The following is a 1,140,935-nucleotide window of genomic DNA, read 5'->3' as shown; positions in this document are numbered from 1 at the left end:
ATTTGACCCCCTCACTAGACATTTTAATGATAAAAACCAGTGTTGTCAAGTTGAGAGTTCATGAGAGACATCCAAAGGGGGGGGGGCCCTGCATCCCCCATGTATAGAAATTAAGGCATTAATTAAAAATAATTACAAAAATTAATGGAATACAAAAATATACCTATTTGTTTACATATGCCTGCTTTTGTATTACAGCGGCAGTGATGTACTTAAACCTGGAAAGTTTCAAATAATTTCTTGGCCTATCACAGGAAGTTATCTTGGATCTAAACCAGTCACTTGACTCAGTCAGTTGAATGTGTTAAGCTAGAGTACTTCATTCATTATGCTTATTTTACATAAGGATCTCACATCACAAACTTGAGCAGTTTTAGCATCATTCATGGGCTGCTATTAGATTAATCTTGATCCTGTAATAGGTTTAGTGTTTAGACAGGTGTAATTGGTAGAAAGTAGGAAGCCATTGTCTTCAGATTTGATTTTATTTTGTTAATTTTGAAAGTCATACTCCTGAACTGTCTAAATCTTTCTCCAAAGAATTACAGAAAAATAATCTGTTTTTTTCGTGTTTATTTTTTTTCCATTAAATCACAGAATTCTATTCTCAGACCCATTTTAGGTATTAGGAATTCACCTAGACATTTTTCTGGCTGCTGGCCACTGATTTATGTATTAAACTTTTGTTGTGATTTATGTAAATCTTAATTGTCAGCTTTGTTTTTCTCATTTTACATCTTCAGTCTTGGCTAGTTGCTTTCCGGAATTCTCCTTGTCTCTCAATTAGGTCCTTTATTTTCCTAAATTGTTTGCTTGTCTTGGCTTGCATGTCTTCCCACAGCGCTGAGACCTTGGTGTCTTTAACACTGGAGTTCATTCCTAGTTAGGCTGGATAGAGAGGTTTGCTGAGAGTTTGTTGGTCATTTGAATCTAGGTCTTAGATGAAGTCTTTTAAGTAGGGTTTATCCTGTCCCTAAACTTTCCAGTCTCAGCAGCAGTGGCTTCTGTTGCCCAGACTTACTCTTCAGTTCTGGGAAATGGGAGTGAACTATAAAGAACTTCTTGGGATGTATGTGGTCCCCTGGGTCTTCGTTGTTGGGTCATGAGCCCTGGGCAACTTTTTTCCTAATTTCCACTTTATACAATTTAAATGAAAAACAATTCATCTTGGAATTTCTCCGATGCTCTTCTCCAACCTGTTCTAATTAAACTTACCTGTGCCCTTCCATCTTTTTTCCTCCTCTAAGGCTTTACTGACAGGATAATCCTGTAATCTCAATCGTGGGAAGGCTGAAGTGGATCACTTGAGCCCATTTCAAGGCTGACCTGGGCATTCAAAAAAAAACTCAGCCTAAAGACAGAACACTTTACAAGGCACTTTACATTACATCCTGTTGCTTGGACTTCTTCCTGTTCAGAAATTTCATCGGACGCCAAGTGATCCTTGGCTCACACTTTAAAAAATGAACTATTCTTTATTCTCTGGTCAGGCTTGCTGGAGTTTTCCACTCTGCCTGAAGGATAAAATCCCGAGTTGCAGTGTTCTCATCTCAAAGAGGGAAGAAGGCACATGGATGTGTCCAGAGAACCACCGCAGCTGCTTCAGAGACACTAGTTTCTTGCCAGGATGGGAGAGTCCATTGCCTGCTGGGAGATCTGGCCGTCTTACATTGACCTCAGACTTGAAACCAGTCCTGTGTTCTCTACCCGTAGGTCCACAAGTTACGTAGGCTACCACATCGTAGGTCATTGGGAGCTCTGGAGGGGTATTTTGAAATCCCTCCATGCTCACAGAAGACTCGTTTTCTTAACATTTGCTCATAAACTCATAAACTTATTTCCTCTTATTTTATGCCCCCCACCACCTGCATTAAAATCCCTGGTATTTAGTCGAATTTCAGGAAAGTAAATGGGTGTGTGTGTGCATGCGTGCGTGTGTTTGTAGGTGTGGGGTGGTTAATGGTGAAAAGCTTGAGGGAAATAAAACAGATAATTTAAAATGTTGACAACTTATTACTCTTTTAGAGTTGTAGTTCAGTTACAGGAATGCTTTCTTGGTCGACTGTTAGGTAGCTTTGATTTTAGTTCTGGGTAGATGTGTTAGTACTGCCAATCCCCACCTCAAGCAGTGAGCTTTTTGGCTACCCTGTCCTGAGTCAATTTTGTTATCTTGGTTTACTAGGTGTCCACTATCAGATGAGTTGATTTCTCTTGCTGGGCTTGGTTCTGTTTATCCTTTTTAACTTAGTATGTATTCCAGAGTCAGGCCGTGCTGCTGTATTTCCTCTGCACAGGGATGACAGTTGCTTCATTGTATGCTGCTCCCAAGTTAGAATTCAGTGTGTTGTGGAGAAGGCAGCTCATCCTGAGTAAGTTTGTTAAGTTTTACACTACAGTAAAGTTCTATGTTAGAAACTTGCTTAGTTTGTGTGATTTTATGCTTGGAATATTTCTTTAGTTAAGATTGCCTTGTGCTTTTTGTATTCTGTCTTTAGGATGTTGAGGTATTAGGAATCTTGGCAACCAAAAGGATTGAACCCAGTATCTAACACAGTATTGGTGTTGATCTATAAACATAATGCCTTTTTTGATGTGGGGGTGGTTTTAACCTCATTTGTTAAGCTCTAGGTCCATGCTTAACACAGTAATAATGAAGTTAATTTATTTTGGAGTGATTTCCTAATAGTGTGATGGATTTATTTTTCTTTTTTTTAAACCAATTTTTTTTGGCAAGGCTGAAAAAGAAGGGTACATCTTTTATTTATTCACTGCTGGCCACATTAAAGCTGTTAACAGTTTAGCATAGTTTAGAACTCTTATCTGACAATTTCCTTGGGTAAAATGATTCTAACCAGCTAAATACACAATTGTGCAAATTCAATTTATTGTTGAAATTTGCTCTCAATTGCCTATAATCTAGTAATTGGAAGAAAGTTGATTATAATGTACTTCATAGAGGTGTGTAGGCCATGTACATCTGTGTGAATTGTAACGCAGTTTTGCCTGGGATTCTTTATTTCACATAAACTCCCATTAGCTATGCTAATGTATTAAAGACCTTTGCTCAAAGATAGAATAAACATGCTGTTCCATGAGGTGTTGTAGTTTTTGCTCATATCTCCTATAAAGACAAAGATATATATTTTATAAAGTAATCCTACATCTAGCATGGAAGAAAAATACTCAAGATTGTCAGCATTCTAGTGAGTATACAAGACAAGAGCAGCAGTGAGTGGCCGTAGTGGGGAATACACTGACTTCGGTTTTTAAATCCTCTACAGGCAATATACACCCCTACTGTTTGTACCTTGACCCTCTTAGCAGTGATGTGAGTTATCCATTGCATTATGAATTGATTAACCACTGGCTGTCTGAAATTGTCTTGCTGTTGAACTCTTGAGTTGGCCTGGTTGTGTATTGACCCTGTTCTGAGTACCTTCAAGTCTTAAGGATGTCTGGTTGTGGCAGCTTTATTGTAGATGGCCTTAGGTAGAGAGTCATGGGATCCAGGGAGCTATGTGATTTAGGGAAGATGAAGGATGTACTTGTAAGGGCATGGGAAGACCTTAGGAAATTGCATTAGGGCTGGGTTTGTGCTGAAGGAAGCCCTGAGTTCATTCCCCAGTTTAAGAAAGAGTACATAACAGTGTAGATTCTGTGTAAAGTGAAGGTGTTAGAGCAGTCCAAATTTGTTATTTTAAACTTAAAATGGGAGGGATTTTCATTAATTATACTGAAAAGGTTTTAGAATTCTATTTTGGGAAACTTTTTTTTTTTTTTTTTTTTTTGGTTTTTCAAGACAGGGTTTCTCTGTGTAGCTTTGCGCCTTTCCTGGAACTCACTTGGTAGCCCAGGCTGGCCTCGAACTCACAGAGATCCGCCTGGCTCTGCCTCCCGAGTGCTGGGATTAAAGGCGTGCGCCACCACCGCCCAGCTATTTTGGGAAACTTGATGTTGGCAGCATCACTTCAAAAGTTAATTTGTATCTATTTGTAATTGGATTGGTTGTATTTTGTTTGCACTCTAGAATTTGAAGGCAAGGCTACTTCCTTGGCTTTAATTTCTTTTAGGAGAAAAATACTGGAAGAGATCTGTTAATGCCAGTACTTGAATGTGACATTAACATGTCATGGAAACTGCTTTAAATAAATACTTGAGAAAAGGAATTACATAATTGCCTTTTTTGTTGTTGTATGAATGGACGTGATTATATTGAGTTTAATTACATTTTTTATACAACTGGTATAAGACTGAAATGGAATCCTTATTAAAAATTTTGGAAGGTGGCCTTTTGAATATTAGAGATGGCTAAATCAATAAATAAAACTTGGAAACAGAAACTTGTAAATTACTTCTACAATCACTGATTTATAAAGCATGCTACTGCCAATCAGGTTTATGTATTAAGACCTATCAGCATGTCTTTTTTAGTACTTGGTTGACTTCATTTTAAATTATAAGATGTTCTCTGTACCGTTTACCATTTTCAGAACTTACTCTTCCCAGACCAATTCCATTGGGACTGTTTCCATTGTAGAGGCTTCCTTACACTCTTCAGATGAAGCTTACAGTGGGCTTTCATGGGGTTTTAATTTGCACTAAATTTTATTTTCTGAAAGATCACTTAATGTTTATAATGTAGTGCTTTTGTCTTACAATTAAACTTTTATAGCACTCATGCATGTTTTGCACTGTCTTTTTTACCCCCCCAGTTTAGGCTATTCTGGATGAATGTCTTTAAATAAAGACCTTATTTTTAGTTGAGAAGGTAAGAGAACTGTAATGGTTAAACGTCACAAAAAACTTTAAATAATGGATCATTTGAAAATTAGTGTTTATATGCAGGTGGTCAGAAACTAAGTTGAAGAATCAGATAGAAAAAGGCTGTTCCAGTTTTTCCCCAGATCACTCATGAGGGTGGTGAGATTATGTATGAAAGAGTTTGCTCTTCGGCTGTGTGTTGCCAGATGTGATGAGACCACTATTATTTTTAGAAAAGAGCCAATTGGATTAGATGTTTAATGGCAGCAGCATTGAAGAAGGTCTTCCCAGTAGTGTAAATACAGGAAACAGAAGGGCACTTGCATTTCTCTCTGTCTTGTTTTCAGTTTTGTCTTTGATATTGGGTGTGGTATGTCATTCCTAGTCGGCTGCCCTGAGCTTGAGCCTGTCCTGCCTCAACCTCTCCCAAGCATCGGGATTGCAGGCTTGTACCAACTTGTTCTTTTAGAGCAGCGGTTCTCAGCGTGTGGGCTGCCACCTCTTGGGATGGGGTGGGTGGCAGTGGTGGTAGAGATAATCAACTGCCCTGTAACAGGAAGGTTGTAAGACCGTCGGGAAGCAGATGTTTATGATTCACAGCTAGCAAAATTAGTTAGGAAGTAGCAATGAGAATTTTGTGGTTGGGGGTCACCACAACATGAACTGTATGAAAGGGTCAAAGCGTTAGGAATGTTGAGAACCACTGTTAGAGGAATGTGGGTTATGATTAGTGTTGATCTTGCCAGGTCACGTTGTTGGTTTAACAAATAACCTGTTTGAAACTAGTCTATTCTTCAAAACGAAAAAAAGTAGAATTAAATGGGTTTTGCCATAATTCACACAAAATGAATTTTTCAAGAGTCTTAGGAGTTCTGAACGTGTTGCATTGAATGGTGCTTTCTGTTTAGCAGATTGTCAAGTTTGCAGTTTAATACATTGAATGGGACAGATGATTGCAAACAAATCCTGTGCTAATCTTGCTGTTTGCCTACTGATGCTGGGCAAACTTCTCCAAACATCCATTTTTCCATCTATAAAATTATAGTAACTTCCTTGCCTGTGGGCATAATTGAGGCATGTTTAAATACTTTGAAGTTAGCACTTTTTTGCCTCATGAAGCTATAAACATACAGAGGGTCTTATCCCAGATTGACAGTATTTTCAGAGGTAGAGACGAGGTGCCTGGTAAGATTTCTGAATCTAGACTGGAGGTGGCATATTCCTTTAATCCCATCTTGGATAACCTGAGTTCAAGGCCTGCCAGGGCAGCATAGCGAAACCCTGTCTTAAGATTTCTGATTCTAATGCTGACGCTTGGGAACCAAGCTTCATATCTGCTGTGTGTATCTCTTTAGTTTATAAATGAGGAAGTAGCTGATAAATGCTGGGCACAGAAGAGAGGGATATGTAGCGGGGCCCTCTGGAAGGATCTCTTGTTTCTGTCGGTCTGGGGTTCCCTGAGTTATGAAACTTAGACGTCTAACTTTGACAAAGGAGTCTTGTAGTTTTGCTGATAAATTGGAAGAGTTCAAGATTGTTATGGTTGCAGATTACTGAAACTAGAAATACAGTAAAATTGAGCTTTGTGAAGAAAGGAAGGTAGGGTTGAGTTAGGGAATGCAAAATTTGAAGTGCTTATATAGTATCCAATGGCTGTAGTAACTGAGAGTTGGAGAACTGGTATTTAGAGGGTAGAGGTGGAGAGGGCAATAGGGAGTTAGAAATAAAGAGAACCAAAAGCTAGGGCTGTGTTGTAGACCGAGCGACTGCATGATTGTGTTCAACAAAGCCTGCTACACCTCCAGCAGCCTTTAGTGTTGATTTCCTTCCTTTTACTAGCTCAAGGGACTCAACATGACAACTTGGGCTTCAGTCGTCTTGGGTGTACAATGGAAATGATCTCAGTTGTTGGGAAGATGAAGAATCTAATTACCAGCATGTTGTGTGCTGAACTTGGCTGCTTCTGACTGTTGATACAAATGGAACTTGGAGGATTCAAATCCTAACTCCCTTGTAACTCATCTAGTGACTTATGCCTGTCTTGGCCATTTCTTGAATTTATTCTTTGCTGTGCAGTATGCTTCATGTGTAGATACTGTTGGAGCTGTTATTTCTCTGACTTCCTTTAACTTCTGTAGCATTACTGCTACTTGTGTGTACAGACGTCATTCTGTTTCTGACACAATTCCTCTGTGGTAACTCATGTGAGCTGTGTGGTACAGCGCTGGGTTATAGCCAGTTGGAAAACCTAAATGAACGAGAGATGCCTGTGATTCCACTGTACTTCCTCAGCCTAAGTGCAGAGACCAGGGAGTCATTTCTGAACAACTGCTCTCCTCCCTCCAGGAAGCTTTCTTCAACTTGTGCATTCACAATCTCTGAAAAACCCTTCAGTTCGTCTCAAGACTAGGAAGGACGGAAGCATGGAGACTCCTTCAGCCTGGAGCCAAGAGCAACAGCCTGTGCTTTCACTGTGCTATTCAATGGCAATGCGCTCAAAATTCAAGACTGGGCCTCTGTAGCTGGGGGATAGCATTTGCCTTAGTATGTGTGAGGTCCTGGGTTTGATCCCTACCCCCTACCTCCCAAAGGACTCAGGATTCTTTGAGGCTTTTGGTTCTTGGCTTTCTGTTATGTAAGATGAGGGAGCTAGGTTAGGTGATGTTATAGTGCTTAACTTTTTAGTAATTATGCTAATATGTACTCTTAGAATACATGTGTTTTATATATAGAATTATAACCACCAAGTTGTTAGGCCAGTTTTATATGGATTAAAAAATAGTATCAGTGAGATGTGACAATTTTCCTTACTATTCAAATTCTTTTGCCTAAAAATGATTATCCTGTCTGCTCCACAATTAAGGGATCAGACAAAACACTCATAATTCAATGGACTATATTATCAGTGAGTATCTGATTCAGTAAATATAACTTTGAAGCTCTGTGATACTGTCTTTAGGTTGGCCTTTTTTTCTAATCTAAAAATGTTGACGACTGTTCATTACCACAGCTCTTTCAAGCATCAGCTGGTGTGGTTTCCGATCAGTCCATTTTAATTTGTATTTTTTTTTTTTTTTTTTTTTTGTCTCTATGTGGCCCTGGCTGGCCTCTAGCTCAGAGATCACCTGCCTCTGCCTCCTAAGTGCTGGGACTAAGGGCATGTACCACCATGCCCTGGTTTATTTTCTATTTTCTTTTTCTTTGAGACACTATGTAGCCTAGGCTGGCCTCAAAGAACAAATCTGCCCCAGGCTTCCAAGAGATGTACTTATAGGCAGTTAGTTAACTGATTTTTAAAACTTCTAAGAACTTGAGTTGGTGAGACAGCTCAGAGCTGTCCCTTGACCTTCATAGGCACACTGGCATATGCACACAAACAGATACACGGGAATAAATGTTAAAGGAAGAAGACCTTGGTTCCCACTGCTGTTAGTCACTGCAGCGCAGTGCTGGGTACTCTGTCAGAAGTCTTGGTGACAAAGGGCTGTCCGGTGCTAAGACAGGGCGCAGCCTGTGACTTGATAGAATATGGCTTACCAGTTGGTTTGGTCCCTACACAAGGAATTGCCTCCTATAAAACTGGTTTGAACTTGCATTTCAAATGAAACATGGAAGACAAGGCTGTATGCTTATGTTAAAATTCTTATTTCTGCCGGGCAGTGGTGGTGCACACCTTTAATCCCAGCACTCGGGAGGCAGAGGCAGGTGGATCTCTGTGAGTTCGAGGCCAGCCTGGTCTCCAAAGTGAGTTCCAGGAAAGGCGCAAAGCTACACAGAGAAACACTTGTCTCGAAAAACCAGAAAAAAAAATCTTATTTCTAATGGCATTAGTTCAGTAACCACTATTAATAGATAAGACTTTGATTACTCTGTGGGAAATGTGTATTCAGTCAGTACCAAGTACCAGATGAGGAACAGGACATGGTGTAACTTGTCCCTGAGACACATAAGTGATAGTGGCAGAGCTGAGCTGAGCTTCAGGAGTATAATTACAGAATTTGTGCTTTTTAAAACAAGTTCTCACCACTGTACCTGGACCACACTGTAATTTAGGGTAGCCTTGAACTCACAGCAGTCCTGCTTCAGCCTTCTGAGTGTTGTCTCTTGTTTGAGCTAGACTCTTGGTATAGGCCTGGACCTCAGATCTGCCCACCTGAGCCTCCTGAGTGCTAGGGTTAAAGGTGTGCAGGTCACTCAGTCTGCAAGGTGAGGGAACCCAAGGAAGGAGGGCAACAGCAGAGAAGCTGTGTTGGTGAAATGGAGGTGCAGAGACAGAACAGAGTCGGAAGATGCCAGAGGTCAGGAAACGGTCATCCTTTCCTCCAGTTCTGTAGTGCAAGGGGACTTCAGAATTACTGGATGCAGAACTCTAATTCCATGTAACAATTCATTGCTGGATGCAGAACTCTAATTCCATATAACAATTTATTACTGGATGCAGAACTCTAATTCCATGTAACAATTTATTGCTGGATGCAGAACTCTAATTCCATGTAACAATTTATTGGTACTTTGGGGGGAGGAAGGGTCAGGTGGGTATTATGTGTGTTCTTAAAAGAATGATAATGATTGAAAGGAGAATTGTAAGGGTGGTAATTACAATCTTGAAGCATTTCCAACATATCCTCTTGGGAATCTTCCTTGTTTTTTCAAATTCTTCAGCCTGAAATAAAAATAAATACAAACTTAGACTTCTTTTTCTGTCTATTTCTGAACTTAATGGCACACTCAAATACTTACGAAGGCTATTTGATAGTTTAGTTTGAACTAATTCCAGAAGCAGTCCTTAGGACCCAGCGGATTTGTAAAGTGAAGCACCTCCGTTCTAGGTGCCTGTGCCGAGCTGGGACTTAACATTGGGACCTTGAGCGAGTTTTCTCATTTTCCTTTTCCTTGTGGTTTTACTGAAAGGATTCCTTATAACCAAGTTTAAAGTTCTACCACATTTTTGTTCTAGACACCTTGCTCTCAATTATTTTTAAAGATTTATTTGTGTGTGGCATTGAATTGCCTGGAGCTGAAGTTACAGGTGCTGGAACCCTCTGGAAGAGCTGCAAGCACTGTTAACTGCTGAGCCATCTCTCCAGCCCCCATGTTCTCAATTCTTTATTTCTAGTTAATAAGTAAATGTCATATGATGTTAGATAGGAGAAGGCATTATGGCATGCATTCTTGGGACAATGCATGGCATACAGTAGGCTAAATGTTTACCAGATTCATGACAATTTAAATGGAGAAAATGAGGTCTGCTGTGCAGTGCCCCAGACTGTGAGGATTTACTGAGGAAGGGAACATGGCACATCTAAGATGACTACCCTGTGAGAATTTGTTACTTACTAGCCATTTTCATAATTGGAGATTGTTAGGATTTGAATCTGCAATGTCCTCTATATTAGTCTTTTGAACAGTTGTTCCTCAGCTAGTGAGCTATTTTGGAAGCCTGGAGGTGTCTTTGGAAGGTGGCACTAGCTATTGAAAGGTCGTTAAAGGTGAGCCATTTGAAGATTAGACTTGGTCTCTGCTGCTGATGGTTGAAAGCTGTCATGGGAGGTGCTGAGAATTGAACTCTGGGTCCTTCTGAAGAGCAGCCATGTTCTTAACTACTGAGCCATAGCCCTGGTCTCACATTGCTTTTCAGTTATTGTTTAAATTTTTTTCTTTCAGATTTATTTTATGCATGTGCATGCTTTGTTGGCACGTGTGCCTGGAGTCCTCAGTGGTCAGAAGAAGATGGCATAACTAGAACTGGTTGGATTGGAACTCACTCTGTAGACCAGGCTGGCCTTGAATTCAGAGATCTGCCTGCCTCTGCCTCCCAAGTGCTGAGATTATAAGGCGCGTGTCACCACACCCGGCTCAAAGTTATTTTTATTTAAAGACCATTCAGTGGAATCTATAGAAAGACAAGAAGAGACAATCCTTGTATAGGCAGCAAAGCAGAACTTTGTGAGAATGAGTCTGCTATCCAGGTGGTATGATAAAGCATGGCAGCCTAATTTCATCTTTTGCCTGGACAAGATGTGCATGCCTGTAATATCTGTCCTTGGGAGGCCGAGGCAGAGTGAGTGCAAAATCAGACTGGGTCTGTAGTGAGTTCTTGTCTTTCAACAGCCATGGCAATGAAATTCTCCATTTTTCTGGACAACCTTTTCTATTTAACTTCAGAAAGAGGATGTTTTTTTCCTTGCAGCGGAGATGTGTACATGAAGTCGGCATTGTAAGGTAAGACAGCAAGGTAAAAGGAAATCTCGGGGGAAATGCTTTTGTGCCCATGTTTTCTGGGTCAGGTGCCACCTCGTTTGCCATAGGAGAGCCCCGTGGGTATGATGGGTTAAGTATTCCTGTAATCTTTCCAAGTACTATCACCTAGAAATGCTAGATATAACAGTCAATTTAATTATATGGCTGGATTTGAAAGGAAGAAAGCATAAGAGCTGGAGCCTGGGAACAGTGAAAGCTCACTCCATGCTGCTCCTTGACTCAGGAGGAGAGCAGTTTCCAGCCCTTGTGTGAACAAGGGCCAAAGCACCCAGATTCCCTGGGCTTGCTTTCTCACCTCATCTTCAGGATTTTAGCAGTTTTAACACTAGGTTTTAACACCTTACAGATGTATCCAGAATCCAACTACTTCTCACCAACAATGCTGCACTCAATATTTACTTCAAGTGACTGCCTTCAAGTAACCAAAAAAGTGGTCACTTTAGAAAAAGCATCTATTCCTGAAACTTGGGCTTTTCATCTGCTCTCATGTTCCATCTACTTGGACTATTTTCTTCAGGGTTTCTTTGGTTGTAGATGTCAAGAGCTGGCCTGACAGTTCCTGTCCACAGTGCAGGTTCCATCACACACAGCTGTGGCTGCCAAGAGACCTCCAGTCCCAGACTCCATCTCAGGCTCCTCTCTCTGACACATGCTGCATATCTACAGAGAGACAGGAAAGTAGGTCTTACCAGTCAGAGATGAATAAAGCCATGCTCCCACTTTTGGGCTGAAGTGGCTAATAAGCAAAGATGTCTTCACTCACTGTTGAACAAATTGCCCCATGAAAGTGAAAGATTCCCACGCTCAAGGCACTGACAGTCACAGCAGATAGAGAGCCTGGACTGCCAAGGCTGTTCACAGAAAGCTCACCTTAGACTTTCATACAACGAAAAGCAAATCTCTGTGGAGTTAAAACTCTCCAAGTTCTGAGGCATGTAGCTACATCAGCTACTAGTCCTCTTAAACCCTGAGTGGTACAAGATGAGACAGCATGGGCTGGACTGATGGCTCAGTGGTTAAGAGCACTCCTTGCAGAGGGCCCAAATTTGGATCCCAGCACCCATATGAGGCAGCACACAACTGGTTGTGACTCCAGGGTTATCTGACCCCTCTTCTGGCTGCCTTGGGTGCTTGTACTCGTGCATAGACACCACACATAACATAATTAACAACAGGCCATTTAAAAAAATAGGAGCTGTAGTCATTATACAAAACTATAAAAGCACGTGGACATAATGTACAGATGATATGAAGACCCATGTAGGGCAAGTATTCCCTAAAATCATCTGTGACAGCTTTGAACACCAAGTGCCTACTGAACCTGTCCCCGTAGAAGGAAAGGATGGAATACAGAACGGCAGTCGTGCTTTGTGGGTACTGGTTGCAGTCAGCAGGCAACTGTTGGCAGGTTTGCAAGTAGAGATAGAAGGACGGCCCATCCAGCCTCCTCTTCAGGTCTCGGATTCCCACCTCCATTACTCTAGGCTGAACTCCTTCCACCTAGACCGTGGGCCCTTTCTGTTTCATCAGCTACCTTCTATGCTGGTATTTTCATTCTTCTTTTAAAAGTAAATCTGCACTCATTTGGGATACATCTCTTTGGGGAGCATTGAAAGATTGGATACGATGTTGACTTTTGGGCCCAAACAATAGAAAAGAAGATTGAAGGCCAATGAATTAAAAATGTACATTAAAAGTCTACCCTGCCTCAAAAACAATGTGATTCCAAACAAAGAACTTGAACAATGATTTATGTAATCTTGACACACAGAATGGTAGCAAGCCTATAAAAAGGCACTTAACACTGTTGTCATTAAGGAAATTTGAAATAACACAAGGCATCATAGTCACTACAGTAGCAACACCAGTAGTAATAATAGGAAGCAAATGTTGAAGTGATACGGCAGGAGGCTGAGATGATTCAGTTACTGTAGAAAATGGTTGGGCAGTTCTTTAGGTAGTTAAGCAATTACCACATGATCTAGCAATTTGATTCCCATGTATATGGAAAATTGAATTGGCAGCCAAGTATAGTGGTGCATGCCTTTAATCCCAGCACTCTGGAAACAGGCAGGCAGGCAAGCAGATCTCTGTGAGTTTGTGGCCAGCCTGGCCTACACAGTGGGTTTCATTCAAGACAACTAGGGCTACATAGAGAGACCATGCCTTAAAAAGACAATTTGAAAAATGTTTTTAATTTTGAAAAAAGTTTTATTGAAAAGAAAATGAACCTGTGGGGCCAGCTAGATGGTTCAGAAGGTGAAGGTGCTTGCCCCCAAGTCTGACAACATGAATTTGATCCCCATACCCCTATGCTAGAAGGAAAGAACCAGCTTCCACGAGTTGTACTCTGACTTCTACACAGGTATGGCGGTGTTACGCATGCATACACAATATACAGTAAATGTATTAAAAAATGAGCCTGTACATAAATTTAGTAGTTACATTATTCACAATAGAGGATGTGATGTCATATGACTATAATCCTAGCAATTGGGAGGCTGAGTCAGAAAGATTGTTGAGCATGAGGCTAGCCTATGCTACATGGTAAGATTGTCTTGAAAAACCAAGAATTGCATATATAGTACAGTGGTGCAGCACTTGCCTAGCATGTGGATTTGATTTGAAGTGGATTTGACTCCAGCACCACAAAACAAAACAACACATACAAAGCCCCAAATGTTTATCAGTTTCATTAATGGACAAGCAAATGGGGTATATGGAATGTTAAGGAATATATTTCCATAGGAGTAAAGAAGTTACTCATGCTTCAGCATCAATAAAATTTAAGTCTACAACACTCCGGTGACAGAAGACAAATAGGAAAGTTTGTGTATGATTCAGGTTCTATGGAATGTGCTCTACAGGTAAGCCACTAGAGACAGAACGCAATCTCCTGTGGTCTGGGGCGGGACTATTTGGTGAGGTCTCCTTTTGGGGGAGGTGAGAACGTTTTGGAACTAGACACAGGTGATGGGTGTACAGCACTGTCAATGTACTGTCATTCCCGTGTACTTCAGAGTGCTGACTTTATACTAAGGCATTTGCCTCCACTTGAGAATGCTCTGGAGGTGGGAGAGACGACCCCGTGCTGAAAAGCACTTGCTGCGCAGTCCTGACTCCCACCCCACTGTCCAGCGTGCCCTGTAACTCCAGCTCTGAGGGCGGGGGGTGGGGATAGGATGCCTGGGGCTTGCTGGCTTCCAATCCAGCTGAGAAAAAGGGAGCCTCAGATTCTGGGAGAGACCCTGCCTCAAAGGACTAGGAGGAGAGTGACAGAGGAGGACAGCTGGTGGTCCCTTCTGGCTTCTCTGCACAGGTGCACAAACGTGCACACACACAAATAATAAATTAAATATTATGGCCTGTGGTAGATATCTGATTAAGTATATAAGCCTCAAGTAGGGAGTATTCAAGCCATTTGCTTCCAGCTAGTTACAGTCATAAAAGGGTAGGAATGAAAAATAAACCTACCCATGGGAATAACACAGACCAAATAATATGGAAATATTTGTAGTTTGTATCAATGGTTAGATACAATCTTTGGAGACAATAACCACACAATTACAAAATATTGAGTCTTAGAAGACATCCAACCAAACACACTGAATCCAAATAGTATTTTATGATATTATTAGATTAAAGAAGAAAAATCATTATCAATGTAGAAAAGGTATTTGATAACATTTAACATTGATAAAATTTCTAGCAAATGAATAGCACAGAGTAGCTATCATAAACTGGTAAATGGATTGAACCAAAATCTGAATATAAAATCAACAGCTGATTGGGAAACAATTGAGTATTCATTCCACTAGAATGAAATGAGTATTTCAAATATCACCATTCCTGTCGAGGTCCTGATTAATATAGGTAAGAAAGAATATAGACAAATACAATACGAGAATATATGCATATATGCTTCTGTTCTGAGTACACGATCTGCTTATTTGGATGTAAAAACAGTAATATTTAACTTGCTATAATATTAATCACATTATCAAATACATTATTTTTTATGAGTAAAAGTTTTTATTTTCTTAAAATTTATTTAATTTCATTTTATCATGTTTTAACTTTTGTCTCTGTATATTTTATTATATATGTGATATTCTAAGATAATATATAATTTATGCATATATTTAAATGTATTCTCAGAAATATTTTGTTCATTCATTTACTTATTTAATTATTTTTGGATTTTTGAGACAAGGTCTCTCTACAGAGCTTTGTCCTTGAATTCACAGAGATCTGCCTACCTCTACCTCCTGAAGGCTGAGATCACAGGCATGCACCACCATGCCCAGCTTTCAGGAACATTTTATAAAGTTAACATGATGAAAACAATCTATAGATCACTGTCCCAGAAAAATTTTGTCAGAAGGTCTAAGGGATATATTTATAATATATAATATATATTAACATAGTACTGCTCAGAATACAGAAAACTCAGAATGAGGAAGGGCAAAAGATCAGGGTGACAGGAAAATGGAAGGAAGTTAATAAAAAGAATCCCAGCATTGGGGAGGCAGAGCCAGGTGAATCTCTGTGAGTTTGAGCCCAGCCTGGTCTACAGAGTGAGATCCAGGACAGGCTCCAAAACTACACAGAGAAACCCTGTCTCGAAAGACAAAAAACAAACAAACAAACAAACAAAAAAAGATAGAATCAGTGTTAATGTTGATCAAGATGACAAAGGTCAAGAAGATTGTGCTTAGGAAAAGTAATGGCATTTCTTAAGACGGTAAATGGATCCGTCTGTTTCAGAAAGAGGATCGAACTACAAGACCAGGTTGGAGAAGAACAGGTAAAGATCTCATCAGTATAAAATAAAAAATGCTGGGGCCTATGAGACGGCTCTCAGGTGAGGGCCTTGCTGCCAAGCCTGAAGACAGAGTTCAGAACTGTGGGAGCACAGAACTGACGTGTGGTTCCCCGGGGCCAGGGTTGGGAGTGCATGAGAAGACCCGGCAGGAAGGCCCTTTCACATCTTGATTGAGGTTACAAACTAGTTCATCAAAGGAACTTCAAGTGGAACACTGCTACATGTAAATGCTGTCATGAGGAAGGGTCAAGCCACATGGCCTCTGTTGTGACTTCTCAAGCTGCCATTTTAGTATGAATGCAGCCAGAAACCACACTCAGAGGCTAGGCTGTCTATGTGGCCAAAGAGGAGATCCCAGCGTGCTTAGCTGAGAAGGTGCTTGGTGGCAAGTCCCTGGAGTCTACAGGGTAGAGGGAGACTCAGGAAAGTTGTTACCTGATCACTACACATCTCTGTACTTCGAGTACCCACCCGCACCCCCAACCAATAAATAAAAGTTAAAAAAGTTCTAATTGAAAAAAATGAGATGAAGGGAAAAAATGAGTTAATCAGCAGAGCTCAGTGTGTGTGTGTGTGTGTGTGTGTGTGTGAACTTTGCTTTTTCATGGTGGCCACGTTCCAGAAAAGATGACTAAAGATTAGTTGAAGATGCTGGAAGGGAACTGTCCAGATTAGTTGCTAAACTATTACAAAATTTGGGAGACATGCAAAAGTTGACAGAATGGCGTGATGAGGCCCTACCTACTCAGCACCAGAGATGATAGTTGTCCGTGCAGGGTAAGTCTGCCTCACTTGCAGCCCTTTCTCCAATTAGCCTGAAGCCAATGCTCAGAGAGTATGTCTTTATGTCTTTTTTTTTTTTTTTTTTTTTTTTTTTTTGAGACAGGGTTTCTCTGTGCTTTTTGGTGCCTGTCCTGGATCTCGCTCTGAAGACCAGGCTGGCCTCGAACTCACAGAGATCCGCCTGGCTCTGCCTCCCGAGTGCTGGGATTAAAGGCTTGTGCCTTTAATATTATGTAATTTTAGCCACAACATTTTAGTATGAATTTTTCTAAATGATTTTTAAAACCATAAATACATGATTATCACACCTAAAAGTTAAAAATAATCCCCGAATGTCATTTACTATCCAATTATTGTTTTTAAAAGGTTACTTAGTGTATGTGCATGTACATGTATATGTGCACCTGCATGGCACAGGCCAGTTTGGGGGTCAGGACAGTTTGTTTCACTCTTTTCCTTCACTCTTTTTGTTGTGGAGACAGAACTCAAGTGGTCAGGCTTGGCAGCAAGTGCCTTTACCTGTGAGCCGGCTTGCAGCCCTGAAATTATTCTTCAGTATTTCTATTGCACTCCATTATCTTTCTTTTTGGTTACAGAGTGTTGTCTCCCACCAGCCCTGTGTGTCTTTGCTTTGAGCAGGCTGTCTCCAGGGTAGTGACATTGTGGTTTTGCACACTGGAGGTCAACGTACATGCAAATTGCCTACCGTTGCCTGGGGGTCCTCTGCTCCTTCAGTGACGATGCTCACTGTTTCTATTTCTCTTTCTAAAACTGTATCGATGTTTCTCAACAGAATGTTCTTTACATCAGTCACTTGACTTTTCACTGTGGACACTGTGTTGCTGTCTCTTTGACTTGTATTGTATTCCATCTGCACAGAAGTGAAGTAGAACAAAAACATAACTTGTGTTAGTGAAACACATTGTTGTCAAGGGCACATCTCATTTTTATAAGGAATCAACTACACCACAAATCGACCTGTTCTAATCCTGCAAAATAGAAAAACACACACACAAAGAAGGGAGGGGGAGACCAATGCATCCAACAAGGAATGGGTGATTTCTTTAAATGGTTTATTTAATCACTTTGCTTTTAGAGACATTTCATGTTCACTGTAAAATACAGCTTCCTGATTCCTCCCTTGCTGCTACAGGGCACAGCCTCGTTTACTACCAACATCCTCCACGGAGGGGAACATTTGTTACAGCTGACAGCCAGAGAGTCCAGTTTGGAGGTAGAGAGTGTCGGGCAGTTTTATGCACAGGGACCTCACTCCTTGTCCATGGACAGAAGCTGGAATGTCTTCTGATCTGGCTGGAGGACAGAAATGCCCTAAGTGCTATGGACTTTAGCTCCTCATCTGGCTTCTTGTTCTCTCTCTCCTTATGCCCAGCTGCCTGGAAGGTGCAAATGAAGGAATGATCGAAACTCCACTTCAGTTACCTGGGATGGAGAGGTACACGGACACCTTGTGGGGGGGTCAGCTAGACTGACCAGCTCACCCCACACCTCAATCACAACAAACAAACAAACAAATAAACAAATGAATGGCTTATTAATCTATAGCCAGCCACGGTGGCAGTCCATTTTTTGGGCCCAACCCCTGGTGCCCAGGAACACTGCTTGCTTCCTTCTCTTGACCTCACCTTTTCCTTCTCTCACTATCGACTTCTAACAAACTCCTTTCTAAAACTTACCCTCCCATTAAAGTCATTCTTCAAGTTTGGGAGACAAGGGACCAGAAAGATATTGGCCTGGAGTGGCTCTGGTGGCCTTTGGTCACCTCAGACCCTGGTATCCCAAGTTCTGTTCCTCTGAGGCAAGAAAGCCTCTGGTGCTCTCAGTGACACCCACTTTCATCCAGGTCAGGCAGTCCATCCTCAGTGGTGTCCACCTCATGGGTTTGGACAAACATAACCATTATTTAAAACGTTAATTATTGCATTTGTCTGCATTGATGTGTGTTCTCTCTCTCTCTCTCTCTCTCTCTCTCTCTCTCCTCTCTCTCTCTCTCTCTCTCTCTCTCTCTCTCTCTCTCTCTCTCTCTCTCTCTCTCTCTCTCTCTCTCTCTCTCTGTGTGTGTTTTCCTGGTACTCTTGGAGACCAGAAGAGGGCACTGGAACCCTGAACTAGAGTTAGGGACAGGTGTGAGCTGCCATGTGGGTGCTGGGAACTGAACCTGAGTCCTCTCCTAGGGCATCAAGTGCTCCTAACTGTTGAGCAATCTCTCCAGTCCCAATACATCTATTATTAAAGGTCATACAGATTAGTTTTATGGCCAGGAAAACCCTCTGACCTCCTATTGTTTTTACTGTTTAGTCTCCACAGCCCTGGAAACGACAGATACTCATGTGCAGTGGGATGACTTCTGGAGCATCACATAATCTGAACAGTAGAGAATGTAGCCTTTTCTTTTCTTTCTTTTTTTGTTTTTCGAGACAGGGTTTTTCTGTGTAGCTTTGCACCTTTCCTTTCTCTGTAGACCTGGCTGGCCTCGAACTCACAAAGATCCGCCTGCCTCTGCCTCCCGAGTGCTGGGATTAAAGGTGTGCGCCACTACTGCCCAGCTTGCCTTTTCATTGACTTCTTTCACTTATTAATATGTATTTTAAGTTCTTCCATGTCATTTCTTTTCTCTTACTTCCATCAAAAATAACTTATGCGTTTTTTACCCGATGATTTCAAATAACTATGGCAACATGAACTATTCCGAAACAAGACTTCGGAAAATCATTACTGACTTTGCATAGAAAAGAGTTTTGAGCAGACAAGTCTGTAACTGTCATTTCATAGCTCAGAGTACCGCTTGCTTCCTCTCCTCCGCTGTGTTGGCTGTCTCCCTTTGCCCTCCGCAGACAGGTCCCCAGGCAGAGTGGCTCCTGTCCCCACAGAGATGTCACTGCTGCCAGCATTACCTGACCTGGTGATGAGGCTGACTCACCACATTTATAAACTGAGGAATAGCTTGTTTCCCTTCTGCCTTTGTTTTGAATTTTATTTTTTAGTCACTGTTTTGGGTTCCCAGCATCCAAAGTTGGGCTTCATCATCACATCTTCACACATGCGGCATTATACTCTCGTCTCCCCTTCCCCGCCTCCGCTGCTTCTCTTTCTCCTCCTGCCCTCCAGAGTCCCCCTTTCTGACTTGCTTTCCTATCATTTAATTACCCTTTCCATTAAGATATTTTCCTCTTTCCTTACAGCCCTTTCTAGTGTCATGACCTACAAACACATGTGTGTAAATTGGTCATTTATTTGAAATCATTTTTCAAGTTTTAGACTATTTTTTTTTTTCGTATGAGAGCATGCACCATGGCACACATGTGGAGGTCGAAGGAGACTTGAAGGAGTAGGTTTTCTCCTTCCACTGTGGAAGTTCTGGGGATTGAACGTGGGGTTATCAGACTTGCGGGCACGTGCCTTTCTCTGCCGAGCCTTCTCACTGAGATGTGATTTTTCAATGTAAGCACCCAGAGCTATAAGTGTTCTTCTTCGAATTGCCTTAGAGTTTGGTTCACTGGTCAAGTACTTGCCTAGCATGCATAAGACCCAACACTAATAAATAAACAAAATTTAAAAATATTAAAAAGTTGTCTTAGCTATATCCCACAGATTCTGGTAATTGTGCTTTCATTTTGATTTTTTTCTAGGAACTTGAAGATTTTCTTTATGATTTCTTCACTGATTATTCAAGAGTATATTGTTCAATATCCATGTCTTTGTGTTGTTTCTGTAGTTTTTTTGTCACAGTGTGATCTGGAAAGATGTGAGAGATTACTTGCTTTGTATTTGTTAAGAGTTGATGTGTGGTCTAGAAAATGGTGTGTTTTAGAGAAGGTTCCATGTGTTGAATGTGTGCTCTGTTTGTCGGATGGAAATGTTCTATACATTTCTATTAAGTCTATTTGATCTATGGTGCAGTTACATCTGAGGTTTGTCAATTTTTAGTTTAGATGACATATTTAGAGACAAAAGTGGGTAACAAAGTCACTATTATTATATTATGTCTATTAGTATTTACTTTATAAAATTGGGACTCCTAACATTTGGTGCATATATAATTCTTCTATCTTCTGATGATGAATTGGTCTCTTTATTAATATGCAGTGGTCTTATCTCTTCTGGCCAATTTGGTCTGAAGTTGCTTTATCAGACTAGCTATGCCAGCTTGTTTCCAATTTCCAATTGCTTGACAGATTGCTTCCCATCCATTGCCTCTGTCTATGAGTGTCTTTACCAGTGGGCTCTATTTCCTGGACAGCACAGGGAGTTGGACCTAGTTTTTAAATCTAGTCCGGCTGTCTAAGCAGAGGCAATTTACATGTAAGGTTGTTACTGAGAGATGGTTACTAATTCCTGTGGTAACTATTAGTTGCTCCTCCTCCTCCTTCCCCTCTTCTTTCTTCTTCTCTTCTTCTTCTTCTTCATCCCCCTTTCCTTCCTCCTCCTCTCCTTTCCTTCTTCTACTCTGTAATGATTTCAGGTGTGCGGTTTGGTGGCATTGCTACATTTACTGTTAGGTGATGGGCATCATCATTCACCTGTAGCTTCTCGTTTTTCCTGAACTGAACATGCGAACATAGACATCAACTGCCCTCCCTCTCTTCTCTACTTTGCAGTTGTACTTCACTTCCTAGCTCAAGCAATTTAATTATTCTTGGCATCTTATGTAAATGGAATTTTAGAATACTTGCCCTTTAATGACATCTCACAAATAAGGAGAAGTTTTAAAACTTTAATTTAATAGTATTTTGTTGTTGTTGTTTTTCGAGACAGGGTTTCTCTGTGTAGCTTTGGTGCCTTTCCTGGAACTCACTCTGTAGACCAGGCTGGCCTTGAACTCACAGAGATCTGCCTGGCAATTAAAATATTCACATGGTTAAAAAAGTCAAGTTTTGGGGGGCTGGAGAGATGGCTCAGAGGTTAAAGACACTGGCTGTTCTTCCAGAGGTCCTGAGTTCAATTCCCAGCACCCACATGGTGGCTCACAACCATCTGTAATGAGATCTGGTGCCCTCTTCTGTGTACATAATAAATAAATAAATCTTTAAAAAAAAAGTCAAGTTTTTGACACAGGTTTTATTTTATTTTTAAAACAGATTTATTTATTTTATATATATGAGTGCTCTATCTACATGATAACGTTATGTCAGAAGAGGGCATCAGATCCCATTAGAGATGATTGTGAGCCACCATGTGGTTGCTGGGAATAGAACTCAGGACCTCTGGAAGAGCAGCCAGTGCTCTTAACCTCTGAGCCATCTCTCCAGCCCTGGACACAGGTTTTCTACCGAGAGGCCTAGTTTCCCTCCCTGACAGCTCAACCCTTCTCTCCCTAATTCCATCCAGGCAACCATCTAAGCCTTTCTGGTTTATCCTTTTACTTTTAAACTAAAATAAGCAAATATATACGTTTGTATTTATTCCCTCTTTCTGAAATGGCTGTGTATAAGAATGGTGAATGACTGGTAGCATGAGCTGTGTTTTCTGCTGCTCTGCAGACACCCCAAGCGTGAACCTTTGCACCCTACAACAGTTCTCCCCCTTCCCTCCCACTCTTACGACCAACTGGTCAGTAGCATCGATGAGCTCAGGATGTAAGTTGAGGTACATACCATGTGCTGTGCTAGTATTCGTTGAAAATCTGTAGCAAGTGCGTTTGAAGGGAAAAAATGTTCTTGTGACATCAAAGGATTTCTTGTAAAAATATCACTAACCTGGGGAAATTAATGGAAATATGTAACCTGTATGGCTAATTCCAAGTGGAGAACAACAGAGTAAATGTTCATTCGAAGCAAAACATGGCAGAAACTTGGGAAACGTTGGGGGCTTTCTGGTGTCAGGGCATCTTTTCTACTTTAAGACATGGCAGTTATGAATACTGTGTGTGGCACAGGCTTATCTAGAGTTTTGGACAAACCAGAGATTCATAGAGTCTGACTGCAGGTATTCCCTTCTTCCATTGGGGTATCCAAGGACATGCAAAGGGGAGACCTGTGACATTTTCCAAATTGTGCTATCATTTTCTCTCCTGCCCTTGACTTCAAAATCAACTCAGAAATCACAAAACCATGCTAAGTGCCATGCCTTTCTATCAAATGTTAGTCATAAACAGTTTCAACACCTCGAAAAAGAATCTTGACAATTGTCTGTACTTTTTTTTTTTTTTTTTTTTTTTTTTGGTTTTTCGAGACAGGGTTTCTCTGTGTAGCTTTGCGCCTTTCCTGGGACTCACTTGGTAGCCCAGGCTGGCCTCGAACTCACAGAGATCTGCCTGGCTCTGCCTCCCGAGTGCTGGGATTAAAGGCGTGCGCCACCACTGCCCGGCAATTGTCTGTACTTAATAATACACCTCTCAGAAATATTGGTAGACATGACCTGGTTAGCAGTTTTGAGTCACCTGGTTTTCAGAAGGGTGGTAAAGTTGGGATGTTTTGTTGTAAAGGGCAGAGAGAAAAGAATTCGGGTACATGCTTTCCTCTCTGGCCATTGTCAGTGCAGAGAGAACTACCCTCCAGCTTTCTACACAGTAACAATGGGGGCCGTGCCAATGTACTCTGTGCTGAAGAGATGAAATATGTGCATGATTCATAAATGTGATGGGACAAGAACTACTAGTAGCTCTGGTAGAACTAGTGGAGTCAACGTTCTTATTAAAATATTTATCTTGTTTATATACTTGGTAATATATAAATTTGAAGATTAGGAACATTTACGTTCAAAAATGAGAAAGAGGGATTAGAGAGATGGTTCAGTGTTTATGAACACTTGCTGCTGTTGCAGAGGACCATCTAGTTCCTAGCACCCACATGGTGGCTCACAACCATCTGTAATTACAGTTCCAGCAGATCTGTACCTCTTCTGACCTCCATGGGGATGGCACACATGTGGTGCACTTATGTACAAGCAGGCAAAAGACTGACACACATAAAATGAACATAAAAAGAAATAAAAAATAAAAATAAGAAGCTCCCATAGAAACCCCCAGGACAGTGGTTAGCGTCTGTCTTTAGACTGCCTTTTCTGAAGTCTCCTATTGGCTGAGCTCAGACATGGAGTGACAGGTGGGATCTACTGCAGTTATAGCCCCTCTGAAATGCGTGACATCTCACTCTGCCATAGTGCATATTTGCTGGCCATTCTGTTCACATTTTCCCTAGAGATAATATATCTTAATTTAAAAACACTGTGCAGTGGTGGCACACGCCTTTAATCTCAGCACTCGGGAGGCAGAGCCAGGCGGATCTCTGTGAGTTCGAGGCTAGCCTGGTCTACAGACTGAGTTCCAGGAAAGGCGCAAAGCTACACAGGGAAACCCTGTCTCGAAAAAACAAAAACAAACAAACAAACAAATAAACACTGTTTCTTGTGTGTAATGTGCTGGGGGATCTAGCAGTGGCTGGGGAGGGTAGGAACTGAATATGATTGAAATACACTGCATGCATGTATGAAATTCCCAAAGAATAAAAAACCTCCAAATTAATATTTATTTTCATTTAGCTCCAATAATTGATTTATATACTATAACAGGAGTATCTCTAGAATATTGTTCTAAAATTTTTTGGTCACTGACATCCCTATGCATATTTATGAATTATATGTGTTATTGTATTTAATTTCTTTCTTAAGTTTAAAAAGAAAATGAATATAAAAGGAGAGGTTCTTGGGTTTTTTATTTTCTTTTTTTGCTTTTTGAGACAGGGTTTCTCTGTGTAGCTTTGTGCCTTTCCTGCAACTCACACTGCAGCCCAGGTTGGCCTCGAATCCACAGAGATCCATCCGCCTGCTTCTGCCTCCCGAGTGCTGGGATTAAAGGCGTGTGCCACCACCGCTTGGCAAAAGGAGAGGTTCTAATAGATCTCAGTGGAAGGTCTTTGTAGACTGTATTTTTGAGGTGGGGGCTTTAAGGAACCAGGAGACAGACAAAGAATGGGGCTAAGTCCCTGAGGTCAGTAAGGGCTCTGCAAACAGGCAGGAGATGAGCAACCCGTTTTTGGTTAGTGACACTATTACTAATGACCCGTAGGACAGAGACCTCCTAACTTCAGCAGCTTAGAATGTCAGCACAGCAGCAGAGACAGTTACTTACTTTTTTAAGAAATGCAGATGGTGCCATAGAATCCAAGCCATTGTCTGTAGCACATAAATAAGTGATTCCGTCAATAAAGAGAGTATGGTAGACGTAGCTTTGAAAAGAATGTATCTGTTTATAATACTGGAGAAATTGAGTACAACACACTGAGTTACTTGTTTTTCATTTACAAGCAGTCTCTGTGGTATAAAAATATATACATAATTTATATGTCATTTTTTATTTTTGAGATAGGACTTCACTATGTAGCCCAGGCTGACCTTCCACTTCACTATGTAGCCCAGGCTGACCTTCCACTTGCTGTGCAGCCTATGTTGGCCTCAAACTTTTGACAGTAATGCTTCCCAAGTGCTTAGTTACAGGCATGTACTATTACACCTGAAAAAACAGGTAACTTTTTGGTTTCTCAAGGCAGGGCATTGCTGGTCAATGTGGTTCAGGCTGGCCTTGAACTCACAGCAGTATCTTGGCATCCCAGGTACTGTGATTACAGATGTGCTGCACAGCACATATATCTAGGAGAGCTTTTGTGTATTTGAAAAACTATGTTAAATCAAAAGTGTATACAATTTAAATATATATTTAAAATTACACCAATGCAAAGAGATTATATTAAAGAGGAAATGTGATGATCTGATTATCACATTGTTAAATAATCTGACCAAGTAGAATACTGTGTGCACTGACTTTTCCTCTCCATACATTTTTAGGTAGACATAGTTAATTGTGCACTTCTTGGCTTTCCATTCTGATGGGTTAGAATTTGAAGCTGTGAACTGTCAATGCCAAGTGTCTAGAGGGCAGGACAAGCTGGGGAGAGGAGCATCAAACTTGTCACAGTTTGCTAAAGTATGCTTTATCCTGACAATGCCAACTTCTTGGCAGGTTCTTGGGGAGCGCCTCCATCATTCACTGCTTGGTGCCTAGACTCCAGTCTTTTGGAATAAAGCATCTCCAGATGGTTAATGGGCAGCAGATATGGACAAATATTAAATTGGATGTACGTGAGATAAGAAATTCACGAAAGAGATCATATGAGTAAATGTGCCACCCAGGGTAGCCCTAGCTCTCCACGCTCCTGCCCTTGTCTTCCAGGGCTGGGATTTCAGGCCTAAGCGCCCATATCTGGTTTATGTTTAATGGTCCTGGAAGAAGCTGATGGAAAGGAATGGCTGCTTCCACTATCCACTGCAGCCTGTGTGCTTTAGCTATCGGATTGGGACACCCGGCATGAAAAGGAGAGCTATCTTAAATTCATGCTTAGAAGGTTAGGAGGAACATCTGGAGGCTATTTTTAATATTCACAATGCAAACACTTGGTATCTAGGATATATGGGAACTGACAGAGCACGTTAAAGTCTCCTACTCACACATGCTACAGGGAGAGAAGTATGAATGCCTGGACTCGTTACATAACACATTCCTAAAGGAGCATTCCTAGTGGGAAAGGAAGAGAAAACAAAAGGAAATCTCAAACCCAAGTCTTGTTCAAGGAGCTTATCCTGCCTAGAGGCAGGAGGAGAGCAGTGTGTAGGAAACAGGAATGAGATTAGACTCTGGAAGGAAACTTGTTTTGTGGGTTTCACTTTGGAAGCCCCCCTTGTTTTGTGTAAGTACAGATGTTATTCAGTGAAGGCTTTTAAAAGTACAGTCATTAGAAATAAAACAAGATGAGGAAAATGACTTCGCTTTGCACAGCCCAGACAAAGATGACGGTGGGTTGTTACTATTAGGAAGGGAAAAGCACAAGATTTGCTGATAGACTGGATTTGGATACAGAAGAGAGAAAAATCAAAGATACGGGAGGTTTTAGGCACTGGGAGTTGAGTGTGGTCGGCTGCTAACATCTCAAATGGAAATGTAGTAAGATATGAAACACCGTCAAACACCAACAGTCTTGCTGAGGACCGAGCCTCTGACCCCAGCTGTTTGGAGCATGGGATCTGTGTGTGAGCAGTCAGCCAACCCAGACTACGGAAACTATCAATTCCTTAGCATTAATCTGTAAGGAAAGAGATGGAGGAGCTTAAACGAAATGAAACTGGAAAAAGGCAGGACTGGCCTGTCACTGAGGATGCATTTTGGGGGTACAGAGGCAATGAAGAAACTGTGACCCCCGAGGAAGCAGAAATGATGACTGATATTCAGAAAGGGAGGAAGTAGTGAATGGGACCAAACACACGATGGGGAGATTTTGGGTGGCTGGCAGGGTACTGCTTTTTAGGCACAGTTATTTCAAAATCTATATGCTTTTTTTTGTTTGTTTTTATTTTGTTGGACATAGATTTTTGCTACAATTCCCATATTGGTCTGGAACTCCTGGACTCAGGTCAGGAACTCTTGCCTCAGCCTCCTGAGTAGCTGACACCACAAGTGCACTTGGCCTGAATTTATTCTTTGTAACTAATTTTTTTGACAGCTTAAAAAACTCATTTTTTAAAAAGCTGAAATACTAGCCAGGTGACGGTGGTGCACGCCTTTAATCCCAGTACTTGGGAGGCAGAGCCAGGCAGATCTCTGTGAGTTTGAGGTCAGCCTGGTCTACAGAGCGAGTTCCAGGACAGGAACCAAAACTACACAGAGAAACTCGGTCTCAAAAACCAAAAAAGCCCAAACAACAACAACAACAAAACCAAAAGCAAAACAAAAAAGAACATGAAAGACTGGCCAAACATGGTGACCCACACCAGTACTTCTAGCACTGGGGAGGCTGAGGCATGACAATTGCCATGAGTTCAAGGCTAGCCTGGGCTACCCTGTCTCAAACACCACCACCACCAACAACCAACCTAAAATAACAAATGCTCTCGATTCACCCACCTGTTTCTGAACTAGGGTTTCAAGACTGGTGTAGAATATATGTAATATTCAAGTAAAATTTAACTACAGTGGCCATTCTTCTTGATAAGACTAAATATATTTTAAAGTAGTTTCTTTTTTCTGACGAATAACAGGACCCTCTTTCAGCCCCACTGTCCAGTTAGGACGCTGCTGATACACTGATGTCACTACACACCATCTGCATTGCAGGCTCCTCCCTTCTGCCTGCACAGGTAGCCATGACCCTGAATTCAGTAGCTATCATTCCCATTCATCGCGCTATCCTTTCCTCCCTCTGGTGAGGCCAGACACTGGTGTGCACAGTGACTGTTCTTCTCCTCATGTCGTCATTGGAATTGTTAGCCGGAACCTCAGTGAAGAGGAGACCCACGAGAGCGCTCCCTTACCTTCCTATTTGAATTATGGTCGCTGGCTCGGCTTTCAGAAGCACTTGCCTGAGTACCTTTGCCGCTGCTTCCTGGGGAAAAAGTCAGCGTTTATTTTGCAGAAGATTGTCATGTCTCTTCAGTATTTTCCTCCTAAAATTACCAATGTTCTGATTGGTTTATTAAGAAAAACCCCTTTTCTAAGAGAACTAACTGGTATGACTCATGAGTGATCAGAGGCAAGATGCCATAAAATATTTGCATGAAGCTGGGCGGTGGTGGCGTACGCCTTTAATCCCAGCACTTGGGAGGCACAGCCAGGCGGATCTCTGTGAGTTCGAGGCCAGCCTGGTCTACAGAGTGAGTTCCAGGAACCAAAACTACACAGAGAAACCCTGTCTTGAAAAACCAAAAAAAAAAAAAAAAAAAAAAAATTGCATGAATTAAAGGAAACTACGTTACATAAAATATGTAAGCACATGAATATAGCCTGCACTAGATAGCCTTATCTTTATATGGAGATCTTATGTTTGGCTTTAAGGCTGGGAAGCAGAGCCAATCAACTAGCTTGTCTTTCTCCCGCATCCCCACCCCACAGAGCTGAGGACCGAACCCAGGGCCTAGGCAAGTGCTCTATCATTGAGTTAAATCCCCAACCCCTCAAGTATCTTTCTAATGTCAGTCAGCTGAGAAAAACTGTATGTAAAATGTTTTGGGGCTGCAGAGATGGTTCACTTGTCATGAGCCCTTGTGCAAACATGAGGACCCCAATTCAGATCCCGGTATTCCTGTTGGAAGCCAGGAATGACCCCAGGTGTGCCCATAAAGGTGCTGGGGTGCAAAGAGGAAGAAAGGGGGACTCCTATGGCTTGCTGGCTGCCAACCTGGCTGAAAAAAACTCGAACTCCAAGTTTAGGGAGAGACCCTGCCTCAAAAAGAATAAGGTGTGGTGATAGGACTCCTGATGCCTTCCTCTGGCCTCTGAACACATACATGTGAGCACACACCTCTCATACATACAGGTGTACACACACACACAAGTTGTACGTGTATGTGAATACCGCAGCAGGTGTGTCAGAGACACACACGAGCTTCTGGGCATTCTGCTTCTGTCTCCCATCTCTGCACAGGAGCACTGTGATTACAGATGTTCTCAAGCTGTGTGTCTGGTTTTACCTGAGTCCTGGGGATTTGAACTTGGGTTTCTGCACTTACATAGCAAGTGCTTTTATCCACCGAGCCACCCCTTGGTCCCAGACTATAAACAAACTGTTAATAGATTAAGAACATTCATCTCTTATTCTCTGAGTACATCCAGCAAACCCTTATTCATAACTGTTCCATCAATACTTAAAATTCATTTATTATCTGTATGTGTCTGTGGGGTGCATCCTGTGACTCTGAGTGGCTCTCAGGCGGAGTTCAGAGGCAACTTCTGGGAGTCGGCTCTCACCTTCTACCTTTAGGTGGGTCCCCGGGATCTCACTCAGGTCAAGTGCCGTCACCCACCAGGCCACCTCACCAGTCCACTCTCTCTCTTTACAAAGTAACATTTGCCAAGAACACTTGTGCCTGCCTACTCCTTGTAAGGGTGAGTCCTGGGGGAGAAATTTAAGGTACTATAATTATGCAGAACACCTTGTAGTCCATTAGTGGAATCCCATTATTTTAATTTAGAAGCATGAAAGGAATCTGAGAGTTACCTAAAAAAGTCCCAGATAGTCACACTCCTAATTAACATTCATTTTTCACAAACTAACACTTCAAAGAGAAACTTTTATGGGCACGTAAAGCCTATTAGTGGTAGAAAGTAATTGCCACAGCCTGCCACGTCAAGGAGACATTCTCTGGGACAGAATTTCCTAAGACACTTGAAAAATTATTTTCTGTTGCTTTCCTATAAGTAATGAAACACACTTCTGTAGCTTCCCCCAAGGGCCTCTTTTGCATAATATAAACTATGCTATCACAGCCAGACTGAAAACAAATGACAACATGGGACCCCGCATGTGACAACGTGGGCTCTTGTGTTTGGACAGTCCTATGCTGCGGAGCCGCTGACCTGCCTGGGCCTGTGTCCTTTGGGGAAGAATGAAGATTGTGAGCATGGGACTCCCAGAGTCCAGTCTAACCCAGAACCTGTAACAGTGGCTGGCTCCTGTGATGTGAATGTGTGTGAGAGAGAGGGGCGGGGGGTTGGGAGGGAGAATATCTTAGGCACCGAGGGAAGCCATGATACATTTCTTTCCTTCTCGTCCTAACCGTCTCTTAAAGCTCCAGGCTGTATTTTCCCTTCTCTGGTTAGCCTTTCATACAGCAGGCATCCTGCACCTGTAATTTACTCCTGGATTGCAGACTGCTCCCTCTCCTGTGTTCTTACCACCAGTGTGCTTCCAAAGGGAGGCCATTTGACTTCTGCTGACCTCTGACTGCTCCCTCCTCTTAATAAGGCGTGCTGAGAACTCACTGTGTGTTAGGCTTTGTATTCGACTGGGGAGAGACAGAGATGACGCATCCCCCGTCCTGAAATCTGACAGCAGAGACAGCAAGGCAAGGAAGACTCCAGTTCAGCTTGGTCAAGGTGTCTGGCAGAGAGATGCCAGTCAGTGTAGGCACAGAGTGGAGGAAAAAGCGAGAAAACTTTCAAAGGACAGATAGATGAGAGTGCCTCAAAGTGGAGAAAAGCGGTCTCCAGGTAGAGGGGTAAGGAAGAGAGACAACCTTGGGGGTCGTGGTGTGAGAGCAGCATGAACTTTGGGACAGCAGGGGACAGGGAGGGGCCGACTGCCCAGGGGAGGAGTGCTCGCTTTATTCTGAATGTAATCAGAGGCCACCAAACGCGGTGTGTGGGAGAGCGGCACCATTGCAGGTATTTTGGGGGAATGATCACGTGAGCAGCCTTTGAGGTAGACAAGTCACTTCAGTTAGCTTGGTGGGAAGTAATTAGGGCTGGGAGGAAAACATGGTTCGGAAAGAGAGAACATACAGGTGAGAGACGAACAGATGGAAGGTGAAAAGGAGAAATGATGGCGGGTGACTCCTAGTCCGCACCCCGAATGTCTCAATAGGGAAACCCAACGAGATAGGAAGCACATGAGGAAAAACCTGTGGGAAGGAAACTTAGTTTTGTCTGTTATGAGGCCACCCAATTCTGAAAGCGGACGGATGTCACAGGTGTGAATGTCTATGTGAAGCTAAGAAGGAATCCCAGTGTGTAAGGGATTGGCCAGGAGAAGGACTTCAGGAGGCTGAAGGGATGCCCCACACCCACACCCCCTCTTTCTCCTCAGGGCAAGAGGCTGTTCCCTGACCAAGGCTCAGGCCTCTCTTGCTGGCCCTTTGTGCCCTTCAGGCCTTGCTCCGCTAACAGCCCCCACCTGTCCCACACATATCCCTTCCACAAGGGTAACCCATGTGGGGATGTCTCTGTCCATCAACGAACGAGGACCCTTCCCGCTTCCACTCTTCCTCATTTCCTACCTAGATTTCAGACAGAGTGGTCTCATCTCCCGCTCAGCCGGCCCGAGGCCATCTGGCTGCTGCCTCTACTGTTTCTTCTAAAGGCCTGGCAGGACGGCGGACAGTCACCTGCCTGCTGTCTGACCCAGTGACCCCAACCCACCGCTTCACCCTCTCCTTTCCCTCCGTTCACTGTACACTTCCTGGGCGGCCTTACACACTTCTCTTATTTCATCTGCCAGACCCAGCCTTTTGGGTCCCAGACAAACACTCAGGACCTCCTGGGCCGATTCTGGCTGTCAGAAATAAGGCAGAAAAGTAAACATGTACAATGTATTGAATTTTTTTTCTTTCTCTTTTTGTTTTTTCAAGACAGGGTTTCTCTGTATAGTTTTGGTGCCTGTCCTGGATCTCGCCCTGTAGACCAGGCTGGCCTTGAGCTCACAGAGATCCGCCTGCCTCTGCCTCCCGAGTGCTGGGATTAAAGGCGTGCGCCACCACCGTCCGGCAATCCAGCATGTTCTAAACTGTAATGTAGCCTTCCTTCTGCATTGCCTCGAGTCCCCTAAATCCTATCCTTCTCTCTATATATATTCTCCCTGTTTAATGCCACCAAAGAAAAACATTGTGAGAATCTCCCCTCACTCCACATAGTCTACCAGGTGCCAACGCTAGAGGGCATTTACCAAGCTTCTTCTAGGGCTGCCGCTCCTGGACACCTGTACCACGACTGCCTTAGCTCAGAGCCTTGAGTCTGTTTATAAACTACAACCATATCCTCTTAATGGGTTCTTTCTTTTCCAACCCGCCCTGTATGTAGTAAGCAAGTCATCTTTGCCTGTGCTTTCATTTGTACATCTTTAATTGCTCCCCAGTTTCTCTAGGATGGACACACACACACACACACACACCCTTTATTATTATCTGCCAGTTTTCTAGCCACTGCAAAGAGACTCTGTGCCCTAGCCACCACGAGGTTCTTGGAAATCTCCAGCTACCACGCTGTTTTCTCTGTGGCTTCTTCATTCCCCTTTCCTGTGTTAGGTTAGTAGCTCTCTGTACAGGGAGGGGCATTACAGCCTATCTATCTGCAGTGAAACACATTTTACCCTCTGGGACAACTGTAGGGTTCTAAGGTCCAGACACAATATTAGATGACATCTGACAAGTTTTAGGGGAGGTGTGTGTGTGTGTGTGTGTGTGTGTGTGTGTGTGCGTGTGTGTGCGCGCTGGGGACTGAACTCGGGGCCTCACATGTTCTAGGCAAGTGCTCTAACGTTGCCCTACGCTCCCCGCTCTCCCTTTTTTTGGGAGCAGGTCTGTGTAGTCCATGCTGACCTCAAATCCATGGCCCTCCCACCCTGAGCACTGGGACGCCAAGCAGCGCTGTCAGGGTGGCCCTCCCTCGCTTTCCTCACTCGGGGGTTCTGCAACCACTGCGTGTTCACGAAGCATGTGCGGAGCTGCAGGTTACTCCGCGGTCAAGCTGGAGAGCCGGCTCTACATCCCCGCCGGTTGCCGCCCGCCTGCAGTACCAGGCCGAACCCCTGGGCGGCGCACGCGCGGGGCCTCCCGACCCCAGAGTCCTCCGAGGTCGCCTCGCGTCCCGAGGGGAGGCCCCGCGGGCGCCAGCCTCGAGGAGCCGAACCCTCCGACGCCGAGGTACCTGATAGGAGCCGCCGGTCAGGGCCAGCTCCGCCAGGACCGCTCGGCCATGAGCCACGCAGCTGTAGGTGATCGTCATAGCCCGCAGGCCCGGGCGAGCACGGCTCCCCGTTCTAACCGCTCGCCCGCCGCAGCCCGGGCGCCGCTCCGCGCAGGCGCGAGGAACGGCTGATTGGCAGGGGAGGAGGCGGGACCACCCGTGGGTACCCCCCGCCCCCCGCCCAGGGCCTGGGAGCTGGCGAGGTGCAGTCTCTGAAAATGCTGCGGCTTGGTGAGGTCTCTGTCCTCCAGGGCGTCCGTAAAACCATTGAAGAGCTGTGTAACAGCCCGGGTCTTCCCCACGTAGGATGCAGTCACAATCTAGGGCACGGGGGAATGAAGACTTGGTTTTGGAATACACTTAACTCTGGCTGCCGAGATGGGAGTAGGTAAAAATATCCCCCACGGAAATCGGAGTTCGGATCCCCAGAACCTACGTTAAAAAAAAAATTAAAAAAATTAAAAAAAGAAGAGAAAAACAAAAAGAAAAGAAAAAGGAAAAGGCATAGTGGCTGGGGCGTGTATCCCCCTGTAGGAGTGGGAGTGGTGGAGACAGGTGAATCCTTGAAACTCATTGGCCTACATGAATTGATAAGCTTTAGGCCCAGTGAGTGAGTCTTGGTCTCAAAAAATGTAGAGAACAACCTTGGAAGATTCCTCAAATCTCACACAAATCACACACACACACACACACACACACACACACACACACACACACACACACACACACACACACTCATGCGCGCGCCTCACACTAATAAATTTAGCAAGCATCAGTGGAACGTTTTGTGCACGGCCTGCCTTTGGTTGGCGACGGCGGGGTGGGGTGGGGATGAAGGTCATCTCTGAGTTGTTCTAGAACTGTAAACAGAAAAGCACACGCTGGACAGATGCTAGTCTCCAGTGATCTGTGAGATCTGTGCGTGATGTGACACAAATGTTCATAGCATCCAAGGGAACGCTCCCACACAGTGCTTATCAACCTGTGGGTCTCAACCCCTCTAAAAATCCATACCTCCAAAAATATTGACATTACGATTCTTTTTTTTTTTTTAAAGATTTATTTATTTATTATGTATACAGCATGTATGACTGCAGGCCAGAAGAGGGCACCAGATCTGATTACAGATGGTTGTGAGCCACCATGTGGTTGCTGGGAATTGAACTCAGGACCTCTGGAAGAGCAGGCAGTGCTCTTAACCTCTAAGCCATCTCTCCAGCCCAACATTACAATTCTTAACAAAAGCAAACTTACAGTTAGGAAGTAGCAACGAAAATCATTTTATGGTTGGGGATCCTCACAACCTGAGGAACTGTATTAAAGGGTTGAAGCATTCGGAAGGTTGAGAAGCACTGGTTTAGAGACTATTGGCTTTCCCCAGGTGTGGGGAAAGAAAGGATGTTTAAGTGGATGGAATCTGTAAAAGATGGGTGGGAATGAATATAAGTCAGATGGCAGAGAAAAAGGAAATTAAATCCAAGAGAAAAGGTGAGTGGGAGTACTCTTTGCCTTTACTGTGTAGAACTTTTTGGAGACTCAGTATCCTGATCTATATTAATGGAGATGAGTTTAAATGAAGCAGTTTTGCAAAATACTAGTGTACACTGGATATTGTATTGCACCATTCTGGTTTGTGATATGTACATTAATGAGAGTTCCTTTTTGGTTTTTGAGAATTTCACATATGTGTACTATTTTATGAAATCTAAAATGGTCTTTTAATAAAAACGGGGAACAGGTATTGGGGTAAATGCTGAAAGATCAGAAAGACAAAGGAACAAGCCACTGCCACATCTTACCTCTAGGACTCCTCAGCCTGAAAAGACTTCTAGTTCCTGTGTCCTCACGCCTTATATACCTTTCTCCGCCCAGCCATTAAAGGTGTGTGTGCTTCCCAAGTACTGGAATTAAAGGTGTGTGCCACCACTGCCTGGCTCTGTTTCTCTCCTAGACTGAGTCAATCTTATGTAGTTCAGGGTGGCTTTGAACTCACAGAGAGCCAGACGGATCTCTACCTCCCGAGTGCTATGATTAACAGTGTGCACCACCACTGCCTGGCCTCTAGGTTTAATCTAGTTTAATCTCTGATCTTCAGGCAAGCTTTATTGGGGTACACAATGTATCACCACAGTGTACAATGAAATGTGACCACATATAACTTCACTTTCCTCACTCCAGCTCTCCCTGGACCTCCCTCAATACATCTCCCTTCCAACTTCATTTTTTAGAAATCACCCACTCCCAAGTGTGCATGGGTGTGGGGCCATAAACTGGCATATTTGAATCCTACCAGAGGCTACATCCTTAAAATGAATGAACCGCTCCACCGCCATCAGCTCCCTGGTAAAGGGGGAAGGGAGGTCTTGAGGCATCTATCTATCCAGTCTCTTGCGCAGCCAACACTATCCGCTCTGAGTCCATGAGTGTAATAGCCATGGCGTGTCCGGAAGACGGCACGCTCCACAGCACTCCTCCTCGTCTTTCGGCTCTTACATTCTTTTTTCCCCCTTCTCTCTTCTGCGATGTTCTTGGTTTGGGGGGAGGTTGATATAGATGTCTGGTTTAGGACTGAACACACTCAGTCTCTTATTCTCAGTTATGTATCTCTCCATTGATTCCTGCCTATTGCAAAAAGAACATTCTCTGACCAAGGTTAAGAGCAGCCCAGGTCAACGGGTATGAACTCAAGTATCTAGAAGGCATTTTGAGAGCATGACCATTTAGCAAAGTAACAAAAGTTTCTACTCTAGAGCCCATGACTTCCCTAGCTATGGGATTTTGACCGGATTACAATACTAGACATAAAATTGGAATTGTAGCATTGGCTCAATGGTTTAGAGTACTTGTTGCTTTTTCCACATAGGTGGTTCACAATGATCTGATCCAGGGGATCTGATGCCTCTTCTGATCACCAGATTTTAGACAGACGCTGCTTGAGTCTCTGTGCAGGGGTAAGCAGGGGACCCAAAGTGAAGGAAATGAAGGCAGAAACCCAGGCTGGATCCTGCTTTTGGTTACCTGGTAGGCTCAAGTGTGGAATGCTTTAAAAAGGCATTTTATGCCAGGCAGTGGTGGCACACGGCTTTAATCCCAGCACTTGGGAGGCAGAGCCAGGTGGATCTCTGTGAGTTCAAGGCTAGCCTGGTCCACAGAGCGAGTTCCCAGGACAAGCACCAAAACTACACAGAGAAACCCTGTCTCACCCCCCCCCCCAAAAAAAAAGGCATTTTATTTCCTTACGTTTTATTTTATTTTCTTTGGTGTATGTGTGCCCATGTGCTGGGTGTTCATGTGGAGGTCAAAGGGCAACTTTGGGAGGTGATTCTCTCTTCCATCTTGTTTAGTCAGGGTCTCTCTTGTTTTTTTGCTCTGCATACTCCAGGCTAGCTGGCCATGGAGCTTCCGGTGATTTTTCCTGTTTCTATCTTCCATCTCACTGGAGGACTGCTGGGATTACCCAGTTGGGTTTGGAGAATGAAACCTGGGTCCTTTGGGTCCTCTGCAAGATCAATAAGTGCTCTGAACCACTGAGCCATCTCTCTAGCCCATAGAGTCTTTAAAATAATTACATTTATTTAAAATAATTACATTCATTTAGTTATTTGTTTATTTAGTGGTGCATGTGTATGATTCTTTGTGTGTGTGTGTGTGTGAGAGAGAGAGAGAGGGAGAGGGAGAGGGAGAGGGAGAGGGAGAGGGAGAGGGAGAGGGAGAGGGAGAGGGAGAGGGAGAGGGAGAGGGAGAGGTGTGGAGGCCAGAGGATGACTTTTGGAACTTGGTTCCCTTCCTCCTTCATGTGGGTCCCTGGGATCAAACTCAGGTTGTTAGACTTGGTGACTAGACCTTGCCTGAACATCTCACTGGTCCTTTTAAGGTCAGTTAGACCCTAGGAATGATCCTACCCAACTCCTTAGTTTATAGATAGAGAAAAGACCCAGAGAGAGAAGGCACTGGCAACCTGAGAGCTGGCCCTGGCTTGAAGCTAGGTTTCCTGCTCCTCCTCCTTGACACTGGATTTCAGGGCAGCATCGGAAGAAGTGGGCTCTGACTTTGTATCCTGACTTTGCTACTTTCTAGCTGTGTGGCCTTGACTTCTCCAAATGTCATCCCTGACTAGTTCATAAAACAGACTGGAGTGTCTGTGACTGCTCCTGTAGGCATCAGAATGGGTAGCTGCTAATGTTAGGATTTTACACAGCCCTGCAACCAATCTGCCCAAAGAGATGACTGTTGCCTGAAGCCTGTCCTGGCCTATGTGAGTTACTTCTTCACACTTGCAGTGATCATATCTGCCCATCACTTAAGGTACATGTAATAGAAATTACCTATTTTTTTTTTTTTTTTAGAATATGTCAGCCTCTCCCTTTTAACTAGTAAGTTTCTAAGAGTAGAAGCAAGGATCCCAATCTTTTTAATGCCTAGGACACTACACCATGGTGGGTACAATTTAGGTGGCTGCATGTCACAGAGTGAAGTACCGTGATTTATCAACCATCCTCCTCTAACGCCATTTAAAAAACAATAGAGGAAAAGTTGAGTCCCCATCCTTGCTGGAAAGGATAGCCAAATCTCAGAGAGGTGGCGAACATTCTTGAGGGCCACCGGGGGCTGGCATTTCACTGGAGTTGTTTTAAAGCTGGCCGCTACGTCAGAGCCAGCAGGGGGAGCACAGAGCACAGTTTTGGAGCAAACTGTAGCCCTGCGGAGGAAAACCCAAGACTAAGGCTTCTACCCGGGAAGGATGAGCTCTGGGAGGAAGGTCCTTCCTTCCTTCCCTCCTTACCCTGTGTTCTCGTCTGTTTCTCATCCAGGATAGAGAACATTGCTCTCATCTTTTTCCTTACCTCTTTTCCCCTCTTCTCTGTAGGTTGCGCAGCTCTTCCCTTTCCCCTGACCTTGCCTCTCAGCTGCTTTCTCTTTTGTCTAGGTGAGTGACTTGGCTTAGATTTAGGGGATGAATGCTGTGAGTTCAAATATGGCATAACCCAGGAGGCTTGCTTCGCTGTCCCTACTTGTAAAGCCATTTGAGTGTCCTGAAGGGAGGCATAGAGGCTGAGGCTGTTCTCTGGCACCTTAGGAGCAGAAGAGACAGTTGAACTTCACAGCTATGCAGGCGTGGGGACAGGATCCGCAGCAGGAGTGGGCTGGGAGTGCAGGAATGCTCCTTCCTGCTTCACTGTCTTCCACAGACACAGCTCTGTGGTGAGGAGATGCCTCCAAACACGCAGATGCTAAAACGGACCAGGGTTCCTGACTTAATTTGTGTGACACTAGGATGTCAATTGGATCAGGTGGGGAGAGGGTAGGGTTGAGGGAGAGAATGCAGGAGAGACAGCTAGAATTGAGGGGCATTTGGGGATAAATTTGTTACCAGATAAATGTGTAGAAATTATGGAGCAGATTTCTTTCTTTCTTCTTCCTTCTTTTTTTCTTTTTTTGAGACAGGGTCTCTCCACATAGCCCTGGCTGTCCTAGGACTCAGTATGTAAACCAGGCTGGTCTCAAACTCAGACTCAGGGCGATCTGCCTGCCTCTGCCTCCTGAGTGCTAGGATTAAAGGTGTGCATGATTGTACCAGGCAAGAGCAGATTTCTTAACTGTGGTAATTCTTAGGTCTTTAATAAATGAACATGGTATGTGGATCTCAGAAAGGGATGCAGACTGGTGGCTCTGAGCCTTTTTAATAGATGGGAAGTAGCTTGGAGGACGAGGAGTTATGTTGTTGGAAAGTGTTGTCTAGTTTGGAAGTTAGACAGCTCATCCATGAAGTGCAGCCGTGAAGGGCAGTATTTCCTAAGCTCCAGTTTGGCTTCCTACTCCCATTGGAGGAAGTAGAAAAGGTATCTGGAGCAGTGAAGGAAGGTATTTCACAGCCTTGAGTGGAGCTTTTCCAAAATCCCTCCTATCCTTCCCTAAGTCTGGATCTTGATAACAGTCTTATTGAGTAATGAGCCTCTCCTACTACAGGAATGAACTCATCTTTCATGTGTAGAGGAGCCACACCAGTTGTTAGCCAGCCTCCTGTGGGGTGGGATTAACATCTGCAAGTTACTCAGTCTTCTTTGCCTTTCCCAACTCTCTATCTTTCTAACTTTACTCTGTATATTAACTATTTTGATAACCAGTTACATCTGGTGACCTAGCTGAGATCATTTTATGCTAAGCACAAGATGGAAATTCGGATGTGTAATCTTTCCCACATTCTCCTGACCCCTCTTCTGTCCAGTTTAAATGCCACTTCCTTTAGCCGTCTACACAGTCCACCAGGCTAGCTACTTCCTTCCTGTGATTGGTTTCAGCCATTAACTGTGTTCAACCAACCCTTTGTTGATTTCGTTGGCTTTCAAAGTTTATGAATTGATGGTTTGAAATGTAAAACCCTTCTCTCTGAAGAAAATATTGTAGTTGAGTCACGGTATATTTGCAGTAAAAAATAGTTGGAAACCACCTTTCGTGGTTAAATAAGTAACTGCTGTGAGTAAATAGAGCAGGGAAGGAATCAATGAGGCTGAATTAGCCTCCTTTCATTTATCTTGGTGCTGGTGTTGAAGGAAGAGGAGGTTTAATTAAGGAGGGTGGGGGGGGTGTTGGGCATTGGTCCCCATTCTGAATGGGCCTGAGGGGCCAGTTTTGCAGGAGACACAGGCTCTCTATTATGCTGGCCGTACTTCACAACGCCTACATTTCCATTTCTGTGATAACGGTGATTAGCTACTTTCTAGTGCTTTTGTTTCTAGCCATACATTTAGATGATTTTTAGCTTAAATTCTGCAAGAATGCCAGCAAAGTGACAGACTGAGGAGGCACAGAAAAACTTCCCTCTATAAGAACAGTAAAAAACCTCGCAAAACATTTTCAAAACCAACATTTTTAGTGCTCTAGAAAATTAACCAATGGCTTTTAGTATCTCGGGGGTATTTTATTCAAGAGAAATGACTGTGTCTCTGTGAATAGTGAACTCTGTTATGTTCTAGTCTCTCCCACTACTTTCCAGCCATTATTAGGAGCAATAGTCCATATTTCAGGGAAGCTTGCCAGCTTCAACGGAGAATGAATGAACAACGGATCTGACACTCTTTCTCCCTGCACACACTGTCACATGTATGTAACTCCAGTACACAGGAGGCTGAGGCAGGAAGACTGCGAGTTTGAGGTCAATCCAGGTGACATAAGAAGAGCCTATCTCAAAACCAAACTGAACACAGTGTAACCGAGCCAAACCATGCTTTATCAGCTCGATCCATCTCTCATCTGATGCTAGAAACCTATGCCTCGCCAAGGGGGAGGAGACCATTGTCAAAGTGGCTATAGGTAAGTATTTGTTCAAGCCTGAGTTAATCACTGTGACAAACACCAGATTAACCAAAAATTAAAGAGGAAAGCTGTAGAATGACCTCTCCATAAGGGCCTTGAAAAGTTCTGACATGTTTCTGTATCTGCAGCTGCTCATGTGGATGGAAGGGCAGTGAGTCCGCTGAGCAAAGTACCGAGTCGATCCTAAGTTCTCACCCCCGGGTTTTCTTGAGACTCTGCACAAACCAGAAGGGAAGGTTAAGTTTCAAACTGTTGAATTTTAAAGGCCCCCACCCACACCTATACAAAATCATTCAGCAAGGCGGAGGGGCTCATTAGTTCTAGGAAATCTCTGTCTCGTCGTTGGCTGGCCACTAAGCTAACCAAGCAGAGATGTGAACATGACAAACAACACAGGTTCTACAGAATTACTTCACGGACGGCACTGAGCAGACTGTAAGAAATCCTGCACAATGGAGCTGGGCATCTGATTGCAACCTTTTCACATTATTTTCATTTTACCTTTTAAGTGTGTGTGTGTGTGTGTGTGTGTGTGTGTGTGTGTGTGTGTGTGTGTTACTTCAGATTCCCTGGAGTCACCTGCTATGGATGCTGGGAACTGAACTCAGGTCCTCTGCCAGAGCAGTGTGTTCTCTTAACCTCTGAGCCATCTCTCCAGCCCCACATTATTTTATCTTTAATGTCTAGTTTTTGAAAACAAAAAAATGAAGCTCTCACATAGAAACAAGGGAGTATTATCCAGTTAAAGAAAGAAAAACAACCAATAGGGACTGTTCTTATAGCACCACAGATGTTGGGTTTCCTAGGCAAACACTTCACGTATTTAAAACATATCTAGCAAAACCAAGTCACATGCAGAGGGTTAATATGCTATAACATCTCACCGATAGAGGACATAGACAAATTTCTGTGTGTTTTCTTTTTATAATTTTGGATCAGCCAGTAACTGAGAATGTGACCACTGTGACATTGGCAGGACATTAATTTTGTCTTTTGATTCTTTGTCAGGAATATTGAGTTGGTTGGGCAGGCTCTCTGTTTTTCAGGTTTTGGAAATACACTATGCTGTCAGTCTAGGCATGGCTAGTCCTCTGCTGGGGACACCAGTTGCCCTGCACCCATCTTCAGGCTGGCATGTGTTTTGAGTGGTGCTAGTGCATACCAGTTGTTAAATTGTTTAAATATCTTTATCAAGTGATGGCTGTAGGGAAGCTAAGTATTACCAACTGTTAAGAGTGTTAACAATGTGGATTCCAGAAGACTTTCTTGCCACAAACTCAGATACATGTAATTAAGTATGAACCTGAGATGTAAGGACATGTATGGGCAGGGGTGGAGAGTATATGGTCTTTAGCATTAAATAGTCTTGGTTTTGTGTGCTAGATCTGTGGAATGTTCTACTGTGTGAATATATGTCACTGTGACTGGTTTAATAAAGAAGCCCACTGGCCTATAATTAGACAGGATAAGGCGGGAGAACCAGACTAAGAGAGTGCTGGGAAGAAGGAGGGCAGAGTCTGAGGAGAGACATCGAGAGAAGCAAGATGAATGTGCCATGTTGAAAGAAGTTACCACCATGTGGCAGAGAGTAGATAAGAAATATGGGTTAATTTTTTTTTTTCAAGACAGGGTTTCTCTGTGTAGTTTTGGTGCCTGTCCTGGATCTCGCTCTGTAGACCAGGCTGGCCTCGAACTCACAGAGATCCGCCTGGCTCTGCTTCCTGAGTGCTGGGATTAAAGGTGTGCACCACCATGGCCTGGCATAGGTTAATTTAAAATATAAGAGTTAGCTAGTAACAAGCTTGAGCTATCAGCTGGATTTATAATTAATAATAAGTCTCTGAGTGGTTTTTTTTGGGGGGGGGAGCGGCTGCTGAGACACAGAGAAACTCTGCCTACATGGAACTATTTGAATGTATTACCTAAATTTACCTGGTACTATTTTCCTATTTACCTGAAAATGAGGTAATAATAATAATAATAATAATAATAATAATATAATAATAAATGTATCTCAGTGTAACTGTGGAGAATGAATAGGATAATTTATGTGGAGTCTGATCAATAATAGATAATAAATATATATTTACTTTTCACTTGCATATTCAAAATAACCTGTATCTGGGCATTTGCTCGTGTAAACTTCTATAGCAGAGCACATGAGCAGAAGCACTGTGTGTCTTAGTATTGCTTTTGTTACTAATATTAACAGTAACTCTCAGGGCGCTTCTGACTGGGGAGGGTTGTGCGCACAACTGAGGCTTTTGCCAAAGCCACATGACTTTGTCCTTTAGGTCAGCGATCCCCAAACATTTTTGCTTGAATGCCCTCTCCAAGTATTTGGAAACCAACAATCAAGCCCTGTAACCCTATGTTAGGTTAACATTAAACTTTTTATATCATTAATTTAAATAGTTGTGAAGAATATAGTTACTGTAATATTTAAATATTGTCATTTGACAACAAAGCTATTATTTATTTTAGATTAGTGTATTTCAAATAAGTGAACTGGAAAATACCAGCCTCTAAGGTGGAACAGCATGTGCTTTGGTCTGATAGCGGGATGTGGTGTGGTCAGGGACTTGTTCTCCCCCGTTTCATGCCTGACTATGTCTTTGGCTTCTAATCAAGGAAAGCCAAAGTGAGGGCTTCAAGTCTATTTATGACAGTTGGACATTGCACCTCTGAATTAAAGCTGTGTTGGCAAACTTCTTCTAAAGGGTCAGAAAGAACCTACTGTAGGTTTTGAATAATGTAGCTTGTTGTGAGTACTCAGCCCTGTCTTGTAGTAGACAATCCATTAATAAATGGCCAAGGCTTTGTTCCAGTAAAATTGTTCAATCTGTAAACAGTCCCTCTACCTCCCTGGTGTCCCTTCTACCATGGACAACCACTTCTCTGGCTGTAGACTTACTAGGTGCAGGAGTTTGGAAGCCCACTGAGAGCTTGCTCCAGTGACTCCAGTAAGATCGCAATTCTCATATTAAATCTTTTCCTGCTGAAGATTCCTTGACTAGTTGCCTGCTTGAAACCCTGAGTGGTTCAGTCAGAGTTACAGGAGAAAAATGAATGATGTAGACTTTTAAGTAAGACTAAACGTTATTATTTGAAGTTTCCATTGTGCATAGTCATTGTACATGTTATCTAAGGACAGTTACATAAAAACAGGTATTTATGGTAGGCATATTCCACCCCTACTTTCCATTCCTGCCTTTCCTCTCTCTCACTGTCTCCTTAGTTCTCCTACCAGGCAGGTCCAACCTGTGTGCCATGGGTCATCTGTGGCTGCATATGACTGAAGAAAGCTGGAAATAAAATTACAAACGTACTTAAAGCATGCAACTTTTTGTGCTTTTCTTTTGGAACTCCATTGCTTGAGCATGAATTCTGTAGACGACAAGGCCCTGTTGCAGGTTGACATGCTTGATTGGCTTCTATTTTCCTGCCATGTGTATAAGTTTATATATAATGTAGAAACCAGAAATGAGGGAAAACACCTAGTATTTGTCTTTTTCAAGATTGACTCAATTCACTTAATATGATTCCCTCATGTGAATGGAAGGTTTTCTGTCTTGCCCAGCCCCACAGTCACTTTTTATTTATTTGTTTATTTTTTTTATTGAGAGTTTTTTTTCATTCATTTTACACACCTATCAAAGATCCCCCTCTTCCCTCCTCCTGCCCCCCTCAACCTCTCCTTCCCAACCCGCCCTCCACCTCCCCCCCCACAAGAAGGCAAGGCCTCCCACGGGGAGGCACATCCAGTAGAGGCAAGTCCAAGCCCTTCCCCCTGCCTCAAGGCTGCACATGGCATCCCATCACAGGTAGTGGGCTCCAAAAAGCCTGCTCATGTACCAGGGATGGATTCTGATTCTACTGCAGTCCCCCCACCCCCAAGCAAATCAAGCTACACAATTATCTTGCCATGCTGAGGGCCTAGTCCAGTCCCATGCAGGCTCTACAGCCATTGATCCAACTTTCATGAGTTCCTATTAGTTTGGTTTGGTCATCTCTTAGTTTCCTTAGTTCAAACAAAGTGACTTCATCTCTTCTGACTAATATTAGTTTGAAACTATTTAGTTAGGTGTCAGGAAAGTGGCACCTGCTTGTGTCCTGGTCCCATTTGCTTGGAATACTTTTTTTCCACTCCATCACCCTAAGGTTGCATTTGCATTTGATGGTGAGGTACATTCTGTGGAGGTAGAAAATAGATGGTGTGTGTGTGTGTGTGTGTGTGTGTGTGTGTGTGTGTGTGTGTGTGTATGATGTCCTTGCATTCGCATGTGGAGGCCAGATGTCAACATTTGGAGTCTATCACTCTCGGTCTTACTTTTTAAGACAGGGCCTCTCACTGAACTCACTTTTGGCTAGACTGACTTGTCAACGAGCCCCGGAATCTTCTTTATCCTGCCCCACTCCCTAACACTGGAATTGCACACACATAGTCAGCGTTTACATGGCTGCCGGGGGAGTCAGAGCCCTGCCCCGCATGCTCGCATGGCAAGCACTTGACCCACTGAACTACCCACCCAGCCCGGATCCATCATTTCATTGAATCTGCTAGTCTGTGCCTTTTGACCAGGGAGGGGAGACCTTTAAGATTCAGAGTTGTTGGAAAGCATGTATTAATTTTGTCATCTTGTCGATGGTGTGCTGTTTGGAATTCCTGTTCTCCTGTCTTGACTTCAGTTCTGTCTTGGTTTATTCTTTTCTCAGCATCTTGATATGTTTATTCCCTTCAGTCTGAATGATGTTTTTCAAGTGCCTGCTGCAGCGTGGGCTTAGGGGCCATGAGTTCCTTTAGCCTGTTTTTACCTTGGAAACATCTTCTTTCTCTTTCAATGATGACAGGTTTGCTGGTTTCGTGGTCTGAATTGATGGCTTCTGATACAGCTTGAGACGCATCCTTCCGAGTGCTCCTGGCTCATAAGGTTGCTGTTGAGCAATCTGGCACTCTTCTGATGGATCTGCCATTATAGGTGATTTTTCCTTTTTCTGTATCAGGTTTTAATTATGACGTGGGGCTCTTCTCTGGTCTTGCCTGTTGGTGTTCTAAATGCCTCCTGTATCGGAATGGCCATTTCTGTCCCTACATTGGGGCACTTTCTGTCTTGACCTTAGATGAAAATGTTTTTATGCATTTAGGATGAAAAATTTTTTTCTTTAGTCCGTGCTCAGGCTTCATAGTTTGACATCTTCATAATATCACATAGAGCTTGAATGTTCTTCCTATACTTTCATATTAACTTAACTTTATTATTGTCTGAATGCTCCAGTCCCCCTACCCTGTCTTTAAGCCTATTCTATTCCACTTTGATTTATTCTGTTGGTGAGACTTTTCACAGAGAGTTTTACTTGACATAATGGACTTTTCATTCTCAGTATTTTAGTTTGGTTTTTCTTTAGCATTTATTTCTCTCTTTGCTGAATTCCACTTCAGTATCAGGTATTTTCTCTGGGAATCATTCAAGGGTTTACTTCTGTTTTCTTCGATGGTTTTGAACATACTAAACTGTGATTGTTTTTTCAGATCCTGCTCTACAGTAGTAGGGATTGAGTGTACACCAACCAGGGAAAGAAAAATGACACTTCAGTCACACTACAACCTAGGGCAGTGGGAGCATGTTAATATGTCCACTGAAAGAACAAGCTGATTTGGAAAAAAGTTCAACCAATCATCTAATTTCAGATGTACAAGCCCCAGTGCAAAAAACACAAGAAACACGAAAACTTAAGGCAACGTAACTCCAAAAATTACTATTCCTACAGTAATGGACTCCAGTGATTATTAATTAGATGAAATTCCAGACAAATAATTCAAAAGAACGATTTTAAGTATGTTTAAAATCATCCCCCGCCAACATAATTTAGTCTGGCCTCAGTTTACTGTTCTCTTTTCATTCTCTGATAGCCAAAATTGCCTAACCCCTCCCATTCCTACCATTCTCCCCTTACATTTCCTTCTACCAAGCCAACACCAACTACCCGGACGACTCTGCCTGTCTTCCCAATGCCAACCACCCAATGACTCTGCCTGTCTTCCCCATGCCAACCACCCAGATGACTCTGCCTGTCTTCCCAATGCCAACCACCGGATGACTCTGCCTGTCTTCCCAATGCTAACCACCGGACGACTCTGCCTGTCTTCCCAATGCCAACCACCCAATGACTCTGCCTGTCTTCCCCATGCCAACCACCCAGATGACTCTGCCTGTCTTCTCAATGCCAACCACCCAATGACTCTGCCTGTCTTCCCAATGCCAACCACCCAATGACTCTGCCTGTCTTCCCAATGCCAACCACCCAATGACTCTGCCTGTCTTCCCCATGCCAACCACCCAGATGACTCTGCCTGTCTTCCCAATGCCAACCACCGGATGACTCTGCCTGTCTTCCCAATGCCAACCACCGGACGACTCTGCCTGTCTTCCCAATGCCAACCACCCAATGACTCTGCCTGTCTTCCCCATGCCAACCACCCAGATGACTCTGCCTGTCTTCTCAATGCCAACCACGGGATGACTCTGCCTGTCTTCCCAATGCCAACCACCCGATGACTCTGCCTGTCTTCCCAATGCCAACCACGGGATGACTCTGCCTGTCTTCCCTTCCACTCATTAAGTAGCAGTCAAACAAACCCAGTCACACCTTACATGCCAGTTGTTCTAGGAAGTAAAGGAAGCACCATGTGTTCTAGGATTTCAGCCAATGTGGGATGGGTGGAAGGGAGACACAAATGAAAGCATAGAGAAAAAAGAAGAAATCTGAGAGGACAAGAGGTGAGAAGGACAGAGTAAATCAGGGAGGAAGAAGCAGGAGCGGGGAAAGCTGGGTGAAGTGTAGCGTGTGAATGCAGCCTGACCTGTTTTCTGCTTTCAGTCTCAAGTCTCTCGCCGTTCATCTGGACTCTCAGATGCCTGTCACATCCCTGCATAGTCCTTTGTGAGCTCGATCACAGATACTGGTCATTCCTTTGGTGTTAGGCTGGGACTGCTAGTCCCCCTTCTGTACAATTCTTGGGGAATTTGGGTCATGATGGTAGTCCTGTCAGTACATTGGTTCTTCACATGTTGGGGTGAGGTGCTAGCCCTACCCTGGGGTACTCCTTCATGAGGCTGGGTTGTTGACACTGGTCCTTCATGGATGAGGTCACAAATGTTGGCCCTGCGTCTGAGAAGTCTTTTCTGATGTTGAGCACATTGCTTGGAGTCCAAGTCTGCTTCCTTGTAGGCTATGGCTCCAACTAGATTTCCATCTTTCTTAATACTGCATGGTTCTGATTCACAGTTTCTTTTTGCAGTATAGATGTATTCTTTTGGCTAGGTTTCAGATCCACAGTCCCATAATACTTGTTTGCATTTCCCAGGAGCTGATATTACTTGCACAACACCGTGACCAAGACAACTTATGGAAGGAAGGGTTTATTCTGGGCCTCTAGTTCCAGAGGCCTGGATTCTGTCACCATACTAACTTGGAGGAGTGGCAGCAGCGACTGGAGCAGTAGCTAAGAGCTCACACCTAGAGCCACGAGCAGGAAACAGAGAGCTAACTTGAAATGGCTCAAGTCTTCTAATTCTCCTCAAACAGCCACCGACTGGGGACCAAAGAGTCAATTGCTAAGATGTACAGAAGACATCTCATTCAAATCACCACAGATGTCTTCTCTGAAATCGAAATGTAACGGAAAAGTAGTCTTTATATTATATGACTCTTTGAGGTATTTCCTAGGATCTAAGATGAAAATTTAAATTCAGTGTGTTTTATTGACTTTCTGAATGCCTAGTAGTATGGTGATATTTTATTTGTACTGAAATATGATTTTAATTGTATGTCAGTAAATAAAGTTGCCCTGGGGTCAGAGCTATTAGAGCCATAGCAAGAGCGTGGTGGTTAGAAGAGCTAGGTAGATTTCTGTGTGTTCAGGGATACAGCCAGTATTGGAGACATACACCTTTAAGACCTGGAGGGCGGTAGTTACAGGTACTGATGAGGCAGTCATGTGGTTGGGTTTACAACCAATGAGAAGGCAGAACAGAAAGACTATTTAAACACAGACAAACAGGAAGAAGCTCTCTCTCGGGGAAGCTAGGAGCACTGCAGGAGGTAAGATTTTTAGCTCTAAGCTCTGACCTCTCGGCTTTCTCTTTTACATTGGCTCTGTGTTTCTTATTTTAATAAGACGATTGGTTACATCTACATAGTAGTGCCCTTCCTGTGATTCTTAATGAATCTTTGTTGATATAATTGATCAATCTAATTGATAAAAACTTTGATAAGGAGCTTGCTGTGGTTTGGATAAGTATCCTTCAAAGGTGTTAAAGGCTTAGATGACAGCTGAAGGCATCACTGGGAGGTGGTGGTATGTGTTGAAAAATTAGGACTACCCCAATATTGAAGATACCATATTCTTTGGACACAGAACTTGGAGGATCTGAGCTGGATCTGACCTGAAAACCTCCTCTCTGAGGTCTGGCTCTCATGGCCAGAAGATACCAGTTACTTGGTGTTGCTGGAGTTTTCCTGCCTTGCCCATAGTCAGGACAAATCTTTGTCACCCTCCAGTCCCACAGCCGCTCAGACACAACCAAGTAAACACAGAGACTTATATTGCTTACAAACTGTATGGCCGTGGCAGGCTTCTTGCTAACTGTTCTTTTATCTTAAATTAACCATTTCCATAAATCTATGCCTTGCCACGTGGGTGGTGGCTTACCGGCGTCTTCACATGCTGCTGGTCATGGCGGCGGCTGCAGTGTCTCTCCGCCTCAGCCTTCTGCTTCCCAGGATTCTCCTCTCTCCTTGTCCCACCTACTTCCTGCCTGGCCACTGGCCAATCAGTGTTTTATTTATTGACCAATCAGAGCAATTTGACATACAGACCGTCCCACAGCAACTTGGCAACAGCCAACAGCTTTCTAATTGTATTTAAAGCTTGCTTGGTGTGGTGGTTTGAATATGAATGCCCCCATAGGTGTATGTTTGAATGCTTACTTCCTAGTTGGCAGAACTGTTTTGGAAGGATTAGGAGATGTGGCCTTGTTGCAGTAGACATGGCCTTGCTGGAGGAGGTATATTACTCGGGGTGGGCTTTGAGGTTTCAAAAACCCATGCTGGACCTAGTCTCTGCCTGAAAATTTCAGATCAAATGTGGGCTCTTGGCTACTGCTCCAGTGCCGTTCGTGCCCCCCCCCCCTGCATGCTCCCTGCCCTGATGTGCATGAACTCACCCCCTAAAACTGTGAGCAAGCTCCCAGCTAAATGCTTTCTTCTAAAAGTTGCCTTGGTCATGGTGCTTTGTCACAGCAATAGAACTATAACCGAGATACTCAACAAGAGGAAAATCATGCCAGGTACCAGAAATGTAGCCAACTATCCAGGGATCGTGAAGTCATGGATCTTGGAGGAGAACCCACAACAGCTGCTTTCCTAAACCAGCTTAATTCCTAACTACATTGTACATATTCATTCTTATACCCACATAGAAATACAGGTCTTCTCATCAAAGAAATGTTTTCTTGCAACAGATGGAAACTATGACAGAAAGCCACAGCTCATCACAATACAGAGGAAAAATGACTGTGTGGGGACTAGCTACAACTGATGGATCTGTAACTCCTACACCCTAAGCTCAGGGGTCAGAGATCAAGAGGGGACAGAAAAATCGTAAGATCCAAAGGAACAAGAAGTTTACTGTCTCCTACAAATGTCCGAGAAGCTACCCTCATGAAGTCTTATCAGCATGGCTGCCTAAGCAAGACCTGGACCAAGAGGACACCAGCTGACTTGGGGGAAATACCATGGGGCCTCACGACAAAGAGCTACAGGCCAGTAAGGGATGTTGAAAACTGGGAGAGATACTCTTCCCCAAGGAAGATCCCCCAGTTGACCATCCAATACCAAATGGTCAACCCTTAAATCATATACATACAAGTAATATAATATGGATGGGACAAGCTGAATTTACATATTTAGGAAAAAGCATATGTAACAATAACTAAAGAAATAGAGGCCATGAATTTGAGTGAGAGCAAGGAAGGGAGCATGGGAAAGGTTGGAGGGAGGAAATGGATGGGGAAATGATATAATTATATTTTAATTTAAAAAAGTGGGGTCCTATTGGGAGGAAGTTAAGACCCTTGAAGCAGACACTGGGATCTTGGTCCTCTTCTCTTTTTCGTGGTCACCATGAAGTGAACAGGTTTTCTTCAGTGTATATACCTTGCCTTGATGTGCTACGTTATGGTAAACCTAAAGGTATTGGGGCCATGAGGCCATGAACTGGAACCTCTGAAACTACGAACCAAAGAAAACATTTTCCCTTCCTCTGGCCTCAGGCATTTGTCACAGTAGTGGAAACTGACTACCACAGAGCTGAAATATTGATCGTCCGATACATAAGTTGGAAATACACATCTTTACGAATAGCAAAGTCCTTTGCAAAACAGTGTTCTTTTTCATATTTAGAGGTTTTACTGGCTTTTAAAAAGTGTGGGGCTGGGGACACAGCTTGGTTGGTAGAGTGCTTGCCTCGTGTGCCTAAGACTTGGGCTTGATAAACAGTGCATGCCTATGGCTTCAGCACCCCGGAGGTGGAGACACAAGAATCACAAGTTAATCCTTGACTCAGTAGTGTGTCTGAAGCCTGCCTGGGACAAATGAGATTTGTCTCATAAAATAAAGAACCATGAAGCTTGTTGTTATTTGTTGCGTCAACCATCTCCTTCACAGTCTGAGCAAAATGAAGCAATTCTTTGTCATCTCACAATATTTACAATACATGATGACTGCTTTATATTTTACCCTAAAGCACTTTACAATGATTTGAGGGGCCAGCAAAATGGCTCAGTGGGTAAAGGCACCTGCTGCCAAGCCTGATGATCTGAACTCAGTTCCCAGGACCCACACGGTGGAAGAAGAGAACCAACTCCCACAGATTTTCTCTGTTCCCCACATGGACACTGTGGCATGGATGCAACCATCCCCACTAAATAAGATGGAATAAAAAGTGAATTTTAAAGTGGTCTGATTCTGGAAAGGGAGACTCACAAAAGCTCATCCAATCTTAAAATGAGTAAAAAGAGGCTAAAAGATGTGTTCAAGATCAGATATGGAGTTTAAATGGAACTTTAAAAAAAACTTTAGTATTTTCTCTGCCTTCACATAAAACATTGCCCAACATTTGCCTTCATTAAATGATAATTTGGGTAATATGGCTTTGTTGGTAAGTTTTGGAAAGATGGCATATATTTCTGCAATTGTTGCTTATTATTGCCTAACTTTCTAATTGTGGAAGCCAGGGAAGAGTTAGAACTGCTAATCTGACAACATATTAGCTGTGGCCTGATGAGGGTGCTCTTACTCAATGCATGGTTTGAAAATTGAAGTTCAATCTAGTTAACGTCACAATTGTTAAAATAGACGAGTATGTGAATGTGCTGCTTTCATACCTCATAGGAGATTTCAGATCAGTCTCATTTTAAAAACAACAGCCGTAGAAAGAACTGTAACTGTAACATTCCCCTGGGTTTGAAGACGCCACTGTGCATACTTAAAATAGTAAGGAATCTTCCAAGGTTAGCATGGGCTGCATTCTGGTGCTGGAGGGAAGAGGTGGGAGGGGGTGGCGAGGCTGGCTCTGTCCAGTACTGAGGAGGTGAACAGGAGCAAAAAGAACTCCTTTCTGTGTGGCTCTCTCTCCAGAACTGGACCTAGCTGTGTGTGCATCAGATTAGTGGGACTTCCTTGAGCATACACTCAGTTCTGAGGTTAGCTTGTTGAAACTTTTGTCTGATTCCCCAAATTGAACTTCACCTCCCGCCCCTTCCCCCTGACTTGCAGATGGAAAAGTTATCCCTAGGTTCTGCTTTTGTATTTCAACTGCACATTTATAGGCTGTCATGAGTAATACCTTCTTAGTTATTTAAGCACCGAATGCATTCATTTACTCACTCCTTAGATGCCAGATAGCTGTGACTCTCTGCCAATTCCTAACCTGGAATGGAGTAAATGATCTGCTTCCTCAGATTTCAGTTTCCTCACAGAATGGGGCATTTAGACATGCCGTAAGACAGCCACATAGCATATGGCCTGACCATTTTTTTTTTTTCTAGAATGTCCTTTGTTACTAGGACTTAGATTAATCCTCTTTGACGTTAATTGTTAAAAAACTGAACACTTACAAAGAATTTTCATTTGCATTTATTATATGATTGTTCATAATTATTCAGTAATATCAACAATAGTCAGTTGATTATAAGATCCAACTTTAGGGATTCGATTTTTTTTTTTGGCATGGGCTGTGGAAGGTGAGATGAGGAAGCAACATGACTAGAAAAAACAGTGGACTTAAGTAGAAACCACAGAACAATTCCTATAAATGGACTTAAGAACAGGAACTTACCGTAAGAATTTAGTGAGAAGAGATCACAAGTCTGCATGAATTAGTGGTCATGTGGGGATAATGCATCCTGGTCACGAGTGTTGTAAGCAGAGTCTCGGTTACCCTGGGGTCCAGCACCCGCTCACTAGGCTGGCTAGCAGGGAGAAGGTCTGCAGGTTCAGTGAGGCTGATTCCTGTTAGCCTACGAATTATGCCTAGGAGGACAGGTGGGCAAATGGACATGATGGCACCTGAAATGAGAGAAGTCATGTGTCTCTCCTTTTCCCCTTCATGTTTCAGTCTGTCATACTTTATCTTAGGTAACTAGGATTTTGCTAGTAAAAATTATGTTAATTTAAAGATTTTGGATAGTTTTTTTTAATTTGCCCTACTTCTTTTGTGTCATTGGATTATGGGATCATCAGCAGAGCATTGGCAGTGATCTGATAAACATGTTGAATCTTAGTACTGAATAGAGCACCCACCCAACATGTATGAGCCTTCTGGGAAGGCTTTTCTTTTCTTTTCCTCTCTCTCTCTCTCTCTCTCTCTCTCTCTCTCTCTCTCTCGCTCTCGCTCTCGCTCTCGCTCTCGCTCTCGCTCTCGCTCTCGCTCTCTTTCTCTCCCCCTTCCTCCTCCTCTCTTTCTCTTCCTTTTTTCCTCCCTCCCCTTCCTTCCTTCCTTCCTTCCTTCCTTCCTTCCTTCCTTCCTTCCTTCCTTCCTTCCTTCCTTCCTTCCTTTTCTTTTTTTGAGATAGGGTTACTTTTTTTGAGATAGGGTTTCTCTGTGTAGCTCTGGCTATTCTGGAACTCACTCTGAAGACCAGGCTGGCCTCGAACTCAGAGAGATCCACCTGCCTCTGTCTCCCAAGGGCTGGGAATAAAGGCATGCACCAACACTGCCTGGCTCAGGGAAGCATTTTCTTACTGTTATTTAAACTTTTGTTTTCATGTGTTCCTTCTCTGTTTTTAGCTTTCTAAGTACTAAAGAGAAAGGACTGAAATAGAATCAATATGAATAAGAGTTTCTGAGAAAGGCTATCTATTAGATAAGATGCCTAGTAGACTCAAGGAAAGATTCCCAACAGTAATGTGTATTTCTGTCAAAGCTTAGGAGATGAATGGAGCATAAGTATGTTAAAGGATGTGTCCAACTTATAAGAATCAAACTGTAGTCACCTGTTGTCTTCTTAGAGTTTCTGTTGCCATGAAGAGACACCATGACCATGGCAACTCTTATAAAGGAAAACATTTAATTAGGTGGCTTACAGTTCAGAGTTTCAGTCCATTATCGTCATGGTGGGACATGGTGGGGTGCAGACAGACATGGTGCTGGAGAAGGAGCTGAGAATTCTACATCATAATAGGCAGGCAATAGGAAGTGAACTGAGACACTGGGCATATCTTGAGCACAGGAGACCTCAAAGCCCACCCCCACAGTGACACACTTCCTCCAACAAGGCCACACCTACTCCCACAAAGCCACACCTCCTAATAGTGCCACTCTCAGTGAGCTTATGGGGGCCAGTTACATTTAAACTACCACACCTGTCTTCTTTGGATGATACCCTTGATTTAACAGTCTTAGCAGAGTCTAAGTCCTCATTGGAGACTGTAGTAGTCCAGCTAGTCTGAGGTGTACTGTGAAGCAAAGAAACTGAAAGTTACAATGGTTTAATACAACAAATACTCCTTTTCTAATGTCACAGCATGAGGTGGGATGGGTGGATATCTTGTTTGGCTTTTCACCAGCTGATGACTCATATCCAAATAACTTCTTCCTTGCAACTCTACCCATTCTTTCCAGGTGTTTGGGCAGAGGAGAGAAAGTGTGGAGATAGGGCATCCTCCTGGCTCAAAAGTAATGCACCATCTAGCCTGCATTTCATTGTTAAGAATTAATGATAGGATCCCCCAGGGGTGCACAGGGGCTGGGCATGGTAGGAGCACATGCGGCCTGCCTTCCTTCCTTCCTTCCTTCCTTCCTCCCTCCCTCCCTCCCTCCCTCCCTCCCTCCCCCCCTCCCTCCCTCCCTCCCTCCCTCCTTCCTTCCTTCCTTCCTTCCTTCCTTCCTTCCTTCCTTCCTTCCTTCCTTCCTTCCTTCCTTCCTTCCTTTTTGGCTTCAATGGCTTAACTAATATTGGTTTAAGTAAGAGGGCTTTGTTGTCTGATATAACTAGTCTAGAAGTTCTAGAATTGGTTAATTCTGCAGTATAATAGCGCAGAGGATGTATACATTTTTATATACTATAAACCTCAGAATTTGTCAGTACTATCTCTCTTTTCTATTATAAGTACCTTAGATCTAGATATCTTAAGCTATGATAGACTTCAAGCCTGGGCCCTATAACAGAATATGGATTAAGTATACAGACTGGTCATTATGTCAATGAGTATTATTATTAGATCCAGTAAATAGTGGGGAAATGTCACAAAACCACGCTGGTGGCGAGGTGTATATTAGGTAGATTTCTGTCACAATAATAAATATGTGAGACAACCAACTTATAAGGAGAAAATATCTGTTTTGGCTCATAGTTGCCGAGTTGCAGTCTGTGACTACACAGCCCCCCTGCTTTGGTTCTTTGGTAGATGTACTGGAGGGCAACGCTGTGGCGTGCATGGTAAACAAGTTCTTCACTTCACAATCAGCCTGCCTCCTCCTCCTGAGTTCTGGGTGTGCATCACCATTCCCTGTCTGGATTTCTGACTTTTTAATACTGTGAACTATTTGTTTATTTAAAAATATGAGATTTACAAAAACTTTCAAAAGAAAAACAAAGAAAACAAATCAGAGCCTGTGATTGGGAGCTGGAGATAAGAGTGTGGACTACATAGTAAGATCCTGTCTCAAGTAATAAACAAACAAACCCAAAAAGCAGCAGCAACAGCAATACAACTAGTAAAAGAAAGAACAAATCCATCATCTCACTACATGAAAAGCATACTTACTCCTAAACACACTTTGATATTTAATAAAAGACAAATATAGCTCATTTTTTCTATCCTTGATCCCAAAGTGGCTGAGTTATTCTTCCAGAATTTCTTCATGCATGTTATATCTATATTATTATCTATATATCTACATATTTATATCATCTATTTGGGCCCTTTATACAGATCAGTTCTTAATTCATGTAGCATGAATGGTTTGGAGACTCCATGTTCTGTTATGAAAAGACTAGACCTGATTTATCTGTCATATCACTGATGGCCATACCATGCATATATGTGTGTATGTTTATATATATATTCACTTCTTGTTTATCTTGGAAAGCTCCCAAAGCAGTAGTTAAAACTATGACCTTAGATACTATTGGTAAACTTATTTTTTTGAGAGAAGCAATAATCATAATACAGAGGAATTACATTGTGGATAATATTGAGTCTCACTTAGTTAATCTGAGTATGAAAAATAACCACAAGGGAATTAGTTGCTTTGTTCACACCAAGGCACTTTAAAATTACAATCCCCCTGTAGGCAAATTTGTAATTGGAAAAGAAGGAGTTGGGGTCTTTCATATTTATTAGATTGACATTTGGGAAAATGAATTTTTACTTCATCTGCAACAAATGAGTCCTAATCAGTTAAGTGGCTTTGGGCTACTGTGACTCCTTTTTCTCATTTTCTTTCTATTTTTGAAAAGGCCTTTTTGATTTATATGACACTTCCCCACCCCCTGAAGTGAGTCACATTTGGTTTTCAGGGATATTTGGTAGCAGAATTTTTTTTTTTTTTTTTTGGTTAAGAGTCCCAGCTTGTACGGCTTTCCCCTCTCCACCCTATTCTCAGGCATGTAAAATTACCTCTAGCCTAAGCGACCCAAGCAGAACTGATCTAAACCTAAGCCATGGTTCTTCAATTTCAACAGACATTAGAAGGCCCCAGAGCATCTGATCCAACAGGTCCAAATTGGTTAATACAGTGATGATTGCAGAATAAGTGGAAAGCTAGAGAGGATCCTAGTTCATGAAGATGTCATGTCATCGCTCCGCAAAGGAACCAGCTCTGGAACACGTTTAGCCCTAAGCATCTTTGTAGAGATATCATGAACGGTTTCTAAAGACGGTTTGTATTGTATAGCCCAGTGTTTGTAAACTAGAGAGAATAACTGGGACCACTCAATCCCGCAGAGCTCAGCATAAGAACTTGTGACCCTTACATTCGGGTTCCTGAGGAGAAGACTGGGAGTTGGAGGTAGCGTAGGTAACAAGGCTGTCTTATTCATCTCACCCCCTCTTCCCAGCCAAAGTTCTTCCCCCTGAATGCTGTGTATGTTGTTCCATGACTTTTATTATGGATGTCACAATGAACTAGCAGCTCACCAATTTGGCTAGACTAGTTGTCTGGCTAGCTCCAGCATCTTCCTGCCTCCGCTTCTCCAGTGCTGGGATTACCAGCACATGCTGCTGTGCCTCCGTTCTGTGTGGATGCTAAGGATGCAATGTCAGGTCTTCATGCTTCCATGACAGGCCCTCTACTAACTGAACCATCTCCCTAGACCTCACTGATTAAATATTTCCTGTCTATTTGTTGATAGTTAATGGAAATGCAGCAGATTCTTATGCCTTGATCGTATATTATTAAGCCTTGCTAAAAATCTCTTACCCATCAAATGGTTTACTTAATTTTATTAATTCATTTGTTTTTGAGATAGAATCTTGTCATACAGTCCTGGCAGGCCTGGAACTCACTATATAGACCATGTTGGCCTTGGACTCAGTGATATCTGTCTGCCTCTGCCTCCTGAGTGCTGGGATTAAAGGTGTGTACCATAGCACTCATGTCAAATTTTTATTCTTAATGTAGTCATATCATCTTTGAATAGACTGTTTGTTCCTTTTAATTCTTAAGCATTTGATCTATATCTATCTATCTATCTATCTATCTATCTATCTATCTATCTATCTATCTATCTATATTGATGATCATTTATCATCTATCTAGCAATTTTACTGTACTAATTAGGATATCTAACCAATGATGAGTAAGAGTACCAATGGCAGAACTCCTGTCTTAATATGATTCTTTTAGTGTTTTATTTTTTTATAAATAAAATAAAATAATGCTGGCTATCGGGCGGTGGTGGCGCATGCCTTTAATCCCAGCACTCGGAGGCAGAGCCAGGAGGATCTCTGTGAGTTCGAGGCCAGCCTGGTCTACAGAGAGAGATCCAGGATAGCCAGGGCTACACAGAAAAACCCTGTCTCGAAAAACCAAAAAAAATAAAAATAAATAAAAATAAAAAAAATAATGCTGGCTAGACTAAGGATTTCTGGCCTCTTAAACCTGTCAGAATGGCTAAGATCAAAAACACTGATGACAGCTTATGTTGGAGAGGATGTGAAGCAAGTGGAGCACTCCTCCACTGCTGGTAGGAGTACAACCTTGTACAGGCACTTTGGAAATCAATATGGTGGTTTCTCAGAAAATTGGGTATTAGTCTACCTCAAGACCCAACTATACCACTCCTGGGCATATACCCAAAGGATACTCAATCATACCACGAGGACACTTGCTTGATTATGTTCATAGCAGTTTTATTCACAACAGCCAGAAACTAGAAACAACCTAGATATCCCTCAACTGAAGAATGGATAAAGAAAATGTGGTACAGTTACACAATGGAGTATTAAGAATTATACTATGAAACTTGCAGACAAATGACTAGAAGTAGAAAAAGATCATCTTGAGTGAAGTAATCCAGACTCAGAAAGACAGTAAGTGGTTATTAGCTGTAAAGTAAAGGATAACCATGCTACAATTTACAGATCCAGAGAGACACATGGATCTCTCTAGGAAGGGGAAATAGAATAGATTTCATGGGTAGACTAGGGCCCAGTGGGGATGGGAACAGGAGGCATCATGTGGAAGGGGGATAGAATATTGGAAGAGACAGCTTGGATTATGAGCATTTCAGGGATGAGGTAGAAATCTAGTACCATGGAAACTCCCTGAAATCAATGAGTGACCCTGGTGAAGACTCTTAGTAATTGGGGGATATAGATCCTGAACTTCTGTAACCAGGCAAGGCTTCTAGTAGAGGGACTGGGACACCAACCCAGTCCCCAAACCTTCGACCCACAATTTGTCCTGCCTACAAGATGTGCTGGGGTAGAGGTGGTACAGAACTCGTAGGAGTGGCCAAGATGACTAGTCCAATTTGAGACCTATGCCAAGAGAGGGAGCCCATGTCTGATACAGCCAGGAGGGCCAGGAACCAGAGGCTGGATAGTCAGAGACCTAGGATAGAACCAAACACAGTGGGCAAAAAAAAGTAAATGTAATGATCCCTAATGATATTCTTCTATGCATAGATTGATGCCTAACTAAATTGTCATCAGAGAGGCTTCATCCAGCAACTGATGGAAACAGATGTAGACCCACAGCCAAATATCAGGCAGAGCTGGGAATCCTGTGGAATAGAGGGAAGAAGGGTTGTAGGAGCCAGAGGGGTCAAGGACACCACAAGAAAACCCACAGAATCAACTAACCTGGACTCACAGGAGCTCACAGAGACAGAACCGACAATGTGGAGCCTGCATGGGACTGACCTAGGCCCTCTGCATATATATTATGGTTGTATAGCTTGGTCTTCTTGTGGCACTCCTAACAGTGGAAGTGGGGGTGTCTCTGACTCTTTTGTTGGCTTTTAGGACCCTTTTCCTTCTACTAGGTTGCCTCATCCAGCCTTGATATGAGGGGATGTGCCTAGTCTTATTGTAACTTGTTATGCTATGTTTGGTTGATATCCCTGGGAGGCCTGTTCTTTTCTGAAGGGAAATAGAGGAGGAGTGGATCTGGCGGAAGGGGTTAGGAGGACAAGAGGGAGGGGAAACTGCAGTCAGGATGTACTATATCAGAGAAGAATAAATAAATTAGTAAAAAAAGAATTTCTAGCTTACTAAGAGTCGTTACCATAAGCTTTATTGTGGTGATATTTTATCTGTGTACCCCAATAAAATTTGTCTGAGGATCAGAGGGAAAAGCCAGCCACTATAATAAATAGAGGTCAGGCAGTGGTAGCACACGCCTTTAATCCTATTACTCGGGAGGCAGGGATCCATCTGGATCTCTGTGAGTTCAAGGCCACACTGGGAATAGAGCCAGGCATGGTGGTACATACCTTTAATCCCAGCATTAACCATAAAGGTCTGGAGGTCTGTGCAGACAGACAGGAAGTGACAGAGCTGGGCAGGGAGAGGAAATGAGATGGCAGAACAGAAAGGCATATAGGCGTGGGTATAGAGGAAGTAGCTCTCTTTGGCTGAGGATCTCCAAGTGATGAGAACGTGGCTGGCTTCATTCTGCTTTTCTGATCTCTCAGCTTTCACCCCAATATCTGGCTCTGGGTTTTTTTTTTAAATTAATAAGACCATTTAGCACTTCATCTTATACTTTATCAAATACTTATCATTGGTTCTATTGAGATGTTTATATAATTCTGTTAGTCTCTAATGTGCTGAGTCATTTTTTTAATTTTCTAATGTTAAGCCAATGCTTCATTGTTGGGGTTAATCCAACCTGATGATGTTTTCTTTTTGATCTGCATTGTTTTAGTGTTTGGTAGTAATTTCTTTGGGACATTTGCATCTGTGGTACAAACACTGGGCTATGATTTATTTTCTCTTCTGACAGTTGTTAGAACTGGGTTTTGTTGGACTAATAATAAAATGAGTTGATTTATAGATGTACCACTCCAGGCTCTGCCTCTGTAGTCAAATGGCATTTTTTGGGTATTAAGATGGATTGTGGTCCATCCTGATTCAATATGGTCTCATCTTAACTTAATTATATTTACAATGACTCAAATATTGTACATTTCGTTATCTTCCTCAGTGCTATGAACCTCCCCTAAGAACCTACAGACCTCCTACAAGAGGGAATGTTTTAATTGGGAGGAAAGAGCTATACAGCACTCTGCCCTTTCTGCTGATTCTGACGCTCATTCCAGCCTCTCTTCCCTGACGTTCCTTGAGCTTTGGCAGTCATGACATCGATGTATGACAATTTTCTTCCACTAAGGCTGAGGATTGGGCCACTGTGCCATAACAATTGTCACTTTTTAGTTTCTCGAGCAGTTATGAGTCTCTGCTGTAACCATCACCCAGTGAAAAGAGGAAACTTATGTCCATGACCAAGGTTGATAGTAGGAATACACCATAAGCATAAATACAAATGTTCAGAAGGCAATTTGACAGTCACACTGCATATATTTAGGAAAAAAAACAAAAACAAAAACCAACAGCAGTTTGTTTTTCCCTGGGTCTCATGACCTCCCAAGCCACGAGATTTTGCACTGGCTGATAGAATCAGACAGGAGTTTGTCCTGGGGTCGTAAATCCAGTCCCCGAGCAGCGGTTGTCCCTGTAGAGGTTGTACCATGGCTTCCCGTGAGCACATCTTGCCCGGCATGTTGACAGTATGGCACACAGAGTCACAACCGAGCAGATGCTGGCGACAGTTCTTTTCCGGCGGCCTACATTGCATGTTCCACCACTTTGAAAGCCACTCAGGAGGGAATACCCAGCTCAGGCCCAAATCATGATCCTATTTAATCTTAACAATAAAAACCCAGAATCAGTTATTGAGGGTGGAAGCTGAAAGATCCGAGAAGCAGAGCAGCCGCCACTAGACTTCTTATCTCTACAAATCCTCTGACCACATGGTGGTCTTGAGATCCTGTCTCCACCTGCCTTATATTTTTGTCTCTACCTCCCTAGTGCTGGGATTAAAGGTATGTGCCACCACCTCCCAGCTCTGTTTCTTTATTAGACTGGATCAATTTGATGTAGTCTAGGGTGTCTTTGAACTCCTGATCTTCCTGCTTCTTCCTCCCAAGTGCTGGGATTAAAGGTGTGTGCCACCACTGCCTGGCCTCGATGGTTAACTAGTGGCTAGCTCTGCCCTCTGATCTCCAAGCAAGCTTTATTTGTCAGAACACAAACGAAATATCATACAACACAACCCCAGCTTGAGCTTCCTGTGTCCAGCAACAAAGTGTAACATCACTGTCCAGACTAAACCAGGGGCTTTTTTTGGCCAGTAATTCAGGGGGTAGCCCACCCGTGGCACTGGAATTCTCATTCAATAACCTTACATCTTCTAGAAGTAGTGCCTTTCCCACCAATACAAGGTGCCTTTGTTCAAACTCTGATTACCATTTTTATTATTCTTCCAGATGATTTTCCAAATCTCCAAGACACTCAAAGGTTAATATTATATAATGAAATGCTTTTTCAGATGGGGAGCAGGCTCTCCAAAGGCTCACCTCCATCTGTTCTGAGCAAGTACTTTAACTGGGCTTAGGGAACTGAGGGAATATGAAGGGGATTAGCGGAGTCTAATACACCATGGAAAGATCCCTCCCTCCCATCAATGGTTTCGTCCAAAGGGCGATGCTGAGAAGACTGGTGCTGATGGAGACACCATCCTGTCTAGTCCTGGGTAGCACACAGTCATTTTCCGTGAGATGCCCACCCTCTTTATCTGGGACACTGCCGTCACCACTGGGCCTCTGTATCTCTCCACCCCAATGGTGTTGGTGGGTTTGGCTTGCACTGCTCAGGCAAGGTCAGGACCAAGCAGGAGGAGGGCCACCTTCTAGCCTAACATGACTGCTGCCGGGGCAGGCTTCCCACACCCTACAAGTCTGAAGCCAGCACCGGGGTCCTTGCTTGCCATTGTTCACACCAGGCTGCTGAAAGGATCCCAGGCTGGGCAAGCAATCTTCACCCTAATATACTTCTTCCAGGGGAGAAATGTACACAGTGTGCCCGGGGGAACAGCTCCCTAGGATAAGCTTAATCCTTTTTTACTTTACAGTTCTATCATATAGGTCTTCTGTGAATGATTGCTCAGGTTTTGAAAGCTTCTGTTAATTTTCCCCTGGTAACCCTGACTCAACACAAATCTTGCCTGCAAGTTTCCTAGACAGATTTATTTCTCTATGTTGCATCTCTTCTTGATTGCTCTATCACTTAAAAACCCAATTTACCTGATGCTCTCTCATCAGCATCTCATTCCACCACAGGACTCAGCAAAGTGACCAAGGCTTCACGACGTCCTGAGGACCCTGTGTGTAGCTAGAGTTTTCCTGCCTTGCCCACAGTCAGGACAAATCTTTGTCACCCGCCAGTCCCACAGCCACTCAGACCCAACCAAGTAAACACAGAGACTTATATTGCTTACAAACTGTATGGCCATGGCAGGCTTCTTGCTAACTGTTCTTATAGCTTAAAGAAATCCATTTCCATAAATCTATACCTTGCCAAGTGGCTGGTGGCTTACCAGTGTTTTCACATACTGCTTGTCATGGCGGCAGCTGGCAGTCTCCTTCCACCTTCCTATTCTTTCTTTTCTCCTCTCTGTTAGTCCCGCCTATACTTCCTGCCTAGCCACTGGCCAATCAGTGTTTTATTTATTGACCAATCAGAGTAATTTGACATACAGACCATCCCACAGCACTTCCCCTCTTCTTCTTCTTCTTCTTCTTTTTTTTTTTAAAGGAAGGTTTTAACCTTAACACAGTAAAATTCTATCATCCCACAGCACCTGTGTGTTAACTTCCTCTTACCTGTCCTGTGGGCACAGGCCTGTCTGTCCAGTGAGCCGGTTAACAAACACCCTTTTCATGTCCGGTTTCCTCCTTAGTTGGTGCTGTAGTGGTCTTCCATTCCCTGATATTCATGGGGACATTGGCCTATGGCAACCAAGTGCCCCTAATGGCTCATGGGAACTAGTCAATCCGGGATTGATTTTCCTTGTGTTCCCTCGTATCACAAAACCTTTGTCGAAGGGAGTGGGGAGTGGTTATGTTACTGAGTTTCTCTGCTTCCATAGCACTCAGACTGGTCCCCTCTGCCCAGGCATCTAAAGCGCACACAGTCTAAAGCAATGGTTTTCAACCTTCCTATGGCTGCGACTTTTTAGTATTGTTCCTCATGTTGTGGTGACTACCAACCATAAAATTAATTTTTTTTTTTTTTTTTTTTTTGTTTTTTCAAGACAGGGTTTCTCTGTGTAGCTTTGGTGCCTTTCCTGGAATTCACTCTGTAGCCCAGGCTGGCCTTGAACTCACAGAGATCTGCCTGGTTCTGCCTATCGAATGCTGGGATTAAAGGCGTGTGCCACCACTGCTCGGCTCATAAAATTTATTTTGTTGCTGCTTCATAACTGTAATTTGCTACTGTTATGAATTGTCATGCAAACATTTTTGGAGATAGAGATTTGCCAAAGGGGTTGTGACCCACAGGTTGAGAACCACTGATCTAATGAATCAGGCTATGAGAATCGTTTCATTATTTGCTAAGTCAAATGTAGATTTTTCCCTGACTCTCATAGTTTTCCCATCTCTTCTCTTTTCTACCTTTCCTGTCGAGTTGGAAATCAGTGCAGAGGACATGTATTCACATGCATTTGCAATTCCTTCCTTAGGTGGGCAAATCGTTTCTGGGCAGACATCGGATCCTCAGCTATATATTCTGTTTCCCATAGCGGAGATCATTCAACAGCTGCCACAGCCCACTCACGATCCCACCCCATAATTTTATCTTTATGGTTGTAGTGCATTTTCTGCTCCATTGGCCATTTGGGAGTGCCCACGTATATCCGAGCTGGACTCCATTCATCAAAGTCGCGCTCTGTACCATGAGATGGCATCTTTGAGATCCCACCGAGAGATGTTTCCCTTTCAGATGGATTGGCCTTGGTTGCATGTCTGTAGTCAGACATACAGGGAGCATGTAGGTGTCACTATAGCCAAGAGGCACGCCATCTTGTACCACAAGGGGAGATGTAGCTCTATTGGATTATCCCCAAGACACTCCCTCACATAGATTCACCTCAGGTGTGTCTCGTCACCTACTGCCGTGGCCGTGCAACGGTGACTCTCCAAAGCCATGCGTTGAACAGGAGTATTTATAGGCGTGTGAGAGGTCACTTCCAGGAGCAGGGGTGCTGCAAAGGCAGCCGCATCACCAAAAAGCTCACGCCAGCCTGGGTGACAACTCACAAAGGTGGCCTGGCCAGAGCCGCCTGCCTAACCTCCAGGCAGTGCACAGGAGAGTGCCTCTCTGTCCCGTGCCTACACAGCTCTAGGGAGGAGGAGACTTGTGACTCCTGTAACTTTCTGAGTTTGAACCCTGTGAGCTTCCTTAACTCCTGGAGTCCGCTGCCCCCACGGGAAGGAATGTCTTAATGAAGAGGAAACACTTGTCCAACACGCCTCTTTTCCAGGATGGTGTGTTGTTTCCACGTGTATTTGGTGTGTTTTGTCCTCATCAGGAATGCTTGCTGGAATCTGACAACTCTTGGTAGCTTAGGCTGAAGGCAGATTCCTTCACATTATCTGCCGTTGTGTCGGGCGGCTGCAGTTACGACCAGCTTGATCTATTTTAAGTCTCAGGGATGATGAATATTTTAAACCAGGCATTAAAAATTTAGGTGACTCCAGGGCCAAGTAGAGGACACAAAAATTTCAGGTTCGTATTTTCTTCTGTCATTTAGCACAGAATTGGAACAGGTCATTTTCATTTTAGAGGTTTGTTATACCTCACTGGACATTCTTCAGGGTGCAGAGTATTTTCTAATGGAGAGGGCGATCATACTTCATGTGGAGCCATCCATGGTTTTCATCTCTTGGGAATGCTTTCATCTTGTTTCCTGTGACCTGTGAAGCCTCAGAAATTCCCTGGCTCCCGTTTACACAGTTCCAGTGACTCCCCCAGAGTAAGGAGCGACATCAGCGCCTCCTCCATTCTTGATGTCACTTTCACACAGTGTGATTCTCCGAATGTTCATTGCCAACTGGGGTTCTCAGCCTTTCATTTAAAGGACCAACCATATTTTATTGAAAAATTGTTTACAGTAGGAGGATTGGCCATAGCATTTAGTATAACACCTTAGTATAACTGGCTCTTACATTAGTTGCCTACATTAAGTTGGTATATATTAAGTGCGGAAGAAAACCAGTACAAGTAGATTTTCAGTCACTCATATACTATGACTTACATGCTATATAACTAAGTGGCATGTAAGCCATTTAATATACCAGTCATTTAGCATACTAAATAGCTTACATGCTGCTTAGTATTTTTATTTAATTCTTCTGTGAATTTAATTTTTTTGTGCGAAAATATTGTACAAACAGGGACTTGATCTTCTAGTTATTAAAACACATACTATGTTCTGTAGAATGAGTTAAAAGTTTAATTGTTTTCACTGTAGTGTAATGAGGTACATAAAGATTTCCAATATGCTGTGGGATGGTTAATTTTGATTCTCAACTTGACTGGACCTGGAACCAACTAAGAGATGCCTCTGGGGGCCCTTGTGAAGGCATTTCTAGGAAGGATTAGCTGGGGGAATGGAGGGAACGGCCCTCCTCCAGACTGGGCAGTGCCATCAGGCAGTGACCCAGGCAGAGACCTTAGGGAAAATCAATGCTGCCTTTGCCTGCCCTCCTTTTGCTCCTCGGTGTAAGTGCATCCACTGTGTGGCAGCTACTACCGCCACTCCCCTCCACTGACCATGGAATTCAGCTTCTGGGGACATCTGTGATGACTGAAGGCTGTAATTCTCTATAAGTCATTTAGGCCTTCAGCATGAGATTGAGATTATTGAGGCATCCAGCCTTGTGGACTGGACAGCGATAGGTTCACAGTCTTTCCAACCTATTGAGTACCATGCTCCATGGCATAAAATAGCAGATGACAATTAAAATTCAGATGTCAACCCACCAGATGAGTAATCTCTGATGGAAGAACCTTGTTTCAAGCAAGGCTTACAGGACCACAGACTCTGAATGTTGTTTGCCTCTACCTGTAATTTCATATGTGTAAAAACAGCTCTGGAATCTTCCCACCAGCTCCACTGCAATGTGTCTAGCTCATGATTACATCTCAATCTTACGGGCCTTCATTCTGTGGACTGTCTAAAAGATGACTACTCATTAAACTACATTCATTGTTCATTTAATATCTATAATGTTAGCATACACAGAATTTGATGAATAAATATGTATACAAAGTAATACTACATAAGTCAGGAATTATAAATCCCCAAGAACTGTTTTAGATCATAGCTCAGGCTGACACAGGAAAATAACAATATTCTCAGCAACAAAGATAGGCTTTACACAGTTAGCTGATTTAAAGCCTCAAAGTAACCTCAGATTAGACCAGGTGCCTAATAATAATGCATTATAAAATAAACCTTTCCAGAGGAAGAGGATAGAACTTAAAATGGAACTTGAGAGAATTTCGATTGGAGAGGATTAAAGCTAATGACCATCATCAGTACATGTGTGACTCTCATTCCCTCAGATAGATAAAAATTATTCCTAAACCCCTGCTACTCCGAGGCATTCTTTTTATAACCCTGGAGCGGTCCTGGGAGCTGGTTCTCTCAGCCTTCGTTATCTTTGAGCTGCCTGCAGGCTGTGCAGCGTGCTCCAGGTTCCCAGCTTTGTGAGCTCTCACCCGTGCTGGGGTGGGCTTTGGTGATGCAGCTGTCTCTGTAACCAAGTCTTCACCCATCTTCCCGTAAGTAACGCCAATAAAATTCGTGGTTCACCAAGCTGGGCTTTGGGGGTATCCGTACTTGTGTTTCCTCTCGGCTGCTTCCCAGGAAATGGTTGTCACATAGTAACCGTGTAAATGGAGTGTAGTTGGAATTTTCTTTGGGCTGCCAACCAGCTCCCAAATAAAGACACAGAGACTTTTTACTAATTATGAATGGTTGGCCTTAGCTTAGGCTTGTCCCACTAGCTCTTTTGACTTAATTTAGCCTGTTTCCATTCCTCTGCATTTTGCCTCGGGTCTTTTTTTACCTTCCTCTCCTTCTGTTTGTCCTATTTTCCTGCTTCCCCCATGTCTGCCTGTCTGGCCCCTGTCGTCTCCTTTTCTTTCTTTTCTGAGCCTGAATTCCTCCTCCTCCTTATACTCCTTGCCTGGAAGTTCTACCTATACCTCCTCCCTTGCTATTGGCCTTTTGGCTTTTTATTAGAGCAGTCAGGTGCCTTAGGCAGGCAAGGTAAAACAGCAACACATCTTTACATAGTTAAACAAATATTCCACCACATAAGCAAATGCAACACATCTTTACATCGTTAAACAAATATGCCACAACAATGTAGCCAACATTTTATATGATTTCTATGTGTTTCAAAGCCTGCACATGTAACAGGGACCCAAGTACCTAACTAAGCAGTATGTAAAGGATATAGAAAGATGTGTTTCCAGTCCCATAGTTCAGGCTACCTGGGTGTGTGCAGCTTGGCTGACAACTTGGCCTGAGTCTGGACTCTGCTTTTTCTGCACTGTACTAGCTACGTTGTACTTGGGCATGTGACTTAATTTCTTGACACCTGGTTTTCTCTTGTAAGGTGGGGTCGATCATTCTGATGTTATGGAGTTATTGGAAATATAAACAGTGATATCCACAGGTAACTTTTATATGGCAGGTAAGCGAGACAAGGTGATAATTATTATTATTGGCTACTTTTGCTGTTTCCCAAGACTGCTAAGCTGGCTGACACTTAGGTTTTAGGTTTCAAAGCCATGTCATTAGGTTCTGAGACAGTGTGCTTCCCGGGTTCACCAGTGATTTCTATGACCCCGACCCTGCGTGGGCACCAGCTTCCTCACTGGAAGTTGGGAACACAATGAGAAGACAGCAGGCACAGCTTCACCCTCCACTCTGTTCCTCTGTGCCCTGTAACTGTCACTGCTGGTGGTGGTGAAGAATTACTGTCACCAAGTGGCCGAAAAATCCCTGGTTTCTTCTTAGCTGACCAAAGGAAGGGCCAGCTTGACTAACTCATTGAGGACAAGTCATTCAATGTTACTTCCAGTCACTTTGAAATTTATTGAAGGGGATAGGGATATGTTGCCTACGGGTGGCTTTCGTGAGTTTATCTTTGTTTCTCGGTACAGAGTGGAGGAAAAGCTCTGAGAATATCCTGGAAGCCCAAGGCTATGGAACGTCATACTGTTATTCTTTACCATAACCAAATACAAAGAAGAGTGAAAATTCAAAACAGGCCTTGAGAGTCACCATTTCCCCCATTTTACTTATAAATTTGGTACTTATAGTCAGTAATATTTGACAAAATTAAGTCTGCATCTCAGACACTTTGTGGGCTATTTATCTAAAATCTATAGGAAAAAGGTTTACTCTTGTTTATTTTTGTGAAAATTCCGACCCCAAACACTGCTAGAACTTTCCAGATGCGGATTTCTGTAGCTCTGGTCCTCATGTGGCAGGTGGCTTACAGAGGTGTCTCCATTGGTGCTGTGGAAATCTGCAGGCTGTGCATAGGTCTCATCGTTATAAACGGGAACAGCTCCCTTATTTTAGTATTCTTTAACAAAACTTGAAAGGATTTGGAAAATGCTTTAAAAGAGGAGAAACAACCTAGTCATTTTTCTATATTGGGTAGATGAATTTTTTTTTTTTTTATCTTTTAACATGTGTCTCAAATTGCTGACCAGTTTAAAAAAAAAAACACTCTTAAAGGAGACAGTAATATAGAATGTAAAAATTGAGCTTTGTTCCAAGTTTTCTAAGTATAGTTTTTTAGTCCATTTAGATGACTAGAAGCCACACATTTTAAGGCAGTTTTCTGTGATTATCACTTAACTTATTTACTAATTAGTTTTCTAAATAGCAAGATAAATCTCCACCCAGTCTTCCCCCTCTGATGGTCCCGTAAGAAATCATTTTGCTATTAGCCTGGAAATGTTCCAAAAATACAACAGTGTAGCGGCAATCTGCGGCATGGCCTCGAGGGAGACATCAGACACCAGCTCAAATGTGACTTTTGTGCTTTTGGTCCCATGTCTGAAAGTGAGGATGCAGTGTGTATCTGAAAGGGAGGTGCTGACTGGGGGTGCTCTGTCTCTGTCAGCTCCTCAGCCTCCGGGGAAGCTCAATCTAAAAGCCATCAGTGGGGTCCCGGGCATTGCCTTTAATCTAGGTCTTTTTGGGGGGTCTTGAAATATGGTGGGAATAACCAACGCGAGGCAAGCGAATGCTAATCGCGCGGCAGCCAGCTGTATGAGCAGCTCTCAAGCGGGAATTTAAAAACACTTTTCAAAACCTAGGTCATTAATCTTCACTATGGCCCTCCGGCGTCATAAACATCCATCACCACTCATCTTTGCCACTGGGAAATCAGGGCTGCACCCAGAGCCCCCGTGGATCCTGTAATCCAAACTGGGGGCAGAGCACCAAGCTTTGAAACCGATGCAGTCAAAAGAAACCGCGAACTGGGTCGTGTTCAGGTCTGTGGAAGTGCGGGTACTCTCTGGACCAAAATCAGAAGTTCTGTGTGACCTGAAGGATGTTGGTGGGAAATGGGCTGTTATTTATGGTTCTGGCCATTTCTTTCTCTGATTACCCTCTCGATTACAGATCTCTCTTTTCCTGTAATTAGTTTTTCTTTTGGGGTCTGACTATGTAGTACAGGGTGGTTTAGAATTCAGTCACTGTGTAGCCTAGGCTGACCTCATGGCTGTCCTGCCTTAACCTTCCTGAATGTTGGGATTACAGGTGTGTGTTACCACACCCAGCTTATAATTACAATTAATTTGATTTCCTGAGCTTAGAACCCAGAAACATGCCGCCTTAAGTCTCTCCATAAAAATTTGCTAACCTGGCCAGCGAGAGCTTGCTCACAGTGAAGACAGGCAGTTAAGGAGGACTTTGTTTCTTGGTCTGTTTTATCCTGAAAACTCCTGGCTCCAAAGTATTTCCTGAGTGAATACAAGAGCAAAGAAAACTGTTGAGGGTAAGACAGGAGAAGAAGGAACCACAGCGATGCTAGTTCTTCCTGTACGATTTGGGAAAGGTTCCGAGATGACTAGGCTGTCCGTGATCTGATGCTCCATCAGTTTCTGGGCACCTTTGAACTACTATGCTATGTATTTCACAGAACAAAATACTAAGGGTCATGATGAATTTAAGTAACATTCGTGCAGGTTTGTGATTCTTAAAAGTGCAATCCCATAATAAGATATGACAAACACTGGTTCCTTCTTCCTCACACACAGCCTAAATTGGTACAATGCCACTTGATAAGTGGGTCAAACTCCTGGTCTGTCACTTATTGTCTCTCACTGGCCAATGCCACTTAATATTAATTATTAATACCGTTATAAATGTTTTTAATTTGTAAGATACTAATGATGGTACTAACCATAAGGATTAAATAAGACAATGAATATGCATGTGGTTGGCTCATGGTGGAACACTGTTAGTCAGCAGGCGTTTTATACTTCTTTTAGTAAATATGAGGCTCCCGTTGGAATTTTTTTTTTTTTTTTTTTTTTGGTTTTTCGAGACAGGGTTTCTCTGTGTAGCTTTGCGCCTTTGCTGGAGCTCACTTGGTAGCCCAGGCTAGCCTCGAACTCACAGAGATCCGCCTGGCTCTGCCTCCCGAGTGCTGGGATTAAAGGCGTGCGCCACCAACGCCCGGCGGAATTTTTTTTATTGAGTCATATATAGCAACTTATCCATAGTGAGATCCCCAGATCTGAGCAAAAATGAAATTCTGTAAATGTGTCCGGGTAACGGCAGCCACTTCAAGCAGAGAACAATTAGGCATCGCATTGATAGTGCTCAAACACATATGTTAGGAAATCGACTGCAGGAAGATTCTAGGAAGCTTCCTGCATGTAAGAGAAGTGAGGAGCCGGGGGTGAGGGGCACTGGGGTGATGGTTAGTCAGTGAAGTAGACCTATGTTTCAGGAACTGAGTCTGACCTCCCAGAACCCACATGAAAAAGCTGGGAATGGCCGCTTATTCCAGTGCCAGAGGGTCAGAGGATCTTGAGGCTTACAGGCCAGCCAGTAGAGTTGAATTAATGCACTTTAGGTTCAGGGAGCAACTCTGTTTTAAAAGATAAATAGAGTGATTGAGGAGATATCTAATGTTGACCTCAGGTCTACACACACACACACACACACACACACACACACACACACAGATATACACACACAGAGATATATACACACATACAGATATACACACACACTTGCACACATGCACGCATGCACAGACACACACACAGACACAGACACACACATAGACATAGACACACACATACACAGCACACATACACACAGCACACATATACACAGACACATACACAGACAGACACAGACACATGCATACATAGACAGACACATACACACATAGACACACACACACATACACATACACACACAAACACAGACACACACATACAGACATGAGGGAAGCGGGGAGGAAGAAGAAAGGATGTGTTTGTTAAGAGTCTTGTGGATACATATTTGACAGACATCTTAAATGCAAACATTTGGGTGTAGACTTGGAAAAGAACATTAATTTAGTGTGTATGTACCCATGTGTCTGCTTGTCTTTAACCTCATCCTCCATCTTGTACCACACTTGGTTGTTGACTCAGTTCACATTAGATGCTTCCTCTTCCATCTGGAAACTCATTTTTCTAACTGAAAGGTAGTTTCTTATTTTCTTTTCAATAGATTTATTTGTGTGTGTATATGTCTGTGTGTGTATATGCACGTGTGTGTGTATGTGTGCGTATGCCTGTGTGTAGAGGCTATAAGACACAACTTGGATCCTCCTTTGTCATTCTCTACCTTTTCCCTTGCAGCAGGGATGTCTCTAACCTGGGGTTCTCAGTTCTCAGCTGAACTAGAACCCAGCAAGCCCCTGTGATCCTCCCGTCTCCAGGAGCTGGGGTTCCAGGCGTTTGTTGGGATGCCTGGCTTGTTATGTGGGTGCTGAGACCCAGACTCTGATCTTCACGATTTCTGAGCAAGCACTCTTACCCACTGAGGCGTCTCTTCAGTGTGCCTCTCAGTGTGTTTACAGTCAGTGGTATTCGAGGATAGCTCAGTTTTGGACATTGAGATGTAAAATAACCAACTCCATGGTTTTTTTTTTTGGGGATTTTCTGTGTTAAAGAGGTTTATAAAGGGCATTTTCTTCTATTTTTATGCACTGTGGCATCAAGAATAACTGAAGTAATTGCAGTTGTCCTATGACTGTGAAGGAACCAGTTAGAGATGAAAATCCAGGGTGGTGAGTAGACCAGAGCAAGAAGGTGAAGACAGCCAGGGTCCTGGGTGACGGCGCTGATGGCTGGAGAACCATTCAACTGCAGAACCTCAGACTTGCTAGTAGTTGAAATATTGAATGTCTTTATTATTGAAACCATTCTAGGTTGGATATTCTGCCTATTTCTGTCAACTATATAAAAGCACTCTTAATCCCGTTCTTCATTGTCTCAGAAAGGGCTTAAGGCACCTTGCAGTATGAGTAAGGAAACAGGAAATAGGTGAATCATGAGACAATGAGGGGAAAAAGAAGAAAGGAACACAGAATGAAGGTTGCCGTGATTACATAAAGCAGTCATAAAAACCCTATATGCTTTTTAGAAGAAAGTAAACTCTTTCCTTGTGAGAAAAGAGAGGCCGCTGGCACAGTGCCAGGAGTCCCCGCAAAAGCTTGTTGGATGGACAGGAAACAGGAGGCCCTGGGAAGGAGGTCCCCCTTTCTTCCCTCTCTAAAGTAGGGGGTTTTTAACGAGGCACTGTTAATGAGGCTGGGACACCATGGTGACACCCTGTCTGAGTTTGTGATGGCGCTGAAGCTTTGTGTTGGCCTTTGTGCCAGGAAGAAAGAGGCCATGGAGATTGAAAACCAGTCCTCAGATTCCAAGTAAATGAAACTTTTTTTTGTTGTTTAATCTTCTTTTCTGTTTTGGAGACAGGGTCTTACCACATAGCCCAAGCTGGCCCAGCACACATAATCTTCCCACACCTACCTCCTGAGTACTGGGATCCTGGGTGTGTACCACCATATCCAGCCCTATTCTACAAATCTATTACAAATTACAAGACACAGAGTATGTTGTCATCATTTGTGACAATAAGCACTGGAAATGATTTAAATGCCAACCTGAAAGGATTGTCCCATATTATCCAGCTCTATGATCTACAGCACATTGTGGGTTGTGTGCTTGATGGAATAGTATATACTTGGCATCTAAAGACTTCTACCCATATTTAAACTTTCATAGCTACAGCAACATGTCCCTGCCTCAGCATCTGTAGTGGTTTAAAAAATAAAAAGGCCCCCAAAGGAAGTGGCACTATTAGGAGATGTGGCTTTGTTGGACTAGGTATGGCCTTGTTGGAGGAAGTGTGTTACTGCGGAGGCAGGCTTTGAGGTCTCATATATGTTCAAGCCACTCCCAGCGACTCAGACCACTTGCTGTTGCCTGCATATCAAGATGTAAAATACTCTCAGCTCCTTCTCCAGCACCATGTCTGGCTGCAGGCTGCCATGTTCCACTATGACGACAATGGACTGAGCCTCTGAACTGTAAGTTACCCAATTAAATGTTTTGCATTATAAGAGTTCACAGCAGTGTAAACCCTAGCTGAGACAGCATCCGAATCTGTGTCCAGGGAAACACTTTCTCCCCGGAAACAGAAACCTGTGGTCTGATCAGTCAGTGATTTGCCTGTGGGGGATGGGTTAGTCAGTCACTCTGGGACCAGGCTTCCTGTGCCGTGATCGTCACTTCCTTGGTCCAGGACTGACCCCCATCTTTGCTTCTGAGAGAGAATCTTTTGTTTAGGTAGAACTTCAGCCTGATACCCAGCAACATAAAAACTATGTTTGAAAGCTAACCGTGTCTCCATCCTATATAAGTCAGAAAAGGGTAGACAGAGAAAGGTATGCATCAAAAACCAGGAAGAACTTCTCCTTATTTACCCAGCTGGCCCGAAGATGCCAGTCGGGATTTCTGACTTCCAGCTAACGCCCAGTCCATCTTCCTTGTCCCTGCCAGCCCCTCAGCAGTATGGCCTTTTACCCTCTGGGCAACTGAAACCTCCCTTTGAGCTGAGTCTGTAGTTGTGCTGAAAGTATTGAGCAGCTTAGTTTTCCATTTTCTTTTTAACCAAGGGAGATGGAGCTATTAGTAAATTGGTTTCCAAAATTATTGCGTCATCTTATGTACAGTCACAGATCAGCAGGATCTGAGGGCACTGCCTTCTAACGCCGGGTTGTTTTCCTAAAGGAGTCTTGTTAATTTGACAGGCAAATGGTGTTGTTTTTCCTTTTAAACATTTATCTCTACACTAATACATGGAAATATTTTTCACTTATTATCTTCTCCTTCTCTGTGTATGAAATATCATGTCCCTTGTCTATTTCTTGGCGTGTTTAATTTTCCTGTATTGTAAAAATGCAGATATTTCTTCCCGTTTTTTTTTTTTTTTGTTTGTTTGCCTTTCAGTGTTGTTCATAGAATTTTTAAATGTATGTGGTCAGATTTACTAATGTCAGACTTGGTAATAGTTTCTGTTATGCTCGGGAAGGCCTTTCCTACCCCAGGGAGGAGCTTTGCTGGGGGCGAGGTCACCTGTGGGGAGACGAAGGGAGCAGGCAGGGGAGGGCCGAGGAGGGAGGGGTGCAGCTAATTCCGGAACCCTGGCACCCTGGGATTGCATCTCCCATCCCCTTCATTTTACAGTTGAGGGAGCAGTGGTCCAGGGAGACTAAGAAACGAGATTGAAGCCGCAGATGACAAAGTCTCCCGATGACAGCGCTCTCTGTGAGGGGGCATATTGTATTTTTATAAGGAAACAATTAATTTAGTGGTGGTGAAAGGGAGAAAATTCCTCTTCTATTCTTATGCTTGCTACAACATTGAAATAAGGAATTAAACATGCCCCCGAATGCTGATTACATCTTTACACCCAGAATTGATGGCTCTAATTTCTTTTTATTGATTGTGTAGCATTTTATAAAAGCTATATGGATGTCATGGTGCTTACCCAAAACAAACCCACCGCAGCCACCAGCATCCATCTATAATTGTTAATGGCATCCACAAATTAACTAGAGGCCCTTGCAACTGAAGACGAAGACTAGGCTGTGCAGTCTGCACAATGTGGTACTTGGTTTATTGGCTCAAGGACAGAAACAAACAGCAGATACCTGAATATTCAGAAGGGGGGAGGGCCCTTGCATCTCTGAGGCAGGATATACTATTGCCAAATTTAAGAAGTAAAAATGTGGGATCTAGTTAAATTTGAGTTTCAGACCAATAGTGACTAATTTTTAATGTAATTATATCCTATGCATCATTTGAGACATATTTGCATTAAAAATTATTCATTTATCTGAAATTCAAATTTAACAAGGCAGTCTGTGTTTGATCTGGCAACCCAGCAAGAGAGACCATTTGTAACCCATGTTAAATATAAATCCGCTCATTGCGTCTATTGTACAAGGCTGCTCCTTTTTCTCTCTGAATGAACGAACAAGATACTTTGAAAGCAAAGCTACCAAGAATCTCATGGAGATGTGGAAGTTACCAACCCCACACAGCAGTATTTTATTAGGGGGCTGGGAGACGGCTCAGTGGGCAAGAACACTTGCTCTGCAAACGTTAGGATCTGAATTTGAATTCCTGGATTTGTGGAAAAAGTTGTGCATGCCTTCAAGTATCTGTCATTCCAGCACTGAGGGGCAGAGATGGAGGAATCCTTAGAGCTCACTCACGGGACAGCCGGCTGGCCTATACTGGTAGGCTTCTGGTTACTGATTACGAGACCCTTGTCTCTAGGCAATACAGTGGCAGCAGTAGGGGAATGTATCTGATGTCCTGCTCTGGCCTCTACACAGGCAGACACATGCTCATAGGCATGCACCACACACCCATGTGTACACACACACACATACACTACACATACACCCCTACTCTCCCACCCCCCAATACCACACACACCACACCATACACATACACGCCACAGCCCCACAGCCCCCCACCACACCCCCACACCCCCCACCACACACACCATACCCCCCAACACCACACACCACACACCCAACATCAAACATACTACACACACCACACCACAGACATACATACACACACATACATATCATACCCCACACCACACACATACCACATCACACCACACACATACCACACCACTCACACACACACCACACACACACCCCCACACGCACACACATACATATGCACCACACACACCCCCACCACACACACAGACACACACATATACTCACACTGCACACACACCACACCTTCCTCGGCCCACATTACAAACAGAAATGTTGCATTACTTTCCCAGCACTGCTATAACAAGCCAGCTCATCTGAGTGCCTCAAGCCCACAGATAATTATCATTACAGTTTTGGAGGTTAGAAGTCTGAAGTTAAGATGCCCATCACACCTGGCTCCTTCTGATGCTGGGAGCGGAATCCTCCCTTTTCTGCAGACAGCTCTTCCTGGTCCAGAGCTTAGCAGTTCATCATCTGCCTCTGTCTTCAAAGTTTCGAAGTTTCTTCTTCTTCTCTAAGGACGCCTGTCACATTAAGTCAGGACCCTTGCCCCCTGACCTCATTTTAACTTGATTCCATCTGCAAAGAACCTGTTTCCTAGAAGGTCACTTTTATGGCTAACAGTGGGTAGGATGTCAATGTATCTTTCTTGGGAGCACAAGTTTATGGAACAGATGTGATTGCCTAACATCCTTAATTTTATATTTAAAATAGAACAGGTTTTTACTGCAGTCATTTTGTTATTTCCATCTACAAGTACAAATTCTGCCAAATCGGCTCCCATCGGACTGTTCTCAGATGGTTTTTGTTTTCAAAAGAGCAAATAGAAAATTATGTGTGGGATTCCGGAGTTTAAGCTTACATCTTCGCCCTGCAGCCACAGCTTCCTGTGGGAAGGATCTCTGGGGACTGTTGCTAATCAAGCAGGATTTGCGTTTCCTGAGCCTGAGGCAGGCTGTTCTCTTCATGCCCACACCTGGTACCCACTAGAGCCACAGCTCTTGGAAAGTCCAGCCTCTTGCTCTAGGTCCCTTCCGGTCAGGGGTGTCAGACCAAGGTGAGAAAGGGACTGGCAGGCCTCAGGGCTGTGTGAGGGTCGACCTCACGGTTGTCAGACACAAACAGAAGATCGTAATTATTGTTCATCACCGACCCAACTTGTGCTAGTCAGTCATGGGTTCTCAGGTGAGATGGTCAGCTTAAGGTTCCCTCTGCAGGTCAAGAGGGGTCCCTCATCGTTCTTTGAATGATTTCTTACTATAATTGTCGACAAGGGTGAGGGAGAGGCAACGCCTTCCGGAACTGTGACTCTAAAGAACTACACAGCACTCATATTTGGAAGCGCTCTGAGGGAACTTCAGATTTCTTAGTGGTAGACCACTTGCAGAAGTGAGCCCGGGTCTGAAGAGGTGACTTAGCGGGTCACACACACCTGCACCTGTTGCTCTTCCAGACGACCTGAGTTTGGCTCTCAGCATCTATGTTAAGAGATGCACAGCTGTCTGTAACTACAGGGATTCTGAAGATTGCTTCTGGCATCTGTGGGCACCCACAAACATGTGGCATAAACTCACACAGACTCATACAAGGTGAATTAAAAAAAAAAGAAATAGCCCATTTAAGGAGGGTATTAAAATATCTTTCTGTCTGTCTATCTATCTCTATCTATCTACCTACCTACCTATCATCTATCTATCTATCTATCTATCTATCTATCTATCTATCTATCTATCTATCTATCTATCTACCTACCTATCATCTATCTATCTATCTATCTATCTATCTATCTATCATCTATCTATCTATCATCTATCTATCTATCTATCTATCTATCTATCTATCTATCATCTATCTATCTATCTATCTATCTATCTATCTATCTATCTATCTATCTATCTATCATCTACATCTCCAGTCTATTATTTCTCAATCTTTTTAATTTTCCCCTTCCCTCTCTTTATCTATAATCCATCTATTCATCCTTAAAAAGATGATGTAATAGCATTAAAGAAAAACTTGGCTTTCTGCTCTAATCCCTGAAATTGCATACAAACCTGTTCATCTCTGCATACCACAGTTACAATGTGGGATTTGAGGTTTAATTATTTCTTTATGAAAGTAAAACATTTTTGTAGCTTAAACACACTTCCTTTGAAAAATACAGACTAGCCAACTTTAGAAGACAATTTTGACTCGGGTCTGTCAGGAAAAAAGATACCAAAAAACATTAGGAAACTGATGAGGTAAACCAGGTTGGCTTATCACGATGGAGGGCACTGTTGGTTGGGGCAGGGCTGTGCTAGAATCTCCTAAAATGCCCTTCAGACTCACGCTTATGCATGCTTCGCAAAGTTGTTTAGTGTAGATATGATGAATCTTTTACCTCTCACATTTTTTTTTGGTACAAATTATAAGTACAATTGCTTCTTGAAGTAGGTTTATTGTCAATACATTGGTCTCCCTGGGTAATGTCTGTTTGTCTCTAGCAGAGGTCTCTGAAAGCTATAGACAGTAAACCCTGGCTCCACAGGCCTTTTGTTCTTGGACAGTTGCACTGGGAGGCAGACCAGCAGGAGATGGAGTGCCTCCCACCGTCCTGTCAGGAGATGGAGTGCCTCCCACCGTCCTGTCAGGAGACGGAGTGCCTCCCACCGTCCTGTCAGGAGATGGAGTGTCTCCCACCGTCCTGTCGGACTCTGAAGTCAGCTCGGGCACCTGTAAGTTGCTGTACTATTTGCAAACCTTCCTCTGTGGGGCTGCCTCTGCTTTCCAGCTTGGTCACAGAGGCTCTGTTATCCACTGGATGTATATTATCATGCCACTCTCGAGTACTTTAGGAAATGCTAGGCATTTACTTTGTTTAGTGCCACAAGCAATCAACATAAGTACCAAGGAATCAGTTTTTCACTCTCAAGTCCTTCTTGTACAGCTCTAGTTCCTTCTGCCCATGTGCTGAGTACCTTCCTCATCCTTGGACTCATGTACTGCTCTTTGTTTTGACAGCTGGTGCTGTTTCCCTTGTACCCAGACCATGTTCCTGTGCTGGCTGGGTCTGACGTCATATGACGGTCTGGCCCTGATTCTTATCCAGTCTGCTACAACCTCAAGTCCCTGGCCACTCTGCTGGGATGCTGTCACATCCCCATTTGTTCTATAGCGTTCTTGGACGTACAGTGGACTAGTTCTAAACCATAGAGTCTTCTCTTCCTATTTTATAAAGGACTCTGACAGAGCGGCAATGTCGAGAAGTACTTGTACACACTTTAATGTGTACATGAGTAAAATAAAGGCACAGCCCCCCTACGGTTGGTTAGGGGGAAAAAAACCCAAGGTTCTGGAGTGCTTTCTTTCTGAGGTTACCCACGGTGGAAGGCTGAAGAGCCAGAAGGGAGAATCTTTAGTCTGACTTCAGCGTCCAGAGGACAATACCACAGTATTTATACAGTAGAAGAAATACAAATTTCTCTCCAGCCAGGGACTTTTTCAACAGTTAAAGAGAAAGCACCGAGAGTTCTAACCTTTATCATAGATTTGCTGTCATTGATTGTGTCTTAGAAGGCAGACTGTGACCTAGTGCATTGCCGCCACAGAGCCTGTGATTCTGTTGGAAGAATGGGAACTTTGTGTGCGACCCAGGCAGTGTGTGAGATCCTGCGCACCCTGAGAGCAGGGGGTGGAAAGGAAAAGTCCTGAGTGGAGAGCTGAGGCTTGATTCATCACAGACTTGTGTTGGGTATGGGCAAACACAATGTTTGCCAAAGGGTCTGATGATTTGTGGTTGGATGCCAGGGCAGGCCCAGGACACCAGGGTCTTCCTCCATGATCTCGAAGCCCTCCTCCTCGGAGGCCCCTTTAGATTCCTTAGTACTTAGATACTCGGTGCAGAAATTCTAAATCCATTTTTGTTGTTGATTTTGTGCCATGAATCCCCTTTAGCCACCAGAATAATGTTTCTGAATATATAAGATGAGATATACAGAATTATGAAGAAAACCGATTTCATCAAAATATAGTCATCACAACACAGTGAACCTGGTAGCTGCTGCAATTAGGAATTACGATGTGTACATAATTCAGCAAGGAATCGGTAGCAATATGGTAGGTATGGAAACGCCACGGTTCACAAATACCCAATTGGAGGCAAATTTGTAAGTGCTGCCAATGCTCTGTGTTTTGTATCCTGCATTTAAAAGGAAAAAAAAAAACAGGCTGGGATTTTGTGAAAGAAAGCTAATTTTTTTCCCCCATCCAAGTTCATAGTGCCCTACAAGAGGAACCTTTGTGTGTGTGTGTGTGTGTGTTTGTGTGTGTGTGTGATGTGTGTGCATGTGTGTGTATGTGTGTGTGTGTGTATGTGTGTGTGTATGTGTGTGTGTGTATATGTGTGTGTGTGTATGTCTGTGTGTGTATGTGTGTGTGTATGTGTGTGTGTATGTGTGTGTGTGTATATGTGTGTGTGTATGTGTGTATGTGTGTGTGTGTATGTCTGTGTGTGTATATGTGTGTGTGTGTATGTGTGTGTGTATGTGTGTGTGTATGTGTGTGTTTGTGTTTGTGTTTATGTGTGTGTGTATGTGTGTGTGTGATGTGTGTGTGTGTGTGTGTGTGTGTATGTGTGTGTGTGTGATGTGTGTGTGTGTGTATGTGTGTGTGTGTGTATGTGTGTGTGTGTATGTGTGTGTGTGTATGTGTGTGTGTATGTGTGTGTGTATGTGTGTGTGTATGTCTGTGTGTATGTGTGTGTGTATGTGTGTGTATGTGTGTGTATGTGTGTGTGTGTGTGTGTATGTGTGTGTGTATGTGTGTGTGTATGTGTGTGTGTATGTGTGTGTGTATGTGTGTGTGTATGTGTGTGTGTGTGTGTATGTCTGTGTGTATGTGTGTGTGTGTGTGTGTGTGTGTGTGTGTGTGTGTAAGTATGAACTGACTGTAGAGCAGCCACTGCAGCTCATCAGCCAGGCCTCCCCCTAGGTGGCAGAGGGATCTACAAGGCTCGTGAGCTTCCATCCATCACTTCTCCTCGTTCAGCACTGCTTTCTTCTGTGTCACTGAGTGAGATGTGCTGGCTTCATCCTTATCTGAAGGTTAAATGTAGTGATCTATGCCAAATAAAATATGTCACATGCCTCCAGGCCTTAGAAGTAAAGTCAATATTTAGTAGGTGTAATTTCGTCTAGACAGATGTAGGGAAAATTAAATGGGAGAGATTAGTTTTCATTATTCATGATTTTTTTTAATTTAGTTTTTTCCACTTTAATTCTCTTCCTAATAAATATTGCCGCATGATGGTAATTTGTAGGATTATAATAAAAAATACTTAGATCGGTCCCGTTTCTTCCCTTAATATGATTTGACTTATTAATAATTTCTCTGGGCCTAGAGAGATGGCTCAGTAGTTAGGAGCATGGGCTTTCTACTCGTTTAGAGCACCTGAGTGCGGTTCCCAGCACCTGTGTCAGCGGCTTAACACGGCCTGCAACTCCAGCTCCAGCGTATCTGATGACTTTGGCCGCTGGAGGGTACCTGAACACACATGCATGCCCTACTCCCACATAATTAACTAATACCATGCATCTTAAAAATAACTTTTTAGTTGAAAGACCCAAAACTAAAAGTGAACAACTGAAACAGGAAGGTGGTACCCCCTGACGCTGCCTAACTACTTTTGGGAGTGAAGAGATGAAAGCGATCCTGTTCTCTGTACCACTGACTGATGGAAGAGACAGGTTCATAAAAAACAGGTTTTTCTGAAAGAATTTTCAACTTTTCTCAACCTGGCATATGTGTGTATGCGTGAGTGAGTATGTGTGTTTGTGTGTATATATGTGTGCTTGTGTATATGCATGTGTGTGTCTGTGTGTATATTTTGACCTTTGTCATCAAGTGTGACAATTGTAATGTTTCTGTAGTAGGGTGCCTTTTCATCCTTTCTTGGTCGTGATTTGTGCTTTGGGCATGGCACGTCCATTATGTGGTCCTTGGACCCATCACAGAGGACTGCTCTTTCCAGACACAGGGCTGAAACATCAGGAAGTAATCCTGGCCGGTTGTGGTGAGTTGTTGCTCAGGAACAGGAATTGGAAGTGTATGACCTAGGTTGGCTCACCTAACAATCTCGTCACATTCGCTTCTTTTGCTGTGTAGCCGGGCTGCCAAATTTTCCAAGATCCACTTGCTGTGGGAAAGCTTTATGAGACTATTTGCAATAAAAAGTGAATAGAGAAAACCACAGCGGGTTAAATTGCATAGAACTAATTATGAGGTGTCCAGCCCCAATAGATACAACTATAACCCCACAACCCTAGCATCTAAGGCTCAGAGAATATCCAGGAAGAGAGGTAGAAAGATTGCAAGGGCCAGAGGACCAGGAGGTCAGCTGTAAGACTGTCTCCCAGAAGTGACAGAGGAGCTGCCATGATAACAATGTGGCTGCCCAAGTAATATCTGAACAATGACAGCAGAAATAGACACGCTGGTGTGGAAACCTCACAGGGCCGCATCCTTGGACAGAGAACTACAGACAGCAAATAACTGCTGAGAGAGCGAGAATTAGTCTTTCTTAGAAATGAGCCCCTAATTGGTTATCCGGCACCAAGTGGCCATCCCTGAAATTACATACAGACAAGCCAAGCTAAATGGACTAATCAGATCGAATGTATATGTTTACATATATATGAGACCACCATTTTGAGATGGAGTGTAGGGGGGACACGGAAAAGGTTAGGAGGAGGAAAGAGAAGGAAGAAAACGATGTATTCTATTTTAATTAAATTAAGATTAAATAAAAATAAACTAAATTAAAAGATATATTTTAAAAAGTGAATAGGATCCTTCTAAGAGTTCTTCCTACTGTTGTAGAATATTATTTTAAGATGTGTAACATTTGTTTGTGCTGTGGAATGTTTGTTTAATGATGCAAAGTTGTGCTGCATTCTTTTATGTTGCATTTGTTTAACTCTGTTCACAGGCTGTTACTGCGCCTGCCTAAAACACCTGATGGTCTAGTAAAGAGCTGAATGGCCAATATCCAGGCAGAAGAAAGGATAGGTGGGGCTGGCAGGTAGAGAGAATAAATAGAAGGAAGAAGAAAGAGCAAGAGAACAAGGAGAGGAGGACACCAGGGGCCAGCCACCCAGCCACCCAGCCACCCAGCCATCCAGCCACCCAGCCACCCAGCCACCCAGCCACCCAGCTACCCAGCCACCCAGCCACCCAGCCACCCAGCCAGCCTCGGAGTAAGAGTTAAAGTAAGATTTACAGAAGTAAGAGAGAGGTAAGAGCCCAGAGGCAAAAGGTAGATGGGATAAATTAAGAAAAGCTGGCGAGCAACAAGCCAAGCTAAGGCTGGACACTTATAATTAAGACTAAACCTCTGTGTGTGATTTATTGGGAGCTGGGTGGTGGGCCCCCCAAAAGAACAAAGAGCCAAAAGAGCAAAAGCAACCAACAACATCCTGCTATAATAAGTCCCTTCTTTTAGTTTTTAGCCAAAACTTTATGATACAAACTGAGCGTTGATACATATGATACAAATGGGAATCCCTAGAGGCATTCCAGACTACCATTTTTACCTCTTAAACAGGGACTCCATGACCTGGAGCTAATCATTTCTAAAAGCTATTCTACTGTCTTTCTTTCTTGAACTGTGATTGTAAACTGAATATGGTCAGGGAAACACTCCTTCCCTGAGAATGTTCTGGAATGTGTCCACTCCTAAGGTGCTGTCCCGTATGAGTGTGCATGAGATCCAACCCCCCGCGGGTCCTTTGTTGAGGACATTGCTTTGGAAATGACTCCCACGTTCTCGTTTCCTTTCTCCACCCTTGCACAGCCTGGCTGTTGGTTTTACACTTACTGATGTGTGGACTCACCGCTACTGTGCTGTGCTCCTTAGCATTCCAGTGCCTTCGTGACTCTCCATCTCTCCCTGTGACGATGTTTGTGTGTTTTTGCTTCAGTCTCATGGAGATGCAGAAAAGCTCCAGGTGTCTATCAACCTACCATCCTAACTGTTCTTTTCCACACACATGCACGTGCACACACACAAACAGAGGCACAGGCACACACTCACGCACACTTTTTAAACAGCACTTCATTATGTTTAGATTTAACATGTAAAGATATAGCTCATTAAGAGATACATATCTTTTCATGGGATGGTTTCAGAAAGTTATTTAATCAACTTCTCATCTCTCTCTCTCTCTCTCTCTCTCTCTCTCTCTCTCTCTAATGATGACAGCTAGATAATTTTCTTATTTCTCTGACTACCAACGTTACAATGAACCCATTTGTAAGAAATCTTTTCACAAATATCCAAATATTTCTGTACAGTGATTTCTATGTGCGGAACTGAAGGCCTCAGCAATTTTCACTTTTAAAAAAGTAATAGGCATCGCTTGATTTACTGGCATTGTGTTAACGTTCACCCCCACTGATCCACAAGGATGGGCAGTTGAGTGGCTGGTGCTGCCAAAGCGACACAAAGTCTCATCCTCACCGAGCACATGTCATTCCATGTAGACACGTTCTCAGATAAATTGATTTTTAAAGTTTAGTTAAGTTGACAGAAAAACATTCCTATCTCATTATTATTTTAATTAGTGTGTTTGACTATTGATGGAATTGGGTTTGTTTAATTTTTTTTTTCTGATTATTGCTGTTTTGTGGAATTCCAGCCTCCTGAGCAGGTTCTCAGAGGCTATATGGTCAGTTCCAAGTTGACCTTGATCAAGTGACACCGGAAACAGCAGAAACCAGGCAAGTGGACCTTCTCCTTTCCCTTCAGAAACCAGGCAAGTGGACCTTCTCCTTTCCCTTCAGAAACCAGGCAAGTGGACCTTCTCCTTTCCCTTCAGAAACCAGGCAAGTGGACCTTCTCCTCTCCCTTCAGAAACCAGGCAGGTGGACCTTCTCCTCTCCCTTCAGAAACCAGGCAAGTGGACCTTCTCCTCTCCCTTCAGAAACCAGGCAGGTGGACCTTCTCCTCTCCCTTCCGCAGACGGCTCCAAGGTGGTTACTGCTTCTAGCAGTCACAAAGTCCCCATGTCAGATGAACACACCTGCCGAGTGAGCTGCTGTAGATTATTGTATGGTAGTTGGTGCTTATGCACATGACACCAGCTTCATTTCGCTTCAGATCCTTCCTTTTCACCTGAACCACTGTGAGCTTGCAAATGAAGTATCAGCACCTCAAACCTCACCTCACGCTCTGTCTGCTGAGGAGTCGGATAAGATACTGCTCAATGTATATTTTGTGATAGACTGGACGTCCTCATAGGTATGGAGGATTGTAAGACAGTGACTTATGATGCTCCCAAGATTTGTCTTTTTATTCATTTTGATCATATGTATTTCCTTCCCCAACTTCTCCCAGATCCTCCTCCCCCTACCTCCTTACCTACCCAACTTCATGTCCTCTCTCTTACCTAAAAAGTGGACAAACAAATATGGAGTCCAGTTTGTACTGGCCAACTCCTGGTGTAGGATCTGCCCTGGAATGTGGTTGATACACCTACTGTGCCAGTCGCTCCATTGAGATAGCTAACCTTCCCTCCACTCAGCAGAAATCAAATGCTGGTAGCCCTTTGACTAGAGGTGGGACTTTGTTCCCACCCCTCCTCCAAGATTATCTTAAAAAAAGAAGTTTATATTGAAGGTCTGTTTTCCCTTGGTATTCAGCTTGGTTGTTGAGACGCACCGAAACCGCTTTTGTAAAATCATGAAGTCCGTGGGACATGGTGGCTCATTCCTATCAGCCTAACACCCAGGAGGCAGAGGCGGGAAGTTGAGAGTTCAAGGCCAGCCTAGGTTACAGAGTGAGATCCCGCCTCAAAAAACCAAATCAACAATGAAAGCCGGGCTCTGCGGTGCACAGGTACACACCTATCGTCCCAGGGTGAAGAGGAGGCTCCCACCCGGGAGGTCAGAGACAGTCTGAGCAGCGGAACGAGCTCCCATCTCTCGGAAAAACGATGACCCCCTTTCTCATCAGACAGTAAGCATGCTCATTGTAGGCAGCCCGGAAAACAAAGACGGGGAGTGGTCATGAGTAGTCGCCAGCAGCCACTTTTCCATGGATATGGGTATGTGTGTTATCTTTCTACAACAAATGAGACCGAAGGAATTGGAGAGATGGCTCACAGCTCAGAGTGAGTGCTGAGGACCCGAACTCAGTTCCCACATGGCTGGGTGGCTCAGAGCTGCCTGTGATTCCCGCTATCTTCTGGCCTTTTTGGGTACTGCACTCACAAGCACATATATGCTCCTAATCCCTGCATGCACACACACACACACACACACACACACACACACACACACACACACACACACGCTGTGGATATCGCTCTGTATAAATAAACACTGATTGGCCAGTAGCCAGACAGGAAGTATAGGCGGGACTAACAGAGAGGAGAATTGAGGGAACAGAAAGGCAGAGGGGGAGACTGCCTGCAGCTGCTACCAGGACAAGCAAGATGTAAGGTACCGGTAAGCCATGAGCCACGTGGCAAAGTATAGATTGATAGAAATGGGCTGAATATAAGAGTAAGAGCTAGACAATGATAGGCCTGAGCTAATGGCCAAGCAGTTTAAATAATGTAAGCGTCTGTGTGTTTATTTTATAAGTGGGCTGAGGGACTGCTGGGGCTTGGCGGGACCCAGGATAGAAAACTCTCCAGCTACACACACACACACACACACACACACACACACACACACACACACACACACACACACAGAGTTAAAAATGTTTAAAGAAAAATGAGACTGAGCAGTCAAGTGTGTTTTGAAAGCAGCATTTTGTACTCAATATGTTATGACTATATTGTCATGCGCAACATTCTACAGTCACTCATTTACCCAGATGCATGACATTTAATAATTGGAATAGTATAATCTAATATTAAGTATGACATTGTGGAGATCAAATGCAGAGTAACACATTTAGTATTTTTAGTTAGTTGTAAAACTCGACACATAAATTATAATTATTTTTACTTGTTGAACAGAAATTTGAAGTCTTAGGCTAATTCTCCTGTGTAATCTATTATTTTAATTTCTTTTTTTTGAGTAATCTCTTCAGAAAAGGTTAAGATAGTAGCAATTTAAATTAGGGAACCCTTTTCTGCTTCAGTGCATGAATTTTGAATTCTGCTGCCATGAATAAAGCACACAAATGATAGTGTGTGAGTTAAGAAGCCCTCTTGTCTCTTTGGAGAACTGGTAAGGGTGGTTATGGAATAAGCTTCATTTGGGAAACTTACATATGCATGCTCATCTTTACACCCTGACAGCAAATGCCTGGCTGCTAGATGCTCCTAGGGAACCAGTGTGCAGTGTAATTTCAGAACGAGGGTGCTCTCTGACACTGCCTAGTGATTCTGCTGCATAAAGAATGATGTCACCTGGAGGGGTCATATTAATGAGCAATTTCTTTATTAATAATAGATAATAATAATAGATAGAACTCATCAGTGTCAGCCTTCAAATTTATAAGTAAATTGAGCACAAGTCCCTCGTGGTCACTGTTTTTGTTTTTTTTTTCCCCTCTAGGACTGTTAGGAAAGAGTTTAGAGTTTTCCTTACTACGTGGCCAGAAACCAGGGTGGGCTCCTTGTGCGAAATGTCTGAGGGGTAGACTTTGCCTCACTGTAGCAAGTGCCCAGATTTGGGCAGGAAGCAGAAGTCTTTACACGTTGGAATCTTTAAGAACTTATTAAAATATGCATCTGCATGTCACTAGGATGTAGCTAATAGTACATAGCATACATATACATGCACATTCATAAACTTACATACACAGGCACAAATACACACACACACACACACACACACACACACACACACACACACACCAAAAAAAAAAAAACCTCCCAAAAAACAACCCCCACACATAAACTCACATGAACAAGCGCCCCCCTCTCCCCCAGAGCTAGATAGCACAAGACGTTACTCTGTTTGGCAGCTTAACAGCTGGTTTCATTTTACTCAAATATTTGACTATGATTTTCATGATAGTTGAGGCATTTTAACTTTGAAGATCCTCTGAGGGTTTCGACTGAGTGAGAGAAGTCTCAGTGAAGGGAGGAAAGCGCTTTCCTCAGAAGTAAGCTCTTCAGAATTTGACTCAGAACGGCGGCGTGGATCTGTCTGTAACAGTATAGCCTTTTTCTTTCTTTAAAAGGCAGGGTTAATGATGATCTCTGTTTTATTCATAATGTTAGCTAGAGGAAATGCAAGGAGGCTCTTGTTTCAGAACTCCGCCCGAGGAATCGAAGAGAGCGAGTGGTTCCTTTGCTCATCCAGCACCGATACTGTCCTTGCTGCAGCTGATGAAGGCGTCGGGCATCCCTCACGTTCCAAGCTGCTTGTGGAGAGTTGCTGTGGCAAACACCTGCTCTGCCCCAGCCTCGCCAGATGATATGACCGGGAGAAGCAGGCAGTAAACTGAGATTCCTGAAAGTCTGCTGGTGTCAGGAGCCTGTGTAGACCCCTCGGCAGCATGCCGTGCAGTCATGCGGCATGGAGGCACCAAGCCAAGGGGACTGTTGAGGCTTTTCTACGGCAGTGTTTAGACTTTGGTCTGCAAACCTGTCAAAATACGAATCTGCCTCCCGTGGTGCCGATTAGAGTTTATGTTTTAATTCATCAGCTAAGTGCGTTTGTATTTACCTCATAGAAGAGTAGATTTTTAGGGGGTGGGGGAAAGAACGGGGGTAGATGTTGCTGGAGAGCTTCTCTCCAGGTTCCACTAAACCCCGCAGTCCCACAATCCATGTATAAAATAATCACTCAGACACTTATATTACTTATAAACTGTATGGCCGTGGCAGGCTTCTTGCTAACTGTTCTTATATCTTAAATTAACCCGTTTCTATAAATCTATATCTTGCCACATGGCTGGTGGCTTACCGGTGTCTTTACATGCTGCTTGTCCTGGCGGTGGCTGCAATGTCTCCCTCCTCAGCCTTCCACTTCCCAGCATTCTCCTCTCTCCTTGTCCCACCTACTTCCTGCCTGGCAACCTACTTCCTGCCTGGTCACTGGCCATCAGTGTTTTATTTATATAGAGTGATATCCACAGCAGGTAGACTTTAAATCCTGGTAGCTAGGATGTTGAATCTGACTCTGGAATGACATCTTCCCAGAAGTGGAGTCTGACTAGGATTTGTGCTCATTCCTGTGTGACATTCGATGTCGTTTTCATTAGCAAAGCGGCCATTTGTTCTGTGTAGCTTTTAAAGTGATCCTTCACACTCCCTTTCTTCTGTGACTCTCGGAGAATGCCGTGCCCCTCCTGTGAGCTGTCACTCTGCCACTAGCATGTGTCAGTGAGGTCCTTAGGAGGTCAATAGGTGACTTAAGGGATGTCTGTGAAGACACACTATTAACTGTCATTGCACCCCCATATTTCAGTTGGTGTGACTCCCCATATCATTTCTAAGAGCGTTGCCATTCTTGTTACCCCCCTGGCTTTTACATTTCTGTTTCTTGCCTGTACCATGTTCCTACTGTGACCAATTACTAACCCCACTGAGGTTCTGTTCTTTTCTGTAGACACAAAGGGAACATTATTTCTCTGTTCTCTTCAATGGTAAGCTGCTGCGTCTATTTGTTATTGATTATGGAGATTTGATGTGAGCCCTGGAGCATGCTAAAACAAAAAAAAGAACAGTTCATTTTAATTTTATGTTTTGGAGACAGTGCTGCAGCTTTGCCTTGGCTGGCCTCGAATGCTCAAGTGACCCTCTTGCCTTAGCCTGCTGGGTATCTGAGGCTACAGGTGTGTGTCTCCATACCTAGCCTCTTCAGCTTTAGTGAACAGTGTAGCATCATAGGCCAGGCACATAGTAGTTGCTGAGAAATGTTTGGTAAGTCGTTCAAAAATAATACGGAGCATTCAAAAATAATACGGAGCTTTGTGTGGCACTTTGACATGCTGGGTACTTCAGTGCTGTATGTTTTCTTAATACTGCAAACTCACTTAACTAAAGAAAAAGGTAAGAAATTATCTCTCAGTGCCGAGTCATTATTCTGGTCTAGACACTCACTTCTTTTTGAAGTTAATAGAGAATATTTACTAAATGTATCTTCCTATCACTGAAAAAAAATTCATTGTCACAATCTTTGCCATCTAAAGATCTAAGGGAACAAAGACATTTCTCTCTTTTTCTTGTATTTGATGTTTGGAAGTTGTTATTGTAACCTGAAATCATTGACTGGTACTGGCGTTTGCTTACTCAGGTTTGAAAATGGGTTTTACAAACAAAAATATGCACAATGGTGAACTTTTGGCAGAAAGGTTTGTGATGTATCCTATGGTTCTCCCTGAGAACTCTTCCAGGCAGAAAATGACCATTTAGAATATTATAAAAAGAACTGGAGAGGAGAACAGTAGAGACTTTGATGGGAAAGGTGGTTCTCACACACACTGGACCTCCAGGACCATGACGGAGTGCAAGAATCTGAGGGAAGCACCAGGAAAAAGCCTCTTCTACCCCCGTGCCGGAACTCCGCAGACACTGAGGCTGCTGCGACCAAGGCTCCGCCCTCCTCTCCTCCCTCAGTACCACACGCAACCTGCTACAGCCAGAGGGATCTGAGGACTTCATCTTTTTTTCTTTGCATTTTTTAATTTTATAATTTAATTTAATTTTACACATCAGCCACGGATTCCCTTGTAACCCCGCCTTCCCCCCAGCCCACCCCCCATTCCCATCTCCTCCAGGGCAAAGAACAACCAAAGTGCTAGAGAGGCCCACAGAAATCCACAAAGATACCCCCACAATAGATTGCTGGCAATGGTCGAGAGACAGTCCGAACTGACCTACTCTGGTGATAGGATGGCCAAACACCCTAACTGTCGTGCTAGAAACCTCATCCAATGACTGAGGGAACCGGATGCAGAGATCCATGGCCAGGCCCCAGGTGGAGGAGCTCCAGGAGTCCAATTGGTGAGAAAGAGGAGGGCTTGTATGAGTGAGAATTGTTGAGACCAAGGTTGGATAAAGCACAGGGACAAATAGTCAAACGAAAGGAAACACATGAACTATGGACTTCATCTTTTAATTCCGTGCAACTGTACCAGCAGTTTAGTCCATCAGTGTGTCATGATCCCAACCCTGGTCAGGAGAGCTGCTTTCACAGGGTCATTGGTTAATGCAGAGACTCAAAACTGGTCAGAGGTCAGGGTTCATAAGGGAAGATGGAGTAGAAAGAATGTCGGAGCCAGAGGATGGGGAGAGGGCTGCGTACTACCATCTTCTGGAGCTAATGTGGCTGTTTGCACTCATGGATTCACAGCAGCCATGCTTCCCTGCGCATGATCAAGTCAATCAGCTTTCCAGCATGGATGAGGGAAGGGCTCGCAAAGGCTCACCCACACTTGAGGGGAATATTGGCAGTCGATGTCTGCTAGGAGAGGTAGATTGTCTGTGATCCAATGGATAGTCCTTCATCCATATGCATACGGGCAGCACTAATTCATTTCAGTGGATTTTTTTTAAGCAGAGGACATGATGTTGGGGATGTGTTCTGGGGCAGCTGGAAGTGAAGTACAGATATGATCAAATACATTGAATACATGTATGGAGTTCTCAGAGAATAAATACAAAGTGTTATATAAAAGTATATTCATACACATTGATGAATACCGTGATAGCTCCTTTTACCTCTTGGTCCTAATTCAGGAACTTTAGGATCTGGATGAATGTTTGCTGAGTTCAATAAAAGTGGTTTCCCCAAAGAACAGAAAGCCACCCACAGTCTCTATGCACATACCCACTGTTGCTGTCTAGGGTTATTTCTCTGCAGGTATTTCCCCCTCAAGGATAACTGGCTCATTGTCCCATTAGCATAAGCCTCATAACCATGATTTCAATTTGTTTTCCAAAATGGAAATACTTTTTAAAATCTTCTTTCTCATTACAATAGTAAAGGCAGCAGCACATTCAACCCTTTTGAAGTTCATTAAGTACATAATGAAAGTTCTTTATATATTTTTACTTCCCAGAAATTAATGTGTTTAACTCTTTTGTCTATCGCTCTAAACATCTACCGCTATTCCATTCACTTGGCACAGCCATAGCTTATTCTGAGGTTTTCCATTACTACTGAACATTTAAGAACTTTCTTCCAGTTTTGCGTATCATCCCACACGAAGCTTTGCCTGTATGTACGTCTTGAGAAGTCTCTCAGAGTGGGACCATTGGATCAGAGTCTCTGAATGAAGTCAAAGCACTTTAGAATGTATTAAAATTGCTTTGATTTTCAGCAGTTGCATATGGATGTGCCCAGCTCACAACATTGGGGATGGGATGTCGTCATTCAGCAAGGCACTTGGTCAGGCCCATCGCCACAGTGGTACCCTACTTACTGTGTTTTATGCTGCATTTCTTTAATTTCCATGGGAACATGTTCCAGTGTTTGTTGGCTGTATTTTCTTTGGTGGGTTAGGCTGTAATAACATAATTGATAACAATTGGCATAAATGTTATAACTCCCCAATTGTATGTATGAACACTGTAAGTTACAGAGTACTCATTTATTTGCTATATAACTAAATGTTAACAGTTTTCAAATTTTATTTTTTTAAATTTGGAGAAATTTCCAACTTATAATAAACTATTGCTATTTTATTTTATTGGTTTTTAACTTGGTGACTCCTTCTTTCCATAAAGGCTTTATAGTTTTCCTACACAATGGATTTGTGTGTGTGCACATATGTGTGGAGGCCAAGAGACAACCTTGACTCTTTTCCTCAGGCACTATCAAGTTTTTGTTGAGATGATGTCTCTCACTGACTTGGAACTTGCCCAAAACACCGGGGAGCTTCTTGTCTCTGCTTCCTTGGTTCTAAGATTGCATATCCAGCTTTAAACAGTTTTTAAAAAATATTTTTATTAATTCTCTGAAGATTTCATACATGCATAAAATGTATTTTGATCATATCCACTCCACTCCTCCCCTAACTCCTTCCAGATCCATCCCTTGCCCCCATCTTCTCCCAACTTCATCTCCTCGACTAAAAAAAAATCACCAATGCAATTCATGTTGCTCATCACTCATACATAAACCCAAAATATTAAATTAAAAAGGGACTTGTACACATTTACGAACACTATGACAGTGCCTTTTATTTCTTTGTCTTAGTTCGGGATCTTTGATTCAGATCTTAATAAGCCCTCCTTGGCCCGGGGTGGGGGCTTGTGAGCCCCTCCCCACCTCCTTCTGGAACGTTGATGGGCTTGGTCTGTGCAGGTCTCACACAGGCAGCTATGGCTGCTGTGAGTTCATGAGGGCAGCAGTTCTGTCGTGTCCAGGAGACAACTTCACTACAGTCCTTCACAACTTCTGGCTCGTATAATCTGTCTGCTCACTCTCCTGAGATGGTTCCTGAGCCTTGGGGTAGGTGCTGTGTCCTCCTCCAAGGTAGGTGTATATGTCCCATTTGTGGCTGAGTGCTCTGCAGACACATATTCTCTGCAACTTTGGCCAATTGTGAATTTCTTTATTCAGTTTCTTTATTTACTTCCATCCACTGGATAAAGAAGCTTTTCAGATGATGCCTGGGAGATAACTGATCTATAGTACAGAGATAAGAATTTAGAGAACAATTTGACTCTATGTCCATTTAGCCAATTAACAGTAGCATATTCACCCTGGGGCCTATGAACTCTCCAACCATAGGCTCTTGGTCAGATTTATAACACCAGACACATGTTTCCTTTTGCAGAGTGAGTCTTAAATCCAAGCAGAAGGTGTTTTTTTGCCCCCATGACATTCATGATACTTCTATGGGCATATCTTGCCATGGTGTGTGTGTGTGTGTGTGTGTGTGTGTGTATACATGATGGGATGCTTATAGAGATCAGAGGACAACTTTTGGGAATTATTCTTCTACTTTGGGAACTGATCTTCTACTATGTGTGTTTCAGGTATTGAACTTAGGTCATTAGGCTTAGTGGCAAGCGCTTAATTTTTTTCTTTGAGAAAATCATAAATGCATACAATGTATTTTTATCATATTCACCCTCTCCTCCCCAACTTCTTCTTTCCCTCCCTCTCTCTTTCACCCACCAAGTCCAATTTGGGCTGGTTAGATACTCATAGGTATGGGGTCAACTGCTGGAGCATGGTTAACCTACCCTTAAAGAATACTAATTCCAGCCGGGCGGTGGTGGCGCACGCCTTTAATCCCAGCACTCGGGAGGCAGAGGCAGGCGGCGGATCTCTGTGAGTTCGAGGCCAGCCTGGGATAACGAGCGAGATCCAGGAAAGGCGCAAAGCTACACAGAGAAACCCTGTCTCAAAAAACCAAAAAAAAAAAAAAGAATACTAATTCCTTTTGAAAAAGCTATATGGAGCACCGACAGCCCCACCCCCTTTCTCTGCGGAATCACCATGGCGGCTGGGACCCTGTACACATATCCTGAAAACTGGAGAGCCTTCAAGGCTCTCATTGCTGCTCAGTACAGTGGGGCCCAGGTCCGCGTGCTCTCCGCACCACCCCACTTCCACTTTGGCCAAACCAACCGCATCCCTGAATTTCTCAGAAAATTCCCAGCTGGCAAGGTTCCAGCATTTGAGGGTGATGACGGATTCTGTGTGTTTGAGAGCAATGCCATCGCCTATTACGTAAGCAACGAGGACCTGCGGGGGAAGTACTCCGGAGGCAGCAGCTCAGGTGGTGCAGTGGGTGAGCTTTGCCGACAGTGACATTGTTCCTCCAGCCAGCACCTGGGTGTTCCCCACCTTGGGCATCATGCACCACAACAAACAGGCCACCGAAAATGCAAAAGAGGAGGTGAGGCGGATCCTGGGGCTGCTGGACACTCATCTGAAGACAAGGACTTTCTTGGTGGGTGAGCGAGTGACGCTGGCTGATATCACAGTCGTCTGCACCCTTCTGTGGCTCTACAAACAGGTCTTAGAGCCTTCTTTTCGCCAGGCCTCCCCCAATACCAACCGATGGTTCCTCACCTGCATTAACCAGCCCCAGTTCAGGGCAGTCTTGGGGGAAGTGAAGCTGTGTGAGAAGATGGCCCAGTTTGATGCTAAGAAGTTTGCAGAGAGCCAGCCTAAAAAAGATATTCCAAGGAAAGAAAAGGGCTCACGAGAAGAGAAACAGAAGCCCCCCGCTCCCAGGCTGAGCGGAAAGAGGAAAAAAAGGCTGCTGCCTCAGCTCCTGAGGAGGAGATGGATGAGTGTGAGCAGGCACTGGCTGCTGAGCCCAAGGCCAAGGACCCCTTCGCTCATCTGCCCAAGAGTACCTTTGTGTTGGATGAGTTTAAGCGTAAGTACTCCAATGAGGACACCCTCTCTGTGGCGCTGCCATATTTTTGGGAGCACTTTGATAAGGATGGCTGGTCCCTCTGGTATGCCGAGTACCGCTTCCCTGAAGAGCTCACCCAGACCTTTATGAGTTGCAACCTCATCACTGGGATGTTCCAGCGATTGGACAAACTGAGGAAGAATGCCTTTGCTAGTGTCATCCTCTTTGGAACCAACAACAGCAGCTCCATTTCTGGCGTTTGGGTCTTCTCAGGCCAAGAGCTTGCTTTTCCGCTGAGTCCAGATTGGCAGGTGGACTACGAGTCATATACATGGCGGAAACTGGATCCTGGTAGTGAGGAGACCAAGACCCTGGTTCGAGAGTACTTTGCCTGGGAGGGGGCCTTCCAGCATGTGGGCAAAGCCGTCAATCAAGGCAAGATCTTCAAGTGAACATGCCTTGCCGTCACCTAGCTGCCTGCACCTACCCTTCAAGGGAGATGGGGGTCATTAAAGGAAACTGAACATTGGAAAAAAAAAAGAAAAAAAATAAAGAAAAAGCTATATGAAATCCTACTATAGAAGCTTCATAAAATGTACATATATGTATATAAAAAAAGGTTTTATGGAGTTAGTCTACAAATAAGAGCGATACCTCAAAGAGATACTCTATGCTAGCAAATAAAAACCCAAGAACTGGGAACAGGTTACCTCTCTGCTGGGGCTTTAACTTAGGACTTTATAAATTCTAGACAAGTGCTTTACCACGGAGCTATACCTCTAGTCCAGTGGTTCTCAGCCTGTGGGTCACGACCCCTTCGCAGGGAGGTCAAATGATCCTTTCACAAGGGTCACCTAAGACCATTGGAAAACACAGATATTTACATTATGATTTGTAATAGTAGCAAAATTACTGTTACAAAGTAGCAACAAAAATAATTTCATGGTTGGGGGCCACCACAACCTGAGGAACTGTATTAAAGGGTCATAGCATTAGGAAGGTTGAGAACCACTGATCTAGTCTATCTTTGTTTAATCCTACTTGCTAGCCTTATATGATATTTTGTTGAGTTACATTTACTAATATGTTATTTGTAATTTAATTGTTTTATTCTTAGATGAGATTTTCTACAACACCTTCTCTGTGTCTTTCCCACTTACAAGTTGTTTTTTTTTTTTTTTTTTTTAATTTGTACTGTCTTTGTTAACTTTTCATATTTTGGCTGTATTTGCTTTCCTGGAATTAATTAGGTTGCTTCCATTTCTTTGTGCTCTGGAGCTGAATCCACTCACTCAATATGAGATTGAATATGTGAAGAATTCACTTGTAAAACGCTGGCAGAGAACACAGGCATTGTAGTAAATAAGACAAGTGTAAGAAGAAACACAGCATGGATTTCCTTCGCTCTCTGCCAGTGCCTGATCTTCTTTGTAAGTTAATTTCCCTTCTCAAGTGAATAATAACAAGGACCTTTGTATCTTTGAGATTAATCAGTATCTTAAACTGGAATTGTCCTGGTTCAATAATTACATTTGCTGCTCCATCGGTTCAGATTTGATGGTCTGTTGACATTAGTGGTTCCTGAAAAGCCTGATGATTTATTATCATGTTCCTATTCTGCCCAAGTGACAAATCCACTTATTTCTCCCTTTGTTGGCATCTCGTTAGGAGTGTTTCATTGTATTAGAGGCACAATGCCTTCCTCCGTCTGTCGGAGAAAGCACGCTGCAGCGCTGAGAGCCTCGGCTAGTTTGAAGACAGTAGGTCTGACTTTTTAAGCCAGTTATGCTACATATTAACTGTCCAAACTTCCAAGTCTCCATTTCCTCATCTGTGAAGTGGGGCTAGGGATTATGCTTCAGCTATTGGCTTTGTGAGTAAACGAAATGAGAAAGTTCTTTTAAAATGCTGAGTATAGATTCTAGCACACAATAAATAATACACAGTAACTTTCAGTGATTCATAGTCATTGCTTCTTTATTGTATCAGTGGTGCCACAATATAGTTAGATATGTCAATGGTCAACATTTACCAAAAAAATTCATCGTTTAACCAACTAACTGCTGGGGTATGTTTTTCTGTACACTGTGAATATGTGTTGCTATGACTGGTTAATAATGAAGCTGCTCTGGCCAATGGCTAGTCAGGTGATAGCCAGGTGGGAAATCCAGGAGACAGGAAGAAGAAAAGCAGAGAGGGGAGAGACACAAGCCAGCCGCCCAAGGAGCAACATGTAATGGGACGCAGGTAAAGTCACAGAATGTGTGTCGAGACATAGATTAAGAATTAGGGGTTAATTTAAGTGTAAGAGCTAGTCAGTTGTTGGGCCCCACAAGGCCCAGGTGTGGGGCCCAGTGTAGCTTCCTGAGCCTAGCTTGAGTTTGGTGACCTGTCTTCAGACATGACTTCCACATATGAGTGACTAGATTCACCTCTGCCTAGTAACTGCTGAGATGGCATCATCTCATTGGCCCACTATCCTCACCCCATCCCTCATCACCCCAACCTATATAAGTCCACTCCTGATGCAATAAAATGAGTTACTGTAGCTAGAGTTTTCCTGCCTTGCCCACAGTCAGGACAAATCTCTGTCACCCGCCAGTCCCACAGCCGCTCAGACCCAACCAAGTAAACACAGAGACTTATATTGCTTACAAACTGTATGGCCATGGCAGGCTTCTTGCTAACTGTTCTTATAGCTTAAATTAATCCATTTCCATAAATCTATACCTTGCCACGTGGCTGGTGGCTTACCGGCATCTTTACATGCTGCTTGTCATGGCGGTGGCTGGCAGTGACTCCTTCTGCCTTCCTGTTCTTTCTTTTCTCCTGTTAGTCCCACCTATACTTCCTGCCTAGCCACTGGCCAATCAGTGTTTTATTTATTGACCAATCAGAGCAATTTGACATACAGACCATCCCATAGCAAGTTCCTGCTCTGACAAGACTCCTGGCTCAGTGTGCTTCTCTCCGGTGGACAGGGGAGGTCTGGGCCGTGGACACTCAACATCCTGCTCAGTCCCAGGGAGAGACCGGCTGGACCAGTCCTCCATCAGCCCTACCTATTGGTCAGCCCAACAGTCAGTAATAAGCCTGAGCTAATGGCTGAGCAGTTATAATTAATATAAACCTCTGTGTGTTTACTTGGGGCCAAACAACTGTGGGATGTGGGTAGGAGAGATTAGTCCCGACCACAGGGCTGGGCAGGATGGAGAAACATCCAACTACAACTAACCAACAATAGCATGTTTCCATGAATTTTGACACATGTATTCACAATGGAAACAGCATAAAGACATGGGATATGCCCTCCCCCAACCCACCCCCCCATAAATAAAGTTATTGATCAAGGAGGGCCCAGAGATCTCCAGGACACAGGCTGTTTGTTGCTCTTGCCCTTTATTACCCACTGTAATTACACGGTAGGACCCTATTGTTGAAGATACCACATGCTTTGGCTGAAGAACATAGAGAAACCAATCTCCAGCTGACTGGAAACTTCCTCCCTCCTGGCTGGATTTCACAGTGCTTGAGAAAAGACATCAGTGGTCTCATCCAGTAATAAACTCTGTATGCTGCAAAAATGACCTGCCAGGAAAGATATACTCATTGGTGTAATAGTGGCATGACTATTATGGGGTAGCTAACTGCTTTCTGATTGGATTTGAGTCCTGTTCCACAGAGGGAATTTTGTGTCTGGTACTGTAACCCTGGTCAAAAGCCCATGGATGGGAAGCCATTGTAATTTTTGCTAAAAAGTCATGCACTGGTCTATTCTCAGCCTTGGTTAGAGAAACCATTTATTTATTTATTTATTTATTTATTTATTTATTTATTTATTTATTTATTTATTTATTTATTTTTCAATGAATGGCAGTCATTGTAGAGATGCATAATTGGTCGAAGTACTGAGGAGAGATTGAGTGAGCAGCCCTAAGTGGGGCATCTTTATCCCGTTAACAAGGCTCAGGGAATATACTGCAGAAGAGGAGTCAGAAAGAGAGTAAGAGCTGGAAGATGACTTCTGGAAATGACATGGGCAACACTGATTGGATGTGTAATGGGTTATCAAAAAATGAGGAAAACAGACAAGAACCCATGGAATTAGGTCAGGGCACATTGGGGGATATGGGCAGAGTTGGAGGGGAGAAATGGGGGTGAATATGATCGTATTTTATTGTATATATGTATGAAATTCTCAAAATAAAGAAAAATTATAAAATAGAAAACATAGCATATCTTTGTCCTCTCGAATCCGAATGTATTCCTTCTTATCAGGCCTCCTCCCAAGCCCATTCCTAGGCAACTGTTGGTCTGGTTTCCATCATCACAGATTAACTTTGTCTTTCCTACGTTTCATATGAATGGGACTAGGCAGCCTTTGGTGCAGGGCCCTTTCCCTAAATGTAATGTTTCAGTCTGTGTTATTGTGTAGACCCATAGGGTTTTTTGTTTGTTTGCTTGTTTTGCCTGCATGCGTGCGTGTGTGCGTGCATGTATGCGTGTGTGCGTGCATGTGTGTGTGTGTGTATGTGTGTGTGTGTAGCTAATGTGTATTTGTGAGCATATGTGTATGTGCAGGTGCATATGAACATGTTGTTTTCATGCGGAGGCCAGAGACTGATGTAAGTCTTACACTATTGCTTTCCACCTTATCTTCTGAGACGGGTCTCTCTCTCTCACGGAACAGAAAGCTCATTGACTGGCTAGTTTGGCTGCCAGTAGCCTCTGGAAATCCACAAACGCCACCTGCACAGCTCTGTGGTGAGAGTGTGTGATCATACCCGGCTTTTATGTGGTTGCCAGAGATCAGGACTCAAGCTCGTTTTGCTGGCGAGTTGCCTTTACGGGCGCAGTTGGCTTTACTGAATGAGCCGCCTCCCTAGCCTGGACACCATAGTTAAAAAAAAAATTGAATGTGTGTTGTTTTCAGTTTGAAGCTGTTGTCATGAATGAAGTTACTAGAAACATCTGTACAAAGTACTTTAAAAGTTGTTGATAAGCCTGGGGTGGTGGTGCACACTGTTAACCCCAGCAACCCGGAGGCAGGAGCAGATGGGTCTCTGTGAGCCGAGGCCAGCCTGTTCTACACAGCGAGTTCCAGGTCAGATAGAACTATATAGTGGGACCCTATGTCAGCAACAACAGCAGCAACAACACCAAAAACCAAAGATCAAATCAACAGGAATTGGAGATGAAAGTGTGTGTGTGTTTCCTCGTGGAGGCATTCAGGAACGGATTCCTGAGTCGTGTGGGAAGTGGATGCTGGACTCTGTAAGCCACCATCCAACAGCTTATCTAAATGTCTGTTTACTGTCATGTTTAGATTTTCGCCCACATTTGAAACTGCCAGCCTTTAATTTTAGCCATTTGAGTAGAGATGTAATGGTGTTCCACTGTGCATGACTGCATTTTTTAAAATGACAATTGCCCATTTTAACTGGATTTTTGATCACCTTCTTCATGAGAAGAAGAGTTATTTCAACAGGCATGCTGTTGATGTCTGTAATGCCAACACCTGGGAGGTGAGTGGGAGGACCAGGGTTCAAGGTCACTTTCAGTTCTACAGGGAGTTTGAGGCCAGTCTAGAGTGGTAAGACCCTTCCCCAAAGCAAGCAAACCAAGATACTTTATGTATTGCAGACATGCCCTGTGTTTATAGGTATTTCCTCTGAATCATTGAAACATTCCTTCCTGGGAAGAAAAGCAGGGGTTGGGGGCATCAGGGTGGGGTGGGGTGTGAGGGGGTGCGGGTGGTTCCCAAGACTCAGAAAGCTCAGAGGCCCTCCTGGAAGCTGCATTTTCATCTTCACTCTTTCTTTTCTCGTCTGTATGCGTTTTCTTTTTCCTTTTCCTTTTCCTAGTCACAGCTTCTAGCAAGATGTTGAAAAAGAATGGTGAGAGAAGACACCGTTATTTGTGATTTTAGGGGCGAAATCAATTTTTATTATGAAAGAGGGAGGAGGTATAATTGATTTTGATTTTAGAAGAGTGATAATAACTGTAGTTTTTGAAAAATACCAGTTGAAACCCCGTTCTAATCATAGTTTGCTAATAGTTTTTTAAATGCATGGATGGATTTTGATTTTCTTATCAAATAATTTTTCTGTATTTGCTGAGGTGACTATACTGTATTGTTCCTTATCTGTCAAAATAGTGAATTGCATTGATTGATTTTTCTCATGTTCAACCTTTTATCTCTGAAACACACACAGTTGGCTCATGACATTTTTGTTTGGTTTTACATACTGTCGGGTTTAATTCTTCCTAAAACGACCAATTGTTCGTTGGGTGGAGGCCACCTATTCTTGCTGGCTGGGATAGTTCTGCTGAAATAGAGTGTGATGCAGGGTAACGGTGTGATGCAGGGTAACGATGTGATGCGGGGTAACGGTGTGATGCAGGGTAACAGTGCCTTTTCTGCAGGTGAGATTGGAGCCGCAGGACATGGGTGACTATTGCCCTAGTGTTGAGTGACACCAAACCCAGGCGTCCTGTTTTTTAGGACATCTTCTGTAAGTGTGGGAAGTTCATACTGAATATTGATGCCGGGAGAATTTTCCTCCGTCAGCTGCTGTTGCCGCTGCTGGGCTGTGGGAGCTTTATAAATGGACTTCAATTACTCTGCCTTCCTTGAGCGCTGACAAATCCAATAGCCCAGATATTTTATGTGAGATCTACAATCTAACATCAAGGCCTTTCTTCCCAATAGAGTTTAAGTAATAAAAACAAAACAGGGGATGGGGGACATGAAAATGTGCAGAGCCAAGTCCTTAGGAGTAAATCGGTTTTGAGCGACGATCCAAGGGTTATGCTTATGACACCACTGAGAATTGTTCCGGGTTGTGTTGCCTGCTGCGTAACTGTAAAGTGGCCTTTATGACTGTCATTTGATTTCGCACAGTAGAGTTTCTCTCAGGTTCTGGTAAATGATAAAGTTCTAGCCGCAGCCTCCAGGACAAATGTGTCAGGAACAACTATCAATATACAGAACAAACCTCTTAGCTCAGTGTGGCATGCTTGCCTAGAGTTCTGGCACCCTGGGGAGGTGAGGCAGGATTGCTATGACTTTGAGGCCATGTGGTGTGCTTGTCTAGAGTCCTGGCACCCAGGGGAGGTGATACAGGATTGCTATGACTTTGAGGCCAGTATGAGCCACACAGTGAGACTCTGTTCCAAATCGCTCTCCAATCTCTTATATCCACACTAAAATGTGTGTAGTCTTTTTAGAGTATCATGGTGCTTTCCCAAACACCGTCAGCTTCTAGTGCTCTGTGCTGTGTATGGAAAGTGCTAACAATTCCAACCAAGGAAGAGTTCTGTAGACGTCCTATGATCAGAGATTAGCAGTAACAGTCCCTGTACGTGTCTCTGCCAACTACCACTGTCTGAGCCCTTGGAAGGAGCTGTGAATGCAGCTCAGCATCTGATACACTTCAGAGGCTCAGCTCAGGTTTCTGATGCACGAATAGTTATTCACTCTTTATTTTGACTTTAAAAGTATTATCATTTATTTACCTTCTCAGTATTTTTTTGAGATTATAATATTATTATATAATTTCTGCCTTGCATTTCCTCCTCTAGACCTTCCCAACCTTACTTTCTTTCAAATTCATGACCTCTTTCTCTTTTATTGTTGTTACAAATATGTTTGTGTATGCATGATGATTTATTTTTTTAAATGAAATATTTTATTTACTATTCATACACATGTGCAGTGTGTTTGGATCCATTCCACCCCCTGCTCTCACTTCTCCAATTCCTCTCTTATCCTTTCTCTCCCATTTCCCTCTCAACTTCATGTGTGTGCTCTCTCCCCTCCCCCACCCTCTCTCTCTCCCCCTCTCAACATTTAGTACCCACTGAATCCGTGTAATGTTGCCTGTATGTCCATGGCTATAGGACCGCCTCCTAGAGCACGGGCCACTCTGAGGATTACACCCCTGAAGAAAAGTTCCTCAGATCGGGGTGGGGCTTTGTGAGCTTTTTCCCATCCATGCTGCATGAATATTTAAACAACAGAATGTTTGACCAGCACCATCTGTGTGTCATAACGGTAGCTAGAGTCCAGTCATTCCTGGATTATAGATTTTAAATGTGGGAGAATCATTAACTCTTATTGGCAGGGGCCTAAAGAACAGAGAGCTAAATGCCACCAATTTAGCCTCACAAGGAAGCCGACAAAGGCAGTGCTTCTCAAAACATGGCTTGTGTTCTATTGTTTAACAGCATTGACTGACATGCCCCCAGATGCAGAAGTACAGACCCAGACCCACTGAGGAGCCCAGTCACTGGTGCCTTAGCCAGGGGTCCTTGTGAAATAGGGCCTTCACTCTCAGCTCTGGCGAAAAGGGACATATTCACCTGGGGGAACTTTTCAAATGCAGATGGTCCCTGATATACAGTGGTTCTGGTTAGAATTTTTGGCTTTATGGTGGTGTGAAAGCAATATGCATTCTGTAGAGTCTTTTTTTTTTTTTGTTTTTTTGTTTTTTGAGACAGGGTTGACCTGTGTAGCTTTGCACCTGTCCTGGAACTCACTTGGTAGCCCAGGCTGGCCTCGAACTCACAGAGATCCACCCGCCTCTGCCTCCCGAGTGCTGGGATTAAAGGGGTGCGCCACCACCGCCCGGCGAGCCTTTTATGCTAGATTCTGATTTTGACTGTTTCCTAAGCTACAGTAGGACACTCTTTCTTGGTGCTGAGAAGTAGCAGAATGCCACAGTTCGCAGTTGGTCTTGCCATCACTAGGAGAACAGATACAGTGTATTGTGTTGTGAGTATTTTTTTAGGGGAAGAATACATGTGCTGTAGTTTGCTTTCCTGTTGCTGGGATAAAATGGACTGAAACCCACTTTTGGAGGAAAGAGTTTATTTGGCTTACAGGGTCCAGTCCATCACAGTTCATTGCAAGAATTCAAGGCAGGAGCCTGGAGGCAGAAACTGAAGTGGAGAGCAAGGAAGAATGCTGCTTGTGGGTTTCTTTGCTTGCTCGCCTACCTTTCTGTTACCGCTCAGGCCCCGAGTGGGCTGGGCTCTCCCACACTGATTAGCAGTCAGGAAGATTCGGCACAGGCATGCCCAAGGACAAATCAGATGGGGCTAGTCCTCAATAGAAGTTCCCTATTCCCAGCTTTGTCAAACCGATGACTGAAGCTAAAAACAGGTAGTCAATAAATTAGATGAGTTTGTCAATCCTTTATGACGAACCAGGCTCTCTGGTAGATGATTTTGCTCAACTGTTGGCTGATGTAAGCGTTAGAAGAACGCATAGATAAGTGAGGTACTTACTCAGTTGTGTGAGCTCTATGGCACACTCCATTTCTGGTATGCAGCGTAAGACATGTCCACTGGTGGAGGACTGGCATGGCTCTTTAGGGAGTAATTAACCACTGTCTTCTTGGATGTGAGGCCTGATGCATAGGAGGGAATACATATCTAATACTGTAAATGTGGCTGAGGAGTTCACAGTGTGGGAGGAAGGTATGGCCATTTATTGATAAATTGACATAATGTGCCTATAAAATTACCTTCTAAATATTCTATTTATGCTCCTAAGTGAGTGCTGTGCCAGCTTTGGTTAGAAAAGCTCCCTTCTGCAGTGGGCTGTGTTCACTGCAGAGAGCATAACCGGCCAACATGGTAAGATAAGCGACTATTGAACGTCCAGCCCTAAATGGGACATCTCTACCATCCCCTCCAAAGCTCAGGTAACATCATGGAGGAGACAGTGTAAAGTATGGAAAAGCCAGGGGCAGGGTAGGGTTGTGGACTTCTGTCCTCTAGGCATGGCATGGCCATGACATTCTTGGCTAGCAGTACTTCACCACGGAGGCAGGGAGAAGACCACAGGGTCCCACCTTGCTCTGAGATTTTATTGGCAGTGAATAACCACCGTGTGGGGGAGGCTTATGAGGCCCCATCCTTTCCTGAGGATCCATCTGTAAGCAGTTAGTGGTTTCTGGGAAAGGGAAGATATTTTATCTAGTGGTATAACTACTGATGAGTTGCCTATACTCCTATAAATAACCCTTCATCCATACTTCTGTAAGCAGCCCTCATTAAGTTCATTGGGCTTAAAAAAAGACGTAGTAGTTGGGAAGAGAAAGGGGATCAGTAGGGGTGTGAGGGGACAAGAGAGGACCGTGGTGGGCAGTGTGTCAAAATAGGTACCTCATGAGAAGTTTGATGTGAAAGCTATTATCATATAGAATTGTGATATGCTAATAAAAACTTAGAAAAGACAAGTAGAGAGAATAAAAGTTAACTTATACAAAACAGGTAGAATAAGTTATACTGTGTTGTTTGGCATGGTAAATATATATATTTTTGAGACAGGATCTCACTATGTAGACCAAGCTGGCCTTGAACTCACAATCCTTGCCTCAGCTTCCATTTTGTTGATAATATGGATGTGTGACACTCACCTGCCTTAAATATCTTTTGACTTACGATATTTTCAGTGAGCATCTAGTCACTGATGGGTAGGTCCCCGTCCAAACCAATGAAATCAGCGTTTGTGAGATCTGGGCCTGGACCAAGATGTTAATTAACTATTCTTTAAGCTAATTTAATATTCTGTCAGGGATGAGAACCACTAACGGGAACTTTTATTTTGTTGTCCACTCTGGCACCAGTTCTGGAACTTTACTTTTTAATAGAAGTTTAAAGAAAAAAAAAATCTCATTCAGTTAAGCTCATAAATCACAAGTATGTATCTTGATAAATGATAGCATGATGAACATATTCAGGTACCGACACCTGGGCGAAGACACAGAGCATTCCCTTGTGGTCTCTTGGGACACCCTCCTCAAAGCTACCCTGACGTTCTCTCCTGTAACAACCGCTCCAGCCTCTAACCCCGTTGATCTATTCTCTAGGGCATTGTGTTTCAAAATGTGGTTTGACTGACACCCAAATCACCAGGCATTTCTGTTTATGTGCATCTTGTTGGTCCTACTGGAGACCTTCTGAGTCAAAATCTCCAGGAATGGAAGTAGGAATTTCAAACAAAATTTACGTTTGTTCTTTTGCATTAAAAACCCTGCACAATTGTTGAAACAGTTATTGCTAACTCTTCCTGAGACTGTTCCAGGTGCCAAGACACAGTCCTAAGTGTTATCGATGTCAGTATCTAATTGAGTTCTTATGACACCCTGGGACAATGGAGACATAGTTTGCATTTGAGGGTCACCGAGGGTAAACAACTCGCCAGGTCATCTCCTGGGGAGACTTAGTTTAGGGCTCTGGCAACTACATGCTTCACAGGGTTTTAGTCCGTTTTTAGCAGTGAATAGGGGAAACACAGATTCATCACTTTTCCATCTCCGCCCCCCCCCCCCAATCACCCTGGAATTAGGAAACATTGGACATTTCTGCAGAGAACAGCCCTGGTTTACTTTCCCCTCTTAGGGTGTTCTTTTCTTTTTTATGTATTGTTTATGATTCCCATGGGAACAAAGAGTCACTTGAGAATACAGATTGTTATCACAATGTTAGTGACTTCATGTATTGCTCCCCTAGATGGAACAGGTCTATGTAGTACAAAGGGTGAAGTGTGAAGGGGGGGGTCTGCACAACAGGGGGGTCGTTTCTGATGACAGTGGGGTATGGTGTAGGCCTGGGGGCCATCCCAGGATTCGCAGACCTTCTGTGTGTGAGTGCTTGCGGTCAGACATCTCCTCATCTGGTTAGTGGGGATTTCTGGGTTGAAAGATGCATTTTTTTTTTTTTAAAGACCAGGAGTTGGCAGCCAAGTACAGGCTCTGGGGCCAAACCTAATTGTGAAGCTAGGAAAAGTTTTCACATTTCAGAATGTAAAACTTAAAAAAAAAAACAAAAACAAAAAACAAAAACACGGTTAGCTTTTCTGTTAGAACACTGAAGAATTAAGTACATTTGGTTTTTGGTGTGTCTGTGTGGTGCACATGTTCAATGCATGTGTGGCTATGAGTACCTGTGTGTCTGCTCATATGTGCACATAGCGAGTCCTCCTCTATTGCGCTCTACCTCATTTCTTGAGGCAGGGTTCCTTCCTGAACCTGGAGCTTGCTAGCAGGAGTGGGGGCCGGTGAGCTCCCAGTGTCCCCTGCCCCCCAAGCCTGGCTATGCATGGCTTTTGCACAGGCTCTGGGGGATAGAACCCTGTTCCTCTTGCTTGCATAGCGGGTGCTCTTACTCAGTGAGCCACCTCCCCAGCCCCGGGGACGGCGCTTCTCGAGTAGCAAAGCCTGAAATGTCCATCGTCTAGTGCTTCTCTGACGCTTTGTTTAGCAGGTAATTGCAAGGCTGCACAGCTCCCTTTACAATTAGGCTGTTAGGGTGGCTTCTTCCCATGCAGCATGCGTGTGTTTTCAAGGGCCTACTTACTTCCTCCTGAAGAGATCTCACAGGCATTGATAACTATTCATAACCATTCATGTGAAATGCAGCAGCAGCCTTTATTGCCACCTCTCCGAAACGCCTGGGGCTGGTTGGGAGAAATAAACTTTCCGAATTCCTTATGCTATCCATTATCTTACTTAATCCTCTCAGCTTCCCTGTGAGGTGTTGTTACCTTCCTTGTGTGGATGAAGCAAACGTAAGGCACAGAGTCTTTCCACACAGAGCTTGCCTTGGGTTCCCGGACACGTGATGCAGGGATAAGGGAGCCAAACAGGTGTAAGCAGAAATGGAGGCCATCTCCATACTGAATAATGAGCCAAGAGAGCATTATTACCAGAACGCTGGATTAATCTATAAGTAGGAAACCTTTTTTTTTTTTTTTTTTTTTTTTTTTGCTTCTTGGAATGTGCAAGCAAATTAAAAACCATCCTTTATGCACAGCAGGATTTCAGGAGCACATGCTCACACTGGTGCTTGCTGCTCGTGTTCAGTTTGTTCTGCAGGCCGTGGCCACAGGCCAGCACTGTGTGGAGGTGGAGGAAGAAAGCGCCCGAATGCCTCAAGTCTCTGCAGCTCCAATGTGTGATTTAAGGGTCTGGGGGCCAGGACGCTTCCTTCCATTCTCCAGTCCCGTCTACCTACTCACTGATGCTTGAAATATGTTGAACAAGGCGCAAAGGCTTTCATTCACTAATTGAAGATCTGCTTCCCTGTAGTAAATCCCCAAGCTTCCTTACTGTGCTGTATGTCTTAATCGTGACACTTAGGACATCTTACAGACAGGGGCGGAGTTCTATTTCTGTGTCCCCACATCTGCACAGTGACAGGCTTAAAGCAAGCCACTCACTAGGCATTTGCCAAGGGAACGAAAATGTGCATTTTTATTAGTGGCAGTTTCTTCAAGATTGAAACATTCCGCCCTACAGGGAAGCTCTTAAATCAGGAAGGTAAATAACTCAAAATAGCTTCAGGAAGTCCCTGAAACTGACCAGATTCACTAGGCCCCAGCTTACCAGAGTGAGCAATAAAAGCTGTGAGTTCCTCACAGACAAAGCAAAACGGGCTACCAAGAAGACTCTGAGGCGAGCTAAGCTGCAAAGGAGACTTTTGAGACCAGACCAGCTTCCTGGAAGAAGCAGAAGCCAGCCGAGCTGCTGGGAAGAGGTGTAGACCAAATGGGGCACCTGGAGGGACACTCCTCAATCTACTGAGCTGCCTGCAGGCTGTGCAGTGTGCTCCAGGTTCCCAGTTCTGTGAGCCGTCTTGTCAGAATGTCTTTGAGTTATTTCTTCTCCTGTAAGTAACTCCTCACCTGTATTCCTGTAAGTAAGCCCAATAAAAACCATTGGTTTACTAAACTGGACTTTGGTGGCGTCCACACTTTGGTCTGTTATGAGTTCCCTATCTGGGGTGAGTAGATGTGTGTCTCGGTTCTTCAGGGACAGTTTTTGTCACACAACAGTGGCAAATGACCAGTGTCAGAGAGTTCTCTGAAGGGCCTGTCTGGTGCCGAATTGGTGAGGAGTTCCAGGAGGGGAGGAGGTCCAGAGTGCTCACAGAGGAAACAAACCACATCTCCTTCACAGCCTTCCGTGAAGTCAGCCTCTGATTTGGTTAGCTGAAAACGGAGCTTTTGACTCACACGGGAACCATACTTTCACAGTTACTCCTCGACAAAATGAGGGCAGGTGGGTATGGTTCTTCCAGTGTCCAGAGTGCAGGGGATGCTGTGTAGGACTACAGTATCACCACCATAGCAAGTGGGGCCACCTCTGTTGGACAATGAGTCCTAACACAGTTGTGTGTGTGTGTGTGTGTGTGTGTTTACAGCTTCCCTTCTTCCCATGGTTTGATTTTAGGACTGGAAGTCAGTGGCTTTCTACTTTGCTAACTTATATATCTACTTTGCTAACTTATATAAAGTGTTTAGGGAGAATGGTATACTATACACAGTAACCCTCAAGAACTGACTGGTCCAAACAGGTTAGAAGTGCTGGGCAGAATCATAGAGAAATCAGTGCCTCTATGGGGCGGTCCTGAACCAGTGATGGATGGACTCTCATAACAGATAACCTAGCCCCCGGACTGTCTGGTAGGGTTCTAGGGAGATGAGTATTTTCTACTGTGTCCCGGAGTTTGCCACAGGATTGAGGTCTAGTGACCCCGCCCCCCAACTGGTAGCTGGCTCGATATTGTCCCCCTGTCCTTGGGCAGTGTCTATACTTCCTTTGTCCTTACTCCCTGGACAGTCACCTACTGGAGAGAGTGCCTTCGTCAGAGGGTGTGGCGGTGCATTGTGATAAAGATATCTCTTACATTGTAAGAGACTGGATCATTTGCCGGACCATACAGAGTTCATAGCACCCTGAGGTCACTCAAGACTTAACTTGCTATCCTACCATGTGCTCAGCCTGTTTGTTGAACTGGCCTTGGATTTCCCAGGTAATCAACTTTGCAACCTAAGCCAATGCATAGCTGTAATCTTAAGCCATGGACTCTTCCATGCCTCTGCCCCAGAGTAGTGTGTATGTGTGCTCTGATGATCGTTTGCAAAAGTAGAGGCTGAAAGCACTCTTATAAAAAGAATATCCACACAGAATGTTGGACACAACATGTGACTATTGCTTGATAAATGATGCCACTTGTGGTATCATTTGTTATCTGAGTCAGTTTAGAGCCTGTGATTTAATCCCTGGAAAACACTGTTGAAGATATCTATAAAGTGTCCCTCATTCCTTCCCCATGTGATGCCTTCTGTGCTGTTGAGTACATACCAAGCAAAGTGCTCTGTTAGGGACAGGCACACACGGTCACATGACAGACAGACACAGACACAAGAATAGATACATAAGGCAGTCTCTAGGCAGGCACGGATTCAGACTCATGCAACAGAAGACAGAGGACATGAGGACAGAGGGACATGAGCTAGACGGGACTCACTTCTGGTTAGATGACTCCAAGCGGATGTGCCTTGGTTTCTTTCCTTAATGCAGCACCAACTCATTATTGGTGACTCTGAGTTTATTATTAATGCTTTCTTTCTTTCTTAAAGATTTATCTATCTATCTATCTATCTATCTATCTATCTATCTATCTATCTATCTATCTATCATCTATCTATCTATCTATCTATCTATCTATCTATCTATCTATCTATCTATCTATCTATCTATCTATTATGTTTACAGTGTTCTGCCTGCATGTGTCCCTGCAGGCCAGAAGAGGGCACCAGATCTCATTACAGATGGTTGTGAGCCACCATGTGGTTGCTGGGAATTGAACTCCGGACCTCTGGAAGAATAGTCAGTGCTCTTAACCTCTGAGCCATCTCTCCAGCCCTATTAATGCTTTCAAACTGACCACACTAAGATCTGTGGTGAGAATGCATGACAAGGGAGCCCAACAGGAAACCTAAGCAGAGATAGTGGCTTTCACATTTGGTCTTTTGTGGTCATCATTTAACATTTGCTCTGTGTGTGTGTGTGTGTGTGTGCATGCCTGTGTGTACAGGCACACACATGTGGCAGCAAGCGGTGGGGAGAAAGGAAGAGAGTATGTGGGTTTCTCGTGACACTTGACTCCGGCTCACCTTGGGCTATTAATTCTTTGGTGTTTAGGGCTGAGAGTCATTCATGTCTTTAAGTGATTGCATCATTCGGGAAAATGTCCCTGGCTTCAAATAGAGTCCTTTATGAGCAGCCCATTCATCAGTCCGGATCCTGTTGATGCTGGTAGCACTGGCTGAAAGCGCCTCCTCAGAAGAGGCCAGGGGTGAGAGCACCCATTCAGCTTCCCTTTCAGCCGGGGGCCAGCCCCTTTATGCCTGCGTGCATTTCCTTTGCTTTACAGGGACGTTGTTTATTCAGTAGAAACAGCATGTGGTAGAGCGGAGGCTTAGGTAGGTGAGGCTGCTTCTCTCCGCGCCATATGTCTCCTGGAGGTACCCAGCCTAAGCTGCAACCCTGTAGTGAGAGACGTAATCAGACAACAGTGTTGGAGCATTATGAACGTGTCAGGATGATGAATTTACTGTAACAATGTCACCATTGGCAGCACGCGCAATGCGCTGTGTCTCAATCAGTCATTTCTCACGGTTTTGTATTGTGTACAATCAGGCTCCACCCCCCCCCCCCCCCCCCGCACCCCTCTAAGTCTGAGGGATGCTTATAATGGTGGCAGTCAGAGAAGCGGGAGTGCAGGGTGATTTTGGCTGGGCTAATTTGAGTTAACTCTTGGCAGGCGGTAAGGGGCTATAGCATATGTGTGTAAGATAAAAAATGGAATCCTTCATAACGAAGTAGTCATAGCAGGCCGAGTAATGCTTGTCTGAACATGTCAGATCCCAGTTTCTAGAATCCATAAATGCCACCTTATAAGTAGAAAAACAGCAGCCACATGCAGATGTAGTTATGCTAAGGAGTTGTGCTGGAGAGCAGCGTGGCCCACGAGCTAGTAGTGTTCTGCGACTGAGCCGCTGCGGAGCCTGCTGCCTAAGGATATTGACTGGCATGTGGGGATTGTCTTGACACACCCAGGAGGGCTCTGAACATACTCACAGTGTCCTGAGAGAGAGACAGGGGAGACTGCACCAGAGGAGAAGTGACAGGTCACAGTGTCCTGAGAGAGAGACAGGGGAGACTGTGCACCAGAGGAGAAGGGATGGGAAGGTGGAAGGAGAGAGAGTCATGGGGGTGGTACATGGGGTTTTAATTTTAGTGTAGTGTAGTTGAATTGGTTAATCTTTCTTAAGACTTACCTTTTGTATCTTATTTAAGAGATGTTCTCTACTCTTAAATCCTAATGGTACGATCTATATTTCCCTTCAAAATATTTAGTTTTTCATATTTAAGTTGATTATATGGATATTAGATTTTAAATATAGAATGAGTGGACATCTTAATTGTATATACTATGTTATACATAAATTATAAATTTCCATTTGGAGTTCATTGTTTTAATGTTATTTAATAGTATTTTGTTTGTTTACATACATGAAGTATACATGTATATATGGGTATATAATCATATTGTATCATACGTGTAGTATCTATTCTAGTCCACTGGTCTGTCTGCCTCGGCCCTTGCTCACACATTAAAAGTTAAATAGCAGTAAGATGATACACAAAAAGAGTACAATCCTCTTCCTTCTTTACTATTTCCAAAATTGTTTTGGCTATCTTTGGCCAGTGTGCTGGTTAGTTTTTGTTAAATTTACATAAATTGGAGACATCTGGGAAGAGAGAACATCCATCAAGGAGTTGTTCCTATCAGATTTGCCTGTGGGCATGTGAGTAGGGTATTGACTTGATTTATTATTGGCAGTGGGGGGGCTCATCCGACTGTGTGCGGTACCCCCCTTGGACAGGGGGTCCTTGGCTGTGTAAGAAAGCTGGTCGAGTACCCGCAGGAAGCAAGCCAGTAAGCAGTGCTCCTCTGTCTCTGCTTTAGTTCTTGCTCCAGGTTCTGTCTTGAGTTCCTGCTCTGGCTGTTCGATACGACTGAGCCACGAGCTGAAATGAAGCCTTTCCTCCCTTAAGTCATTTTTGGTCATTGTCTTTAGCATAGCAACAACAATAACAACAACAACAACAACAACAACAAAACAAATGAGGAGAGCTGGGACTATATTTTTGCAAGTTTGAACATAATTGAGAATGTATTATGCACATAATTTTATAATCTGCTAATTTCCTTTAACTTGATGACGTAAGTTTTTCAGTGTTAGGGGCCCAGCACCGGGCATCACAAACGCTAGGTGATTTAGCACTGAGCCACATCTCCACTCAACCTAAGACTCTTCAAACACGCTTAATGCTCTTGACATTTAAGACAGTTCATAGTATTTCCTTGTGTCCTGTATCAGGTTTTTTTTTTTTTTTTTTTTTTTTAAAAAAAACAAACTATACCCATATTGAATGGTATTTATTTTCCCCCCAGGTTTCCTAATTATAATAAACAGTGGCATAATTCTGTTTTTTAGGATTATTGCACTAGACCGTATTCTCAGAAATGGAAGGTAACTGATGGTATTTGCAATAGAACTTCACATACTCTTTCGAATTTTTGAGAGTGCACATAAATTTAACGAGGCCTTCATTAGCAGTGGCTCCTCCCAATGAGGACAAGCTCATTATATTTGATAATTTTGCCCGGGGAGTGTTTTTAGTATTGAGGAAGGAGAGGGCTCCCAGAGGCATCCAGGGAGATGTTTGAGGGGGGGAAGCGGAGGGGCGAAGCTCTTCTGGTTTGGTGTCGGGATCGAGGGTATTTCTGTCGACTTCACTTACTATGCCCTTGTTTCTCCTCATCTCCCCTGATCCCAAATGCAGATTTTAGGACATGGTGGCGTTTTGACGGATTATTTAAATGCCAGTGAGGCGGGACCACATTCGCATTGTTTATAATGACTATCATCAGAGGCAAATTCGTTTAGTCTGTCTCAGTTTATTCTTTTTTGACAGCTTCATGTTTATTTCACATCGCAGAGGCTGAAAAGGGAAACACGTATAAAAGGGAACTTGTTTTGTTATCACTCAGTCATGTTAATAGCAAGCATGGCCAGGAATATGTTCAGGAACCTGTTCTCTTTGCAAAAGAAAGCTGAGCACAAAAAACAAAGCTAATTACAGTATTTTTTTTTTTTTAGAAGTTTTGCTTTACTATTTTTATTTCCCACGTGCTTGTTCCTTCTTATTATTGATTACTGTTTATTATATTTGTATAGAAAGGAAGATGAAGAAAAAGATAAGTCCTGGTTATTGCAGACCGTTCATATTGCTTGGCGCTTAGATTCTACTGTCTGCAATCCCTTGAGCTCCAACAGTGGGCTTTGATAACTGACAAGTCTTTACCTATTACTTCCTGCAATTTCAAGGTTAAGAATACTTTTAGTGTGGGCTGAAAAGATGGCTCTTCAGTTAAAACCACTCTTTGCTCTTGCTGAGGATCCATGTTCGATTTCCTGTATCTACATGGTGACTCACGACCATCTGTAACTCCACTATGAAGGGATCCAACACCCTCTTCTAATCTCTGAGGACACTAGGCATGCACATGATATATAGACATAGATGTAGTCAAAACACCGATGACCTTTTCTGTTCTATCCTATTATATGTTTAGTTCAGGCTCTGTCTCACTGGCTTTTAGCCAGCATTTCTAGGTAATGCACAGAAATGTTGGTAGTATAAACTGAACACAGCAAGTAAGAGGGGAATCTGCTCATAGGAAACATGTTATAATTCTATCCCAATTATCTAGCCCCACCAAGGGAATGTGAGTGCCTGCCTAGGCACTGACATTGACTAACACAGGAACACAGCCATCATTGAACCTATATCAACAGGAAGCAGTGGGGAAATGGAACCAAGACCATTTACTCCAAAGTCTGCCTGCCCTTGTATCCTGGCACTACTCTATGCTAGCTGCTTCCTCGTCTATATATTGAATTCGAAAGATTGACTCAATGTATCAATTTTTTTTGGCACAGGTAAATACTCAGTAATAGGTAATGATGATTAGTTTGTCTCTAGAACTTTGAACAAAGCTGAAAGGCAGTGACCACACTGAGTATCATGGAGATGTCCCGGGCCTGTCGATATTGAAAGAATTCTATGCACATATTACAGGTTGGGTTCTCTGGGAAGCAATTTCTAAGGGGGAAGTCAGAACACAGGAACAGTTATGAGATGAGCACTGTGAGGGATGTGGTTGTGAACTTGGCTGGACACACCTGTAAGGAATTTTCTTGATCAAGTTATATGAAGTGGAAGGTCTGCCCTAACGTGGGTGCTGCTGTTCAGTAGCACCAAGTAGGTCCAAGGAAATGGAGGTAAATTATGCAATTGTATTTTTTGAAAAAGATTTGCTTTTTAGCTGCTTGTCCTTACATTATGCTGGCAAGTTCATATATCCTGTTCATGTCTTGCTGCTGGGATCATTTACCCTGTTCATGTCTTGCTCTTGAGTTCATCTACTCTGCTCATGTCTTGTTGTTGAGTTGATCTGCCCTGTTCATGTCTTGCTGCTGGGATCATTTACCCTGTTCATGTCTTGCTGTTGAGTTCACGTACTCTATTTATATCTTGCTGTTGAGTTCATCTACTCTGTTCATGTCTTGCTGTTGAGTTAATCTACCTGATTCATGTCTTGCTGTTGAGTTCATCTGCTTCATTCATGTCTTGCTGAAATCATCTACCCTGTTCATGTCTTATTATTGAGTTCATCTACCCTGCTCATGTCTTACTGTTGAGTTCATCTACCCTGTTCATGTCTTACTGTTGAGTTTATCTACCCTGTTCATGTCTTACTGTTGAGTTCATCTACCCTGTTCATGTCTTACTGTTGAGTTCATCTACCCTGTTCATGTCTTACTGTTGAGTTCATCTACCCTGTTCATGTCTTACTGTTGAGTTCATCTACCCTGTTCATGTCTTGCTGCTGAATTCATCTACCCTGTTCATGTCTTACTGTTGAGTTCATCTACCCTGTTCATGTCTTACTGTTGAGTTCATCTACCCTGTTGCTGCTGCTTACCTTCTCTCCTGACTTCAGAAGCAGCTATTTCAGTCTTCCAATATGGACTGAAGACAAGTCCTCCTCCGGAATCCTCTGGGCCATCAGTACTAGCCTGGGACTGTTTTCTGTGGTCACACATGTGAGTCTCACCATGCCTTGTTCTTGTCACTTTTGCTCAGGAAGTATTCAAGTCACTTCCAGGCTCATCTAGCCTCCTTTTCCTCTCCATTCTTCTCTGTCTTCCTTTGTGATATTTGTCTTTCTGAGTTTGACTCATTTGGCTTAACAAGACAATCTGAAGTTCTATTTCCCTGCAAGTGACACAATCTAATTCTTCCTTATGGCTGGATAAAACTGCATTGTGTATAGACCCCACACTGTCCCCACTCACTCATGACTTGATAAGCTTGTAGACTTGTTCCAGATTGAGAATAAAGTTCCATGTTATAAATGCTGCTTCAACAAACATGGATAATCTGTGACATGTTGACTTAGACTCTTAAGAGTATATTCCAAACTAACATGGCAGAATCTTTTGATAACTCTGGACTTTAGTTTTTGAGGAAACTCTAGACTGATTTTTTTATAGTGGTTGCACTGATTTCCATCTCTCCAACAGTTTATAAGAATTCCCTTAGCATCTTCACAAAAATTTACTGTTCATTGTTTGATGATGGGCATTCAAATTAGAGTATGATGGAATCTCAAGGTAGTTTTGATATTTATTTCTGTGATGGCTAAGGACACTGAACATTTTAATATCTTTTTTTCAATACTTGAACTTGTTTGCTGCTTTATTGGCTGGATAGTTGTTATTTTGGTATTGAAGTTTTTGCACTCTTTATAGATTCTAGACACTCTCTAAGATGTATAGTTGGCAAGGCTTTGTCTCTCATCCTGTAGGCTGTCTTTTCACTCTACACATTGTTTCCTTTGCTTTTGACTTTGTGCCACCCAGCTTGTCAATTCTTGGAATTGTTTCTGGAGCTATTGTTCAGAAAATTCTTGCCTATACCTGTGTCTTAAAATGTGTTGCCTCTGCTTTCTCCTAGAAATTTCAGGGATTCGGGGACCATTTGTTGAAGAGACTGTCTTCTTTAATGTGTATTTTTCACATTTGTCAGAAATTAGGGGCTATAGTTGCATGGGTTATTTCTGCATCTATTCTGTTTCATTGGTCTGTATAGACATGTATAGATGACGCTTTTGTGCGGTCTCATATTTTTGTTACTATGACTCTGCAGTGTAATTTGGAATCGGGCACTATGGTTCCCATAGCACCCCTCCTTCTGCTCAGATACTTTGGCTATCTGGGGTCCTTTGTGATTACATTTGTATTTTTATTCTATTTTGGTGAAGAATGGAGTTTTGACGAGGATCACATTGAGTCTGAGCACGATTCTGGTAATATGGCCATTTTTCATATTTCTAATTCTAGGATTCATGAGCATGGGAAATCTTTACATATTCTTGTATCTCTTTTATGTGTTTTCTTCAGTGTTGTGTAGTTTTCACAGTAGAGGTCTTTGTTCTCTTTGTTTAAGCTTATTTCTGAGTATTTTAGTTTCCTGGGGGCTTTTGCAAATGGGATTATTTTACTGAAATCTTTCTCAGCATGCTCATTATCAATTTCTAAAAAACTTACTTGCTATTGTATGTTGATTTTTTAAATTTAATTTAATGGTCATTGGTGTTTTGTCTGCATGTCTGTGTGAGGGTGTCAGGTCCCCTGGAACTGGAGTTACAGACAAGTGTGAGCTGCCATGTGGGTGCTGGAAGAGAAGCCAGGTCCTCTGCTGAGCCATCTCTCCAGCCCCCCATAGGTTGATATTTTGATGGAAATATTTATCAGATGTAAAGGTTTTCTGGCCTTTCTCTAGTCTTTTAATATATCACAGATAGGATTTTAGATGAGACAGGACAGTGAAACCAAATGTATAGTTTAGCTGGGGTTGAGAAATTATGCTTCATAATATTAAGTCTTTGTATCTTTTCATCATGTATTTGTTGAGGTTTTCCTCATTATGATCATATAGCTGAAGAAATGATTTAATGAAGTAAGTATTTATTCTAACTCACAATTCAGCGATACAGTCAGTCATTGCGGGAAAGTCATGGCTGTTCCCAGTGACCTACTTCCTGCTGTATCTACCTCCCAAAACAGTATCATCAGTTGGATATGACTTGTTTAAACACATGTACTCATGGGAGTCATTTCCCATTCAAACTGTAACATTTCTGCCCTCATCCTCATAGGCTAATATCCACCTCTAGATACAGATGCCTTCAGTTCAACACTGTTCAAAAGTTCAGTATTTCTTCTTGAGACTCAAAGCAATAGCTTAACTGTGAATCTTTAAACAAAACAAAACAAAAAACAGTTGCATACTTCCCATGGCCAATGATACAGGATAAACATTCCTACAACAAAAGGGAAGAACAGGGAGGGGAGGACCCTGACCGTGGTAGTCCTCTATAGTTCCTGCCTGGATCAGATGGCACTGTATGCTCTTGTGGAGTGTGCCAAGTACAGAGAACTCTGCTTCAAACACCTTCCTCCAAGGAGTAGGGTAGCAAAAAAAAAAAAAAAAAAAAAAAAAAAAAAAAAAAAAAAGACAACTGCCAGAATGCATTCTAATGGAGCTAGGTTGTGAAGCCAGGTCGGGTCCTCCAGACAGGAAAGCAGCCCGGGAAGGGCTGGAGCTGCAACTTCCTAAACCGGAGCCCACCACAACCCCGCCTCCAGGACTCCCAGCCAACGGCAAAAGGAAGCGAAGGCTGAGGTTGTTAGTATTTCAGCAGGACGTGAACCAGGGGTTGCCTCTCACCCAATGCCATGTGGGAATGCCGATGTTTCGCCCTTGACCGGCTCCTCCCACCTCAGCTTTGTCCCATCTCTTCAGCCCGTCAGTGGGGAGACCTGGTCTGGCTCGCAGATGTCCCACACACGGACCTGTGGGTATAGGTACTCTTTTGCTGGATCTGGAGGATGATCCCTTGGCCTCAGCTCTTCCAAGTGATGACCGTGGCACCCCTGTTGCTACCCTGCCAGCAGATGTAGTGTTGGAAGACACCCAGTCTTTCTCACAGCCCTTGGTTGACTGTTCGCTTAGTGTGTATCACTCTCTGCCCAACCCTTCTCACACTGGGGTTGAAGTGCCTTTGAAAGCGTTGTGGGCCACAGGACACGGAGCCCTGGGTCGGGGCTACAGAACCCAGAAGCAGAACTAGCTTTGGTACCGCTCTTTACCCTTCTCTGACTACAGCCTCAGCTTCCAGAACCAAGAGAAGCGGCGGGACCCCAGGAGGCTGCTGAGGCCAAGGAACGAGAAGGAGCTTCAGGGCGTGAGGATATTTCTGGCAGGCCAGCAAGTCCAGAATTAGCTTCCAGGACCTGTGACTTACTCCAGGCTGAGCAGCCACATCCGTTTCTTGAGCTGCCCTCTCACGACCTGGAGTTGCGGTCTTACCTTCAGAGCCCCTGGGGAGTCTGCGCCAGCCAGGCTTCCATCTAGGACCCGAACTCAGGTCCTAGGCACCACTCCAAGACCTCTGCAGGGCTGGATGGAGCCACTACATGAAGCTCCTTAGCTTCTGCACTAAGAGCTTGTGGAGAACACTCTTGAGGCAGAGAAGTGCCTAGACGAATGCCTTCGGTGTCTTTGCAATGACCTGGAGGTATTTGCCGCTCACACTGGCAGCAAGACCGTGAAGCCAGAGGACTTGGAGTTGCTGATGTGACGGCAGGAACTAGTCACGGATCAAGTCTCATTGCACGTGCTTGTGGAGGGGTTCCTGCCCTTGGAGCACCGGCAGTTACTCGTCCCGGTGCATTGGGTGGCAATTCTGTCTTCCCTGGCCGACCGTGGCCAGGCCTTAACACTTGCTCTTTCTCTACCTTGGATACATTAGACCCACACAGTCATCAAAGTCCCCTTCTCCTAGCACCAATAAAGTTTCACAAATGGGTAAAAACAAACCAAACATCAAACAGAAAACAAAAAGGAAGAACATGAGGGTAACATGGGAAGGCCAGACCAACACGAGATCAAACCCCAGCGAGGCCAACACCAAACTATAGCTCGGTGTCTGGCATCTGGAGCGTCTGACGGCACCAACTGTGATACAGCGGGCTGGGGTAAGCCTGCTCCATCAGCTCTCTGAGCTGCAGCATTTGAAGCCTCTCTCACGGGCCAGCTCAATTTACTGTCTTCAGCTTTCCTCGGCAAATGTGCCGTGGCTTTGGAATAGCTAATACTCAGGGGTCTCCGTTACAATCTAGGCACTGTCTTCATAGCTTTATGCATAGCCCGCTCTAGGAATCAATCCAGGGAACCCGATTTAGCTTCAGAAGCTTTCTTGAAACTTGGTGCAAGCCTCTAAGACCCACCTCCCCTTACTCTTGCATGTTTCATGACCACAAAACTAGTACCATAGGGATGATGCCAAGTTCTACTGCTCAGCCCCCTCTGACTACAGATATCCTAGCCTCTACGCTCCTTTTAGTTGAACCTTTGAAAATATTCTCATCAGTGTCCTTACTGGAGGAGGGCACCATGGAGGCCCCCTGTTTAAGCAATCACTTTTCAAATGAATTTGCAGGCAGAGTCTTGTCCTCAGGGTACTTCTTCATCGCCCCACTGTGAAGTCTGAGTGTTCTCCTTGATGATGCTAATCTTACCAACAGTTATAGCCACCATATTTGCCTGTTCTCAACATTGGCTGGCTGTAACCTCCCCTTCTCTCCAAACTTTGTTTTTTTTTTTTTTTTTTTTTTTTTGTATCTTTTGGATCTTGCTTTCTGCAACTCTGGATGGAAGTAATAATCACCATAGAACCTGGGTATTATTCTGTCTTGAAATTTTCTCTTCCAAACAGCTTGGTGGATTTAGCTCAGCTCACGTTCTCAGGACATGGGCAGACACAGCTACATTCTTTGCCAGTCAATTACACAAATGGCCTCTAGCCCTGCTCCCAGGAGGCCTTACCTGGCTCCGAAACCTCATGATCACAGTCTCTCCTGTAAACGTTTGTGTTGGCATTCTGGTCTTTTAATATCATTTTAGGACCTCTCTAGATCACAGCTCCGAACCTCAACACTTTTCCTGCAGACCAGTTCTGTCACCAGCTTTCTGTGTTATTTACTTTTCTTGTGGCTGTGACCAAATACCTGGTGGGAAAAAATGTAAGGAAGGAAAGATTTTGTCAGGCTTACAAATTGGGATCACAGTCCACTGGGGTAAGAAAGTCACGGTGGCTGGAAGCTCCGTGGTGACAGGAGTATGTGGCATCCTATCGACTGTCAGGAAGCAGAGACCAAACGGGAGTGGAACTGGGCTGTAGACCTCCATTCCTGTCCCGTCAACCTACTTCCTCCGTCTAATCTCCACTTCCCAAAATGGTGTCAGTGTCTGGGGACCAATGTTCAGACAGACGAGTCTATGGGGAAATCGCACACTGAGACTGTGCAACACCCCACTTGGAAATTAGTCCTGGTCTGGGGTTGGATGACATTGATTTTAGTTGTGTCCGCATTTGAACCAAATGTTAGAATTGTAAGTGTTTCTCTGAGTGTCAGGGGGCTTGATATGCAATCAGGCTTCCTGCATTTTTTTCTTCTTCATCCTAGAAAAATGTCATTCCAGAGCTTACTTTCTATTCCAATATTGTGAAGACACTATTTTCATGAAGCTCTTTTACTTAGTAGGCAGAGCCCATTGTGGATTATATCACCATTGTCTTTATCATCTTATTGTTTTTACAGTTATTGTCATCTGTATCATATCATATTATGTTATATTACCTGTCAATTGCTCTGTCCTTGCCAAGTGCTGTCATACAGTATACCACTAAATCATCAAGATGATTTATTCTTCCTGCCTTACCAAACCTAGAAAATTTAGGGTGTGATATTTTTGGAGATAAAGTAATTTGGAAACAAGCAAAATGTTTAGAAAGCAAAGGAATTTGGAAACAAGCAAAATGTATTGAAAGCAAGCCATGTTGGGTGGTTCACATTTGCGTGCTCAGCACTGGGAAGGCTGAGGTAGGAAGAATGCCACAAATCCAAGACCAGACTAGGCAAAGGACCGAGATGCTGTCTAAAGCAAAGTAGAAATGTAAAGACTGACTAGATGTTTAATAAATTATTTAGAAGTAATTATATGTACAAGTCCTATTCTTTAGAGAAATGCTGGAATATATGTAGATGGAATACATGTCTTGGTTACCCCTCAAAACAACAGAGAGAGGAGTATAGGGTTGTAAATACGACAACACTGGCCACAGGTTGTCAGTTGTGGGAGCCAGTATGTAGGAGAGAGATTCTTGCCTGTGTTTCTACTGGCTTAAAATGCTTCATATAAAATGTTTAAAAAACACAGAAAGTATTCATTCTCCTTTAAAAAAACAGTTGTACTAAACTGAAAATGGCAGAGGAGTGAAATGAAATTTTTTGAAGCAGACTCCAACAAAAGACCTCTAGCGACCACTGTAGGTATGTTGTCAGCATTTGGACTTATATAGTTAAGAGCAAGAGAGGAGAGAGAGAGAGAGAGAGAGAGAGAGAGAGAGAGAGAGAGAGAGAGAGAGAGAGAGAGAGAGAGAGAGATATATGATATTTTGTTCTGTGTGACAAAAAAATGTAGCATGTTTTCAGTCTTTTCACTTTGTAATATTAGTGTTCTGTTTCCTGAGAAGTTGAGAAGTGTCTCCAGGATTCTGTGATGTGTGTGCATGCATCTAGATGTACACACAGCTTCTGATTGCACTGGTTCCTAATGATGCTTTGTATGTGAGCTGTTTTCATTTTGTAGTTTATGCATGCGCATTGTGTCGAGTATTTCTTTAGCGCCGATGAGACAATAACTCATCGCTATTATGTGATGTTCCTCTGGAATTATTCAACCTTCCACAAGGAAATGAGCGAGGTTATAGGATTACACCAAATCCTATATCCCTTTTCTTCTTTGCCTGTATACATTCATTATACTTGAGAGACAGATGAATGAAGCTGTGGGTACCTTAGTCTTTAAAGCTTTATTACAATTTAGAAGCATTAAAAAAGAAAAGAAAATGGAAAAATCTTATCAAAGACTAGAAACGATCATCATATTGAATAGCTGAATTTTCCATTTAATGACAATGAAGTGTAAAGATAGGCATTGTAGAGATATGAATTCATTACTGGTATCAGAATCCTCAACTCCAAAGCATCGAACAGAGCTTTTAAAGACTCTGTCAGAGTACAGAATTGACAGTTGAGCATATTCCTGGAGAAGATGAAATGGGTCCAAGGCTTTCCAATTCTATTTAAACTACATAGGCCAGGTCCACAGCCTAGTGCTCACTCCCAATTTCAAGGCTGCCCTTGTTGCTGTGATTACTGCCTTTTTTTCTGGCCTTCAAAATATGGATGGACCAAAGATAAGGCCAGAGAGCACAGAGCTGCTGTGGGAAATTCAGACACTGCCATTTTCCCTCAAATCCTATCCGCTCCTTCCCTGGAAGCATCACCTTTCAAGATGTAGGATTCAACATTTGTGACACAGCCTTTGAGCTCCAGGGAAAGATAAGCCCCCTCTCCCCCGACCCCTCTTTCACTGTGCTTCTGAGAAACACAGCGGTGACCCAGTCCCCTTTAGACCAGTTGCTGGAAGGACAGTTATGGGTCATTTTCACAGATGCTTGCTGGGAACTTGGGGCAGAATCATTGCTTTGACTCTAAGAGATCCACAGGATAGATGCCTGCTCTCCATGATAGGTTTATGACGTTAGATCTGAAACTGCCCCTGCTTGCATAGAGTAGACACATGGACAGAGATGAAGAGAGATGAGCCTGAACTCCATCACTGCTTTTCGAGAGGTGAGCTAATAAATTTTCTAAGTTGTTCTGCTAAATAAGGCAGGCTGCTTCTTGTAGCAAAAGTTTGTCCTTCCTGACAGAGAAATGAGGTCCCCTTCCAGCCCAAGTGGCTCCTAACTGTGTGGACTCTCCACAGAGTCTGGTTTAGGTCCCTTGGTCTATTTGACCTTATAGAGAGCTACAGAGATGCCCCTTCAGCGTTAGAACTGCTTTCAAACTGTGGTTGTGTTCCTCAGGCCACGATTTATAAGCTGTAAGCACTCCTCTGAAGGCTGCCCCTGATTGAATGGGTCCTCTGGGAGCAGTTTGATCAGACTTTTGCCCCTGGGTCCAGAAAGAATCTGTCCTGGTCTCTCTGATGGTGTAGAATGCAAATGCAGAAGTGTTTCTCTCATACCCAAGACAATGTTTACTGAGAAGTCTGTCTCTCCATTTGGGGATGCTATGAGCCTCAGGAATGTAGTAAGAATTCAGCTGAATATGGTAAAGCTATACCTGGAAAAATCAAGGCATTCTTCCAGAGGAACCCAAATCTCAAAGAGTATTTGGTGTTATTTGGCTTTTAATATATCAGCTGTTTCCTGCTATGAATTTCTTGTGTGCTCTCATACCTTCCCCAAGAACTTCTAACAGTGTGTTTTATCTGATATAGTTCTCTAGCATTCAAAGTCAAAAGGTAGACAGGACAAAGCATTTCAAACCAACCACTGAGTCTCTTGAATTAAGGTAAACACCCTTATGGAGACACTACCTGTCTCCTAGGCTTAGGAGACAGGTGAACTTAGGTGCATAGCTTTGTTTCTTGTGCAAATGAAGCTCAGAGCCTCCTTTCTCTCACAGCCCAAATGGTATTCCAGAGCAATTGACTCAGAACAAAAGGGTTTTTTGCATACCAGGTGCAATGTAGCTTTGAGGCAGGTTTCCTAGCTCTGAGCAGAGTTACCCCGCCCTGCCAGAATTTGGTGGCACAGGAAAAGAGAGGCAGTTTTGTTTTAGTGACTTATAGACTCTTTTACCTAACCACCTGTAAGACTGTAGTTTGAGCACATTTATGATAAACTCACAACATTTCACCTAACCACTTATAAGAATATATTTTGAGCACATAAATTCCCTTTCTGACTTATTCCAGGCCTTATCTGACCCCACCTCCTCTATTCACTCCCCTTTTGGGTTGCAAATGAAGCTGGCTATCACTGCTCTTGTGGGGACCTTGGGAGCCTGGCATGATATGGTAAGGCTCAGGTTTCTGGTAGGGCTGAGACCAATTCTGGGAGAGGAAGGGGAAGGAACCAAGATAGAGAAGAATGAAGATGAAGCTGAGGACAGAGACGGAAAGAAACTTAGAGTTATGAGAGGACAGGAGGAGAAGGGCAGAGAGGAGCAGAACGTGAGAACAGAACTGAAGCCGTGTAGAGAGAGATCTGACTCAGAAAAATAAAGCAAGTGAACTGAAGAATTTCATGTACATAGATTCATTTAATATCATCAAAGATTAGATTATCAGCCGGTTGTAGATTCTTCCTGAACCCTGGGAGAGGGCGATCAAGGGGCTGGACCCCAATAGTCCTTGTTATGGGGAGGCCTGCTGGGCCTTTGTCAGATGAAGGTGGAAGCTGTTGTGACAGAGGAAACTCGGAATGCCTCGGTCAGGCATGGTAGTAAAGCTTGCATCCTGAGTGATTTCCAGGTAGGGCCGGTGAGAGAGGCTGAGATGCACGCTGAGGGTAAGATAGCTAACACAGGTTCCAGTGTATAACAGAAGAACGTTTATAGTAAAGGGAACCGAGGCACAACTTACATCACATGGACAATGTAAGCTGGAACTCAGAGTGTTTTCTTTAAATTGTATTGTCAAGATGTAAACAGTGATTTTTTCCCCTTTGGAACAGGACACTTGGAAGTCATACTTTAGCTATGACAACTTAAAGAAATGGTATTTTAAAAAGCATTCTAAATACTAAGTGGGTTTGTAGGCATGTACACACACACACACACATACACACACACACACACACACACACACAAACACACACAATCATATTTCCCTGGTGGTCTTAGACTTCTTTGTTCTAAACTTAGCATCTTCCCCTCCTTGATTTTCTATCAGTCTGACATATAAAATATTTGAAACACATTTAACATTTGTACTGTAGTCTCTTGGACGGTGTCAATAAAGATGGCATTTATTCCGCTGCAACAGCTGTGGCAGCCCTGTTGCCCGTCTATCTTCCAGCCTGCAGTCAGCATCTGTCTCTGCTTGCACCTGTCCTCCTGAACTTCTTCAGAACTTCAAACACCGCTTTTCTCGGCTTTAGTCTCTAGACTCTGTTATCCTTCCTTCCGGCTTTGGTTTCTTTCTATAGAGTAGATTTTGGATTTTTTTTTTCTAGAAAAATCAACCAGGCCAGTACCGGACTCTCTCATCTTTCTGTTACACACATTGACACACGGTGAGGTCCAGGGGCTGTGCTTGCATTTTGGTGAACTTGTTCTAGGAAGGCACGCACACCGGGTGTGTTAGGGGTGACATCAGAGCCCCAGCAAGCACTGTCAGCCGACAGGGGGACAAAGGAAACCCGAGAGAAAACCAAGGAAAAAAGGGACAGAATCTAAGAACTATTGGGTTAGAATCCTAGAGATTTAATTATTGATCAGGCCACTGGAGAAAAAAAAAGATTCTCATGTTTAAACATCATGTTTAAAATAATTTTTATTCATTCATTCATTCATTCATTCATTCATTCATTCATTCATTTATTCATTTATTTACTTCAGATGAGGTCTGCCTGAAAATCCCTGTCCCTCACCCTTAGCTTCTTTATGCCTGGAATGTAAGGGTGTGCCCCCAGGCTTCATATTTAGTTTTTAGGACAATTCTTGAAGTGACCACCATCTGCTCCCTCAACGTCAATTCCCTCTGCACAATTCTGCCACTGAAGACCTTGAGCAGAGGACTGGGCTCTCCACTCTGCACCCTAGGACCATCACTGCTGTCAGAGGAATGAATCGGGATCTTTTCAGAATAGGCTGGAGGACAAATAGCAGAGAAATCAATCAAAGAATGGTAGGATTTACGTCCTAGACAAGAGCTGTTGAACCTTAGGGCTAGGGCTGTAGTAGAAGTGGAGAGCCTTGAAGTGTATTCTAGTGATTTCCAGGTAGGGAAGAAAGGGAGTTGCTTTCCCGAGTGGGGCCTAGACAGAAGGCAGAATATATGGGGTGAAATGTTGACATTTATTTTGGACATGTTGAATTTGATGAGCCCAAGGGATATTTACTCAGAGAGTTTTTCAGTGTTTGACTTAGGCAAGTCTAGGAGGCAAAGAGGGAGGGGTAGTTAAGGGAGTTGTTGGTGTGTACACAGTGTAGAACACACTCTTGAGTATGAGCTCCTTCTAGGAAAGCACACACCCCTGAGGGTATCAGCCGGTGATGGCAGAACCCTGGGCAGTGTGGTCAGGTGACAGACAAACAAGGAAATGAGAGAAAACTAAGCCTGGGGTGGGGGTTCGGGGGTGGGAGGAGAGAACCAGAAAACTGTTGGTTTAGAATCCTGATGATTTAGTTATTTATCAGACCAAATGTAGTTCTTAGTTGGGAATACCATCCTTTAACAAGGACAGTGACATCCACAGTGTGTCAGAAGAAGGAAGGCTTCCCTGTGGAACAGGAGTGTAATTTTAGTTCCACAAGGAATAAAGAGGTTGAGTCAATATAAACAATAATTTGACAAGCGTTTGAAAATGGAATAGGTTATCTTGTCTGGAGCAAGCACCCCTTAATAGAAAATGTTTCTGCAGAAGGGGATACGTCTAGTGAGGTGTAGTGAGACAATGTACCCTGTCTGAGGAAGAGACTGAATCACTCAAACAGCAAGAAGTCAGCGGTGCTGAGAGTTTGTCGCCATTCTCTCTCTGACCTCATATATAGGGCATGTCTTTTCTGGAACAAATATGCTTATATAGATTCGTGATCAAGTCCTTCATGAGCTTCAGCTGGACAGAAGGTTGCAGGACACCAGAGGACGTCTGTCTGGGTGGCCACAGAAAGGACAACAGTGATGTTCAGGCGCGAGCTTGAGTGCAGGTTTTTTTTTTTCAGAAGTAGGGAAATAGGAGGGGGAAGGAGGGAGGGAGGGAGAGAAGGAGAGAGGGAGGGAGGGAGGAATGGGAGAGGTAAAGAGAGATTAGATTGTCCTCAAGTAGAAGAAGGAATATACTTTTTGCATATTCTGGAGGTCTAAGGTCAGTTAATTTTCTTGTCATCAAGATGGCATTTAAAAATTTTTGAAATTTATTCTTTGACAATTTCATATGTGCATACAGCCCCCTACCCCCTTTAACTGCTCCAAGAGGCTCTCTGATACTGCATTTGCCTCCAACTCCATGTCACGCACACGCACATGCACGCACGCACACGCACGCACGCACGCACTCACACTGAGTCTAATTAGTGTTAGACGAGAGCATGGACAGTTACCAGGGGCCACAGCCCTAAAAAAATCCTGCCTCTCCCTTTCCCAGCAGCCAACTGCCAGTAGCTCTTCAAGGAGGTCAGCAGTTTAAAAAGCCTCATATCATGTTTCAAGAAGGTTTTTGTTTGCTTTCTCTCCCTCCTAGAGGACACAGTTTAGTGGCTGGTTGGTCTTCCGGGTCATCCTGACATTCCCCTGCCTCTGGTGGATTTTCCCCTCCAATGAGAGTAGGAGAGGCGGCAAAGACAAGGAAGGACATGCTCTGCACTTGTTGACGGAGAACATTGTTACTTTTACAGAGCATGAGTTAAGGGTCTGGATGTGTTTTTGTCCCCGTGAGAGTCCCTATTCTGCTTTAGAAGGAGTGACATTTTATTCTGTAGCGGCTCTAAGTGAATGTGACATGAATCCCCGCCAGGTTTATGAAATTTTATTGATAATCCCTCTGGGAGACAGTGTCTCAGTATCAAGTCAGTTTTGTGGCCTTGAACTGAGGCAGTTGACATAGCACCTCATGGTGAGAATAGGAAGGCACCAAGTCCCACGGGTGTCACCAACATTCATATGGAAAGGCTGTGATGGAAAATCAGTGCTTTGCTTCGGCATTGAAAGTCCAGACCACACCAGATGATTAGGGACGAACATTTTGTTTTCCAACACTAGAAACAGGACATGCCCTCCTCCCCTCCCCCACTCCCTCCCCCTTACAGTCTGGACTGGTGGTCTACCATGTTTCTGGTGTTGAAAGCCTAACAGTGACTGCTTAAAATCAGAAGTAACCTCTTCATTCAAAGTCATGTCTCCCAATGCGTCAGTGAATCCTTTCCCGACCATTTGCTGTAATAAAGTTCCACACATGTGACACTTCATCTCCCCCTTCCCTGGAACACAAGTATTCCTCAGAGACAAAATCTTGGAGAAGGTTTTATGTGTGAGTCTAAATATGGGAGGTGTTCTCAAGAAGTCCAGTAAGGATATGGGAGAGTGAACTGGGGATGCATATTGGACAGGGTCTCCAGAGGAAATGAACCAATAGTGTGTGTGTGTGTGTGTGTGTGTGTGTGTGTGTATTTTATATGTGTTTGAATTAGAGATATATGGTTTATTGACTGGCTAGTTATGCACTGGCTACCTGAATGCTGAAAAGGAAGAGAACCCAGTAACTGCTTAGCCCTGGAGGTGAAGGCCTCTGCCCTGGAGGTGAATGCTCTGCTGTCCCAAATAGGCGCTGGAGCAGCCTGGAGAGCTGCTGGTTGGTGTTCAGCTCAGGCTTGGAGTCTGAAGAAGCAGGAGTCTGACAGTAGTCGTGCAAGAGGGAGCAGTGGCTTCAGACTCACGTGCTCAGACGGAAGAGCAGGCAGGCACCCAGTTCACATTACTCCTTTCTCCATCAGTTGGAAGATGCTGGGTACCTTGAGGGCACATCTTTCCCGCCAGTTAATCTTTGAAAACGACATGCCCAAGCCAGTCTCCTAGCTTGCTTCTACATCCCATCAAGTTGCCATTTAAGACTAAGCATTACAGGAAGGGAAGTCAGCTCAGAGAGTGTCATCTAGCAGGTCACAGGCATCTGGGACCAAGTCCTGATGGGGACCTCAGGAGGTCTACCTTTGACATACCTCTTGGTCTATCTGATGCATAAGGAAACTGAGCTGTTCACCCATGGGCTCTCAGTCTGGGGGGAGGGCTGCTGCGTGTGGTTGAGGTTTTAATTTCTCAGCACTTCATTATCTGTGCATGGACAAGCATGTCCTAGCAGCCAGAGGAATATCTCTGGGCTGCCTCCCAGCTAAACCCCTGAGGCAGTGGATGAGTCGGGAATACTGTGGGATTTTGAGGAGGCCTTGAGGTTACCTTCGAGAGCCAGGTTGTTGAACTCTGAGCCATGTAATGGAATGTGGGTGCTTGAAAAATTTAGTAACAAGAAAAGGTTTCTGAGTGTGCAGTGCCCCCGGATTAACTCAAAATCAAGCACAACCCAGCCAAGATGTATTTGTCTTTGTTTAATCGAAGCTACTGCTAAAGTACATTGCACCTTCCTCAATTTTTTTCTTGCCCCTCACTGTTTTTCCAACTTAAGATTGGAATATCATTTTAATTAAAATAGTCTAGCTCCCTTGAGTCTAAGTTTGAATCCTTCAACTCCTTATTCTTTTTTTTTTCCAAGACAGAGTTTCTCTGTATGGTGATATTTTATTTGTACTGAAATGTGATTTTAATTGTATGTTAATAAATAAAGTTGCCTGGGGGTCAGAGCTATTAAAACCATAGCAAGAGCATGGTGGTGGTGGCACACACCTTTAATCCTAGCACTTGGTAGAAGAGTTAGGTAGATCTCTGTGTGTTCAGGGATACAGCCAGCTTTGGAGACATACACCTTTAAGACCTGGAGGGTGGTACTTACAGGCAGTGACGAGGCAGTCATGTGTTTGGGTTTACAACCAATGAGAAGGCAGAACAGAAAGACTATTTAAAGACAGACACACAGGAAGTAGCTCTCTTTCGGGGAGGTAGGAGCACTGCAGGAGGTAAGATTTTAGCTCTGAGCTCTGACCTCTCTACTTTCTCTTTTACATTGGTTCTGTGTTTCTTAATTTAATAAGACGGTTGGTTACATCTACATCTCTGTGTAGTTTTGATGCCTGTCCTGGATCTTGCTCTGTTGACCAGGCTGGCCTTGAACTCACAGAGATCTGCCTGACTCTGCCTCCTGAGTGCTGGAACTAAAGGCATGCGCCACCACTGCCTGGCTCAACTCTTTATTCTTAATGTTTTCCTTTCATTTGTTTTTCTGTTTTCTATGGATATTGCTCTGTAAAATAAAATGCTGATTGGCCAGTGGCCAGGCAGGAAGTATAGGCAGGACAGAGAAGAGAATTTTGGAAAGTGGAAGACTGAGGCAGAGAGATGCTGCCAGCAGTCGCCATGAGAAGATGTTAAGATACCAGTAAGCCATGAGCCACATGGCAACTTATAGATGAATAGAAATGGGTTGATTTAAGATATAATAATAGTTAGTAAGAAGCCTGCTACAGCCATACAGTTTATAAATAATATAAGCGTCTATGTGTTTATTTTATAAGTGGGCTGTGGGACTGCAGGGGCTTGGTGGGACCTGGAGAGAAACTCTAGCTACGTCTATTCCTTGATCCTGATCTACCAGTCCTCTCCCACCTCATACCTGTCTTCTTTGCCTCCTGCATTTTAAAACTTCAATCAATAGGCAGCTATAAATGAATTTTGTTGGTACATGGTTTGTGTGTAGCTCCAAGTCTTTTTCCTTCTATTCATGGTATTAATGAAGGGTTGACCAGATGGGACATTTTCAAGTTCATTTCTAAAATTTCTACCTTTGAATTTTTTCTCTGAAGTTCATGACTCAACTCATTTTTGTTGACAGCCTTGCTCATGACTCTAATCATTCTGGCTGACAGGTTTTAGTTTGGCTTCTAACTGGAGACGTCTCAGTTCACGTCACAGAACTACATCCTGTTTTAAAAACTAGTGATGGGACAGCTGGAGTGACTCCTCAAAGTAGAGGGGAAAGGGGTGGGAATGAAAGACATCTTCCGAGTGCAGCAACAAGGAGGAAAATTGAGATGTTTGTTTGTTTACTTACTTACTTACTTCTGAGCCAGGCATATCTGGTTCAGAACTTAAAAAGCTTTTAAGAAAAGGTGGTAGCTCATACCTTTAATCCCAGCACTCTGGAGGTAGAGGCAGGTGGAACTCTATGAGTTCAAGGCCAGCCTGGTCTACAGAGCAAGTTCCAGGACAGCCAGGGCTACACAGAGAAACCATCTCGAAAACAAAAACAAAATCAACAACACCAAAAATCAATGCCCTCCCCCCCAAAAAAAAAGAAAAAAGAAAAAAAAAAAGAAAGAAAAGACAACCCAGGGGCTTTTGGCAAACTGGGTGAGCATCATCAGATAACAGTTCCAGCAAACACTTCCTCTTATTTTGTGGGCTGCCTCTTCACTTGACTAACAGTACCCTGCACTGCACAGACAGCTCTGAACTCCACGAGGCTCCATTCATCAGTTAGTGGCCTTATTGCCCGAGCGACTGGCACACTATTTAGGAAGCTCTTACCTGTGCCTGTACTTTGGCGTTCACTCCCTGCTTTTTCTTTGGAAGTTTCAGGTTTTGTGTTGCAATCCTTGACCCAGTTGGAGTTCCTTTTTGTGCATAGAGGGAGAGAAGGCTCTAGATCCTTTCCTTTACACATGGAGAATCAGTTTCCCCCGTACCGTTTGTGGAAAAGGCTGCCTTTTGGCCCTCTTGTCAAATGTCAGGTGGCTCTGTTCTACCCCAGTGACTTACATGTCTGTTTTTGTGCCAGACCCTGCTCTTTTTATCATCACGGTTCTGTAGGATTACTTGACGCCAAGAAGGATGATCCTTTTGCACAGTGGTTCTCAATCTGCGGATCACGACCCTTTTTGGGGTTGCATGTCAGATATCCTGCATATCAGATATTTATATTATGATTCATAACAGTAGCAAAATGACAGTTATGAAGCAGCAATGAAGTAATTTTATGGTTGGGGTCACCACAACATGAGGAACTGTAGTAAAGGGTCACAGCATTAGGAAGGTTGAGAACCACTAGGCTAACAGTATTATTATTATTATTATTATTATTATTATTATTATTATTATTTATTTGCTTTGGCTATGTGGTGTCTTTTGTTTTTCCATATTTTGGTTTCCATTTTTGGTTTCTAAGATGTTTGTGTGAAGGATGAAGTTGCGATTTTGATTGGGATTGTTTCAAGTCTGTAGACTGCTTTTGGTAGATTGGCCATTTTTACAAAGTTAATTTTGCCCATCCAGGATCATGGGGAGGTCTTTGCATCTTCATCTTTTTATTTCCTGTATTTCTTTCTTCAGTGCTTTAAAGTTTTATTTTACAGGTCTTTGACTTCCTTGGTTAAATTTGTTCGACGGTATTTTGCTTCTGAGGCTAGTGTGACTGGGATTGATTCCCTGGTTTCTTTCTCATTGTGTCATTGGCATCTAGGAAGGCCGTTCATTTTCATGTTGTTGTTGTTGTAGCCTGCCACTTTGCATCAGTTCTAGGAGTGTTCTGCTGTAGCCATTAGGGTATTTGATGCATAGAAATAAGGATATTTCATTTCTTTTCCTATTTGTTCCTTTTTCTTTTGTCTTCTTGTTGAGTTGCTCTAGCCAAGCCTTCAAACACTATGGCCAAGAGTATTCCACGTTTTCCAAATGATACAGGGTATTGCCATTCCCCTTGGCTGCCTAGAGGATGAGGCCCCATTGCTAGAGACACCACACCCCTTGGTTGCAGATGCGCTGGAGCTGACATGGAGCTTCTTGCCTTCACAGGCCTGGGAGGTGCTCTGTTATCCACAGTGTTACCCAGATGTGAACCCTGCAAACGATAATGCCGCCCTGCCAGGCAACATGTGCCCACTGTCACAGTGGTGGCACATCTGTTAAATTCCATTTAACTTCTGAATAACTTTGGGGATGCCTATAGTCTGCTGGTCATTCTTGTATAGTAACTGGGTAAACTAAGGTTGGTTTTCTAATAACCTTGGGCCTCCCCTCTTCAGTTTCATCATGCAGTGGTGTGATAGGTCCTTGTTTAAATTCCTCTGTCTGTGTCTGAATATTTTTCTTATTTTCATTAGTAGGTTTTTCTGAGGCTTGTATCTTCTCAGTAAATTTTTCATATTTGGCACAGTTATCAAACTGCTTTTTAAGGGATAAAATATGAATGACCAAACAGAGTAATTCTAGGCAGCATTATGTCAAGCTCAGCTAACTTGGTTATCCCTTCATTTATTTTTTCCATGTCCAGGCCATCCGTTGTGGCCCTAACTCCCTGCGTTGTGATTTTTCCCATTCTTAATGTGGGAAAGATTTTTCTCTGGAATTCCCAGGTATCTTACCAAATCTGTTGCGGTGTTTGCGGCAGTGGGGTTGAGGCACTCAGGATGTGTGGCAGCAGAAGCCTGAGTGGGTGCTGGAGGAGCACAAGCAGGTTTGGTGTAGGGCTGTGAGGCACTTGGGGCCAGAGGGGCAGATGCTCAGGAACTGCTGTGGGAAAAGCCGCCTCAGGAGCGGCTGTGGCAGCGAGGGGAAGTGGCAGCTCTGGAATCAGTCATGTGATCTCATGCCACGCTTTGGATGCCACAGGTGGTTTTTAATCTCAGTTGTTGTAGTTACCAATAAGAACTCAGGAGTCAGATATTGTGGTGAAAATCTGCTAGACCAGAGAAGCCGAGAAGCAGCCAGCCAGCTGATCTTCCTTTTTGGTCAAGGACCCAGCAAGAGAGCGTCTCTCCTTCTGTCCCAAACCAAAAAGGCCCAAGAATCTCTTAAGTCAGTCCCTACGCTCTCCTGTGCATCTCTCTATCCATCTTCCTAGGCTCTCCATATTCTCTGTGGCTAATTCTTGTCAACTAGTTGACTGGTTCTGCCCTGCGATCCAAGGTTAATTTTATCACCACAGTCTCAGAGTTTCACAGTGTGATCAAATATCCCACAACCTCTCTATCTTCCTCTCCCCCTCCCTCCCTCCTCCTCTCCCTCCTCCTCTCCCTCCTCCTCTCCCTCCTCTGTGGAATGATGGTATAAGAAGGCCTCACACAGCATGTTGATATCTGAACACTGAGCTATGAGTAGATTTCTTTTCATTATACATTATCCATTCTACTCTATTCTGTTACAGTACACAAAATGGACTAAGACAGGAAGTTTGACAAGATTTTAATTGTTATAGGGGAAGGGAGACATCTCAGTGGATAAAGCACTTGCCATATAAGCATGACAGACAGCCCATCTGTAATCCTAGTGTGCCTGAATCAGTCCCATCTGTAATCCCAACACGTGGGGGCGGCAGAGACAAGGGACCCTCCAGGGCGAGTTGAATAGCTAGACTAGCTGAATTGAAATTATCTGGGTTCATTCAGAGACTCCACCTTAGTAAGTAATATGGAGAATGATTGAGAAAGAAACCCAGTGTGCTGGATAGTTTTATATCAACTTGACCCAGCCCATTGTGGGTGGGACCACTCTGGGCTGGTGGTCCTGGGCTTTACAAGAAGGCTGAGCAAGCCATGGGGAGCAAGCCAGTAATCAGCACCCCGCCCCCCATGGTCTCTGCATCAGCTCCTGCCTCTAGGTTCCTGCCCTGACTTCCTTTGATGATGAACTGTGATGTGGAAGCTTGAGCCGAATAAACCCTTTCCTCTCCAAGTTGCTTTGGTCTGGTGTTTCGTCGCAGCAACAGTAACCCTAACTAAGACACTCTTTTACTTTATTTTATTATTCATTACTCTATTTCACTTAATGGCGTATTTTGGGTTGCGAGGAACTATGTAGCAAAATCATGTGCAGTGGAGAACCACTGATCTGACAATCCTGAGTGCTTTTCTGCTTCCATGCATGGAACATTTCACTCCATGTAGTGAAAAGCACGGAGTTTACTTGCACTGGACCCTGCTGGCAGCCGCAGGGTCCTGTCTGTTCTTCTGCTGTTACAAAAAGTGCTACAGCAAATGTCCTTATACCACTGAGAAAGTTTCCACTGGGCCTTTGAGAGCATTCCTAGAAGGGGACTATTTGGGCCAATGCGGAAAGTACAAAGCTCATTCTAGAGCTAACCCAAGGCCCACTTCTTAGGACTATGTGAACTTGAGTTTCCCACCTGTTTTCCTGAGCCTTAACATAGGGCACACTGCTACACATTTGTAATTTTGTCTGTTTTTACAAGACATTTTCTTTTCTCTGTAAATAGTATCATTTGGTCACTTTTCTACTTTATTTTCATACTCTTTGAGAGTCTTCTACTTATTAGGGATGGGGACATGTTACAAGTGGCTTAATTGGTAGACCTCCTACTACCATCCCTGTTTATTATTTGATTTTTCTAATGCTAATTTTTATGTGAATATTTTTATTTTTATGTGGTCAAATTGATCTCGTTTCCTTGATGACTTCTGGATTTTAAGGCACTGGAAGGAAAAGAGTCACTGACTGTTCCCTGATATTTATGCAGCTTGTTGATTTCACGTTCAGACCCATTTGGAATTAATTCAGGTGTGCCGTGTGGGAAGTGGCTTTAGTGTGAGTCTCTCTCTGCAAAGCTAACCAGCTGTCTGTCAGTCCGTTTTTCCTCTTCTGATCTGAGATATGCAGCCTTTATGGCATCCTAAACTGCCATGCTCAGTCTGGTGTATTTTGGGGCTTCATTTTTCTATCTCTTGGTCCATCTGTTAGCCAGACTGCTCAGAGTGAAGGCTTCATAACACACTTTAATATCCAGAGGGGGATAGTCTCCCTTCCTTACTGTTTTATTGTTTCCATGGTTACTCTTATTTGTTCTTTTAAATACAATATATAATTAACTTGTCTTGCTTTGAGAAAAATGATATATATATATATTATTGAAATTATGCAAAACTCATGAAATCTCTTAGGAAGAACTGACAATTTCCCAATTATTTTCTCCTTCAAAATACGATGTGCTGCTGTATCTGCTCAAGACCATTTCTTTGCCCGAGTGTTTCACTGTGTCTAGGCATTTTGTGCATCTCTGTAAAGAGTAATGCTGCCCTCTCATTCTATAGGTACCCCATGTTTGAAGACTCGCCATTTTACTTTCATAACCATCGTTAGTTAAACGTGTTCCCCCTTTCTGAAAATCGGGGAGGAAGTGAGAAGCGCATGCAGCTTGGTAATAGTGTGGGCTTTGGACGAAACCTCTGACTTGGATCTGGTGTTCACATTTTCTAGCTCCGTGCATGACCAGGAGGGAGTTCTCACTTTCAAAAACAAAACAAAACAATCAAAAACCTCCCCCAAACAAACACAAAACCCAAACCCTGTACTTTCACCTCAGCAGAAATAAGGATTGGGTTGCACAACATAGGAAAGGCAGCTAAGGACCAGCCTGGCATTTGCCAGGACGTGGTCTAAGTAGTGGCTGACCCTGGGCTTAGGCACTGAGTTTTCCCAGTTACTATTCTGATAGTGTGTATTTGCTGGTGTGAATTTAAAATCATTCCCCAGGCCTTAAAATGAGTTTGTAATATGAACATTTTTCTATACTACGTATGCTTTGTTTTCAAAAGCAGATCTATCCATCTTCCACCCGCATTAATCTCACCGGCACCTGGCAGCACCGTACTCTATGGAGCTTTTTCTTTATTTCCCATGAGTTGGCATTTTTTTAGACTTCATATTTTGTCTCACTTTTACAAAATGCTGGAATGACCTACACGTCCCGGCAGAAGCTTTGCTCATCCGAGCAGTGATGGATCATCTTCTTCTGGAAGCCATCAATCAACTGAAGCTAACGAGAGTGTGGAACGGGACAGGAGTGGGAGGGGTGTGAAGGTCACTTTCCTTGGTTCGGTGACTACTGGCTGCGAACCCTTTTGATTGATGCGGTAGAGATTTCTGCTGATTGCAGGACTATTTCAGGACAGGGCTGACTTCCTGTTGCCCAGCCAATTTCTGATTTCAGCTGAGAATCGGTGTTCTCGACATTTAAGATTTCATACAGACATCGGCAGGAATTGAACCCCCACTGTCCATGACTCGCTATGTAACAGGATTAAAATTAAGGGCTAGCCTAGTCCATTTGGTTATGTGTGGTGATATTTTATCTGTGCACCCCAATAAAGCTTATCTGAGGATCAGAAGAAAAAGCCAGCCACTATATTAAACATAGAGGTCAGGCAGTGGTAGCACACGCCTTTAATCCTAGCATTAAGGAGGCAGAGATTCATCTGGATCTCTGTGAGTTCAAGGCCACACTGGGAACAGAGCCAGGCATGGTGGCACATGCCTTTAATCCTAGCACTAACAATGGAGGTCTGGAGTTCTGTACAGACAGACTGGAAGTGATAGAGCTGGGAAGAAAGAGGAAGTGATGTAGCTGGGCAGAGAGAGGAAATGAGATGGCAGGGACAGAAAGGCATATAGGCGTGAGTGTACAGGAAGTAGGTGTCTCTGGAGGCTGAGGAGTTGGTAAGGTGAGGTTGGCTGTGACTTGTCCTGTTCCTCTGATCTCTCAGTTTTAACCCTCTGGTTTTTTATTTTATTTTATTTTTTATTAATAAGACAGTTTAGCAATTCGTCTTACAGTTATGTTCTGGGGATAGGGGCTCAGCTGACTTCTCAGTTTAGAGATTCAAAGAAGGTAGATTTCAAAACACTCAGCTGCAATGCCAGCGTGAGGTTTACTACGGGGGAACTGAGGCAGGGAGGAAGCATGAAGTAAGGTGGGAGAGCAGGGGATGAAGTTTGCTGTTGTGGGCAGCAGGGCAAAGCGAGGCAGAAGTCACGCAGGCGGAGGCCTTTACAGGCTGTGGGAGCGGAACAGCGGCAGGGCTGAGTTTCCGCCAAGGTCAGAGGTAGGATATGCTAACAGGATGCGCAGTCCAGGACCACCGTGCTGTTGGGCAGAGCAGGACACCTAACAAGCAGAATCTTAGAGACCCCCTGCCTGTGGTGGGGGTGGGGCTGCGAAGCTGGAACTGAGGGCAAGGCCTCACAGGATGGACAGCACTTCAGGTCACCACAGTGTTCTCTCCTCCACCCCCACACACCACCCCAGTGGCTGCTGCTCTTCCCTGCAACGGGTGTGTGTGTGTGTGTGTGGTGTGTGTGTGTGGTGTGTGTGTGTGTGTGTGGTGTGTGTGTGTGTGGTGTGTGTGTGTGTGTGTGTGTGGTGTGTGTGTGTGTGTGTGGTGTGTGTGTGTGGTGTGTGTGTGTGTGTGTGTGTGGTGTGTGTGGTGTGTGTGTGTGTGTGGTGTGTTTGTGTGTGGTGTGTGTGTGTGTGTGTGTGGTGTGTGTGTGTGTGTGTGTGTGTGTGGTGTGTTTGTGTGTGTGGTGTGTGTGTGTGTGTGTGTGTGTGTGTGGTGTGTGTGTGTGTGTGGTGTGTGTGTGTGTGTGTGTGGTGTGTGTGTGTGTGTGTGTGGTGTGTGTGTGTGTGTGTGTGTGTGTGTGTGGTGTGTGTGTGTGGTGTGTGTGTGTGTGTGTGTGTGTGTGTGTGTGTGGTGTGTGTGTGTGTGTGTGTGCTCGCGCATTGGCATCCCGTCAGCCCTTGGCACCGCTTTCCAAGAAGTGTTTATAGACTTAGGCCTTGACACGAGAGCAACACTGCACTTTCTACTAACATATGTGCAGCTCTGTGAGACACACAGCCCCATTAGTCAGCTGAACTTCTGTACTTCACTGGGTAACTGGCACCACTTTGAGGCTACAGATTATAGGTTCATAAATGTTCCCCCTGCCCTCCACTTTCTTCCCCTCCCCTCCCCTTCCCCTCCTCTCCTCTCCCCTCCTTTTCCTTTTCCAAGACAGGGTCTCATATAGTTGAGGCTGGGCCTTGAGTTCAAACTCACAGTAGCAGAGAAAGGATTTAATTCCTGATCCTCTTGCCTCTGGAGCATTGGGATTGTAATATGCGCCACCAAGCCTTGTGAATCAGAAGTACAAATATTTTTGTATAAAAGACACATTTTTATCCTATAAAACCACCTTGTGCAGAGGTCAGACTGGGAGCACCCTCGCTTGTTCGGAACACAAGTTGGCAAAAGACAAAGAGATGCCCGATGGGGCCCTGCTCAGAACTTCGTTCTGCTGGGAAGAAGGAATCGGCCTCAGGCAGTTGCTCAGAACTGCGTGTAACAGAGCAGACAGAGCAGAGGGACCTCCGCCTCAGTGAGAAACGACAGCTGGCTGTGGGGGAGAGCTGATGGGAGCTGGGGTGGCTGGGACTGACAGCCGGGGAGAGGCTGATGGGGGGGTTGGGGAAGCTCTGACAGTGGAGGGAGAAGCTGACAGAGGGGGAGAAGCTGACAGAGGGGGAGAAGCTGACAGAGGGGGAGAAGCTGACAGAGGGGGAGAAGCTGACAGGGGGAAGAGGCTGACAATGGAGGAAGAGACTGACAGTGTGTGTGTGTGTGTGTGTGTGTGTGTGTGTGCGTGCGTGTGCGTGCGTGTGTGCATGCTCTGACAGTGGAGGGAGAAGCTGACAGAGAGGGAGAAGCTGACAGAGGGGGAAGAGGCTGATAATGGAGGAAGAGACTGACAGTGTGTGTGTGTGTGTGTGTGTGTGTGTGTGTGTGTGTGTGCTCTGACAGTGGAGGGAGAAGCTGACAGAGGGGGAGAAGCTGACAGGGGGAAGAGGCTCACAATGGAGGAAGAGACTGACAGTGTGTGTGTGTGTGTGTGTGTGTGTGTGTGTGTGTGCGTGCGCGCTCTCTCTCTCTCTCTCTCTGACAGTGGAGGGAGAAGCTGACAGAGGGGGAGAAGCTGACAGTGGAGGGAGAAGCTGACAGGGGGGGAGAAGCTGACAGAGGGGGAAGAGACTGACAGTGTGTGTGTGTGTGTGTGTGTGTGTGTGTGTGTGTGTGTGTGCTCTGACAGTGGAGGGAGAAGCTGACAGAGGGGGAGAAGCTGACAGAGGGGGAGAGGCTGACAGTGGAGGGGAGGTTCTGACTGGAGGGAGGGGACAGAACTTTGGGATTCTCCTTTCAGTCCCTCCTACTTTGGTGGTCTAATGATTTAGTTTAGAAGTTAATAGCCACAGGGCAGCTGTAAGTTTTGTATTGAACAGCAGAGCCTTGGCGTTCAGATGCTGCTGCTGTCCCCTCTGCTCCCTAACACAGCTCTTTACAGTGCATAAGCTCCCGATGGCAGCCTCCCCCAGGATCCCTGCAGGACTACAGCGGGCTGCTTCCCTGCCTTTTGAGTTTCTGGTTGGACAGGGTTCCATCCTTCCCTTCTTATGCATTCATATCAGCTGCTGCTTGCCCTGCTGGGTGTGTGTGTGACCTATTGTATTACTGCTGTCTGTAGTTTTCATAGGGTTTTGGAGAAACTGATTTACTTAGCCAATTTCACAGAGCAGGCAGGTTTCAAACTCAAATGAGGCCTTCTGGGAGTCGGTCACCTGCGGTTGCAATCACACACTGCTGTCTTAGAGGAAACAGGGGTTATGTCTCACTGGGCAAAGTGCCTGCTGCCCAAGCCTGATGGTGAGTTTGGATCCCCAGAACCAATAGAAAAGCCTGGAGGGACACAGGAGCACAGGCATCTGTAATCCTAGCATATGCTCTGAGAGATGGAAACAGGAGGGTCATAGGAAGTGCATGGGCCAGCTAGGCCGGAGTACACGGTAGTGAACAGTCAGAACTCCAGCTAGTCTGGAGTACACAGGACACACAGATACACACACATTCATATGCACACACACGCACATGCACATACACACACATCAACACATATATGCACATGTAAGTCACCTCCCCTCCACACATACACATGAAAATTAAGAGAGGCTTAATATAGTTTCTGGCTGGAATTTAAAACACATTTTTCCTGGTTCTTTAGAAAATTGAAATATGTAGCACATAGTCTCTCTACAAGGCTGGATGGGTTTTTGGTTATGTTCAATCCCTGTAGCATTTACATTTAAGTTAACGCAAAGAGACTGGAGTGACTGGGTAGAAAAGGAACACACAGAAAAGGCAAGGTTTCAAGTGACTGAGCAGGTGCAAGTTTGGGAAATACCCATGAGGCAGAGGAAGTGTGTGAGGCCAACATCAGCAGGCTGTGAGGGGTGTTAGCCTGGAAAGGATGCACTCACTCTGACTTCATGTTACTTTTTGGACTCTTTAAGGGCCTCTTCCAAGCAAGCAAGCATCCAGTGTGCATGCATGAAGTGGCTGAAAAAAATCAGTTCTGTCCATGCTCGTGTGCCTCTGTCCTTCCCAGTAAGTGCTTTCCTAAGAGCATCCTTGTTCCAGATCCTCTCTGAGTCAACAAGAGAAACATGAAGAAGCCCCTTTACAAAGATTTCTACAGAAGCTTTAAGGAAAATCCCAGGACCTTCCATATCTTTGCCTTCTAAGATTATAGTAGTTGCAGAGCTGAGATCCACGCCCAGCTCAGTCAGGAGAGCAAGTCACGGGGGGGGGGGGGGGGGGGGGGGGCATCTTAAATTTGAGATTTACCATGTGGATTGGGGTGCTTTAAAAACCATGAGAAAGATGACCAGGAATATGAAAAGCACAGAGACCATACCAGCTTCAGGTTCACTGTGATCGGAAGGCCTATGACCACAGCCATGAAGACTCAGTAACCTGTAGAGAACGTGGCCAGTGCCTGCAAAGCTCTTCCCACCCCGGGGCTGAAATGTTAGGGAAACCCTTTGGTCACTGCATCAGGGAAATTCCCACATTCTGGACTCTCAGAGGCAGGGGAGGTAGGCAGTCTGTCTCCTCTCTGTAAACCTTGCGAGGGTGCAGTCACACTGTGAGACATAAACCGTTCCCGGGTCAGCAGGATGCAACATTGCTGGGCAGGTGTGGCTGTGGCTTCTCAGTGGAATCCCCAGCCTAGGGGGGACTCATGGGTTCTTGGGGGAAGCAGAGGTCTCCGCAGCTCATTTACTGAGCCCCCTGAGCTGCGAAGTCCCAATCATGTTTGCAGTTTCTGTCTTTGATTTTGCTTGACAGATATTAATGACTTATCGATTGTATCTTTATTTATTGTAAAGCCTTAGTTCACAAGAGCCTTGCTAAAGCAGAAACTTCCAGTAATTAGATTCTCTTCCCGCTTTAAGCCTTATTTGGAAAGGAATTTTACCACTAGACAAATAGACTTAATGAAGTTTTGAATTTTAGTTCCACAAATTAAAACACATACCCAACTAATACGTGTACAGGGTGTAAAGATGGGAAAAGGATACTGCTGTGTGGATTTCCCTGGGGAGATGTGAGCAAGCACCCAGATAAGGCATCAGTGACAGGTCAAAGACAACAACTCCACCCAACTCTAGTGACTTGGCGAGGTCACTGGAGCCACTGAGAGCAGTGTTGGTGTCTTGATCAGTGTGTTCTGTGCTACAAAGAGACACCACGACCATGACAACTCTTACAAAGGAAAACATTTCACTGGGGCTGGCTTACAGCTGAGAGGTTCAGTCCATTGTCATCATGGCGGGGAGCATGGTGGCACTCAGGCAGACATGGTGCTGGAGGAGCTAAGAGTTCTACATCTGGATCTGCAGGCAGCAGGAAGAGAAAGAGAGAATGGGCCTGGCTTGGACTTCTGAAACTCCAAAGCCCCACCCCCAGTGACACTCTTCCTCCAACGAGGCCACATGTCCTCATCCTTTCAAATGGAGCCATTCCCTATGGGCCTATGGGGGCCATTGTCATTCATTCAAACCACCACAGTAAGTGACTCAAAAAGCTTCAGCTCGGGGGCAGCTCTTGAAAGCTGCCACTCTGGAGCTCCCTGTGAGACCTGCAAGTTGGTTATCCATTGTGAATGCCGACATTTCATGAGCCTCATCAGCTCTGTGAGTTTTATTTACTTCCTTGATCTTATCAACCTCTTACTTCCCCCACAGGAGAGAATGTTTCAGTTCAGAGGACAGATTGACTTGTATATATATTCATATAAGTAAATATATATTTCTTTAATGTGCTCTTTACTGTTTTTAGTTGGTTACAGTTTTTTATTTTGGCGTTAACTGACAATGCTGATATGAAAACAATCATGCATGGTGCCCATGGGAGAGATTGCTTCTTGGACCTCTTAAGTATAAAATGATGTTCCAGTCTCATATAAAAGGGTGCATTGGGCAGTGTGTGGAACTTAAGTTCATCTTTCTCTGTACTTTAGTCATTGTTATGTTACCTCTAATATCTAACAAAATGTCTGTGTTGGAATAGTAAGGGGAAAGAAGTCTGCATATTCAGTACAGGTGCAATTTTGGTGGATTGAGTTATTTTCCACCTACAGTTGGTTGAGTCTGTGAAGGTAGGACCTGTCAGATACAGAGAGCTGGCTGTGCTTTAGCATAGGCATTCTATAGTAAGCAATATCCTTGAGTAAATTCCTAGAAGTGGATGTTCAGTGCCTAAAATGTACTTTTAGAGGATTTAAAAAGCACATACCTATTAATTGATTTCTGTGAGAATTAGGAAGTTTTTAATATCCTGGCAGCTATGAATGGTTCTGAACTCTTACCAACACTGAATCTTACTCTACTTAAGAAACTTGCTATCTTCAACAAATGGTGTTGGTCAAATTGGATGGTAAAAGAGCACAAATAGTTTCATATCTATCTCCCAGGACAACACTCAACTCCAGATGGATCAAAGACCCCAACATAAGGTCAACTATTCTGAATCTGACAGAAGAGAAAGTGGGGCATAGGCTTGAACTCACGGCACAGGAATAGGCTTTCAGACTAGAACACTGGTAGTGCAGGAACTAAATCTAACAGTTTATAAATGGGACCTCGTGAAACTGGAAAGCCCCTGCATGGCAAAGGACACCATCATTTGGACAGTACAACAGGCTTCAGAGTGGAAAAAGATCTTTACCAATTACACATCTGATAGAGGGCTAGTGTTCAAAATATATGAGGAACTACCTCAAGACCCAGCCATCCCACTCTTGGGCATATACCCAAGGAATGCTGATTCATACCATAAAGATACATGCTCAGCTATGTTCATAGCAGCACTATTTGTAATAGCCAGAACCTGGAAACAACCTAGATGCCCATCAACGGAAGAATGGATGAAAAAAATGTTGTACATATACACAATGGAGTACTACTCAGCAGAGAAAAACAATGAAAGCATGAAATTTGCAGGCAAATGGATGGAACTAGAAAAAATCATCCTGAGTGAGGTAACCCAAACCCAGAAAGACAGTTATGGTATGTACTCACTCATTGGTGGATTCTAGATATAAAATAAAGAACAATCAGACCACAACCCATAGAACCATAGAGGCTATATATATAGCATGGAGGTCCCTAGGACGACTGTGGCATATATTAAATTTCAGTTTTACTCAATTATTAAAAAAAAATAGCCAAATGAATGGAAACACATGAACTATGAACCAAAGGCTGAGGGGCTCCCAGCTGGATCAGGCCCTCTGAATAGGTGAGACAGAGCTGCTGTGGGATGTTCTGTAGGTCCTGTGGGAGCCCATTCTCAGGTTCTTTGTGGCGTTACCCAGCAGGTCCGTATAGAGGATGATTAGGACCATGGGCCTGAGTGCAGGTGTTTGAGATGGTCTGCACTTGGCTGTGCTGGGGGATGGTCTGTATGTCAAGTTGCTCTGATTGGTTAATAAATAAAACCTGATCGGCCGTGGCTAGGCAGGAAAGATAGGTGGGACTAACAGAGAGGAGATATAAAAGGACAGAAAGGCAGAAGGAGACGCTGCAGCCGCCGCAATGACCAGAGAGGCTGCAGCCGCTGCCATGACCAGCAGCATGTGAAGACGCCAGTAAGCCACCAGCCACATGGCAAGGTATAGATGTATGGAAATGGATCAATTTAAGATAAAAGCACAGTTAGCAAGATAAGGACAGTTGGCAAGAAGCCTGCCACGGCCATACAGTTTGCAAGCAATATAAGTGTCTGTGTTTATTTGGTTGGGTCTGAGCGGCTGTGGGACTGGCGGGTGACAGAGATTTGTCCTGACTGTGGGCAAGGCGGAAAAGTCAAGCTACACAGAGCCCCAACTGGACATCTCTCATCACCAAATGAAGCTTCCAGACTGGGAATGGGTTGTACCTAATCAAGTTGTTGGCCATGGGAAACCCCAGATCACCCAGGCTCTTGCCAGAGCCTTAGCTGCTCTCCACAAATGGATGTTGAGGCCCTTTTGCTGAAGATAACACCCACACAATTCACCAAACACTGTGAAGTCAAGCTGGTGACTACCTAGAACCTTCACCCCTATGGCCTAGTGTTCGTGGTTTTGGAGGGTACTATGCCTGCTACCAAAATAGAAAGGTAAACACCAACCCTGCTACAGTGATGACCTGCCTGGAAGATCTGCTTCTGCAGTAGTGGCACAAAGCTTGTGGGAGCAACCAACCACTATATGATTGGATAGAAGGCCCGCTCCATAAGATGGAACCCATCCCTGACACAGCTTGGGTGGTCGAGAACCTGAGACTAGATAGACCATGGGCCTAGGAGAAAACCAAATTACTGTTCTTCTAAAGGAACATAGCGACAACATGACTCCTAACACTGTTCTGCTCTACTCATAGATCAGTTCCTTGCTCAGCCATCATCACAGAAGCTTCCTCCTGCAGCAGATGGGAACAAATGCAGAGACCCACAGCCAGACAATGGGCAGAGAGTGAGAGACCTTGGAACCCTCAGTCCTAAATGGTCCTCTCAAAGCTCAGGGAACTTTGGAGAAGATTGTAAATGCCAGAGAGGATGGAGGATACCAATGGAACAGTGTCTTCCAGATACAATAAGGAATCACGCACATATGAACTCAGAGACCGTGGCAGTGTGCATGGGGCCTGCACACATATGTTCCAGGTGGAGTCCTAGAGCTGAGAGAAGAAGTGGACACATGCCCCCATCTGAGAAGCTACCTCCAACTGATAATCTCATGCAAACAAAAAATTAGTTTTCTCCAAGGGAGTGTCACTGGGGAAACAAACCACTCTTAGGGTAGGTAGGCTGCACACTCAGCAGCGGACAGAAAACGAACTCAACAGCATTTTTTGAGGTTCCTTGTTTCATAATGCCATGTCAGGGCTTCTTTTTAACCTTACAGGTCCTTTGCAGGTCCGGTTTTGCGTTTCTATGAAATGCCTGGGTGTGCGAACATACGTGTTCTGTGTTCTTATGTATTTTTTGGGCATTTTTGTTGCCTATTTTTCTTCTGTTTGTTTTGTTCTAGTCCAACTTATTTGTCTTTGTTGTATGTCATTTTGCTTTGTTGTTATCCCTTATACGGCCATTTGTTTTCTAGGGAGAGACAGGAAGGGAGTGGATCTGGATGGGAGGGGAGGTGGAAGGAACTGGGAAGAGTTGAGGGAGGGAAAACTGTAACCAGCATATACTGTATGGAAAAAAGGTGTATTTTCAATAAAAGTAAAAAATTAGAAGAACCTCACACTGTTCTGTTTAAAACTAAATAGAATTTAAAACACAAAGTCCTTCTTAGCAGTGCTCAGAAACCTGTGACAGGAGAGATGGGAAGGAGGCATGGGTTGTGAGATGCCAGTTCACAATTTACACACTGGCTCTTCACTCCACTCTTGAATGATTTTAGCAAAAATAATTTTATGCTCTCCATTCTTTTTGCGAGTGGGTTATTTGAGCAAGTGGACATTTCTAGTTTTAAACATTTATAATCTTGTATATAAAAACCAAAATGAGAGTGGCGTATTGGGAGTTTCCATGTTTTTCGGGCCAGGGCCCATGGAGTCTGAAGTGGGTCCAGGCAGCCTCTGTTTGAGGTGGCTGTGACCCAGTGCTGCAGGCCAACTCTTTTTCTCCCAGCCTAAGGTGTTACTGTTCGTCCGTCCCCTCTCCTGTCTGCACGGTCTGTTCGTCCGTCCCCTCTCCTGTCTGCAGGGTCTGTTCGTCCGTCCCCTCTCCTGTCTGCAGGGTCTGTTCGTTCGTCCTCTCTCCTGTCTGCAGGGTCTGTTCGTCCGTCCCCTCTCCTGTCTGCACGGTCTATTCATCCGTCCCCTCTCCTGTCTGCAGGGTCTGTTCGTCCGTCCCCTCTCCTGTCTGCACGGTCTGTTCGTCCGTCCCCTCTCCTGTCTGCAGGGTCTTCCAAGCTCCTGTGTCTGTGTCCATGCTTCCTCTAAGTTCTTTCCTTTTGGAGCAATTCTGGGAACCCAGGGCCTCGTGTAGGCTAAGCACGGCTCTGTTGCTAAGCTATTTTTTCTTTTCTTTTTTTTCCTTTGTATTTTCAGGTAGGGTCCCACTAAGCTTCCCCAGCTTGCAAGAATTTGTGATGCTTCTGCCTTAGCCTCCTGAAGAGCTGAGCCCCCACGCTTGTGCCACTGAGTCTGTCCCAAATTTCCTTTCCTTATAAACTATGCTGGATTAGGGGGATACCCTAATGACCTTTAGTTTTACAGGCCTGACAGTTAGGAATTCAACACACGAGACTGCATGGCTGGGATCATACAATTCGTCCCATGAGGGCATCTGCTAAGATTTCCTTTCTGTGGATCTGTAAGGACACAGTGACTCTCAGAGAATGGTATTTCCCTTCTTTTGAATGAGAGATACCTTTGTGAATGAACAGTAGTGGTCCTCTACCCAGGGAAACACACATGTACACTAAATTTCACATCCTGGAGTTTACAGACACACACTTGATCTTTTCCATGCTATGGTTCCATTCCCAGGAACCCTGGTGCAATTGCTATTAAGACAGAGAAATCAGTGATAAACTCTATCCAGTAGTTATTGTAAGTCACATGAAACAACAAGACTCATACATACTAAAATACAGTTTTGGTTTCCCCCAAATGTGCCCAGTCTATCGACCTCCTACCCCAATGTATCTCATCCATTGACCGTGCACTTGACAATTTGCAGAATTAAAGCAGCCCTGAGAAACTTATTCTTGCTCCACCAAAATGAAAATCCCAGCACATGCCAGCAGCTCTCCTGTGTGACTAAGACAGTTGTTTCTAGAGACATTTCCTGATACTGAACTTCAAGCCCGGAAACAATTAGGCAGGCTGCCTTGCTTTAGCACAGCCTCTGAATTCAGGCCCTTTGTAATGAGATGTGGGTGTTGTTCCTGCTGTGAAATGATTGGCTCCTGGAGCTTTGGGTCATGGTGTGCCAGGAGACAGCGGCTGCTCGGGTTCACTTTCTGCACGGAGCTCCCTCCCTACTGATACTAAGTTCCTTCAGTGTTTGAAAGTCAAAATAAACTTGGTGTTACTTGAAGCTCAGTCAGATTTTTGGGGTGTTCTCTAAATCAGTTCCAGAAAGTGAACTGGATCGACACCCATAGCCTGATCATTGCTTGGCAATAAACAGTACAGGAAAAATCAAAGCGAGCGTTTGTAGAAATGGGACCCAATGGGCCTCATACAGCATCAATAGAACACTCTGTAGAGTGCGTCTTTACTTCAAGTACTTTTTCTTTTTTTAAATTCTATAATTTGGAAGAAGGTGGTAATTAATTTCCAAACTCAAGTACTATTGAGACCCCATCCAAAGTCTATTTTGATGAGTCTGTTTTCTTCTAGTACACCATGGAAACATGTCAGTCTGAGGCTCGTTGTTGTTGGGTTCTTTTTTGTTCATTTGTTAGTATATTCTTTGACAGGGTTTGTGTGGCCGGCAAAAATTAATCTGTAGGTTCGTTCTATTTCAGTGTTCTGAAACGCTACATGTTTCTTCCTTTTATTTCACAGTTCATTTAAGTTTGATTTGAGTCCATTGTCAAAACAAAATTAACAATGCTTATTCAAGGATACAGCGTGAGTGGAAGTCACTTAAGGATTTTCACTAGATAGCTATATGAAAATTCTGACCAGAAATTCAGTAAAGGAAAGAGAAAAATGCTTATTAATGTGTCAGAAATTCTTTAACTATAATTTTTAATGGATTTGTAGTTTTACATGATTGCATCTTATTTTGTTGTCTATTTTTCATTTGAAAAATTGAAAAATTGCAGGGTGGTGGTAGTGGTGGTGCACGCCTTTAATCCCAGGCAGATCTCTGTGAGTTCAAGGCCAGCCTGCTCTACAGAGCTAGTTCCAAGACATCCAGGGCTACACAGAGAAACCCTGTCTCAAAAAACAAAACAAGAGACAGGCCCGGCGGCAGAGACAAGCAGACGCAGGTAGGCCTGCGGCGGCGGCCCGCGGAGGTAGACGGGCCCAGCAGCAGCCCGCTGAGGTAGACGTGCCCAGCGGCGGCAGCCGACAGGGATATTCAGGCCCGGCGGCAGCCGGCAGAGACATTCAGGCCCAGTGGCGGCCCACAGAGGTAGACAGGCCCGGCGGCAGAGACAAGCAGACGCAGGTAGGCCTGTGGCGGCGGCCCGTGGAGGTAGACGGGCCCAGCGGCGGCAGCCGACAGGGATATTCAGGCCCGGTGGCAGCCGGCAGAGACATTCAGGCCCAGCGGCGGCCCGCTGAGGTAAACGGGCCGGCGGCAGCGACCGACAGGGACATTCAGTCCCAGCAGCAGCAGCCGACAGGGACATTCAGGCCCGGCTGCAGCTGGCAGAGACATTCAGGCCCGGTGGCGGCCCCCAGAGGCAGACAGACCCAGCGGCAGTTGACAGGGACATACAGGCCCAGCGGCGGACTGCAGAGGTAGACAGGCCCAGGGACGGAGACAAGCAGACACAGCTTGGAACAGGGACGCCCCTAACCCCAACATCTGGGGAAGAAGCTATCTCCGTGGGTCAGAACCAGAACGAATCTGAACACTCCGTCTGAGGACAACCCAGGGCCCAGCTACTGATCCTGTGAAACCCAACAACTTGGAGGTGTTGGTGAGACTACCCTGCTCAGCTGAAACCCATCTGGGAGAGGATTCAGATGCCTACAGTTTAAAGTCTGAAGAAACAAGATCAGCTGAGGAGTTGACAAATGAACAAAATGTGACCTGGGAACACAGAAGAAGGCGCTACCCAGACACCAAACCAGATCACCAGAATCATAAGTATATAATTCACTGATCGAAATCAGCTGCCCCTGAAGAAATAGCCCAATAGCACCAATTTAACCAAGAACCCCTACTAAACCAAGACTAAAAATTAGAACAAGAGAGGCACTCTCAGACACAGACACCACCTGCACCGCACAGAGGAAGAGATGAGTAGACGCCAGTGCAAAAATACAGGCAACAACATAAAGACCTATATGGCAACATCAGAACCTAGTGATTCTACACCTGCAAGACCTAAAAATAACATGACAGAAGAAACAGAAGAAATCAACCCTAAAAATGACTTTAAGAAGATGATAGAGGCCCTTAAAGAAGAAATAAAACATTCCCTCAATGAGGAAATAAAAACTTTCCTTAAAGAGGAAATGAAAAACTACCTTAAAGAGGAAATAAAAACTTTCCTTAAAGAGGAAATGAAAAACTCCATTAAAGAGGAAATAAAAAACTCCCTTAAAGAAATGGAAGAAAAAACGAACAAAAAATGGGAAGAAATCAAATCAAGCCAATAAAAAGCAATTAAACAGATGAAAGAAACATTCCAAGATCTGAAAAATGAATTTGAGACAATAAAGAAAACACATGCTGAGGGAATGCTGGAAATAGAAATCCTGACTAAACGAACAGGAACTACAGAAACAAGCATAACCAACCGATTGCAAGAGATGGAACAGAGAATCTCTGACACTGAAGACACGATAGAGAAAATAGATTCGTCAGTCAAAGAAAACAATAAAGACAAAAAAGTCCTAACACAAAACGTCCAGGAAATTTGGGACACCATGAAAAGACCAAACCTAAGAATAATAGGGATAGAAGAAGGAGAAGAATACCAACTCAAAGGCACAGAAAATATATTCAACAAAATCATAGAAGAAAACTTTCCTAACCTAAAGAAAGAAATACCTATGAAGATACAAGAAGCTTACAGAACACCGAATAGGCTGGATCCAAAAAAAAAGTCCCCTCGCCACATAATAATCAAAACACTAAACACACAGAACAAAGAAAAAATATTAAGAGCTGCAAAGGAAAAGGACCAAGTAACATATAAAGGCAAACCCATCAGAATAACACCAGACTACTCAATAGAGACTATGAAAGCTAGAAGATCATGGACAAACCTCATGCAGGCACTAAGAGACCACGGATGCCAACCCAGACTATTATACCCAGCAAAACTCTCAATCACCATAGGCGGAGTAAACAAAATATTCCAGGATAAAACCAGATTTAATCAATACCTGTCCACAAACCCAGCCCTACAGAAAGCACTAGAAGGGAAAATTCAACCCAAAGAAGTTAAACACATCCATGAAAAATCAAGCAATAGATAATCCTATACCAACATACACCACAGAAGGACAACACAACACAACCAAAAAAAAAAAAATAACAGGAATTAACAATCACTGGTCATTAATATCCATCAATATCAATGGTCTCAACTCACCTATAAAAAGACACAGGCTAACAGAATGGATAAGAAAACAGGACCCATCCATATGCTGCATACAAGAAACACACCTTAACTCCAAAGACAGACACTACCTCCGAGTAAAGGGCTGGGAAAAGGTTTTCCAAGCAAATGGACCTAAGAAACAAGCTGGTGTAGCTATCCTAATATCTAATAAAATAGACTTCAAACTAAAATCAATCAAAAGAGACCAGGATGGACATTACATATTCATCACGGGAAAAATCCACCAAGATGAAGTCTCGATTCTAAACATTTATGCTCCAAATACAAAAGCACCCACATTCATAAAAGAAACACTACTAAAGTTTAAAACGCACATCAAACCCCACACATTAGTAGTGGGAGATTTTAACACACCACTCTCACCAAAAGATAGATCTACCAGACTGAAACTTAACAAAGAAATAAAGGACCTAACAGATGTTATGACTCAAATGGACCTAATAGATATCTACAGAATATTCCATCCTAACACAAAAGAATATACCTTCTTCTCAGCACCCCATGGAACCTTCTCAAAAATTGACCACATGCTTGGACACAAAACAAATCTCAACAGATACAAAAAAATTGGAATAACCTCATGTATCTTATCAGACCACCATGCCTTAAAGTTAGAACTCAATAACAACAAAAATTATAGAAAACCCACAAACTCATGGAAACTGAATAATGCCCACCTGAAACATCAATGGGTCAAGGAAGAAATAAAGACAGAAATTAAAGAGTTCCTAGAATTTAATGAAAATGAAAGTACAACATACCCAAACTTATGGGACACTATGAAAGCAGTGCTAAGAGGAAAATTCATAGCTCTAAATGCACACATAAAGAAGATGGAGCAATCCCATACCAATGAATTAACAGCACAACTGAAAGCTCTAGAACAAAAAGAAACAAACTCACCCAGGAGAAATAGACACCAGGAAATAATCAAATTGAGGGCTGAAATCAACGAAATAGAAAACAAGAGAACAATACAAAAAATCAATGAAACAAAGAGTTGGTTCTTTGAAAAAATCAACAAGATAGACAAACCACTAGCCAAATTAACCAAAAGGCAAAGAGAGAGCACCCAAATTCACAAAATCAGAAATGAAAAGGGAGACATAACAACAGACAATGAGGAAATCCAGAGAATCATCAGATCATACTTCAAAAACCTGTACTCCACAAAAATGGAAAACCAGGAAGAAATGGACAATTTTCTGGATAAATACCACATACCAAAATTAAATCAAGACCAGATAAACCATTTAAATAGACCAATAACCCCTAAAGAAATAGAAACAGTCATCAAAAGTCTCCCAACCAAAAAAAGCCCAGGACCAGATGGTTTCAGTGCAGAATTCTACCAGACTTTCAAAGAAGAACTAATACCAATCCTCTTCAAAGTGTTCCACACAATAGAAACAGAAGGAACACTACCAAACTCTTTTTATGAGGCTACAATTACCCTGATACCCAAACCACACAAAGATGCAACAAAGAAAGAGAACTACAGACCAATCTCCCTCATGAACATTTGCTGTGGGATGTTCTGTATGTCCTGTGGGAGCCCTTCTTGGGTTCTTTGTGGCGTTACCCAGCAGGTCCGCATAGAGGATGATTAGGACCATGGGCCTGAGTGCAGGTGTCTGAGATGGTCTGCACTTGGCTGTGCTGGGGGATGGTCTGTATGTCAAGTTGCTCTGATTGGTCAATAAATAAAACCTGATTGGTCGTGGTTAGGCAGGAAGTATAGGCGGGACAAGGCCGGAAAACTCTAGCTACAAATGGCGCCCAATGTGTTGGCAAGAGTTTCCACCTAAAACCTGAGAAAAAAGATTCTAAAACGGAGCTAAAAACAGTTCCTAATTGTCTCTCTCAAATGAGCAGCAGCTGCCGGTTTGAGTTACTGGCGAGTTCCTGGCGTGTGCGCTTGACCTGCAGTATGGCGGGAATGAGGCCTCTGCAAATGGAACATTAAGCTGCGTGGCAGATTTAGCCTTTGCTAGTACAAAACAAAAAAAGAGGTTTCTGGGCTACACGCTGCTTGGATAAAAGTGTAGACCCACTATTTCTGAGACTTGATGGCTCCCAGAGCTGGTGGAAAACGTACCACTGCCAAGTTGGGAAATTGAAGGGGGCGGAGCCAGCAGCCATAGTGCTGTTTCAGTCTTACAAATGCTGCAGTTTAAAGCAATAGATTCACAATAAGACAGATTCAGATGGAACAAGACTTTAAATGCTTTACAATGTGTGTAAAAATGTACATAGGCTTGGAAGAGAGAGGAAAAGGAACATAGACAGTTATATAAAGAAATAGAAAGTTTTAAAATAATAAAGTCTTTAAAGAGAAAGTAAAAGTAATATAAAAAATAAGCCATGTAAAGATGGATACCACACAGAGAGTCTGGATTATATTGTCTTTGGGATTTTTAACTGCAGAAAGACATTTGATTGTAAAGACTGCTCAGTTAAATCAAAATGTATATTTTAAAGGTACCTTGACTTCAAAATTTAGATGTAAGGATATGTTGCTTTGGAAAAGAGGCTCTGTTTTTGTCTCTACAGAAAGCCAGAGGCTATGGATTTGTTCCAGATTAAGATACATCAGGTTTGACCAGCCAAGACCCCCTGAAAGGTCTCCGATGACACCATGGCCCAGATGATCCAACATCCAGAATCGTTTCAAGGCAACTGGCTCAGACGATACAGTCTCACGGACTGCTCCATGAACCTAAAGTTTTCTTTGTATCCCCATAAGATACTGCGCCCCCCTCCAGCAGGAAGTAGTAAGAGAAGCTACGCCCAAATTCCCAAATATACCAAGCTGGCTTTAAAGATGTGTAAAAGTTAAAACCTTCCTTTTTAAAAAAAAAGAAAAGGGGAAGTGCTGTGGGATGTTCTGTATGTCCTGTGGGAGCCCTTCTTGGGTTCTTTGTGGCGTTACCCAGCAGGTCCGCATAGAGGATGATTAGGACCATGGGCCTGAGTGCAGGTGTCTGAGATGGTCTGCACTTGGCTGTGCTGGGGGATGGTCTGTATGTCAAGTTGCTCTGATTGGTCAATAAATAAAACCTGATTGGTCGTGGTTAGGCAGGAAGTATAGGCGGGACTAACAGAGGAGAAATAAAAGAACAGGAAGGCAGAAGGAGACACTGCCAGCCACTGCCAGGACAAGCAGCATGTGAAGATGCTGGTAAGCCACGAGCCACGTGGCAAGGTATAAATTTATGGAAATGGTTAATTTAAGATATAAGAACAGTTAACAAGAAGCCTGCCACTGCCATACAGTTTGTAAGCAATATAAGTCTCTGTGTTTACTTGGTTGGGTCTGAGCGGCTGTGGGACTGGCGGGTGACAGAGATTTGTCCTGACTGTGGGCAAGGCCGGAAAACTCTAGCTACAAACATTGATGCAAAAATACTCAACAAAATATTGGCAAACTGAATCCAAGAATACATCAAAACAATCATCCATCATGACCAAGTAGGATTCATCCCAGGGATGCAAGGATGGTTCAACATACGGAAATCAGTCAATGTAATACACCATATAAACAAACTGAAAGAAAAAAACCACATGATCATCTCCTTAGATGCTGAAAAAGCCTTTGACAAAATCCAACACCCCTTCATGATAAAGGTCTTAGAAAGATTAGGAATACAAGGAACATTTCTAAACATAATAAAAGCAATTTATAGCAAGCCAACAGCATCAAATTAAATGGAGAGAAACTCAAAGCAATACCACTAAATTCAGGAACAAGACAAGGCTGTCCACTCTCCCCATATTTATTCAATATAGTACTAGAAGTTCTAGCTAGAGCAATAAGACAACAAAAGGAGATCAAAGGGATACAAATTGGCAAGGAAGAAGTCAAACTTTCACTATTTGCAGATGATATGATAGTATACATAAGTGACCCCAAAAACTCTACCAGGGAACTTCTACAGCTGATAAACTCCTTCAGTAAAGTGGCAGGATACAAGATCAACTCAAAAAAATCAGTAGCCCTCCTATACACAAATGATAAAAGGGCTGAGAAAGAAGTCAGAGAAACATCACCCTTTACAATAGCCACAAATAATATAAAATACCTTGGGATAACACTAACTAAACAAGTGAAAGACCTTTTTGATAAGAACTTTAAATCTCTAAAGAAAGAAATTGAAGAAGATATCAGAAAATGGAAGGATCTCCCATGCTCATGGATAGGTAGGATTAACATAGTAAAAATGGCAATCTTACCAAAAGCAATCTACAGATTCAGTGCAATCCCCATCAAAATCCCAACACAATTCTTCACAGACTTGGAGAGAAAAATACTCAATTTTATATGGAAAAACAAAAGACCCAGGATAGCTAAAAGAATCCTATACGATAAAGCAACCCTTGGAGGCATCACCATCCCGGACCTCAAACTCTACTATAGAGTCATAGTAATAAAAACAGCTTGGTACTGGTATAAAAACAGACATACGGACCAATGGAATCGAATTGAAGACCCTGACATTAATCCATGCACATATGAACACCTGGTTTTTGACAAAGGAGCCAAAACTATACAATGGAACAAAGAAAGTATCTTCAACAAATGGTGCTGGCATAACTGGATGTCAATATGTAAAAGATTACAAATAGATCCATATCTGTCACCATGCACAAAACTCAAGTCCAAGTGGATCAAAGACCTAAACATAAATCCAGTTACACTAAACTTAATAGAAAAGAAAATAGGAAGCACTCTTGAACGCATTGGCACCGGAGACCATTTCCTAAACAAAACACCGACAGCACAGACCCTGAGCACAACCATTAATAAATGGGACCTCTCGAAACTGAGAAGCTTTTGCAGGGCAAAAGACACAGTCAATAAGACAAAAAGACAGCCAACAGATTGGGAAAAGATCTTCACCAACCCCACATCTGACAGAGGATTGATCTCCACAATATATAAAGAACTCAAGAAACTAGACATCAAAGCACTGAACAGTCCAATTAAAAAATGGGCTAAAGAGCTAAACAGAGAATTCACAAAACAAGAACTACAAATGGCTGAAAGACATTTAAAGAAATGCTCAACATCCTTAATCATCAGAGAAATGCAAATCAAAACGACTCTGAGATACCAACTTACACCTGTTAGAATGGCTACGATCAAAAACACCAATGACAACCAATGTTGGAGAGGATGTGGAGCAAAGGGAACACTCCTCCACTGTTGGTGAAAATGCAAACTTATACAACCACTGTGGAAGTCAGTATGGCGGTTTCTCAGAAAATTAGGAATCGAACTACCTCAAGACCCAGCCATCCCACTCTTGGGCATATACCCAAGGAATGCTGATTCATACCATAAAGATACATGCTCAGCTATGTTCATAGCAGCACTATTTGTAATAGCCAGAACCTGGAAACAACCTAGATGCCCATCAACGGAAGAATGGATGAAAAAAATGTTGTACATATACACAATGGAGTACTACTCAGCAGAGAAAAACAATGAAAGCATGAAATTTGCAGGCAAATGGATGGAACTAGAAAAAATCATCCTGAGTGAGGTAACCCAAACCCAGAAAGACAGTTATGGTATGTACTCACTCATTGGTGGATTCTAGATATAAAATAAAGAACAATCAGACCACAACCCATAGAACCATAGAGGCTATATATATAGCATGGAGGTCCCTAGGACGACTGTGGCATATATTAAATTTCAGTTTTACTCAATTATTAAAAAAAAATAGCCAAATGAATGGAAACACATGAACTATGAACCAAAGGCTGAGGGGCTCCCAGCTGGATCAGGCCCTCTGAATAGGTGAGACAGTTGATTGTCTTGATCAGTTTGGGAGGCACCTAAGCAGTGGGACCAAGTCCTGTGCTCATTGCATGAGTTGGCTGTTTGAAACCTGGAACTTATGCAGGGACACTTGGCTTAGTCTGGGAGGAAGGGACTGGACCTCCCTGGACTGAGTCTACCAAGTTGATCACAGTCCTCGGGGGAGGACTTGTCCTGGAGGAGGTGGGAATGGAGGGTGGGCTGGGGGTAAGGGGAAGGCGTGGGAGGGGGGAGAATAGGGGAACCCATGGCTGATATGTAGAACTGAATGGTATTGTAAAATAAAAAATATATATCACAAAAAAAAACAAAAACAAAATAATTGAAAAAGTATGTAGCCTTGAACGCATGTCATTATAATTTTTTTTACTACTAAAAAAATTAATAAAAGCTAATTTTAGTTGAAACATATTTGTTCAATAATATTTAAAAATCGGTCCAATATATTAAATTTGATTAAAGAAGATAGAGATCCAATACTTGATAAGTTAAAACAGTTTTAAATTATTATTTTAATTTTTTATCCTAAGTATGAAAATTCATTGTACAAGTTGATTATTATTTGTTGCTTAATGAACTCTTATCTGTGAAAATACACAAAAATCAATTTTTCCCCATGAACACTATCAAGAAAAGGTTTGTGTGGCTGGCGAGATGGATCAGTGGGTAAAGGCACTTCCTACTTAGTCAGACAACCTGACACACAATAAATAAATAAATGTAATTTAAGTAATTTTTAAAAGAAAAGTTCTGTGAATTAGGTGTCACATGAAATAAACACCAATATTTGTATGTTATCTAAATATTTTTCTAACTTTTAAGGTAAACGTTAATTGACTTTCAGCAAACTTCAGTTAGCCATTCAAATCTATTTTTTATTTAAATTTTATCAAATTTTGCAAAAAACATTGCCAACTTTTCAACGTAGAAATGCAGTAGTAGTCACCATTCTGGAACTTTTTGGACGTGGTGATCTTTTTCTGTCATGTGTTTCCCATGGATGACTCTTTTTCTGTCTGGGAGCCAGCCTGCACACTGACCACATTTTATCAGGCAGTTTCTGTTGCTCCTGTGTCTTATGGTGACTGCTAAACAGCACACATCCTGGCTGTTTGCCTGTGGAGAGAGACGAATACCTGCCTCTGTCTTCCCAGGCAGGCCAGAAACGGTAATCTCAAGGGGCTTGGAGTCAATGTGATGTGAATTGTAATCCCAATTTTGCTACTTAATGTTGGGCCACTGATCCGGTCACCCAAGTGCTCTAAACTCCAGTTTCTTCACCTTCAGAATAGAAATAGTGACTCAAACAGTGACCTCAGTGTGTTGCGAGCTTAAATGTGAGCGCAGATGCAGTGAATTATAGACGTGGTCCCGGGCAGGGCTGTCCCTTGTCTAAGGACACTGCGGAAAAGATAATAATTCAGACAGTGGATGCGAAAGGATGGATCTTTAAAACAAGGGCAGGGAACGGTTCAGAGAAGCCACAGCCTTAAATAAGCCAGCTCTGAAACACCAGGAAGCAATTCTCAGTATAAAACCGACATGCTTTATCTTGCCAGCTTATTGTCTCGGAGTGTGATGGGGAGGGAGCCGTTTTGTTACTTGGCATATTTCTGGCCATTTGTAAAGAAAATACTCAGCAGCTGCTGCTGCTCGGGGAGGCAGATGGACGGATGACATTTACAAATTATGTTTGCCTGGTGGAGAAACTGAGGCACTAAGTGGTTATTTGTTTCCCCTGACCTTCTGAAACCATGAAACATCCACTCTGAGACTACAGTTCACACTTATCCACCATCTCCAGCCGCGTGTCACAGAAAGGAATTGCCAGCGGATGAGACTGCGAATGTGGGAGGCTTTCTGGAAGGGAGGCCAGCTGAGGAGCCATGCTTTTGTGTGTGCTACAGATGGCCAACTGGTGGTGCTTCCCAGGGCTTCCCTCTCCACAGCCACCCACCCTCAAGTGACAGCTTTCCGCATCCTCTTGTCTAATTAAACCACAAACAGAGAATGCCAGCTCCCTGCTTGCATGGCACCTCTGAATATTAAGTATCTTTTATAATTAATTATTTTTGAAAGGCTTGATCCTTCATAATTAAATAAATCTTTGAGAATTAGCAGTAGATTACCATGGTGAATGGACTGAAAAACATCACGTACATCAACTTGGCTGGGAGGGAACACCTTTGCAGCCAATGGAGCCACTGTGTATCTCTCCTCAGTGATCTTCAGGCTCCAATATTAACACCACAATGTGTTCCTTCTTCTCTCCGTATTCTTGCGTACCCAAGTGGAACCAATTGTTTTTGTACAGGGTAGGATATAAAAATGCAGATTTGCTTAAATAAGTTACTGCCCAAACGAGGCCGTCTGTGTAGCACACGAGAATATGCAGACAGCAGCTGTCCGGCAATGCTGACTGTGACGCCGCCGTTCAGGAACTTTTGTGCCTTTCTGTGCTGGCTGTGGCATTGAGACCAGATAACGAATGCCAGCAAGACGGGAAAGCCAAAGCCATGGAAAGAGCACCTCAAATCCGACAGCCGTGTTCTTGGGAGAGCTTGGGGGAAGTGTACAGAGCCGCCTCCTCAAACCCTAGGGAATTGTCCTGTATGTCCACAGGAATCTGCGCGTTCTGCTCTGCTGGGGTCCTGAGACTGGAGAAGCAGGCTAGAGCTGCCTCTGTGTGCTGTGGACCCACAGATCCAAAGCGTGCGCTTTGGCACGCTGGGCAGAGGCGGTTTAATATTATATTAGCCTATTCGGGTCCAGGTTGTTTCTGTTTAAACTGAGTAGTGCAGGTTTAGCCACATAAAACAGTTTGAGGGGAGGGACTACGGATGTGTTTTGTGGGAACAAAGGGAAACGGGGGTCGCACTTACGCTTGGAGTTAGGCGTACTCCCCGTCCTGCTCTTTCCCTGGCTCCGTCCTGATCTTTCCCTGTGTTTATGTCTTTGAGTTGGAATTCTCACGTGGTCGCGTTAGTGTTGTTTTCCTTAAACTCCAGCTTTGAGAGCAGTGGAATCATACTATAAGAACTCTCAACTAAGCATTACAGAATGCTGGATCTGGGCAGTGCCTTGGGAATTCTGAAACAGCCATGGGGAGTCTCAGATCTTAAAGACTTGGGCAAGAATCAATGGTTTCTCTCAAGGCCCTGACTTTTTAAGGAGTGTTGACTGGCTTGGTCACTCAGGGGTGAGGCTGACGGCTGTAGAGATTTATCACCACTGACAATTGTTCCACGCTGAATGACGCGTACTCTGTACGTTGTCTTTGGACGTAGTGGTTGCGGATATTAGTAGATACCGTATGTGTATGGTTTAAAAGTTATAAACATTATGAAAGAGACTGACTAAAGTTCCCTTTTCCCCATCACTGCTACCGTCCCCCAAAGGAACAGCCACTGTCACTCATGTTTATCAATCCTCTCGGGGGGGGGGGGGGGGGCTTCCAACATGCATAAACATGTCAGCATCCCTCAAACATTTCCCCCATTTCACAGCACAATTTTAACATCACATCGCGCATTGTCTTGCGTTTTGTGCCTTGTCTTCACTGAACCCCTGTATTGCTGCAGTGTAGAATAGCCGTTATTACCTCATTTTACAATTAGGATGCAGTTCTAGCCGAGTAACTTGCTCAGGGCTATGTGGATGGATGGTGGGGCTGGGATCATCGCGACTGTCTAACCCTATCAGCTAAGATCTTCATCACCAGGCTTACTGCCTGGCTCCAGCTGGCAGCAGCTCCCCTGGCGTCCTGCTGATTTGTACATGTTCTCTGGAGGCTGAATGTCATACCGACTCTCATCCACTGACTCCAGGAGAAATGAGGCGAAACTTAGCCAGCTCCTCGTCAGCTGACGCTTCTTTCTTCCTGTAGAAATCACTTTAAAATTTGTGGCCAAATACATATAACCTAGAATTTCCCATGTTATCCATTTTTTTTTAATTGTTATTGTTACTTTCTGTGCATGGATGTTTTCCCCTTCCTGGATGTCTGGTGCTCCCGAAGGCCAGAAGAGGGTGTTGAATCTCCCAGAACTAGAGTTACAGTGACTGAGCTGCCGTGGGGGGTACTGGGAATTGAACCCAGGTCCTCTGCAAGAGTAGAAAGTGCTCTTAACCACTGAGCCACCTCTCCAGCTCTGTGTCACCCATTTTAAGTATAAAGTTTAGTGTTACTTTTATATTCTGGAAATAAACAAATCCCAAACCTCAAAACTGTTTTTATCTCAGACTGTGAATTTCTTTTCACATTCTTTTTCATTCGTTGACAGTCTCAGATATGTATATAATCAACTCTTATCTTTTCTCATCCTCCTGCTGAAACCTTTCGTCTTCCCCAAACGTCCCCTCCCACTCCGTATCTCTCTCGTGTGTGTCCCACTGAGTTTAGACAGGCTTGCCTGCATGAGCATGGGTTCGAGGCTATTTATTAGATCACGGGCAGCTTACCAGTGGGCTACACACTGACAGAGGCGATGCCCCTTCCGGGCCACTGTTGGTACCTGCTTTATTCCAGGTGATCCTGACAGGGATGTGAGTTAGTGAGACAGAGAGGGATTGCTGCTCAAGCGACAGGGGTAAGTGCATTCTCCTCCGGTGGTTCCAGATGATGCCCCTCCAGTGCCACCTCCCGAGAGCCCTGATGCACTGCAACCTCCCTATCACTGCTGTCACCTTAACCCCCACGGTTCTGGGACAATCACGCTGTCTTTCTCCCTCTCTGCTGTTCATGTCCTTGGCTAGCAGAAAACCTGGAGATGTCTCTGGCCTTCCGGCCCAGCAGCCACGCCCTCTCCGTGGAGATCTCTGCCATCGACCGTCAGTTTTATGACAGCCTGGCTGATCTTAGCTGTCCTTTCCTGAAGTCGCCTACGGATCTGGGCTTGAGGTGCTTCTTTACTTCTCATCCTGAGAAGGGACATCGTGTCATGTTATTCCAGGTGCGTCCTCTCTGCTGCTGAAGTACTACAGTCATGCCCTGTTCCTCCTGCCCATACAACATATTCCTAATGACTGTGTCTTCAGCCAACTTAAAATATATATGTTCCAATAATACCACAGTTGAAAATCTGCATATTCCCTCCAATTGATTTAGAATAAATCCTAAGTTTGGTAAATTAATGCCATCAAAATGAAGACATACCTTTCTATCACTTTCCCAAGTGTTTCTTACAGTGCAGAGCCCTTCATAGTTCTGTTGGTCCAGGTGGTATAATGTGAACATGATGTTTGGCAAAGTTTGGCTTATTCAAAGGTCTCCAAATGTACATAGAAAATGTTAACTGAGATCCCAACTTTAGGTCAGGTGTCTAACACTTGCTTAGCATGTACAGGGTCCTGGATTTGGTCTCCAGCATATACCCCAGCACACAAAGCCACCAGCCCCACACAGCCACACAGCCACACACATAGGAAACATAAAGGGAGACTATAAAATCCCACTTATATAGTGTAATAAATTTGGGTCACATCTAGACTTAAAAAAGGGATTCATTAGCTCAGCATGGTGGCACATGCCTTTAATCCCAGTACTCAGGAGGCAGAGGCAGGCAGATTTCTGTGAGTTCAAGGCCAGCCTGGTCTACATCGAGTTCTAGGACAGCCAAGAGCTATGCAGAGAAATCCTAAACTCCCCACCCCAAGAAAAGATTCATTTATCTTTATTTTATGTGTATGAGTAATTTGTTTACATGTATGTTTGTGTGTCATGTGTGTGCTTGGATGCCTATGGCACCAGAAGAAAGTGTCAGATCCCCAGGAACTGGAGTTACAGGTGATTTGTGAGCCACCAGGTGAATGCTAGAAAGCAAACCCATGTCCTTACAAGAGTGGTAAGTACTCTTCACCATGGAACCATCTCTTCATCCCACATACAGACTTGCAAGACTGGAGACAGCTGAGAACTATGTGTCTTGCCCCGTTTGACAGATGAGGACCTTGAGCCCATGGTGTTAAGGTCTCTGCGTTTTCGTTGATTTAGACAAACTTATTGGCAGCTTTTGCTCCCTTTCCTCAACCTTACAAGCGGGGCTTGGTGTGCGGTGTGTGTCAGAACCCTGTCTTTAGGGCAGGTAGCCGTTACCTTGACTCCAGGACTGCTGGCCGCACATAACACCCAATCGATCCCCTCTTCAGGCACTTGTCCTTGGCTGCCAACTCTTGCTATACTTGTTGGCTCTTTATCCAAGGCCCTCTTCCCATTCTGGGATCAGTTTATACTGAAGCCCAAAAGGTCTTTACAATCGGCTGAAGTCTGCTGTCACTACACTGTGGTCCAGCCTTCCCCTATCCACCGACGTTTCCTACCTTCTCTCCAGATATGGATACAGAGAGTTCTTCCTAACCAGTGTCTTGTGTGCAAATTCCGTCCCAGTCTGTTCTCCAGGAGCTGAACTGGGCACAGACAGAACTTCAGGGGATCAGTTAGGGCTTTCAAAAAAGATTACATCAGGAATTTTGAACTGGCATGCTCTTCTTTCCTGCTCTTTCTCTTCTTAGTGTAGATAGGTATTTAAAGTGTTTCTGTTAGCTCAAGTTTGAATACCCTCCCAAATATGCATGTGCTATTTACAGTGTCTATTGTGTACAACCATGCAATGCACACTTACATATGTTTCTGGTTATGCTGCAGGACTTTAATTAGGGTAATTTGAAAAGATCATCAGTTTATTAGCTTTTTTGATTTCTTTCCTCATCTAATGAATTCAGTCATTATTAAGGAGGAAGAGAATTCTTGGGTTTTGTGTTTGGTAAGAGAGAGGGATAATTGGTAGGAATAAGGTGATGGAATGCATGGTTCTTTAGAAATTAAATTTAAGGGTTGAAAATAAAATGAAGTCTAGGGAACAATAAACATCCATTCACCTCCTACTTGGAAGTATTATTTGTTAACAAGTAATCATATTTTATTTTTCCAAAATACAAAACAAGCTCCTGTAGGCTTGGTTCTTAAGATTTTTCTCCTGACGACATCACAGAACCCTCTCCATTCAGTGCCTGTTTGAGCCACTGGGACGATCTGGCAGCAGATCTCTAACACTAGAGGCATTAACGGGGTGGCACTAAAGGGGTGTATGGACCAACACTGAGTGCGGCGTTACTATGTCTCTTTCCAGTAGAGTGCAAGCTAAGTGCAGGAAGGAAACAGCTTGTTTATGTATTAGGACACTCACCATAACGGAGTCGGGAAAGAACAAATTGAACTCACCATAACAGAGTCAGGAAAGAACAAATTGAACTCACCATAACGGAGTCGGGAAAGAGCAAATTCAACTCACCATAACGGAGTCGGGAAAGAGCAAATTGAACTCACCATAACGGAGTCGGGAAAGAGCAAATTCAACTCACCATAACGGAGTCGGGAAAGAGCAAATTGAACTCACCATAACGGAGTCGGGAAAGAGCAAATTGAATTGTAGACAGAGAAACTTCCGCGAACAAGCCCTTCAGGGAAAGTGGTTCTTTATGGTACAGTAAGTAACATCTTAAGTCTTCAGCCTTTAAGCAGAGTTCTCGTCTTAGGAACAGGGGGTTGGGATTCATGATGACTTCCAGCTCAGGTTTTCCTTTCCTCCAGCTTTGGTAAAATGATTGCTGTGTCACGAAGCTGGGAGGAGCTCTAAGCTTTCCCCCATCAGACCCACCTGATTGGTAGAGTCCTTTCAGCAATGATTCCACCGACGCTTCCTCATGGTCACTTCTGACCTTACTGGAGCATCGTCGTGTTTGGACTTGACAACTGCAGACGCCTCGTAACTGTTCTTGACACCTCCAACCCTGCCCTGCTCACCCCACACCAGTCGTCCTTACTTTGACCCAGGAGGTTCAAAATATGCAAATCTAGTCGGAGATACAACTCAGCTCTGGGGCGCTTGCCTAGCATGTGCCTAGCATGCCCTGGTACTAAGATAACAATGGAAGTAATAAACAAAGAAACAAACACAAATTGGCCTGGCTTTCTGTTAAAAACTGTCCTTGGCAGCTCCCCACTCACAAAATCAATCTACACCCTTTACACCTTGGCCTCTGCATGGCCTCCAGCTTCATCCAGCCCCTCTCCAGGTTTACACTGTGTAGTCCAGCAATGCTGACTGCCAACTGCCCTTGCCCCAGATCCCAGCCATGCTACCTTTGATCATGCTTCTTGGTCATCTCCTTCTCTGTTTCATCATTCAGTGGGGGAAACCCTGCTCACCCTTCAAGACTCTACTGGTGACTTTTCCTTCAGAAAAATCTTCCATCAGATCTTCTGAATGGACCGTTTTTTTCTGTCTGCCCCATCTACTCCACTGTTAATTCCCTGTTCTCCTGGGCTCTGTGTTCCAGCATCACTAGTACATCAGTCAGTACTACTTACAATGTTCCCAGCTGCCGAGCTGAGGCAGCTAGAAAAGACACTGAACTACTACTAGTCCTTCGCCCAGTGGGGTGGGGTGGGGCGGGGTGATGAAACCAGAGCTCAGCAGTGACATGGGCTAGGGTGGCCCCAGTGAGGGGTAGCGGGCCTCTCTTCTCCTGTAGTGGTCTCCTCTCTGAGGAGGTGGAGGGCTGACTGCCATGTGTGCTTGGGAGCCCTAGCTGGGTCCCTGGGAGATGAGTTCCTTTCTTCCAGTTCCTCTCATCCTGATCCCTGGGGTTGGGAGGACCCCTGTGGACGTCATGTCATTGGACAAGTGAAAGGAAAAGGTGGGCCTGGTGGATGGAAGAAGATGCAGCTGAATGATGCACAAGAGCAGTAAGTAGCAAAGTCCTTCCTGGAAGAGACGGCGAGGAGAGCGGTGTCCCGTTGCTTAGCGCATGCCACCCCTTTTTTCACTCACTTCTCCACCTTCTTATCTGTTTGCATTTTGCCTTTAGTTTTTGCAGGGAGACTCCATTTTTTGTTCCAGATAACCTCGTAATAGTCACGCTGTGGAGGAGAAAAGTAGAAAACATCTGTAGGTGTGCAAAAATAAACTTGGGCCCCAAAGAGGGATTGAAGTCGCAGACATGGCAGGGGTGGCTCGTGCCTTAAGTTTCACCAACTTTAAAATCAAGTGTACATCAAGCATTGCATTACACAAGGCATATTGCCTTGGCGCATGAATCTAGCGCATGTGTGCTGCTCAAATAAAGGGCATGTTTAAGAAGATGAGGTGTAAACCCCAACGGGGTGACATTTAGGGGTAGGCATAACACAATCCTTGTCAGTCATGCATAAGATGTCGAGTTCATTCTGTCATTTGCGAATCAGAATTCACATAAAACATTTAGAGCTTCTTGTGGCTAATTTGAGAAGTTCAAGGTGAATACCAAACTGAAGGGCGTTTATAGCATAGGCCGTCCAACCAGGGCTAGCACAAGCTCGCATTGGTGTTTTCCATGGTTTTGAATCTATACTGTTTTTTTTTTTTTTTTGGCATTTTCCGTGCTTTGTAAATGTCAGGCACCAGCATTTCACTCCAGACTCTCTATTCACTGGTGTTAACAGAAGAATTTTGCACCTGAGGTGGGGAGATCTTAGGTACTTGTTGTGTACGGAGGCCTGGGCTCTACGTCTTGTCTCCAAGGTTGGGAACGCCAGGCTCTGCAGTGCACATTATCTGAGATAAGCCCACTCCGACCCCTCTGAGCAAGCATTATGACAGCAGTAGCTAGACTCAGAATACTGTGGACGGAAGGGACAAAGCATCCCTTAACTGTGATGGTGAACGGAAGGCGTGGTTTGCTATCAGAAGTTGTCAGTTTGTTACCATTCATGTCAGAAAGATGGTGAGCTTCAATGAGAGCGGGTGAGGACCCCTCGGTTCGTGGGAGCATCTCACTTGGGAAGGAAATGAAAGTGGCTGAAGCAGCGGAGGGTCTCTCACAAGGGAATTGTCTTCCTGACTCTTCTCTGGGAGGGCCTTTAGAGTGTAATATTGACCTTGAACAAGGCTGTACAGGGAAGCTGGCTGTTTTATAGACAGTGGACTATGAACTCCAGCCAGACTCATCTGCTGTTCTGTAGGGCTCCTGAGCTCTCAACGAGCCAGCCCTTCTGCCAGTGTGGCAGCGCAGGCCTTCTGTAGAACGGTGGTGCCAAATGCACATGCAGCTGCCCCCCGAATCTCAGTGCACCAAGTGAAACCTCGTACCTTGACCCCCCCTTCATGCCTTCCCACCCACATGGTGGCATTCTAAGAAGTATCTAAGCATGTTTCCCTGCTCTGATGGATTCGCTCTCCCCACAACCAAGAAGAGGAGTACATAACTATGTTATTACCATCCCTAGCAAGTGGCTGCTGATAAAGCACAGTGCTGAAAATGCATCCTCCACTTTATTTAGTAGCGGCTTAACTGTCTGTGATATACTTACAGGACATCTTGAAAAACACAGTGGATTCATCCCAGGAATTTTTAATGTTGCTCTGGCATTGGGGATATGTGAGCATCCTTCATTCCAAGAGCTGTTGTTCTGTCGTACTGCCCGTGGTCCTCATGAGCAGACCCAGGGGCTTGTGGCTCATTTGTTCCCACTTCAAGGTTTTCCTGTCTGACTACAAGGCCCAGAGGACTTGAACACCTGCCATCCTGACCTCACAGAGAGCCCAGCAGCTCTGCCCTGCATCTGGCTGGATCTTCCTGCAGACCTCAGGACTGAGGTGCTCTTACACATCTCCACGGGCTCTGGCGGGACCGTTCAGACTTAACTGGGCGAAGGAGAGGAGCAGGGAGCTGAGGAACTCCGAGGGCACTGTCTGTTGATTCCTGAATATTTTTCTGAGTCTCTCTGATAACTCTGGACTGTGCATCATGTCTGTCTAGAGTTGTCAGACCTAACAGGTCGCCCCCCGCCCCCTGCCCCCCAGCCTTATCTGACCTCTCTGGGGTGCACCTTTCAGAAGACTGTCGGCTTCATGCAGCCTTGCTCACTAGTCTTCACCTCAGTTGCTGGAATTATCTTGTCAGAGGCCTGCATCTTCAGAATCTGCATCTACCAGAATCTAGAACTTACTCAGACTTAGCCCTGAGTGGGGAGGCAATACACAGATTTGCTCACACCTGTGTTTCTTATGAAATAGGTGTCCAGCAAAATCCTGGTTAAACAAGGAAATGAAGCTGCTTTCACTGAAAAAGATGTATACATTTTCAGTTTGAACCTAGAGGGAAAATGTTTAGAATAAAAACATGAAATCTGTGTCTGTTCTTTCTTAGTTCACAGTAATTCCCGTAATTACCAAGAAGTATTGCCTATGGTTATGGCTTATGTATGAAATGTCTCACAAAGACCATGTCTTAAGGCTTATGGTACTCTGGGGAGGCCTGCAGCATTTGGGAGCTGGAATCTAGTGACAGGGAGTGAGGCAACAGAAGAAGTTCTTTTGCAAGAGACACTGGGATCCTTTTCCTCTGTCTCTACTTCCTGGCCACCATGAAATGAGCAGCGTCACTTAGCCACAGTGTTCTCACTGAAGACCCAAAGCAATAAAACCACGTGAACATGGACTGAAGCCTTTGAAACCACGAACCGAAATAAATCATCCTCTTTAAAAAAAAGTCTTTTATCTTGGGGGTTTAAAAAGAACAGAATGTGCCTTGATATGGGAAAAGCCCAGTGAACTTTTGAAGCGGTCTCTGTATGTCCACGTGGAGGAAAGACAGGTGGAAAAGGAGCGGCCGTATCAGAAGTGCTAACACCTGTGCACAGCTCTGAGCATGGAAGGGTTTTCTTACATGAGTCTCAGCGATTTCATGATGCAGATGTAAGATTGCTAGCCAACTCACATGGAAGAGATGAATGCCCTTTGTTGCTAGATCTCACACAACAAGCATGTGGCAGAGAGGACAGTGATATCCAGGTCTTTTGACCACAACAGATACTCCTTTTCACAACCCCTTCCTGGAACAGTGACTGCCACAGTCCTTCTGAAGTTTAGAACTTCAAACAGTTTTCTTGCTTTGGATTGCCGGGTAGCAGGGGTTGGCGCAATGTATTTACTTTTCAGGCAATTTTGTCTTGTTTTGATATTTGTTCAAGATTATTTCTCTAGCATGTCGGGTTTTATTTGTCCAAACTCCTGAATGCATATTGAAATTTTAGTTACCTAGAGATTATTGAAATGAACAATCATCTTTAATGTAAATATAGGTCAAAGCTACAATGTGGAGAGATCTGAAGCATGTTCAAATTTGGTTTGATTTCCTCCCCACTTTTCCCAGTTTTTGATGCTTTATACTGGGCGGTTGAGTTTAAATTTTGATATAATTTTATGTACATGGCAAGAAGTAGAGGGAACGTTTAATGGATCTGCTGAACATGTTACTTTATTTTTTAAGGTTCTCTGTATTTTGAGTTTTGTTTCATTTCTGCTAGAAGGGACTTGAAAGTGGATTTCCTTAATAGCTAACTCTCCAAAATATTTACAACTCCAGTTTAAAACAGCTCTGGAAAATCCTTATTATTTTTCATAAGCATGATGCAAATTTGTTTAGTGGAAATACTAGTCCTAAACCGAGGTGAGGCAATTTCCATTTTTATCTCATTTCATCTGGCTATTTATGTTTTGCTACAGAAGTGTTTAATACAGGTGCTACCCAGATCTCATGTAGATGATTACCTAATGTGTGGTGATGGACTTGAGAATTCTCAAATGCATCTAGCTCAAGGGGTTCAGTGGTGGATTGTGGGCCAGTGCTCAGGAAGCAAAGGGAGAAGCTGTGTGAAGAGAGCAATGGACTGGGAAAGCACAGTGTGGCTGGCTGCCTCTTTTTCTACTCACACTGGAACCTTCCGGGATGGAAGACAGCACACACTGCTGAGTGCAGACACACTCACACAGCACACACTGCTGAGTGCAGACACACTCACACAGCACACACTGCTGAGTGCAGACACACTCACACACACACTGCTGAGTGCAGACACACTCTCACACACACTGCTGAGTGCAGACACACTCACACAGCACACACTGCTGAGTGCAGACACACTCACATAGCACACTGCTGAGTGCACACACACTCACATAGGACACACTGCTGAGTGCACACACACTCACACAGCACACACTGCTGAGTGCACACACACTCACACAGCACACACTGCTGAGTGCACACACACTCACACAGCACACACTGCTGAGTGCAGACACACTCACACACACACTGCTGAGTGCAGACACACTCACACAGCACACTGCTGAGTGCAGACACACTCACACAGCACACACTGCTGAGTGCAGACACACTCACACAGCACACTGCTGAGTGCACACACACACACACACTGCTGAGTGCACACACACTCACACAGCACACACTGCTGAGTGCACACACACTCACACAGCACACACTGCTGAGTGCACACACACTCACATAGCACACACTGCTGAGTGCAGACACACTCACATAGCACACTGCTGAGTGCAGACACACTCACATAGCACACTGCTGAGTGCACACACACTCACACAGCACACACTGCTGAGTGCAGACACACTCACACACACACTGCTGAGTGCAGACACACTCACACAGCACACACTGCTGAGTGCACACACACTCACACAGCACACACTGCTGAGTGCACACACACTCACACAGCACACACTGCTGAGTGCACACACACTCACACAGCACACACTGCTGAGTGCACACACACTCACATAGCACACACTGCTGAGTGCAGACACACTCACACAGCACACACTGCTGAGTGCACACACACTCACACAGCACACACTGCTGAGTGCACACACACTCACACACACACTGCTGAGTGCAGACACACTCACACACACACTGCTGAGTGCAGACACACTCACATAGCACACTGCTGAGTGCAGACACACTCACACACACACTGCTGAGTGCAGACACACTCACACAGCACACACTGCTGAGTGCACACACACTCACACACACACTGCTGAGTGCACACACACTCACATAACACACACTGCTGAGTGCACACACACTCACATAGCACACACTGCTGAGTGCACACACACACACACTGCTGAGTGCACACACACTCACATAGCACACACTGCTGAGTGCAGACACACTCACACAGCACACACTGCTGAGTGCACACACACTCACACAGCACACACTGCTGAGTGCACACACACTCACACAGCACACACTGCTGAGTGCACACACACTCACACACACACTGCTGAGTGCAGACACACTCACACAGCACACTGCTGAGTGCAGACACACTCACACAGCACACACTGCTGAGTGCAGACACACTCACACAGCACACTGCTGAGTGCACACACACACACACACTGCTGAGTGCACACACACTCACACAGCACACACTGCTGAGTGCACACACACTCACACAGCACACACTGCTGAGTGCACACACACTCACACACACACTGCTGAGTGCAGACACACTCACACACACACTGCTGAGTGCACACACACTCTCACACACACTGCTGAGTGCAGACACACTCACATACACACTGCTGAGTGCAGACACACTCACACACACACTGCTGAGTGCAGACACACTCTCACACACACTGCTGAGTGCAGACACACTCACACAGCACACACTGCTGAGTGCAGACACACTCACACAGCACACTGCTGAGTGCACACACACTCACACAGCACACACTGCTGAGTGCACACACACTCACATGCCTGTCTCTGGTAAAGGAATGTGATCAGAAGAGACGAGCCAGACAACCTAACAGCCGACACGGAGCTCTCCACTCTCTTTCCCCCTGCCATGAGTTCAGCTCTGTTCCAGATGGAGGTTGGGGCCCTTCCCCCTGGGTCCTCCACGGGGTCCAGCATGGAGCTGTGCTGATCTATACTGGAGCTACAGTGTGAAGGGGAAGGACAATTCCATTGCTTAAGTCTTTGCCATATGATCAGTCCTCACTGACACACCAGAAGCACATGCCTTTGGGGACAGAATCATCCATTAACGAATCATCTGTGACCACCAACACAGCTGAAGTTCCCCACACAGCCAGTGTTCTCTAGGAGCTGGCAGTCTAGAGTCAAAGGGCAGGTGGGAAGGAGGTACCTAGTCACGCCCAGCCTCCAACAGCCTTTCTTTCTTCCCAACCCTGTTCTGGTTCCCATTGCCAGGTCCAAGGCTCGGCAGCTCCGGCTTTAAACAGTCACATGTTCAGGTCCCACCACACATGCTTATTTTCTCTTCTGTTTCACTTCTCCGGCTGAACCCATCCCTAAGAAACTAGTGGTAAAAAGTTGCTGTGTGTCTTTGTACATCATCATCATCATCATCATCATCATCATCATCATCATCCTAGGCAAGTATGTATAAGTACATAGAATTAGGATTCACGGGGTTACTTTTTCATATTATCCTACTTTGAGCATGACTTTGCCAAGGACACGCATCCAATCAGTTATTGGACCTAAGCAGACTTAATTGAATTATTTAATTATTAACAGTGTCCTTTGTTGAGTGAATGGTTAGTATGTTCAAATCATTCTTATAAAGGCTTGACTTGTTTACGTTGTGTAACCCCTTCATCAGCTCTGTGAAGTAGTCACTGGTGTTATCAGCATGTCTGAAACTGAGCATTTGAGAAAATGGAGGCCCAGATGAACCAGTGATTTGTGAGCGTCTCCCAGCTTAGGAAGAGGTAGAGTCAGGAACCCTGGGCAGTCTGGCTGTACACACCATGAAACATGCTCCATGAGCAAATGCACGAAAAATTACTCAACCATTTCCAAACTAATTAGTGATTGGAGTGTTTGCCCTGCCCCTTTTTTCCTGTGATTGCCAAAAAGATGGAAACAACCACACGGATGCCTTTGTTTCTGTTGAAAAGAATCTCACCTTAATTTCCCACCATGTCTGATTTGGGAGACACCCCCCCCACACACACACTGACTTTGAACATCCTGTTTAGGCAAAGGATCACTGTTACTGAAATTCTTATTTCCAGGAAGAAAACATGACTTCACTAGATCCTCTGAAATGCCCAGTGTCTTTCTACTTATGGTAGAGAGGAGGCTCTGGCTTCAGGCCGCCCAGCCCCCATTTGGAACAGGAAGAAGTGAACTGTAAGGGATTACCTTCCCCAAATGTGTCAGATGCAATCACACGGCATGGCTTTATGAAGAGAAGTGAAATATTTGTTTTGATTGCTCACTGATTAAGAGTACACTCTGATGCACAATCTTGACAGACATCTAGGGCAGCTACTCTACTGTATGAATCTGGGTCAGGGTTGCCTATCTTCCTAACACAGCAGTTTCATTTCATTATGCAAAGCGACCCTCACTCGGTCTGTATGATTGGCTGCTTGGTCTTCGGCGGCTAATATCGTAGGAGGGCCCCAGCAGTTGTCAATGTTATTGCCCAGTGATTTGTAATGTCTTCTTCCTCGTGGCTCAGTATGGAGTTTCGAAATGCAATTAACTAGAGACTTTATGAAAAATGGACATACTGTCTCAATAGTAAATATGCTATACTAAAAATAATTCATGGAGGTATGTGAGGTAGAGTATCGGACAAAACCCCTCCTGTTGTTTAAAATGGGGGCTTTTATAAAACTTAAAAAGGATTTAAGTGGAAATAATTTTTTAAAAAAATCCCAGGAGACAGTTATCTTTTGAAAATATAATGTAGAAGCACTACGGGGTGTGTATTTATCGTCAGAGTTTTTCTGCAAGCTACCACATGAAAACTACCGTGAGATAGACCTGGTCGTTTAAGGTGAATTACTCCAGTGCAGTGCCGAGGACAGAGCAGCGGGACACACGAGAGACATCTGGTGCTGAGGCCGGGCATGCTGATGTCATGTTGAGGAGAAATGGGCTGATCATCATGCACCTCCCTTTAAACTGTTACTTTTAGAATGCTGTAAGCTTTATGGTAAACAATGGCCACTTGATGTAACATTTCAAGACCTTAAAAATTGACAATTCCATATGCTAATTCTCCAGATTTACCTATATTATAATGGATATACATATATTTTAAGATACCATGTTTCACGTGATAGTTTTTATTACCAAGTAAATGAATGAATAAATTTAAAAAATTAACAGTGATACGTGCAAGAACTTCTACTTTCCGGAGGAAATCAGCATGTCTTCTCTGTGCTGCAGTGAATCTGCCTGTCCCCATCAGTTCCCTCCCTTGTTCTGCTTGCATTCTGTTCATGAAGGGGAAAGGCACGCTGGTGTGAGCCTCATCCTTACGCATATCGGCTTTCGTAAGTGCTACTGTGTTCACGTGAACTTAAGGGATGTGAGAATGGTTTTGATCAAGGCGTGATCTCTAGAGTACATTGTTTTCACCAGCAAGAGCCCATTTATGCATTCCAAGTGCTCAATAAGATACTTTTATTTCATGTACACAGACGACGTGGTACGGCCCCACGTCGGGCCTGCGTCGGCCTTGCGTCAGCCTTGCGTCGGCCCTGCGTCAGCGCTTCCTGCTTCAGTCTGTGAGTGCATCTGTGCCTGGCTTAGAGAGTCAGACGACCTTGTTCTCCTGGTGTCCTCTCCCGACTCTGGCTCTGAGGGGAGGGATTTGATGGAGACATCCCATTTAGACTCTCTCTCTCCGCACATTGTCTGGCTGTGGGTCTCTGCATCCTATCTGCTGCTGGAGGAAGCTTCTCTGATGATGACTGGATACGGCACTGTTCTATGAGTAGAGCAGAATATCAGTAAGGGTCATTTTATTGATACTTTTTTTTTTTTTTAGACCACTAAGTTTTAGTTTTACTCCAGGTCTCTGAGCCAACTAGTCTCTGGTTCTTGGTTACCTAAACAGTGTCAGGAATGGGTTCCATCTTGTGGACTGAGCCTTAAGTCAAATCAGACATGGGTTGGCCACTCCTACAAGTTCTGTTCTGTGCTACCACTGCCCTAGCATATTTTGTAGGCAGGGAACGTTGTAGGTCAGAGGTTTTATGGCTGAGTTGGTGTTTACATTTCTCTTTTGGGAGCCTGAAGAGTACCTTCCTGCACCAAAGACATTAGAATGTGGGGGTAAAAGCTCCATGTGGGCACGTGTGGGTGTTTTTGTCAGCCAGGTCCCCTGTGTATATATTATAGCTTTTTGCTTAGTATTTTTTTTATGGGACTCTTGAGTATGAAAATGAGTGGATCTCTGATTCTTGTACCTACTCTTGGGATTCTTTTCTTCCCGTTGGATTGCCTTATCCAACTTTGATATGACGGTGTTTGCTCTATCTTGTATTTTATTGTGTCATGTTTGGTTGTTGTCTCTTAGAAGCCTGTTCTTTTCTAATGAGAGACAGAAAGGGAGTGGATCTGGAGGGGAGGGGAGGTGGGGAAGAACTGGAGTAGAGGGAGGGGAAGCTGTAATCAGGATGTATCATATGGGAAAACCTATTTTTAACAAAAGGAAGAAAAGATACTTTTTTTTTTTAATATATGAAAGGGTTTTTTTTTTGAGACTTTCCTACCAAGTACTGTATCTACATCATTTACATGCTTCCTCTGCCCCCTCCAAGTCCTCCTATGTCTTCTGTCTCCCTCTTAAATTCATGACCTCCTCTGTAATTATTATTGGTACACACACACACACACACACACACACACACACACACACACACACGAGTCCAAGTAGTGTTACTTGTATGTACCTGTGTTGACTACTTGGGTAGTCATAGAGTATGCTACTAGGGAGCTCATCATTGGAGAAAGCTGGTTCTCCTGTCTCTGCAGCTGTTGATTGCCTGTAACTCTTCATTAAACATGGAACCTTACCTTGTCCATGATGGCATGTCCGTTAGTGTTTTCATTATGTCAGTCATGTTTAGGCAACTGTAGAGGTTTGAATAGTAATGGCTTCCATAGGCTCATAAGTTTGAATGTTTGATCCCCAGTTAATGGAACTATTTGGGAAGGATTAGGAGGTGTGGCCTTGTGGGAGAAGGTGTGTCACTGAGGGTGGGCTTTGAGGTTTCAAAGCCAGACCCAATCTCTCCCTGTCTGCCTGCTGCTTGCAGTTTATGATGTAAAGTTCTTAACTACTGCTCCAGTGCCATGCCTGTCTGCTTCCCACCATGAGGTCATGAACAAACCCTCTAAAACTGTAAGCAAGCCCCTAGTTAAATGCTTTACTTTATGAATTGCCTTGGTTATGCTGTCCTTTAAAAAAAAAAATAATCCCAATTTGTGTTGCCCACAACTTCCTGAATATGGGCCATCCACAGGAGTGCCATTTGCTACAAGAAGTAAGTTTTGGCCTAAAAGGTTTAAAACTCTGCTGAAAAAGAAAAGCAACCCCCTCCCCCTCCCCACACCCCCACCACCTCTTCCTTCGTCTCTGGACCACCACACTCGTTGCCCTGTAGTGGGAAGTATCTGGGCCAGAGCAATGCTTCCTTCCTTGTAGCTCTGGTTAGCTGAGATGGTCTCTGTTGCCCCAGCATTACCTTAAGCTCAGCCTATAGCCAACCATGAGACAAAACTCTGGAACAGCCTGTGGACTTGGCCGTGGGCTTTGTTCTTCTGTATGGTCAATCGCAGCTCTAGCCATCACTACTTGCTGATCAGTTAGCTCCGTTCCTACCGTGATGTGTATGGTGAGAATGTCAAGACCCGGCTATAGCTCAGACATTCTTTAGCCAAGTTCACCCGTGACGGCAATCTAGGGGATTCAGTTACTTTCTCTGAGTTTTTAATGTAGTCATCGATCAGAACAATGACAAAGAATAATGGGGGAACATGTCCCCACCATGGTGTGCAGCACACCATCATCTTTTTACCTTTAAACTGAGTTGTGCTCTCTCAGCAGGATGCACACTTTGTTCAAGGCAGCAAAAGCTCTTTGAATAGCGAGGGTTGTTTTAGGGGAGGAATGGGGCTGCCGCTGATGTCTGCACTTCATCTTAATTTCAGTATTGTTTCATAATAGGCTTTCCTTTCAATGTCCACTTAGTCTTTAATGGTACAGTCACTCCTCGTTGCACAGAGATTTAGCAGAGTGAAAGTTGGAAGAACTGATAGGTGTAGCTGTTTGTTCTCTGCGCAGTAGCTGTCGACTAAACTCAGGGGATGGGTAGATCCCCGGGCTGATGGTCTGATGCAAACAATCCCTTCTTTGTCCATAGTTTGATGTGTTGTGCTTGTTTTTCTCTCCTCTAGTTCTTGTTACTGTGCTCCTTTCTAACAGGGGTTAGGTAGACCCTCTGTTGTCAACCTTTAAGTCACTAAGAAACATGAGAAGCTGCCTTCTAAGTCTCGTCCTCCATGCTCCCACCCCCAGCGACACAGTTCAGCTCTGTGCCCTATCACTGTAGAGAAACCCTTGATACAGTTGCCCTTCAGTGACTCAGGTGCATTCGCTAGCTGTTTCTTTCAGGGCTCTGGCAGAGAAAGCTCACCCCATGCATTCTTGTCTTACAGGGCAGGTTAGCCCAGTGATCATCTTCCATTTGGAAGAGGACTCATCTAGGTTTGAACACAGGGTTGTCGCTTGTTAAGTGGGAGCAGAGATCATTTAACCAACCCGGGCATCAGGGCTCTCAGATTTAGAATGGGGATGATACCGCCCACCCTGTTGCCCAATACTATGCTATTGTCGCGAGAACATGTGTGAGTTTCCCATTCACACTGAGTGCCTCACTCACTCGTCAGTGCTGAGCAGTTCCAAAGTAGCCGTCTTTAGCTCCTCTACCTTTCGTGGTGCTGTCCCTAGTGTTTCAACTTTGGGGGATCCTCCCGTACCCCACAAACATCTTAAATGATATTTTATTTCCGTGAGTGGCTGGTCACAGTTGCTCTGGAAATCTAACATTAATTCTGGAGTTTTCAGATGAATCTTCTTCGAATAGTGAGTGATAGAAGCAGGAGTCCCCGGTGGAGGAGAACTCTTTTGTTTGTATCTTAAGCCTCAGCTTCGGCTGCGGGCTGCTCAGGTGTCCTGCATCACTGGGTAAGCCAGCTGCTTCTCAGGCTCACCATTCTTTTTTCTGTCTTTTTAAAATTTATCTCTAAAATGTTATGAGACCATTTGCTAAACCCTTTGAGGTATTTCAGGGATTAGCTAATTGATTCTTTGAAACGCTTTGAAAGTGGCAGGATGTTTAGTAAGAAAGGCAGGCTAAATAACTTCAGCAGGTTCCACGGGAGCACAGGCTATTGCAAATGATTCTTCTAATTTGCTTTGGTTTCTAATAGAACTTGCTTATTGTGTAACCTGCCCCATTAAGATGAGTTATACCTGTGATTATATTTAAAACATGACCTGGGAAAATGCTCTAAGTCAAAAGGAGTGTTTGGAAAAGGAGAAAGCTTTCATCCAGTGGAGCTGCAGACCCTGGAGCCACTTGGGTTTTTCTGGCTTAGGAAAAGCTCTATAAAGTACAATTGTTTGAAGAGTCTATTTTGTGTCGGGGCCTAGGCACCGTCACCGTGGTTCCCAGTTCAAGACCCACAGATGAAAAAGAGGCAGCTATCCTTTAATGGGGGTTTGTTGTCAGATCTTCCCTAGATGCATTCACAAGGTGCAGTGTGATAAACTTAAGTTGCACACTTACAATCCCAGCACTTAGATGGCAGAGGCAGGAGGCTTGCTGAAAGTGTGAGGCCAACCTGGTTTACACAAGTTCCAGAAAAGGGTTGAGCCAACCCTTCAGGATATACATTTGTCACATGATAAAGGGGCTGTCTGTAGAACATGCCAGACACAGAACCAGTGTATGAGAGATATTCTCTCTCTCTGTCTCTGTCTCTCTTCTATTCTACCCTGTTCCCTGTTTCATTTTAATATCTTAGACAGTTTCTACTTCCTCTACATCCAGATCAGATGTGATTCTGTCTACACAGTAGATATTCAGTTATTACTTCAGCTAGTAGCAGGTAGTACGATAACACCCAGTGATGTTCATCATTCACCAGGCCTGTCTCTGTTTTCTAACAATGCATATGTCTTTCTTCTAAATTTACAATTTTAGAGCCATTCAGGAGGGGACTGTGTGAAGGAATTTCTAAATGGTCTTATTAAATAAAAAACACAGGGCCGAATATAGGGGAAACAGGGAAAGCCACCAGCCAGCCTCACCAACTCCGCAACTTCCAAATGGAGTTACTTCCTCTTACCCACGCCTTTATTGCCTTGCTGTTCTGCCTTCTCGTTGGCTCTCTTAGTCCAGCTACCTCACTTCCTCTTTCTGAACTCTGCCACTGTCTGTCTGTTTGTACAGACCTCCAGGGCTCTATGGTTGGTACTGGGATTAAAGGTGTATGTCACCACACTTGGCTCTGTTCCCTTAGGGTGGCTTTGAACACACAGAGATCCTGCCTGCTAAGGGATTAAGGGTGAGTGCCTGACTTCTTGTTTACTAAAAATGGCTGGCCTTTCCCCTCTGATCTCCAGACAAGCTTTGTTTATTAACGCACAAATAAAATGTCACATTTCAGCACAAATAAAATATCACCACATGACTGTCAAGCCTGACTGCCTTGGAGGGGAAGGTTCTAGTAGTTGGAGAGCTTAGTGGTTAGCAGCTTTGCTGGGGACAAAGATGGGGTGCAGGCTTGTGATAATGCGGGCTCCTGCTTGAAATGAAGCTGAGGTTATGGGTTGGGTTCACATTTCTGGACTTTATGTTGTATATTATGGAAAAACCCACTGACACTATGAGGGAGAGGCTGATGAGGCCCCCAGCAACACCTTGAAGTATAAATTGGCTGTGGGAGAGATCGGAAGAAGGGCCAATGTGTCATGTTCATAACCGAGGAGGGAAGTCCTAGAAATCTTCCATGTTTGGATTCGGTGGGATAATGTGCAGGCCAAAGGTCAATTTTCAATATCTTCTTAATAATTTTTAAAATGATTACTTTTGTGTGTGTGTGTGTTTCTGCATATATATGTACACATGTTTGCCACAGTGTGTGTGAGTGTGTGTGTGTGTGTGTGTGTGTGTGTGTGTGTGTGTGTGTGTGTTTGTGAAAGTTAGAGGAAAAATTGCTGAAGTTGGTTATTTCCTTCCACCATGTGAGTTCTGGAATCAAACTCAGGCCATCAGGTATGGAAACAGTTTTACCCACTGAGCCATCCTTTGCTTGGCCCCCTGACCTGCTTTAGAGACAGGGTCCCTCACTGAACCTGGAGCCTGTGGATTCAGCTAGGCTGTGTGGTCAGTGAGTTTTAGAGGTCCTCCTGTTTGTACCCTTCCCCAAGTTCTAGGGTTACTGCTGTACCTGGCTTTTATGTGGGTGCTGGAGATCTGAACTCTGGTTTTCACATTTACCCAGCAGCAGGAACTTTACTGACAACCCTCTGTGTAGCATCCAGTCCGCTGGCTTTGATAGGCTTAAACCCTGCATCATTAAATAGAGGATAAACCCAGGTACTCTGGATGGATCTCTCCCTCCAGCTTTGAGGACTGACTAACATAGAAGTCTTTGAAAACATGGCTGGTTCCCCCTTTAAATGATTCAAGGTTGGCTGGCTGTTCACATCTTTACACTCCTGCTGGACCTTCTGTTCCAACTCCTTACCTCATCCTCACAGACAGATGACTTTCCTGAGCAGAGAGCCAGCAAAATGGGTCATTTCTGTTAAATTCAACACTGGATAATGTTGGATACCTTACCCTCCACCAGGACCCGCATGGTGGAAGGAAAGAACTGATTCCTACAAATTGTCCTCTGACTTGGACATGGTCACTGTGGCATGAGACCTTCCTACCCTGACAAGGTCACTGTGGCATGAGACCTTCCTACCCCTGCCCAAATAAATAATACTAATCTTTTACAAATGAAGACCATGCAAGTACCTTGACCTATTTCAAGATTATGCCCATATCTGGCTTTTCTCCACATATTTTAATATGGGAGAAATAGGTTGCTACAACTGTTTGAAAGGAGGAAAGCATTAAGGAAACACCTGAAGAGGCAACAGGTAGTCTTGGATGTGCAGATGGACTTGGTACTCTGGCTGGGTCGCTATGGAAGGAAGAGCTGTGGGGATAATAGATAAGCATCTTGGGTCTCCTTATCGGCCCAGGCTGACACTAGCCTTTTGTCTTGTATTCTATATTCTTTTCGCTGTTGTGAAAAGACAGCTGGCAGAAGCAATGGAGGGGAGGAGGGGTTGATTCTGGCTCGTGGGTACAGAGGGAGTTCAGTTCACTGTGGAGGAGAAGGCGTGGTAGAGAGGCTTCACGGATGCAGGGGGGCATAGAGGATGAAGGGTGAAATTAGAGCGAGGGTAACTTTCAAGACCCACCCAACATGACCTTCTTCTGTCACCTAGGCTTCATGTCCCAAAGGTTCCATCGCTTTCTAAAACAGGCCCACTAACCGAGAGCCAGATGTTCAGACAGATGAGCATGTGGCGGCCATTTCAGACACAAACCACAGCATCTTTCTCCCTCTGCTCCCCCGAGCCACGATGAATCCACAGTGGCCGTTCTGAGAGCTAACCAAGGTTTGCAGGGCAAGGTTTCTTGTGCCTGTGTGTACAGCACAGCTTTAAGTTGTAGCATGTTTTGCTATAGATAAGCACAGAGAGACTGTCCTAATTGTATAACTCAGCCTAGCACTTGCCTTTTTTTCTTGGAAAGAAGCTACCGGTGAAAGATTCTGTCTTCACATGAACAGTGAACTTGCACACGCTGGTTTTCTAGGCAGTGTTCAAGAAAGATACCCGAGTCTTGACTTTTGAATGTTTAAAACCAAAGACTTCAAGAGGCGGAACCTCTGCTGAGGGTGAGCACCCTGGTTATTCTCCTTATTGATGTTTACCGAGAGTGGGAAGTGGAGTCAACGGCTAGTCAGTTCTGACATTGCAGATTCCAAATGCCTGGCTGGGAACCTTTGGTTGGCTTTACTACACCTTTAGAACAACTGCAGCAGCAACAGCCAAACTAGTCAGTCCAGGAGGAACCTGCCTTCTGTGCCCGACTGTGGTGGTTTGAATGAGAAGGGCCCCCACGGGCCCCATGTTTGAATGATGGGTCCCCTGTTGGTGGCATTGTTTGGGAAGGATTGGGAGGCATGGCCTTGTTGGAGGTGTGTCACTGGTGGTGGGCTCTGAGGTTTCAAAAAGCTCACACCATTCCCAGTTATCTCTCTCTGCCTCTTCCCGTTGGATCAGGATGTAAGTTCTCAGCTACTGCTCCAGCACTGTTCCTGCCTGCCTGCCTCCACGCTCCCATTTTAATGTTCGTGGACTCTAACCCTCTAGTACCATCAGCCCCAAATTAAACACTTTGCTTTATAAGTAACCTTGGTCATGTATTTTTTCACAGCTGTTGAAAAGTAACTAATACAGTAACTAGTAGAAATACTCAAGAGCTTTGAGCCTGCTCCATCAGGTAAATGGATATTCCTAATAACATATTCTTCTACGGAAGTGTTCTTCCTCCCTTCAATAATTCAATAAAACTAAAAATTCAAAAACATGAGGCATAACCTTCTACAGGCCTCTTCACATAGATCAGTTAAAAGACACATGTCTTTGGAAGGCCTGGAGGAAGGATGAGGTTGAGGGTTAGGACTGAGGATTAGGTCCACTAAAGTTCATGTCTATTTTGGATCAGCTGACCACCCATGTAACTGAGGTGCTTTTGAATCTGCCAGCCCACCTTGGCCAGCCACTTCCTTTACTGGCTTCTCCTTGAAAAAAAAAATTAAGGAAACTGCTTTCAGAATATTTTTTTTTTTTTAGATAGTTTTATAATTCCTGCCTAAATGTTATTTGGCAGTCAAATTCTGAATGTCAAGGCTTTCTGAGATAACTGGATCCTTGGTATCATTGAGGATTGGTGGGCCCCTCTGTGGCATATAATTACTGCACACAGTGGACATTTTCCCTGTTGTCTGAAGTGAACCCTGAGCTAGTTTTAGAGTTTTCTGTACTGTTTTAGTACAGAGTACATAGAGGATATATTCAGTCCTAGGTCCATATCCAATGCCAAATCTGACACTCTACCCCAAATTGTACCTGGAATTCTAGTGGGAAGCAAGGTAGATTTCAATTTGAAATCCCCCTGGACTCCTTAAAACACACCAGTACTAGGTTTCTTTCTTTTGTCTCATGGCATTTTCTAGGCTGCTGCTCCATGGCACTGTGAGCATCTCCATGGTGGCAACCGTATTCTGGTTGCTTGTTCTGAGTGTGGCTCTTACCTGCCCACTGGGAGCTCTACCAAACCTGAACCTCTGTGGCTGCTGCCAGTCAAAGCTGAGCCCAAGAGGCCTTCAGGCCACAGAGCAGCCAGGACCAGATATACTCTGGTGTTCTATCTCCTAGAGACTATAATTGTGTGGCTTTTGCTCCCCAGGAATTCCTTCCATCCCTCATCAAGCCAACATACAAAATAATTCAGGACAGAAAAAGTCAGAACCCTTTGTACCATAAAAGCGTACAAGAGAAATTATCCTGAAAAGAGGTCAAACCAGGCAAACAGAAAGTCTAGGACTCCTTGTAATTATATCTGTCATCTGCAAAGCATGGAGACTCAACAGTTATTTAGATTTTAAGAAGAAATACATCCTCTATTGTGACTAAGGTCTGTGGTCAATGTGTAAAGAAAAAGAATTGAGAATAGACAAAGTACCCATAAAGAAATGCCCTTAACTTCCACATAAGCTAGGTATGCATGGGCCGTATTTAAAAGTGTCGCAGTGAATATTTTTCAGCATAATTTTTCAGTAAAAATAACACCCTGCACACGGTCATCAAAGCAAACAACTGCTTATTTGGCTGACTGCTAAAAGCTGTTGACTCATGTTTAGGTTCCATATAGTATTGAAAATATAGATCTTTAAATCCCATAATCCCATGGACCCCAGAAACATGTTCATGCTAGGAGAGGCATAAAAACTGAAGCCCACGAATGAAGAAAAGATGATGTGTCCACCCCTTATTGCACCAAACAAGGGAAGTAGCACTGGTTGGTTTTGGGAACACTTACAGGTGTTAGCTCTTACAATTAATTATTCCGACACCAGGGCATGTTTCCATACACAGTGTATGGAAAGCAAATGGGCACCCAGGGGACTAGTGGCTTCAGGCATGCTTAGGAAGTGACAGGGTGGGCATCAGGATCCACGTAGTCCGGCCTGCGGTTTAGCGCCTCAGGAGCCGAACCAGGATCGTACTGTTTAAATGACACTTCCCTTTCCCCCGGGATGAGTGGGATTTCACAAGTTAAATGCTTTTACTGATGTGACTGCGTTGTACCTTCTTTTGTCACAGACATGGAACTGTACTGAAAAGCATATAGCGCGGCGTGAAGAGATTGATGGTCCCCGGAAGTCTCCACCCTAGACGCACCAGGGCTTTGTTTTAACACCAAGTCACAGGCAGCTTTTCTGTGCAAAATCTAAATGTTAACTTGTGTGTATGTGTGTACATGCGTGTGTGTGCGTGTGCGTGTGCGTATGTGTGTGTGTGTGTGTGTGTGTTCATGCCATGTTTGGAGGTCAGAAAACAGCATGGGGGATTTGGTTTTCTCCTTCTTTCATGTAGGTGTAAGGGATGACACTACCCATTGCTCCATTTTGTCAGTTGACATCCCTTCCTTTAAAGGGCTAATTAGTGGTTGCATATTATTCCACTGTGAATACTACAATTATTATTGTTTATTAAGGTACACGATATTTTGGGGAACACAATACCACCACATTTCCTCTCTTTTTGTCTAAAATTAAAGAAAGCTTGTAACTAATACAAGAAAAACTTTTTGTGTTACCCCATCGGCGAAGGATGAGGTTAGTTTTTTAGCCAGGTTTTACTGTTATGAACACGAAAACAAACCTGCTCATTTGTTCTGGTCTTTGGCGGGTTTGGATTTCGGCTTTAAGTCTTTAATCTACATGGAATTTATTTTGTGCAGTAGGTAAGGTAGAGATTACAGTGATTTCTTGAATTTCCTCATTCGAATGATTACCCACCTGAAGAGACCCTGTCTCTAGGCACCCAAGTAAACACAGGGCGGCTGTTACAGAAAGACATTGTAAATCATCATAAGCCAGAATCTCTGTGGGGGACAACACATCAGGTAGCCTGTCGGGGAGGGGGCCAGCCCCCTGCAGCAGCCCGCCCGCCCGCACAGTGTGGGCAGTGAGGTAGCATTGCTGAGAATCTTAATTAGCAAGATTACCCGGATGGCTGGTTGTGGAGGTGGGGGAATTGGGGACCCCTGCTTGCTCGTTATAATTCAGAGATGCATATCAGAGTGTCTAGTTAGATCTCCCTTTTGAAAGGTCAGCCAATGAAATTGTGTGTCATTCAAGGTCTAGGAGTTACTCTGCTATAAGGTTGGTGAGTTTTTAAAAGTTGAAGATTGCCCTGCTCATCTCCATGTTTCATGTCTCATGTTTCATGTCTTTTAGTAACCTTGGCCAGACTGAGGTCCTGGCAGATTGTCACACACAGGAGCTCTAAGCTGCACACACACACACACACACACACACACACACACACACACACACACACACACACACACACCTTGGCCACTATGCCAGTGAAAACACCTCTACCTTAAGCTTTGGGCATGTTTTCCTTTATATTTATTCACAATATTAAACTTGATCTTTGTTTGGGCTGATATTTAATTAACATTATGTGTAATTAATTTCCATGAGAAAAAAAAATTCCAAGGTGAGATGTGCTCTTTTGGAAGTATGATCACCACACAGAGAGGAATGGAGGCAGATTTTCTTCATTATCTACTGGCTGTAAATAAAGTAAGCTGGAGGGCTGTCTTAGTTCTTTTAAGCCAGAAATTGTCAGTTTGAATTCTGGATAACAAGTTCAAGGCGATAAGTCCAAATGAAGGGGCAATCCTGACACAGGCAGTTTCTCCCGTCTTGTGTTGCTCACTCAGCCCCAAGCACGGGGAACTTCTGATCCGTCGTCAGACCTCTGGGCAGCTCTCCTCACACCCAGAGCCTCCTGGCTTCTATTCTAAAGGTCTACAGGTGGAGACGGGATGTTCAGGCTGAAAGTTATCATCACTACTGTCTCAGTTACTGCCTCAGCTACTTTTCTGTTGTCATGACAAAATACCGTGACCAAGGAAGGGTATGAAAGAAGGCGTTTAATTTGGGGCTCATGGTTCCAAAGGGTTAGAGTCCATGACCATCATGGCAGGGAGCATGGCAGCGGGCAGGCAGGCATGATGCTGGAGCGGTAGCGGAGAGCTTACATCTTAATCCACGAGCATGAGGCAGAAAGAAAGAGGCGTGTGTACCAGCGGAGGGACATGGAGAGGGAAGGCTCCTCCTTTCATGGATGGAATGAGAGACGTGGAAGGTTCACTATGAAGACCAAGCTGGACTTGAACTCACAGAGATGTTGCACCTGCCTCAGTTTCCCAGTGCTGGGATTAAAGGTGTGTGCCAGCACATCCGGCCTAGACGTATTTCTTAAGATTCTACCCGTTCTCTGTAGCAAGAAGCAGGGGCTTATCTTTTAACATGTGGGCCTTTGGGGATACCCGAGAGCTATACTCTATCAACGGGGCTTTAGTGATCAGAGTCTTTAGAGGACCGTGGAATCACAGAGGAGGCGCGTGTTACCATCCATGCCACACCACACAGAGAGCACAGCTTAGCCATCTGTGAAACATTTCTTCCCTGGTAGCTGCTTTTGGCCAGCCCGTTATAGGGATTCCCACTGGTCAGGCAAACACACTACATCTAGTTGGTCTTCCCCATTTGCTGGCTTCTTGGGCTTCTTTTTCTCATCCCCTCTCAGGCTTGCTCGATGCTGGCTTCTTCTTGCTCTTATTCAGAAAGCCTCCCATCCCCCAACCTTTACGCTCCCAGCACCAACCAAGGTGCTTGACCCAACAAAAGGCCCAGCTAGGTTTTTCTTTAACAGAATCTATCATCCTTGGAATGCAATTTTGGTATTGAAAAGCATTTTCCTAAGAGTTATTGTCTATTTCTTCCACGGGAAACTTAATTCTGCCTAGGCATTCTTGGAGGCATCACCACTGAGAAAGGAAGGCCTTTTCTTCCTGCTTTGTCAGAGAGCCCTTTTGCTGTTAGACGCTCCTGTGAAAAAGTTAAGCAGGCTATGCGGAAGGCTTTAACAGGCAGGTGCACATCGCTGCCTTCTCCTCGGCCTCGTGGCTCTTCACAGTACTCCTGCAAGCGTGTTTGGAACAACACCATTTATATTTGCAGCCAATACGCAGAAATAGAACTATTTTCCATTCAATAGCAGAAAGAGTGTGTAAGCCACACCAGGTGAGTGGCATCTTCCAGGCTACTGAGGGTGTCTGCCACAAACCATATTTGGAGAATAAAGAAACAGCTGGATGGTTTTCAGGAGCCATTTTCTTTCTTGCTCTCATTCCTTTCAAATCTCAGAGAGTGTTCTGTTTTGCCTACAATGGAAAGTCAAGCCTCAGCCAAGAGATGCTTTTATTTAGTGCTCTTGTTTCCTCGCTAAGTAGCCTGAATTTCCCCTCAGTAATTTCTATTTTTATGCACAGTGATTCTCAATTGGTGAGAAAATGATGATCACATAATCTCTTTCCCTCCTAGTTGCTGAGTGATTAGCCTCATTTGCTGTGAGTTCCACTTCATGGCCGTGAAATGACGCCGCTCTCCAACTCTGGCTAAGCATGTCGGCTTGATGGCTTTGACCTTTTCCTTGAAAACAAGGGAGATGAAGAGATGTGACATGTGTGCAAATTGTTGCTCAAATGGGTTATTTTTGCCAACAACTCCAAACACATGCTTTGGTAAAATGGCTGAAGGCACCACCAGAGTGTTGCCTGTTGGAGGTTTTTTTTTTTAAGGCATTTAAGAGTCTTGCCATTTTTGGTTGTGAGCCTAGCCTTTAACGGCTGAGCCATCTCTCCAGCCCGAGTCTTGCCATTTTTAAGAAGTAAAGATTTAAGGGAATTAAGTACAAGCAATACATTTGCATCCCGAAAGACAAGGTATGTGACTGAATGCATTGCAGATCCTCCAGGCGCTCTGTGTGGTACCCTGAAGTTTGCTTCATCCACGCCGTCACAGGCGTCTTTAATTGGGATAACCGACAAATGTAGATCCATAGCATTTCAGTGACTCCCAGGGTATATAAACATCTCAGCGAACACATTTAAACAGTGTTCTGGATTTGGTCAGGGGTCTCACTGTAGTAATTTGCAGGTGTGACTGATATTAACTTATAAATTTCTCATGACTGGTTCTTTGTTGATTTCCAGCTTCCCCCTGTTCGGTAATGATTGCTCAGCAAGCATATTTTGCTTTCCTCTCTGCAGGCCCTTTATCGCTTTAAGATGTGTCTGTGTGTGTGCGTGTGTGTGTCTGTGTGTGTGTGTTCCTAATAGTAATGCCAGAGACGCTATTTCCCACCAGAGTATATTAATAGAAGCTTTCAGAGTTGTTTCTCACTTGACACATTTCTCTCTCCACTTGGCTAGGCTTTATTACATTTATTTATTTATTTATTTGTTTATTTATTATTTCCTGTGTGTGCACACATACGTGGCACAGAACAGGTATGACAGTCGTGGAACAACCTGCAGGCTCTCTCCTTCCACTATGTGGGTACTGGGAGTCAAATTCAGGTCTTGAGGCTTGGTGGCCAGCACCTTTTCCTGCTCAGCTGTCTCACTGGTCCCTTGACTGTGTTTTTCTTAGTCCAGCTGATTGAGCCTATGTTTGACTGGATGGGCAATGATCAGGCAGTAACGATGCTATAATGCACATACACTCATGCTCTAACGATCTGGGCTCTGTCACGTCTGCCTATTGACCTATGATACAGGTTTGAGCATTTGCTATGAGAGTGGGTTTAAAGACCAATCTAATATTCCTGATATGATAGTGTAACAGAACTGATAGCAGTGCATAAATGGGTAAAAATGATTAACATCAAGGTCTTTCCTGTTTTTGTGACTGAGATGACACTTTTGCTTTCTGACCTGAGAACATGGTCTTTCACATCATTTGTTATTTTGTTCACCATTACCAAAAATTTAAACTGGATTACATATGGTTGCATTTCCAGTTAGTTTTGAGTTCATTTGATAGACTTGAAAAAAGCTGGAATTGTGTTGTAAGGATGACACTGGACTCCTTAATTGTCAGTTCTGTAAGGTGTGTGCTTCTATTAGCTATGCATTCAGAAGGACGGGACTCACTACAGAGATCTCAATTCACTCATCTGAGGTTGCCCAGCCAGGAAATGGCAGAGCTAAGAGCTGATGGTATGTAGAGTTGACAGATCATGGAAAACACACACACACACACACACACACACACACACACACACACACACACACACACACACACAAAGGACATCTCTGCAATACTTGCCCTTTTCTGTGATACTTTGGCATACACTACACTTCATTGTTTATGTGAAATTCAAATTTAAATGCACGCCTTGGATGGCATCTGGCAAACTTAGACTTAGAATGTCTGACTACAGAGCCCATTTATGCTAATTCTGCCTAAAATCCAGGCTTAGTTGATTACTGTTGGATGTACGTCTTGGGCCAATTCTTTTCTATCTACCCAAATATCTATTTGCAAAATGTTTCTTCTTTTCAAGAGGTCAGACTTCCTATCTATGATAGTGAGAATGTGTAAATTAGAGAGCATGTACATTTAATTCAGTCAAAAATTAGTAAGACATAGTTTGGCACCTAATACAAACTCATAGTCTAGTAGAAAATTTGCCTTGCTATTTAAAAACCTAATTCTATCACAGTATAATTATAGATTTGCTGGAGTGTAGAGCGTGAGTGTGGGAGCCCCAGTCAGTTGGTGCGCCACAGTTACAAACTGTGAGTGTGAACGCTCTCCCTGGTAGACGTGGGGAAAGTGTCACAGAGTGGGGGATGTTGACACTGAACTTTGATAGGTAAATAAGAGGTTATCAAATAAAGGCGCCGTGGGAAGGAAAGAAGCAGTGTGGGAGAAGGGGAAGGCAGAGGAAAGCTCACGATGGAATCCTTTTTCTTCTTTAGATGCATGTGGGTTTTTTACACACTGGTGATACAAATAAGGGGCTCGGATACGACATCAAGAACCTCAGTGCTGCATCTGTCATCCGTGTCCTGGTCCACTGAGACTGAAGAACCTTTTGGAGGGATCACAGGATCAGATGTGTTTCTGAAAGATAACCAATGGCAAATGAGGCAGCTGGGCTGATGAGGGAAAAGATTACGGTCCCTCATTTGGAAAGGAGAGCTGAGGGTAGGAGATGCAGGCCATTCATGTGAACAAAGGATTTTGGTTTTTTGTTTTTGTTTGTTTCTTTTTAAAGAATGAGATCAAGGAGAGAGGAGAGAGCAGCTGTGGGAGTCCAGTAGGAGGAATTAGGTCACTGGGTGCCCTTGGGGACTCCGGCATCTCCTCTTTCTCCATCTTTGCTTCCCAGCTGCCATGAGGTGAGCAGCTTGCTGGCCCCATATTCCCTACCCTGATAAGCTCTCTTTCTAAGAATCCAAAGGTCACAGGGCCAAGAAATCATGACCGAGACTTTGGAAACAGTGAGCCCCCAGTGAACCTTGTCTTCCTAAGAGACGATTGTCTTAGGCACTCTGTCACAGCAACAGAAAGCTGACTGACGGGTGTGGAAGGCAAAGACATGGATGTAGGTTATGAACAATATAAAGGTCCGTATATGAAGGCATTCATTTCCTCACATGACAATTGTCCTAGGGTCACTACAGCTGCGATCAAACACCATGATGTAAAGTAACTTGGACAGGAAAGGGTTTATCTGGCTTACACTTCCACATCACTGTTCATCACTGAAGGAAGTCAGGACAGGAACTCAAACAGGGCAGGGACCTGGAGGCAGGAGCTGATGCAGAAGCCTGGAGAGGTGCTGCTTACTGGCCTGCTCACCATGGCTTGCTCAGTCTGCTTTATTACAAGCATTCAGGACCACCAGCCCAGGGGTAATCCCACCCACAATGGGCTGCACCCTTCCGCATCAAGCACTAATTAAGAAAATGCTCTAGAGGCCTGCTTACAGCTCGTATATATTTTATTTTTATTATTAAGAAATTTTCTGCTCATTTTACATACCAACCACAGATCCCCCTGTCCTCCCTCCTCCCGCCCTCCAGCCTCCCCCCCACAACCCACTCCCCATTTCCACTTCCTCTAAGGCAAGGTCCCCCATGGGGAATCGGCAGAGCCTGGTACATTCAGTTGAGGCAGGTCCAGCCCCCTCCCCCCGAACCAAGGCTGCTTAAGATGTCCCTCCCACCATAGGCATGGGAATCCAGAAGGCCTACTCATGCACGAGGGATGGATCCTGATCCCACTACCTGGGGGCCCCCTAACCAGTTCAAGCTAAACAACTGTCTCGCCTATCCAGAGGGCCTAGTCCAGTACCATGGGGGCGCCACAGCTGTTGGTCCACAGTTCATGCGTTTCCACTAGTTTGGTTACAGCTCAATCTTATGGAGGCATTTTCTCAATTGAGGTTCCCTTCTTTCAGATAACTATAGCTTGTGTCAAGTTGACATAAAACTAGCCAGGACAATACTAAAATACAGCGACTATATAACATACACATTGAATAGGAAGCAGCTGTATGTAAAACATTTGAAAACTGGAGCATCCCACATAAACGGGAGCTATTGTGCTGGTAACTTTTTTTCCACTCTTCCATCATTTGTATGTTATGTCTAACCCTGCTAGAGAGTCAATTTTTATTTGAGCTGATTTAAGCTTAATCTCATTTTTCTGCGAGGACCTTATGCCCTGAGCTACTTTATAACCAAGTTTATAACCTGTTTGCATTTCTCTCCTGACTTCCTTCGATGATGAATAGTGCTGTGGAAGTGTAAGCCAAAGGAACCCTTTCCTCCCCAAGTTGCTTTTGGTTATGGCATTTCATCACAGCAATAGTGACTGTAACTGAGACCAGTGTCATCTGAGAAAATGAGTATTTTCACACAGGGTAAGTAAGATCCTGCACTGGTAAGAAATCCGAAGTTCGAATACCCATTTCCTCGATGATGATGATGATAACAATAGAAAGTTCTGAATGGAAGAATTAAATGTATTGTGAATAGACTCGGCAGTAGGAGGGCTGATCTAGACAGGACCAAGTCAAATGTTTCTTCTGGTATCTATCATCAGGTCTCAAAGGTATTTAGTCTCATATTCCTGTTCTCCGTGGAGCTCAACTACACCCTATTCTGTGGATAAGGAAATCTGAATCCTAGAGCTGCTATGTTTAAAACTCTGGCTGTAATCCAGGTGTAACCACAGGCGGACTGTGATCCAACTCTCACCTTTTATCTAGTGCTTGTCACAGCTGCCACTCTTTGAAATTCTACAAGTCCAGCGAGAAAGCTGCAAACACATCAAGAAAGAGGAAGTGCAAACGCCCATGACTCTCTGTATCGTGTGTCCTAAAACTGTGAGACTGGATGCTGGCAAGATGGAGCTTATCTGGTAATCAAGGCACTACAAGGTTACTTCCATCTGAGAACTGTGTTGTTGGGACCCCACCCAGTGGTATAGTTCACGTGTGGAGTCTGGGGGCAGAGCATGAAGTCTGCTTTACATCTGGTGACTGTCTTTACTTGTTTTGTTTGTTTGTTTGACCCAGCTCTATTTGTACTTGATAAATTTACACTATTAAAAAGGCTTCAAATGGACAAAGCTTTATTCTGACCTTGTTGGAAATGTTTTGTAAACAAACAGAACTTCAAGACTCAAAGGAATAATACCGCTTAATTGTCAAATCCAGTGCAGTGACACTTAGAATATCAGCCTGCCACCAGACTCAAGTGAATCAAGAGTTGCCTAGTTACACTTGAACCTGAAAATCACTGGTAGCAGCAGACTCACCCGGCCACGTGACATGTGAGGAATTAATACCAGTGGTGGCACAGTGTTCTGGGGTGCAGCCCTGTTGCCCAGCTTTAATAGAGAAGGCTGTATGGTGCACTTTTATGGCTAATGCAAATTAGTAGATAGTTGTGGGAATAAAGTTCACTCCTTGATCTATAACAGGAGATAGCTAGTCTGCAAGACTTCATCTCAGGCTGTAATTAGTTTATTCATTAAGATTGGGGGGAATTCAATGACACAGCGGCATGAGGTACCATTGAAAGCTACCTGAGCATATGGTAGAAGGAGAATGCAAATTTAGTTCCTGCAAGAGAAATCCAAAATAGCCTGGTGCCGTGCTCTTATTTTATGCCCTGTAGTGATTCCCTGGGGGAGGGAGGGATGCTGAGCTGATCCCACTCTAAACCTTCAGCATGCATTGATTTTAGATGCGAGAGGATTCATTTCTTTGAATGTTATGCATAGTACATAAAGATAAACATAACACACCCACATGTAAAGAATGAAGACTGTTTTAGACTAGCAAGGAACAATTCCTATACTCATTATCAACAATCTCCTCTGTTCTTTTGTTTTTACTGTTTTTTTTTTTTTTTTTTTTTTTTTTTTTTTTTTTTTTTTTTTTTTGGTTTTTCGAGACAGGGTTCTCTGTGTAGCTTTGCGCCTTTCCTGGAACTCACTTGGTAGCCCAGGCTGGCCTCGAATTCATAGAGATCCGCCTGGCTCTGCCTCCCGAGTGCTGGGATTAAAGGCGTGCGCCACCACCGCCTGGCGTTTTTACTGTTAATTATTAATCTAATAAGGTTTTGTCTTTGCTTAGAGGTGTATATACAAATATGTGCCTGCATATATATACAGGCATATCTATAACTACTGTTGTGTCTAACTCTTCCAGGGATTAAGGCTAATCACTCACATATGGAAAGTTTGACTTTGCTTATAAAATGTAAGCACTTAGATATCAAGAGTCCCTGAAATCTGTTTGTATAGTAAAAGCAAACCTGACTTCAGATGCAGATATATCTTGTAAAGTTGAAAATCCATAGAGTACTTGACTTACAAAACCCAACACAAATGCAAGTAGGTGTAGAAGAATCAAATCCTCAGTGTTATAAGGAGAACCCAGGGATGAGGGCATTGATTGAAGGGAAACAAAACTCCATTTGGGCTGTTATCCCAAATCACTCTTGTGCCTCTCTATATTCTTTGTGTGTTGATGTGGGAATGTCTTTCTGTATGCTGTGAATATGTGGTGCTCTGATTGGTTGTTAAATAAAGCTGTTTGGCCTATGGCAAGACAGCTTAGAGGCAGGCAGGAAATTCAAAGAGAGAGACAGGAAGAAGGTGGGGAGACAAGCCAGTGAGCAGCTCAAGGAGCAACATGTGAGATGATTCGCATGGCTGTTTCTTGGGAGTAAGACTGTGAAGGAGCTGTATTTTCTGTGGTCTAAATGTGATATTGTTACACTGTATGAGTGTGTGTTGCTGTCCTATCGTTGGCCTTTAGTTTCCAGGAGTACAAATGTGTTTCTGTGGAGAACCTCGTGTGCTGCTGTGGTTCTGAGCGACAGGTGAAGGAGACAAACAGGAAAGGAGACACTCATGCTCTCTGGCTGAAATTAGTAGGTTGAGGAAGTACTCGTGAGGATGAGGTGTGACCCTCTTATTCTTTTCAAAGACACTCTGCCCTCAAGTCAGCCAATCAATGGTCTGAATCAGGTGGATCTATCAGTGATCTAGTGAGGACAAAATTTTGTGTCTAGACTGTCAGAACCTTTGCAGTGGGAGATGGTGAAGGATGTTCCTCCCTGGAAAGCCTGCTTGCTAAGGAATGCCTGTTGACACACTCCTGATAACACAACCTTCTGCTCACAGAAGTATGAGAAAAAGAGATAGAAGTTATAATCTCTGCCTTTGTGAATGTTATAGTCCTTCAGAGGAAACAAGAGGAAGTTCAGTTTGCTTATGATTACATTCATCCAGGTACCAATTCTTAACTGTGCTAGAAGCAATATCTAATAAATAGGATTGAAGCATCTCTGCTTTCATGGAGATCATGATCAAATGAATTACTTAATCCATTCTATTCTAGTTTGGATACCCCCAACTTCTTGCTTAAATGACTTTTTTTTAAACAAATGAAGAATAGCATAAAATTAAACAAGGTCCTGTCGTGTTAAAGCTCTGTTAATTTTACAAGATGGTTTCAGCACATTTACTAGTATCTGGTGAAGAATTGCGATAATTAAAATTCAGCTATGCTAATTAAAACAAATGAATGAAGTCTGTTTAATGCCCTTTTTTCCACAATTTTTAATTTCCTTTTTGCTTACTCCTTACTTTGTGGAATTCTGCAGTCCTCATTGGGGTTTCCTGTCATTGGGGAAATGTATGAAGTCACGTGGCTCAGGGACCCTGCAGGAACCCTATAGCAGTGGCACTTGGACAAACATACTTTCTCTTGCCTCAGCACCCAGTGGCAACAATTTCAACTGGTATATATTCTGAAATTCAGCCCTTCACAGGTCATTTTAACAAATGTTTGTTATTTTCAACATTCTGGGATTAAAACTAAGTTGCTCATGTTTCTTTTCCCCAAGTCACGTTGAGAATAAAAGCTGTATTTTTAAAGTCAAGTCAACCAAATCAAAACTGCCGAGAAGATGTGTAAGGAACTCACTCCACTATGCTAGCTTCCCCCTGGGCTCTGACCTAAGGTTGGTCTCTGTCTTTCTGTTTTTTTTCACATCTGCAAATTCCAGGCAGGAACACTTTGTAAGTTAAAAGAACAGCCTTGATAGTAAGTATTAGCTGATGTGGTAGGAGGAGCAATATTCCATAGATATGACTTTTCTTTCAAAGCCTCAAACAACCCATCCTCATCATTTGAGAGGAAGAGCGGGATGCAGGTAGAGGAACACACATGTTGTTGTGAAAGAGGAAATAAAACTGAATATATGTATTTTCTTAGTTTCAGCTCCATAATGGTTTTGTTGTTGTTGTTTTGTTTTGTTTTGGGATAAGAGAATAAACTCTAATAGACAGTAAAAGTGTAAAACCCTTAGCAAAGAAAGCCCTTGGCTTCGGAATGGCCTAACTGTGCAGAAGCTCACGGCATGGGTAGTGGGCCGGTGTCTGAGTAGCTGCTTTAAACTAGCTGTGTGTGTGATGCTTTTATTTGTGAAATCATCACAATAAAGTGATTTTATTTATTTAAAATTAATTTTTAAAAAGTATCCTCTGGCCGGGCAGTAGTGGCGCACGCCTTTAATCCCAGCACTCGGGAGGCAGAGCCAGGCGGATCTCTGTGAGTTCGAGGCCAGCCTGGGCTACCAAGTGAGTTCCAGGAAAGGTGCAAAGCTACACAGAGAAACCCTGTCTCGAAAAACCAAAAAAAAAAAAAAAAAGTATCCTCTGTTTGACTCTTTGTCTTATAAGTTTGTGTTTTGGATATTTCTTTCATAACGCTAATTATTTGGGTCCTTTCTGAGCTCAACCTCACCTTTTTAATGTCATCCGACTTTGAGAACAGCACTCTGTGATGCTGTGATATCAACAGCAGGAACACTTTGAAGTGCTAATGTAGACGAATTTCTAAGTGGTCTTATAAAATAAAAAACACGGAGCCAAATATAGGGGTGAAAACCTTAGAGCTCAGGGAAATAGTGAGAGCCACCAACCAACCTTACCTCTCCAGCTCTGCATCTCCTAAAAAGTGAGTTATTTCCTGTCTACCCATACCTTTATGGCCTTGCTGTTCTGCCCTCTCATTGGCTCTTAGCCCAGTTACCTCACTTCCTCATCACTGCCTGTCTGTACAGACCTCCAGGTCTCTATGGTTGGTACTGGGATTAAAGGCATGTGTTACCAGATTAACTGTTCCCTAGTGTGTCCTTGAACACACAGAGACCCTGCCTGCCAAGTGGTTGGATTAAGGTCGTGTGCTACCACTGCCTGACTTTTGTTTATGTCTGGCTATTTCCTCTGATTTCCAGGCAAACTTTATTTATTAACATACAAATAAAATATCACCACATTTCAACACAAATATAATATCACCACATTTCAGCACAAATAAAATATCACCACATGCTAAGTCAGAGATGAGGGAATTTGACGCCAGCCTCTGGTTTCCACATATACACCCCCAGGTGCACACACAAGCACACAGACAGACATACAAACACACAGCATGGAGCAGGAGAAACGGAGGAATAAGTCCTTCCCAATGGAATGACAGAATGGCCCAGGCTGCCCTCACAGAGTACCTGTGGTATAATCCCCATAAAGACACAGACTCGGAGTCTAAGAGTTGCTTTCTGTCCTGACTGTGCCATTGGACCGCTTCGACAAGTTTTGTGACCTTCTTGAGTCTCCTCATCTGTGAGGCACAGAGCACAACTGTTCAAAGCTAGTTTGGAGCAGCCAATGTTCAGAAGACATCCCCCCCGGGGCTGTGGTCTGTGTAACTGTTACTGGAGCAGGAGAAAGACGCCTGTGTGTGAGCAAGTCCCCGTGTGAGCAAATATCTCTGATACCTGTTCTGTTCTTCTGGAAGCTCCACCTCAGCCCCTGGCTCCCTAGCGTCCATATACCCAAAGAGTCTGGAATGTTCTGGTGGAAGCCCTACCTCTCTGCCCAGATCCTGCTCCTTGAAAGTCCTGCCGAACATAGATCCTCCCTAATGCTCAAGACCACTCCCGCAGGGTATTTAAATTGCACCCCAGAAAACAGACACTTTTTTTTTTTTTGGTCTCTCCTTCCTGTGTCCTTTATGGGGTGTGGCAGAGAATTACCCAGGAACGCTTTACCCAATAAACCAGGGCTTTTCCTAATTCGGTCTGATTTGGATTGCTGCATCGGCAGAGAGGCTTATCTGGGTGCAAAAACTTTTCAGTACTAAATTCAAGAAATCAATCCTCCTCAAGAATGATTGTCAGTTCCTACAGGAAGTTATGAATTGCTGTGAGAGAACAGCATTCTTGGGGTTTAGGATCGTGGTAACCACACTGAATGGTTCTGTAAGCAAGGAGTGAGTATGTTGCCCACACATCAGCTAACTTCACCCCTCATTAGTAACGTGTGCCTGCAGACATAATTTCTTTCTCTTATCTCCTGAGAATACCAACCAAGAAAACACTTAGATAAAACTCGAGCTGTCCTGTTTGCTGTTAACTGAGCAGGTGGAAGGACCCCTGTGCTTGACTGTACTGCCCTAGCCTCGGTTGAGTAAGCCACAGGAAGTCTTCTATCCAGGCTGAACAAAGGTCACTTTTAAAAGACGAAATGGGGCCTTCTAAGGCTAGACCTGGCTTTAATAGGGGGCGAGAGGAGACGTGCTTACTCGGTTGAAATCACAAGAGGAGATCTGTTTAAAATGGCTCCTTCATTTGGGAATTGTGTCTTATCTGAAATTATTTTTCAATGTCAAGTTGAACTTGAGCACATATATTTTCTTATTCTTCCTCTTACTTTCCACCCCATCAGGACTTATTTCCTGAGCAGTTACGACCAAAACATTAAGCTTGATTTAGAGAGACTGAAAGATAGAAGACAACATCGTTATGTTCCATGTCTGCTTGGACAGTTTTGTTACATGTGTAGAAGATGGAATAGATGTAGTATAAAGTAGGTGTGTGTGTGTGTGTATGTGTGTGTGTGTGTGTGTGTGTGTGTTTGTATGTCTGTATGTGTGCTTGTGTGTACACCTGGAGGTATGTATGTGGAAACCAGAGGCTGGTGTCAACTGTCCTCGTCATTTGCTCTCCACGTTAGTTCTGAGACAAAGTCACTGAACCTGTCCATCACTGGTTCAGTCTGGCTGGCCAGGAAGCCCCAGGCCTCCTCCTGTCCCCACCTCCCTGGTGCTGGGATTGCAGACGCATGCCACTGTGCCTGGCTTTTCACACGCATGCCACTTCCGGGAATCCCGGCTCAGACCCTCATGCTTGTGTGGCAAGCACTTGACAGGCTGCGCCCTTTTCCTAGCCCCTAAGATAGGTTTTTAAAAACTTACTTTAAACTAGTATACAAAACCATAAACATCCTATACACTGATAGTATGCCATGTGATGTTGCAATACATGGATGCACTTTGCAATGCTCAAATCACATTAAACACATCTGTCTCCTCTAACACCATTTTTACAGCAAAGGCATTATAGACTGTCCTAGCAGAAGGCAGATTTTGGGGATGAATGCCATGTGAGTTTCTGTATAAACTGCCCTGCATTGACAGTTGAGAAAGAATAGTGATTACACCTTTGGTCCCTTTCTAATTTGAACAGGTGAAGACATTTTATCTACCTCTAATTTCTCCAGGTCATAGCTGCTGCAGCTGCCTTGATCTACCTTTCCATGGACAGTAAAATTCTGCGGTGTGATCTGGAATTTCAGAGTCATGCTCCATTAACTCTAATGAGTGACTTATGGTTAAATCTTCATGGATCAGCCTGAACATCTCACGGCAGGTACTGGTTCACATTTCCTTTCAGCGGGCATCACGCTGGCCCGCACTAAAATTGCTTGCATCATTTAACCTGTAAGGTTGTCCAACAAACCTGTGATTTATGGCTTGTAAAGTATTCAGCTTAGGTTAGTCTGGGTGGTTGGAAAATCTCCTGGCTTCTTGGTTACAGTTTCAGGTTCATGTCAAATACAATTCTTGGTGTTTCCCATCAGGCTTGGGTCAAGGTACATTTGTATGTGGAACAATATAATGTTAAAATGATTGCAATGGCTAGAATGGAATAATTAAATAAATTTAGGAAGCTAGAAGTTTAGATTAAATATCCATGACAGTGAAGTTACCAGACTGTATTTGTCATTCCAATATCTTGTTAAACAACCTTCAGAATCACAGGAAGGTTGTAACCAATTTTTAAAATGCTTTCAGGAAAAACACAAGAGATCCTCCTCCCCCAGACTGTATTTCTATTTCCTACACAACTCTGAGGAATGTTCCCATTAATCGTGTATACCCTGATTGCAAGTAGAATGCCATGCCAGGACACATTGTTTGAATGCATAAATCAAGGTCAACGAGAAGGTGTTCCATTGTATGATTTAGTCATGAGCCGCAGCTTGAAGCATCGCCTTTCTACCATTAATGAGTTGCCTTCATGTTTTTTCCTCTCTAGCGGCAGGATTTGGAACCTTTGAACTGCTTGGAGGAGAGCCTTTGGGCGGGTGGGTTTGCCCTTTTCTATGCTAAATTGCTTGTCTCTGGCATTTCCCTAACAAATCGAGTCCTGGTTTCAGTCTGGCTGTTGAATTGGGAGCCATTAATAATTGGCAATTTGTAGCTGTCATAACGATGCTGGGGACTTTCCAGATGGCTTTTCCCTTTCTCTTGAGAAGGACTGAGCCTTTGATGGGATTTTAATCAGCAGACGTTGTTGTGGTCCTTGGCCCACAGCAGGGACAGAGGTCACCTGTTTACCATAGCTTTGGTTTTCTGATGAAAACCCCAGGAGGGTATGTGGGGGATGTTTTAGGAGCAAAGCCCCAGGAGGGTATATGGAGGATGTTTTAGGAGCAAGGCCCCAGGAGGGTATGTGGGGGATGTTTTAGGAGCAAAGCCCCAGGAGGGTATGTGGGGGATGTTTTAGGAGCAAAGCCCCAGGAGGGTATGTGGGGGACATTTTAGGAGCCAGAGAGTGGAAATGCTAGAATGTAATATGAGAGTATAAACTAAAAACAAAAGTCCAGTCGAACGTTTAAAATAACTGAGTTAATTTTGAAGGGAATAACAGAAGCAGAGAGCATTATGTCCCCTTTGGGGCCAACTCAGCACAACTCAGCACAGAACGGAATACAAGTTCAAAGCAATATTGTAGCTTCTGATGAATTTTTTTTTTTAATGGCAAACGAATCTGTCGCACTCAACCTTGTGCCTCTTATAAATACACACACACACACACACACACACACACACACACATATATATATATATATATATATATATATATTAGAATAAATTTATTCTTAGGTTAAGTTTTATAATGAAGAGTTGTGATAGAACTACACCCCTTCACAAGATGCCCACATTGTAAAAATGGGTAATTATATTAATTTTCATGACAAAAGGCACTTTGTTGACATACTTGATCCTTAGATATTAAGATAGAGTTTTTCTTGGATTATTCAGATTATAACACAACAATGTAAGCACAAGGGACTTCTGAGGGCCAGAGTCTGAAGATACAGTGATGGAAGCAGTTTCAGAGTGATGTGGGTCTGTAAGCCAAGGAATGCTGGTTGCTAGGGTCTGGTAACAGCCGCCCGTCTTCTGTAACAGCAACAGACCTTCACGCACAGTTCACTAAAGGTGCACAGTCTCGCTGAGCTGCTTTTCCATTTCTGACCTCTCAAGCTACATACACGATAAGAAGTCTGTGGTGTTTTAAGCAAGTTAGCCTGCGCCGAGTTGTCCCGGCACCAGGTGGAAGCTAACACAGACGTCATCACAGGCAGCGACACACGCTGCATTCGGAGCTTCCTGACGTCCATTTTCATGCAGCCATCACGGAGACATACCATTGCTTCTGTCGTCATGGTGACACCACGCTATGATTTCAGGTTCTAGGTGGGTCATGGCTGTCAAATCTTTGAACGACATTCTTGTAGATGCCACCCATATGTGTGCCACCGTGTGCTCTTGACCTACTTCCACGGTCATCTGAAATGGTTGCTGCAATAGAATGACAGACCCCCGAGATGCCTGAGACTTTGGGGTCAGGGTTAAAACTAGGACGTTCCTGTGCAAGCTGGAATGCCTGTACATGGAGACAAGGGTGGGCTTGGGGGCCCCTTTGATCACAGGCTTTTCTTCATCCTATACACATGGTGGGATTTAATGTTGTAGGAACATCGAGTTTTTTCTTTTTAGTTATTCTTCTTTCATGCAATACACCCCAACCACACCCTCCACTCCCTCCACTTCTCCCAGTCCCCCACCTGCCCTCTCTCCCAGATCCACGGCTCCTCCATTTCCCTTCCCACCTCCCAGTAGATCAACCAACCAACCATAGCGTAACAAGATGCAGTAAGACTGGGCACAAACCCTGTGTCAAGGATGAACAAGGCAACACAGGAGGAGGAAAAGGGTCCCATGAACAGGCAAAAGAGTCAGAGACAGCCCATGCCCACTGTAGGAGTCCCACAAGGAGCACCTGTTTTTAAATCATTTATGTATTTTGTATGTGCCTGTGTATGTGTGAGTGTGGACATGCACATGCCATGGTACATGTATGGCAATCAGAGGACAACTTGTGGGAGGTCTGGTCTCTTCTTCTACCTTGTTTTGAGTCAGGGTCTCTCTTGTTTCGGCCGCTATGCTGCCTACATGAGCTTTGGTCAGTCGTCCTGTGAGATTTCAGATAGGAGCCCCTTCAGCTGGACTGTGAGGATCCAACTCAGCCGGGCAGGCCGGCACAGCAAGCTATTTTTACCTAATGTGCTGGTTTGAATAAGGATGACCCCCAGGGGCTCATACATTTGAAGGCTTAGTCATCAGGGAGTGTCACTGCTCAAGAAGGCTTAGGAGGTGAGGACTTGTTGGAGGAAGTGTGTCGTTGGAGGTGGGCTTTGAGATTTCAAAGAGCCCAAGCCAGGCCCAGTATGTCTCTTCCTGCTGCCTGTGGATCTGGATGTGGAACTCTCAGTGTCTTCTCCAGCACCATGTCTGCCTGTGTGCATGCCACCATGTTCCCCGCCATGATGATGATGGGCCAAACATCTGAAACAGTAGGCCAGCCCAATTTAATGCTTTCTTTTATAAGAGTTGCCATGGTCATGGTGTCTCTTCACAGCAATAGAACAGTAAATAAGAAGCCTGGTGAGCCATTTCCCACACACCAGGTCATCTCTTAACAGTGAGGAGTAGGAAGTGGCTGGACATGTGCTCAGCTTCCTTGCTTCCCAGTGGGAGCATTCTGAAGCATGTTTCAAGGGCCCTTTCCAGAACTCAGCCCACAGAACCCCTTAATAACCCTCACACTGGCTTTGTTTTACTTCTTTAACATTTACCATGCTTCTTATTTTCACAATTAAACTATTTCTTTGCAGTCTTTGTTTCAGGCTCTGCTTTTGAATGAACCCAAATTAGGACATCACCTTAGGCTCATGCGTTTAATGGGATGAAATGCAAAACAGTTAACATGGCCCCAGACATTACAACTTCATCTGTTTTGCTACCTCTGTTCCCTCCTGTTACCCTCTGCTGACCACCAGCATCTAACCATACCACTCATCATTTAGAATCTAATCTGTTTCTAGTTCCTTCTGTACACAGGGCGTTTGCCTGAGTAGCCTGTCATGGTCATCCATTAGGTCTCCACTCAGGCATCTCTTCCTCATGGAGGTTTTCCTTGACTCTCCAGACTTCCCGTGATCCTCTTGTGCTTTCCTTCACAACACTTACCACATCATGCACATCATGAGAATGATCATCTGATCAGATGTGGATCACAAAGACCTGAGCACACTGGAGGTTCAGTGGACAATCACAGGCATCATGATCCTTTATCCCTGTCATCCGGATGAGTAGTAAAGATGCTTGCAGACCTGAGTTCAGATCCCCAGCACCCACATAAAAGCCGAGCACAGCACCACATGCTTGTCATCCCAGCCCCAAGGAGGTAGAGACACGGGGACCCTAGGGAGATGCTGGCCAGCCAATCTAGCTGAATGGGTGAGCTCCCGGTTCAGTGAGGAAATTTGTCTTTAAAAATAGGCTGGACAGCAATTACAGAAGACTACAGATGGTATCCTTTGGCCTCCCTGTGCACACACATGTGCACACTTGCACACACCTGTACACACACACACACACACACACACACACACACACACACACACGCACGTACGCATGCACAAATGTCGTGCTGAGTGGATCTGAGCCACACTGAAGCCCGTCAGTCTACTTCTTCAGTCAGATAGGGTTGTAACCACGCTGTCACTCCACACCACACATGGCGGTCACTCTACCTTTGCCCAAGTGTTTCTCCCTCCCTCCCCCTCTCTCTGCTTAGATCAATCCTTTTTATATTTCAAAGGGTCCTTTCAGAACCTTGTGCAGCATTAGGCATTCTCCAGCTATCCCAGCCTGTATTCATATTTCTGCAGCCAGAACAGTGTGAAGCCTTTGAATAATTGAAGTCCACGCTGTCTTGTAGGAGACTGTCCTTACTGTACACAAGTCTAGACAGCTCTGCCTCCTGTCATGAAGCAGAAGTCTGAGATTTCAGTTAGGAGCCCCTTCAGCTGGACTTTGAGGATCCAACTCAGCTGGGCAGGCCGGCACAGCAAGCTATTTTTACCTAATGTGCTGGTTTGAATAAGGATGACCCCCAGGGGCTCATACATTTGAAGGCTTAGTCATCAGGGAGTGTCACTGCTCAAGAAGGCTTAGGAGGTGAGGACTTGTTGGAGGAGGTGTGTCATTGGAGGTGGCCTGCCTCTACCAGTGCTTATCCAGGAGAGGGGGACTCTCATTTTTAAGTGGACAATTCCACCAGTTTAAAAGGTGTTTCAATCACACTCTCAGCATATGTAGAAGTTCATACATGTACCACTCTCAAAGTAAATGCCAAATTGTGGAGCGGCTCAGTTCATTTCTCCTTTGAGTCCATAATAAGAAAAAAGAAACAAAAATTAAAAGAAAGAATTGAATAGAAGTGGAGAGCTTTCCTCCTGCAGTCCACTAGATCACAGGCCACACCTTGGAGTTGCTGCTCTAGAGTGTTGTGGGGGAGAGCAAACTCACAGGGAGCTTTTCTAAAATGCATATTCCAGTGCAGGAGGCCTGGGTTTGTCTCAGGATTCTGCATTCTTGAGCAGTTGCTGGCAGCACCAATGGTCTTGGTTTGTGAGCTGTCCCATAAGTAGTTGGACTGCAAAGCACCGTGCATTTCAAATATTCATAAGCCACAAAAATTTAGGTCCCTAAACCAGGCAGCAGGATATGCCAATTTCTTTTCTTTTGGGTGACCTCCTTTTATCCCAGATTTGTTATTTCCAGGTCGAATTAGTGGAATGTGTCACCTTCCCTGTGTTGTTGGAGAAGTCATCAAGTGAAGGACAGCTGGGCAGGGCTAGTGTGTTGACTCTCCATTTCTCCTGGCCTTTACAATATCTACTGATAAGTTTCTGTCCCCCCAAAAGATTTACAAATGCTCCCTGAACCCCGTGAATAGGATGGATGCTGGTGCTTTTTCATGTGCCATTTCATTTTATAACTGGCTAGAATGGCAGAAATCAGTATGAATACAAAGCAGGGTGTGTGTGTGTGTGTGTGTGTGTGTGTGTGTGTGTGTGTGTGTGTGTGTGTGAGAGAGAGAGAGAGAGAGAGAGAGAGAGAGAGAGAGAGAGAGAGACCCATCTGACCTGCTGTGATGGATGGGGCCAACTATTCAAACTCCCCATGCTAAGGGATGCTGTGAGGATTTCCCAGTTAGTGACAGAGCCTGAATGATTTGTAGGCATTTGTGAGCTCCCTGCCTTGCCCTCTAGGCATCTGTAGTGTTGTATCAGGAGGGCAAGAGGGTTCCAAATAGATTTAATATTCCTGGTATGAGCTGCAGCCATCTGCCCGCCAACTCTCAGTGTGAGCATAATATATGTTTCCAGAATCAAACACAAAGAGCCTGTTTTCTCCCTTTCTTTTTCCTCCCCCACCCCTGAAAGCATTTAATGCAGATCATTTATGTTTTTCTTGTCTGTGGCGTAGGTTACTAGGGTTACCCTTTCTGCAATTGTATTTACTTTTGTTTTATTTTGATGCCTCTGGCATATTTAAATGACTGTTTTCCATTTTTCCTATACTCATCTATCTCCTACAGACTGTATCGTTCAAGTAAATGTCAGCAAGCTACTGCATTGTGAGGGTGATTGTCTGAGGGTGCGGGTCTCACACAGACCTGTGCACACTGGCATCTCTGGTGTAGTGAGGCCGCTATTCACGGCATGGCATATACATGGAGGTTTGTGTGTGGACGTTCCAAGTGGGTGCAGATTAGACCATGATAGCTGAGTCTGGGGCAGTGTCCCTGAGAGATGGGACTTGAACTTCTTTTCTCCTTGGAGAACAATCTCATTACCAATGGGTTGCTCCTAGTCTCTATAGCTCACTGAGGGACCAAAGGTATATCAGTGTTAGATCTTCGTCTTGAAATGTGGTGCCACTTATTAAAAAAAAAAAAAAAAAGTAATCCGCATAGAGGAAGTGTAAACTCTGAAAGATGAAATAAGTTGAGTCAGTCTAATGGAGTTCATGAAATCTCACTTAAGTTAGAAAATTTGGCAAGTGAGTTTGTAAAGCTTTTTCATTTACACGACAGCTGAGTGGAAACAGCTTTGGACTTCTCCGGGAACTGTTCCTGGCTGGGATGGTTACTAACAGAGATAAGGTCCTGTACATGCTCAAGGGCATAGGGATAAAAATTCAATATTCCTGCTATATTTATCCTGTCGGCCAAATGTGTGTCCCGTTGTATTAGGGAACATATGATTAATGACTGACTGTGTCTTCTTCCTGCTTACTTTTGATCCTCTTCTTCCAACAAATAAGGCTGAGATAGCCCAATCCCTTGGTGCTTTCCTAGTCCAATGTTGTTGGGATGTTAGGTAAGGAGGTGGCTTGGGTGCCCGCCCAGGTGCCATCTCTCTTTAGCTACAAGCTACATGACTCAGGGAAGGTGGCAAGTATCTCCTGTGCATTTTCCTGATCTATGAAGTAGTAATGTGTAAATGGAGGCAGAGCCTTTTGTCCTGACTGCCAGGTCCCAAATAAACATACTAAAGCTTATGTTAATTACAAAATGCTTGTCCATTAGCTCAGGCTTATTATTAACTAGCTTTTACATTTAAATTAACCCATTTCTATTGATCTATGTATTGCCAGGCGGTCTGAGGCTTAACCGGTCAGTCCTCTAGTATCTTTTTGTTTGTTTGTTTGTTTGTTTTGTTTTTCGAGACAGGGTTTCTCTGTGTAGCTTTGCGCCTTTCCTGGAACTCACTTGGTAGCCCAGGCTGGCCTCGAACTCACAGAGATCCACCTGGCTCTGCCTCCCGAGTGCTGGGATTAAAGGCGTGCGACACCACCGCCCAGCCAAGTCCTCTAGTATCTTGCTTCCTGGGCAGCTCACTGGCATCTCCCCTGACTCCACCCTTCTTCATCCCAGTCCTTAGTTTGGTTTTTCTGCCTAAGTGTATTCTGCCTGGCTATTGGCCAAACAGCTTCTGTATTAACCAATGAGAGGAACACATATTCACAGCTTACAGAAGGATCGTCCCACAGCAGTCATGCTAGGATTACCTAAACGGGTTGATGAAACACAATGACGTAGACCCGTGTGTTCAACACTCAGTCCTCACCTGGCACCAACATTTGAGAGGAATGGTGGGGGACGGGATGAAGAAAGAGGAAAATGGACCTTTCCCGAAGATAGTCTTTAAACTCTACGGATGCTGCAGAACGTGCGGAGTCACCTCGTCCTCCCCACAGCACCCTCAAGTGTCAGGCTTGCTCTAACGTAGCCATGTTTGATCATATTGTCCAAGAGACGGGTGGAGCCTTGGAGGTGGCCTTGCCCCAAACTCTTCAGTCATATCCAAGACAGAGCATATCAGAACCTCTGTGGAGAAATACATCTAGGTCTACTTTAAAGGGGATAGGGTGGGCCTGGCCAGAGCCAAGAGCCCCGTCCATTCATTAGCCCCAGTTGTCTGTCCTTCATGTGGACTTCCAAAGATGAAGGCCACGTCACTTAAAAAGGATGTGTGGAGCAGTAAGGTGGAAAATATAGCTGGTGTCTGTCTCAAGATCCGTGGGCTATCTTTTGAGTCTTTATCCCCCTCCACTCCCCGTGTGTGTGTGTGTGTGTGTGTGTGTGTGTGTGTGTGTGTGTGTGTGGTGTGTGTGTGTGTGTGGTGTGGCCAGAGGAAGACATCGTGTGACCTGCTCTATCACTCTCTTCCTCACTCCTTTGATACAGGGTCTCCCACTGAATCTGGAGCTAGGCTGGCAGCCAGCGGCCCCCAGTGACCCTCCTGCCCCTCACTGCACCCCAGAACTGGGGCACTCATGACCACACAGAGCTTTTGTGTGGCTTTTGGGGACTTGAATCCCCAAGCTTGCACATCGAACACTCTAACTCAGAGTCATCTTTCGGCCCCGGGTGGGACTTCCCGGCTTCTCGTCTCCGGTAGAGAACCTAGGCTGGCTCCAAGTTCAGCATGGTCCCTGCTCAGCTTTAGAGGCGCTACCCCCCCCCCCCCCCCCGCCATTGTGTGACTGATGCACTGGAATCCTCCGTGGCTGCCGCTGCTCACAGGGCAGCGCCACAGTGCTGGCCCCCAAATTCCTATATCCAGGGTGTCAACTCAGTTGTGATGTGGGACGAGCACCTCCAGAAGATGTGGTGAGCTCTCTCCCTCTTCCTTCCTACTCTTTTTTTTTTTCTTTTCTGTTTTCTCTTGCCCCTGGCTCAAAGGTCAGTGAGATGTTTTGCAAGCAAAATCTTATCCCCGAGACAGGTATAAAAATCCCACACAGTGGGGCACTGTGTGTCAATGACTGAATGGAAATTAGGAAGTTTAGACTCTAGCCCAGATGTAGGGATTTACAGTGAAAAGTTAAGCAAAAAGCAAAGTGCCTCTGACTTTGTCCTGTGTGTGTGTATGTGCACATGTACTTGTGCAAGCCCACATATATGCACACACACACACACATACATGCACGCGCGTGTATGAGTGTTTTTGGTTCATCTAGATGATTTTTTTTAAAGAGATTTATTTATTATGTATACAGTGAGTGTTTCACCTGCAGGCCAGAAGAGGGCACCAGATCTCATTGTAGATGGTTGTGAGCCACCATGTGGTTGTTGGGAATTGAACTCAGGACCTCTGGAAGAACAGCCAGTGCTCTTAACCTCTGAGCCATCTCTCCAGCCCCCTGGATGATCTTAAAAATATGTTTTCTATGATGGAAATTGGTATCTAGCAGCCAGTGATGGAAAGATGTCTAGTCTATGCTCTGCTTTGTTCATCGCCCACCCTCTTGGAAAGACAGGATTGGGGTCCAGGAAGAGGTCACATGCTGGCTCATCATGCAAAGAAAGACAATGCGGCAAACGTTAAGTTTAAATCAGTAACATTGCTTGAATGCAGAAGATGAACCCATTTTCTCCAAAACTGTTGCGGTCGCAGCCAGTAGCCGCTATTTGGTATGAAATCCATGCAGATCATGCATAGCTCGAGACACCCTGTGCATGAAATGATGTTGTCATTGGCACTGTGGTAATTGTGTGTGGTGGACGATCCTAACTGGGAGGAGGAAGACTGTTGGATAACTTGTAATCTCGTTTTCTTTATTTTCCCATGGACTCGTAATTCTAACAAGTAAGGGCCTCTGTCGGGAGGTGCTCAGTAGGCATTGACTCAACCTCCTAAACAGGAATCCTGGTTTGACCGCATTCTCCTCAACTGCAAACCAGACTCCCCATTCAACCATCAACTCTACCAGCATACCTGTCTTTGCTGCCGATGAACCTGATACCCCAAGAGACTCTGGTGCCTTCCAGTTCATCGAAGGATTGCGAAAGCTGCGAGCTTCTGTGGAGTTTCTGTGTAAATGGCAGTTTATGCCTGCCTCCTTTTTTTTTTTTTTGCAAAGTGGTAATTCAAGTGTTGGTGATTCAAGTGATGATAGTTAGTTGGGATAGTTGATTATTTGGGCTGCTCCATCCCTGACCACAGTGAAGATCGGTTTACAGTGGGGTCAGTGAGGGCTACAGAGGAAGCCCAGCTCCCGGTGTGGGGTTCTCTGTGGTGAGGCAGGAGGCTTGCAGCACTGGAAATTTCTCACTTGGGCCAGGGATGCTTTCCAGGGGCTTACTCTGGGAACCTTATAATTTGCTTCGGAACTAAGCAAAGCTGATGGACACAGGAGCGGTGGCTGAGAGTGAGGGCTGGTCCTCCGGAGGACCCAGGTTCGGTTCCCAGCATCCATATCACAACCTCAACTGTCTGTAACTCTAGTTCCAGGGGATCTGACATCCTCTCCCGGCCTCCGAGGGTACTAGGCCTATTTGATACATATAGGTAAAACATCCATTCATATAAAATTAACAGCAACAACAACAGCAGCAACAACAACAACAGCAACCAAACAAGAAGAGGTAACAGTTTTATGGTGTTTTTTTTTTAATTTTAATTTTAATTTTTAACTTTTGTTTTTTGAGACAGGGCCTCACATAACCAGGTTGGCCTTAAACTCACTTTGTGGTTAAGGATGACCTTGGACTCTGGATCTCCTGGCTTCTTCCTCTTGCCCCCACCTTTTGGGTGCTAGGATAACACATGTGCCATGTTGCCTGGCTGGCAGGCATTTTTGAAAGCAGACTCTATTTGCCACTGGAGCCTGTAATCTCTGGGGGCTCAGCATTGTCAATTGCTGGACTGTTGCTCTTATGTCGAAGGTGCACTCCACATCGTACTTTTGGTGACATTTAGAACCTCTGTACAAACACACGATGCCTTCCAGACGGTGTTGGTGGGGCAGGTTGAGCTGTGCTGATTGCCTCGTTCTAAATGATGTGATGAGATCTTAAGATAGGATTAGCTTGCGATCACTTTTTAAATGCCGGAGTTCTTATTTCACAGAACCAGAAGGGAGCATTTGAACTTGGATTATGTCCAGGGACACTGCAGGAAATCTAAAACATTCAGGAAGGTGAAAAAAATTAAAAATAATCCCTAATGATGCCTTGTTATATTTCCTCCATTTCACCGTATGGACTTGCAAACTTGCTGTGGATTTAGGATACACTGCATGTCATGCATGCTGTCACTTGCTGACATAATAAAGACAGTTTCTAGACCATTAAATATTGTTTTCAAACACAGTTGGTTCCAAACATTTGAACCATGATGCATCAAGCCAGTCTCTCATGGTTGGACTTCAAATGGCTTGCACGGTTTAGTTTTATAATGCTGTGACAAGGGTCTTTGTCCATTGGTCCATTTCATAATCAGTGCTTATTGAGTGTCATGTGCCTGGCCCAGGGCCAAAAGGGGAGCATGTATGACTAATGATAATCCTTCTAGTAGATGACATTTATTCCTGTTACTCAAGTCCAAGTACTTTGTGGATACCGGTATGAGAATTACATGAATGCAACAGTCATTATGATAAATTAACGTAAGATACTGGTGTTAACTAATTGAATTCTCATGAGGTGTGTATTAGCAGCTCTATTGGGTCGGGGGGGGGGGGAGTGGCGCTTCAGAGAGTGGTAGCTACTTGCTGGAGAATCCTCACTGGTGACAGCAGAGTTCACACCCAACTCTAGGCCCACCCCTCTGCCTGGTGTGCACCACACTAGTGGAAAAGACTCAACCGACCCAAGTGTGGGAAACACTTTCAAACGCACTGTCTTAGAGGAATTCACTGATTGTTCCCCTTAGGCTCAATGCTAAAAGGTGAAACACTGGATTAAAATAAGAACAACTCTCTAGGGAATGCTCCTGCTGTCTGCCTTCAAAGGAGAAGAGGTACAGATGCAATTATTCCCTCTCCCTGCTTTCAGTCCTTCCTCCCTTCTCTTCCTCCCCCTCCCTCCCCTTTCCTTCTTTCTTCTTCCTTTCTAGCTCCCTCTCTCCCTTTCTTCCTTCATCTCTCTCTTCTTTAACTCCTTCCTCTTTTTGGTCCTGGGTCCCTGTCCTTGCTCCACCAGTGACAGTAGGAAACAGACACGGTAGTGACTCTAACCAGGGTGTGGCCCTGCATAATGCTCATGCTGTCCACGCTGGGTCAGCACATACCCGCCTTTCAGATGTGTTTATTTCTTCCTGATGCTACAGATGCAAGATGTCAAGGAGGAGAGCTCCTGGGAGAAATGAGTCTAGGACACAAGGGGACATACAGGTGGAGAAGCCACCAAGGCCCGTTGGTTTCTTATTTCAGTTAGGATTTAGTACTCTGTTCAAACTGTCAACTACTAGTGTATGGCAAGCTACTGTGACATTCTGTCTGCTTATTGCCACCTCTTATTGCCACCGTCTGTCTCAGGTCTCACTCCTCCAAATGACTGTTATCTATCCTCTGTCCTGGTGCTCAGCTTTCAATGGTGTAATAGGGAGCAATGTCCAAATACCCATGATTGCAGCCATCCTAGATGTATTGCAGACTTTGATATTAACCTTCTATGTGGTCTTGAGCATTTTTTTTTATTATCTGTTTCTCACTTTTAAAATAGAGTGTAGCCGTGTAGAAAAAACTAAAAAACTAAAAATAAAAAATAAAAGCCAATCTTTAAGTTCTTTTTATAGGTATGACAAAACAAAGCCATGTTAAGTATATCCTCTATTTATTCCTTAAAATAAGCCTATGGTAAGAGGGGTCTGCACACTTCCTGTGACCTTTCACCTCTGGTGTTATTTCTGTGGTTGAGTTAACATTGCATGAGCTGTAACGGCAATGCTTAAGGGGTTGACTGCAAGATAGGAAGGCTCTAGGGTTGATGTCACCGTACAAGCTCCTTAAATTCAAACGTTTTCTCTGGCTGTTGGCAAAAGACGAAGCCAGACAGCTTTGAATCTTGGAAGGACTTAGCGCAGTTGCTGTTAGAAGATGGAAAAGTGATGAGAAGAAGCACAGGCATTTGGAATATGTCATAGGTTTTTAAAAATACATTTATTTATAGGAAAACTATAAGATAAACTAGGTTTAAAATGAACTATGTTCTTGATCAGCTTTTTATGGTGAAAGGTACTTGACTGAACGAGTTTGAGAAGTAGTGGTATGGTATTAGAATGATACCTTTCCTTTCTGCCTGTGGTAGTTGGAATGTAACTGGTCCCCATAAGCTCGTAGGGAGTGGCACTATTAGGAGGTGTGGCTTTGTTGGAGTGTGTCACTGTGGGTACAGGCTTTGAGGTTTCCTATGCTCAAGATACTATCCAGTGACTCATTTGACTTCCTGTTGCTTCTGAGTCAAGAAGCAACTGCCTACATCTGCCTACATGCCACCATGCTTCTTCCCACCATGATGATAATGCACTGGACCTCTGAAACGGTAAGGGAGCACCTCAATGAAATGTTTTCATTTTTAAGAGTTGCCATGGTTATAGTGTCTCTTCACAGCAATACATAAGGACTGGGATATTGCTATGATAAGCTTGACCACATTTTTGTTTGGAGTAACATAGACTTTGGTGCTTTGGGTTGTGAAAGCAGTGGAATGCTTTAAGCACTGCTTAATGGACCATACTAGTGATCATGGAAGACAGAGTTGCTAAGAGTTATTTGAACTATTGGGGGCTCACTCAAGAGGTTCCAGAGGAGAAGAATTTTAGTATGGTGCCTAGAGATTGTTCTTGTGATATTTTGGTGAAGAAAGTGGCTGCCTTTTGCCCTTGTCTGAGGAGTCTGCCTGAGACTAAAGTGGAGAGTTTTGCATCAATTCCATTGGCAGAAGAAATCTCAAAACAGCCTAGTATAGACTCTGTTGTGTGGATATTAGTGGTAACTCTAATGAAGATTTATAATGAAAAGGAGCAAGCTGAGCAGTGTAAATTACAAAATGTAAGTTTTGAGGAGAAAAAGAGCACCAGGAAGTAGAATGGAGCTAAATCCTGTGTTCAAGAAGATAAAGGGATTAAGAAATGGAATAAAGGGAGTGGTGCCCTCAGGGCAAGATCCCAACCAGCTAAGTTTCCAACTTGTGAAAAGGAACTAAAGAAAAGCTTAGAGCCAGGTGTGGTGGGGCATGCCTTTAATCCCAGCACTGGGAAGGCAGAGGCAGGAGGATTTCTGAGTTTGAGGCCAGCCTGGGCTACACAGCAAGTTCAAGGACAGCCAAGCTTAGGCAGTGAAGGTAACAAAAACAGAAAGTTGGTGAAGATGTGATTGAATAAGGGGCCCATGTTCCAGCCCCAGTAAGCAGCAGAACTTGGCAGCTTTGGCCTTATGATTCTGGATTTAGAGTTAAGAATAGAAAAAAAGGAGTTATAGAATAAAGTCACTGAGGCCAGGCATGTGTCTGGGGTGTCCCTGAATGGAGGCCTAATAGAGAGGCCAATGCGTGAAGCTGTGAAGTTGAAGCCTGGATTGTCCTGGAGAACCTAAGATGTTGGAGATGCTAGAGTCATGGGATACCTGCCAAGGAGAGTTGCTAACAGGGAAGTAGACCCATCCCAAGAGAAAGAAGTGTGTTGCAGTCAACAAAGCTGAACAGAGTTGGAGATCTGAAGAGCGTTTTGACATCAGACGTGGAGCTGCAGAGTTTGGAGTTTGCCCAGCTGGTGTTCAGTCTTTCTTTTGTCCAGTATTTCCTTGCTGTGCTCCCTTCCCTGTGTTTTAGAATGGTAAGGTATATCTTGTGCCATTACATGTTGTAAATATGTGATCTGCTTTTTGATTTTCATTTTTACAGAGGGATTACAGTTAAGAGATTGCCACTGGTCTCAGAAGAGACTTTGGACTTTGAAACAAATTTGGGACTGTTAAAGACTATGGGGAACTTGGACTGAATGCATGTTTACATTATGATGTGGCTTCAGGCCTTTGGGGCCCAGGAAGTGGAACGTGGTAGTTTGAACGAAAATGGCCCCCAAAGGGAGTGGCACTATTAGGAGGTGTGGCCTTGTTGGAGGAAGTGTGTCACTGCGGGCATAGGCTTTGAGGTCTCTTTTGCTCAAGCTTCCCTCAGTGTGACTGTCCATCAACTTCCTGTTGCTGCAAGATGTAAGATGTCTCAGCTCCATCACCACATCAGCCTGCACGGGACCGTCACGGTCATGATGATAATGGACTGAATCTCGGAAACTGTACTAAAGCCACCCCTTTTCTTTATAAGAGTTGCCATGGTCATGGTGCCTGTTCACAGCAATGGAAACCCTAAGACACTCCCTGAAGTCGTGTTTGCTGCACCAGTGCATTATGGGAAATCTAGCCTCCCATTTCACCGTCACCCATTCAAGCACCCATTTTCTAGCCCCCACCCCCAACAAGCACTTACAGCCTTGTACAGTTGCACACACAGTACACAGCTGTGTGCCCTGAGTGTCCCGAGTATGACTTGGGTAATGAAGACTCTCCGCTCTCATACTTTGTATATAAAATCGGGGGACTTAACGCTTTTTTCTGGGGTCTCTTGTTGTGTTTTCTGAACCTCTGGCTTTGGCACAGTTGGGCAGTGTTTTTCAAACGCAGCCTAACACCATCTGCGGGAGAGTTTGGGAGTACCTAGTTAAAGAATCAGATCCTGAGGTCGCCCCAGACTTAACTGCAGCTTGGGACTCCTCATTTTAAACAAGCTCCACAGGTCACCCATAGTACACCAAGTGGGAGTTACAGCCCTGAGCAGTAAAATTCAAGCGTCATGCTGGCCCTGTGTCTGGAGTCTCCAAGAGGAACCTTCCAGGCATGGTTCTTGGAAGAACAGGTGTGTCGCGGCGTCCAGGTTCCATCCATGCCCATCCCGGGATCACCCACAAAGTCACCCACTCCCCTTTGGGGCCTTATTTGTGCGGGTCCCACCAGCGTCGGGGGTTCACATGTGACAGCCGTGGGGTTCTTCTTCTGGGCTTGGAACCTTCTCCTTCCCCACTGGAAGGGTGGGGCTGGCGCTGGCTGGTGGGGAGCCCTTGTGGGCAGCTTGCGTTTTGTCCTGGGAACTCGCCAAGTGCCAGCGGACCTAGACCCCCCTCCTCTCCCACCTGCGTTGCCACAAATCAGGCAGAAACTAGGGAAGTGGGTCGCCGGGGCGACTCCGGTGGGCAGCCCCTCCCGCCTTCGCCACACGCTCTCAGCGGAGCTGGGGCATCGCCTGCATCACTGCCCAGGGGCGGGCCGGCCTGTCGCTGCGTCGCCGCCGCCGCGCTGTGCCCGCCGCCCTTGCCCGGGCAGCCGCCGCGGGTCGTGCGCCGTTGGCCCTCCCGCCTCCCCCTCGGCGGGGCCCTTCCCTTTACTACGGCGCTGGTGACATTCAGCAGGACCGGCTAGCGCAGCCGGGCTCCCGCGGCGCCGAGGCTGGGGCGCCCGCGGCTGTCTGCTCCTCTCACCCGGGCACCTCCGGAGCGGCAGCCCAGAGCTCCCGGCAGGCCCCGACACCCCCGACCGGACAGCCTTGGCGGGGCGGATCCCCGCCCCCCGCCCGGGTCCGGGAGCTTCGGTCCGCCCTGCCCAGCCCAGCTCGGGCGCAGGGCGAGGACGGAGGCGGCGAGCGCCAGGGGGACCCGGCCTCCCTGCTCGTATATGGCAAAGTTTCTCGCGGCGCTCCTGGGCTGCACGCTGCCGAGCAAGGGCGCCTCTCCCATGCTGGAGGTAGGTAGAGGGTGTGTCCTGCAGGGGCTGCGGTCGGTCGGTCGGTCTGTCGGCCGGCGGTGGTGAGCACCCCTGGCCCACCGCTAGGGTCCCCACCATTTGGCAAGTGCGTCTCACCTGAAGGACTTCTGGGGCGGGGCTGGGGAGGGTGGTGAGGGGGAGATGGAAGCCCGCGAGCCTGAATTCCTGGTCTCCCCAGCCCTCTCTCTGCGCGTTTGTTTTTCTCTTCTCTAGTTGACAGGTGAACACGTTGGCGAACCGCGGGTTAGGCGAGTTGCCCCTTGCCTAACATGCCAGGCACATTCGAAAATGAGCTGTCTCTCGCTCATCCTGCCGCTGCCTACCTACCTTGGCTTTTCTAAATTATTAACGGAAAGCAATCTTTCATTTCAAAAGGTTCCTACCTTCCTGCATGCTCTCACCACTCCCTTCCCCCAACCCCAGCGAGGCGTAAACTCCTTGTAAGTTAACTCGTTTCCTCTGGTGTGAGATACACTGGGGATGGGGAGTGGGAGGGGATGGGATTAGCCAAATCGCGCCTTCTGAAGGCAGCTACACCTAATGGCTCACACCTGCTGGTGGTGGCGGTGACCCTGCTGCAAGCATGCTTAATAGGAGTTGGCTGGCTGGCTTGCTCATCCTCCTGGGGGAAATGGTGGCATCAGCGTTTTATATGAGACCCATCTGGGCCACTTAGTAGGGACAGTTCCGTGCTGCGTGACCCTTCACACTCCATAGGCAGTACAGAGTGCCTTTTGTCTCCATCGCTCCTGCCCTCTCCTGCAGACTGCCCGACAAGCAAGCCAGGACCTCTGTCAGCTAGTCTTGTCACCTGTATGGGTCTCAAACCCTCCTGGAAGCCTCGGCCCCTCGCTGTCAGCCGTTTCCAGGCTGATGGAGAAACAGTCTTGAGTGTCCTTCAGCCAGAAACTCCTTCCGGTTCCAAAGTCTTCCTCAGCTGGTTGTTGACCCCACCCCACCCCCCTTCACCTTTTGCAATCCTGAGTTTTCTTCTGAGATCACGTGGAACCATTCCCTGTGATTTTAGAGCTCAAACTGTCCAATCCATACTCTGCTACGTGATAGGGAGATCCCAACGGTGAGTGTGAGGAGGAGCTTAGGAAACGCAGGTGGAAATGCCCGCACAGGCGAAAGCTGAAACCTAACGGATGAAGGGAAGGTTTTCCAGGCTTGCTGTGGCCTTAGCCTTCGCTCCTCAGTATCTTCTCCATGGCACATTAGGCAGCCAGATGACTAGGAGGCCATTCTGGAGTTCCTTTAAAATTGCTGTTCCCTTTCATTTTCTCTTCACTTAGGCTGGGGTTTTTGTTATAAAATTCCAGAAGCCTCCACCAAGAAGTTTCGGTATATGCATTGCCTTTTGGGTACCTGCTCCTGCCCGTGCTTTCCTCCGGTCCACAGGTGCCTCACCTTGACTTTTCAGAACGTTGGGTTCCCAGTTATTGTAGAGAGGAGCTGACCTCCAAAACTAGTCTCTCTCACACACATTTAGATGATTGCTGTTTTTAAACAAGAGTGGCTATTTTGTCCTTGAGAAGTTCCAGGGGAAGGAGACGTCCCTCAGTCCTTGGTAACTCTTTAGGTCTTGCTTTGTGGTGTTCCCCACCCATCTAGAGGTAGGAATACCTTCAGCATCTCCTCTCAACCTCTCTCTACAAAGGGTTGAGTTACTGTTGGCCGAATCAGCCTAACATGTGGATCAGGTGTCAGATTTCATCAGTGCCACTGGAGAGATTTCCTACCTTTGGGACTGTCTGTGCCCGAGGAGATGAACGGGTGCGGGAATGGGCTTTGTGGATACCTTTCAGACGAACACTGTTGCTGCTGAGTGGAAGGGTGTGATGTGGCTTACTCCATCTGGGATGGAGAGAAATGTGGAAGAGAAATAAGCCTCTCTGAATATTCATTTCTTGAAAGTGCTATGGTACTAAAAAAATGTGGGCAGCATTTAATCCCCCAAACACCAACTATGCTAACACTGAAGGTTCCCTTTAGTTTTGGGGGAAATCTAAAGAGGAGGTGGAAACCATCCCAATAAACAGCCTTTGGTTTCATTTGGGTAAGAATGTGGCCAAGTAGGTTTGAAGATTGATGAAGTCCAGGACCTCTTAGGAATCCGCAGTTTGATAAAGGAGAGGCGACAGGTTGTGGTTAATAAAAAACAAAAGAGTCATGGGTAAAGTGTCAAACGTGATTGTAAAAGAACTCCAGTGTATGCCTGCCGGTCTGCACCACCCTCAGAGGCCAAGGGCAGAAAAGATCCAGGCACATTGCCACCAGAGTGTCTTAATGGCCATTTTATTACCTCTCTGTGGTCTTAGTAAAATGTGGGTATTTGTAAAACAAAACAAAACCTGCATCTTTGGGAACAATTAAAAAATGTCTAGGAAAAAAGTAAGGATTGCAAGTTGACTTCAGGACCAGCCTGAGCACTGGGCTGTTTTGGAGTGTTTGTGCCACACTCAGGTGGACCGTTTATAGAAACATCGAGTTTTCTTTGTATTCTGATACCTAGAAAGGTAGGCCAGAGGCATACATACAGATGTTTCTAGTCCTAAGAGGGGACAGGAGTGTGTGTGTGTGTGTGTGTGTGTGTGTTCGTTCCTGGCATTCTTTCTGTCCCCTTTGATTTATGACATAACCATGCTCCCTGTGTATAGCCCAGTCTGGCTTTCATTGTGACCTTAGTGATGGAGTCCATGTTCTAAGACACGGTGGGAGAATAATTCATCCGGAGGCGATGTTGCTCTCCCTCCTCCCCCCCCTGCACAGTGTCGCTTCATTCTTAGTGCCTGTCATCCTTACCTAATCCAGTGGACAATCTTTAAGGAGTCACCTATGTTGGGAGAGCACATCTGACTCCATATGAAAGGGAGGTTCAGTTCTTTCATGGGTGTGGTCTCTAGAATTGCCATGGGTCAGATAGCATCTGTATGTTCCAGATCTTTGTCTCTACTAGTATTGCTGCCTAAGTGCAAGGACAGCTTGATTTTTCATCTATGCATAATACATAGTGGCTATCTGATATCATCACATTATTCTAAGGACATATTACACATGATCTCAGCTGTGCTAATAGTCTCATGACATAGATGTTATCAATCACATTTTACAGATGAGAAAATCGAGATCGTTAGAGGGTATAAATAATTTACTTAAGGTCACTGTCATAATGCATGCTAACGTGAGGATGATTTCATTATCTCAAAGTTCACTTCGTCTCATCCAACTGTGGCTACTTGGTTATTGGAGTTGGCTTAAGTGATGGTTCATATCAACTGTCAGCTTGACAGGATCTAGAGCCCCCTAGGACAGCTCTGGGCATATGAGGGCTGTGAGGGATTTTCTAGACTGAGTCAGTGGAGGTAGGAAGGCCCATCTTAAATATGGGCAGCACCAGCCCACAGGCGGGGGTCCCAGGGTGAGTAAGAAGAAGAAAAGCTGAGCAGCATTCTCTGCTTCCTGACTCAGGGAAATGTGTCCAGCTGCCCCACGCCGCTGCTACCATGACTGTCTCAGCATGATGGTCTACATGAGACAAAATAAACCCTCCCCAAAGTTGCTTTCCTTGAGTATTTAGTCACAGCAACGAGAAGAGCAACTCACAGCTTGTTTTGGCTTTTGCTGTCCCCCTCCATTCCCAGACACAGTTTTCCAGAGAGGAAAGTCTCTCCCGGTCCTCACCATGTCTCCGTTGGTATGACATGAACTCTAACTTGCCCCCAGAGATGTCCAAAGGCTGATTGACCCCTGAGAAATTGTTTTAGGGATGACTCAAGTTCAATTGTGGTGGTCCTTTAGAGGTAGCTGCTGTTCGTAGAGTGTTTTCCTGTGTCCTGTTGTCTCCATTTTGGAGGGAAATTTTTCATTAGCTTGTATTCACTGTAGAAAACAATGACCTTCCTTATTTCTCCAAAAATGCTATGAAGTAAGTGGTATAGTTATTGCTGTTTTATGAACAAGAAAACCAAGGCTCAGAGTGACTCTATGATTTGTTCAATGTCATCCACCTGCTAAAGATCTAGTCTAGGAAAAAAATCCCGGGTTGTTTGCCACAGTGCTTGACAGACACTTGCATAGACTTACGTGGTTTCGTGGCCTCTGATGTTTCTCTCATCCACTCTGTCTTTCGTGTTATATACCAAATCATGTTGCTAATAGCTCAACTCAAAGTGGTGATCATTTAATTGTCATAAATTCCTTTGTGGTTTACCACTCTATACAACAGATTCAGTGAGGCACATGGGTTTTCTCCATACGATGAGTACACTTTGGTGTCCTCGTCCTGTCTCCCCTTCCTTCTGTTACGTTCTTTGTCCTCTAGCAGTTTTAATGTGCTTCCCTTTCCTGCGTGTCCTGACACCTTCAGGCTGTTTTGACACTTGAGATTATCTTCCTCTAATATTCATTGTTGGAGTTTCATCTGTCCTTAACATTCCACCCCAATATCATCTCCAGATCTACTTCCTGGATAATATTCTATTGAACAGTGTGTGTGTGTGTGTGTGTGTGTGTGTGTTTACAGCACTTAAGGCAAGGAACCAAGGGTTAAATGAATTAATTCCCATAAAGTACTTAAAATGGTGCTCAGTCCACACAATTTATTGATCTTATGTTGTGTCTCTTCAATATCAGGAATGATGCATTTTTCCCTTCCGTTGCACTTAGCATAATGTTTTACATATTTTTGCATCAAATAAGTGTCTGCTCCAATTGATCTTCCAACCCTATGGGGTCATAATTTTCTGTGCCAGTAAGTTCATATGAAATTTATATGTATTTTCATAGAAAAGATCAGACCGTGGTGTCTTTCTATGCCCCTCTTCTCCCCAGAACCCACACACTTTGGGAAACTCTTGCTCCTGTCCCCTTCTTTACAGTTTCTACCTCACCAGAGATCACATCACAGGTCAAGAGACCCACACACAGGGAACTGTAGCTGGCCAGCTCTCTGACTTCACTGCTTCAGTGTAAAAATGCTAGAGACAGTAAACTTCCCCGTCACAAGTCTCCAGGTTGTGGCTGAGAGGTCCATGACGAGCATCTTATTATTCATTTTCCATGTGTTTATCAACTCATTCAACCAATCATTCATTCAGCATTATTAAATACTATCTTTGTCCTAGCTGTTTTGACTGTAACTCACGGTGAGAAAGCTGCTTTGCTTTGCACACAGTTTTTTTTTTTTTTTTTATAACTGTGACCCTGAAACTAAGTTCTGAGAACAATGGCTTTCCTCATACTGTGAGATGCACTCTGATCCTTGTGTCCCCTTTCTTCCGTTCCATTAAAAGACAAACTGGTAAAGACTGACTAAATTGATTTCATGGGCTGTAACTCATAACTTGAAAAGGATTTCTATATAGGATAATGAATGATAAGATTCTATTTTTACAAAACAATTTGTATTACCCAATTATCCCTGCACTATATGTATACATTATTACACTATCAATATGAGTTTCTAATGTTCTATCCTGGGAAGCCAGTCACCAAGAGTAACATTATTCTTGAGGTAAAAATGTTTCTAGGGCTTCAAATAACTAACTCACCAAACTACGTTTGATATATCCTGCTTTCCACATTGCCACGTGTTTGGGTAGAAGTTTTTGCATCCTTACCCTGTGCATATTTCATGACTATATATATATATATATATATATATATATATATATATATATATATATATATATATATATATATTAAACAGTATGCCCGAATTTCCATTTATTTCTCTCCTATCATGTGTTCATAGCAAGGTCACATTTTTGTGGATCTTTCCAGTTTTGTGTTTTTGTAAACTCCTTCCCTTCTCTAAGAAAATTCTACTGCCAGCTCTCCGGGCTCCTTCTCCCTCTCATTTCTGTTAAATTACTTTGCACATTATAATGGAGAGCTGAACTCTTTTTTGTCTGTTAAAAAGAGCCCTGTACCACCTGATTGATCTACTTGATCATTCAACTGGGTTTCAAGCATCTGAAAAAACAACAACAACAACAACAACAACAACAAATCAACCACTGGTCAGGCTGTTTCTGACGCACCTGACTCCAACAAGCCTGGCTGTAGGTTCTGTGATTGGCCGTGGGCGCCTGGCCATGGGAGAGGAGTTTACCCTGAGAATAACAGCTCCCATTGCCACAGCTGGGCTTTCTATGAGGATCATTTGAATCCTAAGCTAATGGATACTGGGTTTGTCCCATAAATTCACAATTTGTACCTCAAGGCCAATTGAATTGCTACCACGTCTGAGCCATTGTGTAGGCAGGGGCAACTCTCCTTACCTTTGTGCAGCTGCTTTTAGACGCCGCATGCGGTCCTAAATGCGCACATTTTATTTATAGGAATGTTTGGTCCTATTATGATTACATCTGTCTAATGGCTTCTTGCTGAGAAACTGTTAGATGTTTTTTCCCTCTCCTTTGTATTTTGATAGGGAAAGGCTGGTGTTTCCTAGCTGCCAAATGGCCAGTGCTGGCGGCAAGTCCCGGGAGCAGGGGCTGAGAGCTAAACTCCTAATGCACCCTTTTGTTCAGCCCTTTATTCATTATCCTATATAGAAATCCTTCTCAAATGGTGAGTTACAACCGTGTTTGGGAGTCTCCTTGTACATTAGGGACTTCTTTACTCATCCTTGACCAAATGTAACAGGTCCAGTAGCCAGTGATATTCATGCTAGGAAACTTCTACCTACATACGGTTGCCTTAGAGTAACAAATGGCAACTTTAATTTTTTGTTTTGAATTTGTGATGAATAAGGACTGTGCTTCCCACCTTTGGTGCATTTTAAATGCAGGCTATGACTCTTTCTCCAGATGCCTGTCATTCATTAGTGGTTCCTTCCAAACCTATATTTTGAAACTAAAATGGAGGCTACATCATGCCCCCTGTGCCCACCTGAGACTCAGTTCTGCTTTCCAAGTCCATGCCGTCCAGTCCCATCTCCTCTCTTCTTTTAGGGTGTACTGGGGTGTCCCATTTGTTTCTCTTTTCTCCCTTTCTTCTGTGGACAACCTGCCAGTGATGCCCTGTTCATTCTCCCTTGGGTTTATATCTTTAAGATTCATTCATTCATTGAGGTCATTCATTCACTGACAAACATTTTGAGGACCTGCTGTAAAGAAGGAGTGGGTCTCTGGGCGACTTCACAGCGAGTCACTGATGGTTTTGCCTTTCAAGTCTCCCCTCTCCTCAGTCCTGAAGATGTGGTGTGCGTACCCCAGTGTGCGTACCCCAGTGTGTGTACCCCAGTGTGTGCACACCACTGTGCCTTCTCTCCCTCACTTTCCCCTTACTGTTCTAGCCTTCAGGCTCTTCTAGGCTGTTTCTAAGGTCTTCTATTGGGTGTCTCTCGCTGCCTAGTCCAGTTCTCTTCCTGATTTTCCTTTTCCTCAGCATCCTTCCATGTCAGGTATAAATTCTTGCTTCTGTGTTTTGGTTCATGGGACCTGCTACCCTCTGATTTACCTGTGTAATCGTTCCTCTCTCCCGAACTGGACCCTGTTCAATCTTCGGAGCCGCAGCAGGGAGTCAGCTCTTTATAGACTATCCCACACATAGCAGAGAGGCTCTGAGCACGCAGGCTCTCACATCTTATCTAAGTTCCTTTAATTAAATATGTCTTTGCTTTGTGCCTCCATTTTGTTTCCTATAACCACGGGATGACAATAATATCTGTCCTATTGATTGTTAGGAGGATTAATTAAAATGGCAGTTGACGTGTATAACACTAACTGTAATTTTTAATGTAAACCTTTATGGCCTAAGTTACCTCTCTGCTTTGGTTGTTCTAGAACATTGTGTGTGTATGTTTGTGTGTGTGTGTGTGTGTGTGTGTGTGTGTGTGTGTGTGTTTCTGAATCCTCCATGGTGCTGAGCAAAAAGAGGTATTCAATCAGTGCTTATTTAATTTTGAAAACCTCCCATATTCTGTTTGAGCAGGATCTAGGAACCAATTTATTTCTAGATATATTTAATTTTATTTCATGGAAATGTGACAGCCATGTCTTTTCGTGACTTGCCCTCCAATCTATGGGACACATATTGCAGCTAACTTAGGCTGCGGATGTATAAATGACGATAATGTACTTTTAGACACGACTGTGGCAGAGACAGAACTTGAAAAACGTGCCAATTATAAATGCCACTTAAGTGAAATTCAGCCATAGATTGCGATATAATTAAATCCAGAGTGCTTTTATTTTTCAGTTGCTTTGCAAACATGTACCCTCAGTGTAACTCAAGTGGAGCAAATCCATGCAGTAAAGTCAAGGTTTTATTCATCAGACTCTTATTTTCCGTGCTGTTGGTGAAGAATTCTGATCGGAGGAAGTCAGATTAGATTACTCCAGAAGTAATTTACTCCAAAGAACAGTTGCTCAGTGGGCTTCCCTATTATGTCCCCAGCGGGACAGAGGCAGTAATGATGCCTGACTTCCCTGGAAACTCGGTGTGGTGCCAGGATGCATGGGGGTTTGCTTTCATTGCCCGTATTTGAGCTTGACTGGAAGTCAGGTGAGGGTGTCTAGAGTGAGAGCCACAGAGCTTTGAACTGCAAAGAGCAGGCAGCAGGAACCCCCAGGCTGTGGTTCCAGGAGCAGCTGGCCTGCTCACAGGCTGCCTGCCGGAAGGAATGCCCACCCCTCTGTCCATTTCCGTGACCGGGACATGAAAGTGTCAGTGTTTGATTTGCTTCACTCACAGAAGTGATGCAGGCCCCGGTGTGGTTTTACATGTGAAACTCTGTTGTGACTCATGAAGCGTTATCCAAATGTGAATTGCTATTTCTGATAGTGTAATGAAGAGAACAGACACCCAAGGCTCCCACTGGCCACCCAGGGCATGCAGGGACTTGCTGCCGAAGGAACTGTTAGTGGCGGTATGAATAAGGATGCTTCTGTTTGAAAGGCAGAGGAGGAAAGATGCAGCAGTTACAGTTTACAGCTGGAGCCAGGACGTCTAAATCCAGTGGGTAGATGGCTAACTACACCATTGTATTTCTGAGTCAGTGCCTTGATGTGATTTAATTGTGCTGACAGCCTGAATTCCAGGCCGCCTTGAGAGCCCATGGTTTTGCCTTATGGAGATATCTTTTTCCAGAATGATGCTACTCACTTTGGAATGATTATAAATTCATCTACCATGATTTAGATCTCCTGGGAAGGCTGCAGGCTTGAATGGGCTCCTAACAGTCACTGGAATTTAAATCTGACCTTAGTGGGGAGAAAGCACTTCATTTCTTTTTAGTTTCTTACAATGTTGGATGTTATACTCCATCCACTCTATCCTACCTGGGGAAGCACATTGAGGGACACAAGCAGAGGAGGAGGTAATAGCTTACCAAATCATCTCACAGACAGGCAGGGGGCCTGGCTGGCCCAACACTCCATTTTCCTTTTAGAAGTGGCTCCTTCAAGTAAATTCACAAATCTAAAGATTTGGAACTAGGATCCATATATAAGACAGAACATATGTTTGTCTTTCTGGGTCTGGGTTGCCTCATTCTGTATAGTATAAATTCTCTAATTCCACCTATTACTTGAAAACTTCATTTGTCCTTACAGATGAGTAGAATTCCACTATGTATCAGGAAAGTAGGAAATGACCATTGTGGGAGGAGCTACACACTAATTCACAGTCTCACCTACAAAGTAGCATTTGCTGACCCTGGCCTGCATGGGTTGTCTCAGGAACGCACATGACCCCGTTTTCCCCCAGAGGACACACTGGGGTACTTGGAAAGAACCTGATGTCCTCAAGATGGAAGTGGGGGTGGGGCTGATGCAATAGTGGACCGTGGGTGTGAGAAGGTAACTGTTTTTGCAATCATATGCACACAATTGTTCTTTGTAATTCTGTTATCTCAGTGGGCTTCAGGAAGGGTTTTGGTGAAATATACCCTCCAAAGACATCATTTTTGCGCAATGAACCTATTCTCCACGTTCATTTAAACTAAATCCCATGCATATTAAAATGTGTTGCCTAAACCTACCTAAAAGTAGCAGAGAATCTTTGTGTTAGCTCTTCATCCAATAAAAGACTCATAGCTATTATATGCAAAGAGCTAAAGAAAAAATTGAACACTAAAAGAACAATCAAATAAAGACAGGCAAAAGGCAATTCTTAAAAGTTCAGCTGTCCAATATGAACCTGAAAAATGCTCAGCACCTTAGCTGTCAGGGAGATGTAGAGAAAAACTCCAGAGCATCCTTCTCACTCTGGTCACAAAGACTAGTATGAAGGGAATAAATGATAACAAACATTGACCAGGACTTTGTGGAACAACAGAAACCCTTATACACCGTGGGTAGAATGTGGGAAAGAATGTGGGCACTGTAGAAATAAGCATGCTCAGTCCTCCAAGACTAAAAATATAATTCCCGTGTGATCCAGCTATAGCATTCTTGGTATATACCATGAGGATTCAAAGCTGGCAGACCCTAGAGATAACAGCAGATCAGTGTTTATTATGGCACTCTTCACTGGAACCAAGGTATGGAATCAGCCCACCAATGGATGAGTGGATAAAGAAAATATGGTATATATACGCCAGAGAGCTTTTTAGCCACAAAGAAGAGCTGGGCTCATGCTCTTTGGGGGAAAATGGATAGAACTGGAGGCCACTGTGTTAAACAAAATAAGTCAGATTCCAAAAGCAAACCTTGTGTTCTTATATGTGTATTCTTGACCTTTAAAAACTCACTAAGATAAAAGGATGAGGATTTGGAAAATGTAGTCAGGGGGAGAGAAGGGACAGGAAAGTTAATGAGAGAGAGGTACATGTGATCCAAGTACGTTTTACACACACACACACACACACACACACACACACACACACACACACACGAAAATGTCACTGTGGAAGGCATTCCTTTGTACAATTTGTGAACACTAATAAAAATAAAGGTATAAAAAGTGTTTTCTATCTTTTAGGAAAAACTAGGATGACAAGGGAGAGATCAGACATACGCAGATCCCTATGTAGATGAGAGATTATGCAGACAGATGGACACATGGGTATTTGCTCCTGGAAGGGCCATGAGGACAATGCCATATCATGACCAGCAGTTAAAACAAATCCAGAAATTCAAGTGGTTTTATTTCTCAGCTTTTCTCTTCAGTCTCATGTGTGTTTGTGTACATGAGACCATACACCCGGAGGCTTCTCAGGGGTTAGCAAACTGGCCTTGCTTTCCTTTTGAAGTTTCCCTTTTTCCTCCTCCTCCTCCTCCTCCTCCTCCTCCTCCTCCTCCTCCTCCTCCTCCTCCTCTTCCTCCAGTGTAGGGAGTTTCCTGTCTAAGAATCTGCAACATAGCTGTGTGAGACTTTCATGTTTTCCCATCTTATTCTGCAAATAGAATAGAATAGAATAGAATAGAATAGAAATTGATTCCATCTTTTTTCATGTATAAAGAAACAGTGCATCTGATTTCACAGAAAGAAATGACTGGAAAGCTTCCAGCCAGGCCCTGGGGAAAGCCCTAAAATTATCCTCTGCCTTATGGACTGTCCAGATTGTTTGTACGTGTGGCTGGGGAGCGGGGGCAGGGACGAGGGATTTGGGAAATAAAATATTTCATGCCCAGATGCTGTGATCCATCAGATGGCTGGGTGCGACCTCCTGATGACTGTGATTTTTTAGAGGTCTGTTTGCTTGTTGCCTGGTTTGAATGTCCAAGCAGCTGGGCAGACCCTCTGGAGTCCCTGGTTAGTGCACCCCCCCACTCCCCCCACCCCCACCCCCACCCCCGCTTCTCTGCACTGGGTGGGCTTCCCTTGTGTGCAAATGCTTCCAGAATAAATAGAAGGGTTTCTCTTTCCTTGCCTCTAGTTGCATCTTTGATTTTGAATTGTTGTGGGCTAGGGAGAATAAGAAATAGGTTCTCACTTAGCAGAGTTGATGGGCAATTAATAATAATAATAATAATAATAATAATAATAATAATAATAATTCTTTAGAATTTACAAAGGCACTTTACATTATTTTGTTAGAAACAGAAGAACTGTAGGAAGCTTTTACCTTTTCGTAGGTGAAAAAAGCCAAGTGCAGAGAATTGTAAAATAATAATTATTGGAAAAAACAACAACATAAACAAAACAAAACAAAACAAAAAATATATTTGGATCTAAAATTGTCTAGCCAGAACAGATAATAGAAATAATTTCTTGCCTGCTAAAAACAAACATGTCTTCTTTTCAAAAAGGATAATGGTTAGTATTCTGTCTGGAATTTTAGGTGCTCTCAACACACATATGAAAAAGGGTAACCATATGCAATGATATATAATGTGGACATGCTAATTTTCACTGTATAAATTATGATAGTAGATTATAAACCTTGAGTATAAGTGATAGAGTCAAACTATAAGAAGACTCCAACAGCAAGAACCCTGATATGATAGTCTTTGAAAAAAAGTGGACCAGCCCAGTGATTTAAAATACCTACCACCAGCGGAAGATGCGACTAAGCCATAGAAAAACATATTAGTTAGATGAAAACATTCTTAAGGGCCTTCCCATTTCTGCACATGCAGATAAATAAGTTAACAAATGACAGCACTACAGATGATATGTTTCCAGAATTATTCCAAGGCTTTGTGCCATGCCATTAGCATAAATCATGCCCTCCGTTCCAGTCACCACATCTCTTTGGCTTCCTTTCATCATGGTACAGGGCACCCAAGCTGGGAGCTGTAGAGAATAGTAATATTTTTTCTTTCGAGAAAATACTTCCTGAGGTGCATCAGATGGGGGTGACTCCCCGGAATCTCATGTTGTGCCGTTTCCTGTCTTGCAGGAGGCTGAGGATATTGTAGTGTGAAAGAATAATCCAAACAGTTTACAGCTTAGTAATTTATAGATTTTGAAGCACTTTGACCAAATCCTCTTAATAGTTTTTGAAAGATTATCATTTCCATTTGAAGGATTTTGAGACTGTGGTTCAAAGTGGGAGAAACAGGCATCCTGGTATACCCAGGCAAGAATTGCTAGAGCTGGGACTTCAGTCCCAGGCTTCCACTCTCTTCTCTCAGGCAATTGTGATGCTCTCAGCAATGTAAGGAGATATAGCCAAGACCCAGACATGACACTCATCTCAAAGACGGCTTCAGCATCCACTGAAAGCCTGGTTTCCTATTTCTACTGTCTGGGACTCTCCTTCCCTGATTGCTCTCTGGAATTTATGTTCAAATCTCTGCTCTGTTAACTTGTTTGTTATTTATGTGATGATAGGCAAGTTTATTTCATGTTGTGACTCTTTAAAGTATCTGCATGTAAAATGTAGATGGATGACGCTTATTATGAGAATTACATAGGAAATTAAATAGGAAAATATGATATGGTATTAAGTATGATGTATGCTTACAGTTAACATTAGAGGTTCTCTTTTCTTTGTATTTTGTAGTTGGTCTTGATTTACATTTTAGCCCATCTCTTTCCAATGTCCTAATTAATTTTTTAATTACATTATTTATTTATTTTGTGTGTGAGTTGGGATTTGCATATTCCACACTGTGCACTTGGAGGTCAAAGGACCTACTTGTGGGAGTCAGTTCTCTCCATCCACTGTGTAGTTCCAGGGGGTCAAACTCAGGTTTTCAGGCTTGGCAGTAAGTACCCTTCCCTGATGAGCACGTTGGCCACCCTACTAAAGTTTTATTTTTAACAAATGTTACAATTTGGGTAACATTTGTGTGTGAGTGTTGAGTGGACATGGGATAAGAATGGGAAGGGGCAAGAAAGGGCCTCGAACACATGCTCGGTGCCTGGCCTGCATGGAAACCAAATTTATTTCATAGCACAACAGTGACAGGCTGATTTGGTGCCTTTTTTTCTGGTGGACAAGCTAGTGTTGTCATTCTTCCTGATACCTTGTGTCTATCATACACCGTGGTAGGCTGATTACTCATTATTCCAGTTGTGTGTCCCTTACATTGTCTGGTGCTGAAAAGAATACAAAGGGAACAGGACATAGTTCTCTGCTTCAAGTTTACTTGAGCAGGCTTGATTTCTAAGTATGAAAACAGACACTCATCCTGAGCTGAGGTCTGATACAAAACTGCCATGCCCCCCCCCACCCCCCATGAGACAGAGTTTCTCTGTGTAGTCCTGGCTGTCTTGGAACTCACTCTGTAGACCAGACTAGCCTCAAACTCACAGAGATCCACTGGCATGTGCCATCATGCCTGATATGCCATGCCTATTCTAGGTTAAAGGTTTCATGAGCCTGTTTTTTTTTTTTTTTTTTTTTTCTAACATGATTCCAGGTGTGGCAACATTACCCAAAATATTTTTTTAAAATGTAGATAATTTAGAAGAAATAATACTTGTCCAAATTGGTGCCACACACAGGATATATTGTCACGTGTACCCGACTGCTTTCCAACACATACGCAAGCATCTAAAACAGCAGAAAAGGGGGCTGTGTGTGAGCTTGCATCCAGTTGTACAGCCTTTTTCAAAGGAAGGCAGTTTATTGGATTTCCTGACTTTGTTTTGCTGTGCCTCAGAAAAATTGCACTCCTTACATATAATATGCTCTAAATGACAGTATCTTGCTTGGCTTTTGTGCAGACTAAGTGAGGTAGGATGTGATAGGGTAGTCAGTCGTGCTGGGAGTGAGTATCTGATTAGCAGTATTTTCCTTTCCACGGTAATGGACATACCCCTTGTCCTTCTTGCACTAAGGGTATAAATCAGTCAGTTTTTTAAGCCCTTCCCACTTGTTTCCTCCATTAGCCTGGACTGTAGTGTGGCATGATTCCACATGTGTAGTCCATCAAAGGGTTAATAAGTTTCTGCTTCGATCTTTCTGGTTTGCTGGTACTCCTAAATAAGAAAAAAATCATTATAGTTTGTGTGTGTGTGTGTGTGTGTGTGTGTGTGTGTGTGTGTGTGTGTGTGCAAACCATTGATGTCCAAAGCAACTAATTAGAGTGAGAGAGAGTATAGAAAATCAATCTTTACTAACATTGACATTTCATCTAACTTAAGCAATTGATTTGCTTACATTCTTTGTGGAATCCTGTGGAGGTCTAAGATTATTCCAGATGAGTACATTGCAAGGTTCTAATAGGCTCTCCGTGTCAGGATGGATATTATCAGAACACTAAATCTGTGGACAGAATTGGGAAGGGATTCTACACAGCACATGGGCTCCCTGGATAAGCAGCTTGCACTCGTGACATCACTAAGCTCTTGGCAGAGGGCACCATGGAGGAGGTATCCTGATTCACAGCAGGGGAAGAGACTTGATTTCTCTTGCAGCTCCTGACCTCCATCTGTCCTGAGCTCCAGCTACTCGACTTTCATGCTGGGTGTCAATAGTACTCTCCTGCTCCAGTTTCTATATTTCTTTTGTCCAAAGAAATCATTGACCAGAGAGAGAAGAAACTGTGAAGGAAAGGCATTTGCTACATCAGATGTCTTGGTGGAGTCAGTTTGGCCTGGTCCTGTCCCCCTACCTAAGATTACAGCCCCTGTGATGTGAATGTCTCCATTTAGCCATCTGGCTTCAGCTGCCTATGATTCTCCCTTTGATACTTTAGAAGTGGCAACCTGGTGTGCTCTCCAGTATATTGCATCATGTCTGGTGACTTTCCTGCATCCTTCCTTAATTCCATCTTCAGAAATCATCAAGGGTTGCAAAAACCTGAATATGCCACATGCTTTGATCAGGACTTTAAATGACAGAGGAGCAAAAGCAACCTTTTGCTTCCTTTGTCTTTCTATGTAGTTGAGGCTGGCCTTGAACTCACTATGTTGCCCAAGCTGGTCTTGACCTTCTGGTTATCCTCTTTCCTTGGCATCCCAAGATTCTGACTTGATGTACTCCTCAAAGCAAGCTTCCTTCATGTAGACCTCACCTGATGCAAGGGTGAATGTTCTCTCCCATCCACCCTCGTAGGAGCACTAACCCCATGCAGGCAGGACTCAGTCCCATGCCTGATGCAAGCGTGAAAGGTTTCTCTCCTCTATGATTGCAGGAGCACTAACCCCATGCAGGACTCTGACCCACGAGCCAAAGCCCCACTTTCTAATATTGCCACATTAAAGCTTTAGTGATTTGGAGCAGATTCAAGCATTCAGACCACAGCAACTAGCCCGGCAAGGCTGCCTCCTAACTATGCTTTATGACTCCAATACTAGTGTTTTTTTAAATCCTCCAAACCATGGGAAGTGGTTAGATTTAGTTCCTGTTAGAAAAATGCATGAATTTGGGCTTTCAGTGGTAGTTAGAAGCTCACTACAGATAGGTGCTTGAGGGTGGTGGGTGGGTTTGGATTCATTTTTAGAAGAAATTAACCAGAAGTGATAAATTTCACTTCAGAGTAAATCACCTGTCACACCCACTTATACTTGTTTAAGATGTTACTACTGTCTTCAAACATTTATTTTTAGGAGAGACATTCTGTTACACAGTAGTTTTGGTTTTAGAAAATATAATTTATATTTGTGTTGACATGATGGCATATAAGGATACCCACAAAGAATCCCAGTTCTGGAATATACTCCACAATCTTTTGTTTCTAGGGACCTGGTCTCTCTTCAGTGTCACATCAGGGAGGGTCACTTGAGCCTCAGGGTGTACCCCTGAGAATTGGGGTATCAGTTACAGTGAAGCTTTCAGTGTCTCCCCTTACGATAAGAGCAGTCTAATGCAAAGGCTGTAAGATGGAGATTATATCCAAAATGAAAATGATAACATTTTCTGCATATGTCAGTGGCTAGGAGGCCCTACTGGGTAATGCTATCCATTACAGTGCAAGCCTTGATACCAAGGACAAAAACTCGCCTCTCTCTCTTAGTTTCTTTTATCCCCTTTCATGGAAGACAGGGAAAATTGTAATTGCCAGATAAATGGTTGACAAGGAAATAAAGCCACTGTAGGTGTTGGCGTTCTACATCAAGAATAGGTGTTGGTGTGATGAGTCAAAGGGGATTTGTTGTTTTAGTTAATAGTTGCTAAGTTAGACAGCTCATGCCCTGCAAATACTACTTTTTATATAGTGTATGAGGAGAGAAAGAAAATGCTTTAATTAGGCACGCACATCTAAACTCATTATCAATTCAAAGTCATCTCATTTTTATTTAAAATAATTTAGACATTTATTTATTATTATGTGTACATGTGTGTTATATGTGTGTGGACACACCCGTGTGACAGCTCATGTGTGAAGGTCACAGATCAATGTTCTAGATTTGGTTTTCTTCTTCTACTTTGTAGAAGAAGAAATTGGGAATTGAACTCAGACCTGGGAATTGAATTCAGGTCCCTGGCTTGGCAGAGAGTGCCTTTACTTGCTGAGCCATCTCACTGGTCCCAATATTATATTTTATCTTTTTCTTTCTTTCTTTTCTTTTCTTTCTTTTTTTTTTTTTTTTTTTTTTTTTTTCTGAGACAGGGTTTCTCTGTGTAGTTTTGCGCCTTTCCTGGCACTCACTCTGTAGCCCAGGCTGGCCTCGAACTTACAGAGATCCGCCTGCCTCTGCCTCCCGAGTGCTGGGATTAAAGGTGTGTGCCACCACTGCCTGGCTCCAATATTATATTTTAAATAAACCCAAAAGTAAAACCGTTAGCTAAACCAATTGCCTCAAATAACATTGCTATGGAAAATCATGAGCTCCCCTCTGACTGTGGGTTTTGCGTTCTGGTACTGTTCATGTCAGCTAGCCAGACTGACTCTCTTCATATAGTTCAATGCACTGACGACTGCTCTACTTTTGCCTTTCTGGGTGATGCTTATCATTACTACATCATGAGCATATGTCAGAATTTGGAACTAACCAATTTGCCACCATGTAATGCAAATATAGTCCACTCCCTTTCAGACAATATAAGTGGATGGCTTCCTTGTCCTTTTCTGACTCAAGACTGGCTTGATTATCTTTTGGATCTTAAATCTGCCTGAGAAATGAGTCTGCTGAAAAGACTGGAGAAATAGGTTTCCTCGTATGTAAAAGGGAAGTTCCGCAACTGTCCTCTAGGTGGCGTGCTCAGTGCCTCTTTGTGACTCATTTTGTCAAGCCATCTCTCTTCCCTATTTGCCTTCTCTGTGTGCAAATCTGATGGGCTGTGGGAGGAAGGCCTCAGTTTGGGCCTTATCAGTGAGTACTTAGTCACTGTGTACCTAGGTCTGACTCTTTTTCTTCTCGTTTAAATTTGTAAGGATCAGGGAAATACCACTTGCAAAATTACAGAGTCACTTGCTCTGACTCTGTCGTGGCAGAAAGCTGTTTTTCTGAAGAGGTTCTTCAAGCTTTGTTGTTCTTTATTTTTGAGATTGTATTTTAATTACATTTCTCCCGAGATTGTATTTTAATTACATTTCTCCCTTCCCATTCCTTCCTCCAGAAGGAGCCCTCGCCGCTCTCCTTCAAATCCATGGCCTCTTTTTTTTTTCATTATTTGTCATCGTATGCATATATGTGTGTGCATATACATATATGTTCTTAAATATAATCTGTTGAGTCCATACAATGTAACTTGCATTTTTTCAGAGCTGGTCATTTCAGTAAGCTTCTTGCTATCTCTAGATCCACTGTTCTCCTTCCATGGCATGAGAGATGGACATCTATTAACGTACCAAGAATTTCAGTTAGATAGTTAGCACTGTGTTAATTGCTCATCACTGTTGTAGCCCCCATCATTAGCAATGCTTTCAAATAATATAGGTGTTAATAGATGGATGAATAAATGCACAAAGGCACACCTTTCCCTCTCCAGCAGACTTCCTCCTTCTATAATCTCCCCCCACACCCAGAAGGAAACCTGGATGTTCTTCTACAGATTGCTTATATTTAAAGATGCCTTCTTGGTTGACTCTTCCCATTTCTCCCTTTGGTGTTTTCATATTAATTTGATTCCATTTGTTTTCCAATATTACAGATGTATAGGGAGGGATGTTAGCATTACTAATATGATTTGTTCTCCTTTGAGAGAAAATGACCCTGATACAAATGTAAATACACACCATTATAGAATGTTTGGCACTGTTTAAATTGATAGAAATGCCCCAGCTGACTTTTTAATTTGGCGGAGTGGGAACTGTACCCTATGTGACTTACTAGTATCACCTGATTGAAAAGCACATGACATTAAATTACTTTTGCTTCTCTTTTTGTGTAACTTTTTGCTGTCATTTGTGTCTCTTGAGGTATTTTTTTTGTACAAATTTTCAATCTATTACTTAGACCACTTGGATAAAAAAATAGCAACTCCCTTCTTCTTTTTGCTGTATTCCAGGTTGCTCATCCTTTTGAAAGGCACTACAGAAAATGAAAATGGAAAAATTCCGTCATTATCATAAACACCAAATTAATTTAACATATTAAAACAGTCTATAAAAGTTTGCTACAAAAACCTTATAAACAACCCAATTTGCCATATTTCCAGGGCCATTGTGTCTGTCCATGGTGCTGAAAGCATGCTGTCCTTTTTAGACATGGTCACAAAATAAATGCATCACAAGGACGTTTTTAGTGTGACCCTGTAGCATGAATCTTAAAAGGTCTTATTAATAAAAAACAAACCCAGAGCCAGGTATTGAGGTGAATGCTGAAAGATCAGAAAAGCAGAACAGGCCACATCTAACCTCACCTCACCAACTTTTCAGCTGATCCTGTTTCCTCAGACTGGAAGTCTTTGTGTCTTCATCCAAATGGATGTCAGCTAAACTGCTGCTAGAAGCCTAAAAGCTTAACCAGGCTCTAGTATGGTGGTATTTTATTTGTACTGAAATGTGATTTTCATTGTATGTTAATAAATAAAGTTGCCCCGGGGGTCAGAGCTATTAGAACCATAGAAAGAGTGTGGCGGTGGTGGCACACACCTTTAATCCCATAGATCTCTGTGTGTTCAGGGATACAGCCAGCATTGGAGACATATGCCTTTAAGACCTGGAGGCCTGTACATACAGGCAGTGACGAGGCAGTCACGTGTTTGGGTTTACAACCAATGAGAAGGCAGAACAGAAAGACTATGTAAAGACAGACACACAGGAAGTAGCTCTCTTTCGGAGAGCTAGTAGCACCGCAGGAGGAAGGGTAAGATTTTAGCTCTGAGCTCTGACCTCTTAGCTTTCTCTTTTACATTGGTTCTGTGTTTCTTATTTAATAAGACGGTTGGTTACATCTACACTCTAGTTCCTGGCCCTCATGCCTTATATACCTTTCTGGTTCCTGCCATCATTTCCTGGGATTAAAGGTGTGAGTCACCATGCCTGGCTATTTCCAGTGTGGCTTTGAACTCACAGAGATCTGGATGGATCTCTGTCTTCAGAATGCTAGGATTAAAGGTGTGTGTGCCACCATTTTCTGGCCTCTGTATTTAGTGGCTGTTCTGTTCTCTGACCCCACATAAGTTTATTAGGGTGCACAACATTTTGGGGAACACAATACCACCACATGACCCCCATCTTTAGCAAAGGGTTCTTGATTGCTGAATATCTCTGCTTACTCTGACATAGCTTATGGCCAGTCTAGGTAAGAATCCGTGAGACTTGAGATTCCTGTGCTTCATTAGCCAACTTGCCTTTAAGCGTGGAGGACCCTGGGTAACACACAAAAATTTTGACTCCAGAAAGTGGTCACTGTGCAATAACTGTTTGAAACCTGTTGGGCACAAAGAAATGTACTTAGATTTCTTGCCTCATTGGGTACACTGATAAGATTCATCGACCTGTAACAACACTATTTGGGGAGATATAACTCGTGTTTGAAATAAATCTGAATATCTTGAAGGCCATTTGCAAGTTCTAACTGACTTTGGGATACTTCACAAATAAGAACCATTACCACATTATGTTAGAAACAGGTATTTAAATTCAGTATCTATTTGGGACTGGAACAGAATTCAGACAAATAATGAAACTACTAGGAAAGAACTCGGAAAAATACAAGCTACCCTTCCAATATACTCAGCAGAATCCTATCTGGTAATGTTTATTTCCATTCAGGATTTTTTAAGACCCCATTTAGCCTGTTCTTGCAGACTGTTTGGCTGTTTTTATTTTTCTCAATGTTTTTGTCCTGGTTTGATTGTCTTTTGGAAATACTTGAATGCATTCTGGTATTTTTTAAAAATAAATTAGTAAGATTACTTGTATTTCACTTATCACTGGGAGAAAAACATTGGAAGATGTAGACGTTCTACCTTTCAAATGTCTGTGGGAAAAATACAAAGATCCCATTTAATTAAAATCCATATATTTATTACATTGCATATGTACATAGTATTTGCTCACAGCTCTATTAGGAAAAAGTTAACTCATGACACTCCTGTATTGTCTTATGATTTAGTTTACATAAAATAAAAACTACTTACTATGGCATAATGGACATATTATTGTAAGTTGCTATAAATGTACAAAATTCCTTGATATATTTGACATGGGTGAACATAGGCAAAATTCTCACCACAGTCAAGATAATGAACATTTGCTGCATTCTTGAGTTTCCTTGTCTTGTTTTATAATGTTTCTATCCATTCCTCATTTTATTCCAAGGAAGTCACTTACTTATTTCTCTGTTGCTGGTGGTTACTTTGCATTTATCTGTGCAGTTTCATACTGTAGACAATTCAATTTTTGATTCACTTTTATTTACCTCTCTCCTTTATTTTATGATCCACCCATATTGTGCTACATGCCCACATTTCATTATTTTGCTGAGAGCATCTTTTGTACAATATGCCACAATTGGTCTATCCATTCATCTATTGATGGACATTTGGATTATGCACAGGTTTTGCAACTTACAAATGCAGTTGCTGTGAATATACATATGCAAATGTGCATATATTTTCATTTCTCTTGGGTCATGTCTGGGAATGGAATGGCCATCCATGTGATATAGGTGTGTGTTTATTGTTTGAAGAAATTCAGTTTTTCAGAGTGGTTGATCCATTTTACATTTCCTTTACTAGGATATGAGTACTCTGATTCCTTGGTATCCTTGGTATCCTGGTCAGTCTTCTCATTTTCTTTTTCTTCTGAGATGAGGTACCACCATGTTGCCCAAGCGAGCCTTAGACTTACGGGATTAATTCTGCCTCAGATGTTGAGTATCCTGGACTGGTCTGATTTGCCATCCGTGTACCTCAGCAAAGCGCCATCACTTCTTTGGTGAAGTCCCTGTTCAAATTATTACCATTTTTGTTTTCCTTTTTGCTCAGTTTTGAGAGATCTTATGTATTCTAAAATTCAAGCATTTTCCTCAGAGTTGAAAGTCTTTTGTTCCAACCCATGGTTTGTCTTTGCATCTTGTTAACAGACTTTGTTAAGTAGACTTTACATTTTGATGAAGTTCTATTAATTGTTTTTGTCTTCTTTTTATGGGTCATGCATTTGGTGTTAAATCTAAGAGATTCTTATTTGTTGTAGATAATTCCTAGCTATGATCTACTTTGAGTTGTGTATGAGGTATGGACCAGAGTTCCCTTCACTGTTAATTAAATGCTAATAGCCAAGGCTGTTTGTTGAAAAGATGACCCCTCTCTACCAAATCTCTGTTCTCTGTTTCACAATTTTGTTGGTGGTGGAGTCTCTGAGCTTCAACTTGCTCTCTCAATAGTCTACTGAAAACACGAGGGGAGAATGCATTTATGTTCAAATCAGCACCATGCTCAAGGTTTCAGAGAGGTCTATGGAGTTCTCACTCTGTGACACCATCTCTTGTTTGGTGTTTTGTTGTGTAAATTTCAGCTGCTTTGGTCTTTCCAGACTCTGTTTGTCTTCTGGACTCAGGGAATGACCCGGGTTCTCTCCAAGTCCCCTCTTCCCATGCCACAGTCTGGAAACTCTCTCAGGATGGTAAACTGGGACCTGACTTATGTCTCACCCTTCAGGGCTTTTGCCTGACCTCCCATCCCTGTTATTCGTTTGTTGCACGACAATCGGTTCCCATATTTTGTGTGATCTTTTTGTAGTTTCAGCAAGTGGGTTAAATTGTGTTTCTGTTATTGCAAAACACTCTAATTATAATTGAGGAGTAATTATATACTAAACCATGTGCTAAATACAATGACTACAGCTGTAGAAATTAAGAAGTCATTTCTCAAATGACAGGAGAAAGATACATGGAGATGGGAATGACTGAGATTTGAATGTTAAGTAGCATTTGGAGATAAACAGAATGACCATATTTCTATAATAAGAAACAGCTCTCCTCCTCTCCACATAGGCATGAATGACCAAGATCTTTGTTGTTAAATATTGTAATAGGTCAATCTATGTGTTAATGTCATAAATATTCAATTTTTGCTTAGTCCTGTCTTTTAGATTAAAACATTTAAAAGATCATTTGGAAATATGTTTTAAATAAATACCAGATTTTAATTTTTGACATAGTTATTTTACTATATTAGTTTTTATTACAAGTAACAAATAAATGAAATTTAGAATCACAGGGATTTCAATCTTATTTCTTCTTTTTATTGGCTGTGTTCCTGTAGACTAGATGATTTCCTTGATTTATTTCTTCACTGCTACAGTTTGGATATGAGTGTCCCCAGGAGAAGGCCATGTATAGAAGGCTTGGTTCCTGTCTTAGTTAGGGTTTCTATTGCTATGAAGAGACATCATGACCATGGCAACTCTTTTTTTTTTTTTTTTTTTTTTTTTTTTTTTTTTTTTTTTGGCTTTTCAAGACAGGGTTTCTCTGTGTAGCTTTGTGTCTTTCCTGGAACTCACTCTGTAGACCAGGCTGGCCTCAAACTCACAGAGATCTGCCTGCCTCTGCCTCCCGAGTGCTGGGATTAAAGGCATGCATCACCACTGCCCGGCAGACCATGGCAACTCTTATGAAGAAAAACATTTAGTTGGGGTGGATCTCTGACAATTTCAGAGGTTCATTATCATCTTGGCAGGAAGCATGACGGCATGCAGGCAGACACTGTGCTGGCTACATCTTGATCAGAAAGTAACAGGAAGTCGACTGAGACACTGAGCAGTACCCTGAGCATAGAAAACCTCAAAGCCTGCCACTACAGTGATTCACTTCCTCCAACAAGGCCATACCTACTCCAACAAGGCCACACCTCCTAATAGTGCCACTCCCTATGAGCTTATGGGGGCCAATTACATTTGAACTACCACACTTCCCAACTGATATTGCTAGTTTGAGTAAGTAGGTCACTGAGAGTGTGTTGTTAGGGGCTGTATCTTTTCCCAGTCCCACCCTTCGCTTCTTTTCCATCCGGAGGTGAGTGGCCTCTGCCACACGTTCATGCCACTGTGCTAGTCTGCCTCATCATGGGAGCAGAATCAATAGAGCAAAGGACTGTGGACCAAAACCTCCCAAGACAAATCCTTCCATCCTTCCATTGCTCATGATAGCCATTTTGTCACAGAGGTGCACCAGCAGCCAGCACACCCACCTTCCAAAAGGGATAATGAGTGGCATAGGAGGAAAGCAACGTTGAGGCTAGCCTGGGCTACCTAGCGAGTCCCTGTCTTGAAAACAGAACAGAACAGGATAAAAAACCACTAGGAGTGATAATAGTTATTATGAGCAAATACAATCCGTCATGCATCAGTCATTGCCCGATGCGGCTCAACCCTACGACAACCATTGGCTATTACATGTTATACTAAAAAAGTAAAGTGGTAAGTGTTGAATGTTTCTGTGTGGGGGAGACTGGAGAGATGGTTCAGGACTTCAGAGCCCTTCTTGTTCTTCCGGAGGACCTTAGCTCTATTCCCAGCACACAGGTCAGGTGGCTCACAACTGCCTGTAACTCTAGCCAGGTGACCCAACACTTGCTTCTGGCCTCTGAGGTACCGGCACACACATGGCATATTTTCAGACATGCATGCATGCACACACACACACACACACACACACACACACACACACACACACACACCACACATACACACACACACACAAATGAGAAATAAAATACTTTAAAAAGTAACTTTTTTGCGGTCTTTAGTCTGTCAACTTATTTTTTCTCATATAGACTAGTTTAGTGAAAAACTATATCCAAGTGTGATCATTTGTCTATCCTTAGGGTTCATTTTATTTAGTGATGTCAGGTTTTCCCCCACAGAATGTCAAACACCTGGATAAAACTGAAAACAGAACAGAACATTAGATCACATGACTTAACATTCCCACAGAACTGATCAGACAAATCTAAGCTAAGTGACCTGAATGTGTGTGTCTTTTCTCCTTGACTTTTTCTCTGGATTTTCTCTCTCTTTCTTTGTCCTGCTCAAGCACACATCTACCCCTCCAGTTCATTCTCTGTGGATTTTAATCCTAGAAGCTTTGGATGGTTTATTTGCAGAGTTATGGGAACCAAGCCCTCAGGTCCCTTAAGAGAGCCCTTACTGAGACTCCGTTGCCCCACAAATGGGAATATGCAGTGCTCATCTGAATTCTAGCCATAGGTCTCACATTGGCCTGGTGTACTTTCCATTGAGCTCTTGATGGTAATTTTAGGGTTCCCCGTTCTCAGGTCTAGCTGACACCCCTACCCCCATTTCCTCCTCTGTGGCAGCAGTTAGCATAGGAGTCATATAATGTATGTTCAGGTCCTGGGGTAAGGCTCCCATCAGCTAATTGTTACCATTTGATGTAAGCATTGCTCATGACTTTGGTGTTCTAATTGCTCTGTCTGCTCTCACAGGGGGCATGTGGAGATCTACAAACTATATTGCAGCCTTTGTCATCTCCCTAGAGGTCCCCCTTGATCAGCCTCACTTTCCACACTTATCACTTCATTTGAGGAACAGTTAACAGTCTCTGGAAGCTGTGACCCAAAGGTTAATGAAATGGAAACTAGATTGTGATAAAAGAAACTAGCCTAGCCAGAGGTGGCTTGCTAGTAGGATTCTTTTAATGCGGGCATTTAATTTTTCTGGATGTGTCTGTGACTCGGGATACGTTTTTTTCCTTATTACTTAATTTTTCAGATATCATGACCTCATATCGTTGTATACATTTTGAATAAGTCTGTTCCTGCTCATGAGGATGACATGAAACCTTGCATTTTGAGACTACACCCACCTCACCAGACAGGCACCACTGCAGTGAATGAAATTGTGGTGGATAGATAGGGAAGGTAGAAAAATGGAGCAGTATGGACGCTGTAGAAAGAGGCAGAACTGGAGAGAGATGACAGGTGTGTGAGAGGTCTGCAGTTCACAGTGGGACATGTCGTGGCCCAGTGGGGTCGTCAGAGTGGGGTGCAGCAGCCTGGAGCTTACGCCAGCCTCCCCCCACCCCTACATGCCACTGGGATCACCCTAGCTCAAAGCAACTATGGGCGGCTGAGATGGGGAATGGTTCAGTTTCTGGATTGGACCTCCAGAAGTACCATCAGGGTCTATGATGCCACCAGAGGTCTGCTTCGATGTCTGTGGCCTGTGATGCCACCACAGGCCATGAGGAAGTCTGTGGTCTGTGCTACACCCTGAACCCATATTGATGTCAGTGGGCCATGCTGCCACCTGAGGCCATGGTGATGTCTGTGATCAGGTCTGCCTCCAAGGACCCGTCTGGGTCCCTGGTTCTACTGTGTTCACAGGCTGTTGTCTGTGGTCTTTGCTGTTACCAGAGATCATGTGGAGGACCAGGGTCCATGCTCCAGCTAACTGTGAAGAGCACGGAGGCAGCCTTTGCTGAGATGTCACTGACTGCGGATGTACAGTTGAGAGGAAGGGACATGGAAGGCTTCTATGGCAGCCCCTACCCACTCCAACCCACATCCTCCCCCCCAAATAAGGGGATGGCCTCGACAGGAGGCCATGAAGAACTCTTGTAAAGTGTGATGGGGAAGCTGGAGTATGGATCTCCACAATGGACGGCTTCTGGCAGGGGTGCAGAAGGGGGAGGGACTCAGTTTTGTTTGGAAGGCAGGCCACTGGGAGGTAGATAATTCTCCAGTGAGTATGGAGATAACAGACATCGGATTTTTTCACCCTTTTTTAATTCTTATTTTTATTTTTACTTTCTTTAGGGGGAGGTCACAAGGGTTGGGGGGCAGATGTGAAGGACTGGGATGTGAGTGTAATCAGGGTGCATGATGTGAAATTCCTAGGGAATCAATAAAAACATCATGTTAAAAAAAAAAAATCAAACGGTGTATTTTACCATTAGCTTAAAACTGAGAGGTTGGTCCTATTCCCGGTCACTAGAGTCGCAAAGGCATCTTACTTTTTGCCACTTTTTAAAGCTTCAGAAAGCACACTCCATCTCTAAGTTTTTCTCTGACCTCTTGCTTTTATTGGTCTTAAAATTCATTCAAGATAGGAAGATAAGGAGTTAAACAAAAACCTTTTCAGGTGTTCATTGGCTTTAAAGCTAGAGAATGGAAAATAGACCAATCCACTTTCTTTTGGAAGTTTCTTCCTTTCTTTGAGGGAATGAATGACTGCAGAATTAAACATGTCACCTGGCCAGTTGAAACCTTGTGGACTGTGGTTTAACACTGAGTAGAGGCAGTGCTAGTGGTCTGGGGTAAGTGAGGACTGGGAGGAGGAGAAGTCATCTGCACCCACCCCACCCCGTCCAATATGGCACACTTCGGGGGCGTTTCCTGCAGAGTCATTATTGTGAGTGCGTTGTTGGAGCTCACCAGGAAAGGCGGGTCGAGTAACAATTTTACCCGATGTGAAGGGGAAGAAAGCGGCCATCCCCACATTTAATAATCCAGGATGTAATGGATTCCTATCTTTTTTCCTATTCCGCTAGCTGGGCTTCACTATTGATTTGTTCTTATTATTTTTAAAAACTGTATATGTATGTGTTGTGTGTATAACCATGTGTGAGTGGGTGTGTGTGTACATGCAGGGGCCAGTATGTATGTGTTGTGTGTGTAACAATGTGTGAGTGGGTGTGTGTGTGTACATGCAGAGGCCAGATCTTGGGATCTGTCTTTCTCTATTGCTCGCCACCTTGTTCCCTTGAGACAGATCTGCTGTGGACTTGAAGCGTGCTGTTTCAGCTACACTGGCTATCTTGTGAGCTCCAAGGATCTACCTGTCCATACCCACCTACACTGGGGTTTCAGGCACATGTGGCCATGCCAAGCTTTGATGTGGGCATTGGGGTTGTGAGCTCAAGTATAACTTGACTTGCTAAATGATCTTATTAATAAAAACAATAATAACAACAACAACAACAACAAAAACTGGAGCCAGATATTGGGGTGAAAACTGAGAGATCAGAGAAATAGAACAAGCCACAGCCAACCTCACCTCACCAACTCCTCACCCTCCAGAGAGAGCTACTTCCTGTATACCCACACCTATATGTCTTTCTGTGCCCTGCCATCTCATTTCCTCTCTCTGCCCAGCTACATCAGTTCCTCTTCCTGCCCAGCTCTGTCACTTCCTGTCTGTCTGTACAGACCTTCAGACCTCTATGGTTAACTAGTGCTGGGATTAAAGGTGTGTGCCACCATGCCTGGCTCTGTTCCCAGTGTGGCCTTGAACTCACAGAGATCCGGATGAATCTCTGCCTCCTGAATGCTAGGATTAAAGGCGTGTGCTACCACTGCCTGACCTCTATATTTAACAGAGTCCCCAGATAAGCTTTATTGGGGTGCACAAATAAAATATCACCACACTCAAGTCCTCAAAGTTGAATGGCAAGCACTATTACCCAAGTGGCCAGTTCCCCAGACCCAGCTGACCTTTAATAGTAGTTGTCTCTGATTGTCTACACTTCCTCTCACAGTGATAATTTTATTCAGTTTTCAATGGTTCAGATAGCACCCATTTTGGAAGTTGTAGAAATTGCTATGTGGAACTGCTCAGAACAGAAGTTCTAAATTGAGATTATGTACAATGAAACCACGCCTCTGCCATCTGTTGCCTGGTAGTCCCAGCAAACTACCCAGCTCCTCTCAGCACCTATAACATTAGCATAATAATAATCTATTCCTCAAGTCCTAGGAGGGCAGATGCCTGGCACACAGTGATAATGTAAAAGCAACTGTTATAGCTCAAAGGCACTTGTACAGTTAATGCTACACATTATACTCAGGAGATAGAATGCATTAAATATCCAAATTTTAGTACAAAGTCCCATTCATCTACACTCACTCTCCTTTTCTTTTCATAGAACATTTTTATTCTGAGATACTCAAAACCTAAAATAAATGCACAGTTTAATGTATGACTTATCTGATTTCCTACATTGAATCACAAGCTAGATAGTTACTAACCATTTATTAGAAGCTCTGAAAAACTGAAACCTCTGTGAAATGCCTTAAAAAGCATTACTTTTCAAATTGAACAGCCATGCGCTGAGGGAATTCTTCCTAATGGTACAATGGAGAGGAGGGCATTTAACAGAAGACTAGAAAGTTATTGGAGGAGGAAAAGGAGGAGATTCACAAGGCATGGTGTTATAATAAGGATTATCCTGCTTATAATCCCTGCTCTAAGAAGTGGAGGCAGAAGAGTTGCTGTGACTCAAGCCAGCCTGGATTAAATAATAATCTGACACCCAAGACAGTCTAGGGTGCGGGATGAGGCCTTGTCTCAGAGGGCAGGAAAATGAGGAGGAGAAGGAAGAGAAGTGGGGTAACTATTATTAACGGAACTGATGAGACTCTTCAGGTGGCACAAAACAGAGTTGAAAGGGGAGAATTTGGGATTAAAGAGTCATCACTGGGTACCACACATTGCAAGATCTCAGAAGAGAGAGATGAACCGTACCAGGACGAAGAAGCGAGGTTGGAAGAGAAATGATCTCCATGCTCTAAGTCATCCAAGTCCAACCACTGGGCTTGGCCAGTTGGAGAAGAGGAGAAGGCAGGTAGAAGAGAAGACAGAGCTCTTAGGATGTTGACTTCCTCAGCTCCCTGTCGGCAGAAGCAGTGGGGAGGCGGGTGAGGAATAGGAGCACCTGTATCGGGGAGGGTGCTCACAGCCATGAAGAAAGGATAAAGCAGCACGCAGGAAATCAGCCTTTTCCTCCTGGTCGTGGAATGGACACGGTTCAGCTTTCAAGCCCTCCAACCTTCTGTGTTACTTAATAGGCAACCTGTGAAATTTTTGGTGTTTGAGACCAACGAACAAACAAATTTCAAGGCACTATTTTTTTTTTTAGCTTAAAATTTTGATGCAAGTAATGAAAACATGCCAGTAACATCAGCTTGTCATTTCTTGTCCATTGTCAGTTTGTTCTGGGAGGGCTGCGGTTTTCTATTACTCTCGTCTTGCGCTCTCTTCTTTGAAAGGAAAGGTTTGAGCTGATGCGGCCTTGAGTGGAAGCATTCTCTGTATGAAATGCTCTGGGGGGCTCACAAAGGCCAGATCAGGGTGTTGAGGAATAGAATGATTGAGGCATGGGTGACTCCAGGGAATGAGGGGAGGGATGCTCGAAGACGAGATTGTCTGTCTTTTCTTCCATATTATTTATTGACCTGCTATCACGGGAAATGAAAAGTTAGCACTGCATACCATTCTTCTAGCAACTTTCTCTCCCCTTAGTATGGCTCTATTTTTTTGTTGTTGTTAAATCAATATTTAATATTTCTTCTCTGGACTGTACAGATGTTATCACTAGCTGTGGATGAGGTATACTATAACATTTTCTTGAAATTATTCTGGGTTTTTCTAAGAAGTTAACATTCTTTTTTGGTGTGTCTATGTGTATGTCTCTGTGTGTATGTGTATTCTGTGTGTGTATGTGTATGAGATGTGTGTATGTGCGTATATAATGTTGTGTATGTGTGTGTATGTGTATGGTGTGTGTATGTGTGTATATGATGTGCATGTGTTTGTATGTGTGTGTATGGTGTGTGTGTATGTGTGTGTACATGATGTTATGTATGTGTGTGTATGTGTATGTGTGTACATGATGTTATGTATGTGTGTGTATGTGTGCATATGATGTTGTGTATGTGTGTATATGATGGTGTGTGTGTGTGTGTGTGTGTGTGTGTGTGTGTGTTTCTATAACCTATCATGAATTGTTTCCTGGACTCTAGCAGAATTTTCCCAGTAGGACATTTTCACACACTCCAGCTACTCGGCCAGCTCTTTCTCACTTGGTGTGAGCCCTGTAACACGGCTGCTCTTCTCAGGGCCTGATGGACAGCTGTCATTCTGAACCTGTTGCTCGTTTCCTGTTCGAAGTCTCCTGTGTCAATTGCCACATGTCCATACTCACTAATCGAGTCTCACAGGTGGTTGATCGAATGTATCTTCTAGTAGCTACTTTAAAAAGAGAAGGAATGTATGGGTAAAATATACAAGAGCCTATATAAATTATTTTATTCTACCGACTTGCTTAAAAACTTGAATTTGGTACATGAAATACTGTTCTTTGCCAATTTTTGAATTTTTAAGTTCTTTTCTTTTTCTTTTTTTCTGTGAAACGCTTAATGCCTTGTTTCTCCCTGAAAGTTCCTGTGTTCTGATATTCACAAACACACAGGGAACTAGCAGCCTTTTCCCTTCATTTTACCAGGTATTTTGTGGGCTTTTTGTTTGTTTGTTTGGGCTGTTAGTGTTCCTTCAATCTTTGGAAACATTTTTGTCCATTTTCTTAATAATTTCTTCCCATCAGGCCTTTTGGCCTTCTCAATTTTCAAATCTTTTCTATTTCCTATTGCTCTGTTAATGTACTCATCTTCCAGTTCCCACTTTCAATTTCATGTGTTTGGTACCCTACTCTTACTTCCCAGGATCTCAGTTTTGATTTTGGATGTTGACAAGGACTCCTTCTGTGGGTAAACTTGAGTCCGGCTTTGCTGAGCTTTCTTTTTCTAGGCCTTGGTCTGCTGAGCAGTTTCTGGCTAGGGACCTGCTTGGCCAATTAGAGAAATTCTTAATCTCCAATCAAATCATTCATCATCAATACCTAGAAAGTTCCTCTTAGCAATTCTCCACCATAACTCCCTCCCCCTGCCCACTGGCATACTTACTATACTCAGGGTTGAAGTCAGTCTCTGCTGTTGTCATAGTTGTGAGTCAAGTTTTCCTTGCCTGTTCAACTTGGCTGATGCAGTTTCTCCTGGAGGATACTTCTTTCACAAGCTTGTCCTCATTCAGTTCAGGATCTCCTCTTAGCAACCAGTGGGTCTTTGCCTGTGACAATTTGTAGGTTCTTTTGTTAAATGCTTGGCCTCCAGAGGGTCAGAGAACCTTTAAGAGGCGGAGGAAGGAAATAGGGCCATGGGGGGACTCCAGCCTATCTTTTCTCTGCGTTTTGCTTCCTGACCATGAACTGAGCAGTTTGCTCTGCCATAGCAATCTGCCATTCCTATCCAGCACTCCTGCCAGAGGCTCTAACAGTAGGTCTGTTTAATTTTGGCAGGAACATCCAGAAATGGGAGTCAACACACCTTGATCTTTTAGAGCAGCTATTATAGGCATTTGATTATAGTAATGGATAGCCAGCTGCAGTGATTTTCAAAGACCTTTCCCTACATGTTTGTACATGTTTAGAGATTTATTTTCTTGGTTTCCGCCTTGTTTTTCATATTTAAATATAGGGCGATAATATACTTCGTGGAAGTTATACATGTGCTTTGGTAACTCATGAGCCTTAGCATAGGATGATCGGCTACGCCAATTCTTCTCTCTCTCTCTCTCTCTCTCTCTCTCTCTCTCTCTCTCTCTCTCTCTCTCTGGTTTTTCAAGACAGGTTTTCTCTGTGTAGCTTTGCGCCTTTCCTGGAACTTACTTGGTAGCCCAGGCTGGCCTTGAACTCACAGAGATCTGCCTGTCTCTGCCTCCCAAGTGCTGGGATTAAAAGTGTGGGCCACCACCACCCAGCCTTCCCACTATCTCTTAATGTAGATATGTTGATGTTAGTAGGCTAATTTTTTCTGTGAGGCTAATTTTTTCTCCAAAGAGAAATACCCCAAACTCTTGTTTGTTTGGAGAGGTACACATGTAAGCTAGCTGTATGGGCTCTAGAGATGAGAATGAGTGAGCCTCTAGGCTCTAGAGACAAGGATGAGTGAGACTCTAGTCTCTAGAGACAAGGATGAATGAGCCTCTGGGCTCTGAAGACAAGGTGAGTGAGCCTCTGAGACACTCACATTGCAGTGTTTGGTTTCATGTAGCCAGTCTATTATAGATGTGGCATCCTTTATTCTTTTGTCCCTGGTCCTCCTCAGCCTATAGTGTCTTCCGTTGGATAGAGAGAGAATCCACATGTCCTGTTGGTGTGGGTGTGTATGAGTGAGCTGGGGTGGCAGAATGACTATTCAGAGGTCTAATGTGCATCCAGTTTCCTAGTTTTCATCATTGTTCAATTTTCCATTCTTTTGGAGGTACAGAATAATTATTGAACATTTTCATGAATCTAAACAAATTATGTCAGTAATGCTTAAAATTATTCCTCAGTGATGGTTTAAGATTAAAGTTTCATAGGTGTATTAAATCAGAGTTACTTATCTGCTTTATACTTACATATTCCAACGCCTTAAATCTTGTACTCTTAAAATGGCTTTCCCAACAGAAGAGTGTTGGAAGGTGTCCCAGCCTCCTGTTTGATTAGAAGTCAGTGCAAATGTTTTAGAAAAAAATAACTTAAGATAATATGTAATCACCTTCTGGTTTCCACACAGGCAAAAAAGAAATTTAATTCACCTTTACGTACAAGCCTCTCCCCCAATATTACAGTATTAATAAGTGGTGATGAGAATATTGACTTACTATGCAAATAGATAGGCCATGTTTCCTTGACACTTATTAAAAGATGGAAAGCAGTGGTATTTTAAATAAATCCAATGAAAGGAAAAGAATTCATAAGAGACGATAAATTGTGTAAGTGAAAAAGTATCTCGTCTACCTTTTTTGATTACCACTGAGGATTCCCTGGGTAACTCCCTAACAGTAGAGGTCCATATTGATTTTAGCTACTAATTACCCCCGAGATATGCCCCTGATTCTGAAGGTACTTTCTAAACTCTGAGTTGTAATTTGAGCAGGAAAAAGTTACTGAGCACGGGAAGCAGTATATCCAAGGTGCTTATCCCATGTGAGCAGAGTCAAGGCCTCTTTAGTCCTTTTTCACAGAGAGTCCAGTCTCACTCACACTGTGGACCAAGGACTCACAAGTTGGGGTATTTCAGACTAGCTCAAGTGGAGTGAACTCTCCCTACAACTCAGTAAAGGATGGGAGAATTATTCAGACACCAGGGCTGGAGAGAGAATGTAAAACCTGCTGAGGGTGTAAGGAAATCCCAGGAACAAGGATGGAGGAGATGGGTGAATTCCTGCCTGGTGGAGCCACAGCTTCTCTTTCTCTGAATCATGCCACATATCCTGCCTTCCCTTCAAGGATAACAGAAGAAAACATCCATGCCACAGATACTCTTTTTGTAAAGCCAAGAATGATTCTGGGGTCTGTCTAGTCCTGTCCACCATTTACGTAAACTACATCTGTAGTGGCTGGAGTTTCTAAGAAATGTTTTTGCTCTTTCCTGCTATGCTTTTCCCACTAAATCAAGTCCATCTCTGTTCACAGTTGATCTCAGAGGCTCAACAGTATGTGCTGTGGGCTCAGTTCCCCTCTCCATAAGGTCATTGTGTATCCTTTGCATTTGCATGGGCATCTTCTGCCACACTGGATGCTAGATTTTTATCTTACTCTCATCATACAGCTATTGTTTTGAACTTCTTTTGGTTCTTTGTTGTGGCACCTCTGGTCAACCATCTTGCCAATACCATAGTTCTGTGCATTTTTTGAATCTTGTTACATGAGAGCATTGTTAATTTTGGTCCTCCTATTTGTGCCCTTTTGGTTAATTTGTGAGTAGACTCTCAAAGAAGAACCCTATATTTTCCATAATTATATTGTTTCTAATAAGAGAGGTGAAAAAAGTCTTTTCTGATTTTGTTATTGTTGAAGGCTTTCTTTCCCTTCCTCCCTCCCTCCTTCCTTCCCTCCCTCCCTCCCTCCCTCCCTCCCTCTCTCCCTCTCTCCCTCCCCCCCTCTCGTTACCATAAAGCTGGCATCAAGGCTATAAGCATCCACAAAAGTAAACAGTATGCTATGGTGACTTGTCTAAACAATCTCTTATGACTTTTCAGCTTATGAGATTGTTCACTGTGTTCATTGATTTTTGGGTTTGTTTGTCAAGTTGACAAACAAAGCTAGACATCACATGGGTAGCTAGAACCATATGGGAAGAGGGAATGTCAATTGAGGAATTGCCCCCATCATATTGACCATATAGTCAAGTATGTGGGGCATTTTCTTGATTAGCGGTTGATGTAGAAGGCCCCATCCCACTATAAGCTTACCACCCATGGGCAAGTGGTCCTATGTTTTGTAAGGAATCAAGCAGAGCAAGCAAGCAGGCAGCATTCTTCGGGGGTTCTCTTCAGTCCCTGACTTCAGGTTCACTCGAGTGCCTTCCCTGGCTTCTGTTAACTCTAATGTGAGATGCAATAAACTCTTTCCTCCCCAGGTTGGTTTTTACCAGGGCTTTATCATGGCAGCAGAGACCAATCTAAGACATTTACTCACAGGTACTCAGATGTTAACAGCCCTGGCGCTATACCTCTTCTCTAGGACACTGAAGAGTCACTGGTCTGAGTTTGAACATTGGTTTAAAGGAGGGAAGCCATATTACCCTGGTATGGCTGGTACCAAAGATGTGCCAAGGAAGGGATGAGTCCTGCCTACTGATCACCTCAATATTCTTCTAAAGGGCTTTGGACATGGCCTGGTCTGCTAGTATGGTCTTGGTCACAATGTGCTATGAGACAACACCCAGGGAAGCTTACTGATATACCATAACTCTGCCTGGTATATTCCTTCTTGACTCATCTCATATCCAAGCTGGGACAGTCTTTACCAGTTTAAGAATTTCATAATGAGCAAATACTGAGTTGCAGATATTCCAAACATTTATTATGGTACTGTTTTTCTAGCATTGAACTTATGGATTCATTATTTTTGGAAAATAATGAAAATAATTTGCCCTAGAAAAAATACTTGCGATCCACTTTTGAGTAGTTGGGTAAGGGGAATAATTATCTCCAGAGTTCTTAGCCGGGATAGACTCCTATAATGAAAAGCCGATTAACAAGAGAAGAACAAATGGGTGTTTACTAGCATGTGTGCTATCTGTGTCCGTGGAAGACAGCCCAAAAGAAACCATGGCAGACCTCAGAGTGCTGCCTCAGATTTCAAGCTGAAATACCATTGCTTTTTGAATGGCTCAGTATCATTTATCCCTCAGAGACACAGAGAAACCCTCACAGATTCTCACAAATGGAACTTTCCTTGTTAAAAACAAAGCAAAACTTCTTTTACAAAAGTGCAATTTTTCAGAACTATCCTTGTGTATGTAGTTTCTCAAAATAACCACGTTAAAGTATTCCTTATGCCCAGAGCCATATTTGGGGAAGGCATATTCTAATTCCCCATGCTCATATTTTCTTTGAGAAAATGGCCTCTTCTTTCTATTTAAGTGAAGTTCTAGAGTCTACAGGTAATTTTTCTCTTCCTTGGATGTGTGTTCACTTATTTTCTTATTATGTTTATACCTTTTGTATGATACTCAGAATACATTCTCATCTGGACAGCTGAGTAATATTTGAAGAGCAATAATGAACAAAAGAACTGTGTTCCACTCCTTAAATAACATTAGAGGTAAAGTTCTAAATTTTATCTGACCCTTCATTCCAAATGAAGGCAGAAGGAACCACAGTTATACTCTGCTAACTGCAGTCTTGTGTGCATATATGTCTGAGGGACTTCACCAAGCAGCCTCACAAATGATATCAATGCTTTGGCAGTTCATGGCACTGTGTGTATTTGTCTAAGCATTTCCCTGGGTTCTCTGCATCCAGACAGTCTGCTTTATAATGCACACAGCTCTTCCCCATGGTATGCATACATTGATGACAGTGTCTCTCCCCTCTATCTGGGATTTGCAGATTTGAGCTTTAAATCTCTTAATTCTTTTCTCCAAGTGAGTAGCATGACTGGCTTCATTTCTGTAATTGATAATGAATTTCAGCTCTCACTGGGAACATTTGCAGACTGCATGTCAAGATGATATGTATGCCACACAATGTCTCCCTGTTCTAACAATGTGACCATATAAATAAAAGCATAGTCATATAATTGTTTAGCTCCTAAACCTTAAAGTGAAAGTGTGTGTGTGTATGTGTGTGTGTGTGTGTGTGTGTGTGTGCGTGCATACGCACACATGCATGCACACATGCTAATTGTTTTAATGGAACCAATTTCATGATTTTTTTTCCAGGCTGGCTATAAAGGACAATCTTACCTATAATGGGTACCTGGAACAATCAAGGGAAGGCTGCCATGAAGGATTTAATTTATTCTGTCAGATATTGAAGGTTGTAAAACATTCAACAAATCAAAGCATTATTTCAAAAAATATCCAAAATGAAAAGCCAGTGCTGTATACCACAAGCTTCTCACCTTCCTGCCTGTTGTTCTAAGTACCAGCTGTAAATTAAATATAGCAATCCATCCCCGAGTAGCTCTTTTTTTCAGTCTTACTGGGTATACTCTGCTTTTTGTAGGGGACTCAATTTCTTGTATAAAATAACTGCACATTTATCTCTTGTTTGTAAAGATAAGCATAAGGTCTGAGGGAGCGAAACCAGAGCTTTAATGAAGTTGGCAGCCCTGGGTTCTGTTTCTTCAGTCCACAGAGGAAGGAGAAGAAGCAGGCCTACAGTAAAAGTTGCTAGGTTAGGGTGCTTGGAAGAGCGAAGCTATTTCCCTGAAGAGCATCAATGCTGTGGAATAATGCTTTTGTACACTGGTTTAATAAAACACTGATTGGCCAGCAGCCAGGGCCATAGGCGGGATAAGCAGACAAGGAGAATTCTGGGAAGAGGAAGGCTGAGTCAGGAGACACCAGCCTATCATCCAGGGAGCAGCATGTAATGGCACACAGGTAAAGCCATGGAACACATGGCAACATATATATGAATAAAAATGGGTTCAGTTTAAGTGTAGGAGTTAGTCAATGGTAGGCCTGAGCTAATGGCTGAGCAGTTTTAATTAATACAAGCCTCTGTGTGTTCATTTGGGTCTGAGTGGCTGCGGGACTTCGGGGAGGGAAGGACCAGAAAAACTTTCAGCTACACATTGACCTTGAGAGAGGAAGCTACTGAGGTTCCCAATCCCAGTGTTGGCTCCCGAAGCAAAGAGACCCTTGCCTTCCTTTCTTCTCCCACTCCTGCAAGAGGAGGATGGGAGCCAGAGCCCGACTTCACTGAAACTCATTTTTAAGCAGCTTCCCCCTCCCCTCCTGTCTATTCTGTAATAGGAAGAGGGGCCTTTTTTGATTCCCAAAGCCCAGTCAACATCTCACACCCACCTGTCTCACACTCTCACAACATCTGGGCCCCGACTCTTGGAGGACTGACCCTTCCAGCCACTGCCCCACCCCTGCACAGGCGTCTGTCAAGTGAGAAGCGTTTCCTGGTCGATACCGAATCAATTTGCTCTGGCAGTCTAATTGAATGCCTCCCTCAGACAAATGGGCCACTGGGGAAAGGAGGAAAACCTTGATATGCAGATCAGAATCGAACCCCAGAGGAAGCTGTTTTAAGAATGCATGTCCCTCCTGAGAAGTGGCCCGTGTAACGTATGCAGGGCCGGTTATTCACTCAGCAAAACGAACACAGATCAATCTGTTTATGCCTTTTGGTTTGAATACCATCTACTAGAAGTTGAACTTGATTCCTGCCTCAAGAGATCTGGCTTGGGCGCAGTCATGAGCGAGAACCAAAACTGTAGAGTGGTTCCTAGCATGGGGTCCTTAGGTCTCTCTTTTGAAAGTAGCATATAATTTCCATTTATCAAATGGCATTGATGATGTATACATTTCTATACATTTTTTTTTTTTTTTTTTTTTTTGTTTTTCGAGACAGGGTTTCTCTGCGTAGCTTTGTGCCTTTCCTGGAACTCACTTGGTAGCCCAGGCTGGCCTCGAACTCACAGAGATCTGCCTGGCTCTGCCTCCCGAGTGCTGGGATTAAAGGCGTGCGCCACCACCGCCCGGCAACATTTCTATACATTTTTTTTTGAACAGGGTTTTAGTGAACCCAGGCTGTCCTCAAATTTGTTATGTAGCTGATTATAACTTTGAATTTCTGGTTCTCCTGCTTTCACCTCTCTGGCAATGGGGTTGCAGGTGTTTGCTATCACACCTGCTCTTACCCTGTGCTAGGGACTGGGCCCGGGTCTGCATGCATACCAGGCAAGCATGTACCAAGTCAACTGTGAGCTTTTCCTAGTGGACCTTAGGTTTTTTTTTCAATGTTCTTTTGGGAGTCTATAAAAAGGAACAGGAGACTCTCCAGTCCAGTGATTAATATTGTGTTAGCTGCTTTTGAAAACCTCTTTTAGGGCTGGGGAGATGGCTCAGTGGGTAAAGGCATTTGCCATCAAATCTGATAGCCTGAGTTTGATTCCTGGAGCCTACACAGTGGAAGGTGAGAACAGACTCCCAAGTTGTCCTCTGACCTCCACATGAATGCCTGGCTCTTGCACACAGACAGACAGACAGACACACACACACACACACACACACACACACACTATTATTAGTTTGATTACAGCCCTATTTCCAGATTACAGAGGAAGACAAGCAGAGAGCTAGGGTATTAACTTTCTGGTCTGAACTAAATTCCGTCCTCTTGGGCCAATGCTTATGTTTTCAAGCACGTCACAGAGGTCTCTCGGGATCAGCTCCTTTTACCCAGCTTCTACCTACTGAAGAAAATCGAAATACACTAAATATGCTTCTTGTCCTAAAAATTAGTCTGAGCAGCTGAGGGTTGGAAGGAAGGGCATAGACCGGGGAAGGTTCACTCTTCTCCTCTCCTTTTTGCCTATAAGCAGGATACACATGGGCAAAGGTGCCATCCTTCCCTTGACCAGGAGGACACAGGCTCTGGATCCTCATCAGCCTGGAGGTGGCACCAGAGGAACCTACATGACAGGCTCTCCTCACAGGCTTCATCTGCCACGTGTCTACTTCTCACAATCCGCGGTTCTTAGGGACTTATGGGCCCTCCTTTGTCCCTAAGAATTTTCTCTTCTTCTTTGAGTATGTTTTATAAGTGGGGGTTCTCAGCCCCTTCTTGAAGAATCTGGCTTCTTGAATGCCTTCCATGCGTATATGAGTCATGCATGTCTTCCATGCATATGTGTGGTATACATGTCTCCCATGCATATATGAGGCATTCATGTCTTCCATGCATATATGAGGCATTCATGTCTCCCACACATATATGAGGCATCCATGTCTCCCATATATCCATGTCTCTTGTGCATATATGAGGCATCCATGTCAATAAGCTTCTGTTTTCTCTGTCAATGGCCTAACATGTGTTTCTGCAGTCCCTCCCACATTGAGTTTAAGATAGGTAGAGGAAATTTATTTTCCTCCCTTAGTGTATATACAGGACAGGAAATGTTTGCAGCTTTCTGTGTTAGTTTCTCTCTGCTGTTAGGAACAAAGTACCACAAATTCAGTGCCTTAAAACACAGCACAGTTACACTTTTGTCTCCCAGGAGTAAGAAGTCCAAGAGGGGTCTCACTGAGCTGACATCAAGGCGCCAGCAGGCTTGCGGTCTCTTCTGAGGCTGTGGTAGAGAATCTCTTCTCCTTCCCTTTGGCTCCTACAAGCTAACTCGTGCCCCAACCTTCATCCTCAAAGTCAGCCGGCATGGTCGACCTGTTCCCGTATCACATCACTCTGACTTTTGCTTCTGACACATCTGCTTTTCTGATTCTGACTGCCTCTTCTATCTCTCCTTTCACTTAAGGTTTTAAAATTTTATTATTATTTTATTGTTATTATTTTGTGTATATGTGTATGTATGAGTGTAGTGTATGTGGGTGTGGTGTATGAACTGTGTGTGTGTGTGTGTGTGTGTGTGTGTGTGTGTGTGTATGCGTGTGTACGTGTGTACAGCAGCAGCTAGAAGACATTGCTGGCTATCCTCTCTGTCACTCTCCACCTTATTCCCTTGAGACTGGGTTTTCGCTGAAGCTGGGCCTGGACTGGGGGCCAGTATTCCTTAGCTATCCTCCTGTCTCTGCACCCCTCAGCTCTGGAGTTACAGCTGCTCATGGCCACACCCAGCATTTTACATGGATCCTGAGGACTTGTAGGTAGATCCTCCTGCCCACATAGCAAGTGTCATTACCCGCTGAGACATCTCTCTAGGCCCTTCCTTTGGAATTTAAGGTCTGTCACTCCACTGGCCCCATCCAGGAGTCCAGGGTAATCTTCCTGTCCCCAGGTAGATGATTAATGACCTCAAATCCCATTTGCTGTGATAGCTAACAGTTACAAGTTCTGGGGACGGGGGCATGAGCATCATTGGGAGGAGATTCTGCCTTCTGCACTGTATGAAGTCTTTCAGCAGAATAATAATACAGAAGCAGGGGGTCCAGTCTGCACTCACACTGCCTGTCCCCCGACCCTCTGTTTTCTTCCTGTGTGGATTGGGGGCACTCAGTGGCATTGTCTGTATGCTGGTGACTATGTATCCACGGCTTATCTTGCTGCTGTGACCCGACAAGAAACAGCTCAAGGGAGGGAAGGTTGACTTTGGCTTATGGTTTAAGAAGGGACAGAGTCCATCCTGGCAGGGAAGACACAGGCAGCAGCAGCAGAGGTGTGAGGAAGCAGCCGGCTTGTGTCCACAGTCAGGAAGCAGAGTGCAAACAGGATGCAGAGCAGACTAGAGAGCCTAAGGCCTGCCCTGAGTGACCCACTTTTCTTAGAAAAGCCCACCCGCCAAGGGTTCCATAACCTTCTCAGACCGCAGGACTAACTGGCAATCAGGTGTTCATTATATGAGCCTACTGGGAAGAATTCACTTTCAAATCACAACAGTATCCGTACCTTTAAAATGTGATTAATAATTTATGCTAGAGACTGAGAAAGTGTGCACAAAGTGCTCGGCATATACCAGCAGAGGTATAGGGCAGATGTCAGATATATATTGGCTGTTAATATTTACAAAAAACTTTGTGCATGGATGTGGGCTGCAGATATTTTTATTTATTTTCTTTTTCCAAAGTCTATCCCTCGTGTCTCTCTCTCTCTCTCTCTCTCTCTCTCTCTCTCTCTCTCTCTCTCTCTCTCTCTCTCTCTCTCTTGTGTGTGTGTGTGTGTTCATGTATAGGTGGGCATGCACATGTGCCTATGGAGCCCTGAGGTCAGTGTTGGGTATCTTCTTCAACCACTCTTCATTTGATTAGCCTAGGCTGGCTGGCAGTTCTCAGGGATCCTCCTGTCTCCACTCCCACAGCAGTGCCAAGCTTAGCTCTTTACATGGGTGTGAGGGGTCCAAACTTAGGTCCTTATACTTGTTCAGAAAGCACTTTACCGACGACAGCTCCCTACAGGTCTGATTCACTAAGTTTTACAGCGGCGCCCATGCGGTGTGACACTCACTGCTAGCACACCTGTGGTCATAGGCTTGCTTCACACTTGGTGTACTGCTGCACACCTGTCGCCTCGGGTCTCAGGAAGCAGGCAGAAGCCTCACTGATTGGGAGGCCAGCTGGTCTTGCAATACAAGGCCTTGTCTCAAACAAAAAACAAAACAGCACCTTAAACACCAAAATTTACACACACACACACACACACACACACACACACACACACACACACACACAGAGAGAGAGAGAGAGAGAGAGAGAGAGAGAGAGAGAGAGAGAGAGAAATTAGAAGTCTACCAGTAGAACATAATTATTTAATATTTAAATCCTTATTTTGTGTGTTCTGTGTTATTTAGGAGCTTCTAGAGAGCAGGGCCACTGTGTGGGCACTGGCTAGACCCACTGTGTGGGCACTGGCTAGACCCACTGTGTGGGCACTGGCGAGGGCCACTGTGTGGGCACTGTCTTGAACATACTTACAGAATGAACTCAGGGAGGCTGAAATGGCCGGAGTTGACCCAATAACCCAAAAGTGGTTTGCGTTGTCTCTCTGCTTTCTGCAGAAGTCACTTGCAATTTACTCAATGTTGCCTTGCTCAGGTCAGCGAGTTTGGCTTTAGTCATGTGACTGTAACCAAAACCGGATCTGAAGTTGGCTAAAACAGTAAGGTCTTTCTTAGTTCGGGCAACTGAGAAGTCACAGAGGAGGGTCAGGTGGCCAGGGGCTCCCTGATGCCGTTGCTTATCTCTGCCTTTCTCTTCTGTCTCTGGTGGGTCTGTTTTCCTCTAGGGATATTTTGTCTTATGGTCACAAGAGAGCTGCTGGCAGTTCCTGGGCTTCTGTCCTGCAGGGGTGGAGGTTGGGGCCAGAGCCTGACTCTAAGTAGCAGACACTAAACCACGGAGAACGATTCCTTTAAAACACACGAAGCCTCTCTTCACATCTCCCGGCTTTAGAGTGAGTCTTGGCCTCTTGGGTTATTTCTGAGCCAATCACAGAAGCCAAGGGAAAGCAAGGTGCTGATCAATGTCACTCATTAAAGTTCACTTCTGGCTCTGCCGTGTGCCTGATGTAATCCAGTATGGCCAGAGAACACAGGTGGCATCAGGGAGCGGTTTATTCTCAGCAGCCAAACACAGTAAACACAACATCATCTCAGGTCATCGGGTGTGGTGAAAGAAGTACCTTCCCGGGTGCAGATCTAGCAGAGTTGGAGTCATGGCGTTTTATCGCTTTATAAGCAGGGCCCTTTCATCCCCATCATCGTCTTTACAGTTCGTAGAGTATTTCCTGAAAGTTTCCAAGTGGGTGGGGATTTGCTTTCAAAGTTTTAAGTACTTCCTTTACTGGTTTGCAAATGTTTCTCAAACATTGACACTAGCCGCTCTTCGGAGCACGAGGGATTGAGGAGTGAACAAAGCCTAAAGCTAAGGGCTTCACTCCCGAACAGAGCCCCTGAACTTACAGCATCCTTCGATGGGGTCAAGGAAAAACCCTAGTCACGGTCCCAGGCTGACTGTGATCGTCTTTGTGTCTGTACACGAGGAGCAGGGACCTGCCCAGAGGCACCGGTGCTGAGGACAGAGCAGATGCGTTTGGACAGGTCTGGAGGGAGACTGGTACAATTGGTGCTTCGTTATTAAAGTCATAAGCATGGATAGGCTGAGAGATGGGGCGGATCAATTGGGATTGGGCCATGGGATGACCTTGAAGCCTGGAATGCATTCCATGGAGGTCAGATGTGAGCTGCTTTAGAAGCGGTTTGGAGTCGTGCAGCACCACACAGTTCATGACCTCTGGGTCGAGGCCCTAGAGAGGGACCCGGGATCGAACCTGCCAATTAAAATCCTATTTTCTCTTCCAGAAGTGGGCCCTCTGGGTCATCCAGAGAGCTTCTACTGTTGATGGACTTCACATCTTAACTGGTTTCTCTCTAAATAACCACCTCCCCAGGGTGGAAGGTGCAGATCCCTCGGTGCCTATGAAACTAAGCAGTGAGACAACCTCCTTGAGGTCAGAGCAGGAGGCCCCGAGTGTGTGCAGCTCTTGGCTGGGAACAAAAACCAAGGTTAAATCAAGTTGCTTAAGCTGTACCCACTGGAGTGGTTATTTATACTCGTCTCTTTCCTTTTTTGTAATATTTGCATTCTAGAAGTACAGAAGAAGCACATTAGAATGCATTTAGTGTTATAATCCTAGAAGTTATCAAGGAAAACCAAGATGGTCCACACTAATGATACTTTTGTTAGTCCCTGTGTGTTGTGTATGACTTAGTCAGTGTTATTTTCTGCCAGTCAGTGTAATTAGTATTACTTTGCCATAGCTAGATTGCTTTGAGTTTTTCATCTTTTTATTAGTTTTCTAGAATCCACAAATACCTGTCAGACAAAGTGGAATCTTTGAAGGGGCAAATAAATAGCACATTTACGGTGCCTGCACATTTGGGAAGCTAAGACTTAAACAAGAGAAAAGCCCTGTGTTGTGGTCTGCACCAAAATTCTAGCACTAGAGGGTCTGAGGCAGGAGGATTGCCAACTCAAAACCAGCCTGGGCCACATAAAGAGACCGTGTCTAAAATAAATGAATACATAAGATGAGACTGAAGGACAGGAGAGTTCAAAGTATTGTCTTTTGCTACTCAAAATGGCTCCATTAGAGGACGTATTTGATCAGATTTGCTTCTCTGCCCTTGCCTGAGCTGGATGAAGGCTGGCTTTCTGTGGATTGAGGAAGGGAGTGGGGTGAGGTAAGCCTCTGCTTCCCTTGGAAGGAGCAAAATTGCGCGAAGGAAACAGACCTCTGAGCTGAGTGTGTTCCATTTATTCCTCACCATGGAACCACCAACTAAGCCTCTCCCAGCAATCATGGATGTGCCATGAAACGTGCTTCCCTGACTTGGAAGGCTTCAAGAGCAGACCTGTGTTCCTGTCAAGTGTCGAGCGTCTCCACTGCATGTGCTGTGCAGCTGAATCCCGTCTCTACCCTCAACCATCCTACCAACCATAAAGGTGTTGGGTTTAGAACAGCCACGGGATTTCCTTTGGTCCAGATTGTCCCCTCTTCTCCTCTTGCATCTCCTCAGTCACATGACTCTATCTCCTGGTTTAGGGCCTCTTGAGGTCCTCTCAACTTATTTAAAATTAGTTGTAATTAATCCTGTATCTGATGCTTCTCAGTGAGATTATAGCTTCTTGTGTGCCAGTCACCGCATATCCATCCTCCTGTCCGATCTGCAGGCACAGGGAAAGGATTTATCCTCACCTGTAGATGCAAAAACTGTTTCTCAGAGAGAGGATGATTCTTCCAAAGTGAGAGGGGTGGTAAGTAGTGAAAACTGGATTGATTCTTATGTCCCTTCACCCCTAAAGCCTGTCAGTTCTGGGGCTCAGAGACAATCTGCTGACCTCAAGTACCATTTCTGGGCAGTCTTTATGCAAGGATGGCCGTAGGGCAGACATGTGATGCAGCCGCTGTGCTGTATAGGCAAGCAGGGCACACAGTCACTGATGGAGGAGGGGTGGGGACGAGCTTGGCTGGGCACTGAGCACTCCAAAAAGAAAGCGAGCAGGAGGACCAGGACCTGAGCCGCACACACCCTAGTCAGCTGAGGGGGAACTGCCAGGCTGCCGGGCTCACTCACTCTTCTCCTTTGTCTGTATGTTCTGGGTTGTGGACAGTAAATATGTCTCCTGCAACACCTCCTCACTCTCCTCTTTCCCTTTCCTGAGCCCTACCTAGAGGGTGCAGGGGTGGAGCTCACGGCAAGCCTCACTGATAAGAACTCACACAGCTCTGTGGCACATAAACCCTTTTTTGGGGGTGGGGGAGGCTGTGAGTGGAGCTGGAGTTAGAAAAGGACGTGCTATTCTTGTTTTTTTCTTGGTGAATAGGCAACTATGTCCTCATGAACGTGCTTCCAAGGCTACCAGGTTCCCTGATTAATCTTATCTTTGGAGCAACATAATTCCTCCACTCTCACCCTGGTGCGTAATGCCGCAAACCTTCCTTTTCTCTGGGAGAGGCACATGTGCCACCTAGCTGTGCCTACCCCCAGACTCTTGATTGAACCATTAAGATGTGGTGTTATTCAGTCCCATCCAAAGTAAAGCACTCAGAAAAGTCATCAGGTCAACTGTGCCCTATGCTGAGACAGATTCTTTTTGTGCCAAGAGAAACTGGCAATGGTTATCAGAGAGAGGTAGGGTGCTGGTGCATTAATGGTGGCTAGTTTTCCCTTTTTTTTCCCCTGAATTATATAGATAGTGTTAAAACAATAAAACCTTCTATAGAAGTATAGATAAAGCCCCAGGCCTTTGGTGTGGATGATTTGGCAGAGACTTGCAGAACCTAGTGGTCACTAATTGTTTTGTTTCATGATGTGGGCCCGAGTTACATCCTTGAGGATGGGTGGCAAGAGGGAGTTTTAGAGCATTGTTAACAATGTTTCTGAAGTACCTAGGATTCCCCATAGCACATTGTCATATCTCTGGGTCTTTGATTCATTCATAGTCTTTAGTCATTTGAATCGGGCCTTTTTCAATCCCCTCTAAACCTACTAATACTGAAAACTAGAATACATCCACTAAGACAGTGAAAATCCACTGGCTCCATTTTCACCCCATCTAAGGAGATGCCACAGTGAGGCCTGTAGGAAATTTAACTTGATTTTAAATTCTATCAATAAGTGTGAAAATGAAAGGGAAAGGCATGTTTGATTGATTTCTCTCGCTCTGCACCCATCGGCTTTACAGACAAAACTCGAAGGGCACAAGAGTCTATAGTCCGTCGATTTCTTCCTCGGTTGGGGAGGAAGAGGCTGTCAGCCATTTCTTTAAAATTATATCCTTGAGATATTTGTGTTTCAGACTATGTGTTTGGTCCTTGAACTGATTCCCAAGCAGGTACTCATTTGCAGACTTGAAGAGAAATATGCAGCTCCCATGTCCTTGAGTTTGGCAGGACCGTTGAGCAAGTGCAAAAGGAGAAATGTGTGATGTATTTTCTATGAGGCGCCTGTCTTGTCATAGGTTGAAACATGCGAGATGCTTCTGGCTAAGAGCACATAAATTGTTAAAGCTGGCTGTGGATGGAGAGGTTTGGTATGTGTGTAATTTAAGCTCACTTACTTTTTTTTTTTTTTTTTTTGGTTTTTCGAGACAGGGTTTCTCTGTGTAGCTTTGCGCCTTTCCTGGAACTCACTTGGTAGCCCAGGCTGGCCTCGAACTCACAAAGATCCGCCTGCCTCTGCCTCCCGAGTGCTGGGATTAAAGGCGTGCGCCACCAACGCCCGGCAAGCTCACTTACTTTTAAAGAATAGTCTGACTTGAAATTTTCTCGGTGTGATTGGAACGCTGGTATTTTTCTTTGTTTTTGCTTTTCTTAAGGGGGACGTCTTCTAACTGGCTAGAGATCCTCTCTTTGCCTTTTTTTTTTTTAAGATTCATTTTGTTTTATGTGTTTGAATGTTTTCCTGCATGTATGTCTGAGCACTTAGGTGCCTGTGCCCTCAGAGCCAGAAGAGGGTCCCTTGGAACTGGAGTTACAGACAGTTGTGAGCCGATGTGTGAGTCCTGGGAATTGAACCTGGGTCCTCTGGAAGAGCATCTGAACTGCCCAGCCACATCTCCTCCCTCACTTCTTTGCCTTTCCTGTTAACAGCTCACATTTCTTGAGTGGTAACTGCCGGCCGGCCCTTGCACTAAAGGCCACTCTTTGCAGTACTTGCCAATCTCTGGGGTGCAAACACTTGCTCCGGTCTGTCAGCTCCAGCTTTTGAAGCAGTTTAATCTAGTTGAGAAATTTGGTAGAAATATTGTTTATGAATATGATGCTATTATTCCATGTGAAAATTAAAGGGTATAAATTATATTCATCTGTGTGGTGATATTGTGTTCCCCAAAATATTGTGCACCCTAATAAACTTACCTGGGGTCAGAGAACAGAACAGCCACTAGATACAGAGGCCAGAAAATGGTGGCACAGATGCCTTTAATCCTAGCATTCCAAAGGCAGAGATCCATTTGGATCTCTGTGAGTTCAAGGCCACACTGGAAACAGCTAGGCATGGTGACTCACACCTTTAATCCCAGGAAGTGAGCCTTTAATCCCAGGGAGTGATGGCAGAAAGCAGGAAGGTATTTAAGGTGTGAGGATGAGGAGGAAGTAGATCCTGGTTAAGCTTTTAGGCTTTTAGCAGCAGTTCAGCTGAGATTCATTCCGGATGAGGGCACAGAGGCTTTCAGTCTGAGGAAACAGGATCAGCTGAGGAACTGGCGAGGAGAGGTGGCTGTGGCTTGTTCTGCTTCTCTGACCATCCAGCATTCACCCCAATACCTGGCTTCAGGTTTGATTTTATTAATAAGACCTTTTAAGATTCATGCTACTCATCTGTATATTTGTACTTAAATAATTTCACTTTGCTTAGTATAAATTCAAGTCACTTAAGGTAATGGCTCTGGGGGGGACAAGAGATGGGTGCTAAAATAGTATTTGACTAGGAAAATAACTCTTAAGAGCAAGTAAAAACTGTCTCAAGATAGAGCGTTGGCATAGAAGGATAGGAAATGACAGACAGGTTGGGATGACAGGGGTTTGTCAGCAGGTAGCCCAGACCCTAGCTGTGAGCCACAGATCTGGAGCCTGTGAGCCAGAATCAGGCTGGAATGGTTGCATGGCCATCTTCAGCTGGGAGAACATCTACTTGCCTACCCCTTTGCCAATGAGAACCTGGGCTGGCCTGATCTCAGCATGTCATCAAGGGAGTGGCTCCACAGTTTGAGCCATGAGCGGGAGGGAAGTTCACATGGTCCTTTGGTAGCTCCTCCTGAGGCTCCTTGACACTGCTGTCTTGTTCTCTGAGGGCAAAACTGCACCTAGAGAAATCAGTGACCTTAGACAGGGAACCAGTTCTCTGATTTAGGCGAATGACTCTGTGAGAATCTGGAGTAGACTCCAATAGATAAACACAGAGGCTTATATTCCAAGGCAGCATTAGTAACCTCAAATTGTTGTAATTTTAGTATTTCCAGTCACAAGAACCCTCAGTTCTTCCAGCTTGAACTCTAGCTTTCGGGTACTTTGTTCAGTTTTCTGATTCTCAATGATTTCCTGGCTCTAGGTACTTCATAACGTTCTCCCACCTCATTGGCTGTTTTTTCTCTGCACTGCCCTCTGTCTGTACCAGATTTCTTTCTCTACAGTCTAAAGGGCCACCAATGGGATGTGGAAAATGTGGACATCCACCTTCCTTATCCACTCAGTACAAAGCACTGTGAAAGAGTGCCGTGTGTGCAGGGGCAGGCGACACACACCCCTGTGTGTACCACCAACCAGTACCCCAATGCAAAACCAGCCAACCCTATTTGGGTCTGCATAACAGTTGGACTTGGTTTTTATTTTACTGTGTGTGTGTGTGTGTGTGTGTGTGTGTGTGTGTATGTATGTGTGTGTTGTTGCATGCATGCGCGCTCGTGTGCACATAGAGGACAGGCAGACATTGCATATCTTTGTCCACCACTTCCCACCATATTTTTCAAGGCAGGATTCTTTGCTAAAACTGGATTTAATTGATTTGGCTGGACTGGCTGACCAGTGGGCTCCAGGAATCCTCTCATCTCCACCTCCCTAGTCCTGGGATTGCAGATGCGGTGGGTGCTGTGCCTGACTGTGACATGAGTGTGGGGACTCTGAACTCAGGTCCTCATATTTGTGTGGTGAACCGTTTACTGACTGACTCATCTTCCAGCCCCACCTGTACTTTTTGTTGGACAGATGTAAGTGTAGAGTTTTCACAATTTGGTTGCAGATTAAGTAGAGATGATGTATAACATGTAAAATCATTGCCTCACATTGTTTTCCAATGTGCTTTATAACTCCTGAATATTGATCTTGTTCCCGATATCGACCCCACTAGCATAGGGTAGACTTCGTAGAACAGAGATTGTAAAATTGACTCGCAACATGCACCATGCTCAAATGAGTGCCTTTTGTGAATAGGCCTGATCAACTTGGATGTGCTCCTGGGGTAGATCTCAGTACCCATCCCCCAGACACAGGGTGTGATAATTGCAGACTGATCCCCAGACCCACACTTGTGGTTCCAGGTTATAATGACAGCAGGTCATGAGCTAGAACATCTGCTCGTATGATCCTTATCAAGCACAATCACATAGCTTGTTCTGTGTGGGCAGAGCTCTAGTTCTGTCCCCTGAGCCTTTCCCCAGCCTCCATGCCCCCAGTGCCTTACCAGAATGGTGATGCCTCTGAGGCAGGATGGCAGTGTTCCAGCGCCAGAGAATGACTGTGAAGTCAAGCACCCCTGACAGGCTGGAGAGACGGCTCAGCAGTGAAGGGCACCTGCTGCTCTTGCAGAGGACTTGAGTTTGAGTCCCGGAACCCATGTCTTGGGACTCAAAACCACCTGTAACTCCGGCTCTAGGGAGAGCCGCTGCCTCTGGCTTCCTAGGGCACCTGCACTCACGTGCAGACACCCACACACACTCGGTGGCATCAGGATGTTTAGAGATGAGGCCATGGGGAGACGCTTCATTATACTGCTACACTGTTTCCATGAACAGGTGGGAGTGTGCCCCAGTCTGCCGACTGGACACCATTATTCACCAATGGTAACTCATTTCTAGCATTAGTTATGCTGATTATGAATGATCTCATTTTGACAAAGGAAACCTCAGTATTAATAAGTCAAAAGTCAAAGCCTCTAGTATGGATCAAAAAACAAAACATTTGTAGAAACTCCTTACAAATACATGATGGCTTCCCACCCTGGACCATGAATATCCAACTATGACTAGCAGTTAGGTTCCAGTTTATTCAAACAGGTTTATAACATTATGTTGTAACAAAATAGCTTTGGAGAAATACATGCCCCCAAATTTTAAGTTTTTGAATGTGCTTTCTAATCATAGGCAGGTCTTATTCTGCCCCACTCAAGTGCCTCTTAGGGTACAGAGACAAGGCAGCTCTCCCCTCCATGTGGCAGAGGCTGGCAAACAGCAGAAACACACACTCCGGGAATCCAGCCTGAGTGGAAACAGGCTTGTTAAATAGGGATATATCTTGGGGTCATTGTGATGGATTAAACTTCAGGACTGTCTAACTGGAGAGATATTGATTTTCTGGTATGTAAACTTTGTTTCCCCAAAATTGAACTGAAAAGAAGGCTAGGAAAACGCAGGGCAGAAAATTCCAGAAATATCTATGTAGCTCTCTGTTTTACAATTCTTACAGATTTTCAGTGGTAAACACTGTTTATCTATAGACCAAATAAACCTCATGGCACCTTGACGTCTTGTTTCATGAAGGTAGAAAAGCTAAATAAAAAGAGTAGACAATTAACCTTCCTAACTAACCTGTAGAGTAAAATATGCATGGAAATGACAGTTCTTAATTAGCTAAGGGCAGTAACAAAATGGGAAAACGTGAATGAGAGGCCTCTGGAAAACTGGGGCTGCAAATACACCTGAGTTTTTATATTGCTAAACTTAGATGGCAAATTAATATCGCTAATGAAGATTGCCAATAACTCAGGAGTAAAAAGCCTATATCTAGTTCCTTTGGAAGAGCTAGACAGAAACTAGTCATCCTAGAGGATAGCGATCAATTCCGATGTACATTATTGTGGGCAGATTGGAATGATGGCCTCTGTCACTCACGGTGATGCTGATGCTGATGCTTGCACTTTTTCTGCAGTTCCAGGATGCCACATCTGTGAATGTATTTCTTCTAGCATGCACTGGATGTTTTCCCATTGTCTTATTACTAGTTCTCTGAATCCTTCCCTCTGAACTAGTTTTAATGATGATAAGCCCGGGTTTTTTCAATAGAATACTGAAACCAGAGATTTAGATTTGAATCAGAATCTATCTCTGGTCTCCTGTGGGATCAGAGGGATAGATCCAAGTTCAAGTACTGGGAAGCTGTTAACTGTGGCAGTTCAACACAGAACCCAGTGAGGAGGGTAAGTGTGAGATAATAGACCATGAGACAGGGACGGAAGGATACAACTCTCCTGTTATCAGGTCCATCTTCTATCCCAAAGATGGCTGTCACTGGCTGATCATATCATCTATTCTCTAGAACTTGGACATGGTTTGGGAACGTCTTAGCCACACTTACTTATGCTAGGCAGATAATAAGCATCAGTGAGTTGATCCTTGTGATCTAGTTGGGTAACTCAAAGGGCAGATAGACAGATCTAGGCAATGAACAATCAAGGAGCAGGCTCTATCTGGAAGAGCAGTATCCAGGCCAAGCCCATCAATGGAGCAGGCTCCTTGCCACTTACTGGACTGTGACACTTGCTATTTGGAGCATGACAAACAAAAACAAGGCAGGAAGCTGAAACACTCAGTTGTTAAGGTAATGGGTTGTGGGCAGGTTATCAAGACAGAGCCAGGCTGTCATTGAATCCTGGTGTTCAAAAAGACACAGAAGTCACCTTATCAGACCTCGAGAGGGAAGGTGAAGCTGTGAAGATGACTTCCTGTGGCTCCCTGGAGTCCTGGGCCAGAGAGGGGAAGAAGGAAAGTGATTGTCATTGTGTACCCGCCGTGTGCCAAGGACGGCTATTTTATTTCAGAGCAGATTCTGTTGTCCCTTCTGCCTAAGAGAAGGTTTGTCCCTGGGATGGACCCAGGCCAGAGCTGCCACTGGTCACTTATTCTGTGCTCACTGCTTGTCTTTTAAAATCCCCAACTGGAGTGCAGGGTCTCTGGGCAAGGTCCCCACCTCCTGCTCTGGGCTTCCCTCGGGCCTCACTTGTTGTAGGTACTGGGTATGCCTCTGTGAGTTGGTTACTGCATGCCGGGATGTGAGCAGCTGCTTTAGAAGACTTCTGGGGGTTGTGTCTCAAAGCAGCTCTGGCTGTCCTTGGGATGAAGTCTGTTGTGGTCGTTGGCTAAGCTGACAATAGTTAACTGTGACACAAAGATGTCATAAGTGGGCAGGCAGAACCTACCTACAGGGGGCTCTCCAGCTGGGACATCCAGGTGAGGAAGACTCTGGACCAAGAGCTGGGAAGCTTTACAACCTCTCCAGGATGGACTTCAAGAGTCCCAGGATAGGACTCCATACCCTGTTCTCATGCTGTCTGAAATCCTCATAGTATTTATCTCTACCTATGAGCTGAGGCCACTGAAGTGTGTTAAAATATAGTCTGCATGTGAGATATTACAGTATTAGTCTTTTGTTTTGTAAAATCAAGATGGTGACATTCTCTCCTAGGGCTGTCACATTAAGCTTGGAGCTGCAAAATGACTTGAGAGAAAAACTGTGTCCAATCAGAAACCTAAACCTTAAAAAGCCAGATTCATCATCCACAGTTTCTCAATAGGGGCAGCTTTCTTGCAGACATCCCCATGGCTCCTGAGACGTGCAGATGAAATGGCTTGGGCTTCGGAGTTAAGTGGTACTTTCATTCTGTCTCTTCATTATCTGGTGAAGACAATAAACCTCCCCGACTCCCAGTTTCTTCGTCTTTAACATGAAGGTTATGATTCTGCTATACATCTTAATAAGGATTTTATACAATGCTCATAAAATACAGAATAAATAGGAGATGCAGGACAAAGTGTGTATGGGTTACTACATTTTTGATTGGTGTTTGGAAAGTAGGAGGTAGACTCATTTTGGTATGCCTTCCTTTATGGAAAAACAATAAAATAGGAAGTTGCTATGGCGCATGGCTCTGCTGCATCTCTGCTTTCTGGCTGGGTTGCCATTTTTAGTACCACCAGGGCAACCTGTGCGTACTGAATCACGTGTTTATTGGAACTAGAATATTTATTTTACCCCAACTATCAAGAAATTGTTCCTGAACATGACGCAAACCCTTGTCTGTGAACAGGCAAGGATTCTAGAATGCAATGCTTAAGAGATACTCCCACCCTGCTGTGTTCTCAGTGCTGTGGTTTTGAGAATCTGTTTCGGCATTCAGTCCCCTTCCAGTGATAAGCAGAGTTATGGTATGTATGAAGTGGCCCCACAATAGGGTGTGTGTTGAAAGTTTTGTGCTCAATGCTGTTTTCACAACTGGGGTTTTTAGGAGCTGATTGAATCATGAGGATACTGACCTAGTCAACGGGTAAGTCCATCCATGGATTCATGACTGAATGTTTTGCTAGGAGACAGTGGAGACTCAGGAAGCTGGAGAGGGAGTGGCTGGGGGTGTGCCTTTGAAGGATGTACCTCATATCTTCCTGTTCGTCTATGCTTCCTGGCTGCCATGTGGTGAGCAATCTCCTCTGCCACACACCCCTACTGCCATGATCTGTCTCACCTCAGGACTGTAACAATGGAGCTGTGGGCTGGACCCTTGGAGATCACGGGTCCAAGTAAATCCTTCCTGCTTTAAGCTGTTTCCTCAGGTACTTTGTCACAGCTGCAGACAGCTGGCTAACACGGAAAGCTGTGCCTGTCCCATCTCTTCTTTAGCTATGATAATCAGGCTGAACTGTTCCAAATTCACCCTAACCCAACAGCATTTTGTATACATTTTTTAGTCTAGGAAGACTATACATGAATGATAAATGGGATCTTATTATGGTGTGTGTGAATGTGTGTGTGTGTGTGTGTGCACATGCACGCGTCTCTGTGTGGTCCTAGTCACTGTGGAACTGTTTAATATTCTGCAAAAATATTTTTACAAGATCAATTCCAGTTACTGTAATTATGACAATAATTTTTCACACCCTGGCACCTATTGAAATAGCAACCAAGTTCTTTTCTTGAGACATTATTCAAATAAATTATATCTGCATGTAAATTAATCTCCAGATCATAGAAATTAGCAATGGGAAAGGCACATTAAATCACCTAGTCCATTTCTTTGCTGGAGGAGGATCGATCTTCACATCACAACCTTGGGAGTTTTGTCTGGCGGGCTTTAAATGTCTTGAATAAGTGTTATTCTGATTCTGGGTGGTCATCTCACCGAATTCCCAGGGAAGTTCTTTCTCATAGCTACTGGAATAGATACAGATTTTCTGATACTATATAACTTGCCAGGGCTCAATGCCTGTGGACGCTGGGCAGTGAATGTTCCAGAGGAATGTATGTGTTTCCACGTGCCTGTGTGTGCACACGGGCATTGGAGGAGGTTGGGTGAGTCGTCAAGGGAGAATTCAAAGACAGAGGGCAGCTTGAGAAGGCTGGTGGGTTTGATTATATAGAAACTTGGCTGTTGTTTGCTTTCAATTCTTACTACCCAGAATGGCTTGGAGAATGGACATGGTAGAGTAGGAAAGAGAGAGACACTGGGAAATGTGGTTTATCTGATGCCAATTTGAGTTGTAATTATATAATGTTCAGAAGGTTAAAGAAAATCCAGAAGCCAACTGAAAAATTCCTTAGCTTAAGGCTGTTTTTATTATTCTTACGTAAGTTTGAGATCTGAAGTAGAAAGACAGAGCTTCATTATTCTAATTTTAATATTTTTCCTTTTATAATTCTGTTGCTGCCTTCCAATTAGGTAGATAGATGGACAGATACAGTGAGCATCTGTATTCACATGGAGTTCAGAAAATGAGACCTCATTAGGCAGTGAGCCTTCTTTTGAAATTCTTGTTTTATTTAATTCAAATGTTATCAGTTTTCTTATTTATAAAATGAAATAAACAGAGAGCCTCGATCAAACACTTGACAAATGTCAGGGTACAGCAAAAGTCAAACAATTTGCATGATTAATTATTAAAACTAAACAAGTTTAATGTTTGCTAGAGAAGGAAAAGTACAAGGATTTCTTCTGGAACCTTCCAGAACCACAGGGAACTTTCACTTGCTCAGCCTCTTTTGAGTTTTTTGAATTTCCACTTTTCCACTTTAACATGCACCTAAGTATCTGTTCATTTTTTCTTGAACACTTGCAGTGATGAAAAAAAAATCAATACTAAGGCTTTAGGAATGACGTCGCCAAGGGTCCTATTTTGATTGAAACCCAACTCTGCCTCCTTACCAAGCCCACCTGTGGGTCCCGAGTTAAGGGCCACACAGACGCAGTCTGACCTCTTCAGCAGCCCTTCACAGGCTTGCGTACACTTGTCCTTGCTTCCTGTCCCTACCCTCCAGGGGTCCCTACTCCCCGTTTCTTAAGATCACTCACTTCTCTCCAGCATCTTGGCCCCTCTTCTTGATCTGCATGCAGTTGGCCATCCCGAGTGGTAGCTTCAGGCAACCTCCTTCTTCATGCCATTAAATACACTCCTTCAGTGTCCGGGACAAAGCAATGGCTAACCGCGTATTTGCTAAATGGGCAAGCATGTCCCAGCCATTCCCATAGAACATTTATCTAGTGTTATTCCACTCTGGACAAACAGTGTTTTCTCCCCCCTCTATTATTTTACCCCACCTCGGCTCATTAGAAGAAAAGGCACAAAGACTTCTCTTGTTTAGGAATTATTTAATTTCTCATAAAGCAATCTATCATATTTGATCAGCCAGAAGCGCAGTAAGAATTATTTGAGCTCTTCCTCTGCATGCTCATCCATAAAAGGAAAACATTTTGCACTCACACACATTTCCCCCCTCTCACCCCCCCCCCTGCCCTACTTTAACCTCTGGGAGAACACAGCATGGAGTTTGGTTGTGACGCTACTCAGGCTGCTGCCCATATGTGGAAAGACTTGGGAAAAGTAGGTAAAGATGGCCCCTCTGAGGGTTCCTAGAGCAAGCCCTCCCGTCTCCACCACACACCTTTGTAGGCTCCTCCCAGGACAAGCCAACAATACGATGTCAAGCTTTCAGAACCAGGCAAGGTCTTGGCCATTGTGGTTGGTTGAAGGATGACGCTATACAAAGAATCAAACCAGGAAGTCATTTCAGGGGAACGAGCCAAGTGGATTCAAGCTTGATCCTGCCTGCGAACCAAGGGTGCTATGCATTGACACATAAAAGTTCGCACAGAAAACTAAACAGAGCCCTCAAAGGGCGAGGATGGCTGGTAACTGGACAGGATATGGCTTTTGATGCTCTGGAGTCTACCTGGCATGCAATCACCAGCCTTACTTGACAGTTAATTGGTGCCTCCTAGGCGGAAGTGAAGGAACCACCCAGCCGAATGCCCGATGCGGTCTGATGCTCCCAGTTCTCAAGCCCTAATATTTGTGAGTGGTGAGAAGCTGAGATCACCAAGTGGAGAATGCTAGAGGAGACTCTCGACACATCCTTCCCAGGGAGGCCAATCGCTCGATCAATCATGTCTCCAAGCCACTGCCCTGACCGTGGGGAATGAGATGTTAATTTGTGCATGTCAGGGGCCTGGGAAGCTAGTTGCATAATCTGTCTAATTCTCAGGCTGACACAGCTGCCTCTTTGTAATGCAGGGACCCCGGCGACTGCGCCTGCAGTAGTGACGCATGAGATTGCAGAGTAGATTCCATCTTTAGCTTCCTTTGATTATTCCCTGTATGCTTCGCTGTCATCCGCTTCTCCTCAAGCAAGGCCGCAATGCCCTGGTGGGGAGACATTAAGGAAGAATCTGCAGCCACACAGGACAACTGGTGACCCAACCGAAAATACTTTTTATTACCTGCAGGGAAACAATGGTGTGTTCGAGAGCAAAATATGTTTCTTTCTTATGGTGCGAAAGAGGCCATTTGGAGCCATGGAAAATAGCACCCAGCTTTGCAGGACTGAAAGTTGATGTGGCTTCCTTAAGATTATTTGCCGCTCACAGGAAAAGCGACCATGTCTTTTTCTTGGGGCCGGGTGGGGTGTGCAAATGGGAGAAGAGGAGTGAGGGACGAGGTAATGAAACCATCAGCCTGCAAACCGGAATTCACCCCCTAGCCACACCAGTAATTGGAAGCTCCTAAATGGAAATTGGCATGGTTAGAGATGACATAACATTTGTTGACATAAAGTGGGATGTCCCCAGAGGCATAGGAAGGTTTAATTGTTTGGCTCTCAGATCCTTTATGAACCTACACTTTATAAACTACATTTTCTAGTGTCTCTGCGGCAGGTGCCCAGGCTAGAAAAGCTGTGTCTGTACAGTTCTCCACGTACGTAGTGTTCAGAGAGAAGCAATTGCAATGCACTGCAGATGTAGTATGCCAAAAGTAATTCTATTTGCTGTCTTGTGCTTTGTTGAATGTAGGACAGCCCGTAGGGCTTAGCCGCATGCTTGACTGTCATGGTGTTTTCCATGCGGTTTTTAGATTCATTTCCTCATCTTTGCAGTGAGGCTTCCTGACAGGAGTTTGGGGAGGAGGCTGGGAGGTGCTCTCAAGTGTGGCAGGAGAAAGGTCTGACTGAGAAAGGGGGGCCTTTTCTTTTCTTTTCTTCTTTTGAGACAGGGTTTCTACATGTAGCTTTGGAGCCTGTCCTGGATCTTGTTCTGTAGACCAGGCTGGCCTCGAACCCACAGAGATTTTCCTGGCTCTGCTTCCTCAGTGCTGGGATTAAAGGCGCGTGCCACCACTGCCTGGCTGAGGCGGGGGGGGGGGGGTGCTTTATGATGGACCTCTTATACCAGTGGCTCCTGTCTCCCCTCAAGAACTTGGAAACCCGTGGTTCTGCCTCTTGGAGGAGAATTTATGTCATTGTTGCTAAGGATGGTTTGGGGTCGATAGCAACCCTTCTCCAGAATCATAGCTGGGAGAGAAAAAAAAAAAAAACCTCAACAGTGACCCCAACAGCTATCCACTAACAGGGACCACCTCTGCAGTGTGTTTAAATTTATGTTGACTAACTTCTAAGTCTTCTGTAGAGTGTAGCTCAGGAGAATCACTTTTGAGCACGCTGTGGATACCCTTACCTGTGTCTTTAGCAGGTGTTTCATCAGGGCGTGGGGACAGCAGCGGGTTGTGTGAGCATGCAGCCCACGTGTATAGCTCATCCTGGCCACACTGGAGTGAGCCTGTCTCTGAGTTCTGGATACTGGCTTTCAGTTCTGCCTGCTTCTCTTTGCCTCAGTCTAAACTGTGTCACTTTGTGCTGGTCTTTCCTCCTATTTATCCTAGACCATATATATATATAGATATATACATATATACACATATACATACATATATACATATACATACATATATACACATACATATATATACACATATACATGCATATATATGCATCACTAATGGAATCTGTAGATTATATACAACACACACATATATAATACATACATATATATGCATCACTAATGGAATCTGTAGATTATATACAACACACACACACACACACACACACATATATATATATATATATATGTATAGCAACAATAATTACAAAAGAGGCCATAAATTCAAGAGGGGGTATGATGACATGAGAGGAATTGGAGGGAAGAGGAGAGGTGGAAATGTCAATATATGAACTTGTGTATGAAATTCTCAAAAAATTTAAAACAGATTAAAACTTTTAAAAGGAAAAATATGGAGAATAAATGTGTATATAACACACACAGTGCTTAGCTTCTGCATTATAAATGCTCATTGTAAAAGCTGTCCTCGTGATTATTGTTTCTGAAAGTGACAGAAAAGTCTCATGACTGGTGTAGTTTATCAAAGCTCACATCAGAAACTATTGGCCAATCATGGGGTCAGTGATTTACTTTGTTCCAACTTGAAAAGCACAAACAAAACAGTTATCACACCTCACTGTACACCAGGCCCCCTATAAGGACTTATGTGTCTATTACTGATTTGATCATGTCAAGCAGGAATTAATATTATTCCCATTTGTGGTTGTTGGAAAATGAGGTCAAATGATCCGTCAAGCCACTCAGCTAAGTAAAAGAATAAGACTAAAATCCAGATTATCTAATTTCTCTGCAAGAGTACCCCAATTGTTCCCTGATTTGCTTCTGCCCATCTTTGGTGGTTTCTCTTCTCTGGGTTCTGGCCAAACACAAGAGCCAAGCCAACGCCTCTGCCTGTGCCCTTCAGTAACACCAACGCCTCTGCCTGTGCCCTTCAGGAACACCAACACCTCTGCCTGTGCCCTTCAGTAACACCAACGCCTCTGCCTGTGCCCTTCAGTAACACCAATGCCTCTGCCTGTGCCCTTCAGTAACACCAACGCCTCTGCCTGTGCCCTTCAGTAACACCAACACCTCTGCCTGTGCCCTTCAGTAACACCAACGCCTCTGCCTGTGCCCTTCAGGAACACCAACACCTCTGCCTGTGCCCTTCAGTAACACCAACGCCTCTGCCTGTGCCCTTCAGTAACACCAATGCCTCTGCCTGTGCCCTTCAGTAACACCAACGCCTCTGCCTGTGCCCTTCAGTAACACCAATGCCTCTGCCTGTGCCCTTCAGTAACACCAACGCCTCTGCCTGTGCCCCTTCAGTAACACCAACACCTCTGCCTGTGCCCTTCAGTAACACCAACGCCTCTGCCTGTGCCCTTCAGTAACACCAATGCCTCTGCCTGTGCCCTTCAGTAACACCAATGCCTCTGCCTGTGCCCTTCAGCTCTGCTTTCCCCCCTCACAAAATTCAAGACAAATTAAAGTTGTTCTCTTATATTTAATTTTTCCCTGTTTTAAATTTTTGTGAATCTACAAATTCAACACCGCACATGCTATATATCTCATAACAAATCAGAGGACAGCCATATTGACTCATCACCAGGGCTTCTGCTGGGTAACTTGAAAATGATGATCTTCACAGAAAGATAAATCAGCCCTGGTGTCACCAGCGTCTGTGGGAAGGCCCCGAGGCACTGTCATGTCGAAGCACTGTCATGCTTCAATGAAGGAATGGAAATTTGCCAAGTTGCAGGTTTGATGGTGACAGAAGAGTCAGTGTGGTACTGTTTCCCCACGAAATGCAAAACTTACTCTATTTTGTTGAACTTCTTTTCTTTGGTCCGTGGCCTCTCTCAGTCTGGGGCACTGTCCTCTTGACTGTCTTCTGGGAAGGGCTCTCTGGCACTCTGCACAGGTCCAGCCATGGGCCAGGGACAGCAGGGCTATTCCTGTGGGTCTATGCTGCCTGCAGATAAAGTGGTTTAAAGGAGACTCCAGTCAGCTGGGTCCAGATATGGTTAACCCCTCATATCTCTTTGCACAGATTGGATTCAGAATTAGTTATCAACCTGCAAAGTTTCTGCTCTGTTCTTGGACCAGAAACATAGAAGAGTCATTCAGTATTCCCATCACCACGTCATGGCCTCCCAGGAGTTTCTTTTCAGAATGCCCAGACTCAGCGTCTAGCACAGCACTTTCCATGAAAACTTTGTGATGACTAGATGAGTGAAAAAGTGGACAGAGGGGCTGGAGAGGTGGCTCAGTGGTTTAGAGCACTTGCTGCTCTTTCAGAGGACCAGGTTCGATTCCCAGTGTACAGCTCACCATTGTCCCTGGCCAGTGACTGGACCTGTGCAGAGTGCTACAGAGCCCTCCAATTCTAATTCCAGTTCCAAGAGATCCAGTGCTTTCTTCTGACCTCCAAGGACACCAGGCACCCGTGTGGTACATGTACATACATGCAGGAAAAACATTCATACATACAAAATTAAATAAATCTTAAAAAGTTTAAAACAGAATGTGTATTAGTTAGTTTTCTACTGCTGTGACAAAAGACTCATGACTAACTTGTAAAAGAAAGCATTTAAACTAGGCTTACAATTCCAGAGGTTTAGAGTACAGGATTGTGGAGCAAAGGTGTTTGGCAAGAACAGCCGAGAACTCACATCTTACTCCATAAGTAGGAGGCTGAGAGGGCACACTGGGAATGGAGTCTTTTGAAACCTCAAAGCATGACCCCAGTGGCATATCTCCTCTAGGAAGGCCACACCCCCTAATCCTTCCCAGACAGTTCCACCAACCGGGGACCAATTATTCAAGCATGTGAGCCTCTAGAGGCCATTTTCATCGCAATTAGCATATTCTGAGTAGAGCAAATGCACTGGACTGTAGGAGTGTGGAAGAGGGAGATTTGATTGTTCAGACAAGTCTCCAAGAAGAAGAGCCATGTGAGAGAAGCCCTTATGGATGAGTAGGTATTGGTTCTTAGGCAAAAAAACTGTCCGAGGATCTGAATCCAACTGTGTAGTATTCCCTAGAGTCCTGGTGGAAGTGGCAGAGATGGGCACAGCCAGGGGCACAGGGAGACTCCTGGATGATAAGCACTGGCAATGTGAGGGAGGCCACAACTGGATATGTGGTGACAGAGTGCTTGACTGGGTTTTTGCAGGTTTCAGAAACTGTAGCTCTCACTACTTTGTGGATGTTTGTGCTGGTTAGTTTTTCTCTTGTCCCCTTGACACAGGCTGGAGTCATCTATGCAGTGGAACCTCAGCTGAGAAAATGCCTCCACCAGATTTTCTGTGGGCACTGAGGCATGGCTCAGCCCACTGTGGGCCATGCCACCCCTGGGCACGTGATCCTGGGTTGTCTAGAAAAGCAGGCCGAGAAAGCCACAAGGAGCTGGCCTATGAGCAGCGTTCCTCCATGCCCTCTGCTTCAGTTCCTGAGTCCCTGCCCTGACTGTCCTCAGTGGGGGACCGGGACCTAGAAACTAACGGCAGCCCTTTTCTCCCCAAGTGCCTTTTGGTCAGTGTTTTGTCACAACAGAGGGACAAACTAGAACAGAGCCACTCTACATCCCGTATAAATGTATCATCCTGACAAAGCTACCACTTGCATTTTAATGATGGAAAATGGAAATTAAAAATAAAATAATTGTCAAAGTTACATGATAAGTGATAGAATCAGGGAGCAAACTGAAACTCTTAACCCCTTTCCCAGGCTAATCATGTTGATGAGTGTATTAGGTTTCTCTAGAGGAACAGAACTGATAGAATGAAATTGTGCGTGTGTGTGCGTGTGTGCGTGTGTGCGTGTGTGTGTGTGTGTGTGTGTGTGTGTGTGTGTGTGTGTTGTACATACACACATATGCACATGCACTTAGTTCTGGGAATCAAACCCAGGGCCTGGGGTGTACTCGGCAAGTGCTGTACTGCTGAACTACAAGAAGTTGGGTCAGATGCAGCTGTAAATATTACCGCAAATAAAGGTTTGTCTCTTCCTGACACTCTGGGAGAGCTATCAGGACTGTTTCTACGTTCAGATGAAGAACCTGACCTTCCACTGTGCCGCACTCCTCATGATCGGGGCACCTGTGATGAGCGGGATCTACAAAGGTCCGTCTGGGTAAGAGTCACAATATGAACCCGTCGATGGAGCGCTAGCGATTCATATTTGCGGGCCTGTCTAGCTGGGATGAGTCTGGGTGAACGAAAATAACACACAGCTATTGTTTCCGATGGATTTTGCTTCTAAGCTGTGTTTAGTGAGTAGTCCCACCGCCAGTCGTATTGTATCGGCTTATGGACCCCGGATCTCAGGCTCATTTTTCTCTCCCTTTAGCGCTATCATTTCCAGAGGGCAATGCATGTTAGAATCCTGTTCCTGGAGTCGCTTTGTCAGGAGAGGGAGATATAGTAAGAGGCTGTCGGGGACAAACAAAGACATCCTTGACAGGAACGATTTATCTTGCTACCTGCAACATGCCCTTTGGTTTGATAGCTGCACGGGCTGGCTGGGATTATTTATCTTGAGCTCATACTGATATATGGAAGTGTGCTCCTGGCAGGCTTCCTGCCTTTCTTCCTTCCCTGCCTGGCCAGTCTCCGCTCACTCTTCCATATCAGAGGGCTGTCAGCCAGCATTGTCCAGGGGAATTAGAGGGGAGGGGAAGAGCCTGGAAATATCGGAGGAGAAATGATCTTCCTTGCAGGCAGAACTTTATCAGTTTCTTTTCCAGCTGTCTGTGGAGCCAGAGGAAGCCAGAGGCTCCCGGGAGAAGCTGAGGCATGTGTAAGGATAGCTGTGGGGTGTCGCACCTAGTGGAGGATCCACTTCAGGCAGACCAGCTCTTCCCGTCGGTGTTCTCAGAGAAAGACTTGCTTTGTTCCCTTCTGTGGCTTGGACTGCCAGGTGACATTAACATGGGAGTGGCCGGAGGACCACGGGCAGCAACCCTCTCACCTTGTGCCTCTGTTTGCACTGTCCCTGAGGTCCCCTGGCCAGTCCCTGCTGGTTGTTTACATGCTCAGCTCAGGTATGACCCTTTCACAATGCCCCTGCCTGGTTCTACATCCTACACCAGGCAGAGTTTTTTCAGGGAATCGGAAAGCTGGAGAAACAACTGTTGTTCAGGGAGTCTCTGGGGTACTGACTCTGGTGTCTTTTCCCAGTCTGCGCACACACACACACACACACACACACACACACACACACACTCCACTTGCTACCCCAAAAGGGAGTGCAGTTATATTCTTGCTACCAGGTAAGCCCGGTTTGTGAATGGAACCAGGCTAGCAAGGAGCAGATGTTTTTCTCAAAAGACGTGAGCTGGGGACAGTTTGATAAAGGGATGCTTTCTAGCCCTCTCAGTCAGTTAAAGGACCAGTAGGGCTTAAAATACCCATGGGTGAGCGGCAGCAGAAATGGCCAAGGCACAGGGACAGAGCAGTCATGCCTTGAGACTACAGGGTGGAGAAACCAGTACCCTCTGCTCCCCAGTGCCTCCCATTGCTTCCCCAGAGCTGGGGTTGGGAGGAAGCTCTTAGGTTACTGGCACGCCTACTTCCAGGAAACAGGAAGGCAGGGGACTCCTGAAAGTTCAGAGCCTGTGAGTGGGGCTGCAAGGAGGCATTGTGAGGGGCAAGTGAAAACAGGCAGCATGTAAACCCTCCTTTTATCCCGTGAGCCCTTGGGAAGTCTAGAAAACCAGGTTCCCATTTCAGGGTGATGTTCCTAAAACTAAACCCCGAAGATTACAATTGTTGAAAAACAACTGTCAAAATACACAATTATGACACAGCAGTATATACAGTGTATATCTCTTTATTAACATATGAAATGACAAAATTGAATGGCAGATTCAACTTGACCAAAATTTCCGTTATTGTTTGTGTAACTGGTATTTCAAGGTACCTGTTACTGGAACATACATGAGTCTGTGACTTTTTACTGGGGATGAGTCTTAGGAACCTCCATGACTACTGTGCATCATTGCCTACATTCTTAGCTGAAGAAAAGAGCAAATCTCAGTGAGTGCTTCATAAACAAAGTTCGGATTTCTTCCGTCTACTTTCATGGACCCCAGAATTCTGTCCAACAGCTCCTGGGAGGTTTGAAAACTCCGTGATAGAGACATTTGCTTTACCAGGAGAGATGGCTCAGTCAGCAACGATTGCTGTGCAAGTATCGGGACCCAAGTTTGACTCCCAGGAGGACCAAGCCATGTGAAATGCTGGGCATTATGATGTGTGCTTGTAATCCCAGTGCTGGGATATAGAGATACAGGTATCCCTATGCCTCCTTGGTTAGTTAGCCAAGCCTAATCAGTGAGTCCAGGTTCAGGTGAGAGACAAGGCTAACGACTGTCCCCAGGAACAACACACCTGCACCTGCACACACACATGCACTCACCCACCATACACACACACACACACACACACACACACACACACACACATACATACACATACATGTACACACACATATATACACACATACACACATGTACACTCACCCACCATATACACACACATACACAAACATATACACACACATATGTACACACAGATATACACATACACACATAAACATACATACACACATACACACATACATACACGTACACACAGATATACACATACACACATAAACATACATACACACATACACACATACATACATACATACACGTACACACAGATATACACATACACACATAAACATACATACACACATACATACATACATACATGTACACACAGATATACACATACATATACACACATGTACACACATACACACACACACTCTGCTCATCTTAAATGTAAGTGCAGGAGTTGTTCAATCCAGTGAGTGGGGATGGGAGATTGAAGTGTGAAAGGGGAACAGCATGGAGCCTGCTTTTCCACAGCGATAAAAACGTTGCTGTGTAGTGGGTCCAGGGACCTAGAAAGTCACGGCTGAGAAATGAGGCATTTGCTCTTGTTACAGTCGCAGCCTGTCCCCATTGTACTAAATGCAAACCTCGTGAGAATATGAATTTTTGAAAACTTGTTGAAAGTAAACCTGCACACAGCATGCATCCTAAGTGTGGATCTCGGTGAATTTTCATGAACTGAATACATTGGTCATTACCATCATCCAAGAATCCTCTGCCAGATCCCTCCTGCCACCCCATGTCCCTGAGGGAAACTGTTATGCTGATGTCTAACAACCGAGATATGAATTGCCTTGTTTTTATTTCTGCAAACAGAGTAATGCAGTATAAATTCATTTGTGTCTAGTTTCTTTCTATCAGCATTTATCATTCTGGGTGGTGTGGATTATTCATTTTGGTATAGCATTTTATTGTAGGTATATACAATACCTTATCCTTTCTACCACTAGTAAGAATTTGGGAAGCCGGGCGTTGGTGGCGCACGCCTTTAATCCCAGCACTCGGGAGGCAGAGCCAGGCGGATCTCTGTGAGTTCGAGGCCAGCCTGGGCTACCAAGTGAGCTCCAGGAAAGGCGCAAAGCTACACAGAGAAACCCTGTCTCGAAAAACCAAAAAAAAAAAAAAAAAGAATTTGGGTTGTCTGAGTTTTGGGCTATTATGGATAGTAACTATTATGAATATCTAACTTATGTCTGCGTCTTGAAGTATTTCTGCCCGTGGAATTGCAACGTTCAAGGTCAGTAGGTACTGCCAGCTCTCCAAAGTGAGGTGCTGGCTTAGGCCCCCCATCCTCAACATCACAGAGCATCCTCAGTCCTTATCCACACATAGATTTGTAACTGCAAGTCTTTGAGGCTTCAATTTTCCTGATGACTGAGAAAGTTGAGCAGCCTTCCCCTAGCTCCTGGCAGCTTGGATGTTCTCTTTTCTGAAGTATACATGTAACTCTGTTGCCCATATTGTAAATGGCTGTCTTAAGTTACTCTCACTTTCTTTATTTCCTAAATTAGAGTCTGGAAAACGAGCTCATGCTGGTATCATGATGACCAACAGAGATATGCACATAAAATATGTTCCTTGGTGCTTACTGCCTGGTTATAGCTAAGTGCTTGTCCTCAGTTCTTAGGGCAGTACATGCTGTGGCCACTCTGCCTTTGCCCAGTAACTGAATTTTACAAATGAACTGCAGAACGTTGGAATGACCCTCTCCTAATCATGGCTGGCTGCGGTAAGGTGGGGAGTTCAGATGCTTGTGGTTCATTCTCTTGTGTTCCTGTGCCTCCTGCTGTTTGTACTGAATGTCTTCCCTATTCAAAACACACACGTTAAACTCCAAGAATGGCTGTGCAGGAAGTTCAGGTGACTTGGAGCCCAGCTAAATGGTAAGCTTAGCACATGGAGGATGGGCACGTCTCAGGGCCGGTGGGAAGGAAGCCTTTAGGAGAACCAGATTCAGTCAGGGCAGTGTGGTGTCAATGATTTCATGTAAAAATCCTAAGAAAGAAAGGGCAGATAAATTATTCATGTATGATAAGTGTCTGAGTATTCCTCGAACTTAATGAGATAGGTTGTGAATTTAATGTTGAGGAAAAAAATACCAGAAGAGCAAGGAATAGACATGGAATATTTTAGTCATGCCCTGTTCTAGCTTTTCAGGCTCCCAGGAGTTTTGAGCAGAAAGATTTTGGCTCAGGGTCTTTCAGAGTGGAGACATACATCTTGATGTCTCTTGGAGGTTTGTTGTGTCTTTAAGACAGAAGACCCTTGGCCACTTTATGTTGTATTTATGTGGTTTCAGTTGTTTTGAGTGATCCTAGAGGATAAGAAGGGATTTGGGGAGTGTGGTTTATAGTTATTATTAACCAGCTGACCAAGGTGATGTGGAATAACCTTTGGAGTGGAAAGACAGAGTTTGTGTGAAAACTTTCTCTTATTGTTGACTTTTAAAACATTTTATAGAAGTGCAGCTGATTATATATATATATATATATATAATTTTATGTATGCAGTTTGTTGAGTTTAGACATCTGCAAAATTTTGTGATGAAATTAAGTTGTACAGGAGGCAAAAGTTTTCATAGTTCTATGGGAGAAAACCTTTCTGAGCCCAGAAGACATTTACTCATGTAGACGCCACTTTCCCAGAATATCTCCAAGTCTAGCAAGCAAAGGCTCTCAAGGGATGATGTCTTAGCTTGTGGGGCTCAAGGTGTTTCTTCCAAGTGTAGCTTATTACTCATGGAGGTCACAGACAGCAGCAGCTTTTTCAGAGAAGTGGCTTGTAACTTATGAGAATCCCTCTGCAGAGAAACAATCTCCCAGGAAGTCAAATAAAGCTTTGCTTGAAGCCTTACTTTAGGGAGGCTAGTTTTCCTGGAAGCCTCTTGGAGATTCAAAGTAGGTTTTTCCTTACTGGCTATGGCATTTTTTTCCTTTGGCTTGCTTAAAGGAAAACAAGCTATTGTGATAAGTGAAGGAGCACACTCAAGTCTTCTGCCTCTCTTACTTTGCTTTCTAGATTACCTCTTAATTCCTTCTTCCTCAGGCATACAGGTGCAGGGATGTAGCTCTAGCAACAGTGTTCATTTCTGCTGAGGAAGAGCCAGAAGGATGGGAGGGGACTAGCCCCTTTACATCCTCAAGATGAAGCTGTGATGGCTCAGGGGTCCCAGAAGCAACCGTGTTTGTGGTGAACCCCCTGCCACATAGTTCTGATCTGCAGTATTGTGTCTTGAAGTTGTCGGTGTCAGAAGAAGGTAGAGTTGGTAAAATTTTCATTCAGAAAGAGTCACTGGTGGCTTTTGTTTATGATGTTTCTAAATTGGTCCACTTCTCGGTCATGGCTAGGTACTTAGAAAGAAGTAATAATAATGTACTATTGCCTGATCAATCTAGATTCCATACATTTCAGCCCAATTCAAAATGTTGGACAAGCTTGACCTTAAGCATGGCATCGGTTGGTGTTTGGACTCATGCCTGTAATCAAGGGAGTGCCAAGCATCATAGTCACTGCTACAAGCCTTGAACAGCAAGGGGGTGAAGTGAACACAGCATTTCCATGATAGCATCCCCAGTACAGTGCAGGTGCCTTAAAAACAGAAAAGTCTCTGTATTGGAGAATTCTTGGAAGTTACCCTATGCAGGAAAGCAAATCAGCACCGCATTGCTCTCTACTGGGTGCTCTATTACCAGTGAATATTCAGTCTTTGCCATTTCATAGAAACGTCTTAAGCCTGTGTCCTCGGGTGCAAAGGGGTATTTTTGCCTGAATTTTTTATATGCAAGCAACAGAAACGAGATGTCATTAACTTAAGCAGAACAGGACCATTTTGGAAAGCTATGCACACAACTGTGGGAGGCTTGGGATCTCAGCCAGCAGGAAGTGGGCAGGAAGCAGAGCAGGTGTGGAGGCTGAGGAGACTGCACTTCCTCTGACAGGCACACTTACTTCCTGCGTAAACAGAGACAGGTCAGGCTGATAGAGTTTTTGCAATCACTGAGGATGCTCCTGACTGAGACCCTGGGTTTGGAATTTCTCAATGTAGAGCTTTGGATGAATAACATCAATATTGAATTTAAAAAAATAAATGATGGGCATTTCCAGTCTTTCTTTTCAATAGTTTCTCTTCTGAAATATATGCATTTACTCAGCAGAATTCTGATTTGCTTGAAGGTATGCACTTGCTATCTCCCTAAAGCTCAAAGCATTTAATGCAATTGAATTTAATGCATTTTATCATCTAATGGTATAAATAAGGTGGAGGAGGGTCTAGAGCCCAGTGTGTTTGACATTTAAATGTAACTCCAAATCCATTCACCAGACTAGAAAAGAATTCACCGTGTGTTCCTTCTCAGTCTACCTTGCCACGCTCTTAAAGAACAGCGGTGAGAATTCTTTGTGGGGGCAAAATGAGTATTTGAAGAGGCTTCTTTATTTTCTGTCTCGTTTATATACATTTTCTAGGTCAGGCTTTTCTCTTCACTGGCCACACATCCTGCCATAGTTTCCATAAGACTTCATACCTTTAGAAAATAGATGCAGAAGTGCACCACCGTCGAATATATCAGAGCCTTTTGTCTGCCATTCTGAAAGCCACCTGGGAGAAGTGCTGGATTTCAAGGGCTGAAAGTCACAGTCTTCCTTCAGCTTAGCACGGTAATGACTTGAGAGCTGGACCATTGCAGGCCGGTCTCATCTTTCCCAACAAGTTTGGGAAATGATGGTTTGTCTCTGCGCCTCCCTCTCCAAGCAGCCCTAGCCTCACAGTCATCAGTGACAGGGAAAAGCTGGGGAAAGCATCCTGTTGTTTCTCCCATCCAGTTCCCCAGGTAGGGCATCCTACAGACACAGACTGCAGTACATGACCGCAGTGATAGTGAAGACGTGGCAGAGGCAGCCAGCTGTACCCCCAGTTTCACGCTCCTCTTTCTTCAGCACTTAGCTATACAGCAGGGGCAGGATCTCCCAGCCCTTCTTGAAGCTAACAGTGTTCACGTAATTTTCTCATACTCGGATGGGAATGAAATGATGTTTCCCACCACGGTGTTTAAGAAGCAAGGATCCTGGGTCCATGTTTTCTCTTTCCTTTTCTACCGGTGCCATGTAGAGGCTATCCTGGGACACGATGTGGTCACATCATCTGTACCTGGGTTACATTCCAGCTCCCTATTGAAAGCTTTGAGTGAAATTTTCTTGTCAGATGAAAGATTCTTTGAGAAAAAACATTTGGAAATAGTAATGAGGAGAAATAATCCTGAGAATTGTATCTTCAACTTCAGTATGCTCTAACTTGACTTAATGGGAAGGAATAGAAGGTTAAATACAAAGAATGACATATTCTAAAAGCTAAAATACAGGAAATGGGAAGTGATTAATGAGGTTGACTGGGACTGACTCCTGAAGATGGAGTTAGCTTGAGCATTTTCAGTTTTAATAGCTTGGATGTTAAAGTAGGCACTGCCCATGTGTGTTAATGTTATTCAAAATTTAGTTCCATGCATTCATGCATTGAGAAATCATTTTAATCATTTGTAAGTACAATAATGCATCCATGAAGTCTGAACCCGATAATCTTTGGTTAGTTTCATGGGCCATTACTTTCTACTACAGAGATGATGTGGCACATTGGCACATTTCCTCCCAGAGCCTTGCTCCCGAGGCCTCGTTACACTCGATTCCGCTCAAATCCAAGGCTTAACATTGGATTTCTGTACAGTGAGGGTGGGTGAGGTATTTTATTACTGAATTTGCTTGTTTTGTTTTCACAAGGTATTTCTTTACTCGATTTGTGAAACCATGATTCTGAGATTATCTCAGAAGAAAAAACAAAAACCCCAAACTAAAAAACCATAAAACCAAACTAAACCAAACCAAATCAACCAACCAAAAAAAAAAGGGGGGTGGGGTAGCAAGATAGCTCAGCAGGAAAAGAAGTTGCCTCCAAGCCCTGTGACATGCTTGATCCCAGGGACCCACACAGGTACAGGAGGGAACTGACTCCTGCAAGTTGTCTGACTTCCGCAGGTACACAGGGCACATGTGTGACACACAGACAGTAAATAATAAACGCAAACATTTCTTAAGACGGTGAGAAGCTAGTGCAGCCGAAAGGATGAAGGGCAACAGGAAGAGGAGTAAGACATGCGCACCGTCTAAGATGCTCCGAGTCCAAGGTGTGCCATCTCGCTGTGCTCACCATTTACATGTGTGTATCATCACATGCATGGCTGCTGAGGTTGAAGAATGATGTCATGTTATTAGAGTATGCCAACTTGAAACATGTTACTGTGAAAGAATGTTTTTCATAACTGCACTATTACCTTGCATGTTGTGTGTGTGTGTGTGTGTGTGTGTGTGTGTGTGTGTGTGTGTAGAATATAAGCTGTATGTGTGTGTAGAACATAAGCAAATTAATACATACACTTACCTGAGAGGTGTATAGGCTAGACTGGAATGCTGCAGCTAGAATATACAAAATGATGTTTTTTTTCCTGTTCTCAAAATTAGAGTCTGAGACTATGAGTGACATTTTTAGGCCAATTTTAAATGTTGGGAATGATTGAAACAGAAGTCCATTATTATCATCATCAATAACTATCCAGGTTCCCTAAATAGTCCCTAATTTGGCTTTGAAGTTCATTCTCTTTAGCTAACTAAGAACACCACAAATGAAGTATGAAGTATTTAGTTGTCCATGTCAAACAGGTACTCCCTGACCTGCCCTCACTTTATTTTGATTTTCTTTGCAGACATTTTAGTAGAGGTCTCCCACCTGAAAAAATTGAATATGATCCGAGATCTCACTCAAATTGACCTCATTAATCAGACCAAATTGCCTAGGCTTCCACTTCAATAACCTTGGCTAAAATTACAGGGCAAGTTCAGAATGGCTTCTCCCATGCCGAGCTCCCAAAAGTTCAATAATGATTTTTACTTGTGACAAGCAGCAATGGACTTTATGTGAGAAACAATTAAAATAGCATCAATACACACTAATGTCTTCTACCAAGGGATCGGAATTGCGAAGACACCATGGACCCCAGGAACATGATGGATAATGTAGGCGAACACAGTTGTCATGGAAAAGCTAATGATCACTATTTTTCACAGATGAAACTTTCACAATGCCAATAAAACCTTTCTAATGGGCGGATGTGTGTCCCTCAGGAAACATGTTTAGGCATTGTTAAAAGCTGTTTCTCTCTTCTCTCTCCCCACAGCCTTTTTAAGAGATTGATTATTTAATAGTGAGCCCTTTTTTTCTTTTGTCTCGCTTCCTGTTGATATTTTGTTTTGAGCTAAGAAGGCAAATGTATTTACTGCCAAAGCAGAACACTGAAGCTGATGGCTAAGGAGCTAACAGAGAGCAGTCTCTGAGTATCAAGAACGAGGGTATTTAAGGATAGCAAGACTAGAGGCCTTTTGCAAAATAGCATGGCAAGCAAGTTTCATTTTGTTTCAGGCAAAGCATCTGCTCTGTTTGAATAGTGACAGGAGATGTAATAGACCTGGAGATGACAAGAGTCAAGGGCTTCCTGTGTACCCCTCTTACTTGACAGGTTTTACAACTGCTTATCCTGGAGTCCAGAGAAATGAGATAGCTTACCTAAGTAGACCAGCCAGGCTCCTGGTGAACACCACATTCAAATTGGGTACTAGAGGAGAGGTGTTTTCTAAAGGTTCCTTTTGAGACAATGTCTTACTCAATAGCCCAGGCTGGCCTTGACTTTGGGGTTCTCCTGATTTCACCTTCTGAATGCAGGGGCTACAGGCAGGTAACACTACCCTTCGATTCGGAGGAACGTTTGTTAAAGGAATTATGCACAAGAGGGCTGGGAGGATTTAGGAAACAACAGTTAGCAGTATTGTGAACCATTCCTATTCCTGGGCCAGAGGAAGCTGTCCTTCCTGGATTCAAAGCTGCACAGATGGGACCCGTGCCTTGTGGAGGAGATATGGAAGAGAGCTGGGAGAATGCTTGTCCTTACTCTCTTAGATCCCTCGATAGAGTGCTGGTGCTTCCTATTGACCAAATCCCACCGAAAGCCAGTGGGCAAAGGAGCCACTGATACGTATGAGGTGGCTCATCTTCCTGAGGTACACAGTGGGATGGGGCATAGGCATGGAGGAGCCACAGGAAGGAAACCCAGAGCCACCTCTCCAGGTTTGAGAGCTAGCAATTGGCCGTGCTTAGAGGCAAACACAGGACACGCCGATACTCCTGACCTTGCCACACACAGCTTCATGGATGGTAGCATCCGTGTTGCTCAGCATCTAGGATGCACATGGATCCAGCTGAAACGTCTCGGCAGCCTCAGACATCATTTATTCACTACGTACTATCCACTTAGCATCTTGATGAACACCCATGCCCCATACTCTGTAGTTCTGAAGGGACATTTCATCTCTTTCCATCAGGTTCTGGGTTATCTTTGGCTCTCAGTGATGTGTTATTTTACCATCCCCGCATGGGGTGTTCTTTTATTTTTGGAGACACGTTTCTAATAATTATTGTAGTTAGAAGCAATGAATTCTTATCTTTAAATGCTCTTTAAGCCAGGTAGATCTGGAGGTATTTTGCAGTGTTAAAAATGTAGCTGTTTCCAAAAAAAGACAAGAAAATTGCTTTCTAGCACGTGTGTCAAGGCGCCAAAGTGCTGGGAGGAAAGTGGTCCTCTGTGAGCAGGCACGGAGAGGAGTAAGTGATGGTCTGCTTCATATTGAAATGCAGTTATTTCCGTAGATGTCTGATTCACGGGGTTAATTATACAGTCATGTTTCCCAAAGTCTGTCTGAATTACTGTAGTCAACTCCTCTCTGCTTATTCAAATACTTCCGTTTTCTTTCAAAAATCATTGACGTGGAGTGCCTTAAACAGGGATTAATTCTATAAATTTTAGTGTTTGTTTGTTTAGTGTGTGTGTGTGTGTGTGTGTGTGTGTGTGTGTGTGTGTGTGTAGAATACTGTGAGAGTTGTTTCTCTTCTTCCACTGTGTGGGTGTGAAGATCAATCTCAGGCCATCACGCTTGCTGGCTGCTGAGTCATCTCACTGATCTTCCTCTCAATTTCTACAATCACTACAAGATAAAATCTGGACAACCATTAAGGCTTTTTAGCGATAGTGCTCTTGTCTCTTAGTTTTGAAATGAGTTTATTAAGGATTTTTTTTTAGTTAAAGCAGGATGCTATGGTGATGGTATTCTGACCCTGGTCATCTCTCCTTTGCAGGGAGTACTGGGTTAACTAAGCATCTACTTGCAGTTAGGGATGTGTGCAATAGCCACACAGCTGAGCATAGCTAACAGAAGCCTGGTGGGCACCCATCTTGATGAATAATAACAAGAAAAAATGATGTTCGTACACAGTCTTAATATTTCCAAAGAACTGTGGTACACATATGCAACTCGGTCTTGTGAGGAATTTGTTTTGTGTTTTTGATCATGAATATACAAACAAGAAAACTCAATGTTCAAACTTCAGTGTTTAGTTCGCTGGCTAGTGGGTGGCAGTATGAGAGTCCAAAGAAGTTTCTGATCCCAGTTTGGATCTCTTATGTCTAATGCTGACTCATGGTTTCACCAACCCAACTTGTAGTGGGTGGTTGTTTGAACCATGCTCTAAATTACCACCCCTAGTGAGGTAGCAGGTAACTGTTATACCTGCCTATGACCTTGAGGTATGTGCCTCTGGGACATGGCTTCTGGGGGACCCTTAAGACCTGGGATGCACATATGAGGCTCTCTTTCTTTGCAACCTCGTGGTTTTGGATGATGAGATCTTGGACAAGGCAGATCAGTGTAGTTCATAGCTCACCTTTTTTCTGGACCCTACAATAAATCTCCCGTGGTTATGAGTTAACCCCCAAATAAATTCCTTTGCTCATTAAATAGATTCTGTGCATTAATCCCATTACACCTAACTGACAAGACAGAGCTGAGTGTGTGGTTATTGCAGCAACAGTGAGTACCTCTCCATGCAGCCCAGCCAACCCTTGGAATGGAGAGGGCAAAACTGGGATTTATTGAAAATCAGAAGTTTGGTTTATGGTGGATCTTTCAATGCAGAGACTTAGTCAAGATGGCTGTAGAATAATTCAGGCTTAGCAAGGTGAGGATTTCCAACAGTGTTCTTTAAAATGTTACTTTATTTTTAATTGTGGGGGGGGGCGAGAATATGCATTTGAGTACAGGTGCCTTTGGAGCCATAAGAGGGCATCAGATCCCCTGGAGCTGGTGTTACAGGCACTTCCGAGCTGCTAAACTTGAGTCCTCTGGAAGAGGAGTATGGGCTCTTAACCACGGTATACGCTCTCAGCTGCTGGGCAGTCTCTCTAGCCTACTGTGTTCCTTCTCAATAAAAGAATTGTTTTGTTTTGACTCTCTCTCTCTCTCTCTCTCTCTCTCTCTCTCTCTCTCTCTCTCTCTGTGTGTGTGTGTGTGTGTGTGTGTGTCTATGTTCCCAGTGTCTCTCATGGGGCCATTATGAAGACTAGATTGCTCCTATCAGGGAGTATAATCCTTCTGTATCTCTGTTGGTCCTTGAGGGATCATATGTACACATAAGTGTTTGAAGTGGCCATTTCTACTAGTTCTGATGTTTTGCTTGATGGTCATTGGTTAGTTCCTTTGATAAAACAGAGACTGAATGGTGGCACTTAAAACTCCAGAGACCCCCTCCTCTGAATACTGTGGCAAAAAAAAAACAGGAAGAGAGAGGTTGTGATTAGAGTCTGTGGTCTGATCTCTAGGCAGAAGCTGAGAGGACACCAGTTAAAGCAAAGAAATAGAGAGCATGCTGCATGTGAAGAGCCACACACCAGCTGCTGACCCTGTCATCCAATTTTATTTGTTCGCTGCCTAGATCTCTTTCATATCATGTCATTAAAGAAACAGGAAAGGTGCCAGAGATTTAAACAAACAAACAAAAAATTCTCCTAGAAATATTGGTGAAATTATTAAGGCCACTCCACGTAGTTAAAAGGAAGATTTATTTAGTGGGTGACTTACAAATGAAGGAATAGGTAGATTGCGGGGGGGGGGGGCGGTCTGGGGAAGGTGTATCACAGTCCAGCGGTGTTCTCTGGAGCTGTGCTCAGTCATACTCCACCGTCTAGGGTCCAGGAACAAAGAGAGCGCTCGCCCATCCAGCTCTCGGGTCTCTAGACGCCTCCCTTGGCCCCGCCTCATAGGCGTGACAGTTGCCAGAGTCTCAATGGGGGTTGGAACTTCCAGATCCAAGCTGGAATGGCTACCCACTACATAGAAAAGCACACATTCCCCTCACGAGGCCGGTGTTTCATGCCAGCCAGCCGTGTTTCGAACCACTGCCTGTCCAGGTTGTTCTGCTCTGGATGCCGTTGTCTGACTCCGCTGTGAGTCGGAACCAGAGCATCTCGTGACAGCCAACGTGAATTTCCGTGGAAGTCTGCAGCTGCCACGGAACCAGCAGCTGAGAAGAAAGCAGCAGGAAGGAAACCCACCACAGAGGAAAAGCAGCCCGCTGCACAAAGGGTTAAAACGCGTTCTCTCCATAAAGGGTGGCAGAGACTGCCTGTTCGGTAAAAACCTGATCAAAGATGCAGGAAGAGTCAACCCCCCTGAGCGCTTTTGATCTTAGAGCCTGTTCTGGGTCCAGTTTTTGGTGCCAGCCGGTGCCAGCTCCCCAACATGAGATGTTCCTGCTCAGCTTTTTAAAAGCCTGTCAATTGTAGCTGATAATTGACAGTATTCAGAGGAGGGGGGTCTCTGGAGTTTTAAGTGACACCATTCAGTCTCTGTTTTATCAGAGGAACTAGCAAATGACCACCAAGCAAAACATCAGGAAATCTTGATGTTCCTGTTCAGTTTTTAAAAAGGCTGTCAATTGTAGCTGATAATTGACAGCCCTTTTTCCCTCCATAGATACGGTCATGAATACTTATGTGGTGATCTGGTTTTGGTCAAAATACCCCTATAGGACTGACAAACAGCACTGTAGCATTTTGGTTCCAGTTATCAAAAGTTTAGTACCACATGGAGAAACTTACAAGATCTTTAGGTAGATCTGCAACTAAACCAATAAGTAAATAAATATGCAGTATCATGAATCAGCAAACACGATTTATGGATACATATCATCTTAATAAACCACAACTACCTGTCTATGCAGTAACTTCTCCCTCTGAAAATTAAATAAAATTTCCTTTGAGAATTCACTTATGCTTCCAATTAATTTGGATATTTTTGGAAATGTGCCAGGCTGCGCACATATTACAAAAACAATTGTCCAGGACTCTTCTTTTCCCCCTACTGGAGGTAAGAAATGTATCTGGTAAAGCCTGTCCCTCCCTCATGGCCACATGTGTTGCTGCTGGGCCCCACTGCTCCTGGCCAGACCCCTTCCTTCCCATAGCCAGGGTGTCTGTCCAAGGATTTCAAAATCCTGGAACCTTGCAGACTCCTTGTGTGGGTTCATGTCATTTGAAACTGAGAGGAGTTCCATTTATATGCTCATATGTATATTTATATATTGTATGGGGAAGTGTGACTGATAGCTGGAGAAGGATTAGAGAGAGCAAAGAAAGAATGGAGAAAGATGTAGTAAGATGTCTTCATAATGCAGCATTGAACTGGAAAAGGCCAAGGCCCTGGGGCAGCATCCTTCCTCTAGGCACACAGCCCACACAAGTAGGTCGATGTGTTCTTTGATGAACCTATCCTGGGCTGAGTTATTTGAGAATTGCACTTGAGCAGTGGTCGAGGAAACACTACAGGAAGAGGACGCCATAGAGTGACCTCCCCAGCTAATGCCTCCACTATAATCGCCAGCATTTCCTGTCTGGTGTACCATGCCACGAACTGCTAAGTGGTGTATGAACTTTTCTCACTTAACCTTACAGCAACCCTGTGAATGCACCACCCTGCCTGGCTGAAAGGGTTGTTATTTGTTATCCTATTTTCAGATGAAGAAACGAAGCCTTACAAACCTTGAATAATGGAGCCAATGGCATGCAAATAGAAACATGGCAGAACTCAGGCTTGAAGAAGGAGCTCTCTGACTCAACACAATATGTTAATAAAACTTGCGATTAATCACCCAAGGGAGTGTACACAGTGGTAGCCCCAGGAGACCTGCAAGTGAAAATCACTGGCTTGGCATTGTCAGCGGGGTTCCAAGACTCTTAACATACTTTTAGTGATGCCGTAGAAGTGCCAGGTGGGGCAAAGGGAACTTTTAAATATAGGATCGAGGGCTGGAGAGATGGCTCAGAGGTTAAGAGCACTGGCTGCTCTTCCAGAGGTCCTGAGTTCAATTCCCAGCACCCACATGGTGGCTCACAGTCATCTATAATGAGATCTGGTGCCCCCTTCTGGCTGTGCAGACAGAACACTGTATACATAATAAAGAAATTTAAAAAAAAGTAGGTGGCTGAATTAAAAAAAAAAAGAAATACAAATTCAGGGTTGGAAGCTGGGATGATGATGGTCAAACATTTTAAAAAAGAAAATAAATAAATAAATAAATACATAAATAAATAAATATAGGATTGAGAACTCTTCTGTTAGTGGTGAAAACTCTTCTGAGAGCTCTTTTAGATTGGGGAGGGGTGGGTGGACAGCTGTGGTCCGAAACCACAACAGGGTGCCTTGAAACCTTGGAAAGCAGAATCCTCTTTGCAGTGTGTGTGTGTGTGTGTGTGTGTGTGTGTGTGTGTGTGTGTGTGTGTGTTTGGGGGGGGGCAGAGCAGCTCAGGGCTGGCTGCCAGTGATGGACCCGGGTAGGTGGGGGGGGTGAAGGGCTTCTGACAGTAAGACGTGGTTGGAGGATCTGAAAAGAAGCTCCATGGCAGACAGAGAAGGCAGTAGAGAGGGGTTGGACCTGGCTCTGTGTGGCTTTAACTCTACCTGTGAAGTACCGAGGCGTCCCTCGTTTAGAAGAAGAATCCCTCAGGAGGAATTTTAAAAAGCTTTTATGGACCCGTCATTGTCTAGACTTTCCATGCACAGCTTTTCATTATCTCCAGAGGTAAAGGTAGTAAAGACATTTTATGTCATCAACCATTTTAGAAAATGTAGGTTGGTTATTTGGTAATTAGATTCTCCAATTCAGTTTTTAGATGGACATCTCAGATTCTCTTTTGATAAAGTAGGCTCTTCGCTGGTTTACAAGCTTACATCTGAGTTACAAAACTGCTCCTCATTTCCCTCTGCATTTGCCCTTCACTTTTGGCTGCCACGGTCAGACAGACAGAAAGCACAGGGATGCTTTTCTTGCATCTGTAATGGAAGCCTTAGCAGCAGACAATAATTGCTCTGTGTCTATCAAACAGAGGCATTCTCCAACTAATTAAACGGGAAAATTAGAAGATCAATATCTACCCTTCAAAAAATCTGGTATTTAAGAGAAAAGATTCACTACAGAATAGTGTGTGTGTGTGTGTGTGTGTGTGTGTGTGTGTGTGTGTGTGTTTAAGTGTGTCTAAGTGTGTGCATGCGCTTGCGTAGGCTCACATATGTGTGTGTGTGAATGGCATGAACATGTATATGCACTCCATCAGGTGTATGTGGAGACCAGGGGTTGATGTCAGGGTGTCTTCCTCAACTGCATCTCCATTTTTGTGACACTGGCAGTAACCTGGGGCTCACCAGAGCAGCGTGATTGGCTAGCTAATGAATCCCTGAGATCTGAGGTCTGCCTGGCTCCACCCCTCCCTCCGGCACTAGGGTTACAGATGTGCTGCTGGCTTTTTATGTGGATGCTAGGGTTCTGTGCCCAGCTCCTCCTGCCTGCACAGTAAACATTTTACCGTGGAGCCATCTTACAGCCCCTCACTCTAGAACTTTTTTTTTTAATACATAGGGTTATTACTTGGACATTAAAACCAAGTACACATTTATATAGATTTAATTATTTCAAAATGACTAAATGCAGAGAGTTAGGAGCCACTATCAATGGAACATCGGTTGGAAATAGAGATAAACTTCTCTGGAGTTAGTGAAAATGTGATTCAAGTGAAAAGGTGGATTTGTTTGATAAAATGCCTCCCAGGTGTCATTTACCCAGGATGCTTACCTGGGGTTTGTGCTACCTTTCTTCAGTCTGTGGCTTTGGTTTATGTCTGTGGTGATGAGGATTAAACCTCTACCACTGAGTTCTATCCCCAGCTCTCTTTTCCCCTAGTAAGCCTAAGACAGGCGCTTACTAAGTTACCTAGGCTGGCCTTGAACTCACTCTGTAGCCCAAGTTGTGGCCTTGAACTTAACAACCTTCCTGCTTCAGCCTTCCAAACGGGATTACAGCCATGTGCCAGGAGCAGTCATGACCGTCTTACGTTTTCTTTTTAAACATAAGTTCTGTTTAAGAACAGAACATAAATGATATCCAAAAATAGTATTATTAGCAGAGTAGAGGAGACTTAGGGGTAGCAAAGATGGAGGCCAAGGGTAGACACATTCAGAAAACAGCAGGGTCAGGACCTACAAAATGGTCAGACAAAATGAAGACTGTCTTATGAGTAGGAAACAGAACAAAGACACCGTAAGGGTCCTGGGGTACAGAGTCCCAGGTAGTTACCTCCCACCACCCACAGCTGACCCTTTCCAAAGGGGTCTCGGGGATGAGCGGAAGATCTGTTACCCGCTCTTAGAAAAGCCTTGTTGCAGGAACTCAGCCCAAGTGAAGGTTCTGGATCGTTTGTGGATTTAACTTGTCCTCCTGATCTGTGTTCCCAGTTGACACAGGCCATCAAGAGCTAGCTGTATTCCACTCTTCTTTAAAAAGTAGGAAGAATATTTAATCATTACCTGAACCACACTAATAGAAATTTTAATAAAACTGGGCCTAGGCAGGACTGGGAGGTAGCAGAAGCAACTGGAGAGTGTGACTGTTCCTCCGGGTACGCTCTGCGCTGGCAAGAGCTTTCAGAACTGAAATTTAGTATTTAATCCAAAGAGCTCACGGGGGCTTCATAAATGCAGTTTAATTTAAAGGCTATGCGGCATGGGTGGAGCAGAAGGCAAGGCTTTCAGGGAATTGAACACATCTTAGAATGTAGACAGAACATAGATGGCAATCCTTAGTAACATGCTCGCGTAGGTTTGTTTCCCATCTCTGGATGCGAAAGCCGAAGAGCACCCACCCTCCTGTATGCCCAGCCTTCCTGGGGAGATCAGTAGGAGGGCCCGAAGAATTCCTGGAAGCTCACAGAACATCTAACATAGTATCTTCATTCTACAGCGAGGAAAGTCACAGCTCCACTGGAGAGATGATTTGTCCAAGGTGTGTTTGGAAAAGTACAGGGCTTATGCACTTGTAGGATGAAATCCACATTTCTATGTATGATAGCAATAAAAGAGCCACACGAGGAACACCCTAGCTGCTGCCCTGACTCCTCGGCTAGGCTTATTTAATACTGCTGGGGCTTTCTTTCCAACATAAATCTGACAGTATCATTCCTTCCCTGTGAACGGCTTCAGTGTGGCGCCTCCTTCCTATGGGGCGAAGCCCAGACTCCTGTGAGTGACAACCCGGCTCCCGCTCTACTCTGCTCACGTGTCCCCACCCCTTGGCCCTCACGATGCCTTCCCTGAACACTTGCACATGTCCGCTCTAGACTCATGTCCCCTACACCTTTTCACTGTCTTGTTCTGGGATTCCCCATCCCCCGCCCCTGTGTGTAACTGCTCATTGACCGCTACCTGCATCTGGGTTTGACTTGAGTGCAGAGAGAATGTCTCACTGAGTTTTACTTCCTGTGCATACCAAGCAGGGAATGTACAGATGCTCAGCGACTGCATATGGAATTGATTGGATGATCACAAAAGCCTGGGTAGCTGTGGACCTTAGAACACAATTTAGGTGAGCCTCCACCAGTGGGAGACTTGCCTAGTCAGTCTCCGTCTTTGATCTCTGCAGTCTTTCAGGAGAACTGACCAGCTTGTTACTCCCCAGGAACACCATAGGCATCAATTCCTTTCCCTATGTCCCGGGCCATGGCCCTGTCTTTCCCTGGCACGCACATTCTCCTTGTCTATTTAGTATTCACGTATGTACTTGCTTATTCACATGTTTGGGGGGCTGGGGCCTGAACCCAGAGCCTCACACTTGCTAGACAGGCACTTTACCACTAAGTGACATCTCTGATACTATCTATGGGTATAAAAATGTCAACTGAGAAGGATGTTTGCTTTGCGTTGAGGGGTCTCTGAGACCATCTTACCACCAACTTGAGGGTAGGTATCTTATACCTGGTACTGGGGTTTTTATTTGTCAATCTGTGGCTTTTGGAAGGATCACAGGGAGGGATATGGGAGTGTAGGAGAGAGGGGTAGGGAAGAGTGATAACTAACACTAAGAATGTTGCAAAAGCCATATGGAGACTGTAGCTAGAGTTTTCCGGCCTTGCCCACAGTCAGGACAAATCTCTGTCACCTGCCAGTCCCACAGCCGCTCAGACCCAACCAAGTAAACACAGAGACTTATATTGCTTACAAACTGTATGGCCGTGGCAGGCTTCTTGTTAACTGTTCTTATATCTTAAAGTAATGCATTTCTACAAATCTATACCTTGCCACGTGGCTCGTGGCTTACCAGCATCTTCACATGCTGCTTGTCCTGGCAGTGGCTGGCAGCCTCTCCTTCTGCCTTCCTGTTCTTTTATTTCTCCTCTGTTAGTCCCGCCTATACTTCCTGCCTAGCCACGACCAATCAGGTTTTATTTATTGACCAATCAGAGCAACTTGACATACAGACCATCCCCCAGTACAGCCAAGTGCAGACCATCTCATACACCTGCACTCAGGCCCATGGTCCTAATCATCCTCTATGCAAACCTGCTGGGCAACGCCACAAGGAACCCAAGAAGGGCTCCCACAGGACATACATTAACATCCCACAGCAGGAGACCTACGATTTTATAGTACTGTTTAAATGGATGTTTTGGTCTATTTTTTTCGTCACTGACACAAGCCAAAGTTTCCATCAGATTGGCCTATAGGCAAGTCTGTGGGGCATTTTCTTGATTAATGATCAGCAGGGGGGGTAGGTCATCTTACTGTGGGTGCTACTAACCCTGGGCAGGTAGTCCTGGGTTGTACAGAAATCCAAGATGAGCAAGCCAGAAGGCAGTCTTCCTCCATGGTTCCTGTCTGTGCTTCTGCTTGAGTTCCTCCCCTGACTTCCGTCAATGACGGATGCGTGAGCCAAATTAACCCTTTCCTCCCTGAGTTGCTTTGGTCAGAGTGCTTATCACAGCAATCGAAACCAAATTAGGACAGTGGAGTTACTCTATATAATTAATTCATAAAGCTCTTGAGGACAGAAACTGTGTCTCCAATGCCAAACTCCTTGAAGAGCCTTGATGTTGGCTAGTGCCTGGAGGATATATGTGTCTTTATGGTGAAGCTGTAGAGTAATGTCCACATTACTCTTCATGGTAGCAGTCTCTCTCTCTCTCTCTCTCTCTCTCTCTCTCTCTCTCTCTCTCTCTCTCTCTGTCTCTCTCTCTCTCTCTCTCTCTGTCTCTCTCTGTCTGTCTCTCTCTCTCTCTTTCACACACACACACTCACTCACACACAACACACATATACACACCACACACTCACACATACATACCACATACACACACACACACTCACACATACATACACACACATTCACACACCACACACACATATACACACCACATACAATCACATTCACACACACACTCAAAATAATACACACACACACACACACACTCACATTCATACACATAATCATATAGCTGCAGCTGTTCCTAACTCCTCTCGTAGACCTCATTCCAGCTTCTGCTGGGTGTATTTTTCATGGGGTAAGTCTGCTCACAGAGTAAGTCAGACGAGTCCAGAAATTGAGGAGTGACCTTGGGAAGCATAATTATCCAAAATCACTGCAAGTGAGTAACTCCCAGACGAGAAGATTAGATATCTATGGATTTCCCCATAACTAATTCATAGAGCTAATACAGTAGTAATTACAATCTGGTTGGGACAAGTAGTTAATCTGCAGGAATAGTCAGCATTTACAAAGGCAATTCTGAAAGCTGTGTTGTGAGACGCTCTCCCTATTAGATCTTAAACCATGAAAAACTGTGCTACTTAAAATGTTTCAGTACTCAGCCATAAATTGGAAAATATGTAATTCATTTATTGTTTCAGGTATCTGTGCATATTTCCTATTGGGTATAATATAAATGCTACAAATGTTTATGATGGTCTCATCTCACTTGAAGTCTTCATTGTAGCGGAGTCTAAAAAGCATTAATATAGCCTTTCCTCCCCCTTCCCAAGGATGGCGGGGAAAGAAACTAGATTAGTCTGAAAGAAAAGGCACTAGGAAATATTTTTAAAAGAACAATGGCACCTCACATAAGAAGTTAATTACAGGATCCCAGGGAGAAAACCAAGTCGCAGCAATGGGCTGCTGTTTCTATCATTTCTGTAGGAAGAACTAGTTAGCAGTTTGAGAGGAAAATCCATTTATACCAGCTAGTAAAATCAACACCAAATAGATTACGTAATTAAATATAAAAATTAAATCACAAAGGACCTAACCTGAAGTTTTATCAGACTCTAGAGGAGGCAGACTTGTATGTGCTTGGGGTCTAAAAGAGGATTGATGCTCAGCTTCAGTAGACCCGATGATTGACAGCAATCTTCCTGATCCTGTCCAGCACCCTGTACTCACAGTGCCTGATACACAGTGGACCTGTCATGACTGGCTCGCAGATGCGGATGCCTGAGTGGATATGTGTACCCTCTAATCTGCTGGGCTATGAGAGTCTCTGGGCATGTGTATGCTCTGCCCTTCTTTGAACCCTGGACGGAGGAGCTACAAAAGCCTTGCAGAACACTGAGCATCTCTTTTACACTTCAGGGCTGCGTTTCATGTATTACTGGGAAGAAAGCATGGGGATGAGCTCTCAGAACCAGAAGAGATGGCAATAAAGCCCTTTCAAGGACATAGGCCGAGAGTGTTCTCAGAGATCTTTAAGCAATCACCGCTGTTCTTTTCGTGGTGGCAGATAAAATGGTGGCTTCCCATGCTTCAGATCCTTTCTCCAGCTAGAATGTTAACAGAGAGCCACAAGCCAGGAAAGGAGCCCTTCTCTTTGGATTTTCATTTATTTCCCTCTGCCTCCTACAGGGATTGGTGGACTCAAGCATTGTAGTCTCGGCTGGTTCATGTGGCTTCCTGAGCTGGGTCTGCCTGGTTCACCATGATGACCTCTGACATGCAGCCCATGCCTGCTTTGGAGTAGACCTTTAAAAGCATTAGTTGGAAGGATGAGGCAATGCCTATTACACATCTGCAGGAAGCAGTAGAGCAGAGTCCTAAGGCATCACCCTTGATTTATAAATTATCAGGCGAGAATACCTGGTTTCTATTAACATTTCAGCTGGTGCATTGTTTTCCTAGAATGCTCCGTATGCAGTTTCCACACCTGAATTGACGTTAGAGATACAAGAGTGCAGAATACATCACAGTCTTTTGTCTTGGCCCTGTTGGTGAGCCGAGTTCATCACTGTTTTATTTTGAGCATGTCTTCTTCCCCTCTGCACTATAGAGTTATTAATAGCAGCGAGAGCTTCCTAGCTTCAGCCAGCCACGTGGCTGAGAGGGATGTTCTAAGGAGAGGGGAAGGAGTCTTCTCCCTGGTAATTTGTATGCTGGGAGGGTCACTCCTTCAAGACTCTTCTCTTTGTAGCTGACATGGTTTGTGATTGGGCTGCTGTGGAGGAGTAGATGGAGGCAGCCAGCACAGACGGTGAGAAACTGGGCACTAGAGCGCAGGCTTGCCCTCCCCACCACAATGGAAGAATGGATAGTTGCTGCTGGAAAGAACTAAAAGGCAGGCAGGCACACCATAGCTCCATATGAGACCCCGGAGCCGTCCAGGAAGAATAGAGGGTGTGAATGCAGAGAGCCGGCAGCCAGGCAGAGCGGTAAAGAGAGGCACCTTCCAGAAGCAGCTCCTGTGCTTACGGCCGGATAAATGGAGGAACAGAGAGTGCTCTGTGCGTGCTGTAGGATATCCTGCTCAGAAAGGAAGAGACCTGGAAGGCAGCGATGCTCACCTGGGTGACCCACCTAGGCAGGAGAGGGTGTTTTGACACATGGCACGCTACAGAAAAACCTTGAGGACATTATGATAAATGACATAAGCCAGTTATACAGTGGCAAGCGCTTCAGGATTCCACTTAACACAAACTTCCCAGAGCCTTCCAATGTGCGGAGACAGCAAGCAGCATGGAGGGGTCCAGGGACCGCAGGGGAGGGCCTGTAGGGAGCTAGCTAACTCTGGAATCTCAGTGTTAGAGGGGAAGGCTTTGGAGACTGTGCAGCCGTGTGAGCACACTTGACTGTACTGCAGCATTAAAGCGGTCCAGACGCTAACTGTCGTGTGTCATGAATTTCATTAGAATTATTATTTTTTTAGTAATAAAATCACCCTAATAAACTTATCTGGGGTCAGAGAACAGAACAGCCACTAGATAGACATAGAGGCCAGAAAATGGTGGCACACACACATTTAATCCTAGCATTCCAGAGGCAGAGATCAATCTGGATCTCCTTGAGATCAAAGCCACACTGGACACAACCAGGCATGGTGACTCACACCTTTAATGCCAGGAAGTGATGGCAGGAAGCTGAAAGGTATATAAAGTGTGAGGACCAGGAACTAGAGCCTTTTTAAGCTTTTACCTTTTACCAGCAGTTCAGCTGAGATCCATTGGGATGAGGACACAGAGGCTTCCGGTTTGAGGAAACCAGGTCAGCTGAGGCATTGGCGAGGTGAGGAAGCCGTGGCTGGTTCTGTTTCTCTTATCTTTCAGCGTTCACCCCAATACCTGGTTCTGGCTTTGTTTTTATTAATAAGACCTTTTAAGATTTGTGCTACATTGTGCCCTTTCAGGTGAGTCAGGGGCATCTTTCAGCCGTGCTTTTCTTCCTAATGGAAGAAAATGCCTTGTTTTTTTCACCATTGGAAGAAGATGTAACAGTTCTCGAGTCTAGGGTGCCTTCGATTATTCTAAGGGCTCAGCTCAGGGTCCTAGCCACTAGTTCATATGGAATGACTTGACCTCGGTTCCCAGTGGGGCCTCCAGATTGCTGGATGCAACTTCATGGCAAAGTCACCAAAGACAGTACACACAAGGTGACAGGTGCTGCTGCAAGGGACCCAGAGATAATCACTGTAAGCTGTGTGCTTCTAACATGGCAGGGGGAGTTTCATCATTAAGATGAAAATCCCATTATCTGATTTGGAATACACGATAGGTTCTCAGTATTAGGTATATTGCAGGCAATCCAATTATTAGCCTTGTGGCACAGGGTGAGGATCACGTTAATGACTAGAGAGACTCCATTAAGACTGTGCCAAGTGTCAGTGACAGAAATCCCAAGTGGAACTAGCTTGAGCACAAAATTTTATCATGGCTTTACATAATGTATGTCTGCCTTGGCAGGGATGGATGGCTTACAGTGTTCAAATGATGGTGTGGAATCTGTCTCCAGCAGCTCTTGGACTCTGCGTTCAGCTGTATTGGCATCAGTTTGAGTCAGATCTTCACAGAGGGAACATGGCCACAGATGCCCTCCAGTTTATATCCCATCAGGTTTACGATCCTGGACGGAACTTTTCAATTCCTTTTCTTCTTTTTTTCCCTCTTCCTGAATGGTACCACCCAAAATACAGTGTGTAACGCAAATCTTAAAAGGTCTTATTAATAAGAACAAAGCTGGAGCCAGGTATTGGGGTGAACGCTGACAGACCAGAGAAACAGAACCAGCCACAGTTAACCTCACCTCGCCATTGCCTCAGCTGATCTCGTTTCCTTAAACTGGAAGCCTCTGTGTCCTCATCCCAATGGATCTCAGCTGAACTGCTGCTGAAAGCCTAAAAGCTTAACAAGACTCTAGTTCCTGGTCCTCAGGCTTTATATACCTTTTTGCTTCCTGCCCAGCAAAAGGTGTTACAGTTCATGTGAGGGGAGGCAGGCATCACTGAGCGAGGTGGTTGGATGCAGGATGTCAGAGTAACAGAGTGAACAGAGCATCCATAGAAGGGCTGTGCTGAGGGAGATGAGGAAGGACAGTATCCAACTGAAGGTGTTCTGTGACAGACTTTTCCTGGGGACACAACACACACACACACACACACACACACACACACACACACACACACACACACACACGTACAAGCATGTCTTCTTAACCCAGAAGTGATTTCTCAACAGACCAAACTATGAATATTACAGAAGTTCAACTTGGTAAACCAGTGAGTTCTATTGGGATTACATACATGAATATGGGTGACGGGTTACTTCCAGGAACAGAAATGACTCAAGGACAGCTGCATTATCAAAGCTTGTCCATCGGAGCATGGGTGACGGCTCACAAAAGCTCAAAACATGGAGCACACTGTGCAGCCTGCAGGCAGCTTCACAGGTTGCAGAGTGTCCTTTCTTGGTGGCAAAGCTGATCTGAGCCTTTCAGACAGCTCAGCTGGACTTTGTCTCTTTAGGCAATTTGGCTGATCTCTGCTTCTTCCAGGCAGCTGGGCTTGTCTGAGTGTTCTTTGCAGGTTGGCTCCTCTGAGAGTGACTTTCAACAGTCTTTTCTGATTATATACTCTTGGGGAAGGATGAATCTGATGAATCTGGTCAGTTTCAGGGACTTCCTGAAGCTGTTTTGAATTGTTTACTTCCTGTCTTAATGAGCTTCCTGCAGGATGGAATGTTTCAACCTCAGAGGAAAGTGTAATGTAACAGAATGGCAGCCCAAATGGGTTGTAGGAGACCATGAAAGAAGGATGAGAAAAATGTTCACAACAGTGAGTGGACTGGCATGTAGTATGAGAGCCCGAGTGAGGTGAACAGGATCTGTGAGAGTGGTAGTGTAATTTCAGCTGGGAAGGATGAGGAGGCTGTGTCCCCATGATGGGGAAGTTCTGCGGGAGGTGTCAGGACCTGGCAGGGTCTGCAGAGTTCCTGAGGAAGTGAGGATGGTAATAGGCATGGAGATTGATTGTGTGAGTAAGTATTTTAAAGATGAGGGGAGTCATGTTTTTCACAATAAGAGAAACGTGTTACAGATGTGGAAGAGGAAATTTAAATCAACTCCGTGGTATTGGATTGGAATTGGAGGTATTCATATGAATTCATGATTTTCTGGATGGGTGGGAGGTGGATAGATGGGTAGAGAAGGAAATGTGCATGCAAATGTATGCCTTCCTGGCAGAGATTGTTTTCTCTTGATGTATGTCTTTAGATACTATCCTTGACTCACAGGAACCCAGAAGCCTTGGAGAAACGGTTGCGTAAAGAAGAGTTGGGGATGGGAAGCTGCAGGATGAGCTGCAAATGCTGTCAGAGAACTAAGAAAGGGACCAAAGGAAGACAGGGACGTGACAAAGGGACCTAAGAACAGTCTGAGGGCCTCTCCCGCTCACATCCATGACAATTCACCTTCAAAATAAACGGTGGCAGCAGGTTATAACTCACCAGATTAAACAGATGAGTTTCAACTGACAGAAACCGAGAGCTGTTGAGAATATGAAGGACTGCCCCTGGTCCTCTGCCTGCCACGGTGCTCTGGATGATGTCAGTAGGTGATGGACAGGTACAGAGAGGCAATCCACTTTGACTTCTTGCCCACTGGGTCGCATTCAAGCTACAACTGTGTTTCTGGCAGCTACATTGGACTGCAGCTCTCCCTGGCCATGGGAAACCTTCCTAGCATTGTTGTCCTGGGCTGCCCCTCCATCTCGTCTTGGTTTTTCCTTAATCCAATCTCTATCCGAGGTCAGCAATCATTTCACTGAACTCTCCCTCTACCCTGTGTCTCCTCTGTACCCCGACTGATGGAAGGATACAACACAAGGACCAGAAAAGAGATGCTGGGTACAGAGCTGTGAATAATAGGTGTTTGTCAGCAATAAAATGCACCCACTGATACTCCCCAGGTTATTATCCACCTGCTGACAGAGCCAGGCTCTGAGTTGGCTATGACCAAAGTTGCAGAAGAGAATAAAATTGAGAAAGGGAATCTAGAAGGGCCTGACAGCCACCCAGGGAGACCACAGGGAGGTTTGTCCCAGTCATTTACACAGATACTACTCTGAAAGGGACTATCTATTAACTATCTATCAGGGACTATCTACTTTCTGTCTCCCTCTGGGCAAGCAGGGGTTGGTCTTGTATCATGAAATAATCTCAGTTCAAAACATCATTGATCTTTTGGATTCAATTGGCTTTGCAGTTTCTTTGAAAGAAGATGATATTGGGGCAAAATATAGGAAAGAAGTCAGGGAATACGTTCTTCCATAACTTGCAAGGTTGACTGCAGTGTTAGCCACTGCAAGTCATTAGGTGGTCAACACTTATTTCTAGAACTTTCTATTCAGCCATTTCTTTTTGTGTTGTTTTAGAAAGCAAGCAACAGAAGGCCATGCATAACGAGATGCTTTCTTAATGTCCTATCAGCTGAGGTGTGTTTGGTCCAGCCCCTGAACACAGGATGACACTTCAAAGTCTGTCCTGCTAAGAGAGCAGTCTTCTCTGTCCATGAGTTAGTAATCGTTGTATTTGCAGGGTGACCCTATTATATTACCCTGAAGCTTTCAATTAAGGGAACTTAGACCAGAGCTTGTATTTAAGAATGCTTCTTTGTCAGTTTCATCTTGGGGTTTAAATTGGATTCTCTAATGTTGGTAGAGCAAACTGAAACATTACCTAATTCTGCTAAAAGGGCAGAGGAATCCCAAGCTCCAGTCCTCTTAGCAATGTGGTCAGGATCCTTGGCAGGGAAACCGAGTGCTAATTGCTAGAGGAGGTCACTTAAATATCCTTTTGGTTCCCATTAAAGTCATGCATGCAGTGATCTTGACCCCAGTTGGAGAAGTAGGTGTCAGAACACTCATTTCCATAAGCAAGTCTGGAAAACATAATCACCTTTGCTCCTTGCTGTTTGGAACATTGAAATAGAGAATACACTGCCTTAATTAACACCACTCAGTAAGAGTTGGTGTCAGAATTCTGCAGGTTTGGTATAATTTTGTTGTTGAGAAAACCATTGGTTTCTTTATAAATTTTTTCCTGCTGCCTCTCTCTCTCTCTCTCTCTCTCTCTCTCTCTCTCTCTCTCTCTCTCTCTCTCTCTCTCTCTCTCTGTGTGTGTGTGTGTGTGTGTGTGTGCATGTACACATGCATGCCTCTGTGTTCAGGGTTAGCAAGTGAGTGTGCCTGGGAAGTGGCTCCATGGCACTTTATTTAAATGTCATGAAGGCTACAGAAAGTCATTTCTAGGCAATGTTTGAAAGAAGCACTCCTGGCTTATGCGTATTGCTGCTGCATGTGGTTCACGTACAACAGTTCCCATCACCTGCTCCCTCCCAAGCCACCCTGCTTGCCTTCCCTGGCCTTTCCTGTTGCTATTCATGTGATCACTGCCGAGGAAACTCTCAGAGCCTTGGCCACTCAGGCCAGCTCAAGTCTCACTCGACTACTTGGTTGGTGAGGTTCTAATCTACTGTCTCTTCTCCGACATCTTCTTTCCTTCCTTCGAGGCAGCCATTCACACAATGCAGCCCTTCTTGTTTTGGGGGCTCAGCTAATTCCTCCTTGGGTAACTTTTCTCAGATAACTGGTATGGTGTTCTAAGACCCTGGACTTTAATCTCCATAGGCTGGCTGGAATCTGGTTCTAGCATTTTGGGGTGGTATGGGGTTGTGTAAATTACTGAGCTTCAGCCTTCTCATCCATAAAAGTAGCACAGTAATGCAATTACCCCGCCTCTTAGCCGTGGATAAGGGTTACAGGCAGCAGCGGAGAGTCTCTGCTGGAGAGTGCAGTGAGCATTTTCAAAATCCTTCTTTCCTGTCCCATCGTTTGTAATTTTTACTCAACTGTTCAAGAAAAACACGTCTTTTTTTTTTCTTTTGATTTTCCTTCCCCATTTCTACGGTTTTTCAGTACAGGCAGTAGTGTGCTGGCTAATTTTATGTTAATTTGACCTACAATAGAGTCATCTGAGAGGAGAGAACCCCAATGGAGAAAATGCCTCCCTAAGATCAGACTGCAGGCAAGCTTGCAGGGCATTTTCTCCATTAGTGATTGATGTGGGGAGGGCCCAACCCCAACCCACTGTGGATGGGGTCATTCCTGGGCTGGTGGTCCTAGGTTCCATAAGAAAGCAGGCTGAGCAAGATAAGGGGAACAAGCCAGTAAGAGGTACCCCTCCAAGACCTCTGCATCAGCTCCTGCCTCCAGGTTACTGCCCTGTTTGAATTCCTGTCCTGGCTTCCTTCAGTGATGGGCTATGATGTGGAAGTGTGAGCCACATAAACCCCTTTCTCCCAAAGGTGCTATGGTCATGGTGTTTCATCACAGCAATAGTCACCCCAATTAAGACAGGCAGGGTGACCGTGACCGTAGGCGGTAGTCAGGGCCCTCTGGGAGAGCCTGGGCAAATGAGTATGCCTGGGAAGTGACTCCATGACTTTCTCTTTGCTTGTTCCTCTTCTCCAGCAGGAGTCCTAAGTGACCCTGTCTGTAGCTGCTGAAGCTCACAGTGATTTGGAGATGACCTTGAGTAAGGAAAGCATAGGCATTCCTGTGAGAAAGGTGGGAGACATATCAACAATACATCCAGTACCTTGAAATTCAGAATGCCCGCATTTCCACCATAGTCTTGGTCCTCTTCAAATTAAACATGCTTTTTTGAAAATGCTATTGTTAGAGATACCATATATGGAAAAATGTGATAGTTTCTGGGATAATTTTATTATTTTCTACTTTAATTGTTAATATTGTGATAGTTTATATTTTTGGCAACTTCATAGCATTTTGGTTATATTTGACATTAAATGGGCCTTTGTAGTGTAGCCTATAAAACTAATTTTTTTTTTTACAGAAAAATAAACTGTCATGTCTAATTTATGAAAGAGAAATTTAAAGGCTACCATCTCCCTTTGAGGGCACTGTGTAGCCCATTGTATGTGGCTCAGGTGATCTAAGCCCAACACCATTCTAGCTAGATCAGACCTTTACCATGAGAGATCCAAGACTCATTTAATGTCAAGTGAAAGGTATTCTTTTTTCTAGAAGTAGCTTGGCTTTTAATCATTTTTATCAATGAAAAACTTTTTTTCTTGAAGTCAAGTTAACTATTATGATGCTGACCTGAACACAAAGACCCTACTCATAGATTTATAGTCTTTAATATGATAAAGAAGCACAATGAAATGTCTAAAAATAAACAAAAATAGGATTTGTGTGTGTATGTTTGTAAGTTGGCATTGTTAGGAGAGGGTTGCTGCTTTAGACTAGTTTGAGTCATTTGCTAACCTTTAGCCTGTTTTAGCTCTCCCTGGTCACCCACAGAATCCAATCAAATTAGGATTATTAATAGGCATTTAGTGGGGAGAGAAAAAGAGATCCATTTGTTTGTGTTCTTCAAAGTGAAGGGGAGGCATGGCAGTACCAGCTATCATTATTTTCCTACATGTTGTTCTCAGCTGACATCCTCCTTAGACAAGTGGTTGTGATTGTGACGAAGGCCATACATCAGCTGAACTTGCCAAACTGCGTATTCCAACTTGGATACTTCACATGCTTCTCAGAAGCTCCTGTGCTGAAGGCTTAGTAGCTGACCGAGCAGTGTTCAGAGGGCAGGCCTCTGGGAAGTGATTGGATTCTGAGGGTTGTTCCTTTATCAAAGGATTATCCCACTGCTGGATTCTTACGGTCTAACAGCTATTGGGATATGGCACAAACTTTATGAGGTGGGACCTAGTTGGAGGATGTAGGTTGCTCTGGGCATGCTTTTTTAAGTGTATAATTTGTTTGTGCTGGGTGCTGGGGGCACCATAGGGATGAGGGGAGGATATGGGAGGACCGGGAAGTAAGCAGAATTGGGGTGCATGATGTGAAACTCCCAAAGAATCAATAAAACGTTAAATTAAAAAAAGACTTTGTTTATCTGCTGCAAACAAAGTAGATTAAATGCAAAAGCAAATATGATAACCTAGTTACTCTCTACTCAAGGCAAATGTTAAAGGCATTTACAAAAAACGTAAGTGCTGCTTTCTCATCAATATTCAGCATGCACACAGAGTCTATAAGTGTATGCAAGGTAATGTATAATGGGTCTGTTATTGTTATCTTCAAACTAATAAATATATATGGAAAAAATTCTCAGTTCCAGTTGCTAAAAAAATAAGTATAAATAGATACAGGAGCCCTTTGTGACCCAAGTCCAAAAATTTTGAGATTGCTGACTTAGGAAGGCATTTCTCTAGCTACGCTGTAGTCTGTGGTTTAGAATTAACTGATTCATCATACACTCAAGGCCAAATATATTCACTATCTCAATAGTAAATACAGGAAGGTTGGTTTTTTTTTTGTTTTCGTTTTTTTCTCTTGGGGAAACAACTTGTAACATTCTGTGTGAAAATATTCTTGTGCTTAGTTCAATGTCTGCTTTTCCTTTACTAATCCCCAGTCAATGTAGAGCCTCATGAACCATCTCGTAGAAAAAGCCCCTCAGTACAAGCTTGTATTCCTGAGAACTTTGCTTCCATCTACTGTAGACATGTTTTTCCGAGCTGTGGTTAACGTTTGTCCTGTAGAGATGTAGGTGGAAGCCTTGCCTCAGAGTGGCCATTTCTCCATCGTCTGTTTCCTCTTCCTCCGATTTTCAGAGCTTTTGCGTCCTTCCTCTGCCTTCCTCCTCCCCTCCGCTCATATTCATCCCCCTCTTCTTCCCATATGACTCATCATAGCGGCGAGTATGTCTTCATGGGCTGCAGTTGGTGGCTTCTGGGGCATCCTCTAGAAAAGATGCTGAGCTTGTAACCGTGAGGAAGGCGTTGACAAGTACGAGGTTTGCTCAGCATCGCCAGCTCCAGGGCTTACACAGGCTCCCCATTCAGTGAGTAAAATCCAGCACCGGCGTCCAGACTGTGTTGCAGAGATTTCTGGAGGCCGTGGTGGAAAGTTAAGGAAATGAGCTTGAACTCAAAACTTTTGTCTTCTAGAAGAGACGGCTTTAGCATAAATCCTACAAGAATGCTGCATTCTTCATAGATTTCTTTCTCATTTTTCCTCTAGTCGAAAAGCCATTCCCAAGTTGGCCTGAAATCAAGCACAAAGCCAAAGGTATGTTGTTTTTCTTGTACTTTATTCATTTAACAGATAACTGTTTTTGTTGGTGTATTCCCTCCCCTAACAGGAATATTTGTCTTTGGAAGGCCAAGATGTTCCTAGAGGCGAAGAACTTTTGAATTTTCATTTGCTTTGCTTTCATAACAATGAAACAGAAGTAGAAGTGAGAGTCTTAAAATAAAACAGAACCAGGCAGACATTCTTGAGCCCAGTGACAGGGCCGTGGAGTCTCCTCATGACTTGAAGGAATTCTGAATGCAAGGTCGGAGGACGCGCTCCTTGGTTCTGCTTGTTTTTTCACGTCCTCCCCAGTGAAGGAGTCTGTGCCTATCTCAGTTTATTGAAATTTATTGTCTCAGATGTGGAGAGTGACCTTCACCTGTGGTCGCAGTGAATTTGTCAAGCATAAGCTGTGAGTCTGAGAGAATCAGCTTCTGTTCTCGGTTCTGTCACCTCATTGTGTGACCTTGGACCTATCTGTACGGAGAAGAGGATTCTACCTCCTGGTGTAGCCTATCTTGAGTGTAAAGATGAGATAATGTGTGAGAACACAGCTCAGTGCCTAGCACAAATAAGTACTTGATATTTTTAAAAATTCTATTACTCCATCGATAGTTTAGAAAATAGAAGAATGAGGGGCTGGAGAGAGGGCTCTGGTTTTTTGTTTTTTTTTTTGTTTTTTTTTTTTTTTTTGTTGTTGTTGTTAGTCTTCTGGGCCCTACTACTCAGCTCCCAAATAAATACACAGAGACTTATTCTTACTTATGAATGCTTGACCTTAGGTTAGCTTGTTTCTAGCCAGCTTTCCTAACTTAAATTATCCCATTTCTCTTTCTGTTTTGCTTCTGGGCTTTTTATCTTTCTCTAGTCTATATACCTTTCTTTCTTTCTTACTCTGTGGCTGGCTGGGTGGCTGGCCCCTGGCATTCTCCTCTCCTCTTTTTCTTGCTCCTCCTCTTTTCTCTACATTTCTCCTCCTATTTATTCTCTCTGCCTGCCAGCTCCATCTATTTCTCTCTTCTGCCTAGTTATTGGCCATTCAGCTCTTTATTAGACCAGTCACGTGCTTTAGACAGGCAAAGTAACACAGCTTCACAGAGTTAAACAAATGCAACATAAAAGAATGCAACACATCTTTGCATCATTAAACAAATATTCCACAGAATAAATAAATGTAACACATCTTAAACTAATACTCCATAACAGGGCTGAGCAGTTAGAGCTCTTGGCTGCTCTTATAAAGGACCACATTTCTGACCCAGGCATCCACAATGGGCAGCTTACAAGTATCTGTAACTCCAGCCCCAAGGGATCTGATCCCTTTTCTGGTTTCTGATGGGATCCACAAACTCACATAGACGTCCAAAATAAAGAACAGGAGCTTGAATTTCTATAATTCAATCTTCAGACATGCATACATACACACAGTATGTTAATCCCTTGTGGATACTTGAGGGATTGGTATATGCAGGTCCCTTAAAGTTTAGAGATGTTTATGTTTAATTTTGGAGGGGACAATTTAAATGTTCTTCTTCCAGGGTAGACATTGCCACTGGCTGGAGTCCTGCCATACCTTTCAGGAAAACAATAGCATACATTTCCTGATGTCACTGTCAGAGAGAAGCACTTGACTTCAGGGGTCCAGAGGCGCTTGGGAGGACTAGAGGGGATGATAGTGGAAGCTCTGAGCCCAGCGGCTGCAGAAGTTGCTGTTTTTAATGGAGAATTGTAACAGCTAATACCAACAGAGCTAGCCTTGTGGTCTAGGTACAGTAGAGCACTTTGCAATGGTTGACATGTCTAATACTCTCCACCTTCTGAGGTAGATGATGCTTTGGTCATGGTTTCTCATCACAGTGATAGTAACCCTCATTAAGACATAAGGACTGGCTGAAGCGTATACAGGAGGTGTCTGTCATACTTCCTGGCACACCGTTGGTGTTTAGTAAACACTAGCTCATGCTGGATAATGGCATTTTTCTTATCTGGAAGCCCCCTTGTGCCTCCATGACCACGCGTGCAGCTTTGTGTTTGCCTTGGAACAATGTCCTCTGCACTGGGCTGTTGGTGTGGGTGCTCATTATCTCCCTCACTTAGCATATTTTAAAGTTTTCTGTGTTGGAATGTGGATGGAGAAGTTAAAGCCGAGGTTTGATGAATGGTGTCCTGAAAACGGATTTATCAGGGGCCCTGTCTGAGCACCCACGGAGTTATCCCTTTTCCCTCAGCTCTCCTGCAGCAGGGAAAATCAGTGAGTTTACCCTTTTATTCATTATTTATAGGGCACCTAATTCTATTAGATGGTGTGGTGGTTGTCAGAGGTGACGTCAACATTGGCATGTGGCCCCTACCCTCCTGGCTGGTCATCGTAACTTGGTGTAGTAACATGGTGTAACTGGGCGCTTCGCCTTCTGTCTACCCCTCGAGCGGTAGGACCTGGGAGAATGGAGCCGATAAGTGAGGCGGACTAAAGTTTCGTGTAATTGCCGACTTTATTCAGAGCATCAAGTTATATTCTGAGGGTTAAGAGGAGTCACCTGAGTAAAGTATACAGTCACAAGGACAAGCTGTACATGGTAAGAACATGTTTTCCTCTATGAGGCACATAAACAAATAACAATAGCCAGCTGTAATGAGTCATCTGAAGTTAGCTCACCCCTATCCGCTACCCCTGGGAGGAGTATGCAAACACATTCCAAGAACAATTCTGTGTTTTTGAAGAAACTGAGGTCACAAGACTCTTATCTTGTTTTCCTACAAGCACTCAAAATTCTCCTCAAATGAATCCGTTCGTGGACCGTTTTCCCATACGCTCTTGTTTTTGACAGGTATGGTGTGTGCGCATGCGTGTGAGGGTGTGCATGTGTTTTTTTTTTTTTCTTTTTAAGTCCAGGACTACTATGTAAGTAAAATATAAATTGAACCTACTATAGAATTCACCTATGTCCATAGGAAGAAGAGAATCCAATACAAATGCCTGAAGAACAATCTAGTCAGAGCCTTCCAGGCCCATAGTCGCTCTCCAAGGCAGAAGCAGGGTGTGCAAACTGGGGCAGTTTCGATGTCTTCTCCTCGTCTTTCCTTTTGTCTGAAAGTGCCAACAGCCCCAGTAATCCTAAAGGAATTAAGGGAAGGGTGTATCACGAATTGTTAGAAGGTCCTATTAATAAGAACAAACCCCTGGAGCCAGGTATTGGAGTGAACGCTGAAAGATCAGAGAAACAGAACAAGTCACAGCTAACCTCATCTTGCCAATTCCTCAACTGATCCTGTTTCCTCAGACTGGAAGCCTCTGTGTCCTTATCCCAATGGATCTCAGCTGAACTGCTGCTAAAAGCTTAACAAAAGGCTTTAGTTCCTGGTCCTCATGCCTTATATACCTTTCTGCTTCCTGCCATCACTTCCTGGGATTAAAAGTGTGTGTCACCATGCCTGGCTGTTTCCAGTGTGACTTTGAACTCACAGAGATCCAGAATGCCAGGATTAAAGGCATGTGCTACCACTGCCTAACCTCTATGTTTAATCTAGTGGCTGTTCTGTTCTCTGACCCCAGATAAGTTTATTGGGGTGAACAATATATCAACTACAGAAGAGCTTTCTTTATCTTGGCTGGAGCTTTAATCAGAGGCTGTCTTGGAAGCCGGTATAAACTGATGATACTCAGTGGCCATAAGCGTTTAATCACAAGGTCACAGAGGTAGTGTTTGATGCTCCTAAGATTGTTGTAGAGCCTATGGTTACATTGTCCAGGTCATTCTAGAGCTTCCTGATTTTGCTGGTAATTTTGGTGAATGTTAGAGACTAGAATAGATTGAGATATAGTCTCTAGAATGTATGAACATCAGACACATGTCCCTGATCCCATTGACACCAGGAATCTGAAAAGAAATGCATAGATAGATATTGGGAAGTTCAGGGTAGAATGTCAGTGGGAGAGGCTGAGATAAAGAATCTTTGGTCTCCCTATAAAGCACACTTGCTATTCCCTAAGTACCTAACATTTAATAATAATAATAACAATAATAATAATAATAATAATAATAATAATAATAAAAATATAGTAAACATGCAGAGCCAGGTATAGTGAGAGGTCTGGAATGGCAGCACTTGCAGAGTGGAGGCAGGTGAGTCAAGAGTCTCCTGCATTTTTGGCTTACATAGTAGGTTCTCTTGCAGGCCGCAAGAATACATCACAGAGATTCAGCTGTGCACTAAAGCTATACTTTGGCTGGCCAAGGGTCTGTCAAAAGGCAAGCCATTTATTATGAATATTTGGTGTTATCCAGCCTTTAATATTCCAGTTGTCTTCTACTATGAAATTCTTGCAAGTTCAAGGTCAGCCAGGATTATGTTAGACCCTGTCTTGGGAAACCAAAACCCGAAGGAAAAACAAGACAAATTGGCATGTAATCAGTATGTATTCTTTTTGCTTTGTAAACATGAAGTAGTTACACTGTTTTCACTCTGTTTAATGTTTTTTAAAGATCAGACTTCACTTTTTATAGCAATTTTAAGCTCACATTAACTGCACATTGAGATTTCCCATAATACCGTCTGTCCCCACAAGTCATAGCCTTCTCCACTGTCAACATCTCACTGATTGTCCATCTGCTATTATCACAACCACCTGAAAGTCTAGACCTTTTGTCAGGGCTCCCCCTGGATGTTGGAGATCCCAAAGGTTTAGATAAATGTGTGGTGAGGTGTGTCTATCATTATACAATCAAACCCATGGCTTTCACTGTCTTAAAATCCCAGGTGATTTGCCTTTGATTCTCCTCTCTGCCCCTGGCAGTCACTGACCCTTACCTACCTTCACTGCGTTCTCTTTTACATGATGTCACATAGTTGAAATCATACAGTGTGTGATATTTCCATATTGACCTCTTTCACTTGAAAATATGTATTTAAGTTTTCTTCATGTGTCCTTTATGACTTAATAGTTCATTTCTTTTTAGTACTAAGTAATATTCCACTGTTTAGATGCATATATGGGATAACATCTGATTACATCTAAATTTTGGCAATTAGGAAGAAAACTGCTATAAATTTCAATATATATATATTACAGAATATATATATGTATATATACATATTACAGAAAATTTCAACTTCTTTTGGTAAATTGCCAAGGAATATGATTCCTAGGTCTTATAGTTAAAATAAATTTAGTAGGTTTTGTGTGTGTAGTATTTGTGTATTTATGTGTATGTGTGTGTGTGCAAGTGAATGTGTGTACGTGTCCTCTATGTGTGTGCAAGTGAATGTATGTGTACATGTCCTGTGTGTATGTATGTGTGCAAGTGAATGTGTGTGTACATGTCCTGTGTGTGTGTGTGTGTGTGCACATAGGTCTCAGGTCAACACTGGATGGGATGTCTTGTGCTTTCTACTTTTTCTACTTTTGGGGGGGCCAGTGCCCTCCCCCAGAGCATGGATCTCATTGATGAGCTGAAGTTGATGGCTTGTGAGCTCTGGGGAATCTGCCTATGCCCTCCACCACCAAGATCAGGGTTCCAGACAGGCGCGCTGCCATGCCCAGCATTAATGTGGGTGCTAGGGATCCAAACTCACCCAGGATGCTTGTGCAGCAGGCACTTTCCCAGCTGTACTTTTGTGGTCAAACTGGGCATGCTCTTCCACAGTGGTTGCACATTCTGCATTCCTGACAGCAGGGGGCGCACCCCTTCCTCCCCATTGTTGCTGCTGGATTTTGATCATTTTAATGGGTGTGGCATCTCATTGGTTTAATTTCCTTGATGATGTATGATGTGGAACATTTCTCACATGCTTTATTTGTTGTCTATGAATCCTTTTTGTGATGTGTCTGTTAAAGTCTTTGGTCAAGTTTTTAGTTTGGTTGTTGGGTATCTTGTTTGATTTATTCAGTCTTTGATCAAATACACACGTTTGTAAATGCCACCCCCCCCCCACCCGTCTGTCTTTTTATATTCTCTTGATAGTGTCTTTGCAGAGCAGAAAAAAATTAACAAAGTCCATTGTATCAATTTGTGGTGATATTTTATTTGTGCACCACAATAAAGCTGATCTGGGGACCAGAGGAAAAGGCCAGCCACTATATTAAATATAGAGGTCAGGCAGTGGTAGCACATGCCGCCTTTAATCCTAGCATTCTGGAGGCAGAGATTCATCAGGATCTCTGTGAGTTCAAGGCCACACTGGGAACAGAGCCAGGCATGGTGACACATGCCTTTAATCCCAGCACTAGTTAATCATAGAGGTCTGGAGGTCTGTACAGACTGACAGGAAGAAATAGAGCTGGTCAGAAAGAGGAAGTGATGTAGCTGGGCAGAGAGAGGAAATGAGATGGCAGGGCACAGAAAGGCTATAGGCATGGGTATACAGGAAGTAGCTCTCTCTGGAGGTTGAGGAGTTGGTGAGGTGAGGTTGGCTGTGGCTTGTCCTGTGCCTCTGATCTCTCAGTTTTCACCTCAGTATCTGTCTCCAGCTGCTTTTATTAATAAGACCGTGTAGCAGTTCGTCTTACATCAGTTCTTTCTTTCACGGATTAAAGCCTTTGGTACTTTCATTCTCTTTATTAGAAAGAGAAATTACTTGGCTAAAGTTAATAGAATGTTTAAATATCCCCAGTTTTCCATTCCCAAATCATTTGTTTTTCAATGATCTTGAGTTTACTATATACTTTTATTCTACCAGAATCATCTTTCCAAATCAAGTAAATTCCAGCAACACTTGAATTATGTGGCTTCAGCACTAATCTCTCCCAGGGGTATTTGCATTTTAACAAGTAGAAGAAGCCAATAAGATTGAATTGCAGAGGTAGAATCTGGCATTAGCAAACAGGGCACATTTTTTTTCTGGTTGTTGGTAACAGAAGGATTTTCCTTTTAAATAGATTTATTTGTATTGTTTTTAAGTGTGTGTGTGTGTGTGTGTGTGTGTGTGTGTGTGTGTGTGTGTATGTGTGTGTGTGTGTGTGTGTGTGTGTGTGTGTGCATGCGCACGCACATGTGGGTTGTGCACATGAGTACAGATGCCCACAGAAACCAGAGGCATTACGTCCTCTGGGCCGACAGTCACAGGGGATTTTGAGCTGCCCCATGTGGGTACTGGAGGCCTTCGAAAGGTCAGCGAAATGGGTTCTTACACTGCCCGGCCACCTCTCCAGCCCCATCGCCGTTCACTTGCCTTTCTGATCACTCCGTTCAGTTTGTCCCTGCTGTAGCCCGCACAGTCCGACTCTCACCATCCTGCACCAGAGGAACACATTCATTTTACCTGCTGAACCTATGTTAAGGACTCATTTTCAAACACAGTGCACAGTGTCCAGGTTTATTCTTGGTGTTGGGCATTCTGGGTTCTGGTAAATGTAGATAAATGGGCACGTGTTTGATACATGCATTGTATGTCTATTCACAGACCATATGTCACGTGTATCTCATAGAGCAGACTGATGCCTCTTATGCTCTGCTCATTACTCTTCCCTCCCCTTCTGTTGCTGTGAAGAGACCGCCATGACCAAGGCAGCTCTTAGAAAATTTTCAGCTGAGTGTGGTGGTGCACGCCTGCCTTTAATCACAACACTCAAGGCAGAGGCAGGCAGATCTTTGAGTTCGAGGCCAGCCTGGTCTACAGAGTGAGTTCTAGGACAGCCAGGGCTACACGGAGAAACCCTGTCTTGAAAAAACAATAATAAAAAAGAGGCATTTAATTGGGGGCTTTTCTTACACACTGGAGCATGGCTGAAAGCTCTACATGTGATCCATAGGCGGCAGGCAGAGGGATACTGGGCCTAGTGTGGGCTTTTGAAGTCTCAAAGCCCACCCACAGTGATACACCTCCTCCAACATGGCCACAACTACTTCAAGAAGGCCACACCTCCTAATCCTTCTCAAACAGTTCCACTAACTGGGAACCAAACATTCAAGCATGTGAGCCTGGGGAGGGTCTATTCTCATGTAAACCACCGCACTGGGTATTGATTGACCTTTGCTCTCTACATGCCGGTCAGTATCATGCCATGTAGTTGAAATCCTAGGGCATTCAGCGGGCTTCTTTCCTTTACTGACATGCATTGAATCTCCTCTATGTCATTTCATGGCTCGATAGCCCTGTTTATTAATCTGCTGCACAGGACTCCAGACGAGTAGGTTCTGAAGATGGCCCTGTGCATCCTGTGCAGCAGGAGTATGGGTGGAGGAGGCTGCAGTGCGGACTAGACACTGTCTCCAGAGAAATGCAGTGTTGTGGTAATGTGGCGACTCCCTGACAGGGGCTCAGGCCTTGATGGGCTATCGGCTTTTCCAGCAGTCAGTGTCTCCGTTGTAGGGCACTGGAAGGAACTGCGGTGGGCCCTCTGTTACCTTCCCTTGCTCAGCCACGCCCACCTTAGTTGACAGTTGATCACAGGAGATGGGGCAGTGTGCTCCGATGGCTTTATAAAGGGCCATCCTTAATCCCCACGCTCTGTGACATCACTGCCACTTGTCATGTCTCTACTGGCCCCAGTGTCTGCCCACACACTGCACTGACATTCTTGCAGTCCCTCTCTGTTCTGAACCTTCTTCGTGTGTGTGGTAGCAAGTAGGATCATCACCTCTAGTTTTGCTGATATCTCTCCTGCCTCTTTTTTTTTTTTTAATCGTAAAAATCTTATTTCATTTTCTGGAGTATCACTATTTATTGGTCTGGAAGAATATTTTGATTGTCTAAAGGTTTTGGCAGTTGTGAATAAAGTTTCTAGAAACACCCATGTACAGATTTTTGGGTAGACCTATGGTTTCAACTCATTTGAGCACAGTTACTATCTCAACTTTTTTTTCCTTTTTCAAACTTTATTATTTTCCACAAATGATTCAGAGCCTACTCTCCATTTCTGATGGTTCTGTTTTCTTCAAATATAATGCTTTTCACACATTGCTTTCTTGGTCTCGGCCATCTAGTTCCCAAATTAAGCCTCAAGAATGGTTTATGTTCTGCTTGGAAGCATCTAAGAGATGAACAAAACACCACACGACACTTGTTAACTGACAATAATTAACTATACTCACAGTGTATATTGTATCTTGGATGTTTAATATTTCTGAGTTTGATAATTTAGACAATCAAGAAGTGGAAAGGGAAGGAGGAGCTTTTAGCTGGAAGAGTTCATTCCCACCCTGTCATCCAGGGTTGCAGACTTCAGAAGGAGTAGTTCTGTGTCATTGCAAAGGCTTGAGGACAGATTCCAGCTTAAGGGAAATTAAAAGTGGCTGCTTCTGAAGGTTTTGACAGGAGATGGGAAGGGAATCAGACTCCCTGGCGTGGAGTTTGTGGTGTTATCTTTAGTCTGTGTTATTTTCCCACAGCCTGTGAGAGATGCCCAGTGGCGTTCTGGAAGATGTAGCTGGAATTAACAAAGACAAAAACAGTGAAATAAAATCAGATAGCAGGAGGCCATCTCTATGGGCTCACAACAGTGGATCCTAGATGAGGTTGCTATTTCCACTATTATATTTCTAGAAAGGAAAATGATTTTTATGTATTTATTCCCAGCATCTACATGGGGCTCATAACCATCTTGTAACTCCAGTTCCCAGAAATCCAAAGCCCTCTTCTGACCTCTAAGGTACCAAGCATGCTTGTGGTACACAGACATATATGAAGGCAAAACACTCATACAAATAAATGAATGAATATTTTTCAGTTTAAAAGAAGAAATAATTATATGTATTTATGGGGTTTAAAATGTGTTGACATTTGTTAATTGTTTAGAGTCATTTGACCTTCTATTTTTGTCTTGGTTGTGAGTAAATATCTTCTTTTCCCTCAGTCCCTGGTGATTCTAATCAAGGGTCTCCTCCATCTCTATTATCTCTTAATATTTAAAGACCCTGATAGCATCCCCCAAAACAGGACACATGCTCAGAGGCACTCAGGTCCCAGCCTTGCATATCAGGCCTGGAAGAATCATTTTCAAGGCTGCTGTGGGATGAAGGTCTCAGGAACATTTCTCATTAATGAGCAGATGTATTCTCCCGAGTCTCAGGGGAAGGAGGTACAAGCCATATTGCTGAAAGCATTCACCTTGCATTTCTGGGAAGAGGAAAGTTGATGCCTCCACGTGCATCTCTCCCTGTTAAACATCAAGCCTGGTCACTGCCAAGTCCTCCGAGATTCGCTGCATTTGGCAGGATTCTCCCAGCTGGTTCTCCGATATGCTTTTTCAGCTACTAAGCTTTAAGCTAGTAGTATTTTGGAATGTCAACACTCTATGAGAGAAGCTATGAGTAGAAATCTATTAGGTAGAGGGTAACTAGGTGAAGCTTTGTTGGGAAATGCCGCAGAGGATCCACAGAGCTGGCCACATTGCCTGCAGTCTCCCCTGTTAACTGAAGAGAGCGCTAACTGAAAGTTTCAGCTCAGAAAGCCCTGGCATTGAGTCAGACTCTTCTCAAGTCCAAGCTTTGATGTATGACCATAATTTTCTCTAAGTGGCTTTTTAATCAGGTTAACTAAGAGAAGGTGGTTTAATTCACATAAGTTAATATCTATTATATGTTGTAGAATGTCATTTTAAGGTGTGTTACTTTTGTTTACATTGCATTTGTTTAACTCTGTGAAGCTGTGTTACTGTGCCTGTCTAAAACACCTGATGGTCTAATAAAGGGCTGAATGGCCAGTAGCAAGGCAGGAGAAAGGATGGGTGGGGCTGACAGGCAGAGAGAATAAATAGAAGGAAAAATCTGGGCAGAAGGTTGAGAAGAAGTAGCCAGAGGAGGAAGAGGACTCCATGTGCCAGCCCACAACTACACAGCAAGCCATGGAGTAAGAGTAAGATTTACAGAAGTTAGAGAATGGGAAAAGCCCAGAGGCAAAAGGTAGATGGGATAATTTAAGAGAAGCTGGCTAGAAACAAGCCAAGCTGAGGCTGAGGATTTATAATTAAGAATAAGCCTCCATGTGTGATTTATTTTGGAGCTGGGTGGTGGGCCCCACAAAAGATAAAAAATAACCAACAACAGTTATACTTTAAAAATGCTACATAGGGTTTCAGAAATAATGAAAACATATCTATTTTTAATTGTGTGTGTGTGTGTGTGTGTGTGTGTGTGTGTGTGTGTGTGTTGTGGTGTGTGTGGGTATGTGTGGATGATGTGGTGTGTGTGTGTTGCAGGCAATTGAACCTAGGACTCTTCACATGCTAAGCAAGCACTCTGCCACTGAACTATATTCTTAGCCCCCTTTGGACTTCTTGTAACAAAGAACTATAGAGGTTTAAAGGTCACAAGAAGATTTATTGAGGGTGAGGATAAGGAAGGGCAGTGGAGGGAGTATGGGGTGATATGATAATGTAAACTTCATACTTGCATGAAAATATCCTTATGTCATACAGTTATATAGACAGTGGGTATACACACTGTATATGTACAAATTTAAAATGATAGTAACAGAAAATTCACAAGTTAGTTTTATTTTGCCAGTAGAGTGGTTCTGAAAAAATATTGAGCTAGTATTTTGAAATGTGTTTCCAAATAAACAGCTGCATTTCTAGCTTGTCTGAAAAAAATTGATATAAAGAAAGTTAGTGCTGATTTAGAATGTCAGTACTGGACTGACTGAGGGGCTTTGTTCCACAGGGCAGCTGTCTCCAGCTCACTGTGGCTCACCTTCCTGGCTGTCTTAAGGACAGCCTCCAGGGTGTCATTGCCCTGCTTCCTGGCTTCTTGAACACCCGAGTTTTTGATTCTTGTTCTCTTAGATAGTATACTACTTTTCTCCTTGAGTTGTAAGTCCTTATATAGATGTTTTAGCTGATATCAAACCCAGGATGTCTTGCATACATGTTCTTAGCAAATTCATTAACTGGGGTTAATATTTAGTCTGAAACATGTTTGGCTTCGACCCATAACTTACTTATGAATATATGAATGTACGTGAATAATTTGGGGGTTAAACTTACTTTCTTCTAATATCTTATGATACTTAAGCCTTTCTGTAAATGGTAATCAGCTTCACACAGCATTACAATTCCTGTGAGACCACGTGTTAGTTGCTTTTTTTTTTTTTAATTGCTGCAACAAAATACTTGTAAAGCAACTTAAGGCAGGAAGGGTTTCTTTTAACTCACAGTGGCTCCATCTTTGTGGGAGGAGCATGGCAGCTAACCCAGGAGGTGGCTGGTCTCACTGCATCCACAGTCAGGATGCAGAGACTGATGCTGGCACTCAGCTCACTACAGTCCTGTACCCCAGCCCATCGAATGGTACCACTTGCACGTAGCGTGGGTCGTCTCATCTCAGGTGTGACCCAGTGTAGGAACTCACTCACAGAGATACACAGAGGTTTGTCCCCTAGGTGAGCCTGTCAAGTTAGCAATGAGTATTAGTCATCATAGACCCCAAGTTTACCAAACGGCAGTTCTGCATTTGTTTTTAAGCTAATAATCATTTTCTTTTAAAATGAAATTCAAGGCTGGAGTCTATATATACATGGATATCCTGGCTTCCTAGTATGGCAACATTAGTCCAAGTTCAGATGTTCTAGTCACCTGTCTTTCAAGCTGAAATGTGTTTTCAAACACCCATAGGCCAGTCACAAGACAAACTGAAGATAGAAAATAAAGGGGAGAAGTAAGTTCACAAAGGAAGCAAGGTGGGGGGCAGGAGGATCTGAACACCTTAAGGTGAAAATGCTAGGATTCTATGAGGCCTGAGCCTGTGGGTCTGGAACCACAGCATCTTCATGATGATGGGGTGTATGCAAGAACTGTGAGTAAGGAAGGCACAGAATGTATAGTTATCTCTAAAGCTGTTATTGGAAGTAATCTTTAGTGGTAATTACTTTCCCCATCCTTCCCATTTCATGGCAAAGAAAACTGAGGTGTGAAGATAGTCAATAAATAACTAGACTAAGGATACAGCCAATGATGGACAGAGCCAGGGTCCAGGCAGCTTGAGTCCAGATGGGCTCTGTAGCCTCTGTCCTGGTGGTGCATGCTGGGTTAGGAGGTTGGGGACCTTAGAACAGCCATATGCATAGAGTGACTTGAGGGTATTGAGTCTTTAGTGGGAAGTGTTGCCTGTTGGTTTTCTTATATCAGATGCTTTTGTTCAATCCAATGTCACAGAGAGGGATGAAGCATAGAAGGAGAAGCAGGGGGCGAGAACCAGATGCTGCGGCCCTCACAGCTGGAACACGAAATCTGGCGAGGGACGCCGAGGTTAAACAGCACTCTAGACACCCAGTTTCAGTTCGTCAGGGAAGCAGCTCTCTTTAGTCGTACCACCATGGGTTTATATACCCTTCTAACAGCAGGAGTCAAGGAATGGTTACTCTGTATCTGTAGGCAAGCCAGACATTGTTTTCCAAACAGGAAAAACCACAGGGGAACTGATTCCCCAGCACCCTCCGGAACCCAACTGCACATTTTTCACACAAACAACTTAACTGGGACAGGACAAAAAAGGGCATTTAAAATTAAGGCAGCAAACTTACTGCTGCCAACAACCAGAGTTCCTAGATACCCACAGACAGAGTCCTGAAGATTCTGGACAAATGAGGTAAGATCAATGAGAGAGAGAGCTTGCTTCAGCAGAAACTCGAGCCCCGAATGGGAGCAAGAGCAAGCTTGCACCCGCGGGCACAGGCGAGGAATTGAAACAAGTGTGTCGGAGGTAGCTCCAGCCTGGTGTTCTCGCTTCCTGGCTCAGTGTGCACCCCTGCTCTTACCTCAACGCCCATATCTTTTAACAGAATTTACAGTTAGTTTTAATAGACAGCTTTATCTTCATAGAGACAGCCCGAGGTGTTCATTGCAGCTCCAGCAAGCCCGGTGGGGCCTCGTTCCCGGATTCCCTCTCTGCAATCTGAGTTGATGTGTTTTCCTTTCAGTCTCTGCCTTCCCCCTCTTCCTGGCCGCTCCACCTCTGCAGCCATCATTACACTTTAATGTCCAGCTTTCATCAGCGGCGGCGAGCACATCTTCCCCTGAGCAGTGAGTGCTTCATGAAACTGTAAAGAGCCCTGTTGTCTGGGCTTCCTCAGCCTGCTGTCCAAGGGCTTCATTACCTGTCAGTCCCTCCATGCCTGCGGGGTGGGAATCAGAGGATAAGGAGCTGAGAGGGAGCAAGGACAGAGGGGAAAGAGGGGGTTCACATATGTTAGCCGTGTGCTGCAAGTACATCTGCCTACTTTATTGGGGGATTTTATAGACTGCCAACTTGCTACAGTTTCTAGAACCGGATTTAACTGGTGTGGTAGGTTTTCCAGCACGGTCAACTCACTGGAAATAATTCTTATACTTTGAAAATAGTTCAGGCTAGCCTTTGAGGTCCCTGTGCACCTGAGGCTAACTTTTAGGTCCCGAGTGCTGTACCTGCATGAGCCATCCCATCCTGCTCTGACAAAACATTTTGGAGTGATGAACCTTTTACCACTTGCATGAATTTCACCTGTTTATGTGTAATGCAAAAATTCTCCAAGTGTCAAAGAAGAAATAAAATAAAAATAAAAAAGGAAATCAAAGGAATGGGCAAAACTGTGCTACAGACATACAAAGTTATCATTTATTTGTATCTTTTAAAAATAGAATGTTAGGGAATTGGGACTGTGGAGGATGCAGTCTGATGCCAGTGTTTTATATCAGTCACAGGCGGAGAAGAGTATTAAAGTGAGTGATGTGATTTCCCCAAATGGTGACTGTGGTAAACAGAATAATGGTTTGTCCAAAAATGCCCAAATCCCAACCCTTAGACCCTGAGAGAGCAAATGGTTTTTTCTTTACACATGACTCTGTTGAGGATCTTGAGGTGAAGAGAAGGTACAGGATTATTCACGTGACCACGTGCAAATGGTCCCCATAAGATGGGGTTGAGTGTCAGAGTCAGGGAAGGAGCTGTGACCGCAGCGACGGAGGTTGGAGTGGCATGGGTCATGAGTTGAGTCAGTGAATACCCATCAGCCTCTGGGAGCTGGAAAGGACAAGTGAAGGGGGTTTGCCCCCCCCCCAACTCTGGAAAAACAGCCTCGGTTAAAGACCCTGACTTGTAGGGTTATAAAATGATAAAGCTGTGTTTTAAACTACAGTGTTAGGGTTACTGTTCACAGTAGTAAAATGGGATGGCTACAGTGAGGAGCACCTGGAAGGTTCCACACTCTCCAAGTCCAACCTCTGTCACTGTGATCTGCCCTTTCTGGACACTGCGCCACAGTGAAAGTGTGCAGATAGACCTTGTGATCATAAATAAAGCAGAGCGTGGGCCGAGACTCAGTGACCAGATGTCTCCTTGTGCTCTGTCCTCTGCTCTCACCTGCTTGCCGCTTGGCTCGTCTTTCATGCTGAGCAGTGAGCACCTCTCTTGTGGGATTCTCCTTGCAGATGGCAGCCTGGGGTACGGCTCTCCTGCTGTTTGCCATGTCCTTATACAAGTGTGGCTCCCTACCCTAAGATGCCATCTTTCAAATTCTGGCAGTGGGAATGGTTTTTCCTTCAGCCTAAAGTGACCTCCAGCCTCTAGTTGCTGGATATTTTAGTAGTATTTTAGACCCCAATTCCTTGCTTTTCTGTTTTTTTGTCTGTGTGTTTTCATTTATTCACACGTTGACTTGGCCTTATTCTCATTTTATATGCGTCATGAGGAGCAAGGGTCTGGGCTAGGAACCCACACATGTGCAAATACATGCACATGTGGGGGGAATATGAGGGGAAGAGGGAGAAGGAGAGAGCTCACAGGGTAGGCGAAGGACTTCTTAAAAAGCATAGACCTCTACAGAAAGGGAGAGAGCTGGATGAATAGAAGGCAAAGGATGTTCCAGAATGTATTGTGTGATTTTCATTATAACTTGAGTTTTACTTTAAATCAAAGCTGATCATGTGAAGATAACTCACTGAACATGGATGAGGAGCTTGGTGGAGGTGGGGTGCTAGATAATGGGGGGATAGAAGATGGTGTTCATCTAATTATAGTCCCCCTGTATACCGAAAACTATGCAGGTACGGATATCAGATAGCAGAACAATATAGAATTATGGGTTCTAAATTATGTGACATAAGTTCCTGGTCTCCGGAAACCACTTGGGGATTGCATCGTCTCCAACCAGAAGGCTCATTTTACTTGACTGAAACCTTCTGAAAGATTACGCTGGAGACCTGAAGAAAGGAGATGAGGAAATGTTCTTAGAGATCTTTAGTTCTTACTCTGTAGGGACCTTCTCTGAGGCCGTTTATGGAACGTGTGAAATATGGTTCTAACTGGGGCCAGGGAGCCCTACTGGGAGCCCAGACAGTGGGTTAGCGTGTGGTATCCTAGGATGTGGTGGCTTTCTTTGGATCCGGATTCCCATGTCGCTGCAGGGCGAGGGTAACAAATGCACCATTTCTCTTTATCTTTCCCTAGGCTCCCAGGCTAAGATCTGTGATGGTGATGGAGGGTGAATATCAGCTTGAGATAGGCCATTTTCCAGCACAGGACTTAGCCCATGTGTGCCTCAAAATAAATAATTTACGACAAGAATAGAAATAGGCTAGCAGCACCCTGAGTTAAAAAAAAATATTTCCCAACTTTTCTGTTCTTTGAAAATCTTGACAATTCATTTACAATTTTTCATTGCACTTCAGTTTCTGATTATGTCATCTATGAAATGAAACATTAAAAATGAATAACTTGCAGAAATTATTGGACTTACTACGCTGAGTGTGTGTTTAGTTTGCACAACAGACTTCTCAACTAGGCTTAATTTTTCACTTCAAAGATTTATGTTTGAATCTAACTTGTTTTAATGAGGAGTATCATTGCAAGCATTAATTATAGTACCTACTCTTCCCATTGTAGTTCTTATGCCAAGAATGGAAAAACTTTTTTTTTTTTTAACTCAACTAATCTATAATTCAGCCTACCCCAGAAGTTGGACAGCAGAACTGACATTTTTATAGAAAAGCTTGGGGGTTGGGAGACTACCACAAGCAGCAGCAAGCGAAGCAGGGTGCAGTTTTCGCTCCTTGTTGGGAACCGTCTGTATTCCTTTAGGCAAAGCCACTCACACTGTTCCAAAAGCCAACCGTATGCGGCAGAGGTTCTGTGATTGTGTGAGCACAGTGGCAAGCCGGGGTGCAGAGGCTTTCCCCGTGGTTTTGATTTATAATTTCATTAGCTGCGGAATCAAAGGCCGGTTGGTTTCCCCTTTGTTTTGTTCGTTGGTGTTAAGATCCCGGGCAATGATCTCTGCAGGATGCTCCTCGGGTGGGGCTTTGATTGTTTCTGAGGATCTTCACAGCAGCTGTGCCGTGCCACCCTGCTGGTGCCGTCTGCCTGTAGGCACCCCCTGCTCACCCGCTCTGTTCTGCTCCCTGTGGCAGCGGGAGGTCGAACCTTGCGGGTGGGTTGACTCCCAGGCTCCTCCTTGCCAGGTTGGTTTTGAGCAGTAGTTACTAGTAGATACCTGAAGTACAGCAAGGATGGAGGATGGGGAAGGCCCAGGTGTCTCCTTCCTCATCCTTTTGGGGACAAGATTGACTGGATCTTCTTTTAGGGCATATCCTGTCAAGATTCCCATAAAAGGGAGGGACGCCAGAGCCACTGTGTGGGTGGTAGAATGGTGACACCAGGTCTTGTGAGGATGCTGACCCTGAGTTCATGCACATGTGTGGGAAGCCCTGGCCACTCCATTTATGGCGTAGTGGGAACTATACCATAACTGCAGTTTCAAAGATCTTTAAGCATGAAGGGGCATTCTGAGGTCAGCAGACGCAGCTTTCAAGATGTCGCTGAAGTTTTTCTTCGTCACTGCGCCCCCTCATCTAGCTCCTTGTTTACAGGGTGTCTGGGGTGGGTCTGCTACTGGATACGCGGAAGCTTTTATAGACATCATCATTATTCACAATTAAATCTGCTGTAATTTGATGTGTCAGAAGAGCGTGTAAGGGCGACAGAGCCTCATGTACATTCACAGGGGGATGCTGAATGGGTTGGCGCCTGCTAAGACTGCTTTTGTTGATTTTTTGCATAGTTCTATCCTTCCTTTCTATTACCTGGTCAGCGTGGCTGTCTCATAGCCAGCTTCCAGCTCGCTAATGTACTTTTGTTGTGTTCTGGCCTGGCTGTTTGAATCCTAATGTGTGCGTTAGCTGTAACAGCAGTGGCTTTCAACTGTGCTGTTCTGTGGCCAGCCTTGCTCTCTGATTGGCATCTCTGCAGCTCCTCCATTACCACCGGTTCCATGTTATAAAGTCTCTGTTTTAGCTGTAGGAAGTGGTTCCTGGTGACCCATTAAACCTGGACCAGTGTAGATAATGTTTCCTGGGATGCCTTCCGACAGGCTGAATGGGTCTCTTCTTGAAAAATTTTATAAAGTTAAAGTTTGTAAGGTCAAAGTTTAGGAAATTTACCACATCTAAGATCTCAAGGAAGAGGAAATGGTAGCTATCATTTTGTAATGGTATCACCAGCATATCAATAAGTTGATGAACTATTTTATATCTTGCTATAAAAAAAGACATGTTAATTACATGGACCAATGATGCTCTCTATTGTCTACCTTGGATTTATAACATTTGTAATTAGGGAGGGATCTAATGTGGTATAAAGCCATGGCACTAAAATATATTGAAATAAATAAAAATAATTGAAATACTTAAACATTTACATATAATTGCATAACATCTCTGTCCTTATTTGAAGCACACATATTTAGATAGACTAGCAAATAAGGTCACAGGATTTTTCCATGTCAGGAAGATCATCTCCCATGGGTCACAGCCTTGTGACAGGTAAGGAACTTGTGTTCATCCATCCACTGCTGTTCTAACAATACCACAGCTTAGGGAAACTATAACACTAATTTGGCTAATGGTTTTGGAGGCTGGGAAGTCAGATTGTGATTTTAGCATCTTGGGAACCTTTGGACCTTGCCACCACACGCCACAGGGCAAGTGAGCATGACTGAGGCAGAGGACATTGGGCCACACTCATTCTCTCATCGGGGGCCACTCTTGTGATAACTCCCCTCTAACGGCATTAATCCATCCTGTGGGCAGAGTCTTCATGATGGAATCATCCCCTAGAGGTCCTATCTCTTAATGCCATCACAGTGACAATTACATTTCAGTCATGAGTCCTGGAGGGGGTGGGACTAGAATCCAGTGTTGTCTGCATTTCTTTGTCCAGGCAGAATTTTGTTGTGAAGGGACCACTGGACTCAGAATCATAAAACATGGGTCTTGCCTGAAGTTGGAGTCCCCAGAGGCAGATGTGTGAGAGATTTATTAAGGGAAACACCAGGAAGGAAGTGAGGGAGCAGGACAAAGCAGGAACCAAGATACACAGCGACATGCTGCAGCCCACTGATAGCATGGAGGACTCTGGAGGTTGATTTGGTACCTCAGAGAAACCCTGCCTGGAGGTAAATGTTTTGTACTGCTGTGAATGTCAGTCATTCACCGTGGGCGATCCCTGGGGACATGTAAATAACCCATGCACATTTTTGTCCCCAGAGACAATTCTCTGGATAAGCGTCCAGCTATAAGCTCTGAATAGCAACATCTATAGACATGGAGATATCACAATACAAGTTGACCTAATAAAGGAGACATGTTGTGGGACAATGAAATTTCTAAGCCAAGGTCAATATTTTTATCCTGTGACTAGGTACCTTTGAGTGAGTGATAAGACACACAACAGGATCGGTGGGCTCTAGGCTCATCCATTGTTAAAGATTCTCTCATGAAGAGACGGTTACCACAAAGTGCATCTAATTCATACAATGTCCACCCTGTCCCTCCTGAAATCAGATGTAAGACCAAGAGAAGGTTGGTTAGAACCCAAGCATGCCTGACAACTGCCATCATAGAGTTTTCTAATCCTAATGCCTGTGATGCTGGTCTGGGTGCTGTGCCAAGGAAGGGCATAGGCTGTGCACTCTTTGATTTTCTGTTCACATAGTCAAGACACACAGTGGTAGTGGTTATGTGCCAAGTTCCACATGAGAGATTTAGACATGAGTATGTTTCTGTCCTCTGGAAACTCACCACCTAGCGCAGTAAATGTTTTTTAAAGGGGCTGATTTTCATAAAGAGAGCATGGAAAGGTATTGCTTAATACTGCCTAAAGAAGTCTTCAAAGTCTTCAGAAATGAGGGGGTAATAGTTGGCTTAATAATTGAAAAATAAATGAGTTTTCAAAATGCAGATTGACCAATAGAAGACATGCTAGTAGAAACAGCACAAGCCAGAAGGGCCCTGTGTTGTTGGTTAAGCAGTTTGGATCAGTGGGTCTTTCTCTCACAGATCATGTCAGCATAGTGGAAATAGCCTGGGTGGGAGAGAAAAGACAAGGCTGTGTGGGAATGAAGCTCTCAGAACCTGGGCCATCGCACCTCTGGTTCAGAAGACTCAGTTGGAAGGAACCTTACCCACCACTTTCAAGGTGAACTCAACATAGACTATCCATATGCTCTGATAAGGTAAGGTTGGCTCTAACCGAAATGTTGAGGATAAAAAGAACTGCGATGAGGTAAATGTGGGGAGCCATGTGAAGAGGGCCTCACTCTTTGTTCACCAAATGAAAACTTGTATGAAATTGTGTACAGCTCATCTTAGGCTAGGACACAGATCTATGCAAAAGTATGAAATGCTTTTCCCAAATAGTTGTATTCTTCAGCCATATAAATGATTTGGGCAGCATTTCAGAGTCATCTGTGAAATTTATCTTATAAAATGGTAGGTTGCTATGAGTCAGTTTAATGTGGGCTATTATCACTGTTCTCATCATTAATTGAGGCACTGAAATCAGTATAGTGTGGGTGCGAGAAGGGTACCAGAGAAGGTACAGGGCGAGGATGTATTGAGTCCCTACTTAGATGGGCTGATGAGGGAAATGAGAGTCCCATGTTCAGGATGATGACAGCAGGAAATCTGACAGAAGGTGGCTCCTCTGTACACCGTCACTCTCTCTGAAGTCATCCCACAGTCGCACATTAGCTGTGGAACTCCAACATAAGTCACAGAACCAGAAGTGGTAGAGGCAGGGGGCTCTTGTCTCCTGCACTGATAACCTCCTCCTCGCCCTCCTCCTCCTCCCCCTCATCCTCCTCTTCCCCCTCCTCCTACTTCACCTCTTCCTCCTTCACCTCCTCCTGTTCCACCTCCTCCCCCTCCTCTTCCCCCTCCTCCTCCCCCCTCCTCCTTCTCCTCCACCTCCTCCACCTTCTCCTCCTCCTCTTCCTCCCATCCTCTTGCCCTTCCTCCTGCCTCTTCCTCTCCTCTTCCTGCTCCTCCAATCCCCCACCTCTTCCTCTCTTAATTTGGTTCCCAAACTAGTAAGGTCAGTAATTTGAGAGCAGCAGAATGTTGGGGTGGAGGTGGAGTAGCAGGGGAAATATTACTGGGTAGAGGCAGGCCACATGGGGATCTGCTAGGATTACCGGGTGAAGTTTCTTTTCAAGCTACTCCCCTCTCTCTCTGTACCAGTGGGGATACTAATAATATGCTCTCCTAGGGCTAGGAGGGGGTGGCTTGTGGGCTTCTGCACCCCCTTCTTCTTAGGCATGCTGGGAGCAAAGGGTCCAGAGCGTTTTAGCCTCTGCTTCTTCTTCTTGTATTTTGAATGCTGTGATGAATCTTTTCTAACTTCAGGTTAGTTATGACACCCTGCAAACTAAGTCTCACTATTTATTTATTGACTCACTTAGGATTTATAATGAATCCTGATTAATGATAGCATGATTAACACAGATGTCACCGCATCAGGTTGTAGGCTTATGTGGTAGATCGTTCTGGGGTTGAAATGGCTTTTGCTGTGACAAATGTAGCCAAAGGAGGGGATTTCTTTGTGTTTATTGTCAGCCTCTGTCATAATAACATTCCTGGTGTTTGGAGTCACTTTGAAACACCCACAGTTATGAGTGGATCATAATGATATGAAAGAAAAATAATGGCCATAGAGCGCTCTGTACTTTGACAGTTTGTGGGTCAGAAGGATGCATGAAAGGAAGGAATTGATGTCGTATAATGAGTCTTTAAAATGAAATAGTTCAGCACAAATGTATAGCTTAGTGTCATTAAGAGATATCTTTTTTATTTTCTCAGTTCAGTTTAGAAGTATTTAAGTAACAGAAAAAGGCAGACATGGAAGTATTACCATTTCATCTGATTCTTTTTTCTTATGTTTTTTTTTTTTCATTCAACTTTTTACTTGAATGTTTAAAAGTCACAAAGTCCTAAAAGAGGGGTCAGTGGATAAAGACACTTGCCTCCAAGGCTGATGACCTGAGTTTGATTCCTGGGATCCACATGATGTAAGGAGAGACCAGACTCCAGCAAACTGTCCCTTGATCTCCACACGTGCACTGTAGCATGCATGTACCCCTTCTCTCCACACCCAACAACTAACTAAATAAGTAAACAAGTAAAGCTAGAAGAATTTGAAGTGCTAAGACAGATATTTTTAGAAGTAACTGCCACCCTGCCAAGGTATACCAACTGTGAAGGGACAATGAACAGCTTAGCATTTTATTTTCTTTCTATATTTCTATATTTTGAAGTCAGAATTTTTATCTTTTTTTCAGTATATTGTTTCATTTTTTTGATGCATCCATATTTTTTTTTTTTTAAATCAGGTAAGTATTATTTACTGCTGAGCCAAAGATCAACCTGCAGTGACTTGAGTTTTATTTAGTGACCATTTTTTCCCCTGGAATTAACAACTGCCTTACTCATTGATTTGATTCCTTTTATTCCTTTCACATCCCCAGCCCAGCCCTGTCCAAAGCTGTCATTGGGAAGACATGTCTTGCAATAGTTCTGAAAGTTCAGCCCATAGAGTCCTGTGCTGTCCAGTTTTCCTTGGTGGCATCTGTAGCCGTGATTCATCTGGCTCACTCTGGGCCAACAGAGAACTGGCCTAGGCCAGACTGTTCACTTCAGTTTCTCTGTGCAGAATCCCACTTTGCCTTTTTTCCTATTCTCCTTGAGGAAAGGGCAGGAGAAATCAGTTTTCTGAGGCTTTCTATATTTGTTAGTAATTGGGCCACATCCAGAATCTTTGGTTGTAAATGCTTTTCTCTTGGATTCGGAGGCCTTCCCACTGACTTCTGTCTTGCATTGTGGCTTTTCAGAAGGAGAAAGAACACTCCTGGCTCCTAATTTGCCAAGCCACAAACTTTAAGATCTTAGTATCTCCAATATTCATGTATTTTTACAGTGTCATCTCAACATGGGTTACTTTTCATTAATTTTTATTTTAATAAAATTTAATATTTTATTTTATTATAACATAAATAAATAAAACCCAAACATTTAATACTTTTTATTTTTATTTTCTTCCAGCAAAACCCAGGCAACACAAACTAGTCTTGATTGGAAAAAAAAAGTTGGGAGAAGGTCATCTGGGAAGAGTTGGGAGGGGGTGGATATGATCAAATCTCTGCAAAAAATGCAGAGGAAGGACTCATAATTTCATTTAGCTAGTGCTACAACTGAAATTCAGTAAACAGGGAAGGGCAGAGAGGGGAGGAAGTCACCCAGGAAGCGGAGCAGATGACAAGGAGGTGGAAACTGGACAGCAAGCCCGAGGGAATGAGGTTTGATCCAACCAGTCGGCCTTTCAGAAGGACGGCAGAGAGAATTGACACAGAATTCGGGAAGAAACAAGCCGGGGCCCAGTCCGGTGTGGATCATGTGCAGGTCGCCATAGCTGCATCGGGTTCGTGAACAGAACAGCCACGTGGTATCCAGAAAATGTCTTTTCGTTACACATTTCCATCCTCTGGCTTCCCTATCATTCGCTGCTCGGCTCCTCTGAGATGTTTCCTGGGTCTCAGAGGGAGTGGTCCCCACGTCCTAGACAGGGCCAAGCGCAGCACTTGGTCCGGTTAGGAGGCTCTGTGTTAACCGAGAAGGACTTTAGACTTTCTGAGGTTGGTTGTGATATCTTGGAAATTTTCTTTTTTTTCCTCGCAGCATCATGTTTATTTGGCATGAATTCCTCTGTCAATTATTTGTTGATCTTTAGTCTTGCATATTCTCATCAAACACCTGGCATCCTTGGCCGTCTGCTCGTATTTGAAGGTAGATCTTTACAAAGCCTATTGGGAGTTCTGTGTCCAGTCCTTGGACTTTTCACTGTTGGGCTTCACCGGAAGACAACAGTGTAATGCTCTTCACCAGGGACTTCAAATACTAGAGCCTGTGGTCCTCTCATCATCAGGTGGTTACCCTGGAGATGGCCCATTCAAGCTCCGGGATCTCTTCCTGCACTCCATCTCCATGTCTTCATTTGCACTTCTCACCTCCATGCTCCCTTCTGGGCACCTGTACCTTCTCCCTTTCCTACCGGGAGAAGGGAGAGACTGCCACATCCAGCTGCCCTCCAGCTGTGGAGATGGTCTCAGGGTCTGCTGCCGTCTCCAGTTCCGTTCTATCAGCATCTTCTCTTGCAGACATTCCTGTGTCTCTCCTCCTCCCTGAGGCACCGTCTCCTCCTTCTCTATTTCTTCATCCATCTATCGAGGCTGGCCCTCGGCTCCCTTAGTACTAGAGAGGTTTTTATTTCAAGAAGAGAGAGGTTGCAGATATCTGCTGTCTTGAAACTGACAGTCCAGCAATCCTCACTTTAATTACAACGGGGTGTTATCAGGTATGACTGAGTAAGTTGCTGTGTGGAAAGACACACTCTCTCTCTCTCTCTCTCTCTCTCTCTCTCTCTCTCTCTCTCTCTCTCTCTCTCTCATTTCTTGTCTACTAAAAGCTGACACACAGCTCTTGTGAAGACATACCCTGTCTCAAGTTTGTGGGTGAAGTGAGGGAACAATGGGGGTGATTGATTTTGGCAGTAAGTGGCCTTCCAGCTCTTTTCCTCTCTCGTTGGTAGAGTGGGGATTTCTTCCTTTCCTCTCAACAAAAAATCATGCCTTCCGATGGTATCGGGCTTAGAATACAATAGGAAGTAATTGTGCCTCCTCCAGCTGCTCTGCAGAGGAATTCTGGGAGCAGCTGTGACCCGGGGTGAAAGCCTCAGCATTCTGATGTCATCCAAACCGCTGTGTCCTGGTTAGAAGAAACAGTAACCGGAGCTCTGGTGGCTAGGCCAGGGTGAGAGGAGGCTTCTGCCCCTCTGTGACAGACGGTGGCTTTGTGGGGTGGACACCAACAGGAACCAGATTTCAGGTCACCGAGGACAGGTCGTGTGATTGACACTGATGTGTCAGGAACGGTGCCTGAAAGCGCTTTACACACTTGTATCATTTATTCTGTGTAATAGTCCTCTGTGAAACCACTGTCTGCTTCACAGGTTGGGCAGCCGTAAGTGAGGTGAGCTACCCCAATCTGTGCAGTCCAGGGTTCAATTTCTGTTAGTGTGCCTTGGGGGCCTCTGCTTTTAACCTAGTCTGCAGTGATGCAGGGCCTGTGCGGATGGACGGGTCGGAAAAGGGGAGGCAGCCGCCGCCCGCACATTCCAGGAAACTGTGCCCCAGGGGTCTGGGGAGGAGAGGAAAGGACCGTGTAAACATTTGCTTCTGCCTGAATGTGTGCCTCCCAGCGCCCCTCCATCAATTAGGAGAGCCGTCTTGGAGAACGCTGCCTCAGCTTCTGAAGAGAGGACCCCAGGACACGCATTAATGAGAGTGGAGGGAGCCGCGGCTGACAGGGTAATAAAGCTCTCCGAGGGAGTCGGGCTCCCAGGGAAGCCCGGAGCTGGCTGCGAACAGCGGGAGGCCACCGCTGGGCTCTCCTGCCTCCCTGTAGGTGGCTTCGGTGCTGAAACTTAGAAGAGGCGCTCTCTCCCCGTGACTCGCCTTATAAGGACCGTTAAAGAGCGCGCCGCCTGACAGGAGACATCTCTCCACGCTGTTCAGGGCTTGGAGCAGACAGGCAGCCCTGCCCGCCCCCCTCTTTCCAGCTGTGGAGAGCAAGGCTGCAAGAGCGAATGAGGGGTTAGAGCGTCCTCCCTGTTTGGTCCCCTGCTTTGGGGGACCCCGGGATTTGGAAGGGTGTGTGCTGTTTGGTGCAGAGGGCTAATCTCTCCTTTGTCATTATTAAAGCACCTGCTCAAATGACCCCAGACAGGACTGACTACCTTCTATTACCCATTAATTCACCACAGAAAGAAATTACTTCAACAAAGAAGCATTTTAAAGGGTTTTCTTCCTCACTTTTTTTTTTTTTCCTAAGAAGGTGGTAATCTCTCTTGCAAGGCAAGGAGGCTGGTACTGAGCTCAGGGATGGAAATGTAAAACCCTCAAGCATTGGAAGGAAGGGGAACTGTGTTTGCTCTGGAACCTTGGACTTTTTCTTTAGGACCATACTATATTGCCCAGCTCTAAGAATTTCTAAAGTTTCTTTAGGTTGTGTGTGTGTGTGTGTGTGTGTGTGTGTGTGTGTGTATGTATGTGTGTACATGTGTGTGTGTGTGTGTGTACATGTTTGTGTGTGTGGTGTCTGTATGTGTACATGTTTAGTGCTTGTGCATATGGAGGTCGAGGTCAGTATTCAGTGTCTTCCTTGATTGCTCTTTACATTACTTTTGGAGACAAAGTCTCTCACTAGCCATGGAGTTCATCACCCAGCAGCCCAAGGAGCTCTGAGCATCTGTTTGTCTTTGAGGACCCAGAGGTGAAGTCTGTGCCTGACCTTTGTGTAAGCATTCAGAGTCCAAACTCGGGTCCCCAGACTTGCATGACCGGCCCTTTCCTGAGGGAGCCACCGCCTCAGCCCTTTCTCATGTCTTCAAAAGGCCTTCTGTCACTCCATTTAAATCATCCAGGAAGGGTCACATGAGCTGTTGCGCCTTCGGTGTTTCCGTTTTTGATTGTATGTGTGCTGAGAACATTTCCTGGGGCACGGAGAAAGAAGACAGAGCATTACCTTTTCTTTAAAATTTATTTTATTCACTTTTGTCTTGAGTTTATAGTCACATCAGGAGACATAAATGTGAACAAAACACTGGAGGGAACAAGGTGTTAATCACAGAGTTGTTATTGCTTGGCTATACCAACAAATGAATGGAGATGATGACTGAGGGGAGGTGGAGAGAGAGAGAGAGAGAGAGAGAGAGAGAGAGAGAGAGAGAGAGAGAGATGAAAGGTAAGAGCCAAGAACAGTTTCCTTCCAGTTGCAGCGGAAGATTGGAACAGGAAGGGAATGCTCGGAGCCACCTTCTGAGTGTGAAACAGTGCTGAGGAGGAGGCCAGGGAGTGAGGCCCATGCGTCCACCAGGTCCTTCCTTGGTCCTGCCATCTTGCTCCTTCTTTTCACAAGAAGGCAGCTTACACTCATGGGAAGGACAGGAGATAGAGACCCGCTGGGTAGCTCAGGGTGGGGACTTCAAAAGAGTCTTGCCCTTGGTCCTGTCCTGGCCAGAGGCCGGGAATGCCAGAAGGGCGCGTGTGAGCTTGTGATGGCGCTCTCGTGCAGACTCTCGGCCCTTCTGGCCAGCAGTTTGGAACTAGATCTCTGGATTTTCGTGGTATGAATGGTTATAGCTGTTCCCCAAATTCCAGCCCATGTCCTGTTGATTTTAGGATTTCAACCCTCCAGTAGCTACCCAGGGATTAGGAGCCATAGAAGGCATTGAGAAGTAACCTCTCCCCCACAGTCAGCTGTGGAACCCACCTCTCGTTTCCCTGGTAACACTAGAAAGATACACACCAACTTTGCTCCTTCTAGGGCTTTCAGGTCCAAAGGCTACCTTTGACCCTGGGTGGATGCGAGACATTCTGAATTGCTCCAAAGGTGAAAACACTACATCCCATTTATTGTCTGCTTCCTTTAGAGTTAATCCAGCCTGACCTGTCAATAGCCTGGCCAGGGGTGCACCCTTCCGGAAAAGTGGTTAACCTAGAAACCCATTGAGATGAGAGGCATGATTGTCCCCTCAGGGAGTTAATACACTTACCCTCCTCTGAAGCCCCTGCGGTCTGCTGTATCTGCTGTAGTTCTCAGTCAGGACAGCACACCTTTTCTTTGTCTTCTTTTCCCTTTGGTTACTGGACTTCAGCGGGAGCACCTTTCTCCCCAGAGCGGAGCTTTCTCCCTCACGCTCCGAGCTGCCCCTCCTTGTCCTGCAGCAGCCTCCACTGCGGAACCTCCCAGCTTTCTTGGACCCTAACTACCAAAGACACAACTACTTCCTCTTCTCTGTCTCTTCTTTTGGCAGCCTCCACGGTTTACAGCTTGCTTGCTCTGTTAGAGGTGTTTTTTTTTTTTTCCAAACTCTGGTAAAATTGTGCCTGACCTTCCTTCTGAGTCCATTTAAAAAGGGGCTTTTATTGTATTTTATTAATGAGATTAGGAACCATGAAAAAAAAAAAAAGGAACCTTGATTTCCCTGGTAACATTTAAACTAAGATGAAGAAAACATTATTTTTTCCCCTTATGCCTGAAGTTATCGTATTTCTGAACCTATCCATTTTATCAACCAGTTGTTGAAGACAGAGGACAATGCTCAGCTCTAAAATATTATTTTTAGGTGATTTAACTAGTAATAACTGAATCCACTGACTTTGAATTCTAGCCATCCTCCTCTTGAGAATTGACTTGGGGATTCCCCCCACACACACACACACCAGGACAGGTCTCTGTAAATCAGAAAATCCATAAATGAAGAGTTTGTGTTAATGTAACAAGTTTAGTAAAGATAAGTAAAGTAGATTGCCAGGTGAATTATGGGATTTCCACAGGGAAGCGGCTGTAAGTGAGAACAGGTGGCATCCATCCCCCCCCCCCCTCTGTATAACTCTCTTCTTTAGTATACTCTGAGCCTCTAGCATGAGAAGACTTTGCTGTACACATCTTTGCATCCCAGGAACTGAGTATGGACTTAACTAGTTAAGGTCACTCAAATAGTGTTCAGCTGAGTGGGAGATGGTATATGATACCATCCGGCACTGTGGACTTTACATTAAAGGAATTTCTCTTGAAAATTTATTACAGGTTTTGCTAAGTGATGCTGCGTGTTAACTATAAATGCTTTATTTGTTGATTTGTATGTGTATTGAGAGAGAGAGAGAGAGAGAGAGAGAGAGAGAGAGAGAGAGAGAGAGAGAGCGCACCACTTTTGGGAATCAGTTTTCTCTGTCCACCATGTGAGTTCTGGGGTTGAACTCTGAGGGCCGCATACAAGCGTCTGTACCCACTGAGTCATCTTGCAGGCCTTTGGTTGTCCTTAGTGTCCCCGCCTAGTGATACGACATGGAATAGAATTATTGCAAATGTGTTCAATCAACTGAAGGAACCAAGAAGCAGAAAGAAACCCAGGGAAAGGAGAGCACAGGCGTGTAAGGACCCAGGGCCAGAGAAAGAGAAGGGGATGGGAGGAGGACTCTCTACGGGGTGACTCAGATCTGTCCCTTCAGAAGTGAACTACTCCTTCCTCAGCTGCTGGAACCATGCTGGGTGCTGAGGGCTCACAGCTGAGTCCTCTCTAGGACACTGTCCTTGCTTAAGGGAACTGTCTGGGCTTATAATTCCATCTTAATCAGTGTGGAACTACCAAGACCCACGATGGACATCTCTGAAGGGCTTTTCCAACCTTCAGCTCCCTGTGGAGTGGCCCAAGTCCTCGCTGTACCTGAGCCCCGCTCCTCTATCCAGCCTTGCCTCCCTCACCAGCCGTGGTTGGGGTTCCCTTGGCTCCACACCCACAAATTTTCTGAAGGTGAACCTTTACCCCAGTCTGTTTCCTGGAGAACTGAACCCATGGAGATGGAGAGGAGGGAACAGAAGAGAGGGGAAACAAAGGGATGCAAAGGAACGGGGAGGGGGGAGTCCCAGGAGTCTTCCCTCTGGACTGTCACTGGCAGCGGCTGCCCAAAGCGTCCGTACAGAAGGGCCCCTTCCCGACTGCTTCCAGGAAAAGTCAGTGTGGTCAGAAAATACGACCCCAACCGGAAGCGAAGGGCCGGTTATGTGTCATGGCGGGCTCCCCTTGTGAGTTTGCCGTCATAACGGGGAGTGTGTTCTGTTCACCTTCTCCTATCAGGAAGGGCTGGTACTGGGGTGTCAATAGTAATTCCACATACAGTCCGCTCCGTTCCAAGACCTGCTTTATCTCCATGCTTTCCAAGCATTGTCTAACGTACCTAGTTCTACTCTGAGCAGAACAACAGGTATGCATGTCTAACAGAAAACGGATGCTCTGGGATCCCAGGTGAGAGTCAGTGACTTTCTATAGAGTGAAGTGCTCTCAACAAGACTGCTACGGCTCCTAGGACGTGCAGATAGGGTTCATGGTTGCTAATGCCAAGTTCACACTGCGCACGCAAGAGCACATGTGAAAATGAACTGTACTATGTCTGTAGGGCATAGGTGGCCACCCCAGCTGGGACAGGGGGAACTCCTTGGAAACATGACCCCTGTGCCTGCCATTTTCTGCCAAGCCTTCTCTGCTGGTTTTCTCTGTCTGCTGCCATTTGGCAGGCTTGCTTTTTATAACAAAAGCATGACGGATATTGCTGATATTCTGAAAATTCCCTTCTAGTTCAAGAAGTTCTGATTTCTTTGTGGGTGTAGTTACTGCTCTGAGATTCAATTTCCCTGATAGGAGCGTGTTTCTGGGCCTCCTGTGTGTGATTAATTCAGAGAAAGCACTTATCTGTTGTGATCTAAATGTGTGTTTGTTTTACCCCGAGCCAACAAGACAATTACAAATGTTGTCTTGCCTGTGACTGTGGGCTTGGAAATGCAATTGTCACAGTGAAAGCCAGCACGTATCAGGGTTCTGCGCTCTGTGCTGACACTTGGATAGGATCATACACAGGATCTGGGAAGCAGACATTTCTTTTGCTGGGGATGGTGACGACTCCTCTGCTTGGTTGAACTGGTGGTGGACTTTGGGACTTGATTGGACCCAGGGTTATTTCTAGAAGTCAGTGGAGTACCATGACTGTCTTAACATCCCTACAGTATCACCTGCTACTGGCATTCCATAGATGTCATAATAGTGCCCTGCCTTTTTCATCCGGGGTTTTCATTGCCTCCCAAAGCTCTGCTTTCCCTGTATCTGAGACTCAGAATGACCGGAAGTTGAGCCAGCGGTTTGTGCTGTGCTCAGGATGTGGACTGGAGCTGATGGTGAGCAGGAAAATTCCCGGGCAGAGGCCCCCTAACTATCCTGGGGGAAGAGGCACCCAGCGGGCCACTGAGCACATCTCTCACACTTACCTGCTTAAGATGTCAGAAGTTCTCTACCAGACTATGCTTTGCGCTCAGAATAAATATTTTTGTGCCTCCCAGACCCAGGTCAAATAGAGTTCTGAAGGTAGGGATGCTAATGAGAATACACTGGTAACAGCACTGCCTTTGTTATTAAGCTGAAAAGAGTATGTCTTGGGTTATGCCCTTCATAGTGACAATCCTGAGTGTTGATGGTATCTTGAGATAGCTCCTCAGGGAGCCATCTTCTATCATTTTCTTGTAACTGTCACTCTAATGTGCTGAAGGGAAGTTTTGTCGTCATTTGCATATCCCTCCATTTCATTTGGTGATTATGTTAAGCAGCTAATACCTGGCAATGAAATAGTGTTTGCTTAAAGGCGCTTCAGGTTGCATCTATTGCCTGCGGCTGGGCCCAAGAGGGAGCTGGAGGAGTTTTATCAGGCTTGAGTGGGTGGAGGAGAAGGGACCCTATGCAAATGAGATGACTCCTGAGGCTTGGCAGGAAACTGTGCAGTCACCCAGGCTGAGCTCCAGGAACAAGGTGAAAGCTTCTAGCATGGAGCGGTTCTTTGAAGGTAAAGACACCGTCACTGGCTCTAAATAGGCAGATCCAGAGAATGCACTAATGAGGAAAACATCTTACTGTGATATGGATTAGTTTATTTCCCAAAGACACTTGTGTTTTAGAAGCTTGGTCCCCCAAGTGGCCATGTTGGAATGATGACGTCTTTGAGAGGAGGGGCTTGATTCAAGGTGGCCAGACCACTGGGGTATGCCCTCTGGAGAGATGGGGTGTGTTCTCACTAAAGAACAAGATTGGTTCCTTCCTGTTCCCTGGCTTTCTGTCTCCCTGTGTGGACTCATTGACAAGCATGACAGCTGTTAAAATACCAGCCTCTATGAGGTCCTCAGCCGCTGAAGACTAGACGGGGCATTGGTGGCAGTGGGGGAGGGGGAGGTGTGCTCCCAAATGATGAACTAAATAAGCCCTTAAAAATTATTACTTGGCATTAGGTGTTGAAGCACTAGAAAACAGACTAATCCACATACCAATTTCTGTGAATTCTCTAGTAACTGTGGTGGTGTTTAAATATAGAACACAGTGAAGTATGACTGAAAAATTAAATTTGCATCTTTGAGACATACAAATTTTCATGGATGATGGCGAATGCAAACACTAAGAGTCCAGCGACTGCACATTCCAGCCAGTGACTGTGTCGCTTAGCAAAGTCTAGGAAGCTAAGGCATCTCTTGTATGGCCCAGCCCATGAGGATTCAACCACTAGTAAATTTAAACCTACAAAAGCCAACTCCCTTTGTTTTTTATATTAGCTTGTTTGTTGTTGTTGTTTTCTTCTAAACTAATAAATGGGACAGTAAATATGACAACTATGACATCCAAACCTTGACTTTGCTTAAAAAAAAAAAAGTGTATATGTTGACCAGAATCTTGTTATTTAATCCACAATAACTGAATTATTGACCATACACAGAGTCACTAAGAGTTTGTGCATAACATGAAAGAGATACTCATACTCCTGTGTTTCCTGGGACACTATTAACAACAGACAGAAAAAAACAAACAAAACAAACAAAAAGAATCAACTGAAGTGTGCACTGGTGGATGAATGTCTAGAAAAGTTCTAGTGTATGTATAATGGAATATTACTGAAATGAAAAGAATGGAATATGCCATTTGTAGCAACATGGATGGAGCTGGAAGATACTAATGTTCTGGAAAACAAAACATACATAGAAATACAAGTACCACATATCCCTATTCATTTTGGGGGATACACTAGTTGATCTTACAGAGGAGAGAAGTAGTCACTAGAGGCCAGGAAGGATAGGGACATGGGAGCTCCTGGATAGTGAACACTCAAGCTTTTCCAGTTTCCAGGAGTAAGTTCTGGCGGCCTACAGTATGGCAGGGCGATGGCAATTTTTAACAACTTACACATTGTATAGGTAACTCCAAGAGAGCGCTCGTCGGCTACAAGTACAGAGAAACGAGAGATGCTTCAAGCACTGGGTATGTTAATTACCCTGACTTGATCATTGTACACTGTGTACATGGATCTAATCATCATTAGCAATTAGGGTGGCAAAAGTAAAATTTTAAAGTCTGTGGGTAAAGTGAAGTAATTTTATCATTCAAATTCTGTTGCTAGAGCACACAGCATCTCTCTGGTACCTGGACTAGCTCAGGTTTCCTTTGTTGATAACAAGAACAAGGTTGGAAAGGCAACAGGGTTTTTTTTTTTTTTTTAATTTGTTGAGACAGAGAGCAGACACCTAGCTTCTATCATGCTGTGGAGTTCAGATCCGAACAGCCCGTTACTGGGGTGTGATGGTGGCTGTGGACGTGTCTGATTTGCACAAATGCTCAAACTACTGGAATTAGTTGACAACATTAAAAACTGAGAACTCTTACTAGAAACTCCAGGTCTCACTAGCGGAAGCTGAGCAGCTGAGCTCCCACGAGGAAACCCGTGGCAGATGTCGAGATCCTAGCCTCTGGGCTGTCCACTTCTCTCATGTCACTGGAACACAAGGTCCTCGGAAGAATCTAGATGCTAACAACATTCAACCATCAGTGCTAAACATTTAATTTGTAGTGTTTCCTTCTGGTGAAAAATACTCTTCCTTTTATTTTGAGCCTGGGCAATGCAGAGTTAGAAGATTCATGGGGAAGCTCTCCACTGAATTATCATTTCTGTCACTTCTGCTGATTATTTCCTCTTAGTGAGTTATTTATGCAACTTGAAAAAAGCATCGTAGTCAGGGCATTTGTTTGTCTGGTCGCTGCTGTCATCCTCCTCCTGGCTCACTTACTCCGTCATGCAGGCTTATCTGTCTTTACCCTGTTCTTGAGGGAACTGTTCTGCTCCATTTCCTGTTCTTCCCTCCTGTATCGTGGTTTATGCACTAATGTCTATATTATGTTTTTTCTTGTTCTTTTAGCTTGAAAAATGTATCATATATGAGTAAAGTAGGTGCTTGAAAAATGAACATGGATCTCTTTCTACTGCTTTTGTGAAGCACACACAGAGAACCATTATAACCATTTGAACATCCATGGGGAAATTAAGTTTTATCCACTTACTGCTCATCTTGTATTAAATCAGTCATTTATTCAGCAGATACTTACTGAGCACCTAATGTATGCTTGTTATTCCTGCATTCTATGTATATGTTAGTAAAGAGAACAACATTCAGCTACACTCTAGCAGGGAGACAGGTGTTAAGTGAATGCCTTATAATGCCTGGACAATGATACGCTGGGAGGAACAGTGAGGTAGGGCAAGAGAACACAGTCACATCTATGCTAGCAAGGGTTGGCAAGCTCAGCCCTTCTGAAGAGGGGACATTCAAGCAGACACTTCAGTGAAGTAAGGAGATGCTTTAGAGGCTTTCCAGATGTGGACAATCTTGCAAAAAGCTCAGGACTCAATACATGTCAAGGTCACCAGCCAGTTACCGAGCAGAGAAGCTGGGATTCCAGCCTGGGTGTCTGTCTGTCCTAGGGCTCTCTCTGGTGCTTCATTGATTTGGAAAAAGGATATTGCATTTTTTAACACCTATTAGACAGAAATATGAATCAAATATAGGCAACCCTATGCACATCAGTGAGTCTCCTCTGAGAAACAGACCATGATATATGGCAGCTTGAGCTGTACTATCAAGCTTTGTTCCTTTTGAGGCCCATCTTTTAGCCTTTTGATACTGAAAGCTGCCAGTGCCCTGTTCTGTTGCAAAAACTATCCAGAATGATTAATAAGTTGCATTTATTATTCACTGTAACTACTAACAAGTAGAATGACACGGGACTGTTAAAATTGCACTCAAATCACCCTCAGGAAATCATTAGCATGCATGCAAAGAAGGCACCATGAAGCCGTAATTCCAGTGACTTGGTGAGGGGAAATTGCAGAGCCTGGAGTCAGAGCCCCATGTGTGTGTGCACACATGTTCCATGCTTTGTCTGTGCCGAGTGTTTTACATATATTATCTTATCCCACCCTTATAGCACACAGATCAGGTGTTGTGTGGTACTTTGATTGTGTTCTGACAAAGCTTGCGTGGAGTCAGGGGGCAAGGCCAGGCACTAGCTGACCATAGAGGTTTGGGGGACTTAGAGGAGACAGGAAGTGGTAAGGTGGGGCTGAGAGAGGATCTTGGCCCTTTTGGTCGGAGGACTGGAAAGTTCAGAGAAGCAGAGGAGCAGCCATAGTCACTTCCTACCTCTCCAGGTCCTCCTGTCTCCTCTTTCTATAGTCCTCCAAACCTCTATGGTCAGCTAGTGGCTGGTCCCACCCTCTGACTCCAAGCAAGCTTTATTAAATGCTTCGTCAATAGCTCAAGCTTGTTACTACTAGCTCTTACACTGAAATTAAACCATAATTCTTATATATGTTTAGCACTTGGCTTGGTACCTTTTCTCAGTACAACATTTTCATCCTGCTTCTCTGCATTTTTGCTGGCAACTCCTCCGATTCCACCCCTCCTCATCCCATCATTCTGTTTGGCTTTCCCATTTAACTTTATCCTGTTTAGCTATTGGCCAGTCAGCTTGTTTACTAAACCAGTCACAGCAACATATATTCACACAGTGTAAAGAGAAGAGACAGGAAGTGGTAAGGCAGGACTGAGAGGAAGATCTCAGCCCTTTTGGTTGGAGGAACTGAAGAGGTAGAAAGCAACGGTAACTGCTCCCCTGCCTCTCTGATCTGTCAGGTTTTTACCTTGATATCTGACTCCTGTTTTTTTTTTTTTTAATTAAGATTAATTAGAATAACGCTTCATCTGGCACCCAACATAGGACATAAACCCATGACCCCGAGATTAAGAGTCTCATTATAAGTAATATTAAGTCTCTGAGTAGTTTTTTGGGAAGGAGTGGGCAGGAGAGAAATGTGTGACTACAGTCAGGTGATATTATTTCCTCTACTTTACAGAAGGTTTAGGGCTAAGTACTTGTTCCACATGTGACAGTTAAATTATTAACTCACAGAAGCAAGTTTCCACCAGGTTCACCTGGCTCCCAAGTTTATCTTCTTCCCAGTTTAGCAAATGGAGAAAAATGAGGAGGTACAAATGGTGATATTTTAAGATTATTAGAAATAGGGATTTTGTGTCAATGTATCTATTTATTTTTTTAAAGCAGACATTTCCCCATCTTACTTAAAATGGTGCTGGTATCACTGCCTCCTGGTTCAAACTAGCTGATCATAGTAAATGGTTTCCAAAGATATCACTGCTGCTCTAAGAAACCAGGAGTGGCAAAAAGCTGGCCCAGCTGTGCCCAGGCATGCCATCCCATGCATGCCCAGTCTTGGTGGGAGATCCACATGTTCACTTTATTTCAGGGAAAGCTTGGCTTCGCGTAGAGGCAGGTGAGGCTCTAAATATATGCACACGAGCCTTCAGCTCCTGCCTTGGCATCACTCCACACCGTGTGTGCTGATCTGCAGCACACACACTCAGCAGGAGCCCCACCTGTCTTTACTCCCGTGATCTGCTGGATGCTGAGACTTCTCCAAATGAAAACATCCACGCTGAGGCTACCTGTTCTTGGCCTAGGTTCTTATCAGACCTTGATCAAAATAGGTAGGCTCTGCCATCCTGATGAGGCCGGATTCTTGAGTTAATTCCAGGGATGTTGAAAGTCTACAGGAGAGAAGAATCTCTTTTTACTTAAAATTGCATAGTGATTTTTTTTCCAAGTCCCAAGCAGAAGGCAACTGGGCCTCTTGGTCACTGTGGAAGCATGCTGGCTTCTGCATTTCACAACATGTATTTTTGTGGCCTTCAATGAAGCGGCCCTCAGGATTGCGAGGGTCAACAGATTGAGTGCCTTCCCCCTGTTCCCAGTTCAACTGGTGGCATCTCTCTAAAATGAAAGACTTTCTAGGAGTTGTAGCATCTGTCTATGGCCTCTCCTACAGAGGGATCTTACATCCCAGTAGTTTGGGGGCATCACTTTGGAATGTGAAGTCATCAGGGCTTACAGAGAAATCACTTAAATTTGAATGATTACAGGGTCTGGTGCAAAATGAAACAAGGGGGCAAGCCTGTCTCTGATGCTTTTTTCTAGCCTGGCCTTGGTACAATTCTGTACGTGACAGAATTTTGTAGTTCCCTAAGACAGGCAGCAGAACACCCAAGTGAAGCAATTTGTCATTTTGATTCCAGTCAGAATGAAGCATTTTGTACTGTACATGAAAAAATAGAGAAGTCTCTGCAGTGGATGAACAGCCCATTATCCATAGCAAAACCACTGTGTTTTATGATTGCCTGAGAATTACTGATTACAGCCTCGGTGCAGGCGGAAGGCAGCTAAGCCGCAGCTGCCTTGTCATGTCCTGGAAATGGATGGAGTTTTATTTTTTAAGCACTTTCAATTGGTGTCACGGTCTCCATTTTCGGAGGTATAAATGAGCTCTTCAGTTAGGAATCCTGAGGGGAGAAGGGAGTGGTACGAACCGGAGGAGACATTCTGTGGCTGCCTGGTGGGCTTCGGACTTGGAGGGGAGTGATAATGACTTCAGTCCGATGGTGGTGAAGCCTGCCTCTTTGGAACCTGTCTGCTGTGGTAGGAAGATCCATCAGCATTTCCCAGCTGCATCTGTGATGGCCGATTTGGGAAGATCAGAGTCTTCATGATTCGTGTGTCTTGATTTGGGAAGAACATAAGCAGTTTTTCACGGAGCCTCACTCCAGCTTGAGGGGAGACACTGTGGCTGCCCGGGTTTGCGCCTACCTCTTTTTGCTTCTTGGGTTTAAGATGTGAAAGCAGGAAAAAGCAACCACAGAAAAAGATGGTGTGATGTTCCAAGAAATTTGCAGTAATCACAACCACAATGAACACTTTTTATCTTCTACCCAGGGCCTACTTCTAGGGCTATGTGACTTGCTAGTCTCACAGAAATGGCTCTCAGAAGGGACTGAGCCTTGGTTTAATGCTCTGCAGGTGTCTTCTTGGTAACTTTTGGAGAAGGGACACACACACACACACACACACACACACACACACACACACACACACACACTGGGTTTTCACCAAATGCCATGAACTAACTATGGAGCCAGTGCTAGAAGCCATTCATCTTAAAGATGTGTGAATTAGAGACTGGCCAATGAATCCTCCCATCTCTAGTTGTCTCTTCATTCTTGGTTCTCCCCAACACGGTTTCTGTTTTTTTCACATTTTTTATTTGTTTGTTTTGTTTTGTTTTTTTGAGATGAGGTCATTCCTCACTTATGTCCTGTGAACGTGAGGCGAATGACTGTTTAGTTCCTAGTAAAATGGGAATGATTCCAATCTTGAATTCAGAGCAGTTTATGAGAACTAATTAGGTGGTTCTGACACACGACAGAAATATGTATCTCATAGTTTTGAGGGCTACATGTTCAAGATCAAGGAGGTCTTCCTGGCTGCAGATCACAGACTTCTCAGTGTAGCCATCCTTGATGTAAGGAGAAAGAACCAGGCAGTCTCTTGGGCTCTTCCTGTAAGGGCACTGGTCTTCTCCCTGCGAGTTCCACCTGCAGGAGCTTGCTGCCTCCAAACAACATCACATGGGGATTTAGAGTTCAATGTCAATTTTGGAGTTATGCACTCTTGGGGGCACTGTGAGTAGGCCCTGTACAATGCACCCTTGGGGGCATCATGAGTAGGCTCTATACAATGCACCCTTGGGGTCACCATGAGTAGGTCCTGTACAATGCACCCTTGGGGGCACCATGAGCAGGTCCTGTACAATGCACCCTTGGGGGCACCATGAGTAGGCTCTGTACAATGCACCCTTGGGGGCACCATGAGTAGGCTCTGTACAATGCACTCTTTGGGGGCATCATGAGCAGGGCCCTGCACACTTATTGTACCTCTTTGTACTCCTGTTCAGTTTATGCTAGTTTCACTGTGTCTCTTACTGTTTAGTGACATTATGCTTTTTAGCTTTTGTCTTCTTGGTAGGCATTAATGAGGTCATCCCCTGGAGTCCACATGCATGTGTACTACCCCCTTCACACACATAGGTATACACACACACACACACACACACACACACACACACACACACACACTCCTATGAACACATAGACACGGACATGTTTTAAAAAAAGAATCCCTTGTATACTCTTGATCCTGTGCACTCATTTTACCACACTTTCACTAACATAGTCACTTTCACAGAAACACACCTGCTTTTGCAAGGTGGGGGTTTCTTTTAAGCATTAGCATATTCTAATTATAATGATTATAATAATTACTAAGTATCCAACAAGCAATTTTCCAACACTGTTGCAAAACACTATTATTTTTACTTTATCTCATGCAAAACAAAATCCCGGCATAGGTGTTAGCTGATACATGCTATATGGTTGTTTAGTGAGGAGCGACTTGCCTTTTCTGCATGTAGGGATGGTGAGTTCATTAGAACATGCATCCTGAAGCAGTTCAAGAAGCATGCTGATTTATTAGTACTCAGTGATCAGTTAAAAGTTTCAGACCAGGGCTGGAGAGATGGCTTAGTGGTTAAGAGCACTTGGCTGCTCTTCTAGAGGATTCGGGTTTGATTCCCAGCACCCACATCACAGCTCACAACTCTCTGTAACTCCAGTTCCAGAGGACCCAATTCAGGCGTCAAGCACACAAGTGATACCCAGACATGCGTACAGACAAAACACCCCTACACATTAAATAGATGAAGAAATAACTAAAATGTGCAGTTTTAAAAAACGTTCAGCCTAGTTCTGAGGACCACACAGGTGCCAATGATTACTGACTTTTAGTCAGTTTGCCTTGTGGCCTTGTAGCACATCTGTCACAGATTGCAGAGGGCCCTAGGGGACAATTCTAAACATTGCTGTTCAAACATACAGGGTTTCCAACATGGGATGTTTGCGATCAGGGAGCCAATTGATGCCATCTCTACTCTTGCATTCTAAACCACTTGGGGAGTACATCCAGGGGCTGAAAAGCCGAAGCACGGCTCCAGTGCAGGTAGCATGGAGTCAGAATTCTGTGTTCAAAGTGGACTGCCAGTTCCCCACCATCCGGATTGGGTTCACCCACCCAAAGGAGGACTGTACAACCAAGAACGCCTCTTCCCAGGGGACCAGACCTGTCTTGTAAGTATTGCTCTAGATGTCCACACAGCTGAGAGGGAGAGGCAGGTCTTCAGATCCTTGATTAAGTAGTGTAAGGGGTTTCCTCTCCACACCTGGAAGCGCAGGTGAAAGCATGTAAGGAGAGGAGGAGGAGGCGGCAGGCCAGGAGAGTCTCTTCTGAAGTGACAGGTGTAAGTCCAAGGCAGGGATGCTGGAGGAAGAATCTTTGCTTATCCTTTTCGGCCAGGGGTAGCCCACTTGGACTTTTCATTTTATAAACAGATTTATTCATTTTTGTTTTATGTATATGAGTGTACTGCCTGCATGTCTGTGCATGGACCATGGGCATGCCGGCTGTCTGCAGTGGCCAGAGAAGGCATCATATCTCCCAGAACTGGAGTTACAGATGGTTGTGAGTCACCATGGATGCTGGGAATTAAACCTGAGTCCTCTGCAAGAGCAGTGAGTGATCTTAATGGCTAAGCCATTCCTGCTGCCCCTGAAGTTATTTGCAAACCCCCTGTGATAAATTTCTTTATTAAATTGGAGTTGCCTCTTTATGATTCTTCCGGTTAGTTGGTCTTAGTTGTGTTCTCCAGACACTCAGGGGGTAAATCTTCAAGTTATTTCGGCAGACTGGAAGTACTGAGGCATGTCCTTACATCTTTGGGTTTTGACCTACATTCCTCAGTTCTTCATTTTTGTAGTTTATAAATGTACACCTATTTTTTTTAAAACCTGTTCCCTGCCTGTTCCCCCGTTTCCTCTTATTTTGTTAATTAGCTTAGACTTTTCTGTAGGGAGCCTCCTCTTTCCTGCCTGGGTTATTTAACTGGGCTGCCTACAGTTTGAATGTTGGGGTCCCTTTGAAATTTGCATTACTGTTTGATCCCAAGTGCAAGCAGTCTTAAAGCATTGGCTGAACTATGAAGGCATCAGGCCACGAGGACTCCATCCTCCTAGATAGGATTATTGCCTTGTAACAGGGATGGAGAGAAGGCCCCCTGCCTGCCTCCCCATCTCTCTGCCTTGTAAGGATACAGCACTTAAGGTGTCATACCTTACCAGACACCAAATCTGCCAGCTCCTCAACCTTGGACTTCCCAGAAGAATTAATGTATATTGTTTAGAAATTATCCAGTCTGAGTTATTTGGGTAAAGCAGTCTAAACCACACAAGTGCGATAAAACACTGCCTCCCCCACCTACTTTGGAAGCTATAGCTTGGTGGGGAGTTGTTTGATCCCTTGCATGGTCAAAGAATGTGAAATCCCCAAAGTTGGGAATTTACACAGTCTTTGCCTTCTAGGAAAGCAGTTGCATGGTTAGAATATTCGTTTCCTGCTGTACTATATCAGTCATTATGGGCATTCCAAATAGTTGATTGATTCCAAGCTTAATATTCAATCCATTTTTAGAGAGAATTAGACCGCAGCTAAATATTCCCTCAGTTCCGTTGACGTCCTACCATTGGCATAAACCCTGGAGTGGCCAGTCGTACCTGGGCCTTCTCTGAGGTTGCACAGATTGCTCTGAACATGGAGGCAAAGGCCGTCTCTGCAGGTGTGACCGCTCAGTGAAGCTGAATTGTTCTACTCCATAAAATAGAATGAAGCAATCCAGACATCCCTCTGGACACCTACAAATTACAATGAATGATGACATTTTTATTTCATCCTCCTTATTTTCCATAATTAAGAATGAAATTTATTTAGCACACTACACTGGCTACTTACTGCTTCTGCATTACTCAAGGTAATTGTTACCCAGAGTCAGCTCTTTTATGGCCTGTATTAAAAGGTTTATTTTTCTTTTGTTGTGGTTTCTTGGCTCTGCTTCTGGCATGGCTGACAAATTAATAGGCACCAGGTACTAAAAGTATTTGCAATTAAAGCAAAGTGGTAATAAAGGTCACCTGTTTCAACAGAGCTTTTCTTTGAAAAAACCTGCTTAAATCAATGTACATTGTGTGTAGGCTGGTTTCTGGGTTACCTCCCCCCCCCCCCCCCCCCGTCCCCATCAAATCTGGCTTTAAGTACTTTTTCTTGCAAATTTGTAGCAATAATAATTACATTTATCTTCCGCTTCCCCATTTCTCTTGGTAGCTGTCAACTATATTTTGAACTAGAGCTCTCTGATATCAACAGAAGTAGTTCCACCAATGTGGGCTTCTATCCCATTCATTTGAAACAATACGTATACATGAAGTATTTCTCAAAGTTGAGATATACAGGTGAAAGGGAAGTGGGGCTGGGAGATGGCTCAGTTGGTAAAGTGTTTGCTATGCAAGCCTCAGGACCAGAGTTCAGCCTTCAGAACTCATGGATAGAGGCTGGGTGTGGTGGCACACTCTGGTAATTCCAGGGTTGGGTACATGGAGGCAGGTGAACCACTGAGGCTCTGTTCACCAGCCTAGCCTAGTCTACCATGAGTCCAGGCCACTGAGAGAACCTGTCTCAAATATCAAGGTAAAGAGTGCTTAAGGAATGACACTGAGGTTGTCCTCTGGCTTCTGAGTGCATCTGTGTGCACACATGCACCTGTATACACGTACACACACACCTGCACCTGCACACATACTCACATATGCACCTGAATACATACATGAACCTGCATACATACATGTACCTATACACGTGTACATACACACAGGCACCTGCATATACACATGCATCTATACACATGTGCACACACCCATGCACCTGTATACACACACACACACACACACACACACACACACACACACACACACACACACGACACAAGGGATATGCATACCCTCTGTGAAGATTCACACTCTAAATGAGAGAAACAGACTATATCTAAGCATGGGATTATCCCAACAATGGAGATGCTGCATGTATAGGAAAGATTGTGCTTAATTCCACTTGGAAAGTTTGAATGAATAGTCTTTAGAAAGGGGATTTATATTTGTGTGTGTGCATGTTGTATGGCACGTACGTACATGGAGGTCAGAAGTTGATGTCTTGTCGTTCTCAGCCTCCCCTCTCCTTGGTTTTTGAGATGGGTTCTCACTGGACCCAGGACTTGCTGATTACATTAGGCTGGTTAGCTGCAAGCCCCAGGAATCTTCCTGTCCTCACTTCCAGAGCCTCGGGATTGGAACTCAGGTCCTCAGGCTTGTATGGCAGGCACTGCATCGATGGAACCATCTCCCCAGATCAAGAGACTGATGAGTTTCAAGGGGTGAGTCAAAGTTCGTCCAGAAAACAGACAGGCCAAGGGCCTATACAAAGCAAGGTGACATCAAAGGACCTTTGGGTGTTTCTGGGACAGGGAGCATGAGACAGAAGATCTGTGAGGCCCAGCCTGACAACGTAGTTGTGAATGATCCTGTTTTCTACCCATGTTGGACTTTATCCTTTGGGGAAGAGGAGGAATTTTAAGGCAGAGAAGATCTACGTTAGATTTAGAAAGATTGTTCTGGAAGCAATCCACAAGCAGATATTACTTCTTACTTGTAAGAGAATATGTAGTCACCAGCCAGTTTTTTCTAAGTTGAGTGGAGGAAAGTATAGATAATTGGAATCCTTAGGTGAGAACTATTCAGCATAGTGAGAGGTAGGGCATAGGTTGCCAGGCGGAGACCCTCTACTATCAATAAGTAACTCTCTGCATGTTTTCTTCTGTTTAGGAGACCATTAAGGAAGTTGCCTGCAGCCCTGGCCACTGCTAATATTTTGTGGCTGTGGCAAACAGGATGTTATTTTCTTGCTGTCTACTCCCAGGTAGGATATAAGTCTAGGAAAGGGACAGTTTCATGGTTTGATTACCTGCTTTCTTTGAGGGACTCCTCTGACACCACTTGGGTGGATCTACAATTTTGTATCCTGGGTTTGAGTTTTGATTAACTTAAGTTTAACTTAATTAACTTTAACTCTTAAGATTAAAATTTGAGAAGGCTAAAGACAGACATCACTTATCTGTGTCTCTGCTTTCCTTTATGGATTTTCTTTGTAAAGAAGTAACTGGCAGACGTATTTTTAGGCTGTTTTAATTGACTTTCTTCATGCACTTCATGTTTTCTAGGCGTCTAGGTTTCTATTTATTCCTACCTCGAGAAATTCTTTTTCATTTATCTCGAGAGTTATAGGTGCCACAGAAAAAGTAGTGAAATAGGTGTTGAAGTCTCTGGGATTGTCTGAAGGGCAGGCCTTTCCATCTAAAGTCAAAATGAATAATGTGGCTTCTAAAGACCGTTCCTGGTTAGGAAGCTCAGAGCATCAAATTCGTGGGAATTTTTATCCTGTTCAAGAGGTACTGCTATAAACTAGTTTGTTAGCATATAATGAAAATAGTATTAATTAGTAGGCTAGTAATAATAAATTAGGATTAATAAATATAATAGACATATTCATGGTCAAACTGAATTGTTTGCTTTTCTGACACCAACTCTGAGGTCGAGTGCTTGGCTTCTGATGCCAGTGAAGTGCCACCTTTTGGCCCTAATGCACAAGGCAGATGATGTGCTGTGTGGAGGTTGCAGATCTAGGAGAGAGAGAGAGAGACCCCAAAGGTACTTGCAAACCAATTTTAAATGACTACAATAATAAAAGGATTACAAAATTTCCTACACTACCCACATTTTTTTGATAGGTGGTTAATTCAGTTTACCATGGATGAGATTTCACTGTACCTAGAAAATGATTCCCTATGAAATTCACACTCAACACCCTCACTGTTCATTTCAGAAACTGTTTATATAAAGGCTTAGAGAAAGAAAAAATAAACACAATTCCCCCCCTCGTCTTGACACAGATTTGCATACTTTGCATATGATTTGCATAATTTGGTGTCAAAATGAACAGAATCTTTTTTAATCTTTGCAGTTTTCTCACTAGCATTTTGAGGCTTCATTTCCTCCTCCTAAAGACTGAGCCAGGGCCTTGATCACCTTTACTTACTCCACAGTTTATAACGCCTACAGCTGTATGAAATCCAGCCTTCACTTGGCTGACTACGGAGGTATTTGTTTTTATCTGTGTGTGCACAATGTGCTGTGAGTGTGTAGAAGTGGCTCTAACCATGGTGAGGTTGAGCTCTCTTAGGACAGTGTATGCAGGTTTTGTTCCTGATTATGGTGGGTTCCCTTGGGATGTAGGTAATGCGCGTGCATGATTATAAGATGACAGCCGTGTGATGTTCACATCCACCACGGGTGTGCATGAGATCCAAGCTGCTGTTTGTTCTGAGACTATGCTGTTGTCTTCTCAAAACGCTGAGAGGAAGCAGCTGGCCTTCTTGCCCCCCTTCATGATGTGGCTTTACAGTTGTGCTCTAAAGATGGCACACCCTGTCACCACTCTGAAGCCTTTAGATGTGTGAGCTAATCCCATTTATGGAAAGCAGTTCTTATTGATTTATATGTTTATGTGTTAGTTGTATCAAGAAGAATTTAACCATGGTTAAGCTCTTTAAATCTCTCTTTTTCCTGTCTCCCTCCCCCCTCGTGTGCATGCGAGTGTGAGTGTACTTGTTCATTAGTGTGTCTGTGGAGGCCAGAGGTGAATAGCAGGTATTTTTGCTATTGCTCTTTACCCTAGATTTTGAGACAGGCTTTCTCACTGGCCAGTGAAGCCCCAGGCTCATCTTACTCTCCGTCCCAGCTCACGGGTGATGGATATGTGCCACAGCACTCCGTTTTTATGTGGATGCTGGGTTATCACACTTGGGTCCTTGTGCTTGCTCATCAAGCCATTTCACCAATTAGGCCATCTCCCCGGCTCCAAGCTCTGTAAAACTCTAGCTGGCCTCTACCTCAAATTGAGGAACCATAAAGAGATATACACATGGAAGGCAAGGCCAAAAAGTATACTCTCTTTGATATTGTTTTGGATTTTAGGTCACAAACCATTTTCTAGGCAAAGGTCTCCCGGTTAAGAACATAGGAGACATTTTGTACAAAGTAGGTGTGGGTCACAGACTGAAGACACACACTACAGCTTCACTGTTTATTTCCGTTGAGTGTCACTTGGTACTACACGTTGTTCCCGTTGGACAGAAAGAACAAGACAGATGACTGAAAGAAATGGTAGTATGTTTCTGACCAGCTTAGTGCACGTGGAGCAAGGCAGCTCCCACAGGCCTCACCTATCAGATCTAAGGCTGGTTTCTTTTGCTTGCTGAGGAGGAGATGTGGAGGCAGTGAAGGAGAGGAGAAAACAGGAGAAGAAGAATGGCTTCTTCTGTTGTAGGGCAGAGTTATAGGGTAGGCATGCAGGTGAAAGAATTCAGACAAGGGAGGATTCCAGTGATGAAACCAAGGGGAGTGCTATGTCCCCCCAGAGTAGACCTTTAACTTTTATCATGCCCCAAATTCCACCCAATGATGTCCTTGCCACCACTGTCCCCATGGCATGCTCTTCTTAAAATTGGGAGTAGGAGGAGAGGAGAGAATGTGGGGCTCCTTCTAGAAGTTAACAATTGTTTGTCATTCAACACATGAAGATTTTTTATTGACTACTCATCTGTGCAAATGTTAATTTAAACACTATGAGGAAAGATATGGACAGGGATTTTCATCTAGATTCTGGAGTCAAAATAACCCACATGGAGCTGCTCTGGTGCATTGAATCTGCCTTAGGAATGACAGTTATATGGCATGTGGATGGGTAGTTTCCGTGCATCTACCTGGGAGATGGTAAAGGCTTTTGCTTCCTTCCATTTGTTTGTTAAGTACTTATTAACACACTATGCTGAATTATCAAAGACTGGGGAGTTAGCCAAGTCTGTTTTCAATCTGAGTTTAAAAGATTGTTTGGGAGACAAGCCAACTTGTCTTGGCAGGTTGCTAAAATTGACTCTATGATTTTTTGTCTTCTGAAAGCCAGGGTGTACACTGCCAGGTTATTTGGCGAGATTTCTATGCCACTGTGCAATCAGATAGACATATGCTCATTAGTGGAATAACCCCAAACCTTTGCTTGTTCTTGAGACCCATGGATCTCCTGAGGACGAGGGTGATGGTCACTCACAGATTTTTACAATGAGAACCTGTTAGAAGACAGTGGAGGTAGGTGCTGTGTATGAACAGAGATGAGACATTATGACTAAACATGGAGTTTCTAGACTTCTGGTGAATTATCTAGAGATTCCCAACTCATAGGGGTGTCCCCACACTGACATTTGGCCATTGAAGCTTGGCACAAGAGAAGGCTCTCCTGGCCAGCTCCCATGAATAAACTGGCCGGAGTCTGATACTGCAAGTTGTCGATAATCCAAATCCAACTGTAGGCTGTATCTTTTGGAGACTGTTAAAGTCCTGTTTCCACTCAACTCTCCATTTATTCTAAGTCATCTATCTATCTATCTATCTATCTATCTATCTATCTATCTATAATTAAATGCTATTTTATCCTTATGAATTTTATATCATTGACATCATTTAAGTTCAGCCAGTCTGCTAGTTTATAAATTCTTTCTGAGTGAAATTATCTGTCATTCATTTTCACTTTCAGTATGCTTCTTGCCCTATATGCAAAAAAAATCTATGTAAGAGAATATTTTTAAAAAGAAATTATCAGTCATGCCTAAAGAGAATTAGTAGCATGCTCTCCCTATTTTTAGTTAATCTTAAGAAGTCAGACTTTGTTTTGGACCATTGGGAAGTTCTGTGACTTCTGAGAGAAGGGTTTAGAAGCTTCATCCTAAGCACTAGGAGGAAAGCTTCTAGTTACAAAATACCTGTAAAAATGCAAAAATGCAAATAAAACTAATAGGCAAGCTTCTCTGCTCCTTTTGGTGAACCTCTTCATAAAACCAGAAAGCTTGAACTGAGACAATTTTTTTCCCTTCATTTAAATGTAACTTGTGGAAATGGGGGCATTCCAGCAGGAAAGCAAATTCTATATGGTTAGCTGAAGCATGGAAATTGGACAGTTTCATCATCCAGATTAAACCCAGTCCAGGGTTACCTGGAGCATGGAAGCTGGACAGCTCTATCATCCAGATCAAACATAGTCCAGGGTGGAACATGGAAGCTAGACAAGCGCCATCATGAAGATCAAACCTAGTCCAGGAAGCTGGACAGCTCCATCATTCCGATCAAGCCTAGTTCAGGATTAGCTGGAGCATGGAAGCTGGACAGCTCCATCATTCCGATCAAACCTAGTCCAGGGTGGAACATGGAAGCTAGACAAGCGCCATCATGAAGATCAAACCTAGTCCAGGAAGCTGGACAGCTCCATCATTCGGATCAAGCCTAGTTCAGGATTAGCTGGAGCATGGAAACTGGACAGCTCCATCACCAGCTTGTTGGCTGTTGCTTCTGGTGTTAAATAGATCAGCACCATTCTTGAGTGCACACATATTTAATTAATACATTTACTCGCAATTTGGCTTTTCTCTCTCTAGGTTTCCATTTTTGTCTTAGTTCATGTGCACAAAGAATTTCATCATTGTGTAGATATATGACTGATAGGTGTCTTAATTTTTTTTTTCAGTTCTAAATTTTCTTCTCTGTACCAGAGATCAGTTTCCCTTAAAATTTCAGATAATGGCAGCTTTTGTTGTTCAGGAACTAGCTCTCAGCTCTGTGATATAGGTATAGTCTTATAAATTGTATCCCTCTTTAAGCCTTACTGTACCACTGGGATGAAGGAGAATCACCTTGGTTTAGTGTTATCAAATAATTCACTCTTAAAGATGTGTACAAAAGCTTACAATGTGGGAAATGATTAATGGACTTGGAATCTTCAAGGTGCCATGGGGTAGGAGGGAGAGCAAATGCCAGAGAGCTAAAATATACTAAAGTTATGATTATGCCTCATAGGTGCTCTCTTCACTAGCATATTTACCTCATTTCATACATGGTTTTCCTTTCCCACTGAATAAAGGTGAACAAGATTAAGTCCCATAATGTTTTTTGATTAAGAGTTAGAATTTTCCACTTTTGAGACAGCTAAGGGTTTACTTCTCTCTCACATCAAGATTTTGGTGAGAAATGTATTTTACAGCAAGTTCATTAATTTAACAATGTGACATGATTTTTTGCCCTCATTTTTGTTAAAAATGAAAGAGTAAAAAGTAGTTTTTGATCAAAAGTCAATGTTAGAAAAGAAAAGTTATATTTTGAAATGTCTTTACATAAGTGTGAGTTGTGTCTAAAATTATGAAGAACTGTGATTATTTTAAAAAATTACCAAGAATTAAAAAAAGACCACATTGGTTGGTGAGGTTAGACCATAACCATTAATTATCAAGAAAGAACATGGCTAAAACCCTTTTTTGTTTTTGTTCTCACTGCATAGCCTTGGTCGACCTGTAACTCACAGAGTTCTGGGATTAAAGGCTTGTGCCATCACACCCAGCACCCCTTTATTTTTTAAACAAAGTGTAAAACGTGGTTTTATTGCAATCTGTAAATTTAGGCTGAATTCAGTATAAGTGTAAAATAAAGAAAGGCAGTGAATTAGGAAACTACCCATCCACAGAAATTAAGCAGGTTTCCTATAGTTCATTTTTAGAAATATTTAAATAACATTTAATACAGTTAGGAATATACTCAAGCATAAAAAAAGTATAAAAAATGAATATATTTCTAGAAATACTAAAAGATAACTGCAGAAGTTTAGCTGATAAAAGTTTCAAAATTATTTCTTTTCCTGGGAAAGCTACAGTTTTAAGATAATGTACTTGTGTATTAGAAGCAACCTCTTGGAAGAAGTTTGGATGAGAATCCCTGAAGGCTTTCTTCAGAAGACTGACAGAAAAGCAAACTCATCTGCAGGAGGCAAGTTCCCTCAGGCAGGGTCACCATGGCTGCCACAGTGGCCTGGAGTTGGAGGGGCAGACACTTGGGTTCCGCATGGCATCTCCACAGATGTGTGCTGATCATGGGCTTGGTCAGGGTTCTCATTATAACCTTAGTGTGTGTGTATGTGTTAGTGCGCGCGCATGCGCGCGCGCCATTTGGTCCATGGAACATAACAAAGAGATGCATTTCTGGGGATCTTCACATGCCCAACATTTCCTTCCTTCATTATTGCTCCTCATCAATCCTTTAACACTCTATTTAAACTGGATCAGTAGCTGGTACTACAACATTGCTACCTGGCTCTCCTCTGTGCCTTGACTTTTGTCTGTTATATCTATGTGAAATAACCCTGCTGGCCTCTTACCTGGTGTTGAAAGGTCAGCTGAGCTAGGCTAAGAGGGAACTTCAAAGAGCCCTTCCTCGTCAATCAAACACAGCACGATCGTTTCTGACCTCCTACAGCATCTTCAGCTCTTTTGTTGCATTCTAGCTTGCAAAGCAATTGCTCGATGTGTCGTTTCTTCTATCAAATTTTAAATTCATCCAGGAAGAGATAACCCATTGTGTGTTGATTCCTTCACTGAGTGTTTTCCTCCTTCCCTTACTGCGAATAAAACAGATGCTCAGACAAACCTGAATAGTCTTGAAGAGAAGTTGCATTGTGATCTGTGGAATTGTTTGGTGTGGGTGTGTACGCTTCATTTACAACTCCTTTGAAAGGGAAGTTAAATAAAGGAAGGCAGAAGAGTCCTAGAACTTTATCCTTAAAGCTTCTAACCGAAATAGTGGTGGTGTTGTACCTAGTATAAAGGTAAGAGGACTTATATTTGATGGTCCTAAGTTAAATCTCCTGGAAGCACAGATTAATATGTTGGATGTTTGCCGAGAACACTCTCAAGAAAGATGCCAGGAAAGGAGTAATATTGTGTCTTCACTCATCACAACGTTTGTGGCTGAGACCCCTGTAACAAGACAGATGGAGAAAACACATAGCAAGTTCTTATGACCAAGGCGGCATAAACACAGCGAGTGAAGACCCAGGGAAACCTGCACTGTGATGGACGCTCATGCAGAAGTACGATGTGACAACAGGGAATGCCACGAGGCCTGCTTGTTCAGGCTCTTGTGGTTGTGTCTGTGTGACATTTCTTCTTTCCTGTCACAGGGAAGCCTTCAGTGAAGTGCGAAACCCTGAAAATGAGAGGCCTTTCCTGCCTCTGTGGTTTACTCAGCCTCCTTTAGCTTAAACTGCAGCCCACTCAAGTGCTCTGTCTTTGGGTTTTCTTATTCTGACTGTCACAGGACCAACACCTAGGTAAAGGTAGGTGGAAGCAGAGCAGGCTGTTCCAACACAGGCCACAGATGTTCTTCAGGGTTGTTTGGGGTTGGTGAGCAGGATGTGGACTTGCTCCATCTGGAGACAATAGGCCCCAGAGTTTGTTTCCAACATGAGTTCTAGGGGAAATGGCTGCTAGCCGATGACCAGGCTTCTCTATTTGCTTGAAGGTGATTACTATGGAGTGATTTATCGGGTCTCCATTACCTGCTAGCATTCCCAGTAGCAGGAGGAATGAGTGGCCTCAGTCCTGAAGATGGGATGTGGTCTGGCATCACAGCAGACACCCTGTGCCAACGCACCATGATCCTGGCTGGTGAATGCAAATACTCAGCCAAAGAGGAGAACCACATACAGAATGATGAATACAGCCCCAAATACTTTCTATTTCAGTATAAATATACGAATGTGTACTCACTGGCCAGTCTTTTAATTATAGGTACAAGACCATTATTTTAGTGTGGTCCTATATTTGGTGATTTGTGTCCTATGCAAATGGTATAAGTAGACCATTATGTGAAGTAGGTTGTTAATTCAGAGATGCTTATGAAACATTATTGTCTCCTCCACATATAATTTGAAAGTGATACTTTCGAGTAATTGGCCTTTATTATGTTGTAGCTCTTAAATCTGCTTTTATGCTTTGTCACATTACAGTTGTACACATTTTTGGGCATTGAATTGTTCTGCGCACCTCATAACCTAACACAGCAGTGGTCCTTCCGCCCTCCCCACTGGTGCCTGGTTTGTAAGGACTCCTGTTCCAGGTCCTCTCTCCGAGTTTCTCCTGGATGCGCCTCAGTATCACCGTCTCACATTTGTGTTACTTTTGTATCCACTCTTGGGATGTTTTCTCTTAGTGGCTGGCATGGAAGCTGGTGGTGTAGGTCTCTCATGTCCTCTGGTCCTTTCTCCTGGGTCATTTTTCAATACCCATTTCTCCCACTGTCTTCTGAGCATGGTTCCAACATGCCAACGTGGTATTGAACCCAGTTTACTATCATTTACAGCTGGCTCACAGTTTACAATTACATTGCTTTCCTTTTAGGGGTTTTAGTTCTGTTTGCTCTCTCTCTCTCTCTCTCTTTTTGTTTTTTAATGATAAGGAACTCTTCTGCACCAGCTTCTTTGGTGGAGAGGGGACAACTGTCTCTGTCACAGGGTCCCCCTACCTGTGTAGGTGGTGATGATTAATTTTCATTTAAAATTTTGATTTTTTGATTATCACTCCCTAATTCATCTCAAGCCTTCTGCAAAACTCCAAGTAGTCATCAGAATGTTTGATTTCTTATTAAGTAAGCAGTGAACGTGGAGAAAATATGTGGAAGCCAATACCCCAGACTGTGCTTTATGAACAACTAAATCATTTTTGCTGAGGGACCAGTGCTTTCCAGACTCCACCTAAGACTCGACCAAACGGGATGACCTTGGACCGCCATATTGAGTCAGTGTTTTATAACCTTAAATTAAAGAACTGATTGGATAACCCCTAGGGGTCTCTTCCAGCAATACAGCTCTATTATGAAGTCGAAAGATACACAGAAAATAACAAAGGATGAAAAGATAAGATCGCAACAATGTTAACTGCTTCCCCTACTGCTCCCACCTCCGGGGGGCCTCGGAGTAACTCATCTGGTGAGGTTATGGTGCCATCTCTCAATGGGGTGAGGGAGAATTTGGCCATCCCCACCCCCAGCAGTGGTCCTACCCCTTTAGGACACCTGGTTGTAGTTTAGGGAACTACCACTAAGTGTCGCTATAGGTCGCATATGTAAGAGGTCGTGCGCCCTCTCTCAGGGCCCTTACACCCAAGAGGTCTGTCAGAACTACAGGCTAAATTTCTGTTAGATAAAGAAGTACACATTTTTTTGTACTCAAAATTCAAACACAGGGTGAGATTGAAACTCAGGGTGACTCTTAAAAGAAAGAGGTGAAGCCTCAGTTACCCTCCTTTTCTTGGATGTTGTGTCCGCACCCCCGCCCCCCACCGCTCTGATCTCCTCTCTTCAGATGCCTTTTCCTCCAACACTATTACTTGTTACTGGTGGTAACTGGACAAACCACGATTTAAAGGCAAACCCAGAGGAGCAACTGCTTGGCTCTGGCTCACATCTTCCCAACTCTTCCTCTCTCAAGAAAACAAGTTAAGTTGCCAGAAGAAATATGTCTTTGTTTGTATTTAAAATTCTAGACACCTTTTGTATTTTCCCAATTTAATGAAAATATGCACATATTTTCATATTTTAGTATTTCTTATATGCTGTCATGGCAACACACAATTGTCTGTGAGCAATGGTGTCTTTGATAGAGTACAGTGTCTGCATCAGATGTGGCATATCTATCTTAATTTATTAGAGGTGTAATTTATCTGAGCTGTTCTGGATATTACTTGACAGATGGACTTCCCTCTGAAATCCAGTTTTCTTAAGTAACTCCAGGCCAGGTAGTGGTGGCCCATGCCCCTAATCTCAGTACTTGGGAGGCAGAAGCAGGCAGATCTCTGAGTTCGAGGCCAGCCTGGTCTATAGAGTGAGTATAAGGACAGCCATGGATATACAGTGAACACAGGGAAACCAGAGAGAGAGAGAGAGAGAGAGAGAGAGAGAGAGAGAGAGAGAGAGAGAGAGCGAGACTCTGAAGGAAAGAGCGAGCAGGATCTGTTCAGGATCCACTGAGTGCCTGCATTGTGCACGTTGCATCTACCATTGTGTTCAAGACCCCAAACCCTGGGAGGTAAGCTTGTCGGCTTCCATTTTCCAGTCGCAGAAACAGAGGACCAGAGGTTTAACGGCTTGTGTGAAAAAGTTATTGTGGTAATAGAGGTCTGTTTTGAAGCAGCATGTTTTTGTGCTTCTGATTAACTTTTTAGGTAATTTGCATGCATATTTTAGGGCTCGTTGTGTCTTTTACATATGAGATTTTTTTTTACATGTATAACTCATCCCACTTTGAACAATGTTGAGCAGTTTCATGACTGCCCTTAAAAATGTTGAAATTTTTCATTGAACAATAAAATGATAATTGTTCTGAATTCTAGCCTCAGTCTTTGTGATAAAAAGGCTAGAGTGGGCCTTGAAGTCTCCAAGAGGAGTATTTACCCCGGAGAATAAACAGTGCTCTGCAAGAGACAGCATGGGCACATTGTGTTTTGATGTACCATGTTGGGAAACAGTTCTCCAAATGTCCTGAACTTAGAGAAAATAAAAATAAAACAATAAAGTAACAAAACAAAAACAAAACCAACCCCCCTCCCATTTCCTTCAAGTCTCTAAGAATGCCAGTCTATGAAGTTCGGTAGGTTCCTGTTACAGTTCACACATTTCCTGAGGACCCAAGTCACAAGCCAGAAGGAAAGGATTTCATCCATGTCCATTTCCAGAGGCACAAGGGTGAGAATCAGGGCCAGTTTCTTCCCTGCATCCTTTTTGCATGACAATCCCCATGTATATGGCCTACTGGTAGATTCTGGAAATTCAAACATGAGCAATGGATGAAAACGACTTTCTTATTATTACTGCTTTTTGTGAAGGACTTGGGTAGCCAATTTTCAATTCCTAGCCACTCTACAAAATTGCTGAAAAGCATCCCCTCCAATTCCCCCCACCCCCAAGGAGGGGAACTTATTGTGTTGGTCTACACCAATGTTTTCCAGTTCCAGTTATTATTTGAAGTTCCATTCACTTGTGAATCTGAAAGCAGAACCTTAGTGATCTGTTCTTGGAGTTCCTTCTGGTCATCTGTCTGGGGATTTATAGCCAGCACACCCCTCCTCCAACAGCAAGTTGGGGTCTCCTGAAGACAATATGCTGCTCTATTTTTTGATGCTTCCTTAAATACAGGGAATAGGATTATAACCTGTGGGAGAAATAATAGCTAAAATTTTAAGTTCACTGAGACATGGCATTCATTCCTTGGCTTTGGGATGATACTGTTCGCTGGTGTGATTTTTAGATGATGCATTTTTCACTTCTAAAGATGTAATAACTCCTGTGTGTTATCTGCTTTAAAAAAATGTTGGATGGACTCTGTTTGCAGCTATTCAGACCCATCTATCCATCTTCATGGTGATTGCTCCAGGAGGAAGGCCAACTCTTCATTTCACATTTTTGGACTTTCCAGTTTTAAACCAGTGCAACTTGTATGGGGATATTTCAAAAGTATCTTTTAATCTTTGTTATGTGGTTTCTTAGCTGCATTTCATTCATGTATGTAACCACACACCCCTTCAGTCATCTAGCATATACTTACTGAACACTAGGTACATGCTGTGAATGGTGCCAGATGTAAAATTATACTGCCAGTGAGACAGTCTCTGCCTTGGAGGAAGGAATCCAGGAGCATTGCAGAGGGTGGACAGTTAAAGCATACTGTGATAAGCACTGTGATAGGGCTAAGTATGGTATGAGGTGGGAATAGACGGAAGGGTTTTAGTCTCAACTTAGTGGACCGGGGAGGGTTTCCTTCCAGAAGTGATGTCCTAGGCTAGCTTGTGTGATTGCACTCTGGTCTGGCTCTTCTCCCTCTCCAGTACCTGGTTTTTCTCAATTCCCTTAGCTAGCTCTTCTCGCTTTTATCAGTGCTTGCCAGGGGTTGTGCATCCTATAATTTCTTATAATTATATATTTCCCTAGACAGTCTCAATCATAACCATGGCTTCAACTGTCAGATACAGGTGGTGCTGATATATCTCTAACCAACCTGTGACTATTAGTGACTCATTATTTTATCAGTCAGGGACGAGTTACTATGTATGAGGCTGTGTCTGCATCACCCTCGCAGTGCTCAATGAGTTTTCAGCCTAGCTAGCAAGATTTTCAGGATCTTTCTGAATCATAAAATACTATAAGTATGTGAGAATGGTGGGCTTTACGATTAAAACTAGGGAGAGGGAACCTGCTATCACTTGGGGAAGGTCAGGAAAATCTTGGTTAGGAGGGAGCCAGAACTGGCCAGAAGAGAAAAGAAGAGGTTTCTAGGGCAGAGAGAACCTGGTAGTATGCATTCAAGGACTTGCAGGTATTTACAGTCTGTCCAGGAATCCAAGTTTGGTGTGGCTATTTAGGGGACATGTGGGAAATGCCTGACAAAATAAGGCATAGCCAGTGTCAACATTTGGAAGCAGTGCATTTTTATTGGGGACATCACATGCATGACACCAGGGCGCCAGCCAGCGATCTTCAAATTGGCAAAGGGCAGAATCAAGTTTGTTTTAGGGGAGTATTCGTGTGTCAGTGTTCAGCACGAAAATAAGACAGAAAAGTGAGGGAGAGGTGAAGGGATTTGAACTTAGAAAGTGGTAAGGAGAAAAGCGTCTTTATAATTAAGAGCATTTTCTCTGTATTAGGATCCAGAGCATGTGATGGGTGAGAAGGGTCAAAGAGAATTAGATATTATGGTTGAAAGAGTGAAGAAATGAATTCACTGTTAACCAAGATACAAGTGAAAGCTGGGCTAGGAAAATATGATGTGCTTGGTTCTAGACAAGTCAGAGCTGCCCATGGAACATTCTAGTGGGCATGTTTAACTGTCAGTTGAGAACAATGAATTTGAAGCTTGGCAGGGGTTGGCTAAACACCCTTAAAATGGTTCTTCCATGGCTGGTGGTCGAAGCTATGGAAGCATGTGGATTGTGTTCATGTTCAATAAAACGTTATAAAGTATTTACTCCTTTAAGAGTCTCTAAAACAAACCAACATAGTGTGAGAAATCCACAGATGTCTGGGAAGAAGGCGTATTTATTAAGGAATAAAATGGGGATCACACTCACCGGTACAGTACAAGTAAATACTGCTGCTGATACAGCCACCGTTCTGCCCAAGGGTGATGGAGACCAACTGCAAGCCAGCATAGCACCCAATCATCTAGTTCATCTTTCAGTGAACAGCAGAATCCAGCCTGGTCCTCAAATGTCCTTGTTTGGTAGTTGGTTGAATAAATGGGTCTGGAGTAGTTAGAAAAGAATGCAGAAGCTAAAAGAGGATGAAGAGGAGGAGGAAGAAAAAGGGGGAAAACACCACCACCACCAGCAGCAGCAGCAGCAGCAGCAACAGCAGCAGCAGCAGCAGCAGCAGCAGCAACAGGGATTTTCCCCAAGCCCCAGAGACCCATTACTCATCTTTTTCTTGAAGATCTGGTGCAGGTGGAACTCAAGCTTGGAAGAACCAGACGCAGTAATGTACAACCAGGATAAGGGCCCATTCTGTGAGAGCACTAATTAGGAAATGTGCTTATGGCAAGGCAGGCTTTTTTATTTATATTTCTGGTGTTCAGTAAAATTATAGAGCCATCGATTTCCTGTCAAACCGTCACTAAGAGAGCCTGAGATAATAGCGCAACACCATTCATTTGTTAACGACAGCGCTAGGCTTTTAAATGGGAACCCATCCTGTTGGGCTCACACCCTCTGTCCTTGCTGTGTGTCCATTTGATGGTTTGTAATAGTCAGTAATTATGGAAATGTCTTTCTCCCTCAACCTTTTTCTCCTTCTCGTCCTCATCTACCCAATTTACACAGCATTTTGTAGCTTGAATTGCAAATTAACAGTTGCCTTTCCCCCTTTATGAACGGACTTATTTAGGTGTGTGGTGGGGTACAGAATTACCATGGAAGCAAAAGAAAGACGTTGGGTTATAAAACTTCGGACTATGTGTCCCTGCCTCCTACACATGCGCCAGTACAAAGAATCTTCCCAGAGCTCAGCACCTCGAGCTTCCTTGCCCAAGGCTGTCAGTGGTTTCGTCCCCACCTCTCCCGAGAACACATATCTGGGCTGGAGACTACAGGACTTTCACCCCCCACCTCCCAGGTCGAAATGCTCTGGTATCATGTATCTGGTTGTTTCATCTGACTGACTTTTAGGTTTTTTTTTTTTTTTTTTTAAGTTGAAAGTTATTTTTCTGTATTTTATCTCTTCCTATGGCAAAGATTATGCTTTTATGGAGGGAGAAGTATAGAAGTCCTTTGAATGTTTTTTGCTAAGTGTCTCAGACTTTTGGATACTGTGAGTGTGTGCATGTGTCTGTTGGGAATGTTCGTCTGTGTCACTTGCTTTTATTCTCAGGTATTTATACTGCTAGTCCTTCCCCATGCACCTTAACCAGGAGCATAAGCATTACCAGTATATAATAATCCAAAGATCATTTGAGGAAGAGAGAGCCAATGTCTCCTCCCTGATCTTAGTCATTTGCTCTTCTGTCACTCAGGACTCAGTTAAATCGTAGCTTACCCTTTATCTCCACCGCCTCCATTATGTGCTCTGGTACAAAGATCTATTCCTGTAAATCGGCATCTGTGACTTCTGTGGAACATGTGCTTGGAGACAGAGTTAGATAAGATGTCTAGAATTCTCAGAAATCATCCATAGTAGCTGTTGTTACTGAGAATACATCGTGTTAAGTCCTAGAAACCCCTCAGGATGGTACTGCTGTGAGTTTACAGCTAGGGAGCTCAGGCTCAGAGAACTCTGTCCACATGCGGGGGGGGGGGGGGCGGGGGGGCGTGTGAGGGATGGGGGTGGGGGGTAGAGCAGGGATTTGAGTCCGATATCCAGGGGAGTAGAGCAGGGATTTGAGTCTGCTACCCTTCCATTAAGCTACTCTGTTCCAGGAAGGGAATCCTGGCCTACTCACGTTTTCATGTAAACATCTTCTAAAAGAAGGCTACAAAGTTGCGTCTGGATGGACATTCAGAAGCGCTGGCTTGTTTCTCTGCTCTTTTGAAAGCTGGTGGTGATGGCGTACAAGAGTAAACACGGAGAAGGAGCAGAGGGGAGATCGGCAGACTAAGGAAATGGATCCTCTGTCCACTTCAAACTTATGAGGAGTCGGACACAGAACGTCTCCATGGGAAAAGGCACAGTCTTAGGGAGGAGGTGGAATCAGAGTGCCTGAGTTGGGGGAAAACTGCATCTTAGGGACTTGTGACTTTGGTCATAATTGGAAGGATGCACACTGTTTTCCAGGGGTATTGCTTGAGTTCTTGGGAGGTTTGCAGCCACATGCAGCGTTAGCAGCTGATATTTCCTTGTGGGAACTGTTTTCTTTTCTTTGTTCTTCTTTTCTTTTCTTTCTTTTTTGGCTTTACCTTGTGCCAGACCTGAACGTCTGTAGCTGTCAACCCGCGTCCAGCTCCTCCATAGCACAGTGGCAGAGTTCCAACTCCTTATGGCGATGAGTGTGAGGGTGTGTCTGCATGCAGGGGAATATTTATGGCTTTGTCAGCTGCTGGCACCACAGAAAAAGGCTGAAGATGGCCAAGGGTGTGTTAGCGGGTGATGAATGCTTATCAGGAGGAGTTAGGGAGCCACAGTACAGCCTCTTAGCAGTAGGCACATCCTAATGCAGAGCCTTCCCTAGAAATAAAAATTCTTGATTCAGCAGTAGTCTGGGGTCAAATGTAACCCAAAATGACAAATATTTACTGTTTACCTCAGAATGTCCTCTAGCCACTCACAGCTTTGACCTTTTCACTGAAGGTGTAGATGATGAAGGGCTCATGCATTTCTTTCTACCTCACTCTGATGCTGTGACTTACCTGACCATCACTCTAGCCTTTATGAGCATGCTTCTATCTGTGCACGTGAGACACAGTTAATAGTGTCAAGCATGTACTGTTACCATAGACAACGTATTTGAAGGTATGTGATCATCTATTCATCAGCCCTCTAGGTGGCCAGGAAAATGCTTGCCATGCTCCTTGGAAGTGGGAATGCACTGACTTTAGCCAGGTTACAGAAATCACTGATGGAACCTGGCCTGCCTGGGCCCAGGTGTTTTGATTCCCAGATCTAAAGCCAAGGTGAACAAACATATGCCTCATGCCTATTTTTGTATGGGCTATGAGGCAAGTGTGATTTTGACATTTTTAAATAATTTGAGAAAAAAAAAGAAAAATGTGATTTCATACCATGCTTAGACTCCTGGCATGGTGAAGAGGGTGCCTGAACTGGCTTATCCCTGTAATCAGATTGATGAATACCCTAACTGTCATCATAGAACCTTTCTCCAGTAACTGATGGAAGTAGATGCAGAGATCCATAGCCAAACACCAGCCTGAGCTCCAGGAGTCCAGTCAAGGAGAGAAAAGAGGGATTCTATGAGCAAGGGGCATTAAGATCATGATGGGGAGACTTACAGAGACAACTGAACCAAACTAGTGAGAACTCATGAAATTTAGATCAATGGCTGTGGAACCTGCATGGGACTGGACTAGGTCCCCTGTATAGTGAGACAGTTGTGTAGCATGATCTGCTTGGGGGGCCCCTTGGCAGTAGGATCAGAATCCATCCCTGGCACATGAGCAGGCCTTTTGGAGCCCACTTCTATGATGGGACACCTCACACAGCCTTGAGACAGGGGGAGGGGCTTGGACCTGCCTCTGCTAAATGTACCTCCCCATGGGAGGCCTTACTTTCTTGTAGAAGGGAATGGGGGGTGGGTTGAGAGGGGGAGGCTGGGGGTGGGTAGGAGGAGGGAAGAGGGGAATTTTTGGTATATTAAATGAATAAAAATTTTTTTCTTAATAAAAAAAAAAGAAAACTATATTAGAATACAGCCACGCTTTCTCATTTGCATACAGTGTACAAGCCCTTTCAGGCTGTAGTGGTGTAGCTAAGCAGAGGTGACAGAAACCTCATGGGCTTCAAAGCCTGGAAATTTACCATCTTGTCCTTCACACTAGAAAATTGCCAACCACTAAACCAAAATGTCCCTGGTTCATAGTCCCTGTATTAGGTTGACGGCTCTGCTGGGAAATGTGCCACAAGCTGGGAGGGACTTAGACAACAGAAATTCAACAGGTCTAGAGTCTTGAAGTCTAAAATCAAAGTGTTGAGAGCCGGGGTGAAGTCCTCGCTGCCTGTGCCTGGCTCTGACCGTGGCCCACAGTGTTCCCTTGTGGCTGCAGCGTGCTTGTCTTCTCACCACACAGTTTTCTCTCCTTTTAGCTCTCTTTGCCTGCAATCTTCCTGTCTTTGTGAGGTCACCAATCATATTGGATTAGAACCTGCTTCTGTGGCTTCCTCTTAATGATTTATTTATTTTTATTTCATGTGCGTTGGTATTTTGCCTGTATCTATGTCTGTATGAGGTTGTCAGACTCCTGAAGTTACGGACAGTGGTGAGCTGCCGTAGTGAGGTGTGGAATTGAACCCAGAGCCCCAGAAAGAGCCTCAAGTTCTCTAAACCTCTGAGCCATCTCTCCAGCGAGTAGCCTCATCCTACCTGTGCTACTTGCAAAGAGTGTGTTCAAATACAGTTGCATGGGCTAGAATGTCAGCATCTCTTTTGGGGAGGGGGTGGGATTTGATTCATAAGACTCTGCCCCATTGTATTTTCCTTCAGTTCCCCTTACCTTTCCTTCTTCCCCTGCCTACCTCTCTTGATGCTCCTTTCTCCCACTTTGACTTCTGTTTCTTCCCTTACTCACTGTACACTTAACAAACATGTACGAAGTCTCCTCCTGCTTTCAACTATATACTGTAGCAGGAATCTTAAAAGTTCTTATTAATAAAATCAAACCCGAGGCCAGTTATTGGGGTCCATGCTGGTAGATCAGAGAGACAGAACAAGCCACAGCTATCACACCTCGCCGGATCCTCAGCTGGTCTTGTCTCCTCAGACTGGAGGCCTCTGAGTCCTCATCCGGAATGGGTGTCAGCTGAATTACTGCTCAAAAGCCTGAAGCTTAACCAGCCAAAATCTTCTCGTTTCTGGTCCTCACGCCTTATATAGCTTTCTACCACCACTCCCTGGGATTAAAGGCTGGCTTTCTGGGATTAAAGGCGTGTGTCACCATGCTTGGCTATTTCCAATGTGGCCTTGAACTCACAGAGATCCAGAGGGATTTCTATCTCTGGAATGCTAGGATTAAAGGTGTGAGTGCCACCATTTTCTAGCCTTTGTATCTAGTGGCTGTCTGTTCTCTGACCCCAGATAAATTTATTAGAGTACACAATATTTTGGGGAACACAATACCACCACAATATACCCACCACTCTATTAAACTGTAGAATAGAGAAGACAGTTAAGAATTTGCTCCTGGGGTCCACAAGCTTACAGTCTGGTACAGATGATAAGTCACCTACCTCTAAGTTCCACTGAAGGAATTTGTCTAAGTGCAGCGGGGTATAAAGGGTTTAAATCCCTGAATGTTGGGTAATGATCCTTTAACATCATTGATGTGGTTAACCAAAAAGGGTAGAAGGAAATATGTGCACTATCTGAGAGTAGATTCCCGCATATTCTTTTTTTTTAAATTTTATTTTATAATTTAACCCGCATATTCTTTACAGCTATCCTCTGCTTGTCCTTCTGTCCCCATTCCTTCAACCCCTTCTCCCTTCAGCACTTCCCATGCCAGGTGACTGTCCTCTGAGCTGGGAAGGACAATGGCTGGTGACGCTGAGCAGGGGATCCGAACTCTGGCCCTCAGGCTTCCATAGCAAGGACTTTCCCACTGAGTCACCACCCCACCCCGCTTTTTGTGTGTTTTAAATGGATCTCATATTGTGCCCCAGTGATCCCGGAGTACAGTTCTCATCACAGAGTCTACCCTAGGGATCCATGTGCTGTCACTGTTCTAGGTTGTGGGTTGCACAGTCATTGGTTAAGGAAGTTTTAGTATTAGCCTCCTCTGAAGGACGGCTGGGAAAGACATTCTTTGTTCTTTCTCCTTCCCATTCTGTGGGTTGTGTTTGCTCTGCTAATGGTTTCTTTTGTTGCTCAGAAAATTAAATTTCATGTTACCCCATCTGTTGATTTTGGGGACCAGATCCTGTGCCCCTGGAATTCTGTTCATGAAGTTCTTTCTTACCCAGTATCTTGACAATTATGTTTTCCTCTAGCATTTTCATCTTTTGGGGTTTTAAATGAAGGCCTTTGATCAACTTTCCATTGACTTTTGTACAAGATGGGTGATCTGGATTTAATTTCATTCTTCTCAGGGTAGATTTTCTGTTTTGCTAGTATCATTAAATCAGTTCTCTTTCTTTCCCTGTATGTTTTTTTGCCATCTTTGTCAAAAATGACAGCTTTGTCGGTGTGCTTTTGGGAGCTCTCGTCTGTTTCCTTGGTCCGTCTGTTTTTATCCAGTGTCGGGCTGCCTTTGTCACTGTGTTCTGTTGTACCAGGTGGGGTGGTAACTCCAGCTGTGTTCTTCTTGAGGTTGTGGTGTTTGTTACCTACCCTTTGTGTTTCCATACTCAGTCTTACATTGCTCTTTCTAGACATGAGAGCTATGAAATGGAATTTTGATGAGAATTGCATTGAATCTGTAGGTTAAATTTGGAAGGTAGCCATTTTCATGCGATTAATTCCTTCATTCAGTAGCATGGATGTCTTTCCATCATCTAGTGTCTTTGATTTTCTTTTTCAATGCCTTAAACATACAAGCTTTTCCTCTTCTGGGTTAGGCTTATTCCTAGGCATTTTTTTGAGTTATTGTGAATGAGTTTCTTTCTGTGAGAGTTCATTGTTGGTACATAGGAAGGCTACTGTTTTGTAAAGTTGATTTTTTATCCTACAATTATACTGTAAGTTGTGTATCTAAAAGTTGTCTAGTAAATTCTATAGTGTTTTTAAAGTATAGAATCACATTGTCTGCAACTAAGAATAGTTTGACTTGATCCTTTCCTATTTTTATCCTTTTTGTACCCTTCTCTTGCCTAATTGCTTAGCTAAGGCTGTGAGCACTCTATTTAAGAGCGATGGGTAGGCATTCTTGTCTCGATTCTGATTTTAGAGGAAATGTTCTCAGTTTTCTCCATTTAATGCTGGCTATAGGTTTAGGGGCCAATATCTAGAATTACAAAGAAATGCAAAAATTAAACATCAAGGAAACAAAACTGCTAATGAGATGAAGAGATGGTTTTCAAAGAAAGAAACATAAATGGACAATAACTATTTTTTTCAAAATTTTTTATTTTATTTATTTATTTTTTTGAGACAGGGTTTCTCTGTGTAGTTTTGGTGCCTGTCCTGGATCTCACTCTATAGACCAGGCTGGCCTCAAACTCACAGAGATCCGCCTGGCTCTGCCTCCTAAGTGCTGGGATTAAAGTCATGTGCCACCACTGCCCGGCGACAGTAACTATTTTAGTAAGTGTCCAACATCCCTGGTTTCAAGGTTATGCAAAACAAAACTACTTTGAGATCCTCTTACTTCAACCAGAATGGCTATCATCAAGAAATCTGACCAAGAAAGTTGGAAAGGTTGTGGGTAACAAGGAATCCTTATTTGCTGTTGGTGAGAACACAAATTAATATCACCATTATGGTAATCACTTGGAGGTTCCTCAAAATATTAAAAATATAACTAACAAATGACCCAACTATTCCATTCCTGGGCATATGCACAAAGCATCTTATACTCTATCACAGAGGTGTCTACACATCCTTGTTTATTGCTGTTCTATCTGTGATAGGAGGAAATAGAACCAGCCCATATGTCCATCAACAGATGAGTGGATAATGGAAATGTAGTACATACACATAGGGACGACTGTCCTCCAGATGTGGAGAAAACTGAAATACTGACATTTGCAGGAAAATGAGTGGATCTGGAAAGTGTAATATTGAGTGGGGTGACCCAAACTCAGAAAGAGAAAACTACATGTTCTCCTACATATTCAGATCATAGCCTATCGTGTATATATGTAAGTGAGTGTAAGTGTGGGTATAGTTTAAAATTTAGAAAGGAGACCAAGAGGGGGTAATATTTGGAAGTAAGGAAGGATGGGATATAGGCAAAAAGACACAGGAGTCATGAAAAGGTTATATAGATATTTTTCTTCTAGTTTTAACTCCACCATAGGATTTTGTTGCTGTTGTTGTTATTGTTTATTTTTCTCTTTTCGAAGTAGATAAACTTGGCTTTCTGGGTATTACCATAGCAAAAACTACTTTTGTAGTTCAAATGAGTCATCATCCGTTGAGACTGTGATTTTGAAGGTTGGCCTTGCTTTTTAATTCCATTAGTGTGACAGGAATAGACACGACCACTCACTGAATCCACTCGTCACATTAGAAAAAGGTTTGTTTCGTTTCTTTAGACTTGTTTTGGGGAAAAGGGCTTTGTAACCTGAAATTTTTCACTGTTTTCTTCTGTTTATAACAATGTTAAATTATTCTTAGCGTTATTTAATATGTAAACTGTATCACTATCGATGAAGTGTGGCCTGCAAATAATATGTGTTATATTTTTCAGCATAGGCATAGATCCTAAGATTACAGGTTCTTGTGGTATCCATCACCTCTGCTAAGTAGAGACTTGTAGGGGTGATGATGGCATCCTGGGAGTGAGCTTTCACAGACTGTCTACTCAACTGGGCCAGTAACACTTGGATGAGATGATCAGAACTCTACTCAGTGACATGAGTGGAGCTCAGTAGGTCACGAGTCTTGTTCTAGCTACTCCCGGGTATGAGGGTTTAGTCTTTATTCCTATATCTCCTCACAGACACCATCTATTCATAATCTGTGTGCCTGCCTCTGAGGGATTCTTCCAGGACTGAGAAAAATTCAGGTGGCCATTGCAAGCTGTATTTCCCCTATCAGTTCCCAGACTGCAGCCGTCCTGTGTCTGCCATGATATACAGGTGGATGGTAGTTCCCATCAGTCTCCACTGCAGCCATCCTGTGTTTGCCATGATACACAGGTAAATGGCCCCTGGATTGCAGCCATCCTGTGTCTTCCATGATTCTCAGGTGGTAGTTTCCATATAAACAGAAAACCAGAGCCATACATTTAATTGTGGTGGGGGAAGAAAAGTGGTAAGAGAAACATTAAAGGAATTATGGAGCTGTCATGTTAACCCACAAGGTCAGAGGCACATGGGGGTGTTAAATATTTATTGAATGAATGAAAAAAGAATGACTTTTGGGCTTGGGGACTTTGCTGGCTACATAACTTATGCACATCTATCTTATCCCAGATGAATAGACATTATGCTTTGATTGAATGACCTATTAAGTATGTTTAGTTTTAAATGCAGACATAAATAGATTTGATCTTTCCATGGTTCGAATTTCCTCCCATCAGCTTTCCCTTAATTATCCACAAGTGTTCCAAGCCTTCATTAGCTAAATAGGATGCAGATGATGGTCATTAGTCTCGTATATAAATCCTGCTGGCATATTCAATGGCTTTTCACTTGGCTAATTGAAAATTTCGGTATTCATGGACTACAAGAAAACACTATAATTTTGTCATTTATTTGGAAGCATAATTTTTTCCCTTTAGTTGATATTTATAATTACGCAGTTAAAAATAAATGTGAATGCTGAACTTTGCCTGAAGGGTATGCCATTTTTTAAGCATATATGTATTAATATTAGTCTAAAGCATGAAAATAGAATGGAAATGTGTATTTTGTGAAGAGGCTCAAGGATCGGTTTACTAAGAGAGCGTCCAAGTGGTGTGTACTCTGGAGACCCATCCGTTTAAGTGTAAGAGATTTCAAATGGTTAGTGATAAGAGTAGACTCAATCCTGACATCCACCACCCAGTGAGAAATCATCCACCATGCCTGCAAAGTGCAGATGGGAGGCCTCAAATGGATGTGCTTAATTCAGGTATCATTCCCTTAAAAGGATCATAGCTTTTGATTGTATTTGACCATTTATCAAAAGCTGCTGGCCTCTGCCTGGTGGCATCTAACTAAGAGTAAAACATACGCCTGCTCACAGACACACGTCTACATGCTGGGAATGGAATTCCATAATGCTGCCATTGCAGAGACCTGGGCTCCGAATACTTTACGTTTTATAATCCAGCACCTGAGCTGTTCCAATTTAATTAAATAAGTACTAAATGTTTGCTGTTTTGAAAAGTATTTATGGATATTGGATGGCAGAAATAGTTCAGTGGCAACAGAAGACAGTTTTCCAGTTTCCTTTCCTAAGCCTAATTTAATGGAGATAAACAACTCGGACTTCAACCTTCACTTAAAGGGAAATATGAGCCATGTGTCTCTTGTAGGTGTTTGGCCACTGCAGAACATTCCCAGCGTGAGAATGGGTGAGCAGCTCACCGTCCATGGCTCTCTTTGCTCGTGCTGGACTGGATGCCCATCATTTACTCATACTCCATCAGTGGTCTCTCTAACCCAGAACTAGCTAGGTTCATTTTTTAAAATACCAAATCACCCTTTCTTCTGGGTCTCTGTGACTTCTGCCTATGTAGTTCTTTCTACAGATGATTATGAATGTTAACTTGGAGACAAGGCTGTGCACTCTAGTCTTTAATTCCCATGTTAATGTGCTTCAGAGTCAAACAAAAAGCCGTTCTCTGATTGTTCCCTTTGTGGTCTACCTGTTGTGATGGTTAACATTGTTAACTTGACTGGGCAAATGGATGGCCTCATAAGTGACAGAGCATGATTTTGGGAGTATTATCTGTAAGGACTAGTATGCAAATCAGAAGACTGAGATCATCTGTTTTCAACCATGTGACCAGAGTTATGCAATCCATTAAGGGCCTGAATAGAACAAAAAGGTGATGAGCGCTCTCTCCCTCCTTCCCTCCCTCCCTCTCCCTCCCTCTCTCCCCCTTTGTCTCCTCCCTCTCTCTTCCCCCTCTCCCCCTCTCTTTCTCCCCCTCTCCTTCCCTCCTTCTCTCTCTTTCTGTCCATCTCCCTCTTTCAGTTGGGTCATCCATATTTTTCTCTTTTCAGACATAGAAGCTCCTGGTTCTTGGTTCTTTGGACTCTAATATCATGACCCCAAAGGAAAAAGGATATAGGCATTCTCATTTCAGAGTGGTGAATTGAAGGCCATGAGATCAAGGATCCATCCTAAGCTGCTAAATCATCTGTTAAGAAGGGACAAGGGCTAGGGCTTAGGCTGCTGAGCAGGTGGTCTACTTGATTTTCTATCCAAGACATCATGAAAGACCAGCAATCGTTCACCTATAAGAAGCCATGTTTAACTATAGTAAATAGGTTACAAGCGAGGTCCGTCCCAGGTAAAAGCGTATGAAAACAGAGCATGGTAGAGTAGGCTCAGCCACGTTCCACACAGATAAGTTCTCTCAGCTTGGGGATGCAAAGAGTCAGGTGGCCTAGCAAAACATGTTCTCTTTCCAGGGCAGCGCTTCATGTCCCCATGTTTGCATGCGTATCCGCTGTTTTGAGAGCTTCTTTGTGGTTGGCTGAGAGCTTTGCTGAACGTGCTCTGCTGCTTACTGCCATCAACTCCATCCTGTGACCCCCCCCCTTCTGCACACACCAAGAATACCCCTTGCATGTAATTTCCATTTCACAGCTTGCTTTGTATGGAATCTAACCTGTGACCTGTGTCTTCAGATCTTTTTCCTTCACCACGAGTGTCCAATGCCCTCATGACCTCAGTCTCTTTACTTCGCCAATCAAATCTGCTTTTGAATTCTTTCTTTTTTTCTTTTCTTTTTCTTTTTTTTAAAGAAAAGAGTACCAAAAACAATCTGCTTTTGGGGGTGGATCTGATAAATTTATTTCCTTTAAGATATAAGAGACTAATGAAGTGCAAGCATGAAATTTCCAGTGTCCTTTCCTGTAGTGTCGCCTGCACGTAATCATCCCCCATGAGTTGACTGTTATGAGTCAAAGCCTAATGCTAAAAACAGAAATCCCAGGAGAGAAATTTCAGGCATCGGCATATAAATACACAAGAGTAGGGCTTTACTTCCTAAGTGTATTTGGGCGAAACTGCTTTAATTGTTGATGTATGATGCTGTCCACCCCACACAGGTCATCTCACTAATAAGGTCTGAGGCTGGGGGTTTTTAAAAAGACATTGCACTTGCATAATGTGACCAACAGAGCATCATGCAAACTTTGGTGGAGGTGACTCATTAGGAGTTTCTCCTTTCGTAGAAAAATATTGATGCAATAATCAAGAAGGTCACAGAGTGAAGAGGCCACCGTCCTTTGAGACTTTTGTTTTCAGGAATTAAGCTGAGCATGTTATGGGAAGGCTCAGAAAGCCCACCCAAAGCCATTCACAATGGTTGCAATTAGGAAACTGGATGCCAGTTAAAGTCTTTTGAAGGGAATGAAATGAAATTGACCAAGCGTATAAGTAAAATCTCCTTAGAAAATAGCTAAATTAAGGCTGTGGACTATCATTGATCCATGCCATTCCTCTTTTATACTCATTCTAGGTATTAAGACTTTACTATGCATTGTCCTTTGGCTCAAGGGTTTCTACAAATACAACATTTATAGCTGGTCATATCATTTTGTGTGTGTGTGAAGCTACTTTTGCCCATTTTAGACTCTTTTTTTCTTCTCTGAATGCATTTCTCAAATCACCTGGGACTGTTCTAAAGAAATGGAAGGGTATTGTTTAATTTTGTGGGTCACTTCTCCTGGGACTACAACACTAATGTCTGAAGTTTCACATATTCCTGGGGATAATTTTGTCTCCACAAAATATTTAGTAATGTCTCAAGACAGGTTACAGTTACAGTTGAAGCTGCCAGAGGGATGATCTTAGCCCCAGGTAGATAGAATTCAAAAGTGCATCAAGGCGTCCTGTGATGGGTAACATGTCCCTTTCCTCTCTGCAACAGAGAATTATCTGCTCCTGGAAGTTCAAAGACCTAATGTCAAAAATCCTGGCTTAGCTACATAAGTGGACAATAGTCAATGTGTAAGTGCTAAATGAAGATGCCTTTTTCCATTATGTAGGAGTCATTCGCCTGTCTCCCTCTCCCTGAACTTCACTTTATAGCATTATTATGTGGGAGTCTGCTTTCCCACAGAGACCTCCAGAAGGTGCTGTGGGATAAGACGCACAGCTGCTCTTCTGTTACCAATCTTGCATCTCTCCTATGCATATTCATTGGGTACTTTCTTTCCACTATTGGCTACCTCAGAAGAATAGGACACAAAGGAGATTTTAATCATTAAAAATGTGCATTCATTTTATACTTAAAAAATAGAGAAGATTATAATCTTGAGCCATTGGTGTGGCTAGCAATGGCCACATGTGTGTTTGTGGGTAGTTCAAGAGGAACAACCTTGTGTATAAATCCCCATGTAACAGTGGATGCTTGAAAGCCTTGTAAGTGGCACATGGTGCCAAGAAAATACACATGCAAACAGGTATAGGCAAGAAGTCAAACACTGGGAGAGGGAGTGTATTAAAGGAAGTGGGAGGGAGACCCCAAGCCCTGGAACCACTGCTGGTAGACTCTCTTAGGAAAAGGCCCTGCTCCAGAGCTCAGGCTCACAGTGGGAGCCATTTGAAAGACATTATCATTTGACTCTTTTCTGTGAAATGAAGGTGAGAGTCATTTCCTCATTTCTCTGAAATGAGTGGTCTAAACTGGGCATAGTGGCATTGGGAATGCCAAGAGACAGATGCATTTTAATGCAGAGACATCTGAGGCGACGGGACAGATGGTCTAACCTGGGCATGGTGGCATTGGGAATGCTGAGAGACAGATGCATTTTAATGTAGAGACATCCGAGGCAACGGGATGCAAAGCGCACTTAGACCAGGAGCGGAAGGGAAGGTGATGTCCTCCGCTCTGAAGGGCTCTGATGGTCTGTGTCCTTCCTATTTTGCAGGGCACCATTTTTAGCACACTGGCTGGTGAGAAGCCCTCATCTGACTACAAAAAGGTAAGAAGTGGGCGTGTGAGGGTTGCAGCACAGTGTCAGAGGACTGACCGCTTCAGGATTGGTGACATTTCATTGGAAGGCTGTGATCACGGAGCATGGTCTGATGGCACATTGTGAACAGCCTTTAGGGTATGGAATGTAAGGTTCATTTTAAGGATGTGGGGAAATCCATTGCAGTCTGACAGCATTTTGGTACAGAGAAACACTGACTTCATGTATTTCCCTATCGCTGTTATCTGATATTTTATTATATAAGATGAGCACCAGGGGAGCTCAGGCCTATCATGTCGTCTGCGCTGCAGGCCTCTGTATCTTTGACTGTAAACAGAAAGCTTGTAAAACGTAAGCTCAATGTGATAGCAAAATGACTTTGAATTTTGGAAGCTGGTCGTATAGCATAAAAATCTGGTTTGGATTCACCACAGTCAGGTTTGAGAAAGCTGTCATGCTTTGCAAAAGGATTCGCTTCACCTCCATCTGATAGATCACGTCTGCAGTGCCTGCAACCATGGCGTGGCTAATTCCTGGCTTTGAGGGCCAGGGGTCACTTTGATCCGCCTCTTTAATCTCAGATTTAACTAGAACCTGTCCTTCTGGTAGAGGAGGAGAAGTGATTTCACAGACAGACAACTCGAATTCTTTACCACCGTCACTGAGAGGAAAAAGCAGGTGCGTGAGGATGACTTATGCTTAATGTGTTACTTGGCATTTCGTAGGATTTTATGTCATGGTATTATGTGCTGTGTGGTTTCCATCTTTAATATTGCTTGATAAGGAAGTGTAGGTAGAGGCATTTATCTTTAGGGGGAGTGTGAGGACCCACTCCCTTTTATTACTCTGATAGATTTTTTAAGTGATTTACCTTTCCTGAGTTTTGCTGTGTTTGCCTTATTCTCTATAGGAAGTTGCGAGCTGTTAGAGATGAAGACCGTGCATTATTTTTAGAACCATAGATCTCGGTGAACAAAGAGACTTTAGGGGATCGTTAGGTTCACCTTTTTCCCAGGGTGGGACTTTGATATTATTTATAGATGGACCTCTGTCCTCTCCTGACAGTGAACTCTACAAGCCTGGTTGTTTCCTAGTGAGACAAGTCAAAGAATTAAAATCACTTGACCTAGCCAGCACCTGCCGCCTATGATTCCTACCTGCTGATTTAAGTATAGACCAGCTCACATGCTTTCTTTGGAATCTCCTCCCATCCCATTCCCAGGGTAATATTCTCCTCATCATTTCTCATAGGCCATTGATATGGTTGGTTCCTATGAGCATGGGGTGCGGAGATGTGCTTTTGAAATGTGGCTCTATTACTTACTACTTACTTGGGTTGGTTATACACCTTTTGGTGCCTCACTTTCATAATCTGCAAAATGGGAATAATAATTGTACTAATTTGATATAGTATATGACATGATATGCATAAAGCACTTATAAAATGCCCAGCACACATTAGATTTTGTATTAGCTATTGCAGCCATTGCGTTTATAGCATGTTATCTTTGTTTTTGGTTTTTTTTTTTTGGTATTTTGTTATCAATGTGTAGAATTATGTATCATTCTTCAGATGTGGCACAGCTGGCATGAAGCATTAAGGGACTTCTCACTCTCCATTCAGCATGCTTTGTTTATGTGCTTGTTATAGACCAGGCACAATGAAGACATGAGCTTTGATCAAAAGGGCAGCCGTAGGCTCTCTTGGGCTTGTCTTTGTTGGATGGGTGTTTTATTCCTTGGTTTCTGTTTCCTCTCTGGTCTTCTGCTCGGTGTGACCTGTGCTTGAGTAGGGGGTCAGGGGGTCTCTACTCAAGTTGGAGCTGGACTCCTGGAGGCCAACGAGTTCTGTGGTAGATAAGGGGGTCTCAGCCTGAGTTGGGGGCTGGACTTCTGGCAGATTGTTTGCTGGAGTCTTTATACAGGTATGGGAATGATGGAAAAAACCTTCCAGGAAACCCAGAGCTCTGAGAAACTTGCAGCAGTGAGAAACTGTTACCACCTCCCCTCAAGCAGGAAATGGAGCACACAGCACACAGCGCTTTTGCAAGCTGGCTGCTCACTGCTTGCCAGCTTTCTTGAGTGTGGTGCTGACACTACTAATAGTGTCAGATGTCATCACTTTGTACTTACAAGCCCCATCCTTCTGTTGGCCCTGGGATGTTTGCAGTCCTTGCTCATGTCCTCCGGACATTTTCACCTGAGATGATTCTCTTTCACATTTATATAAACGATTCTTTTGCTGCAAATGGAGGCTGTTCTGTCTGATCCTGCTCATTTACAGATGATGATCAATCAAGCGTATTTTATACTGTCATTTGTTTTATCAGTTCTCCCGTTTCTACACCACACACAATCTGAGTAGTGGTCTTTTCTATGACAGCACTCCCACCCATCTCAGTTAACAGTTGACCTCCGAGCATCTGTTATGTAAGGATAACATATGTGGGATATTCTCTGAGCAAGTTATATCAGCTCAGGGCCAGGTTGGGATAGCAGTGCATATCGATGTCAGTTTTGTGTTACCAGCGATGTCTTACTAAGGATGACCAGCGGACAGCTGGGCATGCTGTCTTATAACTCAGAAAGCATCCTGGGCTGGACATCTATGGATGTGGGAGGAATAGGCACACAGAGAATGATTGAAAGGATGGGAAACTATGAGATCACCCTGGGAGGGTGTTGAATTGAAAATGAACAGGTTAAGCAGAGAATATTCAGGAGAAACTAACACCTAAGAGCTAGGAGAAAACTGTGAACTTTGTAGGAGATCGAGCACCATAAAAACTGGAAATGAGGAGAAAATGTGATGTGTCAGAAGCCAACTCACAAAGTTCCAAGCAGAAGAGGTAGGCATTCCTCTTGAAACTGCTGCTGCGAAGTAAAATAACCACTATGCAGCGTCCATTGACTTTATTAATAATGCCATAGGCCATTGATGGTTTTTCTGAGATCAAAAGGATGCTCATAAAAATCAGATCATGGTATGTGCAAGATTGTGTGGGATGAGGAAATAGAAACAGTAACACAGTCTTTGAAAGAATTGGTTACAAAAAGACAGAGATAAATAATTGGACTGGACTGGGCTATGGGGCCGAAGCTGTACACTGCAAAGCAGATGATTAAATGTGTTAAATACTGTCAGAGAGAAGACAATGAGCAGGCTAGAATAAGACCTCTCTACAAAGAGGGGGGGGGTCTCATTTGTGAGGCTACGGAGAAGACTGAGGGATTTGGGGTTCAAACACGGAATTAACCTTAGATAGATGGAGCCAGCGTGCTGCCCTCTGGTAACAGGGAAGAATAGAATTCATGTGGAAAAGGGAACTTGAAATGCAGCCATGTCCTAATATGGCTATGATCAATTTATTTACTTTTCTATGTATGGCTCTGTGTGTGTGTGTGGGGGGGGTTGTTCAGTCTCTTCAAGTCTGTAAAACTACATTGTGTATCCAGATGTAGAATAATTAGAAAAGCCCAGGATACTTTCTTATTTTTTTTCTGTCTTATAGACAGGAAGATTAAGAAGGACTTTGATGCATTATTAATACCAAGATGTGCTACTTTTCAGTTTAAACATTTTTATGTGTATTAGTGTTGTGCTGCATGTATGTGTGTGTGTACCGTGTATGCCCAATGCCCACAGATGTTAAAAGAGAATGGCAGATCCCCTGGGACTGAAGCTACAGAGAGTTAGATTGTGAGCCACCAGGTGGGTGCTGAGAAGGGAGTCTGAGTCCTCTGTAAGAGCAGTGAGTGCCTTTAACTACTGAGCCATCTCTCCAGCCCCGTGATATACTACTTTAAATAATTGTCTTGTCTGTAGATAAATTCTGAATATAGGACCATTCATATGATCAATAATCTCTAGGAAATATTGTTTATTCAAAGAATACCTATAATCAGAAAATCACTCATTAATGTAGTTCAAATTGTCAAATTTCTTCTGAGCTCAGGTTGCTCCCCGACTGGAGGTCTTTTCTATGCTGGTGTTCCAGAGTACATACCCAAATATGAGTTAATCTTTTTCTACAACCTGAACATTCTTCTCTAATGTCATCACCCCAGTTAATGGCTTCACCATACCAAGTAGCATGCCCAGTATCGGACCTGACGTCTACCTTTACTTCTCACATCCAGATAGCTGTCCAAGCCTATAAATACCACATTGAAATGTCCCTGGGATCTTTCCATCATCTCCCTTAATTCTTTATTCTTCCTTGGAAGGAGTGTAACAGCTCTCTCCTTGATCTTTCCTTGCACCAAGTTTTCCCTTCTCCGCTCCACTGTTCAATTTGCTATTGGAGTTAGGTTCCAAAATAACAAACAACGAATGTACCAGCTCATACCAAGCCTTTACTTAAAAACATCTAAGTGACATAATGGGACCTATTATCATGCATAATTAATAAACACCAGTAAAGACATAAAAATAAGAACATTTAAATAATCTAACAGATTTCAGTGTTACTCAGAGTAAAACCCACCCAACCCACCAAGAAATCATTCCTGTTTCCAGTCACAAGTCACCCTGAGAAGTCATTCACATTTTCCCCGGACTCCAGGAGATGGTGGACGTGGGGAGGCCTGGAGCACACCGCTGCTGAATGTGAGCTCTGGGAGCTCAGTGATGCTTCTTCCTGAGGAGTTTCCTCTCCCTTTTACCTCCATCGACAGACCCCTCGTATCATGACTCCTGTGACCCGGTGTCTTTGATTTATCCAGGTGAGCTGGTTTTTATTGCCAGTTTGACATGGCCTAGAGTCATCTGGGGAGAGAGAACCTCAGTTGAGTAATGGCCCAGATCGAACTGGCCAGTGGCCGTATCTGTAAGAGATTAACTGACTATTGATATGAGAAGGCCTAGACCTCTGTGGGGGGCGCCATCCCTAGACATGTGGGTCTCTCTGGTCTGTATAAGACAGCTAGCTGAGGATGAGCCAGTGAGTGAGCAAGAAGCATTCCTTCATGGTTTCTGCTTCAGTGTCTGCCCTGACATCCCGAAGTGATGGACTATGGGAAGTATAAGTCAAGTAAACTCCTTCCTCCCAAACTTGGTTTTGGTCAGAGTGTTATAGCAAGAGTGAAGGAAAAGTAGGGCACCAGGGGAGGCTGGAGCATTTACCTCTGGGGTATTTAACATGTGATAGTTGGTCTTAATATAGGTTGAATAAGTATTGTGGCATCTAAAAATTAAATTTTGGAATATTTACAAATATATAACACATGCATATCTTGGGGATGGAACACAAGATTAAATATAAATATAAAATCCCTTTGTGTTTCATATATATCTTATACACATAGCCTGAAGGGAGTTTTAGACCCGTCACCTGAGGTCACATGTGGAATTCGCCTCCTGATCATCACAACAATCCTCTGAATGTTCCTGGATTTCAGGTTTTGAGACTAGAGATACTGAGACGGTGTGATATCTACCAATGCATAGCCTGCCAAATGCTTCCCATGTCCCTCGCTCTCCTCTGAAAGCTTTGTGCGTTACACGGATTACCTCATTTGATTATTGTAGCTGCTCTTTGAAGAAGGTACACCATTTCTGTTTTATAGATGGACAAACCGAGGCGGGAGGCATGGAGGAGCGTGCATGCGATCTTTCCAGTAGTAGGTGTCGGAGTCTGAATCCAGCAGTCTGGCGCCTGCACAGTGTGGCTTTTAGGGGTTTACTACCTCTCCCTCCCCCTGGGTTTTAAGAATTTTTAATGGGTCCCACCACCCCCTACACTATTAGCTCCTGGACAGAAGGAACAATGCTGGTTCTGTTAGGAACAGTAAAACAATGCCTGTTAGGTAGTAGGGCTCAGGAAAGTTTCTCTAGCAGATGGAGTCACTGTGCACATGCCTACCAAGGAGGGTGAGATCATTCTAGGACTGTGTGGCTCTAACAAGCAAACCATTTTCTCCCCTTTTTACTGGAGTTGAAAAAAGAATATTTATATTAAAGATTTATTTAGTAAGGCCATTTTCTTTTGCACTAAAATACGGTGCTAGCCAATAGCTAGGGAGACTGATGTACTTTGGTGGTCCAAATTGGAAAGTTCCCCAAAGTCTGCCCCTCTGTCAGCTTGTTATGGAGTTGGAAGAACCTTTGTTCTCTTAACTGTTAATTCAGAAAACCTAGAAATGCCTCGGGGGAAGTATGTGCATTTGTCCACTTACTGTGGATTATTTATTGAGTCCTTCCTACTTTAAGGTACTTTTTATTGCTGACGTGTGAAGAAAAGTAAATGTGCTCACGTATGAAATGACTCACTCCAGGGTACATCCAAGTGCAGCTCAGATCTCAGGACAGGCCTAGCTCATTCCCGCTTGTATTTTCCCCTGATAGCATCTCCACCCCGTGCTTTTTAATGCCCAAGAATGGTCCTCAGGCCGGCTCCTTGGTATCTTGTGCTGCCTAGTTTTTGTTATAGCTTTGTGTCTGATAGTTTCGTATCTCTCAGTCAAAGATATCTGGACCCTATCATTTTGACTCAGTACTTTCTGTGAGGTGGGACATTCTGACCCAGAGCTGTTTAACTTACAGCCACGAGTTTGAACATAATGTACAAGAAAGATATACTTATCACCATTCCCAGGCTCATGCTGTCCCTGTGGCCCTCAGCCGGGGGTACAGATCATAGAAGGCTAGAAATGATGGACAGGTATGGATGATAGACACAGCAAGGGTCAAGGATAGTTGAATCCCCAGGGTGAGTTGAGTATAGAGATACGTGTTTCACAAATTACTGGGAAATAAAGAGTGAGTTTTCCAAGTTAGTATCAAAGTTGCTTTATCCTGTTCTTGTTCCTATCTATCTAAGGTAATCTAGAGCTGCAACCAGAATCCTTACCTAGAGCACAGCACTAGGATTCTCAGGTTGAAATTTGCTTTTAAAATTCAGAAAGTGCGACTAGAGAGAGAGCTCAGTGGTTAAGAACACTGGCTGCCCTTTCAGAGGACCTGGGCTCAGTTCTCAGCCCCCACAGAACTGCTCACAACCACCTGTAAATACAGCTCATGACTTGCTGTAATTCCAGGGGCCCCACCATGCTCTTCTGGCCTCTATGGGCATTGCACATGTGTGGCACACAGACTCACATGCAAGCAAAACACCCACACTCATTAAATAAGTAAATAAAATAAATCTTTAAAAATAAGAGAAAATCCAGAAAGCATTTTGATGGTTTGTTATATGTCCTTTGGACATATATTGGGGGTGGGCTGTTTCTTTTTTTCTTCTTCTTTGTATGTCTCTGTACTTCTGGCGGTTTAACCTATGGAAATGATCATTTTAAAAGATAGCCTAGAAAATTTTGGTATAAAAAAAACCTAGTTTAATAGATAATTTAGAAAACGGTGTTATGTAAAACAGTACTTGTCTTGGGCTTGGGTGGTGACACACCCCTTTAACCCCAGGATTTAGCAGGCAGAGACAGGAGGATCCCTGTTGAGTTGAAGGTTAGCTTCATCTGTAAGGTGAGTTCCAGACCAGCCAGGGCACACAGTGATACCTGTCTCAAAACACAAACAAAAAACAAAAACCACACAAAATAATACCCTGAAGAGTATTGGCTTTGGCATGCGTGATAATATGAAAGATATCTACTACTTGGTCGTAGTAATTTTGTGAGATATTTGTGGCTGTGTTTTCCTCTTCCTTCAAATGCCATACTTTGGCTTGGGGTCCTTCTACTGCCATTAAGAGTGTGTAAGTGTGCAGAGAATGTGCCCATGTGGTTTCTAAGCTCACTGGAGGAAGCTTTTACCTTTAATGCATAGTGATGATGTTTTAGTACGTTGACACTTTTCCTTCAGAAGGTGACTTAAGGTGGCAATGTGATGGGTTAGTGGAATCTCAAGCTTTTCATCAATATTGGAGAATGGGTTTCTAGGAAAAGACACAAGATAATAATATTGATGGTCAAGATATTTATTCATGCTCAATTCTCCAACCTCTTAAAACTATATGGTATCTGTCTTTTTTGTTGTTCATATTTTTTTTTAATTTTTGCAATTGTGATATAATTACACCATTTCTTCCTCCCTTTCCTCCCTCAAAACTCTCCCATATACCCTCCTTGCTCTCTTTCAAATTCATGGCCTCTTTTTCCATTAATTGTTGTTGCATACATAGCTGTATATACATATATATTCCCAAATGTAAACCTGCTCAGTCTGTATGTTATGTATATGTTTTTAGGGCTGACTCTTGGGTATTGGATGACCATTTGATGCACTCTCCACTGGGGAATACAATTCCTCCCATTCTTGGCATTCCTTGGTTGCCTGTAGCTGTGTGTGGTTGGGGCCTCGTGGGCTTTTCTCTGGCCACTGTGACATGTCTGTTGGTGTCTTCCTTGTTCAGCTTATGTTTTGGCAGTCATGTCAGTGAGACTTGATGGATGTAGTTTCTAACATTGCTAGGAGACACACTACCACAGAAAATTCATTGATCTTTGGACAACGAGAAACCATGCCCGGTCCCGGAAACCTAGCTAACTATTCAGTGCTGGCAAAGTCATGGTTCTAGGAGAACCTAAACAAATATTTTACTAAACTAGTACAATCCCTAAAACAAGTGAAACATTTGTCCTTATACCCACAGATATCTGTAGTCTTCACACCTTATCAAGGAAACTTTTCTTTGTAGGAGAAGGAGACCACTGCCGAAAAGCACAACCAATCAAAATGCAGAGATGTGGACCCAGTGCCAGTGGATACATCCACAAAGCAGTTTCAAACTAATACATACCTAACATTGCAGAAGAGGGAATGGAAAGATTGTTGGCAGCAACATTTGGGCTCTGATCAGGGACAGGAAAGGGGGGCTCCTTAGGGAGTGAGAGGGAGGTAAATACAGAAGGGAGTTAGATAGCAATAAGCATGTCTGATAAAGCTATAAGGAACCATGCTATCAACTATTTACATAAAAACCCAGCTCTAAAATACACACAGTTCTGTGTATAAGTATACATAAACAGTTTTAATGAACTTTTCTCATCTGGGCTGTCAATGTTCCCTCCAAGAGCAAAAGACCACCTAACAAAATCCCTGATACCAGACGTGGGGAGCCTTCTCTTGAATTGTCCAGCACTGTCCAAGCGACGCCCAAAACATACAGCCCATTGCTAGCACCCTTAGTTTGCCCCCAGAGGAAGAAGGCATGTCCCTGTTGCTGAAGACACCATGCACCTCAGAAACGGCCCAGAGAACTTGGAGCTGGAACTGACCTCAATGTCCGCTCCCTGAGCCGTAGCTTTTACTTTTACTGTGATGCAGGCTTCCAAAGGAGGGAACAATCAAAATCCTATGTAACCAAGATGCTTATAAACCTCAGCAATGACCAGCATGGCATGGCAGCACTAAGGGTGCAGTACTGTCTTTCTGGCATCGATACAGTGTCTAGCTGGCACCCATTGGATTCCACAAGCTGGCTGGAGAGATTCTCACGACTCTCAGCCTCTTGGCAGAATTCTCAGGCTCATAGGTCACGGTGACTTCTTCCCATGCCCTGAAAGAGGGCACGGGGATGAAGTCAGCCCCATCAGCATCTTGGAAATTCCTGAGTTCCCTTTTGGAATGACACAGTACCGGGTTCTGGAGCAGTAACAACAAGGGGCGTCATTTCAAGTACATTTAAATACCGTTTACTTTAAAAATAGTGTTTTGGGAAGCAGCAGAGGCTCATTTTTGGTAGAACACTGGCTTCACGGAGTTTCCGTAGGGCTCTCTGCTGGGAACAGGATGCCATGTGCATGCTTCAAAGTTCTTACCCCTTTCTCACGTGTAAACACAGGTCCCCAGTTTATGGGAAGAAGGCTACATTGCTGCTGAACAGAGGGCAGCTCCTACGTCATCCTTCCCCTGCCTACCCCTCCCTTCCTTTCTCTTCCTCCTTCCTGGCCCCTTCTCAGCTCCTAGCAATATCTGGGATGAGAAAACTGGCTCTGGGTTCAGATGTCCTCTTTTCAGGTCCCACGGCCTGGTCTGGTTTGGGTTTTTATTGTTGAGGTTTTTTTGGTTGTTGTTCCGCTTCCTCGAGGGTGGAAGGTGTGTGTGTATGGGGGGGGGGGGGCTGTGGTTCCCACAAGCTCCGGGGTCTTATCCTATGACTGAGTTCCTCATCCACCACCCACAGGTCTATAGTGTTGCCTCTTTTGTAGTCTCTATCCCCTCACTTGTCTTGTCTGTTAACTGAGAGAAATAACCATGTCCACCTATAGAATTGTTAAGACTGGATGTGTGAGTCCATGTAAATTTCTTAGAGTGGTGTCTTTGTAAGTAAGGACCATTATTATACTGCTCTGGTGCTTGCTGGGAGTAATTTGAGCCTGTCTGGCTCTGAATCTCTCTCTTTCTCTAGAAGATCAACAGTATCAGTGAAAGTGCTTACCACAGACTTGGGCCAGCATCAGCATTTGGAAAAAAGCTAACTATAGTGGCACTGGAGAAACTCTTAGATGGGCATATAGTTCTTAACTATTATAATTCCTAATAATCAGCATATGTTCAAGGTCAGTCTTGTTCTCAGTCCAGCTCTGCAGATGCAAAGCATTTCTTAACAAATGATGCATAAAACCTTCCTGATGGTAGAAGGAGTGTACTTTTCTATCTCTTCAGCACTGCTTACACTTCTGAGCACACAGCAGACATTTATGAACTAGCAAGTGTTTAACTGTAGCATAGCATGATTGCTCCAAAGGCCTGAACTGAAATAGAAGGGGAAGGAGGAGTCCAAGTCCATTCCTTCTCTGCCAGAACCTAGAACATCCACAGACTAATTTTACCTGCTTAGAGAGATAGAATCTATTACCAAACAGCTCTCTCCTTCAAATTAATATCGATCTATTGCATCTTCTAAATGTTGATCCTTTTTGACCACTAGTGTTCTCATATGTTGAGGGAAAAACAGCTTGTTACTGTGGTCTTGGGTAAGTAGAGCCAATACTGTGGTCTGGCATGGCCTCTTCTCCTCATGAAAAGGAGGCCTTTCAGTGAATGGAGGAGCTGGCCTGATGATAAAAGACACTAATGGGAGTGTCCCCTGCCAGTGCACTAGCCATGTAGATAACTGTATGGGGTAGACCCTGGCGACTGATGCACAAAGTTCAGTACTGCATCCTTATGCTAAGAATACTTCATTCTTAAGCTTCTGATAATGAAATTTTTGAAAGGAAGCATTCATATACACTCAAGGTCAAACCAGTGAGTTATAGTTTACAGGAATAAAATTTCTTATAGAAAATAGTCTCATGATGCAAAGACCAGCATGATGTGTTGTTCCTAAGCATTTCCGACCCCCAGGAAGAATCTAAGAGTAAACTGTAGCTGTGAATTGGTCCTTTAATGAGAGCAAGTTTTATGTGGTATCATCAGAGTCAAGTCAGCAGCATCACCTGGTGCCTTTTGGGTGTGAGCATTTTCTTGGATGAGGCCTCTCTGCTCAGCACTCACCGTCAGCGCTGGAGGACAGCCATTGCTCTCTCCCGGCAGCTGTTGCCACCATCGGCTCAGGAGAAGCAGCGAGTTTAGCCTGAGGATCCTACGATATGCTCACCATCGGCCCCTGCAGTGCCGCTGATAGGGGGATGGCAGCTGGGGGCAAATGCCACAGAATACGGAATACGTTCTCTCCAAGCTTTAATTATTGTGCTGCAGCTGCATGGAAACAAGTTTCAAGATGACCCTTGCAGTCCGTGTTTCAGACATGGCTGCCTGTGTAATACACATTTTAGGCTATGTGGAAACAGTGGTAATTAACAGCACCCCCCCACACCACCCCCCATACACGGAAATATGGTTTTTCTTGCAGCCAAAATGACTTTAGCGTTGACTGAGCTTGCAAACTGGATGTGAACGGGGCATTTCATGATTGTGCTATTGTAGGTGACTGCTATAAACTGCGCTCTGTTTAGTTGCATAATTGCTAGCTTGATTCCATGTGTTTCTTTATCGGGCACTGAAGATATTATGGTGACCTTTTGGCTGGAAATTGCGTTACCTTTGTGAGGCAGAGTTTTTCTTCTAGGTTGCTGTATTATTGAGCCTCTAGAGTCCTAGCTCAACTCCCTCCCTCCCTCCCTCCTTCCCCCTCTCTTCCTCTCTATCCTTCTTTTCCTCTTCCCTCCATCCTTCCCTCATTATATTCCTTTTGGGTTTTCCAAAACAGGGTTTTAGTTATTTTGGTATGCAGGTACACACACACACACACACTTAATTCTACATGATGCTCTTTGGAGGGTGGGCATTCATACAGACATTTTATCTTGTTTTTCTAGTCTACAGCAAAGCACACTGAATGTGAAAAGAAGCAGAAAAGATTAAACAATGAATCAGCATGAAGAATGGGGAAGAGTTTGTGTAAATTGGATCTCTTTACTGGCTTGTAAGTCTTTTGATAAAAGTGGTGTAGTCAGAATACTTAATTTACCTCAATTAAGAATGATTGCTCTGGCTATTGTTGCTCAGGACGGGAACAAGTTACTCTACAATTGAGCTAATTGCACCCTCTGATTTGGCTCTTTGCTCTGTGCTTTTCCTTTTGTTTATGTAAATGATCTGCACTGTACACTAATGCAATGCCCCCCTCCTCTTTCTTCCTGTGTTGATTGTTTTTCTTTATTTTAATTCTACACTTTGGTGATTGCCACGATCTCCTAAATCATTGCTCAAGCCAACCACAAAAATGGCAGCTGTGTATGATGATGACCTCAGAGCTGCCTAATGAATGAGCCAGTGGCTGCATGGTGTGGACCTGAGTGCCCCTGCAGGTCCAGGGAAGAGAGGCGTCAACAAAGCGTGGATGTTGGGGCATGGCCTTACTTAAGGGATGCTCTAGGGATGATCTCTCTATGGTCATTGTGAGCTCACAAACTCTGTGTTTATATTATATGCTATGACAGAAAACAGAGATACTGGTTGCAGAAGTACATGTGAGTTTTTCTAGTACCAGTTCAGAGCCAATGAATAGAGTAGGTAAAAATATCCCTGCTATTTCAAAATTCCTTCTCTGTGCTAGAGATATAGACAATATAGATATAGAGTATGTGGCAATCCTTAATCTGTGGCCATTCAGAAAGATGAAGGAATTAGTTGCACAGATTTTTGGAAGAATGCATTCCAGGTACAGGGAACAGACAGTGCAAAACCTAGGTTAGATTATACCTGGAGCATATGCTGAGGAGGGAAGAGGCTAATGTGGCTGGCTGGATGTAAGTACCAGATTAGCACTTATTGAATATTAAATAAATGTAGCAGCTACTGGAGGTTTATTATGTGCCAATGACTCTATTAAACCCTTTGTAGAGATTAATCCATTTAGTCCTCACAATGGACTCATGAGGTATGGTTACCATCTCTATGTCTAAATGAGGAAATGGAGGTGAAGAGAAGTTAATTAACTTGTCTAAGGTCACCCAATAGTAAGGCACAGAATGGTACCCGGGCTGTTGGTTGCCAGGGTTCAAGTTGTTTCCATATCTACTTATAAAGAGCACAAGTGGGTCTGAAGTGCTTCTCACTTACTCTGAAGAGCATCCCAGGTCATTGTGAGAGCTTTTCATTATTTATTAAATCACCTCATTTGTGAACATTAGTCTTGTTAATATCACTTATTAATTCATTAGCAAATATGTATAATATGCCAGTAATTTGAACTCTGTGTCACATTGTTATAAGTGCCATAAACCAACTCCAACTGGCTTAAGGAAAATGCCAAAATATAATTGGACAAAGGCCAAGAATAGTTGATTCCAGGCATGAGCACATTCAGATGCTTAAGTGATACCATTGGGAGTTTCTCTCTGTTTTTCCTGTCATCTGCTCACATTTTCAACAACTTTGCTTTTGCTCTACCACAGGATCCTCCCATGAAATTGGAAACTGGCTACTGAGAGACTGACTTGTAAAAAGAACTTGTCTTTATCTAAATTCAAAGCAACCCCCCAGAATTGACCTTTACTGACCCAGTGTGGTTGAGTAGCCACCCATGAATAAATCACAGGGCCTGGAGATTTGAGCATGTTGACTGAGTAGGCCCGGGCACTGATGAGGGTCACCCAACCTCTGGACCAGGAGTGTGGAGGGCTGTTCTCCAAAGAAAGGTCACAGAAGATGGACAGGACCTAAACAAACCTAAGGACTACTGTCCAGGGCTCCCCCACCCAGCTTCCCCCTCTTATTTCTTCCTATTTTCCCCTCATGTCCTTTGTCTCTTAACTCTTACATTTTCCTGTCAGTTTCTTAGTTTTTCTTCTTTTACTTTGCAAGGCAGGGATTTATAGGTATGGAGAAAACTTACAGGGCATATTGAGAAGAAGAGAGAAAATAATTTTTGAACAAAAGTTAAAGGATTTTATAGAACACTGTGTGCCATTTCAGGACGATGCCTTTCAGACCTCATAGAGAATAAATCTTTGTTTTATAAAATTATATAAAATATTTACTATATATTGACTAGCTACTGTGGGCTTTCAAATAAAGATAATTAGTTATGTAATGGGCAATTAATGACTCTTTGAGAATAAGGGATTGATCTATTAATATCTGCAGAAAATGAGCCCCAGTGGGTTAGTTTAGCACTGTTTGAATCTTGTCAGTAACAATAACAACAGTATCATAGCAGCAGACTTTCCCAGCATCACACTCTGACATCACAGAGGCATTGCTAATTAAACTATTTCTGTACAAAAATGTGGAGTGTTAGCTATAGAGTTTGTGACATTTCAGGAAATTCAAACAAAGGAATCCTCAGCTCTACCTTCCCTTTGGAAAAGGGATAGCTTTGGACTGATTGCCAAATTTTCATGCAACCTGTTTTTGACGATTTAAATTTTGTTTCTACTCAGCTCAAGCAGAGTGAAGTATCGGCTTAGGCAAATTTAGTTTGGCACCTGAAACCTGCTTACATTTATGGGGATTATAGCTGCTTGAATACGTTTATTCTGAGGATTAACAAAACGATTTAGCTCCCTAGCATTCCATTATTACTGTGGCATGGAATACAAAGCATCCATTGTGTTGGGGAGATAGTCCATTTTAGCTTTTTAACTAGATATAACCGTCCATCAGGCACCTTTGCAACCATAATCTCTGGTCTGTGAAGAGATCCTTTTCTTTGTTCTTCTGTCTTTCTTCTGAAAACCTTCTGTTTAGCTTCCTCTGTGGTCCCATCCTTCCTTCTTTCTCCTCCCCACTTCTACCTCATATGTAAGGTAACAAGGTATTGATCATAAATTGTTTCCATCTTCCCAGCTTGCCACAGACAGACCTGTAACATTTCTTCCACCTTTTAGACTCTGCCAGAGAAGACGGTTTGATTCACCTAGACTCAATTAATTACATATTAAAGGAGATAATTTGGAGAGCCAAAGTCAAGCTAAGTCCTGTTACAAGTTAGCTCATGACTCAGTATGGGACAGATAAAATTAGGCGTGGGCAAGGAAATCACAAAAGGGTAAATTCTATAACACATGCACAAATGAAATGTTTTGCTAGCAGAGAGCAGGTTGTGGATGCTCCTCTTTGGGAGAGTGATGAACTCATCTCCCTAAGTGTATCTCTGGATTTCTGAATAGATTTTTGTCTGCATGGTATCCAAAGTCTATTTCTGTTCTGGCTCAGGGGCTGGATGTCGTTCCTGACTACCTCACGGGCACCTCACCTTGTAAATACTACCACAAAGGATCATAAGCTCTGTCCTGTTCTGTTTGGGGTTGAGCCTAAATGTAATGATCTCCTTTAAAACCACAAACCATGCAGCTGGTGGAACTGCCTACGTATGTTGAAAAAAAAAAATGATACTGTCCTTGTGGAATTGCAAGATAAGCAGAGAACCCAGTAAATGACTCAGTGGGAGTTTTCCCCAAGGGAAGGATAAAGAAAAGAGTGCACTGTGTTTTGGCAAAGGAAACTGGTACTTAATATGATTATTGCAACTCTGGGCTCTTGGTTTCTCCCACTGGCGAGATCAAAGAGGATGAAGGCAGGGCCGCTCTTCCCAGCTTCCTTGAGCTCAAGCATCCAAGATGTCAAAATGGCCAACATCCTCAGCAAGGAAAGTCCTTTAATTAATTAGTGCTTGAGCTGGCAGCTTGCCACAAAACACCTGACCATGGTAGCCTATGAAAAGAACTGCAGAGGGCCCGTGCCAGCAACCTGCTGCTTCCCCAAAAGTCGGCGGCCAGCATCCATCTGGCTTGGTGAGAGAGACAGGTGCTGTGTCCTCCTGCTGAGGGTCTGTCATGGGACATTCTTTGGAGAGAGGTGCCTAGAAAAGGCTTTCTTGCAGATTTAAAGATAAGACAAGGAGGAAAGAAAGGGCAAGTGTTGTTTTGTTTTCTTTTTCGATTAGAAGTCATGAAAGTTAGCATCTGGAGCAGGCGAAACACATCTGATGGAAAGCTGCAGCCCTGGCTGAACTTGACCTTGTCCTTCCGCATTGCTCTGGAACTTTCAAGGAGACCTGGAGGCCCTCTGACATTATCAGGGTAATCTGGTACTTTGAGAGGCCACCCCTCTGTCACTCCCTAAAGTGACTGGGACTTCGTTGTGAAGAGCAGCGCTGCCTGGTGTCTCGGAGGAGGCCTCCTTCATGTTTGTAGATATTTTGTATGTGCTGTACCCCCACACACCACCTTCTGCCCAGGTTGCTACAAAGGATACCCTTTGAAAGACGGGCCTGGAAAGGACAGAAGTGTGCTCTCCCCCTTCCAGGGCTGCCCGGAGCACGAGTTGTGTGATGGGATGAGGAATGGCTGTACAGCTTTTGTTTCTCATCCACCCTGGGACAGCAGCTGCTTTTAGTTTTATTCCTTAGTTACTCTTCCCTTTGCACAGAAATACTGTGTGTGTGTGTGTGTGTGTGTGTGTGTGTGTGTGTGTGTGTGAGAGAGAGAGAGAGAGAGAGAGAGAGAGAGAGAGAGAGAGAGAAGGGGGAAGAGAGAGGAGTGAGAATGTGTATGTCCCATGTACATGTGGGTGTGCAAACACATGCATATGCAATGTGTGTGGAGGCCAGAGGTTGACAGATGTGTTGTTTAAATGGTTCCTCATCTTCGTTTTTGAGACAGGGCCTTCCACTGAACCTGGAACTCATGAATCCTACCAGACTAGCTGGTCAGCAAGCCCCAGGGATCTTCCTAGCCCCTCCCCCCAGTGCGGGGCATCTGAGTCTGTGCCGGGCATCTGAGCTGGAGTCCTTATGCCTATCCTATAAGCACTTTACCATCTGAATTCTCCCCCCAGCCCTGGAAATACTTTATTACATCCATAAAAATGCTCCTCCTAGCTTTCTAAAGCAGTTTAATGTTTTTTTAAACTTCCGAAGAGCGTGATAATGTGCTTTCCCATCTACAAGTAGAGTTATTAGTTATGGATTTACTGGTGAACATAGGCTCTGCAATATTTATGATATCTGAAGCATCAGGTGGTACAATTTCCAGTCCGTTTGTAGCCACCAGATGACTTTAGAGCTGAGTTGTCTGTAGAAAATGCTGCCTCCTGCATTCGTTAGTGATGCTAGGTCAGTTGCTAACCCTCTCTGAGCCATGTCTTCTGTTTGTAAACAGAGAGATCATGGTATCTACCTTATGGAGTTGGGGTGCGGTCACTGATGCCAAACCCAAATACCAGGTCCACATGAGAGTCTCTACATTGTTTAAGGATTAGTGCTTCCCTTGATCCAAAGACAGATCTGCTCATTCTCTCCATGGCAAATTTCCTACCCTGCACCCAATGGCCAGACAGAAAAAGGATACCCATATTCATTGCTCCCATCAGAAAGGGGAGACGTGGGCAGTCAGAGAAGCTGCTGACTGCACAGCCATGGCTTTACAGGCTCCTTGTCCTTTTGTTTCTGGATGATTTCACCGCCGCTGCTGCTGTCCCTTTGATCCCTCTGTCTCCCTTGGAAGGGCTTTAAAAAATAAATAAGTTATGCGAAGGGGCTGGAGAGATGGCTCAGTGGTTGGGGCGTAAGTACTGTGTTTGCAGAAGACCCGTGTTCGGTCCCCAGAACTCACATCAGGCAGCTCACAACTGCTTTTAATTCCAGCTCTCAGAGGATCTTATATCCTTGCCCTCTGAGGGCATCTGGACTCACATATACATACATATGCAAAATGAAAAATAATATAACAAAAATAAAGCTTAAGAAATAAAATAAAAATTTAAAAGTTATTTTGGAGTAAAGCTGCATTGTTAGCCTACTGTTTGCTCATTGAGTGACTACAGATTTTTTTTTCAATTCAAGGTTTTGCAACTGTCTTTCATCTAGACATATGTTCAAGAGTGGAATTTCTGTGTCAGGGGGCATGCACATTTATGCCTAGCCGCAGTAGACATCCTCACGGTGTTAGTTCTCAGGCAGTCATTTCAAAAGGGAGGAGGCAGTTCAGTTGTTCCTGGACCTGTGGTGAGGAAGTGCATCATGGATGAAGGAGTGGACAGAGCTGTTCACCTCACAGCAGTGAGGAAGCAGAGAGAGAAGGGGTGGGGATGAGATGTTTCTTTCTGGGATACAGCGTCAGTAATGTATTTCCTCCATCTAGGCCCCACTTTTTACTTTCTACCATGTCCCCCAAATGCTGCCATATTATGAGTTCATCAAAAGATTGATCTTCTGATGAAGTCAGAGCCCCTTGGATCCAATGACTTCCCCAAATCCCATCAACTGGCCATCAAGCCCCCAACACCTGAGCCTAGAGCAGCATCTCAGATCCCAGTTAAACACGGCATATATATATATATATATATATATATATATATATATTAGGAATAATCATAGGATACTCTTCATGAGTAGATAAAGGAAAGGTTTTTCTAATTTTATTTTATAATTTAATTTAATTTTATATATCAGCCACAGATTCCTTTGTCCTCCCTGCTCCCGCCCCCACATTCCCCCCAGTCCACCCCCCATTTCCATCTCCTCCAGGGCAAAGACTCCCCTGAGGATTGAGTTCAACTTGGTAAATTCAGTCCAGGCAGGTCCAGTCCCCTCCTCCCAGGCTGAGCCAAGTGTCCCTGCATAAGCCCCAGGTTTCAAACAGCCAGCATGTGTACTGAGGACAGGAACCGGTCCCACTGCCTGGGTGCCTCCCAAACAGATCAAGCCAATCAACTGTCTCACTTATCCAAGGGCCTGATCCAGTTGGGGGCTCCTCAGCCATTGGTTCATAGTTCATGTGTTTCCATTCGTTTGGCTATTTGTCCCTGTGCTTTATCCAACCTTGGTCTCAACAATTCTCAATCATATAAACCCTCCTCTTTCTCGCCAATTGGACTCCTGGAGCTCCACCTGGGGCCTAGCCGTGGATCTTTGCATCTGCTTCCCTCAGTCATTGGATGAGGTTTCTAGCACGACAATTAGGGTGTTTGGCCATCCTATCACCAGAGTAGGTCAGTTTGGGCTGTCTCTCGACCATTGCCTGTAGTCTATTGTGGAGGTATCATTGTGGATTTCTGTGGACCTCTCTTCTTCCTATTCTCATGTGGTCTCCATTTACCATGGTCTCTTATTCCTTGTTCTCCCTCTCTGTTCTTGATCCAGCTGGGATCTCTGGCTCCCCAGACTCTCTTTCCCTCTACCCTTGCCTTCATTACCCCTACTCACGTCCAGGTTGTCCATGTAGATCTCATCCATTTCTCTGTCACTGGGCGATTCCTGTGTCTTTCTTGGGGTCCTGTTTTCTAGGTACCCTCTCTGGAATTGTGAGTAGCAGTCTAGTCATCTTTGTTTTACATCAAGTATCCTCCTATAAGTGAGTACATACCATGTTTGTCTTTCTGAGTCTGGGTTACCTCACTCAGGATGATTTTTCTAGATCCATCCATTTGTCTGTAAACCCCATGATGTCATTGTTTTTCTCTGCTGAGTAGTATTCCATTGTGTATATGTACCACATTTTATTTATCCATCCTTCAGTTGAAGGGCATCTAGGTTGTTTCCAGGTTCTGGCTATTTCAAACAATGCTGATATGAACATAGCTGAGGAAGTGCCCTTGTGGTATGATTGACCATTCCTTGGGTATATGCCCAAGAGTGGTATAGCTGGATCTTGGGGGAGATTGATTGCCAATTTTCTAAGAAAGCGCCATATTGATTTCCAAAGTGGTTGGTTGTACAAGCTTGCATTCCCACCAGCAGTGAAGGAGAGTTCCCCTAGCTCCACATCCTCTCCAGCATAAGCTGTCTTCAGTGTTTTTGATCTTAGCCATTCTGACAGGAAACACCAGTATTTTCTAAAGTAGTATGGTACTGTTGTTTGTAGTCTGAGAGGGATAAATTGCTATAATCTAAAGTTCAATGAAGTCACAGGTTCACAATAATAATAATAATAATAATAATAATAATAATAATAATAATAATAATGCTTTTATATTTTCTGCAGTATGTTCATGGAACCCAGATGAGGAATCTTTGCTCACAGTCCCTATGACAAGCCCTAGTTCCTCTTTGTATACTGTTCTCCATTCCGGGAGTGCGAAAGAGGGTCTGCCTGGATTTCAAGGAGGTGTGTTGGCTTCCTGGGATTCATCTTTAGGGTTTTGACTGAGTCTCATCTTCTCAGAGGTCTTCACCTCTCAGCAACCAAAGGACCTCCAGTTCGCTTTGCATCTCATAGACCTGTCCGTGTGAACCTAGGGGTCGCTCTCTTAGAGGCCCAGTGATGTAAGCATCCTCCATTCAGAGTCCGTGGGAAAGGGGAGGACACCATTCTCTCCCCTTGGCAATTTGTTTCCTGGTGGTTCCAGGGGAGCCAGCAGGCTTTGTGCCAGGGGACAGTGATAGGAACCCTGCCTTGTGCACATAAGAAAGCTATCAGAGCACCCCACCCCTGATACACACACACACACACACACACACACACAAATGCATGCATGCACCCTAGTTGATCCTCATTAAAGCACTGGATGGATTGCTTTTTAGTTCCAAGGTCAGAGAGTCCAGGAAATCCTGTCTGGGAGTCTGGCCTGGCTCATGCTTCAGGGATGGAGTCCTGGGAATGGACGAGATAGGGGAAGGAAGAGGGTGTGTGCTGGTTACTCACTGACTTAGAGGCGGCCTTTAAAAAGTGTACCTTCAGGGTGTGATAAGATTGGTTAGTTTGACTTAAAGACAAAGGAGCGGTAGACACAAATGTCAGCACACTGAAGAGAATGACCTTTGTCCCTCCCGAGGTAGCGTGGTTGGGAGGTGGGTCAGAACCCAGTCTTCACGTCTTTACCCCTCTTTTGTCCAGCTACACCCCTCCCATTAAATGTAAACAAGTCAGCTATCGAATGGCCTGTCTTTCTGGTGTACTTGACTGGAATGTCACAGGTCTCACCAGGCTTGGAGTACAAACATCGACACTGAGTATAGATAGTATTGTGTCAACTCCCTGCCTCCATCCACAGCTGAAGACATTTCAAATTCTGGGCAAGTTTCTTATTGTGAGATTTTTCACACGGACTTCTCAGGACACCACACGGAGTTTATGAACTGAGAGAGAGTATGGCTGCCTTGGCTGACAGTTTTTCATAAGTACCCCACTTTCCTACATGGGTGCCATCACCATACAGCTCTGTTCGACAACCCTGCAAAGTGCCGCTATGCTGTGGTGATAAAATGGGGAACACCCTCTGCCTGCTTCTGCTAAGAATGTGGGTCCTTAAATCTCCAACCAGCACAGCGTATGCTCAAGATTGCATGGTCTCGAGTGTATAATGCCTTTGGCTTCTGTTCTTAATGCCGTTGCCATGGATCTCCAACAGCTCCTCCCAGTCTAAAAGGAAATCTGCCTCAGCATCCTCCTCCACTATGCTTGTCTGTCTCCTCCTTAACTTCAGTCCTTTTCTCCAGAACATCCTTGTATCAAAACATTTCCCCTCCCTTCCATCCAAAAGTGACGCCTAGGTAATTTAGTTCAGACGCACATACACTCAGATGGTCATTTGCTCTTAACTATGAACAGAGAACCTTAGAGTCCTGATCTTGGCTGGCCAGGAGATCATCATGGTAACTATATCTACCAGCTAGTAATTAGCCTGAAGTTTGAGCTCACAAGACCAGTTTTAGGAAGATGTGACAATAAATTAGAAAAAAATGTTGGTCATTTTGTTCCTCCAGACACTTATCAGTTTCTAGAAGAAATCCGGGTCTGTGTTTCTGGGTTCCTCATCTCTAATGTTGCCTGTTTCAGCAGTGTCTAGATTGAAAGAGTTGAGTGTGCATAATATATCTTGACCCTCATTCATAAAAAAGGAAGCCGGGTCACTTATTGAACTACCCATCCCCATCCTTGGAACCACATGTGCTATGTCAGCCTTGTGAAGTTGGTTTGGTCTACAGATAAACTCCAGTGAGATCAGTGAGTACTGAGGAAACCCACGACCTGGTCGTGAAAACCTGTCATCTTGTTTTGAACTTGATATCATTTTGTTGCTATTTTAAACAACTATGAATTTAAAGAGAAAAAAAAATGTTGCATGAAGGAATAGGCACAATTCCAGGAATAAAGGAAAACTAAAATTAGATTGATTTTATGAGAAATAGCTACTCATAGCTAAAATCACCTAGAAAACTGTTATGACTAAGTTGGGGTGACTGTGTTCAAGTCACTGTCACTGGGGAATAATAAAAAGAGCCCTTGAATCTGGTTTCACTATGGACTTACGTAATTTGGAGGAAGTATCTTAGTTTCAGAAGTCCATTCAACCCTCTGTGTCTTTTGATTCCATATCTGTGGATTCAATCAATTGCAGGTGGAAAAATATTTGTAAAGTTGTATCTCAATGATACATAGAGTTCTCCCTTTTCTTCACTCTCTCAATAATGTAGTGCAGTAAGAGTTTATATACTACCTGTGAGGTACTGTTCTCAGAAGCAGTCTAGAGATTATTTAAAGTATGTGGGAAGATGTGCCCGTGTTACATGTAAACACTGTGCTATTTTATATAAGGGGCTTGCCCATCCTCAGAGTTTGGCATGTCTTCTGATATTGCAACCAATATCCTGTGGATATAAGGAAGACCGGTGTTTCTTTGCTGATTGATGGTTATGATAGACTTTAGACCAGATGTACAGAATGTTGTATGGACAGTTTGTCCCCACCACCATGTTCCCTTACCTGAGGGCAGAGAAGAGAGGAAAAGGGAAAGGATCAGATGGGAGACCCCTCTGTAGCACCCATGAGGCAGAAGGGCAAGACAGGAAAAGCCCAGCGGTTTCTGTGAAGGAAGGGTGGGGACAGTAGCAAGTTGCAACGGAGGGAAAGTTTATTGTGGTCTTCCATCCCTTTCTAATGACGGTAGCTGGCAGCACTGTGGATGCACTGTGAGGAGCCCTGTGCACCATTAGCTTCTCAGGAGCAGGCACAGCACTGCTAATTCTGTCAGGACAGCACATCCTGACTAACCCCTGGAACAGGGCAAGTCTGTTCCAAATGCCCGTAGAGCGATGGATAGATAAATGAGTGGGTCCTCTTGAGGATACAAAGCAATCTCCGGTGGATGTGTGCCCACATCTCCATGAATGAATAGGTGAGTGCGCAGCTCCTATTTGATGACTTTTCAATTAGGTGACTTTTCAGACCATAAAACACACACCGAGGTGGGCACAAAACAGTTGGAAGTGCACAGCACCATGAAATAGCAGGTAGACCGTTTGTGAGCCTTGCGGCAACTGCTCGTTTGTTTATGTGCTGTAGGAAGTGATGATGTAAACACAGTGTGAGGACTTCCAAACACAAAAGAACCTTCTCCCTTTCCGCTTTCAGAAAATAAGATGACTCGTGAAACACCTCTTGCCACAATGGTAGAGACAGTGCCACACATTGTGCTGGAAAAGAGCAGCAGGCCCTGGGAAATGAGGCAGATCTGTGGAAATACTTCGAGAAGTGTTGATAAGTTATTTAAAGGTTTGACCTTCAAGCACTTGCAAAAAAATTAGACTTTAAAGAACTGCCTCTGGCGTACAGTGTTGGTGTTCTGATTCTGCTGATATGTCAATGGATGAATCAGACTGGACCAGGACTCCTAGAACCTTGTATTCATCAGTTCTGCTTACTAGAATATTAGCTTCTAGGAAAAACAAAATGGGAGAAATTGTGGTATCATCACAGGTGGGGTTAGGACAAGGCATGGGAGAATGACGTAGCCATAAGGACTGTATGTTTTCATTTAAAAACAGAAGATCCTATCTGGTCTTCATAGCTACCATATATTCATTTTAGAAGCAGGATGTAGTCGTGACTAGAGATACTCAGTTAGGAAATGGGTTTTAAGGGTAAAGAATGAGATGGTTGAATTTCCCGGATAACTCCTTCAGGGTCACATATCTGCAACAAGAGCTGACTGCATGTACCAAAGTCTTCGTCACTTTAGGGGCTTGGGATAGAGGAGAAAGAATGCCAGACCATTTGAATCGTTTCTTCTTACCCTCCTTACCCACCTGTGTCTGTCTGATTTTTATCATGTTGCTTCTCTTCTGCCAGGGAAGCCCTTCATTAGGACTCTAAAACAAGCCAATCACTGGGGAAGAACCTTCCCCAACCCCCCAGGCTGCATCCTGTTCTTTGTTCCCAAATGTATTAGACATGCATTTTAAAGGACTGCATTCATATATATTTATTTATTTATGGTATGCCATCATGTGTCAAGCAACACGAACATACATATTAATAAGACAAAACAATTTCCACTTCGGGGCTTCTAGTCAGTCCAATAGAGGAAATAATGTTTGCGGTCAAGAACCTAGAGAAAGAAGGGTACTGTGGAAGGTGACTTTCTGGGAAAGAGGGGGTACTGACTACTTTACACAGAGAAGACACCTTAGATGGATAAACCCAGGAGGCTTGAGATATGTGTGGGTGTAATTCCAGCACCGTCAATGGTGCTCTGTGCCCTCATCCTCATCCCCCCTCACCCGTGGATGCCGTGCCCGCTGTGGGGCAGCTGGGGAACTTCGGCACTCCCCCAACGGACCCTTGCTTGGCATCACCTCCAGGGTGTCCCTAGTGCTGTCACTGCCTGCGAATGCTTGAACGAGACTGTCGCATCTCAGCCCTGCTCTTGGCAAAGTTCAAATCATTAACGTGCCGTCTTTTCTCTTCTGATGTTTAGAAGTTCCTGAGTGAGTCTTGCCCCTTTTTTGTTCCATGTCTATATTCTCATGCAGCAAGCAGTCGGCAGAGACATGTCTGTCTAGAGAAAAATACTCACATGTATACGCCAGGTTGAAGGTGACAGTAGGTCTAGATATAATTTGTGCAGGTATGGTTAGGAAAAACTTACCTGATGATTCTATGGGGTTAAACTTTGATCACCACTGCCAAAGATGAATGAGCTGGAACCAATATGAGGTATACTCCCCTGGAGGGCACTAGTATGGATTTATAATTCCCATGTGTGTCCATTTATGATGGCAACTGTTAGGCTAACTACTGTCAAACCCAATTGTCTAATTTTTCCATAGTTGTAGGGTCACAATGAGCGTATGGCTGCCAAGATAGAAACCAGCTTCCCGCCTTTATTACAGGTGGTTGTGGCCCGTGAGACTAAGTTCTCATTAGTGGAAGCAGAGAGAGGTGGCTGTCTGCTGCGGGTCTGGGGTTCTGAAGATCGAAGCAGCCCTCTCTCCCTGACTCTCTGCGGCCTTCCTCCTGGCTGATCAGAGCAGTGTTGAAATCGCATGCTGAGAGGGCAAAGCTGCTGTCACTCCAGGGCTCTGAATGCCATCCTGGCACACAGCTGCCAGCCAGCCTCAAACACTCACTGCAGACCATTATATAAGACACCAGGGAGCGAGCTTCTGTTCCTAAATGGTGCCGGAATTCTGCCTGATTCTTGGCTCACCTTGAAGGTTCCATCAACAACCATATAGCAATAATGCAGTGGCAATAGTTTTGTGCCCAAGGAGAAGCTAAATCTGGTCCTGAGCAAAATTAACTCCCCAGGACTTCGGGAACACTGCTTAGGAGGTCCTGTCACCTATGACTCCACAAGGAAGCCCGAGAGCACAGAGCATGTAGGCAAGCAGGCTGTGCAGGCCAGGCCAGAAGCACCTCAGTCTTCCAGTGTTGACTTTCACACCATCACCATGCCTGCCACTTAAATGGCTGACCACTGTCTCAAAAGCCAGGATGCTGAGGGGTGACAGACGCTCATACTTTGAAAGATGCACCGAATTTCAAAGCTGCACCTCATGTCTGGGAATCCATTCAGCTGGTGCCGAACCTGTCATTTTAGAGGAGATTAGGTACGGGCAGCTAAGAGATGCTGAGCATTTGCTGAAATTCAAGCTCGCTCAAGGAGAACCTCCAAACGTATTAAACACAGAATGAGGAAGGTTGGTCCGACTGATGAAGCATTGGTTAGTTATTTGCATAATCAGGAAACTCAGACATAGTAGCTCTGCTTTATTGCCACCACCTGATCTTTAAAAGCTGTTCAAGATGGGGGGTGGAGAGATGGCTCTGTGGTCAAGAGCACTGGCCGCTCTTGCAGAGAACCTGGGTTTGCCTCCCAACACCCACAGAAAAGCTTTGACCTGTCTGTAACTCCAGTTCCAGGGCATCTGACCCCTCTTCTAACCTCCATGAGCAGGAAGCACATACTTGGTGCATAGAGGCAGGCAAAATATTCATACATACAAAAACGAATAAACCCTTTTTCTAAAGCCCTTTACCACCTAGAACATGTCTATAGGGACTCTGGTAGCTCTCATTGCAGTAAGACCCTCTCCTACACATGGACCACTGGGGCACATCTTCATCACATACACCAGTATCCCCAAGTCTGCAGGCCCGATGGGCTGCTTTTATGATGGATTTGGTTATCGACCCGCCTCCTTCCCATGCTTGCAGTAAGGGTTGATACCCTTGCCAACATGGCAGTTCAAAAGCATGTATCGGTTGCCTCTGCCTTGTTCACCAGGGAGATCTCTGCCTCCACAGTTTATATAAAACCCAGTCTCTGATCCCAAATACCATTGTGTATCGTATGTCTTAAAAAGTACTCTTTTAAGTCTTACTAGCCATGAGCCATCTACCCTGTGTCTTTCACCCTCATGTCAATTATTCATGGGACCTGTTAGAGAAATGCTGGCCTCTTCCCCCCAGATAACTGCTACAAAACATATTTCAACATGTACTACCTCTATGCATAATGATTTTCAAACACCCCTCTTTGTGTGGAAAACCTGAAGCAACCTTTCTTTATTATTTTGTTATACTCAAACATTTGTCTGTAACTCTAGCGTCTGGGAAACACTCAAGAAAAGCGTGGTTATTTAAGATGATTTCTTGGTTACTCCCTTCTGTAATTCCAATCATGTAATTCCCAAAGGCCCTTGGAGTTAAGGAAGCAATCTGAATGGAAGAACTTGATGTTCTCAGTACAACTGCAAGACCTCTCCCAGCCAAAACCTAGAGAACAAACTGGTTACAAAACTTCACCAAACTGGTTACAAAAACAATGGTTTTCTGCGGTCACTGCTTCCGGTTGAATCTTTTCTTAAAATCTGTGTCCACTATTACTCTCCATCTCGCTCAGAGAGTCAAGAAAGTATGTGGGAGCTGACTTCTTCATCCTGCAGGATAACAGTATCTTCCAACCCCTGATTTAAGAGGCAGGAATGGACAGATAATGGACCTCGCCTCACCAACCCCCTCAATAAGCACACCATGTGGCAAATGTGCTATGGTCTTGAAACTCATTGCCCAGGGAAGGGTCATGGAAGAAGTGCATGTACTAACGTTTACCTCAATATAATCTGTTAACATGGAGCCATTGTGAACACAGTGGTGTTCGGTGTTGTATTTTAAAAATGGCAGGAAGGAGTCAAATCATACAACAGGGCTCATGTGAGAGGTGTATTTGGGGAAGGGCAGAGAAGGGGGTAGAGACCAGTCCCTGGGGACAAGAGCGACAGAAGAGAAAGAGACGGGAGGTGTACAAGGCCCGTCTTTCCTAAGGAAACGTAGTGAATGAACACAGGAGGTGCTCTTGGTGACTGCAGCTAAGGATACATTCTGTCAGGACCCTAAGGGCAGGCCAGTATAGATGCCTAAATGTTAACATTCGGGGTGCCTGTTTGGTGCCTCCCCCTTTGATTCTGACTGACGTCTCCAGAATTGGCCTCCTACCTAATTCCAACACCCACCAGTTTTGAAATCTTCCATGTTTTCTACCTCTTCTGCTAGGATTTGGACTATAATTTTTCTTGAAATCTTCTTGCTTAGCTTACCTGCTGCCCACCCACACCTACACATACTCACATAGATGGGCACACAGGTACCTGTGTATACACGTGTGCACTCTCAGAGATACAGGGTAAGGAAAGTGTTAGGCAGGATAAATAGCAGTCAGACAGTGAGTGACCTGAGTACTAGTTCCCTGCAGACTAGGCAGTCACTGAAGAATCCTGAGCAGGAGGAGGGCAGTTCAGAAAGACCTCTCTTTGTAAAACCATGCCGATGATGCTTTAGAGGTGGTTAACACTAAGCAGGATGTGCACGCACCAGGCCAGGCTGTAACTAAAGGCATGTGTTATAATTTACCTGGCTTTGAGCCTGTCCTCATCACCTCAATTCCCAGGCTTTTAATTCACAGGACACTCTTATTTTTTTTTAAATCAAAATAAATTTATTTAAAACTAGGCCATAACTAGAGACAGAGATAGTTTTAGCCTCTCCCTCTGCCTTCTGTGTAGTGTTGTATCAACACCAGGCACTCTGTACACCTCCATGTTCAGCCCCAATATGTTGGTGTACCGATTCACATTTTCAAAGCTAAGCCATGTAGGCAAGGCCTGATGACAATGGATACAAACTGCCTGGAACCATTGGATGCCACAAAAGAGGACCTAGGAAGGGAAAGGGGCAATAGGAAGTAGGCGTTTACCTTGTACAGGGGATGGAGAAGGGTGGATACTGCAAGTTGTAAGGGGAACTGCATCCATGCTAGAGTGTGAGCAGATGACAGGGGAGTAGAAAGAGAAAAGCAGCCTGTGTGGCGAAAAGAGAAACCTCGTGGCATTTGAGTCCCAACAATTAAAATTAACGTGAAAGTAAAATGACTGTTCAAGAGGGAAGATGAACATAGGCTTGGTGTCTCTTGCATGGAATCCCAACTGGAAGGTGTAGTTGGTGAAAAAAAAAAAAAGATTTATAAATGCTCATCCTCTTCAAAACATACTTAAGTTGAAAAATCTATTTAAGAATATACAGCTTTCTGTGTTGTAAGAATAACAGTCTGGGGAGGAATTTAGTTGATGTCATGAGGGAAAAAAGGTGATGTCTAAAGCCTCAGAATAAACAGACCAGCACCTGAGATTGAAGCCCAGCATTTCAATGTGGTTTACAGTGCCAATATGAAATATAAGAGCTGATTAATGACATTAACAACAGCTATGTTCCACAACAATAATAACAGACATGACACATGAGTCTCCTGAAACATTAGCTATAGTAACAGATGAATTATTTTCCCCTAAGAAGCTGGGAAAATGGGACAGTTGGAAAATGTGAAGAATTTAAAATCCAATTTATTTATTTATTTATTTATTTATTTATTTATTTATTTATTTATTTATTTTCCAAGTGTGAAGAATTTAAAATCCAATTTATTTATTTATTTATTTATTTATTTATTTATTTATTTATTTATTTATTTTCCAAGACAGAGTTTCTCTGTGTAGCTTTGCACCTTTCCTGGGACTCACTCTGTAGCCAGGCTGGCCTTGAACTCACAGAGATCCACCTGCCTCTGCCTCTCGAGTGCTGGGATTAAAGGCGTGCGCCACATCACCAACCCGGCTAAAATCCAAATTAAACAACCGAGTATAGAGACCTGAGTTCAGGCCCCAGCACCACATACAAAGCCAAGAACGGTGATCTGCCATCCCAGAGATGGGGAAGCAGGTTCTCTGGGTTTGCTGTCCAGCCAGTGTGGCTAAATCACTAAGTTCCAGGTCTGGTGAGAAACCCTGCCTGTAAAAGTAAGATGGAAAGTAACTGAAGGAGACACTTCTACCCACCAACACCCCACACGCATACACATGTACACACAAACATGTACATACTATTGGTGGAAGTATTAAGGCAACTCTACGTAGTTAAAAGGGAGGTTTATTTTGTTGGTAACTTACAAGTAAAGGGATAGGTTACAGGGTCTGGGAAAGGTGTAGGGCACTCCAACGGTGTTCTCTGGAGAACTCTGCTCAGTCTACCTCCAGCATCCAGGATCCAGGAACCAAGAGAGGTGGCACATCCAAATCTCAGGTCTTAAGGGCTCCTGTCTTGGCCCCGCCTCATAGGCGTGACAGCCTCAATGGGGGTAGTACTTCCAGGTCAAAGCTGGAACAGCTACCCACTACAGCATACGTATACAAATAGACCCACCCCACATACACAAAAGAGAAGGGGCTCTCAGCTTGTGAAATAAAAATTAGAATGTATGTCAAAGCCGTTGGCGGAACAAATTCCCATAACACCCCCCCCCCCTTTTTTTGGTCTAAATAAAAAGGTTCTAAACCTGGTGGAATGAATTCCCACAACATTACAGTCCTGTCCAGGACAGAGGCTTTGAATGTGGGAAATTTCATTATGGAACTGACTCATGGGCAGGAGGAGTAAGAGAACATGGAAATAAGGCTGACAACACCAAATGCTGAAAGACAAGGCCACAAAAATATTCTGAGAAGACGTAGCTTGGGAAAGGAAGAGCACAAATAATTCTTAAAAGGAGCGAATATTCCAGAGCAATGGACCCAGCTTTGTGACGGATGAAATGTCTTGTTCTGGTGCTGAGGTTTGAACTCAGGACCTGGACACACAAAACACACACCTTCCCACCAAGTCACACCCCTGGCACTTGAACAAAGCTTTTGGAAAACTGTACAGGGAAACTGTGGCAAATAGGGTTGAAACCATTTTAAAAATGTATTAGACTTTGAATACTGCCTTCTTAAGTTGCCATAACAGGTTTTGTTGGCAGTAATGACTCAAGCTATTGGCTAGATTAACCAATGCCGTGTCACAAAGTGCTGGAATGTAGCATAAAGGGAAACAGCTGAATGAGAGGGAAGTCCAAAACATTCCGAAGGAAGAAGATAAATAAAATGGAGATTTGAATGAAAAGTATACTTTTGTTTGACCTAGCAAACCATGATTTTTCTTGAAGTGCTTGCGAAAGCTCCAAGTGTTGGTCAGATGTGATGAACGGTCCAGAAGTTGCCATTAGTCATTAGTCGGCGTGGCCATTTGCAAAATCACTGAATGGAAAGTGTAGGTAATGAATATTGAGGACAATAAAATTTGGCCCTGAACATCAGGTTTCATTCTATATGTAGTCTATTAATTTCTGCATCAGTCACACCTAACCAAGGAAACAGAAGCAGGTGATGTATATTAAGAGGATTGTTGCGTGGACCTGGCTACATGATTTCCACACTGGGGCTATAGCAGTAATCCCTAACCCCTTTCAAGATGTAGCCTGGTGATCACAGGAGAGAGGTAAAAATGCACACCAAATGATATGTTCAGAATAAAATATCATAGACATATGTGTGGATGCAACGGGAGAGCAATGAAGAGCCATGGGGATTGGCAGACAAAATGGAAATGAACTTGTGTTAAAGATGTAGAAATGGATAATGAATCAGCGAGGATTTTTGTTATGCATGAAAGATTAAAAGGGAAAATGGGAATAAAAATAAAATTAAAAAGTCAGCAAGCATGAGAGAGAAACATTTCTTATGCCAGTTTTCCTCTTACATATTCATGATGTGCGGCTCCTCCCCCAAGAGTGTATGTGATCCCATCAATGGGATGATATCCTTTTATGGCCTATTAAAAACTACAAGTCTCAGAGGCCAGCTGTGCATCCACTAGGCTCTAGGAAAGAGAATTCTCTCTACAATTTTTTTTCTCATCGCTTTCAGGAATACAGCATTTCAGCTTTCAGTGGTCAGAAGACAGCTCACCCCACAGCTTGGTCCTGGGACTCTGAGGAAAGGACAGAAACAGGGACAGGTGGGCTGTGTGCACTCTGAGGGAGCGGCCAACCACCTTTGTAACTGAAAAGCCTCAGAGTGTATTGCACACAGCGCCTCTGGGAGGAGATGCTGCAGTTGCTATTTCAGCACACATGGGTCAGTCTTTTGTAAGCACTCTTCTGTACTTGGACCTAAGGAAGGCAATGCTTTCTCAAGACTTATCTCAGGGCAAGGCTTTGCCAGTTTCCCACGGGTCCAAGGCCTCATGTCAAATAGTACACACCCACTCAGAACTTTATTCATGTGGTCATCCCTCACTCACTACAAGAAGGAGATAAGGATGGGTGAATGTAAGTGTAATTGACATGCCACGTGCCAGAGTCCCCCTCAGAAGACTCCACTGAAAAGAGATCATTTCTACTATGAGTGTGTTTGTCCAGAAAGGCTGCAGTGTGGTTCCTTATCCCTCAGAGGATTAACGTGGGGGATGGGCTAAAGGGAGCAGAAATTAATCCCAAGAGGTTTAATTAATAGTCATGATTTGTTTGTAAGAATGCAGGAATGGATCCTAGAATCAGGAATGTAGTCCAACTTCAGAAAGGAACTGGGCATAGACACAGGGATTTTCATTTCTTTGATTTCTGCTCAATAGCTTCATCTTCTTTGGGACCATCTTCCTTTGCTTACTAAAACACAAGGTAGACTATCTGCTAAACACTGAACATTGGTCCTAAAGTTATTGGTGCTGAGCATTAGAGAGAAACTCCTGGTTTTAAGCCTAGTTAGATGGTTTGGTCAAAGTATTTGGCCTAGTCAATCAGCTTAGGCTTAAGGCCAGGAAAAGAAGGGCTTTGAGATTCACAGTGGAAAGATGTGTCATGGACTAATTAGTTCATTCCAGGGAATCGCAAGTGAAGAGAGAGGGCAGGGTTGTCATACCATCTACCTCTAGTCTCATTTGTGAAAAGCTTCCTTTTTAAAGATATATTTATTGTTATTGAATGTGCGTGTGCCTGTGTGTATGTTATATGTGTACCACCTGCATGCCTAGTGCATACAGAGGACAGAAGGTGGCATCCAGTCCCGTACACCTGGAGTTAAAGACCGTTGTGAGCCTCCGTGTTGGTACTAGGAACCGAATATGGTTCCTCTGCAAGAGCAGCAAGTGCCTTGTACTGCTGAGCATCTCTCTGGCCCCTACATGTGAAAATTTTGATTTCTGTCTTTATTCTTGTCTTTGTCCTGACCTCTGGGATGGCCATTATTGCCACATCCCTAGAAAACAGACACAGTGAAATCTTTAGGAAATAACAAGCCATATGATTAATTTGTTCTCCTACTTTGGTAAAAATAACCACAGTGACATATTGAATTAAACAGTTACCTTTTCTTTCCCTATTTCACTCCAATCTGCTTACCCTGAAAATTAAACAAGTAAGTGAATAATAATAATAATAATAATAATAATAATAACAACAACAACAACAACAGATCATCACTTATTCAGTTACTTTCTCCTGTGTGCTTAGCTGTTGGGAACACAGATGAAGCAGAGCAAATGGATCTTGAGACAGAAGCCTTCTTATCTGTTGGCACAGTAAAATGAAAGGTCAGAGATAAGACTATATATCAGGATGGTATTCTGATGTGGATGTTAACACGGTGTGTTTAATTTCATGATGTTCTTGATGAGGAAAATCCTTGGGACCCTGACTCCTTGTCTCCTTGTGCATCCACTAGGTCAGTTGTCTAAGAATCCCAGGGGAAGGCTCACATTGTGTGTGTGTCCCCTTCTCGAGGGAGGGAAGAGAAGGAAGGGCCACTGGGAACTGGAACTACATAGCTGGGAAGAATGTGAATGTGTACACTGAAATATTTCTGAGCCCATCTAGTGGGTTTTGCAATCGCATTTATTAGATTTCTCTCTCCATTATGCTGCACTGCTTCTCCATGGACCTATAAGTGAGGATAATTAGTCTATTTTCCTAAGCTTTAGCCCTTGTAATAGTCATATAATGCTAATATATTTTACATGGCAATATCCTAATAAGAATCCTATATATATATAAGACTAGGTGAATTATTTTTGACAAATTTAATTTTAAAAAGCCAACAGGGAGAAAAACATATCCCAATGAGATTAAACACGGACTGAAGTCTTCAAAGTGGGATATTGCTAGAAGGTTAATTTTGCCTTCATGACTGCCCTGCTCGCTGTTCCCAGAGGCCTTTGCAGTTGCTCTCAGAGCCTATACCTGGGCACCTTTAAAGCTCTTGTGAGCTGCCGGGTAAATGGAAGTGAATTTCAAAGTGAATTTTCTTAGTTGCTCTGTGTTGTCTGTCTCTCTGTGGGCTCTGTAAGGAACAGTTGAGCAAATAAAATCTAAGTGAATGAGTTTAGAGGTTTGTGGGGAAAGATGATTGATGGATTAAAAAGTAATTCAGTGCATCTTGGCCCATTTTCCCTGTCTTTCATAAGTAGTTCAACACAGTAAAATCTTTATTGGTTTTCTTGACGGGAAGAAGCCGTGTGGCTTTGTTTTCAGTGTATCAGTGATTTCCAAGACTGGTTATGTAAGAAAGACTCATCTCAAGATATTTGATAAAGTTAAAAACTGAATTTGAGTTTTCAAGGTAAGATGTCACATCATGCCTTTGGGGAGACGGAATGGAGTCTCCCTCTGAAATACTACAGGAAAGAGAGATCTACCCGTGACTCTCGAATTCCATGCCAACTGTCTCAAGGACATAAAGGACCTTTTGGGAAAGTCTTCATTATGACAAAGCAAATATAAAATGTGGCTTTAACAAGAATAGGAAATGGAGAGTTTTTATTTCTTTAAACTTTACTTATTTATTATGTGTATGAGTGTTTTTCCTGCATGGATGGCTGTGCATCACATACATGCCTGGTGCTTGCAGAGACCAGGAAAGGCCTTCGATCCCCTGGAAATGTAGTAAAAGACAGTTGTGAGTAGCCTTGTGGGTGCTGAGAGTTGAACCCAGGTCTTCTGCAAGAGTATCCAGTACCAACATATTTGTTTAAATATATTCTGGACGTTTCTGTGATGCTGTGTGAATTTAACATTGGGTAAGATTAATACTTAAATAAAGTAGATTGACATCCGTGATATGTGTGGGCCTCTGTCAGTCAGCTGAAGACCTTGGCTGGACAGAAGACAGAGCTCTTGAGACAGAGAGAATGCTGGCAGCAGAGAGGCTTTGGCTTGACCTGTCAGGTGGGCTTTCCTTGTGAATTTGAACTTCCTAACTTACATGACAATATTAGCCGATCCGTGAAATAGGTCTCCTCGTCTTCTTTTGGTTATGTTTCTTTTAAGAATCCTAATGTTGGAGTTCCATTATTTAAATAGAAAAAGAAAAGGGATGTTAAAGTAAAAGCCATGGCTCCCTTAAGAGATGCATAAAGCCCTAGGGATGGTCTTCAGTACTGGAGGGGAAAAAAGTGTGCGATTAGCGCCTCTCCTTTTATTTAAATGGTGCTTACTATATTGCCTCCTTTGTGATACTGCGTTTTGAATGCACATGTTTATAATCATTTAGAAGGTGCTTTAGTTAAGCAAGAACTTAGTAAATTGGAGCAAAAGCTGCAATGAAGTACGTTATATGGAACAAATTTTGACAAACATTAAAGTATGAATTCTAGCTCAGTCGCTGGCCGGGCTGAACTGTGTGAAAGCGCCAATATTTGAGTGTGTCTGACTTATTTTTTTAGAAGGCAACTTCACACAGCTCATTCCAAAGAACTGTATTTCATTTTCGACATCATGAGCGGGAAGGCACATTTCTAGGTTCTTCCCCATACAATGAAATGCTGTGGGCTCATAGACATAATCTCTCCCCCTTCGCATATCCCGTCATAGCACGCCGTTCCACACAGGCATTTGCGGCCCAGCTACTGAAGTGTCGGTTGATGTCACTATGCCTGGAGATGTGGTGTTGATAAACACACCAGGGATTCCTTTCTGGCCTCCCTGCAGATCCTCAGTAGGGCAAGATGCACAACTGTGCAAAAGTTCCGGGTTGGATAACACTCGACGGGTTAGGAAAGTCATTTTTCTTCCACTGATGTGCAAACCTAACAGCGTACACCGCTGTTCTCATGTTTATGATGGAGAAGATGCAGTCCATATGGCTGAGCTTACTGGTTGAGATGTATATAACTTAAGGAGAGGGGCTGGATCTGTATTGTGTGCCCTGCGACTTGCTTGCATGTATCCTCCTCCTCACAATAGATTCTCCCGTTTTGTGGACTTGTTCAACACCAGGCTGTAATTTGCTTAGGTGGAGGGAGTCCATGAATATTTCCAAGGCATTGTTTCCAAGTGGGGGCTGGGGGGATCTGAGTAGTTCCCTGAACACTGTGGAGAATGGTCTCAGCATCTCTGGGTTAGTTCTTTTTTCCAAACAGTGCTGCCCTTGTCCACGCAGAAACCCGTCCTTTGAAAACACAGAGCTGGAAGTGTGGCAATCACAAGAGCCAGTGGCTTAGACTGTTCCCTCGTTTGCATGACGCTTTCAGAGAAAAGACCGCATCAGAACATCTCTGAGGCACGTTACTTGGGAAGCTAAATTTAGAATGTGTGGGAAATGTGGGAGAAACATCTGCTAGGGACTTCTTAAGGATCTGCCTGAAGTGCTGGAGAGCTATAAGGAACAAGTAGGAAATGATGTGGCCCATCAGAGACCAGCCAGGCCCTTCACAAAGGTGAAAGGAAAGTCCTTGTCAGCCCAGGAGTGGACTGGCAGCAAGTCTTCCAGAACATGTTCTGAAATGCCCAAGCACTGTGCAGATCCTGACCCTCAGGTTAGAGAATACACTACACACATGTATAAAAATGCCAAAGGAAAACCTATTATTTTGCACATGCAATTTATGCTAAAATTCCATGTAATTCAAAAAAGAGAAGACATTTCTAATTATACTTTCATTGGACATATTTCTTCTAGTTTTTTGGTGGGGAAATAAAAGGTCAGCAGAATGTCCTTTGTGACCACAGGATGCATCTGTATAACATAGGACAAATTACAGGCCTCTCTTCTCTCACAACCTCTTTCTTTCCATGTTCAGCACCTTTGCTGATGCCTCTTTGAAGAAGAAAAGAAATGCAGTTCTCTCTCGTTATTTGCTCCTCTGCATCTCTTGCCACCGCTGCGAAAACTCACACAGGAATGCTGAGGGCACCGTGGCTGACTATAATTTCAACTTTAGTTCACTAGTTCTATAATTATGTATTTTCTTTCTTGTGAATTTATTTTTCAGGCGTTTGCCTAGACATTTATAGCAGCTTCCTTCCTCCTGGCTCAGTGCCACAGGGAAAATTCTGGCACAAAACAGACATTAGCAGACTAGAATACAAGATCGTTCTCTTATGCTGCTAATCACCAAGTCATTCCTGCCCACGGAATCTTCAGGTCTTAGAGAGGAAACAATGGACCTGCCACGCAGAGGTAAGGCATGTGTGGTTTTTGCCGGGCTGTGCAGGCTGTGTATCAAAGAGATCTTCAGTGCTGACTCTGCCAGTCACTCTGCAAGTTAACAGCTTTGCACTCCGACGGGACCTCTGAACTCCAGCCTCACAGACAGTGCCCTGAGCTCAGCTTTCAACTGACAGAATCATAGCTCCCTCCCATTGTTGGAAAATCAAATAAGACAATAATTGAGAAAAGACTTCATAAGCTAAAAAAAAAATGCTATATGAGCTTTTGCTGAGATTAGAGTCTCTCTATTGTCAGTTTTGAGTTGTCCTCTTTTCTTTTTCTTTTTTGGTTCTCTGAGTGACCTTGTGTAGTATCTATATTATAATAAGAATATACACATATGTAAATATGTATACAGTGTGTCAGTTAAAAAGTATAAACACTGCTAATTAAGTATTTCTAAGAACTGTTATGATTAGTCTTTTAAAGTCATAACACTATGCCTCTCACATGCAAACGCTGGGTTCAGTCTGCTGCACTGCTACATAAAATAAAGCTAAATAAAATGAAAAATAAATCATAAGACTACATAGAGTCTTGTGAGGGGTAGGCGAGCTATGACTTATGGATCAAATGTGACAATTTACCTATTATATTTTTTATGAATTAAGTTTCTTTGCAACACAGCTATGCCCATTTTTGTTCTTAATTGTATATGTCTGCCCAGATATGAAATGGTAGGGTTAATTACTTGCAATAAGACTATATGGCCCCAAAGCTTAAAATATTCCCTACCTAGCCCAATGAAGATAGTGTTTGCTGACTTCTAAATTAGATACCAGTGTCCTGGCAAAACAAAAAGGCACCATGAAGTCTCAGTGTGAACATCTCTGTGGTACCCACCATTGTTCTGGAATGCTGGGGAGAAATGTTGTACTTCTTAAAGGAGAACTTGGATGTATGATTAAGAGTTTGAAAGATTCACATCAGTTTTAATCACTGAATACAGATGTGATGGGACCTTCATAAGGACCAGATAAAAGCATAGATATGTAGCTGGGTAGAGAGGTTAGTTGTAGAGCCTTTGCCTAGGATGGCCAAGGCCTTGGGTTTGATCCCTAGCCCTCTTGAAAACATAACTAAATATAAATATATCAGTTTACAGAACCTTGGTTTAGGGTGTGGGGATTTCACTCCTAGGTCATTGCTATGCAGTAGTCCTTTAAAAACAGCCTATTTAGTGGTGGTTGTTAAGGTGTGATAGAGTTAAACCCCTGTGTGTGAATCAGCAGCCTGTAGTTTCTCTGTAGGCTTGGAGCCTTTTCAAGTTTACCTTGGGTGCCTTGATCCTGGGCTTAAAGTCACTCTATATTTCCTTCAATCCAATGAGTCTGTGTCTTTGGTAATTGATACAGACACAAAGTCTACAGACACAGAAGGACAGGTCAGGACTAATAACAAAAATGTAATTTAAGTGTTTTCAATTTCTCTTTCTAGAAGTAATTCATTTCATGTTACAAGTCCTTGGCCTGGGATGTGAGCTTTTGCCTAGAAGTTGCAAGGCTCTGAATCTCAAAATAGACAACAAAACAAATCAAGAAAGTCTTAGAATTTAATAATCTCAGGAATTGTAGACTAGCTGAATTATTTAAAAGACTCAGTAAAATGATGTTTCTATTAAGACAACTACAATTACAGAAGAAACACTACTTTGCCTCCAGAAGAAATAAGCCAAGGAAATGGCATGCTCGTTTAGGGTCTGGGCTATGGTTAAAAATGACTTTATAGCAGAATCCCTTTGCATTCCTTATTCTCCTGTAGCCACTGGACACATAGAAAAAACAACAACGATTGCAGTCAGTGTGCTCACTGATGGGTGCTGTCCTTGGTGTCTACATTCTTCCCCAGAGATAAATGCATCCAGGAAGGTGGTAACCCATGGTAACCACAAACTGTGTGAGGGAGGCCATCCCTTGGAGGTGTGTGCAGTGTTTCCTTGGTGAGGAAAGTTGTGTATTTCTCTTCTGTTTTCATTATTTTCTGGGAATGCACTGTGTCACATGTCGTAATGAATGCACTGTGAGATGGTACCAGTAAATGGCATCTACTTAACAGCTTTGTGAGTTCACTCCCAAGGCCTCTTAACTGTGGGAAGGTCTGGGTGGAGGTGGGGGGGGGCTCCTAAGCACAGATGCAGAGGCACAGTCTGCGCTAGGCAGAGTGTTTCCTCACCCTTAGAAGTGCGATTTCAGTGATTATAAAGTGACCTGATTGCTTAAAAAAAAAAAAAGTCATGAATCATATTTATGAAAAAACAAGCTGTGCACTCTATATATACTGAGTGAGCATGCACACATGAGCGTGATTTACAGATAAGCATGGCCCCAGGTAGAGAGAATGCTGCTTTCTTGGTAATCTAGATATCTTGATTAAAAAAAAAAAAAACACAAAAAAACCAAAAAACAAAAACAAACACAAAAAACAAACAAACAAAAAAACCCGAAAAAGATCCATCATTGCCCTCACCCATGCTTAAACCACAAGATGATATTTGTTTCCATATAGGAATGGAGAAAGGACTGTTTGTGTTTTTATAGTTAAATCTCCCTGAAAAATAGGAAAGCCTGCAAAACCGATCATTAAGTCTGAGACCACAGGCAAAGAACGCCTGGAGTAGTTCAGTTCAGAGGGAGGGGCTCATTGTGCTTTACTCTCGAAAATAAGACTGGGCAGCAGCTCTGTGTGATTCACAAGCAAGTGTTAACTTTGGGAGGATAAGAAGTGAATAGTGACTCTGCATTTACAAACTGTAAAGCCACTTTAAGTGAGGACACTGGTGGCCTTGCCCTGCTGTGTAGTTTGCATGTGAACAAGTATTGGAGCCAGTTTTTGGTGGGAGGATGAATATAATACATTTATATTTGAGATGTAGATCTGTCATCCATCCATCTGTCTATCTATCTATCTATCTATCTATCTATCTATCTATCTATCTATCTATCTATCTATCTATCTATCTATCATCTATATCAATCATCTATCTAACCATATCATCTATCTTTTATAATCTATCTATATTTTATAATCTGTCATCTGTCTGTATCTATCTATGACACATAACAAAACTTCATTAGCAGTTAAATTTGGAGAGAGTGAATAGAACTGAGGGGATTTTTACATCTATTTTTGCATCTATGGACTGCATGGAATTAATATATGGTGATAATTTTATGGGTTAACAATATCAAAACTCATTTAGGGAGAAGAGTTTCTGTAGTTTGTTGATTAGCATTTGAAAATGTCTAGTATGTGTTATTAAGTAATAGTTGTTTACTGTAGTGGCAGTTGGCAGCCATTTTAGCTGTACAGAACAAGGAAAGTTTTCGCTCTCCTTATCCCACAGTTAATAATGGCATGAAGTAGACCTGGTATCATCCCGAGCCCTCCAGCCTTCTCCACCCCCGTGTGGTCTGCATGCCCAGAGCACTGTGTTTCATCTCCACACTCACTGGGTGTAATTTCACATCTTGATAGTGCTCAGAGTTGAACAGTGCCAATACCCTGTAGTTTTATAATCGAAAACATCGAGACTTATAGTTCGGAGTTTACATTTTCTAGTTGTCTTAAAATCCTATAACTACAAGAGCCCAGACTTATGATCTGTGATGTCTTTCACACAGAGGAGACAATAGTTGCACAGCTACAGAAAATTACTACTGGGGAGTGTGAGGCGAGGAAGAGGAGGGATGAAGAGGGCAGCATCCAAGTCAGGATTATAGAACTCCATTATCATCTGGGACATTTGAATTCTTAATTTTTTATGTGTATAGTAGGTCTGTTGTTGGTACATAAGCAGAGCTTTAACCAATATACAAACATTGATTTGCATTCATATTGTGAGAGAAAGTCGGGGTAAGATACTCCTAACTTAGGGCATTGTGATTAGGGAACTCTGGAGCCAGTCCACTTTTGGTTTATCCATGGGATCAATACTGTGAGAGAGATTAATCCCAGATCCACTTATATGAAATGGAAGGAGAGAAAATATTGATTCCATTTTCTGGAAATGCTGCAGTTCCTACACAGTAAGGTCCTGGCACCTTGGTGTATTGGCTTCTGGTTTCCCTTCCACTCTGAAGGCTGGTGGGACTGTCTCACATAGGTCTTTTTCTCTAAGGCAGGGGGTGGCTCCTGGAAAGCCTCATGAGGCTGTTCTGTAGTTTAGTAGAATAAGGACGGCCTTTCCCCAACATCTACTCTCAGCCCAATCCAGAGAGGGTCCTGTTGTCCTCTTGAGGTCACTTTCTAGTTTCGTAGTCAGGCCCCTGGTCCTTTAGGCATGTGATATGTGGTTGGCCTGGCTGGAATATCTTTCTGCCTGTGTAGTTGAGACTGTAATATTATGGAATAGCATGATTGGCAGTCCAATAATGCCCTCTCAAGAACATTAGAATTAGCATGATGAGAAAGTATTGAGCAACTGCATTTACAAGAGGCAGCCGAAGTCAGCCACCCTTTCCTCCTCAGGCTTGCTAGAGATGTAACACTCCCCCACCCCCCCATTATGTCCACATGTAAGCTGGATCATTGTTCTCAAGTGTATTTTGTTAATAAAAGTCATTCTGAAATCTAATTCCTCCTCTGAGAAATTTCTTCCGTATTTTACCATTTTATTCATTTACTTTTTAAAAAATGTTTGAGTGTTTTGCCTAGATGGCTTCTGGACATGACTGAGGGAAAGAGCTCTAGAATGTTAGGGTTAGGGACTATCAATTTTTCTAAGCATGCTATCAAGACTTTTTCTCGCCTTTCTTCTGAGCAATGTGTCTGAGTTCTTGGGTCCACTGAGTCACAGCAGGAGTGAAGTGAGTCAGGAGGTGGAAAGGCACTGGACTAAGATACCAGTAAGATTTATCAGCTTTGCTGTGTAATAAGTTTCCTGGACAGAGGAAAAGGCCCCATCCCTGAACCAGATACACAGTGAATACTTATAAATATGTGTGTTTGTTTACATTGCCATTGTTATTTTGACTGTTACAGTATTCTATCTAAAGCAGACAGGAATAGCTCATCAATAATCCACACAGGATTTGATTATCTTCTCTGTCAACATCTAATTCTGTATGCTTATTTTTAGATCCAGGTTGTGCAGGTTATTTTTTTGACCACATGACATGAACTGGAGTCTTTTGAAAGAGGGAACCTTGTCTGTGTGAGGAACTGCCTCCATCAGATTGTCCTGTAGGCATGTCTGTGTAGTGTTTTCTTGGTTGTTGATTGATGTGAGAGGGACCAGTCTACTGTGGGTAGTACCACCTCTGGGCGGATAGTCCTGAAAGGTATAAAAAAGGTAGCTGAAAGGGAATCTGCATGCAAACCAAGAGGTAGCATTCCTCCCATGTCCCTGCTTAAGTTCCTGCCCTGATTTTCTTTAAAGGTGAACTGTGACCAAGAAGTACAAACTAAAGAAATGCCTTCCTCCCCCAAGTTGGTTTTGGTCAGTGTTTTATCACAGTGACAGTGTTTTATCACTAACTGGACCAGAGGTTCTGTCCTCAGATCAGGGTTTTTAGGAGTGGTTTTGCTTCTTTGTTTTAGGTGTGTGACTCCTTTAAGTGCTGCTTATCCCTCTCAGGTGCCACCATTTCAAATGCTCTACGTCTGCTCTGGAATTGTAAGGCGCTGTCTACTGTCTCTTGAGTGATCTGTTCGCTCTTCCTCACACGGGGAGGGTTGGTTCTAGGACTGGCTTTATCTTCCTTGGGAAAGATCTGGGTTTCCTCTTCCCAGAGCAAAGTGAGCTGTGAGGCTTATCACACTTTCCTCTCGTTTATCAGCGTGATTGTGGTTTGCCTTTTCGTTCACTCACAGTCATGTGACTTGACTCATTGTGTTTTGACTATTTACTTTTCTCTTTTCATTAGAACGTCCCATTAACAACTTATTTTGTTGGTTTGGTTTATCTTCCATCCTGCCTCATATCATTTGGGCAAAGAGGTGAACTATATACAGAGATATTTTATGTGTCTTATTGATTTTTATTTGGAAGTTCACACCCGTTTATGTGGATTATCGGCAACTCACTTAACCTAACTGGTTCTGTCTTTTCAGTCTGTGCATTCCTTAACATATTTGTTCAACCACCAGTTCCAGTTTGTTGGGGACGCCGTGACAAAATCAAATCAAGTGGTCGTTAGTAAGCTCGTGTCCTGTCAAGGAACTTCACTCCTGACACCCGGCCTGATGGTACCAGTGCCGCTTCCCCTGTACCTAAAGTGAAACTTAAGCATTGTGCGGTTAGTTCTGATGTGAAAGAAACAATATCTGGATGAAAGGCCTGGTCCCTTTCACTCATTACTATGCAGTGTGATGGGCTGGTTGTTCTGTTCGTTACTGCGGTGATTCCCTGTAGTGCCTGGGGGGAAAAATACGAAGTTCGGTGTTACATCCCTAACTGTGCTCTCAAGGACAGGGAGAAAATATGTCAAGAATTCCTTGTTGACACCCCTGCCCATCTGTGCCATTTTGAACTACACGTTCAAGATTTTCCTCCAGTCATTCACCATCTTCATCTCTTGTTGTTTCCTTCCCTGTGGTCCTACAGGGCAACCAGGGGCCTTTTATTTCATTATGGGAGGAAAGGCAATGCAATATTTATCATGATTATTTTATTCATAGACATCACTGCCTCAGAAGAGCCCGAGTCCCCCCAGGGATGGCTCCTTCGGCTTTCAAGCTGCAGCCTGTTCAGGGGTATCTTTTTTCACCTCAGAGAGTGCCGCCCCCTGCCCCCCCTGCTTCTCCCCCCCACATAATACTGCATTTTATTTAGGAGTAGATTCCTTCCTTATATTAGGGATAATGACACTCCTTTTTTAATTTATTTTGCTTAATGCCACTGAACTTCACTTATTTATTTTATATCACATTGAGTTCTGCACTGAGCACAGCTGTTATAGTCTATGTTATAGTGTGTGTGTGTGTGTGTGTGTGTGTGTGTGTGTGTGTGTGTGTGTTGTGTTGTGTTGTGTTGCGCTAGATGGGGGGCAGGGCTATGGTGTAGCTGATCTCCCAGACCTTGATTCTGAGAATAGGCACTATGTGTGGGGAGAACGTTATGAATTTGATAGACTTTGATTGGGGTCCCAGGTTTAGCACCTTATTTGATCTTCATTGTGAAAGTGAGCATTTGATGATATCTTTTTCTATAACTGCTACGTTTCCAGTTTGTGCTGTGGGACTGAGCTCTGGTGCCATGAGTGCTTACCTGTGTGTTAGACAGGGACAATCCGAGTCCTCTTCACAAGGAGGAGTTTCTCTTTCCATCCCAGACAAGAGCACCTTAAAAAACGTCTGCCTGGCTGGTAAAGACCCTGGTAAAGAGCACTTTCATGGGTGTATCATCTGTGAAGTCACCCATTCCAACAGACTCACACTCACACATGCACATAAACATACACACTCACAAACAGGCACAATATACTCTCATACTTACATAAACAGACACACACATACACACACATTCATGAACACACACAATAGACTCTCATACACACATAAACACACACATAGACAAACATGCACACACACTTATACACACATGCAATATATTCACATACACCCATACACACACTCGCACATAGGTACAATACTCTTATACACATTTAAACACAGACACATTCATACACACATGCACATATATACACATAAGCATTACACTCACATACATACAGAAATGTACACACACACAGACACACAGACACAGTACACGCTCAGACACATATAAACACACACACACATGCCCACTCGGAGGCACAATGCTCTCATACATGTATAAACACACACACACACACACACACACACACACACACACACACACACGGCTTTGTTCCATTGTTCCCATCTTAAAATTCTTCGTAGCTTGTACAGACCCTTTTGCAGTGTCATGGAATGGAAGTGTGGCCCCATGAGTTGTATGCTGGTCCTGCATATGGTTCTGCACTCACTCGGATCTAGCGGCATCACGTCTGTTTCCGAAGAGACAGACTTTTGAATGCACACCTTTTCGTTCTTTTCAAATGCTAATAAAGCAGCCTCTGCAGAGACTGGCTGTAGGCTGTAGGCTGTAGGCTGTAGGCTGTAGGCTGTAGGGTGTAGGCTGTAGGGTGTAGGCTGTAGGCTGTAGGCTGTAGGCTGTAGGCTGTAGGCCGTAGGCTGTAGGCTGTAGGCTGTAGGGCGTGCGGTTTTTCTACTCCTCTAATCACACCAAAAATCAATTTCTGGATTAAGTCAGACGGGTTCTGATGGCGCCTGGGCCATAACTCCCTTCAGTCCCCATCCCCCACCGCCTTATTGAACTCTCTGGTAGGGAAGGCTGCCTTAAAAGCCTGCATGGTACTCGTAGCTGCTGACTGGAAAAATGCTGCGAAAGTATTCTCTATAATGTTAGCCAAGGCCCACACTGTCAGAAATGGTGAGAGACTTTCCTCTCTGTCCTCAGTACTGAGAATGTGCTGCTTTCCTGGCCAGGTTAATTGGTTTGGTTTTAGAGTTGGGAGTCATGTGACTGCGCCTTCCTTTTTGTCTCGATGGTGAGGGTTCTTGATAATACGTGGCTTGCTGCAAAATGGGCAAAATCATCATAGTTTGTGTCGTAGCTTCATCCCTACTTTTGTTGTATCCTTTATAGGGGTGTGTGTGTGTGTGTGTGTGTGTGTGTGTGTGTGTGTGTGTATGGTGTGTGGTGTGTGTGTGTGTGTGTGTGTGTGTGTGTATGGTGTGTGGTGTGTGTGTGTGTGTGTGTGTGTGTTTGTGTATGTGTGTGTGTTGTGTGTGTGTATGGTGTGTGTGTATGTGTGTGTGTTTGTGTGTTGTGTGTGTGTATGTGTGTGTGTGTGTTTGTGTGTTGTGTGTGTGTATGGTGTGTGTGTGTTTGTGTGTTGTGTGTGTGTATGGTGTGTAGTGTGTGTGTGAGTGTGTGAGTGTGTGTGTGTGTGTGTGTGTGTGTGTGTGTGTGTGGCACTGGCTGTCCTGGAACTCACTTTGTAGACCAGGTTGGCCTTGAACTCACAGAGTTCCATTTATTTGCCTCTGCCTCCCAAGGGCTGGATTAAAGGCATCCACCACTACTACCTGGGCTGTCACTTTTTATTAAAAATTATTTGGTTTGAGATGGGGTCTGGCACAGCTTGGCTCAGTCTCTCTCTAAGATGAAGGTGACCTTGAACTTCTGATCCTTCTGACTCCATCTCTCCAGTGTGCATTATCATGTTTTGTTTATGCAGTGCTCAGGATCAAACCCAGGACCTCATGCATGCTGGGCAATCACTCCACCAACTGAACTATATCCACAGCCTCTCAAATAGTGTACTTATACTGTTTTTAAATAATGTACTGTTTTCCTCATAGTATCTATTATTTTGTAAGTTGCTTTAAATTTGTTCTAGAATATGGTGAGTAATTCTAATACTAATTAAATTTAATTCTAATTAAAAAGTTTTTAAATGTGCCATGTTCCTACTTGGTAAAAAGTTTCTTTTGAGACAGGGTCTTACTTTGTAGCCCTGACTCACCTGGGATATTAGACCAAGCTGGCCTTGAATTCACAGACATCCACCCTGGCCTTGACTCCTGAGTGCTGGAATTAACAGTGTGTGGTAACACGTCCCACTTGAAGGTGACATTTTTAATGGCTTGGGTGAGGTTTGAACAGTAAGGGAAAGTGACGAACCTTTTTCTGTCTGCAGGTACGAAGGAGCCATTTTAGGTGTTGGCATAAGAACCTGAGAATGTTCAAACAGACTCTGACCCTGAGTTGTAATGGCTTTTACTTCATGGTGACTCTTAGGCTAAAAAAACACACTTCAGCTTCTTGGTGCTTCCTTATTTGAATATGTTGACATCCTAGAGAGCTCCAAATACTCAGGAATATTTAATGTTAGGAGAGTTAAGAGCAAGTTGGCATCACTGTAGAGATTGATGTGAACACAAAGGAGGTATTGTTGTTGGGTTTAGAAAATTAAATTCTGTTTCAGTGCTTTTTTTTGTTTGTTTATATTTGTTCAAGAGGAGGTTATTAGGGTCATGGATATGAAATTCCTTCAGGAAGAAAGATGTAAGTAGTGACCTGTAGCTGTATTTGTTGAACTTAACCTTGCCATGTTTGCACATGTTTTTATTCTGACAATTCATTAACTATCCATTCAAGGAGATGTGCTGAAGACCTACTACGTGCTGGGTAGTAGGGGTAGATGAACCAGCCCAGACTCTGCCTTCCTGGTGCTTGCGTGTTAGCGACTTTGCTGAAATCACTGCGCGGATTGCTGGAGTCTGTTCCCGTTTCTCAGTGCCGTGCTTTCACTTCTGACCACACAGCCTTCACCTGTTTCAGGCTTTCCCTCTCTCCCTTTACTGGTCAAAGGACTGGAGGTTTCACTTGATTTCCCAGCAAAGCACGTATTTCACTGATGATGGGGTTATATGATATGCTTGATTTGGGCTAATTTACATAATTTTTCTGATTAAGCTGCACATTAGCCTTTTGACCTTTGCACTTAAAGTTGGAGGATAATTAGCCTGTACAATTTGAAAGAATTAACATCTGCTTATTTTTTTTCTTTTGCTTCAATTAACAGACACTTGTGATAATATATATGTTTTCTTCTAGGATAAATATGAATGTTATTTTCATTCTGACAGACACTGTACCATTAAACATTACCCATATATATATATGTATATATATATATATATATATATGTATACACACACACACATTGTACTTTCTTGTTACAAAATAAGTTGAAAAAAATCTAATAAAAACCACAATTCCTGACAGACACTGTACCATTGTGTGTGTGTGTGTGTGTATATATACACACACACACACACACACACACACACACACATTGCACTTTCTTGTTGCAAAATAAGTAGAAAAAAAATCTAATCAAAAAGAACTTCTCAGTGGAAGACCACAGTTCCTGAGCCTTGAAGCGTCTTCATTTTAACAGGTAGAAGGAAACAGAAGGGCGACCCCATCCAGGAATCATGCATCCGTGGTGCTTCTTTTCTTGAAGGAGAGCCCGTTAATTCCGCAAGTCATCTCTCTGACAAGATGGAGAAAAGTCACGTACAGTTAGCTTTGTTCTGATAGTGGTTATCTCAGAGGAGAGGACTAACGTGACCTTTGCTGGATGGTTTGCCAAAGGCCAAGGAGGCTTTGTGCTTTGAGCCTGTGTGTGTGTGTGTGTGCGTGTGTGTGTGTGTGTGTGTGTGTGTGTGTGTGTGTGTGTGTGTTTAAGGTTCTTATTATTAAAAACTTTCTGATAAGACGGTGCTAGGATGCTGGGATACCCACTCTCTCCTTTTTTATAATTTTACTTTTAATATACATAATTTATTTTTAATACATTTTAATTAAAATGTAATTATGTCACTTCTGCCTTTCTCTCGCCTCCCCCCATTCCTTCCCATGTCCCCTTCTTCTGCTCCTTCCCATGCTCCCTCACTCTCAAAGCTGAAGTCATCATAGGTAAACTTGAAATGATGGTACTCAGGAAGGTTATTAGAGATACCTAGCCATCACCTTCATGGATTGACCTGCAAATGTTGCTGAGCTGAATGTCCTTGTCAGGGTGTCCATGATGCTCTTTGGTCATTTCAGTGGTTGGAGGTGGCTCAGTGGTAGAGTGCTAGCCCAGTACAAATAAGACTCTGGGTTTAGTCCCTGGCACTGAGAAGAAATGAAAGGAAGAAAAAGAAAGAAAAAAGAAAATGTGTTGTGATCAAGCCATCTGTGAACATCTTGGCATGGACTAATGTCATACATGTAATCAAATTATCCTGCCTCATTTGCTAGACATTTAAAAATACCTGCCCTTCATAGACCCACACATGCAGTTTCCCAAAAACTTTATTCTAAGTTCCTCACGCTGGGAACATTGGAAACTCCCCTTAACCATCTAGTAACTCATTTCTCAGCTGATGGTGCTTGTAGCTGCCAGTCTCAAGTGAGAATCAGTATAGCACAGAAGGCTCATTTTCTGTGGTTTTCTGTACATTTCCATGGCTTTCTTGGGATCTGAGCAGGGCTCTATTTGTTTTCTCAGCCAAAGAGGCCTCACTGTGAGACTTTATCTGGGGCTTTTGTATTCTGTTGTTCCAACATGGTTGCGGATGTTGTTACCATTTTCTCCATTCTTAAGATTCGTTACAGAACCCACGGGCTCCACTGGACTCCTCAAGGCCGTATTATACAAGAATGTCCCAGCAGAGCATGAAGGCTGCTTTCTTATCAAGTTAGAGTGTAGCCTAAAGCACATTTCTCTGCTACTTTGAAAATTCAGTGTTCAAGGGCCCCATGAGAAGTTAAAATAGAAGTCATTTATTGGTGAAATTATTAAGGCCACTCTACGTAGTTAAAAGGGAGGTTTATTTTGTGGGGTAACTTACAAGTGAAGGGATTGGTTACAGGGTCTGGGAAAGGTGTGGCACAGTCCGACAGTTTTCTCTGGAGAACTCTGCTCAGTCTACCTCCAGCGTCCAGGGTCCAGGAACCAAGAGTGCCGGCGTGTAGCTGGAGTTTTCCTGCCTTGTCCACAGTCAGGACAAATCTCTGTCACCCGCCAGTCCCACAGCCGCTCAGACCCAATCAAGTAAACACAGAGACTTATATTGCTTACAAACTGTATGGCCGTGGCAGGCTTCTTGCTAACTGTTCTTATATCTTAAATTGATCCATTTCCATAAATCTATACCTTGCCACGTGGCTGGTGGCTTACCGGAGTCTTCACATGCTGCTGATCATGACGGCAGCTGGCAGTGTCTCTCTGCCTCAGCCTTCTGCTTCCCAGGATTCTCCTCTCTCCTTGTCCCACCTACTTCCTGCCTGGCCACTGGCCAATCAGTGTTTTATTTATTGACCAATCAGAACAATTTCACATACAGACCATCCCACAGCACCGGCGCATCTGGATCTTGGGTCTTCAGGGTCCTCTCTCAGCCCCACCTTGTAGGCGTGACAGTTACCGAAACCTCAATGAGGGTTGGAACTTCCAGACCAAAGCTGGAATGGCTACCCACTACAGTCATTAATCTAACATTGCCCAGGAAAAAGTCTAGTAAACAGCAGGTACCCAATAAATTATTAACTACTAATTAGAAAAACATAATCTATCTGGAAGGGACAAATAAAAAAATATTTACAATACTATTATATTTGATAAATTACAAAAGGGCTCAATGAAATCCCAAGGAGGTCTTTTTATTTAAATGGTCGCTGTGGTTTTAGAAAAGGCAGATGGCTTCTTTTGGTGTCAGCTGAGAGGTCACAGGCCGATCACAGAAACTGATATCATCATTGCTTAGGAATAAAGATTTTAACCTTCAAGTTTTTGTCAAGCATTCAAAGTCCCTGAAAAAGAAGCAGAAAGCCAAAGCTGAGTGTGAAGTCACGTGCCAGCAATCTCAGCACTTGGGAAACAGAGGCAAGAAAATGGGTGCAAGTTCCAGGCCAGCCTGGCCTACATTGTGAGTTTTAGACCAACTTACTTATACAGTAAGACCCTAACTACTTCCACTCCCCACCCAAAGAAGCAGAAAGCTAAACTTACATGGTCTCCAAACCTAACACACAGGGTCATTTTCAACTTTCTGATTGATAAATTGCTCATGTGTCTTCATTTTTATGATGTATGAGATGGCAGAAAGATTTTTCAAGATACAATTAATTATTATCAAAATAACTTTAGGTTAAAAATACTAATAATGTTGGACCAGAGATGAAAGAAGTGCAGAGGCCCTTATTGCCTTCCCTAGAGCTTTGCTATCTTCTCCTCATACACAGGGCTGAACTTTCACCTGCAGCCAGAACATTCACCGTGAATAAAAGACACCCAACTCAAAGTGTGATCCCAAATCACCAGTTGAGTTAAAATGGTCAAAACTATTAATTTTTAGACCACACTCTTGAAATTATGATTTAGGAGATATTAGTGAGTACGTTTTGTGGGAACATTAGAAGTTTCTAAGTTTCTGATGACAGAGTAACTGAAACAATCCAATAATCTTCCAAACATACACTGAAGAATGCCCATCAATACATACACTAATAAACAGTAAGGGGCTATGGGAGTTTCAACTGTCATCTTGACATAATCCACTGGGAGGAAAGTCTCAGAGATTGTCTAGATTAGGCTGGCCTGTGGGCATGTCTGCAGGGGACTGTTCTGATTGTACTGATTGACATGGGAAGACCCAGCCTACTATGGGCAGCATCATTCCTTATGCTTGGATCTTAGACTGCAAAAAAGTGGTGGACGTGAGCGGAGTACTGGCATGCATATAGTAATTCATCTCTTTCTGCCATTGAGTGTTAGAATTACCAAGTGGGCAAAGAGGCTTCGTGACATTAAGTCCCCTAGTTAATATTGTTAATGCATGGAAGGGTCAGAGTCTCATCTTGCCCCCAACGGGCTCTCTCATGCCATGTTGCTTCTATTAGTTCCTCAGTTGGAGAAATAGGATATTTAGGGAGGATTTTTGTTAGTAGTGACAGGAAACACAGTGACTGTGGCTGATAGGAAGAATGATTCATTCCTCTGCCCAGAGCACAGGTAGGCTTTGCTGATGGTGGTTCAGATGAAACGCTCCAAGTGGCTTGGATTGACGTGCCTGTTCCCTCGGGATCACAGTGGTCGTAGCAGCTAAAGCACCAAGTCTGTGTTCAAGACAAAAGACAGAAGCTGGAAAGGTGGTTTCGGCAGCTTTGTGTTCACATCATTTTGTCCAGCACTGTGACATGTAATTGTCTTTCACTGAAAGAGATGCTGGCACATGTTTTGTTTTCCAGTTTCTCAGGTAGAGGTGAGCATAGAAGGACTGAAATTGCGTAGTCTTTATGTGAGTGAACCTACAGTGTGTGCCATAGGAAATTGAGGGCCTAGCCCAGAAACTAACATTGGAAGCTTTAAAAGAAAATACACGTGTATGTGTATGTGTAGGCATACAAATGCAATTTGAATCATTCTTTGTATAAGCCATTGGAGGTCAGAGGACAACTTGTGGGAGTTTTCATTTCTGAATTGTGCAGATTTTAAGTCTGATCCCAGGGACTGAACTCAGGTCATCAGGCTTGGGGGTAGCTGCCTTTACTTACTAAGCCATCTTGCTGACCTAGGGAAGCTCTGAGTAGCTGGTTTCTGCAAGGCAGTTTTGTTTACAGGCTCAAGAGATAGGTTGCCAACGCCTCTGCTGAGGCTTGCTGTGCCGGAGGACTGTTGGTAATCGCTGAAGTTCTGTTTACTGCCGTAAAGGGATTAAAGGAGAAGTTAGCAGCAGTGACCAGCAGTGCTCCCATGTGTCCCTCAGCAGTCCTCCGGGGTAGGGCAGCTTGGACGCTCAACAGCTTTGCCATTTGCTTTTACATAGCATTGAATAACTTGGGGCCCCAAAGATCAAACCAAGGTCCCAGATTCTGAGGGGTATAGGTGACTATTTTTCTTTTTTTCTTTTTTGGTAATTCAGCCAGCATAACTATAAAGAGTCATCATTGCTATCTTTATGCACATTTATATAAATTCCTGGGACATAATACAAAACAGTGTTTTGCAGATTTTTTTTTCCCCCAAAGTATCACATAGTGTATATTTTAACTTTTGGCCTATAACTGCCTTTGTATTTCAACTAATTAACTCTATTTTTATAAAATAAAACCAGTCATAGACAAAATTCAAATGAATCAATATGGCAATGATTCAATCAAGCCTTAATTTAAAAAAAAACAGGCAGAGGTGTATTTGCCGTGTGGGTTGTGTTTTGTCCATTTCAATGACAGAGATGGTAATTACCACAGTTGTCAAACTGACACAACGTTCACTATATGCCAGACCTTGTTTCTAGCCCCTTCCAAGTACTATTCTAGTTGCTTCACTTCTGTGAGGTAGATACTCGTACAGATTCATTTCGTGGGTAGAGAACGGTCACATTAACTTTGTCTTACCCAAGGTTGCTAGAGTCAGTATAATCACAATGGGCTCAGTCTGGCTTTACTGTGTGCAACTTCAAAAATGGTGGTTAGATATCCTTTCAGGAAAAAGATAGTCAATAAAGCAGTAGAGTGTGTCTCCGTAACCTATCAGTTGATCCTGGGGTCCATCGGTTCTCTTTCTCAAGAGTGACATTGTAGGAAGTCATAACACAGGAGTGAACCAGGCTGGCGAGATCCTCATCTCCGCTGGACTTTTCAACTAGTACACAGCGACCAACAGATGAACCACAAGTTCATAAAGACAGTCATGCCAGAAAAGAGTTCAGTATGCTGGGGTGACACAGGGGTACACAAGTGGAGCATAATAGTCTCTCTGAGGAGGTGTGGCTTCTGAGACATAAATTATTTATTTGTTTTATTGTGGTTTGTCTGCACGTATGTCAGTGTGAGGGTGTCAGATCCCCTGGAACTGGAGTCACAGACAGTTGTGAGCTGCCATATGGGTGCTGGGAATTGAACCTGGGTCCTCTGAAAGAACAGCCAGTGCTCTTAACCTCTGAAGCCATCTCTCCAGCCCCTGTATGGAGTCTGGTAGGCAAAGACATAGAACTTAACTGTGGCATGTCACTATGGGTTCCAAGTGGGAATGTTAGTGATCTGATTGGCGGTTCAGTAAAACTACTTTGCCTGCATTGAGAGATCACAAGAGAGGAACTGGGAGGCTGGGTTTGAGGCCAGTGGACGAGCCCAAGTGAAAGAAGGTAAGAGTTTTATCTGGAAAATAGGGGTGAAGAGGACAAGTGTAAACATTAGATACCATTTGTAGGTAAACAGAGCAGGTGGAGAGAGTAAACTGGGGTGAGAGAGGATGGTTATCCAAGGCAGTTCCTACAGTTTGGCTTGAGCATAGGGCAACATTTCATAGGCAGAAAGGTCCAGGGGAGAAACACGTTTGGAGAGGAAAGGCCATCCGATGCTCTTGGATAACTTAGCGGTGTAGGGGTGTTAGAAAACCAGATCAAGATGTCCACAAACAAGATATACAGTACTGGATTGCTGAGCAGACGTGATGGGTCAGATGAAAATCTCAGGGCCAACGAGGTGAATCAGTAGATAAAGGACTTGCTTTGCAAACCTGAAAGTCTGAGGTTTGATCCCATAATCTGCAGTAAAAGGAAAGAATCAGTCCCCCAAAGTCATCCTCTGACCTCCCATGAATGCCTAACAAATTATGTAAGTTTTAAAATTCAGGAAACATATACATGATACAATGGATTAGAATATTTCCTCCTTTATGTACCAGGAAACCAAAGTGAAACTAGCTTAGTAGCCTTATGTTTGTTATTGCGTGTAAGGAGCAGCCTAGATAGACTTCTGGATTGACTCTCCCACACTTCAATGAGGTCTTCAAAGATGAGTGCATTTCCATTTCCTTGTTATATTTTACCAATGCATTCTGGGTCTTCTGGTGGGATTCTGCATGGCTTAAATCAGAGATATAGGCTTCCTCATCCATATCTGAGAGGGAGGGGGGAGGGAGAGAGAAACAGAGGCAGAGAAAAACAGACAGAGACACAGAGAAACACAGGAACACACATGCACGCCTACATGAACACACAAGCACCCACACACAGAGACAGACAGACAGAGAGATACAGAGAGACAGAGAAGCTGACTCTCAAGAACAAGAAAAAGTTTCTTTCGGAGAAATCTCCAGCAAGCCTTGGCTCACATTCTAACATCCAAACTGGCCCATCCAGTTTCTGCATTGACAATGGACCCAGGATTTCTGTTGTTCACTCAGGCAAAACACCTGAACAAGAAAATCAGTTTGGAAAGTTGGCCACCATTACTTAAACCCACTAAATGACATAGGACAAAGGTCCAACTGTGGAACAGGAGAGATCCCAGCTCTGTGACCTGCAGACTTGACCTGGGGAGCAGAAGGCCGTGAACGAGAAAGGAGCGGCCAGTGGGGGAACAAGGAAACCACACTGTCCCTTCACAAAAGCAAAAGGAAGAAGTGGGGGGAATCTTGCAAAATGTTACTGAGACTGAATATTGGCAGAGTGTACTTACTGGGATCTTTTAGAATACAGTAAGGCCATTGCACTGTAGAATGTTCACTTTGGATTACGACTGAACATGGGGAATTAAGTCCAAGCACCAAATCCAGATGCTGCTGTGTTATCATCCCTGGAAGAAGGGCAGGAGGTAGGTAGAGTGTATGGCTCCCTTTTCACTTACTAATCATGATTGATCATCACAATAGGTGGCAGTTTTTCATAACTTGTCTTATTATACAGGTAAAAGGCCTCTATCACACATACATCAATATACAATTATTTAGTATGCCACAAGCTTGGGGAAAACAAAATTAATATGGAAATACTAAGACCTGATTACTTTAACCTCTTCAGTACAACTTCTTCATACCTGAGCATGAGCAGCTCAGCCATGTACACAGCAGCCCCAAAGGTCCCCCAGTCATAGGGATCTCGATCGGATGGCCATCCACATCCAAATCCTGTCATGCTCAAGAATAGAGCCCTAGATAAATGAGTGGTGGATAGAATATGAGAAGACTCATTCTTCAAAATCTCTTAATGAAGCCCTGGGTGAGATGCAGTCAGATATGGAGATGAAATGCAGCTGAAAGGGAAAGAAATGTGGAAAAATATGACAATGACAGGGTCTGCAGGTGGCTGGGCTTGCTTGGGTCACTTTTTTACTCTCTCTCTCTCTCTCTGAGTGTGTGTGTGTGTGGGGGGGATTATGGAGGTCAGTGGATGACTCACAGGAGTTGGTTCTCTCCTTCTACCGTGTAAGTCCTGAGGATCTGAACTTGGACGGTCAGGCTTCGCAGCAAACACATTACCTCAGAGGTCCCTGACTTCTTTGCTTAAAATTCTATTTCCTCCTTAAAATTCTGAACTCCTTCAGTGAAGGGATTATGTTTTATTGACTTTGTATTCACAGCGCTGAGATAGGATGGCGTATCTGTTGGAAAATGTTAAGCAAATGTAAAAAGGAAAGGTTAAACGGAATAGGTCAGCCTAGGGCTCTGGTTGCAGAGAGGAAGCTGAAGGCTTCTGCATCTCTGTTTGCAGCTTTTGGTTATGATGTGAAACCTGGCAGGAGGGCCTCCATGTTTAGTTTCCCAAAGGGCCATCAGTTTCCCTAAACTGTTGGTTCAATTAGGGGTGATTTCGCTCAGGAGGGATGTTTGACAACATCTGGAAATGTTCTGAGTTGTCACAGTGTGGGGATGGATGGGGCACTGTTGGCACCTAGTTGGTAGAGCCCAGGGTAACACAAACACAGAACAAGGAACACATATAGCAGGTCCCCAGGTCACTCAGCCAAGGGGCAGCAGCATTTGAGTCAACTGTGACAGACACTATCTAACGCAAGAGATGATAAAAGTCACAGTCAGGACATGCATGAATGACCACAGTCAAGAGTTCCTATGCCGTAGGAGGACAGATGTTTACAGACCGAAGAAAAAGGAATGCTTACCAACGTTCACCATGAAGAGTACTCAGGCACCAAATGTTAAGAGTGTTGAAGTTGAGACATCTTGTTTTAATCCCATATTTCTGTGAATTTCTGACTAATAACTGGGCATTTCCTTCACATTTTCTTAAAGTAGAGTCTATTGTTACCCAAGTAGTGTTACCTGGAAAACCAGAGCCAATCCTAGATTTCAGGATCACGTGGAACTATAGAAAATGATCTGCGAAGGGTCTGTGTAGAATGTTCCAGCACTTGGGTCATAAAAGTTGAGTTTTATTTGCTTATATCTATTTCTCTGGATAGAAATACTATCATTCTTTAAGGACCTGATCTAGAATATCCAGAGTATACAACAAGCCATGAGTGATGGGTGTGTAGTGTGTGGTGCAACGTGTATTTTGTTCTTCCCCCCAGACTATACTCAGATGGCCAGCATCAGTGCTGTGTCTACTAGAGTTCTTGTTTGGAGCTGATCAGCAGGCTGGTGGCCGACAAGCTGCAGGGTGCTGAATAAAGGCTCCACACAGCTGTGCACAGTGGGACAGTTCCCAGGATAAGGCCGGGCGTGTGTGGATTGCTCCAAATCTGGCAGAGTTTTGTTCAGTCACATCTGTGTTCGTAGTTGTGACATCTCTCATTACAATTTTAAATGACGATGTTGTTTTTAATGCCTTAAATTGCCTTCAATAGACTTGGTGATTGAACACAGTAAATATTTCTTTTCTGTGAGACTAAAAATACTAAGAGCCTTGTTCAGCATTCCTTTTTCCTCTGTCTGCAAACATTTGTCCTCTTATGGCACACTGAATGACTGTGGGCATTCATACATGTCCTGGCTGTGTCTTTTATTACCTCCAGTCTTAAACAGTGTTCAGTCAAGGTCCACTCCAATACCACTGCCCCTAGGCTGAGCTTACGGGTAACCTGCTGTATGTGTTCTCTTGTCTGTGTGCTGATACTGTTGGGTGGAAAACACCTTTGGGGGAAGCTTCTGGATTTGAGGTAGAAGGTGTCCCTTCAGGACTCTGCCCCGTCACACACCTGGACTTCTGCACCTCTCTTCCTATGACAAACAAACAGCTTGCTCTTGAAGCACACTCTCAAGGCCTGCTATTTCCTGTTCATGCAAATTAGTCAGCCTGCTATTTCCTGTTCATGCAAATTAGTGTATCAAAGGTTACACTTCTTTATCTTATGTTTTCTGTGAGTTCTCATCTTTATTTTATTTTTTGAGATTAATTTCTTTTTAATTGATTGTACTAGGAAATTTTAATAAACACCTATAACAAAATGAAACCTGAACCCCTCCCATCTATTCTCTATAACAAAATCATTACAAAAATCAATTCAAAATGGACTTATATTTACATATAAGTCAGAAACTGTAAAACTGATAGAAGAGGTCACAGAGCCAATACTGCAGCATTAACGGAGTTTTGAAGCAGATTCCAGAAGCATGGCAAACAGCAGCAAACAAACAGAGAGAATTATCTTAAATAAATCAGATAGAAGAAACAATGGACTAATGGAAAAAATTTGTGCAAGTTTTATATTTTATAAAAGGCAACTAACCATAACGGAACATATACATATATTAAAATCTCAAATGGCATTTAAAAAATGGGTATATGTTATATCTAAATGCGAATCCTTGGTACACTGGGAAGGGGCTTAGACCTGCCTAGGCTCAGAGTTCTCATCTTTAGAGTGCTGTGTTAGCAGAATTGATACGGCATGAGCTTGGTGGTTCTTACTAAGAATGAGCTCCTGTACCATGTGTCTAAAAATGGGAGGGAACTTGAATTAAAATAGATACATGTATACACAGGCCGTGTCTGTGTGTTTCTGTTCTTGTGACACTAAATATAGTTGTTTAAAGCAGCCGCAAAAAATTCCAATTATTTTTCAAGTTCATAGTAAGGACAAGTGGATCAAAAATTAGAAATAAAAATGCACAGCTCAGGAGAGAGTTGACAGGCATTCCAAAGACTGACTTTATACATTTCACTTTCAGGTGACTCCATATTTTCAGGATGCTGGTAGACACTGTCTTGCCTGATAGTTTTAGAATAAAATAAAGGTACCATAGAGAAGAAACTTTTTTGATCCTTCGTTTACTCAGATTATTCTCTTAAGAATGCTTTTGGGGGGACGGGTAAATCTTACATAGAAAATGTAGCACAAACATCTGCCTTCTTTCTATGTGTTTGGGAAAGATTTCCTCCTAAGCAGCAGTCTCCCCTCTGGCTCTGACTGAGAGGCAGCAACTGAGATGAGCAGCCCTGGTAATTTGAAACTTGGGAAGGGAGCCTACAGCCTGCCTTGGAGTGTCTGGGTCAGCCAGTCCCTGGTGAATTCTGGGAGTGCAACCTTCTGCCGGTTCTCCCACGTTTATACCAGGGCCCTTCCACTATTGAAGAAGTCGGCGCTATGTTACTGAACGCGCTGGTTATTTGCCTCAGCTGACGATCTAGAAGTGAGCAGGGGGATGCTTTTCAAGTCCTGGAGAGTGGAGCAGCTGTTCATGGAGGTTAAGACATTAACTAAGTGTCCTCCTTTATCTGAAGGGGTGTGTACGCACATGTATACGTGCATGTTTGTGTGTGTGCGTGTGCGTGTGCGTGTGCGTGTGCGTGTGCGTGTGTGTGTGTGTGTGTGCACGCGCGTGCGAGCGTGCGTGCGTGTGCGTGTGTGTGTGTGTGTGTGTGTGTGTGTGTGTGTGTGTGTAGAGGTCACTGGAAGCTTCTGGAAGGGAGCAGCTGCTGGCTGGGCCCAGTGCCAAGTGGACCACAGAAGCAGGGAAAGGGCAGCTCCAAGCTGGAGTTCTCTCCCTGCTGTTTCAGCCAGCGGGGGACTGCCCTCCAACAGGCTGCTCAAAGAGCAAAGGGGGGTTCATGCCATAGAGGCTGGGGTGCTCAGCCCGGCTGGAAGAGCTGTGAATCCATCATTGTCTGGCAGCAGGTCTGGTGGTGCCAGAGGGCTGAGCTCAACACACAAAGCAGAGAGCCTGTGGCCCCGGGTTCTGAATGGATGTTTTCTGGCAATTCTTCCCTTGAGCTAAATCACAGGATGAATAGATGACACAGACTCTTAAGTCTTTTGTGGAAAACAGGCCTAACTTTGATACATTCACAAGTAGAATTAATTCATTATTCAAATTGCTAAGAAAATGACACCCACATAATCCGTTTTTATTTTCTGGTAAATGCACAAAACACTCCATGCTATTTTTAAATTTCAGAACTTTGTATAGTGTTAAAATAAGACCACAGATTTAGTTACTGGCGGACTGAAAATGTGTTCTTCAGGAATAATTGTGGTGAATGCAAATGACGACAGGACATATTTCAGGAAGAGGGGATCGGAAATGTCCAGTCTTAGTGCCCAGCTCTACATATTACCAATTCAGGTGACAACATCACACAGTTACACAGTAGACTAAAAAAATGAAGCCAAGTCTTCCCTCACTCCAAATGTAAAAGAAATATGATTATAATGAGTCTTCCCCAGCCAGTCCATCCAGCCAGAGCAACAAATGAAACAGGCTTGGGAACAAACAGCCAAAGAACACTTTCCGAGCAGACTCCAGGGAGAGCTCCAGAAGGAAGGAGGTAGGGATGGCTGGGAGCTGCCCACAGCGAGACTGATGATACTTGGACAGAGGAATGTTACTGGACTGCAATAAAGAGGCCCTTAGCTGACCCGAGGGAGAGTGTGCAGGGAAGTCCCAAACTGTTTGGAGTGAACGGAGAAAACACTAAGAGACGGTGCATGTGAACCCTGCTTTCAAGGCACTGGCCAGAGGAGGGCCGGTTCTGGGTAAGATGCCAGACTTGAAGCTGCCTCTGCCAGGCCAAGTAAAGAAGAGTCATGATCGGAAAGAGTGAGATGACGAGAAATGAGCCCTCAATCAGGCTCTGAATCTCCTAGCACCTTGTTCTTGGACACCCAGCTTCCAGAACTGGGAGAAATAGCGTTTCCTTTGAAATCCATTTTTTGTTTGTTTGTTTGTGAGCTGCTGTGTTTGGTGATCACAGCCAGAGCTAAGAGAGCTGTACAGAATTTCCTGCAGTCGGTTGCTGCTTCAGTACACTGTGGACCTGGTCAGCGTGAAGGCATCTTCCCCAAGCCCACCGAGGAGCAAGCTACCCATTAGTGCGTGATTGCTGTCTGCCCCAATTAAATTTGTCTGATTATAAGAAATCAGAGTGACAAAGGTACATTTGCAGACATTACAGCCCAGCCACTCCTCCAGAGATGATAATCGTCCTAAGCAGCTCTGCTCATCAACAACTGAGCATTGCAGTTGATTTTACTGTGGGATGTGTATGAAGGTCTTGGTCACACACGTCATAATGGCTCATTGTGACATCCTGTAGGAGGTCTGGCTGGGGCCTGCCTCCGTACCAGGAACAATCATGCTGTTTGTTGGTTTATTCCTCTTATGGGCATGATGCATCGTGTTTTCCCCGTCTTTGTTTAACCCGTAGAAAGTGGGAGCTAAATTTGGTACACAGCTCTAAAACAGGAAAATGCTAATTTTACCCTTTGCTTTTATTAATGCGCATGAATGTGCACACACACACACACAAATATATGTGCTTTATTACAGTTCGTCCACTTTAACTTTGACCCCAACCCCTTCAAGGATAGTGTATCCTTTTCTGATTTGTATGTTCACTTAATAAAAATGCTCTGAGGAAACTCTGAAGATACCCCGAAGAAACAATAAAAATTAAAAAACAAAGGTTTACAGGTAATGGGAAAAGTGGATCATGAAGCTCAGTGAAAATCCAGCCCATGACTATGGAGCCTGTGCGTATTGTAGACTCAGAGGGTCAAAGGGCATGTGCATTGCAAAGAACCCTGGCTCTGTGCTTTGGGCCATTTATTTTGAGTCAATGAATCACTAGTGTTCCCAGGGCCTTAGTGTCATGCTCTCCAAAGGGCCTTAGTGTCAAATCCCAAACTTGGGGACAAATGACTGAGGTGCCTATTGAACATATCAAAGTGGACCTGGCCGCCAGGTTCTCCCAGCATCCCTCAGTCCCTACTTGTTACGGGTATGGCTGGCATACCTTTCCTCCACCCTGAACTCTCCAGCCCAGGGGCTGGGCTGCCCTTCCCCCAAAGGCTCCCCCCTATATACTCCAGACCTTTTGATTACCGACCCTTTTTTGTACCCTTGGCCTCCTGGCTGCTGCACTGGTTCCCCTCCCTGCCCCTCCCCTGTCGTTTTTTAGTGCGCTCTGGTCAGGAAACACGACATAATCCACTAATAAGAGTTTTATTAAGACAAGGAGAAAGAGATAGATGTGATCAGGCCTGCTGAAAGGACACTTGTGGGAGTATGGGGCAGGGGTGGGGAGCTTGTGGGACATGCGGCCTGATCTTTTAAAGGGCCACTCCGCACATGCCCACACAGGCCTACATGGCTACTCCATGCATGCGCATAGATCACGTGGTCACGCCTCACGATTACGTGACCATGAAACACATGGGTGATGTAGGATGTATGACCCGGAAATGACTAGGCAGAAATGACTAAGTGTCCTGCTGGGGCATGCACGACCATGGCGGCTTGGCTGGAATTCCTGTCACCCCTGACATGGCCCAGCTCAGTATGGTCTGGCCACTCTGGACTCCCCCAGATGTCCCTGTGCCTGCCTCTTACTATTCTCTCCCACATGTCTATAATAAACTTTCTCCTCCTCCATACCAAGGAGCCGTCATGTCCTGTCCTTTTCTTTCCTTTACTTTTTATTTCTTTCCTTTTTTTTTCATTCACTTAGTTCTTTGTCAAGGTTCTGAGGTATATATAATACATTGGGACACTCAAGGAATATGCCTAGCTTTTTTCAAACCCACATTGTAGAATTTGAAGAAGTCCTTCACATGAGTGATTTGTGACTCTCCAGGGGGCCAGCTCAGTGGTAACCGGTTTCCAAAATTATTTGCCCATTTATTTTTTCTGGAACATCTCCAAGAGCTAAGCTTCTTTGAGAAATGCTGGAACAGAATATCACCATTATGAATATTATTATTAGAAATTTAATAACCTTCTATTTTCTCTTAAAATACACAGGGCAATGTCTTAGATGTTTACTGCTGGGATTCTTAATTCCTAATTTTAAAATTTAAAGTGACAACATATAGGTATAAGAGCAGTGAAAACCTCAGAGCTTCAGGTCTCAGTGAGACTCCATCTCAAAAACCAAGATGGCGGCCAACACCTACACTGACATTCAAGGTTGGCCTCTGGCCCAATATGCACACTCACACATACGTGTGCACACTCACCCATGTGCATGTGCGCATATATACACAAGCTTCAGGTTTTATAAACCATGTATAATGTTTTGCAGATGTATCTTGTGAAGTCTGTCTTCTTTCTTCTTTTTATTTATTTTTGACACAGGGATTCATGTGCCCCAGGCTGGCCTTGAATCTTGATATGTAACAAAAGATGGTCCCAATGTTCTGATCATCTTGGGTCTACCTCTGAGTGCTGGGAGTACAGGCGGTATCACCAGCCTGGTTTCTGCAGCAGTGCTGGGAGGCAAACCCAGCCTTGTGCATTCTAGGCAAGCACTCCACTAACCAAGCTCCTTCCCCAGCCCTAGTGAAGTCTTGTGTATTTAGTTTATTTAATGCTTAAGATTTTCAGCTCTATGATAATGTAATGTTGAAGTGGAATCATTGAAAGCATGCAAATTTGATGATATACTTCAGGAAGGCACAGTACTCATATAATTAGAGCCTAAGTTTAACATGGCTTCAGTTTGTGACTGGCTCACTAGATAGATGATATACTAGATATATTCCCTTATGAAAGTTACCAGCTCTGGAAGCATTGGGTTTCTTGGGTATCACATAGGTATTATGATGTATTTACCTCATAGACTTGTAAGATTAAGTCCATTGATGTACATGTCACACACACAATAACACATACACACACACACACACACACACACACAGGTATTTGTAGCACAGCATGTGATTCTTATATAGTAAGTGCCTAGTACATTGTTACAATTTTAGTTTTTGTTTACTCATTAAACAGTTATTATTGAGTTATTGTTAAGTAGGGGTGTTGTGTTGTACATGAACATTTAAATATGGAGTTGAAGTCCTGTCCAATAGCATGTAGTCAAGCAGACAAGCAGCAGTACGTAAATGTATCGATTAACGTGGATATCTATTATAGGTAAATGTAAGTTTGTGAGTTGAGGAATCACGGAGGACAGTCTTGTCGATTCTATGGGGATAAGGTGGAAAGGTGGCACTCCTGTGAAGTTTCCTAGGAAACGGGACATTAAAAACAAACTTGAAAAAATGAGCAGATGTTTGCCACAGACATGACGGCCCTGTCCAGAGGTTTCAAGCAGATCATGAAGTAGAGCAGAAAGATCATCAGAGGCGTGGAAAGAAATATGGCATCAAAGGTTGGCAGAGGCTGAATCACAGAGTCTTAAATCCCAAAGAGGCACATTCTCAGATTATAGTCAGGCAGTGGGAGCTAGTGGGATGTTTAAGCCGAGAAGGGACCCTTTCAGAACCAGGGGCTGCTGTGTTCACCATTGCCTGGATGCTTTCTTAGAAACAGAAACTGTCAGACCCTGCCCAGAACTACTGAATCTGTCTCTAAAAAGGGCTCTGGTGGATTGTGTTTGGGCAAGTTTTCCTACAGGGTTGTCTCAGCGTGAAAAGTTGGAGTGACACTTCTTTAGGGGGTCACTCTGTGGCTCTACGGAGGTTAGGTCAGACATTCTCCACCTACATCCAGGGAGAAGGGTGGGTACAGAGACATGTTGTAGACAAGTTATGATGGAAACGTCTGTGCCCAATACGCCACAGCAGAGAAAGGAAGAGGAGGAGACACACAGCAGAACTCCAACGAAGTTTACTCGATGGGACCTTTGTCACTACCTAGATGTTGCATTAAGAAAAGAGAGGGTACAGGGATGACTCCCAGGTTCCCTACTTTATCAAAAGGTTACACTATTATGCATTAATAGGAGGATGGTAGCAATGACATGAAGTGTTTTATTTTCTCCAGAGAGGGACTAATTTGTGATGATTTTTATTAATAATGTATCAGAAGTACAGTGGACAAACCGGATGGAGCTACACTTACTACTGGATGTTGGACTTACGGTCCCCTCCATGCCCATGCGTATGACTGAAGTCTTGCTTGTGTTACATATTTAGGCTTCATGCACATCCAGAGGGGAGCAGGAGGAACAAATGAAACCAGAAAGAGACAAAGCGAAGATCTGGGTTAACATCAGATGCTCTGTGGGCCTGTATCCGGGGTACTTATCTCTGAAATCTCATCTCAGACCGTTTCCTCTGCGCAATCCACACATAGACATACTAACCCACCTGAGGTTCTCTGACCGCACCTGCTCCCACAACCCCAGGCCCTTTATCCTGCCATTGCCTGGGCTATGAGCATTCCTGCTTTCCTTTCTCTGCTCAGTTCTTATCTTCTCCCAAAGTCGATCTGTCAAGACACGACTCCAAAGCATCCCCCAAACACAAAGGAAGACTAAGAAAACCTGGCCTTGGAAAAAGGGGGGTGGGAACACAGAGAGTGGAGGCATGGGAAGTGACAGAGGAAACTTCTAGAAAGCAATGGTCAGTGGCATCAAGAGTTTTCAAATACTCAGCAAAGACAAAAATTCAAAATGCCTATGGAATTTTATACTTTTTACAAAATGGCCCATCATACTTTTTACCCAGATGGCTTTACAAGTGTCAGTTTTAGACAAAAAGCATACATGGTTGGATGGTAAAGATTGAAACCCTGGGCTTGAGGAGCTGGCACATATGGAGAAAAGTGGCAGAAGGTGGTATGAGTCAGGGGATGTTTCGCTGGAGTGAGATGATTCATCACACAGATGCTGCTGGATGGAGCCTGGCCTAGTCAGGATTCTGAAGCAAAGGAGGAGAAAGATGGGTGAGTGACGAGTCCCAGCTTGGAGGAAAGAGCTCAAGGTGCATGTGGGAGTCATCTGAAACTGGAGGAGAGCATGGCAGAGATGGGCTTGAAGTAGACAGGTTCATAGGGTCATGGTAAGAGACTTAGGGACTAGAGTATTGACAACCTCATTTTCTCAGTGAAGTGGGGTCAAATTTAGTATGAAAACCTCTCTGTCTCTCTGTCTCTGTCTCTGTCTCTGTCTGTCTGTCTGTCTCTCTGTTTGCCTGTTGAAACAAGCCCTTTTCTCTGTTTGGGGAATATTCTTATAGCTAAGAGTAAAGGCTCTAACTAGTCATTTTAAGGCTTGGCAGAAGGACTTAGCTAGAGACACTGCATTTTCTCAAGGAAATCCCAGCGGTGTCCATGATGAATTGCAAGGGTTATTGATTTTCTTTTTTAAAAGATTTATTTATATTTATTTTATGTGTATGAGTGTTTGTCCACATGCATATATGTACACCACATATATGTCCATGGAGGATGGAAGAGGACATCAGATCTCCTAGAACTGGAGTTACAGACAGTTGTGAGACACCATGTGGGTGCTGAGAATTGATCCCGGGTTCTCTTAGAGAATAGCAAGTGCTCTAAACAGCTGAGCCATCTCTCCAGTCCTTGATTTTCATGAGGACTTTTTATTGGGAATTCACAGAATGTCAAAGGCCACGTCTAACTAGGGTGTTATGCCTCATGGACTACTATGGATGACACATTCTTCTGAAATTTCTCACCTTTCATTATTCAAACACATTATTTCAACATCTGTATTTCTGTACTATATAAATGACCCAAGCAGTCAATAACAGTACAGTTGTGGGAGCCACCCATTGTACACGGGAGAAGACCTGAACCATTTTATTTCTTTGGTTCCATTTGTCTTATCCCTTAATAATGAGCATGAACAAACCATGCTGTGTTATCTCTAGTTAACTGTTAATCAGCGTAAGATCTAAGGTGTGTACCTTAAGATTCATGGCTCTATGTCGTAAGTGGCACTATAATATGATAGCAAATGTTAGTACTTACTGAGCTATAGCTTAATGCCATTTATATGTTACAAGCTTCCTTAGAATAATATCATTAAATCTTCATAATAATTCTAAGAGGTAGAAAATATTTCAGTCTTATTTTGTAAAGGAAACCAGTATCTGAAAGGAGGTGCCTTGAAGGTGGTGTGGAATACACCAATGTATCCTTTCTCATATCCCGTCATCTAGCGTGAAATTAGCTTCCACTTTGGCTCAGCTGAAGCTTTCCTGTTTGTTATAAGGATTATAAAATAATAAAATGTGATTTGTAAAATATCATCAAACACTGATATCTAAAGGGAATGTGTCTTTCCCGACATCACAAGTAAAATGTTTATACAGCTGACTGGCTTCCAGCCAAGTCCTATCTTCACTAAAAGGCACATGCCTTTATCTTTCTCAAACAATGACGGACATTGTTTTTCTTAACAAAGAAACAAAGAAGTTGCTCTGTCAAAAAGTTATTAATAATCAGCAACTCGGCAAAGCCACTTTCCCTGGTAGCTGAGTTTAATCCCTTTCACTTTGAATCGCATGCTGTATGTGATGCAAGGTGTTGTTGGGTAAGCGCACACATTACCACACGTTGTAATCATGGCACTAATCATGGGTTTTTACCATTTTCTGATTGTCTAAGAAGTGCCAGTACTGTTTCCTAATTTCATCAATATCAGACATTTCAACAACCCTGGGAGGGAAGTGGTGGTCTCTAGAGGTGGGAAGAATTGCTGGATGCTTAGCTGCTGAGAAAAATGTGTCCTTCATTTAAGGGGAGAACCCAGACAAAAAGAGAACTCTTCAAGGTCACTGATGCTCACATGCAAGCAGACTCTAGATGGTGGTATGCTCTTCATTGGGTTTGAATGTGCCTCTTTGAAGATAGGATTTCTCCTAAAGGACAATGAATGCAGCTGGCATAGCCACTGAGTAGAGAAAATGAGAAGGAACATTCGACCACTGTTTTTTTTTTTTTCCCCCCCCCAAGCCTTATTACAGGTCCTGGAAAAATATGTGTGGCAGTTAAAAACAGCCAGGTGTTTGGAGAGGCCAGCTGGTGGAGGGCAGCTGGTCATGACAGAGACGGGGAAAGCATCTTGAAAAAAGTGGATAGCGAGCCCAAGAGCGGTCACAGGACAGCTTCCAGTGTACGGGAGGCTGTTGACAGATGACCGGTTTTGTGGATGCATTAACTGAAGAAGTCCATTTTGGAAGGTGCAGGGTCTCAGAAAAGCTCTTTTTAATAAGCAGAAGATGGACAACCAGCTTAGAGTCAAGTGGTTCTTCTGAGGCCGGTGGACCAGCATGAGCCACATAGGGCTGCTTACTGGGCAGGCTGCATGGCTTGATAGTGCTGAACACCTCAAAGATAATGCTGAACACCTCAAAGATAATGCTGAACACCTCAAAGGTCTGGATTCCTAGGCAAGTCTCGCCATTGCAGAGCCAAAGGATGAAAGCCTGCTAAAATGTGGACAAATGCAGTGTTTCTGTGGAGCAATGACAAAATAATAAAAAACGCTGTTTTGGATTCTGAACTTTCCATCTAACAAAATTATGTAAGAATCACTGAGTTTTATTTTAAAAGGTATAAATTCAATCCGTTACTTCATCCTATCTATATTCCCAAGACAGCAAAATCCTACCACCACCATCACCACCACTACCACCACCACCGAACACTTCCAGATTCGCTGCAGACAGACCCTCGTGTGCCATCCTCATATCCCCACGGTAGCCGAGAGACCTTGTTATTATCATTCTGCAGATGAGGAAGCTGAGTCATGGGCAGGGAACTGACATAAACAAAACTAAGAAAAGTTGTGTGACATGGGACGGACACAAAAGTTGGTCCCACGTTGCCCGAACCATGCTGCTGGCTGGCTGTAGCAGCTCAGGGCTGGAGATGGAGGTAAAAAGTACAGGAAGGGGAAATGGGTGAAAGGCTACCAGGGACAATTTTTTTAAGGAGAAAAAAAAACCAAGATAGTCTCAAAAGAAAAAAAAATTGTTATGAAATGGACTTAAAGTCCATTTAAAAATCGGTCCAGTGTTTAATTGCTACGGGGACATCAGAGTGGAGAACACCCTATGCATCTTGAGTTAGAATGTTCTCGCCCCACATCCTCAAGTCCTCAGCTTGGTGATCATCAACCTTGGCAAAGTCATAGAGCAGTAAAGAATCAGAGAGAGGAGGCAGGGTGGAGGCGGGGGTAGGAGTAGCCAAGGACACGCAGGAGGCCCCGGCCACAGAATGGTGCTGTGGCTCGTGTGGTGTAACCATCTGTCATGGTCCATAAACCCTCAGGGCTTTGGCTCCCAAAACCTGAAAAGTCTCACATCTTTTGTGGGGTCCTTGGGGAGAAATGAAGCAGGCTCTCTGTTCTGGCACAGCGGTGTATTGTTACACATATGTTCACATTGGTCCCCTGTCTCCTGGGGGAGCTGCCTTTCCTTTATACACACACAGGCACAGTGAGCCAATCACAGAGCCAAGGCCACCCCTTGCCCGTCTCTTCCCATCTCCCCACACTTGCTCACTCTCTCCCTGCCCCAACACTGCTCCGGAAGCAAAGGCCCTCTTTCTGTTCCTCTTCTTGCTGCCAGTCAAGGCAGGTGAGCCCAGGGAAAACACAAGAAGGTCTGCTGAGAAGCTAAAATCAGAAAGCAGGCTGGTTTGAAGGGAGGTGGGAGGCAAGTGCGGTCTTCTGGTCTGAACTGCGGCAGAGGGCCTGGACACGAGTAGCGGAAAGGAAGTAGGGGCATGGGAGGAAGCAGAGGCATGAACGCTGAGGGTGCTTAGTGGCCGAGTGGGGCTGAAAGCTGAAAAATAAAATGCAGACACTTAAAACCAGGAACCTGAGTCCTCCAAGGCAGCTTTAGATTCAATTCTGCCTTCCCTGTGTGCGTTAATTACCTGGTGCCACTCACTGTCAGAGTCCTTCACACAGGAAGTCAGGAAGGGGGTGTGCTCTTGTCTCTCTGCTCCAGTGTGACCTTGAGACTCCCCAGTTCTTTTCCATTTTGCCTACCTGGAGAGGGAGACATTCTTTCCTGTCTCTCTCTGTCTGAGAGGTCACCGTCAGGGTGTGAGATGGTGCAGACAGGTGTGGACAGTCAAAGGCTTTAGCGGGAAAAGGGCCCGCGTTTTTCCCCTAGCAGGAAATCACGGCAACCGGAGGCAGCAGGCGGGGTGGGAGGGTGGGTGCAGGGGTGTGTGCGCACCGTGGACCCCAGCATGCTCACTGCAGCAGCCTCTGCTTTGTTAGTCCGGCAGGTAAAGCTTCAAGACTGATCACCAGCCTCCAGCTGGGCTTGAGTTCTCCGTGTTTTGTAAGATGGGATGGCAGCTGTATGGTTTGGTGCAATGGTGACGCTCCGTGGAACTGCCCACTATCCTTATCGAGAGAGCTCTCAAACCTCTGGATGTGTGTTAGTCTCACGGGTAATGTGTGACAGGCCAGCGAGTCAGGTTAAGTTGGTCTGGGTGTAGCCTGCTCATCAGTGGTTCGAATTCACAGACAAGGATACAAATCAAAGGTTTAGAGATTTTTTTTCCTAATGTAAAACTTAGGAGACTCCCTAGGCTATTGGGCCAGATAAAAGGGCATGCTCCAGTGACATCCCTTCAAGGAGAAGGCACTAAAAAATCAATGCAGGTCATTCTGTTAGAGGAGACGTGATTCAGAGGAAGCCACAGAAATCATCGGATCCCTTCCAGTTTTGTTCTCGTCCTTCATCTGTTTGCATGAGGGAATATTATGGTCCTTGTCTCTCAAACTCAGATACCCATGGGCGCTCAGGAAGCTGTAGGCAGAAAGGACAGGTTTATTATTAGCAACGTGTCCACCGCTAACCCTGGAGACTGAACAACAGAATAATCTCCACTAACAAAACCCACCCCTTGCAGTGCATGTCAAGATAGACACAAAAGCCAAGCACTCGATTTTGTGACCCCTGATCTCCAGGTGAGTAGACTAGGAAGCCAGAAGATTGTGACATCGGAGAAAAGAATGTCGGTTGGAGTCACATGATCTTTCTGCAAATTGGGAAGAGCAAGCCACTGTCAAGAGCTGACCTGATTGGGGCTCAGGAATTCCCTTCCCTGTAAATCTATCAAATAGCATCGGCGGTGACACAGCGGCTTGGCCGAGCCTTGCTGTGTGTCCCGGGTAATCTGCTAAGGAAGGACTTTACATAGATTGTCTCATCTAATCCTCACCGCGGCTCCAGACAGGAAATGCTGTTTTCCTTCTGTTGCAGGCAGAGGAGTTGAGAGTGTGTGTGTGGTTGTGTGGACATGCTTAGCCATCTTGCTGTTGGCAAATGGGAGAGCCAGGATGTACAGCTAGATATGTGACTTCAGAGTCTATGCTCTTAACACTCAGTTCCTGTACTTGGTGTGGAGACTTCCTGAATAAAACCACCCACTTTTCTTGTTTTCCTGTTCCTTGGTTCATTCCTCAGAATCAGAACCTAGTATTTTTTTGTCATTTAAAAATGCACCTTTCTCTAAGAGTTTGACCGTGTGTAGGTGGAAGTCAAACAGTAGCCGAAGACTGAAATTTTTCTTTATGCAATGAAATAATCCCAGAAGGAAGCAGCAATAGTAAAGAGCAAACTCATGGAGTGCGGAATGTTCTCTTGTGTTGGCTCTATCCACTTGCACGGCTGTTTCCTCTGCATTGAAAACTCGATTTTGTACTTTATAATATTCCATTTCTGTTTCAACCAATCATTGTTACAACACTTGCTCATTTTGCAAGACATATTTGAAAACATTCCCAGTGCTATCAGTTATGGGTTATGTGTAACAGGCCTGGACATCTGTGCCTGTCGTCACATGGATATAGTGGAAGGAGGCATGGGCAAGAGAAGGTGTGAGCTTTCTTGACCTTGACTGTCTTCCTACTGATCACTGCAAAATGGCCAGGACAAGAGGACAGCAAATGTTTTCCCAATTGGTATCTGAATGTGTGTCCGTAGCCACTCCCAGGACACGTCTTCCAGTGTCCATTATCTGACACACTCGTCGTGACTCTCCAGCTTCACAGGCCTGCAAGTGCATGCTGAGTGCATGGTGCAGGCTTCGCAGTTACCAATGCTGGCTCCGTTGTTCACAGGGCCAGATGTGGAGGCTTTTCCCTGGCAGAGAAGTTTATCGGGGCATTACAGAATGGTCAGTGATCCGTTCTTTGGACTCCAACGTGAACTTGCAATGGTGTCCCTGTGGATTCATGGTGTCTCTGGCACCTCTGGAAGCGTGTTGCAACGTCTGCATCTTCTGAGGTCAAAAAGCCCAGTATAAACAAATGTCCTTGACACATGTGTTTCCTTTCAAAGGTGTTACTCTGCTGAGCCAAGAGTGCATTTTACTCCCTTGAGTAAAGCACACAGCACTGTCTTTCCGGGCCTGCGGCTCCTCTGCTTTTGGATTCTTGGACAGAAGGGCGTTGAGAGGTCCTGAGAGGAGGAAAGGACATGTTGCTCTTGGCAGAATAGCAGGTGTGGCGGTCGCTGGCCTTGCCCTATGGCAAGGTACACATGGCAGGATGTGGCCGCATCCTTTGATGAAGGGACTGGGTTTTCCTTCCTTGTCATTATACGCTGTAATGTATGTCATTATATCTTTATTTAATTATAAATTATAACTAAAATGAAGTTTGGAATCAATGCAGAAATATTTGCAAACCCTAGAGTGAGCAGGAAGTTTGCAGTGGTCCCCAAGACTCTCTCTTCCACGTGTGTGCAACACCGCAGGATCACATTTCTCTGACATTCCGCACGCCTGCTTTAGCCACTGAAGTGTGCATGGAGGGGAGTGTGCTTTCCTGGGCAGACACAGGAAGGGCAGCCTCTGCTTTCTTTTTCTTTTCTTTAGCACGGCACACAGCTTCTCCATCAGCCAGGTTCCGATTGACATCTCCTTAATGATCCACATGCACTCCTAGAAGCATCAAAAAATATATTCCTGTTTGAAGTTACAAAATTTGGGGATTATTGGGATTATTAATGTAGCCTTATTGGTCAAAAAGCATTTTGTTTAAGGCTCCTTAATGATGACATACAGAAATGTAAAAAGGAAATTGTTTCAGGGCAAAAGAATTGATCTTTCTCTTTTCGCCTTTTGCATGTGATTGTCGGGGCTAGTAAACACAGGAAAGGCTTGAAATGATGTTGCAACACCCAGGCTGAAAGTTTCTGCTCTTGATTTTCATTTTTATTGTGGTAGATATATGCAACATCAACTTTGTACTTTCTACCCTGCTGGGGTTGACCACTTCAGCTACTCCATATAAGGGGAGTTACACGGTCCCTGTCCATTTTCTGATGTAATTACTCAAGTGCAGACCAGGTGAATAACAAATATAACAGAATTGTTTGGGTTCATGGTTCCAGTCCTCCGAGCTCACAGGACTGCTGTGATGGGCTTACTGACACATGTCCTCAAGTGGTACAGAGTCTCTCATGCTGGGAGACGGGGGGCCTACCTGCAGGAGAACTGGTTAACCGGGCTATTCCTGACATAACCAAGTAACCCCAAACCATTAGTTACTGAATGAAGTTATCTATCCTCTCTGTGGGTGCTGTATCTTCATATCACCAAATGGAGTTTAAAGTTCAACATGGGTTTCAGAGGGGACACAAATCAGATCATGTGCTGTGTGTCATCTTTGTGTCCAGTTTATTTAAAGCATTCCCTTCCTCTCCTTCCTTCTCCTCTTCCTCCGTACGTCTCCTCCTGTTTCTTCTGTAAAATTATTAGATTCTGGGTTTTTCCTGGCAATCACATGGATGTATTTCCAGGTCAGTGTTTGCTTCAGAAGACAGAGGGATGACAAAAATCTGCCTTGAAGACTGCCTCTGGCTTCGGGGGCAGTGTGGCCACATGCTTTCCCGGTCAGAGGTCAGCAACCTTTCCACTTGGCATACCAGAACTTCCAGCTCTTCTTTTCCTTGGGTCAGTGGTAGCAGATGCTTTCAAACCCAGAGTGACCAGGTCAGCCCCCCTGCTGCTAATGGCATGGGGGTGGGGTGGGGTGGGGTGGGGAGCTAGCCTATGAGTGGCAGAGGAGAAGATGGTTTTGATCATTTTAACAGCACAGTTGGTGTAGGTTGGGCTCGTGGCAGCAGATGGTTATGGGCCAGGAGCATGGTGATCATCCAAAGCCTTGGAGAACCATCCTATGGATGAGCAAAGGTGGAGGGAAACTTATCCTTCTTTTCAAAAAGTTACATGTCAGAGGTTGTCTGGGGATGTTACACCTTTTCTACAGGTTGCTCCCCCCCAAAAAAAAATTTCATCTGTTAGAAGCATATATGTAGTTACAGGAAGACGTGAGATAGGAAAGGGATGAAGGAAGGAGACGAGATGGTACCAGTTAGAGGATGTGAATCTGAATGCACTGATACAGTTCTTGATCTCTGATGGGGTTGGGGTGGGCAGAGAGCCTCAGGAGGGATAGTGAGCCTTTAAGGTCAGTGCTGGTGTGCCTCTGGGTGCTGCGGCATGCTTGAGGGCCAAAGAGGTGGGAGGGGAGGTTAGGGTAGTGGCCACATTCCTGTCTGGTGGCCATGTTGGAGTTTTCGTTTGGAAAAGAAAAGAATCAGGGGCTGCTTTTTAGAAAGGGGGATGGGAAGTATTGTAATGAAGGTCTGAGTGGGCACAACACACCAGGGCTGTTCGAGTACTTCCCCGTCAGTTATCATGGTGTGTCAAGCATTTTACTCCCAGATAGAGGGCTGTGACGGATATTCCAAGTAGTGGGGATGGGACAGCCTGTGCGAAGCCCTGTGGGTGGAAGAATCTTAGTGAGAATGGGTGTGGATGAGAGCTGTTTGTGGCTGGAGTGGGGAAAGAGGGTGGGTGCTGTGGGGTGTTCTGTATGTCAGATGTGTTGCTCTGATTGGTTAGTAAATAAAACACTGATTGGCCAGTAGTCAGGCAGGAGGAAGTATAGGCGGGACAAGGAGGAGAAGAATTCTGGAAAGTGGAAGGCTGAGTCAGAGACACTGCCAGCCGCCACCCTAACAAGCAGCATGTGAAGATGCTGGTAAGCCACGAGCCACGTGGCAAGGTATAGATTTATAGAAATGGGTTAATTTAAGATATAAGAACAGTTAGCAAGAAGCCTGCCACGGCTATACAGTTTGTAAGCAATATAAGTCTCTGTTTACTTGGTTGAATCTGAGCAGCTGTGGGACTGGCAGGTGACAGAGATTTGTCCTGACTGTGGGCCAGGCAGGAAAACTCTAGCTACAGGTGGGAGATGGTTTACCATGAGGAGCAGCAGGAGCCGCTGTGAAGGGAATATCCTGACAGCGAGGGATAATGTCTTGTCATTTTCCCCATAGGATGTACACATCTTCCTCTGACCCTCTCGGCATAGCACTTTAATAAAGAGCTTGGGCTCTGTACTCCAACTACCAAGGTAGCCCAGTTCTCCAACTTACAAGCTACTGTGGTAGTTCAAATGAGAGCCGTCCTCTATAGACACAACTTCTTAAACACTTGCTCCCCAGGTTGGTGGTGCTGTTTACGGAATGGGTTAGTTACTTTTCTGTAGATCTGATAAAACACCATATCCACGGCAACTTACAGAAGAAAGAATTTCTTTGGTTTATGATTTCAGAGGGTTAGAGCCTGTAATGGCAGAGCTAGCACCAGGCATCAGATGGAAGGCATGGCAGCCGGAAGAGGAAGTGGTGAGCGCACAGCTGAAAGAGGAAGTGGGGAGCTCACCTCTTGAACCACAAGCATAAAGTAGAGGGACCGAGCTGGAAGTGTGGAGCCCACCTCCTGTTACATACTTCCTCTGGCAAGGCTCCACTACCCAAACCTCCCCAAACAATGCCATCAGCTGGGGACCAAGTGTGCAAATGCCCTAGATTATAGGGGGTTGATTCTCATTGGAACCACTGTGGGGAGATTATGGGACCTTTAGGAGGGGGAGCCTTGATGGGGGAAGTACATAGCCGAGGGAGGGCTTTGAGCTTTCTGTTTTCTCTCTGCTTTGTATTTCTGTTGAAGTTGTGATCTCTCAGCTTCCTGCCACCATGCCTGCCACTTACTGCCCTTGCCTCTCTGCCATGATGGACCCTTGTCCCCTGCCATGATGGACCTTTGCCTCTCTACCATGATGGACCCTTGTCCCCTGCCATGATGGACCCTTGCCTCTCTACCATGATGGACCCTTGTCCCCTGCCATGATGGACCCTTGTCCCCTGCCATGATGGACCCTTGCCTCCCTGCCATGATGGACCCTTGTCCCCTGTCATGATGGACCCTTGCCTCCCTGCCATGATGGACCCTTGCCCATTAGGAACTGTGAACCAAAATAAACACTTTTGTCTAAAGTTGCTTTTGATCATGGTAGGACACAGATAAATAACTAATACAGAAGCATAAGCAAATTATTGAATCTCTCTGGGCTTCTATTGCTTCTTGTGTAAAATGGAAATCTGTAACCGGTGGCTTTTCTCTGTCCCGCCTTGTCCTGCTGCTGCTTGTAAATCATCACTAGAGGCTTACTATTAATTATAAACTGCTTTGCCTATTGCTCAGGCTTATTACTAACTAGCTCTTATAATTAAATGAACCCATTTCTGTTCACCTATGTTTTACATGTGTGGCGTGGCTTTACCTGTGTTCTAATACATCTTGCTCCTCTGGAGGCTGGATGGCATCTTCTCCCAACTCTGCCCTTCTCCCCTATCTCTGTTTGGATTTCCTGCCTGGCTCTATCCTGTCTTGCTATAGGCCAAAGCAGCTTCTTTATTAACCAAAACATATTCACAGCATACAGAAAGACATCCCACAGCAGAAATCCACCAACACCTACTTCATGCTTGTCAGAAAATCAAATAAGTTCATAGCTATGAAATCCCAGGGAAAATGGCAGACACTGATAATAAGCAACATATATATATATATGTATATATATATAAAATTTATTATTATTACTATTATTATTATTTTTACTATTATTGTCATCCTATATGGGCAGCATCACTATTTATTAGATGTTTCCCAATCTGTTTATGAATTTAAAAACTCAATTCCATTGTATCCAGGCTATAAAAATGTTTACATTATGGGCAAACAAAACCCGAAGAGGACAAGGTAACTTCAATGTCCTTCTATAAGACGGAACATACTCTTCAAATGAATTATCTTAGAGAAGTCCTCCTTCAAAGCCAAGAGACTAAAATGCTTTCCCTTTTGCCCAATGGTGTTTGAGATTTTTGGAAGAGAGTGTTTTGTCAGTATGGATGGATTCAGGTGATACTTGGGCCTGACAGAAAGCAGAACTAACCCCAGGCCCTTTTATCACCGTATCATTGATGCCCCTGGGCCCTCGTAGGGAGTTTGAGCCAGGAGCAACCTTAAACACTAGCCAGTCATTTGTTCTGATTTAATTGGCTGGTGGTTCACGTTGTGGGGAAAAAAAGAGCTGCCAGCTTAAAAAATTAACAGACAAGCAATTAATTTAACTGAGACACTTCTGTGAAAATCGCAAATACCATCTGCAGCCTCTTGTTTGGATGATGGTAATGCATTTTGCTGAAGTATTTTTTTTTTTAACTCTTTCCCCCAAAAATTAGAGTAATAAGCATCTTCACTTTGCAGCCGTGGCTTGATAGCACGGTGAGTCACCCTGCCCTCCCTGTGGGCTGCACTCTATTATTAAACAAACAAACCTTTATTGAAAGCTCAGTGTGCATGAGGCCTTGTGATGGATGCTGTTATGTGATGCTTCATTTAATCCTCACAGTGATTATATGGAGTCTTGGGCAAGTCTTGGGCTGCTGGCCTTTGGACCCCATCTCACCCTTACTCTGTTCTGTTTTGTGATGCAGGAGGGGTGGCAACCTCCTCTGGTCACTGGCTCCTGGCGGGGTCTGGGCATTCAGAAGCCCTGGGGAGGTAAAGGGTGCAGGTTAGAGGGAAGCCATGCTGCTCAACCCCTCTCTCTGTCTTGTGTTGATCTTCTCTATGCTTCCACCTCCCATGAGCCTGGCAAGCTTGGTTTTAGCTCCCACTTGGTGGCTCCTCCTCAGGTTCCAATACCATTTCTTCCTCCCCTGTTTTCTCCAGTCAAGGATGATGATGCTTCCTGCTGTGATTCTGTGCTAGATAGATCCATTATCTGGTCAGGCCAATAGTCAACACACCCAAATAACTGCTTCTCTGTGTGTATCCACGCTATCACAAATATTTGAAGGGGCAGGAGAAATGAATTAGCAGTTAAGAATGCTTACCCCTCTTGCAGAGGACCTGGGCTCTGTTCTCAGCCTCCCTCTGGTGGCTCAAAACTCACTGTAACTCCAGTTCCAGGGCATCGGATACCCTCTTCTGCTCCCTGAAGCCTCTTGTGTATGCATGGTTCACATAGACTCACATGGGCTCACACACATATGTTGAAAAATACGCAAGCCTTTAAAAACATTTGAAGTAATGTATGTGTCCTTGTTTAGAGTACAATTGTTATACTACCATGTAATTATATTTTTTAACAGATGAAGAAAGTGTGAACCATGCAGACTAAATATTATTCCACTGAGCCAAATATCCCAAGCCTGCCAATATTCTAGTCACATGTACTTTCCTACTACTGTATTGTGGTGGCTACATAGTTCTCTAGGAAGGGGGAAATCTTAGTCATGGGTGAGATCCCATCTGGATCATCAATGTCATGATGGGTTTGTCTAGTTAGCTCAGCTACATTGTGATCTCCTCTTGCACAGTGAGTCTGAGCATCGACATGTGGCATCTTAAGAGAAAGAAATATGATGCCCTTGGACACCAGGTCTTTTGTATCACTGATTAAGAAATACCCACAGCTGGGTACCGCATAAAATAGGGGTTTCATTGAGCTCTCAGTCTTAGAGGCTGAACGTTTGTGTAGCCCGAACTCTCTGGCCTCCAATAATGGCTTCATCATGAATGGCATGATGGCTGAAATGTGTGCAGAAGGGAATGCCACACATGGTAGGAGAAGAAGCAAGAGAGTAATAAAGGGGACATCTTATTCTTCTACAACAGCCCATTCTAAAGGGAACCACTTAGGGTCCCATGAGACCAGCTTCATCCCTTCAAAGGTCATGACCCCCATGACTTAGTCTCCTCCCACTAGGCGCCACTTCTATATTTTTCACCACCTCCCAGGATGGCCACACGGAGGACCAAGTCTCTAACTTGTGAATCCTTGGGAGGCCAAACCATTGAAGTTCAGTCCTGTGGGAGATTTCCTACAAATCTGTACGGCTGCCCAGCACTGACCACTCACCCAGGACACATGATGAATGTTTGTTTGCCTCAACTTGAATAGAAAATAGAAAATAGAGACCTTTGTTTTTTTTACCATGAGTCTATTCAATATCAGATTGGTAACACTCAAGTTTTAGTCGAGTCCTATACATGATCAAATACTTTGGACATTATCATAATTTTAGGCTTGATTTTAAATTCCTTGCATAAGAATAAATCATAGGGTGAATTGTTTTGTTATTTTTTATTTAAAATACTGATGGAATTGCAAATAGCTTTAATTTACCTGTAGAGGCTCCTCTTGTGATGATGGTGGGAGTCTAAAGAGGATAAAAAATTTAAACCAGAAATTCTCTGGTTTCTGAATTCTTTTCTTCAGTTGAATAATCACAGTAGATAGGACCAAGTAGTAGAAAACATCAAAGTCTTGATTATAGTGTGTGTGTATGTATATGTGTATGTATGTAAGTATATGTTGTAGCTGACATTTTCTCCAGTCCTGTCTGGCCCATGGTCAGGACAAATCTCTCTCACCTGCCAGTCCCACAGCTGCTCAGACCCAACCAAGTAAACATACTATAGCATGAATCTTAAAGGTACCTACTAATAAAATCAAACCTGAGGCCAGTTATTGGGGTGAATGCTGGAAGATCAGAGAAGCAGAACAAGCCACAGCTACCTCACCTCGCCAGTTCCTCAGGTGATCCTGCTTCCTCGGACTGGAAGCCTCTGAGTCCTCATCCAGAATGAATCTCAGCTGAACTGCTGCTAGAAGCCTGAAAGCTTAACCAGTCAAATGCTTCTAGTTTCTGGTCTTCACGCCTTATATACCTTTCTGTTTTTACCATCACTCCCTGGGATTAAAGGCTCACTTCTTGGGATTAAAGGTGTGTGTCACCATGCCTGGCTGTTTCCATTGTGGCCTTGAATTCACAGGGATCGAGGGATTTCTGTCTCTGGAATGCTAGGATTAAAGGTGTGAGTGCCATCATTTTCTAGCCTTTGTATCTAGTGGCTGTTCTGTCTCTGATCCCAGATAAGTTTATTAGGGTACACAATATTTTGGGGAACACAATACCACCACAAGACACAGAGACTTATATTGCTTAAATGGCTGTGGCAGGCTTCTTGTTATCTAGTTCTTCTATCTTAAATTAACCCATTTCTATAAATCTATACCTTGCCACATGGCTCATGGCTTACCAGTATCTTACGTGTTGGTACTCATGGCGGTGGCTGGCAGTGTCTCCTGACTCAACCTTCCTGTTCCTAGAATTCTCTTCTCTGCTTGTCCTGTCTATACTTCCTGCCTGGCTACTGGCCAATCAGCATTTTACTTATACAGAGCGATATCCACAGCAATGTGTGTGTGTGTGTGTGTGTGTGTGTGTGTGTGTGTGTGTGTGTGTGTGTGTATTTGTGTACATTTATGTGCATGCACAAGCAAGCATGCATGTACACACTCATGTGTGCTAGAAAAAGTACTTAGCCAGCAGAGTAGTGAGTTAACCATGACTTTGAGAACGTAATTAAAATTATATTGGTTAAACTTCAAGATGTAATTATAATACTGTTACATATTGCATATAGATGATATACGGCATTGGTGTTCAGAAAATGTCAGTACTAAGTACGCCACATTGACTTCAAGCTGAGAGCACCAGGGAAAAATGGGAAGACTTTATCTAAAGTCCCCTCACGTTTCTCCAGATGTGATCTGCTACCAAGAAACACAATTGCAGGCAATCTTCCTGAAATGTCATGAGCCAGGGAAGGTAAAGTTGTGGCATGAACAAAGAGGCTGCAGACCAGATACCACAGCTAGAGTCCAGAGGAACTCTATCCCAGACTTCTGTCCTCCAGGCTCGGGGTCTCCCCTAAAACTCCCTTACTGCCCATCTAAGGCTGCCTGCAATCTCAGTTCCACCCTCCTGTGTGAAGAGAACTTCTAAGCCTCAATTGTCTGGCGTGTCTTGGAGTTTCACATTTTATGCGGCTCCCATGTGCATGACTGTGTTAATAAAGATATGTGCTCAAAGAAATATGTCTGTTTTTATTTATTCAGCAGACTGAATTGATGAACTGCAGTTATTATAAAGTCTGGATGTCTTTATAATAACGCAACTCCATATCACAGCAAAGTAACAGGGTTGTACTCAGTGACATTGGAATAGGAGTTACTGGAAGCTTGAGATAGTGTGGGGGGAGGATTGATAGGATTTGATTCTGATTGGTGTGGCAGGTGAGGAAAGGGGGAGAAATTAAGGATGATTCTGAGATCTGAATCCCCTAAGACATGGTTTTCTCCCATTGTATTCAACCCAAATAACTGTCTACCTGTTGTGAGATTTAAAATCCCAGGGGACACTACTTGATGTGCATTGTTGTGTTGCCTCTTGGAGTGAAGAGCCCATGGCTCATTCCCGCCTGAGACTGAAAGCAAGTAACAGAGTCTTCACCCTTATTCTCACCGGCTGTATCCTGAAACCAGGCTGTGGAGTGTCTAGGGACCTTGCATTACTCCTGATACTGTCAGGGGCAGGTTTCAGACAGGTTTCACAGACACGTTTTACATCTCTAGAGCATCCTCACCTTGTAAGGATGCAGGGCAAGAGTACAGGCAAGGTAACTGTCTACCTGGGTTCACTTTGGTCCTAGACAAGCCTTTCGGGGGGACTTTCACACCCAGCATTCCCTGCAGTCCCTAAGGGCCGCCATGTTCTCCCATGTCCTTGGCCCCTTGACCTGTTGCACTTGCTTTCTCTTCCTCTCCTCATCTTTTAGAGTTCACATTGCCTATCTCGTGCTGCTTGACCCCCTTTGAAGTATTACATCATCCACCCCTCCTTGCCCCACAGGTCTTTCTTGACAGGAACTTACAGGATAGCCCAGCCCAGCCTTGAAACTGTGACCCTTCCTCCCCAGTCTCCAGACTTCTGGGACCATAAGCACAGGCCAGCATGGCCACCTTTTTATATTCTTTTTATTTCCTCATATATTACAGTTGATGACCCTATACTCTTTCCACCTGTGTTAGTCCTGTTGCAAACCCCTTGAGGGAAGAACTACCGCCTGTTCTTGTGGTATTCTTATCCCCCCACAACACCCATGGCACCCATGGCAGGGAAACTACTTGTGAAGAGTTGGACTTCACGCGAAAACCATTTCTTTGACTTACTTCTCTTACCGTCTTCTGTACTTGGGTTACTCTATCCATCCTTAGCCAGTGACTGGATTGTCACCAAGCCTATGAGCGTGTGGTGCAGGTTCTAAATATGGAGACATTACTTCTAGACCAAAGACTACTGAGCTCGTATCGAGCTCCCCAGAGCAGCGGTGGGGGATGGGTCAGCAGAGCTTGGGTTTTGAGCTGGATGAGTGCATTTGTTAAAAGTTTCTAAAAAGCAGAGGAGCCCACCCCTCCGTCTTCAGTTTCTGGTAAGTCTTAGAGAAATGCTATAGGAGAGCACAGGCCAAGAGCTTTCCGGTGCAGGGTTTGGGGAAGATGCTCTCTGCTTGGAGAACTTCCGCTTCTCTATCGGTGGCAGAGGCCAGCAGGGAGTGGTTCAGTAACTACTACTTGCTGTGCCAAAGGGTCAGGGCAACCTCAGCCTCCATGTGAACTCTTCTACATGAAGTGTTGATGTCAACAATTTGAATCTCTCTCTCTCTCTCTCTCACACACACACACACACACACACACACACACACACGCACACGCACACGCACACGCACACGCACACAATGGTGACTGAGATCTAGAGACGTCTCCTCAGGATGGGCTAAGTGGAGTTCTGACCGTCAGGGTAGTCCATAGGTCTCTAATCACAGTCTCTGTACTTGATCTTATGTCAGAAATGAAACAACAGAACGGTTTCCTTGTATGTTCGCCTCCACTGTGCTGCAGCCTCTGAGGAGAAGAAAGTCTGGGCTCCCAGCCCAGGGCTGCTGTATGCTATACCCTGACTGCCATGTCCATGCCTGCCCTGGGGCTCGGGATCCTAACACCCAGGATGCCCCTTAGCCACAGAGGGTAATTACTAGGTTTATTTCACAGCCGAGGTGGCTTGGTAGATTCTTTTGTCTGTGGAAGGGAATATTTAGAATTAACTCTCCCCTTCCCTCCCCTCCCCTCCTCTCCTCTCCTCTCCCCCTCCTGTAGCTGGAGGGCTTCTCTCCAGGTTCCCCAAGCCCCGCAGTCCCACAATCGACTTATAAAATAATCACTCAGACGCTTATATCACTTATAAACTGTATGGCCATGGCAGGCTTCCTGTTAACTGTTCTTTTATCTTAAATTAACCCATTTTTATAAATCTATACCTTGCCACGTGGCTGGTGGCTTACCGGTGTCTTTACAGGTTGCCTCTCCTGGCCGTGGCTGCAGTGTCTCTCCTCCTTCTTCCTGTTTCCCCAATTCTCCTCTCTCTTTGTCCCGCCTATACTTCCTGCCTGGTCACTGGCCATCAGTGTTTTATTTATATAGAGTGATATCCACAGCACTTCCCCTTTCTTCTTTTTTTAAAAAGGAAGGTTTTAACTTTAACATGGTAAAATTACATATAACAAAATAATTACCAAGCAAGAATTATAGTTACAATATTAAAGAAGATGTCCTATCTATCTTATATTTGTGAGTTTAAGGTTTTATAGCTAACTTATCTTTTATCATAACTGAGGAAATTACGACTATCTATTCTTCAACCACATCAAAGACCTGAGAAGGAACATAATGGTACCTGAGAAATGGTAGACGGATGCAAGCAACTTTTGGGAATCTTGCAAGAGTAGACCAAGACAGCTGGCAGCCTGGACAGTCACCTAATAATGTTTCTCAGCATTGTTGGTGCATTTAAATTGGCTACAGGCCTAGAGTATATGACAGACCATTTTTAGAAGCAGGAATTCACAAGGAAAGCGACCACTGTACTCTGCCAAGACAGGGTAAGATGGTCTTTCAGAAATCCTGCTGACCGGTGGAGATTGACTGTGCAGAGCTCCGGAGAACACCGCTGGACTGCGTTACACCTTCCCCAGACCCTGCGACCTACCCATTACTTAATTTGTGAGTTACGCCATTAAATAAATATCCTTTTAACTACGTGGAGTGGCCAAAATAATTTATCCAATTCCCTTCCCCTCCCCTCCCCTCCCCCTCCCCTCCCCCTCCCCTTCCTCCTTCTTTTTCTTCCTCCTTTCCTCCTTCCCTTCCTCCTTTCCTCCCTCCCTTCCATTCTGGGTTGAAGCAAAGACCTTGTGTATGCTAAACATACTTTTTTTTTTTTTTTTTTTTTTTTTACCACTGAGCTCCATATCCAGCCCCTATGACATTTTCTTTTTTATGGAGCACCTACTTGGTTGCATTTCAGTTGCCAAGGAACCATTGTTAGCAGATGTTAACATCTAAACCACAAGGCCAATTGCTCCTTGGCAGAGAGATAACCATGATGCTAGCAAACACTCATGCTTAATTTTGTAGAGCTGTGGCTAACGGCACAGATCCCTCAGCCACTGGGACTTCTCACACTGAAGGATATAAAGATTCGAAGGGACATAGGCTGCTAATTTTCCTATGGGTGCTAGGGTTAGTGGTGTCTCGTCATGAGGGCAGAGATGGCTCACTCTGCTATTGGTGTCGCTTCAGCTGTCTTGGCCTGGTTGACATCAGCAGTATGAGACAGTGCCACCATCAAGCCAGGGACGATTAGGCTTTGAGTACAGTGAGACGCGTCTTCCATTATGAGTACTGGCTATCAACAGCAAACCGTCTTTGGCTGTCCAGCCAGGCTCATCTGACTTGGAGAGCTCACCTGAGCTCTTCCTTGGTTCCTTGCTGTTCCTTGGCCTGGGTCATGGAGACCATCAGAGGCTAGATGGGACCAGAGAGTGGGTCAATAGACTCAGACGGCGCCCTCTCCAAAGTCTCCACAGACTAAAGAGACCCAAACAGAGCTTCTGGAAGTTGTGGGATGAGGGCAGGATCAATGTGATACTTGGAAAGCTTGTTTCTTCAAAGCACAAAGGTCCCTCAGGAGTTCAGTACCTGCGTGGCTGGACAGAGTTGCCTTTCAAATAAGAAACAGTGCGTAATTAAAGCTATAATCATCTTGGAAATAGTTTGAAAAGGTGATCAGCAACTTGAATTCACTGAACACTTTACTCATATGAGCAGTGATGATCCCTGCACCATTTGAGCCTCACAGCTATTGCAAAGGACAGGACTGGTGACCAGTTTTGTTGACAAATCTCAGGTTACTGTGGTCTCATGATTTTCTAAGATCACACAGTAATTCCTGTCAGAACCAGAACTGGAAGCTGATCTAGTAAAGCTCATGAAATCCAAACAGCCATCAATCTCCTCCCTCCCCAACCCCATGCCCACTAACTTATTTTATAAAATCATTCTTAGGTGGCTCATTTGGTTTCAGGGTTTCTGGCTAAAGCTCTCTTATTTAGAGGTTTTCTAGTTAAATCATTATGCAAAAGGTACAAGGTCTAACCTTTGTCTTCCATCTCTCCCTTACGGTTCTGTCTCTATAGCGCCTAAGAAGAGTTCCTCCTACCAATACTTCTGTTTATTTGAATGTTTTGATTTATATAAGCAGATGTTTTAAGTTATATTTGTTAGGACTGGGGTTAGTTCTAAGTGTCCAGTGGTTGCGGATTCTTCTGGGTGTAGACCAGATGCTTTCTGTGCCATTCCCCCTGTGCTGAACTGTTTGGGTAACAAAAATGAATCTGAGATGTTATGCTGCTCCTTCTTGTCCCGTGTAAAGAGGACAGTCCCATGGTTTGTTGCAGGAATTTTCACGTGTTCAATCCCAAGATGCTACCTCAGACCAGTATGTTGTATATGAACCACGCTGTCTTATGAATTGAAAGGCACCTCAGCACGGATGCATTTTGGGCAATGATTGTAACTCTGACGCAGGCTGCTGTGCCATCCAACAGAAGGAAGGGGTTTATGCCAACCGGGCACTTTTGTTAGCACTTGCTGTGGGTGCCATCAGTGTGGAGGGGACGCTGGACACCTTAGACTATAATGAAATGCACTGCGTATTGACCCACCAGTTGTGAGAGTTAAATGAGATGGTTCAGATAAATTGCCTGGCAATGTTTGGCTCATAGGACACAGTCCGTAGCTAGAGGATGAGCTATTACCTTTTTAAAACAAACTTTGTAACTCCATATCACAGATTAGTAAATGGTAGCAGGCAGAAAGGTTAAGTAATTTACCCAAGGTCACACAGCTAGTATATGTTAGCATCAGGCCTGGACACCTGACTGTCTCTCACCCCCCCACCCCACCCCACCCCACCCAAGCATATGCCCAGCCATCAGGATAGCCAGTAGGGTAGAGAGAATTCTTGGATCTTCTAATGGGCTCTAGAAATCCTTCCAGATTACCATTATGAAAATTAATTACTGAATCATTGGACTGTAGCAGGTGGAAGTGCTATTTAATAACCTGCTGGTTAAGCCAGGTTTTGTTAGAGGGAGAGAGAGAGAGAGAGCAAGTGGAGGGAGGGAGGGAGGGAGGGAGGGAAGGAGAGAGAGAGAGAGAGAGAGAGAGAATAAAAAGCATATTAACTTTTTAGATAATGACATGTAAATAAAAAAAAACTGGAGTGATTTTAGGCAGCATTTGAGGAGCCCCATTCCAGGAGTATTGTAAGGACAATCGCTCCTCATATGGATTGGATGAAGTCTTTCTTGGAATCATAGCAAGGAAAAGAAACATTCCCAGGGTTTTCCCAGGATTCTGTCTGTCAGGTCAACGGAATCATTGCGGTGTCAGATAATTGTATGTCAATATGAGAATTCCCCTCACTCCTACTGTAGCCCGTCTGTCTGTCTGGCTTCTTTGCCCCTTAGGTCACTTCACTTTGGATGCAGGCTGCTTTGGAAACGAGTGCCAGCCCTTTGAGGGTGGGCTGGGACAGTGGAGGGCCAGCCAGGGAGCCCAGGGGAGACAGAGCTTCAGGCGGCAGCGAGGGATGCTGCTTCCAGCATCCTTGCTTGATGGGGGGAGGCTTCCTGTCCAGCTCCCCGACCCCACAGATGGCAGTTGCGAAGGAGCTCCGGCTCCGGGTGTTTGCGGTCTGTCAGGACAGGCTGGCAAGAAAGCGAGCCCCCTCGGAAGCTAAGCCTGAGATTAAGAGGGCCTGGTTGATTGTGTTGGCAGCTGCCGCGGCTCGCCCTGGTGCAGAGCGGGCCGGGCACACGTCTGGCTTGATTTGCTCATTGGGGGCGCGGCACTTGAAAGGTGGCCCCTCCCCCAGTCTCCTTGACATTTGTCCAGAGATTAATTGGGCCTAATCCCCTTCTTGGAAGAATAGGTTGGAGAGTTTGTATTCCGGGAGGGAGAGGGAGGCAGGCTGGGACTGAAGAGGCGAGCAGCAGTAATGAAGGCGTGGGGGTTTGCTGATCGCTGGGGGAAGGAAAGAGCAAATGTCTGCGCTGTTCTCTCGGACGAGGCTGACAGGTGGGCAGGGAGGCGGCAGAGGCGCCTCTGCCCGTCTTTGCCAGAAGGTCTGTGCTCAGCAGCGGTAACGACTCTTGACAGCACCAGCTGTCACTCAGGGAGGGAGCAGTCCCAGGACACCTTGGCCTGCCATTCCCTCTTTTGTACCAGGGCAGAAGGTGGGGGTCCTAAGACAGGCCGTCCCGACGGAGGGAGGCTCACTCTGCTGGATACTTACACTTGAATTTTGTCCTGAATGAGGCATTGAAATAAACACCACTCCTTATTTTAGGGTGTTTTTTCCCCCCCAGCAGGAAGACAGAGGACCAATGGACAGTTTCCTCATGCTTCACAATAGCTTGTTATGTGCCAAGGTAGCTATCCCAAACATTTACATGATTAGTGACTCATTCCTGGTAACTGTTATAGGACAGGGGCTTGCTTTGTTTCCACTTGACTGTGTTCGTGACTTGACTAAGGTCATTTGTAAGTGGCAGCGCTGAGATTCAAACTCAGGCATCTGGGTTGGGGCCCTTCCTTACTGTTCCTTCCACTAGGCTGCAGAGCCAGCAGATAGAAGAAGATAAACATTTGGCTTGGGCTGGACAAAAAAACAACAACATTTTGTCTCCAGGTTAGAACAAGACTGTAAGACATTGAGAAGTTTCTGCAGATAGTACATTCAGGAAACTGACAATAACAAGCCACAGGAAAACCTTAAGGTCCCTAATAAACGCAGAAAGCCGAGTGCCCATCTTCGTAGAGGTCGGAATCACCTGCAGCTAACGACCATGCCCATCATGTGCTGTGGTGTTTCTGGGTAGAGTGCAGCAGACACTAGCGTCATGAAATGAAGGGGGGGCGGGTAGTCAAAGGAACATAGGAGGAGTCAGTAGGGTTTATATGGATGGCCATCGTGAAAACTGTTAATAAAGAGTCACTGAGAAGACACCTGCAGAGGTTTGACTCTCTGCACATCCTGTGTCTTTGTAAGATAGCTAAGGTACAAGAATCTCTTTGGAAGAAAACTGAGCTAACAGGCAAATGTCGGAACAGTGGTGGGAGAGTTTGGGGCGGGTCTTTGTGGGCTTTGAGCATGGTGCCCATTTCTTGACTTAGGAGCACCCTCTCAATTCTACATCCTCCTTTCCTCTCACTACTGTCCAGTGACCGTCTGTCGCACAGGGAACACACCCACAGCCTCTCCTCTCCCTGCCATCTCCCCAGGCCCCGGCCTCACACGTTCGCCCTGACTGTGAGACCACATCTCCTGGCAGGGGAAACCACTGCATATTTTCAAGGGGGTTAAGGAGGAGGAGGAGGGGGTTAGAGACACAGAACCAGCTCTCCTCCTGATGTCCCCTCAACAAGTCCTAGGTGGGAGCGTTACAGTCACAGTGAGGTGAGGAAACTGAGCTCAAACCAACCAGTAACTGGAGATGAAGGAGTGAGGAAGCTGGTTTTAGGGAACACGCCAGATGTCCAGAGCGGTGCTTTCCATGTGGAATCTCCTGGTCTCCAGATCTCCACCAGGTGGAATCTGCTGGTCTCCACATCTCCACCATGTGCAATCTGCTGGTCTCCAGATCTCCAGCACTAGGAAGGACGGTGAAGGGAAAGAAAGGGAATCCTCATCTCTCAACCCTGGACTCGGGTGCTTCTTTCCTCTCTACTCTGCTGCTAGGCCGTTTGGTCACATCTAGCACCAGCCTCTTTGCCAAAGGGGATAGAAGAGGGGATGTCCTTATTTCTCAATTGCCAATTCTGGGTCATTAGCCCCGTCCAGCCTCACACACCCCTGGCCTGCTACCTCTGCTAATTATCGCACATGTATCCACTCAGGTGTCCCCACTGTTCCCACAGATCTGAGAGTGGCCCGCTGCTGCCGAGCCCCTAAGATCGAAGCCCACTTTGCTGATCTGCAGGAAGCTCTTCCTGGGCACTCGGCTTCGGCAGTCATTACCACTATACACAGTCACAGCCAGCAGACCCAGAAAAGCTTGACTGTGGAGTTCTTCAGGGGAGCAGACTGAAAATCAAGAATTCCAAACTGGAATAAGCTCCTACTTATAATTTGGTAATCAATAGCAAAAGCTCCACTCCTGCATAGATGAAGTTTTCAGTTTCAGGGGAAAACGTGGAGTGGTTTTTCAAGCTGCACTGCTTTTTGTATAAATGTACCCATGATGTGCTAAGAATCACCATCTATATCCATCTGACTTTATTTTGACACGGCTAAATTTGATAGGTGACAGGAAATGAGACCCAATGCCCCTTCTTCATAATGCTGTGGTGCCGAGGGCACATGTACCCCATTGAATATATGACAGAAACTACATAATGGTCATATGTTTCATTCTGTCTCGTTGAAGGCTGACTTCCTAGGTTTCATGGAGCATGTTTTAACTTATTTCAAATCTTAGCGTATCATCCTTCCACTCTGCCCAGCCCATTTTCCACAGAGCAGCTAAAAAGAGCTTTTGAAAACATAAATTGGATTGTGTCACCCTTCCGCTTAAAACCTTTCAAAGTCTTCCCATTGGCTTAAAATCAATTGTGCATGCCTGCCCAGGGCTCCCCAGCTTCAACAGGTTGTGGTTCCTATCTGCTTTCAGCCCTGCACCCAGTCTGTTGGCATTTGCTCTGTGCCCCAGGCTCTACTGAGGCTTAGGAGCCTTGGAACTTGCTCATCTATCTGTCTAAAATGTTCTCCTGCCTTCTTCATGGTCGGCTCCTTCTCATGCCTCAAGTCTTAAATGCTTAAATGTCACCTTTAATGTCAGAGAGACCTTTTCCTGAACACACTATCCAAAAAGACTCTTCTCTGTCCCTTTCTTTCTCTGCATCCGGTTCAGTCTATTTATGGGGCTTATATTGGTCAGAAAGTTCTCTATTGACTTTAGGGAGTTCTTTCCTATTCTCACTGAGCATAGGCATCATGAGGACAGGATCGTCAGGAGCCATTCATAACGGTATCTTCAGCATACACTGGTGTGCTGTACCTGTGCTCCACTTACACAGGCTGAATAAATGAAACCAGAATGAGCAGTGAGCGACACAGGCTTTACTCTGTCTAGTGTGGAAAACACTTGGGGTGGCTTCTTGCTCTCTTCCTTATTCCCTCGAGACTAGAACCCAAAGCCTGCAATTCTTTATCCCCAAGTGGGCTTATGTTCATCAAGCTCCAAATCCTCCTGTCTCTGCTCCTCCAAAGTTAGGGTTACAGTTGTGTATGGCCATACTTGCCTTTTTGCATGAGTTCTTGGGATATGAACACAGATACTCATGCTTTTGTAGCAAAATCTCCTCACTGAATCATCTTCCCAGTGTCTAGATTTTCTTATGGTCATTGTCCAAGAGGAATTATAAATAATGAGTCAACCAGTGATCTGTAGCTTTGGGGATCATTCAAGTAGGTAGTATGACCTCTCTTCCTTAGAATACGCCAACCACATGGCACTGAGAAAGGCAGCTCTTAGAACCATAGCTGAGGACAGAGGCAATGTCCGACCTTCTCAATCCCATCCATGTGCCCTGCTACTCAAGTTCAGACTGCCTAGGCTTCTTCTGCTAAATCTTGGATCTTCTGCAAGCCAGGGTGCCTTTCTTTGTCCACTCTGAGTACAAATGAGGATGAATTTGCGAGATTCTTGCTCCTTGTCTTGGGAGATTGTCATCCATAGATATCTAAGAAGAAAGTCGTCTTTTCTTAGAAGCTTGAATAAAAATGGGTGTGAATGGTTGGGACGTGGAGACCCTCAGGAGCAGGTCACCCAATAATGTCACTTCTCTCTCCTGGAGTCTGCTCCCCTCAGAAACAGGCTGTCTGCATCCATGCTTATATAATCTTGTTGTCTTGGTGTCTGAGAAGTAAAACAGAGATTCTAATCAACTTCACAAATTTTTAGTAACTTGTTTTTTGGTCTCTGCTTGACGATCCCCAGGTCATCTTAAACAAAAGAAAGGTGACCGATAGCCCAGCAGCAGACTAGAATGTTCTCTTGTTCCAGTTTATACATCACGCCTATCACACCACGGGCATGATTCCTCCCCAACAGTCATGGCATGCCTACAATTTGAAACATATTTTCTAAGAGGCTGCTTTGTTTACAATGTTAAATTAATTTACATTTCCAATGTTTGCCAGATTATCCAGTGTGGCATTTTGGTTGGGTTCCTGCAGCACTGTGTTCATGGTGACCAATGTTGTTGTAATGGAAAATGGCAGGGATTTGTCAAACAGTGTTCAGGGAATTTTTATTTTTATGTCTATATGATCAGTTCTTTTGAAACTGAAATGTAATTTCCTAAATTGTAGCCTAAGGTGATAATCTTCTAAATTCAGTCTCCTCTCTCAGTGAAAGGAATGGAGTCCTTGTTTTGTTTATTGTCTTTGAATTATTTATAGATTTAGAACCACCCACTGAGCATCGATTCATCTGCCAGGTGCATTGGGTCTCAATGGGTTGGGAATGAAATGTGGGGTCCCAAGCAGGGGACGGCATGGAAACCACACTCACAGTTTATTTGCTCACAGATGTTCACATAATAGAAGCTGAAATTTAAGAAGCTACTTCTCTCTTGACCAGAGACAAAGAGAGTTGTGTGGGTGTAGGAAAAGCCAGGGGCAAAGCGAGTATGAGAAGATTTGGGAATAGCATGTTCGCCAGCCCTGGCAGGAGAAGCAGCTCATTGACAAGGGTATTGATTTTCCATTCCAGAAACAGTCTAGGGTGTCTGCGTCCTGATGAATCATCAGCAAGGGACTTGGACATGAAGAATGCACTAGGCCTTGATCCTGGATGATGGCTCGAAGCCCTGGCCATTGATTTTGCCCCTCTGCCAGTACCCTGAAGAGCTGTAAGGAAATCATTGTGTGGTGTCAGGGTCATGGCAACTTCTGACGCTTAGTGTACTGTGGACATGTGAGCTGCATGTTTTCTTTCTGCTTGTGGCAGAGCAATGTTGCTCTGCGTTGGCCACAGTGACCGTTGCTTTGTGGTACTTACAGAGTTCTCTGTTCTCATGTAGGAAAGGGTCAGATGGAGTGAATCAAAGAGAGATGCTCTGCAGCTTGATGTGCTCGATCTCTCTAAACAAACATCTCAGAGGTGTGTTATTTCCTTCTGTGAGTGGTGTTCATATGAGCATGGCCCACGTCCATGACAGGAGACATCAGAATAGGGGTTTTCACGCTCTCAACAGCTGGAATTTCCTCAGGCTTGACTAATGTATGCTTTTCCATGTATTGTATTTCTTCTAAAAGTATCAGCTCTTAGCCTTTTGGCTGAGATCAAGTTTAAAACTTGCGGTGAATTGTGTTTGAAGTAAGCATTACTCAGAGTCATCAGAACATAATGGTCTTCCTTCTCTGTTGCCCTCATAGTGTTCTATGGCACACCACAAAGGTATGGCACACCACAAAGGAGCATGCCAGATTTTTCAGATCGTAAACAGTATCCTTTTAGGATCTGCAAGTCTCTTCTTTTCACCTGTTTGAAACTTAAAATGAACATATTTGTTGTTCAAGTTCCACTATTTCTCTAAAAGTATGGCTCTGTTAAGAGTAATGATAATACTATCCGGGCAGGCTAACTACTATATGAAACATTCCTCCCATTTCCAGAAATATAACACAATAGAAACTTATTTAATTCACTAGGTATGAGATGAGCTATTTCATCCAGTCATTTGGAAGCTTGGACACCTTTGGTCTTATGACTTTTCTCTTGTTCAGATCCTATTGTCTGGTCCACTCAACTGGTGACCTTATGCATTAAACATATTGATGGGTCAAGCCAGGATAAACGCACATTAATACACTTAATTTTGTAGTCTAAAATTTGGCCCTAGGACCACACCTTAATGAGAGAGGCAAACGAGCTTAAACATTTTGACCAGGAGGAAGACAAAGAACACCGATAATGGGAGATAATTCATATTTGCAATATAAGAGAACACTTAAAACTATTATAAATCCTGTAAGTTTAAAAGATGCATGTCTCACAGAGCACCGGTTGCAAGAGCAGAACATGGAACAGTGTTTGTTGAATGACTGAGTGCATGCTCCTTTGTGTGTGCTCATGGGTGTGTCTTCAATTCCTTCCTCCAGAGTCCACTCAGGAGCATCTGACATGGAGGCAGAACTTGTAGGAGGGTGTGTGGTGGCCTCTTAATCACCTCAAACATGTCTGTTTCTGAGGGAAACCATCCCATGTAGGGAATAGCTATTATTTCTGGTATGAAGTAATGAGTGGATCATAAGACAGGACCATGTTGTTGTGTAAGCGATGGTTGATGACCTGTCAGCTTGCTCATGGTTTTTCTCTATTTCTTCAGGGATTCCTGAGCTGCTTGTAAATGTACTCATTCAAATGAGGAAACTGACCATACAATCTGCTTGCATTAACTCTCAAGAATGTGAGATACCAGGACTCTATCATTTTCTTCAACTAAAGTTAAAGACTAACTAGTCTTTCATACTACATACTAAGTTGAAATATTTGACTGCTGGAGCTTCTAGATTGCTGGACACTAGATCATCAGGCTGTATATTAAACTGGCTGGTGCCCTGTGTCCTTTTTGCCTGTCAGGGTTCCTTTTCCATTGGCTCCTTGAGCCAGAGGACATGCTAGATACAGATACACCTCTGGCACCAGCCCTTTGTTCCAACTCACAAGGGCCTCAATATATTTCCTCTTCAGTGCTTCTCAAAATGTGACCTCAGGGCCAGGTGCTTCAGTAAAGCATGGGAACCTGGTAAACATGCAAATTATTGGGTCTGCCACAGACCTGCTGAACCAAAAACTCTGGGGACAGGTCTCAATACTTATGACCTCCAGAAATATAAGAGTATAAATATGTTTTCTTCTTGCATGTGCATGTACACATGTTTGCACACGCACGTATGTGATGGTGCAGGAGTATGTGTGTGCTTGTGTGTGTAGAAGCTAGAAGTTGATATTAGGTTTCTCCCTCCATCATTCTTCTCTTTCTATATTGAGGTATGGTCTCTTGCTGAAACCAGAGCTCACCAACTGGGTTAGTATAGCTTGCAATTTTGCCCCAGGGATTCCCGTCTCTGCCTTCTGAGTGCTGGGATTGTAGATAGGCTGCCATGCCTACCTGGCTTTTATGTGGGTTCTGGGGACCTGGATTCTGGTCTTAATGATTGCATGTCAAATGCTTTACCTACTGAGCCATTTCCCTGCCCCAATTTCTTTTTTTTTTTTTTATGTCACTAAGTTTGTAGTCATTTGTTACAACAGTCACAGGAAATTAATCCAAGAAGCAGTCTTAAGATTTTATTTTTGCATTTAGGAGTAAAATATTTCGAGCACATCATCTAAGATATACTTACTAGTAGTATTTATACATATCATAATGCCAATATCTCATCTAAGACACTTGGAACAGGAATTTAAGATGATGTACTAATAAGTAATATAAGTGATTTTTTTTTTACTACTGAGGGAATAAAAGATCTTTTTACTTCCATCACAAAATTTTCCATTTTAATGAAAGCAATGCAAATGAAGAAGGAAATCTTGATTTAACAGCTTGCTAATGATCTTTGTAAATACTTTGTTAAAGATGAGGTTCAAAGTTTAGTTTCTTTGAATATATTATTCAAATGGCTATTGCGGCTAGAAAATATAATTCACTAAGATATGCAGATTCAAAAGAAAGAAATACATCTGTGACTATGCTTGCTACAACATTTATCCTTTCATTTTCCAATCTCATTCACTAATTATGCAAATTGTCTTTTGTCACATCCCACTAATAAATTTTCACCTTCATCACTTTGTCAATCAGTTGCTCTTATGAACTAATCAGATGATATCAAGTCCCTATACTTTTAACAAATAAGTTCAAGCCCCACCCACATGTCTTTATTTAGAAGATTTAAAAATAGAGCAAGTCTCCAAAGAAAGCAGAGAAAGAAAAATTTTAAGTGGGACATACTGTTTTCAGACAACAAGATCATGTGATCATGGAAATAGTACCAGACATCTGTTTTCAAAATGTTCTCTTTTTTAAGTGACTTTTTTAATTCATTGTTAAAACTCTCCTATATCAGGAGAGACAAACATAAAAGAAAAAAATGTAGAGGTCATTTATTGTTGAATATTGAGAGATATTTTCTAGATATTGTTGCTAATCTCTTATATTACAGAAAGCATTGGAAATTGTGTCTAATGGACTTGAGTGTTGGTAAAAGTAGCTGAGAATCATCTCAAGGCTTGACAGCTCTTTGGTATCCAGGGGAAATCAGTGAACCTCTGTGGAGCAGGAGCTTTGTGGTTTCCAATATCCCACTGCAAAACGCTAGGAAGATGTGAGCATTCAAGGCAAAATTATCCATAAATACATCGAGTTAGATTGTGCACTTGCTAGAAATCAAAGGTAAGTTGTTCCTAATGCCTTGTCAGCTGCTCTGAGCCTGGAGATTCTGGAGTCCTAAAGCCACCTTGCTGTCAGTGCATCCCTGTACTTGCTCATGAAATATTAGTTGTTCAATTTGCTCTTTAGTAATTGGATCAAACATAAACAAAATTAAAATTCCAGTATTTTCCTTCCATACACTGGTGGGTGGTTTTCAAATTTCCTAGGATTTGGAGTACTTCAAAAACTACAGCTTTAACATGAGGAGAAGCTTCTCATAAATTGTAGAGAATTGTGTGACAGAAAGGAGCGCCCAAGGAGACACTCAAGGGTGGAATGAAGAATGAAAGATAAACGTTGTGGGGATCAGTGCAGAAAAAACAGAAGTGGTTATGCAAATGCCTTGATTGGGTTTCCCCCATAAGCAAATAAAGGTTGACATCATGCTACTTTGTTATAAGCCCCCATATCAAATCCTGAAGTGAAGGGATACATCAGGAGTTGGTCGATTGACCTCAGCCAACCATGGGAAGTCCTCTACAAATGTGGTAGCCCTTGAGAGTTTCTAGCAGAGGGTAAATTTTTATAATCTACAAGGACCAGTCATTGGATGCTGCCTGGGGGAAGAGTATGACCTTGGTTGAGGCAGCAGTTCACTGCTGAGGGCATCTACGAATACCCTTCTCTGTTGCCAGGACAGCAATCCCCCTTGATGCTGTAGCCCAGCCTTGCCCACTGTAAGCATGCACTGCTGTTAATCAGCTTTGTTCTAAATGAAGTTAAGATTAAAGTAAAATATATAGGAAAGTAAGCTTTGGTTTAAAAATATTGACTGTCTATTCTAGGCCATATATCTTGGAGGCCTATATAACTTCCATGGAAGCGAAAATTCCTGGGGGCAGAATATCTGAATGGTTCTTCAAGGGATGAACACTCACTGACAAAATGATTAAGAAGTACTGTCCTATCCAGTCATCGTCAGAGAGGCTTCCTCTGACAGTAGATGGGAGTGGATGCAGAGACCCACAGCCAGACATTATGCAGAGTCTAAATTGGAGGTCTCTATCAGGTACCTCCCCTCAGAGATCAGGGAATCTGGCAGGAGGCCAGGGGGTGGGAATGCAGGAGTCAGAAGTGATGGAGAACACCAGAACATGGCCCACCAGGGCTCAACTGAGCAGGGCTCACATGGTCTCACAGAGACTGAAGCAGCAAGCACAGGGCCAGCATGGGTCTGCACCAGGTCCTATGCATGTAATTTATGGCTGTTAGCTTGTGGTTTTGTGGGACTCCTAACTGTGGGAGCAGGCGTGTCTCTGACTCTTTGCCTGTTCTTGGGACTCTTCTTCCTGTTGGGTTGCCTTGTCCAACCTCAGTATGAGGGCTTTTGCCTTGTCTTATTGTATCTTGATTTGTACAGTTTGGCTGCTGTTTCTTGGAAGCCTGCTCTTTTTCTGAAGAGGAAATAGGTGGTGGTGGTGGTGGTGGTAGGGTGAATCGGGGGGAGAGGAGAGGTGGCGGGGGAGCTAGGAGTGGAAGGAGGGGAAAATGTGGTCGGGATGTATTGTATGAGAGAAGAATTTATTTTCAATAAAATAAAACAAAAGTACTGTTCTGGGCAATTAATGAACAGTGTGTGTGTGTGTGTGTGTGTGTGTGTGTGTGTGTGTGTGTGTGTGTGTGTGTGTGTTAGGGAGGGCACCGACTATTTTAAATAAAATCCTTAGAATTTAAGCCTAGCTAGGCACATGCAGAAGAGGAGAGTTTGTTTTCCTTTCACAGAAATACAAAGTTCTTTAAAGAGTAACTGTTCCTTTGGAGTCCTTAGGTTCTTTCAAACTTCAAGGCATTTCTGGGTCAAGCCTTTGAATCTTCTCTCTGGTGTGGGTGATCAGTGTAGCAGGGCAGGTGGCCTATTGTTTTAGTGGCCCTAGGGTGGGACTATCAATTACGTATTAGGGAGAATGAACTGAGACCCAGAGGAGACACTTAATCCACCAAAGGTCACACAAGCCAATGACAGTTTAGGACCTAGGACAGTCACTAAAGCTTTATTCCCTCCAACATCCAATTTTTTTTTTTTCCCCAGCACAGGCCGGCTTCCTCTCAAAGATGGATCCCTCTTCTGCGGCATCTGACACTCCATTTTTCTTTATTATGTAGTCATGGTGCTCAGAAAGATGAGTGCCTTTGTGAGCCCGCAAAGAGGAAACTTGGGCTGTTCGAGAATGAAGTATTACGTAAGCTGAAAGAGACATATTATGTCTCTTTCAGAAAGAAATAAGAATGGAAAATTCCATTCAAAGAAAACTAATTCCTTTACCCAAGGAATCAGTTTCCCAACTCTGTTGTGCTGTGTGTAACTATAGTGGGCCCCTTAATCCACACCTTCTGTAGGGGCAAATTGACACCTCTTTGATTTGCATGGCCCAGAAGACCGGGGCCCATGGGAACAGTGCCAGCTGCCCAGCAGGTGTTCCATAATTACTGGTTGGATGGACAGATCTTCTGGCTGCCCCTCTCAACTTCTGCCAGTCTAACAAAGTGATCTCATGTTCTTGATTTTAACATTGACTACAGATGTTGCCTGTTGGGTTTCAGATCTGGGCACTACTATTATGTTGATTTTGCAGATAAGTGTATGGATAACCAAGCATTATGGTTTCAATGTGAACTATTCCTCACAGGCTCGTGCTTGAACATTTGGTCCTTGGGTGGTGGCACTGTTTGAGGAAATTATGGAGCCTTGAGGCAGGAAACAAGGCTGGGACAGTGAGTCACTGGAGTGGACCCAGGTTCACTTCCACCCTAAGTCTTAACCTCCCCCCACAGAAGTTTGAACGAGGTATCCTGCAAGTTCCTGCTGTGGGCCACCAGCCTCAGCTGCTCTCCCTTACATTGCCATGGCCAGAGTATTTGTCACAGGGAGAGAATAGTAACTACTACACAGAACTGTGGAAGGTTGGAGTCGGGATATGTCTGCCTCTGTTTTCACCCTTCAGCTTCGCCTGGCTTTAGCATCAGTACCAGTGGAGGGAGGCCTGTCCGTTTAGTTTGCTATTTGACAGCATCTAAACTCACTGCATGCCAGGGATTAAGCCACCTCCTGGATGTACAAACACAAACCATGCAGGTTCTGTCCTTACTTAGTTCAGTATTTAGTGTCTGACAGCCTCAGAGATGTAGGGTTACAGGAGGAGGGTAAATCCATCAATGCAGTGTTGCCCAAGGAATCTGTACCTGCATGAAGGCCATCTTGTTGCCATAACTTATGGGTCTCATGGGATGGTTTAACTTAGATGTTAAAATTGAACTTTAATCCTACCGAGCAAAGAGTAGAAAGGTAGAGAGAGCTTTGGTGGTTCATCCTTCCCCTACCTTTTATTTGCTAAGCATAGGGCCTGGGCAGCACCAAATGTCCCTATTTAAGGACAAGCTTAGGAAGATCACTGTGGCAACAATCAGAAAATGAGGAGAAACAGCGAATAGTGGAGGTTTGAACAAAATGACTAGCGTGTAGGGTATGGAGGAGCAAATTGAGGCTAGGGAAGAAAGACTGTTCAAAATAGACCAAACTCTGGCCGTGTACGCTGTGTGTATGTGATGGGTTTTCACTCCTCCATCAATGGTTTCCCATTCTGCATTTGTGATACCATTGCTGAGATGGTTGGTGTACCTCATGTGTGTGGAACAATTGCCCACATGAATGGAACTGATGTATTCAGATGCATGGCCTTGGTCTCATTGGCATCATATGCCAACCAGAGGAGCTGCCTGGTAGTGATATCAAGAGAGAAAAGAGATGCTGCTGACATTTTTACAGGTCTGTAGAAAGAACGTTCTAGGACTTATGTATTCAATAAATCTCCTTGAAAAATTGATGGAACATTTTATATCAGGGAAGATAAATTAGCTCCATGCTTGTGTAGTTCTTTGTTCCCTGTTGGGTGGGGGGTGGGAGCTGCCTACATGAGCTGTTCCCAACCGGAAATTGCTCTTGAGTTGTCTAATGAAAAATATCCCTCAAGTACAACAAGTGCACCCTCTCCAGCCCCAGCTCGGAATGTGCTCCTGTTCCCTGACCTTCGGTGAAAGCCCTTCATGGAATCTGGTTTATTCTGGCAGATTCTAGGTGACGAGTGGTTTAAAACCACAGACTTCAGCATTTGTTTAGTGCTGGCTTCCTGGGTGGAAGGACTTCCGCAGGAACTCGAAAAGTCTTTGTCTCTGTCCTTCCAGAGTGGGGATGAGGATGAGGGGAAAGTGCTGCTCTGAAGGAGAACTCAAAGCCCATGGGACATAACTGGTTGGGAAATCACCAAGGAGGAGGAAAGACGACAACCAATACATTAAGAAGCAGAGTAGCGTCTGCAGATTCCAGAATAAGCAGGTGACAGGTACCTAATGACTTTCTGTCTTTAAAAATGATCACCAAGAAACTATTCCTTCTATTCCTTTTGCATCAAAAAGAGCTGAGAAATGAGAGTCACCACTGACAAAAATAGGGAATTTCTTGCAGGAAGTTAGCAATATTCTCAACCTTTTGCATTAAACTCCTTCCTAGTCTATACCTTTTAAAATGGTCTTTCTCTATGATAGTAAAATCTTGACTAATGACTCAGTGCTGATGTATGTATTCATTTTTAGAGGGGAGAGAGAACAAGGTCTCATTGTATGCTAAGCTGGCCTCAAACTCATAGATGTGACCCCACAGTCAGTTGGCTTCATTACTTTGGGGCCTGTGGTGAGGTAGAACATCATAATGTGTGAGGTGGAGCAAAGCAGCCTACCTCATGGTGGCTACAAAGGAGGGATGGAAAGGAAGGAGGGAGGGAGGGTGGGAGGAAGAGATAGATAGATAGATGATAGATAGATAGATAGATAGATAGATAGATAGATAGATAGATAGATAGATAGATAGATAGATAGAGAGGGAGAGAGGGAGAGAGAGAGAGGGGTTTCCAATGACCTAACTCCCACTAGATTTTATCTCCCGATGATTCTCCTGCCTCCCAGCATCAGCATAGACTGCCACCTGAAGCCTTTACTATGTGGACCTCTGGGGGACACTCCACATCCAAACTACAGTGTCATGTGAGGTGGAGGTGGGTCCTCTGGGGAAGAATAATACAAGTTAGGGAAGAAAGCATGTGAGGCTCCTCTTTCCCAGTGAGGAAGTCATCTGATAATGTGTCAAATACAATGTATCGGTAAATTTCCATCTGCTGGGTAAGTTTCTTAAAAATTGGACTCTGAAATGGGAAAGTCCTCCCTCATCAAGGGCTCCTACAAAATATCCATGTGTCCTCCAAAACTCCGTGTTCTTGGGTAGACTGGCCCCCAAATACTGTTGCAGGGAGCAGAAAAGAAAGTCAACATCTGAAGGTATTAAACACACTACACTCTTAAGAACAGTGAGAAGGCAGCCATTTCCAAATTGTCGAGCCCATGGTATAAAAATGCCTGCAGCAGGAATGAGATCCTGGAAGCTCTTCTGTGGGGAAACCCTCAGGTGGAAGCTACTTCATTACTGTCTCCCCAGCCCATTTCTGCTGGGTGTCCCAAGTCCCCAGTTGATAATGTTGCCCTCTTTTGCGCTCTCTCCATCAGGCTGCTCCAGTTGTCCTTTCTGGCTGTTGGACGTTTGTAACTTGGTATATCTTGCTATCTAGCTGTTTCTAGCTACCTACTACTATTTGCTATTTGTTCTTTATAATTTTTCTTGCTATTTGCTTAATAAACCCACTCATCTGAGACTGAAATTGTGGCTATTATGGCTCATTCCCCCAAACATGCAAGACACAAAGGGAACTGAGCCTTGACCGGAATAATGGGAAACAGAGTTCTGTGAGTTCTGATCATTGGGGAAAGTGCATTGTGGGTATTCACTCTGTGCCCATCCTATTATCCCAGGTGACCAAAAGCCATCAGGGGCAATGGGAGGCCCATCCTGGACAGCTGTGAGCTGCCACATAAAGGAGGCACCAGGGCTCTGTTCCACTTGATCTGCTTCTGGTCAGGCTGGCAAGGTGGGACCCTTGTCTTCTCTGATAATAGACTACTTCTCTGAACCCTCAGAGGCTAAAACATGAGGGAATTGGTGAGCTCAGCTCACTCTTCCCAGTTCTCCCCCTAGAAAGCAGCATCCTCAGAAGCTTTTCAGAGACTTTTGTGAATAGGGATGGATAGTGTCTTGAACAAAATAAAGCTCTAAGCCTGGGAGAAGCTGAACACCAGCCACCAGCCAGCTAGATCCTCCCTTTCATTACCAGGCACTTGGAAAGATGGTACTATAGGCTCCTGTTACCAATCGTGAATTTGTAAGGAAAATATTAGAAATATTTAACAAATCTGACAATACAGTGGTATAAAAAAAAGTAACAATCTCCAAATAGTCCAGAGGCTCAATGTACAAATTCTAAGCCCCTCTACCTAGAGTAAAAAGCCCCTTTGCCATTGCTACCTGTGTGAGCTGCCTTGGGTTAGTTACTTAACCTCATTTTCTTCATGTAAACATGAGAATGACGATGACCCTTATTTGCATTTTGTGAGATTTTTATATTAAATTCGTAACACATATTATATTTAACATAATACTAGTTAGCAAAGTCACTGCTGTGCTTCTATCAGTTAGTGTTAACCTGGCTATTAGAGGCTATCACTTGAGGGCTGGAGAGATGGAGGAGCAGTTTCAAGGCTTCCTGTTTTTGCAGAGGTCTCAAGTTCAGGTCCCAGCATCCATGTTGACTGGCTCACAACTGCCTGTAACACCAGTCCCAGCATATCTGACCACATCTTCTGGCCTGTCCCAGCATATCTGACCACATCTTCTGGCCTCCAAAGGTTTGCATGCACACATGCACAAACACAAACACGTAGTATACACACTAATAAAAATAAAAAACAAACCTTTAAGAAGATACACTTTCCCCCTTTGTTTTCTCTTAATAAGACAATCTCGAATTTGGCAAGCTGATCCCCATCCACACCCTCAGAGTTTATTAAACATGACTTTGTAGATTCATATCCAAATATATATGACAGTTACATAATAATTCTTAATAATAATAGATTTTTAGTTTTCTGAACATTGCATTTTTAGTTGTCATTTTTTTCCTTTTTACTGAAAATTGCATTTTTAGTTGTCATTTTTTTCCTTTTTAAAAAATTTTAACTCTCATAAGTAATGTAGGGATGAAGTCTTTGTATATGTGTCCTTTGGACTGTTGCTTTGGTTTCTGGAATATAGATTCTCAAGAGTGCAGTTGCTGGATCATAAGTCATAAGGGTTTGAATGGATAATAGATATCCCAAAATATCATAGCAATTTGCCTCATGCCAGAAATATAGCAGCTCTCATTTCCCTGTGTGCCTTCCAGCAATGGATATTATCAATCTTTAATTTTTTCCCAACCTACTAGGCAAAAATAGAATTTCATTGTCTTTTCAGTTGGCATTTTTCTGACTGCCAGTGAGTTTGGATTCTCTAAAGGTCTCTAAGTAGGGACATTAAATTTTAAGGTCTTCAATGAGGCTTCAGCTTGGGAAAGGGGGCAAGGTGGGAGCGGAGAACGGTCCCCTGGTCCAGGGGGCATGCTCATGAGGCTGCTCCTGCCCTCTGTCTTAACAGCCGTTGTGTCGGGGTGATGACCTCTGCACCCAAGAGTTCGACTCTTGCTTTGAGCTTCATCCAGGTTCTAGCACCACACTTCTTTCTGTGTTTCAAAGACAGCTTCAGGCTCAGTTGGGAGGCAGATCAAACTCTTTGTGACCCGAATAAGTTTCCATCTTCTATTTTTTCTCTGCCCAAAGTTGAAGCTTCTAATGTCGTCTGCTGAGCCGATGGCCTCACCAATCCCCTGGTACTGGAGTGCTGAACAGTCTATAAAGGTTGAGCTCATGTCTCCTTCCTTTCCTCAGCCTGTGCAGCCACCCAGTCCCCAAGTCCTATAGGTTTAATCTGCCCTGTCATTCACATCTCCTTTGCCATTCCCTCTGTTCTGTCACGGATCTTGCATTCATCTTGTTTTTGTGGGTTACCATGGTAATTTTATGGACTCCAATGTGATCCCATTTCCTCTTTCTCTCTGCTGGGGGCTCTCTTCCTTTCTTTACCCCTCTCCCAGTAGCAGAAGGAACATTGCTCTTGAGCTCAGCTTGGCTGCTTCTTTCAGAGGAGTCTGCTCCTCTTTCCTGTACCCAGCTGAGTCAGGACTTCCTTCTCTAATGCTTGTGTTACACTCTGGACATCCTCACAGTAAACACAGCGCATTCATGTCTCTTGAATTCCAGCACTTCTTTCTAAGATGACCTCCTTGCAGATATGGGCCATGTTTTCACCATCTTATCTTATAAAGAGTAATACTTAATAATTTATCAATATGTAAAGGAAGAAGGTATTTAAGTTTTGTTGATGATAATTAAATTGTTGATAAAAAATGACTTTTGTAGGGGCTGTGGGTATAGCTCACGTGTAGAGCATGTGCCTATCATTTGTGAAGCCTTGGGTTCTTTCTCCAACACTACAAAACAAATAAAAAAAAAATCTTCTAAAATTAAAAGAGCCCTTGTTCTTAGTAGAAAATTTGAAGCAAAATTGAAAGTAAAAATTAAAAAATGATTAAAAGTTTTAATCATTTTCAATTTCAGTTTGTCTTTTTCTGTCCTACCTTGGTCACCATGTAATAATATATAATAGATGAGAGTTTTTTTTTTTTTTGACCATTAGTAAGCTCCAATTGCTATAGCTCTAGACCTCCAAATAAACTTAAAAATAGAGGGCTGAAGTAATGTCTGTTAATACTGAAAAATGTCAATCATTTAATATAACAACATATAAAAGCATGTTAATTAGGAGTTATTCATTACAATGTTTCAGTGAATATAATATTTTTTTCACCAAAGTCAGTATGGTAGCTCAAGGATGAAGAATGGAGTCTTTGTGGGAGTTGAATTTGGAAATGAATTGAACAAACTGTTGTTTCCATCTTAAATCTCCACCATCTGATATATTGTTTATTATCATTTATTTTTCTTAATAGTAAACTTTCTCTGTTGATATTGTCTCTTTCCCTTATACATTTTTGATGATCAACTACAGAATTACAGAAGCTGGTTTTTGTTGCACACTTTGGGCTAAAGCTCCAAGGAGAGCAGGGAGGTAGGAAAAATCACGCCCACCAGTCTGAGACTGTTTGTCTCAGAAGCAAACAAACCAGTTGAATTTCCTCTGGGACTCACTCCATCAGCTGCGACAGTAAACATGCTTCTGTGAGTTTCTCATCTCCCCTTCTGCCCTGTGCGGAGGGATGTGGTTATAATTTTAATTTGTTAAATACATCCTGCGCGGCAGTGGGCAGCTCCATGGTGGCAGGACTTCTCACCTCACCTCTGGGTGGAATAGAAAGCGAGCATGGACAGGAAGTGGAGCCAGGCTATCAATCCCCAAAGACACACTTGCCCTGACCCACTTCCTCTAGAGAGCCAGAAAGTTCTACAACTCTCCAGACAATAGCACCAGGTGGGAGCCAAATGTTTAAACATGTGAGCTGACGGCAACCATTTCTATTTAAGCCACGACTGGTACTTTGAATGTTATCCCATTGGCAAGGTGTAACGTGGGGCTTTAGAAATGAACAGTTATAAACAATATGAGGCATGCTGGCTTTGTGTAGGAGAGATGCTATCTATTTAGAAAAAATGGCATCTGAGGAATTCGTGGAGAAAGGGAAAGGAAGAAGGTACCCTGTTAGGGGTCTAGATACAGCTTTTTTTCAAAGACAGGGTTTCTCTGTGTAGCCCTGGCTATCCTAGATCTCACTCTGTAGACCAGGATGACCTTGAACTCACAGAGGTGCACCTGTCTCTGCCTCCCGAGTGCTGGGATTTAAAGGCGTGCACCATCATTGCCCGGTGATGACAGCTTCTTAAACTGAGGGTTGTGAGCCCAAATAGGGCCACATCACAAAATGTGGGGGAAGTCACAAAGTATTTGGCAACAGTAAAAGGTTTCTGAATATACCTGAGCTGAAATTAATCTCAAATCGAATACATAATGGATCCGTGACATTTCTGGCAGTGCTTGCCTGTGTTGCATCTCACAGCTTCACTGTAGCCATTGTTGACATCCTTCAGACTGAGCATACTGTCATGCCAGGCAATGCCAGTGAATGATGCCTGTCATGTCATGAAATGCCAGTGAATGATGTCTGTCACATCACGCAGTGCCAGTGAACACTGCCTGCCATGCCATCCAATGCCAGTGAACACTGCCTGTCATGCCATGAAATTCCTTCTGAAAGCTGCCTGAAAACGCATGCTCAGGTTTCAGAATATAATGTAATAGCTGCAGTATTTTTTTTACTGTATATAAAATGACTCCTGCTCTCATAAGAGCACCATGGTTAGAAAAAACAAAAATATTATTTTTTTCTACTATGATTCCTCAGCATGTAAGGGCCACATTAGCATGTCTTTAGATTATATTACGTTATAGTTACATTTCATTTTAAAAGTTGCTGTTTGAGTTGCTGTTGAGTCATTAAAAAATCATGCAATGAATTCTGGGTTGAGTTCAGGACAGCATTTCCAACAGTTTCTGAAATGACCATAACCAGTATTCTGCCATTGGTACTATATATTCATACAAAGTGATATTCTCAGCATTGACAAGTATAAAGTTAAAATAGCCATCAACCCTGAAGAACATTGAAGTTGCATTCTGTCTGGCAGTATCAACTATTCAGCCAAAACTTCTAATGTAAAAGTAAATAAGCACACCCATCTCATTAGTATGCAAATTTGATCTACTCCTTAATAAGATTATATGTGGACTAAAGCATTGTTTTAAAATAAAGGTCTCTATAACAGCAGCAAATATTTGGTTTATACACCTATTTCATCAACCTCTATACCTGGGGTCATGTAGAAATATTTGGTTTATACACCTGTTTCATAAACCTCTATACCTAGGGTCATGTAGAAATGTTTGGTTTATACACCTATTTCATAAACCTGTGTACCTGGGGTCACGTAGAAATGTTTGGTTTATACACCTATTTCATAAACCTCTATACCTGGGTCATGTAGAAATGTTTGGTTTATACACCTATTTCATAAACCTCTGTACCTGGGGTCATGTAGAAATGTTTGGTTTATATACCTATTTCATAAACCTCTATACCTGGGGTCATGTAGAAATGTTTGGTTTATACACCTATTTCATAAACCTGTGTACCTGGGGTCACGTAGAAATGTTTGGTTTATACACCTATTTCATAAACCTCTATACCTGGGGTCATGTAGAAATTTTTGGTTTATACACCTATTTCATCAACCTCTGTACCTGGGGTCATGTAGAAATGTTTGGTTTATACACCTATTTCATAAACCTCTATACCTGGGGTCATGTAGAAATTTTTGGTTTATACACCTATGTCATAAACCTGTGTACCTGGGGTCACATAGAAATGTTTGGTTTATACACCTATTTCATAAACCTCTGTACCTGGGGTCATGTAGAAATGTTTGGTTTATACACCTATTTCATAAACCTCTGTACCTGGGGTCATGTAGAAATGTTTGGTTTATACACCTATTTCATCAACCTCTGTACCTGGGGTCATGTAGAAATGTTTGGTTTATACACCTATTTCATAAACCTCTATACCTGGGTCATGTAGAAATGTTTGGTTTATACACCTATTTCATAAACCTCTATACCTGGGTCATGTAGAAATGTCTTGGGTGTAAAGGGGCCATGAATAGGAAGGTAAGAGGCCTTGTACTTGGTGAGGAAGAACTCACTGAGATTTGATAACTAGAAATTATTTGTAATTTTTGGCTGAAGAACTGTTATAGAATTTTACTGAGGACACACACACACACACACACACACACACACACACACATACACACACACACACACTGTACACTAGGCGAAGCAGGAACTAGGAAACCATGGAAAGGGACCAGGGAAAGCCATGCAAGTCTGCTTCCTGTAAGCCAGAATGCTTTGCTCATTGGGAGTTCCCCTTGCACATTTGGTTCTCTCTCTCTAGCTTCTGCCCTCCTCAGCTCAGAAACTGCAAACTATAAGATTTGGGTTTCTAGCCACTATTTGGGAAACCATAATTTCAGTGTCCCCAGAGTAGGAAGTTTCTATTTGTGGCAAATGTTTCCCCGTCTATTTCCAGCACCTGGCAGATGCTTCTCACTAATCACTATGTATTCTGTTGTTCTTTAATAAGAAGTGGGCTGCTGTGATGGCTGAAGCTGCACTCACCCGTCTCCAGCATTCAGCTGGAGCAAGTGGCAAATGTAGACTTGTTATCTACTCATCTGGGTCTTTGAGAGGCACAGGTTGCTGGGTGAATGCCATTTTACCAGAGACTTCTGTGTAGAAGAAAACAAAATCTTAGGTGAATCCTGATAAAAATGAAGGTATTTCCAAACAGGCCGTAGTTAGGTTTGGTTGAGAGGCAAGCTCATCCACAGTACAGTTGTGTTAGTGGGATAGGGAGGGCTGGGAGAGCTGGGTCAGTCAGTAAAGCATGAGTTCGGATCCCCGGAACCCATTTAAAAGCTGAGCACAGCACTGCATATCTGCAATCCTAGTGCTATTGGGCTGAAGACAGGCAAATGCCTTGAACGTGCTTGCCAGCCAGTCTAGACAATCGGTGTCTCAAAAAACAGGTGGAAAGTGAAACTCAGAAGATGGTGTTTTCTACATCCATGACTACACATGGCAGATGTATCTACATGTACACAAGCTCACACAGATACTACACATAGACAAAAAAAATATAATTTTAATGAGGAATAGTGAGGGGCCAAATGTTGGGGTATAAGTGTAAGTGAAGGCTATGACTTAAAGAACTTGCAAATACATTATTCTTCCTTGAACCCCAGAAAAACTCTGTGCACTGGTATATTGTCCAGGGAAAGAAACTGAGCCTCAGACACATTAGATAAATAGAGAACCCTAGAGCTGGAACACAGGGAGTGTAGATAACCATAAACATCATGAGTTTTATGGCTCAGTGAGAAAGGTCCAGTCTGCACCAGAATATTCCGCAAAGTGATTTTAGGAAAGCAATATTATAGTTAGGGTTTCTATTGCTGCAATGAAACACCATATCCAAAAAGCAAGTTGGGGAGGAAATGACATATTGGGCTTACATTTCCCCACTGTAGTCCCTCACTGAAGGAAGCCAGGACAGGAACTCAAACAGGACAGGAACCTGGGGGGTGGTGCAGGGGGGAGCTGATGCAGAGGCCACGGAAGAGTGCTGGTTACTGGCTTGTTCACCACGGCTTGCTCAGTCTGCTTTCTTATAGAACCCAGGACCTCCAGCCCTCAATAGGCTGGGACCTCTCCCAACAATCACTAATTATGAAGGTGCCTTATAGCTGGATCTTATGGAGACTCATCTTATGAAGGTCCCTCATTTCAGATAGCTTATGTCAAGTTGATGTAAGACTAGCCAGCACAAATTTGACACACAAACATATCAGTATTAAGCCACAACCCTTCCTTTCTAATTGATCCCCAAGATCTCACATTTAAAACATTAATAACTTTAAAAGTCCCACAGTCTTTACAAATTCAAGTACATTATAATTTCAGCTCCTTTAAAATAGTCAATCTCTTAAAATCCAAAATCTTTTAAAATTCAAAGTCTCTCAACTGTGGGCTCCAGTAAAATAAAAAGTAAACACTTTCTTACTTCAGGAGGGAAGAACCAGGGCACAATCACAATCAAATCAAAGCAAACCCAAACTCCCAGCTGTATAAACATCACAATGTTCACTGTCTGGGATCCACTCATAATCTTCAGGGCTCCTGCAAGGGGTTTGGGTCACTTCTCAGGCTCTGCCCTCTGCAGCACACACAGCTTATCTTCTAGGCTCAGGCAGGCTCCACTCCCTGATGCTGCTGCTGTTCTTGGTAGTGGTCATCCATGGTACTGGAATCTCCAGAATACTGGCGTCTTCTGCTGCAACTGGGCTGCACTTTCACCAGTAGCCTCCCTTGGGCCGTCTTCATGGTGCCAAGCCTCAACTTCTTTGCATGGCTTCTTCAACCCTGGGCCTTCAACTGCCACCGAGGCTGCACCTTCACCAATGGCCCCTCCTGGGCCCCTCCTGACCTCAAGGTGCCAAGCCTCAACTTCTCCCCATGCTTCATGCCTTCAAACCCACCACCACCTGGGTGACTTACACCATCAAGTTCAGCTGCCATTTCGAGGTACAATCTTGATGGCCTCTGGACCACAGCCTCTGTGTGCTCCCAGGAAAAATTTTCCATGAGATTTCACCTCAACAATGCTTGTCTCATCTTAATCGCCTCTAATTTTTCAGCTCCAGCCAACCAGCCTCAAGTATCTCAGCAAAGCAAAAGTTTCACTTGACTAGTTCTGGTATCTTATTAATCACAGCTGTTTCTTTAGCCCCAGCTAACCAGAATCACAGAATCTGAATTCAAAATAACAAATGGCCCTGAGAGAGTCTTTAAACTTCCCTCTGAAACTTCACAATCTAGGCCTCCATCTTCTGCACTGCCCTCAATATTCTTATCTTCCAAAGGTCCTACAGAACAGCTCACCAGACATTGAACAGTCGATGTTATTTCTTGCACAAAGTTCCAAAGCTCTTCTGCAAGCCTTCCCAAAACAACATGGTCATTTCTGTCACAGCAATACCCAACTCCTGGTCCCAACTTGTCTTAGTTAGGGTTTCTATTACTGTGGCGAAATACTGTGACCACAAATCAAGTTGCAGTCCATCACTGAAGGAAGCCAGGACAGGAACTCAAACAGGGCAGGAACCTGGGGGTTGGTGCAGGCAGGAGCTGATGTAGAGGCTGTAGAAGAGTGCTGCTTACTGGCTTGTTCCCCATGGCTTGCTCAATCTGCTTTCTTTTTTTTGGTTTTTCGAGACAGGGTTTCTCTGTGTAGCTTTGCGCCTTTCCTGGAGCTCGCTTGGTAGCCCAGGCTGGCCTCGAACTCACAGAGATCCGCCTGGCTCTGCCTCCCGAGTGCTGGGATTAAAGGCGTGCGCCACCAACGCCCGGCTCAATCTGCTTTCTTATAGAACCCAGTACCACCAGCCCAGGGATGTCCCCACACAATGGGCTGGGCCCTCCCCCTTCAGTCATTAATTATGAAAATGCCCTTCAGCTAGATCTTAGAGAGGCATTTTTTCATTTGAGGTTCCTTCCTTTCAAATAACTCAGCTTGTGTCAAGTTGACATAAGACCAGCCAGCACAGCAGGGTCGAGCCTTTGGGGGTTAGTTAGAAGCTCTGGATTTTAAGGAAGTTGGTATCAGCAGGCCTGTGATGTGTCAGAAACGACACCTGGCATAGGTACACGGCAGGACAGGGATGGGGGTTTGGAGAAGCTACCTAAGTGGCATCGTAGAGCAGTGTGTGGGCTTGAAGGAGCAGATGGTGGGAGGTGGAGAGGAGTTCGAAATGAAGGACACATGGGAAGACAAAGGTACAGATTTTAGTAATGAAGTGGATGTGAGTGATGGTAAAGAAAAGAACAAAAGGTGAGTCAGAGCTGGGGTCGGGCACAGGAAAGGCAGTTTCACTGATACAGACCTGGGCAGCCCAAATGAGAGCGAGTACAAGGCCAATGCGTTTGTCACAATCTCCAACGTTAGTGAGTGTGCTTCTCCACCGCGAGGACAGCCAGTGCGATGCATTTTATTCTGCCCCACCCCACTCCCCCGGTTGGTGACAGTGTTTCTTCAAGCTGTGGCATGGCACAGGTCGAGACAAGAGCTCTTTTATAGCATGGTTTTCATTGTGAGGATGTGTAAAGCTTTTGGGCACCTTGGAGAAAAGCAGAAGTAGTTCTTATAACGATACCACCTTCTCTGCCTTCCCGGCTAGCACTGATTTTAAATGCACCTTTAAAACACACCACTGCTCTGTAGTCATGTAGTATGTGGCCCAGTCAGTGACAACAGTGGCCTTTAGATATAAGGATCCTAAGCAGACCTCAGGCTAGGAGCTTCTGGGTCTCTCTCTCTCTCTCTCTCTCTCTCTCTCTCTCTCTCTCTCTCTCTCTCTGTCTGTCTATGTGTAGTTTCATGCATATATATATATATATATATATATATATATATATATGCACATGTATGTATGGGATGCATCTACATGTATGTGTGCACATGCAGAGACCAGAGGAGAACATCAGGTGTCTTACTCTATCATTCTTTTTGTTCCTTTGAGACTGGATTTCTCACTGAACTTGGTGCCTGCCATTTTGGTTAGACCAGCTGGCCAGCACACTTCCAGGATCAGCCTTTCTCTGCCCCACCCCCCATTGGTTCTGGGGTTACAGACACCCTTGGACATGCTCAACTTTTATGTGGTGCTGGGGAGTCAAACTCAGGTCCCCAGTGCTTACACAGCAAATGATCTTACCTGCTGTGACATTTCCTACCCCTCCCTTGCAGTACAAGGAATGAAATGTGCTCATATTTTATGGCTTTGGGTGAAGAATTGACAGAAAGCTAGACTGGGTATCTTTCAGGGACACAGAAGAATCAAAATTTTAAACTGCCTGTTTAATTTACCCAAGTCTCTGAGTATGAGACAGGAATTTTAATAGGAGTTTTTTAGTCCTTTTGTTCTAAGACTTTTGAGGAGATGAAACCCAGAGTTGAACCAATAGCTGTAATCAGCAGCTTCCAGGTGCCAAGTCTTTGATCTGAAATGAATAAAGGAGTTCAGCCAATGACCTTCCAGTGTCTGTGGCGGAGCAGCTGACGGCTCCTTCGCTCTCCTCCTCCAAGGATGCCTCCTCTTGGTTCCAAGGAATATTTCCTGTGCTCTGGCTTCACCAGCTACTCCATATGAACTTGTGCTTGGGGAGGTAGGGTGCTTGGGGAGAGCGAGCCAGCACAGAGCTGGTGCTAAAGACACAGGAGCAGGATATAGGGCAAAGAGTGTTTCTCAAACCCGTGAGCCTTATCTTGACTGAATTTAAACAATTAACGTGGTCCCTCCACAACTCTCTCTTTTCTCATCTGTAAACAACTGGGCTAGGGGCTGATTATGTCTGTGGCCCAACCTTCTGGGATTGCATTTCATTTAACTTTTGCTGGAAAAGCAAAACAAGGTAGCCCCCACAGCACTGATGCTCAGTAAAGTAGATGGAATTGGTAATACAAGCTGTGAGGGTTAGGTTTTTTCTCTGCTTGACCTAAGCCAGTGTCATCCGGAAAGAGGCAACCTCACTTGAGAAAACGCCTCCCTCAGACTGGCCTGTAGACAAGTCTGTAGGGTATTTTCTTGATGGATGATGGATGTGGGAGAGACCAGCCCACTGTGGGTGGTGCCATCCCCTAGGAAGGTGGTCTTCCCTGTATAATAAAGCAGACTAGCAAGCCATAAGCGGTGTTCCTCCATGACTTCTGCTTCAGTTCCTGCCTGAGTTCCTGTCCTGAACTTCCTTCCCTCAGTGATGACATGGAAGGACAAGTGAGGTGAATTTCCCTCCCCCAAGTTGCCTTTGGTTATGATATTTACCACATCAGTGTAAGAAAACTAGCTCCCTAGTGAAAGATACTTTACAGCTAATTCAAAAGTATGCTTTTCTCCATTCTTAAAAAAGAAATCCCATGAATAGAGCATTGAGGCCCCCTTTAACATGGGAGTTCTATATGCAGAAAATAAGTGTAAATTTCATAAAGAAAGCTCAGAGTTTTACTACAACTGCTATCTGGAGACAACATTTTTCTGAATTTTATGAAAAAGATGTCTTTTTGTTTTTTAAACAGGCAAACACGACCACAGACCACAGAGTATTTCCACGGTAGGACAGGAGGTTAGGTTGGGCTCTGGAGCTGTAAAAATACAGAGGAAAGGGGTCCTGGCAAAGGAGATCTTGATAAAGTCGGTTTCTTTTAGGGGCAGGGGAGACACAGCTGTGCCCGTGAATGTAAAATAAATAAATAAAGACTTATTTAATTATTCAGTTGCAGCTCCCTGTAAGTGATGAGAATGAAGGAGTTGAATAGTCTATTTAAATTAAACTGTCACAGTGATTTTTTTTTTCCCTCTCAGCTACTTCTCTGCCTCACCCAAGGAGGTTTACTTTCTGGGTTGGCATCAGCCCAATCATGAGGATCACATTGTCCTTGACAGGGGTTGTTTTCAGTGTGTGACGGGCGGGGCTATTCAGGCAGGCAGAGAGATGCCTGAGACACCTGTGGGGGCATACACACTGCCACAAGGCAAACCCAATTCTCCCCTGCCAGAGATTGCAGCCTGTAATTCTAGGGCAAATCACTGTCCTTTTGATTGCGTTTTAGACCTGTTCTTTTGAACCGGAGTCGAGCTTTTCTAGAAGATTCCCTTCCCAGAGTTGGAAGCTCACACTGGTCTGGCCCCCAGTTCACTGCAAGCTTTTGTTCTGCTGCTGCCTGTGTGGGCTGCATGGTCTTCAGTTACAGGACGCGGGTGCAATTTTGCTGGCAGCTGAATCTGGTCCCCCGATAACTACCAAAGGCAATGGCTTCCACCAGGGGCCACCATGGCCTTGGGGTAGTTGTGTGGTCAGATTACTAATCACTGCCTCTGATATTTGTCACAGATGCTTAGGAATGAAGACACCGTGGTCTCAGATCCCTCCTCTTCCTCTCAGGTGAATTTGGAGGCACAGTAGCTGATCACAAAGGGGACAAGCGGGTCCCCTGATATTAGCCAGCCCTCAGTTCCTGTCTCAGTCTCTCCTTCCTCACCTAATGAGTGGGTCAGAGGTCACTGAGATGTCACAATATCTCAAGTTCAACCACAGATTTTTTTTTGTACCAACTTCCTGCTTAAATTCCATCCCTTCCACAAGGTCTCTTGGGTCAGACAGACTGCCTTGCCTCCATCAAAATTAATTTGTCTCTCGGTGGCAGCATCCCACCATATGTTCTATCGCATCCCTTCCCGCTGCCCACTTTATATTTTAGACCCTGGCTCTGTGTCTGTCTCCCTGACTAGACTGCTAACTACCAGGTAGCAGGGCAGCTCATGTCTTATTTATTTTTCCATTCACATGGTGCTCTCTGCAGTTCGGGCAAGACCTCAGGACATGACTGTGTTGAAAATCACTTCTCACTTGCAGTCACAAAGGTCCTAACTGTAAGCAAGGCCTTGGGGCTACAGCAGGAAGAACCTTTATTACTGTTTGCCCCCTTTGGAAGCTTAGCACTTGAGGAGGTTAGTCGCTGTTCCCAAGCCAAAGTTAGTTAAAAAGATAGCCAGCTCCAAGAATTCTAGATTCTTAATGCATTTTTAAGATTCTGTAGCAAAGGTTATTCAATTTCTATCAGACTGAGGTCCCTAAAAGCAGACTGTACTAATATTGCAGAGACAGCAAGTATTGGGATTCGCTGAGACCTGAACCAATCTATTCTTTTCTTTGTGTTTACTGTATTGGGACATCAGATTCAAATGGCGTGATTCTGTGAGTCCATAAAGTGTAGAGTGTCTGAGCTGTGGCCAGACAGTCAGAACTGAAGGGAACACCATCCTGCTCTCAGGAAGGCTGGGGTCTTCTAGAAGGTTGTAAGCAGTCATCAAACTGACTGACTCAAGGCTGGATTTAGTAAGAACAAGGAGCAGCTTGGAAAACTCCAGTATGGGGTTTGAGTAGACACGCATCTGATAGGACAGGGCCAAGGGCTGTCTATGTAGACTGAGGACAGCATTGAGGATCAGCGGCATCCAGAAGACAGGGGAACTCTATGTGCAGAGTAAAGAAATGGGAATCTGGAACACGGAAATAAATGTCCAGCTTTTTGGAACAGAGGCTGTGTCTATACAGTAAGAAGGGGGACAGGCATGTCAGGCTCGCACTGTGGAGAATATTGGATTCTAATGGCTGGCTTGTCTGAAAAGTTGGAGAGAATGGAGTGTGAGAAAAGATTTTGATGGGGGAAGTCGTACTTCAGACCCCAGTTTAGCAAAGAGATAAATTGGATTATTGTGATTTTTTTCTTTCTGGAACACAGCCTTACCCATTCATATATGCACTGACTGGCTGCTTTGTGGCCCTGTGGGAGTAACTGTGACAGAGATACCTGGCCATGTGTCCTTGAAGCCTTAACTATTTACTCTGTGACTTTTTATAGAAGTACTCCAACTCCTGATGGAATCATCATTCATTCACTCAGCCATTCATTTACTAACTACTTCTACCCACAAACAATTCTCTCGGTGATAGGGATATGTTTCTATATTTTCCCCTCTGTTTACTTTAAAATCAGGACTACGTTCAGATTGTCCAGAGAATCTTAAATCCTGTACAGTTAATTATTAAACATGCAGTTTCTCCAAATGTTATGAAAACATTCACTTTTTTTAAAAAACCTTTTTGACTGTTCATATCAGGGCTAAAGTTTAAGTGGTGTTATACAATGACACAGATCCACAGTGATAATATAAATTCATGAAATGTGCAGGGGCAAGGTTACAGTGTGCGTGACAGAGGCTGATCGTACCATGTAAGTTCACTTGAGTTTGGCCTCTCACTTAACTGTTGACTATGGCACTGGAAGAACTGGGGCCTTTCCTCCACAGCCTCCCACCCCCTCTTCCACGTCTGTGGTCCATGTGATCAGTGGGACCAGGAGAGTCGCTCACGCTGACAGCGTTGGCTTGATGGGGTGCCTGTAACAAATGTCACAGTCTGGGTGGTATGAACAGCGGGCATAGATGGCCTCCAAGTCTGGAGGAGGCTGGCAATCTGAGATAAAGGTGTGGGCAGGATTGCCGTCTCACAGCCCCCTCCTTGACTGACAGATATTTCTCTCCTTTGTGGTCATCCATCTATGCATGTCAGTGTCCCTCATTTTATAAATACACCAGTCAGATAGTTTTAGGGGCTGTACACAAGACCCTACCGTAAATATTTCTTTAAAGGCTTTGTTTATGAATACAGTCAAAAGGCTTTGTTTATGAATGCAGTCTAAAGGCTTTGTTTACAGTCACACTCTGAGGTGTTGGACTTAGGACTTCAATGTTTGGGTGCCGGAGTGGCAGAGTTTAGCTTAGAGTGGGGAACTATTTTTAGGTTAGGTATTTTGTTTTTATTTTTATGTTGGGTTGTAATTCAAATGACAACTTTATGGAAATTCACCACATTTTAAAAACGATGCTAGTTTCAGTTCCGTGTGAACAAACAATTGTTAATGCTAGCTGTGGAACAGAGAGAGGAGGCGCCTGTGTGTTAGGCCAGTGCTGCCGTGTCTGCCACTGGCTTTAACCCAGCCAACTTCTGCAGAAGGAGTGCTCTCAGCCTTTTAAAAGGAAAGGATTGTGTCTGATTCACCCACGAACCTTCCAGGCCTAGCTTATTGCTCAGTGAATAAAAGATGCTCAGAGATGGTCATAGAAAGGCAAGTGAGATACAAATGTACAGGGTAGGTATTATTACAGTTAGCAATTTGCATAATAAGTAACTTCAGAAATTCAAAATAGTAGCCATTTTCTTGGTATGGATTCGATGCGTCAGAAATTCCAATGTGGTACAGCATGGATGATTTATTCTTGTTCCACATATCCTGAGCCCTGGCTGAAAAGACAGGCATGACTTGATGGCTGCCATTTCTTTACTCACATACCTTGCATGTCAGCAGGGCTGACTCAGGAATGCCATGTGGAGTGTAGGGGTTGCCTGTATGGCTTGGTTGTCACAGCTGCAGGGGAATCAGACTTCTCTGACCTGCTAGGTCAGTGTACCAGGCATAAGCAGTTCCAAGAGCAGAGCAGAAGCTGCATTGTGTCTTTATTACCTAGCCTTTGTCATCAAAGAGTATGAGATCTACTATATCATATTGGTTAATGTGTCCAAGGAGAAAAGTATCAACCCTTTCACTTGATGGGAAATGGTACCCTCACAAGGTGGAGGAGATATATAGAACAGAAGTACTATTGTGGCCATCTTTTGAAAATGAAGTCTAGTATTACAAATAGAACCAGTACTTGGGAGGCAGAGGCAGGTAGATCTCTATGAGTTGAAGGCCAGTCTGATCTATGTAGTGAGGTCCAGGACAGCCAGGGTTATGTAAAGAGACCCCTGTCTCAAAAAAAAAAAACAAAAAACAAACAAACAAACAAAAAAACAAAACAAAAAAAAACCCTAATAATCAGGATGACCTAATTGGGGATTAATACTAAATTATTCACATAATGTCATCAATAGCAAAATGATCGAATGGGACCTTCTCCTTGGTCTTATCCAGCCATCAAAAAATTGTTTACAACAATGTGTAATAATAGAGAAGTGCTAGCTACATTACTGGTTATGGTGGGTTAGAAAAAGCAGGTTGGTTTATGGTCACAACCAGGCTTCCTATTAATTTCCCTCCTGAATTAGTCTTCTGCACAGAATTATAGAGTGTGTCACTCTCCAGCATGTAGAAGACTGTCTTCCATGTAGAAGACAGTGTCTGTGCTTATGCCTGCCAGCTGAGGTTGGAGAAAAGCCATCTAAGTGTTGAGGTTTTGAATCCACCTCCCAAATGTATTGTGGGCCATTGGATGGATGGCCATCAGCATCTCCATCAGCATCTCCATGGGCATCTCCATCAGCATCTCCATCAGCATCTCCATCAGCATCTCCATGGGCATCTCCATCAGCTTCTCCATCAGCATCTCCATCTTCATCTCCATTGGCATCTGCATCGGCTTCTCCATAGGCATCTCCATAGGCATCTCCATCAGCATCTCCATCAGCATCTCCATCGGCATCTCCATCAGCTTCTCCATCAGTATCTCCATCAGCATCTACAGCATCACAGTCAGATGTGTCACTCTTGCCTTGAAAGTGAATCACAGTTGTCTCTATGAAGGCATTTTCTTTGACATGGTTTCAGTACAAAGTAGAAAGGGCCTGTGGTTGCTATTGGTTCCTATTATCTCCCCAACAGGGGCAGAGTGGTGGCTGCAATCTGCTTTCATACTTAAGACTGTCCTTCGACTACAAAGAGAGTTAGTGAGCACACCATGGTGTTCCAATGAAGGTGAGTTTAGGAGAGGGAGTTTCCTTGAGAGGGAGGTGGAGAGTTATTAAATGTTTGATGTCAGTTTGCGTTTGTATTGAGGTCACTTGCCTATTGCTGTAGTTACCTGAGGTATGGCCATCCTGGGGACACTGGAGAGCAGTGCTGAGGGCCTCGTCGGAGGCACAGAACTGCAGAGAGATGGGTTTTACAGTCTGGGCGAGAAGCTCTCCCCTCCCCAGTCATCTTCACAGTTCTAATGAAGCCTATCCCAGTGAATAACGGTTGGTCAGTGGCTTGGGTATGCAATGGGAGTGAACAGGCCCAAACCTTAGTGTTCTAAGACACCAAGTTTCATTTCTTCTTTGTAGTACGGCCATGTATGCTGTGTGAACTGTGGGAACTTCCTGTCCTTAGCCGTATCCCCAGCACCTCAGCTAACAAAGGGCATGCCACCTGGGACATTGCCAGTAACTGCAGCAGAGGGACAGAGAGCTCACTGGCTCTCCAAACTTCCACTTTAGAACTGTACCTACTTCTGCTTACTGCCTTGACTAAAGCCAATCACATGATCATGCCTAACCACATGGTTCTCTTTCCTGCCTTGCCCAGTAGTCACCAAGTTGCAGTACTCTTTATAATAGCTGAGTTATGGAACCAGCTAGACACTTGTCAATAGAATAATGGATAAAAGAAGATGTTATATTTTTATTCAGCCATAAATAGCAAGATCATATCATTTGCAGAAAAATGGATGAACTGGAGAATATTATATTGAACAAATCAAATTAGTTTCAGAAAGACAAATACTATGTTTTCCTATATTTGTGGATCTTAGATCTTAGATTATTTATCTAACATATATAGGCAAATGAAGGAGTCTAAAGGGGGAAGGAGAAGTTGGGGGGAGTTGGGAGGAAGTGTACCTATATGAAAATGTCATTATGAAAATCAGCAGCATGCCCAGTGAATATGCACTAATAAAGAAAATGTTACCCAAGGGGGAAAAAACATAGGAAACATTTGATGGGAGGTACTAAGCACTATGACATAGATCCTTGGAGTCTCTTAATTTATTTGTTCTACAGAAGGAATTTTAATCTGACCATCTTGAACTGAGCTTCAGAAAGTAATGATTGACAGTCATATAACTGGACATGCTGGCAGCTCTATTAGCTTCTCCAGAGAAATGGAACCAATAGTGCATGAACACACATAAGCACTCATATGAGCAACTGTGCACATGTGCACACACACACACACACACACACACACACCATACACACATATACTACACAACACACACACACACACACACACACACACACACACACACACCCCTTGTGAATATGATGCACATTAATTCAGCATCTTATTGGTATTGTTCTTTGAAAGGTTTTGGAGGACACTCAGTGATATTCAAACAGAATTTAGTTTTTCAAGGGAAATTTGACTGAAATATATTTACCTTCATCAAGATTTAGAATGCTTGCTAAAAATGTTAAAATTCCTCCCTATAATTTCTTCTTGTAGAAGAAAGATTATTTGTTTAAAACCTTGTTGCTTTAGGGAAGTATATTTCCAAAATATGTGATCTGTGGATGGTAGTACTTTGATCTGACTGCACGTGCATTTTCTTTTATTGAGGAAGGTTGACGAGGAATATTTGTGTGTATATTAGTTAGTATAGAAGTTTCATGTATTTAGAGAAATCCATGCCAAAAAGCTCTATATCATTAATATGTAGTGTTTAAAAAATGTCACCAGGGAATCAAATACCTTTCTGTGGATCTCTTTATGTTTTATTCAGCCTATAAAAATATGAAATGAAAAATATTACTAGCATTTCTTTTTATAAATCTCTTCTAAAACATAAAATGTACAAGAAGTCAGTTATTGGAACTCCCCAAGTCAGAATCCAGGAACTCTCGCCCACTCTCAGGCTGGTTGTTCATCTCTAGATTCATGAAAGTCCAGAGTCTAAGGTCCACACAGTGTTCTAATGACTAGTTGTGTATGAATAGAAACCATTTGGATTAAGAGCAGGAATAAAGATGGCCTCAATAAAAGGGAGAGCGTGGAATCCATGGCCCCTTTGAGAAAATGGAATAAAACAACCCTTGATATCAACAAATGATCATCCCTAAATCAACCGCTGGCATCCTGGCTTCCTGCAGCTGGCCTGTTTTCTTTTGTGGGCCTTCCTCTCAGGTCTTTTTTGCCAGACAGGCTGACACTTTGGTCTCCCCAGAGGAGCAATTCCATTTACCTCAGGCAGCAGGAGGCTGCATTTCTTCTCTTTTCCTCTAGTGATCCTTGAAGGGTTTTGCAAACAGCCAAGGGATCCTAGCAGATCACAGAAAGAATGCCATCCCACTCTGCAGATAGGAAAGCTGAGCCAGAGCTACTTACAGTCCATTTCCTTAGTGTAACAGGTGATATTTCTGTGTAGACAGAACTCCCGGCTGCAGTTCTGATGGAGCGATCTGTAATAATTCACAGGCACTTTTTTTGGCATCTTCAAAATTAGTCCCGCAATTAAAACATAATTATGCTTTCCTCTTTAGTGGTACCTTTCACCCAGGGAATGGAAAGTATCTTACAAACATTAATTAAGCAGCACAACACCCTGGGAGGAATGTAGGAGTTATCCTTCTCTTCCACGTGGTGGCACAGAACTGAGGAATTTATTAATTTATCCGTGATCACAGTGGGAATTGTCATTTAAGCTTCTGTAGCTGAAGTCTCTCTGAGGTCTTATTCTTCATTTGGAGAGTCTTTTAAATGTATTAATAACCTTTGTGAAAAATATTTTCAATAACTTGGTATCTGCATTTCATGTTATGTTTAAGGTTATTTTTAATCTGTGCCTGTGTGTTCTTTGATTGTCTACTATGAATGTTATGTTAGAACTTAAAAATGGAAGAGAATTTTTTAAATGTTTTCATTTAAGTATTTTAAATATCCAAAGTTCATATTTTTTCTTTTTCCTCCCCTCCCCTCCCCTCCTCTCCTCTTCTCTTACTTTCTCTTCTCACTTACTTATTTTTTTCTTTTTAGGAAGGGTTCTGTGTAGCCTTGGCTGGCCTCAAACTAGCTGTGTAATAAGGGTGATCTTAAACTCCTGATCCTCCTGCTTCTGCCTCCCAAGTGCTGAGATTATAGGCCTGTACCACCATGCCTGGCTTAAGGCTTCATGTCTTCTGGTAAACTTGCAATTGAACTACATTAAACTAATATACAGTATTACAAATGCGTAGAAATTACATACATACAGAACAGTATGCCAATTATGAATATGAAGTTTGTTGGGCATTTGAAAGTGAAATCTGTGCATCCAGAGCCCCTTGACTCTGTTTGATTCTAGTTATAGCCCTCCCAAAGGAACCAATAGCCTAAATCCTAATAGCATGGTATTGGTGAAATTATTAAGGCCACTCCACATAGTTAAAAGGGAGGTATATTTGGGGGTATAACTTACAAATGAAGGGGTAGGTAGGTCGCAGGGTCTGGGGAAGACGCAGTGCAGTCTGGCGGTGTTCTCTGGAGAACTCTCCTTGGTCTACCTTCAGGGTCCAGGGTCCAGGAACCAAGAGAGAGCAGCCCCTCTGCATCTTGGGTCTTCAGGGTCCTCTCTCGGCCCCGCCTTGTAGGCGGGACAGTTACCAAAGCCTTAATGGGGGTTGGAACTTCCAGATCAAAGATGGAATGGCTACCCACTACAGCATGGGATTTTCCCCAGATTTTGAATTCTAAACTTTTCTGTACCAAATCACACTCCAGGTGTTTACTTGCATCTGTCTGCTTTCATTGAGCATAATGCTTGTGAAACTCAGCCCTCAGCCAGGTTGTCTGTCACAGAGTCAATTCATACTCATTGTTGAAGTGTATTCAATTGTTTGACTATGCCATAATTTTATTCCCCTGTTCATGAATAATTGGGTTGTTTCCAGTTTGCAGTGATCTAAGTATTATTTTAATGCTATGTTGCTGCACACAGTGTTCTTCAGTTTTCTTGAAATATATCAAAGGCATTCTTTTCACATACATTACCATGAAGACATCAAGACAATGGGTGGTGGATACCATGGAGTTGCAAGGTGTTATTCATGCTTCTTATAAAGAGAAGGAAAATGGTTTCCCAGTCAGAGGAGACAGGAGTACTCTCTCTCTCTCTCTCTCTCTCTCTCTCTCTCTCTCTCTCTCTCTCTCTCTCTCTCTCTCTCTCACACACACACACACACACACACACACACACACACATTCACCCTGTAAGCCCTTCAATATCTTTTGGCTGGATTGGTTGTTGTGTTTAAAAGAGGCAGCTTGGAGAAGGGGAAATGGTGGGGGCACCAGGAGGGCCTGGGTACCATTCTCTGCTCTAGGAGTTACTGACTCTCTGACTGCCCAGCCCCAGTGCCACCCGCTCAACTCCACTTCACGCTGCCAAAGCGGAGTCCGGCTCTCCTGGAATTACAGTTCTGGATGTTAAGAATATGTGCTTAAAAGTTAAGCAGATAATAAAATGTATGGGCACATTTATAGAGAAAGAAACCTCTAACACTACTAGGACATTGAGTATGAAGGATTTAAACAGTCTCATTCAAGGGTTTTATGGAAACTTGTTGGCTTTAAGTTCAGACTTCCACCAAAGGAGAAACTTGGGCAGATTTGCCTTGGAATTTCATACATCTTGGATCCTAGATCAAGAAACCTGGTGCGAACTGATACTTTGCAGGTGATGGGGGTTGGGGTGAACTAGATGAGGGATGTCGGTTTCTCTTGGTTCTCATTGGGATCCTCAGCAGTATGTGCCTTGCACATGCCCTTGGATTGCCATAAGCTGCTGCTTCTGTTGAAATCTGTGACACCCCCCCGCCCCCTGTCCTCGCTTGGTTCTTTCCCGCCTTCCCCGTCTCGGGGCTGGCTCACAGTTGCTCTTTAGAATGCTCTGCACCACGTGTTCTCCCCAGGCTCCATCAACCCAAAAAGTCCCGTCAGCTCCGCTTCCAAGCATCACACCATTTCAGCCATTTCACTCCATCACATCCATGCCACTGTCGCAGGGCATCCCGCTGCTCTCATCTACCTGCACAACCTCAGAAGCCTGCAGACTCATCTCCTGCTGCCCATGTTCAAACCTTAGCAGTCCCATTGCCATGTTGCAGTTAAATGCGTTCCTCTAAAATAGCAAATCCGATTACCCCTGTTTCTACTTTGATCCCTTTTATTGATTCACATTAAATTTAGGGTGAAGTCTATAGTCCTGACCCTAAAAAGTAGCCCTTCTTTCCTGCTTCAATCACAAAGGCCATTTTGGTCCTTGAATGGATGCGCCCTTTCTCTTCTCTCTACCCCTCCTTCCCCAGCAAACACTTACTAGTTGCCCAGGCCTTCCATGTAATGTATCTGCTGAGGAAAAAGCACAATCCTGTGATTCCATGCATCAAATGGCGTGTTCCTCAACTGGCAGCTCTCACTGCACCTTTTGCTTGCACTTAAGACACTGCTCACACTTAGACGTTACACTAAATGTCCTTTTCTCTCCTAGTCTATACACTTCATGAGAGCCTGGTGCTTGCCTAGCCTACTTCGTTTCCTCGTGTATCTATTGCTGAGTGCTCCATAAACCTTACTCACTCACCGAGTCACATATTCCTATAGGAGACACATAGGCCGTTTGTATCTCCGTAGGAAACAGGGGACAAATTTGATCTTTTCAGGGATGCTGAAATGATATTTTAAAACAGTGAAGTCAGCAAAGGAAATTGCCAATGTTTGTAAAACAAGCCCTTCAAAAGAGATTACAAAGGTTTTATGATGGTGTTTATTTTACCAATTTCCCTGGATTTATTCTGATATCAATAAATAGGGCTTAACTTCGAAGTATAATTTCAGTAACAGTGACAACAGAATACAATGTGTACAGGCTTTGATAGCATCAGTAATTACATGCAGGAGAAAAATACACCCCAAAGGAAATGCCTCTCCCAGTCTGCCTATTCTAACCTCTTAGCCATTTTTCTTCTGCTCCATAATTGAACATCTGCAAGGCCATTTGCAAGCTAAGAGATGAAACCCCTTTCCCCACCTCTGCCACATCAGCCAGGTGTGGTGTTTGTTTCTCAAAGGGAGCCTAGGAACCCCTCCATTTAGAACCAACTGGGGGTTTTAGAACAAGTCCAGAATGCTGCTGCTATCAGAAACCCAGTGAATTAAAAACTCTGTTAAGATGAAGCTTGGCGAGCCATGTTTTTAACAAGGAACAATGTATGAAAATTATCATCCTAGGTCTATTCACTACAGATTCGGGAACAGAGAACAGGTGTGTGTGTGTGACGTCATCTTGTGAGTGCAGAATTACAGTTTCCATGCATTTGGGGGAGTCTCTTGTTTACTGTTACCTTGTAATGATCCTGAATCTGCTGTATGGCATGATCCCTAGAACCACAATGCTAAAGGCTAAACTCTGCATTTACAGCATTTTATATCCAAACCACATATTCCTGCTAATGGTCTCTTCCCTCTGGACATGTCTAAAGACAGAACCCATTAAAAAGTCTGGGCTATATATGAGGCAGTTGGATAAGCTCCAACTCAGCTAAAAGCTTCTGTCTCTACCTAGAATCTATGTCTTTATCTGATACCTGCAAATATGAAGGAGGAACATACTTCCATCCCAAACTGCTCATATGCAGACATCCCAGCATCCCTCGGGGACCAATGCCAGAGAGTACAGAAACCTGAGATGCTGCCTGAATTGTGGTAGTCTCATTTTATAGGCAAGCAAGCAAATGTGGGGATCATGTATTCAATCCCTTCTAAATCTAGCAGATTTGTGGGTAATTTTAATGGCCCTAGTTAATTTTAATTTTGAAGGCATTGGAAAGTATGTGGTCTATTTTGACTCAGATCTGAATCAAATCTTCCTCTGCCACCTTTTTCTTGTGGGACTTCTGCACATAACTTTATTTATCTGTACCTCATTTTCATCATATGATATAATGAAGATAAAATCCATTTAAAAAATCACACTAAGATTTAAATGATATACAGTATAATGCCTGCCACATGGTATGTGTTCAATTGAAAAATCTCTGTTAGTTGTCACGTGGATTTTTGGGAGAGTAGTTTGGTGACATGTATTAAAATACAAGTTTCATGCACCTTCCGATTTAGCATTTCTACTCACAGTAGGAAACCAGGCCCTGCAAGTGAAGTGCAGAGACCTCAGGCAGGCAGCTCACCATTGGTCATGTGGCCTTCAAACATGGGTTCAGTGGAGCAAGCAAATGGACTAGGGCAGTGGTGCTAGCCTATGGTAACCTTCTAGAAGTATTTAACTATACCTGCTTTAGTCATAACAAGAAAACTAACAATATGGGGTAGACTTAAACTCAGCAGTTAGGAATACTTGCTGATCTTCCAGAGGACCCAAGTGCCATCCCAGAGCCCAGTAAGGTCGCTCACAACTGTCCGTAACTCTGACTTCAGAGGATCAACACTTCTGGCTTCCATGGGCACTGCATTCCTGTGCCGATATCCACATGTAGGCACGCATACCTATACACAATTAAAAATAATACAATTAAATCTTAAAAAGAGAAATCAGCAATGATGAAAATGAGACTCAATGGTTTGTTTAATGCATATTATGTGTTAGTCCCAGACTTAACCACCTAGTCTCTGTGATATGCTGTGGTAACAGATACATTCTGGTCCCTCTTTAGAGAGATCCAGTAACACACATCCCACAAGGAACAGCAGTGTGACAAAGATGGTCACATAATTAGTGACTGAATCCAGATTTGAACAGACGCTGCCTCGATTTTGCTGCCAACTAGTCAAATCTGTGACTCGTGTCTGTGGGGATTTAAAATCAGCCCTAAAACAAAGCAAAGCAAAACAAAGAACTAATGCTGCGGCTCACTGTCAGGCCTTCTCTGACCACGAAGATGGCAGAGGGTGAGGCTGAGAGCAAGGACTGACCATTGGGGTTCCCAGTGCCTCATGTGCCTCGCGTGGGGTCAGCTTACTAGAAACAAACTTCTCTCTTGCACAAAGACGCCTGAACAACGGCTGGCGCCCGTTTTCACTCGACCAACTCTTCCTGGACATCTGTGGATTTTGTAAGGTCCCCTCTGGAAGACGGTTGTGAGGAAACTTGATTGGATGGCGTGGGGAGGTCAGTGGGAGAGGTGACAAATGAGGACAGAGTATCAGGACACAACGTGTGTGAGGGTGGTGTGAGGAAATACGTGACTCTGTCTGCTAACTTAAAATTTCATTTTAAGGCTGGATATGGTGGTGCAGGCCTTTAATCTCAGCACTTAGAAGCCAGAGGCAGAGGCAGAGGCTCTCTGTGAGTTCAAGGCAAGCCTGGTCTACACGGTGAAGGTCATTCAGGGCTACCTAATGAAACTGTCTGAAATAAATAAAAAATAATAATAAAATAATAACAATAATAAACAACTACATTTTCTTACCTTTAATGGCTAGGTATAGGTTTCTTCTGCCCTCTCTTGACGGAAGTTGAACTTCTGAGGTGGCCACAGACTATGATATAAGTACAGGAGGGAGAGAGAGAGAGAGAGAGACGGAAAAGCATGGCTTTTGTTTTGATATTTCCAATACATTCTCTCACTTGTTTTTGATCTTGCTCCAAAGTGACTGTTCCTATCATAGCACATGTGTAGGGTAATGCAAACCACATCAACCCTTAGGCAGGTTTTCCTTCTACCCAAGGACTGACTTCATCCCTTCTGACTTTCTGCCTTCTGCATTGGGGACACCTAGTCTTTGGGCCATCAGAGTCTTGGGCTGCTTCTCTCTCCACCAGCACCAACAGATTGGGTGGGAACCTGTTGGTGGCCCAGGCTGGATGTGTCCTTTACAAATGTTCATTGGTTACTTCCTCCTGCTTCTAATCAGCTCTGCCTGCTAAGGAATCAAGCAGCTAAAACTGTTTCTCCTTCAATTGGATGACTGAAAAGATTGAGAAAGATCTGGAAAGTAAAAGAATCTGCCCAAAGCACCATGGGAACATAGCAGAGAGCCAGACCAATCATCCCAGCAAGTCCAGGCTGTCTGGCGGGATTACCCCTCAGTTTGTGTGTGGCCCTCAGGCTACTTTGGTGTCTTCTGACCTCAGTTTCCCTTCTGAGACAACTACAAGCTGGAGGATGGGTTAGCCGTCTGGGTGAGAGGGAGATGGCTTCCATGAGGACCCTGGCTTTCTCTGTAACGATGAAATTCAATCTCACAGTTTAAATGCTTGTCCCAAAATATTTCAAAATGTGAACCACATATGAGCCAAATGACAAAAATGTTTTTTAAAAAAAACAAAAACACGGGCTTCTTGTCATCTACCACACTGGCTGTTTCCCTGTCTGTTCAGTCAGTAAATTATTCCTTCTGATCTTCATTTCTGATGACATCCAGATGGCCTGAAAGTCAGTCTTGCCAGTGTGAGAAATTCTCTGGGAAGTTCAAAGTGAGTAGCTGAGGTGTTTGGAGGGTGTGGGCAGGAAAAGGTCGTTGTACCCAACACTAATAACTAATGTCTAAATAGTCACAGTGTGTGCTCCACTGGGCTTGAGCTGCATTATTAATGTTCTTATTTCTTAAGTGGAGATGTGTATTTCCCCCTTAATTGTAGGCTACTTGTAAGAGCCAAAATACCTAATGTTCACTTTTCTTTCTTTTCCTCCTAAATCCTCTGGAACTAAAAAGCATGGCAATGATGTCCTTAAAACCATGCTATCACCTATTAGAACTGAATATTATTGTAAAATAAAAACAAAACAAAACAAAACAAAAAAAAACATGCTATCATCTGCTCATAGTAGGTAGGTCCTGGGAACTGCAAGACGATCATGTTGTGAATTATGGAATTTAAGCCGTCAGTGAAATATAATGAAAAATTAATAATATTAATGACTCAGAATATTAGCATAATTTTTATTTTTCACTGTCACTTACCAGACTTTTGGAAAACAATAACTCTTCTTTTTCACCACGAAAGCAGCAACATTAGCCTCTGGTGCTGTCTGTTTTATGGTAAGCAGGATCATGGTTTCTTCACATAGTAGAACAGGACAGTATTGTAGTCTGGTAACTGTTTCACTACCATCACTGATGAGATTTCCATGAAGCCATCTTTTTAGGACTGAGTTCTTATGATAGCCACATCATTAATTCTCCAACAGATACACATAGATGTACACATGCACAGTACCACCCACATCGACAACAGCTATGTCTACACCCCCCGGGAGAGGGAAGAGACAAACACCAATCTGTTGTGTGTTCACTGTGTGCCAGGTAATTCAGTACCTGCCTTTACCTATAGACCAGACAGAACACAGAAGATAATTAGGTTATTGTCAGCATGCATTCAATTGCTAGCCAAACTTCATTAACTAGGACCTCTGTGTGTTTAATGGATCTATAACTGATGTTTTTAATGATGACTTCATTAAAGTGATTAGATTAAATGATGAGCTCCTAAAACTTTAAGTCATAAAAGATTAATTAAGTTATGCCAATTAGCATTTTCATGTGTATAATATCATCTTAAAAGTCAATTTCCAAGTAACCTCAAATGCTCAAGAAGCCCTGTAGCCTAACTATTGGGTGCATCTTATCCTAATGTTAGTTACTTGAAGGGGACCCATTTTCCCAAGGGTGGTTTCCTGGAGTTGGAGACTACGGTGCAAATAGTGTGATTTTAACAGTTTTCCCTTCACCAGTCACTGGGAATCCCGTCTTTCACAATATTCCTTTCTTTTATCATAAATAAAAGTTTCCCAGATCTGGCCTTCTGTAAGAACCCTGCTTCCTCAGCCTGTCTTTGAGCTCTAATCCTGTTGCTGTGGTGACTAGTTGGACGTTGACTAAGGTTTCTACCAAGATCTCTAGCATCTCAGCTTTGCCTCCATGGCATGCCAGAGCACTGAGCTTGACGAGGCTCTCTGTTCTGCCTCGCACACTATCCTAGAGTCTCTGAGAGAATGGTTCCCAAAAGAAGGCCAGACTAGGCTCCAGATACCTTATTGAGTCTCACCCACGCTTGCTTTCAGCACAGTCGAGTATTCAGTGTCTACATTTCCGGTGTCACCTCTCCTGCGGGAGGCCTGGCTTGTGTCAGCCACCAGCTCAGCCACCAGGCAGGAGGCGTGACAGATGGGTGGGGATGGCTGAACAAAGGATCCTGTTTCCCTGTTCATGCTGCGGCTTCTGAGCCTCTGTGTGGACTGCACTGTCAGTATTTTCTTTCATTTTTGAAATTCCTATCATATGTCTAGGATAATACAGAATGTAAAATGTTCCAATTATTGGAAAGTTATAAACCAATTAATGGCTTAGGGGGGTGGTTCTGCCAACATTTTTAAGAAAACACATGCAATAGCAATAATATGAGCTTTGAAGTTCCATTTATTAATGTAGTACTCCTCAGAAGCTGATGACTCTGGATATAATCAAAGCTTTTTCTCAAACTCAGACTTCAAATATCTTTTTTTTTTTTTTTTTTTTTTTTTTTGAGACAGGGTTTCTCTGTGTAGTTTTGGTGCCTTTCCTGGAACTCACTCTGTAGATCAGGCTGGTCTCGAACTCACAGAGCTCCTCCTGCCTCTGCCTCCTGAGTGCTGGAATTAAAGGCTTGTGCCACCACTGCTGTGCTCAAATATCTTCAAAGCGTATAGTAATATCTACTTTGTAGAGTGAGTCTAAGGATTCACAATAATCCTCTAGAAAATAGTAGATACTCGTTAAATATCAGGTATTTATTTCACAACTGGAATGATGGTTGCTTAGGACCAGCTCGGGAGCCAGTGTGATCACTGTGAAATAACCACAGCAGAGGCATTTTTCATAAATTTGTACTTACAGCATGTTCTTTAAAGTAAATGATCTCAACAAAAGTTGGTACCTGTCATTTTAAACTTAGTGAAATGAAAATTAGTGATTCTAACCCAGCCACCCATATTTTCCTCATCTCCCTTGTCAGCTCTATGATGCAGGGTACTGGGACGCACTGAGTTAAGACCTTCCAATTGTACTACTAGGCTCTACTGTGTCAGATGAACATGGTTACTCTTATCAAGTCATTTTAATGAGGACAGTGGTATTCCCTGGCCACCTCACGCTGTAGCTCAATTACTGTCTGGTGAATGCAAACACTGCAATAATACACTCAGTGTGTATGTGGGGCGGGAGTTGGGGGTGCGTTTAACACAAATGCTCGGACTGGTTTCCATTTTTCTGTCATCCCTCCAACGTTTTAGAGTCAGACATAACCATAGCAATATATATGCATGATATAGTTGGGACCCCACAACCAAACAAAGTACCTGAGCTCAAGGATGCAATACACTGTTGGTTAGCAGTGTGAATTCTGCTTCTAGAAAAAAACTTACGTTTTATATATTTTATATATTTCAGTTTCTTCATCTATCACATCTCACAAAGAACAGTACCCACCTGATAGGATACTTGTGAAGAATTGCTTAAATATGACTTATAAATATTAAGTATAATTCCTAAGACCTGGGAAGCATTCGTTAAACAACGCTCCCCACCCTCCCCCCCCCAAAAAAAAAACCAAACAAAAAACCAGCAAAGTAATTCTCCAGAGCCACAGTCTTCCGATCTGATACACCCACCTACAACACCATCCTCTGGCCTTTCCACGTCACCATGTGACTTTCAGCAGGATAATTAGCATATCCCTCGTTTATAAACTGCCTACCCCACTCAGCACATGTATTGTCAGTTTCCAGTAAGCTACGATGTGCACGTTACTCACTATTGTGCTTGACTCAGTAGTTACACAGTACATACTTTCCCTGCTCCCTCCCCTTTAATGACGTCCTACCCCACGGAGCCCTGCCTCTGCACTCTGTACCTGGCAGCGGTTAACAGGTGTTTATTGCAGCCCTACCCCTTCCTCTCACTGCCTCCCACCCACATTCCCAGGAGTTACCTCGCGAGGAAGTGATAAAGGGCAGAAGTGAACGAGGTCCGCTCTGTCCTCTGCTTCGGCCGAGTGTCCTGCTAGATGCCTCTGGTGACATGAAAACCAACAGGAAGGATGCTGGATTGAGGCCCTTTTTGACATCCTGTCACTGTTGAGAGTCCAACCCACGCTTTCAAGGGAGTGCTGTACGCTCGTGTTTAGCATCTCTCGCCTCAGAATTTCCAATGTTCACTCCCTCCTTTATATGATTCTTAGATTACCAGCTCATGAGGCCAATGTGGGCATCACCAGAGAACCTGGCACGCCCGAGGGAAACTTGTGAGACCTACTTTTTGGTTTACACAGATACATCAAGTTAAATAAAAACCCCGTGCTCTTAAAATCAACAACGGCAGCAGTAAAGCAACACACTTTGAAGGTCTGGTTCAGAGTGAGCCGGAGTTTTAGTTTTACCCCTGGAATTAGGGAAACGAAGGGATGGATGACTGCAGAATAAATTACTAGAATGTCTTTAAATATAAAACACAACAAATAAGAAACCTGCCCCGCCCCACCCCACCCCCACATTCTCATGTGTGAGGCCAGAGCGCGCCATGCTCAAGCCCGATTTCTGTGCTTTTCCCCTTCATCTCTTGTACCCGGAAAGTATTTCTTTTTTTCTTTTTAACATTTTCTTTGAGTAATCGCAGTCTTTTAGGAGCGACACCTTGAAGATAGGAGAATCTGGAAGGAACTGGGAAGCCAGCGATGCTCTAGCTAGGAACTGAGAGTGTGGGGTGGCACGGTCTGCTGCTACGTGAGCCCCCGCGGCTTATGCCACAGCTGGCTCCTTGCCAGGAAGAGGGGAGGAAAGAGCTCTGCCATCGCCTGCTCGCTTTGGGACATGCTTGCTGTGGCATTGTTGCTAGACACCTTCACCGTTTTCCCTGCTCAGAGTGGAATGTTCCTTTCCTGAAATTTTGGTCCTCTTCCAGCTCCCAAGTCAGCCGCGGCTTGCGACTCTTGGGGAAGGTGGCTCCGTGGAACCTGAGGAGCTGTTTCCGTTCAGCAGCAGTTCCGTGGGAAGGACTGATTTCAGGGCTCCATGGTGCTCCTTCCCTCCATCCTTGTAACATGGCCTTGTGGGTGTGTGGGTGTGTGGTTCTATGTCCTAGGCAAGATGGAGTCAGTCTTGAAGAGTGTCGCCGCTGTGAGGGGGATCGAAAGAAACAAGCATCCGCGCGCACACACACACACACACACACACACACACACACACACACACACACACACACACACAGCAGCAGGCTAGCTCGCTTACTCCCAAACTGCCATTCAAAGACTGATCACGGTTTGGGGTTTTATTTTTTGCTGTTGTTTGTTTTGTTATGTTTAAAAAACGGACTCTTCCGCTACTTTCGGGATTGTTTCCTTAAATCAAGGCACTTTGAAAAGCACAGTGTTGTCCTCAGAAATAGCATCTAAAGATACGAGTTTCCTGTTCAGATACAACTCAGTGAGATTCCCAACAGAAAAGGAACACAGCCAAAAGCCTAAAATATCTATACTTACTTAAAAATAATCTTATGTGGGAGTGGCATGCACGTGAACTTTCAAAAGCCTTGAAGTAGGTGAACTGCTGTTGGGGTTGAAGGCAGACGTCCGGAGCATACCCAGGTGTGGGGCTGGCTTAGCTGGCGAGGCCAAGGTTGTAGAAGTGCCTGTGTGTGTGCCCGGGGTGACTCACATCTCTTTCTTCCATCTGCTCCGCTCCCAGCGGCTCTGTTCCCACAAGGAAGGACTTCTCTGCCTTCAATATTCTTGACCTTTCCTTCCATTTTCATATGTATGTGGTATGTACGTGTGTGCACATGGGTATGTATGCGTGTGTGTGTATGTGTGTGTGTGTGTGTGTGTGTGTGTGTGTGAGAGAGAGAGAGAGAGAGAGAGAGAGAGAGAGAGAGAGAGAGAGAGAGAGAGAGAATTCTCGAACACTCATGTGGGTCTGAGTTTCTTTATGTATCCCTGGCTTTTCTGAGACTATGTAGACCAGGCTGGCCTCAAACTCACAGAGATCTACTTGCCTCTGCCTCCCGAGTGCTGGGATTAAAGTTGTACACCACCATACTTGGCTTGACCCCTAATCTTTTTTTTTTAACTATTTCTTTTAATTTTTTTTGAGATTAGAATATACTTACATCATTTTTTCTCTTCCATTTCCTCCCTCTAGACATTCCCATTTGCCCCTCCTTGATCTTTTTCTACTTCATCTTTTTCTTATTAATTGTTGTTACATAAATATGTGTGTATTATATACATATATATTCCTAAATACATAAACACACCCCAATACATTTACAAAACAACCCCTGAACTTAAGGGAATATTGCAGAAGAGGAAGCTGGGAGACTGAGACAGCTGGAGGGTCAGGGAGTGTGCTGTGAGATTGTGTCTCTTGACATTGTCAGGAGCTGCATGCATAAAGTCTCACCAACAGGGTTGCCTAAACATGAACTGAACAAGGACAATAGCAATAGCCATGAGGCCTGTGAGGTCTTGGTTCTACAAGAACTACAGGCGGCTAAGGAATGCTGAGAGCTGCCGCTTCCTTCCCCCAGGGAAGAGCACCCCAATTGGTTGAACCTCTGGTCCTTGAGTAGCTGGCCTCAGGCTGATGGTGTGAACCTTTTGATTGGTTTTCTTTGGGTGTTTTTGTCTGTGAGCTCCCTGAATTTGACTGTGGAACTAGTAACAGTAAATAAGTACAGAAGAGGTGAAGTGCTTCGGGGGAGGAGACACCTAGTCTTAAGGGCCACTGTGTGAACAAGAATTATCAGTTAAAAAGCAAATCTTGTGAGAAGTTCACAAGTGAAAAACAAAACAAACCCACTTCTTTTTATCTTTCATAAATATTTTGTCTCAAATGTTAAAAAAAAAAATGTGGACCTCTCTAGTCCTCTCATTTTCTCCTGAGCTAAAGTGGTGTTCAGTGCTGCAGGAGGAATCGTCTCTGAGCGTTCTTAGGCATGGCTTCCCTGCTCTTCACTGGCATCCCCAGAGACCCCGGGCAGCATCAGGCCTGGAGAAAGGCAGGTTCAAAGATTGAAGCAATTTACTAATCTGAAGCTCTGTGTGCCACCTGGCTTAGGATGCTCTTTACTCATTTATTTCTTCTTCTTCTTCTTCTTTTTCTTCTTCTTCTTCTTCTTCTTCTTCTTCTTCTTCTTCTTCTTCTTCTTCTTCTTCTTCTTCTTCTCTCTCTCTCTCTCTCTCTCTCTCTCTCTCTCTCTCTCTCTCTCTCTCTCTCTTGAAAATAACATGCATAATTTGGCACAAAAAAACCCAAGATCCAAGGAAACGAGGGGACAGCATAAGCACAGAGTGTCTGCTGGAGGCGCATTTGTTAGAGCAGCCCTGAGCACTCTTTACATATAGAAGAAGTCACAATGTTGTTAGAGCATCAACCTCTTAAGTGGCAGTTGAGAACAGTCATCATTTACAAAGATATTCTGTACACTAGATTTGGATTTTTTAACAGAATCAAATTCTTTACGATAGCAATGGTGAGCATTATTACTGCTATAACTACTTTACTGAATTCTTAACACTTCCTTTGATAAACATTGTGGTCTCAATAAGAGAAACCAATGCAGAATGAGGGGGCGATGGTGTCTATATTTATAGCTCAGAGTCTTGTTTTTCCCAGGGGAACGTTTTAGGTCTTCTGTAGAGCAGAAAGGACAGCAGCTGCAGGCATGCCGGGATGAGAAGCCATGTAGAAACCCTGATACTTCTGGAATCTGCTTCCTCGAAATATCTGAACTTTAACAAGGCTTTGGAAATATGAAATTTCTGAGTCATACTTACCCACTTAAGCAAGAGTCTAAGCAAAGTGGCACATCCCAAAGAGGCCTGTTGCCAAGGGTGGAGGTAGAAGACATGCCAGTGTCTCCTACAGCGAGGGCAGGGTGTCAGTCAGCTTGTGTGGGCAGCTCCAATGCCAGAGCTGCTCCGAGAGATAGTAGAATGTGCTGGGCCTGCAGTAGGCCTTCCGGTCCTGTGCCCAAACACACAGCCTCACATGTCTGATAAATGCATGACATCTAAAAGTTAATTAATTGCTCTTAGGCTTGCTGGTCATACAGGCTAGTCTGTTCTCATCAACTATCAAGGAAGGAAAGCAAGCTCAAGTCTCACATCTTTCTAAATTTCCATCATCTATAATTTTTCTTCTAACTCTCTCACATATTCCACCTATGTTTCCATAATTTATAAGGCAACAATGAGGCCCTATAAGACTGAAATGCTTTGCTTACTCTTAATTCAACTCTTAAGTCTACTTAAGTAAGCAAACTAGTAAGTAATTGCAGAACTCCTTAATCCTGCAGCTCTATATTTCTTTCGCCCATTTAATTTTTTTCATTTGGCCTTAACATCATAAACATTGAAAATTCATTTGTGAAAAGAATCTTGTTTGGTGTGTGTGTGTGTGTGTGTGTGTGTGTGTGTGTGTGTGTCTATGTGTGTGTGTCTGTCTGTCTGTCTGTTGGTGTCTGTGTACAGCTCATTGCCAGTTCTGTCTACCTTACGTTTGTCAAACAAAGGCAGTGCCCGCTCTGGTCTTATCCATCAACTGATCCTTAAATCCATGGGTGGGAATTCTGATTGCGTCCTCCCATAGACCAAACCCTTTGGGGTTTTACTTAAACACTAGTGCAGTGCGTCACAATGTGAAAAAACACTGCAGATCTGGTCTCAAATCTTGGTGTCGCTGTTGTAACTGAAACTATGGTTTTTAACTTCTGTAGTCCTCATTTTCAATGAAGTAAAAACTGTTGGTTCAAATCTGGGCTTGTCACAAGTCCAGTTTAGATGCATTTGTGGCAGTACACTGAGGAATGGGGGAGGGGCAGATTATAAAATGCGTCCCACAGGGGGGAAATGAGGAGCTTCATTGATCCCTTGATGGATACAGATCTAGGCTCATTCTAATTGATTAGCAATGTCTGTCCTGGGCAGGTAATGACATGAGTGCTTCCTTTGTGTTAATCCCACTTGGGAAAGCTCTCTAAAGTGCATTTCATCATTATTTTAGGGGGAAAAAAAGGACATCACATTCCCATGAAGAAGTGTGAGAGTTAACTTTGTAATTTTCAAAATCAGAAAAAGAAAGGTCTCAACCAAGATAGGTATTTAGAGTCTTTCAAGTGTCTTGTCCCAGACTCGTATCTACTCCTTCCGGTGATTAATAACCAGGTAATGGGTCAGTGAAATAGTTCAGTGGATAAAAGTGTGCCTGCTAGTCAAGGCACACTTGACTACACCAAGCCTGGTGACTAGAGTTCTCTCATTGGGACCCACATGGAGGAAAGAGAGATCTGACTCCCACAAGCCGTGCCCTGACCTTTACACACGCACTCTGATATACGCGTGGGCCTAGATGTGCACGCGCATGCACACACAATTGTAAGGGGGAAATAGTTGGGGTTAAAGGCCAGATAGATGGGATACCACATTTGAGAATGGGGGAAATGCCATTTTTGTCCTCACTCTCATGAGACAAGACCTGGGAGATTTTCTGAATTTTCCCGTCAACTCGTATTAGAATGATGTGCTCAGTGAGCTGCAGACTAAGGACAAAGCTACACTTTTTACTTGCTGAGTCAGCTGTGGGGAGACTTCGAATCAGGCAGAAATCATAAAATTGTTCAAGCCTCTGCTATCTTAAGGAAAAGGTTTGCTGTATAATGGTAATACTGACTTCTCTGCCTGGGACTGGGGACAGGTACCCTGGAGAGCTTCAGACACACAAGTCTGTCTCTTTGCCTGTTCAGTAAAGGTTTCGAGGACCTCAGAAATTTGAAGGGGATTTGGACTGCTGTGTGTTTATCTGTGAGAGTAATTTGCTTGGATTTAAGTTGAGGTTTAGAACCACCATTCATGACCATCTGGGGGTGAGTATCATACTTGATCAGGAGTCAGAGTTGGAAGTTTCTGGTCTCACTGTGGTCTTAAACTGACTCTATCCTTAAATTCAGGAAAGCAGCTGAAACTCACTAGATCCGCTTGTCTCTAAGCAACTCAGTGTTTGCTTTCCCTCCTTGAGCATACCTCAAGGATATCAGGAGAATCGTGGAGAAGTTCCAAGTGGCCTTTTAAGCTCTTCTGGCAAAATCCACTTGCATTATCATCGTTGTTGAAATCTTGTGTGTGACCTACCTTATGCTCTCTTATTACTGAGACCATGTATTCTCATTTAGAGCACCCAGAAACTGAAGAGGCTGAGAAGAAATCACTTGGCATATGAAATACTAATACAATTTTTACCTTAATCCACAAAACGAGTTCCTCCACCTTGGGATTTCTCACAACGCCTGGGAGACTTGCACAACAAACACTGTTAGCAGGGCCCAGAGTGTGGGTAGATTGCCCAAGTAGGCCTCGCACTCTTCCGACGTCTCCAGTCTCCTGTCTGATACTTCAAATCGGCGCAACAAGTAAGAGTCCCATGGCAAGGCCTCGCTCTCCCTAAAAATCTGTGGATTCTGGAGGCCAGATGTGTACATATTCTGAGCAGAAAATTATTTTGTTTCCAGTGTTCTTCTCCTGGGCCATGCACTTTACTGGACTCTGCTGTTATTAGAACTGGTTGGCAATACATGTTTATTTTCTGTCAATGAGAGTCTCCCTTTTATAATTCCATAGGAGCAGCAATGTGTATGCAGGTCAGGCCTTAACTAGACCATGAATCAAAGCAAGAAGCCTGGTTTACAGTTTGTCAGTCGAAATGACTAATTATTGCCAATGCATGTGTATGATACAGGGGTATGCCGCAGTGAGCATATGAACCTATGGAGGTCAAAGGACAACTTTGAGGGGTTGGTTCCCTCCTTCCACCTTTTTATGGATTCTGGCCACGGACCTCAGCTCATCAGCCTTCCAGAGCAAACACTCAATGAGACATTTTATTAGCCTGGATTTGCCAATTCTCTTTTAAGGGAATTCTTCTACCATGGCCTTTTTAAAGTTACCAGCATGACATCATTAAATGCAGGAGTGAGAAGAGACACACAGTAGCATACCATGTTACACAATATTCCACAGAAGCAATAGACAATAAACTGAAGAGCATTAACACTATGATAATTAGGAAGTGATGAGTTTTGAGTATCTGCTACCCACACACCATTTCTTGTTGTTGTGTAGTTTAAAATTTAATAGCATTTAACAGTTGGGTCACAGAATTTCTGAAAATTTAGTAGTCTGTTTCTGTGAGCTGGTATGAACCAGTCTAGCACACCATTTCCTAAGATATTCTGAGTACCTTTTATTAAGGCTCTGGTAATGCTTGAAGAATGGGGCGGGAGATGTGTTTCTGAACCCCCACCCCAGGCAAAGTAGATGAAAGTACAGGGATGTGCCCATTTAACATGCTTTATTTGGTGCCAGTACAAAGCCCTTGCACTTGTACACTGAACTCAAAGATTATATCAACAGTAAGAGCAAGGGGATTAGGCCTGCTAGGTAGGCCACTCCTAAAAACATCCAGAAGACACTATAAATGTTTGAAAAGAAAATAAACACAACTGAACATAAGATCGGGAGACTTTAGAGAGAGACATTTTTACAAAGTTAGTCTAATCTAGACAGTATAAACACTGGAAGATAGCATTAAATCTGTCTGGGACAGCAGCACTGAAGCTATCATTGTTCATTGTGCAGGAAATGGAGGAAGTAGAGAAGAACAGTCCAAAGGAAACAGAGCCCTAGGGTCTGATGTATGTAGGGAGATTAAGCCACTATAATATGTATTTATCTTGGCTATAAGTGAATGGATCTGAGACCACCATCAGTCAGTCTTCAAAGCCTGTCTGCCTGGCTAGATTAGCTCAGGGTGCCAGAAAGGAGTATGAGTTGTGCTGTGTCTGGCAAGAGCGGAATAAGGCAGCACAAAGTTCTTTCTTCTTCTCCCAAACTCGCCACTAATCACCACATACCCCTCCTCTCTGCTCTCCACATCCTGTTGACTATAGGATCTCTATCTATTACCAGGCCTTTACCTGGAAGTCTCTTCATGCATGTCTTGCATCATTGCTCTCCATGTCTCTTCGAAACCTCTGCTGCTCTGGAAAGACAGCCTGAGTATCGGTACTAGGAATTTTTGCTTAATGCTCAAGTCTTAGCTGAAAGACACACTGAGTTGAAGTTATATCTCCCTGTAGAGTTACAGTGACTGAAAATGAATAGAAATGTGTCTGATTTTGTTCATACTCTGCACCAAGAGCAATGCTTAGTATGTAATTGATGTTCAGAGTGTGTTTTCTGAATGAATTAAGTAAATGAATCAATGCCTACAGTGGAGACAGTGCTCAAAGGGACCTGAGACGTTTTTCCATTGTTAAATATGTGCAGCAATATCATCATTGCTCAATGCACTGCCGATGATAATACTGAATGGACATAACAAAGTCATTTGAGAGCCTTCTTTTTATGGACGAACCTCGTGTTGCCCTTTTTCATGCCAGTTATTCTGTGTTATTCTCTCATCATCCTCATTACGATGCTTCTGTCCTTACCCGAATTGCCTTCAGAGCCCTCCTGTTTACTACACCAGATACAATAGAGCATGTGTAATTATGTAGGATAAAGCAAAGGACGGCTGATTCCAATGTTGGAGACTCACCCCCTTTAAGCATTCTTCTCTCCTCCCTTCACCTCCACCCAGGAGTTAACTGCACACTCCTTTGTACTGCACATCAGCACTCTGGCGAACACTGCCATTTACATATTCATGGTGACAACATAAAATGGAGCAAGGAAAAATTACAGGTTAGACAGGTGTCTGGTGATAACCCAAATTGCTGCCTTTACAGTAAGCAAGAGGTTGACACAGGCCTTTTGTATACCTCTGAAGACATGAAATTCAGGTTCTAAATTAGAGGTAGAATTCCATTATGCAGCTTGATGATTTAGTCTCAGGTGCATCGGCGATACTTGGGAGAGAAACAGCTTCAGGGTCTATGAACTGGAGCGACTGTGGGTGGGAGATGGACCGCATGCGAGATTTTCAATCGGGAGGCATGCCTTGCACTTCGGACGTTCAAAACTTTCTTCCTTTCAAGCTATACCTGGAGTGGGTTTTTCTCCGCAGCCCTCTCAAAGCCACTTAGGTATGACTAACCAGAGTCTACCAGTAGGACTTTGATCGCCATGGTATGGGTGAGTTTGTTAGCCAGGCCTTATCTGTACTTCTTCTGCTCGATCCCTCCCACGTGTGAGAGTCTCCAGCAACCTTTACCCTTGGGACTCCCACAAAGACTTGCAGAATACTGTGACCAGCCGGCACCACCACAATCCTTCATTATCGCCTCACCCATTAGAAATAGCCATTTGGGAGGCCTGATGCTTTTCATGGTGCTTTTCTCTCTCTCTGTTCAGCTAAACAGCAATTTACAAGCACTAGGAGTTTAAAATCTTGAGGTTGCAAAAGGTTTTTGTATTCGATTGTTTAAAGGATCAAAACTATTAACTCCCCTTCTCATTTTACTTAATACAGAGCTTTGTCAGTCTGCCAAGATTCCAGTGAAAGGCTCACAAGGATTTACATACATTCTTACATATTATATCTACTAAAATCCCAGAAATATTGGTTCAATTTAATCTGCATGCAAGTCATTAAGAAATGCTATGGTAATTGTTTTCAAAGGTTTCCTAAGGAGTGAACCTGTCTTTCTGCATCTCACCAAGAGAACTGACTCGCTATGCTAGTTCCAGGGTTTCACACTTGGTGTTTTAAATCAAGTGTGGGGAAGGGGCACCAGGAGTCTATATATTAAACAGACTTCTAGATGATACTAATGACCATAAATTCAGAATGTTAAAAAATAAGTAGTGTGCAATAAATACCTGTAATTTCCTTTTAAACACAGTGGAAACAGAGCTTTCCCCATGACTGCTGGGGGTTGATGGAAACACATGATTGGGCAGCCATCTAGGTGAGTATGTATGGCAGACCCTGGGCTGTGGTAGTAGAAGTCTGGGTAACTGTAATTGATAGGTTTGCCAATGAGATTGATCTACAGTGGAACATTATACACCATCCACGGCACAAACTATTGTGGAGCAGTCAAAGGAAACAGAAAAAGACTCCTCGGCCCCAACTGCTGTGCACATTTCTCCTTATAAAGTCTGTAGGTTACATGATATACAGACACTAATGTCTTACACCATTTCACTCATTCATTCATTCCTGAGATAGTACTGGACACTTAGTTTGTTCCAAGCACTAAGCTAGCATTCCAGGAATTACAGTTGTGAGCAAAGCAGAAGGAGTCTGCTTTTACGACGTGTATAGCACTAGGAGGAAAGCTATATTAAGTAGACTGTTATCTTAGAAACACAGAATGAGTGCACAGTTACACTTTGCGGTAAATGCTTTGAAGGAAAATGACAAGGTATTGAGAGAATATGACAACAGGATCTGCAGAATCTGAGACATTTGAACTGCAGAGTTCAGCTGCTACCTCAGCGAAAGGAACCAGTTTGGTTATATAAGAAACACCACCAAAATAATGACCCTTGCTACCAAGTGCCAATCATGCCATGGCTCCATGATAGACATGGTTTTAGATGTGTTCTAATTTGCTGCTTTCGGTGTACCTGCCAGACTCCTAGTGCAAAGGCTCACACCTAGGTCTACGCAGACACCAAGCCTCTAATCTGATCTCTGCAGTACATTAGACAGCCACCAAGGGTTCATAGGGTAGTCAAGCGACATGGAGAGTCTGAAGTCATCTAGTCTACATAGTGAGTTCCAAGACAGCCAGAGCTGCATAACAGAGAGACCTTGTCTCAAAAAGACCAAAAGAAAATAAAACCATTACAGGAGACACAAACATATGAAGTCGTGGAATGCAATCTTGGAAATAGAATTTTATGATATATAGAAGACCTCAAAGAAATTATATGTATACAACCAAATGCTACAGACTGATATCCTCTGAAGTCTCTTTTGCGCCCGTCTCTTCCAGTGTGTGCATATGCTCTGCTCACCCACTCACATACATTCACTCTTCTCACACATATATTTACATACATTCACTCTTCTCTGCCACTAGACATGCTTTGGTGCAGAAAACAGAGAAATGTGCTGTAAATCCATTATCCTTTGGGTCCTGTGTCTATGTCTAAAGGTATCATATACATGAAAAAAATATTGTCCGTTTGAGTCAGTTAGGGTTGTGCATGAACCTGGAAACCAAAAACTTACTATTTGTGTCAGTTTTGAGGACTGAACCACAGGTTTTCTTAGCTGTCTGTGAGGTGATTGTTTTATACGACAAAGCTATTTTGACCATGAAATGACTTATATGAAAGTACTAAATGCAATTATCTGGGACACAAATGCATTCATAAATGATACTTGGCCGTGATTAAGTCTTTGCAAAGGACATGAAGCAGGTAGGGACCTGGAGGTGAGAGGGGAAACAGAAGCTAAGTAGTCCGAGAAGGCTTGTCATTGCATTGGGATTTCACAGAATTAACATAAGACTTTAGGAGAGATGTGCATCTACACTTGTGCACACATGTGCATGCCTACCTTTGCACAGTGGGATGAAGGGAGAAGCAGATGGCAGCTGGAGAAGACTGGACCATGGGTGTGAGGAGGCCTGAGGCTTTTGAGTTGTGTCAAATGAGACCAAGAGGCACTCTCTCCTAATGTCCCCTCCAACACTAGCTCATTTAGAAAAGATTCCAGGGACAATTAAAATTTGATTGTTGTTCTCCGACAGATTTTTTTTTTTTAAACCCTGGTCTTTACTCCTTCTGTCAAAACTTTTGTGAGTCTCATATTCATAATGTCAAGATTAGAAAATATATTGTGCCAGAATTCTGTAACTTAAAGATTTTGCCCTAAATTTGAACTCTTATATTTTCCTATTTGTTTTCCTACTTCCTATTTCCAAGAGCAAGAACTTTCAGCAGACCAGCAACCAATCATCACATACTGTTTGGTACATAGGAAAAAATGTTCTTGTGAATCTAGTGCAAATTAATCAGAATTACATGCTTAAAATAGCTTCAGAAAGTGTCAGCAAGAGCATGAGGCTGCCGAGGTCGATGACCTGAGTTCAGTCTCTGGAATGTACCTGGTAAAGTGGAGAGCTGACTCCCACCAGTGTCCTCTGACCTCTGCGCATGCTCTCACACACACACGATAAACGAATAAAATTATAAAAGTATCTTCAGAAGGCTGTATATAAGTTCATTGCAGGGGTGGATTTAGCTCTTTGAGTTATGGAGATAATCTCAGGCTCTTCAGATCCTGAAGCCTTGTACATTGTTTGGAAGTTCTCCCAAACACATGGTGCCCGGAGACGGAAACAGTACTTGTATATGGAGCCCTCTTCAGTCTGGATCTCTTAGAGATGAACGGAAGAAAGAGCGATAGTTCTGAAGACTAGAGGAGAGATGAGCTTGGCTGTCAGCCTAGGAGAGATCGACAGCATGAATTCCATCCCCTCCTCCAGAGGAGATAATCACCCACTCTGAGCAGCTGCACCTTCAGCTCACTGTACTGTATCATCATGCCTTTTGGACTGAGAAGGTCCGGCCCTATTATCTCCTTCTCTAGCTATGGAAAAGACTACCTACTGATATAGCTTTAAACCAGAAACAATTACATGTTTCTAGATTAAAACTGGAGCAAGTTTTAATATTCTCATGCTTAAAGAAACTTAATGTTCTTTTTAATAAAAAATAACTAAGAGAAATAAAACCCTCTCTGAATGACATTCTCTCATGGTTCTGTCATGCTTCCTACTCAGATATTTCTTGGGGCCTCATCCCACTAATACCTTTTGAGGCTATCTAACCATGCCTGTCCCTTTAGGGAACTAGACACTGGCAAGGTGACCAACCTCTCAGAAATGCTTACACTTTTTCTTCCCCGCCGAGCGCCTCTGAAGGTTGTATCACACCCAGATCTGCCATAGTGAATTCCTGCCTGGCATGAAGGTGTCACTGAGTGGCCTGCCTCTGAGAGAAGAGGCACCGATCTTCTCAACAGTGTGTGACTATCGCATACAGAGAGGAAGGAAAATGCCAACAGCTTCGATCAAAGACAGAAATGGCCTAAACCGGATGCCAGCAATGTCAGGGGTAAACACGGTCCAGTGAGTCACCCCTCTTGAAAGTGGAGTGGAGTCCTTGGGAATGTGTTCTAAGTGTGGCACCAGGATAAGGTGAACAGAGAGGCCCGGGTGGGGATCTAAAGATTACGTTTGAGCAACTGCTTCCAAAAGTATGTGGATGTTCAATTCAAGTGAAATGGCACCTGTGTAATGCTTGGGAGTATAATTTGACATACTTTCACAATGTATTAGTATCATTTAATAAAATTCATATGTATAACTAGGTTTTAATAATTCTTTTCCTTTGTGCATATTCTCTTTTCTTCTTGTGTATTCTCTTTCCATATAGTAGACTTGACATTTTTTCTTTTCCTTCTAAATCAATAATCAATTTATGAATACAACCACAGCTAGGGACATTTATTTTTGTGACATGCACATTCAGGTGACAATTGTTAATGCAATGGGCCAATTCAATGAATTAACCCAGGTCAATAGCATCTGGCATGTAGAATGGATTTCTGGCATGTCTCCCCTTCATGACAGTAGAGAGATGTTGAGAATCTGAGATTAGATGCAGGTTTTCCTGTACAGTTGCATGAACCCACAGAACATGTTACACAGGACATTCCTTCACTCAGCAAATACTTTAGGTGCTGAGAGAACACAGAAGGCTATACATCCCCAGGCTCCTAGGACCCGTGGATCAGCAGGAGTCAGCATCCTGTGATTTTCATAAAGCCTGTGCATGATTTGGATCTGTGTTAAAGTTTTAACTTTAAAGATCCAGGTACCGGAAGAGTTCAGGTCTCAAAACCCACCCTTCCTACCTCAGATAATACCAGGGTTTTAGAAATTCTACTTCTAGTATGCATGCAGCTGAAAACAAAACAAACAAAACAAAAACACTGCTGTGTGTGCAGCCACAGATATGATGGGTATTGCGTCCTTGATCTTAAGAATAAATAATTAGAAACTATCTTAGCCTCCACATGTAGAGGAATAGGTAAATGAAATGATCACATAAAAGAAATGGTTAGGTAGTTAAATTTCAAGAATGTTATATGCATAAAAGCAGGAGGCAAACAAAGTTCTCAGTGTGAATTATTTATACGAACAAAAATAATACCGTATTTTGTTTTATGATGCACTGTATGCATGTAAAACATTTACAAATGAAATGAAAGGAGTCATCTAAAATTCATGATATTTGTTGACTGAGAAGGATCCAGGGAACCGGATAGGTGGCTTTACACAGCTGGGCTGTGATATCTGTCATCTCGTGTCATAAAAACAAACTGCGAAACCCTGAGAGAAGTACCAGGAGATGCTAACAGAAACTGTTTTCTAGATGAGACCCTGGGTGTCTCTTGTAGCTTTCTACAACATTCATGTTTCTGAAAATGAAAACAGAAACCAAACAATTGCTCTTCATTCTCACATAACTAGAGAAACCATCTAAGCAGACGAGAGGTAATGGGGTAATGTCTAGCTGAGAATACAACGAAGATCCAGAATGCCCGTTGGTTGCAGGTCTGCGGGTGGCTACAGTATCTTGGAGGACCCCAAATGACTTCTAGGACTCATGCATGCAAGAAGAGCCCAAGAATATGAACAAAGTAGTAATAGAATTGTGTTTGTTTTTAGTGTTCTCAGCCACTGTTTATGCAGACAGTGAAATTACCAGTCAGAGACTTGGCAAATAAACAGCTCTCTGTCTTTTCTTCACGTACCACCCTCTTCCCCCATGCCTGCTGCTTGTGGTCTGGCAGCCACATCTGACTGCTCTAACACTGGCTGCCTGCCTCTCCTGGCTTCCAGCGTGTCTTTTTGGCTGTTAGGTGGTCACTGTGAGAGGATGATGGAGGTGAGGAGAGGGAAAGGAAAAGGGGGGGGGGGTGCCACCTACTCTGGATAAAGAAAACCATTTTCTGAGTTTTCTTCAAAAGAGTCAGATTTCAAGACCTGAAGGAAACTGGACTTCCTGATGAAGGTACTAGGAATTCTGAGTTCTAGGTGCCCAAGTACTGACCCATAAGTTTCCAGCAGCCTGTTTAGAATTTTTTCATGCACCTGCAGAATACTCACAGATGTACACACCCCACATGCTTCTATATTCCTCACATTTTATTTAAAAAAAACAACATTTCTTTGTGTAGCATCTATAGCTGTGACTGAAAACCCGTGTGTTCAAAAGAATAGTGACGTGCATTCTAAGAAAACAAGGCGACACGTTTGTTCTAAACTGTTTCGTATGAATTCATTTAATTGCTGTCTCCAGATGATACAACTCAGAGTCAAGCAGGGCTTGGTTACTTACCTTTGCAATTAATATCATCATCCTTTTGTTTATCCATCCCCCTCTAAGTGAACTTTTAGATTGTGTCTATTTTTTTCTGTTTCTTTCTTTCTTTCTTTCTTTCTTTCTTTCTTTCTTTCTTTCTTTCTTTCTTTCTTTCTTTCTCTCTCTCTCTCTCTTTCTTTCTTTCTTTCCTTCTTTCTCTCTTTCTTTCTTCCTTCCTTCCTTCTTTCTTTCTTTCTTTCTTCCTCCCTCCCTCCCTCCCTCCCTCCCTCTCTCTTTCTTTCTTTCCTTCCTTCTTTCTTTTTTTTCTGTACAACCAATACTGCAATGTCCAATTTAACATGTTACCTAGGTTTTCCCGTCTTTTGAAAAAGGTAGGTGTTTGTTGAATTTTGTCTTGTTGGGAAAAACCAAAGATCAAACACACCTTGGTGCATCTTAAAGCAGTGGCTCCCAGCACTCCTGGTCCCAGGACTAGCAAGCATCAGTGCAGCCTGGGCCATTGTAAGAAATGCACGTCTCTCAGCCTGCCTTCCTCATACCTTGCTGGGGTCCCACCCAAGCATTCTGTGATTTTCATAAACCCTGTGATGATTTGGTCTGTGTTCAACTTGTACCTCGCTGTAAAGGTCCAGGTAGCAGAAGAGTTCAGGTCTCATGCCCTACCCTTCCTACCTCAGGCAGATAGCGTGTTAGAATGAAGAGCTATTTACAGGTGGAAGCCTGCAACTGTTTGGGGAATGAGTAACGTCTGCAAGTTCTCTCTGAAAACTGTGCAGGCCTCCAGGACCCAAGCTGTTATTACCGCCGTTATCTCATCCTGGGAGGGGTTTGTTTGCTAAGTCAAGAGTCCTTTCTGCTTCTTTTGAAACCTGTTTGCTACCCTCAGTCCATGGAGAGTTGAGCAAACACAAATGGAGGACAGGCAGTTCAAGCCCAGTTTCAGAAAAGTCACAAGGGTGTTTTGTTTATTTGTTTCTGTTTGTTTAAATGAAACTGTATCCAGCTCCTGCAGAGGCACAGAACAAGCACAGCTTTGCTCGTGAATTACTTTTGTTTTCTTTCAAGTCCTGTATTTAACCTGGTGTTCCATATTTAATCTGGCAATCTGCTTCTTTAGAGTCATCTAAAAAATCAGAGACCAGGTTTTATTGGTTTCCAAGTGTCCACTGATATTAAGAAATGCTTTGATTAGAGAATCTTATGGTGGTTTTAACAGCTGGAAAGAGGTGATTCTCGGAAGGGTTAAATGGCTGAAGACCAAGGATCTCATTCTGGGGTCTCATCCATCACTCATCATCATAGACGGGCTGCAGTGGCTCCCAGCATCAGACCCTCATGGGGTTTTCTTGTCAGAGAGTTTTCTGAAAGCCAGAAGATGAGTCCCCCCGCCCCCCCAGTATCTTTCTGGAAAGCTGGGAAGATACACATATTTTCCAGATTGTGCATTGGAAAGTAACCAAGTAGAGTGGGCTTTGTTTGCTAGAGTTGAACAAATATTCACTGAGTACCTACTGTGTGCTGAGCACCACCTACCAGGGCTTCCTCTGTGTCTTCACAGAGGCGTTGAGGAATCAAATGAGTTGTTATTGATAGACGTGAGTTCTGTTAGAGACATACTGGTGCAGTGAGAGGTCTCGGGACAGCCATCTCTTTCCAGCTGCAAGCTCAGAAAAGCCCTTAGAAGCGGCAAGGTGCTACCCAGCCTGTGTCAGGAGCTCTGTGAGGATGAAATCAGGTGTGCACACACATGTGTGCTTGCACACAGAAAGGATTGCACCCCATCAGGAGCCACTGATTGACATGCCATGGGAGCATCCATCTTTCTGACCATTAGAAATGAGGATGTGTGACTTGCCGAGTTGTCTAAAGTTAGGAAGTGGAGCAGAGATTGCTGAAAATGAGCGGGCAATTAGCCGATGTCACAACCAGGAAGGTGAAGATTCACACATTTGAAGGGCTGCTCAGTCAGTGTTTCTCGTCATGTTTTATCGCCCATGCTTGTTCATGTATGTATGGCGTGGTCATGAGCATACTTAGGACAATTAAATTCAAATAAACTCAACAATAAAGACAAGTCAAAATAATTAAACAAAATGCTGCTTTGTTTACAATGTTACATCCTCCCCTTTGCTCCCCAAGGCCCATCTGGATACCCTCTCAGTTGCCCTCGCCTTTTAGCAAATCATTGCCCTGGAGACTGTCTAGATTAGAAGATTTTCATTCTCAAATTCCTCAGACCCCTGGAGGGACTGAACCCTGGTGTATAAACAATCTCCCCTCTCCTCTCTACACACACACACACACACACACACACACACACACACACACACACACACAAATAGGGCTTCTGTTTAGTCTGGAGCACAGAATTCAGTAGCATAGACTCAGACTCAGTTTCCTGTAACAGCTATGTGGCCTTGAGCCACTCTCTAGATTTCTGTGTATTCCAGTGTCCTCATCTGTAAAACTGGAAGGACAAAATTTCCTGCTTCAGGGGCTGGAGACATGCTCAGTGGTTAAGAGTCCACACTTCTCTTGCAGAGGACCAAGTCTTGTTCTTAGCACCCACCTCGGGTGATTCACAATTGTCTCTAACTCCAACTGCAAAGAATCTGATGCCTCTGGCCTCTCGTGAGCACCTGCATATACATAATTAAAAATAAAGTCATCTTAAAAATTCCTAATATTGTAAATTAAAAGAGAATATGAATTAAGATCAAAAGTTCACCATTAATTAAGAATTTAAATTAAAAGAGACAATACACCAAAAGACTTACCAGAAAGCTTGGCAGAGAATTATGAAACACTTGTGAATCAGTTCTAGTACCATTTTTTGTTGTCATATCTAGGGTTTTAATATAAATTATCTCAACAAACAGTGCTGCCAGAAGACAAAAGGAAGGAAGGAAAGGAGGAGGGAGAGAGGTAGGAGGAAAGAGAGAGAGAGAAAGACAGACAGACAAATCCCTTTCTATGCTGAGGGTCACTGTCTCTGCTCAGCTGCATAGGCCGCTGAGAGGCTCATGGTAGAAAGTGGGCTCTTCTAGGCAGGGAAGGGGATAAAGGAACGGCTGTTTGGCAGCCACACTCACTTATTGGGGCGGCCATAGCAAAATACCACAGATCGTCTTGATAACAATATGTTTTGCAGCCTTCTGAAGGCTGGAAGTTCACAGTTAAGGTATCAGCAGCACTGGCTATTTCTAGGATCTTGACTTATCTTTCGGACAGTCTCACCTTGCTGTCTTTCATGTGGCTCTCCTCTGTGTGCACAGATCGCTAGCATCTACTTCGAAGGGTACTACTCATCCAGGGCCTATCCTAATGGCCTTGTTTCAACTTAATCACCCCTTTAAAAGGTATGAATCCAAATCACATCACATTGTGAGTTGTGAGGGCTACCACTGAATTTGGAGAGGAGGTACAATTCAACACCTGCTAGTAGGTAACCAATTGTTCCGCTCTACAGTGACAGATTCCTTCTTACCTAGCCAAGCTGTTGCCTGGGACTCCCTTCTTATCCATCTATGCAAAATTTACTCGTTTTCCAAAACAAACACAAATTTCATCTCTTCCAGGAGTCGCATCCCTTGCCTGTCCTCATGTTCCCAACCCATGTCAGTTGAACTCTGTCTCAGTTAGTGCACACATATCTGTCATTGGAGACTTGTCCGTTGAGTAAACATGGTAAAACCTAAAAGAATGTTACAGACAGATCATGACAAACAACACAGAATGAATGTTTAATTTTGATGCCCTTTTGCTGAGTGGGGCAATGACTGAACTTGTTGACATGGGGCTGTGTTCTAAAACCTTGACTTGTAACACAAATTGCTAAATGGTCTTATTAATAAAAACAAAAACAAAAACGGAGCCAGGTATTGGGGTGAAAGCTGAAAGATCAGAGAAGCAGAGCAAGCCACAGCCAACCTCATCTTGCAAACTCCTCATCCGGTCCTATTTCCAGGAATCCTCAGACTGAAAGCCTCTGAGGGTCTCAGTTGAACTGGTGCTTAGTTCCTGTCTCCTCACACCTTATATGCCATTCTCCACCCATCCCTGTCATGTTCTGGGATTAAAGGCATGTGTGCTTTCCAAGCAAAGGCATGAGATCTCAAGTGCTAGGATTAAAGGCCTGTGCCACCACTGCCTGACTCTGTTCCCAGTGTGACCTTGAACTCACAGAGATCCAGACAGATTTCTGCCTCCTGAGTGATAGGATTAAAGGTGTGCACCAACTTTGTCTGGCCTCTATGTCTAATCTAGTGGCTGACTCTGTCCTCTGATCCCCAGATAAGTTTTATTGGGATACACAATATATCACCACATTGACTAAAATCTGCATGCTCATCTATGTGACCTGAACTTGACATTCTTTCTAGGTGCTGTGAAGGAAACATTTTTAGAATAAGAAACTGAGATTTTAGTCACAACAGAGAAATTAATTGCGCATCCTTGAGTCATTTTTAGTTTCTGATGAGGAGATTCTCCGAAGATTTACAGACCCATGCTGTGCACCTCCCTTTGTACCTCTAGTCTTCATTGTGCTCTGTTTCTATAGAGATGGCAGAATGGCCATCTCAAGGTCAGAAAACTCAGCTCACCAACCTCTACAGTGGCAAGCATGCTTCAATTTAATTTTGAAATGTGAAATTGACTTCTTGGTCCTCTCCGCAGAGTTTGTTTTTTCCTCAGAGGAGAGATCCAGAACCCCCTGGTGATAAGATCCTTTACAAGTGTGGAATTCTTATCCGACACAGCTTCTCTTGGTGCTATTTTAAAATGGGTGATTGCAAGGTTATTTTGAATCTGGAATTTTAAGGGAAGAAACTGTAGCTTTGCATGCAGGTCTGCTCAAGGCATTGTGTTTTCTTGTCTGCTCTGTCTGTCCAAACGCCCTTTTATCTCTGATCGGTGACAGCTTTTAAATAGAACAACCTATTTTGCACACTTTGCCTGCTTACCAGTTTGCTTAATGCAATTTTATGGAAAGAAATCCAGCATACTCCTACATATACCACGTGTATACAGGACAGCAGAAGCCCAGGACTGAGGCCTTTTAACAGTCGGTCCCCAGTTGAGTGATGTGAATGTAGAGAATCATCTTTCCTGTCGACAGCACTTGCTTTTCAATCTCCTTATAAAATACTGCTGGAAGTCTTGCTTCATGTTGAATTATCCGGGTGCCCTTACCCTGTTATACATTATTTAAGATGCACAGAGACCATGAACTCTGCTACATTGTCACAAACTCTGAGTGACTGGGATGAAGTGGATGCATCAGGAATGGGAAGGACACACCATTAGTTCTGTCTGACAGGAGAAGTATCACAGACAAATTGGGAGAGAAGGGGGCTTTGAAAGGTGAGTGAAGTAGATTCACCCATCTGCCAGATTGATGAGTAAAGAATTTGGGGCAGCAGCGAGAGCATGCAGGAGTAGGAAGGAAGGGTCTGTTGAAGAAATGGAGTGTAGTGTTAGAAATCTGTGGCACCGGGACAAGAGTGAGTCACAAAAGAGACAGATGCACAAATTAGATATGAGAGAAGGAACGCTACTGAGAAATCAGAAATGGGAGCATGGGTAGAATCAAGCACACAGGAAAACATCCTGGCACCAACATTTTACATCATTAGAGAGAGTGGGGATCGATGCTTAGAAAGAGGCACGAGAACTCGAAGTGCATTATCATGTGCTTGAGTGTCTGAGCTGTAAGTGTGTATTTAGAGACAGGTTTGTTCAGAGGTCAGCATGTTCAAGGAAGTCTTTCTGGAGGACTACAGCGGGGGCAAGGTCTGACAGGTTAGGAGACTCAAATTAGCAGTGGAAAGAAGAAAGCATTCTCCCCAACCAAATCTCAGCAGTGAGATTACAGCTGTGGGCAGAGGTGGGAGATGCAAAGGTCAATGAAAAGATTAGCCCAGTAATTAGGAGGAGGTTGATGTTGGGGGATTAACTGGTGTATTTATTTATTTATTTTAGTGGTTTCTCAGTCTTGAGTGTACACTGGGAGAACAGAGAGACTTAAGAAACACAAGAGCTTGGATCCCACCTTTAGGGACTCAACCTGGATCCCACCCCTAGAGACTCTGACTTAGCTAGCCTCGAGTGTCATCCTTGCAGTAAGATTTTTACTAATAGCACCTTTTGTCCTTTCACAGTTTCAGACACGCACATTATATGCTTAGGTCCTTCTCTTTGCCCACCCCCTTCTTTTTCTCCCCTACCTCCAACAGCCTTCCCTTCCTCACACATCTCTTTGCCCTTTTACTAGCTGTTGCTCCGGTGAGTGTCTGTCAATCACTAGGGCTGTGTTTGTGAAACTGAATTTGGAGCTAACCACGAGAACCTGGTAGGCTCACTAGTGGGTATTCAACTGGATGCCGTCCTCCCCGTCTCTCAGACTATGCTGGTAGGCAATAGTTCAGCAGTGCGTGGTGGGACCTGGTGAGTCCCTTTTCTTGCCATAGCTGACTGTTCAGGGGGACCCAGTGCTGGTGCACAAAGCTGCTGTGAGTCTACAGTTCCATGACCATGCCATGTTTACAAGATGGCGTCCCACAGCCCTTTTCCCCATCTTTTGGATCTGACGTGCTTTCCACCATGCTCTTCTGCAGTGTTTCCTGAGCCTCAGAGGGGGTGGCACCAGTGTCATGACTAGGGCTGAATCCCCAAGCATCCTTTACTTTGAGCATCTTGTGCAGATGGGTCTTTGCATTTACCTCTGCTCAGTACAAGGAGAGGCTTCCTGTGTTCAAGGCTGAGAGTAGCCTTTGTCTGGTCCAAGACAGGCTGAGAATTGCAAGAGGAATTTTTGAAGCTCACCAAGTGATTCTAGTTTGTAACCAGATGTGGGGGTATATTAAACAGATTTTCATTACTATAATGAAAGTTCCTCACAAAGAAAAAAGTTTATTTAGTACATATTTTTAGGGAGAAGTAAAAAGGGGCCATAGTGATTTTTCAGACCATGTTCTCCCTGACCTAAGGAACTCACACTAGGCTCAGTCCTTAAAGGATTTGCCTCCTCCTGGAACTGCCACGTTGGGGACCGAGTTCCCAATATAGTACACTCTTGGTACTACTTCCCACTCAATAGTAACTCAGACCACCTCTGACTCATAGCGGAGGGTAGATGATTCTATAGATATACACAGGCCAAGTTAGAAATTTGGATTTGATTCTCAAAGTATTGCATGTTCCTACGAAAATGGGGAAATAGAACAGACATCATCTCTTAGAGAGAGAGAGGAAGCTGCGAACTGAGAGTAGATTGGGAAAGGAGAAACGTTCATGCAAATGGGTCTGAGCAAAATTCCACACAGCAGTCATGGCAGGACTTCACAGAACATCAGGCTGACATTGTGTTTGTGAGAAAGGGAAGAGGAGGGAAATTTCCAGGGAGGCATTAAAGAATCAGAACCTGGTGACAAGGACAGAGAGAAGGGGGTGTGTGAATTAGAAATAGGGACCTCATGGGGACAAGACATGGCCCCTCATGGGGACAAGTCATGGCCCCCCATGGGGACAAGACATGGCCCCTCATAGGGACAAGACGTGGCCCCTCATGGGACAAGACATGGCCCCTCATAGGGATAAGACATGGCCCCTCATGGGGCCAAGACATGGCCCCCCATGGGGACAAGACATGGTCCCTCATGGGGATAAGACATGGCCCCTCATGGGGACAAGACATGGCCCCTCATGGGACAAGACATGGCCCCTCATGGGGACAAGACATGGCCCCTCATGGGACAAGACATGGCCCCTCATGGGGACAAGACATGGCCCTCCATGGGGACAAGACATGGCCCCTCATGGAGATAAGACATGGCCCCTCGTAGGGATAAGACATGGCCCCTCATGGAGGTAAGTCATGGCCCCTCATAGGGATAAGACATGGCCCCTCATGGGGACAAGTCATGGCCCCCCATGGAGACAAGACATGGCCCCTCATGGGGACAAGTCATGGCCCCTCATGGAGATAAGTCATGCCCCCTCATGGGGACAAGACATGGCCCTCCATGGGGACAAGACATGGCCCCTCATGGGACAAGACATGGCCCCCCATGGGGATAAGACATGGCCCTTCATGAGGACAAGACATGGCCCCTCGTGGGGATAAGACATGGCCCCTCATGGCCCTTGCTTCACAAAACCTGTTATTCACCATAAGATTTTTCTCTTTCCTTGTCAACAACATATGGAATGTGCCTGTCCCTTATCTTCTTATCACAAGAAAAAAGAAAAAAACAAAAATCACCAGGTGCAGGGTCATGAAGGATATCTCCAAGGACAAGCAGACCACTGATCTGTATCTTACACAGGAAAATATCCCCAAGCCACAAAGAAGCAATTTCTTTAAAAACCATCATTTTCTATGAAAAAAATGTGGTGTATATACACAGTGGATTTTCTTTTTTTAGCCATAAAAAAGAGCAAAATTATGTTATTTGCAAGAAAATGGATGCAACTGCTGCTAATCGTATTAAGCAAATTAAGTCCGTTTCAGAAAACCAAATATGGCGTGTTTTCTCTCATTTTGTATAGCTACATAAAATCAAATTTGTATATATGACATGAAAGCAGAAACGAAACCATCCAGGGGACAAACCGGATGAATGAGAGAAGAAAATGGAAGTTACAGTGGGGAAGTATGCTCAAAGTACACTAAGCATTTGTGTGAAGATGACCTCATGTAACTCAGTACCCTATTAGATGAATATACAGCTTTCCTGCACGTGTGTCTGTGTGTCTGTCCTTTCTTCATTCCCTCCCCACTGCAGCCAGGTTTCCAGGACCAAACCAAGCAGGAATTCAAAGATTGGAAGCAGGATTTCTGACCTTGTGGGACTCCTGGGATGGTGTTTTGGTATTTAAATGATTTGTAAATCATTTTTATGAATAAATAAATATATTTAACTCTAGGGCATGGTGGCAAGAATCTATAATCCAAGGTGGGGCAAGAGGGTCAAGGTTCAAGGCCAGTGTGGGCTACAGTGTGAAATCCTGTCTTAGAAACAAAATGGTGGGCTGCTGTATTGGATTGCTTAAGCAGCATCTCCAGACATCCTTACTGAAGGCTTCTGCATTCCTGCAATAATCATTTGAGTCCTTTAATTACTAAACTACAACACATTACTAGACTTTTTCTCTCTTTTTTTTAATTGAAATTTTTTTCATACATTTTGATCATGTCTTCCCTCTCCTAATCCCTCCCAGGCCCTTCCTAACTCCCCTTCTCACCCAGCTGAATGTTCCTTTTCTCTTACTCTCTTTCAAAAACAAACCAAAGAAAATAAAATAAAACTAGAAACAAAAACCCCCACAAAAATCACAAAAAATTAAATCAAGTAAGCAAAAGACCAATAAAGGCAAAAAAGAAATGTCAAGACAAAGCAAAATGAAAGAGAAAGTTCACAAAAATACCACCGAGTTCATTTTGCATTGGCCAACGACTCCTGGGCATGGGACCCGCTCGGGTCCTGTGCATGCTGCCATGGTATCCGAGAATTCATGTGTGTATCAGTCCCACTGTGTCCGGAGATCACTGTGTGCTTGGAGTCATCCATCAGCTCTGGCTCTTATCATCTTTCCACCTGTTCTTCTGCTTAGATCCCTAAGGGAAGAGGCTTGGTGAAGATATACCATTTAGGACAGAGTGCTCCAAAGTCTCTCACTCTGGACATTGTCCAGTTGTGGGTCTCTGAGTTGGTTCCCATCTACTGTGAGAGAAAGCTTCTCTGATGAGGGCTGAGTGAGGTGTTGATCTATTGGTATTATAATGTGTCTCTGGGAGTCATTTATTGTTGTGTTCCTAGCAGAATAATAATAGTAAAATTTCCCCTGGGCTTATGACCTATTTAATCTCAGGTCCTTGGCTAATTTAGCAGTGTCAGCATGGGTTCCATCCCATGGAGTTGGCCTTAAATCCAGCTGGAAAGTGTTTACTACCATAACATTTGAACCACTATACCAGATGTCATTCTAATGGGTCCACCTTAATGTGTTACATGGTCTTTTCCCCTTGCAGCTTTTAATATCCTTTCTTTGTTCAGTATATCTAGTCTTTGTTCAGTACATCCAGTGTTTGGTTGATCTAGTGTTGTGGGCATTTTTTTTTCTGGTCCAGTTTATTTGATGTTCTGTGTGCTTCTTGTACCTAGATAACAACCTCCTTTGGATTGGGGGAGTTTTCTTCGATAATTTTGTTACACATATTATCTGTGCCTTTGAACACAGAAGAATGGTTTCTTCTCCTTCCTCTATCCTTGTATTCCTAGGTTTGGTCTGTTCATAATTCCAGAATCCCTGCTATTTTGTCCTTGGATTTAACATTCTTTAAGCTATCTGTTTCTTCTACCTTGTTTCTTTTATGTCTTGTAATCTTTTGGTGAGATTTTTGTTTGTCCTCCTAAGATTTTCATTTTCAGTTTTATTTCAGTTTGGATTTTTTTTTTTTTTGGTTTTTTGAGACAGGGTTTCTCTGTGTAGCTTTGCACCTTTCCTGGAACTCACTTGGTAGCCCAGGCTGGCCTCGAACTCACAGAGATCCACCTGGCTCTGCCTCCCGAGTGCTGGGATTAAAGGCATGTGCCACCACCGCCTGGCTCAGTTTGGATTTTTGTTACTGATTTTATTTCTGCTTTTATGTCTTTGAAGTGTTTTCGGTTTTTCATTCAACTCTTTGTGTGGTCATGGTCTCCATTAAGACATTTATTCATATCCTCTTTAAGGTCCTTGAACATATTCGTAATTGCTGTTTTGAAGTCTTTGTCTCATGCTTCAGCTACATTGCATTTCTCAGGGCCTATTTTAATAGAGTTGCTGTCTGCTGGAGGAGACATATTGTCTTAGCTGGTCATGTTTGTGTTTTTGTGCTGGCATCTAGGCATGTGGGGTTATGAGGTTTGAGGTGGTTCTTGGCATATGTATCTGGTCTTGTCTTGGTTGGATGGGTGTTCTGGTCTTTGGTTTCTGTTGCCCACTCTGGATTCTAGCCACGTGTGGTGGCTGTGGGTTCTCTGGTAGAGACTGCTTCTGAGGGTCACAGGTGACACCAAGGACTGGAGGAAAGTCTGAGGCCCAGCCCAGTGTGGGTCCCTGATAAAAAATATTTCTGTAGATAGGCAGCTGACACAAAGGAGTGAGGTGGGGTGGGAGGGAAGGCTGGAAAGGGTGGCAGGAAACAGCTAGGGGAACACCAGTTATGCACCAAGAAGCAGAGTCCGGGGAATGGAGGTAGGTGGGATTAGGGGCTCCTGCCTGCAGGCTGCCGTCAGGAAAAGAGTAAGTCTGGAGAGACTAGTCTTCAAAGGTAAGCATTAGTGAGATGCAACTTGTGAGAAACGTGAATTCGCTTTCTTATTATTATATGTTAGCATTCTGTGTTTTATGACATTAATTCATTGATGATTCACGAATCCATTTGCATTGTGATCCAACTCCTCCCATTTTGTAGATAAAGAAACTGGGTGCAGTCATTTACTCAAAGCCACCACTGGTCTGTGGTAGACCTGGGCTGTTTGGCTTCAGAACTGAGCTGCCATTCAACAAGGTTCGCACACAGCGCTTAGCTCATCGTAAGTACCACACATGTTACGCACTCACTTCCTAGCCTGGTGCTTGGGGAACAAAAGAAAGGCCAGGAGAAACTGATGCAATACAGAGACCTGGGGATGCGGGGAGGACAGGGAATCTTCATTACTCTACAGGAAACGTCCACATCATTCTCTGCCAGGGTCTCTCGTTGCTCACCTGTCACTTTACCACTAAGGTGTATGAGTTCTTTTGAGACTCTAAATGCAACTCTGTCAGGTTTTTAATTTGCAGATATTTTGACTATTCTATAATTTCTTCTTACTTTCTTTAAGGAATACATTTGTGTCCACATGATGTAAGGGATACACACTACGGTGTACACGTGGACGTCAGAGGACAACTTTGTGGACATGGGGGATCGAACTCAGGTCCTCAGACTTGGGTAGCAAGCGCTTTACCTACTGAGCGACTCACTGGCACCCTCTCTTCACTTTCTTGATTGTGTGCTTTGAAGTACACAATTTATTATTTTTGATGGAGTGCAATTTATTGACTTATTTCTTTTGTTTCATGTTCTTTGGGTGTGCTAAGAAGACCACTCAGCCCAAGGTCACAGAGACTTGCACCAGTATCTCTGTCACTTAGGTGTGAGTACTTATGCTCAGGCCTGAGAAACGAGAACCAATTTCATTCTTTGGGGATTTGTGCAATTTTTTTTGGAAAACTGTTTTTTTTTTCTTTCTTTCTCCCCCATTTAATTGTTTTTAGTACACCTGTCAGGAATTTTTCTATCACACTGTGGGTTGCCTGTCTTTTGAATGAGAAAACAATGAAGGTTTAGTTATCTTATAGGACCTGTTGCTACTGCTTCTTGTCATATTTATATCACCGCAGCATTTTGAGCCGGGTGTGGTGGCACACTCCTGGAACCCCAGCACCGCAGATCCAGAGCTGCCCCCCCCCCCCGTCAGCCATTCTGCAAGCGCGGTGCCCTGTTTCTTTGGCTCACAACCCTGTGGGGCTGACACTGGGTTCTGTGGCTCCGTCATTTTTACCTCGGTTCCCTAAACTTCTTGCTGGGTTTTGATAGAGTTCCAGGAGTCTGGTCCTTCTGACCAACTCAAAATCCTTTTCGAAATGCATATCCTTCCGCTGCTGTGGAGTTAAAACGGCCACCCTTCCTGACGGTGCCCAGGGCCCAGGAATCATGCAGGAGCAGAGGGGTCAAATGGTCCCCTTCTCATCCTGGCCACTTTGTGTAGCTGTAGCTACACACGAGGAACATAAGCTGAAGAGAGCCTGAGGGCTGGCTGGCCAGCTGGGGCTGCTGTGTGTTGAGAGCCAAGGCAACCTAAGAAGCTGCCCATCCCAGGCCCTTCTGCCTGTAGACCCAGTGAGGAGCAGTGAGAGGCAGGAGGCTTTGGGGGTAGATCTTCAGTCTTGAATAGCAAGTGCTTTATCTCCTGAGCGACCTCGCTGGCCCTATCTGGGCCACAGAGATTCAGTATCTGAGCTGGCCTGGCTGTGGTCTCAGTTTGGACACAAAGAGAGGAGAAAGGAATTCTGGGCTGGAACTTGAGGTCCACTGACCCCTCCCCAGGCCTTGAGTCTCTCTGTGAGGCCATATGTTGTGGCACCTCCGGAATGGGGGGAGGGCGGGGGGGGGGGGGCGGGGGGGACATATGGAGAGATGCAGTTTCAGTGACCCAGTGGGAGCCCCGAGGAGAGGCAATTTTTGACCTGCTTGGATCATTTTTGCACAATGTTGTAAAATCTTAGCTGTGGGTCTGTTTTCTCTGAAACTGCTGCTTGACTAACTCAGCAAAATGGTCTGAGAAATTAATCTGCTGACACTTCTGTGAGGCATCTATAATGATGCCATTTACATAATTTGCACCAACTTCTGCCCCCTTCTCCAGAGATATGTAGTTGGCCCATTCCTATGCCAGAGATGAAACTTCAGCTTCCTGGCATTGTCTCTGCCTTGAGGGTGAATATGGGATAGAAAAGCAAAAAAAAAAAAAAAAAAAAAAAAAAGATCTCATTTGGATTTTTCCTCAGAAGGACTGTGTGTGTAATCAGCCTGGCGTGTGGTGTGGATATACGCTGAGCACACACATCCTTGTGAGTGTGAGAGCACACACCCTTGTGAGAGCTTACTACTGTGGCATTCACCATCCCTCTCTAAACCTGCTAGACTGAGAGCTCCAGCCCTCCTTGAATGAAGGATGCTCTCAGACTCTAAGTACCCATGGTTAAATATGCAAGTGCCGGGGTCCCCAAAGGTCTGCCACAACATGCCTGAAGGATGCTCGGGGAAGCTGTTGCTGCAGCACGCGGGGCACCACTGGAATATGGTGGTGGAGAGGACAAGGAATGGTAAAGGTCCTGTAGCAGGAGGGTCAGCCCTGCACAGTTTCCCCACCCAGGATGTGAATGGAATCCTTTCACTGGGACACAGTGATGCAGCAACCTGAGCCCACTCTTCAGCTCTGTGTTACTGAGTTTGCTCTCTTGTCTACATAGTCTGGTAAGCAGTGGGAGGAGTCAGGGAGATGTTGAGCATCAGCTCAGTCCACGCTGTTCGCTTCCCTTTCTGCTTCCCCTGTGATCTAGATTCATCCGAGCTCCATCCCTAGGAACTATCTTCCTTCTGCAGCTCTATCCCTGCTGGCCACGCCTGACCTTCATCTTGTTATCTCCATTAATATTAATAACAGTCCACATTGGTAGCACAGGAGATGCTAGATGATTCTTATATGTTATTTTATTTTGTTTCTATGGTGACCCTCGTGAAGAGGACATTAGAATGACTTTTATAGGGGGGGGGGTAAAAGGGGTTTTGAGGGAGCTTAAAAACATGCTCACAGCCAAACTGGGGAAGGGGATGCAGAGAAGGTTTGGAGGGTCCCTGTGACCACAGCTATGTCCAGCTCAGCATTACCAGAGATCTTCCAGGTGGCACGGACTGCCTACCAGGACTACCTTCCCTGGGCCAGTGGACTCTTCCTGGTCTCTCCTGCTGGTCTGCTTTCCATGCTGCTGTTCCTTCGGCTGGGAAACATCTTTCCTCCTTGTCTTTATCCCAACATCTCCTTGGCCTGGCTAACTCCTGCTACAACTTCAATCTCACTTCTTTGGAGAACCCATGTTGGTTTGGGGGTCTCCCATCTGCGCACCCTTATTTCCTTGATCACGAGCAGTAATGACAATGTTTTGTGTCTGTGCCCCTTCTTAGACTCTAAGGGGTTGTGACATTTGGAGCACTGTGTCCTCAAGGTCAGGCTCTGCACCTGAGCAGATACCTGTGAGAAATGGAGGTAGCAGTTGCTTCTCCTTCTGGCTCTTTCCTTTCTAAAAGTGTTACATGTGTGATTTCCCTAGCCCCAGCCTTCTGGGCCCACTAGCTGTACATGCACGTGTGTGTGTGTGTGTGTGTGTGTGTGTGTGTGCGTATGCATGTGCATATGTGCATGTATGTATGTGCATATGTGTGTATGCATGTGTATATGTGTGTATATGTGTGTATGTGTATATGCATGTGCATGTATGTGCATATGTGTGTGCATATGTGTGTATATGTGTGTATGTGCATGTGTGTGTATGTGCATATGTATGTGTGTATGTGCATATGTGTGTATATGTGTGCATGTGCATATGTGTATGTGCATGTGCGTGTGTATATGGTGTATATGTGCATGTGTGTGTATGCATATGTGTGTATATGTGTGCATGTACATATGTGTATGTGCATGTGTGTATGTGTGTATGTGCATATGTATGTGTGTGCGTGTGTGTGTGTGTGTGTGTGTGTGTGTGTGTGTGTGTGTGTGTTGCTAGGGATATAACCCAGGGCTTTGCTGAACTCTATTCCCAACCTTTTTACTTGAGATTCTGTATTGCCAGGTAAACTCCAAGACTGGTTGGTTTGTTGGTTTTCTTTCTTGATTGTTTGTTTGGAGGCGGTTTCAGTATGTGGACCAAATTACCAAATTAACTTCGAACTCATGATTCTTCTGCCCCAGCTTCTGGGGTGATGGGGTTACAAACTTGGGTCACCACACGTGGCTCTAGGTGAGAAATTGAATGGAGGCCAGGTGGGGAGTCTAGCCAAGATAGAGAATAGAGGCAGAAGTTTCATGAGAAGGCACATGGGGACCTATAGGACTGACAAACTGTGGTGTGTGGGGGGGGGGGAGGGGGAGGGCAGACTCACCAGGCCACATAAAATTGATTAATTCCTCTAACCTTGGGGTAATTAAACTAGAATCCAAACTGAGCCTGGTAGGATCCCTAAACCCAAGACTCTTCAGCCTACTTGACAGAAAAGTTGTGGGTTTTTTTTTTATTGTTTTAGAAAAACAATAGATAAATATTTATTCCTTGAATACTGTTCTTGATCAGACATTAAAAAGAACTAATTTATGAACTCAAAGCCAGCACATATTTCTCTAGGCCTTGCTACATCCTATGACTACTACGTTCTGAGGGTGTCTACCAGGTTCCAGGAGCAGACACACGTGGTTAGGTCAGCTTTCTTGCTCATGCGTTGTTCCCTCCAGTGCTTACTGAAATCCACAGATGTGGTAGCCCCCCCCCCTTCATTGTGTGCATCAGGAAGCAAAGGTTACATAACTCACCCAAGGCTGCACATCTCCTCCTTGGCCTGGATAGAATTTGAACTCAGACCTGTCGGAATCCCAAGTCCAGGGTGACTGGGTGTCTCCTTCAATGTGTCACAGCCTTGTTATGGGCCAGCACCTCCGTGGCACCTCCGTGGCACTTAGTGGCACAGCCCTTTCACTTCCTCATTCTGTGTCAGCTTAGTGAGCCAGCAGGGCTGCAGAAAGCATGAGGAAAAGGAGGCTCAGTTGTGACGGGGTGGCGGGGCAAAGGACTCTTGCCTGGCTTTTCTTTGTCAAAGCAGAGGAGAAACCTCTGGCAGATGGCAAGTGTAGAAGAACAGGAAGCCGTTCTGCTCCTTTATCACTATGTTGCTCACCAAGCAGAAACGGTTAGAAATGCTCTGGGTCAGAGAACAGACCCACATTTACTTTTTCCTATCCAAATTTTTTTTTTAACATCCAGAAAAATATTCCATCTAACTCAACTAAGAACCCTGTACTCATAAATAGATCCCCCTACACATAATCAAAATGATAATTTCCTCCTCTGGGCTAGACTAGCCCCAGTGGCCCGACTGCAATTATCGTCTATCTGCCAGACGACTGTGCTATCTCATTTTGTCAATCCATACTAATTTTCAGGCAATGCAAAGAGTGGGGTGGATCTTCCCCACACACACACACCCCTCCCCACTTCTCGGCAGCTCAAATCCTCTCAGTCTCCAGAGGCAGGCGTGACTGCTGGAAGCCAAATGGAATTTGCAATTCCCATGGCAGCCTTTATCATTGTTGTGCAAACATCACCCTCTTAGATACCTGTCTAGGGAGCGGCGTCCAACACTGTACAGTGCCCGGCCCCACAAGGTCAGAACTGTGCACCCACTATCCTAGCCAGGCCACGGAGCCACTGCCCCTGTCCTCGGAAGCTTTGCCTCCACGCTCGGCTTCAGCAGCAGGAGTGGGTCGTCGTCGTCGTCATTGTCACTAAATAGATAAGTAAGGAGGGGGTGCCGTCAGCCTTCCCTGGGGTGCATCAGTGTTTTAGGTGTACAAAAGTGGGCCCGTCTATGACAGAGGTGCATTTCCTGTCCTGGATCCCTTCTGCCAGCGGAGCGCAATGTCACGAGGTGGTTGATGTAGATAATTACATGGTGCGCGGCAGAGGCCTATTCAGAGCTGTCATCAAGAGGACTCCTGATGACAGGCAGGTAAGGACTCTATTTCCATGGTCCAGGGTGCTGATGAGAGTGAGAATCCGGCATCCGGGCCCTATTTGTCAGCGCTGATGAAATCAGCATTTCATCACTTCTGGGATGGATTTTTTTTTCCCCATTGAATGATTTATGTCACTTTATTCCATGATTGCCAGCACTTCTACCGCACGGAGAGCAAGCAGGGGGAGGGGAAGCAAGCTAAAGCACAAATACAACATCAACGCGTTGGCAGCTTTGCTGAATTGCTTGCTGTGGAGTAGGAAGTTTCACACTAGTCACTGTGGTGCCTTGGGCTGACTTTTGCAGAAAGGTGTATTTAACTCATTGCTATCACACTCCTTCTGAGAATTGACACAGACACAGACGCAGCTTTCCTAAAAGAATGAGGTTGGAACTCAAGTTTCTGTGCCCTAACTGGAAGTAGCACCGGGGTCCAGGCCACCTCACTGTTTGACACCCCCATACCCTGCCTTTTGAAGCCGAACTGTCTCTTCCCTTCTCATTTCGTCTGCTTGTTCTGTTCTTTCATTTTCCTCCTAGCTCTCTGACATGCCCTTAGCCCCCTTGGCTAATTCCCAGTTTCTGCCTGCAGTTCTATGCTGCGGGTGGTACCCAGGGCATGCAGTTAACCTTTCTCTGTCCCATTCTCCTCTTCCCCAGAGCTATCTTATCCCCATCCACTTAGAAGTTGGAGCTGTTTATCCCTGTACAGCTCACAGCCTGCTGGGTATTAACACATCGATGCCTCCTAGGCATCATAGATTTAATTAATTAAAAATGGAACTAAATATTATTTCTTCTTCCCGCCGCTCCATCTAAACCCTCAAATGTCACACTTGCTATCATTATTAAGAATTCTGTTCATGGCATGCATCCTCTGCAAAGGAGTCTGGATTTGAGAGATTCAATTATAAAATCCATGAGCTCTTTGCTGTGATGTGAGTATGGTCTGAGTGTCTCCCACAGGTCCGTTATGGTTGGAGGCTTGAGTCCTTGGATGGTTGGTTCTACAGCAACGTGATGGCAACTTTAGGAAGGAAATTCTCACGGGAGCTTCCCTAGCCACTGGAGCTGAGACGTTCTATGTGACCCTTCGCTGCTTCTCAAGTGACCGTTCAGAAGTTCTTCTGAGAGGGTTATTATAAAAGGGACCAGTTGGTCCCCACACAGCTCTCCTCTCTTCATGGAGTCCCACAATTGCCATCCATCATCCACCATATTCCAGCCACCAGGAGGCGTCAGTGAGTGCCCTGCAGGGCCTGCAGTATGTCATCTGGGGCATGAACTGTAAGCTAGGTAGACCTCTTCATGAGCATCCTCTGTTGGTTTTTGTTTTTTTTCCTTCTGTAATAAAGCCCGCTGTTGGGCTTTATCTCATTACAATCATAGCATTTCTATAAAGTCACATGTGTACAACATTTATCATTTGTGCTGGTTAGAAACTGAATAACATGGGTGTCCCTCTGAGGAGATAGGGGTTGGCAAACAGAGCCATTATGTAGCTCTTTGATATGAAAGGAGTGTTCCATGTTGTATTTTGAAGTAAAAAAAGCACCTCACCAATGAGTATATTTAGTAGTTAGTAGTCACTAACTCTACCTGTGTTCATGTGCTAGGAGGGGCATCTCACATGCTTTGCATTGTTTCCCCAGTGGGGCAGTGGTGTGGAGGAGTGAGCACGTGCTACCTTAGTAATACATGAAGAACATTTCATTGCTAATGCTCAAGGAAGAATGTCAGCATCATAGGCCTGTCCTTCCCTCTTCCTTGTGATGATTCATTGTGTTCAGGTCTGTGTCCTCTAGCCTACAAAGTCACCACAGGCAGGAACTGTGTTGTTTATTTTGTCTCCTGTCCCCTTGGACACCTCTTTAGTGTGGTTGCCTCACATTTCTATTTCATGAACGTCTCATGACGGTTTCTCCCGACTCACAGATATAACAAATGCCTTACCCACACCCTCACCTCACACACCAAATCCCCTCTTGTTCTCTAGGAAATGTGTCCTTGGAACATCCTGTACTATTCCAGGTTCTGTTGTTTAGTCTTCTGTGTGTATTTCACCCAGCTCGGCATCCTGCATTTGGTATCATTTTTAATCTTTTAACAGGAAGTATGTCAATAGGAATGAACAGACCCCTATGTGCATATCACATTGAAAGGAGCCAAAGATAACATCTGTAACAAACATGATGATGGAGGCAGTCAGAGAGCTAATGTCTCCTGTACGTCGTTTGGAAATCTGAAACATCATTTAGGCATGAACACAAAACTTTTGAAAACTTTCTCTGCTTTAGAGATTGAGTGGGGCGTCCAAAACTTTGGCCATTCCAAAGGGAACCTTTTTCCACACCTGTAGTCGTCTTCATATCCCCACTAGACACATGTGCACAAACATACTGCATCAACCTGTGTGTGACCCTCAACCTGCTGACTCATGCGTTCTCTGGCTCAGATCCAGCCCTTTTTGGATACTGATGGCTAATGCCTGAGTCTCCTGAAAGGGGTGTGGCCGATGTTCAACCAGACTTGATGGAGAAATTGCTCCACCAGCCTTTCTGTCAATTCTCCATGCGCTCACTGTTCCATTGCTGCATTCCAGATCCCTGACCAGTTGTGAGCCCACATCTGCCTCTGGCCAGCCACAGTTCATCAGATTGTACAACACACCGTGTGACCAGCCATGATGTCACTGACAACATGCAGGGAAGCAGCAGCACAAGATGCCTTAAAACAGGTCCAGTGAAGTCATCAGGATGCTATTTGTGTCCTGAAAATGTGGATCCAGGGCCAGTCCCGACCCTCTGTTGTTTCTCAGAGTGGCCACACCCCTCTCTTGACACTGTACTCACGGAAAAGTGGATCCCTTGCTAATCCACAAAAAATGCTGCTTGTCAGACAGAGAATTTTGTATTCTACTAAACTCTACTGGTAATAAAGACCAAGTAATTAGTAATTGTAATGGAAATGTAGTGCATACATACAGTGGAATTTTATTCAGCTATAAAAAAAAAATCATGAAATTTCCAGAAAATAGGTGGATCTGGAATTTATATTAAGTGAAGTAATCCAGAGTTAGAAAGACAAATACAGCATGCTCATCTATCTGTCTCTCTACCTCTCTACCTCTCTACCTATCTACCTATCTACCTATCTATCTATCTATCTATCTATCTATCTATCTATCTATCTATCTATCTATTATCTATCTATCATCTGTCTACCTATGGCCACGAATGTGCATATAGAACATGAGGTCAGAAAGGGGAGCACTGTAGAGGGGAAGCAGCTTCAAGGAAGGGGAGGGGGGAAGAATGGAACACGTGACAGGAAAGACAGACAGAGGCTCCTTGGGGTAGAAGGAGGAGACAGGTTAATGGAGGAGAACAGAGGACGGATCAACAAAACAAGTTATGTTTGGAAACACCGTAGAAAAATGTAATGCAGAGATCACGGAGGACAGAAGCAAAACAGTGCTGTCTGGACATCACGTGACCGCTGCACTCATAAACTCACGAGTGGCTGTGATTGCCTGTGCCCACCCCACCTACCCCTAACTGAGGAGCTACTGCCTATTGATGACTTCTGGGGAAGGAAGGGTCCGATCTCATTAAGGGTATATGGCCTCTGGTAGGTTGACCAGGTGCCCATGGAGGGCACACCTGTGAGTACATGGACAGCACAGATAGGACTCAATGGGTTATTGGGGGGTGGGGAGAGAAAGAGGACACAAAGTTGGGAGGGGTGGAGAGGTAAGGGGTGGATCTGGGAGGAGCTGAGAGGAGCAAGGAGGGTGGGGGATGCAGGCGTTGGGAATAGAACCAAAATATATTGTATGAAGTTTTCAAAGAATTAATAAAAATATTATATTTTAAAGGAAACATAATACTCTCTATACTAATTTAAACACAAAAAGTAATCGACAGGGAAGATCTTGGACCCTAAAGAAGGCTGCCTTTTGTGATGGTTATCTATATACAGTGAGGATGCGGTGGCAGATCTCGGACAAGTCACCAGATAGAGCTTCACTGTGACTGTGTTTCTTGAGCCCCGACCTTTCTGCATTGATTTTTTTTGCTACTGCTATTGAATTTTGTTTTCAAGATGAGGTCTTGCTAGGTAGCCCTGGCTGGCCTCAAACTTGCAGTGAGCCTCCTACCCCTCCCTACCTCCTGAGGGCTGGGATTACAAGCATACGCCATCACACCAAGCTGTCTTTGAATTTTTCAAGTGGTTAATATTAAACTAGTAACTATCACAGAGCTATTTTTCCCTTGGTCATAGTAAACTGAGTATGGTCCACTTATTCCACTTGGTCAGGCATTCTGATGTAGTCAGACCACTGTGGAGGGTGGGGGGGCATTTATTATACATCTTGACTCTATTGGGAGCCACCTCTCCACCTTAAGCAGCAAACTATGCTGTGAATGAGCACAGTCTCCCAGTATCAGAAGTTAGTAGGGGCTTTGCCCAGGGAGAGGAATTAAAAATCAGCCCATAAAAATAAATGAATCTGTTTCCATAGTGAAGGGGATTTTTTTTTCCCTCTGTAGTTTTAAATCCTGTGTTCCCCATAGACCCCTTAGGCAGAATAACAATAAACTTGAAGAAAACGTTTTATTATCTTAATGGAGTCTTAATTTAAAGCCAAAAGGCTTTAAATTATCTGCCCAAGGATACCACTGGCCATAACTTTTGGTATTGAATTCCTGTATAGAGTTGCATAAGGATTAGCATATCCTAGAGTCCAACCAGCAGAGAGAGAGAGAGAGAGAGAAAGAGAGAGAGAGAGAGAGAGAGAGAGAGAGAGAGAGAGAGAGAGAGAGAGAGGAGGGGAAGGCCTCATGGGGTGATGGGTTGCACCTGTCCTGTTTAATATTTCACTGGTGAAGGAAGAGCGTATGCGTTTTCATCTGCCAAGTGAAGTTTTGCACTGGTGGAGCCCGTGTGGTGAGCACAATGGGGCTTCCTCATTACGCCCCCAAATCATGTTCCACAGCCACAGGAAGAAATCCTCACTAGCAGCAAAGCCGGAGTCTACGCTCTTTAGCCAACACCCAGCTCCAGGGCCTTTGCCTTTGTTTTTGTAGACCTGCTAAGGAGGCTCCCAGAAGCCGGCACCTGTCCTTTCAGCGTGGGGCTGTAGACACAAAGGACCAGGAAGAACAACCCCCCAAATTCCCAGGCAGAAATGTCCTCAGGTGCAGGTGAGGACCTGAAGTGTCTCTAGAAAGGCAGGGCTGACGTGAAAGCTCTGTGTGTGCATGGGAAACTTGGTGGTCTTCATGGAATGGGGTCAGTGACATGGGACTGTCAAGAGCTGAAAATGAAAGGCCCGGGGAATTATTGTCTGAAGAGCTATCTCGATGGAAATTTCTAATTCTTTTCTTTAATTCTTCCTAAGGCTGCCTATCCCTGAATTTTCTTGGAAGGATTAGGGCCTCTGTCTATTGTGCCAGGATAACTACTATTGCTAGCCCTTCCAATTCCGAAAAGTTTGACTAATAAATACTCAGGACAGCATACTCATAGTTCGCAATAGTAAAATTTATTTAGCCTTCCACTATGGATACTTTCTGTATTCCTTCCCATAATTATATATGTGGCTTCTTATACTGACTCATGTGGCTTTCCCTGGTGTAAATGCTGCCAACCTCAGGTTTTTTGAAGCTAATGATAAGTGACATGTGTGACCATGGAGTTGTTTATCAAGAAGAGAAGTGAAGAATAAAAGACTTTCCCCCATTTGTATGTATTATCTGCGTTCTATGATGACCCATCAAGTAATGTTATCATTTATAGACTTTCAGTAAAAGTGTAGTCACAAATGACAGAATATCATGATAGTTAGGGAAGTGTTTAGGATTAATAAAAAACCCAAAAAATTTGGAGTAGGTCTTGTTGCTAACATACGACAGTGAGGTTGGTAAGAGGAGAAAGGGAATTTGAGATACTATTGTTTTCTCTTATCATTTGAGGTTTTTTTGATTGTGAAATATTTCATGTTTGGTATAGAGTATTCAAAGAGAAATAAAGGAATAAAGGGGAAGTGTAGTTGGAAGGTTTCTCTGGTCCTGCTTGGCCACGCTATTGGGACAAATCTCTCTCACTCACGGTCCCGCAGCTGCTCAGACCCAAATAAACACACAGAGGCTTATATTATTTACAAACTGTATGGTCTATGGCAGATCTTTTGCTAGCTAGGGCTTATATCTTAAATTAACCCATTTCTATTCATTTGTGTTTTGCCACGTGTTCATGGCTTACCAGTCTGCTGGCATATTGTTCCTTGGGCAGCAGCTGGCATCTCTCGGCTCTCTGCCTTCCTTCTTCCTGTCTCTCTTGGATTTCCTGCCTGGCTATAACCTGACTCGCCATAGGCTAGAGCAGCTTCTTTATCAACCAGTCATAGCAACACATATTCACAACATATGGAAAGACACCCCACAGCAGGGAAGATAGAAGATAGGAAGTGACTGGTCTCCCCGAAGGATAATGATCAACTTTTTGATGTATATATTCTAAAATGGAGCATTGTGTGTACAGTCATAACGGTTCACTGTGATGTCATTGTATCATCACGATACTCTACTGTGTAGATACACTGTTTTACTGTGGCATCACAGAAGCATTTTTAAATAACATATGTCATTCTGCCATCACTTTGGAGCATTGTGTTGATAACAGTGGAGCTGTGCTGTTCATGAACCATTATTGTCTAGAAATACAGCATTGTGATGTCACAACAGATCATTTTGATATCACATTGTACTTGTGATGTCACATGCAGCCTTGTGTTGGCACAAAGAGGCACTGTGATGTGACAATAGAACACTGTGATGGCACAACAAAGCTGTGAGGTCACAGCGTACCATTGTGATCTCACAGTTGAACACCAAGAAGTCAACTAGAACAATGATGACACCGTGGAACAGAGTGATGCCACCGTGGAACATCCTGATGTCACAATGGAGCTGTGATGTCATAATAGAACATTGTATTGGCACAGGCAGCGATGATGTCACCAGGCAGCATTGGTTTGTCACCATAGAAAACCATGATGGAGGACTGATGTCACTTGCAGCATTGTGAGGGTACAAAGGAGAACTGTGAGGTCACTTTACTGTATTGTAGCGCCACTGTGGAGCTATGATTTCACAATGCAACATTGTCTTGGCACAGTGGGGCATTCTCACAGCTCAACAGAGAGTTGAGGTGCCACAAGGCGGCATTGTCTTGTACAGTAGAGCATTGTGATTTACAGTTGAGCTGTGATAACACAGTGCACACTGTGAATTCACAGTAGAGCATGTCTTGTTTCTTACTTATTCACACTTGTGAGAATGTCTATCTGCATACTCATTCTCTGAGGAACAGTGTCGTATTAGAATCACCTCTTTTGCATGGGCTGCACTGCAGCTGTCAGCTTTTTCTCATTGTGTAGCCTGCGTGACTTACTCAAGTGGCAAATTGAAGATGTCAGCTGTGTAGTGTTTATGTAAACACCTCAGGTGGTAGGGGAGAACTTTGAAGAAACAGTATGAATAGCTTTTATTATTTTATTTGGGCCTGAAAATGTTCTTTCCAAGGCTATTTTGCTCTTACCCGAGTCTTCTGTCCTGGCGATCCAGAGCCTACAATTGGGAACACTGAATCGGAGCCAGAGATTGGTATATAATAAATTCTAATTCATCATTTACTATTGTCTGCCAGCTTAGCAGATCTCCATCCACTGTTTTGTCACCATGGAGGTGTTTATTCTTACCACATAACATCAATGCGCAGGTAAAATGAAATCAGAAATATCCTTCACAATGTCTAGAAATATCACAGTATCAGATAGTGGCAATCAATTGATAGTGGCTATTAGAGAAATGTGTTGATTGTAGATTCTTATAAAATGGAGTTAGTGGGGGAACCCAGGATTTGGAATGTAAAATATTTGAACTTAGATTTCACCAGCCCAACTGATTATAATTATAATGCAGTTCATTTAGCCTGTTATTTATATCTATCTATCTATCTATCTATCTATCTATCTATCTATCTATCTATCTATCTATCTAGGCTGGAGTTTCCTCATCAACCACCTGAAATGTTACATAAAAATGTTTGCAAATAAATTTTTGATGATAATGATATTGATTTCCTTAGCAACTGAAAGAAGATGAGGAGATAATATCGGTCTGTCATACAATGCTAAGATGAACGAGAGAAGTGTGTTGTTACTCCTCTAGTCCTCCAGCTTTGACTTGATCCTATGCTTTAAGGATGGCTGTACACAGATTCACTAGAAGAGTTAGAAACACAAATAAGAGCACCACAGAGAGGTAGATAGATGAGGACTGCTGAGGGGCTAGGCTGCAGATCAAATGCCCCAAAGCCGTTGTCATCGGCCACCATGATTGAGAACTATTTCTGTGCTGTGTAAGCAAAAGGAAGTCACTGGAGAAGTTAACTTAACTCAAGGGGTGTGGATGGAAAACCTGCTCCTCCCCAGAACCAATGAGGCCAAAAAGATACAGACCTGGAACTAGACCCACTGGATGTGGAGGAGCTGGACTACCTCCCTGTTGAACCACAAGGTTCTGAGTACTTGAAAGCGTAGAGTTCAAAGACAGTGGTGCTCTCAGCTCTGCAGGGGAAGGACCTGTGATTTCAGATGTGTGAGATCTTGGCATTCTGGGCTCTTGTGCTTTGTCTTGTCTGGAGGGCTGCTGCAATGTCCTTGTTGCCTGTCTCTGGTGTTAACCTTCTGCAAGCTGTTTTTCATAGTCTGGCAGCTGCCTGAACTCATTTTCTGCATTAACAAGTTACCACAAAAATGGCAAGAAATAGCACCATCTATGAGTTCTCTTTCCTGTGGGCACGGGGTGACTGGACTCTGCTCAACATCTCACCAGGCTGAGATCTTGGTATCAGCTGACTGAGTTCTCACCTGGAAACTTGGGGTCTGTTCCATGTTCATCCATGCAGCTAGCAGCCCCTTCCCTTTATAGGACTTAAGTTCCTGTTTCCTAGCTGGCTAGTGGTCAGGGGACACTCTCAGAATTTTCACACATACCATCCTGTAGGCAGATGTTTCTGTCCTGCCAACAACTCCCAAATACCCAGCAGCTGCTTCCCAAGTAATTGACTCAGAGGCTTAATATTACTTATAAATGATCGGCTGGTAGCTCAGGCTTATTACTAACTAGCTCTTACACTTAACATATAATTCTTATCTATGTCTAGCCATGTGACTTGGTACCTTTCTCCGTATGACATTCTCATCTTGCTTCCTCTGCATCTGGCTGGTGACTCTGACTCTGCCCTTCCTCTTCCCGGCATTCTTAGTTTGGTTACCCACCCTATACTTCCTGCCTGGTTACTGGCCAATCAGCATTTTATTAAACCAATTAGAGTGACAAATCTTTACAGTGTGCAAGAGGATTATTCCACAACATCATCCTGCTATGGAATGGTCTTTTGTTATACTGTGAATATGTGTTTCTCTCATTGGTTGATAAATAAAGCTGATTTGGCCTATAGCCAGGCAGAATAAGGCTGGACAGGAGAGCCAAATGGAGATACAGGGAGAAGGAGGGCAGAGTTGGGCAGAAACAATCCAGCCACCCAAGGAACAAGATGTCAGAGAACTGGTAAGCCATGGGCCACATGGCGATGCATAGATTAATAGAAATGGGTTAATTTAAATGTAAGAGCTAGCCAGTAATAGGCCTGAGCCATCAGCCAAACATAATATAAGCCTTCTGAGTGATTATTTGGAAATGGCTACCTTCATGATGGGGCAGGACAAAGAAAAACCAGTGATTATACCATCCCAACCCATCACACCAGCCCCTTACAGAGAATCTTCCTCACATATTTATCTCACAGTCTCTGTCTCTGTCTCTGTCTCTGTCTCTCTCTCTCTCTCTCTCTCTCTCTCTCTGTGTGTGTGTGTGTGTGTGTGTGTGTGTGTGTGTGTGTGTACCTACATCCCATCCCCTCTCCCCACCCCTATCTTTACCAGGAAGGGCACAGGCCCTTTTAAGGTCTGACCTAGTTCTCACTAAAAACAATCTCCCCTGTTTAAAATCACCCCACCTGAAACCTTTATTACCTCCAAAACAATTAATTCACACAAATAAATTAATAAATTAGTTTTAATGGCTGAGAATGTGGGTGTGTATATCTCTATGTGTCTGTGTGTGTGTGTCTGTATGTGCACGTGCATCTGTGTGTGCATTCATCCATTCAGCAATCTGGGACTCTAGGGCACCACCTTAGACTTTTGCTTACAGAGTAAAAATACATGCTTAAAGCTTTTCAGAGGGTTCTCATTCTTCCTGCGGAATGAAACTCGTGTTCCTTATCTTGGCGTTTAAGACTCGCCACAGTCCAGCCATCTGTCCAGACTTGCCTTCACTCGCTCTGTGCCCTGTACCTTCCTCAGCTACCTTACAGCTGTAGCATTCCATTCAGACTTTTGTGGCTTTGTATACTGCAGAGGTCCTTACCTCTGACCTGTAGCTAGTGTTCTTCTTGGTACTTGAAATGCCTTTCCTAGACATACTCCTGAGAAAACTCTTCGTGGGCCAGGACAAGTTTCCTCTCCTCTAGGTGTCCTTCCCTAGATTCACAACAAACATTTATTGAGTACCTACTATGTTCCAGACACTGGAAGAGATATAACAATCTCCCTCCCACGCCCTCCCTCCCTCCATTCTTCCCTTCCTCCTTCTTCCCCTTCCTTTCTCCCCTCCCCCCAATTCATCTCCAAGCTCTTCTTCCCCTGGGAAGACAGGAAATCACAAAGCTAACTCTAAGATCTGTCAGATTATGATAGTGCTATGAAAAAGGATAAAGTGGAGTGAAAGCGTGACACACTTGTCATTCTGTGTGCCATGAGCTCCTCTGTGATGGGCAGCTGAGCAGAGATGTGGAGGAAGGGGGGGCAGACGTTACAGAAAAGGTCACTGCCCTTGCTGTTCCTCTTGTCCGCATTCTAGCCAGATGGATGAACAACAACAAAGCTCTGTAGGCAGAACCGCCAGGAAGCACAAAGGCTCTGTGGTAGGCAGTCCCTTGGTGCTCAGTTAATATGGGCCTGGCCTCATAGAAACATTTGGATTCTTCTGGGAAGAATGCTATTCATTAGAAATGGAGGAGGAAGAAGATGGCGGCGAGGTTCAGTTCCTGGGGAGGTTCACTGACAAGCGAAACAGGGTACCAAGGACCAGGAGAACAGACAGGCCTCATGTCAGGGCGCTAAGCCTCAAGTGGCCCCAAGGCACAAACAGGGAATCTAAAGCTGTAGGAGCACAGCCATCGGGCTAGTCTGTACACACTAATGAGTACAGTCTTAGAGACATGGGCAGCCTTGGCACATCCCAGCTCTAGCTGCCAATTGGGCTGTTATTCTCAAGACAGTTTTATACTCAGAGTCTATATTGTCGTTTTCTCATTTCTTTGGAAAGCATGCTTTACAGTCCTGTCTTCTGACTTTTTAAAGTTGGGAACAAATTCATGTCTTCCTGGTGTGGTCAAGGGACCGAATGGGTAGAGCAATTCCAGAAAGAAATTAAAACCAATATGGCCTTATCTTTTGATGGGGTTTTTCTAAATTATAAAGAGGGGGAAGACTGTCAAGGTCCCTTGAAAAGGCATGTTTGTTCTGGAGATTGGGGTTGATTTAGGAGGGTGAAAACCACAAAGGTCCCTTGCTACTAATCCATGGAACAGTAAATACTTGTTCGTCTTCTCTGACTTTTTCTCTTCCTGGGCCTCCTCTGATATCAGCTTTTCTTTTTTTTCTTTCTACTTTTTCTTTTCTTGCTTTGCTATGTAGCCTTTTCTGCTTACTCATAGTTTCCACTGCCTCAAAACTTTGGTTTCCTGCTTCTAAGAACACCGCTACACCGTGGCTTTTCAGGTTCAGGTCCCACCATTAACTCATATGCTTTGTCTGCGTGACTTAATTCACATTTAAGAGAGAAAACTTAGCCTTTCCAGCTCATCTTTTCTTTTTTTCTGCATACCCATAAACTGCAGGATTAGTGTGGCTCAGTTGTCCACCATTAGCTTAATTACCTAAAGCTAGGAGAAGGGGAGGAAAGAAGGGGGATTGTAGGTTTACAATGTAGCTATCCAAATGCCAGGGGCTAAACGAGGAAAAGGTTCCACAAATGATGATGTGGAAGTGTAAGCCAAATAAACCCTTTCCTCCCCAACTTGCTTTTAGTCATGGTGCTTCATCACAGCAGTAGTAACCTTGACAAGGACACTGAATAAATGAATTCTGTCATTCATATGTTATTTGCACAGGAAGGAAGAAAGATCACATTCCTAAATCCTAAACTGAGTATTCCCTGAACTCACTTGGGGCGTAAATGTGTCTCCGGATTTCTAATTTGTCCTCTTTTATTTGGAGTAAATATGTGATGTCTTCAATATGTTTACCAATATGTTAGTCAGGACAGGCTACACTGTACCACAATAACCCATGATCCCCTAAAATCGAAGTGCCTCAACTGGGCAGGGAACATGGTCACTCAGAAGCCTAGGCTGGTGGTGTTGCCAGCCTCCTCTGATGTCACGGGCTCGGCATGGTACTTAGAGTTTGAGGTTGTAAGAAAAGATGTGATGCTAACCACAGTGATCGCCAGGTCTCCTTCGAGCCTCTTTACCGAGGTCGTTGTGATGTCAAGGGAGGCTGAGAAGTCCTCCAGGGTGTCCAGGCAGGAAAAGAAAAGCAGCTAAAGTAAGCGCACTTGCCTCTCACAACCAGCAACCGATGCTGTGGAGTCAGCTTTGACCCCCACTGCAGAGAACTGGAGAATGCGACGGTGACTTTTTAGGTTAAGTTGGATTTAGCAAAGCTTGAAATAGAGTTAGAACTGAATAACGATAATTACACGACTCTTATTGTGCGTGTATGAGTAACACTTAAAGTGTGATTTTGTTTTTCAGTAAATTAGAGGGGGAAAGTAGCAGTAGGCTGGAAGTGGCCACTGGCCCATGCGAGTGATTCATTCGGGACTTTGGCCTGCTGTGAAATCTGTATCCACGCCAGCACCTCTCCACACTCAGTCTGTTTACCCTCTTTAAATGTGAAGTTACTCCAACAGAATCCACCTCTCAGAGCAGAGACAGCCGCGTGGGCCTGACCTCTCAGGCGCCATTAAGCAGGAGAAGAAAAGGCTTTCTGCCCTCGAAGACAGTGGAGTGTGGCTTTTTTCTCCTAGTGTGAAGGAAATTCTGTCGTATCAGCTCAGTCACTGACCCCAAACACTCAGGCTTGGCAGGAGGCCTCGGATGTAGTGTCAGGCCCAGTTTTCATAAATCACCCTGACCCACCTGGGAAATACGTGAACAGCCATTGTACCTCTTCTGTTCCTCCCAAAAGTGTAGGATTTCCATTTCTGGATGGACTAGTTGACACACTGATTCATGCAAATGAGAGGAATCGACTATGAGGCATTGTCAACAGACCAGCTTCCACCGTTAAAATATACGCTCGTTGTAAAGTAACTTTATGAAATATGAAAAATGCATACAGTCTGCAGCTCAGCAAGCCCTGACAAATGTATTCATCTTCACCGATTCTGTGCAGGGCAGAGTGGGGGTTGCTAGGGATGAACCAGAGGCAGGATTACTGTCCCCACGGAGAAGCACTCAGAGATAATCGCTGTTGAACATTTAAATGTAAAACCCAAATCTTTCCAGTCACTTCATTTGCACACCCCCACGCCACCCACACATTGAACTCAGGAGACTGGGGCAAGTAAGAGGAGCTTCCAGCTGCTCTGGGTGTGGCCTGTTTCCAAATCACAATCCTTCCAGGTCAGGACACATGCCCTGCCCTTACAGCCAGCATGTAGACAGACGGACAGTATAGATTACAGAGAGCAAATACACATCGATGTGGATGATGGTGATTTCTCCTGGATCAGCACAAAATCCGTTCCCTTCAAGTGTGTGGGCAGCACATCCCGAAAGTAACCAAGGAAGCGAATCTTTTCAGCCTATTACAAGTTTACATAGAAAGCTGAATTCTCAGTGGGTGAGGAAACTGGCATTAACCAGATTCTAAATTTCAGCCAAAACAAATAGGCTTCATAGGCCAAAGCTCAAAGCTGTCAGTCAAAGAGCAGAGGGCGTTTCCTGCTGAAAGGTCAGTGAAATAGCTCTTCCTTCCTGTGAGCCCTGTCACCATGCTTCCTGCTGCACCTGCCATTCGGAGCTTAGTAGTCGAAATTCTTTATTGTTGTCAGGCCAGGTCAAGTAGAGTCCAGTAGATGTAATGAAGGACTGGTGTGGATTAGCTTTCTTTTCTCTTCTTTCTCCTGTTTACTTGTAGCAGTAGTCTAACAGGATATATGCAGGCAGAAGTTTCTGTTCCACAAGCCACTCCCAAGTAACCATACAGGCTTAATGTTAATGATAGATGCTCCGCCAATAGCTCAGGCTTGTTACTAACTCTTACATTTAAATTAACCCATATTTCTTTTTTATTTTTCATTTTTCTTTATGAAGAAAATTTCTACTCACTCTACATACCACCCACAGATCCCACCTCCTCCCTCCTCCCATCTCCTAGCCCTCCTTCCAAAGCCACCCCACATCCCCATATCCCCCAAATCAAGGTCTCCCATGGGGAGTCAGCAGAGCCCGGCATACTGAGCCTAGGCAGGTCCAAGCCCCTTCCCACTGTACCAAGGGTGTGCAAGGCACCACACCACAGGCACCGGATTCCCAAAAGCCTATCCATGCACTGGCGACGGATCCTGATCCCCCTGCCTGGGTGCTCCCTAAACAGTTCGAGCCAAACAACCATCTTCTGTATCCAGAGGACCTAGTCCAGTCCCGTGGGGGCTTCACAGCTACAAGTCTACAGTTCATGGGCTTCCAATAGTGCAGCCAGTCATCTCTGTACGTCCTCCCATCATGATCTCGACATTCCCCGCCTGTAGAATCCCTCCTGTCTCATCAATTGGATTCCCAGAGCTCAGCCTGGCACCTGGCCGTGGATTTCTGCATCTGCCTCCATCAGTCCCTTGACAAAGGCTCTCTGATGATAGTTAGGGTATTCACTAGTCTGGTCACCAGAGTAGACCAGTCCAGGCACCCTCTGGACCACTGCCAGCAGTCCAAGGTGGTGTCATCCTTATGTAACCCATATTTCTTATCTACGCTTTGCCACGTGGCTTGGTACCTTTTCTCAGTATGGCATGCCCATCTTGCTTCTCCCTGTGACTCCTCTGACCCTGCCCTTCTTCCCAGAATTATTGGGTTGGCTGTCCCAACCTAATCCTTATCCTGTTCAGCTATTGGCCAGTCAGCTTCTTAGTAAACCAATCACCATGACATATATTCACACGGTGTAAAGGAATATTCTGCAGATACACTCCAAAGTCAAAAAGAGAAACTAAGAGAAACAGTGTCTTCGTTAACTGTCTCTGAAAATTTAGGTCAAGAAAAGCCATTGGAATGACACAGGGAGGAGCAAGTCATTCGGCTTGGAGGAACTAAGCACAAGGCTAAAGATGCCTTTGGCAAAAAAGGCACCTAAATACCAGGTTTTGAATCAGCAACGTGGCTCATTTTATGAGTTTCATAGCTGAGTTAGGGAGGAACAAAAAGCTTTCTGAGCCTTGGTTATTGTCTTCCATCAAGAGCATAGTTCTACTTCAGTCCTTGACAGACATTTCTGTGGGGTAGAAGTCATCTTTAAGATTATTCATTCTATGCAGGGACACTAAAGGAACGCTCACTGTTTATCCAGAATGCAGCAGATTGGACACCTTCGAATAGGATTGTGGGTTGGTGTTGCACATTTTCCTGGTGCTGTACAAGCTGTCTTCGCGCCTTCTCTAGAGGAGGCTGCCTTTTTTCAGCACAGGAGCCTGGACAAAGTATGAAGTGCATGGAGGTGCTCAGCTTCTCCTGCTGCAATTTGTCAAGAACTCAGCTGTCCACGTTCTGAAGGCGGCAGTGAACTTCCGGGAGCAGCAACTGGCCTGCGTGTGGCCCCGACCCGCTCACAGCAGCCCCAGCTGCAGACATGACACCATCAGTATGGAAGGCTGGCTTTGCTGTGGTCTGAAGGACACCACTATGCTATCACCCCACCTCAAGGCTGATTAATGACATGATTTGCATCTGGCAAATTTATGCTAAATTGTAAGCAGCAGGCAGCAGGTGACGCTGGGAGTGTTTGCACAATAGTGATTTCGAGAAAAGAGCTGGTGTGTAATTAAATAAGCTAGGAAGGGAAAATATTTTTACTCTTCTTACTGCTCTGTTCTGCATTTCCTACCAAGCTAAGAAAAGCTTTTTCTTAGGGATTGACCCTAACTACTGATATGGAAGTGGATTCCAGGGTTGTCTTCTGATGCGACATGCCACACAAAAATGACCACCCCCCCACCCCCACCCCCACCCCCACCCCCCACCCCCGTATCAAATCTAGTCAGTTTCTCAAATCTTCTTGTGTCATCCATTTTGGAGCCACTGGAACTTAAGAACTGAGGGAAATGCCATCCCAGGAAGAAATCCTCTGCATCTGAATAAAGTGACCCTGAAGCATTTCCTAAGGGTCATAGGTCAGGAACACTTCATGCCAGTCAAACACTGGGAAGTCACTAGCAACATTAAACAGGACAAAAGTGGCCTCCCTGCTCACCAGCTAACCCTCATCTGGTCTTATCAACCTTAGATTCTGTAATATTCTTATAGGTTCAATCAAGACAGTATTTGGATAGGGAGACTCAAATTCAGTTTCTAAAAAAAAAATAAATAAATGAACAAAAATTAACAGCAAACCAAATTGTATTTTCTCTCTGTGGTGTATATACAACGAAAAACTTGAACCTTTCAGGAAGAGATCTGAATATTGATCAGGAAGAGGTATTAGTCCTGTGTCCTAGACGCATTCTGACATGGCAATGATTTAGGGATGCGAACTATTTTATGGGTATGAGTTACCACTATTACTTAAGTTGTTTTTTTCTGTGTGTTTGTTTGTTTTGTTTTTTACCTCAGTTGGAATGCACATCAGTAGCTTCCAGTAAACTCAAATATTTACGATTTGTCATGAGCTCCACTCCCTGGAATGTTCTTTCTGGATAATGACACAACTGCCATGTTGCCTAGAATATTCTACACAGACACTGGAAAAAAAAAAAAAAAACAGAACTCTGAAATATGGTTAGTGCTGTTTGCTCTCATTTAGAGTTAGCAAAATCTGTTTCAAATGCTTTATAATAAATTAATCAATTGTTTTCTCCATCTCAAAGAGTCAATGTTAACGTTGGTAAACAGTATGGTCTTTGGAATCTGACCATTTCTAATTCCTATTTTGTTAATTATTTATAGTTGATTTTACTAACTTACATCAATTTTTTAAATACCAGTTTTTTAATTTCAATGAATGTTAATCATTTATACTTCATAAGTTTTTGACTAACACAGAACACAGAACCTCTTGTAAAATTAGCCAGTAAGAACAATTACCTGGAATTATCTGTGGCTACTTTGGAGGCAGGGCAGGAGGATCTTTATGAGTTCAAGGCCAGCCTGGTCTACACAGCAAATTCCAAGCCAGCCAGGACTGCAAACTGAGACACTATCTGTACAAAATATAGATAGATAGATAGATAGATAGATAGATAGATAGATAGATAGATAGATAGATAATGTACTCTTCTGAAATACAGTTTGAATAATGGGTCACACTTTCTAATAATAAAATGGACCAGCTTGTTTATCAATTGAAGACTAAAAGGAACACCTTTTGATGAGGTGTGAGGACTCCTCTGAAGATGCTCCTTAGGGCTGTAACATAGTTGTCACTTCTTCTGTGTTCTAAGTTCCCTTCAGGGCATCTTCCCTTGGCCAGGAAGCTCATCTGATCAGGATTCACAACTACTTCCATGAGATACTAATCCTATTTCTGACCATACAAACAGGATCAAATTTACATACCTGCAATGTCCTAAATGGGGTAAAGTCTTCAAAGTAGACAGTATTGGGACAGCCATTATTTTTTTGTCCTGATATATTTGATTCTAAAACAAGGAGACTCTCCTTGGCCTCACCATCACTGTGGTGTACAACAGGTAATTGGTGAAGGCCAAGACCCCAGCTTGAGTCAGATCCAAAATGGGCTGCCTCAGATGAGGTCATATGGTTGTGCCTCTCTGTTATCTCCTAAATACCCATTTGTTTTGTTTTTAAAATAAATTAGCTATTTATTCAACCTCTTTTCATGCCAAAATGTTCTGTGCATATTCCACTATAATCAGTACATCCTCTGAAACAGGGAAAATTGGACATCAAGCTATATTTCATATCAACTGATTATATAAAATTATAAAATGAAAATGATTTATCAATCCATTCTAACACTCCTAATAATTCAGCAGAAATGTGAGGCACAAAATTTTAGTAGAACATGACTCAGGAAGAGCAGTAAATGTAGTTCTCACGTAAGTTCACATAACATAATCTGCTAATATACAAAAACAGCAAAGCGTTCTATTTACTAAGATTCTACCACAGCTTTATATAACACAATACAGCATATCAGGCCTGCCACTCAGCCTGTTCATGGTAAGTCTCAGCTTCAGTATGAAGCTGTTAAAAATGAAAACAAGGGCTGGAGAGATGGCTCAGAGGTTAAGAGCACCGACTGCTCTTCCAGAGGTCCTGAGTTCAATTCCCAGCAACCACATGGTGGCTCACAACCATCTGTAATGAGATCTGGTGCCCTCTTCTGTATGCATAATAAATAAATAAATCTTTAGAAAAAAAAAATGAAAACAAAAAGCCCTGCTTTTTACATGCTAGATGTCTTATAAAAGTGCCATTAAACATAGGAATGAACTGGACAGCAAGAAGAGGAGTTAAAAGTCAACACTGCATTCTGAACAAAAATCATACAGAAAATAGCTACCACTGGCTACATAAAATCTCCTGACTGGTTAAAACCTGCATAAAACATGCACATTAGACCCATTAGCTATCAAGTTCAGAAAATACCAGTGTCTACTAAACAATTCTCCAAAGCCGGCCTGTAGTCAAAATTAACTCAAACAACATAACACAATCTAACCCTAAAGAACTTTCAGTTATTACTAAAGCAGAGGTAAATTCCAGCTTGGGGACTTTCTCATGCTACAAAGGGCTGGGTATCTCTGGTTCATTCAGGGCAGCATGCAACAGAGTCTACAGATGTCATCAACCTCAGTCAAGGGCAGGCCTGACGGTGCCCAGCTGCAACCTCCCAGGGAGCATGGCTACTGTGTCCACAGAAGTAGGATGTGTGAGATCAAAGGCATTCTGTTCTGGTAGCTAAAGAGATAACAAACCACCCCCCTCTTTAAAAGCTCCTTCCTGGAGTAAGTCAAAGGATATGTGGGGAGAAATAAAATACACTCATCTTCAGAGTAAGGATTTTGAATATTGGTGTAATCCCTATTTGGGAAATTTTTACCAGAGTCATTTCTTTATTTCTGATTACATCTTAAGGATGTATCCAAATTCAGTTTCTGCTGACTTATTGCTAAGTATTTCTAGGAGAAGATATTAGCTTTGCTCCGAATGTTTTAACCACTAGCATAACTGCAAAGTACTATTTCCCAGAGTCACCAGACACTGGAAGAGGAAAAGGTGTCCAAGCAGCAGGCATGACCTTCCACACAGGATTGGTAGGATTGTGTCTTTGCAGTGTGTCTCCATTTGGTCTGTCATCAGTCAGCTGAGCCCATGTAAGCCTAGTTACACAGGAACTTTTTAGGCAGGCTAGGGGAGGGCTGTGTTGTGAGGAACTGATGTTAACTGTTAAATTTCTTAGAAAGTGCAAAGTAATCCTGAGCAGGCTTTTGACTAACAAAGGAGGGGAACTAAGGCATCTATCCTTCATGTCTAGAGCTGTTCATCTTACCCACTTCCTGCATCCAAGAGTCCATGTAAAGATGATGTGAATGGCAGCCAAATTTGCCTACTTTGGAAGCAGAGGGTACCCTGAGAAAGGGTGTGCCATTAGGGCTGTTCCCTTTTGTAAAAGTTGTATTGGAGTATAAAAGGTTCATGACTATTTTCAGTTTTCATTCTTTTAGCATTGAATATATACAAATACATTTGCAAGAACAAAGTGCCTCAGACAAGTGGGAGTATCACAGAGATCCCAGAGGAGGGATGCTCTGCCGGGTGGGAACATATGAATGAATGGCTTCAGGTGGAAACTACAGTCATGTTACACATTGAATGGAAAATTGAGCAGCTCAGAAAGAGAAGTGAGGAGTGGATGCTGGGAGGTCAAGAAAGGCTGGTTTGGTTTGGTTTGAGGATGAGTGAAGAGTACAAGCGAAGGTTCTGTGGAAGGACACTGGGAGAAAGGAAAATGGAGTAGCATGCGTCAGGAATAATAGGAAGAGTCTAACCGAGAAGGGCCCATAGGCCAAGATGCAGTTTTACTCTGCATGGAGAGAGTGGAAAACTTCTGAAGTGTTTGGTTGGAGCAGGAAGAAAATAGAACAGCGCCGTGGGAGGATCACAACTCACTTTATTTTTAAAAAGATCAGGCGTGCTGTGGAGAAACACAGAGCTGCAATACAGAGTCTTCTACAAACCCAGGAAAAGAGGTCTAAGAGTGCAGACAGTGAGAAGTGGAGGCCGCCACTTCTGGGAAGCTTTCTTGGTTGTCCTAACCCCTCTGGGTTAGTTTCTTTCCCCTGGAGTCTTTCAGAACCTGGCTTGCTCCATTTAATCCACCTTGTCCCACAGGCGTCGTCATCATCACCTCTGCTTTGAGCGTGAGGAAGTGTAAGGTCTGGAAACGTGTAGCAATGTGTGCTAAATCCCTTCACATGGGAGATGGTGGAGCCAGAGGGGGATGAGAGGGAGGAAGAGGGGACCAGGACTAAGTAAACTATAAATAACATAATGTGTGTGCAGGAGGCAACAGGAAATTTTGGCTGTAGCAGAGAGTAGAGAGAGGAAAGTGGGGTAAATCCACCCAAATGTGGCACATTTACATATATAAAATGATGCTTTAAAAAGAAATGGTGGGTGTTCGTGCCGTTTAATGCTGTTTGTCTCTCCCTATACAGAGCACACCTCTGCACCTGACTGGACTCTTCCGTGTGTTTCCCTTCCCTTATAATCCTGTCCAGGGTTTTTCCTGCTTCTTCTGCTGCCTGAGCACATAGAAACCTGTCCATGGCCGTACCTACCAACTGCCCTCCAACCCCTGTGTGCATCCTAATGATTCTAATAGTCTGATTAAACATGGTTTATGTCCAGGGTTGCTTCCTTCCGATCGCGCCCTCCTTGACTAGTACCCAGTTGTCTTTCCCCCGCTGGTTTACAGTCTCCTCTCTATTCACACATGGATTGAAATCTCTTTTCATAAAGATAATTGTCAAGTTGGATTAGGATTCACCCTAATGACCTCATTTCACTTAATTAACTCTAAAATTCCCAGTTGCCAGTCAAGCATGGTGGTACATACCTTTAATCCCCAGCACTGGGGAGGCAGAGGCAGGTGGATCTCTGTGAGTTTGAGCCAGCCTGATCTACAAAGCAAGTTCCAAAATGGCCAGGGCTATTACACAGTGAAACCCTATCTTAAAAAAAAAAAAAAAAAAAAAAGTCCCTGCTTCTAGACATAGAAAGGAGGCAATTTTAGGACTTCAGTATATGAATTTCGGGGTGACACATTCAACTACAACATGCCTTTCCCCCATCTATTACCCTCCTCATTATCTACAATTCTCCAAGTTGTTCCTACCTGAAGGTTCAGATGACAGCACCCTCCATCCTTACCTCCATCTTCTCCCTCCTCTCAAAAGCATCCTGAGTAATTTAGACCAGGACTTCCTTGTAGGTGGAGTTTTCCTGTCCTGACTACCCACTCCCGAATAACCAACATGGAGATTTAAGATTACTTCAAAGTGCTCAGCAATAGCTCAGGCTTGTTACTAGCTAACTCTTACATTTTAAGTTAACCTGTATTCCTTATTTACACTCTACCACATGGTGATGCCTTTATTAGCATGACATGTTCATCTCCTGCTCCCTCTGCGTCAGCACAGGGCTCTAGACTCTGCGCCTTTCTTCCTCCCAGCATTCTCTCTGTGTCAGGCTGTCTCACCCAATCTCTTCCTGCCCAGCTCTTTGCCAATCAGCTTTTTATTACCAATGAGAACAATACATATTTACGGTGTGCAAAGATTGTTCCACAGCACTTCCTAGCCTCATTCTCCTGTTGAGGATGAAGTTGAACTCCACTGACGTGTGGGAACTAGAGAGAACTGTTTCTTTCCATGTTTTCTCATGCTTGAATAGATGACTTCCCGTTTTCATTTCTCTTTTCGCTTTTCTGAACTCCTAGAGAATTTGGGTTCATACCTTGGAAGTAAATGGACTGTGATTTAACTAACATATGCTTTGTTTTGACATTCTGAAGAGCTATGCAATTTGTATGCCTCTCTTTGGGGATATATCAGAGATTGTTTATTGCTTTAGGCATGCTGCCTTATTGGACCTTCTAAAAAAATTATACACAATGAAACCCCAAAGAGGTTTTGTATCAACCAAGTGTGAAAGCCAGTTTTAAGGGCAGTCTGCTTTTCGCTGTGTCATAGGTTTCTCACTCACGAGGCCCTTAGGGATAGACATACTTACTCTATAAGGATGGACTGTTTTAAGATTGTGCTTGCTGATTAACTCTCATTTTATTACTTCTACAAAATATTTTAAAATATTTGTCTGTTATATAAACTGATTGTATAAGTTCTGATAGATTTTTATTTAAAATTGTGATCAGTGAATATTGAATATTTTAAAATTTTGAAGTAAACATACCTACTTAAAATATGAGTAGACATCTAAATCATCTGTCTGTACCTTTTATAATTTTTATTATTTTTTTTTATCAATTTTGCTCAAATATTTTAAGAAACGGATATCTTATGCAGCTTAAAAATAGATATGTAAAAATTCTCACTAAACTTAGCACAGAAGTAAGTTACAGTACCTGGAGATTCATTTGATGATTGACAGCAGGGGAGGAACGCTGTGCATTAAGTTATAATGGAAACTCATAAATAGCTGCTATTTCACTCCAAAAAGGCTCTGAAGAGAGTCACAACAAAGTGTCTCTCATTAGCAGGAGAAGCAGTAGCAGCTTTATCTGAGTACTGGTTTATTTGCTAAGCTGAGTTTCGGCGTAAATCCTCCAAATAAGACTGTGATGTGCGTACTTTGGGGAAACTGAGGCTTAGCAAGGTGTGGTTGCTCGCTCACCATTTGACTTACTAATATGTTTTGAGTTGGAGTTTGAGACTCCATACTCATCGCTTCCACTGTGGCACAAGCTAAGGAAATTACAGACTGGAGACCTAGTCAGCGGTTACTCATTAAAACCAGGGACATACTGGGTACAGCAAACCCTTGAAACCAATGAAGCCATAAAAAGGACATTGGTCATCTGACACTGAGTTATTTAACCTCTGTGGCCCTTAGTGTCCTCATCTGTAAACGTGAGGTTGATTATGGTATTTGTGTGTGTGTGTGTGTGTGTGTGTGTGTGTGTGTTTTCTGTTTAAAAAAATAAAAGAGGTGGTGTATGTGTGTTGTAATAGATATATACACACCCATCATCTATACTATGTATGAGAGACAGCTCTATAAGTCACTCAAGCCCTTTTATAAAGTTGTAAACTAATAGCAAATAACAAGAGCTATAAACATGCTTATGTCTTTGGCTCAGGAGTTCTATTTTTGAAAATACAGCCTCAAGAAATGATTCAAAACATGAATAGAATAGTTTTAATTACAGGGGGAAATAGTAAAAATACATTTCAAGATATCAAAGGTGTCACCATTTGTATTATGGATGGGGCATTGTATTGTTACCACATATTAACAATCCGGACCACGTAAAAACATTGGAAATATGCAATACAAGATGGGAAGAGGGTACAGGTGTCTGCTGCAGCGCAGTCTGTTAGCTAAACACATATGCAGTGGGAACAAGGCTGGCAGGAAGCTCACACACGGGAGGAAGTCCTAGGAGTGAGGCCTTTTTCAAGCAGCTCCTACTTTAATGTTCTAGGTGATGGTAGCCTTGTGGTAGGTGTTAGGATCCTGCTCTCACTCTTCCGGGTCTAACGTCTTATGTCATCAGGGGGCCTGGGCGACGTACCCGCTTCATGGTCACACAGTCCCCACCTTAAAAAGCTGGACTCGGACACCCACCGCTCTCTTCCTGGGTTTCCTCTCTCTGTTCCTGCTCTGTTCCCTCCGCCAGGCCTGGCTCCCTTCCTGTCCCCTTACTTCCTTCTAATAAAGCTCTTTCTAACTCTGGTAGTCTGGGCTGTGGCCCCGTGGCTTTTTGCCGACCAACCAGCGCCGTTCATCCTATCAGTAGGTACAGGCCTTAAGTAAATTCACAAAGCATGGTGGAAAAATAAGGACATTTCAATATTCAGTGTAAAACATCCAGGAAATGGAAATTGATGTGCAAAAGTATAGCTTTCCATTTCGGAGGGGTGGGAGACAAGGACCCAGGGAGATACAGAAAAATGCATAAGCAGGTTGGGTTTGAGAGGATCCCCCCTGAGAAACCTCAAAGTTAGGATGCTCTCCACACTGACCCCCCACCCTGTCTGCTCAGAAGCCTGTGATAATAATAACCAAAGAGGGAGGAGGCCAGTGTCACGGCAGGCACAGTTCACTCAAGTTCAGCCAGACTGTACTCATGGGGAGCAAAGGGGAGGAAGTCTAGTCAAGCCCTGGTGAGTCAACATGTCGCTTCCCTCCACCCTACCCTCCTCCTCTCCCGAGGACAACTCACTGTGTGTCTGTGTGTCTGACCCTTCCGAGGAAGGGACTGTGGCCAGCGTGGGTGGGGCAAGTCCTAAGTGACATTAGCCCCTCAACAGCCAGGTTGGGGGAGGGGCAGATAGCGCAGGGGTCTGGGCAGCGGCAGCTAGTTATCTGCGTCACATCTAGAGTCAGGTACTGTCTCCCTGCTCTTTTTTCCATGGGGTGCTTGAAATGTCCCAGCTCCCTCTTAGACACCAGGAAATGTATGTGGCTCTGGAATAGTGTGAAGAACATCTAGAGCGCTCTCTTAGTTCCTTAAGAACACTGGCCCTACCTACACAAGGGTCCACTGTGCTGCTCCTGATTTAAAGAAGAAAAAGAAAAAAAAAAAAAGAAATGTTAGGATGGAAGGTTAGCTAGAGGAATGGTAATCCTTGATAGAATCTGCCTTCATGGCTGTAATGCTCTGAGCTAGCCTGGAGGTGTGGAGAAGAGGATTGGAAGAGCTGATGGATTTATTTTTTATTTATTTATTTATTTATTTATTTATTTATTTTTGGTTTTTCGAGACAGGGTTTCTCTGTGTAGCTTTGCGCCTGTCCTGGAACTCACTTGGTAGCCCAGGCTGGCCTCGAACTCACAGAGATCCACCTGGCTCTGCCTCCCGAGTGCTGGGATTAAAGGTGTGCGCCACCACCGCCCGGCTAGAGCTGATGGATTTAAATAGCCATGGCTTATACAGAGTGTACAAATAAGGCCCCAGAGGGAAAGTCCGTTTAGATCCTTTAGCTGCCCAGGGACAACCCTTGAGCAGATGTGTCCAGATCATCCTGTTCAATAAGCTGGGAAGACCCAGGTGATCCCCCGTCCTCCTTCCAAACCCTGGTTACTGTTACTTCTGTCTTTTTGAACAAAGAGCCAGTCATATTTCAGGCTGCAGGACAAACACTAAAGATTGCAATTCCAGCTGAAGCTCTTTGATGCCTTGCTCTCCTTGAGAAGTCCAGTCAGAAAGTTATAGCAGGTAGATCCCCTCACACCCTTGGGGACTGCTGACTTTTACACCCCCCCCCCCCACTGCTGATTTTTACAGCTCCTTGGGAGTGCTCTGAGTTTATCATCAGAAGATAAGAAGTGATAATTGCTCTCACTTTGCAGAGGTCTGGGAGGATTTTAGCCAAAAAAAAAAAAAAAAAAAAAAATGGTTACTTTGCCTGGGGTGGGGGGAAGGGGTTCAGCATCTCTCTGTTCCTCTCTTTATTCCACATCTGTCCTAAGCACTCACTTTCCCCACGTTCTGCAAGTTGGGAGTTGGGGGAAGCAACGGTTAACTCCAGCCAGCCGTGTACACACTTTGGCACTGAAAAGGGAACAAAATTGTGAGAAAAGCCTGAAATGGGAGCTGGGACCAAGGAACCGGAAGCCTTGTTATCATTACTGTATGCCTGGCACAGTCTACATTTCGCATATGAACCCATACAGCCCAGAATCATATTATCCCACAAAACAAACAGTGTATAGGTAAGAAATCCGTATTTTGCAGACACTTTGTTGTCTTAGCTTAAAGTGTGCCCAATGCAAAGGCATCAAGGGAATGTTTGGCCTGCAGAAAACCAGGTTGCTCAAGCCCCTAAGAAAGCTGGTTCCATGTTGCTATAGCAACTGGACCAGCCTCAGACAGAAGGGCAGAGTTCTCAAATTCGTCTGCTGCTTCCAACAGATTGACTTCTTCCAAGCCGAGTCATGTTCCTCCATCATCAACACTGCAAGCATTATTTTCATTTTAAGAAAGGGGGGTTTCAGTGTCAAGTTAAAACATTTAGACCTTTTCCCCAGTGTTATTCAATGTCTTTTTATCTCTAGAAAACGGAAGTTGTAATGGGATCCTTAGGATCCTATAGAACTTTCATTCATGCATCGACCAATAATATGGTTGGGACTTGCACCAGTGGGGTTTGACGGTAATTACACTTTGATGGCTGGAACATGACCTGTGAAATGAGTTACTGGTCTCCGTTTAACTCCTAATGGACAGCAAGCCACCTCCCTCAGAGTCGGAGCATAGCCCACCCCACCCCACCCCCCTTTCCCGCCTCTGAAGTCAGAGTTTGGCATGATTTCTCTTGAGGGGAAATTGCAGAGCCTCCTTCCAAGCAATTATTCTTTGCCTTTCTGGGCCACGGGTATCTCTACAATTAGTCTCAAAATTCTCTGCGAGATGTGTGTAAATAACACAAACCATATTTATAGGCAGGGCCACCCTGGTGGAGAGCATGTTATCTGCCCTAGTGGGGTGAAGGGGAGGTAATTAGTAGCAGCAGGAAGAGAGATTTCAAACCACTAAAAAAAAAAAAATCTTCCTTTACCTCAAGAAACACAGCCAATTAAGAAATGGCAGGGGGTAGGGATGTGTCAATATTTGCTGATTTATTATTAAAGTTCATTTTTATTTTATGGGATGTGCTGATATGTTTAGTTCTTTTTTTTTTTTTCATTAACAAGTTTCTTGCTGTCCTTTCTCTATCAAGACTAAGAGAGAGGGTGATAAAACGTGTCATGAGAAACATGAGTTTGGACTGGAGACGTGTAGATCTGACAGCATATTGTGGGAATTTGTAAAGACATGAAAAGTTTCAGTTGACTAACGGGAAGTTTACCTAGGAGAGAAAGATGCCACAACCCTTCAATACAGTTCCTCATGTTGTGGTGACCCCAGCCGTAAAATTATTTTCATTGCTACTTCGTAACTGTAATTTTGATATGAATTTTGTTACTTGCTATGAAATTTGTTGTGAATCATAATGTAAATATCTGATATGCAGGATATGTGATATTCGACCCCCAGGATGGGGGCCCTTTGACCTCACAAGGGATTGTGACCCACAGGTTGAGAACCACTGACCTGCACTGTGGAAGACCAGTGCTAGATGGTGATGCACACAAGAAAAACAACACTTAAGTCCCATCCTCACTAGCCCACATTCCCAGTAGAATACAGTAATGTGTTGTACTCTCTAGCCACATGGTCAGTGGGACCTGCGGCAGGGAGAAATCGGTTCTGGTCTACTGTGAAGCAGTCAAGTGTTTCCTTAGGAACCTGACCTGGGCTTTATAGGATGGGTGGGAATCCCCAGGCAGATACTGAAGAAAGGGTGTTAAGAACCAGGAGTAATGCAAAGACATTGGCGACTTAGGACAATCGTATTGAACAGTGTGGCCTGAAGTTTAGGATAATTCTTGGAGAGAGTTGGAGCTGAGGCTGAAAGAGTCAGTGGAGTCTCTTCAGCGGGCTCTGAACTTTGGAAATTTTGCCACACCGGAATCAAAAACCAGAAGCGTCAGCATGCTGTTTTCGAGGCAATGAGATTAGAGTCTTGTGCTCTGACCTAAGTCCTAGAAAGATCCTTTTACAGATAACGCAGAAATCTTCTGAATTTCTGTCAACATGCATCTGTGAGTTCTTTAGACACGTGGAAAGTGGTATTGTCATGTGTCCCTGCGCAAGGTTAAATGGGTTTGCAGACTGCAGCCTGAAGCAGCCCTGGGAAAATGCTGGCTCGGGGATTTCATTGACACCCATTACATTTAGTGCTGGAGGCACTTTTGAGGCAGGGAAACCTCCGCAGCCTGAAATCTGTCTTCTGTCCCACAGGAGCAGCGATGGAAACCTGTGTACTGCAGCCTCGCTGCCACGTGCCTCACGGGCCCTCTGATTGAGAAGCCAGGAGGAAAAGTAAGACTGTTTTCTTGTCTTGTTGAATGGTGCAACTCGGGCAAAATGCCCTTTATTTCTTTTGGTCTTGAGGTATTGGGGGAATTGATCAAATCCATTTCATAAGAGTAGTTGTTAAAAATCCTGAACTGGAACTCTGGTTGCTACCAGTGAGACTTGCCCTTGGCAAAATGTTGGGCCTGACCAACGTTGCTGGGAGTGGCCCGGGCCTCAGCATCTGCCTCCCCTTCCATCCCAGTGAAGCCCTCCTTACCTCTTTCAGGCTCCTGAGCTTCCCAGTCCATCAGGACATCTTGAAAGGATGAGGGTAGATTTACAGTCACAACGTCTTGGTATGGTGTTCAGAAACAATTCCTTGTGTTAAAATATGTGTCACTTAAGCCATCATGTAGCATAAAGATATTGCCTCTAAAAGGTGTGTATGTCATAAGCTGTGGTTCTGGCCTTGGAATCAGACTCATCCAGGGGTAGATGCAATGGGAAGACTGGGGGCTTTCTGGAGTTGTACTGGTTGGGTTCAGATCCAAGCTCTGGCCTCCACTAGCTCTAGATTTTGAGGAAGTTCCCATTAAAAGAGACATCAGATACCAGGCCTGCTTTGTGAAGCCATCACAAAGGTGAAATATTTTAATACAAATCCACAAAGCCGGGGTTTCTTTAAACTTGTCTTGTTTTCTCTCTATCCAAGTATGGGATGGGTTATGCCAATGAAGTGACCGAACAAAATGAAAAGATAAATAGTAAGTTTGGATGAACCACATCTCCAAATGGCGTAACTGGAGGAACTGGAAGACAACAATACGCTTTAGATAGGTGAAGCGAGCCAGGCAGTGGTGGCACATGCCTTTAATCCCAACACGCAGGAGGCAGAGGGAGGTGGATCTCAGTGAGTTCGAGGCCAGCCTGGTCTACAGAGTGAGTTCCAGGATAGCCAGGGCTACACAGAGAAACTTTTTCTGGAAACAAACAAATAAACAAACAAGCAAACAAAAAAGAAAACAAACCCACAATTACAACAACAAAAAAAAGGAAGAAAGAGAAAGGTGGAGAGAGCTCTACTGAGTCGTGGGCATTTTCCAGGCATAACGTCACACAAGTGGAAAGATTCCCTGGTTCCCACAGCCTTCTGTCTTTAGCTGTTGAGATGTGTCTACACACTGCACACAATCCAATGCCTAGAATGAAGCATGGTCTCTGGAAAAGAAAAAAAAATACGTAACAGTTCTTGAAATGGCATCTTTCATAGATGCATATGGGCAGAACCAGTTCTTAAACATTTCATAACAAAGTAGGTCTGTATCCCTGCAAGCTCTCGGTGACTTTGCCTGAGCTGTGCATCTGACCCTGGCGTTGTCTACGGTGTGAAATCCCGATGAGGAAGCCTGCCTCCGACTGTTGGGTCAGCAGTCCTGACACTGAGCAGACGTGGCAGGGAACCAGGCCAGCTTCCTGAGCCTCTGTTTGCTCAGTGCTCCGTGAGGTCTGAACTTCCCCCTCTGCTGACTTCAGTTCAGTGAGACGAGTTTCGCTTGTCCCAAAGATGAAACCAGCCAACAGACGAAACGCAGCTCGGATGTCACAAAATGTGTTGGCAACCGTTTGGGTGGCCATCGCCTCACTCAGCTGCTATCCCCCCCAGTCTGTAGACTCTTAATAAACAACCACTTTGCCTGAGGAGTGGGGCCTAGGCGATCCACCAGAAGTTCATGTGCCTCAAAGAGGTCTCTCTTGGCCAACCGGAAGGGGCTCAAGCCCTGTCTGGCACTCTGGGTTCAGTGACACGGTTTCTCTGTGTGGACATCAGGTTTTTCCTCACCTGCTATTCAGTGAGCAGGTAGATTTCTGTTTTCTCAAAACCATTGGGTTGAGATGGACCCTAAAGGACATATTTGTTTTCCCTTTTCTCATGGCCCTGGCTTCTGGCCTTGATATAGTTGGTATAAACTACTCTAGTGAATTTGATCCTCAATCACTGTGATGTCCATGTACGTGGTGGGGGTGCAGCGGGGAGATGTGGGACCCTGAAAGCATAAGCAGAATTCAGCCTTCAGGAGCCAACCTGATAGCGAATCTGCTCAGAATCCAGCCTGCCTTCCTCACTACAAAAATCTTTCCTGTGGGTGGAAGACTGAAAACCAGACCTCGAATGAAGTCCAACCACCCAAACGAAGCTGTCTCAACTGAATTCAGGACCAGTGTTTCCTTGTTGGAGAGAAAGCAGGGTCTTACAAAGATTCCAGCTACACAGAGAATTCCAGTGTGAGTTCATAATAAAAAAAAAAGAATATCTGGGAGCCAAGTCTAACAAAACAGCTAAGGATAACTCTTTTCCTTAATGACTGTCGTTGGAGTAAAGCAAGGACACTTTTGGATCCTGACTGGGAAAGAGAAGCCAGGAAAATTGTCGTAGGCAGCAGGCGAGCAAGCTGAGAGTATGTGAGTGTTCGCCTGCAGATAAAGGGGAGTTGGGGGTTTTAATTTTCCATAATTAGAGTCAGTGCCTTTTGGGTGGAACATACAAAGTTACGGAAATGGGAATGCAAATGTTAACAATATGCATCCCGGGATTCCTGGGAATAGCCTGGCAGCCTTCTTTTCCTTCTCTGCAGCTGCTTGAGATCCTGTTGTGAAAGCTGGGGCTGAACTCAGCGCGAGGCAGATCCCACAGTGTGACAACCAGGGGACTTCCTGGGTAACCTGTAGGAGATGCTCTCTCAAGGTTGAACAGAGCAGAGTACTTAAGAATAGTTGATGGTAAACGTGCTATTCCTCAGAGGTTGTTCAGATTACAGCAACTGCACACGCACACATACAAAAAGATTTTTGGCTTTAAATAAATCAATTAGTTATCCATAGCGGATTGTTCGAGAGGAATTAGACAGTGATGGCAGGGATACAAGGACCCAGGGTTAGGTAGCATTAAAGGGTGAGGGCATGAAACTCCACTCCCCAGATCTTTGAAAATTCCTGTTAGTGATTCTAGAAGTCATTGTGCAAATGCCTTGGACCCTCCAACCCTCACAGGCCTTGGGACAGGGAAGCAGACAGAGCCATTTGGATTAAGGACTGCCCATGGCCATGGCGAGACCAACCTGCCTTTCTCAAAGGAGTTCAGATGATTGGTAGACATATGTTGGCTCCCAAGAGACCTCCCTTGAAGACACGATTTGACTGAGGGAGAAGAAAAAAAAAGAGACAAAGCACTAAGGGAGAGCGGTGTTATTAAATGGAAGGGCGGATAAGAAAGTAAACATGCTCCCTGGGCCTTTTGTACTTGGGGGTGAGTGGAGGGGAAACTGAAGGAGCCAGGTGGAAGTGACTGGATAAACATCAGATAAAAAGAGAGGGACAGCAGAGTCAACAGTGCTGCTTCATGTCAAAGCTTGGCGTCTGTGGGAAGAAAGAATAGGGGTGTCCTTTTCACAGATAAAGTAGTTCTTACTAAAAGATTTTTAGCCTTGTAAATGAGGGGTGTGGTCTTCTATGACAAACCCTTTCCTAATCGTGATCTGTGGCCCGGGTCCGGGTGAACGGCACCCATTCTTTAAGCGCTGCAGAACTTTACATTTATTACTTAGGGGTTTTCAATGACCCGAACAATTGGAGGTGCCAACCCTAAAACCAGTCTGCGCTCTACTACTGCTTAAACAAAAACCATCTATGGCATGGTAGTTCTCTGGGGAACCAGGCATTCGATAGCTATTGTTGTAGAGGATCCCAACTTCTCTATGTAAGAATGCCTGGTTTAGTTGCATCTCATCTATGCATCTGGCTTCTGGTCACTGAGGCAAAATGAATTAAGCCAAATATTTGTCTTCTGGGAGTTTCTGTGACAAGAAGGAAATCTTCAAGTTACCAGGTCTGTTTTCTCCTGCCTCTAAAATAATGGAGGTTCTAGTTGGGCATATGTCCAAGATAAGAGTACATTCTTAGCAACATTTAGATATGGCTGTGCCCAGATTACACCAGTGGGAAGTGAATGGAAACAATGTTTGCAAGTCTTGTCCCTTTTGCTGGGTGCGCCGTATGGATGTGGCAACCAAAGCTGGAATTGCTACACTGAGCTAGGATGGCAGAGGAGCCACATTAGAGACCTAGGACCTCCGCCTCTGTGGAGTCTGTACCTGCTTATACCCGCTTAACACAGACATTGCCTTCCATCTTCTTGGCACCTCTGCTCTTTGGGAGCTGGTCTTGTTGCTGCGGTGGTGTGGTATCCACATCAGTAGTTACCTAGAGCAGGGGAGAAAGGAGCTGCCTGCACTATGGAGGCATTCAGAGTCCAGTGCAGGTCAAGCAAGTCCAATGCCTGAGAGGTAAAGAAATGAAGAAACTGAGTTGTGAGCATCTACCACCTAAAGCCAGCCTGGGTGGGGACAGAGAGGTAGAGAGGCTAACACTGACCTCTCAGAAAGAGTCATGAGTAAGACCGTGTCTTTAAGCACTGAAGGGAATAAACCCGAGTATCTGGATTCAAAGACATTCCCAGAACTAGGCCAGTAAAATTTATTTGAAAATATGCAAGAACTGGAGAAGATAAATGGGCACAGGGTCCAACTGTGTTCTAAATACTTACGTTTCAGGGCTAATGAGATGACTCAGTGGATAAAAGCACATGTCACCACACCCGAGGACCTGGGTTTGATCCCCAGGATCCACATGGTGGAAGGACAGAGAGGACTGACTTTTTCAAGTTGTCCTGTGACCTTCACGTGTGCACCGCATGTGCGTGCACATGTGTACATATGCACAGAAGGAACAAGCAGGTGTATTTCATGTTTTGGGTGCTTATGTTTACACACATAGATTCACGCTGACTTCAGTCTCTAGCAGAGACATTGCTCTTTTTCTGCTGTGGTCAATGTACAGACTCACAAGGCGAGGGGAATGAGTGGCAGGAAATGCCTGATCCTAAACGGGACATATATCCGCCCCCCCCCCACCGCCAAGGTCAGGAATCTTCTAGAAGAGGAGACATGGGAAAACAAACAAACAAACATAAGCGCCAGAGGTCAGAGAGAGTGCTGAGAAGCAGTCTCCTGCATGCGATGATGTCATTGCATTCATGGACTAACTGCCTCTGTGCTTACATGCACAAGATGGGCCAGTCACCATTTTCTTATGCACAGGGCTCGTGAGGCTCCTGCAGAGCTACCATTCACCTCACCGGGGTACCTGGGTGGTTAATGGGTGCTGGCGAAAGGGTGCCACTTTTTTTTTCAGTAGTGTAGCCACCGAGGAGTTGCGCATGTTCCAGTAAGTAACCTCCCGACTCGTGTTCCTGCAAGCGGCTCTAATTAAGTGCAGCGGGTCCCTCCTGCTCAAAAAAAAAAAAAAAAAAAAAAAAAAAAAAAAAAAAAAAAAAATTAAAGTAGGAGAGGGTTTGTTTGAGAAAGAGAGGATTTCAGAAAAAGAGTCAGTGAGAGAGGATCATGGGAGGGGATGAAAATGCCTGGAAGCTTGGTGTACACATGTGTGAAATTTTCAGAGAATTAAAAAGATAGAATAAATGTTTTAGATAAAAGCAAAAAACTAAAGCAAAGACTATACCCAGAGCAGAGCCAATGTCTGCCACATGGTCTTTCTGTTGACTGCTGCCGTCTGTAAGTGGCTGTCGGGACTTTGGGAATGTGCTGTGGTCTTCAGCTCTCCGTTTGCTAGGACAGACTGGACTCTGTGGAGCAGACACACCGAACGCCAGCATTTGTTTCCACTCCGTCCATCAGGGTTTTCTGGGAGAATGAACTGTTCCTGCATAGTCTGGAACTATGTTCCTTTAACATTAAGGAACACTTTCCATTTTACCTTTATAATTTAACTCTCCAGTGTCGACTGTTCCCACTACCACACAGTGGAGCCCAGGTCAGTGGTTTTTTTTTTTATTCATTGGACCTTTGCTCGGAGCCCTTGGCATTATGATGTGGCCAGTGGTAGTGCCCATCTGCTGTGGTTCAATGAATGAAGCTGTGTGCCGTTCAGCTGGCTATCTCAGTGTTGTTACCCCTGTGTATAATGATATTTTTAAAGTTTTATTTTCTAAGTTGTAGGCCTACAAACAAATGCAATTAGCACTTTCCTATAAAAAATAATCAAGAGTGGGAATATATAATCCTGAAATTTATATACCCAGAATCTCACCAACACCTAGCAGACAGCTAAAGCCAAGGTTCATAACATTAGCTTGGCCCTCCAGAGGTCATCTGGGTGGAAAGCATGGTCTAAGAGAGGAGGGCAAGGAGTCTGACCTCCCGTCATTCCTCACAGGCAAGACAGTTCTGACAACAGCCTAGGAAGAATTCAGGAGGATTTTTTAAAAATTTAACAAGAATGCATAAATCAATGGCAGTACAATTTGCATCTTCCTTTAAGCCTAAAAGTACTCAGTACTAACTCTAAGAAGTCACAGAAAATGAGAGAAATATGAACAGTTGATACCTATAGATTATTAAAACTATTCGGTTATTAATAAAATTCCTTACTTCCACAAGCATGTTGATGTCTACACACAGTAAAAATGAGAAATGATAAATCTGAGAAAGATAAATATGTCCCTTCTGATTTTGTGTTACTCCTATCTATAAAGGTTAAACTATGTAATACAACATACATGGGCTAAGTGTGGCCACTCGTGCGTGCGTGCGTGCGTGCGTGCGTGTGTGTGTGCACACACACACACACACACACACACACTCCCTACACCACTGCTGTCGTGGAATGCTCCATTATCACAGGGCCCAGCGTCGTATTGGTACTGTACAGATGTTGTTTACTCTCTCCTTATCTCTATGCACCGGCACTTTCCATTAGCAGTGCCCCAGCTTGTCTCCCAGAACCGAGCTGAAAAAAAAAATCAAGCGCAGCTTTTGTTCAGTAGACTGGCTCACATGTTACCGAGAGAAGAGGAAACTTAGGTTTATGCTACCCACCCTGTGTGATGCAGCATGCTTCAAACAGGATTGCTGGGCAGTTTGTTCCCCTATGATAACAGCAATAATAATCACTCTAATGGCAGCCACTGTTTGAGGACTCTGTGCCATCCATACACCAACGTAAGTTTTTATAGGCAGTGTGTCACTTAATTATTTTACAGATGAAGCCTGGAGGATAAACCACTGCTTCAAGGGCACAAGACTAATAAATGGTAGCAGAGAGGGCACCCAGATCCAAGCATGCTGACTTCAGAACCTGTGCCCGACCCACCTGCTGGAGGTGCTGCTCTGACATTTAGACAACCTCTTTCCTGTTGAAATAAAACCAAAGTTTCCTAAGAGGATACAAGAAGGATGAAAGAAAAGGGGGGGGGGGCGGAGAGTGCGACCTGTCTGATATTGTAGGTCACTCTGGTTGCCGTTAACCTACCTTAGGTTTTCTTTTACCAAATGGCCCTGGTTATAAATAGCAATGCTGCGCCAATGGGAAGGCTCTGTGAGCACGCAGAGTTAGGCCGGGCCTCTGAAGGCAGCCGCTTTGCAAAGAATTTTAAAGGGAGTTTGAACAGCAGTAATGTCACCATGAGGTTGCTAAGATCAAAATATTCCGAAGTATTCCTCAGAAGCTCTCCCATATATTTAGATGTCCCCGTTTATCTGCTGTGGGAGAAGGAGGCTTGGTGCTCACATAACCCACGAGGCTATGCATTTGATGTTAAGAATATTGACATTCCAAGGAAAAGAGTCCAAGTGGTGTCATTAAGGATCATTAAGGTTCGGTCTAATGAAGGACTCAAAACAAAGCCAAGGGTGGAGCTGAGCTCTCCACTCACTACTAACGCTTGTTAAGTTTTGCATATAGGTCATTTGGATGCCTGTTAAAATAAATGAGTATGGATGAAGTGAACAGAGAACAGATCTCGCATAAAAGTTTATGGTCTGGAGAGTAGGCAGGTAATTAGGGTGCAATGAACTCCCCAATTGTGTCTGTTTTTAAAGGTCATTTCCTGCATTTCATGAGAGATGGAGAATTACTTTTGGTCCCCATAAAACATGGCTTGTGCCATTATGAACATTTCTTTCAGCCCACCTTATTTTAAGGTTGGTTGATTGCATGTCTGTCTCTTTCGCTGGCTTGTAATATCCTTTACTCCCGGCTGGGATGGGGCAGAATTGTACCTTATTTCTTATTTATGTTCCCAAAGCACCAAAGGCAGCACTATCTGGGTAGTAGCTGCTTGTTAAGAAGAGGAAGTGGTGGAAGAAGGATTCTCATGTTACTGAATCTGTGCTCTGTGTTTTCTGACTCCTCAGGCTAAGGATGGGTTTCATTCAATGCCTTCCACATGCCTGTAAGGAACTCCTCACTAAGAAAACCCAACTCTACTTAATAGACAGCTCCTTACTGAATGATAGCTCATTGGCAAAAGTCAGAAACCTCCATGTCTCTACTAAGGACTTTTTAAAAAGACAATTGGGAGTAAAAGCCATTATGTTGAGATTAAAACAGGGGAAGAGAGAGAAAAGAGAAAGGGGTATTGTTCTCATTAACATAAATGTTTCCTTTGGTGCACAAGAGCATCTTGGCAGAAGAAAACCCTAGCTGCCAGAGACAAAGATCACACAGTTCGGTTCCTCACTTCCTAGTCTTCCACAGGACCTGACTCAGTTGGCCTCTATGCCAAGGCTCCTCCTTCCTTGGCTTTCACGAGCTCAGAGCCCTCCACTTCTCATCCAGCTGTCTCAGTCTGTCTTGAACCTCCACGGCATCTCTGATTTGGGGTCTCCCACTGTGCCACCTCGGCACTCCGTTTTCAGACGGTCAACTTTGCTTCTCTGAGCAGATTTCTTTACTCTACTGACTCATTTAGTCAACACATCCAAACAAAACTGGTTAGCTCTCTTCTTTCTGCCTCCCTATGGTTCAAGTTCCTCCCTGTACCCAAGAATTCAAGCTGGACACGTGGCCATCATCCATCATTCCTCCTTCCTGGACATCTACTCTGCCAGCCACGACAGTCAGACGATTCTATATCCTTTGCATCTCATCCTCTCCTTCTACTTTGTTGGACTTTGACTGGGGCCTGGACCGTATCTCATTTGAATACTGGATCAGTTTACTTGACTCAGAGGTGGGTCATGCGTTGTGTCCATCCGCTCACTTCACTCCAGGCCCAGAACCCAGAGCTCATTCAGACTTAAAATTCACATCTCCTCCTGTCTCTGGTACATTTTGGGATTCTCTCCACTATAGTACCAGACCCAGACCCTCAACCTTAATTAAAACACTTCTTTTCTATGTAGATGATTAATGCCTATTATTATGCTAGAACTCATTGTACAGAAAAAAAGAAAAGAAAAGAAAAAGGTAAGATGATTATCAGTTACAGGCCATAAAGACAGATGCCTTGACCAATGTGAATTCCTCTCTATTACCTCCTAACAATGAGATAATTGAGGAAGATAGGCATATTATCCAGTTGAGGTGATTATACCAGGTCTGTTTTATTAACTAGAATTGCAGTGGGAGTTCCAGCTACCCGCTGTGCCATTAGCAGGAGAGGATAGTTGTGGAGAGCCCCGGCAGGTGCAGGATTCGTAAAGAGATGGAAAATGGTGAGTGACCGGAAGCCAAGACTGTGGATCTGAGATCAGTCACAAAAGAAAGTTCGGCTTCTTGCACCTAAGAATTTCAGGCATTCTGATCAGCAAGGAGAAGTGCGAACAGAAAGAAATTTCTCACATGACAATTTAAACATGGCATAGAGAAGAATTGAAAGTATGAAAATCTGCACTCTTCAGTTTTAGTTAACACCTATATTATAAAGGCAAGCTTTAAATTCATCATATTAAAACAATCTCTGAAAGGACTGGAGAGATGGCTCAGCAGTTGAGAGAGTGTACTGTTCTTGCTGAAGACCTGAGTTCAGTTCCCAGCATGTATGTCTGGCAGTTCACAGTTGTCTGTGACTCCAGTTCCAGGAGCATTCAACATTTCTGGTCTCCATAGGCACCTATACCCACATGAACATACCCACACACAGATGTACATGTAATTTTCACATATCTTAATTTATCTCACCGTGAAATAATGCTTAAAACAGGGAAAATATAGACTATAGTTATAAAGTGAAGTTTTACCAAGTGAAACAGGTTAATATTACTTGGTTGATAGCCCTGGGCATTTTGAAAAATGCAAAGTTATTGAAGTCTTAAAGGATATAGAAGAATTAGTCTGCATTCGTAGGTAATTGGAATGCCACTTCCCATCTGATGTTCAGTTGTATGCTACAAATATCTGCCACACTTCCTGTGAATGAATCCAGAGAGTGAGCTTTCTGTCTCCTAGGTAACTCATTCTATGATACTAAAGCTCTCAATATTGATAGTAAGTAAAATTCATGGAATGCTAGTTGTGTATGGGCTACATCTGGGCTTTTTAATCTTTCAAAGTCCTAGTTAGTATTAACCAGGTTTTCAAGAGGTCCTGTTGTTATTTGCATTCTACAGATGAGAAAACTGAGACTTAGCCATGTTAGGCAACTGGCTCAATGTCATATGCTTGTGTGATAAATGTATCACACAGAGCAGAGGAGCTGACTTTAACTTCATGGTCTTAATCTTAAGCAGCACAGATAATGTGTCCTCCCTAAATCAACGTCTTCCGTAGCGCTGATCTGAAGTCACGGGTCCTTGTCTTCAGTGAGAGGACGTGCAACATGTCTAATCCTTTTTCACAACATGGAGCACAGTACTGTAGCCCTCCCTCCGCCCCCACAGGGCTTTTATGGAATGTATGCTTGCGTCACCTGCTGTCCCCCCACGTGACGTTCAGCGTCCGACTCTGTCCTCTGACAAATTCTATTTCCGGCTCTTATATGATCAGCACATGATAAAGTTACATTTTATGTAAAATTAGCTTTGATAGAAGTGTGGAAACCTAAAGTTTAGTCATACCCTTGTGGTCAAACCACAGCCACTCTGTTTTGTTAATGAGTTCTAGCCCTGCTGGCATACATTCACACAACTGTTTTTCTTTCACTTGAATTTAGAATTTTTCATGTAATAGTACAGTTATGGTTTATCATAGCATGGTTTGTTTCTCTAGGATGCTGAACTCTCTTGTAATCACAATTTACTGTTGACGTTCTTCAGATCCCTGTATCCAGTCATGTTCACCCTCTATTAATCCATTGCAAATTTAGTTGATTGAATAACCAATTTGCTTATAGTTCTGTGTTATATCCACTAGGTTGGGTCGTCTCAGTGGTTCTTGTGAATTTGTGTGGATCAGCTTCCAGGTCAGAAGAATCTCAGTGGAGATGGCTAGTCTTTCATCCTTCCAGGAGCTAGTGTGGACTTAAGCACATAGCAGAGGATGGGTCTTATGCAGATGGAGTCAAGAAAAACCCATGAGTCCTAAGCTTAGAGTAGGTACATCAGCCTATGCTCTGTGTTTTGTTAAGCAAAGTTGGCAAATGCCAAAGCTGGAAGCAGACTCATCTGATGAGATTTTAAAGTCATTTTAAATGCTCTACATATTAGAAGACATGAAAAGTCAACTACGCTTGCAAGGTCACATCATTTGTCATGCCATTGAAATTCAGCCTTAAATACATCATAGGAATTTCAACTGAGAAAGCTCTAAAAATAAAGGCCCATGTAGTCCTCCAGGCTTGTGCCTGTGGTTCAGTAAGACAAGCCAAAACAGATCTGGTGTAAGAAATAAAAGAAAAAACCTACATGCCAAGTTATGACATTCTTTTTAGATTAAAAAGCAGGAAGGTTTGTGGGGATCACCAGCCTAAAGCTGCTTACAGATGAATTATATTTGGGCTTGGCAGGAAAATAAAACAAAACAAAAACCCAGAAAGCTAGACTAGCTAATGGGGAAAGAAAGAGAAAGGAACAGAGTGTGGATCAAAGCAGGCAGGTGATAAAATACAAAATACATTAACACTGATAAAGATGTGAAAGAAAGAAAGAAAGGTGTGTGGGGATATAGATGTAGAATTGGAACTAGGTGTGGTGGTGCAGATCTGTAACCCCAGTACTTGGGATCCTGAGGCAGAAGGAATAGGAGTTTTAGGCAAGCCTAGGATGCAGAGAGTCTATCTCAAATCAGGAAAGAAGGGGGGGAGGAGGAGAAGGAGGAGGAGGAAGAGGAGGAGGAAGAGGAGGAGGAGGAGGAGGAGGAGGAGGAGGAGGAGGAGGAGGAGGAGGAGGAGGAGGAGGAACATGAAAAAGAAGAGGGGAACAGCTTAAATTTGGACTTGAGATTTTAGGCAGTAAGGAACTATAGATGTTTCTTGAGTGTTGTTTGTATGTTTGTTTTTTTGTTTTAAATTATTAAAATTGCTGCAAGGCTAGCCTCACATTAACCTGAAGGGGGCATTTTTGGAGTTGGAAAAGCCATTCACAACAAAGCCATCCCGTCTACTTTTCTTAATCAAACCAAATGTCTGATGACCTAAATAATTACCCAGGCAGAAAGTTTCATTTCTGCTACTGTGAGGAAGACAGACGCTGGCATTTGGAAAGAGGTGGACATGTTTTTCTCCAAGAGAAACAGGAAATGTAAAGACTTCTGCTTAAATTTGAGTCATTATATCATGTGTGCAGACTTTTCAAGGTTATTCCCCTCAATGGCAAAATGATGGTTTGCAGAAATAAAAAGCTGGCATTTTCATGATTTTTAAAATGGACCAATTTAGCTAAACCTAGAGTCATCACAAAAGTAAGTCTTAGTGTGGATGTGCAAGTTGTTAGAGGGACACAGAAGCCCCCAAGTCACCCTTCACTCTGAGCCCTGTGTGCTCTCTGGACATGAGGACCTCTCTCTAGTATCTGTCCCTACACAGAATGCCAAGGATGTCTGGGAGATTGCTGAATGAATAGCTGAGAAGTGTTAGGAAACCATTGTACTAATAGATGTAGCCAATGATTACCCATTAAAACTATTGGATCAGAGCAGGTGGTAAAACTAGAAAACTTGGCCGAAATACACAAGGCTCTGGACTCTTCCAGCCCCACAAAAAATAAAGTTTAAAAACATGAAAGTAGACATTTTATCCTATGTTTGCAGGGTGTGTGTGTGTGTGTGTGTGTGTGTGTGTGTGTGTGTGTGTGTGTATGTATGTATGTATGTACAGACAGAGTAAGAAGAGAGCCCAAGCTTGGGAGTTTGAGAATTTGGTAAAGGCTAGATGTAATTGGAAATATCTGAAACCGTCAGCCAAATCCAGGAAGTGGGATATTCTTAAGAGCAAACACCTAATTTCTTCAACAACAACAGCAACAATAACCACCAAATTGCCTAGAATAGAAAAGAGTGGAGGAATGAAAAGGGTCTATCAGTTAAATTCTGCATGTTGATACCATTTAAATCTGTTTGGAAAAACTCAATTCTGAAATGTCACTAAAAACAAACAAAGAAAAACAGGTCCCCAAGATGACTCAGTGGTTGAAGCAATTGGTGTGGAAGCCTGATGACCTGAGTCTGGTCCCTGGAACTCACAGAAAGAGGCAATGAGAGAACTGAGTTCCCCTCACACATGGGACTCATATACACTCACACATACATCGCACACATAACAAAACAACTAGCTGAGTGGTGGAGGCAGCACTTGGGAGGCAGAGGCAGGTGGATCTCTGTGAGTTTGAGGCCAGCCTGGTCTACAAAGAGATGTCCAGGACAGCCAGAGCTACACTGAGAAACCCTGTCTTGAAAAACCAAAAACCAAAACCAAATCAAACCAACCAACAAAAACCCAAGCAAACACTGAGCATGAGTAGATATTTCTCTGGAAGAATTATTGCTACTGTGGTAGATGTGTTGGTTACTATTTTAGAAGCTCTTGTCAGCTAGTGATGCATTATGAAGAACTTATTTGTGGCATGATATTTTGTTTGAGATTAACTTTAAAATGCTTCAGCAAAAGAACAATGGGAAAAAGAGAGAGAATCAGCTAGCAAGACTTGCAGAAAGAATGGGGTGGAATGTGGTTCAGTGGGGGAGCACTTGCCTAGTATGTGAAACCCTAGGTTAGATCCCAGGAACTGGAAAATAAAAATTAAAGAATTGCAGAATGTTGATAATTATACTAGGCAAGAATGTCTGAGTTCATTGTGATAGTCTTGCTATTTTGTGTACACTGTGTGTATTTTCTACACACTGTGCATTTTTTTATACACATGGAAATATCCATTTAAATTATTTGAAGGTCATTGAAAAAAATGCCACAAAGCAAAAAGTCAATATATTCTATTTTACTAAGAACTTCCAAGCCTTCTTTAAAACTTGAGGTCCTTCCACAATTCTATAGGGAGGGGGCAATTCTACCAGAAGGAGAAGCTTGGGACCCTGACGTAACTGCAGAAGCCTGCAATCACAGCCCTAGGGAGGCCAAAAAAGAATGGGGAGCTTGGGGCCAGTCTGGGCAACATAATTAGTTCTTGTCACAAATAACAAACAGATATTGCTAAAAAAAAAAAGGGCAAGATATTAGTTATACATATGTTTATAAAGAATTAAGATCCAATTATATGCATACTCATTCAAGTTGATAGGAAAAAATACTTAAAACAACAGCTAAAAGATACAAATATATAATTCAAAAGGGCAAATGTAAAAAGACTTACGATATTCTTTCAGAAATAATTGGAAAAAGCAAAGTGAATTATTTGAAACTTCAAACTTGAACTGCCCTCTAGATTGTACATGCCTTTTTTGCTCTGGAAAATAGTTATTTTCTGTGATCAGTAGAAAAGTCTTTTTAAATAGTAGCAGCCTTTGAATTAAATACCAACAAAGTGCCATGTGGTATACAGTAAGGATTATTTTTGGAAAAAATTTCTAGCACTTCTCCAGGCTGATAAAATCCTGGCGAAGACTCTCTGCCAAGGCTGAAGGAGTGTGTCAGTTGAACTCCGGAGTGTGGGTGTTTCCAGCATGTTGACAGTGTTCTTAATCTGGTTGATAGCCATATGGTTGTTCCTTTATAGCCACTTCTTGGGGCTTATAAATTTTATTCCCTTTTTGGTACATATATTTTATGCGAAGAGAAAAATGTTGGTTTAAAAGAAAAAGAAAAACCTCCAACTGTGGTCACACAAAAAAAGTGTCTGTCTTGAGTGGCTTTGTGGAGAGTGATGTCCAAGCCCCAGAGCGATTAGAGAGGACATCGTGACTTACCATGGAGTGTACTGACCCTCATGGGCTGTACCTAGAGAAACAGATTAAAAACTTTGCTGAACCACAGCTAGGCTGCATATATTGAAAAACTTTAGGTTCCTAACTTTTGCCATCTATTTCTAGGAATAAGGAAGTCACGACCGAAACACAGCTGTCCTGTATATAAGTATTTCAATATTTATTTCAGTGTTATTTATAATGACGGGGATTAGAAATGATGAAAAACTGTCCAGAATTGGCTACTGTGAAAATAATTCAAGCCAAGAGTAGGTTGGGTGGTGGTGGGTGGGGTGGGGTGGGGGGTTTGACAGAAAAGTTTTCCAAGTGAAGACCTCTAATCATGTCTGCTGTTGGGGTTCCCCATCGGCAACATTGGCTGTTGGGGAAGTGCTCTATTCTAGAATAGTCCAAAGAGTGGAATATCCAAGGGAAATCCAGGACTCCCCAGAAGGTCCTTTTTTGCTTTCTGAAGTCCCATCCACATGGGATATTTTTAATGGCCAGAAAACCCCTGCAAATACAACACATGAAGATACTTTGACCAGAGTCTCTAAGATGAGGCTGGCTCCCAGATGCCCGTCTAAGAGTGAAGAGATTTATTCTTAATCATTCCTGTCTTCCTACCTTGTGAGGATGGAGCCGGGAATAGAGGAATCGGTGGTTTGCTTACCCCCATCTTAAGAACTCATCCAGACGTGTGCTCCACTGCTAACTGCCAGCTTGTGGTCCTGCTGCAGTTTGGAACTGATGTGTCCAGAAAGCTTACACAACCACAGTGCTCCAGATGAGTCCCATTGTTAGTACCAACTGCATCATGTTGTTAAGTAAAGCTAAACAATTACAAAGAAAAGCCTCAAATGTCAAAGAAAGATGTGATATAATGAATTGTCTCCCTTTCTCTTTTTCTTTCTTTCTTTCTTTTTTTTTTTCTTTTAATACAGATCTTACTAAGTAGCCTTGTTTTGCCTAAAACTCACTACCCGGTTCCAAGCTGGTGTCAAACTCAGAGATCCACCTGCCTCTGTCTCCCAAGTGCTGGGAATAAAGGTGAGAGGAATGACACCCAGTTCTAAGCATTACCATTTATAGCAAATACTTTTCCCTGAACCCACACAACCTGCCTCAAATTCTACAGTTCCTTTTCCCACTTTTCCTAATCTTCCCTGACTTTATTAAATCACTTTATTATATTTTCTTTTTGTTTGTTTGTTTGTTTAGGTTTTTGTTTTGTTTTGGGACAGAGTACCCCTACATCAGCTTGGCTGCCTGGGAACTCTGTATGTAGACCAGGTTGGCTTTGAACTTCTAGAGATCCACCTGTCTCTGCCTCCCAAGTGCTGGCATTAAAGGTGTGTACCACTATGCCTAGCCAAGAGTACTATATTTTCAAGAAAAATCCCTTTGTCTCTTTTAAGAATACAAGATTTAGTCTTTAGGTTTTATCTGTGATCTTCAGATACTGACAAATAGGAGTAGCATGTGGTTATCTGCAGTCAAATTTGGAATTTTTTTGGCTTATAAAAGAACCAGTCTTTGTCTGATTCTGAAAGTAATAGTCCCATTCTTCCTCCTGATGGTAACTTGAAAATCTTAGGGACACTCAAGGAGGAAATAAAAATTTCCACAAAAATGACCACAGTGACTGTTTTGACATATTTCTTCCCACTTATGTATACATTTGTGTTACACAACTCAATTTTTCAACATGGGCGGTTTCCTTTCCAGTGTGTGTCCCTCCACATTACAGTGTGACTGTTTTAAAAGGTCACTGAATAGATTTCAAAATAATGGTTTAATCACTAATATGTGAGCATGTTACCATAGCTTAGTTATTTTTTTTTTTTACATTAACTGATTCTGAACTTTTCTCTATTTCTAACTTCCATCGTTATAGATAGGGCTAAAAATAAACAATGAAACACTTTTATCTAGAGCTGTGTGTTTGTGTGATCACCCCTGAGAGTAAATGGCGTAGGTGAGACTCAGCATTTCGTACATTTTGCATGTACATTTCAGAAATATATAAATTATATATTTCTTCTGTTTGTATGTTTCCTAGCATCTTGTAAGGGTGCCAAGCTGGTGGAATCGCTATCAGCATCAAGTATCACCATTTTAATGTTGTCTCAGTGTTTTTATTTGTATCATGTGTTCACCAGTGTCACTGATTTTTGTTCGTTAATTGTGTTTTTGTTTTTTTTTATTTCTGCTTCTGTTTAGTATATGTTTGTATCCTTGGTCCATTTTTCTATTTGAATCTCAACAACTCTGTTAAAGGTTTTCTTAGAAATGTGACAATGAGGCAGGAGAAATATAAAGCTTATATTTAAATGTTGGATTGTATAATGCCTCCCTGTTCCCCACTCTCTTTACTCTCCTTGTTTTTCTTTTTGTACTCCCACCCTCCCTCTCCCTCCCCCCGACTCTGACTCTCTCTGTGTATTGTTTGGCCATGTCTATGTCACACTGTACATGTGGAGGGCAGAGATGGCTGTATACATCATGTTTACATGTGGAGGGTAGAGATGGCTGTATACATCATGTTTACATGTGGTGGGTAGAGTGACTGTATAGCATCATATTTACTGTCCATGTGGAGGTAGAGATGACTGTATAGCATCATGTTTACTGTCCATGTGGAGGGTAGAGATGGTTGTATAGCATCATGTTTACATGTGGAGAGTAGAGTTGACTGTGCAGCATCATGTTTACATGTGGAGGTAGAGATGACTGTATAGCATGTTTACATGTGGAGGGCAGAGATAACTGTACAGCATCATGTTTACATGTGGAGGGTAGAGATGGCTGTATAGCATCATATTTACATGTGGAGAGTAGAGATGACTGTATAGCATCATTTTTACATGTGGAGGGTAGAGATGGCTGTATACATCATGTTTACATGTGGAGGGTAGAGATGGCTGTATACATCATGTTTACATGTGGAGGGTAGAGATGGCTGTATACATCATGTTTACATGTGGAGAGTAGAGATGACTGTACAGCATCATATTTACATGTGGAGGGTAGAGATGGCTGTATAGCATCATGTTTACATGTGGAGGTAGAGATGACTGTACAGGATCATGTTTACATGTGGAGGGTAGAGATGACTGTATACATCATGTTTACATGTAGAGAGTAGAGATGACTGTATAGCATCATGTTTACATGTGGAGGTAGAGATGACTGTATAGCATCATGTTTACATGTGGAGGGTAGAGATGACTGTATACATCATGTTTACATGTGGAAGTAGAGATGACTGTATAGCATCATGTTTACATGTGGAGGGTAGAGATGACTGTATAGCATCATGTTTACATGTGGAGGTAGAGATGACTGTATAGCATCATGTTTACATGTGAAGGTAGATATGACTGTATACATCATGTTTACATGTGGAGAGTAGAGATGACTGTATAGCATCATGTTTACATGTGGAGAGTAGAGATGACTCTATAGCATTATGTTTACTGTCCATGTGGAGGTAGAGATGGCTGTATAGCATTATTTTTTTTCATTTCACCACATGGGTCTGGGGCTTGAACTCCAGGGCTCAGGCTTAGTGATAAAAGTCTTTACTCACCAAGCCATCTCCTCAGTCTGCTTTTTCTGTCCATGAGGAGGGAGGTTGGGCCTGTAGGTATGGAGTGAGGTCTGGTTGGGAGAATACAAGTTACTTGATTGACATGTGTAAGAAAATGGATGGAAATACATTTTTTTTTTTAAAAAAATAAAGATGTGGAAATATAGACACCTGTTTGAGGGAGAAAGTTATAGAAAGAGCAGTCAGGAGGAAGGGAAGAACAAAAGCTTTGCTGGGCTACAGTTTGGGGACACATGAGAAGGAAAGCAAGAGCCACCGTGACTGCTGGGGCTTTGCTAAGAATGACAGGTGAGGATGGTTTTTGCCCTTTGCTTCGCTGGGCAGCATCTCATGATTGCTGGGTGATGTATGGATTGTCCCTGAAATATCATCAGTAAACTTCAATGTCTGTAGCTAGAGTTGCATTGTGCTTGGATCTGCAATTGCACCAAGAGGGGACTTTAAATGAGGGACTAAAAAAATATCTTAGATTTATTATTTAGCTTAAATTCATGTAATAAAAACAATATTTGTCACATTTTTTCTATTCGGCATTTAATGTTTTAAGGCACTCAGAGAACTTTATAAAGTTCTGTGAATAAACAGCATTTTATACACAGAGGGAGGAAAGTCAGAGGGTCAAGGGCATCCTGGGTGCACAGTAACTTCTAGGCCAGCCTGGCTTACATAATGAAACTCTCGGGAAGGAAGGAAAGCAGTAGGAAGGAAGAAGGAAGGAAAGGAGGGAAGAAAAAAAATAAAATGAATGTTTCTAACCTGGAATAAAAGATTAATTGGTTGAGATTTTAAAAATACATTTTCTTTTGTACTAATTAGCATCCGAATTTGCATTGTTGCGGCAGAGAGAACAACTTATAAAACTTAGATTTATAAACAGCCCCCTTACACTTGCAAAGCTATTTTCTTTAACCTCACACAACATACAGCATTAGAGACCCAGCACAGTGAGGGCCAGGCAGCTAGTGAAGGCTGCTCCTGTCACCATCACCGCCGGAAGCTGCCAATGTCCTCACACCAATGGCGTTACAACACTGTTTGCCATCTAAATAAGTGTCCACGTGTGTGCATCTCTGCCTCTGCATGATCCATTAGAGAGGTGTGTGTGTGTGTATGTGTGTGTGTGTGCGTGCGCGTGTGTTGAAGTAGCCCAATGCCATCTTTTTCTCTTCTTTTAGGTAGCTTCCTTTAACACTAAACCACCATAGGATTAGGGGCTCCTGATGTCTAGGGCAGAGTGAGGTCTGGGTCAGTTTTACTGACACTGTCATCATAAAGTTATTTTCTTCCCTGTTAATATATGAGCCATAGAATAACATGATTTTTTTAAATTTTTATTTTTCAATTAGGCTACCATACTGAGTGTTTTAAAAAATCAATTCTAATGTTTACTTGTTTACACACCCCCTCCCCCCCGGAGGTTTTCTAAACAGAAGTGCACATTCTCTATAAATTGAAAGTAAAAGATAGAAGATAAAAGTCTTATATTTTGATTGGGAGATTATCAAGGAAAAATTTGATGAAGCAGAATTGGAAATTTTATTAAAGATATTTAAGACACTCAAAAGAAAGTAAGACACACGACGCACATGTGAGTATGGGCTCCTCAAGGGAGAGTCACCAAAGAAAATTTTATAGTAGTAAAAAGCGACAACTAGCTCGTAGCTAACTGTGGGATATAAGAGACAGTTCTATTGATCTCTAACAAGACAAGGATGTCTGTGGAGAACACTTAATACACATGCAGAATGTCTTTTAGTCTCTTTATAATTAATCTGAATAAATATCTAATACACCAAGAACACAGTATTAGAGATGAGGAAACTAAAACTCTAGTGATGAGGAACTTGTCCAAGATCAAAGATGCAGTGACATTTGAGCCCAAGTCTGGCATCTTCCTGTTTGTCTGTTCACTATGTCTTGTTGCCTAACAGACCACCAAGCAAAAGCAAGACATGTGTAAATAGAACTTTAAAGAACACTCTACACACATATTGCAGTTTTCAGAATTAAATTTTGAGTTAAGTATATCCATGATGCTTTTCTTCTGGGCTGGGGTTTGAACCCAGGTCCTCAAACATGCTAGGCAAATGCTGTACCAATGAGTTACATTCTCTGAGCTCATGATTGTCTTTAAATAATAGCAAGTAAACACTACCACCTGAGGTCTCTTCCCTCCTGGGCTGTTTAACTACGTCATGGTGCCAATCATTAGTTCTCAGGAAAGTCGGAAAGCAAAACACTCAGAGAAAGACTGTTCCACACACAGAGGGACCCGGTGCTTTGGGTGAAATCGTGGTCTCCATCTGGCTTTGCTAGTCCAGCACTGGTGGAACTGTGGGGGATCGTGTGGATTCAGGGGGTGCGGAGAGGAAGACAGAGCAGGAAGACGAATGGTTTTTATCATGCCGGAGCTGCAGAACAGCAGAGGGATTGTCTAGTGAAGGTGAGGATGGTTTTATGTGACAGAGATGGTGGCAAACTTTCTTTCCCAGCATTCAGTATCGTATTTTTGAAACAGAAAGGATCCAAGATTCTTCACAGCTTGCTGAGGGTGTCACCAAGCATTGATATCAAGCTGAGTTGGTACAGTTTCTGCTATTCTTATAAACAATACTTAGAACAGATTTTATATTTGTCCAGGCTTTCTGTCAGAAAGAAAGTGGAAATTTTGGATAGGGTGCATGTGTTGTGCCTGGGGTCCTAACCTGGTCAGTATAGTTCACAGTGATATTTATCCCAGATCATCTTGTCCCTGGGACAAAGATCAGGTTAGATTGGGTCTGTGTTGGCCCTGGTGTGAATTATAATACATGAGGGAACTGAAAAACACCCACTGAGCTTTGATAAAAATAGTGGGCACAGTTAAAAAAACAGAACTCAAAGATTTTTCTATTCAAGTTAGGGTTTTTTCCATGCTAAATTGATATCTCTCTCTCTCTCTCTCTCTCTCTCTCTCTCTCTCTCTCTCTCTCTCTCTCTCTGTGTGTGTATGTGTGTGTGTGTTGCTAATTCTTTTTTAAAATTTATTTAATTTGTTTTATGTGTGCTGGTGTGATGGTATCAGGTCCCCTAGAACTGGAGTCACAGACAATTGTGAGCTGCCATGTGTGTGCTGGGAATTGAATCCAGGTCCTTTGTAAGTCCTCTTAACTGCTGAGCCATCTTTCCAGTCCCATGTGTGTTGATACTTCTAATATGAGAAATTATTCTACAAAAACAAAGTTTTTAAAAAATTATTTTGGCTACTGCAGGTTTTACACTTCTTAGTACCTAGAGAATAATTTTAATATTCATGGTAAACAACTGTATATTGACCAACTCTGATGGAAGAGCTTTTAAGTATGTGTGTATCAGAAGCCTGTTGATAATCGAAGCATAGAAATCACTGGTAGCTAGGCCTCTTGAAAATTTAATCTGGAAACTTCTGGAGCATAGGGATCCTCTTTCAGGCTCCTAGATTTCCCTCTGGAACCTTCTCCGGTGAGTCTGCTCCACCTGCTTTCTCTACCATTCTGAGCTCTTTTCATGATCAGGTTTTGCCCCCCTCTGTCTTCATCCTCCCTGTGGGCTGATTTTCTGAGGGTTCTAGTACAACTTCCGTCTGCCCATTCAGCTGCATTGCTGGTTGATTCCATCTGTTGGTTTCCCAGATCTAAATTCCTAAACCTCTGGGCTCAGTCCAGCTTTCTGAGTCAGCTCACAAGTTGCAGGTTCTCAATTAACTTAAGAGTGAGCTGCTCCTGAGTCCAGTGGCCAGAGAGATCAGGTCAGAGGGGCCCATAGTATGTGCCTCTGCACAAGGAACCTTCAGTGTGTCTAATACTTAAATACTGTGTAGGAATGGGTATGAGTAGAAAGAATTAGGAAAATATGTCAAAATATTAGCTTCAGTTATTTTTGGCTAGTGATATCATAAAAATTTATTTTATTTTGTTGTGGTGGTTTGAATAGGAATGCTCCCCATAGGCTCATAGATTTGATGCTTGGTTACCAGGAGGTGACACTATTAGGGGGTGTGGTCTTGTTGGAGTAGGTGTGGCCTTGTTAGAGGAAGTGTGTCACTGGGGATGGGCTTTGAGATTTCAAATGCTTAAGCCAGGCCCAGTGTCTCTCTCTTCATGTTGCCTGCTGATCCAGATGTAGAACCCTCATCCAACACTTTGTCTGCCTGTGTGCTGCCATGATGACAATGGACTAAACCTCTGAAACTCTAAGTCAGTTACAATCAAATGTTTTCCTTTATAAAAGTTGCTGTAGTCATGGTGTCTCTTCACAGCAATAAAACATTGACATTATTATTATGCTTTTTTTCTTCAATGGGCACATTTTTAAATTGCTAATTTATTTATTGTGTGTATGTCTGTGTAGGGGTATATGCATGCATATGTAGATGCCCACAAGGCATGGTGTTAGATCCTCTCAGAGCTGAAGTCATAGATAGTTGTTAATTATCCTACATAGTTTCTGGGAACTGAACTCAGGTCCTCTACAAGAGCAGTATATCCTCTTAACCATTAGGCTGACTCTTCAGCCCAATGGGGACACATAGTTTATAATCAAAAGCATAATATAATTGAAAATCTTTGCTTGTTTGGTTGTTTGAAAGAATGACAATGTTAGGGCCAGAGATGTAGCTCACTGCTTGCCTAGCATGCAGAGAACCTTAGGTTTGACCCCCAGCAGTAAAAAAAGAAAAGAATGACAATATTTCAGCCAAATCACCTTATAATTCAGTACCAACTTGATTCATAAAGTTTGATGCTGGCTCAAATTCAGAGTAAGATGGTAGCCACAATGCTTCCCCTGGCTCTAGTTCCAGAACAATTACAGCCTTCAGGCATGTGCCTTGCCTGAACCACATAAATAAAGGCCTCCAATTGCAAGTCAGAGCCTGTTGACTGCCGATCTTGGAATGTTCAGTCTAATGGCAAATTGGCTTCAAACTTGAGAACTTGTTAAAATCATACCCTGTTGACTTGAAACAGTCTCCGATTCCTCGGGTTCCATTAAACCATCATTTTGCTATGAATTACATTTTGTAAAGGGCTTTTGCTTACACACTGAGGATGGTAGGCTCTGCTTCATTGTATAGAGAGACAGTAGAGATGCCAAGGAGTTTGGGATCTCCAGACCTGGAGTCCAGTCTCATTCAATCTAGCGTTTCGTCTCTACTTGGGAGCTTTTCCTTCTTCTCCTCTGGTGTATTTCCCCTTGATGGATAAACATGATCTTAAGAAGAGAAGAAATCCTTTGGGTTAAGGTCAAGTTGAGGATGGAAGGAGCATTAAAATCAGATCTACCCTATGGAAGATAAGGAAAGACAACTTCGAGGACTGAAGATTTCATTCTAACTGGAATGAAAGCCCCCCCCCCCCCCCCCGCAGGGAAAGGACCCTGTATACTTTGAATCCAGCCTTGCTTAACCTGGAAGAAATGAAAGGGGATGGGAGGTGGAGCTAGTCATTTGTAGGTATGAAAACACACACAGATCCAAGGCACTTGTGGTGTTTAAACTTCTGTGCATGGAACCTCTTCAAAACTATAAGCAGGACTCAGACAGAAATTCTCTGACTTGATCTCTAGGTTTATTTAGTGTTTATTTTACTGTTGAAGAACAGGCACTAATATGATATGCCATTAAATCTCTCAAAATGCCTCAAGTCTTCAGTGAGAACTTAAAAACAGCACCCAAAAACTGAGATGAAAATTCTAAATATAAACACAAGGTACACACAATCCTTCTGCCTCAGGCTGCCAAGTGGTAGGATTATAGGTGTGTACCAACTGGGGCAACTGAGGCCCATCCCTTAAAGAACTAGTTCACTTACTCTTGTGGAGATGCCATGACACCTTAAAATCCTTACCTATTTGTGGGAAACATGCATGGGGCGTCTGCCATGTGCTAGGCAGGCACTGTTGAGGATTCTCCCTTACCCCCCACAAAAAAAAAAAACCATGAAAGATATGATTCAGTTATATATGCAAGGTTATACATTCTTAAGACTAAAATGAACCTAAATCTTCATTTCACATTCCCCATTTTCTAAAGATGCTTTGAGATCATTAGATGAAAGTCAAGGATATGTTTGAACTGTCTCTAATGCTTTAGTAACTTTCATATGAAACCCTTATGTTGTCAGCTAAGAACAAAATGGTTTATCACATTCTCTTTAAGGGTAGTAGAAACAAACAAGTGTGTGTGTGTGTGTGTGTGTGTGTGTGTGTGTGTGTGTCTGTGTGTGTGTGTGTCTGTGTGTGTGTTCCTTTATGCTTTGTACACCTACCTACAGGGGTTATTCAGTACTTATACCTAAGATCTCTCTTTATCTCATTAGATGAGCTGATGAAATTGAAGTTCTGAAGAAGTCTCAGATAATTACAGGCCCTTTGATCTAGAGCACTTCACAGTTAATGCATGAGCAGATGTTGGACTGTATTAAGCACAATGTTTTTTTAGAAAAAATAGTTAAGCGAGAGGTTAAGTTTTCAAAAAGCCTCCATGGCACACAACTGGCTCTTGGGACTTCTGCTTTGACAAAGCAACTAACAAATTAGGTTCCAGTGCTGATTCCTCTTTGCCTTCTATGAAATTAGCTGCTTTCTCGGAATTTTTTCTTTAATAAATTACATCAAGTTGTTACCAAATATAAAATAAAATAATTCAAGAGCAACCACAAACGTTGCATTCAGTTTGCTAAATGCTCCACAATGCTCTCTCTGTGTGTGGAGGTCCCTGGGGTGGAGCAGGGGTGGAGTAGCCACTTTAGGAGCTGAAATGTGATTCTTCTCAAAAGAAAGAAATGAGGATTAATCCCTCCACCCTGCCCTGTGGAGCATGGCCAGGGTTCTCAGCAAGCCAGCCACATCTTCCGCTTGTTAGAATCTAATGAATCTGTATTCTGAGAACTGGAGTAAGAGAGTCACATTCATAAGAAAGAGTCACATCCACTTTTCTGAATAGTCACTCCCCTGACAGGTAGGATGGCCCAGGAGAGGGTAAGGTGCATTACTTCAGGACATACGTAATTATATGATACCTATATGCTGTTTGAGAAGCGTTATTTTTTATTATATCATGTTTTCCCCTCTCACAACTCCTCCCAGTTCCTTCTCACCTCTCTACCCACCCAACTTTATGTATTATCTCTTTTTATAAAAGAAAAATAAAACATAAGAAATAAAAACAAAAAAGTAAAAAAAAAAATTCCACAAAAACAAAAATCAAAACAAACCATGAAAAAAAAAAGACAATGTCCAAACAAAGCAAAATGAAACAAAAATTCCACAAAAATGTCATCTAGTTCATTTTGTATTGGCCAACCACTCCTAGCTGGGAGGCTACCCTAGAGTGTGGTTGATATGCCCATGGACACTCTATTGAAGAAAAGTGATTTTCCGTTTGCCAGCAGCAGCTATCAGTTGCAGACAGCTTTTTGCTTAGGAGGGGGGCCCATAACCACGTCCACTTCCCCTTCTCAGCACTGGGACAGCATTTATTTATGTCATCAAGCATGGAGAAGTCGAACTGATGCCTAACTAGAAGTTGGGGTGATGCTGCTGATTAGCATTCGTGATACTGGAAGGGATGCTGCATGCTGCTAGAGAAGAAAGATAATCATCAATGTCAAAAACTCCAAAAACTGTGGCTTACAGCTCTGACCTTCCTGCAAGATATATTGGTGCAATAGCAGCACAAACATTATGGGAGTAACCAACCACTATTTTTTTTTATTACATTTGAGGCCTACTCCATGGGATGGAACCCATGCCTGGTGCTACTCACATGGCCAAGACCCTGAGACTAGATAAGTCATGATAGATAAATAGATAGCCAGCCAAGAGTAATAGCAAACTCAAAAGAATTTTTGGTTTAGAATAAGAAGGTAGAATAAGAAGGATATGTACAAATAAGTCTCCAAGACTGACTAAGAGTGACTTTTGGAGTGAAATGAAACATACCCAGTATTAATACCTTCTCAAATACATATCAACCACACTCTAGGGCAGCCTCCCAGCCAGGAGTAGTTGGCCAATACAAAATGAACTAGATGACATTTCAGAGCCATCACTTAATCATACAGTGTACTGTCTGTCACCCAAGTCTCTGTATCACATGTTTCTGAAAGTCAACCAAGAGAAGTATAAACTCCATTGCCAGAGCCCCCAAACACAGCTTATATATGTACCAGATTATGACTGTTAAGTCAGGGATGGAGCGAGAAAGAGTGATGCTATTTCACATCATGGTGAAGGACATCTCAGATACTTATAAGATCAGTACAGCTGCCTGGATAAAGGTTCTTAAGCACTTCTATGGCTTGACCATAACTGTACTTTTAGATTTTTTTCAAGTTGTGTTCCTCATGATAAGATATCAGTTATATTAAAACTTTCCCTTTTGTTAGTAGTTTTTAGATGTCTTTCATATAGTGTGGCCAAAATAAAATATGCATGCATGAGGATATAAAACCATTCCATGGCCATCAAAATAAATATGTTAGTTCTAGGGTAGAATGTGTGCTCATTTGAGTAGCTCCGACTGTTCTTGTATATGTTTGGTATGGATTCCTCTATGCACCTACAAACAAAATGTACATTCTCATTAAAGTCATGATATGATTAAAGCCTTCTGATCATCAAAAGGTAGCCTGGAGCTGGCACATGATAAACTGAGATCCAGCTTTACAATTTGTTCAGAATATCAATACTGAGTGGACTAGCTCTCCCAGCATCAATAACCTCCAACAACAGGCACCTGCTCATCATAACTAAGTAGAGAATTGATAATGAACAACCTTTAAAAGCACCAACCAATAGATGACCGATAATTAACTATGGTGTTACCTCTGAACAGAGACCAACTAAGGCCACAGGCCAGTGAGAGACAAGCGGGCGCTGCTTTAGAGACTTCCCCACCAGCCTGGTTTCCTTGTAGTACTGGCCAAGCAAGAGCCTGGTGCCAGGAGGGGCCTTGGCTGATGCCCACCTTGCTAAGCATGTCGACTGCACTTGTTTGCCTCCTCTGGGTCTCTGGTGGCCCGCTGCGTCCACTCTCCCTTCACCCAGGAGACTTCCTCTCTCAGTTTCTGTAGCACCATTTTCCATTGAACTAGATTTCTGAAGCTCCCTGGACACTCTTATCATGGCTAACAAACATCAAATACCTAAAAATCCAGATGAGATGATGGCACATCACCCCTCCATCCTGTCCTTTAATGTTTTGGGGTCCTCATCTGGTCCAGATTGGAATGAGGTCTCTGCCAACCCTCTGAAACACTGGTTTGCTCCAGCTACGTCTTCCTGCTGGCCGATGAACTTTTCTGAGGTCCATCTTGGATTTGCCAGATCCTTTCTCCCAGGCAAAAGTTTTCATTACTTAAGCATTTGCCTCTTATTTGAGACCTGGAAATGCTTGTCATGATACAAAGGTAATGTGAGCTTTTCAAGAACACCAGCAGTCTAGGCATTACAGACACTCTTTTGAAGGACAGACCTGTAGAATTGGCTGCAACTATTCAGTTCCAGGCAAACTTGAGAAAATGTGCTTTTCAATATCTGTTATATTGTAACCCAAGAATATACTATACAAGTCACATCCCATGGAATAAAAGGGTCTTTATTACTCTACTAATGTGTGATTAGGATGCATGCAATTGGCAGAGAACAACAGATACTTAGTTTCAGTAATAGCTATTAAATTATTCTACCACATTTAGCAACAAAACCAGTTAATTATAGTTTTATTTTATCAATAGTCACCAGAATAATTTCTTCCAAGAACCTGGGCTAAAACTATATGAGTATGTAACCACAATCGCCATTGCTAAAATTGCAATGACATCAACACACAATATAGATTTCTCTTAGAAGCTTCCACTACCCACTACACCTTAGGAGGGACCTAGGGAAATCTCTCAGGAAAGGTATCAGGTCACAAGAGAGTTAATGTCACCTCATCCATCAGACCAACTGTAGAAAGCTGTATTCAGATATATCTCATGATTCCCTAAGGAAACCAGAGTGTCCAAGGAGGAACTGTGTTTACTCCTTCATTTCAACATTGGAGAGGTGTGTTTTATTTGAAGAAATAACTGGGGGATGGTTTCTGGAGGGGACATGGCTTAGCACAGTGGTCCATGTTCCAATGCGTGGGCATTATCTGAAGAGCTGTTTGCAGGGCCAGTACCCAGGCCTGCCCCAAGAGAGATTGTGATTCGGCGTATTTGGGGTGAAACACCACAGCCTATGTCCACAGTAAGTGGCCAAATGGTTTTGATTCCGGCTCTGTGAAATATAATTTGAAACATGGAGGAAAGAACATAGGCATTAGAAAATGGAACTCAAATCTTAATCTGACCTTTTAGATCTTGGTTGCATTTGGTGAGTTATTGCACACTCTGATTCCACTTTCTCTGTAAGATGAGGATAGAATTGCTGGTGTTACTCTCACACATCACTTCATAGACTTAAGTCCACAAAGAAAGGGCACAGAACATGTAGTACATGGTCAATAAATGGTAGTTTCGCATAGAGGCCCCTGGTGGATTTTATCAAGACTCTAAAAAGGAGACTTGGAGGTAGCTCTCAGTCCGATATCAATGCATGGGTGTTTAATTCATTACTCAAACTGGGAAACCTTTAAGTAAAAGAGATGTTGTTGATAATTATACTAGAGTGTTCTTTATAAACCCAGGTTATAAAAATTAATACTTAATTACCAGTGAGATAAAAAATAATAAATTCCATGTGTTTGTGCCGCATAAATACTCTACATGACCCTGTCTAAAAAAAAAAACAAAACAACTTTGTAGTTGACTTTGTGAAAACCTTAAAGTCACTGTTATAAGCTTGCTGCATCTGACACCTGCCTGGATTATGTTTTACTCTCTCCTCAATGCCTGGTGTTGGTGCCATGTGTGGAATGTTCTAGGTCCTTCAAAAAAAATTCATTTCTGCATTAATCCAAATATTCACAACTAAAAATGTATTCTAAGTCAATAATTCTCATTTTCTGTTTTGTCTGAAAGTTCTAAAAAGTACCAAAATGCTGATGATCATTGCACAGCCCTGTCCAAATTCTTTTTTCCTCTCTCTGAATCCCTGAATGCAGGTCAACTGAGGCCTTTATTTACCCAAGCGTGCTGTTGACACTGAGTGCTGGTGGTGTTGGATTTTCACAGGTCTTCATTCTTGCTGTCAACAAACACTTAAGTAGCCATGATAAGAGACTGAAGCAAGAGATTTGTAGCTTTTTAATTTTATTGAAACTGGAACAATTGAGCACCCAGAGAAAATGAAATATCAAGAAACCGTAACTTAAGGATATTTATTATGGGGGTTTGTTTTAACAAAAGACTGAAAGAATATATCTCAGTGTTGAAGGTGGGCCTGTCTAAATGTGTACATAGTAGAGCTGTTCTCAAAATGTCGTCCTTAGTCCCCTTAGGCTGACTGAAGGATCAAAACTATTCTCTTAGAAGCACTAAGGTGTTGTTCAGTTTTTTGTTGTGTTGGTTTTCGCAGACAGTGCAAAGGGGGTGGTGGGTAGGACTGTTAAAGTTTTAGCAGGAATGAAGGCAGGAACATGAACTGAGAGGAATCATTCCATCCTTTGCCACCATGCGGTTTTGTTTATTTTAAAAGGCCAGTTTTATTTAAGACTGTCCTTGGTAAACCAGTACATATGACCAGTTTCTCTCAGTCCTGACCCTTGAGTTCTTGTCTGTTCACATTCTGAGAGACAATGTGAAGCATCTCAGCCACGTGTGGATTGGAGCGTCCTCCAGGGAGAGCACTTAGCCTGTTGTTTGAGTGGATCTGTAATGGAAAGACATTCTTCACGAAGAAGAAATAACTGTATTTCTTAGAAGTTGGTTATCTGCCAGATTTACAAAGATATGTGAAGTGAACTGTGTCACTTCAGGGAAAACAGCACAGTGGACCGTGGTTATTGACAATGGTAAAATCTGAGCTTTCAGGAGAAAACGAGAGTTCTGGAAACCTTACGTTTGCTCCATGAACTTTGCAAGACTCTGTCTGAAAACTTTGGGGGAAATACTGGTGGTGATACATGAATTTTATGTTACAATGAAATAAAATATATTAACATTTAGGAAGTGTACCTAACGTGAACTTATTTTCAAAATGATTAGCAAAATCAGGCACGGGTAAATGATTCATTCAAAAATGTAAGCTAGAACAGAAGTTTTAATGCAATGAAGTAGAAGTTTATTGATGTTTTCAGATTCTCTGTTGTAACTAAACTTAGGAAATTTACTAATATACTGAATTTTAGTCTGGTCAGAGAAGAATAATCACAATGATTCAGAAAGGCCTTTTGTTGTTGTTTTCAAAACAGGGTCTCTCTGTGTAGCCCTGGCTGCTCTGGAATGCACTCTGTAGACCAGGCTGGCCTCGAACTCGGGATCCACTTCCTCTCCGGGTGAGTGCTGGGATTAAAGGCGTGCACCATCACAGCCTGACTGTTTTATCAAACACTCTTCCCTTTACCAACAACAGATCTGTGCGGGACCAGATTGTCTTTGTATAATTTACTGAAACAATATTTGTAACAGATTGAATGGAGAAGCAAATGCAAGATTTCTAGTGTTTTTAATTAGGCCAAAAATCAAAGAGATTTTTAAATTTTATAAAGCAATGTCAGTTTTCTTTACTAAATTATTTAATCTTGGAAAATATGATTAATTAAATTTCATAAGATATTTTTGTTAAGCTATAATTGTAATTTACTTCATTAACACACTTGTAAAATTTATCAAGACTAGTTTCTAATGCTTAGGCATTTATATTGATATATTAATAAGAACTCTCCAAGGTCTGTGTTAATTTAAAATTTTTATTTATTATTGTGTGTATGAGTAGATGTGCACTTGTATGTGAATGTATGGGATATGGGGGTGTGAGTGTGGGTGCCTGTGTACCAGGGCATGCATATGAAGGTCAAAAGCTTTTCCATCAAGGATTCGGGGGGTGAAACTTAGGCCATTAGGCTTAAATGGTGAACCTTTACCACTGGGCTGTCTTGCTAGCCCTCTTTGGTAATTCTTAAGAGTATCGAGGTTCTGAAGACTAAAATGCCTCAGAATTACTCATACACAGTGTATTACTAGCACGGAGTTCTACAGCAGGGGGAAAAGTAAAGTAGGTTTATAGGAATTATCAGGAATTGGCTATACTGTATATATTGTTATGTGCATGGAACAAGTTTCATTATAATGTGCACAGTGCTCTCATTTGTAAACAAAGGGGAGGATAAGAACATATCAAAATAGTTATATATATAAAATACACATATATAGTCATTATTAACAGATGTATTATACATAAATTTATAAGCACATTATGAATAAGGATGTTTACATCAAAGAAAATAGTCCAGAATTGGTGTAGATTACAGAATAACTTTCTTTGTTATATATTTATGTATTTTAAAATTTTCTACAATGAACGTAGGCTATTGTGAAAACTATGTAATAACTTGTTTAGTTTTTTGTTTGTTTTGAGACAGGGTCTTATTGTGTAGCTCTGATTGGTCTGGTACTCAACTATGTAGACCAGATTGGCCTCAAACTCACAGAGATCCCCCTGCCTCTGCATCTGGAGTGCTAGGATTAAAGGCATGCACTACCATGTCCAGTCTTAAATAAGTAACAATTTTAAAAAGCAAAAGTCACACAAAGAAGCGATGAATACTCCATATTAGTTGGACATACTAAATAGGACAGACCCTCAGAGTAGAAATGCTGAGCTTCCCAAATTGGCTCCTTATCAGTCAAGAGGAGTGTCTCTTGAGTCCAAGTTCAGATTTTAACCCCAGGCTCAGCAGAGAAGTACTTTTTGTCCTGTTTCCTATCCTTTTGCAAACATTTATCTTTTTGTAGGTTGAGCAATCTTACTGGCAGTGATTATTTTTGTTAAAGTGGAGGGGACAAACTTCACAGGCAGGAAACGCCATCTCTTCTCTCCTTCCTGCATTTAGTTCTGGAAGAAAAGAAAGATAAACAGGGCCGGGCGTTGGTGGCGCACGCCTTTAATCCCAGCACTCGGGAGGCAGAGCCAGGCGGATCTCTGTGAGTTCGAGGCCAGCCTGGGCTACCGAGTGAGCTCCAGGAAAGGCGCAAAGCTACACAGAGAAACCCTGTCTCGAAAAACCAGAAAAAAAAAGAAAAAAAAAAAAAAAAAAGAAAGAAAGATAAACAGAACGCGAAGGGCAGAAAAGCTAAGGATCATGAGCAGAGAGTGCCAGAAAGAACAGGAGAGAAGATTCAAATCGGAGAAGATGAGTGTTGAGAGGGGGGTGGGGAGGCTAATGGGAAAGGGGAGCCTGTGGGAAAGAGACTGGAAGCGGGTAGAAGAATTAGTACAGGCTCTGAGAGCAGGATGCTAAGGATAAATAGAAAGAGGGAAGAAAATTAGAAACTGGAACAAGAGGAAATGGGCTGGAAGCAAAAAAACCAGCTGATTTGGGGAGAAATTGTATCCTCAGGAAGTCACCAGGGGATTGCTGACTTTGGCTCCAAGGGAGACAGGAATGAAAATCTGGCAACAGAAATTCTGAAAGGTCCAGAAATTGAGAGGGACGCGACACATTGACAGAGAGATACCAAGAGTCTTTTGACTGTGATGAGGCTTTTTTCATGGGTAGACCTTTCCTGGGTAGCTCACAGGTGTCAGTGACAGTTGCCCTTAACTTTCTGTACACATCTTCCATCCGGAAATCAAAAAGCGTAGAACTCTGATGGGCGAACGAGGGGCAGAAATGGAGAAACGAGCTTCTATGAGTCCTCATCCAGTGAGGAGGAGAAAGGGACCCTGAGAGAGCCATTTATCTCGGGGCCATGCAGCTGGAGACCGCAAGTCGTCTGCCTCTCCAGCTGAGCGTCAGCCACTTCTGACCCAGACAGTCCTTGACAAGAGGCACCCCACCCACCGGACCGTGGCCAAGTGTAGGAGGCAGGGAGTATACGGAACAACCTCCAGACTCACTGGGGAAATGGAAATTCTGAAAGCAGAGCAAAGCAGGACTGGCGTTAGCAAAAGCGAAACTCACAGGAGAAAAACTGGACCGGGAAATTGAGAACCAAGGGTCGGAAGAGGAGCAAGCGAGGAGCAAGCGCTGGGACCAGCAGTCCAGAATACACCCAGCCGGGTCTTGACTTCAGGATCCTCTTATCATGCATTTTGAGGAATGCAGTCTATCCTGTGATGACAGAAAATTTGGGGATTCTGTATTAGCAGTTTGTAAATGTCATCGTATCTCCTGAATGGAGATCCACCCTCAAATTTTATGTTTCCGCTTGGACTCTGGTAATCCGATGATGCCTAGCCACAGGTCTGCTGGGCCACAGGAAGGGTACTTGCCATCACATGAGGCAGCGACAGAGTTTGACTTTCCAGGGGTGATTTCCTGACTTGCTAGTGTAAGACACTAATTAACCTATTGTGGATACTTTGACCAACATTTCTAGGAAACAAAGACAAGACAATTGAGTAATATCTTGTCCTTAGCTGCTGTTACCTTTCATCTCTATGGCATCAGTCTACAGAGGAGTTATTAAAAGACTGGCCCTGATGCTGGCCCACTACTTGCAAAAAATAAGCTGTTCTCAAGTGATGAGAAAAATGAACAAATGACTAAAAAAATAACAGTTAACTTATCTTTTAAAGTGCTAGAATATTTTTACTGTTTTATGTAAAAAAAATTATTAAATAACATAATACATTCTTTGATTATTTTTTAAGTATACTTGGATGGTAGTGTTGCCTTTCTTTTGTACTCAGGGTTAACTCTTGTTCAATTGAGATTGTCCTCTGCACATCTGCAGTGATGGTCTGGGTCCTGTGGAAGGGGAAGGATGTGAGCTTGCCTGCATATGTGTGCACTTCCTTCATCAACCAGGTGCTTAGAGCAGTGGTCCTCAACCTCCCTAATGCTACCGCCCTTTAATACAGCACCTCATGCCATCGTGGCTCACAACCATAAAATTGTTTCATTGCTACTTCATACCTGGAGTTTTGCTACTGTTATGAACTGGAATGTAAATATCTGTGTTTTCTGATGGTCTTATGTGATCCCTGTGAAAGGGTTGTTCGACCCTTCCCCACCCACCCCCTGCAAGGGGCTGCGACCCACAGGTTGAGAACCACTGGCTTGAGGGGTTTTTTTTTTTTTTGTTTGTTTGTTTGTTTTTTTGTTTTTTTGTTTTTTTGTTTTTTTTTTTTTTTGTGTGTGTGTGTGTGTGTGTTTTGTTTTGTTTTTGTTCTCTTGAGTTTTATTTTATGCTATTCTGTCCCTTTCCTTGTCACCATGGTGTCAGCCGGTGTCATGTCCCTTTACAGTCTCCTTCTGATTTATTATCTCTAATCTACTGAGGTTTGGTAGTAAATAGCTGTGCATACAAAGCCATGGGCAAGGCAACAGGAACAGGTTCTGATCCAATGTAAGAGAAAGGCACCTGAACTTCAGCCATCAAGGCCTGTCAGTCTGGAGACCCGAACTTCAGCCATCAGGCCTGTCAGTCTGGGTTTTAGTGTGTGAACTCTTCAGGGTCATCCGGATTTTGTTTTATTTCTATTCTTGTCTCTGATCTTGTTAACTAAGACTCCTAGGTGCATTCAGGAATAATGAAACACTTTCAGCATAAATTGAGGAAATCCTGGACAATTATGACTTCATCAACATAAACTTGCTAGCAAAAATAGTTATAGAAAGGAAGGGTAGATTTTCCCTCCCACGTCAAAACACATTTATTACTTTCAAAATTTCTAATTTGTGTTTATCTTACCCATTTATTTTAACATAATATCTAACTTTGTAGCCTAGGCTGCCCTTGAACTTGGGATTCCCTTGCCTCTACCTCTCAAGTGCTGGAATTAAAAAATTTTACAAAATTTTTAAAATAAAGACAACCAAAAGTGATCTCAAATATCTCAGCAAAGAGAATCCTACTGTTAATATTATGATCTTTTAAAGCCCCATATTTGTGGGGCTGGCAAGATAGTTCAGTGGTTTAGAGCACTGGATGCTCTTTCAGAGGACCCGGGTTCAATTCCCAGTACCCACACGGCAGCTCACAACTGTCTGTAACTCTAGTTCCAGGGGATCTGACACCTTCACACAGACATACATGCAAGCAATAGACCAATGCACATAAAAATTAAAAATGAATAAATTATAAAAAAAAATAAAAAGCTGGGCAGTGGTGGCACATGCCTTTAATCCCAGTACTTGGGAGGCAGAGCCAGACAGATCTCTGTGAGTTCGAGGCCAACCTGGTCTACAGAGTAAGATCCTGGACAGGTACCAAAACTACATAGAGAAATTCTGTCTCAAAAAAAGAAACCTAACTAACTAACCAACTAACTAAATAAATAAATATAGAACCCCCTATTTATATGACTTCTGTTTTGACACACTTGTTAAGAAATGCTGTCATTTTGTTTTATAGGAATGTGTAACCTCTACTTAATATGCCATAAATATTTTTACCTTGCTTTATTTATACTTCAGTTATTACATAATGCAGTGAATGAATAAAATGGACATTGAGTACACATTTTTTTGGTCATTATACACATCAGTATATTTCTACATTTTACTTATTTTCATGAATTTTTGTATTTCAAACAAAATAGTTCTTTTATCAGACTGTTAAAAAAACATTTTGCTTAACATTTTGTTGGTTTAAACCATGCTATTCAAGATCAATTTTTTTAGTAAAGCATATTTTACCAAGATATGAATTGAAAAATAGATCTCATTCGGATGGAAGTTGTCCTGACAGAAAACTCTGTGGAAATACTAACCAAAGACAGCTGACAGTGTTTTGCTCACTCAGACGTCAAAAGCTCCCCTCCCCCCAGTCTCATTCACTTGCGTATTGAAAACTACATTCCTTTTCTTACTCAAAATAGTGATTTTTAAAAGGCTACTCTTTTTCTCAGTTACCCATATTTCCCAATTTAAATAAAATAAAATGACTAAAATCCTTAGTCTCCCTTTGAAGGAGAATTTGAAGCAGCTCCGTTGAACCAGGTGTATTGTTTCATAATCTTTCCTACGAACAACAGGGTTACCTTGCAGTGTTCAACTGAATTGAGACATTTACTACATTTTGAATGTCCAGGAAGAGAGAAATCTGTTGAGCATTGATCTTCTTCACAAATATATTGAGAAAAATAACAAGTTTTTATTCCCCTGCTTCTAAACTTCATGAGACAACACAGCAAGGACAATCCAATTTAAAAATTTAAAAATCCAATTGTATCACTTACCAAATTTATTAGAATTTAATAGCTGAAGCATTCACTATTACATTCCTACCAAGAGGGAAAAATAAATTTAGGGTTGGAAGGCCAGTTGGAGGTTTAAAATGCCCGAGTATTACAGTGTTCATGGGTTAAAGGCACCCTTGAGAAAGACTCTAAATGTGGTAGGTTAAGCTAGCATAACCTGTGGGCCATGTTAGACTTGTCTGCAGGTAACAGGTTTTTTGATGGCTTTCTTTAAACCTCAGCTCCTTCACTGAAAATATGACATGGTTAGAGGAAGACATCTTGGAGAGTCATAGGCTGCTACCCCTGGCTGGACTCTGAAAGAGGATAAAATGTCAGGCTGAAGAGCTAAGGGCTATAAGTATCCATCATTTATAAGCCGACTCCCAAATCTACGGTGGTTGTGTGTGGGGGCGGGGGGAAGGGGAGATTTCTTCTCACTTTCACGATCACAACCACGGGTTTTGTTTCCTCCTTTGTAGGAACCCCCTCCTCTGACGTACAGGAAGGATGCTCGAAATAGAAGCAAAGGCAGAAACCCCAGGCCATATAGGAAACACTAAACGGACCTGCATGCCTGCAAGGGGATTCTGCTTCTTTACTGTACTGAGTCATGTGGGAGGAAAGTATTTGCCAATATCCATTTCCTCACATGAGACCTTCCTTAAGTGAAGGCCCTGTCTTTGTTTGAAACATCCAGGACCAGATTTCAAAGCAGAACTTCCCTGGGAGTTTTCTTTACAAAACGAGAATGTAGTCACTATCAGAAGGTCAGTTGGAATTTTTGTTACAAATTTCCACCAATTTCTTCATTCAATAAAGTAGTCAGGGGACCATCACATGGACAAGTTCTCGATCTTTGCTTGTAGTAGACATGGCTTATTAAGAAAATAAATCCACTAAAGGTTTTTTTTTTCTGGGTGGCTACTTCAAGCCCACCCAGGGTACAGGCTGAGCATCCTGTACAAAAGATGCTTGGCAACAGACACATGTGGGATTTTCTTTAAAAAAAAAATAACTAGTCATAACAAGAAATCTTAGGGATGGGGCCCGAGTCTGAGTATAAAATTCACATATGTCTCACATGCCCCTAATACTGGGAGCATAAAGGTAGTTTTAAACAATATTTATAGCATGTCTGTTTTGCCTGAGAACTATCACATGAGGTTAAACAATAGAATTTCCCATTTGTGGCGTCATTTCAACACCCAAACAGCTTTGGATTTTCAATATTTACACTTTGGGGTTTGGGGTTGGGAATGTTAAACCTGTGCCACTTCCTTCACTTAGTCAGGTGATGGACACACTGCTCCCGAGGGCCACAGGCATCACTCAAGATTCGGCTGCTCTCTCGGCATGGCTGCTCAGGCACTGAGCCATTAGACTAGCCACCCCTCTGATGCTGAGTCTGGAATCGCTTTGCTACATCTTGCTTTGGTTGTTTACCACAATATACAGTATAAATACATTTCAAACCATGAGCCAGGACTATTATATGTGAATGCATAAATGCACATGTACATATATATGTAAATGCAGCAAAAAGCCTCAAAATTATGCATTCACCATATCTGATGTGGTCTGAGATTTTCATTTTTTTTATTGTGTTGCTTTATTTGTTAAAATAGCATGGTGTGAAGCTGGGGGTATAATCAAGAGTAGCATACTTGTTTAGCATATACAAAGCCCTGAGTTCAATCTTCAGTATTAAAGCAAAAGGAAAGAGGGTGGAGGAGGAGGAAAAGGTGGAGGAAGAAGAGAAAAACCCCTCAATTTCTTACTTCATCATAAATAAGAAGTTGAAAATGGGGCGTGGTGGTGCACAACTGTAATCCTAGGAGGCAGGGGCAGGAGGATCCTGAGTCTAAACCCAGCATGGGCTACTAAGGGGCACCCTGCCTCAAAACCAAAACAAACCAAAAATTATGTTGACTCACTATATTGACTGTTCAATCCACGAATGGATTTCAGTCCACAGTTTGGGAAACATTAGCCGAGATTAGTAATAATTAGGAAGAATCCGTTGCCTTAGAGGAGCCTAGAACAGGAGATGTGGAAGGACTGCCTGAGAATATTTTGGGATGACAAAGAAACAGAGCAGCCACTCCAGAGACCATTTGTCCTCCACCCGGGCTCCCAGCTTGTCTAAATAGTGTTGGGTTGGATGTTTGACGCATCTGCTGCTCGATGTACTCTGACCTCAGCCAGACTGGGAAGTCAGGAGAGAATTCAAGTGCATAACACATCGTCATTTTATGAGTTGCTAAAGAAAAGCTTGTGATTGTAAAGTGCCATGGATTATAACATGTTTAACAGAAATATTAAAATACAAAGTAAACAAGTTATCAACCTGAGTTAGTGATTCATATGAGTGATAGCTTCAATCCTTCTAGGTTCCCTATACAGTTCTTGATGGGACCCTTAGGTTTATTTCATCCCTGGGGAAAAGTATCAAGGAGTGTGTTTTATTCATTTGATGCTGTTTTATAGATCCTAAATTTGAAAGACATCCTTAGTGACAATCTAGATGTACCTTCTTATGTTACAGTGGAAGAATCTGATAGCTAGGGTGTAATGTGACTCTTCCCAGACAACATACACAAGTAGAGATACAAAAGAAGCTTAAAAAGGAGAGATCGAGTTGCTAGACTGGGAAGGGAAAATAGTAGCCCAGGGAAATGAAGGTTTGAACCAAAGCCTTTGGTCTGGTCATTTTCTCCTCAATATAGAATTGATCATATAAAAATGATGCCAAAAAGCAGGTAAGAGATATTGTCCCTCATTGCCTTTGAGTTCAGTGTCTCTGTTCTAGGGAGAAGCATAAATTATTGTTAGAAACTGCTTCCTATGTATATCATTCCCATCACAGTATTTCTCCCTTCTCAAGAACTTGGGAGTGAATTTGGCTAAAAGCAATTACCGACTTCCTGTCAGGTGACCATGATCTTCCAGGGTCATCTTATTTGTTTGTCTATGGTAGTCTGTGTCCCACCCACTTCCTGTAAGGATTACAGTTGGACTAGTTTTTTACCTCCCTAGGCAGTCGGATTGTCCTCACTCCCGTTGGTGTTAGTGCCCTGATTTACTATGTAAGGACATCTCACATCTACTTCTGAAGCCAGCTCTCCTTTCTACTGCTGACTGCTTCTCTTTGTCAACTCCATATCCCCCCTTCCTTTTCAACCCAACATTTGCCCTTTCTGGTTAACATTTTCTGATTATCATTGTTTTGTGGCCTGTTCATTCTTAAAACATATGCTATGTTCTTTTCCTTTTAATTCAGCAATTTACTAACTGATCTCAATCTTTATACAGTGAATCCTTTTAAGGTGCTTATCACTCCACCTAAGGCCTAAGGACAGTGCTCAATCTGACTTGCCCCCTGACTCTTGTGGCTCTTTTCCCTAGGAGTAACTACTTAGGAGAAAGATATATTCAAGTACACACACACACACACACACACACACACACACACACACACACACACTCACACACATACACACACATGCACACATTCACTCACACACACTCACAACACATACACTTATTCACAGACACATTCATTCACACAGACCATACATACACACTCATAGATACACACACACACACACACACACACACACACACACACACACACACACAAAACTCTCTCACACACACGTACACACCCTCACACTGAGATACAGGAAAGAACGTGTGAGCATCAAAGCTGTTACTGCTCATTCATGAAGATTGGTTCCTCATCCAGCAAAGAGCTGAAGGGACAGGCCATTGGCTTTAGAGACTGACCTACTGTTTCAACACTCATTGTATCTTAACGTTTAGTGGACGTAACCATTATAGATTATTTGAAGACTCTCTGTCACACATTAGGTGTCTATTTGTAGCCTCCTCTGCCTAGTCCAACCTTCACAACCGTCTTTACCTGCATTCTTCACGCCCTTTCTGAGATCTCTCTTAAGAGGTCCCTTCTTGTCCCTGCCCTGTCTGCACTCCTCTTCACTGAGGAGTCTTGGAGCCCAGAGAGTCCTTGGCCCATGCTCCTCCTGGTGTGCTTATTGGCTGCTGCTGCTCACATTTCTCCCGTAACCTGGGAAGCGCTAAGCCATGCAGAGATGTTACTCCTGTGAGTGCTAGAAGTTATTGGAAGAGCCAGGTTACCCTTTGGTGTTCATTTTTGACTGGGGAATAAGTCATATAAGTTTGTTAGAGGTATCTGGGAGAAAAATCTCATCTCCCAAAAGGTCAGAGCCAGCTGGGCTTGAGACTCAGAGCCTTGTCAGGCCCCCTGGAATGGCTGCCGCCCTCGGGTGCTGCAGAGGGCTTATTGCTGCTGTAATATTGTCTAGGTTAAATATGTCACGTTCCTTTCTTTTGCTCATTTTTCTTGAGTTACAGTTTTCTTTATCCTCTTCAAATGCACTATGTGTGCATCAGCTGGAAGAAACTTCCTTTGATTCCTTATTATTGCTACCACCCCTCCAGGGGTGGGGAGAGACCCTCTCCAGGAAGGGGAAGGCAATTGAGATGCCTTTTCAAGGAGTCCTTTTCACAGCTACCAGTGCGTGTGCATTCAGGTATTCCTAATCCGAAAGGCTCTCCCATCACCCTGAAGTGCATAGGGGGATTTCCTTAGGGACCATTGCTGGAGTTTAGGAAGTTCAGCCTGGGAAAAGCAGAATGGACTCTGGAGACCTAGAAACCTCTGTGGAGTGCTGGTCCCTTCCACCGATGATGCAAGAGACATTTGAGTCACAGGCTTGGCTTGTCTCCCTTCTGTTTGCTGCCTGAACGAGGTTGAGTGGTTTACTTTAGCTCTGTGCCTCAGTTACCACATCTGTGAAATGAGTTGTAAAGCGCTTGCCTCATAGAGTTCTTGTGAAATGTGTTTGTGAAAGACTATATGAAAAGGCTGGTGATATTTATCATCAGGTACGTATGAAGTGCTTTAGAATGCCAGCCTTTATTAGCGTTGTCACTTATAATGTGTTTTCTAAAATTATTATATAGTAAGTAATTGTCATTGGTCTCTCATGCTATTCTATGATTTACATCTGTAAACACAGTCTGGGCTTCAGCACCAGGGTCAACAAGGTAGAATTGGGTTTCTTACAGAACTCATTTTATCTTGTTGATTTTCATTCGGTGTTTACCACTGCCTTGTCCTGACGTAAGCACAAGTGTTATTGCCAAGAATTCACACATGGATTCAGAGAACTGTTGGAGGCATTTAATAAAACTCTTTGTGTGGGGACCCTTATAAAGCTTGCTGATGGCTCATCTTAGCGGAGCCTCTGTGTGTGTGTGTGTGTGTGTGTGTGTGTGTGTAAGTGTGTGTGTGCGTGTGTCAGAGGTTGGCATAAAGGTGTCTTTCTCCATCACTCTCCACTTCACTGACCGAGGCAGGGTGTTCCTCTGCAACTGGAGTTCACTAATTTAATTAGTCTAACTAGCTAGGTTGACCCAGGATCCCAGTCCCTGCCTCCTGAGTCATAGGGTTAGAGGTAACTGCATTTGTATGGGTGCTGAGGGTCTGAACTCTACTCCTCACATCTATATACCATCCTCCGAAACATTTGCCCAGGCCCTGAGTAAATTACTTTAAAAAAAAAGTTATTGATGTGAGAAAAACTAGAGCTGGGAATGTGACTCATTACATGACTCATAAAAACAGAGAAGCAGCTTCCAAATTATCCCGTCCATGACATATAGGAGGAGAGCTCTTATCGAGTCAGCTAACAATAGAAGGGGTTTATTTTTTTTAAAAGAATGTTTAATTATGCCTCCATAATTCCTGAGGGTTATCATAGGTTATGCTTCTAGAGTCAAAGCTGGGTGGGTGTTGTAAGTGTTTTGGAAAATTGTTCACAACTCACGTGAATAGATAGACAATAAAATGAAGATAATGTAGATATATAAATATCAAACAAGGAGTGGTAGGTTTTCTTTTTCATATGATTCTTTCTAACTGTAAAAACAGATACACACATACATTGTGAAAGGAGAGTCATGTAAAAAAGAAAGTGGGGAGGTAGCTCACTTAGTTACATACCGAGCACAGGAACCTGAGTTCAATCCCCCAAACCCACACTAAAGAAAATCAAACACACCTACTAGGCTCAGTGCACACTTGGAATCCCAGCACTTTTAAAGCAGACAGATGGATCCCTGGAGCTCACTGGCCAGCCAGCCTAGGTCAGTTGGTAATCTCCAGGCCAGTGAGAGAGCCTGTTCCAAAAACAAGGTGGGCAGAGCCAGAGGAGGAAGGATGCTCAAGGTTGTCCTCTGGTCCCTGCATGCTCTCTGTCTCTGTCTCTGTCTCTGTCTGTCTCTGTCTGTCTCTCTCTCTGTCTCTCTCTCTGTCTCTCTCTCTGTCTCTCTCTCTGTCTCTGTCTCTGTCTCTCTCTCTCTCTCTCTCTCTCTCTCTCTCTCTCTCTCTCTCTCTCACACACACACACACACACACACACAATTTTAAAGTGAATACAATTTATCCAAATGAAGTTCAGAAACTTTTATGGCCGTTCTTGATACCAAGGGTCAGGTCATCTTGGCTACTGATGAAACTGTGAAGTGAGAAGGTCACAGTGAGACTGTCTAGGTGGAGAGGCCTTTAGAAAGTGTATAGGGTGTGTGTGCATGTGTGCATGTGTGTATGTGTGCATGTGTGCATGTGTGTATGTGTGCATGTGTGCGTGTGTGCCCGTGTGCCTGTGCGCCTGTGTGCACGTGTGCATGTGTGCATGTGTGCCTGTGTGTATGGATACAGGGGAGAGTGATAACTCTCTATTTCCTCTTCATCTCCGTGAAAGCATTTTCCACAGAAGATTGTTACTGGCCTCTTACCAGTTTACTGAGACCCCCACACACCCTTCAATATTTAATAATAGTGCCACTTATTCATAAGAACCTCTCACCTGACTAGGAAAGGCCTGCTTGTCTCTGGGGGCGTGTGGCATGGCACTCTCATGGCAAGCAGCTGGGTCTCCTGTCAGGGATAAGTTTGCAGAGCCTCTAAACCCAGATGCCCAGGAAAAGCAAACACACAGAAAATTATCCTTAAAAATCATAAAAAAAAAATAAGGCTTATGTAGGAAGCAGATATGTTTACTAAAAGGTAAAAATGTGGTACCTTCTGAAGTTTAAATCTTGAACATAACAACTTACTAAATAATCACTCACCACCAAAGAACAAATCATGCTAAACGTCCAACCACAGAATCTTACAGAACCCAACCCCTTCCTAAAGCAGGAAGATAAAGTCTGTCATATAAACACGAGTGCTCTGGTTCCCAGTAGCAGGATAAGAAACATCTTTCCCAAACTGAAGCCAAGCAATCTGGAAAGTGAACTCGGCTGGCCAGAAGCCAATGGACATTGAACTTATGGTTAGACCTCTGTTAAACAATACTGCAAGTCGGAGAAAGAGGTGCCAGGTCCAATAACCCCCTCCCTCCTAGTGGGTGGGCCACACCCCATGTGGATTAAAGGCTGGTGTTGACTGAGGACAAGGGGCTCCGGAGAGAAGCTGTGTTGACTGACATGGGTGTGTCGGGGCCACAGATAGACTAGTGGCTTGCTCATTGTTGTATGCTGTTGCCTTCAGGTATCTGCATTTCATGACACAGGAAGTAGATGGCAGATTAATTATACAGCTCTTTGCTAATGAAGTTCTGTGATTAGGCTCTGCCTTTCCCTGCTTCTCTAAACACTGTTTGTCTTAAATTACAAGTTACATTTTCCGGGAGTCATTAATCTCTCTAATTCATTTCTTTCCATCCAGAGATCCATAAATAAACGGACCCCACCAATAAGCAACCCAAACCACGACAGATGGTGGTGACTCTAATGTTCCATTTGTAGCAGTTTTTCATAGGTGGGGTCTACAGGAAATCTCCAAATTACTAGGTCTACCTCTATTTAAAAGAAAGATAAATGCTACTAATATAGGAACACCATGTTAGTGGAGTTAAGGAAAGGAAAGTGGATGCCATTGTCTTGTCAACTTGGCACAATCTAGAATCAACTGGGAAGAGTCTCAATGAGGGCTTTCTCGTGGGCTGGTCTGTGGGGGGTTGTCACAGTTATGTTCATTGATGTGGGAAGATCCAGGCTAAAAGTGGGTGACGTCATTTCCTAGGTTTGGGTCCTGGACAAGCATGGAGGAAGCTACCTGAACGGGAAAGCATGCATGCCTGTGCGTTCATTGCTCTCAGCTCTTGACTCTGAGCGTGATGTGACATTTGCAGTTCCTGCTGCCTTAACTTCCATGTTGTGATGGACCGTAGCCTGTTATTGGGAGTGAAAATAAACCCTTCGTGCCCCTAATTTTCTTTTAGTCAAGGTACCTTTGTCATAGCAACAGAAACTAGACTAGGACAGTGAAGTGATGTACTAGATTATTAAATATTTATATATAACATTTCTATTAATTTTAGAGTAGGTGTCTCAGTTAGGGTTTCTATAGCTGTGAAGAAACACCATGACTATGGCAACTTTTATAAAGGAAAACATTTAATTGTGGTGGCTTACATTTTCAGAGGTTTCTTATCATCATGGTGCGACATGGTGACATGCAGGTAGACACAGTGCTGGAGAAGTAGCTGAGTGTCCTATATCTTGACTTGCAGGCAACAGGAACTGCTCTGTCTCATTGGGCATGGCTTGGGCATATATGAGACCTCAAAGCCTGTCCCCACAGTGACACACTTCCTCCAATAAGACCACACCTACTCCAACAAGGTCATACCTCCTAATAGTGCCACTCCCTTTGAGGGCCATTTTCTTTCAAACCATCATTACTATTTCTTTTACCATTTATTATAATATAAAATTTGGGGACAAATATAAGATAAAAACCCAAGACAGTCACCATGGCCATGACACACCTGCCACTGTTCACCTACCAGCTCCAAAGGGCTGTACAACCTTCCGACCCCTACCCTTCTTCTCCAGGGGCCATTCTTTCTCTCCTCCTGAGTCCGCCAAGGACTCTGTGACCCATTCTAGACAGCTAAATGTGAACTCCACCTCTCTAACCAAATGTTCTATTCAATTGGACAACAGACCACAACATAAACAAAATTCCCTTAACATTTCCCCCTTTTTGTTTAATTAAGAAGGAAGGCTTTAATTTTAGTGCAGTAAAATTATATATAACAAAAACAGTTATCAAGTAAGAATTACAGTTACTATACCATGTTCATTTGTATTTGATAAAATTAGAGAATATATTTTATTATCTGTCTTTGTGAGTCTAAAGTTTTATACCTAACTTACTTTTTATCATAACTAAAGAAAACTATAAGTTTAATTATTTAGTCTTTAACTCCATCAAAGACCCCAGAAGTGTATAATGTTACCTAACAACAGGGACATCTGGCTTCCTGAACAGTTACCCCGTTTTTCTCGAATATTGAGCCATCCAACTTTGGCACATAGGCCTAGTATATCTGACAGACATTTTTGAAAAGCAGGGGATTTTGAAGGACTTTCCTACCTATTCTTGACAAAGTTTGGCAGTTTGGCAGTTGCTTTTTTTTTTTTTTGCATCCTGCTGGTCCAGTTTGGAGAGTAACTCAGCAATTAAGGCAAGGGCAGTTTCTTTGCCCACATAGCTAGCTTTTGCCATAAAGAAAACAGATTCCATACAGAGTTTCTTTGATGCCCATCATCTTTCCTGAAGTAGATTGGTGCTGCCAGGAGCAGACATGTCTCACTGTCATGAAAAGCCTTAGGTTATTAAACATATTAAATGCCATATTCTGTAGGTTTTGAAGTGTTTGAAGACCATCTATATATCTAAATATATCTGTGTATGACCTTGAAAACATACCTAGCAGGACTATAAGTTTGATTATTGTAGATGACTATTGATCTGTATTTCTTAATTAGATATTACATTTTTAAATAAGCTGAATAAACACAATACCCTAAACAAGAGTAGAAACATACAACATAACAAAATTAACTTTAAATTTGTATCAATACCAATGTAAAATATTTTGAGATTAATAGCTGTTTTTTTAGATTAAAGTAGATTCAATAATGTATCCCTTTACCTCATCATTTCTATATCCTATCCCCCTTTTTTCCTTTAGAAAGAGATCTTTGAATTTAACTCTTTTGTTTAGCTTCTTTTAAACTATGACCAATAATAACTTGTAACCAATGCCCTTTAAATGATACACATCTATAACCAATCTTTGGGGAATGTGGCCATTGTTTTCTCTAGACTGCTTCCTGTTGTCTGGGGCCCTGGAATCTTTGGGGGAACCTTGAGGAAATCAGGAGAATTGGTAAGTCTTGGCTGGAGTAGTCTGTGTGTAGCTTGAGTTTTCCTGCCTTGCCCACAGTCAGGACAAATCTCTGTCACCCGCCAGTCCCACAGCCGCTCAGACCCAACCAAGTAAACACAGAGACTTAATTTGCTTACAAACTGCATGGCCGTGGCAGGCTTCCTGCTAACTGTCCTTTATCTTGCTAACTGTGCGGCTGCAGTGTCTCTGGTCATGGCGGCGGCTGTAGCCTCTCTGGTCATGGCAGCGGCTGCAGCCTCTCTGGTCATTGCAGCGGCTGCAGCGTCTCTGGTCATGGCGGCGGCTGCAGCGTCTCCTTCTGCCTTTCTGTCCTTTTATCCTGCCTAGCCACGGCCGATCAGGTTTTATTTATTAACCAATCAGAGCAACTTGACATACAGACCATCCCCCAGCACAGCCAAGTGCAGACCATCTCAAACACCTGCACTCAGGCCCATGGTCCTAATCATCCTCTATACGGACCTGCTGGGTAACGCCACAAAGAACCTGAGAATGGGCACCCACAGGACATATAGAACATCCCACAGCATCTGTGAGGCTGGATCATCCCAGCCAGTAGCTTTGAAGCTGTTCTGGACATTGTTGGGATCATTTTGGCCATCTGTTTTTATTGGTGTTTAGTCTCCTTGTTCTGAAAATATGTAAACTTTTTTTTTTTTTTTTTTGGTTTTTCAAGACAGGGTTTCTCTGTGTAGCTTTGCGCCTTTCCTGGAACTCACTTGGTAGCCCAGGCTGGCCTCGAACTCACAAAGATCCGCCTGCCTCTGCCTCCCGAGTGCTGGGATTAAAGGCGTGCGCCACCACCGCCCGGCGTAAACTTTTAAAGGTAACATACATTTTTGTATTAATAAAACTATCGGCTGTATGTTGTACACAAGTTAGTCAAAGATAATTTTTTTGTTTTATGTTTGAGTAGGTAAAATATATGTTACATGTTTTATAGTTTTTCTAGGTTTATTATGTCTGTAGTCAGGATTTTCGGGGGATTCTTCCCTGATCAAACTTGATCCATATCAACCTGGAATGGATCCACAGCCTCTCATTTCCTGTGGAAATAAAAGCCTACCTCTTACCCAGAGTAAGATATCTTTTGACTTATATTTTGAAGTCAAGATATTTTTAAAATCCAGCAGTTTTCATAATCCATTGTGTCTTAGCAGCTGTCATTGTTTCATTAGCAATCAGAAAATCTAAAGACAACACAATAACACACAGGATGCAGACTCTCTGTATGTTTCCCATCTTTACATGACTTTTTTCCCCTTATTGATTATTTTTTCTTTAAAGACTTTATTATTTTTAAACTTTTTTCTATGACTGTCTATGCCATTCTCTTTTCTCTCCCAGTCCTATGTACATGTTCAAACACACCGTAACCCATCTGGACCTGTCTTCACTGCATATCGTGCGGTTTAGTTCATGGCCTGCTAATGGGGCAGTGTTCACGCTGGTGACTCAAGCCTACAGGTAGCAGCTGGGAGATGTGTCTCTGTACCATGGCTAGCATGAGAGACATGAGACTAGGAAGCCACATTTGGCTCCATTTTGGGGTATTTAGAAACTTTTGTAAGCTTTCTCAGGTCTTCTGTGGATGTAGGTGCAGGACATTTTGGCTCCATTTGTTGTGATTTCTGTTACCATTTATGGCCAGCTGAATGTGAATCCCACCTCTTGAACCAAATGCTCTATCCAATTGGACAACAGACCACAACATAAACAAAATTCTGGTAACAAACCACCACAGTAGACATAGTAGAAAGTAAATTGTGGGTCTTCATGTAGGTTTCCTGTCAATCTGTACCTAAAAATGCCAATAACTTCAATTAAAGTAGAAGATGTTGTTTATCTTCATGTGTCTTTATTTTTGCAATTCTATCAAGAGAAAATTTATTGGTGCAAAATCTTTTTAAGATATTTTTAAATCAAGTAGTTTCCAATTTCCTGTTCATAAAATTGATATTTGATCATTACAAAACCTAGACTCATGTTGTCTTAATATTTCCATACATTGGGTACAAAATAAATGTATCTTTTTAGTTTTAAATTTTTAACCTCTTCCAAAATCTTTATATTAGTAATACAGAAATATCTAGTTGTATGATTTTTAAGGATAGATTTTAGATCCTCACAGCAATATTTATTAAGCATCCATTATTGCCAGCTAATGGAGTATTGTGATCTCAAGGCAGAGATAATCTTCTGGGGGCAGGAAGAAGCTGGAGAGCTGTCTCAACAGTTCAGAGTACTGGCTGTTGTTCCAGAGGACTCACATAGTGGCTCATAACCATCTCTTAGTCCAGTTCGAGGGGATCCGATGCCTTGTTCTGATCTCCATGGGCACTAGCCTTCTTCTGACATTCAAAGGCACCAGTCATGAATGGGTTGTACAGACATATATGCAGCCAAAACATCCATACAAATAAGTGAAAATAACATTTAAAATCTACTGGGGGACACAGACTTGAGATAATAAGACATTCATATGGTCAATGTGCACTTTAAGCAATAGAATAAACACTGTAATCAATTTAGTAATTCATCGGCTTCATTTTTGTGAAACATAAACATTTACACTAGCCACAGGGCCCCGCAGGTCTGTGGATTGGGCCATTGCATCAGTACCACAGTGTCTGTTTCCCCCTCCATCTCTCAGCTTCCCTGTTTTTGGAATGGCATTCTTTGGCAGAAGACAGATTTCAACAATTCCAAATTCATGGTCACAGGAACAGGAACATCAACTCATTAGTTCCTGCAAATGTCAGGGTCAGCTTTGGTTAACCCTTCATAAGTCACGTGTCCACTTTCCATCGCCAGCGCCGTGGGATCGGTGACACACCATTCTCAGTGGCTCTCTGCTTTTGTGGACTGAGCTAGGGATGAGTGAATCTTTAAGAAGCAATGAGGTGCTAGTGGCTGAAGAAACAGAACAAGTCTCTTTCACGTGGGACCATCAATTCTGTTAAATAGCAAGAGCTCCCAGGAGGACTCATCGGATGACTTTTTGGTTGTACAAATTTCTACATTATACCAAATGCAACTAAAACTGCATTTTACAAGGAAAGATCTACACTACCTTATTTGAGATGAGCAAATAGGATCCTTCTACGGAAACTAATGCCCATCAAAGACCTGAGCAGTATTTGTGTACCACTGAAAAGCTCAAGGCAGGAAAAATACATGGTGAAAAACAAGAGACTGGTTTCAGAGGATTAGTGTCAAAATGTAAGGTGGGAAAAAGAAAGCACTGTTCAAAAGAATTATAAAGAAAATAAGAAGATTGATGGTGGAATCAGTGGTGTTCACTCCCAAATTCTTCAACTGATCATCTGAAGCTCTCTGTCGCCAGCTGTAGAGATGCCTCACCAGCACAGTGTAGAAGTGGGAGGAGATGCTGAAGAGACGGCCCAGGTGGTAAGAGTGTGTGCTGCACAAGCATGAGAACCTGAGTTCAGATCCCCAGCATCCACATAAAAATTGAGGCCTGGTAGTGTGCTCATCCGGAACCCCAGCCTTGTAGGAGATGTAAACAGGAAGATGCCTGAGACTTGCAGGTCTCCAGCCTGGCTCCAGGTTCAGCAGAGACCATGTCTCAAAGAAATAGGTGTAGAGTGATAGAGAGGACACTGGACATCTTCTTCTGGCCTGTGTGTGTGCACAGGAACAAGCAAGTACACCTGCACATACATATGCACAGGCCAGATACACATTGAGATGGCTAATCTTGCTTGTTGACTGGACACATCTTGGAAGAGGGAATCGTAACTGAGGAATTGTTTAGATCAAGTTGGCCTGTGACCATGTCTGTAAGAGACCTTGGTCGCTAATTGATGTAGCAGAGCCCACTGTAGGCAGTACCATCCCTAGGCAGGTGAGCTTTGGCCATATAGGAAAGGTAGCTGAATGTGATTCTGGAAGTGAACCAGTTTGCAGTGGTTCTTGACTCCATGTTCTGCTACCATTTCAAAGACTGGAATATTATTGCAAATATAATAAAATAAGGTTGCAAAGGTGAGAAATGAAGGGAGAAATGGTTCTGCTCTGACTTCTCTCAATGCTGGGTTGTGACCTGATAGCAAAACTTTCCTCCCAATGTTGCTTTTATGTATATTTATCACCGCAATGGAGAGCAAACTACTGAGAACATGTGCACACTTGCAAGCACACAGACTTTTTAATGTAATAATAAGTTACCCTGATTTCTAAGTGCAGCGAATAAAGTTTCCAAGCACAAAGAAATGTTTTATGGCTTTCATATTTTGGTCTTGTATAAATAAACCCAATAAAATAACAACTAATTCTTAATTGGAATTTATTCCTTCTTTGAGAAAAACATTTACTGTTTTGGAAAACAACTTTGCTCATGTTTTTTGGAAATATTTCTTGAATAATCTTTAACATGGCAGGTCAGTTACATAAGCAGGAAATAAATTATCAGTAAACACATAACTGTGTTTTTCCACCAGACCAAGATGTTCCAGTGGTTTCCTAGTACATGAGTTTGCTTTATTGAGATATAGTTCCATAAACCAGAGGCCATTGCCAGTCACTAACACCACGAGTGTGCCATAAATAAATCAAAACAGAGGCACATTGAGAGAATACTGTAATAGAAATCCAAGCTTGCAACAGTCATACAGCAAAAAGTGAAGGATACCATCTTTTGTGAGTTCACAGATCTTTCCAGTGTGGAGACAGCCTAGTGGTTATATTAAAACCTAGCTGTTTCCCTCTACTTACAACATTTGTGTTTCTGTTACAGCCTTTAGGTTACATTCTCATAAAGTTTCTCATGCCCACCTTCTCGTGGAAGATTTATGGCAGTTGGCATTGGTGTGATTTCATGTCTGCCTTTATACCTAGACTCTGAGCTCAGTAAGGACTGTGATTAGCACCTGCTAAATACCAAGCAAAGTAAAAAAACAAAAACAAAAGCAAACCAACAACAACAACAAAACCCTAATAGATTCTTTTATCTATGACTTCCCAAACTCCTGATGATCATCTTTGTTAGATTCCTGTGTTAAGTTCCTCTGAGCTCAGTTTTACATTATTCAGCCCCTAAGTATATGCCTGCTTGCAGAATTAGATGATGAGTCATTAAGAGGGTGGCAGGGATGGCAACTTAAGTCCCAGGTGTAGTTGGCAATATCTGCTGTATTCCCCAGATAAACTTGAGGGGGAAAAAAACAAACCAACCAAACAAAAAGCTCTGTTGGTAAAAGACATAGATGGGGGCGTCTACTAGGGGGGAGAAAGGAATCACTACGATGGAAGAGGTTGGTAATGGAGACTTAGGAGGAGGCAAATATGATCAAAGTGTGTTATATACATGTATGAAAACAACACAGTGACGCTCATTAGTTTGAATAATTAATATATGCTAAAAAGGCAGCTCTATCTTCTCTTGGGTGTTGACCTATACCAATATGTTTGGCAAATTCTTGGCTCTCCTCCAAGGATGTTTTAGGGAGGAAGGGGGCTCTGATGTCTTCTGAGAAAGAGAGTTCATTCCAAAGGAAAAAAATAGTCCAGTATGACAAATCATGCCAACTATGTCTTCTTTACTGTGGTCCCAAAGGGGATTCCATGGTCAATCATGGCGACCACTTGGTCTACTCTGCCAGTCCTACTAGAAGGCCATGGAAGGCCATGCTTTCCTAAACACTGTCTGACGTGGAGGTGTGGGGTAGAGAACCTTGGGGTCCCTCCTGTGGGACATACAATACAGCTGGGTCAAGTGCCACCTCCTGTGGGGGACATTTCTCATTCAAACCACCACACCTGACTACTGAGCTGCATTGGTAGATGAAGCCAATAGAAACGAAACAACTGTTCTAAGCAAACTCATCCATTTTTAAAAGCTACAGGATGTATTTTCATTCTCAATCTGAGAGTGAAAATGGAGCTGGATGGGCTTATTCAAAGGGTGTCCTGTCCATTTCACATATTGCTGTTTAAAGAATATTAGTTGAAATAAGAAAGCTGCTGTTGTGACAGGTACTAATATGCTAGTGGAAGCGTGTGTGTGTGTGTGTGTGTGTGTGTGTGTGTGTGTGTGTGTGTGTGTGCTCACGCATTTCTGTGAACCCAGAATTTTGAATATGATAAAATATAAGCCTACAAGTCAGAAGTGATTACTTATTCCTTAAATCATTTTTCAAAGATGATGACCTTATCTAATGCAGTTTCTCTGTCACGAAGAAATTCTCTTTGCAGATCAAAACTGCTTCTGTTCAAAGTGAATTTATTTCAGTGATTATTTCAAAAGATAATGCCAAATCCACATGCAGTTTATACTTAAAGGCTATTGTAAGAAGTGAATGCCACTCTTTTAAAAATTGGACTCAGTCCCTAAAATATGCAAACATGCACATTATTACATAGCTTCTATTTTTTAATAAATACAGCTCTCCATCTACAAATATGTTAGATATTTCTCAAGTTTTATCATTTATTTCTATAGCAAACAATTACTCATTTTCTTCCAGGTAGTAGAATATTTATTTTCCATTTTCAATAAAAATGAAATCTAATATAATCTTGAAAGCACAAAATATTTTTATTTGTGTTAAAATATTCATATGCTTTTTGTTATTTTATCTCTTTTTTTTTCCTCAGAGGCATGGGAAAGATTAAAGTATGTTCCCTCTGTATATCCTAAGATGGCCTAGAACTTGTAGGTCAGATTAGCTTCAAACTCACAATGATCCTCCTGCCTCAGCTTCCCAAGTACTGGATTACAGGTGTACACCATGATGCCTGGCTATTCTTTTAACTGTTAAGAATAATATTGTCAAAAAAAAAGAATAATGTTGCCAGGCTGGAGAGATGACTCAGTGATTAAGAGCACAGGCTGCTCTTCTAGAAAACCCAGGTTCAATTCCCAGCATCTACGTGGCAGCTCACAACTGTCTGTAACTCCAGTTCCAGTGAATCTGATGCCTGATGCCTGCTTTTGCCCTCCACAGGCACCAGGCACACAAATAGTGCACAGGTAAAGATTCATAAAATAAAAAATAAATAAATCTTAAAAAAGCCTCAATAAAATAAATTTAAAAATTATATTAAAAAAGGATAATATTGCTGTCTAAGAAGATGGCGTGCTAGGTAAAGTGCTGAGGAACTGAGTTCAGGTCCCATCACCCATATAATTTGGGGCATAGCAGTCTGCAATTTGTAATCCCAGCACTGGGGATAAGTATCAGGGAAGGCAGTTTACTAGCTAACCAATGTAGTCAAAATGGCAAGCTCCAGGTTCAGGTTCAGTGAGGGATCCTGTCTCAGAAAAATTAAGTGGAAAACTACAAAGGAAAATACCCAAAGTTGACCTCTGATCTCCACAAATGAATTGAAGGGCAAGTGCATCCTCAAACAGTCACAGACACAAACACGGGATCTCTCTCTCTCTCTCTCTCTCTCTCTCTCTCTCTCTCTCTCTCTCTCTCTCTCTCTCTCTCTCTCTCTCTTACACACACACACACACACACACACACAGTCACAAAAGAATAATATGTAAGTAGTTACTGACTATGACCTAGAACAGAATTATAATTTGGAGTTTTCCACTGGCTAGTCTCTAAGTTGAGTTCAGTGAACTTTTCCATCACTTATCTATTCCATGGATTTAGGAATTAGTTACAAGATGACCTGTGTTCTCAGTGTTCCAGCTGGTTAGGCAATCCTTAGAATGCTTTTACAGCTGCGTTGACAAATTAGCAAATAAAAAGGTTCCGCATTAGCATCTTTACCCCAGAGGCACCAGCCTGTGCTTTGGCACTGGGGGTAGAGTTTATCATGGTGCCCTTAAGGCTTGGAGGGAGACCGGGACTCAAACTTCAGCGCTGCCCCTGACTAGTCATGCAGTCCTCCAACCCACTAAACCTTGGCATCTCCATGTGAAATGGAGCTGTGTTTGTGTGCTAGGCATAAGTGAGACAAAACTGCTGGCTATTTGTAACATGGTAGGAATGAAAATCTGACAAGTTTAGTACCCAATAAAGCATCTCCCCCAGAAGCCCAGCTACCTCCGTGCATTTGCTATGCCATTTATCCTGATAACAGTCATAGTGTCACAGGTCTTCAGAGCTGAACATCTCCCTCAAAGGGTAATCAATTGAGTAGTGTTTCACAGATGGGGAGATCAAGACAATAGAAATCTGATAGCGAGAAAGTTTCTTTTGTTCAGTTTTCTATCTGTGGTAAGAGTCATCTCATTTTAAATTCTTAGCATAGCCTTATGCATGTTCCCATGGCTTTTCAAGACTCTTAGAATGAAGCAAGATGTGCAATGGCAAACCTTTCTAGCCTCCAGTTCAATCTCTTTGATGAAAAAGGAGCCACCATCCTAGATCTATGAGCTATGGAGGGCTGGGGGACATGGATTTGAATTCATTAGAGGGTTTGAAGGGAAATGGAGCCCAAATTTATGTTTAAAATATTGGTTTAAGAGATTGAACTAGGCTGAAGGGATGTCTCAATGGGTAAAGACACTTGTCACAAAGTTTAAACATGTGAGTTTGAGCTCTAGGACCCAGATAGTTGGAGAGAACTGAGCCCCAAATACGCCCCCTGCCCAATAAAAGTAATTTAAAAACGGAACCAACCAACTCTGTTAGAAAATATTGTTCATTTTTAGATGACTTACAGTGATATCAAGTTAAGTCTAAATCTTTCATATCAGCTTATTCTGACCCAAGGAAACTTAATGTAAACTTAATAATGTTCTTAAAATGCTATGAAAAATTTGACAGCCTTCAAAACAACATGTCTAAGAATAAACATTTGAATAGGAACATGTAGAAGAAAGCTCATAAGATTACCCCTCATCAATGAATAACATGTATGTTGTCAAAGGTCTTGGAGAGTTAAAGGAATCCTACTCAGCCTCACATACACACCACAGTAGACCTCTTGACTGAACTGGTCTACTTTCCAAAATCGCACCCCTACCCACTGACCAGTGAGGGACTTAACATCGCATTCTAAGATTATAGCAAATATGCTTTCCTTAAATACAGAAGTAGGATCATGGCTATTTCCCATGCAGTAGGTAGGCACCTATACAAAAGTACATATATAAACATTCATTAACTCATGGAATGCCTCATTTGAGAAGACTTCAGTTTCCACTGATGGCAGAACCATTCAATCTGTGTTCTACAGTTTCCATGCAAAGGTAAGTGGTTACTCTGTTAAAAAAAAATCCATGATAAAAAGTAGTGTTGATACACATTGAATTATGCAAAAGTAAACAATGATAACACTCAGCACATTTTGAATTCCTGGAAGAACATGCAGCAGCCAGCCTATTTCTCAGTCTCTTCAATAGCTCTGAATCAGACTGAGATTCTGCATTTCTGACGAACTTGTAGGTGATTCTGAGCCTGTTGTCCCGAGGACCATACTTTGAATAACAGTTCCTTAAATGCATAATTACAGACAGTTAATTCTTTGAGAATTGTGACAGTTGGCTGGTGGGCTGGTTGTTCATTCTTTTAGATGACTTCCACTGATATCAAATTAAGTCCAAATCTCTCACATAAGCTTGTATTGACTCAAGGTACTTCACGTAAAAACCAAGTCTTTATTAGTATTCTTAAAGGTTATAGTTGAATCCTTGCTATTAATATAATATCCTATGTCAATTTTAAAAATTACTCTACATTTAAAGTTAAAACCTGATTTTACCCTTTTAATGGCTTTGCCTTATTTTGCTCAGATTGAATGTGGGAAATTTTTTAATCATATTCTAATTCAGGGTGTGGTAAATAATTTTAGAAATGAAGAGATAGATTTCTTTTGAGTTCTATTCTACTCTATAGTCAAGTATGAGTTCATTCCAAATAGGTCCTAAAAATGATAGTTGACTCTGGAGTATAACTAAACTGAAATTTTGCTGGTAATTAAGATTTATATTATTGGCATAATCATTCTGAGCACATAATCAGAATATCACATAAAGATTATCCCACTGCTTTAGACACCAAGAAACCAGTCCCTAGCACTCCTCACCTACTCACTTAGCTCTACACCTGCCAGTCAGTGCCCTTACCTAGCCACATCCAACTCCCTCCACCTCTTTCACATGTCCGTGTTTCTGTATCCACCCACCTCTCCATTTACAGTGCATTCCTTTACATGTTCATTTGACATGTATGTGGGTTTTTTTCCTTTGTAAATTTTCAGTAAGGACAAAGTTTATCCAGGTTTAAGGTAAAGAGTAAATTACTTTGTTTAATAATAAAAATACTATGTATTATTTTATAATTCTCTAATATTTCCCTATGCATGCACTAATCCCTTAATGCCCATCAAGAGGTATCAGTGGCCCGGATGGTGAAAGTGTAGGGAGAGAAGTGTGCTGTCTGGTGGCTGAGATCTGATTGTCCAACCTTGCTCTTGAGACTAACAGTCCTCATCTTCACTCCGTGAAGGATTCATTCAGTCCTTTCTGTCCTGACCAACTGTTCAGTTTCTCAATCTACACCCCTGCTGATACCTTCCCTTCCAGCTGGATTGGAACTCTTGCCTACCTTCTGCCCAGTATGTGACATGTCTCTTCCCTTTTAGGAGAGTTTTTCAGATTCGGTCTCCCCTGATTTGTCCTCCCTCATCATACTGCGTTTAACCTTGTATGGTCGTTATTTATGCCTATGGGTGACCTCACCTTTGGATACAAGGCTACCTAGAAAAATGAGGCTTCTAACTAATTGATCATTGCATCCTTCACCAAAGCTCACACAGGCCACTTAGTAAATATTTCAGGAATGAATGAGTGAGGTGACCCATCCACACTTCTGATTAAATGAAGACTTTGGGTATATTGGTTTTAAGACTAGTCAATGAATTTAAGGCTAAGAAATACTGCTGATTGTCAGCTTCTAAATTGACTATGTTAATAGTTTATTATTGACAAATTGTTTGTAAAACAATTTCCTACACCTTCATCTTAGATGAAGATGTTTAAAACATGATACACAGTCCTGATTTGATGACAGACTTGTCTTACTGGAGCACAAGCTAGTAAACTGATGTGTCTTTTCTCTTCTTCTACAACCATTCTTCTTCTTTAAAGCGTTCTTTCAATTAATAATTTGTGTCAAATTTGTAAAGAAGCACACAGAGTTGTGCATCTTCTCCGCTGGCCATTTCCCAGTTACCTTTGGCTTTCAGAGCATGTTGAGGTACATCAGCCAAGTTCCTGCTTTCCTTTTCCTACTGCAGAAAACAATGACAGCTCTTGTTATGGCTGCTGCTCATCCCTTTACATTTCTCCAAACACTGTGAATTCCCAACCCTGCTATTCAAGAGGGGGAGCAAAGGAAAGAAAATGACTCGGCTGGTAGCTCGAAACAGGGGTCTAGAGAATTGACCCAAAGCTAAAGACACGGGTGGATTTTTCTGAAAACGTGACTTCTCTACACATTTCTAACACTTTTCAGGTCTTGGTAGCTTTTCCAGAAATTGCAAGATTTTGTCCAGCTCGACCTAGATTTGGTTAGCTCTTCCTTTCCCCACTAATATCAGCCTTTGCGTGCCAAGGGTTGCATTAACATTTATTCAGTTCTTGATTTAATGTGCCTGGCCCTTGCAGCCAGAGAGTGGAAATGATAAGCTCATTTTATGGGTTTTTTTTTCACAAATGCAAAGGAACCAGTCTCACAACTCAGTGCTGTTTTGTATCTGGCATACCCCAATCATCTCAATGAACTCAGCTACAGCAAGGCTTTCATTTTGATGTAACAAATAGTATAATGTAACAGTAAGTATTTTCCCACACCCACAGGTCTTCTCTGTGAGATTCCACACCTCCCCTCTCCCAATCCCGGCTAGCCACTGCCAATGCCCCATTTGCCTATAGTTTGGGGCTATGGCCTTGGGCTGTCTGACACCCCTAGATTTAGGATCCTAGCATTTTGCTCTCATTAAAATGCAGAACAAAAGCAAGAAGGACAAACGAAGTGCTAGTCCTTAGTTCTCCTTCCCTGGGTGTCTTGAACAGCTTGGCAGACAGATATAAAAATGCACCTGGGATAGAGCCCTCCTGGAAGGTACCCTTTGGTATTGACATATAGACCCTCTTGACTCTTGCTGGTGATTCGCTTTGGACTTTGAAATCCTCCTGGTTGGTCCCCTCCTCTGAAAGATCCTCACAACAGCTGCTCAGGATAGAGCCCCAGGAGAGGAATCCCTTGGGGGCCCTCCCCTATCCTGCTTTCCTTTGTTGACTGGATAGCCCTGCTTCAGCAGGAGGCTTTAGATGTAGAGGTGAGTACAGTAGCTATCAGTACTTTCTCCTTAGAGACCCAGAGGGGGACTCATCCCCCTCATTCCTAATGCTATCTCCATTGTTAAAGACAGTTTGCATTACAAAAAAGACACTTTCCAATGAAACTAGGATCCAGGACTCTTTTGCCTTGGGCACTGTCTTTGCTTACCTGGAGGAAGTGGGGTCACCAGTGCACACTGTTGTCTGCCTTCTGAGTTATTTATGTACCTGTGAAGAGTCTACTTTTCTAAGGATGGGAAACTGCAAGCAGCTGCTTTTTCACCCTTCCGAGAATCACTTTGCTCCTTTCCAGTAAAAAGCTGAACTACGAGATGAGCGAGCAAGTATCTCCAGTGGCCTAGGTACCTTGGCAGCCATTCTGAGGTCTGTTGGTATGCCCATTGGATGGTATGTTAGGGACATGACCCTGTAAAGACTTTTGATCTTGCTACTTGAAAATTAGAGCACTTAGAAAAGGACACAGTTATCAAGAGTCATGGAAAAGCAGTCTTTTTTGTCATATCTCAGAAAGGCTGTCTGTGGTTTGAGAAAATAAAGATTTCTTCTGTCATTTCCAAGCGCCTGTGTGGTGATATTGTGTCCCCCGATATACTGTGCACCCTAATAAACTTATCTGGGGTCAGAGAACAGAACAGCCACTAGATATAGAGGCCAGAAAATGGTGGCACACACACCTTTAATCCTAGCATTCCAAAGGCAGAGATCCGTCTGGATCTCTGTGAGTTCAAAGCCACACTGGAAACAGCCAAGCATGGTGCCACAGGCTTTTAATCCCAGGAAGTGATGGCAGGAAGCAGAAAGGTACATAAGGTGTGAGGACCAGGAACTAGAGCTGGTTAAGCTTTGAGCCTTTTAACAGCAGTTCAGCTGAGATCCATTTAGAGGAGGACACAGAGGCTTCCAGTTTGAGGAAACAGGATCAGTGGAGGAATTGGCAAGGTGAGGTTAGCTGTGGCTTGTTCTGTTTCTCCTCTGATCTTTCAGTGGAGATCAGGTTTGTTTTTATTAATAAGACCTTTTAAGATTTGTGCTGCACCCCTGCATGAAGCTAAATTGAAGAATATGTAAATTATGAAGCACAAGAAAACCCACCCCCAGGTGAGGAGCTAGACTACGCGCTGCCATGGCACTGTGTGCACCCTCTTCTGTCTCCTCCATTCCCTCCAACCCCTGCACACAGACGACCGACTCCTCCATGTTGTTATCCACTGTGTGGATTTCTTCGAACAGCTCTTTCTGAAAAGATGGATCACCATTAATAATTAGTGTGCTATTAAATGCTGCCTGGTCTTTGGGCATCACAGCATCATCTGCTTCACTCTGCATTATGTTTCTTCCTTCCAATGTTATGTTTCTGAGATTTACCTAGGGCTTAGAATGTAACTTAGTTCTGGGCCACATGCTTAACTGTGTGAGGTCCTGGGTTTAATTCCCAGCACCATATATAGATAAATCCACAAATTAAATTTTGGAGGAGGGAGATTTTGAGACAGGGACTATAGAACCTTTCTCTCTTGCTCAGGAATAGAATTTTTCTAAGACAGAACTCTAATCTCCCTTCCAACTGAAGTGAGAAATGTTGTAGGAAGAATGAAGAGCATATTTTTACAATTATGAGAACACCAGGTCAGCCTTAGAGCATTAATTAAACTCTTTTTACTTAACCTCCCATTCTTCTTCAAAAAAATAGATAAAAAAAAAAGAAAAATTTCCACTTCTAATTCTCTCTGCAGCTCTTTTAGTTTTGATTATCTTTTATCTTCTATATATGAATTTATTAACTAGTTTGAATTGGTATCCAGAAAACTGTCTTACTTTTTAAATTTTTATCTATGTTTGCAAATCGTTGGCTGTCTTGTAATTTTACTTGAGAAACTGTTCATGAGGAGAAAATGTTTATTTTGTAAAGCCTTTGGCAGTTGGGAGGAGAACTCAACGGTGGGCATGTGCCTGTAATTGCTGGATAAGGAGGCTGAGGCAGCGTCATGGAGTTGGAAGCCAGCCCAGGCTGCATAGCAGGATCCTGTGTAGATTAAAAAGGATGAGAAGCATGGATGAGAAGCATGGAGGCTATCTGCCTGAGTTCAGAATCCAGCACTTTCGTTGACTTCGTGTGTAAGTTATTTGGGCAAGTTCCCCTCTGTTCCCTCATCTGTGTAACATGGACATGAGGAACATTAAGCAAATTGGCATAGAAAAGTACATGTACTGGAACCAGATGTTGAGCCAAGGCTCAACTCATTTCAGTTCTTGTACAGGTAACTGTGACCTTTTCTATGTTGCTACATGTTTTACTAAATAACAACACATGACATCCTTCATACTGTCTAGCTACCTAAGACCAATTTTTTTTTCTTTTTTCTTATAAATATAATTAAAGCAGTATCTGTTTTCCTGCTTGGGGACTACATTCCCAATCATAACTTTCCACAAAGCTTCCATAGTTGGCCAATGCAATGCAGTACCCGAAGCATCACACAAAGATGGTCTTTGGGTCTCAGCCGTTATAATATACTCTACTAAGATAAGGTTTTCTAGGTGCCATTATTTGAGATGCCTTATCTTTCAATTGAAAGTGGATTTGATTTTTCCACACACACAGTGTGATTTATGGAGCCTCAAAGATCTTAGACTAAAGTTTGCTGATGGCATTTTCCATGAAAGAGATAAGAATTCAGATCATATCACATTTGCAATTTCAGCTTCTCCTTCAGCAACAGTGTAAACAGATTGTTTTCCCCTTGTTTATCAAAGAAGCAAACTGCTCTTGGTACTGATTTTCAAAAATAAATGTTAAATAAAATAAATGCAGACACTTCCATTTTCAGACCGTTTGATATGTACCTTCTTTAGCGAAGTATATCTAATTACACACTTAAGAAACTTCCTGGGAAGAGGATATCCCTTTGCAAACCAACCCTTAGATGCCAAAACGCCTGAGGCCATCAGCACACAACAGTGCTGTTTTCACTGATCAAGTTCCTTCCATACAACTTGGGATGCACTCTGCCATTTTCTCAAGCCATAAGCTTGATGCAGTTTGTCATTTCAAATAACATTACCACATGTAGGAGTGTTTCCTGTGTTCATTTGCTTCCACAACTAATTTTAAGCCCTTGAATCATGATGAAGCATGTACTACTCATAACCTTTTCATGGGGACCGTGAAAACTCTAAGGCTATATTTTTTGTTAAGTCAATATTGACTGATCTATCAGTTGAAAGCCATATAAGCAGGCAGTGGTGGCCTAAACCTATAATCCCAATATTTACGAGGCAAAGATAGAATAGGGCAGCCTATGCTACACTGTGAAATTTAAGACCAGCCTGGGCTACACAGCAAGGTCCTGTGTTAAGTAACCAAAGGCTGGAGATGCACGGCTCAGTGGTAGCCCTGGGTTCAACCACCAGTGGTAGAAAAGCAAACAAAACCCAATGACAGCTCACTCTAGAGCCCAAAGAGACAAGACCCATATGTTCCTCCAAATGAACTGAGACCTCACAAGAGAAGGGTTTTCACTTTTTCTTGACTAGATCCAGAGGCTTCTCTGACCCACTGGGACCTGCAGACACAGCAGTCCGTGGAGGAGAAGCTCTGCTAGGTCTGAGGTGTTTGGACTACAGTTCTAAATGTGAGCAAGAACTTTGACCTCTCAACACCTCAGTGTTTTTTCATCCATAAAATGGGGGCCAGGTGTCTGCGTTTATATACCAAAGACTGGAGAAAATGTTTCATACAAAATGCCCAGCCTTGTTAGGATGCAAGAAATGGCATCCTGTTAAACTCCTGTTTCTGTATGGGTGGTGATTTGATATTTGCTGCTGGGTTCCTGGAAGCCTCCCACTTTATCTAAAATCAAGTTTATATGACCTTTTCCATCCCCAAACCCAGGGAATTCACCTGCAGGGAGGATGACACCATCCATCTCATTACACAAACCAAATTCTCTGCCTGTCTCATTTCCTCCTCTCCACTTCCCATTTCCAGACCCACTCAAACTCGGGTCCCTCTGAGCCCCCACCCCCACTACCCACAACCACCATATTAGTAGATTTCTTTTCTCCGGCTGACATATTACAAACAACTGAACTTCCTACATCCTCATGCCTGGCTCCAACCTGCTCAGATTACAAGAGCAACTTCCTTTGAAGAATGGGGATCTGATCATGCCATCCTTTGCTGTCTATCACTTTTAGAAAAACTGATACCAGGATCTTTCACTTGGCCAGTAAAATCTGCTTCCTATCATGCAGGATATTCTCCATCACCTTAAGATCCACTCTGGCCTTCTCTACCCTGCTCTCTGCCCTAGGGAGATGTAGGATATTATGCTATATAATTTCCTCCTGGACCTCCCCCTGCTGTGGAGCCTCAGAATGGGTCCAAGTCTTTACAGAAGGCCACAATTACTATGAAGTCAATTATGTCTGTTACTGTCTTCTCATTGGCATCCCTGCCTTCCACAGTGGTACCCAGGCACGGCTGTAGCTTTTCATTCTTGCTACGCTGGGTACTGTACATCCCTTGTTGATTACCCTTAACCATTTAGACACCACAATAAAGAGCCCTTTAATTAAACTGTCCTCAGATGGCCTGAGTGTGCCCTGTTTCTGGCTGGGATCCTGGCAGACTGGACATCTCCCTCCTTGGGCTAATCTTCTTGTTTTTCTCATACTCCACATTTCCTTCTACCTCTGTCTAGATAGTTGTTACTCATCCTTAAAGTCTCAGCTCAAATCTCACTCCCCATTGAAGATCTCCTGCCTCCACACAGACCGAGTGACTGCAGCATGCCCTCCTAAGTCTGCTTAGTTTTCCATGTCCTTTGTGACACGATAACAAATATGAAGCTAGTTGTTTAATTATGAATGTAACATCACACCAGTCCCTAACAGGGGGCATGTACACGTGAAGGTTAGAACATATATGACACTTACTTTGCTGGTCCTTAAATATAAGTAGGGCTAGTTGTAAGTGTAATCTGGTGTTGGCAGTATTTATTATATTTAATTATATTTTGAGCAAATTAACTTTTTTTTTTTCTGAGACAGGGTCTTTAACAAATAGTTTTCCTTTTGCAGTATCCCTAGTTGTAGCTTAGAACACCTTTCCACCCCAAAATCCTTGTAGCTGAATTCTTCACCTTCTTCAAGGTTTTGCTCAAAAATTTGTTTGGTGAAGCCTAAGCCAAACCCACCATGCCTTGTTCTGCTTTTCAGTGACCTCACCGTCAGTCGTTGCTTTCTGAGTTACTGTACTCTCCTGACTCTCTGTAAAACCTGTGTACACAAGCGCTCACACTAGTGCCTGGTGTACAGCAAGCCTTTGGACACAGTGTCTCAGAGGAAGTGAACCGACTTCCTGTTCTCAACCCTGGGTTAGGCTACAGCCCTTCATTCACTTCCAGTGTTTTCCTACAAACCGAAAGATTCAAAGACTCGCTTACCTGTTCTTTTACCTATCTAGATGAAACTTTAAAAAATAATGTTGAGTGTGTGTATGTGTGTGTGTGTGTATGTGCACGCACACGCGCGTGTGCGCGCAGTGCGTGTGCGTGCACATGCACGTGCCATGACATGTGTGTGGAGGTCAGAGGACACCCTACAGTCCTATAAAACTAACTCCTCCCCATCTATGCAGTTCCCAGGGATTTGATTCAACTCAAGTCTTCAGGCTTGGCAGCAAGCGTCCACTAAGCCATCTCGCTGGTCCTGAGTAAAACTTTCGATGTCAAAACGTTAAGAGAATTTCATGAAACTTAAAGGCAATGTCTTTTTATACATACTTCTTAAATTCTTAAATAAGCAACATGAACACAAAGGCAATATTAATTTGGAGTTAAATGCCTAGGACTTGGTAAATATTTTCCTCATGAGAGTAATAATAATGTGGGCAGGTGATAATGGCTGTTCATAAGGGTGTGAGTGAACTATTAATCTCTAGTTTCCAAGCAGTTAATTTCTAACTCTGTACTACCTGCAAGTCACTTTAACTTTTTTTTTTTTTTTTTTTTTTTTTGATTTTTCGAGACAGGGTTTCTCTGTGTAGCTTTGCGCCTTTCCTGGGACTCACTTGGTAGCCCAGGCTGGCCTCGAACTCACAGAGATCCGCCTGGCTCTGCCTCCCGAGTGCTGGGATTAAAGGCGTGCGCCACCACCGCCCGGCGCAAGTCACTTTAGAAATGGGACATGAAAAGCAGATTCATCATGGAATCTAACAGAAGAGACCTCTCATGAACTCACACTTTGGGCATTTTGTGTTATTTTCATTATTTATATACAAAAAGACTAGTCAAGGCTCATTCTAAAATTGTTCAACATTATAAGTAATGTTTGGGGTCCATATTTATTGCCCACTGTTTATCCATACCCTTACTATATGATTAGTCTTTAGTAACTGAAACATCCCAACCAACCGAGCCACAGAAAATGTCTGGAGTACAGTTAGCCCAGCATTGGTTTTTAAGCAGGACAGTGGTCTCATAGACATGGTAGATGCTTGACATCTGAAAATGTGGTTATTTAGATGGCACTGAGGCCTGGTTGTCACCCCTGGGAGTCCCCACACCTCTAGGACACTGTCTCTCTCTGATTTGTACTTCTCATGATTATTCATGGGGAAAGTTTGCTTGTTTTCCTCCTTTAGGTGAGACAGGTCAGAAGTTTGTATGTGAAACACCCATGTCCTCTTTGCTCTCTCTTTACACTGGGTTTAATAAAAGACAATTAGGTCTGGGGATGAGGGGGGTCATTTCCAATGCTTCCCCGTATTTCATCACTAAAACAAAACACTGTTAATTTAAAAACAAACGTATTTTTACTTTTTTTTTTTTACACAGACCATGTACAGAGATATATGAAATGTCAATAATGTTGAACTAGAAAAAAAGAACAGCCAACCCTATAAAAGTTACATCTAATAAAAATCATACCCAAAAGGCTTTCAAAAAGTGAATGAGTGCAAACCTAGCCACTAGGGTAAACATTAACAACTGAACTGTCATTTCTACCTGCTGGGAGAGGGGAAATCAGTGTTCTCCAATGGAGTGACACTGGGTACATCAGCCACTCCAGGGCAGGCCTGGTGTTCAGCAGTACCTGACAACAGATAACAGACTCCAGAGATTTTGGTTTTTTAATGAGCTTGTATTTGGTTATAGTTTGGTGAGTTTTTGTTTGTTTCTTTTTGGGTGTTGTTTTATTGTGTTTATTTGGTTGGGGGCGGGGCGTTCTGTATTTTTTTTCTTTTTCTTTTTTTTTTTTTTGAGGAAGAACAAAGTTATGTGGTTAGGGATGGGGAGAGGATCTGGAAGGACTTGAGAGAGGGGAAGAATATGATCAAAATATGTTTAACTTTTAAAAATTGTTTTACATGATAAAAATATAATAAAAAAGAAATAGCACTCAGACAGAGGCAGTATTTTAAAATAACTTTAAGTACACAATCCATTCCTTTGTTGTAAAAAACATTCCCCTCTTACCTCCTTTCTTTAGTCATATAATACATTCTAAAGTTAGCTAGCCACTAGGGTTAAGGTTAACAACAGAACTGTCATTTAGAGTCCATGATTTGCTTCCCCCTAAGCTGAGAACTTTCAGGGAAATTAGTTTATGATCCCAGGCAGCTTTGCTGGGGGGAGGTTGCCCAGTTAGCCTTAATTATTACATTTGTTTCACAGTCCCACTTAAACAGCTAACCTTTTTCTAATGGATCTGGACTCGGGCAGGAGCGGGTTGAATCGCAGAGCTGTTCTCTCCCTAAATGGCCTTCTGTGTGTAGATAATGACCCCACTCTCCTGAATGGGGTCTCTCTCTACGTGCTGTAGCTAAATGCATCACTGGGGAAACAAAGCCAAGAGAAATTGCAGTAAAATGCTGCAAAGACCTCCTGCCTGGGTAGGCTTGCCTACTCCCTTCCAGTCTCCTTCTCCCATGTTTTCCCTCCGCACAGACACTGCAGAACGCAGGGTGGGGGCTGGTGTGTGTGAGGGAGTTAAACACAAGAGCTGTCGGGGTTGGTTGTCCTCATGGCTCTGCTAGGCTCACTTCCCCAGCTGACTGAGTCGGCACCAGCCTAGAGCCTGTGCCCAGAAACAGTTTCCTCAGGTCCCAGGCTCTCAGGCCTTTGGTCATGTTTTCCCATGCTCTGTTTCTGTGGAATCTGGCTTTCCCGTGTCCATGAGCCTGAGCAGCCTTGGACACAAAGGAAGCTCTCGAAACCCCACCACCTAGTGCCACTTTATAGGCCCTAATAGGTGTTCTGCCCCCTCCCCTCTGATAATAAATAGGTTTCTCCACCGACACAGTAAGCCAGATGAAGCCGAACTGAAAAAGTGTAACAACAGGTTTATTTGAGCAAAGCAACTCCTGGGTGGGTTCTCTAGTCCCAGAGATGGAGTCCAGAGAAGCCGTACCCACAAACAAAAACAGGGAGACCTTATAGGTTGCAGGCAAGGAGTGATGACGTGTCTGCCACTAGCTGGGTTTGTTCCCAAGTATGATCAAAAGCTGAGCACTTTGGCGGGGACTTAGGAGGCTGGCAGCTTCAGGGGAGGAAGCTGCAGAAGCCACCAAGAATATGGAACTGGGCTTTTTGGTGTTTCCTTTGTTTGAAGACTCTATGAGTGGGTGCAATTTGGAGAGAGACATGAATGGGGCTTCCTGGATCATGCAGGGTGTAAGCTGGAGGTTCCAACTAAACAGGTCCAAACTGAGAAAAATCAAAATAAACTTGTTTTCCCACAGTATACCAGAAATAACGATGCCAAAGGTGGAGAGTGGGCCCCCTATTTTACTACTCTAGGTATCACTGTAGTCTTCATGGTTTTATTATCTCAGGTTAACAAGGCAATTTTATGACCTAAAGCCCAGGCCCTGAGTATTAGTGAAACCTTCCTATCCAAGCCAATTTGTTACCAGATATGGGGATCACAGCCTGTGCCCCAGCAAGACAGAGTTGACCACCTGTCCTCAATCAGCCAGTTAAAGGAGCCGTGTGTGTGTGTGTGTGTGTGTGTGTGTGTGTGTGTGTGTGTGTGTTTATGTTTAAAAAAGAAAAAGAAAACAAGAAGATTTATTCAATATGGCCACATTGGGAAGAGGGAAAATAAAGAAATAAAGTTCAGTGGCCCTTCTAAGTCCGTCTTCAGGGGTCCTGACATGAGATAGGGTTGAACTAGAAGGCAAGAGATGTGTATAATTAAGCAATCCATCAAAGAGGGGTCCCCTGCCTACTTTAGCTCCAAGTCTCAGCTCCAAGTCTCTCCTTCAAGATCACCTGACAACTTGTGAATCTTTGTCCAGAAGACAAGTTCCTCCTCTGGCTGCCCCTAGGACATGAACCATTTCTTCTACACAGGAGACCTCTGGGGGGAAATTCTAATGTCCCCTCTACACACACACACACACACACACACACACACACACACACACACCACACACACACACACACACACACACACACACACACACACACAGCCCCTGGTTGTCCTGGAACTTACTTTGTAGACCAATCTAGCCTTGAACTCATAGAAATCTGCCTACCTCTGCTTCCTGAGTGCTGGGATTAAAGGTGTGTGCTACAACACCCCACCAAAATTCTAATTTCTTCAAGTCCACTGTTCCAACAGTCTAATAGCCAGAGAAGGGAACACAATTGTCTCTTTAGAACATATTCATTCCTTCCAAATTGGACTGTTTCATATCTCTACTCTTTGTTTTAACACCTCAGTCTACAGGGGAAATGTGTGTGTTTGTGTGTTTGTGTGTTTGTGTGTTTGTGTGTGTGTGTGTGTGTGTGTGTGTGTGACAAATATGAATAAAATACAAGTAGTGAGCCAGGTTAGAGCACATGCAGATGGGGTCTGATTCCCATGTACATGAACCATTTCTACATCACCTTTTGGCTTTTAGTTACTTCGGAAGGGCTGGCACAAGCCACTTGAGCGTGTTGGTTCAAGGCAGGCTCTCGTCATGAAGTCTACCTTGGCTGCTTTAAACTTTGTCCTTCTCCGGGTTTCCAAGCGCTGAGATTACAGCCAAGCACTAGCGCATCCAGCATTGGCTTCAGTGCAACTCTGACAACTCCCTGCCCTGTCCGTGAGTAATCATTTCTGAAGACATCATGACTTAGAGCTGGCGGTTTGTTCAGTGTTCCTTGTAGCTGGGATCAGGTTTTGTCCCCACTGGTCTGATTGTATCCCATATTTCAGGGAGGGAAACGACACTTGCCAAGGTGTTAGTGGCAATAAACTCCTTCTGCCCAAGTGTAAGCCAGTACAAGGTGCAGAAGGAACGGCCCTTCTGCCAGGCACACCTCAAGTCCAGTCTACGTGCCCTGTGAGCAATGTCCCAGTATCTCAAAAATATCTTCCGGGTTCCTACGTCAGAAGCCTGACTTCTGTAGCATGTTGACAATTAGTTACATTTACAAAAGCAACCAATGAGGGTAAAGTTAATTTGAAAGTCAAGCCAACAGATTTATAAATATCCTGTACCTATCAGTCTTTTGAAGGCTTATATAGTACTAGAGACATCTGTATGTATAAAAGAGCCAACAATCATTACCCTCCTTACACAGAACTATGTAGAAGCCCATTGCATATTGTTAGTTTCTACTTCTAAAGCATTTAATATTTAGAGTCTTTGGTGTAGTAAGGTAAGTCTATAGTACCAATTTTTAAATATCACATTAATTCAAAAGCAGTGTTAGTTGCTACAAGCAGATAACGCACAAGTGTGTAGCACACATACAATAGCAATACTTACTTTGTCAAGGTAAACACATGTCCCAGGATTGCAAAAAGCAATTGTCCAGGTGGCAGATTCCCCAATGTGTTTTTCAGTCTGTGACACTAAGCAGTCGGCACTATACCATACACATGTAATGAACCTTTTTATAGAGGGTGCTCAACATTTATGAAGGTCCATCATTACCCATTTTAAGCAGGTGCCAGTTGGTTTCTGGAGTCAGTGACTAAGGGAACCAAAGAGGAAAATGTCACCAAAGGCCAATTCTACATGGAAAAATGTCATCTTTTGTGTCAATTATTCCTTTAAAAGCTCCAAGTTAGGTACAGCTGTGCAGATGTACAGCATTTCCTTGTTACACTCACTCCCCATAATCCACAGTCTCTATGAGTTTTCCTCTTTCTCATCCAGGATGCTGCTATGGGGCTGCTTGCATTTCTCCATGTTCACTGGGGCTAACACGAAGTGTTCAGCCTGACCCAGGGCCATGAGGAAAGCAGGGTAGTGCTGTAACCTGGCCTGGCTGCTGGGAAAGTCCTGCTCAAAGAACAGCACCGACTGGCTGCCTTGAAGAGACTGGGCTTTCCTTTGAGCCTGCGAGGTCTTCCTGATGGGTAAAGTGTAGAGACACCACTATGTGTAGTTCCAGTCAGACACTTAGGACTTACTAAAAGCATCTGAAAATAGTTCCCTACAGAGTGTCATTTAAAATACTTCAACACAAACCGATACTCAAGCAAACCTTAACTTTGTTAAGACATTTTCCTAAGAAGGTGAAAGTTGCCAGGCACACAACTTTAGTCCCAGTGCTTGGGAGGCAGAGGCAGGTGGATCTCTGTGAGTTTAAGGCCAGCCTGGTCTACAGAGAGAGATCCAGGACAGCCAGGACTACACAGAGAAACTTTTCTCGGGGGAAAAAAAAAAAAGAAAAAGAAAAAAAAAACAACCCTGAAATATAAACATAAAAAAAGCAAAACATAGAATTCTATCTTCCAAGTCAATTACAGAACATTACTAAAAGCAGAACACTGTCCTTAGGAAGATCTCACTGTTGTAGACACAGGAATTAGCTTCTACTTACACTGGTGTCTTTATATTAGAACATTATTGTTTTTTAAATGAATGAATTTTATTTCATTAGTTCCCAAACTGTAGAATCTTCTAGTTAGTGGGGGACATACTAATTTCTCTCAGCCTTGTTATAAAGACAGGCCATGTCCTCCAAATAAACACAGCAAGCTCCAACAATATTAATTAGTAATATCTGAGTTTCAAAATGTCAGAAGATGACAGGCAGCCACTTAATGATATGGACTGCTGTATATTTTTCCAGGCCTCCAACAGACAAATACTATACAAACAACACAAATTAGTTTCTAAACAACCATCCATCCTTACCCATCATCCATGTTGAGAACCAAGCAACAGCTCAGCTACCTCTCTCTGCAGCCTCAGGACTCTCTGCTGACAACAGCCTGTGGATGACTAGAAAGAAAGCTTTTAACCTGGCTTGCATTCCAAATTTTCAAAGGGTTGATTTGTGGCATGAGAGAAAAACAGAAGAATTGGAGGGCCATGAAAGAGAGAGGAGCCGCCACCTTAGAATTCGTATTAGAGGCTTTCACCAGCTGAGAAGTAAGAATTCCAGTACAATTAACATTGGCTTCCCACACAGAGGTAATGTTCCTTCCACATATAGATATTTTATACTAAAAGAGCCACAGGTCAGGCTTAAAGCCTGTATGAGTTTGGCCTTGAGCGGCACCTGACTCCTTTTCCCTGGCAATCTCAAACAAGCTTAGGCCTATATTAAGATGTCTTTCCACCTCCGCTTTACTGCACCAGCTAGTCCTAAAAATGCCTTCAGTGTCAAAACCATGCATCCCTGCTTAGACCTGAGTTGAGGCCCCTAAAACTCCAGGGGGACCTCTCTGGCTGCTGCTAAAGGAGGCAGTATAAAAGTCTGTAGCCAGTGAGTCTGTACTCTAAAATGCTGACAGACTTATATTTAATTTTTAGCTCAGAAGTATTTTAACACGTTTACAAAGACCAAAAGCTTAAGCAAACAAACAAACAAACCAAAAAACAACTATTTTTTTTCTTCTTCAACAATCATAGTTGTGGTGTTATTTGCTCCACCCATGACCTTGGTCTATATGGCCTGAAGGTGCTTCTTGCCCTTGTATGTGACCTCTTAAAGGGTCATGAGCCCTTCTCCCTGATCTAACTGCCAGGTGGAGGACAACTTCAGCTGTCTACTGGGTTCTGTATTCAGGAGTGTATTTTCTCAATGTATATCTTAATAAATCTCTACTACCCATTAAATAGACTCACGTGGGTTGATCTTAACACATAGTCCTGAGAACGTCATACACGAAGTGTCATTTCCGGTTGCCAGCAGGCATTTCTCTGCAAAGAGGCTGAGGCAGAAGGAGAGGCAGCACCTGCTGCCATTCCTGGGTCTACCCTTTGCTCTGTTTCAAAAGGAAAACTGGTGACTTAAACTGAACGGACACTGAATAGTGAAGATAAACACTGTTTGTAGAGTTGGTTTTGTCTTTCAAAAATATTGAAATATTTAAAATAAAAAAAAAAATTAAAGATCCTCTTCTGGTAGAGCTTACATGAACAACCAAAGAGCAAGCATGCCAGTTATAAACATACAAAGCAGTTAGCACCAGAAGAAAGACCAAGTTTTCCAGCAGAGAAATTCCAGTTCACCAAGAAATCGAAAGCTCTGGGACAGAGAGGGGAAGTTAACTCCATATTGCTAGGAGGGAGCAGGGGTTCATTGGAAGCTGGAATCAAGAAGCAAGCTCCCAAGTGGATTTTTGAATCTCAAGCGCTACCATGTTCTGCTGGCAGCCATGAAAACACACATTTATAACCACTGTATTTTATTTAAAACATATCTGAACATAAATGTCTAGTGACATTTTCTTCATGTTCATCTGCCAGAGTTACATAGCATATTGCATATATCATAACAGTGTCCTGTCATCTACCAACGTGAACATCAAGTTTAATAATTCAATCTCATTTGCCACTTGGGAACAATGTTGGTGTTATCTTCATAATTTGCAATGCACATTTATACTATACTATTAAGATAAACAGGAGACAACCTTTCTTTCCTAGTCAACTTTGGGCCCCATCTCACATTTTCAGTGTAACGCACACAGAATGGGAAGTACCCCGCGAAAGGAAAAGGGGGAGAGGCGTCAGCCTTCACAAATGACCTCCCTTCCATTTTCTGTGTATACTGACCAAGATCCTAAACATATCTGCCCTGCCACTGGACATTTTTATCCATCCCATGGAAGACCCTCATTCTTCCATGGAGCTTTGTGCAGACTGCCATTCATGAGGCTACCACTTTGCCTGTCTTCCAGATGTAATGGTCCTTAAGTCCTGTTTTTAATTTCTTGCATCAACAAGACTAAGAGCCCAGAAAAAAGAAACTCCGATTCTCCCAACAACAAGTTTAGATATTAAAATACATAATTCTATAACATTATTGAGAACACAATGCATTATGTCTCAGCAACTATCCCAAAGCAAAATTAGCCCATCTCAACATTAACAAAACAAAAATCCCAGCAGAGATCTTAGCACCCCCTTTTCTCTGTCTGAACTAAGTCAGCAGGACCCAATGACTCAGAAGAGCCCCCAGCTTTTCTTGTCACGTGGCCGATGCCACAAACAGTTCAGCAGAACTCCAAATCACAAGAGATTTCAAATTGACCAGGCCTGTCCTACCAAGGTCATTACTGTTAGATTATGGGCCTGTCCTTTTAAGACACTGGTCATTCCATAAAGTCAGTCTTCATAACCTAAGAAACCAAGTCCTGTTCTCTTCCAGAGCTGACAGGAGCCTTCTGTGAGGATGAAGATATAAAGGACTCTGCAGGAGAAAAGCAAACCCAGGATAAAGGAGACCTAGCCATGCCTCCCCTCCTAAGCCTCTCCCTGCAGGAATGTCTCCCTAGGTCCTAACTGTGGTCAGGTTCGCAGAGCCTCTGAGTGCTCATGCTCTCTTCCTTGCTGTAGCCACTGCTTCTCTGTTTAATAGCCCCAGAGAGCTCAACAGAAGGACCCCTAAAGACAAGGCCAATCAACAAATGGAAGGCACCCCAAATGGTTCCAAAGAAGCTCAGACTAGTCAAAATAGCAGAAAAGCAAAGCCCAAGGTGCAGTGATGGGGAGAAACTCACCCACCGAGGATTAAGACTTTCTCTAGAATCCAAAACAAAATCCGACGCTTCTTTTAGCATTCTTCACCAAATAGAGGAAAAAAGGCAGAAAATGTCCCTGGGATGAAATGACTGTAGATGCTGCTGGCAGCTCCCATCTTCCCTATCCATCCACGGCCAACTTGCTTCAGGCAACAGATATCCCCAAAACGTTCCTTCTTGTCCCTTCATGGCCATTATATTGTCACCAGACCTAGCTAGGGGTTACAGTCTGTGCCCGAACAAACCAGGTTGGACCACTCATGCTCATTAGCCAGTTAAAGGAGTCAAATTATTGGTGAGAAGCAGAAACAGGAGATTTATTCAATGTTATCACATTGAGAAAAGGGATAAAGTAATCCTGAGACTCCCCCAATTCCATCTGCAGGGGTCCAGACATGAGGTAGGATTGAACTAGAAGGCAATAGATGTGCATAATTAAGCAGTCCATCAAAGAGTTGTCCCCTATCCACTTGTGGTCAGAGTTCCAAGTCTTTCCTTCAAAGTCATTTGACAACTTGTAAATCTTTGTCCAGAAGACAAGTTCCTCATCTGGCTGCCCCTAGGGCATGAACCATTTCTTCTCCACAGGAGATCTCTGTGGAGATTTTGATTTCTTCTTCTTCTTCTTCTTCTTCTTCTTCTTCTTCTTCTTCTTCTTCTTCTTCTTCTTCTTCTTCTTCTTCTTCTTCTTCTTCTTCTTCTTCTTCTTCTTCTTCTTCTTCTTCTTCTTCTTCTTCTTCTTCTTCTTCTTCTTCTTCTTCTTCTTCTTCTTCTTCTTCTTCTTCTTCTTCTTCTTCTTTCCCTCCCTCCCTCCCTCCCTCCCCTCCTCTCTTTCTTCCTTTCTTTTTTCCCATTTTTCAAGACAGAGTTTCTTTGTGTAACAACCCTGGCTGTCCTGGAACTCCTTTTGTAGACTCTCTGGCCTTGAACTCACAGAGATCTGCCTAGATCTGCATCCAGAGTGCTAGGATTAAAGGTGTGTGCCACTATAGCCCAGCAGATTCTAATTTCTTGAGGTCCACTGTTCCAATAATCTGGTAGCCAGAGAAGGGAACACAACTGTTCCTTTAGAAGACAGTCATTCCTGGCAGACAGGTCAGTCTCAAAGTCACTCCCCTCTCCTCCACCCCTCATTCATATAAAATCACTGGGTAACTTATTAGACACTTAGAGGTACTGCTCAGTGTGAGCTGAGTTCCCCCGCTGCACCATGTGCCCTGGCTGCCTGTTAATTCCACCGATCCATTTCTCCCACTCATCCCCTGGGTATTTGGAGAGTTGGTTTAATTAAGTAATGACCTATAATGGGTTAATAAAAGGCAGTTAGAGAGCTAGGGTATGGCCCTTTGAAGGTCTCCTCCCAGGGTGATTTCATCACTCCTGTTTCTCTTTGTCTATTTTTCTGACACTGAGAGTGGAATCAAGAACTTCAGGCATGCTAGGCAAACGCTCTACCATGGTGCCACATCCTAAGCCCTCATTCCTTCTGGTTGGCTCATCTTACAAAAGAGTATGGATAATACGTCTCTTCATAAGTCAGCATGCAGATACATAGAGTGAGTTTGTTTAATGCTTTTTTTTTTTTTTAAAGCAAAGCTTCTACGTAAGCAAGAAGACAAGAGTTTGAGTTAAATGAGGTTCAGTAAACAGATGCTAAATACTCCACACCCGCCTCTGGCCTCTGCACGTATGTGTGTGTATGTGCAGGCGTTGGTGTACACACCCCTGCGCACACACACACACACAGCTGGACATGGCGGCATATATGTAACCCCAGGACTGGATTGGGTCAGAGACAGGCTAAACCTGGGGGTTGGTAGCTAACTGTCTTAGCCAAATCAGGGAGCTCTAGGTTAATAAAGTGGAGAATCAATTGAAAAAGACATCCAGACATCAGCCTCTGGTCTCCATATGTACCTGCATGGGGCAAATGCTCTCTCTCTCTCTCTCTCTCTCTCTCTCTCTCTCTCTCTCTCTCTCTTTCCCTTTTCTCTCTCTTCCTCCATTTTTCTCTTTCTTTTCTTTTCTTTTTTTTTTTCAAGACGGTTTCTCTGTGTAGCTTTGCGCGCCTTTCCTGGAACTCTCTTTGGAGATCAGGCTGGCCTGGAATTCACAGAGATCCACCTGCCTCTGCCTCCTGAGAGCTGTAATTAAAGGCATGCGCCACCAACGCCTGGCTTCTTCCTCCCTCCCTCCCTCCCTCCCTCCCTTCCTTCCTTCCTTTCTTTCTATTTCTCTCTCACACAGAGAGAGACCATATATGCATTTTTTTTGAAAAGATTCAATATGTGTTTCACTTTAAAAAGTTTGAAAAATAAAGAAAAATAAAGTAGGAAGAAAGTTTAGAACAAATTCACCCCTACAATGTCACAACCCAGTAATTTCTACATGCACTGTCCTTCTCTCAGAAATGAAGGAGTCCAGTGCAGCCTTGTCCTGTAGCTCCAGGCCATGGCTGCTGGGGAGGAGAGTGGTGTCCAGGCAAGATACTGACTGGTTTATGAACCTCGACTTCCTACTTAGACAAGGTGCCTTTTGACTCTACTGAGTTTGTGATTTAGACGTGACCTAGTTTCTGTGACCCACGTAGGAACCAGAAACCAATGCAAGCTTCTAATGTTAGCAAGGTTGATATTTTAAAGTGAGTGCTCCACTCCTCTGTTTCCTTCTCCTCCTCCCCATCCTCATGTTTCTCATCTGCCTTCTGCATTTCTTTCTCTTTTTCTTTGTTGTTTTTGGAGGATAGCTCTATAGTTCTATACAGTGCAGGATAGCCTGGAAACCTTTATGTAGCCCAGGCTGATCTCAAAGCACTTGTTTTCAGGCCCAGCCTCTTGAGTGCTGGGATTACAGTTATGCACCACCACATTGGTCTAACCGGACTCTGTCCAGTCTGTCTGAGTGTCATCATCGGCTGACCCGGTTTGTTAGTAACTGAGCAGTGCTGATGGGCTTTGACCAGAAATGAAGATTAAAATAAGGGAAGAGTATAGACAAGAGAGCAGATCTGGATCTCCATGGTGAAACTGTGGCTTTCTACACCACTTTGCCATAAGGAATTCATACACAGCTTTTCATGGTGCATCTCTTACTTGCTAGATATGATATTAGGGTCCAGAGACTCGGAACGCTTCCTTTAGGAGGTCGAAGTCCATGGGAAAAGATGGACTCATAAGCAATTAAATAACAATATAGCAGCTCCACATATTTATTCCACATGAGTTCCTGCATGCATTAGCTCGCTCATATATTCTCATAGCAGTCCCAGGAGGCTTGCATTGCCATTACAGGTAATCACACTGAGGCACAAAAGAGACGTCATAGTTGTCATGTAGCAGTCAGTGATGGAGCCGGGAGTTGAATCCAAACCTGGGCCTCTCCCCACAGTCCCCGAGGATGTATTCTAAAAGAAGGGTGTGAAAAAGAGTCCAAGGATGGACTTCCTCTGTAGGCAAGTTTCTGTGCCATCCCTGTCTCCTACACTAGCTGAATTTAATATTTCTATGCAATAGGTTTTGTTGATTAAATATCATAGCTTATAAATATATATATAATATACATATATACATACATATATATATATATAATATATATAATTATGATTTTGGGCTGTCTAGAGGCCTTGATATTGTCAAATAATGACTGGGGAGGTTCATGAAAATCACCGCCGAAGGGCTTTCTGGCCTAACGGATCTGAATGTATTTTAAGTCCATTAACAAAAGCCTGACTTGCAGGAAAAGTGGTGTTTAGAAAGTCACTTATTTCTGTGAAACACATATTATGATCGTGAACAGCCCGAAGACTCATCAGGAAGAGTCAGTAACAACTCCCAGTTATCAAAATGATAATGTACACTCTCTGGCTTAAACCCTATGTACCAGTTGACTTGGTGCGTTGCAACTGCGAACGTGATCAACAATTTCAGACATTTCCAAAACGATTCGAGAACTCAGTAGGGTATTTGTTTTTATAAAAATTCTATTAAAAATAGAAATGCATAAACAGACCTGGCTTTCCATGGAGTGTCTGTCTGTTTCAGTTCTGATACGGACAAGAGCACAGGGATTACTCTGTCAACGGGGCACACAGAACTCATGATAAAAGCGAGGAAAGACTTTTAGACTGGAGTTTCTGACATGCCTCTCAGAAGCCTAGCCTTACATTCAAAACTCTGCCGATCTCAGCAAATTGCTCAGCTTCCCAACTAATGAGTTTAAGAATGAAACTCTCTTGTTGCTTGATTTTCTTTCTGCTTTGGTTATTTTTTTTCAATACTGAAATGCCAAGAAAGCCATTTATGAGAATGCACTGGTGACTAACTCTTAGCTGTGTGTTGAGATGGCAGGTAGGTGGGGTTCACTGGAGTGCCCCAAAGCCTCTGTGACATCCCACCGTCATCAACAGTAGGAAAAGCCAATGCCTAAGGAAGAGAACTTCTTGGCCTGCAGACACGAAAGTAAGTTCCAGTGCATGATCCTGGGAGTCACCAGAAACCATAGCCTTCCTTATAATAGTCAAAGTCACAAGGACCTTGCTCTAACAGACTTGAGAACAAATCCTTCAACCCATAGGACACCTTTGTTATTATTGTTGTTGTTACTGTTATTTATCATTATGTATTATTATCTTATGTGTATGGGTATATTGACTGCATCTAAGTCTGGGTACCACATACAGGCCTGGTGCCCAAAGAGGTCAGATGGCGACACTGGATCCCCTGCAACTGGACTTACAGGCAGTTGTGAGCCTTCATATAGGTGTTGAGAATCAAACCTAAGTCTACTGGAACAGCAGCCACTGAATTTAACCTCCAAGCCATCCCTCCAGCCTGAGGATTTTTTTTTAAATTGAAGTACATTTTAAATAGCATACACATTAGGTTTCATTGTGGCATTTCCAAACAGATTTTGCTCGTGTTGACTCTCCTCCTTCCTCTTCTCCCCCATCCCTCTAAACTCTTCCCTCCCGTGTTCCATTCCACCTCCCTCCCCTTTATACTTTGATGTCGCTTCTGAAGGACAGATGTTCTGAAGCCAATTGTCCAAGACAATTTCTTTATAGCCATTCTGTCAGACCAGAGAAATTTATATAGATTATCTCAGGTGATCATAACAAAGCTGTGAGGTAGCAACTATACTTCCCTCAATTTTACAGATAAGGAAGTTGAGGTGTAGAAATTCGAAGTGACGGACCCAGCTTAGTGATAAGGAATGACAGGGTTGGAATTTAAAACATGGATAATGCTTCCCGGAGCTGTATATTTTCCTTCCTTTCCACCTAACCTCTTCAATAGCTAGTAGCTTATGAATCCAATTGACCTGAGGTAAACGGGCCTTGGATGTCTTTGGGGAGAAAGGAATGAATGAAGGCACAGGGATAGGAAGATACGGTTTATTTTGAATCCAGCCCTCCATTCCTGCTCAGCCTCTGAACTATGATGACTGTCTCCACGCCCAGATGCAGCCCTGGCTGAGTCACTCGCTAAAGTTCTCTGCCTTGCTCTCGTGGTCACCGGCTTCTAGTTGGGCACAAGTAATGGGCTCAGATCACCAGTCCAGTATTAACTGCTCTGTAAGCACTCCTGCCCCTCCAAACTGGGAGCTGGTACCAGTCCCATATGGCTGATGCCTGGGTGCTAAAAGCAGGCCAGTGCTTGTGTTCTCCCCTTAGCCTCATCTAACCTGTGTAAAGCATCCTTTCATTGAGGCCTCTTCTCTTGGCTTGTCTGGGAGTCAATTCTGTTTCTCTGCTGAGCATTAGCCCCCTGACCCTGAGGTTTTCCCCATCTTCCCCTCTCCTCCCTGCCTATGTGCATGCATGCATTCACCCAACAAATATTCACAGAGCTGACTGCTTATCGGCAGGCTAGTCGTTAAGAGTATCATAGAGAGACACGGGCCATTGCTTTCCTGCACGTAGAACTATCTATCTTATGCCTCCATTTCCCTACACTCGGGTTCATCCCCTGCTCCCTACTAAACTTTTATGAGTTGCAGCTTGTGTGAAGTTATATTTGTCTGTGCGTACGTGTTCCTGTGTGTGCCTGTGCGTATGTACGTACGTGGATGGGGAGGCTGGAGATGGCTATCAGGTGTCTTTCTCAATGGCTCTCCACCTTCTTTTCTGAGATAAGGTCTCTTGCTGAACCTCGAGCCCTGTGACTCATCCAGACTGGCTGGTCAGCAAGCCCCAGGGATCCTCCTGTTCCGACCTCCCGGTCTCTGGGATGACAGGAATGCTGCTGCGTCTGGCTTTTACGTGGGTTGGGGGTTTCACGCTTGGTCCTCATGGTTGCAGAGTTAGCACTTGCTATCTGACTGGGCCATCTCCACAGCTCCCCCAGCTCCCAGAAGCAATTCTTCCAGCTCCAGTTGAAATATTGTTTCTTCAAAATTCCAACATGTATACTTTTTCAGCCATAGGAAAGTACCCATTTCTGTACTAGCAATTAAGACACTAAATTAATTCTGAATATATTTGCTGATTACTCCAGCATTCCAGGTCATGAGTCTAAAGAGTCCGTGACTCTAAAAAACAAATTAAGTGCAGATGGATGTTTTCTGAGTAGATGGGACCTGACTATTTGCTCCTTTAAAAGGATTAGCATCCAGATAACAGAGAAATAATTATGTCCTATTATAATTTATGGAATGATTAAAATAAATTTTCCTGGCCATTTCCGAGTAGTGAAAAAATCATTTGAGTTCCTTCGCCCAAGGGAAGGGTGTGTGGATGAACACACAGGGTTTCCATGTACACCATGCTCCCTGACTTGTTTCTAGGAGAAGCACGGTGGTAGAAAGGGAGAAATTAAGGTGGTCAGAAGCAAGACACGATACTGCTGAGGTCTCCAGAGTGGGCAGAGGCCACTGCACGCTATTCCAGAGAGATGGCAGTGCCTGTATGTGTCACCAAGTCTCACTCTAGGCCGCCAGCAGATGCAGAAACTCCGGGGAGATCAGGCTGAGTCTCTGTAGAAACTGGACGGTGTCACAGAGCTCCTGCCTTCACAGGACACACGCAACAAGGTAGGAGAAACCCTTAAGGAGTGGCGTGCATGGCTGCAACCCCAGCGCTTTGGAGGCTAGGGGAGGAGGAGTGTGTTCAAGGCAGGTGTGAGCCACATAGTGAGACCTCGCCAAAGGAACAAACCAAACTTACCTTTCCGAAGGTTCCATTTCAGATGCATGAGTGGCAAGTGTTCAGACTCTATGGCCGCTTGATTTCCTGTCTACTATTTGATCACAGTATCAAGGACTTCTCATTCATATCAATTTAACTCATCTCTGCATTTGAATTAGGATATAAATCATTCACTGGTCTTTGCACACCCCTAAGCTGCTGTTGAAAGAGGTAAAAATGGCAGATCCTTGGGGTTAGCAATCATCCCTTCCAACAGGGCCTTCCTTGTTCGCTTGCTCATGATAGTGAGGGGGAAAGGGAGTAGTTCCCATCATGACCTGCACAATCCAAAATGGCTCTTTATAGCTGTTTTCTGACCTTCGGTATAGGGTGAATGTGGTGACTCTTGTCCCAAGCTTTCAATTTAGTCATCCAAGAAAGAGGCTATTCACCTACTTCCCGGATTTATTTCTATTTATATAAAGATTTGACTGTGGTTATTACTTGCTCAGGAGTAAGGCTGGCATCAGAATGGACTAAATCCAAAGAGGGACCATCTCCATGAGCTAAGCAGAAATCAACACATGTTGAATGAGTTTGGCCTCATACAGGAAGTGCTTCCCAGAGGTGTCATCGTAATAGCAGCTTCTATTTAAAGACTGCTCCCCTGGTGCCTCAGACTTCCTTCAAGACTCGGTCCTCAAAACAGGGCTGAGAGGTGGGTATCTTCAAGCTGTTGGGAAGAAGAGGTGGTGAGAAGAAATAAGGGGACCCGGGGTGTGATCAGAGGGACTCCAGAAGCAGGAGGGTCGACAGTGTACCACGCGAAGAGCTGGTTTTCTGTCCACCTGATGTGAAGTCTTGCCTTGTGGCGGATGAAAGGCCAACTTCCAGAGTTGTTCTCAGGAATGCGTGACCTAACTGAAAGCACCGACCAGTGTCTGTCTGTCCTGTAACGGTCCCCTCCTAGCTGTTGACCATTTTCCTTCCTCTTTTTTTCTAATTAAATTTTGTATTTGCCAAAATGTTATGTGGGGTATGCAAAAACAAACCAAAAATGGAAAGAGTACAACAATGATTGATAATATGGTTATCAAGGAGGGCTGTGGAGGGCGTCCCGGGCAGATGTGGTCAGGGGTGGGAACGGGGCTTCCTGTGTCTATTTGTCAGGTTGTTTCAGTTTTCAATTTGTAAATGTGCTAGCTATCACAAATCCTTAATCCTTAATCTGAGCCTTCCCTGGTGGACAAGTCTACTCACTTTCCTGGCCGTTCCCATATTGACTTTATTCTATCTCATTCTCTCTGTCCATTTAATGTTTCATCTGCTCCTGGGTTTAAAAAAACAATAACCCCAACTTCTTTGTCTGTGCAAATAACGCCTATGAATAATCTTATGCTTCAGGCCGTGGCTCACCTTCATACCCCAAACAGCATTCTGCTGCACTGTTCACAAAAAGACATGCATTCTGTACTAGACACGGTACTAAGCATTTACCAATGCTTCACTGAATTAAACAATAAGATGTTTAAAAGTTGAGTTTTTTTTTTTAAAATTTATGAAAACACTTCAGTGGCTTGTGATTGTAGGAAGAAACAGATCCACATTCCTTCCTAGAAAACACATAGCACTGTGTCCAGAGTCTGTCTTCCTGCCTTGCACACCTCCTGATGCCTGCTGCTTCCATCTCCAGCATCACTAAGCCCTCTGTGGCCTGAGCATCACTGCACTGTTTCGCTCCTTCCAGCCTCCCACCTAATACTGAAGCATGCTTCAGTAACCACTTGATGAGTTGATGAAGGACCAATAAGCCGGCTTATTCTAGCCTAATGTTACAGACTAAGTGTTGCTATTAATAGAACAGGACACATGTGCAACACACTGTCCCTTTTAATAATCACATCTAACTTTCTAAATTATTGAATTAGTTTAACTGACTCCGGATAGTCTCTCTTGACTTTAGTGAGTATGGCTCAAATCTCCATGTAAATGGTTGGATCAAGCTGTATATTGTAGATGAGCCTAGGGCTTTGAACAAGACCCAGAGGAGGGGACAAGCACAACTCCTTCTAACCACTGGCTCGGATCCACTAGTGTCACCCAGTCCATCCTCCATAGCAAAAGCTTCTCCAAAATTCTGCTTTCACTGTCTTTCTGAAGAGCTCATATGTCAGACTGCTAATTAGAAAAATAGCCAAAGCTCTTTATCAACTGTTTCCCAAATATTTAATTTACTAAGCCATTTTTAACAAACAAGTTCTTTATCTCAGTAGGTCAGTGTCTTCAGTTCAACATTCAAACCTTGAGCCTCATTAATTAAGTGCCCTGATTTGTTTGTTTTCAAAGTGCTTTGTTTTACTTGTTCGAGTTAGAAGTCTACATATCAAGAAAGCCAAAATAAACCCCTTTTCTGTGCCATAAATCTTTCTTATCACCTGCTGTTTATACTATAGTGTCCTAATTATTTCCCAGTTGCATTTTATTGAAGTATCTTGTTACCTCAAAAGTAATGTTCTAAGAAATACTTTGTGTTTTCTAGGTTTCTGTTTTGTTTTGTTTTTTGTTTTTTAATCACTTCTCATAGTGCCTCCCACAGAGCAGGCAGGAATGAACAGGAGTTGAGGATATTGTGTTGGTCCATTTGGTCCACTATGATGAAACATCATAGGCTGGAGAATTTATTTAGAATGGAAATTTCTTTCTCATGGCCCTGGGCGCTGAGAAGTCAGCTATCAAGATGCTGGCAGGCACCTTAGCTGGGGGAGAGATGCTCGATATCTCAAGATGCTACCTTGAATGCTGCCTCATTCTCCCATGGTGGAAGGCAGAAGGGCAAACAGGGATAAGCCTGCTCCATCAAACCCTTCTATTATGGAAAGTAATCTCATTTGTGAGGGGGATCACAGATGGACCAATCATCTTTGAAAGACCTCTGTGTGGTAGTACCTGAGTTTTGTAGAAACAGATTTAAACCACAGCAAATACATTTGAACTGAATCTCAAGGAAGAACTTTAAATTGAAAGGAAGAGAAGGGATACAGAATAGCTGCTCTGGTGGGTATTTACGTTTTGTTATGTAAAGTCGGCCCGCAGAGTCTCCTAGGGAACCTTGAATTCACTGGTTCAGCTAGACTGGCCGACTAGCAAGCCTTAGGAATCCTCCTGCCTCTGCCTGCTTGGGCCTAGGACTCCAAGTCTGTGCCACCAGGCCCAACTTTTGTTCATGAGTACTAGAGCTTAAAGTAAGGCCCTCGGGCCTGCACAGCAAGTGTAGTGACTGTGGCACTGTTACAGTTGATTTACATCATAGTTGATTTACAAAGAAATCCTGATGTATATATCAGGTGTCAGGGTAGCAAGAGTTGTCAGATAAGGTTTTTATTGCAAAAAAAAATCAGATCTTTTAAAAATACATGTTCTTTTTCTTTTCTGTCTTATTTAACTTTAGAAGGCTAACTGCAGTAGACTCTCGAGTTTAATTTCTAACACTTCCCAAACAAAACCTAAGCCTGGTATACCAGAGACAAAATAGTAAGAGCAGTGCCCTCGTCCATTTCACAGCTAGAAGGAGACAGCTGGGAGTGGGTGTGGGGGACATAAAGAAGCTTATTTAACTCACAGTTCTGGGGTTTGGGACACCTCAGGTTGTGGCGTGGCGTTCAGTGAGCGCTGCCATGAGGCCTATTGATATGATGAAGCTCCCTATGGGAGCAGGCAAGAAGCCGGGCAAATGCCGGCTTACCATGTTAAAGGTGTTGGGAAGTGGGTTCACGAAAGGTAATTAACATTACGTGAGGTCATAAGGGGAGGGACTGCCATGATTTCATTAGTGCTAAGCCGGTGGCCCCTGAGAGTGGGCTCCTAGCAAAGGCCTCCGGTTGCCTCACCTCATGGCCAGAAGCAGAAGGGCAATTGGGTGGATGGGGGTGGGGCTGTCAGAACATATGGGGTAACCTTGCCCTACTACAACCTGATCCAAGATAGGTTTTCATTCCTCTTGGAATCCTAATCACCACTTAAAGTCCCCCACCCCCACCCCCCAAACTGCCAATCAAATTTCAACAAAAGCTTCAAGGGAGCAAACCATAGCAAGAAGCGTTGAACATTTTTGTTGTTGTTGTTAAAATCCAGTTTGGATTCCCAGCTCAGTGTTATCTGCTCTTCCTGTTGCTATGGTCCCACTCGTTTGTTTCGTCTTTTATTCTCTGCTGACCGTTTTCCCTCTTGAGTGATGCTCCATGATGGAAGGCACTTGTATAGTGCAGCAGGTGTGCTAGGTGGAAGGGAAATTGTATTAACACATATATGAAAGACCAACGAGACAGTCATTCTGTCCCACAGCGGGGTGACGTCCCCAGGAAACGTTCAAGCTCTTTCAGTGAAACATTTGAAGAACGAATTTTAGAAAAACATCCCTGTGCCTAGCTCTGCCCGCTGCTTCCCTTGCCTGTGCAGTCTGGAAACTCACATAGCAAGGCATCAGGAAGCCCTGGAGACGGCACTCTGGGGGCTGGATAATAAGAGGAAGGGAAAATGGCAAGGGGCTGTCTTCAAGCGCTGAGGCTCTTCTCACGGAGAAAACCATTTCCCTTTATTTTAACCCCAGGCTTGCTTTAATTTTAAGCTATTAATTTGAAACAGTTAATCAGTAGCCACGGGCACATACACACTTCTAGGATTACAAATATCTGTCCTTTGCGAATAAACCCCGAAGTGATAATGATTTATATGTATGATGTGCTATTAGTTGGAAAGGCCCAAGCTCTTCCTACACGATGATTTGCAGAGGTCATCCAGTAGAACTTTCTAACTCATCGTAAGGCTGGGAGACCCTTAAAGGATGACAATGTTTTCAAGACTAAATGAGAGAGTAGGTGCACACATTTTAAAACCACAAACTCTGGGAGTCAGTTTTACAAAGCTTATTTTACTTAGTCCCCTACACCGGTATTTTATTTTGAATGTTGATCATTCTCAGTGGGGTACCAGCAGAGATGCCCCCAGGACCCCCTAAAGAGCAGTAAGGTTTGTGTTCTCATTGCTGCTTCAATACCAAATATTTACTGGGAAGCAGGATGTGTTTCTTCAGTTAAAGGGAATTATGTGGTTTGGCTTAATGAAGGAAGAATTAACTGTTCGCTGTACCACTTAGCTCACTGCTGTGACAGATCTATCTTTATTAAGAAAATCTAATACATTCCTAGCAGGTAGCAGCAACCTACACATTGGAGGGAATTGGTAAGAAAGAAGACCATTGATTCTAATTGGAATGACAGCAGGAATTTGAACAGAAAGCAGTAATCTGCATTGAAATATTACCATTATCTCAATTAAAGTTTATGTCCTGTCTTCTACACAAATAGCCTAGCAGACCTCTATAACCTTGCAGACTAGTGTCTTTAGTGCCCTTTTAAATAAAGTGAAAAATAACAAAGTGAATGAATGAATGAATGAATGAATGAATGCCACTGGGGATTCCATTGTGAGGTGCTATTTTCAAGGGAAGCCACCACTTCAGCATCACTAAATACCCACACTGGACTAGCTGTATGCCTTGGAGTTCTGTCATTCAAGCCAACTGTGCCATTGACCCCATGGAGATGATGAAATACCCTGGGAACACAATAATCCCAGGGGACATGGGTGGTTTACAAAAGGTCATCTTTTGTACTGGTTTATGCATCCTTAAATTTGAATAGCTTTCTCAAACGAAGGCATTCTCAGGGCTGTGATTGAAATATATTTACCTTTAAAGTGAGTAGATCCCCAAGATACAATATATTCATTTACCATCCGGGTCACTGTCATGTTTGAGATAGGGAGTCGTTGTGGGGTCATGAGAAAGGAAGAAAGTGGGAAATAAGGAAAGTAACTGGAGACGAGCTTTTCAAATAAAAATTCCGTTTGATGGTTTGCTTCCCAGAAGGGCAGCTTTGTTTTGGTGTGTGCTTCTCAGAGACCTCAGTGTACTTTACCAGAACACCCATGGCTGTGCACGTCTCAGGCTTCTCAGAGACCTCAGTGTACTTTACCAGAACACCCATGGCTGTGCACGTCTCAGGCTTCTCAGAGACCTCAGTGTACCTCACCAGAATACCCATGGCTGTGCACGTCTCAGGCTTCTCAGAGACCTCAGTGTACTTCACCAGAACACCCATGGCTGTGCATGTCTCAGGCGCTACGTTTTATAATTTCCATTGTATGACTTTTCCTGGTAATAGGAGAGATTTCTTTTATTGCAGGTCCCTGAAACATCATTTTGGTAGAATAATGTTCGTCCCTTTCTATAGATCCTATTGGTGCTTCCTGACATAGCATGCTTAGTAGAGAGGGAAAGAAATTCTATGGTGTTTAGGGTAGATAGGAATGTGGACATCTTTTAAGGCTCATTTTCTTTATGGAATTCCTGCATTCTTTAGCCCTGGAAGCTTAGAAAAATAAGAAGACTACCTGAGTAACTTGAGCAGTGTGTCACCAAGGTTGCTAGTCCATCTAGTGGGTCTGACCTCAGGTCCGATACTTGCACACTACTGTGTGGACAGTTATGTATTGCACAACTCTTTGATGGAGGCATGACTGCAGGACACATTGATGTGGTGGGAAATGATATCAATAACTTGGCTTCCTTCAGCCGCTTCTGAACAAACCCATATGTATCGTCAGGAGAACTCCGTGTTCCTGCTGTCATAATCCTGCTGTACCTGAGGCACCTCCTATCCTAACATACCTATTTCCCATCAAGATGGATGTCACCAGTACATTTTCTCCACAGGAGACGGCTTCTGTGGAATGAGGCACAGATACCTGGATTGTCTCATACTCTGGAAACCCCTTGGGCTTTACAAATGGTCTGAATTTATAGTTGCTAGTTTTAGGGTATGTGACTGTGTGGGAGGCTGTCAATCAAAAATGAAATTTAACATTTTATTTGACTTTTGATATTGAAATAAGATTTCTCTTTTTCCCTCTGTGGTTGGCTCAGAAATGGATTGGAGCAAGTTAATTAAAAGCCTGGCAGCTCAATGCTTTCAGCCTCCGATGGTTCCCAAGCATCCCTTCTCGGGAGCATTCTTTGTAACTGGGAAGCTCAGCTGGAGCCTCTGAAAAACAAAGTGATTTCTTCTTAGCTCTTTGTTTTAAGATTTGAAGACAACAATTTTGTAGACTAATGTCCATACCTCTGGTTAATAGCCTCACTTCTTGGTGATGTCCTGAAAAGTGTTGGGGAGCACTGTATTTTGTAGACAAATGTTGGAGGCATTGTATTTTGCAGGCAAGTATTGGAAGCACAGTACTTGGTAGGTGCACACCTTGAAACTATCTCAGTCAGCACAGCTGAATTCCTTACCTATACATGCTCAGGAGCAGTCAGCTGACTCCCAGGAATAAATAACAGCAAACTCCACCACAGCTCATCAAGGTTATTTTTGACTCTTCACCTCCTGGAAACAGAAATATGCAGGAAGGGATATTTAGTACGTTAGTTTATTTGCACTGAATGGAATTGTCTGAAGAATTGCATTCAAACCCAACATTTTACTATACAGAAGAGTAATCATAGAATGCTCACCTTCTAGAAGTTACACTGCAGCCCTTGGGCTATATAACCAAACTATAGATGTGCTTTTAAGCTCTGTGGACTTATTAACTATATTAAGAGCCATTTTATATGAAATTTCCAGCTAATACTGGGTGCGCACTATACCCATAAGGCTCAAACTCACCATTACCTTTAGAAGGAATGTAGACCCTCTTAAATTAGATAGGAATTCTGATTTATATGAGCTAACCCTGCTAGCTCAGTCGGCAGAGCATGAGACTCCTAATCTGAGGCACGTGGGTTTGTGCCCTACGTTGGGCATCACTTGTTATGCAAAACCCACGAGAGTCTGTCTAAGGCGTATCAAGGATTTATTAAGATATGAAATGGGGAAAAATTCACTCACGGATACAGAACCAAGTAAATAGCCATCATTGTCCTCCATTCTGCCCGGGAGCATATGGATCCAGCCATCTAGTCTCCTATCACCCCAAGAGAATGACCGGGTGCCCCCTCCTCAGATTTAAAGCGGTCAGGTAACCTGCCAAGAGGCCACACCCTAAGGCTGGTCCTCCAAAGTTATTGACAGAATGAATATCCACCCACGACACTTGTCATGGCTCTTTGTTTTTGTATGTGTACACACATGGGGGAGTGCATGAGTATCTCTCATGTGTGCATGCATGTATATCTGTGTGTGTGTGTGTGTGTGTGTGTGTGTGTGTGTGTGTGTGAAGATACACCTTCAGTGGTGTTCTTCAAGAGCTGTTCACCTTGCTTTTTGTTGCTTTGTAAGATGTCCTTGTTTGTATTCGTGTGGAGGCCAGAAAAGAGTGACAAGTGTCGCCCTCTACAACTCTCATCCTGATCCTTTGATGAAGGATCTTTCCCTTAACTTGGGGCTCGATTTTCCCATGTAGGTAGGAAGCCAGGATGCCCTCTGTCCCCACGTTCACTGGAGCTGGCATATTACAGGTATGTGTGTTATGTACATGCTGGGGTCTGAAGTCCAGGCCCTAAAACTGCATAGAAAAAGTACGTAACCACTGATCTTTTCTTCAGATCAACCCTGGTTTTGAACTGGGACTGATCAAGTAGTTCAGAGTGTCTAATCGGCAAGCCCCATGGACCCTCCTCCTTCCTCTTGCCCAGCACTGAGATTGAAAGCCCATACACAAGGCACCCCGGTGCCTTTTTAAGCATAGGTTCTGCTGATTTAATTTAGGTCTTCTAGCCTGCTGATTTAATTTAGGTCCTCAACCCTCGCACTGGTTGCTTTCTTTAGATAGGACAAGGCTCTTCCCACTTGCTTTCTTTTTCCTCCACTCAAATCACAAAATGAAGGCCTAGCAAAGCATTTGATTTGCGGTCTTTGATCGTGACAGAACCTTTTGATACCATAATTCTCTCTAGCAGTTATGAGGGAAAACACAGGAAAAGCGAGTTTCTGGGTAATTTCCTTCCAGAGGACACAGGCATCACCCAGTGACTGTCTAGGCTGGGCCGGCACTTTTCTCATCCTGTCCCCTGCGCTGATCGCCATAGCTCCATCAGGCATGGAAAGGCGAGCTCCGAGAGACTGAACTTGCCCAGGACCACACCGCTCTTGGGTGGCAGAACTGAGTTGCATTTCTAAGCCTGCCTGCTTCTAGATTTCCCCTCTAAACTTCCCCAGACTTCAGGTGGCTTCCCGCAAATCAGATCCCTCTTTCCACATCTTTGTTGAGAGAGAAGAACTGAGTAGATTAGGGAGGGTGGGGGGAATTTTGAATTATTATCCTTAGCTGTTCACCATTTCCTTCTTAGTACTGCGATAGAATTACTTATTTGGGGTTTTGAAATCACTCACAACAAGATAGAAAACAGAATGCATGGCTCCTGTGAGCCGTCAGAAGGCCTGCTTCCACATGGCTTTTAATTGTTTCATTGGCTGTGAGTTCTCCCCACTCCCTGGCCGCACAGCTGTATGGGGGCTCAATTTGTAATAAAAGTGGTTTAGCGCAAACCATACATACATAATGGTCTTTGATTTCCCCCTAGGCTGGGAAAATCTCTCTTAATTATCTGCTTGTAGGGTTGGAATTTCTTCACCCAGTCTATCTTCATTTACTGGAGAGTCTCCAGAGTCCCACTTTTAGAGGAATTTTTTTTTTTTTTGGAAGTGAAAACTGGCCCCACGCCTTCATGTGGAGGAAGGTCAGCGTGGCAAGAAAGCCGACTGACTTCAAGCTCACCCCAGTGAGGGAGTCCGCTAAGAGAAGGGAATCTTGCTCACTCTAGATGGGTGGAAAAGGGTTGTAAGAGAAGCAAGAAAGAACGGTATGCCAGGCAGCATGCAAGGGCGCAGTTAACGGAGCCCGCTCCCTTCAGCTCCACAGGCACGGGGGTCCCTGCTTGACCCAGTGCTGATACACAGACCTCTCTAGTGAAAAGAGAGAGGCAGGGCTAGGTAGAAACCGCTTCTGGTGAAAAGGTACTGAGAAAATGTTGGCCATCTGAAAGGAGTCACAGAAGCAAAAGTCCTCTTTAGGCAGGTGTGGACCAAATATTGAACACACACACACACACACACACACACACACACACACACACGCACGCACGCACGCACGCACGCACGCACGCACGCACGCGCATGCGCACACAATCACACGAGCGCATGCTCGCACGCACACACATTGCGGCCAGCCATAAGCTTCCAGTACCCTCTGAAGAGTGGCAGAAAGAGGAGCAGAGTTTGAAGAACACCAGCAGCTAGAGACTTTCCATCTGCTGTGTCCTCCATAGAGGCTCACAAGCAACGGAGCTCATCGGGGTTCTGTGCTCTGACATGCCCTCCTGACTCCTGAGGCTGAGGGTGGGTCTCCAATCGCTTTTGTAATCATATAGTCTGTGTAGGAAGAACGATGTTTTTGAAGATGGGGAAACATGTCCCATGCGTGTCTTAGAGCACACTTTCATGCTTAGGTTGTATATATGAGCACATATCTTGGAACCAAGTCTGGTTATCAGTGAGAGTGGCTGTGGGAATCCAAGGAAAGGCAGGATAGAAGATCTGTCACCTCTGCTGTGGCCAAGGACGTCAGAACAGCAGCCACCTGCCAACCCGGGAGATGGCATGTGGGCCTAGGTCCTGAAACTAGTACTACACCAATCCATGGACCAGCTTTGGTGCTTGATATGTCCCTAGCTGAGATGCTGAGGATGGGTACCACACCCTGGACAGACTTCTGCTGGCTGGGAGGACTATGTCAGAGCTTGGGTCCTTCATCAGATCCTAGAACTTCCAGAGAGCTAGAGCTTCCAGAGCAGGCAGGAAAGAACATTTGCCCAGCTGTTGTGGCTGTATGAATATGGTCTGTTTGTTACATGATCATAAATCAGGCTCTTTTATTCTTCCTCTAGGATCAAAACATTTTAGCAATTCAGAAGATTTGTGTGAACCCGGCTTCCACAGTAGACATTTCCCTCCCTTAAGGTATCCCTCCCTAGTCTACAAATTAAGAGACCTGCCATTTAAAGCCTGCAATAAACAGCCTTGCCAGTTAGCTTTGATGGAATCATAGTGATCGGACATTAGTGAGCACTCAATGGGACTTTGCAAGCCTTTATTGTTACACATGGGGAAATCCAAACCCAGGAAAATGAATGGCAAGGTCATCACCCAGCTGGAAGCCAGCTGGGGTTCTGGTTCTCGGCCCGAGCTCACAGTACTGCAGCCACCTTGCACGCTCTCTTCAGTTGGTACCCGCTTTTTATTTTAAGCCCTTGAGTCAGAGGCGTACCTGTCAGTCAAAGGGGCTTTCACATCCCCATGAAGCTCTGTTGTTTCTCCTTTCCTAGGAAATGACTTTTTTTCCCCCTCTGTCCAAGAGCTTTGTGACCTTAAGTTAGAGGAAATAAAATCATTTTAAAGTGTCATTTTTCTGGGCCCTATAAAAAATGCCATTACCTAGAAAGCTGACCACAGGTAAGGGTTAACCAAAGCCCTGTGGAGGCAGAAAAGAACCAAGAAGTTGGGCCCCCTGATGGCCCAGTTTTGCCAGTGGTGTTGGTGACACTCACTTATAAGGAAGATTCCAGAAGTTACTTACCTATAGATGCAGAAACTTCTTTTAACTGGAAGGAATTTCTATAGAGAAATAGCTCCAGCAAAACCAAGGCCTCGTACCACGGCCAAAGGGCAGATTTTAAATGGAACTTGTGTTTCCTATTCCTAGTCAGAGGCTCACACTGGAAGGACTACCTCAGCGAGTCCAGAGATGTAGCTTTTCCTGTTAAGACAAGCCGGTGCAAATGAGACAGTTATGTCCAAAGTAAGAGTACGCTTGCCCTGATGGTCACCACTGAGCCTTCGTTACAGTCCAAGCACTCTTGTATGACTTTACAGGGACTGAGTACTTCCAGTTGCTGGACTACCGGTCAACTGGTCAACTTTCACCAGTCTGTGACACAGTGACACTCCCCCAGATCTAAGTGGTCTGTAGCCACAGGTGCATAAGGGTTGGGAGGTGCCAGTTTCTGCTCCAGCTGGCTCCTGGGCATCAGATCCAATGTGAATGGGAAGACCCAGATATGCCATTATTATAGAAGGAAAAAATATGTACCCATTGGAAGCTTCTATCCAGTTATGGCATATCACTTACATTCAAATGGAAAGTCACATTGGCAAGTTCAGTATCAATGAAAAGAATATAATAGACCTGTAACAACAGCCAGAGAAGTCACAGTGACTGGATGTTTGTGATGAAATGTTACCCTTCAATGTGGTAATGTTGGGAGGTAGAGCTTTTGGGAGGTGGCTAGGATATGGGGTGGAGCCCTTATCAAGTGAATTAGTGCTCTTATTCAAATCCCTTGAGAGCCCACCTTTCCAGTCTTGGAAATGCGAAGAATAAAGGTATGTTGTTTAAGTTTCCCAGTTTATAACTTGGCATGGTCCTAAGGCAGATGTATGTGTGTATGGATGTGCATGTTCACGTGACCAGCAGCAGAGCATGTGGAGTGGTATTGCTATCTACAACAGGAATCACCACTTTGTGTTCATTTCTCCTTTGATCTTAATGCCGATATAGGGAAAAGGCCAATGGATGTCTAAGGTTCATATGAAAAACAAGAGGCAGAACTGCTTTGAACCCCAGCAGTGTGCCCATACTCCCTCAGTCCTTGACCCTGCCTATCTCAGTGTCTGCTGCCTTCCTCTGATAACCCTCCAACAGATGCAGATTACCCACCCCCCTTCACTAGCTGGGCCTGTCACCTGATGCCTCATGCCAATATATCAGCCATCTGTTATGTCTACCTGTGTTGACAGAGCTGTTTATTTATTCAAAGTACATCATGAGCACCTGTGGGCATTCTGTGATACAAAGTAGGAGGCAGAGTGACAAAGAGATGGGTGATGGACCCTGTTCTCATAAGCTAGTGAAAACCGGTACACTAGAATTACATACACTAAACCATGTATTAATGTATTGCATTGCTATGGGGAGGCTGCAACAATGAGAACATTTTTGCAACTAGAAAATTTTTATGAAAGGATGGGGCGAGAGGACGGGGTTTAATCTTTGAAGGGTAGGTTGGGCACATGGTGAACACCTAGATAGAAAGGAAGGGAATACAAGTAGATAGGGCCCACAGCAGGCAGTGGACAGCAGAGCCTCAGTCCCAGGATTCCTTGCAGCAGACATCTCAAAAGACTTGATACTACTGTCTCCGCTAGGCATCTACTGGCCAAAGCAAGGAGTCATTTGTTGCCCTATTTTAAGTTGGTATTCCAATACTAAGAATAAATTTTTTTTATATAAATACTATCATCATCTTGGAATAGCACAATTAAATTCATTGCTTCATAAACATTTAAAGCCCTAACTTGGCAGATGTTAACTCCTAAAATATAACAAGTTTTGGGCCTGAGGATGTCATTCTATGGAATAGAATTTGCCCAGCAAACTCGAGGCCGTGGATTCTACTCACAACACAGAAAATAAGTACACAAACAACCACATACAGTATGACAAATCTTATGAAACATTATTCAGATTTTCTTCATTTGAAAAAAAAATCATTATCTTCAAAAGACCTGACAGCAGATTTTATGTCTTTCAAGATATCCTTGTTGAAATATCACAGAAAATGTGTAATCACATTAACTAGGAAAATAATTTCATTCACTAATTTAATAAATATTTAGTGAGCACATCTGATAAACATGGCATCAGTCTATGAGTGGGGATGTCTCGGTGATCAAGGGGTGTAAATTTATGGCCATCTGGAATCGGCATTCTACTAAGAGCCTCCGTAGAAGGCAGGGGGAAAGTTGCAAAGCTAAGCTGCACGTTTGTGGAGGAAACAGATCTCACTCCCCACTAAGGTTGACCACAGTGTTAGTCTTCTGCACACTGGGAGTCATAGAGTTTCTTCAGGGCTTCTTCGGGGCATGGTGAAATCATAGAGTGAGGAGCTTGATCTGGCTACACCATTGGAAGCAAGATGAGTGAGAAAGGGAGCCAGCTGAGTCTAAAAAGGGATGCCCAAGCTTGATGGGGTGACACATGCCCATAACCCCAGCATCTGGGAGGCTGAGGCAGAAAGATTGCAAATTCAAGGCCATCCTGGGCTATATTATTAGTTCAAGTCTAGCCTCAGCTGTGTGGCAACATTATTTCAAAGAGAAAAAGGAAGGGCTGGGAGGAAGAAAAGAGGACATGGATGTAGGGAAGGATAGAGAAAGAGGAAGAGGCATCCAGAAAGAAATGCTCAGCAGATAGAAAAATGACCCTAAACCAGAACAGCTGATTCACAGATTCCATGTGTATAGTTGGGCTTTCTTGGGACCTCCAGTTCCCAAATAATGACAGGGAGACTTATTAAAAATTATGAAAGCTTGGCTTTAGCTTAGACTTGTTCCCAACTAGCCCTTATAACTTAATTAACCCATTTCTATTGGTTTATCTTCTGCCATGTGGCTCGTTACCTCTTCTCCATTCAGTATGTGTGATTCCCCCCATGTCTGGATGGCTTAATCCTGTACACGTGTGTACCTCAGATTCTTCCCCAGTTCCTCTCTCTCTCCAGAAGTACCACCTATCCTCTCCTGCTTAGCCATTGGCCATTCAGCTCTTTATTAACCAATCAGAAGGGACCCTTAGGCAGAGACACTTCTTCACAGTGTACCAAAAGATTATCCCACAACAGATATGAGGGTTGGCAGAAGAGGGATCTCCTGTTGTGTGCACTAGAGACCCAGGGTGAAGAGAAAGGCAAGGCAGTGGCAGCCTCATCTCTGGTAAGGGCAGGCATCAGCTTAGATGGTTAGATAGACCCAAACAGGCTCTGGCGTCAGGTGACCCTCCCATCAAGTGACACTGAACAACTGGGAAGCTTCTGACGGGTTGTTTAACCTCTCAGAGCTTTAACGGTCCCGTCTGTAAAAGTGACCAGCCCAAACTTATGTAGAAATGAGACAGTATACTCAGGAGACTGGCTTGACAGTTAGTGGGTCTTTATTGTCATGACTAGAGCCGTGTGGATGATGAACTGGCTGGGGGTACCCATCCAGAGCAGAACATCTGAAGAGTGGTATTAAGTCACAAGGGCTGGGTGTTGCTGGAGGGCTTCTCTCCAGGTTCCACCAAGCCCCGCAGTCCCACAATTCACGTATAAAATAATCACTCAGACGCTTGTATTACTTATAAACTGTATGGCCGTGGCAGGCTTCTTGTTAACTGTTTTTATATCTTAAATTAACCCATTTCTATAAATCTATACCTTGCCACATGGCTGGTGGCTTACCGGCGTCTTTACATGTTGCTTGTCCTGGCGGTGGCTGCAGTGTCTCTCCTTCGTTCTTCCTGTTTCCCCAATTCTCCTCTCTCCTTGTCCCGCCTATACTTCCTGTCTGGTCACTGGCCATCAGTGTTTTATTTATTTAGAGTGATATCCACAGCACTTCCCCTTTTCTTCTTTTTTTTTTTAAAAGGAAGGTTTTAACTTTAACATGGTAAAATTACATATAACAAAACAATTATCAAGCAAGAATTACAGTTACAATATTAAAGATGTCCTATCTATCTTATATTTGTGAGTTTAAGGTTTTATATCTAACTTATCTTTTATCATAACTGAGGAAATTACAACTATCTAGTCTTTAACCACATCAAAGACCTGAGAAGGAATATACCTGAGAAATGGTAGATGGATGCAAGCAACTTTCAGGAATCTTGCAAGAGTAGACCAAGGCAGCTGGCAGCCTGGATAGTCACCTAATATTTCTCAGCATTGTTGGTGCATTTAAATTGGCTACAGGCCTAGAGTATCTGACAGACCATTTTCAGAAGCAGGAATTCTGAAAGACCATCTTACTCTGTCTTGGCAGAGTACAGGGGTCACTTTCCTTGTGTCCCGCTTGTCCAGAAAGGACAGCATTGCATTTGTACTGTCAGCCATCAAGGCAAGGGCAGTTCTTTGCCCAGTAGGCCATTTTGTGCCAAGAAGACAAACTTCCAAATGGAAATGTCTTAGAAGCCCAACATTCTCTCAGATCAAATTGGTGCAGCCAGGAGCAATTGTGTCTCACGTCAAGAGAATTCTAAGTTATTTAAATGCCATGTTTCTAGGTCTATGAAGTGTTTGAAGATTACCTATCTATCTGGAATATATCTATGTATACCTAGAAGACTTAACTAACATGGCTACAAATATGATTATCATAGATGACTAATTATTAATCTATTTTTAATTATTCATTACAATTTTAAATGAGTTAAACATAATACCTCAAACAAGAATAGAAATATATATATATATATATATAGTATAACAAAATTAACTTCAAGTTTGTATCAATAAACTAAAATTTATACCAATGTAAAACATTTTAAACATAAACTAAAATCTATACCAATGTAAAACATTTTAAACAAGTTGTTCTTTAAAAGTAGGTTCATTAATCTACCCTTTTATCTTATCATCTCTATATCCTATATATCTATATCATATCCCCTTTTCTTTTTTAGAAAGAGATCGCATTTATAATCAACCTGTTTTAAATAAAAATATTGGTTTTTCTCTGTCCCATACTGGAGGGCTCTTCTGATTTGGGACGCAAGAATCTCTTAACCATTTTTTTTTTTTAAATATGTCTGGGTTTAGAGCGGGAGTGAGCCAATTCCACCTCTAAAGCCAGCTTGGTATATTTGGGAATTTGGGTGTAGCATCTCTTACTACTTCCTGCTGGAGGGGGGCGCTGTATCTTATGGGGACACAAAGAAAATTTTAGGCCTATGGGGTAGTCCATGAGGCTGTATTGTGTGAGCCAGTTGCCTTGAAACCACTCTGGATGTTAGATTATCTGGGCCATGGTGTCATCAGAGACCTTTCGGGGGTCTTGGCTGGTGAAACCTGATGTATCTTAATCTGGAACAAATCCACAGCCTCTGGCTTTCTGTGGAAACAAAAGCAGAACCTCTTTTCCAAAGCAACATATCCTTACATCCAAATTTTGAATATACATATTGGTTTAATTTAACATCTTTTTCAATCAAATGTTTTTTGTAGTTAAAAATCCCAAAGACAACACAATCCAGATTCTCTGTGTAATATTCATCTTTATGTGGCTTTTTATATTAATTAATTAATTTTTTTGTCTCTTTCAAGCCTACATATATTTTACATACATTGTAAACGATTTTATCTGAATCAGTCTTTTTGTGAGCCTATTGCTTTAAACTGCAGCCTTCTAAGCCTGAAGCGGCACTGTGGCTGCTGGCTCCGCCCCCTTCAGCTTTTCAATATGGCGGTGGTATGTTTTCTCCAGCTCTGGGAGTCATCAAGTCTCAGAAATAGTAGGTCTATGCTTTTATCAAAGCAGCGTGTAGCCCAGAAACCTCTTTCTTTTTTTTTTTTAATACTAGTAAAGACTAAATCTACCACATAGCATAATGTGCCACTGGCAGACACCTCATTACCGCCATACTGCCGGTCAAACGCACACGCCAGGAACCCGCCAGTGTTCAAACCCGCGTTTTGTGGTGTCTAGCTGCCCGTATGAGACAAGAAGCAAGAACCTGGTTTTGGCTCTGTTTAGAATTGGTTATTAAATATTCTCAGGTTTAAGGTGGAAACTCGAGCCGTTGGGCGTCATTTGTTGCTGGAGGGCTTCTCTCCAGGTTCCACCAAGCCCCGCAGTCCCACAATTCACGTATAAAATAATCACTCAGATGCTTATATTACTTATAAACTGTATGGCCGTGGCAGGCTTCTTGCTAACTGTTCTTTTATCTTAAATTAACCCATTTCTATAAATCTATACCTTGCCACATGGCTGGTGGCTTACCGGCATCTTTACATGCTGCTTATCCTGGCAGTGGCTGCAGTGTCTCTTCTCTTCCTTCTTCCTGTTTCCCCAATTCTCCTCTCTCCTTGTCCCGCCTATACTTCCTGTCTGGTCACTGGCCATCAGTGTTTTATTTATATAGAGCGATATCCACAGCAGCTGGACCTCAGGTGAACCCTGTAGGAACTAACGCCATGTTACCCACAGGGCATCCAAACGAGGTGGCGAGTGGACCGTCGGGGAGAGGAGCTGTACACGGGCTCCTGTGTGGATGAATACTGAGACTATGCTGCCGTTTGTTTCTTGGGCACTCAGTACACTAAGCATTTGCTAAGTCTTCACGGAATGAAGACTTAGCTTCATAGAGCACGGGTCTATGAAGAGGACAAAGCTATACTGCTTTGTAAATGAAGAGATGAGAGTTAAACAGCCCGGCCTATGAGTCCCCTTGACCCCAGATCCAAAGCTAACTAGCACCGGATTTTGTTCAGCACACTTGCCCCCTTTCTACCTGTAGATACCCCACACCCATTGGTTGCTGGTCCTGTCAGAGTTACCTCTGAAGAGACAACATTGCCCCATCCAGCACATCAGAGCCCTTAGCAGATGGGAGACCTTGCTTCAACGGTAGGCTTCCACCAGCCTTAGCGAGGCCACAGACAACTCCCACAGCCCCAGGAAGATGACTACTGCCCTTCCAGGTTTACTACACCTTGCTGTTGGCATACCAACATGTAACTGAAGCATACCAACATGGGAGTGAAGAGGCTGGTTCAAATTATGACACAGCCCCTGATGACCCGTGTGGTCTGAGGGAAAGTGTCGTGTTCTTTTTGAGCTACCTTCCCTTCCTCATTTGCAGTCCTGGCACAGGGACCCTAGGCCCAGATCAAACAAGAACGCAAAGGTAGTTAGTTAGCTAAAGGAACGCCAGCCTGTGTGTGCACAAGCAGCCCCCAAACAGCGCCTGCAGCTGCCTTAGCCTCATGGTCTAAGTGGAGGAGTGATGGACTCAGGCCCCAGGAGGTGAGAAGAAAGCCATGAACCACAGAATCTTGCTGCCCCATTGGTTACAGACTACCTTGAGTTTCGAAACAGCCCATTTTAATTCTTTTTTTCCCCTCCTGCAGTCACGACGCTTAGTCACATTTGACTCAAGAAAGCGTCCCACTCAGGCAGGGCTCTAGCTCTGTATTTTGATGTTATTTTTAGTGTCACCTGGGTGGATTACAGGTTTCTGATCCCAAATAAACCCTCCTTAGAGCAGAACTGAGGCAGCCCCATGACTTGCTTAATGGTTTAATACCTTGAATGTGAATGGCTTTGCCATTTGACGCGAACAGATTCTAGCAACAAAGGCTGTCAGGGTATTCTTTCCTAATCATTTTCTGAACATCCTCAATCTGACAAGTTTGCTTTCACAAATCCCCGGCGTGAGGATGGCGTTTGCCAGCTCCAGGATGTGGGATGGATGAGATACTATCATAAGACTGATGTCAATGTTCCGCGTGGAAGTTAGAGGGCTTGATGTGGCCTCTTTTCCCAAATAGACCCCTTTAAAATATTTTCTCATCTCACAAAACGGCAACCTGCCTCGTCATCACCCTGCCTCCTCACACCACCTCAGAAGCAGGCGGTTTTGTGTGTGTGTGTGTGTGTGTGTGTGTGTGTGTGTGTGTGTGTGTTTTCCTTTTCTCTTCCTTTAATGTCCAATCTGGCCTGCCTAAGGAGACACCAAAATGCCAGCGCAGTGAAGCGAGTAATCGGCATTTACTCCGGGCTCCGCTCCGCTTTCCAAGCAGAAGGACAGCGGAGTTTGAATGGGTGGGGGTCTCTCTGCTGGTGGCTCCTGTGGCAGGGCCTGCCAAGCATTACTATTCCAGCCCTTAAACCTGCGCCAGACTGTTAATGTCTTAATGCTTATTCAAGTGTCAGAGAGTGCTGGCAGATGTCAGAGGGAATGGGGGGCTGTCAATAAGGAAATTACTTACATTCGCGGGGTGATGGCGGCAGTCTGTCAGGTAGCGTTTGAGGAGACGTCAAGCTGAAGGGAGGAGGAAGCAGAGAAGAAAAGAGGATGACAGCGAACAGCCCTGGGGGAGGGGCGCTGCTCAGAAAAACTGTTTGGAGACATCTTTCTCTTCTTTTTATTCCAAGAGCTAAGCTCTAGGTACTGCAGTCACAGGTCACACAGTAAACAAGAAGGTGTTTTCTAACCCGGGATAGAATAAGGATGGGGGGGGGGGCAAGGGGCCTTTTGTTTCTTGATGTCAGCTTCCCCCCCCCCCCCCTGAGGAAGAAGCAGGCATCGGTTTTCTAGAACACATCGGGTTTCCATGTTTTATGTATCTTGTTTTGTAGTGACTTCCCATGGCTATTGTATTCTAGGAGTGGTGAAAAGCTTTACTGATGAGGTGCGCATGGGAAGCCATCATCCCAAAAGACATCTGGTATGCCAGAGAGAGGAAGGGACATCCCCCTTGCTGCAGTCTTAGGTTTGACTGGAGGGCATGCCCTCTGTGCAATGCAGGCTCTGTCTGTCCTTGCCTGAATGGTAAGGACTACTGGAGACCTTGCTTTGGAGCTGAGCTGCAGGTAGAAGCTTCCCAGTTCTGATTTCCTGTGTTCATGCTCTTCCCTGGGTCCTTATGCCTGCAAAGCTCCTCTCTCTCCCCTCCGCCCCCCTCCCTCCCTCTCTCTCTCTCTCTGTCTCTCTCCTTACCCCTCTTCTCCCTTCCTTTCCTCCATTTCTCAAGTCTCTTCCTCCCTTCTATATATGTCAAGTTAGTTTTTGGAGACAAAGTTTTCTTGTATAACATACACTAGCCTTAAACCACAGCCTTCTTGACGGAACCTCCTGAGGCCCATGCCCATACTTAGGCTATCACGTTCCTTTACTGGTCTGTATAGGCCCTATCCATTCCTCCAGTGTAGGCAGTATCCATGTGCATGGAAGAGGACAGGCCTACATTCCTGTTGTCATTACTCAGCAGCCAGCTGCCATCAAAGAATGGGCTTCTGGATGAAAGACTGAGCCCTGAAGAATCTACCTGGAAACCTGGAAACCTGAGACCTGGTGTTTGTCTCTTTTAGTAACAGAAAAAACAAAACAAAACAAAACAAAACAAAAACAAAACACCACTACCTCCACTACCAACAAAACCAACTGCTTTTGGAGGGGACCTGGACAGCATGTTTGTGGTTAACACTGGCTTCCAGGAGCTATCTACTCAGTGTCCCACATCTCCAGGTAGAATGGAGCCTCCTTCCATATTCTAGATTTTCTCCTAGAAGGAGTCAGGCAGAGGAAGTTTGCCACTTATTTATTTATTTATTTATTTATTTATTTATTTATTTATTTATTTATTTATAACTAGCCAAAGAAAAGTCAATGTTAACTAATGGAAATTCCAGGATCTGAGGTGCCCAGGCGTAGCAGAAGGAGGCAGGGCAGTTGTTCACGGAATTCCTGGAAGACGCTGCCGGACTGGCCTGGTGCCACAAACCTGGAAGTTCAGTGGAGAGCAGAGATAAAGTCTAGACTTAACCTAGACAAAGAGGCCCCTTCCCAGATTTCAGAGAGCCTCGCACTACACAGCCCCTCCCTCCTCCCCTCCGAAGAGGAAAGGGGCGGTGAGCTGATGCTCTGGGTAAGCATGTGTGTACGGCCCACCTGCTGGTCTGCCCGTGTATTCAAGGTTTCCAGGGCTCAGCCCTCAAATCGGTTTAGCTCCAGTCAAGGAGGGAGGATGCGGAGCTTTTGAAGTAACCTTCCAAGCTTTGAAGTGCTCTCCCGAAGGGCACATAAACACACTTCTGCCAGGAAAATACAGCAGGACATAACCCTCCCCGACGGATCCCTCCGGGGACCCTCACGGTTCAGGAAGGAGTCCATTTCTGTGAGGACAGACTCACCGGGCTGCCCGCCTCCTCTTTCTCCCTAAGCTGAAGCAATCAAGTTAACACCCTGCAAGCAGCTTTGAAGTATCTCTTATTCCTCTAGCCCCGAGTTCCTCATTGCCGCTCCACAGCCCTGAACACCCAGGCCCATCTCACTGGCCTTCGCCCGCTGTACTTCAATATTAAATTCTGGGTAGAAGGTGATCCGATCTAGGATTTGTGCTGGGAGAAATGCTAAAAGGAACAGAAAAACCATGCAACACAGGACAATACCGTGACAGAATCCGGGAGATATCAGCAAAACATTAACAAGGCATTAGATTCCCCATATGTAATTATTTTCCAGATTATTTACTTATGATATGCTATTCTTCTTACTGAATAATTCTATTAAAAGGAGAAAAAAAATCTGTCGAATCAGTATTTTTTTTACAGCAGTAAAGTCCACAGTGTTTCTGAAATTCTTCCCGTCTTTTCCCCATTCCTGATGTCTGACTGTTGTCGCTCTAGGTCTTTTACCCAGTTTTCTGCTGCATGCGGGCCAGCAGCAGTGGAGAAAGAGCAGCGGCACTAGGCAGCGTGTCTTCAGCACTGGAATCCTGGAATGCCTTCTGGCACTTATTATCTCCCTGGTGACTCAGAGACAATCCTCTAGCCCTATTTTTCAGGTGGGGGAACTGAGGTTTTGAAACACTAAAGAATTTAAAGAGGAGCCTAGATTAGAAATCCCAGTTCAAAAGTCATTATTTCAGGGTTTACTGCTCTCTGGTAGGTCATGTACCCGTTTCAATGCCTTAAAACATCTTACATTGCAGCATCCTTTTAATTTCAGTCTCTATTTTATGTGTATGGGTGTTTTGCCTGCTTGTGTGTTTGTGCACCACTTGTATACCTGGTTCCCACGTGGGCCAAAAAGGGCATCTGATCCCTTGGACCTCGAGTTACAGATAGATGGTTGTGAGCCGTCATATAGGCGCTGAGAATTGAACCTGGATCTTCTGGAACATCAACCAGTGTTCTTAGCTGCTGAGCCATCACCCCAGCCCCCCACTGTGACATCTTGTATCTTTCCTTCCAAGTACTTATGAGCAGGTCTAATTTTATGTTTGCTTGTGTGATAGCTTGAGTATGTCACCTCGGCAGACTCTAAGTGCAAGGATCCCAGAAATCATGTCTATTTTTGCTAATATTAAGACTGTTACATAACAGGAGTATAATACATAATAGATACATGAGTAATGGAATGACTTAATGATTAGGTAAATGAACTCTTATCCGTCTAACTCTAGAATTTCAGAGTTTTAGGTTAGGCAAAAGCAAATTGCATTTGAAATTGAACCCTAAGTGAGAGGAGCTGAGAAATGCCGTATCATATGCAATGCAGAGATGTTCCACCCAAGCTGCCTGAGTCTGAATCCCAGCCACATCACTTTAGTGGTTTGAACATGTTATGTCATGTCTCTGTGTCTTGGTTTCTTTGTCTTCAAAGTGGAGTTAACAGTAAACTTGCCTCAAACAGTTGGGAGCATTAACAGCATGTTCATTCAGTCTCTCAGGATACTGCACGGAACTTAGACTGCTGTATGCATGTGTTGGATCTAATCATTCAGCAGAAGCATTCTCAGTACAGAGAAATAGGTGTTCCTGGTCAGTCTCATCCATACGTTGCTATGTGGCTTTGTAGCAGTGCTTATTAAGTAACTCCAAGCCCTATTCTGATCCTTCTGGTAGGAGCATCCTGAAGGTCTATCATAAAGTAGAACTTTAGCCATCTCAGTCTCAGAAAGACAACACTTCGAATCAGTCCATCTTCATAGCTGTACTTTTTTTTTTACCCTCAATGTTCAGAAAAGGAAATAGCAAAGATGAATTGTTTATTAAACTTCAAACATGCATTATTAATATTCCCTTAACTGTTTTTAAATGCTCTTCCATTGGACTATATGGTATGTAACCTTTATCAATAACTGTGGTATGAGACAGAATGGTCACAGCAGGGTCACATCATCTCAGTGGTCATCGGGGCTCTGGAGACCATTAGCCTTCACTTGTCTTGTTTCCCCAACTAGACAATGGAAGTGACACTAAGCACATTCATGATGGTTAAATGAGATAGATAGGAGTGTCTGACAACCCCTGCAGATCACAGACACTTGGTGCAAGTTTCCTGCATCATTCACCCCATGATGTTCTTCTCTGTGCTGTCCTGGTCAGGCCAGGACCAACACTCTACTGTCCCGTGTGCCTCTGTACTTGCCTCTTGAGTGTTTTTCCATCCCTCTGGGGACCAGAGTCCTCAGTGAACCCACCTCCTCTTTCCTCACATTTCCCATGAGTTCTCAAGGCTTAGGTGAGGGAAGCGAAGGAACGGGGCAACAAGGCAGCTGATGAAAACATCTGGATGGGAATTTGTCTGCACTCATGCTTCTGACTCGTTTTGGTTTGTATCCAAGTTGAGTTTTGTTTTGATCACTGTAAGTTTTCTTCCCTCACTCTCCAGGACCGCATTCTTTCTCCGCCTTGGCTGGTGATTGATGCCTTTGCCATAATTTCGGTAGTATCCCGACTATTTTCAATGCACACTTTCAAAAATCTGCCACATTAGTTGTGTTATTAGTCACCATATGAAAAATATGATGCGTTCAAATCAGGCACCATCCCTCCTTTTCCAGTTAAGGAACTGAGTGAAGACATAGGAAGGATGTCCAACTTGGCAAGGTCACAGAGACCTGTGGTCTGTCAGATTCCTAAGACACACCTATATATATGGCGTAGAGCAAAGGGCAATGGTTAGAGTGAAAGCCCCATTCTTTTTGGTTAGAGTATACACACACAAAGGTAGTCATAACCTAGAGTAGCAGATGCTGAGAGGCCAATGCGTCAATCACAATGGCTTTTGATGTTTTGGTTTATCTGTGAAGAATCCTTTTCTTCTTACCTAGACTCTCACTCCTCACCTAGTCTCTTGTGAACCTAAAAGATGCTTCAGAAGATAGAGAAATGATCTCCCCTTTGTCACCACTGCCTCAATGTCACGTGAGCCTCATAGATCCTAACCCACATGCGCATACAAACTCCACAATGTCAAATGAAGCAGAACAAGCCAACTCGAGGCTGGAAATGGTCATAAGAGGTTTTCTTCCGAGCCATTTTTAGGCCTGGGTATGAGAAATATGCAAAGTTTCACTTTAATTTTAGTGAAACCAGAGAGGAATATGAGTAATTTCTGGGACCCTACAACAAGAGTAAGTGCTTTAAGAATATATGGAATACTTTCTATCTTTAAAAAAATTTCCAAGAACATCCAATCAAACTTCTAAAAAATACTTAAAAACTTGCATCTGTGATGAATCTACACAGTTGAAACAGGCTAAAATATCAAAAGGTATCCTGTGGAAATTTCCCCTCTGTCTCTCTTCCTCCTACAGCCTTCCTCCTCCAGACAGCCACTTACCAGTTCCTTGTTTACCTCCCCAAGGGGGTTTTTATGTATATTAAAAAAAAAAAAAACCCGTGGAGACACTTGTTCCTTCCTGTTTCTTTCTCTCCTGTCTATTATGGAATACCATCCCTGATGTCTCGTGCTGAGCTTCCACCATCCCCAAAAGGTGTCTGCTGCTATGAGCATCTACCTCAGAGGGTAATGATCAGTTCCATGCTAACGGGCGTTTATCTTTTGCCCTTAGAGAATGGGTAAGTTTGTCTGAGTGCCATTTCACAGGACGGAGGAGCGTATCTGTGGGATCATGTTCCGTAGTTGGAATTTCTCAACAGATATGTGCCTCTGTCAGGCCTGCCGGTACCTCATGCCAGTAGTTCTAATGCTGGAAAGCTGAGGCAGGAGGGACAAGAGTTCGAGGTCAGCCTGATCTACAAAGTCAGTTCCAGAGCAGCTTGAACTGTATTGTGAGATCCTGTGTAAAAGCCAGACAAGCAAAACAGAAAAAAAGGGAGGAGGGGGGCCGTCCTTTACAACCTTTCACAGTAGAGTAGATTTTTGCCAATCTTGGTAGTAAACAGTATGTTTTGGAGCTACTATTTTGATATTATGAACAAGAGTGAGCATTTTTTTTTTCTTCTGCATGAAAGCCATTCAGAAACAAAGGGTAGTTTTCTTGTTTTACGGACTTCCTGCTGGGTTATTGATGCCTTTCACTTAGTTTGGGTTGTAAGCAAGTGTGTTAGCTACTTCCTGAATGACCGTCCCTGTCTTCTTATTTGAATTGATTTGTGTTTGATTGTGGCAAACACTGACAAATCTCACACTTGTTTATTCTGTTGTAAGACTTCACTCAAGTTGAGTTTGAACACATGGATGTGCAGCCAGGGTCATTGCTCTTTCCTCTCGATGGTTGGAAATCGCTCAGTATGTTTGGAGTAAACAACTACACCTGAGGCCAACCCCCAGCTCTTCTCCCTCTTAAGCCCATTAGCTTCATAGCATGCCATTTGGTAAAAAGGGAAAGCCAGAACAAGAACCAAAGTTGAAGTCACCTACATGCTGAAATCCACATGTCTGTTGAGAAGTAGTTATGAGCCAGGCAGTCGGTTAACACTGAGAATGCGTCCTAGTCAACAGAAAAATAGACCATTGACTCTGTAGAATCCAAACCACTCACTGTCTTGAGTTACACATGAGAATGACCTGGGAAGATGCCCAGTCCCTTTGTTGTTCAAGCCTAGAGGTGTTATTCAGGAACAAGTATTTTTAAAAACTCTGTAGATGGTTCTAAGTGAAGCCACAGTTGAAAACCACTGGTCTGGCCATACCTTAGAGAAAGCTAGGAAGCCACACAGCGTGTTTGGGAGAGGAAGTGGTCATGGAAACTTTGATAAGGTCTAGTATGAACTACGTAATACTGACTTTAAAGCATCCTCACCACAAATGTTCAAGTTAAAAGCAATAAAACCAAAGACTGACATTCAGATTTATAGAGGTATAGAGGTTGGATAGACAATTAAAAATCACTTATAGAAAAATATCAGGCAAATACAGAACATGGGTGCTTTTTCTAAGACAAATTGTCTAATTTCTTAAAGAGGATTAAAATATTCTTGGGGATAATTTTGAGACTCATTTAGGAAATTTAAATATGTAGTAGAAATTAGATGATAGGGGATATTATTGGATATTCTTCAGGGATACTACACTGTAGTCTATATACAATAATATCCTTATTTTAGGAGATACAAACAAATGTATTTTAAGGGTGTTTATAATATTCAAATATTTAAATAGTTCTTAACAACACAAAGTGAACTTATACAGCGTAAGAAGATACACAGCCACACTTGTTTTTTTCTTTTCCTCTCTTTCAATTTTGGTTTGGTTTTAGATAGGACCTTACTCTATAGCCCAGGCCAGCTTGAGCTCACAAGAATCTCTTGCCTCATCCTCTCAAATGCTGAGGTTATGGGTGTGCATCATCATGCCTGATAGACACACATTTTAAAGGAGGAGTGTGTCAGTATGAGTGTGTGTGTGTGTGTTGCTTTTTGAGATATTCTCAGTTGCTTACTATGGCCTTGAACTCTTTATGTAACCAAGGTTAGCCTTGAACTCCCAATCCTCCTCACGAGTGCTGGGATCACCTGACTTTTAAAGGAATCAGGGAGAGGCTGGGGTACGAAGCATGAAAAAGCCTGCTGAATAGTTGCAATAATTATATTTAATTAACTGCCATTTATTGAGTTCCATTTCCCAGAGTTTGTGCTAATGACTGGATGCATCATTTAACTTAATTTTCAAAACAATTATTGGTTTAGTCTTCGACGTGGGACAAGTCTTAGACGTGAAGCTTCCAGTGACTGAGAGTCTGTTCGCGTCCGCTCTGAGTCGGGCTTGTTTGCTGGTTCTTCCTCTTTCCATGGTGGGTGATCTTGATCATTGTGCAACCTTGTCTGCCCCAGACTTCATAACCACGTGTGAGGTAGTGGAAAGGACGTGTTTTTTTGTTTCACTTTAGTTGCTGCCCTTATTTGAAAGTCGGCCAACGTTTCTGTGTCTGTTCTACAGACTCTGCTTCTGGTACAGAATGCATGCTCTCTGGAGTCGGGTCCACTGGGTCCATAAGCAAAACTTTCCTCACCTTCCGTTTCCACTTCAGTGATGGTGGAGATAATACGAAGTACTGTATATGAGTTATAAGATGAAGAGTACCTATTAGGAGAGCATGAGACAAAAATGTTCGTAAATGTTAGCTGTGTCCCCCACCTTTCTTTAAATTTAACTTGGATGTCCCCAAAGAACTCTAGTTTATACAGAAAAAAAAATTATGTTAAAGTGATCGCAGTGCTGGATCCTGCGGCCACGTCCATTGGCACCAGGCGTTATGATGTCGAATCCCTAAAATTTACTATAGAATTCAGCTGGTGTGCAGAAAGTTGTGTCTGTTAGTGTTAACTGCTATGATTCTTCAGTCTACACCAGCTATTTAAAGATTTTGTGTAGGAACTGAAGGTTAAGGTATTGTTAGTAGATTGCCAGAGCATGGTAGAGGGGCGGGAGAGGTAGAGGGGTGGGAGAGACAGAGTGCCGGGAGAGACAGAGGGGTGGGGGAGACAGAGGGCCGGGAGAGGTAGAGGGGCGGGAGAGGCAGAGGGCCGGGAGAGGCAGAGGGGCGGGAGAGGTGGCTAGGCAGTGTAAACCACTGGCTGCTCTCACAGAGGACTGAGGCCAGTTCCCAGCACCCGCAAGGTGGCTCCCAACCACCTGGGACTCCAGCTGCAGGGATCTGACACTCTCCTTTGTCATCTGAGGGTACCTGTACACAGAGACCCATAAATAAAAAATAAATATAATAAAAATAAAAGACAGAAACAGCAATTATCAATAACCTACTTGGGGACTCTGAAAATTCATCCTGTATGCATCGAATTGTGTGAGGCAAGTCACTGGGAGAGGAAAATGTAGGCTGATTCTTTCCTCCACAGGTCAGTAATCCACCATTTAGGTTATTGCGTATAGAAAAGTGTAAAGGACAGATAAACTTGAGGATTCAGATTGCTAAACATAGCAAACTATTGTCCACCATGAAGCAAAGGAACTACTCCTTTTCCTATCACGCCAGACGTTTGAGACACTCTGACCTGGAAGTAAATCCTATGTGTGTCTGTTGGTGGGGACAGGTAGTCATCAAGTGGGTTGACATCTCTCTTGTCTCAGAACGCAGTGGGGCCAGAACTGGTGAGGGAAAGAGGGAGACTCTCCTGAGTAAAATGAGGAGGCCAGAGCCTTCATCCTGATGTAAGCTTTGAAGGTCCAGAAGGCCCCAAGCTTTCCAGTGCAGTTGACAAAAGCAAGGAGGCGTGGTCAGAAGGAAGAAAGTGATAGGAAGTAGTGGCAGGAGGAAGGAGAAATTCCCTGATGCAAACAGTGAAACCGCCAGACTGCAACTCTGTGCAACCTTCTTAACATTGGTCATTCCACAACCCGCCTTTAGAGTTACATCATAACACACGGGGCTTAAAACAGAAACAGATCTCACTTCGGCTCAGGTGGCAGAGCGCTTAACACGTGGCCACAGAGCAAAGGCAGAGGCTCACAGAGTCTCTCTTTGAACCAGCAGGTATAGTCTGGCCCAGGATACCTCTAGCCTGAAGCCTACGGGTGATCCATTCCATTTGATCTATAATTACATCAGGCTATGGATAAGCTGGTGAGAAGAGAGGAAGTATTCAGGGAGAGTGAATTCAGGGCCTGAACATAATACATAAAAAAGCAGTAATATTTTCATGCACGTATTTACTAATTAGACATTGAGTACCTACTGATGCCAAGTATTGTTTTGTTATCAGGGCAGGGTACAGACAAGGTCATTGTTAGCTTGTGCCTTTTCTAATTATTCTACTGAAATTCTCCCACCACCACCCTCTCTCTCTCTCCCTCCCTCCCTCCCTTCCTCCTCCTCCTCCTCCTCCTCCTCCTCCTCCTCCTCCTCCTTCTCTCTCTCTCTCTCTCTCTCTCTCTCTCTCTCTCTCTCTCTCTCTCCCTCTCCCTCCCGCCCTCCCTCCCTCCCTCTCTCCCTCCTTCTTCCCCCCCACCCCCTCCTCTATCTCCTCTATATCAGACTGGCCTTGAGTTGTTTTCTCTATATATGAGTATGTCCTTGAACTTCTGATCCTCCTATGCTCCAATTTGTGAGCCCTGGGGATGAAATCAAGTGCTTTCTCCATGCTGGGCAAGCACTCTGCCAACAGGGCTACATTTCCACCCCAAGACTTTTACTCAGTCTCATTCTAATAGCAGATACAAAAATAGACATATAATTTTAGAGAGAGCGTTAATCTCCTCCAGAGATCCTAAAGTGCTTTTCATACTTAAAAATGAAATAGGATGGCTCTATCCTGACAAAATTCACTGCTAACTCCATCTCATACTCCAGGTCTGAAAGACAAGCAGCCTTCTCAGACTCCTCCAAGCACGTCCCCATGGAAAGCACATCTCTGTCCCAGGCATAGGCATCTCTGCAAGGGCTGTTTATTCAGACCTCAGCTACTGTCTGCCTAGCCTTCCTGGGTCATCACTTCTTGATGTCTGCTGCCTTCTCTATTTTTTCCTCAATGGTGTTTGTTAATGCCTTCTCCAGGGCCTGGCCTACAGAAAGCTTTTAGTACTGTCTGGAATTTAGGTGATCAACCACCCCTTTTCAACCCATTTCTGAAGATGTGCTGTAAGACGTTTGGGATGAGTGCCAGTGAGATGGCTTTAGTAGGTGGAAGCACCTGCTTCAAGCCTGGCAATCCCAGACTGGTTCCCCAGAACTCAGATGGTGGAAGGAAAGAACCACCTCCAACAAATCGTCCTGTGATGTCACGTGAACACCACTGTCACATGGGCTCCCCCTACCCGATACACAATATAAAGAAAAGGTGGGTTTTTTGTTTGTTTGTTTGTTTTTAAGATATGAAATTCAGTACTAAACCTGGCTGGTCCCAGGCCAAGTCAGGACAACTGGTGACCTGACAGGCATGCAAATGCATTGATTAGAGGATTAATGTCACAACACACCGTCTGTCACAGAAATTGAATCTGAAGTCTGTTTTAACCAGACAGACTAAAGCAGGGATGTTGCCATGCCTTGGTATATACACTAAGTCCTAGTCACTGGCTGTCATGTGGATCTGACCTGTTACATTAACATCCCAGAAAAATGTCCAGCCTCTGTCAAGCATTCTACAAGGCTCATTAACTGACTAGAACGTTAATAATGTGGAGAGTAGGAATGTTGCAGGTCTACAGCCAAATCACCTTGGGCTATCTTAATTCCTACGTGGCTATTTGTTGCCCATCTCTGTGTGTGACTGACATCCTCGCAGCCACTAGCTAAATCATTTTGAACAGATTCCTCACTTCCAGCAACCCAAAAGCTGAGTGTCATCAGATAGCATTTAGGCTTATAGTAGCATTTCTCTGCTCCAGTGTCTTTAAAAGATGTTTCGCTGTATGATTTACTTTGTCCGGATACTCTAAAATCTTTACTGAATGGTTACCACATTGGAACACAGTATTTGGGACAAGCTGAATTTGTGTTCCCGGGCCTTTGTCGCTCATATTTGGCTCAAAAATAAAGCATCAACCCCTCTGAGGTGAGAGCTGTGGTCTTGTTTTTGCTTTTTGTTTTGTTTTATTTTGCATGTCGGGGCTGAGGGGAAAAGGAAAATATATTCCTAGAAACAGACCAAGAGTGTCACGAACATCAGCATCACGATGCAGAAGCGGGCGGTGAGCCCTTTCTCTTGGACACGGTGGGGCCGGAGCACGCCTGTCATTCTTGGGCCTTGTCAAGCCACTCGGTTGTTGCAGATCCCCTATTCTCAGTCTGGCAACTGCGGATTAAACACAGTTTTGAGTGGGGATGTGCACAGCTCAGTTGGCAGAGTGCTTTACCTAGCATGTTTAAAACCTTGGGCTGCATAAACTGGTCATGGCGGCGGTCCTAGCACTGAGGAGGTGGAGGCAGGGGAATCCGATGTTTATCACCAGGCTGGGTTGTGAATTCAAAGCCAGCCAGGGCTCTATGAGACCTGTCTCAAAATAAAATGCAAGCAAAGAAAAAAACAAACAAGCAAAATAACCGGTCTTCACAGGAAGCTGGAGTCTTTAACTTCATGTAGTACTCTGAGAATCGGAAACGCTAGCTTCTCTAAGCCGGTTGGTTGTGTTCTGTCCTAATCTGGCTAGAGTCCTTTTGAAACACTGCCAAAGGCTCTCCAGGAGAGACAGCTCTCACAGGTCCTCCTGGCTTGTACTGCTTCTCTCCGGAGCTCTAGAACAAGTCTTGCTAGCCTTTGTGCAGATGACCACTGCCGTGTTATTTCCTCCAAAGTGTTACGGTTTAGCAGGTCGGGTCAGACACTCCCCCTTCCTTGAGACATGGGTGACTGCTCCTAGATTTGGAGAGAAAAAAGTTTTCATCATTCTGTGGTTTTCAAATCTGTGTGTGTGTGTGTGGGCGGGGGGATAGGTGCCAAGGTACACAACCTTAGGTGTAGGTCCCTACCTTCCACCTTGTTTGAGACAGGGTCTCTTGTTCGCCCCTGAGTACACTAAGTCAGCTGGCCTGAGAGCCACTTGGGGATTCCTCCGTCTCTACTTTCCATGTCTCCATTGGAGCAGTGGGGTTACAGATGGGAGTTATCATATCAGGTGATACAAGGGTTCTAGGGATCCAAACCCAGGGCTTGTGAGGTTAGCGCTTTACCCACTGAGCCATCTCTGTAGCTGGACTTCCACAGAAGGTGTGTGTTTGGTGTTGGGGGGGGGGGCAGGCGTGGGAGACAGAAAGATAGAGAGGCTGAGGCGGGGGGGGGGGGGGTGCAAAGAGAAAAACACACACGCATGCGTGCGCCCGCAGACAGACAGACAGACACGCACGCACGCATGCACAAGGGAGAGAACTTGCCTGTAATGTTCACGAAGCCCAGCAGCCCCTTGACTGTTAGGTCTTCCCGAAAGTTTGCCGCACTGTGACATGCTTTACAGGGTTGGCGTTCACAGTGTTTTGTCTCACCAAGAGAAAGAACAAAATTCACGTTCATTTTTTATTTTGTTATGTACTCTGAATCAAAAGGCTATGACTAACTTTAAAGCAAGAGGGGCTGGGGCTAACCAAACAATGTCTATTTAGAGATGTTTTCATAACACTATGTCCTGGTTCAACTGTTCTGGAGGAAAATGGCACTTGTTAGTATTTTGGACACGAGAAAAATTTGGGCTTATGACTTGTAACAGCTGGTGTTTGACTTGTTAACTGGGGTATTTAGGAAAGGAATTTGTTGTGGGTTTTTATAAAACAACAAACAGAACGTAGGGCAAATGTTTTCTTTTTCTGTGGGACTTTTGTCTAGACTGGGACATTTTGTTTGGCCTTCGTCATGAACTTTGTGCTGTGAGAGGTGATAAATTCCTACCTTTGAGGAGAAGACCTTGGGCTTCCTCAGATTTAGTTCCTGTAACACTTGGATGGTCTCTGAAATCACGGAGCCACAGTCTGGCTAAGACAGTTTGTCTTGTCTTTTCTTCTAACTCTTTTCAAGCTCTACTTCTGTGGACAGCCGTGTCTTTCCAGCCCATCTTCCTCACTCTTACAACAGATCTCAAGGAAATGCACCGTCCCACTCTCAGGGAGACAGAGCCCCAGTCACCCTCCATTTTCCTCCCATTCTTGACCACTCTTCTAGAGAGAGCTAATTAGAGACAATTGTGTGGGTAATTGTAGATTCTAAAATTATCACCAGTTAATTCCAGGTCTTAGAAACATTAATCATATGCTAATGGTGTCACTGTGAGAGATTTGACTTTAAAGCAGATTTCAGTGAAGAAGCTAAGCTCATGTGTGTGCTGTGTGTCACAGTGCCCATCACAGAGTGAGAACCACACAGTCACATCAAAACCCAAGAGGTGGCTAATATGATAAACAAGTTAGGGCTATAATATTCTTTAATAAACTTATGTCATATGCATTATCATTTTATACAGTGGGACCCAATAATATTACCTGAATTACTGATAGGTACTTACACTTTATAAATGTGATCAATCCATAAGTAGAAACAGTTAAGAGAAATTTTTAACTTCATCAATATACATTGTGTTTAAATAAATATAGAAGTTTAAGTCTATATAATATAGCTATATGGAAAAAAATCCAATTTTGATTATAAATTCTTCCATTTTTAAAGGACTTCACAAAATAAAAATTCAAAAGTATCTATTTGCCTGCATTCAAATGGTGATTATAAACACACTGTCAAATCTGCTAAGTCTTTCTTTATGAGAAGAATTGAATTCTACAGATTAAGTTAGAGCCCCATTGTCCCCCCTCCCCCCCATGGTCCTAGAGACATAGATTCTCTCAGTCATCTAGAGAAATACAAGTGACTCTAGTGTCTGTTTGTGTGAGTGTGTGTGTGTGTGTGTGTGTGACTGTGTCTGTGTGTATGTGTGTGTGAATGTGTGTGTGTGAATGTGTGTGTGTGAATGTGTGTGTGTGAGAGAGTGTGAAATATACTGTGTTTTTTCATACATAACAGTATCTAGATATATTGTGTTAGAATGCTGGTTCTACTACTGAAAAAATGTTTATCCACATGTCAAAATGAATATTTGGTTATTTTCACAGATTTAATTTCACAGAATCAACCAAAAGCCATTGCTTTAGACCAATTATCTAATCCAGTGGTTCTCAACCTTCCTACTGCTGCGACCCTTTAAAACAGTTCCTCATGTTGTGGTGACCCCCAACCATAAAGTTATTTTTGTTGCTATTTCATAACTGTAATTGCTACTGTCATGAATCATAATGTAAATACCTGATATACGACCCTGTAAAAGAGTTGTTTGATCCCCAGGTTGAGAACCACTGGTCTAATTGATTTAAAAGATGACATAATCTTCTGATTGGTTTTCTGACTCTAAGAGATGATTGCTCAGGTATGGACTTTCATAATAACAACAGCAAATGCTAGTTGAAGAAGCCTTTTGACCACCATAATTTTGTGAGGTCTGACTAATAGATTAACCAGAAAACAGTTACTTTACTGGTAAAGGTATTAAAGAGCTTATTCTTTCATTGCCTTAAACATTAAGGCAATGAAACAATAACATAAATTACCAGTATTAGTAACATTTAGATTATTTCAGCATGCCAGGAGGATCTAGAAAATTCTACTTTGTCATATCATCAAGAGTCCTTAGTGTAGACTATCTCTCAGTATTTGATAACAAACTTTACTTCTGTAATGTAAAGGTAGCCCTACAGAGTTGCCCCTGCAGGGATCATAATTAGCAAGTCAAATCAGGTACTATTTGAAGTCCTGAGTTATTTCCGGGTCTTGGACAAGTGTAACTTTGCTATTATCTTGTTAGCCTTGGAGAGATCATTTATTCTCTCTGGGACTCAATTTCTTCATCTCAGAAATGCTTTGATTGGTGGCATGAGGATAGGAAAGATTAGAAGAGATGATAATTAATATTCCTTCCAGCTCTAAAATTGTCTTTTTCTATTATTCATTTTCTCCCTTCTTCCTTCTTACTCAGTGTTCTAGGACATAGAGTGATAATTAGTTAAAACTGAAGGGACTTTCTAGAAAAATAAGAAAGCTCAATATAAAAGGCTATAAGTGTCTCAAATATAAAATTTTCTTGTCATTCTTGGCCAAGTAGAGTTTGATGCCATTCAGGACACATGAGACCCTGTCTCGGAATAAAACTATCTTATTCTTAATTCATTTTAAAATCAACTCATTCAGAAGAAAACAAATCTTGTCAACATAGGTGTTACAAATAAAGAAACACACCTGCTATTCACTATAATGATTTATACAATGAAGAATATCTATGTAAATTCATGCCCGCTTCATTCCTGTTCAAAATGGTGACACACTTTGATCAAATGACCCATGTTTATTAGGTGTCCCTTTGTTAGTGCAGAAAACTATGTTGTTGTGTATTACATTATCAACAGAGATGCACTGCTCCATGACCTTGTGATCAGGCCAAGTTATATTAGTGATCAATTGTCAGCATTTGCTGTAAGGAGACATCGTCTGTGTCACACATAATTACTTTCTAAGTATAAAAATGAACTGGTAAGTGAAATAATAATGCTCATTAAAGGAACAGCAGTAACATTACCTTCTGACAGTTATTGTCTATGGTAATTTTTAGAATTTTTACACATCCTTAAAGGAATTGAAAAACTATATTGTGTATGGTGGAATTTCCTATGCAGTTGTTACATTCTTTATGAGACTTTCGAGTCTGTGAGTTAAAGAGTGGTGGTGATAACAGCATGGGCAAAGATATGCGAAAGAAACTTCCTGAAGTTATCTTCTGTATTCAAGTCCTCCCATTTTGAAGTAAAATCTGGATATAATCTTTTCACTGATCCAAGAAAATGAAACTGTGTATTGCTGTGGGATGGTCTGTATGCCAAATGCTCTGACTGGTCAATAAATAAAACACCGATTGGCCAGTGGCCAGGCAGGAAGTATAGGCGGGACTAACAGAGAGGAGAATTAAGAGAACAGGAAGGTGGGGGGAGACACTGCCAGCCGCCGCCATGACAAGCAGCATGTGAAGACACTGGTAAGCCATGAGCCATGTGGCAAGGTATAGACTTATAGAAATGGATTAATTTAAGCTATAAGAACAGTTATCAAGAAACCTGCCACAGCCATACAGTTTGTAAGCAATATAAGTCTCTGTGTTTACTTGGTTGGGTCTGAGCGGCTGTGGGTCTGGTGGGTGACAGAGATTTGTCCTGACTGTGGGCAAGGCAGGAAAACTCTAGCTACAGTGTATCTTCTATCATGGCTGCTGTTGGACTGAATGACTCACATAGACTCAGTCAGTATTCTCCCTAAAACAATTAATAGATGGGAAAGAATTGTGCAAACTGACAAATGTTGGTAATTGTTGGAATATTCATTCCAAGGCTAACCTGGTCATTTGTCTCATCACAGAAATTCCTCCAAAGCAGCGAAGTTTACTTTATAGTTATCAAAGAATTAATGGCACTGGGCCAGCAGTCAGGATCATAAATAAATAAAATTTTAGATCTGGCCTTCCTTGCCCCCCCCCCTTTTTGTTAACCAAGGTCCAGGGATGTGACTGTTTGGAACGCACCCCCCACCTTTGTATTTCTATGGAATTCCAACATGACCATGTTCTAAGCTAGATTGGTCATGGGCAGGCTTCCCTTAGGTCAAAGCAGGAAGAGGGCACAAAACCAAAGCACGCCAAGCAGCCTCCTCCCCCTTCTGCTCTAGATCCTCAGACGATAAGAACGGGGAAGTGATGGACAGCAACACTGAAACCAAGGGAGGAAGTAAGGGGTATTCTCTCAGGTCTGGAGCCAAGCTGCTCTCACTGTCCGGAGACCTTGGCGCAGTAACTCATCTTTCCATTGCCACCGAACGAGAGTGAGAGAGAGAGAGAGGGCCCCAGGAGGGGAGCCCTGTGCTCTCCACGATCGATCATCACCATACATCTGCACTGTTTCCTCCTCTGTGGGGTGTGCAGGGGTGTGCATTCCATTGTCTTCCTTTCTCTAAAATCTATCTGTGGTGAACTAGAAAGATTTTCCCTGTCTTGAAGAGGGAGTGGTTCATCTGTTAAATACTTTAGGTATCAGGGTTCTTTTTTTTTTTCCTTCTTATTTTTTACCTGTTGAAGAAAGATTATTGCATTTGTGTGTCACCGAGAAACCATTTTTGAATATACTACAGGTTAACAAGCTGCAAAGTAATATTCAGAAACTATTATATGCAGTTTGTCAACATTTCATCTGTTTATTCTTCATGGCTTTGTTGTAGAAAATTCTCATCATCTTCGGTCAACACATAAGAGAGGCCATATAAACCATCCTTCCCAAGAGTGGGCTTACCTTCCTCAGTTTGAAAGCTGGAAGAATAGGCAGTGTCCAGGCTAACTGGTGACTAGTTATCTGACCTGTATCTTTGTTTCTACCCATTTACAAACTGGAGCTCAGGTTTCACACCATCAACGGCCTATATCCAGATTCCAGAGTGACTGAGAGAACAACAGATTACTGAGAAAATGTAAAAACCTTCTGAGGAATTACATGGCCATTTCATAAAGCCCTTAACGATCTGTAACAACTCATAGTATCAAAAGACGCTGTATAAGCTACCGGGGGGGGGGGGGGGGGGGGGGAGTTGTTCACAATACTACCCAGTTGTGAAGTCTGTGAACCACAGTAAATAACGATAGCCCCAGCTCTGCAATAGTGGCACTTAAGTTATGAGTGTAACCAGCAGCTCTTTAATTGGACTTAAGGGCTTCTCAATAGGAAGGGGCTTATGCCTGGTACTGTAAACCTAGCCATGAACCCATGTCTGGAGAGGTCACAGACTTTAGAGGAAATTCCATTACAATCATTTTGCTAAGTTAATATTGCTTCTGACTGTATGTTAAATACTTATCCTTGCACCCGTCGATAAGTACAAGTGCCCACTCCTCATCAGACAAACTTCTTTTTTACAGCAGGTAATGAATGCTACTGTAGAAATCCTCAACCAATCAAAATGGCAGGAACAAGTGATCATGGGGTTCCCAGCCCCAGCTGGAATGTGTACGTCACAACCCTCACACCTGAGGCTCAGGGAACACAGTAGAAGAGGAGAGAGAAAGATTGTGAGAGCCAGAGGACCTGGACGAGCTGTAAGGCAGGGTCTTCTAGACATGGCAGGGATGCTGCACCCACGCATTCTTCACAGCATGGCTACGCAAACAGGATCTGGCTTGTCAACATGGATGGGGGAAATCTCACAAGGCCCCAGTCCAGAGGGAAAGCTACCACAGTCCATGGGTGCTGAGAGAGGGAGAAACAGTTTTCTCTAAGGACAAAGCTTCTAATTAGGCCTCTCAGTCCTGAGGAGTCAACCGTAAACACTGGCATACTCTCTCTCTCTCTGTCTGTCTCTCTGTCTCTCTGTCTCTCTCTCTGTCTCTCTCTGTCTCTCTCTCTCTCTCTCTCTCTCTCTCTCTCTCTCTCTCTCTCTCTCTCTCTCTCTCTCTGTGTGTGTGTGTGTGCATACCAATAATAATTATAGAAGAAGAGATCATGAATTTAGGGGGTGGAGGGACAGGAGGAGTTGGAAATAATATAAATACAGTGTATTTGTGTATGAAATTCTCAAAAATAAAACAAAAGAGAGGAAGAAAGGAAGAAAGAAAGAGAGAAAGGAGTAAAGAAAGAGAGAAAGAAAGAGAGAAAAGAAGGAAGATAGGAAGAAAGAAAGAAGAAAGAAACTGCAAGAAGAGCTGTGAATCCCCTTCGGCCCTGGATGTCTTCAGCATTTCTGCCGCGCCGACTTTACAGCACACTCCCTTCCACCTTTCCTTCCTTAGTCTTAACTGATGTTCTGGTACGTCATCTTCCTTCATCACAAGGAGTTCTGATATTTGAAGACAGTTATGTTTACATTTTCACTTAAGGCTCAAGTGCCTTAGTGAAATAGCAAATTGTAACTAGTGGGATTAAACTGTATCCCTTTTAGGCAAATAATAAGCATTGCTTTGTAAGAATTTATTGCTTGTTTCTGACTTAAATACACATGTGTTCTACTTTTAAATATTCTTTACAAACTCTTACATGGGCAATTAGGATTGGAAGAACAGGAGCGCTGGATTCAGGATATATGGCTTCTTTACTATGATGAGCCCCATTCCTTCTTGTCAACAAATGCAAGCAATGGTACCTGCCTCTCATGGTTTTGTTGTGGATTAAACATAACACAAATAATCAAATGTAGCACAGGTATGGCAAAACAATCAACAGTGGGTAGAAGGAGTCAGGGACAGCAACATATACTAACATTAAAAAACATAAGTCCAGGGCTGGAGAGATGGCTCAGTGCTTGTGAGAGATTGTTACTCTCGCAAAGGACTGGAGTTTGGATCTCAGCATCCATATTAGGCAGTTCACTGCTCACAGCCACCTGTAACTCCAGCTCCAGGGAATCCAACACTGTCTTCTGGCCTCTGTAGGGACCCACATTCTTGTACACGTACACACACACACACACACACACACACACACCACATGAACGTTCAAGCACAATTAAAAAATAAAGTAAATTTAAAAGAAAACAAACAAACAAACAAACAAACAGAGCTAAAATCATGTAGGTTTGGGTCAGTGTGATGGTTCAGCATATAAAAGTATCTTGCTATCTTACACCTGAGATCCATCCCTGGAATCCAGAGTGGGAGAACAGAACTGACTTCCTAAAGTTGTCCTCAGGTCTCCACACCCATGCTGTGGCATACACACACTGGCTTACACACACACACACACACACACACACACACACACACACACACACACACACAATTATGCACACACACAATAGTAATAAACAAAATAAAGTGAGTTATTAAAAAAAAAAACAGGGTAAGCAGAAAAGGAGAAAACAAAATGAAAAAGATTGCACCTGGACACTCAGGTCAATATACTCATGTGATTTGTTCAACAATAACATCATTGTTCACAAAAGGTGGATTGAAAATACACTGCATACAGTGTGGTGTAAGGTGGGATTTGTCTTTCGAAATGAAAGCGACAAAAGGAAAGGTAGTCGGACTAGCACGGTTCATGACGATACTTGCACTTCCTTTGTGTGCCTGAAGTAGAGCAGGCTTAGGAAAAGCAACCCTTCCCTCCATCGCTGGACAGTCTCTGTAGAGTGGAAATGTAACACAGGCCGCCATCCTTCAGTCCTGGGATGGGCCTCTGCTCTGCAGGGCTCTATTGGAATCAGCTTGACTGCTATTGTGGAGTTTACTAATATTTAGATTTTTATTATATTAATCAATTGTGTGTGTGTGTGTGTGTGTGTGTGTGTGTGTGTGTATGTGTGTGTGTGTGTGTGTGTGTGTAAGTTGAAGGATTCAGTTCTCTCCTTTCACATGTGAGTCCCGGGGATCAAATTCGGGTGGCCAGGTTTGGTAGCAAACACCTTCACCTGCTGAGTCATTTCATCAGCCCACCAACATTTTTCATGAGGATACAAATAGATCCAATGGAGTCAAAAGATCAGGAGGAAACTATGAGGTATAGAAAATGGAAGACACAATTGGAACAGAATTACATACTGTGTTCTTACCATGTGCTGGACACCCATCCACCTACCCATCCACCCATCCACCCATCCACCCATCCATCCACCCACCCACCCATCCACCTATCCACCCATCCACCCATCCACCCATCCATCCACCCATCCACCCATCCATCCACCCATCCACCCACCCATCCACCCACCCATCCACCCATCTATCCACCCATCCACCCACCCACCCACCCATCCACCTATCCATCCATCCATCCATCCATCCATCCATCCATCCATCCATCCATCCATCCACCCACAAAGCTCACATTTTATCAAGTATCAATGAGGGGAGAGACTCAGTAATAAGCAAAATGCAGGGTATCAGATGGTAGCAAGACTTTGCAGGGAACAGTAAGAGAAGAGGGGGGCCATCAAAAGTGGAGGGGATAGTAATTTTAAGTGAGATCAAGGAAGGTGTCTCTGGGAGACATTATCTTAAGCCCCCTTCATGTCCTGTCTCTTTTAATCTCAGTACTCCTTAAAGAAGTTGCTTGATTCTCATGAAGCCATGTTTCAGCGAGTAACAGGGTCCCAGAGCCCCACAGTGCCTTGTGGAGGGTTTGACTGGTGGCTGAGTGATAAAGACAGGGTTATGGTTAGGAATGCTGGCTCCAGAGTTGAATCTGCACATCATGGTTCTCACATTGGAGCTAGAAGGGCCCCAAGAGAGCCTGGACAGAATAGGGACCTGAAATGTGGTTTGGGAAACAAAACAAAACTTAGCATCAGTATCATAGTGGCAACCCCTTTGCATTTTTAGAATATAAAGTGAACGTTATCTTTTGTTTAGCGGGGCAAGACTTCAGAAAGTAAAAAGACAGCTTTCTGGGCTTCCGAGAGTACGCAGAGGTTACAAAGGGCGTGCCTGACTGCACCAGTTAGAAATCCTGGTTTTTGCCCAGCCCTCTTAGTGTCTTGCTACAGGACCAGGACGAGTGTGCTTTGCCCCATGTCATATGGTGTACTTGTTAACAAACACAGGATGGAAAGCTCAGCCACGACTGTAGGGCCCTGCAGCACTGCTCCTTTGTCCGAATCCATCCTCCTTCAAGTACAGGGACGTCAGAGTTCAGCATAAGTTGCTGGTCCAGGGATCCCCGTCTGTAGAAGGAGTGCATGGGACAGAGAAGCAGGAGGAGGTGGGAGTGACAGGCAATGAAAGGTGGCTCCTTCCACCCCAGAAAGGAGAGAGGCAGGGACTTTAGAGCAGGAACAAACAGTGTCCCTCCGTCTTAATAATGCCAATCACAGCCCCACGGGATGGTCCAACAGTGTTTATTTATGAACCGAAACTCCCAAAACTGCCTTTTCTTATCCAGGGTCACAGCGCTGCCAAGTCTCCAGATCTTATACATTCCCCCCCCCCCCCCCACGGGTCTCTTTTTTCCATTTCTTCCCTTACCTATCATGCGTACAAGGGAAGTTTTGAGTTCTTACCCGCCCCCCCTTTCCCCCCCTAAAATAGTTATCAGGCATCCAATAATACCTGGTTACAATGATAACGCAGCCTTCAATGAGGACTACCCTCACGTGTTTAGAGTAGATTCCTTTCCTTCGCGAAAGTTCTTAACACATGTAATTTTACATCCCCAGTGAGTGGCAGTTTACTTAGCGTTTTTCCCTCTAAGTAGCCATTAAGCTTCAGAGGTCTGGGACCAGCAGGTTGCGGCCACCAGTGTGCCCCCAGCGTTTTTTTGTTTTTGTTTTTGTTTTTCCCCACCATACCTAGCACTCAGCAAGTGCTTGGTGGTTCCTCTCGGATCTCGTCCGAAAGTTACACGGACAGTAACCTTCAGTCCATAATTATGATAATAGATACTGTACAACGAGTCGAGCCGGTATTTACAGGTAGAGCACCCAGGCAAATGAATACACACACTCGGGGACACATGACTGCGCAAACAGCCGCGGGCAGCGGCACGGAGGAGGAAACACACGCCGCCGCCGGAGTGGGCCCAGCCCAGGCTGCTGAGACCCGCTGCGCCAGCAAGCCAGCCTCCGCGGCGGCGTGGGCGGCGAGGGCCGCGGCGTCACGGGAGTCCCAGCCCGCGGGGGCCCGGGCAAGTCCCCGAGCGCCCGCCGCAGGGCGGCGTGGGCGGAGAGCGGCGCCGCGATTGGCCAGCGCGGGTGGGCGTGGTCAGAGGCGGGGGCGGGGCCGGCGGCGGCAGGAGGCGGGCGCTCAGGAGCCAGGGGGTGTGCGCGGCTGCGGCTGGAGTTTCAGTATAAACAAGGACCCCGACTGGATCGGCGGGTTTTTTCCTTTCTTCCTGCCTTCGGTCCTTCCTGGTCTTGCGTTCGCCTTTGGGGGCGCCGCCGTACAGCAGCCAGGAGGCGGAGGGCCCGGGCCGTGTGCGGGTAGGTGCTCCGGGGTCCCCGCGGCGGGATGGAGGGAACCGGGATGGAGGGAGCCGGCTGCACGGAGCCCCGGGGCTGCGTAGACGCTGCTCTAGGACCCAGCCAGCTGCCCAGTGCGCCCCGGCGTGGCTCCAGGTGCCCAGCTCGCGAGCACCGGCGGAGCCCGGGGGATTTAGGAGTTCCCGCGCCCGCTCGTGCTAGGGGCTGCCGGGGTCCCAACAGGTGCGGGGCTGAGCTCCGGGGACCCGGGGATCTGTGGACGCAGTGCTGCGCCTCGCCTCAGTGCCCATCCAGGCCTTCTATTTGGAGATCATGTTAGATCTTGAGGGTTTGACTGAGTTGGAGTCCCGTTCATCTTTTTGCTTTCCTTCTAAGCTTCCTATGCACCTAGGTTGTGTCCATATACTTTTTGGGCTAGTTTCCTAGGGTGTTTGTGAGTGTACTGGCTGTTGTTTATTTTTGTTGCAGATTCCTTATAATAATCTAAGGTCTGACTCTAGGAACAGACAGGGAAACACAAGTCTTGTGTTTCCCTGGCTTTTATGCAAACTTGAACAAGTAGCCTGGCTTTTGTTTTGTTTTATTTTGTTTTGGTTTGCTTTTGGACTCAGGTGAGTTACCTTCGGACACTAGTCCGGGCGATACTAGCGTGGCTTGGGGTACCTGGAAACTTCGTGGGCTGACAGCATGAGGGAGGCTCCTTTTTATTGGAGTGGAGAGCCTGAAAACAACTTCAGGGCTGTACAAGAGAAAAGGGCAAATGGGAAACAGAGGTGCGCGCGCCTCCGTGTGTGTGTGTGTGTGTGTGTGTGTGTGTGTGTGTGTGTGTGTGTGTGTGTGTGATTTGACTGTTGCTTGCCATCTTACCCCATCCAAATTGGTGGAGTTCAGGAAAAGCACCATGGCTAAGCCCACTAACAGTGCGGGGAGAAAAGGGTGGAACGGGGTGGTAAATAGAGCCAAGAGAGCATCTAGGCTGCAGTTTTCTCCTGTGAATGTAAATGTACCACTTCGCAGATGAATTCGCGGGGTCTGGTGCATAAGGATAAATATGCACTCATACTTGTGTATGTATGTTTGGGTGAACGCGTCTCCAAGGAGTCCTTCGTCAGCAGCGCCATGTGACAATGGTCAGGAACTGCTGGTGTGCGTAGATCTATATTTAGCCCTGATGATGTCTCACAGGGAGGAAGGGTCTCGAGCCCGGGAGGATAAAGCGGGGAGAGTCTTGGGATCAGGGTATCAGAGCTCTTCTTGGCTGATGTCTGGCACAGTCAGACTCAGATGGGTGAATAATTATTCTTTCCTCATGAGCACAGTAGCTGGAAAGTGGCCTGTGATGACCGTGCCTTTAATCTGTGCATAGTTGTGACCAGGGTGGTCAGCCTATGCAAAGAGGATTAAACAAGGAGGTTTAAAAATGAAGACAGTGTGTACCTGATGTGAAGATTTGGGAGGAAATAGCTGGCAATGTGGCATTCAGAGCACAAGGAGAACTGATTTTTTTTTTTAAAAAGGAATGCAAATTTTTGGCTGTTGAGGATGTATAGAAGAAAAATGACAGCCAGTTAAATACTGTTATCCCTTAATGCCAGTTTTATTGGGGGCAGGGAGCCATGTTTGAGTCGCTGAGGACCCAGGGCACTTTTGACAGAAGTCAGTGTTCACAAACAGTGCCAGCTGTTTTAACCCTTTCAAGCCGATTTGCTGGCAAGTACAATAGATAACATCAGCCTCTGCTGAGCAAGTCCCTTCCCTGTATCAGTCAACCCTTTGTTTTCTGAGAGATGTCAGGCCTTCTGGCTACTAAGAAGACTGGCCTTGGACTTGGGGCATGTTCAGTTCTGGGAATTTATTTCTGCTTTGCTCCATATCATGTGCTATACTGTGCATTGTGTCTGTGCTGCCACGCTTTGTACCTGGCCTGGTGGAAAAGAGAGTCATCAGAAGGTATCTGCATTGTCTTGTTCCTAAGCTTAGCATCTAATCTAATCTATTTTTAAGTATATATAACTCAATATTGCTAAGTGTTCATTGTTTATCATAACATTCCTTATATTGTTATTTACATCTTATTCATATAATCTAACATTAACCTCACTGTTTAATAGAGTACAATAGGCCAAGTTGAACCGGTTAAATACCTCTCATCTAAAGGAAAGAGAATAGGTAAGAAAACAGAGAGGAAGATGTGGGCCAGGAAGACCTATGCAGACTAGGTGGGGTCCTCAGAACAGTACAGAAAACCATGGGACCAGCCTGCTCAGTCTCCGAAGGCTACCTAGAATTGAACTTGCAATATTTGGATGACCTCCAAGGAGAACACTTGAAAAGAAGATAGGAAAGGAAAGGTTCTAGGCCTTGCCTGGGAGAAGAATCAGGAATCCCAAGCAAGGATGGAAAAGAATTGTAGTTCTGACAGCACAAATAATTAGAAAATAAATGAGAAAGTTTTATTCTAAAATGACAGTTGTAGCTTATCAGATCTCTACCCCGGAAATGAGAAGACTTGGGTTTGGGCAGATGGGGAGCCCAAATGGAACCCATCCCTTCTTTCTGTAGCTCTGATGTCTGTGAAGTGGACCTGGGCAGTCAGAGGAGATAGTTTGTGGTGCCTTTTTATCTCTGTCACAGCTGATTTATTTTGTTGCAGTGTTCCACATCCATGATAGAGTAGTCCACGCCAGGACGGAGATGGCCTGTTAGATGTTCAGGTGTTTTCTGAGCATATGGGAATGAAAAGGGACAAGTCACATGTGCTCTTTGGTGAATTTATATAGAAATTTAGTATTTTCTTGAATTGTCTTTTCCTTTACTTCTTCTTCATTGTGAGATTATTAAAGATTACTAATTATCAATAAAGTGGGGCCAGAAAATTATTCTTAGCTCATCATTCTTGTCAACTAAATGTCAGTGCCTCTTTTACTAATCTGTTGCCATAGGTTTATGTATTTATTTATTTTTCTCTTAAGGTAAATATATACCCAGAAATGATCCAATTGATTTAAATTGTGGTAGGGAACCCTGATGTGAAAATTGGACACAAAAATATTTAGTCCTGTAAAAAGGAAAACACTTTATAGACCATTAGCCTTTTTCAATTTATCTAAAAGACAAAAATTGAAGGAAAAAAATTAGGGTTTTCTAAGGACTTACAGGCAAAAAAATGAAATTATCTCAGTTCCCATGTTACATAATAAAATTCAAAGAAAAATAATCTTGGCTTTTCACAGATGCCCCACTAAGTATCAAGCCATTTCCCTGTTGAAATGAATTGGACTCAGAAAAGTAAAATATTCTAATAGGAGTCACCTCCCTGTGATATTTCATGGTTTAGCTGCAGATCTATCATATATCTTGTACAATCTCAGTGTCTCTGTGCTGTTTACTATGGAAGCTTCGAGCCACATGTAGATACTCGAACAACAAAATTACGAGCTCCTTAGTTGTCTGCCTTTCCCTCACCCCCTCTATTTCTTTCTGTCCCTTGTCTTGTGCAGGGGGTGAAACCCAGGGCCTTGTGCATGCTGGGCAAGAGCTGTACCACCGAGTCACTCCAGTCCACTGGCCAGTGTGCAGTGCTCTTCAGTCAGTGTGGCCAGTGGAGGCTACCAGACAGTGAAGGAGAGGCGAGTCTTTTGGGAGTCCAGCCCTTGTGGCAACCCCTGATTACATAGTGATGATTTGGGCAATGAGTTTTATTATTCTAGGACTATGAAATACTTGATTCTCATCACAGATAGGCATCTGTGACATCAGGAAGTAGAGCTGTTGGGCACTGTCAGCTAGTTGATGTCTGTCTGTACAGCATGAGCAGTGCCCCTTCCCGGAGTTCAATGATATGCTAAGATCTTCACATTTCCCCCAGTACTGCAGCTGCCCTTCTCTTGTTTTTCTAAACCAGCACTGGCTCTGTCAAAGACAGGGAACCAGGCGCCACCTACTGCTAAGATCGAGAATCTCAAGGATGGTGTGGATGCTAAAGGCTTTTAAATAAATGAAGAATGTCAGCATGGTCTGGCTTCCCTTCACACACACACACACACACACACACACACACACACACACACACACAAGGTTTTCAATGACACTCCAGGCCTATTAGGAGTCACGCAAAAGATCACAAATCTAATTATCTTTGTTTTTCTTCCATCAGAAAATTGTAACTAGTTGAGTCAGAATTCTTTTCCTTCACCATGAGGGATTAGTGAAAAAAATTTCTGGTTAGCATAAGAGCTGATAAAGCAAAATGTAAACTGGTGTGTGCGTGTGTGTGTGTGTGTGTGTGTGTGTGTGTGTGTGTGTGGTTTCAAATCAGGAAACATGACCATTCCTTTGCAGAGGGATATAGATTTGGTTCCCAGCACCCATGTTGGTCCACAGGCACCTATAACTCCAGTTCCAGGGAATCTGATGCCCTCTTCTGGCCTCCTCAGGTACTATGCCCACATACACAATATTTTTTTTTTTTTTTTTTTTTTTTTTTTTTTTTTTTTTTAGTAAGTAATCCCTTTCCTCCCTTAACTAGGAAACCTGTTGAGCATTTAGATTTGGTTCTAACAACTGTACATTGTGGAGTTGCTCACATGTATTCAGCCTTCCTGCTCCCCTCTGTGTATTTTATTAACACAGTACCTCCTTTCTAAAGACGGTTAGTGGAGGTACAGCATCCCAGGTTTCTCAGATGCTCTCTGGGGTTTCTGCTAAAAGGGCTTCTCAGTCTAAGGAAAGAAATGAGAAGATAAGCATCTGGACATTTCCAAGCTTAAAATAAGCCACGCTTTAGATAGCGTCAGAGGCTGCACCTTTGACATTTCACCTGGCTGAGATCCACAGTCACCTGGGCCTTCAGTCAGTCTGCATTCCCAAGTCTGGTGTCACGGAGAGGAAGCTGTCAGTCTAGGACAGTACCTAGAGGATGTTAGGAATTTTTACCCAGTGTCTGCAGTGTCAGCTGAGAAAAGAAGGAGTTGTCAAATGTGCGTATCCTAAAGGGCCAAGTTCCTTTGGAATCTAGACAGGAATTGAGAAAGGTCAAATTCCAGGTATTAAATGAAATCTCTTCCCACTAAACAAACACACTTTCAAGGTTCAGCTGAGATAAGGAGATCTTTGCCTACTTTTTTTTTTTTTTTTTTTTTTTTTAAAGTCGGGATACTTGTCTGGCATTTATACTGATGCTAAAACACTATCATCCACGCAGAGCTGTTGGGTTTATAAACACCACGCCCTGGCCCTGTGCGACACCTGCACATTTCTATCTTCTTCTGAGACTGAAGGAGACGCTGACGTGCTGTTCTAGTAAAGATTTACAGAGTGTCTGCCACAGAGGTAAGGGGTGGCTTTTGATGGAGCTCCACGCCCGTCCATACCCCAACCTCTTTCCCAGTTTGAGTTATCACCTGAAACCACCTCCTCCCCAGTACACCTGCTTCCTCATAAATAACACTGCAAAAGCAGCTGCTAATTCAGACACAATCTGCTGTTCAGGGCAAGGCAGCTTTTCATCTGGAGCTTTGGTTGGTCTGAAACCATTAGGCACGCCTTTCAGATCCATTCATTTTATAAATCACCCACAGCCCGCTCTCTTGCTTTGGGATCAATGTCAGCCTGAACTTCTTCAGGGTCTTTGGAAGAACATGATCTATGTTGGTTCCCCAAATTAGCAGCCCCTGTAAGACGTCTGTCAAGTGGCTTCAGCTTCCCAAGTCAATTTTAAGGAGGAATATTTGTCTTCTCTGCCTGGGCTGGGGGTATCTTGTTCCTACTAGAAACTTTTCCAGCATCATTTATAGCCTGTGAGCTAATTTGGGTGATCAGAAAGGTATTTTTTTCCTTTATCCTAGTTTATTGCTTTGTAAAATGAAAATCCATTTCCTGTTGTTTTACTATGCCTTCTGCCCAGAGTGGTACCCCATTGGGGGCAGGAAGCTTACTTCAGGAACTCTACCCTTAAGATTCGTCATTCTTGTGTTCTCTTTAACTCAGTTGAATTGGTACCACACACACACACACACACACACACACACACACACACACACACACTTGATTTATAAGGCGCTAGTCCTAAATGTCGTGGAGGAGGGTTCTCTATAGATCCCTACTCTCTTGCTTTGGGGTAGACATGAGACATCTAGGTTCTGTGCTAGGCCAGCCCCCTCTACTGGACAGGAGCTCCAGTAATGTATATGCAGACATGTCAGTGTATTTATGTGTGCAGAGAGGTGTGACATTTCTTTGAAAAGATCTGTCCTTTTAGTTGACTAGAATGTATCTTGAATTTCAAGCAACCATCTTAGAAATGAAACTTCCTAAGGTGAGAATTACTTTCCAGCCTGCAATGTATGTTAAGTAGTGGTTTGAATAGTTAACGGGTTTTTCATGCATCTCATACAAATCTCTTCTTCAAGGGAATTACCTCTTTTTATGTTTGTTAGGTATAAATGAAGCCATAATTTAACTGACTGCTGTCATACATTCTAATTTTGAAATAGTCTCTATTTCCTAAACAGGGTGTTTAATTAGCAGGTCCCCATTTACAGGTATACTGGACAGGGCAGATTTTTGCATGAAAGGAAAAGGGTGGACAGTGGAGGGGCTGGTTTTAGAAAGTGTGGGAAGGTGTCAGTTCAAAGCCCATGAACCCCAGTGCCAGAACCTATTAGTCACGAGAACCGTACAGCGAAGGCGGCAGAGCTCCAGTGAGGTAGAAAGGCGAATGGGAGCCGGAGGCTAAGAGCAGCTTCTTCTGCCCAGATCTCCCTTGAGGATTCGTTGGCAAGTAGTTTCTGGAGATAGTGGAGGCCAGGTCTGATTCTTGTGTCTAGTCCTTTGGATCCTGAGTTTATTTTCTGAACACTCTGCAATCTTATTTCGTCATCTGGGCCTCACGTTTCAGCTCCCGAACTGAAGCTTCTAGAGTGCAAGGTCTTGACGTGGAATGTGAGTGCTGCTGAACAAACCCTAGCTAAAGACGTGGGTCACAGTACAGGGAATGCTTGAGAGAAACTGAACTGCTGTGGCTTAACTTCTCAGGTATTTAAAATGAAGTTTCCAAACAGTACATTCTGTGCCATTCTGCTGGCTTTGTGTTTATCTACTACTACATGGGCAGTTAGACTGTCAGAAATCTTCTGGATTGGCTGCTAGCTAGAGCTTGTCTGAAATGAGTGATGAACACTATGTCCCATGATCTTTCTATTATTATTTGGCTCATTAAAATTTTCTTTTGCTGGTAAACTGTAAAGAAAACACCTCTGTATTTCATTGAACCCTAGGTAAGGATCGAGCCATCTACTGTACAGTGCTCTGTTATTTCATATGCTGATTAAACAACTTTCAACAAAACCTCTTTATTCGGGTACACATGTCTCCCAGTTGTAAAGAAAGTAGGCTTCCTAAAGCGCATATTAGAATCTCTGAACTTTCTGTCTAGATGGAACTGTGTGTTGATTATCAAGTCAGTAGCTTAACTACTGCCGTTGACAGTGTGTTTTTTTAATAAGAGTAATTCATGGTTTTAATATATCTTATGAATAAGAATCTATGCAGAATATGTAAAACATATAAATCATTCTAATAGCATACAATTTGAGACAAAATGTTGGGATTTTCTTTTTATAGTTAAATATTAGAATTTCAAAGACCATTTTCAATGGAATGTAAGTGACATAGTAAAGTTTGCGCCTGGGATCTGGAGACCTCAGTTCGAAGCTGTCCTCTGCCTGTTACTTTACATGTAATCCCAAGTGTGTAGTCTTTCTTTCTCAGGCACGGGGGAAAAGACAAAACAAAACAAGACATCTGCCACAAGTAGATGTGAAGAAGAATTACAAGAATTACCAGGTGGTAATCCAGAAAGTCCTCTGTAGTTAGTAAACTTAGGGCATGAGAAGCCAGTGAGGTAGGTTCTCAGAGCCTAGTATGTGTGTCTCTCCAGAGACAGCTTAATGGGTGAATTCGGGGAAATGAAGCCTGTGGAAAGTGGACGGCTTTTCCAGTGTCCAAGACCACAGTGAGAGGAAGGGAAACTCATGAAGAGAACAAGGCTTGTAGATATCAAAGGTCTGGTTCTGAGCACAAGGCGAAGAAGAAGAAGAAGAAGAAGAAGAAGAAGAAGAAGAAGAAGAAGAAGAAGAAGAAGAAGAAGAAGAAGAAGAAGAAGAAGAAGAAGAAGAAGAAGAAATGTCCCCATTGCATGTAGGTCTCTTGTCATGATTGGGTCTCAGCTGACTATTGCTATGGTAGCGACAGGCCTTTGGATGAACTTGAAGGTGAATAACGGCCAGGGGCACACTCTTCCGTTCAATTGATGTTTTAGGTATAATAAGCTACAGTACTGATTAACTCACCTCGGCTAGGTTGCCATCTCGTCTTACAGTATTTTCTTGAGAAGCCTTTGGAGGGCATTTTCTGAGTGCTGCTATTGTGGTCAGAGAGAGTTGATATGGTCCCTAAAAGCTTTTGCCACAACTCTAAAAATAATGTTCTAAGAAGAACTTTGCCAAACAGACAGGCCATCAATACAGATGAATGTGTGTGTGTATGTCATTCAGGGTTTGGGTCAAGGTTAGGAAAGCTTAAGTGACAGGTGGAAGATGTACCTGGGATGTGGGACAAATAACTTTCTAAAGACTTCGGAACTATCCAGTGCTATTTCAATGAGTTTGAATTACTTTTTTAAAGATTTTTATTTATGTGCATGCATGCGTGTGAACCTGCATGAGTACATTGCAGCACATGCATGCAGGGGCCTGCAGAGGTCAGAAGTAGGTTTTGGGGTTCCCTCTAACTAGAGTTAGAGCCTTTTGTGGCGTGAGCCTTCATGTGGGTGCTATGAACTGTGTAAGAACAGTGAATGTTCTTTGCTAAACCATCTCCCCAGAACTGAGTCTGAATTTAGGGGGTAGCGGGTGGGGTTGGAATCTAAGTTTTTATCTACTTTACAGGAGAGTAAATAAGGATTACAAATACTGATAGCTTTGGGGATGAGCCCTTGAAAGGGGACTGGGTTGATCTGGGACTATCCGGTAAGCTCTTTACTACTAATAAGCCAAGATTCCACGGAGACCCACTTTGTACTGCAGTCACATGGCTGTGTTATGTTAGCCTGGTCACCCCAGTTCACCTTCTTGAGCTCCAGGTCCCACATTATAGAAAGAGGGGTTTGGATTTGACCGTGAGGGCACATGGCTTATTCTGTGGCTTCTTACGGTCAGTCCTAATCACTCAGGATAACCTTTACCACTGAGTTCCAGCCCCCACAGCCTCTGGACCATCCATGGTCCTCTTGACTTACTACTTCTAATTGATTGTAGTTTGAAATGATTTCTACCTTTTCAAACAGTTTCTGTGGCCCTTTTAGATGTTTATTATTTTTTGATTTTTCTGGTCCTGGCCGACCATCTCCCAAAGACACTTGAGTAGATTGGGTTCAGTTATAACTGAGTAGCAATGTCAAGGAAAATTCATGGTTCTGGGTAGGAAAGCTTCCCATCTCCCAGATTCTTATTCTTTATCTTGTGTGTTAGTCCTTCCTAACTGAAACACAACACTGATAACTCTGGGGCCCAGGTGGTGAAATCCCAGGGGAGTGGTTCCCAAGGATAACTAACTTTCTTCCTATTTTCAGTGTTTTGGTTTTTTATGGGACTTTTAGACACCACACCACCTTGTTATGAGGCTCTTAGCCCCACCCCCGCCCCATCCCTATAGGTGGAACAGATGCTGCTGGAGGACTGAGCTCCACCCCCTCATTTAGGTGCAAATACCTTTCAGCATCTTGAAAAGAAGGATTCGCCCAGATTGTGTCCTCCTACAACCACCACAAGCTGCTCCCTGTCAGTCCTGGGCATAGGTTTGGCTTTCCCTCAGCTCCGAATCCCCAGACTCCAGACTCCACCAGTCCTGAATGCCTCCATGGTCCAGACACACAGCCAGAAATCCGAGTCTGCTCTCAGAACCCTGCACTAGGTCCCCAGGAATCCAACTAATAACGGGATGGCCTCTGGCCTTCACTGAGCACCGTCGGACAGGGCTTCATGAGTGACAAGGCACAGGTGGACAAGAGCAACTTCTCTAGGCTGAGGCAGTACGCCCTGCTCCTATAGAAAGTGCCTTCTCGGCCTGCCTGTTGCCTGAGACGGAGGCTTTGCACACAGGACACACAGCATCTCGAACGTGAGATTTGAGGAGAGGAGCAAAGGGCAAATAACATGCTGGGGAGCCAGCATTACATCTCTTGACGTGCGCAAACATAAACACACGTTAGACACACACGGGCAAAGACACGCGCTGTGCACTTTCATTCCGGGTCTCCTGCAAATTACAAGCTTTTCAGCTTCAGCCTTGGCACTCTTCCACATGTCCAGTGCCTGTCAGAGTCTCCTCAGGTTTTATCTAATTCAGCCCAGTGTCGTCTTGACTTGAAAATCCTTGACTCGGTGAGTGAGGTTCAGCAACTGGAACCAGGCTTCTCTACGGCTGCTCACAGGTGGCTGTAAAGGAGCGTGTGTGTGAAAATGCCGCCATGCAGATTAAGTCCAGGCTAGATCTAAGCATTTGGTAATGTTTGCTTGGAAGTGTGTGTACATGTGAACTCAGAGCACTTTGGCTCTTCATAGTTCTGACAGTGTGTCACAGCTATTCTCTTAAGTTGCCTGCCTTCCACTATGACAGGAATTACTGATGAAATCTTACTTTTCCTGTCACATGTCACTGATGACTGTGTTTTCTTGTTTTTTTTTTTATTCCTTTTAGGAAAGCATGCCTCAGACACCTCCCTTTTCAGCCATGTTTGACAGCAGCGGCTACAACCGCAATCTCTACCAGTCTGCAGAGGACAGCTGTGGAGGCTTGTGTTACCATGACAATAACCTCCTTTCCGGATCTCTGGAGGCCCTCATCCAGCACCTGGTACCCAATGTGGATTACTATCCAGATGTAGGTATTGATGTTCCTCTGAAACCCATTTTTGGTATGGATTAGAAACGGCACTCACTATGCAGGGATTCTATCCTTGCTGTGGAGTTACATTGGTTGCTAAGGATTTTTTTTCCAAGAAGAATTACACAGTGATCATTGAAAGTTCTGAGACCAAATTGAGCCTGGGGATGGGTCAGATTGTGGCAAAGTCTTCACATCTGATTCTTTTTAAGTTGTCTGTCCATCACATTTTAGGCAATCTAAATGAAGAGAGATTTGTAGACTTGATCCATGCCTACTCCTCGTTCCATAGATGCAAACACAATTAGAGAGAGCATTGGGTGCTCCTGTCATATGAAATTAATGTAACTAGGCAAAGTACATAGAGAGAGACGTTACGCACAGATGCACTGACGTATAGATTGGACATTGGGTGGTGGTGGCTTCACTTTGGCCTTCTCTTGCTAGCCTACGTTTGTACAGACGGCGCTTTCTAACCCAGGAAAGCCGCTGTACGTTAGCTCAGGCTTCATTGTTCCCAGAGGGGCGTGGAGAATGGAAACCCAACATCCCATTTACACATTGGCTCCTCTCAGTGCCAGCAGTCAAACCAGGTTTCCCTCCTGGGTCAAGTGCGTTCCCCTCCCTTCTTGTGTCTATTGAGCTGAATTTAGAAGGACAAGAAGGTTGGGTTTACTGGGCAGCTGTTTATTGACGGCGAGTTCATGGAAATACCTAGAGACCACATTCATTAGTTTTTATAACGACAATAATAACCTTGCCGTGCAAAGGAGAGTGTGTGCTCGCCAATGGTCGTTCACCCCCATGTTCCTTACAGAGTTATCTCCGTGTGATTCATTGCATAGCATTTTCAAATATGTTCCCACACGGGGAGCACTTGCTATCAAAAGTAAAAGGAGTCCCTTGTTCAGTACAGCAAGTGTTTATGAACCACTAAAGGTGCTGAAGGAGGCTTGGGAGAAGAAACAATCCATGGAATTCCTCTTTTCACTGAGAGCCTGAAACTGTTAGAACAAATAAGCGCTGCTTCCTCGCTGGCTTCCTGGGGGACAGTGTGGTTAAAGAAGAGGCTGTCATGTTCTGTCGCGCTTTATCAGGTCTCTTAGTCCCGAGCAAGCCAGTGGGTTAGTTGAGTTGTGACACAAACACCATGCGCTGCACGGGGCACACTGGACGATGGTTCTTCTGAATGCGGGTAGGGTAGGTGGGTTTTGTTTCTCAGTTGTGTGCTTGTCATTGGTTACAATAGTTATGTGGACACCTAAGTCTATTCGGTGTGGGCAACACATTGAAGCCACTATGGATTGGACTGAATTTCATTCTTCTTGATTATGTTGGAAAATGAATATGTCCTGCCTCCCCAAAGACAGATAAGAAAATGTCCTCCGGATCATTTCAGGAGTCAAATTTATCCTGTTATTTTTAGTGTGTTCTAAGGGGAAAGATAAGGTGAGATGAAGGGGAATTATCTTATGCTGTTTTACGAGCAGCCTCTTAACTTCGATGTATAAGAAGGTTATACTATTCCGGGATAGCATGAATTCCGAGAGATTGAAACGATGACGACTTTTTTTTTTCTCTTGCTGCAGAGAACATACATATTCACCTTCCTGCTTAGTTCTCGCCTATTCATGCATCCTTACGAGCTAATGGCCAAAGTCTGCCACTTGTGTGTCGAGCACCAGCGACTGAGTGAAGGGGATAGCGAGAAGGTAATGTGACATTTGAGTTTTATGGGTTTTAATTAGATCTGCTAACTCTGGCTGAGATGGTGTGATGACGATTTCCGTAAGTGACCCTAGCCTGACCCCAGGCTGATGTGCCTGAGTGGCTCCATGGCCGTGCACATGGAATTGGGAATGGTGTAAAGATGGCGGTGTGGGGCTGCAGACGTGTTTCGGTGATGGAATGCTTGCCTCCTAGGTGTAAGGCCTGAGCTCAGATCCCCAGCCCTGCAGAATAAAATGAAAGAAGCCGACGAGCAGTGTAAAAGTCACCGAGGAACCCTCTGTCCTTCTGTTGTTAACTGCAGTTGGCGTTGATATGGAGGCGGCTTTGACCCCAGGGAATGGGCAGCGCTAGCCATTAGCCAGTGGCACAGTTATTTGGTTATCTATTTAATGCAGACCATGCTGGTGCATATCTCTGATGTGGACGTCTTTTTCTCCCTAGAACCAGATGAGAAAAATTGCACCTAAGATTCTCCAACTCCTGACCGAGTGGACAGAAACATTTCCTTACGACTTCCGGGATGAGAGGATGATGAGAAACTTAAAAGACCTGGCGCACAGGATGGCCAGCGGCGAGGAGGTTGGTCCCGGGAATTTAGGAAAGCGGGTGGAGTTTCCAGAGGGAGCCTGGGTGGGGAGCAGGGCTGGATTGACCTAGGTCAGCGCTGCCTTTTAGTTTTGCCCTCTACATGGCCTTTTTGGTGTGTCAAGTGAGGAATGATCATTTCTTCCCACTTCAGATGGTGTGGTCTGGAGTTTTATGTTGTTATTTCCAGCTGTGTTCACGTGAATTCATCTTGCCAGGCACATTTTGATTTTATTTCACCTCAGTCTGTCTTCTACAAAGGTGTGACCCAGCTCACATATTAATTTTTCTCTCTGTGTGTCTGCCTACACTTACAGTAGATATCACTAAATAGCATATTAATAACTCTTAAGTAGAAATAGACAGTCCAGACCGTGCGGGGGCGGGGGGGGGGGAGCCTATAGGCCAGTGTTGAGAGCGAGTGCTGCTGGAAAGGACTGCTGTGGTTGGTCCGTTCCAGATAAAAGGGTAATATAGTTGGTTATATAATGTTCAGGGGAAGAAAAAGCATACTAATGATTCCAGGCATTCGATGGAAAACTTAGAAATTTTGGCCTGGTAGAACATTTGCCTGGCATACATAAGGCATGTGATGATGAAACCCTTCTTAGGAGGGGTTTTGCGGAGGAGGCTTAACTTGCTCTTTTATAGTGTTTGCAGTGAACACGCCTTGATAAAAGGGAGAGCATGAAGTGTTGTGTAATTAACAAAGGTAATTCTTAGGGCGGGAATGTCTGGGGTTGGGGGTGGCATGCAGGAAACAATCCAAGTGTTCTGGTGCCGGAAGTTGATTCAAGGCTAGGACCTCGAATAAGTGGAGATTCAAAATAAGTCTCTTAGGTCATCCACTTCCGTCAACTGAGCCTTTGATAGCAAGCGCTAACCAGCTTCGACGGATTATTTAAAGCAGGCCTTGAGGGCTAACTTCGTCTGTTGAGGCTTGCTGGATATGTTTAGTTTCCGTGTGGCAGATAAGTGTCTGGGAACTGTCACCTAGAGGGAGGCAGCCAAAGTACCTGGAAGTGCAGGGATGTCCTTTGCATTGACACACTGCCCCCTCCATGGCAGCTCCCTGGAGAAGCGGTTCTCTCAGCTCTGTGCTGCAGAGACAACCGCTCAAGACACCTGTCCTGACCCATGTGGATGCTCATACTGCCATTTTCCTAACCTGAGATCAGTGAAATTGGGAAAACCCAGCTCTTAAGATCTCTGCCCTTAGCTGTCTTGCGTGGCATTCAACTCAGGAGTTAATCCTTTCACTGTTGCTTTATGATATCATGTGGGACTCCCTGCTGGTTGTGACTGGACAGTCTTTTGTCAGTTTACCTGTCTTAGGTTCTTCCTGCTGTGAGTGATCACCCACAAAGGTGAAAGGCCAATAGTGCTGTCTTGCTGTAAGCATTCTATTATGGGTGACCACTACTGGCCTCTTGCAGGGTCAGTGTTGGCTCAGTGGCTTTGGTTTGAGATAAACTGGTCAAGAGACGAGTGCCATTCTAGGGCTGTTTCTTGTATGAAGGTGAGGACCTGAGTCACAGTCAATTTTTCTTTTCAGTTCAATTATACAGAGCTACTGATACTGCCAGCTAATTGTTCGTTGTCGCTTTTAGACATAGAAATTAGAAATCATAACGTGTTTCTTTCTGAAAGGTACACTTGATTGTTTTTGTCTTGTTTTGTTTTTAAGATAAAATGCAGTGATTTGGAAACGCCATGGTATGGCAGGAGAAAGAATTACTAGGGAAACAAGATTTACCTAGGAATATGCTGAACTCGACTAAGTAGAGGCTGTGCCTGCCTTGACTGGCCAGGGCTTCACAGGAAGCTGCCTTTTCTTGGCTGCTTTTATCCAGAATTTAGGAATTGGGTCCACACATAATAGTTGCTTGAGTTGTGTATGCTCTGGCTAATCCACTAAATTCCTAGCTCCTTTCCCATGTCCATAAATCATGGCACTAACTGCCTTGTGATAAAGTGTTAGAGGCCCGTGATGCATTTATTGCCTTGGCAGCCTCCTTCCGATCCCACGTTTAAGTCTCTCTGCTCAGAGAGACCTTCCACAACTCCAGTCACAGCCCGGCCCCTCCATTCTTGGCTCTTACGCCTTTTGTTTCGTAGGTCTCTGGGGTCTGTACTTGTTTGACGTCCCATTGGACTCTAGGCCATGCCCACATGGTTCACCACGGTGCCTTTAACGCCTCTCTGAACGCCTGTAGTTGGTTCTCAGAATATTTGAACAGATGAGTGAGTGAAAGAAGAAATGAACGAATGGACAAAGGAGTCAATTACGAGAATGGGGAAACATTATTCCTCCCAGTGGAAGAAGCCTGGGTTTGAACTGGGGCCTGTTGCTTCTTGCCTCTGACTTCAGGGAAGTTTTTTGGCACTCGGTGAATCCAGGTGTGCCCTGTATATAATTTAGTCAGGCTCTTTAGAATCTGCTAGGACAGTTCCACATAATTTGGCTTAATATGCTTCTCCCCTGGGGATTTGCCCCAAATGAAGTGGTTTATTAGGCCTCGCCTGGAAGAGACATGAAATGAAACTAATGATTGAATTACATGACAAATGACTGGAGTGGGTAGAATGCAATTTTCTCTTCCTTAAGGGGCTGGTCTCTATAATAAGAACTTCTGTCTTTATTTGCCAGGTAATGACTGTCTCTGGCAACTAGAGTTATAAAAAAGAATAAGCACATATTTAGCAATTCATGACTCAGTGAGGAAGCATGCTTAACTACACAGAACCTGATTTCTCAAATGGAATCAGATGAAAGCGGGAGACTTTGAAAAGGGTCCCAGGACCCCCTTCCCTCCATCTGTCTCTCTCCACACAACAATTTCAACATGCCCTGCTGTCTACTTTCTTGCGCTGTGTCTTGCTATTGCTTTTGCTCACTAGTGACCTACAGTTCCTCCACCCCTTCCTAAAAATAATATTGTTTAGTGCTGCCCAGACCGTGCTTCACCCCTGCTCAGTCAGACTCACCCCGGCTCAGTCAGACTCACCCCGGCTCAGTCAGAATCCTCCCTGTGGGACCCAGGCTGCAGGCTATCCCTACTCAGCCATTCTTGTGCCCATTGCCTCTCCACTGGGACCTTTAGGTGGTAACCTGAAGAAAAATGGCCATTGCTACCAAAAGTCTCTTGTGTTAGGGACTCTGAAGGAAAGAGGTGAAGTGTGAGGTATAGAAATAACTCAGAAGGGGTGTAAAGTAATGGACATTTCAAAGATGAGTTTTTGCTTTTTCAAGTGAAAAAGAACTTTCTTATACACGTCTCATACATGTGGTGTCCAAGAAATGACCCTGGGGGGGGGGGCTGTCACTTCATTTTCAATAAATCAAGTAGTGTACAAATCTGTTCTGAGTATTCACACAAAGTAAAAATACCAGTCCTATTTCTCTGAATATCGTCAAGTGTTGTCAGTTTTGTGTGTTTCTTCCCAGAATGCCTCTGGTGTGCATGTATTTATGTACCGGTACACACACCCATAGGAACAGTGGGTTTAGAAGATTAAGTGTTTATTTAGCAATGTTTGGATTCTTCTTATAAAAATTTGACCAGTATGTCCCTTAGCCACACCATACTATGCTTTATATTTTAGTAATGACAGTTGTGGGATACTCTTGTAAACTGCTTCTAGTGACTGTAAAAATGCACCCTTATAACACGTGTTTTCTGCTCTGGATGGTACACGATGTAGCTGAAGTGTCTCAAGAAGAGTAATATATTGGGAACTATCTGTATAATTTTAAGAAGTAGTGGGAACACTCAGTTGTAAGGACACTTGGTACAGAAGACTGAAGTAGACACAAGTTAGTTTTAGTGTATCTCAGTCTTCCTAAAGAAGGTGAGGTTAGGGTGGGGTCGAAGTAGCACACTACTTAGCCTTGACTGGTTTGGGTACCAAAGAGACACATTGTCTTTGAGTGATCCCAACTTCCAGCTTTAGGCCTACATGGGAGATAGGTTGTTTAAAGGTGAGTGGTTTTTGGGGGGTGGGGTGGGGAACTGGTTCTTATGTATCTCAGGCTAGTCTCAAACACACTACAGAGCTGAGGATGACTTTAAACTCCCAGTCCTCACACTCCACTTACTGTGTGTGTGTGTGTGTGTGTGTGTGTGTGTGTTTAAACATACTCCAAGCCAAATCAGAAAAAAGATAATACTTATACTTTTTAGATTTACAATTTTCAAATTGCTAATCTTGGCAGATGGTATCGGGCACCTTTTAAAAAGCCACCGAGGCATAAGCACAGGCCTGCCTGCATCGGTAGACACTCTGGGACTGTTAGCTTAAGTGCCCAGCTGGCATTGAGTCAGCCCACATTCCTCTTGCTAACAGGAGCATCATAACTTACCTAGAAGGATAGGTGCTGTTAATGGCTTGGGCTTAGAAAAGGGAGGTAAGAGTAACGCCATATCAGATAAGTGTACCCAAAGGAGGGAGGGATGGAGGGAGGGGGTAGGGATGGATGGATGGATGATGGATGGATGGACTGGGAAGAAATGGGACTCATTTCTTGCCTTAACAAGTGTTTTAAAAGGCAAGGAGTTGATCCTTACCTATGATACAGGAGACACTTTGAAATCAACCTGACGAGTCTAGCACAAGTACAGCCTGATGAGATCATGAGCATCTGATAGTAGCATTGTGGTGGCAGCTGCCACGTGACAGAGTGGCTGTACACATCGATATCGACTCATGAATGGGGAAAAAATGGACACGAGTCAAGAATAGGTCAGATAACAAAAAAAAAATGAATACCCAGTTGCACTATAGGATGTGGGAATCAGGAAGGTGCAGGGGCGGGGAAGTGGAAAGTCATGATGCGTTCTTGTCCCGTGGTTTCCATGTGCTTAGAGTGAGGCTGGAAATAGTAGTCATGGAGAGGTCATGCCGGTGGCTTTAAAAACATGGGGAGAGGGTGACCTGCTTTGAGATCCATGTGGTTTAGCCTAGCAGAAGGAAACAGGTCCAGTCTCACTAGAGAACACTTCATTGTCTGTAGTATCCATTATACTGGATCACCTCCATAGCTAAGCTGACATTTCTGAGGTATTTTCAAGGCCCAGCTGGAATTATATTTTCAAAAGCATCCTAAGAGAATAATCCAATCAACAACCTAGGTTTTTAAGCCCTTGCCATGTCTGGGTCTCCTTTAAGCCAATAGAGCTCCAAGCATTTGAAGACAGGGCGTCTGGGGTTGCAGAATGCCGGGAAAGAATGTGCAGCACAAGAATGTCACCCTTCGCTTTCTTCCTAGCAGACATACCGGAAGAATGTCCAGCAGATGATGCAGTGTCTCATTCGAAAACTTGCTGCCCTCAGCCAGTATGAGGAAGTCCTGGCGAAACTCAGCTCCACAGCCACAGACCGGCTCACAGTTCTGAAGACCAAGCCACAGTCCATACAGCGGGATATCATGACCGTCTGCAGCGATCCTTACACGTTGGCCCAGCAGCTGACTCACATTGAGCTGGTAAGGAAGGCCCTATCGTCTTCACCCTTCAAGGCCACAGATTAGTTTGCTTTGGCAACGGGACAGTTTGCTGATAGAGGTCAGAATAACTCAAAAGGGAAACAATCCACAAAGCAGCTGAATCGTGTTTTGTTTGGGCATTTGAATATGGATGTTTCTGATATCCTGGGAATTTACTCGTAAACACATTAAACAAGATGGGAAAAGCAGAGTTTAATGACCTTCTTTATCTTCCGCCTCTAATTATTTTCCTGTAACTGTTCATTCTTCAACTGTCTCATGAAGCATTGCCTCCTTTTACATATTGAAGATGAAGAAAGTATTTGGGGCTAAAAGCTTATTTTATAATCTGCTTTAAGAAATTTGGGGATGCCGCCAACATTAATAGGGGGAAGGGACCATCTGTTTCTTCTCATTTTCTTTACTATTATTGGCTTTTATTTCAGGAGAGACTCAATTACATTGGTCCAGAAGAATTCGTTCAGGCATTTGTGCAGAAGGACCCTTTGGACAATGATAAGGTAATCAGTATCAAGTTGTTTGTTTTGGTGTTTTTCATTAGCTGTGTGTGATTCACTGTCGTTTTCTTGGGCTGGGTCTCTAAGTGCCTGTACAATGGTCTTTCTACATCACTTCCTCCTTACGGGAGAATTTAATAAGCCCTTCCTGGTGAGATACATGTGTTTGTGGTGATGAAAGTGGACGATAAAAGCATAATGGTTTTAGCAGATTAAGCCAGAAAGAAAGTCAGAGAGTCTGTGACTCTGGTCTGCCTGTGATTCAGCAGCAGCAGCAGGGGCAGGGGAGACAGGATGTACATCCAGCTTGCCCAGCAAAGCTCTAATTGGCCTGGTCCCTTGCTGCAAGTGAATCCCTCATGACAGCTTCATGGCAAAGCACACACATAAAGAACATGGTACTGGACCTACACTGTACATTCCATAAACACATGCACATTTTTTTCCCCTTCTAGATTGACCTGTAGCAGCATTTTGAATTGTTAGACTATCTGTGGCCACTTGTCTACTGATGAAGTCTCTCTGGGAGACAAGGCTACAGCTGTATCCGGCCTTAGACTGGTTTTTCTCAGCATAGGAAGTGAAGACTATGTTTTTAAAAGGAGACTAGTGGACTTTCTTGTTTGTGTCTTCTGAAAGGAAGGAAAGAGATGAACCTCTTCAAGCTTGGCCTTGAACTCCAAGATAAGATTAACTTCTGCTTTTGATCAGTGTGTCATTCACCCTACTCAAGAGAGTGATGGTGTAGATTTCTGTTTATCTTTGGGTAAATGGTGCTTCAACGTTTTGTTCCCATCTGAATGCTAGAGAGGGCTTCCTAGCCCCTGCACTCAGCCTCTCCTGCTGTGTTGATAGCAATTGGCATTTGCATCTTGTTTGAGCATACGGCCTATTCTAGATACATCTCTGTTGCTGTGATATAATATCCAGACAATAAGTGACCTACGGAGAAAAGGCTTACTTGACTAAACAGTTCCAGATTCCAGAACACCACTGAGGGGAAATCAAGGTTGGAATCCAAGCAGCTAGTCAGTCACACCTCACAGTCAAGAGTAGAGAGAAACATGCCACGATTTAAGGGGAGATTTTATGCCCTTATTTATTCCTAGGATGAAGGGAGGGTAACATTTTTGCTTTCTCTGAAAAATGAACAGCAACAAATTCCTCAAAAATAAATGTTTTTTACCTTTAAAGGAAAAAAAAAATGGAGTAGAGCAGCCAGGGCTGTTTACTTACTCTCTTGCTTTGTTCTGCTACCAGTCAGCTTCCACCCCTTATACGGTTTGCACCCCCTGCCTAGAGAAAACAGTGCAGCCCTCAGTGGCCTGGGCTTTCCTCCATCCATTAACAGCCAAGACAGTCTCCCACAAACTTGCTCACAGGCCAATCACGAAGACTTCCTTCTCACGTGATTCTAGCTTGTGGCAAGTTGACGGTTAAAACTAACCAACAAATCCTTCTTTGGAAATGAGGGTCTGAGGGCACTTGGCCACCCAGAGTAACGCAGTTTCTTGGGAGGGAGGGACGGATACTTTCGTGAGTGCATCCACGTGTATTCGCAGACCTCATCTGTCCACATTGCTTTCTCCGTAGACTTGCTACAGCGAACGGAAGAAAACGAGAAATTTAGAAGCCTACGTAGAGTGGTTTAATCGCCTAAGCTACCTGGTTGCAACAGAAATCTGCATGGTGAGAGAATTCATTTTTTCTCGTCTGTTTTCCCTGCTAACTTTCTCTCTGTTGGGCCCGTGTGCTGGGTTCCTGCCTGCTCATTTTTATTTTCCTTACAGCCCGTGAAGAAGAAGCATAGAGCGAGAATGATTGAATATTTCATCGATGTGGCTCGAGAGTGTTTCAACATTGGCAACTTCAACTCCTTGATGGCAATAATCTGTGAGTATTTCTGTGAGGACACTAGTTTTATGGGGCTTGCAATATGTATCTATTGAAAAATCTTTCTTTCCAGAGAAACCTTGTCTCAAAAAAACAAACAAAAAAACTAAAAAAAAAAAAACAAAAAAAAAAACTTTCTTTCATGAAAACTGTATTCTTTTTAATCTGGAGTTAATTCAGAGCATTCGGAATGCTTGGTTGAGCCAAATTGGTGCCAGTATGTATCCTCTTTCCTTAGTAAGCTAAATATCCATCTGTAAAAGCTATCGAGCGAGCCTGGCAGTGGTGGCACATGCCTTTGATCCCTTTAATCCCAGTCTGGGAAAGCAAAACAAACAAACAAACAAACAAACAAAAAAGTGAGTACAGCTCCAGAAAGATTTGTGCTAGAATTATAAATGAAACTTTATTCCTAATAGCCCTAACTTGGAAAGAGCCCAAAATGCCCATCCACAGTAAGTGACTGAAGAAACTGTGGTATACTCAGACAATAAATGCTCTTGAGCAACATAGATGAATCATTGAAACAGAACCTGGATAAATTTCACAATCATTGTGCTGAACCTTTACCAGGTGAGGCAGGAAAAGAGTATGTGCAATATGAGTCCACTTATGTAAAGTTAGTTCTAGAACAGACAAAGCCAATGAGTGTCTGACAACAGGTGACCCTTGACCACTGCTGTGAATTCTCTGGAGGGTGGGGTGGGGGAAACTGACCAGACGTGGATCCAAGCGAGCTTTATGGATGATGGAATGTCCTGTCATACCTCGACTGGAGGGGAGATATATGACCTTGTATGCCTATCAAATTCATCTGATTGTACATTTAAGATCTGTGTATGTGTCTGTGTTTTTCCTCAACTGGAAATCTCTTCTAGGTATTAAACATGGAAATATTGGTGTCATGAGATGAATATGTGTACTCATTTAGGTCCACGTGGACCCCTTTTCCACTGCAGTGGAAAATGCTGTAATTTGTAGGATCTCACGGGGGAGGCAGTGTGGCATGTTGGGATGCATTTGGCCTATGGCGTCACATCAGTATGGTATCTGCTACTGGGGCAGGCAGATGGCATTGGAAAAATTCCATAACCCTGGAACTTAGCTTATTCTTGTAGCAATGTCTAGTGGGCATGTGAGAAGATATATGCAAAACATGGATGGCTTGTTAGGTAACAGGAAACAGGTCATCAAATGACAACCTCTGGCCCAGTCACCCACTGTCTTGTTTATTTAATGACCAATGAGCTAACTAGAGATCTAATATTTTGAAGTGATTGAGAAAAACGGGGAAAAAAAGAATTTCTAATGTGAATATCATAATATATAATTACATTATATCATATGAATATAATAAATCCAAACTTCAGCATCTAGTCAGGTATGGAGTCTTCTGCCTTTCCTCCTAACACGTAGGAGATGAAGGAGGAGGGTCTAGAATTCAAGTCTTGACTCCAAAGCCAAGTCCAGCCATTCTGAGCCACATGAGGCCCTGCTTCAGCAAACTAAAACCAAACGAAGCATAAACTCCAGCACCTATAAGTAGAGTGTTGATGGATTGTAGCCATGGCCATTTGTTTACGGCCTTACCATGGCTGCTCATGTGACACAGCATGGCAGTGTCGTGGCCCCACGTATGGCATGCATACCCTAAAATGTTCAGTGTTTTTCCCAAGAAATGTGCTCAGCCCTGTTCCCAGCCATGTTGCTTCTGAACTGAGGAAGTTTGCAGGGAAATGCTGTAAAACTTGAGGCTGTTACTACTAGTTGCGGAACTCAGTTATTGATACTTGGTAACATGCACTTCTTAGGAATCTGAGCTAGAATGACTTCTTACATCTCTGTTTTTGATTTTTTTTCTTTGCACGTGCATTTTAAATGGGAAGCTGGTATGAACATGAGCCCGGTCTCCAGACTAAAAAAAACTTGGGCCAAAGTGAAGACGGCGAAGTTTGACATTCTTGAGGTATGTGAAAGTGATGTTTTAGAGTGGAATGGAGAGAGCATGCCTGTGATCTCAGCGTTCAGGAGGCTGAGGCAGGAGGATTATGAGTTTCAGGGCAGCCTGGGCAGAATAGCAAGGTACCTACCTGGATGGAATGCCGCTATGTGATGCCGCTTCTTGATCAGATAGTACCGTAAAAGGAAAAGGCTTTCAGACCCAGAGGTAGGAGAGGGATTCTGACTGGAGTGGGGCAACATGAGCTGGGTTCAGGTTGGTCCTTTTATAAACAGAGGTAGACATTTTGATGGAAGATGCTGACTTCACAGTCACATAATTTTGTATGCCAGAACAGACCCGGAGCCCTGATCTGTAGAGAGGTCTATGTCCCAGTTTGCCTTATGTACAGTATCCTCCTTGCCTTAGAATATTCATTCACCACTCTGAGAAAATTTGGTTAGCCTGAACAGTCCTTCCCATATAACTCTGAGGGTGTGTGTGTGTGTGTGTGTGTGTGTGTGTGTGTGTGTGTGTGTATGAGAGAGAGAGAGATTGTGAGTGTGTGTGTGAGAGAGAGACCGAGACAGAGAGAGAGACAGAGAGAAAGGGATAAATCATACTTCTAATGAATTTCCTAACTTACTTTGAATTTGAATTTATAGTTAAAGGCATTAACTTGTGACATCTACAGTAGAGAAATGAGTGGTTAATAATATTGTCTTTCTACAGCATCAGATGGATCCTTCAAGCAATTTCTATAACTACAGGACAGCTCTCCGAGGCGCAGCGCAGAGGTCCCTAACTGCTCACAGTAGCAGAGAGAAGGTATGCCGTGAAAAGTGTGTGTTACTTGTTATAGACTTGCCATGTTTTACACTGACGTGGTGTAAACTACTTCCCGGGGCTGTTTTTACCAGCTCAGATCTGAGAGAAGTGCAGTTACACACACCTTACCCCTGGGCACACGAGGAAGATCTGAGAGAAGTGCAGTTACACACACCTCATCCCTGGGCACACGAGGAAGATCTGAGAGAAGTGCAGTCACACACACCTCATCCCTGGGCACACGAGGAAGATCTGAGAGAAGTGCAGTTACACACACCTCATCCCTGGGCACACGGGGAAGATCTGAGAGAAGTGCAGTTACACACACCTCATCCCTGGGCACACGAGGAAGATCTGAGAGAAGTGCAGTCACACACACCTCATCCCTGGGCACACGGGGAAGGGGAACACAGAGCAAAGTTGGCTCTGGACGAAGAGAAGGGACTTGAAATACAGTTCACAGATGTGTATTACTATATTACTTGCGTTATTATATGTTTGGTGTGTTCTGTAGTATGTCTTAGCTGCATTTCAGGCAGTAAATTAAGTCATATGGTAAGGTAACTAATGGCGTTAAGAGAGTAATTTGGCTTAATGGGGAAAAGGCATTTAAGTTCTGCATAAAGTGGCTCACTTAATGTAACCTTTTCTTTGAAAAGAATTAGCTTACCTCCCACAGTTAAGTCATTTATTCTCAGAAAGTAGGTTAGTTGCTGTAGCATTAGGGCCCGCTGTTACTAATTGGATATGTAGGTGGCATGAAAAATACAGGGACAATTTCTGAGAAATGAATGAGTCTGTCCTCTGTCCCCTACTCATTAGCGTCACCCTGAATCTATGGAGTCCTGGGTTCTGAGGGTCCCATTGGCCCATTTCTGTTTCAGTTTCTCACAGAGGAAGGACAGATTGTCTGTCATGTTCTTTGAGAAGTAAATATCCAGTTATGATAAGTGGCCAATGCTGATTTCTTAGTGGCGGCTACGTCTGTTTGAATTCTGTCCCCATGTTAAGTAGTATTTTCAACCAGCTTGGGAAAACAGGATTAAAATATTCGCTGGCTTCTAAGTCACGTCCCCCCAGAATCATCAGGCTTCAAGAATCATCAGGTTAATCCCAGCATTTGGGAGGCAGAGGCAGGTGGATCTCTGTGAGTTTGAGGCCAGCCTGGGCTACCAAGTGAGTTCCAGGAAAGGCACAAAGCTACATAGAGAAACCCTGTCTCGAAAAACCAAAAAAAAAAAAAAGAATCATCAGGCTTCAAACTCTATTTAAACACGTGACACTTCCTCCACCACAACTGAAATGCCAGCTATGATGTTGTCTGAGAAACACTGCAAATGTATTAATTTTGACTTTTAAATGAGGAAACTTCCAGTTGCCTGAGAGTTTGTTAGGTTTTATATTTTGCTGAAAAGAGTGAATCTGAAGTGGATTGATTTTCCGAGGATGTGCACATGTGTGGGAGGGCCCCAACATTCAGAAGTGAAGAACTCAGGGAGGATATGAGACCATGTCACATCTCCCTGTGGTGGACAGCAGGCTCACCACATGGCCCTCAGTGGAGGGGGCGGGGAGGTGTGGGGGTGGGGGGTGGGTGCTGTGGAGTCCTGTCTGTTAGAAGGCTGCTGCTCTGTCATCAGCCACCAAAGATGTCACTTGTGCAACTTTAACAGCTGTTCCCAGAAAAGAAAACAAACTTACACTTTATATCCCTGAGTAAATTGAAGAATTTTTTTACATAAAGTGGCTCACTTAATGTAACCTTTTCAGTAAAGCTGTTTTACTTTTTTTTGTTGTTTTGTTTTCGTTTTAGTTTTGTTTGTGTGTTTGTTTTTCGAGACAGGGTTTCTCTGTGTAGCTTTCTGTAGACCAGGCTGGCCTCGAACTCACAAAGATCCACCTGGCTCTGCCTCCCATGTGCTAGGATAAAAGGCGTGCGCCACCGCCGCCCGGCCTGCTTTACTTTTAAAAGCCATTTCTTCTTAAATTTATGGATTGTACCCTGTAGCTGATAAAAGGGCGATTACAACCATTTGAAGAAGTACACTGTTTTTTTTTTTTTTTTTCTCATAATTGGACCCAGAAGATAAGAAATAAAAACATGTCTGGTCAAATCTATCCTTTATTAAGAAATGAGACTATTTTTCTTATTTTGATCCAAGGGAGGACTTTCTTTATTTCAAAGTAACGTCCCAATTTACAGTCTCCTTGGCAGCACATCTTGAGTAATGGTCTTTGATCTTTTTCAAATCTCAAGTTTGTGCAGTCAGAGTGGCACATTTCCAGGTACCCATTATGAAGCAAATCAAATCTTTCCTCCACGCAGGAGTTCTTAAGTGCTCTCCTAATAGTTTCCCTCCCTGCGAGTGCGTGTGTCTCTGTTTTTAACCATGCCTCATGCTTTATGTGGTTTTCAATCCCTTTACTCTTCTATTTGTTTCCGTAAACTTGTTCCTCCTCATGAGCATCTGTTTCTAGACATAGAACTGATAATACCTTGAAGTATAAAGTCTGACTCCGAATCACGAGGAGCATCTTACTTTTCATTACTAGGGGATGAACCCGGATATTTATGCCTACCAGGCAAGCACTCTACCATTCAACTATCATATATCCCTGGCTACCATTTTATTGTTTTGTTTTTGAGAAAGAATTTCACCAGGTAGCCCAGGCAGGCCTTCATCTTGTATCCTCCAGCCTTAGCCTCCCTAGTAGTTGAGATTACCAGACCCAAATGAATTCACAATATGTGTGTGTGTATATATGTAATTATATATATATATATATATATATATATATATAAGCTCTATCTATGTATTTTGCATATATGTACATAAATGCTCTGTCTGTATGTATGCCTATATGTCAGAAGAGGGCATCAGATCTCATTATAGATAGTTGTGAGCCATCATGTGGTTGCTGGGAATTGAACTCAGGACCTCTAGAAGAGCAGTCGGTGCTCTTGACTGATGAGCCATCTCTCCAGCCCTAGAATTCAGAATATATTTAAAGGGGAAATTTACGATGTAGCTCAGTTGGTAGAGGCCTTGCCTAAGATGCACAAACACCGTGGAGTTCAGTCCCCAGCACTACATGAAAACCACATGGGGTGTGCATGCCCGATACCCAGCACTCAGGAGAATTAGAGAAGTTCCAGGTTATCCTTGGCTACATAGTTAAGTTTGAGGGCCGACCAGGAATATGTGACCCTGCCATATATATATATATATATATATACTAGTTTATATATGACTTCTTGAGAAGTTCTCCCACTAATGATATTGGCAAGACCTAATAAAAGCAAGACTTACTCTCTTTATTTATCTCACAACAATCTGGAGTTGCTATTTTCCGCTCCTCTTCACTGTCCAATTCGCTGGACAGAGCTAATGGGGACTCTCAAGAGTGAATGAGGTGATGAAGTCTGAGGTTCCCTTCTTGTCACGGGCATGAGAAACAGAGCAGTCACGTGCCCCGAGTGAGGCTGGCAGTATGGCCGTGTTCCTGGGAGAATGACTCAGGTAGCAGCAGAGAACCTTGTAGGGACGCTGAGTGCAAAATTCACAGAAGGAACCATTCTGCCTCCCGCAGTTTATAGGCCGTGACAGGAACTGAGAAGTTAGTCTAGGTACCAACACGAGCCAGAAAAGGGGGCTCACAGCCCAGCCCCAACGACCAGAACAGCACAGACACTTCTTGCTTAAAAGCTGGTGCACTGTAAACTACAACCTCTCGATTTTCATTGTGTCTCCATTTCCCCGGGGCTGTCACGGGAAGACGTGTGTTTATTGCCTTCTGAGTGCACACTCAACCTGGATAGGAGCAGAAAGCAGAGCCAGCCAGTGTCTGGATGTATGAGCATGGCCATGCTCTGGTGAAACTCGGTGGTCACTGTCATTTAAACTTCACATGATTTTTTTCATGCACCCTGAAGTTGTTATTATTTTGATGCCCCCTCCTGGCCCCTTAAAAATGTAAAGTATGTGTCTCCTAGGCTGTACCAAAAATAACAACGCATATATTTAAAACAAAACAAAACCCACAAACAAAAAGCTTTCATTTTCCCACCCCCAGCTTTTATTCCTAGCCAGTTGTAGAGTCGGTTTTTTTAAACTGATGTCTGAGGGAGTCCATAGCCCAGCCCTTCCCAGCCATAGGTCTTCCTGGGAAGAGGTGGTGTTCAAATCCGTCTTGTTCTTAGTTCTAACGCTGCACAGTGCTAGCCCGTAACATCAGAGGGGGCAGGAGGTACACAGACTCTGCTAATTCTGCTTTAGGGCTTCACAGACAAGAGCAAAGAAAAGATAGTCGGGGTACAAGCGAAGCTGAGGGTAAAGTTGATGATTCTCAGAGATCAAGGAAATGAAAATTTGTAAGGTGTTTGGCCTTTTGAAAATGACTTCGGGGGGGGGGGGGAGAATCAGAATTTCTCTCTAGAAGTGAATTGATGCTTACTGTTTGTGCGTGAGCCAAAAAGTTTGTTTTCACATTTATGAGTCATGAGCTTAAGAGGCTTCAAAGACCTGATCTTGGGACTTTCAGAATTTCCCAGGTAATCTCTTTGATGCATTATTTACATTGCAGAACCTTTTGATTCAAATACGTTGCATTTGAGGGGGAAAAATTTAAAATGACTGTATCTGAACTTTGATCTGTTTGTGATGGGCGTGGTCAGACTCAGGATACTTTTAAAGACGGCTACTCTAGGTACCAGCTAAGTGCCACCCCCTCAAGCCAAGGCATCAAGGCCAAGAAGGTGTCGTTAGAGAAGCGTACTGTTTGAACAGTCTTTAACTTTCATTCACATACTTCTGTCCCTCTCTCACTTGTGGCCCATCTGTCTTGCAACAGACGGTGCCAGGTCCTTCCAGGGGACTTTTCCCGGACAGCAAGCACTGACTTGTTCTCTCACACAGCCAGGTTTCTTCCGCAGGAAACGGTAGCAACCGTTGCTTAAAGCCTTCAGCCGTCACATTATCTTGAGCAATGGCTTCAAGGATAAAATATAAAACAACAAAACAGAAGGAACAAGAAACTTCAGCTAAAATGTAGATGTCTAACTGAGCCCAGCAAGGAGATGGGTCATGTGCCTTTAAGACTTTGCTGTAGTTAGGAGTCGCTAAATAAATAGAGTTCATATATATATACTTTAGTTTTGGCAAGAAGCTTTAAATTTTATCAAGTTAAACATTGAAGAGAGTAGGAAAAACTGTACTGAAAGGATCCATCCACCAATCCACTTGCCAACAGTGCTGGTTCCTACTGTGCTTGGGTCCTGATGACGTTAGCGTCTTGAGCTAAGCTGTGTGAGGTAGCAAGTGTTGTAGTGCAGAGTGTATAGAACAGTGTACCCGCATTCATTGTGGCCTTCCACATAATCCAAGTCAACATTGTTTGTTAATCGCTTATGTCTGTAACGAGGTTAAATATTTTGCTTACCCAGACAACCCTGAATCTTTTTCTTTCTAGATTGTGATACCATTCTTCAGTCTCTTAATCAAAGATATTTATTTCCTCAACGAGGGCTGTGCCAACCGTCTTCCAAATGGCCACGTCAACTTTGAGGTGAGTGTAATGAAGTAAGGTACGGATATCTAGAGTAGGAATTGGGCATGGTGACCCACGCCTATAATCTCAGCATTTGTGAGACAGAGGCAGAAGGATTACCACAAGTTTGAGGCCAGTCTGGTCTTCACAGTGAATTTCAGGGTAGCCAGTGTTACATTAGTAAGAGCCTGTCTCAAAAAAACTAAAACATTAAAATAAAGCCAGAGCATAGGAGTGGGAGTGGGTTGTTTCTCAGTGCCCCAGCCAGCAGCAAGGCAGATTCAATTGGCAGCTGGCAACAGACTTGTATTCCCCTTCTGCCTGTAAGATATGAACACCACCAAGTAACGTAGTAGACATACCACCAACAGCACTGTCACTTGAGGGAATGTGAGTAAATCTTACCTTCCCTAGCTAGCAAAGAAGAGAAGATGATTCCGAAGTTCCCAAACTGGGTGCATTTCAAATGGCATTATGTCTTGCCAGCCCATAATTCTTGACACTTGCCCTTAAAAATTCTTTAATTCTCTTTCAGAAATTTTGGGAACTGGCCAAACAAGTGAGTGAGTTTATGACGTGGAAACAGGTGGAGTGTCCGTTCGAGCGGGACCGGAAGGTCTTACAGTACCTGCTCTCAGTGCCCGTGTTCAGTGAAGACGGTGAGGCCTTTAGCTCGTACCTGCCCCGAATACCCCCAAATCCTGTGTCTAAATGCCTGGACTTGCTTGACTCATGTATGAAGCCAGGCTTCTGAGCTGATCTACCTTTTTCTTTCTGTTTTATGGAAAGTGTCATGTTTGACCGCTAAAATGTTTTAATCAGCTAAACATAGTACATTTAAACATCCTTCCTAATGCCTGTTCTGCACAGTGATGAGTGCGAAAGGAAAGCTATTGAAGAATATTTCAGGAAGTTGTGGAAAGTCTAGACCTGTTAAAGTTTTGGGCAATAGAGACAGGGAACATGTTTGATTCTGCATAGAAAGATTCACCAGTAGAGTCTGTAGAAGACCTGGGAACTTACTCTATGAATTATTATATCCTCATGGTGTATTGATAGTGTCTGCCCGACTGCCATTTTGAATTCATATTGCCTGTTTCAGGGTGTGAGGAGACTTGATTGTTTTCATCTCTGTAAATAAGATTAACAACAACTTTTTATAATTTTGAGATGATTTTCTTCCTGATTTAAACAACCTACACATGATTTTTATTAAAGTTCTGGGGGTGCCAGGAAAGAGCCATGACCCTTTCCTTTGTAAAGACTATAAATCCAAGTGTTCGACAGCATTGTATGGTTTGCATTTTGAAGGCTTTTTTTGCCTCATAAATTCTTGGTTAATTAAGTGCATTTTCAGTGTAGAGCCCTGGGTTTGGTTGAGGTGGCCAGTCAGAAGCAAAGTGGGGTTCTGTGTTTTTCATGACTCCTAGTCCAGCGTATCTGAAGGGTGTGCTGGAGGTTGGGCTCAAGTCGAGCAGGTCTTCCTAGCAATGGGGGTGAAGGTATCAGGAGAAGGCTTCCGTCATAATGCATTCTTTCCTTTCGTTGATTGTAGCTCTCTACTTGGCTTCCTATGAGAGTGAAGGACCTGAAAATAATATAGAGAAGGACAGATGGAAGTCTTTAAGGTGAGTCTCAGTGCTTCTCGCTGTACAAGTCTAAAGGAAACGCCAGTTTCACCTCAAGAGAGCCATGTGTGTGCCTTGTGTGGGAGGGCCCTGCCTACCTGTTCAAGTTGGCAGAGTCTTCTCTTCAGTTCAGAGTCTCTGTGGCTTGGGTTCTCATGGCCATCATTCACTTTTATTGCCTTTTATTTTTTTTTATACTGGCAGATAATACCATGACTGCAGTTCTTCCCCTGTTAGGGAATAGAATATGGAATTGATATCACTTAATGGTATAGTAAAACAAATTTTAAAAACCTATTTTTCTTTGTTTAAAAGTTCAGACTTTATTGTTGAATATTTCTAATCTTAAAACACTATTTAGGTGGGGCACCAACAAAAATACTGGTTAAAATTGAGGTCATTTAAAGATGGGGGGTATCACTTAGCAGTCAGGTATCAGCCACCCCCCCCCCATTTAAGAGAGAGAATCTGGATTTAAAATATGATCGATAGAGTTATTGTTTTAAAGAAACAAAACAAAAACCCCTTTTATTATTCTATATTCAAACAAATTTGTAAGTGCTTATATTGTAAGCATTTAAGATATTTTAATGGGTAGAAGCAGCCAGGACATAATACGATCCAGGATGATCGAAACTGGTTCAGAGCCCACGTTGAAGTGGATACAGATCTGTGGGATTAGGTAGGCAGAATAGCCCAGACTTGTACTCTCAGCCCTCAGGAGGCTGAAGCAAGGGGAGCTGAGAGTTCAAGGCCAGCATGGGCTGGCTACACGATGAGACCATGTCTCACAAAAACAAAGGAAAAATTGGACTTTACTCCTTTAATTTATATTTTAAGGTGAACCTTGCCTTCCTTGTTTCTTCTTTGTAATCACCTTTTTCCCCCCTTTGAGCTTTGGTAAGACTCCTAGTGTCTAAAACCTTGCTGTGGCAACTGTTTTTTGTTTGTTTGTTTGTTTTATTTAAAGAAGTAGACAGACTGATCAGTTCTGCAAGATACTCAGTGTCTGAATTACACTTGGAATCCAGATATTAAAAACCCAAGCCTACCCATAACTCTTTTATAGTTATTCTCTTCTGTTGCAATCAGTAGTTAGGTTGCAAATCGAAGGCTTGACAGGAAAGCATGAATTGCAGCTCTCTCCCCATGGCTCTGTGTACCGTACACACAGCATATAGTAACCAAAGGATCTGACATAACTAAAGATCTTAGTGGTGGCACTAGAAATGTGATGTGAGAGAGGCCAGGTGCTAGCTGAATTCAGACATGAATGTGGGCATCTGTTTACAGTTGTATAAACTCAAAAGTGATCAGTAATAATGTTTATCTCGTCAGAGTGTGTTTAAGCATTGGAAGCCAAGTGTATTGGCACACACCTAGGATCCATAGCTCTTGGGAGGCCAAGGTAATAGAATCACAAGTTTGAGGGTAGCCTGACCCACAGAGTGAGTTCGAGGCCAGCCTGGGCTATAGATATAAGGCACATCCCCATCACCAGAATGATAATAGTACAGGTTCTGCTGCTATGGCAGTCAGTCGCTTGATGAGAAAACATCTTGTGCACACAGTGGGAGGTATTCTTAGGTACAAAAGACGAGTCTCTGTTTAAATTGTCTTCTGGGGAAGCTTAAGGAACAGTTTCCCCCTCATATCTAAGCTGTGTGCTCTGCCTTTCTCAGAACTGTAGTCATGGCTTCCTCCCCTGCCTCCTCCCTAGGCAGAAACTGCTCCTGAAGCCATACTCCTCGGATACTCTTAGCTCTCTTGTCGCCAGCCACACGTTGTTTCGTATAGTGTGTGTGCGTGTGCGTGTGCGTGTGCGTGTGCGTGTGTGTGTGTGTGTGCATGTGCGTGCGTGCATGCGTGCGTGCGTGCGTGCGTGCGTGCGTGCGTGTGTGTGTGTGTGTGTGTGTGTGCACGCCTCTTTCACAGCTGCTGTGTAGTCCCCCTGAGAGTGAGCACAAGGGCACGCCCCCATGGCTGCTCCTATCCTGGACTCCATGGCTCCTCATCTCCAGTTCCTCTGCTATGATTGAATGATGTTGGGACACTGCAGCTGCTGGCCAAGGCCTAGCAGCCATGGAAAGGATAGAAACAAGAAATTGACTTCTTATAAAACCACATCAGTAAACTCTCTAGAATGACAGATCCTGCCCGAAAACTTGTCTACGCGTTAGCGTTGAAGCAGTGAACTGCTTGGCCATAGACGCTTTTTGTGCTCTTTCTAGATTTAGATACATCAGTGCAGATGTGAGTCCACATCTGAGGACAAACACCGTCGTTAGTGTGGAAGTTGCCTTTACATTTTCTTTTTAAATGTTTTTTTTTTTAAAATTTATTTTTATTTGCATTGGTGTTTTGCCTGGATGTATGTCTGTGTGAGGGTGTTGGATCCCCTTGGAACTGGAGTTACAGACAGTTGTGAGCTGCCATGTGGGTGGTGGGTGCTGGGAATTGAACCCAGGTCCTCTGGAAGAGCAGCCAGTGCTCTTAACCACTGAGCCATTTTCATTGACATAAAACTTGCCAGTAAACTGCTAGCAAGTTTTATGTCAATGACAAACTAGAATCATTTTGGAAGAGGAAACCTAATTGAGAAAATGCCCCCACCCGATTGGCCTGTGATGAGTTTTCTTAATGGATGATTGACATGAGAGGGCCCAGCCCATTGTGGGCAGAGCCAACTCTGGGCTGGTGGTCCTGAGTGCTGTAAGATAGTAGGCTGGGCAAGCCCTGAGGAGTAAGCCAGTAAGCTGCACTCCTCTGTGGCCTCTGCATCAAAGTCTGACCTCCAGGTGCTTGCCGTGACTTCCTTTGATGATGGCCTGTGATATGGAAGTGTCAGCCAAATCCTTTCCTCCCAAGTTGCTTATGATCATTGTGTTTTATCACAGCAACTGAAGCCATATCTAAGACATAAACCTGTATAGTATCATGCACATGTCACACATGTATAAAAGTTGGTTGTCATTAATGGTGTTCTCTTTTTGTTTTAATATAAAACAAAAATCTCAAGACAAGAGATTTACTATAAGCAGTGCTTTGGCTGTCTGCATTTACAGCAGTTTAAGGCTTTAGCAGTTTACCTGCAGGACTGCTAAGGCTCCAGTCCTTGATTTCCACCCCATCGTTTCCACTATGTAAAAACACGTTTAAAGTGTAGGAGGGACTACCACTAACCAAGGCAATCTGAGCTGATACAAGTGGTCCTCTGCCTTCTGCCTTACAGATCCAGCCTGCTGGGCAGAGTTTAACATATGGAGACTGTTGCTGTTGCTGCTGCTGCTGCTGCTGCTGCTGCTGCTGCTGCCGCCGCCGCCGCCGCCGCCGCCGCTGCTGCATCAAGCAGACCCTGGAGGGCCTGGCCTTTGTGTTCTGGCATCTAGTACTAGGAACAATCGTGCAGACCCTGCAAGCAAGCCCAGCTGCGGAGCAGATGGAAAACTCATTTCCTACAGCCGACAGATGGACTCGGATTTTTGAGACTGAAATGTTGACTGAAGACACTTGAGAAAGAAGCCTCTAAAAGTCCCGGCTCTGCACATGATTCATCTCCTGGAATTTCCACGTGAATCACAGCTCTGCACCTGGATGGAGTTTTCTTTTTTCTTTTCTTTTTTTTTTTTTGTGTGTGTGTGTGTGGTTTTTTTGTTTTGTTTTATTTTTTGTTTTTTTAATTTGCTTGAACATTTGCTGCTAATGGAACTTACCCAGCTGAGTGCTGGCTATAAGAAAGCCCATGGGTTTTTTTGTTGTTGTTAATTTAAATGAAAAAGGGAGAGGAGGGAGGGGAAACACCCCCTCCCCCCAGCGCCCTCGCCCCTCCCCCAGTTTGGGTCCCAGACCTCTGCTTGAGCAGTATTCCAGTGAGGGCGAAGACTGGGTGGAGGTCTGCTGCGGGCGGGCGGGCATCCTTCCCCTTAGCGTGTACAGCGTTGTAAACATCTCTCCTCCCTCTTCCTCCGAGGTTTTTGAGTTGGCTGCTGGTTAGCACACTCCTCCTTGCCCATATAAGTTATTTAATATAATAATGAAGCGCAACACTGTGGTAGGAAAATAGCCACTAGGAAAAAACAAAAAAGCAGAGTTCGGCCCTGTTGGACTGCCCATCCTGCTGGAAGGATGGTGCTTTCTTTACCCTTCTGAGCTGTTTACACTGACCACTGTGTTCGGTAGGTGTATTTTTCAGTAGTTTTTGTTTTTATTGTTACTTAGTTTTCCATAACTCCCCCTCCCCATAAATGTAAATGATCTGACGTTAAGGGTCTTGGGAAAAAAAATCCATGACATAACCACAGTTGTTTTTAACTAACTTACTTTTCGTTATTTTCTGGAGTCTGTTGGTGACTAAACATGTAAACAAGGAATAAATTGGAAACGTTACCGCCTCCCCTCTAGCAGTGAACAAAACCAATGAAAACCAGGTTGCTGTTCACTCCGATCAGTCTACCTGTGAACTAGTTCACCTGGTTAACATCTAAATAGGTCCATAGTTGCTCTGCAAGCAGCGATTGTGTATACTCTAGGAGAAGCTTTAGAGTAGTGATCCCAGCTAATGAAAACGCACAATGCCAAGTTCCACCCCCAGACATGTTCATTAACCTTTCTGACGCTGTTTTGAGAATCAGCATGTCCTTAGCGTGCATTGTCTCAACAGGCCTGAACTGTCTCCGAGTCGTCCCTTTACAACGTCAATACATTTTACACTCTGCAGCCAAGAGTTGTGGTGTCTTTCTTTGCTTTGTGGATGGAGTTGTGGGTGGATGGGCCTATAGCCAGCTATAGGTCACTGGACGGGTTCAGAATGTGTGCACTCCGGAAGGAGTGGTCTTAGGACTGTAGGCATGGAAGGGCATTTGTGTTCTAAAAGAAATCCTAGCAGGTATTTTCCAGACACTTTCTAAGGTGTTAATCACAGATTCTGCCCTTGCCGCTCTACTCTTAGGCACACAACAGGAAATGGGTATGTTCTGATAATAACTTGTCAAAGGCCACAGAGTTAATGAGAGGCACAGGGTTAAACCAGGCCGTTTAATCCAGAGCCCAGGCTTTAAACTACCAGGGCATCCCAAGCTTTTATACCCTTGCAGATAGCTTGGGGAGTCTTGTTTCCCTGAAGATTTTCAACCTGCGAGACTGGAGCGAGCCCCATGTGATGCTGAGGGCCTGGATCAGCTTAGGCTCCAGGCTTCCTTGTCTCGTTTGTACCTGAAGATTTGCTTTGGTAGAAGTGACTGAGTAATGACTCAGACAGAGTTCCAGCCATTGAAAGAGATCTTACATTTCTTGAGAGAAGAGGACAGGACATGCCATTGAGGGCCAGAGGAGGGAATCAGTAGGTATAGGAGGCAGAAATGGAAGAGAAACAGAGGCCCTGTCCTGTAGGGAGGCTTCTTTAGGAAAGACATGGCAAGGTAAACATTCATCACTAATACCTGGGGCCTGGGGTGGTCCTTAGGTGCCCTGGAATGATGAAGACAGGAGAAACGCTATCTCGAGTTAGATGATGGAGAGAGCCAGTGAGACACACTAGAGATTCGTCCGCTGGCTTATGAAAGGCGTCCCCTTCACTCCCTGCCGGCCTCTCCAGCCTGGGGAGGGTTTGTCTCTGACCAGCCAGCCAGATTCTTAGATGTTAGAACATCTTACAGAAAATGTTAAAATGTGGTGGATACAGCTCTACCACACTGTCCCCTTCTTTCTGTGCTGTCTTTCCCTGGCCTCCATAACTGTAACTGAGAGTGGCAATGTTCATATTTCACCTGTCTATTGTCAGGGGTGGTCAAATCTAGCCAGTTAACTTGTTCTCTATGGCCTACAGGTAACAGGTTGAAAAACTTAAAAAAAAAAAAAAAGCAACTATATTTTATACCATATGGAAATGATGTGAACTTCAAATTTCAGTGTCCATAAAGAAAGATTTAAGGGACCCATGGCCACGCTGGCCATTCATGTGTTTCTCTTGAGGCAGTTTTCTTCTTACACCACGGTGTTATGGTTGTGGCAGAGACATAGCCCCCAAGCCACAGTTTTCCACTTTGTCCCTTTATGGAGAGTTTACCTGATGGAAATAGTTCTTTTGGTTCAAGTTTTCAAGACTGCTACCCTGTGACATGAGACACCTAAATATGGCCAGTGATTTTTTTTTTTTTTTTTTTTTTTTTGCTAAAGTGATCTTAAGACTAGAAATGTAATTCTAAGGCAGTGTAAAGAGAAGATTCCCGTTAGGTTTTACCCTCCAGGTGAGCCAGAGGTTCCAACGGCGTGCGGACTTTCATGGAATCTACTGAGTATCTCTCCCTTTGGTGCCCCGCGTGCATGTGGCTTTCCCAGCAGTTTAGCAGATACAGTTACGATTTGTGTGGTTGGCTGGAAGCCTTCGTAAAGGCAAGCGTAAACCGCACTAGGCAGAGTCAGTAGTTCTGTTGAGGCATGCCCGCCGCACATTCCAAACCTACAGGGCTTGGAGCTGGGGCCTGGCTGGGGTCTGGCAGAAGATGGATGTAGGGTAGATAACAGGAGAGGATATGTCAGGACTTGAAAGAACCCCCTTGCTTTTGAGGACACAGCCCGGTTCACTTGGGGGTGGCCTATTTTCCATATCTAACAAAGATACCACAATTAACAGCCTGTTGTCGCTTTTATCTTGGAAGGTTTTGCACCTTCCCTTTTCCCCCCAGGGCTGGAAGCTCTGATTTCCAAGTCTATCTCTCCCCGCACACCCTTTGCTCTGTGGGCACATCCCTGTTCTCACTGCTGTCCAGCCGCTCCTTGTGTGAAGAAGACTCCATCATCAGAAGCTGGGCTGCTCAACTGTATGTGGAGCTGTAGATCATGAGTGGCCTGCACCATTCACGGATGCTTTTGGCTTCCCCTGTCGCTCTCAACACGAAGCAACGCTGGCCTGTGTTCCAAAGCACCCGACTATTCTAAGGGAAGAGTACCAGACGGAGACTAGAGCGGTTTAGGCCGATTTTCTGCTATAGCTAAGGGTTCAAAGGAACTCCTGAATGTGTTTCCTGAATAAGAATGGGGTCCGTGACCTGGAAACTGCTAACTAAACATACAACTCAAACATATGACAGAGCTGAGTCTATCCATGGGCTTTATTTCCCATTAGGAAGCTGGAAAGGCAAAGCTTTGGCCAGACTTTGGCTTCTAGAGATGGGTGGAAAAGTAGGCCCTTTCTGGTTATTTCAAACTGAAGGGTTGTGTGTGTGTGTGTGTGTGTGTGTGTGTGTGTGTGTGTGTGTGTGATCAGATGGCTGAAAGTTGCCTCCGTTCTCTGCTTCATCTAGTCAAGGTCACCTGACTCTACTCATTGCTGACAGGGATGTTGGGATTGAAGATTTATGTCTCCAAGCCTATGGTTTAGGATCTGTCATCCAAAATTGTAGACAGGGTCTACGTGAAATAGAACAGCCCAATTCTATACTAAAGAACCAAGGCCTTTTAGAGGATTATTTACTCTTTCCTTCCTTCCTTTCACTTCATTCAGTGAAGAAATTCCCAGGTAGCTGACTCCCCTCTAGTACAAGCAGCCATTTGTAGGTGTGCTTTCTGCCTCCTTGCTACGCAAGGGTGTATAGTCAGTCGGCAGGATGAGGCAGCTGTTCTAGAATATTGTCAACTGTGTGAGTTGTCCAACTCAGCACTTCCAGAGAAAAGTGTGGACATCCTAAGGGAACTGTAGGAGACATGCTAATTAGAATAGAGACTGAAATTACCTTGGGCCCCTCGATGGGACACCAAACATGTCCTCTACCTAAGCTGGGTTTGCTTTTTTCCCCTTTCTGCCCACGCTGCTGGGGGAAATGAAAGTGTGAAATCATTTGTCTCCTGATGAATCACCGTGGGAAAGTAAGTTTAGCAGAATGCGTTGTCAAGTCAGTTGAGACAAGTGGTCGGAGGACAGGCATTGTGTTTTGTTTTTTCTCAAGTGATTACGAGTCCTAAGTGCAGATGGGTGGTGATATGGAGATAATGTGTGTTTGGAAAACATACACATGAGCAAGACAATTCTTAGGCTGGTCATCATCCAGGAGTCACAGATTTCATTTTCTTTTGTTACATAATTAATTTACCTGGGTTTGGGAAATCAAATAAATCCAAGTGATTCTAATATAAACATCTTGGGTGGCACTGCCCCTACAGAGACCAGCAAAGAAAATCCAAGCTAGTGTGCTTTAAAAAAAAATGGTTAAGTTGTTAATACTCCTCCGTAGTTATTAGTACATGACTTAAGTCCATCCTTAACAATAATATAAAAACCCAGCAAAGTGATTAAACACGGTTTAGGGACATGGGATAAGTTTGAAACACCGTCTAGGAAAGCACTAGACCACGGCTGAGGACTAATTAGTGAACCTCCCTCCAATCAGTTTTCTGGGACTTTGGGGGAAGTTTCCCCCCTCAGAACCTCAGGATCTTCTTTGTGAATAATGGATCTGGGTTAACTGAAGCAGAATGGACTTTGGGGGGTCTAAAGGTCTTTAGTATTAGAATGGACTTTCTCAGCTTGCTGGATTCAAAGGTGAATTCTCAAGTAAATGCAGCGTCCTGTTTGTACACTGCCACCCTCCCTTCTGCCCCAGTCCCTCTGTGTTTTGTTGAATTGTGTTTGTGGAGGGAAAGGGCAAGAGGCTAATTGCTCCTACCTGGTAGCCAACAAAGGCATGATAAAGGCTCAGCTCACCCCTCCAGCTGCATGCCACAAAACAAGATAGAGTTATTCATAGAAAGGAGTGGTTGTTACCCAGCCCAGAAATGGAAAATAGGCTTGTGCAAGATCCGTTATACAATTTCAAGGTGCCAGGTTGAGAAAGCACAAGGACCACATAGATGACTCTGTTGTATAGAATACATCTTTGTCACAGCAGCTGTTAGAACTGTGCTTGCTAATATAGACAGACGGACAGACGGACGGATGGATGGACGGACGGACGGATGGATGGATAAAAATCACAGCGTACCTGTCCACACCTAGTCATGTGCAAAAAAGTCTCCCTTTGGCTTACCAAAGTAAGATCTAGAGAAGTGATGATCCCAGTCCTCTCCTGAATTTGCCACCATTCTTTTGCGGGCACAATATGACCTCCTTTGAAGGCTGCCCAAGTGGAGGTGGGCTGTAGAATATGGCACATGTGCTAGACAAAGTCCTATTACCTAAGGCAATTAGAAAGGGAATACATCATCCCTGGATGATGGAGACCTTTCCTTGTGGTTAAGTGCTCAGTGAATTGTAACCTAGCTAGGACAGAGCTAGTAACAGAGACTAGATCAAAGGTGAAAAAAAACAAACACAGTCCCCCAGGTGGGCAGTGATGGAGAGGGATATGTAAATAGCAAAGCAAACAGCTTTGGGTGAGTGAGAGAGCTTGGGAAGAGGTTAGGCATTCAGTATATCTGAGCATCTGAAATAGTCAAACTCATTTAAAACCTAATGAGAAAACAATGAAGCCAAGAAACCGGTTCTCCTGGGAACTCACAAACTATTTGCTTATAAATTAGGTATTAGGTAAGTGAATAGAACTAGATAGTGTAGAGACGTATTCTCAGTTATAGTAACTTCCTGAACTGCCCCCCGTGAATGCTGTAAAATACTAGAAAATAGGTATCAGCAGCTACCCTCTACCCATCCCAAAACTAACAAGGCCACTGGGAAGGGCAAAGAAGAGCTGGAAACAGAATGACCCAGGGGTTTCTCAGCCTCCCCCATTTACATGGGAATATGGGGATAGCTTTAAGAACAACACCTTTCTCAGAAGCTAGGGTCCTGGAAACTGGCCACCCAAGCTAACGACTTTCAGGTTCTTGTCTCATGAACTCAAAGGCTGAAATCCACGGACCAGCAAAGTTTTAGAGAAAAGTTTCTCACAGATTTGTAGATGGGAACTAAGAGGAAGAAAGAGTCGCAATGTTTGAGTTAGGCGCAAGGTGGACAAACAGCCATTTGATGGGAGGAAGAGTAAGGAAGCCCAGAGAATAAGCAAAGGTGTACTTTGGCCCTGGTTGGTCCCTGAAAGAGGCAGAAGGGAACACAAAGGGGAAGGTTAGGCCGTGGACTCAGGACTCAGAAATAGGGGACAGTCCTAGCAGACCTCGGGGAGGCTCCTGGGGACACACTAGTGGTCAGGGATTCTGGGAAACAACAGCACATTGCTTCACTAAAAGGCTCATTACTTCTCGGGTCTCTAGCATGGTTTAAGGTAAATTCACCTTCCTGAAAGATGATCCCTTGGCTAGATTTTTGGCCAGCACAACTGGATTAACCCTCAAGGGAGGAAGACAATGGCCTGTCTTTTCTAGAGGTAAATCCCATCCTTTGCCCGGGAGGCTGCAGACTTCCTGTGTGTTTTAATACTTGCTTTAACACCTCGAAAGTTCCAGACTAGGAAATGTTTTCTCTCCTCCCGGCAAGTCCAACACGCAGTTGACAAAGCCTGATTCCACTAGAGATAGCTATGAATTTGATCTGACACAAAATTAGAACCTTGCTTTAAACATTATTTGTGCAGATTCACTGGTGGTGGTGGTTGTTGCTGTTGTTGTTGTTGGTGGTGGTGGTGGTAGTGGGTGGTGGTGGAAGTGGTGGTGGAGGTGGAGGTGGTGGTGGTGGTGGAGGTGGAGGTGGTGGTGGTGGTGGTGATGGTGGAGGTGGTGGTGGTGGAGGTGGAGGTGGTGGAGGAGGTGGAGGTGGTGGAGGAGGTGGAGGTGGTGGTGGAGGTGGTGGAGGTGGTGGGGTGGTGGTGGTGGAGGTGGAGGTGGTGGTGTGGTGGTGGTTGTGATGGATGTGGTGGTGGTGGTAGTGGAGGTGGTGGTGGTGGTGGTGGTGGAGGAGGTAGTGGAGGTGGTGGAGGTGGTGGTGGTGGAGGTGGAGGTGGTGGTGGTGGTGGAGGTGGTGGAGGAGGTAGTGGAGGTGGTGGAGGTGGTGGTGGTGGTGGAGGTGGTGGTAGAAGTGGTGGTGGTGGTGATGCTGGTAGTGGTGGTAGTGGTATGTACACACTTATAAAGGCCAGAGGACAACCTTGGCACCACCCATATTTTACTGTTTTTGAAACAAAGTCCTGTCACTGAACAGGAGCTCCTCAGCTTGCGACAAATACGCAGAGATGCTCGATCATCTCCAGCTCCATAGCACTAGGATAACTGGGTGGGGGCGGGGCACCATGCCCGTTTTTTAAACATGGGTTCTAAGGATCACACAGGTCCCCATGCTTACAGGACTAACAAGCTTCTGGGGAGCCATCACCTCAGCCCAATGTTTTGTTTGTTTGTTTTTAATTCGATTTGGTTCTGCAGGTTTCAAGAGTAAACTTAATAGTTGACAATCCAATGCCATCATGTTGCAATGTCAGCAGGCTGGACACTCTGTCTAGGGTATTCCTACACAATTAGTCACAGAGACTAATCCAATCCTGCTGTGATGGCCAGCTATGGAGAGGAATAAGTGTGACATTTTAGCTCTGACAGTTTTATGATGAAGAGTGAAAGTCTGTCACCAACATATTCCTCTTCACAGAATACCCATATTTAGAGAGTTCCACACACACAGAAAGCTCTTTAATTTTTCTCACTATTTTTTTCAGACAATCCTGTCAATGTTCTAAACCTGTTTTATTGCTACCCGTGGGAAAATGAAATTATAAAAAGACCCAGTGAGGTATAATAACTAGCCTTAGGGACCCCATAGCGAGATTCAAAGACAGAGATCAGAATTAAAAGTTAGCATCAAATTCCTTTGGTGAAGAACAGAGCATTTGTCCACCGGAGGCCAATGGCCCCGGAGAAATAAAATATATATCCCATTGCCTTTTTCTCTGTTTTTGTCTTCCCCTTTGTTCCACACAGAGGGTCCACGGTAGCCTGAGCATCCTGCGTAGCGATGCCATGCTGTTCCCACATGAGGTCTTCACGTTAGAGAGTGGGTTTGTGTCTTTGCTTCCTATTGCTGTGATAAAACACCATGACCAAAAGCAACTCGAGAAAGAAGGGGTTCACTTGGCTTGTAGGTTACACTGTGCTGTGGAATAATCCTCTTGTACACTGTAAATATCTGTCACTCGGCTGGGCGGTGGTGGTGCACGCCTTCAATCCCAGCACTTGGGAGGCAGAGGCAGGTGGATCTCTGTGAATTCAAGGCCAGCCTGGGCTACAGAGTGAGTTCCAGGAAAAAAAAGATTTGTCACTCAAACTGGTTTAATAAAATGCTGATTGGCCAGTAGCCAGGCAGGAAGTTATAGGCCGGGTGAGCAAACTAAGAATGCTGGGAAGAGGAAGGGCAGAGTCAGGAGTCGCCAGCCAGATGCAGAGGAAGCAAGATGAGAATGTCAAACCGAGAAAAGGTACCAAGCCATGTGGCTAAACATAGACAAGAATTATGGGTTAATTTAAGTGTAAGAGCTAGTCAGTAATAAGCCTGAGCCAATGGCCAAGCAGTTATAATTAATATAAGCTTCTGTGGTAATTTGGGAAGTGGCTGCTGGGTATTTGGGAGTTGTTGGTGGAACAGAAACTTTCACTAACAACACTTTATCCTTGAGGGAAACCAAGGCAGGAACTCAGGGCAGGAACTGAAGTAGAAGCCATGGAGGAGTGCTACTTACTGGCTTGCTCCCCAGCAAACTTTCTTAAATATCCCAGGACCACTTGCCTAGGGATGGTGCTACCCACAGTGGGCAGAGCCCTCCCCTCCCACATCAATTAACAATCAAGACAATACCACAGACTAATTTGATGGATGCGATTCCTTAACTGAAGGTCCTTCTTCCCAGATGACTCTAGTTTGTGTCAAGTTGACAACCAGCACAACTGCCAAGCATCTTTTTTTTAAAGTCTGATTTATTTATCACCTTCAGTTGTATCATATCTTAAGGTAAAGTGAATGGAAATTTGAAGTACACTCTCAAATCAATGAATACAGTGAAACAGCCATCTTAGAAATATGATCTATTCCTGAGGACCAACCCACCTCAGGATGAACTACAGATGATGCAAAGAAAATGGTACATTCTTTGTTTTGGAGACAGGCATACTGAGGTCCAGAGAGTTTATGTGACATTGCACACGTGACCTGGCAAATTGGTGAGAGAACCAGGACTGAAGCCTGATCTCAGTTCTTTCTTATTGTCCTGTTTAAATGAAAGTCATCCTGGAACTCAATCTGTCTAATGTTTCCTCCAGTAATGGGATACAGACATGAAAAGTCAAGAGAGCAGAAAAACTGCCAAAGAGGCTCATTGGTGGTGTACTTGTCTTGGACACATGAGGATCAGGGTTTTCTAGAGATGCCATCCTACAGCAATTTAAGGAAAGACATAATGACAATAAATAGCCTATAGGAGAGCGGGCACTAGGTAAATGGGAAGAGAAAATAAATTATTTTATCAAATATATACCACTAGCCACTTAATATCCTTTGCTAATTACTCATCAATCTCAAAACATTGCATTCCCCCACTACTCACTATGAAGACTAGGGCGGCCTTGAATTTGGAGCAATCCTCCTGCCTCTGCCTCCCAATGTGCTAGGTTTATGCACACCTTACTCTCCCAGTTGCTGACATGCCAAATAGTTCCTACTCTCTCATGTCTTGGCCTCAGGTAGGTTGAATTTCTCTTTACTCACTTTGAAGTCAGGCAGGTCTCTGTGATTCCTTGTCCCTTGATGAGACTGGGAGTGACTTCGCTTCCCAGCAGGAGATTTGCAAGGCGGTCTCTAGTGCTCTCTGGGTCTGCTGCTGCTATGCTGTGACCCAGCAAGAGGATCAAGAGAGGTCCTTGGAGAGCCTGGATACCCTGGGTCCTGGGAGAATTCCCTGAGCAGAGCCCCTTTCTCATCCATATTGGACACTCAGCTGTGAGTGAGGAAGATTTGTGTAGATTAGCCACTGAAGAACAGGGGTTCCTTATTACACAGCATGCCTTGTTCTGGATGGCATAGCTCTCAGGTCGGTGCCTCTTGTGACCATTTCATCTTATTAAAGAATCTTCTGAGTTGCTCTGCCAGATCAAAAATGCTATCCTTGATTTTACCACCTGTCCTGAAGACTGCATCTTCAACTCTATCTAGAAACTGACCACTGCTTACCACATCCACAACTCCTATCAGGTCAAGACACCACCATCTTCTGTTGGATTCCCGTAGCAGTTGCCCAGACTTTGGCTTCTTATGGCCTCCTAACCACATAACTGTGAGGGTGGTCATTCAGAGCAGATTTCATTTACATTGCTAATACCATTGCTCATATTCTGATGATGGTTTATTATGCCCCAGAGTAAAATACAATGTTGCATGAGATCTACACTCGTTACCTCTCCATCCTCACCTCCTCCCCTGTGGTCCCCCTCATGATCATTCATATCCCAGATCCTATCACTTAAGCTGAGCTCTTCCCATTGCCCAGGCTCCAGACAGTCTTCCCAGGACATCATGCCTCCTTTTTCTTTTGCCATCAGCTCTCTGCTCAAAGGTCTCCTCCATGAAGCTTTCTGATCCCTTCTCCATCAGCTAATATCTCCTTAGTATCTGTGCTGCTTTAAAGGAGGAAGACGAAATGGTACTGCTGCATGATTAAGCTCTCTTCTAAATTCCTTTTAATGGAGGTACTTGAAAAATTATTATTTTAGGTTAAACATCAAAGAATTGAGTTTCCTTGTGACATTTTCATACACGCGTATAATTATACTTTATGATTGTTACCCCCACCAGTACTGTCCCTCCTGCCCAGTCTTGTCCTCTTGCTGGACCCCTTGTCCATCCTAAATAGTCCTGCTTCTCTCTTCATGACACAGAGCACCAGTTACTGCTTCCTCTCCCCCCTACCCACTAGATCTCTCCCTCCCCTCTCCCTCCCTACCCATTAGATCTCTCCCTCACCTCTCTCTCCCTACCCATTATCTCTCTCTATCCCCTCTCTAATAGATATTTCCCTCCTCTCTCTCCCCCCTCCCCATTAATTCTCATAACCTCTCTCTTTCCTGTCATTGATAAATCTGTACAGTATGCATTTATATGTCTGCATCTGTACAGATTTGAATACATATTCTGCATTGAAAGAAAATAATATTTATTGTTTTTTCTGTCTGGTTTATTTTAATATAATGATTTCTAGTTCTATTTTCCTGAAATTTTCATTTTTCATTACAGAAAAAATTTCATTTTGTATATAGCATACTTTCTTTGCCCTTTGATTTATGGATGGGCACCTAGACTGGTTCCGTAGCTCTTAAATTCCTGATTAATTTCATTTACTTCAGCTTTCCTATGAAATGAAAACCATAATTATTCCTACTTAAGAAGTAAAGAAATTATGGCTTAGCTATATTAACATTTGCTTAAGGTCACAAAGCTGGTAAGTGGCAGAACTCAGATTTATCTGACTCTGACCCTTGAAATTATGATCTTGCTTGCTCTATTATTTTCTCTCCATTAGGAACATTTCAAGTGCACATTAAAAATTGATTTTGGCAATTTTAAAAATAAGTATTTATATCACTCTGTGAGCAAATAAATTCCGACGGATGGCATCATAGCAGTTAGGAGAGCTGTAAGCTTGCTGGGCGAAGGTCCCGCAGGGTGGAGACTAATGAGTTGGTGTCCACCTGGATACGGTGTATAAAGAATAAAGAGGTGACAGGCTGCTGGCTCTGCCCTTCCTGATCAGGAAAATGATTGGACAGGTCACAAACTGACATATTCAATATTGGCAAAAAGTTTCCTTTTCGTAACAATAATGAATAAAACAAGATTAAGAGCTGAAGCCTGGTAGGCTGAAGTTAAAACTTCAGTTTAGGTTCAAAACCCAATATCATTAATTCAAGAAGAGAAAAACCAGGCTCCACATCTCCATGTAAGGGAGCCTGGTGGTTTTAAGTGATTGCTCTCTTTCTGTGGCATCCTCAGGGTAACACCACACCGGTGTTTTCAGCAAACATTTTAGTCTCAGTTAAGAAAACAAACAAAACCTGTCTGGCTTTTGGAGGAGGTAAGTTGCCACGGATCTATCTCATGTCAGCCCCTTGTTTTCAGTTTTGATCACCAGGCTCTGAGAGGACACTGACAGACTTGAGAGTAGCAGGAAGATGCTAAATCATGTGACTCAAAAGCATGTGAGAGACTCTCTAGATGCAGAGTTGTCGAGACTCACTCGCAGGGTGGTGGGAAGTTAACCCAGCTGTGTGAAAAGGTAAGAATTGGTACCAGCAAGAAATTAGAGAGGGGCAGACTTCAAGGCAATGCCCAAAGTTTCCTCATCAACAAATGTACTCTACATCCCTAGTGGTTATGGAAGACATACAGTAGACAGCAACAATCTCACCCTTCTCCTCTAATAGTCATTGACCTATGGGGGGGAGGGGGAAGATTCGTTCAATTATAGATGTTGATTTGCTTAATTGTAATCATTGGCATTGCTATGAATGAATGTCAGTAGTGGCTCAGAGGAAAGGGTGATTGATTCTCTTTCAAAGGGGTCAGGGGCACTTGATTTAAAGGATAATTAAATATAATTTACAAACATAGTAAGAGTGTCTCTAGGGAATAAGTGCTGCGAAATTGCTTCTAAAAGGAACCAGAGATGAGCTGAGAGCATCATATAGAAATGTGAAGAAGCCAAGCACGGGGGCATTTTAAGTCAAGTTCCAGACGCAGCTCAGTTCCCAAAGGAACTCTGGAACATGTGGTACATCCCAGAGTTTGCTTGGCATTTGTACCTGAACCCTCATTAGTTGGTTATGAGCTACCTCGATGGAGAGAGGCTGAAGATGGGAAACTTCTAGCATCTCAGGTGCTGAAATTCTTTAGAGACTACATGTATAGGGTATGAGCCATTGGCATCAAGGCATGCAGAAAGAGCTTGGAGGATAGGTATATGACATAGAAGACCATACAGGATGTCTTCTAGTAGGAACATCAACAGCATCTTTCATAACCAACATGAAAGGGAGAGTCTTCCATCAAAACAAACCAAGCAAAGGGACAGAGAGAATGCAGGCTTAGTGGGACAGATGCAACTTCACGGGAACACAAAGGACGAACAGAACAAAAGCAGGAAAAAGGCCAAGAGCTGACTGGTGGGAGACAAAATCCCCCAGCAAGCTAGCTCAAGAGAGGCAGCAATCTCACGGAAATCTTGGTGGGGAGAAGACAGCACTAGGCTGCTTCCAGGAGACAGGTTCTAGAATGCAATCTGGGGTCCTGGTGATCTGGGCATCTCCCAGGCAGAACGTAATGGGTTGCTACTGGTAGATCTCTGGTAGATCTTCTTTACTTTTCCTTGTTTAAATTCCAAGGTCAAGAATCGGCTTGACTCCCCCCATTACCCACTCCCTTCCTTGCCCTCATGTCTCAGTCTCATCTCACTATATAGCCCCCTGGCTGACCTGGAACTCAATACATTGACAAGGCTGGCCTTGCACTCACAGGGATTCTGCATCCCAAATGCATGTTTCTTAACTTGCTGGAAAGTCTGAGGCAGGTGCCTGACCACAATGCCTACCCGGAGGAGTGCATAGTAATATGGTATGAGATACAGTGAAGATGAGGGAGAGTAATGGCCGTGGTCCAGGTGCTGACTGGCTAGGATAAACTTCCCAGGAACCTGATGAAGAGGATCCTTGAATCCATTTTCTATGGCCTTGTAACCAATGAATGTTGTGAGGCAGGTAAGGTGGACTTAGCAATAGGAGCTTTAAGGAGCACTCATGGTCTCAGTCGAGAGGACTGTCTTGGAATTTGTACCCCTGGTGTTTCAGTTACTCCATCGAAGGCCTGGCCTTCAGCCTTCTCAATCCTTGGTAGTGTAGTCAGAAGTTTTCCTGCCTGGCCCGAGGTTGGGACAAATCTCTCCCACTTGCATCCTGAAGCTGCTTAGTTCCAAGTAAACACACAGAGGCTTATATTATTTACAAACTGTATGGCCTATGGCTCAAGCTTCTTGCTGGTGAGCTCTTATAACTTAACCCATTTCTATTTATCTGTAAGTTGCCATGTGACTTCATGGCTTGCCAGTACTTTCACATCTTGCTTTTCCTGGCAGCTTCCAGCATCTCTTCTGCCTCTCCTTTCCTCGTCCTCTCTCTCCAGTTGGAATGTACTGCCTAGCCTTATTCTGCCTCACCATTGTCCAAACAGCTTTATATATCAACCAATAAAAGCAACACAGCATACAGAAAGTTATCCCATAGCACTTCCCCTTTTCTGTCTAATCAAAAAGGAAGGTTTTAACTTTAACCTAGTAAAATTATATATAACAAAACAGTTATCAAGCAAGAATTACTGTTATGATATCTAGTCTACTTATATCTGGCAAATTTAAAGAAAATATTCTATCTATCCTATATTTGTTAGTCTAAGGTTTCATATCTAATTTATCTTTTATCATAACCAAAGAAAATTATAATTATAGCTATCTAGTCTTTAACTACATCAAAGACCTCAGAAGGATATAATATTACCCAAGTAAACAGGAAGTACATTGTAAGCAACTTCCAAAAATCTAGACTGAGACAGCTGGCTACCTGGACAGTCATCCAAAGTTCCTCTGTAATGTTGGGACACCCATCTTTAGCCTGTAGGCCTGAGTCTCTCAGTCACTTTTCCCTGTGTTCTGTAGAATGTCTGGCAGTCTCCTCTGCAAAGCAGGAACCTGAAGGACCATCTCGTCTTGCAAAGTTCAGTGGTCACCTTCCTATGAGTCCTGCATGTCCAGTTTATACATTTTGTCAATCAGTCCAGGCAGAAACAGTTTCTTACCCAAATGGCCAATTCTGCCAAGAAGAAAATAAATTCCATATGGACTGTCTTTGATGCCCATCTTCCTCTTTGAAGTAAATTGATGCTGCCAGGAGCAGATATGTCTCATTGTCCAGGAAAGTCTAGGTTTTTAAAGCATGAGTGAGAGAGATTTGTCTGGACTGCTGGGGGCTGGGCAGAACAAACATTACAGCTGCAGGTAGTTTAGTTTATTAGCCAGTGGGTCAATCCTTTGGGGTGAGTTCACCTGGGCCATTCTTTTGTACTCAGCTGGAGTTGTCTGGGTGATGATGATCTTGTCTGTAATATGAATGATGTTCAGTCTGTTTGTGTGGTGTCCTCTCTAACTCACCATGATGAGCTTCATCACATGGACTTCTTCTCCAAGTGTCAAAGAATATCAAGAAGGACACACTCTCAAGCTCCCCCCAACCATGTGTGTGTGTCATTTTTAGCTGCCTTTAGTCATATGTTCAAGCCCAAGTCAGGATGGGCCCCATCTCTCAAAAAGAAGAGATACAAAGTTACTAGATGTCTTAGTGATGTTCTATTGCTATGAAGAGACACCATGACCACAGCAACTCTTAAAAATGAAAGCCGTAATGTAATTACAGTTCAAAAGTTTAGTCTATTATCCTCGTGGCAGGGAGCATAGAGGCATTTGGCAGACGTGGTGCTGGAGAGGTACCTGAGAGTTCTGTATTCAGGTCTGCAGGCAGCAGGAAGAGAAAAGGGGACACTGGTCCTGGCTTAAGCATTTGAAACCTCAAAGTCCACTCCCAAGTTACAGAATTCTTCCAAAAAAGTCACACCTTCTAATCCCTGTCAAGTAGTGCCGCTCCCTAAGGACCAAAGGTCCAAATCTATGAACCCAGCGGGGAGAGACATTCTTATTTAAACCACCACACTATGCAAAAATGTATTTATATAATTGAGAAATTTTGTTGCCATTTTTCAATTTATCCGGTCTTATATCAAAGAAAGGAATTTGACTTCTGTCTTACAGGCAAGGGAGTCACTGACGACTTTTTAGCATGGAGCCGTGTGCCGAGGTTTGTTAGAGGCCTGTGTGGTGGGGGTGGGGACACAGAGCAGGAAGATCGCCTGTGTTTCACTGCAGATGATGAGACAAGCGGTGGGCCTGTTCTGAGAGAATGGCTGTCGGGATGGAGAAGAGCACAAGACCGAGGAGAACAGGGACAGTTGGAATGAACAAGTGTTGATGATATTACTGCCATGTTGGGTTAAGGGGTACCAAACTTTCAGCTTAAAAGTCCAGCAGGGTAGGGGTGTCCTCTTTCAGCTGAGTCCTAAACGCCTCTCCTTTCGAGGCTGTGCTGGTCTGATTTTCTTCAGAACTACTCCATTACCATTCCCTCTCACCTCCTGATTCATCAAGATAATCGAGGCCAGCAGACATCAATCAACTCAACTCCTATCTTCTGGCACCTCCTCCCCATCCTCTGTTCCAACGGGCTCATGCCCGCACCCGGCATGACTGCTTGCTGAGGCTTCAGAGCGTGGACTCTTCTGGCTCAGGGCTGAGGCCTCTTCCTGTGATCCTCATTCCTGTCGCCTTGGGTCTTCTTGTTCTGTGCTCTACACGAACTTATGGTCTCTGCAATAGATTTTCTCTAACGAGGAGAAAGAAAAGCATTACATGTCTTCAATACATTTCAGAGGTATGCTCTCAATAGTTGCGTACTTTAAATATAGTTTAGACGTTTTGTTCAAATGAGGTGGCCAGTAAAGAAGTTTCTTGGACTCTGGTTCTGGCTTTAGAAAGTGTTAATTCCCCACCCCCACCCAACCCCCCAGTCTGCACAGCATCCCCCATCCTCCCCTGATAACTTTGATCTTTTACCTGAGACGGTAAGTTGTTAGTGAAGAGCTCTGGGCCTGAAGAAGACAGGAGGTGCTGGAAAGAGATCAGAGAGCGGGGCAGACAGGGCCGAGGGGGTGGGAGGGGCTCCTCTCTGTGGAAACATGAAAGCAAACTTGCTAGGCGGTGACTAATGATACGATAACTGTCTACAAACACCAAGTGTGTATGATGGGAGCGCCAAGAAGGCATTGCCTCACCCAGCACAGATACAATCTGAGCAGTAGCCAGGCAGACAGAGATGCAGACGGAGCATCCTGAATTACAGGGGCGGGGGAAGAGAGACGGAAGGGATTTCACGAAGTCTACTTCCTTTCTGAGGACAACGTTCGCCAATCTGTCTGCCCACTCACTATTTATCCCCCCCCCCCCCAGTAAACTTTAAACTCCTCACAGAAGCTCCTTTTTCTCCATTTTCTTCATCTCTGAATGACCTTCTTGAATTCTCTCTATTGTTTCTTTCCAGCAATGTTCACCCAAGTAGTGATGGCCAGAGCCAAAGCATGAGCACGTTACCACGTAAGTCAACTGCCACATGTCCCCCGTGGGATAGGGGTGTGAGGGATCCACAGCAGCCTTGCTATTGTACTTAGAGGTACTGTTGATACTGGAGGCATCCCATCCGAGGGAGTGAAGATGCCTCTGTACAGTCCTTTATGACTCTCCTCACACTGTGACTCTGAACCACCCATCTTGTTAGCATCTTCGTGGATCCCCAGGGTGTGTGGTATACTCGCCGCAAATACTGAACATGGCTCCTCTTCTCAAGAAATCAAATAGAATCAAATCGGGATGAACTGGGAGCTCAGGAGACACTTGAAGCAGAGTTCAAGAAGGCTGAGACAACTGTGGAGCCATGGGGATGGAAGGCAGAAAATTACCGAATGTATGAGGCCGACCGTGGAGAAAGTGTGAGTCCGCCTGTGACCCCTGTGACCCCTGTGACCCTGCCCTCGCTCCCACGGTGCCAGTGACAGGTCAGGGAGGTTTAGCAGCCGCAAGAGAAGACTGTACATCCTCCTTTCAGAATAACCCGAAACATCTTGAACAGGATGGATTCAGAACCATCAACTCTGAGGACAAAACGACTCTGATGAGGAAGGGCCTTTACTGCCCTCACGTGGTGAATGCAGGACAGCGCTGAAGGAATCAAATGGGACTTGTTCTACGTTGTAGGAGGCTGGAAGCCATTCTAGTTGAAGGTGAGCACTCAGGTTACAGGCCTTCATTTAATCGGGGGACGACCAGGGTTTGGAACTCTTTTGAACTCTCTAGTTTTGTGAATTCTCAACCAGTTGGTTTCTCGATTTCTATTTCTTTCTCTTATAGTCGATGAGAGGGACATCTTTGGTGAAATGCTGACATCTTGTGGTAGCTGTGAGAAGAACTGTGGCATTTCCAGGCATGTGAGCCACCTAGACCCTTGAAGTCGGAATTCATTCTTAGGAAAACTGTGACTCCAGTTGAATAAACCTTGGCATTGGTATATTCGTTTGTAGAGAAATGGAATCTGTGATTTTTGAATTGTAGACTGGCCACTTCTGTGTGAATGAATAAATTTCTCAGCCTTATCCACATCAGCAAAATACACACACACACACACACACACACACACACACACACACACACACACACACTCAATTATCCCCTCCCCCTCTTTTCACCAAAGCTTCTTGTACTTCCCCATCCGCTCAGGAGGAAAACAAAAAGTGTCCATCATTCCTGAATTCACCCTGGCCATTTCAAAATAAATAAATAAATAAATAAAATGGGCAAATCTTCTCTGCCCCCATCTCCAGCAGATTACTCAGATCTCCCCAAAGCTTCCTTCCCACTCATCCTGTTATCCCAGCCACCACTCCAGCAGGCATTCTCTGGGAACCTGCCAGTCAAACCTGCAGAGAAGCTAGTAGGTCAATGACACAGACAGGCACGTTTTACGTCTTCACTCTCCCTCCTCTTCTCCAAATCCAATCCCCTCATCTCATCCTCAGCTCTCTGGAGCAGGCTACCTGTTGTGGCCTCTCTTCACTCTTTGACGCCATTCCCAGGGGACTAAACAGACATGGTAGACCGTCCTGCTTTCCTCTTTCCTGTGGACCCTCTCCTATCCCCTCCCTTAGTCCATCCCCATTCCCAAGTGTCTGATCTCTATACCTAGAAACACATTTTACCTGGAAACCTCAGTGGCTACACCTGGAAGGAACCCAGAAGAATTCCCCCGAGACAATACACAGCCACTATACCAGCCTCAGAACTAGAGAGGGCGACAGAAATGAAGGAATAAAACACACATCCAACAAAGGTAAGACCAGAAAGCAGCACCTAGATTTACAATCATCCCAAACCCAAGAGCCTAGATACCAGCATCAAAACACAATCAATACGGCCAGGACGCTACATCTCCGTTAGACACACCAGTCCCAAGATCTGCAACACAGGTGAAGCAGAAGACGGACGGGGCTTTAACATAACTTTTATGAATATTCTTAGGCCCTTACAGAGAAATGAACAAATCCCTTAATGAAACCTGTGCAAACACATGTAGTGGGAGGAGATGAATAAAACAGTTCAAGATATGAAAGCAGAAAGAGAATCACTAAAGGAACCCCAAACTAAGGGAAATCTGGCAATGAAAACTTTGGGAGCTTGAGGGACCTCAGAAGCCAGCCTCACCAGCAGAATACAAGAGGTGGGCAAGAGAATCCCAGGCACTGAGACACAGCAGATGAAATGGAATCCTCCGTCAAAGAAAATGTTAAATCTAAAACCCTGGCACAAAAATGTCCAGGAAATCTGGGACACTATGAAAAGACCAAGTCTAAGACCCATAGTAATAGAGGAGGAAGAAATACAGCTCAAAACACAGAAAATAGTTTCAACAAAATCACAGAATAAAGTTTTCCTAGCCTAAAGAAGCATATGCTCATCAAAGTACAAGAAGCATACAGAAGTACACCAAACAGACTGGACCAGAAAAGAAATTCCCCTCAGCTATTAGTAATCAAAACACTACATGTATAGAACAAAGAAAGAATATTAAAAGCTAAAGCAGTCCTATTAGAATTACACCTGACTTCTCAATGGAAACTCTAAAAGCTAGAAGGGCCTGGGCATGTGTGCTGCAGACTCTAAGAGACCACACTGATGCCAGCCCAGACCACTATACCCAGAAAAACCTTCAATCATCACAGATGGAGAAAATAAGACTTTCCATGATAAAAGCAGGTTTAAGCAATATCTATCTACAAATCCACCGCTACAGAAGGTCCTAGAAGGAACACCCAATCTATAGAGGTTAACCACACCCCCAAAATTTACAAGGAATAAATAATCCCAGACAAGTGAATCAAAAGAGGAGAAACACATATACATATGCATACCACTACCACCATCACTACAACAACAAAGTAACATAAATCAACAAACACTGATCAGTGATAAATTTCAACATCAGTGGTCTCAATTTACCAATAAAAAGACACAGACTAACAGAATGGATGTGAAAGCAGGGTCCATCCATCTTCCCTCTGCTGCATCTAAGATACAGACCTCAACATCAGGAAAGACATCACCTCAGGATTAAGGGTTGGAAAAGGGTATTCCAAGAACATTGACCTAAGAAGCAAGCTAGTGTAGCCATTTTAATATCTAACAAAATAGTCTTCAAAACCAAAACTAATTTGAAGAGTTAGGGAAGGACACTATATACTCATGAAAGGAAGAATCCATGAAGAGGACATTGATTCTTAACATCTGTGCATCAAACACAAGTGCACCCACATTGGTAAAAGAAACACTACTGCAAATTAAATCATATATTGACTCACTCACTCATAGAGAGAGACTGCAATACCAAACTCTCACCAATAGACAGGTCATCCAGACAAAAACTAAACAGAGAAATGCTGGAGCTAACTGACGCTATAAAGCAAATGAACCTTCCTTACAGAGATTTCACCCAAACACAAAAGAATATAGCTTCTTGTCAGCACCTCATGGAACTTTCTCCAAAACTGACCACATACTCCCACAGCTGGTCTCAACAGATACAATGAAACTAAAATAACACCCTGCATCCCATGTGACCACCACAGGTTAAAGCTGGATATGAACAACAATAGAAACAAGAGAAAGCTTACAAACTCATGGAAACTGAACAGCTCACTACTGAATGACAGAAATAAGATAGAAACTAATTTCTAGAATTGAATGAAAATGAAAACATGACATACCCAAACTTATGGGACACAATGAAGGTGGTTCTGAATTGCATACTAGTAATTTAATAGCACACCTGAAAGCTCTAGAATGAAAAGTAGAAATCACACCAAAAGGAGTACGTGGTAAGGAATAAACTCAGGGCTGAAATCAATAAAATAGAAGCAAACAAAAATTACAAAGAATCAATGAAACAAAGGTTAGTTCTTTGAGAAAAATCAGTTAGATTGTCAAACCCTTCTCCAAATTAAGTAAGAGGTGGATCCAAATTTTAAAAAAATAGAGATGAAAGGGGGAGGGGCATAACAACAGACACCAAGGAAACCCAAAGACCCATAAAGACAAACTCTACCAAACTGGAAAATCTAAAAAAATTCGATAATTTTCTAGATACATACCACTCTAAGTTAAATCAAGATCAGATAAGCAATTTAAATAGACCTATAAGCCCTAGTGCAATAGAATCAGTCATTAAAATTCTTTCAACAACAAAAACAATAAACCCAGTGTCAGATGGTTTTAGTGCAGAAGTCTACCAGACTTTTGAAGAAGAGCTAACCCCAATACTTCTCAAATTATCACACAGAATAGAAACAGAAGGAATATTACCCAATTTGTTTTTTGAGTCCACAATTATTCTGCTACATAAACTACATAAAGACCCAACAAAGAAAGAGAATTACAGACTAATTTTCCTTATGAACATAGATGCAAAATTTTCAATAAAATACTTGCAAGCTAAATTCAAGAACACATAAAAATCATCTACTATGATCAAGTAGGCTTCTCCAGAGATGTGGGAGGGAATGTGGGGATAGTTCAATATACAAAAATCAGTCAGTGTAATTCACCATATAAACAGATTGAGTCATCTGAAAGGAGGGTCCCTCAATTGAGAAAATGCCTCCATAAAATCTAGCTGTAGGGAATTTTCTTAATTAGTGATTGATTGGGAGGGCCCAGTCCATTGAGGGTGGTGCTGTTCCTTGTTGCTGGAGAATTTCTCTCCAGCTCCCGCCAGTCCTGGAGCCCACTTATAAAATAAGCACACAGACTCTTACATTATTTAAACTGCTTGGCCATTAGCTCAGGCCTATCATTGTCTAGCTCTTACTCTTATAATTCAGTCCATTTCTATTAATCTATACTTTGCCACGTGGTTCGTGGCTTACCGGTACTTTACATCTTCCTTGTCCTGGCGGCGACTCCAGGCAGTCTCTCTTTCCTTCCTCCTTCCTCAATTCTCCTCTCTCCTTGTCCTGCTTATACTTCCTGCCTGGTCACTGGCCAATCAGTGCTTTATTTATATAGAGCGATATCCACAGCGGTTCCTGGGCTGGTGGTCCTAGGTTCTAGAAGCAGATAGGCTGAGCAAAACACGATGAGCAAGCCAGTAAGCAGCACCCTTCCAGGGCATCTGCATCTGCTCTTGCCTCCAGGTATCTGGAATTTGAGTTCTTGTCCTGATGGACTACGATGTGGAACTGTAAGCCAAATAAACCCTTTCCTCCCCAACCTTCTTTTTGGTCATCACAGCAATAGAATATTCTACCAAAGGAGAAAGATAAACACCAACCCAGCTACAACCTTTGATCTACAATGGTGTCCTGCCTGCAGGATGTGCTGGTGCAATGGTGGCACAAAGCTTGTGAGAGAAACCAACCTGTGTTTGATTAGATTGAAGGTCCACTCCATGAGATTAAATCCACTGCTTGGATGACCAAGACTTGAGACTAGATAGCCCACTGACCTATGCTAAAACCAATTACTACTGGTTTACTAAAAGAACATAGCAGATGGGCGGTGATGGTGCACACCTTCAATCCCAGTACTCGGGAGGCAGAGGCAGGCGGATCTCTGTGAGTTTGAGACCAGCCTGGACTACAGATGGAGTTTCAGGACAGCCAAGGCTACACAGAGACCCTGTCTCAAAAAACCAGAAAAAACAAAACAAAACAAAACTACAAAGCTTTGCTGAGCAGTGTGGGCACATGCCCAGACCAGCATTTGGGAGGCAGAGGCAGGTGGATCTCTGAGTTCCAGGCCAGTCTGGTCTACACTGTTAAACAGAGAAACCCTGTCAGGAAAAGCAAACAAACAAACAAACAAATAAACTACCTACAGCAATAAAATGACTCCCAATGACACTCTGCTATACTCGCAGATCAGTGTCTTGCTCAACCATCATCAGAGAAGCTTCCCCCTGCAACAAATAGAAACAAATAACAGAGACCCACAGCCAGATAATATGCAGAGGATGAGAGACCTTGGAACCCTTAGCTCTAAATGGGATGTTTCCATCAAATCCCTCCTCTCGGGGCTGAGGAAACCCAGTGAAAGAGGAGGGAGAAAGAGTGTAAGAGTCATCGAGGATAGAGGACACCAAGGAAGCAAGGTCTTCTAAGTCAGCAGGATTGATGCACACCGGAACTCGCAGAGGCAACATGCACAGGGCCGCAGGGTCTCCAGCAGATGGGGCCCCAGAGCTGAAAGAAGCTGACACATGCCCCCATCCCTAACCCAGATGTTACCACTAATTGACAGCCACTTGCAAATGAAAATTTAGTTTTCTCCAGAGGAGTCTCACTAAGGAAACAAACTACTCTTAAAGGGTAGTTCACATCCCCAGCAGTAGATGGCCAACAGAAAACAAGCTCAATGGCGTCTTTGGAGGTTCCTTCTCTCATAATGTCATGTCAAGACTTTTTAAAAAAATCTTTTTAAATTTGTATTTTATTTATATATTTTATCTACTTATTCATTTATTTATTTAGTTATCCCATCCCTCTAAACTCAACAGTTTATATTATTATATATATTATATTATATTATATTATGCATATGTATTATGGCTTCCAGGCTTGTGTTTTTATGACTCCTGAGTGTGCAAATGAGTGAGTCTTGCATCTATATCTGTTTCTCTTGTCTTTTCTTGGGCTTTTATCCTTTTGTTTTTTCATCCTGTTCCAATGTGATAAGTTTTTGTTCTATCTTATTACATTATACTATATTTTATTATTATCCCTTAGAATCCTGTTTGTATTTTAATTAGAGGCAGAAAGCAGGTGGATTGGATGGGAGGGGATGTGGGGAGGAACTGGGAAAAGTAGAGGGAAGGGAAAACATAATCAAGATACATTTTGTGGGAAAAAAAGCTACTTTCAATAAAAGAAAGAAAGAAAAACAAAAATGACAACTCAGAAATAACAGAGTACATCTTAACTACAGAGTACAATATTGTGACTTTTGGGGTCAATTTCTAGTTTTGTTTGTTGGTTTATTTTTTAATGTGTGATTCAGAAGTTCAAGTTGAGGACTTACTTCGGTTGGTCCCATCTGAAGCCATCAGTTCTGCTTCTGCCGATGACCTCACTGAGCAGACCATCCTTCCTTAGTACACAGGTGCATGCTGGCTTCAGTGGAGTACATAAAATACACCAAACACAGGATTTCCAGAAAGAACCCAAGGGCATGGTCCAAGTCTTATCTATTAATAGACCTGGACCTCTACTTACATTACATTTCTTCCACTTTTTTTTTTTTTTACAGTGAACACTGAAAAGGGAAAAAAAATAGAGAAACTAGAAAAGTTTTCAGTGAAATTCTCTTAAAATATGAATAAGAAGCAAAGCCATTGGTTTCTGTTTTCAAAGTCAACAGGTCTAAAGATGGCAACATGTTCGTTCAAAACCTAGGGATTCCTCTATGGCCAAGAGTTCTCCAAAGATTTTGCTCATTTCCTGAGGATTTTAAGTGACCCATTTTAAAAATTGCTAGGCCATTAAAGAGAAACCCAGATTCTCAAATTGGCCCCACGTCCGGATCCAGAAGGCCTTGGAGGTCCCATCATCCACATTCTCCCTAGACCGAACTCCGTCAACCAGACACCAGGCATGTTCCCCTGGCGCAGCCTCTCCAATGATCTCACTGGCTGTGTTTGGTCATTATTATTTCCCTGTTCACAGAGAGGAGGCAAAGGATGGTAGGGGTCAAATACTGCAAAAGCCGAGTGAGTTCCAAGCTCATGTGCCTCGTTTCAAAATATCCCAGCCAATACCTCATGCACTCATTATCCTGTTTGGCTCTACCAGCAGCTCTCTGGCTCCTTATTCTTGGTAGTTAAACATTCTTCCACTTCCCCCTCCTCACCGACAGGCTTAGTCTTGGTTCAACCATGCCCCGCAGATGCATTTTAAATGAAGAATGGCATTTTACCAATGTTTCAAATTTGGAATGACTCACATGAAGATTTGGACTTCAAACTGATTTTGAAAAATCAGAGCATTCAGTGACACCCAGCCCATAGTCACTGTACATCTCTGGAAGCTGTGGTGAACAGTCTTCCTCTTCCACGGCTGCAGGCTTCCTCGCCTTCTGATGTTTTTGTCAGATGCTGTGTCATTGATGGGGTACTCAGCCCCTGGCATCCTTCCTTGCCCCATGTTCTGTCCCTCTCACATGCTCGCATCTCGATGCCATCAGTCACAATGGGATTCAGCCAAGGCTCTCAGCAGAGGTAGATCCATGGGCCAACCCTATCTTGGATTTCTGGCCTCCACAACTGTGAGCTTTCTTTCCATCTATATGTTAACCAGCTCCAAGTACAGTGATACAGGAATGGAAAATGACCTAATATAGAGGTAGAGGTGGGGATGGGAAATCTTGGTATTATGTTTTCTTCTAGCTCATCTTAAGCCTTTCTGTATTTGAGGACACACCATGAATGTTATCGCTCTAGCCAAGAAAACGAACCTCTCAGATATTCTTGAGCCTGACTCTGTTTTTCATGCCTTTGGTTGAGGCTACAAAGCTGCTATGAGATGTATCCAAAAATTATATTAGCTCGGATGAGATTCCCCAGTCCCGGAAGATCTTCCATCTGCCTGCTCCATTCTATTTCTTGATGGACCATTGCAGACTTGGAATTCAGACATTTTCAGACTCTTAGATAATCTTCAAGAATTCCTCTTAAATTCAGGGTTCTTGAGTTTTTTAAGTCCTTTTTAAAGTCAGATGTATTTATTTTATTCTATGTGTATTTTGTCTGCATGTATGCATGTGCACCACGTGCATGCTTGGTGTCCAAGGAGGTCAGAAGAAGGCACCAGATCACCTGAAATTGGAGTTATAGATAATTATGAACCACTGTGTGGGTGTTGGGATTCAAGCTCAGGTCCTCTGTAGGAGCAACAAGTGCTTCTAAGCACTGAGTAACCTCTTCAGCCTCAGGAGATTTGATTTTTTGGGATCTACCACCAATGTGCCCTTTGATGATGGACAGTGGACAGCCAGCAGGGTCCCTTTAGTTTTTTCTCTTACTCAAAGGCAGGATTGTTTCACTGTATATTTTTTTTCCATTTTTGAAAATGTTAGCTGCTTATTTTTAGAAAATTTGTTCAGATGTCTCCTGTGTGCACGCAAAACACTACAGCTGGCGCTTTCATTGTCAAGTTAAGGACAAAGTTGATGCTGAAGCTGTTAGTCCCATTTAGCAGATGTGTACACTGGGGCCTGAGGAGCTAAGTCATACCAGAAGGCCAAGCATCTATGAAAGTCTGGCATTCAAAACAGGTCAATTTGACTCCAAAGGCCATCTTATTACCTCAAGCTTGTTATGAGAATAATTGCAATCTGCTTCCTCCATCCAAGGAGCTTTCAGCAGGACAGGTGACAGTACGCACACAGTGACTTCAACTTAAAGAATAGTCTGTAAATTCTGCACACTTGATGGAAGTGCAAGGCGGTAGGCAAATGTTGTTGTGCCCAGGCCTTTGTTATTGGTGACGCCGTTACCACAGTTGCAGTTCCAGCCTCTCTTCTCTGTTTTCTGAATTAAGGTGACAGCACGCGCAGGTGTCAGAGAGATTCAGGAAACTAATCTTCCCCACAGCTGTGAGGGCTGGGCGTTGGTTTAACGGCTCGGTTCTAACCCCTCCCCTCAAACTGTGGGTCGTGGTTTAGCCTTCTCTGTGGTCCAGAGGCATAGCCTACCTCCTGTGGCATCAGTGTTCTGGAGGTGCCACCTGAGGGCACGTGGACACTCTTCAACTGTGGGAATGAAAACTTTCAGAAGTCCGATTGCAGTGTCTTGAAGCAATCCAACCATCGTGCTCAGCAAATGTTAAAAAGCCCAGGCCGGATGCCAGATTTGAAGTCTCTGAAGCTCCACGAAGGAATCATGACTTCATTCAGAGACAGGCTCTCGCCCAACAAAAATAAAACCATTTATAGCTGTGTTACAGATTCCACTTGTAACTTTCAACTAAGGTATCATCACGTGCTCCACGTGCAGTCTAGTGAGCACCGTGGCTGCCAGACTCCAAAGCAAAGGTCCAGTTCATCAGATGGGTCACTCTCAGGTTCAGAACCACCGAGTCTTAGCTGCCTGGAAGGCTGCTCTGGGAGAAACACCTGTGGTCCTCCGCTGGCGATTAAGAAGCACTTGTTCAGGGTGTAAAAGCGGCCAAACGTCTGCATTTCAGGAATGGAATCTAGCTGTGTGGAGGAAAGGGACCCCTGGCCTGCATCGCATTCTTTCAGCCTTAATCCACTCATTAAGCAAAGTGGAAACAGCTTTCCTGCCACCCAGAGCCAACTGAGTGTGCAAAACAGTCTAACTTCCAGCACAGCTGCTTTTGTAACCATGCACCCGGGTCCCCAGACAGGGATCTAGAACTTTCCCCCGTGGGTAAGTTTTGAAAGCACAGACCTTCGACAGAAAGGTGAAAAACCTAGTATGTAACCATTTAAGGAACCAGGTGAAACGCAGTAACAGCTTGATTAATTTTCATTGGAAAACCATTTCCTTTGTTCAGCTGAGCGGATGAGACTTCATGGCTGCGGCTGAATCACAGTGTGCAGGTGGCTCTGGAAGGCTATCAGAGCCGACTCTCAGCCTTCCAGTGTGGCCCAGACACATGGCCTTTCTCTGACCTTGCTTTGGGGGAGAAGGCAACTTGAAACTGATTTCACAAACATGGTAAATTGAGTGCTTCAAACCCGTGCCAGGAAACTTTGAGCCCTGATTGTGGTCTGCGAAGTGAATACTTTCTTTTCTTGTTTTTACATTTAAATCAAATTTATCTATAAAATGTGCACATAAGAATATATAAAACTTGTGCATATTTATGAGGTACCATTTCTATGCATATGTATATTATCTCGTTATTAAGTCCGATTAAACTTGCCTATCCCCTCAAATTTTTATCATTTCATTGTGGTTAAACATTGAAATTCTTTTCTTGTAGCTTTCTGGAATACACGTTATTGTAGGCAGATCACCGCAGAGTGGAGACGCAGAGCAGAACTCTGGTTCATGTTCAACTGAGTGCTCACTGGTCAACACTTCTCCAGCCCTCCCGCTTCCTCCTCTCTGCAGCCGTTAGCAACCAACATCCTTTTCTCAAATTCTAGGAAGCCAACATTGTTAGGTTTTCCATGTAGATGAGATCAACCAGCACCCGTCTATGATGGCTGTTCTGTTTCACTGAACATAATTTCTAATTCCATCCATGGTATCACAAATGACAGGACTTTGTTTTCTCTTATTCTCTCTTTTTGGCCAAATAATATTTACTTGTATATATGTACCAGTTTATCTAGTCATCATCATTTTGGTGGACATGTGGTCTGTTTCTTGGCCATGATGAATAGTGTGCACTCAGGAAACATGGGGGTGAGGTTATCCCTTGGATGTGCAGATTGCATTTCCCTGGCTCTGTTCCTAGCAATGAGATTGATGGATCAGGTAGTAGTCTTATTTTTGAGGACTCTCCATACAGTTTCCCATAATGCTTGTATTGTTATCAAAATTGAGGTCCACAAACTGTGCCCCAAGTCAGGCATGGCTACTCAGTCACTAATAATTGAACTAAAAGAGCCAAATTAAACATGAAAAGCAGAAAGAAAAAAAAGAGACTTATTCAATGTGGTCACATGGGAAGAGGAAAGAAGAGCCTCAGTGAAACCCCAAGTCTATCTTGGGGATCTGAAGTGAGGTCAAATTTAAACAGAGGGCCAGAGATATGGACATCACATCTAAGCAGCCCTGAGCTAAGGTGTGGTCCCGCCCACTGGGGCCCATTATAGTCTGGGCTTCAGTCTCCCCCTGCAAGGTGTCCTGACAAGTTCTCAGAACTGTGTGAAATCTCTTTCTGGGGAACAAGTTTTCCCACTGGCCTTTTCCTTCTCTTAGCATGAGATTCCTGGGGGAATTCCCATTTCTTTGGGGTCCATTATCTTTTTTTTTATTAACAATTTTTTTTGGGGGGGGGGCTTTTCGAGATAGGGTTTCTCTGTGTAGCTTTGCGCCTTTCCTGGAACTCACTTGGTAGCCCAGGCTGGCCTTAAACTCACAGAGATCCGCCTGCCTCTGCCTCCCGAGTGCTGGGATTAAAGGCGTGCACCACCACCGCCTGGCTTAACACAATATTTTTATTGATTATTTGGAAATTTCACATAATGCACCCTGATCACCTTCACTTCCTAGTCCTCCCAGGTCCACCCCTACCCTTGTGACCTCCCCCAAAAACAAAAGAGGAGGAAGAATGAAAAAAAACCACCAAGTCCAATTTGTGCTGTCCACAGACTCACTGGAGCATGCTCACACTCCTGTGCCCAGCCCCTTAAAGAAAACCGAGTCCTTCCCAACTGCCAGAAGCCATCAGCTAGGAAGAGCTACACTTCAACTTCCCTATCACAATTTTTTTAAAGAGTCTTCTTGGATGGCTTTTTGTCTAGGCTCTTTCATTTTTTTTTTGGAGGGGGGTGGGGGATGTGTCTCAGAAGCCTTCAGTGTCTCTCATTCTCAACTGTGAGTCTGTAGTCATGGATACGTGGATACTGCAAAAAGAAGCTTCCTTTTCCTTCATAGTCAGGGGCACCATGGATCATGAACTTCCACGTGGTTTCTGGCTACAGCACAGGCCACAGACATCAGCGTGGATTCAGGTGGCAGCACAGACCACAGACAGCCCCATGGCCTTTGGTGGTAACATCACCATGGACATCCACACAGCCAGACTACAGAGATTAACAAGGCCCTGGGCAACCGCACAGGTCACACATATCAACATGGCCTCAGGCAGCAGCAGCACAGGCCACACACATCAACATGGCTTCCTGTGGCAACACAGCCCATGGACATCAACATGGCTTCAGGTGGCAGCATGGACCATGGCCGCTGGTTGTTACAGGGGCCATGGGACAGTGACTTGACCCTCAGTGCAGCATGGACCACAGACATCAACATGGCCTCCAGCAGGAGCACAGACCACAGACATCCACACAACCCTCAGCCACAGCATGGACCATGGACACCATCATAGACCTTGGCAGCAGCACAGGCCATGGGCGTGGCCTTTGGCAGCAACATGAACCACCAACACTTACATGGCCTCCAGTAGTAGCACAGACCACATGGATGCCAGCACATCCTCCAGCAGTAGCATGGATCACAGATACCAACATGGTCTCTAGGGACAACACAGACCGTGGAGGGCTTTCAAGGAGGCCCAATCCAGAAAATGTCCATCTTGGGACATCCTGTGGCTGCTCTAATCTAGGGCAATCATGCAGCTGGGCGGTGTGTTTGGGGGTAGAGTCTGTGCTATCTCCAGGCTGCTGCACATCACCCTGGCGGCCATGCTTGGCATCAACATGCTCTCCCGTTCATTGGATCCTTCTCACACGCCTGTTACCACTGTGGTATCTCTCTTTGCCACCTCTCCTTTGCATATTTGTTCATGTGTGTGTGTGTGTGTGTGTGTGTGTGTGTGTGTGTGTGTGTGGTGTATACATATACATACATACATACATACATACATACATACATACATACATACATTGCCCAAACAACTCTACATAGCAAGGCGTCATTGGTCTAGTTCAGAGTTTCTAGTTTCTGAAGCACCATAAATGCTGGACCATCACTGGGACTCGCCTTGGATATCCTGCTGTTGCCCAGAGTCAGGGTCAGGGTGATGTTGTGGCTAGGGAGGGGCACGGCATGAGCAGGATCCTCGAGAGCTCCAGACTGCCACATACCTTTCAATGCCGGCCACGCTGAGGCTCACTGCATGGTGAGCAGTAGTGGCAGGTCCGTGCTACAGGGTCGAAAACATCAGCTCTGTTCATGAATGCCGTGTTCTTCGTCTGCGGGGCTGTGCACCCCTGTCATCCCCGTACCCTGTACCCTTCCCTTCAGCTTCTGCAGTTACACCATTCCCCCTGTGCGTGCGGCTCTGTTCCGTCACCTTCCCTCCCAATTTCATGAGTCCGCTTTTGAAAATCATCTTCCCGTGGGACCTGCCCTTCTCTAGCTGTTCCAGGGTCACTGCGGCCTCTGCAGACTCCTCCTCCGTGGGTCTCTCTGGCGCCACGGAGCTGCTCCCCAGTCCTGCGGCAGGCGCCTGCCGCCACCACCATCTTGGATCACAGCCGTACTTCAGGTTTTCATCTTGGATGGCCATGATGTAGTCCCGATCTGATTCCGTAGGACGGGTCCCTCCACTTGCTCTGTAGATGGAGTAGATGTTGGGGTGGACTGACCGACTAGGAGTACTGGATCTGGGCCAGGATGGCAGGCGAGATGGTCAGCCTGGGTCTTCCTCCCTCTTCCAGGCCTTTCAGTAGTTTTCTAGTGAGACTGAGAGACGCAAGCACCCCTTTAGGGCATCTTCTTTCCCAGCAGGCTGACTGCAGCACTAATGGGCATTCCCCGTAGACTGTAAGGGTCACTGTTTCTGCATCCACACTAGTGCATGCTATCTGTAGCCTTTTTGATAATAACCAGTCTTACCGGAGTGAGGTGACGTCTCATTTTGATTTTAATTTACCTAATGGTCTTTGAACTGAAGTGCCTCTGTATTATCTCATCATGCCTACTAGCAATTTGTATGTCTCCTCCTGAGAAATGTTTATTTACATCTATTGGTCTATTTTAACAGACTGGGGACAGGGAGCATGGGCCCTGGGCTTCTCAGTGGTGGGCCTGGTACTGGACCTCAACTCTAAGGTGTGGACTTAATTTCTTCTCCCCTCTTACTGAACCGCTTGGAGTTAGGAAGGGCTAGCCCAGGCAACTCTTACTGTCCTGCCTTTTCAAAAAGTTATCCCTTATTATTTTACGAAACCAGGTTCTGTGGCCTCAAACCTGGTTTCCTCAGCTGTGTGAAGATGTGTTGGCTCTGGAATAACGGTTTAAATTGGTGTCTGCTGGGAGCTCCTCCCCGGAGACTCTTAGCCACTGTCTCGGCCCGCTTCACCTCACTCTACTGGTTGTTCTCAGCCAGCTCACTCAGTCACCTATTATTTGTTGAGAAGCTTCCTGACAGTGAAATGTTAGTCCCTCCCGCCCCCAGTCCTTTCTAACAAGAATTCCTCTGCTGCCTGACTCATGCCAACTCCCCCGAGTTTCCTCTTCTTTCTGAGATAGTGTAGGAGGAAACCCTTGGGGGATGAGGAGACTGCCAGCTGAGCATTCCGACTCTTCAAAAGGCTAAGAACAATATTATTTAAAAATGGTCTCAGCACTTTCATTATCACTGAAGGGCTGAAGTCACCTTTGGGGAAGACTAGCCTTATTATTTTCCAAGACAGACCTGAAATAAAGAAATGAAATAGAAACACTCCTGTGGGCAACTAGTTTATTTGTAAAAACTACCCACCCACCATTGCTCTTAGAACTAGTTTATTGGTTAAAAACTACCCACCCACCATTGTTCTTAGAACTAGTTTATTGGCAAAAACTACCCACCCACCAATGCTCTTGGAAGAAAAATGAAAGAATTAGATGCAGTGAAGCAAACAAAACTGAGAAATGTAATGTTTTGTAGCTGCTGGATCTGGGATTATCAACCTCTGATTTTGACTGCTAGCACCATAACACTGGGAAGTGTCCAGCAGGCAGGGGCTCAGCACTGCAGAATGACCACCCTGCTGTGGGTACTCAGGACTATGAACTACCTGCTGTAGGTACTCAGGACTATCAACTGACTACCTGCTGTCGGTACTCAGGACTATGAACTGACTACCTGCTGTAGGTACTCAGGACTATCAACTGACCACCCTGCTGTAGGTACTCAGGACTATGAACTGACTACCTGCTGTCAGTACTCAGGACTATGAACTGACCACCCTGCTGTCGGTACTCAGGATTATGAACTGACCACCCTGCTGTAGGTACTCAGGACTATCAACTGACCACCCTGCTGTAGGTGCTCAGGACTATGAACTGACTACCTGCTGTAGGTACTCAGGACTATCAACTGACCACCCTGCTGTAGGTACTCAGGACTATCAACTGACTACCCTGCTGCTTCCTCTCTAGCAGTTGTCCAAATACTTCTGTTCTCGATTGGATGGGTCTCACACCTTGCACTGGGCAGAACTGACCTCTTAGCAATTATGATATTTTTACTGCAACTTGTATAAATAACTCCTTTAATGTCCTTAAAATTTATATATCCTTAAAATGCCTGCAGGTATGTCTGGACACCATGTGATGCTTGGTGCCTAAGGATGGCAGAGGAAGGCATTGGATCCTCAGGAACTGGAGGTAAAGATGGTTGTGAGCCTCTATGTGGCTGTTAGAAATCAAATCCTGGTCTTCTGGAGAAGCAGCCAGTGCCCTTAATGGACTAGACAGCTCCCCAGCCCTGCCGTAGGGGTTTTGAGCTCAGGGGTAGAGTCTTCTCTTAGTGTTTACGAGGCTCTGGATTTAATTCACAGCACCACAAAACACCACAAAATAAAGTAAAATGTGCCAGGGCAAAATGGTCTAGAGGACCTCACCGGGAAATGCTTTTGATGATTATCTCGGGCAAGAGGAAAATAAATGGTAAGGCTGGTCACTCCCCCTGATGTGCTTGGTTGTCCTCCCCCAGCTTGAAAACTGTTGTTTTCGTTTCTTGAACTGTGTTTATTAGAAACGGTTCTATCTCACTGTGGTAATGTCTCTGACTGTTTCAGGACAGTCTACGCTGGCTTATCATGCTTTTGTTTGCTTATGGGATGGGATCACCTTTGAGCCTCACCAGGACATGGATTGGGGAGGAACTGGAAGAAGTCTATGCGTTTGGCTCTTTTCTGTCCTCCAAGCAGCCACCATATGTTGCAAGAAGCAGAGGACAAAGGGGTAAGTGGGAGAGAACATGCAGACCCTGCAGGAAGTGAGACTGAAGATAAGTCCCAGCACACTTGGAGTTAGCACAGACAGACTGCTTTGGAAAGCCGTGTTAATGCCTCCATGATAGATTGCTTTCCTGGGGAAATACTGCATATGTGTATGTGGCACCCCAGTAAAGAAAAATAACAGGAAAGCCCACACATCCAAAGCAAGAAAACCTGTTTACATAGTGCGTATGGAGATCCAAATGCTTTTAAAATATTACCTTCTGGGGCACAAAAAAACTGTTCCCATGCCTACGGATCATGTGGATTCACCCCTCTTGATCTGATCGTGTTTCTGGAGTTTCTGAAGCTCTGGATAATAATAGTGTAGTGGTCGTAGTCGCTGAACCTCGGAATTACCTGTGGCCCTGGTCCCTTTGTCCTGTGCCATGAAGGGTTTTTGCTGTGTCTGTCACTTAAAAATATCCAGTCCACAAAACACTGTAGCTAAGAAAAGGTCCAATAAGGCAGAAGAAAAATGAATTGATTTAACTCCTCTGAGCTTAGCAGCAGCATGCTTTGAGCTGACAGGTAAATATTGACTAAACAGACTGAGAGACTTGAGAAGTCAGACACGCAGAAAAACCCTTGCCCTGTTCCTGGACAGAGGCCACAGTTTCCATTTTTCTCAGGGATAATGTAAGGTTATTGGAAGTCAAGCAGCTCACGGCTCAGCTACCTAGAATTCTTCCTTAGTTCCTTAGAAAATGTCAGCTGCCTGAGCGAATGACAAAAACTCATGAAAATGGAGGGTGGAAAGAAAATCCCTAGAAGTTTAGTGATAATAAGGAACAAGAGCTGAATTACTGGCCAGAGGTGACAGGGAGTAGTGTGTGATTTTAAACCACAGATAAGGAGGTCATCGCCAATGTGAACTACCATGTGTGCTGAGGAGATTTAGTTTTACAAATGCTACTTGATTTCATCAGATTGTCTCTTGAATCTGTCTTTCACTGTGAATCAGTTTTGGCATTTATGATAGGTACAGTATTGAGAAGGTTCAGATTTTATGCTTCTTTAAGAGATAGGGACATTACTCCCTGATTGAATAATGGATCTCAGCCAATAATAAAGACCATTATTCAACCACAGAGGTAAACTCTACCCACTGTGAGTTATTAGAATAGTAGATGTTTGCTGTATACTTCATTTGTAACAGGCATAATTTTATTGTGTTACAGGTGTTATTTCACTCAATCCTCATTCGATCATGTGAGGAGTGACCAAGGCCAGTTCGTCCTCCACAACATTATCCTTATTTTCCATCCACACTGGGTCCTGATGGTTCATCCATTATCATGTCTCTCCTGGAGCAGCATGGAACCAAATGACTAGTCTTCTGTCCCTCACTGGTTATGATGCATCCAGAAATTGTATTCTGAAGCCAGTATTGTTCATGGATAGAGTAGAAGTCATAGCTCACTTAGATTGGATAAAGATAAGCTTTTCCAGAAACTAGACCATCCATCATGGGCAACTGGCTTCAGGCAAGGGAGCAGGACCAAGGGAAAGAGATTCATGTGCCAGAAGTGTAGGCCAGCTTCAGATCTGCCCTGTAAGGATAAAGGCGGCGATCTCAAAGGCAATCCCAGAGAACCACAGTAGGCAAGACAAAAATGCACCTTTTCAACCAGGGGATAAAGGGAGAGCTGCCAAGAGGTCTGCAGACTGACTGTGCAGAAGCCAAGCCTGGAGCTCGTGGTGTCCTGAGCTCCAACAGAAGGAAAAACAGGCCTGCTGCCTTGAGAGAGGCACCGGTAAAAAATGGCTCCCCCTTTGACTCCCTGTGCCCTCAGGTTTTCCTTTATGGCTCTAATGACTTTTTAGCACTAGTTAAGAACAGCTCTGTCCATGTGTTTCCTCAGAAGGAATTGCTGGAGAGGCTCCACTTTGGACAATGTGTTTTCCTGGCTCCCTGGCCTCCTGTCTTAGTGTGGGTTTCTATTGCTGTGAAGAGACACCATGACCACGGCAACTCTTATAAAGGGAAACATTTAATTGGAGGTGGCTTACAGTTTCAGTCAATTATCCCCATGATGGGACATGGCAGCATCCAGGCAGACATGGTGCTGAAGAAGGAGCTGAGAGTTCTACATCTTGATCCACAGGCAGCAGGAGAAACCGTGACACTGAGCATAGCTTGAGCATAGGAGATCTCAAAGCCCAGCTCCCCAGTGACACACTCCCTTCAACAAGGCCACACCTTCTAATAGTTCCACTTCCTATGGACCAAGCATTCAAAGACAAGAGTCCATGGGGGCTATTCCCTTCAAACCACCACACCTCCTAACCTCAAGTCTGATTCCAGAGCCAACCCAGAGAAAGATTCTGAATGGTTTAAGGACCAGCAAGATCCTACCTAGCACTGGTCCCAAATACACATCACTGTGGCCGAACAGCATGTTCCATGTTTCTCATCAGGTTGGAGGAAGGAATCAGCATCTGAGCTTGATAAGATGTCTGGGCTAGAAATTACAGCCTACTTTATCAGCACAAGAGTCTGCATCAGTCAGCTTTCTGCTGCTGTGATGAAACAGCCGAGATGATAAACTCTTCAAAAGGAGAGATTTCAGGTGTTTTAGTTCTCTTGATTTGAGCCTGTGAGGAGGCAGAACATCAAGTGCAGTGTGTGGTAGGGCATAGAAAGTTTTGCCTCTGTTTGTTTACCTCTGTTAGGGTCCACAAGCAGTCCCACAAAAGAACATCAGATGTGTATGCAATCAACAAGAGCATTTAATTTCTTGAGAATAAAAATTCTAGCATGCTGGGGTCAAACCATCTGACAAAGTGGCAAAATGGTGACCCCGAGAGAAGCTTGCAGGCTCCTTTGAAGCAGGATTAGGGGGAATTCCAGCTGCAGTTAAGTGTACTTTGAAGCGATTGGGTACAGACCCTTACTAGTATAGGAATCATTTTATGATTGGCTCATGACATCTGGTCAGCAACTGTGGTTGCAGTGTCAGGGGTCTGTCTGCTGTGTCTGTTTGACTGAAAATAACAAAAACAGTTCCTGCTTGTGGCCGGGTAGGACCCTGATTGGCTACCAGACTGGACATACTTCCTGAGGGTCTGGTTAAAGCCAGACACGAGTCAACATAGGATGGTGGGATAATATGGGGCAGAGGTATTAGCAAACTGGCCCCTGGGGAAAATAATCAACAGGTGCTGTTAGGGTCAGTCCTGTTATAAGAGGGGATGGTTGCTTCAATCTCATGGCACTAAGGAAGAGGAGAGAGGAAGATATAAAACACCTTCTAGGATGTGCCCCAGTAACCTAATTTCTGCCCATGAGTCCCCACCTCCTAAAGGCTCTACCACCTTTCATCCGTTCACTTGCTGGTGATGAAGCTTTTAACACATGGGCCTTGGGGGGCAGTAAAGATTTCCGTTGGTAACAACCTGTGCCCTGTGAACTCACACACTTCTTGGCTTTGGGACTTGCTTTCTTATCATTAGTTTCCACACTCTCGTTTGTAGTGAAATTCTTTTATAAACATTCTCGTCTTAGTTCAGTTAGACTGAGAAAGGAGGAATTTTCTGCCTTTAGGGTAGCTCAGGGAGGGATTCTAGATGATTCTAGAGACACACGTGCTGTTGTTGGGCTGTTTTAGCTTAGGGACAGGCAAAAGGCTGGAGGAAACAAACAGTGATGCCCTGGCTTCATTCCCAACTCCTGTATCCATCCACATACAAACAGCATTGATGTTTAGGGACACAGAGATCCCCTGTTGCGAATTTAATATCTTTCAGGAACATGGCTGGTAGCATCAACAGGAAAGGTGAAGCAGAGGGAGATCAAGAAACACCTGATTCCCGACTCCCCTAAAAAAATCTTATGAACTGCTGCGAGGTGAGAGGTCACAGGGATGCTCAGATGCCTGAGTCCAAGTTTCAGATTCTTCATCCCACTTGCTAGAAGTGAGCATCCTGCAGAGAGAACATGGTGGATGCTCAGGGTCAGCCAGCTCTAGTAATCGTAGCTCTGGGAAAGCCTTTACCCTCACTTTAGCTTTCCTGATGGCAAGTCACTAGAGAAATGACGTAAGGATTAGGTGAAATAATAAAGGTCATGAATGGCTATATAGACCCCAGTTGGATAAGGTCACATAGTGGAAACTCACAAACGGAAATTCTTGTTTTGAAATTAACAGAATGCCTGGTCTATCATTGATATGTACTAATTGTTCATTGTGTTTATTAGAATTTTCCTTTTCAGGTACACACTAGTGGTACTGGCTGGTTTTGTGCGTCAACTTGACACAAGCTGGAGTCATCAGAGAGAGAAAGGAACCTCAGTTGAGGGAATGCTTCCATGAGATTCAGCTGTAAGGCAGTTTCTCAATTAGTGATCCATGGGGGAGGGCCCAGCCCATGGTGGGTGGGGCCATCCCTGGGCTGATGGTTCTGGGTTCTATAAGAAAGCAGGTTGAGCAAGCCAGGGGAAAGCAAGCCAGTAAGCCCTCCATGGCTTCTGCATCAGCTCTTTCCACCAGAATCCTGCCCTGTTTGAGTTCCTGTCCTGACTTCCTTCAGTGATGAATAGCAATGTGAAGTGTAAGCCAAATAAACCCTTTCCTCCCCAACTTGCTTTTTGGTCCTGGTGTTTTGTCGCAGCAATAGAAACTCTAAACAAGACACTAGTGATATGAGAATTATATAATGTTTTAGACATTTTCAAGAATGGTCTAGAGTCATAAGTTGCTATCACTTGCTCCATTAAAGAGCTCACAAGTGAGTGACTGAAGTGTTTCCAAGTTTCGGTATGTTTACATTGTACACAGATGAAACAAACCTCCATAAGAGGAAGCATGGCCATTAGGGAACAGTTTGCATGCTGCTGTATTCTGTGCACCCCTCTGATCATCGAGAAAGTGAAGGGATGCCAGGCTTAGTCACAGGAGGTCAGGATGGGCCTTCCATCCTCACTCACCATGTCTGCTTCCTTTGTACCATTCCTTTGACTCTCAACTAGTAAAATAAACTACTTAAAGCTTGTGAAATCACTTAGGTAAATTCCACAGTTCAAAAAGAAACCCGACAGTAGAATTAGAATTGAGAAAAGAATTCACCTATGTGGCATTTTGCTGAGAGAGAATCTCCATTCATTATCCAATCAACAATTGTTGTCTACTCTACATAGGAGCTGTCAATATGTAAGTTGCAGGACCTCAGGTCAAGAGGGAAATGAAATCAACAGTGCGTTATAATACATTTAGAGCAAAGAGGGATTTTAGAGTCCAATATGAACTTAAGAAATGATCTGCTTCACTGTTCCCCCCTCCTCCCTCCATTTGCACCTCAGTTACTGCTGCCTTTAGCCTTAGGAGACAGGCTAACCTACAGCCCGACATGAAAGAGCAGCTGCCCCTGGTCTGGGGCCTAGTCTTATCAAGGTCTTATGGGAGGCGTGAACACAGACCTTTGAACAGGAGGGGGATTTGGCTTAGGCTTAGAAAGGTGGGTAGGTTTCTGTTCAACAGGAAACTGGGAACTTGTTTCAGGTAGGGGTAATGATAGAAATTAAACAAACTGGAAAACGAGAAAGCGAAAGGGACATTCTGGGAATGCTGAATAAATGAGATTTATTGGTGGGCAGGATCTACTTACAGGAATTAACCATAAAGATGGGGCTGGTCTATAGTACAGTTGCCTCTTCCCGTCATTCCTGTTTTAAAGCCTCTTGCCTACTGAGTAAAGCCCATCCTTCTCAAAGAACACAGCACCTTCCACAGGATGGCCTAACTCCACTCTGTCCTCCCTCAGACATCCCTGAAAGACACCTGTTGACTTTGCTCTCTAGGAACGCCTTTCTTTCTTTCTGCCTAAACAGCCCCTGCTGTGAGGCCTCTCACCTTGCTCTCTTAGGCTGTGAAAAATACTCAGTCATGTCCCCTCTTAATCGTTTTAGTGTGATTCTCCCAAAGTGACTCTTTGTGAGCAGAATTTCTTCTTACCTACACCACAAGCTAGTGACTCAAGCACCAGGATTCTCTATAACATTTGAAATTTCATAGATGCTTCATAAATATTTACTGCATCAATAGGAAGCTTCGGTGAAGATCTGCCTATACCGTCACAATTTTGTGGAGTCCCTGAGGTGATTTCTCTCAGAAGGGCCCGATTTACCCAACAGTTAGTAGGAAGCCAGAACCAAGGAGTACATTCTGGGTTGAAGATATTGGTGGCCAATGGTACATGTAGCATCCCAAAGAAAACTTATTACTGGGGACTGTTGGTGGTGGTGGGAGCTAACCTCTGACTAATACTGTGTGAAGGTAACTGAAGCAGAGTGAACTTACCCTCAGTGACTGTGAAGTTACTAGCAGTTATTTCTGGTTGGAAACCACTTACTACAATGTAGAATTATACTGCATTTAAGTGAACACACTCTCTGGTTATCTGATGTAGAAAATTGGGTTGGGTTGTTTGAGACTCCTAGGCACCTTTTTCTACCCTCTGTTGTAGCTAGTTTTCCTGCCTTGCCCACAGTCAGGACAAATCTCTCTCATCCGTCAGTCCCACAGCTGCTCAGACCCAACCAAGTAAACACAGAGACTTATATTGCTTACAAACTGTATGGCCATGGCAGGCTTCTTGTTAACTGTTCTTATATCTTAAATTAGTCCATTTCTATAAATTTATACCTTGCCACATGGCTCGTGGCTTACTGGTACTTCACATCTTCCTTGTCCTGGCGGCGGCTCCAGGCAGTGAGTCTTTCTGCCTTCCTGTTCTTTTATTTCTCCTCTCTGTTAGTCCCGCCTATACTTCCTGCCTAGCCATGGCCAATCAGGTTTTATTTATTGACCAAACAGAGCAACACATTTGCCATAAAAACCATCCCCCAGCACAGCCAAGTGCAGACCATCTCAGACACCTGCACTCAGGCCCATGGTCCTAATCATCCTCTATGAGGACCTGCTGGGTAAAGCCACGAGGAACCCAAAAACGGGCTCCCACAGGACATACAGAACATCCCACAGCACTCTGTCAGAAAGACTAAATTAAGGCTGCTGATGGTGGGAGATGAGCTGACCGCCCTTCCTAGGCTCATGTCCTTGTCTTTGCTTTCAAGGTGCAGATGTTCAATAGTGGAAGGGACACAGGAGAGGTTTGCCTTAAATATCCTCCTCACACTCCGAGTTCTGACAGGATCCATGCCGGGAGCCCCTTTTTGCCTTCTCAGTTCAGGGATCTCTGATCTTAGGATGCTCTTTGGTTTAGTGCTACAAGGAGAACCACATGGGAGCCAAAATATGAAGAGAGTTCATCATGCAGAGGACTAGCAAAAGAGGGTTGAGGCAGGAGGAACACATTTATCCCGTATAGTTCCCTGGAGAATGTTTTCTCCATCCAATGTACATATCTGTCCTATGATTGATGCTTCCGTTTTTCAGGAGACTCACTTCAGTTTTGCTGAGTAGACTCAAGAAAGGCCACTCCGTCTAGGTCAGACACATAGGGTCCCAGACACTGAAAAATCAGTTGCTCTCCAGATGAACTTAACCCTTCTCTGTTGTTTGATTTTGCTCTTTTGGGGGCCTGCCACCCAGTTCCCAAATAAACCACACACAGAGACTTATTCTCATCAATGCCCAGCCTTAGCTTAGCTTGTTTCTTGCCAGCTTTCCTTAACTTAAATGATCTTTTCTGCCTTTTGCCTCTGGGCTTTTCCTGGTCTTTTACTTCTGTGAATCTTACTTTCACTCTTACTCCATGTCTGCCTCTGTAGCTGGGTGGCTGGCCCCTGGAGTCCTCCTCCTTCTCTGGCTACATCTTCTTTCCTCCCAGATTTCTCCTTCTATTTATTCCCTCTGCCTGCCAGCCCCACCTATCCTTCCTCCTGCCTTGGTATTGGCCGTTCTGTTCTTAATTAGACCATCAGGTGTTTTAGGCAGGCACAGTAGCACAGCTTCAGAGAGTTAAACACATGCAACATAAACAAAAATAACACACCTCAAACTAATATTCTACAACACTTCTTGGCCATCACAAACTTACTGGACACTGAAGGACTTCCTTACTTGAGTGAAATAAACTACTTGAGACAGAATCTGATGTGCCAAGCTGTGTACAAAGTGATCCTATTTGTCTATAAAGTCGTATTTATTTGTATTGTAAAGAATATATCCATGGGCTTAAAAGTCAACAGAGTCTGGAGGGATGGCTTAGTGATTATGAGTACTGGTTGTTCTTCCAGAGGACCTGAGTTCCATTCCCAGCACCCACAGGGCAGCTCACAACCCTCTGTAACTCCAATTCCAAGGGATTCAATGCCCTCTGCTGGCCTCTGCAGGCACTAGGTGTGAATAGGAAGAACACACACACACACACACACACACACACACACACACACACACACACACACGCAGGCAAAACACCCATACACATAACAACAGCAACAAATCAACAAAGAGGAACAGGGACAGTAAAATGACTCATTATTTTCTTGGTCCCCTGGTTTCATAAATCACATTTCCATTTTTATTTTTGGCCATTTCCATTTTTTGGCAAGGTTCTCATCATGGTTCTCAGTTCACTTAGAAATATTTTTGTAGAAAAAAAGGCAACTCCTCAAAATAAAAACAAGTAACTTTTCATTAGCCTCTTGCCCAGGAATTATCATCTGAAAATTCACTGCCCTTTCTTTAACTGAAAGTTAAATTATTCAAGGAAAGGAATTCAGGGACAGATGATCTAAGATGAAGAAAATGTGGTGTGGAGACTCCACTGTCACAGTTCTTTCCCAAACACTTCTATGCACATTGAGACCTCATAACTTTTCATCCTGACATCTGAGCATGAATCCTGTGAAGTGAGACCCCCTTGTTCCTCTCTGCCTACTGCACTAACCTGCCTACACCTACCCCTGACCTGGGGGCGGGGCAAGAGGTTCTCACTGGAATTTGAATCCTGAATGCCAGGTTTAATGTGTGTGCCACCACCATACCTGGATAAATGTCTCCTTAAATGACTCCACTGTTATTGTTGTACCCAACATAGTCACTAATTTCTTGGTCACAATTAATACTGAAGAAAATTTTAAATTATACCAATATTTTGTAATTTTTAAAGGTTAGTTTTTAGGGTTCAGACAAAACCCTTATGCCACATTTGAGTATTCTTTTTAATTTGGAGCAGATGTTTGCCCATCAAGAGTGTCCAAGGTTCTGGATTTGTCTTGTGTCTTTTCTCATTGTAACATTTAATACATTTCCTTTTTTCCCCATGGTAACTAAGTTTTAGTTTTAATTATATTAAGCTCAATGTTTTTGGTGGATGAATAGGCACAAAAATGCTTCATGGAGTCTGCATGGAGGTGCAGTCCCAGAATTCCAGCTACTGCACAAGGAAGGAGATCACAAGTTCAAGGTCCACCTGAGCTACAGAGGGAGTTCAAAGTCAGCTAAACTTCATGCAACTGTCTCAAGAATAAAAAGTAAAAAGATGACTTGGGGTTGGACAGATGGCTCAGCAGTTCAGAGCAGTGATTGTTCTTTCAGATGACCTAGGTTCAGTTGCCAGCCTCCACCTAACTTCTCAGAGCTGCCTGTGTCTCCAGTTCCAAGGGATCAGATGCTCCCTTCTGGCCTCTGTGGGCACAGTGCACACCAGATACATAGAGAGACATTCATGCAAAGCATCCATACACATAAAATAAAATAAGTCTGTAAAAGAGAGGGCTGGGCATCAATCCCAGTGGTACAGCACTTACCTAGTGTGTGAAAACCCAGCACTGTCACAAGCTGAAATCCAAAGACCTCATGAATGGTGCTGTGCAGCTCCTCTGTGTTGGATTCACTGGCTGTCAGTTTGCAGCCTCCCTATAATCTAATTCAGGTGTTTCAAACCACAAACAAAATCCAATCTGCTGTCTATTTTTATAAGTAAGCCATTACTGGAATAGCTATCCTCATAATTGTCAACGACTACTTTGTACTATAATGGCCGAGTTTTGAAACTGTGATAGAGACAGTGTGGTCCGCCAAGTATAAAATATTCATTATTTGGCTCTTTACAGAAGGAATTTGTGGATAGTTGGTTCAGTGCTTTCAAGTAATAATAAACTTGTCCTTCAAATGAGGACTTGTGGGTTCTAAATAACTAATTGGCATAGTCAGTAAATAAAGTCTTAGATCCCAACAGGCCTTTCTACAGCTCCAAATCACCCACCCATTTTCTCTCCCACCTAAGCCCTTAAATGTTCTAAAATTCAAGTAGTCAGACATTACTAAAAATTTCATCCTATCCCTAGCCTGGCCCATCAGCGTCCGACCAAAAATAGAGCTTAGATACCGTTGTGATGTGCAGAGAAGAAGCAGACAGAACCTGATGGTTTTTGCTGGAAAAATCAGAGACAGACTGGCTTAAAAGGGAAACTTACAAGCTCCTGTAACTTGAAATCAATGGTGCCCTCAGGGCCCAGGTTTATGCCACTGTGAGCTCCACTCAGCTCTGTATTGATTTAATGTTCAAGTTGGTTCCTCCTGATTGCAGACTGGCCAAGGTTAGTCAGGGCTTCATGCATCCTTGCCACTCCTGGAAGGGGGAGGCTGAAAAACTGCTTCCAAAGTTGCCCTTTGGTCCCTTGCTTTGGTAGGATCAGGCCCCCGCTTCCATCCATGTCCACTAACAACAGCCCCAGAAGAGTCACGTGCATCGGAAGCAGGTGCTGGAAGTAAGCAGATGCTTGACTCTGTCAGAAGGAAGGAGAAAAAAAATGAAGGGAAAATTGGATTTTGGAAAACTATGTTTAGGGTCTTTATGGGCTAATAAGTACCGACAGAATGATTAGTGGATGTTACAGCTAGAGGAGAAGAACTTGTAATTAAAATCATTGTCTCCAATCAACTGTGTTTATTGTCAGCATACTAGAATAAAATTTGGTCTCAGGCTGGAGAGAATTTATGATATTCTTATGGCATTAGCTTATAAATCCAAAATTATTTCTTGCCTAAATTGCAAGTGCTCATCAAAGTAAGATGTTCAAATGTTTCTAAGAACTAAACAGCACTTAAATGATAAAGAATTAATTAATTTTAGAAATATTAGCTAATGTCTACAGTAGTGAGTGCAGAAATAATCAAGCTGAATCAAAATTATATGACATGTAGGATGAGATTCTGAACTTTTAAAAAGGTTGAAAAGAGAATTTTATTTCTACCCTAGTAACTGGGTGACAGGCTAACCCTAGATGCCTCAGTTTAGAGGAAGAAAGCAGGGAGCACCAACCATTTGACATGTGATGTCTAATAAGAAGATACAAGAGAAGAGATGAGGCTTCACCAGATGTGGCTTTAGTACCAGTGCCTTATGGTCTCCTGGAGGGGTATTATTATTTTCAAGCCAGGGTTTCTCTGTGTAGCTCTGTGTATCCTGGAGCTCACTTTGTAGACCAGGGTGGCCTTGAACTCACAGAGATCAGCCAACCTCTGCCTCCTATGTGCTGGGATTAAAGGCGTGCACCACCATAGCCTGGCTCTGGAGGATTATTTTATTTAATCAGGGTGAAGCCTTTTATGTGATCCTGTTGCGCATTTATCTTTTCTTGCATGTAAAGACAAGGCAAACACATGAGAGAGAGGCCATCCACTCTAGGCTTGAACTCTGGAGCTGAAGTCTAAAATCATGAGAGACCACAGCCATATTTTATTGATTTTCAGATGGCCTCCTTGGCCTCCTCTCACCGCTACAAAATTTACACGTCTTTAGAATGAGGACATGGTCAGTCTGCAGCCAGGCAGACAACAGCTTGGAGGAACTGATCACGCACAGCTGCGCATAGGAGCAATACACGTACAGACATCTAACTAAACCAAAATGAACTCTTTCCAAAAAGAGCAAACAATTCTAAGAGGAAAACTGAGTATCATAACAGTTAACACTGCCTGCATCCCTAATGGTGTAATATAACGACATAGCTCGTGTTTATATATTTATTTACTTATATTCATTTTTGTGATGCTGGAAATTTGACCTAAGACTTCATACATGCCAGACAAGCACTCTGTCACTGAGCACACTCCCAGCCTGCTTTGTCTTTTAAGAGACAAAGTCTCACTCTGTTGTCCAGGCCAGCTTGAAACTCAAGGTCTTAAGAGATTCTCCTGCCTCTGCCTCCCGAGTATCTGGGACCCCAGGCATGTGTTGTATGACAAGACTTTTGAGGAGACACAACACAGATGTCTCTACTCACCCCAGATAGGGGAACCCATGATAGATCAAAGTACAGATACCACCAAAGTCCAACTTGGTGAACCGATGATTTTTTTGGGGGGGCTGGTGTTACTTACAAGGAATATGGGTGAGGGGTTACTTAAAGGAGAGGAAATGACTCAAAGACAGCTGCTTCACCAAAGTCCACCCAGCATGGGTGATGACTCACAAAGCTGGGAACCTGGAGCACAGTGCACAGCCTGCAGGCAGCTCAGCAGGCTGGAGAGCGTCCTTTCCAGGTGACTCAGTTCATCTAAACCTCTTCCAGGCAGCTCAGCTGGTTCCTGCTTCTTCCAAGCAGCTGATCTGGTCTCAGTCTTCTTTTCATGGTGGCTTATCTGAGAGTGACTAAGTAGCTTGGTTTGTTTACTCTTGGGAAGAAGGGGCCTTGTGAATCTGATTGGTTTCAGGGACTTAAAAAATATTAAAAAAAAAAATAGTTTCAGGGTTGAAACTATTTTGCGGTGTTTTCCTTCCTTCTTAAGGAGCTTCCTGATGGATGAAATGTTTTGATACAGGAGGAAACTGTTACATAACAGCATGCTCTAATGGTAGATCTTTATATCAATAGTGCCTTAGATTCAATGCAATATGGTGACAATATAGCACTGAAAGGAATGTGATCTTTTTTCCCTTAAATGACTATTTTTAAAGCTTTTTTCTCATATGTATCTTAAAACCATATTTTATTTTACACAGTTGCAATGTATTACTTGTTAACTAAACACTATGATAGAATGATTTGATATAGTTGTAAGCAGAAGAAATTTGTTTTGGGGAATGGGTTTTGTAACTTGAAATTCATCCTTTTGTTTAAAAGTATACCAAATTGTTCTATTACACTATTATTTTATACGTAAGTTGTATCATTGTGCATAAAAATGCATTTTCAAAATATAAAAAGCTATTGATCATAGAATGGATAACACCGGTTTCCCTGTTTTCCTTTATTCTGATGACAACAAATATATTTTCTCTTCTGTCACGGCTAAATTAGTTTACTGGAGGCTTTCAGCTGTGTGGTTATCTGATGGTGGGACTGAATCCAGCCCAAGAGGGGGAGGGGAGGGAGGGGAGGGAGGGGAGGGGAGGGAGGGGAGGGAGGGGAGGGAGGTTCTCTAAGATGGTGGTATGCTATGAGGAGTCCCTGGAGAGATCTCCAGGAATGATGAAGGGCCTGGTCTGTAGCATTTTCCAGTTTTCATCATGACCAGCAGTTTCAAGGTACCAATGTACTCACTGAAGGGGAAAGTGGGAAAATATTCACAGAATCCAGTTCCAGCAACAGATGAAAACTGGGTCCAGCATAACTGGGAACACTTGGGTGAAGTTCCTTGGAATATCTAGATTCTATATTCTAGAAGAATCTTGAAACAAAGACAGATATGTGAAAGAACCTGTAACAGCACAAGACACTCCAAGACCAAGTTCTCAGCACAAAGGAGATTTCTATGCCATAGAGGGACAGAGGGCAAGGAATAAGGAACAAATACAGGAGACAGAGGATGAGGGAGAAGGGGAAGGGAACCAGGGAGAGGAGAAAGGGGTATTTGTTCTGGAGAGACAAAGGACTGCCTCTGGATAGAGAGGAGACCTACATGACCCATTGGCAAATGGTGGTTTATAAAAGTAAAATGGGAAACCCTGAGTTAAGACAAGGTATTTAATTTTAATTGGGCATGTTAATTAGGCGAGCCAAAGTGGGCTTCTGATTGCTGGACCTTGGTAGTCAGTCTCAGAAGGAAGTGGCCAAATAAGGGGATAGAGCTTGGTGGCTAGCTTCACCAAGGCGGTATTAATCTAACCTTGTAGAACAGGTGGCAGGGACGGGGGAGGGGGGGGCTTTGCTGCTTCCTGGGGTCTGTGGAGGGAGCTGTCTGGAAGGAGATATCTTCTGCTGCAGCCTGGTTCTTCAGTCTCCCAATTTTCCAAGTCTAGTGCACACGGGGCTGTGGTCCCACCACTCTTTTTTTTTTCAAGACAGGGTTTCTCTGTGTAGTTTTGGTGCCTGTCCTGGATCACACTCTGTAGACCAGGCTGGCCTCAAACTCACAAAGATCCGCCTGACTCTGCCTCCCTAGTGCTGGGATTAAAGACATGCATCACCACCTGGCTGGTCTCACCATTCTTTAAATTTTAGATTAAAGAGATTTATAGACTGCTCTTGTGACTTCATAGTTCAATGGAGAATTTTTTTCCCCCTCCAGGTAATGTCTATAGAGTTGAGCTGTAAATCTGTTTCAGGGTGTTCAGTGTCCTTTCTTTCTATGATGGACCGACAAATATTTTTGGCTTTTGATGAAATAAATTAGAAGATTCTAATGATTCTGTTGAACACACACACACACACACACACACACACACACACACACACACACACACACACACACACGTCTCTTGAGAAAAGACAAATGCCCAAGTACATTAAATCCGAGGAACAAATATCCTGTCACTCTTGTCTTACTAGCACCTTTTTTCGTAACAGAGAATGTGTGACAGTTTTCTCTTTGAAAGAGTGGGAGCCACTTGAGACTTGTGAGGTGTTAAACATTTCAGACATTTGAGGAAAATAGTGAAATAATACTTGAACCAGACATTTCAGGCTTAAACAGTGTGTGTTTCCTGGAAAGAGACCTGGATCACAGAGTGCTTTGGGGAATTTGTCAGTTTCTAATTGGTTATGTGTTTGTGTTATATGTGTCCCATGTCAACCATGGCTTCCAGGAGATTAGGCCCCAGTCATCAAGCATCAAAATCTTGTACCTAGGAAGACACCAGAGCAATTTTATTTTGACAGTGGAATGGGGATAAGAGATGCAATAAAACATGAGTTTAAGTAGGAGCCTGCCGAGAAGCAAAATACAGCGTTCCATACATAATACAGCGATTTTAAGTCTGTCAGTTTATAATTCCACAAAAAAACTCACACCGAGAGTAGTCAGACTTTTTTTTTTAATGCCTCCCTCTTCTCCCAGTGCCCCTGATCTTTCCTAGGGTGTACGAGCTGTATCTCAGGAGAGCCTGGTGGATGGAAGCAGATGGATGCTCTTTGAATGTATGCTCACTATAGCCACAGTGATTTGTGCATCCAACTGTCACTCCGGGCTACTTGTCTGCAGAAATATGTGTTGAACTTGAGGCGGCGTCAGGATTCTGGAGGGTCTCAGAAATAATTGTAATAGTTCCTTTCACCCCTAGTTGATGTTAAACAAAGACCTGATGGCCGAGCAGATGTTAAGTGGGGGGAAAAACCGAATGCCAATCAACCAACACCAACCAACCAAACTGAAATTTGGTAACTGAAGTACAAATCCTGGCGGGCAACTCTAATTTGGAGATGGTGTGAATCTTTGGAACAAATCTTTGTTTAATCAAATGGAGACAGTTGGAAAAGGAATTTTCAGTAGCTAAATAATTTATGAATGAATAAAACTTATGGTCTCGAGCATCAGAGGAAGATGATGCTTAATGTGCATATATATGCAAATAAATGTAAAGTGTATTTGAATATATATACTTTTCCTGGTGAGTGTTATCCCTCTGATATTCTTCTTGGTTAGTTATCTCTGTATGATATTCCATAGCCTTGATTTGTAAGCAGGGGGACTCTTTTGTCCTCCATTTGGCCATTTTTATCCATGCTTTCCAAATGCAATAAATTCTTGTAACTCTGAGGATGCATGCTTTATTATTACAAAACAACACCTCATCTAGTTTGCTGACTTCTGAATTCCTTGGGTCTCCCAGCACCTCAAATGGCTGACTGACACACATACACACACACCTCAAAAAGGGAAGGGCTGAACATTTGGGTTTGCCTTTTTGAGTGAGGGTCAGTGTTCTACAATTTTTTTTTCTTTGCAGAGTTGAGCATTGGGTTTACCTTCTGAGTGCAGGTTAGTCTCCTGTATTTCTCTTTCTTCCAAACCACTTCTTACTCTTTCTCAAGTTACTAGTCACCCCAGCCACGACTCCAAAGTGTTTATGGGGCACCTGCACCTGAGAATTTGATAAGGAATTCCTGCTGTGATAAAAAGTGCTCTTAGGTCGAATGTGTAGTGGTAAAATTAATTGTTTTGAGACCGTGTGTCTCAAGCCATCTATAAAATCTGTATTATTTACTGCTTAGAATGCCACCTGGGTAATGCAGCTGTCTCAACCATTTACACACACATACACACTTACATTCACATTCAGAGGGAGAGAGAGAAATTATATTCAAGGGGAGGTTTTATTTGGGTTAAAGCCATACTCTCTTGAGGTTTCACTTTTCACCTAATTGAAAACATCTACAATACTCGAGCCAAGGAATCCCAAACACAAGCCAATGTGGAGATGGGGGCCTCTGGTCCCCAAACCATGAATCATTGATGATCTTGCCTCAAATCTGGGCCCAAGTAGAAGGTTCTGCTTATCAAATAAAAATAGTAGCGAGCAGCAGGGTCACCGAAGCGACAGCTACTTGATTCTCGGCCAAACGATTGTCATTAGGTTTTTAGTCCCCAGATGTCTCGCGGCAGTAGCTGAAGCAAGGCTAATTTAAAATGTCTCGGGCACTCAGTGGAAAGTCCCTTCTCCTGTACGCCTGCTACTTTTCCATCGCTGTTTGGAATTCTCTTTTCCACTCTGCCCAATTCCATTCCTTTTTATAGATTTGGATAGTGACAGGGCCCCATTGGCTTGTTTCTATTAATTTACAAATTCCAGTTAATATTTATTTCTGGGGTCTAGTTTTCTTCTTGTTTGTTTTTGTTTTGTCAAGACATGGGATTTTTTTTTAATTTTTTTTTTTGTCTAGATCCAGGCTCTGCAAACTACAACCCATAAGAATAATAATCATGCCATTTGCCCATTTTTGTAAGTAGCATTTTATTGAAACAGAGCCATATCCACCCATTCATAGGACATGTATGGCTACTTCTATACTCTGTCAGCAGAGATGACAAACTGTAAGGACAGAGTCTCAAAGATGTTTGCTTTCTGAGGGACGGGAGTGCACCTCAACAGTAGACTTCTTGCCTGCCATGCATAAGGCCTGGGACTCAATCAGTGCAACAAAACAAAACAAAATAAAAGAAGTTATATAGTGATATTTTATTTATACTAAAATGTGATTTGTATGTTAATAAATAAAGTTGCCCAGTGGCTGGAGCTATTAGAGCCATAGCAGAAGCTGGGTGGTGGTGGTGGTGGTGGTGGTGGTGGCAGCAGCGGCTGTGCAGCCTTTAATCCCAGCACTTGGTAGGCAGAGCTAGGTAGATCTCTGTGTGTTCAAGGATACAGCCAGCATTGGAGACACATGTCTTAATCTCAATACCAACCATAGAAGACCTGGAGGTTTGTACAGACAGGCAGTGACAAGGCAGTCATGTGGTTGGGTTTACAACCAATGAGAAGGCAGAACAGAAAGTCTATATAAAGGCAAAAACACAGGAAGTAGGTCTGCTGTGGGATGTTAATGTATGTCCTGTGGGAGCCCTTCTTGGGTTCCTTGTGGCATTACCCAGCAGGTTTGCATAGAGGATGATTAGGACCATGGGCCTGAGTGCAGGTGTCTGAGATGGTCTGCACTTGGCTGTACTGGGGGATGGTCTGTATGTCAAGTTGCTCTGATTGGTCAATAAATAAAACCTGATTGGTCGTGGCTAGGCAGGAAGTATAGGCGGGACTAACAGAGGAGAAATAAAGAAACAGGAAGGCAGAAGGAGACGCTGCCAGCCACTGCCAGGACAAGCAGCATGTGAAGATGCTGGTAAGCCACGAGCCGCGTGGCAAGGTATAGATTTGTAGAGGTGCGTTACTTTAGGATATAGGAACAGTTGACAGGAGGCCTGCCACAGCCATACAGTTTGTAAGCAATGTGAGTCTCTGTGTTTACTTGGTTGGGTCTGAGCGGCTGTGGGACTGGCGGGTGACAGAGATTTGTCCTGACTGTGGGCAAGGCCGGAAAACTCTAGCTACATTTGGCGCCCAACGTGGGGCAAGAGTTTCCACCTAAAACCTGAGAAAAAAGATTCTAAAACAGAGCTAAAAACAGTTCCTAATTGTCTCTCTCAAATGAGCGGCAGCTGCCGGTTTGAGTTACTGGCGGGTTCCTGGCATGTGCGCTTAACCTGCAGTAAGGCGGAAATGAGGCCTCTGCAAGTGGCACATTAAGCTGCGTGGTGGATTTAGCCTTTGCTAGTTACAAAACAAAAAAGGTTTCTGGGCTACACGCTGCTTGGATAAAAGCATAGACTCATGATAGCTCCCAGAGCTGGCGGTAAACCTACCACCGCCATGTTGGGAAGCTGAGGTGGGCGGAGCCAGCAGCCATAGCGCTGTTTCAGTCTTACAAATGCTGCAGTTTAAAGCAATAGATTCACAATAAGACAGATTCAGATGGAACAAGACTTTAAATGCTTTACAATGTGTGTAAAAATGTACATAGGCTTGGAAGAGAGAGGAAAAGGAACATAGACAGTTATATAAAGAAATAGAAAGTTTTAAAATAATAAAGTCTTTAAAGAGAAAGTAAAAGTAATATAAAAAATAAGCCATGTAAAGATGGATATCACACAGAGAGTCTGGATTATATTGTCTTTGGGATTTTTAACTGCAGAAAGACATTTGATTGTAAAGACTGCTCAGTTAAATCAATGTGTATATTTTAAAGGTATTTCAATTTTGAAATTTATGTCTAAGGATGTTTTGCTTTGGAAAGGAGACTCTGCTTTTGTTTCTACAGAAAGCCAGAGGCTATGGATTTGTTCCAGATTAAGATACATCAGGTTTGACCAGCCAAGACCACCTGAAAGGTCTCTAATGACACCATGGCCCAGATGATTCAACATCCAGAATTGTTTCAAGGCAACTGGCTCAGACGATACAGCCTCACAGACTACTCCATGATCCTTAAATATTCTTTGTGTCCCCATAAGATACAGCGCCCCCCTCCAGCAGGAAGTAGTAAGAGAAGCTATGCCCAAATTCCCAAATATACCAAGCTGGCTTTGGAGATGTGTAAAAGTTAAAACCTTCCTTTTTAAAAAAAAGAAAAGGGGAAGTGCTGTGGGATGTTAATGTATGTCCTGTGGGAGCCCTTCTTGGGTTCCTTGTGACGTTACCCAGCAGGTTTGCATAGAGGATGATTAGGACCATGGGCCTGAGTGCAGGTGTCTGAGATGGTCTGCACTTGGCTGTACTGGGGGATGGTCTGTATGTCAAGTTGCTCTGATTGGTCAATAAATAAAACCTGATTGGTCGTGGCTAGGCAGGAAGTATAGGCGGGACTAACAGAGGAGAAATAAAAAAACAGGAAGGCAGAAGGAGACGCTGCCAGCCACTGCCAGGACAAGCAGCATGTGAAGATGCTGGTAAGCCACGAGCCGTGTGGCAAGGTATAGATTTGTAGAGGTGCATTACTTTAGGATATAGGAACAGTTGACAGGAGGCCTGCCACGGCCATACAGTTTGTAAGCAATGTGAGTCTCTGTGTTTACTTGGTTGGGTCTGAGCGGCTGTGGGACTGGCGGGTGACAGAGATTTGTCCTGACTGTGGGCAAGGCCGGAAAACTCTAGCTACATAGGTCACTTTTGCTGAAGAGGCTAGCTGCAGCAGATGGGTAAGGCTCTTAGCTCTGATCCCTTGGCTTTCTTCTTTGCATTGGTTCTGTGTTTCTTATTTAACAAAATGGTTGGTTACATCTACAAAGTTATTTTGTTTTTTTAATTTATAGAAATAGTTTGAGGGCTTTTCTTGGTCTTATTATCAAAAAGAGTTCCTAAGACTCTTGGACCTGTGAAGTGTAGCACTATATAACCTTTCTGGATCTTACTGCTGCAAGTAAAACTGCCCTTTGCATGTATCAAAGGTGAGCTGTGTTCAGAACTCACAAACCTGGCATGTCTAAGTACGGAGCGTAATTTCCATAGTGTTCCTCAAATTGTTGCTAAGAATATGAGTGCTACATAAAAAGTAAATCCTTGTATGACACAGATCCCCCGGGGGAAGGTGTTCGGTAGAAGCCAGGCAGCTAAACAAAGTTCAAGAGTTTTCTTCATGATTGACAATCTGCTAATGTGCTGAGGAATACAAAAAGAATGTAATGTATACAATCCATCTCAATCGTTCTTGACAACAGGAACTCTTTCCCGGGGGCAGCTAGAAATGCTTTCCTGGCCATATCTTGGTGTGGAGCACAGTTCCGAACCCTTTCCAGGTTTCAGCACACATTGAAACTGAAGGTTTCCCTTTCTCGGTGCTGATGGCCCCAGCTCTCCTCTCCAGCTGGCACTATTGATATTGCTGGGTATGCAACAGTATGGTTTGTCTAGTTGAAAAATGTCTTGAAATATATTACTGTACCATGAGACAAATAATAACTTCTCCGAACTCCTAAGTATCCTTTGGGGCCCTGGAGAGCCAGACATCTGCCTGAAACATTCTACTCTTCTCTTTGCAGCAAATGAAGATTCTTGCTGTGCAGGTGAGGGGTGCAGATTAGTTACTTTGTGTCCCTGTGATCAAATACCCAGGAAAAGCAACCCAAGGACTGGGATTACTTATTTAGTTCCTGGTTTCAGAGTGTTCATAGCCCATCATGGCCTGGAAGAGGTGATGTAGAAGCTCACCACATGGTGGACAGGATGCAAAGAGAAAGATAAGGAGCCAAGGGTAAGATAGCCCCAATGACACGATTATAGTAAGTGATTTCCTCCAGCCAGATCCCACCTCCTAAAGTAGCCTTTTGGGGGCCTAGGGGACAGCAGCACTGAATATCCCCATACTCGAAAAGGTACAAAAAGCAAGAATCTCTGGGAATTTGCCCCAGCACTTGTAGAGTTTATTTTGACTGGTCACTGACAAGACCCTGTAGGATCTTAGAGATTTTGAGTAACACAAGTGTCCTATTTTCTAACTCACTCAGAAATGCCTGGTAGTTACCACAGTATCACTGAACCCAAATTGAGAGTGATGGCATTTTGAGATTAATAACATCAGAGCCATTGTGAAAATGGGAACTGAAGCTGGAGCAGTGGCCCAGCTTCTCAGACAGGCCCATCATGTTTTTCCAGCCAAGTAAATGGAGCTGAATGTAAGTGATGAGTAGAACACCTTTCACATTCTCTGACAAAAGAAGGGGATGCAGAAGAGGTTTATTGTTTAATGATTATTTGTAGTAAACTTGTGATACATCTGAGAAATAATCCATCTATATCACTATGTTGAGACATGCTGTCTAGGGACCTGAAAGATGTCAGTAGGTAAAGACACTTGATGTGAAGGCCTGGAATACACATACAGGTATATATAGAGAGAACTGACTCCTCAAAGTTGTTTCCTGACTTAAACACACTCACACACACGCATACACACACACACACACATGTGCATGCTGCACACATGCTCTCCACTAATACTAATACTAAATAATAAAATGAAGTGTTGTCTAGTAAGGCATTCATGAATAAATGATCACTATATGTAGACATGGTGATGCGGGAAACAACGTCAACACTGTCAGTCATACTGGGCAGAGGTGATTGAACGCAATTGGGACGGGAGAGGAAGAGACACACAAGGCAAGTCTGAAAATGGAAGCTGGTTAAATGGGAAGGGGTTGGACTAGGGTATTTCAGAAAAGGAGGCAGGGCGTCCTAAGCTCAGCTTGCTTCTCTTGCTCTTTCCTCTTGTCCAGTGGTTCTCAACCTTCCTAATGCTGTGACCCTTTAGTACAGTTCCTCATGTTGTGGTGACCCCAACAACACAATTATTTTCATTGCTAGTTCATAACTGTAATTTTGCTACTGTTATGAATCTTAATGTAAACATCTGACATGTAGGATGTCTGATATTCTACCCCCAGAAGGGTCATGACCCACCAGTTGAGAACCACTGCTTTAGTCCGTCTCAGATGCTGTTTGGTTTTAAATTTCCTGTACCCTCAATCAAATGTCATGGCCTTCTGCCATCTTCTACTGTAGACCTTCGCACTTTTCACAGTATAATTTCATAAACATTCTAGACATAATATATTCATGTTCTTGTATTACTCCTCCCATTAACTTATAAAAACTTTGAGGGCAAAGACTTGGGTATCTTTTCTTACACTTAAGAAACATATTTGCTGTGAGGGTGACTTAGTCAGGGTTAATATTGTTGTGGTGAATCACCATGACCAAAAGCAAGTTGGGGAAGAAAGGGTTTATTTGGCTTGCATTTGCAAATCATAGTGTATCATTGAAGGAAGTCAGGACAGGAATCCAAGCAGGGTAGGGACCTGGAGGCAGGAGTTGATGCAGAGGCCATGGAGGAGTGCTGCTTACTAACTTGCTCCCTATGATGTGCTCATCCTGATTTCTTATAGAATCTTGGACCCCAGCCCATGGATGGCACCACCCACAATGGACTAGACCCTCTTTCATAAATCACTGCTTAAGGAAATTTCCTACAGCCAGATCTTATGGAGGCATTTTCTCAACTAATGTTTCCTCCTCTCAGATGACTACAGCTGTGTCAAGTTAACATAAAACTATCCAGCCCAGTGGAACTGACTTGCATGATCATTGGAGAATGAGCAGTTCCATGATACACTATCTGAAAGCATAGGACCCAGAGGAGCCAGTGATATCATTCAGTCTGAATCTGAAATCTTGAGAATCAATAGAGCTACTCATATAAACTCCATTTTAGGATAAAAGATGTGGTGAGATGTCCCAGCTCTAATGGTAAGGCAGAAGAAACACATCTCTCCTTTCTTGCCCAGTCCAAGTTCTCAGCAGAATGGATGATGTCTGTACAAATCCAAGAGGACAGTGTAGTTTCCTGAGTTCAGTGATTCAGACACCAATCTCATTGGAAACTCCCTCACTGAAACACACTAGAAATAATGTCCAGTTTGGGCACCCTATGACTCGGCCAAGTGAGCCATACCATCTAACTGATCTGCTTCCCATTTCCTTCCCCACCACCTCCTAAATTCTCTTCTTATATCACTTTTAGAATCCTACAGAGCTGGGAAATATCTAGTGCATTGGAATATAGTATGTATTTGTTTGTAAATGTCTCATTTTGAAAAGTACATATAATACATAGATGAAAAATTATTTCTGACTTGGTGTGGTGGCACTTGGGAGACAAAGGCAGGCCGATCTCGTTGAGTTCGAGGCCAGCCTGGTATATATAATGAGTTCTAGGTCAACTCAGGGCTACCTAGTGAGATTGCATCTCAAATAATATTTTTCTCCATATGACTTTTCTCTTCATTTGCTACATTGTAGGTACACTGTTAGGCTAGACTATGAATTTGGAGAACAAAACGGGGCTAAGTCCCAAACTGGGTGAGTCAACATCTATTGTAAAATTGCTTTTATTATCTTATTTATTTTTATCACCTGAAAGAAATGGCCTCATCAGTTGCTTTGGCAGGCCCATCTGGTACCCATGAAATGATGATTCTACTCCTTTAGAATTTCTTAGGAATCTTCTTTCAAAAATGTCCAGTGACAACATTACAATTCATTAAATGATACCAAGGGTTTCTTCCTGTTTAGTATGATTTCAGGACATGGTTTTTAGTTAGCAGAAAAATAACCATTTCCAACTATTTCATGCATATGTGGAACTCTGTGTAAGATCAGCGAATTAGAATGTGTGTACAAGTCAGGCCTTAGATAAATAACAGGAGGAGCAGGAACTATGTGGCACCTCTCCTCTGCTCCTTTCCCATCCTTAGGTAACTCTTAGCTCTTTGGCATGCAGACCCCATTTAACTCCCCATATTGTGGTGTTTTGTTTTTCCTTTTGAGATAGGATCTCCTAGCAGTCTGGCCTCTACTTGTTATACAATTAAAGATGTTCTTGAACTTCTGGTCTCCTACCTCCATTTCCCAAGTGCTGGGATCAAGGCCTGTAGCACCACATCTGGCATTTGCAGTTGAATCCAGGGATTTTTTGCATGTCAGGCAAGGCCTCTGCCAACTGTGCCATGCCCAGCTCATTACCAGCATTTTTTATCGAACAGGTCATTAACTAGACTTGAGTACTTGCTGTTTCTGAGGTCTCAGCCAAGCTTGTGGAAAGACTTCCTTAGACGAGGGACATTCTGTCCAGACTTGGACATGGGGCTAATGTCACACAGCACAACCATGTTGACTTTAATTCTTTTTGTTCCTTTGTGTAGATAAAGATTTCAGGGTGGTGCAGTAACTGTTACATTTTTGACATTTAGTGTGCTGTCAAACTTGTGGGGCAGGAATTACATCCATATTTCACTGAAGACATAACTAGTGTTTAGCATTTCAGTTTAGAATGACTTCTGGTAGATCACAAGCCATGATGCCAAGTCAGGCCACTCAGACACTGAAGCCTTGGACCTCTCCCCATTCTAAGACACAGTTTACTCTGGAAGCATGCTACAGGCAGATGTGGGCAAAGCAGATGGAGTACTCATGTGGTATTCCAGGGTCGCCATTGGAAGGATTGCTATTCCTTATCAGAAGCCAGAGGAAGGCATGGGAAGGTTTCTTTGGGATTTGTCTCCAGGGTGGGGGCAGAGCCCCTGCTTCAGGGCCTGGGCAATACCTCTGGGAGTATCCATTGCATGTTCTGAGGGACTGACTCAACCTGAGAGTGTGCAAGTGCAACTATGAACACACACACATGGAGTCAGACATGAAGTCAGTCCAGGCTTTTCCTTGTCTAAGTTTAACAACAAAATATAACTTCACCCATAGAGGACACAGAACTGCTTTGTGTTACCTAACAGAGCAAAGCATCTCCTGAGATTATCTTGGTAGCATGCACATATTTCAGTCCCCGAAAGTCCAAATAACAGAAATGCATATGGTCTCAATTATGGATCATGTTCCCCCAAGGTTTTGCTGTCTTTCGCATAAACAGGATTTTTCAGCAGGTTTATGATACTCAATTACCAAAGACCTCCTCATGTGACACTTGTTCCCTCTCATTTACTATATTTTCCCTAGAGGGATCTTGTAACTGTTTTTTCCTCTTGCCTTATAGGCAATCTGCATCCCAACCCCCCAGTTTTATCTTTTCACTATTTTCATCTTCATCTTTTTCAATCCAAGGGCACAAATGTGTTAGCTTTCCTGTGAAGATTACACGTGGTCGTCATTTGGGCTCCTTTAATTAGAGTTTGCATAAAGCTGCTCATGGACGGGCTGGAGTTGTCAGGCAGGTTTCAATAGGGCCCCAGGAGCTCCTAGCCTGTCCTGAGGTGTCCCTACATTTATATCAATGAGTCCTCCTCTGACACCTCAGCGTCTTGATCCTCCTCATCAACCTTGTAAAGCAAGTAGGCAGTGAATCAGTCACAAGAGTTTCTACAAATTGCAGATGCCAGCTGTGTGATCTGGGAGTTCTCAGCTGAAACCTGTTGGTGAGGCACCTTCACTGTCCCCTTAGAGGGTGGAAGACCCCAGGTGTCAAGCAAAGAAAAACAGCAATGCAAATACCCACCCCCAACCAAGCATGAAAAAGCAACAGAGGCCAAGTGCCGAAAGGAAGTTGTGGGTCTTCAGGTGGTGGTGTGGTTTATTTTATTTAGTTTATTATTTGAGAATTTTATAGATGTCTACAATCCCCCCACCCACCAAATTCACCCCCCCTCCTTCCCCTCTAGCCTCAGGTGTTTATCACAGCCCTGGAGAGCAGGTGAGTGCTTGTGCTCAGGGTGGGCTGGGCTGCCAAGCCAAGGTAGAGGTCAGTTAGCAGGGCAAAGCTGGAACCCAGGAAAATGTGGAACTTGTTCAACAGAATGTGCTAAGCCCTTGTCTAAACTAGGGAACTAAGGGACACGAGTAGGGAGCAAGGAAAGTGTTTGGGATAATTTGGAAATAAGGTTTAAGTCTATTTGTTTTATTATCTATGGGAAGAGTCTTTGAAAAATGTTTATCCGATGGTAAGAAAAGATTTATTTTTATGTAGAAAGATTTCAGATCATCTGGCTTTTCCCTTTTTGAACTTTACTGCTTGGTTTTCTTATCTTGAATACACGTACAATCATAAAATGAAGCCATCACTGTGAACGCATACGTGTGAAGCTACTTGGAGGTTATGAAGTGACATGTCTGTTGCATATCTACACAGTTGGCTTGTCACCAACGGTCAGTGTGACCTCTGACTACACAGTAACGTTGGTGAGAGATGGAAATGCTTTAGCTGGAATTCTCTGCAGAATTTTTAGACATTGTCATTTCTGAGCACTGGCAGAATGAAAACCTAAGTCTGATTGATTCTTTAGCACAGTTGAGGTCTAGTTTTGCCAACTCCTTGCATGGCTTAGACAGACCTTGAGCTCACATGCCCTCCATTTTGTCCTGTGTCGTCTATCAAAAGCTAAGACACAAACATGAATAGTTGAGTCGTAAATGGCATATAAGCCCTATTTAACTACCTTCCCTTGAGTCTTCCTCATCTATTCATCCACTGTGTCTTGTAAACCTTCTGAGGGCTCCTGGAACTCGCAGCGAGGTCAGAGCAGGTTTTGTTGTCAGCCTGGGTCTAGTGCAGGTGAACATTCACCAAAGCATATCAATGCAGCATGCCTGCCCACAAATGTCCTTCAGGACTTCCAAGGAGTTAGAGGAGGATAGAGCCAACTACTGAACTTTCACCTTTCAAAGACTTGGGTTAAATGATGCTTGAGCCTTCAATAATGAGAAAGGAAAACAGTGATATTGGAGTTGGTGTAACTTTCAATATTTAAGAAAAGTTCTTTAAATCATATAAAGTTACTTTATAGAACTAGTGAAAACTTGCAAGGAACAAACACAGTTACAAAAAAATGTTTCCTTCTAAAGGTGATGTGCATTAATTTGAACTTCATGGAACCAAATACCTCTTTGATTATCATCAGCTTAGCCTCCTCACCAAGTGAACCGTCGGTCCTTGATCCAGCAAATACTGACTTTCTAGAGAAAAAAAAAAGATAAACTAAGTCCCCAAACCTGTCTTTTTAGTCCAAGCCCAATATTCCCATTTTCCAAAACATTGTCAACCCCCCCCCCCGCCCCACTAATTCTAACCTAGCACTTTTTAGGAAGAAAGTTAGCTAAAAGGGATTTGCTTTTCTTAAACCTTCTTCTTGTAAAAATTGATTTCTTCTTACAATGTTGATAATCAATAAAAGCCTTTACTCAAGCTCCCCAAATTGCCTGAAGCAACACTGCCTTTCAATAAATCTAGAGACTTTCCCAGGGGTTTCTGGCCCAAGCCACCCCACCACTTTTATGATGATCTATGGGGGTCATATACAGGGACTTACCCAACAGCCTCTAAATTAAAAGTCATTGGAACAGGTAGTTTAAGGAGGAGATTTATACCAAGTTTCAAATGAAACAAAGGTATTCCTTACAGCTGTGAGCCATCTGCAACCAATTTTCTCATACTCAGGGTATGCTGAAGATAAATATTCTCCCGCCCCCACCCCTGCCCCCTCACAGTTATCTGGAGACTCATATAATATGCCACCCAGAGGAACCTTAACATTTCCACAGCGTACAGCTGCTCACCCTCCCGGTGGCCTTTCTCTTGTAGTTCATATCAATTTCAAATCATTAGTACACTCACAACCCAGACCCTTCCATTGTTATTTAACCTGCAAAAGCAGGTTAAAAAAGGCAGGATCATTTTAATTGCTACAAGACTCGCAGCTATGACTGATTACTCAAAGTGGCCATGAGTAACATTAGAATCATGGCTTGGATAATTTCCCATATGAGTGTAGTGAAAAATGTGAACACAGAACAACGTATCCCAGTGGCCCAGAGCAGAGCTGGACTCTTGCAGTCATGGGCTTAAGGGGTCTCCACTAGTGACCCAGGCTTCTATCTTTTCAGCTGTAATCTAGGGAGATAAATGATACCTACTTTGGAAGGCTCTTGGGAAGATTAAATGTGGTAATACCTGTAAAATGCTTGGAAAAATCTCCAGAAGACATATAGCAACAATAAAGATTAGTTATTGTTATTTTATGAATGATAATCCTTTCAAAGTTACAATGATAGCACAATGATAAAATATTGAGATCTAACATTACAGGTAATCACTTTGATCTATGACCTCATGGAACTGCATCTTATAATATACAAAGTAGCATTCATCCTAGCAGTTATTTCCCAAACTGTCTTCTATGGAATGTTAGTATCCTGTAAGAGATGACAGGACACACACACACATACACCACAAACACATACAAAGAACACACACACGTACACCACAAACACACACACACACATAGAGCACACACACATATACACCACACACACAGAGCACACATACACACAACACACACAGCACAGCGCACACACACACACACACACACAGCACACACACACAAACACGATGCAAAGTACACATACACCATATGCACACACATATACCACACACACACAGATACACCACACACACATACACCACATACACACCACACACACAATACACATACACACCACACACACATACAGCACATACACACGAACCACACACACACCACACATACACAACACAAATACAGCACACACCACACACACACACACATCACAGCCCCCCCATATGCACATGCACACACATATACCACATGCACATGTATACACACCACACACACACCACACATCACACACACACAAACACACACACCACACACACAACCACACCCCCCCCATGCACATGCACACACATATACCACATGCACAGGCATACACACCACACACACCACACCCCCCATACCACACACACACACACACACACACACACACACACACCAAGATAAAGAAACACCAAGTTGAATGCAGCATGAAAACCTTCTCACACAGCTTCCCCAGTCTTCACTACACTTCACTGTCATTTTCAACATAATGGTGTGTCGTGCGTAGGGACTAGTTTACCTTGAATACCAATCTTATTCCAGGAAAGAACAATTGAATCACAGAATACCTGTGATTTGTGAAGGCCGTGTAGGATAAACATGACATATTTAATTTTTTTTTCAGTTCCTGCCTTCAGCCATACACTTTCATCATCAAGATATGGTCACGTGCCATAGTTTTGTAATCACTTGAGTGTGGCTAAATCCAGTTAAAAATGGAGCTTTCTTTTCAAATGTAGTATGATATGCTATCATCCCCCCACCCCCCGGAGCAAGGATGCTCAAAGCAGAGAGGGGGCTTAGCCTGGCCCCTCACTGTTCACCTCTTCCCGGTTCTAGATTCTGTTTCACAAAGACCAAATATCCTCCTTTAAAGAATTAATGGAAATGCAAATCAATATGCTACTGTGTGTTGTGTGTGGTTTGTGGGGGCTGCTTGTCAGCTGGGGGAGCCTCACACGTGATCCCTGAAGACAGTCATCTAGAGGCCAGGACTCTCTCTCATTCGGCCCTCCCTTCCCTTTTCCTGGACGTTAGATCTTCACCACACCAGGCCCTGCTGAGTTTCTAACTTTGCCTTGTCTAAATTTTTCAGTTTCCGCATCATGGTACATTGCCAGCCCTTACCTCTGGGGACTCTAGAGTTAGCTGTTCTTAGCCGCCCTTTTATGAGGAGCCCCGTCACAAAGTCTCGCGTACATCAGCGAGGGCGTGTGGCTACAGCTGCCACTCCTCTCCACCTCACCCCTGCCGACTCTCTTCGGCAGATCAGCAAGTCCCCTGCAGGAACAGACTAGATCTGTGGTCCTTGCACTTGAGAGGCTGAGGCAGAAGAATTCTTCTGAGTACTAAGCCAGCCTGGGCTACATAGTGAGAACTGATCTCAAAATAGCTCCTACCCTTCCAAAGAAGAGGAGGAAGAGAAGAGGAAAAGGAGAAGGGGAAGGGGCAGGAAGGAATTAAAGAATTAAATCTCCCCTTTAAAGGCATGCCAGTGTGTTTGTGTGCGTGCGTGTGCGCGCCAGAAGTTGAGACCAGATGTCTTTATCTCTCTACCTTATTTTTAAGACATGATAATGTATAACTTGTGGATTCAGGGGACTGGCTGGCTTGTGACCTCCAGGGATCCACTTGTTTCCCAAGGCCCAAGGGCTGGCGTCACAAACACAAGCTTCTGTGGGTTCTGGGAAATCCAAATTCAAGTCCTCACTCTTGCACAGCAAGTAATTTATCGACTGGGCCATCTCCTCAGCCTCAGGCTGTAGCTAGAGTTTTCCTGCCTGGCCCACAGTCAGGACAAATCTCTCTCACCCGCCAGTCCCACAGCCACTCAGATCTAACCAAGTAAACACAGAGACTTATATTGCTTACAAATTGTATGGCCGTGGCAGGCTTCTTGCTTACTGTTCTTATAGCTTAAATTAATCCATTTCTATAAATCTATACCTTGCCATGTGGCTCGTGGCTTACCAGCATCTTCACATGCTGCTTTTCATGGCGGCGGCTGGCAGTGACTCCTTCTGCCTTCCTGTTCTTTCTTTTCTCCTCTCTGTTAGTCCTGCCTATACTTCCTGCCTAGCCACTGGCCAATCAGTGTTTTATTTATTGACCAATCAGAGTAATTTGACATACAGACCATCCCACAGCACTTCCCCTTTTCTTTTCTTTTCTTTTCTTTTCTTTTCTTTTCTTTTTCCTTTTCTCTTCTCTTGTCTTCTCTTCTCTTTTCTCTCTTTCTCTCTCTCTCTCTTTCTTTCTTTCTTTCTTTCTCTCTTTCTTTCTTTCTCTTTCTTTTCTTTTTTTTTAAAGAGGAAGGTTTTAACTTTTACATATCTCCAAAGCCAGCTTGGTATATTTGGGAATTTGGGTGTAGCTTCTCTTACTACTTCCTGCTGGAGGGGGGGCGCTGTATCTTATGGGGACACAAAGAAAATTTTAGGATTATGGAGTAATATCATCTGAGCCAATTGTTGCCTTGAAACTGTTCTGGATGTTGGATCATCTGGGCCATGGTGTCATCAGAGCCCTTTCAGGGGGTCTTGGCTGGTCAAACCTGATGTATCTTAATCTGGAACAAATCCATAGCCTCTGGCTTTCTGTGGAAACAAAAGAAGAACCTCCTTTCCAAAGCAACATATCCTTAGATCCAAATTTTGAAGTCAAGGTACCTTTAAAATATACATTTTGGCATAACTCAACAGCTTTTGCAATCAAATGTTTTTCTTCAGTTACGAATATCAATGAGAACATAATCCAGATTCTCTGTGTGGTAGCCATCTTTATGTGGCTTATTTTTTATATTACCTTGAGCCTATTGCTTTAAACTGCAGCATTCTAAGACTGAAATGGCGCTGTGGCTGCTGGCTCTGCCCACTTCAGCTTCCCAACATGGCAGTGGTACGTTTACCACCAGCTCTGGGAGCCATCAACTCTCAGAAATAGTGTGTCTATGCTTCTATCAAAGCAGCGTGTAGCCCAGAAACCTCTTTTTTTTTGTTTTGTACTAGCAAAGGCTAAATCCACCACACAGCTTAATGTGCCACTTGCAGAGGCCTCATTCCTGCCAAACTGCAGGTTAAGCGCACATGCCAGAAACCCACCATTGCAGCTCAAACACGCAGGCTGCCACTAACTTGAGAGAAACAACTAGGAACTGTTTTTAGTTCCATTTTAGAATTTTTTTTCTCAGGTTTTAGGTGGAAACTCTTGCCAACATGTTGGGCGCCATCAGGCATTCTATTTTCTAAGGGGGTCTCAACTAGCACCACTTTTTACTTCATATTTGTGGCGAGCAAGCAATGTTTCTGTTCCCCAGTAGCCCTGAGACAGAGTCCTATCCACTTCCAGTCGAAGACTTCAATGTAAGGCTCCTGCTCTTGCCCCACCTCTTCTTACTCTGCATAGGAAATTGGCAATGGTGATGGTTTGGCTTCCACTTACCATGCCCTAGAGATAATGAAAACCTGGTCTCCAGTTGCTCGCATTGTCTATATTCTTCAGCTCTCAGGTTATTGATGGCTTTCCTTTTATCCAGCAGAAGGAGCTGTTCAACATTTTGTGACAACCATTAAGGTCTCAGAGGACAATGGGGACTATGTAATACAGTTCAGCAAAAGTGGGGCTTCTAAGTTTTCTGAAGACAGGGACTATTATTTCAAGCTGTTATGTACTCTCCAGTATTTAACAGAAGCTAAATAAATGTCTGCTGAGCAAATGAATGCACAAATGAATGAATGAGTGAAGAAATGATCACACCTCATTACTCATAAACCATGGTATCAATAAAAGTAATTTAGGGAGCTTGTTCTTGGCGAAGAGCCATGTCTTCAGTGGCACAGGCTCTTGTTTACTTGATCTGAGGGTGGTGGCATAGACTTTGAGAAATATTGGCTAGTCCATGGCTGTACTAGTTTTATATGGTCCCAGAGCTACTGGCTAACAATTACTTAGACACACATCTCTAACAATTACTTAAGCACACATCTCTCATGCCATTATAGCAACCCATGTCTTGCCTGCATATGAACAAATATTTACAGTCACATTCAAGCACAGATATGATGCCTATGTAAGAATAAGCAGGGCACAGGACTGATGTCTGAAGCTGTACTTTGGGACTCACAAATATATTGCTTCATGTGAAATATAACTGGGACACCTTATAACACTTTTGATCTTTACATGTTTTAGGAGTTCCTTAGGTTACTGTGATCAGGTCACACGTTTATATGCCACACATCAGGGTTCCTTGGTCCCCCAAGCCCTTGACTGTGCCAAAACTCAGGAAGGAGCTATGGATGGGGCCGTGGGCCTGTGGGCCTGTGGTATTTTCTATTTTTCAGATGGTATCTGCACAGGAATAAATTATAAATTTATTTCTCTCAAGTGTTTAGTACAATGTGGTTCCCAGGCATGGATTAAAAAAATAACCTCAACACTTCCTCATTGTGGTCATCCTCAGTGCAGGTGAAGAAAACACATTGAAACTGTACACCAGGTCTACACGAAACCCCAATGAATTTGACTTAAATTAGGAAAGATTTAGATAGACGAAGATGATATTTTTAACAGAAATGAATTTCTCAAATACCCACAGCTTTGACTTCATGCATTTCTCTTATAATATTTTTATTAAAATAGACATGCATATTGAAAAATGTACTTCATAGATTGTTTTTATTCTTAGTTGTGAATCTGAAATGCCTTTGAGACAGAATAAATGGGCTGAGATCTATTGTTTACTTGTAACAAAGTTTCACTTGTGACCATGGAATAAACAGTTGTAGGAGACTGGAGTAGGGAATTGACCTAATTCCCGATGCTTCAGAGAAGGTATGAGGGGAGGCAAGAGGGAGGACTTGACCACTCTGATAGGAATTCTAGCCACGCCCCCATGGTCGCGAATGCCCTGTCGGGACACTTAGTCATTTCCAGTGCATGGGTTACTTAGGAGAGCTACTTCCTGTGTGTCTGTCTTTTATATAGAGTTTCTGTTCTGCCTTCTCATTGGTTGTAAACCCAACCACATGACCTCCTAGTCACTGCCTGTCTGTACAGACCTCCAGGTCTTCTATGATTGGTATTGAGATTAAAGGCGTGTGTCTCCATGCTGGCTGTATCCTTGAACACACAGAGATCTATTTGCCTAGCTCTGCCTCCCAAGAGCTGGGATTAAAGGCGTGCGCCACCACTGCCCAGGTTTCTGCGATGGCTTGCTATTAGCTCTGACCCCCAGGTAACTTTATTTATTAACATATAAATAAAATCACATTTCAGTACAAATAAAATATCACCATACCCAATGAAATGTTTTAAAACATTATTATAGGGGCTTTTTTGGCTTTATTTAATAGAAATACTTAAGTAACAGAAAAACAAAATCACAGGATGATGGAAGATGTAGCTGTGGCCTGTGGTTGTGATTATGAATCATATACTTATGTGTGCCTTCTGATGGGAGTAGCTTGTTTTTAATGTCACCCAGACACTTTCTTGCTGAATTAACACAAAGTCATCCTGTACTCTACTGTGGTGTTGCTCTCTCAAGGGTTCATCTTGAATCCATCTCTTTAACTGTTTATGTTCATACTTGAGACAAGGTGCTATTGGTAGGGGTAGACTGATGGTTTCACAATGGCCTCCTCTTTGTCATTCCTTTGATGATACTGTGAGAACAGAGTGTCGTTGAAAGCAGTCTTGGTACTAAAATGAAGTTAGGCTATTTAAATTATCTACAGATATGAGTGCATTTTTTAAAACGTGAGATACATTGCTAGTGTTGATAGCCCCATAGAAATTAGTTTTTGATTGTTCACATCCTGAATTCAGCAAAGAGTCAAAATTATGACTCAAATAATTATGAGTCCTTTAAAAGAATTGAACTACTTTTCTGTTTCTCCAAGATGGCTTAGTCTAGTAAGACAAACCTTGGTAAAATTTCAACTGGGTCAAATGCTAACCTTTGATTCTTGACAAGAATAGCCTTCCCGATGCACCTGCTCTCTATGGTATGGCTTATAGGATAGCTCTAAGCACACCATGTACATACACAATATGGCTAGAAAAAATTCTTTTTTAAAATAAGGTTTATTTATGTTTTATTTTATGTGAATGTTTTATGTATATGTTTGTGTGTGCACCAGGTAGGTGCCCTCAGAGGTCAGAAGAGGACATTGGATTCCCGGGGACTAGAGCTTCAAATGCTTGTGATCCACTACATAGGTGCTGGGAATTGAACCTAGCAACAAGTGCTCTTAGCTGCTGAATGAACTCAGACTTACTGATGTGTAGCTGTGTATGTATTATTCTTGTGAACATCTGTCCATCCCTCAAAGACTTGTCCTCAGAGTGATGCTATTTGAAGATGGAACATTTTGGGAGAAACTAAGCCCACAAAGGTGGTATCCGTATTACTGAACCTGTGTCTTTGTAGACACAAGACATCCCTTGAACAGGTGCATGCATTCAGGATAGGCCATCCACTTACCGTGAAGAGATAGCTGTCTTCAGGTCAGGAAGGAAGGCTTCACCAGGAACAGTCTGCCAGCTCCAATCTTAAACGTCTAGCCTTCATGGAGAGGAATGGAGTTCTGTTGTTTAAGCTAATTGGTCTATAGTCATTTGTTATGGCAGTATAAGCTAAGATAAACTGTACAAGAATGTACAAGCTTAAATATTAGGGCTCTTCTCATAAAAGTTGTAGGGATGGATAGCCAATGCAAGGCCGCTCTCGTGGCTCAGCAATGCACTGTGACACCTGCTGCCGCCATCTTTAGCATTTAAGCCTTCATTTCCAAGCTTCCTTCCTACAGTCATGATATGGATGCAGCACCTCCAGGCTCCCAGTCTGTGTTCCAGCTGCTGGGGAAAAGGGCTGAAAGAAGGTCAAAGATTGTCCCATCTTCTTAAGGATACACTATCTTTTTAGCTGGGAAAACTCTCACCAGGGATTTCCATTTTTCATTGACTGGAATTATGCCATATGACCATCTTGAGCAGCGAAAGAAGCTGAGTCCATCTGTAGATACAGGGACATTTTAGATTAGGAAATATGTCATAACTCTTGTTCCCCTAGGGCCATCTGCCATCCCTCCACTGCCTCCTTCACATAAATCCCCTTCAGCAGAAGTGCATTTGAACTTCTCTGAGAGAAACAGCCTTAGATTCTCCCTCAGCCATTTTATTTTACTCCAATTCAGGATTTCCAGGTAGTGCACAGAGATCCTTGCCATCTGAGCCTGGCTCATTCTTCCTGGGTGGAATATCACCCATGTGGGGTGACCCAGCTGCTGAGTTGGATGCACTCTGGGGATGGACATGTGAGGCTTCAGCAGCCAGCATCTACCTTTGCACCCCTTGCCTTATCTATAAACTTTACACTGATTGTGACTTTGCAAGAAAATCAAAGTGAAAGTCACCCTTGTTCGATGTTTTGCAAGCTCTATGGTCTGGCCCAAGGCATGAGGCTGGTTTGGTCACTTCTGTGAGTTCTTAGAACAATGTCCACACATTGAAGGAAAGCTGAAGGGCAGGTTGATTTGGGAAGCATGGCCAACCTCAGAAGCTCACCTTGATAGGACTTTTGAGCTTGCACTTTCTCATAAACAAGTTCCAAAATGAGCTACAAAAAACATGTGACTCCTCACAACTCTGACCTGTACTTCTAGTCAAGACACCCTCTGGAGAGTCATGACTGGCCTCTCCCTTTTTCCTCTGAAGTCCCCACCTTCTCCATTGAATTAAAACAAAGGACAAAGTCTAGGACTCTTAAGGAGGGACTGTGGTGCATGCTATAGCTCTGTGCAGCAGCAACCGTGCTGGCTGAGTTCTCACTCTCTCTGACACAGGAAGCTCTGCCTGTGGCCGCTGCCTGTGGCTCACATCTCACGTGCCATGGTCTTGACCTTTCTTCACACCTTACAGTCACTGCTTCACACCTTACAGTCACTGCTTTACTTCTGATCTGTGGGAAGATGATCACTTCCCATAGGTGGGATGAAGCCTGCTTCATTTGGAAATGTCTCACAGTAGTTTTGAACCCATATTCCAGTCCTAGGTTGTTGGTCAGAGAGAGTTTATCATTCAGTAGGTACAGGTTAATTATTTTAAAGTATCCAATTAGTGTTTGTGGACCCTGTCAGCATCTAGTTTTGGAATATAGGTGTGGGGAAGCTTAGTTGACTTTCACCACTAGGGGTCAGCACGGTATAGACAGTGTGGACCGGCTAGAGGCCGCTTCTTGCTTTATAGAGCTTTTGTCTGGCTGGAGAATGGGGTGGGGGCGTCTGGGGCAGACAAGGAGAGAGCCGTACAAAGCAGACAGGCAAAAATGTATTTTCTCAATTCTCTTGACAAAACTTAAACATTCACAGAGAACACCTCATTTCCTTGGATTTCATGGTAGCTGTCTATAGAAAATTAGATTAATATACTTAGATATTTATCTTCCATGCAATAATGAAAGAGAATAGGAACCAGTTACTCAGTTAAAGTGAGAGCCAGTGCCAAAGACCAAAATAAAGTTGGGTATATAGATCTACTCACTTGGTGGTAATGAAGCCTGAAAGCATTTAGAACCAGATTGACCCAGACTTATATGTCACTTCTGGGCTACACTGCGCTGTGGCACCAGGAAGGGTTAAATCTCTGAGCGTTGGTTTCTGAGCTGAGATATGTGGACAATGATCACTGCCATTGAGAACGTGTGAGGTTTCAACGAGACAGACGAGGTATCCGAGGATCTTGGTCTCAGCTGTTCAGCTCCTCAGTAAATGTAAGTATGTCCATAGAGCTCACTGTTGTGGATAAACCTTGCCTTCAAAACTTTTTAATTCCTAGAGTCAGGCTCCCAAGTGAGAGACAGGGACAAAGAATAAATGGGCCCAGCTGGAGTAAGTGGAGGAAGTGGGAACTGATTATGTACTGTGGCTAACATGCTGTTCCTCCCCCAGGGCTGGAACAAACTGACCCCTGTAGACAGGACAAAGGCTGTTCCAGCTGCTGGGCTATGTCCTCCAAGCTCCTCACACACAAAAGGCAGGATGAGAGCATGGTGTAGAGGTGTATGGTGAGGCTCAAAGGAACAATAGCAGCTGGTTCCTGTATCTGCCTGTCCCTTTAAAGTGCTTGGCTGAGATGGAAGCTGTATCCATGCAGAAGGTGATTTTTAAAACCTGCTTCTAAACGTGCAAGGCTGTAACCATCTCTTATTTATTCCTTTATCCAACAACTTGCTACTGAGGACTTACCCTGTGCCATGTATTTGGAACACAAGGATACATAGACAGCAGGACCTGCCTCTAGTGAAACACATGACCAAGTAGAGAAAGTGGACAACATGTGAGAGAATAAACTAGATAACTTCTGATAACGTTAACTTGCAAAAAACATGGGGGTCAGGGTGCTTTAAGATGAGTGGTCAAGAAAGACGTCTTTGAGGAGGTTATTAGAGCTGAGATTGCGGGGTGACTGTCAGCCATCTGTGTGCTGATCACAGCATTCCAGGCTAGTGCAAAGGGCTCTTAGGACTCGCAGAGCAGAGCCAGAGCCCACAGGAAGAAAATCAGCTCATCAAGTCAGGCTTTATAAGCTGGGGTGAAGAATGAATCTGCTGCTAAAGAAACAGAAGAATAAACATATTTTCACTCTAGAAGTTGTGTTTTTCTTTCAACATCATAGATGGTATCTTGAGTGCCTTTTTTTCTGGCTCACAGTTAAGGTTTCTGCTCTGAAGACCTTATGAATTGGATTCCTATTTCTCCTTGGCTGACTCTGGAGGGAGGCAGGAATCTGGAATGGGTGTTGTCTCAGTTGGCCACAGGGACAGGAGCACTCTAAATTCATCTGGGCCAGGTAAAAGCCCTGATCAATGGATTCTCTGATTATGGTACACTTCTGGGGTCTTTTCCAAGCACAAGAAAATATGTCAAAGCAAGGACCTTCTGGAAAGATCAAGATGTTTCATATATCAGTAATATTTATTTATACAAAGATAAACTGAGCCAAGCAGTCAGTATTAATCGAACAGTATTAATAACAAAAGGCCACATGAAGAGCATGGGGGAGAAATTCCAGTTTCCTAACATGTGGGCACCAAATGATACACTGATACCTCAGGTGCCCGTATTTTGTAAAGCAAGAGTCAGTAGGCCCCTGACTCCTTATAAGCCTTTTGTGACCCAGAAGAGGAAAGTTCTAGAGTCTTTGTCAATGAACTCAGTCTTTTGTCATTTTGATCACTCCAACTTCGAACTCTCCTGGTGCTGTTGACTCTGGTCCAAGTCATATGTCAGTAGTGTATGCAAAGGTACCGAAGCCCAACATTCTTCTATTCCTACAACCGAATGTCTTGCATCTATAAAGACTAAGATAGGAGCAACCTTTCCTTCACCTGTTAGCTCGTGCTCATTCATGAATATGGTAAGTACACAATGAACAATGGTAAGTGAATTAACTTGCCATTTCTCTAGAACTGTCATCTCAAATTCCATAAATACTTAGGGCAGTATGTGTTCTCAGAAACACTGGTAACAGGCATTGGGTCTCCACAGAGAAAAGCCAACAGCAGGTGGCAAGGCCTGTGGCAAACTAGACAGGCTTTCTCACTTCTGCAGGAGCAGGGCTTTCTTGCTGTAGTGCATGGTCACTGGGCATAATGAGGGCCCAGTGAAGCTGAATCTTTAACTTTTTCAAGGAGTTAGGAGAGAAAAATCTATATTAGTAAATGAGATATGACATTTTAAAAACAGGTCAAATGTTTAACATTTTTATGAGGAATGAATGAAATGTAACTTTATCTGAATACTGTCTTTAAAAATTAGTTTTGGGCCGGGTGGTGGTGGCGCATGCCTTTAATCCCAGCACTTGGGAGGCAGAGGCAGGCAGATCTCTGTGAGTTCGAGGCCAGCCTGGTCTACAAAGTGAGTTCCAGGAAAGGCACAAAGCTACACAGGGAAACCCTATTTTAAAAAAACAAAACAAAACAAAAAATTCGTTTTGGGGCTGAGAAGAGAGCTAATTTGGTCAAGTATTTGCTGTGAAAGACCCGAGTTTGATCCCTAGTACCCACCGAAAAGGCTAGGTGAGAGGTAAGTACTTGTATCCTAGGGCTGAGGAGGTAGTGAGATGAGGATCCCTAACACTCACTGGCCAGCTAGCTGGTTGCCAAGTCTCAGGTACCAGTGGCAGAGCCTGTATAAAAAAAAATGGATTGCTTGTGAGAAATGACATTTGAGGTTGACCTATGGTTCTATATGCATGCACACACAAATACATGCACACCGTGCCCCACACATGAATGTATGCACATACACACATATATCCCTAAACTCAGTATATTTAATATTAATAAAGATTTTATATATATCTAGTAGATATTTCAGATTTTTCAGAATCAAACAAAGCATACAATCTATATTGTACAGCCTGGTTGTATATTAAAATTTTGAATATTTTTACATTGGTCTATGTCTATAGATTTGAATTTATACATATACTAAATTGGACATAATAATGAGTTTCTACTTTATATCTCCTGATGTAGAGTAATAAAATTCAATACAATCTAGTTTCCTTCTTCTGATTTAGAGTAATACGATTTAACACCACAGTCTAGTTTCTCTCTTCTGGTTTGTAATAATAAAATGTAATATAAGAAACTTTGTCCATGAAAATATACTCCAAAGCATCTTTGACCTGTTGAGTGCCTATGTGACCCTAAAGAGCTTTAATTCACAGGGCAAGACAACTGAGGTTACAACAAGGAAGAACAGATACATAGAGAAGCAAATTAAGAGGCCCACACAGAGTGGCCAGTGTGAAGCCTGCACAAGGAGTCTCATCCCATGCCTGCTGTTGTGTCTCGAGGATCTTTCCAAATACAAATCCCTACACCATGGCCTTAAATAGCAAAAACCTAAGGGGGATGGGAAAGAAAGTAGGTCTCAGTTGGAGAGGAAAATGATGCACACTTTGTAAGCAGGATAGATTTACAGATCAAAGGAAAATAACTGGACTAACTCCCCTCCCAATGGCCCTGTCCTCCTTGAGTAATGATTAGACACAGAACACTGTCATCCAAGTACATTAGCTGTCTTGCATTCCCCTTGCCTTCTGATGAGAGTAAATATAGAAGCTAGTAGCCAAGGGACATCTGGGCAGCACAGGACTGGCTTGGACACTTGTTGAGGCAATGTTGAGAACATTAGGAAACAGAGCCAGAGCATGTGTTATCACGGGCAAGGTTGCATATTGGCCTCTTCCAAACAACAATCCCAAACACTACTTAAGAGAGCAGCCAGCACAAAGAAACTGCCCAGATGTTTCCCTTGCTTGAAAACTAAAATATCATGCAATAAGCCAGGAGAGCTGACATCAAAACAGTTCACAAAGCCACGGTCCTTCATGGAAGCAAAGATGCCCACCCCCTGCCCCCCAGTTTTTGCATCTTTGTTCTCTTACAGTGGTGTGGTGTGCTCTGGATGCAGACAGCTCATCCCTGGAAGGCTCACATCTGGATACCACATCTCAGATGTTACACAAGTCAATTCCTCTGTCAATAAGAAGCTGTTTTTGTCAATGAGAGATAAAAGGGAATGAGTTTCTCAGTCAGCCTTCACCTCCAAGAGAAAGGAGGTTCTATCTATGATCTAAGACAAAAACACAAAGGGATTGGAAAGAGTCAGTTTGAAAGTCTATGTGAAGCTAGAGCATGATGTGAGATATGATGCATTGCAGGTCTGTTCTATTGTCTTTAAAAAAATCTAGAACCATCTTCCTTTATTTGTTTCCAATTAACAATGGACAGCACCTGCTCTTTGAGCTGCTGGAAGCCATCTTGGCTAATGAACTATGAAGAAATTAAATACTTCCTTCTTGGAGCAACCTTACATTTCAAAAGGATGCATGGTGGCAGAATAGCTCTGATGTGCACTTCATGCCATTTCCAGAGCTTCCCTCTCAGAGGAAGTTCAACACAAAGACAACAGGCTCAACATCATCCTACTGGCTGTCCTCTATCTCAATCACCCCTGGACTTATAGAATTAACTGCATGCATTCAGTAGTCATCTCAGGTCCTGCTTCTAGAGAAACTTAACGAATGCATGCTCCTCCTGAAATAAGTTCCCCAAGTGAACATTTGTAGGGAAATGAAGCATTTCCTGAGACATGTCCACATAATATATGCATATCCATGGTGACTTGAGGATTATACCCCGGACCACACCTTCCACATCTCTTTCACCTTGCTTTGTGGTGCAGGAGAAATTCAAGTTCAGGATGAATTATTTAGCTCTTTCCTCCCCATGCAATGAGCAGGTGATTTTGGAGTTCCACAAAATGTTCCTGGTTGCGGAACGCCCAGAGAGGCATTCATGATGAAATGGAATGTTCTAAGGTGGCATGCAAATCCACGTTTGCTCTGCCTTTCAAAAAACGGGGTGGGGGCTACATTAAAGATAAACTCCCACCACAAACCTTCAGGAATGCTCAGATGTAAGATGAAACCCCAATTTTTCCACTTTAAGTATAGCTGTAGTTTGGATCTTAAGTGTCCCCCTAGGAATAGTAGTTGGTATTTTATTAGTTATTTGTTAATATCAGTAATAAACAAAAACAACCTTCCAAAGTCATTCTTAAGTATATGGCTATACACTTTAAAAAATAGTCTAGTAATCAGATGTCAGGAGATTATGCTTTTTGAGAGTAAATGCAATGTTTTTGAGAGTAAAAACCACCAAAGAAAATAGCGTGGCCTATGACAAAATGCAGGGGAAAATTATTTTATTAGGTTTCCATCAAAAATATGTAAAAGACCATCCTGATTTACTGGGGAACTAATGAACAACATTGGTAATGTGGAGAGGGTGCCCCCTCACTCCACGTAACCAGCTCCCAAGGAGAGTTAACCTACAACCTTGATAACACAGCTCGTCCTTGTCCTCCAGGATCCCATTTCTTTGAGTGCTGAGTTATAGGGGTTCCTGACTCTGCCTTCCTCTCTTCAACTGGTGGCATCTACTGCTGTATGCTCATCCATAGTCCACAGTTTAGGGGTTCTAGACCCCTTTAAGTCTGGCACTTTGAAATACTTCTGGCTGTGCTTAAGATAATACAGCAAGATGCCATAGGCTGTTGAAAGCTCTTCCACCCAGTTGGAGGCTATTTGTACTCTGTATGATGCTATCTTCCTGGAACTCAAAGTGTGAGGGGAAATCAGTAAACGAGTGAGGAGGACCAGGCTTAAGGAAAGCAACCATGATTACCTTGCTTTAGCTAACTGTTGCCATGAGTGATAGATAACCTGATTCTCAAGAGACTCTTGAAATGAGAGCTATCATGTAACATCCCTCAGTATTAATGGCATGTAGCAAAGGCATTATTTAAAGACACATTATAAAACCAAAATAAAACACACTGTTGGGCCAGCCTTACAGCCTGCCAGTTAGACTTTACATTTATGTATGTGTGGATTATGAGGTTGGGGGGGGGCACACAAAGAATCAAATGGAGCAAAGAATAAAAAGCCATACCACCCCCTTTAAAAATCATAATCCCATGAAGAAGATGGGATTAGGAATACTACTTAACTTGAGGAAAGAGCTTTGAATGAAGGCAGTTTCTTTGTGTGTTAATAACCAGTATTCAATAAACACTGCCCAGCTCGGAACTGTGGGGCCTAGAGGACCACATGTGAAGAGGCAGGGCAGGGAAGATGCTGAGAAGGAGATGCTGAGAAGGAGATGCTGAGAAACTCCACCCGGCAAGTTACAGAGAGGTGAGTAAGTAGATGTTCGGCCTTCCAGATGGCAGCACTGAACATTAGCTTCTTTCTCAACTCAAAGGCACAAGTGTTGAAATGAGCAGGACTCTTCTTCCCTTTGAATGTGATACCATTCCTCAAGGAATCACGAACCCTTCCACTCAGAAAAGGTCATTGTTCTCCAAGAGTTGAGCTTTTAGTGTTAATTAAAACCATATATTAAACTTAAGAGTCCATGAAATGAGCCAAGGACGGAGGAATGCAGAGGCTTGCTAGATGAATATGGGTCAGTTGGGATCTGCTGTAGAGGAGTACAACCCAGATGTCCTGTGAGCTCCCAGCCAGGATCCCAGTTCCATACTGCAGGCTTTTCTGGGGAAAGACCCCAAATGAAGAGATCTCTCTCTCTCTCTCTCTCTCTCTCTCTCTCTCTCTCTCTCTCTCTCTCTCTCTCACACACACACACACACACACACACACACACATACACACACACACACATACACACATGTTGAGATAGACTTTTTTCTTTTGGAAGTCATGGATTAAGGCATTTGGGAAAGGCGTAAGAGTAAAGGAGTATTTATAGTTAGGGTTCCCACTGCAAGTGAGAAAGCAAAACAACTACTTTGAGAATCTCTAAAGCTGGAAGGGAAATATTTATTCAAACAATTGAGCAATCCAGGACAGGGCTATTGTTGCTTTTTGCAGAGACTCAAGACTCTGTTAATCTCTTCTCTGGTGCTGCTTGACCCAGGAGCTCCAGGTTAATCTTCCTCCAGGGGTCCAGGCAAAGAGAGAAGGCATTATCTCTTTCGTGTGGTCTAAGGCCCAACTCCAAGGTTCGCACTGATTGCCCTGAGCTGAGTCCCTAGCTAGGGTTAAGTGAGGGAGAAGAAACCAGCACTGAAGCTCTGCTGACTCGTTCATTTGTGTGACTTCCCAGTCTTTTCTCTCCCTGCTTCAGCTGGATCCCTTCCGCTTAGCTGTCTTTTCGTTAATGGGTATCATTTCTTATTGTGCCCATTTGTAACTAAACCAATGACATGTGTGAGCTTTTTTCAATTTTAGAAGGTCGATTTGGTTCTTTTTTTTTTTTTTTTTTTTTTTACCCAAATACACATGTAATTACTTTCAGAGAAACTTTATTTAATTTTGTTATTTGGAGATAGATCTCTCTATGTAGATCAGGTTAGCCTCAGTCTCACAGATATACTTGCCTCTGCCTCCCAAGTGCTTATGTTAAAGGCATGTTCAACATGGCTTGAAATTTTGTTTTGTTTTATGTATGACTGTCTGTGTAACATGTGCATGCTTTGTGCCTGTGCCTGAAGAGGCCAGAAGAGGGCATCAGATCCCCTATACCTGGAATTCAGATAATTGTGAGCCACTCGGTGGGTAATGGGAATTGAACCTGGGTCCTCTGGAAGAACAGCCAATACTTTTTAACTGCTGGGCTATCTCTCCAGCCCCAGAAGCATTATTTAAAAAGGGCAATGCTGGAACAAAAAAATTATCAAAAGTGGAATGGAAAAAGATATTGTATCAATCATAGAGTGAAATAATAAAAATGACTGAATGTGGACAGGTACCAAAGTTAAAAGAATAAATTAAGATGAAGTTACATAATCTATCATATCCATGTAAGATTCAAGCACAGATGGAAGTACTTAGAGATCAATACTTAGGTATCAATTATAAATAAAATCAAGGAAACATTACTGAATAAGTCAGCAGAGTTGCCTTAAGTTCACAATGCCATTGTATTTTGCAATGAAGTAGAAAATAAAGGAAGTCACAATTGTTTTGTCAAATTCACAAGACCATAGCAGTACACTCTTGACTTTGACCTCAGTGTGTCCACTGCTTTCTTTAAGCATTTTCATAAACTATCTGTCCTGATGCTCTCTCTTATGGTCTGAACATCTAACTCTTGGCCTGTAGAAGTGGTCAGTATGCTATTTTCAGAAGTCCTCTCTCAGTGGACAGAAAAGTCAGAAGTCACTCCAGAAGAGTTACATCGTCTGTCCGTATCATTAGTACAATGGGAACAGGTCCCAGGGGTATCAGATAAGTTACAGTTGCAGAAAGAGTGGAAATACTACAAATGAGAGTTGAACTAACAGTGGGTGGGATCCAAGCAGAGCTCTGGGAATTCTTACAGAAGAGCCCACAACATTTAGTTGGTGTTTGCTGAAGTTAATGTGTTAAAAGTGTGACTTACTTAATCCATACAACATTTGTACAGACAACATGGGCTTGTTAACCCCCTATTACACTGGAGGATATGAATGCTTAGGGCATCTTCAGTGAAATCCTCAAGTTCACAAACCGAGAAACAGAAGTTGTCAGATTGAATCAGACCATCTGCCCCTGAAGCCTGGTTCTGGATAGCACCTTGAAGTGTCTCTACTAAGGTGCCATGACTTCCAGCTGGAGCAATCCTGGAGAGTTCTAGTGTCTCTGATATTTAGTCAGGGTGGGAATCAGAAGCACTGAGCAGGTCTGTGCCGGACCTATTCAGAAAGACAAAGTCTGGCCAATAGAACTTGATTCTCAGAGTCTCTTTGGTTTAAACCATTTTTACAGTGAGGCTGGTTATATCAGACTTTCTTAACATGTGACTTTGGATATTTTAATTATGCAAATAATCTCTTGTCTGCATTCTTGTTTGCATGGAGCTTTCTTTTTTTCCTCCCCTCTCCCTCCCTGCTGCTTGATTCTGCTGTGGGATGGTCTCTATGTCAAATTGCTCTGATTGGTCAATAAATAAAACACTGATTGGCCAGTGGCCAGGCAGGAAGTAGGTGGGACAAGGAGAGAGGAGAATTCTGGGAAGCAGAAGGCTGAGGCAGGGAGACACTGCCAGCCACTGCCATGACCAGTAGCATGTGAAGACGCCGGTAAGCCACCAGCCATGTGGCAAGGTATAGATTTATAGAAATGGATTAATTTAAGATATAAGAACAGTTAGCAAAAAGCATGCCACGGCCATACAGTTTGTAAGCAGTATAAGTCTCTGTGTTTACTTGGTTGGGTCTGAGCGGCTGTGGGCTGGGGCGGGTGACAAGGATTTGTCCTGACTGTGGGCAAAGCAGGAAAACTCTAGGTACATGATTCTCCTTTTCCAGCCTTCCCACCCCTATCTATCCATAACTATATATTATTTTTATTTTGTTTTGTTTTTTGAGAGATGGTTTCTCAGTGTAGCCCTGGTTGTCCTGGAACTCCATTTGTAGACCAGGCTGATCTTCAACTAAAAAATGCACCTATCTCTGCCTCTCAGATGCTGGAATTAAAGGTGTGTGCCACTACTGCCCAGCTCATTCATATATATATTTACTAGGGACATCTGTCTGTCCTCCCCTTCCTCCCATCTCTTACCCTATACCCAATCTATGTGGATCTAGGGATTGTAGTTTGGTTATCATTGGCTAAATAGCCAACATCCACATATAAGTTATTACATACCATAGTTTTCTATCTGGGTCTGGGTTACCTCAGTCAGGATGATTTTTTTTTTGTTCCATCCATTTACCTGTCAATGTCATTATTACATTTTTTTTACAGATGTGTAATATTCCATTGTGTAAATGCATCACATTTTCTTTATCCATGTCTTCTGTTGAGGGATATCCAAGTTGTTTCCAATTTCTGACTGTTATGAATACAGCAGCATTGAACATGGTTGAGCAAGAGTCTCTGTGGTAAGATGAAATGTCCTTTGGGTATATGTCCAAGAGTAGTGTAGCTGGAACTTGAGGTAGTTTGATTCCCATCTTCCTGAGGAATTGCCACACTGATTTCCATAGTGGCTGCATAAGTTTTCACTCCCACTGGTAGTGGAAGAGTGTTCTCCTTAGTCCACATTCTCACCAATATGAGTTGTCTCTTGTTTTATTGATCTTAGCCATTCTGACTGGTGTAAGATGAAATCTCAAAGTAGTTTTGATTTGTATTTCCCTGATGATTAAGAATGTCAAACATTTACTCAAGTGTTTTTTAGTCATTTGAATTTCCTCTTTTGAGAACTCTGTTTAGATCTGTACCCCATTTTTAATTGAGTTTTTTCCTTGATAATCAATTTTTTTGAGTTCTTTATATATTTTAGACATTAGCCTTCTAGTAAATATAGAGTTAGTAAAAATCTTTTCCCATTCTATAGGCTGCTGCTTTGTCTGAATGATGATGTCCTTTGCTGTGCAGAAGTTTTTTAGTTTCATGAGGTCCATTTATTAATTGTTGATCTTAATGCCTGTGCTATCTGTGTTCTGGTCACAAAGTCTTTTTCTGTGGCAATGTGTTCAAGGCTGTTCCCCACTTTTTCTTCTATCAGGTTCAATGTATCTGATTTTATGTTGAGGTCTTTGATCCACTTGGACTTGAATTTTCTGCAAGATGATAAGTATGAATCTATTTGGATACTTCTACATGCAGACATTCAGTTTGATGAGCATTGTTTGTTGAAGATGCTGTCTTTTTCCAGTGTGTATTTCTGGTTTCTTTATACAAAATCAGGTGTCCATAGGTATGTGGATTTATGTTGAGGTCTTCAATTTGATTCCATTCATCAGTATATCTGTTTTTGTGCTAATACCATGCTGTGTTTATTATCACAGCTCCATAGTACAAGATGTGGTCAGGGATGATGAGAGCTCCAGTAACTCCTTTATTATTCAGGATTGTTTTAGAAATTATGGGGTTTTATGTCTCCATAAAAAACTAAAAATCATCATTTCAAGATCTGTGATTAATTGTGTTGGAATTTTGATGATGATTGCATTGAATTTGTAGATTGCTTTTAGTAGGATGGCCATTTTTAGTATATTGATCCTAATGATTCATGAACATGGGAGAGATCTTTCCATCTTCTGGAATCTTCTTCAATTTCTTCAAAGACTTGAAGTTTTTAATTATACAAGTCTTTCACCTGCTTGGTTAGAGTTATCCCAAGATATTTTGTATTATCAGAGGCCATTATGAAAGGTGTTGTCTTCCTGATTTCTTTCTCAGTCTGTTTGTCATTTGTACATAGGAAGGCTACTGATTTTTTTTTAAGGTTAATTTTGTACTAACTACTTTGCTGAAAATGTTTATCAGCTGTAGGAGTTCCCTGGTAAAAATTTTGGGGTCGCTTATGTGTACTATCATATCATCTGCAAATAAAGTTACTTTGACTTCTTCCTTTCCAATTTGTGTGTATCCCTTTGACCTCCTTCCGTTGCCTTATCATCCTTGCTGTTACTGATTGTGTTTTTCTGGTGGCATCTAGGCTTCTGGGTTTGGGAAGATTGCAATTCTAGGTGCTGATGTCTGGTCTTGTCTTTGTTGGGTGTTTGTTCTGTTCCTGGGCTTCTAATGCTTGCTCTGATACTTAGAGGAGCGGGGTGGCTGTGTGTTGCCTGTTAGAGAATTCTGGGATCCTTTTACGTGTGGCCACTGGGGTTTACAGATAAAATGTATTTCTAGGTATTAGTAACTGACAGTAAGAAATGGGGATGGGCTAGGGGGTGGGGAGTTGAGGGGATCCACAGGAGGGGGGAAAGCAAGGTGTTTCACCAGGATCTGCCTAGTCTCTTTGAGGTGGGGACAGACTGTAAAGAGAGGCCACAATCTGTAGTCTGCTACAGAGCTGAGGATGAGCCTGGGGGATTTGAAGGAGAGGCAGAAGAGTGGAAATGTGAAACTTGCCTATTTTCTTAGCTGGCCGACTTGCTTCTCTGGCAGGCTTGGCTGGCGGGTTCCCAGGGAATGCCTGTTGGAGTTGTGGCCTGGGATGGCAGGATTAGTGAGGAGGAAGGTTGGAGAAGACCCGAGGGATCCACTGGAGACAGGGACAGAGAGAAGGGAAAGGCCACAGCAGGTGATCTGCTACAGAGTTGGGGTGAGACTGTGTAGATGTAACCAACCGTCTTATTAAATAAGAAACACAGAGCCAATGCAAAGAAGAAAGCCAAGAGATCAGAGCTAAGAGCCTTACCCTGCAGCTAGCCTCTTCAGCCAAGAGACCTCTCAGAAAGAGACCTACTTCCTGTGTCTTTATATAGTCTTTCTCTTCTGCCTTCTCATTGGTTGTAAGCCCAACCACATGACTGCCTCGTCACTGCCTGTCTGTAGAGACTTCCAGGTCTTCTATGGTTGGTATTGAGATTAAAGGTTTATGTCTCCAATGCTGGCTGTATCCTTAAACCCACAGAGATCTACCTAGCTCTGCCTACCAAGTGCTGGGATTAAAGGTATGAGCCACCACTGCCCAGCACTGCTATGGCTTGCTATTAGCTCTGACCCCCAGGCAACTTTATTTATTAACATACAAATAAAATCACATTTCAGTACAAATAAAATATCACCATAAGACTGGGGGACTGGATTTGGAGGAGAAGAGGGGGAGGTGAAAATCCACAATAGGCTACCTGCTTCCCTGGTTGTAGGAAGTGGCCTGTGGGACCTCACAGAGTCGGGTGCTGGATAAAGCAATGAGTTGGAGGGTGTTGGACAGGAAGGTCCATGTGAATCACTGGAGATGGGGGCAGGGGTGGTAGGTTGCAGCAGATGGTTTGCTACACCTGGGGATGGGAACGGGGAATTGGATTTGGAGGAGAGGTGATGATCCGCTATTAGCCTACCTGCTTCCCTGGCTGGGGTGCTGCATGCTAGAGTGCTTTTTAATTAGAATTCCTCTTTCTGGGGGAAAAAAGGCAAAAACTCAAACATTTAGAATTGGAGTTTGTTAAATCAAATATTGGGATTTATGGGATAACTGTCCCCCCCAAACCTGCTTTATTGGGGGAATATTGCTGGATATTATAACTCATATTTACATGTAGTCCCAGTACAGGGGCCATTCTAATCTGTTTTGCAGTATTTCAGTTTTTGGTATGTGTTTTACTGAGGAGGGTACCATGACATCTTTGATTTCTCACTGTCTACCAACGTATTAGCATCCTTACTTACACGTTCATTTATTGAGCTCCATAAATAGGAATTTGTTTCCTCCAGTTCTGTTCATGCACAGGAAGGCGGGTACCATCTACAGCCAAAGGAAGAAGACTGTTGTTGTTGTTGACAATAATTTTTTTTACATGATGTTTTCTGATTATGGTTTCCCATCCTCTCCCCTCCGAACTCCTCCCAGGTCTCCCCCATTTCCCTCACCCAAATCTACATCCTTTCTCACTCTCATTAAAAAACAAACAGGCACCAAAAATATAAAAAGAAAAATAAATAAAATAATGTAAGATAAAAATAACAACAAACTAGACTAGGACAACAAATGAACACAAAATAGAGAGTGAACGAAAAAGCCTAAGAAGCACAGATGTGGGGACACACACAAATCCCATAAAAACTCAAAACTGGAAACCATCGTATATAAGCAAAAAGACTGGTTGTAGTGGGCAGCCATTCCAGCTCTGACCTGGAAGTTCCAACCCCCATTGAGGCTTCGGTGACCGTCACGCCTACAGGGCGGGGCCAAGGGAGGGCCCTGAAGACCCGAGATCTGGATGCGCCTGGCTCTCTTGGTTCCTGGACTCTGGATGCTGGAGGTAGACCGAGCAGAGTTCTCCAGAGAACACCTCCAGATTGCGCCACACCTTTCCCAGACCCTGTAACCTATCCCTTCACTTGTAAGTTACCCCACAAAATAAACCTCCCTTTTAACTATGTGGAGTGGCCTTAATAATTTCACCAATAACTGGTAATCCTAAAAAAATATCCCAGATAAAGCATTATGAAACAAAACAAAACAAAAAAGGTCCCAAATTTACCATGGAGTTCGTTTTTTTTGTTGACCATCTACAGCTGAGCATGGGCCTGCTCTAAATGTGGTTTGTATACTCCATGAGACCCTGTTGGAAAAATCTAAATTTTCTTTTGTTAGTGGCTGTCAATTGGAGATGGCTTCTGGGTGAGGGATGGGGACTTGTGTGTGACTCCCTTCTTAGCTCTGAGACCCCCAGGGTCTGGTCTAGATCAGTGCAGGTCCTGTGCACGCTGCCATCTCTGTGAGTTCATATGTGCGTCATTCCTGCTGTGTCTAGGAGGCCGTGCCTCCCTCCATCTCCACTGGCTCTTAAAAATCCTTCTGCCTTTCAGGAAGAGGACTCTTCCCCAAAGACTGTGCTGGTACACTAATCATGGTTGCTTGCCTTCAGAACTGTGCAAAAATTTCTTTTAATTAAGTCACCCAGATATTAATATTTTGTTATGACAGTCACAAGCAATTAGTTTAAAAGGCCAATGGGAACAAAAGGAGATCAAGTTCCTCGAGTGTCTGAGGCAGGAGAGGTTCCTGAAATCTGGAGGCCAGCCTGAGAGAAAGAAGAGCCAGAGCATATGACCTTAGGAAGAAGAACAGGGAAGAGCGCTCCTGACTCCCTTTAAGACTGTGTGATGCTTGGTGATCCACCACAGATCTTTCATTTGGGGGTTTCCATTTTTCTGCATCTGTTTTTTCAGGGGAAAAGGGGGCGCCAATGTCATTCGCACTGAGACACCTTGACAAAGCATAGACCTTGTCTTGCTATAAACGTCTCATTACACAGCACTCTCCTGACTGTTCATCCTTTCCTTTCTGGAAAAGATGTGGTTTGAAAACCCAGGGAATGCAGTTTCTGGGACTTTACATGCTGTTTGATTTTTTAAAAAAGCCCAGACATCTGACCATGGTTTTTCCAAGTCAAACAGCGGTTTAAATTGAAGAGGCTTTGAAGTCAGAGGCCTGCGAGGCTATGATCTGCTCTGCCTCTCTCACCCTCCTGAAATAGCACATGAGATCAGACAAGGAGATTTGTACAGATACTGTTTGTGTTCCCTACATAGAAGGTAATTTCTTAAGAGCTTGCCCCATAAACCCCACTTAGCTTCTATATTACACTGAGCCCATTTTTGGAAACACATAGGAAGAAATATTCAGTGTGCCGAGAAAAAAATTAAACCACACTGTTACTTTTTTTTCAAACATGGAAACTGACATTTACCCTTCATTTTAAAAATAATGACTAGAAAGTCATACTTTTGGAAGGTCACCCAGCAAGCCAAGGTCAATGCTGATTTTAAACTTAGGGTGACAGAAGTCTCTTTGAAGAATGTGAAGGTCCCCTTTGTGATGCGCCTACAGCATGCTGGTCGCTATGTTGCTTGATAAGGCTTTTCACAGTTATAAGATGTTAAGTGGCAAAGTCCTCTAAAGGCTCACGTGTTTGAACACTTGTTCTCCACCTGGTGGCGCTGTTTGGGGGGGGAGATTTTGGAACTTTTTGGAACTGACAATGTAGGCTAAGAGAGACAAGCCTTGATGACTTCTGCCTCCTGATCCACCGAGACATGAAGGAGCTGCACTCCGGGCTTCCACCAGCAAAGCCTAGTCACTCTACCCTAGCCACTAGACCTTCCCTGACACAGCTGTGCCCACTGAAACCATGAGCAGAAACAAATGCTACGGTCTCCAGGCATTTCTGTAGGTGTGTGCTCACAATGAGACAAGTAGCCAACTGTAGGTCAACCTTAGTGAAGACAGTTGTAATGCATGGCAGCCAGGTGAGAGTTCTTAAGTACCCAGAGCAAGATGTACTACTCAGATAAGGTCCAACTAGAAGAACACTGAACAAACTCTTTGACCCAAAAATCCATATTCTTTCTACTGTTATGCCAGAGAGCATTCCTAATGATGTCTGCGTTTCTGGGAATATTCTATACATCTGCTAACCAGTACTTGTTCCTTTATTCTAGAATAAAGGCCTCTCTCCATGAGAATAAAAATGAATGCTATGGTCATGAGGCTTGTATGGTTTTCATTCTTCTACTGTTGAAATTATTTAGGGCAAGACTATTTTTTTTAAATGTAGATATATGCATATGCTAGGAAGGTTGGCAAGTTAGAGGCTAGAGTTCTGCTTCTGAGGAGGACAATTCATGCTACTATAGTCAACTACTCAGGCCCCTGACCTTGCAGGACTTTGCAAAGATCATAATAACTCATATTTGTAGAAGGCCTATGGTCACAGATAAATTGTCTGGAAGACGGCTGGACCAGAAAAGAAGCCATTCCATGGAGACGAGTCTAGATTTCTCTGTAGAAGTTGCATAGGATCAAAGTTTCTAGAGAGAGTAGGGAACAGGTCACAGTCACGAGAAAAGCAACCTGCCTGCAAAATATGGTCAGTATGAAAGACACTTGAGACTGGTGATAGTGGTATGTTTCAGCTCAAGTCTGAATGCTCCTCACAGGCTAGTGTGCTTGAACGTGTGGTCCCACACTGGCAGCACTGTTCTGGGAAGCTACAGAACTGTAAGGAGGTGGGGCTAGCTGGAGGAAGTAGGTCGCCTTAAGATGAGGATTGAATGTGACAGCTGCTTCCTGTTTGGGTCAGGTGTATGCAAAAGCCATGGCCTCACCCTCCTGCTACCACAGGTGGATCGCTCAGCTCCCTGCCTCCCAATCAGGATGGATTGTGTCCCATGAAATTGAGCCAAAGTGGACCTCCCCTTCCTGTTCCTTTGTCATTTTGTCACAGAGATGGGAAGAGCAATGTGTGAAATACCACAGGGATAATAATACTGAGGCAGTTCTAAATGTCCTGATGGGAGCCTGGAAAAGCACCAGTGTAAACACATGCTTGTGAGGAGTCTTTGTTTGAAGAGGATGATATCGGGTTTGCTTGGCAAAGCCGAGAAAGAAGGTGGTTATTGGATGGCTTTGTCTTCATGCTGATGTTTTCAAGAGAGTCAAGTCTTCTCCTACCCCTGGTCTAGATAGATTCTCTTAGCAACTAGGAAGTGATAATTGAGTTTCACCAGCAGATTCCTGTCTTGGAAAGGAAATGAGTAGACAGGGTGACACGTCTCTCCCACCTCCTTGGTGGTGATATTTCTTCACTGGAAGTTCAGATCTCAGCATTTAGACTTGGGGCACTTGGGTCTTGCAGATCCAGTCTCTTTGGGGCGTGCTTCTCCAGGTCCTGGGTCTATAGAACTGGTGTCAGTAACCACTTGCATTTGTTTTCATTTACAGCCTCCAGGGCTTTCTCTGTGCCACATCCTTTGGCTCTCACAGTATCTGTGAGGTAGTTTTTATGAACTCTAAGACTCTGAAATGGGAAATGAATTTCTTAAAGTCATACAATTAAAAATGAAGATGCACAGCTCAGGGCTTTGGATAGTAAACTCATAACTTCTCCACTATGAAAGAACAGGTAAGTGTGCAGGCTTTCATGGGACTGAGTTTGTCAATGTGTACTTGTGTCACTATCGTGGAGGTGAATGGGGGAAGGACTCTTTCAGCATGTTTCAGCATCACACTAATCACCCATCCCCCACCCTAAGAAATCACTACTTTCTGATACTGTAGTTCTTCGTACTTCCTTGTTGTGATAAAATGTTTTCAAGATTTACTCATGTTGTAGGATGTGTGAGTACTCAATGCCTCTTTATTGCCAAATAATATTCCACTGCACAGATATACTGTAGTTTGGTTTCATTTTTAAAAATGTTCATTTAAAAAACTTTTTTAAAAAATGTATATATATGTGTGTTTAGGCATGTGTTAGAGTATGTGCCCATAGAGTCCATAAGAGTGTCTTGGATCCCCTGGGGCTGGAATTACAGGTAGTTTTGAGCCTACCAATGTGGGTGCCACATTGAACTTGGTTCTCTAGGAGAGCAGTGTGTGCCCTAACTACTGAGTCACCTCTCCAACACTATTCCCATTTTTCAAACTTTTTGTGACTAGTACTTCTATGAACATTTATGTACAAGAGCTTATGTGAACAAAAACTATTTTTTTGTGGATATATTTGTGGGAGTAGGATTACTGAACCTTGCAAATCTTTTTTAGCCATCTGAGGAATTCCCAGGCACTTCAGGACAATCAACACCATTTTATCTTCCCACCAACTGTGCATGAGTACCAGTTTTCCCATATTTTATCAACAGCTATCCTGGTGGGTATAAAGTGATATATTAGGATTTGCTCATGTTTCCCTGATAACTAATAATGTTGACCATCTTTTTATAGACATAACAACATTTGAATGTTTTCTTTAGAGCGTCTGTTCGAACTTTTAGTCAATTTTAAAACTGTGCTGTCCTTTTGTTACTGAGTTCTAAATATTCCTTATATATTGAATGTATGAGTCTCTCATCAAACATACCCTTTGAAAAACATTTCTCCTACCCTATGGGTCTGTATTTTTATGGCTTTGATGTTATCCTCTGCAATATGAAAGTTTTATATTTCTGTGAGATTCAATTTATGATATTCATTGCTTTAGTATTTGCAATAGATAGATTTGGATAGATCCCTTTGAATAAGGGGAAAAACCTGACCAAGATCCAAATGACACTAATTGTCACTTTGGTATAAAGTACAAAAGAAATAACAGCTTCAGACCTCCAAGGGGGTTGCATAGTGAGAGAATACGCATGTGTGTGACAGACATAAGAAAGGTAGAAACAGTTAAGAAGGACAGAAAAGGCTAACAAGGAGATAAACACAGAAACAAATTTCAAATTTCAACAATCTTGTGATGAGCAGTGTTTACTTATTTCTTTGTTGTGCAAATATATATATATGTGTGTGTGTGTGTGTGTGATTTATGTTTATTCCCAGATATATGCTCATGATAAATAGTGTGTTTGTCTGCCTGTCTACATATCAGCAAAGAGTATTCATTGAAGACTATATTTTACTAGTTACTGTTTAGAAATGAAAAAAGCATGATGATATATGTACCTTTTTCTTCAAAACTAATAGAGCACAAAAAGTTGCTTATGGGTTTGTACAAGAGAAAGTGCTTTATTTTAAGTATTTTCTGATACTCCACATACAAACAGCGCTCTGATTTATATGGAAGCTTTAAAATTCCACTGAAGATAACATAGTTTCTGTAAACAAAACAAGATGTATGTAGCTTCTACCTATTACACAATTAGATTTCCTTTCTGGCCCATTGACAGGTATTTTATGAGTAACATTTGCCATAGCCAGTAATCTGCTACAAGAAAGAGTGCTGATTTTATTAGGAAATGATTGGCCTGCCCTAGCACTCCTTCATATACTCTGGACACTTTCTAATCATATAACTTACATATCAAGGACAATGTAGGGTCAGCAAAGGAAAACGAAGCCCCTTCTCCTCAATGCTGTAAGGAAAAGTGAGAGGATAAACAGGCTTTCGTGTGCATGTGTATTTACGCCATTTATTGTTTATGGTTGCTCTGTACTTAGGATTATATCTAGTTATAGTTTTATTTACTCATCAGAGTTGAATTTGAGGTGTTAGCATGCTACTCATGAGAAGTATGAGGGTGGTTACAGAATTCGAACAGCCTTAAGCTCTTAATTGAAGGTTCAACTCTTATTTTTGGGAAAGGATCTCTTTATTAAATAATTTAAATTTAAGTAGGAAAATGCTGTTTTTAAGAACGAAGCTCAAGTATGACTTTGAAATAAACCAAGGGAAGGTTATGATCATCTTTTCCAATTAGCTTCAATTTCTTCTTTCAACTAATTCCATTTTTTTTTTTGGTAAGTAGACACCAGAATTTCTCCTATGGATGACCCTTCTTGTTTAATATAAAACCCATTTCCCAGAGTTTGAGTCAGTTTCACTCCACTGGAGAGAAACTGATTTCTCCCCCTTTAAAATGGCCGTCAGTTGTGGATTGCTTCTTGGCTCAGGGTGGGACATCCTATCTGCCTTTCTTTCTCCATGCTGGGATTTTGTCTCGCTTGAACTTGTACAGGTCTTCTGCGTGCTGCCACAGTCTCTCTCTGTGAGTTCATGTGGATCAGCCCTGTTGTGTCTGTTTCCTTGGAGTCTTCCACCACCTCTGGCTCTTACGATCTTTCTGCCTTCTCTTCCACCCAGATCCCTGATCCTGAAGGGGAGGAGTTTGATGAAGACATCCCATCAGTATGGAGTGCTCCAAGTCACCCCACTCTCTGCGTCCTGTCCAGTTGTGGTTCTCTATATTAATTCCTACTTGCTGCAAGAAGAAGCTTCTCTGAAGAGCATGTGTCTTAGTCCATGACCATGGCAACTCTTACAAAAGAAAACATTTAACTGGAGACGTCTTACAGTTTCAGAGGCTTAGCCTATTATCATCATGGCGGGGAGCATGTCAGCTTGCAGGCAGGCGCTGGAACAGTAGCTTGGAGCTACATCCTGATCTGCAGGTAGGAGAATGAGAGAGATTGGGCCTGGCTTGGAAACTATAAAGCCCACCCCCAGTGACATAGTTCCTTCAAGAAAGCCAAACCTCCTAAGCCTTCTGATCCCTTCAAAGAGTTCCACTGCCTGAACTGAGGAAGCAAGCAAACATATGGGCCCATGGGGGCTATCCTTATTCAAAGCACCACAGGGTGCTTTCTTGAAGTCTGTTTCTGGGAACCCTCCAGCCTCTCAGAGTTGATGGCCTCTTTTCATCTTTCCAGCTCCGGACTTCGCTGTTGCCACCATTTCCTGCCAGCAGAAGCTCCATTTATTGCTACGTTTCTTGTCACTCTCTCTCCTGCATTTGTTCCACAGCCAGATACCTTCAGGGTTGTGCGAGAGTTCCAGTTGCTCACAGCCCTGTGCTCAGAAGGGGCCCGAGCTTGTCTGAATGTTCTACTGTCACAGTCAGGGATTCTGAGCATCTTTTGAACAAGGGGCTCGTGTTTTCATTTTGCACAGCACCCTATGAGGTGTGTGGTTTGTCCCAACTGTGACACAAGGCCATGAGCCAACACAGCCCTTTGCTAACGGCGATGGTTATCCCTGCACCAGCAGACTGGTTAGAGACCTTGCACACAGGTCTACTCTGTCTCTTCTTGATGTAGTGAGGCTAAATGATACCCACCATGGGAGGAAACCGTAGTACCTGCTGAAGCTTTCTTGTGAAGACTAATATAACAAGGAAATTAGAGTTACACTGCTGGAGTTAATATTGGCTTCTTTCATGCTCCCCAAATAACATTTAATGAACAGTAAAGAAAGGAAATAATAAAGCTGGCAGTTTACCATCTACATCCTCAGGCTGGACATGCTAAAACAGGCCTGAGCTGGTACGGTGACAATCAAAATGGGATGTGAGTTTGCAATTATGTGGTTATTAAATAGCATCAGGTTTTTACTTCTTCATGGTGATTCTTATTGAATAATAACAGAGGACAATGGGAACCACTCAGCCTTCGTCCTGAGGCAAAGAACAAAGTGAGAAAATGCCTTCAAAGAGACAGCATAAGAAGAAAGAGTCTCGGTCGTTAACTGGACTGAGTTGCCGTATGCCCAGTGGATTTATACAGCACAGTTCTGTGTATGTCCACAAGGGTGTTTCCAGAGAAGAATGACATGTGGGAGAGCAAATGAGATAGAAATTAAAGGATGGGAGCATAGGTAGAGGAAAAGTAGAAAAAGGAAACTAGTCAATATGAGAAAGCTCCCTCCCTTCTAAGAGTACTGCCACCTGTGGACATTAGACACCATCTCTCATCAATGTGGACTCACACCAGGAACACTCCAGGGGGCATACTACCCTTCCCTTGGACTGGGCCTATGTCATTGGCCCTTCTTGTCCTTGGGTTTCCAGCTTCTTTTGTAAAAAAATATTTTATTATTTTATGTGTTTTTCTTGCACTTATGTGTGTGTACCTGGTGCTCGAGAAGGCCAGAAGAGGAGTTATAGACAGTTGTGAGCCACCATGTGGCTGCTGAGAATTGAACCTGGTCCTCTGGAAGAGCCAGAGTGATCTTAACTGCCGAGCCATCCCTTCAGCTCTGGTTTCCACATTCTTAGGCTGACCAGTTGTCAAAATTCTGCACGTGACCACTGTGGGACTACTCAATGTCCAACTGTGTAAGCCAATCCAATAAATGTAACTAATGCACTATTAAATCTAGTTTATTTAATAACTAAATCCAAGAGCCACTTTGCTTTATAGACTATGGGAGGATGTGCAAGCCGACCACAAGCACATCACTCAGACTAAGGCATAGAGCCTGCTCATTTTTATTTTCATAAAGCTAGCCCTAAAATATAGTAAGGAGCCATTTAACCCCTACCCAGATGATAACTACTAATTGTAGGTGTTTTTTATGTGCTTTGTATATTCTGTAATTTCTATCTCATGGTGAGGTACTTCGATAAGTATTTGCTACAGACAAAGACATTATATTCTACAAAGGTTAAAGTTATTAAGTCACATGATAGACAGGTCGAGGAGTCAGTATTGAAAGTTAGTCCTGTTAAACTCCAGAGCCTGACTCTCAATCAATATCTTATTCTTTTCTTAAACCACCGAGTTAGCCATATTTTCAGCATGCCTTTCTAATCAGTCTCTTTAATATTCATATATGATAACTACTAAAATAGCATCATTTCCAGCTGAGCAAACCCAGCAAAACGCTTTTCTCACTCTTCTATCTCCTGCTCTTTCATGTTTATACATAGATCCATTTACACAGAGACCCACCTACTTCCTTGCTCTTTCATATTTATAGATTAAAATGTTAAACCAAGTAAAACCCCCACACAAAGTGATTAATTACACTAAAATAAAAAAATTCCATCTGCCTAGTTTTGCAAGTCTCATTCAGCTGTGAGAGAGAGAGAGAGAGAGAGAGAGAGAGAGAGAGAGAGAGAGAGAAAGGGGTGGGAGGGAGAGGGAGGGGGCAAAGAGAGAGGGAGAGGTGGAGGGAGAGGGAGGAGAGAGAGAGAGGGGGGGAGAGGGAGAGGTGGTGGGAGAGGGAGGGGTGGAGCGAGAGGGAGTGGAGAGAAGAAGGAGTGAGGGGGAGGAGGAGAGGGGGAGGAGGAGAGGAGAGGGGGAGAGGGGGAGGAAGAAAGTCCAAAGACCCTGATCTAGTTTATTGCCCATACCAAGTTACTGACAGGGAGGGAACACAGAGGCAGCTGCTTTTCTAGACCAAAATCTGATCAATAAGATGATGTCTTTTGTGGTGCAGGATAGAGAATTCTCAAGAAGGGGAGGTTTGTCTCCAGTTGTGTGCATAGAGCGCTGTACACCAGAATGTGGCTGAGGGAATGGAGCTGGAATATCAGAATTGCAGACAGCAATGATAGATAAGGAGATAAGGAAAGGGCTGTATGAGGAACAGAGTGAGCTCCCCAGAGTTCTCATACCAGCCTTGTCTTACTCAAGAACAGGCCTAAGTGCCCACATCATGTGGCTTACAATGTCTGTAACTCCAGCTCCCTGGGATCTGATGCCCTTTTCTGCCTCCAGGGCAGTTCACTCAGGTGCATCCTCCCAAACAATGAAAAACAAAAATAAAAGACTCTTACAAAGGAGGAGTGCTGGACTGGGAAATATGTGGGCCCAGAAGAGGGTGGATTCAGTATTGTGGTATTCACAATTTCTCACTGATCAGTTCAAGTATTGGTAGCACCCAACATCGGATATTTAAAGATGGGGAACTGTCAGATTCCTGAGTTTGGGCTGAAGGAAAAGCTGATAACTTCTATGAATGGGGGAGATGAGTCTCATCACTTCAGTCTTTTAAGTGGTGAAGACAGGTGGGGACCGGCTGAGCAATTGTCCAGCACCTTGGGAACTTGATCTGATTTTGTGCTGATTCTCCCTCAGAGTGAAGCTTGTTGGGACCAGAGAATGGATCATACTCAGAGCACAGAAGAAGGTTCTAATAATAGTTCCCAACATTTAGAGGAGATCATATTTTTTTCCACGTCCACTCTGTGGAGTGTTGTGGGGGGAACGCACTGACCAGAATTCCCTATAACAGAGAAATGTGGTCTTGAAGGAAAGTCTTTTGCTCATTTGAAAGAAGAGGTGAGATCTCATGGGAGCCACATATGATGACCAGTCTCAGAGGGCCACCAAGAGTGTAAGAGGTGGCTCACCCCAGAAGGTTGATACCACAAATTTCCAGAACATTTTTTCTCTAAGATTGAATTTCAAGACAAAAGGTCTGCAGTATCTACCTTCTCTTTTTTGGGGGAAGAGAAGACTTTTACCCATGTCTAGACCTCTCACCCCACCTTCCACCCCCTGCCCCTATTGGTGTTACACTGTCTTGTCAAGCAGCAGGAAATGACAATGCATGAGGGCCTACCCTAAATGTTTTACTTCTGTTGGAAGCCTAGCAGGTTGGTAAGTTCCAGGGAAACATTTAATTGAGGATGGCTTACAATTGAAGATGCTTAGTCCATTATCATCATGGCAGGAAGCATGACAGCATGCAGGCAGACATGGTGCTGAAGAAGGAGCTGAGAGTTCTTACATCTCGACCCACAGGCAGCAGGAAAAGACCCAGACATACATCCTCCAACAATGCCACACCTACTTGAACAAGGCCACACCTCCTAATAGTGTGACTCCCTATGAGCCTATGGGTGTCATTTTCTTTCAAACCACAACAGTTTTGCTGCATTGATTTTTCTGTGTATTCTTTGGCTATAATAATTCATAGGTATGATTATCATTAAACACTGAGCCTTGTGAATTCTCTAAGGGGGCTGTTGAATATGAGGTTGTCTGGGGGGAATGCCTAAATCAGCATCTTCAAAATGTTTCCTATTCCTGTGCTATTTCAGATACCAGTTCTGGTATGGACAGGGCACTGTTCTTACATTGTGTACCAATTTCTAATTCCCCATGGAGGAAGCTCCAGAGATGGCTGTGTTAATTGAAGCAGTGTATAAAGATACTATTGCTTTTTGCCCATTCTCTAAACAACATATTATAGAAGACTGGTTTTCAAGCTTTAAATGGAAGCCACAGAATGTATTGAAAAAAAAATCCCTTATGTATTGAAAAACCTTCTGGAAGACAAGTGTTTAAATGTTCCAATGGAAGGCTGCTGACATCGAGGAAGCCTTGAGAGCCTCACCTGCATGTGCCTCTCTCTTTCTGATACAAGCTTGGGAAATATGATGTGAAGTTCGTTGTTGTAAAAAAGCATATACCACAAATAAGAGCATTCTACAAGCTCACCTCCTCTTCAGAAGGAGGCCCAGGGTGAAATCATTATCTCACAATTTACTAGGACTTATAAGCTGAACTACAAAATCAGTTTGGAGCAACATCATGGTGAAGTCATTAGCCCCAAAACAAGACCCGAGTGCCCAGGGGTCCTCCTGCTGCACCTGTCTGTTTTCCCCAGGACATCAAAGGCAGAGTAGGGAATGGCGTGCATGTAGACCTCCTATTATGAGAAAGCTTTTATTTCATGAAGTTTTGAAGGAATGGGTGAGGCACTTCCTCTTCATTTTATAGACCAGAAAAATTCTCATGTGACTTCAGATTAGAATCTCAGCCTGGATCTTTTTTTTGTGACTCCACACTGGACTCCTCATTGTTAACTTGTCTGTCCTCAGCTCTTTAACTCAACGGTCAAGCTTGCTGATGTCTCTTGTGGTTGCTGACGTCTTTTCACTCAGAACGAAGAATGGCTGGATGGCTTTACTTATGAGTATCCTGCAAAATGGAGGGGTTGGGGAAGATACATACAGCACCCCCTGTCAGAGACACGTTGAGACCTAGATAAATATGTAGCCAAAAATACTCCCAATGGCCTAATAGCCCTTGCTAAATTGGGCACACAGGAAATGGTCTTAATTACTGCTGGTCACAGCTACCCAACTGGCATTTGCTGTTTGCCACCATTTCCTAGTTAGTTCAATGCCCATGTCTAAAGAGAAAAGTTGTGGTCCTGAAAGCTGCTTGTCAGCCCGAGCTTCTTAATTGCCTCAGTTTTCCTGTGTTCTTGGAGATGCGCTTCAGTGAATCCTTAATATATTTCCCCTTCCCTCCTAGTTTGCGATTATCCCTATCAGCTTGCCGTACAGGCAGCTGTCTGAGATCCAGCTGTCCCCTTCCCCCATAGCCTCCCAGTGCATAGGAGCAGCCCAACATGACTATGGACCCTGGCTTCACTCCAAGACTCGGAGATTACCCCTCTCAGAGGGCTGAGGGATGCAGAATGAAGTTAGGAACAAAGTTCGCTGTTGTAAACACCTAATTCACCAGCAAGGTATGGGGCCCCAACGCCTGACACATGTTTGCACAGCGGAGATAACAGGACTTCTTATTTGCAATCATTCCCTCTCCCATGCCTCAGAGATGGGGAGATAGGAGAGAGAACGTGCTCTTCCCAGCACCGGCAACAGGCATGCTCGGAAGAAGAGGGTTCCATGAGAAGCAGGTGGGACAGGGAAGTCAGCCAAAGCAGCCAGCAGCACAAGGAGGGGGCTGAAATCAGCACAGGAAGTGTGCCACACAGGAAGTGTGCCACACAGACAAACACCGAGACCAAGCAGAGGCAACACGTAGCTGGCTTGGGATTGCACTGAGCTCAGGAGTTCTGTGTCGAGGTTCCTAAAAAGAAACATCAGTTTAGCTAGGGCACATTTAATCTTCCAGCCAAAGAAGCAGGTGCCATTCAATTGTCTTTAATTAATTGAAATCATTTATTTTGGTACCAGGGATCCCACCCAGGGCCTTGCATGTTCAGGACAAGTCACCTGTGGCTGATTTATACCCATGGCTGAATTCTCCTTAGGACCGCGCAGACCCGTCAAAGGCCAGCTATTCCTAAGAGCTCAGGATAGGAGCCTCACTCTGCTGAACCAAAAGCTGGTGAATGAATTGAGAACTCTGCCAACAAAATCAGGGCAGCCAGAGCGAGGAACATCTCAAAACCTCTTATGTCATGCTGAAGTCTGTGAATCTCAACCTGTTTCATCAATGTCTATGCAAAAAAAAAAAAAAAAAGAGAGAGTTAACAAAGGAGCAGGCCTAGGCACACTCTTGTTCACAAGGTTGGCTGGCTCTGGACCTGAGTCTGGGAACTTGAGGTTGAAAAACGCCACCTTCCCTGGGAAATGGGACCTCCTTCGCTCATGCTCATGGGCAACTGCACCGGGACGCATGAGTGCCAAGCACCCAAGGCTGCTCCTGCCCACGCCTCCCTCCCCCTGCTCCCTAGGTTCCAGAAAACACTGGTCCACTGTACCCCAAGACCTCCAGCACCCTGTCATTTATCATGTGTCCGTCACTTGCTCTGCTTTAACTGCTCCACCTCTAGAGGTTAGGGACAGGTTTTGCATGTTGCTGCGTTCCTAGGGCACAGCAAAGAACCATGACTTAGGTGGTGCTTTAAGTGAGCAACAAAAATAACCGATAAAACAGATGAATGCATAAATACAAAACAGTAACAAGTGATGATTTCATTTACTTATTCCCCCTTTGGCACAAACTGGAAGACTTTTTTTTTTTCAACTCAGGACTGTTGAATATTGTGTTTGGTGGCAGTTTTATAAGATTTTTATTAGAGAAATAAGTACATTATATATATATATATATATATATATATATATATATATATATATATACTTTTAACAATCACCAATTAAGTGCTTTGAGTAGGCCTCAGCCATCAGATATGACTATTACTAGATACTATCTTCTCCAAGATACTTCCCCATGCATTTGATGATGCAAAGGTATTTTCGACATTAGAACAGGGTACTAGAATTAACGCTGGAAATTCTGTCCCCTCTGCCTTCTTGTTTCTAATGGAGAGCTGCATTAATGTGCTGCTTTCTGAATTGTCTTCCTCCATTTTCTTGTAGTTCAACTGTAAGGTTAGGCCTGGCTGGCCAGCTCTCGCTGTGATTGCTCTGTAACTCTGAGACCCGAGTAATTCTTACCACTGTGTCACAAGTCTGGAATGAACTATGGTTGCCCCTCTTGCATTTTTACAAGTAGCCTCAGAGAAGATCTCTCTCCTTTTGAACGAGGGTCCCAGGGTTCTTCTGCTAATATCTTTACCATCACATCGGCTGTGCAACAACCTTGGGGTTTGAATACTTTGGAGAAAGGGGGATGTGGTTGGCTTTGGATATAAGTAATCCGTGGGAAGACAACTGGGGAAATGTATGATCTGCTGATGGAGCAAAACTCACACTGCTGTGGGCTGGTAAATGTCTGTCTGTCTGTCTGTCTGTCTGTCTGTCTGTGACTCACTGACGTCCTCTGGGTAGAGTCCTAGCCTGATGCCCACGTCAGCCCACAGTTACTCAAAGCCCAGCCACTGGGCTAAGTTACACAGACAGTCTGGCTTCAGGTACCCCCAGCGAAGGAACCCCAACTCCCAAGGCCTTCTGGGGAGTAAAGATTACCAAACTCATTTCCCTTGAATGGCACAAAACCTGTGACGCCCTTTCTTGCCAGCAAAGCCCCATCAAGCTATTGGGTCCTTCAGTTCTCTCATTGTGCTCTTAATACAACGAGGTGTTAATCTTTCTCCCCCTTGTCCTCAACTACTTAGGCAATATACAATTGGACCCCATGTTTTCAGTGGGAATCACTTCCCCCCAGAGTAGTTTATGGAGGATCTTTGCTCTCTTCTCTGAAAGCAATGGCTACCACACAGAGTCAAGGTCAATTCCAGGGCTGTAGATAAGTGTGATGCTTTTCCGAGTCTACAGTTTTGCTTTCTGGAGTTTCAGACACCTACAGTTAACTATGGTCTAAAAACAATAGGTAGAAAATTTCAGAAAGAAGTAATTCATAAATTTTAAATGGAATTGCCAGTATGAGTGGCATGACCAAACCTGATTAATCCCTCTACCCAGTGTATCCACATTGTATACATTGCCTGAGAGGCATTTCTTCCTAGACATCTGGGTTGTCATAGTAACTGTGCTGCTATCACAGTGTTTGTATTTGAGCAACCAATATTTTAACTAATAGCCTGAAGTATAGGTCCATTGATGTTGGCAATTCAAACTAGGGGGGCAGTCATGGTGAGGGGAAACCATGAAGTGGCTTCTATAAGTGAAAAGGTGAATGTGCAGTATGATATTGAGAGGGAGAGCAAGCAAGAGAGACCATATTCATGTTACTTTTATTTTAGCATATGGTTAGAGTTGTGCCTTAATCTCAGTCATTGTTTGTCTCTCATTGTCCTTAGTTATATATTAGACTTTCTCACATGTATGCATAGGAATAACCTAGAATGAGTAGAGCTTGGTCCTAACTAAGATTTCAGGCGTCCACTAGAGTAGCTGTGCTGTGTCCCCTGAAGAAAAGGGAAATGTCTACTGTATTATTTTAAAGACACTCCCTTCTTTCATTCTCTAGCACAGAGAGGGAAAATTCACAAGTTGTATCATGAGCATCTCTGCCCTTCATCACAAGAGTCTGTCACCAGTGACCTTGGCCTCAGAAGGAAGGGTTCTTAGACCTGAGGAAAGATCAAAGCCTGCTGTTAATATTGTTAGAGAAGCTACTGAATAGTTCAGGGGTCAGATCTGCTTCTGATGAGCTGAGCATCTATGAGAATAACCTTCAGCCATTTGTCTGTGTTAAAAACTATACTTTCCCTCAACTGCGTATTTGTGAACAATATAAATGGAACAACTTACTGTTTTGTTCCCAGAGAGGGCATTACAACATGCAGGAGTTTATTTTAATCTTCCTCTGATTTAACAAAAATGGTGTAACTATACTTAAAAATTAACTTTGATTTCTTTATTCTATTGAATAGATATATTTTATTCTTTTTATTGTGTGTGTATATGATATATGTCTATGTATTTGTGTGCGTGCATGCGTGTGTGTGTGTGTGTGTGTGTGTGTGTGTGTGTGTGTGTGTATGCATTTGTACATAAAGACCAGATGTCAAGGTGGGGTGTCTTTCCCAGTCACTTTCCACCTTATTTTTTAAGACAGGGTCGCTCATTGAACCTGGAGCTCAATAACTGGTCAGTCTGACTAGCTACTGACTTTCAGGGATCTATCTGTCTCTACCTCCCCCACCCTCCAAAACTATGCAGACATCTGTGCTGGCTTTTGCTTGGGTGCTAGGGACTTGAACTCAGGGTTTTATGCTAGCTAAGTGGCAAGCATTTCATTGACTGAACCAGATTCAGATACATTTTCTTAGATTTTAAAAGTCTCACATGCTTTCTGGTAGACAACTAGGCTAAGACAAACTGAGGATAGTTGTTTTTGCCTTTTGCACCCAAGGGATAATTGTTAATATCATCTGGTCTAGATGCATTTCAGAAAAAAAAGTGGTGTGATTTAGTCCAGGCCCAGTTTTTATTGTATAGGGAATAATAATATACATTAGTGGAAAAAGTCCCATTAATAAGATAATAAGTTTTACTTATATTTCTGAAGGAACAGATAAGATTATGTGGATTTAAGTATAGAGTTACCTTTTGCATTTTGCTAAAATTATACATTTTAGGATATTTAAAATATATTTATATGGTCTGCATGGAGTTAATTTACCTCAGCATTTCCTATAAGCATTTATAAAGTCAGTTTTATGTACATATAAGAAAAAGGATTTTTTTCCAGGAGGCAGCATTTACCATATTAAAGGGGTAAGGGACTCTTGATACTGGGATAAGCATAATATTAAAGGGATAAGGGACTACCTGATAAGTGACATTAAACAAAGAATGGAGAGATTCCCAAGTAATGTGACATACATTTCCCTCTTAGCCCATATATTTAAATCTTGTTATTGTTCATTTAATACTTAAAAAAACAATTTTTTTATTTCATTGGCTAGGTAATTATATGGAAAGAAATATTTAGTTGTTAGCCACAGGTTTTATATATTTTTTTTCATATAATGTGTCTATATTTCTAACACACACACACACACACACAGAAAAATAAATTCATTTACAATTTTGTCTAAAGCTGGAGAAAAGGAAATTCCTAGTCTGCTCTGCTGTATCCAGTGTGTTACAACTTGCAAAAGAATGAGCCAAGAGCCAGGAAATCTTCACATGTCCATTTAGTTGCTGCTGTGAGATGTCTTTCTGTTCGCTGTGAATATGTGTTGCTCTGATTTGTTGATACATAAAGCTGCATTGGCCTATGGCAAGGCAGCTTAGAGGCATGTGGAAATCCAAGCAGAAATATGGAGAGAAGAAAGGAGAGGAGAGAGAGATGCCAGCTTGCCATCCTAGGAGCAACATGTAATGGGATGCAGGTAAAGCCATGGAATACATGGTGATACATAGATTAGTAGCTATGAGTTAAGTTAAACTATTAAAAGCTAGCTAGCAAGAAGCCTGCCATAGGCCAGTTGATAATTAATATTAAGCCTCTGAATGATTATTTTATAAGTGGCCGAGGGACAGAGGAGCAGGGTGGGACCTGAGAACACTTACAGCTACCAGCTGTGGTCCCAGGTAGCTGAACAGGCAGAATGACTTTCCTCTGGTATGGGGTTTTTGGGGCCATTTACACATAGCATAGTATTTCCTACAGGGTTCCTGTAGTGGTTCAAATGAGGAGAGGTGAGAGGTGCCCATACACTCATATAACAAATGCTTGGTTTCCAGTTAGTGAAACTATTTGGGAAGTATTAGCTATGGCATCTTTGGAGTAAGTGTGGCCTTGTTGGAGGAGGTGCGTCATTGGGTGTAGATGTAACCAACCGTCTTATTAAATAAGAAACACAGAACCAATGTAAAAGAGAAAGCCAAGAGGTCAGAGCTCAGAGCTAAAATTTCACCCTTCCTCCTGCGTGCTCCTAGCTTTCCGAAAGAGACCTATTTCCTGTGTGTATGTCTTTTCATAGTCTTTTGTTCTGCCTTCTCATTGGTTGTAAACCCAAACACGTGACTGCCTCGTCACTGTCTGTAAGTACAGCCCCCCAGGTCTTAAAGGCATATGTCTCCAATGCTGGCTGTATCCCTGAACACACAGAGATCTATGGGATTAAAGGTGTGTGCCACCACCGCCACACTCTTGCTATGGCTCTAATAGCTCTGATCCCCGGGCAACTTTATTTATTAACATACAATCAAAATCACATTTCAGTACAATTAGAATACCACAACAATTGGGGGTAGGCTTTGGGGTTTCAAAAGCTTATGCTAGGCCTGGTCTGTCTCTCTCTCTCTCTCTCTCTCTCTCTCTCTCTCTCTCTCTCTCTCTCTCTCTCTCCCTCTCTCTCTCCCTCTCTCTCTCTGGCTGCTACCTGAAGATCATGATGTAAAGCTCTCAGCTACTACTCCAGCACCCTGTCTGTCTGCATCCTGCTGTAATGATCATGGACTAACCCTCTAAAACTGTAAGCAAGCCATCAATTAAACACTTTCTTTTATAAGAGTTGCAGTGCTAAGGCTGTTATCATGACTCTCTGGCCCTCAATTTCTACCGCAGCATCACACCTGGAGAGCAGTTCAGGAGACAAGAGATCAGATTTCAAGTTCAGTTGTTGAGGCTGCTTGGCAGTTTGTCCTTGAGGATGCCACGCAAACCCTCAACCCCATTTCCACACTTGATGACTGGAATTTGAAGTTGTTCTTCTCCTGTATTGTTCTGGTTCTGAAATGTTATGAAAAAACATATTGTTTTCTTTAATTTAGGTGTTTGTCAACAGTTTTCCAAGATTTTCATGTTTTTATTTTCCTCAAAATTTCTGAGATTATTTTCTTTTAGGAAAGTACTGGTTAGTTTAATAGAACTTATTGTTTGTAAACCCATGTGGGCTTCTGATAGCAAACACTTTCTTTACTAAATACCTAAGAGACACTAGCGTACTTATTAGGTAATGAGTTTTATAGGCCATAAGCTTAGTAGAGCCAAATAGGATGTTATTATTTTAAAACTAAGCTTCATTTTAATCTTGAATTCTCATTCTACTCAATCAAAATAAACAGAAAGGAAGGAAAGAAGGAAGAAGGGGGAGAGAGGGTTGGAGGAAGTGGGAGAGAGGAGGTAAAGAGGAGAGGAAGCAGAGAGGGAGGGGAAGGGAAAAGACCAGCTCTGCTGGATTCTGTGATTTCTCAAGTTGGGGTGTTTTTCCTCCCCCCTAACACCCAAGTTTGTCTGTGTTTTTACCTCTGCACACGGAGGACTAATCATAATTCCTAGGAGCAACATAATTTGTTTTGGTGACTGTTTGCAAACACAAACTGAGAGAGAGCACGTAACGCTGAAATAATTGAGTTAGCAATTGATGCTGTCTCTCTGGACCCTTGCAGCCGAGGTTGGTGTAGGCGTCTCCTGGACTCCAGTGGCAGCATTCCCACTCCATATAGCCCACCGAGGTCACTGAGGTTGCCCCTGGAGGAGAGGAAATGTCCGGGAGGAGAGGCAGTGTCCAGTATCCATCCAAAAGATTCTCTATAGATGAGGGAATGGATGTCTTGCAAGAAGTGTAGGCATGGCAGACTCAAAAGCTGGCCACCTCACTTGCAGAGAGCTTAGAATCCACCACAGAACAAAGGAAAAAATGTGGGAGAAAATGCAGGCATGACCTGGTGGTAAGCCTACCTGACACACTGTGCTCCTAAATAAGAAGCATGGCACACCATGCTCCTGAGTATTCCCAGAAACCAGAATGCTGAATTCTGAAGCAGCTTGAGTAGCCCGTAGCTGGCCTGCTGAGGAGCCTGCACTCTCCATGTCTCCTTTTATGTGCTTCTTCTGCGTAGAGACCATGGTGGTACGAGCGATCACTATCTAATCCTAGGTAATGTGCTAACTAATCACAGTTGATAGGCTTCCACTATATAAGTGGTTGTTCACACGCAATACAGCAGACACTGTTCCCTGCAACTGTCTCTGGAGTGGTTTCATCTCCATGCCCTTTACCATCCATGAGCATTACAGTCTTGTCAGCGGACCTCAGCAATGACAGCAGAATAGGAAGAACCCTGAGAGAAGACCTGAGAGTCTTCCTGAGTTACAGGCCTGATAATAAAGATTCTGAATTAGATAGCAATGAATTCAGGAATGAGTAGACTGCTTTTGTATGCTCATGAGCCAGTGTTTGATGTTGGGGTCTTCCTCAACCTGCCCTCTGTCTTATCTTTTGAGGCAGGACTGAGAAAGAACATTGAACAAACCTATTATCTAAAATGGCTGGCCAGCAAGCTCCTGAAATCATCTTGTCTCTGCCTCTCCAGGCTGCACCCTGCTTTTTACTAGGACACTGGGGATTGAACTCTCATCCTCATGCTTGTATGGAAAGGAATTGCCTACTGAGATGTCTTCTCAGCCTGGGGAAAACTGCTTTGTCAGGTAGAATTGTGGCTAGTATCCAGAAATTACACATGATTATACTGGGTTGGCAACTGTGGGATTCTTATTTGATAAAGTAATCTCCTTTAACACCTTGTTAGAAGTTGTTACCAAGATCTTTGATTTTATATTTTAAAAAAAATATATTTTTCTCCCTTTTGGAATAGGTAGTGTTTCCACTTCTAGACACTGTCAACATTTCCGCTGCTTCCTGCAATTATGCAAAAATTACAAAAGTGAGCAGTGTTTACATTTGCAAATCCTCCAGAACTCATCAAGCTCTGCTTGCACTGCTGTCTGGGATCCTGGGTCTTCTGCTCCTGCCACCCTGTTCATTCAAGTCGCTTAGGCCAGGAGAATGCACCTCCCCCTGTGGATTTCTATGCACTTTGTAGCACAGGCCAACAATGCGTGTTTGCTGCCAGCTTCACGTGTGACTGATAAATGAGGCCGTGGGCTGTAATTGAATGCAGCCTTTGGTGAGGTGGAGAACTAATAGAAATATGCAAATGAAGCTAGCCAACACTGTGTTTTAATTGATCTAGATGAAGTGCCTTTGAATCTTAAATTATTCGAAAATTCCCAGGGCCTCCTTTCGCTCCTTGAAAGCCCAGCATAGAGTTCATTAGCACAGAAGTGGTACTTGACAAGGTCTTTAGATAATTGGGATTTTGATATGGTATTGAGTGTTCAAGTTTAAGTCCAAGAAGTAATAGAAGGTTTTGAAATCCTAGTGATTAAAAAATATATATTAAAATTTAACTGGTGCGTAGCTGTAGATATTTTTGGGATGTAGTATAATGCTCACAGACACATATACAACTCACAATGGTAAGATCAGGTCATGGACATGCCATTGTCACTTGTCAAACACTCGTCATTTCTTTGCATGAGGAACATCCAAAATCCTCTCTGCTGGCTATTTTAAAATATATAGTGAATTGCTTCAACTATGATTGTGCTTGCCTGTTATGAAACATTAGATGTTGTTCCTCCTATTCAGCAGTGTTTCTGTGCTCATTGGCCGCCTTCCCGTCATCCTTTCCATCCTTCAGTAGCTATTATTCTGTATTTGTATGAGCCCTGATTGTTTCCTCATATAGATGAGAACACGTGGGACCTGCCTTTCTGCCCCTGACTTATTATATCAGCACAGCATCCTGTAAGCTGGTCTATGTCACTACAAGATGAAAAAACTTCATTCTTTCTCATAAATGCATCATACCCCACTGTAGAGCAAATATTCTACATCTTCTCTATCCATTGATCTATTGATAGAAACCCACACTGATGCCATATGGCTGATAATAATGCTTCAGTGGACATGAAGTGTAGATGTCCTGCTATTTCTTTTGGACATATGCTCATACTCAAACTGCTGGATTGTAGGTAGTTCTGTTTATAGTTCTTTGGTGTGAGGGACCCCCCACACCATTTTCCACAATGGCTGTGTGGATTATTTTGCTACTATAGCAGTGCCTGAGAGCTCCCTTTCTTTTTTTCCTTTTATTTTATTTTACAATACCATTCAGTTCTGCATATCAGCCACGGGTTCCCTTGTTCTCCCCCCTCCCGCCACCTCCCCGTTCTCCCAGCCCCCCCCCATTCCCACCTCCTCCAGGGCAAAGCCTCCCCCGAGGACCGAGATCAACCCGGTAGAGTCAGTCCAAGCAAGTCCAGTCCCCTCCTCCCAGGCCGAGCCAAGCGACCCTGCATAAGCCCCAGGTTTCAAACAGCCAACTCATGCAATGAGCACAGGATCCGGTACCACTGCCTGGGTGCCTCCCAAACAGATCAAGCCAATCAACTGTCTCACCTATTTAGATGGCCCAATCCAGTTGGGGGCCCCTCAGCCTTTGGTTCATAGTTCATATGTTTCCATTCGTTTGGCTATTTGTCCCTGTGCTTTATCCAACCTTGGTCTCAACAATTCTTGCTCATATAAACCCTCCTCTTTCTTGCCAATTAGACTTCTGGAGCTCCACCTGGGGCCCAGCTGTTGATCTCTGCATCCAGATCCCTCAGTCGTTGGATGAGGTTTCTAGCACGATTATTAGGGTGTTTGGCCATCCCATCACCAAAGCAGGTCAGTTCTGGCTGTCTCTTGACCATTGCCAGCAGTCTATTCTGGGGGTATCCTTGTGGATTTCTGTGGGCCTCTCTAGTACTTCATTTCTTCCTTTTCTCATGTAGTCTTCATTTACCATGGTCTCATATTCCTTGTTCTCCCTCTCTGTTCTTGATCCAGCTGGGATCTCCCGCTCCCACAGGCTCTCTTTCCCTCGACCCTCGCCCTTCATTACCCCCACTCATGCCCAGGTTGTTCATGTAGATCTCATCCATTTCTCCGTCATTGGGCGATCCCTGTGTCTTTCTTGGGGTCCTGTTTTCCAGGTAGCCTCCCTGGTGATGTGAGTAGCAGTCCAGTCATTTTTGTTCCACCTCTAGTAACCTCCTATGAGTGAGTACATACCATATTTGTCTTTCTGAGTCTGGGTTACCTCACTCAGGATGATTTTTTTCTAGATCCATCCATTTGCCTGCAAACCACATGATGTCATTGTTTTTCTCTGCTGAGTAGTATTCCATTGTGTATATGTGCCACAATTTATTTATCCATTCTTCAGTTGAAGGGCATCTAGGTTGTTTCCAGGTTTTGGCTATTACAAACAATGCTGATATGAACATAGCTGAGCAAGTGGAGAGCTCCCTTTCTTCACAGAATGTGGTGGGTTTTATTTGCTGTCTGTCTTGGTAGTAGCCAAAGATGGTATCTCACTAAGGTTTTAAGTACTATTTACTCCATGGATATTGATACTGAACAATTTTCCATGTAAATCTTGGTCATTTGTATAACTTCTTTTGAGAAATGGTTATTGGTATCTGTAGCCCATTTTAAAACCATGCTATCTTTTTATTCTTTTGGTGTAGATATTAGAATTGTTGTTCTATTGTGATTCTGGATATTAGTCTTCTTCATATGAATAATTCCAAATGTTTATTCTTATTTTGTAGGTTGCCTTTAAATCTGTTGATGTTTCCTTTGCTGGGAAGAACGTTTTTAGTTTGCTAATAATTCCCTTTGTGTATTTTTGCTTTTTTTTTGCCTGTGCTTTTGGGGAATTATGAAAAAAAATTTCTTTGCCCCAACTCTATCTCCTGAAGTGTTTCTTCTGTTTTCTTCTAGCAGTTTCTGAGTTTTAGCTCTTATATTTAAATCTTTGATCTATTGTTAATTGAATCTTTGATCCATTGTTAATTGATTGTATTCTGGTGAGATATACGTTTGGATTTTTTCTTTTTTGTTTGTGAAAAAAAAAAACAACAAAAAACAAAACTACTCACCTATTGAATGTGTGCAACTGCAAGTAGAGAATTTGGTTCCTGCTGGTTCCTAGTCAGTCTACACAGTTCATATTGGGAACACTCACTAATGGAGCACATGTATGAATCATCTCATTCTACAGTTGATAGGAGCTGTCAAGATTTAATTATCAGGGTTCTTTGTTGTAGGAGATAAATATTTACAAGTTTTACAAACAGAAACAAGATCTCAGTGTGAGGGTGTATGTTTAAATCTTTTCAGTCATGGAAAGACACAGATAAGTCAGATTTAGCCATTCAGTTTCTTGGAGTTTCTATTGCTGTGATTAAACACCATGACCTTTGGGAGGGAAGAGTTTATTTCAGCTTATAACTCTCAGGTCATGTTCTGTTACTGAGGAAGGTGAGGACAGAAACCCAAGGCAGGAATGTGGAGACAGGAACTGAAGTAGGGGCCATGCAGGGGTGCTGTACTGGCTTGCTCTTCATGGCTTGTTCAGTCTTTCTTATAGCATCCAGGATCACTGACCAGAAGTGGCAGCATCCACAATAGGGTGGACCGTCCCACATCAATTATCAATCAAGAAGATGTCCTATTGGTTTGTCTATTGGCCAATTTTACAGAGTCATTTTCTTGACTAAGATTCTTTCTTTCCAGATGACTATACCTGGTATCAAGTTGATATAAAAAATACCTTTTTGGTATGTTCCGTAATATAAAATCCATTATCATTTGAAAAGATAATAAAGGAACATGCAATTCGAAGTACAGATAAAACAATAACAATCACCAGCAACTTCATACAATTATCTTGAGCTTTGTGTGTGTGTGTGTGTGTGTGTGTACTCTCTTGCAAGCTGCCCTTAACCTCCATATGTGTTCCCATAGAGTCTTTCCATGCTTCCTGTGGACCCCAGGGACCAAGCTCGGGTCTTCAGGTTTGGTAGCAAGAGTCTTCAGCTACTGAGTCATCTCACCAACCCTAAAATTTTTTTTTTTACTTTCTATAGTTTTGTAATGTTAGACTTTTTTTTGCCTGTGTGTATTTGTAATTTATGCTAACTTTTTTCCTTGTTCTGAACAGATGTACACTTTGCTACCCAAATATATTTGTGTATATAATTTTACTTTCCTGTTGGTAAGAAAGCAAAAACTTATCTTTTTTCTTAAACATGTTTCCAAGTGATGCTTTCTTCATCTTTCTCACAGACTTACACACTATTTATTGTGAAGTTGTGATATGCAGAAGTATTTCAGAGTTGCAGTTCTCCTGGGGGAAATTTGTTCAGCTACTATGAGCTGGTGATTATTTATAAAATAGAAAGAATGGGCTGGCTCACAAGTTTGTTTATAGGATTCAGTGAGGTCATGTGGAAGGACGCATTAAATGACCAAACTGTCAGCCTGCCGTACGTACTCTGATCATGACCTGCCCTCTGTTTTATTCTGGCTCTCACTAGTAAAATATTTTGCCCACTTACTTCTTTGCTGGCAACATGGGGAAATGTATGACACAGAATTCCAGTAGGCCTCCAATAGCTGAACATTCTTTTTACCACAGAATTATAACTGTTTCACCATCAATGTCAAATATCAACATCAAATAACACCCTTGAATGACTACAAGTCATAATGAAGACCTTTCCCAGTGAACTTTTCTTTTCAATAAAATGTGTTCATTGTTTTTGCATTTACATTTGTGTGAGTCATTTATTTCATAGCTGTGAATGATGAGGACCTTAATTTTTAAGTGATGGCATTTGGTATTTTAGTTGGAGCATTATGAATAATGAAGTACAACACACAGCTAGGTCTTAAATGTTTAGTCCCATTATTTGTCCTGTGAAGGTGCATCAGGTCAGACAGGCAATATAAACACTAGTAGATGTCAAGGAAATTGTAGGGATTGTACAATTTTGATAACATAAATCACAATGGTATGTTTCTGTCTGATATTTTTAGTCTGTGATTTTTCTTTTTTTCTTATTCTTCCATATTTCATAGCTTAGTTACAAAAGATAGTGTTAAATAATCGTTGGGAAACAGATCATAGCCCCTGGTGGTGGCAGTAGCGACCAGGACAGGGCACATTGGTGACTAAGCTTGAGTCTGGTGAGAGCCACATGGCCTCCGGGCTCTGCACCCAGATGCCGTGTGGATACTGAACCCACCTGGCCTGCATTATGATGAAGCATTTCCTGGGCCAGATAGTACTCTGAAGTTCCTGGAACCAATCTTTGATGCCTTCTGGCAATGGAACCTGAATCCCTATAGAAAACATGTTTTAAGTGAAGATGGTGCACCTGGACATGACCCCTGACTAGACACCTCTGTCCCAGGGACTCCTGATCAAGATCACTATGACCAACAGGGATGCCAAGTTGGGCACAGAGACTGCTTTCTGTCAACGTTGCTCCCTTGGACAACATCCTGGAAGACTCTATTGAAGACCCACAGACTCAGACCATGACCACCTTCACCTGGAACAGTAACCACACCCCTCTGGTGGTTAAAGAGGAACAATGTATTTACTATGTGAACTCTGACGGACGGCAGCTGCTGGACTGAAATCTGTCAGCAAGTGTGGGTCTCCTCCAGCTTATTTAGCATCTGCAGAGGTGCCCAGGAATTTTGTCTTGCCTGCTTCAGAAACAATGGGATGAAGACAATGAAGGTACATCTTGGCCAAACTACATGATGAGGCCCCTTCCAAAACACTTGTTGAGACAGCCATAGAGGCCAAAGAGAAAGCAAAGGAGACCATACTGACAGCTAGAGACAAGGCAAAGACCTGGCTAGGGAGGTCATGTGGTGACATTTTATTTGTGCTTTAATGAATAAAACTTGCCTGGAGATCGGAGGAAAAAGGCCAGCCATTATAAATAAACAAAGAAGTCAGGCAGTGGTAGCACACGCCCTTAATCCTATCACTTAGCAGGCAGGATCTCTGTGTGTTCATGGCCACACTAGGGAACAGAGCCAAGTGTGGTGGCACGTGCCTTAATTCCAACACTGGTTAACCATAGAGGTCTGGAGATCTGTACAGACAGACAGAAAGTGACAGAGCTGTGTAGGAAGAGGAAGTGAGGTAGCTGGACAGAGAGCAAATCAGATGGCAGGACAGCAAGGCATATGTGTGTGGGTAGACAGGAAGTAACTCACATTTGGAAGTTGCAGAGCTGGTGAGGTAAGGTTGGCTGATAACTTTATTTCCCTGACCTCTCTAAAGCTTTCACCCTAATATTTGGCTCCATGTTTTTTTTTTTTTTATAAGGCCATTTAGAAATTCATCTACAAGGTCACCACCAAATAACAGCAGCAGAAGGTCATGGAACCAGCCAGCCAGTGTGGCTCAACCTCCTCTCCCTTCTTCCCACGGCACATGATTATGAAAAACCAACCTTGAGCCCTCTCTGCTGTCTGGGTGGTGGGTTAGGGCTGGTGTCCTGTTCATCATCTGTAATACACCAGACTCAGTGTCCACTGAGCCCAGCCTGCTTGTTCCCCCATTGGACAGAGAAGTGCAGCGACTTGTTACAGAGGTAACAAGCAGTACATAGGTGGAGTGGGAACACATGATAGACTGTGTATTCCCCTAGGGCAGGGATCCATGTTTTATTCTCTGATGTGTCCTAAGTACCATGAATAGTATTTATCATATAATGGGCACTCAATAAACACTTGTTTTATTGTTCCCTCCCCACAAAATAAAAGAAAAAAAAGGTTCTTCCAAAATCATGATCATTTTCTTTCTTACCCAATAGAAGAGATTTTTTTCCCCTCTTAGATTTGAAAACATTTATTCCTGTACACAGCTGTATCTCACATACAGTTAATCACGGAAATTGCCGGAGTCTATATTTTGGGGGTGCTGAGCATAGCTTGAGAGAACAGACAAAAACCACAGAAGGAGAGCATTAGGAAGAAAGTGACAACATTTGCTAGTGCTAAAAAGACGGCTGAATTCCATCTCCAGTTCTGATGAATGCTGTGGCTGTAAGGACTACTGGGGACATCCTCATGAAATCAGGTGGTACAACTTTAAAGTGTAGGATAGCCAGGGCTTTGGGGGAGGAATCCATGGGGCCCAGCACAGGTGACCAATACCTAGAAATTCTTGCCTAGTCTCAGAAGCTTTTGATGTCCCTTTCCCTGTGAATCATATGTGCGATGTTCTGTATGGCTGTACTGTTCTGCTCTTCTGTTCATGAGCCCTAGGTACAGAATCAGGACTCACTTTCTTGGAAGTCAAGGCTCTCTTACTCCTTTCTTGTTGATGTCATGGATGTTTGCGACCAGAAACCCAGGCTGCGTTCTGGAAAGCCTGAGGTGACGGGGGCATGACAACATCATTAAGATGTATGTGTTTTCCCACCATGTCACTGTATTCAAAGATGTCACTGTGTTCAAGGATGGTCCTGCTCTGCTCTCTGGATGGAATGTACTGTCTCCTTAATCGGGCTTTGAGGTTTCTGTATATATAATATTATATTATAACTTCTTTAGAACGACATTCTCTTAAAACTAAGGTCCATATCTAAGTCATTTTGTTGTATAGGCATCCTCACTCTGCCAAGTTTTTATGAGGAACCTATTTTGGGGTATTTATTGGTTAACTGGTAATATTTATCTTTTTGGTTAAAATCATACAAATTAAAAAATATTCAGTCTGTTTAATGTACTACCATGCAAATTTGAAGCAATCCCCTTTGGTTGGTATTGAGCTCTTGAGTTGCATGCTGTATTCGATAGTGTCTAGGACCATTTCATGGTTCTGTACTGCAATTCTTGACCAATGGGTATAGCTGAAGTCATGGCCAGTATTGAAGGAGAAAAAAATTTCCCCTCCCAATAACACCAACCTTCTGGAGTAGCTTATTAGAGCCTTCATGAGTTGGGATGAAATGTTAGATTCCTCTGGATACGGCCTGTGTAGGAATAGTCAATGATGGACAAGGGAGATAGAAAGCATGTGTTTTGCTTCAAGCCCTTCCTAGGTAAGGCGAGTCAGGAGGCCATCCCTTATCCACTCAAGTTTTAAAAAAGAAAAAAAAAAAGGATGTTAGTGTGTGTGTGTGTGCACATGCATACTCATGTGTACATGAGTATGTATTGAGTCTGGTATGTAACTTTTATCTATTTCATGTGCATCTTGGTATTACATTTTTCAGTTTTTTTTTTCCATGTGGTTTTTAAATTCAGTGACTTCCTCTCTTGTTCATGCTAAATGTTTCCATCCCACTGGGTGCATATCAAGCCATCCTCAATTTACTAACATTAAACAACAAGTATTTTATTATACTTAAAGATTCTGGGGCCGAGGCTATCAACAGATGTTAGTAGGGCATCTTTTTCTCAGCTTTATAATGCTGGTGATCAGCTGGAAGACTAGACCAGCAAATAGGGATGACTTCAGTGGCTGATGTTCAGAATTACATGAAATATCCTTCACTCACTCATGTGACCCCTGGGCTATGATGACCCAAGTTTGGCTTCAGCTGCAACTGTTGACCAGAGAATCTATTGATGTCACATGGCTAAGGCTTTCTCCTGATATTTCAGTTCATAACAATTTAGAGAGTGCTACAATGAATGGGAGTGGGAGGCATTTATTCTATGAATTAAAGCAGCCATGAGATCACCGAATCTCTAGGAAAAGGGGGGCATGCACCCCATTTGAAAAGTATTTTAAAATGTTCCTAGTGTTCAAGTTTACCTTAACAAATCATGGTCAAGAATGCACACATGCAGATGTTTTTCCTAGGCAGCACATCTCAAGGGAAAAATCCTGATAAAAAGAAGTGAGATGGGAGCTCGTTGGACCTGTTAAGAGGCCACTCTTGGCAACTGAAAAGGTTTTGCATGGTAAATGACTAAAGAGCTAATATACTGCTTCTTATGCTTGAGACTTTGACCCCATGAATCATTTTTCCCTTGAGGGACAAATAAAATTTGTCAGCTCCATGGTTGGCAGGAAGACCCAATGAGATAATGTGAAGAATAACATATTGTTCTTCTGATATACCTAATCATCAAGGCAGGTCAGGGCAAGACTGAGACCAACATTCAATATTCACACAATGTTCAGTCCTGATTTGGTTTAATGAGTCACAGTTTACATCCAGAGGGGATGATTTGACAGTCTGAGGCTATTGTAAAGTCTTGTTTTGTGACAAGCATGTGACTGACATGAATATGCTGAGCTGTTTTAAAGATTCAAATCATACTTCAGGTTGATCCTATCAGTGACCACAAATCAGATTTCCCTATAACATAAATAGCAATAATATATATGGTAAGTATATATTACTACCTCAGAGCTTCATTTGTGGCTGGTATTATGCTAAATGCTTTATATGGATTTAATACTAACAACTATTTTATATCATCTGCTTCTTGTGATAGGGAAACTGAGGCACATGGAGATTATGTTCTTGGTGGAGTTCTGGGACTCAGAAGAGAGAGAGAGGCAGATGACATTTGAATCCATCTTGTGTACATTATATTGCCTAATGATCCAAAGCTTTGCCCATTTGATAGCTCTTTTAGGAGGTTGCCTACCATGACATCAAATTAAATTCTGATTCAATCTAATTAATTTAATTCAATAAGTGTGGATCAGATAGCTCTTCACTTTAAGTGGACTAATATTTAGTGAAGGGTTAATGGAAAGCAGACACTGACATAAAATCTGGACAAGATGAAAACTTCACCTTCAAGGAGAGCACAATTCATTAGAAGCAAAACATGGGTGGATTGGCAAACTGAGTGGTAAATTCAAGCTAGATTCAAATGCTGTGTTGAAGCTATGAAGATTAGAAAACAGTAAAATGGGGGCTGTGGAGATGGCTCAGTGGGTAAGTGCTCTTGCTTTGCAAACAAGAGGACTTCAGTTCAAATCCCCAATACCCCCTCTAAAATGCCGGTCAAGGCTGCATGTGCCAGTAGCCCTCTCATTGAGGGGAGACAGGCAGATCCCAAGAGCTCACTGGTCGGTCAGCCTAAACCAAAGAGCAAGTTTCTAGTTTTGTGAGAGACCTGCCTCAAGACTCTAAGCCTGAGGAGCAACTAAGGAAGAAATTCCATGTTCTGTCCTGAGCTCTACAGGCTTGTGCGTGCATGCATTCATATGCATGCATTACACAACTAGTCATATGCATGCACTACACAACTACAATACACACAATATATAGTAATACTCACCAAAAAGAAAAAAAAAACGGGGGAAAACTGGACACATCCTGTGAGCCTCCACACTATTCCCTAAGTAAGTCAGTAACATCAGCATTTTTAGCTTCTTAGATGATTCATATTTACCTTATTGATATGCTGTTTATGTTAGGAACTGTCAATGCCATTATGTACACAGAATCATTTTCTTCTTGTAATAGCATTTCCTTTAAATTTAATAGTTGATAGTTGATATAATTTTTCAGTTTCATAATTTTCCATGTACTTAGAAGACCCAGTTCAATAAATATTAGCCATTATCTCTACTGTTAAGTGTCCTCTTACCCTCCACATATCCATTATTAGGTTGGATTTTTTTTTTATGTCATCTGTGTTAATAGTTCACATGGGGCTCTGTCCTGGAGCATTCCCATGGTCTCCAATCTGTCCTGGTTTCTCTCTTGTCTTGCTTGGCAGATGCCATCCGACAACGTGTAGTCTCTTTCTGTGGTCAGATCGACTGAGCTCACAAAGCCTTGCTTTTCCTCTCTCTTCCTGACCTTGAATCGTTGCCTGAGTTTTCAACCAGCGTCTTCCTAAGAAGGAATGCATGGGAGGTCGATGGGGTGGGGGTGGGGGAATGAAAATATCTCGTTCTACCACATCGGATTCTAGAATTTGAAGCTGAAATGACTTTCTTTGGGATTTTTTTGTCACTTTGTGTCCTGGCTGCTACTTGGCTAGTGGGATGTCTGCTGCCTGGTGCCTTCACTGATCTTCATCTCCTCTGGGCACCTTTTGGGCTCTTGTATTTATTACTGGTATTTGAACAGTTATAAATAGTACTCTGTGTGTGTGTGTGTGTGTGTGTGTGTGTGTGTGTGTGTGTGTGTGTGTGTGTCGTGTGTGTCTGGGAAGTCTCTGCACCCTTCTATTTTCTTTTGGCTTTTTAATGAGAGTCTTACTTATGTAGCTGTACTCATTATTATCACTGTTATCAATTTTTGAACTTCAAGAACCATATTTATAAGTTTTCTACTTGTCACCTTAATTCATTTTCTTCTAAATGTTTCACATGTTACACTTATTTGGATTTTAGTTGATATCTACTCTGCAGCTCCTTTTGTCATGATAAATTATTTATAGAACACTAAATATGCTATCAACAAAAATTGCTGTACTGTGTATATTCAGAATTAAATCTGCCCATTTCTCTTATGTGATACTCTTTACTTTTTATTCATTTTGCTGAACACTTTTTAGGGTTTTTAAAGTTGAAAATACAGTATGATATTAAAATTTGCTCACTTCGAAACCAAAGGATAATTCATTTTTAATTTTTTATACCTTTCCTACTAACCTTATGGTTTTAGAAAAGTATTGAGTTTACAGTGTGTATTTTATAGATATTGCTTCCTTGGTATTATACTGCTAGTGCAGGTATGTGGGGGTGCATGCATCTGTGTGTAGGGGAATGAGCATGTGTGTGTAGGGTATTCACATGTGTGTGCATATGTGAGGAACCCAGTGGAAACTTAGTGTGTCATTCCTTAGAAGTTCTATTCATATTATTTTTCAGATGGGGCCTCTCATTGGCCTGTAACTTGCCCATCAGGCTAGTTTGGCTGACTACTAAGCCTCAGAGAGCTAACTGTTTCTGTTTCCTAGTACAGGGTTGTCAGAGGGTAACAGCTAGCTTTTCTTCATGGGTTCCAGAGATTGAATTTAGCTCTTCGTGGTTGGTGGCACACACTTTGACCAACTAAGCTATTTTTTCCAGCCTATCTAATTCATTTCATTGAATAACTAAAAGGTAAGATCCACTCACTTGGAAATAGTTCTTTAAACACTAACTTGTTGCTTCTCTTAACTGGTATAATGTATATGGTACAAATTTATCAGGAAACCCTACCCTACCCCTTTCTATTATGATCTACAGGACTGGGAGAAGTAGTGGTGAACACTTGTTAAGTCTCATGATTTTTAGAGAAACTGCTATTCTCATTGAGATAATAAATGTATCAACTGCATGATTTTTGTAACTATTATACTATGGACTCTCTTTCAAATGACAGATAGGTAAATGGCACAGCTTATGGTATAGCCCAATATTTTACTAGTTTAATCTTATTTTACTTCTGGGGGAACTCCCTTTTAAAAAGAAATGTTTGTAACTGAGCAAAGCTCAGATGATCCCACGAGAACTGCAGCAGCAACCATGGGGCCTGCATGGGTCTGCACCAGGTCCTCTGCGGATGCCTGGCTTTCCGTTCAGTCCTTTTAGGAGACTCCTGAATGTGTAAATGAATGGGTCTCTCATTCTGGTGCCTTTATCCTGGGGTTCTTTTATTTTTCTGCTGCCTTGTCTTATCCAACTTTAATATAATGGCTTTTGTTTTATATATATATTTTTTAATGTTTTGTTGTTATCTCTTAGAAGCCTGTTCTTTTCTAATGAGAGACAGAAAGGGAGTAGATCTGGAGGGGTGAGGAAGGGTGGGCAACTGGGAGGAGTAGGGGAGGGGAAACTGTATTCAGATTATATTGTGTGAGGAAAGAATCTGTGCTCAATAAAAGGGGAAAAAAGAATAAAGAAAATTTATTGTACCTCTTTAAAAAATGTTCTTAATGGAAACAGAATCACATTACTTTCCTCTATACTGTTCTTCCTTTCAGATGCTCTCATATCTTCCCACTCCCAGGTTGATAGCCTCTTTTATTTGATTACTATTGTTATGTGCATGTCCCCTTCTCATGTGCATGTGTGTGTGAGCGCGCGCGCGCGCGCGCACACACACACACACACACACACACACACACACACACACACACAATACAACCTGCTGAATCTGTTTTTGTTGTTTGTGTGTGTACGTGGTTTTAGGACTCTCCACTCTGCATTGGACCAGTTAGAGGGGGCGTCCTCAAGAGATGCTAATTCTCTTTCTCCAAGAGTCATTAGTTACCTGTTATTCTTTGTCTAGGGATGAGACCCCGTGAAATTTCCCTCCTTCTGAGTTAACATGTCCACTGATATTGCCTTTCTTCTGGTTCTGTTTATGAAGCCATTTCTGGGAAAGACTGTTTCACAGCTTACTTCTTGGGATTCTGGCTCTTGCAATCTGTTTTCTTCCTCTTCCACAATGTTTCCTGAGCCTTAGGTGCTAGAGCTGTGAAGTAGGTAGGGAGAGCTCCCTTTAATGAGCCCTTTGGAGTGAGTGTAATATTAAATCTCATTCAGGACTTAGCAAAATCCTCGTCTCATTGATGACTCAGTATTTCCACATTTCTCACAGTGTTTGTCTTTAGTATAATCAGGTTTACAAGTCAAACTGTTTGGAAAGCTGAGTTACGCCACAGATCTATCTGGCTTTTAGTAGATCCAAACCTTTATGTGCTCTAGGATTTAGTACATTTTTAAAAATAGGAAAGTGGATTGGCACTTGTCACTCACCAGATGCCAGGCAAGAGTTTCACTCAGTTACCTCTATGACTGATCTAGAAGCGTCCTTCATTGTCCAGGTCCTATTTTCCCACCTCCCTTCATGGTTAGATGGAAGCATACAGCCCATCTCAGCTCCTGACTAAGTTCCTCCTCCCTTTCTTGCTCTTGCTGACGCTGGACATGCTCTGGTTGGTTAAGGAGGTGGACCAGGGAAGTCCCCAGGGCACTAAGTGGTCATTACCTGTGTGCTAATCCTCACAGGGATCACCAATAGCCTGAGACAGGCCTACCAGATTTAAGCAACACCACATTAGTGGATCACCCTTTGGTTCTAATTAGACTAAAGGAGCCAGTCACCATGACTACCTTCCATCTTTGACTTCTACTCAACACTATATGTACCACTCAGGTGAGGAAAATTGATGGGAGGAGACCGACAAAGAGACATAACATATATTTTACAATTTATTTAGCCATGGTCATAGAAGGGATTAAGCGTTGTGAGTTAAGGAAAAAAAAAAACAGGCAAGGGCAAAAGGAATGTTGGAAATAAAGACTGAGAATGTGGGTTTACAACTTACTAAGTCAGAACAGCCAAGGGTGTGAAGACAAGATATATGAGTTATAAACAAACCCTCAGCGTGGTTTTCATCCTGTGGATCAGGACCCCTTTGGGAGTTGAATGACCCTTTCACAGGGGTCACATATCAGATATCCTGCATATCAAATATTTATATTATGGTTCATAACAGCCACAAAATTGCAGTTATGGAGTAGCAACAAGAATCCTGTTGTGGCTGGGGGTCACCATAGCATGATGAACTCTATGAAAGGGTCACAGCATTAGGAAGGTCGAGCATTACTGCACTAAGGGGTCACTCGAAGTCTCAATGTTTACAAATCATGGATGTAAATGAAGTTTTCCACACTGCACTGTATCCCCAAAGTAGGGGAAGAGCATGGCTCACCAAGCCTTATGGAGTTTGCTGTCCATTAAGGCTCTTTATTTCGTTTTGGTTTCTTTTTGAACACACACTGATTACTTCTTAGGACCTCATGTGTTTTCCTGGATCAAATGCTGGTATCTGGAGTCTGGCTTTCAGAGGATAAGGTGAAATCAGCTTTCCAGAAATCGAATCTGTAAGTAAGATACACTGATCTGTTTCAATAAAATAACTCCAAGAAGATGATACTTAAATAACAATAAATTATCATAACAAAATAATTAACTGTCACATTACTTTATTCAATTATATAGCAGTGGTTTTGTCTAGATATGAAGATGCAACTCCATTTCCTTTTGCTAAAAACATGCAGAGTCATACATTTTTATTATCTTTATCTGTGGAAACAGACTACTGGGGAAGACTCTAACGTCATATGACCTGTTAGCTAAACATGTGGACATGGCAATAAATCTTGATGGACTTTGTCCAGTGCTCTTATTAGTCAAAGATTAAAGCCCAAGAATAAAGCAAATGATTTAATAAGTAACCCTTGCTCTCCAGGAGCAGCTGGATTGGGACTTTCCAGGGAGCCCTGCATGGAACCATGATTCTTTCCATTGGCTTCTCTTCCCAGTCTCAGGCTTCTGCCTTAGCGGTTCCTGGATGCCTCATCTGACCTGGATATTTGTGCAGGATGCAAGAAAAGCCCTTCGTTCCTGATCTCGATGGCAGTCATAGGAAATAGCCTAAAGACAGGGGTAGGAAATGAGCAGAACATCTCCTGCTGCTTTCTCAGTGAAATTATTTTATTAGTTTACTTCTTAAGAATTATCAAAGGTCAGGCTGGAGAGACAGCTCAGCCATGGAGAACATCTGTTTGATTCTCAGCACCCACATGTTGGTTCACAACCATATGCAACTTCAGTTCCCTGGGATCTGATCCCACCCTATTCTGATCTCTGAGGGGACCAAGCACACACATGATGTGCAGTCAGCACTGTTGTTATATTTTAAGCATACAACTTGAATATGCTGTGATAAATTGTAGTTCTAAGTAAAGAGAGCATAGGGAAACTTATTGATGTATTGTGGTGTGTGTGTGTGTGTGTGTGTGTGTGTGTGTGTGTGCGCGCGCGTGCGTGCACATGTACATACATATGGATATGGAGGTCAGAGGTCAATGTTGGGTTGTAGCTAGAGTTTTCTGCCTGGCCCACAGTCAGGACAAATCTCTTTCACCCGCCAGTCCCACAGCCACTCAGACCCAACCAATTAAACACAGAGACGTATATTGCTTACAAACTGTATGGCCATGGCAGGCTTCTTGCTAACTGTTCTTATCTCTTAAATTAACCCATTTCTATAAATCTATACCTTGCCACGTGGCTCATGGCTTACTGGCATCTTCACATGTGGCTTGTCATGGTGGCGGCTGGCAGTGTCTCTGACTCAACCTTCCACTTCCCAGAATTCTTCTCCTCCTGGTCCCGCCTATACTTCCTCCTGGCCAATCAGTGTTTTATTTACTAACCAATCATACAACACATTTGCCATACAGAACATCCCACAGCATTGGGTATCTATTTCAGTTACTCGGCATAGTACTTTTTGAGACAGGAGCTCTCACTGAACTTTGAACTCACTGAGTGAGCCAGCAAGCTCCGCCTCTGACTGTGCTTTCAGTTGATGGAGAACGTGGTGTACTGCTGGTGCTTTCCTGGCTCAGCAGTTTTCCCAGCCCCACACAGTGAGATTTAAACTGATGAGGCAAATATATTTTATTTTCTCTAATGAGACTCATCCTTTTCTGAGGGGTTCCTAACTTCAAAATTGTTGAGAGTTTGTGTGCGTGTGTGTGGGGTATTTGTAATATAGTTACAAAATTTCTGTCTCTTTCCTCCTTCCAAACCCTCACATATATGCCTCCCCACTCTCCTTCAAATCCATAGCCTCCTTTGTGCTAGTTTTTATTTCATACATATATGTATATGTATGTGTATATACATATATATTCCTAAATATAACCTGTCCAGTCTATCTAATCATTCTTGTATGTATGCTTTTAGGCTGGCCATTTGGCACTGGACAGCCAATCAGTGTGCTCTTTCCCTGGGGAGGACCACCTCTCCTGCTCCCGGCTTTCCTCAGTTGTCTGTAGTTCTTCATGTAGGGTTGAGGACTCTTGGGCTTTCCCCCATCCAGTTTGGTGTGTCCTTTGTTGTCACATCCCTGTTCAGCTCACTTTTGGGTCTCCTAGTAACGCCAGAGGCTGCTGGTAGTTTTAAAACAAGCTCAGGAAATGAAATGACTCAGAAGCATCTTGATATGAGGGAGGGGAGTTCTAGAATTGGATTCAGAAGACTTGAGTCTGTATTTCTGTTGTGATTAATGACTTGTGCAGTGGTTTTGAACTTCTGCTTTTCATTGGAAAAAATGAGAGTCATGCATAAGTTCTAAGACTGTTGGGGGAGTTAAATAAAATGACATGGAACTCTGCTGGCAAAGTACCTGCTGTCTACAGCATGTCTAACTGAGGCTAGTTCATCCAGCAGGGTGACTGAGCCAAGGACTGATGCACAGTATTCAGTCAGTGAAGCTTTTTATGCCTGTAGGAGGGATTTTCATGGGGGACAAGTTATCACTAGGGATTTTAGTCGACATTTTACACTTCTTTTGGATATACATTTGCTATATATAATTACACCAACAAAATAATACGAGGCATCTGCAGCAACATATTATAGGACAAACATAAATGCAGCAAAAAAAAAATGTTCTTCCTAAAGTAAAGATGTGCTTCAAAAGATAGCCCCAAGACTTCCTCCTAAGAGAAAGGGAAGTGGAGAAGGGTGTGTGGGGGTAGGTGACGGAAAAGGCCGTGCATGTGGAAGGGAGAAGGGCTTAGAGCATTTCTCGGCACTCTGATGCCAAAGGTTTCTAAATATGGGCAGAATCAGACACCAAGCAGAGCAGTGATCAGGAGAGCGGGACTGGTCTGAGTCTGAGAGGCTGTTAGTAATGTAGGGCCCTGCCCTGGGCTGCATCAAGTTTACTATCGCTAGATCTTTCTGGTTCCTGGCTGCCAGGGTGTTTGTGACAGCAGATCTGAAATTCATCTCCATCTAATCTCAGAAAGGTGGACGATGGAACCCTTGCCAGGACTTCTAGAAAACATAGGGCTGGGTGTATTTTCTTGCCTCCCACAACGACTCACAAACAAACAGAACAGTGGCTTGCTTGAGGGATGGGAGGATGAAACATTCCCCTAGCCCAAGAAAGCCTAGGTGTGTTGGGGGCCAGTCACCCACAGCTTGTGCCTTTTCATGTATGTACAGGTCACTGAACTTGACATACAAGTGTCAGATTGAGAAGACAAAGAGTTTGCAATGTCAGGACAAGTTCCAGGTTGTTCTCTTGTACTGAGGACAATCTCAGGAGGACATTCATGACAATGTCATCTCTGTGTCTTATGTACCAATTTTTACAAAGAATTGAGCCAATACAGAGCTTTTACAATGAATTGCTCCCGGTTAATTTAAAACAATGTTTTCAGCATGAAAGATCTGAGTGCAGAGTGATGAAGTGGAAAATGAGTTACTGTGATTCTAAGCAGTGTATTATCAGGAGCGTCCCGACGACACTTTCCGTAGCCTATTAGAAAGAGTACTACTCATTCAGATTTGGTTGAAATTGCTCCTCGGGAGAAATGTGTGTTATAGTAATGCCTTTTCTCTTTAATTTGCCCAGGAAGTTAGAATACAAGCTTATAAAGTTAGTGAGAGAACCAGTTTGTTTGCCCGAAGGCATTTTCATCTACGAAAGATCTCTCTACTCAATAAAACAATTTTTGAGCAATTCACTCAAAATGCACACAGGCTAGGAGGAGCGTGAAGGGCAGAAGAGGGAGAGAACCAACCCAAGGCAGGGTCTGGGCTCCCATTGGACAGGCGGCGGCCTCACTGGGGAGGGTAATGCCTACACAGGATGCAAGGAAAACGCAAAGCCAGGGAGCCCCGGCAATTTCTGTGCTGCAGCATTGGGTAGGGGCAGCGTTCTGGGAATAGCCATCTAGCCAGTTGGGTCAGCCTCTTTGTGTGAATGAAGCCGACATTTGTCTCTGGAGACCTCTGGGCATCTCTTAATGGTCAGGAGAAGGGACTGAAGTGGGTGGGAATCAGTGTGAGTTTTATAGACTGAAATTTGGTAAAGCAACAACAGAGAGAGGCCTTGGGGATCCAGAATGCCTTGGTAGAGCTTGCGTAGTGCGTCTGAGTCTCCAAGGGGTCCAACATGAACCTCTGTATACCTTCGTGGGATATTTGTCCTTGAACTATAGCGAAGTCTGTATCAATGCTGGACTGAATGGGACAGTGGCTTTGATTCTCTGCCAACAATACCAACACGGTGACAAGAATCATTCTGAGTACCGCATCCGAAAGCAAGCTTCTGAGGGGTGGCAGAGAGATCGCAGGGCTGATTTGTATGTTCCTCTATCAGATTGAAGATGCGCAGACCTGCAGAATTTACGGGACAATAAGAAGTATGTGAGGCAAAGCTACACAGAGAAACCCTGTCTTGAAAAACCAAAAAAAAAAAAAAAAAAAAAAGTGTGTGAGGCACAGTCAGGAACCAAGGCACCTTTAAGACAAACTGGCCCAAGTCACTGTGAAAGCCTCCCCCTCATGTCTTAATGAGGAAAATTTCCTCAGGTCAAATCTGAAAGATCGCTTCATTGTTTTGTTTTTAAGTGTCAAAGCATCTCAGAGGTTGGTAGGAGTAGGCTTGTCACCTCAGTTACTGAGAAGGCTGAGGCAGGAGAGCTGTTAGTCCAAAGCCAGTGTCATGGGCAGCTCAGTGAGACCTTGTCTCAAAACAGAATATATGTAAAGAACACATGTGCTCAGTATTGAAAAGACAAAAAGTCCAAGCCCCTGTGATCTGAGCCAAGTGGAGCCTCTGTGATGCTCACACTCATGGGGCTTGCTGCTGTATGTGTCCTTTGCCCTTTTCCAGACTCTTCCATTCCCAAGTTCTCAGGGCATGGCCTTGTGCCCCATTGGACAGCCAGCATATCCTGTCTGATGTTTTCATTTGTTTTTTTTTTTTATTAGTATGCAGCATAGTTTGTAATAGCCAGAACCTGGAAACAACCTAGATGCCCACCAACTGAAGAATGGATAAAGAAAATGTGGTACATATACACAATGGAGTACTAATCAGCAGAGAAAAACAATGACACCATGAAATTTGCAGGCAAATGGATGGAACTAGAAAATATCATCCTGAGTGAGGTAACCCAGACCCAGAAGGACAAATATGGTATGTACTTACTCATAAGTGGATTCTAGATATAAAGCAAAGAACAGTCAGACTGCAACCCACAGAACCAGGGAGGCTACATAGCAGGGGGGACCCTAGGATGACTGTGGCTTATAATAAGTTTTGGTTTTACTCAATCACTGGGCAAGCCTCAATGAAACATTTCATGATTGGGATAAGAATTTGTACTGTGTCAAGCTGATAATAGAAAAAAAAATAATTAAAAAAAAAGTTGAGGATTTTTTTTTTTTTTTTTTGGATTGCCTCGGTCTTTATAAAGAAGGTTTCTGTTGAAAGGCATGGGCACTGTCCTTTCCTTCCAAACTGACATTCTCTTCTTTGACTTTGACTCAGAAAGAGGGTACAGGTTTTTATTTGTAGTGCAAGGGACTATGCTCCAGCATCGTCCCAGAGTGACAAAACCAGCAGACAATGTTCCCAGTCACCAGGTGAGAAGGAAATGATTAGCAAGGCAGCACACTTCTAGCAGGGAAGGTGCTATCCCAACATGCTTTGTTGTTACTGTTTGGTGTTCAGGCTTTCCTTCTTTTTAGACCTGGCTTCTGCCTAAGAAGCTCTCTCAATTTACATCCGTTGTTATACTTAACGCAAAGTGCAGGAAAGGCAATGGATAACTTTGCTGTGTTTAAGTAAAAAGGGAAACCCCTCAAATAGAGGAAACTGGCATGGAATTCAGTTCTCTGTTTGCTTTAAATGAAAATACCTATTACAGCTTAAAGACATTGATTTCAAGTAAATTCAGCTGCCAAGTCCTAGGTGTTTATTTTGCTCATGAAATTTTTGTCTCACTGTAAGAAACTTTAAGAAGATAAAACAAAATGGGAGTGGGAATATATGCCAGTCAATTGCTGTAACACACACACACACACACACACACACACACACACACACACACACACACATCTGGTTGTGTGAAGGGAAACAATTTTCCTCTGTGGTTCACTGAAACAGATTGTAGAGAATAGGACATCATCTTGTAAGAAAAAAATACATTCCACATTTTAGATAAAGTTGGAAGTGATAAACAATGTGTCTGGGGAAGGATTGGGAGAGATTTCATTGCTTCAGCATGGAGAAAATGCAGGTTCATGACAAACGCATTGGAGGCTGGGAGAAGGCTACCAGAGGAAAGAAATTCCCTTGGTGCTCAAGGTCAGGGCCCTTCTCTGGGTTTCCTGCTAAAGATGCTTATTGGCACACATAATAGTGATGGACATGGTGACTTCATGAACTCTGCTTCGTGGGGCACATGACAAATGTATTATTCGTCTGTGAATTTGTCTCTTAACTTCTGGAAATTGTATATGCAGAGATGAACAATCCATCACATATTTTGCCATGCCAACAGATTTGTTGTTTAAAATAATTGCCAGATGATCCCCCATTAGGTCTTATACATAGAAAGCCAGTTCTCAGCTCCAGGTTGATCACTGGGATGGAGACGCTACCCTAAACTGCTTCATCTTTGGTGAAGCCAGTTGAATCTTGCCCTCTGTTGTTTCCATGCCAGCTAACAGCTTTGTGTTATGGCCGGGGTTTCAAAGGACTACAAAGCTCTTTCTGGCAGTGATATTCAATCAACAAACTAAAAGGGCTGTGCTTTATCCACGTTAAACTGGTGACCCTTCAAACCCCCACCTATTGTTTTCTAATACCAAGTCATCCATTTGTGCATCTGTGGACTCTCTTTGGTTGGATTATTTCCTTGTATACAGGAAAACAGAGTGTATGTACGCTCAGGAGATGTTGAGCGCACAATGCTAGACCACTGCAATAAAGCAAATGTCACAATAAAAAGAATCACACAATTGGCAGGTTTTCCAGCACACACAAAAGTGATGCTTATGCTATACTGTAGTCTATTAAGTGTGAAATAGCATCATGTCTAATACACACACACACATACATATAGACACATATGTATATATGTAACTTAATTTCAATGAATGTTAACTACCACATTATAATATTTTTGCTAGTGGAACATCTTGTCTTAGTGTAGATGGCTGCAGACTGCTCTCATTGGTGGTTGATGAAGGTTGGGTTAGGTGTGATGATTCCTTGAGATAAGACAACAGTGAAGTTCACCTTATTAATTGACCCCCCCCCCCAGTTTCCTAAGATTTCTCTGGGGCACACCATGCTGGTGGGTAGATTTTACTGTCAAAGCAATTGTGTTGGCAATCGGAGCGAGTTATCTCAAACCTGATGTTGCTTTATTAGCTAAGTTTATGTAACATTCTAAAATTCTCTGCTACCATTTCAAGACCCACAGCATCATCATTGGGAATGTATTTCACCTCAGGAAATGCCTTTCCCTGTCCATCCAGAAGTGATTCCTCAGCTATTACAAGATTACAGCCATTCAGCTGCATCCGCAGGCCCCGCTTCTAAATCGAGTTCTCCTGCTTCTACCACAGCTGCAGCTACTTCCTCCACTCAAGTCTTGAGCTCTTCAAAGTCTTGAGGGTTGGAATCAACTTGTTCCAATACCTGTTGAGGCTGCTGCTTCGATTTCCTTCCATGGCTCATAAATGTTCTTAATGGCTTCTAGATGGAGGAGTCCTTTCCAGGAGGCTAACAGTTACTTTTCCTTCATGTTGCACTGTCTCATCTCTGGGATGCTAAATTGTCACAGTGTTAAAATCCTTCATCAATCCCCAGGCTGCAGGAGGGAGGTTGCCTTAAAAGGTATGAGGACAACATTGTCGTCTGTTCATTTCTATGTTCTATGTTCTATGTTCATTTCAGTTCTGGATGACAAGGTACACTGTCCATAAGCAACAATACTTTAAAAGGATCTCTTTGTTCCTGAGAAGTAGGTCTTCGTATATGTCTTAAAGGAATCAGTGAACCATGTAAACCTACGTGTTGGTATTCAGACTTTGGTGCTCAGTTTATAGAATGAGAGCAGAGTAGATGTACCATTCTCAGCAGTCCTGTGATTCTCAGGAGGTTAAATGAGCAATGGCTTTCACTTACATTTGCTAGCTCTATTGTTCCCTGACAGGAAAGCCTGCCCTTGATTTCTCTCCATTTATGGAAGTCCTGGATGGCATTTTCCTCAATTTCAGGCTGTTTGTCTACACTGAAAACCTGCTGTGTGTGTCCAGCTTCATCAAGGATCTTGGCTAGGTCAGCTTGTTGCAGCTTCTGTTTCAACCTTTGCTGTTTTACCTTTCAACAAAAACTGTTTTGCCCTCAACCTCAAGAACCAACTACTGTAGCATTGTCTGTCTCTTATAGTTTCTTTCCTCCTAACATTTGGAGGTACAAGTAGAATATGGAGCTTACTCTATATTCATGTTTGGTTTAAGGCTATTCTGTGTCTGGCTTGATATTCCATCAAGACCTCTAAAGTTTTCTCCTTATCAGGAAATAAGGCAAGTCATCTTTTAAAAACCCTTCATGTGTTCTCTGAAGCAGCACTTTGAGTTTTTTTTTTCATGAACATATTCTTTGTGCTCACCAGTTGGCTGTCAGGCCCAAGAGGCCTTGCTTTCAGTCTGTCTTGTTCTTTTTGTTTTTAAGATTTTTGTGTGTTGTAAGTGTGTTGGTGCATGTATGTAGGTGCAAGTGTGGGTACACACATGTGAAGGTGAGAGGACAGTCTTAGATGTTATTCTTCATGCTCTGCCCACATTTCGTTTCTGAGCTAGCACCTCTCACTGGCCTAGAATTTGCCAAGTAGGCTCGTCTGGCTGGGTAGAAAGCCCTAAGGATACACCTTTCCTTGCCTCCCCAGTGCTGGGGTTACAAGCTTGTGTCAATACACACAGCTTCTCGTGTGGACTCTCCATATTGAACTCAGGTCCTTGTACTTGGAAGGCAGTATTGTCCCATCTGAGCTCTCTCCCCTGCCCATCTTGACTTCTGGCTCGTACACTTCACTAACCCTAATCATCCTTTGCTTGTAATTTAAAGTGAGAGATACGTGACGTTTGCTTCCACTTAGAGTCTATTCTATTAATTAGTTCAGTTTCAATATTGTGCACTAGGGAATGTAGAGGTCTGAGGAGAGGCAGAGACAAAGAAACAGCCAGTGGTGGGGAATTTGAAACATAATTGGCAGTTATCAATAAGTCACCATCTTGTATGAGAATGGCTCATGACAGCCACCAAAAAATTACTATAATGACATCAAAAATCACTGAAAATAAATCAGTGGTCAGAAATCATCAAAAAGACATAATGGTGATGAAAAAGTTTGAAATATTGCGCCAACTGCAGAAATGTAAAGCAGAGACACAAAGCAAACATACTGGTAGGTTTGCCTGATGCAGAAGGGTGGCCACAAATCTGAAATCAGTACAATCTGAAATATCTGTGAAGCTCAATAAATCCGTAAAGTGAGGTATGCATGTGTGCACCAATGTATGATGTAGTGAGCATAGTTGGGCAGGGCTAAGTATGACTTGATCAGCACGCTGGGTGATTTCTTGAGATCATCTGACATCGTGATCAGGGGCAGACTCTACTTCCCCTGCATGCTCACAGCACACATCTGTTACTTCATCTGTTTCTATCTTTGCTATTCTGCAATGACTCTTTCAGCTCTCACCTTCTGAGCTATTTTGTTTGCTGTGACTCTCAGGAGAAAAAACAAACACTATGTTTTTTCTTAGAACATTTTTATTGTACTCCCACATTGTCAGATAAAAATGAATCTGACATCAGAGGCCTCAACCAATATCTGTTCTTGTGGACGTATTTTTGTTCTCTTTGCAAATCTCATGTTACCTGGACATTTATAGCCTTCTTAACTCATTCACAGCGTCTTGTGGAGGAGTCAGACTGGGTAGCACTTCTAGCTACGTCAAGCAAATGTGGTTAGAAATCATAGAAGGAATGATGTGGCATAGGCTTCCTACTAATCTAGAAGTCAGGTACTCAGGGCAAGTTCCTGAAAAAACAGAAACGATCTTGTCAAATACTGTATGCCAGGCACCCTGTAGCATTTTGCCTTTGCTTAAAAATTTATTTATTTATAGATTATAGTAGAGATCTACAATTCTGAAAGACAAACCAGTGAACAACAACTTCAAGAAGATGATAAAGGGTGTCTCCACTCATTACTAAATACTGCTTCTTCCTTTTCCTATGTTTTTCCCCCTTTCTCCCCTACAGGGAATCTATACTAACCTACTCAGTCCTCCACAACAAAATACCATAGTTTGGCTCATCTAACCAATAGAAATGTGTTATATAAACTTTTGAGACATGGAATTCTATGAACAAGGTACTGGTCAGTTTTGTTACTGTTACAGGCCCTCTTCATGGCATGCAGATGGCTCTACCTTCTTGTGTGTGTTTAAAGAAAGAGTTGGGGGTGGGGTAGGAGAGAAACAGAGAAAGGATAAAGGAGCACATACCTTCTGGTCTTATTTCTTCCTTATAAGAAGTATACCAAGCCTATCAGCTCTGTGCCCATATCATGGGCCCAGAAGTTACTCTATGACTTTATTTACTTTGAAATTATTTAACAAACATTCCCTGTCCAAATCCAGCCACAGTCAGGCTTCAGTGTATGATGTGATTTGGTGCCGTTTTGTGTGTGTGTGTGTGTGGGGGGAGGGGGGCTGAAGGAGAATAACACCACAGCCAAATCTATTTTGTAATTTGTCTTATGACTAAGATCTATTTATTGAATTATTGAATATAAATTTGACATATCTGTAGACCGATGTTCTCACTAGTAATTATTTAGGAGCGATAGATATTATTTATTTATTTCTGGAAAGCTTAGCGCTATGTTATTTCCATTTTAAGATGAAATGAAAAATAACTTTAATGGTGAAAACATATGTTTAAAGCTAGCTCTGAGAGAAGGATTGCTACTGTCTGCACAGCAGCAGGAAATCTGTTCACAGCTGAGCAAATTCCTAACTGGTGAAACAAACCCATTCTATTGCTAAAGCTAGTGTACAGTAGAGAGTGCCAGCGTTGGGTGTTCTAACTTATTTTATTGAGCACACACATTGTACAATGGCGCTCCAAGCTAACTTACAATGTCTGTTATTAGAGGGAAGCTAAGAAGAGAGGGTGAGTGGATTCAGGACTAGAATTTGGATTGAGGTCTTCCCAGCTGAATGAATCTTCACACTGACATCATTCCATTCTCAGTTTGGATGGTTTCCAGGTTACACCACCGTGTTTTCCCCACCGTAAACTACTGCTACACAGGCAAGGCCATGGACGTGCCTTGACAAAAGTGTTTCAAACCCGTGGAAATATTTGCTTGTAAAAGACCGAGACGTAGCTCTCAGAGATCCCACAGACCATGTGAGCACGACACTTATAAATTACTATTGTAAGTTTTTTTCCTTAGAAATTTGTAGCCATAAAAAGATACACATCTTTTAAGATGAAAGAATTTTCCTGCAGGAGTATGCTAAGTTCTCCTGACCAGCTCCAGTCTTCCATCTCAACTGTTTCCCCTGACATTCTTCTCCTGATTTATGAAGCTTTACTTCCTCCTTTCCTTAATCCCTAAAGAATCTCCTCCCTTTGGCCAGGCACTGTGGTTACTGAATGTTAGGAAAGCAGGCATGCATACACATGTCTCTCTAGCAAGAATCATTATCACTTGCTTTTGAAGACTATGGAAATAAAACACACCTACACACACTCTAAAAACCATATTGTAATAATTTTCTGTTTCTAAGTGGCATATGATGTGAGACAGCTGACTGTTTCCAAAGTAGGGAAGAAAAATTAGAAAATACATGTGCATGGAAGGCATTTTGTGTTTGGTTTGATAAACAGCATGAGAACGTGGGTAACTCTGAATGCTTTCCAATGTGTGATATGTTGGGAGTATTGTTATATTTCTGTGGCTGTATGGCCAAATTTGAACATGAGAAATGACTGGATTTTCTTACACAGAATAGTAAACTCAAAGCATTGTATTATTGAGTTGAATTAAGATGTTAATATTCTGAGTGGCCTGTGCTGTCACCTGAGGCCATGGTGACACCTGGGCCTGAGCTGCAGCCAAAGGGCCATGTCTGGGTCTGTGACCCTACTGCAGCCAGGGTCTGTGATGATGTTCACAGCCTGTGTTACCACCAAAGGTCATCCAGGTGCTTGGAGTCTGGGCCTTACCTGAGGCCATGCTGATGTCCAAGGGCCATACTGTTGCTGGGGCCATACTGATCTGCGTGGCCTGAGCACCCACCCAGGCCCACCATGATGTCTAGGTTGAGCTGCCGTATCTGGGTCTATGGTCCTACCACAGCTGGGGTCTGTGTTGATGTTTGTGGGCCGTGTTACACTGGGGGCCATGGGAGAGGTGGCCCTGGTGGCCTGGGCACCAGAAAGATGGCCCTGACCCTTGATGGCCTTGGGAGAACTGCCCTTCCCCTTGCCAGCCATGGCAACAGGAGAACAGGCCTTGCACTTGGGAGAGCTGGATCCACCACTCACTGTGCATGACTGGAGCTGACCCAGCTGGTGTGGGTTCCAGAGAGTTGGCCCTAACCCTCACCTGAGGGAGGGCAATCCAATAGAGGCCTACGCTGACCAACTCAGTTACTACCTGGGCCCACATCCAGGGCTTTGAGTTTGCCCACCCCAACATCTTCCCCATCTATGAACTGCTAGAGCATGTGAAGAGAAAAGTCCTATGGAACCATAGCTGCAGGATCTCCATGACTGGGGCAACAGTAAGATATCCCAGAGCCATCTCAGTAAGGGCCTGTATTGATGGTGTAGCAGAAGCCAGAGGCCTTGAACCAGACCAACATCTCACTGCAATGAACATTTGCAAATAAACTGTTTGGGCAAACAGGCTTACGTGTGACACACTGTAACTCTCAAGACCACGCTGACAAATGAATATAGGGTGGGGATGTGGAAAAGATGGAGGGGGGAAGTGGTTTTTTAAAATTATTTTTATTTTGTTTTGTGGGGGAGGCTACAAGGATGAAGGGTGAACATGGAAGGACAGGGAAATGAATGGGATTGGGGTGCATGATGTGAAATTCCAAAAGAGTCGATAAAAATTATGTTAATAAAAAGAGATGTAAATTTTCATAAATAAAATATATACACACAGATACATAATTATCACATAAACTGATGTTCACGTATAAATATGTATAACCTACTATGTTGAAATAAGGACACTAAAATTCTATGATAGCAGTAAAAGGAACAATCCTGGGGGAGGTAAGCATGTGACATGCCAACAGCATTGGTCAGAGGATGACCAGAGTCAGGGGACTTGAGGGCAGAAGAAAGCTCTGGGAAGGACAAGGGGACACTGAAATCAGTGTTCACAAACAACAGGCAAAACTGTCACCCAGAGCAAACAAAGTTGAGTGTGCCTTGCTTTCTATCATAACCTAGGAGAACTGCAACTATAACTATCTAGTCTTCAACTCCATCAAAGACTCAGAAGAATATATTATTATTTAACAACAGAGACATTTGGCTACCTGGACAGTCTACCAGAGTTCTTCTGAAACATTGGGCCATCCATCTTCTGCTTACAGGCCTAGAGTATCTGGCAGACTTTTCTATAATGCAAGAATTTTGGACTGTCCTGCTTTGTTTTGGCAAAGTTCATCAGTCACTTTCCTTGTGTCCTGCAGAATGTCTGGCAGACTCTTCTGTGAAGCAGGAATTTTGAAGGACTGTCCTGCCTTGTTTTGTCCAAGATTGTTCAACAATCTTTTTCCTGTATGTCCTGCATGTCCAGTCTGCACAGCACATTGTCAGCAGTCAAAGGAAGAACAGTTTCCTTGCCCAGTGGCTAACCTTGACACAATGAAAGCAAACTCCATAAGGAATTTCTTCAATGTCCATCATCTCTGAAGTAAATTGGTGCTGCTGGGAATAGCTGTGTTTCATTGCCATAAAAAACTTTATGTTAACAAAATATTTTAAATGCCATAATCTGTTGGCCTTTGGAAGGTTTGAAGACCATCTGTTTATCTAAAATACATCTCTATATGGTCTGGAAAGCATACATAACATATCTACAAATTTGATTGTTATAAATGACTAACCACTATCCTGTATTCCTGATTATCCTATATAGTTTATAATAACAGCTGTGGGATGGTCTTTCTGTATGCTTTGAATATGTGTTGGTTAATAAAGAAGCTTCTATGGCTTATGGCAAGGCAGAATAGAGCCAAGTATGAAATCCAAGCAGAAAGACAAGGAAAAGAAGGCTGGGGGAGCAAGATGTAATGGAATACAGGTAAAGCCACAAAGCCTCGTGTCAAAACATATATTAATAGAAGTGTGTTGAATTAAGTTGTAAGAGTTAGTTAATGATAAGCTGTGACACAAAATCTAACTTGGTCTTTTTAATAAAAAAAAAACCCAGAGCCAGAAATTGGGGTAAATGTCAGACAAAGGAACAAGCCACCTCTTACCTCTAGGACTCCTCAGCCTAAAGATCCTCTAGTTCCTGTTTCCTCATACCTTATATACTTGACTCTATCCAGCTATCACTTCCTGGGGTTAAAGGCATGTGTGCTTCCCAAGCAAACACATGAGATCTCAAGTGCTGGCATTAAAGGTGTGTGATTCCGAAGTACTGGGATTAAAGGTCTGTGCCACCACTGCCTGGTTCTGTTTCTCTTCTAGACTGAGTCAATCTCATGTAGTCCAGGTGGCTTGGAACTCACAGAGATCCAGATAGATCTCTGCCTCCTGAGTGCTAGGATTAGAGGTGTGTGCCACCACTGCCTGTCATCTATGTTTAATCTAGTGGCTTGTTTTGTTCTCTGATCTGACAAATTTTATTAGGGTACACAAAATATCACCAATTTCCCCCTTTTTGTCTAAAATAATAAACAAAGGTTATAACTAATATAAGAAAAACTATATACAATAAGTACAATAAGTGTATACAATATAATAGTCAAGAATTACATTAACAATGTCCAGTCAATTAACATTTGACAGATTCAGAGAAAATATTTCATTATCTATCCTGTTTTGGTGAGTCCAAAATGTTGTACCCAATTCACATTCTATCCTAACATGTATTGCCAACTGAATAATAACTTTTGATGTCTTTCAAACTTATACACTTTACACCTCTTTAGTGAGTTTCTGTTCTGAATTTGTTAACAAGAAAAATGATAACTATGACTATCTAGTCTTTAACTCCCTCAGAGACCCATGAAGGAAATAATATCACCCAAGTAAGCAGGAAGTACAAATAAGCAACTTCCAAAAAATGTGAGAAATGACAGAAATAGCTGGCTGCCTGGACAGTCACCCAAAGTTCCTCTACAAAGTTGAAGCATCCTACAGGCCTAGCATATCTGACAGACTTATCTGTGAAGGAGGATTTTCTATAGAGCCTTCCTATCTTGTATTGGCAAGGTTTGGGAGTCCTTTCTTTTGTGTCCTGCTTGTCCATTTGGACAGCATACTGTCAGCTATTGAGGCAAGGGTACTTTTTTGCCCAGTGGCTAACTTTTGCTACAAAGAAAGTAAACTCCATATGGAGTTTCTTTGATGCCCATCATCTCTGAAGTAGATTGATGCTGCCAGGAGCAGACATGTCTCATAGTCATAAAAAAAAGAATCTATGTTATTAAAACATCTTAAATGCCATATTCTGTAGATCACTGAAGTGTTTGAAGATGACCTGTCTATCTAAAATGTATCTTTGTTTGACTTGAAAACATTCCTAACCTGAATACAAGTTTGATTGTAATAGGTGACTAACTGCTATCCTGCATTTCTTTCTATCCTAATTAGTTGGTAATAATAACTTTCAAGGACTAGCAAATTGCATTACATTGTTAAATGAACTGTATAGGTATAATACCTTGAACAAGATTAGAAATATAAGTATAGCATTTTCTAATAAAATCAACCTCAAATTTGTATCAATATACATAATTTGTATACTGCTGTGGGATGGTCTGTATGTCAAATTGCTGTGATTGGTCAATAAATAAAACACTGATTGGCCAGTGGCCAGGCAGGAAGTAGGTAGGACAAGGAGAGAGGAGAATTCTGGGAAGCGGAAGGCTGAGGCAGGGAGACACTGCAGCCACCGCCAGGACAAGCAGTATGTGAAGACGCTGGTAAGCCACCAGCCACGTGGCAAGGTATAGATTTATAAAAATGGGTTAATTTAAGATAAAAGAACAGTTAGCAAGAAGCCTGCCACGGCCATACAGTTTATAAGTGATATAAGCGTCTGAGTGATTATTTTATAAGTGGATTGTGGGACTGCAGGGCTTGGGGAACCTGGAGAGAAGCCCTCCAGCAACAGTATACAATATAAAAATCCAATCCAATGTAAAATATTTAAAACTAGTAGTTGCTTTTAAAATGTAGATTCAATAATCTACCTTTTTATCTTAGCATATCCATATCCTCCCCTTTTCCTTTTCAGAACAGAGCCAATAAGCTACCCTTTTATCCTATTGTTTCTATATATTATATTTTTGATTCGATAGTCTACCTATTTTTTATATCCTCTTTTTTCTTTTTCTTTTTTTTTTCAAACAAGAACTTTGAATCTAATCTCCTTTGTTTAGCTTTTTCCCTGATCATGATCAATTAACTACTTTTAACCAACCATCCTAAACAATGACAACATCCATAACCCATTGAAAGGCCAAAAGCCACCTACCCCACCTCTTGGGGATGTGGGCTTTGTGTTTTTAAAATTACTTTCTACTGTCTGGGGGCAAAGGAATCTCTAGGGGATCCTGAAAAGAAAATTTTTGGGTTAATTTTCAAGTCCTGGGAGAGGTAGGTGTGTCATTTGTTGTCCAGTCTCTTTATAATGGGAAAGTGGAGGACTTGTCTCAAGTCCTGGCTATAGCAGTCTGTGAGGCTGGATCATCTCAGCTAGCCATCTTGAAATTGTCCTGAGCAATTTGTGGTCCAAAGCTGATCTTTGGGTGGTGTTTGTCAGCTTGGTGGTGTTATCATCGTCCTGATGGAATTGTCATTGTGGGGTTCCATCATCTTTTAGGAGACTTCAAAGTCACTGTTAGGCATGATCATGGTTCACTGCAGAAAACTGATAGAGACTCAAACCCGAAATCATATTCATCTAGCTTGATGAAGCCTTTTTTCTACAATTAGTTAGTATTCTATATGACCACTAATATCATGACAAAAGTTATATCTATAAAATCTTATAAATTTTGATATCAAATTCATACCTTAAGAAAAGTTTTAAAGAGTCAAAATAAAACTGAAGGATCATGAGATTAATAGCAATAGAATAGTCCCTTAATTTTGGTTTTCCTTCTGTCCCATATCAGGTGGCTCTTCTCACATGATGCAGAGGTTTTTCATTTTCTTTTAACAAACATGCTTGGGTTTAGAGAAGGAGAGAGCCACACTCCAAATTCAAAGCTAGCTTTAATTTTCAGTTGAACTGGGACTACAAAAAGACTATTTGATCCAAAGGCCAAATAGTTTGTAATTAATATTAAGCCTCTGAATGATTATTTGCAAGTAGCCATGGAATTGGGAACTGGTGGGAGGGACACAGAAAAGCTTCCACCTACAATTGGTGCCCAGACATGGTGATAAGAGTTTCCATATAAAACCTGAGAGAACTTAAAAGATATTCTAGAACAGAGCTAAAAGTAGCTTCCTAGTTTATGTCTCTCATGCGGGCAGTGGTATAGAGATGCCTTGGTACAGAGATGTTGCTGCATTTTAGCTTATGCACAGCACGGTGGATTCCCACCATGAGTAAATAGAGGCATCTCCAAATCTTGTAGCATGCTGAGTGGCAGATTTAGCTTTTGCTATAAGGTTTCTGGGCCACATGCTGCTTGATGGAGACATAGATCTACTGCTTCCCAGAGTTGGTGGTGATGGTCAACATGGCTCCCAGAGCTGGCTGTCAATGTACCTCTGCCATGTTAGGAAGATGAATAGGGTGGAGCCAGTGGCCAAAGCCACAGATTCAGTCCTAGCCATGCAGCTTAACAATTTAAAAACTCTCCTGGTCAGAAAAGGATTACAGATGCACAGTAGGGTAGATTCAGATGGAAAAAAAACCTCTAAGCAGTTTACAGTGTGTGTAAAAATGTACATAGGCTTGGAAGAGAGAGGAAGAGAAGGATAGGCAGTTATATAAAGAAATAGTTAAAAAATTTTAAAGAGACAGTAAAAGTAATATAAAAGAAGCCATGTAAAGATGGAAAATACACAGTCTAAATTATGCATATTATTGTGTTTTCTTTGAATTTTTTGACTGTTAATGAGCTAACTACAGAAAGACATTTGATTTGTAAAGGCTGCTAAGTTAAACTAACATATATGTTTTAAAGGTATTTTGACTTCAAAATTTGGGTCTAAGGATATGTTGTTTTAGAAAAGAGGTTCTGCTTTTGTTTCCACAGAAGAGGAGGAGCTGTGAATTGCTTCCAGATTAATATAATTTGATCAAACAAGACCCCCTGAAAAAATCTCCAATGGGAACAGATCTTCCAGATGATCCAATGTTTCAGAGTGCCTCTGTTGCAGTTTCCTCTGAGTTCTGCATCCAGAAAGGCTTCAAGGCTGCTGGCTAAGATAATCCAGCCTCATAGACTACTCCAGTCAGAATTTGATCACAATCCTGAATTTTCTCAGGGTCCCCCAAAGATTACCAACACCCCCAATCAGCAGGAAGTAGCCTAGAAAACTATGCCTACATTCCCCCAAAATGGATTATGGGTGTTTGTCTTTTTTAGGGAGTTTGGTTACAAATTATTATTGGTCATAGTCAATCTCTTTCTAAAAGAAGAAAGGGGGATATGATATAGAAATGATAAAACAAGATAGATTATTGAGTATACTTTGATCCAAAAAATAACTGTTAATCTCAAAATACTTTACATTGATATGGATTTGGTTTATTGACACAAATTTAAGGTCAATTTTGTTATACTGTATGTATATTTCTACTCTTGTTTAAGGTATTATGTTTATACAACTCATTTAAAATTATAATGTATAATTAAGAAATACAGATTAATAATTAGTCATTTATGATAATCAACTTATAGTCATGTTAGTTAAGTTTTCTAAGTATACAAAGATATACTTTAATTATTTAAGTAATCTTAAAACACTTCAAAGACCTACAGAATATGACGTTTAAAATGTTTTAAAAACTTGGACTTTTCTGGACAGTGAGATATGTCTGTTCCTGGCAGCACCAATTAACTTCAAAGGGGAAGATGGGCATAGAAGACCCTCTATAGGGAGTTTATCTTCTTCTTGGGAAAACTGGCCATTTGGGCAAGAAACTGGTCTTGCCTGGAGTGTTTGACCGTATAGTGTATAAACTGGACATACAGAACCCATAGGAAAGTGACCACTGAATTTTGACAAATCAAAATGAGATGGTCCTTCAGGTTCCTGCTTCACAGAAGAAACTGGAAGACATTCTGCAGGACACAAAGAAAAGTGACTGATGAACTTTGCCAAAATAGGTGAACAATTCTTCAAATTTCCTGCTTTATTGAAAAATCTGCCAGATACTCTAGGTCTATAGGCTGAAGATGGATGCCCCAGTATTATAGACAAACTTGGGGTGACTGTGCAGGCAGCCAGATATCTCTATCATTTCTAGAATTATGGAAGTTGCTTGTAAAGCACTTCCTGCACCTATTACTTAGGTGATATTCTTCTGGGGTCTTTGATGGAGTTGAAGACTAAATAGTTATAGTTTTCCTTAGTCATGATAAAAGGTAAATTAGATATGAAACTTTAGACTCACAAAAAATAGGATAGACAATAGAGTATTTTCTTTAATTTTGCTAAATACAAATATACTAGATATTGTAATTATAATCCTTTCTTGATACTGTTTTGTTACATGCAATTTTACTCTACCAAAAAGAAAACCTTATTTTTTAATTAGACAGAAAAGGGGAAGCGCTGTGGGATGTTCTTTCTGTGTGCTGTGAATATGTGTTGCTACCATTGGTTAATAAGGAAGCTTCTATGGTCTGTGTCAAGGCAGAACAGAGCCTGGTGGGGAATCTAAGCAGAGAGACAAGGAGAAGGTGGAGTGAGAGGAGACACTGAGGACTGCTGGGGAACAAGATGCAATGAAATACAGGTAAAGCCACAAACCCACGTGGCAAAACATAGATTAATGGGAATGGGTTGAATTAAGTTGTAAGAGCTAGTTTACAATAAGCCTAAGGCATAGGCCAAACAGTTTGTAATTAATATGAGCCTCTGTTTATTTGGGACTGAATGGCTGCGTGACTGGGTGGGACATAGGAAAACTACCTTACATTTTTAAATAAACTGTATAGGTACAATACCTTAAACAAGAGTAGAAACATATATACTATGTGTTGCAACAAAAATAATCTTAAATTCCTATCAATATACAAAAATCCTTTAAACAAGAGTAGAAACATATATACAATGTAACAAAAATAACTTTAAATTTGTATTAATATACTATATTTCTCTACATGATAACAAACATCTATAATCCACCAAATAAACAAAAGCCTCCCACACCCTCCAGTTTCTGGGAATGTGGGTATAGTTTTCTCCATACTGATTCCTGCTGGATGAAAGCATTCCCAGGGGCCCCTGAGAAAACTTTGAGATAATGACCAAGTCCTGGGAAGACCAGCAGTAACCTTTGTTGATTGATATCACCTGTTAAGGTTCAGGAGGTCTTGCCTGATCAAACCTGATCCATATTAACCTTGATGGAATCTACAGCCTCTCATCTCCTTTGGGAACAAAACTCCAAAGCATTTTTTATTTCCATTTGGCAAATATATTCTTTGACTTTTTAAAAGATAAGGCATTCCTAAAGTATACAGGCTGATTCATTTCAACAGTTTCTCTTTCAATTCCAGGTCTCTTTGCAGCTGTCCTTTGCTTTTCAACAATCAAAAAAATTCAAAACCAACACAATAACATACAGGATCCAGACTCCCTGTGTATTTCTCATCTTACACGGCTCTTTTTTCTTTTATATTACTTTTACTCTCTCTTTAATGACTTTATTTTTTTTGAAACTGTCCATTTCTTTCTACAACTATACCCTTTTTTTCTTAAGCCTATGCACATTGTTAACACACTGTAACCTGCTTAGAGGTCTTTCCATCTGGACCTCTTTTATTGCATTTCTTCAGTCATTTTTGACTCAATGAGCAAACCTTTAAACTGCTAACCTACACCTGGATCCTCCACAGGTGGCTCTCAGATGTCTCCGCCCACTTCTTAGAACCTGAAAACCAAGTGTGAAACTCAAGGCTGGTCAGAGGTTTGTCCGACCAGGAACTGCATTCAACCTTCCTAGATATAGGAAGCTTGTGCCTGTGTGCTGCCACAAGCAGTTTTTACTTAGTTTGCTGTTTCTATTTAGTGCTGCCCTGCCAGCTGAACAGCACCTCTCTTAAAGGAGCTGTGTCCTTTTACTTTTTCTTTTCTTTTCCTACTTTCTCAGGCCTCAGAGATATTGGAGCACCACATTGGTACCCCAAAATGTTGTTGGTTTGTGATTGCTCTTTACTCTTTTGGGGGCCAGCCACCCAGCTCCCAGGTAAATCACATGCGGAGGCTTATTCTTAATTATAAATGCCCGGCCTTAGCTTGGCTTGTTTCTTGCCAGCTTTCCTTAGCCCAATTTATCTCACCTATCTTTTGCCTCAGGGCTTTTCCTTTTCTACTCCTGTATACCTTTCTTTATTTCTCCGTTGCTGGTTGTGTAACTGGATGACTGACCCCTAATGTCTTCCTCCTTCTCTGGCTACTTCTTTTTTCTTCCAGATTTCTCCCTCTATATATTCTCTCTGCCTGCCAGCCCCACTTATTTCTTTCTCCTGCCTTGCTATTGGCCATTCATCCCTTTATTAGATCATTAGGTGTTTTAGATAGGCACAGTAATACAGATTTATAGAGTTAAACAAATGCAACATAAACAAAAGTAACACACCTTAAAATAATATTCCACAACAGAGGGGTCTATTTTATCTCATAATTACAGGTTATATACCAACACCAAGGGAACATTAAAGTGCCAGGAACCCAAACCACGTAATCATACTATATCCACAGTCAGTTGCAAAGAGCAAGCATGCCTGTACTCAGCTTGCTAAATTCCATGTCCAAGGAATAGTGCCATTTTTAGGCTGGGCCTCCCTACATTGAGCAACATAATCAAGACCTTGTCACACAGACATGTCCACAGGCCAACCTAACATAGACAATTCCACATTGAAGCTCCCTTCCCAGGTGATTTTAGATGCGTTTAGTTAACAGTTACACTTACCATCATAGGTGGTTAGTCATGAGGCTTGAGTAAAACACTCTGCCCTGCTTCATGTAGGCAACAAGGTTCAAACCAGCTTTGCCCTGAACCAGGAGGTTTCAGAGGTGGGCTGAGGATGGGTGAGGGCAGGAGGTACATTTCCATGCTATTTCCAACAGCGGTGTATTTTCTGGCTTTTAAGATCTGAGAAGCAGACTGAGAAATACCACGTTGATTAAACACCAAGCTCACAATTTCAAAATTAAAAAAATCTCCAGGAATGTGAGCAAGCTTAATAGACCTCACTGTACTGGTCATTTAGTCAAGGATCCCTGCTTGTTTGAAGGAGATAAAAATTGAATCTCTTTCCAAATCTAATCATGGAGGGATAAACAAGGTAACATCATTTGGTAGACTTTTCACTTCCTGACATGTGGGTCAGAAGACAATGTCTGGGTGATTTCTTCCTCCCAGCCTAACCCTCATGACGATAACTGTGTTTGTGTTTTGCAGTCTGTAAGGATGTCTACTCATGCATGATAACTGCTCTTTGGACTGGCAGGTCCTTTCAGAGGCAGCATTTAGATTATTATGCTATAAAGCAATGTGATTTCTTTTCTAATTGATGTACATCATGAGTAACTATTCTAAATTTTTTTTTGAAAAATGTTTTCATTTTAAGATGCAAATAAGGCATTCTGAGGGCTTACTTTTCAAGTTTTTTTCCCCCAAATACTCTTAAATACAGAAAACAGCCACAAATATTTCCAGACAAATATGTGCAGAAGCACAGAAACATCTGTCTTCAGGTCTTTGAGGCTGCTTCATTAAGTGCGGGAGTGAGGCAGGAGCTTGTTTTTTTCCTTCCTTCTTTACTAAATGAGCCAGTAGACTAAAGCAATAAATCACTTGAAGCCTTCAGTTTTTCTTTTCATTGATTAATATTTCTCTGAAATTCTCACAGGGATAGAAAAGGGACTGGCTGGGTCTACAGGGAAGTTTGTCTGAAAGATTGGTGGGTAGGTCAGCCTCAGGCTGCACTAGAATGGGGCGCTTTGGTTTAGAACCGCAGAGATGAGGGCTAGAGCCTTTACACCAGTGATTTTCAACCTGTGGGTTGCAACCCCTTCACGATGTCCAATGACCCTTTCACAGGGGCCAGCTAGGACCATCAGAAAATTCAGATATTTGCATTGTGACTAATAAAAGTAACAAAATTACAGTTATGAAGTGTCAACAATTTTTTTTTTTTTATGGTTGGGGTCACCACAACATGAGGAACTATATTAAAGGGTCACAGTATTAGGGATGTTGAGAACCACTGGCTTACACTCATGGGGTCAAAAGCCCATGGCATCTGGAAGGTTGGAGATTGCCCTTTGTAACACGCAAGCCAGGCTGTTTCAGTGCATTCAAGTCTGACTCCAAATTTGAAGCACCCTCGATGCTTTGCTTGAGGAATGCCAGGGAAGGCTGGGTATAAAGGAAATTACTATCCCTACGAGAAAGAAATGTAATCTGGAGGGTTAAAAATGTCTAGCCTCCTCACAGCTCAAGGGGTGCCTGAAGTGAGTGGGTGACCTGCCCCAATCCCTGATCATCACAGCAGGGCCAGCTCCAGTGTCCTTGCACAAACACCCAACCCAGCCCCAGCTGGAGCACACTCTCTTTTGGCTTTCTTCAGTTTATACCCTATTGGGTGTCTGGGGTCACCTCACAACTAAATTATTTACAGTTTAATCTCATCACAAGAGGAATGAACGCAAAAGAAGGCAATTCAACACACAGAATACAGCCATTGAGACACTTTCTGTCATTAGGTTAAAAAAAAAAAAAAGAAAAGGTAACATTCCCAAGTTTCCTTCTCCCTTCACAAAAGCAACTGAGCTGCTGCTAACACCCTAAATGCTTAACAGACTCTAGTTCCTGGTCCTCATGCCTTATATACCTTTCTTATATCCCACTTCCTGGGATTAAAGGCATATGTCACCATTCCTGGCTGTTCCAGTGTGGCTTTGAACTCATAGAGATCCAGATGGATCTCTGCCTCCAGAATGCTAAGATTAAAGGCATGTGTGTCACTATTTTCTGGCCTCTATGTCTAATCTAGTAGCTGTTCTGTTCTCTGACCCCAGATAAGTTTATTAAGGTGCACAATATATTGGGGGACACAATATCACCACACAACTGAGAGCATAGCTTCTGTTTTTCCCCATGTTTTCCAGGTTTGCTGGGGTATAGTTTGATTTAAAATTGTATATATTTGTGATATTTTTGATGTATATGTCTTGTATACATTTAAGATAAATTCTGATATATGTCTTTTTTCTAATTTTAATTTTTATTGAAAGTAGATCTTTTCATACACTATATTCTGATCAGAGTTTCCTTTCCCTTAGGTCCTCCCAACTCCTCTCCACTTCCCAACCCACCCACATCTACACCCTTTCTTTCTCTCTCTTATTAGAAAAGAAACAGGCATCAATAAAACAAAACAAAACAAAACAAAAACAAAGAAAAAGCACAAGAAACACACACAAACATGAGAATACACACCCTCTCACCCAGAGAAATCCCATAAAAACACAAAATCAGAAGCCACAATATATAAACAAAACACTTGTAGGGTAAAAAAGGAAAAATGCTCTGATGAAGCCCTGTGAGCCAAAAACCCTCCAAAAGTACTCTTGAGTTCATTTGGTGTTAGCAATCTACTGCTGGGCATGCAACCTGCCCTTAAGTGTGGTTTGTATACTCAATGAGACGTGACTGGAGGACTTCACCTTTGGGAGAGGTTATCAACTGGAGATAGCTTCTGCTAAATGAGTGTAACAATAGAGCTATTCCTAAATGATATATATCATACATACATATCATACATACATATAAAATCTGTATATATACACATGTATGTGTGTGTTGGATATATTTAAGATAGATGTACCTAAGATATATTTTGATATATATACCTTGGAAAATAGCCATCGAAATCAAGCCAATTAATATATCCATTACCACCTATGTGTACCTCTTCCTTTTTGTTATGGCAGAAACACTTACAATGCACTATCTTAGCATGGTGTAAGTATGCCATGTTGCTCCTATTGACGATAGACAACAAAGTATACATTTGATCTCTAGTACATAGTCACCTCATTACTGAAAGTCTATGTGTGTTGGCCAACATATTCCCATTCACACCCATTGCCTCCAACTGTTCGTAATTACCATGCTATTCCTGTTTTGAAGAGAGAAATTTATTCCGATTGCACATATAAGTGAGACCATTCACTGATGTCCTTCTGGCTTATTTCACTTAGCGTAATGTCTTCCAAATTCATCCATATAATTGAAAATGGTTTGATATTCTCTTTCTTCTCCTTACTGAGGTAGAGTTTCACTCTTAACTTATTGTGTAGCTCAGGTTAGCTTAAACTTGTGAACATCCTGCCTCTGCCTCTCCAGTGCTGAAGATTATATGTGTGCACTGTCATATCCAGCCTTCCTTTTTTAAAGATTGTATAATATTATACTTCATATGTATATGTATACATATGTATGTATAAATATTAAAATTTCTGTATTCACCCACTGACAAATACTTGTGTTGAGTCTATCTGAGTAGTACTGTGTTAAACAGGTGAGAAAGAGAACTCTTTGGCAAACTGCTTTAATTTAATTTAGCTATATATTTACAAGTGTAGTTACTGGCTCATATTGTAGTTCTATTTTTATTGTTTGAAGCATTTACATGGTGTTTTCTGTAACAACTGTGTTGGTTTACATTCCATGAGCAGCTACCTCACATAGTGTTCATTTGCATTTACCTAAAGATGAATATGGCTTTGAGTGCCTTTGCATGTACCTGCTGGTCATTTCAATATCTCCTTTGGGAGAATGTATATTTAGGTTCTTTGCCCATTTGTTGAGGGTTTTTGCTTTTGTTTCATTTTCTCTAGAGTGGTATGAATTCCTTATATATTTTTTATATTAAACTTTCTCAGATATATAGCATGCAAATATTTTCTCTCACTCCTCTGGTTGTCTGTTTTTGGTTTTGGTTTTGTTGTTTTGAGAGAGGGTTTTTTCTGTATTAACAGCCATAGCTGTCCTGGCACTTGCTCTGTAGACCAGGCTGAACTCAAACTCATGGAGATCTGCCTGCCCCTGCCTCCGGAGTGCTGGGATTAAAGGTGTGAGCCACCATCACTCCTGGCCCCCTGGTTGTCTGTTATGGGTTGGATCTTGAATGTCCCTCAAACTAAAGGCTGAGGTGACAGTCTTGCAACACTGAGAAGTCTTGGCACCTCATGAGGTCATACTGGAAGGAGTTGGAGCAGTGAGGGCATGTGCTTCAGGAGAGCATTGTCTCTTCCTTTGCTTCCAGGACACCAGGAACCAGTTCCCTCTGTGAGGCACTTCCACCGTAACATTCTGCCTCTCCACAGGGCTAAAAGGACTAGACCCAAGAAACAATGCCTTGAAACTGCTCCTGTGATCTGACCGTCAACTTTCCTCCTCTCAGGTATCACCATGGCAACGGGGACTTTTTCCTTGGTACTTACTTTTGTTGGCATACGGAAGTTTTTTGGTCTGATCCTGTCCCAGTTATTCTTTTACTTTTGCTGCTTCTACTTCCGGTGTCAGATTCAGAATGATGTCACCAGGGCTGATGGATGCCCAGGATTTTTCCTGATGTGTGTGTTTTTATGGTTTCAGATCTCACGCCTGTCATTTATTCATTTGTATATTTCTGTGTGTAGAAAAAGATTAGGATCCAATTTTGTCTCTTTCTATGCTTTCCAACAAAACTGATTTGATTGAGTGATCACATGAATTTGCTTTCTGGGTGCACTTAGTCCGCCCATTGGTCTCATGTCTTATTTTACTCTGCTGAATCAGAGGTTCCAGGAATCTATATCTGCTCCTCTTTTGCATTGTTTTGTCTCCTCTGATCTCTTGTGACTCCATCTGAATTTTTTTTCTTCTATTTCTGTGGAAAATTCCATTAGAACCATGATAGACTTTGTGAAGAATCTGTCAATCACTTTGGGTAGTTAGTTCTAGATAGCTTATTGCAGGTGTGTGTTTAAATATTTCCCAGTTTAGTGCATCTTTACAGATTACAATATTTTCTTTTCTTCTTTTTAAACAGGCCAACTCACATAGCATCTATAGATGGCTTAAAATTCTGATTTTTAAACAATTGCTAGGAGGTGTTGATGTTGTCAGGCTAATCCAGAGGCCACAGTTTGAACAGGAAAACACTAAACTCCATTGCTTTACATGCTAGCTTTTTGGATGGCTTTGCATACCCAAGCTGTAGGTCATGGTATTTGGGGAGATAATTCATCCTGCTGCACATATGCATTACAGGGTTGACTTTTTGAACAGGATCCCCTGTAACCAAGAGCCAGCCCTGTACCATGTGGCTTTGCAGGTTCCACCTCCTCCAGGCCTACCTGTCCTGGCTCTTTAGACCCCAATGCCAGGCCAGGGTATAAGAATTTATTTTGAATTGTGACATGGCTCTGAAGCATAGCCAGTATATTCTCATAACAGGTGGGATTTATTTAATATAGAAAGGAACATTCATATTTGTTGATATTTGGTAATCTAACAGTCTGTACCTGACCAACCCTTTCAGGAAACTAGTTAAATTTGTCATAATGTTTATTCCTACAAGAATTGTGTTTTTAATATCAAAGGCGCCAATAATCACAATATTAGGTGTATATCCACTTTTTATTTTTGTTCTCGTCTTTTTGGCCTGCTTCCTAGATGCTGGCATCTAAATAGTCATGCTTTCTGATTTGGGTGCTAGCTAAACAGCAGTGGGGAGCTTGGCAAAGACTTAAGGCTGTGGTAGCAATTGCTGCGGAGGGATGGCTTCCCTACACACCCGTGTTTGGCAATGGATTATAACATAGAAGGAAGCAAGACAAATATCCTTTCGTTTCTAGTTAGCGTCTAGACAGCACACAAAGCCGTGTGTTTATTGCAGCATTCTCAGATGTCCTTTGTTCTTCTTTGACCCCTTTCCCTCCGCTCTTTATTGACCCACGGCTCCACTCTTGCTGGCCCCTCCTCCTTGCAAGAGCCCTTTTTCTGCTTTCATGTTACAGGAATTCCAGCACCCCACCTAAGATGTCCTCTTCTCTTAGACACATTGGAAAATTTGGTTTTATTTGTTGATATATTTTGCAGTTATTTATAGCTGTTTCTTAATAATTTCTAGCTATTAACCCTGAGTCTGTCGATAGCTAGGAAGGATTTTTCTCCTATCCTGTAGGCTCTTCACTCTGCCTTTTTTTTTTTTTTTCATATAAAAGCTGCTGAATTTCATGTAATCTAGTGTAAAGACTTGGGATTATTTCCTCTACTATGAGAATCCTTGACAAAACATTTTTGCCTGTGCTTAAGTATTTTACCTTTGTTTCCCACTAGTGGATTAGACTTCCAGGTCTTGGACACACTTCAAACTGATTTTTATGCAGGGTGAAAGATATCGACCTAACGCCGTACTTCCATATATGGATATCTGATTCTCCTAAAGCCACTTGTTAAAGGGACCTTTCCCTCCCTAATTAGACATCTTTGTCAAAACTTAAGTGGCTATAGATTTATATTAAGATTATTCTGTATCTTCTACTCTATTCATCAATACACACGTCTGCTTTTGTGCCAGTGCCATACTGCTTTTGTTACTGTAGCTTTGTAGTATAATTTGAGCCCAGGTACTGTGATATCACCAAAATTGTTCTTTCTGCTTAGAATTAGTTTGACTCTTCAGGCTATTTTATGTTTTCATGCCACTTTTGGGATATTTTTCCAGTTATGTGAATAATATCAGTGGAATACTAATAGGAATTGTGTTGGATTTATAGGCCACTTGTGGTAATATAACCATTTTTGCAATATTGATTCTGAACAAAGAAAATTCTAAGACATCAGGCCAGGCAAGGCTCTGTCTATTGAAATGTACATAATACCTATGTTTCCAACTCATTTCTTTGTTCATCCACAGGGATGATGGTATTGCAAACCTCACAATTTTAGTTATTGTTTCAACTGGAACAACTTTTCTTAAAGTTTGCATAGTATGGCCATATTAAGGCCATAGCTACTGTGATATGATAAACAATGAAAGTATAGAAAGAAGAATAGATAATTGGCTAAATTTTGGAAAATATTAAAGTCAACAAAATTCTTTCCTGAAGGATGTCCTACAGCCTTCAAGATGCCAATGCACAACAAGTCTTCAAGTGAAAGTAGGGCATCACATACCCTTCTCAAATAATTTTTATTATAAAACCTCATACCTGTAGGTGTACATTTTTGGTTTTGCAGTATGAAGATATTTGGCTTGGTACAAGTGTTTAAAATCCACAACTTTTACTGTGCTTCTGACAAGAAGTCATAAAGATGCTATCATCTGCACAGATGTCACTGTTGAGGTCAGAGATAGGCATGAGATATCTGGGAGCAGTAGGGTCTGTAGAAAATGGGGAGTGGGGCAGTGGCTAGTTTCAAAATCTAAAACACTGAGTTTCAATCTCAACAACCATTTGGGCCAGATTAGACAACTGTTACAAACTTACAGTTAACTGTAATTTAAGAACTTTAGCAAAGCTTAGGTAGGTAGATCAGGGTTACCACTAATGTCAGAAGGCTTGGCTATACTCAGGGATCCCTTCCAAGTGCATTCATATGGCTGTTGGCTTGGGGCTTCCATGGTTTGCCACTTGGGCCTCTATAGGACAACTCACAATATGGCAGTTATTTCCTCCAGAGAAAGTGATCCAAGCAAAGACCAATCTTTTATGTTGTTTCTGTTCTCCTACAATTATGGAATAGAGTGCAGTCAACTCCACAGTGGAATGCTTTAAAGCACATCATCCCTTTGCATGTTTTTGAAACTAGAAATGCTCTCACGCTGCCATCACCTCTCAAATATCATGTCTTTTGAGAGGCCTTGCCCCATTTGCCTGATATGCACATATCTCTTGTCATGTTTTATGACGATGCCTGTTGGACTTTATAGAGGAACATGAATGCATAAAATTATTTTAATAATTTATTAATTTCTCTTAAAAATGTAAGACTGATAAAACAAAGCTTTTTTTAAAATCTTGATCCTATCTACCTATTTACTTATTATCTATCTATCTATCTTTCTGTCTATCTAGCAATCATCTATTCATCCATCAACAAAGATGTTTTATTGCCACATTCCTAATATCTATGTTCAGTATATGGTATCTATTAGGTGCTGTGGGATGTTCTGTATGTCCTGTGGGAGCCCGTTCTCGGGTTCCTCGTGGCTTTACCCAGCAGGTCCGCATAGAGGATGATTAGGACCATGGGCCCGAGTACAGGTGTCTGAGATGATCTGCACTTGGCTGTGCTGTGGGATGGTCTGTATGTCAAGTTGCTCTGATTGGTCAATAAATAAAACCTGATTGGCCGTGGCTAGGCAGGAAGTGTAGGCGGGACTAACAGAGAGGAGAAATAAAAGAACAGGAAGGCAGAAGGAGTTACTGCCAGCTGCAGCCATGACAAGCAGAATGTGAAGATGCCGGTAAGCCACAAGCCACGTGGCAAGGTATAGCTTTGTGGAAATGGATTAATTTAAGCTATAAGAACAGTTAGCAAGAAGCCTGCCACAGCCATACAGTTTGTAAGCAATATAAGTCTCTATGTTTACTTGGTTGGGTCTGAGCGGCTGTGGGACTGGCGGGTGACAAAGATTTGTCCTGACTGTGGGCAAGGCAGGAAAACTCTAGCTACAATTAGGTACATATTTAATAAGTAAGTAAATAATTATTTTTGTGTTTCTATTTCCCTGTTATTTTCTGAACATTGGATATTAGCATTGAAGAAACATCAAATAGATAAAAATTGATACCTTATGTCTTTGGTTATTATTTAAATTGACTTATTTTCTTTTTCATATGTTTTTCAACTTCTGTAGCTCTACATTTCAAAATCTGTAAGAGTTCTTCATGTACTGACTTGTCACTGGCTACATATGTTATAGAGGCAATTGTTCCAAATGAATTTCTTTATCTAGGTCAGCAGTGTTGATTTCCAACTCTAAGATGACAGTGACAGAGCCTCATCGTTTAAGTAAGTGTGGCTGAAAGGACCCATTCTGCTCTTACAAGCATGGTTGCCGCTGCTGCTATTTGCAGAATCAGAGCCTTTTGCTGCTCTGAGTCTCCTGAGTTAGCCTAAGGTCTTTAAAAGCACATCCCCATCAGGCCAGTGTGACAAAGCTGGGCCTCATCATCTGAAGCTGAGCTTCAGGGAATCCTTAAAATAGTCCCCTTGCCCCATCCTGCCCACAGATGCCCTACTTTTGCTCACAATTACGAAAGGTCCTTGAGGACCTGGTGGGCCCCGTTTCCCAAACAGGGCCATATCCATAAAGCCATGCCAAGATGAATGTCACATTACTGTTGGAGTCCCTGGTCGGCCCTATCCTCTTTAATAAGTTCATAGGGAACATTGCTGGAGCTACTTGAACAAGAGGTGGATTCTGATGTAGGTATAAACTTGTGATATACCCAGAATACAGCTGTAAGCTTTGAGGTCACATCCCATCTGGGTTATCTTACCAAGTTAATTTTCTTGGTTAGGCTTTCTTCCCTGCAAACTTGGAAAATGTTGAGTTGAAAATTTCTTAACCAAGTTAGTTTCTATTCCTGTGTTACTGAAGAAACTCTTTAAATGTGGGCAGAGTCCCATGGAGGAACTTTAGCATGTCTTGATCCTATCTATCTACTTGTCTGTCATCTGTCTGTCCCCACTTACTCACTTGTCATCTGCCTGTTTTCCTGTGAAGAAGAGAGGATTAGATTACGACTAAATGACAATTGTGAATATATACGACAACATAACTCTGACTTTTCATTTTAGTGATGGGAGATTGTATCACATGTTCCTACAAAGAGCTTGAAATGGCACTTTGACAATAAACTCTTCTTTTTAATGTAGCAGAGTGAGACTTTTAAATCTCCACACCAAACTGTGGTCCTGGTCATCATGGAGTAGGAAGATTGCAGCTAGGGAGAGGCAGACTGGCTGGTGCAGGAAGGGCTTCATGTTTTCATTTAATTGGCTTGACCTCATGCTGTTCACTGAACTTCATAAGGACATAATCACTGTGTAAACCTAGCGCATCAAAAGCAAAGTAGACTTCTATTAAAGTTCTGTGTGAGAATACAGTCTTTGCCGTGCTATTTTTTTTTTTAATTGACTTGGCCTTAGTTCAACATGTAATTGAATTGGGCCAGTGATAGACTCTTCTACTCAGAAATGATTTCAAAATTGTTCTTCTGGAATTGTTAATGTAGATGTGAAATTGAGGTCATGCTATTGAATCTTTCTTTGTTGTTGGTTTGATTGAAAACAGTATGACTTTCTGGTATTTTCCTCCAAGAAATAGCAGGGATAGATACAGTCTTTTTATTGCATTCTCTGAGAAAGTACCTTAATTGTGCTCTGGTCATTTTCCTCTCCACTTGGGCTACAGTTGAAGATCTGAATGTACACAAAGACCCCAGTAGAAATCTTTGTCTGAAAACAGCTAATACTAGATCTCTGGGCATCTGAGACTTGTCAGGAATATACCCTTGTACTGTCTTGGAGAACAAGAGCTCTAGCATCTTGTAGTTCTGTCTTTATCTTGTTTACAGTGTTGTGTTGTAAACAATTGTGCTCCCATAAGCAACTGATAAGATCATTCTGTGTAGGGGCAGAGGACGTTCTATCAGTACCCTACATAATAAGGGCAATTTCTTTTACTTTTTATTAGCGTGTGTGTGTGTGTGTGTGTGTGTGTGTGTGTGTGTGTGTGAGAGAGAGAGAGAGAGAGAGAGAGAGAGAGAGAGACAGACAGACAGACAGACAGACAGACAGACACAGACAGAGACAGAGAGACAAAGTGGGAGGGAGGGAGAGAGAGGGGAGTGCGGACAAATTTCAGGAACCAGTTCTCTCCTTCCATGGTGACTTGCAGGGCTTGAACTCAGGCTGTCAGGTTTGTCTGGCTAGCCTTTTTACCTATTGTCCTTCAAGTTACTTTATAAGCCACCACCAGGAAATCTCCGAAGGCTTGGGTTTAGGATGTGCTGCAGCAGGGGCATCTAAAGCTGGCGGGACTTTGGTTTTATCTCCTTAAATGTGCTAATTATCTACTAGACTGTGTATAGTTAATTTCACCCATCCAGACTTCCCTCGCTGTAGTGGGCTCCTTTCATCTGTAGGTCCTCCCCATTCTCTCAGGAGCATGCTGTGTTCTTTTCATCCCATCCGGAATTGTTTGAGGGAGGACACACAACCCAAATGACAAAGATATAATCTAGCAGCAGCATTTTGAAGCTACACAATGGTTAAAAATGAATGGATTTCCAAATCACATTTCAGTTTGGTGAGCTGTTAAAGATGTCTTGCTCTGGTCCCTGAGAAGCAACTGTGCCAATCTCTACCTAATTTTACTTTTTCTGGTGTCATACTGGTAGTTTGAAATTAGCAGTAGCTAGTGTCTATGCCATAGAAATTGGCAAGTTGTACACACAACAGGTGTGTTATTCCCCAGGACACTCGGTTGTTCAACATTTCTCAACATGTGGCTGCTGACAGTTAACACACAGGGGAAAGTTAACCATGAGAACCAGCGCTTGAAAATCGTCATGGTTGGGGATCCTGCAACTGTTGATTAGGTGACGATCTGGGTAGATGGTCTAGAAGTGCTGGGAGAAATTCCTCTGAACAGCTACAGCAAAGAAAGGACCTCAAAGCATATATTGTTTTTTAAAAAAAGTATGGAAAATGCTGCAATTGTTCCTATCAGCTGTCACTTTCCAAGTCTGTTCTCAAGTCCCTTCTTGCACCCAGTTTTTAAGGCTTCCTGGGTATTTACAGTCTTAATACGTACTAAGACATATATGTTAAACCGTTTCCACACTTGTTGTATTTTCACCCTGGGTATGGAGCTGGTGACATGGTCTAGCCGTTATTCAATAGAATTCTCCATTTCTCCACGTTGCTGTGGTGCAATGCATGGCTACAGGCCCTGTGTACACGTCGGGGCTGCCCCCTCTGCATCCTACCATGGACTACCTCTCAGGGCTAGGTTCTGGTAGATTGGGATAGGATGTGCCCTGGCTGTCTCCGAAAGGCTTCTCCACTGTACTCGTTTTCCCTGGTGTCCCTTGTTTCTTCCTTGAGAAGCACTGAGTGGATGAGTCAGCCGGGCTCTGGGGTGGATTTGTAACAAAGGGGTGAAACGTCAGCGTTGCTCCCGCATGAGTCCACTGCATCTGTGCAAATTGCAAGCGTTGCATTGCCTGCCCCTCTGTTTCCACACACTGACTGCCCTGTTGTTCCTTCAACCGCACCACAGATTCTTGTCCAGCTACCCTCCTTTGGATCTAGGGAAGAAAAGTCCATCTTCCCCATAGGAGGAGTCCAGAGAGGAATATATATATATATATATATATATATATATATATATATATATATTTAATTAAAAGCAAGGTCCAGTCCTTCCTGAAAGATGAACTCTTTCTGGTTTCCATTTCTCATCTTAAAGTGCTGGGGCAGGCTGAAAAGGGGAGGGGCATAGAAATACCTTGTACTAACACCTCAAGCCCTGGGGAGGTGTTTGAATCCAAATTCTCACAGCTCTTTTAGGAACTTAACACTTTTATTTTCTTTTTTTTTTTTTTTGGTTTTTTGAGACAGGGTTTCTCTGTGTAGCTTTGCGCCTTTCCTGGAACTCGCTTTGGAGACCAGGCTGGCCTCGAAGTCACAGAGATCCGCCTGCCTCTGCCTCCCAAGTGTTGGGATTAAAGGCGTGCGCCACCACCGCCCGGCTAACACTTTTATTTTCTAAGCCAGGCCAAACCTGTTTTTACAAAGCACCCCATACTAGAAATCCTGTTGCAAAAATAGATTTATTTCTTTAACAGTTTTTATGCTTCAGAATTCAGAGATGCGGAGGGCAGTGCAACACCTTAGATGTTGAATTGCTATGGAAGAGTACGTGGTGAACTCTTGGGTGGGTTTGTGCATGTGACATCTACATGCGTGGAGACCCAGACTCTACTCAGCTGGTCAGGGAGGCTTCCTTGGAGCTGCTGATGTTACTGTTCACTCATTTCACAGTTATCCCATAATCTCTCGAGGAACACTTCATCCTATCTTGAAAGCTTATCTTTTAGTAATCCTCTTTTGGCTGGGAAAGGACACATGGAAGGCTAAGAAGAGCAGAAAAGCTTTGAGATATTGTGTGACAAGTCATATCCATTTACTTTTATCCTGCTGGGAGAATCCCATTCACTTCCAGTGTGCCCCTGATTCAAAACAGGTGGGCCTATTTTTTTAGAGAAACAGGAGATACGTTAGAAATCTGCTTCCTAACACAGTGTTTTCTCTGTGAGGTCAGTTTTTAGCATCTGAGGGATTTGGCTTTATTTCCCTTAGAACTAGCTGGGATTTGGTCAGAGCTTCCCCATAGAAAGGGTAGATGCGGAAAAGAACACGAGAGTTGGGAGGCTGAACTGAAGCGAGTTCTTAGGATGGAAGTGATTGTAGACAAGGGCAGGGGAGAGGAGATGGGTCAAAAGTCAGGATAAGTGAGATGAAGGGCTCATCTGGGAGAAAGGTGGTTAATTAAGCCAAACTCTAGTGTAGTCCTGCAAAGTATTGGCAGATACCGAAGGATGATTGGCTCTGGAAAGCAGACCGCTGAGTTAATGATGTGAGTTGACTAACACATGGTGAGGGTCTTAGAGACACACCTGACACTGAGTTAATGATATGAGTTGACTAACACATGGTGAGGGTCTTAGAGACATACCCTGACACATCATGCAAACTCAGGGTGTGCTTTCCCTTCCCTTCCCTGCTCCTGATGGTGCTATCAGGTGGCACAAGGAACACACGTGCAAATCTGGGTCAAAGCATCACCGTGACAGTGTTGTCCCAGCAGCATTTCCAGTGTGGGTAAAAGACGAACTCAATGTGTGAAATGACTAAGTGAGAAAAGCAGCAGAGTCACAGGTCAGGATAGAAACAAAACCCACAGCTCTAGCTGGAACAGAGAAGGAAATAATAGCCGTCTAGCATTTGGGCAAGCAAGAGCAACTGCCAGCCCAAAGTTAGCATCCTAAGGGACCAATCGATAAGCTAGTGACCATGACCACCAGAGGCAAACTAAGCCGAGGGAAGAATGCTGAGGTCTCATAAAAACAAGCAGGTGCTGTGGGAGTCCAGGGATAATGAACCTTAGCATTTGGAATGTGTTCAGGAATTAGATTCAGCTCTATCTGAGGAGGTCAAGATGCACAGACTGCAACAAACAGGCCTTGGGAAGGTGGCTGTTTCTGTTGTCCTCTGGGTAAGGCTCAGAACTGCAGAGGTCCGGACTCTCCAGCTAACGATCATGAGCCTATAGTGTCTTGAGTATTTGCATTTCTTTGCAGTGTTTTCTTGTAGACATGAAATTTACATCATTTAGTAGAGGTTCAAAATGAAACTTCTCATTGTACTCAAATACTTAATACACATGTGCACATGCACACAGATGGAATGTAGAGACTTTGTATTTACTTGAGCTGAAAGTCCTGGATCGGATGTCATTCTCAGAAGTTTCTGACTCCGCCCATGGAGTTGTTAAGCTCCTCCCCAGGGGTAGTTAAGCTCCTCCCAGGGAGAAGTGAAACTTTCAGAACAGTTCAGGAATTCAGAAAACTGAAGCCTGTGCAAGCTCCTCTTGAAATGGATTAATTTCTTTATATTTGTGTTCCTTGACAGGATGGGTTCCTGGTTGATTGTCTTATCTACAACACAGTTCCCTTCTGCACCTCATTTTCTCATAGAAGAATTGTCTCTGGGCATGCATGCAGTTTTGGTAAGGCTCCCCATGTATTCTCTCCCACTAGTCAAGAAGTGGGTACATAAACAACAAGGATATGTTGACTGAAGTGGAACTACAACTTCATATATAAGCAGAATAGGTTTTATAAATAGACACCTGGAGCTCCAGGAATTATTTTCAGAACAAGAGTAGTCTGTGGAGGGGTCTAATTACCATCAGGGAGAAGAGGAATTGGGAAATACAGTGCTAACTCCCGATTATTCTTGTAGCCATTGGCTCCAGGAAATGTGCTGTCTAGGCTATTACTGGGAGATCAGAAACCATAGTCAGAATCATTGGTCCAGAGCTTTGCAAGGTGCGCAGAGCATGAGTGATCCCTGCCATGCATGCTTCTCATTACCTATTAAGCTAATGGTTGGTGTTGGAGACCTCAGCTAGTCCTTGCTGTACACGGGATACTGCAGAAACAGCACACGCATGCCTCCACCTCATGCCATCTATTGTGTGAAATCAGTTCACACAAATGCCTAGGATTAGCTAAAGATTAGATACGTTCTGGAACGCTGACTTTAAAGACGATTGAGTTATAATTGTTACAATTTATCGGAAATAATTTTTAGAATTTGTAGGAATATAAGTTTTAGATTTTTATCCCCCACAATGGTTGAAGGGATACTGAAATGGGGGCAGGATGAGAATTGATCATCAATCTACCACGTGAGTAATGGAATTCTCCCTAGGCTTTTTGAGTCTTAAGCCTGAAGGGCAGAAGGCAAAAGGGTTGAACCAGTTGGTCCCAACACAATGTCTTGAAGACTGGCCTCTTGCATCCCCCAAAGTACTGATTCTTGTTGGTTAGAGTCTCAGATTCTGTAGGTCTCCCTTTGGTTCTGTGAGTCCCATTGCAACTTTATAACTGTGTTTCATTTCCCTGCATGTGGAAGAATTGAGTTTTGCTGGTAAAGAGGCCCTCTCAACCAGGCTTGTGATTTTTCACAGTCAGCATCCCTACCTGCTTCAAAAGCATTAACTCTACTGTATATCAGTGTGAGTAGTTCTTAGTATTTAAGGTTTTAGAATTCAAAAGCCAAAGGAAGCCACAGACGTCATCTAAGGCAAGTTAACCTTTTCTTTTCTTTTCTTTTCTTTCTTTCTTTCTTTCTTTCTTTCTTTCTTTCTTTCTTTCTTTCTTTCTTTCTTTCTTTCTCTCTCTCTCTCTCTCTCTTTCTTTCTTCCTTCCTTTCTTTCTTTCTTTCTTTTAAAGATGAAGAATGTGAAAAAGTCTCTAAGCTCATTTCTTTTCTTGTCAGGAACACTTCTGTGTTACTAACATTACAGGAATTCTTCTAGAAACATTTATATAACTGTACAACCCTTTAACAAAATGGGAAGATCCTCTGGGAAAAGAATACAGACAGTTGATTTTATTTTAAAATTTAAGGTAATATAGTTTACAAAACTCACTTTTGCAATTACACTCTTATTTGTGTGTGTCTGTGTCACGGAGAGCACACAGAGGTCAGAGGACTATTTTCAGGAGTCAGTTACCTCCTTCCAACATGTAGGAATTGAACTTAGACTATGAGACTTGGCAGCAAGTGACTTTACCCACTGAGCCCTCTCTCTGACCAGTAACCTAGGTTTTAAGTTATTCCTGCCATTGTTATGTAGGAGTTTTATTATAGGAATTGTAGCCAGTTATAAAAACACCTAACTGTCACCTAGGACTCTATTTGAAAGGCATACTCAGTGAAGCTCTTGGGGTCTTAAGTTCTAAATGGAAAGGCTTTGGGGGTTTTGAGTTTTCAGAGGAAAGGTTTCTAAGGGTTTTAATGAGTTTCCCCTCTTAAAATTTAAAACTAAAATGGGCCTGGGCCTGTCTATCAAAGTACACTGGAATATAAATTTTGCAAATGGTCCAGCCACATTTTTACCAGTTATGCAGATTTCATGTGCTCTCCCTGTCCTCCTCTGAAATTTATTCTAGTGACTATTATTTAACTGAGTTTTTCATAATAGTGACTCAAAGTCTTTGAAAAACACCCGTAAGAAGCTACTATGGGATTTCAACTAAGTGAGTTTTAACAGCTGTTTCTGCCACTCTGCCTGTAAGTGGAAGTTGATTTCCCCTGGGGCAATTCCATTAATTTGTTTTTATTATTTTAGGATAGCCAATATGCTTTATCTGGCTGGGTTCTAACCATGGAAATGATGTGGGTGGCATTGTAGCTCTGCTTTGAATCTGTGTTCCTTTAAGGGTTTTCTCTGAAGACCACCCAGATGGATGGGTGAGGCAAGAGCGATCTGAGTGGTGATGTGAGCAGCTTCTTGTTGCTCACATGCTACACCCAGGGCGAAGCCAACCTGCCAGATGCTGGAAGGGGTGTGGGGATGGGGGGACTTCTCAGGAGATTGGGACACTCAATAGTTTTTCCAGGTAGGAGAGAAATATTCTTTCCTCTTGGTTTCTTGTATGCAAACCATCCCTCAGGCACTTAAGCCCATACCTATAGGAATGTACCAAGCTGGAGAACTCTCTTCTTGTTACAGCTCACCTTGGTGAGGCCTGAGTATGGTTTTAGGTTATCAGTAAATTAAGGATAATGTATGTCCGACCGTTTTCCTATGCTGGTGTATGTGCAGTATTAATACATAGAAGTGAGGCAAAAACACCGCAGTGAAGTTCTGTTATGCATGTATCAAGCACAGTTTCTAGATTGTTCTTAAATTTTATTAGTGTGAATGGAAACAAATGAGGGTCTACTATGCACCTTAACTAAAAGCAAGTTTCAAAGAGGCAGTGTTTGGACATTTTCTTGAAATATCCAAGAAATTCGGAAAGTAAGAATTTCCTAAGTGATTTCATTTTAGTCCATTTAGAAATAATTACACAATGGAATCAAGCGTAACACACTCGGTCGTTTTTAGCAAAATAATTTGTAAGCTTCTCACACAGCCAATTAAGGTAATCAGGGTGCACTTGTATTGATATTGAGTGATCAAATGAATGCATTTTGGTGTAAAAATATGGTTTTGGTGAGAGTATGTAAGAATTGGATCAAACTATCACATCACCTCTGTGAGGACTGTACCTGATTACATTTTCATCATAATCTATTGCTTAGATGTGCCTGCCTAATAGACTAAGTTTCGAGAGCCAATTTCTCTGCAGTTCATTGTGTTATAAACAGTTTCTTTCTGATTGATTCTAATATGCAAAGCATTCTCAGGCCCTGTGCCCATGCCTGTAAGAATGTGCCTAGGAGAGCTCTTCTCCTATTAGCATGACTGTAAGTGGGGCTTGACAACTGAATGAGCAAATTGTCTGTCTTCATTGTTATTTCCCTGTCCATAACCCTCCTTGCTTGATGAGTACTCTTGACTGCTAGGGTATGCGGAGCTGGTGAGATGTACACAAGAATGAGAAACTTCCTGATGGGTACTGTTGACTGTTAGGGTATGCAGAGCTGGGAAGATGTGCATAAGAATGAGAAACTTAAAAAAGAAACCCCTTCCCCTGCTGTTTTCCAAAATTGTGTATGTTTACTCTAGGCAACATGGAACACCACCAATGAAAATTTTAGTTTTGACACATTACTTGATAAAATTAATATGTACCAATCAAAACAAAAGGAACATGAAATGATTCCTACTCGGAAGAGCTCATGTTCTGCCTAGGAGCTGTGCTTGATGGTCAGGGCTGCTGTAACAGCACAATCTGGGCTTAAAGGAAGAAATGATTTCCTCTGGGGTCTGGAGACTGGAAATCCCAGTTCACACTGCCTGCAGACTCGGCTTCAGAGACCTCCTGGCTTGCAGATGACTGTGCTCTTACTGTGTCCTTAAAAGACCTTTGCTGCATGCATGCTGGGAAAGAGGGAGCCCTGCAATCTCTTCCCGGAGGTGTAAGGTCACTCACTAGTCTTATTGGCTTAGGAAACTTTTTTTTAAAACCCAATAAATCTAAGTTGCCCCCTTACAGATGCTACCGCCAAATACAGACACACTGGAGGTTAGAGTATTCAAGTGGATTTTGGCAAGGCATAATTAAACTCATAACAGGGACCAAATCACGAGCACCTATTTATTTAACTGGTGCTGTAATAAAGATATAAATAAAATACCGTTGTTGCTTAGACACATTAGGAATTAATTCTGATGAGGGCTGGGGGAAGTGTCGCAGAGGAAGCAGCATTTCGGTTTGTCTTGGAAACCCCTGGTCATAGACTCTGGGGTGAGGATTTATACACACGTGCTGTACTGAGGAAGTGCTCTCAGGAGAAACTAGTGAGGAGGTAGGGGAAACATCCTGGGGAACGAAACACAAGCAGAAAGCACAGAATGAAAGTAAGCACAGAATGAGGGCCCGGGCCACACCAGCACAGGGGGAGCTTCAGCTGGGTGTTGTGTGGGAACCTAGAGTTTGGCGTCTACTAAGGTTGGCCTGAGTCAGAAGAGAGAGCTGGATATCCAGACTCTTACACTAAACAAGATCTAAGGGTTGCCCTGGGGCTGGGCTAGCGTTCACAGGGCAAACTATGGACTCCCAGGCCCTCCAAGCTCTGGCCTTGCTTTCCCATTTGCTCCAGGAGTTTCAGGGCAGTCCTCTGTAGTCAAAGACAGAAACAATTAGAAGCAAAATCTGAGAGGCGAGGAGAGCATCTCTAGTGGAACTATTTCCTGGACTGTTCAGAGGACATGTTCATCCACAGACAAGGTTCCAAAGTAGAGCACTGTATCTAACCTGGCAGTAGCATAAATAAAAAACCTAGACACCTGAAGACATGGGGTCATAACAAAGATGGATGGCAGGAACGCAGGCTGCGATAAAACTGTGAAATGTTTTGGAACTATTGACTGTAGATTCTTAAAATAGCCATTATTCCATGGGAGCCTTCTATTTTAAGGACCTACCCTGAGAACGGATATAAAAGTTGGGAGTATACGTGCTTGTGACCCTATTTCACCTCCACCCCTGGTCCAGCACTGAGTTTCTTTGTGCCGTTAGCTGAAAACTTTATGCCATATTTGGTGTTCTGGCCTCTTAAACCATGGAGAAATGACTCCACCATGTCTCTGTCCCTGCTCAGTTGATATGGCCAGGCTGACTCTTGAATCTTAACTTAGTTTAGACCTCTTACCTAGCATTTTGAATTTCCCACCACCTTTTAAAGATCAGCTTCCTAAAGTTGGTCCTAAGGATGCCTATAGTCCGAGTTGTATATATAAAGCCCTAGAGTCCTGGAATATAATGAGGTTGAGTGAGACAGAATCAGATGAATGGATCTGGGAGGCTTGAAAATATTGTTTATCCTCTCTTCCATCAATAAAGTCCTGAGTTACTACCATCTCCTAGCTATTTTGAACAATGTGCCATGAAAGTAAATCAAGTAAGATGTAGATTTAATAGTTATGATGATGATCTGAAAACATCAACATGTCTAAAATAATCAAGCAGACGTATTTGGAGGTAAGAGTCCATCTTGAGATAGCTCTGTATTTTATTATATATTCTGTCTTCTAGGTCTTAGAATCACAGTGCTTAAATCCAGGATCCAATTTGTAAAGATATCTAGGATCTTGCTACACTTTCTGCTTACCATTACTTAAGAAGTAGGTGGGTGGTGGTGGCACATGATTTGAATCCCAGCACTCAAGAGGGAGAGGTAGGTGGAACTCTGAGTTCAAGGCCAGCCTGGTCTACAGAGTGAGTTCTAGGACAGCTACGCAGAGAGACCCTGTCTCAAAAAACCAAACCAAACCAAACCAAACCAAAACAAACAAAACAAAAAAAGAATTAGTATATATTCAGTACACTGGCTTCCACAGCAGAAAAGGAGTCGAATATATGGTGCCACGACTCTCAGTTAAACTCTGAGTATGGAAAACATCTTGCGTAAGTAGAAAATGCACCTCATTAATCAGAATATCATAAGCATTCCAATGTTTACCGTCTATACTGCGACTCCAAAGCACTAGGCTTATAGGATGTGAACCCTTGACTTTAATCAAATGCAGAAAGATTAAAAATAGCATCTGTGTCTGGTTAATTTGGGGTAGTATGCCCTCAGCCAGCTGCAAGAACAACATGATTTCAAATAGGTCCTTTCATGACTGAATTTAACCCCAATATATTAGGCAAATCTTCTCAGACACACGAATTCCCCAGCCAATTCAGCCAGGTTTCACCAACCATAATTTTTACCGTCATGAATGTCTTCTCTTAGGATTTCTGTTCCTTTTTTGGAATCTGTTAAATTGCATGGTGAGCTCCTTCCATACCACACACTCACTTGTGGTCCCAGCCCACCAGAGGCCTTGCAACGTGTAGCTGACAAACAAACTCACAAAACTGTCTCAGTGATTTTGGTGATTCGGTGATCTTCTGTGTTACAGGATAGTTTCAACATGGAGGATGCTATTGGATGCACTGGTAAATGCTTAGGTACGTAACTGAATCGCTGGGCTGAAAAGTGTAACCAACCACATTATCTTTGCTATCCCAGATTCAGTCTTAGTATAGTTCTATTCATGACTCCATTCCTTTTGGGCTTCCCAAGATATTTATTTTCGACCTGTAACTCCCTCTCCACCCGCACCACGAAGCCTTTATTGTAATATCCTGACTTCATGCCTCTGTGAAGTCAGCCGGGCTGCCTTGTCATATGAAAGGGCTGCATTTTATATTTTTCGCATCTCAGCACTCTTTCTAAAGGAGCATGACAGACTCCAGTGGCCAAAGTGGAGAAATCCCAGCCTGCAGGCAAAGCATGCCATTGTGGTGGCAGCTTCCATGGCTTCCCACATCAAGTCCCATCCATGAGAGGGCAGTATCTGTTCTCTCTCTTTCCAGTTCCTTTCCAAGGGATATAATTTTGTCACATGGGCACTGTCTCCCAAACCAGGTTGAACAGACAGTGAGTTGTATGACTGTGTGCATGGGCAAGGGATGTGAGAGGAATTTGAAGCTGTGGTACACAGTGACCCCAAAGCGGAGAGACTTCCTGGAAACTGAACTTCAGCCGAAACCCAGGAGTTTAAAAAAAGTAAGAAAGTAAATGTCAGCTTACACCACAGGAGTAAGTTATTGACAGTGGATTAGAGAAAAAAATCCTAGTAATTATCTACACATACCTATCAACAATGTTTTCCTCATAATTTAATAATATTCCCACTAGCCTCTAAATGGGGTTTCAATGCTCATATTTGTTTGTGTAAAAAGAGACTATTAGAAAATAAAGCCATGAAATATAAAAAGTTTGATTGTGTTCCTGCTTAGTTTGTTTTCCTGCCCCTGATTTGAATTTATAAATCTCAACGGGGAACCCTGTCACCTACTCTGTGGAGTGATTTTTGTGACTTTAGAACTGTAAATGAAAGGCACACGTGAAAGATGAACTCCCACTCACTTTTTATCCTTTTCTCTACTTTGAAATTATATTTTTACTTTTAAGAAAGGCTCCTCCCACCTCTTTCTGTTTTATTTTGTCCCATGTAGGGACCTGTAGGTTTCCCATCCTCCTCTGGTCTTTCCTGAGAACATGCAGATGAAAGCAGGAGGACATGGGAACCCAGTCCAGATGAAGAACCCACTCAAGAGATCTGGATTCAAATTCTAGCTCTTATTATTCATTGATTTTGTGGTCTTGGGTAAATTTTTCTGCCTTTTCCTGTAACGTAAGGACAATGAAACCTATCTCACAGAGCTGCTTTGTGAAGTGACTGAGATGAGAGGTTCGAGACACCAAATAAGCTTTAGCATATCACAAGGATCTGAGAGACCCCTGACATGACACCAGGGTAGGTAAGAGGACACTTAGCACATGAATTCCTGGTTCTGGGACTCCAAGTCTGGATACCTACATGAATAATTTCTTCATTTCCGTTACATACTCTACTACATACAACTTGATTAATCTCCTCTACACTTTTGGGAAGCAGCTATTACATTTTAGAAGATAAAAATATTCATCCAGGTGGTCCTGCCTGTATTTCTAGCAGACAGTAGAATTAAGGTTCACATCCTGATCTAAACCATCATTCTATGCTAGACCTTCACAGTTATCTATAAAATAGAATGTGTTCTCCCAAACTTCCCAATTTATCTTAGGGACATCTAAGACAATCTAATAATATTACCATTTGTTTTGATGGTGAATGTTATAACAGAGATTTATAGAGGTTTTAAGATTCTGAGTATAATAAAATGATAGGAAGTATCCTTTTCGTGCTTATTGTATGTTACGTTGCATCCTTTTTGTGCTTATTATATGTTATGTTGCTTTAATTTACTCTTACATGTTTTTCAATTAATTATTTTCACGTATGAAAGTAAGGTGCACTTTAAAAACTATCCTTATTTCACAAACAAGGAAACGATTGTACAAAAAGCTGAGCAAATTGTCAGAGTATTCAGTTGGTGAGGGAGTAAGAGGACCTGATGGGTATGGTCTATCCCAAGAGGCCACAGCACCGTGTCCTTGACGGTCTGTGAAAACATATCCACAAAGTACTTCAATCTAGACAATCTATGTTAATACTTACCAATCCTCTTCAAGTCTCAGCAGAAAGAGCTTGCATTTTGTATCTCCACATTCCTAAGATGCCATCTCACACAATCGGCATCATGTCGTCTAAGGCCCTGGTGTGCTTCATGTAGGAAATGCCGTGAAGATGAAAGAATCCCACAGCCTTGCCTTTTGCCTTTATTTTTGCTTTTTAGGAGTATGTGTGAGCAGAGGGAATGGCCATGGCCTTTGGAGAGGACCCTCCTCCCACCCTGGCTGCAGTCAGAGCACAGGGTTGTTGATAATATATGTCTCTAATTCTAACTTTCTCACTCATAACTTAGAGATAGAATTCTTAGAGGCTTAAATGAAAAATAATTAGGTGATTATGGACAGTATCTTTCTTAGAGTAGAACATCATTTCCTTCCATTTTGTTTATATTGGGATGCATTCCAGCCAGCTAATTCCTCAAATGCCACATTAACAAACAAACAAACTTTAAAACCATGGACTTGGACTAGATTGTGATATGTACATAGCGATCTGCTATACAGGTAGCTGTAGATGTTATTTGATGGCTCAAAGGCTGATGCTAAACCTATCTTAATATTATTTTGACCATTTCAATAACTGACTACTTTAGTTGACATAAGTTACATTTATTATTAAAACTCTCAAGGTAATTTATTTGCATTAATGTTCTATGTCCTGGTTGCTGAAGTCACAGTGATTGCCAAATCAGGCTTTCTTTTTTTCCTCCAAATTCTTGCTGCTTTTATTGGATGCATCTTTTATTCATTTCCAAGGAAAGATTACATCCAGTCCTGCAGAAAATTCTGTTGAGTGGGAAGATAGTTTCTTAAAGAGAGAAGGCTGAGGAAGTCTTGGGAAGCTGGACTCCAGGGTGATCTTTGCAGGAATTCACATCAAGCTTTGAAAGTTTAGGGAGGAAGCTATCTAATACCTCCTGGTACATTGACTCTCTATTCAGGAAGAACTGTAACAAGAATCACTTTCTTGTTGATTCTGGAAAAATCAGAGAAATTGGATTATGAAAGAGACCCCGTTAGGAGCTGCAGCTTTGTCAGGGTCAGGAGGAATGCAGAGCAAAATTAGAGAATTCTCATGATGTCCAACCTGCAAAGATAAAAGTAGAATTTAAAACAAGACAGAAAAGGGAAAAGATACTGTTCCACTGCTAAGATGAAAGAAGAAAAAGGCCCCGGAGGATGTGCGAACTGAGCTTCCTCCAGCTAGGGACTGTTAGAGTCAGAACGAAAGCACCAGGAACATCTACACAACCTAAGCTTGAGGTTAAGGTTGTTAGCAGGGATGGCCAATTCGCAAACATAGATGAAATTATCTAGGGCTTAATCTGTGTCTCCAAACCAGATAAACTTTGTATACTAGTGAACTAAATTAGAGTCATGTAAACACTGAAGACTTCCTGGAAGGTAGAAAATGGCAGAAACTCAGTTAAAGCCAACACAAGGAAGGCAGTGTGAAGACCAAGTGAGGCAAAAGCTATCCATCTCCTCGAACAACTACAAGGGGAAACAGTGGACATTTTGAAGCACACAGCAGCAGGCTCTCAGCACAGTTACAAAGGATGGTGGTGGTGGCAGTGAGATAGACAGGGTTAACTTTATTTTTCCTCTCCTGGGCATGGAACAAGGGCCTAGTACATGGCAGGCAAGCATTCTACCACTGATTCACATGCCCAACCATCAAGACATATTTGAGAGTAAGAAATATCCAAGAGTTTTGTTGGAGCATCCTGATGAACCTCAATTTTTGCAACATTTTTCCCCAAGAGAAAAATGTAAATTACATAAAACACTGACATATAAATTATATTTTAGAATATTAATAATACCCTTTTAGAAGTAAAAACACAAAACAAAACTTAATTCTTCTAGTAGTTTTCACTAATATTGACTAAATTCTCTCTGAAGTAGACTTTTGGAGGAGATTAATTCAGTTAGAATTAGAACCATAAATTAATTTCCCGGTATGAGAACAGTAAGGTTACTTAACCAGTGAGAAGTTTGAAAGCATTTTTTGGTTCTAAGTATAACTGTGCTTACATACACATGTGTACCTACAGACACCCACAGATACACACATACCATACAGACACATAGCCACACCCAGACACACACATGCACACACACACACACCCCAAAACCAGAGAATATGGAACTGTAAGTAAAGGTGACTTAACCAGAAATACTCCTTACCAGGAGAAGAGACTGCTTGTCAAAGCAACAGTTGGCTGGAGACTCATTGGGGCTTCAAGACGCTGCTGGAAACATCTGGACACCCTTTGAAATATTCAGTCAAACCTGACAACCAAACACATTTAGCACTTTCTGTCAAAAAGTAGGATCGGCCCTTTCAATATTTACCCAGTTGAGGAAATACCGTTGACATGCATGAAATTTAACTTCACAGGACTAAGTGTACTCTGGCAAAAATACTGGAATTTGGAAATACAGGATTGATATAAAAATAAATAAACCATGTTTTCTAATGACACGAGGATGCTAGGAGGTAACCTTGATCTGGCTTTATTATAAAGTAGGTCATGTTAAACTTGGACAAGAAGGAATTTTGAAACACATGCTTTAGGCATCCGTATTTGTGGAAAAACCAGGTCTGTTTGAAGTGATCATGAGAACACTACTTCCGACTTCATAATGAAAACCTGAAAAAAGTAATAAAACAGTTTCGGTTAGTCACAGATAGCCTATCTTGTAGTGCCAGAGGGATGAAGTGTGCCTCAGGGGATGTTGATCTCAGCAAGTGTCTGTATGGCGGGAGCAGTTCTTGGAACTCAGTGGTATCTGCAAGTGTACCCTCTGAAAACCAAGCAGCCAGCATGCCAAAGTTCAATTAATTACAGCTTTTGGGTTGTGCAATGGAGTGCTTTAGTAACTCAGAACAACATCTGGTTATCTGACTCTTGATTTCATAGGTCAGAAGTTGGGGTTAGGTTAATCAGTTCCCTTATCTTTGCTGGTCTTTGTTGGTGTTAGAGGCTGGATTATGCCCCACCTATAATCACAACAATTAGGTTTAAGTTCTAAACCCTAGGGCCTCAGATTGATATGTATTCAGGGATAAGGTGGTTTCAGGAGCAACCAAGTTAAAATAAAATCTTTAGGCTGGTGTCTATTCCCAGATGGGCCGATGTCCTTAGAATAATTAGAAAGGACACAGATTTGAACAGAGGACAATGATGTGGAGGCACAGGCAAGACACCCTGTGAACTGGTGGGTACAGTCGGGAAGCCAAGGGAAGAGGCCTGGAGTAAACCTTTCTCTCTTAGGCTGAAAAAAAAAAAAAAAAGAAAGAAAGAAAAAGAGGGGTGTGGTAGCATAGATCTTTAATTCCAGCACATGGAGGCAGGGCTCTATGAATTCAAGGCCAGCTTAATCTATGTATCAAGTTTTAGGACAACCCAAACTACATAATGAGATCTTGTCTTTAAAAGAAAACAGAAAGAAAATCAACTTGGTTAACACTTTTGTTTTGGACTTCCAGCCTCCCTCCACCCCCGTCCCCACCCCCAGGAATAAAATGAACTCTATTTAACTCGGTCCATGGTGCTACATTACCTATCACAGGAGCGTTGGCACATGAGCATCATGGTTCTCTCATTACTCTTCAGGTAGCTGGTGTTTGGCCAGCCTGGTGGCTGTTAGGCCTCAGTTGGAATATGTGGAGGACTTGGGGCCTCTTTCTTCATACTTGGCCCTTCCAGCCATGCTTATCCACATGGCACCAGGAAACTTCTAAGAAATAAGAACAAGTGCTCTAAGGTCTTATAAGACTCAGAACTGGGATAGTATCATTAAATTAAAATACATTGCTGTATTTTATTGATCAGAACAAGCCCTAGGACCAGTTAGCTACAGCAGGAAATAGACGCTACCTATTACAGGGAGGAGATATGGGCTATTATGGCTCCGGTCCTCTTGCACAATCGCTGTTTGACATTGCCTTACTGCAAGTCTTTCCTAGAAGAGATATGTGGAAGGAGATTATGCTCCATAAATTCTAGAAACATTACGAGTCAAAAATATGCACGTTACTACCCAACAATTAGGACTAGGATGTTGAATATCAAGGAAAATTTTAAGAGTATCTATTCTTCATTAAAAATAATGGTTTGCAGGGCTAGAGAGATGGCTCAGCTCTTTTTTTTTTTTTTTTTTTTTTTTTTTTTTTTTTTTTTTTTTTTTTTTTTTTTGGTTTTTCGAGACAGGGTTTCTCTGTGTAGCTTTGCGCCTTTCCTGGAACTCACTTGGTAGACCAGGCTGGCCTCGAACTCACAGAGATCCACCTGGCTCTGCCTCCCGAGTGCTGGGATTAAAGGCGTGCGCCACCACCGCCCGGCTATGGCTCAGCTCTTAAGAGCAGTTTCTGCTCTCAAGGAGGACCTAGTTTCAGTTCCTAGGACCCACATGGTAGCTTGCATCAGCTGCAATTCCAATAACGCTGGTTCTGGCCTCCAAGCGTAACGTACACATTTGGCAAATACATACAGAGAAAATGTTTATCCACATTTAAAAAATATTTTTTTTAAATGGTGCTTTCTCAGGCACACTGGACATGAGCCTACTTCTGGTACAGTATTGAGGACTCATCGGGAAAGTAGGTCTGAGATGACTGATTAAAAAGTGACACTAGTGATGAGCAGCCTAAGACTTTCGAGATAAGGGCAGGAGCACCCTGGAACTGTCAGCCCTTCTTCCATGACTCTACGGTCCCTTACTAAAATGACTTGCAAGGCATTTCTACCCATGCCTCTAACTTCATGGTCCCTTAGAGCACAGCGACCTTGAGTTATAGGAGTCCAGAAAAGCATAGCTTCACCTGATGGGTCCTCTGGAGAAACTCAGCATCCAGCCTCAGCTGGAGCACTTCGGGTCCAGGAGACAGGGTTATGTAATTTTTCCAGCAGACCCACCTCCCTAAGATGGGACGGTGACAGAAAGGTCTTTCATCGACCTGGAATCTGTGGCCCTCTTCCACGCTGTGCAGGCACAGATGAGCTGCGTACTGTTTTAAAAATGGGAACCATGGGAAGAGTAGGTTACTGTGACTCTTGGGCTGTGACTTAGAGGCATCCCAGTCTAAAACCTTGGCCACTTGAAGCTAGTGGCCACAGAAACAAGCTAAATAGAGGAAGTGACTTGAGGACCCTGGGTGTGTTTTTAGCCTTGGGTACAGTTTCTTTGATGTGCTATAAATGCTTCCTGTGCTGCCCTGATGTTGTCTGGGCGTGTCTCTGAAGCCAAGTTTGATGATTTTTGAGGTGAAGGAAGAGTATGATCACACTTTTATTTCATTGAGTTTGAGGATGTCATATGATGGAGGCTCTTCCCTGGGTGATAACCATTGAAAATAAAGATGAAACCATTGCGGAATCAGAAGGGCAGGGAGAAAACCTAGGATATCTTGAAGATGTAGATACTCAAGAAGGGAGATTCGGAGAAAAAAAGCCATTGGACGAAGATTTGAAGGTTATATAGACAAACTAGATAGGACTGCTAGCACGAAGATCCAATAGTAATCAGTGTTCCTGAATACACCCTGCAGGGGAACTATTATCTAGGCATTTCTGCTTACATGTGTCATGATCTACATCACCAAGAAAAATAACAATAGTTACTTTGCCCGGGTCTGCTATAACTCTCACAGAGAGCTTCTAGGGAGCAATTTTGCCTTGTGGGTGTTGATGGAATTAACAGAAGTCACAATAAGCACAGGGAAAGTGAGTCAGGAGAATGAGCGCATCTCTAACCTGTGGCGTTCTGGCCAAGTGTTTTGTAAGGGCATGTTCACCCAGCTGAGGGTGTTGATAGACAAGACTTCTTACTCAGTGTCAAGTGTAAATAAAAGTAGTCATGAATGATGGAGACCTGGGTGTTGCCATAGAATGACCACATGCACACACTAATTGCTCTCTTCTGATTGCAGATACAATGTGGCTAGCTGCTTCAAGCATTGCTGTGGTGGTGGACCTAAGGCAGGAGCTGTGAACCATAATAAATCCCTTTCCCCTTAATTTTGTTTCACAGTATTTCATCACACCAACAGGAAAAGAAACAGATACAGATACCTACCAGTCTGCTGCTGGTGCATGAAAAGCTTTGATGCAAGTGTGTCAAGAGATGCAAGGTCTGAATGAGTTTTATAGTGATGCATTTAAGTCTAGAGCCAAGGACAGCCTACTGAGCATTTTGGACAAACTCTTAGACCCTGATGCCTGAGATGAGAAGGGGCATAAAGTGAATGATGGATGAAAACAGGAATTCCTTTCTTGCACACTATCCATCTAATTCATTTTCCAGACCAGTTTTCTAGTCCAAAATCCACAAAGCATGAAAGTCAGTCTTTAAACCTACCTGCTAAGAGGACACTACTGTTCTAATTAATATGTCTGGCTCAGCTAATGCTTGACCAAAGGTTGTGGTGACTTTGTTACCCCTGACAATTGTGATGGTTTATTCTATTGATAATCCCAACAAGTTTAAAGAAAAGACAGGCCAAAGGGTAAGAACGGCGCAGGAGTACAAGAGAAGTTTGTGGAACTGGCCCACGAACAGAGACAGGAAGCCATGCGGATTCACGTGAGGCCAAGAAAAGAGCAAAGAGGGAAAGAATAAGGACTAAGAAAAGTTCCCGAAATGGCATAGTCTGGAGGAAGCCATTTTGGGAGTGAGACGGAAAGCAGATGTTGAAGAAGCAAATGAAACTGAGACCAGTAAACGTGAAAGGCCTGAGAAGTCATGCTGGAGATCGAGTCCTGTGGCCACCTGTGAGCATGCTCAGAAAACAGAAGGCACAACTCCACCTCTCGTTCAAAAGCTCTCACCCCCTTGATGACTAAGAAATCTTGACTTTATTTTCTATTCTACTCTGGATTTGGAGTTTTAAAGAGGTCGTGAATGCAATAAAAGGTCTCTATTTCAGTCATTCTCTTCCAGATAAGGATATTATTTTGATAGAATTGAATAAAAAAAAATAGATGACAAGGGCCTTATCACTTGCAGCATTCCCTGAATAAAGCAGTGACCAAAGTGAGACTTCAACTTGAACTATGACTTCACAGAACCTTAGTGCAGATCATACACCCAATTAATAAAATCCCACACAATTATGAAAATATCCTTTAAACTTATCATAGGACATACAATAAAGGATTACTCACTCAATAAGCCACACTCAGTGGCTCATTAGCAGCTGCTTAATGTGGTAAGTCCTGGGAATGCCAACTAGAATAAGTTAGACCCCCCCCCATTACAGTGTAAGAGACAGATAAATGGACTAGTAAGTTAATTAAAAACAAAAAGTTATGATCATTAGTTCTTGTGGTGCGTACACATATTCCTATGAAGGAAGTATGTGGATCTGAAACAGGACAAAGTTTTTACTGGCAAGGATCTGACAGTGCCAAGCGAAGGTGATACTAAGCCAAGAACTAAAGATGAAACAAATTATCGCTGTAAGGAGAGGTAGACAGGAAGTGCAAAGCCCCAGTGAGTGAAAGACAGGATATGATGGAGCAGGATTTTTAATGGGAGATCAGTGGCTAGTTACTGCTGTAGGGTATGAACCAGATGGTGCATGAATCAGATCATGCTGGGCCACTGAGAAGGCAGAGGACTAGATTCATTCTAATGGATGGGAAGTCCATAAATGATTTTAAGTAGGAAGTGATGTGGCCTATTATAGAGTACATGCAAAATAGATCAAGAAGATGAGAAATAGGGGCAATGAAAGCAAGTTTGAAGTTGCTGCTGTAATCCATTTACAAATGGATTATAGAGTAGAGCAAGGCCTTAGGATGGAGGACTGGACCATAGGTGCGGGACCAAGGGGGGAAGCCATAATGTGGAATGAGAAGTTTGGTTTCAGTTGAGGACAACATTGGAGCAGGAAGCTTTTATTCAACTGCAAAAGTAAGACTGAACTTAGATCTAAGCAGGCCCCAAGTTTTGAAAAGGCCATTCATTGCTCCATGTCCCCTGGGTATCTCAATATAATATTGTTCTCACCAGCCAAATAGACAAAACAAGTGCCCAAGATTCCACCTCCCATCTCATGACTCTGTGGTTTCACCTTTGAACTCTCGAACATCAAATTATTTCAAGAATGCTGTTGATTGTTCAAATGCAGTTTAGCAATACCCCTTACAAGGGAAGTGGAGTGTTTCAAACAGAAATCAGGCTGCATCCAAGACCCAGGGGTGGTAGTCCAGGGACATTTATGCACTGAACTGTAGGGTAAGCTGAGTAGCAGACAGTACTTTAGGAGCCAAGAAAGAACTGTGGTGGTACCGTAGAGAGCAAGAGGAGAGTAGGGGCCCACTCAGACCAGAATGCCATCGCCATGTTCAAGGTGAGATGAGATGGGGCAGGGCAGGCAAGTCTGTAGTCAGAAGCCAGGTCAGATATCTTTGGGGGTCAATTCTAATCAGAAAATGAATAGCTGCTCTACTCTATTTTTTCCCCAAATAAATGTATTTTTATACCGCGTCTCTGTTTTGACTGGAGAGAGGTAGCGTGGAGAGCTACTTTGCCTGGTGTGAATAAAATGTCAAAAGCAATGTATCGGTCTGCTGACTCCTTTTTTGAAGACCTAAAAAATTACATCATTTTTATATTTGGAAATTCTCACTTTGTTCTGACTTGATCTATATGGTTTGCTTTAAAGATAATGCAGCAGAAACTCTGGTCTTATAAAAGCCTTTAACCAAACACATTAAATTCTGATATTTCCTGTAATAATTCAGTTTTGATTATATCAACTTATTTTTTCTTCTTGTATCCCCATTTTTCCTGACTTTCCTATGAGCTGTAAGCTCTCTTGCAGTATCTGAATTGACCAGTCCCTCTGCTCTACAGGTTTTATAAGCCTGAGATGAGTAACCCCTTCATCTTCCTATCATGAGCAAAAACACTGAGCCTGCCTGCTCAGTCTGCTTGTGGAATGGAACCCAGGCAGTTGCTGTCCTAAAGAAGGTTGTAGCAGATTTGGGGGAATGGACAACATTAAAAATGACACCCAATGTTCAAGTGTCAGAAGGCAGCATGCCAGTATAGATGCGAGAGAGTGAAAGAAGACTAGCTATACTCAGACAGCAGAAAGAACATCTGAAGGCAGATGATTTCAGAGGCAAGATAGAGAAGGTTAAGTGAGGCAGAGGAAACACCAGGAAAGGGGGAGAACATAGTTCTCTTATTCTGAGAACATAGTTTTAAATCCTTAACTGTGCCAGATGTATCAAGGAAGAGAGGGAGCCCAAAGATGATCAGAAGCAGAATCCTGCAAGGCTTGTGGGCTGTGGCGTGGAGTTTGGACTTGATTTTGTGTGCAGGGGGATAGGGGTTGGGGTAGGGAAAGATCTTAGCAGAAATCGACATGGTCAGACTTCCCATTCTGCAGAGGAAATTGTCTGCGTTGTGACCTGTAGAAGGAGATCAAGAACACCTGCAGGTGGCCTTGTTTAGGCGGCCAGTGTAATAGGACAGAGGAGAGACGTCTAGGACACCGAGTAAAGCAGAAGCCAAGAAAGAGCGCGACTGTGCCAGTTCAAGGGACTCCAGCACTGGAAGGTTTAAGACTTGATGACTAGAGATGAGAGTTTGCTGAGTGGGGGGCCTTGTGGAAGGCTTGAGATTTGTGGCTAAGGAGACCGGAAAAGGATGGTGTTACCATGAGAGGAGACACACGGTTGCTGTGGGGCAATGGAGCAGGCAGACTGCCAAGAGAGAGAAACAGCCCTTGGAGGCATTTTGAGTGCAGAGTGACTGCATTTTTTGTTTTTTTTTTTTTTTTTTTTTTTGAGAAAAAAAAAATGCTAGGAATAGTGTCCTTATAAAACTCCCTGGGTGGCAGGTATTCAAGAGTGGTTTTAATAGGCCTCATGCCTTTGGGACCCACGTTTGGCATCTTAACACAGTGTCTTCTCTCTATCCCTTAGAGAACCTGCATTTCCTGCTGTGGTTTTTGGTCCAATTTACGGTGACATGTTCGCACCTATTTAATTGAGTTCATGGCTTCCAAGCCAAGACTGGGTCTTCTTTCTTCCCAGTGTCGCAGAATCTTGTTCACCCCTTCCATTCCTCTTCTGCTATGGTCAGTATTCGATCCAGCGCACTGCCCTACCCCCATACCCTCAGTCTTCCACAGACAATGGCTTTCTCCAGAGTCTCTCAGCAGCTCACTTAATTGCTGTTTCTGCTTCTAATCTTTCCCCTTCATCTTTATCATTCAGACCATTGCTGGAGCAACCTGCTCACGGAACACAGCTGATCACATCACTTCATCACTAGGAAGGAAGCACTGGTAGCCCCTCGGTGCTAAAACAGTCGTGTAAGGGCCCTTTCGTTTTCTGCTTTGTTTCAGGTCCACTCTTGAGCACAGACACCTGCTGTGTCACTCATAAATGATGTTAGGATCCTCAGACATAGACATGCTTAGAACGCATTATTTCAGGCCAGCTCTGGATAGGTAGAGAGAGGGTCTGTGTCCTACTTTGTACTTCTGCCATCATTACACACAGGTTGAGTTCAAAATTGACAAACACAATGCTGTTATGAGTGGACTGTATCACTCCAAAAGGCAGGGTGAAGCTCTGACTCCCCGGTTCTCGTGGATGTGGGTGGATGTGGTCTTATTTGAAAATGAGTTTCTGAAGATATCATAAGAGGAGCTCAAGAAGGTGGTCCTAATCCAAGACAGCTACTGTTCTTATGGAAAAGGGAACCTTTAACACAAGGAGACTACTGTGGGATGACAGAGGCAGAAGCTGAAATTCTATGGTGATGAGCTAAGGGACACTAAGGGCTGGTGACCACCAATGGAAGCTCAGACGAGGTCAATTTTTTTTTATAGGTTTCAGAGGGAGGGTGAACTGTAACACCTTTAGACATCTAGTTCCTAGAATTGTGAGGCAATATATTCCTACTGTTTTATGCTATCGATATATTATGCCATGTTGCTATGGTCGTACTAGGAGATGAGAGAGCACGTTTCTTGGGAGAGGAAGCAGTGTAGTAAGCAGTACATAGACTCCCCCCGGGTCCACCTGCCTATGCTTGGGATACTGTTCCTGCAATACCTCAGATTTGCTCATGTGTATGTGTGTGTGTGTGTGTGTGTGTGTGTGTGTGTGTGTGTGTGTGTGTGTGTGTGTGTATTTTAATGTGTGAGTTTACTGCAGCATCCCTGAAGAATTTACAATCTAGGGACTTTTGAAGAGAATATTTACAAACTCTATGCTCCTCAGAAATTCAGTCTTGGCCAGTTCATGAAAGAGTGAAAGTCCAGTACGTGCTCAAGTAGCTGAATCATGAAGGCTTCCAGCTCACTGCAAAGTCCATTTCCACGCAGCGTCACTAACTGATAAAAGCTGTGAGGAGCTACCTAATCTTATGCTCACACATTTAACCTCTTTGTCTTTTTTTTCCAGCCCTGTGATTTATTCTATCAAAGGCTTTATATTTTATTTTATTTTAATTTACTCTGTAGGTGTCTCAAGGAAAAGGTTCTTGTACATAAGTTATGAAATTCTGGCCTTATCTCAATAATTACTGTATGGTGTTTGACTACATTTATCACGTTTATTTCTTGAACATTGTATTATTTTAGACGTTCTTGCTTTCACAAATTATTGTTTTCTTTACCTATAATGTCAACCCATTCATCTCCACCAAAAGAATGCCACAGAGTATTTAATTGTGACAGATAACATGTGCTAGGGGTCATATAGACATGACTTCATTTGTATTCACAAACAGGCTTCCTGAGGTTAGAAAACAGTGGCAGTGACATTGGCATCTGAGTCTTTCAGACGACAGAATTAATGGCCCCATCTCTTGACATTCTTGCCAAGACAAAAAAAGTCTTAGCATTCAGCCTTCACTAAATACTTTTTTCAAAGTTCCTATAAGGTTTACATTTAATTTTAATTGTATTTAGCATGATTTATTTTAATTATTTATTTAGGTTTGTAGCCTACTAAGTGGAGTTCCACAATAAATATTTCTTTGTTATCTATGTTTCAGTAAAGGTCCGTGGGTGGAATTAATATTTACTGAAAGGATCAGCATAAGACAAATGTCAGAATTTTCTGTTTTACTCTAAATGCCTAGAAAACAGAGAACTTGCTTTTTTTATATTTTGATTTCTTAGATTACAGTTCTGGTTGTTGAATCAATGGTATGACCAATGCATGAATGGGCAGTTTTGGCTATTATAAGACCTCCACGTGGCTAATTTCCCTCTGTATTTTCCAGGGTTTTAGAGCAACTGATAAATGATAAAACAAAAGGGCTTGAAATTGGCCTCATTGCTCTTAACCACATATAGAGTGAAGCTTATTCACCTTCATGATGAGGACTATTATCTAGTTCTAAAAATCAAGAAAATATAAATATTACAACTGAGGAAATGCATCTTATTTCACTCATATTTTGTCTTACTCACTTGCATTTGGGAACTGAGAATTCTTCCCACAGCCCAGTGATTCTACACATTTTCTTTATTTTTTTTTACCCATTGGAAAGTGGAGCTTGGACAAGCTAATTATGCCATTGGCTGAAACTCAGAGACAACCAGAGTGGTAATGATCTTAAGGAATACTTATGACATAAGGAGCAATGTGGACTCAACGTGGAGCACTTCTCAAAGTGTGGTGTGGTCTGGGAACCATGGGGGCCCCTAGGACCTTTTCAAGGTATCTGTGATGGGTAATCTTCATTGTCAATTCAACTAGGTTATGGATTTTCTTGGAGACACTTCTGTGCTTGTCTGTGAGGATATTTCTACCTTTAATATTGGTAGCATCATCCCATGGTCTGAAGTCTGGACTGAATAAAGGGGGAAATAAGAGAAAGCTTAGTAAGCAGCAGACTCCATCTCTCTGCTACCTGACAGAGGATGTACCAGGACAAATTACCTCACACATCTGCTGTCTTGTCCCCTGGTGGACTGGATTCTTCAAACTGTGAGTCAAAATAAGCCTGTCTACCCTTCACTGCTTCCACCAGGCCACAGCAATGAAGACAGCATCATGGATCAGAACGGCTGTTCGGACAACACTGAGAACTTACTTTTTTTTTTCAGTCTCAGTGGAGTTTCTCACACACCTTGTGATAGATGATAAAACATTCCATTGACCATGGATATCAATACACAAATCTAGATTTTTGCATCTTCTATTAGGTCAGCATTAAAGAGATTTACTAAAAAAAATCCTCTTTTCATTAATTTTTGGATAATAGCTATTTTTGTGCTCATATGTAACAGTTATTAATAATAGTTATTTAAAAATGAACAAATGTTTATAAAATTTCTTAGCTTTAATTTTGAATATGATAAATATTGATAGATGTAGCCCACATAAACAAAAATATGTAAGGGTCCTTAATAATTTTAAGACTATAAAAGTCTTCTGAGACCAAAAAAAAAAATCACAACCTCTGAGCTAGACAAATATGGACTCACAAGAAGTTTCAAAACCCACTGTCCACCCAGAAAGCATTACCTCCAGGCGGCTTCAGTCTTGCTGGGTGCCTAAGTTGGATGCCAAAGCAGACAGGAAACCCCATCCACGCCACCTACCTATATGTTTCTTTAACCCACCCACATCCTCCACAAAGCAATTTCTTTCCTTCCCAGGAACCTGCAACCAGAACCAGAAAATATTTCACCTCTGGCCCAACCCTAAAGTTTGGTGTCCACTGCCCCTGCAGCAGATCATGTCTCAAACTGTTCCTCTCTCAATGCTGATGGACTTCACTTCCCACACAAAATCTCAGGACGTGTCACAGCAATCAGCTCTTGCAGGAGGGATACTAATGACATCATTTTTGAAATATTCTCTTAGTAAAGGAGCCATTCAGTCACGGAGGAAAGAGACAACTGCTCATTATGGCTGCCTAATTTCTATTAAAACACACAAAATTAAAAAAAAAATCAGTGCATGCCTCTTTCATTTTTCTTAAATTTAAACAAAAGTACAAAAGAAAAAAAGGCATTTATCATTGATCTTACAGCTAACAAACGTACTGATAGTCACATAGCCATTCAAGAGTGTTTGCTGATGGCCCAGCACATGTGTCATATATTTGGCAAATGTCTGTAAACAGCCAGTCCAGATGCTGTGGTGCATCCTTGTAGTCTCTGATAGCTGCTAACCTTGGCTCATACAATGAAGTAACTAGAGGAGAGGACAATTCATGCATACACTTTGTGTGTCATCAACATAGGAGCCTGTTTTTCAATAGACCACCCTGGACAGTTAAACTGGTAGCTATTCCCAGTCAGGCTCTCCACAGGAAAGTCAGATGAGTAAGTTGCAAAGCTGGTAACACATAAGCAGAATAAAGGAAAACAAAACAAAACAAAACAAGAACAAAATGGACACCTAAGTGCTGTGGCTATCGCTCTGTATGCAGTGAATGTGTTGCTCTGATTGGTTAATAAATAAAATGCTGATGGGCTAATAGCCAGGCAGGAAGTATAGGTGGAATAAGGAGAGAAGAGAATTCTGGGAACAGGAAGGCTGAGTCAGGAGTCGCCAGCCAGACACATAGGAAGCAAGATGTAAAAGTATCAGTAAGCCACAAGCTACATGGCAACTTATAGATTAATAGAAATGGGTTAATTTAAGATATAAGAACTAGATAGCAAGAAGCCTGCTATGCTTACATTACAAGTAATGTAAGTCTCTGTGTGTTTACTTGGGTCTGAGCAGCTGCAGGAGCCAGGTAGACACAGAAAACCTTCAGCTACAACTATGTTAGGTTACTTTGTAGTACTCCCATCCCCAAAGTCATGAAATGGAAATAATAAGTGGCATTTGACAATGTGTTAAGACAGAGGATGAGTTTCCTCTTAGAGCCTTCCAGTGCACCAGGCTGCCTACACACATGTCTGGAGATGATTTATGATTTGCTGTCTCTAAGCAGATGGCTCTCCCTGGCTAACGTTATGGCATCAAATGAGTTCATTTAGTGGTGCACTGTGTACATGGACTGAGCAAGACCTGCAAAACAAATTGACCCAATGAAGGACTGACTCTAAGCAGGATTCTCAATTAGCCTCATTTCAGGGAAATATTATTGCTTACTGATTAAATGAAACTTTTGGTGTCTTAGAGGATTTTCTGGAATGATCAGTTACAGACAGTTTGAATTTGGGAAATGAGACGACTTTGTATCTCCAACAAGGTCCTAATGGATTTAGCTTCTCTTGGTTACACGAAGAGACAAACATAATGTATTTCAAACTAAGGTTCTGCTATCTGACTATCAAGACAGGAAAATAACTGTCCATACCCATATAGTATTATACTCCAGAAAAGACAGTGAAAGCCAAATAATAGCCATCAAATCATTTTATCATCCTTATTTTGGCATTAAGTTGACATTACTGCTAATGTAAATTAGTCTGTAATGACAATATAAAAGCATATAAAACAAATAAAACTTCAAAACCCAGCCAGTTGTAAAAATCAACTATGTTGCCCTACTGATTTTCAGGTAGGGATGAGTGTTTCTTTTAAATTTATAGTTGGGCGTGCCATTTATAGATCTGTGGCAATATGCCATTCCTATTTGTTGGAGCACATGGCAGCTGGGATTCCAAACAGTTAACTCATTTCTTGTCACTGCACTCAAGGACATATCAGGTTGGGGGTGGGGAGCATGTTCTCAAACCATGTTGCATTCTGAATGGAAGTTATGACTGAATAGATTTTTAATACCATTCCCCCCCCCATAGATCTTCTCTGATTACCACAAAGGAAAGGTTGGTTTGGCCCCTTAGGAGTTTAAAATTTAATCCTACCAGTTACAGGAGCATCTGGACTAAAAAACTCTGATGAAAACTGTCATAAAGGCAAGGGCTCTGCCAGGGTCTAACATCATAAAAACAGGCTTGGGGGCACACCTGATTCTGTGTGAGAAGTGTCTGGAGTGAGTGCATATTTGTTTCTTTTGTTACTCACCCCTCATGGAGAGGCATTATGACCTTTACCTTCTAACCCTCAGTTATCTCTTTAGATAAACTTACTGCAAGATTACCATTACCTCCTGGTCCAGGCCAATTTAGATCCCATAGAAATCTTCTTACTGTGGTGCCCACCAGAAACAGAAGGAAGGGACTTTGTCACCCAAACATGTGATCCTTGGACCAGCTACAATGGAGTAGGGAGCCTGGGAAAAGTGCTGAACAGGATCTCAGACAGGGACCTAGTGGATCAGGACCTGCATTTTCACACACTTCCTGGAGAGCACATGCCTATGAACATCAGAAACATGGGCCTGAGTCCTCCTAAGATACCAGCATGTTCCTCTGACCTCCCTAGACAAGCTACAAATGCAGCTTTCACACACTAGAAAGTTCTGCTAAAGATCTGATGCTACTGAAACATCAATGCCACGAAAGCAGATGGTGGCAGAACCATTTTAAGAGCTTTTTTTTAGGGGGGGCGGCGTTTGGAGAGATGGCTCAGTGTTTAACATCACTGCCAGCTCTTCCAGAAGACTGGTGTTCAATTCCCAGAGTCCACATGGTGACTGACAGCAGTCTGTAACTCCAGGGGCTTGACACATTCTTTTCTGGCCTACGTGGGCACCAGGCATGCACATGATGCACAGGCATTCATGTCTACAGAGCACCTATAGACATAAAATTAAAAAAAGAACATTCTAGGCCTTATGTATTCTAACCTCCAGAGGTTTCATCTCTGTAGCATGTAAAGCACATTAACATATATTGATAGTCCAGTCAAGATAGCCACATATTTTTAGAAAAAAATGGGTGCTTTTATAATTAAAGAACAATTTTGATATGACTAAAATACTCCTTTTGTTTCCTGATCTGAAATTGATTATCCATGTTTGTGTAATATATATATATATGTATATATATATATGTATATGTATATATATTATATATATGCATGTACATATGTGTGTAATCACACACATTTGAATTTCTAGTCGGCATAATTCATGTTACTCTTGGAAGATAATTCAAACCATAGTACTTACTGTTATTTTCACTGTGAAAAGTCAAGGAAGTCAATTACCACAAATAAGAATGATGAAATGAACATTTGAAAAAAGAGATGAAAAATTGGGGCTGTTTCCCTTATAGTTAAGAGAAAGAAACCTGACAGTCAATTCAGTAGAGTTGTCATGGAATATTTAGGATCTAAATGAGACTGATGGAAGGATTTTACCTGTTGGGACTGTAATCCTGCCCCCAGCCTCCCATTTTTGAACAGCCTGTACCGCACTGGTCCACACTCTCCTGTGCAGCATCCATGGACATCTTGCTGTTCCTGGAACTCACCAAGCTCCCTCTGGCCATTGCACTCATTCTTTCCTTTGCCTTCTGGCCAGCAATTCTCCCCAGATCATCCTGTGGATGATTTCGCTTCAATATTTAAGCCTCTGTCAAATGCTTCCCCTTTAGAGAGGTCTGAGAGCTGCCTCTGGAAGCAGCCCTTCACAGGTAAGCTACACCACTCTAACCTACAGTCTGTATAATACTCAGCCACATTAGAAAGCATGTTTCATTTTATGTTCTATCTGTCTCCAGGAATTATCCCCTCCACTATTTCTTTTCTTCCAACACACCACTCCCATTCTGCTTCTTACATAGTTGAACGTTCTTATTTGAGTATTTTGTGTCTTTTATTTGTATATGTTTTTGCAAAATAAGTATTATATTGTATGCATAGTTAAATTATGTTATATAAAAGTTATTGGGCTTTATATACATATCTTCTCTCTCTCTTTCTCTCTCTCTCTCTCTCTCTCTCTCTCTCTCTCTCTTTCTCTCCTCATACACACACACACACACACACACATACACACACACACACACACACACACATTTCATGGTTTCAATTTTCTACTAACTTTGCCTTTTCAATATCTGATCTGTTATTTCCAAGTGTTGTCTGGCATATATTCATGAAAGGTGTACATATTTATCTTCTCAGAGGTAGACACTGAGACTCCCTATTCTTCTAACAAATATAACAAAAGAAGCTGTAATAGTGGGCAACTCTGTTTTGGCCCCTTATGGACCTGAGCGAAACGTTCCCTAGGATATACAGCATGTCTAGAAGCAGAACTGGTAGCAAGTTGTGCATATTTTAATTTGAATAAGTTCTAGCTCTCTAAAATGGTTTTTACCAGTCTGATCTTCTCTCATCAGCTAAGAATTTAGGACTTTGAGAAAAGGGTTTATAACTAGCTTGTTTCTCTAGCCCTCTGTTGTCTAGAAATAAAGAGAATATGAGAAGTAGACTTCCTCCAGGATGGGTAAGGTTAGGACTAAGTACCAAGAGTGTGAATAATGTACTACGTGTTAACTGTTCAGGACCTGAATAAAAACAGAAAGTAAGTAAAGGTTCAAGGAACTAGATGTCCCTATAAGATCAGAAATACACAAAGGGAAGATAACTGAGTAAGTAGGCATAAAGGATGAAAGGTTGTAGTTACAGAGTGGAAGAGTCTCTTGGCCTGTGTTCCTGAGAAAATAGAATGCAAAGAACCCACACTTACTACCAAGACTTTATGCAAGGGGATTACTCATGGGCAGCAGGAGGGAGGGAGCAAATGGAAGCAAAAAAGTAGCACAGGGTGGTTCATAACCAAATTGACCACAGCCTCTCTGCAACAAAGTTGGTTGCTGAGTCATGGAAGAGCTGCCAGAGGTGAAGAACCACTGAGTCTTAGAACAGCTCTTGGGTGGGCAGACAGGCCAACAATTTATCTGTTGTCTTCATCCTGGCTCCTTCCCATCAGTGGTCAAGGTCAACTCCACAAGGCATGGGCTCCACTGTATTTCTGGGATGTGTTTGGGTCCCCTCCAGCCAGCATCAAGGGCAGACAGAACTCCTGTGAGTTCACACAGGTCAGTCCATGGGGCTGGAGTTACTGAGAATTCCTCAACAATGAGTGTTACAGAAGTTGTTTTAGTGTGGACCTCAGTTCCAGGGATGTTGAATTAAATGGCAATATTAGTCTCAGCATTACAACCATGGAGATAGCATGAGCCACCACCAATGCTATTGTGGCTGAGAAGCAGAGCCCAAGGCCCCAATCATGGAGGGAGATAGGTCCAGGCTGATACGGGGTGTACATATGCTATCAGAATCAGTCATTTCAGTCACAAGTCCAAGTATGACTGTGGAAGTGGATGGCTGAAGCTGGGTGAGATGTATGTTAGGTATGAGATTATTTATGGGAAAACTGAAGGGTTGAGAGGCCAAGGTATTTGATATGTGGTCATCTGAAACAATGCACACTGGTGGGATGCCAGACACTATGGGCCTGATGCAGAGAGTGTGCACAGGCATGTTAGCTACTTTTTGGTTGCTGTGACTAAAATATCTGAAGGAAACTACTTGAAGAAGAGGAAAGATTTTTTTGGGGGGGCAGGGGCTCAGCTTGGGTGGAGTTGTTTGAATGCTCCATGTGCTTGGGTAAAACTCACTGAGGTAGGAATACATGGCAGAGGCAGTTCTTCACTTCCTGTACAGAATGTAAGAAGGATCCAGGGACAAGGTCCCCACTCCCCAAGGACCCACCTTCAGTCACCTAATTTTTCAAGCTACATTTTACCTTCTGAAGTTTCCAAAACCTCTCCAAATAGCACCATTAGTCTAGAGCCAATCATATCCAAACAACTGTGTTATTTAATAAGTACTCACAACTAGGAAAAAAATCACTCTTTAATAAAAATCAATGCAGATAAAACCAACCAACTAAATTAATTTATAGTTTGGTACTTTGTAGGAAAATTGACTATCTCTTGACTTCTGATTGGGTGGAGTGTTAACTTTTAAATGAAGTAATTATCATTCCAACCCATTGTCTTTATTTCATAAGGAAAATCAAGAACATTCTCCATATTCTATAGAATCTGAGAAGAATACGTTTAATTATCTTGGGTGATTTGTGACTGTAGGAGTCAGAGTCACGGCATGTTAGAAGAGATAAAGCAAAGGAGAAGTACATGGTGGTCATGTCCTTAGGTGTTTACAGTCTACCAGAGAGGGACAAACATAGATTGACAGTGGTAATACAAAGCAGAAAATGATACATGCCATGAAAAGGGCTGAGATGAAATGTGTTTCGGGGGGGGGGGTTGTCTGAAGGAAGACCAGATGTCTACAAGCAATAATTTATTATAGGAAGAGGACAGGGCCCTGGGATCTTTCAGACTGGACAGAAATTGAGGTAGGAAAAGGAGGAGATGAGCATGGTCCAGACAAAGGCCAGTTTAGGTAGGGGATACAGGAAGGTTCTAGTTGCCACCTAGTGAGGCAGGAAAATGTTCAGATGTGCCTGTAATTTATGCCTATGAAGCTCACCCTCCTTCTCACTGGGATCAGAGGGGAATCCTAAGCAAGTGAGAGGCCTTGTTATGTTCAGGCTGGAATGAAGCAATGGTCCCAGCGCTGGGCTTGGAAGAGTATATGACATTAGAAATAGTAATACTTCATTCCCAAGGAGGAAGCAGAGACTATATATATATATATATATATATATATATATATATATATATTGGTTTCTTTCATGTCTTTGATATCTTGGTGAAAAACAAATCACAGGAAGGAGTTTAATTGTTAAAATTATTTTTTTTATAAAATGAAGAGGCTTGAACTAGGTTGTTATAGAATTTTAAGGATCAATCCCACAAAGTCCCTGTTTTCAACTCTAGTAGGAGAGGTGGGTAAGTCTGAAACTTGGAACATCATCTTGCTGTGGTGTCAGAGAGCACCACTGTGCTGCGGTCATGGGCATCCCCCTGCTGTGGTGTCAGAGAGCACCACTGTGCTGCAGTCATGGGCATCAAGGAGGCATTGGATGGTGGTGTGGGCAGCCCAGACGTCCTATAGCACAGAAACTGGTGGAACCCATTGCCCAGCTATTTTATCATGCCAAGTGATGTTGGAACCCAAACACCAAAGCACCAAAGGCACCTGATAGCTTTCCGAGATTAGGAATTCACAAAACCAGAAGAAAGAAGACACAGTGGCCAAAACAGTTACAGGCTACACCTGAGCTTTGACATCATGAGGATACCTATTCGCTTGTGACTAGGTTTAAGAGAGGTCAGGGGAGCCAAGTGTAGCTGAGTCACATCCAAGAGGAGAAGACTTAGGCATTAACACGTATTATTTTTGTATTCAAAGACCAAAGGCACACCTCAGAAGGAGCTTAGAGGCAAGCTGCATCCCTCTGTCAAAGGCAGAGACAAGGCAAGTGATGATGACGTTTCACTCTCCGAGGAGACTGAAGAGGTCAAGATGATTAGCTTGTCAACTCATTGACGACTTGCTTCTTGAGGACCTCCTGCCTGGGGCCGTGAACAGTGTGAGTGAAAAAGGACACAAGCCTCTACCTGTCATGAAGGTCATACTTCATACCAGGGGATTCCCTCTGCCAGCAGGTGCTTCTTCCTCACCTCCAACCGATTCTTACTCACCTCAAGTTTAAATGACGTTATTGTTCCTCAGTGAAATGTCTCTGAGCTCCTCTAGCAGACCCGACATTGCCTACTCAGTATCATTGCCACCTCCTCCTCTTTTTCTTTCTTTCTTTCTTTTTTTTTCAGTCATCCAATTTGAGACTGCAGTCCTGAAGATTTCTCGGGCTAATCCTGAAGAGCTCAAGTCAAACAACCAAAGTAACACGCCACTATTCCCGGCTTCTGGAGCTGGGCACATGACCCAGTTTTGAGAAAGGGAAGGTGAGAAGAAGTCTCATTGGAACTTTCTGAGAGAGACTGTCCTGTTCTTGAAAAAGACACTGTGTTGCCTTCTGGCAGGGTCAGAATTGCGTAACTAGAGAGTCTCCAGTCCAGAAGCCATGGGTGCGGCAGTTCTGAGGCCAAAGCTGCCATGCTAGGGATAGCAGCAGAATAACGGAAACAGTTCACAACCCTCCCTGGAATCACTCAGTCGCTGAATTGACCAACTCCAGCCTCTTGACCTTGGGACTTCTTGCTGCATGAAACAATAAATGTCCTTATCATTTCAGACATTTTACTTAGGTTATTTATTAATAGTGGCAGACTCACATGAGGACCTCATATTCCCATTCTTTTCTTTCACAGTATTTATCACATATACAGTTACGTGTTTGATGTTTGTGTCTCCCACTGGATTATAGACTCTAAATTGACAGGGTAAGTTCATTTTGTTCGCCGTTGAATTTCTAGGAGTAAGTACCTGGAGTGAGTCCGGGAGTGAGTCCGGGTCTGCTTAAAGCACTCAGAGAAAGAATGTGTGAGAGCCTCAACTTCTAAAGCATTAGTGTTCCTCCTTCCCTCTGCTCTTTCTTCTTCATTGTCCTCCCTCCCCCACCCCTCCCCTCCCCACCCCTCCTCTCCCCTCCCCTCCCCTCCCCCTCCCTACCCCCTTCCTGATCCCAGGATTGCTTGTTTTTCTTCTCTGCTCTCCGTGAAGCTGACCTGAAAGAAGACTACCTGGTTGCTAGGAGAGCACCCAGGTTCCTCTTCAGCTCTAGTTCTCCACCTCTGTCTGTACCCCAATAGTGGTTTCCAAGCTTTTACCTCAATGAGGTAAAAGAACTTCCTTGTTTCATGGTTGACCTAGTGCCACACACACACTAGACCCAGAGCGTTCATGAAACGCATTTACTCCTACTATGTTTCCTGTATTCTTTAGAAATGGCAGCTTCGGCTCAATGTCTCAAGTCTGACTTAAAATCCTTTCTTACCATAATTTACTCCTGACTTAATTATTTTCCCATAGATTTCCCCTTCTCTTTGGAATTCTTCATCCTCATCTTCTCTGGTTAGGGGGTATTGGAGGCCAGAAAAAAAAATAATAATGGACAGACGTGTGAAAAAGTACCTGGGCTTATTTTTTCCCCAGTTAGCAGAAAAAACAAACAACCGTTTTTTCCTCCTCTGGAACTTAATGGCCCCATTCAACAAGTGTACACGGGCCTCATTCTATGTGGGTTTATGTATGTAATAGTGCATGCTGGAGTTACAGGAGACCCACAGCCTCCTGGTGGTTGACACTCCCAGGGAGTCGGGTTCTAACATTCTCTGGATACAAATCGAAGAATAGACCCTCACTGTACTGTCCACTCCGCAGAGAAACTGCCCTTGTCCTTGTGAATGTGCCAGGACGTTCCTCTGGGAGAAGGAAGAAAGGGGGACTCGCTGCAGCGGACTCTCAGAACATTAGAGCACAGCGTACTGGTACTGCGGTGGGTGAGTATATCTATTTATATTTAGAGAACTATAATGCACGCCTCGGGATGCTGTACCTAAAAGGCCACAGGAGAGTATTAAATTACCTGCTTGAATAACCAAGAAAGCTCCGTGCTAATAAAGCCTTACAGATTTTAGGAAGTATACTCTCTGTCCCTTGAAACTCGGTTCAGCCACTGTCCCCAGCATGCATCACGTACAACGGGGCAGACTAGAAGCGAGGTCAGACTCCAGAGTGCTGGAAGAGTGTGCGGCTAAGCAACCCCTGGGTCACGTGTCTTCTAGAAGGGCACCACTGTGACACCAGAGAGCATGTCCAGGATGTGTGCGTGCAGATTTGCGCTCTGGATAAGGAAGGTAGAATAGGGAGAGCCAGCCAGTGAGCGAGAGAGCAAGAGCCTGCAGTAGAGGAGGCTGGAGGCACAGGGGTGGAGAGGGAAGGCGATGATGAATACCCCCCTCAACTTTCCTCTCCCTCGGCCCACACACTTGAAATAGAAATAATAACACAACCAACCACCCGCTTGCATCCACGATGTTATCGCCCTACTTAAGTTGCCTCCTCACTCCGGAGGTTCGAGGTATAAAGTGCAGACTGCTGCAGGCTGGCTCCGGAGTACAGGTTCGCGCCGGCGCCGGTGACCCCACCTTCAAGGAAGCGGGCTCCGGGCTCTCCCACGCCACGCCAGGCTGACCCCCGCCCTCCTCCGTCCCTCCTCTCCGCCTAGCTCCCTCCTCCCTCCCGGGCGTCTCCTTCTCGCAGCGGCCCCCGCAGACCAGCGAGGCGGCGGCAGCACCCACGTCGCCGCAGCTCCTGCCCGCAGCGCGCTCGCCTCGTCCCCGGCTCCCACGCAGCGCGAGCCGAGCGGCGGCGCCAGCAGCCCGGACCCCGCACCGTGCGCACGGTGCGGCGGGGCAGAGCTGAGCTGAGCCGGGCTGGGGCCGCAGGAGGGCGGCGTGGTGGAGGACGCTGAGACGCTGGACGAGCTGCGCACCTGGAAAGTTACGCGGCGGCCTGGTGAGGCTGGGGGGCTCGGGCACCCGGGAGGCGCGCGGAGAGGGACGGCATGGGGACAAGAGGGTACTACTGGCCGTGCATTGCGCGGTGTGCGCTTCTCCCACACCCAGCCGGTCTCGCATGCTGTTTGCATGTGGACATGTAGACGCGTAGTGTTCTCTCCGTGTGGCGCCGGTGGCTCTGTACAGCGGTTGGGTTTAGAGCACAGTGTGTCTGCACCATCCTTGAGTTCTGCTGGGGCTGGGGTCTCAGGGCTGCTGTCGCGGTGTGCCAGCCAGGCTTTGTTCTCCAAGGTCTGGATAGCTGATTGGGGATACAGGACTCCTGCAAGGACTTTTACAAGTGCCTGTAAACTTATTTGGGTGTCCTGTCACTCAGCACCCTGGGGCGCTTTCACGTCTTTGCATATTCTGGTGAAGAAGGAAAGAGAGCAAACAAACGCTAAGAAACCAGCCACCTTGGAGAGGAGAGAAAAAGAAATGGGTTTCAGCTGAAGGATGAGAACTGAGCGCATAGGCAGAACAGGGGAAGCCAGGGGCTGAGAACAGAACCAGCTCAGGGGACCCTTTGAAGGGGTGACTCCTTGCCTTCTGCGCTTTCTTATTTCCAAAGTTCTGTAGGAAAGAGGGAATTTTTCTTAAACAGAGTGCAACATCCACCTGCTCCCTGCCACACCCCCATACACACAAAAGCCTTAGAAACCGTTTCTCGTCATTGCAAGTTTCTATTTAGCTCAAGAAGGCGATCATCCCACAGAATATACAACAGCTGTTGCTCATGTTCCTGTCGTGTTTCGCACGCCAGGGTAATGAGGTGATGGGGTGAAGAATCTCTTTGGAGAATGAGACTGTTCTCGGCATCGCTACATGACATAGCTAAGAATAAACGACTTGCAAGGATGATGCCTGTGGACCCACTTTTAACAGTCCTTGACTCCAGGCCTCTGAGTTCACAGGAGAGAGATGAGAACTCATTTCACAGGGAAAGAAGATATGTGCTGCCCGATTGGTGCCCAAGCCCCGGAGACTTGTATTGTCTGATTCCTCCGTGTTATTTTCCAGTTCTCTCCTCTTCTCCTCTGTTTTCATTTTCTCTAGCTTCCTTGGCTCACTATCCTGGGCTTATAAGTACTCTTACTTCTACTATTGTAAACATTCTTTGCATGCTCCATTGATACCATCCCGAAGTCCCAATTCTTGGCATCAGCTCTTTCTGTGGTACCTTTTAAATGAGGTTCTAGCGTCACTCTTCTGAAATGGCTAACCTCTGTGCTTTCCTCTCTGATCTCATTTCTTTTGATGCATCTGGGATTTGAGCTACAGCCTGCTGGCCACTTGAAATTTTTATCTCCATGGTGTCTATCAGACTTCTCTTATTCCTACAGTTTTTTTCCTTATCCTTATCCAACCCAAAATGCGTTGCTTCTCCTTCTCTTCTCCCACAAATTATATTTTCGCAGGTATGACGTATGTCCACACTCGACAATGTAAGTAATGCTTTCTTATCTCCCTCCGTGGTCTCATCTAGTCATGTGAATTCAAGTCTTACCTCTGTAGAACTGACCTGAGGTTTTCCTTCTTTGCATCTGGGGTAGGCGTCCCCATCTTGTTGGCCCACGGGCATCTCAAGCTCAGTACACCTCTTGTTTCCATAAGGCTCCTTCTGCATGCCTCCTCTCTCCGGTCTGTGTCATGGAGGACCCCTGTAGATGGTGCTCCATGGAACACGTCTCACCGGGCAAATGAGTGACACAGAATGGAAGCACCACCTTCCTCCAACCTGTCCAAGATCAAAACACTGGGACTGACATGCAATTAGAGGCTCCACCCCAAATTTGACTCTCAGTCACCTCTGTTTTTTTTTGAGATTAAAATGTAGTCATAACAGTTCTTCCTTCCCTTTCCTCCCTCCCAAATCTGCCATATATCGCTCCTGCTCTCCTTCAAATTCATGGCCTCATTTTTCATCGTTATTGTATGATATACATATCTAGACAGATACAGATATAGATAGATACATCTCCTATTTGGCCCATGTAATGTTGCTTGTATGTGTGTTTACTTGTGTGTGTATTTTCAGGGCTGGCCACTTGGCGCTGGATGACCGATTGGTGTGCTCTTCCCTGGGGAGGACCCCCTCTCCTGCTCCCAGCTCTCCTCAGTTGCCTACAGTTCTCTGTGGAGGTGTCCCTCCTCACTTTAACACGTACCTTCTTACCACAGCTCTACTCTGCTTTCCAATCTAGTTCTTAGATTTCAGTGCTACTGTTTCTTATGTGATCACAAACCCCAGGGACCTTCTTCCATTTCCATTGATTTGTCCACTACTGCTACAAGTCTTTGTTTCTTCCTGCCAATTTGTTTTTCCAGCCCTTATTTATTACTGCTTACTGCGCTCCTGGGCTTGAAATCTACACAAGCCTCTCCTTTTGAGCATGTACAAAATTAAACCGGTACTCTGTCTCCCAGTTCTGCCCCTCATTTTGGCTAATGGCATCAGCTCTCATCCAGTTGCCACAGGTGACCATGCAGTCTTGATTCTCTTTCTCCCCGCCATTGCTTGAATTCCATTGGCTAGAACATCCTGGCTTGTGCATACCAGTTCACATTTCTGTGATTATTGTTTATATGCTGTGTAGCATGGCTGCCCCACCAAAAGGGATGAATGGAATGCTACTAAACCTTTTAGTATCTAGGATAGTTAGTATTCATAAAATTCATGATGTAAATTCTGCTGGGGGTGGGTTCGTCCACAGGTTGCTGGTAGTGGCTGATAGTTTGGTATGACAAACTCATATGGTTGTGAGTGGAGAGGAAAGCAGTCTCAACATCGAGATGCTGTGGATAGATAAAACTGAGCCTGTTGGCCACTGTCACAGGGCAGGTGGAAATAGGCTTTTAATTGTGGCCCTCTGAGGAGAGTCAGCTGTTTGTCATGAGGTCACTGCTGTTTGGGTTGCTTCAGGGAGAAGAAGCAGGGATTTCCGTATTTAGTGATGGTTAATTATTTTCTAAAAGAGCTCTGGAGAGACCAGTAAATGGTAGCCATACAGATACACATCAGTTTCATATAATCTTAGAATTTTATCTAAGGGAGCCAGTACAATCCCCTCCTCCAATTTCAAGCTAAACTACCAATATGATGATAATAATAATAAAAAAAAATCTACTCTGTTTTTCATGATTTATTGAAGGAAAGGAAATTGCAGTTACCTGTAACCATCCCTCCTGTGAAATCCTCTGTAGGAATGTTTTCCTCCTCCCAGTTGCTATGGAGATAGTCTGTATTTTCTCTAGTTTAAGAAGTTTGAGTCATTAGAATAGGTTTGAGACTCTGGGCTGGCTTTAATCTCATAAGCGCATCTCACTTGGACTGGTGTAGCTGCCTTTGTCTCCCTCTCCTGAGGTTCCTTCTCTTGGTTCCACAGTTATTCCAGGAGCATTGTCTTCTAAAGGACAGCTATGACTACACAGCTTGAAAAAGAACTTGGCTTGCATTAAAACCCAGATACCATAATAAGGCTTGTGCATTTTTGGGTTCTTACTCCAGTATATTCCTTTTTTTAAGCCTTATTACTCATTACTTTTCTTCCACCCATCCTGCATCCAGCCCATTTCTTCAGTGAGTTGGGCTTTGGGTTTTCTTGCATTTAGTTCATAGTAAGTCTTCTGTTTTCTAATGAAGAGACTCTCTACTTCCCGGCAGTTCTCGGGCCATAGAAAAGTACAGTAACTCCGTCCCACCCCCATCAGTTTCCTTTGTTCTGAACAACCTCGAAAATAGGTTTCCTTTTATTTTTGACATTTATTTTTATGTATGTGCATATGTATCTGCATGCATATGTGCCATATGTGTGTGGTGCCCACAGAGGCCAGGAGAGGGTGTCAGAGCCTCTGGAGCTGGAGTTACAGTCGGTTTTGAGTTGTTCTGTGTGGGTGTTGGGTACTGAAGTCTGGTCTTTGGGACGTGCAGCAAGGTCTGTTAACCTCTGGGTCGTCTCTCTAGTCGCTGTTCTAAATGTCTTGCAGCAGTGTGATATATTAGTTGCAATTGATGAGCTGACATGGATATATTACTAGCTAAAGCCCATCAGTTATAATTGGGTTTATCCTTTGTATTGTATATCCCATGAGTTGGGACAAGTGTGCAATAACATGTATCTTTCTCCCCTGCTCTCCAGAACTCTTGGTAGATACTCATCTTTTCACTGTCTGTACTCCTCCTGTTTCCCATAATGCTGTACAATTGGACTCATAGAGAACGTAGGTTCTTCCAGTTGACTGCTTCACTTAGTAATATTCTTTTAAAGTTCCCCTGTGTCTTCTCATGGATTACTACTACTTCTTATTCTTGAATAATGTTCTGTTAAATAGATGGACTGCAGTTTCTTTGTTAACCAACAGAAGGACATGATTGCTTCCAAATTGCAACCTTTATGAATAAAGCTAAAGGTGTTGAGGAAGCCATGTGACTCATATTGAATAAACACGGGAAGCATGATTAACTTAGTGACAGATGACCACTCTGTCTTCCAAGGTGCCGTATCACCTCACATGCCCTCTGGTGACCCCAACCTTCCTGCTGGTCCATATCCCGTCATCTCTGTGCTGTGGACGGTCATCACTGTGTTTGGTATCTCACTGTTGGGTCAGTTTCAATTTATCTACCCACAGATGACTGTGTCTTCTCCTGTTCTTCTTTGCTGTCTATAAGTCTTGGATGAGGTGTCTTTTCAGGTTTTTGCCATTTTCAGGTTTGTCTAAAATGTTGTGTGTGGAGAACACCCCTTTCATTTGCTTTCTCCCAGACCATTTCACTTTCTTCTTTTGCAGAGTTTTAGCAACGGATAAACTTAACAATTTCTCCTTTTATAAGTTACTTGTGGCCTTTTATTTTAAAAGTTACCACTGAATCCAAGATCACCTAGACTTTCTTCTGTAATACCCTCTAGGTTTTATAATTTTGTGTCCTATGTTTAGGCCTGTGATCTACCCTGGAGTTAAATTTTGTAAAAGATCTCTCTGCTTATATGATTTCATTCTTTCCCTGCATGTAGGTGTTGGGTGCCCGTTCTCCATGGGCTTCACTTTGCTTTCTTCAAGGGTCAGTTGACTGCACAGTTCTGGGATGCTGTATTCCAGTGATCTACTTGGCTATGATTTCACTAGGGCCCTCACAGCTGCTTTCCTCTTCATACCCTCACAATGTTTGCAGCTTTGTAGTGAGCACAATGTGGGGTAAAGTCAGGTCTCTGATTGTTCTCCTTTGATTTTTTGCCTAATTTGGTATCATTTTTGATCAATGCATTATTTTGATTGACATAAGTCATTTCCTATTGGTGAAATTATTAAGGCTACTCCACGTAGTTAGAAGGGAGGTTTATTTAGTGCTATAACTTACAAATAAAGGGATAGGTAGGTTGCAGGGTCTGGGGAAGATGCAGTGCAGTCCGTCGGTGTTCTCTGGAGAACTCTACTCGGTCTAGCTTCAGCGTCCAGGGTCCAGCAACCGAGAGAGCAGCGCCTCCAGATCTCGGGTCTTCAGGGTCCTCTCTTGGCCCTGCCTTGTAGGCGTGACAGTTACTGAAGCCTCAATGGGGGTTGGAATTTCCAGATCAAGGTTGGAATGGCTACCCACTACATCTCCTCCTTTTGTCTAAATAAGAAGGTTCTAACTTAATACAAGACTATATACAAGGAAAGGTTATCAAATATTGTCCAGAGGTAAAAGAGGGTTAATGACCTAGATAAGATGGAACTACAACCAATGCGAACAATATTAAGCAAGAAACACATACTAAAATCCAGAGAAGTCTAGAGTGTAGGTAAATGGCATGTTACAAAGATCATTCCAAAAGGTGTACTATCCTAAAGAACCTGAATCTAATACTTAATATGTTCTATCTAAGATTATATATATATATATATATATATATATATATATATATATATATATGAAGTTGTAACTATAACTGCTAGTCTTCAATCCCATCAAAGACCTGGAAGGAATATAATGGTACCTGAGAAATGGAAGATGGATGCAAGCAACTTTTGGGAATCTTGCAAGAGTAGACAGAGACAGCTGGCAGCCTGGACAGTCACCTAATGTTTCTCAGCATTGTTGGTGCATTCAAATTGGCTACAGGCCTAGAGTATCTGACAGACCATTTTCAGAAGCAGGAATTCTGAAAGACCATCTTACCCTGTCTTGGCAGAGTACAGTGGTCGCTTTCCTTGTGTCCCGCTTGTCCAGAAGGACAGCACTCGTATTGTCAGCAGTTGAGGCAAGGGCAGTTCTTTACCCAATAGGCCATTTTGTGCCAAGAAGACAAACTTCCAACTGGAAATGTCTTAGAAGCCCAACATTCTCTCGGGATCAAATTGGTGTTGCCAGGAGCAATTGTGTCTCACGTCAACAGAATTCTAAGTTATTTCAATGCCATATTCTCTAGGTCTATGAAGTGTTTGAAGATTACCTGTCCATCCAACCTATGTATCTGTAAATCTGGATAACCTAACTAACATAACTATAGAGATGACAAGCATAGGTGACTATAAATCTATAAGTCTTATCTACTGAAATAACCTAAGGACTAAAGCTTCATGTAAATAAGGTAAACAGTCTATAAGCAAATGACTTCAAAATTGTGACAATACACAAGATATTTATAACAGAGGTAGGAATGTATAGTGCAATACACAATATGACAATAAACTTAAATATATATCAATATACAGAATATCCTAAACAGAAGTAGAACATACATACAGTATGACAGATATAAATTTACATTTGTATCAATATACAAATATTTCAAATAAGAGTAGAAATACATATACAGAACAAATATAGTTCTGTATTTCTATCAATATACAAATTATCTTCAGCAGGAATATAAAAATAGTTTACATTTGTATCAATATGTAAGGATCCATAACAGTGCAAATTACAGTGCAAATTGTCTAAATTTTACTAAAATTGTTTACTAGTATATACAATAATCTACCATAATATCTTATACCTATCCATTCCATTTCTTCTTTTCCCTTTTTTAAAAGGAGAATACTGAGTTTAATATTTTCTTCCACCCTCAACCCTATAACCATCATCCATAACCCTGAGAAATATGAAACCTTAGGGAGAAGGGGCATTGTTTTCTTAGAATTGCTTCCAGCTGTTTTTTGGGGGTGATGGTATCTCTGTTGGGTACCGTGAGAAAGCTCAGATAGTTGAATCTCAGTTAGACTAACTGTAGATTCTGCAGCAAGTTTCAGAGTAATGGATAAGATTGTCTGAAATTCTAGCAAGAAGTGTAGTATGATGATGATTACCATGGCATCATTCTGGATTGGGTAGAGTTGTTGTTGTTGGGGCCCCATCTTCCTTCTGGAGACTTCAGAGATTGCTATTGGAAAAACTTATTTTTTTATCAAAATGGAAAGTTTGGATTTAAAGAGGACATAATATGTAAGAAAAGATTCTGAGAAATCAAGAGCAAGCATGGAGAGAATTAGAATCTTGAAGACAATGGTGCCTTTTTATTGGTTTCCTTCTGTCCCACACCAGAGGGCTCTTCTGATATGGAACTGAAGAATCTCTCAACCTTTTCTTTTAGCAATATGCTTGGGTTGGTTCAGTAACTATTTAGTATTTATTCAGTCATAATGCCATACACTAGGAGCAGTGCTAAATTCTCTAAGTCATATGATCCTCTAAGAATTCTAAATAATATGCAAATTGTTATATCTATTTGTCTGTCTGTCTGTCTATGTGTCAATCTGTCTTTTCTGCTCTTATCACTGAAGCCTAGTAGCTGTTCTGGGGACACAGGAAAACTGATCAAAAGTATTGAGACAGGAACTCTGGCTCTGTATCCTTAGCCAGCATTATACCACCATCTCCCATATTTATAGAAATGCTTGCAACCACCCTCCTCTCCCCCTCCCTCCCTCTGTATTTCCTGCCCGTGTGTGTGTGTGTGTGTGTGTGTGTGTGTGTGTGTGTGTGTGTGTGTGTGTCTGTGTGTCTGTGTGTCTGTATCTGTGTGTCTGTGTTCAGTATCTGTTCATGTGGATGAATTTCTATCAGGCTCTAGGTGGGTAAAGAGTACATCACATATTATCTAGATCAGAGCCAAGATTTTGTTTTTAAACTTCTCTAGGACTGAAGGAAAAAACAAATTTTGGCTGTACTGACTGCAAGGTGTGAACCAGCCTGAAAGTCCTTCCCAGTCCCTTTGCCCTTCTGTGAGTAGCTTCTTCTGCACAAAGAGAATTAAGATAATGAAGGAAACTATGGTATTCTCCTCTCCTCTTGCTAAGTGCCAAGACTTAATCTCCTCTCTCTCCTACCTGACTCTGAAGTGTATTCCCTCTCTAGTGACTAATACTATGCCTTCAAAGATAACTCAATGAATCTTTTTGATTTAAGAATTTCACTTCAGCATATAAGAATAAATAGAAGTTATGCTAAGGAGTTGCCAAGTTTAAGGAGATCTGGACATTCTGGATAGGACTTTGTGTCACCATTCAAACTGTTTTCTCATCTCCAATTCTTTGGCATGTTTAGTTTGTTTATTTATTTGTTTGTTCCACAATGGTTTCTTTTCTCAACAGAACTTAAAGCCCAGAAAGAGTAAGGTTTCTCTCCCACAAGGAAATATTTGCATCTTTAAAGACCTTTTGCTTTCAAGGCATCTGGTTCCTTAGACTTCTGCTTCACGTAGAAATGAAACTGTGTTTTCCTCCTATAGAGATGTATGAGCCCATCTCTAGTCCCATATTGCTAAAAGGGAGACAGGGCAGGTTGCTTCCTCTTCTCAAGTAGCCTGAGTCCTTTGCTCCTGTTAAATTGGGCTTTTATCGCTAAAGTCATTTCTTATTACATCATGCACTGTCCTTTAATGTAAAAATGATTTTAATAACCTGTAGCTGCTAGATTGATGAAGCAACATCCTGCAGCTCAGTTCTCCTTGTGGCTAGCAATCCCTATTTGAGAAATCACTTGCCTTAGTGACAGATAGGAAGCATGCACCGTGAATCTAATCAGGTTTTATGTGGCTGGAGGCTTGAAACCTTGCTGAGGGGCAGCAGAACTTACACAGGTGGAGTAAGAACTCACACTAGTCTTGAACGATTTAGTAACTTGTGCAGTTCAGTGAACTGAAAGAGAAGTTAGCTGCTGTCATTTCTCCCCATTCTAGGAATTCGAAATAGCTCACAGGATTAATACAGCTTCTCAAGTGACTTCAGTCAAACAGAGGGTGGTGTTTGGGGCGATTTAACACTCCCTACTGAATTGTGCTTCAGGTTTGTATGACGTTTGGATCAGTACAGATTTTGCTCTGTTTACAGAACGGAAATGATTCTAGATCTTTTCATACTTAGGGTGTTAGAACTCTGTTCACTTTTAAGTCAAAGTTCTAATCCATGAGACGATATGCCTTGATAGAGTACATGACACTTGGAGCTTAGTAAGCAATTGTTTTGTGAATACAGAGTGAGTCATTAGTTTAATATTACATTTAAATCTGCTTATGCTTGCTGAGTTCTCTATAAGACAATCCCTTTTCCTCCTTTCCTCTCCTTGTTCACAAAGTCTGCCTAGAAGATGGCTTAGGGATGCATGATAGAAACCTTTGGGAGTGCCTTTCAGAGTAGCATTCAAATGAATTCTCAAGTCTCTATCAACATCTTCTGAATGGATAATTATGGATACAAGTGTGTCTAGGCTCACTTCTTTAAATTCTCCTCTCCTCCATCTTTCTGTGTGAAGTTAATGGGTGTGAATAATAAACGGTGCTGGCTGAACAGAGGCTTGAGGGCTGTGCCTGCTCCATGTCTGCAGCCTGTGAAGGCAACTCCTCACAGGCTTGTGTTTATTAACGGTGGCTCCCAGCGAGAATCCTGTGAGGAGTGGCCCAGTGTTGAAAGATATTTCACTTCTTATTTCTGTCTCGGTCTTGGGCAGCCTGTGTTGGCTGGCAGCATCTGTTTAAAATTTGGAGACTGCCTTACATTTTTTCACCTAGCTAGCCTCTGTAGAGGCCACAATTAATCTGGTAGAAGTAATGAAATCAAGTCAAGATCTTGAAATCCGGAGAAGGAGCGGGGAAATACGTGTTTATAAACTTCGTTTTTGATCCTCTGTTCTGATTTTATAAAATCAGAAGTATTTCAGATGATTTTCACAGTTGCTGTCTGGTTCCCCAGACTATCCCATCCAAAACTGCAATGCTTGGTATGCCAAGAGTTAGGGTGGCATCTGCGGTACTTCAGTTGTGCAAATTTACTCAATAAGCTTATGACCTGCAGGTGATTTCCTTTTCAAATAATATTTTATTTTTTAAGTTTTAATTGTGTGTAGGCACCTGTGAGTGTGATGCTTATGGTGACCAACCAGAAGGGAGAACTGGATCTCTGAGAGCTGGAGTTACAGGTGGTTGTGGGCAGTTGACACTCTTAACTGCTAAACCATCTGTCCAGCCCTGACTTACTGTTTTTCAAAATCTACAATTATTTATGTGGAACTGCCTCAGTAAACCTAAACATGCCACTTACTTTCTATTGAAATAATAATATCAATGAACAAAACATTCTAGTGCCAGCTCTTTGAATGTATAATAAATGTTAAAAAAAATACATAGCTTTAGAACTTTAAAAAAATGACAGATCAACTAAAATTACCCCTTATAATCTCTAATCTCCCTCTAGCAACCCAAGACTCATTGGATTAGTGATAACTTTGGGGAATCAGTGAGGCTATGAGTGTGTGTTTACGCACAAGCATGCTCATGCTCGCACCTCCGTGTTCATGTGTAGTCAGGCCAGAAGTTGACGTTAAGGTGTCATTGTAAATTGACTTCTACCTTATATGGTCTCACTTGAACCTAGAGCTCACCAATTTGGCTAGTCTAGCTACCCAACTTGCTCCAGGTTTCTCCTGTCTCTGTATCCTGGGCACTAGGAATCCAGGCAGGCTGAGGTGCCCACCCAACATTCATGTGTTATTCCTCACACTTGTGTGGCACGTCCTTGACTCATTGAGCTGTCTTTTGAGCCCTGAAGATTTTCTTAATGAAGGAATAGAGCCTCACACCATGGGCCATCACTTTTTGCACCGCTACATTTGGGGACCTAAAGTGAAGGATGTAGAAGAAGCTTTACAGGGATGTTTTCTTCTCAGGGATCACAGTTCAAAAGTTTATAACAACTAGCACTGCCAGAGAGGCAACACTTGGGGGGGCGGGGGGGGGGCATGCAAGAACAAACTGCTAGTAAAGTGATACACAATCTGCCTCCGCTCTGTGAGGAGTGCAGGCGTGTTATTTCTACACCAAAGGGTGCTCTTTGCTGGAGCCGCAGTGGGAGGGGTGGGAGGGGTGGGAGGGGTGACATTTCCCAGCCTCGGTTGCTGTGGCTGCTCCTTTGCATGGACTCTCCGCCCTGCTGACATCCAAAGCACAGTCTTGTTGGATGCTTTTGACAGTTGTCCAGAGAGCAGGACCAAAGAGAACAGCAGGTGTCACAGGCCGGTTGAAGAAAACGCTCAGGTGTGATGCTTGTGCTGGTGAAAGAACAGGGAAGAGTGAACACAAATGCTAGCTGCTCTCTGTAGAGGGATAAAGGAACTCTGTCATTAGCTTTCTTTGTGCGACTGGAGGAGTTTATTGCTTATCAAAGGATGATGACTGCTGTGTGTCTGTTTATGAAGCAGACTGGAAAGGGGAGGGCCGTTAGGAAGTGGAACTCCACTTGCTCACTCCCAGTTCTGTGCCCTCCCTTAGGCTCCTGAGCAACATGGGAAATGGTTCGGTGAAACCCAAACATGCTAAGCATCCAGACGGGCAGCCAGGGAACCTCGGCACGGATGCCCTGCGGAGCAGAGTGGCAGAGCTGGAACGAGAGCTGAGGAGGAAGGATGCAGAGCTTCAGGAACGGGAGTACCACCTGAAGGAGCTGCGAGAGCAGCTGTCCAAGCAGACTGTGGCCATTGCGGAGCTCACAGAAGAGCTGCAGAGCAAGTGTATCCAGCTGAACAAGCTGCAGGATGTGATCCACGTGCAGGGAGGAATCCCACCGCAGGCCTCTCCTGACAAAGTGCCTTTGGAGGTTCACCGCAAGACCTCAGGGCTGGTCTCTCTCCACAGCAGGAGGGGGGCGAAGGCTGGAGTGTCTGCAGAGCCAACAACCCGAACCTATGACCTCAACAAACCCCCTGAGTTTTCCTTTGAGAAAGCAAGAGTCAGGAAGGACTCCAGGTAAGAAGTTTCTGTGCTCTGGTCATTCAAGTGGCCTACACAGTAGGGAAGACCAGAGAGATGGCCATGAAGCTTCCCAAATGGCCAAGGGCATGGCAACCTCAGTTGTGGGTATGGAGAACTTTGTGGAGTGGGTTTGTCCAGGAAATGTATCTCTTATTATGCAACCTTTTCTTCAAATCTGGAATTGCACTTTACCTGGAGGTTGAGGGATACAACCTCCAGAGACAGGTACAACTGAGGGGCCAAATTTAGTAGATACCATCTTTGTTCTCTTGACACTCCCAGAGGAGTAAAGATCATTTAGGAAAGGTGCACTTGTCTTCCTAAGGAAGCAGACTTAACGATGTACACAAAGCACAGTGGGGTTGAACAGGTACAGCAGAGCCAGCTTCCTAGGGGCTGGTCTGCAAGAGTCCTGAGAAAGGGCCATGATGGAAACTCAAAGGAGGATGACTTCATCCCTTCACTGCACAGTCCAGGCTGGGCGCTTAAAAGAAACAGACACAGACCTTGCCTTCTTGTGTGGAGAGACAGAGCACGCAGAGAGACAAATGAGGAGTGTGAGATTATTAATTGCAGTAAATGGCACAGTGACTGGAAGCAATGTTGTGGGTGGTGTCCAGGGAGTGAGGGGAAATGGTAAAAGAAGTGCCATTGTCAATGAAGGCCTGGCTGATGGATGAGGTGACCTTTAGCTCAGACATGAAGGACAAACACTGAGCAGAAATTAGGTGAAAAGAGCATTTCGGGTAAAGGGAACAAATGAAGTTAGAATTAATTTATAGAATTTGATCAATTTCCATTTAAATATTTCAGATCAACATGCAATAGCGGTGCATATTTATATGTGCAGTGTGATATTTCAACACATGTATACAATGTCCATTGATCAAATTGAAAATTTAGGGTTTCTATGTTCTTACCATGTATTATGTTGGGCACAAAATTTTGAATTTTTAAAAGAAAATGTAAGATTTTACCACTGCTTTCTTCTTAAGTGTATGTCAGTGAGCATATGTGGGTATGCTTCTGACTAAAGTTTGATTTCTTGATTAGGAGAAATTGATTAGAAAGATGAGTCATGGTCTCCTCTCTGCATTGTCTTTCAGTGAGTAAGTGCTTTTAATTGACATGAGGTTTTTGCCTTGGTAACGTCTCGGCTGAGCCTGTATCTCTGTGCAAGAGCTATGAAATTAAATCAAATTTTAATTTACTCACAGGCACAAGTAACATAAATCAAGATGAAACATCCAACTTAAACAAATAGCTGATTAATCTTGACAACAAAGTTATGAAGGGGGGTTTAATTCTTCAATTTGTTGACAGCAATTGAAACAGTGAATGATCAATAAATATTTGAAAGGAAAAATAGTCATATTGGATTATTAATCATATGATTCTGTAGGCGAAATAAATCTGATTAATATTAGACTTTAGTAGGGTTTTGTGAGGCCCAGCAATTTATTATTAGTTGATTTAGAAAGATCTTCTCTATTTATTTCTTTCAAAATAATAATTATTTTAGTGGTCTAGATTTATAGCTGTTATAAACATTCATATTTTTCAGAACTTGAATATTATTCACTATTCTTTTTGATAGACTATGTATTTTGACATATGGATGTTATGCATTGTGTCATTATGCACATACACACATATACATGTGGGCATGTGGGCATATGCAATAGATCATTTACTGTCATCCCCAAATCTTCTCAATCTGAATCTGGTTTTATATATGGGACAGTGTATGAGAATACTTAGTACTAATCCATCTTTGACTTTCTATCCATGTAAGCTACTCTCTCTCATCTTTAAACCAGGGGTTTGTTTAGTTGCTTTGTCCAAAGACTTGCACTCATCTTGAATCAAAACACTACTCCCCTAGAGCTGAACAATATGAGACAAACATATCCCTTTGAATTGTTTGGTTAGCTTAGTTATTACATGGCAAAGGAAACTGTTATTTATGCACTTTGACTTTCTAAGCTGAACCCCCATTATTTTTCTTCTGTGTTTAGTGAAGAGATCACTTGAAAGGCAGTGTGCCACTGAGTAAGGATTAGCAGTGAGCCTTCCCCCTCCCCCATGGCAAACCAGACAGCCACACATCTATGTGTAGGTCAGGAGGAAGAAAGGGACTAATTGATTTTTTTAATAGTACTGGAGACCAAAAGACTAATTGATTTTCTTTAATGATTGGTCCTAAATAGAGCAGCAAATCATTCATGCCCTAATAATCCTCATCTGCTTTCACAAAGCCTTGAGGTCATAGGTGAAATACTTAAGTAGGATATGGACCCATCTCCCTCTCATTGACTGACTTATGCTTCAACTTCCCTTGATAAATGGTCAAATACATTTCTCCTTCACTCTGAAATAACTGGTTGAGCGTGGCTAGCCCAATCCATTCAGAGATGTAAATTTTCAGAAGTAGTCACCACTAACAATTTTTCCATTTTTAAACACTTCTAGTTTTGAAGGAAAAGACCAAATAGATCTGGACTATTCCTTATGCAATTTGTGAAAAAATTTTATGAGAAACAATGTTCTAGAAGTCAAAGCACTAAGAATATGGGTTGTTGGTCACTAACAAAGCCTGATGTACACAGCCCATTGATTCGGCTGCTTTCCAAGCAGAGTCTGCTAGAGATGTGAGAATGCACTCAGTTAAAATGGCTGTCTGTTCGTTCCTAGGCTCTCATAATTAATTCATGGAGCTTCGGTAATGTTTCCTGAATGAATTGAAATCTAAATTTATACCCAAGATATATGTATCACATACACTTTGGATGACTTTTGCTCTCCATGCTTGTTCAGAAAGCCATTGAATATCACTGTGATATATTCTTTTAAAAGAATATCGTTGCTAACAGAGGCTCACAGCTCTCTTAAAATCAATTCTTAGGGAGCTAACAGAGGATAAAATTTGATGAGATAACAAATTAAGAACTTTGAAATTCCATTTCAATAATCCATGAGGAACTGTCACAGCACTCACACCTGGGACTTTTGAGACCTCTCCATAGATACACTGTGATTGCTGAGTGACCCTTATTGACCTCAAGACAGCTGTTGACCTGGACCCACCAAGTATACTTTTAGAGTCCGAAGAGGCAATCCGCATAACTGCATCTCTGTGCTAGAAGCAGGGGAACTTGTAATGGCATGGCAGGGGACTGTGGAGGTGTAGAAATTCCCTGCTACAGTTCAAGGGTTTGTTCTTAAGCATTAGGCTCTAGAGCAGTTCAGCTGCCTAGTAGAACTTTGTGCGATGATTGACAGGCTCTGTAACCCATGCTGTCCAGTGTGGTAGCCAGCAATCAGATGTGGCCATTGAATGCTTGAAATGTGGTTAGTGCCTGTAAGGAAATGAATTTTCAACTTCAGCTAATTATGGTTATATATCTACAACTGTCGAAAGATTATTGGTTACTGCCATTCTAGGATATGTGTTTCTTATAACGACCATTGCCAGTAATAGGACTGTGATCAATATGTGCTTGCTGGGAATACTTTATAGACAAAGTAAGGCTAGTTTAGGTAAAGCCACAGAAAATGTGAACTATCCTAACAGATAAAGGTGGGTACAAAGCAGAATTGCTATGAAGTGGCACTGCACTTACCATGGCCCTATGTAATCACTTGGCATTGAGCCTATGGACCAGTTTAGATTTTCAAAGGCAGACAGCTGAGTAGGCATGCAGTCTGCTTCTATTACAGGCACCAGGTTTATGGGAGTGCTCTAACTTGCATGAGAGTTAGTACATTCTATTAAGAGTTTTTGTCTCTGATTTAAATGTAATATAAATGAATATTAGAAGACCTTAGAGCTAGATGAAGCTTAACGATCATTTCATGCTACTCTCTTTGGGCAAGAGTATAGAAAGGCACACATGGATATTACAATATATACCACAGAAGGTGGCGAACTCAGATTGGAATCTAAGATTTGACTTAGAGACCTCTGATATTTAGATCTACCCACAGACCTCAATCCCAAGTACCAAGGTCCTTTATGATAGCATCATCTGTTGGTTAGGAATGGTGGTGCTTCCTCCTCTTTCTGTGTGGAGCTGGGTAGGACAGTATGTTTCACTGATGGTGAATGTGAGCTGTGTCCTAAGCTAAGCCCCATGAGTAAAGGGTATGAAGAGTGGATTTGACCCAAGCTGTGTTGTGCATGGCGGATCACATGTGGTTATTTGAATGAGTCCTATGCTTCTCAAGGCTGAAACCAGAGAAGGGTTCAGTATTTCTGTCCACGTCAGACTTGCCATGAGTACCAAGTTAGCCAGGCATCCAAAGATCAGACCCGTTACTGAAAATAAGTTTTCTGTTTCAGTAGATATTGTTTAGCAAACTCCAGCATTGGCAGAGCAAAATTACAAGCTCATGCTGAATGTCTGGTGGAACACAGGCAGATTTATCAGAGACATCTGGTAAGTGGCTGGTAAGAGCGCCTTTTGCGGAGAACACTTAAACTATCATTTGGAACTATTGTTCTTCTGAGAAAAGGAAGGCTAAAACAAAGACTTGCCATGACTTCAGATGTTGACTCCAGTTTTAGGAGGGACAATTAGTTTTATTTGTCACTCCCACCCCAGGAGCTGAATAGGTAAAAGTGGAAAAATGCTGGTGAGTCACACATTGAAGTGAGATGTAGAAAAGGAGTGATGAAGAGTATGGTGTTATTATTTGGGCTTCCTTTTTGAAGCAGCACTGAGCAGTGAGTGTGCACCAGAGAAATGTGTTTCCCTTACTCAACAGGAAAGTTCCTATGGAAAGAAATAATGTTGATATATTAGTAAATGTGTGCTAGTCAACCAGTGTGATGCTTCATAAACATGGAGATATGTAGTCCAACAACTCTGTAGATCATCTCTCCCTCACTTTACATATTACAAACACACACACACACACACACACACACACACACACACACACACACACCAGCAACTATATGCTAGTCACCAGTCTAAATACTGCATAGATGTGGAGACATGCAGTGCTTACATTAGATCATCATATCCCTCTTTACATTTGAGAAAACTGGGACCTGAGGCATGACATCACTTATCTAAGGTTGCAAAGCTCTTCATTTCTGAACACAGATGCGGTTCTAACACTGCTACATGTGACCTTTCCAAAATTAGAATTAGAATAGGACTCTTCTTATTTTAGTTGAAAAGCCTTGTAGTAAACTAACTGTTAAATAATTATAACTGGATAATTTAGATTCTGTAATTAGCAGAACAAAGAAATAGGATACCCTCTCTGCTTTTGTTGATTCTTCATGAAAAATTATACTTCCAGCAAGGGCTTCTCTGAAATGAGTTCACAGTACCAGGGAGTTGTGGGGGGGATGGGGCACAGGGGCTGAGTTAGTGACTTAACATATTGCTATCCGAGAGCTTTTAATAGACAACTAGAACTGTTGAGAATAAACTGTAAACGTTCACCTGTCAAGTTTGGTAGATAAAAAGTTGGTGCATGCGCTTGAAATACTGCTGGCGTACCCTTCCCATTCATCAAAGCGAACACTGAGGCACTCAGTCCAATGAAGGCACGGGAAAACAGAAATCTAACTGTTTGATGGGATTGCTAGAAGCTATGGGTGATGACTGCCAAGTGCCGTGTGTGCAGGAAGTCGCCACGGTGTTTGGAAACAAAGGTTATGATTTATAGCAATAACGCTCACAGAGACACCCAGATCCAAGCTAGCTGCTGAGGGGTGGGCTGAGGAAACAAAGTCATCGTTTAACTATTAGCTGCTGGTTGTTTTCCATGCATTATCTCCAGGACGCTTTGGACTTGCCTAATCAGATACGTGTGATTTCTCCGTTGTACCAAAGGTGAAATGAAAGCTCAGGGTAATTTATCACTTGACTCAAGCTTGTAGTGTTGAGAGATGGTTGAAGCAGGTTTGCAGTTTGAGTTTTCCTGATGTCTAATGTATATTCTCAACTAGACGCAGCCTACGGAATGAATGGCTTCCCTTAATGTTGTATAAGCAGGCTTGGGGAATTTTAGAGGCCTGGGGTGGGTGAGGGGTAACCTTTAGCTTTAAAGAAAAAGGGAGGGTAAATATGGGGGAGTTTTAAAAGTGTCTAGAATTAAGTGCAGCTGCCTTGTCGTCTAGAAGCAGTTAAATGAATTAATGGCCTCCCTAGCGCTGGCATCCAGCCCCTCTCACTCCCGGCCTCTGCCTTCTCTCTCTCTCTAGGAATACAAGGGCTTTGAGCTCCACACTCTCAGCCTCTCTCTGTCTCGGCCCCTGACTCCCAAATGCTCTGCTTTATTCATTTCTGCCTTTTAGTTCTTCTTGCTGCAATCCTGACTTCTAGCTGTCAGCAGCCAGGGTTTAGGAAAACGTTTAATGACGTCTCAGAAAATACCCGTGACTTGAAGTCTGACTGTTTTGAATCGTCTGAAGTTCAAGGGCTCACTGTTTAAGTGCTGTGAGAACCTGAGGACACTACCCCTTGGGCTACATTCTTAGGAAGAATATCTGTGATGTTTTTATATTACACAGTGTATCGATTCTAACCAATAGCTTCAGGTTGCAGGCAACAGTGGATGATGGCCCTGCACAGTAACAAATTCAAGTCAATGCTTATTTACTGCATACTCAATCAATGATGCTCAATCTTTTAAATATAGTTAAGCCAATGTTGCCTTTGTAACCCCACAGAGTGCTAGTACCAGAGGCTTAGCAAGCTGCCTTATTCAGGGTCATCATCTGCAGTTTCTTTAAAAAAAATATTTTTTGAGAATTTCATATAATGTATTTTGATCATATTCTCCCCAATGCCTCCCAGATCCACGTTTCCCTCCTAGATCCCCCCCTTCTTCCCTCCCTCCCAGAGATATCTCCACATCCCTCCCAGAACCACCTCTACATCCCTCCTAGATCCACCCCTACATCCACATCTCTCAAAATTTGTGTCCTCTCTTTTTCTTCCTTTTAATAACTCATCGACTCCAGTTTGTGTTGCCCATAAACTCATGAGTGTGGGGCCATGCACTGGAGTGTGGTCAACTTAACCTGGAGCCACATCCCTAAAGAAAACCGGCTCCTCTCTCCTCCAGAAGCCATTAGCTGTCCATAGTGCCTCAGTGAGGAGAGGGGTTCATGAATCCCTTCCCACTCTGTGCAAGACTATTGGCTGCCCTGGTCTTGTGCAGGCAGGCAACCATGTCTTTGGTGAGTTCAAGAGCACAGTAGCCCCATTATGTCCAGAAGACAATGTGTTGCTGTGTTTTCCTTCAACCCCTGGCCCTTACAATCTTCCTCTCTTGAGATGGCCCCTGGGCTGTGGAAACATGGTTCCAGTTGTGAATGATCACTCCGCTGATGCTTATCTCCTGAGACTTGAACAGTTGTGAGCCTCTGCGTTAATCACTATCATGGCATAAAGACATTAATCTGATCAGGTCTGAAACTTGCACCAAACTATGGGTAGAGAGAGGTATACATTTAGAAGGCAGTTTGATACTATGCACATTTAGTAAAATAATAGCAGTATAATCACTGGGACTTGTGAGCTCCCCAACCATGGTTCCTTGGCTGGATTTGCAGTACTAGGCGTGTGTTTCCTCCTGTGGAGTGGACCTTAAATTCAACCAGAAAGCAGGTGGGTACCCCTATAACATTAATGCCACTATTGCACCCATGGGCACATCTTGACACATGGTTCATTACTGCAGTACACAGGCTTCGCAGCTGGGTAAGACTGTTGACTTATTTTCTCCACGTAGCCTGCAGAGCACCTTCCAGAATCTAAAGTATGTGTCACCTCAGCTAGATGTTAAGACAGCTACAACTTAATCTCAGCAACTTTGACATGTATTTTAATTTGCTTTCTGGCTCCTCAGCTTGTAGCTACTGTAGACCCTATTGGTCATGTGGATTTGGAATTGTGTGGACTGGCTTTGAACCCTTGTCTTGGAGGCCTGGAGTGGGAGCGTCTAGCTTCCCTTATTGACATCCTCTTGGTGTCATCTGAAAGAGGGTGTGCCTTTCTGATACAGTCTCTCTTTTATTCCTAATCGTTATTCTAGGCACTGTGTGTTTTCCTTGCTATATGTCTTCAGAAGACAGTAGCAGAAGCAGTGCGGTTGAGGAGACAGTATCTTTCTTCCTATGCTTGTTAGGTCAGAATGGAGCATCGACCCAGCCCTGCTCTCCCAAACACTGCAGTCTCTGTGAGCCAACACTGCTCCCCGTCTGACTTCTAAGATTTAAACAGCAATACAATTCCCAGGCAAGAAGAGCCGAGACAAGGTCAAACCTCTCAGGTGTCTAGACTGTATGGAAGTACCTTCTTCTGCAAAGAATACCTTTATTATCCTATGACTACACCTCTCTCATTTTAAAATAGTCTGTCTTTGAAGTTTTTTTTAGTTGTAAATCATTCAGGGCAGTCTTAACTGACAGGTGTCTCCTTTTTTTCTTTAAATCTAGAATCAGCACTAGCTGGAGGATGTTTTAGATATAATTTATATTAAAGTATGGGTGGTCAGGAATCCCTCTGTCTAGATAAGCCTCCCAGTATTATAGCTTGTCACATCAGTTTAGTTTGGGGGGGGGTAATTTTCCATCAGCAGTTTCGACAATCTTTTCAGAAGTTATAACCAAGCTCTGGGGGTGTGGAGAAAAGAAGTCTCTGGAGATGTCCCCCCTACCCCCACTATGAGAAATAGGGATGGGGAGCTAAGGAGAGACTATAAGAGGTTACTGTTTGAAATGTCTTGGGACTAGAGACATTGGGACTCGGAGCTACAGAGAAAACCAAGTGATAGGTTGCTGCACAATTAGCAATGTAAGCAACATGTATTTGCTGCCTCAGTGTTCCTGGTTGGAGGCCAGTGCGGTTTGTGTAGGTGGGTCACAAGGCTTCAGTGAAGAGGTCAGCTGACTGGGCTCTTTTCTAGTACCTTCTAGAGGAAGGTTCTCTTCCAAGCTCATATAACTGTTCATAGAATTAAGTGCGGGTGGGTACAGGACTGAAGTCCTAGATTTCTTCCTGATTTTGGCTGAGGACTGACCTCAGCAACTTAGACCTGGTGAGAGTCCCCTGCTGGGTGTGCCTCTCTCGGGCCTCATTACCACAGGACACTTCTTTGTGGCAGGTGGGGATTCTCTTTGCAGTTGGCTTAGAAACAGTCATAAAACCCTGGGGTAGCCTTCCACTGTTGCTGTCTGTTTTGTTGGTGAGCAAAAAATCCTTGGATCTGTCCCCACGGTATGGCAAGGTGTTACATAAGGATGTAAACTAGAAGTCACACCAAACTCTTTTATTTCTTTGAAGTGAGGTTCTCTGATCAAAAAATGGCCATGTGGGTATGTAAGGCGCACACACAACAAGTTCAGAGTCTTACTTCTATGTTCATGGCAACATGCATCAGAGCCAAATGATAGGAAACACCCAATGTTTACTAGTGAATGAATGTAGAAACAGAATGTAGTATGTAGAAGGCACACATATGGGATATTATACAACCTTAACAAGACGTTATACGTCATGCTACAGCATAAAAAAACCTTTAAGATATCATACAAAGTGAAGTAGACGAGGCTCAAAAGGACAAATGTTGTCTAGTTCCACTTATATGACATATCTAAAGTAGTCAGACACATAGAGGTATACAGCAGAGTGGCGATGGCCGGGGACAGATGGACAGAGAGACAGAGTAACAGATGCAGAGCTGGAAGCAGGGGAGTGATGGTCGCAGACAATGGGAATATACTTAATGCTACTGAACTATGAATTCAAAAGTAGTTAAACGGCACCTTTTGAATAATGTATATTTTATCACAACCTAAAAAGTTAGAGTTCTAAGACTGATAGGCAATGTGCCCCCAAATGGTAGGCCATGCTTCAAGTTCCAGGTGTGGGGGCTGGGAGGAGGGAGAAGGGAATAAGGCCATTCTCATTTTTTGTATCCACTTGTTAAACTGTGAAAGAGAATGTGCCATATCAAAGTGCTATAGTAAACATTGATTATTAATTAGCTCTTAATTACTCAGTGTTAGCTGATTGCTTGCTTGACAAACGTCCATTTGTTAGATACATTTTTGATTTTTGTTGTTTTATCTACCTTCTCATGCCTTCCAGTGCTGCAGAACTGCAGAGGGAATGATGGCATCCCTTGTTTACATCTTCAGGAAAAGGGTTCTACATTTATTTATTCATTTGATGTGTGTGTCTGTCTGTGTGTGTGTGTGTGTGTGTGTGTGCACATGTACGTGCAACCTACTGAGCCGTACCACTGTCCCACAACTGTAATTCTCTAAGAATATGCTGTAGTCACCTGGGGAATTATTTGTAAAGGTATCTGGGTCCAGCCCCGGGAGAAGGTACTTAAGTTGGTTTGAAGTGAGAGCTTGGGCTTATAATATAGATTTATAAACACTGCTCACTGCTAGCACTGAGAACCCCTGTGTTACAAGGATGTGTACCTCCCCCCTCTGACTTCCAAAATAATCAGCTGAATGATCTAAGATGGGTGCTAATTAGATACTTAGAACTGTTTACCATTTATACCTAATTACCGTGCCACACCATCAAGGGTGTGCATATCATCAAGTGTGTCAGGCTAACTTCCTTGTACATTTTGGTTGTTTTTAACATTTCATTATTAATCTCTGCTTTCAATGCTCATGGGGAAAGAACCATCTGCAGAAACCTGAGAAAGAGATGGAGAAGTGTTTGTTGTAAGCAGGAAGTAACAGCAATGTGATTAAATTAGAACCACGTCTGATTACATGGGCAGCAGGTATGAGGACGGACAGGAGAAAGTCATGCCTGTTTTTTGATTACCACGGAAATGACAGCATCCCTGTCCAGGCTGGCTTGTTGGTTTATAAATACATGGATTTATTAGGTATCTTTCTGTCTTGTCTATCCAAATTTAGGGTGTGGAAGCAAAGAGAAACATATTCTCGTTATCAGTTCTGTTTATTAGGTGACTGACATCATTTGCGTCCCCCTCTTGCCCTTAAGTCCATAATATTTAAACAAAGAGAAGGAATTGGAATATTTTTCAGAAATCTCAATTTCATCAAATTCCTAATATGCACCAGGTATAGCTTGAGAGGTTAAGTAATAGGTGGGGGAGGAAAGCATAGCCTTGGTCTCCATGCTCTGAGTCTCTTGTGGGGAAATTAAAATGATTTCTGCCCTGGGTGGTGAATACTATGCTGTAAGAGAGGTGCTAGGAAAGAAGGAACAATTTTGTTGTTTTACCTAGTCAGATATTTTATTTACTTGTTTGTGTGTTGAAACAAGTTCTCACTGTGTTGCACTGACTGGCCTTGAACTCAGCAACCTTCTGCTTCTACTTCCAGAGTGCTGGAATTGAAGGTGTGTACCACCACACCCAGTCTTAAGAGAAGATCTCAAGTTGGGTCTTGAGGGAGATGTAGACTATAGAGATATAAAGTGGATTGGCACATTGGGGGACAGTGTAGTTCAGTGGGTGTGGACACCCTGAAATGTGAGGAGACTGGACACGCAGTGGGGTTAAACCTTTAGAGCTTCACCAACATTTGGAAGTGACTTCCCTGAATGAATATACTTAGAACTTATGTAAAGAATATAGAGCTTTCCAGCTCCCCGTTTTTAAATTGGTGGTGAGTAGCTGATTCATCATGGTAATAGCTAACTCTTGAGCAGTATACTTTTTGTCCCAGGTACTGTTCTAAGTACATTATGCTGTTAACTAATTTAATTCTCCTGGAAATTCCATGACCTGTGGACTGTGTTTATTGTTGTTTTACAGCTTAGAAAATCTGAGAGGTTAGGTGACATGCCCAGGTTTCCATAGTTACCACATGGGAGACCTTGGAATCAAACTCTGACTTCCCAGTTCAAAGTCGTGTGCTCATAGCAAGAGTGTCCTATGTATGTTTCTTATTCGATTGTATAATTAAGCTGTGAAATAGAACATATAATGTGGACATAGAACTGATGCTTGGTGGTAAGAGAAGGCAAAGGTTGGCCAAACCTTGGGTAAAGAAGCTACCACCAAGAGAGCATGGTGATGAGGGATATGACCAAACACAAGGCCAGATGTCGCTAACATCTAGGACTCAGGATCCAGGACTGAGAACCCAGCAGCGAGAAATGTGGGTGAACTTTGACAAATGGAATTTCCTGAGCCAGCTTGGAAGACGGGAATTTATTGCTTTGAAGAATGTTGATTATGCAAATTGGTGCTATAAAAGGATTATGAAAGGTTGTGATGTTGCCTCAGATGAGTATGAATTTGAGATCCCGCCCACTAGAGGAACTTTGAATGGAGCAGAGTTGTCTTGGAAATGCCTTTGTTGCTCTGTGCTTCCCAGAACCCTTGCTTCCCATCAGTCTCCAGGAAAGCATGCTATAATTACTTGTGCTGCCAACTGGTGATGTTGCCATGCACGGAGGATTTGCTGTCGTGTTATCAGAGTTATTTGCAAAGTATGGGTATGGAGCAGGTGGGGTGCCATGCCCTCATCACTGCTGAGAAACCCACAAATCGGAAGGCTAAGCAACTGGCCCAGGGTTGTGAAGCTGGGAACTCGCAGAGCTGAGATTTGGAGCTAATATTTTCTAGTTCCCGAGTCACATACATTTGAAAATAAATTGGGATCAGTGGTGGTTCTGGGGAGACAGTTCAGTGGTGTAAGTACTTTCCAGGCAAGCATGAGGACCTGAGTTTGGATCCCTAGTACCCACATAACGAGCCAGGTGTGGTAATGTGTACCTGTAGCCCCAACACCATGAGGTGGAGACAGGAGGGCCCTCAGGACCTTTCCTCCAGCCAGTTTAGCTAATTGAGGGGCTCTAGGTTTAGAGAGTGATGCTGCCTCAAAAAACATAATGTGGAGAATGGTGAAAGAAGACATTTAAAGTTCATCTCTGGCTTCCACACATGTGTGTGCAGTCTCACAATATATACAGACTGATTTCTCATGGAAGCACACAAATAGTAAAGTGAATACACCCAAGTAATCATCAACCATTACTGCAGAATAGAACATTACCCCAGAAGCTCCTTGTGCATCTCCCAGTTTTTATCCATCATCCACTTCCAAGTTACTCTCTGTACTACTATTACCATAAATTGATTTTTACATATTTTAGTCACTGACTTTAATGGAGCCATAGATCACAACTCTACAGTCTCTCTCTTTTTCTTTATATAGCAAAACTCATTTTAGTTATATGTAGTGGTGACTTAAGGATTGTCCTTGCTTTGTGGGGTTTATTGTGTGACCCTGTATAACTGACCACCTCCATACTGGACATTTGGGTGCTTCTGATTTAAATGCCTATGAATACTGCTGTCATGTCTTTTGGTGCATGTATGTGTGACATCTGACGAATGTGAGCTGAGAAATGAATAGCTCGGCAGTACGGTATTTCTAAGCTGAAATTTAGCATGGATGGCTAGTTTTCCCAAGTGGCTGAGGAGACTGATATTCCCACCAGCAATGTAAGTGTATTACCTTTCTCCCAATTCTCTGCAGTGTTTGATAACATTAGCAATTTCCCTCTTACCCATTCTGGTGACTATGCTGTAATGGCCATTGTGGCTTTAGTGTGTTGTTCATTTCCAATTATAACTGGTGAGAATTTCCGATACACTCTCCACTAGTGTCCTGTGTTTGCCTGCCATAGTACCGTGTTACAACTACTACCCTTCGTCATGTATTTCCACACGTCTAGGCTGGCTTCTGGACTTGGAATCCTATACAAAAGGCCCTTTTCTCCATCCTCATGCCACTAACTTATTATTAGTTATTTTGAGTTATAGTAATTCTTACCGTTTCATTTTTCTTGAATTTTTCTGAGGCTATTGTTTGGCCTTTTTTTTTTTTTTATAGCTATAAGAACTTTAGAATCAGCTTCTCAATTTTCAAGCATAAAACCGTTGTGATAAGAATTGTATCAATTAGAATATACTTGACATCATTAGAGGTTTCATTTTAGGAGGCCAGTGAGATGGATGAGTGAGTAAACACACTTGTTCTAATGCCTGGTGACTTGAATTTGGCCCCTTGAACCCACATGAAGGTGGAAGTAGAGAACCTAATCTACAGAATGTCCTCTGACCTCCACACAGGTGATATGGGGGTGTATTTATGTATTTACACATAGGTATCACACACACACACTAAATAAAATAACATTTTAAAATTCAATTTCTAAATCAGTTTCACCAGTATATTCCTCTATTATTATATTTTTTCCTCCCTTCCTCCCTCCCTCCCTCCTTCCCTCCCTTTTTCCCTCCCTCCCTCCTTCTCTCTTTCTCTCCCTTCCAGCCCCCACTTTTGGAAAGAGCAACATCTTCTCTGGAATTTATTGGAACAAACAAGAAAGTATAACAGACTTTGTGTTTATGGACATTATGAAACCTTTGATAACATATATCAAAGTTAGTACTCAAGACAAATATTAAGGGTGTTGCTCCAGGCCATGGCAAATATTGATCCTCCACTGCCAGGGCCCACCAGGCAGCCCTCAATTCCAATGGCAAATTTTATTTACTTTTTAAAATTTTCTAATCAGGTCTTTATTTACTTCCTTAACTTTCAAGCTCCAAACCTTCTCAGAGGAAGTAGAAGAAAACCAGTAGATATTATTTCTTTATCATGTACATATCTTACATTATGTAGTATAATAAATACTATATGATTTATATTTATGTATAAATATGTACATTTATAACTTGTGTTTAATTTTATAATTTTGATATCAGTCTTACTGACAGTTATTATTTATGTTTTCCCCCCTTTTATTGAAAATAGATATTTTTCTCATATAATAGATCCTAATTATGGTTTCTCTTCCCCCTACTCCCTCTATAGCCTGGGTTGTTTGGAGATTTCCATAGGACCCCTTTGGCCAACAAATTATATGTAACCCATTCCTAGTACTTGAAACTTCATTTGTTGACAAGAAGTGTCCAGTTGGGCTCTGTCTCCCCTATTATTTGCTGCTTTCATTTAGATCGACTTCATGTATATGAAGCTTACATACTACCCCTCAAATGACCCTTAATTTTACCTGTCCTTTCTGTTTTTCTCTCCTCTGTCCATCTCTCTCCTCCCCCTCCCGATTCTTCCATTCTAGATGTGGTGTGTGTGTGTGTGTGTGTGTGTGTGTGTGTGTGTGTTGGAATTTTGATGGAGATTGCCCCGAATCTGTAGATAGATTTTGGTAGGATGGCCCTTTTTACTATACTGATCCTGCTGATTCATGAGGATGGGAGATCCTTCCATCTTCTGATATCTTCTCCATTTTATTTCTTTGTTTTGTATGGGTAGTGCTTTGATTATTATGTGCAAGGGAATTTCATTTCTGGTTCAGTCTATTTGGTGCTCTATGTACTTCTTGTACTTTGATAGGCATCTCCTTCTTTAGGTTAAGGAAATTTTCTTCTGTGATTTTGTTGAAAATATTTTCTGTGCCTTTGACCTGGGTTTATTCTCCATCCTCTATTCCTATTATACTTATATTTGGTCTTTTCACAGTGTTCCAGATTTCCTGGATGTTTTGTGCCAGGATATTTTTTAGATTTAACATTTGCTTTGACTGAGATACCAGTTTTTTTGAAGCTCTGTGGTTTTTTCATGGTTTAACATGTGATCAGTTTCATGAAGGTTGGTGTACAATGAATACTGAACTTACTGAATGCAGACTGTTAAAATTAGTTAAATCTAGAGCTTAAGGAAACTTTGATAATCAACTTTTTAGATGTGGCTTCTAACTAGTGTGTCTACTTGCTTTGTTATTTAGAGAGATGTGTTAAAATATCCTAATATTATTGTAGAAGTTGTGTCAACTTCTGTCATGAATTTTGTTATCATTTTATACACGTTGATACAGTCTTCCTAGGTGCATGCCTATTTAGCATATTGACTGATTCCTGATGCTATTATCAGGAAACAGCATCAATTCTCTTTAACTGGTACTGACACATCATCCATTTTTTCCATTTCCTATCCCATTATCTTTAAACATTTGTTTAATGCATAACATGCCTGATGGTTTTGCTTTGCTATCAGTTCGACAATCCTGGCTTCCCAGTGAAATTTTTTCCACCACACTGGTATGTGATGCAAATATAACAGAGATTGATTTAAACCTGGTATGTTACTCTTTGTTAACCTTCTATCTCACCTTGTCATTGTCTTGCATTAATTAAGCATATATTTTACTGCATTATTTTAGGATTTTACTTAAACATTTTCTGATTAATCTTGTAGGAAGTGCCCTAAATGATAGCATGCCTCATTAACTTATGAATGTTTCCCATTAGACTCTTACCAATTCCTGGACCTTCTGTTGTGTTAACTCCATTTATTCTCCATCTCCTTCACGTCTTGCCTGTTTCATACATTTATTTAATATGTATCTTATGCTTCATAAGGTATCCCTCTTTTATAAAGGCAACCTTACTCTAGTCACCCACACACTTACTTCCTCTGTGGCTCTTTCTTTCCTGCCACATCTGATGCTTCTCATCTGGGATCACATCCCTTTGGTCTGGAGTTAGTCACTATTACCAGTCTGTTGCCAATGGAAAAATATTTTGAAAATGTGCTCATTTTGCTTTCATTCTGCAAGCTGTTTTCAGGGCAAAGATATTGAAATGGGCTCTGTGGAGCACTTTGGAGATTTCCTATTGCGCTCTGGCTTCCATTATGTCTGCCGAAGAGTAAATCAGTCCTGTTGTTGGTCGTTTGAAGGTTATGTGTCTCTCATGTCCTGCTGCTTTATCCCCTCTCCTGTTTTTATTTTATTTTCAGCAATTTAACTATGGTGGGCTTAGATATAATTTTATTTTAGAATTTTTATTTATTATTCCTAGTATTGTGTGTGTGCATGTGTATAATGTAAGTGATGTGCGTGTGTGTGTATAAGGTGTGTGTGGGGGGGATGTATGTGAATGTGGGTGCAGCATGGATGTAAAGGTCAGAAGACAACTTTCAGGGCTCACTTCTCTGCTTCCACCTTGGGTTTCTGGAATTAAGCTCACCACCTTTGTCCACTGATCCATAGATCTGATACCCTAGATATAATTATGGAGTTTATAGTGCATCTTTTCTGTGGCTTGATATCCTTTAGTTGATTTAATGATAGTTTCAAATATGATTGTTGTAGTTGACTGTGCCAGCTAACTTTATGTCATCTAGACACAAGCTAGAGTCATTAGGAAGAGGGAACCTCCATTGAGAAGAAGCTCCCACCAGCTGGATTGTGGGCAAGCTTGTGGTACATTTTCTTAATTAGTGATTGATACTGAAGGACCTAGCTCACTGTGAACAGTGTCAGCACTGGGAAGGTGGTCCTGAGTTGTATGAGAAAGCAGCATGAGCAAGCCATGAGGGAAAAAGCCTATAAGCAGCACTCTTCCATAGTCAGTGCATCAGGTTCTGCCGCCAGGTTCCTGCCTTTGGTTCCTGTTCTGATGGCTTTGAATGATGGACTACAAATGCTAAGATAAAATAAGCCCTTTCCTTGCCTAGTTGATTTTGCTCATGGCGTTTTATCAGAGCAATAGAAAGTCTAACAAATACATAGAGTTATCATGTCTATGACAAAATTACTGAGATAAACAACTTAAAGGAATAAAAGTTGCTTTTGTTCAACATGTAAGACGTTTCTGTCCGTGTCTAGCTGATTCTCTTTTTTCTGGGTGTTCAGTGAGACCAAACACAATGGAGGTATGACATGGTGTAGCCAAGCTTTCCACCTCATGGTAGACAGGAAGCATAGAACACAGTTGGGAGAGACTCTTCCTGTGGAATCACTGTTAGGTTAACACAGCTCCACTATTCCCAACAGCTGAATCTATCTGCTGTCATCTGTCTATCTGTATGCCTGTCTGTCTATCAGTTACCTATCATCTTTTGTTGTTGTTTTGTGGGACCAGGAAAAGTTGTGCTGAGAGTTAGCTGGTCTATCATAGTTGTCCATTGAAGTGAAAAGTTCATATTCATGTGGGTGTGTGATGTTTGTCCATGTTTGTGTGCATCTACTAGTAGAAATCAGAAGTGAGTGTTAGGTGTCTTCCTCAGTTACTCTCCACTTTTATTATTTACTTAGAGATGGGGTCTCTTCTGAACTTATCAATTCATCTAGTCTGGCTGACCAATGAGCTACAGGGATCAGCCTATCACCCCACCCCAGCACTGTGGTTTCTTCTGAACTTATCAATTCATCCAGGCTGGCTGACCAATGAGCTACAGGGATCAGCCTATCACCCCACCCCAGCACTGTGGTTAAGGACACATGCTACCCCATCTGGCTTTTACATGGTTGGCAGGATCTGAACTCTGGTCCGTATGCTTTACACAGTAAACCCTTTACCAACTGAGCCATCTCTCCATTTTGTTATATTCCCAATGGCTGTTATTTGTGTCCTGTGTAAGTGTTTGAAAAAGAAATCCGAGAAGCCTGGGAGTAGAGAGGAAGCTTTGTATGAATTCTGCATCCACTCAGGACCTTGGAGGGTTTTTGTTTTTGTTTTTTTGGTTGATGAATATGATGTGAGTAGCATGAGGTGAGAAGAAACTCATGATGGAAGAGAAAACATATTCCTCTCTTTAAGGTAAAGCTGACAGAAATAGGAGACAATAATAGTGGCCTACTTCATTAAAGGATTTGTTCAAGAAAAGACCTATGTTGTAAAAAATGGTGAATAGTACCTTGTAGAATATTGATTTCCTCTATAGACAAAGGATATTTCACAGCACTTCTATAGGTTTTATAAGCAGAAGTCCATACAGATAAATAAATTAAAAAGTTTTTTGAAATACTGATTTGCACATAATTGGTTTACCACTAGACTTTTGTGAACTTTTAAGTTTTGGTTTGTGAACTTCCAAATTTTCTTAAACTCAGGGCACTTTTATATGTGTTGTTTCTAAAAATATGTGTTGGGAAACTGGGGTATGGGGCGCTGAGGAAGCAATAATGGGAGTACTACATGAGCACTGAAAATCCACTGATGCTCAAGCCTTTTGGATATTGTTCATATCTAGTACTTGAGCCAAAAAGGATGCCTAGCGAAATTATGCTGTCAGTATGTATCAGCTGAGAGAATTTTTATGTTAATGGATAAAGGAGAGTTTGGACCAGACTGAAACATTCAATCATTTCCTTTCCTAGAAGGATTAGTTTCATAATGTAGTACAGGATGAGCTTCAAGGACAGGTCCCAAGAAGCTGAAATCTCAGAAGAGACACTGTTAACTTTGTCCAGAGCTGGAATTTGTTCTTAGACTGTGGTGACATCATTGCCAATTGAAAATAAAAAGGACAACAGTGGATCTTTTGTAAGAGAACCAACATATCTAGATGCCCATCAACAGATGAATGGATAATGAGAATTATATTAAAATACATAATAATTGTATATAGTAGAATATTCTTCAGCTTTAAGGAAAGATGAAATCACAAACTTTGCAGGAAATTCAAGGACGTGAACTATAATATTAGGCAAAGTCACCCAACCCCTAAAGAAAAAGAACTTTGACATTCTCCCTCATTCATGGATCAGCCTATCATGTATGCATGGATGTATATAAACGAACTATGTGGGGCTACAGTCAAGCGCTTAGGAAGAACCAGAAAGATTGCATTAGGCAACAAGGAAGAAGGGAATGCAGGTAAAGGCTACAAAGCTAATTGTTTTTCTAGTTTCATTTCTAGCATGGTTTTCTATGGTGGATAAATGCATGAAAATGTAATTGGTATTAAAGGCATGAGACCCTAAGTGAAGATCCAGGGCTTCAGAATGGCCCTGTAGATAACTGTAGATAAGCTCACTGAGATGTACAGTGTTTGGATCTGGGTAAGAGTCTGCTTGAGTGTAGACTTTATTCTAGCTGCATGATACTTCTATTTGTGACAAATGCAAGCTATTTTTATATTGAAAATAGAACTGACAAGGTTCTGTGATGGTTTAGATGAAAGGAGAGGGAGTTCTTAAGATGATGAATCGCTTTGGATGGCTCTGAGGAGGGGAAGATTCTCTAAGAAGGGAGGGGTTCCTACAGAGGAGTTCATCTGTTTTCTCCCTGTGGACTAATGCTTTGACGAGGTCATGGGGGAAGTTACTAATTTCAGGAAGTCTTAGCTTGTGTTTGAAAACCATTTGTATAGGAAAAGGTTACTAGTTTCCAAATAGAAAAACAAAAACAAAACAAACTACTGTTAAAGGGCATTTGAATGAATGATGCAGGAAAAAAAAAAGCCATTAAAAATCATACTGGCAGGAAAGGGATTATGTAAAAATTCTGACAGCTCGTGGAGCGTCTTTTCCTCCAGCTCAATACTTTATATCATCTTCGATGGAGTATGTTAATTAAATCATTTGAAACACATGGCAATTGAGTAACTATTTTGAGCTGCTTCTTTTCCAACAGAAGGCAGAGGATTCTAGGATTGTCAATAAGTAAGACTTTAATTTGAGCAGTGAATAAGAGTGTGGCACTGGAAACAAAGTTTCTGCCCAGGCTAGACATGCCTAGAAAAAAAACTCTCAAGCAAACGCAGACTTTCACCCCCACCCCATGTCAATCAAACCGAAAGGGTCTGCCTTTGCTCTTGGAAGAGGTAGTGGGATGGAAGGAAGTGTCATGGATGGTAGAGTCACAGACTCCGATTCGAAGTCTATGAGGAGTAAATTTCTTCCTACCTCTCATTCTTCTTCTTCATAAAACATGGGAATAGTAATTATTTTATAAGATATAGGATTAAATAAGGTATAAAAGAACACTATCACTGGTACTGTACATGCATGTGTGCATCAATGAAGGGATACCACTTTCTAATCTCACAAATGCAACTTCTTCCTGTTTTCCAGATCTGTTTCCATATGACAACTTCATGGCATGGGAATTTTCCACTGAGAGATGGGATTATAAATGATAATTAAATTGATATCATAATAACTACCAGAAAAATATTCAAGATATTTTAAGGGTTTGACACATAATAGATGGTAATTCTATAGGTATAATTTTTGATGAGACCAGGAAACAAATATGTCTTTGCAAAAACAATTATAAGCTTGTAGATCATAATATCAAAACCCAGAATGAAATGAACCATTCATACTTTTCATTAGTTTTAATGACCATTTATTTTCTGTCATTACACAACAGTGAGAAAAAGCTCATCACTGATGCCCTCAATAAGAACCAGTTTCTGAAGCGATTGGACCCCCAACAGATCAAAGACATGGTGGAATGCATGTACGGGAGAAACTATCCACAGGGCAGTTACATCATTAAGCAAGGAGAGCCGGGCAACCATATCTTTGTGCTGGCGGGTGAGTTTCGCACTTTTTTTTTTTTTTTTGAGTTCTCATATGAAGAGTTTTTTCTGACTTGGGCCTTTATAAAAATTTAATTTATTCATTATTTTACATCCTGACTGAAGTTTCCCCTCCTTCCTCTCCTCCTATCCACCCTCTCTCTACATACATCCACTTCTGTTTCTGTTCAGAAAGGCGCAGGCCTCCCAAGGGTATCAACAAAGCATGGCAGCATAACAAGTTTTGATAAGACTGAGCACCTCCCCTTGTACTAAGGCTGGGCAAAGTAATCCAGTATGGGGACTAGGTTCCAAAGAGCCAGCCAAAGCATTAAGGACAGACCCTGCTCTCATTGCCAGGAGTCCCACAAATAGACCAAGCTATACAACTGTCACATATATGTAGAGGGCTTAGATCTTTCCCATGCAGGCTCTCTGCTTGTTGGTTCAGACTCTGTGAGTTCCTATGAGCTAGGTTCATTGTTTCTCTGGGTTTTCCTGTGATGTCCTTGACTCCTCTGGCTCCTACAATCCTTCCTTCCTCTCTTCAGGAGGATTCCCCAGACTCAGCCTAATGTTTGGCTGTCAGTCTCTGCATCAGTTTCCATCAGTTACTGGATGAAGGCTCTCTGATGATAATTGGGGTAGTCACCAATCTGATCACAGGAGATGGCCAGTTCAGGCTACATATCCACTATTTCCAGGAGTCTTAGCTGGGGTCATCCTTGTAGATTCATGGGAGTTTCCCTTGCACCAGGTTTCTACCTTACCCTGAACCCTACTCCTCTTTCCAGCCATCTCTTTCAGTACTCTCCATCTCCACCACCACCCAACTCAATTCTTCAAGTCCCATCCCCATCTGCCCCCACTGCAACCAGAAGATCTCTTCTACTTCCCCTTTCCAGGGAGATCCATGTGTCCTCCCTTGGGCCCTCCTTGTTACCTAGCTTCTCTGGGTCTGTGGATTATAGTAAGCTCTACTTTACAGCTAATATCTACTTATAAGTGAGTACATACCATGTTTGTCTTTCTGGGTCTTGGTTACCTCACTCGGGATGCTTTTTTTTCTAGTTCTATCCATTTGCCTTCAAATTTCCTGATGTCATTGTTTTTAACAACTGAGCATTACTCCATTGTGTAAATGTACCACATTTTCTTTATCCATTCTTCAGCTGAGGGATGTCTAAGTTATTTCCAGGTTCTGGCTATTACTAATAAAGCTGTTATGAATATAGTTGGGCGAGTGTCCTTGTGATATTATTGAGCATCCTTTGGGTATATGCCCAAGAGTGGTATTGCTGGGTTTTGTGATAGGTTGATTCCTAATTTTCTGGGAAACTGCCATATTAATTTCCAAAGTGGCTATACAAGTTTGCACTCCAATCAGCAATGGAGGAGTGTTACCCTTGCTTCACATCCTCTTCAGCATAAGCTGACATTTGTGTTTTTATCTCAGACATTCTAACGGGTGTAAGATGTAATCTCAGAGTAATTTTGATTTGAATTTCCCTGATGGCTAAGGATGATGAAAATTTCTTTATGTGTTTCTTTGCCATTTGGAATTCTTCTGTTAGGAATTCTCTGTTGAGGCCTGTACCCCATTTTTTAATTGGGTTATTTGCTTTTTTGATGTCTAATTTCTTGAGTTCTTTATATATTTTGGATATCAGACCTCTGTCAGATTCGGGGTTAGTGAAGATCTTTTCCCATTCTGTAGGCTGCTGTTGTGTCCTATTGACAGGGTCCTTTGCCTTACAGAAGCTTTTCAGTTTCATGAGGTCCCATTTATTAATTGTCGATTGTAGTGTCTGTGCTAATGGTGTTCTATTCAGGAAGTTGTCTTCAGTGCTAATACGTTCAAGGCTATTCCTCACTTTCTCTTCTATCATGTTCAGTGTAACTGGATATATGTTGAGGTCTGTGATCCACTTGGACTTGAGTTTTGTGCAGGGTGATAGATATGGATCTTTTTTTTTTTTTTTTCCCCGAGACAGGGTTTCTCTGTGTAGCTTTGCACCTTTCCTGGAACTCACTTGGTAGCCCAGGCTGGCCTCGAACTCACAGAGATCTGCCTGGCTCTGCCTCCCGAGTGCTGGGATTAAAGGCGTGCGCCACCACCGCCCGTCAGATATGGATCTTTTTACATTCTTCTACATGCCAACATCCAGTTATGCCAGCACCATTTGTTGATGATGCTTTCTTTTTTTTTTTCATTGTATGATTTTGGCTTCCTTGTCAAAACTCAAGTGTCCATAGGTGTATGGATTTATGTTTCAGTCTTTAATTTGATTCCATTGATCAATGTGTCTGTTTTTATGCCAATACCATGCTATTTTATTACTGTAGATAAGCTTTATAGTAGATCTTGAGATCAGGGATGGCAATACTTCCAGCAGTTATTGTACAGGATTATTTTAGCTATCCTGGTTTTTTGTTTTTCTATATGAAGTTAAGTATTGTTATTTAAAGGTCTGTAAAGAATTGTGTTGGAATTTTGATGGTGATTGAATTGAATCTGTAGATTGCTTTTGGTAGGATGTCCGTTTTTACTGTGTTACTTCTACTGATCCATGAGCATGGAAGATCTTTCTGATTTCTGATATTTTCTCTAATTTCTTTCTTCAAAGACTTGAGGTTCTTGTCATATGGGTCTTTTACTTGCTTGGTTAGGATTATCCCAAGATGTTTTATATTGTTTGTGGCTATTGTGAATGTTGTTGATTCCGTGATTTCTTTCTTAGCCCTTTTATCATTGGCATACAAGAGGGTTACTATCATGTATCCAGCCACTTCAATAAAGGTGTTTATCAGGTGCAGAAGTTCCCTGGTGAAATTTTTGGGGTCACTTATATATACTATAATGTCATCTGCAGATAACAATACTTTGACTTCTTCCTTTCCAATTTTTATCCCCTTTATCTCCTTTTGTTATCTTATTGCTCTAGCTAGGACTGCAATTTATATATTGAATAGATATGGAGAGAGTGGACAGCCTTGTCTTGTTTCTGATTTCAGTGGAATTTTAATGAGTTTCTTACCATTTAATTTGATGTTGGCTGTTGGCTTGCTGTAAATTGTCTTTATTATATTTATGTATGTTCCTTGTATCCCTGATTTCTCCAATACCTTTTTCATGAAGGGGTGCTGGATTTTGTCAAAGGCTTTTTCAGTATCTAATGAGATGATCATGTTCTTTTTTTTTTCAATTTGTTTATATGGTAGATTACATTAACAGATTCCCATATGTTGAAAACACATCTCTGGGATGAAGCCCACTTGACCATGGTGGATAATCTTCTTGATGTGTTCTTGGAATTTGTCTGCCAATATTTTATTGAGTATTTTGGCATCAATGTTCTATTTTGGCATTTTTGAAACATTATGAAACCAAAACCAAGTTGCTCCATTTGTAGACAATAAACAGATGGACTTCATAAGATGAGGATATTGGTGATGTGATTATGACAGTGGCTGATGTTTATCTAGAATGTTGTATGTATCTTGTATCCCATTAAACACTGGATAGAGAGCTCTCATTTCATTTCTTACCTATCCTTTAAGAACAAGCAGTGTCTCTCAATGTTATCAGTGGAGACAATCCCCCCAGAGGTTAAATCACGTAGCGTAGCCAAGGTCTCAGTGCCTCTAAGTGGTAAGTGTAAAGCAGACAGAAAATATGACCTGAAGCTCCATACTTAAAGTTACTGAAAAGTTTCCTTCCAAGTGTGGTTGCTTATGTCAACACTTCTGACAATGGTCCAAGGAGAGTTTGTTTTCATAGCTTTGAAAATCACATTGATTGCAGGCCAATGATTTCAAAGGATAAGTTAGGTTTCTTTCTAACAAATCAAATCAAATGCCATACTAATTAAACTGGTGTTTTTAAAGCCATTTAGTTCCCATTCTCTGTGATCAATTGAACACTCATGCCTGGGAAATAGTAGCAGACCTACCTATGGATTTTTAAGTGGTTGCTAATTTTTAAATATAAAGAAACAAGAAATTACTTGGATAGGGGTTGAGATCATTAAATTTCATGTAAAATTCTGAGTTGCCTCAACTTTTTGAGTCTTAGGGAAGAAAATTGCACTTCATTACCTAGGTGGTGTGGCAGCCTAGTTGATGATGTGAACTTCTACCTAGCAGTGGGTTCCCGATCATCTAAGCAATCAAGCAACATTGCTTTTTCTGTTTCCTGTGGCCTTAAAAGTTGCCTATCTAAGCAAGTTAATGGACTTGTATTGTCCTGTTTGTAATATGCCACGGATTCTTCCTTTGTATTTTAATTCTACAAGACTATCAGTTTTTGTAATTATTTGTTTTATTTGTCAGGTAATCTTTAAAGGCAACTTCAAAATGAGTCTGCCATTCCCGAGCAATTATTCTACTCTTGTAGTGAGTTATAGACTTAATTTAGACAGCCTTCGATTCTTACAGGGATAGATGACCCACAGTAATACTTTCTTCTTACAACTCTTTTCTTGGCTGTTTCCCATCTGTTTTAGCAACACAAGAGTATTCTGGCAGGAGAAGATAGGTCATTAAGTCAACAAATATTTATGGAACCTGCTAAGAGAGGACAAGAATCTCACTCCAACCCATCTTGTTCCTTGCCAGTAATTCTGATGAAAGGTTTGGAGAGAGGCATTACTGCAGCCATTGAGACCAGGCATACAGCCCACACGGAAGTGAAAATTATTTGAATTAATTATTGTGGCATCTAAGGATTGAATTGCCTGGCTTAATTATCTGCCCGAGCAAATTAATTTGATAATTAAAGTTCTCTCCTTTATAAAATATAGCATGAATATCAAATAGTACAGCATAGTTAGCTTGAACTCTTGATATTCCATATAATTCTTCAGTATTATTCAAATCCCATGAGCCATAACCAATTAAGAAAAGAACCTTGACAAGCACTAAGATTCAGGATATCAACTGGAGAGCACCACTAAGTGGTTTCAATGGAGTTAGAATTAGCTGTAATAAGAAATTATTAAACTGCATATCTAATCTGTGGAATTTAGAACCAAAAGAAAAGTTTTTTTTTCCTTGCTAGAATGTAGTTTTAACCTAGCAAACATCTTTCTTTCTCTTGTCTGGCACTTGTAATGGTTCCCAGAACAATGTCAATTCTCATATCAGGTTTGTTGAAATGAGTGGATGACATAGTGACCCAAGCTATTTGGTAGCAGGAGAAAGAAAGGCTGACATTGCTTCCCCATTTTTCTTCCTTCAAAAATGTATGTTTTTGTTTTTGCTTATTTTTTTTTTTAACAAAATTTCATTTGAAGAGGAAAAAAAAAAGAGGGTTTCCAGGACAAAACAACTGTAGGAAGTTTGTTCGGTGCTCTGTTTCCTCTGCCCTGGCTTTGTGTAGGCAGAGACATGGGCCGGAATGGGAGGTTCAGCCGCAGAGAGCCATGAAGTGACCTAGCCAAAGTTATACAGTCAACAATGAATGCAACCCAGATGGAGAACTGGGTAGCTTGACCTGACAGCCAGGAGAGCATCATGGCTCTGATAAGTTTTCCTTCCCTCACGGCAACAGCTGTGCAGTGTTTCAAGACATACTGATTGTTGGGCTCCTAGTAAGGGAAAAATGGTTACATTTTTTCATAGGGCAGAATGAATATTGTTAGTATTTACATAACAGTTAGCCTGTGCTATCTATTGTTTTAAGTTCCCTACATGTATTAACATTTAATTCTCCTGATAAGTGCATGACATACATGTGATTCTCCCCACCATCCATGATGGAAAACTGCTCATTGTGAGTAAATGGCAGGTTTGGTTTCAGGCTGGATCTTTTAACCATTCTGATATAATCAGATTCCTAAGTAGCTTAACTAAATGTTGTATGATTTCTGGTTATTTTTTTTCCTATGGAACCAAGACAGATTTTGATGATTTGTGTTTTTCTTAAATTCTACTTGATAGAGGGTAGACTAGAGGTGTTCCAAGGAGAGAAGTTGCTGTCGTCCATCCCAATGTGGACCACATTTGGGGAACTGGCGATTTTGTACAACTGTACACGGACTGCCTCTGTGAAAGGTAAGCAGAGAAAAGCTGCTTGGAATCACCACTGCATCGAAGGTTGTCTCCTAAGCCAAGCTTATGGCACTTTGCCCCATATACTCTTGTTCATAAAGATACAATTGCAGTAAAAAGATGTGTATGTGAGCTTTTATCTGAATAATCCGAGTTAAGAAGAACTTTCCCTAGCCTGGGGATTGACTCTTAGGTAGCAGTGTCTAAACATCTCCAAAAGATGCACATTCACACCCTTGTGCACACAACACTTTTAACTTCCAGTTACCTGCTTATGAACTCTTTAGTGATTGGATCAGGTACAGGAACACACCCTGTGGGTGTGGTGTATAACTGGAATTTGCAAACCATTTAAGAATCATCCTACCAAAAACATAATCAGAAAAGAAATGATCTGCTATCCTCTTCCAAATCCTGGTAGATTTCAAAGCTGAAGTGGCATAAAATTACCCACTCTTTCATTATTTCCTCTCACTTGCATGTTTAAATAATACACTTCTAATAAACATATAGTCACTGGCTGACATTTTTGGAGTGTTTCTTTCTCTGATGCTAAACACTGTTGTATTATTTTCTCAAGCTATTACCAATGTTAAAACTTGGGCACTCGACAGAGAGGTTTTCCAGAACATTATGAGGAGAACAGCCCAAGCCAGGGATGAGGAGTACAGAAACTTCCTCAGAAGGTAAGAGTAACCATATGGCGGAAGTGCAGCCATTGTGTGGACAGGTTGATTTTTGCCAGAGTAATGATTTCCCCAACAGTTTTCCCCAATTCAAGCAGTTTCTATATTATTAAAGCAAGAAGCAAAAGAATTCCCTTACAGTAAATGGCAACAGATACCCAAAATTATATTTGCTTCCTATTAGCTTATGTGCTGAGTTATTTTCCTGCTATTCCTTCTACTTCTGTATGAAAGGAGCCATAGCATAAAAATATGCAAAAATGCCTGAAAAATTCACCTGAGTTTGCTTACTGGGCTTTGAAAAACATTTATGATCTGAGAGAGTACAGCGAAATTTTAATTCTTCTAATATTAATTTTAGTTATTATTATTACATTTTAATTAATTAATTAATTAATTTGTTTATTTGTTTGTGTGTGTGTGTGTGTGCAGGTGTGGGCACACACACACTGACACTTGTGCCACATCATACGTGTGGAAATCAGAGGACAACTTCCAAGAGCTGATTCTTTCCTTCTATCATGTACTTCCATGGGATCAAACTCAAATGACCAGGCCTGGCTCAAGCCCCTTTATACCCCAAGCCATCTCATCAGGCCAATGGGAATATTAAAGATACTATACATGGGTACCAGGACAGATCATTTTATAAAACGTTCTGTACCTTGGCATCATGAGTGAATCCATTTATAGGGAACCACATGTCTGTATAACTTTAAAAGTGAGCTGGAAGAGAGAACTCTTTTTGAGAGTGTATATTCTCCATGTACACCTGTTTTAGATCATGTGTGAGAGTTTTGATAGCCTCTGAATTTGGAACACATCATGTGATGAAATGTACTTAGGATAAGTGGTAATGATAATTATGAATCGTGTGACTTCCAAAAGTAAATTTCAAGTTTTTCCCAAGTGTAGTCTACTAATTTCATCTTCCATAGCCAGCCTGGAAAGCCAGTTCTGTTAGGTCTGAATGTGCCTTAGTGTCTAGTAGGGACTCAGCAGTACCACCATGGGAGCACACAGATAATCAGCAGAACATAGCCAGCATGCAGGTTCTTCTAGAGCACCTCTCTGCCACGCCTTCCTAGAGACAACAGTGACTCCTGCTGCAGTAATGACAAACAAGTGTCTCTAGGTATTGTGTACCTTAGCTGACATGTGGTGGGATCTACCTAAATATAGGTGATCTTAAAGTTCTACAGCTGAATGTCACAGGTCAGCATTTGGAGTAAATAAGGCCCACTTATGCATGAGGTAAAGAAAGGGATACATGAATAAACCAGTGGCTGCAGGATGTAGTTGATTATCTGAGACAAAACGTGATTCACTGCAGAGCAACAATCCCCTTGGAGCTTTGCCTGAGTTGAAGGAGGCCAAAGAACCTACTAGTAGATATTCCTTTTTTCCATCTTCCTTTTTGTTATTTCATTCATTCATTCGTTCATTCATTCATTCATTCGTTCGTTCGTTTGTTCATTCATCATTCATTCATTCAACAAATATTTGTAGACATCAAAGATGGTTGATTCAGTGGTGAACAAGATAAACCTGACCTCTGTCCCCTCAGAGGAGAGACGAACTAGATTTCTCCTCATCTGTTTACCTACCAACCCCAAGGGTGACAGGCTTTCTGTTCATAGATCCCAGTTTGGACCAGAAGGAAAACTTTCATAAGCATGTGGAAATTGAGTTCTAGTTGCCTTTGCTGTCTCAACAGGGAGGTACCACTCTAGAGAAATGCAGTTTTCTTTGTCTCATTATATATAATAAACTCTTTTTTATATGTACAGTTTTTAAATATGGCATGTAAAATACAAGGCTTGTAGTATATATATATGTAAATCACAAAACCTCATAATGCTAACAACCCCTTTACTAGGAATGCATTCAAAGGAAATGAGATCCATATGTTAGAGGAGACATCTGTGTCTCCATGTTCTTTGCAGCACCCTCCAGAATAGTCATGAAATGGATATCATCTAATTGACCACCAGCCCATGAATGGATGAGGAAAATGTAGTTCATGTATAATGGAACAATATTTAAACATAAAAAGATTAAAACTTGTTATTTGGGATGACGTGACTCAAAGTGGAGCCTGTGGTGTTAGTGAAACAGGGTAGACATAGACAAATACGGCACAGTCTCACTTGTATGTAGACTCTGGGAAGGTTCACCGCATAGAACTGAATAGCAGAATGGTGCTTTCCAGATGCTTAAAACAGTAAGGGGGAAGAGGGATGAAAAGCAGTTGACCAGTGGGTTCTAAATTAGAGGTGAACAGGAGTAAGAAGTTGTGATATTGCACCATTAGGTGATTATGCATAATAACAACGTAATGTATATTCTTAAAAGCTTAGGGGAAGAATTCTGAATGTTTTTAACCTTAAGAAAATGATAAATTTCTGGAGAAATATGTGTTTAATCACATTTAAACATTGTAAAATATATACGTGCATAGAATCATGGGAAAGTACCCTATAAAGGTGTCCAATTTTATATACACATTTCAGTTAAAATAAATTTAAATGAGCAAATAATAATAAAAAGTATCCATGAAGTTAGGGATGGCCCCCAAGTGCCTGTGGGCTCTGACATCATCACAGACGTCTGCCCCTCCTCCTTTCAGGTATAGGCTGCTTTTGGAAGTTTGGTGGTTAATGGGTCCCTTGGTATTCTTTGTAATTTTGCCTATGGCTTGATTGAACCCATTTTGAACTTGGTAAGAATGGTGTTGTGTTTGCAACCCATTAGCTCTCTACCTATCACCGTGCATTCATCTGTTCTCCAGCTGGGGCTCATTTTGGCGTTTTGAAATTCAATCCACCGATGCAGGCATTCTGACAGTCGTCTCCTACCCTAATGCTGCCTGCTTTGTGTGTGCAAGAGTCTGCCTAGAGCTCCCTGCCTTCACAAGATCTACTCATGCATTTGGGAATAGCATAATTTTTCCTGTAAGCATGTCAAATGATAGATGGTAAAAAAAAAAGAAATAGTTCTTTTATAGAAATTATATTGACAGCCTTAAAAATGTGTAAAATAGAAAGAAATTGCTTTAATAAAACAGTTTACTCATAGATTCGTTAATTATACTGAGGGAAATTTTTGATTTTTTAAAATAATGGGTTTTAGTATTATATTTCACTGTTACTTACCTCTGGAAACATTGACTTAAAAAGACAGAACAGTAAGATCAATAATCAAAGAGTATGTCATGGGTAGTTTCCACGTCCCCATAGGTTCAGTCTTTACTTAATTTTACAAGGATTTGGATGAAATTCTAAACCTTCACCTTGAATAGAGCTACTCACCCAGGCTCTAAGAGACATGAGGAAGGGGAGAAAACACTTTTCCAAATGTGAGTCACTCAGAAAACCAACCCAAATGTGCATTGGTTCCCTCTCCAGTAGGCAGGATGTGACTGTCCCCTTTGGAGGATCTTGGTGCCTTCAATTTTACACCTATGACAAATTCCTGGAATAGTATAGTACATATGAACAATTTCCAATTGTCAAGAAATTCTGTTATTGATGTGTTTTCAGTATCTAAATGTTTTGGAAAAACTGAAGTGCATTGCATTATAACAGTAAGTGAATGTAAAAATTTAGTGTCTGTATGAAATAATGGGTTTTTCCCCCAAGACATAATTACATAAAAGCTGGGTGTGGTGTTACACGCCTGTCATCCCAGTGCTTACAAGGCTGAGGCAGGAGGATCGTGAGTTCAGGGGTAGCCTGGACTACATAGTGAGAATGTATCTCAGAAGAGTTCTTAATTTAAAAAAGATAACTAATTTAAGATTTCTTTTTTATTTTGAAGTGTTTCCTTGCTGAAGAACTTACCTGAAGATAAACTAACCAAGATCATTGACTGTTTGGAAGTGGTAAGAAATTTTAAAGTAAAAAATAAATATCATTAGAAGATTTTAGAATCTAGTCATACTGTTAGTACTGTAAATGAAAAAAAGAGGAAAAGATTGCAAAACACTAAACCACAGAGACCAGGAGCTGTTTTAGATTGTGAGAAAATTTAGGCCAACTCACACTGAATTAAGGGACCAGCAAGGGTTAGATAGCCTTGGAACTTGCAAAAAGAAATTGGATTTGCATGTGTAAAGTGAAATTTGATTTACATATTTTAATCTTTTTAGTACATTTTATACAACTAATCTGCCATACTCGAGAGGCATTTGATTTTCTTCAATTAACATCACAATCCCTTGCAGAGTTTTCGTAATATAAAGGAATCAGTGAGGCATAATTAGGAAACAGGGTACAAAAAGGGCATGCTGGGGCTGTGGGGGAGGTGTCTGCAGCCAGGCCATGCAGTGTGCTATACTCAGCATTCTGGGCCCTGGAAACACTTTGGAAAAGATTGCACTCTTACCTACTTCAATATCTAGAGGCAATTGGCAGATTGGAAAGTGTTCAAAATCTTATTCCTGGCATCCACAGATGGCTGGTTTTAGTCTAAGACTTGTCAATCCTTATTCTGAATATGCTTTTATAAGTGTCCCTTGGTTTTTAATGATACCAGTTTATGAAAACCTCTTCAGATTTCAGAGATTACAATTCAAAGCAAATGGACCCTCTCCCTTTCTTGGGGGTCCATTTCACTGAAACCAAAACAACTTTTCTGAAGTTAAGAGGAGGCAGGGGCTGGTGGCAGTATCATAGCTGGATGTGACGCTTGCACAGAGCTGCTTTCAGTAGAAACAGTAGAAAGCTTGGCCTGTCTGTTTGCTGATAGACTCATGCCCCTGTCAATCACAACAAACAATGCAAATAAGGAAGAGGTGACCATTTTATCCTAAACCTAAGGGACATCAGTAATGTTTAAACATGTAGTCATGGAACATCCAATAGTTTATCAAGGACCAGCTATGGGGACACCACGCCTTGCCTCCTGTCCCCTGGGGTTTCGGATATGAAGCCAACTTCAACAAGCCTGTGTAGTCTGTATCCCTTTGGGATTTTCTCACTGTAACATAAACCAATCACAGATGTTACAAATTAATAATTCATCCCAATTTCTCAGGGTGTTTTTCTTTTCAGGCCAGAAAGGCACTATAATATACATATTTTTTGTTGTTGTTAACCAAAAGAAATCTGTTTTAAATATGCTACTAATAGAAGGGATTCATGAGAGGGGAATGTCATGCTGATAGCAAATATTAGAACTTGATGCCATTAAAAATAAATGGTCATTTAGACATATTTATAGTGGCCATAAGCAACAGCTACGGGATACATAGATGGCTGTCTCGAATTATTAATTAGCACACAATTCAAGTTTGTAAGCTTCATCTTTTAAAACACTCTGGGAAAGCCTGGTTACACTTCAGCATCTGCAGACAGCAGCACTACTTATAAAGGGCTCTTTATTCTACCTGACAAACAAATGTGTCTCTGTAATGTGTGAAAATTCTCGGATGCGGAAGTGATTAGCAACAGAGTAATGGGATCTGTTTAGTTCTAAGAAAAGCACATAATTTACCAGCAAAGCTCCACTCCTGATGCATCAACAGGGTCCTGACCACAGTCAGCCCCCAGAGCAGGGGGGTATGACAGAGCAACTACTGAGTTCTCAGAGCATGTGTCCTGAGACCCACAGTCGTTGAGAAAACAGAAAGTATCTGAAATGCTGCTTAGAGCTTGGTGGGAAAGCTTTTCTTTTTTTGTGTATGGGGAGAAAGGTGAAGAGAAGGGTTCTGAGTCATCCTGTCTGTGTCCCCACCCCCCTTCAGCCCTCCACACACACCAAGCAGTGGATCCTGTCAGGTTCCAAAGAAACTCAGGACAAACCACGAACTATGCTGCCTATTAGCCTCCCAAAGCACACTGGCCGGTGGGCTCACTCAATATCTGTGGCCCTTCTCTGCTCTTCTCACCCAGCTCCCTACACTAAAACTCGGTAGCCCAGCTTCTCATTCCTTATAACCCCGCCATTTCAGCAACTGGCTCTCTTGGTCCTTATTCTGTTTCTTTTCTCCCTTTCTCCTCTGCTCTTGGCTCCCGGTCCCCTCTCTTGCCCCTCTCTCTTCTCTTCCTCTAACTCTCTGGTACCCCGCCCCTCCTCCCCCCATGGGCCTGCTCAGTCTGCTGGTGTGCTTCTTTCTCTCCCTGCTCTGGACTCTTTCAGAACCTCTGGCTGTACTCTCCTTCACATCTATAATAAAACCCTTCTCAACCTCAGCCATGAGCAGTCGTGTCCTCCTCTTTCATTCAGATCCTATGTGTTTAAGACACAGGCTGCTGAATTCCTACACCAAATATTTGGCTCTGATAGTTCAGTTTTCCATCAGCTTTCTTGAGCACAAGTCCCCCAGAGAATTCCGTTTGCAAGGCAGCCATCTTCTGGAAGCCTCTGCTCATGTTCTGCCCGGAGCACGAGTTTGGGGGATAACAGCACACACAGAGTCACTGCTAGGCTTCAGGACTCAGCTAATGACAGCCATAAAGCAGGGTGTAGGTTTGGAGTGGTGGCAACAGTGGATGATGAAGATTCTAATGTGGCTCCTGTCCCCGGGCGATCAGGAAGCAAACAGACAGGTGACAGGAAGAGCGTCTGCTTCCACGCAGGCAACAGTGAAAATGTGTGTTACTTTGTGTTCTCCTGAGTTAACACAGAGATGAAGCAGGGGGTTGCCTGGTTGGGGCAGAGCTCTAGAACCTAACCCAGTCTCGCAGCACTGCCACTCTGCTATCTATCCACCTCTGCACCTTTCCCAGAGCTCCAGTTGTGGCAGGGCTGTGCGAGGCACACTAGTGTGAATGTCTTTATCCTTCTTCCGGTCCGGGGTCCCAACAGAAAGGCAGATTTCTAGGTACTGTCCTGTGCTCACTGAATCAGAAACTGGTAAAGAATCCCAGTGCCACAGTTCTAAAATTCCACCAGTGGGATCCTTAAGCTCAATTCAGTTTGAGAAGCACTGGGAGTCGGGGGTGAAAAGGGACTGAAAACCTGTTTTGTAGAATGTGCCACGCTCTGCCCCTTCATTCCAGAGATTTCCATTTTAAATCTTGTTTTTCAAAATGCATGTTATATGTAGTTCAGGCAAGTGTGTGGGTATGTGTGCATGTGTGTGTGCATGTATAAAGGGACAGAGGACAATCGTGGGTGTCATCCCTCAGGCATCATCCCCCTTTTCTTTTGAACAGGGTCTCACGTCGGCCAGAACTTACTTGATTAGACTAGGCTGGCAGGCCAGTGAGCCCTAGGAATCCACTTGTCTTTTCCTCCCTAGTGCTGGAGTTACAAGCACATGCTCCCATAGCCAGCTTTCAAAAATATGGATGCTGGAGCTCAAACTCAGGGACTCCTGCCTGTAAGAAAGTCACTTTGCTGACTGCATTATCTCCCCAGCGCTATGAACAGGTTTTTAAACAATAAGTTGGGATTCATGGTCACAGAATGAGTTATACATGTGTGCTTATATGGATGTGTGTGCATGTATATGTGTTACATCTTCCAGTCATCAATACCTTTTTGCAATGAAAATTTGTAGCACAATTTCTAGATTTTGAGGAGGTCTGGGATTATCTTTTATTTTACTCTGGAGTTTCTTCCCTGTTCTTATGTTTTCTTATAGGAACTTAGTTTATTGCCTTTTGCTTCATCAGCACAAAAGGGGTGTCTCCTAACAGTGAGAAATAATGTCTTTAGGGGCTGCTGTCCATTTGCACTGTTTTCTTCTGATCTTTTCTTACTCTCTTCTGAAATTGATTTCCTTATTTTTATTTTTATTTTTCACATATGATGTATCTTTTCCAGACTTCTAGACATCTTCCTTTAAAAATTCCTTTTCGGGCCATGGGTAGTAGATCATTACTAGCTCATAAAACCAATTTAGTGAAATGGTTTTGCAAAATCAAAGTAGAAGTGTAGGCATGGTTTCAAAGTCTGTTTCGATCTTAATTAAGTATCTATGTGTGTGCACCGTTAGGGGTATACCAAGTACACATGTAAAATGAACCATCTCTCTGCAGGACAGAGCCCATGGCGTCTTGGTCTTCTAAGGGACCCCTTTGCGATGTAACCACAGGACAGTCCCCACACTGTTTGCACTTCTCTTTTTGGTTGCGGTGGCTGCCCTGGCCTGACTGCCTGCATTCCCCAGTTGGCAAATACTGGGCAGCCTAGCATCATAGCCAGTACTCGCCACTATATATTTTTGGTCTGACCTGTTTCCACAGCCTCTCCTCATCCATGAGTTACTGTCGACACACTGGGAGGTATTATTTGCCTTCCTTCCATGGTTTTGGGTGACAAGGAAGCATCCCTGGGATGGTTCCCCTGGGGGAGCTGCCCTTTAAGAAATCATAAGGCTCTTTTTCAATGTCTCCTTTCAAGCTTGTCCCCTTTGAACTTAGCTGGCCGGCAGGAATTAAAGCCACACCTCTGCACATATAACGGGTTTTGTAATAGTTGAAGAACAGTCTGATTGCCCTTCAGAAACTTCTTGTGACGTTTCTGCTCCATGTAGGTGATGGAGACAGCGATTGGAGTGGGGATAAGAGATGTGGAGAACAGATCCTCAGACATAGGTGATCTGATAGGACACTGCACCTTTACTGAGAGTCTGGTGTCTTAGGTACAGAGGGAAGACACCTTGGGTTGTAAGGTTGTGGTCATCCTTAAGGGTCACAGTTATTGCCACTGTGAAACAGAATTTCTCTATAGTGAAGACTTCTGAAAAATAGGAAATGAGAAAAAAAATGAAGAGCTGGGCTAAGGGAAGTGAGTGTAAAACCTCGTTGTTTGTGTAAAATGGAATTCGTCTCTTGTTCACAGAGCAGTCCAAAGGGCATGTTCTCAGTGAGGTCTACTCCGTCCTCCAGGAACAGAAATGGATAGCTAGTTGGCCATTTCCATTTAGCAGGTGGTTTTCAAGGTCCTTCTAGGCCGTACAGTTAAAGAGGCGCACATGAAACATCTTGTGGGCCTGGCTCAGAAGTGGGAATCACCGCCTTTGCCTGGTTCTTTACAACATAAACCAGCCATATGGCTTAAATTAATGGCAGAAGTATCACATCCTTGGGTAGCCACATATGCCTGTGGAAGACTCTGAGAGCCAGTTTGCAGTCTGTTCACAGGGATGAACAGTCACCAGGTGCCTGGCGTGTACCAAAAGTTGGACCACACGTTTCATGAACACTTCTGCTTCATCCTCAGACATTGATTGTTAGGTGCAGTTGATGTGCAGTCATACTTTGGTGAAGAGGAAATTGAGGTTCAGAGATGTGACAGTGAAACATATACCACTGTCCTTTCCCTTCATGCATCAATTATTAATGAACATGTACTATGTTTAAGGTGTGCCCAGCATTTCAGAAAACACTGTCTTATGGGGATATACAGAATTGTAACCCCAAATGCCCATGCCCCAACCCCTGTCTGGCTAGATGAGCTGAATGTATTTACAGAAGCCCTTGAAAGGAGCGAATTGTTCTACTTTGTATTGGAAGTGGAAGTCAGCATGACTCCATGCATAGGAATCCTACATGCCATGACTGATTCTAAGATGTCAGGGGTACCTGACTCCCCACTGACAGCCAAGAAGGAAGTGCCATCTCATCCCACAAATGAATCCAGTCAGCCATCACAATGCCTTGAGGTTTCAGAACGGAATACAGTTCCTGCTGATGCCTCATACTCAAACTCGAAGGACCTCAAGTAGAGAGCTCCTATCTGCTCCACTCTGTCCTTGAGCTTTCTGACTCCCAGAAGCAGGACGCTAATCAAAGGGCGCTGCTTAAAGCCGCTGGGTTTGTGCTTGTTTGTTTAAGCATCTGCAGAAGACTAATGACTTTCTCTAGCTTTGAAGGTCTTAGTTGATGTATTCATTTAAAAGAAATTCCATGTAGAGCTGGGCTTTGAATCTGGTTCCTTTCATTTCATGGTTCTTTCTAAGAGACATTGAAATGTCTTACTAAGTATATACATTGCTATAAAAAAATTAAAGTTGTATTCATTGATATGAGGAGTAATATTCAGTCCATAAATATTTATCCTATTGTACTTTGATCATTTTGCCTAAATGATCAGAAATATATTGAAAGGCAGACATTCTAAAGTAGTTTAGTTTAGACTTTATTTTCCAGTCTGAAAGAAACAAACGAGTGAAATTATGTTGTCAATTTTGCGGTTTTAAAGAATTAAACAAACCCATTTTGTTAGTATAAATAATTAAGAAATCCATTTTAGTTCTCTGACTTGAGACAACATCAAATTAAGGCAACGCGGGGTGATATCTGTCTGGAAGTCCTAAGGTACCTGCTTTCTCCTGTGCTCTAATGAGTGATACATTACTTTTCCCTGCTCAAGAATTCTCAAATCACACAGCTATGCAGGAAAGACAGAAAAATTAATACAAAAAAGTGATCATTTGCAGTTCCATGAGGATACATCAACACTAAACCCAGAATTTGCACATGTATGTTCTGATGTCTCTGGGACCATTTGTGTTGAGAGTTCTTTAGAAATAATGCCCCTGGCAGAGCGACCTGTTCTGTATGCAGACTCCTTCTAGGTTTGCTCCCCAAAGAGTTAGATGTGAAGGATGCTTTTCCTTATACTCATTAGGAGTATTTTCAAGTTATGATTCAATCATGCACTTGTTTCTGAACCTTTGACCCGCTCTTCAGACAGTTTCTAGATATTGCAGTTCAGCCAAAGGTGAGATCATACTGTATCCCTGGACATTGTCCTGCTCTCTCTTCTCATCATACCTCTGCCCTCCTTAACTGACATTGAATACTGAATAAGTGAAGTTTCTCAGTGAACAGACAAGAGCAAGCACACATCTTCTTTCTGATCAGTAATGCAACTCACTCTTGCCACAGCATTAATAGCAAGACAGCTTGCAGGCAATCCACACTCATTTAAAGACACAGAGTTCTTTCTATTCCTTCAGCCGTAGACCTCCACTTGATCTGATGTTCTGCTTATTTCTCATCCCTATAGGAATACTATGACAAAGGCGATTACATCATCAGAGAAGGAGAGGAAGGAAGCACCTTTTTCATTTTGGCAAAAGGAAAGGTAAATGCTAAGTAAAGCTTAAGTCATAAAGACTTCTGCTGTGATTCGTGTGCCATGGATGTAGCAGTGTTCTGCACTGCCATGGAAGAAGCCCTCTGACTGAAAGAGTGATGCGGTATCTCTGACAGGATCTCAGGTGTTCTCTATGAGGCTGCCTGGGTTTGGGGATGAGAGCACAGAACACTTTTGATGACCCACAGCAGACATAGTAGCTTGCCAGTAACTGTACACAGGTTCCTCTATTTTCTATGGAAGCCTCACTGTGTGTGATGTCTATAATGGCTGGTTTATTTCTAAAGGCCCTTTTTAGGAATGAGTATGTGATTGTCAATCAGCCAATCGTCTAAGAACAAGGCTGGAATAATGTCTTTATATGACAGATATGACCCACGGCTTAGGAGTATGAATTCAGCAAGTAAATCTATCCTTTGGAAGAATTTTTCTAATAAAGAAATTGCATTGTTATCGTTTTAAAATATTTACTCATTGTGACATTCATAAACATCAATCACAAACTCTAGCCATTGTGAAACAGTTATTAACATATTTAACTAGAATAAATCTAGCTCAAATAGGGAATATTGTATGTTTCAGTTTCTGGGCCTCACTCTCCTTGCCTGTGCTTTACTTTGAAATGGCCAGCCACCATTTTGCATTGTTTTAGAGGTCTATCAGATATAGCCTACCTATGGAGAGACTTCAAACTGATGTTTAAACTTATTCTTGATTAAGTTATCAACTCTGTTAGACTTTTGGAAGCAACAAAGGTCCCTATAGGACTCAGATTATCTGCTTTGAGGATCTCTCAAAAAGAATCACTGGATTTACATTTTAAAAACTGACCTTTGGAGGCAGATGTGGTGGTGCGCCCCTGTTCGGGAATATTACCTTAAGATGCGTTACTTTTGTTTGTGTTGTATTTGTTTAACTCTATGAAGCTGTGTTACTGTGCCTGTCTAAAACACCTGATGGTTTAATAAGGAACTGAACAGCCAATAGCAAGGCTGGAGAAAGGGTAGGCGGGGCTTGCAGGCAGAAAGAATTAATAGAAGGAGAAATCTGGGAGAAGAAGGAGGAAGAATGAGAGAGCAAGGAGAGGAGGACATCAGGGGCCAGCCAGCTAGCTACACAGCAATCCACGGAGTAAGAGACAAAGAAAGGTATGGACACAGGAATAGAGGAAGATAAAATCCCAGAGGCAAAAGATAAACAGGATAATTTAAGTAAAGCTGACTAGCAACAAGCCAAGCTAAGGCAAGACATTTATAAGTAATAATAAGCCTCTGTGTGTGATTTATTTGGGAGCTGGGTGGTGGATGCCCCAAAAGAGAAAAGAAAACAACCAACAACACATGTGTTTGATCCCAGCACTTAGGAGGCAGAGGCAGGCAGATCTCTGAGTTTGGGGCTAACCTGCTCTAAAGAGCAAGTTTCAGGACAACCAGGGACACACCAGAAAACCCTGTCTCAAAAAAAAAAATAAACAAAAACAAAATTTAATTTTTGAAAGGTGATTTGGATGGAGAATTCTCCTGGTACAAAGGGTTGTCTGACACCTGCCTTAACCAGAGCAGAGTGCAGCAGTGTAAGGACTGCAAAGATGTAAAGACTGCAACAGTGTGACCACTGTAACAGTATAAGGACTGTGGCCACTGTAACAGTATAAGGACTGTGACCACTGTAACAGTATAAGCACTGTGACCACTGTAACAGTATAAGGACTGTGACCACTGTAACAGTATAAGCACTGTGACCACTGTAACAGTATAAGGACTGTGACCACTGTAACAGTATAAGGACTGTGATCACTGTAACGGTATAAGCACTGTGATGGCATGAAGGCTGTAACAGTGATGCAGCCTCTGACCCATCCTCCTCTTTTCCCTCTTTCAGGTGGTTCTGCAGGGTTTATCTGATGGGTGTGTGCTCAGATCCCTCATTTACTCTGACATCTCTTTTGAATTGTTCCACTTTGTTTAGGTGAAAGTCACACAGAGCACGGAAGGCCACGACCAGCCACAGTTGATTAAAACCCTGCAGAAGGGGGAGTACTTTGGAGAAAAAGCTCTGATCAGGTGAGTCCGTGGATTTACACAGTGCTCAGAAAAAAGGCTTGGACTGTTTTCCATGTCAAAACACTAATTTTGCCCAGAAAATAATTGGAATGTTGCCATGGTTTGCAATATTATCCTACTAAAAATTTTTTTTTAATTCAAATGTGAAGAGAGCTGGCAGGACAGGTCAGTAGGCAGAGGCACTTGCCACCAAATCTAATGACAACTGACTCCCCCAGATTGTCCTCTGACCTCCATGTGTGTCATGCCATGCAAACACACACGTACAGGCACACATCAACACAGAATTGTAGCAGACATCTTAAAGCTCTTATTAATAAAATCAAACCTGAGGCCAGGTATTGGGGTGAATGCTGGAAGATCAGAGAAGCAGAACAAGCCACAGCTTCCTCACCTCACCAGTTCCTCAGCTGATCCTGTTTCCTGAGACTGGAAGCCTCTGAGTTCTCATCCAAATGGATCTCAGCTGAACTGTTGCTCAAAAGCCTCAAAGCTTAACCAGCCTAGTTCCTGGTTTTCACGTCTTATATACCTTTCTGCTTTCTGCCATCACTTCCTGGGATTAAAGGCGTGAGTCATCATGCCTGGCTGTTTCCAATGTGGCCTTGAACTCCATCCAGGTGGATCTCTGCCTCCAGAAGGCTAGGATTAAAGGTGTGAGTGCCACCATTTTCTGGCCTCTATATCTATTGCCTGTTCTGTTCTCTGACCCCAGATAAGTTTATTAGGGTACACAACATTTTGGGGGAACACAATAGCCACCACACAGAATAAATAAGTAACTATAATAAAATTTAAAAGTCACAGCTTTTCATACTCGGGTGACTTTACAGCCTCATGTCAAAAATAATCTCCTTTTAGAAAATTTTTGTGAACTCAATTTACAAGTTTTAGGATCAGCTCAATATAATGCATTTGAAATTTCTGTGACCTTTCTATCTTTTGAAGTATAAGTTTATTTACTATTGACCTAAATTATGAAAATGCATTTTTAAAAGCTAGTAAGTGGCTCAAGGAACTTCCACAAACAAACAAACAAACAAACAAACAAACAAACCCCATATCTTGGGAAATTCATTTCCCTAAATAGAAATAGTTTCATAAACTAGGCAATAGAGTTCAGAAAAAGACACATTTTTGGAGTTACATATGTTTTTAAGTGAATAATATGGAGTTATTTAGGAAATCACTTAGGTTTTATATTACCAGCAAACGGTTTTATTTCCAGTTTATGTTTGAAGAAAAGAGTTATTTCTGCTCTTTTATCATTTTCTTAACTTTCACCTATGAAGCTCCAGGTTTTCTGATTTGTATGGCAGGCTGCATAATTATAGTGCCAAGACAAAGCGCTCTGAAATTACCCAAAGACATATTTGATTATCTAAAATTCATACATCTTTTATTTTTCAAAGCAAGCCTAAGTACTAAAACATAATATATTGGGCTTTAGCTATTATGTCAGAAATTTTAAAGTAGAATTTAAAGACAAGCTGAGTTTTTTCTTTCTTATTACCCAGCTGGTAATGAACTCACTTTAATAATAAGGAAATTATCTTTTTTTTACACTATCATGATTACCTAAGACTTCTATGTATTTGTTCTTGATATTGTCAGGTTATTTTCTACCCATTTTCCAGCAAAACAAATAAACCTTGAAGATTCACAAGACCCTATAATGCAGGAGAGATATTAAGCAGCTCTTGAGAACCCATATGCTATCTGGTTTTGCAGGGCCTGAACAAATTTGTGCTGCCTGCTGCAGCTAGTCAAGTGTAGTTCTTTTCCTATAGGAAATATGAAAATTTATATTTAACATAGACAGCCAACTCCCCAAAGCTTCTGAAAGCACAAAGCTAAAATGAATAGGAAGGAAATATTAATACAAATGTTTCTCCTTTTTTTGCACATTTTTTATGATCCTGTTTTTTAGGGTTGCTGACTGTGGCTCAGTCTTGTTTCTATTTTATATGTTTTCAAAATGACATTAAATAGTCTCAGGGGTCCTTTCAGAATTTTATTTATAAAAATAAATCCTTGGCACTTAATATACAGTTACTTTGAATGCACACATGGGAAACTGTGGTGGTTATGGGGTGTGTAAGGAATGATCTTTGTGACAATGATAAAGTGGACATGTAAGGTGAAAACCTCAATTATTCCCTTGCTCTGAACTCGTAACCCAAGGTCATGCCCATGTCCATGTCTATGCTTGGTTCTCTCTTCCCCATTTCTGCCTCTGCTCATACCTCCACCTCTTCCTCTGCCTCCACCTCTGCCTCTGCCTCAGCCTCTGCTTTTAATTTCATGTATTAACTGATCCAAAGCTGTCTTGCCTCTGACTAAAAGATCCCAAGGCTCAGTTATTTTCACAGATACCCCTAGTAGGAATCCTACAAACTGAGGACAGACTGTAAACTGCATAAAGTGGTTTTTGGATGTCATCTAGAAAGAAAGGGGGCTTCTGGGGCCTACAAGAGATGGCTGCCTGAGTCTTTTCTGTCCTACCACTAAGAAGATGTGAAGGAATCTACACGATTGCTATTGTTGATGAAATTGTCCAGAGCTGTCCTGTGATGACTGCATTTCATTGGCACTCTTGGGTTACTCTATGCGAATCTCTGAGCACTGGATGCTATGTGGATGTGCCTTTATTTATTGTCTAATTCATGACGAGTAGAAAGAGAAAATTAACATGTAAGTCAAGGTCACTGAGGAAATGACCCATCACTCTTGACTTAGACAATTCCACTGCCTTCAGCTCATATAAATGACTCATTATATCTAAGACAGCCATGGTAAAAGTCTCCATTGCATTACACATAAGCAAGTTAGCAGTGCTAATTACATTATGGTTTTTCATCACCTATAACATAGATACTAATTTCAGAGATTTTTACTGAGGAAAAAAATATCCATTTTACATCCTACCTACATGGCCTGAAAGTGTTTCATTAGTCAGCTAATCTGTTGAAATGTCTCTCTACACATGTGCCTGGATTCCATTTAAACCGATTTACTATATGATACTAACTCGATCATTTCCCAGGACATTTTTCTGGTCAGTTGGTTTCTGTGTGCTGCCTCCTTGTTCATTAGTAATTCTTCTTTGATGGGGGAGAGTTATTGTATTCTGGCTGTGACAAAACACACACTGAGATTCCACATCACAGTTGGTGATTCTTCCATGCTCCCTGTACAATTGCCTTTCCTGAGTCCTTTGTGGACATAACCTTTATTGGGACACATTTCAAATCAGTTTGCAAAGGGTTGAATATAAAGTACAACAGTATTTGAAAACACTGCTGTCTTTGGATGGTTTAGCTGGTGGCTGTGAATTCACGTAAAATCATAGGCTCTCCCTCACAAAACAGACTTTTAGTTTCTAATAGTGGTAAAAGCTGACTTCTCTCCTTCATCTGCAGTGATGACGTCAGATCAGCCAATATAATTGCTGAAGAAAATGATGTCGCGTGCCTTGTGATAGACCGAGAGTGAGTATTCTGATGTTGGAGAACTCAGGCACCTGCTACTTCAAAGACTTGGCTTCTGTTACTCGATCCCTCTGTTTTCACATTCGCGTTCATCACCATTTGGAAATGCTGGTCAATGCTCAGCTGCAAATGCATCTATTAAAATTCATGAGCAGGAACTGGGCCTTCTGATCAGAATCCATCTCTGTGGTGGCAGATGCTGGCAGACTAAATATTTTGTGTGCAAAGTTGATACATAATTATCAGCAATGGACTGATTTAAATTCTGTGTCTTTCAGGGAAATCAGTTTGTTAGTGCTTTCATGGATTTATTTATGTGTCTGTGGGTATGCCATGAGTGTGAGTATCCAAGGAGACCAGAAGAGAGCTTCAGATCTCCGGAGCTGGAATTAGAGGGTGTTATGATCCACTTGATGTGGGTTCTGGGAACCAAATATGAGTCCTCTTCAAGAGCAGCAAGCTCTGCCAACTGTTGAGCCCTCTCCCCAGCCCAGAATCTTCCTGTGAAGTATAAAATAGTCATTTAGCTAGTTGTCATTCCAGAGAGGCACGGCCATCTGTAGTAATTTTTAATGATATGCATCAATATTGATATTCTTGGGTTACTTTTTAAAAATAAGACTCACTTTTTATCCCTCCCCTACTTCAAAGCCCATTTTAACCTGGCCCTTTGGACCCCTCATTAATCAGTTAAATAGTCGCTGGTGATGTCATCAATCTAAAGAATACAATTTACATAAACTGAAACTGAGTATTGACTATGTAAAGCCACGTCAAAGCGTAGGACGTGCTCCCGTGACATAGAAACCACATCAGTAAAATGGCAAGGTATACCAGTGGAATAGAGTCACTGGCTGAGTGATGACAGCATTTGCTGAGAATAGAACCCACAGATGTGTGTAGCTAGAGTTTTCTTGCCTTGCCCACAGTCAGGACAAATCTCTGTCACCTGCCAGTCCCACAGCCGCTCAGACCCAACCAAGTAAACACAGAGACTTATATTGCTTACAAACTGTATGGCCGTGGCAGGCTTCTTGCTAACTGTTCTTATAGCTTAAATTAATCCATTTCCACAAATCTATACCTTGCCACGTGGCTCGTGGCTTACCGGTGTCTTCACATGCTGCTTGTCATGGCGGTGGCTGGCAGTGACTCCTTCTACCTTCCTGTTCTTTCTTTTCTCCTCTCTGTTAGTCCCGCCTATACTTCCTGCCTAGCCACGGCCAATCAGGTTTTATTTATTGAGCAATCAGAGCAACACATTTGCCACACAGACCATCCCCCAGCACAGCCAAGTGCAGACCATCTCAGACACCTGCACTCAGGCCCATGGTCCTAATCATCCTCTATGCGGACCTGCTGGGTAAAGCCACGAGGAACCCAAGAACGGGTTCCCACAGGACATACAGAACATCCCACAGCAGATGTGAAACACTGGAAAGATTATTAGTACAACAACAGAAAAATACTTTTTATCACGAAAGTTTTCAAACATTGAAAAACACTGAATAACACTGTAAAATTCATAATGCAAGTTCATTAGTTACCGACACATTTCTAATCTACAACCCACTCCACAGATCCATGCCCTCTTTCTAGTGCTTTCAAGGAAATTTACAATATACAATTATTTTGTCTATAGATTTCTATACTGTCTCCAAAAGCCAAATACCATGCATAAACCACACAATCCTAATGTTAATATATCTAGAAAGCTAACTGTAATTCTAATACCCCTCTAAGCTGTTCTAATTATTTCCTACAGATAAGACACGTGAACCCCAAGTGGGTTAAAGGTCTTCTCCCAGCAATGCCCCGTATGACTGAACAGGGGCTGCTGTCCAGGTTCCCTGAGTCATTTCACCATTCTGCCAATCATGCCACAAGGCTCCCCCAGCACCTGCTCAGAAAGAGTGGCAGTCATGGTTCTGTGAGGTGGAAAGGGCTTTTTTATTTATTTTTAATTGATGAAATGAACCTTAAAGTGGGACTTTTCTAAGCAAAGAGAATGTGTAGAAGTCACTCTAGGAGAAGTAAACCTGCAAAGGCTGAGGAAATGCAAAGTGTGTTTAGATAGAAGCAGTCCATGGATGATGGCTGCTGGATAGAAAATAGTAGTTCAATATCATCCCACGAGGAAATTTGTTTTTTATGAGTTTCTTAAAAATATGTGCATGTGCTGAATAGCAGCTGTGGTATAATTGCTCCAGAAGCCAGGACAAAATATATGAGAGAAGAGAAGAGTGAATTTCATCTGTAATCACGTATATCAGATAATGTCACTCAGAATCCATGAAAAAAATTCAATAATTTTATGTACTTTAGAAATTATTTGTAGGCTTATAATTTTAAATGTTTAATTTACGTGCATATTGGGTTGAGAATATCCACCTGACACAATGAGAAATGAAACATTATATGAATTAGAGGTAAGAAAGATGAACTATCAGATACAAGTGGGTTGACCTACAACTTAGATTTCTGGGACTACTGGGGTTATGTATCTGTGAGTGGCATCTCATTTTACTCTGGAAATTATATCAGTTTTGTTGATAAATGAAATGATGACTCTAGTTATGACTTACAGAATAGATTAAGGTCCTACAGCAATAGCACCATTCATGACAGTCTGTATCATCATATTGATACAGTTTAATTGATTTAACACCTATCCTGCTAACTACTGTGAGCCTCAGGAACACAGAAGCATGTCATTTGTCCATTGTGACTACAGAGCCAGCGTCTGGCATAGTCCTTGGCATATGAAAAATGCTCACCAGAGGGTGGCCTGACAAAAGGGTATCGTAGTTACTCTAAAATAGAGGGACAGAAACTCTATAGATCCTTATTTCTTCTTCCCCATTACACAATGTTAAACAGACTCTTTTGATTATAGTGCAAGAAGAATATAGTTGAGTTACTTTCTTATTTTGAAATTATGAGGAAATGTGAAATAACCGTAAGGTGATAAAAAAAAAAAAAGGAGGTGGAGAGAGTCATGTCTCCGAGGCTTGCTGGCCAGCCATCCTAGTCCAATTGGCAGTCTCCAAGCCAGTGTGAGACCCTGTCCTAAGAGAAGGTGGTCGGACAGCTCCCGAGTGATAACCCTCCACACACATGCATATTCCCCCAGGTAAACTTGGAAACACAGAGAAATGGGAACAAAGAGTGTCGAATTGCATGAATACTTACACAACAGAGCGTTTTGTTTTATTTTATGTAGAACATTCAACCAAACTGTTGGGACCTTTGAGGAACTCCAAAAATACCTTGAGGGGTATGTGGCCAACCTGAACCGTGATGATGAGAAAAGACATGCGAAGTAAGTGACACAGGGTTTCTCTGCCAGCAGCGAGAGGTGCAGGTGGAGGTTGTGATCCCTGCAGAGTCACTCTCCATGTGCCCTCGCTAGAGCATTCTAGGGACACCATTTCAACTCCAAAATGGAGAGTTTTTAAGCCTCTCAGGAAGCCTATGAGTACTGAGTATGAATCTGAGGGAGAGATTTCCTGATAAGGGGAACACTGTAGAATGCTGACTTAGTTCAAAAGGACGTGGTTCCATGTGAAGAGCAGGATTATAGTTTGAAGTTTTTGAAAATTTCCAAGGACATGTTTGTGAGTAGGAGAGGGTTGAGTAGATCACTCCAAATCTAGTAATAGTGACTGATTTTTTTATCTATAGAGAAATTTTGTTAAATTACAATTACTTGATAAAACATTTAAATTTTATTTGTAATATTAACCCCAGGCCTTTAGACATCACAAGTGACAGCTGAAGCTTATGTTTATGAGACAGGCTTCTAGAGGTACACTCAACTTTTCTAGCAAGACTGAATTTTGAGTTAAAGTATTCAATCAGTACTTATTTTTTCTTCAAGATATGCATTTGCAATTTTTTTTGGTACCTACAGCCCCTTACAGTAATAGTTTATATATATATATATATCAGAAATATATATATATATATATATCAGAACAGTAGGTTTTAATTCAAAGACAAATAAACAGCACTGCTTAGAAGTAAAATGTATTTTCATGTTTCATACAGCAGTTATTCTGCATAAGGCATGAAAAGCTTGGTTGACAAACAGCAGAGATTCTTAGTGTCATTCTGCGAATGACAAAGGAAGTGGTGGTTTTGTTCTCTTCCACTGACTCCCTTCCTGGGTTACTTATTGACAGCTTTTTTGAGGTGTGTTTCAAATGCTACAAATCCCCCATTTTACTTCTCACTGAATGTGTTTGACTTTTGTCTAGTCCTTACGTGTGACGTGTCCTAGATTCTAATTACTCGTCTCCCAGATATGACCAGACACATCCCTGTCAAGGTTGAGATAGTCTTTTTTTTTTCTTTTTTCTTTCTTTTTTTTTTTTCACTGATAGGCAGTGTTCCAGGTAGAAATGAGCCCCGGGAGAATAGAATTTGTGAATGGCAGGTAGCAGCGTGGCTCAGGGTGTGCGTATGTGTGTGTGTGTGTGACATCTCACTTCTCTCCTCAGGCGCTCTATGTCTAACTGGAAGTTGTCCAAAGCCCTTTCTCTGGAGATGATTCAGCTGAAAGAGAAGGTGGCCAGATTCTCCTCAACCTCCCCATTCCAGAACCTTGAGATTATCGCAACACTGGGCGTTGGTGGGTTCGGAAGAGTGGAGCTTGTAAGGGGTTTACGTTTCAAGCATCTGAGCGAAGCGTTTTGACTTTTTTGTTGTTTTGTTTTGTTTTCCAGCTTGTGCTGGAAGAATATGAGTTATCGTTGCTATCTTAAAGTGTTCTGAATTGAAGGAAGTAAATGTTTCAGTTGATTTGTGCTTGCAAATAGTAATTAGATGTCCCGTCAGTTTTCCTACATCACATCCTGTGATGAATTTTCTTTTTGATAGTAATCATGTACCAAGTAAGCATTCTGAAAGATTATGAAATGTAAAAAATGTATTTCCTAGCAACAAATTACGTGCATAGAGATGTGTGCAATCATAACACATTATTTCTCTACACCAAAGGAAAGGAAAATGTGGCCCCAGAAATACCATAGATGGAATCCTCAATGTTATAGTCATTTTCCTTAAGCAACCTTACCTCTATGTCTGCTGTTGGCTCCCATTACCCTGTTTGGGGGTTTTGTAAAATTTTCCATCAGAGAAAAAGGGAAGGAGATGAGTGCAAAAGGCTGTGTGAAGAGCAGCCTTCTGCAGCCCTCAACAAGACAGCTGGGAGCTGTAGCCTGGTTTCCGTTATCTTCCACATCACCACCTGTCTGGGCTTAATAATCAGCTCCCAAGAAATAGCACAAGTCCTGCGTCAGATCAAGTGTTCCGAGGGAACTGTGGAATGGAAATCTGTGCTCATAATGGGTGCAGATGGCTCTGAGCCCGTGGCAATTCCCAAGCCCTTCTTTGCCCAGCCAATTTTTCACAATTCACTGTACAGTGACCTCCAGGAGCTATGTTAAGGCCTTTGTCTGCAGGAAGGCTGGGCATGAACATCCGTACAATGCTGCTACAATACTGTTTAAACTTATTCTAGACCTCATCTCTGAGAGTTGAAGGGAAAACACTTCCCTAACAGGGTAAAGAATATTTGCAAAGTGACTTATGCTGTATGCAGATATTCTTCTGAACTGGTATTTTCTGCCAAAAACACAGCTAAAGGGTTGAATTAACAATGCCAAGATCTGCTTTCTTAGACAGTAATTACTGGAAGCAGTGATTTCCCAACTTATTTAAATTCTATAGACATTACCAGTGGTAAATACAATCAAAATATGGGGTGAAGTCATTTCCATTTACTAAGCAGTATTGTCTGCTTATGCATTTTTATAACTATCAGAAAAAAAGTCTAGTTTTGATCTTGATTTTCTCTTAAGAAAGAGTTCTGATTTTTGCACACAGAGGAAGCCCTCTCTTAGTGTTCCATACTGATTTCTACCATGATGGGCATGCGTTTCTATGCTTCTCTCACCTCCTGTGCCTTTTGAGCTTTGGAAATGTGCCTAATACAATCAAGGAAATGAATTTCTACTTTTAATCAATTTAAACTTAAATGACCTCATGCGATTTTTAGGCTGCCCACAGATGTAGAAGTTGATATGAGTTTCTTTGAAAATTAGAGGTGAATATCAAGAAATAAGAGACCTGGGCATTTCTTATCAAACCTGTTCAAGTTACACAATCAAAACTGTAAAAATTTCTCCCAATGAAATTTAACGAGATTTTTTTTCTTATTTCAGTACAAAATTTTTAGAAAAAGGTTACATGAAGTATTTTGAAAATGATTGGAAGTGTGTAAAGCTATATAGAAATCAGTTCTAGAGGGATAAGTGGTTAAAAGCTTACATTCTCTTTAAGTGTAAAAGTTTAACTCTCATTAATTAAAGTTATATTGTACATTGTTGTGATACATTAATTATGAGGGTCTTTCATCTCTCACTTAGGTTAAAGTTAAAAACGAGAATGTTGCTTTTGCTATGAAGTGCATAAGGAAGAAGCACATTGTTGATACTAAGCAGCAAGAACACGTCTACTCAGAAAAGAGGATCCTGGAGGAGCTCTGTTCTCCCTTCATCGTTAAGTAAGTGAACGGTTGCCATTCGGGAAGCATTACTCAGAATTCTCCTATGAGATCCCGGGTAGGAGTTTCCAGTTGCTTTCATTCTAGGGAAACCTTGCTATCGTGTGTGTGTGTGTGTGTGTGTGTGTGTGTGTGTGTGTGTTTCCAATTGCTTTCATTCTAGGGAAACCTTGCTAGTGTGTGTGTGTGTGTGTGTGTGTGTGTGTGTGTGTGTGTGTGTGTGTATGGTGACTATTACAGACTAGGAGCTAATTATTTTATCCAATGCTAATGTAGAATTTGGGAAGAAAGAAACAAGAACCCACAAGCTGGAGTGATGTTAAACTTCTGCAGGGAGGGGCATTTGGGTACACACAGTTACCAAAGTACAAAGCTGCAAAGTGATCAGTAGTTACTCAGTTTTTCTCCATACTTGTTATCAGCTTTGAGGAAGTACTGTCAAGGCCACACCCTCTTCACTTGTGTATTCATAAGCTACTGACACAAGCCAGTTTAAATTTTCATTTACTTTTTAATGACCCCTAAATGTAGTTTTGGTGATTTCTGATGATGTGCAGCCATCAGAAAGACCAAATGCCTTGAGAGATTCTTCCTGCCTATCTATACTCCCAGGCTCACTTTTAGGCAGTGGTACTGGGTCCTGTGCTCATTGCATGAGTTGGCTGTTTGAAACCTGGGGCTTATGCAGGGATGCTTGGCTCAGTCTGGGAGGAGGGGACTGGACCTGCTTGAACTGAGTCTACCAGGTCGATCTCAGTCCTCGGGGGAGGCCTTGCCCTGGAGGAGGTGGGAATGGGGGGTGGGCTGGGGGTAGGGAAGGAGGGCAGGAGAGGGGAGAACAAGGGAATCCGTGGCTGATATGTAGAACTGAATGGTATTGTAAAGTAAAATAAAAGGAAAAAAATAATAAATTAAAAAAAACACACACCAAGACTGATCCCAGGCAATGCCGACATATTCATTCATTTATATTTATATTTTTCCAGAATTCCCTTTGAAAATGAATATTCACTAATGAACTGTGATGGGCAGCCTAAGGGTTATATTTATTTTTACAATACAAGCTCCTGCAAAGTGCCTGATGTGCAGATAGCAGTGATGATGTCTAGAATAATATGAGGGAAGACATTTACCATGCTGAAGCTTACCTGGAAGGGACTCAGAATTAGACAGGGATGGCAGTGAGATGATCGTGTTTACATCACTGTTATGAGGAATTGAATCAGAAACGTACATGTGTATTTTCCAGTAAATGCTTATCAACAGTAATATATAAATAATGTATAATCAACATATAATTTGATTAATTTATATGTAAAATGAGAAGCCATGGTTGCATAACTGATGGGAAAATAGATGTCCCATGTGGCATCTAACCTGGGCTACATCTCTGGAGCCAGCCTATGCTCTCAAACACTTTTATTTTTTGACTGATCTGGAACTAACTTTGTGGTCCAGGATAACCCTGAACTCACGGAAATCTTCCTGCTTCTGAGAGCTAGGATTACAAATGTGTGCCGCTATGCCCAACTTCTAGAGGGACCACTTACTGGAGTGTCCATGTCTGTGCATGCTCTGGCTCTGACTGCTTCCATCTGGGTGTGGTGATAATAAGAAAGGGGACTGTGACTTCTTTCCCCCCCCTCTCCCTTCTCCACTCTCCCGTTCCTTCCCCATTCTTCTCTTTCTCTCCTCTTATTCTTCCTTACTTATTTCTATTTTAGGTATATGAGTGTTGGCCTGCATATACATATGTGTACCATGTGCATAGGGGATGGCCATGAAGGCCCAGAAGAGAGCGACAGATATCCTGGAGCTGGCATTATGGATGGCTGTGCGCTGCCATGTGGGTGTTGGGGACCGAACCTAGGTCTTTCGTGAGAGCAGCACATGCTGTAATTGCTGAGCCGCCTCTATATCCCCTGAAACAGGTTCTTCCTGAACTCTAAGCACCAGAAAATGTTTTCATCCAAAGTGGTGAATGTGGCTCACTGCCCGGGCACACTCCTCAAGGTCTGAGGCTCTCTTATGCCTTTGAGTATGGATGGAGGCCTGCTAATCATATTAGCTCTGTCCTTCTCAGGCACTGTTTTTAATGATAAGAGCCACTTTACATACCATCTACTTTCCAGGGTCACCCGAGGGCAGCAGAGCTCTGTAGAGGTGGCCTTTGTTGACACTAGATCATACAGCAAGCCCCTCACCCAGGCTGCTCCCCACCTCTAGGTGTCCTTCCCAAGTCAGTCCCCACCAGCCTCTCTACTTAAAAGTCTGTCCCTGAGTCTATTTCCAATACTAGCTAACCAGTTAAGGGACATACACCATGAATATAATGAACCGTTATGCAAGGCACATATTAAAGTGATACATTCACAGGCCTGTGGCTTTGGAAGGGAAGGACAACCCCTATTTGGTAGTGAGATAATGAGCCACTTTATGATGAAGGTGGCCTTGGTGCTCAGCCTCTCAAGAATGATAACACTTCGACAGTGAAATGGAGATGAAGATGTTCAGTCTGTGCTAAGTAGAGGACAAGGTCAGAGAGTCAAGGCAATAGGAATGATCAAAGAGGGTTTGGTAGCAGCCCTGTGCAGTTGTTGGGTATCTGTGTGGAAATGGAAGTCATTTTTCCAAATGTTGATGAAGTAACTTAATCAACTTAAAGAGGTTGGGAACTACATTTCTCATCATGTGTTCCTCTGTCTCCACAGATTGTATCGTACTTTCAAGGACAACAAATATGTGTACATGCTTCTGGAGGCCTGCTTAGGTGGGGAGCTGTGGAGTATATTAAGGGACAGGTAATGAAAAGAAATCTGTATGCAATAGCTCTTATCGGATCACATCTGGGCTGGGCTATGAGGATGGTTCTAGGGCACAATTATAGGAAGACATTGTCACTACATATATGTGCTTACCTCAAAGACAACCCTGGTAAGTAGTAGCAAACCCACCTTTGAGGCATGGCTCTCCAGGCTTTGGAAACTTGGATAACTTACCTGAGGATAGAGAAAGTGAAGAAAACTGAGTTCTCAGGAATCAAACTGAGTTTTCTATCCAAAGTCATACCTTTGATTATAAAACGTGAGGAATTGCTACCACATTAAAAAAAATCAATGCATAACATTAGATAGCATCCTTATATGAAGTAACTCTAATATAAGATCAGTGGGAGCCCAACAGGGAAGTATTATGGCCAGCTTTATCTCGGGGTTACTGGTTGATGCTATGTACCCAAGAACAGACATGGCCACTTGAACCATATTTAGTCAAATGATAAATTATGTAAATCTTGGCCATGCTTTTCATCAAAATAGTTGCAAATCTCCAGAACATGCAACAGGAGTCTAAAAGTCTTCCTTTCTGTTTTGTATGTTCATATGCGATTACTGGAAAGAAATGCATAAATGTAAGGTTTTTTTTTTTCTTAGTGAAATTGTTGTAGTTTTTATAAAGCATTCCCATCAATTTCTTTATGATCTGTACATAGCCATTGGCATGTAAAATATTTTTTAATGTTCATGATATTAAAAATAAAAAAACCCAGGAGGTTAACAGCTCAGGAGGTTAATGGTTAACGGCTCAGGAGGTTAACAGTTAACGGCTCAGGAGGTTAACGGCTACTATATATGAATCAGGACCTGAGTTTGAATCCCCATAACCATGTAAAGCTGAGCTTGGTGACAACGTGAGATGGTGGGTAATTCCTGGAAGCTTGGTGGCTAGCTAGCGTGATGTACGTAGTAGCAATCAACAAAAACAAGACCTTTTATCAAATAAGGGGTAGGTCAAGCATTGACACCTGATTTCCACAGGTGTACCATGACACATAGACACCCACAGTAACACACAAATCTGCATGTGTGCGTGCGCACACAGACAGACACACAGATACACCATGTAGATTTTATAATGTAATCTAGATGCCCAGGACAACACCAAAGACATATTCAGAGTATCAAGAAGACAACAATGTCATTGCAGAGGCAGCTTCGATGAACCCACCTCCAAATTCTGTGTTGCCTGTGTGACAGAGGCATTTGATTACCTGCATCGACTAGGCATTATCTACAGAGACCTGAAGCCAGAAAACTTAATTCTGGATGCCGATGGCTACCTTAAGTTGGTAAGGCAGGTTTTCTTATTCATATTATCCGGTGGAATATTTCTACAACAAAGTCATGCTAGAGTTACAGTCTCTTTTTAGTTTTGGTACAACTGCTGTTTTTACTCTATGCTTAATACTATGTGCAATGTGATATGTATAGTGTATTTAAATGTTTATTTTTATGTGTATGAATGGATTGCCTGTGTGTGTGTGTGTGTGTGTGTGTGTGTGTGTGTGTGTGTGTGTGCATTGCATTCACACCTTGTGCCTGCAGAGCCAGAAGAGGGTATCAAATACCCTTGAACTGCAGTTACAGTTGTGAGCTCCAATGTAGGTGCCAGGAATTGACCTAGGTCTTCTGCAATATCGGCCAGTGCCCTTAACCTCTCAGTAATTTCTCCAGTAAGTATCTCTACATTCTTTTTTGACCCAATGTTTCAACCATCTCTCTGTGTGTCTCTCTCTGTCTCTGTCTCTTTTTATATGTATATGTAAAACTTTAACTCTTACTGAAGATTCACATCATAAAATGCCTTTAGTATTTGTTAGTATTGTTTAATCTTTTAACTGTGTTTTGTTTGGGGCTGCATACAGGAACTGGCTTATGAAGAAAAAAGAAGTTAGTGTGATTTCTGTCTTTAGGTATGCACATCCTAAATAGGGAGAGGAGGAAACATGTGACCCTTGGGAGCTGTTTTGAAATCTTTTTGTTCATTCTATTAGGCAATGAGCGTTCAGAATCTGTGAGAGTACAGGCTCAATGAGGATCAGCTTTCCTTGCTGTCTATGTGTGGAGTTCCATCAATTCCCAATAGGAATCCATTGCTTATTACACAAGATCATAAAAGGATACCATATAAACTTCTTTCAGCGAGAAACTACTAGAACTTGATGACCAAACTGAGGGAAAATCAGGGCACTTTGGACCTCAGGCTTCCCAAGGTCCATTCCCATAGCTCCTCAAACAAAGACATTGTTACCCCAGGGTTTTGATGTAAGAAAATACCATTATTTACTGACCAGTTATCATATGCAGATGCTATGCTAAAACTTTCCCAGAGAATCATTCAATAGTGTATAAGTTTAATTGCTATGATTGTGAAATTTAGCCCAAGGGATTAAATTTGTTATGTTTAATTTCTAAGAGATCGTTTCCTATGAAGTAAAGTAAGAGTCCTTTCATGTGAAACCTGGCTCGCTTCCAAGAAACATTTTGATCCATTCAAGCTTCATTTTATCCATGAAAGACAGCTTTCAGAACGGGTGAGGTACAAACACAGGGCTTCAATCACTTCTCTTACTCACAATTCCTGTATTGACTATGCCTCCCACAGCTCTTTAGGGAAACTCTCTGGAATATTCTAGAAGAAAGAAAAGTTGTCATGAGTGCTGAAACTGTTTATTAAATTTATCTCTTACTTTTCATAGTTGTTTTTTTTCCCAAAACTTCAGATCATGTATTTAATATTTATAGGAATAGATGGCAATGACTCCTCTATTTGCCATCATTATCTAGCCTTCTCATTTATTTATCAGCCAACAAAATAAACAGTTAGTGATTTTAGTTATTTTAAAAGTCAGCGCTGAATTTTCAATTACCAATTACATTTAAAACTAGATATCGTGAATTACGATTGCTACAAAATGTTCGAAAATACCAGATGAGACATGAAAAAGAGTGTTAGTGTTGTATGAATGCATTCATTAGATGACACAGGAGTTTCTGTGGGCCTGGGAAGAAGGTAGATCAGTGTAGGTGGTGACCAAACCCTGAAAGGATCAAGATGTACAGTTGCCTCACATGGGCAAAGCCCCAGGTTACGTCTTCAGCACCAACATTGAAGCTGCTGACTTGCATGTACCAGCAAGTCTAAATGACCTAGAAGTTTGATTTACTAGTCGTGCCATTGAGGAATGGCAGACCTAACTTTAGATCTGGGCATTGTGGGAAAGCAAGCTGAGAACTCTGTTCAGTGACAGGAACCACACAGGTTAAACAAATGCCAGACTTCTAAAGACAGTACATGCAAACAGATATGCTTTTCTCATCATTAGCTCATGGTAGAGAGATGGAAAAAGTCTCCTCTAAGAATTCTTGGCCACAAGCTGCTCTTAATGGAAAAATCCAAGCAAAGATGTAAATGAAAACGGATCCACACTGGAACTATGCCCATGTTCCTAAGCATCACTGCATATTCTTTTAAAAATAATATGCTGTCAACTCAGGACACAAAGAACTTCTGGAGGTGATGTTCCAGGAAAGACAAGCTCATGTTAAAAATATATTAATAATAAATGTATGAGAAAAAAACCATAGTAACTACCATAGCCATTAGTTGCCAAAAGAATAAAGAGCAGGAGTAGATGCTTAAGTGCCTCGGGACTTTCAAAAAGAGATCTCAGAAGTTTTGAGAAAGATCTAACAAATAAGATGTCTGCTGAGAAAATACGACTACAATAATTAATTAAATATATAATGGAAGTTTTTAATTAATGGTGGAGTCACTTGCGTTGGACCATCCTGATACAGCTAAATTATGTATAAAACATGAAGGCACTAGAGAGCAATACAAATAAATAAATATCTAAGCCTTGATAAAGGGCATCCTCCTAGGTGAGACCCCACATTTAAAAACTGCTGCATAGGTGTTTATTGAGAACATGCCTCAGTATATAAGGAATTAGCATTAAACCTTTAGTTAACATCCTACCCAATGAGCAGTATTGGACATTCTTCCATTAGATGGAGAACAAGAAGAGATTATTTGATTTTAAAATATTAACATTGTAGTAGGTTTCAGTAAGTGAAATAAACCAAGAAAGGGCAACAAAAGGCCCCAAATCAGAAAATCAAATGACTCACCTCTTTTTATTTGAATACAGCATGCATTTTTATTTATTATTATTATTTCTTTTATTTATTTAAATATTATTTAGAGAAGTCTAGAGAACTCATCAAAGAAGTACTTAGAATGGGTGAGTTAGGTATTGTTGGCACAAAATCAATAAACAAGTAAAAATTTTCTTTTTTACATAGTAATGATAATGAAATAAAATAACATAACATCAAAATTATAACATGTTATATTAAAATAGTATCATCATTGTGAATAAATAATAAAGTAAATTGTATAAAAATGTATAATAGCTCTTCATTGAAAGTCATAGACTATTAATACAAATAATTAAATGGTACTGTATACTATGTTCATGATTTATAGAAAGTAATAGTATATAAAGCAGAATTGTCTAAAGATGTCTATATTTTCTGAATTGATTTATAGATTCAATGTCAATGCAATCATAATCTGAGTAGACAGGTTTTAGACATGGAGAATGTTTTTCTACAATCCACATGCAAATATAGAATGATAAGTAGAATTAGTATCTACATTTTCAAAGAAGCGCAACAAACCAAACATCACACTTTTAGGTGTCAAGTCTTCTTACAAAGCTACAGTGGTCGTAGTGATGTGCTATTGGTGTGAGGACAGACATGACCGCGTAGACAAAAGCTCACGGATAGACATGCACCTTAGTGAGAGAATAAGGTACTGATGAAACAACTAAGGAATATCCACATGTGAAAAGAAGAAAACAGCTGGTTCCTACTTTATACTGTATACAGCAAGAAAGAAGTATTGTGCTATTACAGCTGGGAATGGCCACAGAGTTTCTAGAACATGAACAGTATTAATATTAAAATGGAAAGGATTCATTAGACTCCATAAAAGTCAGAAAATACTGATTATTGGAATATACTGCCAAGAAAGCACATAGGCATGACATCAACTGGGAGAAATATTTATGCTTTATTTGCATAACAATGAGCTTGTATCTAGAATATCTAAAGAACTCCCACAACTCATTAATAATAAAAAAGAGCAACTATTTTTTTGAAGAGTCAAAAAACCTTGAACACACATTTCAATTAAAGCAGACATAAGAAGGATCATTCAGCTCTATCCAGTCATCAAGAAAATTCAATATAAAGCCACAAAGAAATGCCATTTCATAGCCACTACAATTAATATGTTGAAAAATAAAAATTACAAATGCTGATGAAGACATACCCACACATTTCTGGTGTTAGAAGAAAATGGTAATCCATTCTGAAGTATGACTGGCCAGTTTCTTACAGGGCAAAACACAAACCTGGTCTAAGGTAACAATAAATCTTGGCATTTACTTAGGATAGTTAAAATCATGTTGTTGAAAATATTATGTATGATTGTTCAAAACACCTTTGTTCCTAATAATTCCCAAAGTAGAATTAGCCCAAATATCCATCTTCAACTGCACATACTTGTATTTGGTCATACACCAGCATGAAATGCTTCTTGGTTATACAAACAGATGGCTGAGTTGCTGTAGGCAACAACCACATTGAATGAAGGAAGCCACACACAAGAGCACCTTCTCCATGATCACACTGATCAGAGATCTAGGATAGATGGCAAAAATCACAATAATGGTTGTCTTAAAGTTTGTGGGGAAAGAAACCCACAGAGATTTCCCTGTATAGTGGTCGTGCCTGTTTCCTGTGGTTTCCTGTGGTGGTGGTGGTGGTGGTGGTGGTGGTGGTGGTGGTGGTAGCTGCAGTTGCAAGAGTTTAATCTTCATCAAATCCAGTGAATTGTACACCAAAGAGCTGTGTGTTTTATTCCCTGTAAATTATTTGTCTGTTAGAATAATGTATTTGGAACACTAAATAGAAAATTTCCACAAGAAGAGAAATCAGAGACTTAAAGAAAATTGACTAATTACAGAGAGTATAACAGAGACATTAAACGTTAAAACTAAAAAAATTAACACGAAGAAATTTGGATAATGCAGTGAAAAAATGTTTGATTAGTGTTCAATACAGAAATAATATAGAGAGTGGGTTAAAAGAAGTATAAACAAACAAACAAACAAACAAACTGGATAAAAGGCTGCTGGTGCCAAGCCTGGTGACAGACTCGGTTTGATCCCCAGGACTCATGTGGTGGAAGGAGATAACTGACTCCTGCAAAGTAGTACCCTCTGACATTCACATGCATACCATGATACACAGGTCCCTAGCTGCACACACATATATGCAAGAGAGAGAGAGAGAGAGAGAGAGAGAGAGAGAGACAGACAGACAGACAGACAGACAGACAGACAGAAACAGACAAACAGACCCAAAGAGAGACAGAGAATAAATAAATGTAATTTTTAAAAAAATTTAAAGAAATAATAGCTGAAAATTTCCCACCCACACACTTGTACACATATATCACATACACAAATAATACAGTATCACACATACGCACACACATACAAACTGAGTATCAGGTAAAGAAACACCAACATATCTACACTAGGATAAATTGTACTTGTTTGATCTCCTATTTTTTTGTAAGTCAATCTAAAATGAATTTAAAATAGTAATTATTGATGACCTCACAGGCTCTGTGAGCTGGATCTTTGGAAGTGGATCAGCTAGGGTATGAGCTGCTGTCATTTTTGCTATGACCAACATCAGACACAAGCAATGGTGGGGGGAATAATTTATTTTGACTCATAGTTAGAGGGAATCATCTAACATGGTGGGGAAGTCCTGGATGTGGGAGCTTGAGGCTTCTGGTCACATTACATCCACAGTTAGGAAGCCAAGAACAGTGACTGTTCTTGATCAGCTCCCTATCTTCTTGATAATGTTCAGCAGTCAGGATGGGTTTTCCCATATCAGTTAACTTAATCAAGACAATGCCTCACAGACATGCTCAGAGGCTAACCCAATCTAAATAATCCCTGACAGGCATGCCCAGAGGCCTGCTCCTAGTTAACTCTATGTCTTATCAGGTTCACAATCAATATTAACCATGACATCATTCAATGTCACTCATGAAACTCTAGTTAGAAGCTGCCTGAGGCAATGGTCCCTTGAAGAGTTGCAGACTGGATAGGGTAGAGGATCCAATCTACCATGGCTTACAAGTTGATTCTGGTTGTCCTTGGAGGCCTTAATTCTCCACATGAACCTCTTCATAAGACTGGTTGAATATCTATACCACAGGACACATGGCTTCCTTCAGAGTGTGTCATCCAGGTAGCTTTGGATAAGCTACTTGCCTTGTAAGACCTACTCTTGGATGCTAGTAGTCAGCACTTTACTGTATTTTTTTGATCACACAGAGCCAGCCCTGGTATTTTGTGGGAGGGGATCCTCTAAATTTCAGGGCAAATAGATCCTTGGATGTTGGCTATTGTAGCAGGAAAATAAGAATTTAAACAAAGTAAACCTTAGAAAAGGAAAAGCAGGTAGATGTAAGTGCAAAGATATAAAGGGAAGATATTTTGGGGAGGAAGGAACATTCAGTTGGTAGCTTACCAGCAACAAAAGAAGCCAGAATGCAGCAGAATATCATGCTAGAAATGATGAGCAAGAAAAACTGACAAACTTTAATTATAAGCCCAGAGAAACCTTCTTCCAAGAAGGGTGCAATAGCATATTTAGACAAAGATGAGAGCTGTTTCCTACATAAAAAGGATATGATTATGGGAGGTGAAAAAATGAACCCCTGTCCCCCACCGAGTGCAAAGCAACAAGGAATGGTGAGCACAGGGCAGTGGTAAATCTGTCAACTCATTAAAAATTGTGGTGTAAATCAGTCATCACTGTAACGCATCACACTAAATTGAGAAAATGCTAACTAACTCAACAGCAGCTTCATATACACTTAAAGTAGGAGTCACTAAAATTAAAATAGGAGGATAAAATGTCATCTTCAAAGAAGGCAGCAAGAAGAAATAGGAAAGCCGGAGGGGGGGGGAGAATATAAACTAAGAAATTAGAGAGAAATCCGAGATATGTAAATGAACTTAACTCTCCAGATTGAAAAAAAAAAGTATTGTCAAATGAAATTGTAAAATTAAAATCAGATATATGATGTTTGCAACAGAACGACTTAAAATATGAGGTGCAGGAAGCTGAAATTAAGTATGAAAAAAGATATGTCTGGGAAATATTGAGTCAGTTCAAAAGCAGGGTTCACCGTGTGACAATCAGAGAAGTATTCCTGAAAATAAGGACATACCATTTGATGAGAGGGTTCACAGGTCATAGAAAAAGCCTGTTTGTTTTTTGTTTTTTCTTAGATTCCTAATAAAATGCTTCAAAAAACAAGCAGCAGACTGGCAGAATTAGGAGGCATGACCAGTTATAGACATTTTAATACACCACTCAGAAATTGATAGAACATTTGGACCATAGATTGCATTAGAAGATGTGCACAACACAGTTAATAAACTTGATCTAATAGGCTTGTGGAATATTGTTCCCAAAAGGTGTAGAAAGCACATGAGCAAAATTTTAGCAGATACTGGGCCATTGAGCAAGCTTCAGCAGAGAAAAATTTAGGGTTTGGGCTATTGGCAGGAAAGCCCTGTAGAACTACTTGAACTGAGGGCTCCTGGGATGGTCAACAGGGATGGGAATGGTGGAGGTACCTGGTTGCAGTATGGCAGGAATCACAAGGTCCTTGTAAAGATGACCTTGGCCTTGTATGTATGTATGTATGTATGTATGTATGGGAAGTTAGACATGTAATGAAGGAAAGTAAGGAAAAAGTTTTCATTAGGAAAATAAGACAGAAATTCTGGGGAGAAAATTTCTAAGTAATAAAAAAGCTTAGGTTTGGGCTGTGTACTTTAGAGGGTCATAAGAGTGTGGCCATTGTGGGTAATTACAGACATTATGTCTGTGGTGGAGAATGAAGACCACATTCTGTTCTTCCTCTTCAGTCGTGGGTGAAATAGGCTTTCATTTTGTTTAGTTTGTTACATTGATTTGTTCTGAGTCAGATTCTACCAGGGTCCAGGATGTCTTCACCAGGAAACACCCTGGGTGCAGATGGAAGAACCAAAGGATCATGAATAGTCTTACACGTCTCTCCCCTGACCATGCTGTAATTTCTTAAATCTTGCTTCACTTTCTAAACCACGGAAAGCTGATGAAGGCAGTAGTGCTAAGAAACCCTTGTCTGGTTCTAATGGATGACTACATCAAACCACTATTGAAATGTATTATGCTATTTAAAGTTTAAGGAAAACTCACTGTGTAGGTGGAAGTTTCTGTCAATAAGCCCCTCCCAAGGAACCACACAGAGGCTTAATATTAACTATAAATGCTCGGCCAATAGCTTAGGCTTGTTTCTAGCTAACTCTTACATTTAAATTAACCCATATTTTTATCTACACCTTGCCATATGGCTTGGTACTTTCTCAGTATGGTGTGCCCTTCTTGCTTCTCATTTATTGCTCACTATTCCTCTGACTCTGTCTTTCTTCCTCCCAACATTCTCTGTCTGCCTCTTCCCTCTAACCTTATCCCATCCAGCTATTGGTTAGTCAGCTTCTTTATTAAATAAATCACAGTAACATATATGCACACAGTATAAAGGAATACTCCATGTTTTTCCCTTTTTGTCTAATTAAAAAGGAAGGTTTTAATTTTAACATAGTAAAAATTATATACAACAAAATAGTTATTGAGAATTACAGCTGCAATATCCAGTCCATTTGTATTTGGCAAATTTAGAGAAAATACTCTACTATTTGTCATATCTTTGTGACTTTAAAGTTTTATACTTAATTTACCTTTTATCATAACTAAGGAAAACTTTAACTATGACTATCTAATCTTTAACTCTGTCAAAAACCCCAGAAGGGCAAAATGTTACCTAACAACAGTGACATCTGGCTAACTGGACAGTCACCCTAGGTTCTTTTGTAACATTGGCATATCCAACTTTAGCCTATAGACCTAGTATATCTGAGACATTTCCGAGAAACAGGGAATTTTGAAGGACTGTCCTACCTTGTTTGCCCAGAGGCCCATATTCCAGATGATTCTCAATTCTGTCAAGTTGACAAAACTAACCACCACAAAGGGTTGATAAAGTTTTAAATATTTTGACTAAAATTAAAGTAAACCCAATGTATCATGATTTGTGTAATCTTCCCTAAAGCTGTGTTTGTAGAGAAACATAAAGCATTGAATACCCATATTATAAAAGGAGAAGGATCAAAAATCAACCATATTTATTCATGACTGAGGGAACACCAAACAGAAACAGAGGCAAAACATTACATTCAAAGTGACTAGAAGATAATAATAATAATAATAATAATAATAATAATAATAATAATAAAAACTATCAGAGTGTAGAAATAATTACAAATGGAAACAGAAAATCCATAGAGAAAATTAATCAATTCAAACATTGATACTTTGAATTGATCAATAAAAGTGATAAATCTCAAGTTTAAATAGTAAGAAAAAAGAAAGGGCTCACCGATTATTAGTATTACAAATGTAGGAGAAGATATTGTTACATGCTTTGTGAATATTAAGGTGCTGATAAAGTAACTCTGTCAATAGCTTAGTTGAAATGGGCAAATTCTCTGAAAGGCATATTCTTTCAAGTATAACATAGGAAGAAATAAAATGTAAATAAGTTCATGTTTGATAAAGGATCAAAAGTGATCTGCCTGACAAAGATAGTCTTAAATTTCAACCAACCAACCAACCAACCAACCAACCAACCAACAAACAAACAAACAAACAAAAACTAGAACCTGGTACTGGAGTTACTGCATCTACAACCCAATACAAGTAACCCAGACAGAGAACTTGTACCCTACACAAAACTAGGTCAACATCAATCACAGACATAAATATCAAATACTAACTCATAAGACTCCTAGAAAATAATGTAGGAGACACCTGGATGACCTTGAGAATGTTGGTGACTTTTAAGGTACATATGGGAGAAATAATTGATAAACTAGACTTCACTGAATTTAAAAGGAATTGATCTGTTAAAGACAAGACAAAGTCCAGAGAAAAACATTTTAGGAGACATATTTGATAAGAGACCATTGTAAAAAAAATGTACAAAATATTTAAAGCAAAATAATAAACAACTTGATTAAAGTTAGGCTAATGACACCTATGGATGGCTTACCATAGAAAATTTCAGATGGGAAGGAGACATATGAGAAATACAAAATCATAGATTGTTGGGGTTTAGACACTAAAACAGCACTCTGCCACCACATGCATGTTAAAGTGGTTAAAGTCTGCAAGATGGACAACACCAAGTGCTCAAGAATTTGAGGTGTTGGGAATCTCATTTGGCACTGGGATAATGCAAGTGGCAAGGCTGTTTTGGAAGACAGTGTGTTAGTTTCTTAGCAAAGTAAGCATACATTGACCAATTGCGCAATTATATTCTTTGTACTTACTGTAAATAGCTGGAAACTATGATCACTTAAAGACCTGGACATAAATGTTTATAGCTTTACCATAATTGCTGAATCTTGGGAGCAACCAAGATGTCATTCAGTGGGTTTATGGGTTTATCACAGAGCTGAACTATGAATAAACTGTGGTCAAGGCAAGTAATGGAAAATTATCCAGCGCTAAAAATAAGTGAGTTCTCAAATCATGAAAGGGCATGCTGGAAACTTTAAATGTTGTTGGTAAACAAAATAAAGCCATTCTAGAAATGCTACATGCTGTATTATTTAAACTGTAAAACATTTTGTTAAAGAAAAAACTCCTGGAGACAGTGAAAACATTAATTATTAAGATGCAGGATGCAGAAGAGGCATCAGCAGAGCTAGTTTTTGGACAGTAAAATTACTCTGTATTGCATCCAACTATAGAAGCATGGAATTGTATATTTTTCCAAGCCTATTATACATCAGTTGAGCCCTAATGTAAAGGAGGGACATTTGAGGATGAGAATGGGTCAATATGGGTTCATCAGTTGCAAAAAATGTCCTGCTTTGCTATAGATGGTAACAGTGAGTGAGGCTGAGCATGAAAGGAACAGGAAGTAGATGAGGAAACTTCACTGAGAAACTTGAAAAGTTTTATACAATGATGTTAAAAGATCTAAATTAATAGAGGATGTGGCTCATTTCCCTGTCTAGGCAGAGGTAGACAACTTAGTCTTCTTTCTGGGTCATTGTGACCAAGTGATATAGCTGTAGGGCATGAAATAATAGCAAAGCTGTTCATCCACTCACAAATCTGCCTTATCAATGTTTTGTGAAGTGGGTCTCTGTACTCGTTCTGGATTGTTGTCAACAAACACAGACAATTAGAGCTGGCAGAGCCATCACATTTGAAGCCTGTGCCCCTGATTCACTATTTCAAAATCCACTTATATCCCAGGGAAATCCATCATGTGAGTAAGAATTAATTAATGGACAGTTAAAACTTTAATATCTTCCTGGATCTATTTTTTGTAGTATCTTGTGTTACATATCCCAGCTCAGACAGACACGTCATGTTTATAAACAGGAAGACTCCTCATCCTCGAGGAAGCAGTACCCTATAAGTTGATCTACCATCGCGATAGGCTTCTAATGACATTTCCACCAGAGCTGTTTCTGATGCTTGCCAAGCTGATGCTAGGAATTTATGTTAGAATACCCATGTACTCAGAATAGCCAAGGCATTTATGAGGCTGAATAAGGAAACCCAGGTAGAAAAAAAATTGTCTCCTCAGTGATGTGAGCTGATTATAGCTCAACTACTCGCCAGCAGAGGAAGGGTGGGTTGGAACTGTAGTGGTTTTATCTACACAGAGAGTAAAAGCATGTTAATTCAATGGTGTTACAATACAGCAGCAAGCATAGGTAGACTTCATTGTTCGGTAAGTTCACCATCATGGGTTTGATTAAAAAAATATCATGTTGCCCAAAATGAGTATAAGATTGATCTAAAGATTAAAAACTAGAAGCTGTGTCATATTTGTGAGAGTGGGTATGTGGTAAGGTTAGAAATGAATGGAAACATTGATTGATAAATGTGTGCGTTAGAGTGTGGGTGGTCACTTGGCCACATGCAAGAACACATAGGATGGAACTTCCATCTCAGTTCTCTTCTAGTAACTGACCTGGGGGGTGGGGCACCGGGGCCTTCTGCTTCTCATGCATTTGTGTCACACTTTGTAGATATTAAGAATTTCCTAATGTGAAATAATCACTGGCCTCAACCATTTTCTACAGATGCAGCATTGCTAGCTAACTTACTAGATGAGAGTTGAACTTGTCCACCATCATTATGCCTACCACATGAGGCTGCTTCTGCTTTAAATACCTTCTATCTCAATTCACGTGTTGCAAGAGACTTACCTTTGAATGCTGGATGGGTTCTTACAGAATGCAAGTATGCATGGTGGCTTTTCTGACCACAGTATGTCTTATTTAAACTGACCTTAACAGTTAACCACCTTTTCCCCTATAACAAGCACAAATTGAACACGCACCATGTTCCAAACACAGTTGACTACAAAATGGATATGTGAGAATGCTTCTCAATGAGCTAGGTTTAGTGATCCAGAAATTGCTACCCAAAGGCATGTGACCATGAGGTGTAAATGGTGGTAAACAACCTGGAAGGAGAGAGAAATAATTTTTGTGACTTAGGGAAGGCTTCAGGGAGACAGTGCTGCGAGATGAGCCCACAAGGATTTTCCTAGTTTGCCTTTGTAGATAATATTCTTCCCTTTATCTTGCCCAGCTCAGTACTCTGAGTTTTCCGTGAAAATCCCCCGCCCTATCTAAAAGGGGCTGTTTCAATAGAGACTCCTCTGCCTCTGCCTCTCCCTCTCCCTCTCCCGTTGCCACTCCAAGAAAAGTTCCATTGCTGTCCACTAGGGAAGGATGTTCATCAATGGTGCGACTTGGCGGAAAGACAGAGAATCCATTTCCCCTCATCTAGCCTGAGGTAAAGAAGGTGTCCTAAAAATGCCACATAAATACTTTTTGGGAGTGTTATGTCTCCATGAGTTACCTGCCTTAATTAGACTGGTCACTTTGTGCCCATTTCTTATGTGAATGAACCATTATCTGAGAAATTTGCTACCCCAGAGAGACACTTCTGAGGGGGAAAAAAAGATCATTGCTGCTGGACACAGATTTAAGAAGCCACGTGGTGATTTTTCTGTTTCTGAATGATGCAATCATGGCTCCAGGTTTGGAAGTATCTCAAATCCTTCTAGTTTATTTCAGCCATTAGAACTATGTTTGAAAACTCTCAGCTCAATGTAAGCCATCCTTAGTAGCAGAAATTTAATGCAGACCATTAAAAATCTGTGAATACCTTTTCTAGAGATTCCCAAAGCCTGGTTTTTCAATCAGAATTTGGAAATAAAGGGAGAGGGTGTCAGCTTTCTTCTCCCTATGATCCCTTGAGGACATGAATCATCATACTCTTTCTTCCAAAGGGCTTTTCGTGGTTTACAAACCCATGTCAGATCTGCATGTCCTTTCTGCTTCCCTTGCCTCCATGTACCATGGCCCAGTCACATTGACCTTGGCAGACCTTGAATTGACCACCAATGTTGGCTTCTTAGGCCTTTGTGCTGTCTCTTCCTCCTGGAAAGACCCTCTTCCTTGGAATAGTTACAGAACTCTCTCTTATTTCATTCAGATTTCTGTTCAAATCTGCTCAAATGCTACCTTATTGAAGTATGTTCTTCTGGTCATTTTATTTCAAGTGCAATTCATCTTGCTCTCTGCACCTAAATCTTCTGTGTGTTTCTCCACAGCATGTCTCATCATGTGACATCATATCATTATAATACATTTCCAGGCTCACTATTTTTCTCTTCTTTTTGATAGAAGCTCCTTGAGAACTAGAGTGTTGTATATGTCCTGGTACTGGCTATAGGATGATGTTCACTGAGTATCAATGAAATAAAATTAAGAGGAGCTTACCTTTCTACCATCTAGAGGAGAAGGAGAAAGGCTCCTTGGTGTAGTCATGGTGCTGAAATGGGGTGGGGGAGCTTGCCTCTTGTAGAAAATGCACAGAACTTGACATAGAAGTATATTAGTAAGAATTTTGGGTTGCTCTGAATGCCAACTTATCCTGGCCAAATGTATTACATCAAAGTTGGCTTGACTCAAGTAGAGAAAGAAAGTGATACAATTTTGTAAAGCTTGGAATGTTAATATAATTATTACCACCTCATTGAGCCAATATGCAGATATTGCAAGAGCATATCAGCAATTCAAATTAAAATATATTATTCTAAAAATTAAAATAGCTCTCCTAAATAACCAATGAACTTCTAGTAATTCTTAAAAGGGAAATTAAGTGGAATTAAAAAACAGTCTAGAAGCTGTTATAAACCAACAAAATGCAATGTTCTTGTATATGCATTTATGCAATTGCAGCTATAAGTGCTGCGTTTTCACCTCTTAAGTTTCAGTCTTTATAAAATTAGCTAGGGCTTTCATTATTGCTTCTTTCTCTGAGGAATATGTAGATGTTCTCATCTCAGCTGGTTACAGAGTTTAATTTTATAATATTCCCAGACATCTCTCGGATTTAATCTTTGTGAGTCATGCTGTGTAGTTGAAGGCAAACAAGAGAAACTCACTTTGAATTAAGTTGTTTGAATTCCCTTTTTCAATAAAGAAATCTTTGCTACTATGTGATAAGTATGAAAAAGTCTCAGAAAGGGGGTGGGTAGTTTCTAAGAGACTTCTTTAAGGAAAAACAAACACTTTAAACATGAACATTTAAACAAACACGGGAGTTAAATGTTTTAGTTTCTAGCCCCCACTTTTTGAAGTGAGGGCTGATTCTGATGTTAACTCTCTCCACTTTTTTTTTTTTTCGTATTTTTGGTTTTTTTGAGACAGGGTTTCTCTGTGTAGTTTTGGTGCCAGTCCCGGATCTCGCTCTGTAGACCAGGCTGGCTTTGAACTCACAGAGATCTGCCTGCCTCTGCCTCCTGAGTCCTAAGATTAAAGACATACACCACCTCCATCTGGCCTCTCCTCACTTTTAAGCATAGATTATTGCCATGTTATTGAAATTATCCACATACAATCAAGCCATTAAAATGGGCATGGTGAGCCCAGAAATTTCTATGCCTGTTACCTGAGGGAAGTAGAAAAAGTTAAAATGAAATCAGTGTGCATTAGAGATGAATGGGTACATGCTCACCTCCGCCCTGTGCAAGGAAGTCAGCTGTTGTTCTGCAGGACTGGGTTTCAGTTAGACACACTGCACCATTCAGTGAGAGGCTGCGGAAGCTCTGGCGTCCTTTCTTGTCCGTTCTGCAGAGTTCGTTGGGTAAAAGTTTAGAGAAGTGAGAGATACATTCCAAAAGGCAGAGGAAGGGAGCACTGACTCCCCATTAAGGAAGAGTTCCTAATCCCTAGTCAGGGACAACCTCGGGTGTCACCTCCCGATGGCACCCACACCCTCCCAGCCCTATCTCACTAATCTTCTGGATGTTAGCTCTTTTTTTTCTTTTCACTCTGAGGTTATACTTTTTTCCCTGTTGTGTATCATAGAATGCTGTGTTAACTGTGCATGCATAGTTCTCCCAGCACTCAGCTTCTCATAGTGAACTCAATATGACAATCGTAGAACAAAATCTCAGTTGGAGTGGGTGCTGACCCTACATTTTCAGAATAAGTCAGTTAATGCTGGTACTATCTACCACCCACCTTGCTAGTGGGGACCAGAAGTGTTTGGAGCTCAGAGAAAATTCAGGAAAGATGCTGCTCACTTTGCTTTGGGCTGCTAAATAGACAAAAGGTACACATTGTGAAGTTTATCTTTGGGACTAGGCAGAGGTTTTTAGCCTCCCTTCTTAATAGACTCTTTCCCAAACTCTCAGCTTTGCTATTATTTTAATCCCTGGTGGAGTTTTAAAGACACATGTTTCTATCATTCCCTGCTTCTCTATTTAAGCCATTAGATAAGCCAGCAAGTTAAAATATACTTTAGACTTGTTTGCTGGGAGCATAAGAATGAATTTGAATTGTCTTCAAGGATAATGAGGTATATGTGATGAAACCTTCTCTGAACAACTTGATTGACATATGACTTAGAAAGAAACATCTGAGATGGTGTGTGTGTGTGTGTGTGTGTGTGTGTGTGTGTGTGTGTGTGTGTTTTGAAGGAAAGTTTGGGTTATATGAAAACTCATAGAATTAAGAGAAAACTTAAAAGCAGCATGCATACGTTCTATAACATCTTAAGTTTTATTTGACATTCTGTCCCAGGTTGACTTTGGATTCGCCAAGAAGATCGGCTCTGGGCAGAAAACATGGACATTCTGTGGAACTCCAGAGTATGTGGCCCCTGAGGTCATTCTCAACAAAGGACATGACTTCAGTGTGGACTTCTGGTCGCTGGGAATTCTAGTATATGAGCTCCTAACGGGCAAGTAAGTGTGAATCTGCAGTTAGTGCAGTCTTGTCCAGCCTTGTCTTCAGAGCAGCCCAAAATAATTCACTAATGATAAAAATATAAATTTAACAACCTGGAAATATTTATTTAAAGATTTCACATTCTTCTCTGTACATTGCTTCAAATACAGGGCTTGGATAGGAAGTGTAAAATATAGATAAAAGATTCAGAAAGTTAAAGCAAAAGAGTATAAAATTGTTATAGTTTACCTAAAATGGCAAGTTTCATTGTTACAGATAACATATTCAGCATGTGAAAGTTTTATAATCCAGAACAATGAAAGCTTTGTATTTAGTGGAATTTCTTTCTTTTTAAATAAATGATGAAAACACTTTTCCTAGTTCAGTAAAATTTACTGATCAATCACACTGAATTTAACCAGATACTTCCATCTCCGCAGATGTCATTAACCAGAAATGCTAAGAGAAAACCACAATGCTGAATTTAAATTTTAAATGCCCTGCCAACTCTTTTCCAAGGTGCTAATGAACGGAGTCAAGACGCAGCATGGGATTCAGCACTTAAGAGTCATTCCCAAAGAGATAAAAAGATGAGGTTAATGAATCCACTGTGGTTTTAAATATTCAACACAGTACAGTGTGTGTGTTCACCCACAAATGCATACAGGCACACACATGTGCAAAGAAAACACAGCATACTCCACATTTTAAACTTCTTCACTGTTGGCAAAGCGTATATACATATGATCTAGCTTAGTTTTCATACACTTGTATGGACTAGATGAGGTAGGAGTTTTTATTATTATTTTATGATTCACATTTTTTGGATTATTTTATGGTTTAAATCATACAGGTTAGACAACTAGGCCACAGAGCTTTCTTCCTGAGATCAGTAATTTGATCACAGACCTTCTGGCCCTCTCTGTGAGGTACTTTCCATGACACATGTATGCTTTATGACCCTTTATAGCCAATTGTGCTCAATGTTAGTTTCAGAGACATTTGCACTTGGAATTTTCTAAGCAATACTGAAATGGGTCCCTTAGTGGGGGGTGTAAATATCAACATACACATGACAAAACATATTTCATAGAATCTTCTCGAACTTTCTTCTTCCAACAGTAAGGACTTAAACAGGGCTTTACACACTCTAACAAAGTACTCTACCACTAAGCTATGATCTTTTTAAATGTCTTAAATACTTCAATTTAAGTATTTAACTCGGTGTTAAATGACCCACGCCATGGTTTACATCTTTGTCCACATACACTGCATACACTGGAGAAATGCAAATCTGTATTTTATCTGAATCAGTATTAATTATCTACAACCATGTTCAAATATTTATCATTTAAGATGTGGAAGGAAAAAGGCCTGGTAATCGGTGAGAAAGACAAGTTTGTTGAAGTGTGGCTAACCCTGGGTTCTTTCCAACATTTTTTTTTCCTTGTCTTAGAAATTTCTAGGGAAGAGGGGATGACATAGTGGTGCTGGAAGCTACTGGAAAATTCATGCGCCAGTCCTTGTCAGCTGGAACATGTGTCATGTAGAAGAGCAAAATAAAATGGGGAAGTAAAGGAGGGAGAGAAAGTACAACAGCCTGGAATTGCTAAGGTGGCCTTGAACGGTCATAAAAGCATTAGAAAGATATTTTGCCAAACATTTTCAGGGTAGGGCAGAAGAAGTGCCTTTTTAACTGTGCAGCCTAGTGTTTAAGGGTATAAGGGGAGATGGAAAAAAAACAACCAAAGAAAGAAAGAAACAAAGTTGTAAATATGTGCACGTGCGTGCGTGCGTGAGTGCGTGCGTGCGTGCGTGCGTGCGTGCGTGCGTGTGTGCGTGTGCGTGTGCGTGTGCGTGTGCGTGTGCGTGTGCGTGTGTGTGTGTGTGTGTACTGAAGATGTCGTCATACCGATGGTTTTGCTTCCTACTTCATTTTCTTCACACATGAGGCATTGGGTAGTGAAAAGTTGATACATTGTCTTTGCTTCAAGGCTTTATTTTCCTTTTACCTTTTTTTTTTTTTTTTTTTTGTACCAAGAGTGAATGCTGTCGCTTTCCAAAGGGCACAAGCATGGTCCAGATACAACAGAGCAGTTAGATCATCTTAATTTTCAAAATTTAAATGGCATATTAGACCAGACAAGAAAGTGTTTTAGAAATCAAAGCGATATGTGGATTAAAATGTTACCCAACTTTGGTGGCTACATCTCAACCAGGTTTTACCCAGCATTCCTTGAAATACTCTCCTTGGTGGCTCCAGGGCCTCCTTCTCCTTCCTTAACCTACACAGAAAGCTCCTGCACTGTCTCCATTCTAGATTCTTCTCATTTTCCTGATAGATTAACACTGGACCAGTCAGTCCCTGGCCTCTTTTCCACCTAACACTCATAGGGTAATATCCTCGAGTCCTGTGGCCATAAACCTTAGGAGATGACCCAAGTCATAATTCCTTAGCGTCCTTCCTCAGTGCTACGCTCATAAATCCAACTGCCTGCCCAGCAGTTCCATATGGTTCTGGAACACAATCCTGATTATCTTCCCTGTAACTAGCTGCACTGCTGCTGAGTCACTTGGCTTTCCATTGCTGTGGTGAAATACCAGAGATCATTTATGAGGAAGGAGAGATTTCTTCTAGTTCCTAGTTTCATTCTATGGCTCATTGACCCTGTGATCCATTATGACAGGAACATGTGGCAAAGGAGTTCTATTCACTGTGTGGTGTCCAGAACACATAGAGAAGGAGATGAGTACCCCAATATCCCAGCCAAGGTCATCTCCCCAGTGGCCCAACTTTCTCAAAGTCATCACTTCCCCATTGTGAGACAAGTTGGGGATCAGGGCAATAGCCCAGGTCCAAATGACAGCACTCACCTCTATCCTAGTTTGTTGCTCTTAATGACAATAATTTCATTCTGTACTCTGGTACTCTGGCCAAACATCGCTCTTGAATCCCTTTTCTGTAGCTGGAGTTTTCTCCAGTCCTACCTGGTCCACAGTCAGGACAAATCTCTCTCACCCGCCAGTCCCACAGCCACTCAGACCCAACCGAGTAAACACATAGAGACTTATATTGTTTAAACTGTTTGGCCTAATGGCTCAGGCTTCTAGCTATCCAGTGCTTACATCTTAAATTAATCCATTTCAATAAATCTATAGCTTGCCACGTGGCTCGTGGCTTACCGGCATCTTTACATACTGCTTGTCATGGTGGCAGCTGGCAGTGTCTCCCTCCACCTTCCTGTTCTCTCAATTCTCCTCTCTGTTAGTCCCACCTATACTTCCTGCCTAGCCACAGGCCAATCAGTGTTTGATTTATTGACCAATCAGAGTAATTTGACATACAGACCATCCCACAGCACTTTTTTCTCTTTCACACTATATCCACTACATTAGCAAATCCTATTAGCTTTACCATCAGCCTTAGTTCAGGGTCTATAACAAAATACTGTAAGGTGGCTAGGTTTTTTTTAAATTATTATTATTTAAAGATCATTTATTTCTTGCAATTTGGGAGGCTGGAAGCCTCAGCAAAGAGTTGAGTTCTAGTGAGGACTCTCTTCTAGATGCAGACCTCTGACTTCTTATGGGGTGGAAAAAGATGGACAGATAGCATTCTGTCTCAGAAGGTCACTAAACCTATTCATTGATGGCCCCATCCTCAACCTAATTAGCTTCATTAGCTCCCAGGTATCATCCCTTCAAGATTATAGTTTCAACGTATAAATTTGACAAAGGGACATAAGTAGTACATTTCATGGTGTAGATAGAGCCATGTCTATTTCACCACTTTCCACACTACTTCCCACAGCCAGCCTGCCAGGCTCACCACCCCATTCCTTACTTTATTTCTTGTATTAAAAACAGATGAGTGGAGATGCTAAAAGTTGTACTGCTGACTCAGAATGCATCCCCAGATCCTTACTGTAGCACACTAAATACATCTGATGCTGCTATAATCTCTCACACCCCTCACAGCTTACTCACTTCACCACCTCCACTGCCCACTGCTGCCCACCCCGACACATTCCTTCGCACTTCCTGTCTCAGAACTCAGTGCCCACAAACAAGTGTGTAGCTCATCCACTCCCTCTGTTCAGTCAGACTTCTCTCTTGTTGGCTCAAAGAAGAGGCTTTTCCTACCCACTGTCTTAAAAAAAAAAGAAAAGAAGAAAATCGCACGCATCCACTCTCTCTGTCTCCTCAGCTTTCTTTTTAGTGATTATCACCACTTGACATGTTACCTGTGTGTATTATTTAAGTGATATGAAATTGGTAGAAGGTTTTACCAAACTATATCCAAATCTGTTGTAAGGTAACTAACAGGGGAGGAGGGGGGCAGAGAGAGAGGAAGGAGGAGGAAGAGAAGCAGGAAAAGAGAAGCGAAGTTCTCTCAGACACTCGTTGAAATGTGTCCTATTTTTGCATCTTCTCCAGCCCACCCTTTTCTGGAATAGACCAAATGATGACCTATAATTTGATTCTCAAAGGCATTGAAAAAATGGATTTCCCCAGAAAGATAACAAGGAGACCTGAGGATTTGATTCGGAGGCTTTGCAGGTGAGAATGACCATCAGCAATGCCTTGTATTGTGGGGAGCGTGAAGGCTTTCACCTGCTGTGCGATGTATAAATGCTTATCAGTTAGGTTTCTGTGTTTGCTACTTCAACTTTTTATGTTGCTGTTATAACTTAAGAAAGTTTTTAAATTAAAAAAATATTTTTGAAAATTTTGTGTATGTTGACTGAGTATATATCTGTGTGTAAGTGCATACATGGTGCCTTTGGAGGCTGGAAGATGTCATCAGATCTGGATTTGGAGTTACAGACTGTTGTGAGCTGTCATGTGGGTGCTGGGGATCCAACGCAGGTCCTCTGGAAGAGCAACATGTTTCTTTAACCACTGAGCCATCTCTCTAGCTCCTTAATATTCCTTTTCTCTTCTCTCTTTTTTAAAACCAGATTTCAAGAAAAGATTTATTTATCTCTATTTTATGTGTATGTGTATTTTATTTGCATGCATGTCTGTGCATCATGTGCATGCCTGGTGGCCACAGAGGTCAGAAGAAGGCGTGTGTCTCCTGGGGCTAGAGTTACAGATTGTGAGCTATCATGTGGTGGCTAGGACTTGAACTTGAGTCCTCTGGAAGAACAGTCAGTGAGTGCTCTTACTCACTGAGCTATCTCTCAAGGCCCAGTAGTCTTTTAAAAAGTAATGTTTCTCCAGTCTTCTTTTAAATTATTGCAGCCTTCTACTTACTACCAAAACCATATTTTTTTTTTCAGAAAAATATTGGAAACTTCCAGACTTTTTTGTTTTGTTTTGCTTAAACTGCAATGTGTTGTGGTGCCCCCCCCCCGCTCAACCTTTGAAGACATTTTTGAAGGATTTAAAGTTAGTAAATCATCAAACCTAGGTTGGGTGTTACCAGTAGGAATACCTCCACATTTCTATGACTGCAGCTTAGATGTAAATGAAACTCTAAAGCATTTTGCAGTTTTCTTAGCTGGGTTAGAAAGATACTGTTTTATTCAGCATCTACTCACAGCTTACATAAAGAACTGATAGACATATGGACACTTAGCTGTGGCTCCTCTGTGGGATGGCCATGACTTCCTTCTCTCCCTATACTCAAGTGGCTGACCACACAGTGCAAGCTAATAAAAGTTACTGAGTGAATGGATTTAAAAACAAATGTTACTCTCTTATCAAAAACCACTTATTTTATTATTATTATAAACTTCTTTCATAAATTATTTCAGGCAAAATCCAACAGAAAGGCTGGGGAATCTGAAGAATGGGATCAATGACATTAAGAAACACAGGTACTGATTTTCTTTGTTGCCAAGATAAACATAGAAATATACAGAATAACCAGGTGTCTTAGTTAGGGTTTCTATTGCTATGATAAATACCATGGCCCAAAGCAACTTGGGGATGTGAGGGTTTATTTCATCTGACAGCTTGTAGACCACCATCCAGGGAAGTCAAAGCAAGAACTGATGCAGAGGCCGTAGAGGAGTGCTGCTTTCTGGCTTGCCCACAGGCCAGTCTGGGGGAAACATTTTCTCAGTTGAGGTTCCCTCTTCCCAAATGACCCTATCTGATATCAAACTGACATATAAGTCACATGAGGTGATCATGACAGGTTCTTGTAGCCCTAAGTTTTTTCAGGGCCCACCTAGCCCTGCAGTCCTGCAGCCACTTATAAAATAGTCACTCAGAGGCTTAATATTACTTACAAACTGCATGGCCTATGGCCAGCTTCTTGCTAGCTAGCTCTTTCATCTTAAGTTAACCCATTTCTATTAATCTGTGTTTTGCCACATGGCGGTGGCGTTACTGGTCTGCTGGCATCTTGCCTCTCCTTCAGCTGCGGCTGGCGTCTCCCCACTTCTCCTTTCTTTGTATGTCTGCTTGGATTTCCTGCCTGCCTCTAAGCTGCCTTGTCAAAGGCCAATGCAGCTTTATCTATCAACCAGTCAGAGCAACACATATTCACAGCCTACAGAAAGACACCCCACAGCAGGTTCTCTCAGGAGACCCCCATGCTCACGTTACAGGCTTTCAACTTTCGGGTATTTCGGTTTTCAGTTTTTCTTTGTAGTTTGCTAGTAGTAGTTGCCCAAATCAGTCTCAATATGATTTCTTTAATGATAGAAATTTATGTCAAGAATGAGCAAAGTTATTTTAGAAAGCTATAAAATCACATCTTTCAGTCACAGAAACAGTATATATCCAATGTTATTTTTATTAATATTAACCTAGCTTCTGTAAAGGGATTAAATAATATTTTTGGCATTGAATTTGTAAATAAAATGCAGAAGAGAATAATACAGCTTAACCCACTGTTAAACAACACTGACTAATGAGTTTTTTACTTTATGGTGCTGTGAAAGCAATGTATTTAGTAGGAACGATCAGGATCTTGCTCTGGCCTCACCTGTCTTCAATCCTTACAACTCCCTTAAAAAGAATTCACAAGAGACATGTGTAATATAAAAGATAGGGGGGGATTTTATTACAGAATAAAGTGGGGCTCCAAGGGATAAGAGTGTGCAGTGGCCAAAGGGACCATGGCAGAGCAGAGCACTCTTGCTTGTGTCATGGTGAGAGCAGACAAGGTGACCAGGACCATTGCCTAGGCCTTTATATTTAGTTAGGTTTTATAATTATTCCCAAAGCCCGTGAACAGACAGCTTTCCTGAGGGGCATGTTCCTGTCCAGACTGACAAGCATACTTGGATTCACTCTTACAGGTGGGGCAATGGTTTGTCAAGGCTCTTCCTAGACTGCAGTCTTATAAGACTTGGGGCTTGTGGGTCCTGTTGTAGATAGTATTGATGGCTTTCTGGGCGGTTCAGGAGGTCACATCTCCAGGGCCAGAGAAATAACCCAGGTCATCTAAAACTAATTTTAGTCCTGCAGCTCCAATCCTTGGTGTTCCATGCTGTGCTCTGTGAGGGAGGGGCTCAGGGCCAGTGTCTTTAAAGCCTGCTAATGTCTAAGTAGCTCACCACAGAAACCATGTCCTGACTTTGTAAAATCTTTTCTTCAGAGAGTGAGGAGTAAAGTACTCGGTTAAGATGTCAGCCTGCAGCTGTGACCCACAGTGCCCAAGACAGGGAGAGTTGGTCATGCTTGGTCATGCATGTGTTTAGCATGCATAGAACTCTAGATTTTATCCCGATTTCCAGCACACACACACACACACACACACACACACACACACACACACACACGAGCACCACCTCTCCATCTGAGAGGAATAAAATATTAGAGGTGTTTTTATTTTTATAGTTGACTGTGTTCCTTATGGTGTTCTTTATTTAAGTTGTTAATTCTTTTTTATTTAATATGATTTTAAAATTACATTAGTTTTTGTCAGCATGTGACTTATCATAAGTCACCTGTATTCCATTTCAGTTTTAAATAACATTACATATTCATTTAGAATACAATGTCCTTGGAATGTTTCTCTAAGCTCTGAAACCTCAATTTACTTTTCCTTTGAAGTACATTGATTTGCACAGAATTGCAATAATGAGTCATTCTCAGGGGCGGGGCGATCTGTCATTCCCCTTTAATGGCTCTTAGACCCCTGATGACTTCCTTGACATCCCCTCTAACTTGATTAAATATTCAAATGTGGCACGTTGAACCTTTAAGTTCTATGCTTTTTACAGAGACTTGGCAAGTCCTAGAATTTTCAGGATGTTTTCATTTTTGCTTACAATTTGTAGGCAGAAAATATCACCTGTAGCTGTACTTTCATGGCCCCACATATAAGTGTGAAAATTCCATGATTGCAAGCCTTTGAATAGGCTGGTGTGTTCACTTTCAAAAATAAAAACACCTCTAATGTTTTATTCCTCTCAGATGGAGGGGTGGTATTTCTCTCTCTCTCTCTCTCTCTCTCTCTCTCTCTCTCTCTCTCTCTCTCTCTCTCTCTCTCTCTCTCTGTGTGTGTGTGTGTGTGTGTGTGTGTGTGTGCTGAAATCGGGATAAAATCTCGAGTTTTATGCATGCTAAACACATGCATGACCCAGCCACACACACCCCGCCCTCCAGTGGTGGGAACATTCGCAGTATGAACCCAGGAGGCGGCATGTGGAGACTCTCTCTTCTCCCTAACAGCAGCTGCTGCAAAATGAGCGAATACATAAATAAATCCTCAACTGCCAGCCCTGCTGTATGAATTCGTGATCCCCCTGGCAATCAAGCCATGTGTTCACCATTGTGAAGCCAAGCTCCCCCATAGGGTGAATTAGAGAGAAAAGGAGGGAGGGAGAGGAACAGGAGGGAGGGGGGGGCACAGAAGACAGGCTCATCTGGAACTTTACAGACACTAAAGTGCTTGTAATCCTTTATTCTTTGTCATCCTCTGGATTGCCTTCAACTGCAAAGCTCACTCTTGGTCTTAAAATCCAATTTACCTTCTCCCTTGCACCTCATACTGTTACCACAGTTTCTTCTCTCATTATAAAATGACATATAAACACACCATTCATAGTGACAAGCGTCCCACTAATTAAAGTGATTGTTGCTGTATTGTCCTCCTCTTCCTCATTAAGGAGTTGCCATGCTTTCTTTTGGGGTGGTTGGAAAACGGAAACGATCTAATTGCTGAGAAGCTCTGGCTTTAGATTTTTCTTCTTATTTACCTGAGGCTCCTTCAAGTGCAGCAGTCAGATTGTGGCAGGGTGTGCATGCAAATGGATGCTGCTACTTGACTTTTCTTCCCCAGGAGGGCTGACTCGTCCCTCCTCTGTAACAGGCAGAATTGCTGCCATGCACAGCTTCAGAGTCAGAATGCAGGGGGACCCCTGACAAGAGACAACAGATTGCATGGTGCTCTCTGAACTAAAAAACAGAATTTCCTTCTCTTCTTTTCTCCTGGCTCTCTTCCTAAGCTATCAAGCTAGGGGATAACTGTAGGGTGTCGGTGGGGAAGTCTCTGTGTGTCTCTCTAGATAAAGGGGTCTTTAAACTTCATGCAAATCTCCCAAGTCTACACTTTCCTTCCTACCCTGTGCATTCTTAAAATTCAACAACAGCAACATTCTTTTAGGGCCTGGAGTGAGATGGCTCAGTGGTTAAGAATGAATACTGTTCTTGCAGAGGATGTGAGTTCAGTTCCCAGCATCTATGTCAGCAGCCCAGAACATCCTCCAAGTCCTGCCCCAGGGGATCTGACATCTTTTCCTTGCCTCCTCACTGGGCATCTGCATTGAAGTGTGTGTACACACATGCTGAGGGGTAGCACACAGACACAATTTTATTATTAAAAATAATAAAGTAAATCTTTTTAAATTTCATTTAAATAACATTTTCTTCATTTATTTTACATACTGACCATAGTCCCCCCCCCCTCTTCCCACTTCCTGGCCCACCCAATTCCATCTACCCTCTTCCCCATCCACTCCTCCATCTTCATTCAGAAAGGGGCAGGCCTTCCATGGGCTTGAACAAAGCATGGCACATCAAGTTGAGGCAGGACTGAGCTCCTCCCCTTGTGTCAAGGCTCGCAGGGTAATCCAGCATGGGGACCAGGTTCCCAAAAGCCAACTAAGTGCCAGGGACAGGTCCTGATCTCACTACTAGGAGCCTTACAAGCAGACTAAGCTACAAATACTGTTACATGCATGCAGAGGGCCTAGGTCGGTCCCATGGAGGCTCCCTAACTGTTGGTCCTGAGTCCATGAGCTCCCAGGAGCTCAGGTCAGCTGTCTCTGTGGGTTCCCCCATCATGACTCCCCTGTCTCTGACAATCCCTTCTCAGTTTCTTCAGCAAGACTCCTAGAGCTCAGCCTAGTGCTTGGCTGTGGATCTCTGCATCTGCTTCCATCAGTTACTGGATGAAGGCTCTCTGATGACAATTAGGGTAGTCACCAATCTGATTACAGTAGATGGCCAGTTCAGGCACCCTCTCTACTATTGCTAGGAATCTTAGCTAGGGTCATCCTTGTGGATTCCTGGGTTTTTTCCTGACACCAGGTTTCTCCCTAACCCCCAAATGCCCCCCCCAACATCAAGATGTCTCTTTCATACTCCTCTGTCCAAAATTAATTTTTAAAAGAAAACTTTTCATCCTAGCTTTGTATTTTAAAAAAGTATGCCTAAGCTTAACAGCTATTCTTTGAATTTGCCCAATTTGTGCATTCTTTATTAAATCATCCTTGCCCCCTTGTTTATTAGCTAGCCTAGAAATGATGCATCATTCTTCTCTCTCAATACCTATTTGAAAGGAAGGCTAGTGAACCTCGGTGCATATAATTATCCATTTTCCGACAGGAGGAGGTATCAAATGCTTTACGTATTCATTACTTTTGAAAATAGCATCTACAGATCTCCTGAAAACAAGCAGTTTCTCTGCTGTTGATGTCGGCGATTCTTTGCAGAACGGTATTCACATATGAGCATGTGCTGGCACTTGCTTTGCATAACATGGAGCCAATCTCAAAGGGCACTCCTGCTAAGTAAATGTCATCATTAGTCAAATTGCCACAAGTACACTAAGAAATGCCAGGCGATTTTCTTCAGTAGAACAACAGTGATGGTTAGCATTAATATTTCCGGGGTTCCTTGGATAAAGAGCATTGTAAGATGTGTTAAGAGTTGGTTCCTGTATTTGGTGGCAAAAGAAGGTCCTGCAGAAATGTGTACCCAGAAAGGTCTGAAGAGGGAGCCCCACACAGTGCCTAGACTGACAGGTGTGTCCTGGGGCAAAACCTTATGGCTTCATGCAGGGACAGAGGCTAGGCAGGCATCAGCTAACATTGTTGCTTTTTAACGAGAATTGTAGAAGCTTCTACCAAAATGGCATCTAAAGTGGAACACACTAGTTCCCAATCCATTGCTAAACTCAATGACTAAATGAAAACTCTGAAGTGAGGTGAGGCTGTAAAATGAGGGAAGACTTAACTTCTGGCGTGGCTACAGGAGGACCATGACAGACTCCTAAAGGTCCCCTGCCTTTAGCCGCCACCACTGCACCGCCCTGCCCCTGTGGTCATTCTCTACATGACCACAATTACCTTTTGAGAACCAGATTATGTTGTTTCCTCAACATTTTGTAATGTCTTTCTATTGCTCCAAAACTTACTGTGCCCTAAACTCTAACAAAGCACCCGAATAGGATCGGGCATTTCACTGTTTGACATCTTGTATCCTTTTTGTTTTTAAGATTTACTTTTTATTTTTTAATCATGTTTTCATAAATTCCTTGAGAACTTCATACAATGGATTTTGATCCTATTCACTACTTCCCACTTTCAAATCCACCTCTGTACTCTGAACTCTACCCATCCAGCTTTGAGTTTTCTTCTTCTTCTTCCTTCTTCTTCTTCTTCTTCTTCTTCTTCTTCTTCTTCTTCTTCTTCTTCTTCTTCTTCTTCTTCTTCTTCTTCTTCTTCTTCTTCTTCTTCTTCCTCTTCTTCTTCTCCTCCTCCTCCTCCTCCTCCTCCTCCTCCTCCTCCTCCTCCTCTTCCTCCTCCTCCTTCCCCTCAACTCCAATTTGTGCTTCCAAACTACTCTTGGTAGGAGCAGCCCCCGAGTGTGGCTGACCCAAGGGGTTCACACTATTGAGGAAAGCTGGCTGTCTCCCAGTAGCTATCGTTTGCTAATAGCTCCCCAGCTAATGGTGAGGTTTCTTGCCTATCTCTGTCCTCCATGCTGGAATTTGTCTGATTTGAGCACACACAGGTCTTCTGCATGCTATCACAGTTGCTGTGGGTTCCATATGTACAAATGCCCTGGTGCACTGTTTCCTTGAAGTTATTCACCACCTCTGGCCCTTACGATCTTCCTGACCCCTGGATAAGCTTCCCCCCCCTGTTTTATTTGCATTTCATATCTCAGCTGATTTCTGCCTCTTCCATCTGGGAGGTTCTTGCCACAGAATTTTCCATGGCTTCTCCTTTCTCCTCATTCTTTAAATAGTACCCCAATTCAAAGCAGCCCTTCCAAATGCTCCCCCATTTCAGTACCATCTAGCACTCTATTCTCTTTCATCTTCCTAGCACTTGTTAGTGTCTAAGTTTAGATTAAACATTTATATTATCAGCTGCTTTTTCCTCTCACATTACAAAAATAAAAAGAATTTCTTTTCCATACCTGGGACCAAGTTGTCTTTCCCTAAGTATTTGTTGCCTGGATAAATTGACCTCAATGCCCCAATTAAAAATGATCAATAGATAGAGGATGGTATTGTTCCATGTTCTTTGTAAGATCTAAGAGATGGAGCAGACTATCTTCAGAAGTGAAGCCTCCAGATGTCTAGCATTACACATATGCAGAAGACCAGAGTCCCCTGTTTAGATTAATGATATGGACACAAGAATGAAAGAAATTCTGACTGCCAGTGGACTCAATATTCCCACAGGCCACTGTAGAGCACTTTCTTGTTGGAACTTTTTAGACACTAGAGGAGAAGTTCTGTGTAAGTCTGTTCTCCTACAGAGTTGTTCAGTCATCCAACATTTTTTTTTTTTTGTCTTTTCGAGACAGGGTTTCTCTGTGTAGCTTTGTGCCTTTCCTGAAACTCACTTGGTAGCCCAGGCTGGCCTCGAACTCACAGAGATCTGCCTGCCTCTGCCTCCCGAGTGCTGGGATTAAAGGCGTGCGCCACCACCGCCCGGCCAGTCATCCAACATTTTATTAAGCCCGTTTCTGTGTCAATCCCCATGACAAGTGCTACAGGCATAAAAAGAGAGGAAACCGATGAAACTCTCCACCCTCAAGTGGAGAATAAACAAGATCCTTGCATCCTAGTGTTTATTAGGTAATAGTAAGTGTGTCAGTTTATACGGGAAATGCACAAGACAGGAAGGATCTTAAGTATGAATGAGGAGGGGAGAAGGTGAAAGGGGGTTTAGACGAGCTAGTCAATTAAGGACTGGCAGAGATAATCCTTGAGAAAAGATTTGAAAATGCTGCAGGACTCAATCATGTGGAAATCCAGAAGACAAACAACCCAGCATTTGGTGCAAAGGCCTTAAAGTGGAAGTATCCCTGGACATTTGAAGTCATGGCAAAGAGAGAAATGAAGTGAAGGAGAAAGAGGAGAGGAGGGGTGTGTGATGTGGTGGAAAGTATTGGGAGAGTGACTTTTGTAAGGCTGGGAAGCTTCTGTACCAATACAGTGAGGACTGCCTCTCCTAGGAAGTAGAATGGACCGTATGGAACAACTTTTAACAAAGGCATGATGTGGTCTGGTGCATTTAAATAATCACTCTTGTAAAGGAGATGGTGAACAGTGGTGGTTGATGGTTTGTTTTGTTTTGTTTTTAGTCAAAATTTGGAGTTCATTGGTATAAAATGCTTTTTCAATCCATGAAGCAGAATGGAATTACCTAGGGAAAGAAAGGAGGTTCAAGGACTGGTCTGTGGAGGGCATGCACCTCCTTAGAAAATGGCAGTGGTAGAGGAGGAAAGGCACTCAGAGGGCCAGAAGATTCTCCAGGCAACAGTGTGCACCAGAAGCCAAGAGAATAAAGAGTCACAGGAAGTGAGGCTCTGATGCCACTAATAGACCAAATATGATGAAAACGGAAACATTTAATAATTCAACAGAGCGGAGGGAATTGAAACAGACTGCAGTGTAGACAGGAGAAAATGGGTGTATGGAATGATGAAAAACCCTTTTCAAGGACTTTTTCCTCCAGAGCAAAGGAGAGAAGTGGACTGAACTGGAGAGGAATTAAAGGAAGTCATTGGGGTACAGCTCAGCGGCAGAGCATTTGACTGCAGCATTAAGGTGTTTCTCTGTAATGACCTGGCGGGGTCAACAGTGACAGTGCAGGGGCAGGGGAACGGCAGCAATAAACCAGACAGACAGGATGGGGTCAGCCATGTGGCAGGGAAACTGGCCTGAGCAGGAAGGTAGCAAGCTCATTCAGGGTACAGGGGAGAAGGCAATACAGGGATGGGGGGCAGAAGGGCTGGAGAGAGACCATGAGTGCTTTTTCTTTCTTATGGGTCCCCCCCACACACTTCATATCTCTCAGTGAATTAAGAATCAAGGGTAGGGTCGAAAGCAGCGGTTCTCAACCTATGGGTTGTGACCCCCTTGGCTTCAAACGATCCTTTCACAGGGACCGCATATCAGATATCCTGCGTATCAGATATTTATAGTATGATTCATAACAGTAGTAAAAGTACAGTTATGAAGTAGCAACGAAATAATTTATGGTTGGAGTCATCACAACATGGGGAAGTGTAGTACAGGGTCCCAACGTTAGGAAGGTTGAGAACCACTGAATGGTTAGGTGGTTTAAGAGGACTTTGTTGCTCTTGCAGAGGACCTGGGTTCAGTTCCCAGCACCTACATGGTGGCTCACAACTATCTGTAATTCCAGTTCAAGGAAATTTGACACCCTCTTCTGATCTCTAGATATGTACATACATGCAGGCAGGCAAAAAGTACTTATACACATAAAATAAATAAACCTAAAATTAAAAATAATGAAAAGAAGTGAGGGTACCATACAGACGGGAATAAAGTTCTGAAAGTCTGAAGAGGCGATGCACTATAAATTGTGAATCTAAGTGTGGCAGGGAAATGCCTAGAATGGTTGCTGGGCTGTGTGAGGGCCCAGTTGGATTTAACATGAAATGGGTCAAAACAACTCCTTCCCCATTAACTTCCAGCTGCTTGCAGCAGCTCTTTTGGAGGTAGGGAGTGACAAAATGGATTGACAGATATACTCTGACATGCTATTCATTTATTACATAATGCTGTTCATTTATCATGTGACTAATATCCTTCATATTTTTCTCATTTTAGGTGGTTAAATGGTTTCAACTGGGAGGGCCTGAAAGCGCGGAACCTCCCATCCCCTTTACGAAGAGAGGTATGGTGTTTGCTACGGCACTCCCTTGATTAGTTTCTAGGAACTAGTTTTCAAAAACAGATTTGAGAGAGGGAGAGAGATAGAGAGGGAAGGGAGAGGGTGAAGGGGATGGTGAAGGAGAGAGGGGGAAGAGATAGCATGTATACAGGAGACTTTAGGTGCTTTTATAAAATACATCTTATTAGATGAGTGTCCTAGTAATTATGACGTAGGTACTTAAATTGTGTTTCTGGGACTGGAGAACAGGCTCCTTTGGCCAAGTGCTTAGCACCTGGCATGAAAACACTACGACTGGTTAAAAGCTGTGCATTGCAGTGTGTGCATGTAATACTAAGGCTGGGGAGACAGAAGCAGGAGAATCCTTAGAACTCACCAGTGAGCTATTCTTACCAAACTGATGAGCTCCAGGTTCAGGGAGAGACACTGCCTCAACATATAAGGTAAAAAGAAATGAACAATGGCACCTGGCATCAGCCTCTGGCACGCACAGGCATGTACACACATGTGCAATATGCAGCACCCCCACAAATACATAACAAGCACACATATGCTTCATGAATATACACAAGTAAAAGTAATAGTATTGCCTATTTGATAATCACTAAGGTCACCTCTCAGGAATTAGTTATATGCCAGTGTCCCCTAAATCCCAAAGTCATCAGAGTTGCTCAGGTACACAGATAAAATAATTAAATTCTTAGTTACAGTAAGAGTTGTAAACTATTTGTCGTCTGACAACCCATGCTACTAAAAATGAAAATATAACTGTATCTAAAAGAAATGCTTACATTATTACACAAATAGGAAAAAATAAACTAAAATATGGGGCATATAGGGAGTGATCAAGAATGATGGTCAAACATAAAACTTTTCCATTAAAAGAAAATTTGTATAGATAGAACAGAATGGGAAAGGAAAAACAAGGAGTGTTGTAATGTTGGTATGTGTACGTTTTAAATGACCAACAGACGTCACATGTCCTTCTATGGTATTTAAATTATAGTAAGTGTAATTCCAAAAATTTTATTTCTGTGACTATGTCAGACTAGAAATTTCATTCTCTACTACCGTTTAACTTTTGTGAAAACTTTGAGCTATTGAGGTATGGGTGTGCAATGGAAGACACAGCTTCCACAATCCTTTCAGACATCACTCATACACATTTGGTAGGACGTTGACCTCTTAGTTCTTGACACACTTCTCTCAAGTCATGTGATGTTCCTCTTTTTCCTAACCTATGCTGGTGCAGTATGACAACCGCTATGCACAGTGGTGACAGTCCCCGGAGCTGCCCCCAAACTCCCAACACATCATAATAAATCACAGTGGAATCATTAGTGGGTTTTCATCTGAGTGTTTAATTAGGTGCTTTGTGGTTTAAGTAAAGCGTTTGAAACCACTTGGTTACAAAATAATTTAATTCCAGAGTCATTTTATTTTCTTAGTGATATTTCAGTGTCACTAAGATTTTGGGTTGTCCATTTGCTTACTATGCATACTTTATAAGGATGAATTAACAGTTCAAATACAATATTGGTAAGAAACTTAAATGTGAGAGGAACTCTGATAAATATTGATTTTTAAAAATAATTTGTTTTGAAAATATTTCTTAACTTGATAAAAGAAGGTAGGTAGTACTTACTTCACCTTTTCTTTAGAAAATACTTCCTCACGTTGTGTAGCTCCTAACAAATGTAACCAACAACAAAATCATTTGCTTCTAATGGGATGGTCTCCTGAGCCTGAGACTGTGACATAAGACAGATAATTGGCCATCTTTTCTCATATGTAATATGAAAGAGGCTCCAGTGTGATGTTAGCACTCAGGTAGAGCAAGCTTGACCTGGGTGGATTGGCATGCTTGGTCACCTTTGTCCTGACCTTTGCTCTATCCTTTCTCCATTAGCTCAGTGGCCCCATAGATCACAGCTACTTTGACAAATATCCTCCTGAAAGGGGGGTGCCTCCGGATGAGATGTCGGGCTGGGACAAAGACTTCTGACAGAAGGAAAGTGATGATGTGCCACAGAAAAGGACTGTGAGGATCAATGACACAGTGCTGATGAATCCTCTCTTCAGAGCATTGGAAGATCTCTTGGAAGATCATCGGGGGGAAGAAAATCCTGGCTATTCGGGGCAGGAGAGTGGATAGATGTGGTTCTGGACGAGAACGTCTCCTTTAGATGCTGTGAATTATCCATGTATTTCATTCTGTACTTGTCTCAGACAGTCCCCTCCCCTTTACATGATCAGATCTATTTTTGTTGGCATAACATAGTTTTCTCTTACATCTGTTGCTCCTTCAACTCACACTCTCCTGCCTAGAATCCTAAGAAAAAAAATTAGTATGTTCTTCTTGAGCACCAAAGTCATCGAGATAGAAGGAAGAAGATGAGTATGGACCACTTTAGAAGAAGCTCTCCAGGGCTCAACAGACACCACAGATATATTGTGACATCCCCAAATGGTGGTTTCCAGACATCTTGGGTAGTCAATAGAAGATCATGAATTTCCTTTTCTTATAACCTAAAAATAGTCTAAATTGTTTTTCTGATGCCATCTAGGGAAAAGAAAACATTTGAATATTAGTTAATGGTACCAGGTACGAAAGGAAGTAAGTTAATCAAATCATATAATTACATCATTTTTAATAACTTAGAAAAAATTAGACGAAACTTTTTTCCCTTTGGCCAGTTGTAATACTCAGAGATTTTTTTTTCAAAAAATTCATTAAAAATCATTTAGAAAGTAAAACATGACTAAATATTGGGCCTTTGTGAAGGTTCTACCTTTTATTAAAAAATACTTCCACTATCAAAGTAGAAAAGATAGTGCAATAAAAGACTAAGGACATTTCCTTCCCACAAAGACAGAGCACCATGACCCCCAATAGGGAAAGGTGCTGACTCCCTCAATCTCTGAGGTCTGTTGCTCAACCCTATCATCACTGCTCTTAATGCACACAGAGAACAGAATGAGCACCTTTAATTTTTATTGAGAAGCCCATTGGCAGGTGTTGATACTTGTAATCACTGTAGAGTTAACGGCTTTGTTTAAAGGCATTTGAATCATGTATATAATTATAACACAAGCTATTGGGGACGTGATAGGATTTTAGAAGTAAAAGGAACACTCAGAACCTAGTCTCTTTCTGTTTCCTCTTCACAGTCTTCCAGATAATCAATAGGGGAGTTTCAAAGTGTTGAACACCCTGAGAATTTTACCAGTGAGTGTTTATAGGTGTTGATCCCAATCACTTCCATGCATCCTTTCAAAAGGATGGCAAATTTCTCTCCATCTTTTTAATCCTGGCAGGGTAGAAACAACATCCTCTGTCATTCCTAATTCCTGTATCTTTCAAGCTTCTGATTGTATTTTCATATGATAATATTCTATGTGAAAAGCAAACTTCACCAACTCCACCCATGTATTTTCATTCTTTAGAGAAAGTCAATCTATTTCCTGAAGATTTAAGCCAGATAAGCGAGGCCCAGAAAAAGAAAGTGCATCCTTAATAAATTATATTTACATATATAGAGTCCTTTTGCTGAACCAAAGAGTTTTGTTTCTTGGGGTAGATTTTTAAAGATTATGTATTGTATATAGAGAAGCCATTTTTACTAGGATTAATATAACATGCTTTAAGAATTTCTAAAGCCTAAAAATATTTTATTTGCATTTGGTTTGTATGTACTATATGTTTTTCCATGTATATATTTTATAATTACCAACATATACAGGTAGAAAATGGATATATTGGATGGATTTTAGGACTGTACTGTTATAACAATGATATTCTCAAAAGTGTTCCATTATTTTAATTGGAAAGAATAATACTATGTGTATAGAGTTAAAACCCAACTTAGAGGTTAATTTTTCCTGTGAGTGGTCATGTCATATGTAATTCCCATATATGATTTTATTGTGTTTCCTTTATAAAGATGGAGATATGTAAGACTGAATTATCATTTAATCTCAGCTGATTTATAGCTCAGTGACCTTGAAAAAATGATTTGCCTTTGGGTACTAGCTTCTCACTTGTAGAGCAAAGCTGAGGTACAGACAGATCCTTACCTGGTATCTGTGAAATGATCCTTGCTGCATAGATGGGAGCTACTGTTACTATCTCTATTGAAATTAAAGCGGCCTTATTAACCATTTAGTTCTGAACCATGTGTGTCAGTGGTGTCTGTATGCAGAATTGTTGAGTTAAATCAAGTCTCTGCAGTAAGGATGGTTGATCAAACTTCGGTGTATAAGAAGTGTTCATCATCACCAAAATGAAGCGCTCTACTGAACTGACCTACATTTAAAAATTTATGAATAAAAGATACATAAACGTGTGTGTTCATGTGCGTGCATTCACACGTGCGTGTGTATGCAAACACACAAACGCAAACACAAACACATACACATACACACACATACAGAAGTATGGAAATATCCCTGCATGTGAAAACTCATCATATTTTTAATTATTTCTAATTTCTGTTTTCTAGGATATAATATTAATTTTTCATTCATCAGATTTTTTTCATATGGGGTCAAATTTTCATCATGGAAGCTTATTAATTTTTACCTAAGTATTAAAATGTCTTAGAGGCAAAAAAAATGAAGTTTGTAGAAAAGAAAGAGATGAGGCCCAGATTTGCATGAATTTACAACAAATCACATCCTCATTCCTCTATAATTTCTAAATATACATTTAAAGTTTTTAAACATTGGACCTAAATATTAGTACTAGCAGGTCATAAAGAATAAGCACTTAGAAATACGTGCGCCGGGAGTTGGTGGCGCACGCCTTTAATCCCAGCACTCGGGAGGCGGAGGCAGGTGGATCTCTGTGAGTTCGAGGCCAGCCTGGGCTACCAAGTGGGCTCCAGGAAAGGCGCAAAGCTACACAGAGAAACCCTGTCTCAAAAAACCAAAAAAAAAAAAAAAGAAATATGTGCATGTGTTTCTTTTGAAATAATTAATAATAATAATAATAATAATAATAATAATAATAATAATGATACATCCTTTTTTATTGCCAGACATCATGCTAGGAGCACTTACACCTATTGTTTCATTCAAGTAAGATTCTACAATTATATGGAATACCAACTGTTGACTGTTCCCAAAGCCCCATATTGGCCTTAAATACATATTTCATTCCCAATTTAGTTGTAATGTTTTTGCCTGGACTGGTGCCCACGATTGTACACGTCTAACAAATTAGCCCTAAACTTAGAACACTCACCAAGAACCATCATTTTATCACTCTCAGATCCTGAGGGCCAGGAATTTAGACAGGTGGCCAAGGTGATCTGTCTGCACCACACCACCAGTGCTGGGAGCTAGGATGATCAGGGACCTGTTTCACTCACACATGTGGTGCCTGAGCTGGAACTTTTCAGTGGCTGAAACTCTGCTGGTTAGCCCATGCTTGTTGTCTCAGCAGTTCGGAATATTTACTGCGGCATCCCCAAACTAGCCAGATACGTTGACAGCAGCACTGGAATCTAAGAGAAAGGCTTCTAGCCAACGAGGCAGAAGCAGCACTGCTCCGTCTGCCTTACTCCTGGGAGCAATCTAACTTCACTTCTGCTGTATTCTATTCATGGAGATGTAATCCCACCCAGACATGAAGGCAGGGTACATAAATGTAACTTCTTAATGAGGAAAGTTTCAAAACATAGGTAGCAAGTCTTAAAACCGCCACAATCCGCTTTCTGACTGCATATTGCATTACACCCATATGCAAAACAAATTCATTCCCTCCTGGGAGCCTCTATAAAAATATCATCAGCCTCAGGCCCAGCATCTAGGATGTTGTGACCGAAATCCTACTCAGGTGTGGATGGGGTCCCTGGGCGCAGTCCTTGAGTGTATTCTTTCGGGTCTGAAATCCTCTGGAACAAGTAAAGAAGTCGTCTTCTCTTGGCACTCACAGCACTGAAGGGAGAAATGATCGAAGGGTAACTGCAAGAGATCATTGCTTTAGGAGACGGGGGACAGTGTAGGCACAGGCAGATGCCAAGGGGTGTATCCAACTGTAGCCAGTGGGCTGCATCCGTCTCAGGAGAGCTGTGATTCTGGCCCAACACATTTGTGCAGGGCAGTGTAGTCACCCAGTGTCAAAAGGTTGGACACTCCTAAATACAGTTATCCTGAAATCTGGGCTCGGCTTGTGGTATCATTCTCTGCCCTGTCATTGATATGACTGCATGGGAATTGTTCTTCAGTTATTTGCCATGTGTCTTGACAATCTATTACACATAGGGTGTCATCCGGAAGGAGTGAACAGAACAGGCTTGAGGCATTTTAAAAGTCTATTTGAAAGGCTGTGGCAAGCAGCTTCAAAAACGCCCTCAGACCCCCTCCATTTGTGCCTGCCTTTTACGATCCTCTCTTCTTGAAGGCCTGTGATAGATAGTACATATACCTGGAATTCCAACACAGAGAGGTGGACATAGGAGCATCAGGAGTTCAAGATCACCTTTGGCTACATCATGAGTTCAAGGCCAACCAGGGCTTTATGAGATTTATCTCCAAAATCTGAAACTAAAACAAATCACCAACCCAAATTTCGCTCTTCTTTAGAGTTTGCTTGAAGCTGATAACTTCCTATTAATAACCAGGCAGGAAAAGCAAGAATAAAGCAGAAACAAAACAGGAACATTGAATCTTTGATAGAAAATGAAATTTGTTAAGAAAGAACACAGCCTGTGACCACAAACTGGAGCCTGCATCTGGCTTTCACAATGACCAATCTTGTCATGTTAGGTGAAGTGCAGCTCATCCTCAAACCCTTCCCGCCTTCCTTGTCTGGAATTTAAAGACACTGGGGGAGCAATCTGGACCAGAGAAGCCACAGTTCTGGCTACTGATTCTCCCAAGGTGAGTCCTCTGGTCCCTGGCAGTGTGCAGGCTCTGCTGCAGTGACTCACTTATCCTCACGCCCAGAGTGCAAGTTGGCCTGGGTCCTACAACCACCTTTTAGATCAGCATTCTTTTTTTTTAATTTAATTTAATTTAATTTTTTTATTTGACAATACCATTCAGTTCTACATAATAGCCACAGATTCCCTTCTTCTCTCCCTGCCCCGCTCCCCTTCCCCCCAGCCCACCCCCCATTCCCACCTCCTCCAGATCAAGGTCTCCCCCCCCACCCCCAGAGGACCAGGATCAACCTGATAGACTCAGTCCAGGCAGGTCCAGTCCCCTCCTCCCAGCCTGAGCCAAGTGTCCCTGCATAAGTCCCAGGTTTCAAACAGCTAACTCATGCAATGAGCCCAGGACCTGGTACCACTGCCTAGATGCCTCCCAAACAGATCAAGCCAATCGACTGTCTCACCTATTCAGAGGGCCTGATCCAGTTGGGGGCCCCTCAGCCTTTGGTTCATAGTTCATGTGTTTCCATTCGTTTGGTTATTTGTCCCTGTGCTTTATCCAACCTTGGTTTCAACAATTCTCGCTCATATAAACCCTCCTCTTTCTCACTAATTAGACTCCTAGCACCCCACCGGGGGCCTAGCCGTGGATGTCTGTCAAATCAGCATTCTTATGCAAAGTTATCTCATAGAAAGATCCAGATCCCAACCAAACTGAGAAAGGATGGCTAAGGAACACACTTGTCTTAGCTTAAGTTGGCAGAGGACAAAGTACCTTATTTTTGAAATTAGTAAAATACATAATATATGATTGTCCTTATATAGGATATTTAGTTTGCATTTTTAGCCAATGAGTTTCCTTTTTTCTTTCTATTTAATATTTATCAAAATTTATTCAGGACACAGGTCATACTTCTGTAGGAAATGACAATAGTAATTTGACTCAGGTGATTGACATGCAAACTCTGAATTACAGGTATGGCATTTTAAATTTCAGGAGGCAAAAATAAAATCAAGATATTTTATTTAATTTTTGATTGACTAATTTAAAATTGTACAAAGGAAAGTAAGGTGAAATTTGTAACCCTCTTCAGTGAGGAGTAGAAATAGACAACACTGACCAGGAGCTAAAATCAGAAAGAAATGTATTGTGGTTAAGGAAGAACACTGACCAGTCTGCTTGATGCAGAAGATGGGGTAAGCATTCAAGAACACACAGTGCCTGGGAAACAACCTGCTTTTCAAATGCAAGAAGACCCTCAGACTATAATGGATCATGAATTGTAGGGTCTGGAGGGCCCCTGGGTTCTACATCCTGCTTGGACTGCTCTTTATTGTTTTGAAAATTTACAACATGCATACCATATTTACATCATTTCTGCTCTTCCCTCTTCTTCCTTCAACTCTTCTCATGCCCGCCAAGTGTGCGTGTGCGTGTGCGTGTGCGTGTGCGTGTGAGCGTGCGCGTGTGTACAGAACCTACTGAATCCACTTAATGTAGCTCTTATGCACATGCATTTAGCAATGCCCACTTGGGATTGGAAAAACCTATCAGGAGGCCCGTTGCAGGAGAAGACTGTTTCTCCCTCTCTGAGAAGCCATTTATTGTCTGTAGCTTTTCATCTGGAGGTAGGACCTTGTGAAATTTCCTCATCTATGTTTACATGACCGTTGGAGTTGTCATTTAGCAGGTTTAGTTTAGGCGACCATATTGTTAAGATTCCATGGGTGTAGCATCTCTGTTATGTCTAGAGGCACCATCTCAAAGCATCCTTCTCATTCTCTGGCTCTTACAACCTTTCTGTCCCTGCTTCTGCAATTTCTCGTGGGCCTTAAGGGTAGGAGCTATATTGTAGACGCCTTTGGTTCAGAGTTACATTTAGGAAAGAAAATCAAAATATTTTTTAAAAGTTCCTAGAAAAGCCTAAAATGTAGATCTATGGAACAAAACTAAGGAAAAATAAAACCAAGAAAAAATTTCTCTCGAGTTGGGTTATGACTCTCCCTTATCTGGACCCAAGCGTATTTGAAAGTTTCTTCTGTGTCCTTTGTCAGTTGAGTCACCATCGGACGTGGTGACAGGGGAAAGAAAGCAAAGCAGAGCAGCCAAAAAATTAGAGTTGGTTCATGTGAACATCCTGCACCTCAGGATTAATAAGTTTATTTTATTAGATATGGTTAAAAAATCTGTAAAATCTATGAAAAATGTTAACTTAAAACTAGTAACACTGGGAGTTGATAGTTAAAATTTTGTGCATAGGTGATCTTAAAAAAAACCGTGTAGCATGATTCCATTTGGGGATATAAACAGCACATGGGTTGTTGCCATCTTTAGGCAGCCACATGGATGACAGCCATCTTTGCTAGGGTTGGAGAAGACAGGTGTCATGTCATAATCATAATCTTGATTAAAGTTGACCACGTGATGTGGGCCTGCCAAGAAGACAACAGGTCTCCAAGATATTGTGGATTAGAATGCATGTTTGCACGATATTTCCTGTTCTGTCCTGAAAACAAGGATTATGAAAGATAGGGTTTAAAACCAATGCTTGTTTAATAAGTTTTTAAAGATGTACCTCCCTTCATTCATTTGCAAGAATATACCTTGTGCTGGCAGCCAAACTTTGTAACGTAAGAGTCACCTGGGTGATCATGGTTTTAAAGACATGAAGGGGTCATGGGGAACAGCTGAGACTTGCCAATGTGTGGAGGGGCTAGAGTTCCCAAAGAGAGCCCAGTGTGATGGGGACCATCACAGCGGTTTTGTAAATGCTGGTGCCAGGTGATACTCACCTGAAGCACCAGGCATGGTGAAATGGAGCAGGTGGAGATCTAGAAGCAGGCTATGTATGTGCAGCCAAGGGTGGGGCCAAAGAGGTGATCTGAGCCCCTTGAGAAAATCCAAAGATTGTAAATGGATCCCAGATATTGAGCTTTGGATTGTTTGCATTGCTGGAGCTTAGTTTTGCCTTATGTAGATTGTGGTTGTGCCCCGTATCTTCCCTATTGAAGTTAAAAACAAAAACAAAAACAAAAAGACGCCTTATTTGATATTGTAGGAACACACAATTGAGAGATTTTTAAATGTCCTTAAGAGGAAATTTTGGAGTTTTACAGCAAATTTAAATTTAAAAAGCTGGATTTTTTTTTAAGGAACAACTTTTAAAATATTTAAATTTATAAGGCTATGGGAAGCTTTAAGCTTATAAGTTTTTATGTTATTAATATTTAAATTAAAAAATAAACAAATGAAAAGGTTAAGAATTAAGGCCACACCTATGAACACCAAATAGCAAACACCAGAAACTGGGATATTCTTAACCTTTAATGAAGCAAGACAATGACCTAAGCAGTCTGGAAAGGGGCTTGGAGCAGCTTCTCAGTCTAGGAGTCTCAGTCCTTTGGGTGTTGAAAGACCTTTTTACAGGGGTAGCCTAGGACCACCAAACTTGTCAGATGTTTACACTGAGATTCATAACAGCAGCAAAACTGCAGTTATGAAGTAGCAATGAGAATGATTTTATGGCTGGGGGCTCAACACAACATGGGGAACTGTGTTAAAGAGTCATAGTATCAGGAAAGTTGAGAACCACTGGCTTAGAGATTGTATCTCCATACCTAAGGGCTATTCATGCTTAAGAATGCATGTCTAGCCTCCTTAGTTTTACTAATTTTGTTAAGCTTCGGCTATTTTGATAAACTGAGTCATATAGGAAATTGTTATTTTCTGTAATGATGTACTATTAAAAGATCAGGAAATTTCCCGGTCTTTTAGTGGACTGTTTATGAGTTAAAAGTCTTATTTTGATACTAAAAGGAGCTTCAATTCAGAAATTGTCAATTTTTAACTGTGAAAGATGATTAAGATATGCCAGCTAATAGTCAGTCATCTCATAAATGAACAAATTCTTTAATGTGTTCATAACTATAACTGTAGTCATGCTAAGCACCAAAGTAATTAATTATAGGAAAAAGATTTATTTAGCCTCCTATATAGGGTTAAGCCTAGGTCTGTTTAGTTTGCTTAATAGATAATAGAGAATGGTCCTCAAACTTGTCAGAGATTTGATAAATATGGTATTTAAAATGTTTAATGGACAAAGCTTACTATCTCAGAGACCCCCCAGCTCCTGGTAGTGACCCCAAGATCTCCAAAGAAGATGACAGGCACTATGATGACTCCATCTGGATTGCGGTAACATTAACCATTGAGCAAGACTGCTCCAATGCCGCACCAGAATCTGGACCAAACTGTGGACAAGCAGGACAATGGAGAGTTGATTGCCCTACTTTGCCTAGACAAAGTAAGGGTCAGTCCTGGCATGTTTCTCCTCCATAGGAAAGCTTCTCATGTTCTGGGCCTGGTGGCTGAAGACTGATGTTGTCCTGGTACCTCTGCCCCCAATGCCATGGAAAACACAGGAGCCTGGGATGACCATCGAGGTGTTGGAATAGTCTCTGTCATTTTAACTGATACACAGGCTATTTGGATTATACTTTCTGCTATAGTTTGTCCTTCTCAGATCTCTGATCATGGTCTAGACTTTGTCAGCTTCCCAGAAACAGGCAACCAGCTTCTTCCCACAAGGTTGCAGCCACCTTGTTAGTCATTTCATATGTAAAAATTCGGCCTTGCTTTTTCCAGAGCTGCTAGGTTTCCTTCTGAGAAAAGGCAGACAGGTCTGCCTTGCTTTTTGGCTTCCTATTACCAGATAAACAGGTTTCAGATGTAACTTTCCTCTAAAGGAACATGATTTGCAGTGACTGTTCTCAGGAACAACTCCTTGTGTCTCTGGTGAATGATTAGATGGAAACAAAAAGTGTTAAAGTCTATGCAAGTTTTGAGGGTCTAAGAAAATGTTCTAAGATGTATAAAGGGCTGAGGCTATGAGAGTCTATGTAGAGAGTCTATATGAGAGTCTATTTCTGAAGGCCTAAGTATTCTAAGATATATTAATGTCTGAGGATGCGAAAGCTTAAGTAAGTTCTGATTGACTATGAAAATGATTTAAGGTGTATAAATTCAAGTTGTAAAAGGCATAAGTAAGTGATTTAAGGTATGTGAAAATGGGATACATTTCAGATATTTCCCACTTTTATGCTATGGTTACACTAAGATTTCAAAAGTTTAAAGTTTTAACATTCATCAGTGGAATTCTGATAAGATGGTAGAGCATCGACTACTTACTGTTGAGTCACAAGCTCAATATTTTAATTTTCCTTTGGTTGTCTTCTAAGCAAGCATAGACTTAAAAGTATTTTTCATCAGGCTGAAGACATCTCTGTTCAATCTATATGCAGCTCTCTGGACAGTGGAAAAATGGTCATGCTTTTTAACCCAAAGCTCTAGCTTTTGCTAGGACTCAAAGGTGTGAATCTACTTCAGCTGTTTTACAGACACCAGTTACTTGCTTTTTCTACAATGTGAGTTTCAGTTCAGATTTGTAATGCTAATATATCTAAGACTTTTATGTCTTTTTGTAAACTAAAAAATTGTGTAAGCTTCAGAGGATATAGGGAGTCATAAGACTTGGATCCACCTCTCACAGGTCTAAAGGACTCCAGATATTTACAGCCCAAGTTTCCCTATCTGTCTATTCTTGAGGATGGTCTCTCTCTCTCTCTCTCTCTCTCTCTCTCTCTCTCTCTCTCTCTCTCTCTCTCTCTCCCCCCCCCACCCCTGGTCTTGGGACTCCTCCCCTTCCCCAACTCTCAGGATAATGGGCCTGAAAGTTTCAAATGTGTAATTTTCCTTTAAGTTACTAAATATGAACTTCTGTCCCTAGTCTATATCTTTTTCAGCAGATTTTTCACTTGACTGACAGACACCATCTAAGCATCAGCTGCTGACTACAACCTGTTACAAATGACTTCAAGCCCTGGACTTGCTGAAAGCTGATATGGACCATCCAGCGCATTGATTGCTCCCTATCTCTTCAGCTGGGTCAGTGAAGCAGATGCTTCTGATGAGCGCCCTATTACCTTAATTCCCTCCTTGCCTTTGACTAACATTCTATCCCTCCTAGACCCTGACAATAATGTCCAACTTTCAGCAAGAAGTAGTTACAGAAGAGAGTACTTATCCCTTGTCCCTGAACAGGCTAGAATGTTAGAACAAAAGGATACTCCCTGAAATGGGGAACAAAAGAGCTACCTATAGTGTCCATTGACATACCAGAAAAGGTGCCTGTTAAAACCAAGTAGACTCAGATCTATCAACTGGTAGAAAAATTAGCTGTCCAGTTCTACAATATAATAGCGTACTCGACCTGCTCTATGTAAAACCTCTAGGAGAGGTTATTGTATATCTTTAAGAGGAAATTGTTGTTTCTATACATACCACTTGGGAATCATTAGAAATAATCTGGCTGTACTGAAAAAAAAATCATTACAATAAAAGGGGACCTTAGAGGAAGTAAATAACTGGTCCCCGTTCTCATTTCCAGGTTCCTTCTGGATAGTAATTCTATATCATCCATCACAGGGCCTTTTGCGTTTATGCTTCTGCTAATTAGTGTTGGCTCTTGCATCATTGATGCCTTAATTAAATGATAATTCCTTTGTGGGTACCATTAAGCTGATGGTTATTAGATTCCAGTATAAACAGGTACCCATCACAGAGTCAAGGAATTGACTCAGGATACAACTCAAGGGAGAAATGTGAGAGCCAAAGTTACATTGTAAGTTTTAATTACTATGTCTAAGAAATTCATAAAACAAAAATGCCACTGATCTGCAAGCCCCTTGTCCAAGGACAGATAGTTCCTGAAATGCTGTAGGCTATGGGAGATAACAAGCCACATGTTTTCACTCCCCCAAACAAGATTGTTTGACTTGCACTGGATGTGCTTGATCACACTTGGGCAGGAAATATGTCAGGATGTATCCTTGCCCCTAACTGGATGTTGGCAGTAGGTATGAAGGAAGGAAGTACATGCATTAGGATGTATGTTTGCCCCTGATTAGACTTCCTGGGAAATGTGGTGAATTATGGGTTTTGCCTATTTATGGGTTTTGTATTTTTAAGCCCCTGCAAAATGTGACTTGGGGCCATTTTCTATGAAACCAGAGATGGACCTGGCTGGAGAGTCCATCAACCTGGCCAGTATTTAATTAAAGCTTGCTGCAAATTTGACTTTAAACTATGGTAGCAATCTTATTCTTGACTGGTGAGATTAACAATGTATAATGCATGAGCCTAAGATCTATACAAGTTAGAAAAGCTTTTATTCATGGCTGACTCCTCTTTGGGCATTATTCAGAGCCAGATGCACATTATTATTAAATAGTCTTTTCCTTTATTAATCTCTAAGGCATACTAATTCCAAACACCCTGACTACCATAAGCTCATGACCATCTCTGTTCAAAAACCCAAAGTCTCTTATTATGACTCCCTTGTATATTCCAGAATCAAATTACATAACTCCAGTATAATATGGCATACAATATGCATTCCCATTCTAAAATAGAGGAATGAGGGCAAAGGAAGAAAAGATTGGACCAAAACAAAACTGAGACTGAGCAGGGAAAACGCCAAATCCTATAGCTCCATATCTGGTATCTGGGTCTTCAATTTCAAGGGGCTTAGGTGACTCTGTACCTCCAGCTTTGCTGGCTGCAGCTACTCCTTCTCTCTGGGGCTGGGTCCATGTCCTGTGAGCAGCCCTTCTCAGCAGATGTCTGCCATCTGTGGTTTTTTGTCACAACCTTCACAGCTCCATGAAATGCCCTCTCAGCCCCCTCACAGGGCCCCCAACTCTGCCACATGTTGGCTGGCTTTGTCAGATCTCTGAACTGTAGAGAAAGAACCTCATCTTGCATCTTTCATGTCTTCACAAGTGGCGCCACATGGAGGGCACTGCCGGGTTCTGACAGCAGTTCAGGACAGAGCTTGGCCCCCTTGGACCACAGCTGAAGCAGCTTCTATATACTGATGCAAATGGAGATTCCTTGGCTTCTACCTTCCAGGAGCAGGGTAGGCTTCAGGCTCTCCTCCTTCACCAGCTGGAGCCATGGCTGGGAGCAGTCTTGCCCTCAAGGCACTTTTCCTAGGGTTTCAGTGCAGAATGGGGAGCTTCTCTTTAATGGTGATGCTCTAACCATTGCAGCCTCCTTTTCAGCACATGGCATAGCTGCAACCATGAGCTTCCTCGTGTTTTTTTTTTTCCTCTTCAAATTACAGATTTGTTGTTTCTTTTTTTTCCTCTTCACCCTGTTGCTATGTTTCCCTGTAGACTTCCAAGGGAGGTGATAACTCAGTGATAACCATGCCACAGACTCAATGTTATGAGATCTTGAAATTTTCTTTACCAAAAAAGGTAGTCTGTTTCTTTTCAAATTCAGCCTCGTGCAAATTCCAAGACCAGGATCAGAATGCAGGCTCTTTGCTGCATTATGTGCATTATCACACACTTGGCCTCTAGCCGCATTGTTATCGGATTTCTTTGTTCTTCCAAACCTCTGGAGATGGGGCTTCCACTCTGCACTATTCTCAGCACTCCTGTCTATCAAGCTCCCACGAAAACCGCCTTTCAACCTCTGCCCATGGCATCCAATGGCTTCTCTAACCAAAGTCCCAAAGCCTTCCACATCCTCCAAAACCCAATATGGTCAAGTTCATCACAACAACTCCACTTTCCTGGTACCAACCTCTTCATCAGTTACTTTTATATTACTTGCTAAGTAATGTTACCATCTGGAATTCTTGATTGAGTTTGTTTTCTCTGCTAGTTAAAAAATTTAAAGGCAGAAAAAAATGATTGAGCACAACAGGTATGTCAATTACAAAAACCACAGATCCCACTTTAAAGGGAGTAAAGAGATAGTTTATTCTTGGAAATACTGCGAATGATCACGGTCCAGGAATACAGATTTAGATTACCCCAAATTCTATGTTCCAACATGGAAGCAGTTTCACTGTCTCACAGAACAGAGAATGGCATAGATCCAGGCAACTTTAATACACTGGTGGGTACATCAGAGCCGTGGTTACAGTAACATGGGGAAAGTTTTCTATAGGCTTACAATGCTATCTGATGACATTCTACGCCTCGGAGCTGGGGGAGTCAGTAGTCTGCTAAGTTAATAGATTTCAAAAAGGTTTTAATCTACTAGTCACTGGATGTTAGTTCTGACACAAAGGGGGGTAAGGAATGGCTGTTGGAGGTGCCTACTAAAACTAGCCCAAGATCAAGTAACTAGCCTTTAGACCTGCAGTATTCCAATCTCTCCACAGTATTACAGTTCTATTTATTCAGTGTTTGCAGACACAGCTTCTGTCCAGGAATTCTTGTTCAGAAGTGTCAGTGGGGGTGGGAGGATGGCGCGATGGGGAGATAGGGGATATCTCATATATAGCAGACAGAAGCAGGCAGAATCAGCCAGAAAAAAAAGGCTTTTGTTAGGATGAGGAAATAAACACAGTGAGGCACAGAGAAAAACACTCTGCAAAGCTGAAGCTTGGATGGGGGTTTAAGGGTCTTTGGGGGATCTTCCTCTCTCAGTTTGAACAAAGACAGGGACACTTGCTCTGAAGTTGAATTTATCGGACCAATCCACAAGCAGGGAGGCCTTTCTGGCAGGAGAAAGGGGTTGGCAGCTTTAAACAAAGGCAGCAGAAGCCGAAGGCTGGCTGAGCACAGTGCATCTTCGCACAGGAAGCCAGCAAAAGAGAAGAGAAACTATGGCCCCAGCTGCAAAGCCCACCCCCCAGCAACAGACCTTCTCTAGCAAGGCTTCACCTTCTAAGGGTTCCATCAGCTTCCTGAACAGGTTCACCAGCTGAGGACCAAGTGTCCAAACCCACAAGCATGGGAATGTCTTAAACTCATCTAATTCTTGCATGGCAAATTCAGTTTCTGCTACCTTTTAAGTCTTCATTGGAACAAAACAGAATGGAGGACATTTCATAGACAAATGACAGCACAAGTTTTAAGTTCTGTCATAATAAAAATTTATTACACTGAAATCCAATATTTATCAGCATTGTTTAACAGTTTTGAGTGTTAAATACACAACGATTCACACAGCAATTGAGATTGAATCCCACAGATGGTTTACAGGTTATAGAATCCCTTCCCCCAGAGTTCTATTATTTTGTACTGATTCCTGATAAGTTGGCCTTGGTTTGGTATACTTTTATGTTATGTAGAAATTTTAAATACAATGTAAAAGCAATCACTGCATAATTCTTGGAGAAAGAAAAGAAAGTTAAAAGTTATTCTTGCTAAGCCTTGTTGTTTTGTTACATATTATTGGTAACTGCCATTCTAACTTTCTAATTCATCCTAGGAGACACCTCACTGTCCTCACTGTGGTCTGATGAGCATGCCCCTTATGACCAGTAAATTTGAACATCTTTTTACTTACCTCTAACCATTTTTTAGTCTTCTTTGGGAGAAATCACCCCTTCAATTCCTTTTGTCCACTTTTTAATTGGGTTCCTACTTTTTATTTGTTTTGTTTTGTTTTTCTACTAAGTTACAAGATTCAAATTGGCTGTGTAGGAAAGATAGCTGGGTGGGTCAGAGGAAGCAAGCCAATACTGGGCATTCTTCTGTTGGTTTCTGCTTCCAGATTCTGTCTTTCCCTCATGTGGGATGTAGTCCATAAGCTAAAATAACCCTTTCCATCCTAAGTTGTTTTCAGTCAAATGCTTTATTACAGCAACAGAAAGCAAACTAATACAGGGAGATTGTTTGTCATAAAAAGCCTCTCAATAAGGAAAGCCAAGAATCAAATAGTTTTCTGGTGGTTCTGCCAGACATTTAAAGAATACTTAGGATGAATCATTATTGAGATTGTCCAAAAATTGATAATAAAGAAAAGATTATTTCCAAAATCATGTCATGAGCCTATCATTACCATAATACCAAAGCCAGCTATGCAAAAAAAAAAAAAGAAGAAGAAGAAGACAACTAGAGGCCAATATCCTTGATGAATACAGGTTTAAAAACCCACAGCACATTTAGCAAACCAAATCCAGACTCAATATATGTAAATCAATTAACATGAATCACCATGTCAGCAGAAGGAAGACAAAAAACACATCACATGATTATCTCAGTAAATTCAGAAAAGGTTTTATAACATGTGACCCCCCCCCTTCACTATAAACAAAAAAGAAAAAAAATAACTATATCTGGAATTGGCCTCAACAAAACTATATACACCAAGCTTGCGGCACACCATACTCAATGGTAAAGCCTGGAAGGCTTTTCTCTAAGACCAGGGACAAGGTGAAAATGCTTATTCATGCCACTTCTAATTCCAATAGTAGTGGAAGCCTTAGCCAGAGCTATTAGATACAGAAGACATCCAAACTGAAAAAGAAGGAGTAAAATTGTTTCCTTGTGCAGATGACATGACCGTATATTCAGAAAACCCTTGGTACCATCAAGCAACAACAGATGTGTAACTAACAAGCACATTCAGTGAAGTTTCTGATTATACAGTCATGATCTAAAATCACTGTTGCATAGTCAGTCTTCATCCTCTGTTCTGCCCTCCATTTCCAATTCCCCAGTCTCATCCCCAGCCCTGTAGCAGAGCACTTGCAGGAGATATTGTCCTCTCTCTCCATGACTCCACTCCCTGGGGACACTGCCAAACCTCATGGCAGACTCGGCTCTTCTCCTTCTTGTGGACCCTTTCACAAACACCCCAATTCTAGCACATCCCTGTTCTTTTGTGTCAGCCCTCAGTACCTAGAAACACCTATCAATGACTCAGAAGTACTCCCTAACAGGAAACCTACACCCATAACATGTTCCTAAGATCCAGAGAATGCAACAGAAACCAAGGAACCAAACAAACAAAGTTAAGACCAGCTATTATTACCTAGAATCACAATCATCCCAATCCCAGATACCCTAGACACCAGCTCAAAATGCAATCACTAACATCCAGGACAATATAACTCCACCAGAACTCAGTAATCCCACTACCGTGGGCCCCGACAAGTCTGGCAGTGTGGCTGGGTGGCTGGCCCCTGGCATCCTCCTCTTCTCTTTTTCTTGATCTTCCCTTTCTAATCTTCTCCTATGTATTCTCTCTGCATGCCAGCCCACCTATCTTTTCTCTTGTCTAGCTATTGGCTGTTAAGCTCTTTATTAGACCAATCAGGTGTTTTAGACAGGCAAAGCAACACAGCTTCACTGAGCTAAACAGATCCAACATAAAATAATGAAACACATCTTTGCAACATTAAACAAATATTCCACAGCATAAACAAATATAACATATCTTAAAATAATCTCCCATAACTTGACCTCAAACAGGATGTGAATAAATCCATTAATGAAGCCTGTGAAAACTCAAACAGTGGGATGAAGTGATGGAAACAGTTCAGAACACGAGAGCAGAAATAAAATCACTAAAGAAAACCCAAAATCAGATAAAAATCAAGAGTGAAGAATTTGGGAAGCCAAACAAAAGTTTCTCACTAGCAGAGGATAAGACATGGGAGACAGAATCTTGGGTGTTGAAGACAAGATAGAAGAAGTGAATACCTCAGTCAAAGAAAATGTTAAATTTAAACAAAATCCAGGTACAAAACATCCAGAAAATCTTAGACACTATGAAAAGGCCAAATCTATGACTAATAGGAATAGAAGAAGGAGAAGAAACCAACATCAAAGGCATAGAAAATATTTTCAGCAAAATCATAGAAGAAAAAGTTCCCAACCTGAAGAAGGAGGTGTCTATCAAAGTACAAGAAGCATACAGAACATCAAACAGACTGGACCAGAAAGAAATTCCCTTGGCATATAACAATCAAAACATTACACATGCAGAACAAAGAAAGACTATTAATAGCTACTAGGGAAAAAGACCAAGTAACATTTATAGGTAGATCCATTAGAGTAGTACCTAACTTCTCAATGGAGATTCTAAAAGCCAGAAGGGCCTGGACTCATCATGTTCTACACACTCTAAGATGCAACAAATGCCAGCTCAGACTACTATACCCAACAAAAATTTCAATCACAAATCACCATAGATGGAGAAAGAAAAACATTTCACAATAAAACCAAATTTAAGCAGTATCTATCGACAAAGCCAGCCCTATATAAGACACTAGAAGGAAAATGTCAACCTGAAGAGATTAACCACATCCAAGAAAACACAAGGAGCAAATAATCTCACATTAGCAAATCAAAGGGGGAAGGACCCAGACCAGAACAACAAAGTAACAGTAATCAACAAGCACTGCTTATTAAGATTTTGTACTATTAATGTTTTTAATTCCCCAATAAAAAGACAAACACTACCATATTGCATTCAAAAACAGAAATCATCCTTCTGCTACATCAAAGAAACACATCTCAACATCAAGGATAGAGAACATCTTCGGGTAAAAGAATGGAAAAAGATATTCCAAGCAAATGGACCCAAAAGGAAGCCAGTGTATCCATTTTAATATCTAGCAAAATGTACTTCAAAATAAAACTAATCAGAAGAGATAGGGAAGGGATACTACATTCTTTCTCATCAAAGGAAAAACCCACCTAGAGAGTATTGTAAACAATTCTTATCAAACAGAAGGGCACCCAAGTTTGTAAAAGAAACACCAGTACAGCTAAAACCATATATTGACCCTCACACAGTGATAGTGGTTGATTTCAACACCTCCCTCTTGCCAATAGACAGGTCAACCGGACAAATGCAGGAGCAAATTTGACCACAACTTGGACACAAAGCAAGGCTCAACAGATAAAAGAAAATTAACATAAAACCCTGCATTCTATCTGACCACCCAGGATATCAACAACAACAGAAACAATAGAAAGCTTACAAACTCATAGAAACTGAACAACTCAATACTAAACAAAAAAAAATGTGTCAAGACAGAAATTTAGAAAGTAAAAACTCTTTAGAATTCAATACAAATGAAAACACAGTATACCCAAACCTCTGGGACTCAATGAAGGCAGTTCACAATGCTAAGTGCCGACATAAAAAACTGGAGAGATCTCGCATTAGTAACTTAATGTCATACTTGAAGTCTCTATAACAAAAACAAGAATGACACCTAAAAAGTATGGATGTTAAAAAATAAACTCAAGGCTGAAATAAAAAGATTGAAATAAATAAAAATTATACAAGGAATCAATGAAACGAAGAGTTTATTCTTAGAGAAAATCAGTAAGATTGTTAAAGGCTCAGACAAATTAACTAAAAGATGGAGAGGTAAGATCCAAATTAATAAAATTAGAGACAAAAAGGGGTACATAACAACAGACACCAAAGAAATCCAGAGAATAAAAATGACATACTTTAAAATATGTCCTCCACCAAACTGGAAAATCTAAAATAAATGGATATTTTTTTTTCATATAGGCCATCTACCACAGCTAAATCGGAATCAGATGAGCAATTTAAGCTGATAAGACCTAGTGAAATAGAAGCTGTAATTTAAAGTCTACCAACCAAAACAGTGCAGAATGAGATGGATTCAATACAGAATTCTACCAGACTCTCAAGGAAGAATGAATGCCAGCTAATACTTCTCAAATTGTTCTGCAAATAGAAAAAGAAGGAACATTTTCTAATTAGTTTTACAACAATTACCATGATATCTAAACAGCATAAAAACCCAACAAGAGAATTGCAGACCAATTTCCCTTGCAAACATAGATACAGAATTCTCAACGAAATACTTACAAAATGAATCCAATGCATCAAAAAGATCATCCACCATGATCAAGTAGGCATCATCCAGAGATTCAGGGATGGTTCAACATATGTAAACTGATAAATGTAATCCACCATATAAACAGAGTGAAAAACAAAATGAAGAAAAAAACAAGGCAAGTTTGTCTCATTTGACGCAGAAAAGGCCTTTGACAATGTACAACACCCCTTCATGATAAAAGTCTGGAGCAATTAGGGATACAAGGATCATACTTTAACATAATAAAGGCAATTTACAGGAAGCCCACAGTCAATATCAACTTAAATAGAGAGAAACTCAAAGCATTTTCACTAACATCAGAAACAAGACAGGGCTGTCCACTCTGTTCATACCTATTCAATTTTGTGCTTGAAGTCTTAGCTAGAGTGATAACACAACTGATGGAGTTTGAAGGGATATGAATTGGAAAGAAAGAAGTCAAAGTATCTTTATCTGCAGATGATATGATCTTATACATAACGGACCCTAATATTCCACTGGGAAACTTATTTAGCTGATAAACACTTTCAGGAAATTAGCTGGGTACAAATTAACTCACAAAATCAGTGACCTTCCTGTATACAATTGAGAAATGGAATGAGAACGAAATCAGGGCAATAATACATTTCACAATAGTCTCAAAAATATTTGGGTTAATCCTAACTAAGTAAATACGTTTTGTTTGTTTGTTTGTTTGTTTTTTTAGATAAAACTTCATGTCTTTAAAGAAAGAAATTAGAGAAAGTTTTCCCATGCTCATGGATTGGTAAGATTGATATAGTATGAAGGGCCATCCTACCAAAAGCCATCTACAGATTCAATGCAATCCTCATCAAAATTCCAATACAATTTTTTACATATCTTAAAAGAACACATATTTGAACTCACAGAGACTGAGGAAGCATGCACAGGGCCTGCTTAGGTCTAAGCCAGATGGGATCCCATCACTGAAAGGGGAAGTGTACATAAGCCCCAATCCTGAACCCAGAAGCTATATCCAACTGATAATGCTCACAAAGGAAACAGTGGAGTCTCATTGGTGACACAAGCCACTCTTAAGGGTAGGCTCCATGCCCAGCAGTAGATGGCCAACACAAAACAAATTCAATGGCCCATTTGGAGGTTTTTAATTTTTTAAAATTTATTTATTTGTGTGTGTGTGTGTGTGTGTGTGTGTGTGTGTGTGTGTGTGTGTGTGTGTGATAATGCTTTGTCTGGACATTTATTTGTAACCTTACAGGATTTTTCTTATATTTTATGTTTTCTAGTTCAGTGTTTTTATGAGATCTCTCTCTCTCCCTCCCTCCATCTCTCTCTCTCTCTCTCTCTCTCTCTCTCTCTCTCTCTCTCTCTCTCTCTGTCTCTGTGTGTGTGTTTATATCTCTGCATCTATATGTATCTCTTGTGCTTTTTCTTTGGCTCTCTTTTTTCTATTTTATTTTGTCTTATTCTGATTTGTTTGTTTGTTTTTATTGTATTTTATTATAATTTTTTAGATGACTGTTTTCTAATGAGTAAGCAAAAAAAGGGTATGGATTTGTGTGGGTGGGGTGGTACAAAGGATCTGGAATGACACAGGGGAGGAGAATTGTAATCAGAATATATTGTAGGAAAAATATCTGTTTTTCAATTAAAAATAAGTAAAATAAAAAGTAAAATCCTTGTTCCTTGTGCATTAAGGAAAACTATTCAAAATAGAATCAGACAAAATAGCACTAAAACAATAATTATTTGGGACTAAATTAACCACAGAGGCTGAAGAACTGAACATGAAAAACACAGAACACAGTACTGAAGACAATATAAGTAAATGTTAAGACAGTTTGTGACTGTGAACTGTCTGAAATGCCCATAGTGCCTGGAGCAGTCAACGCTTTCAATACAGTCCCCATTGGAATCCCAAGACATTTTCCCCAGAACTAGAAAAGCTAATACTTCAACTCACATGGAACTAAAATCAACTTGAGTGAAGAAATCTTAAGAAAGAAGAAAAAAGTCAGAGCAACAGACTTCTTGATTTTCTGTACATAACAGAGCTACAGCAGGTGAAGTGCAAGCATACCGCTTGCTGCATGTGCAAGCAGACACACACTGACAGATGGGACAGAATAAAGAGCCCTAGAACTAGCCACACGCATCAGCCATCAATATTTAATAAGGATGATGATAATGCATGATGGGAAAAGGACAGTTTCTTCAACAAATTGCATTGGGAATACTGGACATCCACAGGCCAAGAATATCTGTATTTGACTCAAACACAAAAATAAACTGAAAATGAATTGATTATTTAGGCAAAAGTCCTTAGAAGAACACATAGGGGAAAGACATCAAGTAATAATGTTCCAGCCAACTGGAAAAGTCTTCACGCCAACAACTATAACAGAGTGGAGAGGCAACACTGGGGGGAAATATTTGCAACTGTATATACAGTAGGGGGCTATTCAAGACATCTAAGGGGTTCAAGCTCTTCAATGCAGTAACTAACATTTTCCTTCTGTTGATGTCTTTCTTTCATAGAGGTCTATAGCAGTGTATAACACTCTCCCGATGAGACAGATGTAGTGCACAGTATCTAAGGAAGTTCTCATTGTGCGCATTGTTGAATTTCTCTGCATATTTCAAAGTTGAGTTTAATTCTAGTTATCTGAAGCAGAGCTCGGCCATCAACTTTATTTTCTATTTTGCACATAGGGCTTGTTGATGTTCCTGCTTCTACAGTTTGTGTTCATGATATACAAGAAAGAAAATGAACACACAAGATCCATTTTAATGTTTAGCACAGTGTTGTCTACTCAGGGAATTTGCCCATAGAATCATGTAATGGTCCAGTATTGCTTTTGCTTTAGCAACTATCTAAAATGATTTGTAGGGAAAAAAAAAGTAAATCAATCCTGAAAATATTGACAAGTAGAAAAGTAAAGCAGTGCCATTTTGGTTCAAAATAGTGTGCTACTATCCATAGAAAATTTAAATCCAAGTGAAAATAAATATTTCCACAAGTATTACAAATTAAAAAAAAATGAATTGAGAAGGGGGCATGTAAGGGAATACAAGGGGATTTACAGGGAGGAAATGTGAGTAGATATGATTGTATTTTATTCCACATATGTTTTGTGTTTTCAAAAATGAGAAAAAAATAGAATTAAAAATAAAAAATTAAATGAACTTAGTGAATTGTTTATAAAATTGACATGGAATAGTATATATAGTGAATAATAGAAAAATTCAAAGCCAAAATATACTAGCTTTTATGTTTGTGAAGAAATGTGCAATTCAAACCATCCTCCTTCTAATTATTATTTAATTATAGTTAGGGAGATAGCTCTGTCTGGCATGAAACCCAGGGTTCAATCGCCAGTACCTCGAGGAAGTTGATTTGAAGCATGCATTATTTATACTGTTACCCTCTTGTTTAAGCCACTATTAGTTCTTCTCTGGATTGTGGACATTGTCGCCTGGCCAACTTCACACTCATGATCCCTTTCTATCTATTATTCCTATAACAGACTCCACAAACCTGCTAGGTATGAGACAGGACATAGCTCCACACAACTCTGCAATGACTTCCGATCTCACCAAAAAAAAAAAAAAAAAAAAAGCAGAACCATCCACAAACTGTAGCAGGAACCAGTTCTCCATCTCTGTCCCTTCTTGGTGGAGTGTCCTTCTGTCGCTCTCACTGCCCCTGGTCTAGCCATGCTGGCTTTCTTGGTTTTCCTTGAACTGGTTGAAGTGCCATTTCAAACTATCTGCCAGGAATTTAGGTTTTTATTTATAGATATCAACATCAGACATCAACAACATAGTGTTTATTTTGTTTTTATTCTGGACTATTCTGTTTAGAATTCTGTGTGTCCTGCTCTTCCATCTCTCTTCCTCTTACTGTATTTTAATATTCCCTAATAGAATATAGTTTGTATTTGCTTTTCTTGCTTTCTGTTTCCCTTTCATAAAATCTAACTTCAATGAAGTGTTCTCTCCTCTCTATTTAGAATCATACTTGGCATGTCATGAGCACTTACCAATTTTTAGAGGGGTGGATAAATAGTGCTTGAATTACTGATAAAGTAACTTAATCCAAAGAGTTAAATATCTGTATTCACTGTTAATAAAGCTTCCTTATGACTATCATCTTTCAATTCTCTAGTCCAATTACTTTTCCATAACATTCTTTTACTGCTATGATAGCTATATACAAAATATCTTGTAAACATTTTCAAATAAACAGATTTGGTTTTCTTACAAGAGAAGCACATAATACTGAATATGGTTTGGACATGTTGGTGTCTTATATAATCTACCCGGCCAATGGTCCCTTAGCCACCTATAATATAATCACTCAGATGCTTAATATTAATTGCAAATTATATGGCCTATGGCTCATGCTTCTCACTAGCTAGCTCTTATAACTTAACTCAACCCATAACTCTTCATCTATGTATCACCACATGTTCCGTGGCTTTCCCTGCATCCCATTACATGTTGCTACTTGGACAGCAGTTTTGCATCTCCCCACGCTGCCTTTCTCCTCCCACTGTCTCCCTTAAATTTTCCCGCCTGGCTCCATCCTGCCCTGCCATAGGCCAATACAGCTTTATTTATTAGCCAATGGGAGCAATACATATTCACAGCGTACCGAAATACATCCCATGGCATATTTCTTTCAACATCAGTGGTGTGACCTAACATTAATCTTTAAATGTTCAACTAAGCATGGTAAATTACAGAGTATATTAGATGAAGTTGTACATAGATGCAAATTTCTGTCACTATGCATGAATAGAATGTCAATAATCTAAAAACACTCAGCTTGCAAAAAAGTAGGGTATAGCAGCTTAGTTTTTATATGAGACCAAGAACATTATTCAATATCCTTTAATTCTAAGCTCTAAAGACCTGACCTCTCCTCATACATTGCTGTTGAGCATTATAGTGTCTGCCAGGGAATCTATGGGAAGGAAAAGGCAATGATACTATATGACTTTTCCATGTGAACCTTGGGAAAGAAACTTGTCAGAATTGTTACATTCTTAAAAATGTCCCAGAGGAATTCAACCCTGTAGCTTACACTATTTCTCAGGTCACCCATAAGGTGCTGTGCAATTATTGTGTTCAATGACTGGTTCTCTTGATAAGCCTGCCTTCAATCTCTTAATTACTCTAAAAGTAATCCATATAAAATGAAATCAAGGGTCCCTGTAACATTTGTTACGAAGTTGAGCTCTTTGGCTCAAGTACCACTTACACATACTATTAGAAACCTAATATTGTTATAATATAAATCTGTAAAAATAATATTTTCTTCTATTGTAAGTCAGAAATAGGGTAACTTGACCTATGATAAGTCTCTTGATGGCTCCTCGGCAATTCATTTTTGTACAAGTGACTGCTCAGAGTTGAAAGTGATGTTCCTTCTTCTCCCTGTTCTTTCTGTTTCAATTCATTTGTGATTAAATTTGTTGCACGAATTTCTTTTTATTCTGAGAACAATCAACAAAAGAAAACCAAGAAAAACAGAGAGGAAGGTATTTTGTCAGCGTCTGAGTCTAACTTCAAAACTCTACTGAAGACCTTCACTAGAGAATAATTATCTCATGATGAAGAGAGACACTGAGAGCCAACCTTGTAACCCCAGGACTAAATGGTTTTCTGACCGCTATGTCTCTAAGTAGGAGGGTCACATTCAGCTGAACCAGAGCACTGCTGCTTCATGCAGAAGCTAGGATGCAATAAGCCTAGATCTTGTCTCTCCAGTCTAACTACTGGACTCCCTCTAGTGGTAGGAGTAAAAAGCTAAGGTATGGCTGCTTGCATACAGACTTTAGACCAAAGTCAACAGACTGGATGGTTATTAAGAGGCCAGCTGCTGCTGATATTGTAAGATCTGAGAGATAACATAAAACGACAGAATCTCGAGCATTCATAGGAGGTTCTCTGATGCTTCTCATTTGTGAGGAAGGATGTAGCTGCGGACTTGATGGGCTGGACTTGTTTTGCCTCCTTAAGGCTGTCCCATGGGGACAGTTGAGAAGGGGATTTTATTATTGTTTGAATCCAGGAAGAATAATGGAATGAGTACAGGTGCCTGTTGGGAGAGATGCTTAACTCGAGCAGAGGCAGGTCCATGCAATGACCGCTGTGTGGGACAGGTCCCTGCTGTCTGAACTGAGAAGGGCAAGGGCAAAGCTTTCTTCCTCTCCATCACTTAATAACTGCCAAGTGTCGTTCTGGTGACATTGTGAGGCACCGGGGGTTTCCAGTTTGAGGGAAGATATAAAATTTTAATGTAAATATCTAAAATACATTAAAGAAAGTGCTAAATTTCATAGGCAGAGGGCCACAAGAAAGTTCCATCCAGAATGCTAAGGATGAAGTAATCACTTCCATGTACTAGAATGAGGAGAGAGTATGCATATTAATCTGTAGCTGTGACCTGTCTATTCACATCTCTGTCTGTGTTTATATGTTTTCTCTCTGTGTACACAAATATATAGGTATGCACATATAGTTAATTAACAATATATGGCTACTTGGGAAAAATAGTTGTAACATGAGCAACAGTTAAACATTTTATAGTTTTAATGAATAAAGAATTCTTATGTAGGAAAACAAAAAATACCAATTCCCTACTGACAATAAAAGAACCAAAGATAACCAATAATATATAGCAAATTCATTTTGCTTTATTAGAAATTACATAAATTAAATCAATTATTAATAAGATAAATTAATTTTAGTTACTATTTAACTATTCAGTTAACTAAATCTAGTTATTATTGATAACAACAAAATTAAAATTCTAGTTAAAGCACCAAAGTTTACAAAGATCAACACACACTCGTAATTATACTGTATGGATGAGGGGAGGGTGTGCTTGGAAGAAAGCCTAATGATATGAGTCAGAATGAGAAAGACTTGAAACTCTTAGAATTTGATCAAAAGAAACAAGCTGCTACCTGATGCAAGATAGCATCTTTTAGACACCACAGAGATGCTGCACTCATGAAACCATAGCAGTGTGGTTGTCCGAACAATGACCACACCAGGTGACATGCTAATGTGAATGAGGAAACTCTCACAAGGACCCACCCCTGGATGAAGAGCTACAGGCAGGCAATGGGAGAGAGAGAAGCAGTTTCCTCCAGGGATAAGCTTCCCGATGGGCTATATGATCCAAAGCGGTCAGCTCTAACCATTTGTACATGTGGGTAGCAATAATTGGACTCAATAGGTTGTAAATACGTATAAACACATATGTAATGATTATAGCAGTAGAAGTCATGAGTTTGAGAAGGAGTGGAGGAAGGAATGAGGGAAGAGGTTGAGGGGCAAAAAGGAGTGATGGAAATGAGATAAATACAGTGTGCTTGTGTATGAAATTCTCAAAGAAATACAAATAAAACTTTTAAATCTGGAAAAAAAAGAAACAATGGATGAGTGGTTATATCAGTTGTTTGTATACTAACCTCCATGGTAGCATTTGGTGTAGTAGCAGACAAAGCAGCAAAAACCAACCCACCCTAAGTGTTGTAGTGGTTAAATAATGGAAGACAGAGCATCTCACTGGAAGACAGTCCATATGGTCTACATGTATCATATTACCATAAAGAATATTGATTTTAAAGTGGAAATAACTAACAAAGGAATATTACAATATATGATAATCCTATTCAGGGAATGGACTGTATGCTCACACCAATTAACATGGGAACATTCCCGGCAGGGATAAGAATGCGGAAGTTTTTGCTTTCATTTTTACCTTTCTCTGCTGTATCTATTGCCCCACAGTTATGACAAATCACTTTTATTAGCATATAAACCAATTAAGCAATTTTTATTGACAGTGAGAAAGCCTAGGTGATTGGTAGAATTCCCATGGAAATCTCTAATTACATTTTCCATGAGGTTTCCTGACACAACACGTATAATTTCCCACTTCACTTTATCAAAGTGCTGAGGTCAATAGAGAGAGTAACAAAGGGGTTCAATATTTCTGGAACATAAAAGAGCTAGTTTACTAGTGAAAAATTATCTTTTATGACCCCCTAGACACTATAGTGAGGCTCCATACCTTAGGAGGTAAAAAGGACATACAGGGATACAAAGTCTCCCTCAGAGAGGCATACTAACATACTTCCCATGGTGAAAACCCACTCCCACTGTCTACATTGTAAACATGTACTTACCAGCTCCCTAAGGCTCAGATTTAAGTGTAAGAGCTGAAAAAATGGCTAAGGATTGCCCCCATACAAGGTGAGGGTGGAGATGGCTAAAGAATCCATGGACCTCCTGTCTCTACACTTGTAGTCTTTCTGATTATGTGGTGGTTTGAAAGAAAATAGCCCCCAAAAGGGAGTGGCACTATTAGGAGGCATGGCCTTCTGGAAATAGGTTTGGTGTTGGAGAAAGTGTGTCACTGTGGAGGCAGTCTTTGAGGTCTCATATATGCTCAAGATACCGCCCAGTGTCTCAGTTCACTTCTTTTTTTTTTTTTTTTTTTTTTTTTTTGGTTTTTCAAGACAGGGTTTCTCTGCGTAGCTTTGCGCCTTTCCTGGAGCTCACTTGGTAGCCCAGGCTGGCCTCGAACTCACAGAGATCCGCCTGGCTCTGCCTCCCGAGTGCTGGGATTAAAGGCGTGCGCCACCACCGCCCGGCCTCAGTTCACTTCTTATTGCCTTTGGATCAAGATGCAGAATTCTCCAGCACCATGTCTACCTGCATGCCGCTGTACTCCCAGCCACATACTCCTTACCATGATGATAATGTACTAAACCTCTGAAAGTGTAAGCTGCCACATCAATTAAATGTTTTCCTTTATAAGAGTTACCGTGGTCATGGTATTCCTTTACAGCAATAGAAATCCTAACTAAGACAGATTACATCCTGCCCACCCAATCATCATACTAAACTCTCAGCTTCTCTGAGGATAGTCTTCAATAGCCTTAACATTGTGGCCCAAGTTACTTTATTCCTGTAGTGGAGCCAGGCAGAAATGCTCTCTAATCTTAGTGTTAGCATTAGTATTATTATGTCATTTTACTTAAGAAATAAGTGAACTCTTGAATTTTCTTATCTATAGGCCAGCTCAATTTTTTTACATTTAATGCTTGTGAAGGACAGAGTGACTTAAGTGTAATGCCTAGCACACAGCTAGTGGTGCAGAAATGAAAATTAAACCATTCTCTGTATTAAAGCAAAGCAGGAATTAGCCTCTATTAATCAGAAGTTGGCTGGCTATATAATTTATTAAACAAATGAGATCATTTTTGACAGTGAAAGCGTGTTGCTTTAGTTATGCCAAGGCACAAATGGAATCTGGAACAAGCCCTGGGAAAGCTAAGATGGCCTTGATGGTTAGAAGATTATTAACATAATACCTTCAATTGTAATATGTTTGCTGGTTCTTTATGGCCAGTATCGAATCTGGATGGTTTACTCAGGGGTAATGGATTGGAAAACTCTGATGATTCTCTGAGAATTAATCTGTCAGACCATATCATTATTGTTTGCATAATGGTATCCTTATATGGAATGCCTTTGATATCCCTGGTACCTAGAATATTGTACATACTCAATAAATGTTTAGTGAATTGATGTCCAAATGTCCCCAAACTCTTAGTCTCAGCTGCCAGGAAATCATGGAGGCATCTGTACTTGAATAGTCAGCCTAAAAAATCAGTGATCATCCCTACTGTCTAGGTATCAAGAAAGGAGATTGCTGATTGCTATTCTCTACACAACATCCTGGGAATTTCTGAGGAAGGTAGAAAAACACTCAACTTTCTTGGCATCTATAGACTCTATTTGCCTGTTGAGTCACATGTTGAATATACTAGATAAGAGTAACTTTAGGGCAGGCATCAAGAGCATCTACTTTGTGTTTATATTGCCAGCCATCAGAGAGTGCACAGCACAAAGCTCAATAAATACTCACATGATTAAGAAATAGTAATAATGAAAGAATTGTAAAGTAAACTGTCATGAAATGGGAGGCACATTGTAGTTTGCCATACAAATTTAGAAATTCACTTATCCTTGCATCTCAATTTCATAGCAACAGGAGGAAGATGAGTAATAAAACCTCACAGTATGGTATCTTGAATGTCAGTCATCACCATAAGTCATAAACATTGCTAATCTACTAAATTTCCATATCACAGTGTATGCTTCATGCTATTAGATTTGAATTTGAAAGAACTGGAATTTGAATATATTTTTATTAATAGTTAAACTTGAAAAAGTCATCCAAGTCTTAGATACCAGAACTGTTGTGGTTAAACTCAATATAATGAAAAGAAATAGGCATTGCATACTGCTCAATGCATGAAAGATATTACTACTACATTGTTCATATCTAAGATTACTAAGGATTTAGAGTTCTATTGTTTTTTGAATTTTTCATTAAGTTCATCATGTCCATAAGGTAAAAGCACAGCATTAACATTTTTATTCACAATAAGGAGAAGTGAAAGCTGATTTGATTTAGAATATTGGGCATTGGGAGTAAATTGACAGATTCAATAAATAAAAGTTGATACATACTAAAAGCTGCCTACCAGCCGGGCGGTGGTGGCGCATGCCTTTAATCCCAGCACTCGGGAGGCAGAGCCAGGCGGATCTCTGTGAGTTCGAGGCCAGCCTGGGCTACCAAGTGAGTTCCAGGAAAGGCGCAAAGCTACACAGAGAAACCCTGTCTCGAAAAACCAAAAAAAAAACAAAAAACAAAAAACAAAAAACAAAAAACAAAAAACAAAACAAAAAAAAACAAAACAAAAAAAAGCTGCCTACCAATACAACACATTTTCATAAACAAAAAATTACACCATCAAGAATAACCAATGAGTTGGTGTGTTTCCCTGTACTTTTATGAATTATATTTGCTCCTAACCCATATTATTTGGGTTTCCATGGAGACTCAAGGGCAGGTATAAGGCATTTACCTGACTTCTTCGGGAGTAGTCTGTGGAATATCCCTTAATGTTGTGTGAATGCATATCATTATGATTGGTTTAATAAAGAAGCTGACTAGCTTATAGCTAGGCAGGATGAGGTTAGGTGGTAGAACCAGACTAAGAGAATGATGGGAAGAAGTCTCACAAGTTGTGAGGAAATGGAGAGGAAGCAGGAGATGAACTTGCCATATTGAGAAAAGGTATTAAGCCACATGGCAGATTGTAGATAAGAAATATGGGTTAATTTAAATGTAAGAGTTGGCTAGTGATAAGCCTGAGCTATCAGCTGAGTATTTATAATGGATAATAAATCACTGTGTGGTTATTTTGGAACTGACTGACAGGACAGAAAAGTCTGCCTACAGGAGTCTGTTAGTTTCCAAAAGATTCTACTCTTTCTCCACCAGAAAATCAGAATGTGAATGCATCAGTGAGACTGGCGGGTATTGAATGAAGATTTGACAAGTTTGGGAAAATACTTTTGGTAACTGTACATGTGTATATGTGCACATGTCTGTGTGCCTACACATGAGAAAGAGGGACTTGGTGAGAAAGAAATACTACACAAAGACAGTCTGCATATTCTTAATCATGGAAGAAGTAGCAACACCTTGGACCTGGTTTCTGTCTTTAGAAAAGTTTCATTTAAAAATTTTTAAATTACCTTGCAAAGTACCAAATTCCCTTATGCCATTTGCAAACACACTTAGTTTTTATTGACTCATCCTCCCCGTGTTCCCCTTCATTTCACGGCCTCAACTCCAACCCCCACTCCACCCTTCTGCTCCCGACTATCTCCCTCCCACTCTCATACCTTTTGTGTCCTCCTGTCCTCCCTGCAAGCCTTCTCTAAGTCTCCTTTATATCTGTCTCATCGGCCCTTCCCACACTTATAGCCATTTAATCATACATAGTTAACAATTAGAAATTAGGATTGCATATGAGAAAGAACATGTGATATTTTTCTTTCTAACACTGGGTTGTCTCACTTAATATTTTCTGGTTCCATCAATTTTCCTAAAAAATTTGTAATTTCTTATTTCTTCCAAGCTGAAATTCCATTTTGTGTGTGTGTGTGTGTGTGTGTGTGTGTGTGTGTGTGTTACAATTTCATTATCCATTTGTCTGTTGATGGATCTTGGACGTACATTTCTTCACTGCTGTAAAAAGAGTGGCAATAGCCGGGCGGTGGTGGCGCACGCCTTTAATCCCAGCACTCGGGAGGCAGAGGCAGGCGGATCTCTGTGAGTTCGAGGCCAGCCTGGTCTCCAAAGCGAGTTCCAGGAAAGGCGCAAAGCTACACAGAGAAACCCTGTCTCGAAAAAACCAAAAAAAAAAAAAAAAAAAAGAGTGGCAATAAACACATGGATGCATGAGTACCTCTGTAGCGGGATATCTTAGGGTTTCTATTGCTGTGAAGAGACACCATGACCATGGCAACTCCTACAAAGGAAAACATTTAATTGAGGTGTCTTGCTTACAGTTCAGAGGTTCAGTCCATTATCGCCATGGTGGGACATGGCAATGTGCAGGCAGACATGTTGCCAGAGAAGTAGCTGAGAGTCCTACATCTTGCAGGCAATAGGAAATCAACTGAGTGTCCCACTGAGGGAAGCTTTGAACAAAAGACCCATCAAAGCCTGTCCCCACAGAGACACACTACCTCCAACAAAGCCACACCTCCTAATAGTTCCACTCCCTTTGGGGGCCATTTTCTTTCAAACCACTACATGGTATGGATTGTAGTTTTGCACAGAAGGGTTATAGATGGATCACAGTAGTTTTATTTTAGCCCTTGAGCTGCCTCCCCATTGATTTCCATAGTGGCCACACCAGGCTACATTCCAACCCACAGTGAATAAGAGTTCCCCACATCCCTACCAGAACTTGTAATTTATTTTCTTAGTGATAGCCATTTTGATAAAACCAAGATGGAGTCCTAATGTAGTTTTAATTAAAAATTTTCCAATTGCTAGGGAATTTAAATAATTCAAAATATGTATGGTCATTTGTATTTCTTCTTTTGAGATCTGTCTGTTCAGTTCATCAGCCCATTTACTGAAAGGCAGTTTCCTTCTTCCTTTTCTGTTTTATTTTTCCAGTTCTTTATATAAGCTAGATGTTAACTCTTGTATATACAACTGGGAAAGACTGTCTCTCACTCTGTAGGCTGTTTACTCTGTTGATAGTCTCTTTTGCTGTCCAGAAAGTTTTTAAATTTCATATAATACTATTTTTCAATTTCTGGGGCTATTTGCTATGCTGTTGGTTTTCTACTCTGAAATTTCTTATCTATACCTATATCCTGAAGTGTGTGACTTCCTTTAGCATTTTCAGCACTTTAGGTCTCAAATTAAGGGGGTCTTTGATTTACTTAAAATGTATTTACGTTCAGGTCCAGAGACAGGAACATCTATAGCCATGTTGGATTATGTTTGGGTTTTCAATAACAGTCCATTGTTCTACACAGATGTTTCTGTGTCAGTACAGTTTGTCACTTTGGTTCTGTAGCATAGTTTGAGAACAAACCTAAGAATCCATGGGATGGAATAAGGAGCTGAGATTTAAAAAAAAAATCAAATGTCTTAAATGACCTATGTACACCTAGAAAAAGAAATAGATGCTTAGACACAGGAAGCATTTAGATGCCAAATAAATATGACCATATTGCTCCATTTTATGGAGAAAAATATCTCCATAGCATAGCATAGTAGAGAAGTCAAAAACACAAAACAAAATAAAAATATTTAAAGTTGTAAGAAAAAAAAGACACCAATCAGCACAAAGTGGCCAAAATAATATTAAGTTTGTCATCAGTAACACTGAAAGCCAGGAATGATATATTTAGATATTTGAAATTAATTGTCAACTAAGATTGATGTACCCAACAGTTATCTATTAAAATAGATGGAAAAATTAAAATATTTCAAGACAAACCCAGTTAAGGCAATTCATGACAACTGACTAGCACCTCAGAAAATGCACAGGAGAGTTCTATGCACAGAGGAAGAAGAATGATGGTTTAAACCACAAGAAGACAGAAAAGAGTACACTTCATGAGAGCAATAGACAAACAGAGGAGAACAGGGAAGAAAATCCAATCAGGCCCAGCACAGCAAGCCAGGAACCATCTAACACCACAAGGTGAAGGAAAGACCCATCAACTGACCAATCAGCACTAGGAGATGAAGGAAAGACACATCAACTGTCCAATCAGCACTAGGAAATGAAGGACAGACCCATCAACTGACCAATCAGAATGACAAAGAGCAAACACGTGGCAGCAGTGCCTTCCTTCTGCTTCCTCTGCCTTGTCAAGCACACTTGGTGAGCACTCCTCCACTTGGACATTTTATAAATCTATCTAGTTACAGTCGTTTCTCATGATTTCCTTTTCAAACATCTTATTTCTGTTACTAAAATTTCACTCAAAACTCTAGAGGGAATACTGATAAACAAATCCTACTGTATTCTATATACTGTGAAAAAACAGCTAAGATCAGTTCCAGTCAGTTGTCTGGGACTTTTGTGCCTTGAACAGCTTTGAAAATTAAGTTTTTGTTTGCTTGTTTGTTTGTTTTTAAGACGACAGAGGAACACAGGTCCTCAGAAAGCACAAAGCAACTCTCTCTGGGTAACTGGAGCTGAAGACTTCCCTTGTAAGTCTGTGGTTTTCTGGGCAAACACTCAACGTCGCATGGACAACCAGCTGGGGAGTTTAAAATGAACTGTCTTTGTTTAGTTTAGACCCACGATGTTCTATTTCAGCCTTGAAAATAGCTACTTTCTGACCAAACTATTTCCAAGTGCTTATTACATGTTTTGATATCTCCAAAGAAGTAGAATTGATGAAAAGTTGGAGATTTCTCAGTTTTGTAAAATATAATATTGAAATTGTACTTTATGTAATATTTTACAAACATATATATGTATAAAATATGATTTTCTCATACAACATTTTACATGGCCAAGTTGATTTGTCAAGTTGTTTGTCTGGACAACTAATTAAGCTGAGATATTACAAAAACTGGATTGAAATTACTGCTGATGAAAACCAGAGCAAAGTGATTTAGTATTGTTTACCTAACTATCTTTACCTGTACATATCATTTTAAAGAAAGCATCTCATGCAGCCCAGGCTGACTTCAAACTCTCTATATAGTGAAGTATGACCTAGAACTGTCAGCCTCTACCTCTAGAGTGCTAAGATGACAGGGTCTGGCCATCACGACTAAGTTATGCATTTTCCTTTATTGTTACATTTCTTGTTGTTGTTGTTGTTTTGACACAGGCTGTATTTTGTGGCTCTGTTTGTGGACCAGGCTGGCCTTGAACTCACAGCACTCTTCCTGCCTCAGTTCCCTAGTCTTGAGATGACAGGTATGCAAAATCACAACTGTAACCTACAAATATGCTGACCTTTCCTAAGGTGAAAAAGAGCAGCTTTGCTGGGCGGTGGTGGCACACGCCTTTAATCCCAGCACTTGGGAGGCAGAGCCAGGTGGATCTCTGCGAGTTTGAGGCCAGTCTTGGCTACAGAGTGAGTTTCAGGAAAGGCACAAAGCTACACAGAGAAACTCTGTCTCGAAAAACAAACAAACAAACAAACAAAAAATAAATAGAAAAAAAAAGAAGGAAAAAAAGAAAGAAAAAGAGCAACTTCTTGCCCAAGTAGACTTGACTAATTAAATTAGAAATGACATTTGGCAAATCCAATGCTATCTAAGAAGTTATTAGAATCAGGAAAGCCTTGTTGGGAACTTTCTTGGTTATATAATGTTAAAATGAGTATTCTATTCTGTGTCAATTAATATCTGTATTAAGCACTGCAATCGAATAGAAACTGGCCTCAGAGCCAGGAGAAATGGTTCAAGACAGCTTATCCAACAGAGTGATAAACACACAATCTCAAAAACTGTGCCTTATCTTTTTGTAACCGTCTTTCGAGTTTTAATCTACTAGAAGATGCTGCAACTTTAATAATTTTTTTTCAGAGACTATGCATTAGACAAAGGCTTCCCTTCTTACAGCCAAAGTGAGGCTACTTCCTACTTATCCCTTAGGTCAGTGCTATCCCAGATTCTGTGGTAATGGAGATATTTTATGCCTGTACAAAGCAATAAAGGAAGCTATTAGTAACATTAGGCTAGGAAGGAAGTGAATGTGGCTAGTTAAACTGAGGAACCAAAATTTTAATTTTGTTCAGTCTTAAAACTAAATGGTCATGATACTGGCACAGTCTTCTGGTCATACTCACCAACTGTTTTGAGAGGTTTTCTGAGTTGACATTACCAGATACCTGACATCTAAAGCCTACATCAGAACTAATTTTAGGGTGTACCTTAAACCAGTGGGCCCCACTTATTTGCATCCTTCAGCCACCATTGTTCTGTCCACTGGTGAATGAACCACTCTCCCAATCTCTTGTGTCTAGTGGCTATCATGGTAACCCTCTTCAAATGCTCAGTGGGTCAAAGCAGACATTTCCATCTTCTTTCTTTGAGTAAGACACTTCACAGCCAAATATTTATTTTAAATTGATTATGGAAGTTTGGGGCAGGGTTCTGTCATTTTTCCATTAAACTCAACACACTGGAAGTTTCTTTCCATAAGTGAATCTTCAGTGGCACTGTGGTTTGGATGAGTGATGAGTGGCCCTCAAAGATACATGTGTTAAAGAGTTAGTCCCCAGAGTGTTGCGATAGGAAGGTGACGAGATGCTTAGTAGTTGTTTAATGTTGCGTTCTTAGGTCAATGACCATTGTTCTATTTTGTCTGTGGCTTCTGCCTCCTGCTCTTGAGATGAGTAGTTCATTCCACCACCCACTCCTGCCACAGAGTATTTGATACTACTTGTGACTAGTGGAGTCTTATCTCTAACTCACTTTATTCCAGAAATTTACAAGAGAAAGAATTGTAGCAAAGGCCAAGTTCCTCTAAGATTTTATATATTGAAAGATTAGCTTCAATTTAAATCAATGTATATATTTATGTTTAAATAATTTTTTCTTTTTTCTTTAGCATAAACTAAACTTCCAGTGTGTTTAATAGGCTGTTCAAAATAGTCATCTTCTTGCTACATGACAAAAATGTCTCATGTGATGATGGATTCTCCATCTCCCTTTAGATCTCTAGTCTACCAGAGTGAAGTAGACATAACAATGAAACCTCTCACATTCTGCTGAAGAAAATGGCAACTGACGGTGACATTAGGGGAAACAGCAACTTCAAAGAGCTCTTGACCTAGCCTGTGGAGGCCTGCAGCCTGCCTGTGTAACACATATCACCTCAGTATGTTAGAAGGTGAGCTTCAAACCAAAGTGGAGAACACAGCTCAGAAAGAAGGCTGCCTTATGTCTTGACGCAGAGGCACTCGGTAGGCCCTACCCAGGCATGCCCACTGTCTCAGTCTGCATCAACATCAAGGACTGCAACAGTTCAAAATCCCCCACACACAATTGTGACAACAGCACATGGGTTCCAGTGCCCACCCAGCCTCAGTATACATGACTGTCACAATTGCCAGCACGTGGGTACTGTGTCATTAACTTCTTCCATTTGTAACAAGAAGTTAAAGACTTTTACAAAAGCTTAACTCATTTAAAAACTCTATGTATGTTCATGTGTTCATATATCAGCGCTCATGGTAATGGGAGGCATGGTAATGGTTGTCCATAAAGCAGAACAACATAGCTGACTGATGCAGAGGGCTGGACATAATTTAATTCTGGCTCTGCTTTAATGATGTTTCTCTTTCTCTCCCCTCTTCTCTTCTGAACTTCTTTATCCACCATCCTCCATCTCTCTCCGTCCCTGCCTCGTGTGTGTGTGTGTGTGTGTGTGTGTGTTTGCCAGTGCATGCCTGTATGCCTGTGGTGTGTGTGTGCCAGTGCATGCCTATGTGTGTGTGTGTGTGTGTGTGTGTGTGTGTGTGTGTGTGCCAGTGCATGCCTGTATGCCTGTGGTGTGTGTGTGTGTGTGTGTATGTGTGTGTGTGTGTGTGTGTGTGTATTTCTAGAGTAATTGTAGTGTGAGGGGGAAAACATCTGCTATGCTCTGATTTAACTTTGTCTGGGATTGGAGTCTTTATTGCCATCAAGGAAGTGCTTCCATGTTTTAAAAGAAAATCAGGACTAAAGGAATACCAAGCTGTCGTTAATACTGAGAAGCGGGACAACATATAATACTTCACATTCTCTTCTTGGTATAGTAACTATCCAAAGCTTCCAGTTGTCCCTTAGAATAGAATTCTCTTTCTCTATAGACTGTAAAGGAAATAGACACAGTAAATGGGGTAGGGAAATTATACACACACACACACACACACACACACACACACACACACACGAGAGAGAGAGAGAGAGAGAGAGAGAGAGAGAGAGAGAGAGAGAGAGAGAGAGAGAGAGAAAGAATATGAATGGGGATGGAGAGAGAGGGGGATCATTATAGTATATAATATTTGTTCATTTTAGGATTATAGTCAATGGGCTTGCTGAGCTCAGAATGGTGAGAGACAGTTTATATCACAGAAGTGGTCAGAAGAGTCACTCACCACTGGCTCATCCACTAGGAGCAGATGGGTCAAAGGTGCTTCTTCTTTGTTTCTCCCTCTGTTCACAACTCTTCCCCATGGGAGAAAGAACAATACAACAATTGCTTAAGAGATAAAGAAATTCTTTAGTGGGGCTGTGATAACACATTGTCAGTTGGGCTAGATGGGATGTATAGATGGTCAGAATTTCCTGTATGGAAGTGTTTAAAGGTGTGCTTTCATCCATTTTTGTTACCTCAGGTAATGTGTGTGTATGTACACACACACACACACACACACACACACACACACACACACACACACACACGCTCTCTCCTGCCATGTCATGCCATAGAGGATGACATTACAACAGGAATGCAGTGGGTGAGAGAGATCACATGGTAGGACAGGAAGTCAGAGAGAGTGAGGGAGGTCTAGTCTTGCTGAGCTAACGTGGAAAGGAATAGGACAATTTGTGTAAGTCTTCCACTAGTTGGACTGAAACCAAGACAATTATAGCAAGGCTCTGGCCTAAGGTAAGTCAACTGCTTACCTTGATAAGCACCGTGAAGACACTGCTCACCATGACTGAGGATCAAGTGAAGACACCATCTCAGAAACATAAATACAGTTGATGGATCCAAAAGCTAGTCGTATATAACTCTTTACTTTGTGCCGAACAAATGTGCTCCCCGTGTAGTGACTCAGGTAGTCCTTACAACACTGCTGGGTAGAAAATGTGTTTTGTTCTCATTTTATACATTAGGCAGGGGAAGGAGATGGGGGGCTCATAATTTGCTCAAGGTCACATAGTTATTAAGTGACATAATTGGAATTCCGGAACAAATTATTTGGATCCTTGCCTGAGAGCACAGCTACCATAATATATTCTCTTTCTAATTAATAATATGTGGAATCTATTTTTGAAAAACTAGATTTTACTATTAAGATGACAAGATGAAAGATAAAGTTAAATATAGATAGATATACAAGGTGGAAGAGTCTCATAAACCACATCATACAGTGGCAGTGAAAATGAGTCTGACTCTCTCCAGTGAGGGGAGGGTGGTCCATTCTCCCCATTTTCACTCATGTTTTCTCTCCACCATTGCTTGTGATATTGTTGTTCTTCCTCTAAAACGTGGTTAGGAAGAAAATACTTTCAAGCTGTGGCATAATTAGATATTTGGGTGAGAATCAGGTACACCAGAGCAAGAAGTGAGTTTGAATATCATCCAAGTGAGGACTTGGAACTAAAGGAGCCCAGCAAGATGCGCAAGCCCAGAACATAGTATTGCCAGGCTAGAGTCCATGGAGGCATCAAAGACAACAGGAGAAACAAATGTAAGTCAAACCAAGTGTTTAAAAGTTCATACAAGAAGGAGTTGGATAAGGTAAATAATAACAAAAATTGATGCTAACAAATTCTTTATTCTGTTTTAGGCAACTGATTAAGTCATTTATACATATTATCACGTTACACCTCATGAAAACCACATGAGGCAGGAATTTAAAATAATATCTTAATTCTTTGAGAATTTCATATATTTTGATCAGTCACTCTCCACCTTCCACCAATCCCTCCCAGATTCACCTCCACCTCCCACCAACTCTTCCCAGATTCACCTCTACCTCCCACCAACTCCTCCCAGATTCACCTTCACCTCCTAACCTACTCAATTTAGTCATTAATCCATGACCAACCAACCAGGAGTCATACCTTGAAAGAGAACTGACTCTGCCTCTTCCAGAAGCTATCAATTGCCAGTAGCTCCTCAGATAGGGATGGAACTTCATGCTTACTTCACCCCCAGTCCATGCTGGGGTTTGGTCTGGCTCTAGCTGGCACAGGTCTTAAAGATGCTCTTATAACTACTGTGAGTTTATATTACAGTTGCCCTGTTGTGTCCTGAAAACACTGTTTCACCATAGTCATCCACCACCACTGGCTCTGACAATCTTTTCTCCCCTCTTCTGTGAGGATTCCAGAGGGAAAGGGTATGATACAGATGCCCCATTTAGGGCTGAACGTTCTAAAGTATGTTATTCTGTTCACAGTGATCAGTTATGGGTCTCTTGTGTTAATCACCAGCTACTGCAAGATGAAGCTTTGCTAAAAAGGTTTGAGAGAAGCACCAATCTATGTATGAATTATAGCAATAATTCATTAGGAGTTGGGTTCATACTATGACCATTTAGCAGAATAATTCTGTTAAGTTATTCCGTGGCATCCATGACCTATCTTGCCTCAGATTCTTGGCCCCAATAATGGCACTAGGTAAGGGTTCAATCCAACCACAAGGTGTTTGGTTACTCCCATAATATTCATGCCACTATTGTACAAGCATCAAATTTTGCCAGACTAATCATTATTGTAGTTCACAGGGTCCACAGCTAGGTAAGACCGGTGAATACTTTTTTCCTTTGGGTGAGTTCATATCACCTTCCAGCACTATGAAAGCTAGTCACTAGGGATAAACCTTCCAGGTTAATATCAGCTTGATTTTTCCATGTTCTATGACTCAAGTTGATGCCTTCAGCAATAGAGTCTCATCATCAAGTTCTGGAGGGCCACCAAGAGCAATAACAGTGTGCTTTAGGGGCACTTATCAGTCCCCAGGGGGGACTTGCAACCAAAAGAGGTAATACATTTCTGTCAGTAGGCTTCCTGTTGTCTAGCCTGTGCCTTCCGGTGGGGGTCTCACGCCCCTGTCACTGTGTAACCCCAAACTCTTTTTATTGTGTATTTATAATCTAGGATGCTTTTTACAGTAGTAGGCTTTCATGTGACATTTTTAAAAGGGTGTTTAGAGTTGGTTTCCCTTCCCTACCCCCCTCTTCTGCTCTGACCTCCCATTTCTCCACTTCATTTAATCTTCCCTTTATGTCGATGCAATCTATCTTCCCTCTCCATATTCCCTTACTAATTTCCTGACATCTATGGGCTTTTCAAATAAAAACACGCCTGTCTAAAGATTAAAAGCTAGCATATACACAGGAAAGAAAACATGGCATGTATCTTTCTATATCTGAGTTACTTTACTCAGCTCCATCCACTTGCCTTCGAATTTCATTTTTCTTAACAGATGAATAGTATTTCATTGTGAAGATATATCATGTTTTAGTTATCTTTTCACCACTTGATGGACATCCAGATTGTTTCCATTATGGATATTGTGAATAGAGCAGCAATGAACATGGATGCGCAAGTAGTAGTGTAGTAGGATGTAGAGTGCCTTGGGTGTATGTCCAAGAGTGGTACAGCTGATCCTGTGGAATATCCATTTCTAGCCATCTGAAAAACCAATACACCGGTTTTCAGAGTGACTTCACCAGTTTACAATCCTACCAGCAGAGAATTAGGGTTCATCTTTCTCCACCTCCACACTGCTACTTTTTGTCTTTAAAAAAAATCTCATCCATTTTGATTGGAGTAAGATAAAATCTCAAAGTAGTTTTAATTTTCATTTCTCTGATGGTGTAAGGGTTAAGTTCAATATAACTTTGAAAAAAATAGTTCTCAGGCATTTGTATTTAATCTTTTGAGAACTCTCTGTTTAATTCTTTGCCCTGTTTTTTTTTTTTTAAATTGGGCTTTTTTCCTCTCCATGTTTAGTTTTTCAAGTTTCTTGTATAATCTTGATAATAACCTTCCATCACATGTGTGGCTGGTAAAGAGGAAGGAGTTTTAATACCTCATTTATATGTAAGATAAATGAAGCTGCGTGAGATCAAGGAACTTGCTCAAGATGATCAGTTAATACCTCTAGTCTCAGCTGGCCTAGGTTTCACTTCACTACCGTTGAGTAGGCTCAGATAGAAGGATGGGAAGAGCAGGAGAGTGTATTTTATTTCACAACCCCAGGCCTTCTTTTCCATAAAGATATCTATCCCTTAAAGATAACTTGGCAATTTAAACAGCATCTCAAAGATCAGACTAATTACATTTAGATCTTACTGTTCTAACATGGACAATGTGTGGCAATCTTGGCTGCAGAAATAGTTATAATTGAGCTAGGAAGCCAGGCATTTAGAGGAAAAAATGAACAATCTAAATCTCCATCACAAAATGTAAAGTTTGTGGTTTAAAGAAGGGAGAAAGCATTAAGTGAATGGAGGTAAGGGTCCCCACTGGCAAAGGTTCGAGGTGGTCCCTCGGGGTGAATTTCTGTGATGCTCTAAGACGCTGGCTGTGTTTTGTTATTAGAAGTTTGGGATGCTGCGTTCACTGAGAACTTTCATTCTTCTGAAAGATTTAACTTTGTGTCTCAGTTTCTTTCCTCTTTCCAAATGTAGCACAGTGAGAAATGTTCCTGAAATAGCACCTTCCCCCAGGAAAGAGAAGAGAATGGGAAAATGTTCAATTAAGCTGTTTTTATTTTTTGTAATATAGAGTGAAAATTCTTCGTTACTGGAGGGAAATGATACAAGATCAGCAAAGCTTAATACATCAGTAGTGAAGTGCCCTTCACAGTTACACTGTGACACCCTTGAAATGGACTTGACGAAAGAACCAAATGTCATTTTCCACCTAAGAACTATAGTAAAAAAAAAAAGATGTTTTTCTCATCTTGTAAGGAAGAAAATCATTACCAATATAGAAAGGCAACAGTCATTAAATAAATTAAAAGCATCTTTAAACTTTTTCCATATACATATAATATATATTTAAATTGCCATTGACTGTACAAGCATTAAATTTTCAACTAAAACATTTACAGAAATTATTGTGAAAAGTTGAATGGAAAGCTTTGTTTTTAGAAAAGGGAATCATTTTATCCCTTATAAGTGACACTAGAACACTGAGAAATCAGATTTACCCAAGATTTTTTACTTAGTTGCTTATTCATCCTTACATATCAGGTATGCATAGCTATTCCCCAACCCAACCTTGATTCATGTGTCCAGACATTTGTTACTTGGTAGCACAGAAAAAATGTAAAGCTTCAAGATTAACTGAATAATGTAGTTATAAAAACATTGCATAAGTCAGACAGATGACAGTATTACTTACAATTGTCTATGAAATATTAAATGAGTAACAAGACTTTTATACAGAAATAGTAAAACTTTATATTAATGAATAAATGGTCATCAGTTAATACATAGCTAGGTGAGTGTAAAATTTAATCTGGAATACTGCAATCCTGAGATCTAAGGCATTCAATCTTCCAGTTTCCTTCTACAGCATCAGATTCTGTAAATTATAAATTATTTACACTGGTTACAATGAAGAATTCTTAAAATACTGCATGGATATGGGTAATCCCTTAACTGGAATTCCAGAAAACAGTTATCAGAAAAAGAATGCACAGACTCAAGCCAGATGGGATCCCAGCTCTAGGAGGGGGAGGTAAACACAGGCTCCCACCCCTAATCGAGAACCTTTCTGCAATTGATACCCACGTGCAAATGGAAAATTAATTTTCTCAATAGAGTGTCACTGGGAATATTAATCACACTTCAGGGTATGTTCTGTGCTCAGGAATAAATGGTCAACATAAAACTAACCCAGTGGTATTTTTGCAGACTTTTTGTTTAAAAAAATAAAAGAACTGTTTTCTTTTCTTAAATGTCTCTGTGTGTTTATCTGTCTTTGTGTCCGTGTGTGTGTCCATGTGTCCGTGTCCGTGTGTCTGTGTCTGTGTCCGTGTCCATGTCCGTGTCCGTGTGTGTGTGTGTGCGCGCGCGTGTGTGTGTGTGTGTGTGTGTGTGTGTGTGTGTGTGTCCGTGTGCCTGTGTGTGTGTGTGTGTGTGTGTGTGTCTGGAAGACTGGTTAGGGCAGTGTTTGAAAGGGAAGAGAAGAAGAATGAGGCTGAAATGGGAGAGAGATAGAAATAGAGACAGAGCAAGCAGGTTTTATCTAGGAAATACATTTAAAAATGTAATGCTTTCCCCATCAATCCCAATATTGTATAGGAGAGTTCTCATAATGTTATGTGGGCACTGTATGGAAACTGGTACCTAACACACTGCAAAATATTCCATTTAAATGAAATTTTATTAATTAACATGTCATTCAATTCACTTTAACCCCTTCTACTAAAATATTTTTAGAAATCATTTTTTTCTATGAATAGCATAGTGTACCTCCAACTTAGTACATGTTGACATGGTGGCTAGCAGCTGTTCACCCCTTTATTCCCATTGCTGAGAAAATGTCAAAGCTCAATGTGTGATGATTTTAGCATGTCAGCCACTAATCAAAATGAAATATTAATTAGTCAGTAATTGGTAATTTCTATCACTGAGATGAATTGGTAACACTGTAGGATTTAATACGCAGAAAGTAGAAACTGATTTGAGCTTTAAAAGACTGGGAAAAATTGCTAGACTTTGGGGTTGGTACATCTCTAGGAAAAGCTCAATTAAGAATTCCATCAAATTTACTCAGGAAAGCAAATTTTATTTGATGAAAAAGACCCATGAGTACATAACTTGGTGTTTCTGTCATGTATTCTGCTTTCAAATTTGTCAGAAATTTTGTTAGAAAGTAATTTCATTCCCCACCTGAGTTTGAATGTCTGTAACTTTATGTGTCAGGAATGAAAAGTGAAACCAGGTAACTTAGGCACCTGCACTTTGTTTTCCAGACTCCCACCCCCACTGTGACTCATTGAGAGTTAAGACATAGTCACATTAGAGGCTGTTCCAACTGGAAAGAACTTTGGCTGCCTGTCTTATGTAATAGCCATCAAATAAAATACTGCACAGAGTGCTGCTTTCATCTACACATACCAAAGTCTATCTGATGCTTCATTTGGTTTACGAACAGAGTGCTTGCAGTATTTCTATATCTGTTGTCATCACCCCTGGAAGACTATGTATAAAATAGTTCGTCTTAGAAACCAAACTCTCAGTATTTAGTAACGACTGGATTCCATAGATAGTTACAAGCAGAGATGGGATAAAACCCCATGTGTTCTGAGCTCACATAAGATCTGAGGTGGCTTTCTTATTTCTAATTATCATGTAAGACTGATCTGAGAGACAACACCACCAACCATCCTTGACCTGAAATCACTTCATTCTTTCAGGTAAATACAATGACCAAAAGATCTTTTAAATTTTAAATTTGTGGAGTGAAAGATTATAAAACAATTTTTAAGGGCAAAAATCTAAAAGGAGGTACTTATGACTATTGGAAATGGAAATAGACTGTGTCAGTATTGGCTCCCTTTTTAGTGGGTAATTTTTAGCAAGCTTTGATTGAATATAGGTTTCATGACAGAGGCCAATATCTTAATCTCTGTGATGAAGAGCCTAGAAAAAAAGTGTGGGATCAGATATTCACTACAAGATAGTCATTTACTTGGTCATTGCTAACAGTTTTTAAGCCTCAACGTCTATGGACAGCATCACATGAAGAAATAATATAATAACAAGAGAACTAGAAATCTAATGACTTCAGGAACGATTTCCCAAATTAGCATAGAGCAGATGAAAACACATGGGGGTAGAAAAGGGAGATTCAGGAGACTGGGTTTTCAAATATGGCGTCCCTGATTCTCTTTTTCTGGAATTCAATGAAATGAACACATCCAATCAGATGGCTGCATCAAGCATTGCTCTTGACGTATGATCATACAATCATCAGTGGATGGTGCACATCAGAATATGGTATTGAAAAAAAAAGGAATCCCATGAAGATGGAACTATAGAAACACATTAAGAAAAAAATTAACAAATGTTCAGGCACCGGGCACACGTATACACACACTAGCACTCAGCACACACTAATTCAACTCACATCATGATTGTGGAGGAAAATCAAGGGTAAACAAATCTCAGAAACTCTTTAGATGGACATCAAAGTCAGCTGGGTGTTTAGCAGCCCGGGTTGCTCACAAATCTAAGGCAAGAAACCTAATAAAATCCACAAGATTCCTATGTCCCTTTAGTCCTCAGATGAGTAGAGACAAATGGTTAGTTATTGCTGTTAATTCCCACCTAGTTTTAAAGCCCAATACAAAAATAAGTCAGTGTGTTCTCTAACACTCCTAAAAACAGTTTGAGTAATAGTTTTTCTTATGTGATTAAAACAAGAAATAGACGTCCACATTTACTAAAATCATACTTTTAGTTACATTCAGAAGAAAATACAGTTCAGTTTTGCTTGGTGGAACTCTTCAATCTATTTGTTCATTTTCTTTTGGGACAAAATGCATTGGCAGTGCAAAAATAAAAAAGAAAGAAAGGAGGAAAGAAACAGTCCATAAAACCCAATTACTGATTGAATGGAGCACTCATATTCGTCCTCTGACGGGTTATCTGCAAGCACAGGAGTCTACTGTCATGTTAGGGTAGACTTTAAGCACCACATTCTTGTTTTCATCAAAGAATAAGATGCTGAGTGAGGACATCTTTTCTGGCACACAGCAAGGCTCCGGAATTCCGGAGACGACCCCCACTGCTCTCACTATACTCTGGATGGTCGCATGATTGGACGGCTTCAAAGACTGGAAAGAGAAATAAGAGCAACATGTTAGGTTAAACTGCTTTCCCCAGCCCTCATCACACAGAATGGATTTGTTTGGATCGTTCTCAGAAGGCCCACATCATTGACCTAGTCAGCCCAAACTCCTCTACCTCCATGGATGTATCATCTATAAAGTGCCTGCTGTGCTCCGGGGATTTTGTAGGTGGTGCCTTTAATCTTCCCAACAAATTGGTTACATTTTTTTTTTTTTTTGCAGACTCTGCAAGTTAAATGAAAGTTAAATGACTGTCTGAAGTCAAACAGCTGGTAAACAGTAGAGGGAAACTTTGAACTCAGTTCTGCTAGCAGGAATCATTTAATTAGAAACAACTTAGCCCCCAAACCATGGGATTCATGCATTCTCCATGTTCTTAATTACAATAACAAAAATAAATTGTCCCTGACCCTCTGAACCTTTAAAGAACTCCAATAAACGCACTAACAGAGATAACTATCACCAACTACAAAGTGAAATTTACTCACTGTTATCCCACTAGGTGAGGTAGAAGACTAATTATCTTGTAGGCTATTTTGAAGGTTATTGGTTTTGTAAAAGGATGAGTTTTTGGTTACTATTCCATTCATATTACACAATTATTCAGTTCAGCCTGCAGACTGAGGTTGACAAGACCATACCATTGACCACTGGGGGTCACTGTTGCTCCATGGGCAACTTAAACTGGGTGCCTTGGCAGTCTAAGGTGGGCCATGTCCTCTGGGAATCAAGTGTGGGATTTTCACCTGGGTGTCAGGAGTCTGATCAAGGACACCTTGGTTAAATCTCTTCCCGAGAAAATAGAATGCATTTGACTTAGACATCTATGCACAGCTCTAAGTGTTGGAAAGAGTAACAGTCTCGAGCCCAGAGTGGTCAGAAGGACTCCCAAAGAGAAGCCACAATGCCTGGCAACACTTCAACTCTCCTAATGTTTTTTTTTCTTAGGTGGATGAAATTAGTTTTGTTTTAAGCACATTTAGAAACAGAAACTTGAGAAGTGAGTTTGTGGCTCAATAGAGCATTTGTCTACCATGATCCAGGGCCTGGGTTTGATTTCCAGCTGCTCCTCAAAAAAAAAAAAAAAGAAAGAAAGAAAGAAAGAAAGAAAGAAAGAAGGAAGGAAGGAAGGAAGGAAGGAAGGAAGGAAGGAAGGAAGGAAGGAAAGAAAGAAAGAAAGAAAGAAAGAAAGAAAGAAAGAAAGAAAGAAAGAAAGAAAGAAAGAAAACAACAAACAAACAGAAACCTGAGTATGGTGGTGCATACTTGCAGACTTCGATTCTTGAAAGGAGAAAGATAAAGAGTTCAAGGCTAGCCTCAACTATACAGGTGGCTGACAGTCACCTCAGGGTTACATGAGACTCTATATCCAAACAAACAGAAACCAAACCAAAAGCAAAGCAAACAACAAACAAACAAACAACAACAACAACGAAACCAAGGAGGATGACTTCCCAAAGATGGACAGTATCATTGCAACAAAACCTTCATATTTCTTTTGACTCAGAGGTTTTGAGATTCACGAATTGGGATTTTAATTCCCAGCCAGTAAAGAACACCAGAATGGAAAAATGGGAAATGGTAGAAGGTCAAGAATGCACCCAGGCCAAAGAAGTAATGCAGAAAGCTGATGTACTGTAAGAAAAATTAAAACAAGTCAAAGAGAGGATGTGTGCTGGCAGAGAAAGGGAAATGTTATCTGAATTATTTTAATTTCAACAAGAAGAACCCATACACTACCACTTCAATTTTTTGTGAAAAAAGTTGTAAAAAAAAAAATCTAGTGTTAATAATACAGCACTGTTTTTACTCTTACTTCCTACTGACTTGAAGAATATTTTTTAAATAGCTTTAATTAGTTAATTAAATGGTTAATCAGCTCTAATTGATTACAGAACAAGATATTCTTGTTGTGTAAGTTTTAAGAAGCCCCAGTATTTGTACTTTACACATTGTTTTCTCTTTATTAAAATGCTTTTACTGAATGAAAATTATTAGGAAAACATGTAGGGATCAAAAGAGGATGGAAGTGTATATGAAAATGTCACAACAATTCCCATTAGTCTATATAATTAATATTTACAAAGAAACAAAAGACCTCCAAAAGTCTGTGACATTCACAGGAACTGCCATCAGTGTGGTAACAAAGTAGTGAATAACCACTGCAGACTGCTATGATACTATTACTGAGTTCTGCCAGAAACCTTTGCCACAACCCACTTTTTCTATTATTGATTGAAAGCTATGTGGAAGACTCAGCCTTTCAAACAGCATGCTGTTAAAGTCTCAGAGGCAGTTAAAACCAGGTTTTCTGATGTTATTCTCTATGGTTAATGTTTAATGCCTAGATATTACGTAGTGTGGATGGCCTTAATTAGGCGAGTACTTGAGCAATTAGTATGGCTCTGCACTGAATCCCCAGGTCCTAGAGTGTATATATCTGGACCCTGAAGCAATGCTGTTAAATGGCTGAAATACTTAGAAGAAACACCCATCGTTTTACCCATTTATGAGAAATAACTCCTATCAACAAAGCTAAAAGATTCTGTGCAAGTGACTTGGTGTAGATATGGAAAATATTCGTGGGTGTTTCCTAGGGAAAATTCCTGTCTTTTTTTTTTTTTTAATCCAAGTCAGAACTGATGCATTCAGAAACTAAGTGTATGAGTAGTCCCAGTGGGCTCACCAGAATCAGGCCCAAGCCCTCGATTCTGGGGTGGTGTTTTGTATCAGGGACCTCTCAGATGACTAGGGAGTATCCCCTTTTTCCTAGCTATGGAATCCTCTGATGGAGCTACCATTACCAGAAGTGGTCACATCATGCACAAATAATCCATGCTGTCATTTGCTGGTGTGAAGCATGCTGCCAGTAACAAATTTTGTTTTCGAGTAAGGATCATGTTTCTCATGACTCTCTCTTCTGAGCTTAGAGCTGGTGCCAATCACAAGTGCGAATCTGTGCTCCGTCCCATGTCCATCACTCTGTTTAATGATAGTGCGCACCTTCCACATCAATTCAGGTGTGACTTTGCTGAGTTTTGACAAGATTTCATGTTTTTAGTGTTCATCTTCATGATTGAGATTAAAGCTGGAAGATCTAGGGAGTTCTTTAAGGTCTATCATTAATTAAATGTGAATCTCTTTATATGGACTACTCAGTTCAAAGTATTTCAATTATTTGTTGCCTAACTCTGTATCTTTGCTATTCCTAGCTTTTGCACAATTCCTCACAGAAATAACTTCACTCCTCTAATCCTTGTTGGTTTCTTGGATCTCTGTCAGGAACAATGGCTCAATCATTTTCATTTGAAATTTCTGTTTTCCATTGCTGCTGGGGTGGTGAGGGAGGCAGAGGCACAGGACTTGGCTCTGGCTATCTGGGTAGTTTTCATCATATGGCATCATTCCAAGAGTCTCTCTCTGGGAGAACAGATTGGCTGTAGGAGCCAGAAATCAGGAAAAAAAAAAAAAACAAAACCAAAACCCCAAACTGTTGTGTCTGTGAATGAAATCTTCAGTGGTCAGGCTTGCACCTGCCAAGCTGTGGATGATGTCCTCTAGTTAAATTTGATTACAGATGCATTGGAAGGGGAGAATATGTCATCAGCGAAGAACCTTCATTCCTGACCTGGGCCACGAGGTTTTGCTCCACACTCTTCCAATCCAGCCCACATGGGTGTGATGGCCCAGAAACTATCTAATTGGAATCAGTGAAAGGGCAAAGCCTGGAATTTGGGAAAGGCAGAACACAGCTGTTCTGAATTATAGAGCAGGTTGTCAACTTTTGCAGACGAAGAGCCCCGCCATATAGGCCAGGCTTTCACCCAGGAGGCCAAAAACAGGAGGCCCAACAGAGGAGTCTGGCCTGGGAGAACTTTCCTCTGAGGCAAAATATATATCTAAAGTCTGAAAGTTCTTTGGCACTCCAGTCAGCCCACATGTGCTGTACTGATTGGATGAGAGACCCTCATTTTCCTCTGCTGGTCAGACTGTATTTTTATTTAAATATTTCATTCTGGATGCCACACCAAACACTGTGCTAACAGCAGTGCATATTAACTACCTCTTCCCTTTACGTCGTATTTCCCATCCTCCTTTGTTACTAAACTGACTGAAAGACACAAAGTCTCGAGAGCTAAAAGGGAACCCCTAGCACGCGTTAAAAGTTAGGCAGCTCCACACAAGAGCTAATCTTCCACACTTGATTTAGCAAAACGGAATTGCAACCTCAGAGAAAAGACCTCTGCATGGATCCCTGTTTTGTGTCCCTGGAGCTCTGATGCCATTCCAAGTTTCAACAAATATTATGATGACTCCAGTGACTGCCATAGATCTGCTCTTCATTCCATTCTCCCTCCAAAAGAACCTCCCTGGAAGAGCTCACAGGCTTCTGAACCCAGAGGGAGAATCCTCTCTGGAAGAACTCATGGGCTGTTGAACCCAGAGAGAGAATCCTATTTTCAGTTTGTGATGTCTGAAAAGGGACTAAAAACATTTACAGAACCTTTCTGGCCTCACGGCTTTCTTTGCAAGCTTGCTGTCCCTGTGCAGCAGCGTTTCCTTAGACACCTCTTCTGTTCCACTCAGTCTCCTCGACAGCCCCTAGTCAGGTCCACAGCAAACAGCTACTGAGTCCCACTACTCCACGTAGGTTGCTCTGCTATTTCATTTCCTCACTGTGCTTGTTGGGCAGGTCCTGTTATTTTTTTTATTATACTCTACTTTAGCTATTTCAAAGAAAAAAAATAACACGTAGAAAGTTTTATGGATCTAAAAGGCCATTGCTGCTTGGAGGTGGAAGCCAAATCCAAGCCCAAAGAAACTGTCTAGTCGGCTGCTGCAGAAAGTGTTCTGTGGATCAGCAGCATCAGTATCAGCTCAGGTCTTGTTAGATGTGCAGCATCCCCTGTCTCCTCTACTCCCTGTGCACTGTATCAGATCCTATGCATTAATAAGATTCCAAAAAGTTTAAAGGCCAACCAAGGCTTTAAAATTCCTGCTGTGACCAAGTATGGTAGCTTAATTGTATAGATGCTTCCCCTTAACCTTATCTCTGCAGTTATTAACACTATGATTCTTTTCAGTTCCTTCTAAAGTTCTTCTCAAGAAACAGTGGATCCACAAACAGCGCACGGAGGTAGAACGAAGTTGAGAGGCACAAGTGGGGGAAAGTGCAGAGAGGTGGAAACTGAGTTCCCCAGAGCTGGGGCCGAAAAGCGAAGGGACTGAGCATCTACATCGAGCATCTACATGTGTCTGTTTTCTGGAGCCTGAACGCTGGAGTGATGAAGGAACAGAAGAAATTTTTTTCCAAGTCACCCAGAAGAGACTACAGTGCATGGGAGTGAACGAGTTTATTTGGACAAACCCTAAGACCTACCGAAAATTAGTCACTCTGACCTTAAAATCAGCTATGGATTATATCCCCATTTCTCAACGTCACAAAGCAAGACACACTGTAAAACAGGACACCATTACATTTGCCTTCTTTGCTGCACCCAGGATTCTAAATGTCACCCCAGTTGAACACATTTTGCCTGAGCAGTGAAAGTCCTTTATGAATCCTGAGAGGAGATAGGGCTCTCAATACAGCCCTGAATTCATAGCCCTTACTTCAGGTTGTATTCTTAAAACAGAAAATTACAAGAATCTTCTGGAATGACAGTTTCATAGGAAATGTACAAAACTCATCGTTCTGTAGTAACTAATGAGGAAAAACAGGATTTCAGACAGGTTGCTGGCCTGAGGCTGACCTGGCCTTGAGTCTTCAGCCCCTTTTATATGTGTGTCAATCAGTGGCTACACTCTAGCAATATAAAGACCTGTAAGCTGAAATTGCCAGTCCAAGAGGCAAAGGAACATTTTCTCTATTTTTAGACAGCAGCAGCAAAAAAAAAAAAAAAACTGATTCAGATTTCATTAAAAACTCACTGTGATTCCTCCTCTGAATTCTATCCATTTAGTCACTCTTGAGTGTGTGGTAGAGATTTAAGCTGTGGTAAGACTGGAAATGCAGCAATAAGCTAAACCTGATGCCGAGGGTGTGGCTAATTTTTACTATAGAGTGAACTATTTTTACTCCAGTGCAAAGAGAGCTGTCATTTGGACGTGCTTGGAAAGACAGACATTGGATTTGGAAAGACTTCTGAAAACATGCTTGTATGATAAAATGCAGTCCCTGATGCTTCTGAAATAAACAAAGGTAATTTCTGACAGGGAAAGATGGACCTTGGGAGAAGTCACTGTCATTACATCCTGTTCTGCTTTTCTTTTCTTTTCTTTCTTTCTTCTTCTCCTTCTCCTTCTCCTCCTCCTTCTTCTTCTTCTTCTTCTCCTCCTCCCCCTCCTCCTCCTCCTCCTCCTCCTCCTCCTCCTCCTCCTCCTCCTCCTCCTCCTCCTCCTTCTTTTTAATGTTTAGCAGTCAAGCAAATGAAATAAGCATCTGTTGGGTTTCAGGCCAATTTACCTAGCCAAACCCTGATTGACCTGCATAGGGACAATTCACCTCATGAGAAACTGTTTATCCAAAAATGTTCCACATAAGGGCAGCAGACCCATTATTCCTTCTCTTTGCTTCCACAATATTCTTACATCCCTTGAATACCACTCAGAAGTCAGCTTCTGCCATCTGGGGCTTGCTTACCACGAACAGGTGTATATTCACAAGTGACCAACCACGTGGCTGGATATGCACCATGTTTAGAAACAAAAAAAAAATGCATATTTTACACATATGGTTTTCATAGCCTTCGTACCTCATACTACTTTTAACAATCATCAAAGAAAACCCAAGCATAACCACATTGCCCATTATACTATACTTTAGAATGTTATAAATAAGGTTCTGAATAGAGTTTCTTAAATGGAAACACACTCAGCCTGCTCTCCTACACCATGCAAAAACAAATCGAGCACAAAGTAAAGGGCAGTGGCTACCTTTGGCATGGGAAACTGGCAGGCTCCGGAGCAGTAATAAGCATCAAATGACTTGGGGGAGATAATCCATTCACTCCAGCCAATATCAGCAAAGTCCACTTTAAGGTACCTCCTGGCACAATTTCGAGGTTCGATCCATTGCTTTCGTCTTGCCTTCTTCAGGGTCTGTTCATCAAACTGCAGTGTCTGGCCCTTCTGATGAGGTCCTTTCCTCTGCTTCTTTTTGTTCCTGCTCTTTTCAGGGGGCTGAGTCTGAAGGGTCTTGTAAGGCCGTCTCTGCTCCCACACGCCATCCTCCTTGTATTGATACTCTGCCCCTGGTAGCTCATTGTTCTGCAGAGGCAACAAGATTCCAGTCGAACGTTTCTTCCGCCTTTCAACGGAGAGAGCAGCTCTTATGTGGCTATCCAGTTTGGGCACAGTTCCTTCGGGGAAATCTCTGTGTCTCTGTAAGCTAGACACTACACTTTCTGGCTCAGAAATGGCGGCATCATTGGCATATACCAAAATGTAAGGCTCCGGGAAAAGCAGCATCCTCTTGGGCAGCTCATGTCCTTTGGAAGTAATGTTAAATCCTATGAGGAACCCCTCGTTTTGCTTGGCCTTCTTCAAGAGCTGAGTGATGTCTTTCGACAGCCAAGGCATGCTGTCTCGATAAGGTTTGACCACATCTACTGACAGGTGACCCAGGAGCTGGCTTTGGTTTGATTTGAGGATCCATGCAGAGAGATCTATCTGGATGTGTTGTCTCTGTGCATGGTGGGAACATCCTTGGGATACTGGACAGCTCAGGCTGAGGTTCACTAATTCTCCAATACAGAAATACAGTGTGGCTGACAAAATGTTTTCAGACTTGGTGAGAGAGGTCAGATTAAAAGTGTGCAGGCCCTTTCTTTGAAGAGTTCCTAGGGAACAAAAACAAAAAGGGAGACTGAAGTAAACAGGAATTACTACTATTTTATGAACTATTCAAAATTCAACGAAAAATAAATCAGTGCTCTAGAATCCTTAGAAGAAGAAAACATTGGGACAAATCCTCATGATTTTAGAGCTGGTAACAGCTTCGTGCACATGCCACTACATGCATTCAGTAAAAGGACAAATATATCAACCAATAAAAGCTCTAAATAAAATGAACTTTATCAAAGTTAAAATGTTTGCACATCAAAGGTAAGTACCAAGAAAATGAAAAGATGAGCTACAGAATTTGATAAAATATCCGCTATTTGTGTATCTAGAAGTTTAGTAGCCAGGAGGAAACAAGTAAGTAAGAGCTTTAATTCAACAACAGAGATGAGATGCCGATATGACCAAAGAGCAGATACAGCTCCAAAGAAGATGTACAAGTGGCTGACAAGACGTGAAAACTTGTTGAAAATCGTTAGTCACCAGGGAACTAAAAATCCAAACCTCAGTGATGTGGCACAAGCTATAGCAGTGTGGCTATCACAGACAACAGCAGAAAGCCTTAACTATCAGAAGGTTTGTGAGAAGAAACTGAAACTCCTTCTGTTTATTAGGATAGATATAAAATGATTCAGCTGCTGTGGGAAACACTTTGGCATTTCCTCAAAAATCTAACCAGGAGATTAACATATGATAAAGCAATTCCTCAGAAACTGAAGACAGGGAATCAAATAAGTATATTCACAGTATTAAAAGGTAGTAAGGGCCCAAATGATCATCAGCCAATGCACAGATAAACAACTTGTAGTGTATTGATAAAACAGAATATTGTTATTGTGAAAAAAGAATACTAATATGTGTTAAGACACGACTGAACCTTGAAAAATTATGCAATACATATAAACCACATTTAAAAGCTCACTTACTGCTTAATTTCATTTGCATAAAGCTATCTAAATTAGTTAAATCCAGAGATAGGAGCAGAAGGGATCGATGGGGGTTAGAGGAAGCTGGGTATGAGAGGAAACTCCATAATGGTTCTGAGGCTTTACTTCCAGGTGATGGAAATATTTCAAAACAAGTCAGAGTTTGCAATTGTGTGGCATTCTGAAGATGTCACCACCACTTTGTCATCCATTCACTTTAAAATAGTTCATTTCATGTCATGTCAGTTTCACTTGAATAAAAAAAAGAGCAAGGAGGGGCAGATGGGAGGGTTTGGAGGGAGAAAAGGGAAGGGATACATAGAGTAATTATATTATAGTATCTAAAGAAATAACCTTTAAAAAAGGAAAACAATATAGAACAAAATTGTGTGCCGCCTCTCGCTTTAGAGGGTTTCTATTAGGGAGAACACTGTGGGATAACAGGAGGGAATTTTGAAAGAAAACTCAGAAAAGATTGGGCAGCCTTACTAGTTTACTCTTTGTTGAAGCACCATAAATGTATGGGAATCATAGCACACTAGTGCACTTAGTGTGTGTATTGTAGCGGGTGGTGTGTGAGCTCTGGAGAACACCAAGCAGTGTGTACAAACTCTGCACCTCGCTGAAGCTGCCTCTGCGAAACGTTAATTCATCCTCCTGGTGCAAGCGGAGGGCTTCGAATTTGACCTGGATTTAATTACAGACTCAGTCACTTATTAACTTTGTAACTCTGGACAAGCTAATGTTCTCATTCATAAAACAGAAAGACTATTACAATAAGCACTTCAAAACTGCTTTGGATAAAGAACATGGACTCCCTTCCCATTGGGTCACAGGGCCACTTCAAGCAGCGTGAGAGCCTGGCATCTTTGCATTCATTGTATACCTCTCTCCTTTACTCTGGATCAGGTTTCTGCACAACTAGATCAGACTTGTAACTGGCTGAAGGACTGCCTGCCTGAAATCTGGAGGTCCAAGAAGACTAAGCCCCAAATGGACCTAGCTTTGTCTCCCTTCAAGTATGAAGGCATAGAGATAAGAGCAGCTAAGGTACTTCACAGTTAGTTTTTCAATGCCCCATTCTGAACCCCTCCTCCAAAAGGGACTTTCAGCTTTCTCCAGTCAGCATCCTAGACCTACTGACACTTTGAATTCCAGGTACAGTGAAGCTTTCCAGGCAAGTTGACCTTACGATGGGGTTATCACTAAAATGGAACGGTTACATTACCATGGAAGCTGAAGTTGTCCCTATACCCATACAGGAGAAATTGTCTTGGGGGTCATGTTGTGTCTTCAAGTGATAAGGACTCACCCAGAGTCACTTGAAGAATCAGAACTGAGACAAAGAGCAGTCAGACCACAGTTTGCCCAGGACTGCTTACTTAGACATACTTAGACATACCCTGCGCATCCTGCACCAGTTCCTCCTGTATGCACATCTGAAGCTCACATCAGTACCCTGTAGATGAGCTGGAATGTCGAACTTATCTCAGATGTCTTTCTGTTATTGCCATATTGATTAAATTCCTTGCCTACCTTACCACTACTACTTTTCCATCAGAATTTTTGCTGGAAGCCACCAAGCTAGCCTTTGGCTACAATGTCTGCTTCCTGTGTTGCCAGAATGCTATGTGTAATGCCATATGTGTAATGGTCATAAAAGTTCTAGTATTTCTTAAATGCAAATATAAATTACTATTGTGTGATCTGAGCCTAGTCTAACATTATTGTTGGAATTATGGCTCCTTCTATCTACTTGACAAAAAACATGGATTAGGTGAGCAAGATCTTAGTATTTGGATACTATGTCTGAACAAACGAGCCACCCCTTTATAATGTAGAAGCCCAGCATTGTTGTTCAGCTTGTCTGAAGTTCAGCGCTCTATAAATTCAAAACCTAAACTTAAATAGTTCAATAAAAATGACTGAAATGTTTAAGTCATATTCCTAGTTCTTCTGATGGAGAAATTAGCAACAGAAAGAGAAGGAAGCTGGTTAAGCAGAAATCAGTTCTTTCAGGATCATCTATTGAGTTCCAGCTAGGCTAGGGTTGGACCTGAGGAATCCAAACCCTGGGATTTGTCCCAGAGAGCCTGCCTCTGTGCACTTGTTCCATATACATACTTATTTCAGAAACACACACGCAATCGTGAAATTATGTTCTTGATCAAAACCACGTTTCAGCAAAAACAAAACATTTTTATAAAGACGTGGAAACTTAAAATGAGTTCATCAAGTCCCCAAACATGGGGGAAGTGCAATGGGAAACACATTTTACTCATTTTTAACATTGTGTGAAGCAAAAGGAGGAAACTGCCATTTGTGCACATTTGTATAATCCGTGACACTGGGATAATATCTTACAGACCTTTATAACAAAGCCATGGCATCAGGGCTGTTCAGGGGCTCTGCCCTTAATTCAGCCCAGTCACCATAACATATACTTTTACCCAAACTCCGCATAGATGAGGGATATTTCAAATGCAAGGAAGAGAAGGCACCCCATTTCAAGCACATGGCAATCAAAGGTTGCCCATAAGCACACCGGTGGGGAATAGATGAACTCCAAAGGTTGGGTGTCACTGTCTCACTTGATAACCTCACCTTGCTTCTTTCCTCCATATCCCATCTCTGACTGTTTCATTCTGTCAAGCCCATTTCTTCTTGCCTTGTATTCTGCTATCGTTTAGCCTCCTCCTCAGCTCCAATCTTTGATGTCCATTAGCTCTCAGAATTCTCTCACATTGCTTTCTCCTCCTAACTCTCTCATTCCAGCCCAGTGCCTTATCTTGAAGTTAAAGCCCCAGGACCCAGACTCATATGTACTGTAGACAGTAGCTAAACTCCCAAAGTGTTGTTCCCCTCATCTATAAAGCACACTTCGTAGTATCAACTACAGAACTATTATGAGAATTCATCGAAAGAACTCCAGTAAAACACACAGCACATAGACCCACTAACAAGCAGCTAACTGGAACCTCACTGTCTGGGATGGTAGTACCTAATTGAGACATGCTGGAAACAGACAATACTCCCTGAATGTCAAAGACCTCGTACAAACAAGAATGCAACATATTACATGCATATATGAAGGATGTTCATGGAGTTGAACAAATCAGTATAGAGCAACAATTAAAAGAGTGATGTAACTACTGGTAAGAAACCTCCCACGAAGGTCATGAAAGAAACTCCAAGCTCAGTGGGTCATGAACACCCAAAACAAGATGGGAAAGCAGAGGGAGGCTTGCTGGAAAGAAGAAGGGGTTCACTGGGAGAAAGGAGGATGAGACAAGTAATTTAGGGTAAAATGATTAAAATAAATTGCATATATTAGGACACTGTGAGAGTAAGGTTTTTAGAGTGCGATACATGCCTCCCTATAAGAAGTACATGTCAATTATTAAGCATTTACTTTCAGACTTTTTCTTCTTTTAGATCTTAAAGTAATTTAACTTTCCAAATCATTTTTTCCAATAGGATCTCAAATTATAGCTCAGGCTAGCCTGGAATTCACTTTAACCCAGTTTTGCACTGTACTCACAGCAATCCTCCTGCCTCAGCCTTTGGAATGCTAGATTTATAGGCACAAGCTACCCTGTCCAACCTTCAAATAAATATTTTCATGTGATGAGAAAAAAATAGGAATTTTGCATGTGCTTCTCTTTATCCACAAGTCCTTGCACAACTTTGCTTATAACACTTAAGTATCTAAGTTTAAAAATCAGCGAGAGGGAAGTGCTTTAATATCTACTGTTGTATTCTAAAGTATGCAGACACATATGGATTTGAATTTCTAATTACAAATCCAAGGTGGACTTTAACACTTTTTAAGGTGTTAATAACAAGTTGTAATATGAGTTAAAAAAATAAAGGTAGACTTTATTAGCTTACAAACATAGCTCATGTGCTTTCGGTGGGCATAGCAGCTAACCATATGTTGCACTTATCAAATACACGTACAGCAGGGTGCTTAATTCCAGTTCTCTTCTTAATTACTGATTCAGAGGAGAGTAACTAAGAAAGTAACCAAGATGGCAGGTTTTGGGAGCCACATCATAACTTTGGGTTCAATAAGTAAGAATATTTGACTTAGAGAAAGAGCGAGTGGATTGATACTTCCACAAGAATTATTTCCTTTCCTTTAATTTTAAATTAAATACTTTTAAAAGGTTAACACATATTTAATTTTAGTTTATGTGTATGAGAACTCTGTCTTCATGTATGTATGCCTATGCACCATGTGTATGCCTGCTACCCATGAGTCCAGAAGAGGGCATCAGATACTCTGAAACTGGAGTTACAGACAGTTGTGAACTGCCATATAGATACTGGGAATCCAACCCAGGTCCTCTGGAAGAGAACCCAGTGTTCTTAACCACACTGATATCTCTCCATTAAAATACGTTTTAAATTAAGATATAATTATATTATATCACTTCCCCCCCTTCCCCTTCCTTCCTCTAACCCCTTCAATGTCCCTTCCTTCTGGCTCTTTTCAAGTCCTCTTGTGCTGGATAGTATTATGTCCACTTTATACAAGCTAGAGTTACCTGAGAGGAAGGAACCTTAATTAAGAAAGTGTCTCCAAAAGATTGGGCTGCCTGTAGCCCTGTAGGGGTTTTTCTTAATTAGTGATTGATAGGGGAGGAGTGGTAGCAGCCTATGGGTGGGGCCGTCTGTGGGCTGGTAGTCTTGAGTTCTGTAATAGAGCCCACTGAGCAAAGCCTGTTGAATAAGCCAGTAAGCAGCACCCCTCCACAGCCTCTGCATCAGCTCCTGCTTTCAGGTTCCTGCCCTTTTTGAGTTCCTGTCCTGACTTCCTTGATGAGGAACAGTGATGTGGAAGTGTAAGCCACATAAACCTTTTCTTCTCCAAATTGCTTTTGTCATGCATGGTGTTTCATCACAGCAATAGTAACTGGTAATTTGAAAGAGAATGATCCCCAAAAGGAATGGCACTATTAGGAAGTGTGGCTTTGTTAAAGTGGGTGTGGCCTTATTGGAGGAAGTGTGTCACTGTGGGGGCGGGCTTTGAGATCTCTTTTGCTCAAGCTTTGCTCAGTGTGACACTCAGTCTGCTTCCTATTATCTGCATGTCAACATATAGCAGCTCTTTCTCCTCTGAAACTGTAAGCAAACCATCCCAACTAAAAGTTTTCATTTCTAAAAGTTGCTGTGGTCATGGAGTCTCTTCACAGCAATGGAAACCCTAACTAAGACAGAAGTTGGTATCAGGGACTGGGGTATTGCTGTAATAGGCTTGCCTATGGTTTTGTTTGGAGGAATTTCGACTTTGGTATTTTGGGTTAGGAAAGCAGTGGAATAATGTATTCAGCACTGTTAACTGGGCCATACTAGTGAGCATGGAAGACAGTGGTGCTAAGAATGAGAGAAGAAAGTTAGTATGTTGCCTAGAGACTGGTCTTGTGTTTTTTTGGTGAAGAATGTGGCTGCTTTTTGCCCTTGTCTGAAAAGTCAGCCTGAGGCTTAAGTAAAGAGTTTTAGACTAATTCTGTTGGCAGAGGAAATCTCAAAACAGCCTAGTATAGACTCTGTTATGTGCTGTGGGATGTTAATGTATGTCCTGTGGGAGCCCTTTTGGGTTCCTTGTGGCGTTACCCAGCAGGTTTGCATAGAGGATGATTAGGACCATGGGCCTGAGTGCAGGTGTCTGAGATGGTCTGCACTTGGCTGTATTGGGGGATGGTCTGTATGTCAAGTTGCTCTGATTGGTCAATAAATAAAACCTGATTGGTCGTGGCTAGGCAGGAGGTATGGGCGGGACTAACAGAGAGGAGAGATAAAAGAGCAGGAAGGCAGAAGGAGACGCTGCCAACCACCGCCAGGACAAGCAGCATGTGAAGATGCTGGTAAGCCACAAGCCACGTGGCAAGGTATAGATTTGTAGAAATGCATTACTTTAAGATATAAGAACAGTTAACAAGAAGCCTGCCACGGCCATACAGTTTGTAAGCAATATAAGTCTCTGTGTTTGCTTGGTTGGGTCTGAGCGGCTGTGGGACTGGCGGGTGACAGAGATTTGTCCTGACTGTGGGCAAGGCAGGAAAACTCAAGCTACAAAATTGGTCAATAAATAAAACCTGATTGGTCGTGGCTAGGCAGGAGGTATGGGCGGGACTAACAGAGAGGAGAGATAAAAGAGCAGGAAGGCAGAAGGAGAGGCCGCCAGCCACCTGCCAGCCACCTGCCAGGACAAGCAGCATGTGAAGATGCTGGTGAGCCACGAGCCGCGTGGCAAGGTATAGATTTGTAGAAATGCGTTACTTTGAGATATAGGAACAGTTAGCAAGAAGCCTGCCACGGCCATACAGTTTGTAAGCAATATAAGTCTCTGTGTTTGCTTGGTTGGGTCTGAGCGGCTGTGGGACTGGCGGGTGACAGAGATTTGTCCTGACTGTGGGCAAGGCAGGAAAACTCTCGAGCTACAGTGGTTATTAGTGTTAGCTCTATATTCTGATTTATAATGAAAAGGAGCAAGTTGAGCAAATAAAAATACAAAATGTATAGATTGAGAAAAAGGGCATCAGGAAGTGGAATGGAGCTAAATCCTATGTTCAAGGAGATATAGCAAGAAATGAAATACAGGGAGTGCTGACCTCAGGGAAAGATCCCACCCAGGTAAGTTTCCATCTTGTTGAAAGGAATTAAAGAAAAACTTAGAGCCAGGTGTGGTGGTGTAGGCCTTTAATCCCAGTGCTCCAGAGGCAGAGGCTGGTAGATCTCTGAGTTGGAGGCCACCCTGGTCTACAGAGCAAGTTCCAGAACAGGCAAGCTTAGGCAGTGAAGGTAACCATGGAAAACAGAAAGCTGGTGAAAGTATAATTGAACAAGGGGACCATGTTCCAGCCACAGTAAGCAGCAGAACTTGGCAGCTTTGGCCACATGGTTCTGGAGTTAAGGATAGAAGGAAGAGCCTGTGGAATTTGCCCTCAAGACTAAGGAAAGGCTCTCTTGAGACTACTGACCAGTCAGAGCGAGGGCCTGGCTGTGGGGAGCTCTGGAGTTGTTGGTGGAGAACATGTTGGAGTCCAACCTCAGCAGAAAGTGGGACCAGTGCATGCATGGCCAATGCAGTGGTGATGCTAGGTACTGGGTTTAGATTAGGAGTTGTTTTATCTCTCACCTTTTTTAAAAGAAGAGCTTGGCCATTAGCCATGGGTTCTGGTGTGGGATCGGGGATGGACTAGTCCAACCGTCAGGATGCAGGCCCCATATCATCTACATGGAAACTATGTCAAAGAGCAGTGACTTATGCTGAGAACATCCCAGTGGGAGGGAAAGAGGAACCATGTTTATTCCTCGGGAACACTGACGTGCCCTGGAGTGCGCTGACGTCCTGTGACAGTGCCGTCAGCCACGCTTCCCACTCCAGCCACTGTTTATGTGTTTGAAACCCAGTCTGTTTCTTTTGTATTTTCTCTTCGGAAATTGTAAGGAGGTGATCTTAAATAAATTAAAAATGGGGGGGGGGAAGACTATGAAAAGCCACTGTGGCTAGGCATGTGTCAGGGGTGTCCCTGAATGGAGAGGCCTAGAGAAGCCATTGTGTGAAGCTGTGAAGTGATGCCTCGATTTCCTTGGACACCTCAAGATGTTGGGGATGCCAGAGTCATGGGATATCTGCCAGGGAGAACTGCTAACTGGGAGTGGAACCAGCCCAAGAGAAAGAAGTGTGTTGCAATCAACAAAGCTGAAAGGAGTTGGAGATCTGAAGAGCACTTTGACATCAGACATGGAGATGCGGAGTTTGGAGTTTGCCCAGCTGGTTTTTGGTCTTGCTTTGGCCCAGCATTTCCTCACTATACTCCCTTCCCTACATTTTGGAATGGTAATGCCATTATAGGCTGGGAGTATGTGGTCTGCTCTTTGATTTTATAGGAGATTACAGTTAAGAGATTGCAGGGATCTCAGAAGAGACTTTGAACTTTGAAACATCGTTGAGACTGTGATAGACTATGGGGACTTTTGAAGTTGGACTAAACGCATTTTTGCATTATGATATAGCTACAAGCCTTTGGGGGCCAGGGAGTGGAATGTGGTAGTTTGAAAGAAAATGGCCCCCAAAGGCAGTGGCACTAATAGGAGGTGCAGCCTTCCTGAAGTAGTACTAACTAGAAACACTAAGATACTCCCAACTCTCAAATCGAGACTCTTTTTCTTTGACTATGATCACACACACACACACACACACACACACACACCTTATAAATATATAAACACAACCTGCTGAGTCCTTTTTTGTTGTTTCTTGTATATGGTATATGGTTTCAGGGCTGAGCATGTTGTATTGGATAACGAGTTAAGGGGCTCATCCTTGGAAGAGCTTAATCCTTCCTCTCAGTGGTCATTAGTTGCCTATAGCTCTTTGTCTAGGGGTGGACCCTGTGAGATATCCCCCCTGTCAGTGTTAGCATATATATTGATACCATTGTTATTAGATCTTGTTTGTGCAACCTACTTCTAATTGAAGCAGTCTTAGGAAAGACTTCCTGGCATTCTGGCTCAGATGAGCTTCCCCCCCTTTCTCACAATGTTCCCTGAGCAATAGATGTAGGAGCTGGGCTATGGATGAGTCCTCTGGGGCTGGAGTCTCCACGACCCCATTGTTCTCCTCATTGTGCCCAGTAGTGGTTCTGTAATGGTCTGTCTCCATTTGCTGTAGAGTCAAGCTTCTTTGGCGAGGAGTGATAACCACATTTTTTAAGAGGCATCAGTTCTCCCTGGACCCATAACTATAGGTGGTTGTGAGGCCCCTGGTGGGGGGCAGGTGCTAGGAAGCAAACGCCTATCCTATCCAAGAGCAGTTTCAACTTTCAGCCTCTGAGCCATCTCTCCAGCTTCAAGAATTGCGTTTGAATATGTGAGAGGCTTCAGAACAGTCATGATGTGTCTTTCAGTGCCGTAGGGAAATCTTAAAGTTATAGCTGAATTTGGGGCTGGATCCAGGGAAATTTAAGTCATGACTCCGACTTAACTGAGAAACACGTATGGGACTTGCAGGGAGACAGTTATAAGTCAATACCACTATAGTAAGGTCCCCACACTGTAGCGGAAGGTGTGCAGGAACCAGAAACTTCTTAGCAATCTTGCAAAATACAGCAAAAAAAAAATACAGTAGGGTTGTTTCTAGCTTTTTTCAAAGCAGAAAGTACTGGCTTTTTTTTTTTTTTTTAAATGAGAAAAATACAGCTACCAATAGGTGGTGCTATTTTCATACTGTTTGGTGGCCATTCAGCACAAGTTCAATTTTCCTCCCTCAGACTACATCTACTGCACTGTGGTCTGCGTTGCCAATGACAACCTTGTGTTCTGACTGTCCTAAGAGTTCTCCACTGGAGGGTGCTTTGGAAGGTGGGTTTCTGCGCTGGACATCAAAGGGTCTTGAGCAAGCCAGGCAAGCTCTCCTACTGAGGTAGTCTCTGGGTGCTGGTGCTGAGATTTTCTTTTCCTTGAAGGCAACTGCCCCAGCCTGGAGGTAAGCTTGTCCTGACTAGGCCCCGCCTCTGTGATCATTTCTTTGCACAAGGACTCCTTCCTCACACCGTGGACTCCTTTGATGACAAGGCCTTGTTTTGCATTGTATTTTCCTGCCCTCCAGCTGAGTTCAGTAAGTGCTTTTTATTTTGTTTTGTAAAATGCACATACCAATTTTGTTCACTTACTACAAAATGAAGGAGCACAGAAGTTAGCTGGCAAGTTAGCAACCCTTTGGAGGGGACCTTGGGTTGCCTATTACCTGTATTGATCTTCCTAAGGATTTTGATCATTAAATACAGGTGGAAGACGTGTTCCTGTTTTTAATCTCAAAACAAAACAAAACAAACAAACAAACAAACAAAAAAACCCACCGAAACCAAAAACTGAGTTTAGGGAGTGGACTCCAGTTTGGGGTTTATAATTAAGCTCCAACTTAGGGGTCTCAGGACCGCTTTGGCCTTCTTGTGTTCATCCAACCCTCTTGTGACTAGCTGAGATGGTGATGTAGGAACAGTAATAGCAGTTAGTACACTTTCATGCTGGCCCACACCGAACATTTTCAAAGGGAATGAGTAGATACAATGGAAAGCTTTCTATGCAAGGTCTGTTAAAGCAAATAGACTAAATGAAATCTTGATGATTAGTTAAATCCCTAGGAAGCAGGGAAAATATTTCAATCATACTGAAAATATGTAATTAAGCATAGGTTTCCACACCCACTCCCTATTTCTTTCTCCAGAGGAAGTTGAGTTGCTAGAAAGGCCCAGTGCCTGGGAGTGGGGGTGAAGGTGGGGGTGATACACAGAAGTCACTGGCTGACAGCATTCTCCAGGCTGCCTTTGACTTTCAGATAGAGTCCCTGAAATCAAACGCCAGTCACAGCATTTTGTGTTATTTTGAAGTCTCAGTCAAATGAGTTTTGTGGGATCCCAAATCAGCTATTCACTATGTCCAGAGAAAAACACAAGCCAAAGATGAGATAATGTACGTTTTTCTAGAATAGAAAAATGTTCGCTAATTGTGTGTGTGTGTGTGTGTGTGCACAGAGCCTCCACCCAAGGGCATTCCTAGACTGTGAACTCCCAGGGGGCAGACAGGTCCTGTGACTCTTTGAATGCCCATTGTGACTTTTACACTCTGGATCACCTGTATACTGAAGATCATTTGTTCAATTTGTTAAAGAAACAACTGATACATTTACCAAGTTCAAGAGTGTTTCCTACTTAACACCAAGGTGAAAAGTATGTCAAGTAAGTTCAAATTCCCCAAAGCTGGCGAAGCCATTCTTGAGTGTGAGGACCCTCTACAGTTCCCTTCTTGTGCATTTGAAAAGAGGAATTATCAAAACAGTTTTTTTTTTGAAGTATAACGTTCCTTTTGTATATGTTAATGATAGCACATCATACTGGAAATTATTTTAAAGTCAATTTATTTTTAAAGATTGTGTTCGTTGTTGATAGCTTTGCTGCTACTTTCTTCTCTCATCTCACAACTTCAACATCATATTCACGTTGACTGAAATGTTTGCTGAGCTCACACCATATGACAAACTGTGGCCAGCCCCCCACATCGTCAGGGCAAAGTGAGAGAAACCCTGCCTTCTGAAGGCTAACTAGCCAAACCCTAGGTCTCTTCTCTCTCAACTGAACAAACCCATTATGCTGAAAACCCTCTCACGTGTGAGAGAAAGGGATCCGATTTTGAGACATCACTTCTTTTGAAGGTTCGACGGAGGGCAAAAATGATTATTTTTAAAGGGAGGGATTTCTTTTTCATTTCTCTGAAATAGCATTGTGTGGTATGGCCGTGGTGTGTTGCCTGAATCCTCCTGCAACCTACCTCATTTTAGGGTGCATCTTCTCTTGTCAATAGCAGCCATCCCATCATCTCCACTACAGTTGCCACGGCACCTTAGCTAGACTGAGAATGCCATCACTTAAAGTGCTTGGACACAGTTATCTCACTGTATTGCTAGCTTCAGCCATTTTCTTTTATTTTACTAAGTAAGGTCCTGTCAAATGTTCCTTTACATACTAGTTGCAGTCAGTAATCTAAAATTTCAGGATTCTCTTTGTGCTCACCCCTCTTATTTTAAACAGCTAGGATGTGGTATACTGTTGTTTGTTTTTCGTTCACAGCAACTTCTAGCATAATTCCATGAGTTAATGTGAAGATGTAACTGAGTGTAGCCTCTGAACTCAGGGATTAGTTGAGCCAAATGATTATGTTTTCCTTTTCTTTTTATTTGTTTGTCTTTGTTTTTTTTGTTTGTTTGTTTTTAGTTTTTTTTGACACAGGGTTTCTCTGCTTAGCCCTGGCTGCCCTACAACCTGCTTTGTAGACCAGGATGACCTCAAACTCAGAGATTCACCTACCTCTGCCTCCTGAGTGCTGGGATTAAAGGTGTGCACCATCACTACCCAGTAAGCTAAATTATTTTCATGTAGAAGTGTGTGTGTGTGTGTGTGTGTGTGTGTGTGTGTGTGTGAGAGAGAGAGAGAGAGAGAGAGAGAGAGAGAGAGAGAGAGAGAGAGAGAGAGAGAGAGAGAGAGAGCTAGAAGTTTTATTTGTTGTTGGCTAAGCCTAAGAATTAGATTTAAATTTCAATTTTGGCCAAACCTAAGTCTGTCTCACAGAACAAAGAGTGAAACTCACAGGAAAATCAATGTAAAGACACAAAACAAGTTTAGAAATGTGGAGTATTCTTAATATTTTTTCAGAAACTTTCCTCCTCTGGTTTCACAGAAAATAGAAATGCATCTCCAGTGTTGGGAGTAAGCATGTGCTTGTTCATCACTGGGTATTGCAGGATGATGTAGACACAGAGAACTCATCTTATAGTACAATCCATGCTATTCCAACACCATTTTCAACAGGTGATTAGTTCTGCCCTGTCCTTGGTGACTGAGCAAAGCAGGGTTGCAACGTTTCTTAATAGATTCCTTGAAGCTGGTTAGTCTATGTTGTGGGGCATGGAGATCACCAAGATGCTTGTGAGCACTATTTAGCCAACACTGGGGACATTCTGAAGCAAATTGTGGGAGTGGAGCTCTGGTCTGTGCTTTCACCTGGCAAGTGGGCACTTCTGAGCCCAGAGGACCACTGCTCTAGAGTGGCCCCAGAGTGTTCAGAATCCCAACATTGATGAACACTCACTGAAATGTTGGCTAGTACTCTATTTTTTGTTTCATTCAGTGTGTTATGTTTTTCCATGGTGGAAACTTCAGAAGAAGCTTATGAAAATTTAATGTCCTTCTTTTTCAGGGTGTTTGTGACCTGATGGGTTGATTAAAAGAGAGAGTGGCCAGTCAGCTTTGGAGGGCAGGTGACTGTCTTCTCAGAACTCAGCTCTAAGGGATTTGACACTCTCACCGGGCTTCTAGGGACATCTAGATACACATGGCATTCCCACACATAGACAGCACACAGACAGCATTCTCTCTCTCTCTCTCTCTCTCTCTCTCTCTCTCTCTCTCTCTCTCTCAAAGTCTGTTTAATGATAGAATTCTTAACAGTAAGAATTCAAATTTTCTGCTACTATTACTACAACAAAATGATGGAGATACTAGTTATCAGAATTTACAAAATCAACAAATGGGAGAAATCATCATAATTTGGATATAAAAATTCTTCCCCATAATGCAGCACAGAAATCTGATTAGATCATAGACAATGAATGTCAAGTTGCCCAACAATTGTCGCATGCTTCCTGATAAGTATAACTTCAAAATATCTGTTAAATACAGCAGATACTGGAGATAAAAAACCTGATAGAAGTCTTGAGTAAATGTTCCTTTCATCAAGGTATGAATGCTGACCCAAATATTAATGAAGTGATGTGTATTTCCACTACTGTATTTTTCCACAAATAACATAACTTTTCTTTTCAAGCTATTATGCCTGCTGTAAAACAATAAATACCAACCACGGAGAAGAAAACAATGAAAGACATCTCCTACAGACGTGGAGAAAGAAAAAGCCAAGACAAAGGGACTCCACATTTATACTCAGAGAAGTTCATAACCTGGAACCAAGAAGACAGGACAGTCCCAAAAGTGACAGTGTAATCATATGTCCCAAGCCGGTACAGCTGGGAAGTGAGAGCCCAGCTCACTTGCAGTGAGAGACAGTCATTGAATTTTGCGGATCTTTTATGGTGAATTAGGATGCTTTTGAAGCAAGATTTTTCCAACTAGACGCCCTAGTGCCACAATTCTCAGAAGGTTCTATTGAGGAAAAAGGAGAAAATTTGTTCTTTTGAGAAGACACTACCACTAAAGGGCCTATTCCATGTTGATCATTTTTTTCCAAACCCATTTGACCTCGGCACCCAATTCTATTATAATACCTTCCAGAGACCTCTTTCTCTGAAATTTTCCTTTATAAAATAAGATCAGGCCACTAGAAAGAATGGGTTTTGAAATTAGATCTGTATGCTGAAAATTCATCCAGCAAATATACTATGAAGCCCATTTCTGCTTCCATTAAAGGACCTGTTTTCTTCAATATGTCTTCCTAATAAAAGTTTATAATGCAAAAATACTTAAAAAAGTAAATTTAGCCTTCACATTTCTATCTAATTAAAATATTTGAACCAATCAAACAAGCACTTATGAACTTCCATGGCTCAGGTAATGTATGTAACCCTCTCAATTCCTTATTATGTATGCATTTTTAGTCCATAAAATTGAGTAAATCATCTGCTTGAATGAATTATCTGCTTAGGAGTTTTTCACATTGACCTTCACAGTCTCTTGGGGTCTTTGAGTGCGTGTAACTACACTACAAAGCTACATTTGAATTTTTAAAAAAATGTAATTCATTCTCCTTTTTCCTTTCCATCCAGCATGAATAATCAAGAATCCATGGTATTATGGATTTTTAAATGTCAGGAATTGTAAAGCTGTCTTGCCTATTACAGTAAAACTTCATTAGGGGCTATCATGTATTCAAAGTAGTGTATAATTCAAAGCAGCTGCACATCCCAGCGCCTCTCCTCCAGATGTACCATTGTCCCTTAAATAAAAACATCATACAATCCAAGGGCTCTGTAGTTTCAAGCCTTGTTTCTAGGTGCCTGGAATCTTGATTACTATATCTTAATAATGTCATTATATTATCTTGCCATGAAATACAGCAAAAATGGCTCTTCCCCACTGATCCATGTATCCTTCAGGGTACTGGCTTCTAGTCAAGTAATGACTATTCAGGCCTGGATCATACATCAACCATCCTATAGCCTTATAGGTTAGCATTGTACTTGAGAAGTATTTCAAAATTACAGGTCTTTATATTGAAAGGTTTTGATTCATATTAGGCAAGAATCTCCTCCTGGTCCTTCTCCACTGAGGCCAAGCATTTACTTGTGAGTCTGCATTACTTCAATATTTCCTGCTTCTATTCATGAAGGCAAGTATAATTTTCTTAAAGGCAATAACACCCACTGGAATGTGATACTTTTATAGTTGTATGTCCTAAGTAGTGAAGTAGTGATAGTTTTTTAATGAGAAAACTAAGCTCCCACTGCTTTTCCTAGAGAAGCTTTGACTAGGACAAGTAAGATCCAGTGACTATGGAAATAAAGAGCATACATTCTGTACTTTGAAGGATCAGGACAGGAGAAAACCTTGTGCAAAATATCGTATTAGCACACAGTAGCCAAGAACAAGAACAAACTTAAATCAAGATTAAACTAAAAGCTAATCTCACCCCCTTCTGTCTTCCCTTCGGATGACTGGACTTCTTTGTCATCTACAACTTTGTGAATCAGTTTTTACAAAGGAAAAGATGAAACCCATCTTTACATAAAGTCTTACATATCAAAAGGAAAGCTTACGAGACACCAAACTCATGGTTTTGGCACACCAACTGAGTGGAGCTGAGAGAGGAGAAAGAGGGTAGCAAAAAGTATGTTTAGGATCCATGCCACCCACCATCAAGTAATGGTTTAAGTAGGAAGCAATCAGAAAGAGACCACGGCAGCTCAGTTTCAGTTATTCTAGGTTTAGAACAATAAATAGTTTTAATCAGGTATGCTCCAAGGAGCCAACGGCTCTCTAAGGCTATAACTCAGCCGGAGTAAGCACTTACAGAGCCTGGTAGACCAGTAGGCTCCATCCACAGAGCACAGACACCTGACCTTTCATAAAATCTGTAACACCTTGGGTAGAGAGAAGCACATATGTGGAACTTAGGCATGTTGGGCTGGAAAAACAAATCTCATTTACTAATACAGACGGTGTCTTTTGCCTGCATCAACACAGATCACTAAGTGAGTGTTCAGATACTGGTGCTGATGAAGGGGGAGCAACACTTTAGCACTGTGCTTCCTGGAGTCCTGAGGCATCACAGCCAGAAAGGTCTTCTAACAAATGAGTAACTGAACATCCTAGAAGGAGTCCAACTTGAACCACCTCTTCAGGAGTCTCCAATGAGAGGTAACATGACACTTAAGCTTCCACAAAACAACAACAACAACAACAGAAAACCAAGAAAAAAAATCAGTGCCTGCATTTGATGAATAAGTCGTTGAGACAGTTTGTAGGATGCTAAAGGGATTACTTTTCTTATCAGGACACACAGCCTTGTATATATGTTCCAAGCTGCAATCCATCATTTCAAGGGAGTGTCGGGCCTCTGCAAGACAGTTTATCATTTGATGGTATAAGATTACGTTGAGGCTGATAATGGACACTGGAATAATAATGGGTGGAATGAGTGAAAGCCAGAGATGTGATTAAGTTCTTACCCATGATTTATTCCGTCTAAAATCAGTAGCTAAACAAGGTGTGTGAATGAGACAAAAATCAAGTTTTACCTTCAAACACTGTGACACATACCAAAAATAAAACTTGTTGATACAAAAATAATTTGTCACTTGGATGTCTCAACTCTTCTCTGGGAACAGAGTCAAATAAAAATATCAAAGCCAGAGAGATTTGGGCATCTTCCTCATTGCCACCTGCTTTGCCCACCCACCAGCCTCCTTCCAGACCTTGTTAGCCCCACACTGCTGGTTTTCTGAGCTCTGCCCTCAGCAATGCATTAATGTAAACAGAGGGGTCACTGCTGTGGTCAGCTGTCAGGGTAGTCTCTTTCAGTGACTAGGATGCTATGCACCAGGCGAGATAGGTTTCTGTGTCTTCAGTAGAGCACAGCTCTTTACAAGGTCCTACTCATGGGTCTATGAAGAGAGTGAAGTCTGACTTAGCTCAACTTCTAGCTAAAGACTTCTCCACATTAAAAACATAACTCACGTTTACTGTAGATGTCATCATGTCCCTGTTGCAGAGTGAATTCACAGTGGTAAGTAAGGGCTTTCCTTGATGGAACCTCCCCCCCCCCCTTTTCTGCCAGGAGTCCTAACCAGTGAAGCTGGGAGAAAATTCATCCAGTAAATTGGACCGAATTGAGAGAGCTCTGGAGACACAGCCTCTATCCTTGAACGTTCTGGCCAGTTCTTCAACACAAGCCCCAAAGGCAAACTTCGCAGTCACCTATTCCTGAATCCTGAAGGTAGTATACACAACCCTTACTGCATCCTCAAAACAGATAAAAACAGCGAACGTCCAGGGAATTTGCCCTCAAACTGTTGGAGTCAACTGTTCACGCCAGCCCAAGGGCTGGCGTGCTTGGGGGGTGGGGGTGGCGTTAAGCCATGAATTTCAGTTTCAACGATCTGTGCTGAAAAAAAAAACGGGAAGATGAGATTTTCACCGCTGGTACTAAAAGGTGTTTACTCTCCACCGGCAGCCTCTTCCCATCCCTGGCTCTTCCCAGCTTGGACCACGCAAGACTTATTTGCGCAGATGGGTTAGAAATAACCTAAACACTCACGCACCTGGTTTTGTTTGTGTGTTTGCCCCTAGGGGACTATTAAGAAGAAAGTGTCAGAAATGGCAACACAAACCTCGGGGAGTTAAGAGGGCTGTGTCTGGGGAAGTGGCGTGTTGAGTGTGCTTTGCTCTCCCGGCCCTAGGTTGGCATAAAATGGCATTGGTTTCAGTATAAACGCCGCCAAAGCCCGTCGGAGGGAATTTCCGCTGAGCAGTTTAATCATCAGCATAAGATCTCGGTAGGGGTGCTCGGGAGAGGTCTAGTCTGCGAGGGTGTTGTCCCCTGGCCTCTCCCCACACTGCACCTCTAAGCCCCGCCACTGACCCAGATCTTCTCCCACTTTCCTGTCCCAGTTCGGCTCAGACTAGGCTCAGCCAGAACTCGGCTGGAGAACTCCGAGAGGGTAGAGGGAACCGGAAAGCAGAGTCCTAGTAAGGTCCCCAAGACAGCAGCGCCCAGGGCCGGGAGACAGCCAGGTGGCACCGCGGGAGGGGCTGCCCTCTGCACTCCAGGGCGGGAAGGGCTCCCTCCCCTCCGCACTCACCTGCGGCTAGGGCTCGGAAGCTGCGGACAGTGTTGCCACCGCGCAGAGGCTGGGGACCCAGGGACTGCGAGCCCCGCGTCCGGGTGTCCTGGACTCTGCCGCCGCTGTACCTGTCGTAGAGCCACAGCATATGCTCCGACACCTTGTCGTGTGGCCGTAGATCCGGGCTCGGGTCACCACCTGTCGTGCGGTCGCCTGTCCCAGCCCGGCTGAGCTCAGGGAGATGCAGGCTCGGTCTCTGTCCCAGCGCCAGGTCCAGGCAGAAGCAGCCCAGCCACAGCCACAGCCACCCTCGCGCCCTGGCCATTGCGAGCTCCCGCTGTCGCGCCGCCACGCTTCTTCGGGTCGCCTGGGGCACTCGGGAGACGCAGGGGACCGCGGCAGAGCCCGGGTGGCGCTCCAGCTGCGGAGTAGGCGCCCAGAGCCCGGCACAGCTGGAGCCTGGGACCGCGAGGGCCGGCAGGTGGGCTCTGGGTGGCAGACGCGCCCGCTCCGCTCCCCTTGCCGACCGAAGGGCTGAAGGTCTCCGGCGTGCGCAGCCGGGTTGTCACGCGCGGGCTCTCCCTCCCGCGCCACCTGAGGCTCGGGAACACCCGGCCAAGTGGCCGCGCTGGGGATCTGGATCTGCGCTCCACCGGCCTGGGACGCGCGCCGGGGCGGGGTGTGCGCGGTCGGTCGCAGCCAGATGAGTTCTCAGAGGACGTGGTGTGTGTCTGTGTGAGTGTGAGTGAGTGAGTGAGTGAGTGAGTGAGTGTGTGTGATAGAGACAGAGACACAGAGACACACAGAGATACAGAGACAGACTGGTTTTGTTCCTTCGTGCCCTGATCGGATCTGTCCAGTCCGCCTGCAGCCAATTTCTCTCTCTAGCCTCTAGCTCGCCCTCCTAAGGCAGCTGGGACAAGACTATCTCCCGAAGAGAAGCCGGGAGGGAAGTAACCAGCGAACTAGAACCAGAAGGCTGGGGAGAAACGGGAAGGGAGCGCAGGGAGGGGCAGGTGGCTCAGGCGAGGGGAGGCTGGAGGAAGAGTAGGAGGGACTTTAAAAGAAAAATCTGAGCACAGTGGCTACACTCCTGATAGCAAAAAAGGCAGACACGAACAGGAGCGTTTCTTCCGTTTTTGCTGTTTGTTGTGGGGGTGTTTGCTATTGAAGTTTGTTGCGTATTCTTCTGATTCCAAATAAAATCACCACTATGTGAACGCCACACTTGGCTCCTTTCCTGAGCCTCTTGGGAGGGCTGTGGACCCAGACACCTGCACCATCATCCTGAAACTTAACCCACCACAGCTTTTCTTTTTCACATACACCCTCATCATCTTCTTCTGAGGAGATAAACGAAATGAAATTGCACTCCAAGGTAAAAAATATAAGCTAACTACCACAAGCCCACTCCCATCCTACCAGACTCTCTCTCTCTCTCTCTCTCTCTCTCTCTCTCTCTCTCTCTCTCTCTCTCTCTCTCTCTCTCTCTCTGGGTTTCCTTGAGGAAAACAGACATGAGAGCGGATCACCGAATTCTAGAAGAACCTGGTGTGCAGAGCAGACTTGAATGTAGCTAGTTCTGATGTCCGAGTCATTCCTGTATCCTGGGTTGTAAAAGAGAGATTAAAATGTTGGCCAGCAGTCTGGTACCGTGTCCCAGGCACTTGCTTTCTTCCCCCAACCCCAGATAGGGGTTCACTGTGCAGCTAAGGTTGGCCTTGAATTTACAGTCTTACTGCCTCAGCCTTCGAGGCATTGGGATTACAGGCATATATCACCCATTGTGGGCTTCAGGTATTTGTTTTCAAGGAATCTTCAAAACAAAACCCAGTCTACAGGCTAGAAGACTGAGAGAAAAGGAGATGCCTAGTAGGTGGCAGACTTGAATTCCAAACCCAGGGAGCCTGACTTCCAAGCGGCAGTTACCACACTCTGGAGGTTGGAAGTGACTTTAAACTGGCTTGAAGAAAGGGTCCCTGAGCACGCCCTTACCATAGTTCTGGCGGTGGCTTATAGAACTCTCAGTCACTGTCCCTGACAGAAAGCTGTCCTGTCTCTGGGGCATGGACACTTTGGAAAGGAAATAGGTTCACAGGTCACACTGAGCCTTCAAATTTTAGTTTCTCCTTTATTGGGGAATAATAAATTCCTCTTGGAGTTTTGTTAGAATAATATTAGGAAGCAGCACTCAGTGACTGGCACAGGACTAGTTTTTAGTAGAGACTCAATTCTTTTCAGCCCCAATTATCCCAAATGCAGACCATGTTCTCCCCACTCAGTCCCTTCTCAAACCACTGTTCTGTTGTTTGGATTGCGCCTTTAGCCACCCCAGGAACAACCCTGTAGATAATAACACATACTTCAAGAGCAGAGCGGTTGAGAGGCTTCTAGGGATCATGTGGGTGATCTTCGCTGGGCACAGAAAACATAATAGCTTTTGTGATTAATAATGAGAACCTAATTGCGAAACTCAATAGGCGCTGGAAACTTACTCTTTGATTTCCCCTGTGAATCTGTGTGTTCCCTCCCCTTCCTGCCCTGTCTCCATTGTGTGAAATGTTCTCACGTCTTCATGCTCTGCCTTGAAGCAATGCCAAACTGAGGAGAAAATTCTCCATTCTTCCTGCTTAAGGTGGTCACTGTGACCTGTCAGTACCTTAAGGCCATTGTCCTGTTTCCTCCAGCCAGAGCTCTCAGTGTGAAAATTCTACCCCCTTTCTCTTAGTATCCCCAAGGCCCTGCCTCCCTCAGGCCTTTAACTCCAGTACTTGACATATATATCCACTGCACTTTGTTGCCCTGTAACTTATATAGTCCTTATAATTGGCAGAAATGACTACATACCTTCTATGTCTTCACATCTTTCTAACTGAATGAACCTTCACTTTTCTGAGCTTGTATTTTCTCCTCTGGGCCCAATAGCACACGGCTATAATCCTAGGACACAGGAGGGAGAGAGGGAGCCAGGACAGAAGGGAGAGAGACTATGAATGATGGTGGTCTGGGGTGAGGAGGGTAGTGGGGGTGGGGGGAAAATGTTAACATAGGGCCCAGCATATACTCAATGTTTAGAACGAGTTGGTTGATATGCCATCCTTTGTTGACTCCCATGGAAGACCTTACCCTTTCTGAGGAATGGATGGTGGGAGGGGGGTAGAAAGAAGATGGCAGGCGGGGTGGGGGGGGGATGACGGGACAGGAGGAGAGGAGAAACTGTGGTTGGTATGTAAAATCAATGTAAAAACTTTAATAATAATAAAAAAGAACTGACTAAGACCTAGGAGAATTGCCTGTCAGTTTTTGTCACAAGCAGATATCAGATCACACCCATCTTTGTGTTTCAGTGACCATTTATTAGATTCAAAACAAGGAATGCATCCAGGCGTTAAACATATGAAGTGATCCATCCCTACCAGGGGCTGTCAGCTATAAGACTAGAACAGAATCAGAATGTGAAAACCATTGAACCAAGTGGACACCACCATGAGAATCCAAATCTTAAATCACTTTAGGCTCATTTCCACCGTACCCCAAGAAAGGTGGAGCATAGAGGAAAGGGGAATCCAGGAGCAGGGTGTCTAGCAAAGACAAGCAAAGGCACCTGTGCCAATCTTGTGAGCAGCTCTTGGGGAGTTGATTTGAAAGTACACTGTTCCCTCATCAGTACCCCTGGGGTTGCCACTGAGATGCTTCAAAACAGCAAGACACTGCTTTCTGTTGTCAGGGCCACAGAATCTCAGATCTGGTCCTCTAAATTGTTCCAGAATGTTGGTATCTTTTGATGCCCACTCTCCCAAAACAATAAATAACTAGATCATAGGCTTTCTAATTCTGGCCAGCCTCCAGTTTATTGAGTTATGGAGGGTTCAGAGCTTTTCACAAAGAATAACTTCAGAGCTAAATACAACACTGGTACAAATGTCTTGTATCTGATTTCTCTATTGTGTCAGATTAATTGAGTTGCTTTGATTTTTAATAATAGGACATTCCTCATATACTAGTGTTACTGTTACAACTAACTGCTGAGCCAGGGACGCATTTGTCCTCTCTTTCCTAAATGCAAAGAGTTAAAGGAAGGTTTTCTCATAGCTGCAAGCCACAGCAAAACACAGTTTGAATTTTAGTGGAGTCTGTTGAGTTGAACTTTACTTTTGACTACAAAAGCCTATATCTGTATGTGTATATGTGCACTGTGCATAACTTTTCTTTTGGCATTCTTGGGTACTATGTGTATTCATGTGCTAAAATCTTCCCATCAAAAATGATTACTGAATACTCACATAGTGTGGTCACATGGCGTGACCATTAGTGTTTTAAAATTAGGCCAGTTGTGAAAATCCACATCGATTTTTCCCAATATTGGGCCCACTAACATTTCTCTGTGGGTGGGAAGGAGGGCTTTTGAGGAGCCCAGGCAGCACATGAGGCCCCACAGCCCTCCCTGTGGATATATAAGTGGTTAATGATTTTCGGACAAGGGCTCTTCTTGAATCACTTATAGCAGCATGGGTAAGGGGCTATCTACAAGAGCATGTGAAACTTACCAGTGGCTACATCACTTGGATGGAGTTGGGTTTTTTTTCCTCTGTCATTGGTACCCTAGAATGAATGAATACTCATTTGCTCCTACATCCCCAGGAAAAGCTAACATAAAGTTATGTTATGTAAGGCTGTATTTGCAGCTGTGGGTTCTGGTTCCTATCTTTTTCATTTTTCCTATCTTTGTTTCATCTAACCAGTAAATATTTTGTATCTATTTTGATCGTGACAGTTAATTTAGTGTCAAGAATTTGAAGATGATAGCATGTGGTCTCTTCCTGGGAAAACTTAGTCTACTGGAGACACGAGATAGCTTATTAATTAACTTTGGAAATATTGATGTAATTTTGATTGACAGAGTTCTCTTTTTTTCTCTGCAAACCACAGAAGACACACTGCATGGAGAAGATGACATTTCAATAGTTTTAAAGTGAAGCAGAAGGTTTTGCAAGAGATTTTTGGATAGCATGTTCAACACAGAAGAAGAACATCATCCACATAGAGCATATCCAATGCTGAGAGAGAGATCTCCACCGGGGTGCAAGAGGCCATATTTATGGAATTGTCTTGGCCTCTTGTCCAGTGTTTCTCACTACTTACTTCCTTGGTTAAGTCACACTGACTGTGTGCTTTTATTTAGCTATCAGTGGTAGTTACAGATGATATGCTTGGCTTTGACTTCTCTATGGGGCCTCAGCACCCATTTTCAGTAAATGTGTGGATAACCTGTTGATATCATGAATTTAGCATATGAAAGAATGAAATTCATCATTTCCACCCTCTAAGCATACTCTTGCCTGCAAACTCTTATGACTGATCCCATTACCCTTTCAGCCACCAGGTCCCATGTCATGGTCCTTATTTGATTTTTCTCAGATTGTCACAAGGGGTCCCCAACTGGCACTTGGTTTTCTTCTCTCCAGCTGTGCTTGATTTCTACTGCTGTATGCTCTTCAAACAGTCCATTCTTGCTATAAGCTTTCCTCCAAAGGCAATATGGAGCTGCACATAACTGACTCCATTAAAAAAAAAAATCAAATCAAGCTCTCAGGTTCTACTCGAACTTTTCCGATTTCCCTTCTGCCTTGTTTTTGATTGTTTCTCCCTCTTTTTCACACACCTCCAATATAGCAGTCATAGGGGACGGCTCCTGCCGGCGTTTCCCACTTGCTGACTTCCTTTCCCTGATCTGTCTATGGCCACTCATCCACACTTCTCCTACAGCACCCAGGAGACTTTGCTTACACAGCTAGTTTGCTTTTCCAAAGCAAGACCCATTTACTTTAAAATAATAATAATAATGTAAAACATACCTGCTCCCTATTGGTGAGGGATATCAGGATCTAACCTCTGACTTTACACACCTGACCCATGGTGGGTTCTTCCAAGGAATGTTATTCTCACTCACTCTGGCCCAAGCTTAACATGAACCTCATCCCCCTCTCAGTCATAGCATTGACACATTGGAACCTGCAAACACAATTTGCTAAAGGATCATGGGAATAAACATACTATGGTAGTTTGAAAGAAAATGACCCCCAAAGGGAGTGGCACTATTAGAAGGTGTGGCCCGGTGGGAGTGGGTGTGGTCTTACTGGAGGAAGTGAGCCACCATGGAGGCGGGCTTTGAGGTCTCATATATTTTCAAGATACCTGTGTTTCAGACCACTTCTTGTTATCTATGCAAGATGTAGAACTCTCAGCCACCTCTCCAGCATCATGGCTGCCTACACACCACAGTGTCCCATCTTGATGATAATGGGCTAAACCTCTAAACTGTAAGTCATCCAAATAAATGTTGTCCTTTATAAGAGTTGCTGGGGTCATGGTGTCTCTTCACAGCAATAGAAAACCCAACTAAGACATGCACCATATATCAACATACAATATACAATCTGTCTTACATGATGTTTTTCCTCTTGGTTTCCTGTCTTTTAAAAACATGACTTAGGAAAATTTATGTGTAAGTGTGTGTGTGTGTGTGTGTGTGTGTGTGTGTGTGTGTGTGTGTGTGTGACTATGTCTGTGTGAATGTATGCCACATGTGTGGTTGCCAGAGGAGGCCATAGAGAGCATCCATTCTCCTGGATCTGGGTCTTCTGGAGAATAGCAAATGCTCTTATCCATGGAGCCCTCTCTCCAGCTCTGGTTTTCTGTCTTTTGAGTGTTTTTCTTTGCAGTCTTTGTCTTCTCATCATTTTTGCAATATCACTAGATGCTAGACACCACTACCTGCTGGTGATACAGTTGTGAACAAACTGAAACTTTATGTGTGTTGTAAGTCTAGAGTCAAGACAATAAGACAGACCGAGAGGCAGATGTTTCTTTCCCATGTATTCACAAATCCTCTTTGAGTACATCTTATGAAGCATGCACACACTGTTCTAGATGCTCTCAAAAGACTTCCCACACTGACATTAGAGTCCTGAAATGTGGAGAAGTTCCCACAGATTAAAAAAGAGAGGATTGCATAGAAACACCATGAAGATAATAAATCAGAGTTGCAGGATCAAGAACGCTGTGGGAGGAGAGTAGAGTTCTGAGATACTGAGGTCAAGAAAGGCCTCCTGAGGAGTACAGCATTGGAAGGGAAACTTAGATGATTTGAGAGGCAGGTATAAAAGGCTCTGGAAGAAAAGTGTTTCAGACAAGCATAGTACGGGGCAAGAATGGCCTGCTGGGCATCTTCCAGTGACCATTCTCCACTTCTGCTTGCTAAGGACCATTTACTGACAACCTTTCACTTTCTAGAAAATTTGCACACAAAATTGGACCTCCTGTATCTGTTCCCTGAAGAACACCAAATGAGGATGGAAGGCAGTCTTGGGTGTGGGAAGAGCTGGTTGCATCCTCACTTCCATTTACTTTTGTTAATCCCAAATCCTTATCAGCGGGGATTATTCATCTAGATTTTCTTCTCATTGCCTTCTACAGGGCCCCTTCTGAAGAGCTGCCTTCTATAGTGATATTTACAAATTCCGCAGGGATATTTGCTGAGCTGAATTAAATAAAATAATGATAGGTGGAATGGGTGTCGTATTAAATCTGCCAAACACATTTGTTTATCTTAGGAAAATCTATTGAATTAAAATAACTTTTATATTTTTATAGAAAAAAATGATATGATTTGCCATTTATTTACTTTCTCCTTTTACAAAATTCACTCAACTTGTTTTCAATTAAGGCATTCCTTAAAGTTTTAATGATATGAAAATTAAAGATGACTAAACAAATATAATAAGAAAGAAGAATTAGTCAGTTCCTTGAGGGCATAAACTGTGTTTTATATATTTTCGAATCACCCATAGTCACAGGACTCAAACAAAACCAAAATTAGCATTTTAGAACATACTTTCCACTCACACTTTTTCTTTGCCTAGGGTGCAGAATATTTCTGTGTGTTGATTATATCTTTATAATCATATAGCATTTTGATTTTTCTAGTTAATTAAAAATAGAAATTATGAGGGCAACAAACCTTTTTCTATGTTATTTCATTATCCTTCTTCATTAACAAATTGGAACAACATGCACACTAAGGTTTTGAAACTGATCAGCATACTTGACTGTGCTTTTCCTGTATGTTACAGAATCCCACATTTCCTAAGTCTTATTCCTAATAATAGTGCTATGAGAATTTATCACAACATCCATCAACAACAAGATAAAAGTTGACTTCCATGAATGGTTTGTTCCCATCAGTGGAGTGTTGCCAGTCAAGCCTGAGTCACATCAAGAAAGACTCGCAAGGTGAGCCTACCTGGCACACTTTTTTCTGTGTTCCATTAACTGAGGAGCCTGGCTGGGTTAGTACAGATGTTAGCACAGTTCTTCCCTGCTCTGTCTGTGGGCTGTGCATTGCGGAGCCACTCACCAGCCTCCTCAGTGTCTCCCTGGAGACTGTTCAGGTGCTACATGTTTATCTAAAATCTGTCCTCACATTCCTAACAGTCTCTAAAGGGCCTTCCTGTAGCGGTGGTTCTCTCTTTCTGGCTCTGTTCTGTCTGTCTCTCCTGTCTTTACAGCAGGCTCTGTACAGCAGCTGTTTTAGTATGATTCTTGACCTTTAGAAACGGTTCCTTCAGGAGGGATTTTCTTCTTAGAACCCCCCTCTCTGCTGTCACCTCTGTCCTTATTGATAACGTCCTGAAATCAGTTTCAAAACAGGAACACATAAAAAAAAAATTATACCTGGCAATTGTGTTGCACATCATTGGATGCCCATTTCCATTCTTATTTCTGTAGCGGTTTCTCACATGTGGGGGTGGTTGGGAGACCCACACAGGGATGAGTCCCGCAGTGATCTCTCATTCACTGTCTCCCTGCTCTCATCTTTAGACTCCTCTCTTTACCCTTCTCCATGTTGTTAATATTTTTTCTCCTCCTCATCTTACCAACATGGTCTATAAATGCAGTGGGGCCATAGAGGGAGGAAGTTACTGATCCTCCCAGAACTGGAATTGAGTCACTGGGGGAGGTGATCTCATCTGAGATCCATTCATTAGCATGGTGGCCTCTGCCTTTTCACCCTCATCACTTTGGGTGCAGCTCCTGGGATGACCCACGTAAAACCTTAACAAGATCAGTTACAGTAGCTGAGGTATGATGACAAAGGTTTTAGATACAAGGATGGATGGGAGTGTAGAAATGATAAAAGTCATCACCACAGACTATCTTGTTCTCTACCTTTGCTTCTGAGCTTCCAGGTCTATCTCTAGCATTTCTTCCTTGAGGAAGTCATTTTAAACTGCCCCTGGATATCTGCCCACAGAAGAATAAACAGCTTTCCTTGACCACAAGTGATCGTCTACCAACAAGTCCTCCACCCTGTTTTTCAATTCTTGAACTCTGAGGTTAATTCTTGCCTTATAAAATTAAGATCAAGATAACTCTGGCAAGGAGCCAGCCCCTGCAAACAAGTTCTTTTACTGGGCAATGAAGAGTGATTGCACAAATGCTATATAAATATTTCAAGTATCCATGTTGTCAATCCTGGTAACTATTGCTGTAAACAGGGCAGAAGCTCTGAATAGTGCTGGGGGAGCTCCATGAGCTTTGAGTGGAGGAATTACAATGGAGTGGAGGCTGACAAATCCTGCACTCTCCAGGTCACAGGAGCAAGGGTGACGACTGCTGCTCTGTTTCCATAATCCCACTATCTCTGTTCAACATGCAATGCATTTTTATTGAATAGCATGTTTTGAAAGTAGTACAGATAAAGGGAATTGTACTGACCTTTGTAGTTGGTTCGATATATATTTTTGAATTTTAACACTTCAGATTTGTCAATTCGAATTCATTGGCAAGAATTAACTCCAACAAGTGTCTGTCCAGTTGTGGTTGTTCTTGTTTTAACTACCCTAATGAGAGTTTCCCTGGAATGAGACCCAGGGATAGAATCCAACCTGAACTGTCAACCCTGTCCTGATCAGCCAACTTCAGATCTCATTGTTTCATGCAGGCTTTCTGTACAGCTCCAGACTGTTAGGATGTGGAGCATAAACATGTGAGAGCTAGTAACAGCATGAATGGGCATTTGAGCACACTCCTCTCTCTCCTCAGAACCAGCTTCCTGAGGGGAAGAGTCACTCCCTGTGCCAGGAACGCTCTTGGCCGGTTTGGTAAATCACTATTGAATGGTGGCTGAAAGGTCACCGAAGCAAAGTCAGTGACACTTCATTCTGCTATGTCAAGGAAAAGGACGATGAAAAGAGAGAAATTTCTTTTTTTCTTCTGTTTTCTCCTGGTTGTAACTTTGTGCCTCACATTGATAGCAGACATTTGTTCCCTTCTAGCAGAATCAAATTCCATTTTGTGTCTCGTGCAGAAGACATGAACTTCTCTTTCAGTGATGCGATGACTAAAGACTGCTTTCATCACCTTTTTTCTCTAAATTCAGTGGTTGTTTATAATGCAAAACCCTTCTTTAAATCATCAGCATGATGCATGTCCTAAAGACATGGGAGTGATCATCAGACCTGAAGTTCTTAGCTCCAACCTTTCTCTTGAATCACATATAAGAGATTTTCTCTTTCAAATTATTTCAGGATATCAGCTACAAGTCACAATAAAGGGGCAGAGGCAACTAAGAATTTTTCTGGTGGCTTCAAACTGTTCGGTAGGAAGGGATTTCAGCTGTTGTCAACCCCCTTAGAATTATCATAGAAAATGTCTGTCTGTCCTGCATGGTGAAAGAGCTCTCACCAGTGCCAGGGTTTGTAGACGATGACAGGAAACAATTCACTTGTACACAAGGGGTGGGCACAAAGAACAGACCCACAAAACGTGAGAAACCTTCCGTCCCTCCAAGGAGGGCACAGACAGAAACGCACTGTCCCAATGTCACACTCAGGCAGCTCCTTTTGCCTTGACAGGAAGTAAGACTTTCCACTCTGACTGACACAGGAGGAAGTTTCTCAAAGGAGATGATGGCCTCCGGGACGGGAAGGGGCAGGGGTGCAGGGCCCCTTGTAGGACACTTTGTTCTCTAGGGAAAGGAGCAATCCTTACATCAGAGAGCCAAAGAATTCCTCTCTTTGGCTCTTGTCATCCATCCAGCCTTCAAAAGTCCCCTAATAAAAGAGATATTCCTGGGAAGGCTAACACCTTGAGTATTATCAACGGGTACCAGTTAACACCTTGAAGGACACTTAGGAAAGCTGCCAAAAGTTGGCAGAGAAGGAAAGGGGAAGTAAGAGGAGTGCCCAGTGGGAAGCACCGCTGCCCTGCTTGCTGTCAAGTCAGGATCAGCCTTGTTCAAGGTCTCGGAAGTGGACTCTGCTTTACCCCAGTGGCCTTGGACCAGTGAGCTCCTTCAGCTAAGCTAGTTTCTAGTTTACCTGTTAATTGGAGGGCATAATTATTTTTTATCTCATGAAGGGTGTTGGGAGAATTTATGGCCTATAAAACATTGGAGATTTTCAATGTGAGGCAGTTCACAAGTACAAAGTATTATTACTGGCTTTATGACGGGACTGTAAATGGGATTAGGTAGCCCTGGAATTCTGATATTTAGTGAAATTATTTTATCTGTGCCCTGCAGAGAGGTGGGTCTAGCTGTGTCTCTTACCAGGCCGTGGTAGAAGTCCTACTAAATATTGATGGCTATAGATTAGGTCCTCCTGCAAAGGCGATGCTGTTGGGTTTTATTAGCCAGCACAGGTGTTTTACGGCATTCCTTATCTGTGAGTAATATCCGAATGCAGAGCCTAGCCCAGCTCAAAGTCAGTCTGAGTAGGGACTTTTATTTTTCAGTCCTGTGGAAAAGTAAGTTCATCTTTTCTTTCTCGATAGCCATCACTACTATCTCTATTTTCAACAGCAAGACATATTGGCACTCGAACTAGTTTAGAGTTACTGCTTGTTTTGCTTTTTTTTGCACACATTAAAAAAAATGGGCCGAGAATAGCTAAGATGACTTTTCATTCCACACTTATTAAGGAATTCACAATGATTCCCCAGGGACCAACATCTGACATTTGAACTTCTCATTCCAAAGTTCAGGAACATTTATCAGTCCAGTCCACACTGTCAGCTTCGTTTTCATTTCCATTTTCCCATAAATTTAGTCCATCGAACCCGTTTGCCAGGAATAGCCCGACCTCTGGTGTAAGCCCTGTGATTCTGAGGGCAATCTCAGAACTTTGAAAAGCATTTGGTAAGTAGTGGCTGTTGAGTAGGGTCATTTAATGCATGGGTAATTAATTGCAAACCTGAAATCCTTCCCTCTTTCTGTTCTCTAACCTGTATTTCTTCAGTTTGCAGAACTTGATTCCTCAGACATCTTTCTGGTTTAGTGTGATACATCACTGGATACATACTGTGTACTTCATTCTAGGCTCTCCATGACTGAGCTCATATATTTCTGCTCATCATTTTATTTAATCTTTCTTATTTGCTGCTTAAAAAAATGAGTGCTTGTGGTTTAATGTATACATGTTTTATGTATGAGAAAACAAACTTAGATGTCAGATCTGGGTCTTGGATTTCTTCCAACCTAAATGTGATCTTATTAACTTAATTAACTATCTCTTGCTTAATGGAGGGAATACTTATTTCCAATTTACTGACCTTCCCTAAGGTACAGGTCCTCTGTGTAACACGCACACATATACACAGACACAGACGCAGATACACACACACACACACACACACACACACACACACACACACACACGTGCAGTTTAAAGTTAAGATTATTTGACTTGTAACTATCCAGATCACTGGTACCAGAGATCATCCGAGGAAATCTGGAAATCCACATATTATTGTTCCTTTTCCCTGGGCAATGTGCTGCCAATGGCACTACATTAGGAGATCATGGCCACTTTGCCTAGACTATTCTGGTTTTAGTATGCCTTATATAACCCAGGTCTTATGCAACCTAGGATGGCTGTTTTAAAGTTTTTTTTTTCCTAGAGCATTAGAAAAAAATAAAGGCACATGCATACATGGGGGAGTTGAGAATATTTAATTTAAAATTAAGAAGAGTCTACAAAATCTAAAACTTTTTGAGTCCCAACAAATGTTAAAGAGACTTTCAGACCCTGCCTTTCTTATAGTTTCAGCTTTGGATTAGGGCTGATCAACTGCTGAGACCTATGCCAACACTCCAAAATCCAAGATCCCAGAAAAAAATGCTCTACTCATGAGCATTTCATACACCTAGACCGGAATCTGCATCTACCCATCTACCATCTATCTATATAGGAATACACCACACACCAACACACACACACACCAACACACACACACACACACACACACACACACACACACACACACACACACAACACAAACACACAAATCATTGAATTACCCATAGTGGTTTGAAAGACTGTTAACAAAAAGGTATTGCCATTTCAGTATGTAATCAAATTCTTTTTAAAATTGCCTCTAAAACAGAAAGAGATACCTGGTTCAGTCAGTATGGCACTTTCTGTGTAGACATAAGGCTCTGAGCACCATGTCAAAGAAAGACACAGCACTGAGTGTCTATGATCCCAGCACGGGGGTGGTGAAGACAACATGGTGTCTGGAGGTTGCAGGCCACCCAGCCTAGCTAATCAGTGAGTACCAGTGTCAGTGAGAGACCCTGTCTCAAAAACTATGGTGGAGAGTCTTTTAGGAAGACACCTGATGATAACTTCTGGCTTCTATATGCATGCCTGTAATCTGCACACATAATGTACATGCTACTCTCAACATGAAAAACTATGCGTATTGCATCTATCTATACTGATGCATTTGAGGATAAATAGACACCTGCAAAGTTACTTCCCAGTGCAGTGCCCTATCTATGTCCTACAACTTAATCATTACCTCTAGAAGTTTCCTCCCTCCTTCTCTTGTTTTGAAAAAAATATTTGACAACTGATCAGTCTTCTATCACTTTAAGTATTCAGCACAGTATTATCAACATATATATATATGTGTGTGTGTGTGTGTGTGTGTGTGTGTGTGTGTCATCTTTCACATTTCTCTATCTATTACCTATCATCATCATTATTGATCATTTATCCATCTATAATCTATCTATTCAACTGTCTTTGCCTTTATATATTTATGGTTATATTTTATTTGTACTAAAATGTGATTTTATTTGTATGTTAATAAATAAAGTCAGAGCTAATAGCAAGCCATAGCAGAAGTCTGGCAGTGGTAGCACACAACCTTAATCCTGATCACATGACAGGCAGATCTCTGTGTGTTCAAGGATACAGCCAGCATGGAGACACATGCCTTTAATCTCAATACCAACCATAGAAGACCTGGAGGTCTGTATAGATGGGCAGTGACGAGGAGGTCATGTGATTGGGTTTACAACCAATGAGAAGGCAGAACAAAAAGTCAAAAAAAAAAAAAGGACAAATACACAGGAAGTAGCTCTCTTGCTGAGGAGGACAGCAGCAGCAGTGAAGGGTAAGGTTTTAGCTATTGCTCTGACCTCTTGGGCTTTTAATTCTGCAATTGGCTCTGAGTTTCTTATTTAATAAGATTGTTCATCTACATATATTGAATGTTCAGGAAACAGCAATGTTGCCTGTTAATTAATGCTTCTGCATTTATAAGCTTGCTTGACAGATGTTTTTATTCAGATTTCAGAAAGCTTTAGGGTGGGGAAATGATGTTAGGATGGGCAGTATTATTACTGTTTTCTCCTCCCCATTTATTTCCACACATACTGCTAGTGGGACTTCAGTTTCATCATTCAGTCGGTAGAGGTTAGTAGGCAGCCTCTTCTGTGTGTTGCCTCGGTCAGCCGTTTCTCTTCTGTTGCGTCCCTAGTGATGCTGCTCTTCTGCTCTGATTTAGCTTCTTTAAGACTGTGTCACAGGAAGAAGTACCTGACCCTTTTCTTCCCAGGCTCACAGAAGATGAGCTCTCTCTGTCACTTTTGTCAGGAAGAGCCTCCCCAGTCCTCCACTGTTAACCACTCTGCCCATTACATCTTGAGAAGTGTTTCCTGGATACTGAAAAAGCTGGACTCAGCTGTGCCTTTTTAATTAGCTCTCCTGGGATGCGCTTGCTGGCCTTTTCCACTTCTTTTGGGTCCTTTTATTCCTTGTTCCTCTTCTCTTCTTCATGTCTTCCCTGCATGTTTGTGGTCTTGCCTCACATCTGCCCTTGGCCCAGGGGGCAATTTCCAGCTCTGGGTATTGTCTATTTTCTTTTCTTTCTTTCTTTTTCTTTTTCTTTTTTTTTTTTAAAGAAGATCTCCCTCATGACAGAAAATACACATCTGCATTTCAATAGCAAATCCTGGGTATGTTTAAAAAAATACCACCCACATGTAATGAATATTTAACCTAGGAAATTCTGGTTCTGCTTCGTGTCTGTCCACCTCTAAAAATTCCTCTGCTTTGAGAAAAAGCCTGTTTTTCAGACCTGGTCAGCTCAGCCATGAGGGCAAGTGAAGGTTAAAACAGTCCTGCCTAACAACGTGAGCTTCCTGTACTTTGACCTTGTGATGACTGTACTTCAGCTGAGGGTGGTAACTGCTCCTCCACACCTTGTTTCACGTGAACCATGCAGTGCTTGACCCACAGAAGGAAATGTTGACTCCTTCTACCTCCACACCTCTTCCAGACAGTTTCAACCACCTCAGACAACGATGACCCGAAAATTCTCTAATTTCTTCCTGTACACCAGTGCCCATGACTCCTTTCCCCATCATCCTTAAACTTATTCCACATCTGAAGACATGTGCAAGAAGATTTAGTGGGAGGAAAATGGGCAAAAGAGGAGCAGGGTTTTTTTTTTGAGGAAGTGAAATAAAAATTATGTATATGTTTGTGTGTTTCAGAGAAGTCACTTGAAAAATCATAAAGCACTTTGGAGTAGGAAGGATCATGTAATTACTTTATTTTGATAACTTTTTCTGAGGAAGAAGCTGAGATTCAGAAAGATTGTCATTATAATAAACAACACACACACACACACCACACCAATTAGTTTGCTGTTTCTATCTACTTACAGAACACATTCTAGTTCCTTCATTTGTTCACTCATCTGGATGACATCCCAGAACTCTCACTGTGAGTGAGGCTTAGTATCGACTGCATCACTGGGCTCTGCTGTGTATGATGATACGGCTTAAACTTGCTTAAGCAATGTCCTACAAAACCTTTTGGTCCCCACCTTCCTAGCAGGTGGATACCACTTTGGCTCTGCACAGTTGGTTCTTACATGGTAAATCATCTCTTCCACTTATGGACTCACACAAATTGGCTTTGTGAGAACCAGGGCCTTATAAATACTATATTTTGCAATATTAATTTTCAAGATGTAATGAACTTTTATGTGTTGGTATCGAACTTTCCTGTTAATGTATTTTTCCACATTATTCTACCTATTTTGGTTGTCTATGGAAGGGCAGAAGATGCAATGTATAATGATAAAAAATATGTTGAGACATTTCACTCTAGTCTTTTATTAGATAAAGAGGTATGATTTTAAAAAATAACATGTCAGTGTTGGATAATAGATAAACCAAAAAAAAGTACTTTAACTATTTGGTCCTGCTGTGATTGGCAGTTCCATTATTTGACTATGTATGGATAGAGATAGTGATGAAGATGTGAACTACCATCCTAGATAGTGATGAAGATGTGAATTGCCATCCTGAATAGGGATGAAGACATGAACTACCATCCTGAAGAGTTTTCCTTTAGTGAGCTACTAAGACAAGAAAATATCAGCCTTTTCTAAGACAAAGCAAAGAATTTTCTATATTATGATAGAGCTCATTACATAAAACTATGTTAATAATATACTATAAGCTAAAAACAGTACAAAAATCTGAGGACTGGTTAAATTATACCCCCAAATACACAACTCTAGTGCAAACTGCACATTCTTCTATTGTAGAGAGCCATTGTTTGGTGGTATTGGAGACTGAACCCAGAGCCTTGTACATGCTAAACATACAGTCCGCTGGAACTGCACCACAAGTCCTGAGAGCCACTTTTGAAGTAAAATGATAATATCTCCATATAAACCTCATCCAATGCTTAAACTGCCTAGTACTTTACTTAAATATAACAGTTTAAAGTTTTCTATTGAAAACTTAGTATATGCTAAATATAAATATATTATTTTATAGTATATACAATATTACTTAATATATTACTGATCAATGGAGTAGAATTATTCAATAATGATTTCATTTTCAGTTAAATTGTATATCCTACCTCAAATAGGTAGTAAGATTGAAAACAACCATGTTTTAGAATCTTGGACTTTTAGGTTTAATTCCTTTAAACTCAAATTATGACAGATTATTTTGAAAGGACATGTTCTCAGAAGGCTCACTAATGGTAAAAAGTATAAATATATTAAACCTATTCTAACCATATTTTCCCCAACAAATTACAGTTTGATAGCAACGGAGAAAGACCAGGAGTAATTTCATGTGATGGACAGAATAGACGATTTTGAACATCATTTGCATTCTTCAGAATTCAATACACTATGATAGTAATAAGAGACTGGGCTTTAGGGAAATGACTAGGAGTGATGAGGGAATCTGCTCTCCTGCAGGTGGCCAGTGCTGTTGTTCTCCTAATAAAGAAGGGTGCATCATAACCTCTTTTGCTGTGAGGGTACACAGAAAGAATGTTCCATTTACGGAGCAGAGGGAGTCCTCATCAGATCCTGAACTTGCTGGCACTTTGCTCTTGCACTGTTGCCTTCTAGACCTATGAGAAATCAAGTTTATTATTTACGAACTACTCACTCAGAAGCATTTTGTTACAATGGCATGGAGTAAGAAACTTCTCTAGAAAAAAATATTGTTTGATATTCTCTCTTGCAAGGGATGTTAGTGTCCAGCTAGTCATTCACTCACAACTGAATCATTCCACTTTGTTTTTTTCTTTTCTGTAGTGTTTCATTTCCCGATAATGCACAAACTATTTGACTGCCTGCCTGCCTGGTTTGTCTGGTTGAGGAGAAAGTCTAAAATTATTTTCATTTTTTATGGATAATTAACTTTAATTTAGGCTTGAGGCAACATTATAGCACATTTTACTTTTCAATTAGCATAAGTTGTTTAGGTTTGCCTAAAAGGGGAATAGTGTAGACTGGATTAGAAACCAAACATAAAGCCAAACTAATGGGAGGGAAGAGGGTGGGAAAGAGAGAAGTTCTTGCACCTTTAGTTTGTTTATTAAACTAAGGCAAACATTTCAAGAAGAAACACTGTCCAGTTCCTAATGCTAACTGAGGTCACAGCAACCTAAATCATTGCCTTGGAAAACTCAAATCACATTGTTTCTGTATCACACAGGCACCCAGCAGAACACAAGGAAACACACAGTGTGGAAAACTCAGGCTGCTGTGTGAGGTCGATTTCGAAAAGACGACTTGATAGACAGAGCTAGTACCAGGTCTGTTGCAATCCTTGTAGATCTCACCCCCAGATGCAGGATCTTCAAGGGAATTGTTTAAAAATAAAATCTAGTAAATAGTGACAAACAGGAAAGAGTAGAATACATTACAAGCCCAATCCTAGACATTCTTACGTAAAAGCATCTCTTGTCTTTTGAATCTCTACCCACACTAAGGTATTTTCAGTTATAGGTTCTTCCCTTTTCATTAGAGCCATTTCCTATCTGGAGGCCACATTTTATTTTTTATTTATTTATTTTTGGCTGAGGAATAATTCATGAGGGGCTGCATTACTTTGACAAAAATTTTTATAACTATGGCTGGATATTTTGCTCTAGTCTTCCAAGAGGCTGTTTTAGTTTTTATTTTTTTTCCCAAAGTGAGTCATATTTTTTTTCTTTTGTTGAAAAAAAAATTTAGCCAAACAATACATTCTGATTATAGTTTTCCCTCCCCATATTTCTCCTAGTTCCTGCCCATGTCCTCTTCCATCTGGATTCACACCATTTCTATCTCTCCTTAGAAAACAAACAGGCATCTAAGGAATAGTAATAAAATAAAAAAAGATGGATTAAAAACTAAACAAACCATAATGTGTCAAAACAACCAAACAAGAGAAAAAAAAATTCAAAGACCAGAAACCATCTCCAATTGGTAGTCCTTTTAGTTTTTAGAGCCCCTTCTAGAACCAGAGGTCCTTAATTCTGAAGACTGTTTTACACATGAATGCTAAATGTAAATTAACACTCATCAGCCAATAAAAGTGGAAGATGTTTTCTGTATACCATTACTTTCAGATTGAGAAGTTGGGGTGGACACTTCCTTTTCTTCTTCTTTGCATAAATCAGACCCTTAGAGTTTCCTTGCTGACCTCGGCAGATGAAATGACCTCATAGAGTTATTTCAGACTTAAGAAATTATTTGAGTTTTGGTTTGTGTTGATTTACAAGCTATGTGCAACCTAAGTCAGATAGCTTTCCCAGTTCCACATTGAACATAGACCCCCTCTGTCCCTCTTCCACACTAACTGGTTACTGAATTTTGTTTAAATGAACATTGTAACAGGGTTTTCCTGCACCGACCTTATAAATGTTTACATTGCAATGTGTTATTTTTCTGAGGCAAGCCAAAGGTCAAATTTTCAAGGACTTTTTGCTGCCTTCTTTAGCAGCCTTTGAGGCAGAATCTCTTATACATTTGTTACATTTTTTTTTTTAAAGAAAGTAATGAGCTGTATACTAATTCTGGTAGAGATTTTTATAAGATATGTTAAATTTAGTTGCATTCTATAAACTAACACGAGTGTATTTCTGTAGCACAACTATATTGAAATTGAGTTTTGAAAAGCAAGGATAATGCTACAAATATAATTAGTTCAGCATGACATCATGTGCTACAAGTACGTACAAGTTTCATTTGTCAACGAGGACCAATAACTAAGACAGCAGAAGAAAAACTAAAGAAATGGTTAAGTTAGCTGAGAGTCATCTTTAGAGTCGGTCAGCAGGGGTGTGGTAAGGTGAGTGTCACTAAATAGGAAGGCCAACTTTAATTTGTAAGTAATTAGTTATAAAAAACATATCAGGCAAATGTCAGGTGAGGTTGAAGCAACCAGGGAGAAATAATATGCTTACATCTCATGTTTCATTCAGTTGATTTAATATTCCCAAGTGACATCAATGTTTAGGATTTGTATCATGTAATTTGAAAACTATCACTGGATTAGAGTGGATGGTATGCTTATGGGAATATGACAAGCAGATACTTAAAAAGCAATTTAGGCTTTCCATGTCATTGTCCTGTGTGTATGACAAAAACACTGATGAGTCCATCCAATCTTTAATTGTTAGATTCAAAGTCTTTCTTTTAAATGTCACTTGAACATAGAGGTAGGCTTGTCGTGATCAAAGACGAAAAATAGCAAAAATAAGCATATGGGTCATTTTTAGAAGTACTGTGGCAGAGTAGGGAAGATCATTGCCTGAGGCTCAGCTACGTGTGTTCACATCCCAGCCCCGCGCTTACCTAAGCTCTCAGGGTCTCCATGTCAGCACCTGTGAAATGAGGACACAGAGCGATTTCTCTCTCACTGCACTGGTATAAAATTCACACAGATAGTACAAGTGAAGCTCTTAGGAGAGTACCTGGAACATGATGTTTATAAGCATTAGCTATTTATAGCACCTACAGACTGAATACAATGGTTTTCAGGTATGCTGGTTTTCATTGAGGCTGTTTCTTCATAGCATGAAACAGGACCCATAACCTAGTTGAACTTATTCTACCCAGTGACTGATTAAAGTGTACCAGTGGGTGATTTGGGTCAACTAGAGCAAAGAGTAAACATTTATTAGCTCTAACTTAGACCTAGCTAACTTACAGGACACCCTGTAGACTAGTTCCCTTGCCAGGTCAGCCTACAGTGGAGATGTGTATTTGGAGGACTCTTTATTCAATGCAAAGTCCTTTCCACCTGCTCTATTTGGTTTTCTAGGCCTTCTACTAAGAAGACCTTAGTGTGGAAGTGAATCACTGGCCATCCTAACTGAGTGTTACAATGTTCTTAGTATCTGCATGTCTTGGATTTTTTTTTCCTATATGAATGTTGGGATCATACCAAGTACTCATCAGTTTTATTTAGAAAGGTAAAATGCTGCTGCATAGAACCTCTAATTGGGGTGTACCAAGGTTTAAAACCAATCCCTGTCTCCAAATGATATGATTTTTAGAGATGTTTTGCAACATTTCTGAGGTTCGACATTACCATCATGCTGCAGGTATGGGAGGCCCTACCTTCTGGGATTTTATCTGATATATCTACACAGCACATTCTCTGTGGATGTCGACTCCATTTTTTTGCTGCACAAACAGCTATCATGCCTTTTGGAGATTTCTGTTATACAATACCTCCCTCCACGAATTTCTAAACTAAATGAAACTCTAAAGCTTTCTCTTGTTTAGGATGAATGACCCCAAAGTTATCATCTTTGGTGACTCTCTGAATCTATGGAGTTAAGACAGCCAGTCACAATAGAGATTTTGACCTGGAAACGACCTTAGGACCATCTGGCTCGGATCTCATCTGGTGTAAAAATGAAGAAACAGTTCTGGAGGCACTCAGACCCAGGTGTCCAATCCGGCTCTTGACTTCCCTGTCACTGTTTTATAAATGGTGCTGTAGATGCTGATCTGTAGCTACTCAGAGGCAGACTGCAGGGAAGCACAGTTCAGCAGTGGCAGGTTCCTGTAGGTTGGGTCCTGTTCATTGTGTGGGGACAGCTGTGGCCATAGACAGCTTTGCTTTCCTTTCCAGACAAGAACCTGACAGAGTCCAGACCTGTTGTGCTGACAAATGGTTTGACAAATGGGGCACACGAAGAGGGTGCTGGTGGATGGGAAAGGGGCCAACTCTTCCCTTGGGAATACTTTAGACAAAAAGCTTAGGGCTGCAAAGTGACCCAAGCATATAACTTTAAAAAAAAAAAAACCTATTTGATTTCCCTGCAAAGGCACTTTTTCTTTTCTTTCCTTTGTCATGAGCTGTTTTCTATTTTACTTGATTTGCAATGTCAACTATCAATTGTTTCTTTCAATTATGAAGCAGCATTAGAAATTTACAGTGTTGAATGATATACCCGGAGAATTCATTATGGAAAAAAGAGAAGATAGACTTGGTCCATTTCTCACTATACTTATTTTTCTTCTTTGAGATATTGGGATCTGAAGGGCCAGCAAGAGGCACAGTGGATATGGTACTTGACAGAGAAACATGGAGACCTGGATTTGATTGGTGGACCCATATTAAGGAGGAAGGAGCAAGCAAGTCCCCAAAGTTCTCTTCTGACTTCTACCCACAAGCTGTGGCATGTTCCCAACCGCTACCCCACATACCATGAGCACATATCGTCATACAATGAGGAGGTTTAAAAAGATGTTGGAAGGTGAGCATTACCTAGAATGCACCAAGGTCCTATGTTCAATCTTTAGCACTTCCAGAAATAAAATAAATTTTAAAAATGTGCCATATCCCTGATCTGTGTACACTTAAAAGAACTAAAATATCACATGATGTCTTAGAAATTAATTTTGTATTCCAAACTGCAGATGGAACTGTAATTTTCTCAGCTGTAAGACAGACTCCTTTATCGTCCATTAACAGATCCTGGCTTAGGACTCATTTCTTTTTCTTTTTCCCCATTTTCCTTTCTTTTAGTCCTTTCTTTCTTTCTTTCTTTCTTTCTTTCTTTCTTTCTTTCTTTCTTTCTTTCTTTCTTTCTTTCTTTCTTTTCTTCCTTCCTTCCTTCCTTCCTTCCTTCCTTCCTTCCTTCCTTCCTTCCTTCCTTCCTTCCTTCCTTCTTCCTCTCTTTTTTTTAATTTAATTTAATTTTATTTTACAATACCATTCAGTTCTACATAACAGCCACAGATTCCCTTGTTCTCTCCCTTCCTGCCCCCTCCCCTTCCCCCCAGCCCACCCTCCATTCCCACCTCCTCCAGGGCAAAGCCTCCCCCAAGGACTGAGATCGACCTGGTAGACTCAGTCCAGGCAGGTCCAGTCCCCTCCTCCCAGATTGAGCCAAGCGTCCCTACATAAGTCCCAGGTTTCAAACAGCTAACTCATGCAATGAGCCCAGGATCTGGTACCACTGCCTAGATGCCTCCCAAACAGATCAAGCCAATCAACTGTCTCACCTATTCAGAGGGTCCGATCCAGTTGGGGGCCCCTCAGCCTTTGGTTCATAGTTCATGTGTTTCCATTCGTTTGGCTATTTGTCCCTGTGCTTTATCCAACCTTGGTTTCAACAATTCTCGCTCATATAAACCCTCCTCTTTCTCGCTAATTAGACTCCTGACACTCCACTCTGGGCCGAGCCATGGATGTCTGCATCCATTTCCCTCAGTCATTGGATGGGGTTTCTGGCACAACTATTAGGATGTTTGGCCATCCCATCACCAGAGTAGCTCAGTATTGGCTGTCTCTTGACCATTGCCAGCAGTCTTTTGTGGGGGTATCTTTGTGGATTTCTGTGGGCCTCTTTAGAATTTTGTTTGTTCCTTTTTCTCATGTGGTCTTCATTTACCATGTTTTCCTATTTCTTGTTCTCCCTCTCTGTTCTTGATCCAGCTGGGATCTTCCACTCTCTTTCCCTCGACCCTCGCCCTTCTTTGCTCCCACTCATGTCCAGGTTGCTCATGAAGATCTCAGCCATTTCTCTGTCATTGGGATCCTCATGTCTTTCTTGGAATTGCTCAACATCCCTAATCATCAGGGAAATGCAAATCAAAACAACTCTGAAATACCACCTTATGCCTGTCAGAATGGCTAAGATCAAAAACACTAAAGACAGCTTATGTTGGAGAGGATGTGGAACTAGGGGAACTCTCATCCACTGCTGGTGGGAATGCAAGCTTGCACAACCACTTTGGAAATCAATATGGTGCTTTCTTAGAAAACTGGGAATCAATCTCCCCCAAGATCCAGCAATAGCACTCTTGGGCATATACCCAAGAAATGCTCAATCATACCATACCACAAGAGCACTTGCTCAGCTATGTTCATATCAGCATTGTTTGTAATATCCAAAACCTGGAAACAATCTAGATGCCCTTCAGCTGAAGAATGGATAAATAAATTGTGGCACATATACACAATGGAATACTACTCAGCAGAGAAAAACAATGACATCATGAGGTTTGCAGGCAAATGGATGGATTTAGAAAAAATCATCCTGAGTGAGGTAACCCAGACTCAGAAAGACAAATATGGTATGTACTCACTCATAGGAGGATACTAGATGTGGAACAAGGATGACTAGACTGCTACTCACATCACCAGTGAGGCTACCTTCCTTTCTTTTTTGAGACAGGGTCTCTCTGTAGCCTAGCCTGGCCTTGAACTGCCAGAGATCTACTTGTCTCTGCCTCCTGAGAAGTGAAATTAAAAGTATGTGCCACCATTCCGGACTTTGGAGGCTACCTTCTGATATCCCCTTTAAGCACAGCCCTTTCTTGACAATCCAGTATGAATCATGTGTAAGGAATTATGCTCATTGTTTCAGATTTTTGAGAAGTAAAAGATGACCATAAGATAACACTAGTAGAGAAACAGAACCAAGCAAGAAGCAAAGGAAGGTAAAGCAAAGCGGGGTGAAAGGAAGAAAAACGTAACAGACTGAGGAAGTAAGGAGACATTTGCAAGGTGCTAGATTATGGAGGACTGATGGGGGTCCAGCCCCTCGATAGTCCCCTCCCAGGGAAGGGGAAGACTCTACAACCAGCTGATAACTAATCTTTGATGAGAAGAAATGAATCTATGTACACGAAACTCCTGAGTTCATACACTTTATTATTATTCTCTGATAGTTCTCTCTCTACACGGCTTCTATTCTGCTCTCATGCCTAGCTCCTTCCTTGCCTGATTTCTCTATATTTGTCTACTGTCCCCTCTAGGTTCTATCTCAATTCCTTCATCTAGTTCTGTCCCTTCTAGGTTCTCATCTATCTAGTTCTTTCCCCTATCAGCTCCTCTCCCGTCTCCTTCTCTCTCATCTGGCTCTTCCTCATCTTCCATCTTGTTCCTCTTGTCCTCTCTTCTAGCCCTTCAATCTAGTTCTTCCCCATCTCAGTTCGTTCCTCTCAAGTTCTTACCCATCTAGTTCTTCCATTCTCTTTTCTCTTCTCTGTCCTCTCGTCCCCTGGGAGTTCTGGTATATATACACTTATAAGCAGTATTCCCTTAGCAGTGCAAAACCAGGCTTCCAGGGTCAAATGGAGGGGTGATAAGAATCACATAGGAAGGCAATAACCGTTAATTATCACTTGCAACCCCAAAGGGAAGTGACCAATGGGGAAATGAATTAACTAAAGGCTAAATTCAGGTAATATCTAAGAAGAGGGCTCTTATGTGCTCAACTATAATCTTAAATGTGGTTGGTAGAAAGTGTTAAGAATCTATAAGTTGCTAGGTCAATGGGAGATAATAAAACTGTCTTCTTTTTTCCTGTGGCTCCTATCTGTCCAAGCTATCTGCCGTTTTTCTGCAGGGTGGGGGAAAGTGTGCTCAGTCACTAGGCAACCTGTGTACAGCTAGAATCTAGCCTCTGGTGATAGTTAAAGGGAGATCTGGAACTGGTGGTAAGGTTTGGGAAAGGAGGAAGTAAGGCTTAATTGGCACATCCGCCAGGCCTTCTCAAACAGGTAGCCTGGATGTTTAAGTCTATTCTTAGAAAGTATGGAGGTATCTCTGATAAGGTACTTTCCTCTATCTGGGGATGGACCTGGCCGGATGTTGCCAATGATGATAATTACAGGGAGGCTTGAACTGGGGTTCTGGCTGAACATAGCTGTCAGCGCAGAAGGTTATCTAAATATTCCTAAAAGTGGTTAGGTAAGGAGTTAGCAGTCTATAAAGTTAGTAAGGTTGTAAGAAAGGAGGGTCTGAGCTGAATTGTGTAAAGCTATTACTTAATGTCCACCTGACCTAGGCGGGTCTCTTTATGGAATTTATCTTAAATCAGGAGAGTTGCATGTGGACTGTTATTACGGCTAGTCCTTGAAAGTGGCCAAGGGAGAATCTGATTCCAGAGAAAGCCTTTCCTGAGGCTGTTCTCCAAATACCTGGAATGTGTATGTCCAGAGAGTGATCAGTCCAAACTGTTAGCCCTTCTTAGGGAAAAGTCAATTGGGAAAGCTATGAAAGCACACATGGTTTTCATAACAGAATACAACTGATATATAACAAGCCAAGTAACACCAAAAACTCCTTGGGATTTGGCTTCCTCTGGAGGAATTCCCTGATTCCTCCAGGTAGTGACTTTGCCATAACCAGCTGAGTTCTTATGATATTCCTGCGGCCCACAGCACTAGATTAAGAGACAAAATGTCCTGGGTTTTTCTGCATGGGCAAGGCTTGGGTAGATGTATGTGGAAAGGCAAAGGGTGGCTGCCTCCTTCCTGCTTGTGCTTGTGAACATCACCTGGGGTGTGTGCTACCTGAGCTTCCCTCTCTTCGGAAGCCTTGCACCGAGAACCTGGTTTCTGTAGAACCATTCCTTTGTACTTCCCTGGTAGAGACAAAATGGATAGAGGTGGCCTATGGGCTTGTTCCTCTGTTCAGTGACTTGCTGACACAGTCTAAGACAGTGGCCTCCTGCAAGGTGAAGTTTCTGTAGTGGATCAGTCTAGAAGCACAGCTCTCCCACAAGCCTGCTGAGTAATCTGGTCCAAGCCCTGGCTCTCACTCTCCTCCTTGACCTAAAGGGAGTAATAATTGGCTTCCATCATGGTGTGCTTGAAGGCTGTGGCAACAGCCGTTGGGAGCCAGGACTGGATATTTCCTCTCTTTTATTAGAGATGTTACAAGAGTAGTTGGACATCTAAATCTCAGTAGTGAAAGCATTTATGTTATGTTGGCAAATGCTACACATTAGAGCCTTTTCTTTTCAGAGAGAAATTGTTAGTCATTTATGAGTTCATCTTTTTATGTATATATTATATACAATGAGTTTATATATAGGATTTTTTTAATTTTAGGAAAGCAGTGTTTATTTTCCCTCACCTCAGCCATCACTACAGAGTATTTATTGATGAAAATGTTTGATTCTCATATTTCTTGATGAAAGAGACTAGTAATTTCTTTCCTGGAAACTCAGTTTCATATTATAATCTTCATATATCTTTTGTGGCTTTTAAATCACAATCAATTATTTTCTTTTCCTAGGTTTATTTTAAAAATCTCTCTCTCCTCTTTGAGCCTTTTATGCTTTTCTCTCTAAAAGTCCGTTTCTTGAATTCTTCAGAAATGATACCTAATACAGCATCCCATGGAGGTTATTATGATGAGTTTGTTGTTGTTGGGATCCCACTGTCTTGGAAATTACAGGTGCTGATTTTAAGTTTGAACATACACAGTTTGTCATCTTTACTGAACAAAGGCAAGTGTTAGAAGTTTAGTGCGTTACAGTTAGTTTAATATATAGTAATTTGTCTTAAAAAGGGTTTTATGATAGAGATGATCCTTGTGCTCACATGTGAAGTGTGGTCAGATACCCCTGTGAGCAGGATAAGAAGAAAGAGTCAGACAGATGGGTCGTTAAGAACTTATTCCATTAAGGAAAGAGTGAAACATGGGATTTTGCTGGAGAGAAACACATCAGTGGAGTACCTGAGCCAGGGGTTGCATGGTCCAGCTGAGGCCACATCTAGGGAGGCCATTTGTACTTTATTTATGAGGCAAGGGATGGGTGGTGGAGTGGGAATAATCAGAACCATATTTTAAGAAGATTAGTTGAATAGCATAAAAGTTGACTTGGGGTGAGGAGGGATCAGAGAATAATTTTTTTGTTGTTGTTTGGGTTTGGTTTAGTTGTTATTTTGTTTTGAGACAGGGTCTTGCTATGTAGCCTTGGGTGGCCTCTAACTCACAGAGATCCTCCTGCCCCTGCTCCCTTGAGTTCTGGGATTAAAGACCTGGGTTACTATACCACTCATATCCCACTCCCAGATAGTCTCAAAGAGTAGTAGCCTTCCTGGGCCACAGTTTCCAACGTCGGCCAACAGTGAATCAGTAAAGACAATGGTCAGACAAACCCATGTGTAATAATGATAAACTTACCCAGGCACAGACAGATCTCTAGCAGCCTCTACTTTCCTCCCAGGCTCTTCCTTGGACCAAATTTTGCTCCCACAGTGCCTCAGACACACCTAGAAGCTGATCCTTTGAAACTTGTTGGAAAAGACACTGGAACCTGAACAGAAACAGATGGAAACAGTTCTCTCTCTCTCTCTCTCTCTCTCTCTCTCTCTCTCTCTCTCTCTCTCTCTCTCTCTCTCTCTCTCTTGGTAAAGGACTTCAGGAGGAGATGGAAATGTAGCCAGGAGGTGGCCAGGCTATGGAAACACTGCCGCAGAGATTAGCAATGAGCACATGTTGACAGGGTGAGAGCACCACGCAGCCTCACCCTGGGAAGGGGCAGAGGTCATTCACAGCTGCTGCTGTGTCTTTGGGGTGGTACTCTTTTGGAGACCAGCTGGGGGAAGAGGGTTTCCAGGAAGAGTGCTCACTTAGTGATGAGACCTCCATCCCTTTTTATTGTAAACAGTGGACACTCTTGAAGGCCCATCTGCGCTTCTCCAACACATTCTGCACCTGGATTTTTGTTTTCCTTCCTGAAGCACAGTTGTTTGGTATGCATGAGGAGCGCCCATCTGCCTCACAGACAGTCATGGGAGCTGACTCTGTATCTTTATCTGAGAACCAGAGGCTCAGTGACTTCCCATATTGGAACAAAACCTCAGTACTGTGAACCTTCAGTGGCAAATTCAGAAAGTGAAATATATAGAGACCTGCCCAAGACTTGGAAAAGATCTGCTTTACGCTTTATGGTCATTTAATTAAAGTCTCACATGTTTTCAGATGTCGAGAACTTTTGGCTCTCTGCAGTGTGCTTCTGAAACACATGGCAGTTGTCACCTGGTAAGAAATACTGAGATTGGTATATGCTAAGAGAAAAAGGTGGGGTGTCAAAAGGTAAAATGTTTGCCAACACCATTTTTAGGAAGCCAGGAAAACAAAGAGGCAGAGAATTTAGCAGTGTGTAATGCCATAAATCCTGCTTCCACCGACTCCTCCTCAAAGTGTCTCTGCACAGCTCAAGTCTGTATTACTGAGTTGAATTCAGAGCACTGAGCCCCTTCCTAAAGGCGGTAGCAGCTTTGGACTGAGGGACACAGTTTTGTCCTTTCCTCAAGGAAGAGCCAAAGTGATCTCATGTCTCCAGAACTTCTGTCTTGTGAAGCATCTTCCTGAGAATGTGCCTGCCCTCATCACTGAAGGCGGGTGAGCAAAACTGGGACTCCCATATAGAACTGAGCAAAATACAATTTTATGTGTATATGACAAGAACTGTTAAAGAAGGGGGGTGGTGAATTTGGGAGGGAGAACATGGACATAGGAAGGATGGGATAGAGGAGAGGGAGGGGAAATGATGTAATTCTATTTCAATTAAATTTTAAGATAACCAAGTTTTCAAAATACACAGTATATTTCTTTTTTTTTTTTTTGCTCAATTTTACAAGGTGCCAAGTCCTCTCCCAGGTTCAAACACAATGTTGGCTACATAACATGGAAATCTAATTGAGCATCTCTATCCATGACACAGTACTGCCAGAGCATGGACGAATGACTCCCTTCTGCAGTAAAGATGCACTGTTGTTGAAAGATTCACAACAGATTTTGCATTGGAGTTAACAGCATAAATGTGTGGATGACAGAAAGCCTCATTATGCTTTTCAGTGAAATTTTACTTAATTTATCTTGGTCCAAGTTATCTTTATCCCAATAGGAATAATAATAATATGTGTTTTGATGACTAAATGAAATAAGTTCTTACTTAAAGGTAGCTGGGACATAACACTTCTTCAGTAAATATTTGTTCAAAAAATGAAAATGAAATTTAAAATTATTTTACAAGAAAATAGAAAATTTCTTTTAAAAATAAAATAGGAGACCATGCAGAGCTTAAAACATATGATTTTCTGCTAATTCACTGTCTGAAAATAGAATTAGACAAGATTGGATTATCATTCTCAGTTTTGGTATGAAGATCTATCATGAATGAGGAGAACATGGTGATCTACTAGTTCGGTTATTTATTTATTTTTTCCATATAAGATCCCTGTAAGTTTAGCTCTTTATGAACATGAATATGACAAGATTCCAAGACCTATTTGTCCTTAGCAACACGGCTATTATTAGAGTTATTATTTGGATATGGGTCTGTCTATAAGGTCAATACTCAGCCCACATGCAATAGGGTCCTGTGAAGTTTTAGAAAACTATCTGTGGCCATGGTTTAAATGAATCTTAGCTGTAAAGAGGACTTCTCTCAAGTTCTGTGTAGCTTCTAGTTAGTAGTAAAGTAGTAAAGGAACTAACCTAGGCACCTGAGATATGGAAAAAAAGAAAAGATAAATATCTAGAATATGAGAACCAGAGGAAAAAAGAAAAAAATGGAGGGAAGAAATTTGCTGGGTTTGGAGAAATAGATCTCTACATCAAGCTGAAGATCAGTTCCGTGGAATCCTTTCAGCACTCAGGTACCATGGCACACTTAGAGGCTTCAGTCATGTGCTTCCACACAACAATGTATCTTCGAAGTTGTAGATCACATTTTGTTTAGTTGATTCACCATTCTCTATTGGTTAGCATTCCCCATAAAGGCAGGATTATCTTTCACACCTACAAATCTAATATTTTGGACACATGAATGACTAGAGAGTAAGATAATACTTCAGAATGATTGGATCCCACTAGATTTTTGTCTACATTTATTCTCTCGGCATTGAATCTTAAAGTAAGACAATTTTGCCAGAAAAGGAATAAAGTCTTTAAGGAGTCATAGTTTGAGCTATATTTGAACCATTTAAAAATACAATTCATATTAAACTCTTTTAGTGGCTAGATACAAACATTTCACTAACAAAAATCACTGGAAACAAAAATAAACAAAATACAGAGGACATATTCCTCTCTATTGAATTTTGAATTATTTTTTGGAATGATTATTGACTGTTCTCTATTTATGGTAGGGCTTTGAAATTATGTAACTAGACATGATTCATGATATACTCATATTAGAAAGTGATTTCATATCATAATACTGAGTGTGCTTGGCAGTACAAAGTTTATTTCTTCTTCCCTAATCTAATTAAGAAGCCTTGTTTCAGTCTCTTATGATAATAATGGTTCTAATGTTTTTGATCAGTGCCTCAGGTCATTTGTACCTCAAGAGCTTTGATACATCATTTCTATCTTGTTTCACTTCCTGGCTTTTAAGAGTGCCTCTATTAAAAACATTAGGTAATTAAATAAGAGAATGGAGAAGAAAAAAATTCTCCCTAGAGACAAAAACCAGTTTCAAATACTTGAACTTCATAGAAAAAAAGTGTCTCCCTTCCATTTTCATTTATGCCTCTGGAGCTACAAAATGGTCACGTGGATTCAAAGTGCAGAAAATCAGAGAAATTCAGCATTCAATCAATTTTATACATTTTTCCTCAACTAAATTATACAGATCTGGGCATGGATATCAAATTCATATAAATGTTTTGTTTTTCTGGGGTTCAGAGTCCCCTTAAAAGTTTGGGGTTAATAAGATATCAATTTTATTTCACTGCCTAGAAGTGTTTGTAGCTAATGAGTATGTGTGTGTGTGTGTGTGTGTGTGTGTGTGTGTGTGTGTGTGTGTGTGTGTGTGTGTGAATCCTACTCATTGATCATTTGTGTGAGTAGTTAGAACATCTTTCAGTGGCGTATTCTGATTCTGATTGTGGGAGTCAACACAAAACCCCCCACACAGGAACTGAGCTAGGTCCTGCAATTTGTGGAGAGTAAACAAGATTTTTGAGGCAATATGGCTTGTTTGAGATAGCTTTCTTTAATATGGTCTGTAAAGTTTGATCACTCATTCTCTTTTTCTCCTCTCCCTCTTTCTTCCTTATTTTTGGAGAGTTCTACAAGTGGGAAGCTGAGGGTGGCAAAAGAAGGGGTATACATTTCAGCTGTTATGAAAAGAACATAGAGAATGCTATTTCCCAAAGAGCACGTTCAGCAATGGCGAGACACGAGCCATTTTGACAGGACCTACCACAGTGGGCTGCCTGAGGCCATGGTGTCTCAACTGAAAATGGCCAAGTCATAACTTCTATCATGAGTGTATGAATGTATCTCTGCTGGAAGATCCTGATTCAGTAGCTCTAGGAAGCATCCTGGGAATGTATTTAAAATTTGATCTTTTTTTTTTTTTTTTTTTTTTTTTTTTTTTTTTTTTAGTGTGTGTGTGCGTATGTGTGCATGCACACATAGGTATGGATGTATCACTGTACATATGTGGAAGACTTGTATCAGAGGTCAACTTGGGGGAATTGGTTTTCTCTTCCTAGCATGTGGGTTCTAGGGGGGATCAAACCCATGCTGTCAAGTGTGGCAGCATGCACCTTCACCCACTGAGCCACCATGCCAGCCCCTGAATTTTATTATTGTTAGCAGGCTCCTATGACACTTTCTTTGCTGTGCTTTCTTCTTCTTCTTTTTTTTAGAACCTGACAATCAGTACTTTAAAAAAAATAGTTTTTACTGTTTTTGAAGCTTGAGAACAACTTATTATAATTTAAAAAGGAAAAGCCTAGGTAAGTCAACATATGAACCTTAAAAAAATTTTTTAAATCATACTTGCAAATGAAATACAATTGCATCACTTCTCCTTCCTCTTCTCTATTTTCTCCCAGATACCCTCCCTCAAAACTGTATATATCCCATCAAGTTGATATCCTAATAGCCTTTCTTTTTCTTTTCTTTTCTTTTTTAAACTATTGTTATATATTTGTGTGCATGGGGTGACATTTTGTTTGTGCTCTAACACATACAGCTTGCCTGGAGATCAGAGGGCAGAGCTAGCTGCTAGTTAACTATGGAGTTCAGGGAGTGGTGGCATAAACCTTTAATTCTAGCTCTTGGGAGGAAGAAGCAGGAAGATCAGGAGTTCAAGGCCACTTTGGGCTATATGAGCTTGATCCAGTCTAAAAGAAAAACAGAGCCAGGTGGTGGAGGCACATGCCTTTGGTCCCAGCACTAAGGAAGTATTGTTTTTGATATTTTACTCTTTTGGGGGGTACCTACCACCCAGGTATCAAATAAATCACACACGGAGGCTTATTATTACTTAATGAATGCCCAGCCTTAGCTTGGCTTAGTATTTTTGTCAGCTTTCCTTAAAAGATGGGATAAGTCCCTTCTACCTTTTACCTATGGGCTTTTCCTGTTCTCTTATTTCTGTAAAATCTTACTCTTCCTCCGTGGCTTGCTGTGTAGTTAGGTGGCTGGCCCCTGGAGTCCTCCTCCTTCTCTGGTTGCTAGATCTCAATCCCCTCTTGCCAGTTTTCTCCTTCTATTTATCCTCTCTGCCTGTCAACCCCACTTAATTTTTCTCCTGCCTTGCTATTGGTCAGTTCTTTATTAGACCAGCAGGTGTGTTAGGCAGGCATAGTAACACAGCTTCACAGAGTTAAACAAATAAAACATAAACAAAGGTAACACACCTTAAAATAATACTCTACACCAGGGAGGTGGAGACAGTAATTAAGGCGGGAGGAGACAGGAGCTCAGTTCCCTTTTTGTTGGAAGATTCCGTAGAGGTAAGAACTCTAGTGGCTGGCTGCTCTGCTTTTCTGATCCTTCAGCTTTCTCTCCCTAATATCCGGCTCCCAGTTTTTATTACTAAGACCAATGAGAACTCATGCTACATGTGCATGTGTGTGTATATTATACATAAGCACGCATGTATATACATGTATATATTATATGTATACATATGCAATATGCTTATATATAAACCTGCTAATTCTATTTATTATTATTGTATACATTGATGTGTTTGCATGTGTACAGGTGCCCAAGGAGACCAGAAGATAGTGCTTGGTCCTGAAGCTGGAGTTATAGGGGTTGTGATCTGCACCACACCTGTGCAGAAATCAAGAACTGTACCTGCTCTTGACCACTGAGCCGTCTCTGAAGCCCCTCTAGGACATTTACATACATACTTAGTTTTGGCTGACCCTCTATCCATCCTGTCTACTCTCCTTCTGCTCCCCACCCTTGCTTAAATTCCTCCTCTCTAATATTTCCCCTTCTGGTTTTTTTGTTTTTGTTTTTCAAGGAAGGGTTTCTCTGTGTATTTTTGGATGTCCTAGAACTCACTCTGTAGTCCACGCTGGCCTTGAACTCACAGATCCATCTGCTGCCTCCTGAGTGCTGGGATTAAAAGCATGTGCTACCACACCGGGGCCCACTTCTGCTTTTAAATCACATGTGTTCTATTATCCTTTCCACCTCCCTCTCTCTTTTTGTTTTGTTTTGTTTTGTTTTTCGAGACAGGGTTTCTCTGTGTAGCTTTGCGCCTTTCCTGGAGCTCACTTGGTAGCCCAGGCTGGCCTCGAACTCACAGAGATCCGCCTGGCTCTGCCTCCTGAGTGCTGGGATTAAAGGTGTGCGCCACCACCGCCCGGCCCACCTCCCTCTCTTAAGGTCTCATTTCTCTCTTCTTATCAGTCCCTTTCAAGTTTCCTGCCCTCTATACATACCTACTCCCACCTAAATACAAATACACCTTAAATAGGCTAGGAGTTAGAAGCTTGGATCTACATAAGAGAGAGAAAAATGTTGTCTTTGTCTTTCTGGGCTGGAGTTACCTCATTTAATAAGTATTTTCCAGTTCTACCCATTTGGTTTCCTTAAATTTTCTTGAGTTATTTTTTTCCTTTACAGATGAATAAAATTTACATTTTCATTATCCATTCTTCAGTTGATGGGTCTCTAGACTGATTTCTTTCCCTTGGTGTTATGAAAAGTACAGCAACAAATATGGATGCATCAATGTCTATGTGGTATAATATAGAGAGCCCAGGAGTGATAACACTTTAGTCACATGGTAATTTTATTTCTAGTTCCTTGGGAAGTCTACATATTCCTTTCTGTGGTGGCTGTAGACAAGGGTTCACTACCACCAACAGAGAGTAATGGTTCCCCTTCCTCCTTATCCCTTCTAGCATTTCTTTTCAATTGCTCTCTTAATAATAGCCATTCTGATCAGAGTGAGATGGAATCTCAAGTAGTCTTAATTTTCATTTTCCTTATTGCCAAGAGCTTTAAATGCTTTAAAAATATTATGTTACTTGTATTTCTTCTTTCGAGAACTCACTCTTTAGGGTTTCTTAGCTCATTTCACTAATTGGGTTGCTTAATTTCGTGTCCAATTTTTTAGTTCTTTGTATACACTAGACATTAATCCTCTGTTAGATGTATAATGTGCAAATATTCCTCTGCACTCTGTACTCTGTCTCTTCACTCTGTTAACTATTTGCTGTGAAGAGTTTTTTTTTTTTTATATAAAAAAAAACTTCACAAGTTCCCATCTGTTGAATGTTGGCCTCATTTCTGGAGCAACTGGAGTCCTAATCTGAAATCCTTCACTCATCCCTCTATCCTGAAGTGTTTTATTTTTCCTTTAGCACTTTCAGAATTTCAGGTCTCGTGTTTGACCCATCTGGAGTTGATGTTTGTGTAAGGTGAGGATTAGTACTTTGTTTCACTCTCCTACACACAGCTAACTGTTGCTTCAGCACCACGGTTAAAGAGACTATCTTTTCTCCAGTGGGATTTCTTTAATGACATGATTCATCAGAGGTGTTCCCACTTACAAGAGCAGTTGAGTAACACAAACTGGATACCATGGTGTGTAGTTTGAGTTTTTCTCTCCAGGTCCTGCCAAGCCCTGGCAGTCCTGTAGCCCACTTATAAAATAAACACACAGACGCTTACATTATTTAAACTGCACGGCCATTAGCTCAGGCCTACCATTGTCTAGCTCTTACTCTTGTACTCAGCCCATTTCTGTTAATCTATATGTCACCACGTGTTCCATGGCTTTACCTGCTGCCTTTGCATGATGCGCCCTGGATGGCAGGCTGGTGTCTCCTCCTCTCCGCCTTCCTGTTTGTAGCAGGAATCGTAGAGAGTCTTATTAGTAAAATCAAACTTGAGGCCAAGTATTGGGCTGAACACTGGAAGATCAGAGAGACAGAACGAGCCACAGCTAACTTCACCTGGCCAACTTCTCAGCTGATCTTGTTTCCTCAGACTGAAAGCCTCTGTGTCCTCATATCCGAATGGCTCTCAACTGAACAGTGCTACTCAAAACCTAAAATTTTAACCAGGCAAATGCTTAACCAGCCAAATGCTTCTAGTTTCTGGTCCTCACACCTTATATACCTTTCTGCTTTCTACCACCACTCTCTGGGATTAAAGGCTCACTTTCTGGGATTAAAGGCATGAGTCACCATGCTTGACTGTATCCTTGAACAGATGGATTTCTGCCTCTGGAATGCTAGGATTAAAGGTGTGTGATACCACTGCCTATCCTAAGTATCTTGTGGCTTTTCTGTTCTCTGACCCCAGATAAGTTTATTAGGGTACACAATATTTTGGGGAACACAATGCCACCACACCTGTTCTTTCAATTCTCCTCTCTGCTAGTCCCGCCTATACTTCCTGCCTGGCTACTGGCCAATCAGTGTTTTATTTATCAATAAATCATCCACAGCAATGATGGATGGCGGAAGAAAAAAATTCAAAAGTTGGGTAGGTGATGAGGTAAAGATGGAGAGGGGTGATATGGGAGGAATTAGAGGTGAATATGATAAAAATACTACTGTTCAAAATTATCAAAGAATAAAAATTTCATTTAAATTAAGATGGCTACCATAGCATGGGTTTATATATGGGTGGTGGCATTAGCAGCAGGGATCTGCTATTCTAGTCCATTGGTCTGTCTACCTGCTGTAGGACCAGTCCCAGGCTGCTTTGCTATGATCACTCTGTAGTATAACTTGAAATCAAGTGTGTGATACCACCAGCCTTATGTGTTTGCTCAGGGTTGCTGTGGGATGGTCTGTATGTCAAATTGCTCTGATGGGTCAATAAATAAAACACTGATTGGAAACACTGACTGGCCCGTGGCTAGGCAGGAAGTATAGGCGGGACTAACAGAGAGGAGAAAAGAAAGAACAGGAAGGCGGAAGGAGTCACTGCCAGCCTCCACCATGACAAGCAGCATGTAAAGATGCTGGTAAGCCAGGAGCCACATGGCAAGGTATCGATTTATGGAAATGGATTAATTTAAGATATAAGAACAGTTAGCAAGAAGCCTGCCACATCCATACAGTTTGTAAGCAATATAAGTCTCTGTGTTTACTTGGTTGTGTCTGAGCAGCTGTGGGACTGGCAGGTGACAGAGATTTGTCCTAACTGTGGGCAAGGCAGGAAAACTCTAGCTACACATGGTTGCTTTAGCTATTACTGATCTTTTGTGCTCCCAAATTAATTTTATGATTGCTTCCTCAGAATAGAATTGGATTTTTCTTGGCATGGCATTGAATCTGTAAATAACTTTTGGTAAGGTAATAGTTTTTATGGTATTAATTATGGTATTAGTTCTTGTATACTATGAACTTTCTATCTCTGAAATCTTCAGCTG

At 42.8% G+C, this 1,140,935-nt stretch overlaps 4 protein-coding genes, 6 long non-coding RNA genes and 4 pseudogenes across 21 annotated transcripts; 8 read left to right on the top strand and 6 right to left on the bottom strand.

Moving 5' to 3' along the window:
- Positions 1-9,167: 9,167 nt before the first annotated feature.
- Positions 9,168-33,200, bottom strand: LOC102907097 (uncharacterized). 5 transcript variants are annotated; one of them, XM_076546697.1, is made up of 6 exons: positions 33,054-33,200; positions 27,950-28,020; positions 24,720-24,816; positions 22,246-22,347; positions 17,337-17,501; positions 9,168-11,682 (listed from the first exon to the last, which is right to left on the bottom strand). In XM_076546697.1, the coding sequence occupies exons 1-6, from the start codon at positions 33,129-33,131 to the stop codon at positions 11,560-11,562; spliced, it is 636 nt and encodes a 211-aa protein (XP_076402812.1). In that variant the 5' UTR covers positions 33,132-33,200; the 3' UTR covers positions 9,168-11,559. The 5 variants fall into 5 exon arrangements, with proteins under 5 accessions (XP_076402812.1, XP_042113612.1, XP_006975435.1 ...); XM_042257678.2 differs by having other exon boundaries at positions 9,168-9,424; positions 17,322-17,501; positions 33,054-33,199; XM_006975373.4 differs by having other exon boundaries at positions 9,168-9,424; positions 33,054-33,199.
- A 61,844-nt stretch (positions 33,201-95,044) lies between these two features.
- On the top strand, positions 95,045-96,501 carry LOC102906782 (elongation factor 1-gamma pseudogene; annotated as a pseudogene).
- A 22,985-nt stretch (positions 96,502-119,486) lies between these two features.
- Positions 119,487-186,249, top strand: LOC102926383 (centromere protein T-like; annotated as a pseudogene).
- Positions 186,250-217,994: 31,745 nt separating this feature from the next.
- Rasgef1b (RasGEF domain family member 1B) lies at positions 217,995-739,250 on the top strand. Of its 6 annotated transcripts, XM_042257673.2 has the most exons (17): positions 217,995-218,106; positions 314,035-314,082; positions 384,971-385,024; positions 578,337-578,417; positions 714,190-714,372; positions 715,965-716,087; positions 716,548-716,685; positions 721,961-722,176; positions 722,623-722,697; positions 724,288-724,383; positions 724,485-724,587; positions 726,474-726,553; positions 727,259-727,354; positions 732,824-732,919; positions 733,437-733,560; positions 734,457-734,529; positions 737,762-739,250. In XM_042257673.2, the coding sequence occupies exons 1-17, from the start codon at positions 218,038-218,040 to the stop codon at positions 737,784-737,786; spliced, it is 1,680 nt and encodes a 559-aa protein (XP_042113607.1). In that variant the 5' UTR covers positions 217,995-218,037; the 3' UTR covers positions 737,787-739,250. The 6 variants fall into 6 exon arrangements, with proteins under 6 accessions (XP_042113607.1, XP_042113608.2, XP_076402806.1 ...); XM_042257674.2 differs by lacking the exons at positions 217,995-218,106; positions 314,035-314,082 and having other exon boundaries at positions 385,006-385,024; positions 721,964-722,176; XM_076546691.1 differs by lacking the exons at positions 217,995-218,106; positions 314,035-314,082; positions 384,971-385,024 and adding an exon at positions 549,570-549,859.
- On the top strand, positions 254,614-255,557 carry LOC143267538 (uncharacterized). Its single transcript, XR_013042677.1, has 2 exons — positions 254,614-254,703; positions 255,323-255,557. It is a non-coding gene; the product is annotated as an uncharacterized LOC143267538 (long non-coding RNA).
- LOC143267537 (uncharacterized) lies at positions 440,909-442,141 on the bottom strand. The gene is made up of 3 exons (XR_013042676.1): positions 441,944-442,141; positions 441,223-441,424; positions 440,909-441,076 (listed from the first exon to the last, which is right to left on the bottom strand). It is a non-coding gene; the product is annotated as an uncharacterized LOC143267537 (long non-coding RNA).
- Positions 662,113-680,148, bottom strand: LOC107401062 (uncharacterized). The gene is made up of 3 exons (XR_001577737.3): positions 680,025-680,148; positions 667,509-667,602; positions 662,113-664,433 (listed from the first exon to the last, which is right to left on the bottom strand). It is a non-coding gene; the product is annotated as an uncharacterized LOC107401062 (long non-coding RNA).
- Positions 739,251-749,606: 10,356 nt separating the features above from the next.
- On the bottom strand, positions 749,607-755,273 carry LOC121832632 (uncharacterized). The gene is made up of 2 exons (XR_006076256.2): positions 755,151-755,273; positions 749,607-754,920 (listed from the first exon to the last, which is right to left on the bottom strand). It is a non-coding gene; the product is annotated as an uncharacterized LOC121832632 (long non-coding RNA).
- Positions 755,246-756,654, top strand: LOC121832631 (uncharacterized). The gene is made up of 3 exons (XR_006076255.2): positions 755,246-755,687; positions 755,938-756,370; positions 756,498-756,654. It is a non-coding gene; the product is annotated as an uncharacterized LOC121832631 (long non-coding RNA).
- A 92,789-nt stretch (positions 756,655-849,443) lies between these two features.
- Positions 849,444-851,604, top strand: LOC102926080 (PRELI domain-containing protein 1, mitochondrial pseudogene; annotated as a pseudogene).
- Positions 851,605-905,200: 53,596 nt separating this feature from the next.
- Positions 905,201-907,578, bottom strand: LOC121832630 (uncharacterized). The gene is made up of 2 exons (XR_006076254.2): positions 907,022-907,578; positions 905,201-905,918 (listed from the first exon to the last, which is right to left on the bottom strand). It is a non-coding gene; the product is annotated as an uncharacterized LOC121832630 (long non-coding RNA).
- Positions 907,579-928,852: 21,274 nt separating this feature from the next.
- Positions 928,853-1,032,620, top strand: Prkg2 (protein kinase cGMP-dependent 2). Of its 2 annotated transcripts, none has more exons than XM_006975369.4 (19): positions 928,853-929,097; positions 940,883-941,356; positions 962,531-962,697; positions 968,622-968,735; positions 969,313-969,418; positions 973,238-973,301; positions 980,384-980,461; positions 982,442-982,536; positions 985,959-986,027; positions 989,251-989,349; positions 990,530-990,683; positions 992,459-992,595; positions 995,307-995,396; positions 996,580-996,721; positions 1,012,778-1,012,941; positions 1,017,362-1,017,484; positions 1,018,687-1,018,749; positions 1,028,211-1,028,277; positions 1,030,184-1,032,620. In XM_006975369.4, the coding sequence occupies exons 2-19, from the start codon at positions 940,896-940,898 to the stop codon at positions 1,030,277-1,030,279; spliced, it is 2,289 nt and encodes a 762-aa protein (XP_006975431.1). In that variant the 5' UTR covers positions 928,853-929,097; positions 940,883-940,895; the 3' UTR covers positions 1,030,280-1,032,620. The 2 variants fall into 2 exon arrangements, with proteins under 2 accessions (XP_006975431.1, XP_006975432.1); XM_006975370.4 differs by having other exon boundaries at positions 928,965-929,097; positions 990,530-990,596; positions 1,030,184-1,032,447.
- A 38,784-nt stretch (positions 1,032,621-1,071,404) lies between these two features.
- Positions 1,071,405-1,104,419, bottom strand: Bmp3 (bone morphogenetic protein 3). Of its 2 annotated transcripts, none has more exons than XM_015994247.3 (3): positions 1,103,434-1,104,419; positions 1,083,660-1,084,628; positions 1,071,405-1,076,772 (listed from the first exon to the last, which is right to left on the bottom strand). In XM_015994247.3, exons 1-3 carry the CDS (start codon positions 1,103,738-1,103,740, stop codon positions 1,076,648-1,076,650), a joined length of 1,401 nt encoding a protein of 466 aa, XP_015849733.1. In that variant the 5' UTR covers positions 1,103,741-1,104,419; the 3' UTR covers positions 1,071,405-1,076,647. The 2 variants fall into 2 exon arrangements, with proteins under 2 accessions (XP_015849733.1, XP_006975430.1); XM_006975368.4 differs by having other exon boundaries at positions 1,083,724-1,084,628; positions 1,103,434-1,104,413.
- LOC102905135 (MICOS complex subunit Mic10 pseudogene) lies at positions 1,092,595-1,092,849 on the top strand (annotated as a pseudogene).
- Positions 1,104,420-1,140,935: the final 36,516 nt, after the last annotated feature.

Source organism: Peromyscus maniculatus, chromosome 10, assembly GCF_049852395.1.
Source record: "Peromyscus maniculatus bairdii isolate BWxNUB_F1_BW_parent chromosome 10, HU_Pman_BW_mat_3.1, whole genome shotgun sequence".
In the NCBI taxonomy this organism is placed as follows: Eukaryota; Metazoa; Chordata; class Mammalia; order Rodentia; family Cricetidae; genus Peromyscus; species Peromyscus maniculatus.
The sequence above is the reverse complement of the archived record's forward strand: the minus strand, read 5'-3'. Positions and strand labels throughout refer to the sequence as shown.

Excerpts from the sequence above, each read along its gene's own strand:
- Prkg2 (XM_006975369.4), top strand. The coding sequence starts at position 940,896 with ATGGGAAATGGTTCGGTGAAACCCAAACATGCTAAGCATCCAGACGGG. Across the intron at positions 962,698-968,621 it reads CCATATCTTTGTGCTGGCGG|AGGGTAGACTAGAGGTGTTC; the intron begins GTGAGTTTCGCA and ends TCTACTTGATAG. Across the intron at positions 969,419-973,237 it reads TACAGAAACTTCCTCAGAAG|TGTTTCCTTGCTGAAGAACT; the intron begins GTAAGAGTAACC and ends TTTATTTTGAAG.
- LOC102907097 (XM_042257678.2), bottom strand. The coding sequence starts at position 33,131 with ATGACGATCACCTACAGCTGCGTGGCTCATGGCCGAGCGGTCCTGGCG. Across the intron at positions 22,348-24,719 it reads CATCTGCATTTCTTAAAAAA|GTTAGTGATATTTTTACAAG; the intron begins GTAAGTAACTGT and ends TAATTTCCCCAG. Across the intron at positions 9,425-17,321 it reads CAACGGTAGGCAATTTGCAT|GCTGAAGAATTTGAAAAAAC; the intron begins GTACGTTGACCT and ends TTTTTATTTCAG.
- Rasgef1b (XM_042257673.2), top strand. The coding sequence starts at position 218,038 with ATGGCAAAGTTTCTCGCGGCGCTCCTGGGCTGCACGCTGCCGAGCAAG. Across the intron at positions 385,025-578,336 it reads CCTCATCTGACTACAAAAAG|GAGCAGCGATGGAAACCTGT; the intron begins GTAAGAAGTGGG and ends TCTGTCCCACAG. Across the intron at positions 734,530-737,761 it reads GACAGATGGAAGTCTTTAAG|ATCCAGCCTGCTGGGCAGAG; the intron begins GTGAGTCTCAGT and ends TCTGCCTTACAG.
- Bmp3 (XM_006975368.4), bottom strand. The coding sequence starts at position 1,103,740 with ATGGCCAGGGCGCGAGGGTGGCTGTGGCTGTGGCTGGGCTGCTTCTGC. Across the intron at positions 1,084,629-1,103,433 it reads CTTCCGAGCCCTAGCCGCAG|GAACTCTTCAAAGAAAGGGC; the intron begins GTGAGTGCGGAG and ends TTTGTTCCCTAG. Across the intron at positions 1,076,773-1,083,723 it reads GCCAGTTTCCCATGCCAAAG|TCTTTGAAGCCGTCCAATCA; the intron begins GTAGCCACTGCC and ends TTCTCTTTCCAG.